This window comes from Triturus cristatus, chromosome 4_2, assembly GCF_964204655.1.
Source record: "Triturus cristatus chromosome 4_2, aTriCri1.1, whole genome shotgun sequence".
Taxonomy (NCBI): Eukaryota; Metazoa; Chordata; class Amphibia; order Caudata; family Salamandridae; genus Triturus; species Triturus cristatus.
In genome coordinates this window covers 817,892,255-819,045,687 of record NC_140586.1, presented here as the reverse complement: position 1 = coordinate 819,045,687, position 1,153,433 = coordinate 817,892,255, and the positions used below count along the sequence as shown (strand labels likewise).

General features: G+C 45.7%; 2 protein-coding genes and 1 long non-coding RNA gene across 4 annotated transcripts; 2 read left to right on the top strand and 1 right to left on the bottom strand.

Moving 5' to 3' along the window:
• Positions 1-48,318: 48,318 nt before the first annotated feature.
• Positions 48,319-138,868, top strand: LOC146835112 (von Willebrand factor C domain-containing protein 2-like). Of its 2 annotated transcripts, none has more exons than XM_085602771.1 (4): positions 48,319-49,472; positions 53,138-53,477; positions 131,363-131,492; positions 135,328-138,868. In XM_085602771.1, the coding sequence occupies exons 2-4, from the start codon at positions 53,145-53,147 to the stop codon at positions 135,513-135,515; spliced, it is 651 nt and encodes a 216-aa protein (XP_085458897.1). In that variant the 5' UTR covers positions 48,319-49,472; positions 53,138-53,144; the 3' UTR covers positions 135,516-138,868. The 2 variants fall into 2 exon arrangements, with proteins under 2 accessions (XP_085458897.1, XP_085458896.1); XM_085602770.1 differs by having other exon boundaries at positions 48,321-49,510.
• A 50,481-nt stretch (positions 138,869-189,349) lies between these two features.
• B4GALT2 (beta-1,4-galactosyltransferase 2) lies at positions 189,350-1,087,315 on the bottom strand. The gene is made up of 7 exons (XM_085602769.1): positions 1,086,848-1,087,315; positions 759,530-759,929; positions 590,811-591,046; positions 336,924-337,111; positions 315,016-315,138; positions 265,211-265,315; positions 189,350-193,321 (listed from the first exon to the last, which is right to left on the bottom strand). The coding sequence occupies exons 2-7, from the start codon at positions 759,846-759,848 to the stop codon at positions 193,171-193,173; spliced, it is 1,122 nt and encodes a 373-aa protein (XP_085458895.1). The 5' UTR covers positions 759,849-759,929; positions 1,086,848-1,087,315; the 3' UTR covers positions 189,350-193,170.
• Positions 306,500-607,936, top strand: LOC146835111 (uncharacterized). Its single transcript, XR_014960686.1, has 4 exons — positions 306,500-306,619; positions 307,045-307,147; positions 604,486-604,627; positions 607,809-607,936. It is a non-coding gene; the product is annotated as an uncharacterized LOC146835111 (long non-coding RNA).
• Positions 1,087,316-1,153,433: the final 66,118 nt, after the last annotated feature.

The following is a 1,153,433-nucleotide window of genomic DNA, read 5'->3' as shown; positions in this document are numbered from 1 at the left end:
AGTTCTGGAAGGGAAGATGAACCTTCTTGTTTGGAGAATATCAGGAATTCAGGAAGATATCCTGACCGTTCGGGAGAAGCTAAAAGCTTACTGGAAGACTCATGGGCTCCAGGAACCAGGAAAAGATACAAAGGCATTTGGAGAAAATGGTCTAGTTGGTGCCTGGAAAAGGATCTGGATCCCGTTCAGTGCCCTCTCCAACATATAGCTAATTACCTTGCTTATCTTTTCGACCTAGGTCTCTCCTTTAGAACCATCAATTGTTATAGATCAGCAATTTCATCTGGTCATTCTCTTATTAACAATCTTGCAATTGGTAGCAATTCTCTTATCAAAAGAGTTATGAAGGGCATCCCTCTAAGTAGACCTCCTAAGGCCCGTTATCAATCCCTTTGGGATGTTAACCTTATTTTTAATCTTTTCATCTCATGGCCTACCAATAGTTCTCTATCCCTTAAGAGATTATTTATGAAACTAGCTACTCTTTTATGTCTGATTTCCTTTAGAAGGGTATCCGATATTAGAGCACTAGAGGTTTCTAATAGATTTTACTCCTCTGAAGGCGTTCATTTTGATATTTGGAAAAGAACGAAAACTATGTCTGAATCCATCTTCTATCCTACCTTTCAGGAATGCGAAAAACTATGTGTTGTTAGTTGTATGAAATGTTATGAAAATAAAATTTCTACTTTCAGACCTGCTGGTTCTGAACAACTTCTTTTATCATATGTCAAACCTTTTAATCCTGTCTCGTCAGCTACCCTATCTAGGTGGATCCGCTCTATCATGCAGGAAGCTGGAGTAGATCTGTCTAGATTCGGAGCTCACTCTTCCAGTGGCGCTATGGCTAGCAAAGTATTTTGGGGAGGAGGTTCCCTACCCGAAATACTTAAAGCAGCAGATTGGTCTAACGCAAGTACTTTCTCTAAGTTTTACTTGAGACCAATAGAGCATGTTAGCAGTGTAGCTCTACATGGCTTTAAACATGCATAATGATAGCCTCCGGTCTTGTAATGAAATGACGATTCTCCAATTATTATGCAGAGAGAATCTTGATTTCATTAAAGACATACGGAGGCTAGCATTATCCCACCCTCCTCTCCCCGAGAGGTTTGGGTTGATTAATATTTTTGCATTTGATATTAAGAATATTACGTTTTTGTACAAGATTTATCTAGGGATTTATTCCTTTTATTACTATTCAATCTCTTTGCTTCCTCTTAGATACCAAAGACTAACCGGATTTTCTGGAGTCTCAAGTTCATGTTGCTGTGTCATCGCAGCCCAAGAGGATGATCGTAACCAAGACTGCATACTTGTTATGTTGCTAATGTTCTTTCTTTTATGATGTAATAACATTCTTTAAAGGGCTGCATGTTTGGGCAGCAAATAAAAGTATTTGCATAATGCTAGCCTCCGTATGTCTTTAATGAAATCAAGATTCTCTCTGCATAATAATTGGAGAATCGTCATTCTCCTAGTTCGTTTTACCAAGATGCCCTTAGTTTCAACATCGGGTCAGCCCGGTTGTTGACCAATTTCTTGTATGTGAAGGATATGGCCTTACGGTTCATAGGGTCCAACAGGAGCCTATCCTCCAGGGGAGAGGAGTCTGGAAGGGGCGCACCTCTAGGGAGGGCTGATTCAATAGCATGGCTGATCTGTAGGTATCGAAACCGCTCAGTCGGTGCTAATTGATATTTGGTCTGAAGTTCCAGAAATGAAGCCAGTTTGCCCTTGACCCACAGATCACCCACCTTGGAGATTCCGATCATCTCCCACTTATCAAACCCCACATAGGCACTAAGCCTCCCCAGAATATCTGGTTCCCATAGTGGGGTGGCCTTCGTTAGCCGTCCCTGCCAGCCCATCCGTCTCTGTGCTCCATGCCATATCTCCACCGTGCGTGCCGTTGGGCCGGTCAGGCCCAGTTTCTTATGATTTGTATATAAAGCTCTATTATAGCCCCTTTCCCCAACAACCAATGGTCAGTGTGAAAATTTGGATCATCATGTCTCCCGAACACCCAGTGGTTAATGGCCGTCAATTGTGAAGCATGGTAGTAAAGGCGCAGGTCCGGCAATCCTAACCCTCCATCATACCACCCCATTGTTAACTTGGTCATAGCTATCTGAGGCGGTTTATTGTCCCACAATAAATCCCGTAGTGCGGTCTCAATCTGTGAGAAATAGGAACTAGGGACCGGAGTGGGGGTATTATGTAACGTAAAAAGGAAACGTGGCAGGGCAAGCATCTTAAATAAGGCCGCAAGACCCAACATCGTTAGTGGGAGAGTTTTCCAGTACGTGATGTCTGAACAAAACCACTGCAACAGCCCCTGCAAATTCCTTTAAAAAAACAGTGTGGAATTGGTAGTGATAAAAATCCCAAAGTAAAGAAAACCCTGGCAAGCCACCGGGATAGTATATCCTCGAGGGCTTCGAGGCGGCTCACCCCAAAGGGAATACATCTGAGATTTGGACCAGTTTATTTGATAACCCGAGTGAGCCCCGAAGATATGTAAGATGTGGAGTACCCGACGTAGTGAGCGTGCTGGGGAAGCAAGGTAGAGTAAAATATCATCTGCATACAGTGATATTCGATTTTCGTGATCATTCATCCATTTCATGCCTCTAATTCCCGGGTCTCCCCTTATCCATACCGCCAATGGCTCAAGAATCATGGCGAAGAGGAGTGGCGACAGGGGACATCCCTGTCTAGTGCCCCGACAGAGGGGGAAGGAGGTGGAGCGGTGATTATTCACTGATACGTGAGCCCTGGGTTGCGAATATAACAGCTGAACCCATCCCTTGAATTTGGGGCCAAACCCCATTCGGTTGAGAACCGCAAAGAGGTACTCCCACGCTATGGTGTCGAACGCCATTTGCGCGTCAAGTGCGCGTCAAGTGCTAGTAATATAGCCTCCTCCTCCAGTGTATGTACACGACCAATGGCCCCATTCACCCTGCGCAGATTGAGAGCCGTAATCCAGATTGATCCGGATGGATCAAGTCTGTTAGGTAGGGGAGCAGACGATTCGCCAGTAACTTGGCCAAGATTTTTGCCTCTATTGCAATTAAAGAGATAGGCCTATATGAATGACCCTCATCCACCGGCTTGCCAGGTTTATGGATGACCACTATAGCGGCCTCTCGGATGTCTTCTGGGAGGTGGGCCCGTTCGTAGCTTTCATTATAAAGATTAAGTAAATGAGGGGTTAGTGTGGAAGCCAATGGTTTGATTAGAGCTGCCATTTTAAGGAGGGCCACCCGGCCTGCTACGGAAAGAGGTAAGGTTCCCCAAAATTCCAGGCTACCCCTAAGACCCCGAATAGCTCTACCCACATTACCGCCTAATAGGTCAGACGGTTTATGGTAAATGTGGGTCCCAAGGAACGGCAAGCAGCGATATTCCCACTGCACGACATCGGTAAGCGATGGCCCCCCATCCAATGGGACAGCAGGGAACAGGCAAGACTTCGCCCAATTCACCCTGAGGCCCGAAACTGCCTCAAGGTCCTGAAGTAAACGCTTTGCACTGGCAAGGGCGTCAGTTGTATTTGCTAGAAATATATGCAGATCATCAGCATAAAGCGCAATGTATCGAATAGAACCATGCGCATTCAGCCCCAAGTAGCACCGTCCCATCCGGACCTGGGCTGCTAAGGTTTCTACGGCCAAAGCAAACAGCAGAGGGGAGAGCGGGCACCCCTGATGCATCCCTCGACTCACAGAGCAAGCAGCCGAAACCAGGCCACCCGTCCTAACTCGAGCAGTAGAAGAGTTGTATAGTAACGCCGTCCAAGCCACAAATGTATTGCCTAAACCAAAACTGCGCATGACTTGAAATAAGTACGGCCACTCCAGGCTGTCAAATGCCTTTTCAATATCAACTGAGAAAATGGCAGCAGAATCCGTAGGGTAGTAATCAGCTTCCAAAATGCGTATTAGGCGCCTCACCTTCATGGCGGTAGTCCGAGTTGGAATGAACCCCGCCTGATCTTTGTGCACCAAATGCACCATATGCAGGAGAAATTGAGTCGCCAATATCCGACTTAATATTTTATAATCCGTGGTAAGCATAGATAGTTGGCGATAAGTAGTCCTGTCAGAAGGAGATTTTTCTGGCTTCAGTAACGGAATTATGACAGCCTCACGGGTAGAGACAGGTAACACACTGGCACTCTTCGCCTCGTTGTAAAGAGCCATTAATTTAGGAGCCAGAAAATCGATATAGGTCTGAAAAAAATAGATCGGTAGACTGTCGGCCCCAGGCGTCTTTTTTCGCGCCATATGTTTTATTGCTCCCCTAACTTCTCCCAATGTTATATCCTGCCCCAGGAGGTCAGCCTGTGGTTTATCAAGGTGCGGCAGCTCAGCCCCAGCTAAAAACTCCCCAAGGGCGTCTTCACACAACACTACCTTACACTGGTAAAGATCCGTATAATAGGTAAGAAACTGATCATGAATCCCCTGTTGGGTATGAATAAGGTGCCCCGTCGGAATGCACAATTCTAGAATAACCATCCCCCTTCGGGCAGGGTTGGCCAACCAAGCCAACAACGTGCCTGCTTTGTCCCGTTCTGTGTGTGCGCGTACTAAATACTTTTTATAATCAAAGCAGCGCAGCCTTTCAACCTGCACCGCAACCATCTCCCTGGCTTCCAGCAATTCCTGCTGTCCGCTAGGTTGTTCAGGCTGGGCCCATTCCGCTGAGCGCAAGCGCTGATCCGCAGTCTCTATATCTTGCAGTAGAGTCTTAAGCACCCCCACCATATTAGCAATACAGTGACCCCTCAGCACGACCTTAAAGGCATCCCACTCCACTTCGGTCAAGGATGCCGTGCTGGCATTTTCAAGGAAGTACCGAGTAATACCAGTCCCCACCGCCTCTCGAAAGACCTGATCTTCCAGGAGTTCTGGTTGTAAGCGCCAAGTTGGGATTGCAGGGCGCGCTTGGGACCAATGAAAACGTAGGAGTAGCGGATTATGATTGGACAATGTTCTAGTAAGATATTCACTATGTCTAACTAAAGCATGGATATCGGGAGAACATAGTATCGCATCTAATCTAACATGAAGCTCGTGGAGTGCTGAGGAGAAAGAATAATCACGCTTTTCCGGATGAAGTGCCCGCCAGGTGTCAACTAACCCCCATCTAAGTTACCAATCCCTCCTGGCTTTAGAGGTGTTGTGGATAGGGACATCAGGGAGAGGTGAATACGATCTATCTAAAAAAATATCAGGAACAGTGTTAAAATCCCCGACCATAATCACTGAGCCGGTCAAATAGGACGCCAGGTTTCCAGACAAAAGGTGAAAAAACACCGGCTGCTCCATTTTGGGCACATAAATGCTACTCAACACCACATCGCGACCATTAAGGCAGCCTGCAACCACCACATACCTCCCTTCGGGGTCTGCTAGCTGCTGCACTGGCTGGAAAGGCACCCCCACTCTGACCCAAATCGGCATTCTCGGCGCTGCAAGGCAAGGCCCTCACGGCGAGTGATGTGGGTTTCTTGGAGGAAAGCGAGTTGAACACCCCTGCGCACTAAGTAAGCATGCACCTTGTGGCGCCACCCCATTGTATGTATGCCCCTGACATCCACGATATACATTTCAGTTCAAGTAATGACCCCATGATACAACCTGATACAACCACCAATTAGGACTCTGAAAAGGGACACGCTGATGCCCCTAAGTACCCAAAAACAAACACCAAAAAAAAAACAACTCCCCCACCCCAGAACAGGCACTAAAACACTAGATCCCATCCAAGCTAGCTAAACACACAATACCCTCTAGTAGCTACAGAGCATCAAAGGGGGAGGCGGCTGTAAACCAATGTTACTTCGCTAAGAGTCTATTAGAAGATCAGTGCCAGGCCTCAAACAGAAAACCAATACCCCGCATCCGAGGGCAAACTACCCCTGAGACAAACCCCCCCCCCCCTCCTCCAATAGCCCTGTAATGCGAAAAATGGCAATGTAGCATTAGCAGAACAAAGCAGCAGGCACTTCAGGAAAGAAGGAGGCAGAGAAGAAGCGAAGCCGAGTTAGAAAAAGGCAATGAAGCAGTCAGACAATCTCATTAGCTGTTCCCGGGGTAACATGCGGCAGTACAACACTGTCAGTATTGGACTCTTCACATGCGGAACCGCCTGACCCCTTCTCCGACCCAGTGGCCACTGCTGATGACAATCGACGATATTGGAGGAGTTCCGATACCGCCTGTAGGGCAGCCGCCCTCTCCTTTTTCCGTCTGAGAAGCCGTAGATGCCTGCAAGACAGTGCGTCATCGCCTTGAGCACCTCGACCTTCGCTGGCACTGTTCCTCCATGGCCGGCTCGGTTTCCCACCCCACGGCTCCGCGGCCAGTTTTGTAGGATTCAATCCAGTCCCACGCTTCCTTGGGGTCCTTGCAGAAGTGAGTCTTGCCATCCAATACTTTATGCAGCCGTGCCAGAAACATCAAAGAGTATTGCAGCTCTTCGTCGCGTAGTGCTCGCTTGACCTCCAGGAAAGAAGTGCGGCGACGCTGGACATCCAATGAATAGTCCGGGAACAGTGACACTTTACAGTTATCCACAATATAGGGCCCTGAGGTGCGCGCTTTTTGCAGCAAGAAGTCCCTGTCCATATAATGAAGCAGGCGGGCGACCACTGGCCGAGGAGGCCTCCCCCGGCGCCGAAGGATGGGCAGGGACCCTGTGGGCCCTCTCCAGAGAGTAGACCTGTGTCAGACCAGCCAGTGCCACTACATCATGAAGCCAGCCCTCAAGATAGTCGACCATGCTAGAACTTTCCACGCCCTCCGGCAGGCCTAGGACGTGCACATTATTCCTGCGATTGCGGCCCTCGGCATCTTCAGCCCGCTTCTCGGGCACTTGTACCCAGTGGGTAATGTCCCCCATCTGAGCAGCTAGGGACTGCTGAGCCGGCTCCACACTCTCCAGGGTCACCTCCGTCCGCTTCACCCGATCTGCCAGCTTAGTGTGCTCCAGGCGGAGAAGCCCCAGCCCTATCACCACATTCGCGATGTCCTGGTGAAGAGTATCCCTAGTGTCCGCTATCGCTTGCAAAATCTGAGCCAACTGCTGCTGAACCAGATTCTCCGCCGGGGGCTCGGGAGATTCCAGCCGCTTGCGGTCCGATGCCGAGTCGTCGAGGTCCGGGGGAGACCTCACTTCTTTCCCGTCGGCTTCCCCATAGTGCCAGGGGTGCAGCGGCACCAGGCAGACACTGAAGAGCAGCTGCGCCTATATGCGCAGCTCCGAAATCTAACACGAGTGGTCGTATTAGACTCCGAGGGGAGATCTGCGTTCAATTTTCGCACCTGCCAATCATCCATGTAGCACTGCGGGGCTCAGCCTACGCACTGTGCCACCCCCACAAAGCCAAAAGCAGATTCACCAGGCCCTGCGAGGGTGTGCGACCCATCTGTCCCTCAACGAGCAGTGTGGAGCACCAGCAGCATAAATCTTGAGGCCCGGACCCATGCTTCCAATCAGTCCGGCGGCTCCGCAGTGGCACCCAAGGACCAGCCCCATGTTCCCACGGGTTATGGTGGCACAGTTCAGAGGGCCCCGCAGATGACACCCTCAGTCACAGGGCCCCACGGGGGAAGCAAATCCAGGCACTAGTCGCTCACCCCCAGAAGACTCAGCAGTGCCCCTTCAGGCCAGAACACTCAGCCACCTCACACCACCCGTGTCCGCATGCTATAAAAGGCCCTCATGTACCTCCCAGGGCCGGGGCCAGAGAGTTCAACAGTGCCCCACCAGTCGAGCGTCTCTCGCCGCAGCGGCTGGGTAAATGGCATCGATCCTAGTCCCGGTCAATCCAACCAGCAGCCATATGATTCGCCAAGCCGAGGGGGGGCCCCACCGATACTCCACAAAACCACGAGGCCCCAGATACAATGCGGGCCTCCGCTCCGATCTCACCTCCCGATCCGCCGGGGGGCGGATCCCGCTGCTGCACTCAATCTCCCACGTCAGAAGCAAGCAAAGTCAATGGCGCTTCTCTCGAGTTGCACTCGCCGCCAGCACCAGAGCCACAGCTGATCGCTTATCTACCCCTCTGGCCGGCTTGCCGGTATCCAAGTCCGCTGGTCCCTCCTCACAACCACAGCTGCAATCTCTCCGGAGTGGCGACCGGCGCCATCTTGGGGGCCTCCGCGCCAGCGTCTCCACATCAGCTCTATTCGGTCTGTGCAGCTCCCCTGTCGCTCAGATCCATCCAGTGGAAGGGCCAGTTACCCCCAGGCTCAGTGAGATCATGTACATGCCCCCGGATCCGAGGCAATAGCGATTTCTACAGGATAATGAGCTGGGTTGGCGCGGAGCTCCAAGCTCACGCGTCTGTCGCTATCGGCTCGTTCCCACACTCAACTCTACTCTATGCCACTCTATTCTACACCACTCCACTCCACAGTATGCCACTCGATCCTGTTGCAAGGATTCTGCACAAACACAGAACTATGTACAGGCTTATGGAACCTTGGTGTATAGGCACTGAGTCTTCCTACCACGTTAGTACCCACGAGCTCAGGACCGACTAGCTATAGTGTCTCACTTGCTCTCCTACTCACTCACAGAGAAACAAATGATTAGACACCCCAGGACACAACACTCCCAGATCTCTCCGGAATCGCACTAACAAGACACACCCTTTTGCTCGCACTCTGGTACTTGTCCACAAAAAGATCTGACAGAGACACAAAATATTTATTTTAACTAACGTGCCCTAACATGCAGTATACGTGCCACAACAAGCATGAAAATGCTTAGTACAAATAAAATCAGCATAGCAGCTAGTCCATATATCATGAAGGGAGATGTAATCATAGAAAGACAATGGAGAAAAGACTATAGTGCCTAACCTCCCTCCCCTTGCTAAGAAGAAGTATTATTATATAATAGAAGATCTCTGGGCTTTGTCAGCAGACCTCATACTTTAGCCTACAATGGTAGATTTACATCATAGGTGTTGTCTCGCTCTTCTCCTTGGAAAGGTCCCTCCCCAAGTGTGTGCCACCTATTCGTGTACCTCACTAAAAACCAAAGTACGTTGTCCAAACAACAGCTGCATCGGTATATTTTGTCTAAGGGCTAAGGCTTGGCAAGAACAAAAGAACAAGGGGCATTGTTGTTCGACCTTGCACACAATGTTCAGTCAAAATCCCAGGAACATGCAGAGTGAATACAGCGATGAGTTCTCATGTGAAAGTAGTCATTGAAATGATTGCAAAAATAAAGACATGTAGTAACATGCGCAAAAACAGCAGGCAGGCTGCAACATGTTCATGCTAAGTTAGTGAACAACGACAATGTCCCTATGAGCCACGTAACACCCTACCCCTGGGCAGGTTGTTAGCCCATGCGAAGACAAAAATCAGAGGTAAGCCAAGGCAAAGCGTCTTAGTCGTACTCCAATTAGGATAGGCATGAAGCCAAAGAAATCTTTATTGGAAGGTCATATTGTTCCCCAAAAATTTTTTGCCAATTGGGTACTTCAAAAACCCATCCATTCATAATTAATATTTGGAGACCGTAATGCAAAATGCCAGGAACTCCAGTACGTCGTCTGACCCTTCCATAGTAAAAAGGTATGCCATCCAGTTATGTAGGTCGACCTGTTATGTTTCATATAGATGCCCTAATATAGGCATGGTTTGAGATGCCCTAATATAGGCATAATCTTTCACCTACATTAGTTTCCTATTCTCCACAATAACGGGCGCTGAGGGCTGAACCTTATCTTGACTGTGGTTTGGGTACAGAAGGACGGATTTTCCCGAACAATGGCCTTCCATACCATCTTCGATGTGTTCATCCAGTATGATTAAATATTCATAAGATTTCTAGGAAACCAGGCAGGGGCTAGAATCCACCTGCATAAACATCTACATAAATGCTTCATACCCAACAATGGCTGACACATGAGACAAAGGGACTCTATACTTTTCTGTATAAATACAGCGCCTCTTGCTATCAGTAGTTAGAGGGAACCGAGACTTCCAGGCCGACACACTGACCAGAGACGCTGAGGCTCCTGCATGCCGTCGCTCTAGCTGACAGTGGTCTAATCATCCTTTGCGGGGTGTCCAACTCGAGACCAGGACTAGGTCCCACACTCTCATTATTCAGGTAATAGGATTTGACTAAATCCTAGCGAGATTCTTGGCATCTTTCGCACCTACTCACATGCTAAGTACACTTTGGTACATCTAGACAGGCATCGTAGGAGTATGCGCTTTATTTTATGAATGCATTTTATATTTATGTATATGTTCATGGCTATTGCAAGATGGTAGAACTGTAATATCCCTTTTTATTCACTGTACTGCTGATCATATATCTCTTCTACTGTTTAACAGTTGCCGCAGCACATATATTGTACACTAGAAGAACAACTGTACAATAAATTCTTATTGTAAACACGCTTGACTGTTTCTTCTGTGTAACTATCTGAGACCAAATGAGCAAGCACGAGTGACTGAGCGAAAAGTAGTACATTGTTTCCACGAGTCTGAGGAATCAGGGTTGTCATGTTCTAAGGTTGAAAAAAACTAATCTCTCTGATAAAAAAGAGATTCTAGTGGCACTGCGAGCTAGCTAATGCAAACAGGCTAACATATGCGGTGGGCAAAATACTTCACTGGCATAGAACCAAGAAGCTGCCGCAGTCGATCAAGGTACACTTGCAACTGAACCGGATTTGGCATCTCCACAGATCGTGCATCGATTGCGAAGAAATATTAGGAGAACAAGCACGCCGCAAATCAAAAGGAGCACCAGGGGAAACCCCCCTAAGGTGCTGGAAAAAATAGAACTAATAAAGGCTGGTATTACTAAAAATAGTCTGAAAGGAAGAAACAAGGCCGGATCCCATGAGTTTAAAAAAGTGGGCCAGGCCCTCTGTATCAGACGCATTAAATTGGTGTATTAATTCTACAAAATGGAGTGGGAGATTCATGTTTAGCAGTGAGTGTATCTCACTTGCGGTTCTCGCAATCTGCAATTCGAAGGTTTCTCGAGCTGATGTGAGAGCCACTTCTTGTTGAAACAATAGCACTTTGAGTCTGCTTTGCTTATTGAAATCTGTTTTCAAAGTTGGAATGGAAGGTCAAAGAGAACTATCTGCAATCCCATGCGGGGGTGGAAACAGGACATTGCTGCAACATGTAACTCGTTGAGAAAATTACTATATACGGGATGCCAGCCTGTAACCCGCAGCATTCGTGGTTATTCAAAATAATATAACTCCCGTTATAAAGCAAATTAGCACAGGAATAATAGCTGGGTCAAGGGTACTTTAAAAAACACAAGCCAGATTAGAGGCCGACACGTTACAGGCGCCATGGAGTGTAACTTGTTTACAGACAAGGGAATGTCCTTCTGTGGAATCACAATATTCCCCTGTAAGGAAAACTTCCTTTTCTGTGCATTCACATCTAAATGTGAACGGTAATGACCATAATTCATGAATATAATTACTGCCCAGGGGCTCATATCTACCAACTGGATTATGTTTCATACAGGCTGTAAACTGAAAGAGTGAGATAGACAGTAAAATAAACCGATGTATCAACCACACAGCTGAACCAGTCTCTGCCACAAAAAAGGGTAACTGTTCTAATTGTTCAATATGTAACAATGCATATGTGGCATCCTTCATTGACATTAATTTCTGTTTATCAGTCAAATTAAATGGCAAAAAACAGTGAGCAAGCATTCAGATAATCCCACGGTACCTTTCCACTTTTGAGCGTTTATAAGGTCCATGCAAATTGCATTACAAAACGTAACTTGATTTTGACCATGATACAAAACAGACACTCCATGCTGAACAATGTCAATGACGGAAGATACAATATTATCCAAAGTATATATACGAGAAGACAATCTAATAATGCTGTTATCACCAGCAACAATAACTTTTTCTAAATGAGCTTGGTCAATTTGGAGCAGACATACCGCTGCTTCCATCTGCGACTGCTTCCAAAATTCATTATATGCTGAATAAATAAAACGTTTTGTGCGAGGGATTTGGGACCTAAAAGGAAATCAGCAAGATCAACGTCACCCGACAAAAGAGAAAGGTGTTGTTTTACAGATTAATAAAAACAGGGCCAGGGGTCTTAACCCAGTATGAATTGCAAAGTTCCTGTCCCCTGTTCTATGTAGAAATCATTGCTGAGCGAGAAACTAAGAGAGAATCGAAAAATTTCTTAATACTGCCCTTACCCACTATGCAGTGGCATGCTTAATCATAGGGCTGCTGCAGACATCCAGGCGCAGACCAACACACTGGACGGAGTGCTGTTTTTTTATATATAGTGGTGAGGGAGATAGTTAAAAGAAAGAAAAAGAAATATAGTGATAGGGAAGAATATTCCCTTAAGAAGGGATCTTCAGTGCAGAGAAATAATAGAATAAAACTGTCCGAGGAGATACCTTTGTGATACCTTTATTCTTGGTTCCCCTTAGCAGGATTAAAAGTAACGTGATCTGGGGATATACAGGAGGGGTGACTGCCCCTAAATCACCACTGCAAGTACCAACATCTTTAGGCCTTCCAATCTAGCCTCCATGGGTCAGCGAAGCCTTCTTCAGGGTATAGATCCCTTGGGTTATCTGGTCTTGACCCACAATGTGGTCTTTGTGGCACAGAGGATTTTTTACGATAACATTTTTTTTTATCTTTGATGCACAAGCTTTTTGTAGATCCTGTAGCACAGCACAATGGTTATCTACACTAAAGGTTGCAGCAGCCGCCGCACCGTCTAGACCATCAAGGTCTGGCACAAACATTATAATGGCAAAGAGCATTTCATATTGGGTCACCCACCTAGAGATCTTCTTGGGAGATTATTAAGTGAATGTTGGACTCCATAAAGATGAGTCAGCCAGCCCCTGCATTACCTAAAACCCTAGCTGTTAAAGATTGCTTTAAGTCACGGTTCATCCGCTCCACAACAGAATTAACCTCAGACCGATATGGAGATGAGAATTTCACCTGCTCCCCCAGAAACTTCTTCACATCCTGGTAAGCCTTAGAGGAAAATGCAGGATTTTGGTCAGAATGAAAGGTGCCACAGGCAAATGTCCCGACAAAGACACTCAAATCTTTTATAACAGTTCGAGCGTCAGCACGGCGTTGCGGCCAACCCAAAGGAATCTAATGCAAGAATCACCAACCAAGATGTGCTTAAAAGCCGTATCAGGCGTCAAAGGACCGCAGTGATCAAGATAAATGCAACCAAATGGCTGATTAGAGATGTAAAGTTGAGTGTGTGGTAGACGTGCAACGGTAAAAGGCTTAAATTGATGACAAATGTCACAAGACAGAACATATTTACGTGCCTGTTGATATAAACCACGCCACCAGAAACATTGCTGTAAAAGTGAAATTGTCGCAGTCACTCTGGCATGTGCAGAAGTCACGCCTTCATGAGCAGCAATGATCAAAGAAAGTCTACGGTCCTCGTAGGGAATCAGGCGATTCTCAACGGACGAGAAAGTTGCAAATGGGACTTGATCGGAAGACAAGTGAGATGTATAACATGAAGGGAAACCTTGGGGAAACTCTGCTCCCTCCTTCGTCGCAGCTATAGCCACCAAAATATCATCATCAATTTTAGTCATAGACGTTGTGGCTGCTCCTAGTGAACAAGTGTCTACTGCAGATTTGGCTGTCTCATCAGCCAGTGAATTACCAACCACGTATGCTCCCATACGTTGATGACCCAAAGTATGGATAACATGTGTGAGTGGCACACGTTCCTTAAAAGCAGCCACTCGAACCCAAAGCGTTTTATGCTTAATTGCACTTCCTTTAAAATCATGAAAATCATTTTGTGTCCAGAAAAACAAGTTGTTATTGAAGGATTGTACACAGTAAAACAAATCGTACACTACAAGTGTTGGAACCTCGGGGTCAGCAAACTCAAGAGCTAAAAGCAAAAGCACGTAGCTCCGCCAATTCAGCCGTGCAATCTCCAAGAGACTGTGTGTGCACCAAGGAGGATTTAAAATTCCTATCAACAATCTTCCCTGCCAAAATTGGGCAGGCTGCTGAATTTATTTATCGTATTTGTACAGCGCACTATCACCTTGCAGGCATCCTGGTGCTAAATATAAAAAAAACTATTAAGTGTGGGCAGAGACAACAGAGCAAACAACATTGATTTAGGTCCTAGGAAAAAGCCAGGTCTTTAAACTCCTCCTAAATGGAAGGAGGTCATTCACCATTCTTAACTCCAACGGAAGCGCGTTCCAGAGTCTGGCAGCTATCACACTGAAGGCTATACCTCCAGATCTAGATTTCTTGAATCTTGGTACTGTAGCCAGTCTGGCAGATTCAGAATGCAAACATCTCCCTGGAATGTACCAAACAAATTTCCTCTGCAACGCGATAGGGCCGATCTCGTGCAAGGCCTTGAACACCAGGCAGAGAGATTTGAATTGGATTCTTTGTCTAATGGGGAGCCAGTGCAACTCCGACAAGGCCCGAGACAAAGATACGTAACTCGGCCATCCAAGCACCAGCTTAGCTGCTGTAGACTGGATGCGCTGCAATCTGTCTAATAGATAGTTCGAAGAGCCCAGTAGCAGCGCATTGCAGTAATCCAGTCTACTAAGTATGGTGCCCTGAACTACTAGAGCTCGCGCCTGACAAGGCATTAACGGCGGAATTTTTCACAGCGTACGAATCATGGCGAAACAGCTTCCTACCAATTGGTTAACCTGAGCTTCCAACGTTAATTTGTTGTTAAATATAACGCCCAGGTTCCGCACCTTCTCCACTGGGCGTAGAGTCTTAGGGAGATCCAAAGGCCAGAAAGTCTCCGCCAACAACTGCGGGGCCTTTCCTGCAGAGAAATAAAGAACCTCAGTTTTACCAGCGTTAAATTGAAGGGAGTTTAATCTCAACCAATGAGACATCGCCCTCAAACAATCATGAAATGCTTCTAATGATGTCGTGTCATCGCCCTTCAAGGAGAGAATTAGTTGCGTATCATCAGCATAATTTACAGTCATAATATTATATGCCTTAATGATAGCCAGCAAAGGAAGCATATAAATATTAAAAAGGATCGGGCTAATTGCAGAGCCCTGGGGGACACCATACTCCATCTTAGAGAAGGAGGATTGATAAGGAGGCAGAGCCACTGCTTGACTCCTCCCAGCGAGAAAGGATTGAAGCCAGCTAAGGGCACACCCGGTTACCCCAATCTCTTCCAGCCTCCTCAACAAAATCGCATGGTTGACCGTATCGAACGCGGCAGACAGGCCAAGCAGTACAAGAGCTACTGACCTGCCCCTGTCTGCTTGCATACGAAGCTCGTCCAACACGGTCACCAATGCTGTCTCCGTGCCATGCGCAGGCCGAAACCCAAATTGTACCTCCTCCAAGATATTGTTCTTCTGAAGATGTTGTGAGAGGTGCTTGCCCACCACTCTTTCTACGATTTTAGCCGGAAACGGCAAAAGAGAGATGGGTCTGTAGTTACTAGGGCTTGCTGGGTCCAATGTGGACTTCTTCAGCAGAGGCATCACAAGAGCCTGCTTCCACTGCGCAGGAACCACACCACTGGACAGAGACTGATTACAGATCAGCCTAAGTATGGGAGAAATCTCCCCTTCAAATTCCTTCCAGACTCTCGATGGCAAAGGGTCTAGAGGTGAGCCTGACATAACCCCTGAAGTAGCTTTACCAAACTCTTCTACTGAGAGGATCGGAAATTCGGATAAAAACTTCCCACAATATAAGCTCTCCGGGTGGGAAGGAAAAGTTACATCCCCTACCCATGGTCCACTTTCCGCCCTGGAATGTACCGGACTTACTACCTCCTGACAGCAGGGAGTTTCCCCCAAATTTGCAATAATCATGTTAATTTTCTCATAAAAATAGCTTGCCAGGCTATCACATAATTCTTGCGAAGGGGGAATCTGATTCTTGCCGCACTCGGGGTTAGTCAGGGAGTTGAGAATTTTAAAAATGCACCTTGGTCGATTCTGAGCCTTTAATATAGTGCTAGAATAGTAGTTAGCCTTGGTCACATTTATTTCTGTCTTATAGCACCCTATCAACCTTTTCCAACTACTTTTATCCTTGTCATTGTAGCTCCTCCTCCACTTTCTCTCTGCCTGCTTACACTCAAGTTTCAGTTTTTTAAGGTTATCGTTGAACCATGGTGCAGACGCTCTTCCTACCTTCTTATGCACTTTAAGAGGGGCAGTAGAGTCAAGAACAGAAAAAATCTGTCCACAAAAGGAGGCATAATTCTCCTCCACTTGTCTGCTCTGCAAAAAACAGTCTTTCAAATCAAAGACCGAACCCTGACCTTTGTTTCTTAGAAGGGACTTCCAATCCCTACTCACATAGTTAGTAGCAGAACTCACTGCTGAGGCATTGTCACGAGGCATAGTGACCAAAAATTTAACCAAAAAGTGATCTGTCCAAACCATTGGCAAAATACCCACCACATTAAGAACTTGGTCCCCAGAAAAAATAAGATCTAGTATGTGACCGTCCTTATGAGTAGCCTCGGTCACCCGTTGGTGAAGGCCCAGACCGATACATGACTGGAGGACATTGTTGTAACCGGAGTCCAAGGACCCATTCAACCACAAATTAAAGTCACCTAGCAGCACTACCCTGGCGTGGGTAGCGGCCAAGTTGGTAATAGCCTCTAAAAATAACTGCTGTTGCCTCAAGCAAAGTGCCCCTGGCGGTCTATAACAGACTACACCGGTTAAGATATAACCCTTTGCATCTTTAATAGCAATTCCAAATAGCTCGAATCCCTCAATTGTGTCAATCTCTAGAGCCACACAGTTCCAAGCATCTCTGTAAATTACCCCGACTCCTCCTCTTCTTCCCCTCAATCTTGGTTTGTGTAAGATTTTAAAACCAGGAGGACAGGCCCAACCTGGCTCCACCCCACACGCAGGGATGGTCCAGGTTTCAGTCATGAATAAAACATCTAGTTCATGGAGTTCCAGTAACAACTGGATTTCTGTGCAGTGTTTTGGAAGTGATCTCACATTAAGTAGTCCACAAACGAGGTTCTCTTGTCTTAAAAAGTCAGAAATTTGAAGGACAGTGTGTTCCAACATAAAAGTGCCCAGCCCCTCTGTCGCCACTCCCAGCCTACGCAACTCCAAACTGGAGTAGCTTACACGGCTACTACCTCCACCCAAGTCCAGCTTACCCCCGGCTCGAGCAGCATCGCTGGCGCTGAGCGCGACCTTAGCGCGGACGGGCGCAGACGGGCTTGCCTTGGGCGCGCCTTCGGCGCGTCCGCGCCAGCGTCCCCTATATGCAGCTCGGGCCGTGAAAGCTAGAGCACTAACTCACAAGATGGCGCTGCCCCTCACTCGGGAACCGAGCGCTAGGCTGGAGGAAAGGAACCCAGTAAAAGTTCCAATGATTGCAGTTCTGCCCGTTTCCTTTTTAAAAAGCACACACAGTATACAATACACAATATGAAAAAAGATAAAAGATTATTCCTCACACGACGATAAAAAGTTTTTCCCCCAATTAAGGTCTTTCACAAAAGGTGCAAATACTATTTGAGCAATTTAAGCAATGTTAGCTGCTCCCCGCTGCCTCAACAACACACAGAACGTGTTTAGAACCAATGGCTGGCTGTGCAGATCCATCAGTGTAAATAATTCATTTGTACTGATAAAGTGGAAGTAAAGATAAAGGACGAGGATGAATATGTTCATATTGTAAAAACTTCTATGTCTGTAAAGAAGGATCAAAGATAAAGTTGACATCAGCCGATGTCAACGAACTAGCCCATTATATCCAACATGGAATTTGGGACACTAGCCTTAGTAACTGCTTCTAAAGCAGGTACCGGTTTGACCATGCAAATGTGTTTACCCTGAGCCAAAGAGCGTTCCTTAAGAATCGCCATCTGGATAGCAGTCAAAAGAAAATTCTGTAGAAGAGTAACGCATCCCAGCTGGAGTATACAAATGCGATTTATAAGCTATGGGGACCGTGTCTCCCTCGTTGAACGTCAGGTATGTGAAACCTAACGCGCCTGGTACAATCCTTATGCCCAAATTTGTAGAATTGTCTTGTGTTAACAAGAAGTTGGTCGCAAACAGCTGATCAGACTGCAGAGACCGAAGTATTGCGGTATGTTCCGGAGGCCAACTGGAAGCAGAAAAATAAGGTTGTATCAAAGAGTAAAAAGGTTTTATAAGCTGGGCATAATTGGGAATGTATGTCCTCCTAAAATTAAAAAAATCCACCAAGATTGCACATTTTTAAGTGTAGATAGAGGTTGCAATTGAGCACATTTCTTCAGAAAGTGTAGGGCCTACCCCTTTCGTTCATTGTTGAGTTCGTAACCAAGAAAAAGATCCACCAAGAAGGTGATATGAGATTTAGCAAAATTGAATTTGTAACCAAAGTTTGAAAAATGTTTGATAATGCTATCCACACACAGGAGATGCGGTGTAATTCATTATCCCTCAAATATATGTCATCGATGTACGAGAATGCATCAGGGTCGATCTCATGCAAAAGGGACACAATGCGTGCTGCAAACACACCAGGGCTATTTTTACTTCTCATAGGAAATCTCGCATAAAGTAGCTGATTGCCCAACGCACTGAATGCGGTCAATTCACGGCTCTCAGGAGCCAAAGAGTGACTGAAAAATCCATTGGAAATATCCAATGTGGTTTTGTATTTTTTGCAAACAATATTCACTAACGCAGAGCTATGTGTGTTCTGAACCGCAAAGGTTAGAACGTGACTGTTTAAATGTCTGTAATCTAAAAGTACGCGATATGAAACGTACGGTTTCAATATCGAAAAAAGAGGATTATTTATCGATGAAACACAGGGTTCCTCTCGGTGTATAGTGGCGGCCTGGCAGCGTCTGACATACTCTCCTACTATCAGGCTTCCCATCTCCTTATCCTCAATGAGTGGTGGTATGGGGATAGGAGTGATCCGGCGTATGTGGTCGAGCGTCGGCTGATGGATCCATATACCTTACACACGATCTTATATGCGGCTCCCTTGCGTTCGGCGTTGCCGCCGGTGCCTCGAGTTGTCTTCCAAATCTGGAGACAGGCCCTGAGGCGGATGGGCTGGTGGAATAGGCTCACGTTGGAGACCCCACTGTGGCATAATGGTCGCTTGCCCCAATTGGCTGCATTGTCCGACTTCGTGGGCTGGGACTGCATCGGCATATCCACGCTTGGGGATGTGGTGCAGGGTGTAACATTAAAGTCCTTCCAGTGCCTGTGGGGAGAGTTCAGCATGCCCTCATCGCAGTTTCTCAAGTATCTACAGTTCCGGCATGCAATCACACCATATTTGGATGGCGTAGATGAAATAGCCGAGTTTAACCCGCTGGAAGCCAGGGTCTTTATGGGGGACCTCCGGGAGCGCAAGATTTCTCGAATATATCAAGCCTTGGTCATTCATGGGGCCCCAACCCTGCAGACTCTTAGAGACCGGTGGGTGGAGGACGTAGGCCCATTGGATGACACAGACTGGATGGAGGCACTGGCGTCGCCTCGCGGGGCGGCGGTGGCGATGCGCCTCCGCCTGATCCAATTAAAAATTTTTCACAGGGTGTATTATACTAGGCAGCGACTTTGGCAGGCGGGCCTGATCGCCTCCCCGGATTGTCTCCGCTGTGGACATGCGGAGGGGGATTTCCTCCATACGGTGTGGTCTTGTCAGGGCCTCTCCCGCTTTTGGAGGGGGGTCCTTGGGTGCCTTGCGGAGGTGTTGGGGTGGGACATACCATCGGAGCCTAGGTTGGATCTTCTCCATGTGATGGACGCCGTTGGGGGTAATATATATAAGAGGCATTTGTTGTTATTAGGTCTGGGTAAAAGAGATGTGGCCAGGCTATGGAAGGCGCCAGCTGCCCCTTCAATCAATGTATGGAAGAGGGGTCTGGACTTTAACATGGGTCTAGAGCTCCCGGTGTTTGAGGCTAGGGGGTGCCCCCGCAAGCACTATAAAATCTGGAAGCGCTGGGCTGACTACAGGGGGATATTTCTGGAGCCGCCGGCGGTTGGGCGGGACGAACAGCGGGTGTGAGTGGTCTGTGGTGGAAGGTCCCCCGAGCGAAGCAATGCAGACGGTGGGTCAGCTGGGCGAATGTAGGGAGAGCATTATATTTCATTGCCAGCCATGGGTAGGTTAGCGGTCGGGCGTGGGACCCGAGGGTTGGGGGGGAATTTCAGATTCCGCGGGGCTATATTTGGTTTGAAATGCCCTGCATTATTTTAATATACAAAGAAACATTTCAAGACATTGAGATGTGATAATGATTGGGCAGTGCTCTCTGGGTTACAGGGACCTGCATGGTATGTGTTCTTGATAAATAAAATATGTTTTAAAAAAAAAACACAGGGTTCAATCACACCCTGATATTCCAATTGGGACAAGATTTCACTTACGGACGCTTTAACGTCTCGTTTGAGTGGATACTGTGGTTGAGGCTGAAGTGTAGAACGCAAAGTAATCACATGAACCGGGGAACCCTCACCCCAACTTGCCTGATTGCAGTATAGCACCGGGGCTAAAGATAAAGCCCACTTGGCGGCATTAGCCATTTTAATGTCATCAGAATCATATTGTGAAAAACTGGATAGAATAACATCTTCCCCGCTAGAGGAAGCCAGGACAAAAGGGGGAGGCCAATCAACCTCTGCCAACAAAATATCATAGGAAGAAGTGAGATTTTCCCAAATCACTGCTTTAATCGGGCATTTAATATCACCTTCAATTTGGAGAATTACTTCATAAAGTCTATCAGGAGGGGCAACTTGAGTGTCATCTGTTTCTACTGTAATGAAAGTATCAGTTGCTTTCGACTCCTGATGCTGGTGGAGTGTCTGCCACACTATGGTAACCTCTGCTGCGCTGTTGAGGAGAGTTACTGCCCAACTCCTGTCGAGGAGCATGGTTCTCACCATCTGAGGCATACTTTGCAGTCAAAGCGGCAACTTTATTCTTCTGAAATGGGGCACGATATTGAGGTGGTCCCCCTGCTTAACTTTTACATAAAACTGGCGCTGCGGGTCACGTCTTGCTTGCGCAGACTTGCCTTCTTTGTGATCCTGTCGTCATCCTACGTGGAATTGTTTATCCGACAATTCCTGAAAGGAACGAAGAGAATGAGGATAAGGTACCTGGAACCTCTCGGGTGTCTTAATTTTAGAGTAGTCACGCAAATCATATCTACGTTCAGAAGCGTCAGGTAGAGGCGAACCTGCACGTGAATCAGGCTTCTGTTGTTGCTGCAGCTAATTTCTGTTCCAAGCCTTTTTGGGAAACCGGGCGACCCTACTTTTCAGGAGGGGATTTAATTGGAGGTTGACTAAATGGCCAAATGCCTAAGCTATTTCCACCTAAAGATGTATACTCATCCACAATTACAATCTGCAACTGTCGCTGCCGATCCACGTCTGGCACCGCCGCTAGGCGTTGACGAACTTGTAAGCAAACTGCTTCACCTTTAATGTTGGCCAGAATCATATCAGAGACAATAGGGAACATTCCCACTAACTTCATCCCCACATCCGGGGTTGTAACAGCCCCGTGTTCATCTTGTACCTTTTTCAGAATGCTCTGAAGAACACTCCTGGAGGGGGTGCCAAAGCACAGTGTATGCACCGAAGCAAACACCATCCCTCAAGTGGTGCAGTCACCTAAAGCGGGAAACAAACCACTCGGCAAACTCATTGTAAGGATCCTGTGTTTTTCTACAGGGGAAGTATGTGGAAAGACAGCTTCAAGTTGTTCAAATTTCTGTGCAAGCCAAAATGGCAAGTCATCACGGTTTTGATGACGTTTGCCCATCTCTGAATTAATCATGACAGGACTAATAACAAGACCACCCCCATGAACTGGTGGCAGGAGAGCAGTTCCAGTCGGAGCCACTTGAATCAGAGTCAACATAAATTGTATGACACTTCTGTGTTTGTGAATCAGCTTTATATGTAACTGACGTAGCTCTGAGTGTGTAACATTTAGAATATTTGAATGCGGTGTAAAACCCTCCAAAACAGGCCAAGTGGCCTCATCGACTGATAAGGGGCCTAAACGGACCAAAGAAACAGGGTGAGGAAGGGTGCCATTTAACCAGATGGTATGCTCCCAGGCCGTCAATGAAACTTTAAGTAATGCAGAAGGGCGATAAGTTTGTGGCACTGCACCTGCTGTATATTCATGAAACAAATTATCATTCCCATACACTATTAGGAATGTAACCCAAGATTAAAAGACCTCAAAGCGGTAAGCTGCGTCCGCCTCGACAACAAAAATAATGTTATCCCCACAGTGGGGACTCCATGTTGAGTCAAGAATGCCGTAACCGCTGCACGGTTAGGTGTCGTAATAGCAACTGCCATAATAAAAACTGAAAAGGATACATCAAAAGAACAGTAGCGCAAAACAGGGTTAAGAGATAGTAACAAAACCTTTGAAACTTCAAGCTTGAAAAACCTATAAAACACAAATATAGGAGGCTAAGCCCTCACACCTCGGACATCTCTGGAAACCTGTGAGAGGGTATAATGGACAAGCACAAGTGCTCCTCAAGGGTCTCGTGAATAAGTACCAGACCAAACGTTGGTGGCGCCATGTTGCAGGGATTCTACACAAATACAGAACTATGTGCAGGATTATGGGACCTTGGTGTATAGGGATTGAGTCTTCCTACCACCTTAGTACCCACGAGCCCAGGACTGACTAGCTATAGTGTCTCACTTGCTCTCCTACTTGCTCACAGAGAAACAAATGATTAGACACCCCAGAACACAACACTACCAGATCTTTCAGGAATTGCGGTAACAAGACACATCCTTTCGCTCTCACTCTTGTACTTGTCCACAATAAGATCTGACAGAGACACAAAACAGTTTAAAATATTTATTTTAACTAACATGCCCTAACATGCAGTATACGGGCCACAACAAGTAGGAAAATGCATAGTACAAATACAGTCAGCATAGCAGCTAGTCCATATATCATGAAGGGAGATGTCATCATAGAAAGACGATGGAGAAAAGACTATAGTGCCTAACCTCCCTCCCCTTGCTAAGAAGAAGTATTATTATATAATAGAAGATCTCTGGGCTTTCACAGCAGACCTCATACCTTAGCCTACAGAAGGTAGATCTACATCGTAGGTGTTGTCTCGCTCTTCTCCCTGGAAAGGTCCCTCTCCAAGTGTGTGTTACCTATTCGTGTACCTCACTAAAAACCAAAGTATGTTGTCCAAACAACAGCTGCATCAGTATGTTTTGTCTAAGGGCTAAGTTCTGGCCAGAATAAAATAACAAGGGGCATTGTTGTTCGACCTTGCACATAATGTTCAGTCAAAATCCCAGGAACATGGAGAGAGTGAACACAGCGATGAGTTCTCATGTGAAAGCAGTCATTGAAATTATTTCAAAAATGAAGACGTGTGGTAACCTGCGCAAAAACAGCAGGAAAGCTGCAATGTGCTAATGCTAAGTTCGTGACAAAACGAGAATGTACCTATGGGCCACGTGACAATCCCACTGCACGGTACACCACTCTACTCTATGCCACTCCACTCTATGGAACTGCATTTTACTCTATGCCACTCCAAACCACTCTACTCCAGTCCAGTCCATTCTACACCACTTTACATCCTTCTACGTCCTGACACTCCGTTCCACTCTACTCTACTCCATACTGATGTACAACATGGCTAAAAGACATTGGCAAAGCCGGTAGCTCTCGTGTGGGCGACACCTATTTGCTTTGCTAATGCTTGTTAACCCTTCTAATTGCATCACTTCGAAGCTGTAGGGTGTTTCATTGAAATTCGTTAAAGTGCAATGTTACCTTGAAAAGCAATGCTTTGATTTTCTGTATACTAAATAGAAAACCAAAAATAATTGTGCCAGTCATCAATTCACCTTAATCACACTTCCAGCTGTGACAATAAACAAGTGTAATCATTGTGGTTAACCCTTTAACCCTACTCCTTAACCATATACCACAACCCCTAAACCTATATTCTTTATCATTGATCTTTAACTCTTTACCTTTCACCGTAACCCTGTAACTAAACCCTCATACCCATAACTATACACCTTAAACTCAAAACCTTTAATCCTATACCACATATTATTAATTCCTATAAACCAAACCTTTAACCTTATATCCATAGCCCTATACCCAATCCAATAACCCATTACTTTTAACCCCTGTACCATGTGCCCTAAGCCTTTATCCCTTTATCCATAACACCACCATTACCCCAAAGCCCTAACCTTTAATCTTAACCCTCCACCATCAATCTAAACCCTGTAATTTAACCCTATACCCAAATCTCACACCGTTAACCCCTGTAATCTTAACCTTAATTGATAACAATATACCTCAAATCCTTAAGTCTTAACCCTGCCCTTGTGAACCCTAATTCTTCACCCATAATTCCTAACCGAATATCCATACTAATTCCTACGAAGTGTAATTTGTAGAAGTGCCATTTTCTCAGTTTTGAGGCAATACCACCTTTCACTCTGAGAGCAGCTATTTTAATAACTCTTGATCCTTTTGAGCAACAAAAAAATGTATTTTCTTACACTCTGCAAATTATGCAGCAGATGCTGGGCTATGTGATAAGGGCTGTACATTTTTACATGGAAAAAGACTCTGCCTGCATTCACATTTTCAGGTGTCCCGGCCTGTAGTATGCAGTTGGAGTTTACTATTGTTACCTCCTCGGAAGGCGCAGATCCAGGGGCATCACGGAGGCCCCTGCAGTGCAGAGGGCCCCCCAAACCTCCAAAGGGCCGCCAAACCTTGAGGGGACCCCCACTCAGCTGAAGAACAATGTATTTCTGTAAGTTATGGGATACTCAAGGGCCCGTCCTCAGCGGCGTCACTAGGGTTGGTGTCACCCAGTGCGGTAACAACACTTGGTGTCACCCCCTCACGACTTACACCATGGACCTCCTCCGAGTCTGCCAGTGTGAGAGAGTTTGGAGCTTTTATTGCTTTCATAAATCAGAAGGTGGGCTCCCGCGCTGAGCACCTTTCAATAAACGGCTGATCTGGAAGGGACGGTCCCGCATAATTATTAGTAGCTTTTCATATCGCGGCCTACTCGGCGGTGACACTTCTCTCTGTTCCCAGCAAAGGGCCGCCTCTGCACAGGCCCGCGCCGCCCGGAGTCCCGCCACTAAACTATCTTTAGGCACTAGTGACGCCTTGTAATTAATACCAGCGCAGCATAAGCTCACCGGTTCACACACGCGAGTACTTCATGCTACTCACACCAGCATTGGGTTGCAGAACGAGACATGGCTGTCACACTGCTTTACGTAATCAAAATTCATCGAAAAAGCAATTCGATAGCAAGGTAGGTCCACCTTGAAACAATTAAAAAAAAATTATGGCCTTCGCTCCTTGGTCACCTCCCTCTACTTAGTGTGATCTTGTGATACAAATAAACATAAGTGCCAACACCCTTGAATGGCTACTTCTCACACATCTGAGGCTTTATAGGAGTGTTTCCACTCCATCAGGCGAGAAGCACTGAACAGCCACGTCCTCCTCAGGCATGAGTCTTAAAGAGATACTCACACCGTACATTTTGCTGTTGTCTGGTTCACTTGATGTAATGGGGACATTGGGTCAGGATTTTGCAGACACCCTTCTCCTGATCCCGAAATATCAACAACTGGTGTTCAAATAAGAATTGCAAGTGAGTACAACATTAGTAATAACCGTACCCCGTAATCTCAGATGCTCCAAAATATTAACTTGCACCTGCCTGGCAACAGGTTTCAAGTGAAAGTGCCTCTCACACAGTTACCACTATGAAGAACTGCAACCTGATTACACTACTCCCTTTTGATCCTTCCATATCGCTATCAGACTATCATAGCGGCAACCTGCGCTTGAAATTGCAGTTATGCACTGCTGAAATCGATGAAGTGTGACAAAAAAGTGTACTGTGTCCCGCGAGGCCTCCAGTCACCAGGAATGGCGCTGCCTTTGTTTTAATTGCTGGGCCCGTTCCCCCTGCCAGCTTCTGCCAGCAAAATCCATTATCTGGCGAGAGCATGATGAGAGGACTGAGGGGGGCCTCTGTGAGGAATGACGCGAGTGCAGCCCAACAAGTTCAGAGCATCACAACAACTGAGCAACAAAGTGAAATTCTAAATTCAACCTGTGGTACACATTTGTAATCAAAATTATACCAAGAGGCAGACACATTTTGAAACGGAACTTCACCCAAACTCTGGAATATAAAACACTTTCCTATGACACAAAGGAAACCGCCAAGAGGTAATGCGCTGCTCACAGAGCGGTAACATAAACAACACTGTATAAGGCTGCCTGCCTGACCAAAGAATTAAGTACTTACTTGTTTGTCAAATTCACTTCAAGTCCTGTGTGCAGGTTGAGACGGACGCTGTACAGCCGGTCGAACCGACGACACAGCTCAGACTCGAATCCGACCCCAGCCCCGGCCCTGCGCTGCTTCTCCGACCTCATTTCCTCATGAGGTCACATCCGACACACTCCTCACGGCGCCACAGAGTCTGTCAGCTACCTGGCATTGGTTACTTTAACGCGGCAACGACGACTCTGCTGGGTGGCAGGCCCGGCGCCCGGGTCTCTCCAGGCAGAGCTGCACAGTGCGGAAAATATAAAATTGTTATATTGTAGCAGAGAGCTGCGCACAGCACTATGACTCAGAGCACCAGAACAATCTTGTTAGTCTGAGCTGGGCAAGTGAAGCTGCGGCCTGGTCCGCACGGGCACACACAGCCGGGTGTCAGAGGTTCTGTCAGCACTGTCAGGCAGAGTGCCCGGTCAGTGGCTAAATAAAATGCGACGCGTGACAATGCATTTAAGTGCGGTGATGCGGGAACACTGAACACCACACTTAAATGCATTAGCGTCAGGCCTGATGTGATGCGCGATACTTGGCAGGCCTGTCACGGTGTCACCCCATGTGATGGTGTCACCCGGTGCGGTCCGCACCCCCCGCACCCCCTTAGTGACGCCACTGCCCGTCCTCACATTCTGCAGGGGGCACTACGCCACTGTGCAGGTCGCTGCCACCTTCATCGTCTATGGACGTTAATGGGACAGTCTGGGACTGGAGTAAAGAGGGCTGGGCTCTGATGTGCAGCCACAATCAGCGACAGATACATGCAACCTTTCTGGCCTTGGAAAGTCTGTTTTTCTGACCTGGAAATGTCCCTCGTTTTCATCTTGAAGAAACCCCTCGTTTAGCCTTGAATTAGTCCCTATTGATGACTCAGGCATGGTCTTCTGTCTTACCAAGACATAGGCATGCTACTCTATCTAACACCGAGGGTCAGTGCCTCTGACCCAGACATAAGCCTCCTCCAGGCCAGATATGCACCTTCATCACCCCAGCGTGTTCCTCCTTAGGACCCTGGGCATACTCTCTCACCATGTACATGTCTCTCTTTCTGATCCAGGCGCATCCCATTCCTAACCAGATATGTCTTCATTCTTAACCTCATCTTTCTGGCACAGACAAGACTCTCTTGCTCTAATTATGGTCCTCATCCTGAAAAGAAAAGCAGCTCTTCCTTTTTGACCCTTGCGTGTACCTCTTTCTGTATTCTTACTGACATTTCCCACTTTCTTATCTTACATGTTACCCTTTCTAAATGTGACAGTTTCCTTTTTGTGACACCGATGTGTGCCCCTGTCCTACCTGTACATGTCCCTCGTGTTGACTAAGAAAGGAAACTGTTTTTACTTCTGCAAATCTCCCTCTTTCTCACACTGTAAGGCAACTCTTTCTGGCCTGACATGTCACACTTTGTGTTCTGGACATGGCCCTCTTTCTGGCCTGACATGTCCCACTTTGTGTTCTGGACATGGCCCTCTTTCTGGCCTGACATGTCCCACTTTGTGTTCTGGGCATGGCCCTCTTTCTGACCTGACATGTCCCACTTTGTGCTCTGGACATGGCCCTCTTTCTGACCTGACATGTCCCACTTTGTGCTCTGGACATGGCCCTCTTTCTGGCCTGACATGTCCCACTTTGTGCTCTGGACATGGCCCTCTTTCTGGCCTGACATGTCCCACTTTGTGTTCTGGACATGGCCCTCTTTCTGGCCTGATATGTCCCACTTTGTGTTCTCGACATGGCCCTCTTTCTGGCCTGACGTCTTCTGTTTGATCCAGACTGATATGTCCCTGTAAGTGACCTCATTTTGGCCTTACTTTGTCCCTCTTTCTGTCCTGGACACATGCCTCACACTGACCCGGATGTGTTGCTCTTCATGACCCGGACATACCCCTGATTTTCACACGGAGCTATCTCTCTTTATGACCCTGCCATGTCCTGCTTTCTACCTGGACAAGTCCCTCTTTCTGACCTGATATGTCACGCCTTCTGACCTGGACCCGTGCAGCTTTCTACCAAGGTAACGTCCCTCTTTCCAACTTAGAAATGTCTCACTTTCTGACTTAGATATGTCTCTCTAGCCGACATGTGCCCTTTTCTGACCTTGACATAAATATACCCCTTTTTGTCCCTGAAATGATACCTTGAGCTTGAAACATCTTTCCTTCGGACAATGACATGCTCCTGATTTTGACCATTAAAGTTCCTTTTTTTACTGCGTCATTTTTCCTTCTGACCTTCACACAGACACTTTTCCAGACCTATATATATTTTGTATTAACTGTTGGATTAATTAAAATCATTACAGTAAAAAGAAGCTGCATTGATTAAAGTAAAACAATTGTTTAAACAATTTCACCTCAGACTGCTGCCAACACCCTGGTGCTTCAGTGACATTGTCCTTATGAGGGTTTTAATTAAACATAGTTAAAAACAGAAGCGGTAGAAATTCCAAAATTAGGGAAATTAACTTTGAGTATGGGTTTTAACCCTTCTGGTGCCTCACAGGGTCATCCCTGCCGCAATCACCACTTTATAAAATCCAGATTGCAAGAGATGAAAGAGCAGGACACAAGTCCTAAAAAAAAGAAGTGGGCCGACGCTGACGTCACGACAGGAAGTGACGTTAGGAAAGGTGGCTTGCACCATCAGGCTCATTGCCTTCCCTCGCTCACCCCTTAGATGTGATTGCATCAGAGAAGCCAGCGCGTGAGCAGCGTTCTGAATGAGCTCCGATCTCACCCCAGAGAGGCCAAAGAGTGAATGTGTGGCTCCATTTGCTCCAGTTATCAAGCTCCCGGTAAAATAAGTAGGGGGACGCCATCCACCCGCGTGGTACCCCGGCTCGAGCCCTGTGAAAGAGGGCCATCAGACTAGCACAGAAGCGGCCTCTCCTTGTGACACCTCTTTTATGGCACTCCTGATTATGTGCGTAAATTTCCCCAATATTGCTACATTTCTTGCCGTTGAGTCTGAGGAAACACAAAGCGGAGGCCTCCCTACTGGTCCTTGCTCCATTTGCAATGAGCAGCGGGCGAAGAAGGCACTCTTCCAGACCTGCACATGCCCCACTCTCTGACATCCATAGGTCTCTTTTTCTATACCGGACATGTCCCTCTATCTGACTTCCTGGACTTTTCTCGTTCCACTTTCTGACCCTGACAAAGTGGCGTAACGTGGACGGGCCACAGGGGAGGTTGCCCGAGGCACAAAATTCTTAGAGGCACAATATAGGGGGCGCAAGTTGTGCTGCACAAAACGTGCCTAACCACGGGCGCTAGCAACCCATGTTACGCCGCTGCCCTGACATACCCCCCTCCTCTAATCTGTTGTTGTCCCTCCTTTTGACCCTCACATTCAGCTTTTCCTCATTCCTGCATCTGTCCCTCTTTCTGACCAATAACGGCATAGTTCCATTATAGGCGCAAGAACCCACCCACACCACAGCAGAATAGGCTTGCATGAAGAAATACACAACACAACTTTTTGTTTGGAGAAAATATTGCTGCAGGTTTATTCCATACAAAAGTATGCAAATACGGTGGGTTATCTTACGGGCGATCCAAGGGCAGGCAGCTGTACCAACCTATGCTGCCCTGCCCGCCTGATGAGCCAAGCACTGTGGAAAACCCAATCAGCGTTACCCTTATAGGGGTGATCCCCTTACTGGATCACGTGACACATTGGTCCCTTATTACTCACGCCCCTTTCAGGGCACAGCGTACCAAGGCAAGCCCCCGGTTGTTCAGGTCCACAACCGCCCGAAGGACTAACGGGGCGCCGACGTCATTGTTCCAGGACCCTCCCATGAGGCTCCTTGGATTTGGCTCTGGCACCCCTATTGTGCTCTTGCAGAGGTATCCTTCTGTACCCAAACTGCTTCCAGATCGCCCTATAACTCCGCCACAGCTCTGGAGGCGGCCCCCGTCACCTAAAGAGCCCCCCACCAACACAGCTGTATTCTCACTTGCCACCTGCAATTTCCTGGGCCTCATTCATGTCCAGTAAGAACAGATTCAAGCCCACCTGAGCCAGGTGCACCCCAACTTTGTCAAAATAACCTTTTGGTATTCGCCCGGCATAGCCCATGCCTGCTGTAGCCAAAACCCCTTGCTCTGCGAACTTGCTCATGGAGCGGGTTATCCTTCTCTGGGAATGTACCAGTGCCTCACATGACCTGCAAGAAGGTGATGGCTTCCCAGGGGGGAGCTCTCTTAAACATCGCTATATTACCCTGCAAGCTGATGTGGCTCCCACATCCTGCAACCTGTAGTTGCAGCCCTTCTAGCATTTTGTGCTCCCTGACGCCTGTTTCCCCAATTTATGGAACAGCAGCACGCTTGCTAAGAAGACCGCTTCCACAACCAGCCTATCTACTCTGGCTATGCGGACGGGGCATTTTATGCATCACTGAGCAACCCGTAACCTGCCCTGTGGGCAGTGTGCACCCACTTTGTTGAGGTTGACCAGACATGTGCACAGACCTTTGCGATTAATAAACCATGGCAAACAAGACTGCGTGCATAGCGCACACTATTGCAGCCACAGCCACCATATGGAGTGACAACTTGCACCAACTACCAGGCTTGCTTAACTAAAGCTCGATCACAGATACCCACATACCTGCTAACCAGCTGTGACCCTTGATGCTCTATAGGTCTTGCCCCCACTCTATTTATGCAGATTCCTGCAATGTACCCTTCTGCTCCTGTATTATTATTATTATTATTACTGTTATTTATAGAGCGCACAGCTACCTCCAACGGAGGTGTCCCGGCGCTAGCAGAAAGAGCAGTCATAGGGCGTGCAAACACTAAATCCGGTCGAACAGCCATGTGTTCAGGGTTTTCCTGAAGATTTGTTCTGATGAAGACTTCCGCAGATGTTCTGGTAGAGAGTTCCATAGTATGGTTGTTCTAACCGAGAAGGACCTGCCACCAATCCTAGCTTTCTTAAAATGGGGGATTACCAATAGCTCCTGATGGTTTGAACGAAGTGCCCTAGTTTGGTGGTATTTCTGAAGTCTTTTCTTCATATATAATGGGCCTGAGCCTCGAGATGCTCTAAAGGCCAAGGTTAATGCCTTTAACTCAATGCGTCTTTTTACAGGTAGCCAGTGGAGGCTCCGGAGATGTGGAGATATGTGATGGCGAAACAGAACATTCCTAATGAGTCTTGCTGCCGCGTTTTGTATAACCTGCAGCTTTCTGATCAGATATTCTGGCATTCCAAGATACAGACTGTTTGCGTAGTCCAGCTGAGAGATGACCAATGCATGGACTACTGACTTTAGCTTCAGGAATCTTCTCAGGGCTTTTAGCTTCCAGAAACAGGCGGCAGAGACCTGGCTTATCTGGGATTTGCCTGACAGATTGGCATCAAATTTAAATCCCAGATTTCTGGCTGAGGTTGCTGGCAACGGGGGAGGGTTCAGTTCCGCGGGCCACCAGAGTTCTGCTGCGGGGGGAGAAGGTTGGTTGAAAAAGAGTATCTCCGTTTTTTCTGCATTTAGCTTCATGCAATTGTCAGTCATCCAGGAGGCCACTTTCAGTAAAAATCTTCTGAAGTTAGTAAATGCCGCCTCCGAGTGTTCTCTAGAGGAAAACATAAGCTGAGTATCATCAGCATAGGAGATGACTTTTACCCCTAATTGTTCGATTAACGAGGCCAACGGGGCCAAATACACATTGAAAAGGGATGGACTCAGGGCCGAGCCTTGAGGTACTCCAGATATCAAGGGGCTGGAAGAGGACACATACGGATGAAGGAACACTTTCACTATGGGTGGGAAAATACCTGTAATATAGCACATCCCACTGCACTCACATTCTCAGGCAGTCCAGTGGGGGAGAGGGGTCCTTCGCATTGGTTCTGCTACCTTGCCTGGCCTCCTAGCCCACAAGCACCCTGGTCTGACAGCAGACTATCTGCTGTGTCGCCCGTGCAATGACTGCACCCTGGCGCAAGACGTCCCGTTCAATACCTCTGCTAACAGCTACCTTCAGAGGCTGGAATTAATGGTTGTATGTTGTGCATCTGACCCTAAGAACTTTTAGTTTGCTTTGGCAGGGATCAAATTACTGCACCTGTCACACTCAAATTAGTGCAATGTGCAGTTATTTTGCATTCTACACTTCAGAGTGGGACTACATACCCCACGAGACCACGGAGTTGTGTGTATATTACCAATGATACTATTAGAATCAAAGGTTCCCAGTGTCAATTGGTGACTATCCCGCCATGGAATATGTGACATTAAGCAATGGAGTCTTCGTGTACTTGCCATTATCCCTCCTGTCATACAGTAATTTTGCCTTTACAGTTTAATCTGTGGTATTCGCTCCCAGACTTCCCAGGCTGCGTACTGCTGGCCATGTGCGCAGCTGCTGGCGTAATAAGGGAATCTCCCGTTGCAACTTGCAATAAAACAACGCCCGCTTGTATGTGCTACGTTGTAAGCCAATAAGTGTCCATAACGTATCCCCGCCCCTTGAAAAGATACCACAACCTCACTGGTCATCAGAACCTTAAGTAGCACACAATTTTCACCTGGGCATACCTCTAACTGAGAATGGATCTACACCGCCGTAAGGCCAGAAACACCCATATCATTAACAATTTGCTGGGTTTGCCACTTGGCACCTTTCTGGTTGGTGATACGGAACCTCCTACTCAGCATGAGCTGACATCCTCCTGTGCAATAGTCATACTGCTAAGTGAGCAATCGATTCAACATCCCTCCTTTCCTGCCAAGCTGATGCCTGTTCAGTTTAATCTGTGGTGACTGCACCCAGACAACCCCAGACAGCTTTGTTGCTGACAATGTGACCATTTGCTGAAATTGAGGGAATCTCACGCTTACTACTTGAAACTAAAGCGATTATTTCAATTAATAAGATATGGTGTATCTGCGAAAACTATGCACAGGTAACTGACACTCTCCCACGAGCAGTTGCTATGAAACATTTTGGACTAGTCCATCAAATTCAGCCAGCCACCCCCCTAGGTGGAGTTTTGCACTCCCAAACTTCTGCTAGTGTACACCACGTTCACGCCTCTTGTTCAGTTGAATTTAGTAATTCACGACGCTGACCAACCCAGGGGCCTAATACTGGGCTGTGTATCATGAGGCCCAAACTGACCTTAAATATTTGGCTGGGAGTGGCTGGGTGTTAACATTGCCTGGCTGAAGTGCAATACCTTTGACTCTTGACAAGATGTGCCAATGCAGGGAGGAGTATAAATCATCCAGCCCGCCTTACTTCCTTCACCAGCTATCTGTGTATAGCGCTTGTTGGAGCATGGCGCTTAGGTATTTTTGAAGTGCAAGTGTTCCCGTAGGCATGTTGCCGCTGGATCATAGATCTTTCTTACCCCGCTACTGATATTCATTTTTACAACCACAGAAGGAAGGAAGGTTGATTGAACCTGGGATACTTGTATCCTAAGTAAAACCATAATCATCCTGCACCATTAACAGATGTGCCACATGCACCCATACCCTATCTACCTATTGCTGCAATGGGCGGCCACCCCCCTGGGGGGCAGTGGTCTGTCCAATTATCTCTGAATTCTCAGCTGTGGATGCTCCAGATAATCTCAGGTGTGAGAAAAGGCCTTCTAACGTAGCCAAACGATGGTTTATACGTTACGTAAGTGCTGCCCCAAACTTCTGCTAGTGTACACCACGTTCACGCCTCTTGTTCAGTTGAATTTAATAATTCACGACGCTGACCAACCCAGGGGCCTAATACTGGGCTGTGTATCATGAGGCCCAAACTGACCTTAAATAATTGGCTTGGAGTGGCTGGGTGTTAACATTGCCTGGCTGAAGTGCAATACCTTTGACTCCTGACAAGATGTGCCAATGCAGGGAGGAGTATAAATCATCCAGCCCGCCTTCCTTCCTTTCCCAGCTATCTGTGTATAGCGCTTGTTGGAGCATGGCGCTTGGGTATTTTTGAAGTGCAAGTGTTCCCGTAGGCATGTTGCCGCTGGATCATAGATCTTTCTTACCCCGCTACTGATATTCATCTTTACAACCACAGAAAGAAGGAAGGTTGATTGAACCCGAAAGTGGCCAATTGGCTGACACCCCAGTGGGACCTGGCAGTCGTATTTAATCTTTATATCCTTACAGCATGGCAGCACTCACCGCTGCAAGATGCCTTGGTGCGTAAATGCCTGGTAGTTGCACTACTCCATACAGCGATTATTTAAATTAATAATACTGTGCATATGAATAAAACTATGCACCAGCAGCTGAAAACGTTGACACGTTAGTAAATGTGAAACATATTGGATTTGTCCATCGCTTTAAGCCAGTCACCCCCCTAGTGAGGTTTTGCCCTACAAAACTTCTGCTAGTGTACCAGGGAGCAGACAAGACAATGGGAACATGAGGGGAACAATATGTATCAATTCCTGCCCTTTCTTGAATACTGGGAATGCCAAATGTTCTTCAATACATTGCGGCCTATTTGTTCCTTAACTTATTGCCCCCACATTTTGACCAAAAACTATGGGACAACTTTAGTAGCAACATGCCCTTAATGGTATGTGACATTCTACTAGCACTGCGCATAAATCCCCCTTTGCCCTGCTCGAGCCTGTGGCCATTCTGCTGAAAGCCCTGTGGGCCTGGGGGAGGGGAGTGCTACTAACCCTCAAGTCCTAGGCAATCAGGAAGCATCCCTCACTGCTGCAGGTGCCCCAAAGCATTTATTAATGGTAACCGACGCTAAAAGACAGAACCTGGGATACTTGTACCATAATCATCCTGCACCATTAACAGATGTGCCACATGCACCCATGCCCTATCTACCTATTGCTGCAATGGGCGGCCACCCCCCTGGGGGGCAGTGGTCTGTCCAATTATCCTCTGAATTCTCAGCTATGGAGGCTCCAGATAATCTCAGGTGTGAGAAAAGGCATTCTAACGTAGCCAACCGATGGTTTATACGTTACGTAAGTGGTGCCCTCCTTGTAGCTCGACCAAACCAAAGATGAAGAAATGGTAGCATGAAGCCTTAAGTAACGGGTGACTGTGGACTGGAAACATTAATTCACCACACAAAGAACGATGGACATCCCCTTAATTGCCAGTCACCAGAATGTCAATGAAATATTGATGGATTTGAGACATAGGCGCCATCCAAACTACTGGATTAAAATTGGCAAGAATAGTTCCTTGAAAGAAAGGCATTGAATGAATCGCTCCTCAAAGTCAAAGGACATATCAACCGCTTTGGTCTGCCTTGCTGAGAAGGATGGAGCAATGGCCATTATTGGTAATGGTGAATGCAGACATTCTTCATTTATGTGCAGCCAAGTGAGAAAAACTGCCCCCAAGTGGCCTTCCCCTTTTATGGCACCCTGGCCGTGCAAATTGGTCTAACACACCAATAATCAACCCCAAAATGATATACTGTTTTGCCCGACCCAGGGCACCCTGTCCAGTTACCGCCAAGGCAGACGCACCGCTACCCCAAATGAAGGCAGGGTAAAACACAAGTTTAGACCTAGAGCTGTTCACGGCGGGACATACATCGAGACGCCCAATATTGCGCAAAACTAGAATCAGCATACGCCTGTGCCACATACAGCAATGCAGTCCGATGGAAAAACCTGACACTTGTGACTCACGTCAGGCGGCCACTTCCTTTTGCACCACACCTTGCTCCTGCCATGTTGCCAACCACAGTAACACCACAACTACTAACCCTGACACGCGTGCAAGCGTGACACTTGCGCCTATTCCAAGCCCTGAAAGCTATTAGAATGGCTTGGGCAGCGGTCAATAGTGATTTAATGCAAAATGAATTAATCAATGCCTGTTGTGGTCATCTCTACATAGACAGACAGCGCCAACTCCTGGCAGGCTGACACAGGTGCCGGTGTGACAATTAAGTGACGTGCAGCGCACCAGAAACCACCCGGTCAACTTGCACAGGTAACTTGATGCTGAAATGTTATCATTGGTGGCCCATTGCCACACTTTCTCACCTGTAACATTACCCCTAGAGCAAGCCGTAGACCAAAGCTGCCTTCAGCCACCGGAGCTGTTTTGTGGCAGCAGGCACAGTTCCTCTGGTGCCCATGCCCCACAGCACACTTACGCCTTGAATACACTCAAAAGGGGGGGGGCTCCTTCTACTCTCTAATAGAGACCACCTCTGGCTCGTTCCTGAAATCTGCCTCTAGTCCCCAACAGGAGGCATATATCCCTCAGGAGGGCATCTCCAATTCTTGAACCAGAAAGCCACTGTTTATTAGTCCACGCAAGACCGGAACACTCAGCGAGGCCTGCTCAGAGTTTGATTCCTTCACACGGGCAGTTCCAATACTGACACCTCTCACCCCTGCATGTAAGCAGCATCTGCCTCGTTAATAAGATATGGTGTGATAGCAGAAGGCGTGAACACCAGCACCCTGCTCGACAACCTCGCCAATCTTGGACTCAAGCAGCTGGTGTCCACCCCCACCCACCTCGCCGGACACACACTCGACGCAGTCTTCTCATCCAGCACAGACATCGCCTTCAGCTCCGCCACAGAGCTTCAATGGACGGACCACAGCTGTGTCCACTTCACCTTCAGAAGAACGACGACCCACCACCACCAGCAACAGGTTGCCCGCAGAAGCTGGAACAAGATCACAGCCGACCAGCTCGCCACCTCCCTGAGCCAGCACCCTCCTACCAGCTCAGCGAACCCCAGCCAGGCCGCCGACAACCTCACGAAGTGGATCAGCAACTGCGCGGACGAACTCGCCCCGCTGAGGACCCCGCCCAGCAGACCCGGCAGCAAGAAAGCCCCATGGTTCACCGACGAACTCAAGAGCTCCAAGAAGAACTGCCGAGCCCTCGAGAAAGTCTGGAGAAGGGAACCAACACCGGACAACATGACCACCTTCAAGCTGGCCACCCGGAAGCACCACCAGCTGATCCGCGCCGCCAAGAAAACCGCATTCAAGGACCGGCTAGACAACAACGCACACAACTGCAAGGAACTCTTCAATATCGTGAAAGAGCTATCCAACCCCAGCGCAGGAAACAACGACATCACCCCATCGCAAGACCTCTGCAACTCCCTCGCCTCATACTTCCACAACAAGATCGCAGACATACACAACAGCTTCAGCACCCAACCAACGCACACCACGACCGAACCACCGCCCCCCACCACCACCCTCTGCACCTGGACTCCGATCAGCACCGAAGACACCATCCGCATGATGAACTCCGTCCACTCCGGATCTCCGACCGACCCTTGCCCTCACCACGTCTTCAACAAGGCCGATGCTGTCATCGCACCCCACCTGCGGGACATTATCAACACCTCCTTCGACACCGCCACCTTCCCTGAGAGCTGGAAGCACGCCGAACTCAGCGCTCTACTCAAGAAACCTACAGCGGACCCCACCGAACTCAAGAACTACCGCCCCATCTCGCTCCTCCCGTTTCCAGCCAAAGTCATCGAGAAGACCGTCAACAAGCAGCTGGCCGCCTTCCTTGAGACGAATGGATCCCTCGACCCCTCACAGTCTGGCTTCCGAGCCAACCACAGCACCGAGACCGCCCTCATCGCTGCCACCGATGACATCCGAGCCCTGATGGACAACGGAGACACAGCGGCTCTCATCCTCCTAGACCTCTCCAAGGCATTCGACACTGTCTGCCACCGCACCCTAGTACAGCGCCTCAGCTACGTCGGAATCCAGGAGAAGGCACTGGAATGGATCATCTCCTTCCTCGACGGAAGAACACAGAGAGTCCGCCTACCACCGTACAAGTCAAAAGCCTCCGAAGTCATCTGCGGCGTCCCTCAAGGTTCCTCCCTGAGCCCCACCCTCTTCAACGTCTACATGAGCCCCCTCGCGGCCATCGCACGCAAACACAACCTCAACATAATCTCCTACGCCGACGACACCCAGCTGATCCTCTCCCTGACCAACGACCCCGCCGCCGCCAGAGCCAATCTGCACGAAGGGATGAAAGATGTAGCTGAGTGGATGACGACCAGCCGCCTGAAGCTGAACTCAGACAAGACGGAGGTCCTCATCCTGGGCTCCTCGCCCTCCGCCTGGGACGACTCCTGGTGGCCTCCCGCCCTGGGCTCCGCACCCAAACCAACAGACCACGCGCGCAACCTGGGCTTCATCATGGACTCCTCCCTCTCCATGACCAGGCAAGTCAACGCCGTATCCTCGGCGTGCTTCAACATCCTACGCATGCTACGGAAGATCTTCTGGTGGATCCCCACCGAGACCAGGAAGACCGTCACCCAGGCCCTCGTCACCAGTCGACTGGACTACGGCAACGCCCTCTACGCCGGTACCACCGCCAAGCTCCAGAAGAGACTCCAGCGGATCCAGAACGCCTCAGCCAGACTCATCCTCGACATCCCACGAACCAGCCACATCTCCGGACATCTAAGAGACCTGCATTGGCTCCCCGTCAACAAAAGGATCACCTTCCGCCTCCTCACCCACGCACACAAAGCCCTACACGACCAAGGCCCGAGCTACCTCAACAACCGAATCAACTTCTACGCTCCCAAACGCCACCTCCGATCAGCCAACCACGCCCTCGCTGCCGTCCCCCGCATCCGAAGAGCAACAACAGGAGGAAGGTCCTTCTCCTACCTGGCCGCCAAGACCTGAAACTCCCTCCCGACCGACCTGCGCCGGACCCAAGACCACCTCTCCTTCAGGAAGAAGCTGAAGACCTGGCTGTTCGAGCAGTAACGGCACCCCCCTCCCCCCAGCGCCTTGAGACCCTACGGGTGAGTAGTGCGCTCTATAAATGTCATTGATTGATTGATTGATTGAATTCTTAAAGACCATCAATTCCGTGTACCAGCGGGGTCTAGTGCGAGGTACCCGGGCGATCGTCGCGCAACTGTGTTAATTTTAAATTCAAATTCAAATTATTAATCTTAAATTACCAGGGCCTGCCTAACTGCTCAGAAGAGTATACATCGGCCCGTACGGTAATCGCACTCGCAACCTAGGTGTAACGGCGTGACAGGCAAGTTACTTTGGTAGCCTGAGGAGACCGAGAACCGAATACTGCTCCTCATCGTGGCCTTGGAAGAGCGAGGCCCCCTGTGTAGATTCCTATGCCACCAACAGAAGCCCGATTGACATTCCTGACTGAAGTGGAGGGGAGCAAGACTGCTGGGTCTTTCATAGGAGGCAACAAAATGGTCCCTGTGCAGCCTCCCAACTTCACCATGGGGGGCCCTCTGGCTGAGGAAGCAGAGGGGACTGGGGTGTGTGGCGTGGCCTCACAGACCATTGCGGTCAATGGCCGACCACGGGTGAGGACCCAAAAGCAACAAGCTTGGGGAGAGGATGTGGCGTAATGGCCAGAGCTGCCTACTTTGGAACTGGGGAGACAGGTTCCAGTTTCTGCGGCGTCTCAGCATCCTGTGATTCTGGGCAAATTACTGAATCTCCCTGTGCCTACAAAAAACATGAATGTGTCCTTGTGTAATGTAACTGGTGCTCATAAAAAGCACTCCAATACCTTTGGGGCGAGTTCACGCTGTATAAAACTGCAGAAAAAAAAGGAGCCAGGTCTCTGACTCTGGGGCTTTGATGACGGCTTATCTGATTTTTGACCAGCGCCACGTCGGGTCTCGTCGGGCGAACTGGCCAAAAGACAGCTGTGGCGCAGTGGATGGGGAGAGAAGTGGGCCCCTGGAGAGCAGTGGGCACTGGGTCGTGAGGTTTGCCTTCCCCTGAGAGGATCAAGACCTGCTGGAGGCTTGAGCCTTTGGGCCTGTGAGTTATCTAATCACACCGGACCTCTGCAGGTATTTACAGCGCTGAGTCAATATTGCCCTCAATGGTGGAACTTTTGAGCAGGTTCAGTCGGGGCATGCCTGGCCCCCTCTTTCTTTGCAGACTCTGATGTTTCCTTATCCCAGGGAAAGACTCACATGCTTGAGATGCATTCCTGAATCAGAGAAATGGGGGTTTCCACATTTAAATCCCCCCTCCCTATTGATGCTTGAGGCTGTGAGAGTCCCAGGTGACCCACAAGAGATTGCTAACTGCAGTGGTGCATGCGATGAGGGTGGGCTGGTGGTGCAGGCAACCCCCTTCAGAGAACCCTGATGAACATCCATGACTCTTGCTCATCCCTGGAGGGGAAAATCAGCGAGCTCAGGGTCGACCTCACACTGCTATGTTAAGATTTGTGCAACTCTGTGGACAGGGTCACTGTTCCAGAGGAAAGGATTTCAGAGGATGAGGATTCCATCTAGGAATTCCAGTCAACATTCTGCAGGCTGCAAAAAACAGTGCAGCAGCTTGAGGAGGCCGCTGAGAGAGGCTACCGTTAGACGAACATCCCAATTGTAGACATCCCTGAATTAGCGGAAGGAACCTCCCCAATGCTGTCTGTCACACAATGGTTGAAGACCTAGGTCCCCTGGGAGGAACTGAAGCTATACTTTGTGGTAGAGAGGGCTCACAGATCTCTCGCCCTGCGGATGCCTCTGGCTACCCTCCAAAGTCCATTATTGCACGCATATTTAACTTTGCTGATAGGAATGCCGTCCGGAGAGCCTCCCACCACAAGGTCAATCTGTGATACAACATCTCTCAGATCATGGTGTTTCTAGACTCTACATTTGAGGTGCAACATCAATGATGCACTTTCTTGGAAGTAAAACAAAAGGATTGGGCCAGGCAGATCCAATACATGTTGCTCTTCCTGGTCCGCCTTAAAGTCATCTTTGGGAAAAAGGCCCTCTTCTTCCATACCCTGGAGAGTGCATGGGCCTGGGTGGAGGAGAGACCGAACTTCATCTGCAATGGTCCCTCACAGGTTAAGAACTCGGATGAAATGTCGACCGGTCTTGGAGACAGCTGCCACTGTGCACTTGAAGATCTAGGAAACACCACCATTCTGATGAGATGCTTGTTGACATTCCAAAACACCAATGCCCATTGTCAGAGGGAGACAATTCAGTGGAGACGAGGCCCTTGACTCCTTGGCTGCTCAGCCTGGCTGTGTTCCCTGCTTTCCATTGAGAGGCCTGGTCTAATCTATGGCCACACTCTGACTCAATAACTTTTGATTTGTAGGGTTTATTTTGTGGCAAAGGTATGGGAGCTCAGGCGCAAAGGGACACTATTGAAGTTAGTTTGCCCTGTTGGAAAAGGTCTCTAGTTTATTGCTCAGCAGATACTTCCTATTTCCAAAGTATAGGGAGGGGCAAGGGGGGGATACTTGTTTACTGATAGCAGGCTTGCACTAGACAATTTACATTGTTATTTGTGGACCCGCACAACCAGATGATGCATACGCTCCTCCCTATGGCTGACCCAGCATACACAGCAACACAAAGCCACATAAAGACCCTCACATGAACCATCAGTGGTTTATTAGAGAGAGTGAAGAGAGGTGCAGTGCTAAAAGCTGCCAGACGCTTACCTCCTTATATAGAAGATCCACTTGGTGAGTACTAGATGTCCCTTCCTAGCCTGACAAGGGTTTTTCCAGGTATTTCAAGCTGCATTCTCAAAGGGATCCAGGGCCAAGGGCCATATTGATCTGCAACCGAGGGCCTTTTAAGATGTCACAGATTTGGCATGACAACACAGGCAGGTCTGTAGCTGTATCAGGGCTTTTCCACGTAGAGCTTTTAGCTCTGCTCAGCATTTATGTTCCTCCCCTATTGTCAGTAGACTTAAAAAACCATAGGGGCATTGACGGACAAACTCCTCTGGGACCCTAGGTAGCAGGCGGAGATTTTAATGGAGTACTGATTGGTTGGCCTACAGATCTATAGGGTGGTCGGAGATGACTGTTGGCCAAACCACTCCAGCCAAATTCCTAAATGTGTTGGGGTTATCAGATGTGTGGAGAGTCCTATATCCCAAAGAGAAATTCTATATTTATAACTCCGGCGCGCATTGGGGCCGTCTCCCGACTTGACTACTTCCTTATGTCCCATATTGAGACACATTGATTGGCCGAGTTAGCTGTACTTACAAGGGGTTTGTCCGATCACTCAACAGTGGCACTCGGTCTGCGACGAGGGCCAAGGAATTCTAGGCTACAGGGGAGTCTTAGCGCATACCGGCTGACCGACTCCGAATGCTGCCAATTCTTACTTGATGCCAACAAAGACCCCGTTGATTCACACATAACATCTTGGAAGCCCTTAAGCCCATGCTGTGGGGGAGGCCACCAGCTATCATATATGGAGAAACCAACAGTAATATTAAAGAAGCAGCAACATTCAAAGCACATATATTAGAATTGGAAGGGCAGCTCTCAGATTTGTTTTCACCTAGACATCTCAGGTATTTTCTTCACACCCAAACTGTCGTCAAACAGACATTATTGTGAGAGGCAAAAAACGCTTGGCTTGCGACAGTGGCGTAACAAAGGCCCCCTGCAGCGCCCGCAATGCGGGGGACCCTCGAGCTCCAGGGGGGTCCCCCTCAGCACAGTACCCTGGCCTCAGAGCTCCTAAGTGGCTCCAGAAGAGGGGCCCTCTATGTACTTTGCAGAGGAGCCCCCTCAAGTTTCGTTACGCCACTGGCTTGCTATGCAAAGCTGAATTAATCAGTGGGAGATAAGACGAGCAAAACCCTCCACTGGCTATGCTCAACAACAACTCAGCTATGAGCCGACTACATATTTGCTCAACGAGTATGATATCATGGTGCGGGGCGGGCCTGACGTAACCTATTGGTTGGTATCCTACTATGCTACCCTTTATTCTCGCACAGATGTGTTTGACCCCACAGCCCTAGCAGGCTTTTTTGCAGACCCCTCAAGCCTGGTGTTAGCCGTGGATGAGAAACAGAGAGAGCTATTACAAAGGGAGGTCACAGATGAGGAGCTAGAAGATACCCCTGGTCAGCTAAAGTCAGATAAGACACCAGGCCCTAACGGATTCCCTGTGGAGTTTATTAAATCCTACAAATTACGTCTTCTAGGCCCTCTAAAGGAGGTTTTTCTTGAGGCTGAACGGAAGGGAACACTCCATCTTGACCTTCAAAAGGCCAAAATTGTGGTCAGCCCTAAACCGGGCCATGAAGCATTGCAGCAAACGGGTGAACAACGCCCAAGCATTGGCTGACAGATAACCAGGTGCCCACATGACCTTCCTGGCAGATTTCTACAAAGCATTAGAATAGGTAAGCTCGGAATACCTGTTTCTCCTCCTGTGAAAGATGAACTTTGACCCCAAGGTTATTATCTGGGGGCACTTGATGCACACAGACCTCTTGGCATGTGTCAGAATAAAAAGTTCATTCTCAGACATCTTCCTAGCACAGCTGTGAGCCTTGGTCTTCCCTGTGACAATCGAGACCCTTACCAGACGGTTAAGCATTTACTAGCTGGTTAAGGGTTTTGATTGGGCAATGGGCATCTCAGAAAGTGTGGTGCTCTACGCCAACAATGTCCTTGTATTTTTAGATGAGCCTCAATGGTCAGGCCCCGTGGTCCTGCATATTTATGGAAAATGTTGGGGCCTCACTATTAATAATGTTAAACCTTCTGTGTTCCCTATGGTCCGCCCCCATGACACTGACATGTGAGAGCTGTCCTGCAGGTCCTGATAGAGTGCTTTCAATATTTGGAGTTTATATTACAGTGGGCTTGAGACAGAAATATTCAACTCCAGCTTGATAGGCTCACTATAGACCTGGGGTTCTGGTCAGCACTCCTGTTGTCATTCCTGGGGCGCTTTTCAATATATAAGATAGCGGCCAAGCCAGGATTACTGTACCAACTGCAAATCTATCCATACACCTTACTGAGTTCCTTTTTCACCCGCGTTGAAGCGATATTGAGGGAGTTTCTATGGAACAGACGTCCCCCAAAGATAGCCTTAGCCAAATGCTTCCCATCCACATTTGTGGGTGTTATAGTGGTCCCTGACATGATGTCATATTATAGGGCATATTATTTAATCATCTTCAGTGAATGGAGTGAAGGCTTAGTCTCCTTGGGAGTCAGACCAACAGAGAAATGGGCGCTGCACGGGGCTCAGATCTTCCACCTTCTTTATGGTGGGTCGACTTCCCTTTCTCTACCTTCGGCTACGAGAGTGGTATTGCAGGTTTGGGAGGTGACCACTGGGGCCCTGGGATGGACGCTTTGCTTAACAAGAGACACTCCCTTTTGGTACAGATGTTGGTGGAGACAGGTGCCCTCCTTGCTGGGCTTCAGAGAATGGGGCATCATTCCCATTTTGAAATTGGGTGACTTGATGTCCAGGGTTCCCTTAAAATCCTTGCCAGAACTTCAGGTAGAATACAACTTCCATAACACCTAGTTCTTCAGATATTTGCAGCTTTAGCACGCCCTTTCACCTTATACAGCAGACCTAGGTGACCTCCTTGATTATACACCTCTAAAGGCTAAGCTATTGATGGAAGGACTGACTGATAGCATACTATCGACAGTATATCGATCCCTAGTGGTTAATCCACCCCAGGCCCGGCGCTAGGCATAGGCAGTGTGGGCAGCTGCCCAAAGCCCCGCTCTCAGCTCATGAACCTGGGGCCGTACACCAGTGTGCCACAGTCAGGCCATGGCACACTGGCCCTCTACTGACCTCGGTTCATGTAATTGAGAGCAAGGTGTTATGTTGCAATAGTGCCCATGGGACGGGCCCCAGCCCCTGGGGCTCCAAACCATAGTACAGCGAGGTGACACCTAGCGGACAGGGGACGTCCTATGGGCCCATTTCCAAGGAGAAATATTCTGCAGGTTTGTCCTGCCATCAGGCCTCCTGCCCTGCTGGCCTTCAGAGGAACCATGGGACGCCCCTTGTGCCGCAGCAGTTTTAACCTTTTCTGTTGAAAAAACACTGACGCATTCGGCCTTATAATAGCTTGGAAGAGGGGATTGTAGGTGGCTGAGAGGGAGAGGCTGCAGTCCAGAGGGGTCTGCAAAAGGCAGCTTCAGGATCTGGTCATCTATTGAGATGCAAACAGCCCTGAATGTGTTGTATGCTAATTATATGCAGATTGTATGCTTATTAGCGGGGCCGCCCGCATTCCCTTTTTGCACAGGGCCCCCAAAATCTTAGAACCAGCCCTGACCCACCTGATTCTTTTGTTCAACTGCTGGAAGCATAGGAACAGGATCTTGGACCCCTGATAGAAGACGAATGGAGAGAGGCCCCTGCTTCCCCGCGAGAATCTGTGATTGCGTCACAGTTCAGGGCCTTACAATTGAAGTATACTGAAGTATATTGAAGGACTTAATACACACGTGATAGGCTGTGGAAGATGAGAGTGGTGCCTTCCGCGGATTGCCTATGATGCCACACTCAACAGGGAGACTTCCTGTCTACTATTTGGGCTGCAGGAAGCTGGCCCCTTCTGGGAAGGGATACGTGCATGCTTGGATTGGGTACTAGGTTGGGGTCTCCCCAGTGACCCAAAAGTTGTCCTTTTGCATATTATGATGGGCATCGGAAGTTGTCCTTTTGCACATTATGATGGACAATGACAGTCATAGATATTACTATTCTAAACTCTGCCCATGACTCTTCCCCCTCCACCTCCCTTTTACTCATCCCAAGCCTCCTCCTACTGCCACGAGCTCCAAAACAAATATATATATATATTTCTAAATCCTTCCCTCTTCTATCCCTTCATTATCCTTTGCAATACAACTAACAGACTAACATGTCCACCACTCAAATTAATTTCATATTTCACTAAACTAATTCATCACTAATCCTTCGTGGGTTCCGGAGTAGCGTGCTACTTGCCAAAAAAGCGCTTTAACACCTCATCAGGGGTAGCAAGCGCTATATAAATATAAACCTTTTTACCTCATCTTTCCCTCCACTATCCTTCTCAATCCAAATAACTGACAAACATCCACCACTCAAATTACTTTCATATTTCCCAAAACAAATTCACCACTAACACTGTATGGGTTCCAGAGCTCACTGAAAAAGCACTTCCACCTCCCATCAGGGGTAGCAAGCGCTGTATAAATGCAAACCTTTTTTCCATTTTTTATCCCTCCACTATCCTTCTCAATCCAGATAACTGACTAACATATCCACCACTCAAATAACTTTCAGATTTCACTATACTAATTCACCACTAATCCTTTATGGGTTCCGAAGTAGCATGTCATTCGCCGAAAAAGTGCTTCGATGCCTCGTCAGAGGCAGTAAGCGCTATATAAATGCAATTACAATACAAGCTAGCTCTACTATGGGTGGGCCTTGTCGTGGCCAAAAGGCCCACTGCTAAATCATGGAAAGATGCAGAGCCCCCCTCATTGGAGGGATGCAAGAGAGGCGGAGATCAATGCATGTGCTCAGAGATGCCCATCTGTGCAGCCACAGAGTGCCCAAGAAGCCATGATACAGAGATGCCCATCTGTGCAGCCACAGAGTGCCCAAGAAGCCATGATACAGAGATGCCCATCTGTGCAGCCACAGAGTGCCCAAGAAGCCATGATACAGAGATGCCCATCTGTGCAGCCACAGAGTGTCCAAGAAGCCATGATACAGAGATGCCCATCTGTGCAGCCACAGAGCGCCCAAGAAGCCATGATACAGAGATGCCCATCTGTGCAGCCACAGAGTGTCCAAGAAGCCATGATACAGAGATGCCCATCTGTGCTGCCACAGAGTGCCCAAGAAGCCATGATACAGAGATGCCCATCTGTGCAGCCACAGAGTGCCCAAGAAGCCATGATACAGAGATGCCCATCTGTGCAGCCACAGAGTGTCCAAGAAGCCATGATACAGAGATGCCCATCTGTGCAGCCACAGAGTGCCCAAGAAGCCATGATACAGAGATGCCCATCTGTGCAGCCACAGAGTGTCCAAGAAGCCATGATACAGAGATGCCCATCTGTGCAGCCACAGAGTGCCCAAGAAGCCATGATACAGAGATGCCCATCTGTGCAGCCACAGAGTGCCCAAGAAGCCATGATACAGAGATGCCCATCTGTGCAGCCACAGAGTGCCCAAGAAGCCATGATACAGAGATGCCCATCTGTGCTGCCACAGAGTGCCCAAGAAGCCATGATACAGAGATGCCCATCTGTGCAGCCACAGAGTGCCCAAGAAGCCATGATACAGAGATGCCCATCTGTGCTGCCACAGAGTGCCCAAGAAGCCATGATACAGAGATGCCCATCTGTGCTGCCACAGAGTGCCCAAGAAGCCATGATACAGAGATGCCCATCTGTGCAGCCACAGAGTGCCCAAGAAGCCATGATACAGGCGTCCCTCTTGAGCCCTGCTGAAGCCTGGCCAGGATGAATGAGAAAGACATTATGGACCGTGGCACATAAAGTGGTCGGTAACAGGGTGACAAGTCGGAGACTTGCACTACCCAGAAGTGGTTAAAATGAACGGTTGTGGAGAGTCAGGTCGTCTGCAGTCGGATGCCCCAGCAGCATGTACTGGCTGTCATTATTTTTGCTTTCCTTGTTGAAAACGTATTCAAATGTTTCAACAAAAAAAAGGGAACTGTAGTTTTTTCTGACCCTAACATGCCCCTCTTTCTGATCTGGACATGCCCTCTACCTGACCCTGACATGTCCATGGTGGGCGCCAACAGGACATGTCCCTCGTCCTGACCTGGGCATCCCTGTGCAGGGAGGTGAGCCAAACTGACTGCTGTAAATGGAGCCCGCAGCTTGGCTCCTGTTCTGCTGTTTTAGGAGCTGGGAGGGGGGTGCGGGAGTCCCTCTCTGGAGTCCTGGAGAGAGGAGGAGGGGAGAGAGCTTCAGAGATCACATGCTGAAGTGCAGACAGAGAGAAGGGAGGAGGGGATACCTCGATTGTAAGAGGAGATCCCAGCGCCAGCTCGGTCTGCTGAGCTCTGCACTTGGGCTCCGGTCAAACACTGCCAGACACGCACACAAACACACGCACACACCCTGGCCAAGGGCGCTGCGCTTCAGCGCTGCGAGCCCCGGAGCCTCTAGACGCACGCACCCTGGCCAGTGTCGCTGCGCACCAGCACCCCGCGCACCGGAGCCTGGCAAACAGCGCTGCGCCCCAGCACCCCGCGCACCGGGTCCTGGCAAAGAGCGTTGCGCACCAGTACTCCGAGCACCGGAGCCTCCTGTCAGACGCCCCCCACCTGGCCAAGAGCGCAGCAGCGCACCAGCACCCCGCTTGTACCGGAGCCTGGCCAAGGGCGCTGCGCACCAGCACCCCGCGAACTGTCAGACATGGGAAAACATCCTAATTCCTAAGTGAAGCTCCCGGAGCGGGGAAAGAGAAGGGGCAGCGCCTGACACGACACCTGGGGGAGCTCCTCCCCTTTGCCTTAGGAACCCGCCCCTTCAGTCCGAACCCGGGTTTAATCCACTGCGCTGAGAAGGGACTTGTTATTTGCCGAGTTTCCTTCGCACAAGGATTTACCTCAGAGACGAATTCGTGGACTGCGGCCACTATTGAATACTTCATGGAACCGCGAACAATCTCACGCGTTTGTCTACTAAGTCATAGGGAACGTTCCAAAAACTAAAGCACTTGCGAACAGCCCTGAAGAATCACCGCACTTTTCACCACACCTGAAGAATAGCAGCACTTTGGTAACCCCTCAATAATTACCGCATCTTTGATCACTCCAGGGGGATTTGACGCACTCTTGGCTACTTTTTCTGAATTACCAGTCCCTGACAATTGCCGCACGTTTGGTCACTCCACAACATTTGCCGCACGTTTGGTCACTCCTCAACATTTGCCGCATGTTTAGTCACTCCTCAACATTTGCCGCACGTTTGGTCACTCCTCCACAATTACCGCACCTTTGGCCATTCCAGGAGGCACGTCTGAAGAGCTACCGTCCTTTTGATCACTACTGAATATTTACCACAACTTTGGTGACTCCTGGAGGATTTGACGCACTCGGGGGCGACCTCAAGAACTTGAGAACAGGTTGACAGGTTTGAGTCTGTCCCGAGCTACAAGCTTTTTGTCACTCAATAGCAGCCGGACTTGGAGTAATTTTGGCACTGTGACTGTGTCACTGGCTGTCGAGAACCACAAGAGCGTGAGTGAACCAGACTCTCTTTGGCCGCTTCCTCTACTGTGAGTATGCGCCCCCCTACCCTACAAACCCTCCACGAGCCATCTGTGTCTTCTGTCTGGCCGGAAAACATGCCATGGCCTTAGAATACACCGCGCATGCGTTTGGGTGGCCCATTCCTTGCACACATGCTTATATGCGTCTTCAGAGAAGAGTACGTTAACGAAATACAGGCGTAGTTTACCAATTACCTGTTCTACGTATGCAAAATTGTACATCGTCTACACATTCATACATAAGTTATGTATTAGCCTTAAACATTCGCATACCTGGGACACCCATTCGATATAGACGTGCATTATAGACAGGGTCACTGGAATTATGCGACAGAAGAGGGCCAAATTATGTGGCAGGTTTGAGTAAATTATGCTCCAAGAAAAGGCAAATTATGTGGCATAACGTGCCACATTTTGTAATAGTATTACTTCATTATTTAATCATCTTTAAAGTTGGTAACTTGGTAGGGGAGACGATGTGGCCTTACAGCTAGAGGTCGACCTCGATGCCGGGGAATTGGGTTCCCCGAGTCTCGGCATGGAGGCTCAACGTCCTGTGATTCTGGGAAATCACATTGGGGGAGATTTACAAGCCCCCTGTACCACCAGTGCGTCGCTTTTTGTGACGCACTGGTGGCGCATGTTACTGCTCCATATTTACAAGGACAGGAAAAGCCACCCTGCGTGGCTTTTCCTGTCCGTGTAAATATGGCCCCTTTACACGCAGCACTTTGCGGGAAAGGGGCGTTCCATGGGTGCTGCCGTGGGCGTTCCCATGCAACATCCATGGAACCAGACACATTTCCAGATTTACAAGGAATCATAAATCTGGAAATGCCTCTGAATGCTACGCCACCTCAGGGGAGGCGTAGCGAGGCGCAACGAGGAGAAGTGTTTTAATTCCTCCTTGTTTATTCCTCTTTCAATGTATGCTGCATTCTACAGCACGCATTGAAAGAGGAAAATGCCTGTAGTGGTTTTTTTCGTACAGAAAAGTGCCCCTTCCTGCACAAAAACAATCTCCTCATGACGCAGACATCCTTGCAGGATGGTGCATGGGTGCCTGCCCCGGCGCATGGGAGCAGTTTGTGCGCCAGCGCAGGGGAGAGCACAGAGATGCGACATTCTTGTAAATATGTCGCATTCCTGTGCTTTGGAAGTACCGCAGCGTGGCGCAGCCAAAGCGCTTGCGTTGCCACGCTGCGACACTTCCTTGTAAATCTGCCCCTTAATCTTCCTGTGCCTAACAAAAAATGAATATATCTATCTGTTACGAAACTGGTGCTCATGTAAAGTGCTCTGATACCTTCGGGTCTGCGCTATATAAAACTCCGGGGAAAAAGTAACTCTGCCTGGGCATTGGTTGTGCCTCAGTTTAACACCCAAATATAGCAATAAGCAATAAAAAGGTGATCAGTCCAGTTTTGCAAAGGGCCTTCCAGTGTGCACCAACACCAATCGCTTATTTTTTAGTAACTTTTGAGCTAGAAACAAACATGTTTTTGTTAAAATCTGTAGATTATTTGACAGATGAAAGATTCTTTGGCAAATGTGGCAAATCTATAATTATGCAAAAATCTCAGGGGCCGCACAATTGCATAATTCCAGTGCCCCTGCTTATAGATTGTCTATTTCCTAACAGATATATGATCATCTTTTCTATTGATACATTTATATGAGTTTGAACATTCCATAGGTACTTTACGGATCCCCCCAATTTCACACATACACGCTAGAGAACAGTCCCATTCCTTACATACTTATTTTATGGACGCTTCATCTCATACGTACATATTATTGCGATCCCCCATTCCATTCTTATGTATACATGTGTGGTCTCCCATGCCATACACATGGGATTTGGCCTATCCATACATCCACGTGGGATTGTGCAATTCATATAGAAATTTTGTGGTTGGGCTGTTCCATACCTACAGTTTTTGTTTATTCATATACATTTGAGATTTGCATTAAGTTGCGTGTTGGCTTTCGGTTACTTCAAAGCACCGACAGATAAGGGCCCACTGCGTGTCTGTAATATGTAGGATTACAGATTCTACATATACATTCATTATGGTCGACCATTTGACACATATTTGAAACTGCCCATTCCATCAATACATGCATTATCGATCAGCAATTTCATGCACGTGTACCTACATACCAGGCCCTACGTACTTTCAGTATGGACCGACCTTACCCCATTCCAGTCATACATATGGGATTGCCCTTTCCATATGACATTTATTACTGATTGGCTGTTCCATGTACGCATGTATCATGGATAGATCATTTGAATGTGTAAGCCCGCCCATTCCACACGTACCAATATTGTGACAGACCCTTCAAAACATATCTGGGGTTACCCATTCCAATGTAAGCGGGCGGGGGACCAGCGATTATACCAAGAGGCACACATGGGCTGGTAGTTCAATACATGTGATTACATTTGATCATATATTTTATGCATACATGTTTTAGGGCTTGGTGATTTCATGTACATATTTATGTGAGACAACCGTTCTTGGCGTTACAATCGTCCATCCTGTACATACATTTACTTTGGACCCCTGTTAAAAACAAATGTTCCACATATATCAGGAAATACCCTTCACTCCCATGCATTTTCAAGGATTTGCCCATTCCACTGCATAAAACCTTACTGTAGGACCTGGCCTGCGTTTCAGGATTACTATATCCATATGTCTATATACGCACATGCATTCCATACATTCCTATATGCCATTTCCTATTATATACATATTCATAAGGGATCACACCTTTCCCACTCACATACATGTGCTAGACAATAACTCACAATTTATGAACACCTTCTGCAGTGTTCCTTGTACATCCAGCTTCCAGGCAGCTATAAAACTGTCAAGAAAACTGTTGTGATTAATGTTCCTGTTAGAAAGAGAGATGGGAGTTTTGTCCAATGGCATAAAGTAGCACAGAGGGTTAATATGCCTGCTGCAAAGAAGTTGAACACGAACCGTGCAGATCACAGACGTGTACTTTGTGTGGCTAGCTGAGTGGATTACTGCTTTTGTCACAGAGATCCTTGTGTTACCACAGTACACAAGGTACATCCGAAATATAGAACTGTGACTGTTACCAACTGTCATCAAAAAGCTGCATGCAAACTGCATAAAATAGTTAGGAAGTTCTGTCCCCCCCCCCCCCTCTGCCCCCCCAGTCTTTCATTATCTATTCCTAATGTTGCTAAAAAGTGTTGGTTTGGGTCGATACACATTCTTAGTAGTAAAGTCAGCCTTTCCCAGTGCTTTAAAACAAATGGGATGTATGCAACAGAGGGGCTATGGAGAGATAAGGGGCACTTTTGCCAGTGGTAGTCAGGGAATCCTGGGAGGAGGTCATGTGGGGGGGTTTGGGTGGGAGACACAAACTTGATTGTTGCACCGGGCGCTACTGCTAGCCACTGGCTAGCGGTAGTAATCTGGAGAACTGCAGAAAGTTCTCCCGAGACGTTTTATTGGGGGCCATTTACTTTAACTGGCATGTCAGAAATACAAGTACAGGGTGTTCCTTAAAAGCCCAGTTGTTCACATCCTTTACATGTGTAACACGCATCACTTAGCAGACAATGTTTCTTTGCCCTTTGTATTTCAGGCCCAACATGAGCTCCTCAGCGCGGGACGTCTGGGTGCTGGCCGCTCTGCTGAGTCTACTGACCAGAGGCCTGCACGGCCTCTCGCTGGTCGCCCAGGTGAACACCTGTGAGGCCAACGGCAGCATCTACTACGTGGGCGAGTGGTACTTCCTGGACTCAGACCACTGCACCCAGTGCGAGTGCACCGTCGAGGGGGCAGCCTGTGCACGCACAGAGTGCACCGCCCTGCCCCCGGCCTGCATGCACGTCAGCCACTACCCCTCTGACTGCTGCCCCCGCTGCGAGAAGATCGGCTGCGAGTACCGGGGCGAAGTCTACGAGCTGGGCGAGCACTTCCAGGTAAGGCCAGAGGTGCTCAAATTGAGCCGGTGGTTGCCGGTTGGGGCCACCTGTACTCATTTTTGGGGACCCACACAGCACTTATTTTTCCTCTTTGAACGTTCACCAAGAGCAAGATAAAGAACAAGCATTGTCAAAGCCAATAGGTCTCGGCAATCTAAGAGCTATTGGTGTTGTTAATGACAATGTCTTTTAGTGATGTGTTATGAAGTGGATGTATGTGGTGCATAGTGGAATTATGTGGGTTGGATTGGGATGGTTTGTTGTGGGATTGTGTGGTGTTGAGTGGAGTTATGTGTAGTGGAATTATGCGCCATGGTGTGCAGTTGAAATTTTTGGATCGTAATTATGTGCTATTGAGTGGACTGGAATTAAGTGGAATGGTATTATGTGTCCTATTATGTGTCCTATTAGAGCGACGATGTAGCAAGCAAATGTAAAGCCTATGGGTCGGCTGAAGCCCACAGATTGAACACAACATGTCTTGTCTGTCTAGCTGAGGCCTAAAAAGGGGAATTACCGTACAGTGCGTTCAATATCAATCTGAATTTCACTCCAAATTGTTGTCTCGAAACATGACCAGTGTCGGTGATGCCTCACTGATGGTGCAACTGTTCAAGCCTACATCATCCCATAGATGAAAATATTAACGATACAAGCGCTAGCAGATAAAAAAAAATGTTCTGCTGTCTGATGCATTTCTCATCACATTTTCCATGCGTGTGCAAGTTTCTAAAGGCAGCCTAGAATGTACATAGATAGCCGGGACATACAAATGCTGCAATCAGAGCTGACTAGATGAGCCACAAGTTACATGTGCATTCAGTGCTTAATTTGAGCCGGTGGTTTCTGGTGCTCGGCACATAATTGTGAACCCTAGTACCTATGACAGTCTGCCACATGGTGGCGCTCAGTGTAATTTTGAGATGATTAGAACAACTGCTGTTTATTAACGCAATATACATTAAGAGTGATTAATTCCTACCGCCCAAGCATAGCTATTGGGGGCCTGGAGTCGTAAGAATCATCACACTTGTAGGTGTGCTATGGGTAGGTATGGTCATTGGCAGCGGTGGCAGGGGCAATGGGTGGTTAAAGCTGCAGTGGCCTGCAGACGAGGCGCTGGCACATATTTTATTGCAAATTAAGCTCTGTATGCAATATATGGAAGAAAAAAACCTAAGCGGTGTAACGGAATATGCAACAAATCCAACAATCAACCATGTATACTCAACAGATGAGAACAAAAATGCAAAATAGGGATTGTGTTATGAGGAACACAGAATATAATGTCAGCTTTCTGGTAATACCCGTCACAATATCCTGGCACTGCAGACCACTGGACAGTAAAAGGCAGGCGGAGGAGAATAGAAATGCAGTCAGGGTATGAGGGAGGAGGGAGGAGGGAGGAGGGTTGAGTTGAGGAGGGTAAGTTGGGTTTATGTTAGGAAGGAAACACTGGTCTAAAGTTTCTTTTTTCTAGTGCTTAAATGCACCAAAAGACAATTAAAACAATTAAAACTAAAATGACCGAGTGATACTTAGTGTACTGCAGTGCCTTGACCCGAGCCCTTGCAGTCGGGGGTTTAGGATGGGCAGAGTTACGGCCAGAGTTGCCGACTATGGTACTGAGAAACAGGGTTCGAGTTTTGGCGCCAGCACAACATCCTGTGATCTTGGGCAAATCCTTTAATCTCTCTGTTCCAATAAAAAGGAACGTGTCCTTGTGTAAAGTAACTGGCGCTCACGTAAAGCACTCTATTTCATTCAGGCGGTGTTGGCGCTATATAAAACAGCATTTAATGTTCTTTTTTATTAAATAGAGCTGCAGTACCTTGACCCGAGCATTTGCAGTCGCAGGTTCAGAAAGGGCGGAGTAATGGCCAGAGCTGCCGACTAAGGTGCTGAGAAACCGGGTTTGAGTTTCGGCATCAGCACATCATCCTGTGATCTTGGGCTAATCACCTAATCTCCCTGTTCCTCCAAAAAGGAACGTGTCGTTGAAAGAAGTGACTGGCGCTCACGTAAAGCGCTCTAATGCATTCAGGTGGTGTTTGCGCTGTACAAAACTGCATTTTAAATTAAGAGAGATACTTAGTGTACTGCACAACCTTGATCCGAGCCCTTGCAGTCGGAGGTTCAGGACGGGACGGAGTTACCAACACATTCCATTTGGGAGGATGCATGGTGAAATGAGGCAGTCAACACATGCCTTTTTAAGAAAATAAAACAGCTTAACTGGCAGAAGAACTATGAAAAACAAAAAAAGTAGTCCCAAAACAATGCCCCACAATGTCCGCTGTGTATGTCTGACACTAGTTGGGCAGATTGCTCAGGCAGGGCTAAACACGGAAGAGGCATGACGTATGCAGGCCCGTGACAAATAGGGGGAAGGCAAAATGGAGTGACGATGATGTCAGCAAATGGGAAGCCACTGGGTGGGCTGTAACCCAGAATGTAGATACAGCATGTCTTGTTTCGAGACAAGGCATGCACGCCGTCTAGAAGCGAAACCTAAAAACACACAAAGGTGAAAGGAGGAAGAGCAAGAAGATGAAGCAGGGCCTCACTGGAGTGAGATAAAGGCACGGGGAGTGTCCGAGAGTGGATTGAAGCAAGCTAGGGTGAGGTCAGGACAACGCGCCCTTGGTATGCTGCAAGCTGGCATCCAATAGCGCCGGCGGCAGGCTTCCAAGCAGAGCTTTGGGCACTGGCAGTCATTCTTTTACACATTTAGAACTGGCTAAGGCCCACGTCTGTTCGGAATGGGTCATGGTGACCATAGAATGACCCTCTTCCTGCTACTGCGAGTAGACAGCCTCTCGCCTCAACATTCACAATGTCTATGGAATAGTGTTATCTGCAGATTTTAACAAGAAAAAATTGTTTCTAGCTCAAATGGTTCAAAAGTTACTAAAAATGCAGTGGTACGTGTTGCCGTTCAGTGGAAAGTCTTTTGCAAAGAATGACTGATCACCTTGTTGTAGCTTATTGCTATATTTGGGTGTTAAACTGGTACTAATGGAGTGCAACCAATGCCCAGACAGTGTTAAGCAGTTTAACAAGCATTGAAAATGTAATAGGTCTCGCCTTTTATTAAGGTAAAGCCACTTGCTTTGCTATACAATACCATTAGCAAAGCAAATGGCTTTAATTTAATCAAAGGCGAGACCTATTGCATTTTCAATGCTTGTTCTATACTGTAAACAGTGGGCCAGTTGCTCGATGCCGTTCTGATCCTCTTATCTAACTCTGACTGGTGGATGACTGAATAGGTCTTCTGTGATATCATTCTTTGTGCTGGCACATTAACCCTCTGAGCTGACTCGCCATCACATACTTGCAATTGATTTGTCAAATGTCAGCATGTTTCCGTTTTGCTATGATGAAGGTGCTCTGCCATGGACTGCAAAGGGGTCCCATGCTATATATAGACACCTTTGACTGGGCTGTCAGAACAGCAGAAAGAAGAATCTAGTGCACATTCCAGCAAGACACTAAAGCAATCCAAGTTTTCTCTTTAAAAAAAGCCAGACATGTTCTTGCACATCAAAGGTGAGTGGTTTCCAGAGCTTCGCTGTAGCCAAAAGCAGCAGTTTGTTATTATTTTTGGAGTGGTCAAGTTATAGCTATAGAGTGAGCCATCAGGCTTGCAGCCCAAGGGAGCGTCACAACAGCATCTCCATGAACTGGTTAAGGAAGCTTCTTATGAACCAAGAGTCCTCGTTTATTGTAAATACTCATTGGCTGTGCTCGAAATAAGGAGGAAATCTAAACTACCAAAATGAATATGATGTTCAGTTTAGATAAGGACAGGAATCCGGCACCTAGACGCGAAGCCAGTCCGGAAAGAGGCTCGTAGAGGGCAATTCTACGGAAAAAGAGCCACTTCTAGGCACTTTCAACTAAAAGATTAGATGAGTTTAATAGATTACTTTCATACTGAAGTCTGGCCTATTTCTAAGCACTACAAGCTTTGACAGAGTTGGTGGGGAAAAGCGAGATTGGCTAGCTTGCCAAAGATCACACAGGTCTGATCAAGGCAATTCTACGGAAAAAGTGCCACATCCAGGCACTTTCAGTTGAAACATCAAATGAGTGTAATAGATTAATTTCATACATGAGGCCTATTTCTAAGCACTACAAGCTTTGACGGAGTTGGTGGGGAACAGCGAGATTGGCTAGCTTGCCAAAGATCACACAGGTCTGATCAAGGCAATTCTACGGAAAAAGTGCCACATCCAGGCACTTTCAGTTGAAACATCAAATGAGTGTAATAGATTAATTTCATACATGAGGCCTATTTATAAGCACTACAAGCTTAGACGGAGTTGGTGGGGAACAGCGAGATTGGCTAGCTTGCCAAAGATCACACAGGTCTGATCAAGGCAATTCTACGGAAAAAGTGCCACATCCAGGCACTTTCAGTTGAAACATCAAATGAGTGTAATAGATTAATTTCATACATGAGGCCTATTTCTAAGCACTACAAGCTTTGACGGAGTTGGTGGGGAACAGCGAGATTGGCTAGCTTGCCAAAGATCATCATCGCACCGGTCTGGTGAAGGGGAATCAGAGGTTAGAACTGACTTCTACCAGCCCAGAGCCTGCAAACCAGCCTTTGGACCACATCCACTTCAACAGAATGACATTTAACAACAAATTAATATAAATAGACTAATATTAGGCAAATCTGAAGCTCCACATGCAATAAAGACTGTTACACATCATAGTCCATTGTGATCTGTTCAGTGCAACAACACAAGAAATGAAAACCTCATGAAAATATTAGGAGTAAACCATTTAAAGTGCTTTCTGTCACCATACCGTTGCAGTTGGCATCTGTTTATAGTAAGCCCCACCAAACCCACACCATTCCATCAGTTCGTAGCATATTGTGCTAACGGGTAACTAGGGATTTCAAAACGTATACATGGCCAAAGAATCTCTAAAAAAAATCCATAATTCAACTAAAATTGATTTTTGAGCCTTTTATTGACATCATTGTCTCCTTGAGCGTGCCGCTGGAGTTTGGCCTGTACAACAGTACTAGTCTCAAGATTTTTAGCTTTTTTGCAGTTTGTGTACCTTCAATTTGAATGAAAAAATGAACAGAGGAATAACATTTTTAGAGAACCTCATAAGGGAGACTTGGTTCTCACAGAGCCTGGCAGTAGGGTCGCTTTCCACAGCACTGCTCACACTGGTTCTCCCTCTAAATGGGCCAAGTAGAAAATGAACAAGGATGAGGTCAGCCAAGTGGCACAAGTAACATGCCCTTGACTTTCTTTCAGAGATTCAATTAGACCCTTGAGTAAAGCTTTCAGAGGTCACTCAGAGGTCGCAGTTAAAATTACCTGGGGTAGCCTCTGTTTTTTTTTTACCATTGCGATCCCACCTCTGATAACACTCTTAACCCCTTCGACGCGCATGACGGAACTGTTCCGTCATGCACGTCGGTTGGGCTGTGCTTATGACGGAACCGTTCCGTCATGGCCCCGCCCGCGCTCAGAACCTTCAGCGTGGCGCGGAAATCCGCGCCGCGCTGAAGGGGTTAAAGGACACTTGAAGTAAGTCCATAATGCATTCATTAGTAGAACATACCCAGAAAAGCCGGTGGTTTAGCTTGGTGGATTGATGCACCCATCAGTGAGCTCTATGTTCAACCTGGAGGCTGGAGGTCGGGATTCCAGCTGTCTCCACCCATCCATTCATGCTTCATATGTTGGAGAAGGAAGCATCATGAACTTGGGTATTATTAAAACGCGTTCTTGGAAGCTCGCACTGATTCTCCGTTTAGAATCTGTTAAATAAATGCAGCAGGTAACCTAATAAAGTGATCACGTGGAACCTAGTCCTTGCCAAGACTCAGGATAAAATTATTAAAGAACTAACACACCTGAAACATTTGTATACACCCTTGCTAACCTTTTCCGACTAACACCGATTCACATTAATAATTGGTGACATGTTTCTTCTGTATGGAAAACATACTCAGCAAATGCAAATGGTCGATTTTAACACACCTCTCACTACTGGCCATGACGCACCCCTTGTTTGCAGATCAGGAGACTGAGGTGAAGAGATTTGGACAGGATCATACAATGTGGTGTGCTGGTTCGTCAAAGATGTAGCCACTGATTACATCTCATCCCACCCTGGGACGCCAACCTCGCTATGATATGAGCATGTATTTTAGTGAAACAGATGGCAATGGGCTTGGAGACAAGTAACATGACATGAATAGTTCGCCATCGTCCACAAGAACAGCATCAGGGTCTCAACTAGCACCGACAACGTGCTCAGCACCGCTGAACACATGCACTTCCAGATCCACACAGACCCTAACTCCACCCTCAGAGGCACCCTCGTCTACCGACCCCCCGGACCCCGTCCCCAGTTCAGCGACTCCATTGCCGACTTCATCAGCACACACGCCCTGACCTCCACTGACTACATCCTCCTCGGACACCTGAACTTTCACCTTGAGAACAACAACGACAACAACTCCACAACCCTGATCGATAGCCTCGCCAACCTCGGACTGAAGCAACTCGTCACAATGCCCACCCACTCCGCCGGCCACACGCTCGACCCCGTCTTCTCCTCAAGCCCGCACGTCTCCGTCTGCCACACCACCGAACTCCTCTGGACCGACCACCGCTGCATCCACTTCGCCTTCCAGAAACCCACCACACACCACCGCACCCAACAGATCCCCCGCCGCTGCTGGAGCAAAATCACCGAAGACCAACTACATGCAAACCTCGCTCTCAGCCCACCCACCGAACCCTCCAACAGCGACGACGCTGCCCACAGCCTCAGACGCTGGATTGAGGACTGCGCCAACACCCTCGCCCGCTGAAGAAACCCCCCCACAGAAACACCAGCAAGAGGGCCAGCTGGTTCACACCAGAACTCCTTGCCTCCAAGCAAGCCTACCGGAAACTAGAGAAGGAATGGCACAGTGAACAAACTCCGGACAGCCACGGAGCACACAAGGACGCCATCCGCAACCACCACCACCTCATCAGGGCGGCCAAGAGGACCTCCTTCAAAGACCACCTCGACAACAACGCACACAATAGCAAGGAGCTCTTCAACATCATGAAGGAACTCTCCAACCCCAGCTCCAACACCAACGACATCCCGCCATCGCAAGTCCTTTGCGACTCCCTCGCCACCTTCTTCCACCACAAGATAGCAGACATCCACGGCAGCTTCAACACCCAGACAGCCCCAACAGACAGCAACACAACAGACCCTCCGCACACCATCGACCACGACCCCCTGCTAGCCTGGGCCAGCGTGAGCGTCGATGACACCATCAAGACCATGAGCACAATCCACTCCGGGTCTCCGTCAGACCCAATCCCACACCGCGTCTTAAACAAAGCAAGCAGCTCCATCGCACCCCACCTACGCAACATCATCAACCTCTCCCTCAAGACCACGACCTTCCTAGAGAGCTGGAAACACACCGAGATAAACGCCCTACTCAAAAAACCTAAGGCAGACCCAAGAGACCTCAAGAACTTCCGGTCCATCTCTCTGCTCCCCTTCCCGGCCAAGGTCATCGAGAAAATCGTCAACAGACAGCTAACCCGATACCTCAAAGAAAACAGAATCCTGGACCCTTCCCAGTCAGGGTTCCGCAGCAACCACAGCACTAAGATTGCCCCCATCGCCGCCACCGACGACATCAGGACCCTGCTGGACAACGGTGAGACCGCAGCACTCATCCTCCTAAACTTCTCCGCCGCTTTCGACACCGTCTGCCACCGCACACTACGCGCATGCCTCCACGCCGCAGGGATCCGAGACAAGGCTCTGGAATGGACCACCTCCTTCCTCTCCGGCAGAACCCCCGATTCCGTTCCAAAGCCTCCGAGATCATCTGCGGCGTACCCCAGGGATCCTTCCTCAGCCCGACACTGTTCAACATTTACATGGCCCTGCTCGCACACATCGCCCGACAGCACGACCTCAACATAATCTCCTACCCCGACGACACTCAACTGATCCTCTCCCTCACCAAGGACCCCATCACCACCAAAGCCAACCTCCACGAAGGAATGAAGGCCGTCGCCGACTGGATGAAGATCAGCCATGTGAAGCTGAACTCGGACAAGACGGAGGTCCTCATCCTCGGCTCCAAACCTACAGCCTGGGACGACTCCTGGTGGCCGACGGCACTGGGGCAGCCCCGACACCCACCGACCACGCCCGCAACCTGGGAATCATGCTCGACTCAACGCTCTCAATGACCAAGCAAGTCAACGCCGTCTCCTCCTCCTGCTTCAACACCCTCTGCATGCTCCGCAAGATCTACAGATGGATCCCAACAGATACAAGAAAGACAGTCACCCAGGCCCTGGTCAGCAGCAGACTCGACTACGGAAACGCCCTCTACGCGGGAGCCCCGACGTAGCTCATCAAACGACTACAATGCATCCAAAACACCTCGGCACGACTGATCCTCGACGTACCATGACACAGCCACATCACCCCCCACTTGAGAAACCTGCACTGGCTCCCCGTCAACAAGAGGATATCCTTCAAGCTCCTCATCCACGCACACAAAGCACTCCACAAGACCGGCCCAGCCCACCTCAACAGACGGCTCTCCTTCTACATCCCTAACCGCCAGCTACGCTCCGCCGATCTCTCACTCACCACCTTCCCGCGCATCCGAAGAACAACCACCGGCGGGAGATCCTTCTCCCATCTCGCCGCCAAGACATGGAACACCCTCACACTGAGCCTACGACAGACCCAAGACCTGCTGACCTTCAGGAGGATACTCAAGACCTGGCTGTTCAGTAGCGCCCAGCGCCTTGAGACCCTCGCGGGTATGTAGTGCGCTTTACAAATGATTGATTGATTGATTGAATAGTTCCTATTATTATTTATTTATTTTTGGGCAATTGATATTATGTTGACCTATTGCCAAGGAGCAATACTTTACAGTGAAGTCTTGTCACAAAACAAGATCTACAAAATGAGGTCTTGTAAATTAAACATTAAGGTTTCGGTGTTGAATTGAAAAGAGATTACAGAAACCAGCGTGAGGTGTGATTTTGTGCAAACCAGATGACACCCTGGTGACTAGGAACAGCCCACCCACTCCACTGAGTGTTGGATACTGCGCTCTACAAAGTGAAACATCTCTTTATGCCAATACCGGCTGGCTTTCTGATGCTCAATACATCCCAATCCGAAGGATGAATGGCCGAGGGGGAGAGATCGGATGTGCACCAGAAAGTGCATCAGTCCACTCTGTGCAAACTTTAAAGTGTGTGTGCGTCTGTTTGATTTTTTTTTTTTACAGATACTACCAGTATGTGGTCGATGGTCGAGTGATCGGGATATTTTACACCATTCCCCATATTTTTATCTATGTACACAATTGCTTCATATGTATTTACAAGGAGATATGGCAATATTGCAAGAATCAGAAGACGCTTTGGTCAAGTGCTGACGCAGGGATTAAAGTTCAAATCATCGGGTTTCAAGGTCAGTGAATTAGACACTGCTCCAAACATGTGCAGTGATTCCTGCAAATCAAGCGTCCTCTTTTAGTCAACCTCAGAAGCATGAAATGCAGAGCGGACTCGTTAGAATAGAACAAACGGGTTGTTACCGCAGTGTTCGCCGCAACTTCTCAGGATCTCAAATTCTAAGATTAACAATGATTTACGTTAACAGCATTTCAACAAAGGCAAACATGTCAAGGAAAGGGTACATAGCCAAGCCCTTACAACACAAAGAGCAAATTAGAAAGCATTTGTGGTAGCGATCCTTATGCGAATGACACAAACTATATATATATTTCTTTGTCATGGAGTGGGTGCGTAGAATTACACCATACGGACTCCCCTTACTGGAGAAACGTCGGCTTCTGTGGGGGCCTACAGAGCACCGCTCTTTAGGAGCATAGAATTGGGACCAGGCTTGGAGAAGGGAATGTCTCTAACAGTATTTGCAGATGGTAGCATTTTGGGAAAGCTCTGGGAGAAGGGAGCGCGTCCGCAAATACGTCACTGCATTCTCGGTCACTGGGGACACTGTCACTAAATAATGAGTCTCTGCAATATAGTTTTCCAACTATATCCTGTGCTGGACTGTCAGGACATTGACTAAAACTAGAAAAACACCTTGAATACCTTGGTAACATTTCTGCAAAAACCCCACCCCCTTCTGCACACTTCACATTCCAAACAGCACCGCTTCAAACAACGTATGCAAGGTAAAGGAAACCGGAAGCAACGGAGTATATTCAAGCAGAAACACAGGCGAGAGACTGGTGAAATCAGGTAACTAAGAACTTAGCAGAGGAAGTATGTGAGGGTAGATGATTTAAGAATCTTGATGATGACGGGACAGGCTGCAATAGTTAGAGCTGTCAATGAGAAATAGTGCAGCAAAGTTTTGGAATTTGCGTTGGTCACATAGCAATCTGGGTGTTCCGGTACTGATATTTTGGGGGAGATTCAAAGAGATGAGGGTAATAATACGGATGAGTTTACACTCATTAGCCTCGCTACCGGATCCTACCAACAATTCTCTCCCAGCTGGTGAAGTTGTTTGACTCTCTCCCGGGGTCTCTTCCTAGTCATAGGTTGAGCCTTCCGTTGCCTATTCGCTTTCTCGTGCACACACGGGACGGTTGCTGCAATGGCGGAGCCAAAGGGGGGGAAGCGGAACCACTACGGCCAAAACCCAATGAGCAGGAGAAGGTGGGGGCGCGCTAAGTGGCAGAACAGGGACGCGCAGCATGCTCAGGGGAAGCACAAGCGGAGATATGGGAGGGGCGGCACAGACAAAGGACAGAGACGATCCCGTGCACGTGTGCAATAGACAGCAGCAGGAGGCGTCTACCTACATACCTACATATGTAAAGATTAACAAGTAAGAGAAAGCATGCCCTCGGGTCAGCAGCCACTCCTGGTTTTACGGGACATGGATCATATTACTCGGGATGATCGGTTTAACTGCCCTTCACCAACAAGCTGGCGGCGTTGTGTGGAAAACATAGTGTGTCCCAGCTAATTAAGGCGAGTGTGTGAAGCCGCTAGTAAGAGATCCAATCCTGGTGGGCGGGGCTAAAAGGAGACAAGGCGGCAACAAGGAGGGACTAAGAAGCCTCCTTTTCAATGGTGAGCCTGCGTTTTGCATGCAGGATGACGCCAGCGAATGAGAAAGATGGTGGGGCTTCCACTCCGCCTCTGAGAGCTTCGGAATCTGAATTGATTTCAAGAAGCTCTCGGATGCCGAGAGCAGCGCAAGCGCGCTGCTTTCGACAGCCGAGACCTAAAAATGACATGACAATGAAATAATATCACATATTGTGCCTCATAATGCAGCTTAATTCACCTTTTCATGCTGCATAACTTTCTCCACCCTGCTGCCTAATTTGACCCTCCCCTGCCGCATAATTCCTGTTGCCCTGTTTATAATGCATACGATACAGTATTTCAATGCATGTTTCAGAGTATTACATTGCTGAACAGTTTTACGATCCATATGAAACAGTATTACAATGTATTTGATACTGTATTGCAATACATGTGGTACAGTGTTACAAGGCATGTGATACAGTACTACAATGCATATGATACAGTGTTACAATGCATGCAATACTGTTTTACAATGCATATGATACAGTTTTACAGTGCAGGTGATACAGTTTTACAAGGCATGTGAAACAGTCTTGCAATGCATGTGATACAGTATTACAATGCATGTGATACAGTATTACAATGCATATGATACAGTATTACAATGCATGTGATACAGTGTTACAATGCATGTGATATAGTTTTACAATGCATGTGATACAGTATTACAATGCGTGTGATACAGTATTTTAATGCGTGTGATACAGTATTACAATGCGCATGATACAGTATTACAATACGTTTGATACAGTATTACAATGCATGTGATACAGCATTACAATGAATGTGATGCAGTATTACAATGCGCGTGATACAGTATACATTTCGGCAGAGTATCACAATGCCCATGATGTTTGTGAGAGGACATTAGGTTGTCCCATCACTCAGCTCTGAGACCACTGTTGATGTAACCCTCCACACTTCCACCTTTATCACAGCTACAGGCTGTGTGTCACCACACCTACTCTCAGATGTCAGATCAGTTCTTTGAAAGTTTAGAATGTCAGGCAGTATGGCTCTGCTGGGGGGGTGCCTCTGTCTCCCTCTCTCTCTTTCTCTCTCTCTCCTTTTCTCTCCCTCCTCTCTCTTTTCTCTTTATTTGTTTCTTTGTTTGTTCGTTTCTTTCTTTTTCTGGATTGTTTTATTCTTTCTGTAATTGCTGTGTAAACAGGCATTGGCAAACCCAATACATCTGCCCTTAGGTATTACGTGCACGATGGTTCAAGGCAGAAGCTTAAAATTAATGTATATTGCCCCAAATTTGCACACCACCCCTGGTACAGGTGATGAGAATTAAGGTCACTTTCCATGATAACTTGAAACTCACGCAATCCGCTTCCATGGCAGGTGACTGACGTCATGCATTCTTTCTCTTGTGCTGTAAGAGGGTAGGATTCATGCACACTTCCGTCTGTACAACAAGAGGGCGGGTTTCATCCACACACTCCCCAAAGCAGGAGGACATATTTGAGTACACTTCCAACTCCGGACCTGGAAGAGAGGTATCATTCAAAATTCACCTACAAGGCAGGAGACCAGTTTTCTTCTGAGCTTCTTCTGCATAGCAGTGAAACAGATTTCATGCACACTTTTAACACAAAAACAGAAGCACAGACATAATGCAAAATCCAAGCCACGGCAGGAGTACAGATTTTGTAGACACTCCCACTCACTACAGAATGGAGGCAGAGACCATCCATACGCAAATCAGACTTGGTCCTGCTCTATCCAATAGGAACAGTCTATCCTTAACTGCCTTCCCGGATCCCCTCCAGGGGGGACACTAGTGACCCCAGACCAGTTTCCGCCATATTGGGCTTCCTCAGTGAGGCGAACCTTGAGTCCTATGGCTCAGTGACATATGGGCCCACATCTATGACCAAGTCTGATTTGCATATGGCTGGTCTCGGTCTAGAGTGGCATAGCTAAGAGAAAACAATGGACTGGCGAGCATCCCCAGTCATTACCTGTGGCCGAGGGTAATTCAAGCATTCCACCCAAGTATGACTGCGCATTTATTATAAATATTGTGGAAATATATTCGTTTCAGCTTAATGTTTTCATAGATCACATATTAAATATGGACATATGCTGATAAAAGGAACTGATAATACATATGAAGTTATACAGATTGAAATGTTAAAAAATAAATGCCCCAGACGCTGCAGTTGTATAACAAGTAAGTAAAACCCGCAGAAAGGCGCCTTCATATGGTTGCGCTGCTCCTTGTGTCTGGAAAGTGTTGGCTTTTTCCCCATATGAAGGTGTTATATGTTTTTGTTAGTTAACCCCTTCGCCGCAGCAGGAATTCCGCCGCGGCGCTGGGGGGGGGTTTGGGGGCAGCGCGGTGGCGCTGTGCTCGTGACGGAACCGCTCCGTCACGAGCCACGGTTGAGCTGTGCTCATGACGGAGTGGTTCCGTCACGACTCCGCCCACTGCGCTAATCGCCCCACAGGCGGGGTATTAGCGTCGCGTGGGCGGAGCGGCCGCCAACGGCCGTAGCATGACGGCACCACTCCGTCATGAGCACAGCGCAACCGTGGCTCATGACGGAGTGGTTCCGTCATGAGCGGGGAAGGGGTTAAGCTGTTCAGGGGACCTCCTTCACCTATAGTTGTTGGTGGTGGGTGGGCAGGTGCTCTTGGGTTCAGGGGCTCGAAGCACTGCAGTCAGTGACATATGGGTAGCCTTGAACATGTGATTGTGCAGCCACCTTCAAATCACCTGCATCGATAATTTCGACAAGATGATGACACTTCCTTTGTACACAGGTGTACTTACACATGATTTGATTGGGTTGATGTAGTGCAGTCATCAACTTATAGGATGCCCTGCAGACATAATTCTGCCACAGGCAAATCAGGGCAATCCTTGCTGGTACCCCGGGCCAGACTGGCCATTTATGTCACCAGGCATTTGACTGAGCGGGCAGAGCCATTGGAGACTGGTTTCTGCAGGCCTTCTGTCACCCTCTCCAGCTCCATGGGGTTTATTGCAGCAGGTAAAGCAGAGCATAAGCATAGAGAGAAAGAGAGGAGGGAAGAGATAGCAGCGAAGGAAAGAGAGAAGAAGTAAAGGGAAAGGATGTGGAGACAACAAACAGAGAGAGAGATGAGAGAAAGGATAGGGACATAGAATGAATGGAAAGAGAGAAAGGAGAAGAAGAGACTGGAGACTAAGGGATCAACTTAGAATCTGGTATCCCACCTCTAAGTAGCTCAATTGGAAAGTGATGTTACAAAATCAGGTGTGATCTTACAAGCAGAGCCACTAGAAATATGCGATTGTGCGGCCCCGGCGAGTTTTGCCTAATTATACATGTGCCGCATTTGCCACATAATCCATCTTCTGTAGCATAATCTTCAGATTTTAACAAAAATAATGTTTCTAGCTCAAATGGTTCTAAGATTACAATAAACACAGTAACACATGTTGCAGCGCAGTGGAAGACTCTTTGCAAAGTTGGACTGGTCACCTTTCTGGTGCTTATTGTTATATTTGGGTCTTAAACTGGTAAAAATAGAGGAGCAATTTATTCCCAGACAGACAAAATAAGAAAGTAATACTATAACAGAATGTACCATATAATGCCACATAATTTGCCTTTTCTTACCGCATAATTTACTCAATCCTGTCGCATAATTTGGCACTCCACTGCTGCATAATTCCAGTGGCAATTTCTATAAATCAGCAAAGTAGCTTGAACAGCTTGCCACCATGGTAATCGCCCTTTCACCATAAAGTGTATATCCTCACACACCACTCTGTTAAATCTATCAACCTGACCTTTAGATCCATACAACCATTTGTCCACCGGCCTGTCAATTCCTGGCCATCCATAATACCCCTAAAATGCCTTTTTGTGGGCGACATGCTTAAATGTTCTTTATGTCCCAAAGCGAAAATTCTCCCCCTCAGATCCACACCCTTGGATAATCTTATCTACCCTCATCAACGTGCCATCATGCCTCCTTAATTTATCCTGTCTTTGAAAAATGGATTAAGGTCAAAGTCAATCTTGAGCTTGTGTTCCACTGGCCAACTCTTAACTATGTAATCCAACACAAAACACATCTCCGCATCCTCACTCGTTTGACACTTCTAAACTTCCTTTGATATCAAGTTCACTGACGTCCCACCACATTTCCAAACATGCAGATCTTCAATTATAGAAGCCACCTCACACTCCCCATCATCATCCTCAAAACCATGGCAATTGTTAAGTGCCAATCTCTACATATAGTCTGCATGCATGCTGCTCCTGCCAGGTACATGCTCTACAACAAATTGATAAGATTGTAACTGAGCAGCTAAATGTGTCAAACAAGCCGCCAGAGGCCTTCCGTCAACTGGAGACAGTATGTGAACTACAGGTTTCTGGTCTGTTCCGAGCATAAATCGTGTGCCCTACAAAAATTGCCTAAAGTGCTGAGATGCCTGTGAGCATGCCAACAATCCTTGCTCAATTACGAAATAAGTCCACCCGTATTCCCTCAAAGTCTGAGAGGCGCAGGACACCACCCACTCGCTCTTACCGTCCAGCTATAACCGTATGGCCTCTAAACCACAACAGTTTGGATCCAGGCTCGGATTGGTAATGGGCGCACTCGGGCAATGCCCAAGGGGCCGGTGTCCAGTTCCAGCTGTGGGCTGCTTTTTGTAGCATTCTGGGGGCTGATTTGGATGGTTTCGGCATTGTTCGGATACCGCCAGGGGCCAGTGGGTGCCTGAGTGGCATTTCTGGAGGCAGATGGGTGTCCATTACCTCTCTTTTATCAAGGGGCAGGGGTGTCACTCCCTTTCTCTTGCTGGCCGGCCCATTAATATATACATATTGCGCAGGGTCAGGGGGCCTGAGCAGAAGTGGCCTCACTTGTTGTCAGGTGTGTTTCACCAGTGTAAACTAATCAGTAATTTTTTTTTACCCACGCCCTTTTTAAATATATTTTAGCAGTGTTTTGCGGAAAGACAATATGCAAATGTGGACCACTTTTTTTTCGCTTGCCTGGGACGATTTATTAGCCCAATCCAACCCTGATTGCATCAACTGCCACCATACACTTTTTATCCAACTCGTATGACTTCAGAAAAGGAGCATTCCCATCTCACGCTTCAACGTCTTAAAAACTTGCTTCTACTTCACACCCCACACACATTGCTCTTTTTACTTTGGTAAACATTTCAAAGCTCGATTTTGGAGGTATAATTCTCAGTACACTTTGCATTAAGCTCCTTGAGCCCAAGGAATGCTAGCAATTGTTCCTTTGTTTGAGGAACTGTCTCTTTCAAAAAAAGCAAGGACATGATTCTGCTTAGGTTTAATTCCCTCCTTAGTGATCCTATGTCATAAGTATTCCACCCCACCACACCTGAATTTGCATTTTCTTAACTACAAAGTCGACCCTTTTATTTCAACTCACTCGATGCTGGAAACAAATTCTGATCATGCTTGCACACTTCTTTCCAAAACACCAAAAGGACATCCTGAAAGGTCAATGCATCAGTTACACCTTTTAAATGTTACTTCTTTAGGCCCTGAAAGACTGATGTGGCGCATACCAGGCCAACAGGCATTCTACAGAGTTGAAACATTTAATGTGGTGTTACAAATGCTGTTAATGCTCTTAGGTTTTTAGACCCTTCCTCCAACTCCACTTGGTGATATACACTTGTGAGATCAAGTGTGGAGAGTACTGTGACTCCAGCAAATGTGGACACCGCTTTGGGAAGTTTTTGCGTATTAATCCAAATTCAATTATTAAAGACTGCACAAATCCACGCACAATCTGTATTCACCTGTGTTCTTTAATGGTATCACCACAAGAGAAACCCAAGAGAAAAAAACTCTATAGGTTCTGTTAACCATCAACATTCTCATCAACTGCAAACACCGGAGAATTTGCATTTGGATCCATAAAAATCCCTATCTCTTGTTGACGAGGTCACCCAATGATAGGTGCACCTTTCTCAATGGCATCTCATTGGTTGCTCTTTCTGAAAACTCAAAATCCGCCCCACACAAGTTAATTTTATGGGATTGTTACCACCAGCCCAAACATCCACAGCAGCAATTCTCGTTCTCTCCTTGTTTCCATAACTAAAGATTTCTCCACTATCACCAAACTTGCACCACACACTTGGAAAAGAAACCCTTTAGTCTTATTTGTATGAATAGACAAAACCAGATTGGGATTGAGGCTAGAATCATTATCATAGTTTGCAACACAGTTGACTTTGGCTCTTGGAGAGGCTTTACATATTCTCCCAAAGTGACGTTGTTTCTGATATCGCTTACTAGTTTTGTTCATTGCAGGGCGCACTTTAAATGTTTCCAGATGAAAAAAACTGTCTCATTTATAGCATGTGGTTGAAGCCCTCTTTCCCCTTTTCTTTCATCTGGTTGGATTTTTACCTTTAAGGATTTCTTACTGCATTAACTAAAATGCTGTTTCCATTCTCTTTGAATTGCTAGCATCTGAGAAAACTCTGATCTCCTGAACAATTCTTCCAGGATGTTCAGTTCCTTTGGCAATGTTAACAGTGGCCATGAGTGTCGTTTCCTTGTCCTCCTAGCCTCATTTGAACTTTTTTGTTGTTATTTTTTCATCATTACTTGATCTCTCAATAGGACCATAGGAAATTATCTCAAATTCACAGAAGACTGCTAATGCCCTCAGGGCAAACACAGAATCTTCAATTGTGCACTTGAATAAAAATTGAGATTTTCCCATCACTATATTGGCCTTCTTACCATCCGTAGTGCTCAGTTGCCTCATGGCGTACACAAACAGAACAATATTGCTAGGGTTTCTAAGAGTGGAATATTCTTGAAGGAGTGAGGAGTTTTAGGGTTCAGGGATAAGTAGTATTTTTGGGTAGTGAGGAGTTTTGGGTTACAGTGATGGGTAGTGTAGAGGGGAAGAGAGGGGTTTTTAGGGTTCAGGGATGGGTAGTGTATAGGGGAAGAGATGGATTTTTAAGGTTCAGGGATGGGTAGTGTATAGGGAAATAAGGAATTTTGGGGTTCAGGGATGGGTACTAGGAGTCTGGGTAGTGTATAAGGATAGAGAGGAGTTTTTAGGGTTTAGGGGTGGATAGTTTAAAATTAGTTGAAATGTGTTTACATTGTTAAAAAAAATACATTTAATTGCATTAAAAGTAATTATAATTTATATTTAAAATAACATTATAGGCTTATGACCCGCTGTTGAGGGATATACCAGTTGTTAAAAGGCCTTGAACAGACCTATAGGCCCAAACCACAGACTTGGTGGAGTGCACCATTTTATGCCCTTCCAATCTCACATCCCATTGGCAGTGGTGGGGGCCATCCTCTCAGGTCTTACTCTGGTATCAGTAAAGGGAGCAAGCGCCTGTCCTTCCAGTCACACTCTGGTGATGGTGGCGTGCACTAGCTCTTTCCCCTCCCCTTACACTCCAGTAGTGGTGAAGTGCACTAGCACCTGCCCTTCCAGTCACCATCGGATAATGGCGGAGTGCACCTGCTCTCACCCCGGAAGAGGCGGAGTGCACCAGCTGCGGCCTCCAATCAGGGCCGTTTCTACCATTAGGCAAGACTAGGCGGCTGCCTAGGGCGGCAAAAAGGGGAGGGCGGCAAAAAACATGAGTTTGGGATTCGATTTGAATCCCCTTGAACGGCCTTCGACCTCGAAAGCGCATTGGGCAGCGCGCCTTCGTGACGTCACGTTCGGCGCCACGGGCGGGCGGGGGCCGTGCTGCCGGCGCTGCTAAATATGCACTCTTGACCCGATCGGAGTCGGACCTCTGTGCTCGTGCTCACCTCGCACCCTGTGCTGACCCCAACTTCCCAAGGTGCCTGCCCACAGATAGGTGGGTAAATGTCGATTTTAATTGCTAAGTGTTTTTGAGACAGTTGCATAGGTGTAAATGTTCGGTTTGCACATTTGCAACATTAACTAGAGGTTGCCAATTTTGAAAGTTATCATAATTTTGGTTAAAATATGGCACTGTGTCAGAGCGAGATAAAGATCTGCCCACGGTTCCACAATTAGGTATAATAGCGACCCCTCACCTCCGCCCTCATTTCTTTGGCTGGGTACTACATCCCAAAAGAAAAAACACATCTTCTCTGAACATATCTGTATCTAAGTGTAAAGTCTAGTCTGTTCCATTGTGCGCTGCCTTGAAATGGTATGTTGCACCTGACTGAATCTGTGAAGTGTGTGTCGTGTGGGGGAGGGTGTTTTTTTATGCGTGTCTAAGTTAAATACTGTTCTGATTTCAAAACAAAAGCACACACAATATGTCTACGTATCCCCCCCCCCCCCCGCGCAACATTACAGCCAGTGCCTGACCACTTAGAGGTGCATTCTTTCCCCGTCCCCATGCAATGCCTGACCTCTCTGCTGAGAGTGTCAGTGAGAGGCCTGGGGCTGTTGCTGATGATATGTAGCTGGACATAGTGAAGCGGGATCAGACATCTGGCACGCTGCTTGTTGTCATAGATTTTATTATACAGACTCGATAACAGTGGTGAAAAGCTGGTTGCGCGCAGCAGCCGTAAGAACACATGATGGCCCACAGTAACCAACCACTTCTGGTAATTGCCCACTCTCTTTGCTGCCTACTCCTGGAGGTTACATAGTTTAATGAATAGTTTCATGGCCAGATGCTGTCAAGAGGCTCAGACAAGTACACGTTTGCTGCTGGGGTGAGTGTACCATCTGCGGACTACGGGTGTAAACTTCGGTAGGGACTACTCAGCCTTTCATCCTTCCAAGGTTAATCCATTGATAAGAAGAATACCGTTTAGAAACAAAAATGTATGGTATTTCAGCACTACATAAAATGCTGTTATTATGACCATTTCTGGTTACATCTAATTGCCAAGTCCTCGACTTTATCCTGGTGGCCGGTTTCATATCAGGTAAGGATAGATTTATATGAAAATTTGCTCCAAACTAAAACTGAAATGGAAATTAGTTTTACGGAATTCAACTACTGCTGCCAGAACACTATATGGGGCGGTCACTACCAACATGGATGGTTAAAATGCGGCACCACTAATTCAGTCTCTCTCCAAGAACTCATTCACTCTGTTTTTAACCCATTAATGGGGGGTTGGGGGTTGCAAGGGCATACCCACAGTGAGCCCACTTCCTTTCGTAACTTGCTCACCCAAATCATATTTAATTGTAACAACACCTCGTCTTACCTTCCATTAATGGCTGCCAAGTGTTCTTTGTGATTGGAGGACAATTATGGCTTGTATAGCGCTTGCAACAATTATCTCAAAGCACTTGTATATTAGGAAACATATTGAGTCAACTTGTTCTACTCATTTTATTAGCGCCTTATAGGTGAAAGGCTGAGTAACTGAGTAAGCCCTGACCATCTGTGAGCTGACTATCTAGGAGAACGTGCTCACCCCACTGACAAAAAAAAGGTTATTGCTGCAAACCTGTTAATAGTAGTACAGACAACATAAACTATATTTACTTTGGATTTTGTCATGCCTTACTGATTTTCCTTTAAATATAGTAGAAAAGCCTTACGTTTGGGTCCTTCGACACAACTCAAGTGTTCAATATTGCTTATGTACTGCCCTATTGCTTTATTCTTAAACATTGGCTGGCATATATTTTTCATGTATGCCTGCCGGAGCGGGCCTCGGGTTTCCAATGATGTGACGAGGCCCTCTCCACAGCTATTTAAGGGTTAACATATTCAAAATTCCTGGTCCCCCTTCCGTGATTGCATGAATGAATGAATGCATCAGTTGGCGAGTGACTGAATGAGTGAGTTTTTAAGAGAATGAACAAATTAATGATTGTCATTACCAGTCAGGTTGAGTGACCGAGATAATGTAGTAGTTAGTATATTGGTCTCAAATATTCAAAAGTGCCTATAATGCCATAGTGAAGCAAAAAGAGTTTTAGTGAAATTAAATATTTCCCTAAGATCACACAATTTCAGTAGTTTTTAATTACAACACAAACACGCATTGTTTATAGGCTTGGGAGATTAAGTGATTCGCCCAGAATCACAGGATGATGAGCCGACATCGACACTCGAGCCTGCTTCCCCAGCTCCATAGTCAGCAGTTCTGGCCATTATATGACATCCCGGTAGAGAGAGGGCAGCCGGAGTCACATGAGAGCTCAATGAGGGGGTGGCATTTTTTAATTCTCGCCTAGGGCGGCAAAACACCTAGAAACGGCCCTGCCTCCAATCAAAATCTGACTGGTATTCCGTCTAGTTGGAAAAACCAGCGAGAGCATTTAGGGACCCCTCTCACTGAACGACAGGCACTGGTCGCTATCTTCTCCAGCCCCTCTGGCTTCCATATGCCCTTTCTTAACCACGACGCTGTCAAACAGAACACGAAGTTTGCGGGAAATAACGGCATCCGGAGATGCCCTCTTGCAGCAGGTAACCCCCACCTCCCAAGTGCACATGGAATGTGGCCTCAAGGGGCACCCGTACAGGGCTCCGAGAGATTCGTGACCCTGCTCGCGCGCACCATTATCAAGGGCCTGCAGTGCTGATGGTCCGGTATGTTAGCAATTATCCCTCGTTTTGGCCCATAAATAATGGTGGTTTTCCGGTAAGGTTTATCGCTAAACGCGAACAGCTGTTCTGTGTTGTGAGCTGTGGCCCTGTCGTTTCATTCCAGTGCTCGCGGGCCTTTTTAACGTCGTTCCCCCCACCCCGCCCTTTGCTCGCAGATGCTGGGGTCCCAGGGCACCTCGCTCATTAATCAGCAGGGCCAGCAGGCCTTCAGAAATAGTGAAATATGACCGAGCAACACGCGAACCTTCCAAGAAATGACTAAACCTTATGCTGCCCGCGTGGACTGAAGTTTACCTGAACCGGGAATTCAGAATCGGATACTGGACAGCTGGGGTGCAGTAGGCCGATACCAGTGTTCACGAGCAAAGTTAAAATGCCTAGGGTTGCCACTAAACCCACGTAAAGGCGTGCACCTTTGTCCAGTCCCGGCATTTTATGCAAAAGAACATTGCATGCTGGGCTATGTAGTCTTACTTTTCCACTGTAAGCATAGGCATTCAGGCCTAACATGAAAACTGCTCTATTATAAGAGGCCAGGACAGCATATATGTAGCCTTGTTATGTTATGTTATAATGGACTTATATCGCGCACAAATACTCAAGAGTGTCCTGGCGCGCAAAATAACAGTGACCCTATAAAACAGAGCTTAAGCACAGCTACGGAAAAAGGAACGTTTTTTATTGTTTTTTAAAAAGTCTGAGATCCTGAATATTCCGTAGTTCCTGAGGCAAGGCGTTCCATGCCATAGCTACTTTAACAGACAAAGACTGGCCCCCCAGCCGAGTTCTGCGGAAACGTGGGATCAACATCTGTCGATGGGTGGCTGACCGCAACGCTCTAGTCGGGACATAGAAAGTAAATCGCTTCCTGATATACATAGGTCCAAGATCGTGCAGCGCTCTGTGCGCCAGGGTAAGAGCTTTGAATTGCACACTCTGAGCCACAGACAGCCAATGCAAATCACATAAATACTGTTTTACGCTAGATCTTCCAGAGATGTTGAACAGAAGTCTGGCAGCGGCATTCTGTATAGTCTGTAGTTTTTTAAGTAGGTATCCCTGAATCCCCACATACAGAGCATTGGCATAATCAAGACGGGAGAGGATGAGAGCACGAACGACCATTTCCTTAGCCGACCTTGGAAGCAAAGGGAGGAACCTTCTTAACCCCTTCGATGCTTGTGACGGAGCGGTTCCGTCATGCGCGACGGTCGCGCTGTGCGCATGACGGAACCGCTCCGTCACGGCCCCGCCCGCGCACGGAACCTTCAGCACGGCGCGGAAATCCGCGCCGCGCTGAAGGGGTTAAAGACTTGAGGGTGCCAAAACATACTCCAGAGAGTTTCTTGATTTGCTCCATAAACCGTAAGTCCTCTTCGAACCAAACCCCCAAGTTTTTTGCTGGGGCACCCTCGGAAAAAGGACAAGGAAAGTCAGGAGGCCAAAAGGATTCTCTAAAGGCGGACGGAAATCGACCTTGGTAATATGGAGTTAGTTCTGGACTGTCCTTTCATCTCTAGATCACTGTCATTTCAACCCAAATTAGGACTGCTAAAAAGCCCAATATGGCCGATAGCACCATCACCGCATACAGTCCATTCATCCCATTTGTTCAACTGAATGGCCAGCAGATAAAAAGACCCTTTTTAGGTCTCACCTGTGACAGCGTGTGAGCGCTCGCTTGCGAGAGATATAATATACAACAAGGGGCTTGCAGCCCACCCATTGCTTAACAGTGGTGTTTTGTCACTCTTATTTACTGTCTTCTAATGGGCCAGTACGTGCTGGTTTCACTTCCTCTTCTTTCAGCTGGAGCATGGACCAAGTACTGATTGCTTCAGCTTGATAGCTGTCCTCCCTCTGATCGCGCTGTGATTGAGGTACTACTTTTATTTTTTTTCTTCTTCCCTGTTGTCCTTGTTGAACCTCTTGCTATTTGTGGCTAGGTTTTACTGTGCCACACACACTTCAGAGAAGCCCTTTTTTTCTTTGAAATGGAATTTTATAGTCACAACAGATGTTATCTGCTTTTATTGTGACAAAATATGTTATCTACTTTCAAATGTATTTTCACTAAGACATGGACATGGGCGCAGCTGCTTTCGCTATTGGATGGGACTTTTGACAAATGTCGTATTTTTTTCCTTTTCACGCATGGGGAGATTAAATGATTTGCTCAGAATCACGTGTTATGCCGAGACCTAACAAGCATTGCCAGAGCCAATAGTTCTTACCTTTGCCTTTTCTTCATGTTGTACAGCATGGGCATTGCCAATTTTGGCAATGATTTGTAACCATACTTTATAGCAGCGTGACTGCTATGTAACATGGCTAAAAATAACCAAGAAAAAGACTGATGTATCCAGCACTAATACACTTCTTTAAAAAAAAAAAAAAAGTGCAGGAGCCTGGCTGCGTCATAGCACTTTCTTAAATTAGTTTTAGCGACACTGCAAAGCATTCGCGATGCTTTACAACAGGGCTACAAACATTACCAAAGCCAATAGCCCCCATAGGCAAGATCTATTGGCTTTGCCAGTGCTTGTTGATTCTGATTTGACCGCACAGCTGGCTGTTGAAGCTTTTGTCACTACTCTTATAAAAACATACATTGAGTTTCAGGGGAGTAAACATCTCTCTCCTCATGGTATTGTTTGTTTAGTCTAAAATCACGTTCCAGTTTATTGCATTTTGCAAGCTACTTACCAAACATAACAAACAGCATGCAATCTTTATTTTAATAATTAATTTACATAAAGAAAACAAACAATTCAAATCTTTACATGACATTGCGATGGGCATAAATGAAAAAGACTGAAAACTTGATAACCACTGTCTGCAATTCTTATTGAATAGACATCTATTCATAATTCATAGTTTTTAAAGACCTTGCCTATCAAGAGTCTATACTATATACCGCATTTAAGGAAGAGATTGTACAAAATTAACCCTTTTCACCCTTTTAAATGCTAAATTAGTGAAACATGCAATAAAGTTTCCTACTCTGGTGTATCATTGCACCTCTTAGGAAGTTACAGGGGCTAGTTGGTGAACACAGAAGCTACCCCAAAAAGAAGGCGTCACTCTTTACCAGCGACATGCTCAGAGTTCTAAGAAATGCTTACTCCAAGTATGATCTAACAATTAATTATGTAAATGATCTGTATAATGTTTCATTTGTTATTTTTAAATAAAATATTTTTTTGATCTGGAGAGAAACCAAATCTGATTTTCTTTAATAATCTCAATTATACGTTTCCTGATGAGTTGCATCACTGCTTTATTCAGGCTCCTATTTCAATCCCCAGATCAGCTGGTTTCTTTTCTTTGTGAGCATGCCAGACACAAAGATTATATCTGCCTTTGTAGTCCTTCTTCTACGTTGCTGGTTGTTTGTTCTATTTTATTTATTCTTCTAAATCATTGGTTGTATGTACCATGGAGGTCTTTCCTTAGAGTTGCTTGTTGAATGTTACAGACTGTAATTTACAGTATTGTCCTTTATTTATGTCACTGGTCCATGCGTCATTGTAGTCTTTTGAAGAAACAATAAACCCGTTCTTGCTTATATAAGTATTGCCTCATTAATTACTTTCGAAATTATACCAGAGTGACTTTACTGTCCTATTTTAATAGCTTGAAGCTGGTCTTTTTTAAGCTAGGACACCTAGTGATAGCCTGTGGCACTGCAGGCTCGTGCTGCTCACTCGAAGGGAATCCTGGGATACTGTAGACTTGTGACGCTCACCTTTATGACGCAGTCACATCCATTGGTTCTACAGGATTGTGCTCTTGGGGGCATATTTATAATAACTGACGCATCCCTGCATATCAGCAGGGTGCGCCAGTTATTTTGCGCCCCAGCTCCGCCACCATGGATGCGCCGCATTTATAATGCGGCGCACCATGGGGCAAAAACGGCACAGATGCGTCACGCATCTGTGCCGTAAAAGTGGCGCATTGCTGGAGTTGCGTCGCAAGCGCGACGCAGCTCCAGCAATGCTCTGGGGGACCCTATCTTCACAATGCTGCGTCAATCCTTACGCCTGCTTCAAGCAGGCGCAGGGTTTTGACGCAGCATGGGCTCAAAAGTGACTGAGTGAAATCTTGTAGATTTCACTCAGCCACTTTTAGCTGGAACGCCCCCACTTGCCCTGGAACGCCTACATGTGGCGCAGGGCTTTACAACGTGACGCATCTCCCAGATGCGTCACGTTGTAAATACCCCGCACCATGGCGCAGGATTTGCGCCGCTGCTGCGTCACAAAAGTGACGCAACGGCGGCGTAAATGAGGCGCAAGTCAAACATAAATCTGCCCCTTGGTGTGTAAGGTCTGAGTTGATAGTGCAACTTTCAGCTAGAGTTTTTATACAAGAAGGGGTTGTGTATGAGTGGCGCTGTTTTACTATGTAATGTATCTCGTGTCCGAAGAATGTGACTGTCTGTATTTTATTTTAATTTAATTTTATGCGTTTTTATATAGCGCGGACTTTACCCGAAGGTGTCAGAGCGCTTCACAATAGGAACAGTAACGTTACATGAGGAGAAAATTACAAGTGGGCATGTTACAAAAGCAAACGTTACGTTACATGAGGCAAAAGTGACAATTGTGCAAGTAACAAAAGCAAACACGATAAAAGAAGAGGTAGCAAACAATACGTTACAAGAGGAAAAAGGGACAAGTTGGCATGTTACATAAGCATACAAGATACAAGTAAAGGTATAATACTGCAATAAGTGGCAGTCACTCAAAACACAAGAGCACACTAGGACGGCACTTCTATAGGCATGGAGAACAGAATTTCCAATAGTGAAAACTTCCTTGAGGGAATAGAGAGGGTGTGAATTAGATTTGGAAGTGTCTTTGAAGGAGGAGAAATTTGAGGTCAGTGTTGAAGGACCGGGAAGAGGTGGTGGACTGCAGCTGATGTGGAAGTGAGTTCCAGATTCTCACCGCGTTGCCTGAAAAGGATTGGGCCATCGATCTTTCCTTTTTGAAAGTGGGAGGTTCAAGCAATAACTTTTCCGCATTACGTGATGGTCTAGAGCCTCCAGAGAGTTTCAGTTTATTCGCCAAGTAGCGAGGAGAGGAGGAGTGCAAGGCTTTGTGGGTGATACAGGCAGTCTTGTAGATAGATCTTGCCTCAATGGGAACCCAACGGAGGGAAGATAAAATGGGTGTGATGTGGTCGCTTCTTTTGGCCCCATATATGAAACAAGCTGCTGAATGGAGAACAGATTTAAGGGGGGGACAGGTGGGATTTAGGGAGGCCAGTAAGAAGAGAATTGCAGTAGTCCAATCTAGATAGAACCAGCAATTGGACCAGGGTTTTTAGGTCTTGCTCCGGGATGCATGGCCAAGCCAGTTGGACTGGGACTCAGTGCAGAGTAAGCTGGAACTTTGCCCCTGGATTGCTGGACACTAGTGGCAGCACACGGTCCCGGATCAGAATAACAGCAGGCAGTCCCAGATCCCAGACCCGAGTGGCAGCAGGCAGTCCCGGATCCCGGATGACAGCAGGCGATCCCGGATGACAGCAGGCAGTCCCGGACCCAAGTGATAGCAGGCAGTCCCGGACCCGAGTGACAGCAGGCAGCCTCGGATCTGAGCGACAGCAGGCAGTCCTGGACCCGAGTGACATGAGACAGTTGCAGACCCGAATGAGAGTAGAGGAGGCAGTCCCAGACCCGAGTGACAGCAGGCAGTCCCGGACCCGAGTGGCAGCAGGCAGTCCCGGATCCCGGACCCGAGTGGCAGCGGGCAGTCCCGGATCCCGAGTGACAGCAGGCAGTCCTGGACCCGAATGACAGCAGGCAGTCCTGGACCCGAGTGACAGCAGGCAGTCCTGGACCCGAGTGACAGCAGGCAGTCCCAGATCCGAGTGACAGCAGGCAGTCCTGGATCCCGGACCTGAGTGGCAGCAGGCAGTCTCGGATCCTGGATGACCGCAGGCAGTCCTGGACCCGAGTGACAGCAGGCAGTCCTGGACCCGAGTGACAGCAGACATTCCCGGACCCGAGTGACAGCAGGCAGTCCCGGGTCCGAGTGACAGCAGGCAGTCCCGGACCCGGGTGACAGCAGACAGTCCCAGACCCGAATGAGAGCAGGATGTCTCAGACCTGAATTAGAGGAGGCAGTCCCAGACCCGAGTAACAACAGGCAGTCCAGCACCCGAGTGACAGCAGGCAGTCCCAGACCCAAGTGACAGCAGGCAGTCCCAGACCCGAGTGACAGGAAGCAGTCCCAGACCGGAATGAGAGCAGGCAGTCCCAGACCCGAGTGACAACAGGCAGTCCAACACCCAAGTGACAGTTAGCAGTCCCAGACCCAAGTGACAGCAGGCAGCCCCAGCACCCAAGTGACAGCAGGCAGCCCCAGCACCCAAGTGACAGCAGGCAGCCCCAGCACCCGAGTGACAGCAGGCAGCCCCAGCACCCGAGTGACAGCAGGCAGCCCCAGCACCTGAGTGACAGCAGGCAGCCCAGCACCCGAGTGACAGCAGGCAGTCCAGCACCCGAGTGACAGCTAGCCGTCCCAGACCCGAATGACAGCAGGCAGTCCCAGACCCAAGTGACAGCAGGCAGCCCCAGCACCCAAGTGACAGCAGGCAGCCCCAGCACCCGAGTGACAGCAGGCAGCCCAGCACCCGAGTGACAGCAGGCAGCCCAGCACCCGAGTGACAGCAGGCAGCCCAGCACCCGAGTGACAGCAGGCAGCCCAGCATCCGAGTGACAGCTGGCAGCCCCAGACCCAAGTGACAGCAGGCAGCCCAGCACCCGAGTGACAGCAGGCAGCCCAGCACCCGAGTGACAGCAGGCAGTCCCAGACCCGAGTGACAGCAGGCAGTCCCAGACCCGAGTGACAGCAAGCAGTCCCAGACCCGAGTGACAGCAAGCAGTCCCAGACCCGAGTGACAGCAGGCAGTCCCAGACCCGAGTGACAGCAGGCAGTCCCAGACCCGAGTGACAGCAGGCAGTCCCAGACCCGAGTGACAGCAGGCATCCCCAGACCATTGCAAGTGCGAGTCCCTCTGGAATGACTGCTGGTGGCCATCTGAACTCGGACACACCCCCACTCCGAAAGACCACGGCTGCAACCTCAGCATTATCCTGGACTGCAAACTCTCCATGAAACTTCAGGTCAATGCTGTTTCCTCAGCCTGCTTTCACACTCTTCACATGCTCCGCATAATCTTCAAGTGGCTGCCCACCTACACCAGGAAAACTGCGACACAGGCCCTCGTCACCAGCCGGCTGTACTAAGGCAATGCACTGTAAGCAGGCACCAGCACCAAACTCATGAGAAGACTCCAGACGGTCCAGAACACATCAGCCAGACTGATCCTCAATCTGCCAAAGAGAACCCACATCACCCGGCATCTGAAAGACCTCCACTGGCTCCCCATCCAGAAAAGATGCCAATTCAAGCTACTTACCCATGCCTAGAAAGCCCTCCATGACCAAGGACCTGCCTACATGAACCACCACCTGAATTTTCCCCTATCACCCAAGATCATCTGCTCTGCTCACCTCGCTCTTTCAGAGATACTGTGCATCGACTGCTGCCACACTGCAGGACGCTTCTTCTCCCACCTCACTGCCAAGTCCCGGAACACCATTCCTAACACCTTTGCACCTCACTATCGCTGACAGAATTCAGGAAGGGACTCAAGACCCGGCTCTTCGACTAATACCCACTGCAAAGCACCTGGATACACTTAGGGGTGATAAGCCACGCTTTATAAGTACTATTTGATTGATTGATTGAGTGCTATAATATTTTTGGGGCTTGTGCTGAAGAAGCTAGATCCAATTATTGTGAGTCCTTTTTCTCCAAAGTGTGGATCTTAAGCGGTTACTGGGAAATATCCATGGTTGGTACTGTTATTTACTGGTGACCTCGGGCCTCTGTCAATATTGTACTCCAATTGCATAGCTAAATTACCTCCCTTTTGTATGCAGGAATTTCCACAGGTAACAAAGCTGAGCAATCGGGGCATGCATAAAAAATACAAGTGAGTACAAATATAGAGCACCCTCAGTTTACGTGCAGTTTGTCCAGGTCATTGAGAGGAAAAGCGCTAAGGAAGATCAAGGGAAAAAATACAAAAAAGGGCAGCCGGGCACCACTGTCCACAAATTGCCACTAAAGTTCTATAGGTAGATGAGGGACAGAGAGGTATTTATTGATCATGGTGGTCTCAGGCTACAGGCAAGGTTGGGATAAGTTACCATTGACTAGTGCTGTATTACACAGCAGACGAGCTGGAAGGTTGTTACTTGGAAGGGATGCCTAATGCCGTAGGCTACAAGTGAGGAATGGAAAAGTCTGTAAGGAATGCTGTGTCCTGCGGCAGGAAAGGTTTAGAGAGGTGTAGGTTATGCAGCGTTGCTATTTTGCTTCTTGTGAGAAAGACTTCATTTATTCAGTGCCAGAATGTACTTGTAATATCATTGCCAGGTGTGCTTGTCCTGGTGGTAAAAAAGAAGCAAAGAAAGACTTCAAATTCCTGAACACATGTTGAGTTGTTATTTTGTAAAGTGTACTATCACTTGCCAGTGCTGGGTGTGGATCCGAGTTAAGCCAGCCACCAGTTGGAGTCCCATGGTGAGGTGTTCATGTCGAAGATCACTACTTCTGTCTTGTCAGTGTTGAGCTTGAGACAGTTGGCTTACATCAAGTTAGCGACTTTGGTCATGTAGGTAGTGAACTTGTTTCTTCTGTTTGGGGTCTTATCTGAGAGGGAGAGTATGCGTTGCATGCCATTGGCTTAGGAGAGGATGTTAGTGCTGTATGTGCAGATGACATTGGCCATAGGAATTGTGTATGCGTTGAAGAGGGTGGGGCTGAGCGATGAGCCTTGAGGCACTCCACAGATGAGATTCTTGGCTTTGAAGGAGTAAGGTGCCCGACTAATGGCTGGTGTTTTCTCCGTTAAGAAGGCGCTGATCCAGAGGAGAGCGGGTCCTCGGGTATCAATATCATGCAGGCGCCTGATGAGGATGGGGTCTGACACCACGTCAAATGCTGCAAAGGTCCAGTAGATGAGGGCTGTCGTGTTTCATTTGTCAAGGATTATGCGGATATCGTCTGTGGCAGTGATGAGAGCTGTTACTGTAGTGTGGGTGGGCCTGAATCCGGACTAAGTGGAATCAAGGAACTGGTGGTTGGTAAAGTGGTCAATGAGGCATCGGTTGATTCGTTTTTCGAGACCTTTGCCGAGTATAGTCGGAGGGAATAGGTCTGTAGTTGGAAAGAGTGGCTGAGTAATGGATGGTTTCTCGAGCAGGGGTAAGATAGTGGCATGTTTCAGTTGTCTGGGAATGTGGATGAGTCTATGGAGGTGTTGAGGATGGGTGTTAGTGCTTCGCTGATCCAAAGGAGTCCTTTGGTGAAGGCGTGGTGAGGAGGAGGGTTCGAGGGGCCCCCCAAGTGAATGGTCTTCATGGTAGCAGGAATTTCGAGAGTGGTGACAATGGTCCATGAGGTTAGTGTTCATTCTTTGTCTGCGATGGGAAGTTGAGTGTGACGGTAATAGTCTGGTAGAGGAGCGAAGTTACATCAAAGGTGATTGTTTTTTTTCTTTTCTTCTCTTTTTTCTGTTTTTTACAGTAGCTCTCATACACCTTATTGCCAAGGTCTTCTGAGGGGGTGAGGTTACTGGAGATGGCAGGAGGAGTGGTGAAATCTTTCATGATTGCGAAGATTTACTTGCTGTTGTTAGTGGCAGTGTCAATGCCATCTGCAAGAGCTAACTGATTTATGAAAGGAAAACCCAGCCTGGATCCATGGTGTGCTCTTTGCCTTTAGAGATGTGGCATGCTCTTTGGCCATGGTGGGCCTGTATGTCCCCTGTAGGGCAGCTGTCAGTCCTACTATTGGAGCAGCCAGAAGTGAAGCTGCCAGATAACTTCATACATCAAGAATGTTGTACTCCAGTCTAGGGTGTTTGTTTAACATCAAATGTATTCTGCGAGTTCTTGTCTAAATTCAGTTCCTCCAGTTGAAGTAATACATCTTAAGTGATTTGTAAACTAAAAGGCCTGTACTGTTGTCTTGTGATCTTGGTGACATGGAATCATCTGATAAACCTAGACAGGAGCACATGAATAGTTACAAACAGCTGTCCCGCTCACAGGCCCTATTGCAAGCAAGGAAAACTCCCCTGTACCCCCGCTGGACAGTAACAACAACCATCAAAGGGTGCAATGCGCCCCTCACACTTCTTGGGCCTGGTGCCATTGCACTAGCCGCACTAATATTAGCTACTACCCTACTACCAGTCCAACGCTTATGCTTTTCCTCCTTCCAGCCCTGCAGGACAACAACAATACCAGGGCAGATCTCGTGCTCTGCTCACGTGCCTCCTTTGATGAGGGAAGGGAAAGTGAATAATCATTTAATGGCTTTTCCTGAAGCTGATGGGAAAGTTCCCAAAATTCTATTTCAAACCTATGAGCCATCGAGGAGCCAGCGATGCTTCCAGCTGCAAAAAAAGCAGCAGGAGCCTAGGCAAGATTAGAAAAGCATCTCTGGCAGTATTAGGTCTCGCCTAAGACAGGGCAGCGCTGTCTGCTGCAAGACATTTTGATTAGCTTACAGTGGGCTTAGAGCCTACCCATTATTTACCATTGACTGGCCTCATTGTCACTGTTATTTACTTGCTTCTTATTTAATTACTTGTATGGGGTTTACTTTCTCATCACGAGTTTGTCCCTCCCTTGGAGCATGGTTGGATTACTGTGTCCTTACACTTCTCTTTTTTTTTTCTGGTCCTACTTTTTAGGTCTCGGCTAGCGAAGGCTGCGCTTGCGCGATTTAATGTTTTCTAGTAGTGGGACTTGAACCCGCCCCTCTTCTCCATTGGCTGGCTTCCTAAACGGAGGCCAGCCATTGGAGGAGAGGGGCGTCTGTCCATTTAAGCCCCGTCTTTTTCGGATTCGGGGGCGTGTTTTTTAGTTTCTTTCTCTCCTCTGGGATGTAAACATTCCAGCCAATGGGAAGAGGAGAGAAAGAAAAACACGCCCCCGAATCCGAAAATGACGCGAAAGATGGTGGTGTTCATGGCGTCATCCCCGTCCACCATGGTACCCCTCCTGCAAGATCTCCCTCATGAACCCCCTAATCATAATATTTCTGGGTTCGAGCGCTGGATTTTCCTCCTGCAGGGAAGACCGAACTCTTTTGCTCCTTCTTAGTTCACCATTTCTGTTTTCAGCCGTTGCACCACCCCTAGAGCAGTGGCCACATACCTCATTTTGAGGCTCCTTACCTGAACATTTGTGTGTTTTCAAACTACGCACCTTTCCCGCAGGGATACCACACCCCTTACCATAGCATATTCAAGTTTTCAACCCGTGGTCTCCATCTAAAGTTGCCCATGCTTCATTCTGAACATATGACACTATTTTTGTATTTTTAAGCAGCACTCCCTTCTTCAGGAAGGCCTATGCCCCTTTTTGAAAGTCACTCACTTCATGTGTTCCTCCCTCGCATCCTTTCTAGGTATCCACACTTGTTTAGCATTCCTGCGTTTTCAACAAGTGCTCAGCTGATGCTGAGCGCCCTCACTTCTATTTACCTTAACATTGATATATTTTCAATCTATGCTTCACTTCTGAAGGAATTCCCTCATCTGTCCAAATTCTCCCTTACCGCACCTTTTTGTAGGAACACTCCCTTATTCAGGGAATCCAACCCTGTAACCTTCTTACCATACTATATCTGTTTTCAAATTGTGCTCCATACTGAAGGTACCCCCACACTCCCTTCAGAACTTTATTACCTAAGCATTTATGTGTTTTCAACCGTGCTTACCGCCTGTATTGTCCCAATGCTCCCTTCAGTACTCTCCCTTAATATTTCTGTTTTTAAAAGTTGAGCTTCCCTCCCTAGGGGACCAGCACACTCTCTTCTGAACCCCCTACCTTGACATTTCTGTGTTTTCAACCTGTGCTTTCTTCCAATAGGGACCCTGCATTCCATTTAGATCTCTCCCTTAACAATTCTCTTTTTAAAAGTGGTGCTTCCCTCCCTAAGGGGCCACCACACTCTCTTCTGGCCCCCTTCCCTAAACATTTCTGTATTTTCAGCCTGTGCTTAACCTAACATTTCAGTTTTTTTCTTTTTCCAGGAGTGTGCTTCCCTCCTCAAGGATCCACCACTCTGTCTTCTGAACACCTTACCTTAACGTTTCTGTGTTTTCACCCTTACATTTCTTACAGAATTCTTTCTTAACATTTCTGTTTTTTAAAAGTGTGCTTTCCTCCCTAAGGGACCACCACACTATCTCCTGAATCCCGTACCTTAACATTTCTGTGTTTTCAACCCACCCACTTCCTGAGCCGGTCCCGCCCACTGCAGTCACAGCCAATGGGTGATGAGGAGGGCCCCAAGCACCACCCCCACCCCAGACCTCCCGGGGACTGTGAGAGGCTTGGGGGAGGCGAGTGGGACAATGTGAAGCTATTTGTATTGTTGTGGGGTTGGGGGAGTGCGGGGAGAGGGAGGGCGCCGAGATAAAGAGGCAATCTCCTCCTGCTGGGCCCAGCTACGACCCTCGGTCCATATGTATGAACAGCCTGGGGTTTGGAGAGGTGGCAGATGAGTGGAGGTCGTGGTGCGTAGGTGTGGGCTTAGGGTTGTCCATGTAGGGGGGCACCGATCTCCCACTCGGGCTGCTCTGGAGTAGACCACACCATGCATGGAATAAAAGAGGCGAGGTAGGGGGTGCTTGCCTAATAGCACAAAGCCGCCCCCACCCCTTTGGCATTTGTCAGGAAAACATTAATGTGGTGTTCTACTTGCATAAAGATAATTTAACTGCTTTCGCTGTCAGAGCTCTCTAATTGACCCATGTGGGAGGAGATGTGGGATAACGGCTAGAGCTATCGACTTTGGAATCAGCTTCAGAGTCCCGGCGTCGGCTCAGCATCCTGTGATTCTGGACAAATCACCTAATCTCGCCTTAAACACATTAATAGTGAATCTGACCTTGTGTAAAGTCATCTGGTGCTTATGTAAAGTGCTCCAATGCCATTGGGCCTAGTTCGCCTGTTTAAAACTGCAAATAAAAATAAAGCGATTCGCCGTGTTCTGTGAAAATTAATGAATGAGCGAGTTCAAAGCTGGTCGATGAACCAGAGAGTGCAAACACTGATGCATTGGTGAGGGGGGGGGGCTGTTAAGACTCCCCCGTGCTTCTGCTGCCCACAATGTGAAATCCACGGGATGCCAACTCGTAGGAGCAGTCCTTGTCTATCCATGACTGCAACCATCACCTACTCTTAGCTGATGCCTCCTCGTCACCATGGACGCAATGCTCCAGTCTAGTACTTTTCTATTTCGATTGATTGTTTTTTAGGTCTTTTAGTTCAAATGGATGAAATTAGGTGAACTAAAATTACAAATCCTTGTCTGCGTTAATTTTTTAAAAGATCTGGGACTGCCATTTAACTATGCGTTTTTACACAGCGCTGACATTACCCAAAGGTGTCCCAACGCTTTACAATAGAGCAAAGAGCGTTACATTTAAAATTCTGAGTAATAGGTGACAATACGTATAGCTACTCCGGTACTCGTGACAAGAGTTACATATTTTTAAGTTACATATTCATTAGAGTTTACATATTTAGAAAAGTTAAAGAGATAAAGGTTACACAAATACATATTAAATATTTAGAGTCAATGTGTGTGTGTGTGGCTCTGTGTATGTGGCTCTGTGTATGTATGTTTGGCTCTGTGTGTGTGGCTGTGTGTGGGTGGCTCTGTGTGTGTGTGGGTGGCTCTGTGTGTGTGGCTCTGTGTGGGTGGCTTTTTTTGTAGGTGGCTCTATGCGTGGTGGCTCTGTCTGTGTGTGGGTAACTGTGTGTGTGTGTGTAGGTGGCTCTGTGGGTGGCTCTATTTGTGTGTGGGTTGCTCTATGTGAGTGGCTCTATGTGAGTGGCTCTGTGTGGGTGGCTCTGTGTGTGTGGGTGGCTTTGTGTATGTGGCTCTGTGTGTGGGTGCAAATGCAATAGGTCTCACATTTGAGAGTGATTAAGCTATTGACATTGTAAATAACAATGCCGTTTCTTTAAATGTTTTAAAAACATAAACAAAAATAATGTCATGAGCAATGCCAATAGCTCTAACTTTAACAATGCCGAGACCATTGCATTGTAAATGCTTGTTTTCTTTTTCAGTGAAGCACACTACGAGAATGCCTCTGTTTTCTAGCTTCCTCCCTTGTGTTCTTCTCTGACCCCACATCTCCGTGTTGTTCTTTCTTGCTGTGTGTTTCTCTGCCCCTCCCATGTTTGTCATCAGTGTTGCTTCCCCCATTTCTATGTTGCTCTCTCTCACAGTGTGCTTCTATGCTATCCCCATCTCTGTGTTGCTTTGTCTCTCCATGTGCTTCTCTTTCCCTCTCATGTTTTTTCTATCCCCATGTTGCTTCCCCCACTTGTGTTCTCCGTTTTGATTGCCAGCCCACCTGCATCCTGTGTTTGCTTCTGTGCCTCCCTTTTTTTTGTTAGTTACTAACCCAACTTGAATTAGTAACTAAAATGTTTTTTTTTTAAACCAAAAAATGTAGTAGCCGTGCATGTCTACAAAATTACGTGGCAGTCCGTGTCAACATTTAAAAAAAGTTATTCTGTAGCCATACTGCACATGGCTAAATCCATTGGCAAAGCCAAAAGGTCCCAAAGGTGAAAACTATTGACTTTGTCAATGCTTGTTGACAAAAGACCACCATACACTCACCCTCCTCCTTTCTAAGGTGGTTTTCAGACTGCTGCTGTGGCATGAGGAAGAGTGGATCCGTGCACGTGCATGTGTGCACGCAGGTGCGCAACACCCATTGGGCTCACTGGGCTTAAGCCCCCTCCCCCCGTCGTGTGTGTCAGCCTGGGCTGAGACACCTTCGCGGGCTGGCGACCGTCTAATTGCAGCGACACCCGAGTACTTCACAGGTCTTTAAAAGACCATTTATTTGTTAATGAGGCTTTTGGTGTGTTTTCACCTCTTCTTAGAGCCACTCTGCCTATGGCTGGAAGAATTCCCCCCCCCCCCCAAATCTTTTTCAGCTCCCCCCCCCCCGAAATTTGGCTCTAGTTGCCCGCCTGTGTGCACGTGCCCTCATGTGTAGCGGCCACGTTTACCAGGTCCATGAGTGACTAGCTACTCCTATCCAGGTTTTTTTCTTTGAATTCTGGTATTTGTAGTCTTGGTTTTATAAAGGAGTCACAAGACTGCAAATCTTAGCATGTAAAGAAAAAACCAGAACTGGAAAAGTTAATCCTGCAAGGATCTGAGAAACTTGGCATGACTGTTTATGGGGCATCATTTTCTACTAAAAAGCTGACAGGCTGATATGCCAGGACTGCTGATACCTTCAGCTAGTCTATTTATGTTGAGACTTGCGGGATAATACTTAGAATAGGGAAACAGAAACTACAAGACCCAGAGTGCAAAGTTCCATTGGCGAACTAGTGAGGGTCGTTTGAAATGTCAAGCTTGACAAGGCGTTGAGGGGCGTCTATGACAGTTCAGTTTCTATTTAATTTGATATTTACATACCGAGTTATTTGTGTTGTACTAAAGGTTACAAATCAACGTTTATTTTGTGGTGCATGGAGACAAATGTTATAAATATCTAAAACTTAAAACGTGTTTGTTTAGATTATTTTAATTCCATATATTTTAGCACATGCTGCTCTGCATCCCAGGAATGAAACTATAGCGCTGAGACACGTGAAGCGACGTAGCTATGCACTTTATAAAATATCTTATTATTATTATTATTATTAATTCAGATCACCACAGAGTGAACTCACTTCTGCTCCAGCACCAAGTTCGATCAGGAATTGTGTGATCATCTAGGGTGATCAGATGGCTCCATGTCCCCGGACACCACTTTACTATTCCTTAACTTTTCTTTTACATAGCAGTGAATTATGGAGGGTGTAGTCTTGGTTCATTTTAATGTAGCCAATTGGACCAACACACTTGATAACAATAATATGCAAAAACCATAGTCCATTTGTGGAAAAGTGGTGTCCTTGTGACATGGAGTTTTCTGGTCACCTTTTGGCTACCCTTCTCCACGTACACATACAGCGGGAGTCAGCTTATACCCTACATGTCATTATTGTCAAGTGTGTTAGTATAATTAGTTTAATAGAAAACAAGCAAAACTGCAACACCCAGAATGCATTAGGCTGTTGGAAGAAAGTGTGTGACTGTGTCCTGATGAGACAGGAGTTTTGTTAACTGTATGAAAAGTTCCTGTTGGCCAGGCTCAAGCTTGGACAAAAATAGGCCCAGGCACCAAAAGAAAAGTGGCCTCCATTATCAAACCAGATAGCTAAAAAAAAGTGGTCCACATTTGGAAATCAATCAATCAGAGTTTTTAAAGTGCGCTACTCACCCTGGAGAGTCTCAAGGCCTTTGGGGGGTGGAGGGGGTGGGCGCGAGCAGAGGTTTCTCTTGGGGGTGTGGAAGGAGATTCGTTTGTTGAGGTATTGGGTTAGGTATTATGGAGGGCTTTGTAGGCGTGTGTGAGCAGGTTATTCTTCTTTCGACTGGGAGCCAGTGGAGGTCGCGGAGGTGTTGGGTGATGCGGTCATGTCGCGGGATGTCGAGGATAAGTCTGGCTGCAGCGTTCTGGATGGTCTGGAGTTTGTGGAGGAGATTTTTGTTGATTCCGGCATAGAGGGTGTTTCCGTAGTCCAGACTGCTGATGATGAGTGCGTTGGTGACAGCCTTCCTGGTGTCGGGGGGTGGGTGGGAATCCATTTGAAGGTCTTGCTAAGTATGCGGAGGGTGTTGAAGCAAGTGGGGGACACAACGTTGATCTGACAGTTCATGGTGAGTGAAGAATCGAGTATGATGCCGAGTTCGCGAGCGTGGACCATTGGGGTGGGTGTGTTTCTGAGGGTGGGGGGCCACCAGGTGTTGTCCCATGCGGAGGGGGTGGAGCAGAGGATGAGGACTTCTGTTTTCTCTGAGTTGAGCTTCAGGCAGCTGCTGCTCATCCAAGTTGTGATGTCTTTCATCCCTTCTTGGAAACTGCACCTGGTGATTTCGGGTACCTTGGTGAGGGAGAGGATGAGCTGCATACATTTACATGATCAGGTACATTTTGAGCTTGTAAACACACATTCTATGTATATGGATATGTGTTTGCTGCAGGCAATGCTTGTGGTAATATCAGGGAAATCAAAAGTAAAAACCATCCTACTTGGCCATAAAACAAGACCACAAACTGCTTACAAACCAGCCCACACACTGACCTGTTAGACCAACCCATTGGGCACTACCTGATTACACTGTAGGCCAGTCCGACCCTGTTGTTGACGGATTTTTAACCAGCATATTATTCCATTCTGGGACTCAAAGGTTCAGTTTTACCATTTTAGGTATAAGTTCCAGAGTACAAAGTGCAACATCTAAATGCTAGGACTGGCTAAAGCTGTGACACGTGACATGAGGTCACCCAGCAGCTATGTAAAATGAGTCCTCAAGCCAGCAACAGAAGATGGACAGGAGTCCATAGCGCATACACTACCTTATGTGGGCTGCGAGGTTTGTTGTGAATCATTCACATATTGTAAAGAGTGAATACAGATGCATTGATGAAAAGCCTTGTCTGTAAAATAGGTTTATTATTTATATACGAAAATCAGCTGCTGCTGGTGTTGATTGCCAACTACTTATTTGGACTCAGCGATTTCCTTTTATAAGTATGGGCTCAAAAATCCCAGAATTCAAAGTGCTCCTGGCTAAAAGGCCTGTACTGGCTGAAGGTGTCAAGCAAGGCATAAGGCCACTTGGTACGGTTTCAATATATCTGTGTCTCAGTGCCCCAGCTGTTAAAGTAGTCAAGCCCTGTTTGTGGATTCAGTGTGCTATAAATACCAGATGTTGTGTTTTACTGCCGAGAAAGACTTTCTCCAGTCCTGACCCTAAGCAGGTCTCACAGAGTCCCTTCCAGATTCCTTCTGCTGCATAACAAAGCCATGATCAGGGGCAGCTTTTTGTCTTTAATAAGGTCCAGCACGGCCATGGACACAACGTATCCACGTCTTTTATATGACTCAAAACAGCACCGTCCAGAGACCTCCTCTCCGGCAATCTCCTGTAGCATGATCTAGCACTGCCAGAGACTTCCCCTCCGGCAATCCCCTGCAGCATGATATAGCACCGCCCAGAGACCACCTCTCCAGCAATCCTCTGTAGCATGATATAGCACTGCCAGAGACCTCCTCTCCGGCAATCCCCTGTAGCATGATATAGCACTGCCCAGAGACCTCCTCTCCCGCAATCCCCTGTAGCATGATATAACACTGCCAGAGAAGACCTCTCCGGCAATCCCCTGCAGCATGATATAGCACCGCCCAGAGACCTGCTCTCTGGTAATCCCCTGTAGCATGATTTAGCACCGCCCAGAGACCTGCTCTCTGGTAATCCCCTGTAGCATGGTATAGCACCGTCCAGAGACCTCCTCTCCGGCAATCCCCTGTAGCATGATATAGCACTGCCCAGAGACCTCCTCTCTGGCAATCACCTGTTGCATGATATAGCATGCCCAGAAACCTCCTCTCCGGCAATCCCCTGTTGCATGATGTAGCACCGCCCAGAGACCTCCTCTCGGGCAATCCTCTGCAGCATGATATAGCACTGAACAGAAACCTCCTCTCTGGCAATCCCCTGTTGCATGATATAGCACTGTCCAGAGGCCTCCTCTCCGGCAATCCGTTGTAGCATGATCTAGCACCGCTCAGAGACCTGCTCTCTGGCAATCCCCTGTTGCATGATATAGCACCGCCCAGAGACCTCCTCTCTCGCAATCTCCTGTAGCATGATATAGCACCGCCCAGAGACCTCCTCTCCGGCAATCTCCTGTAGCATGATCTAGCACCGCTCAGAGACCTCCTCTCTGGCAATCCCCTGTAGCATGATATAGCACCGCCCAAAGACCTCCTCTCCGGCAATCCCCTGCAGCATGATATAGCACTGCTCAGAGACCTCCTCTTTGGCAACCCCCTGCAGCATCATATAGCACCGCTCAGAGGCCTCCTCTCTGGCAATCCCCTGCAGCATGATATAGCACCGCCCAGAGACCTGCTCTCTGGTAATCCCCTGTAGCATGATATAGCACCGCCCAGAGACCTCCTCTCCCGCAATCCCCTGTAGCATGATATAGCACCGCCCAGAGACCTCCTCTCCAGCAATCCCCTGTAGCATGATACAGCACTGCTCAGAGACCTCCTCTCCAGCAATCCCCTGTAGCATGATACAGCACTGCTCAGAGACCTCCTCTCAGGCAATCCCCTGTAGCATGATTCAGCACTGCCCAGAGACCTCCTCTCCCGCAATCCCCTGTAGCATGATATAGCACCACCCAGAGACCTCCTCTCCCACAATCCCCTGTAGCACGATATAGCACCGCCCAGAGACCTCCTCTCAGGCAGTCCCCTGTAGCATGATATAGCATCGCCCAAAAACCTGCTCTCCGGCAATCCCATGCAGTATGATCTAGCACCGCTCAGAGACCTCCTCTCCAGCAATCCCCTGTAGCATGATCTCGCACCGTCCAGAGACCTCCTCTCTGGCAATCCCCTGTTGCATGAGATAGCACCGTCCAGAGACCTCCTCTCGGGCAATTCCCTGCAGCATGATGTAGCACTGCCCAGAAACCTCCTCTACGGCAATCCCCTGTTGCATGATATAGCACTGCTCAGAGACCTCCTCTCCGGCAATCACCTGTTGCATGATATAGCACGCCCAGAAACCTCCTCTCCGGCAATCCCCTGTTGCATGATATAGCACCGTCCAGACACCTCCCCTTCAGCAATCCCCTGTAGCATGATATAGCACCACCCAGAGACCTCCTCTCCCGCAATCCCCTGTAGCATGAAATAGCGCTGCTCAGAGACCTCCTCTCAGTCAATCCCCTGCAGCATGAAATAGCACCCCCCAGGGACCTCCTCTCCCGCAATCCCCTGTAGCATGATATAGCACCGTCCAGAGACCTCCTCTTCAGCAATCCCCTGTAGCATGATATAACACCGTCCAGAGACCTCCTCTTCAGCAATCCCCTGTAGCATGATATAGCACCGTCCAGAGACCTCCTCTTCAGCAATCCCCTGTAGCATGATATAGCACCACCCAGAGACCTCCTCTCCCGCAATCCCCTGTAGCATTAAATAGCACTGCTCAGAGACCTCCTCTCAGTCAATCCCCTGCAGCATGAAATAGCACCCCCCAGGGACCTCCTCTCAGGCAATGCCCTGTAGCATGATATAGCACCGCCGAAAAACCTGCTCTCTGGCAATCCCCTGCAGTATGATCTAGCACCGCTCAGAGACCTCCTATCCGGCAATCCCTTGTAGCATGATATCGCACCGCCCAGAGACCTCCTCTCCCGCAATCACCTGTAGCATGATATAGCACTGGCCAGAGACCTCCTCTCCGGCACTCTCCAGTAGCATGATATAGCACTGGCCAGAGACCGCCTCTCCGGCACTCTCCCCAGTAGCATGATATAGCACCGCCCAGAGACTGACTCTCCGCCATTCACCTGTAGCACAAAAGTCTTGGAGCACTGTTTAAATGCAAAGTCTTATCTAGCTCTAATCTATAGCTGGATACTGCACCCACCGAGAAACGTGCACTCAAGAACTCACCTGTAGCACGATTGTCTTTACTTACAGTTCACAGTATTAGTTATTTCTCATTTATAGCTGCACTGGTGAAACACCACCTCTCTGCTCTCATCTGTACCATGGTAGCTTCGGAGCACTGCTCAAAGATCACCTCTCATCTGTAGCATAATAGCTTCAGAGCACTGCTCAAAGACCTACCCAGCTCTCCTCTGTAGCATGGCAGCTTCAGAGCACTGCTCAAAGACCTACCCAGCTCTCATCTGTAGCATCATAGCTTCAGAGCACTGCTCAAAGACCTACCCAGCTCTCCTCTGTAGCATGGCAGCTTCAGAGCACTGCTCAAAGACCTACCCAGCTCTCATCTGTAGCATCATAGCTTCAGAGCACTGCTCAAAGACCTACCCAGTTCTCATCTGTAGCATGGTAGCATCAGAGCACTGCTCAATGACCTACCCAGCTCTCATCTGTAGCATCATAGCTTCAGAGCACTGCTCAAAGACCTACCCAGCTCTACTCTGTAGCATGGCAGCTTCACAGCATTGCTCAAAGACCTACCCAGCTCTCATCTGTAGCATCATAGCTTCAGAGCACTGCTCAAAGACCTCCCCAGTTCTCATCTGTAGCATGGTAGCTTCAAAGCACTGCTCAAAGACCTACCCAGCTCTCTTCTTTCGCATTGTAGCTTCGCAGCACTGTTCAAAGACCTGCCTAGCTCTCATCTGTAGCATGGTAGCTTTAGAGCACTGCTCAATGACCTACCCAGCTCTCATCTGAAGCATGGTGGCTTCAGAGCACTGCTTAACGACCTCCCCCTGCTCTCATCTGTAGCATCATAGCTTCAGAGCACAGCTCAAAGACGTACCCAGCTCTCCTCTGTAGCATGGTAGCTTCAGAGCACTGCTCAAAGACCTACCCAGCTCTCCTCTGTAGCATGGTAGCTTCAGAGCACAGCTCAAAGACCTACCCAGTTTTCATCTGTAGCATCATAGCTTCAGAGCACTGCTCAAAGACCTACCCAGCTCTCCTCTGTAGCATGGTAGCTTCAGAGCACAGCTCAAAGACCTACCCAGTTCTCCTCTGTAGCATGGCAGCTTCAGAGCACAGCTCAAAGACCTTCCCAGTTCTCATCTGTAGCATCATAGCTTCAGAGCACTTCTCAATGACCTACCCAGCTCTCCTCTGTAGCATGGTAGCTTCAGAGCACAGCTCAAAGACCTACCCAGTTCTCCTCTGTAGCATGGCAGCTTCAGAGCACTGCGCAAAGACCTACCAAGCTCTCCTCTGTAGCATGGCAGCTTCAGAGCACTGCTCAAAGACCTACCCAGCTCTCATTTGTAGCATTATGGCTTCAGAGCACTGCTCAAGGACCTACCCAGCTCTCCTCTGTAGCATGGTGGCTTCAGAGCACTGCTCAATGACCTACCCAGTTCTCATCTGTAGCATCATAGCTTCAAAGCACTGCTCAAAGACCTACCCAGCTCTCCTCTGTAGCATGGTAGCTTCAGAGCACAGCTCAAAGACCTACCCAGCTCTCATCTGTAGCATCATAGCTTCAGAGCACTGCTCAAAGACCTACCCAGCTCTTATCTGTAGCGTCATAGCTTCAGAGCACTGCTCAAGGACCCACCCAGCTCTCATCTGTAGCATTATAGCTTCAGAGCACTGCTCAAGGATCTACCCAGCTCTCCTCTGTAGCATGGTGGCTTCAGAGTACTGCTCAATGACCTACCCAGTTCTCATCCGTAGCATCATAGCTTCAGAGCACTGCTGAAAGACCTACCCAGTTCTCCTCTGTAGCATGGTAGCTTCAGAGCACTGCTCAAAGACCTACCCAGCTCTCATCTGTAGCATGGTAGCTTCAGAGCACTGCTCAAAGACCTACCCAGCTCTCATCTGTAGCATCATAGCTTCAGAGCACTGCTCAAAGACCTACCCAGCTCTCATCTGTAGCATCATAGCTTCAGAGCACTGCTCAAGGACCTACCCAGCTCTCATCTGTAGCATTATAGCTTCAGAGCACTGCTCAAGGATCTACCCAGCTCTCCTCTGTAGCATGGTGGCTTCAGAGTACTGCTCAATGACCTACCCAGTTCTCATCTGTAGCATCATAGCTTCAGAGCACTGCTGAAAGACCTAACCAGTTCTCCTCTGTAGCATGGTAGCTTCAGAGCACTGCTCAAAGACCTACCCAGCTCTCATCTGTAGCATGGTGGCTTCAAAGCACTGCTCAAAGACCTACCCAGTTCTCATCTGTAGCATGGTAGCTTCAGAGCGCTGCTCTTCTCCCCGAGGGCTGAATATAAAAGCCCAGCTACAGGTAAGGCCGAGCAAGACTCCCTTGGCACTCTGAGAAGGGGCACTCAGAGAAGGGGAAGGATGGTAGTATAGTTGACAGATTGAGTAGCTGGGATGAGCTAAGTGCATGAGTTTGGAAGGGGGACTGTTGAAGGGCGATAAAGACAAACATGCAAGGTGTTCATCACACATTAGTGTGACTTGTACTGCTCCCAGATACAGTCTGGTGACTCTGAGATGGATCCTCTTCCAGAAGGTTGTCCCTTCCTGAGATTTCACAATATGACTTCCTGAAGGGGGGGGGGCGGGGGCTCTGAGAGTAGAATTGTCTTCTGCCATTTCCCGGCAGCAGGTGGGCAGAATCCCAGGACTGAAGGCCTTACATGCAGATTTTTTATTTAAAAAAAGATACATCACACTTACTGAGCCCTGGTTCACTGGCACTTTAAGAGAGTCCAAGATCGACCGGAAGGTTGTTTGTCGGTCCTTCAGACCAGTTTAATTACTTAATCTGCAAAACGCTTGTTCTGGGTGCAGAAAAGGTGGTTCGGGCTCTGAAAAACTTGAGAACTGTGATATTCCTGGTTGGGCTGGTGAGTCCTGGGGCTGGCACAGAATGTATACAGGGGCACTCACTCCTGGGTCCTTAGTTGAGGTACTTTTGTAATTGACAATTGTTTGGATGAGAGGCAATATAACAACAAAAGTAATCAAATAAACAGTGATATATCAACAAAGAACATTTCGCATACGAGTGTTTTTCTGGTCTTTTATTTTCTTGTTGCGCGATAATCCTCGTTTATCGCGCTGGCCCTAGGACGCCGAGCACGGACACTGCTCCTATATTTTCTTCGGATGCGGCTAATACCGACATCAAATAATGCTACCAATATACATTTATTGATGATCTATGCTTTACCGTGAGCTACATCATTGTGCCTTAGACTTCGCGTCCAGTTGTCCTTTGACTTATTTGCCAGAAGACACGCTGTGTTTTTACATTATCTTGCCCTGAAGAAGCCCATGTTTGGGCGAAACGCGTTGGCTGGCTGTTTTTATATGAAGTGCAACAAGAAAATAAAAGACCAGAAAAACACTCATATGCGAAATGTTCTTTGTTGATATATCACTGTTTATTTGATTACTTCTGTTGTTATATTGCCTCTCATCCAAACATATGTTAAGTATATATTTGCGATCTACCAGCAGCAGATCGTTTGAGGTGGGCAATATCGCATATTGCTAGTGACTGGTTCTGGTGGTGCAGTCTTTTATGACCCGGCTGCTTTGGATTACTTTTTGTACTTTTGTAATTGGGTTGAAAGAAGTTCACCTTGTCTACCAAGCCTTCTTATAATGAAATAGCAATAGAATGTTTTCAATACAGGGTAGGTTTCAACAGCGCAGTGAGTGCAGTACACCGGGGCCCAAGGGTGAGTGAAGCCAGCTGAACTCTGCTATAGCTCTCCATTATTAAAAAACTGCCATTGCTTACTTGTTTTTGGGCCCCTGATACCCTTGCTGCTGTCGAAGTGTTGCAATTGTCGAGTGTTGGCATTACCTGACCACTCATGCATTCTTAAAGCAGCCGGGTTAAAGGTTATTTTGCCCGGGGTGGGATTTGAACCTGCGAGTTGCACACAAAGTGCTGCTTGTCAATGCTTCCTTCCTCGTGAGTTAGACTTGGGCCAAGTTAGAGGCGTGATTTTCTCGTTATGTAAAGTGAACATGTTTAACAGAACGCAGCAGAAGTGTAATCTACATGTGTGCCCTACACACATGTAATTTACGCTGTGCGTGTGTAGATGATGTACAAACACATTTACGAGCTAGTGTGAAAAAGAGGGTGTATCGAGTTCAAACACAAGCATGCGTGTCTCATGCTTTCATCCTTCTGAGTTCAGCACCCTGTGAATGTTGGCAGTCAGGTATTTAAACGGTTTCCAGCATCCAGTTTGTGCTGCTGCTTTTCAATGGATATTTTTTGTTTAAACATGGGGAAAGAGAGACGTTCCGGCGGAGCAGGGGGCTTGTAAATGCGCCCTTGAGTGTTAAGTTATCCAGCCCTTTGCAGACGTGGAGCCCAGCATTTCTCCTACTCCTTAGGGACATGCTACAGAGCAGTACATGTTTTATGTAGTGACTACTGTCAGACCTCACTGTAGATAACAATGCTACGCGTTTTATTCGCAATAAAAGGATGAAATGCAGAATCAGCCCTTCTCATATGTAAGCCTGTCATCTACAGGTTCCGTGCAGCAGATTTCTGCGCAGATGCATTGACACCCCGAATTATCTCCCCAGCGCCTCAGATTGGCGAGAGCATTGTTGCATTTTCATTCCTACTGACCGCCATAGTACTCCTGGCCTTGCATATAGAGTACTACCAAGCTAGATAGTTTCCAAGCCACAACTCTCGGAAGCTGGCCGTCTGCATGAATAACTACTGTGGGAGAACGGCGCCATCTGGTGGTTATATTTGTTCTTGGCCGCACCACAGCTGAAAGTTATTTTCGGTGAGGCTGTGATGGTATCTAGGCAGTGACAGGTAAAGATGTCACATTTTATTATGTCATAAGAACAAAAACAACTTTTTTAGCACGTGGTGTTAATTGTAAAGCTCAAGCAAAATTGGGTGTGTCGCAGGAAAGTCCAGCATCTGGATATTATAACTACTGCAGAAATACCACATATGCTTTTAAACCCCATGTGGTTTATGTGACGGATTTTAAGTCTATCGACAAAAAACATGATGCACCCCCAGAAACACCACGACCCAGCTACCGCAAGTTGAAACAAGTATTAAAAATGCAATAGGTCTCGCCTTTCATTAATTTAAAGCCATTTGCTTTACAATACCATTACCAAAGCAAATGGCTTTAACTCAATCCAAGGCGAGACCTATTGTTGGTTTAGTTTCAGATTTCGTCACAGTTATAGAATGTAGCCCAACGCGGGCCCTCAAAGCTACATTCACGTTAGATTTTGAAAATGTCTCTGTCTTTCTAAATGATTCAAATTTGGAATGTTATGAAAATGAATCGCGCTAATCTTTCTAATCTTCACTCGCCGTGAGGGAAACGGCTGCTTTCTACCTATCGCCTGCCTGACTCCAACATCTACTTACTCCCAGCCGTGAGGGGAACGGCTCTGCAACCAGGACTGCCCATCCCAGGGGGCATAGCGCCGGGGACGCGCTGGACGTCACTAGAGGGCGCCGGAGGCCCTCAAAAGCTGTGAGCGCCTCCCGCAGCGCAGGACGCGCGCGGGCCAAGCCCGGGCCAAGCCCGGGCCAAGCCCGGGCCAAGGGCGTGCCCGTCCAAGCCCGTCACAGACCGAAGGAGACCGGACCGGGCCAACCCCCTGACCTTCAGTGAGAACTGTGAGTACCATCTATAACCTGCTCCTATTTGTAAATTTCGCCTAACATGGCAGCTAGAAGTGGTATGAAACCGACACCAATAGGGCATGCGGCCGGGACTTTAGATCAATTTATCTTGAGAGCATCATCGGTGTTGGAACGCAAAATCGCAATGACGGAACGCCGTCTGTCTCAGGACCCGGTCTTCTTAAGGAGATCTTCTTTGGGCCCTGCCGCACAAGTATGCTCACCAGGTTCCCCCCAACAAAACAGTTATTGATGGGCTCCCTACCAATTTAAATTCCATCGAAAGTAACATATTACACCTGGCAGATGGGCCAACCCAACTACCACTACGTAGGCAGACTACAGACACAACACCTGCCCACTCAGAAATGAGTAAAAACCAACCAGACATGACAAGATGCAAAGAGGGTGCTATCCCTAAAAGGAAGAGGGCCGGTGCCCCACTTCTGGGCAGAAAACCTAAACAGTCTAAACATAACAGCCAACCGGATCCCCCAACTGTAGATCAACGTGGACATATCGCTCCTGTGGTTTCCTCAGATAGCCCTGCTAGGATTGGCACCGATCCTATACTTATACGTTCCCTTGACTTAGACTCAATGGTGGGAAAACTAAGTACGGCCTTATCTGCTATTATCCAGCCCATGGAGCAAAGATTGAAATCTATAGAAAAAAGGCTGGGGAAAATGGAGGAATTGCTTGTGGAAAATATGGGTCTTGCAAAGGATTTATCGGTCATTCAAGCTCAAGTTAAAGCCCTGGCCATTACAGCGAATGTCCCGCAGACCCAGCACAAGCCAAAACCTACTACTCCTAATGGTCGACCCATTGCGAGCATTAACCAGGGGTCTAATCCAAGCTCCAGCAAAATTGGCCCAAAAAATGGTCCTACAGTTCTGGAAAAGGCACAGCCCTTGCAACCGGCTAATCCTGCAAAAATTAAAACCCCAGGAAAAGAGTCCACAAACCGACCCTGGGGAAATGACTCTTCTCCTGATCTTCCATGCATCAATTTACCACCGGATTGTGCTCCGTACGTGGTCGTCCTTATAGGGGTCCCTAAGTTGACGAACGATAGGCACGAATCGTATGAGGAACTCAAGAATAAAACGATGCATTGGTTGAACACCCATAGACCCTTGCCTAGAACAATTCAAAGCAAAATTTTGTTTGTTAGAAGGGTGGGGTGGGTGGGTTGGAAACCAAAAAATGTGGACGGGGACTGTATAATTATTAACTTTGAGGATTATAGGGCAGTTGATCATGTATGTAGTAGGCACCATACAAGCCCTGACACAACTATCACAACACAGAGGCTAGGCCACTTCGACCAAACGGTCCATGTACATCGTGCCATTAACTATAGGCCTTACGACCCATGGCCTCAGCAAGAGGATTCTTGGCACTATGTAAATAGAAATAGGGGTGGACAGGTTATGTCTATGTCTATGTATTGGTATTTGTAAGGCGCCTATATCACCCGAAGGTCTCATAGCGCCAGCAGTTACTCAGATGGTAAGGATAAGACACGCCGATTTAGAAGAGCCAGGTTTTCAAAAGCTTGCGAAATTTCTGATGGCTGGGTTCCAATCTGATGTGGAGAGGGAGAGTGTTCCAGCTTACGGGAGCGATTTTTGAAAATGATCTGTCTCCATTTCTAACAGTTCGCACTTTAGGGACCGTTAGAAGATGCAAGCTAGAAGATCTGAGCATTCTGGCCGGGCGGTATTCTGTCAGTTTGTTGGCTAAATAGACTGGGCCATTTCCGTGCAGGGATTTATGAACTAGACAGCACATTTTAAACGTGATTCGTTTCTTAATGGGGAGCCAATGAAGCATCTTCAGACAAGGGGCAGAGGAGGTACGAATAGGTAAATCCAAGGCCATTCTGGCTGCAGTATTTTGGAGAACCTGGAGTCTGTTAAGGAGGTTCTCATTTATGGAAGCAAAAAGGGCATTACCGTAATCCAGGCGACTAATAATTAGTCCCTGGATTAAAGGTAGACGAGAAGAGAGAGGGATCCATTTAAAAATTTTCTTTAAGTTACGCATAAGTCCGAAGCTGGTGTGAGAGATGTTATAAATATGATCTGCCATGGTAAGTTTATTGTCAAGCGTTATCCCAAGATTGCGGGCTGCTGATTTGGGAGAAGGGCAGGCACCCAGTGGTGATGGCCACCATTCGTCAGACCAGTGCTTATGGGCAGATCCAAAGAGCACAATCTCCGTCTTTGCCGCGTTGAGTAAAAGATAGTTGTTAGACATCCAGTCCTTTACTGCTAGCATGCATTTTTGGAACCTAAGTTTGATGTTAATGGGATTAGGCCCAAACGTGATGAGGATTTGAGTGTCGTCTGCATAGGACACAGTATCAAATCCAAAAGCTTTAATTAATCTTGCTAGAGGAGAAACATAAAGATTAAAGAGCGTGGGGCTCAAGATAGAGCCCTGTGGTACCCCTTTATCAACTTGCTGACTGGCCGATGTAAATTTGCCAATCTGGACCTTAGAGCTCCGACCAGTCAGGTAACTTTTGATCCATGCCAAAGCTGAGCCCTCGACACCAACCTCCATCAGCCGTTCAATCAAGATGCTGTGTGAGATGGTGTCGAAGGCAGCAGATAGGTCGAGTAATACCAAAATGGCTGATTGTTTTGCATCTAAAGCCAGTCTAATGTTATCGACCATTTCAAGTAGGGCAATTTCGGTGCTGTGGAACGCCCTAAATCCTGACTGGGACGGGTCCAAGAGTTTATTAGATTCAAGGTGTTTGGTGAGTTGAGTGTTGATTAAGGATTCCATGATCTTGCCAAACATCGGGAGAAGGGAGATCGGCCTATAGTTTAGAGGTTGGGATGGATCAGCAGAAGGCTTCTTCAGTATTGGTCTGACAATGGCTTCTTTCCAGTGGGAGGGTACTGTAGCGTGGGTGAGTGAGAGATTAAAAATTTTGGTCAAATGAGGGGTCAAAATGGGCGCAATTTTAGATAAAATTGGAGAGGAAGCTGGATCAATGGGGGAACCAGACTTGATTCTTTCCATAGTAAGAATAACTTCTTCTTCTGTAAGTGAACGAAATTGATTTAGTGTAGTGACGGGGGAGGGCAAGGGTATAACGATGGACGACTCAGAAGATGTATGAGGGGCAGAAACATTAATAAATGCTTTGTAAATGTCATTTATTTTATTGTAAAAAAAAGACGAAAGGGTGTCAGCCCAATCCCTAGACGCATTTGTGATAGGTTGGCAAGTTAAAGGGTTAGAGAACTCTTTAACTATTTTATAAAGTTCTTTGTGCGAATTTGAAGCCTGGTCAATCCTATTCCCCAGGTAAACTTTTTTGGCTAAAGCTATATCGCACATGTATTGTCGATGAAGTTTTTTGTAAAGCAGTCTGTCATTAGGATCTTTGGTGTGTCGCCATTTGCGTTCACAGACTCTTACCGCCCGTTTCGTGGTCTTAAGTTCTGAAGTGAACCACGGGGACAGTTTGTCGGGGCATCGGTTTATTTTGCTGGGGGCAATTATATCAAGAGTTGTCGTAATGGCTAGGTCTAAGTTATTGGCTACCAGGTTAGGGTCGTTATGGGATTCAATGGGAGGAGGGAAAAAGTGTGAGAGAAATACTTCAGGACTGATCTTATTCCAGGGTCTACTCATAATGGGATCTTTCCTGGGCCGTGGTAAGGGTGAGGTACGTTGAATATGAAAATGAATTTTGAAATGATCCGACCACAGAACAGATGCAGAGCAGTCAATCTTTAATTTATTTGAATTAGTGAATAAAAGATCTAGGGTGTGTCCAGCGGAATGGGTAGGGCCGGTCACTAATTGATTTAGACCTAGCGCATTCATGCTGGAAATAAGTTCAGTTAGGTCAGGTTAGGGGCGAAGTCCTGGCCTTCCCAGTACACAATAGATATAATTTGCTGGATCAAGTGGATTGACTTCATATGCCTCCCAGCCCCCTAATGGTCCATCCAACGGATGTTAATAAAAGGGAGGAAGGTTTGATGATTACCAGGATGGATCACTTGGGGTTGGCGAACATCGTAATTGATTCTCCACCCTCTACCGAAGCAAGAATGTTCCCTGAGGGAAAATCCTATGCAATTACAGGGGAGCCAGGGGATGGTCTATATCCTCCTGTGATTGATAACCTTATACCCATGTCGCAATATCTGATCGCTTGCTCACATTCGGATCAGCATTTAGCCGGCCCTGGAGTGTGTGGTCTTGTCAGGCCTGGCCAAGAGGGAACGTTGGGAAATAGGCAGATATCGACGAAGGGAACCCTTAAAATCTTATCCTGGAGCATAGCGGGTCTTGCATCCAATTTAGACATCCCAGATTAGTGCACATTCGTGGATTTACATGGGATCTGCTTATTCCAGGAAACGTGGGCTGTAGATCCCATTCATAGAATGGGTTATGTAACCTTTGCGGAACCTGCAGTAAAAGGCCCGAGAGGTAGACCATCAGAGGGGCTGTGTATATGGGTGGGTGTCCATCTTGGATTCACGCTGAAAAGGCTAGAAACAAATAGTCCTGATCTGACGTGTATCCTGATGTCACACAATGAAACACCAAAATTGGCACTCATTAACATATACTCACGGCCAGTGCGATTGGGGGGAACTTCTAAGATTTCAGACAAACTGACCATTTTATTGCACTCGTTTGGGGGTGACGTCGCCTTGTTGATCGGAGGAGACTTCAACTGTCATTTTGAACCATTACAAGGGGTCACTCCGATCACAACTGAAGAAGACGAAACCTGGTCAGTTCCGCCCCCCAACGCCTACCCTGTGAAAAATTAGACAGCTCTTGCCCTCCAGTTGATTTCCCTCACCCAGACGTTCTCTATTAGAGCTTGTAATGGCCGATTCCAGAGTGACACTCCAGCTCAGCTAACTTACCGCGGCATGGGGCATGCATCTGTAATAGACTATTTTATGGCCTGCTTGGTCTTGTAGCCTCAATTCATAGACTTTAGTGTCCCTCCTCGTACTGAAAGTGATCACAATCCCCTGATAACTGAGATGGACTTTCAATTGACCAGCGAGGATAGTGCAATGATGATTACCCCAAGTAGTGACTTGAGAATAGTGCAAGGTGGGAGAAGAATCCGATGGGCAGCTGTGAAACTGTCCACTAAAAATATGGCGAAAATGTATCGATATGTAATCCCCCTGCTTGAAAGGGTAAACTCCAGCATTATTAATCCCTTGGATAATGACATAGGTGACCTCATAGGTATCCATAGGGAAAGGATTTCAACATTGAGGGACACCTTCTACAAGACAGGTCCCACCAAGCCTAAACCCGGAGACGATGGGAATCCATGGTTTAATAGGTGCTGTAGGGATGCGAAAGCGGCATTATTGCTGGCCTTAAGGCAAGGCAACAAACTTTGTGTTACAGAAGCCAGACAGGCATATAAGAAAATGTTAAGTAACGCAAAATCAGAATGGGAAGCAGATCGTTGGTCTGCTATCACATCTGCACTTGCGGTAAAGGATCTAAGGTCATTTTGGAATCTTGTCCATACTGGAAAACCAGAGGGCAGGACTTCAATTGACCCAAACATCTCTGAAGAAGCATGGTCTTCTTATTAAAGACCTTTATCCTCTCCCCTCTACTTTTATAAGTGAGCCCCCATTGAGCCTATCGGCCCTGAACCCCACGTGGCCAATTCAACCATTTACGTTGGTCGAAGTTCAATCGGCCATTTTTAGTATCCAATCGAATAAAGCACCGGGTTTGGATAGGATCCCATGTGATCTATATAGAGAAGAACCAACAGTTTGGGCCCCATATCTTTTAGTATTATTTAATGTGATATTGCAGGGGTTACCACTTCCAAGCACTTGGTTGGGGGCGGAGATAATTCCCATTTACAAAAAGGGCTCTCCGCTCCAACCCTCTAATTATAGGCCTATTAGCCTTATTGATGTGACCCAACAAATCTATGCCAGGCTCCTTTTACAACGTTTACAGGCTTGGATTAACAATAATAACATTCTGACTCCGCTCCAGGCGGGATTTAGGGCTAAAACAGCAACAACTGACCAATTATTCCAGCTACAGGTCCTTCATTGGAAGCATGTGGTCTTGGAAGGGGGTAGTCTATATCTTACATTTGTGGACCTAAAGTCCGCATTTGACATGGTGGACCGGAACCAGTTATGGACCATTTTATTATCAATGGGGTTCCGCCATATTTAAGCCATCAATTTAAGATGTTACACGAAGGCACTTTTGCCAGAGTTCGTTGTGGCAAGCAAGGCCAGTTAACTGGACCATTTCCGATTGAGAAAGGCGTTAGACAGGGTTGTGTGCATGCCCCGTCCCTGTTTTCCCTCTTTCTCAATGGGCTTATCGAAGATCTCCTTGCCATAAACGACATTGACTCCCCCAAACTGGCCGCCCAAAGATTTCCCGCATTAATGTTTGCGGATGACACTCTGTTGCTTTCAAAATCTCCAATGGGTATGCAGCGGGTGTTGAATCAGTTTGTCAAATTCTGTAATAAAAGGAACCTGGTGGTCAACATCAACAAGACCAAGTATATGGTCTTTAATGCTTGTACCACCAATTGCCCCCATCCAATGATGGAAGGCAGACCACTGGAAAGGGTCCCAATATTTGACTACCTCGGTTTAACCTTGAATGATAAAATGGGGTGGGGACCTCAATTGGCCAAGGCCAATTTAAGATTAAGACAGGCAGCTGGGGGTATCCTAAAAGTGCAGAAGAATTGTACCCACAAAATAATAAGTGCCCCCCTCGAAATTTTTAGAGTCCAAGCCAGGACATCATCCCTCTATGGGGCGGACATATCAGCAAGTGACCTATCCATAACAGAAAATAATTTTATAAGGCAACTACTGGATTTGCCAAGAAGTACTCCTTTGGGCCCGCTCAGGTTGGACTTGAATATTCGCCCAATCGCAGACGCTATTGCTGCTCGGCCCCTACTTTATTGGAGGCGGCTGTGGAGCACTCCTGAGCTGGTGAATTATAAGGAGGAACTTAAAGTGGTTATGGCCTCACTAGGATCTGGTAGGATCCCTTGGCTATCATTTGTAAGACGATCACTCACATTGATTGGGCTCGAGGATCTCTGGTTAAACCCTGAGGTCTCTTGCCCAGCCGTTTAAAAAAAAACATGACATATGTTGTAAAAGAATTTAATTTAAGGAATTTCTTCCGCTCAGTAAAAACTTCAAGCTTAACTGACACCTTCTTGGATGTTAAGTCCTTTTATAGTTTTGAGCCGGAGATTGATGTAATACAACCCACCTTGGTGAAGAAGCTTTACCTGCAATTCAGATATGGCACCTTGCCCTTCTATTCCAACATTGATAGGTGGACAGGGGGTCCGGCACGTCCTTGTCCAGGTTGTCGAACTGAGGAATAAACCCCCGTACACGTTATCCTTTTCTGTCCAGCATATGTTAACATCAGGAGGAAATGGATAATTCAGTTGTGTAAAAATCTGGGTGTCAAGCAACATTTGTTTTTTTTCAGGATTTTAAAAACTGACACCAATGCAGTGATTGTGTCGGCAGTAGCCAAATATCTGTTTTCAATGTGGTCAATTCGAAGGAACTTGTTAACTAACATTGCTACACATCTGCACTAAGTCTATTGGATCAGGAGAGAACAAATAGCACTTTATCAGTATAATAAATATTGTTTTATTAATTTTAGGGCCCTAGACACTATTAAAATTTTATAGTTTTAAAGGATATGCTTAACAACTTAGCTATACAACTGTGATATATGCATGAGCTGTATTGATTGATTAAAATATTGTATAGAATTGCTTTTTTATGTGCCTTTATGGTAAATTTAACCGCAATAAAGCTTTAATGATGATGATGAAAATGAATCTGCAGTGGCCTTATTCAAAATCTGGCTTTGTCAAGGCCCGAGGCCTGCCTGTGTCACGAAGGGCGATACATGGGCCTCTGCAGCCACTGAGGCGCAGGTGGCCCCCATACCTTACAAGGGGCCCCAAACCCTTCAGAGGGACTCGATTCCTCCCGAGGCCTAAACATATGTGCGAGGTGTGGGAGACTTGGCGAGCCCCTTGTCACATTCTGATTGGGATGTAGGCCATTAATTTTACATTACACCACTGTGTGCCACCGCTGAACTGAACTCGGGCGTCAGAACTGCACAGTCCATGTTCACTTTCTCACTAGGGAGGTCACTATTTGCAGCAAGTATCTACGGTGTGATTTCTTATGCACATGGGGTTTCTCACGTTTGTGCAAACCCGATATTTCTCAGAAGTATTGAATAACTGCGACCTACAGGTTTCACACAGCTTTGTGCAGTAGAGTGTGAACTCAGTTGCTGTCCCTGGAGGGTTGCCCCCTTCCCCCCCCACCCCCGCCCCCTCCGCAATCCTCGGTGTTTTTACTGACTAGTGTGTGAACAATTAGAATACGTCTTGTCTGAGAGTAAACTGCAGCGAACTAAGTGCTTGGATGCTTTATCAAACGACGTTATTTATATGCCCTTTTCATGATAAAAAAAATATTCAACATTCAGAATCTATGCTGTCCATGAGAAACCAAACGTTCTTGAGCCCTGTTTGATGTCAGAGACCCATACAGGCCTTTTGCTGTGTTCTATAAATAAGATTGTTTCCGACACGCTATGCCTGCGCCCCGTGTTCACCCCTCTATGCGCCAGGAGCCCCACACTCTCTTTCCTCCGCCACCTCCCTTCTGCTGCTTGTAGAATGGATGAAAGAGCGCAGACCAGGCCCAAGTGTAGCTGAGGCCCGCGCAGCCCCTACGCTGCCCCTCTCACGCCTCATAGCAGCACCCTTCTAGGATTTCAAAGGTAAAATCCCCCGTAGGTCTTCGGTTGAAAAGGGGGTGTGGGTGGAGGGGCTATGGGGAAGTGCGCCGACGAACTCCGTTATTTTTCTGTATAAAGCCCGCAGGCCAACGGCTTCTTCGTGTGCCCTTTGAACAGGCTAGCCGCCTCCCAGCACAGCATAGGTGCAGGTGAAATCACTGGCTTTAAAGAGAGACTCCAGTTGTAAAGTGCTTTGAGGAACTGTAACAAGCAACACGAATAAAGCGCTCCAATACCTTCAGGTCGAGTTCTCGCTATATAAACCTGCAAATAAGAAACCGGAATGAGAAACAAAAGTAAAGTCTCGTAAAGGAGCAGGAGGTGAGCCCGCAAGTGGTGAGTGTGCGCTTGGGAGAGCAGTCTTCACTTTTCAAGCACTGCACTCGTGCTTGTGGCGCGCCGCTGCTCGCTCCCGCAAGGTGAAGACCATTGGCTAAAGGCCCTCCTAGAGCAGCGCATGCGTGCTGCCTAGACGAAACCTAAATACGAGTGGCATGGAGCCAGACCACAGACATTACCGACGTGCTCCTGCATGTGATGTACCTCGGGGTATTTACAAAGTGCCATGCTGGCTGCACAGCAGGGGGTGGTGTATAAGTAAAGGGGTGCAAAGTGTGGGGTGGGTCTGCAAACACGCGGTTCTCTCGCTAGCATCCATGTGGGGGGAGCAGTTGGCGGGGATACTTCTGGAAGAGGTGTTCTTTGAAGGGCACGGCCTTGGTTGATGGAGTGCCGCAATCGGATAGTGTCTGTGTAATTTTACCAATAAAATCAGGTTCATGAACCTTAAAATGCATCATTTACAACATCTCATTAAACAATACTCCTAAAATACAGTGTTGTTTGAACACACAGGAAAGCAAGTAAAAAGATGGCTAGTCAACCAGCCCCCTTCAGCAGGAGCACTTTGCTGACCCGAGTTTATAAAACTTTCTAAGCGACCCACTTACGTCTTCTGCTCTCAAAGGCGTCCTGTCTGCTCTGTTCAGCTCGTAAACATCTCCAAATAACGCACTGAAGCAGCACTGCTTTGATTTCCTATTCCTATTCCTTCCTTGCGACATCTTATCCAGTTATTTATCCATTTAGTTTTCAAAAATGTATTCTTACATCCTGCAAATTTGTTCAGTTCCATACAAAGGTTCGACTATTTGTGGGTCTAACCCACTGAGCCTACAGACCCGCGAGGTGACTTGTAATTTTTTAGCATTAAGTTATATCACTAATCTTAAGCTGCCTACGCTTGAATCTGATAAAACTGCAGTGAGTTCTGGGTAGTGAGGGGGACACTGACGTACCCCTGTGGGTTCAAATCCACATAGCTCCCAGCTTACATGCATGCTTTGCTAGGGTAATAGCGCCTGCCTATCAGCTTCAAGGTTTCAAGTGTATATCACATCAGAAATACAATTCAGTAATCTATTACTGTCCTTCCAAAACGGAAGCAAGTTGTACTTATTCATTAGATTAAGGGGCACATGTACCACACTTTGACGCAAAGCAGGGCCGCAAGCAAAGCTGCTGTTTTGTGTTGTGTGAAAGAGAGAGAGCAGAAATGTACCACATTTACAAAGCTATGGAGCGTTTCTGCTCTCTTCTTGCGCTGGCGCACTGTGTGCTGCCTATCGATAACGCAGGCACCATACTGCGAGGGTGCCTGCATCACAGGCAGGATTGTCCTTGCGCACGAAGCGATACCTTCTTGTAGAAAATCAATCCTTATAGGCATTTCCTCCTTCCATGGGTGCATCCGAAGGCAGCGCATGTGGAAATAGGAAATAACAAGGTGAAATAAAGATATTTCTCCTTGTAACGCTTCACTTGGGAAAGCATAGCATTTTGATGCATTCCTAGGTCTACAAATCTTTGTAAATCTGGGAATGTGCCAAAATCTGTGAGTGCATGCATGGGAACGCCCATGCTCAACCCACGGAACGCCTCCCAAGTTGAAATGTAACAGACTGTAGTGCAAGCAGCTGCCTTGCTTTACATTTCTGTACAAAGCCACGCAAATCCAGCTTTATATTACTGAAGCCTTTGCGTTGTCCTTGCGTCACCATGTGCGATACAAGGTCAACGCAAAGGCTACATAAATATGGGCCTATGTTTATATGAACCTCGTGCCTATGCAAGACCTATGGGATTTTCAAGGTCTTCCTTTAAGGGGTAGAGTAAAATGCCTGCTTTTGGTTGTTTAAGTCATAAACAGTACGACAACCTTATTTTGCCCACCACAGCACTAACGGCCACTCCAGTTCCAGTCTTTACGTCATGAGCTCTGTCCTGACATGGGTACCGCTTTCACCTATACTATACAAACTTAAACACCCCATCAAACAGGGCTGACCCTCTATACCCTCTCTCTATCCTGTTCTGGTAAAGGCGGGGGGGGGGTGGGAGGGGAGCCGTACCACTTCCTGATATCCAGGAAACAATAAGAAATCTTTAACTCAAGCAATTTTACTTTCACGGTATATCCAGCAGAATTCATCTTCCCTTATGATATGGCTGTGACAATGAAGACTAGGGCTTCCAGTGATGAAGAGTACCGGTGAGTAAACCAAGCTTTACTTCCTCATCTGTCTTCCTCATCCCACTCCTTACATCACAGAACGATACCCAAGAGGAAAGAAAAGTTGCATGTCAATAGGTAAAAGAAAAGAAAAAAAAGACAGGACGGTATACAACACCTAGTGATGAATGTATTGACGTAAACCAACAGCTTGTCTATCCTCATTGTACAGAAATGAGCAAACTGGAAAATTCAAGGAGGCTGAGCCGCCACTTCTAAAGGAGTGGGAACTGTGGTCTTTGACCCTAAGTTGGAGCAATCAGCAAGCTGTCCAAATGATTGTCTCTGATCTTTGCATATGATAGAATCCCCTGGGCCACTAAATGCTCATCACATTTCCCCCACATGCTTGTGAAGATGATAGAAGAGAGCAGAGATTGGGCAGGGGAGAATCCTGGGGGAAGGCAAAGAGATCACGCTATGGTGTTCTGAACTCCTCTTAAATTTCTTCAGACAGACAGGGGCAAAGACACAGAGACAATGACCACAGGAACATTTAACTCAAAGTGTCTGCTTGCCCAGTCTCTGTCCCCGAAAGATAGACCGCTGATAAAGAAAGGCGATTCACTTCTGCCCAAGTCCCTGTCAACTGCACCGGATGGCCTGATCTCAGAATCCTGGAACTGCCCAGAGGGTTTATATTGGTGCAAGTGACCTGATTGTCTGTTCGTATCCACAGAGGATGATTACGAACCAGAGCGGCAAATGACAGAAGAGCTTTGTAACCGCCACACTTTCCGACTAGAAGCGGTCTCCCATTCTTTCCTTGTCCAATGACCCTCAATCATCTTTTTTCCTAGAGTGACTCTCCACCCCTTGGATCTGGCATCTGTCTTCAGGACCAGAGGTTGACTTGGAGCCGCAGAACCGCCCAGAATAAATGGGCTGGATCTAACCTCCATTGCATGTTTTGAGAAATGGCAGGGGAGACCCGGACCATAGTTCTCTGACTTTGGGCCCCACAGGGACAACAGATGGTCCACTAAGGCATACAGGTGGATATACACCCAGGGAACTAACAAAAGGGAAGCCGCATGTCACCCTGTACTTCCCTAGAAAGAACTTTCCTAATCGCTTCATGTATGGGCAAAGATCCAGGTTCTTTCCTTTTGATACTATAAAAATAAATTAACTTCCTCCTCTTGTACAGGTGAAACAATGGTGTCTACAGTGCTTCCCAGATATTGTACCACTTAAAGCTCAGTTTCTTGCACATATCACCGCCCGCCTCTCCCACTCCCACCCCACTGTTCGACTTCTTTCGGAGAGGTATCTATTTTCTGGTTAGGGTGAGAATCTTGCCTACTCTCTTCGGTGTAGGAGGTTCCCCTACTCTCTTCGGTCTAGTAGGTCCCCCTCTGGCTGTAAGGCAGCTTCCACTTCTTTACATATCACTTCTGGCAATAGTTCTACAGGAGCCCTACTCTGATTTGTTCTAGAGAGCGTCAGGGCTTCTTCCTCACGAAAAGCAGAATCCACATGTCTACATTTGCTGCAGCATTTTCTGTGCTCCATGGTGTCTGCACTGCGCTCTGACGTTGCCTAGAAACGGGATACACTTCCGGCCTCCATTTTACCTAGGCGATGTAGTAACATGGTGTTGTAAATGCATCTTAATGCATTCTTGTGTACTGTTCACCTTAGTTCTTACTTCTAGAACATGCTGTGTGTTCCAATACTAGTGACGAATTCTAGGAGCGCCAGTTAGCAGTTGGTCAGCTGGCGAGGAGTTGTTCTGTCTATATCTCTGCATGATTAAACTACAAGCTACACTTACCTGTGTTCCAGCGATGTATCTTTTCAACATTTTGGCGACGATTTAATTGTCAGCTGACCGGCACCTGCATTCATACGGACGTAGCACTCCACGTCACGTGTGTGGCAGCAGAAGCAACTCTTCGCGGACGATTGACGAATCCACGCGAACTTGTGTTCCCTCGCTAGTGGCCGAGGAGTAAGGACGTCGGAATAATTGCTGTCGAAAATTGAGAAGGCTTTCGCACCAACCGTGAGTCTGCTTATGCGCGCGATTGTGCCAGTAAGCGACGCCTATTACGATTCGGCGCGAGCATGCTTCACATCCCTGTTGCCTAGCAACTGGTGTTGCGCACCACGTGTGTGCGTCTCAAGCCTCGTTTTCGAAATAACTTCATCCTCGTATAGGAAACATTACGAGAGTGCAGCCTTGGAATACTAGCTGCTAAAATAAATTTTTTTTAAAAGGAGTCCTTCAACTATTCAGGCTGTTTTCTTGGAAATCCAGCTGCACAGACAAATAAAAAAAATATATATATACGAACGAGCGCTTCCGCTATTCAAGTAGTTTTCCTTCAGCCATACGTCTATTTACAGCCAATTTTTAAGACTAGTACATGCGCTTCCAGTGTGTGTAGAATATTTATTCCTGTACCAAAGGATTTTGTCTTCGTTGTGTCTACAGGCGTGCCACTTCTTCTGCATTCGGTGACATGCACACCACACTAATTAAATCTGATAATATAATTTGATATAATCCAAATTACAAGTAAACACAGACAGTACAGGTTGGATTTATTCATCTAGGTTTATTATTTATTGTTTTAACCAGCCTTCAATTGAATTCACACACCAGCGAAGCAACATACAGTGGTTTCTTGACAAATAATACTATTTCCCAACAGGTAAACGTTACGCTCCCACCACCCTTTCTTCCTGAACCTGGCAATCCTCCCATACCATGGGAAGACTGGTTTATTATGTTTGATAATTATCTAGATGCGCTAGATGGCCAAGAATTTTCAGGGAAACGTAAAAAAGGAATCTTACTTAGTACTCTGGGCAAAGAGGGCCAGCGTCTATTCAGATTTTTACCGCAAGCTCTACAAGCCAACGGACAACCTGTTCCTGATGAGTATAAAGAAGCCATTTGCAGACTTTAGGCTCGTTTTTCAAAAGAGGAAAACCTAGTCATGAATAGATATAAATTCCTTAGACATCGTCAGAAGAGCGATGAGTCAATTGATGATTTTGTTGCTCATCTCAGAGAGTTGTCAGTCAAGTGTAAATTTGGAGCTATGAACGATGAGCTCATCAGAGATCAGTTAATTGTACAATGCAACAACAAAAAAATCCAAGAGAGACTATGGCCGGTGAAAAACCCTTCCTTGTCCGTAGCTATTGATTTGGCTAAAGTAATTGAAGAATCTGAGAGTTGTATGAAGGTAATCGAGACTCAAAGAAAAATAGTAGTCAGCATCAAGTTTCTGAAGTCTCCGAGTAATGTCCAGAAGGCTCCAAAGAACAATCCAGTGAAGAATCTGTTGCTGTAGTTAAGAACAAAGTTAAACAACCCGAGAGGAAAATTCAAAACCAAAACAAATTTTGTTCACGGTGCGGCAGTAATAGTCACACATCAGACGCTAGATTTTGTTTTGCTTCAAACAAAGAATGTCTCAAGTGTGCTCGTCTAGAACACTTTTAGAAAATGTGCAAAACAAAAAATCGTCAGAAAATTGCTGTTGTCCATGATGGTGAACAAGTCGGAGACAAACTATTAGTGGTTGATGATATTGACATTATTCAAGATGACGACAGGAGACAGAATAGACCTAAAGCCATGTTCACTGTCGAAGGACTGGAAGTATCCCTGATGGTCGACACAGGCTCCAGATATACCATTATTCCCCAATCCTTTATGAATGGACATTGGAGCACCAAGGTGTTGTTAAAAAGTGACATCTCGCCCAGGGGTTTCCAAGGGGAAACCATTGACATTTTAGGTTATTTTGAATCTGATATTTTGTTTAAAAACAGGTCTACCTTTGGGAAAATATATGTGTCAGTTGATGGACCTCCCATACTAGGGTGGGTTCACCAATATGATTTACACATCATCATAAACCCAAGGGCTCCCAATCAGGGTATGGTCATTGAAGACCACTCCTTGGATGACATCATACGTGAGTGTGATACTGTGTTTAGAGATGATTTAGGGGAGTTGAAAGGGTACGCACATTTCATAAAAATTCAGGAAAACAGCGTACCCATTCAACACACGCTAAGGAGAATTCCCCTATCTATCCGGCCCGATGTAAAAAAATTGTTAAATGAAATGTTGCAGAACGGGGTCATAGAGCCTGTCGAATCATCTCCATGGGTGTCTCCGGTTGTGATATCCAAAAAATCGGACGGAAATCTGAGATTCTGTGTAGATCTAAGATCTCTCAACAAATGTGTGGTTGCAGATACCTTTCCTTTACCAAATATTGAGGAACTTGTCTCTACTCTCCAAGGTGCAAAATATTTCCCTAAACTCGATTTAAAGAGTGCATATCACCAGATCAGACTCCATAATGACTCCAAGCACTTCACTGCATTTATAACCACTGAAGGTATTTTTCAATTCACACGTCTGCCTTTCGGATTAATTTCTGCTTCCAGTGTATTTCAACGGATAGTCACTGAAATTTTCAAAGGCCTAAGTAAAGTTGTATTTTTTCAGGATGATATTCTCGTCTTTGGTGACTCAATAGCTGAGCACAATCTCATACTCAAAGATGTTCTTTTCAGAATAATGAACGCTGGTCTTACTTTGCGTAAAGAAAAATGTCGCTTTCTCGTGCAGCAAATAGAATATCTTGGGTATGAGATATCTGCTCTGGGTGTCAAGCCAAAGAAAAATCTCTTGGAAGCCATCCGTTCTGCCCCAAGTCCTGTTGACAAAGACCAGCTTAGATCATTTATGGGTTTGGTTGAATATTATTCGAAATTTGTAAAACATTTCTCAGATAAAACTGCTCAATTACGAAAAAGGCATGAAGTTTGTGTGGGACAGTGAGACAGACTCATGCTTTTCACAAATCAAAAAGGAAATTTGTGAAGCCAACATTTTAGCTCCTTTTGATACTAAACGCACCTCCACTGTTAAGGTTGACGCTAGTGCGACTGGATTGGGTGCTGTTCTTCTCCAAAAACATGCCGTGGGTGTGCGGGCAACTGCTTTTGCTTCCCGCACTTTAACGCAATCTGAACGGAACTATTCCGTTATTGAGAAGGAAGCTCTAGCTGCAGCATGGGGTGTCCAATATTTTAGAACTTACATTTGGGGTTCCAAATTCCTGCTAAAAACTGATCACAAACCGTTAATCCGTATATTGTCCCCTGGTGGTGCAGGGAAAGGTTCTCCTAGGTTAGCAAGGTTGGCTTCTAGACTTCAGGAGTATCAATATGAGATATCACATGTTAAAGGGTGGCGAAATTTTCAGGCAGATTGTTTATCCAGACTATCTATGGTTCATAATGACTCAAGTGATTCTTCATTTAACTTAGAATTTGATGATGATGCTGTTACCTGGGTACAGGATGATTTATCTGTTGGAGAAGGGAGTTTTACACAAGATGACTGGTCCAAGGCCATGGCTGATGATCATGTCTTACAAGAAGTTTTCCGTCTTATTAAAAGTGGTGCAAGACGTGAAAGCTGTGTGCACGTTTCTGCTCGTCCATATCTTCAGGTGATTGATGATTTGTCTACATATGGCACCAGCATTTTAATGCGTGGTGATAAAATTATTCCCCCTTCAGAACTAAGGTCTAAACTGTTCAACATTGCTCATGAGGGTCACCTAGGCCAGACTTTGACACAGCCCAGGCTTAAGGCTAATTTTTGGTGGCCGGGGTTGGATTCACAGGTGGCTTCATGGGTAGAGAGGTGTCCGATATGTAAAGAAGGCGAGAAGAGACTTAAAGTTGCTGTCCGCTCTGCCATGGGTCATTTGATTAATCCTGGTTCTCCTTGGCACAGTATTTGTCTTGACTTTATTGGTCCCATGGAAGAATTACCCTTGAACAAACGGTTTGGTATTGTTTCCATTGATTTTTTTTTCGAAGTGGCTCACTCTTGCTTTTGTAAGAGATATCACCACAGAGAGCACTATAACATTTAAAAAAAGAATTCTTTCAGGATGAAGGCTATCCCAGTGTTTTAATTACTGACAATGGGACACAATTAGTCTTGCATGAGATGCGTTTGTTTCTTTCTAAATCTGGCATTACGCACCATCGCACGTCGTTATATAATCCACAGAGTAACGGTCTTTGTGAGAGAGTCAATAGATTGATAAAAGGGACCATTCAAATTGCTTGCTCGAGTGGTACTTTCGATCAAGATATTGTGCAGGACATGGTTAATGCCTATCGCACCACTGTTCATGGATCTGATGTTAAGTCACCATTTGAACTTAGGCAGGGTAGACTCCCTGGTACCAAATTTGCTCCTTCATGGATCAAAAACTAACTTGATATCCAATAATGGTGTTGCATCTTCCACTCCTTCCAATGTTATTAAATCTACTTCTGCTCCGCATATTTCAAAAGGAGATTTGGTTAAGGTTAAACCTGGCAGGATCTCCAAAGGGTTGTCAAAGTTCAAAGGACCTTTTTGTGTTAGTGAGGTTTTTCCCTCATTATGTCGTTTTGACCGATGGTGAAATGTGGAATCTTAGGAGAGTGGCTCTTTATCAAAGGGGATCTACCAACATCAATCGTGATCATTCAATTGTTCCTTCACACTCTCAAAATGTCGATACCAATAGTGGTTATATGTTATCCACCACGGCAGAAGATACTTCTGTCTCATTCTCAACCAGCAGAAGTTGTGTCGGGGGAGGTGATGCCTCCGACCATAGTAATGTTGGCCCTTCTGGTTCTTCCACTACAGAGAGTATTCCTTTACCTTTCAACATGCATGTTACTAGGAATCGTAGACCACCATCCTACCTTAACGATTATTGTTGTGAATGATGTTTTTTCCTTTCTTTCTCTTTCTTGAGTTTTATTGATTTTTGTAGTTTTGAATGTGAATTTAATTGCTGCCTTTGTCAAGAATTTAACCAACGCTTGATGCTATCATAAATTTGTTTTGTTTTCTTTAGGTTGTTTCTCTTTTGTTCCTCCTCAAAGGAAGAAGATATGTTGTAAATGCATCTTAATGCATTCTTGTGTACTGTTCACCTTAGTTCTTACTTCTAGAACATGCTGTGTGTTCCAATTCTAGTGACGAATTCTAGGAGCGCCAGTTAGCAGTTGGTCAGCTGGCGAGAAGTTGTTCTGTCTATATCTCTGCATGATTAAACTACAAGCTACACTTACCTGTGTTCCAGCGATGTATCTTTTCAACACATGGCTGCTCAAGTACCGCGGGACGCTACCATATTGAAGTCAGGCGCGACTGCCTGGAGACAATAGAGTTAATTTTTAAATAAATTTTGATTAGTGAATTAATGCTGCTTCCTAGATGCTTCACAGAAGTGGGCACATTAGGAATTATCCCTATGATAAGGCAGCAGACAGGCTGAAAAAAAAGATCTGAGTCCTCACCCACCAGTCATGCGGTAAAGAACAAATGGGAGAAGGCAGATGAAGGCTGCTACAGCAGGAGTATCTGCTCATTAACTTTTTCATAAAGTATACATATAAATCATTTCATAGAGAAACTAGTCTTACCTCAATAGTATAGGTGATTCACTTGCCATGACAGAAAAACCGAAGCGGTACGAGCTGCTCTGCCTTCACAGGAACAGGCAGTGCTTTAAATGGACCGGTACTCACCGGTACTGACTACCGTCACTTCTGAATTTTTTTGCCGTCAGTACCGCCACTTCTCTGTAGCCAGGGAGAGTACTGGTACCCTGATCCACAGCACGGCAGGCGCAGGTTAGGTTTCTCCTCCAGTGCAGAGCAGATTCTGCTGTGCTTCCGAGGAGCATATAATTATGTGTAATGTGTTAATCTGTTTTATTCCCATAAACGCATTTCTCGTGTGTTTTGACATGTGCTGCAACTGGTACAGAAGTCATTAGGTATGATCATATCTTGCCCTTCGCCCCGCCCCAAACCCCGCCCACTTGCCACAACTCTATTTTTATGAGTACCTGCACTTATTTTTTCCCATTTAAAGCACTGGGAACAGGATAAGAAGAGGTTATAGAGACTCGACCATAATGAGTGCGGTTCTCGTGTTTATATAACCGAGGTAAAAGCTGTCCATATGCCAAGACGGAGCTCATGACCCAAGGACTGGTACGAGGAAGACGGACGAGGAGAAAATGCTATATGACCATTATATGCTTTAGTACTTTTACCCTTTACAGAAGCAAATTGTTTAGATCCATTTAGCATCGGGGTTAAATCAATACCTAAGTGGCAGCATTCTTTAACCACCTCAAACTTAGGCCCTTTGTTCCGTTCAAATTTCATAATCTTTGATTTAATTGGATTTAGGTTTAAATTATTCGCCATAATATAGCTATCCAAACTATAGAGAAGACGTTGTAAATCAATAGATGGCTTGTCCAGAAGTATAAGGTCGTAAGCTTCCCTTATCAGTTTAAAGTAAGAATTTCTGCTCTTTGGTGGAGAGTACCTACAGTGTTCAAGCGCAGCCAATAAATCAGCTATCAAAAACAGCTAAGGTGACAGTACCCAACATTAGCTAAGTCAATTAGTTGTTTTAAATACCTTTAAGCAGTGGTAGTTGGTGGTCGGCAAAAATGGTGGGCCGACATAAACAATACAATAAAAATATGTACAAATAAACAAACATTTAAAAATGAAAAAATAAAAGAAAATTTACTTAGCCTGCAGCACTTCCAGTCTCCAGGTCTAGACTCCTCCAAGCACAAGGTCCCACAGCTCCCACAGGTCCTTATCCGCTCCAGACGCTGCTCTCGTGCTGTTAAGCGGCATGAGTGAAGTAACTGGAGCAGGCTGCCTCAGCGCTCCAAAGAGCACTGCAGGCCTATGGCTGCTTTCCAACCTAGCTGTCTAAGACAGCTGGGTTGGAGAGTTTGAATTGTGCATGTCAATTTGGCCGTAGCAAGGTAGCCTGCCAAACATGCGCGCTTCAAACTGAAGGGGCCACTCATCATTGCTGCCAATCAGCAGCAGTGATGCACTGGTCCCGCCCTGCCTCTCCGTTCGGCAGAAAGCTGAAAAAAATGGTAACAAAAATCCTTATATTACCATTTTAAGTTTAAGCTTTCTGTGCAGCAGTGTTTTGGGGGGGGGGGGGGGTGCTCCTCCACTCATATGGAGGAATCGCTGCTGCCTTTGGGATAGTTCCCTATGAGACTTTGCCCCTCTGCCCAAATGATATGTCTGGAAATACTTCAATACTCCAAAATGAATACCCATAAAAAAAAGTTTATAGCATAGTCGGCAACTACTTGCCTTTTCAAAGGAGGTGTGGAGTAGTGGATCAAAAGACTTGTGTTACTCATTTCAAATACTTATTAGTCTAAAATAAGAACGTAGTCCTCGCTCCGTGCTCCTGCACAAAAACAAGATTGTTCTTCTAGAAATAATCAAGAGATGGAGATATCTTACCAGTATGGTACTTGAGTGTCATCTGAGAAAAATATAATGCCGTATTTATGAGCTTAGTGGTGCAGGGTAGTGCAGCAAGTCACCTTGCTGTGCTGGCCTGCATCACAGGGAAAGGGCAGGAATGAGCCGTTTTTATCCAATACGGCACATTCCTGTCCTATCCCTTTGTGCTGGCACGGGTTTGGCAGCCTAACGCCAACACAGGCACCCTTGCACCATGGTGCAAGGGTGCCTGTGTTGTAGGCAGGATTGGTTTTTTGCATGAAGGTGCACCTTCCTTCACAAAAACAATCCTGAGAGGATTTTTCCTATTTATGTGTGCTGCAGAACGCAGCACAGATAGAACGAGGAAACGACTAGGAAAAATAAACATGTTTCTCCTTGTTACACCTACCTTGGGGAGGCGTATCTTTTTTGCACATTCTCAGGTTTGCAAGGTCTTGTGAGTTTTGGGAATGCGCCAAAAACCATGGTAGTTGCGTGGGAACACCCTCGCTGTGCTCATGGAACTCCTACCCATGGCAAGGTAACGCAATGCAGCAATTTATGCTGCATTGCGTTACTCCATATTTTTTAAAACATGCAAAGTGGCTTTAGGTGGTTTCAAAAATATGACTTATGGTTTGCGTTACTCTTGCAATATGTTGTGTGGTTCAAGAGTGAACTAAAACAGGTCATACATATGGCCCATTGTGTCCTAAAAATAATTTACAAGTTTATTTTCCCACTGGAATAAATAATAGGTAATCTACAGGCAATTGAGTGATTATTGTAAGCAATATTTAGGTCACAAAATTTACATCCAACTATATTTTCAATATTCTGACATTCAGCTGTTTTAGCATCACTCTAGCGTGTAACTTCGCCTCGCAGTCCAGCAGGAGTATAATCCTGTAGTCAAAAGGTATCCCTCTGGGTCCTATTTCAATAGACTGTTACTAAATGATAAGGGCATTTAGTAGTACATTTAATAATGGTAAGTACATTTAGGGCCAGATGCACTAACATTAGAAATGCAGATTTCCTAATTGCGATTCTGTCTATATCGCATTATGAAATCGGTATTCCTAATGTATGAAACTCTTTTGAGTTTCATTAGCGATTCCTAGTAGGTCCCAAGTAGACCTACCTCATGCATATTAATGAGGCAGGTCGCAATTTGCGACCCATTTGGTATCGCAACCATCTCAGAGATGGTGGCCGGCTGAGGTCAGCAGACCACCATGTCTGTGATTGCTTTTTAATAAAGCAATGTCTTTTTTTTTTTTTTAAATGCCTCCCACTTTGTGGATGCATTTAAAAAGAAAAAATGAACTTTGCAGTTTCATTTTTTAAGAGTATGCAGTGGTCTATTTACATTCTCGAAGGTGAAATGGTCCCTTGGGGACCCCATACCCTTTGCGAGTGTGTCTTTTTTTTTTTTTTGTTCTGTTTATTAAAGAATTTCATTTAATGTACATGGTTAGTGTTAGACCTGGCATCATTGGCATGAGTCTCTCCTCCATTTTTTTCTGTTTGCCTCCTCTGTTTACGATGTTTTTGCTGGATTATTGCTTTGGGCACTGTGCCACTGCTGATCAGTGCCACAGTGCAAGTGCTCCCTATGTTAAATTGTTACATTGATTGGTGTTACCATGATTGGCTTGGTTGCCTTACTGTTCAGACCCTAGTCTAGTGCACTGCGTGTGCCAAGGGCATGTAAGTTAACTGCTGCTGGTGGGCTTGCAGCACTGGTTGTGCCACCCACAGAAGCAGCTTGTAAAATGTGTCCCAGGCCTGCCATCGCAGAGCCTGTGTGCAGTCCCTGACTGCCATGTCGACTTGGCAAGGTAACCTGCTTGCCAGTCTCTAACACCTTCACTTTGCCACATTTCAGACACCTCTATGGTAGGCCCCAGGGCTGGGTGCATTGTTGGTAAAAGGTAGGTCATGCCCTGATGTGTGTGGCATGACCTAATAGTGAATTACAGCCATTTTCGTTTTTCACTATTGAAGGGCTACCTGCCTCCCTTAGGCCAGAATGGGCAGACTGATTATTAACTCCATTATAATCTATCTGACTCAGGGAGTATGGTAGCAGGTCGAGTTTAGTATCCCGGAACTCAGAATTTAATAACACACCCTTTAGGATGGATGGTTTTTAAATTCTGTGTTTGAAAATAGCCCTTTTAGAAAGTGGCTATTTTCTTGTCCAACTATCCACCGGTCTCTGCTGGTTTGGTGTGTGTGTCAGGGGCTGGGTGGCTCCAGAGGTCTGAATGAGTCAGTGTGGGGTGAATGAGGCATCTGCACTTAGAGTGGGGGAAGAGTAGTCCCTGATAGCCTGCCCTGCCTGACACAATGCTGGCTCCACCTCCTGGCGAGCGACTGATAGCCCTGCTCCTGCCAGTGACAATACTGGCTCCGCCTCCTGCTGGGCGGCTGATGACCCTGCGCTGCTCAGTGAATAGGCCAGGTGCCTCTGCCTGGCAACACCCACAACAAACCTGGGATGGGGGGAATTTCCCTGCTTGGACAAAGGGAACAAAGCAGAAAAGGGGTATAAAAGAAGGACCCCTGAACCAAGAACTCAGATCACTTCTGACAAGGAAACCTCTACCAAGGACAAGAAGCCTGCTGATCTAAGGACTTGCCTCCCCCTTCTGCCAGTGTGCTGTTTGCTGGGAGGAACCTGAAGCTGCTTCTTTATTTTTGCCAAGGAACAAGGAGAGAGGAACTTGGTGTGTACTCTCAAAAGCTTGCTAGAAAATCTCCAAGGGCTGGAAGAGTGCCAGCCTCCTGTTGAAGTCACAGGGTCAAATGACTTCACCCTCTACAGAATTGCTGGTTGCTGGAAAGTGTTGTTTCCAGTACACAGGGGAAATCTGCAGTCTCGACGTCGCCGGACGCCGCCGAATCCAGCTCGACATCGTGAGTAACGGCTCCAGTGTTCCGAGCCTTCGACGCCGGCCGCCGGGCCCGATCGACGCCAGTAGCGACGCCAGGAGTAGTGAGTATCGGCTCCAGCTCCAAGTGACCCCGTCTTGACGCCGGTATCGACGCCAGTGAGTAGTGAGTATCGGCTCCAGCTCCAAGCGACCCCGTCTCGACGCCGCTGCTGATCGCATCGACTCGACGCCCTTCTCGACGCCGTGAGCGCTGCTCCGGCCCGACACCTCTCGACGCCGCTGCGGATTGACCCGAATCCGAGGCACGATCGACGCCGACCTCGACGCCGACATCTCGACGCCGTGGATCATCGTTTTCTTCATTTCCAAAGGTACTGTGTTTGTGGGGTCTGTTGCAACTCCAGGCTCGACGTAGCGCTCCTCGCGGTCGACGCCGAACCTTGGGAATATCATAAACTCGACGTCGTGTGACTCCTGTGGGGGTCACATTGTTGCCAAGAACTGTGTTTTCAGAAGAATACTTACTTTTGTTGCTAAAGAACTATTTCCTAAGAAGAAAACTTTACCTGAACTATTATTTTTCCTTCCAAAGAGTATTTATTAAGATTGTGGTATATTTTTGTCGTTATTTGGTCTTGTGCTACTATTTTTATAATAACTCCTGTGTTGTGTCCATTTGTAGTGTATTCACTTTATTACTGTATGTGGTCATAAATGCTTAACACACTGCCTCTGAGATAGGCCTGACTGCTCTGCCAAGCTACCAAGGGGGTGAGCAGGGGGTATCTGAGTGTGTAATCTCCTTGCCCTGACTAGAGAAGGTGGGTCCCTATTTGTCAGAAGTGTATACCAAGTGTGCCAACTAGAGACCGCCGGTTCTAACAGTTAGGAAACAATATAATATCTGTGACAACACCATACAAAGCAGACCTATAGTCCTAAAATCCAGATATTGAGTCAACAACATAGCAACATGGTTACATCAATGCGCTTAAATAAGATTGGTGATAACTTTTAGCATATCCCGTCATCCATATCATCCCCACCCTCAATCTGGAAAGCTGTACAATCACATTGTTGTGCATCGTTACTGCAACTATAAAACGTATCACAAAGTACATGAACACTTTTCATATGGCTTCACTCTGCCATATCACATAGAGTCATATATAAAATCAAAAAATTTTATTTAAAAAAAAAACATGGAAAAAACCATCAGGGAAGGGATTAGGGAGGGAAGTAAGAGCCACAGTAAAGGAGGGAGAAGAACTATAGTCTCCAATATTATGAAACACGATCCTATCGACTACACTTATCAGAATGCTCAATGAATGATCCTCAAATGGGATGAACAGTGGTCTCGGTTTACATAGTAATGTATACTACAGGGGTATGGGTCTCCTCAGTCCGACCCCCTAGCCATCAAGTAAAGAAACATCCAATGGATCATCCAGCGTTAATAACCACTGCAATGCACATAGCATAGTATTCCATTCAGTGGAGATGGTGAATTTGCGCAGACCCAGCGTGTCCTCACGTATCAGAGAGACTGCCTCAGCTTTCACCCAATTCAACATGGAGAGGAACCAGGCTATCGTCGGAGGGGGTTCCTCTGACTTCCACCTATGAGTAATAAATCGTTTGGCTACAATAAAGCCCAGATCAAGAAACCTGGTGGATGCCCTGTATTTTTTGTTTCCAGGAAAACACACCAGTGATGCATGCCTCCCATGTTCTCAGCACCTCCCTATCTGTACAGGTGGCTAACGCTTCCAGCACCTTTTCCCAATAAATCTGCAGGGCAGGGCAAGACCAAAGCATATGTAAAATATCTGCATTCACCAACTTACGATGTGGGCAGCACTCATCCTGTCTATGAAAGTATCGGTTTATGTTGCCTGGCGAGAGATAAGACCGATGAACAATATAAAATTTAAATAACCAAAAAATTGCGTTTCTGGGAACTTGTGTGGGACTTTCCAGGACCATGGACCATTCCTTCTCAGAGTATGGCCTCCCCCGATCTGCTTCCCACCTGTTTCGCAGCGGCGTTAAGTCTACCAGCGTATGCTCCCTTATCGACTTCGCGAACCACTTCACCAGATGGCAACCTGTGCCCATAACATGTACGTACTGTATTAGGAGATGTGTCAGAGGTTCTTGCGTTACATCTCCCCACCAACATCTCATCTCAGCTGTCCAGGAGGCATGGTTCAGAAATTGGCCCGGGGACACAGTCTTCGTTCGTAATATCAATAAACGGCTGCAATGTTCCCTCTCCATATAAATCTCCTAAGGTAGTTATACCAGCTTCCACCCAAAGGACAAGGTCTACACTCCGAACTCGTCCCTGTGCAATTGGCATACCTAACATGGGCACACCAGGTGCATACGGTATGGCATGTCTGGTGAGACGGAGTGCCCTACGGAAACACTTCCGCGCTATTGACACCAATAAAGGGAGAGACTCATTCAGTTTATTACAAGGATGGAAGAGATAGAGGATCCTGTCTAGAGAGTACAGAGGATCGCGTTCTGCGGAGTCCGATAGGTGTATTTCCTCCACCCATTTTGCCAGCCATAGGATTTGAGCCGCTAGAAAATACTCCAGGTTGGGCAGAGCCAGCCCCCCCTGGAGCTCGGGAGGTACAACTTCGATAATGCCACTCGACGTCGCGATTTATTCCAGATAAATTCACGAACAATTTTTTTTCATAGATCGGAAGAAGGACACGGGTAGGTAAAGCGGCAGTGTTGCAAAATAGTAAAGGAGGCGTGGCAACATAACCATTTTAATTAGTTCCACCCTCCCAATTACTGAGAGACTAAAAGTCTTCCGGAATTCAATTTGAGACTTAAGCGCTGTGACCGCCCTCGTGATATTACCGTCCATAAGGTCTTGTGCATTGTGGTAAATATAGACGCCCAGATATCTGAACACCACCGGTTGCCACTGCACCACCGTCCCGTTCACTGTCCAACCCGGATCCTCCGTAGTAGAATTAAAAGGATATAGACAAGATTTTCTTCAGTGCACCCCCAATCCAGACAGTGATGCAAAGGATTTCAGCATATCTGAAATGACTTGTGGAATCGCTGTGATATCTTGTACATATAGCAGAATGTCATCCGCATAAAGCGAAATGGCGTGTATGCCATCTTGGATGCGTATCCCCCATTCTAGAGCAGAAGCGCGCATCGCCATAGCTAATGGCTCAATCACCAAAGCGCAGATCAAGGGAGAGAGGGGGCACCCCTGACGAGTCCCACGTTCTATCAAAATGGGCTCAGAGAAAAGAGTCCCCAACTGCAACCGAACCGTAGGAGCTCCATATAACAGCTGAATGAGACTTAAAATATAGGGTCCATATCGGCGAAGCACAGCGAACATGAAGGGCCACTCGACCGTGTCGAAGGCCTTCTCCAGGTCCAACACGATGCACCCGGCCACCAGCCAATCCGTGGTCGCCCAGCTCATCACCCTGAACAATCGCCGTATATTAAGCGATGTATTACGAGCCGACCCTTTGCGACTGTGTTACCAACAGTTTTAAACTGGGGGTAAAGTATTACTATTTTGTGACCGGAATTTGGTTGCAAAACAGTAATAGATGTCAAACTAATTCAGTATTTGGAAGGGACGCACTAAACATGCCCCTTCCAAATACCAAACCTCAAATGCAAAATCCGATTCGGTAACAAGTTACTGAATTGCATTTTGTACATTTGGAAAAGTTTTTCCTGGATGCAAATGGCTGATTCTGTGAATCGGGCATTTGCAACAGGAAAAATGCTTTATACATCTGGCCGTCAGTTACTTTGACGAAAAATAGCTGCAGTAAAATGGATGAGGGGTCAACATTCGATCCTTCAGAATATGCATCAATTACTCTGTCCCACCCAGAGAATAGTGCTGCATTTAGCGAAAGAAAGTGGAATTTCTATAAAGTTTGTTTGAGAGCTAGCAGTGATCCCCTCGCTGCCTTCTCCCAACAGCCCTTTTTTTTTTACATTCGTAAAGTGGAAGGGGTCCCAAGAGGCCCCCTCCTCTTTTGCGAAAAGCTTACCAACCCAACTTCGGAGTCAGTAGTTTTTTAGTGTTTTGCATCAGTTTTTGGTCACAAAACATTGATACATATGATACTGATGCAGTACTTGAAAGGGCCACCTACAGCACACCCCTTGCAAATACTGAATCAGTATGGGGTTGAAATTCCATTTTAGGAGTGGGTAAAAGTTTATTTAGGACTAAAATCAGGTTAGTAGATTAGTACGTTAAAAAGTATTTTTGTGTACTTTAGTCGCTTGTTTTCTGGTTCATTGAGGACCTGGCCTGGCAGATCATGCTGAACTGTTCCCATTGGACCAGGGTCAAGAACAATTTTGCCTGTGGCAAGGTCCCAACCGAGGTAGTATGGTGTGTACAATAACAATGTGCTGGGAGGCAGCCCGAGTAATTACCAGTGGCTCAGATTAATTCAAGCATTCCATCATTCACTTTTTTTAATACTTTGGTGCAGTCCTTCTCAAACATTCTAGAACCACAGCCCAATTTTAGGAGGCACAAACATTCGCAACCCACCTAGCTTTAATGAACATGAGGTGGGCGATTTTTTTTTCAATGTAACCAAAGAATCATACATACTGTTTTACTGATAAAACTATATTGCACACAAAGGATAATGTGTAGAAATCGAGTTTCAGTAATCATTTTATCATTTTTGCATCACCAATTTAATTGTTTTGATTTGTTTTTATATACTTTTAAAATATTTGCTTCCATTTCACTTCAGAATTACAAAATGTGCCTTATTTTTGCTTTCTTAACTGCTGGATGTGTACAGTTCATTTATAGGTATTTACATGTTGCTGTGTGTTACACAAAATGACATCCTACAGCCTTTCTTTTCACACTCCCAATGCCCTAGCAAGAGTGTCACATAATTCACTGTAATTTTCTTTCTCTGACTACAAAGTAGAGGAGTTTATAAACCCCAATCACCATATTAATTAAACAAGCAGCAATTTGTCAAAAGACATAGCCTGACGCTTGACCTCTGTCGATGAAGCGCAGCAACAGATACATTAAGAATTTAAATGCATCTTTATTTATTGCTTTAACTTTTCCAAACATCGAGAATCGCTCACGACCCACCAGTGTCTGGGAGATACTGCTTTAATGTTCCACCATAAGTGGGACGGGTATGCCCAGACACCATGCACTCTGCATCACTCCATTCAAGCTATACCGGGCTGAGCCCTAACTAGGGCAAAACCGGACGTGGGTTGCTTGTGTTGCAGTTCAAGGAGGAACTGGCATGGCAGTTCGGGCTGCACTGCTCCTATTGGAGCTTGGTCAAGACTGGTTTGCATATGGCTGGGCTCAAATTGAGTTGTCATGGTGCGCAAAATAATGATGGACTGAGATGCAGCCCAGAGTAATTACAATTGGCTGAGATTAATTTGGGCATTCCACCCATCACTATGTTTGTATTCTTTGATGACAGAAATAAGGCATACACAATCCTCATATAGGATGAAATGCAACAACTCATTGCTTCAACTTACTGTCCTTGAATCTGTTGGGGCATATCTAGGTTTGGGCCTTTGTTCAAAAGACTAGACCACCAACAGGATATGCCTTGAAGACCGGACACGATCTTCACAATGAAACGTTTTTATCTGTCTCTCTGCTCAACTTTCTTTTGAGGTTTGCTTAGCCTCCTGGGAAAAAAAGTTTTGTTTCTACACTTTGCTATTGTATGTTAACATTAAATCCAGGCAGTTTGTAGTTCTTTTCATATGTACATTTTTCTGGCACTTGTTAAATTTGTAGGAAAATGGAGAACAAACTAAACTACTTGTTTTTTGTATAATATGTACAATAACCAATAAATACATTTTAATAATATCAGTATTTCTAAGATTTAAAGACCCTAAGGAGAGCAAATTAAAGAGAGACTGACCTCAGACTTTACCTGCTTCTACTGCTTTATTTATGCGCCTGTGTCACTTCACCCCATCTCCTAGGTTAATAAATGTGTTTGTTGTAAGACAGATTTTCTTGATTTCTATCCAGGAAGGTGCTCACCATTCTGCTTACCTTTTCAGCCGTCCGAGTGCGAGCAGTGTTCCTGTGACCTGGATGGAATTGCACGGTGCCTCGTGGCAGACTGCGCCCCACCACCATGCGTGAATCCAGTATACGAGAAGGGAGAATGCTGCCCCAAGTGCAAGGATGGTGAGTGAACATGCACATTGTCCGCTCTCCTGAGCAGTAGCGCAGCTTTATCATATATGCATCTATTATGCAACAGTGAGTAGGTTGAAGAAATGCGCCCTCGGTGAGCCTTCGATGTGGGTTAAGGTCTCTTCATTTGGCGCCAGGAGGACAACGCTTTTTTTTTCAGTCGCGAACATTTTGCAGAAGATGGTCAGATGAGTAAAATTGATCACAAAATAATTCTCAGTCTTCATACTTATTAGAGCCAAGAACCTAATTTAGTTTGTACTCGCTTGTACTGTAGATGCATTTCGGTTCTCACACACTCCTGCTCGATTCTAATGAATAGATAAATGCAATATGTGTGATGCTTGACTTACTTCAAGGCTGAGCTGGGGTACATTTACTACAGTTTGTCACCTTTTGGGCAGTAGTAACTTCAGAAGTGTCGTTTATGAATAGCAACAGGCTTACTCTTTTAAGAGTGTGATTGTATTAACATGCCCCTCCCTAAATGCCTCCCTCGTTTTCGCTAAACTCCTGCTATGTTCTACTAAGGGAACCCAATTTTAGGCCACTCCCCTTGCTTCTCCCACATTTACTACTAAAACGTATGCTTACGAGTTTGGAGATCTCTGCACCGAAAATGTAGGAGAGGTGGAGATGTCTGCCTGTAGGATAATTAATTACATTTGATAGTATGTAAGCAGGACTACTTCAGGTACTACAAAATGCAGTTTGTGAATAAGCTCCAATCACTATAGTACATGTGTTGCCATAAGCATTTTCCCATGTACCAAACCCCATTTTGCGATTCAGTAACCTATCACTGAATCACAAAATGGGTTAGTGATTCTGTATTAGGAAGGGTCTTGTTTAGGACGGCCCTTCCTAATAGTGACTCGCAGTGATATGTGTGGATGTTTTGCAACTGAAATGCCGTCGCAAAACATTCACATTTTACTGCCTACTTAGAGTAGGTGGTAACCCATTCGCAAACTGGATGCGGTCCCCCTAGGGACCCTTTCCCCTTTGTGAATGTATGCAAAAACCTTTTTTAAGAGCAGACAGTGGTCCCAAGGACAACTGCCTTCTCTTAAAAACAGATTTAAAAAACGTAGCATGATTTTAGATATTCCCTGCGTGTCTACCTACCTCATGAACATTAATGAGGTAGGTAGATATGCGACCCACTGGGAATCACAAACAGTGGAAAACACACTGTTGTACATAGCTGTTTGGGATTACCTAATAGTGAATCACCAAAAATCGCTATTAAGTATCACAAACCTCAGTCTATGTACATTTGGCTCTTGGTAACAGAGACACCATATCTTCTGGCTAGGATAGCCCTTTGAAAACCAAAAAGAGAATCACCGGTATGCCTCAATGGTTGAAGAGCAATATGAATTGCTTTAAAGTACAGGGAGATTTGCAATAAATCCTAATATATCATATGTAGCCTAAATATTGTCTGTCAAAAACATTATCCTAAATACAATCTACAACCGTTTTGACTCATTTAATAATAGAAATCTACACTCAGTGAAGTGTAATTTTTGTAAACAATATTTAGGCTGCGATATTTATGTCCTACAATATTTCTGCGATCAATATTCGGTCATACAACCCAGATGGAGCAAAGATAAAGTATCCCAGCTTAGTGGAATGCAAACTAGGTGAGAAGTTTGGGGGCCTATTTACGAGAATGTCCCACAGTGCAGTGCAGCATGTCATCTTGCTGCGCTGCGCTGCGCTGCACTGCTTGACAGGAAAGGGCAGGAAAGCACCGTATTTAAGGCAATGCTGTGCATTCCTGCCTTTTCCACTGTGCAGGCACCCTTTTGGCAGCCTAGCGCAAACGCAGGAACTCTTGCACCATGGTGCAAGGGTGCATGCATTGTGTGCAGGGTTGTTTTTGTGCAGGTAGGGACACCTTCCGATTGTTTTTGATCAGGAAGGGACACCTTCCTGCACAAAAACAATCCGATGTGCAGCACACATAGAAAGAGGAATTAACGAGGAGAAATAAGGATATTTTTTTTCTTTACATTTCTGCTGGGAAGGCGGATCTTTTTTGCGCATTCACAGGTCTACCAGCTTTGGTAAATCTGGGAATGTGTCAAAAACCATAGGAGTTGCGTGGAAGCACACACGCAGCACCCATGGAAGGCCTTCCCGAGTTTTGGGGGTTGGAGGATAGTATTCAAGACCACGGCGTTCCTTCATGTATTTATATATGTATGTATGTATATGGTATTTGTATAGAGTGAACCTTGCCAAAAGGAATCAAATCTATCTTATCTCCTTCAATTGTTTGGTATTGTCCAGGCATATTTCCATCTGCTCCTGGCACGTGAAAATGTGACTGGAATTATTGGGACACTTGTAATCCCTTTTATATCGCAAGTAGGGGTTTCAACCGAGAATAGGAATACCGACTCACCTGGAATCAGCCTTCTAGGGGTGAATGGAGGAGTGGTTCCTTAGAAAGGATACAGTGAGTGTATGTCTTTGATAAATGAATACAAGGGGCTTTCTCAGTCAGAATATGAAAATACTCTACGATACCCAACATGTAAGACTCCATTTTATCAGATTTCTTTGCTCCATGTACAAATGCTTCCCTATGATTCTGGTGTGTATATGGGTAGGAAGAAACTCTGCTGCGTAGCTAGCTTATGGAACAGCTTATCTGAGGCCCTTCACAAACGGCTTCAGTTCTTGACTTTTAGCATCACGTCCCCCTATTTTGTTTGCTTCCTTAGTTTCTCAGTGGGTAAATACCCTCTTTGGATCTTGTGTGGACATGATATCGATGGGATTATGAGGTGATGTTCACTAGAAAATTCTCAGGTTCTGAGATAAACCTGGATGGTTATGTATAACACTTCAATTTCTGAAGGAAATTGTAAATCTAAAGGGGAAAAGACCAGGGAATGCTCTCAATTTTGAGGATAGCATTGGGAAGGAATTTTTCCTGGTTAATTCTGCTCCAGATTCAACATTTCCTACCGAAATAAGAGGGTTTTCTGTTAAGAGACAAACTTATATGAGGTCCTAAGTCAGTTGTTTATAAAAAAGATGTTCTGGTCCATGTTTAAATAGACCCTAAGTGAATGTTATTCGTAGAAGTGATATTATTTCCCAAAGTCCAATGAGGGCCTAAGTCAGTGTTGAAGAGATCAATAGGTTGATTGCCTCTCCCTCCTCAGGTTTCTATGGTGATGTTTTTCCATAGAAGGAAAAGAGACGGTGTCTCGAAGGCAGTATGTAAAATATATTGAGCGAGCCTCTGTGACGGGTGAGCCAAGGTGTTTCCTAGTAAGTTTACAAGTGAGAAGATGGATCTCTCCCAGGTACCAACACACGGCGATGGTCACAGATAGACGAGATGAGTTGTCTCCACGAAAGACACATAGTGCCGCACTGATTGTTTGTGTAGAGGGACTGCCCAGTGAACAACAATTACTTTGAAGCAGGTTCTCAGAAATATTTGTGCTTCTCCATTCCCTACATTCACAACTTCCATTTGTATCCTGAAGACATTGTAGAAAATTTACATCCAAATAATTAACAAAACTTTATATTGCATATGTTTTTGGGGAAGTTTTACTTGAAGTCTTCAGCCCCTCTGCTCCATCTTCTCGGTAATAGCATTTTAAGATCCCATCCACTCTCTCAAAAACCCAATTAAACTGTAATGAACCAATACGTAACCATAGAAAAAGTGCAAACCTCTTCAAACAATATTATCTAGCCAATACACGTGGAATTAGCTTAACTAGGGAAACAGGAGTCTGAGAATATTTCGCTTGCTGACTCTTTTCTCTTTCTTTCACACTTCATCTAGGTCCCAACTGCTATGCCGATGCCTCCCAGGCCCAGGTCATTCCTGGCGGAGAGTACGTTTGGGTGGATTCATGCACCAAGTGTCGCTGTCACGATGGGCAGGATGTTGGCTACTGGGAAGGAAACCGCGTGGCCAAGTGTGAGAGGATGCGAAACTGCCAAGTTGACCAGGGAGGGCACAACTCATAGGAGGGAGTTAGCTCTCCGCTGCCACTGGCAACTGGCCCGGAGGACTGGGATGTACATGGAAGCAAGAAACACAAAGGATGGTCAGAGCAGAGGAGACTAAGGACAACCTCACCACTAGAGGACATGTTATTTCTGCCTTGTCCAACTTATTATTCTTCTTCCAAAGTTTTAATCCCTGTCCGTGGGCAAGACTTTGATTAATGGACTTCACATTTTTGGTTCTGTTACTCTTATATTAGTGTGCCTGGAAGTGAGAGGTTTGAAGTATGCGGTTGAAGCTGATGGTACCTTGTATGGACCAGAAATCTTTTTTTAACTTTGTAGTTATAAGATAAATGTGGCTGCAGAGTCTTGTAGAATAGTGTCTCTAACAAAATGGTGTGGGTATAGAAATAGGTTGAAGTCCCAGATTTCATGCATTATACCACATGAATGCCCTATCGGGAAATGTTGTCTTCTGTGTACATTTGTTTGCAGCTAAATGGAATGCCCTGTGGCTCATTCTTGTTTATGCTTCTATGATTTCTCACTGTCCCCATAACTGTTTTTCTCCCTATTCTTTATTGTTGAAAAAACAAAAATGTTGCCTTATTTCATCCACATCTTCAAAAAAAAGGGATCCTGTTCGCTCAAGTTTCTTTTATGACACTGAGTGCAGAGGACTATCCCATCTGCGCCTCTATCTATTTATACTGTCAGCAAGGTCTTACCTCTACAGCTCTCGCCCCCCTCACACTGGTTGCAGAGCCTGGTCTCACCACATCAGACTGGATATCTTTCCATCACACTAGCCATAGAGCCTGCCTGCTGCATCTCTTCCTTCGCACTGGCTGAAGGGCAAGGGCTACTCTTGGTCTCGGCCCTGGCACACTGGTGCATATTTACAATATTTTGGCATAGAGCACCACTGTAAATATGGGCCGGCACATTGCACCTCTGGAGCATCACAAAAGTGACGCTCCGGCAGCGTAAAAGTGCCTCTGGGGCATTGTAAATTTGCCACACTGACTGCACAGTCTGGTTTACTGGATCTCCCTCCTCACGCTTGTAGCAGAGCCTGGCCCTCTGGATCTCTGCTTGTCACAGTGACTGCAGGGCACGACCGCACTGGGTCTCTTGCCATCCCTCTGTCTGCAGAGCTTGGCCTTTCTGGTTCTCTCCGTATCACACTGGCTGCAGCACCTGGCCTCTCTAGAGCGCCCTCCATCACACTTATCCAAAATTCTGTTACCTGTGTAAGATCCATCAAGTAACATTTCTCTGTGTATCCACCACAAACTTGTGCACACATTAGTCTATTCAACGAATATGGCAAAGCTGTAACAGAATGTACACATTTTATATATTTTAATAATGACATATAGCATGTTCCTTAGAACGCAATTTGGTCAAGTGGGGTATCTAGGATTAACAATCAGGTAACCTGGTTTCCTGGTCAGTAACAGCCATGGAACATCTTACTTAAGAGTTACAGAAAACAACTTTACTGCTTAGAAACCCACCTCAAAACATTGCTTAAAGTGAAAAAGCGTTAATTGGTCCTATTAGGGTAAAAAGAATCTGGGGCATATTATCAAGAACGGCGTTAAAATTATCGCCGCATTAGCGGCAGGAAACTGCCGCTAAATCGGCGATAATGGGCTTGATAATATGCCGCAGAGAATTCCCATAAAAGCCCAGGTTCTGGTGTGAAGGACCACAAACCTGGGCTTCTATTGGAATTCTCAAGGGCATATTATCAAGCCCATTATCGCTGCTTTAGCGGCAGTTTCCTGCCGCTAATGCGGCGATAATTTTAACGCCGTTCTTGATAATATGCCCCTTACAGTTTTATCTCTGAAACCACAAGACAGAGGGGTGGCGTGTTAGCGAGCCATATGACCAAATATCTTAAGTGGGATGGATAGTACATGGGCTACTTCAGCTCTCTGACTCTAGAAGATACAGGAAGGCTGGGACATCTTTTGTAAGTATTTGTAATTCAGCTATTCTGGAAGAGAAGCTTCCTTTCCCACAGCATTGATGGTAACCCTAAACAAGTTTGTTTTGCTATTTCTAGGTAAAGATAACCTGTTAACCAGTCAAAGAGGAGACCTAATCATTGCTGTCTTTGGGTGAGCAGGAGTTTTATCACCGAGGTCGTGCTACTGGATGAGGAACTTCTTATCTGGGATGCACTGTAGTAGGTGGAATCACTTCCAGGGTAAGGGTCAGGATGCCTCGAGATGCAGAAAGGGGAGGCATGTTTGCTCTCTGAGTTTATTCATGAATCTTTCCGAAAATATAGGAATTACTATTGAAAGTCTCTTATTAAGCATCTCTGCTCCACCAAGGTTTGCAAGACATCCTATCTCAGAAAGGCCAACATACTAATGGTAAGAGTTTTAGATATAGGAGTCAAGATATGCTCCATGACTTATTGATGAGGATGGAACTTAAAATCTATACCGGTGAATCTGGAGAGGATTTAGAAAAAGGGGCACCATGTACCACTTCATGAGGGATGCAAGCATGCCAACAGTTCAGGTGATGTTCTTCAGAAAAAGAGGCGCCTGTACAAGGAAAGGGCATCACATCCCTCCAGTGATGAGATCAGAAAGGAAGCATCCTGTTTTTGAACTCATGTTGACGGACATCTTCACCTGGATATTGCTGACTGTTTTCATGAACATGATCTTTGGTTCCCTTTACCTGTATTCTGCTAACACTGATTTATATAAATCCATTTATCTGGGGTCTCTAGTCGATCGGAGACAAGACTATATCAGTCCATGTCTGACGTCAGGCGTGCATTGTTCCTGTATAGAATGCCTGTAAAACGTGTTTCTTTATTAGTGGACTAGTACTAGCCAGCAAGGAATGAGGCTAGTAGAATAAATGTTATGAATAACTCAGCAGTTGCCTCCCTGAACCTTAATCTATTTCAGTGAGAATGAATAGATTGTACAGTAGTTTTAAGATGTACTTTGTGTACAGTTTATACAATGGGTATCATATGTAGCTCCCAGCATCCAACAGAGAAAGTCTACGCGGCAGACTGATGGATAGACGCAGCCAATAAATAAATGAGTCAATCGTAACCAGAATGTCCAGTTAATTCCATGTGGTTTCCTATGTTCAAGTAGTGTTGTTTATTGAGAGAACTTCACTGGGTCAAAGATGACCACGTGCCACAGAGTTTGTCATTGCAAATATAGTGCCTGATCGAGGCGCATTAGAAGATGGCGTAGCAATCCTGGTGAAAGGACTGCCTGTATCACTAAAGGTCTTGTGAGCTCTACCAAAGAGAAACATGCATCATTTCAGGGGGAAAGTTAAAGAAAACTATAAGAAATAAAGACATTCTTTTATTACCTGACATGTCTGTGCTTTTGTACTGACAGCTTTTGCTGACTGGTTCTCAGAGCAAGGTAGTCCATTTTTGTTTATCTAAGGAATGATGGTCGAAAGGAATGTGGAATGTAAGGAGGGTAAGCAATGTGTGTATGCATGAATTATAAGAGTGTGAAGTGGGATCATGTGAAAGATCATATAGATAGAGAAATGAGGAAGGGGAGATTGGAGACAATAAAGGAAAGGGGTGAAGACATGAACAGGCTTAATTACCAAATTAGTAGCGTTAGAAATGGCAACAATTGTCAAACCTGACAGATGGGGCTTCAGAAACTCCACTGGCTTCCAGTCATGAAGAGATGCCAGTAGAAGCTACTCACCCACACATGCAAGGCCTACACAACAAAGGACCCTGGTACCTCAACCAATGTGTGACCTTTCACCAGCCAGCCTGGGATCTCAAATCCGGATCCCTCGCCCTAGCTGCCACCCGTCGCACCCACCGGACACACAGTGGAGGCTGCTCTGTCTCTCATCTGGCGACCAAGACCTGGAACGACCCCCCCCCCCCCCTGCACCTCAGAGACTCACCATTGCTCCAGCAATTCAGGAAGGTCCTCAAGACATGGATGTTCAAGCAATAGGAGAACAGGCAGCACTATCCCACAGCGCCTTGAGACCCTCACGGGTGAAGTAGCCACGCTCCACAAATTCCAATTGATTGATTGAAAGACAGGATGTCTCAGACAAGGTACAATATCCTATAAATGGGTCAAAGCATCCAACAAGATTCTTTTTATAGAGGTTCTGTGATTTTTCTACAATGTTTTCTCATAGCTTGAATTTAAATTATGCATCAGTGGAGGTTTAGAAAGATATACTGTCTGGAGCCAAATGAAATGCTGCTTATGTAACAAGCTCCTCGCTGAGATAAAAGCAGAAAACGCCATGTCCTGAGTTCCGCTATGTGTATATGATCTGATATTCTTGATGTACTTATGGTGTCCCTGGTGGACTCTGTGTGAAGCTGCTCTCATGCCATTGGAGAGCTGTCTGCCAATGTACATCCTGTCATACGCACTGAGCGACAATTGTCTGACAAATTACCAGTACCTGCCTATGGCGGTGTCTCCAGTTCTGTTACACAGCACACCTGCTGACAGCAGAAGACCATGGGCCATATGTACAATGAAGTGGCAGAGAGCGGCGTCAGCCTTCCTGGCTTAACGCCTCTCTCCGCCACTTCGGAAACGCAAGGCTGCACCATATTTACAACAATGCGGTGCAGTCTTGCGTTCCCCCCCTGCAATGGTGCTAAGCTTAGCAACTTAGCGCCAACGCAGGTACCCTTGCACCAGAGTGCAAAGGTGTCTGCGTGCAGGGGAGGATTGTTTATTTGTAGTAAGGTGTCCCTTACTTCACATAAACAATCCTAAAATTGCCATTCTGTTTCTTTCATGTGTGCTGCTTAATGCAGCACACATAAAAGTGACAAAATGGCATTTAAAAAAAATGTTTTTTTTATGCACAGGAAGGGACACCTTCCTGTACATAAACAAACCATGGCATTTTGCTTTTTCCATGTGTGCTGCACAAGGCAGCACACATAGAAAAAGCACAAACGAGGAGAAATAATAAATTTCTCCTCGTTTCGCCAACGTAAGACTAGATTTATCCTGGTCTTAATTTTGGCGCTGCCTCCTACGTATGCCACCTTGTGCATAGGGGGCAGCATCAAAATGAATGGGTGTTGCAGTGGATCGCCCACCGAAACACCCACTGCCCACCTCTTTCACACTAACCATAGCGTGAAAGAGGGCCTAATGTATAAGTCAGCGTTAAGCCATGGAAAGTGGCTTAACGCTGCCTTGTACATAAGGCACAGCCCCCATTCGCCACCACAACATCAGTCATCAGTGACGTTGTGGTGGTGATGGGGGCTTGCACATATGCCCCCATGGTCCTTATTCACCCTAAAGTCCATGTTCGAAAAGTCAGAAACCCGCTCCCATAGGGTTTCTCCTACTCAAAGAGTTCTTTAATTACTTAAACTTTACAAAATGTACTTATGGAGACAATTTAGGAGGTCGAAAATATGCATAAGTAATTGCACATTTAACTTTTATTTTTATCCACGAATTAACTATTTTCCTCAACCTACCATTTATAAAATATCATGTTCTCTTCTTCCTTTTAATAACCGGAAAAGCACTTGCTGCTGCCTTTCATACTCGTGAATATCTGTGCAGTGGCGGCTGGCATGTACTGAGGGCTGTGGGGTGGAGGGGGTACACAAAAAAATTAAATAAAAACACTTACCTTCCTACACAACATCCTCTTCACTCAGGTCTTCTCCACCAGGCAGGCAGGCTCCAAAGCAGGACCCAGGCATCTACCCTAACACATCCTTGGGGGACAACTCTCCTCTGCTCAGACGTGGGAGGTGCCCCTGTATCTGGGTGACCATTTGCTTTTTAGTGCACCTAATGTAAACTTAAAGTGACCAAATATCATTCAGGCCGCTTGTGCCATGGTCTAATGTTTGTCTCATTCCTGCCAGTGACATAGGCAGATCTGTATTTTTATTTTATTTATTTCAGCTTTGTCTAGAGTGCAGGAGAATGTGGGTGCTGTACAGATGGAACAAAAGATTACATGTAGCAATAATAATAAAAACAATACATTTTGTGAATAAGAAAAGTACAAAGGCTGCCAGAGTGAGAAAACAACTAGCGAGAACGAAAAGTAGCAGCTAAACGTACAGTCGCAAGGTATGGTGATACTTGTTCAGAACTGCACATTTGATGATGCTAGGCCAGATGTACAAAGCTTTTTTGAGGTTGCAAACAGACCCATTCACAGAATCGGGCTGTGTGCAACTGCAAAAAAAGAATCTTTTGATGTACCAAAGGAAAATTCAATGACTTGTTACTGAATTACAATTTGCGTTTGCGACCCAAACCGGTATTTGGAAGAGGCATGTTTAGGGCATCCGTTTCAAATGCAGAATCGCAGTGATATGTATGAATGTGGTCGCAAACCAGTAATACTTTACCACCAAGTCAAAATTGGTGGTAACCCATTCTCAAATGCGTATGGGTCTCCAGGTGACCTCTTCCCCTTTTGAGTCTGTTAAAGAAAATATTTTTTAAGACCAAGCAGTGGTCCCATGGACTATTACATACTCTTAAAAAATTCAACATAAACGTTTTTTTTTTTTGAAACACATACCATTTTCCTATAAGGAAAATGGGCTGCATTTAAAAAAAAATTGCTTTACTAAAAAGTAATCACAGACATGGTGGTCTGCTGTCCCAAGGAGACATCCATCCCTGTAATGGCTGCGATTCCTAGTAGGTCACAAATTGTGACCTACCTTAATAATATTCATGAGGTAGGTCAAGTTGCAACCCACTAGGAATCGTTATTTTAAAATTAAAACTCCTACTTTGTGATTTCCAAATTGCAATCCAGTAAGAATCTGAAAGGACACCGGTAAGTAGACAAAGATCCTTTATTCAAGTAGGTAGACAATACGAGTCAGCACCTACAACTCCAACCAACTCCCAGCATTCTGTTTCCCAGGTAACCCCTAGGTTCTACAAGTAGAACCTAACACATCTTCCCCCTTACATAACAATAACAACAAAAGTCAAAAAGATGGAAAAACAGAATGAACAAGGACACAATGTCATATATACAAAATAATGTACAAATATACATGTGGAACAAGAATCATAAAAATCTAAGACACAAAATAACGCAGCCTGGAAGATGGAAATCTAGCTCTGGTGGACACACGCGTCTCACCACCACCAAGCACAACATCATCACTTCTTCCTCTTCCTGCACAATTATCAACAAAACATTGGGAACGTCATTTGCAAAGGAAACCTTATCTTTGTTCACCACTTTCCATTTTGTAATTTTACTACATTCTTTTTCACATCCGCAACTTTTTGTGGAGAGGAGAACTTGGAATCCTTCATGGCAATGATCCTGGGTACCTTAATTCTAACAAAATCACCAATGGCAACTTTGGATTCCCTTCCCCACACAGTCACATACTTATCCTGGGCATGAGCTCTTTTCCTGACCACATCCTTCACTTTCTGCCTGTAAATGGTGGAACACCCAATCCATTCTCTAGTTAATTTAGATGCCGGTAACCTGCCTCTTAGAAGGGCAAACGGATATAGATCAGTGTCAGAATTAGGATTGGTGCGAAAAGCTCACAACAATTTGCGTAACTCCCCTTTACTGTTTAAACCACTAGACCTTGCTAACTGAATGTTATCCTTGATGACTCTGTTAAACCGTTCTACCAGTCCATTGCACCTAGGATAATACAAGGAAGTCCTGGTGTGTTTAACGCCCAAAAAGGTTAAAAAATCAGCAAATTGAGAGGATGTAAACTGACAGCCATTATCTGACAAGATTTCATCCGGAATGCCTTCCATAAGAAAAATGGACTCCAAAAATTCAATGACATTGACGGTATTGGGAGACTTGACAAACTTAACTTCTGGTAAACGACTGTAGAAATCCACAACAACAATACCATACTCCAGTAAACTTCCAGAGATAACCATGGGACCAATAATATCAATTGTAATTTCCCCCATAGCTTGTTGGGAACCTCAATGGTTTCAACAGGACTGGGAACAGTGACTTGACACTTATCACTTCCAGCACAATTGATACAATCTCTAACAAAGTGTTCAACACTCCTATCCAATCCAGGCCACCAAAAATGTTCCCTGATCCTCCTCTTCATGGCCCACATACCAATATGCCCCCCGTGAGCCAAAATAAGAACTCTAATTCTCATGCTCTCCGGAACAACCAGCAAGCTGGAACGGTATAGAAGGCCATTAATAATAGAAAGTTCCCCAAAAACATGTTTGGAAGCATCACTCTTTACACCATCAGACTTCCATTCAGACCAACCTTGAAGAATACCATGTTTTACCTCAGTCATCTGAACATCAGTGTCACTAGCCGTAAGCCATTCACTCTCAAGTATAGCACCGTTATACCTCTGTTCAACAGCACACAGCAAATCAACATCCATACTCTATGATATTTCCACCTCATCAACTACATTGCAGCTAGGCAAATGAGACATACAATCTGCTAAGACATTTTTGGCACCTGGAACATATTCAACAGTATAAGCATATTCCTGAAATCTATATTGCCATTTGGCAATCCTAGGTGTGGCTCGTTCCATACCTTTGGTAGGGAATAACTGCACCCTAGGCTTGTGATCAACTCGAACAGTAAAGTGGGAGCCCCACAAGTACATTTTAAAATGAACAATGCCCCCCCAGTACGCTAAAGCTTCTCCCTCGATTACAGAATAAGATGATTCGGCACCCTTCAAGCTTCTTGAGGCAAAAGCTACAACTTCATCCTTGCCTTCTCTGCATTGCATAAGAACGGCACCTAAACCCTTATGGCTAGCATCAGTCATAATGATAGTTTCATTCCCGGTGTCGAAGGGCTTCAGAGGTATAGCATGAACAAGTTCTTTTGTGATAAGAAAAAATTATTGATCACACAGATTACACCAGACAAAAGCTATGTTTTTCTTAAGAAGATTCCTCATGTGGAAAGATATTTCTGTACACTTAGGAATTAACCTTGAATAAAATGCAACTAGACCTGGGAAAGACCTTAGTTGATCCTTGTTTTTGGGAGTATCAAAATCATCAATGGCTTTAACAAGATTAAGCTTAGGTTCAGCACCTTTAGCAGATAATTTGTAACCTAAATACTCAATGTTGGAAACACTGAATTTACATTTTTCTGTACTGAGAGTTACACAACTCTAGTTTTCAAACTGGACAAAACAAGATGCATTCTAATGTCATGCTGATCTTGATCATTGCTGAACACTAAAACATCATCCTGAAATGCAACAACCCCCTTGACATCCTTAAACATGCCTTCAACCACCCATTGAAATACGGCGGATGCTGAAGCCAACCCAAAAGGCATGCGCTTGAATTGAAAAAAGCCCTCAAGGGTAATAATGGATGTCAGGTGTCTGCAATCAGGATGAAGGTTGATTTGATGGTATGCTGAGGGTATATCTAGTAAGCTGAAAATGTTACCACCTTGCAAGGTGGACAGCATTTCAGTGATGTTTGGCAAGGGGTGGCCTTCAATCCAAATTTGCTTGTTAAGATCGCGTAAATCCACACACATGCGGACAGAACCATTAGCCTTGCATGCCAAAACAATGGGGACAACCCAATTGGAACATTCTACAGGTTTGATAACACCCAGGTCACAAAGTTTCTGTAATTCAGCTTTCAACTCAGCTCGCAAGGCTAATGGAACTCTTCTTACCTTGTTAGCCACTGGACGAGATTCCTCCATCAGCTTGATCTTATGGGTGTAACCCTTCAGAGTACATAACTCTTTTTTGGAAAACTTCAGGAAACTGCATCTCCCCCCTTGTTAGTATGTTTTACAGGCATAACAAGTAAAAAGCTGTCCCTTAACACAACCTGAGCTAATTTATTGGGGTCAAGCAAAATGCCTAAATTTTTCTGATCGTGCCAACCCAATAAACAGGAATCATCATTGGCTATGTACACAACCCCTTCAGAGGTGTTAGATTGAAAACTCAAAGTGGCGGAGAATTCACCCACTACATCAATGGTTTTGCAACTGTAACCTACAGGACATAGTTTGGAATCAGTCAACTGAGTACCATTAAACTGGTTGTGCAAAACTTTCTCACTCAATAAGGTATAAGGTGAACCAGTGTCCGCCTTAACCTTTACGTCAATACCATTAACATTAACTGTGCAAAATGGTCTAGCAAAATCATTCAAACCAATGCGACAGGTGGTATCATCTGCAGCAAGGTATTTCATCATCTTCACTAGAAAATTGATCCTCCTCAACACCATTAATGGGACTTACTCCAAGAACCTTTTCCTTATGTTGAACCATATTGGAAGATCTACAAACTCTAGAAAAGTGAGCCTTACGCAGACACTTAGCACATGTGCGGTCCTTAGCAGGACAAAAAATGACATTCCCTAAATGAGAAGGACTCATACAATGATAACATTCTAATTGTCTGAAAGGAGACCTTTTGATTTGCTTGTCCAAAGTTTTAGCAGTCTCAGAAGAACTTTCAGGAGCATCCTTATTTTTGGATTTGGTATATTTGGATTTAACTGCTAACACATCAGAAGAGTGAAATTTACCATCTGACACAATCAATTGACTCATTAAGGATGTAGTGCTCTCAATCCTAGAAGCAATTTCGACATCCTTCTCAAATGTAAGGTTAGGTTTAGATAACAGAGCTTTTTGAACCTTCTTGTTATTAGTTTTCTCGACTAACTGATCACAAATCATTTCATCCTCAAAGTCCCTATACTCTCACGAAACAGCTAGAATTCTTAAGGCTCCCACATAGCTGGAAGCTGATTCCCCAGAAATTTGAACTCTTCTATACAATTTGGGGCAAATTTACAAGCCCCTTACGCCACTTTTGTGACGCAGCGGCGGCGCAAAACCAGCGCCATGCTGCGGGCTATACAACGTGACGCATCTAGGGAGATGCAAGCCTTGCGCCACATGTGGGCGTTCCTGCACAGGGGGGGTGTTCCGGCGCAGGAACGCCTCCGAAAAGTGGCTGAGTGAAATCTACAAGATTTCACTCAGTCACTTTTACGGCCATGCTGCGTCAAAACCCTGTGCCTGCTTGAAGCAGGCGTAAGGATTGACGCAGCATGTTAGGGATAGGGGCAGTCTAGGGGCAGTCTTGCTAGAGCTGCGTCGCGCTTGCAACGCAACTCCAACAATGCGCCGCCTTTCTGCAGCGAGGTGCGACAAGCATCTGCCCATCCGTGCGCCACGGTGCGCCGCATTGTAAATGCGGCGCATCAGTGGTGGCGCACGGGTGGGCAGTTGCGTCGCAACTCTTCTGGCGCATCCCTGCTGATTAGCAGAGATGCGCCAGAAATAGTAAATCTGCCCCTTTGTGTCTTTCCATGATGACATTTTTCCTTGCCTTGAATCTCAAATCCAGTGCTCTTCTCTAGGATCAGAAGGAATGTGCTTGAGAATTTTACGTCCATCAGCACCTAAACAATGACGAAGGATAGCAAACTTTTTTATGAGTAAAAGAGTCACCATCTAGTGCATCCAAGTATGCCTCAAAATCTTCTTTCCACTGCTTCTAATCAGACTCAGGATTAGTAGGACTTGGAGAAAAGGCAGGTGGAGGAACTAGGGAATTTTGCATTATGTAGGAGACGGCTCTATACACACTATTCAATAAATATGTGCAGTAAGAAACAGTGAGCACAATAAGAACTGGAATTTATAATGTAAAGTTACATGCAAAATGATGTAATGAGCTGTGTGCATCAGCGTAGACATTTTCCAATGCACGTAGAAGTAAAGGCACTGAGTATGTGATGAAATAACAGTACACAATTTACATAAGTACAGGAACAGATGTGTGCATCAGCGTAGACACTCCAATGACAATATGCAGAACATGCGCTAACAAATGAAATCGACTGTGCATATCAGTGATGTCTAGGTTCAACAAGTAGAACCTCACACAATCGCAATTTGGAAGTCGCAATATCTAATGTTTATACACCTGGCCCACAGTCTGAAAAGGTTGGTTTTTAATTGTCTCTGGCAGGACATCATGCTGAGGTTCAACCTAAGTTTGCTTAGAAGAAAGATCTAGAGAATGCTAGGTTTTCAGAGTCAAGGACTTTCCAGGAAAAGTATATTCAGTGCCTAATTTGAGCCAGTGGTTTCCGGTGCTCAGCACTAAATTGTCCACACTGGCACCTGTAGCAGTATGCCACATAGAGGTGCTGATTGTCTAATTTAGAGATGAGCACAGTAGTTCATTAATTCAGCATACATTGAAAATGACTAACACCAGCCACCCAAGCTTTTCTTATAGCTTTTGGCGCCAGGAATAGTCCGAATGGTCACACTTGTAGGAGTTTAAGGGATAGTAGTTGTGTTGGTACTATCATTGGCAGCACTGGCAGGGGTAATGGGTGGTGCAAGCTGCAGTGGCATCCTGATGAGGGCCAGGGCACTTATTTTTATACAAATTAAGCACTGAGTACATTTTTGCTATGCAGAGCTCCTTTGCCACCGGATATTTTGATGAAGTCCAAAAGGTAAAATGGTTAATTAGGATTTAGGGGTGTGTAGGTGGCAAAACCCAACTTGGAAGCCAATGTACAGAGGAGAGTTTGGGGGGTAATGCGATTGTACGTTCACGAAGATGGCAGGTGTCTGACCGTAGAGAAGAAGATGGCAAATGCTTACTTTAGAAGGTCATCAACATTGTAGAACACCACTACAAACTACCTACCTAACCTACAACCCCCCTTTCAATGCTGGTAATGTAAATAACTCACTCTCCTGCCTCTATACTTGACTGACCCCATATATTAGTTATACAACAAAGCAATGTGTTGAAGGCTACCTGCTGATCTGTTACTTTCTGGTAATGCTGAGTTTAGTTGGCCCCTCACCTGCTGCTTTGGGTGATGGTCCTTCTCTGAGCACAAACTGAACATGACCAAACTCTTCCCAACGAGAGAAACAAGATTCAAAATGAGTGTTTTATACCAAGGCTCACTCAGATCATCTTCAGTAGGATTTACCAACAATTATTTTCTGAGCTGAGTCTTGCGTCGTTATTCACAGCGATATCCAGGGACGCTGAGCTGCGCGGTCCAATTCTTAGGAGTTAGGCATTCTCCCCACCGTGTTGGCAGCTGTGGTCACTGCTGTGGTCCCTGCTGTTGCGGGAGGTGTGGTTGCACTGCTGTGACAGCTGTGGTTGCTGCTATGGTCTCTGCTGAGGTTGTAACTGTGTTTCCTGTGGTCCATGTGATTGTGGAGGCTGTTGTTGCTGCTGCGCTCTCTGGTTGCTGCCAAGGTTATAGTCGTTGTTGCTGTGGGATATGCTGTTATAGAAGCAATTGTTGCTGTTGTGCTGCAGCTGTTACTGCTGCCACCCTGCTCTGGTGAAAGCAGGGACAATAGCAGTAGCAACAGCTGCCACCCAGGCAAGGAAAACAGCAATGTGAACAACTGTTACTACAGCAGGGGCAACAGCAAGAGCAACAACTGCCACCACAGCAAGAATCACTGCTGCCATCAAAACAGGGACAACAACTGTGAGGACAGCAGCCAGCAAGACAGGGACAGTAGCAATAACCACAGTTGTATCCACTGATCAAAATGAAAAACAGTTCGTTTTTTGCTCACTGTAGAGCATATTTACAAGGGCTTTATCTCCGCATAATCGCACGTTAGCACCCTTTTTGCCAATGCCTCTCTTTGCATCTCCAATGAGATGCAAAGTGGGCGTTACTGGGCGTACCCCGGATGGACTACCTTGCAAATATCGCTGATGTTTACATCGCGATATTTACAAGGCAGCCCACATGATTTTAGCAGACGTTAGATTTTGGCGAAAACTGTAGTTTTCACCAAAATCGAACATCTGCTAAAATCCTGATTTAGCCATCCCTAACATAGGGGGTGGATTATGCCGATATGACCCTGTGGGTCTTATCAGCAAGGTTATCGCCAATTTGCAGGGAACATCGCTGGAAAACCAGCGATGTTCCCTGCAAAAGGACGATAACCTCGCTATCTCTGGAATTTTTATACCCCTGGAGAAACGTGTTGTTAATAACGCGCTACCAGGGCGATAAATTCGAGAAATAGCCTGCGATAATATTATTATCGCTACGCACGGTCAGCGATAATTATCGCTGGCCGTTGATAATATGCCCCTCTGTGAGTACAGGCAGGGACCAACCACATGTAGATCAGCCTTAGTCCTGCTCCATTAGGGCTGTCCAGCCAGGCTTAACCTTTAAATGGGAGCACAACCAACATCTGACCAGTTTCAGCCATCTTGAGACTCGTCATTGAAGTACAGCCCATGTCCTGTCCTGCTTGCAGCAGGTTATACAGTGACATTGCACAAATAGCACATGTACATTTGAGCATGCATTTCTTTGCATACGTTAGCACATTGAAGCTAGAACTACGGGCTTTGTCAATGCTTGTTTGATTAGCCTCCAACAGTGTATGCAGTATGTAGCCCATTAGGAGTCATATTTAACTCTCATCCATACTGCAAGAATCACAACAGCACTGCAGTAATAGAGGCCAGCTCCCGACTAAGCCAGTAAGGCCCACATTAAAGTATGTGTGGCCTGCACATTGGAGTGATCTTTAAAATACTAGTAACCAGTGATACTGCTAAAGCCTGATTTAGAAAAGGGTGGTAACATCCAAGGCACAAGTCAAGGGTAGACGCGGGTAGACTGCGTCTATCCACTCTTTACCCAGGGTGGACGCCGTCCACCCTGCCGGGAAGCTGGGCCCCACAGAAATATGCTGAACTGGTCCCGGTGTAATTGTCAAACACTGGGACACATTCAAGCTTGCATGTTGTCTGTGTTCCTGATTTTGTTCCGAACTGCAACGTGCAAGCGAGGGGGCTTTGTTATTTTAAATTCCAGCTGGGCCCAAAACAAAAGCAGACGTTAAGTGGCCATCAGGCCTCCTTTTGTTAGAGTACCCAGGCTGGGAGCTCTCTGGAGCCTCAGACCTAGCTGTAAATGCAATGGAGGAGAAACAAAGGCACACTGCTTCTTATTTCTTCACGGGTACTGAACAGAGGCATGCTTTGGACTTTTTTCAGTCCCTGCATATAAGAGATATGCATGCATTGTGAGAATGTCAGATGTGTTGGTCTGTCTCAGTATTTACGCACATGACAATTTAAATGCCACTTTTTTTGTTTTAATTCTTTTATAGCGCTACTCCTCCCAATCCAGGGTGGCGGAGCGCTTCACATCGCACGTATTCATTATACATCGACAATAAATCATATGTGTGTATATCAATTTACCATATGTTACATAAGATAGTGAGAGTTACAAGGTGTATGAGTCACATGTCCTTCATAGCTCACTGTGCTATATTATAGCCTTAGCAGGCTATACTGGCTATTAGAGGCCTACTCCAGCGTTCGGCGAGGGCCGTTAACAAGGGAGCGGAACTTTAATAGCTGGTATAGCCCAGCTACGAAGGGTTATAAGGCTATTAGAACATTCTGCCACTAGAGGGCACAATGTTCTAACAAATAAAACAAAGGCTTCAGGGAGCGCGAGGGGATTGAAATCCCCTCAGGCTCCCTGAAGCCTTCGTTCACAGCCACAGCCGTGAACAAAGAAGCATTGGAATGTTGGAGCTCCGGGCTTATACCAGCCATTATAAGCCCGGAGCTACTCCATTCTTTTCAATGGAGCTTCCAACATTCCAATGTTCTAATATAAGGTATAAATGTATGAACCACAAGTAACAAAATGACCTCTGTGTTAAAAGCACTAATTTACTAACATTTTGCGCCAGGGTAGCATCACAACATTGACACTAACCAGCACAAAATGTTTTTATCCTGATTTACTTTCCAGTGCAAGGGAAGAGTACTTACTCTTCCAGTACAAAACCTATGTTAGACTCTGGCATGCACACTAGCACTCTGGCGCTAAGGTGTGTGCCTGGGGCAAGGCAGCTGAAATCAGCGCCTGCGCTACAGAGAGGGAAGGAGAGAGCCATTTGATCATATGTTGTTATGGCGCTCTCCTTCTCCATCGTCAAGCAGCGCAGCATTTTTCGCTGATGAGCGGCATTCCATGACTTTGTGGGAAATCTGGGCCAAAGATCTATGCAGCAGGTGCCTTAACCTCAAAAGATATTTTAAAATGCAGACTTTGCAACCAATTAAGCAGAACAGAATTACTGCTATGCAGTGCTTGAAATGGAAAAAAATAAGTGCAGGTACTCATCAATAGGAGCCGTGGGCGGAGTTTAGGGCGGGCACAAGGGCGGTGCTAAGGCAGAACAAGGGGCGGGGTTAGCTTTTTGACCGTGCCAAGGTTGTATGCAAGAAATCTGCATGCATTGTTAGAATGTGGGATGTATCTGTCCATTAGTTATCTCACAAATAACTATATATATGGCACTTACTAATAAGTGTTTATTACTATCCAAAGAAACCTTTTTTTTTTTTTAGCAACTTTAAAATAAGAAAAGATTGAGAAAAAAACAGCAAGTTCTAAATATATGCCTTCTTGTTTGCAGTCAGGTCCTTGCTGCAGGTTCATAACTCACTAAGCTATAATACAGGGATGTTAACTTTTGACCTGCAGGTAACACAAGGTTCTATGCAACAAAAACAGTTATCAATTAAGCTATCTTCATGAACAACTAATCTGTGATTTACATGTTACATGCTGAGCTTTCCAGAAGACACATTGATCCTCTACGCAATATTATGGCGAGTTAAACCTTTCATTAGAATGTACACAGATCTTTCAAGCAAGTGCATTACCTCCAGAGTTATCCACTTTATTGTTACTTATGATGGCCCAAGCTCACCTACTTATGGGAAGTGCCTCAGATTTCTGGTTGTCATGATTGGTGAAGGCCCAACTGCAAAGAGCGAGGAAGTCATCAGGCACTCTTTTCATTCACACCACTAGTCGGTGTTTCTGGCAAACCTGGAAACCAGAGTTGCTTTTGAAGAGACATAGTTTGTATAACTTTAGTGAGCAGCATATACTCTCTCTGCCACTGGATGAAAAAAGTTGACACACAGACAATAGCGATATTGCTGTTGGTGGCTCAGCCTTTCAACATTCCGTTTTATGTGGTTGAAAGGAGTGGTGGAAGGAGTAAACACGCTGCATATGTAATATCAGAAAGAATAAAGTATCTACTGGGCTGATCTGGCTGCACTATGTAATACAAACTACACACCATTATCCCATGTGTGTAAATTCAGCTAATAATCGATATTATATGTTTATATACTTACTATAATAAATGTAAAATGCATTCTTGCATTTGCAATTGTCAATGAAATAAATATTTTAAAAAAAGGAACAGGCTTTCAAGTCACATTATAAATGGCAAGATGGTCTTTCTGACTCAAAATATGACCAATGACATGAAGTGCTGGTTAGGAGATGGAGCTTATTACACATGAAATATGCTTTCTGTGCTTGCACCACGTGACTTGTACAGACGACCACCTGGGAGCGCTACATAAATGAAAAATATATGTTTTCCTGCTTTTGGTATTCGATCACAGTGTGCAATAAATTTCCACCATGAGTGTGAATAACACGCACATACCAAGCCATGCAACACATCTACTGGCGTTTGATAAAAAGACAGCCGTGTACATCCATGTGGCAATGTAGGCCCAGGTGGTTTTACACTGGCAGGGAAAGTCTCTGTTCAAAGAGCCTTTCACATTTTTCCCTGGACTTAACGTCTGTCCAAGGTAGATAAAATAGGGATCAGCGAGTTTGGTAACAAGATCCCTTCTTATTTACACATGCAAGAAGGCAATTCAGATGTGTGGCGATGGTGAAAGCATTAGCAAACGTTCTTTTGTTCTGTCCATGAAATATTCTATCCTAAACAGTGCCTCCCATTGCCACCCATTAGATTTTACAGCCCCTCTCAGCCCCACTGTGAAAAATCAATGGATATGCTAATCATTCTGCAGACACACCCCTGCACTGATGAATTACAAAGCAGCTCATGATGTGTCCTGGTGACGAGCTCCTGTGATTATTTCCATGCAGTACTTGTTAAAGGTGCTGCCGTGGTATCAGTTGAGGGATGAAGGTAGCGCTGCCTCGGTTAAGGTCAGGTCCCCATGAGTATCGGTACTCTCTTCTTTCAAGAAAAAGTGGCGGTACTCAAGGCGAGAAAATTTAAAATTGCCGGTACTCAGTACCGGTGAATCCTAGCCCATTTAAAGCACTGCTTTAGCTAGATTAATTGTTATTCTTCATTGTTTCTGGCAACCCCTTAACCATTCTTGCCTTGGACATCCATCCTAAATTGTCTTTACTAAGAGGCGTCCTACTTCTCATCAAGGTTAATGGGGTCCGTTCTGTACTTTCATACAGTGTGATCCAATAGGCCCTAATCCTTTGTACGTCTCGTCTGCACGTGCTCGCACTCTCGCTGGCAAGACCCTTTTGCTTTATAATGGGCTTGTAACCCACCCATTGCTTCCCATTAGTTTGTAGCCTTGTCACTCTTCTTTGCTGCCTTCTAAATGGGGAACATTTGCCAGGCGGCACTTCCTTTTCTTTCAGTAGCAGATCGAGCAAACGCAGATGAACTTTAAATAGTGTTCATCCTCTGCTCGCGCTATGATGCGGGTGCTATTTCTTTTTTTTTTTTTTAAAGAAATGACGCTGTGTACGCTGGTCACGTCACATCGCTTTTTTAACCTTCCCCCGCCCTCCTCCATCTTGTTTCGTCTCCCCTCCACCTCTCCCCATCCTGTTTCTTCAACCCCCTCCCACTGCCATTCCTTCCATGTTTCTTCTGGCTGCTTCATAAAACTTCTTCTTAACTGTCCCATTACAAGACTTATTGGCTTTGCCTATGCTTGTTTTACTTCTTTCTCCCAATTTAGTTTATTTGTTTTTTTTCCAACTCAATAACACCTTTATCATTGCTGGTAAACCGTTGCACACTCCAATTTCCTTCAGGGTGGTAGGCAGCTGCTCATGTACTGTTAGAACGTTTCAGCTTTACATTGCCTCCACTGTCAATATTATAACTTTCTGTAAACCTTCCTTTCTGAATACAGCATCCACAAAGTTCACTTCAGCAAATATTTCCCATTTGCTTTGATTTTGTAATTTGTACATAAAAGTAGTACTTTTTAAACGGAACCACTTGCGCTTGCAAACGGTTTGAAATAAAGTTCATAATGTGAAGCTTTCCAAAGAAATGAGGACAGTTTATGTTTCAAACCTCAAGGTCTGAATACTAATGAGGCCATTGCATAACAGATGTTTCGATAATCTAATCAAAACGCATTAATTTTATCGACCGCCTAAGGATGACATTCTGCTTCAGCCTGCCTGCCTGCCTTAAATCTACTGCCCACTGAGCCATCTGTCCAGTACACGAGTCTCTATTGGAACATTTGCAAACCTGAGTTAGGGCCAGAGCTGACGTCTGTACTGGGGAGCCAGGTGCCAATCTCCACCTTTTTCATTGGATTTACAGTCTGTCCAAGGTCGTTAAAATAGGAATCAGAGAGTTTGGTAACAGGATCCCTTCTTATTTACACATGCAAGAAGGCAATTTAAATGCGTGGCGATCGTGAAAGCATTAGCAAACAGTTCTTTTGTTCTCTCCTGAACAGTGCCTCCCACCACCACTCATTAGATTTTACAGCCCCCCTGTGAAAGATCAATGGAATGACTCTGCAGACACACCCCTGCTCTGATGACTTACAAAGCAGCTCAAGCTGTGTCCTGGTGACGAGCTCCTGTGATTGATTCCGAGCAGTGCTTGATAAATGTGCTGCCGTAGTATCAGTTGAGGGATGAAGGGAACGCTGCCTGGGTTAAGGTCAGGTCCGCATGAGTACCGGTACTCTCTTTGTTCGAGAAAAAGTGCCGGTACTCAAGGGGAGAAAATATAAAAGTGCCGGTACTCAGTACCGGTGAGTACCGGCACGTACCTGCCCAACCACGTGAGTGCCCAACCACGCTAAGCTTCCCCACTTCTGTTCTCTGGGTTAACTGTGTTTCTTGTCCTAGCGCCGGGACACCTCCTCGTGAGGTAGCTGTTCGCGCTTTATAAAATGCCGTATTATTATTATTATTATTACCGGCCCATTTAAAGCACTGCTGCTATGTTTCTCCTTGCTGCCAATTTATTTGTGACACAGGTTTAAAAAATAAGGGGCTCATTTATGAGCCCCTGCATAACTTTTTCTGACGCACCAGTGGCGTAAAACGTGCGCCATGTCGCGCCATATTCACGAAGTGACGCATCTGCGTCACTTCGTAAACCCCTCCACCACATTATACCTGCGCCAGGTATAATGTATGCAGGGTGGGCGTACCCCCGCAAGAACGGGTCATAGGAGTGGCACAGCGAAATCTATGAGATTTCGCTGCGCCACTTCTAGGACGCCAAGGCGTCAAAACCTTACTCCTGCCTCATGGCAGGCGTAAGGGTGACGCAGGCCCTTTCACATGGGGCTTGTCCCATGTGAAAGGAACATTGCTGGAGTTGCGTCGGGCTACCGACACAACTCCAGCAATGCGCCACTTTTTGCGCCGACAGATACGTCAGTTATACTGACGCATCTGTCCTTTCTTGCGACATGATGCGTCATATTATAAATATGACGCATCATTGGTGTCGCAAGGAGGGCGCACTGAGAAGTGACGCATCGCTGCTTTCACGCAGCGATGCGTCACTTCTCATAAATGAGGCCCTTAATGTTTAAGCTGAGGCCCAGATTTTGCGTCGGGGTTGCCACCTTTTCGACACAACATGACACAAAATCTCATTTGTTAAATATTGTAATGTGCTCCAATGTACTCATGCTAGACCTGCTAAACATATGTGTTAGGTATTAAGATCTGATAACACTTTTTGTGATGTCACTTCCTGTGGTCATGGGCTGTGATGCCACTACCTGTGATGCCACTTGCGATGTCATGCTTCGTGATGTCACACGCAGTGATGCCACAAGCATACCACCTAGCTAGGTAAGCCCCCCCACACACGTCTTTTTTTAGGACTTGTGAGAGTTGCATGACAATAGCACGCGCAGTCCCTCCGGTGCATCGGGCCCCGAGCTCCAGGGGGGGCCCTCCAGCACAGTGCATGGGTGGTGGGCCCTTGGCAAGAGAGCCCCTGGCTGTGTCCCGTTTGTGCCCCCTCCAAGTAGTTTGCATTGGAGCCCCCTCAAGTATGTTACGCCACCTGGTAACATCCGTTATTCCTAGCTCTTAGGAAAGGTAGAAATGCGGCATGAAGCGCTATATATAACAAGTTAATATTATTATTAGAATAATTCTATCTTCTACTGCCCGATGCTCTGGCGGAAAAATCACCACAACATGGCAATGACGATCGCTTCGAATATAATGCCACGGTTTATCAGAGGATAATGTAATACCATCAGTCCTATGAAAACGCTCCAGTTACAATATGGGATAATGTCGCCACCATGTGGACAGGTTGAAGAATTCAAAACTGCATGAAGTGAATTTAAACAAAGATGGGAAGGAAGGACACTTGTCTATAGAACAGTTCAGGTTTTGAAATGTGACAGGGGGAATTTCTAGTTGACTGTGATCTTCTGACACCGAAACACGGGATACATTCACCCAGAAGATGTCTTTCATCCTCCACAGATAGAATAGAAGCTTTAAAATATGAAGCCAGATTTATTCAAGCGGTTGCTCATGTGATGTAAGGAAGCTCATAGCAGACCAGTGGGTTCGGCGCCTGCTCAGGGGCGGAGATTCAGGGGGAGTGTTTGGGGTGTGACACCCCTCTCCCCAATAAACGTGTTTACTAATAAATAGTTGGGTACAGGCACTTTCAGTCGAGTATTGAGAGATGTCAGTCGGATTTCAGCAGGGATTTTTACATACACAGACAAAAATGCACACCCACTGTTTTGAAGGTTCTCAAAAATATAACACATTACATGGAGCTGCCTGCTAACAATGTTCTTTAATACTTGGATATTTTCATTGGCAGCACTCTGCGAGTACTCCTGCGGGAACTACAAGACCTGTGAGGGCCAGATGGCTTTGTTTTCTACAGACAGAACAAATGTGCATAGACACCCACAGGCACAAAAAATGTATTTTCATGTTATCCCTAGCTGTTAAATTCTCACATGTTTTATATGACGCGGCCAGTCAGGTTTGGCATTTTACTCAACAGCATGTTGCATTCTGGAAGGTGTATTTTTATATTAAAGTCAGTTGTATGACTTTGAAACTCTAAGGATGCAAAGTGTTAAAAGTTTTGCCAGTTTTGCTGATGGTGCCACACATGACAAAGGTCCAATTAGCTGATGTCAATATCGCAATTAACTGCTTATGTAAAGTTCTAATCTCACCACCTTTTGATGAACAATAGATACACTGTGGCAATCTACGTTAATTGGAATTCCATTACTGTTATCTTGCACATTTGCATAAATTCCATTACTAAAGCCCTCCGAGGCACTCAAAAGGTGGCATCTTGGCACTGCATGAAGCACTCTGAAAAGAAAACCTTGAGGCTAGGCGAAATGACACAAGGATGGCTTTTCAACGCCGATGCACACTCAGCTCTCGGGTTCCCCTGTCAGGTGTGGGTAGCTGTTGTTTTACTATGGATTTGAGCACTCCAAGCTCTTCATTTATGGCGAGCGAGCAAACGTCAAGTGCCTGAATGCAAAATGAAACCCATGACTGAATGAGGTACTCCTGCCAGACACATGGCAACTGAAACAGGGACATACAAAGCCCGGACATTTTGTGGTGTGTTCTCCCTAAGACACGCACTGAAGGTGCTTTAATGGGTCACCACTTGCGCTGCAGGAGGTGGGCTGCTGTTAGCTGATGCCTTGGGGTGAGTCGGCTGCTTATGGTGAGTGGGAAGCAGTGTACTCCTGCATTTAGAACCCTCGGAGGTGGCCCTCCAGATCTGTCCACTCTTTAAATGCATTGAGACTTTCCATGTTCGATTATTATTTTACTCCGTTCTTGGCATGCACAGTCGGGAGAGCCCCTCTGGTCCCCAAAACTCTCTCACACTCATAGAAGCAGTAACAGCATCTGGGGTTGTGCTCTCCTGTGTTGCACAGCACTGTTTGCACCTGCCAGTACCTTATCTTTAACTCATCTTGAATTCATAAACTCCTATTACATGTATTTCTTCTCATTTGATATCCGAAAAGTCTTCTTTATTTTCCAGTATGTTTTTGAGTTGATTCCAAATGCACGAGGGATCAGGCAGGCGACGGGGCAAGGAAGTCTGGGAGCAGCAGCCCCAAACCCAAACCACCCCCTTCAGCTCCCTTTCTGCACATTTTAGTCTGGAGTGGAGGCTGTCAGGGGGGTTGACGCTGGGGGTGGGGGGGATAAGCAGAAGCCTCTTTGAATTGAGGGTGAGCAAAAGTCTCTAGTAACTAAGATTGAGTCTGGAGCCCGGGAGACCTGAGTGTAAGTTGGAGGTTTAAGGACCTACATTGCGAAGGGCGTTTGCGTGGAGCCTTAGTGTGAAAAGGCGCCTGTGGGGCTCAGGTGTGAGCAGGAGCTTGGGAGATTTAGCAGTGAGTGGGCACCTCAGGGCACCACGTTGTATCTACACTACTGCGGAATTTGTAGCATTCAGCGCCTTATCCTATGGTCATGCAGATAAGTGCACTGTTGTTGACCCAGGAGAAGGATTCAATTGCCCTGGGTGCGGCTTCTCCCTTGAACCCGCCATACATTGAAGCCCTATACTTAACAAGGCCCACGGCTCTGGACCACAGGTAGGACCCGATGACCCTACTTCACTCACACTACGAGCCACCTGTCCAGCAGGCCTTATACATGGTTGCTCCTTACCCAGCCATGCACTAGATAACTTGTTAATGGAAAACCACCGGGGTTTGTTGTTTCTTACTGAAACTTGGCTAAAGGACAGTTCGGCCATCGATATGACCCTGGCGACCTCCCCAGACTGCGTTATCAAACACCGGGATAGAGATGGCAGGAATGGGGGCGGTGGCTATTATACATTGTTCCGCCTACTTTTGTACTGCATTGAAACTAGTCAAAATTAAAAGCTTTGAAGGAATTTCCCTTACCATTATTTTTGTCCCTGCCTTCTCATTATCAGGTGCACTTATCCATCACCCCCCTGATACTTCCGCTGCCTCCCTACAGCTTCTGATTGACACCTTAGGTCAGCTAACGCCCAGCCTGCATACATTATACCTGGCATCGGTGTAATGTGGTGCAGGGGTTTACAAAGTGATGCATCTACTACTAAAAGCTTAGTATCAACTACTTGGTACTAGGCATTTTTAACCTCCATGTGGACGACCTCAACAATAAACCTGCACAGCAATGTCTATGTTCTTTGAAAGATTTCAATCTATAACAACTCTGTAAAGTGCCCCCCCCCCCTAGTAGGACACACTCTGGATCTTATCCTAGCTAACCCCTCGACAGTTATGGTAAAGCCAGCCCTGGCACTCACTTGGTCTGACCCCTTTCGTTGTTATTTCTCCGACGCCTCGTGGCCCGCATAGTTTGTCTAAGAATGTGTCCAGACCTTGGCATAAAATCTTTGGGCCTCATTTATGAAAAGTGACGCATCGCTGCATGAAAACAGCGATGCGTCACTTTTCATTAAGCCCTCCGTGCGACACGCTGGATGCGTCATATTTACAATATGACGCATCATGTCGCAAGGAGTTACAGATACGTCAGTATTTCTGACGTATCTGTAGGCACAAAAATGACGCATTGCTGGAGTGTGTCACAAAGGTGCCGCAACTTCAGCAATGGGTCATTTAACATGAGCAAATCCAATTTCAATGTGCCTACGTCAGTCTTACACCTGCGGTGAGGCAGGCGTAAGATATTGACGCATTTGCGTCCTAGAAGTGACACAGTGAAATCTCATAGATTTCACTGCGTCACTTCTATGAGGCTTACTTGCGTCAAAACGCCCACCCTCCATACATTATATCTGGCGCAGGTATAATGTGGCGCAGGGGTTTACAAAGTGACGCATCTACCTAGATGCGTCACTTTGTAAATATGGAGCAACATGGTGCATTTTTTTACCCTGCTGTTGCGTCACAAAAAGTGACGCACCGACAGAATAAAAGTGACGCAAGGGCTCATAAATAAGCCCCTTTGACTCTCATTTATGGAGTCGCTTCAGTTCATACCCCATCAAGGGTCAGGTGACCTAGAACAGGATGTCTTGGGTTTCAACGGCTGGTTAACGAAGGCTATTGACACCATCGGGTCTCTGAAACCCCACTCCTCAAAGAGACTTCAGCCCTTCATTCCATGGTTCTCTGGCACCATTAAGACAGGGAAATCAACATGTAAAAGGGCAGAAAGTCAATGGGGATCTAAATACAATAAAGGCGATAAAGCAACTTGCCAGGCCGCAGTCAAGAAATACCATGCGGCTATTCGGCCAGCCCCAAAAACCTATATTGCCACGTCTATCTCCAAAGCTACAAGCAAACCTCGAGTGCTGTTTAAAATTGTCAGTTATTTTCTCTCTCCCATGGAATAAAAAAAAATCCTATCTCTGTTTATGGAGCTGTGCGAGGACCACTCTGACAACAAAAAAAATGATCCAAGCCATCTACAATCGATTCCTGGCCTCACGCCTCCTTTTCATGCTGCATCCGTACACTCCAATTCCAGCCCATTACTGACCAGATGTGCCCATATTATCTTAGAGGAATCACCAGCAGAACTGTTAGAGGCTTATTTACAAGCCCCTTGCGCCGCCGGGGATGCACTTTTAATATGGGAAAAAGTGACGCAACTGCGGCGCAAGGGGCTTGTATATAAGCCCCTTAATTTGCAAGTCTGGCTCTCCTTTAGATCTCTGCCCCGTTCCCCGATCTTCAATCTGGCTGCCCCTGTGGTGAATCCCATCATGAACAGACTTATAAATGAATATCTTGACCAAGCACCGGTCGCTTCCAGCTGGAAACAAGCCCTGCTGCTCCCCCTGCTGCTCCCCCTGCTTAAAAAGCCATTGGCCGACCCTAAGGTTCTTAGCAGCTTTACACCAATCACACTCCTTCCTATGGTTGCAAACCTTCTCGAGAAAAATGTAAACAAGCAGATATCACAATTCCTCGAGTTGAATCATCTGCTCTATAACTCCATGGAGAGTTAAGAACAATGGTTCAAGGATGGCCCAAAAGGGTCCAATAGAAAAGGTGACCCAGGCAGGGTCACTTGTTTTTTAAGATAAGTGAAATCAATTCCGTAGGGAGCAGGAGACAAAGTACGTAAAGGGTCATGTAGGTCAAAAGATAGCAGGTATTTATTTAAACAAAGTCAATTTTAGAATGCTCACAAAATAAGAAAAGCGTGGTGTGAAATAGTGATAGTAGTTTTTAAAAAGACATCGCATTGACAACAATATAGTAGTTGAATTCCATAATTGATCTTTACAAGTTATAAAGAATTCATGTTGTGGGGTGGTCGACGGCGTTTCGAACCCAATTATTGGGGTTCATCTTCAGGACAGTGGTGAGCATGTATTTTGAAGTTAAACTGCCCGTAAAGTTCCTAGAGTCTCCAAAGTGGGAGGCAGGGGCTTCAAAGGTTAATTATTTGAAAACAAGCAGCTTGGCAGTACATAGATCCGCCTGGAGAATGTAATTTTCTTTAGAGGGGCGACAGGGCAGTGAATGGGAGCCTGAGGCCGAGCAGTCAGAGACGTCCTGCAGCTGTTGGGGCTGGCTGATGAATGCGCATTCATCAGCCAGCCCCAACAGCTGCAGGACGTCTCTGACTGCTCGGCCTCAGGCTCCCATTCACTGCCCTGTCGCCCCTCTAAAGAAAATTACATTCTCCAGGCGGATCTATGTACTGCCAAGCTGCTTGTTTTCAAATAATTAACCTTTGAAGCCCCTGCCTCCCACTTTGGAGACTCTAGGAACTTTACGGGCAGTTTAACTTCAAAATACATGCTCACCACTGTCCTGAAGATGAACCCCAATAATTGGGTTCGAAACGCCGTCGACCACCCCACAACATGAATTCTTTATAACTTGTAAAGATCAATTATGGAATTCAACTACTATATTGTTGTCAATGCGATGTCTTTTTAAAAACTACTATCACTATTTCACACCACGCTTTTCTTATTTTGTGAGCATTCTAAAATTGACTTTGTTTAAATAAATACCTGCTATCTTTTGACCTACATGACCCTTTACGTACTTTGTCTCCTGCTCCCTACGGAATTGATTTCACTTATCTTAAAAAACAAGTGACCCTGCCTGGGTCACCTTTTCTATTGGACCCTTTTGGGCCATCCTTGAACCATTGTTCTTAACTCTTCATTATCACCCCAGGTTCACATATCGGGGTACCCTTGTCTCCTAAAACCCTATAACTCCATGGGGCATATTTACAAGCCCCTAACGTCTCTTTTTCTGATGCTCCAGTGGCGTCGCTCTCTACCGCATATTTACCAGGTGGAATTAAGCCACTTAACGTAACTTAACACCATGTTGTAAATATGCCCCTGGCTGCAGCAATTCTTCTGTGGCAAAGGAGTAGACAATGAGTGTTGCTGTTTGCATTCAACCGCAACACCCATTGATTTTTGATGATGCCCCAGATTTGCAAGGATGGGGCAGCGTTGAAAACTAAGACCAGGTAAAACCTGATCTTAGAATGGCAATACGAGGAGAAATTATTAATTTCTCATCATATTTTGCTCTTTCTATGTGTGCTGCATTGTGCAGCACACATAGAAACAGCAAATCACTTTTAAAGATTGCTTATATTCAGGAAGGTGTCCCTTATTGCACATAAACCATTGCCCCTGCAGCGAAGGCACCCTTGCAACATAGCACGAGGCTGCCTGCACTGGCGTTAGGCAGCTGTTTTAGCGCCAGCGCTAGGGGAAATATACGGATGCACCGTATTTTTGGAAATACGGTGCATCTCTGCATGTAAAAAATGTCAGAGCGCGACGTTACCAATTGTGGAGTAACACAGCACTCCGACATTTTATTGTGAATATCCACCAAGTATAGATTCCGTGCTGGCTGCAGCACTGAGACCACTGTTTTTGAAGTCTCAGAATACATTGAAGAAAATCTGGATTCAAGTACCCCAGTATTGGTAATGCTTTTGGACCTCTCTTCGGCATTCAATAGGTCTCTCACACTATTTTGCCAGCGAGACTCGAAAAGACTGGCATTTGAGACCTCGCCCTGTTATGGCTGAAATCGTCCATCAGTGAGCACTCCCAGGCTGTGTATCTTCCTCTTTTCACCTCTGCTTCCAAACCATTAGAGTGTGGAGTCTCACCGTACTCTGTTTTCACCCCACACGTATATCTGGAGCCGCTGGCGAAGCTTGTCGAGTCCTGGAGAGTGAGAGTTGTTTCCTACGCGGATGACACTTAACTCCTCTTGGCCTTTCAGGAAAAAGTACCTGCGTTCTTGAGCACCTTCATACTGTGCCTTAAATCTGTGGTGGACTGGATGAATGCAAGCTGTTTAAAGCTAAACTCAGAAAAGATTAAGATTATTTTCTTTGCTCATAAGTCCACCCCAAACCTAGCCTTTGGTGGCCAATGGAAATGGGTAAGAAACCTCGGGGGGAAAATTTGATTCCGACCTTACCTTCAAGCCACAAATGAAGACCTTATCTGCCACTTGCTTCTTCACTCTTAGATCCCTGTGAAGGATGCTAAACATTATCCCCGTTGATTTTCACATGACAACTGTCCATGCCCTGATTAGCTCCAGGTTGGACTACACCAACAGCTTGTGTCTAGGCTCCCGGCTTTTCTGATTCAGCATGTCCAGATCATTCAGAACGCAGCTGCCCGACTAATTCTCAAGATTTCCCCCCAGGCAGCGGCGTCCAGACACCTACATCATTCCAACTGGCTTCCAGTGAATTAAAGAATCCAGTTCCCAGCTCTCATCCTTTTCTTCAGGGCCTACAACCACAAGGGCCCTCTATCTCAGACGTCACTTCAAACCTCACATTCAGAAAAGATCGCTGAGATCCAACAAACAAACTGTTCCAACTCCTGTATCCACAAGACCAGAAGATGAGGGAGATCTTTTAGTTTCCTGGCAGCAAAGTTGTGGAATACGCTTCCACTTTGCAGGAGGCTGGCTCAGTATATAGTGTCTACTTATGGTGAGGCACTGTGCACTGAGTCCAGGCAACCCTTAGTGATAGTGTTTAGGTCCCTGAAAAACAGAGCTCTCAAGGAGTAGCTGTAGAGAGCAGCTAAGGACTATCCAGGAGGGTGAAAAGTACTTGCATTTGCCCCTATAGTCATCAGCAAGCCTTTGACACAAGAAAGAACCACATCAGGTAAGTAAGAAAATAATTTATATTTATTACTACACACTAGACACTAACTTGGTATCTCTCCTACCTGGATATATCAATTACACACAAGAAATGCTTTAGAAATAGGCAAATAGCACAGAAAAACACACAGGGTCCAACCGGGGTTCCAAACCATATACTAAAATAGCGGGATGGGAGGTAAGAACCAAAATAGGACTAGTACCCAGGGGAAACACGGAACCAATCAAGGTGAGCAGCCAGGGACCCAAGGTGTCCTGGTGCAGAGTGGTTACACCAGGTCAAACGTTTGTAGGAGAACGCAGGGCATGACACGGTTGGAATTTTACAGTTCTAGGACCCTTCCCAAAGGATCCCTAAGGAACCACTTGGATCAAGGAAGGTTGGAGAGCCACCCCACCCGGGATACCCCAGGGACCAGGATACCTACACCAGGGAGCCCAGGTGCATAGGGGTAGAGAGTTGTCCGAACCACCTGTAGATGCCAACAGAGGTTTGGGGTAGATCAGCAGCTACAGAGTTTTGCAGATCAGGCCGGTGGATCCAAGACTTGAAAGCCAGATGAGAAGAACATGAAAGAAGAGGGGACAGAGTCCAAACCACCCGGAGGTGACCAGGAGGCACAGTAGCACACTACCAGCCCTGGTTGGAGTTTCTTGCTGTAGCACAGTGAAGATGAAGCAGCAGCTCTGGAGCCCAGGAGCCATCCGTGAGCTGTCCCATGCTGGTTGGCGAGTGCAGGAAGGTCAGTGGCTGCAGGACCACCAACAAGCCTTGTCAAACACAAACAATGGTTTGAGAGAGAAGATGCTATGTTGCAGACCAGCAAGGTCTGTGGGACTAACCCAGCAAGGGTAAGTCATGGCCGGCCCTCAGCACACAGGAGAGCCAGAAGGAATCGTTGGAGCACCCTCAAGAACCCTCTGGCAGGAGGCACAAGGAGTCCCAATGAAGCCTCAGCAACACACAGGTTATGAAGGTCCATGACACAGAGGATGCAGGCAGGACGACGTTCTTGGAGCAGTGTGATGCTGGGGCTTCTTGGAGCTTGAAGATCTTACGTGAAGAAAGCCAACAAGCTTTGGCAACAACAGACTTACGCAGTGCACAGTGAGATGGTTCATGTTGGCTGGAGAGGGATTACAGCCACTCAACCTGCAGGGAAGACTGGTCACCTGTGTTGCAAAGCCACAGGATCAGCAAACCAGTCGTCGTTTTAGAGGTGCCTGCAGATGCAGGGAAGTGACTCCTTCACTTCAAGGGAGATTCCTTCTAGCTGGGATTCAGGCTGACTGCTTGGTGACTCAGAGGATGCACGGCCACAGAGTTGCAGAACTTGAAAAAGCACAGGGATGAAGATGCAGCAGGAATCTTCCCACCGGAGCAGTCTTGTCTTTGATCCTGGCTCGTAGAACAGCAGAGTTCCAGTGCCCACCAACACAAGAGTCTTTTGATAGTCTTCAGACAACAGGTAGTCAGGTCCAGATGTTGTTGTTGGGACTAATCTACAGTCCCACCCTCAGGGAAGCCCTTAAGTAACACTAAAAAGGGGCAGGAAATCTTCTCTGGTGACCCACCTATCAGAGGGGTTCAAGAACGCTACTCAGCTGTCCTAGCCAGTCAGATGCTTCAGGGGCCAAGATTCAACATGGTGTAATCAAGTGGCCAACTGGAGGAACTCTGGGCACCTCCCTAGGGGAAACAGCCTTTACTCCGAAGTTTTTACTTCGTATAACATTTTACATGCATTTTTTACATCGTAAAGACTATTGGCATGCAAGTCTTTACAATGCAAGACAAAACCACCATTGGAGGAAATTAAAAAAGGGGGTTTGGAGGGTCTCCCCTCAACATTATAAAATGTTCAAAGAGCACCAAACCTGTAAACGACAAAGGCAATTAATTAAATATATTAAGATTTCATGTATAATTTTAGAACAGTAGGTGGCAGTGTTAGACAGTGACAGGATTTTTCAGAAACAGTAAATGTGGTAAAATTATGCCTGGTAGTGGAATGCGTGATGAAGGTGTTTAAAATGTGAGTGAAAGTAAATGCGTGGTAGTGGTATGCATTTTAAAATCGGCGATAGAGTAGTTTCTTACCTGTAACTCCAGTTCTGTAGTAGGAGTATGTCTGTTATAGTCATAATCTGTGAATAGTCCCGCCCAGTGCGTGGACCCCGGAGCAGTCGAAATAGTCTTTTAAGGTGTCCTCTTCTGCAGTCCTGCATAGACACTCAAGCGAAAATCAAAGACAAATAATGCAGCCTGACATTAACAAGGCTACACTGGCCAGCACCTCATCCTGAAGTGACAAAAAGAATAGCCAAACAACAACTAAATTTACACATTAAGCTAAGTTTCACACCAAGAGAAACTACCCTTCACAAAACTCCTTTGTCATGATAAGGAGGAAGGGTTGGACAGACAAGCCCCATAGGCTGCCATTATGTGTCTGGAAAAGGATACCGTGCCTTTAAGGAACCCTCCAGAGACCCTCGGTATTCCATGACGCACAGCCAAAGGCAAGTTACTGTCAGTTCTTTTTGAAGGTGTATAAAGCCAGGCCTGTAGCATCCAGGATGTCCACGTTTCATCCACCGGGGAGGAGGGCGGGTCGCTTATGACTATAACAGAGATACCCCTACTACAGAACTGGAGTTACAGGTAAGAAACTACTCCATCTGTAGTAGAGGATCTCTGTGTATAATCATAATCTGTGAATAGAATGGCAAGCCCATCCCAAACAATCCAAACCCAGCGGTGAAAGAAACGGATAGAATCACTACTGTGCAAATAAATTCCTCAGCGAAGCCTGCCCAACCTGCGCATCTGCTCTGGCATCAGAGTCCAAGCAGTAATGCTTAGCAAAGGTATGGACGGACTTCCAAGTGGCAGCCCTACAGATGTCTGCAATGGAAACATTACGTAGCAAAGCCGTAGTAGCCGCTTTGCCCCTGGTAGAGTGAGCCTTAGGTTTACCCCCTAAAGTCTTATTAGCTTTCAGATAACATAATTGGATACAGGACACAATCCACCTAGAAATGGACTGTTTTGAGGTGGCAAGACCACTCCTGACCGACCCATAATTAACAAATAACTGATCCGATCTACGAATCTCCTTGGTTTTATCCAAGTAGAATTTCAATACCCGCCTCACATCCAGTGAATGCAGGGACCTCTCTGCCGGAGAGGAAGGCTATGGAAAAAACGTTGGCAAGGTGATCGTTTGATTGACTTGGAAATCAGATATCACCTTAGGGAGAAACTTCGGGTGAGTCCTCATGACAACCTTAGATGCATGAAATACAGTATAGGGCTCTTGGCAACACAGGGCCTGGATCTCACTCACCCTGCGAGACGATGTTATAGCTACAAGGAAAGCCGCCTTCCAGGATAGATGCTGTAATGAAGCCTTATGAATAGGTTCAAAAGGCTCCTTTATCAATCTAGACAGCACCACATTAAGCTCCCACGGAGGCGAAGGACGCCTAATGGGAGGAAACACCTTCCTCAAACCTTCCAGAAAATCTTTGATGACAGGGATTTAATAGAATGAAAATTAAGGCCAGATTGAGCCAAATGCAGTAAGTACGGATGGATGACATCCTCTTTGCAGGAAGTAGGATCAGCATCTTTAGAGGCGCACCAAATACAGAATCTCTTCCATTTGTATTCGTAGGAAGTCCTCCTAGATGGTCTCTTTGCCTCTTTCAGTATCGTCATGCAGCTTTCTGGAAGATTTAAATGTCCATACTGCACTAGCTCAGGAGCCATGCTGCCAAACTCAACGACGAGAGGTTGGGGTGCACCATCTGCCCTCCGAACTTCGTGAGAAGGTCCGGCCGACACGGAAGCCGAAGATGCGGTTGGAGAGACCGATGTAGTAGTTCGGTGAACCACCACTGCCGAGGCCATTCCAGAGCAATGAGGATCATCTTGGCCCGCGACCAGGACAGTTTGATCAACATTGTCGGGATCAGGGAAATGGGTGGAAAAGCGTAAAGAAAGCTGTTCGACCAGTTGATCCACAGTGCATTCCCCAGCGTCCCCAGTTGGTAAAACCTGGAGGTGAAGTCTCGGCATTTGCTGTTTACTGCGGTGGCGAACAGATCGATGTCTGGAGTGCCCCACCTTGCGAAGACGTCTCCTAATACCTCGTCGTTTAAGACCCACTTGTCGTTCTCTTGAACGAGCCTGCTGAGAGCGTCTGCCTGAGCATTCTGCACACCTGGCAGATGGGTCGCCGTTATCGTCAGTCCCCTGGCCAACAGCCATTTCCAGATTGCTTGCGCTTCCAGAGATAGTGTGCGCGATATTGAGCCTCCCTGCTTGTTGAGGTAATACATTGTTGTTGTGTTGTCCGTCTGTACAAGCAGGGAATTGGTCCGAAAGGACGGGTGGAAGGCTTTCAGCGCCAGATGAACAGCTCTGAGTTGCAGAAAATTGATGTGATACGTGGATTCTGTCTGAGACCACGTGCCTTGAATCTGAAGGTAGTCCGAATGTGCTCCCCAGCCCTGGAGAGACGCATCTTTTACTATGGTCTGAGTCGGTATCTCCTTGTGGAATGGAATCCCCTTGAGGAGATTCTCCGGTGAACACCACCACTTCAGGGATTGTAGCGCGTGTTGAGACAGATGGATCCTGTCCTCCCCCAGCTCCCTCGTCTCTGGTTCCACCGATCTTCCAGACATTCCTGCAACGGCCTCATGTGGAGGCGTGCATGTGGAGTTAGAAAGATACAAGAGGCCATCGACCCCAGCAGAGAGGACACCATCCTCACCCACGGCGATGGACTGGACATGAGAGTCTGAGCTTTCCGAAGGACACACGCTTGCCTTGAGAGTATCTATGGAGGCTCCCAAGTACTGCAGACACTGAACAGGAGTCGGGACCGATTTGGAAATGTTGATGTGTAGGCCCAATTGGTTCAACAGAACAGCCATCCTGTTGAAATGTAGCTGTACCTCCTGGAATGTGGATGCATTGATCAGCCAATCGTCCAGGTTCGGATAAACAAACACCTTGTTCTTTCTCAGGTGTGCTGCCACCACGGCCATGCACTTCGAAAAAGTCCTGGGAGCAGACTTCAGGCCGAACGGAAGTACTGTATACTGATAGTGGTTGGTGCCGACCAGGAAACGCAGGAACTTCCTATGTTTGTGGGCAATGGGGACATGGAAGTAGGCGTCCTGCAGATCTATGGCGCAGAGCCAGTCTCCTCGATGCAGCTGAGGATAAATTTGGTGCAGGGACAGCATATGGAACTTTTCTCTGCGAATCCATTTGTTTGCTTGCCGCAAATCCTGAATGGGCCTGAACTCGTTCTTGTCCTTTTTCTGCACAAGAAAAAACCTTGAGTATAGACCCTTTCCTCTTTAAGACGTAGGAACAGGTTCTATCGCCCTTTTTCTAAACAGGGTATTTGCCTCCGCCTGGAGTTCGCGTAGCAGGTTTTGTGAGCGAACTGGTGGAATATCTGGAGGAGGGCTGATGAAGCGTAGACTGTATCCATTGCAAAAAATATTCAGCACCCACTTGTCCTGAGTAATTTTTCTCCACTCTGCCAAATAGTTCTGAATGCATCCCCCCACCCGAGTGGGTAACAGAAGAGGGGGAAGTAATCCCTCAGGGCTTAGACCCAGCCGGGCACTTGTTCCCTGATGCGGACTGTTGGTTGCCTCTGCCCCTCTGACGTCTCTGGAAAGGCTGCCTCTGAAATTGATGCTGCTGCTGCTGTCCAGCCTGACGACTCTGCCCACGTTGGCACTGGGAAGAATAGCGTCGTTGGTAGGGACAGAAAGTCTTACGCTGTTCCTTGGGCTTCTCCAAGCCAACAGCCTTAAGAGTCTCAACTTCTGCCCTCATGCGAACCATTTCCTCATCTGCATGTGCACCAAAGAGCGTAGCACCCGAAAAGGGCAGATTAGCAATTCGCTGCTGTGCCTCAGGCTTCAGGGAGGTAAGCCACAACCAGGCGTGTCGCCTCAAAGTCACACCGTGGCAGTATTCATGGGCTGCCAGGAGAGAGGCGTCTGCAGCCGCGCTGATGATTTGGTTTGACACCATCATGCCTTCACGCTTGTCCCTAGGGAGAAGCTCAATGAATTGCTGGAGAATCCCATAAGGAGCGGTCATACCGGCCCAAGAGGGCAGTTGAGCTTGCTGCCTTCATGGAGGTTGCTGCTGTACTGCAGACCTTCCTCCCCGCCGAGTCCAGTCTGCGGCTTTCTTTGTCCGGTTGTACATTGGACGATGGAGCCGTAGAGTGTTGCTTCTTAGCCGCCACCACAATAACCAAATCCAGAAGAGGATCCGTTCGCAGGAATGCGGGGTCTGAGTCCGGGGCCCTGTACTTCTTTTGAAGCCGCAATGGAGCCGACTTCACAGAGGCAGGCGTAAGGAAGAGCTCCATAGCCGGTTCCTCCAAACCGGGCACCAGAGGAAGCAGAGGACGAGAGTTGCTTTCGCTGCAGCGTCTCGAATATGACCGATGTGGATGGGGTAGGCACAGTCAGTGTGATCCCTAGCTTAGCCGCTCCTCTCAACAGAACGTCTTGAAACGTGGCGATGTCATCGACCGGTGATACCCTTGTAGGAGGAGAGTCTGACAAGGTCAGCGAGTATCTTCCACCACTAGAAGAATCCGTGTCCCTGGTGTACCTGGAACGTGACCGCTCCCTGCGGTGACGATGCTGGGACCTGGTAGAAGATCTGTGCCGGCTACGAGAATGATGTCTCGATCTGGATCGACATCTCGGCCTTCTGGGCACAGCCGGAATCACCGGCACAGGCTGCTGAGGCGGTGGTGGCAGTGGTGGCTGAGGCGGACCCAGAGGCAGAGGTGGAGGAGGAGGCAGAGGAGGAGGAGGAGGAGGTGGTGGGGAAGGAGGAGGTGGTGGTGGAGGCGGCACCGTTCGAGATCTTGGAGGTGACCGACGAGGGACCACAGGCTGGGCTGTTTCCGGAGACCTAAATGGTGAATAGGTCCTGGAGTAGTCAGAGTATGAGGTACGAATCACTCTCTTTCTCTTACAGGCAGGTCTTGAAGAGGGTGCCCTGGCAGCCGTATCCCCTGATGGAGAACGCCGGCGCCGCCGTGACGTAGGGCTGTAAGATGTGGAGATGCTAACCACCGAATGTGACAGGCTCCTCGACGCCGACTTCCGTCTCGACGTCGACTTCCTTCGCGACGTCGATCTATCCCTCGACGTCGACTTGCTCCTCGACGGCGAAGATCTCCTTCTCGATGGTGACCTGCGCGTCAACGTTGACGGCGAGTGGCGGTGTCGCCTCGACGGTGAGCGCCGATGCCTTCGGGACTCAGATCGACGCCGACGATGTGTCGACGTCGTCTGTGATGTCCTCGACGTCGACCTAGGTCTCGACGTCCGTCCCCTCGACGCCGAGCATGGACGTTGTTTAGACCCAGGGCCCTGGGTCGACGGGGAACATATCGTCGTCATACCTTTTGACGTCATAGCCATCGACGTCGACCGGGACCGGCGCCGTTTCTGGGCCTTCTTGTGACTGGGGAGCCCCCCAGAGGCCGAAGCACGGGAAGTGGAAGATGACAAGTTCCCTCCATGCCCGAGGTCCCACCTGCATCCTGATGTCTTCTCTGCTCCAGGCCTTGAAGACGAATCTTCTCCCTGTCACGCAGGGTCCTCCTGGAAAATGACTTGCAGATGACACAGGAGTCAGGAACATGAGAAGATGGAAGACAGAGTATGCAAACCCTGTGAGAGTCTGATTTGGCCTTCTTCCTGTCAACCTCCGGGCACTTGTCAAATAGAGCTGGCATTTTGACAAAAAGGAAGTGGCTTAACTGGTCAAAAAGGACAGCAAATGGAAGATAAAGGCCCCAGAAGTCGAATGAAACACTAACACTTTCAAACAAAGCTCCAAAAATTGAAGAAATACCAATAAGGGTAGAGCTCAATGCTCCAGGGTCCTGCTAGCAGGAGCCGGAAAAAAGAACTGAAAGTAACTTGCCTTTGGCTGTGCATCATGGGATACCGAGGGTCTCTGGAGGGTTCCTTAAAGGCACGTTATCCCTTTTCCAGACACATAATGGCAGCCTATGGGGCTTGTCTGTCCAACCCTTCCTCTCTATCATGACAAAGGAGTTTTGTGAAGGGTGGTTTCTCTTGGTGTGAAACTTAGCTAAATGTGTAAATTTAGTTGTTTGGCTATTCTTTTTGTCACTTCAGGATGTGGTGCTGGCCAGTGTAGCCTTGTTAATGTCAGGCTGCATTATTTGTCTTTGATTTTCTCTTAAGTGTCTATGCAGGACTGCAGAAGAGGACACCTTAAGAGACTATTTCGATTGCTCCGGGGTCCACGCACCTGGGCGGGACTATTCACAGATTAGGACTATACACAGAGATCCCAGACTACAGAAGTAAAGATGTGCATGGTGAAGTAAGGCATGGTAATGTCATACAACCCTCCCTATGGAGGAACTGGACGGGGGTAGACACTCTCCAACTCTTTGTGTAGTTTCACGCCAGAGCAGAAGTCAAAGGCTACTGAACTGGGCAAAACTGGTTTATGTGTGGATGGCACCAAATGTGGCTTTCAATGCAGTCTGGTGGCGCTCGGAAGCACCCCCACCCTACCCAATTCTAAATGAGAGGTGGTCACACCTCTCCTTCACAGGAAATCCCTTATTCCACTCCCCCTGCCTGAGTTAAGATCATCAGTAAGGGGTAGAACACCGTCTTGGATCGGCAGCAGACATGGCTGGCAGACAGGCACTGTAAGGCTACACAGGTAGGTATTGAGGGTCCTCTAAGGAGCCCCCTAATACATTGTATCATGCAGCTAACACTGGATTTGGTGTAGTTGCATGATTCCAACATGTTTGACACCAGTTTTGGGGCAGACATTTTTTTAGTTAGACATCTTGACTTGCCAGTAGCCGCTACATACCTTGTAATGGCTGCCCCACACTTACAAAGCTCAGAGAATGGAGTACGGTGTTTGTAGGGGTATCTCTGCTCATGCAGGGGTACCTCACACTTAGAACCATGCACCCTGCCATTGGACTGAAGCGCCTACCTTAAGGGTGAATTTTAGGTTAAAAGTGCAGCGACCGGGAGATAAGGAAAGCCTTATATCTATAGTGAAAGGTGCATGCACCGTTTCACGCAGACTGCAATGGCAGCTCTGCAGATACAGTTTGCATGGGCTCCCATTGGTGGCATAATACATGCTGCAGCCCATGGGAAACTCCTGGTGTACCAATACCCTGGGTACCTCAGTGCCATATACAAGGAACTTATAATGGTACCCCAGTATGCCAATTGTGGGGTGTACCAAGTACTTACCATGGAATTTAGAGAAGAGAGCACTGCCACTGGGGTCTTGGTTAGCAGGATCCCAGTAAACCACATTCAAAACATACTGACACCAGGCAAAAAGTGGGGTATCTATACTAGAAAGATTTCTATTTTCCGACGCACTTGAGCTAGGGAGCAGTCCGTCTGAAGCTGTTTTTAGAAAGAGCCTAAAAACCGCTATCTTTGACTCCTGCATAAATGTCACTTAGAACTATTGCCATTAGGTTGCTTGTGGGTGATCCGTCCACTAGCGCCGGGATGCATCCTTGGAGGTAGCTGTGTGCTCTACAAGTGCATTGTATTGTATCGTGTGTGCTGACAGTAAACAGAAGCCTCAGTGAATCTTATGGTGAACATGGCTTCCACTGACTTTAGGGTGAGCAGGAGCTTCTGGGTAAAAGGAGCAAGAAATACAGGGCTAACGGGTGAACAGGAATCTACGCAGAAGTTTGGTTGAGCAGGATTCCAAGGCACCTAGGCGTGAGCACGATTACAAGGGCACCTGAAAGTGAAGAGCAGCTTCTTGTGTTTTCAAGGTGAGTAGGATACATTTTTTAATTTATCTTTCATTTTAGGACTGCACGCCTGGTTTAAAGATGGCGACAGCCCCACGAAAGTTCAGTAAATATCGCTGCCCTCTCATTGAATGGTAAGGGGGTAATGCACGAAGTTTTTCGAATTTAGAGAGCTTCGCGACCTTCCTCGTTGTTGCTTGGAAAACAACATGGAGGGGAAACGCTCTACAAAAAGAATGAATGTGCACGAGTCCTTGTCAGAGGAGGACACCCATTCTGCTTGGGGCTCTTCAAGTGTAAATGGTGTGATTGTGCTTCAGGACATGATTAATAGTGCTGTGGAAGCAGCTTTTGGTTCCGGTGTGACTCTTCCACCCACTCCTCTTCCGGTTAAAGTACCTATGGTGACAGCACAAGATGATGATTGCGATCACTCTGCGGACCTCTGAGGTCGGTATGTGCAAAGATCTGAATACAAAGAGGTCTTTCCCCATTTAAAGCAGAACCTGGCTTTACAGAATCTCCTTTACCACCAGAAGAAGAGGATTTCTTCTCCCAGTACAAAAAAAGAGAGCCAGAATCTTTTCTCATCCAGGCCTCGTGGCTAGAGAATGGGCTGGCATCAAGAAGGCAGCCTTCCGAAGGTTCTTGGCCAAGCACTATCTATTCCTGCGCTTTCCAAACACATTACCCTCGACTCACTGATGGCTGGTTAGGCATCCAGGTGGAACCATCATCTCTGAAGATGCTTCGCCTGCAGATCAGCTGGATAAGAAGGTGGAAGCTGCAGTAAAGAAGGCCTAATAAGATTCCAATTCCCCCTCAAACAATCAATCAGGGGTTGGTAAAGCGCAACTACTCACCCGTGAGGGTCTCAAGGCGCTGGTTCCCTCAGAGCTGGAAGTTTTCAGGCTTCGGAGACGGAGTTGCAGCAAGTGGGAAATACGAATGGCAGATTATATATTTTGGAACAGCAAATCAGATTTTTATCTGACATAACTTTTGATTCCCTCTCTGCAGCAGCGGCTTCTGCAGGTTCAGCGATCTCCGCCAGATGTCATATCTGGATGAGGGCATGGAAAGCACAGAAAGCCCTATCGAGAGAGTTTCCTTTAAGTGGAACGCAGCTTTTTGGTCCTCAAGTGGTACAGCTAGTGAAAATGTCGGTAAAAGACCAGAAGATATTAACACCATTGAAACCTTCATTTCCAGGAAGGGGTATTGGATATCGCAGAACTTTTGGGCAATTAAAGCCTTCAAGGGGAAAGGATCAGCACTTTTGAGGCAGGCGCTATGGCTGTGGTGATCACTATGCCGACCAATCCCAGCAGCAACCTACAGTGTCCCCAGTTACCCATTTAACCACAAAATCATGGCTTACCGAAGAGAGTGGGCGGCAAATTCAGGCCTTTTCTTCTGTTTGGAGTACAGATGTTTCATACTCTAGGGTCCTACATCTAGTGGTAAGGTTACAAAACAGATTTTTCCTCTTGTACCGATGACTTGTTAATTTCTACTAGTCCATATCACAATCCTTTAAAAATCCAGGGCTTTTTAAAAGGGATCAAGGATTTGCTAAGGAAGAGATTGCTATTTGCAGTACCAGCTCATGAGATTGGGCTGGGGTGTTATTCTCTCATGATTCTGGTCTAGGAGACCTTGGGGAATTTTGCCTGGTCCTAGATTTGAAGAATGACATTGATATAACCAGATATACAATCACCATCATGGGTACTTGCAGAAGAATAGTCAAACCAGTAAATGAGGGGGACAATTGGTCGTGAAGGGGGCCCTACATTAAATACAGAAGCTCTAGTGATAAAGAACCTTACATCAACACCATACCATTCCATTCATCCAATGTATTTAATCCATTATTGACTGTGTCACAGATACAAATCCAGGGACATTCACATTGTGTTAGCATGTATGATAATTCTTTGCCCCTTATTGGAAGGCAGGGTTATTCAATCAATCACCAAGTGACGTCATTTTCGGTATGATTGTAGGAAACAAAATGAGATAGCAGAGGCATACTCTCTACACCACATCTGATACAGCTTTTATGTTGGATAATGCGAGCCTTAATCCTCTGTGTGGTTTGTCCGACATATTACAGACCACAGGGCCATTGGATGGCACAAACCACATTAGTGGACTGACAACTGGTAAACTGTTTCAGTGAGAGCTGGCCATATGTTGCTGCCGAGGCTCACACTTTTCCAACTTGCATGTTAGTCGGCGCTGGTACTCAGGAACATTTTGTGAGAGAGGCATACCTTGCTTGAAGCTTGCTGGGAGTACTCTGGAACCATGCCACGCCAATAATTCAAAGGCATTTTCAAAGTGGGTTCTGTCTTTGCTACTTTTTCTTGCGAGATACCCGCTTCGTGCTGATAATTTGCATTTTGTATATGTGTGTACCTCCCTCCTCAAGTGTGGAACTATCTGACCGTTGCATATTTTTGGAGTTTTCTACGAGCTACACAAAATTTGCTGCTTTGCACAACTTGCAACTTTGTACACTTCTAGCCAAGCACATTTTCTTCAATGCAATTTACGGATAAGTTATCTTTCACTTTAATTTGTCTGTCAGGAACTGTTTTCCATTTTAGACTATCTATGTAGGCCTGTACTAACTACATTAATATTCCTCCGATCCTTCTCAAGGAATCTTCAGATTCAGTCCCACATTACAAAGAAAGACAGATCCGTCTGGAGTCTTCAAGTCTGGTGTTCGGTTGCAGTCCAATGTCTCCTTGTGTACTGTTAAATGCAGAGACTTTGAGTCCCTCCCAGGTCTAGGATGCAGGATAAATAGTGCCTAGAAGTCACAGTGCTTTCTTTTTAGAGAGGAGTGTAGCAATGGCTGTATCTATGCTTCATCTTGAAAGTAGATGCAATTGAAGGCTGAGGGCCTCATTTATGAAAAGTGACGCATCACTGGACAAAAACAGCAATACATCACTTTTCATCGCGCCATCCTTTCGACACCACGGATGGGCCATATTTACAAAACGGTGCTTCATGGCGCAAAGATTTACAGATACGTCAGGAATTCTGACGTATATGATGGTGCAAAAATGACGCATTGCTGGAGTGTGTCGGAAAACTGACAACTCCAGGAATGTGTCATGACCCATGGGCGTGCTCCAAGGGAAAAGCCCTGTGTCGATCCTTACCCCCTGCTTGAAGCAGGTGTAAGGATTTTGACGCAGTCAAGTCGTAGAAGTGGCGTAGGGAAAACTCATACATTTCACTGTTCCACTTCTACAAGGCTTTTTAATGTGGGAACGCCCACCCTGCATACATAATACCTGATGCAGGTATAATGTACCGCAGGCCTTTACAAAGTGACACATCTGCCCAGATGGGTCACTTTGTAAAAGAGTGCAGTGTGGCGCATTGCTTACGCCGCTGTGTCATCACCAAAAAGTGGCGCAATGGCGGCGCAAGCTCTTCAGAAATAAGGGACTGAGTCTCGGACAATCCATGAGCGGACATCGGTGCCGAATAAGCCGCTTACAAATGTGAGCTCTTGGGACCTGGTCATGGTGCACCTATTCAAAGAAGAGCACCCAGTTCCCCATGAAGGATGTCATTCCAAAGGGTTTTACCCCCACCTGTTTCCTCTTTGAGGCTCTTAGTGGAGCAAGACATGGGCGAGCACATGCGTAGGCTTTGTCCAATAAACTTCCTGATGTCTCTGGAAAGAACTGACTCTTACCAAACACCCGCGACGTGGATTCTAGGTGAACTCCAGTGTGAAATGAGCAGTGACATGTGAGAGGACAACGTACACTTCAAAAGAGGGTGTAACTAACACATGGCCTTTTGCTGACCTGAATGTGCCAAATCTATTCAGGGCCTCATTTACTATATTTTGACGCACGGCAGTGCAGCAAACCTTCCTGCTGTGCTGCCGTGCATCAAAATAAAAGTGCAGGAATGCACCGTATCTACAAGATATGGCACATTCCTGTCCTTCTCCCCTGCGCCGGCGCACAAACAGCAGCAGTGCGCCAATTCAGACACCCTTGCGCCATGGTGCAAGGCTGCCTGCAATGCAGGGATGACTGTTGTTGTGCAGAAAGGGACAACTTCCTGCACAAAAACAATCACCAATGGCGTTTTGCTCCTTCTATGTGTGCAGCAGAATGCAGCACACATAGAAATAGCAAAAAACGAGGAGAAATAAAAGCATTTCGCCTCGTTGCGCCACTCCTACGCCTCCCCTGTAAAGACGTAGGATTCTGACACATTCCCAGGTTTACAACACTTTGTAAATCTGGGAGTGTGTCAGGTTCCATGGATGTTGCGTGGGGACATCAGCAGCAACACCCATGGAACTCCCCTTTCACGCAGAGTAATGCATGAAAGGGAACCATATTTACAAGTCCATGAAAAGACTTTATGTGGGCTTGTAAATATGGGCAGGCATAGCACGCCGCCAGTACGTTTAAAAAAGTGACGCACCGGCGGCGCAATGGGCTTGTAAATAAGCCCCTCAATGTGGAGGCTAGCATTAATGAGCAGAGTACAGTGATGTCCAAATGTGAAGAAGAGAGTGTTCTGCCTGCCACATGTCATTGTTGCAGACTTGTGGCCATTTTCTGGTCTAGTTTAAAAGTGCAGCTCTCTGGAGACCTAGGGCCTCATTGATGGGGATTTGGCATAGGGAAGCACAAGTTACCTTGCTGCGCTGCCCTATGCCAAAGCGAAAGGGAGGGAATGCACTGTATTTATCCAATATGATGCATTCATGTCCTTTCCCTCTACGCTGGCTTCGTTTCAGCAGCCTAGCGCCAACATAGGCACCCTTGCACCATGGTGCAAGGGTGCCTGTGTTTTCGGCAGTATTGCTTAAGTGCAGGAAGGGGCACCTTCCTGCACAGAAATCTACCAATGAGGCGTATTCCTCTTTCCAAGTGAGCTGCAGAATGAAGCACAAATAGAAAGAGTAAAAAACGAGAAGAAATATAGTTATTTCTCTCTGTTACGCCTTGCGTGGGAACACCCACCGCAACACCTCTCTTGCTCAGAGTAAGACAATGCAGAGATGTGCGCTGCCTTACCTGACTCCATATCTATGAGGCCATTCAAAGACACACAAAGTGGCACACAAATAGGATTTAGTGGTTTGCCCTGCCAGAGCGTCACCTAAAGTGACGCTTCATCGACGCAAAGGGCTCATAAATATGCCTCCTATTGTTTACAATATGCATGAAGTAGGCTATCAACAAGTCCCCTTCAACCATTGGCTTGTTTGAGTTTGCCCCCTTCAGCCATTGCTTTGAGAGGCGTCAGTCATTTCCTGGATCAGTCCAGAGGAGTATACATCTCACATCTCAAGCTATTGGTGTAACATTTTCCCTCCTATGAAGCAGGTTCATTGGAATACAAGAGGGACTTTTTTTGCATGCGAAAAGTATAATCAGCCATCACACCTTTTGAGTCACATTTAATTCTTTGTTATTCACGCATCATATACAAAAACAACCAGGGTCTCATTTACAAGTTTTTGGCATAGGGCAGAACCGCAAGCCTTCATGCTCCACTGCCCTACGTCAAAAGAAACAGGGCAGGAATGAGCCGTATCTATGAGATACGGCACATTCCTGTTCTCTTCCACTGTGCTGGGGCACAACGAAGGCACCCTTGCAACATGTTGGAAGGGTGTCTGCAGTGAAATCAGGTTATTTTTGTGGGGGAAGGGACACCTTTCTTCACAAAAACAACCCTTACGCCACCCCTAGGGAGCCATAGGTGTTTGAATCATTGCCAGGTTTACAGCATTTGGTAAATCTGGGAATGTGTCAAATGCCATGGGTGTTACGTGGGAAACACCACCGTAACAGCCACTGCACGCCTCCCCATCGCAGTGTGAGGCGCTGCGTTTCCTCACACCATATCTACGACACCATGAAAAGCCACGCCGGGTGGATTTCCGTGGGATCGTGGATATGGCTAAGCCCTGTGCACCACCGGAGCATCAAAATCAGCGACATTCCGCCGGCACAGAGGGCTTGTAAATAATCCCCTAAAGGTCTATTAATGTTAGCACTGAAACGCATAGTGATTTACTTAATAGAAAAGCACATTAATTGCTTGGAACGCCAAAGCAATGTTCTTTTTATACCTCCATTAGAGGGATGACATCCCTGGCAAAGATTCAGCTTACCTGGCAGCCTCCCTGCTCCTGCCGCTGAACTGCTAATGAAGTACAAATTCAGCATGACCGATGGCTTTGGCAAAGTGAATAGGTCTGCTTTGGAACTGAAAATGCAATCCAAACCTCTTGGCCTTGCCAATGCTTTTTAAATGAATTCAAGGGAGCTTAAAAATGGTAAGAAACTAGGCAGTTATACGTTTCCTCCTCAGAGAAAGGTTGGCTATCTGGGTAGGTAAGATCCTTCTTACATGTGTACCAAAGTAAATCTTCCTGGATAACCCTGGCTTCTCATGAGTAACCGCACAGAATGCCAAAACCACAGAGGTAGAAGTTACCACAGGTGGACTCCATATTGATGCAGGAGCCCTCTTCCAACAGACTCACACTCAGGCAATGAGGGAGAACTAATGGACTGAAAAGTGTGCAGCATGAATGAGGTCCGTCTGCAAGTCAACTGACTCCCAACTGGTCTAGCGCTCGGTGGATGTAATGGCAGGGGTCTGCCCGGAGGGTCTACGCGATGCATAACTACGTATGCCAACCATCCTGCTGAAGATGCAGCACGAGGACATCACCTGTGTACAGAAGAGAAATGTGAGCATCTCTGCCAAGTTACCTGCTAAAATGTTAAGTGTCGACTATCACTTGCTGTTTCCTGGAGACTGCCTGATGTTTTAAGACTGGCACAAGACGGTGGCATTAGTGTGGTAATGAACAAACTCCTGAAGGAACCCTCATTCCATAGCCGCAAGTGATGAGGGCTCCCACTGTCATACTGAGGAGTGGTGTTTACATGGTTGCACAGTGACAGCACATAGTTGCAAGCTGACAGAGCTCTCCAAGTAGTGAACCCCTATTTCAGTGGCCTGGGATACATGTTCACAACACACCCATGGGTCCCGCATGTATTGACACCCATGAGTCCCTTGCTTGGAAATAAAAGAAGGCAGCGCAGAAAATGCTAGTAATCACTGAAGACTTCGCAAAATAGGACTTTTAATCCAATGAAAAATCTGCCACTTGATCCCAAATCTACACAGAATAATTTTACCAAATCCAAAATGATTTGATCAGGAGCATTCCATGATCATCCAGTCCATCCCCGTGGACCCCCAACCAGAACGACCGATCAGGGCTCCGCTATACACACCATGCACAAGGATGAGACCACCGAAGGGGCAGTAAAATCAGTACATCCCCAACCTGGCCCATGCCAAGGTTGTACTAACCTATAGAGTAATCTGGCAGTGCCAAAGTGTCACAATCACTATTGTAGCTGAAACATATTCTGATTTTTTCTCCAGTTCACTTGCAGCCATAGTACTTGACCTCACTCATTTAAATCCCCTGAAGAAGGGTATCATCCTGAAATGCACTGTGGTATTTCTGGACAATTCAAGGACATATGAGATGTTTCCACTCTTGGAAACAGGCAGATGTTTTTTAAACAAACAAACTACGCTTCAAGATTACCACAGGTATGTACTTTCTTGGGTAACCCATTATTTGAGACTTCTGCTGGGCAGTGGAGACTATACTGCATTCTTGTCTTATACTTGCCTGATTTTACACAACATCACAGGTGAACCAGGTGATAATCCCAAGCACATGTTACTTATTAACCTTTTCAACACCACGGTTGTTTAGACAGCCTATGGAATCTACTCTGTATATTGTATATTCAAATCCTTGGTATAATGGGACTGGCCCAACAGTGCACACAGTTTTAATTTTGTTTACCTCGCTCCACAATGAGAACACCTACTATGAGGGTTTCCATCCAGTCTTGGTGCTCGAAGAGATGTTATGGTTGTTCCATCTGCAATGGCATTTAGTGTCCCTGGAATGGGAACTTTCACCGTGTATGCACCAACTCTAACCATCCTATTTGAAAGTTATTGATTAAAACCAGATCATAGATACCATACTGCTAAATAAATAGGAGTGAGGGGCATTTATTGGTTTCCTCAATCAATCAATCAGCATTTGTATAGTGCAGCACTGTCATTACTAGGGATATCTGGGTGTTGCGGATGCAACGTCAGAATAAAGGTCAGAAACGAGCAGGAAGAGGCAGAATAAAGATTAGAAATGAGCAGAAAGCGGCAAAATAAAGGTTTAGAAAAGAGTAGAAGGAGACAAAATAAAGGTCAGTAATGAGCAGAAAGAGGCAGAATAAAGGTCAGAAACTAGCAGAAAGAGGCAAAATAGAGGGCAGGAGCAAGCAGAGAAGAGGCAGATAAACTAGCAGAAAATGAGCAGAGGGGGCACAAACCGAATGCAGCAGAGGGTACCAGACTGCGGGCACGCTGTGCAGGCCGACTGTCGCAGAGGGAGCTGGCATGAGAACAACAACGCTAGCTTTGTGTCTCACATTTCTTCCTACTCTACTTTTGAGACATTGCATGGCATGGTGCTAGTATAATTCTATGTAAGCATCGCTAAGCTGAGTAATCATCATGAGGAGGACAGCAGAGGTAAGATGACGTGCATTGCTCCACATGGCATATCCAATAGTCTCTTCAAATAAAACATACAATTACACATTTTTCAAAATTTATTAAATACAAAAACCTCTTTGATATGACAATATGCATTCAACATATGTTCTAAAAGTAAATGGACATTCAAATGTACAAAAATCACTGTTTTCCTATGACACAGGATGCTGAAATATTTCCACATTCAAAACCGGTGGTTGCCTCAAAGAAGCATTAGACCCTAAGAAGACCCAAGAAGACCTAAGAAGACCCAAAACAATTCAAAGCAAATGAAAGTACAAAATTCCAGACAGTTGTGTCCTGTTAGTGTACCTGGCGAACAATATTGATGTAGTTTCCAAGTGGTTGCTGTACCGGCAAGGGACTTGGTGGCTTCTGTTGATATACAATATGAAATGACGCTCAGCAAAGGAGTGAATAGTAAATCATATTCTCTGGATAACTGAGCATTCCTTTACACACAATTCAAAAGTCAGAGTGTTAGGCAAATCAATATGTAAGAAAACCTTTCACACCGTCCAAAATGAGGCACATCTCAGCACCTCCTACATGTGCAGAGAATTAAACTTGTCGTGGTCTGAAATAGTGTCTTATTTGTGCATCTACATTAATGCCATTCGGTCAAGAGATAAAATGCCTTTCTTGAACCAGCCTTGAGGGCTTATGCTGTTCAGTGTGATTAAATAAGCTTGTTTCCTCCTGAGAAATGGCACTGCCAAAGACATCGTTTTTACACTTCTAACAATTTTTCCACAACTTTGGTCTGGCTTGAGTTGGGATCTAGAAGGGTGCACTGGTATCCAATCCTGCTTACTGCATCTAAAGTGCCAAGGCTAGTGAGGGTCGGGAAGAGAAAGGAAGCAACTAAGATGAGTAGACCGGGGAAGACCAGGGTGATATGTTCATCAGCACTTTAGTGCTAGCAGAGAAGGGATGATTTAGCCCTGGGCCCAGCATCTCAGGAAACTTGACACAATATATCAGTAAACTACTGAAAGCATCAACCTAGAAACAAAAACTAGGGTCCTCATTTACAAGAGGCCTGCTCCGCCAGAGCGACACTTTTTATGAAGCTCTGGTGGTGCAGGCCTCTCAATCATATCTATGAGGCGACGCAAAGCCACACTGCAAAGCTGTGAATGCCCTACTCTACTTTAAGGAGGAGTTCCATGGGCGTTGCGGCGGGTAATCCCACGCAACACCAATGAGTTTTGACATTCCCAGATTTACAAGAATCTGCAAACCTGGTAATGCATCAAAACTTTCACCTCCTCAGGTGAGGCGCAATGAGGGGAAAAAACGTTATTTCTCCTCATTTTGTCCTCTTTCTATGCATTCTGTAGCACACATGAAAAGAGGAAAACGCCTCAATTGATTGTTTTTGTGCAGGAAGGTGTCCCTTACTGCACAAAAACAATCGTGCCAACTACACAGACACCCTTGCACCATGGTGCATGGATGCCTGCATTGGCGCAAGGCAGCAATTTAAGCGCTGGCGCAGGCAGAAAGGACATGAATGGCCCCTATTTCTGCCCTTTCCTTTTGACGCAGGTCAGCGCAGCAAGAAGCCTTACGGCGCTGCCCTGATCAAAGAAGTAGATTGCAGTGGTGAACAACGACGGACACACTGACCGCACTTCCCCTATGGTGTTCCCTTAGTATGGTGGTTGATAGTCAATTAGGTTTGGTGTGCACAAACTACTCCAGCACCAGCCGTTATTTGGTGCTAACTGCAATGCAGAGAGATACTGAGCCCAAGGGTGGAGTGGTGCACCACCTTTAAATGTGTGAAGGAAGTTGTTTACAGTAAGTATCACAGTCTATTATTATGAAAATCCAAATGTGAACAGTTGTCAGCCAACGCGTTTCGTTCATAGCAATGAACTTCTTCAGGGCAAAAAAGTGCGTGGCGTCTGGTTTTATGGTGATCGTAAATATAGCAGCTTACCAAGGCCTCCTTGATAAGGGCTATTATTGCTGCAGGATCTGTGTGAGCGAGTGATGCACAGCCGTCGGTTCTGGTCAATGGTGTAGTAAAGAAGTAGTAAATGAGGCCCAAGGCGTGTAAAAAAGGTGACTATCTGTAAGGCAAATTCAAAGGAAGAGGCATAGCTAATGTGTCATCTAAAAAGAGATTAATCAAGGAACATATCTGGTTCTCTGAGCATTATGTGCAAGAGTCCAAACAAATATATAGCACTAATATTCTTTAAATCCTTTTCAATCCACAAATAAAGACCTCGCTAATAATGAATGCATCAAATCCCATTATAAAACAGGGACAGCAATAGTGACCTATGCCTATATTAATACCCATGTGGACGCTTGTTGGTGAGCATCCATGCATGTGATAAGAAGCTGGTCCACTGGGAGTACCAGGAACCAGTGACAGACGTGTAAGACACAACAGCCCTTATGTATAAACGCATTTCCCATAGACAGAGAATATGTAAAAGACTTTAATACATAAGGCCCTATGCACTCTAACTCAGGTATGGTTCTTAGAGGCTAGGAAGGGTATCAAACAGACTTGCAGCACCTGTCACTCGCACCGCCTTCTTGATCTGTTTGAGATTTCTGCCTGCCAGCAGAAAAAGCTTCCAACTGATTAAAACTTGTAAACAAGTGAGAAGATCCAAGGATATTTTTCAATGGAGTTGAACTTGTCAACCCTGGGATCAACCAACAAAAGAGCACTAAAGGAAGAAACCATCCAGGAACCAATCAACCTCTGGGTGTAGAAGAGCACCAAAGGAGGAAATCAGCCAGGGCCAGATAATTTCTTGGACTACTTTGCTATAGCAGTGCAAGTGGAAGCCACCAATGGACCTCCAAGTGTTGTCGAACCAGACCCCATATAATGTGATGAATCTCTTTTAATATTTTTGGAAATTGACTTGTGGGAGGCTTTAGAGACAGTTGGGCAAGTTCAATATGTCTAATTATTAAGCTTTCTAGTCATTGTGTGTGCCCCAAAGAGCACACTAATATGTATAGAAACAAAAGGTCATTTGGCAACCAGTAAACATCTTGTAACCCCCAGAAAGACCTGCTGAACTTTAATTGTTCACTTCCAGATGGCCAGAAGTAAGCTAGTCTAAGATCATCTAGACCACGGGTACTCATAGTACGTCCCACGGGCCGCCAGCGGCCCTGCAAGCCTTCCTTGGCGGCCCGCGGACCTTGCAGACATCATACCTGTGTTTTTTTGGATCGCAGGTTGCAGCAGCGCAGAACTATGGGGGCCGGGCGATTCTTTTAAAGCATATTCACTTGTTAATGAGGCTTTGTTGTATTTCAACTCTTCTTAGCGCCCCTGCATCTCCACTCTGATTGAGTGGAGATGCAGGGGCGCTAAGAAGAGGTGAAATACAACAAAGCCTCATTAACAAGTGAATGGTCTTTAAAAGACCTGTGAAGTACTCGGGTGCGTCGGCTCCCGTCTCAGCGCGGGGTGAGGTGACAGCGGTTGACAGGACAGCAGGGTGAGGTGACGGAGGGCAGCAGGGAGTGAGAGCAGCGGGTGAGGTGACAGCGGGAGGAAGACAGAGTGCAACAGAGGGAGGAAGACAGAAGGGGGAGACAGAGAGGGAGGGAGAAAGAGAGGGAGGGAGACAGAGGGGGAGAGAGAGGGAGATAGAGAGGGAGGGAGACAGAGAGAGGGAAGGAGGGAGAGGGAGGGAGACAGAGAGAGGGAGGGAGACAGAGAGAGAGAGGGAGACAAACAGAGTGAGTGAGACAGAGGGAGCGAGGGAGACAGAGGGAGACAGACTGAGAGAGGGAGGAGACAGACGGAGAGAGGGAGGAGACAGGGAGAGAGGGAGGGAGACAGAGAGAGAGGAAGGGAGACAGAGAGAGATAGATAGATAGAGAGAGATGTGTGTAAGCCGGGGCTGGTGGCTGCAGGGGCCTGTGTTCAACCTCATTGTCATAGTTTTTTTTTTGCTCTAGCCCCGCCCCCTTCCCCACTGCCCCTGCCCCCAGCCACAAACCACACTGTAAATTTGGCCCCCGAGAGAAAGTTTGTGAGTACCCATGATCTAGACACTACTTTGGATCTCTGGAGCACCAAACTGGACTTCAAAAGCCTTTGGGCCTATTTATGAGTGGCCTGTGAAATTGCAACCCCTCTGCAAACGACTAGTTCTGCATAGATCACAATTATAAGGGGTGCGTTGTTTATCACATCTGATAATAACCAAGTGTGATAAGGTTTGCACTCCCCATATATTTTGATAGACCAAGCCAGCTAAAATTCAACAGATGAAAAATGCAGGACATATATAATTGTGTGTGATAAGCATTATAGTTTGCATGATGTGTCTCATGAGATGTGGTTGCACCTGAGAAATTCCAAACCCAGAGGTGTCAGATTGTATTGGCGTGATAAATTCCATATAGGCCTGCAGAGCACCTGTGAACAGGCCATGAAATGTGACACCAGCAGTAATTTTGCACGGAGTAACCAGTAATCTACAGAGGAATCAACCAGAATGCATCAAAGATACATCAGGCAGCAGCAGATGCAGACCATGTGGGGTATTAAGGGTCACATGCATCTAGCCTGCATTTTGCGTTTCCCAAATAGCGAATTTTACCAATTCGCTATTTGGGAATCGCAAAATACTATGCACGTAGAAATCGCAAAAAAAAATTGCGATTTCTTGGCATTACCTAATAGCGATTCAGTAAATAGAGAATTGCAATTAGGTAATGTAACTCCATTCATTCCTATGGGTCTAAAGGCTTATAGGAATGAAAGGTATTGCAGTCGCTAATTGCGATTACCAAATTGGTAATCGCAAATAGCAAATGCAAAGCCAAGGCTACCCGGGGACCTAAGGCCCTCCTGAAGCACACCAAGAAAAATGCAAGTGTGCACATGCAAAGCACACAAATGCTTGTGTGCGCTACATGACACTTTGAAAAATGCATTTTTGTGCATTTTTCAAAGTATGCACATATTACCATCAACTTGAAGTTGATGGTAATTAGCATTTCCTAAATGGACAGTGTGCATTTAGGAACGGCTTCTTGCATCTGCATTAGGGAATCGCAAATTGCGATTCCCTTTTTGCATTCGCAATTCGGGGAATCGCAAAAATTTGCAATTACCTAAATTGCGAATTGCCCAAAAGTTACATACATCACAAAAGGCTATTTTGCGATCGCAAACGGCCGCTTTTTGCGAATCGTGCTGTTTGCGATCACAAAATGGCTTGATGCATGTGCCCCATAGCTCCTGAGAGGGGACACGCGGTTTAAGGGAAGAAAAGAGTGACCTGGTCCCCAGGACGTCACTTCCCAATCCCTTCCATCCCATAAGGCAGCATTCTCTACTCCCTTCTTCTCAAATATAATGACGTCCACCTTGATTCAGTCTACGTGTTTGACCTGCAGTGGAGATCTTGCACCAGCCGTTTTTGCCTTGAATCAGGCATGCTTTCCATGTTTTAGGGACACTCCTTATTCACTGCTTTTATGGATAAATGTTTGACTAACCCTTGACATGTGGATGGTAGTGCCTTCACTATGAAGGTATATTACAAGAAATATGAGATTCAAAGCAGGTAAAAATAAGCTAATGGGTGTAGGTAAGCAAATCGTACATGTGTTAGTTCCAGTTCATGGCAAACAGAGTGTGAACAGAAGAAAACAAATTATCATTGAACAAGTAAAAATGTCCAGGAATTTTTCTCTTGCTCAATAACTTCTATCATTATTTAAAAGGGTGTTAAGATATTTGGGGCCTCATGTAGGAAGCCAAATACCGGTCGGTAACGGCCGATTTTCGGTAATAATACCGTTACCGACCGGTATTTTGGCCATTGGTATGTAGGGGGACATATTTTGCTTTCGGAATTTACCGAATCGGTAAAATTACCGATTCGGTAATAATACCGAATCGGTAATGTTACCGAATCGGTAACTTTTCCGAATCGGTAATTTTACCGATTCGGTAAATTCCGAAAGCAAAATCGAGATGTAGGGGGAGTGTGTGTGTGTGTTTATGAGTCGGTATTTACCACCAACTTATAGTTGGTGGTAAATAATGAATGTATGTGTAAATGCATTTTTACGCGCGTAGCTGTGTGCAATGTGGCATACATACATGCCCTTAGGGCATGTATGTGTGCCACATGTGCACACATGGCCGAAACAGGGGTGCAACAGGGTGTCAATGTGACACCCTGCCACCCTTGTATGTGTTCCCCCCATTACCGAATCGGTATTTACCGATTCGGTAATGAGGCATACCTTCCCATCAATGGGAAGGTATGCCTCATTACCGAATCGGTAAATACCGATTCGGTAATCACCGACTAGTAACGAATCGGTAAAAATTACCGACTCATTACCTACATACGAGTTACCACTTCTTAAATACCGAGTCGGTACGGCTCGGTATTTAAGAAGTGGTAACTGGTACGCTACCTACATGAGGCCCTTGATAGCCAATTTAATCTTAAAATACAAAATAAACCTTTTTATAAAGAATGAGGAGAAGAAATGTTGTTCTCATTGTGGTGCCCAACTTTGATGCAAATGCCATAAAACAAACAGGATGGGCGTGTCAGCATCTCTCAGAAGAAAGGTACTAACACCTATTCATGACACGAAGAATTAGATGGTGACAGAGTCCTAAATGAAACATATGTGCCTACTGTTTAGTGACCATAAGAAATTGAAACACATTCTCACAATGGTATAAACCAAATACTTTTCAACCATGGTTTGAAGAAGTTGGTTGACACCCAAACATCTCATTAGACACCAATAATACAAACGAACAGACTAGGAGACACAGTAGGTACATTACAGAAACACTGCTTTTTCAAGATGGCTGCCACGTTTTTTTCGCACCTTACATTTGCCTTTTTATTCCAGTCAATCCACATCACTGGTTCTGTGATGATGAAGTGTGTTCTCTGTCGTGTAGGCACAGATGCATTCTTACGGTGAAAATAAATAATTGCTGCCTCTCACTGTACAGCACTTGACTGACTTATTAAAAGAATTTGTGAATATAGGGAATACGAGAACAAAACATTCAGAGGAAGTTAAGTATCAGATAATCCAGCAATTGATAGCCAAGGGAGCATCTTAAATCAATCTGCCAGCACCAATGTAGAAGAAATGACATCCCTAGCCTGTTTTGTGCTAAAATCAAATCAATACTATAAAATACATATAGTGGGTCTCTTCCAGCATATTCAAACAAAGAAATAAAAAAATATAGAAAGAGAAAAAGTTCTTTGAACTGGACATGCAGATAAAGTCTCAACAAAATGAAAAATAGGGACTCCGTAACAAGGAGGCCCATACGTTCTCTGTTTTGCACTTAGGATGCAACGCTCTCCAGGAGTCGGTACCTTTCACTGACAAAAATACTAAAAGGCATCAGAGCAATAAACTGTGTACATAGATATATACAATTATATATAAAAACAAAAATTCTCCAACAAATTGACCCAACAAGTCAGTCTTCCCCCTTTTCTTCTGAATTTTGAGAACACATTTGGCAGATGTTACTGACAACATCAGATATTCATGGTCATGGTTTCAATCTCGAACCCATCTTCTGCGCTGCCACGGAATAAAATGTAGGTCCATGAAAATAAAAATGTCTCCTGAAGGCCTCCACAGAAACCCCAAGAGGGGATATATCAAAATCTCAAGACCTTGATTTCATCCGTATCCCCCAGTCAGTTTCTTCTTTTTCATCTGCCCACTTGCGGTGACGTACAAGATGGCCGCTCATGATTCGCTGATTTGCTGTATCAGTCCATAAAGGCATAGTTTCTAATGTCAGCTGCTGGGGCTAGTAAAGCTCTGAGGTCTTTTTGTAACGTGTGCAAAGTCTGGGATCACATGCGTAGACGTTTCTGTGGTAAAGGGCTTTCTCCTACTGTTGCTGGAGACAGAGAATGTCTGTATGTGATTTGCACAATCCCCCCGTTGAGTGGAAGAAGCAATATTAGAACTTCATCAATGCGCAGAGATAAATCCAGGCACATCCTGGGGATCTTATAAAAGAAATTCCTGTGAGCAAAGTAGATGGTGTCTCAACTTTAAAGTGAACAGGAGGACCATTGCCTAAACTCCGATTATCCTTTTCCTCTCCGTGCGCAATTACCCCTTCCGTCCCCTCTTTCTATGGTCAGACTGGTTGTGTCCTGAGCCCCGCCCCAGAGGACATGCAGCAGTCTGGTGGCAGGTCATCCCTAGGAGACTTTAGCTGATTGAGTAGCAGTGGCAAGATCCACCCTTGTTACTCTCTTTCCCTGGCACCCGGGGAACGCATGAGATTATTCCACTGCTCATGGCATGTGGTCTGTCTTTGAGTAGCAGCTTTGGAAGACCCACCAGATGGTGTGTGAGAGGGAGCTATTGAGGCACAGGTAAAGCGAGAGACCAGTTTTTAAAAGAGCTCCCGGTCTACTTTTAATGCCCCCTTGCCAGAGGACCCTTGTCGAACAGTGTGAATGGAGACAAGCCCCATCGACGCATTCTTAAACTCTTTAGAGAAACATTCAAAACCCTGATCGAACGAGCTCTGCATTTTTTGCAGAGTTGCTTCTACTTGGATTTTAACATTATATGACACAGTGAAGAGATGGGGCCGTGCGCAATCAAATCTTTTAAATGCTCGAAGACTTTACAAACTTACCTCTTCCAGTTACAAATTGGGTTCCTACCTTGGCAGCGCCACGCCCCTTGGATAAGTGCGTGCTTTATAAAATCTAGTCAAACCAAATCCAATGTTGGGCACAGATCTCGAAGAAGCCTTCATGGATTTACCATCCACTGAGGGCTCCCTCCTGACGACCACTGCAGGCCAGATTCTCGCCTCTGAGACCTTATACTTTTCCTATTCCTTTGCTTTGTTGGTCTATAACTGGGAGTAAAATCAAATGCTCATCTTGAAAATATTAAAATTGTATCACTACCTGCTCAGCACATACAAATCAGGGCACATCGTAAGGCTGGTGACATCAGAACACAAGATTAATCCGAATTGGACATCAAGTGTCAAATGTGCTCTGGTAACAATGGCCGCCCTTTTGAGGAACCACTAAGGTTCTGTTAAAACACCACCCAAAGACAGGAGTTACTGCAAACTAGGGTAGAAAGTCAGTCTCTTTTTGAGCAAGGACAGATGCGCCCAATCCAATAACAATACTCCAAGATCATGGTTTGTCTTCAGCTACATAAAAATCAAAGCAAAAAAACATTGAATCGAGGAATTCACCATTCTTTTGCTCAGTGCTTTGCGGTGCAGTTTGATTAATATTTTCAAACAAAAATGCCTGGCTCACATGACACCATCACAATGGAATTATAGAAAATTCTTTCAGGTTTAAAAAACTAACCAATTGACCCTCACATGAGTTTTGATAACTTTTTTGCAAGGACACAACTCGGAGAAGGGTATCAACAGGCCTCTGCCTTCACCACCAACACACAGGGAGAGGTAGTGTCTTTCATATATGATAGTGTCTGGGCTGGTGGGATTGGGATGTGGGCTGTGACCCTGGCTCTTAAGTGGAGGGAAGACCGATTGAGCAGAAAGTGGTAATACCCCCCCCCCCACCCACTGCTCGTTCATTGTACTCTGAATGTGCGGGGACACTTGGTGGCCTCAAGGTTGCGTTCAATATAGGAGACTGTGGCCTCATCGCGTAGGTTAATGATGGTAATACGGGCACCCGGATGAAAAAGTGGGAGAGCTGGATCTCTGCTGCATTGATGAAGGTCTTTTAGAAAGAAAAACGAGGGGCAACAGCCAGGGCTATCCTCTCGCTGGCCGGGGAGGTGGTTTGCCAATATCCACTGTGATGTTCGTGTACATAGGGCTCTTTGCAAAATGAACCACACGATATTTCAGGGAGTTGATTCCGTCCCGTCGCATGGTCATCTTGGTGTTCTGAATTTTTGTAAACCTGAAAAAGAACAAAAAAATATATATTTTACATATATTCTTTGGTCTCCACATAACTTTCAAACTTAAAATATAGCCTCATAGCCACAGCAGAAGTGAGTCACAACCAATCCCAATCAGACATTAGAAAAACGTCAACGTAGACGAGTTTGACGTCAAGTAGAATGCCACCAAAACGAACCCCCCAGGACCAGCAGATCCCGCAGCAGTGCGGGGTACCCTTTTCTGGAACTCCTACACTGATCGTGACCGGCCAGCCACAGTCAAACCCAGGAAACCAATTCTGGCCGTCAGATCTACCAAATTAGGGCTAAATTTACAAAGAAAGCACACTATGCAGTGAAGCGAGTTAAGGTGCTGCACAGAGTTGCGCGATCAGGAGAGGGTAGACCAGTACAGATCTACTAAGATGTGGCGCTATTCTGCTCTCTACCTGCTCTTGCGTGCTTTGGCTGCCATGCGCCAATGCAGACACATTTGTGTCATAGAGCAAAGGTGTCTGTGTTGTGGTAAGTATCATGTTTGAGCTGAAAGGGGTACCTTCGTGTACAATAACTATACTTTAAGGCCTTACCCTCTTTATACATGTACTGTAGAATGCAACACACATGCAAAAAGGGAAAACGAGAGATATGAAAAATTTCTCCTCGTTGCACCTACCTCAATGAGGCGCAGGGTTTTGGCACAAATCCCTGTCTACAATTCTTTGTAGATGGGTGTGCGTCAAAACCCCTTGGTGTTTGCTTGGGAATGGACCCCCCAGGGATCGGCCCACTGACGCAACGTAATGCAATGCCGCGCACTGCGTAGCATTGCAATGCTTTAGGCTACAATCTAACACAAATCTTGATTTGAGTAGGTTTGTAAACCCCTCAGTGGGCTTCGCATCAGGTTTGCTTTAACAAGTTACACAAACATGATGCATAGTCTTAGTAAATCTGGGCCTGAGTGTTCACAGGGAGCAGGAGCTGTGAATTATCACCATTGATGAGCCTATGATCTGTGATCTTTGCGCCCTGGCGGGGGAGTATGCAACGGTTGCAGCATGTTTTGTTCATTCATGATATTTTTGACTTGCGTGCATACATGATATAGGACTATGGGATAACCTTAATAACTGTTGCCATTGCCTGTATTCAGCAATGTTTTTTGAAAGCGTGCCATGGAATTGCGCCGGGAAACAGCCATTGCAACGCAGCTGTTTCCCTGCATGCCATTACAACGCATGCGTCGTTACAAAGTGTAGACTTTACTATGCATTTTTTTACTAAGTATATGCTTTTACCACGCATGCCTTTCCAACGAATTTTGTTGTAAATGTATGTATGGTAAAAGCATATGTGTTGTATAAAAATATAGGCGCAATCGTAGAAACGCTGTGTTGGTAGGTGATCTACGTTGTTAGAGGAAACAGTGAGACTCTTTGGCTTCCTCACAACGATGTGCACCGCCCCCCTCAAATGAGCTGCCTGCACTGCACAAACCACGAGGAGAGAGTTAAGGGGGATTGGGCCTGGGGGGGCGAATATTTTAGGGGCAAGGGTAGTTAGTGTTTCAGGGTTTAGGCTTGGGGAAAGGGATAGGGGTCACGCAGGGGTAGTGTTTTAGGGTAGGGGAAAGGGCTGGGGGCCAGTTGGTGGTCACGCAGGGGGTAGTGGTTTAGGGTAGGAAAGGGCTGGTTGAGGTCACGCAGGGGTAGGTAGGGTTTAGGACAGAGGAAGGGCTGGGGACCAGAGGGGGTTGCGTTGGAATAGAGTTTTAGGGTAGGGGAAGGGTATTTTTTTTTTTTAGAAGGGTTGGGGGCCGGGTGTGGGGTGCGCCAGGTACCGAGATTAGGCTTTAATGTAGGGGCCACAGAAACCTTTACTATGCATATGCTTTTATCAAACATGCTACGGAGGTGTAAAAGACATTTTTCAAAAAGTACGTAAAATCATTCACTTTTGGTAGCTCAGTGGACGGACAATTTATTCCAGGGGCCACTATGGCCTCGATTACGAGCGTCTTGATAATGAAAGAACCCTGTGCATACACCGGTTTGATCAGGGGTCGCAATTACAAGTGGTTCACAATTTTCCCTAGGCAAAAAATTGCTGAAATACCAGGTGAAAATACTTGGAAAATACCGGGTCATGCAGACTCTGTCCACAAACAATCAAAAACCACGTTATCCCTATTTAAAATCAGAGCACCTGCCATATATGCTTTTTGTCACTGACCTGGGGTATCAGATTTTAGCAGGAGCAATAACTATCGCCTACTTCTCCAGGGGCACCTTCTACTGGAGACCTATGTCCGGTTAGCCAAGGATCCTGCATATGAACTCTAAACACTTACTCTATTAAGAGTGCTCTCACCATCACTGACCTAAGGAGAGGCTGAGGGGATTTGATGATTTGAATTTCTAGCAGAGACACAGAAAGTCAAGTACAGACTTGTGTTGGTCCTTGGTAATATGCTAGGTCTTTATAGCCTGTTTAAATTGCTAACAATCTCCTGTGCTGCTGTTTTACTTATTTTCACCTGCAATTTGTTATGGACCAGGGTAGTGTTATATAAAGACCTTTACAATATATAACTGTGGTTTACTTTGACTTCGGAGAACAAACTTATATAGATTACTCTGCAGTCACTGTAAGGCCTGAGGCAGTCTCCATACTAGCCCATCCTCATCGGCCACGCCCACTGATCTTTTCCAAACTTAGAATACCACTGGCATAAGTCATTGAATCAAGAGGACACATTCCACTGCAAGTCGCAAGGAGGCAGCGATGAAGCCATCAAGAGTGTCACAATGGCCCCCTGCACATCATGCATTAGTGAAGTCCACAACAAAACAAAATTGATCTTTGTGTTTTTCGAGAAGTTGTCTAACCCAGATGCCTCGAGGAACAACCTCTGTGTCCCACAAGACACGGAGGACCTTCTGGAAGACTTCTAGTCAAAAAAAACATCCACGCCTCCATCCTTCAAATGTTTAGGACCATAACACTCCTGTCTCAGGCCCCAAATTCCGATTCAATTCCCCTTCACCACAATCAGACCTTTGCCAAACACAGAGGTCCTGAAAAAGAACTCAAAAAACAACGTACCGGTAGAACCATGACCAGATGCATGCACTAAACAAACCCACTCCTCACCCACTATCGACATCAAGCATGATAGCAGCATCCCTTCGAAGAGGACCAAATCCGATTCTCTGAAACATGTCATCACAGCCCCCTCCCAAAAAGAACATCAGTAGAGATTAGGAATCCGGCAACCAACTACCCGCCAATACGTATGATCCAGTCAGAGAAGCCTCTTGTGAGACATGAATCTGGCTTATCCACCACCGACAAGAGGCCCTCCTCTCCCTGGACGCAGACGAGGACCTGGCCACAGCACTTCTTGACCTACCTGCAGCCTAGGATGCAGCTGATCATGGAATTCGACTAAAGAAAAGTTATAAGTTTGTGCAGACATCACTGGGCCAGGCCTGGCATGGATTCAATCCTTCACCTACCGTTCTGTTCCAGTAATGAGGCTGGCAGATTAAACAGATACAATGAGGCAGAACGGGAGCACTGGCAGTCGACAAGCGCCAAACCACCAGAGGTGTCATGGCCAGTAAACATCTCTGTGTTCCGTTATCTGCAGTTCTCATATTTGCAGCACTCGGAACCAAAGGGTTGTACAGTGGAGCTGTACAAACTAGGACAGTGTGGATGCTTATGTCACTTCACATGCCATGAAAAATTCAATAGTGCTAAACACACAAAAGGTGATGGGAAGAATGCTTGCAAACAGTCTATTCCTCTGGCAATTGCTCTAAGTCGCATTCCAATCCACCGTTTTTCACCTACTGTGCCACTCTAGAAAAGACCCATCTTTGACAAATCAGTACTGGCCCTGTTCTTTATGGGATGATATGATACTAGAATTCCTACTTGAGCTGTATTGCTTCAATAATGGCTCACAGTGCCCTATGTCTCGACCAACAGCTACTCCAAGAGGTTGCAAGACGGTAAAACGCTGGTAAATGCATTGCATGCCTTTGCCTCTAATTTTTTAGCGTGCATGTTTTTACCGCGATTATGCATTTACATTGCATGCCTATACCACGCATTGTTTTTATATTTAAAAACAATGTATTTGTGGGGGGAGACCCCCCACACCACCCAACTTACCTTAAATGCGTGGTATTGGCATGCGATATAAATGCATAATCGCGGTAAAAAATGTACGCTAAAAAATTAGAGGCAAAGTCATGCGATGCATTTACCTTGTTGTAAAGGCTGTTTGCCCTCCAAGGACAACAACATAAAATTTAATTTATAAGTTTTATTTCATTTGTTGATTATTTTTATCTTATCTCATTTTTCAACATCATTAGGTCTCGGCTCTCAGATGGCGCGCATGCGATTTCTCCAACTGAGACATGGTGTATGTACATCAGGGGCTTCTGCCCGCCGACAGGCTTGCCATTGGCTGCAACAGTCGTCGCTCCATTTTGCGCTCTCAGCATTTGGCAAGGCATGCATAAAGTCATGCCTCTTCCGGCCCTGCCCAAGAGACCGCCCCAAACACTGTTGAACATACGCAGCGGTCACTGTGGACTTTGTTTCGGGACTACTTTTTGAAAAATCTCCAGCCGTAATGCAAAAGGCAGAAAGCGCGATCCCCCAGTTGGCGTCGGGCGAGGGAACAAAGAGGCCATCAGGGGTGCGGGGGAGGACAATATACCTTTCCCCGACCCCCCACCGGCCGGAAATGACGTGCAGGGGGACCCCCACCGGGGTCTCTGAAAACACTAGACTGCCCAGTGTGCCATCTTGTGGCACTAAAGGGGCTGCCTTCTTATGAGGGTCCCCTGCGGGGACAGTCGGTCAGCCCGCACTTCCTCCCAGAAGGAGTGCAAGCCTGTTTCTAACCCATCAAGTCCCTTCATCAGATGCATAAGAACTGGTAACACGCACTCTCTCCCGCTGTGATCCCACGGGTCGCCCTCCCGCTGCACAGACTTCATGCAAAAATTCCTGTCGCTTCTGCCCTAGACTAATTAAACTATCTCGCAGGAGCGATGCTGCCTGGTGCTCAGGCCAGCCGAGGTCAGAGGGCTTGAGAACCGCAGCCAGCTCCCTTCTGCACCCTCTAGTTTCCTTTCAAAAGCCGCATAGGAGGCATCGCAGCCCATAGGTCACGCTTCCTGTTGCAGAAACAGGCTGGGCTCCCAAGGGTTAGGTCTAAAGTGCAACCCTTCGATGAGTGCACACTGAAGCATCCCCGCCAACCTGAAAACAGATTAGGTAATCCCTCGTAGGCAGCTTCTTATAGTGCCAACAGACTGCCCTTCTTTCAAGGCAGACAACTTCCTCTTGCTCCAGTCAGCCTGGCCATGAGTGTTCTTGTCTTAACGGACAATCTGGTACCAGTATTAGAGCACATAACTCTCACACACTTCTCATACATGCATCATTACAAACAACAACAATTAACTCTGATAAGAACATCCGGAAAGTTATGTGAAATGGTGCGCTTCGCAGCCTCGCCAGGAGGATTAAGCACTACATACATTTTACAGTGCCTTGGACGCCATCACTCTCTCCAACCTTCTCGCCGTCCCATGTGATGGTCTCAGGTAAAACACCCGAAAGACTCCTCAGCCTTCCATTAATGAATGCATTGGTAGTTCTGCAGGTCCGACTCCCGGGCACCTGTCGAGCTTCACAGGTATATTATTTTCACCCACCTTGTTTCTTTTCCACTCCTGCTGCACGGTCAGAATCCTAAAATTGTGAGTGTTCTGTTTCCTTGGAAGGATGCTGTAAAGCACTTTATCTTAAATAACAAAGGTCCTTGGCATAGGAGGAAATAGTGTAAATATTTCAACATAGACTACAGTGAGCGCTATGGATGGTTGTCCAATGTCCAGCCGGACAGAGGAATATTTATTTAATCGAGGTAAACAATGATGGACGGAATACAGAGCACAACAGGGGTAGCAAACGGCACAATCCTGTACCGAGCGTAAAGGTAAAAGACTAGAGAGTATAGACACAAGGAAAACAGGCAAGGAGAGTGGTTGGAACAAGAGCAAAAGGAGGCTTACAATTACATGGCAGTACTACGTAAGCTCATACCAACAAACAACACACTAGTTTTTACACAGTGGTTAACTTGTGCTGTTTGATACAAAGGTCGACGTTTCGATCCCTAGCTCTCAATATTACGGGATCATCATCAGGACTATAGTATGTACTGTTGCCTGATAGGAAGTGTCAAGGAGCCTGACAAGCAACTCGATGGGTGCCTGGAGCTCGTGGAAGGTACGTGAAGGTCACGCAGGGGAATCTTAGGCGTGGTCCGAAAGGAGTCGGACTAGGAGCTGAGGATGATGAACTCGTTACGGAGGTTTCAGCGGGCAATGTGCAGTACTGGTGCTTGAGGGTGCGCAAGAGGCCGGAACAGGATGTTCACGGGTCCTGGGATCGTGAATACGAGCAGCCCAGAGGGCTGTCAAAGGGCGCGGGACCGGAGCTCTCGAGGAGTCGCTGGGGACCGGAGGGAGCAAGAATCTGCTGTTTCCGTAGGGCGTAATAGCACTTTATCGCGACGTGTTCCGGATTCTTATACGAGGAACAATAAATAAACACGCAAAGAAGGTTGAAAGAGATAGGATCGGAAGATCAGCTGGGAAATGTCTCAAACTGACAGCGCTGGTGAAACTTTTATTCGTGGAATTCACAGAATTTCAGGGGCGAAATACGGAAATGGTGGCTAATTTAGGAACAGTGAGGGCGGGCGCGAGCACGAGCACAGGAAGAAGCACGCATTGGATACAGACGGCTTAATAATAAGTGCTTAACACAGTAAAACGGCAGGGGGCGCGCATGAGCTATGATACATGGAAAGACGTCTTTGCACGCCCCACAGTCACAATAGGAGAGAGGACGCCCTGTAAAGCGCTGCGCTGCTTTCCGAAGCCTGTTTTGTGTCTTCTAAGCACACCCTGCATAAAGAAACAAGCGCTACGACGTAGCCAAAATTCGTCACGCAAAGCTACAGGAACCAACAAAAGAAACGCATGCACAAGTATACTATCCACATTTACACTAGGAAACAAGTTAATGTCACCACACACTTGAGAATTCCTGGCTTCATGGTAATTTCTCTTTACAAATTGTCTTGGGTCAATACACTACAGTCAGGACCCAAAAAACCTTTCGGCAAAGATGCCAGGAGGGGTCCCAGGCCTCCTCCAGGACCTGGCTCTTCCTATACGCCAAGCTGCGCAAGAGTGACGAAATGCACACCACTTTCTGTCCAGTTTTTTTAATGATTCCAAAAATTAATCGTTTTGCGTGGGCTGCACGCAAAACGATTAATTTTTGTAATCATTAAAAAAACTAGACAGAAAGTGGTGTGCATTTCGTCACTCTTGCGTAGCTTGTTTGCATTGGCCTTTTAAGACACGTTCTACCCATGGAACTTTGAAAAACTAATAAAATTCACATGTGAGACGCTTAGACACCTCACTAAAAGATCTGGACTTTTTGAAGAATTGTACGGATGTCCGTGAGCTACACCTCACAAATTACGAACGTCGCAAATATATACACCTTTCGTAACAAATGTGTTATTTTCATATTTCAACGTGCCTAAATGTCATATTTAACGTGTGTTTGACATCTTAGGGTGGGCGGGGCAATATGTAGAAGAGTTTTCTTCAAAAGAAGCATGGTTTAGCATACATATACAAAGCATCAAGGTATGGGGAAGTTGTAGTAGGGCATTCTGGGATTAGTAGTGAGGAAGGTTTATGAAGGAAGGGGACTGGTGGAATTGAGAGGGTGGCGAGACGGCGAATGTAGTGAAAAGGGCGATAGGTGGAAAGGAAGAGGTTTGCACATTGGAGAAAGGAAGGAAGGAAACGTGGCTGGAAGGTTATCAAAAGCAGGTATGGAGAAAGTATGTTGTTGAAGGGTTGAGTCACAGGATGGAGAATTGTATTTAGTTTTTAAGATGGAACCATGTAATTAGAGGGAAAACGTTAAGTACGGGCGAGTAGCAACACAGGGCATAAAACATGGAGGCACATTGTATTGAGGGCTATTACTCAGGTTGTATTTCACGGTTTAACGCTGTTGTTTTTGAAAATTTGTAGTGAATCCCTGATGAAGGGCGAAGAAAATGCCCGAAATGCATTAGAAATACTACTGAGGATGTTTTTAAATGTATACGTCGTGTTGCAAAAAGAAAAGGCTTGAATAGGCAATCTGCAACAATTGAAGTGTTTGTAATACATGGACGGTCTCACATGTGATTGTTTAACCAAGTTTTGAATCGTTCATATCATTGAAGTTACTTGACAATAAACAGTGTTGAAAATTGAAAAATGAAGAAACCTTTTTTCAAAGGACTTAGCAGTGCGTCCGTTAAGGGGCAAGACGTTGCTCCAACTAGGAATGATCTTCCTGTATGTCACCAGGTAGCCCTGTATACACGTTTGTCTGGCCATGTGTGAATGGAGGACAGCTTGGCCTCAGTGAGGGTGTTTGGCTACAATGATTGCCGCGAAGAAGGTACAACTTTACCACATTCACTATAAAAGGAAAAGCATTTCCTAACTCTTTTACTCTGGTCTCTGTCCTTTCCAAACTTTGAACTCTGATTCTGCAGCCCCCCAAACTGCTGTTGGGTGGGGGGGCACTGGTTATGTCAGACTAGACTACGAGCAAGAAAGGTTGCAGAGAACTTCCAGGCCATAGGATATATATATCAGTGAGCTACACTTACAAAAGGCATGCGGGAAAGCTCAGGTGGACGCCCTACATATTTCTGCAACAGAAGTGGCCTCAATTCTTTAATCCGTGACCAGTGCTGCCTTAGCTCAGTAGGACTGAGAGAGGTAACTGAATGCCTCTTAGGTGCTCTTCAGCCAGTAACTCCCAGAAGATGCCCTTCAACCGGGAGAGGGGGCACCCTGGCTAACACACCACCTGCGACAGAGCTGAAATTAAACATAGTTCTGGGCAGGCCAATTACATCCTCTTTACCAAGGCACAATGCTTACAGGCAAAATGCCTTAAACATGGTCTGGTGCTTACCTCATCTCATCACAAAAAGGATGCAAACCCAAATCCAGTGAACCTTCGTATGAAGGCACTCTTTGATTGTGAGGGCAACCTACTAGCATAGCTGTCGCTGAAGCATGTGATTGCCTGATAGTTGAGACAGACGTTTTATCATAGAAGAAGCGGATTTGAAGGCAACACTTGTGCACAGTGGACAACAGAACAGCCGGACAATACTATCTGGCTTCTAAGTATATCTATCCAGATAAAATTTATATTTTTGCCTAGTGGATTATAATAGTGCCTTTGACAAGGTGAGCAGGGATCTCTTGGGGTTGATGCTATCAAAACGGGGGATCGAAAGTAGCCGTCGCTCATTAATTCAGAGCTAGCATCAAGTAACTTGGGCAACGGTAGACCTGGACAAAGGTGGAGCCAGCGCAAAGCAAACAGTGACTAACAATGGTCTAAAGCAAGGCTGAGCGCTGTCTTCTACCTTATTCAATCATGCTGAGCAGATCTGCCAGCCGTAGACCATGGCGGAGACAGCAGAAGGCACACAGTGACTAACAATGATCTGATGCAAGGCTGAGCACTGTCTCCTACCTTATGCAATCTATGCTGAGCAGATCTGCCAGCCGTAGACCATGGTGGAGACAGCACAAGGCACACAGTGACTAACAGTGGTCGAAAGCAAGGCTGAGCACTGTCTCCTACCTTATTCAATCTATGCTGAGCAGATCTGCCAGACCTAAACAACGGCAGAGCCAGCACAAAGCAAACAGTGACTAACAATGGTCTAAAGCAAGGCTGAGCGCCGTCTCCTACCTTATTCAATCTATGCTGAGCAGATCTGCCAGACCTAAACAACGGCAAGGCCAGCACAAGGCACACAGTGACTAACAGTGGTCGAAAGCAAGGCTGAGCACTGTCTTCTACCTTATTCAGTCTATGCTGAGCAGATCTGCCAGCCGTAGACCATGGCGGAGCCAGCACAAGGCACACAGTGACTAACAGTGATCGAAAGCAAGGCTGAACTTATTCAATCTATGATGAGCAGATCCGCCGGTCCCTTGAAATGGGGAGAATGTTCTCCAGAAGATCTTGGCAACACATTAGCTTTTTCTATTAATGTCGGCAGACAATTTTATCCTTATAGGCCAAACACTATTTTTTAAAGACGAATTAACAGTTGGCGCACTAAACACCACAATCCATCTAGTGATTATTATTAATAAAGATAAAATTCTAAAATTTGGTTAAAAAAAAGTGCAAGTCCTGTGGTCCTTAAAAGCTAAACCATCGGTACACTTATTCGTGGATGGTCTAATATGTCTAATCTACACTGGGGTCCTACCCTTACAATGTTTTCTCAAAGGATGCAAAGTAAGGTATCGGGCATGAAATTACTAAACATTTAGGGATCACTCAATTACATGAGACGTGCAAGCATTTGACTAAAAACCAGACCCACTCTGTTGTACACTGCAACTGCTGGCATGGCAGTGAGGAGGAGAACTTTAGGTGCAGTGACTGCATTTGAGCAAATCAACCCCTCAGTTAGGCATGGGCAGAATCTTAACTATGCCAGAGTAATCAGAGTAATTTTGGCAATTCTCTTTCTACTCTTTACATGGAATTACTGATAATAAAGCAATTGCTTTAGAGTTCCTGATATTCGTGTTCCGCTGCATTTAGTGCTTTTTCCAAGCACAAAATACAACCTTGAGTCCATTTTAGATGCAATGGTGAATTTTGCACTAAGAAAATAGCGCTAAATGCTGGGAGTAAGTTGGGGAGAAATCCTGCCTCAAGAGCAGATTTAGTGAGCGGGCAGCTGCTTGCACTCACTATCCGTGTTCTGTTGCATCTAGTGCTCGTTCTCAGCGCAAAATGTATCCCTGCATCCATTTTGGAACCAAGAGGGCATTTTTGCACTAAGAAATAGCACTAAACGCAGGATTACTCTTCTCACGCAATTCTGTATAATCCTGCTGAATCCTTCGATAACTCCATGTGAGTTACGCCCCCCTCCACCTCTGCTGTGACTTCAATGAGGCTAGAGCGGCTGTTGATTTATTGTCAACAAAAGAAGTGAGCCTATGGTGGCTCGGAGCGAGGGCTGAGCCATAGCATATTGCAGACATATTTTGGGCCGAGATAAAGCATACTTCTTCTCCCTACAAGGGCAGAGCATTAGCGCTTATTTTGAAGTTGCAGGAATTATTTAAAAATACGTTTCTATCCAAGCAAACCTTTAATAAAAAAGAAATTGAATTAGTGATTGTCAACTTGAGCTTCGAAACTGATGAACTCGCTAAATCGGGCACCAGCAGGGCCGTACACTGAACCGAAAAGACCCCTGGCAAACATGCTCCAACCAGCCGCGCTCTACTGTTCGGGAAACCGTATATCAGGTTTTAAGACACTGTTTTGTTAAAGCTTGACCAAACACAGAAAAGTCCACTGGAAGCAGCTGAGCAGCAAATTATACAATATCTTTATGTTTAAGTACTAAAAGCCTAGATTTTGAGGCTGTTAAAATAATGCATTGTGTTAAAGAACTACCTACGAGGAGACACATATGCACTACATTAAAGCTAAGACATGGATGGAAAGGAGAACCGTTCAGGGATATGACGCCCGGCTTGCTCTGGAGGTGGAATGTGGGATCACTGTGGACCAAAGTGACGCATACACTCCACTTTCACTGGGAAGATAGCTGGACAAACATTTGTTTATAGCCGATCACACGTCTTATGAACGATAAAATGTGCACTTTTTCAACTCCCAGCTCAAATGCATCCCTAAGATCCAGCCATCCCCTCTCAGAGAGTAGCGCCGGCTTGCAGGAGAATGTGGAATGTTCGACCTGGGGTCCTAGTTCTTGGACAGGACATTTGATGGCAACTGGAGTTGGCTAGCAGAGTGTAAGGATGTTCGAGACAGTACTGCACCATAAAGGTTGCTTGGAACGCAACAACTGGTGTGGATTTGAACGATCTGACTTTTCAGAAAGCTGCTCCGCCGGCTGCTGCCTGGCTGGCCACCAGAGCAAGAACATATGGTCACCTAATGCTGTTCCTATCATCTCAAGTGGGTCTGTCTAGCAGCTAGAAGCTTTCGTAAAGTAGCCTTCATCACCTAGAAAGTGCTACATACTGGAGCTCTTGACTAGTTTGCTTTGCAACTGGCTCTCTCGAGCAGCCGCCTGTATTGGTGGTGTTCAGACTCACTTAAACTCCTGCCTTCGAGCAAGAGGATCTGAGGCACTCCCTTCGGTGACAGCAGCCGTCCACAAGCAGGATCAGGAGACGCGAGCGTATTCAAGATACACCTGCCCCACCAATATGCAGCCGAACCTCCCCCAAGCCACCCTTCAAGGGTCCCCCTTACAATTAATAATAAACATTCCAGAACAGGAACAAGGTTCTCCATTCATTGCAACTACACATAAGACAATCCATCTCCGAAAGCACAACAAAGGCCAAGATTTCAATCCCACCAGCCCCAGGACAATCACATCTCATGGATCTGTCACAAAGGCAGTAAAAACCGTATTATTCCAAAGACATTCCTCCCTGTAAAGGGTCCTCTGGGATGATCTTTTTGAATCTGACACCAGAACCATTTTCTCTAATTAGTTTCCCTGCACTTCCGTTGATATTCTTATTTCGTTTATCTCCACCAGGATTGTCTCTCGCAGTGGTCACTGTGGTGTTATCTGCAGTACCTCATCAAAGCTGTTTCTCTGTATCTACAATATTATTTTTTTCCATTTCCTCGCTTGTATTACGCAAATTGATACTTCGTAAAGTGCTCTCTTCTTTTTAGGTCTGGTTTGCACTACATAAAACTGCAAGTAAATCAACAAATAATTAGAGTGCACCCCTTGCTGCAGACTAGGTTTAATTTCCTTGATGTTGACCTCCACTCTGGGGAAAAGATAGATAAGAGACCAGCAGAACGGGACTCCATTTAGGGGGCGCTCCCCCTCCCCCCCAACAGCAACAGATACTGGCTTCCTAATATCACAGGACAACAGATACACTGGGGCACCCAATGGAAATATGGTTTTGCGTTATCTCTGGGATGATGATTTTGCGGTTGATGAAAGCAGGGATAACTAACATGATGAGGTCAACATATATTTATTTTCAAAGTGATGTGATTGAAACCAAAAATATATATGGGTTGGCCTAACACCCATGAAGACTATGCATGCTTTCACAAAAGCCAAGGCATTCCATGCTTTCACAGGATCCAAGGCATTCCATGCTTTCACAGGATCCAAGACATTCCATGCTTTCACAGGATCCAAGGCATTCCATGCTTTCACAAAAGCCAAGGCATTCCATGCTTTCACAGGATCCAAGGCATTCCATGCTTTCACAGGATCCAAGACATTCCATGCTTTCACAGGATTCAAGGCATTCCATGCTTTCACAGGATCCAAGGCATTCCATGCTTTCACAGGATCCAAGGCATTCCATGCTTTCACAGGATCCAAGGCATCCCATGCTTTCACAGGATCCAAGGCATTCCATGCTTTCACAGGATCCAAGGCATCCCATGCTTTCACAGGATCCAAGGCATCCCATGCTTTCACAGGATCCAAGGCATTCCATGCTTTCACATGATCCAAGACATCCCATGCTTTCACAGGAATGAATGCTTTCACAGGATCCAAGGCATCCCATGCTTTCACAGGATCCAAGGCAGGCATTCCATGCTTTCACAGGATCCAAGGCATTCCATGCTTTCACAGGATCCAAGGCATTCCATGCTTTCACAGGATCCAAGGCATCCCATGCTTTCACAGGATCCAAGGCATTCCATGCTTTCACAGGATCCAAGGCATCCCATGCTTTCACATGATCCAAGGCATTCCATGCTTTCACAGGATCCAAGGCATCCCATGCTTTTACAGGATCCAAGGCATTCCATGCTTTCACAGGATCCAAGGCATCCCATGCTTTCACAGGATCCAAGGCATCCCATGCTTTCACAGGATCCAAGGCATCCCATGCTTTTACAGGATCCAAGGCATTCCATGCTTTCACAGGATCCAAGGCATTCCATGCTTTCAAACTATCATTACTTTCATAGGGAGTCAAGACTAGCCATCCGTGAGCAGGTAGTCGAGAATACCTGGGCTTTCAAAGGACAGCAAAGCTGCCCAGGCATATTCAAGTAATGTAATCCAACACAGAGATATTACTTCTTTTATTAAGCAAGTAGCAGCAGGACAGAGTCCCCTCTGCTGTCCCGGAGCAAAGCTACCCACACTGACCTCACACTGTGCCTGCTTACATACATACATTCTCTCTCCCCACTGTATTCCTGCTCTCGCCAATCTGTTGTTCCAACAACATCGTCTATGCTTCTCTGCCTCTCACCAGAGTTAAACCCCCACACTGCTCTGCATGGTACGGCAGGCCCACAACATTCCATCCACTGCATCTTTTACATTCTTTCTAGCACTTACAGCCAACTGGTTTGTGCCAGTCAGAAAACGATTGGCACGCTCCACCACACCGTTGCTTTCAGCATTATACAAAGCAGTCCTTACTCGCTTTATACCATGTGCATTAAAATTTTTTGCATCATACTAGAGCTACATTTTGTACTATTATCCGAAACTAAAAAAGTTGGGTAACTTTTTCTCCTAAATAATGTTGGACTCAGTATTAACATTCTTCAGTACTGGCATTCCAGTAAATCTGCAACATCGGAACATTCCGGACACTCCAAGCGCGAGTGACTCGCTGTCGGCCAATATCTATGCGATGCCTGCTGGTGCCTATTCTCAGGTTTTTGGGTCTTGAGTGTGTGGATTCCTTGAAAGTGAGCTGTAGTGAGCAGGCTGATGACTGCTCAATCTTTGACCACTGGTGGACTGTCATCATGAGTCTTGCACTGCTTGGCTGGGTGTTGGGAGCCTAATAGAATGTATCAATACAAGTCAATACCTGGAGCAATGAAATGTAGTAAGTAGCAGAATGAAGTCCTGGCAAGCCTCTGCTGTGCAGTGTGGCACTCCTGAATGAACAGGATATTGTCAGGCACACCACTAGAATGTGAAGGCGTTGTTGTCATTTTCCTTCGGTTCCTCATCACAAGACACTAGAAGGTGTACAGCCAGGCAAATGACCCACCTAACTAAAGTAATGTAGTCCTACAACGAGAAATAACTTTAAAACGTATTGTTATAAGTAACAGTGCAATGGAGTCCCTGTGCCTGTCCAGGAGAAACTGACAAAGTTACCCCAAGAGCAAAGTGACCGGATCTGGGTCTTGCTTACTTACAAACATTCCAGAACTATGGCAGTGCCTAGATGTAGCAGTTAAGTAAACCTCATGGTATAACATATCTAACAGTAAGGCTACCTCACTGTTTTCTACTTTTTCCATATGCAGTTTAAGATCTCCCAATACGATAAAGTGTGCAAATCTTAGGGCCCAGTGAGAGAGGGCATTCCCAAACATTTAAGGAATGGTCCTGCAAGGACTGGGGGTCTGTGAATTAGTACCCCGGCAACCGCTTGGTGGGGTGACAGTGAGAGGTGGAAGCCCAGCACTTCCCCACCTTCAAGTTCCTCAATAAGGCTAGGCATACAGTCGTAATCTTCCTTATAGTTACTCCGCCTACTCTTCCCCAAGAAGGTCCTTCCTATAGATTTTATAGCCTCAAGGAATGGCGGTGGCTAAAGTAGGATTGGATGACTCAGATAGCCATGTTTTGGTCATAAACAATGTATCTGACTTGTCTTCACTCAGGAAGTCGAAAATGTTAGCATCATGTTTTTGCACAGAACAAACTTTAATCAAAGCTGCAGAGAACTCCCTATCCCTTTCCCTAATTTCAGAGGTGGTGGTAGTTACATTTGCCTGTAATGGAGATTTTAGTTGCCAGTCGCATTGAGGGCAGGAATAGCCATTCCTTAATAGAACAACAAAGCAAAGGAATTCTTCAAAAGCCCTGATTCCTTGCTCCACCCCTTGTCATCTCTAGAGCCTGCACCCCAACCGCAGGGTGGTGTGACGAACTGGACACGTTCTTCCACGAAACAATCAAGACCATTCAAAACAGATTCCAAAATAGAGCTCCACTGACCAAATCACAGAGCAGGGTATGCAGGGTACCAGCACCTCCTCTTACATATGCTTCCTTAGATGCATTCACTTCCAGCTCTCCCTCTAAGTCTCTCGCTGCCCTAAAGAGCTTAAAATCTGGCTCCCACCTTGACTCCTGCCCTATTGCAGTACTACAGATGGTGGCACCTTCTATCAACACCACTGTGAACCACATATTTAACACCTCGCTAGCAAAAGAGGTGGTTCCATTAGTTTGGAAAAGGGCCAAAGTGCTATTGCTCCTAAAATAAACTTCAGCAGACCCAATGCAAGTAGCAAACTATAGTCCCATCTCCCTTCTCCCTGCTCTCTACAAGATCCTGGAGAAGGAAGTTAACCATCAACTCTCCAGTTGTCTGCAAGACAAAGGAATACTCCACTTCACTCAAACCGGTTTCCGCCCCTACTTTAGCAAGAAGTCCGCTCTTCTTGAAGTGGTGGAGCGGTATCAGAGCACCCTAGACACTGGAGGCAAAGCCATGCTCATACTGCCGGACCTCACAGCGGCACCTGACACCGTGCCCCACCTTAAGCTGCTTGAGCGCCTCTATGAGATAGGGATCAGACATATGGCCTTAAGCTGGCTATTATCTTTTCTGTATATCAACAAAGTAAATCTCTTGGAGAAATTCATACATGCGATTGTACCACACTCCACTACTTCCACACACAAACGTTCCTCAATAATAGTCTTAAGACGGACCCAATAGACAATTACAGAAAACGTGTTCAAAAGAATCATTCGTTAAAAAAACAATTATACACTTATATAAAATTCATACATTTAATTCAAGTTTTTAAAAAAAACACAACAGTCAGTCTATCATAAGAGTATTGCACAAATATCCCCAATATTCTATTGTTGTTAAATAATTTTTATTAAGATAAGAAAGCACAGGATTACAAGTATGAATTAAGCCAATAAGAATATAAGTATAAGCATACAGGCAAATATAAAGTAGTAGTAATACATTAAGCAAATAATACATAGAAAAAGGTAGTATACTTTATGAACAGAGATAATAATGTTGCTAAAAACAAGAGGCTAGAACAAGAATTATTGTATTATAATAGTACACAAAGAACCTGAGGACATAGTGAGAATGAGTAAAATCTGTAAGTAATAGGTTAATTTTTAGTTTTTTATCAAAAAAGGGAAAAAAGAAAAAGAAAACAAAAGAACAGAGAGAAGGGAGAAGAAGAGAAAGAGAGGAGAAGGAGAGAAGAGGAAAGAGATTATGATGTTGGTGACAGAAAAGATGTAAAGGGAAGCCATAATAAATCAGATTTGATTTGAAGATGAATGGAGGGTTGAGGAATAGAGGCGATTCTATGTTCATCACATATCCCCAATATTCTATATCAAGGGGCATACCAAGGCATACACATCTGTCATAAAAAATATGTTAATTTGGAAATGCTGAAGTGATATGAATGACGTCATAGAAGAGGTCATGACTGATGTGGAGTATTTAGCAGTGCACGGTGGGGGCTCGAGTAATAGTCACCTCAGCAAGTCTCTCATTAATAAGCCCCCTTTTATTTCTTTGTTTTTAAGAAAGCACACTTTCTTGAAAAACATTTTTTCAGGCCCGATTTTAAAGTAATGTTATCATGTTGTTTCTACACTTTTAGATTGTTCATTTTGGGATGCTCGGTTAAAATTTCATGTTCTGAAGATGACCATGTACTAATGCCAAAGGTCGAAACGCCGTCGACGCAATTGTGGCCGCAATTAATGGAGGACACATTTTTCTGTCTGTTGGAGTTCTTGCAATGTTCTGAAACTCCTGCTTTTATGTAATTTCTCCTTGTCTGCCACCTGTCTGGTTATGTATATGTTATATGTACCAGCTTATGATACTGAGCCTCGTTGATTTATTTCATTGAATACATTTTGTATCCTTTTTCTATTAGGGCCTTCTCCTTTTCTGTATCTCAATGTGTGCATTGTTATACATATAATTTGTGTTTCATTAACTGTTTTTGTATTTGTATTATGATAATTTTATGAACACTCTGAACCTTTGTTTGGAATAAGTATCGAATGCCCCTGGTTCAGGTGGTTTGGGCTGCCCTTGTGGTGGTTAATGCCCTAGTGTGGGCATGGCAGTCCAGTAAAAGACCTACAGTGGGCATGCGAGACTCCAGTAAAAGATCGAGGTTGGGCATTCCAGTTTCCAGTAAAAGACCAAGGGGCCAATTTAGAGCTTGGCGCCCAGGTTACTCTACCACAAACATGGAGGATTACCATGTCCGCCAAACCGTCGGTCTGCCCTTTCAATTATTATTATTATTATGAGTTGGTGAACTGTTATCTTTCCGGCAACAGGGTGTTGCTGGCTCCAGCATCGAAAAGCTGATTGCATTGGTCGAACAGAGTAGGTGCCAACGTAGGAAGGACATCAGATCTCCAACCTATGTACAGCTCATGGTCCGATTTGTTTTTTCTATCTGTCCCCAAACAGAAACATGTTCCACACACTCTGGGAGAAAACTTCCAGGCTCTAGAGTCATTTTTTTTTTTTAAAACAAGCTCCACTTTTGAAAAACAAAAAACTTTTGCTTCATGGCAAACTTAAAGATGTTTCCCGTGCACCAATCTTGCAGTGCCTCAAGAGGAACTGGTGTGATGGTGGTTCCTCTCAAGGCACAGAGATCACCGCCTAATACGGTGGACGATAATCCGGCAGAGCACTGGAGGTAACAAGCTCGGCCACCCTAGCAGATGGGTGGGTAGCCCTCAAAATGCTAAATCGCCCCCTAGTGTGTGCATGGCAGCCTCAAGTAAAAGACACAATGTGGGCCGGTTAGTCTCCAAAGAAAGATTTAGTGAAACCTGCCAGTTTCTAATGAAAGATCTATTATGACATTCCAGTCTCCATCAAAGGATCAAGTGAAGGAATGCCAATCTCCAGTAAAACACCTAGTGGGGGCATCTGTCAAGTAAAAGATTTAGTGTGGGTACGCTTGTCTGTCTCTTTCAACAGACATCTGTGAGAAGTGAAAGATCTGCTGGTTTCCATTACAAGATCTGGAGTGCACCTGCCAGTCTGAGGTTAGAAATATCATCTGAGCATGCCAGTCTCAAGTAAAACACTTAGGGCCTTATTACAAGTCTGCCGGCCTGCCACCGCTGTGCTGACAGGAGGACTGCTAAGTCAGGTGCTGTCGAGGTCTCATGGCGGTGGCTGAAAACGGCTCATAGGTGAGCCTTAACTGCAGACGCCACCGTGAAAGTGCCTGCAGCTCGTTCCTGCACGATGTGGCATGCATGCCACACAGTGCAGAAACTGGAGGGCAATTTCAGGGGGGCGCAACATGTGCCCCCGTGCATGCACCCCAAAGATCATGAGCTTTAGTTGCCTCTCCAACACCCTGTTCATGGTGGGCTCACTGCCATGAAAGGGGCGGTGGAAAGGCAACTCATAATATGCACAGCGGTGCTGGAGCAGCACTGCCAGCATATTGCTGCACCCTTCTGCTGCTCGGTCGCCGCAGAATCATGGATCCCCGGTGGTCCTGTGCTGGTCCGACCGCCACACTCTGAATACTGCAGGTGGACCCCCAGTGGTGGCGGTGGTCGGACTACCACCGCAACCGCACTCGTAATAAGGCCCCATATGTAAGAACGCTGGTCTCCGGTAAAGTATCTAGTATTGCGATGCCAGTCTCCAGAAAAAGATTTTGTGCAGGCATTTCCTTCTTCACATCTTTTGGTCTAGGCCTGCGGTCTACAGTAAAACACGTCTTGCAGGTATGTCAGTGTTCCAGGGTAGATATGCAGGTCTCCAGCAGAACATGTAGTGTATGCACACAAGTCTTCAGTAAAATATATAATCTAGGCATACTAGTTACTAGCTAAAAATATAGTCTAGGAAGGTCGGTTTTAACAAAGGCTTTAGTCTAGGCATGACTGCCTCCAGTAAAAGATCTGTCTTCACATGACTGACCCCAGTAACTGTTAGGAACAATGTAAGTTAGCGCGAGCTGTCACGAGCGTGGATCTTTATCTCAGCTCGTGGTCAGCTCGTGTCATGGGGAGAATGTGTAGTTTCAAAAAGGGTGGAAGGTTGGGCATGCGACTGGTGGAAGGGTGGTTGGCATTCTTGACCTGTAACTTGCGGAGTATAGACGTGTCATTAAACTCCACGTCTTATCTTCATTTACCGACTCCTGTCTTCTTTGGATGGAATATGCTTTTCTAACACTGGCGACGAGCGGGATACATTTATAATCGAACCGGCCTGTTTTTTTTTTTGTGTTTTCTTGAAAAACGGAAGAATTTCATTTTGTTGCGTTACTTTGCGTGAGGATGTGAATTGCTGCGCAACGAGGAAAAAAGAAACTTACGGCTGTATTGGAGTGGTGGCATTAATCCAGGAAGCTCGGGGATTACAGCCGAAGTAAGGAATCTATTTCCGCAGTTGGAACCCTCAACGAGTTCATATCTCGCAAAGCATCATACGTATGCTAATGCGCGTCAGACGCACGCTGACGTGCGACGCGAAGGAGCAGGAAACACCATTTTGTTGCACGGTATCCTAGCAACAACTCGGGATCAACGTGGAATCAACAAAAAAGGTGCAAAGCGAAGCGTTTGAAGAGGGGATTTATTGCGGTAACGTTTTCTTTCTCATTTTGAGTCTAATTTTAGCCAAATAAATCGGTTAGGCTCATTTATTATTAATATTTTTGTAACTGTATGATATCAGTTTCTTTTCATTGGACATTTCACCATGTCCGCACGTCTGGCTAGACTAGCTTCCAGGTTACAGTCTTTTCAATTCAGATTGAGTACGTTCAGGGCAAAGCCAATGTACATGCTGATTGTATGTCTAGGTTGATCTCTCCTACAGAATTTCCAGATAACAGCAGAGATGAGGAATGTGAAGTGGCTTTCACCATGGGTGATGTTAATTCAGTGTTGGGTCAGCATCCTTTCTTACAAGAGGATGTTTGGTTCACCGAAATGGGAAAGGACATAGAGTTGCTTAATGTTAAGAAGTATTTATTGCAAGGTTGGCCAGAACAAAGGAAATTATCTGGAGATATGATGGGTTTCTTTAAGGTGCAGGATGAACTGGCTGTTGAAAATGGTTTGATTTTAAGAGGAGACAAATTTATTCCACCGTTCTCCCTTAGAAATACTATTCTTAAAATTGCTCATGAAGGGCATTTGGGAATATCTTTTACCAGGAGACGTGTCAAGGAATCATTTTGGTGGCCGGGCATTGATAATCATGTTGATCATTTTGTTCGTTCATGTGTTCAGTGTGCGGATAGTGACAAATCTGCTGTTGCTTTACGCCCGGAACCTCACCCTGTTGAATTTCCGAATGGTCCTTGGCGTAAACTTGGTTTAGACATCATTGGTCCATTTAACATTTTACCCAAGAATGAATCGTTTGGAATAGTACTTATTGATTATTTTTCAAAATGGCCTGAGGTCAAGATGGTCAAGGAGGTTACTTCTCATAGTGTGATTGAATTCTTAGATGAGATATTTTGTAGAGAAGGAATTCCGAAAGAAATTGTAACTGATAATGGACCTCAGTTTGTTAGCAGAGAAATGAATGACTTCTTTTTTAAGTGTGGAATCATCCACAGGAGGATTTCTGTTTTCCATCCAGTGGCTAATGGCCAAGTTGAAAGATTTAACCGTGTTGTTAAAGAAGCTATTCAACTATCTGTTAAGGGTGGTTTAAATTGGCGTAATGCACTTCATTCTATGTTATTGGCATATAGAACTTCTCCAAATTCGGTCACCTTGGTTAGCCCTTTTGAACTCCTAAGAGGGCGTAAACCTAGCACTAAATTAACTCCCTGGTGGATGAGAGAAAGTAGGAATGATTCCAATGATTTTTTTAGTGTGGATTATGAAGCTGTCCAACGGAGAGTTGAATTGTACAAAAATAAAATGAAACATGATATGAAAAAGAAAATAGGCCCACCAACTAAACAGGTGATTAAAGTGGGAGATTTGATTCGCATAAAGAAAAAAGAAGGTGTTGGTAAAGGGTGTCCTATATGGTCAAGTCCGAGAAAAGTAATTGAGACATTCAAGAATGCCATCAGAATTGATGGTGGTTCTGTGTGGAACCTAAACAGAGTTTCTTTGTTTAAAGGAGTTGTTAATGGTCAAGAAGATTATAGCAGCAATGTTTTTCTTGATTTTGAGTGTGGTGACAGCCGTGAGGAAGCGTCTTTTCCTACTTGTAGTTCTGGTAATTCTAGGGTGGTACGCTCACATCGTCTTCCTGAAAAGTACAAGGATTTTGTCATGGGATAATTTAGTATGCTTAAGTTCATGTGTTTTTGTTGTTTTTTTTTGTTTTTCTTTCAAGGGGGGAAGGTGTGTTGGGAACAATGTAAGTTAGCGCGAGCTGTCACGAGCGTGGATCTTTATCTCAGCTCGTGGTCAGCTCGTGTCATGGGGAGAATGTGTAGTTTCAAAAAGGGTGGAAGGTTGGGCATGCGACTGGTGGAAGGGTGGTTGGCATTCTTGACCTGTAACTTGCGGAGTATAGACGTGTCATTAAACTCCACGTCTTATCTTCATTTACAGACTCCTGTCTTCTTTGGATGGAATATGCTTTTCTAACAGTAACAACTCTAATATAGGTATACCGGTCTCCAGTAAAAGTGAAATATCTAATCTAGGCTTGCTAGTCACCCACAAACGATTTAGGGCCTGACTGCGTGTTTGACAGATGGTACTCCATCCATCAGGGTGCGGGAGGACATTACTGCCACCATCTTGATGGACTAGTGTCTGTCAGCTTTAGAGATAACTGCCATCCCATTAATTATCTCTGTACATTGAAAGGAACCTCTGTCACTGCAGTTTCTTTTACTATATAAAAAATTGGATGGACAGCTGCTGTCGGTTTTATTGGGCGTTCACCAAACTTTTTCAACTTTTTGCTTTTCAAGAAAAACGTGCGAAACCGGAGTTGTTTTATGAAATACAAAAAGCTAATGACCCCTCCCTCCACACCATCACTGGCAGATTTTTCCTGGTGGTGACGGACAGAGCAAAAAACATTACATCACACACCATAGATAGGGTGGGCCATGTCATATCCTTCCTCCGACAGCCCTACTCCGCCAGCTCCTCAGAGGAAGTTTTGCATCAACGAAGCCAACGGGGGCTCCATCGACAGAAAAGTTAAGGCAAACCCATCTTCAAATAAGTGGGTGGACTGAGAGCTTGTTGAGCAGGGTACTCCATCATGTTTTCGATGGAGTACACTGTCCGCCAACTCAAAAAAGGCCCTCATGACTGGGCATGCCGGTCACCAAAAAAGGTATTGTCTTCATTTGCTGGTCTACCGTAGCAGGTTTAGATTTGCCAGTGTCCAGTAAAACAAGCATTAGTAAAGAGAATAGATTAAAGCTTAATGTTCTCATAAGTACAATAAGCACATTTAAGGCAGACAGGAAACAAAAGGTGAACTGTATTTGAGGCTCCCATGTCAGCACAACCATTCCCTTTTAGTTTTTATTTCAAATAAAGGTTGGCTAGTAAGGAAGTATTAAATGTAACCCTTCTTAAGTTTCCACAACAAGGAAAGGACTATAATGAAGGCTCCTTTGCCACCCGACCTTATTTTTTCTACATAGCAACAAAAAGGGGACAGAACTGAAGGCAAGAAAGCCTTCACTATAGCCTGCTTTTCATTTAAATCTAACAAAACACCCTATACTAGCAGCACTTACAAGAAGCTACGAGGTGGGAAGGGCTGGGGGTAGAAAATACGAGAGGAATGTGGGACTTGGGAACTAGAAACGCACAAGGGAAGAAGAGGGGGCAGAAGGGAGATATGAGAGAGAGATGGGTGGGGGAAATAAGAAGAATACGAAGGGGAGTGAGGGGCTTTAAGGAACATAGAAGAGGAACAGAGCGAGATACAGACAAGAGACCGAGCATTAATGAACAGAGCTGTAAAGTATTCCATCATGCAACTCAAAGCAAGGGCTCAAGTTCAGGTGGAAAAATACACAATCACAAGGCCCGGTTGAGTGTCTCCATCACCGAAGCCTCACTCATGTGCTTCAGAGTGTGTCTGGGATGGATTTATACAAGTGAAAGGAGGTTCTCCTGACAAGACTGGGGTGAATGGCTGTGGAAGCGGGGCCTTTCCACTCCAGTGACTCTCACAGTCGCACACTACACTTCTCCCTCCTCCTAGGAGAGTGCTAGAGCGCCACATGAACGCGCATAGGAGGACAGAACATTCAGGTGTTATCTTCGCCTCCTGCAAGTCACATGTATCTCTTTCACACCTAAAGGATTAATTAGGCTTATAACTCTAAGTGAAAACATTTTAAAACAAACAGGTGCCTTCATTAGCACTTTTGAAAAGTGTACCTTTTAACTGTCACTGAGTGAATGAAATGTGCTGCTCGTGTCTAGTTTGCTTGTTACTGGAGAGAGAGGCCATGGATACCTGTCAGACATGCTGTCTGTAAACGCCTTTACGTCTCCTCCTCCGATGGGTGCTGCTCCTGAGGACACACACGTGTGCTGGCGTCTGATGGACTTCAGGCCCCCGCAAGTATGGGCGCAGCCAGGTGAGGGCTTCAGGGGCACTGCATGGCCGAACCCCACCCGCCTGGTGGGCAAGGCCTGCTAGTACTCATCTCAACCTGTCTGCCCCAACCAGTGTCGGTTTAAGACTTTTTGGGGCCCGGGGCCAAACATATTTAAGGGCCCATTCAGAACAACCGTGAATGTCATTGCCTGTTTTCTGCCAAAGGAAGCAATATAGAACAAGCATTTACAATGCAATAAGTCTCGCAATGACATTGTTTTGAGCTATTGGCATTGAAAATATTATTGGTTTTTTTTTTCCCTTCGTGTAGCATTAATCAAGTAATGGCGTTGTAAATGACAATGTCTTTTATCCCCTGTTGTCCCCCGCAAAGCTCATCAGCTTGTGCCCGTCATAAAAAGAAATGTCTGACAATCGCATCTTAAACATTTTGAACAATTCTATAGTTTCACCGCGGTTCTAAATGAAATTGTAAAGTAAAATGTATATTCTCATAATATTAGCACATTGAATGCATTCAAATAAGATGTTGTTCTTATATTTCTCAGATCGCTTTGAATATTTTTGTCCAGTCCACTATTTTCCTCCGAGATATAACATTGACACATTGGTTGGGCTGGCACACACAAAGGGGGGGGGGGGATGTGGAGATGGGGGCTGAAGCCCTTTGAGCCCAATGGGTGTTTTGCGCCTGGGGAGTGCAGTAAAAAGGCGAAATTCCAACATTTCAAAACATATGCAAATACCTTTTCCCCTCAGCTATGTTCCTGACAGATGGGAGTTTGACCTAAAGAACACGGAGGCATTATCCATCTCTTGCAAACTGACATCCACAGCCCCCCAAAACTTCAGACATAACCAGCCAAAAATTTACCTCCCCAACACCCCTTTTTACCATTCTCTTCCATGCACCAAACGGATTTGTATCTAAAATGCATGTCCGGTCCGCCTCCACCCCATCCCTTCTAAACATGTGGAGTGGCTAGGCATCCTAAAAGGTGCAACCCCAACACCAGCCACTGGAAATAGAAGGCGGTGCCATTACCACAGTGAGGTAGGCACTCCATGCTTAGGAAGCTCACACTGGTGCCAGCCAGGAACAACATTTGGTGGTGTAGACCCTGAGCACACCCATCTACTAATAAGGGACATAAACTGGAGCAAAATGTTAATTGCCAGGGATCACACACCGCATGAAGGTGGAGCTGAGGTTCACAAATAAAAGCACTGTACAAACTACAAAAAACTGCTGAGAATAGGACACGTTACCACACATCAAGCTTTCTCAATCAATCCTGCATTTTAATATAAATCTGAAGACATACTTTCAGAGAATAAGCCATCGCCGAAATACTTGGTCTCCCAGCCCTTCTTATAAGGGCCCCTAATCGCCTCCCTATCCTGTCACCACCTCGTACTGATATATTGTTGATTAGCACTAGTATGGCACTCAACATGCCACACATCCGCTGCCCCCTAAGGTGTCCCTTTGTAACTCCCATGCACCTCTTTGTAAATAAAGGCAATATTACTGGCAGAAATGCTTCACCTGTACCCTAGTATAGCCTTAGAGCCTGACGCAGCAGGATCTACCGGCCATTAAAGGCACGCTGGGGTTGTGAGACACAAAAATCCCTCTAATGTTACATTAATCTTACTAACACAAATGATTGTATTAATGAATTGTATTGTGCCTTTTACTGCTAACGTCCGCTGACAGGAACAGGCTAGAAGTGTGTCAATTAAATAAAAAAGCAAAATCAAGTATCGTTTCTGAGCTTTTTGGGGTCTTTAACCCACATTATAGTCAGTCTCAATATAAAAACAAAACCACCTCCTGGAGTTTCCCCAACGTATTTATTTGGGAAGCGTTAACAAGAAGACACACAACCATAAATGAGTAACAATGGGGCATATTAACAAGCCAGGCGATCCAATTATCGCCGCTTTAACGGCAGAAAACTGCCGCTAAAACGGCGATAATGGGCTTGATAATATGCTCTATGGAATTCCAATTGAAACCCATGTTAAATGTGAAGGACGTCTAACATGGGCTTCAATTGGAATTCCATAGGGCATATTTTCAAGCCCATTATCGCTGCTTTAGTGGCAGTTTTCTGCCGCTAAAGCGGCGATAATTTTATCGCCTGGCTTGTTAATATGCCCCAATGTTCTTCTGCAGGGGACCAGTACTGAATGCGCGGAAATGACATTAGATGACTTGACAGACGAAACGTACGAGGGCATTAATGTGATGCTCGCCTTAACATGTTTAGTCTCTTAACAGACATCCGCTGGATTAAGCAAAGAGCGCGTCAATATAAATATGATTCCAAGGACAGCTTTCTATCGACCCTGCAGGACTGTGCCTCTCAGCTCGGCCCCACAAACACGAATCATTGCACCTAATTATTGAACCGAATGGTTTCTATCAGGTAATGAATTTGTCATCTTGGAGTATGTTTTTGAGTGATATTCGCAGTACACCAGCTCGGAGCTCAGTAAAAAAAATACCACTGACTTTGGTAATAAAACCTGTGTTTACAGGTCTTTGGGCCATTACTGAGAAAGTGACGTCTAAACATCACAGACTGAACCCTCCTCCGCGCTTCCAATGTACATGCACAGGCATGAGATACACGCTGTTTAATATTTTTCACGCTATGTGACAGTTCATGTCCTTCAGAACTGCCCCCAGAAACCCGACAGTACAGAGAATGAGACACAGCAACACACTTTCATCACATGAGTAAACCATACCCAAAGATGTGCCCCATACAGCTCGACTGGAAAAGTGCAGCTGGACTTAAGAGCCGCAGGCCGGTTACAGCAACACAGAAACCTAAGTTACTAAGTACCTCAAGCTATAAACATCGTACGACGTTTTCAAGACATTACGCTTTGCAGAACCATTTGGTGCTTAAAACGTAGCTGCGAAAATTTCCCTTTACATCTGCAGCTGTAAAAACGCCCACTGAAGCGGGAGCCACCATTTAACAGCAGACTAACAAGTAATACAACTTTCAACTCACCACCGAGGATCCCAGAGCTAAGAAACAAGGAAGCAGCGGTGAGCTGGCAAAAATGAAACCGTAGAGATGCACGACTCTCAAAGTTCCCTAGAGGCACGGGTTCAAGAAAGAAAAGTCCGTGGCAAACCAGCACGTATCTGGTTATGTGTTTTTTAACGACTCAAGGCCTGCTCTGAAACTATTTGTGCACCGAAAATGATGAAAAGCGAGTGCAGGGGGAGGAATGCTGTCTGCTCTTCTTGCTTGAAGAGCAATTACTTGCTACAGTAGCTCAAGTTGCTGGGAGAGGAAAGGGGGGTTTGAAGGGGAGGAGGACGGGCAGGGAAGGCGCAACAGGCAGGCTGTTCTGTGAGCAGAGAGCCCTGCGACCAGACCGAGCCCTCCACCACCGCTCCACGTCCGTGGGGTGCGCATTCTTACGATTCCCAGCCAAACAAGGGTTCAGACACACTTGCAGTCCACCAACTGATATCTTTTTATCTTTTGACACGCTGCGTATTTATCTCCGTTATATATAGCGCGCGCTGCGCCCTCGAGCATTCTCAGACAGCCTTGCAATCATATCGTCTTCTTCCCATTATGCTCAACCATGTGTCGTCTTGTAGGCGGAGTCTGATGAATGATGGCTGTGGCTGCTGTTTGATTGGTGGAGGGCCGGTAGGGCCCCAGGGTGGGAAGCGGGCTCCAGACGAAGGCAAGGTGCATTCTGGGTGTTGTGGTCTTTACTTCCCTAAGTCTATTTACTTATGCCCTGTAGTGGGATATCTGCATTTAATCACTTTACTTCACATGCTTCAGTGGCGCTGACATGGATGGTTGAATGGGTAATCACAAAGTAGCTTCCTGAGAGGGGAGCTACCCTGCACCCTCTGGAAGCGATGCCTGTGTCACCATACCTGACAGCACCCTTGCTTCCGGTGGCTCAGGCTGTTCATTGCCCCAGTCACTTACTAGTCTGTAATGAGTGGGATGAGCACGACAAGGACTACAAGTAATACTATATACACACCACTAATCAATCCAATAAACCAGTTAACCCGATAACCAATCTTAAAACACCCACACTAAAATTCTTATTATAGTCATTTGGTCTATTTTCCTGAATGCATGTGACCTGGTAAGATCAATGGAAAAAGTTTGTTCAATATCCATGGTGTGCAGAGGCCACTCTTCCAAAGTAATAGAGAAGAGAAAAGAAGAATCAACTCTTATGAGTTGTGCAATTAAGAGTTGAATTTAGGAAGAAAAGAGAGCTCTGTTTGAATTATTATCCCATCATCAAACAAGCAGGGACATAATCATAATCAGTCTCAACTGAATGGCTCTGACAAATCTGTGTCTGCAGCAGCCTGGGTTAGGAGAACCAGTGTGAGGAGAGGGAGGGGGTGTAGAGAGAGCAGGGCAGGCCGAGCAACTCCATTGTCTGCCGTGAGCCGGGTGCTTGACCGTGCTAAGGCCATGCTAATTAGAAACAGATGGCCCTTATAAAGATAAGAAATTGCTTCACGACAGCAGTGAAGACGACGATCCAGTCCGGATGGGCCGGACGAAAGGGAGAAAGGGCAGTGGCCAAAAAGCATCCTTTTCAATGCAACCCAATGAAAATGATGGGTGGGGCTTCAAGTCCCCTTCTAAAGTCTGCTCTCTCACAATATGTCTCGCCGAGCGAGCAGCGCATGTGCGCTGCAACGCTAGGCAAGACCTAAAAATGGAGAAAGGTGAGTTCAAGTGATAGAAGGATCACATTACCAATAGGCCCTTTGGAAGGTGGGAGCCCTGGGCAACCGCCCACTTTGCCCATGCCTTAAAACATCTCTGTCGCCATCCTGAGAGAAAGGCAAGATAAGACCAGAATGAGTGGGGCAGCCAGTGTTAACAGACTCTGGGGCTCCTGTGCCCCTCCCAGTCTATGGCCTATGACCAGAAGTAGGCACTATCACCAGAGGGCCCACGTTCTGTCAGCAGCCCAGCCATCAGCACAGAGAAGGGAGCTACTTCCACCTCCACTCACGATCCCTGGGCAGATGATCATCTGTGTAGAAAGCACATTGACCGTACACTGGCCAGAGGGACAGAAAGCTGGACCTCCTTCACCCACTAGGTGCCAAGAAGATCAAGGGGGCCCGCGGTCAGCCCACTCACAGAAGTGGAACCCGCAAGCACCAGACGTGCTGAAGAGGGTCCTGTGAACCTCAGGTAGAACTCTACCTGCCTTATGAGGAAAAGAGATCATCTTACACTTGTTAGAGTAGGTACCTGGGTAGGTTGTCTCACTAATTTGGGCCCTGTCTCTGTTAAGGTTAAATCGGGAAGGCTTGCATTCGTTTGCTAAATAGGGAAAAGCAAACAGCAACAAATACTAGGCTGTGATGTGAACCACTTTTCAAGGGGACTTCATATTGTCACAAGAACCAACTACCTCAATGATAAACGAATCTGTCCCAAGCCACTGACCCTAGATAGTGACTATTATCCCTGAGCATCATCCTAAGGAAAAGGATGGCATAAGGGGTTATGGTACAACAATATAATTGTCAGAATATCGAATGTAAGAAATATTATGTCCTATATATTCAATCAATCAATCAGGACTAATAAAGCACGGCTAATCACCCGATAGGGTATCCCAGCACTTGCAGGTCCCGGAGGCTTGTTTGAACAGCCAGGACTTGAGGGCCATTTGCAATTCCGGAAGTAAGGTGATGGTCTGGAGGTGCATAGGGAGGCTTTGCTGCAATGTGGGAGAAGGAGCATCCTCCGCTTTTGTGGATGTGGGGAGTATGGGCAAGTGAAAAAGAGGTGAAGTGTAGTCTTGACAGTTGGTGGAAGTTTAGGTGGTGGTTAATGTAGGCTGCTCCCTGGTTGTGTAGAGCTTTGTTTGTGTGGGTCAGCAGCTTGAATTGGCATCTCTTCTGTGTGGGGAGCCAGTGGAGTTTCCTGAGGTAGGGTGTGATGTGGGATCGTCGGGTAAGGCTGAGGATGAAGCTGGAAGTGGCTATCTATATGGTCTGAAGTCTCGATAGGATGTGTGTGGCGATACCTACGTAGAGGGCATTGCCATAGTCCAGTAAGCGGGTGATGAGGGCTTGTGTCATAGTGCGTCTCATGTGTAGAGGTAGTCACTTGAAGATCTTACGTAGCATGTGCAGAGTGAGGAAGCAGGCGGAGGAGACAGCGTTGATTTGTGATTTCATGGTGAGCTTGGTGTCAATGATTCCGAGGTTTCTGGTGTGGTTGGAGGAAGTGGTTGTGGATCCTAGGTCTTATGGCCTCCAGGAGTTGTTCCATGTGTTGCTACTGTTGCCACTGTTGCCAAAGATCAGTACTTCCATCTTGTATGTGTTCAGCTGCAGGCAGATGTTCTTCATCCAGTCAGCGATGTTTGTCATGCATCTGTGTAAGTTGGTTCTGGTGGTGGTGGGATCGTCTTTGAGTGAGAGGATGAGTGGGTGTCGTCTACGTAGGAAATTATGTTGAGACCGTGGGATCTGATGATGTTGGCCAGCGGGGTCATATATACATTTAAAAGCATGGGGCTGAGGGAAGAGCCCTGGGGGACACCGCAGGTGATCGCCTTGGGTTCAGAGGTGAAAGGTGGGAGGTGGATCCTGTGGGTTCCTCCAGTGCATCCCCTTGGATGCCGATGTCATGTAGTCTTTCTATCAGTGTGTGGTGGAATATGGTGTCGAAGGCCGCTAAGAGGTTGAAGAGGATCAAAGCTGCTGTTTCTCTCCAGTCGAGGAGGGTTTGGATTTCGGCAGCGTCTGCGATCAGGGCGGTTTAGGTGCTGTGATTGCTGCGAAAGCCGGATTGGCAGGCGTTGAGTAGCTGGTCCTGCTCCAGGTGTGTCATGGGTTGATTGTTGATGATCTTTTCCAGTATCTTCACTGGGAATGGGAGCAGGGAGCTTGGCCAGTAATTTTTTAGTTTGCTGGGGTCAGCTGAGGGTTTTTCGAGTAGTGGTCTGACTTCGGCATGTTTCTAGGTATCGAGAATTGTTGCCTGGTGATAGAGGTGTTGAGTAGGGAGGGGAGTTCCTGATCGATCCTTTGGTTTCCGAGGTTGAAGATGTGGTGCGGGCATGTTTGTGGTAGCTCCCAAGTGGATGGATTTCATGGTGGAGGTGGTGTCCTGAGTGGAAAGGAAATTCCAGGTGGTCAGTGTGTAGTTCGTGTCGGTTAACATAGCGGCGTATCTGTCGATAAAGTCCGTAGGTGTGGGTGGGAGCTCAAAGTTTCTGTATATGATTGCGATCTTGTCGTGGAGGAAATGGGTGAGGTTGTCGCACAGCTCCTGTGAGGGTGTGATGCTTTCCACAGGGCTGGAGAATTCCTCAACGATGTTGAAAAGTTCCTTGGTGTTGTTGGTGCTGGTTTTGCTGGCAAGTGGCAAGGGCTGTCTTCTTTGTTCCCCTTAGCAGGCGGGAGAGGAGGTTGAGGGTGTTCTGGAAGGCTGCGCTGATACGCCATCTCCTCTCCTACTGTTTGCGGTCTTGTTTCGCTATTCCGAATTCTTGGGTGTACCAGCAGGCCTTTTTAGAAGATTTTCTCTGTATGTTTCTCTTGAAGGGGGTTAATGCTGTCTGCACAATTGGTGATCCAGAAGTTTGAGGTTGGTGGCGGTAGCAGGGTTGGCGGTGTTGAGGGAGTTCACCCAGCTAGTCTCTGAAATTTTATTCCACCTCCAGTGAGGGGCGTTCGTCATCTTGGGGGTAGTGGTGCGGGGGCTGGAGTTGCTTAAGTGGACGATGGAGTAATTGGTCCATACGAGTTCTGTGAAATTGCTGTATTTGATGCAGTTACTGGAAGTGAAAATTGGGTCCATCATGTGTCCTGCGGTGTTTGTAGGGTCGTGTACGATCTGAGTCAATCTGAGGCTGCTCATACTGTCGAGAAGGTGTGCAGTGTTTTTGTTGTCGACGATGTGGAAATTTAGGTTGCCAAGGAAGATGCAGTCCTTGGAGTTTGAGGCCAGGGACACCATGAAATCTACGATGGTGTTGCAGAAGCTGGAGCCTGGGTGTTGGTATGCGAGGGTGCCTCTAATGGTTGTCTGGTCGTTTGTGTGGAAATTGAAGTTGAGATGTTCCATGGGGGTGAGGGTGCTGTCGGTGGTGGTGGCACACTCTATGGTTTCTTTGTGGATGATGGCTGATCCTCCTCCTGACTTGTTGGTGCGGGCCTGTGATTTTATATCCATCGTGGATTACTGTGCCAATGTCAGGGGTGGATATGGGGTTCAGCCAGGTGTCAGTGAGGAAGGGTGGCAATGAGGTCCCATAATTCAGTAGAATGCTTGGATACTGAGCATGTGTTGAGAAGGGTGCATGCAAGTTGGTGTTTTTGTTCAGGTGGTGTCTGTGTTTTGTTTGGGTGGGGCTGGTCAGTGGGCTGGTTTTTGTGCAGTGGCAGGTGAAGTGGCAGTGGGTGCAGGTGAAAGGTCCTACCATGGACCATCAGACAACGCGGTGGCATCCAGGGTGTAGAGCTTGGCGATGGTGTATCTTCAGGGGCAGGAGGGCCAGGTGTAATGGCGCTCGGCGTGGTCCAGGTGCGGATGGGCACAGACGTGCTTGCCTTTGGCACGCCATTGGCGCGCCCACTTAGCGGGCGCGCTACAGTCTGCGTTAAGTGGGTCCTGGGGTGGGTGAGGCTTCTGTTGGCGTGAAGAACGGTGAGTGGAAAAACCCGGTCAGGAATAGACCGGCAGGAAAACCTGGGAAGCTGAGGTATCACTGGATCAAGCAGGAACTAGAGGCCACAGGCAAGTGCCAAGCTTGGTGTCCAGGTGCCTGGACAAATATTGTTTACAAATATATCGCCCCAATAAGAATGAATATTAAATTTACACACAATGAAGTTAATAATATAAAATTTACCCCCCGATGAAGTATATAATATTAAATTTACATCCAATGGGATGATACTTTTGTAAACAAAATTTAAGTCAGACAGTATTGCTGCATACAATATCCTGACATACAAAAGTATACAGATCCCTGTGACCAACAACCTCCCTTCGGCAAAGGGATTTTCCAGAGAGTGCTGTCAGCTTTAGTAGGCCTGGAGGCTACATGTCTGATGTTGGACAGGGGTCATTGGACCTGCTGTCTGCAAAGAGACCTCACACTCATTATTATCGGTACATGCATGCTGCCATGCATCCTCAGTCTGAACCTATCAGCTGCACGAGTATTAATTTTATTCCTGTATGGGCAGAGAATGCCCAGAGCAGACCATGAATTCTAACCCCATAAGAGGACAAGCACTCTAATCCAGTAGGAACACTACCCTGCTCACCGAGGGAGAACCAGCTAGTAAAGGCCATTACCACTCCCTAAGACTGCTTCTAGCTACTGCTACTTTTGAGGAGACAATGCACTCAGGCCACTGACTTTCCCGCATTTAAACCAACAGTCTTCCGTCTTCATGATTCCTCCAAGAAGTCTCTCATTAGACATGGAGTAGCTGCTGGCTTGTACATGTCACCATCCTTGGCAACCACACACGTTGGAGCAGGCCCACTTGGGTTTGTACCCAAGCTGCACCATCTTCCTCCAGTGCTCTCTGTGTGACCCTGACAACCTCCCTTTTTTCGGCTCATTGTGAAGGCCAAGCCATGCAGCCCTGCTTACAACCATCATCAGTGACCCAGAACCTCATTTCATCCCTGCATGCACAGCTAGCCTTACAACCTGGCACAAACACACATTTGCCCACAGTGACAGGAGAAAAAGGGGGTCGAAACTCTTTCATGAAAGGAAACGAACTGATCCCAGCTCTACTGTTTTAATGTTATAGCGAGTGAGCGTCAGGCACTGTCTCAGCATTACTTAAGGCCAGGGGCGGTTCCTCCGTTAGAGTGGAGGAGCGCTGCCCCACTTAAATTCCCTCCCAAAGCCCTTGAGATGAAAAATAATTACTATTTTATTTTTCATCGTGTCCCGAACAGGATGGGGGTGGGGCCGCTGCTGAGTGACAGCAGCATGGAGGAGGGTGGGCTGTTTAAAGTGTGCATGTCTCTGAGGCCGACTGTCTTGCGCCGGCCAGCCAGACATGCGCAATATGAAACCTCTATCTGGGTTAGAGTAAGTGCAGGCCTCCAGGGCACTGTGGAGAGCTGAGTGAGGCCACTCCCTCCAATCTCGGTGCCGCTCTTACAGCATGAAGTGCAGGCCTCCGTGGCACTGTGGAGAACTGAGTGAGGCCACTCCCTCCAATCTGGGTGCCGCTCTTACAGCATGAAGTGCAGGCCTCCAGGGCACTGTGGAGAGCTGAGTGAGGCCACTCCCTCCAATCTGGGTGCTGCTCTTACAGCATGAAGTGCAGGCCTCCAGGGCACTGTGGAGAGCTGAGTGAGGCCACTCCCTCCAATCTGGGTGCTGCTATTACAGCATGAAGTGCAGGCCTCCAGGGCACTGTGGAGAGCTGAGTGAGGCCACTCCCTCCAATCTGGGTGCTGCTCTTACAGCATGAAGTGCAGGCCTCCAGGGCACTGTGGAGAGCTGAGTGAGGCCACTCCCTCCAATCTGGGTGCTGCTCTTACAGCATGAAGTGCAGGCCTCCGTGGCACTGTGGAGAACTGAGTGAGGCCACTCCCTCCAATCTGGGTGCCGCTCTTACAGCATGAAGTGCAGGCCTCCAGGGCACTGTGGAGAGCTGAGTGAGGCCACTCCCTCCAATCTGGGTGCTGCTCTTACAGCATGAAGTGCAGGCCTCCAGGGCACTGTGGAGAGCTGAGTGAGGCCACTCCCTCCAATCTGGGTGCCGCTCTTACAGCATGAAGTGCAGGCCTCCAGGGCACTGTGGAGAGCTGAGTGAGGCCACTCCCTCCAATCTGGGTGCTGCTCTTACAGCATGAGAGCAGCACCAGGATTGGTTAAAGGAGTTGAAGCATCCAGTTCCTGTGGGCATCGGAGAAAGAAGGGCCGAGGACGTTGTTTGGTAAGTCTTTTAAATTTAATTTTGCGCACACGTCAGCTTGGCTCGCCCCTCCTGGTATATGCCAGCCGCCACTGCTAAAGGTGTTTACTGACAACATGTCTGGCTGTTATCCAAAGCCCTCTCTCACCAGTAACAAGCAAACTACACACTAAAAAAATTCAAGCAACACATTTATTCACTCAGTGACAGGTAAAGGAACACGTTTTAAAAGTGCTAAAGAAGGCATCGGTTTGTTTTAAAATGCTTTCACTTTGAGTTCTAAGCTTAATTAATTATTTAAGTGCGAAACAGATACATGTGACTGACAGGAGGTGAAAATAACATCTGAATGTTCTTTCCTCCTATTTTTTATATTTTTCCTTTCCATGCATGGGTCGGCTTCCAAACGCCATTGAAGAGATGGCATAATCACACATTTCATACACTGTGTCGCGCAGCTTTTGGTAAATATCATTCACATCCAGTTAATGAGTTTTGAAGTGCAAATCATAACAATAATATGAGTACATAACTAATTAAATAAATCTATTTGACCATTGATTTCTGGTTCATCATTGCCTGATGTCTGTACGCAGGGACATGGGGATGGCTACACAGTCATGTTTACATGTAAGCAGCCAGGAACTCTGCATGTACCTTGTAAAATACATAAGGGATACGGGTTCTACTTAACGCTGCAATGTATGTAGTATAAAGCCTAACTTTGACTTTCTCCTGATTTTGTGTGCCCGAGTCCGCAAGGTGTGGCTAGGTGTAGCTGGGCATTTTTGCTTGAGGTAACACGAACTCTTGGGCCAGCCAGAATTCTACGTCATCAGGCCTAACTCAGTTATTAGGAGGTGACACCTCTAGTAGAGATGAGGATGGACTGTCTTCAGCGGTGGGGCATACGGTGGCCCTGCTGCCTTGCCAGATCATTCCAGGGAATACACCTGAATTCTCTAGTAGTCTTCTGTTTTGGATGCTCTTTGCCTTTAAGTTTTGTTTGTGCTGTGGGCTTGTGATGAGCTTTATTCCTTTTCCCCCACTGCAGGTGTTAATCTCAGCCTCACAATACCCAGTGCTTGAAATGGAAAAATATAAGTGCAGATACTCTGTACCAAAGTACCTGCTTTTTTCCGAGAAGTGCTGGTACTCTCCCATTAAAAGTATAGCATTTCTCTTGAGAAGTGCCGGTACTCTCCCTCTCAAATAAAAAAGTGCTGGTACTCCGTACCGGACAGTACCGGCCCATTTAAAGCACGGACTATACCTGACTGCTTAGTGAGGTTTTGATGCCACAGGTGAGGCAGACTCACCTACACTGATCCGTATCTCGGGGGCGGGGCAAGCATGAACATCCATTCACCAAAATGTCTTGAGTAGTGGAAGTGACATCACACGTTCTTTATCCCCCTAAGACATTACAGGATCTCTCTCCCTGGTTCCTAAAAAGCATCCTATATACTCCTGAGCGGGGGAAACGACAGAAAGTAATCAGAGCTCCATGGACCCAATTTACATTCTGGTCTTTCCGCTGCTTTCATAACGCTTGAGATCAAACATAGTAAGGGCACAGCAGGTAGTACCAGAGGGCAAGCCGGGGCAGCTAGCCCTAGTTGACGCCCATAGTGCCAAGCAGCCACGCACAACACAATTGGAGACACTTGCACCAGACCTTTCCCATTCAGGCTGAGCAGAAGTCTTCTGTCCCTCATGGGGTGAAAGAAAAAGGCAAGCAGAAGGGCCATGTTCACTTCCCATCAGCTCTTGTCAGCACCACCAACCCCCGGCTGCACAAGAAAGAGTGCTCTCTGGTTCTTGAGCTGAGAATACAGTAACCTGACTTAATTGAACCAATGGTAAGACCTGATGTCCCTCTGCCAACTCGGATGAAATACACTAGTTGCAGTGATATTGCAAATGGGGGTCAGGACTGACCAAAACAGGCTAAGGATCCAAGATTCAGAAGTACGGTGTAGCACCATACCTGGCTCTGGCATAAGCCCTGCGTCCCGACGAAGAGATTTCATTGCTCCACGACAGTGAAGTTAATTTTATCCGTATACCGAGCTCACGGATAATGTGATGGGGAGTATCTAGCGATCATCATACGCAATCGTTTTAATGTAAATCAAGAGAGAGTGTATACAAGGATTTGGAGAAAAAAAAAAACGTTACCGAAGCCTTACTGTGTATACTTCTTGGGCCTCATCAAACACAGTGGGCGCTCCTTCACCTTCTAAAGAGGAGCCTTCCCTGGTTGCATGAACAGAATGTTTTAATTGGCACCAAAGTGTGGTCTGTATGCAGGGGTGAGCAGTTCTTCAAGATAATGCAACTTAATCCTGCATAAAAAAGAAAGAACTGCCCTTCCAAGACCCGCTCTTACTAATCCCACCCAAGCCCCTCCACCGTTAGGAGACACCAGTCAGCAGCCCTACTGCACTGACATTGATCGCTTAAGATTAACTTGCTATTTAATAGGATCTGAGATGCAGCTTAGAATTCATCTTGGGTAATTTACTTTGTACAAAGATTCTCCTTTTAAAAAAAGTTTTATTTAATGATATACAAAAAGAATCATATAAACAGAAAGATAGAGGATGCCCGCCCCTATAAGGTAAGTTGTTAATATGGATGAATACATTTGGGTGGGGATCACAAAGACCTGTAACAGCAGATGCTCTTGATTTGTATCATTTTAGAATGTGTCGGTATACAACTAGCCACCGACTGCGAAGCTATTTTTCAAATTTACAGGACAGCTACTTATATGTACTTATATTATCAGAGGCAGTCCTTCTAAGATATTCAAAGAAAAACCAAGGAAAAGTTTAAGGCTTTTCAAGGTTGCATGCAAAATAGCATTTTGCCAGTTGGAGCATTCCCTAAACAATGAAAAAAAGATACTTTTCGACTCCTTCCTTACCTTACCTTACTTACCAGTGTGCAGTGGACAGGGACTGTTTTTTTTTTTTTTTTTTTGCATAGTTTGTATAGCGCAAACTTGACCCGAATCCAATCAGGTATCAGAGCGCTTTACGTAGCTCCAGTTACGTTACATGAGGACACACATTCATTTTTTTTTTGTTGGGCACTGTTGCCCTGTTGCAACATCAAATGGTTTCTGATGACCTTGGGGGGCCTCATTACTTACTTCATGGCAGACTCCGATTTGTGAGACTCCTTCATCTTCCTCTTACCTGAACACGCGAGCACATCACAAGTCATCAGTCAGTTACAAATAATTTGGTTAGACTGTATGCATTTTTGTGAGGTTCTCTCCTGAGGCATGTCTTCCTCTCCAATATTATTTCACATGTCCCTTAAATGTAATCTCTGCCCTGATGGTGACCCCTTGATTTTCTCAAACATGGGTTGAAATGTCAATGTGCGGTTGCCAAGGATGGTGACCTGGATTGGTTCTCCTTGTCAGTTGTTGGTGCCTGAAGGCTTGAATAGGTTTTAATTACTTTCACACTCTTTTCTAAGAATGCAGCACACCTAGGCACTGAGCTGACCACACTTCTATTTAGCACCTTTTCCTGATTGCTTTATACATACGAGTACATTCTTCCTTTGTTCATACAGGAGGTCCATGTTGACTAATTGTTGGGCGTAACACATTTGTACAATCAGAAACAGATCTTTGCGCCTGACTATTTCTCCCCTTAAAGTGTTATTATTTGTACACCTAAAACAATTTGCAAGAATCACTTTTTTATTCTACCTCAGCTTGCGGAAGCTACGTCCCTGGAGGAACACCATTTCTTTCCTTTACCACATGTGACAGCATGTGCATAATCAGGTCAAGTTCCAATATCTAATTAGGAACCTTTATAGATGCGCTTAAAATAAGTGAACTTGCCCAATTTCACACATCCCGAGTACAAACGCCATCAAGTAGGACATGCACAAGTATTATAGGCCAGTCAAACAAACCTATCATAGACAATCCATAACCATTCCGCTGCTAGGTCTGGATTCTGAAACCGGTCATTGTCCAGCTCATAACTGCACGAATATATTTTAGACAGTCTTAGATCTTTGTTGTTTATGGATTTCCATCTCATAAAGATAGTGTTAGATGCAGACAACTGCCCAGTCTCATTGCCCGGCTTCTCTTCTTGCCAATACTGAAAAGTGGGACCTCCTTCAACCAGCATAGTTGTAGGGTATTGTGATAGAGCTTTTACAATTGGTGTGGAGACTATCTATGGGTTTTCACTAGAAATCCTGGTCCTTTATGTACAACTGTAGAAAATGGGAATTTGCCCCATTCTGAGAGAACTGTCACCAGCAGGTACACGAAGGGAGCAAACTCATCATATCTAATTTAGTAGCTGCTTATTGATATAGATGCAACAGTCCACAGCAGAGTCCACTCTGCTTCACAGGCCAAATTACATGGAATCACCATGTCCCTGTGGCCTATTATTTCAGATACTCAGATCTCCAAAATCTTGTCATCAGTGTGGACTTAGTATTAGTTATGAGCCAAGTTGAAAACACTTGAACCAATCTACGAAAGCAATGTCTTTTCTTCCAAGAGCTTCATCAACTGTGATAGGACCAGCAGGGCTATAAAGACCTTTCACCATTTCAAGGCATTTCCACGACTACTTTTGTAGGTTTTCAGTTTTATAAAGCCATCACTTATAAGAATTTGCTTATATTGCCTCGATGAGATACTTTATTTGGATTTATTCCATTCTTTTCCTACAACTTATACCACCATTTCCCAGTCTGGCTAATGAGATGATGTCTACTTTGTTTGGTAAATTAGCCAAGGGTAAAATGTATTTAGTATTCAATTCAGAAGGGAAAACCATTTTCATGGTCTTTTTAAGCTCGGTGGTCATCTGTCTATGAATAAATTTGAAGAATGCATTGTTAACAAAGATAGCATTCTTGGATGGAATCACTGCAGTGATCTTGAGAGAAAGATATAATAACCATGACATTAAGATCATTGTGAGGGTAAAGGAGACCATTGAACTTTGCCTTCTCATTCTTAAAACTGACATAGAGTCTGTAATTTTTCCCCCAAAACTTAGATCGTTTTAGCTCTTGAAAGTTAAGTCGTGGCAGGACTTACTCTTCCGAGATCCATCACCCCACAGCACAAAAAAAATTCCACTCATCCGCATGCACCGATCTCTTCTTTCATTTCACACCATGAACACACTGGGTCAGACAAAAAATAACAAAATTCAAAGGGCTTGATGGGTTACTTCATCACAACAGTGACGGTGTATAAATCCAAAATATAAATCCCACTATATCCAATGGGATTTCAATTTCGGCAGACGGGATATCCGTCACCGTTGTGACAAGTAACCCATCCGCTGATATCTAAATCAGGCCCAAAGTCATTAAACAAAGAGAAAGTGACACCCAGGACAACTCAAATTGGAGAAAAGCTCTACACAAACAAGCCAAGAGAGTGAAAATGATTGCACTCTTTTCTGTGGTCCTTCCAGTGACAACAGGAGAAGAAAAACCACAAAGATGGCTACGTGCACTTGATGAAATCAAAGGTCCCCTTGATAGCAAAAATAGACAAGCATTGGCAGAGCCAATAGGTCTCGCTTTTGGGACCTTACAAGTATTTAGTTATGCAGCACAATATCCTTGGTGCAACAACACCAACTGTTGCATGGCTAAACACTTATAAGCTCCCAAAAGCTAGACCTATTGGCTATGCCAGTGTTTGTTTTTCCAAACTCTCCCACTCTGAGAACTGGAAAGGGGGAGAGGGGTCTGAGTGAGCAGGGTCATTTTAAACTGGGGGGGTAGTATGCAAGCTGAAGTGGATTCTTGAGGGGAGAGGTCTTGTGAGTTGAGGGTTCTGCATACTTGCCTGGCGCTACGTAGGGCATTCGGACCCGAAGAGGCACCCAGCTGCGGTTTCTGAGCGCTAGACTGAGAGGTTTTGTGAACTGTGAATTCCTCAAGCAGGTGTCCGACAAAAAGAAACGGGGAGAAATAGAAAGAAAATTGAGAATGAAAAATAATGTAGGTGTGAAAGGAAGAGGCGAAAACGAAAAAAGTGAACAGAAAGAGGAAACCGGAAACCAAATAAAGTGAGTGAGGTGTGTGGGCAAACACACATTAACCCCTTCGCTGCTAGGCCTTTTCCCCCCTGTGCTAAGCCTTTTTTTGGCTATTTGGTGTAGTGCGCGCTTAGGCCCCTGTAACTTTTTGACCACATAAGGTATCCACGCCAAATTTGCTTCCTTTTCTTCCAACATCATGAGGATTGTAAAGGTACCCAGGGTTTGTGGATTCCCCCGGAGGGGTCCCAGAAATTAGCCAAAATACAGCAAAAGTTTGTTTTTTGGGGGGAAACTGGGAAACACGGGCTGCAAATGAAAGCATCTGGGCTTTTCTCTGCAAATGGTATCAAAAAAGGGTTTGTGGGGCTGAAATCACCACTTTCCCAGCTTTTAGGGAATGACAGACTTTTTTCAGAAAACCAACATTTTTTACACCGTTTTGGCACTTTTCTGGGACATAGCATATTTTTGCTATTTTGGGGGGCGATTGTTGGTGTCTCTCCTTACCTGCGGTCCTGCTGTTCGGCCATTTGGTGTTTCGCCGCTCCTGGGGCCCTGACGCTGTGGCTCTCCCCTGACGCCGCATCATTCCATCGCGGCCACGACAGGGGGAGACTACAGCTCCCAGGCTGCAGTGCGGCCAACTTCCTGCTGTCTTCGCGCCCGGAGGCGCTTAAACGGTTGAGGCTCCCTCGGAGGAGCGGGTGCGATTGTTGGTGTCTCTCCTTACCTGCGGTCCTGCTGTTCGGCCATTTGGTGTTTCGCCGCTCCTGGGGCCCTGACGCTGTGGCTCTCCCCTGACGCCGCATCATTCCATCGCGGCCGCGACAGGGGGAGACTACAGCTCCCAGGCTGCAGTGCGGCCAACTTCCTGCTGTCTTCGCGCCCGGAGGCGCTTAAAAGGTTGAGGCTCCCTCGGAGGAGCGGGTGCGATTGTTGGTGTCTCTCCTTACCTGCGGTCCTGCTGTTCGGCCATTTGGTGTTTCGCCGCTCCTGGGGCCCTGACGCTGTGGCTCTCCCCTGACGCCGCATCATTCCATCGCGGCCGCGACAAGGGGAGACTACAGCTCCCAGGCTGCAGTGCGGCCAACTTCCTGCTGTCTTCGTGCCCGGAGGCGCTTAAAGGGTTGAGGCTTCCTCCGCGTCGCGGGACGCGCGCGGGCGGCGCCGGGCTAAGCCCGGGCAAAGGGCGGGCCGTCTGTGGCCGTCCGAGGCTGACCAAGGCTGGGCTGGGCCACCCCTCCAACAACCAGAGACATAGTAAGACGTTTTGGTACTTTATGTCAAAAGTCATTGGGTTTGATAAACAGTCCATCTTGCCAGATATTGTGTAATTTTGAGTATTGTGAACAATGACAGGGAAGGGGAAGCGAATTGTGGGTTCAGCTACAGTGTCTTGTACTCTGGACCAATTTATTACCAGAGCCGTCTCGGTACTTGAACACGAGATCGCCATTACCGAGCGGCGCCTTTCAACAGAACCCATGTACATCAGACGTTCTTCTATAGGTACACTGGCTCTGTCCAAATCTCCTAATGGGTTGGGGGAGTATGGCTGCAATGATTCGCCTCTGCTTGGTGGCACTGAAACGAACCTTAATACGCCACTAGTTACAGCGAGGCCCAAGGAGGGCAGTGGTGCTACCAGTGACGTACCTGCTGTGGTTGTTGTGGATTCACTAAACACTAAAGCCACCTGTCCTCAGACATGGGCTAGTAACAAATCATCTAGACTTGTTAACCCTAAGAGGAAACGTGGGGGGGGCTGCTGAAGGTGCAAGGCAGGCGAAAATCGCTAAAACAATAAAAAGCACGGCTAAGCCAGATGCTCCGTCTATTGATGATTGTCTGACCATGGACGATGCTAGCAAGAGTTCCCCAGCTCTGTTCAATAGTGGCGACATGACCTCCCAGATCGAACAGATGGTCCGATCCCTAATTCTCCCTCTCTTAGAAAGGGTAAAATCAATCACTGAAAAAATTGATCGTTTGGAACAAACGATTCTTGACAATTTTTGTTCATTAAAGAACGTTGTCAAATTGTCTACAAAAGATGTCGTTAAATCCAATTGCCCACCCCTTGAAAAGTCTTCGGCTCTTGCACCGGCTTCTATTGATAAACCCTCTGCAGCAACAAATATAGGTCCAGGTTCTGGCCCACTAAAATCTTTGGGGAATACTCAACTGACTTCCGGGAGGGTGGGAGGGAAAAGTAATGCATCCAGGGATAATCACCCTAAGGAAGTCATGGGTGAGAGAGAAATTGTTAATCTAGACACCTCTGAAAATCTCCCTAGACCTCCCCTGGTTCACATTCATCTTCCACCTGAGTCCCTCCCTTATGTAGTAGTATTAACTGGTGTTCCTGAACTACTAGGTGGCAAATCTGAATCCTTTCAGGAATTAAAAAACAAAGTGAGTCATTGGTTAAATATGAACAGACCAATCCCTAATAATATGAATGGGAGGATCCTATTTGCTAGAAGAGTCAATTGGGTGGGTTCAAGACCCAAGGATGTTTCGGGTGATTCCATCATTGTAAATTTTGCGGACAGGCGTATTTCAAGGTTTATTTGTGATCATGCATTCCTCGGGCCCAGATCAGGAATCGAGGTGCATGATTTACATTACTTTTATAACTCGCCTTTTAATTATGAGGGTACCATTAGACAGGACTGGGTGAAGAGTGGTTTGAATTATGGCCCTATTTCTTTTCCCCCTGATTTCGTTGACTACCGCAATGGTCTGAGTAACTTAGCTGCTCAGTATTGACCGGCAAAGGGAGAGCCGAAACCATCAACTATCAAAGATGCTATGATAATCAAAAGTGAGTTCTCTGGTGGCCGTGATGTTGCCTCCCTGGTTCCATTTGGAACGGTTATTTCGCATAGGGATCCAACATCGGGCTGGTATATGGTGAGTGAGAGGCTAAGTGAGGAAAGCTCAAATGTTGTATATCATGGCGCATCGATGGGTCATGGGCCAGGCACATTGATCTCTTGGAATCTTGCCGGTTTAAAGTCTAAGATGGATTCCCCAGAATGGGTTGATTTCATTAATAAATATGATGTTTGCCTTTTTCAGGAAACCTGGTCTAGCGAGGCCCAGTTCTTGCTGGGATATCTGAATTTTTATGTCCCAGCTAACAAGGGTCCTAAAGGCCGCCCTATGGGTGGATTAACCATCTGGGCCAGGCGGAACTTATTTTCCAGGGCTAGCGAGATACCCACGGGGTCTCCCGACATCCAACTAGTTAGACTAACCCTTGGTCTAACGGGCAAACTAGATATTTATAATCTTTATCTTAGAGGGACCAAGAGGAAAAGGTCGCGGGTACTGGATATTCTGGCTAGCCTTATAGAAGCAAATTCGAATGATAGGGACGTGATCATTGCGGGCGACCTTAATGTTACGTTCGAACCCCTCTTAGATCCGGACTCCGAATGGGGCCTTGACCCCAAGGAGAACCGGCTGTGGGGTATACCCGGCCTGGCGCTTACCCCAATTAAAAGGTGGTCCGAGGTGGCAGGTAAATGCACTTTGCTATGAGAAAGGTCTAAGGGCCCTGAACGGTAGGACTCTAGGGGATAAGAAGGGCGTTAGTACTTTTGATAATGGCCGCTCAGACAGTAGGATTGATTATGTACTTTGATGCATGAAGTTATGGCAGTACATTATTGATATGGTGGTTGAATCAAGAGTCGAGAGTGACCATAACCCTATTTGTGTAACTCACCGCTGGTGGGGGATACTCACATGGTAGGTGAGGCAATGCAATTAGTTCCCCCTGATAGTGCCCCCACCAATGATATGCGTAGACTTAAGTGGACCCAGGTCAAGACCAATGCCAAGGTTATTGCTAGCATTGACATTGAGCTAGCCCAAACTATGCTGAAACTAGAGGGTGCACTGGTTACCAAAGAAGGTAGAGATCAAGTTACTAGATTACACGAGTCCTTTTTCGAGGGTCTACGTGGGTTCTTCCTTAAGCCAAAGAGTAAGGGTAATAAGCCCCCTCCCAAGCGATTACGTTGGTATGATGGGGAGTGTAGACGAGCCAGAGGTAACCTGGTACAAGCCCTTTCTAGTGGGAATAAGATATGTATCCAAAAGGCTAGACACTCCTACAAGAAATGTCTTGATCAGGCAAAAAAGAATTGGGATGATCTGTACTGGCTAGATTTGAAGGAAGCATGTTATGCCAGGGACTCTAGATCGTTCTGGAACGTGATCAAGTGGAATAGAGGTGGCTTGCCGGACAGACCCATCAAACCATGTCACGCAAGAGGAGTGGCTAAGGTATTTCAAACCCCAATATTCATGCAATTTCTTATATAATTGCCCAGGGACGATATCCTACGTTTCTTACTCGCAAGGTCCTTTTAGCCCCGAAGACGCTTTAGTTGCCTTGGGATCCGTAGCCGCAGGGCGCGCCCCAGGATTAGATGGGGTCCCGTCTGATCTCTTCCTCCACAACAAAATCAGATGGAGTAAGTACATCGCACTGGTGGCTAATGCCGTGGCTGAAGGCGCCCCAGTGCCTAAATCATGGGGGGGGGTGCTGTTATAATTCCCATTTTTAAAAAGGGAGATAAAACACTCCCTGGAAACTACAGACCTATCAGCTTAATAGACACAATCCAGAAGACCATTGGGAGGATGGTCCTGAATGTGATATTGGATTGGATTGAAGACAACAGGATTGTGTCCCTTTTTCAGCCTGGATTTCGTAAATTCATCAGTACAGTGGATCAGGTTTTTCGCTTCGTCCATCTACACTGGAAGGTAGTAACCCTGGGCAAAGGCAGCCTCTATGTCGCTTTTGTGGACTTAAGAGCTGCCTTTGATCTTGTGCCCCGTCAGCGGTTGTGGTCTGTTCTTGAAACGCTGGGGCTTCCCTTGGAACTTTTGACTCTGGTTACCCCTGAGTTTCCGGTAGAGCGTGGTGTGCGTCAAGGCTGTACCATGGCACCTACGCTCTTTTCTTTGTATATTAATGGTGTAGTAGATTGTATGTTACGTGTTAATACCGACGCCCCAAAGCTGACTGGAGTCATTACCCCGATATTGATGTTTGCAGACGATACTCTCATTGTATCTAAAACTCCGAGTGGTCTGCAAAGGGCTCTGTCAGTGTTTGAAGATTTTTGTCATGATTACGGCCTGGAGGTAAATGTGACCAAGACCAAACTTATGGTTTTTAACCCGCACCCAAGCTACAGAGCAGGAAAGTTTTCTATGAATGGGCAGCCGCTTGAAGAGGTTAATAACTTCGTCTATTTAGGTATGCATGTGACTAATGACAACAAGTGGAGCAGGCATATTGAAATGTCCACAATGAAATTTAGACAGATAACGGGAGCCCTGATTAGTGAGCACAAAAAATCTTTTATAAAGCCTATTAAACCTGTGCTCCAAGTCTATGAGGCTAAGGCTTTGAGCTCTGTGTTGTACGGGGTTGAGCTATGGGGTTTTGATGCGTTAACTTCTATTACAGTTGTCGAAAACAAATTTTTTCGTGGCATAACTGGCCTCCCACAGAGCACACCCTTGGTACCATTGCGATTTGATCTGGGCAGGAAGGCGGTCAAGGATCTAGCCAAGCTCCGCCCGGTTTTATACTGGCGGAGGCTTTGGACTACCCCGGAGCTTTCCTCATATGCTTCGGGTCTCATGGACGTAATAAAAGCTGATACGTTCCACAAGATCGGGTGGCTGAGGAACCTCCGTGTGACTTTGATAGACTTAGGACTGGAGGGGCTGTGGAGTGACCCGGTGGCTGCTTTGTTTCCTCCAAGAGACTTCTGAAAACGCTCTATTAGGAACGGGTTGATTATCGAGCATGGAGTGATACCAACTGCTCGAGGATGACCAGTCAATATTTGGAGGCTAAGGTCACGCCAGCTCTAGAACCCTATTGGGATCTGATTACTCTACCCAGAGACAGGAAACTTTATTTCCAATTCAGAGCAGGCTCTCTCCCACTTAGGTCCCTTACAAGTGGGTGGTTTGGAGCAAGTATAGGTACATGTCCTGCATGTGGCTCCCATGATGAATCAACTGCCCACTTTTTGTTTGTTTGTCCTGTATACGCTATCCCCAGACGAGTTTGGTTGTCTCCCATGTGTAAAACTTTGGCCACAAGGAGCTGTGCCGTTGCCTTAAGAATGTTATGTACAAGCACTTCTCCGATTGTTTCAATTGCTTTAGCTAAATACTTGGGCTGGGCTTGGTCTCTAAGGCACAAGGCTTCTAAGAAAATTGCAGGAGTACCCCCGTGAGGCTACGTGTTGATGGGCTGTCGGCTGAGCTAACCTTTGCCCTAATGGATGTATCATTCTCTCTTTGTACTGTATTTTTATAAACTGCAACTCATCTTTAGTCTATTGCCATGTTTAATGCTTTTTTTTTAAAAACAATAATTTTTAAGTATTTATTGAATGATTATATGTATTGTACAGGGAAGGCTAATAGATGTTCTTTTGTATATGTTTGTGTCTTGTATGAATTTTAAATTCGAATAAAGACTATGATGATGATGCTATTTTTTGTGCTTTCAACCTCCTTCCAGTTAATGGTAGAAATGGGTGTGAAAGCAATAATGGATCCTGGAAAGCTATACATTTTAGAAAAGTAGATACAATTCTGAATTCAGCAAGGGGTCATTTGTGTAGATCCATCATGGTTTCCTTACAGAAACTAACAGTTAAATATAGGAAAAATTGAAAATTAGTTGAAAAAAACTGCCTTTTGTGTCAACGTTTTCACCTGTAACTTCTTCTAATTATGACACCTCTTTGAAAGCAATATACCGTTACATCCGCTGGACCTTCTTGGTTGTGGGGATATATAGGACTTGTAGGTTCACCAAGAACCCGACGAACCCAGAGTCAAAAACTGAGCAGCAATTTGCAATGGTGTTTTATTATGTTCCGGGTATAGATCAATTCTATGTCAGGACTGGAGGCGAGGATTATGCCTTCTTCCTTCACTTTATTCCACAGCAGCATGAAGGTAAACAAAAGACTACATTTCCCATGAACCATAGGGAAAGAGTAGTCAAAAAAAAGACAACATGGCAACAACCAATGAAAAGAGAGTATGAACGTCCAATCCACGATGAGAGTGTCCCACATAGTCCTTTGCTAGTGTCCTCTCTTCCTCTTTGTTCGCTGCTCCGCAGCAAGATAAGTACCCTTCAATGCTTTCTCTGTGTAGTGCTTAAGGGGTTATGGTGGTATTTCAATGCTAGCGTTTTGTGTCATGATTGTTTCACGTAGATGCTCTGGTTATTGCCATGACGTTATTGAAAGTGCTGTGAGAAATGTTGTGGTCGCGCTTCGGCGCTGCTTTCTCCTCGCGTTTCGGAGCTTTTCGTTTCCGCGCTCCAGCACGTTGGTTAGTTGTTTACTAACGCCGCGGTGTCGAGGTTCTCCTCGTCCCTACGCGGCGCATCGCTGGCTTGCTCTTGGTCCTCCCGCCCCTAGAGGGCGCAGGTGGTCGCGGGAGGCGCGTCGCGGGGTTTGATTCCCTTCAGAGAATTCAAACACCGCGCGCATCATTCCCGAAGAGCTCGGTCTGAGGCATACGCCCGCTTGGGGGTCTGTACCGGCGATCGGCGGTAAAGTTAACCCGCGATCGGCCGTATTTCTTGCATTACGCTCTGTTCACCCAAAGAGCAGTTGGTGATCAGGGTCTGGTATCTGGCTCACAGAACGCCTCGTTGGAGGTCTTGTACTTTCCCTGCCCAGGGATTCATAAAGGGACCCAGCCCAGACCGGTGAGCACCTCTTGGCATAGGGGTGTGGTGTTTATATTCTTTTGTTGCCAGCAGTGGTCCCTGGGGGGCTTGTTTCCCTGTAATCGCGGCTCTTCAGCTGCGCCTCTGAGTTGGCTGACACCCAGCCTCTGGTTCAAGGCCTGTTTACGGGCTGTTAAGTTGCCACTCCGCTATCTTGGCTCATGGAGTACTACGATCAATACCCGGAAGAGGAAGACCCTCTAGCGGAGATGCCCTGGGGGGATACATTTTATGAGGCGGTAGATTCCTCCATTTACCAGGCCGTGGGTCAGGTTATTTCTCCCCTGGAAGACAGGCTGTCGCGCCAGATAAATGAGGCGTTTTCTCGCCTGGAACACCGCATGGGTTCCCAAGCTGCCCTACCTACTCCCTCGGTTCCCCTTCCCACAGGTTCCCCTCCGAGTAAGCGCCCTCGGGTGCCTGGAGTGGATTGCGACGCTTTTGAGCGGTTGCGACAAGCTTTTCTCAACACAGACAGTACAGCCAAGGGTCGTTCCCCCCCCCCCCCTCCTCCTGCCCCTAGGGATATGGATCAGGGCGCGTCAGGTGATCCAGACTCCGATCCCGGCCCTTCCAGGCTGTGGCTTCCTTCTCGCCCTACTGTTTCCCCCTCGATTACCTCAGACATGTTAGATCCGAATGAAATTGTTCATCCCCGCTCTTCGGAGTGGGTCCCCGGGGACAAGGTGGCGGCTTAGGTGGCGGAGCACATCCGTCGACCCCTAGAAAAGGAGGCCCGTAATTGCTTGCGGGCGGAGTGCCCTCGGCCCTCGCTGGAGGGTAAGGTAGCTCTCACCCCCGAGATTGACTCCAGGATGTTCACCTTTTTACAAAAATTAATCCAAGACCCCAAAAAAGGGATTGATAGGTCCTGGAGGGCCTGCCAGGACAAGCTCCAGGACGCCTTAGGACCGGCCACCAAGATTTTAGATATGGCTGAAGAGGCCAAGGAGTCAGGCTCTGTTATTTCCCCGGAAAACCTCTCCAACTGGGCTCAAACAGTGGTCATATTCCTGGGCAATGCCAATTGCGCTCTTTCTAGCGAGCGCCGCAGGTCTCTGCTCATAAAGATAGATCCCAAATTAGGAGACCTAGCTGATTCCGAGGCTGGCGCCGTGGCTCAGGGTGTCCTATTTGGCGAGCCTTTTGTGAAGGAACTGGGCAAGTTCGTGAATACCTTAACATCCCTCGACAGGGCACAATCCACCATCAAGAAAGTTTTTCCCCGTGTTTTTCGCGGGGCCGGTCGAGGCAGGGGCCGCTCGGCCGGTCGAGGTCACCAGCAGGCTAACCAGAAAGGCTCCGGTCAGTCGCAGGACCAGTCGCGATTTGGGAACTTCTACCCTACCAGAGGCCGCAGAGGCAAAGGAAGAGGATTCTGCGGTGGATCCACCGCCTCCAACTCCGGTGAGTCTTCTAATTGTTTCCCCATCACAGATAGGGGGACGGTTGCAAAGTCATTTTCAGGCTTGGTTGTCCCTAACACACGATGCTTGGGTTCTCCAAACAGTGAGGGGGTCCCATATAGAATTCACAGGGTCCCTGGTTCAGCGGTCAAGTCCCCGTCCCATTCAGTTTTCGGCTCCAGACGTCGCCCTAGTGGACGAGGAGGTCGCATCCCTCCTTCACAAGGGTGCCGTTCTTCCCGCCATCCGCCATTCCAGAGGTTTTTTGAGCAATATCTTCTTAGTGGACAAAGCAGACGGTGGCAAGAGGCCCGTCATCAATTTAAGCGAGTTCAACGAATGGCTGGTTTATCACCATTTCAAAATGGAGGGGATTCACCTCCTGAGAGATGTTTTACGACCCTGCGACTCTATGGTTCGCCTAGATCTCAAGGACGCCTACCTGGTGATCCCGATTTTTCCTCCGCACAGGCGGTTTCTCCAGTTCTCCTGGCGCGACCGGATTTACGAGTTTGCTTCCCTCCCGTTTGGCCTCTCGTCAGCGCCGTGGTGCTTCACCAAGGTTCTCAAACCGGTGGTGGAGTTTTTGAGGGCAAGAGGGGTCAGAATGATCGTATACTTGGACGACCTCCTTTTGATGGCCTCTTGCCCGCGTCAACTGGAAGTCCAACTCCAGATGACGGTGAACCTCCTTCAAGATCTCGGGTTTGTCATCAACCAGAACAAGTCTCTCTTACATCTCACCCAATCGCTTACCTTTCTGGGATTCGTGATCGACTCACCCTCCTCCACTCTCAGCCTTCCGGCCAAAAAGATCTCCAAGATCAGACACGAGTTGCGTCGTGTCCTGACCAGGCAGAGAATTTCCCTCCGTCAGCTCGCCCGTGTGGTCGGTCTCCTGTCAGCCTCCATTCAGGCCATATTTCCGGGCCCGCTTCATTACCGGGCTTTGCAGCGCCTCAAGGCTTACTTTCTAAGGAAAGGTTTCCCTTATTCGTACACGGTGGCTCTCACCCCAGAGGTGAATGCCGAGATCCAGTGGTGGCTGGATCATATGGAGGCCTGGAATGGCCGAGCGATTTTCGGGTCCGCCCCGGATTTGGTAATCGAATCAGACGTCAGCCGGTTGGGCTGGGGAGCGCGCTGCGGGGAGTTAACCACAGGGGGCTTGTGGTCTCCAGACGAACAGAAATGACACACAAATTGTCTGGAACTTTTGGCAGGTTCGTTTGCCGTACGGTGCTGGACGAAAGACTTGGTGCGGTCGTGTGTTCTGCTGAAAATGGACAACATTTCCGCAGTCCGATACGTAAACCATCTTGGGGGAACCGGGTCCAAAGCTCTCTCGGACCTAGCGGCCAGTTTTTGGCAGTATTGTCTGGACAGCCAGATCTGTCACGGCAGAGTATCTTCCCGGTCGGGACAATGTAGAGGCGGACTTCCAATCTCGCCATTTCCGAGACTCCAGCATGTGGAGGTTGGACGCGGACATTTTTGTGGCCCTGAACGAGCTGTGGGGTCCGTTTTCAGCGCATCTGTTTGCGTCCAGGCTGGACCACCAGATGCCTCGGTTTTTCAGTTGGAGACCGGATCCGCTGGTGGCGGCCACGGACGCATTCCTGCAGGATTGGAGCATGGAGCGGGGGTACGCGTTTCCTCTCTTCGCAATAATCATGCGCTCTTCTGCGCAAGTTCGCAGGCAGAAGGCAGACCTGGTGATGGTCACTTCCCTGTGGAGGTCGCAAGTGTGGTTTCCAGTTCTTCTGGAACTTTCCTGGGATTTTCCAATCCTACTCCCCCACTTTCCCACGAATCCCGACGGGGGTCTTCACCCGCTAGTGTCAGCAGGGTCACTGTTTCTCATGGTGTGGCGGATTTCCGGGGTAGATAGGAAGCCCCAGGACTTTCACGAGGGGTTGAGAGCTTCATCTCCAAGGCCTGGGCGGACAGCACAGTTAAAAGATACAAGTCCGCATGGAACCGGTATGCGACGGGGTTACGATCCCTTGGGCGCAGACGTGGTTCAGGTGGTGAATTTTTTGGCCCAACTGGCTTCTGAGGGTTTGGCCTACCGGTCCATTAATACCTTTAGGTCGGCTATTTCGTCGGGTCACACCCCGGTTAATGGTAAGCCTATAGGAGAAGACCCCTTGGTTTGCAGGTTGCTCCGTGGAGTGAGGCTCTCATTACCTCCAGAACCTCGTTACTCCGCTTTGTGGGACGTGAATCTGGTCCTTAATCTTTTTCTCTCTTGGCAGCCTAACCGGTTTCTTTCTCGGAAGGAGCTTTCAGCAAAATTGGCAATGCTCCTTTGCTTGATCTCTTGCAGGAGAGTTTCAGATGTGCGGGCCCTGGATATTTCTGGAAGGATGTTCACCCCTGACGGGGTAACCTTCACCCTTTTACGGCGTACGAAGTGCCATACTAGGGTAATCTCGTACCCGGCGTTCCCGGACTCACTGAAGTTATGTGTGGTTCAGTGCCTATAAGCTTATGAAGAGATGACGGAAGACTTCCGTCCCCCGGGAGAACGCCAGTTGCTCATTGCACTCCGGAAACCCTTTAAAGCGGTTTCCTCACCCACCATTGCCAGGTGGGTCCGGTGGGTGATGCAGGAGGCTGGGATAAGCCTTCGGGACTTTGGAGCACACTCTGCTCGTGGTGCAATGGCGTCGAAGGCGTTTGGCCTGGGTGCGCGCCTTGAGGATTTCCTCAATGCTGCAGATTGGTCCTCGGACTCTACGTTTAAGAGGTTCTATTTCAAACCAGTTCTGAATATGGCTCAGCTGGTTGTGGGCAAGCTTTGAACAAGCATAATCCTCGCCTCCAGTCCTGACATAGAATGAAAAATTTCCTAGCTAACGTAACGGAAAGTTTCAATTCTATTAAGGACTCGGAGGCGAGGATTATCCCGCCCGTCACTCCTGGAGGAGATCCCTCCCCGTATGACAGTAAGTAGATGTTTTTCCAGTGTTGATGGACAATTTACTGATGTTTGTAACCTGTCTTGCTCCATAACAGGGTTCCTTTGTGTTTCCTGGAGTAATACGTCTCTGTTATTTGCAGGTTCAGACACTCAAAAGCAGGATGTTTGAGGAGTGCGGGTCAGCTGTCGTCGCGCTCCGAAAGAGGAAGAGAGGACACTAGCAAAGGACTATGTGGGACACTCTCATCGTGGATTGGACGTTCATACTCTCTGTTCATTGGATGTTACCATGTTGTCTTTTTTTTGACTACTCTTTCCCTATGGTTCATGGGAAATGTAGTCTTTTGTTTACCTTCATGCTGCTGTGGAATAAAGTGAAGGAAGAAGGCATAATCCTCGCCTCCGAGTCCTTAATAGAATTGAAACTTTCCGTTACGTTAGCTAGGAAAGTTTTCATTATTGTGGGTAAATGTATATATGGAAAAATCGGAATGAAAGACACCTATGTATTTCTGAAATGGGAAGAAATTATAGAGTTTAGAAACAGTACATATTTGCACATTTTCAAAATTGGGAATACTCATACAAGCATGAGAATTATCGGTCATTTTTCAAAATGAATTCTTTTTTATACAATGTCTTTCATTTGGAAGGCAGAAATGCATCAAAAATCAGTAGGTAATAACAGTTGCTTTACAAATCTGAATTACCCTAAGTCTCCAGATAAAAATGGTACCTCACTTGTGTGGGTAGGCATAGTGCCCGCGACAGGAAATGGCTCAAAACCCAACGTGAACACACCACATTTTCACAATGAAAATGTACCCTTTTTTTGCGTAGTGTCTAGCTGTAGTTCTTTAACACTAGTTCTGCCGGCACCTAGGGAAACCTAGCAAACCTATACATTTTTAAAAACTAGACACCCAGGAGAATCCAGGATGGGGTGACTTGACTGCCTTCCACCAGATTCTGTTACCCAGAATACCTTGCAAACCTAAAACATTTTTCAAAAACAACACATTTCTGTGGTGGAATGTTCTGGAATCTGCGTGGATCCACAAATTTCCACCCACCCCGCATTCCCCAAATTCTTTCGAGAAAAATGGTACCTCACTTGTGTGGGTCAGCCTAGTGCCCACGACAGGAAACGGCGCAAAACGCAACGTGGACACACCTCAATTTCGCAGTGAAAAATGACCCTTTTTTGGTAAAGTGCTTAGCTGTAGTTTTTGAGCCCTAGCTTTGCCGGCACCTAGGGAAACCTACCAAACCTACACATTTTTGAAAACTAGACACCCAGGGGAATCCAGGATGTGGTGATTTGACTGCCTTCCACCAGGTTGTGTTACCCAGAAACCCTTGCAAACCTAAAAGATTGACCAAAAAAACCCACATTTTCCCCACGTTTCTGTGATGGAAAGTTCTGGAATCTGCGTGGATCCACAAATTTCCACCCACCCCGCGTTCCTCAAAGTCTTCCGAGAAAAATGGTACCTCACTTGTGTGGGTCGGCCTAGTGCCCGCGACAGGAAACGGTGCAAAACGCAACGTGGTCACACCTCAATTTCGCAGTGAAAAATGACCCTTTTTTGGCAAAGTGCCTAGCTGTAGTTTGAGAACCCTAGCTCTGCCGGCACCTAGGGAAACCTAGCAAACCTATACATTTTTGAAAACTATTCACCAGTGATTTTTCAGCTAAAATTGAGGTTTGCAAGGGATTCTGGGTAAAGAAATGTTGGGGGATCCACGTAAGTCATACCTCCCTGAATCCCCCGGGTGTCTAGTTTTCAGAAATGTGTGGGCTTGGTTGGTTTCCCTAGATGGCCGCCAAGCACGGGGCCAAAAACCCAGGTGACCCCCCTTGCAAAACCAGGTTGTTTGGTGATAGGCAATTTTGATGTCGCCTCAATATGTTTTGGGCCCCTGCCTGTCGCAGGTACTTAGGCCTCCCACACGAGTGAAGCACCGTTTTTATCGGAAGGCTTTGGGGAACGTGGGGTGGGTGGAATTTTGTGGATCCACGCAGATTCCAGAACTTTCCACAACAGAAATGTGAGGAAAATGTGTTTTTTGGACACATTTTTAGGTTTGCAAGGATTCTGGGTAACAGAACCTGGTGAGAGCCAGTCAAGTCACCTCATCTTGGATTCCCCTGGGTGTCTATTTTTGAAAACTGTACAGGTTTGCTAGGGTTCCCTATGTGCCGGCTGCGCTAGGGCCCAAAATCGACAGGTAGGCATATTGCTAAAAACAAATCCGTGCCTAGTCTGCTGCCCTGAGTGGGGTTGCCCTGATATGCCCTCAAGGGGGGCAGAAACACTGTGGCCATTTGTTTAGGTGGTGGGGGCACGTTTTGGGCAGCCCCACTCCAATTCAAATTTGCCCCCAAAAAAACCCTGGCGTCTAGTGGGCTTTTTGCCTCCCCAGGTGGGGCAAATTGGGGGTTAATGCCTCCATCTGCCCCCCAGGGGGGGACTGAAAGTCCACTAGACGCAAGGGAGTTTTTTTGGCAAATTTTAATTAGAGTGGGGGCTTCCCAAAACAGGCATGCCAAGGCCCCCACCCTAATTAAAATTTGCCCAAAAAATCCCTGGCATCTACTGGGCTTTTTGCCACCCCGTGGGGCAGATTGGCGGCTAATGCCCCCATCTGCCCCCCAGTGGGGGAAGAAATCCTACTAGACGCCAGGGATTTTTTTTAGGAAATTTGAATTAGGGTGTGGGTTGCCAAAAACGGGCATGCCAATGCCCCCACCCTAATAACAATTTTCCCAAAAAAATCCCTGGCGTCTAGTGGGGTTTTTGCCCCCCGTGGGGGCAGATTGGTGACTACTGCCCCATCTGCTCCCCAGGGGGGCAGGAAGGCTGCGATTTTGGGGGGGGGGGGGGAGGGGTGGGGGCATGGACATGCCTGTTTTGGGCAGCCCCCACCCTAATTCTAATTTGCCCCCAAAAAATCCCGGGCGACTAGTGGGCCTTTTGCACCCCCTGAGGGTGCAGATTGGGGCAAATGCCCCTAGAAAGCCGATTAGGCACCAGGGATTTTTTTGAGCAAATTTTACTTAGGGTGGGGGTTGCAAAAAACGGGCATGCCAATGCCCCCACCCTAATACAAATGTGCCCAAAAAAATCCCTGGCATCTAGAGGGCTTTTGCCCCCTCAGGGGGGCAGATTGGAGGCTACTGCCCCATCTGCCCCCCGGGGGGGAAGGAAGGCTGTAATTTTTGCAGGGGAGGGGGTGGGGGCATGGGCATGCCCGTTTTGGGCTGCCCCACTCTAATTCAAATTCGCCCCCAAAAAAACCCTGGCATCTAGAGGGCTTTATGACCCCCGGCAGGGCAGATTGGGGGCTAATGCCCCATCTGCCTTCCAGGGGGGGCTAAAAGTCTACTAGACGCCAGGGAGATTTTTGGGCACATTTTAATTAGGGTGGGGGCTGCCCAAAACGGGCATGCCAATTCCCCCACCCTAATAAAAATGTGCCCAAAAAAATCCCTGGCGTCTAGCTCTGCCCGCCGGGGGGGCAGGAAGGCTGTAATTTTTGCAGGGGAGGGGGTGGGGGCATGGGCATGCCCGTTTTGGGCTGCCCCACTCTAATTCAAATTTTCCCCCAAAAAAACCCTGGCATCTAGAGGGCTTTATGCCCCCCCCGGCAGGGCAGATTGGGGGCTAATGCCCCCATCTGCCCCCCCAGGGGAGGCTAAAAGTCCACTAGATGCCAGGGAGATGTTTGGGCAATTTTTAATTAGGGTGGGGGCTGCCCAAAACGGGCATGCCAATTCCCACACCCTAATTAAAATTTGCCCAAAAAATCCCTGGCGTCTAGTGGGCTTTCTGACAACCCCGGGGGGCAGATTGGGGGCTACTGTCCCCATCTGCTCCCAGGGGGGGGGCAGAAAGGCAGTAATGGTGGTGGGGGCATTGGCGTGGCAGTTTCAGGCAGCCCCACCCTAAAATAAATTGCGCAAAAAAAAATCCCTGGCGTCAAGTGGGCTTTCTGCCCCCCCCCCCCCCCGGGGGGGCAGATTGGGGGCTACTGCCCCCATCTGCCCCCCAGGGGGGCAGAAAGGTTGTAATGGTGGTGGGGGGTGGGGCCATTGGCATGCCCATTTCGGGCAGCCCCCACCCTAAAAAAATGTGTGCAAAAACAAAGTCCCTGGCGTTTAGTGGGCTTTCTGACACCCCCGGGGGGGGCAGATTGGGGGCTACTGTCCCCTCAGCCCCCCAGGAGGGGCAGAAAGACTCATTTTGTGGATGGGGGGTGGGGCCCGTTTTGGGCAGCCCCCACCCCTAATGAAGTACCTATTAGAGACTACCTGGTGTCTAGTGGGCTTTCTACCCCCCCCCGGGGGGGCAGATTGGGGGCTACTGCTGCCAAAACAATTTATGGGGGGAGCAAAGGCCCTTGCCCAAGAGGCCGCTCCCCCCTCCCTGGTGTCTAGTGGGTGGATCCACTAGGGAGGGGTGCCATTGGAAAGGGGAGATTCTCCCCTTTACAACGATAAATCTCCTGAGTTTCTACGTGCTCAGGGGGCTGAGATAGCCCCCTGAGCACGTAGAAACTGAAACTGAACCGAGCCTCTTGGCTCATTTCAGTTTCGGTTTCACTGAAATGACGTCAGAGCAACGTGCGCGCCGATCGTCATTTCAGGGAAACCGGGAGAGGGGTGGGTGGGGGGGGGGGGGGGGGGATTTCGGGAGCTGGGGAAGCTCTTCCCCAGCTCCCGAGGCTATTTTAGGTTAAAGGGAATTTCCTACGCGATGTTTCATGACGAGCTGGACTCGTCATGAGCACACAACCACTGTGTGCCATGACGAGTCCAGCTCGTCATGAGCATCGTAGGGGTTAAATATATTTTCCACAAAATGCGGGGTTATATGTGATTGCACCATTATTTTCACAGAATATAAGTTTGTGCGAACTTCAAACTTTACTATTGCTTGATGTGTGTATGTATAAGGCTCACCATGGTGCCTAACCGGTACTATTAGAGTAAGTAACTATTGACTGAGCCAAGCAGACATCGTTATGAGGACCCATGTTCGCAGTCCACACAGACTCATTGGAATGCATGTGTGCGTACTTGGATGCTTGTGAATGTGTGTTGGAGGTGCTCAGTCGGTATAATGTTTTCAGAGCCTAAAGCTAGATATTTGAAACCACCCTAGGGTCGCTCTACCAAAGGTGGGAAAACTCTCTTTACCACCAACGTACAAATGTCTCACCCGGTCAAGAAGGTGCCTCTGGGTCTTAGTGCGTTAATCTGAAATATCAGCTGTTTCTGGCACACTGTATCAATCTGCAAGATTCTGAAACCGTGCAGAGAGACACAGATACGCAAAGCAGGGATATTTGGAGAGAGGTGCAGCAGAACTGAAGTGACTGAGCAGCGGGGATCACTGTCCCAGAAATGATAATCTGCATTTTTGCGTTGAGAGGAAGTCTCCAGAGTAGTAGTCTGTCCCTACACATGGATACGGGTTTTCTAAACAACTATGCAGAGCTGATACCGTGCATCTAGAGTGGTATTACCTGCTTGTGCATTAATGCAGCCTCAATGTTACATTAAAATATATTGGTATGTGGAAATTTAGCTTGCAAACTGAACATTATCTGCGCCATCTTGTCTCTCCCCAGCGCGACACACAGGAAAGCGCACGGCAGCCATTTTAGGCACCCTGGTCTCTCCCTGCTCATTGCCGATCGTCAGCGCGTCCCCCTGGCGCTGCAAGCATCCCCCGCGCGCCGGCCACCCCCGCTCTCTCATACACGGGCCATAAACCCTCTCCTTCTGCGCGACCCTGCCATGGAACCACATCCCACGCCTGACCGGCATCCCATACATGGTCATGCATCTCTTTGATAACCCCCTTCCTCTGCGCCCCATTGTCCGAACCGATCCCAGGCCATCACCTAGCCCTGCGGATGCAGTTTATTACCCCTACTGTAAGGGAAACACCCCACATCAAAGGGATTACAGTAGATCAAAGCCCCTACCCCCCTGAGACCCGGCCGGTCGCACACACCCCCGGGAATTGGCGGAATGTCCAGCTGTGTGATAGCCATCTCCTACTGTGGATGGGGTGGGGACTTCCACTGTAGATATGTGTGGGAACGAGCTCGAAGTGGGGATTCCGACGATGTTCTTTCATGTTCCAAGACAATCTCAAGAATGTGCCATGTATGATAACTCTGCAATAAAGTCATAAACCTGTGTATAAGAGGCCAGGCCTCAGAGATGCAGTTAGAGCACCTCGTGACGATACCTTGCTGTCTGATCTGATGTGTTCTGCTCCGACGGAATAAAAACTTTGTTTCCTGCCTTCCAGTCTCCGGCGCCTGCCTCTTTCATTGGTAAATTATCGAATGGTATGAGAGGCGATTACCGCCGGGCAATACTTGAAGGGTTATCGACTGAAACTGCCGCTACCATTTAACAATTGGCGTCCCAAACGTGGGGCCCATCAGCGACACGTGGATCCAGTGGGAGAGGTCCTGACGACAGAGTGAACGACTGCAACGATCGGGAGAGCTCCTGCCCGATAGACCCTCGTCTGGCAGCCGATCATCCGAACTTCACTGGTTCCGAGCAGACCTCTCTCGAGTGATCTACGGTCCTGACTGGGAACCATCAGGAGTGCCGCGGCAAATACGAAAAGTAGAGGACGATCGGGTGCTGGAGGCGGAAGACGAGAAACTGTCCACGCGGTCCGGGTAAGGTCGTGAAGCACGACAAATTGCGAAATAATTGATTGATTATTTGAAATACTAGTATTGCTCATTGATTGTTCTCTTTGAGATATTCGCTGTCTACAAACGGGGAGGAGTAGAAATACTCTCTCTCTCTCCCTTTGCAGATAGTGAAGGGTAGGTAACGCAGACTTTTGTCCCCGTTGAAACCCGTCGTGCCTATCTTTATCTCCCCACTGATTGATTGTCCGAACATTGATTGTTTTGAAGAATAGTGCTCTTTGAGATATTCTCTGTTTGCAAATAACGTAGAATAGAAATATTCTGTCTAGTCTTTGCAAATAGTGAAGGGTAGGTAACGCAGACTTTTGTCCCCGTTGAAACCCGTCGTGCCTATCTTTATCTCCCCATTGATTGATTGATTGATTGATTGATTGATTGTCCGAACACTAGTTGTTCGATATTGGTTCTTTGGAGGTATTCTTTGCTTACAAATAACGAGGAATAGAGATATTCTGTCTAGTCTTTGCAAGCAGTGAAAAGATAGGTAGTGCTGACTTTTGTCCCCGTTGAAACCCGTCATGCCTATCTTCTCCCCACTGATTGGTAGTTGGTTCTGCCCGGACCGCTTATTAGAGGTGGACCATCCGGCTCCACTGGAAGGCACCCCTAATAAGGACATGTTCACTAAATATGGACTAGTCGCCGTAGCTTACAGCAAGCTATGGCATAAATATACAAGGAAGGACCCCGAGAGTCAGTGGCCACTGATGGGATCCTTCGACGACCATAAGATAGAAATGCTAGAAATAGCTCTTCGTAGCAATAAAACGACGCCTACTATGCTTGACAGTATCGGCATGTGGCGCAAAGAAGCAACGCAACGGAAAAAGAGGGAAGAGGTAAAAGCAGAAAAGGAATTACGAAAGGCAGCTCACCTTGCCGCAATAAAGTTAGAAGAAGAAATAAAGGAGAGAAGGGAAACTAAACTAAGACAGGAGCCCGAAACATCAAGCCAGTACGCTGTTAGGACCCCCTCTATGCTCTACCCTGAGTTGTCCTCTAAGCAACGGACGAATGATGAATTACTATTAGGTCCCCCGATCATTTACATGCCCCCTCCATACGCACCCTCCCAATCGGTAGTGCAACACCCACAACCCCCAAACACAAGCGAAAGCAGTACAGGGGCCTCGGTCCTCACGGCCTCCGCGCCGGCCGAGCCTTTTGTACTGAACACAACGTCGGCAATAACGTTGGATGACCCTGAGATGAGAAAGAAAGATTCCACCAGAATGAATCGACTAACAAGGGAGGAACGAGCAGGAATCGACAAGATAGTAGGGACACTGGTGGAGCGAAAGGAAAGTGAGGAGTATATAACAGACGTGTATAACTCATATGCCGACAGCCGCAGACGACACTTTGTCGTACGACTTTGTTATCACGCCCTGAATACATATGAGGATAGGTACCACGATAAAGGTCCCGAAGGCTTAGCGGCCCTATATAGGAAGGTAGACATTGGGGAAGAAGGAGAGGGCGATGTGACGAACCTCTTCACTCGTACACTCGAGGTCTATCGACACCTTAAAGAACACAGACAGGCCACTAAAGCAGAAACCCCCATAGCGACTAAGCCCCAGGAAGGAAGGACTGATACCATGATGCCCATCAAAGAGGCCGCCCCCTACTGGGTCCCCCCACGAGGTCAGGGAACACATGACGACATCAACCACCAAGATGCGAAGGGAAGGGTTGTATATAATTGGGTCTACCAGCCGTGGGACCGACAAGATATTTTGACCTTTAGAAAAACTCTACCCGACTTAAGAAAGAACCCGACTGCCTTCTACACCGAACTAGGTACAGCCTTAGGCTCAACAATAATGACTTTAGCAGATATCGACTTGTTCTTCGGATTATGTCTGCCGGCTGATGTGTGGAAGCAAATCCTGAAAGTTGACCACGCTGAGCCGTTCGGATATACCTGGGTACAACTCGATACCATAGATAAACAGCGAGAACCGGGACAGAAACCCCCGAAAGCCATATTGGAGCTCCCAGACAAGATTGTACAGAAATTGAAGACTCTAATCCCAGAAAGAAAGGTAGACTGGTCGATAGTGACGGCTTGTCGCCAGAAACCCCAGGAGGATGTGTCTGAATACTTCTCTCGATTCGAGACTGTGTTTTCCGATTATAGTGGCCAGGACATGACCACTGCAACCGGACATCACCTCTTTGTCCAGAATTATGTGAAGGGTCTGTCACAAGAAGTCTCCCAGAAGCTACAGACCAGCGAGAGTAGTTGGGCAGCCTTCAAACCCGCAGCAATCCTCCAGATGGCCCAATACTACGAAAACCAAAAGAATGAGAACGATAGGGCGTCAGAGAGGAAGAAAAAGGAACTGAAGGAGAGGGTAATGATAGCACAGTTGCAAGGGGTGACCATAGGAAGGGAGCCCCCGAAAGGGAATCACCAACCAACCGCCCCTAGAAAGCTACCCCCTAGAGACCATACACCTGCACCCTACAACGGACGGAGAGACTTAGATGGGAACCAATGTGCGTTCTGTAGAGGGTTCGGACACTGGAAATCCCAGTGCCCGGTCCTTCTGGAATTGAACAAAAATAGGGACCCCAGAGACACAGCATATGACCCCAGAAATAGAGGACAGGGACGAGGGTACACTAACGACGCCATCAACGACAGGCCAGGCAGACCAAACACTTTTGATCGCCCCCGACAAAACCAGTGTCAGCAGTCCGACTACGAAAGCACCCATGACTTCGCATAGGACCGCCAGGGACAAGGGAGGGATCCAGTCGAACTCCGTGTTGACCAGCAAGGTCCTTACGTCACTGCTAAGGTCTTGGGCACCAAGTCTCCATTCCTGGTAGATACTGGGGCGACACGTAGTGCGTTATCTAAACGACTGATTCCTAGGGCACCCTTGTCTGGCTCACATGTAACCTCAATAGGCTTCGATGGAACGCCCTCCACTAACCCCTTATCAGCACCAATCTCCTTTGACTTAGAAGATAACGCCACTGACACGACCTTTCTACTCTCCTCCAACACCCCCGATGCTATTATGGGACTTGATTTGCTAAAACATTTTCGAGCTACCATCAGATGCTCCCCAGACGGAGTTCGAGTCATCCTGCACGATAACCCAGATCCGTTCAGACCTTGTCACACACGGCGTATGCTCTCTATAACCGATGCTGACCTGTCCCTACTCGACACGTTACCTTCACATCTATGGGCTAAATACGACTCAGATGTAGGGCGCATGGTGATCGACCCAGTACACATAACCGTCCGACCGGACGCAGTGCTCCCAAAGCTTCCACAGTATCGGATATCGCCCGAAGGCGAGAAGGCATTGGTGGAAATCATCGAGTCCCTAGTCGATGCAGGAGTGGTAGAAGAAGTAGTCAGTAATGTTTGCAACAGCCCTATCCTACCCTTTGTAAAAAAGCAAGGCGAGGGAGATGAGAAAGCATACCGCTTTATTGTTGATTTACGAGAAGTTAACAAAGTAGTCATACCTCAGTACCCCGTGGTCTCAGACATCACCACCATCCTCACCCTGATTCCGTCCACTGCCACCACTTTTACCGTTATTGATCTCAAGAACGCATTCTTTTCCATCCCCATCCACCCAGACAGCCGCTACCTGTTCGGCTTCACCTTAAAAGCCCGTTCGTACAGATTCTGTAGGGCACCCCAAGGCTACACTGAGAGTCCCAGCATTTATAGCCAAGCCCTCAAGAGGCAACTAGATGCAGTCCAACTACCCGATGACATTCTTTTGGCGGCCGACACCACTCCACTTGCCGTCACAGCCACCATTCACCTCCTCCACTTCCTTGCGGAGAATGGTCACAAGGTCTCCAGGAAGAAATTGCAATTCTGCCAACCCCAAGTAACATATCTAGGCCACCTACTATCCAAAGACGGGAGAAAACTTACCCCTGACCGAATTCAGACCATCCTAGAAACCCCTGTTCCCAAAACTCAGAAGCAAGTGAGGTCCCTAGTAGGCCTCACCTCCTTTTGTCGACAATGGTTGCCAAACTTCAGTCTTATCGTAAAACCTCTGCTTTCCCTGCTGGCTAAAGATGTCCCCTTCCCTCTCCCCTGGACATCCGAATGCCAATCCTCCTTCAAAGAATTACGAGACGCCCTCTGCTCGGCCCCAGTCCTAGGAACCCCAGACTACACTAAACCTTTCTCCCTCTACACCCACGAAAGGGAGGGATGTGCGTTGTCTGTTCTAACCCAGTCCATAGGCCCTAAACAACGCCCTTGTGCCTACTTCTCTGCCACTCTTGACCCTGTAGCCAGAGCTTTGCCCGCCTGCCTTCGAGCAGTAGCCGCCGCTGCTGTCTCTATCCGGCAAAGTGAGGGGATCGTGCTCTCGAACCCTCTCACAGTATTGGTACCCCATGCGGTTGACACCCTCCTAAACCAAACCAAGACCCAACACCTGACTAGCGCGCGACTGACTGGTTACGAACTAACTCTGCTTGCACCCCACATCACATTGAAACGATGCATTACTCTGAATCCAGCTACTCTACTACCTCTCCCTGACGCTGACCCCAATGCGTCCCCTATACATGACTGCGTGACCCTCACCGACGAACAGACCAAGAGTAGGGTTGACCTCCGGGATACTGCCTTCCCGGACCCTGACGGAGAACTGTGGGTGGATGGCTCATGTATCAAGCTCCCCGATGGCACCACCTCAGCTGCCTATGCAGTCACCACAGCCCGAACAGTTGTTGAGACAGCCCGCATCACACAGCGATCCGCACAGGCGGCGGAACTAATTGCTCTCACACGAGCATGCATCCTGGCAGCAGGGACAACCGCAAACATTTACACAGACAGTCAGTACGCCTTCGGGGTAGTTCACCACTTTGGGCTCTTATGGAAAGAGAGGGGATTCTTGACTTCCCACGGCACACCCATCCTGCATGGAGATCTAGTCTCTGCCCTGACCGAAGCAGTCCTCCTCCCCACACGGCTGGCCGTGGTCAAATGCCAGGCGCACATGAAGGTGACAGACATTATAGGACAGGGAAATGCACTAGCTGACATTACTGCCCGAACCACAGCCGAGAATAGGTCCACGACCCGTATGTACGTGACCAGGTCACAAACTGAGAAATGGAAGGATGCTAGGGAAACGATTAGGGATATCCAACTAGCCAGCACACCACACGAATTAACTGAATGGGCCCGGGTGGGATTGAAGGACGATGACGGTTGCTGGCGAACTAAAGACTCGAACAAATGGTTGATACCCGACTCATACTTGATCCCCATGCTGACCATGGCACACTCCCCCGCACATATAGGGTCTGCCCCCATGATCGAACTCATCTCCAAAGTCTGGCACAACGACAAAATCCCAGACTCAGCCAAACGTCTGGTCCAACAATGCCTGGTATGCCTCCAACACAACCCTGGGAAAGGAACTGCTGTACCCCGGGGAGGGTTTGGGGTTCCCAATCACCCCTTTGAAGTCCTACAAATGGACTATGTCCAGTTAGAAAGGTGCCAAGGTTTTAAGTACGTACTTGTCGTTGTGTGTGCCTTCAGCAAGTGGGTGGAGGCCTACCCAACCCACGACAACACCGCTATGACTACTGCAAAAGTACTACTGAAAGAATTCTTCCCCCGATACGGCCTTTGTCGAATTTTGTGGAGCGATAATGGCCCCCACTTTGTAGCCGAGGTTATCCAACTCATCTTAAAGGGGCTGGGTGTGAAACAGAAATTCCACGCGGTCTTCCATCCAAAATCTGCAGGCTTGGTTGAGCGACATAATGCCACATTGAAGCTTAAGATAGCAAAAATAGTTGCCACCACAGGACTGAAATGGCCAGACGCTCTCCCGCTAGCATTGCTATCAATGCGTTCCACCCCCACTAAACACCACTTAACCCCCTACGAGGTCGTTTTTGGGCGGCCCATGAACCTTTGGACTGCACCAAAACCAACATCCATCCACGACGTCCCGGACGTCCTCATGTCTGACTATTTGTATAACCTAACTAAAACGTTGTCTGTTATCCATCAGCAGGTGCTGCAAGCCATTCCCGATGTTTCCAGGGGCCCCGGGCACGACATCCAACCCGGCGACTTTGTCTTAGTGCGTAACTTCCAGCGCACCAAGAGTCTGGAGCCCCGGTGGACGGGCCCCCTGCAAGTCCTAATCACCACCCGAACAGCTCTTCGAGTGGAGGGGAAACGCAATTGGCTGCATGCACACCACTGCAAGAAGGTATCACCGACCCTGACGACCACGGACAACATCACCGCCCAAGAAGAACTTCTGGACAGAGACCGACCATCCCTGAACCGCCGCCCAGATACGGAGACACTTGAGCTAGTGAAATATCCCGATCCCACCGTACCATCCAAGGAAGGGTATAACTTGCGACGAAAGGAGAGAACTTCGGCTAAGCAGACCACAAACTAAGTGGAAATCTCAGAGCGGTAGCCTAGTCACCTCAAAGGCCACCAGGAGAGAAACTAAACAAAGTCTGTGGTTCTGCCCGCTACCGAGTCTTTTGAAGGTGATGGAAGCGCCCGACATGAAGATGATGGAAGCAACCGGACGTCCGAAGATCCACTACAAAAACCCAAAGACTGACAGAATGCACAGCTCAAAGACTATTACACTTTTCATTACCCTTCTCTTTTGCCTTCTCCTCATGGTCACCTTCTGGATCATGGAGGAGAGCACACCCGCTCATAAGACATTGCTGACCACCGTTCAACCTACCACCATGAAAGAATACCATCTGATCTCACTTTCACCCCAACTCCGAGAAAGGCGTAAGGAGTTCTGGAATAACTCTTTTGTGCAGCTGCTCCACCAACACAATCTTGCCGCCAACGCCACTAATTGCTGGATCTGTGGATTGCTACCACATGCTACTGGACACTGTATCCCTTTCATCCCTTCACCTTTTTCTGTCCATGGTTCCTGCCTCGCCTGGCTAATCCTCCTGCAAGAAAGCTACTAGGACAATGCCACTTCCGGCAGAACCATGTCACACTTCTACCATGGGTTCTGGCTGAACAAAACTGGAAGAACTTCTGCCCCCTTCTGTCCTCTGAGATCAAACACTTCCTTTCACATGGACATCCCTGCCAAAGAACGAGTTGAAATGCAAGTGTTCAACAACCCAGCCAGACCCACCTTCTCTTACCTCCGGAAACGGACGGCCGCCACCCTAACAGTGGCCCTATCCGTCATCAACATCACTGGATTTGTGTGCCTCGAAGGCCTGGGGGCGCAGCCGGTGGGCCACAGCTCCTGCCTCATCACCCGAACATTGGACTCAGTTGATCCACCCTCCTTTGTTGCCTCCCCGAATATGTACTTCGTCTGTGGTACTAAGGCCTACACCTGGCTTCCGAAAGGTTGGGGAGGCACCTGCTACATCGCCTTTGTCCTTCCTCCGACATATGTGGCTCCAGCAAACCATCACCGACAGAAACGTGCCAAAGACATTGTGCAAGCCGACTCCACCGGAGCACAGTTCATGGACGCAGTAAAAGGTCTCGTTCCACTCTGGGGTCCAATGGCAAACAGCCGTGCCATCCGCCACTTAACCCAGGCAGTCGAAACGGCGATGAACATTACGGCTGGCGTCCTCGCCAACAACACCGCCGAGCTCCAGGCCGTCCGCCTAGTGGCTCTTCAGAACCGCCTCGTTCTAGATGTGGTTCTGGCTGATCGTGGAGGAGCATGCCGCATCATTGGGTCCAGCTGTTGTACCTACGTACCGGATAACTCGCCCTCAGTCTACAAAGCAACTGAACACCTCCACAGACTTTCCGCAGAGGTTCATCAGGAGCAAGAAGAATGGTCACTGGGGAGTTGGTTTTGGGACACTATTAGAAGTTGGGGATGGAGGCTGTTCTCATTTATCCTAATACCAATTGTGATACTATGTGGATGCTGCTTGGGGATTCAGTGTCTGCCACCTTTATGTTCGCTTTTTATGAACTGCATCTGCCCTAAGACTTTGAACTTTGAAGCGGAACGAATGAAAGCTCTGTATGAGATGGAAGTTCGTAGTATTATGGGGATAGATCCGAACTAGACAAGCTGGCGAGACATGTTAAAAGGGAGGACTGTGGAAATTTAGCTTGCAAACTGAACATTATCTGCGCCATCTTGTCTCTCCCCAGCGCGACACACAGGAAAGCGCACGGCAGCCATTTTAGGCACCCAGGTTTCTCCCTGCTCATTGCCGATCGTCAGCGCGTCCCCCTGGCGCTGCAAGCATCCCCCGCGCGCCGGCCACCCCCGCTCTCTCATACACGGGCCATAAACCCTCTCCTTCTGCGCGACCCTGCCATGGAACCACATCCCACGCCTGACCGGCATCCCATACATGGTCATGCATCTCTTTGATAACCCCCTTCCTCTGCGCCCCATTGTCCGAACCGATCCCAGGCCATCACCTAGCCCTGCGGATGCAGTTTATTACCCCTACTGTAAGGGAAACACCTCACATCAAAGGGATTACAGTAGATCAAAGCCCCTACCCCCCTGAGACCCGGCCGGTCGCACACACCCCCGGGAATTGGCGGAATGTCCAGCTGTGTGATAGCCATCTCCTACTGTGAATGGGGTGGGGACTTCCACTGTAGATATGTGTGGGAACGAGCTCGAAGTGGGGATTCCGAGGATGTTCTTTCATGTTCCAAGACAATCTCAAGAATGTGCCATGTATGATAACTCTGCAATAAAGTCATAAACCTGTGTATAAGAGGCCAGGCCTCAGAGATGCAGTTAGAGCACCTCGTGATGATACCTTGCTGTCTGATCTGATGTGTTCTGCTCCGACGGAATAAAAACTTTGTTTCCTGCCTTCCAGTCTCCGGCGCCTGCCTCTTTCATTGGTAAATTATCGAATGGTATGAGAGGCGATTACCGCCGGGCAATACTTGAAGGGTTATCGACTGAAACTGCCGCTACCATTTAACAGGTATAATGTGATAAGTGTCACGAGAGAGAATGAGAAAAAAAACCTGTACAGGGCAGTGCATCCGAAACAGTATTGAGTATTTGTGGAGTCTCCCTGTCTCTGAAGCAGGATTGCACAAAGGGGCAGTTTGGGGCAGTGTGCAAGAGGACTTACCAGATCTCTGTATAGTGTCAGTACATCTAAAGAAGTATTTACATTTGAGACATTTTGGAGAAGTGTGTCTCAAGCAGCGCTGAATATCGCTGTAATGGCACTATATCTAATGCTGTATGGTGCTCTGTAAAACACGTTAGCGCCACCTGGTGTATTTCATGCAGTACGGCCCCAGAAATGTTCTGCCAAATGCAATGTATCTCGGTCACATAAACAAAGGCAATAAAAACACGCATTTAAGGGTGCTTAAGCGATGCGCCTAATGAGGAAGAGATAGGAAGCCAGATGCCAGCTGTGCGCGTGCACGCGCACGTAACAGCAAGCTTTAGGCCACAAGCAAAAGCTTGTGGTCGCATTTCTAAAGCCCACACTCACTAAATGTCTCGCCAGACCAGAGCATACGCTGGATCAGGCGAGACCTAAAAAATAACAATAAGGGTCTTCTTGGTACCAAAAATACAAAACAAAAGCACAAGAGGTTCCTTGGTACCAAAAGCACAATAAGAAAGCACAAGTGTCTCCTTGGTATGCAAAATATAAATTCATCTGATCTTCATGAAGGTGTGGAATATGAGCACAATGGCTCGATCCATCACCCTAATGCCAACATGTTTCTGCTTGTGATGAAGCATACCATGTAATGTAGGTTATGCTTCCACTTCCAAAAAGATTGTCTTCTTGTTATTCCTGTTAGAACTCCATAGAAGCCTAAATAGAGCACAGATGATATATTAAGGAATTCCCCTCCCCCATAGCTACTGCACTCTGTTATGTGTTATTTTCACCTCTTCAATATGACATCCAAGATTTACCTTAAGATCTCAAGCTCTGAAATACGATGCTACTCCTAGCTGAAAGAACATGTCAGAAAGCAGTGTGAATTTAAGAATATTTGGCTGCAATACAAGAGTGCACATCACAATAATAGAACCTGAGGACAAGGTTCCTCCACCTGTGTCACTTTAACATCCCTGACTTTAGGACAAACTAACAAAACATGGAAGTTTTATGGTGCAAGGTCCAGGTGTATCAATCAATCGCTCAGAAATGTAATCACCGACAGTGGCGGCTGCTAAGTTTTGGAGGGAGGGGGCAGGCGGGACACACATGCACACATACACATCCATTCACAACACTCTTTACCAAACATTCATACATATACTCACGCACGCACCAAACATTAATTTAAAAAAAAAAAAAACACACTTACCTGCAGCCAGCTCTGCCTCGGAGGTTCCAGGAGGCTTGGGACTGCTGCCTTCCCTCAATGGCTGACCTAAGGTCAGCCAATGAGGGAAGGCAGCAGTCCCAACATCATCACAGAGTGGGAGGGGGTCAGTGAGACTGCTGAACCTACCCCACTCTGTGATGAAGTGTCACTGATTGACACTCAACCCTGGGTACTTCAGGGGTTACCCCGGTGCGAGGCACTGATGGGAGGTCCTCTTGGACCGTTGCTAAGCTGAGGAGGTCACGCCCACAGGAGCTGTGACTTACTCATCCCAGCAAAGTTCATCTCAGGCAGCCAGAAGCCTGCGCATTTTGCGCATGTGTGGTTCCTGGCTGCTTGAACTGAAAGTGAACAGCGTCTGTCAGCATGACCTTTGTGCAGCCTGACAGACATTGTTCGTGAGGGGCAAAAGGTGGAGGGGCGTGGCCCCTCAGCCCCAATGGACCGGCCGCGCCTGATCACGGATAAACCTTCACATAAACCTTTAAAAAATGATCGTCCCCAAGGTTCAATCCTCCATGTTTCCATCTACCTGTGGATAGGCTGGTTTGACCTGGCAAGACTACAAACTAACAATACTAACAGTCTAAGACTGATGCAATTTATTGCCAGAAACAGAAAGAAAATGGGCGACCATCCTTGCCAAACCCTCATCCCCAACCCAGAAGGAGGTGTGATTCTTGCAGGATAGAAAGGTTTGCCAATTAGACATCTCTTTTACTGAGACTGTGGTCAACTCTGGCTTCAGCATCAATGTCATTCACTGCACACAAGCCATGCATATCAAGCATTTAACAGGCTAATGATGTACTCTGCTTCAAATATAGGCACCAAAAGCCCCATCCCTTCCGCCTGAATCACATGAATCGAGGGATCAATGGCTCACCTCTGAGGATTCGGCTCGTTGTGCTTGTCCCGGTCATGCTTGATCATGCGATACCTTCCGATCCGTACATCTGGCCTCGATACTTTCATCCCATTCAGTGTGATCCTTGTGGTAAAGGACAGAGGTAGATAGAGAGAAAGAGTGAGACAAGGAGAAGAGCTGCATGACACACTTTGAAGGTATTTCAACTTCCACCCAAGCTTACTGTGGCATCTCTAGTTCAAATTTCTTTAATGGTATTTCAAGGAATGTGTTTAACAATATAATTTCCTCTCAATTTTCGTTGTTTGTAGATATTCAAAGTTTTTAAAATTGATAAAGGTGGCCTTTAGCTTCATTTGCATTATAATGTATGCCACAATGCACATGATCAGGTTACTCCTTTGCTGTTTTTTTCTAATTGCAGTCTTGAAATGCATAGTTGAGTGGCAACTAGTAACAAGCATTGGCATAGCCAATAGGTCTCACTTTTGGGACCTTGTAAGTATTTAGTTATGCAACATAATATCCTTGGTGCAACAACATAAACTGTTGCATGGCTAAACACTTATAAGGTCCCAAAGGCGAGACCTATTGGCTATGCCAATGCTTGTTACTGTGTGCATTTAGTACATGTCAATATGCTACTCCACTTTTCCACTATCTTTCTGACCTGATTTCACTCTGCTCTTGGATATTATTTTACACTTTCCTGCTAAATCGGGCTAATAATTATGCTGAAAAAAACCACCTATCAAAATCATCAATTGATTTTATTTTCTCCATCTTCACTAAGCAGCATTTTCTGACTGATGATTCCTTTAAAAAAATACAAGTGTAGATGTAACCTTCTAAACTCTCATTTATCCCTCATTAGAACGATGCTGATGCTTTATAAATGTTGTGTAATTTTCGGGAGCTGTAATGTTAATACCATTACATCTCCTGGTAATTAACACAATTTAACAGCTGGAGTAAACTAAAAGTGGCAGTGGCGTAACGCAAAGTGATGCCCTCTTGCAGAATGTGATGAGTGTCCCATGTGTCTCCCATGTCTCACAGATATTCATGGGCCTTGGGCTGAATGTGAACACCTGAAGGATAGGGGTCCCCAGAAAGATGGGGGCCCCCCTCTGCTGCAGGGACCTGTGAAAACGCCCCTGCATAGCAGAAACCATGTTAACGCCAGTTACTCCACAGTGTTAGTAGACATGCATGCGGTAATAATGTTTGACTGTAATTCTATGAACTCCACTGCCTTTAATGCCAAATTTTCTGTTCCAGGGTCAGTGAGGCCAAGCCCGTCAAGAAGTTAAAGCACATTTTAATATCGGGTGCGGGACGGTAAGAGTTAAGTAGGGCAATTAAGCTGACTAAAATTTGCATCGACAAAAATACTTACTTTGTTTAAGAAGGATTCATGAAAAGTTTAGTTGAAATTAGTATTTCATGCCCAAAAAAAAAAAAATTCTATTAGGCTCACGAAATAATATGCAGATTCCATTGCTTTCTGAAGACAGCTTTTAATTTGTCTTGGTACATGTGGACAAATCAATGCGTTGAACCGGGACAGAGCGACAGATAAAATGACAGGTGAGGGAGAGACAGTACCACTGACAGGAAGAGGCGCAATGAAGGAAGGAGGGAAGGGGGGAAGGGGGGCGGGTAAAGAGGTGTTGAAGAGACTTCAGGGTCATAGAGAAAGGGGCAGCAAAGGAGCAGGGTGGGCTGCCACTGCAGAGGCGGACAGACAGAAGGATAGAAAAGAGTAAGACTGCACGTGGGGCAAAAGGGGGGGCGCAGGGGAGGGTGGAGGAGACTGCGGGGAGGGGGTAGAGGGAGGAAGAGAAATTGAGAGTGACTGCAGGGTTGGAGTGGGTGGGAGTGCAAGGTTGGTGACAGAGAAAGCTATGGAAAGACTGCAGGGCAGTGAAGAAAGGATGCCAAAGAGTGACCAGAAGAGACCATGCATGGGGGCAGGTAACAAGAGCAGAAGATAAAGAGTGGAAGGCAGATGTGGGCTTCTGAAGTGGAGAACGAGGAGTGAGAGAGAGAGGGGAAGGGAGAGATTGCAGGCGACAGACGAAAAAGCAAAGATAGGTGAGGGAAACACGATTCTGAGAGGGTGAGGGGGAAAGTGGGCCATGAAATAACATACATGGAAGGTGAAGATTGTAGGAAATGGAATGACAGCCATGAGGGTTGAAAGGCAGGCGAAGGGGTTGAAAGGGGGTGGGGTGACTGCAATGGGTAGGAGGAGAGAGGGGTAGGTGGTGAGAGAAGGGAGATACGGAGACGGATGGTGAGAGAGGAGTTACATGGTAGAATGGAAGGGGGTTTGAGGTAGAAAGGAGTCTGGAACTAGTGAAAGCTCAGGAGAGGGTTAATAGTGAGTCGGGAACTAGTGAAAGCTCACGGGAGGGGTCCTAGTGAGCCCGGGACTAATGAAAGCTCACGCAAGGGGTAATACATAGTGAGTCTGCAACTAGTGAAAGCTCAGGCAAGGGGTTATTTGTGTGTCCGGAACTACTGAAAGCTCACGGGGGTCATAATTAGTCCAGAAGTAGTGAAAGCTCACACGAGGGGTCATTTGTGTGTCAGGAACTACTGAAAGCTCACGGGGGTCATAATTAGTCCAGAAGTAGTGAAAGTTCACGCGAGGGGTCATAGTGAGTCTGGAACTAGTAGAGAGGGTAAACCCGAAGGGCTATGGTGTGACAAGCACGCGAGTAAAAGTAAAAAAAACACAAGACACGCGGCCGCGAGACGCGCTCTGTGTTGGGGGAGGGGGAGGAGCATTGAAGCGCGTGCTTGGGAGAGCAAGCGAGAGGAAAGCCAGATGGCGCCTGATCGCGCGCTGTAAGGGTGCCCGCGAGCAATGCGAGGAAAGCCAGATGGCGCCTCTGCTCGTAACTGTGCATGTAACCGCATGCTCTAGGCCGCACAAAAAGCTTTGGTCGGCTTTTTAAAGCCCACTCACTAAATGTCTCGCCAGAGCAGCGCATGCGCTGGCTCAGGTGAGACCTAAAAACTGAAAGTGAATTGCTAAGTAACTATATTCCCACATATAATGTAGAGAGTGAAAAGTAGTATGCAGAACCTAGCAATCTAACTGGCTACAGAACTTAAAAATAAGGCTCACACTAGTCTTGTGTGGGGCAACCTCCATGGCTCCCTAGTAGGACCAAAAAGACTTCAAAAGCTTCTGTCTCGCCTCCAAGTGAACAGAGGCTTTTCTTTGCAAGCGCCAAGTCTCTGGTAGAAACAGCCCTGCACACCAGGAAAAGCAACACCCTTAAGTTCTTCTGAAAGAAAAAAATACATATCTTCCACAAAGACTAATGCTTCTGTCGCTCCAGCCCACACTCTCTCAACTGCATGTCTTATCCAGCAAGAATGCATCTATGTTTTCTTGCCACTTGAGTGTTCACCACTCTTTCTTCAGAGGCATTCCCAGTAGGCATGAGAACATTTTTAATTACACTGGTGTAATTCACATAATTTCAGGACTTTTATGTTCTGCTTGTTACACAAAATTCACAAAGTATGCCATTTTGCCACTTCTCATAATTACATGCCATTGATGGTTAAAATGAACTGTCAATGCTCCATTCGTTGTAAAAATTTACAACAAACACTGAAACAACATACAGCAAGCAGCAGTTCTTCGCATTGCTTTTGTTGAAATGCACCCTCATGCCAAAAAGTGACGCAAAGAGACGTTTGCGCTAACATATATAATTTCCATTTTCCGTAATTATTCGTAATTTCACGTAACTTTGCTAAAAGTTCACATAATTACGTAAAAGTAAATTAGCCATATTTGGCACCCCTCTAATTCGCAGTGTGAAATCCAAAAGTGCAGTTCGCCTTAAGGTAAACGCTATCATGGTACATATAGTATTGAAATCATAATTAGAAATGATTTTTTTTTTAGCCAATTGACAGTCAATCTTTTGATTAAATCGTACAGCATCTGACAATCAAGAGCCCCGGAACAAAGCAGCTCGCCTTTGACCTTTTACTTGTTATGAGGAATCCTCTTCGTTAAAGAAAGTCAAACTTTTAAAAGTGCTTCAGATGTGCCCTTGCTGCTCAATTTATCTACAAATAGAAGTTATTAAGGGAGATAAAGAGTATCATGAAACAACAGGACAGAAACAGCAGCATCATCACTCAATCATCTTGACTGCTTGTTTAGATTTGCACTCAAGACCAGATTTGCACCATCACTTGGAAGACTTGGCTACTGGGTCGCATTTTCACCATGATTCATACTTATATTAGATTTGGACCATCCCCAGTGATCATTAGTGCACCCTGTGATTTTTCAGCATCAATCATTCATCCTTGGATCACACCCATATTTCCACCATGAGTACCAGGCTGCGTAAGTTTCTCGCCTTCGCCAGGGACCCACTGAAGGCTGCTGCGGTGTTGAAACTTGATAAAGGTGATATTGACTATTCTACAGGCCAAGGCTCTCCAAAGTCAGTCCTGGAGCATATCCCCATTTAGATAAATATAGTTATTTTAAAGCTCTAGCATGGATCCGGCCCTCCATAACCGACTCTGGAGAACCCTTATAGGCAGTCAGGTCTGCACGATTTGGTTCTTCAATCAGTAGGCACCGCATGAGTTACCTGATGACTGTCTTGCTCCTACTTCAGTGAGTTGTCTGTGCTTGATGGATGCCACCTAGTCCATTCTAATACTAACAATTAGCACTAAAGCTTATTATTGCTGTACATCTGCCAAGGTATCGATGCCAAGAGTGGCATCTTAGCAGTCTTTGCTTTTAGACAGCAGCACCATGCATGCTGGGCTTCTTAAACACACCTTCACAGTGTCAAAACCAACACTGCAGGCCTCGCATTGGAACGTGATTCTGGGTCAAAAGGCAGGACTAGCTGAATGTGTCGGATATAAGTTTGCATCTTTGCCAGAGGTACCTGGCAGAGGTCCAGTCATGAGTCTACACGTCCTCTGTGCCAGTTAATGGTGGCTTTGCCCACACTATGCTGCCCTACCGGCAGCACAGTTGTCAGCTCTCCAAGACACCCTCCTCGTGGCCTGTGAGTAAAACTCACGGAAGCAGTAATGCCCTTCCAGCAGCAGCAGCCTCCACTTGTACAGCGCTTTGAGGCTACCCATGACCGCCTGCAGCACATCAGGCGTCTCTGAACTATCCTAACTCATCTAGATGAACATGGTGCCTCCCTGAGCTCTCCTGTTCCCTTGAGTGATCACCACTTCCTATCACCATATCCAGGTGCACATGCCCAGTGTCACAGCGTTGCACCCAGCTGTGCCGGGATGTGATGAGGTAACCATGCACCACAACCCAGCCCGCACCATACTCTCGTAAATGCCAGAGCATGGCAGGCCACTGACTGCAAGCCACATACTAGCCACAGGGGCCCAGCACATCAGATTTGTACAGTGCTATGGAGTAGCTGCCATTGGTGCAGCAGGCATAGCTGCCATTGGTGCAGCAGGCGTAACTACCATTGGTGCAGCAGGTGTAGCTGCATTGGTGCAGCAGTCGTAGCTACCATTGGTGCAACAGGCGTAGATGCCACTTGTGCAGCAGGCGTAACTACCATTGGTGCAGCAGGTGTAGCTGCATTGGTACAGCAGGCGTAACTACCATTGGTGCAGCAGGTGTAGCTGCATTGGTGCAGCAGTCGTAGCTGCCATTGGTGCATCAGGTGTAGCTGCCATTGGTGCAGCAGGGGTAGCTGCCATTGGTGCAGCAGGCGTAGCTGCCATTGGTGCAGCAGGGGCAGCTGCCATTGGTGCAGCAGGTGTAGCAGCCATTGGTGCAGCAGGTGTAGCTGCTATTGGTGCAGCAGTCGTAGCTGCCATTGGTGCAGCAGGCGTAGCTGCCATTGGTGCAGCAGGTGTAGCTGCCATTGGTGCAGCAGTCGTAGCTGCCATTGGTGCAACAGGTGTAGCTACCATAGGTGCAGCAGGTCAGATACTATTGGTGCAGCAGGCGTAGCTGCTATTGGTGCAGCAGGTGGAGCTGCCATTGGTGCAGCAGGTGGAGCTGCATTGGTGCAGCAGTCGTAGCTGCCATTGGTGCAACAGGCGTAGCTACCATAGGTGCAGCAGGTCAGATACTATTGGTGCAGCAGGCGTAGCTGCTATTGGTGCAGAAGGTGGAGCTGCCATTGGTGCAGCAGGTGGAGCTGCATTGGTGCAGCAGTCATAGCTGCCATTGGTGCAGCAGTCGTAGCTGCCATTGGTGCATCAGGTGTAGCTGCCATTGGTGCAGCAGGGGTAGCTGCCATTGGTGCAGCAGGGGTAGCTGCCATTGGTGCAGCAGGGGTAGCTGCCATTGGTGCAGCAAGGGCAGCTGCAGTTGGTGCAGCAGGTGTAGCTGCTATTGGTGCAGCAGTCGTAGCTGCCATTGGTGCAGCAGGCGTAGCTGCTATTGGTGCAGCAGGCGTAGCTGCCATTGGTGCAGCGGGTGTAGCTGCCATTGGTGCAACAGGTGTAGCTGCCATTGGTACAGCAGGCGTAGCTGCCATTGGTGCAGCAGGTGTAGCTGCCATTGGTGCAGCAGGCGTAGCTACCATTGGTACAGCAGGCGTAGGTACCATTGGTGGAGCAGGTGGAGCTGCCATTGGTGCAGCAGACGTAGCTGCCATTGTTGCAGCAGGTGTAGCTGCCATTGGTGCAGCAGGCGTAGCTGCCATTGGTACAGCAGGCGTAGCTACCATTGGTGGAGCAGGTGGAGCTGCCATTGGTGGAGCAGGTGGAGCTGCCATTGGTGCAGAAGGTGTAGCTGCCATTGGTGCAGCAGGCGTAGCTGCCATCGGTGCAGCAGGTGTAGCTACCATTGGTACAGCAGGCGTAGCTGCCATTGGTGCAGCAGGCGTAGCTACCATTGGTGCAGCAGGCGTAGCTACCATTGGTGGAGCACGTGGAGGTGCCATTGGTGCAGCAGGTGTAGCTACCATTGGTACAGCAGGCGTAGCTGCCATTGGTGCAGCAGGTGTAGCTACCATTGGTACAGCAGGCGTAGCTGCCATTGGTGCAGCAGGTGTAGCTGCATTGGTGCAGCAGGCGTAGCTGCCATTGGTGCAGCAGGCGTAGCTGCCATTGGTGCAGCAGGTGTAGCTACCATTGGTACAGCAGGCGTAGCTGCCATTGGTGCAGCAGGTGTAGCTGCATTGGTGCAGCAGGGGTCGCTGCCATTGGTGCAGCAGGCGTAGCTGCCATTGGTGCAGCAGGTGTAGCTACCATTGGTACAGCAGGCGTAGCAGCCATTGGTGCAGCAGGTGTAGCTGCATTGGTGCAGCAGGGGTAGCTGCATTGGTGCAGCAGGGGTAGCTGCATTGGTGCAGCAGGGGTAGCTGCCATTGGTGCAGCAGGCGTAGCTGCCATTGGTGCAGCAGGGGCAGCTGCCATTGGTGCAGCAGGCGTAGCTACCATTGGTACAGCAGGCGTAGCTACCATTGGTGGAGCAGGTGGAGCTGCCATTGGTGGAGCAGATGGAGCTGCCATTGGTGCAGCAGGTGTAGCTGCCATTGGTGCAGCAGGCGTAGCTGCCATCGGTGCAGCAGGCGTAGCTGCCATCGGTGCAGCAGGGGCAGCTGCCATTGGTGCAGCAGGTGGAGCTACCATTGGTACAGCAGGCGTAGCTACCATTGGTGGAGCAGGTGGAGCTGCCATTGGTGCAGCAGGGGCAGCTGCCATTGGTGCAGCAGGGGCAGCTGCCATTGGTGCAGCAGGTGTAGCTGCCATTGGTGCAGCAGGCGTAGCTGCCATCGGTGCAGCAGGTGTAGCTGCCATTGGTGACACAGGGGCCCAGAGCCCTGAGAGACTCATTTTACCCTGTAAATTGCTGTATTTTACTATTTCAACAGCAGTCAGAGGGGTCCTTTCCTTGCTTGCACCCAGGCCAAAAGCATCCTTGCTACTCTACTGCATGATGTGGCATCATTCGGCATCCCATAGGGATAGTCTCTAAGGCCATCACACTCGCCTCAAGGGCGGCCTTAGGCATGTGCAAGCTGTTCACCTGCACAGGGCCGCCAAACCCCAGGGGCCGCCACGAAGAATCGGATACAATACATATTCGTGGCGGCCCCAGCAGGGATTTGGCGGCCTCCGGCTTCCACTAACTTTACACTGAGTAAGATGAGTACTAAAACGAACACAGCTGCTGCATTAGTAATCAAGCAAGTTAATTTACAAATAGGAATAAATATGTGACATTATCATGAAACAAAAGGATAGCGGGTAAATACAATAGAATCGCCTAAGGTATGCCAGCAATAAGGATGGTGACAGCCCAGCTTTTCTAGAATTTTGAAACCCTTCACAAGTAGCCACAAAACATTAAAAAATGAAATATTTATTTCAACGGGCGGTAAGAGTAACCCTGCCCTTCTGTTCGTTCTCACCTCTCTTAGAGAAGCAGGCGCCGTGAAGCAATCAGCCAACGTGACCTACGCGGTCAGCTGACATCCATGAAACGCTGGGGTCATCATAGCTGAACAGGGTAGAGCTAAACCCGGGGCATGGCACTCCAGGCCTGCGTGTCATCCAGTACGAGATGACGGTGTCACTACGAATGCCCCCCACCCGTATTTTTTCCTTTGGCACAGGGTGACCCCCAGGTCTTCATAGCTACCCAGTGGGCACATCATCCGCACATGCATTGTTCGACACATTCAGACATTACCGCTTTCAATCGCAACAGGAGTAGTGTTTATTCTCGGATATTTAGGCCCACGCTTATGATGAGACAAGCAAACTACAAGTCCCAGAATGCAAAGTGCAGAGGGACAAAAACCTAGGGCTGGCTAAACGTTTCACACTGGACACGGGTGCTGGCAGCTGTGGCGCTTGCGGGGTGCCTCTAACACTCTACATGTGCCCCCCTTCGTTTTATCCATTTGGAGAGAGATTGGTAAAGTTAAGAAAGCTTTGATTAGGCACCGTTAGCCGTAGGGCTGCTGCAGAGGTCTGTGTAGAATTTGTAAATCGGGCGTTCATCTTGCCAAGGTTGCAAAAATCTGTGCACCTTAATTAAGGTAAGAAACATATATTTTATTTAAACTAAAATAGAAAATATATATGTGGTATGCGCTCTGTAAGTGGTCAGGAGTTTAATTTCTGCATCAACCCGAAGCGTCATGGCCCTGCAGCCGTCTGTGCCAGTCCCTCACGTCGTGTGTCACAATGCCCCCCTCCTCCTCCTCCACCTCCTAAATGTTATCGTTCTGAGATTAATTCGGAAGGATAGGAGCAGCCGCAGGTACTGGTCATCTAACGCCTTTTCTGGACGTTTTATTAAAACACCTTCCTGAGCTTCGCCCCGCCCGGACGCCCTCTTCCGGGGCTCCCTACCTACGCTCCCTGAACAGGGCTACCATGAGCCTAGAGCCACCCCTGCTCGCCTGTACTAAAATACACCATGACAATGACTGACTTTAGTTACATGGACATCATCAGGCTTCTGTAGCACCTGCCACTGCACAGGCGCATCATATATATCAAGCGTCCCCTAAAATGACCACCTATTGCATCACATCAGTGTTCAGGGCAAGAGACGTGAGAGAGTAGTGAGACTAGGAGAAGTGTGAGCGGGCCTGCTGGGGAGAATGTTAGGCCTGGACGAGATTGACATCAACCGCTCAGAAAGGTAGCCGCTATGCATCTGCAATGCGAGTTTGAAGATCCTGCCTAGGCTATGCGTCTGCTATGAGAGTCTGATGTTCCAGCCTATTCCTATGCTGTGCGTCTGCTATGAGAGTCCGATGTTCTTGACTATGCCTATGCTATGCGACTGCTATGGGAGTCTGAAGTTCCTGCCTATGCCTATGCTCTGTGACTGCTATGAGAGTGTGGATTTCCTGCCTAAGGTGAGTGTCTGCTATGAGAGTCTAAAGTTCCTGCCTATGCTATGCATCTGCTATTAGTGTGTGAAGTTCCTGCTTATATTTATGCATTATACAAGTACAGGCTGAAAAACGCTTGGTACCAGAGTGCACCTCATATACCTCACTGTCGCCAAACGTCATAAATGCGGATGTAAGTTCCTCCAAATGCTCAAGGAGAGGCATTGCTTTCTCCTCATCACTTGTGCCCATGACATGCAATCACTCATGAAAGGCGTCTTAAATTCAATAGATTATAGTAGCATCCCCTTGTCTTCCTTTACGATAGGCGTGGTAGATACAGCTATATATCTAGGCATACTTTTGTGTAGCTGTATGGATTTCATCATTGCACTTAATTACGAATCTCTTTTCAAAATGGTAATAGCTAAACCGCGACAATGGCATAAGCTTCCTTTGAGGATTTTAGGTAGATGTAATATTGTCAAAAAGAACATATTGCCAAAGTTTCTTTCTTTATTTCGTTCAATATCACTACGAGTTCCTGATTCCTTTTTTTAAACGTCTTGCAGGGGCAATGAAAAGTTTTATATGGGCTATAGGCGGCCTAGACATGCTATCCGCTTCTTGAAGCTACCCTATACGAGGGTGGATTTAAATGACTGGATTTTAAGTTACTCTTCTGGGCATCATTCACGGGTCGCATTCGAAGCCTACTGGTTGAAAGTAAAGCTGGCCGATCTCACTTGGGCATCAATTAGCATTAGGCTCGGGTTTTAGATTTTCTTTCCATAGGATGATGGACCCCAACTACTTCAAGAGGGTGAGGTTCAAGGTAGTAAGAGTATGGGTCGAATTAGGCGTGAAATATACACAAAATGTCTTTACCATCTGTTCATTCGCTTATCCCGCTTTGGGGCAATCCATTATTTCTCAACACATTTCATGATAACGTTGGGCAGTAATGGGGTCAGCTGGGCATAGTTAACTTGGGGCATCTGTATGAAAGTCATTCGCTGCATTACAGGATGCATATAGGCTCCTGCAGTGCTATGTTTTTAAAAACATGCAGGTGAGGGATTATATTGTAAACAAGCTAGATTACAGCAATGATGAAGATAATCTGTCCTTCCTACCTGCTTTTATCAACTCGGGAAGGAAGCACGTACGGTCAGCATAAGTATGATATATCAGGAATATATTGGCTTGTGCTCTGGGAGATCGTACTCAATTTACCTTAAAATGGAGCCACTGTTTGGCAACTGTGGTTACGGCCGCTGAGATAAAGGATGCACTTGCAATTTTAGATCAGTCAACCTACTAAATTAGTCTTAAACTACTGCAATTTAAGACAATTTGCATGCTATACCATACACTAGATCGTATTTTGAAATGGGGGCGGCTGGGACCTTGGAGCGTTTATATTGCCCCAAGTGCAGACTTTTGTGGCAGATATAGTACACATGTTCGCTGACTGTCCCAAGGTTAAAGGATATCGCGATAGTCTATTTCAATTGATCTCAGCACATGTGGGGCTTAAAATTAATCTGAGATACAAGGACATTATGCCAGGTTATAAACCTGGGTTGGTCCCCAGCCTTAGTTTACTAATTATGATCATAGTGGTTAGTGCTCGTTTATGTGTAGCCAGGGTATGGATAGATCCCACACCACCCAAGGTGTCTGAATTCTGGGCACTGTCCCACCAAATGTATGAATGTGGAATCGCAGTTGCAAAAGCGAGGGGCCCTCGATCAATTAAAAAACTCAAAAAATGTGGTCACACTAGCATTGGCGTTAGCGGATTATCGCATTCCTTGTATGATTATGTTGCTTTATTTTCGGATATTCCAGCTTGTTTATAGTCTCCGCTCTCCCCCCTCATTATCTTATCCTTTTGTTTTGTAATATTCTACTTATTTGAGTGACTGTATTGACTGTTCTGACTCTTGGTAGAATCAAATAAAAATTCATTAAAAAAAAAAAAAAGTGAAGCAGGCATGCTGATTTAAATTTAAACACTGACAGCGGACGCCTCTCTCCAGGGATGGGGAGCTCATGTACTCAATTACACAGTGCAGGGACTATGGACGACACAGCAAAAGAAGATGCACATCAACCTTCTGGAACTGATGGCAATCTTCTTAGCCATGAAGGCATTCAAAGTACACCTGTGCAACAAAGTCGTGTTGATCCGGACGGACAACATGACTGCCATGTACTACATACAGAAGCAGGGAGGAACACACTCTCCACAGTTGTCTCATCTGGCTCAGAGCATGTGGAAGTGGGCCATTCAGAGGAACATATTCCTCATGGCGGAACACCTCCCCGGCAAGGACAACCAGATGGCGGATCTGCTCAGCAGACACAGCCACCAGATGCACGAGTGGGAGCTACACCCACCGTACTTCCATCAGTGGGGTCATCCAGAGATAGACCTATTCGCCACAAACGAAAACGCAAAATGCCAAAGCTTTGCCGCCAGGTTCCCACATCCAGTCGCAGGGCAATGCGATATGGATGAACTGGTCCGGCAGATTTGCGTACGCTTTTCCCCCAGCGCCATTAATACTGCTGGTGGCACGCAAATTTCGACAGCACTCACTGACACTCATCCTAGTTCCTCCAACGTGGGCGCGCCAGCCATGGTACACCACCTTTCTGGAACATTCCGTGGTGCCGCATCAAAGGCTGCGGATCAAACCTGCACTTTTAACGCAGAACCATGGCAAAATTCAGCACCCAGATCCGCAACAGCTGAACCTGGCAATCTGGCTCCTGAAGTCTTAGAGTTTGGCTACCTAAACCTGCCACCTGACTGTATGGAGATCATCAATGAGGCCAGGAGACCCACTACCAGAGCTTGCTATGCAGCTAAATAGAAGAGGTTTGTCATTTACTGCAACAATAACATTAACCCGCTAGACGCATCCATTCAAAACATACTCTGTTACCTCTTACACCTATACCGATGCAATCTGGCATACACCTCAATACGTATCCATTTAACCGCAATAGCAGCCTATCTCCAAAACAGGCAGCACCTCTCTTTATTCAGAGTGCCTGCCATCAAAGGCCTTCTTGGAGGGACTCAAACGAGTAATTCCCCCAAGACACCCACCAGCACCGGTGTGGAACCTCAACTTGGTCCTCACCAGACTGATGGGTCCACCCTTCGAACCTCTCCACTCATGTGAGATTCAATTCCTCACCTGGAAATTAGCTTTCCTAATAGCAATCACTTCGTTAAGAGTTAGTGAACTCCAGGCACTAACCATTCAAGAGCCATTCATACCGGTTCACGCAAACAGGGTCGTACTACGTACCAACCCCAAATTCATGCCTAAAGTAATATCGCAGTTCCACATGAATCAAACTATTGAACTGCCTGTTTTCTTTCAAAATCCACAAAATGTGGCTGAGAGAATGCTCCATACACTAGATGTAAAGAGGGCCCTCGTGTACTATATAGACAGAACTAAGGATTTTAGGAAAACAAAACAACTTTTCGTTGCCTTTTCTCCACAACACAAGGGCAACCCCATTTCCAAAGCAGGTATAGCCAGATGGATCGTTAAATGTATTCAAATTTGCTATCAAAAAGCAAAACGCACATTAATGATTCCCCCACGAGCCCACTCAACACGAAAGTTAGGTGCGTCCATGGCTTTCCTGGGAAACATTCCTTTACAGGAAATATGTAAAGGAATGTTGACCTGCATCTTGGTATCATGTGATTTATTTCTTCCAGCTGGCAAGTTGGATACATTAATGCAGCTACTAAAGTCACAATTCCAAACTAAATGGAAGGAAGACACCTGGTACCATATCCTGCACCCAGAGCACATGTCATTCTGCAGGATTGTCTTGGGTTAAGGTTCTGCAGCTTTGGCCTGCGGACTAAGCACATAAAAAGCTGACTTTTGTTTCTATGCACCAGAGGGCACTGTGAAGATTTCACATAAAGTTTGGCAATCGATCCCAAAAAGCTGCTGTTCCAACATGACCCTCCAGTGCTGAGGTGTGGGGTTTGCCTATAGTTGCCCTTTGGTTGATGTTGGAAATCAATATATTTATGTCAATAGTAACCACTGCTTCTATCGCACCGTACGAGAGGTGTACAGAAAACTGCAGCTGTAAAGCCTGCTACTAGGTGGTAGTGAACGTGGGCACTTTCTCTCAGGGGACACATGCACACAGCATGTGCAGAGGAAACAGGAGATCACTAAAAAATACGAATGTATAGGGCACATGCATCAAGCCCGCATTTTACGATTTCTAAATAGCAAATTTTACCGATTCGCTATTTAGAAATCACATAATGCAATTCATGTAGGAATCGCAAAAAAAAATGTGATTCCTTAAAATTCCTCAATTGCGACTCGCAAATTGTGAGTCGCAATTAAGGAATTGATTCCCTTTTATTCCTAAGGGATCCAAAGGCCAATATTAATTAATGGAAATTGCATGCGCAATTTGTGAGTACACAATAGGTACTCGCAAATTGCTCATGCAATTTCAAGGGTCCCAAAAGGATACCCTGTTGCACCCCTGAAATTCCAATTTTCACACATGTTGCACACACACATGCCCTAAGGACATGTGTTTGTGTGTAAAATGTGACTTTGAAAAATGCATTTTTATGCATTTTTTAAAGATTTCGCAAATTACCATCAACTTGAAGTTGATGGTAAATTCTGTTTCTTAAAATAGAAATCGCATTTTTTTTGTTACATTGCATTTAGGGGATCGCAATTTGCGATTACTTAAATAACAATTTTTGCATTTAGGATGATGCATCCCAAATGCAAAAATTGCGGTCGCAAAGGGGCAGATTCTGCGAATCTGCCCCTTTGCGAGCGCACAAAACGATGATTCATGTGCCCCTATATTCGGCATTACACCATAGTATTGTGCGACTAACAGCCTCAAGCTGAAATATTGGCTAATGGAAAGGGTTGAATGATATAATGACACCAGCAATAATGAGTCAGTAGACAAAAAATCCCAATAAATGTATGCTTGGAGGAAAAATAACATCAGGAATACTGTGCCAGGAGAAATAGGTGCAGCACAGGGGTCTAGTGTCTTGGAGAGCAGCACACAAACCAGGCAAACACCTCCTTTCTAAAGTTACTTCATCTAAGCAGAACAAGCTTCCTTCACAGTGACCAGGTGCGGCACAAGGGCACCCAAGAGAGGTAGGCAAGGATGGCTAGCACATCTGTAAAGCTACTTCATCTACTTCTGGCCAGAACTAGAGCTTTGACTATTTGGACTCAAGTCTCAGGGGTTGTTAATTATTGTGAAGGCCACTAACACTTTGCCAAGTACAACACACTTTGCAGTTTTTGAAAGCTTCTTCTTGTGCATACGAAGTGTGACTGATGTGACATGGGCATACAGACCTAATAAGGAGCGGAAACCAGGCAGGTGGAAGAGGAAGCAGGTAACCTGGCTCAAGTGGTAGAGAGAAGGTTGCCCTGGGTCAGGATGTAGAGAGAAGGTTGCCCTGGCCCAAGTGGTAGAGAGAAGGTTGCCCTGGCTCATGTGGTAGAGAGAAGATTGCCCTGGCTCAGGTCGCAGAGAGAAGGTTGCCTGGGCTCATGTGGTAGAGAGAAGGTTGCCCTGGGTCAGGATGTAGAGAGAAGGTTGCCCTGGCACATAGTGGTAGAGAGAAGGTTGCCCTGGCTCATGCGGTAGAGAGAAGGTTGCCCTGACTCATGCGGTAGGGAGAAGGTTGCCCTGGCTCAAGCAGTAGAGAGAAGGTTGCCCTGGCTCATGTGGTAGAGAGAAGGTTGCCCTGGCTCAGGTGGTAAAGAGAAGATTGCCCTGGCTCAGGTCGCAGAGAGAATGTTGCCTGGGCTCATGTGGTAGAGAGAATGTTGCCCTGGCTTGAGTGGCAGAGAAAAAGTTGCGCTGACTTGTGTAGTAGAGAGAAGGTTGCCGTGGCTCGTGTAGTAGAGAGATGGTTGACCTGGCTCATGTAGTAAAGAGAAGGTTGCCCTGGCTCAAGTGGTAGGGAGAAGGTTGCCCTGGCTCAGGTGGTAGAGAGAAGGTTGCCCAGGCTCAGGTGGTAGAGAGAAGGTTACCATGGCTTAGGTGGTAGGAAGAGTTTGCCCTGGATCAGGTGGTAGAGGCAAGGTTGCCTGGCTCAGGTGATAGAGAGAAGGTTGTCCTGGCTCAGGTGGTAGAGAGAAGGTTGCCCAGGCTCAGGTGGTAGAGAAAAGGTTACCATGGCTTAGGTGGTAGGAAGAGTTTGCCCTGGATCAGGTGGTAGAGGCAAGGTTGCCCTGGCTCAGGATGTAGAGGGAAGGCTGCCCTGGCTCAGGATGTAGAGAGAAGGTTTCCCTGGCTCAGGATGTAAAGAGAAGGTTGCCCTGGCCAGGATGTAGAGGGAAGGTTTCTCTGGCTCAGGATGTAGAGAGAAGGTTGCCCTGGCTCAGGATGTAGAGAGAAGGTTGCCCTGGCTCAGGATGTAAAGAGAAGATTGCCCTGGCGCAGGTGGTTGAGAGAAGGGGGCCCTGCCTCAGGTAGTAGAGAGAACGTTGCCCTGGCTCTGGTGGTAGAGAAGATGCTCTTGTTCACGGGAGTGATTGGCCTGTGAGAGAGGAAGGCTTAAAAACAAGGCGGCGAAGGCTCCTAATGGAATCACTGGATAGCAAAGTCTGCTTTTGCTAGAATGAGGCTCAGGCAGTGCTTAATTTGAACGGGTGGTGGCAGGTGGGAGGGCGGTAAATCTGGCACTCACACTCTGGGGACATGCACATATGTTTCGTCATCAGACTTTGATCCAGAGCAAGACACCGAGAAGAGAAAATGAAGAGGTAGAGAAAGAAACACTGACAAAGAAAGAAAGCAGGGATGAAAAAGAACAAGAGAGAGCGAAATAAGGAGACGTGAGTGTCTGGTGGTGGTGAGAGGCATGAGGTGGAACCAAGACTATGCAGCCTTGGTATTCGGCACCCCTGCGTTTTATAGCGCTGGAAGCGGACTGCTCAGCCACTACTCAGCAAAACTCCGGGGCCCGGCACTTATTATTTCACAAATTAAGCACTGATTCAGGCAATAGAAAAAGGAAAGTATCAGGGGAGAGATTCAGCCAGGCTCATGGAACATTAGACAAAAGCATAAGGGGGCCCTGCACAAGGAGGAGGATGGGCCCTGTTATGGAAGAGGAATTCCAGGAGAAGTGTGAGAAAGAGCAGGTTTCAAGGGGGAGCAAAGCCCTGTTAAAAACAGAAAGATTCCCGGAGTCAGGCGCAGGCGGTGTCTTGGCGAGCATGAAGCTACAGATGACAGAAAGCGGCCCCTCAGCCACTACTCAGCAAAACCTAAGGGCTATGGAAAGGGAAAAGTGTCAGGGGAGAGATCCAACCAGGCTCATGAGACATAAGTCCAAGGCATAGAGGGCGCCCTTCACGCGGGAGAGGATGGGCCCGTTAATGGGAGGAATTCTAGCATAAGTGTGAGAAAGAGCAGGTTTCAGGGGAGAGCAACGCCTGGTTAAACACAGAAACAGGTGAGGGACCGGCCCAAGACCTGCCCAAATCATCCCTTCCCCCAAATGGGGATCCTTTAATGGAGACAGAGACACGCAGACACCATCACTGCGTTAGAGAATATACAATCCTCAGGCCGTATTTATTACAATCAACATAAACACAACATTTTATATCAACAGAATTATTCCATTATCCAAACTTTCACATGACATTTACAATATTTACATCAAGAATCCTTTGATTAGAGGAACTAATACATGTCATCTCCTAGCAACAGGTCCTCAAAAGGAGTCATGGCTGGCCACCCCCCAGGCACCATGGCATTGACTATTCCAAATGATTAGGGACCGTGGTCCCCATACTCCAAGTTGTATATCACAAGGTGAACTCACCTGCCCCCTCAAAATAGAGGGAGCATGAGCCAGCATGAAAACTGGACCCCAACATACCGTGCCAGAGCCAACCCAAGAAGGGATCCCCCTGGCACCCAATGGGATGGGCCTGGGCAACCGGGCCATACCTTGGTCCCCTGCAGACGCCATCCCCCGACATTCTCTGGGGCCATGTAATGGAGTAACGTGAGAGGCTAGAGACAAACCCTGTAGCAGGAGTCCCAACCCCTTCCCTACACCTTAACCCCAGCCCCAGTTTTACGCCAAAGGCTTCCTAATTCAGAATTCGCCTGCACTTCAATTACTGACGCCAAGGTTGTCCACCTGTTTTGTGACCAAACATGACTCCTTCCCCGCCCCGCAAAAAGAGACTGTCCAAGGGTATGGGAGGGTGGGAAAAAAGGCAGCTTCCCCGCCACGTTCAGCAGCTGCCAGGTCCAGGGCGCTGGCACAGCAACGAGGTCATTGGGGCCAGACAGGCGAGGGAAAAACTAGATAACTGTGTGGGGATGCCCTCCCCCTTTTATCCTCACCTGGCTGCCCCCGCGACTGCCCAGGCGCCCCCTAACCCCCACTGGCCAATCACCTATCGCGGGCATCGCTCCCACGAAAATTAAAAACTGTGGCGCCACAGTTGACGCTGCCTGGCACCTCTCCGAACCAGTCCATACCTGTCTTGGGGGCCCGCCATCGGTTAGCGTTGCCCCCTGGAGTCATGCATTGGTGGCGTCTTGGCGAGCATGGAGCTCCAGATCACAGAAATGGATGTTGATCACAGACGTGGATTTATGGATGTTGAATGTTAGGATACGTGTAAGAAAGAGCAGGTTTCAAAGGAGACAAAGCCTGGCTAAACACAGAAGGATTCCTGGAATCAGGCATGGGTGGTGTCTTGGCGAGCAAGAGGCTCCAGATGACAGAAAGAGGCCAGGTTTGTGGAAGAGTAGGGCAGGGGCTTCATCAGCAAGGGGCAGCAGTGCAGGGCTGAGGGGGTGTAGAGGCGCAGGCCTGCATTCAGAGCAGCCCTCTCCTCCGCTCTCAACTTACTCCATGCATCACATTCCATTAAAAGCGGCCTTGCCTTCCCAGCATCCCTCCTACCGGAAGCCTGGAAGCATTCCACAATCTGTCTGTGGAAAGACCACTTAGAGGAAATTGCCTCGTGGGTCCTTCGATTTGGCAGCGGGTATGAATACACACACTTTCTGGCCAAGTCCCTCATCTCCCTGGTTCTCCGGAGCAGGAGACACTACTACAGTGGCAGAGATGAGCTAGAGACCGCGGGATGTGTGTGGTAGTGTTGGGCCACGCGGCACTGATCACTCCCTGCTGAGCCTCCATCACTTTGGGAAGTATTATGACTGTAGTGTAGCCTTAGGCCTGAAACGGGGCCATCTGGAGTGGTGCTGAGGTGTCAGAAATGATCAACAGAGGTGCTAAAAAGTTAGTCCGACGTCTTTACATGAACAGCCTTTCCTAGTCCTGAAGCCCAGGGGCTGGTAGAGCGCGCCGCAACGCTCCGCGCTTCTGCTAGTCATGCCATCTGTCATGTCCTCTGTGTGACATAGCTAGAAGAAATGGGGCAGCAGCAGTAAAAGGATAGGAGGAGGGAACGAGAGGAGCGCCCACACCAGGAGTACAGTAAGACGACAGAAAATGCAGCCAATAGGCGCGACGAAGGTTGAGATCCCCATGAGAACGAGGCTCTGAAACGGGGCGAAACGCATTGACAAGCCTATTAAAAAGGTTCTTGATAGGTTTGATCCTCTCACTGGCAGAATCCCAGCTATCCCTCGTGGCAGAAGCAATATTTGCAAGAATAAGTCTGAACTGCCTTTCCATCAAAAAACAAGCATTGGCTGCCAGCCTTTTGGTTTGCCAATACTTGTTTAGATTTGCCAAGGTTTTTGCAAAACGTCATTGTTGTGGAAGCTAGTGTATCCACGTTAATATAATAAAAATGACTAAAAGCGGCAATATTTTTAAAAAGCACACATTGCCATTGTAGCCCCTGGCATCAATTCTTAGTGGGTGTAATCCTTGTGACAGGGTTGAATCCTGTCACAGTGAAGTTAGCCAATTGCTGATGTGGGATAACCCTCTGCCCCATGTTGCATGCTGTAGTGAGCAGAAGAAAAATGTAAAAGATACAGACTAATAGCTAACAGGAGCGGTCCGTGCAGGTGTTGGAGCGGGGTGGGGAGGGAGTCGACAAACGACAACAAGAGAAAATTAAAAGAAAAAAAAGAAAGCCACTTACCTTAGTCTCGCAGAATTGCCGACTCGGCAATTTGGCGAGTGAAAGATAAGTGGTTTTCTTTATTTTTTTAAATGTCATTTTCCCTCCTCGTCTACCGACTCCCTCCTCACCCTGCCTCACCGCTCTCACCTGCACGGGCTGCTTTTGATGGCTGAAGAGGGCTGGCAGAACATCCAGACAACTAAGTATATTATACATCTATTTGAGCAATCTCAAAAGCTTCCAGGCAAGGCAAGATTAAAAAAAAACGAGAGATGTCACTGAACTTGTAATAAAATATTGATTCAATCTCTGAACACTAATATCAAACCCATTCTAGACAGAAGTTAGAGCGGTTCACATGCTGACCATGTAATATTCATGGCACCCAAATATGCAAAACACCTTAGACAGGAGCACTCTATTCCTGACTCTCTAGCCTCGCCTTGTGCCATCCATGGCAGTTCAAACCACACTATTTTAGTCCATTTAAGAAACACTTCCAGCTGGTCCTACGGCCGTGCCCAGCTCCATTCCAGCTGGTCCTACCATGATACCAAACTCCACTCCAGCTGGTCCTACCGCAGTGCCAACCTCCACTTCTACCCCAACCAATCAATGATGGAACTGGCAAAAAGAGCTTTTCATTGAGATCTGGTGGATGAGTTTCTGGTGGCACCAGCAACCTGCCAAGTATTTTATGAAAAATGGAAATAGCCGCTTGTGGCAAAGGATGGGGAAACCTGCTTGTATCTCAAGGCAGTTGTTTTAATCACACTGGAAGTAGAAATCTGGAAATGAGGAATGTCAAAGCCATGCTGGATTGATCAGATTCAAACAATGTTTCTGAGTGAGTTTGAATTATGAAGGTACGCTGGGCTCAGCAGGGAGGTGATTGGCTATGAAGACATAGAACATCTTCAAAAATCATTTTAAGAGAAAAACATCTCCTCGTCATCCCGGTTCCCTGCACAGCCATGAAGTAAGGGAGCACAGCTGCAATGGTTTTCCTAAGACCTGAGCTGGTGAAAACATCAGGTAAATTCCACTGGGCCAGAAAATGTCAGGTGGCGGCTTCCTGTTAACGTTCATATTCACGACTCAGGTGTTTGGTACTAGTATTAAAATGTGCTTTTAGAGCATGATACACGGCAGAGAGCAAGGGAGAGCTGAATATACAATTTAAAAGAAGGGTATGATTTGAGGTTGTGTACTTTAAAGGGGAAAGAGGAGAGAGGTCTCATGTTGTTGGATCTTGAGACCAGAGTTCAAGCGTCTCCTAAAAAAGATATTTTGTAGCCCCTTTCAGAAGAGCTATGGAGTAATCTCTGGCTCAGGAGCCCATGCAGAAACAGGAAAGCGCAACACACTCAAGCAAATTTTAAGTCACTGGTTCCTATCATGTTCTTCCCACCGAGCCCAATAAAAATGTGGAAATAAGACAGTGTTCTTTGTATTGCAACATGAAAATATCTTCTGCTTAGGTGATCCTAACTTGTGAAACTATGGTGTGAGTTCTTTTGCTGCAGTTTCTGAGAGGCTACGTTTCTATGAGACTGGCAGACTATTTTGGATCACTGAAAATGCCTTGTCTGCTTCCATGATCTCAAGTCTGTCATAGCGTCTCTGCTGCGCTTTTGTTGAGGATGTAGTTTTAGGGCCAACGCTGTGCTCTCTTTGAATGTTGACTTGAGAATCGGAGTATAAGCATGTGATTTTTATTATTAATGTGTCACAAAAGTCATGAATATTTTCCTTTTTAAACCTTCAGGAAGGCTTTAGATTTTAAGATTGTACCTCCTATTTCTATTTTCCTTATCCTCGTTCAATATCTAAGACTCTCCTATTTCTGAATCAATTTTGATAAACATAGATTGCTTATTCTATGTTCGTCTCTTGAACCTCCTTCTCCCTGATCAGAAATACTTTCAAATTGTTATTTAGCACAATTGGTGTTTACCTTTATTATAAATACAAGGTCAGTAGTTTACAATACAGGTTGGAACTAAAAGGTATTCCCAGAGCATACATTTTATTTAGCTCGAAGTAAAGGGAACAGGTTTAATAGAGGTCAAGAACATAAGGGAAATCAATGTGGGAAATTTTGTTTTCAAAACAGTTAAAATGAATAAACCCCAAAAATCTCTGAACACTATAAAAATAAAGATCACCTTCCAATGTACAGGGGGAATATTGGATTCTTTATATAGGTTGCTAATTAAGCTTAAAGTGTACAAGATGGATGTTGTTTTCGTTTACTTTTTATCAAGTCTTTACTTCTCTGTTCTGTTATATAAAATGTTACTGAGACTAGAATGCTTGTCCTATGTACTGCATTGGTTTTACTTTTCTAGATTATGAGCCAGTAGTTGCATGTGGTAAATTCTATAATGTAAATATTGTGTGACAAAAATATTTTGATACAAATAGCCTTTAAAAAGATATTGCTCCCTTTATTTTGATTTTATATTATTAACCACAATGGGGCGATATTCTTGAAAAAGACATTTAGGACAGTATTTTTTGTCAGGTGATACTTAGAGCAGGATATTATGGTACCGTATCATGCTAGTTTTATCAATCACTGTTTGGGATGTTGCATCTTGTTAGACCTGGCACCTTGGCGTGAGTCTCCCTTCCACTTTTTGTCGCTGTGCCTCATGTGTTTTGCTGGTGTTAGCTGCTCAGAGCACTGTGCCACTGCCAACCAGTGCCACAGTGCAAGTGCTCCCTATTTAAAATGTATATGTTGGTTGGATTCCATGATTGGCTTATTTGGTTTACTGTCAGACCCCAGTAAAGTGCACCAGGAGTGCCCAGGGCTTGTAAATACAAATGCTGCTGGTGGGCTTGCAGCACTGGTTGTGCCACCCACAGAAGCGGCCTAGTAAAATGTGTCTAAGGTCTGCCATTGCAGAACCTGCGTGCAGTCTGGTACTGTCATGCTGACTGGGCAAGGACACCCACTTCCCAGTCCCTAAACCTTCCCTTAACTTCATATTAGTCACCCCTATGGTAGGCCCAAGGGCAGGGTGCATTGTAAGCATAAGGTAGGACAAGCCCTGATGTGTGTGGCATGTCCTAATAGTGAATTACAGCCATTTCGTTTTTCACTATTGCAAGGCTACCTGTTCCCATAGGCCAGAATGGGCTGTTAGAATTGTTACATCCTATGATCCTAACAGACCCAGGGAACATGGTAGAAAATCGAGTTTAGTATGCCTGAACTCAGAATAATAAAATACATATTTTAGTAAAGTTTATTTTAATATTCTGTGTTTGCAAATACCACTTTTAGAAAGTTGGTATTTGCTTGCCTAACCATTTCAGCCCGCCTCTGCTATGATGTGTATCTGCCTGTCTGGTCTGTGTGAGTGACAGGGCTGGGGAAACCCAGAGGGGCAGGGCTAGGTAGCCTGGTGGTGAATAGAGAGATTGACATCCAGATGGGTGGGAGGATTGCACCTGGACTCTGAATAGGGCTGTGCTCTGCCACCACAATGCTGGCTCCCCCTCCTGTGGAGCGGCTGATGTCTCTGCCCTGCACCCTGAATAGAAAGGCAGAGTCATGTCAACAAAGTGCTCAAGAACTGGTTTGGACTGGGTAAAGGCCCCTCTACCCCAGAGGAACAAAGGAATTAGGGGTATAAGTATTGGGACCCTGCTCCCAAGAAATTAGATCCTGCTTGACAAGAAGAACCTCTGCCTGAGGAGAAGGAACTGGGAAAGCTGTAAGGAGGAGTACTGTCCCTGACCTGGGGGATTGGCCTGCAGTGGTTGCCTTGCTGCTGAAAGGAGAGGAGAAAAGACTACAAAGACTTTAATTCAACTTGTGCTTAAAAGATCTCCAAGGGCTTGTACTGAGCTTGTCCCTGAACGAAGTCCCAGGACCAGTGGACTTCACCCCCAGCTCCCCAGAGTCTTTTGGAAGTGCCTGCTGCTGTTGTTGGGCCTTCTGAGGGACTGTGTGTCGCAAGGAGCTGGAAGCGCGACTCAAGAAGGAGAAGCGTGCCGCCGTCGGAGTTGTTGTCGTCGCATCTCGCAAAGGGTGTCGCCGCTGCAGCATAGCATCGAGCGGAAGCGTCTCGCATCATTCCGGAAGTGTATCGCAACGCCGAAGAAGCGTGTCGCCATCGCAGCCATCGTAGCTGACGCATTGCACCGCATCAAGAGAAGAGTCTCGCATCGAGGAAGAAGCGTGTCGCCATCGCAGCCATCGTAGTTGTCGCATTGCACCGCATCAAGAAAAGCGCCTCGCATCCACGGAGAAGCGTGCCGCCGTCGGAGCTGCTGTCGTCGCATCGCGTAAAGGGGTGACGCCGCTGCAGCATCGCATCGAGCGGAAGCGTCTCGCAAACGTCGGAGAAGAGTGCCGCTGCCAAGGCCGCTGTCGTCGCATCGCGTAAAGGGGTGATGCCGCTGTAGCTGACGCATGGAGTCGAGTCTTCTCGCAACATCGGAGAAGCGTAACGCATCTGGAAGATCTTCACTTCTTTATTTCTTTGCACCAAAAACTTAATCGCATCAGCATCGTTGCAACACTTGCGTTGCCCTGCGTGTCGCATCTAAGGTACATTGACTTAAAGTGTCGCATTTAAGAACTTAAGAGAACTAAGCAAACTTCTACCATCTAAAGTAACAGTATTGTGTATTTTTGTCGTTTAATGGTCTTGTGGTAACTCTATATAAAGAATCCTTATTTTTAATATAAAAACCTGTGTGGTGTCCATTTGTAGTGTTGTCACTTGGTTACTGTATGTGTTCACAAATGCTTAACCTATAGCACTCTGAGATAAGCCTTGTCTGCCCGCGCCAAGCTACCTAGAGGGTGAGCAGGGGTTATTTTAGGAGTGTAACCCCTTACCCTGACTAGAGGAAAGGTTCCCTGCTTGTCACAAGTACCTACCTGTGCCAACCAGAGAACCCGGATTCTAACATTGGTGGTCAGCGTTGAGGATTCTGGACTTGCATTTGTGACTCATGTACAGTAATCGGTGAACACTACTTAGTGAGTGCAGACCTTAAACGCAACCAATACTTGTTGGTAGATTTCTTTTGGGACTGTCTATTTTTGAGCACTGCCAAGCTTAACCATGGTGGAGAAAGCAGCATCCATAGTCTCTGTTAATACTGAATTTGAATGGGAAGAAGAGAAACTAGAAAGCTACAAGTTATCACATCTGAAATTCTTTTGCAAGAAATTTAATGTTTGCACTACTGGATGTAGAAACAAAACAGGGTTCTACAAGGCGCTGAGGGCCTGGGTAGAAGCAAGGAATGCCACTGATGATGATAATGCAGATGAGCAGCTGGATGGGCCAGTGGGTTCAGGAGGAAGGAGAACCCCTTCCCCTGCAGGTAGCAGTGTTTCTAGTAAAAGTTTATCTCCAGAGGAGTTGGCAGACAGGAAGGAAACCAGAGCTCATGAAATAGAGATGACCAAACTAAAAGAACAACTGGCAATGGAAAAAAAGGTTGGAAATGGAAGAGAAAAAAATCCAAATGGAGCATGACATGAAAATGAGGGAGCTGGAGTTGAAAGCCCAGGGCTTGGGAAGCACTCCCTCTGGTGGCAGCACACCCCCAGTGCAGGTAGAGTCCAGAGTGTACATACCCAAAGATGTAGTGAAAGAATTCTTTAAAAATGATGACATAGGGCAGTGGTTCAAAGCCTACGAAGTAGCCATGTCCTCCCACCAGGTCCCTGAGAAGGATTGGGGAGCGGGGTTGTGGGGGCGGTTCTTGAGTGAAGGGCGGGACACACTGCTAGATTTGCCCTCAGAAGTGTATAACTCTTACCCCCATATGAAGGAAGCTTTAATGGCTAGGTATGGGTTAACCCCTGAAATGTATAGACAGAGGTTCAGGGGTTGCACTAAGATTCCCAATAGTACGTATGTGGAGTATGTGACTTTTTTTTGCAGAGCACTGGATGGTTGGGTGAAGGGTAGCAAAGTTGATAATTTTCAAGAGCTTCTTGATTTAATGGCATGGGAGCACTTGTCCAGTAATTGTTTTCCTGAGCTACGCCAGCACCTGATTGAAAGTAGGCTGACTAACCCTAGGAAGCTTGCTGAGGAGGCGGACCGCTGGGTCAGTACCAGGGTCCATAAGGGTCCCGTGGGAGACTCCGCCTAAGGTGGGCCCCAAAGTAATCCCCAAGGGAACCAAGGGAAAGGTTCTCAGCCTCCCCCACCCCAGAAACCGACTGGGGCCCCGACAGGTACCCCTGTTCAAAGAGGGCCCCCAACCTGTTACAGATGTGGTGAGCTGGGTCATTTTGCCAATGATCCCAAGTGTCGCCAGTTTGGTAAACCAGCACCCCCTGGTGCAACCCCCCGGCAGACGGCTAGTGTAGCCCTGGGTGGAGAGATGGGTGTCCAAGGTGGGTGGGGTTCAGTCGAAATGTCCCTGGTCTCATTAGGAGACCGTGAAGTGGTCCCCAAAACCCAGCTGCCTGAGAACACTAAAAAATACAGGCAGTGGGTGACCATAAATGGCCATAGGGTGGAAGCTCTCAGAGACACAGGAGCCAGTGTGACGGCTGTCAAGCGCCACCTGGTGTCTCAGGAGCAGGTTGTCCCAGGAGCATTCTATCCGGTTGTTGCCGCCGACAACACCGAGAGTCACTGCCCGGTGGCTCAGGTTCCCTTTGAGTGGGGGGAGGGGGGTGGGGGGTGGGTCTCTGGTACTCTTCAGGTAGCTGTGAGGCCCGCCATCCCTGTAGACTGTCTGTTAGGGAACGATCTGGAGAGCTCACCTTGGGCTAAGGTAGAGCGGAGTGCTCACCTGGAGATGTTGGGTATGCCAGATTGGGCGTGTGTCACCACACGGTCCATGACAGCGAGCAGAGGTGCTCAAGAGGACCTGGAGCCTGAGAGGGAGGCCCAGGAACCAGCCTTAGGGAGAAGAGGCAGGGGGCGCGGGAAACCGGCCCCCAAAGTTCCCACGGTCCAGGAGGAAGCAGACCTTGAGGGGGATGCCCTGGAACCTACAGGGAAACAAATAGCTGAACTGGTGGACCTGCCTGAGCTGACCCATTGGCAGCAAGAAGGAGGACCCTCCAGGGAGGAATTCTGCAGGGAGCAGAAAGAGTGCCCTTCTCTCGTGGGTATGCGGCAGCAGGCTGCAGACCAGGCCAAAGGTGAACAGTCTGGAACACATTTCATTTACTGGGAGAACGACCTCCTGTATTCTGAGCCTAAGGTTGCTGAGCCTGGGTCAGCCCGTGTGCTGGTGGTACCCCAGCGCTTCAGAGCCTTCCTACTGGGGCTGGCTCACGATGTGCCATTAGCAGGACATTTGGGGCAGGACAAGACATTTGAAAGGCTTGTCACCCACTTCTTTCGGCCCCAAATGCGCAGTAGTTCAGACACTCACTGCAGGACCTGCCAGACTTGCCAGGCAAGTGGGAAGAGTGGAAGGAAGCAAAAGGCTCCACTCCAGCCATTCCCCGTGGTCGGTACCCCATTCCAGCGAGTGTGGATTGACATTGTAGGGCCACTGGACCCCAGGACAGCAATGGGCAATAGGTTCATCCTGGTCCTGGTGGACCATGCCACCCGGTACCCGGAAGCCATCCCTCTGAGGACAGTGACGGCCCCCGTGGTGGGACGTGCGCTGATGGGAATTTTCTCCCGAGTGGGATTCCCTCTAGAGGTGGTGTCTGACCAAGGTACCAATTTCATATCTAAATATATGAAATCCCTTTGGCAAGAGTGTGGTGTAACCTACAAGTTCACCACACTTTACCACCCCCAAGGAAACGGGTTGGTTGAGAGATTCAACCGAACCCTAAAAGGCATGATAATAGGTCTTGAGGAACCCATAAGGCGTAAGTGGGACGTCCTCTTACCATGCCTTCTCTTTGCTTACAGAGAGGTGCCACAGAAGTCTCTAGGGTTCAGTCCCTTTGAGCTGCTGTACGGACACCCAGTGAGAGGACCTCTAAGTCTGGTCAAGGAAGGCTGGGAGCAATCTCCCAGGAAACCTCCCCAGAATGTATATAGCTACATGCTGGCCTTCAGAAACCAGACTAGACGTTTCAGGGAACTTGCTGAGGCAAACCTGGAAGCCAGCCAGGAGGAGATGAAGCGGTGGTACGACCAGAATGCCACTCTGGTAGAGCTTCAGCCTGGACAGAAGGTATGGGTCTTGGCCCCAGTGGAGCCCTGTGCGCTCCAGGATAAGTGGACCGGTCCCTTTGAGGTTGTGGAGCGCAAGAGCCCTGTCACCTATTTGGTGAACTTGCGGTCTCCAAGGAACCCCTTGAGGGTCCTTCATGTCAACCGCCTCAAGCACCACTTGGAGAGGTCCCAAGTGGGCATGCTCTTAGCGACAGATGCTGGGATGGAGGGGGAGACCGAGCCTCTCCCTGACCTCCTGTCAGCCAAGGAGCACGATGGGTCAGTGGATGGTGTCATCCTCTCTTCCACCCTGACCGCCGAGCAACAGAACGATTGTCGCCAGTTACTGGGACAATTCCCTGACCTGTTTTCCCTGATTCCCGGTGTCACTGATTGGTGTGTCCATGATGTGGACACTGGGGATAGTACACCTGTGCGGCACAAGGCCTACAGGGTAACTGACAGGGTAAGGGCCTGCATCAAGGAGGAGGTCTCCAAGATGTTTGCCCTTGGGGTAATTGAGTCCTCAAGCAGTCCTTGGGCCAGCCCAGTGGTCTTGGTCCCAAAGGCTGCAGCGCCGGGAGCCACACCCGAACTCCGGTTCTGTGTGGACTACAGTGGACTCAATTCGGTCACCAGGACTGACGCACACCCCATCCCCAGAGCTGATGAGCTCATAGATCGGCTAGGGGCTGCCAACTACCTCAGCACATTTTCTCTAACGTCTGGGTATTGGCAGATCGCCTTGACCGATGGGGCCAAAGTGAGGTCATCATTTTCCACCCCTGATGGGCATTACCAGTTCCGGGTTATGCCATTTGGGATGAAAAATGCCCCTGCCACCTTCCAGAGGTTGGTCAACCAGGTGTTGGTTGGATTGGATTCGTTCAGTGCAGCCTACCTGGATGATATCGCAGTGTTCAGCTCCACGTGGGAGGAACACCTGCGCCACCTCTGGGAAGTGTTGATGGCGCTGCGGAGGGCAGGACTCACGATCAAGGCGAGTAAGTGCCAGATCGGGCAGGGTTCAGTGGTGTACTTGGGGCACCGAGTTGGGAGTGGCCAGGTGGCACCCCTTCAACCCAAGATAGAAACCATCCTGAATTGGGAGTCGCCCAAAACCCAGACAGAGGTGAGACCCTTCCTAGGTCTCACCGGGTACTACAGGAGGTTTTGTCAAGGGGTATGGTAACATTGTTGCCCCCTTGACAGTGCTGACTTCAAGGAAGCAGCCCAGGAATGTGATTTGGACTGACACCTGTCAGAAATCTTTTGAGGCCCTGAAAGCTGCTATGTGCACGGCGCCCGTGGTTTTGGCTCCCAACTTCTCCAAAGAGTTTATCGTTCAGACAGACGCTTCAGAGCATGGTGTGGGGGCTGTTCTTTCACAGATTAATGAGGAGGGCCTAGATCAACCTGTAGCCTTTATTAGCAGGAGGTTACTACCACGGGAACAGAGATGGAGTGCTATTGAGCGTGAGGCATTTGCTGTGGTCTGGGCGCTGAAGAAGCTAAGACCCTACCTGTTTGGGTCTCACTTCCGGGTTCAGACAGACCACAGGCCCCTCAGATGGTTGATGCATATGAGGGGTGAGAATTCAAAGCTGTTGAGGTGGTCCATTTCCCTACAGGGTATGGATTTCACGGTGGAACATCGCCCTGGTACAGATCACACCAATGCTGACGGTCTGTCCAGATTTTTCCGCCTTAGTGATGAGGAACTCCCTGGGGTAGGGTAGTTCCCCCCACTTTTCAGCTGGAGGGGACACGTGTTAGACCTGGCACCTTGGCGTGAGTCTCCCTTCTACTTTTTGTCGCTGTGCCTCATGTGCTTTGCTGGTGTTAGCTGCTCAGAGCACTGTGCCACTGCCAACCAGTGCCACAGTGCAAGTGCTCCCTATTTAAAATGTATATGTTGGTTGGATTCCATGATTGGCTTATTTGGTTTACTGTCAGACCCCAGTAAAGTGCACCAGGAGTGCCCAGGGCTTGTAAATACAAATGCTGCTGGTGGGCTTGCAGCACTGGTTGTGCCACCCACAGAAGCGGCCTAGTAAAATGTGTCTAAGGTCTGCCATTGCAGAACCTGCGTGCAGTCTGGTACTGTCATGCTGACTGGGCAAGGGCCCCTACTTCCCAGTCCCTAAACCTTCCCTTAACTTCATATTAGTCACCCCTATGGTAGGCCCAAGGGCAGGGTGCATTGTAAGCATAAGGTAGGACAAGCCCTGATGTGTGTGGCATGTCCTAATAGTGAATTACAGCCATTTCGTTTTTCACTATTGCAAGGCTACCTGTTCCCATAGGCCAGAATTGTTACATCCTATGATCCTAACAGACCCAGGGAACATGGTAGAAAATCGAGTTTAGTATGCCTGAACTCAGAATAATAAAATACATATTTTAGTAAAGTTTATTTTAATATTCTGTGTTTGCAAATACCACTTTTAGAAAGTTGGTATTTGCTTGCCTAACCATTTCAGCCCGCCTCTGCTATGATGTGTATCTGCCTGTCTGGTCTGTGTGAGTGACAGGGCTGGGGAAACCCAGAGGGGCAGGGCTAGGTAGCCTAGTGGTGAATAGAGAGATTGACATCCAGATGGGTGGGAGGATTGCACCTGGACTCTGAATAGGGCTGTGCTCTGCCACCACAATGCTGGCTCCCCCTCCTGTGGAGCGGCTGATGTCTCTGCCCTGCACCCTGAATAGAAAGGCAGAGTCATGTCAACAAAGTGCTCAAGAACTGGTTTGGACTGGGCAAAGGCCCCTCTACCCCAGAGGAACAAAGGAATTAGGGGTATAAGTATTGGGACCCTGCTCCCAAGAAATTAGATCCTGCTTGACAAGAAGAACCTCTGCCTGAGGAGAAGGAACTGGGAAAGCTGTAAGGAGGAGTACTGTCCCTGACCTGGGGGATTGGCCTGCAGTGGTTGCCTTGCTGCTGAAAGGAGAGGAGAAAAGACTACAAAGACTTTAATTCAACTTGTGCTTAAAAGATCTCCAAGGGCTTGAACTGAGCTTGGCCCCTGAACGAAGTCCCAGGACCAGTGGACTTCACCCCCAGCTCCCCAGAGTCTTTTGGAAGTGCCTGCTGCTGTTGTTGGGCCTTCTGAGGGACTGCATGTCTCAAGGAGCTGGAAGCACGACTCAAGAAGGAGAAGCGTGCCGCCGTCGGAGCTGTTGCCGTCGCATCTCGCAAAGGGTGTCGCCGCTGCAGCATCGCATCGAGCGGAAGCGTCTCGCATCATTCCGGAAGTGTCTCGCAACGCCGAAGAAGCGTGTCGCCATTGCAGCCATCGTAGCTGACACATTGCACCGCATCAAGAGAAGAGTCTCGCATCGAGGAAGAGGCGTGTCGCCATCGCAGCCATCGTAGTTGTTGCATTGCACCGCATCAAGAAAAGCGCCTCGCATCCACGGAGAAGCGTGCCGCCGTCGGAGCTGCTGTCGTCGCTTCGCGTAAAGGGGTGACGCCGCTGCAGCATCGCATCGAGCGGAAGCGTCTCGCAAACGTCGGAGAAGAGTGCCGCTGCCAAGGCCACTGTCGTCGCATCGCGTAAAGGGGTGACGCCGCTGTAGCTGACGCATCGAGTCGAGTCTTCTCGCAACATCGGAGAAGCGTAACGCATCTGGAAGATCTTCACGTCTTTATTTCTTTGCACCAAAAACTTCATCGCATCAGCATCGTTGCAACACTTTCGTTGCCCTGCGTGTCGCATCTAAGGTACATTAAGAGAACTAAGCAAACTTCTACCATCTAAAGTAACAGTATTGTGTATTTTTGTCGTTTAATGGTCTTGTGGTAACTCTATATAAAGAATCCTTATTTTTAGTATAAAAACCTGTGTGGTGTCCATTTGTAGTGTTGTCCCTTGGTTACTGTATGTGTTCACAAATGCTTAACCTATAGCGCTCTGAGATAAGCCTTGTCTGCTCGCACCAAGCTACCTAGAGGGTGAGCAGGGGTTATTTTAGGAGTGTAACCCCTTACCCTGACTAGAGGAAAGGTTCCTTGCTTGTCACAAGTACCTACCTGTGCCAACCAGAGAACCCGGATTCTAACACATCTCCTTTGTTAAGGATGACTGGCAGATTAGAGGGCCAATGGTAGTGAAGGAGAGCACAACTGACCAAACTCAAACTCCAATCTGCATTTCAGTGTGGGAAAGCTAGTGCAATGGTGGTGAGTACTGAGTGATGTCACAGGGAGCAGGCACACTTTGACCTGCTGGTGTGATTACTTACTTGTTTTTTTAAGACTTTGCAGGTCACTAGGTTGGATCCCAGCATAGCACACTAAGCCATACAGGTCCACAAACGGAGGTTCACAACTGGATTGTGTAATAGTACCACATGTCAATTGCAGCACTACCTTGAACTAGTCCACTTTACTCTGGTTCTTTGGGGGAAGTTGCTAGGTTTTAAAATAAGAGAACTGGGGAACAAGAAGTAGCCAAGGCCTTTCACATGCTTGCATTTTTATTGTATCTATGTCTGTTTTTTGACATATTTATATACATATTCTATTAAATTGTTTTCTCTTTGTTTTATTTTTTGCAGATTTATATAGCGCAAACTTGACCCGAAGGTATTGGAGCGCTTTACATGAGCACCAGTTACGCTACACAAGGATACATTCATTTGTAAGGCTACATCCTCTCCCCCTATTATTGCCCCTGATGGAGTACTTTGATAGTTCTGCTTCACAAATTTTGCGGATAGAAACAAAGATGGCTTCTATGGCCTGACTGGGGCAGTTGAATCCCTGCACTTGTCAGAGGCCTGCGAATCTCCTCTCTCACAGTCCTTATAGTCTATTGGGACAGCTTCACGTAAACCACTGAACTGATGGCTGACACTGTGACCTTTTGTGTCTGTGGAGCTTGCTAGTCTCCACACAGACTGCAAAGCTTCCCCTTACTACACTGGCCACAATCTACACCCACCCTCCCTAGACTGCAGAACCCGGTCTCCACCTGCTGATGGTTAGCCATGACATCTCTTGACAAAGAGGGGAACTTGTGAGGTTCTCCACAGTCTGCAGTGCTTGCATCCTAATACCATGCTAGGAACTGAACGCGGTATTACCCCCAATCCCCAGGGCAAGAGTGGCTGAATCGCAACCTCCATTGCTGGTTTCCGGGTGCAGCATCATCCCTTTGTAGCACCCATGTAATCCAGAAGGTTGCCAACATCACAGATGACAAACACCTCAGCTTCAAGCAAATCAACAAGGGGAAACAACAATGGAAGTTCTGTTCTGGCGTAAGTCAACAGTTAGGGATCCATCCCAGCTACCTCTTGGAGTCCCAGAACCTCCAAACGAGGTGCGTCCTGAGCTCGGTGCAGTTCCTCCAGCTGCTGGAAAAAGGTGGCTTATGAGGCAACTGTTTTAGCATGAAAAACTCCAGAGCCAACCCTCAGAGTCTTTATCCCACACAGGACATCTCCACCACAGTGTGCTGTGAGTATCTTCTGCCTCCATCATTAAAGGGAACAACCGTGCCATCCACAGGCACAGCTTGTACTTGGGAAACCCTGGGCCCCCATTCAGCCTTGCCCACCTGTCACCAGAGATGCTCAATGCCCAGCACCATGCAGGATCTGCAGGACATTGCCTGCCCAGTGAGGACCCACATTGTATAACAGTACTGTATGATACATGTGTAAGCACAGGGACTAATGTCTGATATGTCTTTCCTGCCCCTTCACTTCAAACCCAGTGTGAACTGTAAAGGTAAACTATGAATAAGATGGTTTCATACCTAAAACCATGGCAACCAGGCAGTTGTGCACACAAATACACTCTTGAGTGATCAGTGCTGGACAGGAAATAGCCTTTTTCTGTTTTAGGTATTTCATGCCAGGGGACCCATCCATAAGGAGCAGAGGAAATCATTACAAAGGACACTTCCGTTGAAGGGTGAGCATCCCAAACATGAGGTGCTACACATAGCACATTATGGTGTCTGGGACCAAATCTAGGTGGGTGTCTTTCAAAGAGCTTAATATGAATTACAGCAAATACATTTTACCTAAATACACATAAGCAAATTCTAGAAAACGTAATACATCTTAAAGTGACCAGGGTTCTATATAGTAATTAAGCGGTCATTGTGCTTTACTGTTTGGTGCTTTTCATCCTATGTTTAGGTCTGCCTAGAGACAGCTTCTGCTGTCACACCAGCCTCTGCATTCAAGAATATGCATATCTATATTCACACATTGAGAAGCTGGCCTCTTCATCCATTGGTCTGTTCAACTGTCATTCAAATGTTGCTTCTGCCTCCCACAGCATAAAGATTGAGACAACGGATCAGCCTACTACAGACACTGACTCTCTTGACTGGCTTTTTTTTTTTACTGATCACGTGTACATCCACCTAAAAAGAAGTGCACGTTGCAAGTTTATAGTGCAAACAGATGCATCAGTTTGAGGCCACTACAAGCGGAGTAACTACACATATTTTTGGGTGCACCTGCAAGAGACATTTTAGGGCACCTGCAAAATCTTTCCTTGGCATAGTTGGAAACCTGGCAGTCATTTGCGCTTAAAGAAAACACAAGAAGATGATGGACGGAGTGAAGAAACTTTTCAGACATTCACCCCCAGTCACAGATCTGGGTTAAATCCATCATCGTTCTTTAGCTCACTTCGCCACCCCAGTTCAGACCTAGCTATATGCAAATCAGTCTTGACCCTGTGCCTCATGGGAAGAGTCCAGCCCGAAATGCCGAGCCTGGTCTTCTCTGGACCGGAAACAAGCATCCTGGGACCGGTTTCGGGGTAACACTCCTCATCAGCAAGGCTAGCTTGAATCCAGTGGCAAAGTGAGCAAGGGACCCACGTCTGGGCATACCCTGCCAACTTAGGGCGAACAAAGCAAACACAAAGAGATGATGGAGTGCAGAAACTTTTCAGACATTCACCCCAGTTAGTGTTTGACAATGTTCAACATTCCGTCCATCATCTTTTTGTGTTGCAATTTCACCCTAAGTGGGAAGGGTATGTCCAGACGTGGGTCTCGTGCTCACTACGCTACCGGTTTCAAGCTAGCCTGGCTGGTGAGGGATAATACCGCGAAACAGGTCCCAGGATGCTTGTTTTCCGGTCCAGGGAAGGACTAGCATGGCAGTTTGGGCTGGACTGTTCCCATTGGGAGCAGGGTCAAGACTGATTTGCAGATGGCTGGGTCTAAACTGGAATAGCGTGGTGAGCAAATTAACGATGGATTAAACTTGGATCTTTGACTGGGGGTGAGTGTTTGACAATGTTCAACATTCCGTCCATATTCTTTTTGTGTTGCAGTAATTTGCGCTTGTCATGTAATGCAGATCCGTGTTGTTAAGCGACCCATACTTGTGATTCATTAACAGCAGATATGAACAGCACTTTTCTGCCTAGCTGTGATACATGACCAGCAGAAATGAGGAGCTCTTCACTGCCTGGTTGTGATAATTACCAGCGGAAATGAGCAGCACTGAGCAGCTCTTCACTGCCTAGATGTGATACATGACCAGCAGAAATGAGCAGTACTTCACTGCCTTGTGATACATTACCAGCAGAAATGAGCAGCTCTTCACTGCTCTATTGAGATACATTACCAGCAGACAAGAGCAGCCCTTCACTGTCTAGCTGTGATACATTACCAGCAGACATGAGCAGCACTTCACTGCCAATGTATCCACATATGCAAAGCCCCTATTCGTCAGGTGGAGATGTGCAAAAGCAGCCCCACCACAATTGTGCTCCACCCCCTGGGATACCTTTTAGGGCGTAGTGGGCCACCTGGTCTTAACACAGGTGCAGCCCATGGCTATTGCACAATTTACCTCTGCACATTGCTGCTCTGCTGGGGCTTGAATGGCAGCATCACAATATGCAGGTGTTTCACTAGCCCCACTGGGCCCCCAAATGCAGCACAAGGTCATGATCAAAGTAGGGGCTTAGATCTAGAGTAACTACACCTTGAAAAGTAAAAACCACCGAACTTCTTCCCATAATTACGCATGTGATTATATGGTTGACGATGTTCTCTAATCAGCAGCTCTCTGTGTATTGTGAATGGCACACAGCTGTAACTACTGTGGCATTGTAGTACTCAAACAGTTCAGATCAGCTACAGAATGTGGGACTGGAGAATTGTATGGTGTAGCATGAATTATGTGGAAAGAGTTGGGTGTGCCTGAGTATAATGACACGTGCTGAGTTCTGACGCCCATTGGAGGGTTCAGACTGAATGAAAAGATGACAGTCGTCAGGCTGCACCAGGACAACCACAGGTGGTTTCCTCAGACTATGAAAGCAAGATTCTAATAGGACAGCTACTTCAGCTACAACAAACTGTGATAGGTTAATGTGGTTTATGCGGTAAATGAGACTGCTACAAGGAGCATGTTGTAAGTGAGACTGAAATGCAGCGGTTTTTTATGTTAACGAGTCTGCTTCAAGGAGGTGTACATGGCGGGATTTGATGTTAACAAGTACGCTTCAAGGTGGTTTGTGGGTAAATGAGACAGCTACAAAGCTGTTCAGAATGTAAATGAGACAGCTACAAGGCTGCTTGGGATGTAAATGAGACTAGTTCACTGTAATTTATGAGGCAACTGAGTTGTTTATAATAGAATTAAGACTGCTACAAGGAAATCAGACTGCTTCAAGCCCCAGTCTCTTACTGCCTCAAGGAGAGAAAATAAACGAATGGTGTGCGCGAGAGAGCATCGACCAAAAAAGGAGATCCAAATACACATAGACAAGCTACACGCTCAGTGACGGGTGCAACGTGCCATCAGGAAGGACGAGATGTGCCAAAGCAGCGATGACAAAGGACATTTGTCAATGTTACCTGCTTCGGTGCCTTCCGCCTCTTTCTCGTCAGGCCACCTGGCTAATGCCCTGCACGCATCTAAAGCTAGAACAGGAAAGCGCTTCCGACCCAGGGACGCCTGTCAGCAGTCTGCTGAGGCAGCGGTCTGTCCACACCGTCAGCTGTCCGTCAGGCACGGCTCCGTCATCGTTTTTAGGTTTTGCCTGCACAGCGCTTGCGCTGTGCTTGTGCAGTCTCTTGTAATTAATATATCTTAAAAGGGGCTCTTATCAGTTCCCATAGCTGCATTACTGTGCTCATTCGCTTTTATGTGGAACCTTTTTTTTGTTAATTTCCCCTGGCTGCAAGCATTTATGATACTTCTACTAAAGCTGTTCACACTGTTTAGGCCCCATTCACTGTCAAGATAACATCTCTTCCCAGGAAAAGCAGGCAGATTCCAACAGGATGCTGGAATACTTGCTTTTAATTACTTAGCTGTGTAAAGCAGGTGCTTCAGCCTCAGAACGTCTGTGGCATTTCCTATTCATGCCTCAGTACCTTTCTTTGCACTTTGTAGGCATTATTGGATTGATGTTTTTCAACTTAATCTAGTTGGAAATTATGATAAAATTCTAAATGTTGTAATAAACCAAAATATATTTAATATACAAGAGTTATGCTATATTTTACTAATAAACCGGTGCCGTTACCTTGCAGACAACAGGGTCAAGATTTGAATGGTGCAGCAGGTGGAGTAGCACCGGGCCCAAACGTTGTCTGAACTCCTCTAAACACATAATATTGCTATATTTGACTATAAGCAGGCAGTCACAATTGCAGTTAAAAGAAACTTGATTTGAATGGTGCAGCAGGTGCAGCAGCACCGGGGCCAAAAGCTCTAGGGACCCCACTAAACCCAAATTATTGCTAAAATTGAAAACTAAATAGGCAGTCGAAAGTGCAGTTACCTTGCAGACAACAGGGTTATGATTTCAATGGTGGAGCAGGTGCAGTGACACCAGGACCAAAAGCTTTAGGCAACCCACTAAACACCAAAAGTTGTTATATTTTACAACCAAACAGTCACAAATGCAGTTACTTTGCAGACAACAGGGTCATGACTTGAATGGTGCAGCATGTACAGTGGCACTGGGCCCAATTCATCAAACCCCTAATATTGCTATTTTTTACTACTATACAGGCAGTCACAATTGCACTTACCTTGCAGTTAAAATGGACTTGATTTAAATGGTACAGCAGGTGTAGTGACACTGGGCCAGAAGTTGTCATAACTCCACTAAACTCCAAAATGTTGCTATATTTTACTACAGAACAGGCCGTAACAAGTGCAGTTATCTTGCAGGCAACAGGGTCATGATTTGAATGGTGCAGAAGGTGCAGTGGTATTGGGCCCAAAAGTTGTCAGAAATCCTCTAAACAACTGATATTGCTATATTTGACTACTAAACAGGCAGTCACAAGCGCAGATATGTTGCAGGCAACAGGGTCATTATTTTAATGGTGTAGCGGGTGCAGTGTCACCGGGGTCAAAAGCTTCTAGGCACCTCACTAAACCCAGATTATTGCTAAATTTTATTACTAAACAATAGGGCTATGATTCGAATGGTGCAGCTGCACCAGGACCAAAATCTCTAGGCTCCCCACTAACCACCTAATATCGCAAAATGTTACTACTAAAGAAGCAGTAACAAGTGCAGTTACCTTGCAGACAACAGGGTCATTATTTGAATGGTTCAGTGGCAACGGACCCAAATTAGCCATGATCGCCTCAAAACACCTAATATTGCTATATTTTATTACTATACAGGCAGACACAATTGCAGCTATCTTGCAGTTAAAAGGGGCTTGATTTGAATGGTGCAGCTGGTGCAGTGGCACCGGGGTCAAAAGTTGTCATAACTCCTCTAAACGCCACATACTGCTATATTTCACTACTAAACAAGCAGTCACAAATGCAGTTATCTTGCAGGCACTAGTGGCATAATTTGAATGGGGTAGCAGGTACAGTGGCACCAGGCCCAAAAGTCAGAACTCCTCTAAGCACAGAATATTGCTATTACATCAATTAATTCTACTATTTCCCTCTTTCATTTCATTTTTCAAAATTCTGCTGTTACTTACCCGGACAATACCACTAGTAACAATGCAATATATTGCCTTTTTGTACATAAACAAGTCATAACACTTCTGTAACTTATATTGTACAACTACTCAGCAAGTTACAACTTACAACATAAAACAGCTGCCTATTGACATAGGCGAAACCTAATGCATTTACCAATGCTTGTTCACTATCCTGCCTATAACGCGGTAATGTTAAGGGAAGAGCACCTGGGGACGCTGATGTTCGTAGACCAGGGGAAGGCCCTTTTATACTAACAATGTGTCTATCTACAGTGTTTGAAATCAAAATATAGAAGTGCAGGTACTCACTCTTTAGATTACCTGCTTGCTCCTGCGAAGTGTATTGCAGGAGTGCTGAGAAGTGCAGGTACTCCCTCTCTCAAATTAAAGAAGTGCACGAACTCACCACCAGACAGTACCTGTCCATTTAAAACACTGTGGTTGTGATAATATGCGTACAGCCTGAGCCGAGAAATAAGGCAAGAGTATGGGGGTGTAGGGGGAGGAGGTACATTAGTCTAAGGAGGTAGTGATGGTCGGTCTGGGACCGAAAATAGTATCTGGTACCAAAAGAAAAGTGGCCCCCATTAGTGAACTATATAACTAAAAAAGTGTCCCATGTTTGCAATCGGGGTACTTTTGAACTTGTAAAGACACGCTGCAGCCGTATTTTGCCTGCTATGGAAATCTGCTTAGATTTGAGCTTGTTGCAGGCAATGTTTGTTCTAATATCAGGTAAACCAAAAACAAAAACTGGCCCATCACACCATAAAATAGGCCCACACACAGCCAAATAATACATCCCACACTGGAACCTCTGACAGCAACCCTTTGGACACAGCTTGCTTGCTCTAAAGGCCAGTCCAACCCCAGAGGTTATGCTACCTCTTTAGATGCATCTTCAGTTCCCTTCTAAATTGCAGGAGGGTAGAAGCATTTGTTGCAGAACCTGGTTGGATAGATGATGAAGACAACCTTCTTCCTCTAATTTTGTTTTTTTGCATTTCTTGGTTTCCAGTCTAGCAACATCCTGGATTCTGGTATGGCTCTGTCCCCCTATGTTGTAAATTTCTCACCAGATATTCAGTGATGCCATTGCCTATTAGTAAGGATACCCCTCAGTTGGGGAACAAGTTGGAATGGTTGGAACCCTTATCAGAGAATATTTCCTATACCATTGCAATGTCTACCTCTTCCGGCTCTCCTCTTGACTCTTTACTTGATAGGGTCTGGAAAGAACTAGTGATTAACTCTTTCCGCCGCTAAAGCAACTTTTCAATGAGTCACTTGACTCTTGCACGGTCCCTTTAGACTGGAAGAAGGCAATATTTACTCCTATATTAAAAAACCTTCTCTGGACCCAGGGGTACTTAGTAGCTATAGGCCTATCTCTCTCCTGCCATATCCAGTCAAAATTCGGGAACGTTTTGTTAGCCGGAAACTGTCTAATTATATTTCTTCTTGAATGAGAGCAATTTGGCTTTAGTCCGAATAATGGCACAAAATCTGCCTTGCGTGTGGCATTGGATGAACTCAGAATGCGCACTGATGGAGGCCAATCGGCTGTCCTGGCCCTTAGATGTTTCAACCACTTTTGATACGGTGAACCACCTTACACTCTTGGATCGACTTGATTAGTTTGAAATAAAATCGAGCTCCTATATTGTTCCTGGAGCAAAGTCCCAACTGCAATTCCTTCGAACTTCTGGCCCTCGGGAGTAGAGTTATCCTCTTCTGAATCTGTTCGTAACCTAGGGGTTACGTTTGATAATAAACTGTCAGTGGAAACTCATGTGAATAAAGTAGCAGGCATCTGTTTTAACATTACTTCAAGGTCTCCGGAAGATTCTCCCGCTGATGTCTCCCACTGCTCAAACGCTCATTGTTCGCAGTGTCATTTTAAGCAGAATGGATTATAGTAATGCCCTTTTGTTAGGTGTACCTGAGTATCTTTTAAATAGATTGCACAGGGTCCAGGTCTCTGCTGCCAATTTGGCCTTATACAGACCCAGGAGATCATCTGCCTCCATGGCCTTGAAAGATCTGCAATGGCTTCTGCTGCGTCAGCGCGGTTTTTAAACCTGCTTGCCTCTGTTAAAACATACTTGTTCTTATTAGTTTTTTATACTTTTGTGGGACTTTCCCTGAATCGTGGACTTCATTCAAAGATGGCCGACGGTGTTCCGTGATGCGGCCGGATCTGAAGGCGCGGGCGCACTAGTTGTGCCTCACAGGCACAGGTGTGAGGCGTTGACATTTAAAAAGGAACGCAGTTTCCAGTTCGGTTTGATCTTGCTTCTCTGCAGGAGGAGTTTACGATGGCTTTCCTGTTGTGTTTTCGGCACCCAGTGTAGTAAGTGTGTGTGATGTGATGTAGATGAGGCTTCCTTCACATTGGGTGGCGGTGCTGGCCTTCTTGAGGCGCATGTGATGGATCACTACGGAACCCCTTATTACTTGAGATATGGCACTGGACCCTTCGGCTCGCTGTGACGGTACCTTTTTCTATATTTTTAGGTGCCATGACGGGGTGGATGGACCCTGTGTATTCACATATCATGATGTAATACAACTTTTTGTCCGGCAACTTGACTGAACACTGGTATAAGGATGCCAGTGAATGATTAATTTAGAGCTTTTTCACTTTCAGAAGAGACATCTTCTTATTGCAATATTTTAAATATTTCGTTTTTTCGCATACCAGCAATGACGTGATTGTGTAAGTGTGAGGATTTATCTGGATGAGTAGTGACCTTGTTTCATTTCTGTTGCCATTAGGGGTTGATGCCTTCTGACTTATATGCTGCTATTTTCTTGGGACTTTGAACTGTGTTGCTCTCCAGGACTACATTCCCCAGGATGAACCCTGGGACTTCTGTGGGTAGGTATTACGCCATGGGTGATGACTTGCGACATACTGGTATGTCTTGCTTCCATAGATTATGACTAGCCTTTAGTCTCTGAGACTCAATGGTTTTGAGACATCGATTTTCCTTATTTTCAATCTTTTAAGACGTAGGCATCCAAGTGTCTTTTGATATGTACTCTATTCTATTCACCTCTAAGATTTCTCTCCTGGCAAGATATTGTGTGCAGTAATGATAAAATATGTCGCCGTTCCATTCCGTTCTATTTTGTATCGTTATCCACGATGAGCGAGCAGTTTGAAAATAGGAAGACTATATTAATTATGCGATGATAAATTGTTTGTGAATAGCATGATGGAATTATACACACAAAGAGGACAGGCGATGGGTCTTGCCGTCCACACATCTTGACCGCAACTTCTTTTGTTGTGCTGTTTTTAACATTTAACTGTGGGTTGATATGTTTAGTTTGCTATTTTTCACTTAAGGGTGGAAAGGGGTTCTTGTTTTTAACTTTCCATTTAGGAATATCAATGTGTAACAATTGTTTCAATGTGTAGCTCCTTGGTTTGTTCTAAATGTGCGTTTTTAAATGGGTCTTATGAAAACGGGATATACACGTAATCAATGTACGGTTTTCAATGTTCATATGTTATAGGTAGTTTTATTATGGTATGTATTGTCGCTGCACACCTGAAGAAGTCCAATGTTATGGACGAAATGCGCTGGCTGTTTCTGGTGTAAACTTGTGACAGTTTTAAGAAGGATAAGAAAATAAAGAGAAACAGTTAATGTACTCTGTAATTTGTTTTTTAAATTCTCATTATTGTTATTAATTGTGGTGCACCTCTCTTTGGTAAAAACTGAAATGTTCTTCTTTTAGCTCTGTTCCGTGGCAGCAGGTGCTTATATTGTGTGCACACACATGGTGACATTTTTTGGGACACGGGATAGGAGCGGCGACTCTTTGTTCGCTGCCTTCATCTTTGCTGTTATAGGTTTTAAATCGCTTTGTATTATTTTTAAAACCAGTGCCACTACAAAACAGACTAAAAAAATACTCCACTGGAAGGTGCCTTTGCTCTGCAACTGCCAACCTTGTGTGCATTCCGAAATTCAGGAAGACCAGATATGGCGGACGTGCTTTTATGGTGAGAGCAGAATCAGCCTCCTGCCCCCATCAGATCCCTGACCAATCTTCTGCAATTAATAAATGTCCTGAAAACTCTTCCTACCCCCATCAGATTCCGGACCAATCTTCTGCAATTTAGAAAAGCCCTGAAAACTCCTCCTGCCCCCATCAGATCCCGGACCAATCTTCTGCAATTTAGAAAAGCTCTGAAAACTCCTGCTGCCCCCATCAGATCCCTGACCAATCTTCTGCAATTTAGAAAAGCTCTGAAAACTCCTGCTGCCCCCATCAGATCCCTGACCAATCTTCTGCAATTTAGAAATGTCCTGAAAACTCCTCCTGGCCCCATCAGATCCCTGACCAATCTTCTGCAATTTAGAAAAGCTCTGAAAACTCTTCCTACCACCATCAGATTCCGGACCAATCTTCTGCAATTTAGAAAAGCCCTGAAAACTCTTCCTACCACCATCAGATTCCGGACCAATCTTCTGCAATTTAGAAAAGCCCTGAAAACTCTTCCTACCACCATCAGATCCCGGACCAATCTTCTGCAATTTAGAAAAGCCCTGAAAACTCTTCCTACCCCCATCAGATCCCGGACCAATCTTCTGCAATTTAGAAATGTCCTGAAAACTCCTCCTGCCCCCATCAGATCCCTGACCAATCTTCTGCAATTTAGAAAAGCCCTGAAAACTCCTCCTGCCCCCATCAGATCCCTGACCAATCTTCTGCAATTCAGAAAAGCCCTGAAAACTCCTCCTGCCCCCATCAGATCCCTGACCAATCTTCTGCAATTTAGAAAAGCCCTGAAAACTCCTCCTGCCCCCATCAGATCCCTGACCAATCTTCTGCAATTCAGAAAAGCCCTGAAAACTCCTCCTGCCCCCATCAGATCCCTGACCAATCTTCTGCAATTCAGAAAAGCCCTGAAAACTCCTCCTGCCCCCATCAGATCCCCGACCAATCTTCTGCAATTTAGAAAAGCCCTGAAAACTCCTCCTGCCCCCATCAGATCCCTGACCAATCTTCTGCAATTTAGAAAAGCCCTGAAAACTCCTCCTGCCCCCATCAGATCCCTGACCAATCTTCTGCAATTCAGAAAAGCCCTGAAAACTCCTCCTGCCCCCATCAGATCCCTGACCAATCTTCTGCAATTCAGAAAAGCCCTGAAAACTCCTCCTGCCCCCATCAGATCCCCGACCAATCTTCTGCAATTTAGAAAAGCCCTGAAAACTCCTCCTGCCCCCATCAGATCCCTGACCAATCTTCTGCAATTTAGAAAAGCCCTGAAAACTCCTCCTGCCCCCATCAGATCCCGGACCAATCTTCTGCAATTTAGAAATGTCCTGAAAACTCCTCCTGCCCCCATCAGATCCCGGACCAATCTTCTGCAATTTAGAAAAGCCCTGAAAACTCTTCCTACCACCATCAGATTCCGGACCAATCTTCTGCAATTTAGAAAAGCCCTGAAAACTCTTCCTACCACCATCAGATTCCGGAACAATCTTCTGCAATTTAGAAAAGCCCTGAAAACTCCTCCTGCCCCCATCAGATCCCGGACCAATCTTCTGCAATTTAGAAAAGCCCTGAAAACTCCTCCTGCCCCCATCAGATCCCTGACCAATCTTCTGCAATTTAGAAAAGCTCTGAAAACTCCTGCTGCCCCCATCAGATCCCTGACCAATCTTCTGCAATTTAGAAATGTCCTGAAAACTCCTCCTGCCCCCATCAGATCCCTGACCAATCTTCTGCAATTTAGAAAAGCCCTGAAAACTCTTCCTACCCCCATCAGATCCCGGACCAATCTTCTGCAATTTAGAAAAGCCCTGAAAACTCTTCCTACCCCCATCAGATCCCGGACCAATCTTCTGCAATTTAGAAATGTCCTGAAAACTCCTCCTGCCCCCATCAGATCCCTGACCAATCTTCTGCAATTTAGAAAAGCCCTGAAAACTCCTCCTGCCCCCATCAGATCCCTGACCAATCTTCTGCAATTCAGAAAAGCCCTGAAAACTCCTCCTGCCCCCATCAGATCCCTGACCAATCTTCTGCAATTTAGAAAAGCCCTGAAAACTCCTCCTGCCCCCATCAGATCCCTGACCAATCTTCTGCAATTCAGAAAAGCCCTGAAAACTCCTCCTGCCCCCATCAGATCCCCGACCAATCTTCTGCAATTTAGAAAAGCCCTGAAAACTCCTCCTGCCCCCATCAGATCCCTGACCAATCTTCTGCAATTTAGAAAAGCCCTGAAAACTCCTCCAGCCCCCATCAGATCCCTGACCAATCTTCTGCAATTTAGAAAAGCCCTGAAAACTCCTCCTGCCCCCATCAGATCCCTGACCAATCTTCTGCAATTTAGAAAAGCCCTGAAAACTCTTCCTACCCCCATCAGATCCCGGACCAATCTTCTGCAATTTAGAAATGTCCTGAAAACTCCTCCTGCCCCCATCAGATCCCGGACCAATCTTCTGCAATTTAGAAAAGCCCTGAAAACTCTTCCTACCACCATCAGATTCCGGACCAATCTTCTGCAATTTAGAAAAGCCCTGAAAACTCTTCCTACCACCATCAGATTCCGGAACAATCTTCTGCAATTTAGAAAAGCCCTGAAAACTCTTCCTACCACCATCAGATTCCGGAACAATCTTCTGCAATTTAGAAAAGCCCTGAAAACTCCTCCTGCCCCCATCAGATCCCTGACCAATCTTCTGCAATTTAGAAAAGCCCTGAAAACTCTTCCTACCACCATCAGATTCCGGACCAATCTTCTGCAATTTAGAAAAGCCCTGAAAACTCTTCCTACCACCATCAGATTCCGGAACAATCTTCTGCAATTTAGAAAAGCCCTGAAAACTCTTCCTACCACCATCAGATTCCGGACCAATCTTCTGCAATTTAGAAAAGCCCTGAAAACTCTTCCTACCACCATCAGATTCCGGAACAATCTTCTGCAATTTAGAAAAGCCCTGAAAACTCTTCCTACCACCATCAGATTCCGGAACAATCTTCTGCAATTTAGAAAAGCCCTGAAAACTCCTCCTGCCCCCATCAGATCCCTGACCAATCTTCTGCAATTTAGAAAAGCCCTGAAAACTCTTCCTACCACCATCAGATTCCGGACCAATCTTCTGCAATTTAGAAAAGCCCTGAAAACTCTTCCTACCACCATCAGATTCCGGAACAATCTTCTGCAATTTAGAAAAGCCCTGAAAACTCCTCCTGCCCCCATCAGATCCCTGACCAATCTTCTGCAATTTAGAAATGTCCAGAAAACTCCTCCTGCCCCCATCAGATCCCTGACCAATCTTCTGCAATTTAGAAATGTCCTGAAAACTCCTCCTGCCCCCATCAGATCCCTGACCAATCTTCTGCAATTTAGAAATGTCCTGAAAACTCCTCCTGCCCCATCAGATCCCTGACCAATCTTCTGCAATTTATAAATGTCCTGAAAACTCCTCCTGCCCCCATCAGATCCCTGACCAATCTTCTGCAATTTAGAAATGTCCTGAAAACTCCTCCTGCCCCCATCAGATCCCTGACCAATCTTCTGCAATTTAGAAATGTCCTGAAAACTCCTCCTGCCCCATCAGATCCCTGACCAATCTTCTGCAATTTAGAAAAGCCCTGAAAACTCTTCCTACCCCCATCAGATTCCGGACCAATCTTCTGCAATTTAGAAAAGCCCTGAAAATGTGGCTCTACCCGAAGCAATGCAGGCTTATAATTTGGCACTCCATTTAGCAGCATTTTTTATCACTCTTGAGATTCTCAGTTGCAGTCTTTCTGTTACGTTTTCCTTCTCCCTCGCTTATGTCCCGGTGAGTCTCTACACAGTGCGCTTTGTAAATGTTTTAAATACATACATTTGTCGTTGCCTTGTGTCGGATGCAGCTGGTCTTGAAGCGGACGTGGCCTTGGAGGGAGAGCTAATGTAGTTCTGTTAGCGTTGGGTTGATATAGTTGACCATCTTCAGGCTTTCGAACATATGTGCTGCAGTGAGCAGGTCTCCTTTCAGAGGGTGAAAGTGCTGTCAATGGGCCGTGGAGCAGAATTGATGCAACCAGATGAAAAAGGACCATGTCTTGTACTGCTGTTCTGAAATCTGTCACAAGGCTGGAAAGCTTCCCTTTAATTAGACGGTAGCGCTGGCACCATGTCGCCCTAATTGGCAGGAGAGATCAGTGTTGATGGTGCTGGAAAGTGAAGCCAGTCAAGGCATGCACTTAGGATACCGAAAGGTCATCTTTTCTGATTGTCACCTATTCATTGTTCACGCCTAAGTGACTGGATTAACTAGTCAGGTTTGTAGCTTATCGAGATTAACAAGCGCACCACTTTTATTTGCATCTTTATAATTGCTATTAATTCAACATACAGCTGTAAACAACTCATCAGCTAGGCATCTCTACAACAATCTCCCTATAGCAATCACCTCATCTTCATTAGTAATAAGGAGGCTATAAGGAGGAGGGAGTTGGAGCAAATCATTATGGAAAAAAGGTATGTCAGTACATCATGGGCATCGCCTGCCATACATTTTGTGTCTAAATATATTTTAGAAAGATATTATCTCTGTGGGTGTAGATTTTCTATTGTTAACTCCAGTGAGACAATACTTTTGTAAACAACATTTAGGGAATAATATTTATGTCAGACAATATTATGACCACAATATACAATCACCATACCTGAAAACCCAACAACTTTAAGCTCCATATTTTAAGCAAAGAGTGACATCCATATCCACGGTCTCACTATTGGCCATCTGTGGAACAATTCTATTCAGACTAATGACGTTGAAACCCTTCATCGAATGGAAACAACCTAGCACCATGGTCCAGTCCTGACTCCCACTCAAAGCTTAGACCGCGCTGCTTCTACGATGGAACTTGGAGCTTCCACCTGCGCAAAATATGCATGCAACCCTCGTATGCGACTCTTCATTGGCAGGATAACGAAGAGTGGCTTCCACAGTGACGGTAGCTCTTTTATTCTGTTGCAGCTACCTACATTCACTGTTGTGTGCTCCTGTTGTAGTTGGAGACAAGCAGCAACCTCAGGTGTCTGCTTTCTTCCAGTCCACTGCTTTTAATATCACCTCTCTCTCAGCTCCTCAGTATTTCCAACACTGAACCCAGGAACTCTCCACCCTTCCGTGGACTCTGTTGGGCAGTTGATATGCTTATCGCTGTATGATTCGCAAGGGCCATCTAGGAAAACAATCTTGTTTGCAAAAACTCAGTATTGCGTCCTGGTAGTGACACATTTTCTGCAAGTTGTGGGATCCCCATGAAAAGAAAACTTGCTGCCCTTGATGAGTCCTTCAAAAACTCTACCTGGGATCCAAATGGATCAAAGCAGTGGTACCACGGCTTCTGAATCCACCCATACCGATACCATAGGGCTTTACTTCTACCACTCAGGACTGAATTTGTATGACCTTTGTTGACAGTCTATATACTGAAGCGTCCGCAGTATGTATATGTTTTTTAGTTGTTAGTAAAGTCAAAGTCTCCTCTACATAGGTTACTTCTTTTTAAGTATTCCTTGTGGTGCCCTGTAAGTCACCAAGGGTTGCTAGAATCAAGGAGTGAGACTTTCCAAGGGCTCCGCCACCTATTAAAATTGGGGTCCCTCACTCTCTACCAGGGTGGCCAAGTGTCTCGGTGGAAAGAAAATCACCTGACTTTGCCTACTTGGCCTTTTCCTTTCCTTTGTCGTCTTTCATGGGCAATGGTGCGGGCCACTGCTTTTTGATAAATAGTGACAAAAACACTGTATCTTAGGGAAACCCCCGGCAGATAGGATCATCAACTGGCAGGTCTTGAATTAATGGGGCTCACTTCGATTAGCCAGTAATTCTGTGACCGAGCCCCGTTCCTTCTCAGGGGACAGCTCACAGCTTTCTTATCGTGCTACATTCTATGCAGTCTTCCTTGCCACATCCACAGCTGCAGGAAAGAGGGCCAAGGCATGTTGCTGGTCCATCTGATATTTTTCTCACTACCTCTAGTCTCTGAATTAGAAGCCAGGGTGACTGGCAATCAGCCTGGATGTGCACCTCCTGCCTCAGAATTGTAATTCACTACTTAGTTCTCTGCATCCAAAGTGGTTCCTCTACCCAGATCTACACTTGAATGATGGCTCAACGCCCCTGTCGAATAAGCTCCTCAAAATGGCAAAGCACCTGAGCTCTAAGAATACACGTCTTCGGAGAAGCCCAGCAAGATGTGCCCTCTGGCCCAGCAAACTCCAACCCTGCAACTTTAATATGGTGAAGGGACAAATGTGTTTCCAAAACCAAGAACAACAAGAGGGCCAGGGGTGTAATATACACCATGTAGTGTTGTATAAAGTCACATTACAAGTCATTCTTGTTTCTCCATTTCTCTTACTTGGACAGACTTGTAATGGACCATGGTCTCATATCATATGATGGACCACCCCTCCCAGCTGTCAAGGAGAAGATGCAGTCCCACTCAGAGGTGCACCTTTGGTCAACATTCATGTCTCATCACACACGCTAGTCCCTTTCTTTCCACCAATAGGTGGGTGTCACCTATTAAAAAAGTAAGAGGGCACAATTGTGTTCTGTGTATGGATGTATATATGTAGGGTTACTCATACAGCTCATCTCGAGCGGGGAAGCAATTTTCTTAGGAGCAAATGCTCTTAGACAAAGATGTGTTATTGAAGGAAGTCTATCCCCAGACTGAGTGAGCTTCTGTATTTACCACCTGCTCACTCACCTGTTGTAGATGTCGTCATCTTCTCCGCCCCAGCCCCAGTACTCATTCGGGAAGCCATTGATCTTCATGAACTGAGTCCTGCTCAAGCCGGATACTCCGCCAAAGTATCCTGCATACGGTAGCCTGGAATGGACAGACAATTTACAAGTCAACAGGTCATCAAACTTTAAGACAATATGTGCTTGCCTCACTGGTTGTCAAGACAGAAGAGTAATCTAAAGGGAAAAAACTAAATACCATCTTACCATCTATATCTTCTCAAGAAACAAAAACCTTTCATATACCAATGCACCACTGCCTGCTCTCACTACTGTGGTCTGCTACTTGTGTCAACTATTGAGCAAGTGGCAGTAAAATAAAAGAGGAGAAAGCCCATCCCAAGCATGAAGGTCAGGCACGCTCCACTAAAAATCAAGAAATATGATCATGATTTGCTAGTCTTTTCAAATACTTTTGCAGGTTTGAATGCTTTGTTTGAGACCCTGGAAAGAAGAATACACTTTGGGATTAAAACATCAATATTGATAAGAGAGGGATAATGGACTGGAACATCAATAAAACTCAAGGTCAAGAGCAATCAAATACTTCTGCCTCTGTGGCTATGACCACACTCTACAAATATTGTTATAAAATAAATAATACTCTCGCCTGCCAAGATGCTGAAACACCCTTCCACAAATCAGATAAAATTCCATGGGAAGGAACTTGTTTAAGCATGGTGCTCTATTGCTTTGATGTGCCGCTGCTTTATTCAAGGGTGATATTGTGCTGCGGGATGATAAGACATGCAAGAACTCTATCCTAAATGTATATAAACAGGGATTCCAACAAAAGGGAGCATCTTACACAGATGATGTAAGAGGCACCCTGGAACAGAAGACAGGGAGTTTTCTGGCCATGGCAATGTTTCTTAATTTAAACGACCATGTTGGTTGCAGTGTTCACAACTTAAAATGACTTATTGCGTGTGTTGCTGCTGCTTTGTACATTCTGTTGCACAACGTTTCATGCCTTTCTGCCTAGCTACACAGTCGAAGCAGATTCTGGTTGTGCCAGATGGGAGACCCTAAATAGAGGGAATCTAGTGGTCCTGGATCCCAAGATTCTAGATGGGCAGGGAGATTGCAAGTTGCCCTTAGAATCAGAAAGAAGAAACGCTGTTGGTCCTTTTCTGAGAGGCACAAGTTAAGTGGTGCTTCGGATTTGAAGGGGTTTGTATGAAAATACGTTGCAACGCATGCCTTTACAACGCGGCTGTTGTTACCACGCGTGCCATTACATCGCAAGTCGTATCAACGACTTGCTTGTATTAATTACTATTCCTAGTCCAGTTTGTACAACAGCAGGGAAGGTGTTGGATTTAAAATTCAACACATTCCCTGGAGTTGCACGTCTCCTACAGCAAGTCGTTGATACGACTTGTGATGTAATGGCACACTTGGTAACAACGCCGTCATTGTAATGACAGGGTTGTGAAGGCATGTGATGTAAACGCTGTTTCCCCTGCAGGAGACAAAGTCTGAAGGAGTTGTCAGACAGAGTAGAGGACAGTAGTGAGAGATATTGAGGTCACTTTGTTGCAGAGACTTGCTTTGTACTTGTAGATGAGACAAAGCAGCCATAACTTTATTCCAGCTATAAAAAAGAGCACGTATACGTTTTTGAGGTTGAGACCATGCCGTTCCCCCGTGGCAGGCTGGCGAAGAATTGGGCTCCTATAGTTTTAAGGTTCTGATGACCAGGCAGCGGGTAATGGAGACTGCAGACAAAGATTACACTTGTATAGTGTAGATAGGTATTCACTACTGAGCTGAGTAGTATTTTCTAGCGATAGCAGGGGTGATAGTATATTTCAAGAGAATAGGAAAGAGGTGATGTGGGTAGGAGGAGACATGTCAAAGGTCCAGTCACAGGACTGCCCCTTGCATTTAAGACTGACTGCTTCTTCACATCTACTCCTTGAAGATGTCCATGAATTAACCGATGGAGGTCCCGCCTATATTAATAATGTAGAAAATATATATGTTAAAGAAGGTAGGTAAGAGAGGTGACCCTAGCAGCTCTACATATGAATGGGAGTTTCAAAGTGTAATGGATCCAGTTTGACTATCTTTTCTCAGCGGCTCAGGAAGTGGTGCAGCCTCTGGCATGTGGGGCCTTTTCTGTGAAGGTACTGTCCAGCACTTGAATTATGTTTTTGTTTTTTTAAACCAATTTTTATTGACACATGAAAAAAAGAACATAAAACAGTATTAATTAGAATGATGTATACAGACAGCAAATAGGAGGACAAATCCGCATTGCGGTATGGCAGAGGTGACTCATGTGCCCCCCCATTCACCTGGGAAGCTTGGTGTCCACTTTAGTGTGGCTTTTAGAATATAGACAATGAAAATGAACCGTACACAAAAAGAAAGGAAGACAACACCCTCCCCCCACCTTGGAAACTCTACGGGGCAACAGTATTAAGGATTATCGCCAAGTAGAAAGATTGTAAGAAAGCAGTCTTGGGGCCGAGGAAAAGAAGATGTAAAGGGTCATGTCTGCAGTCAGGTAGATGGGGGCATAGGTGGGCAAAAGGACCCAATGGTCCCGCCAGGGGAATAAATGAAGGGCCGAGGATGCATGTACAGGATCACCAACTACAGGCCTACAAGCGTTGAGAATCATCTTCTAACTGGGGCTAGAGGTCGCAAAGGTTCAGATCCCAGTAATCTGCTATGGGGAATTTTTGAATACCCCGAAACTCCTCTCTCTGTATCACTCGAAAGCCCCCTCCTCGCCCCCAGGGACCCTCACCCAGGAAATTTCAGTTTCATCCTTGTGGTAGCCCACCAGTCAATGGGCTACCCACTGGAGCATATGCAGTTGAGTAGTGATGCGTGAAATTTGGGGTGCCATACCTTCCCAGCAGGGGGCAATTCAGTGTGAGCAATGCCACTCTTTGCCTCCCAGAGCCCCAGGTCAGATCTAAAAGCATTTAATCGAGACACTGCAGGTTGGACCCAGTGGTTGTCACAGGCAGATTGACAAAGTGGTATAACAACCTGGGGAGCATCACCATTTTGGACAAGGCTACTCGGCCTGCATCGAGAGAAGAAGGGTGGTCCAGAAAGATATTTTAGAATTCAAGGAGCGCAGTGTGCTGCCAAGATCATTCGCCCCCTTGATATATTTGGGTTCTCCAGATATTTAAGGGGTTTGCAGGACCAATGTCAGGCACCCCAAACCAACTAAGACGGGTCGCTCAGGGAGATGCTCTGAAAGAGAGAACACCAGGGAATTTGTGCATTTGATTTTGAGCCCCGGGAGCTCCCTGAAGGCAATCAAGATGTCAGACGGAGATAACGAATCATATCATCTGCATTGAGTAAGAAGACATGCATCTGAGTGTCTAATGGATATCCCAACCAACACCTCTGGCTTGTAATTACGCTGCCAGCGGCACCAGTGCCAATACAAACAGCAGCCGAGACAGAGGACAGCCCTGTCGGATACCCTTGTGTATATGATACGAATCTGAGATAAGATGGTCCGTTCTGGGAGTGGGATTTGTATATAGGAGGTGGATCCGTCAGAGCATTTACGGGCCAAACCCAAATCGCTGAGGGCCCAAAACATGTATTCCCATTGCAGTGTAGCAAAGGCCTGCTCCAGATCAAGAGACAGGCAGACTGTACTGGGCACACTCACCGGGCGCCAACCGTGATAGCGTAGAGGAGTTGGATGTTTAACAAGGTGTTGCGATCGGGGACAAAGCCATTCTGATCCTCATTGATCAGTTCGGGGAGGAGGGGGAGGCCATATATGTTGCGTAGAATTTGAAAGGTGGGCCCTTCTGGCCAGGCGAAGGACCCCTTGGGAGGGCTCTGATCGTTTTCTTGATCTGCTGCTCAGTGAAGGGGCCCTCAAGGCTTTTCCGCATGGCTTCGGGGATCTGTGGCAATGGTACACCCTCCCGGACATGAAAAGCAGCTGCCAGCGCTGCAACAGTATTCAACCTGTAGAGAAAGGACTAGTATTCACAGAATGCTGCACTAATCCCCTCCTGGGTATTCTGTATTGTAGCTGTCAGGTCATGTATCCTATGTATTGGGGTCACTGGAGGGCAGGATACCACCAAGTCGGCCAAAAACTTGCCAGGGCGGTCAGTCTCCAAGCAAGCTGTGTAAGCCATCCAGTCTAGACTTCAAAGTGCTCTAACGGGGCGGCATGTGCTTTTCACACCTTAGCCAGCTCCCCCTCGTTGGTCGGATCCACCCTTGCCTCCCTCTCACAGAGGTCCAGTTTCTCATCCATATCCACCAACTGGCGGTTTAGTGTCCGACAGACACCCACCACAGCACACCCCTTGGAGCACAGCTTTGAAGGCCTCCCATTCCACTAGGTGGGAGGAGGCTTAACCGGAGTGGGGTGCAAAATAGGAGGAGACTGTGTCATGGTTGGCGGATTTAAATATTGAGTCTTCTAACCACTGGGGTTGCAGCCACCACGTAGGGACGGGGCTACACATGCTCCCCCAGTTCATGTCTACGTAAAGGGAATTATGGTCTGTGGAGGTCTTGCCAAGGTAGGTCACATTTGCAGTGTGTGGGACAAGGTCCATGGAGCAGATTATAACATTGAAACTGGCATACAGGAGATGGGGTGGGGGGAAAAAAGCAATATTCTCTGAGTGGGTGATGTTCCCACCAGACTTCCAGGAGGGACCAGTGGGTTAGCAAGTCAGACAGCGCCACAGTGGTGCCGGCGGCGGGGCATCCGGGAGGGGGGATGGGGCCGGTATAGGGCAGCATCCTTCACACCGTTAAAGTCTCCACTCAGGAGCCAACTAGAGTCAGCCCATGTCACCAGGTATGGGGAGTGGGAAGCAAGGTATTGTGGTTGATTATGGTTTAAGGCATAGATGCTTCCCAGGACCAACAGCTGGCCTTCTAGTAGGCCCTGAAGCAGGATTTACCACTCATCATTGCCAATGGCAGAGTCTAAAATCCGCAAGGGGACTCCAGGGCAATCAGATAGCCATACCTCTGGAGTTGATGGAGTACGTGGTATAGAAAAGTTGGCCGATCTAAGTGAGTTTCCTAGAGGAATACTATGTGGGCCCCACTGCGTCTAATTTGAGATGATATCTTTTGAACACAGTGCCCATGCCTCTAACATTCCATGTCAAGAGTCTGTAGACAGCGTTTGTGGTGTCGTATCCCTGCTAAGCATGCCCACTCATCATTGAAGATGCCAGAACCTCTCCAGCCTCCTTGGCTGTGACAGTATGGATAGGAAGCCTCTAGAGATTCCAAAAATGGAAACATAACTTCAAGTTTACCCAAAACCGAAGGGGACCGAGGCCAACTGGCCAACCATCCGAACAGATAAGGGTACAGGCCTGCCAATTGGCCATTGCCAAAGACGGGAGACAAGGTCAAAATAGGGCCCTCACTAGTGGTGACAGTTAGAGGAAAACGAAGAAGAAAAAAGGTTGCCGGCCTGGGGTGAATGTAATAGTGATAGTAAAAGGAACAATCACTGTCCTTATGTGAAAGGGTAGGAGTAAAGGCCAGCATGGTCAGGCCCAGATGTCACCAGTGCGGCTAGCTCCAGGTGCAGTCAGCCGAGTTCATCAGCTGTCTGAGGCGTAACCTGTGGGCCCTCACGCAGACTGGGATCCAGAGTCTGACAGCGAGTTTGAGGTTGACTCCCGTGTGAAGAGGCGTGGGCCGATTGGAGGACCTCCGCTGATCAGTGGGCTGATCACCACTCTTTAAGGCCTGGTCTGATGTGGGCGCCATTGCCAATCAGCAGCTCCCACAGTTCTTGCGGCTCCTCTGCAGGGTTAAGCAGCAAACTCACCCGGTGGCCCGGGGGCCCAGTCCGGCCATGATGCAACTTGAGCCATGTCCACAATTCCACTGCAGTTTCAAAAAAGTGAATGCGGTTATTCACCACCACCCACAGCCACGAGGGAAGAAGGCCAGGCTTGCTCAGTGCACCCTTGGCCTCCTGATAAGCAGCCCTGGAGTTTTGGGCAGCCAAGGTAAAATCTGAGAAGAGCATCACTCTGGAGCAGTCCACAGTAATGGGTTCCACTTTTCGAACCTGACGGAGAATGTAGTCCTGATCTTTGTAATTGAAGATCCTGGCAACCATCAGGTGGGGTGCGTCCGCCGGGGGCCCCCAGCCAGGCTAGGACCTTGTGAGCCCGCTCCACTGTGTACAAAGGTGATAAGCCAACTGGGTCTACCAGCCACCGAAACCAAGGTTCCACGCACAGCGTGGCATCTGAGCCCTCCACTCCTTCTAGGAGCCTCACCAGATGGATGTTGTTGTGGCTCGACCCTCAGTGTCCTCAGCCCGGTGTTCCAGGAGCTGCTCACATTCCGTCTGGCAGGCAAGTTGGGTTGAGTAGTCGTCCACCTTTGGAGTGATGTACTGAAGGCGGAAGTATGTTAGAGAAGCTTATCCCATAGTATGCGTTGATTTTCTATTAAAAAAAAAGAAAAATCAGATCGAGGGTCAGTGTGTAGATTATGTGCTCCAAGATAGAATGGAAGTCATGGCTCTCCACTAGTATATGATCAAGCATATCGGGCGTGGGGTCGGCGGAGGAGGCAGAAGATGTGGGGGTCTTCAGAGTCACAGGGAAGCCCTCCATGATCTCCTCCATGGCCGTGTGGCACGCTGCTGTGGCATTCGTCAGCTTGGTCTGGCTCATTGTAGATGGCAAATCACAGAATTCGAGTGGCCTAGGCACCCCTTCACCTACGGTTGTCCAGAGGGCAGCTATAAGGCCCGACAGGCAGACCCCGCAGAGAGGCTGACAGAAGCAGCCTCGGGATCCAGCTCCACACCTCATCATCTGAGGAACCATCTGGATTGGCGGGGACCACCCCCGGAGAGGACCGGGCCTATGGTCTTCTCTGGCCTTTTGTTATGTCACTGTATTTCCTGGGTCCAACACTCAAGGCCAGGCACTCCCTAGGCAGGGCCGGTATGATCAGCCTCGGGTCACGGCGCCACACTCAGTCGTCCGGGGTCCCAGTCTGTGTCAGTGAGGGGCCATTTGGTCTGAGGTTCCAGACCAAGGGAGGATATGCGGTCCACTCTGCCCCCACCTGCAGCCAACAAATGCCCCAAGGCTGATGTTCAGGCTTCTTCAGAGCCCCCAGGGGTTCCCCCAGGTGGACACCTCACTACAATTCCCATTGCCACTTCTGGCAGACCACCAGCAGCACAACTCGGCAGCAAGGGACCCCCACCGCGTGACCTCCAGGGCCCCAGTCATAATAGCCAAGAAGGGAGTGGGAACCTACCTCCACCACGCCACTGTCTTGGGCCCAGTCCCGGGCCACTCACCGCCACGTGGCTCGGACCCTGGTTTCGGCTCCACAGGCAATTCAGCTATCCCCATGGCTTCCAGCCACCAGTCCGGTATAGCGTGGGCGTGAAGGGAGCAGGCTGTGGAAAACCCAGGACCTAACAGTGCTCAAGAGGCCAGGGGCTGCTTCCGCCCGGCAGCCACAGCCTTTTCATTCGCCCAGCCAGTGGTATGTCTTATTCATCAGGTCTTTTTGAATGCAGCCCGCGATCTCAGCCAGATGTCTCGGGTCCATCTAGGTCCCAGGAAAGAGCCCGGTCTAGCAGCAGGTAATTTTTTAGCGGTAGATCTCTCCTAAGCTCTCTCCAAAGGTGCTGCTACCATCTTGCAGGCCTCAAGACGCCCCCTTCAATTATTGTTATGGTGTTTGACCTTTGCAGTGGCAGAATCTTGCTGAACTGGTTCAGCCACTTCTGCTCTGTTTGTTGGCTAGGTGTTTTTTATCTCCTAAATGCAATAATTGTCTCTTTGGCCGGACACCTGTATGCGTCCAGGTCCAGTGTGCAGCTGCACAGACCAGTGTTATGGGAAGTAGGTGTGAACAATGTATTTCTCCCACCTGTTTTTAAAACATGACATGGGATTCTAGATGTTATGTTTTTCTGGTAGCTTCTGCTGCAAATCACATCCCCTGAAATATAAAATAAGATGTGGCATTTAATTTGAAACTTTTGAAGACAAACTACAACCTTGGTATTGATAGCATTTTCTAATCAGATTACCTTGGCTTGAAAGTGAAGTGGTGAAGTTAGATTTCAGGTATTCAATGACCTCCAGCCTTTATGAGATATACAATATGTTCTGACTTAGCTCATCTGTAATGCATTCCAGTGACATACACACTCCTGTCTGGAATCTCACTCACTTTATACTTTATGCTGCCTAGCTCTCTAGCTTTCAGTGAATTTCAGGATTTCTTTTTCAATTTTACATAGGTTAAGGTCGTAGCACCTAACCTAACTATAATGTCATTTTTGCCTTTGTTTTTTTCATTGAAAGTGTATATTTATATCCTCTACTTCAATTTGCATTCACCGGTCAGCTGCCTGAATGCCGGGCGTGCTCGTAAAGACTCCCGTGCCCGAACATATACTTATCGCAAAATCCTGTCCTCTGACAATGAAAAAAGATAAAGAACGGCACTCCAGGCGTTTAATCACCATCCATATCCATTCAGCAGTTTAACAGAACGTCAATGCGTTTCGGCTGCCATAGCCTTGTTCACGAAGTTGGTGTCGTGAACAAGGATACGACAGCCGAACAGCTTTGATGTTCTGTTAAACCGGTGAATAGGTATGGATGGTATTTAAATTGGTCTACATAACCTGAAGTGCCATTCTTGTTCTTTTTCATTGTTAGAGGACAGAACATGGGTATGCTGGGTAAACAGATGTGTAAAGAGGATGCTATACTTAAATGTTAATATTTTAAAATAATGCAACTGTTAAGTGACTAAGAAAATGGGTTTGCTGAGTAAACATATGTGCAAAGGGGATTCAGTACTTATGCACAACTCTCTCTAACTAGTTTTAGTCCCTTTAGAGTGCTAACATATAATTTTTAATGGGGCTAAAACTAATTAGAGAGAGATGTGCATGAGTACTGCATCCCCTTTGCACATCTGTGTACTCAGCAAACCCAATTTATTAGTCGCTTAACCGTTCCATAATTTTAAACAAGTAACATTTGGGGTGGGAGGTGGGTGGGTGTGTGTTGTGTGTGTGTGTATCCCTCTCTAACTAGTTTTAATCTCAAGCCTTCATTAACATCTCAATGCTCATTTACTTCACCCTGTTCTTCAGGCAAGGTTTTGAATTAAACAGCTTCCATTCCAACACTATGGCATTCAGAAGTGCCAAGCTTTTACCTTGAATAAAAAATGTTAGCGCTTTAGTTGTTCATTAGATCTCTTTGGGGGTGCTGCAGCTGATCACTAAGGATTTAAGAGAAAGACTGCTGCTGGTGTTGAAAGTACATGTTTTGCTCTTTGTTTTAGAATAGTCTATTGAAATAGATGAGGAAGATAATTGAAAACTCATAGAAAATGTGTCCTCATTTTAGCTTTCTCGAGCACTAATCATAATTTCTATGACAAAAGAACCACTCATTTTGTAAATTTTTAAAGGAAATGCTTGATGTTTTGCAATTTTGATTCCATCCAGATGGCTTCTGGTGTGCCACACTTTTGGCATGAATACAGAAAGCAAGCATTCAAGTTGTTCATCAGAAAACTGTGGGAAGCTGGGGTAGTACACTGGGGAATCAACTGACAGGTTGCTGTTGTTGGAAGTACATGTTTTACTTACAATGTCAGATTTAATCTCACAAAGCCCTGGAAGATAGAGTGAATCTATGGGAAAAGTGCTCTCGTTTTAGTTTCTGGAGCACCTGCCAAAATATCTATGAGAAAATCATGAGAGAAATCTGATTTCTCTCAAACATGATTTATCATATCCCAGCAGTGGTGGGGGGGCAGTTTAGGGGGGGATTCCAGCCTTTTTCACATGGTAACACCACTAGGGAACTCACTGGAATTCCTAAGCGAAGTATAATAGCACCAAGAAATGGCTTTTATTGAGACTATAATCTGTGATTAGCATTTATATGTGCTCTTTTTTGTGACCCTCAAAACCTGGCATTCTCTACAATGCCACAACGGAACTTGATGTAGTGGGAAATGCGGATCTAAGCATCGTATTGGTGAATAACATGCCGGGCTTTTGTGGGATTATTCAAGAAAATGATGCTTAACCACTGGGACAACAGGTGTTACCATGTAAAGCTTTGTATACTAAGGTTATGGCGGAAATAGGTATACAACTTGTGCTTCACATAATGGAGGCAATGGGTACCGCAGTCTAAGGGACTGCAATTTAGGAGCAACGTCGACACTGGCATGGCAATTATACTTTTTGTACTGAAGCAATAAACTAGCAAAGCAATTGTATGTACCGACATAAATATTTGCTTTGTTGCAGCATAAGTAACCTTATGTATAACTGCTTTCTAAACCTTGAGCGGTGTAGGGTCAGTAACCCGGAAGTAATAAATAATCTGTACAAATGCCAGCCCACCAAGCAACAAGCCTTGCCGTTGCCCAAGCTCCCCTTGGCACAATGAGCAGCCCCTGGCGCTAATATGCAGTCCTCTGACACGAGTTTATTTGGCTCATTGGAGCACTGATGCCCAAGTGGCAGGCTGGCATACTAACAAGCAGCGTGGCATATTTGAAAAGCACACTTGGCTGACTAAGACACTTGGCACAGGAACAGCGAAGCCAATAAACCTCTGTGATTTAATATTGAGATTATTTTACGGTTTCCATATAATTTTTGATGCAGTGGGTCCATATTGTTCTCCTAGGACGTAGATATTTGACTCCTGGGCTCACAGTGTGTTGTATTGGACATCCACTTTTTCTCGTGGGCACACACTGCCGCTGACCGAGGCACCCACAGGGGGCTCTAGTGTCGCCTGGGCACCCTACACCCCCTGCCCCCTTTGGAGGGCAGGGACTCCGGTTGGAGTCCCCCCTACTTCCTGCCTGGTGGTGACGCGAGGGGCGCCACTTCCTGGGCATCTTGGACCTGTGGGAGGGTATATATCCCTCCCCCACCATGTTGGTGACCTCTTTGTCGCGTACCCGCCGTTGGTACAAGTGCAGGGAATCTGTTTTTTAGGCGAGGCCCACGTTATTGGAACTCAGGGCTGGCGTGGTGGTGTGGCGGACCAGTCAGCCGCACATGTACGGGGCTCCTTGGAATTACTCAGAGATGGCCATGGTCTTGACCCGACTTTACTCCCAGGCCTGGTTAAGAATGATGGGGAGATTGCCGGGGATAACAGGCGCGTTTGGTCTCTCTCACCTCGTATGCTTTCCACCCCGGTTAAAACTGCGAGGAAGCACTTTGTTTAGGTTTTACCGTTTCCCTCGCGGCGGGACGAGCATGCTGCTCCCGCTGCCCGCAGGTTGCGCTGGCTGGGCCACGGCGTACCATTTTAGGTTCGCGTCTCGATGCGGCTCCTGTGATCCTGGGCAGATCCCATGGTTTATTGCTGTTCTCGCCAGACGCGGCTGGGTGTAGACAGCCGCCTACTCGCAGGCGAGGCTCCCGTGCAAGGAAATGCTTCACTTGAAAGTGACCGTCTCCCCTCTCCAGCCGCATGCCCCCGTCACCCTTCTGCACTTCCTACCCAGGGCAGTAGCTAATTGAGTCAGCAAGGATTCGCACAGGGCAGAGCACGGTAGAGAAAGCCCTTTATTAATGATTCTCTTTTCGACCTGGCGAACTCAGCAATGACATCTGGTGGCTTGTGGCTGCGCGTCGTGTGGCTCCCTCTGTGACTTTCCAATTAAAGTTGGACAGAGGCCCTGACCCGTGTGTGCGGCGCAAGGCTTCCCCTCCTCTGCTCTTTGCCACGGGCATAGTGCCCTGCTCCAGACGATTCCCGGAGCCAGAGGATGTGGCATTTTGGGAGCCAGCATTCATGCTGGGGGCAGTATGCGCAGGATGGCTCAGGGAGGGGGATCCATTTGAATGCCCGGGGCATGCCACGGTGCTTAATGCGGTCCCGATTTGCACGGCTGCACAGCCGTGTTATGTTGGAGAACTTGGCTTTTGTGGCTGCCATGGCGTGGCGACGCTTGTCGTCTGGCACACGGTAACGAAGGGGCTCAAAGGTTGGGCTGCGGCGAAATGTTATGCGGAAGACCCTCGCATCAGTAGCAGGCGCTTTACATTGTTTACCCGAGCATATGTTGTGTTGCCTACAATTGCGGTCTCCTCGCTGCAATGCGCAATTGTTTTATTTGGGCAGTGCTTGTTGGTAAAGGGCGATGCAAGTCGATGTGTATACAGCTTCATGGTAAGGTATTTTGGTACGAATGCCGCGTAGGCAAGGGTATGTTATATGGGCGGCAGGGGGCTGAGTCCCTAAGCTGCTTTCCCTATGCACCGGCTAATCTCTAGGAGTTGTTTGGTAGATATTTGTGCCGGGGATCTAACTTTGTTTGGAGGGTAACCTAGGGCCTCCGGCAGTGTAGGGGGGGACCTCCTGTTCCTGGCCGGGTAAAAATGGCGGCCGCACCCGCGGGGCGTGCTTTCTCCCGGCACAAGCCCTTGCGGGTGTAAGTGGCAGCGGTCCCTTTCCGCAAAAAGGTCTAAAAGTCCTCATTTCTCTCCTTCTACTGGAATGCGGTATGGATAGTGGCTCACTTTGAGGAGCGGGTTTCTGCAATTATGGCCACAGCTTGTGCACATTGCGGCTACTACTAAGGGGCTGAGTCAGCCAGCTCAGCTTTAACCCCACCGATCAGTGGCTGCACGTCAGCAAGGCCTTTGCGCGGCATGTCCAACGTATGGCAGTAGATGATAGAGCTAATCTTGGGGCCATGATTGCATTTCTTACGTGTGGCTGGCTGCATGGGGGTCTGCGCACCATTAGTGGATAAACCCTTTGGCTTCCAGGCGCAATTATGTCTCGCGCTGATTGCCCGGGGAGAAAAGATAATCCCCTTTCCTTCACCTCTTTCAGGTGGTCCGGAGCGGTAAATACAGTATTCCCGTATTAGAGGCCCATAGGCTTCTGTGCTCTACGCGGTGGAAATTAGTAGCAGGGAGAGGTTGACGAGAGGGTGTAGAAGCTGCAGCTTAGTCCCTGTGTGGAGACAATTGTATGCACCATCGTGGGGATCTCCACATGCCTGAGTGGGGCAGGCGGTAATTAGGATAGGCCCCCTGCTGCAAGTGTTTAGTAGGGTGAATAGGGGGAATTAATCCTGGTAACAGACATAGCTGTAGGCAAAAAGGTGCGCCCACTGTCCCAGTCATCCCGTCCACACTCTTATACTGCATACGGCTTGGCTGCATGGCGCCTCGGCTGCGAGGGCGTGCCTGCAGTTCATCGTTGCGAAGAAACAGTGGTGCGCATCAGAATTTCCAGATCCTTGTCGTAGGGAAGTGTTGTGGCACCTTCGGCCACGGTGCGACTGCTGGCCCTATGGTTCTCCACGAGGGCCAGCCAGTTGGGATTATATATGTAATCATAAATGTGCCAGTGTGCCTACCGTGTCGCAATTTACTGTGTAGCCGTTTATATTTGCCATGCTTTTGTGAACCTTCCTCGGGCAAGTTCTGCCGGAGAATGAGATGCTTTTAGCTCGGCCTCGCAGTGCTTGTTCCGGACCGTTTGGAAGTTGTCTTGGAGCCCATGTTTCCCTGGGGAGGGGAGAGGGGTGAAGTATGTCGCTGAAGTACCACGGGGACATTAGGTTGCTGCCTTGGGTGACCAAGTGGGCCCCTTGACTACGAGGGCACAACGGAAGCTCTTGGTGTGTTTGTGCAGCCATGGTGGGTCCCGCGGGACCAGTGCATCTGCAGACCTGACCCATGGTGTTACCGGGCCTCATTGGGGGAGGTCGATTGATTGAATTTCGTGCCGCAGCAGGGGACTGAGTTGGTTTTGGGGCATTAGTGCAATGTGGTCCCATCGGCAACTGAGGCTGAGTGGCTTTGGCACTGGCTTATCGTGCTTTGGTGTTTTTTGGGCTCAAGACAAGGGGCCCAGCAGTTTGTGTCACGGGTTCTGGCCACCGGGTGGCACTGTTCCACTGTTGTGTTTTAAATTCGGTTTACGGGTGTGAAAGTTTGGCAGGTTGGAGCCCACAGTAACCTAAGTGGGGCAAACTGCAGCCTCTAAGACTAGTCATGCGTGATCTGATAGGCCCCTAAGTGTAGCTGCACGATTACAGTATGCACGCAATAGGCTCCAGGCACATAAGAAGGATAGAACATGCAGCTTTAAGACAGATACGAGAGAGGTTTTTTTCGTGTTTAGGGAATCAGATGTCGCTGTTCCGAGGTATTAGATGCCTCTTATTAAGGCCTAAGAGGCAGACCGCAATAACAAGCCAGAGACTGTTGATATAGTGACAGGTAGTGACACCTGGCAGCGTTCGACGTGCTGCCAAAATAACCAGCACCCTTTGAGCTCATACTTCCTTTTTTGGTGTGTTTCTGGGTTGGGGAGGGGGGGGACGCCGCTTGTCAAATCTTTTCGCATAATCAACTTTAAGGCTGCTGCCATAAAGAGACACTTGGCAGCTTGTTGCTTGCATGTTCGCGTGTTCTTCGCACTAACTGTCTTGTCCTTCTAGGGCTGCAATGGCCTATTATGGGTAAAGTGCAGCATCAAGTTTACCTGTGCTAAAGTTGACCAAGCAGTTTCTGGTGCGGGGCACCGCTGTTTAATGGTTACACCAGCGCCTGGTACAGTTTTCCATTGCTTGGCGCTGTCTGTCTAATTTTGGAGGTGACCTCTACATGCATGGCAAAGTGAGTGTGATGGGTTAGGTTCAGCCTAAAAGATATTAACGGTCTGCCTAGGGAAACCGTTGACCAGGACGTTGGCAGGGCAGGTCACTGCATGTCCCCAGGCGCACCCTGGCTCTGGTACCAAGCAGCTACCCTATTATTACTATAATGGTAATCCAGATCAACAGTGTGCCAGATGGGTCAACCTAGAAAGTCACTAACTGCAGATGCCAAGGTAATGTTCCATATGCTTTCATAATCTAGTGGCTGGTGCCCTGACGGGCGCAGTCAGTGCGTTTTACACCTGCAGAGTAGAGGAGAAGCCATCCGCGGGAAGCGATCAGCCGGCTGGCAGGCCGTTTAGATGAAGGTTTCTAGCCCGTGACTGTACAAGTTTGGGTTCAAGTGCCAGAAGTCGGCACCTGGATACAATTTCACAGGTCTGCGGAGCGGCAGAACAGAAGGGGGCTTGTGTTCGACCTCCTGGTCGCAAGTTCAGAGCCTGGTAGGTCCACTTAGCATTTCTTCATTCAGAAGTGATAAACAAGTACCAGTGTGTGGTAACTATAACCATGTTAGTCAGTGCCAAGATACCATCGGGTGAAGGTATTCAATTAGTCAGAAGTGGTAATTTGAAAGGTTTTGTTCCCACTAGCACAGGAGCTTTATGAATGGGTGCTGTTCTTCAGCAGTCTGGGAAGATGTGTTTGGAGCACAACTGCCCACAATTACCAGTATTGTTGGCTTCTCTATTTCAGAAGGGGCAGGATAGCTGAGTAGGTTTACTTCCTGTCCTCTTATCCAATTACATTGACTAACCTCTTGGCACGCTGGGATACCGTAGAAAAAGTTGTCATGGGATACATAGGCTGGGTGAGGGACGTTACTCTGAATCTGTTCTTATGCCCAGGGTCTGCCTGCCTTTGCCACTGGTTACCAGCCCTATAGTGGGAAGTATAATTCTACTCTTACTCTGGGAATGACAACGCAAAGAGAGGCGCTGCGAAACGCTGAGCTGCATTGGGTACGAGGGCCTTATTCGGCACATCGTCTGGCACCAAATAGACGGATACCATGTACTTTGGGTGGGCATCCCTCTGCAACCACTGGTTGGTTTTAGGTCGCTTCAGTAAGACACATTCACCCGCGCTTTAGCCAGGACAGCGGGCGGGTGGTGGTAGTGTCATCTAACAAGGGTGCTGCGGTGCGTAAAAGTTTAGTAAACACTGCATTAGAGCCAATTGAAAACAGGGTATTATTGACCTGGCATTACCTTTATTCCGGAAAAGGGAAAGTTGTTGCTGTCTCCCACAGACTTGCCTGCCCCCTGGGTTTTTCCTTCTATGGGCCAGGACCCGAAGATTGGAAGGGGCATCTTCGGCGACCGGTACCACTAATACGTTGATAGTCAACGACGGGGTAGATATACCATGAAGGGCAGAATTATCAGTTGGCTTTTCCCTAAGTTTTGGGGGTCAAACTAGGTTGGAGCATTAAATCCACAGTCCTTAGGAAGCACCCAGCATTCCTCCAATCCTAGTAAGGGCAGTTGGCGATAGATAAGTAACAGCAAAGTGGGTAACAGACACCGGCTGGTCAGTGACAGCGGGCCCCGGGGGCACGCGCGCTTCACAAAAACACAGAGCGGCAACCAGTCGGGTAGGTGGAATATATCGGTCTCTCTGGCCTTACAGCTGGGTGGAGGCGGTCTCATCGGGGCGTACACCCAGGTGAAAATGTGGTGCTTCTCAAGGTTCTCATGACCAATACGGTTTGTGGTAGCACACCAAGCTGATTGTTTAAGGTCATCCGGGTCCGCATTTACACAGCCCAGTAGGAGCACTACAGCTGGGTGGAGCCAGGCCCATTTAGAGGTACGCCTAGGGGGAAATGCTGTGCTCCCTAAGGTTCCCATGACCTAGGCGGTGCGTGGCATCTCCCGCATCATATGTTAGGCACCATATTACAAACAGTGCACCCTGTATTGAATCAGACAGATTCTCCATGCGGGTATGCCTAGGGGGCTCCACCAGAGGGAGCTGAGCGGGCGAAATTCCCAGCAGGGATAAGGGTTGCAGGGCAAGTGCTGGAGGGCAGCCTTGCTCATTGTCGCAGTACGCCTAGTCATGGACATTCCTGTGCGCCTGCATTTGGCAAGCACAGGGACTGTTCAAAGGTTAAGTATAATCCTCCTTGCCATACTAGCCAAAGTAGGCAGGCGGTGGGGGAGTTGTCACCTAGCAAGTGGGCTGCTGTCCCACTCGGTGCTAGTAGGGCGGCAGCTAGGTGAGATCAGCAAATAGATGGGGGCATTGTGAGCCTGGGTGTCGGCATCCACCCCGCCCAGAGTTGACTCGGGGCTGAGGCAAGTGATGCAGTGGAACTTTGTCACATGGGGGTAAACAGTTCTTGGCTCAACTTCTCAGGCCTAACGGGCCTTTTTGTTTCATCAGACACTATCTGACCCAGGCTAGCGTCAAGGGCCTTGGGATATAGATGGGGCCATCTATAACCAGTAGGGATGGTTCTCTTTTATCTAGATTTGCAGGAAGCTCTAGACAGGAGAGGTTGCAGGTAAGACCATAGCTGTGGTGGGGGGCCCTGGCGGTGACGGGGGCCACCTCCAGAGCTGTGGCGGAGTTACAGGGCGATCTGGAAGCAGGCCGGTACCAAGGGTACCTCTGCACGGCACCATAGGGGGTGCCAGAGCCAAATCCAAGGAGCCCCATGCTAGTCCTTTGGGCGGTTGTGGGCCTGAACAACCGGGGGGTTTGCTATGCGACGCTCCGCCCTGAAAGGGGCGCGAGTAAGAAGGTACCAACGGTCACGTGATCTGAAAAGAGGATCACTAGTAAGGGCAGCACATGCGGGGTTTGCCCCGGTGCTGCCTGGCTCATCAGGCGGGCAGGCGGCCCAGTTGGTTGCCTGCCCTTGGATCGGCCGTAAGATAACCCACCTATTTCATAACGGTGTATGTAATAAACCTGCAGCCATTTTACTCAAACAAATATCTGTGTTGTGTGTTTATTTTTGGGAAATGTATATATTGTTGGAGGGGTGTAAAAGGATGCCAATGACAATACTATGCCGCTGACCGAGGCACCCACAGGGGGCCCTGGAGAGGTCGGCGCTCTAGTGTCACCTGGGCACCCTACACCCCCTGTCCCCTTTGGGGGGCAGGGACTCCGGTTGGAGTCCCCCCCTACTTCCTGCCTGGTCGTGATGCGAGGGGCGTCACTTCCTGGGCGTCTTGGACCTGGGGGAGGGTATATATCCCTCCCCCACCATGTTGGCGACCTCTTTGTCGCCGTGCACGCCGTCTCCCTCCCTACCGCTTACCCGGCGTGGTGGTGGCAGGAGGGGAGCAGAGAATATTATAATGTTTTCCTTTTTTCGTTGCAGGCGGAGTTACAGGGCGATCTGGAAGCAGGCCGGTACCAAGGGTACCTCTGCGCGGCACCATAGGGGGTGCCAGAGCCAAATCCGAGGAGCCTTATGGGAGGGTCCTTGAAACCGTGTCGGTGCCTCGTTAGTCCTTTGAACAACCGGGGGGTTTGCTATGCGACGCTCCGCCCTGAAAGGAGCGGGAGTAAGAAGGTACCAACGGTCACGTGATCTGAGAAGAGGATCACTAGTAAAGGCAGCACATGCGGGGTTCGCCCCGGTGCTGCCTGGCTCATCAGGCGGGCAGGCGACCCAATTGGTTGCCTGCCCTTGGCTCGCCCGTAAGATAACCCACCTATTACATAACAGTGTATGTAATAAACCTGCAGCCATTTTACCCAAACAAATATCCGAGTGGTGTGTTTATTTTTGGGGAATGTATATATTGTTGGAGGGGTATAAAAGGATGCCAATGACGATACTATATTGGCTGCTATGGGGAAATCTCGCTATGGCCGACCCTGATGTTTTGAAATAACTCTTCCTTTCCAGAACTCCTTATAAAACCTCTGTGTTTTTTGGACTGCATAAACGGAAATCTGTGTTGTAAAATGAACGTTTGGCAGCCTTTTTCCCCAAGATGCCTGGAGAGGAAACCCCCCTCGATAGTGATGGATGTGGTTGGAACCATGGGCTTCCCTACTTCACTCACTGGTGCAGGGGTAAAACCAGGTTTCGGAGAGCTTGCCTCCTTCTCCTTGACAATGCTGGAGTGGGGGTGGAATGCCATTAATTTTCTAGATGAAAAACTAAGATACAGCCTTTTCCAGGATTCTAGGAATCCGAGGGCGGCCAGGAAAGCCTCGGTCGCAGCCTAGCACTGCTAAGAAAAGAGCCGAAAAGTGCGGGGATATTCTAATCTTAAACTGACAGAATTCACTCTTCCTTGTCCAAGAAACAATCAATTACAAGAACCGAAACCGAAGGGTGGGGGACGTGCTTGACTGACGTGGATCCGCGCCACTGCCACGGTTCCTTCAGCCCTCTCTGCCTCGGGTCACTTGCCAGCCTGTTCCATCTCCCTACAAGGGGTGTCCTGCAGCTTCTGAAAATAGTCGTGGCCCACTGCTCTGAGGCAGAGAAGGGGCAGAGGCTGGAGCAGAGAAGACGTTTACTACAGCTTTGTATCTTCAAGAAAGATCTGTGCATTCAATGTGGATATTTCCGAGGGTCCCCTACCTGTTTCTTCGCACCTTTTCAACTTCTCTTTTCTCTCACTCAGTGCTTAATTTGTGCAAAAATAAGTGCCAGGGCTCTCGTCAAGAGTCTACTGCAGTTTGCACCACACATCGCCCCTGCCATACTGTCAGTGATAGTAACACCACAACTCCTACAAGCGTAACAATTCGGAATATTTCAGGTCCCCCAAAGCTATAAGAATAGCTTGGGCGGCAGGTAATAGTCAATTTTAATGTATATTCAATTAATTAACTGTTGGGATCATCTCCTAATGAGCCAGACAGCGCCTCCTTGTGGCAGACTGTCACAAGCACCAGTGTTGACAATTAAGTGTCGGTGCCTAGCATGGGCTCAAACTAAGCACTGCTCACACGTTACCTGCTAGTGGTTTTACATCGGACGCAACCACTTGGTTAAAATGACTTATCTTGGTGCAAGTTCCCTCAATCGATCCGCTTGGTCACAGGGTCTTATTTGGAAGTGGGTTGGTGGGTAGCAACCGCCATCCACCACAAAATAGAAAGTGTTGAGCTCTCCTGCCTCCACATTGGTCACTTCATTTAGAATCGCAGGAAAACAGTGTATTCATGGCAGAACGGTCACTACTCCATGGAGGCAACTCTCTTTGCATTCCTAGCACTAATACGGAATGGCTGTGTATTGTATTGTGTTGTATTGTAGCATTGCATAGCGTTTACTGCCCCTGTGTGGGGCACTGAAGCACTTAGCTGGAAGCACTTCGCTATATGGACAGCAAGCTATTGCATGTAGGCAGGGGCCTAGCTTCAGGGGGGGTGTTTGGGGTGCTACACCCCCCCCCCCCCCTAATAAATGTATTTTCTGATGAATAGTTGGATACAGGTACTTTCAGTCGGGTATGGTGAGGTGTCTGTCAAATTTGACTTGGGATTTTTGCATGCACAGACTGACAAAAACATACCCAGACTCTCTATCATCTCTGTTTTGAAAGCCCTACAATCTTTTCTATATTTAATAAAATATTTTGTTTCTCTCAGTTAGCACCCCTACCAGTCTGCATTCCTCTCCCTTTCCACTGTTTCTTTAGCCCCACTCATGCGCTGTGCTTGTCCTATAATTTAACATTATATGCAGCGTGATTGTCGGAAAATCGGAAGCTCAAATCCCCCCCAATCTTACCGACCAAGCTACACTCCCACATGTAGGGTGTGTGGTTGGAAGTTGTTTTGTGATCCTATTTGGGAAGTGTTTCCATGTCGTGTGTGATGACCACAGAGGAGCGGTTATCATGTTATGAGACGCAGCGTGTAGCAGTGTGATGGATGATGTGGTGCGAGAGACAGATGCACAGTTTATTGTTTCCTGCACGCTGGCAGCTTTGAGCAGCTCTGCAGGTCCCTTTCTGATATTTCTTATGATTATAGTCTGTTTAGCTGGTTACTGCACTGGAGGTTGCGCCCAATTGAGGGTGCTCATCCGATGTTATTCCCTCTGGTGGCCCTTCTGTTCAGGGCGGCCACTGAAGTCATGGTACTCTAAAATAGAAAATCTTTTCAATATTTTTCATGTGCTAGGAGAAAACTCACAGTTCGAGAGTGACTTTCGTTCTGTGTGTCATACAGATGGACGCTTGCAACGGAAGACTATCTTCAGAACAGGTATAAGTGATGGAAGTTCCGTCACGTTTCCCTGGAATCTCCCTGGATTCTCAGAATGTCTGCAGCTGTATTTTCTCTGAAGCAGTTCCCACTAAAAATACAGGAGTTATTCATGTGGAGACTCAAATCTCTATCACTGGTACACAGCGCCTCACCTCAACAGCTGGTTGACAGATCAGCTGCCAAAAAACAACAAGGTACTTGAACTTCTAGCACTCATTTCCATTCAAACTCTCAAGGCAATGAGCTCTAAAGCCTTGAGTCAGAAATGGCATGGTGGAAAAGTATGAGGGAAAGGGAATCTCCTTCTTTTTGGATCCAGATTAACTTGTCAATCAGTGTGGTAACTTTAGTAGGGAAGCTGGCAGTGCTAGGCTCCCAAAGTCAATCCCATGCAGCCTCTACTGTGTTGACTTTTCCCCATCCCGTCTCAATTGATCGCATTAAGACTTCATCTCCTTTCTCATGTGAAAGTACAAAGGGCATGATTTAGAGTCTGGGAGAGCTCCTGCCTTGCCAAACTTGTGGTTGCCCCACCTTGTTTAGATGTGAGGGCACCACCAAGTTCTTCACAGCAGGGCCTCGGCTGGGTGTGGTGCCTGACACCCTTCACCTGGCAGCCACTCCATCACAGGATGACAGTAGTGGTAGCCCTGTCCCATGTTGGGTGGGACTAAGCCATGTATTCACCTGCCAGATCCACTAGTCACATAAAAAAAAATGCAGAGTGGGCTGAAACAGGGCGGGCCGCAGTGCATTCACCTTTGCTGTAAGTGCATCTACAGCAGAGGCAAATTCACTTTTAGCACAGAGACAGACGATGATCTTTAAATAAGATGAGTGGCCCTGCACTGTAAGAGCAGAAGCTAAGACCTCCACCAACCAACGCCTAAATGATGTCGCAGTGCGTGTCTGCCTCACTAGCCCGGAAGTCGCCAATACCATTCACTGAGATCTTACCGGAATCCAAACTTGTCCATGGCGATTGCAAAGTGGCGGGGCTGCTCATAGCAGTGATACAGGTTCCGGTCGTCCATGGGGATGAGGTCCACGTCACTGAAGATGAAGCAGTCGTAGTCCACTTCCTTCAGGGCCTCCAGAAAGCCAACGTTCAGCAACTTGGCCCGGTTAAAGCTGTCCTCGCCCAGCTGTGAAGGACAGACAACAAAATGTCATTTCAGTTTCACGGTCAGGCAAGCAAAAAGAATTGGAGCAGGCAAGTTCACTCGCTGTTGAGTTGCTTAGGGCAAGCAGTGTGTTTCACAGTTATAGACAATGACATATAATGTTCTTCTTGAATTCAGAGTGAGAAGAACTGCAGACACATTTCTGAAGGGATATAAATTAACTTCATAATTCAGCGTAAGGTACACAAATGTGGGAGCGAGATTTGAAGGCGCTCCGTGCCTTTTACTGACCACACTACTCCCCAGTCAAGTGACAGGCTTGTTTTTATAACAGCATTTTTTCTATAAGGCATCTGCCGGTTCTAAGTGGTGTTACTACTCCCTGATTAATAGTATTCAATCAATCAAAAATCTTTATTTCAGCACTATCTCCATAGACCATAAAAGCACAATAAAATTCAGTACAATACATCATTATTCTTTAAAAAAACATTTAAAACATTGAAATAAGCCCCCAGAGCTTAATGATAAGATAACAATGCAATATCGAATTTATTAAAGCATTCTTTCCCTGATTCGTATTACATTGCAGATATATGAAGCAACATTCAAACATAGAGCAGAAGATCCCAAAGGACACAAAGTGCATAGCAGCTTTGTGAGCATGAATATTGTGGGAGACTAAAAGAGGTTTTAAAAAATATTTCCATAAGCATAAAGTGCAATGTGCTCTGTTTTGAGGTTCCATCACAAGGGCATGGAGCAAGCAATCTATCCCACTGGTTAATTTTGGGGAAGGAAATGTACAATGCTCATCCGCAATCTAGTTACAACAAAACGGTGTTGCAAGTTTGTCACCTGGGTCAGATAAGGTTGAAAGCCCTCTGGAGAAGCGCAGGTTATATATGCAACTATCGTTTGTTTCTCCTCGTCATCAAAGGCTCTTTCTTGACCTTAAATCAGACAGGAGAACATTTACCTCCAACTTCCCTTAAGACAGCATTCTAGCTGGATCCTGAAACCCAGAAAAGTCAAACACCGACCTAAGATTGTCATTGATAAAAGACAGCCTTGGAATTTTAAGGGTATGATCTAAAGCTTAACAATCCCGTATGATAGCCTGTGTAAATTCATCTCCGATTTGGCCCAAACTGAGCGCCAAAAGGAAATGGGTTTACAAGCTAACATATTTTCCAGGTAGCTCAGCCATACCTCCCTATGTATGATGGCGTTCGATGTCGAAGGGGGATACACAGAAGGCGTTTTAAACAGGTGTTTTCCTCGACCTGTAAAGGGCTACTCGACACAAAGCCCCACACTACTCCTCCATAACTAGCGGCAGCTAAAGCGCTTCCTTTATAGATAGTGATCATGTCCTTATTGGGTCGGCTGCCTAGTTTATTGGAAAATCTGAACACACCCTCACACACTCTTTTTATCTTAAGCCGGGCCCAGGAACCAGATACAGAGAAAAGAATACCCAGGTAACAAAAGGACTTCACTTTAACAAAAGGGGTACCATCTAAGTAGAACTGTTTGACATTCCTTGGGACTTACCCGCAGATCATTGTAAAGGTCTTAGATTTAATAATCTTTAGTTTCTTGGAGTCCTTAAAACATGCAAAAGAATCCTTCAGTCGCTGCAGCCTAACAGCAGTCTTTGACAAAGGACCACGTCGTCTGCATATAAAAGCACAGGAACCGGACGACTAGCAAAAGTTGGCTCATCGGCCTGCAGGCCCATAAACTATCGTCGACCCCATTTATAAGGAGAGAATAAAAAGGGGGCCAGCACACACACCTGTCTTACACCTCAACTAATTCTAAAAGAGGGAGGGAGTTCACCTTTAGGACCGTACCGTAGTGGAGATGAAAGGTTTTCATAAAGCCTTAAAAGAAGAGAAGCGATATTCTCAGGAGCTCCATGGGAGCTCAGAGTATGCCATAACATTAAATGACCCACTAAATCGAATGCACTACTGAGACCAGCGAAGCACAGAAAAAGAGATCCTGGCTTAGCTCTTGTGTATGTTCCTATTAAAAGCTCAAGGTTTAAGCATTGTTCCATCTTCTCAAGACATTTCCTGAATCCATACTGGACTTGAGAAGGATGGAATTGTTGGTTGCCCAGTCCTCTAGTTTCTGCAATACAACCCTACTCAGGAGCATCACAGAGGAGTCCAGAATGGAAATGGGATGGTGGCACTGTGGATCGGCTCTGTCTCCTTTTTTATGAATAGGAATAAATATGGATTTGGTCCATGTTGAGGTGCACAGCCCGATGCGGACTTGTTGAAAATGCGGCTAAGAATTGGTGCCCGCAACTCAACCGTAACTACAAAGGCATCAACCAGTACCTCATCATATCCAGTTGCTTTCCAAGTGGCATAATTAAACAATGCATCCCGGGGCTCCTCCAGCGTGAAGTTCAAGGCCAAGCCAATCTTAGAAGGAGAGCTCCTCGCAGAAGTATCTAATGCCGGAAGAACTGACCTTAAATCGCTATAGGCCAAAGGGTCTAAAATCCTTTAAAATATGGTCTACCCATATTTGTGACTGGATATGTGATGTTGAATCAGGACATGTATCATGTTTCAAATAGGGAGCATTTACGGTGTTCCAAAACAAAAAGGTGTCCCCGGTCCCGGCAGCCTCAGCCAAATGTATCCAGGCCTTTTCCCTAAGCTCCTTCTTCCTAGCAACTAGCGTCTCAATATATTGTTTCCTTGATAATTTAATGGTAGAGTAATCTCTTGGAACATGGTGTAAGGCGTCCTGTAGCTTCCTGGAGGTCTGTGAGCACTTGTGATTAAACCAACTATGTCTTACATGTGGCCTAGATTTGGCAGACGCACCAGAAGAGAGTTAAGAGCCCCAGTAATGAGCTCGAAGGAAGAAATCAGGCCTTCATTGACCACAACAGAGGCTACACTGGTGTCAAACTCTATTGCCTTTTCAACCAACAACTTCATCAATATGCTCATTGGGTCAATTCCTGACCATGTGAGACGTACTCTATTTGGTCTGCAATATGTAAGATCTTTGAGGGGTTTACAGAGCAGTCAGCATACAAAAACACTGTTAGTACTATCGGGCTGTGGTCACTTACTACAGTGCGTTATACTATGATCTTCTATTTTATTGTGGAACTGATAAACAAATGGTCAATAGTAGAATGTGTACCTCTTTTCACAAACGTATGGATCTGGGGTTTACCTTACCGCATATGGGATTCCAACTACAGTAGAGCATACTTGTGGATCAATGTGTTTAACCACTTACCATACTCACTGTGTTGAAAGTGTCTGGTACCCTCCCCAGACCAGTTAGTGAAACCACACACCCATCTCGGCGGATGGCCGCATTGTTGAATATTAAAATCCCCCCAATACGATTGGACAAGTAAGCTTGAAATGTGATAAGAACACATTCAAGTCAGAGTCCAAAGCACGGACGACCTTGCTATGGGTGGAGTCAAACACATTATTGTAGTAATTAAGATCACGTCAGTCCCTCCCTTAAAAGTAAATTGGACAAACTGATAATATCTGGAGGGCGTGACTGATTTTCAAATATTGACAGGCAATTTGTTTGAAATCAACATACCACATGTTCAATCTTCATATTTATTACCCCCATGGCGCGTTTAATATACCCATCCAAAGATGCAGAAAAGGAGTTGGGTTTAGATAAAGTGTTTTTACGTTTCTCCATCCTCACCAAAGTTAAATGCTCCAGGGAGAAGGTGCTTTAAAGATAAATAAACGCTCTCAATGGGTTAAAAAGAAGGTTCCAGAATCTGAAATTATTCCATATACTGGGTCACCCCTTCATCAGCACTCAGGTCATCTGGCTGTTGCACCACTGAATGCTACAATGTTTGCATTGTTCAGCATTCCATCCATCATTTGCTCCTTTTGCTTTTGTCGCCCTAAGTGGGAAGGGTATGCCCAGACGTGGGTCCCGTGCTCACTACACCACTGGATTAAAGCTAGCCTGGCTGATGAGGGGTGATGCGCCGAATCTGGTCCCAGGATGCTTGTCTCTGGTCCAGGGAGGACCTGGCCTGGCAGTTCGGGCTGGACTGTTCCCATGGGGAGCAGGGTCAAGGCTGATTTGCATATGGCTGGGGTTAAATTGGAATGGAACAGGGAGAAAAAAAACACGATGGTTTAAGGCCCAGATTTTAGTACTGGGTGAATGTTTGACATTGTTCAACATTCTGCACATCAATTGTTCTTTTTGCATTTGTCACCCGAGTGGGACGGGTATGGGCAGACATGGGTCCCGTACTCTCCATGCCTCTGGATTCAAGCTAGCCTGGTCAATGAGGGGTGAAACCCTGAAACTGGTCCCAGGATGCTTCTTCCCGGTCCGGGGAGGACCTGGCTTGGCAGTTCGGGCCTGACTGTTCCCGCGAGGAACAGGGTAAAGACTGATTTGCATATGGCTGGGTCCAAACTGGGGTGGCGGGGTGAGCAAAAGAACAATGGATTAAGCCCAGATCTTTGTGGTTGGGGGTGAATGTTTGCATTCTTCTGCATTCTTTCCATCATTTGTTCCTTTTACAAAAATCTGAGTGGCAAAAAAAAAAGTTCATTCAATATTACAAGCAGATGAGGGCAATAATGGTGCACACACAATGTAATATGGCAGCAATATACAGACTCGGACAGGGCTAGTGTTCACAGTTATATTGGGACTCAATTAAACCTTAAAGAATTGATCAGAATGCTCAACTGAGCAAATTAAAACAGTACCTGAGGGGGTCGGGTGTGTAGAAAAGTCACAGCTGTCGTAGTTCAGAGCCCAATCCAAGAACAAATGCTGATTGAGGGGTTTGCCCAGCCTCATCCTGGTGCTGACCGCTGTAGGACGGGCCCGGGCTTTGCCCAGACACGGCCTATGCGCGTCTCGTGCTGCGGGTAGAGTGCAGGATCAGATTAGTAAGGAGGGCACTCGGGCAATGGGCTGCTTTTCTGAGCTGCATTGAGGCCGAATTGGGCTGTGTCTCTGCTGTTCAGATGATGCCAGCAGCCCAATGGGGTCCTGAGCGGCCTATCCTGAGGTAGTTGGGCCTCTACTACCTCTTTTAAACACACGAGGCGGAAGTGTTATTCCCAGTCTCTCGCTGGGTCGGCCCATTAATGTATGTAGATTTAGCAGGGGCAGGGGGCAGGGGGCCTGAGCAGAAGTGGCCTCACTTACATTCAGGTGAGGTTCACCAGAAAAGTCTCCCCTTCTTTTCATGATACCTAATTGAGTGAAGCAGTGTTTGCGAAAAGGCACAATCAGCAAATGTGGGCTATTTTTCTTTTTGTTTTAAGGTGCTCGGGCCTATTTCGCATCCCAATCCAACCTAGTAGAGTGCGTGCACTTTAAGCGAGATGTCCCCTGGGCCTCAGATGCAAGCAGTCAGCGCTTCCAGGAATGTTGTTGTATGGGACTTTGAGTCCCTGCCTTTGCCCGCAACAAACAAGGTGCTTTGCTGATGGTATTCAAATCACTGACCTCGTTAGGACAGGCTGCAAACTCACCTTGAACATTGCCAGAGACCTTGAACTGGTTCTCCCTTAGATGTAGAAGTGAACAATAGGCCAGACTCCTAAAGAAATCGGTAAATTTGCGCCCAGAGGTTTGGCCCTTCACATGAGTGCAGATTTCACAAACATTTCCAAAAGTGTGTGTTTGTGGCTGCCCTGGGGGCAGTGTATTCACGATAATATGGTGCATTGTCCTTGTTTGTGCACGGTGCACCTGTTTAAAGCAGTACCTTGGCGCAAACAGGGAAAATGCGCCTTATATGTAATACGGCCCCAGCCAGTGACAGTAACAGGCTTTCAGAAATACTCCTGGAATCCTGGAATTGAGAATTCCCAATTATGTGCATGGAAATATAGCTCTGCATGTGTATTTGCACATAGTGCAGTATTGCACAGAAAAATCCCTTTGTAGAAGTGAAATCGCACTTTTAATTTGGTACATTTTCTTTTTTTTCACAATGAAAATGTTTTACAGGTATAGAAACTCCTTCTTCCAAACCTCCCTTCCCTTCACAGTCAGTGCCCTAGAAAAGAAGATGTACTCCTACACCTGGCAAGAGTAAATCTACGATTGATTCCAGAATTGGTTGTGGAGATGCATTTGGGTGTCCCCAGATTTTGGAAGGAATCTCTGTCCATGAGAGGATTTACATCTGCATAATATTACACCAAACTGGTTATAATTATAGAATACATCCATTTACACTTGCAAGTCCATTTACACTTGCGAGTCCATTTACACTTGCGAGTCCATTTACACTTGCGAGTCCATTTACACGTGCAAGGTCACATTTTATAAGTTACAAAATGGATTTGTATTAATAAATTGTGCCATCTGCGTGCGTAATTTAGCCTTACACGTGCCAATGCTTTGTGTATTAGGAGCAGTGTTGGTGGATGCAGACACCACACCTCAGACCTTGCCTACAGTCCCTCTTTAAAGCTGCATGTTATCACTCCCCTACACCCTGTTCTTTGCATCGGCCACGTGGCACTCCATTTCTTTGCTTCGACTATCCTACGACATCATTTTGGGAGGATATGTTTCACAAACTATTTTCCGAATTCAGTTTTTCGTTGCGGAACTCAATTTGACTCTTGGGGCCTTTAGAAATAAGGTCTCGTCGCTGGTAGTGTGGCGAGGAAGTGGCCATTGGTATTTCTGCAGTAGCGGTCGGTGACAACCAAACAAAAAAAATAAAGAACTTCCCTGCCCGTTCAACGCTCCTCTCTGGGTCCGTGCACTGCAGGCACAGACTCCCAGAATCCCCTGCAGCCAATCCGGACGCCAATCCTGACGCTGCTGTCATGCTGTGAGCAGAGTCATCATTGACCGGAGCACGCTGAATTTGCCCCCCTGGGTATACAAAGCCTGTGGCTGCTGTCTCCTGTGGAAATATGGATTTTTCTGGTCAGTTATGTCCCCTATCTTGGACCCCAACGGTTCTATGTGCATGTCACATGTACATGTATGTTCCCTCCAGTTCCAGTTATGAAGACGCAAATACATGTGCGTCCACCGTCAACATGTCCTCTGTCAGATCCGCCATGAATAGGCCGGATATTCCATTCCTAAGTACAAAAGGCCACCGGCTTTATATGGCTCACTTATGCCATTTTACAGTCCAGGCAAGTAGGCCCTGATTCTGTCATCAAAACTCTTCTTGCCTTCTGCCTCTGAAAGCTCCAGTCTGAGCCTGCATCTGTGACCATGAACTTTGTCTCATTCTCTGCGCGGCTCACGAAGCCTGACATCAGCTTATTCTCTGCCAAGAACTGTATTTCACCTTCGAGTTATCTGCTTCCCCCTCAGCCGATGCATTCCTGCCTAGTAGTTTAAGTAAACATTCTTCCAGTTACCAAGCAAAGGGCCCGGCTTCTCTGCCCTCATGCAAGTAATTCATAGTCCTGTTACTATAGAAGATTCCTGCCCTCGCATTTAGTGTAGACACTTAGACGCTTGTACACGCACACACAGTCAGTATAGAATAGATTCTGTCCGAGAGTCCTTCCTTTGTGGATAACATAGTTCTTTAAACATAGGATGTTAGATATGATTTGGGATTAGGTTGACTTGACCCCTCAGACTTCTTGTCTCCACATGTAGAGCTAAATGTCAAGTCCCCTTCACCCCCTAGTTACACGTCAATTACACGTCATGCTGCTGCGCGCGCATCTATGCCAAGTATTATCTTATAGATCCACCTATAGGTGACATCATAACCAATTATGTTCCTTTTTACTCCTTGTTCCACCCATTTTCGGTTACGCAGACAACTCGTCATTTTCCTTATCAATTGTTACGCCTATTGCATTCGCTTCATTGTAATGTATGTATTATAAAAGTCATTTCATATCAATAATGTGTGTGCTTCACTTCCTGAACCTTCGTGGTGACGGAACATTGGAGCAACCGATTATAATCGAGTTAATGGAATAAAGCCCATTCCGAACCTCTAATACCACGGATTCTGCCTCTCATTTTACTGAGCTATTTTATTATGTTTCTGTATCAAATTCAGTCCCGGTAAAGGAAAATTATTTACCACATGAATGGCGCCCGAACAGGGACACTTTCTCATCTCACGCGCCGGCGGTGAGTTGCAGGCCCGGTCTCCTGCCACAGCTGGACGGACAATAACGCGTACCAGCAGGATTTCCTGTATCTCCCTCCGGTCAAGCGGGGGCGACTGAGACTGCGATCAACACCCAGACGAGGCGGTGAGAAGTGCGAAGTATCCCGACCAGAGCCTAGCTGAGAGAGCAAGATCCGAGGTATACAGAGACCCACCAGTCCGAAGTCAAGCCCAGTGTCCGACGAGTCGAGTCGAGTCCAGTCCGGTTCAAGTTCAAGTTACTGAGGCCTTCCGTTTCCGAAGCTACCCGGTGAGTACCATTGCTGGGGAGGCATTTCTGACGTGCACATAGGTTGTGCCGGTCAAGACGGGTTTGGGTACACAAATCCGGTCTGCACTGTTTTAGCAGTGTATCTGTACTGTTTAGCAGTATATCAAGTATTCCGAAGTGTCTAGTTATTGTCGAGAATTAAGCTTGGTGATTAGTTATGCAGACGATCATCATTGTTGTTTCAGTTAAAGGTTTAATGTTTAATATGTTTAAATACGTTCTGTATATTGTGGTATGAATGACTGTTCATTATCGTGTTTATTGTATTAAGTCTGTTCAAAATCAAGTATCAGGTCAGTTGGTCAAAATCAAGTATAAGGTCAGTTCTCAATATGCCGCTCTTTTCGAAATTAAGACAGATCACTACTAGGAAAGGGGTTCTCGAAGAAGCCGTTCCTATTCCTCCTAGGGACACTCCAGGGTACTTCATGTATCATAAACATGGCTTAGACGCTATATTATTTCTTGATTTATGGGTAGACTACACCAAGGGATTACCAGAAAGTCAGAGGTGGCCCACAGCGGGAACCTGGGATGCAGAGTGCATCATGAAAGTAGAAGAAGAGTTATGGAAAAGGAAAGTCACACAGTCACAGAAAGATGCCATTGAATTATGGCGTAAAGAATCACATAGACGAACAGAAAAAGCACGTAGACAGGAAGAGAAGAGTAAAGAGAATTCCAATAAAGTTCGAGAAAATCTATTAATTGAGGAAGGTATCCGAGTGAAATCAGAACAAGTAGACAGACAAAGAAATGCCCTTATGAATGGTATGTATCCCCTTCTGGCCGAAGGATTACCTAAGGCTACCCCAGAAATACCGAAAGACTTGCCACCCCCATTGTTCCCAATAAAGGTACATCCTAAGGGGCATCCTAGAACAGCAGAAGACGTTTTTCTTTCCTCATATTTAGATGACGCTGCTCCCGAATATGCTAATTCCGCCCCGCATAGACCGCATACCAGGGAGGTCCAACGCCCAGATCCAGCACCCGTATCCCTACAGCAACAAATCGAGTCACAAGTTCTGGCAAGCACATCTGTTTCTGCATCCGCTCCTACAGCTACTTCTATAGCTGTGTCCACACCTGTAGTTGCTGTATCACGTTCAACGAATCCTTTCACACCTGACACCCCAGATGGGGCTACGGGAGGTGCTACCAATATCTTTTCTACGCCACCCAGAATAAATAAACTTACTTTTCAAGAGTCAGCACATTCACGTACACCCAAACTCATTAGTGCCCGTGCGCTTAAGGAACTTCTTATAGATTGTAGATATGACCCTGTGCCTGGAAAAGAGGACGAAATGACCCTAGCATCATTACGTATCAGACGAGCCGCAGTGTATTTAGGGAAGTTACCAGGAATGACTGCGCATCTAGATAATATATACCATTTTGTCCAAACAGGGCGAGATCCAGAATGTATTAACAGAGCTATGGAATACCAGAAAGTAGAGATACAGGGGGAACTGTTACGTTTCCTCATAAACTGTGTGATCAGAAATCAAGACCGACCGGGGGTAGACCCGGAAGCAATGCAAATTCTTACAAGATGGAGCCAGAATATATCAGAAGGGAGACATGATAAACAAAATTGTATAATAGCCATGTGCCGAAAGATCCGTAAAGAAATAGAACGCCTACACGAAGAGAGATTAGAGGTAGACCAGTTCGAACAAAGCGAGGAAGAAGGGTCAGGACCGCCCACAGGACAGTCAGAAACTATAGCCTATGTAGGTAAAAGAAGATCTTGTAATAGTACGAGATGTCTTATTGACCCGATACGCCCGATATGTCCAGACAATAACAGGAGATTCCCAACACCCATAGTCCATATAAGGTCTAATGAGCATTCGTTCCAAACAGCTGACAAATTACTCCGAGAACGAAGGGGTTATCATTTCCTCGATTCTATGGATGAACAAGATTTAGCCAGGGCAGCTGTCCATTGGGTGGACAGTCCCGGAAAATATAGTGATGATACAGTAGTACGCACATTCTTGAATCTTACCCCAGATGAACAGAGGTTAGCTGGGATTTATATGATTCAACAACTCATTATACTATATCGAAGTCAGCATTCGGACCCTGGTCCCTTACCTGACATACTGACTAAATTACTTATGAATAAATGGAGGGGTGCAGGTACTAAATTAATTAAAGAAATTCTAGAATCAAGAAAGCAATACATTCTTTTTGTATGTTCAGAACATGTTCCATTGCCCGTCAAGGAAAGAACCACGTATCACATGGATAGACAGAATCCCTTACGAGAAGTGCACCCAATAAAGGGCGAGGACAACGAGTTCAAACGCGTATTTGTATATACGCCCATATCGAAAATAGAATTGTTACAAATGAAGAAAGTGGTACCCAGTCATGACAAAGACCCAGCGGGTTTTCACCGAGAAATTAAAGACATGTTACTCATGGGAGAGTATACCTATCCCGACATTATGACAATATTAAAGGTATTGATGCCTGCTGGCATTTATGAGAAACTCAAGGAAAAAGAGTGGGAGGTAGGAGACCAAAAGATAGAATGGTCAGTGTTAGAAGCAGAAGAAAAGGCCCGAACTGCAGGAGCAGGGCTTGGGGACAAAACTAAGGCATTACCAGGATTACTAGTACAGGTACTGCCGCGTTTATTAACTACGAAAAAGGAAGATTGGGGTACAATTTCAGCCTGTAAACAGAAGCAAGATGAGGACACTAGTGATTACTATGCCCGATTTGAAAAATGTTTTGGTATAAATAGTGGCATAAAAGCAAGTAGCGAATCATACCCACATCTGTTTGTAACAAAATTAGTAGAAAATGCTCTGCCCCCAGTAAAGAATAGAGTATTAAAATTCGAGAGTACCTGGCAAGGTAACACTCCATCACAAATGTTACAAATGTTACAGTACCATCACAATAGAATTAGAGAGGAACAAGAACATGAACACAGACGCATGAAAGACACGAAAATGAAAATGTTAGTTTCCCAGACAGTTCCAGCTGAAGGACATAAAAGGGGTATGACACATTCCGATTCAGCAGGACCTGTAAAAGGGACATGCAATTACTGTAAAAAGCCAGGTCATTACGTACAAGATTGTCCAGTTTTAAAACATAATATCAGCATAGGTAAAACACATGAAAGATCACGGCCACTCAGACAAGATCAGAATGAACAAGGAGCTTTGCAGCATGCCCAGTCCATGCCAGCCGCACAACAGCCAATATAGTTTGTGCCAGCTGCACCACCGTTGCCTGTTGCTGCCACACAAACAACAACACGACAAATGTATCAGACCGCACAGTATGAATACCCTGAGTATCAGCGTTACGCATGAACTAGCCTAGAGAGGGAAGTTGACTTACCCCTTATCGAGATACCTGTAGATCAAGAAGGACCTTATGTACACAGTGAATTATTAGGTCAAGATAGAAAATTTTTACTCGATACAGGGGCAAGTCGAACAACTATAAAACGTAGTGAAGTTCCAGGGGCACCCCTCTCAGGCTCACAAAATATTTCCCTTGGTTTTTCAGGAAAACCTATTGTTAATGAAGTGTCACAACCTCTGCCACTTACGATAGGACCTCTGACCCGAACTACAGATTTATTGCTTACTAAATCATGTCCAGAAAACCTGTTAGGAATAAAAACATTAAAAGCTCTAGGAGCTATAATATGTTGTTCTCCGGAAGGAGTAAGATTGTTTTTACGTGATTTTAAAGGTCACTATGTATCTAGAGACATGGATCCCCGACTGCAGACTTTACCCACACGTCTATGGGCACAAGGCACTACTGATGTTGGTTGCATGAATATTACACCATATCGAGTCACATTAAAGGCAGGAGTGGTGCTACCACGAATGCGACAATACAAGTTACCCCCAGATGCTGTAGTGGCTTTACTACAAATGATTGACGAGCTCATTACCCAAGGAGTAGTTGTAGAAACAGACTCCAATGTATGTAATTCCCCAATAATTCCGATTCTTAAACGAACAGATCCAAAGGCCCCGCCAGTATATCGATTGGTTATTGATCTGCGCGAGTTAAACAAATGCATTGTGCCACAATTCCCTGTGGTCCCAGATATCTCGTCATTACTGACAGCTATTGATTCCGAAGCGACATTCTTTACTGTAATCGATCTCAAGAATGCTTTTTTCAGCGTCCCAATAGATCCGGAAAGCCAATATTTATTCGGATTTAGTTTAAATGGGCGTAGCTTTAAATTCTCACGCGCACCTCAAGGATTTACAGAAAGCCCCAGCATCTATAGCCAAGCACTGAAACGAGAACTTGACAGTATCCACATGCCAGTTAACACTGCTCTGCTTCAATACGTCGATGATCTGCTGATCACCGCCCGAAGCGAACCTGAATGTGAAAAAGCATCACTGACAGTTTTACAATTTCTAGCCGAAAAGGGGCACAAGGTGTCCCCTTCTAAGCTGCAATTCTGTGTCCAGCGAGTTATTTATCTTGGACACTCGCTGTCCAAGGAGGGAAGGCAGCTTACACCAGACCGCATTCAGTTAATAGCTAACATGCCAATACCCACGACACAAAAGGAGGTGCGGGCTTTCATAGGCCTCACTTCATACTGTAGACAGTGGATCCCGCAATATGCATTTCTAGCAAAACCACTCATTCAGTTGACAACCCAGGAGGCAGCCACATCGACTGTTCTCCCTTGGACTCAGGAACATACACAAGCTTTTGAAAGCCTAAAGAAAGCTTTATGTCAAGCACCTGTTTTAGCAACGCCATGTTACAGAAAACAGTTTACACTCTTTGTTACAGAACGCGAAGGTACTGCTTTGTCAGTACTCACACAGGAACAAGCAGGAGCACACAAACCATGTGCTTATTTTTCTAGTACATTAGATGCCGTAGCTCAGGCTTTGCCTGCATGCCTGAAATCAGTAGCAGCGACAGCTTTAGCAATCAGACAAAGCGATGCCATAGTGTTAGGACATCCATTGACAGTTCAAGTACCACACACAGTAGAAGTCCTTGTGAATAGAACGCAAACACAACACTTGACTATAGCACGACTTACAGGGTATGAACTTACATTGTTTCAGCCACATATAGAAATCAGACGCTGTAACACATTGAATCCTGCCACACTTTTGCCAGTAACCGGAACAGACCCACTAGCTCATGACTGTATTGAAGTTATTACTATAACGACAAAACCCAGACAAGACTTGACAGATGTCCCATTGTCAGATCCAGACCTGACGTTGTATGTAGATGGTTCATGTATGAGAACAAGTACAGGAGAGTTAGTGGCTGCTTACGCAGTCACAACAGATACAGAAGTCATTGAAACTAATCGTATCAATACTTTGTCAGCTCAAGCCGCAGAGCTTATCGCTCTGACACAAGCCTGTATTCAAGCCACAAGTAAAAAAGTCAACATATACACTGATTCACGTTATGCATTCGGAGTCGTACATGACTTCGGCGTGCTGTGGCGAGAGAGAGGTTATTTAACTTCCCACGGTGCCCACATTCAGCACGGACCCCTCATTCATGCCTTATTAGATGCAATACATCTACCTACTGCAATATCAATTATGAAATGTAAAGCTCATACGAAAGTTACTGATATCATTTCTCAAGGCAATGATTTAGCCGACAGAACAGCTAAACAGACTGCTCAAACTCAAACATCCGACATGACAAAGACAATAGTCCCGATGCCGACACATTGTATGACAGTTAAAGATCCTACTCTTGACGTAATTGACATACAGACACATGCTACACCAGACGAAATAAAGAAATGGATTGAATTAGGAGGGATCCAAACGGACCAAGGATGGATGATGAAAGAAAAGTCTGTATGGTTCCTTCCTGATTCAATGGTCCAAGTTATAGTTAACACTATACATAGTCCAGCACATCTAGGAGAAAAAGCTATGCTAGACAGCATTCAACACATTTGGTTCAATAAACATTTACGAGCAGCAGCCAAACAAAAAGTCCGTACCTGTATGATCTGTTGCCAGTTCAACCCAGGAAAAAGTGTTCCCGTAGAACAGGGTGGATTTCATCCTCCTGATCACCCTTTTGAAGTCCTCCAGATGGATTATATCCAGATGGAACGATGTCGAGGATTCAAATATGTTCTCGTAGTTGTCTGCGCTCTGTCCCGTTGGACGGAGGCATACCCGGTTTCAGATTACACTGCCCCGACTACTGCCAAACAGTTAGTTCGAGAATTCTTCCCACGATACGGTTTACCACGTGTTGTCTACTCAGATAACGGCCAGCCGTTCTCATCCGAATTAATGAAACATGTTTCACTTCTGCTAGGATATCAGTGGAAATTCCACTGTGTCCGACACCCCGAGGCAGCAGGTCTCGTAGAAAGACATAATCAGATACTGAAAATCAGACTGTCCAAAATATGCAGAGAGAAAGGGGTCGACTGGATAGTAGCATTACCAGTTGCACTTTTTTACATGAGAATGGTAGCACACTCTAGAACAGGGCTATCCCCGTATGAGGTGATCTTCGGCAGACCACCAAATATGTGGGGGACGCCTATACCACGCAAAATAACTGATATTGACTGTAATATGCTGACAGATTACTTGGCTTCCTTGATGTCTGCACTACAATCTTGTCGTTCACAGGTTGCTGCAGCATTTCCCGACAACACTGAGGTGAAACCCCATGACGTAGTTCCGGGTGATATTGTATTTGTGAGAAATTTCGACCGAAAGACTCAGCTGGAGCCCAGGTGGAAGACACCCAAGTTGGTTCTGCTGACCACAAGAACAGCCGTGAAGATCGAGGGCCGCAAGGGCTGGATTCATTCAAGTCATATCAAGAAATTTCATGGACTATCCTCGGATATAGACATTGTGCCCTGCACTACCTCACAGACTGATTCAAAACTTCCTTTGGTTGAAAAGACTGAAACAGAACTTTATAAAATTAAATTGAGGCCTAGAACGTCAGACGGTTTGATTGTTTAAGTCCTCTCCTAGGTGAAGCGGTTGAATCTGTCTCTGACATGTATCCTCTAGACCTGAATCATGGACAGTCGCGAAAAATGATGAAACGACAGGCGTATTGTAAATCACTGCGTAGCCATTGTATAGTGACATTATTAATTTTGTTTTCCTTAAGTCTTTTAATAATTACTACAAGTATGTTGTTGCACATATATTACCCTATTGCCAGAAATGTTCACAATGTTATTGCAGAACATTCTTTTAGTGACTTACCCCCGCATGAATTGTCCTATAGACTTGCGCTGCGCAATAATACTTTCATTAGTATGTTACATCATTCCCATCAGACTAGTAATGCAACTAATTGTTGGGTGTGTGGCCGACTCCCTCCCTATCAGAATTATGAAGGAGTCTTGCCTTTCTTTCCACACCCATTTACACATAATGGCTCCTGTGGAGCATGGTTTAGTTTAATCAATTCCATAGACTCAGACACAGCAGTTTACCAAGATCAGTGGGTATGGGGAAACCTGAACCTAGTTTTACTCAAGGTCTGCTATCCTGACAAGGAGGGTCGCCCCAAAAGAACAGGAACTGATCTAGAAAATGAAGTATATGGATTAGGTAATTTTACACCTAATCTCATGATTCTAAATGTCGTATCCGAAGTTGAACTAGTCTTACCCACCATGTCAGTATTCCCAGCAAAAGGTGAATTGTGTGTAAGAAAGGTTGGTTCCATACATATGGGCCATAGTAAGTGCACTACTACAGTAGAATTCAGTGATCAAGGCAAATCTTCATTCAGAGCTTATCGCCACTCCTACTTTATATGTGGTCAGACTGCATATATGCGTCTACCTCTAGATTGGGATGGTACCTGCTACATTGCATTCCTTTTGCCACCTGTTTTCCTAGCTCCTCCTGATTATTATAGAAATATTCATTTAGTACACAATAGAGAGCGGAGAGATCTCCCAATTGTCGATTATACTGAGACGGCATGGGACAAGTATGTAGATTTCAATAAAGGCATCTTTCCCTATATAGGTACAGTTACCAATAGTAAGCTGATACGTAGATTAACTAGAACCCTTGAAGCAGTAGTGAATGAAACTATTTCCGCCTTAGGCAATTTAACAGAAGAGCAGTCTGCTATACGGATTGTTGTGCTTCAAAATCGTCTTGTCCTTGACGTCATCCTGGCTGATAGAGGCGGAGCTTGTAGGGTCATCGGATCAAGCTGCTGCGTATTCATACCAGAGAATTCGCCATCTGTATATAAAGCTATAACTCGCCTTCACAAGATTGTAAGCCAGATACACCAGAATCCAGGCACTTGGACTTGGTCCAGTTGGTTTTGGAGTGTGATATCAGCCTGGGGATGGAGAGTTCTATCCTTCCTAGGTATTGGCCTTCTCATACTATTCAGTTGCTGTCTATGTCTACAATGTGGACCAGCGATTTGTGGTCTGTGTGCCACATCGTGTATTCCACCACCAAGATTTCATTCAAGATCCCGGAAGAAGAAAGAAGAACAAATGATGCTATATGAACAGATCAATGGATTAATGAAGATTGATATCTCTTAACGGGCAAGTAGGGGACAAGGAGGGAATGTGGAAATATGGATTTTTCTGGTCAGTTATGTCCCCTATCTTGGACCCCAACGGTTCTATGTGCATGTCACATGTACATGTATGTTCCCTCCAGTTCCAGTTATGAAGACGCAAATACATGTGCGTCCACCGTCAACATGTCCTCTGTCAGATCCGCCATGAATAGGCCGGATATTCCATTCCTAAGTACAAAAGGCCACCGGCTTTATATGGCTCACTTATGCCATTTTACAGTCCAGGCAAGTAGGCCCTGATTCTGTCATCAAAACTCTTCTTGCCTTCTGCCTCTGAAAGCTCCAGTCTGAGCCTGCATCTGTGACCATGAACTTTGTCTCATTCTCTGCGCGGCTCACGAAGCCTGACATCAGCTTATTCTCTGCCAAGAACTGTATTTCACCTTCGAGTTATCTGCTTCCCCCTCAGCCGATGCATTCCTGCCTAGTAGTTTAAGTAAACATTCTTCCAGTTACCAAGCAAAGGGCCCGGCTTCTCTGCCCTCATGCAAGTAATTCATAGTCCTGTTACTATAGAAGATTCCTGCCCTCGCATTTAGTGTAGACACTTAGACGCTTGTACACGCACACACAGTCAGTATAGAATAGATTCTGTCCGAGAGTCCTTCCTTTGTGGATAACATAGTTCTTTAAACATAGGATGTTAGATATGATTTGGGATTAGGTTGACTTGACCCCTCAGACTTCTTGTCTCCACATGTAGAGCTAAATGTCAAGTCCCCTTCACCCCCTAGTTACACGTCAATTACACGTCATGCTGCTGCGCGCGCATCTATGCCAAGTATTATCTTATAGATCCACCTATAGGTGACATCATAACCAATTATGTTCCTTTTTACTCCTTGTTCCACCCATTTTCGGTTACGCAGACAACTCGTCATTTTCCTTATCAATTGTTACGCCTATTGCATTCGCTTCATTGTAATGTATGTATTATAAAAGTCATTTCATATCAATAATGTGTGTGCTTCACTTCCTGAACCTTCGTGGTGACGGAACATTGGAGCAACCGATTATAATCGAGTTAATGGAATAAAGCCCATTCCGAACCTCTAATACCACGGATTCTGCCTCTCATTTTACTGAGCTATTTTATTATGTTTCTGTATCAAATTCAGTCCCGGTAAAGGAAAATTATTTACCACACTCCAACCCAGCAACGCGGCTCGGATTGAAGACAGCTTCAGTGCACATGAGGGTTTTTTGCTGTCCTGAGACGGCCGGCCGGCCAAACCATCATGCGCACTGATAACAGTGCACCTACCACTCCTCCTCTGTCTGCCTTCCCCATGCAGGGCCGAACTGGCCGTAGTGGGCACTGGGCATTTCCCCTGTGGGCCAGAGGGGTGGGGGCCGGTTTTGTGGCCGCAAGGGGCCACTTTTCTTACAGTGCTGCAAAATCGGCCCTCTGTAAGAAAAGCGGGAGCAGTGCTTAGCGGCGAACAACCCCCTCTCCTCCCATTCTCAGGGCCGGTGGAGAAGCAAATTGCCAGGGCTGGTTGCTGTTCCCAGACCGGCCCTGTCCCCATGGCCCCGCTCCCTAGACACAACACTACAGAGATCAATAAAACAATAATAAACACAGGTTTATTATCGTTTTATCTTTCATTTTTTTTTACTGCTGACAGGGGGCGGGGTTAGACGCTCCTCTCCCATAGTGGAGGAGCCGCCGTTGTATTTCTGGGGACCCAGAATCATTTTATATAAAAGTGCTTTAAGGGACCAAACTATCAAGATGTAGACTTAAGATTGCTTTGTACCTAGGTTCTGATACCTAACCCATCACACCTTCTTCTGACTAATCTCTACTCCAATCTACCCCACTCCACTACAATCTACCCCTCTCTGCTTCAATCTACCCCACTCTACTCCAATCTACCCCTCTCTGCTTCAATCTACCCCACTCCACTACAATCTACCCCTCTCTGCTTCAATCTACCCCACTCTACTCCAATCTATCCCAATACACCTCATGCCAATGTACCCCAATGCAATCCACTCCAGTCTACCCGACTCCATTCCAATATACCTCCACTCCAATCTACCCCAGTCCAATTTACCCCACTCCATTCCAATTTACCCCTAACCACTCCAAACTCCATTGTAATATATGCAACTCCTCTCCACTCTCATCTAATACAATCCACTACAATCTACCCCACTCCACCAAATTCTACTTCACCCCAACCTACCTCAGTCCACCCCACTCCATTTTACCTCACTCCACTCTACAACAATCCCCTCCACTTGACTCAACCCCCGTCTACCCTATTCCTCTCTATCCCAATCTACCCCACCTCAATCTGCCTAAATCCCACTCCATGCCACTAGATTTTAGCCATGCTGAACAGCAGCCACACTGGTGTACATAATGGCTTCAACGTATTGCCGAAGCCAATAGTGTTAGACGGGAAACATTTATCATGTTAATTTAGCCTATGCTGCCAATCATTTTGTCTGCGAACATCCATTTTGTGTTTCTTATGGGGGGCATTGCGATGATGCGGTGTTACGTGTTTTTACTGAGAGCTGGGTGCACCGATAAGATAATACTTGTGTGCAAACACTAAAGGCTTGGCCTTGTTGATATGTCCTGAGCACACAGATGTTCCTATCTACATATCCTCTTACGAAAACAGCATGGGTGGGGGTTTATCAAGGATCAACAGTTGAAGTTTCAGTGGGTGTCGTGATGCACCAAGACTTGAAGAATTTGTATAAAATGCTGCTATGAAACTTATGCTGGAAGTTCCCTCTCAGACACTTGCAGTGTCTGTAAGACGGAGTCCGCTCATGAGCGTAATAAACTTGTATTTTGTTTCCACTCCAGTGTCGATCCTCATTATTGAACCCGTAGACTGAGGGTGTCCCTGCACCAGTGGGATACACAGAATTCCCATTTCTACAATGGCTCTCGATAGGCGAGACCTATTGGCTTTGCCAATGCCTATTGAATTTATCAACAGTGCAGTGCTTGTATGATTCGTCATCCTGTTAAGTGGGATGTCTCAAGTGTTTCACTGAGGAGAATGGGTGCAGCGGAAGTAGATCCCTGCTTACTGACATCCGACCTTCTAAGGGAGGATCTCTATTGTGGCTTCTTCACCAAGGTCTCCACAGACAAACAAAGTTGAGACCTGACCTCTGCAGGGGTTGTGGGACCTGACAGCGGAACAGTAGGATTGAGGGGGTTCCAGAGGGCATAGAACATCTAGCAGAGATGACAAGCGTGAATGGATGGGGTGGTCATGGCTCAGTATTGAGGAGCAGAATGCAAGTAAAGATTGAGTTTGTATGTTTCAGTCTATGGATCCTCTTGGGGTATAGCAGCCCAGTCATCTCGTGAAACCAGGTTGCAATGTAGGGACTCTGGGTTTTGGACTGCAGGTGGTTTGTGTGCCGCAGCAGTGATGGCCGCCATCATCTTAACATTTATACATCAATACTGCAGAGTCAAATCTCTTACAAAGTCTCCCAATCTCATAAGCCCACTGCGGAGTGTGTGCTCAGGTTAAAAGTCCCTTGTCATCTTTATCTCTCTTGTGTGTCTTTGACTAAGGGTGTCCACTGTAGGTCCACGAGGGCCCATACATGCCACATTTACAAAAGCATTGGTTATCCCGAATATTAGCCCTCTTGGGCATACACTGAACACCCAGGCTTTGACTCCTCACACCCCACCAGGCTTCCTACTCTGTCTCTAGGGCTACAAACATAGTTTTACTACCACGAAGGCCTCATACTTATTTTAAAGACTAGATCAACAAGCACTGCTTCATTCCATAACGTCAGGAGTCTCTTCATTGCGCACATGCGGAAAAAAAACCTGAAAATTCGGGGATTATGTGAACATGAAAATATATCATTAAGAAGAATCTGATATGAACATCCTTATTTAGAATCAAGTTTCTTTTTAGGTCACTATGATTAGCACAGAAATAACAGTGAAACATATATATTTTTTCATCATTAAGTGAAGAATGTGACATTTAAAGGGGAAAGGGTGTTAAAATGCTATGTGTTGCTAATGTACATAGAGTTAGTACTAGCGTAGTTAGTGTTAGGGTAAAATTTAAGGTTGTGGCTGTTGTCAGGTTAAAACCAATAACGAGGTTTAGGGACAGGTTTAGTTTTAAGGCGATTATGGGTGATGGTGGTTGAAGTACATTTTCTTTACAAGTAATTCTTTATAAAGGTTCAATATTATAGGCCTTCTCTTTGTTCTCATAATGGTATTCCTCCATAAAGTTATTCTTTTTACCAGCATAGATAGATATTTAGGCAAAGCCATTGATCTATGTCCTCACAAACGTCCGCAGGGTAATCTCCATGGAAACAGTAACAGTACATGTTGTTACAGATACCTGCCGCTCAAACGTCTAAACAAAACAGCGAGATTTCCCATTCACCCAGCCCTAGTCCCTCATGTGCAGAAAAGATGCAAAGGCAAGTGTATTCTTTTTTTCTGGACAGGAATCGATAAAGTAGCTTACATTTTTTGCAGGCCATTGGTAACTGGATTATACTGGAGTAGAAAGCATCAATTTCTTAAAAGAAAAGAAACAAGTTACGTACCTGGTACAGTGGTTTCACAAGCTTGCTTGAGATGTAAAGTAGTCCCTCGTGCATTGCAATGCGAGCAGACCTGAGCTGTTGGAATAATACACCAAACAGCCAACAGCACGAGTGAGGAGAGAGACATTTGCACTTCTGAGTGCAGCCAAAGCCCACTTGACATGTGTTTTAAAGTATTACCAACAACAGGTCAACAGACAGCTGCACCGTCAGCCAGACTTAAGAACTGAGCTGCTCATAGAGGCACGAGGCTGATCTGGGGTTTGTGATCGCACTGGAAAAGAAGTTTCAGAAAAACACGAAGAAGGAATAAATGACCACATGTTCTTGCTCATTCATCTTGTTGTTGGGAGGCAGCTCCGTTTTGGGCACCTCTGTCGGACGTGTCCTCGTGCTCAGAGATGAGGCTTGTTTTGCTAAAACGTAAGAAGAGAAGGTGGGGTGGAAGACTTTGTAATGAACTGGAACTCAGCAGAATGAGCTTCCCTGGCAGAATCGTCAATTTTAAGATCAATGACACCATCTGTTCGATTGTGTCTGATGTGTTGTACTTTGTGAGGCTGTCATTGCATGAATTATTTGTATATTCTTATATAATTTATATTTTTGTGCCAGCCCTTGAATCAATCTGGGGGGACATAGAGCGCTCTGAATTGAACTCAAACACACAAAGATATGATGTTGGTGCCTCCTGGAAAGGGTCTGATACACAAACAAAGGTGGAAATCTGCAGCTGCAGAATCCCCCCTACCCGTGGGTGGGATATTCCCAGTTTTTTGGGAATTCACAGGAGGTTTATAGATAGTCCCTGCAACAGTTTCAGGATTCCAAGCATAAACCTGTAAAGAAAACTTTGGTGAATTACAATTTCTCTGTCAAAAATATATACATGTCATTTTTTCCTTCATGGGGAAATAGGTTTTTCCCCATGGGAAAGAATCTTAGGCATGCTTTCCACACCCCTTTCCCACCCTGGAAAAGATTGGTAATAGTGTGTTAAAGGTTTACCCTTTACTAGTCAGGAGCAAATTCGTAAACGTCTTCAAGTTGGGAACCGGTAGAAAATGCATGTGAAGACCCACTAACCACACATGTAAATTCAGAGGGCAGCTCATAGCACCACCGTGTGTCACATGAGGTGCTTAATTTGTAAAAAAGAAAAATGCCGGGGTCCTCGTCAGGAGGCCACTGCAGCTTGCACCCCCCTGTGTCTCTGCCAGAGACTCCAATGACAGCACCAACACACTACTAATCATCGCACTCTTAAAAGTGTGACAATTCCAGACCTGCAGAGCTGTAAAAACGCCCTGGGTGGTAGGTGTTAGTCATTTATTATTGTGTATTCAATTAATAAACTGCTGTTGTCCTTATCTCTAAATTAGACTGACAGTGCCATCATGTGAAGACTGTTATAACTGCCAGGGCCGTAAATTAAGTGCCGGTGCCAAGTACAGCAAACCACTAGCTCAAATTAAGCACTGGCCACATGATATCAGCTCTCTTCACAGTCACTGGTGCAGCTGGACCCGGAGGTCCCTCCACACAGTAGGATTGCAGCAGGCGGCTGGAGGGCGTGCATGGATAAATTAAGCCTTAACACGGTTTTACAACTTCTGAGGACATGGCAGACAGCTTCAGAAGGCTTTTGTTTGGAGAGGACAGTAGTGTCTTTCCGGACAAGGCTGTATGTAGAACCTTGTTCCCCCCACCAGATCCTGCTTCCTTCATTTTCCACCATGGCTATGGCCGTCCGAAAGTCCTGCCCTTTTCCAGAACCACCCTATCCCCCCCCAAATCCAAACACACCAGAGAAGAATCCCCATCCTCACCAATACGGGGATAACCTTCACAAAGGTGGCAGGTCTGCATTAGAAAAGTGGTTTTGCACTCATACATCAGGTGTGCGTAAGTTTTATTTACGTGGACAAATACCTTTGAGAATTGGGCCTTGGATACACAGGCATTTCCTGGCAGAGCAGCTGGTCATGAATGAATGATTGGCTGAATAAGTACAGTCTTTGCCCACTCTCCTGAAACACAGCTCTCAAGCTCATGTTCATGCAGAGACTAGTGCAGAAATAAAACCCAGGTACCAAAATAAATGCGGCCCCAATTAGTGAATTAGAAAGCTAAAACAATGTACAATGTTTGCAAACTGGGGCGGTTCTGAACTTGTAAAGACACACTGTATAAATGTTTTGCAAGATATGGAAGACTGTTAGGATTTGTGCTTGCTGCATGCAGGCAATGTTTGTTTTAATATCGGGAAAATCAACAGTAAAAACCAGACCAGCAGACCATAAAACAGGTCCTCCGCCAACAAGCATTGGCAAAGCCAATAGTTCTTGTCCATGTGAGATCTATTGGCTATGCCAATGTCTTTAGCCAATTTGTACAGCAGCATGGCTAAAATAAACGTAAGAAAAAGTGTTATGATGTGACCACCCATGATGTAGCACTTTTTGGGGGGCTGGATTTGGCAAGCATAGACGGGGGACTGTGGTGGAAGCATGGGTGGTAACCAAGAGGAAGCAATTATGAACTTGGTCCATGCTCCACAGAAAGAACAGGTAGTGATGTCCTGCACATGCTGGCCAATTAGGAGGCAGCAAAAGAGACTGACAATGAAGCCAACAAATGGTAAGAAGCTCCAACCCCTTTATTTGTAAACAAATCCCCTCACGGCGACAGCAAATGCTCTGTCAGCAGGTAAGATTTAAAAAAGTTGGACCACATACTGATCTTTCAGATCGACCCTCGGGGCACTGCCTGGTCGCACTATTGGTCAGTCCAATCCTGCCAGTCTCAGTGCCCGGGGGTCATCAGGAGATATGTGGAATACGAAGCAAGTGGACAATAGGGGGAGTTGACAACAGAGGGGAGACTGTTTTTTTTGCAGTTTTATATGGCCCGATCTTGTACCTAGGGCATTAGAGCACTTTAATTGACCACCTGAGCATATTACACGAGGTCATATTTAGTTATGTTTTTATGCGCAGGGAGATTAGGTGATTTGCCCAAAATCACACATCTTGAGCCGACGTCGGGACTCGAACCTGTTTCCCAGTTCCAAGGTCGGCAGCTCTGGTCTCAGGCCACATCTCCCGTCACTGGGAGTCGATACACACTTATTTCCGCTGGAAGTCTCCGCGGAAGGATCAAGCAACACACAACGTGCGCACACAGAAGAAATCATCAGTGCTCCTCCATCATTCCTTGCTGGCAGAGAAGAGCCTCTGAGGCCTGCTGGTAAAGCTGGCACAGCGCACGCGGGTAGCCCAGTCGTGGGCACGCACAGATGGTTATGCTGAGAATGTCTTTAGTAAATGGGCCCTGAGTCTTTTCGGTGGAAAGGCAAGGGCTTGTATTTAAAGAGTCCTGCATATTTAACTTGTAGAATACGCAGACCTCTCTGTACAAGTGCATTATCCCCCTGCTCTATCTCACCTGCTAAATATCTATTGTCAGGAAAATGATCTCTGAATGGATCATTACAGGAGTACAGTTGAAAGGAGATGTAAGTTCTGACTAGTTGCCAGCATCCGCAAACTCTCTTTCAGTTGCCAAGGTTTAGAACGTAAATGCAGTAATGCAAATCTTGCTCCAGGAAAGTAAAGAAAACATATTTGTTGTCCTCGGATGACTCGTTTTTCATAGTGTTTGCTACCCAGTGTTGCTATTTCGTGTTCCTGTAAATTACAAGTGTTTCCATTGACCTTATTAATTGCTCAGTTGATCGGCCTCCGCAGGATGAAGGGATGATACTGCCATAACTAGATTTGAAGTCCCACCCTGCCCGGCCACACCGCTCTTACCTGTGCCGGCCGCCGCTGAGCACAGTAAAGTCCCTGATGTCTACAGCGGTAGAAGGAACTTCCAAAAATACCTCTCGTCTCTCTTTGAATGTCAGGGGGCAGGAGCAAACATTGAAACTTCAGAAAAGATGGTCAAGGGGAGAACTAGGATGCCTTCGGACATCCATTCCCAGCATACTGCAAAAAATGGCTGCCAAACCCGTTTTAATACCCGCCATGTTTGTTTTCACTGCTGTGCCCCCCCTACCCAGGGGCTCAAAAACACACGTAGCTCCTTTGAAAGCTAAACTCCATGCAGCGGCCAGACAACTGTTGGGGAGAGGCGCTCCGACCGAACGTATGACGTTACTACGCCATCTATTACCCCGCAGTAGGTTACAACGCAGGCGTTACATCGTCCGCGTTGTTACCACGCATGGCTTTACATCGCAAGTTGTTTCTACGACTTGCGCTAGATGGCGCCCTGGACTTAGGAATAGTATAAATGACTATTCCTACTCCAGTTAGCGTAACAGCAGGGAATGTGTTGGATTTTAAATCCAACACATTCCCTGGTGTTGCGCGCCATCAAGCGCAAGTCGCTGAAACGACTTGCGAAGTAATGCCATGCGTGGTAACAACGCGGACGATGTAATGTCCGCGTTGTAACCTACCCGCGTGGTATTACCAGCGTTGTAAATGCTGTTTCCCGCTTCGACCACATCACTCCCACTCTTAGGAAACTCAACTGGCTACCAAACGAGACAAGATGTATATTCAAAACTGCTTGCATAACCCACAAAGCTCTTTACAGGGAAACACAGTTTACCTTGCAAAAACAATCAAAAGCGGGCCAAAAGAGACCTTTTCCAAGCTCAGTCTACACCTGATTCCTTTCAAATTCAATAAAGAAAAATTGAGCACATGCTCCTTCTCTTGGGAACGCTCCCAGAATCTGGAACTCGCTGCCTCAGGATTTACGTGACTATTACTCATTCCCTCATTTCAAGAAGAAACATAAACTTCTTCTTCTCAATAAAAACCTACACTGTCCTCCCTTAACGATCTGATTGGCCTAATGCTTCTACCTCGCTTTCTCCATCTATATTTGAGCACCACTACCTTGGGGAAAAACTGTGACTCTAATCTCCCCACCTTCACAACTCCCTACCATAACTACCTTAGAACTGTTGCGTTTGCATATCCTACTGCTGATCGTATACTTCTTTTTATACGGTTACTATGTATTTCTATGCGATTCGATTGGCCTGATGGTCCACCCCTACACCATCCATCTAAACTTGACTTAAACTTCTTTTTCTCAATAAATACCTAAACTCTCCCCCCTAAACGATCCGACTGGTTTAATGCTCCTACCCCACTTCCTCCATCTATATTTTAGTACAACTACCTTGGGGGAAAAATGTGATTCTACTCTCCCCCCCTTCACAACTCTCTGTCATAACTACCTCAGGACTATTGCATTTGCATATTCCACTATGTATCTTATACTTCTATTTATACGGTTACTATGTATTTATAAACTCTCCTATCCCACTCCTTCCATCTATATTTCATTACCACTACCTTGGGGGGAAAAAAGGTGACACTACTCTCCTCACCTTCGCAACTCTCTACCACAACTACCTCAGAACTATTACATTTGCATATCCTATTGTCTAAGTGTACTTTTTATAAATTACTATGTATTTCTTTTTACTCCTTTTATGTAGCTCATGTAATTGCTGCTACATCATTCACGTATGCTAATGTGTAGCTTATACTTCTTTTTACACTTTTGTTATGTACTGTTATTTGCTTTCTATGTAACTTGTGTAACTGCTGCTATATCATTCGCATATCCTGGTGTCAATCGTTTGCCTCTCCTTATACTGTTACTATGTACTGTTATTTGCTTTTTATGTAATATGTGTAATTGCTGCTGTGCTAACTCTGTAAAGCGCTTTGATGCCTTAAGGACAAGTTTGCGCTATACAAAACTTGATAAATAAATAATAAATTACATTTGAGATTTGCTGCCTTCTCTTTTTCTTTCAAGTAATCACAGCGAGGGGGATTCCTGGAGGAGGGTCTGGAAGATGTCAGACCAGGAAGATGCAGTGAACAGCAATTTGTGACAAAGTAGGACAACATGACAGCACATAAAGGCAGACAGTTCCATAGCAGCAGTTCCCTTCATAAACCATGGCAGCAGACAGGAGCGCAGGAGCCTTCCTTTATAGTCTGGAACTTGACACAGTTATTACCCAATGGTGGTCGGCACTGAGTAGTGATAGTTAGGATCACGTTTCTATAGGAATTTGATTTTTGGTTTGTTAACTGTTGCGCCATTTGACGAATCTTCACAAAACTTTCCAAAAAAGCCTGATCCACCTCAGATCCTTCCTGGAAGTTTCTCACTCTCCTGCTCTGAATGAAAAAGAAAAACACCTATCAGGGGCAGGATAGGAATATGCTGCCCCCCTAGGCCTAGTGGGTGGAGGCTCCAGAGAGATCAGGGACCAAAATGTAACCTTGATTTTTAATCTGTGCCGCAGATCCCAATGGATCCATGGATCAGCTATTAATAAAAAAAAGGTGCTCCTGCCAATTTTCAAACTGAGACCCACACAGGGAGGGCCATGGGGCTCACCAGTTTTATTTGTAATGGACAGGGGTGCACAACGCCCGTGCCGAGACTTTTTTAGACTCACCGAGCCCCATACCCCATGACCAATATTTATAATTAAGAGAGGGGAGGCAACGCCCTCCTTCCTGAGCCTTAATGAGTCATAGTGTGGTAAATAATTTAATTACCGGGACTTAATTTGATACAGAAACATAATAAAATAGCTCAGTAAATAAGAGGCAGAATCCGTGGTATTAGAGGTTCGGAATGGGCTTTATTCCAATGGTCGATTATAATCGGTTGCTCCAGGTTCCATCACCACGAAGGTTCAGGAAGTGAAGTACATACATTATTGATAATTAATAACTTTTATACAATAGGCATTACAGCGAAGCAAATGCAAGAGGCGTAACAATTGATAGCAAAGATAACATTTCACGTGCGTAGCTGAAGGAGGCGTAATTGAGAGTAACAAGGAAACGTCATTGGTGGTGATGTTACATAGGGGTGGACCTATGAAATAATTTTGCAATGTCAGCAGAAATACTTTGCAGAGATGCGCGCGCAGCAGCATGACGTGTGATTGACGTGCAGCTAGGGGGTGAAGGGGACTTGACATTTAGCTCTATATGTGGCGACAAATGTCTGGAGGGTCAAGTCAACCTAATCCCAAATCATATCTAACATCCTATGTTTAAAGAACTATGTTATCCAAAAGAGAGGCCTTCTTGGAGTAGAATCTTATTCTATACTGACTATACTGACTGTTAGTGCGTGTACAAGCGTCTAAGTGTCTACACTAGATGCGAGGGCAGGAATCTTCCATAGTAACAGGGCTATGAATTACTTGCATAAAGACAGAGAAGCCGGGCCTTTGCTCGGTAGCTGGCAGAATGTTTACTTAAGCTACTAGACAGGAATGCATTGGGCAGGGAGCGGAGCAGATAATTTTCGAAGGTGAAATACAGTTCTTGGCAGGCAGCAAGCTGATGTCAGGCATCGTGAGCCGCGCAGAGGATGAGACAAAGTTCATGGTCACAGATGCAGGCTCGGACTGGAGCTTCAGAGACAGAAAGCAAGAAAAGCTTGATGACAGAATCAGGGCCTACTTGCCTGGACTGTAAAATGGCATAAGTGAACCATATAAAGGCGGTGGCCTTTCGTACTTAGGAATGGAATATCCGGCCCATTTGTGGCGGATCTGAAAGAGGACATGTTAACGGTGGACGCACATGTATTTGCGTCTTCATAACTGGAACTGGAGGGAACATACATGTACTTGTAACATGCACATAGAACCGTTGGGGTCCAAGATAGGGGACATAACTGACCAGAAAAATCCATATTTCCACATTCCCTCCTTGTCCCCTACTTGCCCGTCAAGAGATATCAATCTTCATTAATCCATTGATCTGTTCACATAGCATCATTTGTTCTTCTTTCTTCTTCCGGGATCTTGAATGAAAATCTTGATGTGGAATGCACGATGTGGCACACAGACCACAAATCGCTGGTCCACATTGCAGGCATAAGCAGCAACTGAATAGTATGAGAAAGCCAATACCTAGGAAGGATAGGACTCTCCATCCCCAGGTTAATAACACGCTCCAAAACCAACCGGACCAAGTCCAGGTGCCTGGATTCTGGTGTATCTGGCTTACAATCTTATGAAGGCGCGTTATAGCTTTATATACAGATGGCGAATTTTCTGGTATGAAAATGCAACAGCTTGATCCGATGACCCTACAAGCTCCGCCCCTATCGGCCAGGATGACGTCAAGGACAAGACGATTTTGAAGCACAACAATCCGCATAGCAGACTGCTCTTCTGTTAAATTGCCTAAGGCGGAAATAGTTTCGTTCACTACTGCTTCAAGGGTTCTAGTCAATCTACGTATCAGCTTACTATTGGTAACGGTACCTATATAGGGAAAGAGACCTTTATTGAAATCTGTGTATTTTTCCCATGCTGTTTCAGTGTAGTCGACTATTGGGAGATCTCTCCTTTCTCTATTGTGTACTAAATGAGTATTTCTGTGATAATCAGGAGGAGCTAGAAAAACAGGTGGCAAAAGGAATCCAATGTAGCAAGTACCATCCCAATCTAGAGGCAAACGTACATATGCCGTCTGACCACATATAAAATAGGAATGGCGGGAAGCTCTAAATGTAGACTTGCCTTGATCACTGAATTCTATTACAGTGGTGCATCTACTATGGCCCATATGTATGGAACCATTCTTTCTTACACATAATTCACCTTTTACTGGAAATACTGACATGGCGGGCAAACTTGGATTAGCTTCGGATTCGACATTCAAGATCAGGAGATTAAGCGTAAAATTACCTAATCCATATACTTCATTTTCTAGATCAGTTCCTGTTCTTTTGGGAAGTCCCTCCTTGTTGGGGTGGCAGACTTTAAGTAAAACTAAGTTCAGATTTCCCCATACCCCATTGTCTTGATAAACTGCAGAGTTCGAATCTAAGGAATTAATTAAACTAAACCATGCTCCACAGGAGCCGTTGTGTGTGAACGGGTATGGAAAAAGAGGTAGAATTCCTTTATAGTTCTGATAGGGAGGGAGTCGGCCACATATCCAACAATTTGTAGCATTGCTAACCTGATGGGAATGATGTAACATACTAATAAAAGTGTTATTGCGCAGCGCAAATCTGTATGACAATTCATGCGGAGGTAATTCGCTAAAAGAATGTTCAGCAGTAATATTATAAACATGTCTAGAAATAGGATAACATATGTGCAACAATATACTTGCAGTAATTATTAAAAGACTAAGGAAAAACAAAATTAATAACGTCACTGTACAATGACTACGCAGTGATTTACAGTACGCCTGTCGTTTCAGCATTTTTCGGGTGTATTCTCTATTCAGGTCCAAGGGATACATGTCAGAGACAATTCAACCGCTTCACCTCGGAGAGGACTTAAACAATCAAATTGCTTGACTGATTGGACCTGAGTTTTAGTTTATAAAGTTCGGCAGTACTCTTTTCAACAAAAGGAAGTTTTGAGTCAATGGGTGAAGACACACAAGGTGTAGTTTTTATATCTGATGGTAGTCCATAAAATTTCTTGATATGATTTGAATGTATCCAGCCTTTTCTGCCTTCGATCTTCACGGCTGTCCTCGTCGTTAATAACACGAGCTGAGGCGACCTCCACCTAGGATCCAGCTGAGTCTTTCGATCAAAGTTCCTCACTAAAACGAGATCCCCCGGAATTACGTCATGGGGTTTCACTTCAGTGTTGTCAGGAAAAGCTGCAGCTACCTGTGAACGACAAGATTGTAGTGCAGACATCAAGGAAGCCAAATAATCTGTCAGCATATTACAGTCAATATCAGTTATTTTACGTGGTATAGGCGTCCCCCACATATTTGGTGGTCTGCCAAAGATCACCTCATACGGGGATAGCCCTGTTCGAGAGTGTGCTACCATTCTCATGTAAAAGAGTGCAACTGGTAATGCTACTACCCAGTCGACACCTTTCTCCCTGCATATTTTGGACAGTCTGATTTTTAAAATTTGATTATGTCGTTCCACGAGACCTGCTGCCTCGGGGTGTCGGACACAATGAAACTTCCACTGATATCCTAACAGAAGTGAAACGTGTTTCATTAGTTCGGATGAGAACGGCTGGCCGTTATCTGAGTAGACAGCACGTGGTAAACCGTATCGTGGGAAGAATTCTCGAACTAGCTGCTTGGCAGTAGTCGGGGCAGTGTAATCTGAAACCGGGTACGCCTCTGTCCAACGGGAAAGAGCACAGACAACTACGAGAACATATTTGAATCCTCGACATCGTTCCATCTGGATATAATCCATCTGGAGGATTTCAAAAGGGTGATCAGGAGGCTGAAATCCACCCTGCTCTACGGGAATGCTTTTTCCTGGGTTGAACTGACAACAGATCATACAGGTACGAACTTTTTGTTTCGCTGCTGCTCGTAAATGCTTGTTGAACCAAATATGTTGAATGCTGTCTAGCATAGCTTTCTCTCCTAGATGCGCTGGACTATGGACAGTGTTAATAATGACTTGGACCATCGAATCAGGAAGGAACCACACAGATTTTTCCCCCGTCATCCATCCTTGATCTGTTTGGATCCCTCCTAATTCAGTCCATTTCCTTATTTCGTCTGGAGTAGCATGTGTCTGTATGTCAATTACATCAAGAGCGGGATCCTTAACCATCATGCAATGTGTTGGTGTCTGGACTATTGTCTTTGTCATGTCGGATGTTTGAGTTTGAGCAGTCTGTTTAGCTGTTCTGTCAGCTAGATCATTGCCTTGAGAAATGATATCAGTAATTTTCGTATGAGCTTTACATTTCATAATCGATATTGCAATGGGTAGATGTATTGCATCTAATAAGGCATGAATGAGGGGTCCGTGCTGAATGTGGGCACCGTGAGAAGTTAAATAACCTCTCTCTCGCCACAGCACGCCGAAGTCATGTACAACTCCGAATGCATAACGTGAATCAGTGTATATGTTGACTTTTTTATTTGTGGCTTGAATACAGGCTTGTGTCAGAGCGACGAGCTCTGCTGCTTGAGCGGACAAGGTATTTATACACTTGGTTTCAATAATTTCAGTGTCTGTTGTGACTGCGTAAGCGGCCACTAACTCTCCTGTACTTGTTCTCATACATGAACCATCTACATACAACGTCAGGTCTGGATCTGACAATGGAACATCTGTCAAGTCTTGTCTGGGTTTCGTCGTGATTGTAATAACATCAATACAATCATGGGCTAATGGGTCTGTTCCATTTACAGGTAAAAGTGTGGCAGGATTCAATGTGTTACAACGTCTGATTTCTATATGTGGCTGAAACAATGTTAGTTCATACCCTGTAAGTCGTGCTATAGTCAAGTGTTGTGTTTGCGTTCGATTCACAAGAACCTCTACTGCGTGTGGTACTTGTACTGTCAATGGATGTCCTAACACTATAGCATCGCTTTGTCTGATTGCTAAAGCTGTCGCTGCCACTGATTTCAGGCACGCAGGCAGACCCTGAGCGACGGGATCTAATGTACTAGAAAAATAAGCACACGGTTTGTGTGATCCTGCTTGTTCCTGTGTGAGTACTGACAAGGCAGTACCTTCTCGTTCTGTAACAAAGAGTGTAAAATGTTTTCTGTAACATGGTGTTGCTAAAACAGGTGCTTGGCATAGAGCTTTCTTTAAGCTTTCAAAAGCTAGTGTGTGTTCCTGAGTCCAAGGGAGGACAGTCGATGTGGCTGCCTCCTGTGTTGTTAATTGAATGAGTGGTTTTGCTAGAAATGCATACTGAGGGATCCACTGCCTACAATATGAAGTGAGGCCTATGAAAGCCCGCACCTCCTTTTGTGTCTTGGGTATAGGCATGTTAACTATTAACTGAATGCGGTCGGGTGTAAGCTGCCTTCCCTCCTTGGACAGCGAGTGACCAAGGTAAATAACTCGCTGGACACAGAATTGCAGCTTAGAAGGGGACACCTTGTGCCCCTTTTCGGCTAGAAATTGTAAAACCGTCAGTGATGCTTTTTCACATTCAGGTTCGCTTCGGGCGGTGATCAGCAGATCATCGACATATTGAAGCAAGGCAGTGTTAACTGGCATGTGGATACTGTCGAGTTCTCGTTTCAGTGCTTGGCTATAGATGCTGGGGCTTTCTGTAAATCCTTGAGGTGCGCGTGTGAATTTAAAGCTACGTCCATTTAAACTAAATCCGAACAAATATTGGCTTTCCGGATCTATTGGGACGCTGAAAAAGGCATTCTTGAGATCAATTACAGTAAAGAATGTTGCTTCGGAATCAATAGCTGTCAGTAATGAAGAGATGTCTGGAACTACGGGGTATTGTGGTACAATACATTTATTTAATTCGCGCAGATCAATAACCAATCGATATACTGGGGGAGCTTTTGGATCAGTTCGTTTAAGAATCGGAATTATCGGTGAATTACATACATTGGAGTCGGTCTCCACAACCACTCCTTGGCCGATAAGTTCGTCAATGATTTGCAGTAAAGCTATTACAGCATCTGGGGGTAACTTGTATTGTCGCATTCGTGGTAGTACCACTCCTGCCTTTAGTGTGACTCGATAGGGTGTAATGTTCATGCAACCAACATCTGTAGGGCCTTGTGCCCATAAATGTGTGGGTAAAGTCTGCAGTCGGGAATCCATATCTCGAGACACATAATGACCTTTGAAATCACGTAAAAACAATCTTACTCCTTCCGGAGAACAACATATTATAGCTCCTAGAGCTTTCAGTGTTTTTATTCCTAACAAGTTTTCTGGACATGATTTAGTAAGCAATAAATCTGTAGTTCTGGTCAAGGGTCCTATCGTAAGTGGAAGAGGCTGTGATACTTCATTAACAATAGGTTTTCCTGAAAAACCAAGGGAAATATTCTGTGAGCCTGAGAGGGGTGCCCCTGGAACTTCACTACGTTTTATGGTTGTTCGACTTGCCCCTGTATCGAGTAAAAATTTTCTATCTTGGCCTAATAATTCACTATGTACATAAGGTCCGTCCTGATCTACAGGGACCTCAATAAGGGGTAAGTCAACTTCCCTCTCTAGGCTGGTTCATGCGTATCGTTGATAATCAGGATAGTCATACTGTGCGGTCTGGTACAGCTGTCGTGTCGTGGTTTGTGTGGCAGCAGCCGGCAACGCTGGTGCGGCTGGCACAAACTGTATAGACTGTTGTGGAGCTGGCATGGCCTGTGCATGCTGCGGTGCTCCTTGTTCATTCTGATCCTGTCTAAGTGGCCGTGGTCTTTCTTTTGTAATACCTGTGGCGATATTACGCTTCAGGACTGGGCAATCGTGTATGTAATGTCCTGGCTGTTTACAATAGTTGCATGTCCCTTTTACAGGTCCCGCTGAATCACCGGAATGTGTCGTACCCTTTTTATGTCCTTCAGCTGGAACTGTCTGAGAGACTAGCATTTTCATTTTTGTGTCTTTCATGCGTCTTTGTTCATGTTCTTGTTCTTCTCTAATTCTATTGTAATGATACTGTAACATTTGTAACATTTGTGATGGGGTATTACCTTGCCATGTACTCTCGAATTTTAATACTCTATTCTTCACTTGGGGCAAAGAATTTTCAACTAATTTTGTCACAAACAGATGTGGGTATGACTCGCTACTTGCTTTTATACCACTATTTATACCAAAACATTTTTCGAATCGGGCATAGAAATCACTAGTGTCTTCATCTTGCTTTTGTTTACAGGCTGAGATTGCACCCCAGTCTTCCTTTTTCGTGGTTAATAAACGTGGCAGTACCTGTACTAGTAAACCTGGCAGTGCTTTAGTTTTGTCCCCAAGCCCCGAACCTGGACCTCGGGCCTTTTCTTCATTTTCTAATGCTGTCCAATCTATCTTTTGGTCTCCCACCTCCCATTCTTTTTCCTTGAGTTTTTCATAAATGCCAGCAGGCATTAATACCTTTAATATTGTCATAATGTCGGGATAGGTATACTCTCCCATGAGTAACATGTCTTTAATTTCTCGGTGGAAACCCGCTGGGTCTTTGTCATGACTGGGTACCACTTTCTTCATTTCTAACAATTCTATTTTCGATATGGGCGTATATACATATACACGTTTAAACTGATTGTCCTCGCCCTTTATTGGGTGTACTTCTCGTAAGGGATTCTGTCTGTCCATGTAATACATCGGTCTTTCCTTGATGGGCAATGAGACATGTTCTGGACATACAAAAAGAATGTACTGCTTTCTAGATTCTAGTATTTCCTTAATTAACTTAGTACCTGAACCTTTCCATCTATTCGTGAGTAATTCAGTCAATATATCAGGTAAGGGACCAGGATCTGAATGTTGGCTTTTATATAGTATAAGAAGTTGTTGAATCATATAAATCCCAGCTAAACGCTGTTCATCTGGGGTGAGGTTCAAAAATGTGTGCGCTACTGTTTCATCACCATATTTTCCGGGACTGTCAATCCAATGAACGGCTGACCTGGCTAATTCTTGTTCATCCATAGAATCGAGAAAATGATAACCCCTTCGTTCTTGCAGTAATTTGTCAACGGCTTGGAACGAATGCTCGGGGGATCTCATATTTATTATAGGTGTTTGGAAATTCCTGTTATTATCTGGACATATCGGACGTATCGGGTCAGTAAAATATCTAGTACTATTACAAGATCTTCCTCTACCTACATAGGCTATGGTTTCTGACTGTCCTGTGGACAGTCCTGATCCTTCTTCCTCCTCGTTTTGTTCAAACTGGTCTACCGTTAATCTTTCTTCGTGTAGGCGTTCTAATTCTTTACGGATCTTTCTGCACATGGCTATTATACATTTTTGCCTATCATGTCTCCCTTCTGATATATTCTGGCTCCATCTGGTAAGAGTTTGCATTATTTCCGGATCTACCCCCGGTCGGTCTTGATTTCTGATTACGCAATTTATGAGGAAACGTAACAGTTCCCCTTGTATCTCCACTTTCTGGTATTCCATAGCTCTGTTAATACATTCAGGGTCTCGCCCTGTTTGGACATAATGATATATATTATCTAGATGCATAGTCATTCCTGGTAACTTCCCTAAATACACCGCGGCTCGTCTGATACGTAATGATGCCATTATCATTTCGTCCTCTTTGCCGGGCACAGGGTCATATCTACAATCTATAAGAAGTTCCTTAAGCGTGCGGGCATTTATGAGTTTGGGGGTACGTGGATGTGCTGACTCTTGAAAGGTAAGTTTATTTATTCTGGGTGGCGTAGAAAAAATATTGGTAGCACCTCCAGTAGCCCCGTCTGGAGTATCGGGCGTGAAAGGATTCGTAGAACGCGATACAGCAACTATAGGTGTGGACACAGCTATAGAAGTAGCTGTAGGAACGGAAGTGGAAACGGACGTGCTTGCCGGAACTTGTGTCAGGATTTGAGGCTGTAAGGATATAGGTACAGGATCTTGGCGTTGAACCTCCCCGGCCAACGGTCTATGTGGGGCGGGGTTAGCATACTCGGGAGCTGCGTCATCTAAATATGAGGAAAGAAAAACATCTTCTGCGGTTCTAGGATGCCCCTTAGGATGTACTTTTATTGGAAATAATGGGGGTGGCAAGTCTTTTGGTATCCCCGCAGTAGCCTTAGGTAATCCCTCGGCCAGAAGGGGATACATACCCTTCATAAGGGCATGTCTTTGTCTGTCTACTTGTTCTGATTTTACTCGTGTACCTTCTTCAATTAATAGATTTTCTTGAACTTTATTTGAATTCTCTTTACTCTTCTCTTCCTGTCTACGTGCTTTTTCTGTTCGTCTATACGATTCTTTACGCCATAATTCAATGGCGTCTTTCTGTGATTGTCTAGCTTTCTTTTTCCATAATTCTTCCTCTACTTTCACGATGCACTCTGCATCCCAGGTCCCAGTTGCGGGCCACCTCTGACTTTCTGGTAATTCCTTAGTGTAGTCTACCCATAGATCAAGAAATAATATAGCGTCTAGGCCGTGTTTATGATACATGAAGTACCCTGGAGTGTCCCTAGGAGGAATGGGAACAGCTTCTTCGAGTACCCCTTTTCTAGTTGTGATCTGTCTTAGTTTTGAAAAGAGCGGCATATTGAGAACTGGTCTGATACTTGATTTTGAACAAACTTAATACAATAAAACACAATAATGAACAGTCATTCATACCACATGCAGGACATATCAATACATTTTAACATTTAACATTTACATGAGCAACGATGATGATGACGATGATCAAAAAACGTAATCACTAAACATAATACTCGGCATTTAACGGAAATTTTCTGAACTTATACACTTGATATACTAGATATACTGCTAAACAGTACAGATACACTGCTAAAACAGTGCAGACCGGATTTGTGTACCCAAACCCGTCTGGACCGGCACAACTTATGTGCACGCCAGAACGCCTCCCCAGTAATGGTACTCACCGGGTAGCTCGGAACGGAAGGCCTTGGAACGGATCTGAACTGAACTTGAACCGGACTGGACTCGACTTGAACACTTCGGAAACCGGACTTGACTTGGGACTTCGGAAACTGGTGGGCCTCTGTATACCTCGGATCTTGCTCTCTCAGCTAGGCTCTGGTCGGGATACTTCGCACTTCTCACCGCCTCGTCTGGGTGTTGATCGCAGCCTCAGTCGCCCCCGCTTGACCGGAGGGAGATACAGGAAATCCTGCTGGTACGCGTTGTTGTCCGTCCAGCTGTGGCAGGAGACCGGGCCTGCAACGCACCGCCGGCGCGTGAGATGAGAAAGTGTCCCTGTTCGGGCGCCATTTATGTGGTAAATAATTTAATTACCGGGACTTAATTTGATACAGAAACATAATAAAATAGCTCAGTAAATAAGAGGCAGAATCCGTGGTATTAGAGGTTCGGAATGGGCTTTATTCCAATGGTCGATTATAATCGGTTGCTCCAGGTTCCATCACCACGAAGGTTCAGGAAGTGAAGTACATACATTATTGATAATTAATAACTTTTATACAATAGGCATTACAGCGAAGCAAATGCAAGAGGCGTAACAATTGATAGCAAAGATAACATTTCACGTGCGTAGCTGAAGGAGGCGTAATTGAGAGTAACAAGGAAACGTCATTGGTGGTGATGTTACATAGGGGTGGACCTATGAAATAATTTCGCAATGTCAGCAGAAATACTTTGCAGAGATGCGCGCGCAGCAGCATGACGTGTGATTGACGAGCAGCTAGGGGGTGAAGGGGACTTGACATTTAGCTCTATATGTGGCGACAAATGTCTGGAGGGTCAAGTCAACCTAATCCCAAATCATATCTAACATCCTATGTTTAAAGAACTATGTTATCCAAAAGAGAGGCCTTCTTGGAGTAGAATCTTATTCTATACTGACTATACTGACTGTTAGTGCGTGTACAAGCGTCTAAGTGTCTACACTAGATGCGAGGGCAGGAATCTTCCATAGTAACAGGGCTATGAATTACTTGCATAAAGACAGAGAAGCCGGGCCTTTGCTCGGTAGCTGGCAGAATGTTTACTTAAGCTACTAGACAGGAATGCATTGGGCAGGGAGCGGAGCAGATAATTTTCGAAGGTGAAATACAGTTCTTGGCAGGCAGCAAGCTGATGTCAGGCATCGTGAGCCGCGCAGAGGATGAGACAAAGTTCATGGTCACAGATGCAGGCTCGGACTGGAGCTTCAGAGACAGAAAGCAAGAAAAGCTTGATGACAGAATCAGGGCCTACTTGCCTGGACTGTAAAATGGCATAAGTGAACCATATAAAGGCGGTGGCCTTTCGTACTTAGGAATGGAATATCCGGCCCATTTGTGGCGGATCTGAAAGAGGACATGTTAACGGTGGACGCACATGTATTTGCGTCTTCATAACTGGAACTGGAGGGAACATACATGTACTTGTAACATGCACATAGAACCGTTGGGGTCCAAGATAGGGGACATAACTGACCAGAAAAATCCATATTTCCACAATAGGGGCAGGAGCCGCTCATTTAATAATCACTGCTCTGTGCAAGGAGAGCCCCTTAGTGCCCTTGGGATCTTTTCCACAATATTTTTTTATTTCTAGGTGCCCCTAGAAAGGGGAGGTGCACTACCAACCATTTTTTTTCTTTTTGAGGGGAGATGCAAGAAATGCAACTTCCCCCCACCAACATTAAAAGATACACAGTAAGTCTCCTGAGTTATTGAATCCATGACCCCAGGAGAGTTGACCATAATTTTGTAACGCCCTCGAGCTGAAGATCTGTATGCTCTACAGCTGGAGTGCAGGGCCCCTTGTGGTTTGTTCTATGGCTGCACTTTGTGGCTTGAAAAATGTTTTAAAAAAAGACTCAAGACATGTTTATTTTTTTATTTTTAAATGCTTTTCACTGTTAATAAACATTGCAATGTGTGAATTTATGAAATATACATTTGATTATAGTTATTGATGTCTTTTTGACAAAGTCAATAGATCTCCTTCATATATGTTGACATGCTAACCCCCTGATAAAGGCAAAAGGCCCACCGCTTTTTATATCTTGGTATTTTGACCCTCTGACAAAGTATTTAGGACGATGACCTGGTCCAGGAGGATATAGATGTATTGTATTTGGTACAACCTGAGTATAGCGACACAAGCAACGAAATGGAACTGGATTGAAGCACAACCGGGTGGCATTCGGCTATCTGGGTGGGAACCCTATGATAAAGCATGCCACCAACTAGGATGGTGGGTGAGGGTTCTTTTTACACACCTAGTGGGTTTCTGGCACTCGAAAAGCGAAACTGAGTCGTCTTTATTAGAGGGTTCGTCCACTTTGTTTATTAATATCTAACCACTAGCCATTTTTCTGCAACTATTTCACTACCAAGGCTAATCTTATCCAGCTCCATTTCGTGGCTTGTGTCGCTATACTTATGATGTACCAAATACAATAGATATATATCCTCCTGGACCAGGTCATCGTCCTAAATACAAATTCCTGAATTCAACACAGGACGTATTTTATTCTTACTTCAATTAGATTCCTATACAACACTACTGATTGCAGTGAAGAAGTTCCAAGCTGTTTTGGTTCTAAAAGCGAAGGCTGACTCTATGAATATCTATTTATAGTTTTTCTATTTTTAAGTGTAAAGAAATGTTATTTGGAGAGCAACCTTACACCAGACTTAAATCTGGGGAGGAGACTCGTCATATAGAGGACTGTCCTCATGCAATTTAGGACTGGAAATCACTTTAGTATTCAAAGCTTAGAGAGTCAAATATGGAATTTAGTGTACTCCCAACTGCTCTATTGGCTCTTCCCTAATCCAAGTTTAGCTCAATATACTTTCTGCACTACTGGACTCGAAAGATCTGAAAATCATGTTTCTTCTAACTTGCCTTGCTGAGAATGATCAAAGTCGTCTCATCTCCACTGATTTCTCAGTCACATCTTTGCCCTTTTTCTTTCACACTTGTAAAGTAGAAATACAGCTTTGGTTGGTCCCCTTGATGTTGCACTTTCTACTTAAACTCTGTTTTGTCCACTTTTGGTCATTTGATTCCCGGCACTGGCAACTTGAATCACAATGGATCACACTGTTTTGTTTGCTGTGATTGACCTAGCACTATGATTGAGGTCAAACTATGCCACATAACCTTCAAGAAACAATAGGAGGTAGGAGTGTGTGGGTAATTTGAAACTGATAAATCACCTAAAGACTGAGGTGTACATGCATCAAAATAGGCAATTGCGATTCTATAATTGTTATGGATCCGCAATTATAGAATCGCAATTGCCTACGCATGTAGGACTCGCAAAAAAATTGCGATTCCTACACGTTCCTATAGGCCCATGGGAATTGCATGCGCAATTTGTGAGCACCCAATAGGTACGTGCAAATTGCACATGCAATTTCAAGGGTGCCAAAAGGACACCTTGTTGCACCCCTGAAATTTCCTTTTTACCACATGTTACACACATACATGCCCCAAGGGCATGTGTGTGTGTAACATGGGACTTTGAAAAATGCACTTTAGTGCATTTGTCAAAAAAAATCGCAAATTACCATCAACTTGAGATTGAAGGTCATTTGCGATTCCTATTTGCGAAATCGCAAAAACTTTAGCTTAATGCATTGCATTTAAGGAATCGCAATTTAAGAAATCGCAATTTTTGCGATTACTTAAATTGCGATTTTTGCATTTGGGACGATGCATCCCAAATGGAAAAATACAGGTCGCAAAGGGGCAGATTCTGCGAATCTACCCGTTTGCGACCGGTTTTTAAGTTGATGCATGTGGCCCGTAGACTTTAAATGCAATAGTAGAGATAATAGAGAGAGGAGAGATAAATGGATAATTCTCTATAGACTAATGCTACGGAAAAGGTAAGACTATGGGCAAGGAACCACGAGTGAGGCGGGAAGCCTGTTTTGAAGTTGGCCTTTCAATTACGACAAATGGAGGCCCAATTAGCAATCCTGGTGATCTGAGATGGCAGGATAATCTGCGAATACACCATGATGAGGACTTTGTGACCTTTTAGTAGACTTTATGTGGGACTCTTTTTGTAGAGAAGAGAAGTTTCTGGGCAGCCTTGACTTACCTTGGCTAGATAATGATGGGCAAGCCTTGATGAGTGGTAAAATCACACTTGATAAGATCAACAAGCACCTATCAGGATTGCCCACTTTCATATCTCCTGGAGAAGATGGCTTAGAAGGAGAATCTTTCAAAATGTAAAGTCCAAGTTACCCCTATGCTGAATGAAGCCTTTATAGTGGCAGATAATACCGGGTCATTGGGAGCCATTTCCAATAGGGCAGATAGAACGCTTATCTCCAAAAAAGGGAAGGATCTTTTGAGTGCAGTAGCTAAAGACTCATCTCAATATTAATAATATAGACATTAATACCCTAGCAGAGGATGTGTCTTCTAGTCTACTAATTGGGATCCTTTCCACATTCCCCACTCATATGTAGGCTTCGTCCCAGGGCAATCAACCAGGAATCATTTGAGAAGACTAACCCTCTTATTGTGAGTATCGAGAGAGCTCAATAATAAAATATTCACCATCTCCGTCGATGCCGAAAAGGCATTTGTCCTTTTTCAAATCATGGACGGATTGGTACGGAGTCAGGGTTTTATCTCCAAGGTGAAATGGCTCTATCAATCACCAAAGGAACCGATAAACTGTGGGGATTTGTTATCTCGTAATATAAGGATTAAATGTGGCATTAGACAGGGCTGCCTCATATCCCCCTCCTTTCTTCTTCTTTCCTTGGAACCCTCGGCAACCTCCATCTGTTTTTCGGATTTCATTAAGTGGATCCCCTCACTAATAGGTCCAATTAAGTAATTCCTCTATGCATATGATGTTCTCATAACAATCTCTAAACCGCACATGTCGCTGCCTACACTCATATCATCGATACACTCATTCTCTCAGATTTCTTGAAAATAAACTGGGGGTAAATACACAGCAATTACACTTTCCACCCTCTATCAGTCGAGCCAATTTCAATAACTTTAAGATGGCCTGCGTTATTTGGGCATACTGCCGAACAGAGATCTCAGTAGCATGGTAGAGCGTAATATCCTCTCATTGCTAACCAAGACACAGACAGAATTTGAGAGATGGTGCCAACTCCATCTTTCCTTATGGGGAAGCAGTCCAAAGTGTAGTGGACCTAAGATTTAATTACATGTTTGGGATGTTGCCCATCATGACAAGGAAAAGGTTTCTAACTTGCATTGATGCTATCAATAACCTACATTTGTGAAAACTCGAAGCCAAGATAGAAACTGACTCAGTTGTATGCCCAAACAGAGGCCAGTGCATGTCCCATATTGGAGATTATTACCTTCTCGATCAACTCTCACAATTGACACACTTAAACACAACAATAATTAATCCACCTCCCTGGGTAGTAACGGACTGCACCAAATAAACACTGTGATTGACATTTTAAAATATAATATAGACACTGGCCACCACAACCTGTAGTGACTAGCAAGCTCCAGATTTGAATGACAGTACACAAAGCATTCAAAGTAGATCCCTCACTCCATGCTTCAGTCCCTTATGGTACAATGTAGGTATAACCGTGGGAGGTTCCTCCATGAACTGGAATGATTGGAAATAGGTTGCTATTTGTCAGACAGAACATTAGAATGTTGGGGGCTTCACTGAAGACAATGAAGTGACTCGGGGCTAATAATGGATGGTACAAGCTTTCTGGTCCAATACTGCAATGTTTGTCTTTCTGGTTCTCATCTTTTCATTTAGAATATTCGACCTTCAGTGAAATGTTCTAATAGCATTATAACCCTTCAGCCTCAGGTTTATAGCAGTTGTTAAAGGCCCTCTCCCTCGTTATACACTCTCGTCTGCGGCTCGGGCCTAGAACTTGGATTCAGGGCCTTTAACAACAGGTATAGCCTTCAGAAGAGGGTTATAAGGTTATAATAAAAACAAGACTTAGAAGCCAACTTCAACTTATCCCAACACAGTACTGGAGATATTGCTAAATAGTCCACAATATGCGTAGTCGTCTAGGTAGAGATCCTATGAGCATCTTACCACTGCCAGAGAAGGTATGCATATGGAAGATGGGAGAAATTCAATGGGGTGGATCAGGCCGATTTCTGATTAAGTGTCTTTACTCACACAATGTCAGCCTCTAAAGTTTTCTAGCAATATGTACCACACTGAATATTTCCATGAAAACTAAAAAGAATCATCATATTGCATGAAAAACTGTTGCGTGAATATATACTTAAAATTTCCTTCTTTAAGATTTATTACAACTGGCACTAGATTCCTTACATCTATAGAGAGCAAACCTCCTAATGCACTCTGAATGTTGGTGGTGCAAACACGTTGGCTGTGACTTGATTCACATCTTGTGGGAGTGTCATAACATCAAACCCTACTGGACAGAAATTTGGGTCCCTTTGTCCTTTGTGAATATTACCATGGTCACTTCGAACCACTTGGCGATAGTTCATGAAATGTCCAACAGTATAGTCCATAGTAATAACAGATGCAGATGGATAGCAACATCACTTGTCATTGTGATGTCTTCTTTCTATGACACTGAAGGAAAAACTGACTTTCCCAACCCAATGAGAATTTGCTGACGGGATTAGCAAGGCTGGCAGACTGTGAACATGTTATCGATAAATTCAATGATCCAATGTCTCTTTTTGATCTTACCTGTGAACCATTCCTTGCCTTAATCCACACATACACCATCACCTATTGACCCAATGGGAGACTCGCAAGACATTACGCATGTCCTGTATCTCTCAGAAAAAAACAATAAAAGAGTATTTATTCAAAATTAAACGGTGAGGGATTATCCAGAGTGGATGAAAGAAAAGTAATTATGTCTATATCTGAGATACAATCAGGTAAAGCAGAAGGTGCTGTTGCCAAGTGACCAGCAGAATTCAGCTACCATCCAGTACTCTATGTATTTTAAGTCAATTACAGTTGCGAGACAGATTCTCATTTTCTCTCTCTCTCTCTCTCTCCCCCCACCATCCCCCCTACAATTATCCTCCGACACCTTGACATCGCCTCACAGAATTCCAAGCACACGTTGAAATCTCTGTCACAGCCATAACCATCAGCCTCGGTGTCTCATTCTTTACAATTTTTAGGTCACAGCCTACCTGGTTTGCTTTCAAAATCTTGGGGGCATTCGAAAAGCTTCAGTGGGAATGCATTCAGTCCATTGCTTACCATTGGCTTTGTAACTCACATTTGATTGCTTTCTACTTGCTGCCTAGATTTGTTTTAGGCTGTCCAATTTGAGTTCGTCCCTTCCCTTACCCAAATCTCATTTACTGTATTCTTCCACCAGTACTGGATTTCTGTAAACAGGCTTTTAAATCTTGTTCTCATCTTGTCACAACAACATTTGAGTGCCAGTAAATGAACTGTGCAGATTATTTCAAAATATATCAGAATTAGGACAGCAGAAATGAAGCACATTTTTGGGTAATTTTGAAGTGTGGTGGAAACAAATATTTGCATGCGATCATGACAAATCAATACACTAGGTGATGACATTGCCACACATAATCGGTCATTTCAATTGAAGATGTGGTGTCTGTATTGGCAGTATGGTACCACACCATGCATACTACACTTACTTTGCTCCACTCCACGCATTTCACTCTACTCTGAACTGATCCAACCTACGCCAGTACACTCCAAACTACATCACTGCACCCTACTCTGCACCACACAACTCTACTCTATGCCAATGCACTCTACCTCACAATACTTTACTATGCACCATTGCAGTCTTCTCCACCGCACTCTGCGCCACTCGACTCTGCACCATTGCACTCTACTCTATGCCAGTGCACTCTACGGCAATCCCCTCTATGCCACTCTAATCTACTCTTCACCACTGCACTCTACACCACTCTATTCTACGCTACTCGACACCACCGTAGGCCACTGCATTCCACACCAAAGCTCTCTGCCACTGTAATATAGGTACCACTACAACAGTCTGCTCTGTGACACTGCACTTTCTGCCACTGTACTCGACACTGCCCAACTCTACTCTACGCTACTCTACGCCAATGCACTCTACGTCACTCTATTCTGCATCACTCCAATTTACGCCACTACACTCCACCCTGAACCACTGCACTCTACTCTGCATCACTCCACTCTACACCACTCTACTCTGCACTCTCCGCCACTGACCTCTACGCCACTCTAATTTGCACCACTGCATTCAAAGCCACTGCAATCTACTCTACACCACTCTACTCTATACTATGCCACTCTACTGCATTCTACGTTACTACACTCTACATTGCTCCAGTCTATGCCAGTCTACTCTAAGCCACTCCAATTTACTCTCCACTACTGTATTCTACAACACTGCACTATACAACACTCTACTCTCTGCCACTACATTCTACGCCAGTCTTTTCCACTCAGCACCATTCAATTCTGTGCCATTCCATTCTACGCCACTGCAATCTACCCTGCGCCACTCCAAGCAACTCTATTCTATGCTGCTACATGCTACGCAACTGCACTCTACGCCAATGCACTCTAAGGCAATGAACACTACAACACTGTACTCAAAACCAATGCACTCTACGCCACTTCACTCTATGCCAATCTACCCTGAAGCACTGCACTGTATGCCACTCTACAACACTCTATGCCACTGCACTCTGACCACTGCGCTTTATGCCTCTCTAGTCTACTACACTCTACGACAGTCTACTCTGTAACACTGCACTCTGTCACTGAACTCTATGCCCCTCTAATCACTGTCACTCTACTCTGTGCCACTGCACTCTATGCCACCTAACTCTACTCTTCATCATTCTACTGCACTCTACCACCAACGCACTCTAACTCACTACACTCTATGCCAATTTAATCTACTGTGCACCACTGCTCCCTATGACACTACACTCTATACCTCTCTACTCTATTTCTGCACCACTCTACTCTATGCCAGGGCACTCTACCCCACTCTGCTAAGCACCATTACACGCTTCACCACTCCACTCCACACTACTCCAGTATAAACCACTACACTCTACTCAGCATGACTCTACTCTAAGCCACTTCACTCTGCAACACTGCACTGTAAGCCACTGCACTCTACTCTATTACTCTATGGCACTGCACTCTACCCTGCACCACTCCACTTTGCGCCCCTTCACTCTACTCTGCATTCCTCCCTGCACCACTCCACGCCACTTCACTCTACTCTGAAACAATCTATTCTATGCCACTGCACTCTATGCCACTCTACGCCACTCCAGTCTACGCCATTGAACTCTACGCCAAAGCAGTCTTCTCTGCACCACTCAACTGTATACCACTCCACTCTGTCACTGCACTCTACGCCAATGCAGTCTATACTACTTTACTTAATACCAATGCACTCTACTCCAATCTACTCTGCACCACTGTACTTTATGCCACTTCACTCTAGGCCACTCTACAACACTTCACTCCACAAGACCACACAAAATGGTGGATGAGTGAAAGGATGGATGGATGGATGGGTGAAAGGGGGGGGGTGGATGAATCAAAGGGTGGATTGATGGATGAGAGAAAGAATGGATTGATGAGTGAGAGGGTCGATTGATGAGTGAGAGGGTGGATGGATGAAAGAGTGGATGGATGAGTGAAAAGGTGGATGGATGATGAGAGAAAGGATAGATGGATGAGTGAGTGAGAGGATGGATGGATGAGAGAAAGAATGGATGGATGAGTGAAAGGAAAGGTGGATGGATGCATGAGAGGGTAGATAAAAGGATGAGTGAAAGAATGGATGGAGGAGTAAAAGGAAGTGTGAATGGATGGACAGATGAGTAAAAGCGTGGATAGGTGAGTGAGCGGAAAGGATGAATAGATGAGTGAAATGGCAAATGGATTGATGGAGTGAAAGGGTGGATGAATGGATGTGTGAAAGGATGAGTGAAAGGATGTATGGATGAATGCCTGAAAGAATGGATAGATGGAGGAGTAGAAGGGCACATAAAGAGATGGATAGCTGGATAGATGGGTTTAATGGATAGGTTTGGAGATGAGTGGATAGGTTTGGAAATGGATAGGCGGACGGACGAAATGGTTAAAGACTGAATGATGGATGAAATAATGAAAGGATGACAGAATGTAAAGGTGAAATGGTAGAATAATACAGGAAGGATGATTGGATAGATGCTTGGAGCTCTTCTGGGGAGGGGCATGTTGACTTGCTTCATTTGCTTGGTGCCATAAGAGCTTTGGTTCGAAGGGCGGGTATTTTAATTTTCTGGCTAATCACTTGCAGCATGGTTTCTACTCATTGTAGTTTCCCGGTGTCAAGTCATCCTAGAGGTGACTTGTTTCGATGTCCCATATTTCCGTTCTGTATGTCTGTCTCGCTCCTAGTTTCTGTAGCCAATTTCTTCTGTCTCGCGCCCATCGTTCTGCGGCTTGTCACCCCTTGCATTCCGTGCCCACGCTCTGCCTGACACACATATTTGGCATTTGCATAGCTTCATTTATCACTTGCAGCCTATATCCATCACATCCTTCTCCGGGATGGCATCTGCCGCAGCGGCATGTCATGGAGAACAGATTGATCGCTGACACTGGACTGTGTATGCAGGAGCTCAGCAGAGAGGCTGGTTCACAGCATCCCCGTGTGCTGAGAACCAGTGTGATCCTTGCAAAGGCTGCGCAAGCACAAAGTATATCGGTGCCAGGAGTCAGCTGGACCCGGAGTCTGGGGTCTGGCACAGAAGCCAAGGGGTCCCTACCAGGATCGCCTTGATCCATTCTCTGATGCACCAATACAGAAATCCCAAAACAAGGACTTACCAGTAGACAGGGCCCGGCCCATGCACCCAAACCCTAGGGGTCTGTCCAGGGCGAGCGCCCTCAGTTCCACTGCATCACAAGAGGGCAGCCGCACCCAACCGCTAGGGGTCTGCCCAGGGCGAGCGCCCTCAGTTCCACTGCATCACAAGAGGGCAGCCGCACCCAACCGCTAGAGGTCTGCCCAGGGCGAGGGCCATTGGTTCCACTGCATCACAAGAGGGCAGCCGCACCCAAACCCTAGGGGTCTGTCCAGGGCGAGCCCCTTCAGTTCCACTGCATCACAAGAGGGCAGCCGCACCCAACCGCTAGGGGTCTGCCCAGGGCGAGCGCCCTCAGTTCCACTGCATCACAAGAGGGCAGCCGCACCCAACCGCTAGGGGTCTGCCCAGGGCGAGCACCCTCAGTTCCACTGCATCACAAGAGGGCAGCCGCACCCAACCGCTAGAGGTCTGCCCAGGGCGAGGGCCATCGGTTCCACTGCATCACAAGAGGGCAGCCGCACCCAAACCCTAGGGGTCTGTCCAGGGCGAGCCCCTTCAGTTCCACTGCATCACAAGAGGGCAGCCGCACCCAACTGCTAGGAGTCTGCCCAGGGCGAGGGCCATCGGTTCCACTGCATCACAAGAGGGCAGCCGCACCCAACCCCTAGGGCTCTGCCCAGGGCGAGCGCCCTCAGTTCCACTGCATCACAAGAGGGCTGCCGCACCCAACCGCTAGGGGTCTGCCCAGGGCGAGCGCCCTCAGTTCCACTGCATCACAAGCGGGCAGCCGCACCAATCCGCTAGGGGTCTGCCCAGGGCGAGCGCCCTCAGTTCCACTGCATCACAAGAGGGCAGCCGCACCCAACCGCTAGGGGTCTGCCCAGGGCGAGCGCCCTCAGTTCCACTGCATCACAAGAGGGCAGCCGCACCCAACCCCTAGGGCTCTGCCCAGGGCGAGCACCCTCAGTTCCACTGCATCACAAGAGGGCAGCCGCACCCAACCCCTAGGGCTCTGCCCAGGGCGAGGGCCATCGGTTCCACTTCATCTCAAGAGGGCAGCTGCACCCAACCCCTAGGGCTCTGCCCAGGGCGAGGGCCATTGGTTCCACTTCATCACAAGAGGGCAGCTGCACCCAACCCCTAGGGGTCTGTCCAGGGCGAGGGCTATCGGTTCCACTGCATCACATGAGGGCAGCCGCACCCAAACCCTAAGGGTCTGCCCAGGACGAGCGCCCTCGGTTCCACTGCATCACAAGAGGGCAGCCGCACCCAACCCCTAGGGGTCTGTCCAGGGCGAGCGACCTTGGTTCCACTGCATCACAAGAGGGCAGCCGCACACAACCCCTAGGGGCCTGTCCAGGGCGAGCGCCCTCAGTTCCACTGCATCACAAGAGGACAGCCGCGCCCAACCCCTAGGGGTCTGTCCAGGGCGAGCGCCCTCAGTTCCACTGCATTACAAGAGGGCAGCCGCACCCAACCCCTAGGGCTCTGCCCAGGGCGAGCGCCCTCCGTTCCACTGCATCACAAGAGGGCAGCCAGATGAATGAGCGCCGAGCCCGAGTCGAGCACTCTTCAGATATAGTTGACTTGACGCCTAAGTGTGGTGCATAAACCTGTCTACGGATGGCCCTGTGCAGGGAGCACATAAAGCCATCATTCGCTTATACCGAAGCCTCTCCACAGCTCGAGAGGTCAACTGACCAAGTAACTCCCGCAGCTGTAATGATGTAACTGGAAGGTCCTCTGTACCTCAGAATACTGTGGAGGGGTCGGTGTCCTTCACTAACACTGCGTTATATCACTCTACCAGCTCATCTGCGCCCTAGTACGAGCAGGATGCCAATGTAAACAAGAGGAGCCCTTCTGGGTACAGGCTTCTTCATCAAGGATCTTCGGAGCCCCTAGTAATAGGACAAGTCTTCACATACAAAACATGATTTAATGTGCAGAAGCCATTCCTTCCTGACAGGATGGGGGTGTTTGGGGTACTTCATGGCCTTGGCTACCGTTAAGGGCTCAATTTGGTTGGAAATTTATTGGGAATGTTTGTGCAAATACTCAGACTGGTCAGACTGTATGGGTATTACAACGATCCCCCACCTCTCCAGGGAGTGCCCTGGTACCAGCTCTTTACCACCATCAAGCTGGGTACAACTCGCATTTGAAGCTGTTTTACATACACGGCACACTTTCCCTCTTTGCGCCACGAAGCACCTTTAAATATGTGTGTCGTGCACAAACAGGGAGAGTGTGCCATATTACAGTGAATGTGCTCCCACTAAGGCAGCTGCAAGCTGGTGCTGCCCCGGGGACAGTGCATTCAAGTGAAATACCTTGTGGCTGCTTCAAAATCAATTCGTGTTTCACTGTGCAGTTGGCAACCTGCCTGCACTTATGAGAGGGGAGAGCAGTGAGATGTCTGCATTCACCTGCAGGGGGATCCTTGGGGGTCCATGGGACCCCCTATCCCCCTCCAGAGGGCTGCCATCAGGAGGCGCATTGACACCTTTTTGTGGCACTTCCAGTGTGCTTCTTGATAGCTGCTTTGCCAATGCACCCGCGTCCATAATACCTCGCAGGCGAAGAGGCAAAGAGATTCCCTCATTTGCATAGGGCCAAACCCCCATGCACATGAGAGAAAGCGCTCTTGAGATAACGCTGGTGATACACTTTCTGTAATACGAAGTATGGTTATTGTAAAACTCTGCACTGGTTACGGCCTGCCTGGGAGTGTGAATATCCACACCTTCTGATTGCATTGACCAGTGTGTGTTAGGGCATTTACAGAAGACACAGTCTGGCCTATCTAAGGCGTGCATCAAGTTTTATAAATTGGCATTCCCTGGTCCGAGCTTCACAGATACAGCCTCCAAGGGCATTGTAAAGGTAACTTATTCTCATCATCAGTCCCTTGAGTTGTACGGTCTGATTCAGAAAAGTACCTTACACTTTTGAGTAATCTACACATCTAATATACTCTTACACTGTTAACTAATTTTGCGTTCTGATAGTGTGAATGGCCAAAAGTAGTAAAATTACTCAAAAGTATAAGACTAAATTGCACATTTAAATTACTCACAAGTGTAAGTTACCTTTGTGAAGCACCCTAATAGGGTTTCACATTGAACTGCATGGCGCTTTCCTTTACACTTTTTCTGCTTTTGGCTATTCACAAAATCTGAGTGTAAAGCCGCTCAAAGGTTTAAGAGTAAATTACACATGTAAATTACTCACAAGTGTAAGTTACCTTTTTGAAAAGCCCAAAAAGGTTCTGATCACAGCAACACAGTTCAGTATGGAAAGCAATGTGTCTATATCCAAAAATGTACAATTTAAATCATTAGACGCGGACACATTGGCCTATAGACAGCTGTGCTTTTATGCACTAGTAGGGCCAGCATAGACTCAGAAATAAGGCACAGCAAGTAATGCTAATATTTCAGCCCAGCCCACTCAAAACGTAGCACTGGAGTGCACGGAGCCTGGGGCCCTCATGTAGTACAGACTCTGTGCATATTTAATACCCACTGTCTAGCTGTACATACTAGGTGACCTGTCTAGCAGAAGGTCATACATGTTACAAAGGTGATCTGTACAAAACAAAATCAGCCATTTAAAAGAAGCACATGATGGCTGAGGCAGGTGCACATACCCAGTCATTAGTAAATGTCAACAAATAACGTGATAATAAAGCAAAACCTGGGATCCTGGCACAAAGGCATCCGCTATACTTTACCATAAGAGTGTGTGGGTGCACAGTCCACTAGAATATCTGTATGACAGTGCACTTCCACAATTGAGGGGATTGGGGAAGGTGTTAACCTCAAGTCGATGATGTAATGTGTTCCCAAGACAAGCTTCAAACAGCATTTCAAAAATAAAGTCAATAAGAATGGGCTTTACTCAAACAGGGAGTTCGAGATCCTAAATTAAGGAAAATACATGAAGGTTTACTATAAATAGAAAGGTACAATTCATAAAATTAGTAAATGCAAATATAGCAGTAATCTCATTAAAATGCATAGAAGCCATTTGCCACAAAGGCTCTCAAATACAGAATAATGCAATAATTTGAAAAAATCAGAAAAATGCTAATTCTGGAATGTGCAGCAAATCAACTGAAGAATCGGGCAGCATCCCTAGAGGCTTGGGAAAGAGTCTAAAGATCTCTGGCTCACCCCCAAATTCGGAGGTGTTTATAAGCATTTTCAGCATAGGAAATCCTGGAAACTGCAACGTCATCATGATGTGAACGTCTTACCACAAAAAATAATTTGTATTTTTGAAACGTAACATAAACCTACCATTTTAGCCCTAACCCACTACATCAATATACAACTGCCCCTTCTGAACTAACATCATCCAGAGGTATCTGAAGAAACTAGTTACACAAACAGCAGATATCAATTGTGAATGAATGTAATACAGTATTTAAGCAAGAAGACCCTTAAACGTAATGAAAGGCATCCTCCAGCGGGTCCTTGGAGAATAATATATCATACAAGCAGGAGTGGATTGGTAAGGCGGGCACTCGGGCAATGGCTGAGTGGCCGGTATCAGAGTTCCAGCTGTGGGCTGCTTTTTTAGGTGGCCTAGGGGGCCGATTTGGGTGGTGTCTGTGTTGTTCGGTTGCCGAGAGCGGCCCAGTGGGTGCCTGTGTGGCCTTTCTGGAGGCAGATGGGCGTCCATTACCTCCCTTTTATCAACAGGCAGAGGTGTCACTCTCTTTCTCTCGCTTGGCCGGGCCATTAATGTGTGCATAGTGAGCGGGGGCAGCGGGCCTGAGCAGAAGTGGCCTCATTTGTTTCCAGGTGTGTTTCACCAATGTGAACTAATCCGTGCACTTTTTAAAATCTAAGTTAAGTTAAGGAAACATGCCTCTGTCAGACACCCGCCCCCCTTCATTTTTATAAAACTTCGCCGAAGCACTGTTTTGTGGAAAGGCAATATGCAAATGTGGGCCACTTTTTTTAGCGTGTCCATTTTTATTACCAATCCAACCCTGCATATAAGATAAACATGCATATCCTGCTGCAGTTAGAGTCAAATGAGCAAATAAACAGAGACCGAACACCATGGAGCAGCATCCATTTTAAACGATGATGGTGGTAAGGGCTAACAATGAACAAGTGTTATTCTAAGCCAAAAACATACTGAAACACATCATAATGGTTTCACTTTAATTGCAACAGCTCTAAGCCAATACACCCTAGGGAATAAAAATGAAAAGCTACCTTAATTAACGCACATTGAAGTCAAAACATAAAAAAGCTCCTTCACGTGCACAACTTTAACAGAAAAACCAGAATAAGAAGCCACGACGCTCAGAACAAGATCACTAGATCATAAAAGAATAAGACCTCACCTTCTGCCAGCGGCCCCAGGGTTTGTATGACATAAACAGGGCCAGATGTGACAGGGCTCCAGGCACGCTTCAGCCAGATGAAAATATACACGTTTATGCACTGATACAGAGAGAAGGGGTGCCATAACGTACTGTTATGAATGAATACCTGTGTCAAAGGTCACATTACTCAGGCCTATTAATAGGCACACACAGGTTACAATAACGGACGGGATGTTTGCATCTTGAACCACTGGTTCTGAGTTACTACTGGCACTTCTGTTGTGTGACACATACTCTGCGGGTTCAGACACAGGACATTACATCTGATGTTGTGCTGTTGTTTGAGGATTACTAGGAGGCGGAGATGGTCCTCTTACCCATGGCGCGTGCAGCTTCCCTGCTGTAGGAGAGATGTGATGCACATGCATGGATTCACTGAGTAAACGTCTATCATGTAAGTAAATGTGGACACCTACCCATTGCGACTGTTTTCATCCACCAAAAGTAAAAGTGGATACATGAGAAAAATATGGATAAAAACCGAAGAGAAGGTTAAATAAATATAATCCACGAAACTGAGGGTTCTAATGATAATCTATAATTCTCGGTACTTGGGGTCGTCTGAGTTATCCGTTCTGCACTGCAGTTTCCACTCCCCATGTGGTATTAATTATTCATTTTAAATACATATATTGCCAAGGTTCATTAATTTTAATTACTCGGGCACGGTGCCTTTATTTGATTATAACGAGTAGGGCCATTGGGTGGACATTGTGCGTCCGGGGGATGTGTTTAAAGCGCTGCATGGTTGGACTGCGCAGAGACGGGGTGCACTAAAGTGCTGTTTCTTTCATATATCTCTTTTAGGGAGCTGCCACTGGCAGACATCCCCGAGAAATGTGCCCACTTCACTTGCTATTTTTTTTAACCGAGTTTTTTTTCAAATCTTTGCCAAACCGATTTTTGAAATCCATACGCTCTGAAAGGAGCAGTGCTTAATGATCATGATGGGCTATGACGTGCACGAAGAAAGAGCGCGCAACACAGTCGCTGCACCAGTCGCGTCGCATCACAGTTACTGCACCAGGCTGAAGCATTACATACGAATATTGCACATTTCATTAAAGATTGGTATGAATGGCGGCATCACGATAAACTGACTATAAAATAAAAGAGCAAAGCCCTGTTTAGGACCTGCATGTTCTGGGTATTACTGGCATCGCTTCCCATTTGAACCAGGGGAGCGGTGGGGTATGCATTGAGCAAATTCAACACTGCATTGAGGTAGATCACAGATACAGGCTTACCAAGAGGTATATCCGCGGACAGAGCAAGTCTTCTACAAGAGGTTTTTAAGAGATGTTCGGTTCTTTTTCAGTTACACAGGACATTATATAATTTGCTCAATATACGCAATGGGCAACTACATGGGAGTCCGCATACATATTTCAGGTGGAGGGACATAATAAAAAAAAGTCAAGATCGCGCTATTGGTATTATACCAGCAGCACACTCTTTAATTTTTTTTAAAGGTCAAGTGAAAAATACAGTATTGTGGGGTTGGGAGGGGTACCCCCTTGCTGACGCCCATGGACAACTACCAACCAGACACAGTAATGGGCACAGATCTCAAGCAACTAAGCCACCAGTAGAGTCAACATTGATATTGGCAGTGCCTGCAGCCGTGTGCAGAAGCCCGTGGTTTCTCGTGCCACATTAGTATCATTAAGCTTCAAGCTCCTCCGAAGTACGTGCAATTACTAAGTGATATCCGAGTGGATTCCAAATGTTCGAAGCGCGTCTGCACAATTTCGTTCTGTTATCCGTGGGATTTCAAGGCTTAGAAGGTCTCTGCTGCAGATACTGAGGTTTTGTTTGTCAATTAGCTTTGGATGCTTTTGTGAACGACCTTTGGGGTTAGAGAGATTCTTTGGAGGCCCTCGACCTTCAAGGGAAACCAGAGCAGGCGTTGTACGGTCCGTGTGGCGGGTGCATGCCGGTAGACTGGTTGCGACATACTAAAATGGCTTTGAGGTACTGCTATTCAGAATGTCCATCAACATTGTGGCTGCAGCCCAAAAGGGTTCTCGCTTATAGATTCATGACTTGGTGGAAGTCAGTAACTGATGTTTTTTACCACACAGAGCTGGTGAAGCTCGAGATGTGCTCCACTCATTGATGTCTTGACTTTACTGATGGCGGTGCACTTTAGAATACAGAAACACCCCGACAGATTTTGCGTTGCACTTTATGGTTTGTGAAGCCTTTTGCTGCGATTAAGGTGAGCCAGTTCTGAAAACTGAGGGTGGAGTTTGAAAAACATAGTGTCTAGTCCTCAATAATCGCTGGCTATCCCGTTAGATGGGCCAAGCCATTTTCTTTTTCTTACCTTCAGCTATATTTGCAGGTTGTCCTAGTATTGGTGAGTTGTTCTACCCAGAATTTCAGCTAATGCTTCTTGGGGTTTCCATGTAAATGGCATTGAACACAGTATATGATAGGGATGTCATACGGCATCTGCCCAGCAATGGAAGAAATTTGACCAGCTGAGTATGGTGTTATAGGATGAGAAAGAGCCAGTGGAGGGCTCGGTGACCAGTGCCCATGCAAGACTTCATGGTGCTGATTAGAATATATGGTCTACTGTCATGCTAGTGACAGGTCACATAGAACAAGGACACAGGCTTCGCTTCTGGCGATTACGAGTAGTGTGTCCCTGATGACTTGTACTGTGGTAATTTTAGTGTTGCACCCCAATATGAATCTGGGTGGGTGTATCTCTAATACGTTATCAGTCAAAAAAATCAAGTTGCATTCATATGCATAGTTTGTTTTCGTTCGTAAGAGAAGTGTTGAGATGGAGAAGAAATGTTGTGATCCACAGGGTCCGGTAAAGAGACTTGTGAGGTAGGGATCGAGGGGGAGCCACAAATCATACATTAATACTTGTTTGAAATTTGAGTGGATGGGAACAGTACCGATAAAAAATGTTTTTGTCCCGTAGAACCTTTATTAAGAAGAAACAGAGAGGCACTAACATATACCAGTGAAGTTAAAGTTACCTAAAAGCGTGATCAGAAAAGTCCATAAATAGCAGGTGTATATAACCAATACAATGAATCACAGTTTGGCTTTATTTTTGGGGACTACTGGCAGTAGAAAAAGCTAAAAATTAATTCAATTGGTGTGTTTTCAGGTTGATGATAGGTTTGCACACACCAGTGCTTTTGTAAATCAAGGTGATTCCCTCCTCACGCTCCATTTTCAGGGGCCAGTTGCAGGATGGTATAGTTCATCGGGAGAAGAAGTCCCATAACAGGCTGTGAGGAAGCGATGTACTAGGTATCTGTTAGAGGGTTGGCAGTTTTGCCGTTTTTCATGTGATGAGCAGACATGCAGCTGTAGGATGTGAAGACGGTGCTGGTCATGTCAGTTTCGGCATTTACAGGTAGCCAGAGTTGGATGTCAACAAGGTTGCTCCTCACTCTACCGGAAGGATTTAATTTATGCTCATACACTCACTGTACCTCATTCAGCTGCCAAACACACCACAACCGGCTTTAGCATTCGTAGGGCCCAGTGCAAATATCTTTGTTGGGACCCCCCCCCCCCCCCCCTCCAATGACCTCCTTCATGGATTTCCTCACTACCACCCTTGAGTACAGCCCCTCATATCTCCTTAGCCTCTGTCTCACATGTATTTATTTTTTAGCGCAAAACATCTCACTTTAGTATTAGAGCACTTTACATCACAAACATTTTATACAGAGACTATGAGTCATACAAGTGTGCACATCAATGCATAAGAAATGTTACTTAAGTAGACCTGTGCGTCAAATTCTGCTCCACTCACGGAGGCTGCTGAGATTTTCCCACTCCGCTCTCCACGTAGCACACGGAGTTCTGAAAAATACCGATCCGCCTAGCGGAGCAGAGTTTTTCCCCGCACTCGCCAATGTTCAATCGTACTCTTTCTCAACGTGCTCGGTCGCGGATGACCACTACTGCTCGCGTTGAGAATCTTCCTTTCGCGTTGAGGAAGCTGCAGCTCGAGGAGAATATCTACTCAAGTAGCAGAAAGAAGCAGCGCCCTCTTGCGCTGTGCATGGTGCCGTTCGCTCTGTTTTTCCAGCACAGGGCAAACACCGCTAAACAATGTGCGCAAGCAGCACGACCTTATGCACTCCGCGAACTTCGCCCAGGCCTATACTTAAGACAATGAGGGGTACAAGGTGTAGAGTCACATGTCATCAATACTGGTAGGTATTATGTGTTTAGAGTGCTTGATTTGAAGAAACAAAGGGGCAGATATACTAAGTTTTCATGCAGTGCAGTAACCAAAGTTGCTGCCCTGCATTGCATGAAAAGGAGAGAACTCAAAAGCATCATATCTACTAAGATATGGTGCTGTTCCTCTAGTACTGGTGTATCTTAGGCTACCTTGTGCCAATATACACACCCTTGTACAATTCCGTAAGGGTGTTTTTGTGATGTCAAGTTTAGGTTTTATATTAGAAGGGTACCCTCTCAGCACAAAATTCCATGCTTTGATAAGGTTTAACACGTTTCTGCCTTGTAAGTGTGCTGTATGTTGTATAATGTTAGAAATATTTGGAGAAAATACATCTTTCCTTCAACTTTACACCTGCCTCGAAGAGGAGTGTCATAATCCATAGGTGCATGCATAGGAACGTAGAGCAGCACACAGTGGTATTTTGTGTTACTTTAGGCCAGGGGTCTCCAACGAGTAGCTCGGGAGCTACTGGTGGCTCGCCAGTACCCTGAAAGTAGCTCTCAGAGTTGAAGACAAGCCAAGACAATCTCAGAGAGTCTATGCATATTAAAGAAAGCAGCACCACTCATCTCAAAACACTTAAAGTGAAAGCCAACCAAACCAATAGCAGACCCATTTAATAACACTCAAACACAAACTGAGTTGGGTTACGGGTCTGCCACATGACCGTCTGTATCCACTCTATCTCTAAATCACAAGGAGATCGGCCATGTTATACGCCCTGCTCTTTCAGTCCCAGCACATATGTGAACAATGCACTATCAAAGAATGACAGTAGTAATCAGTGCTGACCCACCAAAGTGTAGGACTGTAGGAGCCGGAGAGAAAATTTGTTAGGAGCATGATCAACCCAAGAACTGAGAGGAGCAGTGTATGGATCCAAAGCAAATAAAAAATAATTGCCTCATCTGCATTTATTTATGTGTCGTCTGTCTGACATGGTGTCGCTCCCTAATAAACAGTGTTGTTTCCTGGAAGCTACGTCTAGACTCTAGAGTCAAGGACCGTCAAATGTGTATGCAGGCCTGCATCATTAGGGTTTTATCTTTGGTGCAATTGCTTCCGTTCATGGCATAATAGTGCCCATGCTGTAATAATGGTCATCCTTGACTATTACAGGTATTTTTTAGTGTAGTTTTCCAATACTGGCTGCCATCATTGACATATTGACTGGCCACCTTTTAGCCACCGATGACAAAATGATGACTCTTTCTTGCATAAAAATAGCCATAACTGATATACGTTGGGCTTCCTGGATGTTATGGCACCCAGCCTTGGTACGTTGGCCCTGGTATAACGGTGGGCATCATTTGCATAACAAAAGCATACTTGGTGCTACGGTGAAAATCCATTACCTATGATTGTAATACCTGAGCACTTTAAGCAGAATCTGTCTATGTGAGGCATTTTTACATGATAGTACTGATATTTGTGGATTGTGTGTTTTCTAAAATTGAAAACTGATATTTTAATGGCAAATATGCTTTTTAGAAAAGATTTTTATTCTGGAAACTGAGTTTGTTTACCCAAAATGGAAAGTGGTATTTGATAGAAGAAAAAAAATTGTATTTTCAATAACTAATATGCCGACGAAGAAAAAATATTTTATTTCTAAAACACATTTAAAGTTGATAACCTAATGCTAATTAAAGCTGAGTTGGGGGGAACTTACTGCTCTAGTTCTGTCCTCTCTGCCGCAGAGCATTTGATAATTTGAATGTAACTTCATTAGTGAGGGGGTGGCATTTAATAGTGAGGAATGCTTTCCTGCTATTTCTGCTGGTAACCTTATCTTGAATGCTTGGGTGATTACTACTGACAATCCAGCTTAGAGTGGTCATAGTGTAATGTTAACACATGTTGCCACTACTTTACAGAGATAACATATGCTAGTGGCTCAGCGGGACTTTCCTTGAGCAGAAGTAGGTCTCAACACAGAAAAGGTTGGAGACCCCTGCTTTAGGCCTACCTTTTAACACAATTCAGGATTTCCAGTGGAAAGTGAACCCCAAATCAACACTGTCCAGTTTTGCGTAACTTCTATGATGCAAACCAGGCACAAAGTGTTAGCAATTTGCCCAAGAAACTCAACATTTGAGACATAACACCATGATTGGGGCTGACACACTAAAACAATTGTATTACTACCCAAACCATTTTGAGCAGCACTAGAATAACACAAGAATGTGGAAAAAACAGTACGGTTACATATCTATGCTTTGCAATTTGCATGCAGAGCTTTGCTGCTAGTTCCTAACTCATGCACTATATTAGGAGTATTGTAACTTATGAACTCCAAGTAACAAAAAGATCCCGGTGACAAAAGCAATAAACCACAGACCTATGGACATAAAATACAAATCTCTGATCTGCATGTCACATGTTGTGCTTTGCAGTGGGAACATTAACCCTCTATGCTACTTTATCATGAGTCAAAACTGGGACTAGACAAATCACAGATCTTTCCATGAAGTGCATTAATCACCACAGTAATTATGAGTTTTTATTACCCCCTGAAAAATGCTGGGCACATAAAGTTCTCTGAAGCTGCTCGTATCTCTAATGAGCCTGTCACGCAAAGTGCCCCCTTGTGAGCTTGGTACCCAGTACAGTGGCACCGGTCGCACCGCCCTAAAGCTGGCACTGAACACACCTTTTCACACCACACCCATGTTCGTTCATTTCAGCACGTCACCTTGCACCAAGCCATATCTCACTCAGCACACCAGAAACCACTACTCTCACACCACTCTGTCAATGCAACCCTTCAGCTTCCACAGACCCAACACCATACTCAAGCCTCATACCTGATACAGAACACCACACAAACATGGCTGTCAGCTCTCACTCCAAAAACTGTTACTTTGCCCCTCGAGTTATCACGTTACAAACAACTTTGAGTCAGACACATGATTCCTACTTCGGTAAAACACACAATCCACCCACTCCCCTCACGCTGTTTCATAAGAACAATTTACCAATATCTGTGCTCTGCATGTTGCATGCACAGTGGCATCTGAAACTACAGAAACACCCAACATCAAACATAAACCCTGCCACAATTCTTCAATTCGAAAAACACCATCTCACCGACTTACAACAGCACCTAACACACACTAAGCAAACACACTGCTAACTTCACTCAACCGCCTCTTCCCAGCGAAGCCTAAAAAACAACACCAGCTACAACCCCATCCTTTCCAGTGGACTGCCAGCTGACCAATGACCACTCAACCTCCACACAGTGAATGAAATAAGATACGAGACCTAGACGTCAAACTCATACATTAAACATGAATATATCTAAGAAGTGACACTGGTCGCTTGAGTGCACGCCACACTGTTATAATCTCAGCTTTCAACATATATGATAGTGATTTTGACATTAGGAGAAACGTTAGAAGCAGAGAGCAGTGGCTGCCCGGGATTAAAATACACGAACCAAAGGCAAACCCAATGGTTTATCACAAAGTAATATAGGAGCACTAATTGCACAACCAAGTTTGTGGAACAGTCTGAGTCCCTTCAGAGTCCCTACACAACATGGATTTTTGGGTCTTCTGATTTGTTGTACTGCTTTGTCCATCCAACATGTCTGTCATCAGCCACACAGTGGACTTTATCACGACTCTGCTTTCATGTTCAGTGCAAGGAAGGGAGTGGAGACTCCTGACTCACATACATTCATCTATTTACATGGACATTAGTAGACATAAGTGAAAAAACAGCAACGCTAGTCCCAGAGAGAAATGCATCAGGAAACTCCTTTCATCAACCAGCCCCAGTACACCAAAGACGCCAAACACAAACTGTGTATGGGGAACTAACAATGCATGAGCGGGCGGAGTTGAGAGGCGTATCTCCATTGTTCGAGTTGAGCATGTAGTGCCATCAGGCATACATGTGTCTTCTAAAGGAGCTACAGACAACTTTTGTGGGCCCTACAGACTGTTCCAGATGTGTTACATGAAGTGCTGGGGTAGACTTCAGAATGAGTAGGTCAGTCTCATGCAATAGCGCTACGAAGACCCATTGGCACCACAGAGCTGTCTTACGCGGCGAGTCATGCTGAGTTTCAGGACTTCATGAGTCAGGATTGTGCACTTAGCACTACATGTAGTTGTGATGGTCAAGGACAAAGACGATGTACAGGACACGCTAGATCTTGGCTATGTAGGCTTGGGGGCTACGAGGTCCAAAGCCCGCTAACAAGGCGCTGAAGACTAGTGCTGTGACTGGAGCAGACAGCTATAGCTCCAGCATGGCAGCAGAAGGGTATATGTGGGCAAAGAATGGGAAAAGACCAGATATTGTCTAGGGAGGGCGTCCTCTGGGCATGCATGAACAGGAGGATGTGCGGACACATTACAACAAACAAATGATGCATTTGTGTAATCTATTTGGTACTTTGTTTCTCCAGTACTGGCAGTCTGTGTCCCAGGAGCTGCTGGGGGGTCTGTCTGCAAAGGTTTCACCGAGTGGTCTTAAAGCTGGCATTGTGCTGGCCTCCTTACCTTATCAATTATTGACAATTGGCAATAAGGTTAGAACAATGCCTGTCTCATTGTTGACCCCTGACCACAGAGACAGACCCTCCCTTTGACCTACTCTCCGAGAGGCAACATTTCAGTGGATGACATACAGTTTGCGAACCCTCTGCACTTTGGTACTGCAAGGAAATATAAATGCGTGCATATTGTACTCTATCGATGGTAAAGAAGTTTCAGAATGAAAATTGAAGATGTATTGATGTTAATGCACAAAATTGCTCTTCTAATCTTCCTGGGGGAGTGCATAGAGCAGTGGAAGTCTCAAGGGGTGCTAAGAACTTGGGGGTTTCAAAGTCTTGCTTTTTCCTTCTCCATGCAATTGTCACTCAGGTCAAAGGTCATCTGGTGTCATTTTGTGTGACGTCATACTATGCTTCTTACCATTTTTCAAACTGGGAAAGAATACCACCTTTTTTTTGGTTACAGAATGTTGGCAAGCATTAAAGAGGGTCAATGCGGCCGACATCCAGAGATCCGCATCCTACCCCTCACAGGAGGACTCGTGCGACTGCACGCCTGCCTTGATCTATATCAACAAGCAAGAAAGTGCGTGTTATGGATCCTAAACCTGGTCCATGATGGAACTAAGATTTTATGAGCCGCAGCTCAAGGCCACTGGACAGGACTTCGGCCATGCATGAACAGTATCCTAGAAGATTCCCTCTTCTTCACAGATAATTCCTACACTTGGGACAACATACTTTGCATCATAGGGCACTTTAAGCCTCTGCGGTCTCCATGGATGGATCTCTTTGCTATCAGGGATATTGTCCCATAGTTGACAAACATGTCGGCAATCTATAAAGGGAATATCTGCTGTGAGGATGACCAGAGTGGTCATAATCATCAGCGACTGCCCAGCCCAGGTGATCCTGAAAGCGCTCGTCTCTTAGACCTGAACCAGATGACTCTGACATCTCCACCCAGGTGGCCAGCGTGTCCATATCTGAGCAAGACCATGACACCATGAGCAAAGTAAGCTTATTACAGCCCGATAATGTATATCCTACAGCTACATACTGACATCAGTTGTTTAACAGTCAGACCTAGTAACCCCGATATATGGGTAAACAGTTCACACTAACTAAACATACACGACTATATTTTAGTATCATATTTTACACATACGCTAAAGGCACCTGCTAAATTGGTTACATTTGTCATGTAAACTGGTGGTCACGGATTATTTCACGAGGTCAACAGTACTGGAGGTGATGGGGTCTCTGCATGTTTGAACATGATCTACCCTTTATGTCCTGCGAATAGGTGTACCTAATTTGCCAAAAACATTCGCAATGATTACATTAGCATGGGTAAGCTTTTGGGACGTTTTAAGCAGTTAATGTCTTGCGTGAGAATCAGCTCTGAGATGCTCTACAGAATAGATTATTTCAAGTGCAGGGAAGCTCAGGTGATTACCGCACTGCACAAATCCCAATTCACATGTCTGCAAAACCCTTCTAATTTACAAGCATAATTCAGCACATTCATGATTGAACTTCAAATCAGCCAAGAGCTTCGCATATGTATGTTTTTTAAACCCACAAGAACATGTTGGGTTTTCTATATACTTGCTATTCAGAGGAAGTCATTAAGTGAAGATGCATCTACGCTAGCCCCAGAGATGAATGCGTCAGGAATAACTCCTATGCATCAACCAGCCCCAGTACACCACAGACATCAAACACAACCTGTGCTTCTGAGAGGAGGTGCGTCTTAGGGGCTGTTCTTGCACACAGGAAGGTAACTTTACACCGGAAGTGCTTCTGCGTATGACATAATGAGGGTATGAATGAGGTCATGGTCAGAATTGGAGACAATTTAAAGAGAAAATCAGAGCTCGCAGAAAAAGAAGAAAGAGGAACAAGGCCTAGAGATAGAAGGAACGAGAAGAGGGCAAAAGGTTAACCAGCTCTGTCAAGTACCACACATCAGGCGTTAGACTAACGCATTTAGGTGGGGTGGTCCGCATCACCGCACCAAAAATGCAAAGGCACTCATTTATAGCGACTCCTGAAGTTGCTGACAAAGAGAGACGGGAGCACCGCTATTAACAAAGCACAGACCACGCACTGCTCTGGCAGCCCATAGTGTATTACAGACTTCCCTACACTGTGCAATGCAACTACTGCACAGCCCTGCTCCGGTGGTTAATTATAATTAACATCTTCATCTGCTAGGAAGTTGTTCTGGTCGCACTGGGCAGGCTGGGCTCAGCTGTGCTCTCACTGGCTACAGCACCATGGCGGTGTTCGTAAAAATGTTCATTGGCCGCCCGAGACAGAACATTAAGTCATCCAGTGGGCGGCACGAACAGGCGGAAGCTATGTTTGTAAGTTTTGTTTCGAAGCCGCTAGTCCACCTCTGCTCGCACATCCGCCTGTGCCTCCCATCATGACCCCCTGCTGTGACCAGTGCTTTAAATGGGCCGGTACTCACCGGCACTTCTCATTTTTACCGCTCTGAGTACCGGCAATTCTCTGCTGCTAAGGAGAGTACCGGTACTCATCAAAAGTTAGGGTCATTGTTGCTTTGGTTCACGCGCACAAACGAGGCTGTCTGACAGCCAAAGCGCCTCTAGCCCAAGCTGAACCACCTTTAACCCCTTCCCCACTCATGACGGAACCACTCCGTCATGAGCCACGGTCGCCGTGTGCTCATGACGGAGTGGTTCCGTCATGCTGCGGCCGTTGGCGGCCGCGCCGCCCACGCGGCGCTAATACCCCGCCTGTGCGGGCGATTAGCGCAGTGGGCGGAGTCATGACGGAACCACTCAGTCATGAGCACAGCTCAACCGCGGCTCATCACGGAGTGGTTCCGTCATGAGCACCGCGCCACCGCGCTGCCCCCAAACCCCCCCCAGCGCTGCGGCGGAATTCCCGCCGCAGCGAAAGGGTTAAACAATTCTGCAGAGCTCATCTGCATAATGTCTGGTGTTCACCACCACACTGTGTTTGACAGAGCAGGGTCCATTCTGGCCCTATGCTGTCAATCACATTCACACCATGGTGTGATTTGTGCACACACTCGAATCCAGGCATCCCGCTGACCGCAGCAATAGCAGCAATTAAGAAAGCCATGGGAGATAAGGGGTGTAAAATAGCCTTTATCCCACCTGAGTCCTTTGTGTGAATGTCTGTCTTTTATGTGTCTGGGTCATTGCCTGCTTGTGTGCCTGTTTGTGTGTGTGAGAGAGAAAAGCAAGTGAAAGAGGGAGAGAATCCAGACACTAGGGAGGTATTTTAAAGGACATTCTTAGAAGCTTTGTGTGAGCATTGCTGCTTGTTTCTGTGAGAGCGCACTCAAGAATATATAAGTATTCGGCCACATAGTAGAAGTGTCTTATATGTCTTGTCCTTAGCCCTGCCCTTAGCCCCGCCCACTTTATACACTCATAGCTCATTTTAAGAGTACCTGCACTTATTTGTTCCCATTTAAAGCACTGGCTGTGACTAACCGGGCCAGGCCGCGGAGACTCCTTGTCCCAGCCGTGGTGCTCACAGTCACTCTCGAGACTGAGGACCAGCGAATAAAACTGACGGTTTCGGGGACACACATACACAGCGCTGGTAAAATACGTAGGGCCAGCAGCCACACTGCCAGGCAGTCTGTCACCCTTCAAAGTGGTGTGCCCAGAGCCGATGTCAGCCACATCCATGTGGAATAGCTGGAACAGGAACAAAGCATGGCCCCGGAAGACTCGGTCCATCGAGGTCAGGTGAGCCTCAATAATCTTAGATTTAATGATATATTTTATCTATAGTGTGAACGTAGTCTGGGCGGACATCGGGGCACATCTTCTGCCGACCTCCCTGCTTTGACAGAACAGCACTGGATGCGGACACTGCCGGGGGTGCATTCAATCAGGGCACTCCTTAGCTTTTTTCGAAAGTTGAGTGCAAGAGGCTTCCATGTGCAGAAAAGTCTGGTGCCCTCCAGAACACCAGGCAGCTGCAGATTGAAAGCAAGGTGAATAATTATAATAATTTATTAGCGGGCAACTGAGATCATGCCCGCTGAGCCCTCTCACGTCCTGTCTGGTAGAGTCGGGTCCCACAGTGCCCTTCCATTTCTGTGCTTTGCAGCAGTTTCAAGATAATCTAATAGTTCCTCCTTCACAAATAGGTTTAATTTCAGATATTTATGCATCTTCCTCGTCTTTCTTGCTTTATTTTGCTCCGTAGAAAGTGTCACTCAGTCATTGAATGTCAGTCATAATTACATTGAAATTATGAAAACGTCACACATAGGCAATCTGAAACCTTGGCAGCTATGAAGGTTGAAGCGAAGGAGCAAAAAGGGATGTAGTCCCAGGTCTGCCAGTGACTTGACATCTTTTGGAAAAGATTTTGGGCAGGTTTTGACTGCATACATAACTATCACATGTTGTCTTACCTGCACGTGACAAGGGTTGGGGGGCAAGCTTAAATTAAGAATCTCATGCATGTCCCTGGCGCATTAGGCCCCTCCTATTGTCACTTTCCTGATCTGCCGAGCTTGCTTTGAAAGTTTTGATGAGGCTTCAGGAGCTTTTCAGAAACTACCTAATTAAACCCTTGGCTACCCAGAGCCGCCTATGTAGGTCAAGCCTGGGCAGCGCATGCGCTGCTCTGCGAGGCACGCTGTATAAAAGGTATGGACTTGAAGCTCTGCCCACTCACCGCCCATCCTTTCAAATGGCTCCTGCTACTGTCCTTTCAAAATGGTTGCTTCTGATTTGTTAATATGCTTGTTAGTCCAATCTTAGTAACGCCTTGTCTGCATTTGTAACCTTCCATGAGGACTGGACTTTTTACTTGTGTTATTACACAGTCAGCTTTATCTAGGCTGTAAGCACTATTTTGTTTAATGATTTTCCCCTAAGCTCTATTGTAAACAGGGCCGTAAATCTTGCTCTTATCTTGCCACAATAGATGTGCATTCAAAGACCCAGATCCGTTTTTCCCCGTATCTTGAAGTTGCTTTTCCAGCAGTACATTTCAAGAGGATACATTGAGTTAGATCGGTTTCGTCAATCTCTCAAAACTAGTACCTCTCTTCAGAAAAATACTCAGTCATAACTCAGGCCTGGGCGATTTTTTTAACACCCCTGACTCCTCTCTCCTTCCTGCGAATGAAGTACCAGCATTCCACAGTGACAAAAATACAGGGCAAAGCACAGGACAAGGGTGCGCTCTATTCCGCAAGATGCAACATTTTACTAGGCCTGGGCAGTAAATTCCGTTCCGTTCGCAGAATTTGGGTAACTTCGTGTGCCACGGAGAACGCGGAATTGCCCAAAATTCAGAGATCCGCGACTTCACAGAATTTTTTGCTTGTTTGCGCTTTCAAAATGCATGTTTGCGAGATATTTCCCCCCCAGCACGCAAACCGCGTTCGCGAACAGGAAAAAATCATCGCGAACGGGTGGATTTTTTACCGTTTTGCGGAGCTTTGCGTAGCGCGACTAATCAAATTCCGCCCACCCTTACATTTTACAGCACAACGCACAACCCGAGGGTCAGCGACAGAGACATGTATTTGGTGCATTATGAAAAAACAGAACTGTCGAGAGAAAAAAGAGGGCCAAGCAGCCTCCGAGCTGGTGGGACATTTGAAGCCACGTCAATATGTTGTCATTCTGGACATATTTCCTGGAAGTGCTGTGGCTAGGAAATCTACATTTTAATCCAATTCAATTCCTAACATCCTGAATGACACACTCCATCCATGCATAAAGGAAGGTATGTGCAGGTATGTATTCCCGCCTATTGTACCACTCCTTCCCCCGCGACATCATAAAATACAGATGACTAAAGACTGCATAGTTTGATTTAATCACTGAATACTACAGGACAGAGAGAAAAACGCTTTATTATTTAATACAAATACTATTAAAATTGACGAATGAGGTCATATAGGAGCAATTCCAACACGTCTGCCACATGCTCCTGATTCTAAGCTCACTCCACTTTCCGCCATTTCTCCGATATTGCTCGGACCTGTGAACATGGCAGCTCTCTGCGACTATGGGATGCGCCAATGAACTCTCTTTTCACAGCCCACGTTCGCTCATTCTATCACTTCGGGTCAACCATGAGCTTCAACCTTCAGCAGCGGGAGGAAGCATTGTTCCCAGAATCCTGAGATTGTAGGTGGGCCTCTGTAAACGCAGAGGGCTTTGGTCTAGGACTGCAGATGTTAGTACGCTTGGTGTGTAACACAGGGCCCCACCCACCATTGTCACCATCACCACATGGAAGACTAAGATGCTGCAAACTAATAGGACCCAGCACACAAACTGCAAGTCATCTTGCAAATACGAGTTTAATGAGCAGCATTGATAGTCTGTGAGATAGCACAGGTGGCCTGCCTACAAATGACCTTAAGCGCACCTGATCTGATGTAGTGCACTGGGTGCAAGAGAACCCCTTAAGGCAGTAGCACATGCAAATGGCATGTTCCTTGCAGCAGGCATCTTAATCCCCTGCGCTACTTTAGCATGAGTGGAAACAGCCACTAGATACAATTCTAATCTCTCTCCAGGAGGAACAATAATCAACAAAGTTACCTTTACATTTTTATTTTTGCCTGTAAACCTCAGGACACACAATGACATGATCTTTGCAGCAGGCATCTTAATCCCCTGCGCTACTTTAGCATAGGTAGAAACAACCACTAGATAAAACTATGATCTCTCTCCGGCAGAAAAAATAATCACCAAAGTTACCTTTACATTTTTTATTGTTGCCTGAAAACCTCTGGACACAGAAGGATATGTTCTTTGCAGCAGGCATCCTAATCCTCTGCACTATGTTAGCATGAGTGGAAACAGCCACGAGATAAAACTCAGATTTCTCTCCTGCAGGAACATCAATCCCCAAAATTACCTTTACATTTTTGTTGCTGCCTGACAACCTCTGGACATACAAGACATGTTCTTTAAAGCAGGCATCTCAATCCTCTGCGTTTTTTTAGCATGAGTGGAAACAGCCACTACATAAAACTCCAATCTCTCTCTAGTACGAACATTAATCGGCAAAGTTACCTTTACATTTTTATTGTTGCCCAACATCCTCTGGACACACAAACACATGTTCTGTGCAGCAGGCATCTTAATCCTGTGTGCTACTTTAGCATGAGTGGAAACAGCCAATAGATAGAACTGCGATCTCTCTCCAACAGGAACATTAATCAACAAAGTTACCATTACATTTTTATTGTTGCCTGAAAACCTCTGGACACGCAATTACATATACTTCACAGCACGCATTTTAATCCTCTACGTCATTTTAGCAAGAGTGGAAACAGCCACTAAATAAAACTCCGATCTCTCTCCAGAAGAAACATTACTTTCCAGAGTTACCTTTACCTTTTTATTGTTGCCTGAAAACCTCAGGACACAGAAGGATATATTCTTTGCAGCAGGTAATCTTAATCCTCTGCGCTACTTTAGCATCAGTGGAAACAGCCATGAGATAAAACTCCGATCTCTCTCCAGCAGGAACATTAATCGCCACAGTTACCCATTACATTTTTGTTGTTGCCTGAAAACCTCTGGACACACAGGGAGATGTTCTTTGTAGCAGGCATCTTAATCCTCTGCACTACTTTAGCATGAGTGGAAACAGCCACTAGGTAAAACTCTGATCTCACTCCAGCAGAAAAATTAATCGCCAAAGTTACTTTTACATTGGGTCCCGTCCCCAGCACCTAGTCTCTCAAATTAAAATGAGTTTGTTCCGCTCGCCGAGCAGGGACTCTTAACAGCTCAACCCAGGAACCCTCAGAGCAGGCAGCATCCAAGGAAATAGGCAACTTGCACAGCACTGCTTCCCTAGCCACGTGAAGTCACCGATGGTGTACATTTTAGAATTTACAACATCTTGTTAAAATGCCTATCTGCCACAATCCTTTAAGAAATTCTTGGCACAGTGATTTCTTGTGTGCCAGCCAAGGGGCATTACACTATCTCCAGAACACCCCCACCCCACACCATTCGTGTTACTCTCCAGTTGCCATGTATTTGCAATGCAATAGGTCTCACATTAGTGAAGGTATGAGCTACTGGCATTGCAAATGATGTTTGTCAGATTTTTTATTTTTTTTCTAAAGATAAAACACAGCAGCAGCATAAGTAATGTGAATTTTCTTTTATTACTTATGCTACTGCTGGGATATCTCCAACCCCAATAGCTCTAACTTTCACTAATGCGAGACCTATTGCATTGCAAATGCTTGTTTGTTTTTTCACTGCAGGCTTCAAGAAAGTATTGCCACTTAACTCTAGGTTACTGTACTCCACTCTACGATTTTACTCCACTCTATGCCACTCCACTCTACAACATTCCACTCTATGCCTCTCTACACATCTTTACTCCACTCTACGCCACTTCACTCTAAGACACTTTATTCCACTCTATGCTACGCTACGCCACTCCATGACAGTTTACTCCACTCTACGTCCCTCCACTCTCCAACCCTCCAATCTTCACCCCTCCCCTCAATGACTCTTCACGCAACTCTACGGCAGTCTACTCCCCTCCTCTCTACAACACTCTATTCCACTCTATGCCCCTTCACTCTACGACACTTTACTCCACTATATGACCCTCCACTCTACGCCACTCCATGATACTCTATGCAACTCTACTCTTCTCTACTCCACACAACTCTACACCAGTCTACTCCACTTTACTCCATTCCACACTACTCCACTCCATGTCACTCAACACTCTCTTTACGACCCTCTACTCCATGACACTTCACTCCACTCTACTTTACGACACTCCACTTTATTTCACGACAGTCCGCTTTACAACACTCCACTCCATGACACCCCACAACACTCCTCTCCACTCTATGCCACTCCACAACCCTCCATTCCACACTGCGCCACTCCACTGTATGCCACTCTACTCAACTCCACTCTCCTCTATGCCACTAACTTTAAGCCATGCTAACCAGCAGCCACACTCTTGTACAACATGACTAAAGCACATTGGGAAAGCCAATAGCTCTTGCATTGGCGAGACCTATTGGCTTGTTTCTATGGCCCTTCAAAGGCCTGACCTCCTGGTGAGCAATACACCACAATCGAGATGTACTTCTAGGCCTCTCTCCTACTGTGTATGCTAGTTAACACTGAGACTTATAAACTTATTTTATTGTACTGCATACTAAAGATTCCTAGGTATTTTGTTGATTCTTTTGTCAAAAAGAAAAATTAATTTCAACATATGTTTAAAAAGCGATAAAGTGATTCTGGCCTCCGTGCCTTGTCTCTCCTGCCACATCCTATGCAAAGGGCTCTCATGTCATACACTGTGGTGATCTTGCATCTCATAAATCCATGAGCTGTGCATAGTAGGAGAGCTTGTTAGCAGGTACTTTAGCCATAATCTTAATATTCATGGCTATTAATTAAATGGAGCTTGCACATCTCATCGAGCTTCGTCCTGGTTTAGGGATTAGCATCATTAATATTTTGTTAAAGTCATCATGGGAGTGCGCTCGATCATGTAGGCTGATTTAAACAGTTCCTCAGGGACTCCATTGCCACTCCGTGACTTAACTATTTGTATTTTATAGATGGCTTTTGACTTATTTGTCGGCTATGCGTCATCTACAACTATTCAAGTTCTCTGTCTAATGGGGGAGATTTAAGGGTGAAAAGAAAATGTCTTTGTTGCCTTTGCCGACTCCCTTCAGAGTCTGCTTCGATGTAGGGGCTTGTTTGCCCCAACAAATACAAAACGCTTTCTTATTTGGTTGCAATACTTCTCTTGGTCTTTATTTGTCTCCCAGCCACTGATTCCAAATAACCCACATTTATGGAATAGATATCACAGTCCCACCAATGCCAAATGATTGGTATACAATTCAAGGTGATCATCCAACTTTCATATCTCCTTCTCTTTCAAAAAAGTTATTTGTCTCCATTGCAATCAAGACTATCAATTGTGAAAAAATACCTGACTTTACCCTCTTTCGAGGCTCTATTGTTTGATAGGCAAGGTCAGCGTACCCTTATCCAGTCCAGTGGGCTCCTACGCTAAGGCGGAGGAGCATCGCCCCACTGAGCTATTAACAACGGAAAAATAAAATGATAATAACTTAATGTTATTATCATTTTGTTTAAGAGTACTGGCTCAGTTGGTTGGGGTGCGGGGCTGGGCTGTTTAGTGTGGGGGGGGGGGGGGGGGGGGGGGGGAGGAGTGGTAGGCATTTCCTAAGTACAAATGACATTTTTACAGGCCGTCTCGGGCCGGCCAAACCGTCATGCGCACTTTGCATGTTCTTCACCCAGGCTGCAATACATCCTGGGTGGAGAATATGCCCAGGATCTCAGCCCTTGTCTGAGCGCTGAACTACGGAGTCTGCGTGCTTCCTGCTGCCCCAGGAGAAGAGACGAGGACGAAGGAGAGGCAACAGGTGAGTGTTTTTTTTTTTAATTCCCTCCCCCCTCTGCTCCCCTCACCACCCCTACCTCCCCTCCCCCCCACCCGTTCGGTAGCAGCTGCTACTACCCTCATCTCAGCGTAAGTTGTTCATCGGCTCGCTTTCTGAGGACTCTTCGGTGCAGCTGTATTGTCACCATAGCTGGGAAGCATGCACCCTCACAGGGTTATTCCTCTTAGCTGCGTTTACCTGTGGCTGGTATTAAGCTGGCACTGAAAGCAAATGATAAAGGCTAATGGGCAAGAAGGCATACCTGGCATGATGGTGTCTTCTGATTCCCCAACTTTCTTGGCTAAGACTGCCATTTCAAGTGGGGGCAGGCATTCTTGGAGGTTTGAGAGTAAGGTAGTAGGGAGTCATACACAGTGACAGCAATTGTATCCAGGTCCCGACCACATCCCCATTATCTCGCTATGAAGGCACTACTACATTAGTTTGAAAACAGACGTGGTGAAAGTGCTATAATAATTTTATATATAAATAGAGAACAAGGGCCTTATGTACCAAGTGATGTTATGGTTGCAAAAGTCAAATTTGAGCCTTTCCGACAACAAACTGGCTTTTTTAAATGTACAAAACCCAAATTGTGATCCGGTAACACGTTACGAAATCGCAATTTGGGTAGAATAAATGCAGCATCTGCACTTGAAAGGAGCATGTTTTGCAACCAAAATTTGGTTCCAAAACATCAATATTTTACCATCAAATTGGAGGTAACTTTTTGCACTGGAAGGAGTCCCTAATGGATCTCTTCTCCTTTGCTATCGTCGGCAGAATATTTTTTTTGTTGTAAATGTATTTGTTTTCTTTTAAACGCATCCATTTTCCTATTAGGAAAACAGACTGTGTTTGGAAAAAAAAGTTCGCTTTATTTAGAAAGCAATCACAGACATGATGGTCTGCTGACTCTAGCAGGCCATGGCTGTGACTCTAACAATTGAAGCGGGTTTTAATTTGCGACCTACCGCATACATATTAATGAGCTAAGTCCAATTGTGACCCACTACGAATCGGTATTTTTTGACCCAACCTACTAATACATAGGATAGTTTGCAAAATACTGATGCATTTGGTAGAAGTTGGGGCGCAAATTGCATCCACTTCCATCCAATCCATTTTAGTAGATTCCTAATAAGAAATTGCAAATCGCTATATGATGCAATTCATGATTTATTAATAGGAATCTTAGTACACCTGCATCGAGGATGTATTGCGACGCGGCAGGTCTGAGGAGACTGCGGGCTGCGATGCGAAGTCCTGTGTCAGAGATGCATCGTGCAGCAGCGGTTACGATGCGGCTGCTCAAAGGACCATAGCTGGGCTGGAAGAGCACCTTCAGGCCCACTTCCGAGAGCCCATGGCTGGGGTAGGACTCACAGCAGATAGAGTCCAGGTTCAATGTTTTTGGAGCCTTTACTGTTCCTCAGGCTCTGGTCAGGGGACCAGCCAGATAGCCCTTGGAGCCTCTTTGGTGGTCCTGGGTTCATGATGCAGGTCTAGTCATTTTCACTAAGGCACCAGGGCAAAAGGGAAGCAGTCCTTCTTGCAGAGCAGCACAGCAGTCCTCCGAGGCTTTCATAGGTCCAGGGGTGTACTGAATAGTTGGGCCTGAGGGTCCAATATTTATAAACTGGTGCCAGCTTTGAAGTAGGAGAAGATTCTGGAGGTTTCCACCCCCAGAGGTGTTTGGAATTTCTTGCCTCCCTGTCCTGGCCCCAGCATGTCTGAGGACACAAAAGTCTAGTGTCAAACCCTTTCTGGGTGTGCTCAGGCAGAGGCTGTACGATGTGCAAGTGTGGTAGGTGACATCTCCCCCCTATCAAGTCAGACATGGCCCATCCTGCCAACACCTATTCCCCCTTTGTCTCACTGTCTGGGAGGAATACACAAAGTCCAACTGCTAGCAACACCTAGTCAAGTGTCCAAAGATAAAGGATGCAGTCATCAAATGGTTAGGACAAGAAAATGCAAACTTTCTAAAAGTGTATTTTCAGAATTGTGACTTAAAACCCGACCTTACCATTAAAGTGGGTTTTAAATTACAATTCTTTGGAGACTAAACTCGACATTCCTACTTGCTACCAACTGAAAGTTTGCACTAATTAAATGTAATATCACTTATTAAATGTGATATCCTATCCTATGTGAGAGGTAGGCCTAGCTGTAGTACCAAACGATTTAAAGAGGTTTGACAACCAGGACATGTAAAACTTAAAAGTACATGTCCAACTTTTAGAATGCACTGCACCCTGCCCTCTGGGCTGTTTAGGACCCAGTTTAGGGGTGATGTATCTGTGTTACAAATTAAGGTTTAGGCCTAGCAAAAGGTTTATTTTACCAGATAGAAATGGAAGTTTACAACTGCACACACAGACTGCAATGGCAGGCCTAAGACATGCTTTGAGGTCAACTGAAGTGGGTTGCACAATCGCTGCTGCAGACCCACTAGTAGCATTTAATTTACAGGCCCCGGGTATAGGTAGTATATACAAATATATGAACTATTTCAGTTGGGTGTAAGCCAATGTAACCATGTTTTAACGAGTGAGCGCACACACTTTAGCACTGGTAAAGTGCACAGAGTCCTAAGGCCAACAAAAACGAAATGAGCAAAAATTAGGCCTGGGCGAAAATTTCGTTCCGTTCGCGGAAATTGCGATAATTTGACATTTTCGCGTTTCCGCTTTCCACAGCTTGGCGATAATTTGTTTCTTGCTCGCGCTGTAAAATAATACATTCTCGCGCGCGCGCGATCGCCTTACCTGAATCCCTGCGTTCGCCACAAGTTTTCTTGATCCGGTCGCGTTCTCCATGAGATGTTGGATTGTTTTTAGCCATTTGCGCTGTCTCGCGACAGTTCGCGCCCGCAGTGACGTCTTTCTTCTCGCGATCATGCACCGCGAGACAACTCAAAACAAGATGGCCGCGCCCGCGAGCGACCACATGGGTAAGTTGGCGACCCGCAACCATGCAGAAAATCTCGCGAACATGCGGGGAAAAAAATTCCGCATATTCGCGATATTTCCGCTTGTTTGCGATAATTTCAAACATTTTCGCGATAATTTGCGAAAGTGGATTTCGCAAATTCCGCCCACCCCTAGCAAAAATGGAAGAGTAAGGCAAAAAGTTTGGAGGAAGACATACTAAGACTGACAGGTCTAACTCCACTTAAATTGTCATCTTGCAGCTCTAGCCAGTGGCTTGATATAATACGATCTGGCTTCATTGCTAAATGTGAAGAGAGGCCCCTGAGTCTCCTATATCTCACAAATATACATTGGTATTGGGCGGAATGGCGCCCTTCTGAAGAGTTTGGGAGCCCCCTCACCACATGGCCTGCAGGGGCCTGTGTTACATCCATGGTTCCAGTCATCGCAGAATACTCCAGTTTGATCTGAGCCCTCAGGAACATATGTTACAGCATTATGTCTCTGCTGTTGTCTCTCTTCATTTGATTTGTGTTCTTAGCCAGTGATCTCTGACTCAAAAACCACCAAAATCCATCAGTATCTCAATAAACAATAAATAAACAAGAAAGAACGAAATAAACTGCAGCTTGCCTGCTTCGAGTCAGCATTCCATGGCACATTTAATGCAAAATCCAATGTTTGTATATTTGTCTGACACTAACATCCTCTCTTTGTAGTACATCATCGTTCTTCTTAGCCTCAAGGTTATGCAAACACTGTTAAATAAGTGCAGAGTTGTTTGGAAACAAAACAGGCAAACAAATTGTTTTATTAGCTAGGCAATCTAAAATGACCTTAGACAAAAAAACAAGCAAATAACATTTATTTCAGTTTTGCTTCCTATTAGAAAACCTAACTATCCGGGGGGTTAGCTTTTCACTCCCTATCTAGGATCTTCTTGTCTTAGGCTTAATAACATGGCTAGAAATAGAGAATTATAGACGGGCAGCCATCAATAATGGGGTTGTTAGCACGAATATCAAATACAATATCCAGTTATTCGCTGCTCTTACATCACAAGAGAGAAAAACCCAAACCTATTTTTTCACTGCAGTGATATCACCTTTTCCTCCTCTGCCTCACCTGAGTCTTTAGCAAAGCACTGGAATGGCAGATGATGGTCCACTAGCCGGTCCACCATCTCATGTCTCTCTCAGATATCTGCAGACCCAAGAAAGGCAGTCAGAAGTAGGGTGGCCCTCTTCAGCTGCCAATCACAGTTCCTGCAGTGTCATGGCTGGCAGAGCTCGCCGAGCTGCCAGCGGCTCACTCATGGAGTTGGGCAAGGAAGTTTTCTATCCGGACTCCTCTCCCCCTGCACTACTGCTGGATAGGAGCCGCTTCCAAGGGTATTCTAATGGGGCAGACAGGACTTGAGGGAACAAAAGACAATATAAAAGTGTGGATAAATAACTATAAATAAAAGTGCTTGCACCTCAGTCCTCTGGTTGACATCAAAGACAACCAAGCTTTGCTACTGATGTCTACTTGATATTACTTAGAACCCCTCATTTGTAACAACCTTGTTATGGATTGTCACCATTCTGTCATTTTATATATTTTTCTCAAGATGGGTCAAATTTACATAGACAAGGAGAGCAAACCTCAAGGTGTCTTTGGTGTCATTTGGTACCTTGAGGAGCAAAAGAACTGATAGCTACCGATCTAAAATGTTCTGTTGAGTATGCCTCCATACCCCATCTGTATGCAGGCCCCTGGATTCATGGGGCAACCAATCACAACAAAGCCTTTCTTATCATCAGGCCCACTCTCTATTCTCCCTCAGAATAGAAATTGCAAATACCACACATCCGACCCACCTCCTCCTGCACTATCCTCTGCAGCAATCCCCTCAACGTTGTACTACTGTATATTGACCCCAAAAATATTGTGGACAGAATATCGAGGGATAAAATATTGAAAGGTGAGTGCATACAGGGAGCTATAGATCTACTATTCCCAACTTTACATCTGCATACCATAAAGATATATATGTACCACCTGGGTAAATATATATGTGGAGCTATGTATAGGAAATTTAAACTTACTTATTGGCTATCCCTAACTCATAGGCAGAATGATAACCTATTCAATTTCTGAAAACATCTGTTTGCTTAAGATCATTGTATTGAGCCTGGTAGAGCTTTCAGCGCTGGGAAGCTCATTGGGTAGTCATGCACTCGATAAATCCCTTTGCACTGAATTGAATCAAATTCTCCGGCCTCCCTCAGTTCTGCAGAGAGGTAGGGTGAAGGCGGATTGAGATTTGCTGTTTCACAGTGTTCACAGTCGTCTACCAGTCTCCAGACTCCATGGGGAAGTAACAGTTTAGTGTCTACCCAAGCACTAGTTTCAGAGCTTACTTTTTCACTGTTCTGATGTCACATTTTCTGAGTAGTACCTTAGTGGGATTGCCATCCCCCTCGACTTTCTCCCACGAAGCATGGTCTAACCACATGTGTTTGTCTTATGATTGAAGTAGAGGCTATCATGATGTGTGCATTTCAATTTTATTTAATCTTTATGCCCTTCCTAACTCTTGTGAACAAACAGTGAGAGGCATATAAAACAAATACTAGATAGAGATGTCACTCAAAAAAGAAAGAACAGATGATGGCGGGGAAGAAAACGGTCAGAGAAAGGCAGAGTATTGAGGATTTAACAAATTTATGTGGACTTTTGATGTCCTACAGTCCAGTCTCTTGCATCTGTAGATGTGTGTAGCTGGTCGAAGTTCCCTGGTCATTCAGTGCTGTGGTGCCCGAACATTGCCCATTAGAGCTGGAATCATTCCAGACTTTCATGATAACAAATGATTGGGTCATTTAACCCAAATTAGACTAATGCAAAGGTAGCTATCCTGAGAATATGTGATTGTTCCAGCTTCAATGAACTAACATTGTGATAAACAAAGCCAGAGTATCAAAATACAGCATGACTGAGATTATTACAAATGTACCTAATAAACAAACATTGATTATTAGCAGTGCAGCCGTGTCATTTACGTGTTAGCGGTAACAAGACTTGCGAGATAACTGACATTTGCTACCTTGTCATTTTAAGGGAGACAGCATTACAGTGCTGCAAAATAAGTGAATTACTATCGCACCAATGCTAAGATCTGGATCCCAAAGGGTACAACGAGTCACAAAGAAATAAAATATCCAAGAAAGAAGTAACTCAAACAGATGGACTCAAAGAACAAAAATATATTTCCACTACAATGTTTCAGCTTCTGACTTCCTCAGGTAGTACAAGATGGTTTGCTCAGTAGCTACACAGATGACACTGCTGAATTTTTAAAAAGCTTCATAAGTGAAGATTCGATTTAGAATGTGGAATCAATGCAGTCCTGAGATCTCGAGATATGCAGTAATCAGGTGGTTTTGTCAGTGATGTTCAGTCCATCTGGATGCAGTGTTTTAAATGGTACATCCAGACATTTTCTCTGGAGTCCAGTAGTTCTTCCTTTAAGACATGTTCCGCAGGGAAAATCATCAAATCTGATAGTAAATGATCCACAAGGTTAGAATGATTGATTACAGCCTGGTTAAGTTTCTTATTAATTATTGCCGATTTGTGGTTCCTGAATCATGTACAGAGATCATTCACTGTTTGACCTGCATATTGCTTTTTACAGCTTTGGCATTGGCACAGATACACATAAATAATGCATTTTGAGCGTCATGTAAGATACTGTTTTATTCCATAGGTACTTCTCGCAACAGAACTAGTTACTGATTGGGTTTGTAAAAAGTATTCACATGTGATACACCTTTTAGAGCCGCAGCAAGGAACCCCTGCATTTGTTACAGCTTGGTTGTGCTCAGCACTCACAATAAGAGATCGTAAATATGGAGATCTGCGGTAAGCAATGACTGGCGGTTTTGGAAAAACCTTTTGCAATTTTTCACAAGTGGACAGTAATGGAAATGTTTTTTGCATTATATTTCTGCAGTTGGGAGCTGATGGATGATAGTCAACCACAAATGGAGTTCTGTCGCTTTTGTTTCTGCTGTTGGTAACCCACATAAGTGCTTCTCTGGGTAACTGCAAAGACTTGTCAATTTGCTGCTGTACCCCTCGTGAGTGAGTGCTGGAATTTTTGGGAGCTGGGAAATTACATGCCACGCTGTTCCCTCGTGGACCACGCACCCGCCCGTGTGGAACTAAGGGAGCACCAGAGGATGGATATATATATATATATATATATATATATATATATATATTCACTGAAAAAAACATAGGTTTCAGGGGCGTTATAGTTAGGAATTGGAATTTAAAAAACCTTAGAAATTCACTGAAAAAACCATAGGTTTCAGGGGCATTATAGTTAGCTGGACATTTCCCTCGTACAAAACCCTAGAAATTCCCCTGTTATAGTTAGTTCCGCTAACTATAACTCGCGCCCCCGCAATGCACTGCTGATGACGTCACATATTACATCACTCATGACATGGTCAGTGACATCACTTTCTTATTTTTTGGCCCTGGGGACCCCATCCCCCAGGGCCTGCCCCCAATTTGTATTTTGTTATAAATAAATAAAAAAATCGGGAAGGGGCCGCGTGGCCCCCCTCCCGAGGCCATAATTTGCCCCGGGGACCCCATCCCCCGGGGCATGGGCTTTTTTTTTTTTTTTTAGAGGGGGGCTGCCTTGCCCCCCTCCTGTGTCCCCTTTTGGCCCCGGGGACCCCATCCCCCGTTTTTTTTATTTATTACTTTTTTAGATTTTTAGTCTAGCCTGGCCACCTCGTTGGGGACCGTGGAGGGGTCCCAATCCCTCCACGGTCCCAGCTAACATGCTGCTCCCCATATGGAAAAGCAATCTGCTTTGCTTCATTGAAGCAAGAGCACGTTTCCCTGCTCTCGCTTCAATGAAGCAAAGCAGTTTGCAATGGCAGGGTGGGAGCCGCGAGGCTCCTGCCCTGCCATTGCAAACAGCAGTGTCCCGGGGGTGGGCACCCTGGGACACGGCAGGAGCCGGCCCTGGCGGTCCCCAGGGCCATCTTTGGCTCCAGGAAGGGGGCCGCGCGGCCCCCCTCCCACTTAATTTTAAGCCCCAGGTGGTGGCGGTCCCCAGGGCTTGGGGGTCCGTAACGGACCCCCTATTTTAAATAATTAGTGCCCCGGGGAAGTGCCGGTCCCCTGGGCGTGTGGGGGGGGCTCGAGCCCCCCCCCCTCACACAGTTTTTTTTTTAAACAATCAAGCCCCGGGGGTGGCGATCCCCGGGGCTGGGGGGCCCAGAGGGGCCCCCCATTATGATAAAGATATTGACCCCGGGACTTGCCCCCCCCGGGGGCTAATTAAAAAAGTGCTTCATCTTTTTTTCGTCAGCGGGATGCGCGGACGCAACGCGCATCCCGGGATTTAAAAAAAAAAATGATTTGGGCCTTGTGGGTCCTTGTGGGACCCCCCTGAGCAGGCCTAGGGGGTCAGGGTGTTTCTACCCTGCCCCCTTGTCGCGTTTTGCGCCTTTGTTTTCGGTTTTCTTGTGCCTCGGTTCTACCGAGGCACAAGATAGCTGCCAATACTTCCTGATTCAGAGTGTTGTCAGCCAATTAGCATTCAGCTCGTGCTCGGGAGGGTTCGGGGAGGGTGCGCGGATCCTCCCCGGCCATAGATATCACTAACTTTTTTACCCTAATTTTCTCAGGAACTACTGAACGGATTTACACCATTTAAGCAAAAGGCACGAGTCTGAACTGAGGACTACCTCTTTGCCAAATTTGGTGTAATTCCGTTCAGCAGTTCGGGCTGTAGCTGCGACAACAGATCCTATGGGAAATTGTAGTGTTTTGGGACCCCCCTTTTTTCTCGGCCCCCGCTTGACGAATCACCACAAAACTTTCAGGGTAGGAGCGGAGCGGAGCTGGCCAAAAGTTTGGAAAATTTCGCGAAGATTCGTCAATCGCCACCAGACTTATTGGGAATAGAATGTTGCGGATTTCCTATGGAAAATAGGTCCTAACTATAACTATCTACTGGCGACCGCCAGTAGATAAAATATATATATATATATATATATATATATATATATATATATATATATATACTCACACAAACACAAGCAGCACAAGCACCAGTGTAGATATGGTTAAGTGAGAGTTAAGTGAGTTTCTACAGGAATGGTATTTTTTTTAAAAACCCATCAAAGAGAGGATCACATGCGAGACCACGCATGTGGTGTATCTGTTGGAGTGTGGATGCGGACAACGTTATGTTGGGAGTACTGTGAATAAACGTAAGCTACGCATACTCCAGCATCTGTGGGCTGTGACCAACAAAGATTTCACGTATGTAATGGCCAAGCACATTTGGAAAATGCATGATGGAATTTTTTATACAAACCCCCTGTTTTACTCAGGCATTGAACATATCCCAATAAAGATCAGAGGAGGGGATAGAGAATTAACTTTGAGGCATGCCGAATCGCGATGGATTGTGAATTTGGGCACAGAAAATCCTATGGCCCGGAATACGGATGCAGAACTATACACCTTCCTGTAAGACTATTGTGTTTGAAAGCTGTTTTTACCGGATCATGAACCTATGACAACAGTGGCTTTTATATTTCTCTCCTCCGTATAGACTTTTGAGATTCTTGTGTTTTAACCAATACTAATGCTACGATCTGATTTCTGAAGTAATCCTTAACTATGGATAATACTTGTTTACTGAAATCCTAAGATTGCACATGTCACTTTTTATATAACAGAGTACTGTTGCACTTTGCACTTTAATCATTCTTGAGGGAAATTATATTGATCACCTTATGTACATAGATTCAAAGAATATGCTCTAGCAAGGAAATAGAACCGGGGTAAGCGTTCTTCTTGGTAGTTTGAGGCATTTTTAAGAGACATGCACCATGCACTTTAACGGAAAACAGAACCTAGAGTTAGTGTTTCCTTTTGGTGGTTTGAGGCATATTGTGGAGTATTGCACCATGCACTTTATTCAGAATGCTTTATGCTAGCATGTGTCACCTCACGAGCAGTAATTTGCACTATGAAGTAGACTTCTTTATATAGTGAACTATAAAAGGAGGACTATAGAACTAGCAGTTATTTCTGTATTTGGAAATCAAAACATGCATGCTGCACTTTGTTACATGTTAAACATGTGGTGGAAATTAATCATACATATTTTATCATGAACTCGAACCAACATGTCATTCTGTGCGTTGGAATGGGTGATCAATATAGGAGTACACCATCAGGGTGTATTAAGCATTGTAAATTTACTGTTATTTTATATATTTTAAGAAGTGATCATTATGTGCTTAATGTATATCTAGTATATCCAGGCAAAAATATTAATTAACATGCGGAGTGATAAACACCAATGGTGGAAAATCAGCCATGTATAATCTGGAGGCTGAGAGGAGTGCTTTCTTTGCAAAAGGATTCACACATTCATATATTAAGCTTTTGTTATGGAGGTGGATACTTTATCCCCATACAACTTTACTCTAAAAAGTAAACGACGGAGCACCTCTGTTCCAGCGGTATATATGACATTACATGTGTATATATATCCCATGTTTGCAGTCTCCAAAAAATCCGTGTCCACGGAAAGCAGAAACCACGCAGATCCAAAGTCAGGCACAATAGTTGTTAGTTTATTTTAAAGCCGAGTCCTCACAAATATCTGACGCGTTTCGGGCATCCGCCCTTGCTCACAGACAATCAGTTCAATAAAATGAGCCCATTTTATACAACAAGACTTTCAATTGGCTGCATTTTTTTCACCGTTTTTTTGCACCATGTGACATTTAGAAAGTGAAGACACACTACTCCAACCTCGAAAGTCTGTTTTCCAAACAATACATTTAGGACCACATTGAATATGCTGTGCAATTGAATAACAGGTTAAAATCCAAACAAACTCAGGATCATTATTTAGTGTAAAATACATAAAACTCCATATTCATTGATTCAATGATATCCAAACTTGATTGACCGTGCAAATTACGCAATAAAGTGCAAATATTTTAGATTAAAATTCAATATATATACAAATAATGTGCAAATTACGCAATAATGTAAACACAAAAAATTATATATATATATATATATAAATATAATACACAAAAAATTAAAAATATATATATATATATATATATATATATCGTTCCACATACATTTTATCCTGACCATAGCATACTCCATGTTTCAGATGAAAATGTAGAAAAACCTTCAATCCAAACCAGATTAATTACCAACAGATCCCTGACTGTATGTACTTTACGAGGTTAAAATGAATTTCATTTATTTTTACATGCTGCTTAATATACCTTTCATGAAATCTGCTTGGTACAGGAATACAATGAATTTACTAACCTAATTAGTGGTTGTGTCCCCTTTAAAAGTGATACCTGTTTTTAAATAGTGGTGGAGAAAGGGAGTGTTTTCCCTTTAAAATGACACTCGCACAATACTCTATGACCCAGTAGAAGGCGAAAGCCGAAACGCTACGCGACCGCCAGTAGATATATATATATATATATTATCTACTGGCGGTCGCCAGTAGGTAGTTATAGTTAGGACCCCTTTTCCATAGGAAATCCGCAACATTCTATTTTGAATAACTTTGGCGCCGGTCGACGAATCCTCGCGAATTTCTCAAAATAGGTGGGGCGCTACGCTCCACTCCTACCCTGAAAGTCTCGGGAGGATTCGTCAAGCGGGGGCTGAGATAAAAGGGGGGTCCCAAAACGCGTTTTTCCCATGCATTTTTCCATAGGACCTTTAGACAGGGCTACAGCCCGAACGGCTGAACAGAATTACTTGAAATTTGGCAGAGAGGTAGTCCTCAGGTCAAGGAAGTGCCTTTTGTAGGTTTGGTGTAAATCTGTTCAGTAGATTCTGAGAAAATAGCCTTTAAATCAATATATATATCTGAGCCAGCTTACGGTACGCTTACCGTAAGCTTACCGTACGCGTACGGTGGCGTGCGCGAGCGCGATTCTGATTGGCTCTTAGATCTTAGTAAACTTTCGAATCGGCCGAAACCAGGAAGCGGCGGCCGCCATTTTCTCTCTCGCACTGAGAGTTAGGTTGTTAAATAAAACCAATACACATGTAAAGGAGCTGTTTTGACAGCTCACACACACATAGCCATGATGAGGGAGTCCCCCAAGACCCCCCAAGGCCAAAAATGCCATTTTTATTTTTTCGCTAATTTCGCCGATTACGCTTACCGTACGCGTACGGTAAAAACTCTAAAAAAAAACCCACTATCCACACTCTCCCCACCCCCTGTGCTTTTGGTGGCCGCAGGCCACCTAATGTGCAGGGCTTATCAGTTGTGTGAAAAACCACAATTTTTTTAACAAAAATAATAAAAGAAAAAATTATCCACACTCTCTCCACCCCGTGTGCAAATGGTGCCCGAAGGGCACCATTTGTGCATGGCTTATAAGCACCGTAAGCACAGTAAGCACCGTGTGCTTACTGTGCGCGCACGGTGCGCGAAGCGCACCGTGCGCGCACAGAACGAACTGCGTTAAGTGAGCGCGCACGCCACGAATGGCGTAAAGTAACTTAGCATTTAAAAAACCGTACAAATTCACTGAAAAAACCATAGGTTTCACACACGTTATAGTTAGGAATTAGCATTTAAAAAACCTTGCAAATTCGCTGAAAAAACCATAGGTTTCACACATGTTATAGTTAGCGGAAATTTTACTGATAAAAAACCAGTGAAATTCCCCCGTTATAGTTAGTGCAGGCAACTATAACTCACGCGACCGCAATCTTCCGTCTGCTGATGACATATGTGTCTTTATGAAAAAAAAATATTTGTAATATATGTATAGCTAAAAATGTATGGAAGAAGACATGGGCAAATAAATGTCTAAATACAGTATTAGCATCAGCAGAGGATTGCGGTCGCGTGAGTTATAGTTGCCTGCACTAACTATAACGGGGGAATTTCACTGGTTTTTTATCAGTAAAATTTCCGCTAACTATAACATGTGTGAAACCTATGGTTTTTTCAGTGAATTTATATATATATATATATATATATATATATATATATTGGCATAAAATTATCGCATTAAGCAATGATTTTCCAGCACTCCAAGAGGTAGAGGTCATTCGACTACTTTATTTTAGTGATGTTACATCTACGCGTTTCGACAGCTTAACGCGGCCTTGTTCACGATGTAGATACACCATTTCATTAAAGTTAAAATAGACATTCAAAATAGACCTCAACAACGGACTACATTTTAGAATCCAGTATTTTCACTGTGAATTCGGCGGCCATCTTTAAACATTTTGCATGGGCCAACCTTTATAAACAATATCCCAGAAAACGTATTCAATACCGATAAAACGAGTACGTTCAATAAGATTTTACTACATGGAAATTACAATATTACGTAGAAAAATTGATTTCTTACTCCTTTTTTGTCCATTTTCCATTAAAAAACATTTTCATACTCATACAAATCTTTTATCCTCATTCCAATTACAATTTGAATTGTAAATAGTCCATTGATACTCAATTGGAGGGCAAGTGCCATTGATTAGCTTTCACGTTTAAACAAAAAAGTGCCAGTGCATAATTTCGTTCATCTTCAACTCAGTTCCTTCACTGACTTAAAATACAGGTTTCTACAGTACTAGATATTCAACAAGGTGTCAATGCATACTCTCTACAGTACAAGATATCAAAAGTGTTTGTGCTTTAATCTTTGACTCCATGTTAGCCCTAATTTAAAGTGCACAATTCCACAGTACTGATATCAGAAAAAAAAGTGCTAGTGCTTTCAGTTTTCAGGTCGGTTTATTTCCTAACCAAAAAGTGCAAATGCTTTAACTCAATTTTAAATACCGTTGATTTCAACTAATATACTTATATTATACTCATAACATATATAAGTACCCTACATTTTTTCATATATCATCTAAAAAAACACAGGATTAAAAAATTACAAATTCGTTTTTTTAAAGGATCATTTTTAGATACCTATCAATTCTAAAAAAATAATAAATCCTAATCCAAAATATATTAAAATACTATTTTACTTCTCAACCGACCAACCTAATTATTATGACAAAGCTAGCAGAATCCAAACCTTGAAAACCGATTGATTGTACTGTTATAACGTCAGATTAAAATTTCGACATCCCTCCATCTCCAAACTTTATTATTTCATGTCAATCCGAAAAATATCCAATTATTTTACAAAACCTCCTGGTTTCCTTGTGTGCAGCATTACTCTTCATCCTTCTCTTTTCATTTAAGACAGGTATAAAGGTCCTCATCAATATTTAAACCATGAGGCTCCTTGCTGTTGAACTCTAGAATAAAATGAGTTTCAAGCTTCCTGAGTTCTCTCTCCCTGTCCCCCCCTCTCTTTTTCATGGGGATCTCTGCTAAACAACTGTACTGCAGACTTGAGGGATTGCTCTCATGATATAATTCAAAATGTCTTGCAATAGGATAGGTTCTATCCTTATTGATAATTGCTCTTCAATGTTGCAGGATTCGTTGGTATACAGGTAGAGTGGTACTTCCTATTTACATTTTTGAACATGGACACTGCAGAATATACACCACGAAACTCGATCTACAAGTTAGAAAACCTTTGACAGTCACTATTTTATTAAAAAATTTCGTAAAATGTGTGCGATTCAGTCCATGTTGACACGCCTTACACTTCAGACATTTTTTAAAACCCATCTTTTGTTGTAACCAGGTTACAGTTCCTCCTTTCCTTTCCTGAAATTCACTTTTTACCAACAGATCTTTTAATGATTTGGACTTCCTATAGGTAATATCCGGATGCTTTTTTCTTCTGGGCCCTAAAATCGGATCATTTCTCACTAAATACCAATGTTTATTTAGGATTGATCTAATTTCCTTATGCTCGGAGTTGAAAGTTGTTATAAACCTCTGGCAGTCAGATCCCGTCTCACATTTTTTTAAAAGGGTCTTGGATGGCTCGAACAACACCTTCTGTCTTTCCAACTTCCTTGCTTTGACTGCTGCCCCATTAATAATGTGTGGTGCATAACCCCTTAATCATTTCCTGTTCTATTCTAGAATATTCATTCAAGTCACTGCATGCCCTTCTCGCTTTGTAGAATTCCCCGAACTGTATACTCCTAATTAAAGGTGCGGGTGTGAGCTATGCGCGTGAATAATAGTGTTACCAGCTGTTGGCTTTCTGAATACTGTGGGGACCAATTTATCTCCCTGCGATGTTACTCTAACATCCAGAAAGTCTATGGTAGTTCGACTATAATGTCCCACAAACTTCAAATTAAGGTTGTTCTGGTTCAGATAATTTACGAGCAGTTCTATTTCACTCTCTGTGCCCTGCCACAGCGCAAAAATGTCATCTATAAATCTGACCCATAGTAATACATGGTTTGACCACAGTTCCATGGGGGGCCCCCCCGAGCACCTGCTCCTCCCACCAGCCTAGATGTAAGTTGGCATAGCTGGGGGCGAAGCAGGTGCCCATCGCCGTCCCCTGGTCCTGCGGGAACAATTCATCACCGAATAAAAATATATTTCTGGTCAAGCATCACTTCATTAATTCCAAAATAATCAAATTCTGCTTCACAAATCTTATGGGTCTTCTATTTAAAAAGTATTCTGTCGCTTTCAGGCCGTCCCTATGTCTTCTACTGCTATAAAAAGTGGCAACATCGAGAGTCAATAGTACCATATTATTGACATTCCAACGTATAACATATATACATTTTAAAAAGTCTGTTGAATCCTTAATAAATGATGTTAATGTCCTTACAATGGGATTTAAAAAATGATCTATGTACTTGGAAGCGTTCTCAAAAAGACTACCACATGAGGAGATTATAGGTCTCCCTGGCGGATTCGTCGTGCTTTTATGCACTTTGGGGAGCATGTAGAAAACTGGTAAAACCGTTTTCTCTCGCTTAATGAATTTAAATTCATCCCAACTAAGTAATTCATCTTCTTTCCAAGCGTCCAGCCTCATAAAAAATTGTTCCTTCATTTTGTCATAATCCCTCATGGTGATCCTTGAGTAACATTCACAATTGTTCAATTGACTGAGTGTTTCATTTTTATACAGGTCTCGCCCCCATAACACTACATTTCCCCCTTTGTACGAAAGTTTTACCAATACCCCTTCATCTTTTTGTATCTTAACCACTGTTTGGTGCAACATCGACTTCTTTGGATTAAATTTCTTCTTCTTTTGGAGAGTCTTACAGTATAGTTGCTTCAACTCCTTTGTTACATTCTCCCCAAAGATATCCAAATTATCACGTGCACTTTGTGGTATGAACCTTGAGGGCAGTCGGAATGGGGTATGATCTTCCTTTCCTAAAGTATCAGTCTGAGATTCAATTGGATTGTCACCTTCTAAAACTTCATTGATGCTAGAGACATCATTATCAGATAGTGTCAATAGATCTTCCAGGACAGGTGCATCACTCACAGTCAGGCCGTAGGAGTCATTTACTACATTCACTTGTGTTGTTGTTTTAGAGAGATTTTGTTAGCATTGATTTAGATGTAATTTTGACAGTTTTAACTTTCTAATAAATCGGTATAGGTCCATTCTACTGTTTGGATAGACAAAATTATTCACATCACAGTAGCTCAGTCCCAGTTCTAACACCGATTGATCTTCTTTAGATAAAATCACTGTACTCAAGTCAATAACTGTCTTCCCATCATTTATATATACATATATCAAACTACCGCTCCTTCGTGCTCTCGTCGCACATGAGAGATACGGACAACTTGGATTCGCTTGATGCCAAATTCAGCGTTTATTTCATAATAAAGTGCAGTCGATCATGACGCGTTTCAGCCAACACAGTGGCCTTGGTCACATGATCGCGTTACGTGCCGTTGAGTACTTATAGGTGGATTCAAATGAACATGTGACAACAATCACTGCATTTAAATAGACATAGACAAAATACCATATCAAACCGGGTTAACTTGCGAATACCGTGATACAAAGTAATACAATATGCATTGGCTATTTGTTAGACTGACAAGGTCGTAACACAGCTTTTAATTATAGGTGTATCTCGCAAAGATCTGCAGTAATCTTATGCACAAATACAGTTACTATAAAATCATTTCACCATCCGTTAACAACCAACTTTTGCTGATAGACTAATTGCAACAACATTGATGACATATCTTATGTACAGTACGGCGGGATAAATATCAACAAACCACCAATAAGTGAACAACTAGTAATATCTAAAAAAGCACAAATGCAATTATTCGAAAATGTCATGAAATGGTGGATTGATGGAATACCAGACCCGCATATAGGACAAAATGTGAACATCCACCCAGTCATATCAATGTCAGTTGGTTATAAATATATAACAGATTATATACAGAGAGAAATTTGTGCAAAATATTGCGATGTTATCAATTTATATGCATATTGGTTACCTACAGTTGAATATACATTCAATCATTAAAATATCACCTTATTTAATGCAGAGCTAGATTATAAAGTTCAGTGCTTAGTGCAAATATGCAGTGTCTAAAGTGCATGATGTGTATTAAAAACATATACATATGGCTAGCAGTGGAATAGATTGATACCAAATAAGTAGAGTCTCCATCTGAATTCGATTAGGACAATAAAGGGGAGCCCCCTTATATAGTGTTTTTAATTGAATTAGTTATCATTATTCACTATCAAACTCTAAGCAACATATATATATGATAGATAGATATAGCTATATACTCACACACACAAGCAGCACAAGCACTAGTGTAGTTATGGTTAAGTGAGAGCTAAGTGAGAGTTTCCACAGGAATGGTATTTTTTTGTTTCTTTAATAACTTTGCCACAGTTCGATGAATCTTTCCTGGAAAGTGTTATGCTGATTAAACATCAATTTCCCATGTTCATTCCCATAGGAAACTTTGCTCTCCGATACCGAAAGAATTACTGAGCTGACACCAAATTTGACCGAAAATTAGAATTTAACTCAGAAAGCGTTTTCATTTTTGGTGTAAATCTATTTAGTAGTTTTCGAGAAATTGACGTTTAAGGAGTTGCTCAGGGAGGTCATGAAAGGATTAATCTCCTGTTAGAGTTAGTGATATCTGGACCATTATGTACTACAGGAGTCCCACAGTACCAAAAATGTAAAAAAAATACATGAATCAGATTCTCTGAGGGAGAATTTCTCCAGTCAGCTAATGTGGTAAGCAGTACCTGGGCCGTACCGCATGTTCTAATTGGTCAGCCACAACTGCTTAAAAAAGGGTTGCGGGCCATTACAGTACTGAGGGACTCGAGGTAAATGTCTGCAAAAAAATGTATAAGTGGGCAGGGTAGGGACGTTCTAACCCCCAGGCACTTGTAAGGGGGAACCAGAGGGGATAAAATATAAAACAAATTCAAGTCGCAGTAGTATTGCAAGATCCAGTGCCGCCCTACTGTGAAGAACCGAAGTACTCCTGCGGGAGATGCCACTCAAACTTTACACTAGGTTATCGCGGTACCTTGTAAGCTTCACAGTTGAAGCTTGCACAGCACCACAGTACCATGGAGTGGAGGTTTGAGGTGCGATTACCAAGAGAGTACTGGGGTACCCCCAAAAAACATAAAAAAAATAATAAATGGGGAAAGACAAAGTCCATGCACAGCAGGGGTTGACTACCTGCGAGAGTTGGTCGGAGACCCAGATCCTGCAGCCAGCTCCTGCTGCGCACAGCCAAAGGGCATGCGCCACGGGGTGTGATGCATGCAGGGACATGGACCAGCGCCTGACTTTGAGGCCAGCCTCCACTTTGCACTGCTGAAGGCTATGCATAGTGGAGGTTTGGCACAGGGCCTGGCTGAGGCCAGTACCATTGGCTAGCTTCCGCTGTGCACAAGTAAAGGCCATTTGCAGCAGGGTAGGTCACATGCGGGGTTGGACGCAGGACTTTCTAGCCATTCTAGGTTCCAGGAGTGTTAGGTCCATTCCAATGTTTATCAGGATTCTTTATAAGATCATGTGGGTGTGGATGGAGGAGGACTGACTTCTGGCTTTAAAACTCTGCTCTCACTAAGGAGTCTATTCCAGGAGGCAGACCATTCTCCTGATTATATATCTGGGTAACATACAGAACACAGCCTTATTTATTTTTCCTAAAATGTGGTATTTTTCTTTTTCATCCTCTCCTTGTTCTCTGCATTTGCCTATAAAAATCATTTATGGGTTTTCAATAAGTTTGGAAACCCCAGAGGGGATCATACAGAAGCAGCGCATGTCAGGAATTTCAGAACTCATGCAGAAATGCTGGCTCGTGTCAGGTCAAGTTTTTGCCATCATTTTATCACTGTCAACACTTTCTATTACAGAAAAACCTGCACAATTCATCAACTTCATAACATTATTGCATTCTGAAAGAGAGGGCCACGGCCAGAATGCAAAAAGTTCAGCATGGTGGGGGTGGCCTAGCACTGGGGAGGGGCTGGAGAAAGGCAGTATGACTTGACTGAGAATAGACTCTGAGGCAGACGATAATGAGAGAATGAAAAAGGTCTGCCTAAAGTGATGTACATGGTTGAGTCCAGAGACCATACTGTTAGTTCAAAATCCTGCTTGAGTTTGAGTGCAGCTTACTCGTTTATTGACTGTTGTGTTTTATAGGTCAATTGTAAGATCCAAACATGTGCTATGCATGTCGGAACTACACTGCAGGCAGACATTTTTACTTTATTTTCAGACGTTTTTATTTAGTGGTTGTGGAGATGCTGTAGAGTGGCTACAGAGTACACCCCAGAGCAAAAAAAGTATCCTCTCCACCAAACATTCGGTCAGTCTACCTGAATTAAAGGTCAGCGGACTTCCAGATTTACGCCAAAGCAGCAAAATGTACTCCATTGATGTTAATCTTCCTCCGACAGCCCGGGGAGTAGTGGCCGCCTGAGGTAAGCCATCTGACCGGCTGCCCTATTTACAGGGGCAGTAGGATGACTTTTTTTTATCTTACTGTCCCTCACCATCAAGTGGCGGTTAACGACAGAAAAAAACAAAAATGGCCCCTGTATTCTGGTATAACAAAACTCCCATACTGTGGTGATCATTCGTTTTATATTTCTCAAAAATAATCTCCCTGTTTTGAAGTTTGTTTTCAACAAATAAAACATTTTGAAAAAGTTTGAAAGCCGGCCTTCATATTTGACAGATCCGATCGTCAGACTTTTGACAGGTACTGCCAAGATGGCGTTCCTGCCAATGCATAGGGATATCCGCAGAGCCAGTGGGCATCTCTAAATTTGGTGGGCAGAGGAAAGGGAGTGTAGTGGATGTAAAACTTTCCATCACCATGTCTGTCTTTACTCCATCTGGCAAATCCTAAAATAAAAAGGCCTAGAATTTGGGTACTCAACGGACTGAAAGGTTACAAATACTTCCCAGGGATAGAGAACGTGTCAGCAGATCTGAGTGTAAGCAAGTATGCTTTCAAACAGATGGACGAAAGAGACGACACAAAAAATTAAGATTGTTATAGAGCAAAAAGAGTTCGAAGGTACTGATCAATACAAAAATCTGTTACTGACGAAGGCAGTTTCATGTGATTTTTGTAAACATGCCATCCAGCTGGTCTTGCATGATCAGATATGAGGATAAAGAGTAAGAAGGTACTATAAGAAGTGAGGGCTAAAAGAAAATGGGCTGCAACAAAAATCAAGTTGTAAGCCACTACTGATGTGGTTAAGAGCAGCTTGATCTGCACAGGGAGTAGAGTGAGGGAAGTATCTAATTATGTATTATAACTAAAATAAATGTATTTAGGAAGAGCAAAAAGCCATGTAGGAGAAACTGGTTAAAGATGGAGTCGGGGCTGGGAAAAGGAATGTATGTTATTGGCGTGCAGTGTGTCATATATGGCGAGTAGACAAAATGTGTAGGAAAGAATAGCTTAGTGGGTAAACTAGTTATAGACAGCACAAACGAGCCCCATCTGTCAGACCCCAAAACTCAAGAAACACACAAGCCTCATGGCTTGGTAAAAAAAGATTTAAGATATAGATCAAGCCTTTTAGATCACTAAACCTTCTGAGCTTCCTTCTCAGACAGGAACTAACAAAGCAGGGGCAAACCTGCCTAAACTATAGGTCTATTGACGGATTTGTACATTGCATTGTAACATGTAATTTTTCTGAAATTCTGCGTATTTATGCAAAAGCAAAATTTGAATTTCACACGCCTCTGGGGACCCAGCTGCCTTGTCATGTGGGAGATATGCGAACTTCAGAGCGAGTGATTTTGAAGGAGCAGAGTTGTTAAAAGGCCTGGGGCAGGACGTAAGAGATACTCATGTTGCTGTGGAGACATACAAACAGAGGTGGGTTCAACAAAGAACACACAAATGACCCTGTGGAGAAAGTCACTCACAAAGCTGAGGTTTTGCTCAGTAAGCAACTGAGGTTCAGGAAAATTGTTCATATGTACCCAGCTTGTGTCCAGAAATTATTAAATGTACCTACTCGAAGCCCAACAGACAATGCTGATGTTCAACAAATGGAGACTCTGAAAAAAACTCATGTTACATCAAACATTAACATTTTCCAAATTATGTCTGTTACATTGTCATACTCTGTATGCTTCCACCTACAGGGCTAGGGCCCCTATCTGGGAGAAGGCCTTCGATGGAAGAGGGCAACGGGCAGAGCCTGGCCTTCTTCCTCCAGGGGGTTTAATTTACAAGGTATGGAGGATCTTTCTAAAAGTGCTTGGATTATTTCACAGTCACAGGGGACGCTTTTCCTTGTGGGACCTGCCTGCTGCCATTGTTACTTACTTGCCGTGAGGGGGAACGGCTGCTCCAGCGAGGTGTCTCCTTGCCTCTTTCCTCCGCTGTGCTGGCGGACGCCTTCAGAGACGCCGTGAGGGGAACGGCACTTCGGAACTAACCATCCCGGCATCCCTTGCGAGCGGCGCTTGCGGTGACGACACCTGGCAGCGCCGGATCACTACTTAGGCCGCCAGGTGTCACCGCAGCGCGGGACGCTTTTCCTTGTGGGACCTGCCTGCTGCCATTGTTACTTACCTGCCGTGAGGGGAACGGCTGCTCCAGCGAGGTGTCTCCTTGCCTTTTTCCTCCGCGGTGCTGGCGGACGCCTTCAGAGACGCCGTGAGGGGAACGGCACTTCGGAACTAACCATCCCGGCATCCTTTGCGAGCGGCGCTTGCGGTGACGACACCTGGCAGCGCCGGATCACTACTTAGGCCGCCAGGTGTCACCGCAGCGCGGGACGCTTTTCCTTGTGGGACCTGCCTGCTGCCATTGTTACTTACCTGCCGTGAGGGGAACGGCTGCTCCAGTGAGGTGTCTCCTTGCCTCTTTCCTCCGCGGTGCTGGCGGACGCCTTCAGAGACGCCGTGAGGGGAACGGCACTTCGGAACTAACCATCCCGGCATCCCTTGCGAGCGGCGCTTGCGGTGACGACACCTGGCAGCGCCGGATCACTACTTAGGCCGCCAGGTGTCACCGCAGCGAGGGACGCGCGCGGGCGGCGCCCGGGCGAAGCCCGGGCCAAGGGCGGGCCCGTCCTTGCCCGTCCCTGACCGGACCAGACTGGGCTGGGCCATCCCTCTAACGTTGGCTCAACGATTTTTGTGCACAAAAGGGGACTTGAGCGACGCCATCACTGTGGGCACAGAGGTTGAGTCAGGTTCCTTAAGGGAGCTTGTCTTACAAAAAGCGCCAACGACTCTCGACGCAAGAGAGCGCCCTGCAGACGTATCAACCATCAAGTATTGTCTTCTAGTGGACTTGCCTAAACCCGTCAGAAGTTCGGGTAAGACTGTTTTCGGACACTCCTTTTTGATAATCCTTTTTGAATCTTCTAACTTGGAAGTACTATTCCTCCAACTGTTGTTCTACTGATTGCCACTTCTTATTTGGTGTTTAGTTATCCCTTCTCTGAGTCAGATCTGTCTCAGCTTATCCAAGTAAAGTAGCACAATGATGACAAGGGGTAGCAAAAATGGTCTAACACACGTAACAGGTCCAATTGACCAATATATCACCAGAGCGAATGAGGCTATCAACCAAGGCATATCACTTCTAGAACGTAGGGTGTCCCAAGATCTGGCCATGGCAAGACGCTCTTCTTTAGGTGCATTAGCTCTATCCAAGTCTCCTGTAAACCCTAGGGAGTCTAGGCCCTTAATGTTAGTACAGGCCGAGACACATGGAGTTCCTAATACCGTCGATCTCTCGGCATCTTTGATATCCTTAGACTCGCAATCTAGCATGACCCTCGCGAGGACGCCAGCCTTCCTTAGGAGCCCTGGCCAGGCGCCCCCGACTACTGATGTATCAAGGGGCAATGGGGAAGGTGCTATCCCTAAAACCAAGAAGGCTAGGGAGGCAAACAAGCGTAAACGCAAACTTGTCAAAAAAGCCTCTACTACTCGCCAACACAGAAATAGTATTCTCACACAGGGAGGACCGATGGATGCCCCAGTTTCCCCCTTGAATTCAATCATACCTGGGGTATCTACAAGATTGGGAGAGGGGTGTAAGACTTGTGAGGCCAACAACTTTCTTTTGTCCAGAATAGATGAACTTATTAAATCTTATTTACGACCTGTAGAACTGTCACTTCTGAACATTGAAAAATTGTTGTCATCTAGGAACATATCTTCGTCGATTATCCCTCTTAATGCAGGGTCAGGAGGCGAGATGACTGTATCTAGGGAACCCATCAATCCACCCACTGGGACGGGTTTACTACCACCTAACAATTTGAATAAAAGATCAGAGCCACTTGTGGGTGAACGCAAGAAGGCTGTCGAATCAGCCAAACCCCAACCCCCAATTGTACACTTGAATTCCTTACCATCTAAATCTCCTGGGGGAATGAATAATCCTGACAACGATAGGGATTTGAATGGTCAGCACTTAAACTTACCACCTGAAGCTGACCCCTACGTTGTCATAATGACAGGTGTCCCGGGCCTAAGGTCTAATACGGAGGAACCCCTGGGCTCCCTAAAAAATAAGGTCCAACACTGGCTTACCCATAACAGACCGCTCCCGCCTTCTTGCGCAAGTAAAATCTTAATGGTACGAAGGGTGTCCTGGGTAGGTAGTGGAAAAAAACGGACCTGTGGGGATTGTGTTGTTGTAAATTTTGACAACCCATACACGGCGGAATTTATCTGCCGCCGTGGCTTAAGTGCCAAGCAGGATGGAATTGAGACAAGAAGGCTTTCCTTCTTTTATCCCCCCTATAATCGCTACCTTGACTCAGGAAGAGATGGCCCTGAGGACTCCAATAGGGTTGGCAGTAGGGCGTGGGATGGCTGGCAGGATCAAAGGGGTAGGATGGTACCCTCCAACTTAGGCTGGAGTGACTTGCCTTTGACCAATAGATATAGTTGCCTGGATTTGGTGGATTGACCATCACCATCTATAAGACAGGGCATGGTGGCTTCTGACCATATCCCCCACAGCCATTCGCTGTCTACTGATGGCCCTCAAAATACTTTTACAGATATTAATCTCATCCCCTCGATCCAGAAGCCCGCCATTTATGATCTTCCGCAGGTACAACACACAAGTCCATGTTCAACTTCAACAGCTGTTGTCCCTATACTTTCCAATGATTGTCCTAGCTTCCCTAAAATTAATTCTTATCCTTTGGATACGATAAAGATCCTAAGTTGGAACTTAGCGGGCATTCAAAGGAAATTGTGTTTACCCGACTGGAGTGCTTTTGTGGAGTCTCACATGATCTGCCTGTTCCAGGAGACATGGACTCTCGAACCGACCTATCGGGTTGGTTACGTTACATACTTTGTCCCAGCCAATCTCCCCAGGAATGGCAAAGGCCGACCATCTGGTGGCTTGCTTATATGGGTAAACATCGCCCTGAATTGTCGAATAGACAGGAAAAAGATTAATTCATCAGACATCCTAGGCATTTCTCTAAGAGGCCCCCATCTGGGTCCCAGCCTTGATTTGTATAATGTCTATGCCAGAGGCACTAAATATGGAGCATTGTCCCCGACAGTGGCTTCCCTTGAAGGGGAACTCAGGAACAACATAGCTGCAACCCAAATCCTGGTCGCGGGAGACTTCAATTGTACTTATGAGCCTCTCACAACGGATGAATCTTCTGACCCCGGTGAAGACGATGCTAGATGGGGTATTCCAACCCTATCTATCCCCCCGATTAGAAAATGGACACAAGCAGCAATCCAGTTGAATGCTCTTACTTTGGAGTTTGGTTTAAGAGCTGCTAATGGCCGCACAAACTCCGATTCCATGGGAGCGGTCACATACAACAGAGACAAGCATACCTCAAGAATTGATTATATTATGCTTGATTTCTCCCTCTGGAGCTTTGTACGGGACATGATAGTTTTGCCCACAATTGAAAGCGACCATAATTCGCTTTCCCTTTCTCTTAAGAATCCCTGGCCTAATGAAGCGACTAAATTATCCTCCAGGTCGTCAGACACTATCTCTGTCGCGCCGTGCGGGAGGCGCTTAAAGTGGAAAATGGTCGCAGGGGATGAAGCCAAGCTTAATTCTATTAATGCAATGCTTATGGCTTCTCAAATTGAACTGGACATTATTGACCCAGCCCCTTCACATATAGAGAGGACAACATCTATCTTTGAGGGAACTCTGGAAACTATTGGAAACGTTTTTAAAAAAAACTGCATGGGGAAGAAAACTGTAGTGCGAAATTCTAGGGGTAAACAGGAATGGTTCACACCTGCCTGCAGAAAGGCCAAAACTATTCTAATCCAGGCTGTCAAAAGCAAAATTCAAGCAGAGGTTCAGGCAGCCAGGAAAAATTATAATGCATTCCTGGCACACGCTAAAAAAGAATGGGACTCAGAGTATTGGTCTACGTTAAAAGAGGCTAGTTCCGGGAAGGATTCTAGACGCTTTTGGGAAATAATTAGAACCAGAAACAGACCAGACAACGAGCTTATAATTTGCAATATCACTAGCCAGGCTTGGACTACTCATTTTGCCAAATTATATTCCAACCATGATGGTGATATTGCCTCAACTCCGTCTCATCGAGAACAAGTCCAGTTGTTGGAGTGTATCAACTCTGTTGCCCCTTCTAGGGGATTCGATCATCCCGCCGGCAACTTATCCCCGCCTACTCCTTGTATTGCCCGAGGGCCAGAGTTGGTGTTTCATGCTTTTTCCATTAAAGAAATTGAACATGCAATTAGCTCCATCAGGCCTCAAAAAGCCGCTGGCCCCGATGGCATTCCTGGGGACCTGCTGCGCTTTGACATCAAGAAATGGGGGAAACTGATCCACACTCTCCTTAATGCCATCAACAGAGGTGCACCCATTCCCGCCTCATGGAAAGGTGCAGAGGTCGTACCCATTTTCAAGAAAGGGGCTAGGGATGATCCATCTAATTACAGACCTATAAGCCTCCTCGATGTAACGCAAAAGGTCGTCGGTAAGGTGCTGTTGGTAAGATTACTCCACTGGATTGAGGAAAACAGCATCCTTTCCGACCTCCAGGCAGGCTTCAGATCAGGTACTGGCACAATCGAACAGGCCTTTAGATTGTTGCTAGTGTACTGGAAGGTCGTGGTCCTGGCCAAGGGCAGTCTTTATCTCGCATTTATCGACCTGAAGACTGCCTTTGACCTCGTACCGAGAGCAACCCTGTGGAGAGTACTCACTGATTTAGGGGTCCCGTATTACCTTTTATCCATTGTCATCAGGATGCATGAAAACACCTATGCACAGATCAGATGGGGCAGAGATGGAGAAAAAACTGATAGAATTCCGGTGGAGAGAGGGGTTCGCCAGGGTTGTGTGTTGGCTCCCACCCTGTTCTCTTTGTATGTGAATGGTGTGGTAGAGCATCTGCTGAAAGATCCTGCAGACGAACCCTCCCTGGCTGGGGATCGTATCCCGACCCTCCTCTTCGCGGATGACACACTCCTACTCTCTAAATCCCCTATGGGCCTCCAAAAGTTATTAAACAACTTCCAGTCCTTTTGTGGAGAAAGGGGTCTAGTAATGAATACGAACAAGACAAAATTTCTTGTGATGAATCCACCCAAGAAACCTGTACGTCCTCCAAGGCTGAATAATGTACCTTTAGAGAGGGTGGATGTGTTTGATTACTTAGGCATTCGCCTCTCACACAACATGCTTTGGGCCCCCCATTTATGTAAAATGCTGTTAGCACATAAGAGGGTGACAGGGGCACTCCTAAAGGAGCAGCGCTCTTGCGCAATTAGACCTATAGCCCCTCTTATGGAAATCTATGCAGCAAGGGGCGTCAGCTCCGCCCTTTATGGGTCTGAACTCTGGGGTTCATGTAACTCTAGTGAGTTGGCAAGATCGGAGAGAAAGTTCTGTAGGGCCATTATGCCTCTCCCCCAGGGTACTCCTACGACCCCACTGATGCTTGATCTGGGCTGCCGCCCAATTGATGAGCTGGCGAAATTTCGCCCCCTATTGCTATGGGCCCGACTATGGCGTGTCCCGGAATTAGTAAAATACGCTAATGGCCTCTCTGAAGTCTTGTCACTTCCCGGATGGTACAAGATCAAATGGTTAAAAGACATGAAAACCCTCCTTTGCAATCTTGGTCTAAGTACAGCATGGGAAAGCAGGTCTTCCCCTCCGAAAGCTATGCTAAAAACTCTGTACTGGAACTGGATTGCATCCCAGCAGAATTCTAATCATGCCTTGGGCAGACTTACGGAGGATTTTCTGAGCTTCAAAGACCTGCCGTTCCGGGAACCTTACCTAGATGTTATAGAGAGACCGTTTGATAGGACCCTTTACTTTAAATTTAGAACTGGGACCCTCCCACTCTATGCCTTTACATCTGGCTGGAATTTCCCTGCACAGACCACAGAATTTTGCCCTTTCTGTATCAATAGACCTGAAACTGTAGCACATTTTCTATTTGAATGTCAGGTTTATGTACTCCCTAGAAATAGATGGCTCAAACATTTGTGCCGCTTGTTAGGCACCCGGAAGCACACTGAGGCCCTACGTATTTTAAGGTCTGACTCTCGGCCACTCTACGCCTGTGTCCTTTCCAAATATTTATCTTGGGCATGGCGTATCAGAATTAATAGGCTTAAAATAACTGTTTAATACGTTTTTACCTATTTATGACATTTCTCACTTTTTAATGTAAATATAATGATGATTTTTAAAGCTGTGATGAACAATTTTCTTATTGTAATGCTTTTATGATATATTTTTTATCGAAATAAAGCCTTGACTGACTGACTGATTTCACAGTCAGCTTCCAAACTGCAAGTCCTCCTCGGTAATACGATTTTATTACCTGCTGGGGACCTACCCACACCCAAAGTCCTTGGTGGAGCTCACTGCAGACCAGTAGTAAGTAGGGTGTCCAGCTTTTTGAAACCCTGAAATTCCAGAAACATAGAAGTAGGACTACACTTTTGCACTGGGTGACATTGAAACAAACTAAATTGATAGCTCTCAAGAGCATAGAAAACAGACAACGAGGCACTATGGGGTAATTAAATGAAACATTTAAACATAGTGTAATCTATGTAAATTTGCTTTCTGGTAAGGGTTGCTAAATAGTTCTACACTGGAAGACATGGAAAGTTGCTTCCTTCTGTGTTCAGTCGATCCTCTCTGAAAAGTGAGACACCTATACACCCTAGCAGCAACATGCCCTATGATGTGCCGCAGTAGGACAGAGGGTACTTTTTATTGCACGGACTCAGCACCTATTTTTCTTCCCTGATCCACTTTAAAATACAAAAGGTGCTAAAGATGTGTTAATGCGTGTCAGCTCACATGTGCTATTGTAACCCCTTTTTATGCAGATTGAAATTAAACAATCCCTTGCTGATAATTTGATAGCTTCTCGTTTTAATTAGACATGTTGTGTTGATAACAATTAGAGGACTGGTAGGAGATGGGCGAAACTCAGGCGACAAGGGGGCATATTTATCCCTCATTAATACCACAACCCCGGAGTGAAGTATTTATCAAGAGCGACAATTACCTTCTATTATGAATTTGTGCCCAGGGATGAAGCAGAACATGTTGATGTGCTATTTATCATTGATGAGCGTAATTTACGCGCGATGCTCTAGCACTAAAATATTTACAGAGCAGTCTGTATGCGTATGAATTCCGCTCGAAAATTTAATTTGAAGTTGATTTCCTGTTGCTCGCATTCAAAATACTGTCACTCATAGTCAGATTTGCAGGTTTGCGCTAAAACATTACCTGAACGGTTCGCTCATGTAAAAAATCTACCTGAAATGCCCCAAAAAATAATTATCCAAATGGTACATCTCAGATTAAAATATCTCCCCAAAATTATGTGATATGGAGTAGTGGCGTAATCTTGGTGAATTCGCGTAATTTTGTCATGTAAAATTACTAAAATTATGCCAATTACTCCTGTGTAATTACAATTTTGCCAAGGCCTACTATTTATCACTGCAAAATCTGCATGTCTTGCCTCTTCTACAGGATTTTTTACTCCAGATATGCATCACCTGGGTCTTCCTAGAGAAATGCCTCAAGAGGAAACAGTCATACACACAACTCATAAGTAGTATAACTGTCATAGTTCATGTTGGCTTAGGAATTGGCATTTACCACTTGATTCGAATTAGGCCCGAATAGGGCATTTAGAAATCACCACTAAATACCCTGATAAATGCTGATAAGAACATGATAAAGAATCATTTCTGTACATCATTATTACCGTAGTGAGAAAAGAGGATTAGGCACCCGTAGTAACGAGGTCACGCCAGTATTGACATTTACACCGCCATTTGTTAATGTTAAAGAAAGTAGGTTCATTGTTTTTAGGTTTTCAAAAAAAAAATTAATACTGGAATCCGTAGTCATAATTAGACATTTATTCGCTATTTGTCTGAATACTACAATGTGCTTTTCCGAACATCTTTACAAGATTCACATGCTTTGGGGCACAAAACTCTATTCCTCCTCCCCTTGCACTCTCTTTACTCCTTGTTCCCAAGGTGCCCTGGAAATGACTTTTGTGGCAGGCCTTTGGGCTGTGTCAAGGTTGATCGTCCAGGGAACCACCAATTACACAACGGAATAAATCATTCCTGAACATTCGATGAGCCTGTAACCAACTCTTCTGTTACCTTTAATTTCCTTACATCTACACGAGCTCCGGGGCAGCCTCCAGACACCATTAACACTACTATAAAACTGATATAATAAACATAATTAAAATAATATGCCCCAAAGGCAGTTGCTGACCTTGATAAGGTGTGGTGTCAATGTGCATTTAATATAGTTAACAGCTTTTGTGTTGACAGCGTCAGAGCCTGTTGCCGCTTAAACGAAGAAACTATGGCGGCCATCTTAGGTACCCACATGGAAGATCACCGGTACACTTGTAGGATGAATTCCTCAAAGCAGGGTTTTCGCTGCATTTTAAGAAAGATGTAGGAATAAAAATAAACACCCCATGAATATTTGATGGCAGAAGGCAAAATACATGAGCTGAACCAATTCCCAGACTCCCCTATGAGTGAGGAAAAATGCGTGGCTGACCTGCTCTCTAAGCAAGTATCCAATCAGAAGGTTTGTTTCATACCAGAGGAGGCAGATTGGGCACAGATTCGGGTACGTAATACTTTATTTCCTGCTTTAATTGTCTCCCCAGGGAACTCATTACCGTGCGGTAATATTTTGCCTGGGAAAGCTGTAGTTCTGTTTGTTGGTGCAATCTCGTCTAATCCGCTTTCCTGAACATTCTCTTCCAGGCACGTGGCTGCCTGCAACGTGCAATACATCATCAGATTTCCCGCTCATAATCAGGGTTTTATTTGTAAAATAATAAGTGCTGGGTGTAAAGTAGTGGGCCACAGTGTCTTGGGCACTAGACCCACATGTAATACTATAAATGGCACAGATACATCATGTAAGTAACTGGAACTGGCCACGAGCAGGTGCGCTCGGGTTCTTTTATTAGCAGGGTCACTGACGCCTGTGTTAGAACGTGTGGGGTGGGTGTATGGACCAGCCCTCAAAGGAGTGGCTGGTAAACAGGTACATACTGAACACTAGAACTTGTCCAGCAGGACACTACATTCCTCCCAAACGTTATTGAAAAACAAAAACACCACAAGTCCGAACTGTGGGAATAAAACAATAACAACAAGCATTTGCAATGCAATAGGTCTCGCATTTACGCAAGTTTGAGCTATTGGCATTGTAAATAACCATGCCTTTTATTTATGTTTTACAAACAGACACAAAAATAAAAGGCATTGTCATTTATAATGCCAATAGCTCAAACTCGCGTAATTACGAGACCTATTTCATTGCAAATGCTTGTTATTTTATTCGTCCTTCACCAGCAGGATTTACCTTTAATAAGGAGAGGGGTAGAAAGTCTTTCCTCTAATGGCCCCTTCTCCATCAGGCCGTCGGCGGAAGCTTTCCATCGATTGAGCCTACAGCGGCTCCGTCAACGGAAGCTGATAGTCTACCCAAGTCTAAATAAGGTGGAAGGGGCAAGGCTTTGGGGGACAGGGTATTCCGCCACATCTGTGACAGAGTACGCTGTCTGCACAATTGTAAATCAGCACCTTAGTAATAAGTTTGTTTCTCTGCAAAGCGTTATGCCTATTCATCCTTTCATTCTTCCAGTGCTGATATCAAGACTACTGAATTAAATAAAAGAGAGCTTTTTTAACACAATATACACCTGTTGTGATGTGTAGTGTGTCTGTAATATTGCAATGGGTTGCATTACAACAGTTACAGGTGACTCACAGAGCGGTGCAAAGTAAAACTATCAGGGGAGAGGATGTGGTCCGTCGGCTAGACTGCCAACTTTGGTGCTGGAAACAAGGGTTCCAGCCTCGGGGTTGCGTCCACATCCTGCGATTCTGGGCAAAACACTTAATCTCCCTGTGCCAGTGTAAATACGGTGCTCGTGTAAAGCGCTCCGATACCTTTGGGTCGAGTTCGCGCTATATAAATATGCAAAAAAACAAAAGGCCTAGATTGCTTGGTGGGTCGATGATTTTTTCGGAATAGCATTTAAAACGGCTTCCATACAGCGCTACACACATCTTTGCGGACCCTTCTGCCCACTGCTGCCTACTGCCTTTGCCTGCGTTTTCAGAACTGCAATGAAAGCACAGGCAAAGAAAAAAGTGTTGGCAGCCATCTTGGAGTGTTATTTTGTTTTACTTCGAGAGACCAGTTGCATTGTGTGTAGAGCGGAAGAGACAAGGTCATCAGCAATGGCTGTTGGCAAACTGTTGTCTGCTAAAGTGTAATCCATATTCTGACGGAATCAGTCAGATAAAAACTCAGTTTTTAACTATTGTACTTCTACATTTTCTAAAAACTGCTTCAAAATGTTCTACTTTCTACCTCAACATCATGAAATCCGTGATTAATAGAGAAAGGTAGTTAAAACAATGATCGTCCTCTACAACTTTCACAGGGCCCTAACTATCAAGTTCATCCAAAAATTGATTGAATGATTCCATCAAACTCATGTTAAAAACAATAAAAAGCGAAAGATTCGAGGGTGATAGTAAACATGGAATTTGTATTTACACGAGTTTGATAACCTCTGAGAAACACTGAGGTTTTCAAGGGTTGTATAGATAGTAGCAAACAAGCAACGCTTTCATTATCACCCATCTGACCTCAATGGCCCGTCTGGAACAGCGTATTCAGGGTCTCCATTAGGTAGACGCAGGGGAACTGACCACCGCTGAATAGTCATGAGCAAAGAGATTTCCCGCTTATCCCTCAGTTCTTCTTCAAGGTGGGCATGACCTATTGCAGAGGTGTACCAACCAGGTAGAGTGGGTGAGGAGGAATTTGGTGTTTACAAATAAAAGACCAAACCAACACTGTCATTGTGGAGCCCACGCAAGGCTTTGTTACATTTATATCAGACTTATATTATACCTCTACAACATCCTACACAATACATTTTGCACCAAAAACATTTTTGTCATTAGTAGGTGATGGTCAGAGACCTCAAAACCATCTACTACATTTGGGTAAAAGTGGCAATGATTAAACAAACCAGCAGAAATGAAATATGAATTAGCATATAAGGAGTGAAAAAAAAGATATGCCAAGATTAAACATCAGCTATTTTTGCATAGAGTACTCGTTCCACAAGTTCACACTTGCACTGAATGTCCAAAGTAAGAACTCTCTGTAACGCCCCAGGACCCGACCGAAGTTTTGCACAGTTCTGGTTCACCACATTAATTATTAATCCCATAGGGCAAGCTTCATTAGTCAACACTCATTTTTGCATACACTGCAAATCCATTATTAGAAGCAAGGGGTGATAGAGCAACTCGGTTTTAATAGAGGCTTGAAGTCAGGACCCAGTTCTTGTTGAACGAGGAGCATAGTTCGAGATAACTAAGGAATCTGTGGATGTGACAGATTCTCTTTTGACCCTACTACAGTAGTTAGTACTGTCGCAGAAAGAATCGTCAACTGGAAGCAGAGGACGTTTTGAGGATGAACAGGTAATAAGGAGCAAGAGGTTTGTGTAGATGGACGACTGGGGAAGAGCTTGGCAGAGCAGTGAGAAGAGGGGGAAGAAAGTAGGTACCAGAGGAATACGTTTGTGTTTTGTGAGGCAGAAAAGAGGGGTTTTAGCAGACGTCCAGGGAGGCAAGAGGTAAAGTTTTCATACCATTTTCCACACCTTCACCCCTTTCATTGCCAACAAATCATCTCTTCATTGGCAATTGAATTGTGTGTATGCTGTGGTGTACAATGCTTCAGTGGTGTGTTAAACCAAATCAATCACTTGAGTTCAATCTCATAAGCGCAATGCTAAAACACATTTTCCCCCTCTTTCACCTACTCTAGAAGTGTAAGGATAAGAAAGACATTTTAGGCAGTAGTTTTCTTGTTAAGGTAGACAGTAGGATGCTGTAACATACCACTCTCAGAGCTACATTGATACCCACTCTAAATCAGTTCCCTGGGTTATGGGGTTTGGCGAACTTTAGGGTTTTAGATCGGTGGAACCCCACTTTCAAAGACTGATGCGGGTCCCTGGACTAAAGTACAGAATCTTTACTATCGCCAAACTAACCAAAAACTATTCATACCCCCAAGGGGGAAAACTCTACAATGCCTTCACCACTGCATTTCATGGTGGGGTAAAAAAAGTGCATATATCCACTTCCACCATTAGCACAACCTTACTGTCGTTAGAGGCTCATCACTTTCATAAACAGAAAGCTGAACCACCCAGGTAATTATTTTTGTTAATGTAGCAAGGTGTTTCCCTTTTCAATCTGTTTATGTAGCGTTTTCTCCTCACATCCCCAATAATTTTTAAGGCTGGCTTGTAATTGCGACAGCAGCAACCATCAATACAGCTCTGAAGATGATCACTGGGCCACACACAATTACATTCCCCAAACTACTCATTACCTTAATCATGGAGGAGTTATCTCCGCCTGCGCGAATGACGAGCCGTGCAGATGGGGATAGATGGATTCTGCGCAGTCATTTTAAAGGCAAGCATTGCACAAAGCAAAATAAATTCAGTGGAGCATATCACCCTACAATAGGAGTGAAGGTATCACCGCCGCCGGCCCGATTCGGCGCGAAAACCGGAAGTCAGGCAGCGTCATGCCTGTCGTGGGGCGGGACTTCCGCCTTCCGCGGGAAGCCCGCGCGCACGGAGTGGCTGTCCGAGAGGAGAAGTGGTGACGCGGGGCTCCCATGCCTGAGGGAGAGCCCCGCGGTGGCGGTGGCGGCAGAAGTAATGAGAAGCCCTGGGTCGGAAGTGGCAGCAGAGGCCGCCGATGCAAGTGCGGGGCTCCCATGAGTGAGGGAAGCCCCGCGTGTTCCAGGTCATGTGAGGCGGAGATTAGACCAGGGGAGTCCTGAGACGGAGCCTGTAGCAGCCACAAAAGAGCCCGGTGAGTGGGGCTCAGTTGTAACGTGGGGGCTGGTGTGTGTGTTTGTTGTTCAACGATCTAGTACGCGTTCACTGGCTGGGGGTGGCTGTTTGGTGGCGCAGTTACTGCATGCAGCTGGCTTGCGTGGACGGAAGGGGGACTGGAGATGTGCACACGTGCGAGTTGGTGTACGTGCGCGTACACCAACTCAAATCCGCCAAAAGCCTGCGCGTGCACATCTCCTGTCCCACTTCCGAGGCAAGTCAGCAACAATAGATCTCGCCGAAAGCAGCGCTTCGTGCTGCGTTCGCAGGCGAGACCTAAAAAAGACCACCACAGGGTCCATCAGCTTCTAAAGTCAAACAACAGGACAGTAGTGGACATGTGCGCTGATGACAACTGCAACAAGACATCTCCGCTTGCATTCATAATTTAACCAGGGAAGTTCAGGATACGAACACTGGCTAGGAGACGCCAGCAGTATTCTGGCAGCACACCGGGTGGAAATATATCCCTGGTTTGAAGCTGTTTCACTCCGCTGATGCCGAGGACTTTTTGAGATAGGTCTCAATAGTTCAGAAACAGGGTGTGTCAGGAGGGTGGTTGGAGTCCATTGCAGAGGCTCACAATGGTGATGCTTGAGCCACTAAAGACAGTCTTGGCTTGCTGTGACTTGGAGTCTCCGTCAGACGACCTTGCTACCTTCCTGAAATCCATTGGTGGGGCAATATCAAGTCAATCTCTCATGCTTCAGTAACTGGCATTGTTTCTTTAGGGATGCCCCAACTGGCTCCCTGTACGCCTGCGTCTTCTTTCCTCGTGGAACTCTCGCAGGTCCAGTCCCTCCCTCAGGGACCTGCTTGGTTCTTCACTTCATTGATGGTGGGCCCTTCCGCCTCTTCTTCGCTCGAGGGCACAGTGCTTGCACTACAATGCTGTGGGGCTCTGGATCCTGCCTAGGATAGGGCATGCTTGGCGGGGTGTGTCACTCTGTGTGACATTCTCCTTGATGGGCCAACGTTGGTAATGCGATGCTGGTCGGCCGCTGGTGCTGCTCTCTGTATGCAGCGGTGCAATGTCCATATGAACCTCTTGGCATTTCTCTGCTCTGGCAGTGGTGGGACTAGTAGCTAGTCCTCGTGGGTGCCATCTGCTTGCTCCTTGCATGTGTGCTCTTCTTTTTTGCAGTGGTGGCCAATTGCCACTAGGGTTGTGCATGCTATTCTCCCCCTTTTTCGAGAACATCAGTCAAGTTCTCCACTGCAATGGCAGCAGCGGTAGGGGGAGTGCGGTGCTGCCTTCCTGACTGCAGTGGTGGCAGATAACACTAGGGGCTGCTTCCGCAGCGCACAGTGCTCCTCGTGGTTTGCTAGCTGTGGAGCAGAGATGGCTGTCTGTGGCTTTGCTGCGTGGGGCTTGGTTGCCTTGGGTTCTCACTGCTGTGACTCGGCTTACCTCCTGTCATGCTGGGGACAGTGCTCCTCTAGTACAGCAGATATGTGGGTCTGGTCACCTTTGTTGCTGGCCCGTGGCAACATGCGGTGTCATCAAAAGACCCCCAGAGAGTGTGGATCACGCCCATGGGCAGTCTCTGCTTTCTCTAATGTTTTCCTTCCACAGTATCGCACTCTGTGCACTGCCTGCATGTCACCTGTCCCCTACTGAGGGGCAGGGCACTGTCACTGTGGTAGAATCGCTGCTGGAGGCAACAGAGGGTTCTCCACTTGCTTTAGTGTTCTCTGGCCACTAGGGGGTACAGAACACTGATGGTGCTGTATAGCTTGGCAGGCTCTACCACTGACAGTCCCGAGGGGTGGGGGGAGTGACAGTGGGCCTTATACTGTCTCTGGGGCCGTCATGTAGGGCAAAACCGTGGGGTCCCGCAGGCCATTCTTCTGCAGGCTGCTTATTTGTACTGTTGTTCTCCCACCAGGAGCCGCATCTGGGCCACTTGCTCACTTGGTGCAATGTAACAGGTACTAGGTGGTGCAGTAGCAACTGCACCCCTCAGGCCGCGGCGGCTCTCCTGATGCTGTGGGCCTTGCAGCTCGTTCCGGCGTCGTGTAGAAAGGCACTGGGGGCACTCTGTGCAGGTGCGGTAAGGAGGCTTGTCCCCTCACACCACTAACCCCGGTCAAGGACGCCTCAGGTGCCAATCACAGTCGCCCTGGTAAGTGGAGCCTCTTCATGTCTAAGCCATGGCAGCGTTAACAGTTCTGCTGTCTGTGCTTTGCTAAGCATGCGCTGTCCTTATCGCTACAGGGGTGGGGTGACTCTCACACGGGATACAGCCGTGGGTCGAACCACACTTCCCTCACTGACGAGTCATCACTTGAGGTGGTTAATTTCACCGGGGCCGCTTTACACTTCCGCCACTTGCTGGGTCCGGGTGCGGTGCAGTGAGCTACCACTAGGTGGCGCTGACATTGCTACTTCATTCAGGCCGCGATAGTCTTTGCATGCAAGCCAAACTTTGTTGCCTCAGCTTCACACATTGGCCCCAGCAGCTTTTCTAGTGCTGTGGGCCCGCTCATTCACCTGGGCACTTAAGAGTCAGGTGAACGGGGGGGCCGTCTCCTTCTTCGCCATGCTGTTGGGGTACTGCAGGTCATGCAGTTGGGCGCCACTCACCAGACGGCAGGACCTCATCAGGTAGACTTTCCCGAACTGCTCCTCAGGTAGTTGGCAGCCGCAGGGGCAGTTCTGGTGGTTGTAACACATGCCAGGACGGACCCTCCACTGTCTCGCTGGGTGGCCTTACTTTTGCCCGGTCTCAGTCACTATTGTTCTGGCTGCAGGTGCGCCTTAGGCGCTGGTAATACTTCTCCCCAACAGAAACTGCGAGGCAGCAGCCAGCTTACGCGCAGCGACCGATCCACTCATCGCCATTGCAGTGTCTTATGCCCTAGGCCCACTTGCAATACTATACATGACACAGACACATTAAGGAAGTAACAGGAACTGGCCACAAGTACGTGCACTCAGGCTCTTTTGTGGCCGGTTCACCAGACCGGAGAAGCATGTGTTGGATGGGTGTGGCGTGGGTGTATGGGCCAACCCTCAAAGGAGTGGCTGGTAAACTTGCACATACGGAATGCTAGAACGTGTCTAGCAGGACACTACAGGCCCTAGGCCCACATAAGTAAAATAAGGACACGGACACTAGTGTGGTGGGTGTAATAGGGCAAGTGCGCAAGGCCCCTTTTATTGAGGGTCACCTGACTTGTGACGCCTGTGATGGACGGGTGTTGGGTGGGTGTTAAGGCAGCCTCTGGGAAGCGGTTGCATCATTGAGTGTCCAGCAGAACACTACCTTGGGGCTTAAAGTTTTGATCAGAAGCCTGCATCCGGCACTATTGAAGGTCGGGTGCCAAATACTAAGGCTGCTTGATTTCGATTCCACTTCATACCTCGTTTAACCACCACCAGATGAATCCCTGACAGAATATCGGAGGTCCGAATATCGACCTACAAAAAGATCGCAGAAAGAATATCGAGGTCAAGAATATCAACCTCCTATCTACATTATGGTAAGTACAAAAGTATCGGGAAAAAAATATTGATGTAAAAAATAGTGAAAAATATCGTTTTTTATTTAAGTTAAAAAAATAATGTAAAATAAAGTACATAATACATATAATTAAAATAAACATAGTTAAAATTATTACAAAATGTTTAAAAATTATAAGTAATATATATAATCTAAAACAAATTATAATATATATACTTATATGTTTTAATAATTATTTTAATAACTGATGAATTGTTTTAAAAAATGTATAAATTATAAATACATTTATCCACATAAAACAATATAAATAAAAATGTAATAAATATACGTAACAAATTAAAAAGATTAACATTCTTTTTAATCTATTTAAAATTAATTATATACTACATTAGCTAAAATAATACAAAAAATATTAGATAGCGTAGGGTTTAAAATTACTATTCCCACTCCAGGGAGTGCAACAGTAGGAAAGTGTTGGATAGCGTAGGGGCAAAAATTACTATTCCCACTCCAGTGAGTGCAACAGTAGGGAAAGTGTTGGATAGCGTAGGGGTTAAATTAACATACTAATTCATTTAATACTTTTTGTAAAATAAATAACAAATTAATAATTAATTAACAAAAATAATAAATACCAATAAAATTAAATTAATATTTACTTAATTATAATAAATTATTTATATAATTATGAATTAACCACTAACATTAATTACCAATTAATAATTAATAATCAACAATAAATTAAAACATATTAATTAACTAATTATAATTAAATTATATCCCACCCTATTCCCCTATAAACCCACAACACGCTACACAAAAAAATAACATAATTGATTTAATTATCAATTAATCAAATAATATAAATTAATTACCAATTAATAATTAATTAACAATACATTAATTAACAATAACAATAAATAGAGTGCAACAGTAAGGAAAGTGTTGGATAGCATAGTGGTAAAAATTACTATTCCCACTCCAGTGAGTGCAACTGTAGGGAAAGTGTTCGATAGCGTAGCAGTTAACATTACTATTTCCACTCCAGTGAGTGCAACCGTAGGGAAAGTGTTGGATAGCGTAGGGGTAAAAACTACTATTCCCACTCCAGTGAGTGCAACAGTAGGGAAAGTGTTGTATAGCGTAGGGGTAAAAATTACTATTCCCACTCCAGTGAGTGCAACAGTAGGGAAAACGTTGGATAGTCTAGGGGTAAAAATTACTATTCCCACGCCAAAGAGTGCAACAGTAGGGAAAGCGTGGCGTGGTACGTCGAGAATCAGTCGTGCCGAGGCGTTTTGGATGCATTGCAGTCGTTTGATGAGCTTGGTCGGGGCTCCTGCGTAGAGGGCGTTTCCATAGTCTAGTCTGCTGCTGACGAGGGCCTGGGTGACTGTTCTTCTTGTATCTGTCGGGATCCACCTGTAGATCTTGCGGAGGGTGTTGAAGCAGGAGGAGGAGATGGCGTTGACTTGCTTGGTCATGGAGAGAGTTGAGTTGAGGATGATTCCCAGGTTGCATGCGTGGTCGGTGGGTGTTGGTGCTGTCCCCAGTGCCGTCGGCCACCAGGAGTCGTCCCAGGCTGAAGGGTTGGAGCCAAGGATGAGGACCTCCATTTTGTCCGTGTTTAGCTTCAGTCGGCTGGTCTTCATCCAGTCGGCGACGGCCTTCATTCCTTCGTGGAGGTTGGCTTTGGCGGTGATTGCGTCCTTGGTGAGGGAGAGGATCAGTTGAGTGTCGTCGGCATAGGAGATTATGTTGAGGTTGTGCTGTCGGGCGACATATGCGAGCGGGCCATGTAAATGTTGAAGTATCTGGCTGAGGGAGGAACCCTGGGGTACACCGCAGATGATCTCGGAGGCTTCGGATCGGAATGGGGGGGAGGCGGATGCTCTGGGTTCTGCCGGAGAGGAAGAAGGTGGTCCATTCCGGGCTTTGTCTCGGATCCCTACGGCGTGGAGGCATGCGCGTAGTGTGAGGTGGCAGACGGTGTCGAAGGCGGCGGAGAGGTCCAGGAGGATGAGGGCTGCGGTCTCACCGTTGTCCAGCAGTACCACGGGGGATTGGTCACACTTTATAAATGACTGATTGATTTCCGTTAAATACGGCCTTGTATTTTCCAAAAAGTGCATAATATACCCAACGGTTGCCCCACGGCGGTGGGGCAGCTGACAATATCTCAGGATAGATGCGATGGAAGCAGGGCGGGCTTTAGAACTGGTGGCACCTGATGCTATAGTCTTTTTTGGCGCCCCTCCTCCAATGACCTCCTCCTTGGATTCCCTCACTACCATCTGGCAAAGGTGCCCTTCATCTCTCCATACCCCCCTCTCACATACATTTCTTTTGTTTTAAAGCACTGGTAAAGGCTGGCTTTACTAATCCATTCACCTAGCCTCATAAAATACAGATCTGCTCTTTGCAGCCCTATTAAATCTCTGCGCTACTTTATGGCAAGTCAAAACTGCCACTAGACAATACTCTGATCACTCTCTCTAGCAGGAACATTAATCACTAGAGTTATCTTAACATTTTTAATGCTGCCTGAAAGCGAGATGCACCAGGAACTCTGCTAAAGAAGTTTCTTAAATCGTAAGAAATTGTTAAACACAGCACCCCCCTGAGGTCAGCACCCAGGGCGACCGCACCAGTCGCACCGCCCTAAAATTGGCCCTGGATGGATGTGTGTATGAGTGTAAATGGAGTGTGCTTTTGCCTATCTGGGGGGTGGGGGGCGGGCGCATATGTGTTTTTGGGAATGTGTGGGTGAGTTGGGGGTGTTAGCGGAGAGGTGCAGCCAACAGTTTTACAGGACAAGCCGAGCTAGACCTGAGCCAAATGTTTGGCTAGGCTCTAAGAATTCATGTTCATGTACAAGCCAGGCTTTAATAATATTTGGCATGTAAATCACTCAGCAAACATCTAAAATATGATAGTCTCTTGAGATTTCATAAAACTGTATTTCTTTAACAAAAGGAAATGTTTCACCTTAGTACATCATATTATATCACAACTTTGAAAGACATTTATTAATACTTTTTAAACGTGAACTTAGAACCATTTCTGCCATGACAACAATGCCATTAGTGAATTAATAGGCAAGTGAGCTGTAATGTATTAAGTTAAAATACACAGGGCAACATCATAGTCTATTGAATCAAAAGACCATTTTTTTGCGCACATCTTCAACTCACTTTTTTTTGCGAAAGATCACACAATTTGGTTAATCAGAGAAGCTGGGACTGAATCCAGGTTTCCTGTTTTCACTTTGTGCAGCTATTCTATTCAGGGTGATTTATAGAGCACATGGCTATGCCACATGTCCGGCTAATCAAAGTAGTCTATTTAACAAACAGCCATGCTTTTAGATTCTTCCCGAAACTAACTTCAGTTTGGGTCTTACGAATAGTAACTGGGAGGGAGTTCCATAACTTTGGAACAAGATATGGAATGGACTTTCTGTCAGCCCTTGCTTTGCGAATTCTGGGAATTGAAAATTGCATAGCATTGACAAACCCTAGCACCCTGCAGGGGATATATGGCTGTAATGGGGATTAAAGCAGTTGGGGGCCTTTTGGTGGCAGATCCTACAAGCTATGCAGAGAGAATTGTATTCTCTGCTCGATTGGTAGCCAAAGGAGTGAGGCCAAGGCACTCAAGACCGATTGGTGCCCAGGGACTTATAGAAGTAGGCACACATCAGCCTTTTGTGTTGTCTGCAGTCTTTTTGTCACAAATTGTGGCGAATCCAAGTACAGGGAGTTTCCATAATCAAGTCGGAAGAGGACAATTGCTTGTAGAACAAGCCTTCGGAGGAAGAATAGAAGGAGGTCTAGTATTTTCCTCAGCTTCCTAATCGCACCAAAACAGTTTACTGCAACTTTCCTTTCTTGGGTTTCAAAAGTGAGTGAATAGTCAAACCAGATGCCCAGGTTTTTTATTGAGAGGGCACACTTCCTTGGGATGCTGGCCAGCTTGCTAGAGACCAAGCATCAAGGTCGTCGCCCACCACCATAGCTTCGTTTTTTTCACCGTTAAGTTCAAGGAGGGAGTGTGCCAGCCAGTCAGCCACTTCCTTTAAGAAGAGTCCCAATTGTGATCCTTTTGCCTGCTCATCAGGGGTGAGGGACAGTACAAGTTGTGTACCATCCGCACAGCTAACAATAGAGAGGCCGAAGGTTCGGACTATGTCAGCCAGTGGGCTTACATAACAGTTAAATAAAGTGGGGCTCCGAATGGCAGAGGTTGTCATGGGAAAGAGCCTTTACAACAAGGTTTTTACCTCGTTGTGCATTTACCACGCTTTTTTTTGCACGCATGTTTTTACCGCAATTATGCATTTACAACGCAAGCCAATACCACGCATTTAAGGTAAGTTGGAGGGGTCTCCCCCACAAGTATATTGTTTTAAAAAATAAAAAAAAGCGTGGTATTGGCATGCGCTTTAAATGCATAATCGCAGTAAAAACACGCTCACTAAAAAATGTGTGGCAAAGGCATGCGAAGTAATTGCATGAGATGTACCGTCGTACAACTGTGGTCGCACACTTGAAAATTTCTACCTTCTAAGAATGAGGAGAGCCAGTCCAGTGTTATACCCCTATTCCCTCACTCTCCAACCTCTGTCTGAGAGTTGGATGGGCTACAGTTTCAAATGGAGCACTAAGGTCCAGTAATATGACTGCATCAGAGTCCCCCGGGTCCAAGATCCTATTTGATTACCCTGCTACGATAGAAGAGCAGTTTCGGTGCTATGTTGGGGTCGAAAGCCTGTTTTTGAGGAATGAAGGATTGCATTATCTTAAAGAAATCGTATTAGATGATGAGTCATGTGTTTTTTTGTTTTTGGGGAGTTTTATATAGCACAAACTTGACCTGAAGGTATCAGAACTCTTTACATAAGCACGAGTTGTGTTACAGACAGATACATACATTTTTGTTAGACACAGGGAGATTAAGTGATTTACCCAGAATCACAGGATGTGGAGTGTCCCTGCTGAGACTCGAACCCGGTTCCCCAGCTTCGAGGTCGACCGCTCTAGCCGCTAGGCCACATCATCTCCCCTGTTTCCCTGTTCTCCCATGTTTTTCTAGTATCGTACCTGCACTGGGTAGTGAAGAGACTGGTCTATGATTTTCCAGTTGCAGTGTGTCTAAGGTGGATTTTTCCAGGAATGGCTTTACCACTGCATGCTTTGGAGGGGGGCGGGAGGGGGAGATTCAGGGTAGTCAGGGAGAGTGTACAGTCCAACTTCTTAAAGATAAGTTGAGAAGATCTAATGAAACAGGAAGCATCTCGCTCATCCCTTGCTTCAGCACATTTAACGGGGCAGGGTCCAGTGGGGCACCTGATTTTACCGAATCGCATAGGGACATAAGATCTTCGGCGCTTATGGGAAAAAATGATGTGAGATACTCCTTAATGGGCTTGGCTTATCTGGAGGTGTAGGGTCATGTGGGGTCCTTACTACCCGTGGATAGGGTGGTGTATATCTTGGTAAACTTTTCCAGGAAGAATTTAGCCAACTCGTTACAACAAGCCACTGAGGGTGAAGGGAGAAGATTAGAGGGTGGGGGCTAGTGAGGAATTTAACTATTTGAAACCACTAAAATGGTTATCTCTTTATCTCTCCTTTCACCATCACATGTTGATGCATTATCTTTTACTCTTGGCGTATGAGGGTAGAGTGTGGAAGGTAGACACCTTCTTTTGGGGTCCAGGTTCCAAGAGGACCTCAGGCTCAACCAGAACTAGGCCCCTGGCTTGAGCTTTCAGTGAACCGCTGACCCTGGTGTTGGCACACGCGAGAGGGAAGAGAATGGATGGATGGAAAGAGACAAATTGTGTGAGGAGGCTGGTTAGGCTGCTTTGGTTTCCCTGGACCAGTGCTCGTTGAGGCGTTGTGTGTGCGTGTGAATGTGCGTGCGTGCGTGCGTGTGTTCTGAATGCCAGTCTTAATAGTACGGTCAGTCAAGCATAGAAAATGCAGGACGAGTTGATAAACGAAATTGACACAGAAGAAAAGGCAGATGAGAGGAGGCTGGAAACGAGACAAAAAAATAAACTAAGAAAAGAACAAAAGGGAAGAAAAAAGGTAAGGTAAAAAAAAATCTAAATTAAGCACTCAACCTGAGAAAGCCCAACAAATTAAAAAGAAACGCAACAGCTTTTTCTATTAAGATAAATAAACCTGTTTTGTGTTCCGAATCCCCACATCATAGAAGCTGGAACGCTACGGCAAAAAGGCGTGAGAGGTGTCGGAAAGCTTTAATTAGCTTTTCTAATTAAGATGGGCAAAGGGCACCGTTTGAGACAAATGCAATTTACATTTCAATCCAATAAAGGCCGGGGGCTGGTAAATAGCTTTGTGCATTTATCTCTTGGGCTGTCAACGTCATTCTCTGCAGCGGGATCGAGCCCTAGCAACAGGCTCGCGTGGGGGTACCTGAGCCGACTCGGGTGCGGTATCTCGCGGATGTGCACCGAGCACTAGTCGGAGAGCGCGCCTGCGCTTTTGTAATTTATGCTTAACATTTAAAGCAGCTTTGCGACATGGAACTCCATTAGGCCTGACCACAACCAAAATTATGCTGGCGTAATTTACATAATTTTGTGAATTCCATGTTATCTTGCTACTGCGAAATGCATAGCTGCCAAGGTTTCAGATTGCGAAGTGTGACATTTTTATATTTAAAGAGTAATTATGAGTGACGTTTCCACAAATATGAGTGACACTGTTTCACAAGTAAAATCCAGGAATGAAGACGAGGGAAACACAAATATAAGAAATAACACCCATCTGAGCAATGTGAAACACTTAAGTTAGCTGCTGCGAAGCACCAGAAATGGAAGAGCAATACGGTTGTGTCCTTCACGACTAGGCCGCCCTAACAGGATGTATGAGGCCCCAACAAACTCTTACCCCGAAGCAAGTGGTCCACGTCTCAGTCGGAGCGCTGCTATGTGCCCAGCACTGGTGTAACCAGCGGCCCAGATGAGTTGCCGTAATGAGCAATACACTTGAAAGTCGCGGACTAACAGCTGCGGTGGCAGAGAGCACCGGTCCGGCGCGCTTTCATTTGGGGGAAGTGGCCAAAAGGCGCGCACGCATATACACAGTGCGGAAGGTGAGTGAGCCAGTTGGCGGGATTATTAAAATGCGTTGCAGCAAGCCGCAAAGCAAATTGTACCTGCATTGATGGAAACAAACTTCCATGCATTGGGAGGCGAGAAGCAGCCGAGATATGTAGTTTAAGGCCGAGCCGCCCGCCTTCTTAGAGTCAGTCCTCCAGTTCACAACGAACTACTTATTGGACTCCCTCGCCCTGTCTGCATTCAAGGCTCAGCTGCATAGTCGGCAACACTCTTCAGTTCTCATACAGCAACATACATAAATAAACCACAAGACACCTTGTTAGTGGAGAAAATTGCTGCAGGTTTATTTGCATAACAAATATGCCAACATGGTGGATTATCTTACGGGCGATCCAAGGGCAGGCCAGCCCCTCTGCCGCCTGCCCGCCTGATGAGCCAAATTACACCGTGACCGTCGCCAATCGGTGGTTACTAATTTCGGGAGGACCCACCCCTCCCATCAGTGGACCGCCAGTCCACACACTTACTCACGCCCCCCAAAAGGTGGGCGGAGCGTTCCAGGCAGCCCCCGGTTGCACAGGCCCACAACCGCCCGTAGGACTAACGGGGCACCGTCGCTCTTCCAGGGGACAACACTAAGACATCCCTGGGTATCCTTGGCTTAGCACCCTTGTGCTGTTGCATATGGTCCCCTCTGTACTTTGCAGAGTCTGAATCGCTCTGTAACTCCTCCACAGCTCTGGGGGTGGCCACCGTCACAACCAGGGCCCCCCATCTTTACCTACATCCTGCTGATTACCAGGCCTCTCCCCGGTCCAGCCAAAACAAGTTCAAGCCCATACAGGACCAGAGGCCAGCATGCCCCTTCTGGACAGGTGCCCCCATCCTTTTTAAACTCCCTGTGGACTTTAGACTGATAAAACCAAAACCCCTCAGTTCAGGGATGGATGCATAACTTACACCAGGGGGAATTCAATACTGGCAGCAGGACCCTCCTATCCTGTCCTAAAACAATTGGTTTGGTGTTGGTTCAATGTTAACATTACCTGGCTGAAGAGCAATACCTTTGACAAGCCACTCCTGACACGAAGTGCAAATGCGGGTGGAAGTAAAAGTTATCAAGCCCGCCTTACTTCCTCTTTCACCCAGGTATCTGTGTATAGCACTTGTCGGAGTATGTCCATCGCATTCACCACCCTAGGTGACGCCTTGCCCTCCCAAACTTCTGCCAGTATACCAGAGAGCAGACAGGACAGTGTGAACCAGAGGGGAACCATAAGTATAAATACCTGCCCTTTTTTTAATCCTGGGAATGCCAAGTGTTCTTTAATACTTTGTAGCCCATTTGTGCTTAACCCAGGGGTTTCCCCAATCTTATGGACCATAGCACACTCGTTGGATGACAATTTCCACAACCTGCATGGCTGCCAGCCGAAGCTATAGGGCGGGAGAACTTGCCCATGTTATTGTTACTCAACTCAATGGTACTTGTTTCATCGATCTCAGAAGGATGAACTGCTAAGTGGACCTACCAGGATCTGAACCTCTGACCAGCGTTTGAACCCAAGCCCCTTTCAGTTCTGCCGCTCCACCTGCTTGTGAACTTGTATCCCAGGGCAGAGTTCAGGCACCATAACCCATACTTGGACATGCCTGAGCTAGAAACACACATCTAAAAAGCCTGCCAACCGGCTAACCACCAACATTGCAGTCCGAATGTTCGCTGACCACTCCCAAGGCAAATTTGCTTAATTGAAGCCACTGGTAACATGCCAACAATTCAATCTTAACTATTACTGAAAAAAGTGCTCTTGTAGTTTGTCCGTATTAGTGCTCCATCCCCTCCATATCAGCACTAACAAGGCAACGCGCACCCTCTTGGGAATGGCACACTCACGCCCCAGCTGACAGAAAGTGCCTATTTGTGTGTAGCCCATGACCTTACGTTTATCACTGACGGTATACCAGGCTTATGTTGAAACTTAGCTGGCTCTACTGCTGAGTGCGCGTTGCACCATCACAGGTATGTCTTTGCCTCTTCAGTTTCTGGCTGCAAAGTTTAATGAAATTGCCAGTCCCAATCCCAGGCAAAATAAAGGACGCTTTACTGCTACCCATGTGAGCCACTGCTGGTGCTAATGAGGTACAAATAGCACCGGTAAACTAGATGATGTACTATAGCATTAGAGGGCCATTGCAGCACTTCTTAAATTCCATGGCTAACCTACTCACAGTATGGCTGAGACAAGAGAGGCTGTAAATTTAAAGCCCAAAGAGATGATCGTTAGATAGACCCAACGGAATGATCCTTTGAAATGTGTAACTGCACACAACGCCACCTCATGTGTAACCGCACACAGCGCCACCTCATGTGTAACCGCACACAGTGCCACCTCATCTGTAACGGCAAGTTGCAATCTACAATACCAGCTGATTGCCCTGCACCAAAATCTATCAACTAAAATGGGTTGTTACATAATGGGGAATAACCACACGGAAGGGGGAATACTGGATCCCATTTACCCCCAGGACTAAGACAAGATTTGGGGAGGGGATATTTGTGCAGTTGGAATCTACAATACCAGCTGATTGCCCTGCACCAAAATGAAGCAATTACAATGGCTTGTTCCGGAATGTGGAATATCCACACAGAAGGGGGAATACCGGGCCCTTTTTCACCAGGTCTAGGGACAGGGTTTGGGGAGTGGAGATTTGAGCAGTTGGAGTCTACAATGCCAGCCGATCACCCTGCACCAAAATCTAACAATTAAAAAGGTTTGTTACGGAATGGGGAATAACCACACAGAAAGGGGGATTATTTTTACCCCAGGTCTGTGGACAAATCCGCTGATATTTTCCACCTGCTCAGAGCAGGTGAAGGATGTGAGAAGGGCAGCTTCTGCAGGAGGGCGGGGGCTGCTGGGGTCAGGCTGGGTTCAAGCTGTGCTTATGCACACAAAACCCGCAATGGTACCAGCAGCGGCTTCCCTGTGTGTGAATCCACATATGGTGAAAGCAGGTGTAGTCTCTCTGGACACAGAGATACTGGGCTACATGTAATGGCTCAGAGGGCATCCAACCCAGAATTAATGCTCCACGAAGGATAGTACAGCTCGTAATTAAGGTCTAAGTGGTCAAAGGGCCCCAGGTAATCTGTATATAAAATGCATAGAAATTATCAAGTGTTTTCCTAAATGGATGAATTTTTGGAGCACTAAAGGCATGGCTTTTTCATATTACAGGCAGCCCCAACATGTATGTCTATCTCTGAGCCCATAGTCGTATGCACCAAGTTGTAGATCAGGAAAGTTTCCCACGTAGAATGGGCCAAATCATGGTCGTTTTAAAAAAAAAAGTAACATTTAAATGAGTTCTTCTTGGGTTTGTGATAATCTGACTAAGGTCAAAAACGACTTCCACAGAATTGAAGATGTTTAAGACCAAAGTCGGCCACTATTTACTGGTGAAATCAACACAAGTAATTGGTCATAAACTTTGCTTCTTTTGCCTAAATAATTTACTGCCCTGGTCTGTATTCTAAAAGGCTACTATTGGTCCTCAAGAGTGCAGGAGGGCTCTAGGAGAACACCAGACTTGTGACTAGACAGTCAGTAGAACTAACTGTAGAAATCCTGTGAACCCTAGGAAGGAGTGACATGCCTAATCCAAGGTCAGAGAAGCATGTCGAGGGAATAAATAAAGGTTATTCTGACCAATTGAGTGCTACAAGAAAGCAAACGAGTAAAAGAAAGGAGACACACGGCCGTCTAAGGTGATTTATTTACACAGTTCATTGTCTATCCTAAAGTCTGTGCGGATATCAACACCCATCAAGAAACAACAAGTAATCCGGTCCTTACCCTTCTAGCCGGGACTTTTCAAAAATATCTCCAAGGATCGCTGATTCAATGAGGACTTCTCAGCACCTGCACTCCTGTGCCCCAGAATCCAAACACAGGAAACCATTCCAACTTTAGGGTTTGCTTCCTCTTGATAAGTCAGTCTCCTTTTCCATTGGTCTCTAATCTTCTCCTCTCTTGACTTGCCCTAGTAGGGTAATTTCAAAGACATTTTCTTTGCACCTGCCTTACCAGGAAAATGCCATCCCCATCTTTTGTCTCCTCCTCCTTGGTCCTGTTCCTTTCTCCCCATATACCCGCTCATACCTTTGCCAGTCTATACCTGGCCCACAGCAGAAAGAGAAACAGGTCACATACATGGGCTTTCCCGAGCACACCCTGAGTGAACCTTCGGAGCCCTGGAAAGCAGAAGCAGCCCCAGAAACTGGACCTACAGTGCGGAAATGGCCAACGTTGGCCCGCAGGCTGATCCCCATGTGTGAGCTGGCAAGAGAATTATCCTTGGAGCAGGGAACTACTGCAATGCCTTGCTGCTCAACCCGGATGAGGCTTTTGATGCCAAAAGGCTGATAGGGGTGCAAAAGAAGACTTTGTACCCGCTCATTGACCCTTACACTGGGGTGACTGACAGTTGTTTTGGAAAACTAGGACTCCTAACAACAGTATCTCTAGAGCAGTACTTGCCATGATGGGCATCCGATCCCTTTGAAGAGCGGTCCAAGAAAAGACAAACAGTTTCTTAAATGTTTCTGCCTTGAATTCCATAGCCGTGTTTTATAATGGCAAGAAATGGGCCATTCTTTGGATAACTTCAGCTCCTGCTGGGACACACTTTTCCCAGGAGCAGTTCCAAGCCTTTCATCAATGGGCCATAGATGCTGTCAAATAAATTATTAAGTGCTCTTGAGGTCCCAACAGTTTCCCAGGTGATGCTTATGGGCACTATCATGCAGGGCTTTAAGTGGGATGAAAAAACTGGAGGGGTCTCTCAAAGGGGTGTGGTTAATGTCATTAAGGGCGTGGCTTAAAACACTGTAAGCTAAAAGTCTGTGCTTAGCATAGTGGGCCGCCCGACTTGTATTTTGCTGTTTCTGTCATTGTATCCAGATGTATGATACAGCAAGTAACATCATACCTACAACAAGTTAGGATTATTGGCTTTGTCAATGGTTGTTAGTTGCATAACATAAACAACAACTGTGGCTTAAATATAATTTTAAAAAGCTTCCATTAAAAAGCCCTGGTGACACCACGACAATGTTGCTGCTCCTGAGTTTCAAAAAGAGAAGGGAATTCCAGAGCGAAAAGGACACTCTTTTAAGGATTTCCCTTCCCCTGCAACGCTCACCTTGCATGAGGTCATGCCATAACTTCTCCACTAGTGAGAAGTGATCAGCGCACATCGATGTGCCTGCTGTCAATGCAGTTCGGGGGAAAACGGACGCCTGTTCCAGGGCACAAAACAGAGCCCAATAAGACCCGTTTCGAGGCCCCCTTTAAAAAACTGCAGGTGCTCAGCACCGGTGAGACCCGGCCCACTTAAAGCCCTGCTATCATGTAACACTGACTCACGCTACAAAACAAGGCTCACGGGGCCTTCTCAGTCACGAATCAATGAATGAGTATTGGACTTGTATAGCGCACTGTCACTCATGATTGAGCGTCCTGGCGCTGTGCTGGGAGGCAACCAAATATTGCGTTTTCCAGAAGGGAACAACGTCCCCACTTTGGACTCAATGGTTCATTTTGAATCTTCTGTATGTTTCTTTAATACCCACTTTTGTAAGTAATCACACTGTAGTCAATTGTATCAGTTAAGGATCATCTGTAATTCGGGTTAAATCTTCATATGAGTAGTGTTAGACATCACAGTCTAGGCATACTTTTACATCTTGTATTGGAATCCCGATGCCTTTCGGGCCTGGCCCTTCATTAAGGGAATCAATCCTTGCAACTTGCAAGTAGTCCATGTGCGACACAGGTGCGAGGCTGTGCTGGGAGGTACAGACCAGCGCCCCCTCTAGGATGTGCACGGCGTAGCTTGGGCCTGGAGGACCTTAATAGAGCGGAGAGAATCGGATTCTCTTAGTTTCCCAAATCAGGTTCTTGCACTTCTCATATAAACAACTAAACGTCGGCCAAATGTGCATTTGTATGCCATCCCTCACCTGACACCGGGTCACTGAGCAGCTCGGGGTCCGTCTAGAGACACTTCACATGCCGAACACGAGATAATCACTATTGTGTATTTATCACTATTATTTATTTGTTTATTAGTTTATAAAGTGCATGATCACCCGAAGGTGCTGAGTTAGGGGAAGTAAGTATTACAGTTAACGACAGAGGGTGACATGGACCCGAGCTAAGGTATCAGCATTACAATTCACCGGAATGGGTGGGCTTTTAAAGACCTACGACATTTTAGAATATTTGGTTCGGAAGGTAACTGAGTAGGAAGTTTGTTCCAAGCCACTGCTATAACCCCTGCGAGGCACGCCCACCCATTCTTGCCCTTCGAAACTTAGTCAGACTACTAATATTATAGCCCGCAAAGGCCGGGCCAGAGTGGGCTCTCACCACAGGCTGGACACCACGGATACCCACCATTAGATAAAGGTCCCTCATTCAGTGATATTAGGGGGACTTTGACAGGTTCACATACAAGAACCTCAGCAAGTGGTTTTGGCAATGTAAGAGATTGACAGATATTGTCTTAAAATGGGTCTAGGTTTACTTTATTGGCAGTGTTTAATTTGGGCAGGTGGTTGCTACTGGTAGGTACCGGCACCCATTTTTAGTGACTAAGACTCACTTTTCATCTTCAGATTTTGGCTCATAGAAAGAAAGTGAAAGGTGGAAAAGGGAGAAAGAAGAAGGAACAGAAAGTTTTAAAACAGTGACAACTAGAGAAAGCAGCGTTGAAATAAACCTGCAACAGTGAGATAGAGGTGCACGGACTGTAGGGTGCTGGAACAACGAGACACGAGGTGGAATCACAGTGGTATTTAGCACTGCTGGTGTTGGACTCCTACAAAAATCCCTGGGTCCCTGTACTTCCGTCATACAAATGAATAACTGTTTATAGGACAACTGCATCAGATGCCCTAAACTAATGCAGTATCCAGTGAACATAAATGCCCAGCGCTAACATCATTCTACATCTCTTTAAGACTGCTGGCTGAGGTTCATCCTGTTGAATCCTGGATGTATGCTGATGCCATGCAGCGTGTCAGCACATGGTCTAGGAGTTAAACAGGCTTCCAGGCAATCGAGACAATAATACGAACTGCACTCTCTAGGTTCCAATGTGTATGAAACAGTGCCAAATAGATAGAAAAAAGCAAAGGAATTCTCTGCAACTTTTGCACTGCATGGAAAAGTAACACCCTGCAGGCTGCAGCTCAGGCTGAGATTCTCTGCATGATGTAAAACAAGCATTGTCATAGCCAATAAGTCTTGCATTGGCTGCTAGTCTTTTGACTTTGTCAATGTTTGTTTTCTTATGTTTTTTGTAAAAATTGTTGGGGTGTAGGAAATGGGGTTTCTGTTTGGCTAGGGTATGCGCCTAAGCCAGGCAGAACCTACCACTCTTGTCAGGTTAAGGGAGTTACACATCCAAGATAACCCCTGCTCACACCCTTTGGTAGCTTGGCAGAGCAGTCAGGCTTATCCCAGAGGCAATGTGTAAAATACACCAGGTTATATAAAACAAATTCTTATATATTGTATATAAAACACATTAGAGAACAATCACATAAATCACTTTGCCAACTAGGAAATTGTCATGACATCATGGATAAAGTTAATACTCATAGGTTCCACACGTCATGAAAACATTGTGAAAACAACACCATCACTTACACCATCACTGTACATATTATGCAGTTCCTGAAAATGATGCTTGTTATCCTGTCCGAAGGCATAAAATGTAGTCTTTTTGGGTTACATATAAATCATGATATCAGGCATAAGTCTAATCGTAACCTCCATTAATCATCTGTCAGTGCCCCAACGCTCTTCTTATAGGTTACACAGTACTTAGGCACCAGGTGCAGGACAGAGCAGGCCCTGCGTGCCTCTTAGTATAAAAACGATGCACATCCATATATCAAGGCACAGGAAAAAAAAACAAATTCAGCAGTTTAGGTTTGAGGCCTAACACATAAATTGATCAATTTCAATCAGGCCCGGAACATAGGCCGCAGGAGCACCTGCGCACCTACTGCAAGCAGTGTGGTAATTTTCATGCAATGCTCCCACCGCAAGTATTATCGCAGCTGCATGCATTCGTACGGCACAGCGGCAAGTGGTTTCAGAAGGAGATGGGGGAGGGAACTTACTCGGTTCCCCTCTGGTCCCCAGTCAGGACCAGCCAGTGAATTGCAATGCAGCCTCTCCGGCTGCACAAGCCGGGAGGCGCAAGGGTTCTCCCCTCCGCTGGGCTGTAGCACGCCGTTCCAGCACGGTTGCGAGTCTTCTGTTCTCCTTCACTCTGGGCAGCGTCCCACTCTACCTTGCAGTCGGCTTTCACCATAGAGGCGCCAGTTCACTCTGCACAGCGTCTCGTTTGGGGCGGGGCCGCGACATGCATTGTTTCCTCTTCCTGGCATCTCATGGCTGGTTGCCAGGCAACGACTGGTGCTTCTGCAGCACTCGCTCAGGTGATAAGCGGCTGCACTCGAAATCAGCGAACCTCTCGGGACTCGGGCTCATTACAGAGCGGGTAGGGGCTCAGCCCACAACTCAGGCACACAAGCTGCTAAATAGCAATGCTCCTGGTGATTCTCAAAGAGCGAAGCACAAGGATCTTCTAGATAATAAAGTGCTCAACACGCGCTTACAAGGGTAATGAAGTGGGGAGCGCTCTCCAGGCAATAAACAGCGCTCACCCTTCAGCTTGGGATGCAAAATAAAGCGCTCCACAAGCACTTTAAAATAAAGAGGGTGAAAAACAATCCAGTCCTTCTCCCGCTCCTGACAGGAGCAACAACTGCAAACCGTCCCACCCCTCACACATCAGGGGCAGCGCGCCATACGCAGTTCTTCAGCTCCCCTTCCAGGCAGGTTACTTTGGATCCAGCAAGGATCTTTTTCTGAAGTCTTATCTCCCTGAGACTTCCAGCAGGACTCAAGCATACACAAGCCCTTGGAGATTCTTCACAAGCAGGATAGCACAGCAGGGCAAAAAAGAGTCAGTCCTTTTCCTTCACCACAGACGGAAGCAGCAACTGCAGTCCAACCCACCTCTCACACAGAAAAGGCAGAGTTCCTCACACAGATCACCAGCTCTTCTTCTTGGCAGGGTCCTCTTGTTTCCAGAAGTCATCTGAAGTCCTGGGGTTTTAGGTCCAATACTTATACCCCATTTTCTTATTGTTTTCTTTGCTTTAGAGAGTCTGAGCTCAGTCCAAACCTGTTCTGTCCTCCCTGGTCCAGCATGACCACAGGGGGTAGAGAAAGCATTGTGCAAAGGAGACACAGCCTATTCACGGTGTAGCGAAACTCCTCCTACCACTCTAAATGCAGACCTGGTCTATTCAGCCTAGTGATGAGTCACCCAGGCAAGGCAGGACATACCTCACCCCCCCCCCCTTATGACAGTCTAGTGTGAATGCACATTCCCAGCTCCTGTCACTTCAAAACCAGACTGCGACTTCAGAGAGCCTAAACTCCATTCCTCCAACTTGTCCCAACAGAAAGTTACACATGTAAAATGTTACAGTGCAGCTCCAATGATAGCCTATGAGACATACAGTCTTTCAACAGTGAATAACAAAATACACAGTATTTCACTATCAGGACATGTACAAAACACACCAGTACATGTCCTACCTTTCACATACACTGCAAAGTGCCCATGGGGGTACCTTGAGCCTACCTGAGGGGTGTCTTACATGTAAGAAAAGGGAAGGTTAGAGCCTGGCAAGTGGGTGCACTTGCCAAGTCAACATGGCAGTTGAAAACTGTGCGCGCAGACACTCCAGTGGCAGGTCTGAGACATATTTACAGGGCTACTCACGTGGGTGGCACAAACACTAGTAGAATTTGATTTACAGGCCCTGGAACACACCGGGCACTTTACTAGGGACTTATCAGTAAATCAAATACGCCAATCATGGATAACCAATCATATTCACAATTTACACAGAGAGCACATGCACTTTAGCACTGATCAGCAATGGTAAAGTGCCCATAATCCTGTAGCCGACAAAAACAGGATCAGAAAAATAGGAGGAAAAAGGCAAAGGTTTGGGGATAACCCTGCAAATAGTGTCAGGTCTAGCATGAGGTAACTGCCAGACCTCTGCAATGTATTAAAAAAATGGCAAAAAAATCAAAACATTTTTGGGTTTTACAAAGCACGCTTTGTAATAATAGTCCCGGGCACTGAAGCAAAGTACTTTATGTGCAGATGTGCTCATAGTGAAAGAGCAGAATGCCATCAGTCACAGTGAAGTTAGCCAATGGCAGAAGTGGGGTCACCCATTAATGCATGTTTTATGCTGTAGTGGTTGGAAGAAACATTGGAATGGCACAATAAAAGGCCAGTGGATGAAGAGGGCTGACAGAAAGCCCCTATAAGTAGTATAATATAGCACGTCATCTTAAACCGTTTTGCACATTTTGTAGCAATCTATACTATACTGTGTGTAATACAAGTTTAAAATAATAACTTATTTAAAGTACTTTCTGTTCCAGACTGGGACATCGAAGAACTAAACTATTCTTCACTACACCATCAGCATTCAATTTAATGGTTCTCTGGTTACACACCCACACCTCTACAATGCATTAACTATTAGAGATTTCATGATGTACGATAGTGCATTTCCCACTGATTAACTTAACTTGAAGTCACGTTTTACTAAAGCTGTGCGTTATTTTCTATGTAATTACCTAAAGATTAAAGAACTAAAAAAGTTACAGAATATTTCGTTTTTTTAGCTACGCATTTGACTCCACCCCTATTGTCACTCACTCCTCCCCCATTGCACATAGCATCACAGCAGCTCCTATATAGAGCACTCTAACACCAGCGACACTCTAAAATCGTCTCATCTCAAATGTCTGTTTTTCTTGAAAGGGTTTTAAGCTTAGGATCAGAGCAATTTACGTCGAGCTAAAAAGGGACAATGTATTTTGCCATTTACACAGAAAAGTATTTAAGCAAAGGATTAGCTAGTGCCATCCATGCTGAGCTATAAAACGACAAAATACTTTTACCACTCCAGGCACAGTATTACAGCTCTGGATTGGAAAAATACCACCCAAGCCAACCTGGAATGAACAGAAGTAACTCCTGGCGTGTTTCGCTGCCGTTAGAGCTATTCAGAGAGGTTTAGCTTTGTCCAGAAACAATGGAGCACCCAGTATATGTCAAAACAATACCCTTTCAGGCTTAGAGTGCTGCATAAAATATACAAAAATAAAGTAAAGAACTCTGGGTAGTTCTCAAGTTTATAGAGCATATATATAGAGCACCCTGCAACACCAGCAAATCTCTAAAATATGCTCACCACAAATGCCTGTTTTAAGCATAGGATTAACACAGTGCCTTCCACGCCGAGCCTCCATGGGATGGGACTATGAATGACTAATGAGAGGTCTTTGAAAACTGATGGGTTTACCAACTATGAATCTCCTGACAGCAAGCTTATGACTATCTGACTAGGGACACAACGAGCCTCTCAGAAGTGAATGAAGAGATGTACGAAGGATTATCCAATGATACGCACAGCCATGGGGCAAAACCGTTCCAATGATGATACAACAGGGGCGGCTCCTCCATTAAGGCTGAGGAGCATCGCCCCACTAACCAAATTGCCCCCAAATATGTAATAAAAAAAATGGTAATAAACTTCATTTATTACCATTTAATTTTTCCAACCCCCGTCCTCAGCTGTGCATCAGGATGGGGAGAGGGGGGCTTTCTGGTTTATGCTGCTGCCAGTCAGGCAGCAGCAGAAAGCAGTGATAGGCAGGGCACTTAAGTTTAAACTACACATGTCTTTTTGGCTGGCCGTCTTGCGACGGCTAGCCAGACATGCGTAGTTTAAACCTCTATAACCCAGCTGTGTTAAGACAGCTGGCTTAGAGACCGCATAGGGCTCCAGTGCCCTCGGGAGTGGCGAGAGAGACCGCTCCCTCCAATCCTGGCACTGCTTTCATGCTGCATAAAAGCAGCACTAGGATTGGTTACTGCAGCTTTCTGGTCCCGCCACATTGGAGTCTGCTTACCTGCCTGGACCGGAGCGAGGAGGATGTCGCGCCAGGATCTAAAGAGGGTAAGTGTAATTTTTTTAATTGTTTGTTAACTTATTTTGTTTCTCTCCCGCCGCTCTACCCTCCTTACATGCCAGCCGCTTCCCTAACAGTGTGCCAAGAGATCATTTGGTGAATGTAGTATTTTATAAATTTTTTATATAATAAAATAAAATACCGTAATGTAACATAACATAACAGTGCTTAGAATATGCCTGTGAACCCAGTGATAGCAGTCTTGGACTTGGTAATAATTGGCAAACAAACCTCTCAGAAATAGCCCAATGAGGATTCCACCTGTGAGCCTACGACAATCTAAGCTCTGATGCAACAAACCTTTCAGTATTAGGCTTATATACTTTTCTACTATGGGTATTAGAAACTTTAATCTGTGAAGCTGCATTCACTAAAGTGTTGAACCGAAACTCTAGAACAGGAAAAACAAACTGCTCAGCAGTGGGCCCATACATCTTTCCACAGGGTTGTGTATTGAACTTTTAGAGATGGGAAGGCTATCCTGTTTTAGGTTTAAGCCTATAATAACTGATAAAACCCCACCGAAAGGGAAACAACCCTCATCAGTGTAAACATATAAACACTGATAAACATATGCGCAGCCACAACTAAAATGCCATTCAAAGAATGAAAAGTGAGAGAGAAGGAGACTTTTTTTTTTCTTTCTTTCTGAAGAGGCCATAACAATGTAACTTTATTATATAATGAAGCAGCAAGAAAGACTGGTCTAAGATTATTCTGCTTCAGTTTTGTCATTTAGGGATGTCACTAAAATCTTGTTCCTTCTTCCTTTTGTTTCCTCCAGTTTTGCGTGCTTGGATTAAAAGTGCAAGGTGTAGAGGAATATTTAGGTCTAATCTAAATATTTTATACAATGTAAAGAATCTAGGAATATTAAAATCAACTGCAATCACTGCAAAAACACACATATTGGTAAACTCTGAAGAATACAGCTTTTGTCTATTTGGGGGTTGAACAGCATAATAAACACCAAAAAGGACTGATTTCAAAAGATTTGGAAAATACTGAAAAAACCCACTAAAATACATAAAAAATAAACACTGCACACAGTCTAGTTATGGGCTTCAGAAATTCATGGAAACAGGTCAACGTACACGAGATTGGTAATTCTGCAAACAGGTAATATTTTCTCTTGTATAGATTAGCTCTTGCAACCAAGCACCCAAAATAAGGGTGTATTAAACTAAATATGTAGCGTATTAATTGTTAAAACAGCTTAAAGAGGCAATTAGGTAAATGATGTCACAATAGGAATTAGAACCGAAGCTGACATAATCAAAGGAATATTATAGAATACCTATTGTTGCTTATTGTTATCGATCCATGACTAGGTATAGAGTAAAATAATTCTCTACATTGGATTCCCGTTACAATTTCAATAAAGTTTTAAACCCTCGACTGTGAACCTCCTTGTGCAATTCTTAAAGTCCAACAATGAACCATTTTTGCCATTTACCCATTATCTCTTCCAGTCTGAACGTGCATTCATAAATCCCTCTATCCATTTACGTTCTCTTCAAAAGTTTGTTTACATTTTGCCACTTCCCTAGTTTTGGACTGGATTTTATATTTACAATTAGCCATCACTGCGCAATTTGTATTGCATCCACCATTACATACATTTTGACTGCAGGCACAACTGCACAAATTCGCTGCATCCATGATTGCACAAATTCTAGTGCACCTACTACACCTATGATTGTATATGTTTGCACTTATTCTACTGTATCCATGATTTCTAGTGCATATATGACTGCACAAATTCTACTGTAGCCATGACTGAATAAACTAATACATCCATGACTGCATCCATTCTTTTGCATACATTCTGCCGCTTCGATAATTGCCGACATTCTACGACATTTACGATTGTATATAATTGCACAAATTCTACTATATCCATGATTTCTAGTGCATATATCACTGCACAAATTCTACTGCTGCCATGGTTGCATAAATTCTACTGCATCTATGATTGCATAACTTCTATTGCATCCATGACCACATACATTCTATGCATCCATGATTGTATATATTCTGCTGTATACATAACCGCATAAATTCTACTGCATTACATACCAGCACGGCGTTTAAAGGCAACTGAATGTGAGACTAATCTACTTAGCAAATGATTCTCCTGATTGTCAGCACCATTCACCTTAGCCCCATCTGTTTCAGGCTAGCGTCCTGTGTGGTCATCTCTTTGGCATCCATGTTTACGCCCTGTGACATCTGATCAAAGGGACTATGCGGATCTCTCAGTCATGGGATCTTGATTCCTCCTGTAGTCTTCCAGGTGATTCACCCATTCCCAAATGGACTAAGTCAGGGATGTCTAGCGTAGAACCGGATCAATGCCAGATATTCAGTATTTCCACATGAGATAAATATATAGGCCCTAAATATATAAACAGAATTTGTTTCGCTTGTGGTCATCCTGAAAATCTGGTATCGATAAGGACTTCTTGCACCTATTCTGGACTCTCCTGAATCAGGGCATGAGCCATACAAGAGTGTGCAGCTCCAGTTGTTAACTTATCTGTGTTTTCCTACCTTATTATTAAACCAAAGTATGCACCCAACGGTCCTCGGTGACCCCAGTTGACGCTGACAAATGACAACAGTGTTTTCATTGACTCATGTACAACCGACCCTTTCAACATTTTGCAATGAATCAAAGAATAACTGCATGAAGTGAGTAGGTGAACCACTCCACTGGTGGGCCTAGAAACCAGTAGGTCTACAGACCACCCAAAAGAAGGGCAGTGGAAAGCCAACACGCTTCAATGCAACGAGGCTTGAACTTTTCAGTAGTTAATCAAGGAACCTTCCATCAGCGAGTACGCTATCCTCCTGTTTCCGGAACCCATGGATGTTACGGACTTGAGTATACCAATCATCTAGCAGTGGCCTTATGATCCTCAGGCAGTAGATATGCAGACCACCCAGCAGTAGGCCTGTAACCTACCAGTGCTTGGTGAAACAAACTTCTGAGCAGTGAAGTGTACAATCCTCCTGCTGGTGGGCCTACTAACCTTTCAGAAGTAAAAATACAAACACAACGACAGTGCGATAAATCTCTGACGCATTAGCAGATGATCTACTAGCAAAGACCAATGACCCCCTCCCCCCGATGGGTTAATGAAGCTTGATGCCGAAATATGGTGTACTAGCTTACTGAGAGGGAAAAGCCATACACTGATTGGATGAATGAAGGGTGAACAGATCTCCTACGAGAGTGAATGCTTACGTATAGAGGGTGATTAATCTGCTATAAAGGTGAACGAATCTCGAATTAAAATGAACGAGTCCCCAGCGATGGGAAGAGACTCCTGGGCTGCATGGTCAATATTAATGGACAAATCGCTTAGTAAGGCGTTCACATCTGTGCTCTGCCCAATTACAAACGACAAAGAAAACTGTTGTTAATTGCGGCTGAGCAAGCCAAGGCGCAGTAAAACCGACGCAGGTTGTTGCTTTGTGAGAGGGCTCCTGGCTGAAAGCTCCACATCTGGTATCTGATCCCAGGGGCTGAGGCACAAATTAAGCCTTCTCTCTTCCTGTCATTGCACATGACGTAGGATGTGCCTGGTGCTTCGGGTAGCTTGGCGAGAGATCAGGCAACACGTGGCGCGAGTCAAACCTGCTGCCAAGGTCGTGAGCCAAGCTCATGCATGTGTTTCGCATACATTATTCAAATGCGGTTTCTCCATGGCGCTTCTGTTTCCCTCCCTCCCACCTGTGTCTTTTGAGTTCTTCAGAATCGGCCTGTGGCAGAGTTTTGCAGCTCTGACTTTCAAGACCGTCAGAATTCTTCCTAACTTAACACTTATGGTTTGTGTTTCCATTTTCCTTCTACGCATACACAATCTTTGTCGCGTCACATGGAGCCCACAGTGCGACGCGCCTTTGTGCAGACACATAGACCCACCAGTGACAGTCAAGCACATGCTGTTCCATGCCAGAAGTTGGGCATCACAGGTCTTGGTTAGGTGTGCCAATAGGGTCACCTCGTTCCCTAGAGGCGGTGCTACGTGGTTCTGGGCGTACAACGACGTAGGTGGGAGGACGCACGCAGACCCTGGCTTGGTCTCAGCAGGCTCAGGCCCTTATTACGAGTATATGTGGTATTTATCACACAAAATGAATACTAATACCACAGAGAGGAGTTGGCCTAACGGCTAGGGCGGTAGACCTCGAATCTGGGGAACTGGGTTCGAGTCTCGGCAATGACGCTGAACATCCTGTGATTCTGGGCAAATCAAATAATCTCCCCTGGGGATCTGGGTTCGAGTCTCGGCAATGACGCTGAAAATCCTGTGATTCTGGGCAAATCAAATAATCTCCCCGTGCCTAACAAAAAAAAACATGAACGTGTCCTCATGCAATGCAACTGGTGCCATTTAAAGCGCTCTGATACCCGATTCGGGTCAAGTTCGCGCTATATAAAACTCTGTAAAATAAAAAATAAATAAACAGAGTGTGTTATTTATCTAGTGTGATAAATACCCCCCCTATTGCAAGTTGTTGGGGAATAACGTGGATTTTGGTGTTTAATGCATCAAAATCGGCATGATACAGAAAATTCCATAGGGTTTTCCCTATTTACTAGCAGCAGGTTTGACCTGCCGAAATTCAACGAAGGTTGAGTTATTTAACGAATCCGATAAATATTGGATGCGTTAAATACCGAACAACTCATTCCAACCTGTGGGTAAACAGGGGTCAGAATAAAACTGCCCACTCGTGATCAGGCCCTTAGTGTGCTACTTTACAGATCAGTGGTTTCTAGTTTCTCCCTTGCCCTTAGAGCCTGATTATGAGTTAAGGCGTTATTTATCGCACCTGATAAATAACAATAGCCCGGGGTTCGTTATTTAATGGCTGTGATAAATAACACCTATAACGAGTTTCAGGGGAATACCTTATGGATTTTGGTGTTTAACTCACCGTATGGTTTTCCTGTGTTAAATTTCGGCAGGTTTGACCTTCCGATGTTTAACTAAGGTTGAGGTATTTAATGCACCTGATGATTATCAGGGGCGTTAAATACCTTCAAACTCGGACTTCCGAACTATGCGTAAACAGGGGTTTACACATGGATCGGAATAGAACGGCCCACTCGTAATCAAGCCCTTGGTGCAGGGCCGGCTTTAGCGCAGTGCGACTGGTGCGGCCACACTGGGCGCTGACCTGTGGAGGGGGGCGCTGTGACCTCAGTGGGGCTCTGTGTTTAGCAATATTTTATGATAGGAGAGATGAGGGGCACTTTTGCAGCTGGTAGTGAGAGAATCTGAGGAGGCGGTCATGGGACGTGGGGGCGCCAAAAGTGATTGTCGCACCATGCGTTACGAGTGCTAAAGCTGGCCCTGCCTTAGTGTGCTAGTTTACAGATCACACACAGGTCTCTAGCCTCGCCCTTGCCCTTTCAGTGAACCCCATGGCACACGATCACTGGGATGCAGGGAGTGCAGGGCACTAAGGGGTCATCTTGGTCCAGGGGTTATGATGAAGACAGAGGGACCAGTGGTGCTGTGGGTAGGAAAACAGGGAAACTTGATATAATTTTTCTACAACTAGCAAGATGGCTCAATAAGCTGATCTTTAGTGCCACATTAAGATGGCTTTACACCACTCCAAAATAAGAGCGGTTACATTGAATAATAGAAACACGCTTAGAAACAACAAATACGGCGACAAAAAGCATTGGTCAATAAGCTTTTAATAATATTTGCATGTATCCAAGCAAAGTGAAAATAAAGTCATTCAAAAAGTGGTATGGTTTAGAGTTAGAGAAAAAGCACTCATCTTCTGATTAAGAGCTTGTGACACACGAGTGACCTTGGACATAACCCCCGCATTTGCCCCACTCCTGGTTTCCATACCTGTATTCCTTATCATAAATAAGCCAACGTAAACTTGTTCTTGTGGTGGTCATTGTTGGCCGCAGTTTATTAGGAATACACGCATATACATATTGCCTACTGCTGTACATCCTGCCATAAATCATTATTGCTGAGCTGTCATCTTGTGTTGTGCCTTGTTTGCATCTCGTTATACCTTGTGTTTGCAAAACCATATGTACATTGCACAATAGCAGATTAGACTGACAGTTCGTTACACAGGTAATTTGCAGGCTTGTATTGTCTCTTGGCCCTACTGGGTCGTTGCTTCGTTCGGTTGGGTTTGCCCTTGCAGGGGTGTAGCTTCCGTCCCGGAGTTAGGCCACAAGTCGCTACCTTGCATATTCTTGTTGTGCCCTGCCATCCAGCGGGGGCTGGGCAGCGAGTGCCGTCTCCGATAGCTACCCCCTTGTGGTAGGCCAACTCACCCAGCCGTAAGGCATCCCAAGGTAAGTGGACCTATTCCAGCGCACCGCCCTCCGTTGTGCCTCCGTACCAACCATTATCCCTGTAGTTTCTCGCCACGCCGCCAGGGAGGTTTCAGTCTTCCTGCGGCTCCCCCCTCTGTCGGCTCCTTCATTTGCAACCCACCAATTCCATTGCGCCCCACAGGTTGCTCCAGAATACACCCATGCCTTCTTTAGACAGGTGTACCCCATCTTTTGCGTAGAACTCCGGACGACCTGTGTGGATGAGGCCGTGCCTAACTGACTCAAACCCATTGGTTCTGCACAATTTGCTCATGGTGAGGTTCAGTTTTTTCCTTGAGTTCTCAACTGCGCTCTGTGATTGTGCCCCCATGCCATTCATTCCTGCTGATCAGTTCTGACCATATGATGGTGGTGTCTCGAAATGCTCTGCCCTCCTCCGTCAAATCTCTTTGTATGTCTTGAAGCAGGTCCCGCCTCCATCGTTTAGCCAGGTCGTTCCCCCTAGGTGTATGACCAAGACGTCCGGGTGCCCGACTGCCTCTGTCCTCAGTTCAGCGAGCCTCGCCGGCAGCTGTTCCCATTTCATTCCCGGTTGGCCAGATCACCTTATGCAGGTGTCCATCGACTGTCTTTCTTGCCTGCACCCCTCCTGCCGCCACCAGGAATGCATTTGAATTATGAAAGAGTGGCCTACCACCCACACCAAGCGTGGTCTCCTTCCTGCCGGAGGAATGATAACAAGTCACTGAATTATTCGGCCGGGAGGGTGTTGTGACTTTCATACATCAGCTGGGGTCTTACGTATGTCCGGTAGGCTTTTGACCACAATCTCCCTACCGCCTATATCCCCGCCTCAGACATCCCATGCTGCACGGCTGTCGTGGCGGCCCCTATCCTGAATGAATGGGACCCGAACACTAATGGGGGCAGCCCTGCTTTGCTGAGTGTGAGGCACATTATCAAGGTGAACTGGAATCTGCTGAGGTGAGTACCGTCCCTATGTTTGAACAGCGGGCCTTCTCCGGCCCGGCGTATTGTCATAAAGGCAATCAGACAGCACACTGCGCAACACATCCTGTCCTCGATGCACCGTAACCTCACCACTGCCCCTTTGCCGGCTTGGTCTGTCTTTGAACGCATTAGTAGCCGCTCTATTTCCCCTGGTCTTGGTGTGACGTCCCCCGCCTGTAGGCAGCTTTCTGCCAGGCCTGCCCTTGCGGGTGCTACCAGTTCGCTCACGCGGAACAACCTGAAGAATGCAGTGGAGAAGTCTGCCCTGAATAGTTGGTGTTCGAAACTGTCTTTTGTGATGTCCTGCAGCGCCCCCAACAAGGCCCTTAGTTTTGCGAAGTCTATTGGGCGTCTGGTATCCCTCCTTGCGCCCTCAGCTCGCCTCCACCCCTTCATCACAGCCTTGGTGTAGTGTGTGGCCACGGGGTCCAGCCCAGTCTCTAACCTAGAGTAGTATGCCACGGCAGACAGGTGAGCTTGTGTCCATGACCTAGACTTCTGGTAGTTAAACGCCCACCATATGAATTGTTCTGCTGCCCTGCGGGTGGCACCTATTTCGCCCAGTGACTGGATCCCCCCTACTCGCATCACGATATTGATATACGTTCTGTATCTCCTAGCGGCTGCCGGGGTGAGGGCTTGGCTGACCAGGTCTGAAAAGTATATCCCGCCAAGTCCCACAGCTGGCCCGGGAAAGGGGTCATTTCCTGCCCTGCGCTGGGCACCAGTTCCCTTAACTTCTCCATTCTTGCACGGGACAGGGCGTCTGCGACCACGTTGCCCACCCCTGGCACGTGGCACGCCCGCAGATCTATGTTGCCCTCCAGCTTTAACTTAACCAATCTACGCATTAGTCGAAGTGTATCCGGGCATCTGGCTGTGCCCCTATTAATCACTTGCACCACCCCCCTGTTGTCGAACCATAGTGTCAGCTTCATGCTTTGCAGTTCGCGCTTCCAGACCATGAGTGCGGGTATAATGGGAAATAGCTCCAGGAAGGTGATGTTTTTGGTCAAGCCTGCCTTGTGCCAGCTATCGGGCCACTCCCCTGCGCACCATCTCTTGCCCAGGATTGCCCCAAAGCCTGTGTTGCCTGACGCATCTGTGTAGAACGCGATCTGTTTGCTGGTCACCCAGCCTTCCCTCCATATCAGTAAACCATTGAAGTTTGCCAGGAACGTGTCTCACATTGCTAGGTCCTTCTTGACCTCTGCTCCTAGCCTGACGTGGTGGTGCTTGTGGGTGAGCCCACTTGTCAGTTGGGTCAGCCACCTGGCAAATGCCCTGCCAGCTGGGATTACCCTGGCCGCAAAGTTTAGTTTGCCAATCAGACTCTGGAGATCCCTCAATTTTGCTTAGTCCCGCTCGCGGAGGTTCCTGATTTCCCCCCTGAAACCCTCCACTTTCTCTGGGGGGAGCCTGTATGTGCCAGCGACAGAATCGAGCTCTATACCCAGGAATGTGATTGTTGTTGCTGGGCCTATCGTTTTGTCGGCTGATAGTGGTACCTCTAGTTCCCCAGCCAACTTTACAAATGCTGCTAGGGTGTCACTGCACTCGGGGGATGCCGTGGGGCCTGTGAACAGAAAATCATCCAGGTAGTGGAGTTTCCCCCCTACCGGGTGTCTTACGTATAATGCCCATTCCAGAAAGGTGCGGAATAATTCAAAATAGGCACATGATACCGAGCACCCCATGGACATAGTTTTGTCAAAGTAGAGTTTGCCCTCCCATTGGAACCCTAGTAGGTGAAAACTTGTGGGGTGGACTGGGAGTAAGCGGAAGGCGGCCTCGACGTCCGCCTTCACCATGAGAGCCCCTGGGCCCGTTGCTCTGACTAAGTCGATGGCATCATCTATTGTGAGGTAAGACATTGAACACACCTCTGCAATAATCCCGTCGTTCACGCAAGCTCCGTCAGGGAATGGACAGGTGGTGGATTAACCAATATTACCCTTGTTCCTTCTTGGGGACTACCCCCAGTGGGGAGATCACTAGTTCCTTGGCCATGTGATCCGGCAGGGGGTCCTCTATCCTACCCAGGGCCCTCTGTTTCTCTATTTTCTTTGTGACCACCCCCGGATGAATCAACGCTGATTTTAGGTTCCTGCTGCTGCCTGGCGGGCGGTGGCCTGTAAATGGGATGGGGAAACCTTCTTCGAAACCGTGAACCAAGGTCTCTGCGTCGGTCCTGTTATGGTAACCGTTGGCCAGCTTGCGCAATAGGTGTGTATTAATGGGGGATCGTGCTAGCCTATAAGTTTGTACACCAGTTGACCCCCCTGTGCCACCTGCGCCTAGGTCACTGCTTCTGCTTCCCCTTCTTATCCCCCTTGTGGTCTCTCTTGCGCTTGCTCCCAGCTGCTGGGTGCTCCCCCTCCCCGCATGAGGAGCAGATGTGCTGGAACTTGCATTTAATCCATTAAACAAGGGTTGTCAAAAGATCAACGGTTCAGATGACAGAATGTATGTCACAATCTACATTTTTGTTAAAGCAGGTGCAGGTGTATTTGCCAGAAATCTGGCAGGATAGGTATCTAAACTAATTGTGGATGTATATATATGCACTACCTTCCCCTTGCACATCACTTGATCCCACTTTTGCATACATTCTGTCATCTGAACCGTTGATCTTTTGACATCCCTTGTTTAATGGATTAAATCACAGTCATTCGTTGCATTTGTTTTCTGATGTTGTCATAATTTTATGTGCATTGTCTACATGTGTGTTCTCTGACATTTTGCGAATCATTTCCACTGTGACCATTCTTTTGTGTACCCAACAATTCTCAACACGCACCAACTTTTCACGCCCCAAATCCCCACACCCTGGCCTCATTCTTTCACCCTTCAATCACTGAGCTCTTTATATTCCTCAGTCTCCCTCTCACTTACCCTACCAAACATCATTCAATGAAGCCTCCTTGTTCTATTCCACTACCCCACACACAGTCTTCCCCACCCCCTGTGCTCTCCTCCCTCCCCCAGGGGCGGATACCCCACATCTGACTCCCCCTCCTCCCAAGCTACCGCATCCACGGACTCACAAACCCTGTCCTATTATGGCATCACTGATATCCTCTAGTGTTACCCCCAAAACATGCAGGGTGGGTGGCTCAGTTGGAATCTCTCCCAGTCTTCCACTTGCGTAGGAGTCAGCAAGAGGCCGACTCCTGACATTCCTAACCCTCAAATAACTTTCTCTAGCACCCGCCCCTTCTTCTGTGCCTAACCTCTACCCTGTCCATGTCTGCTCCATTTGACAAATTAACCCGGGTGAGGCTATCTTTGCTGCTGGCCGAGGCACCCACAGGGGACCACTAGAGAGGTCAGCACTCTAGTGTCGCCTGGGCACCCACACCCCCCGCCCCCATCAGGGGCAGGGACTCTGGGTGGAGTCCCCCCAGCCTGGTTGCGGCGCACGAGGGGAGTCACTTCCTGGGCGCCAGGACTTGGCAAGGGTATATATCCCTCTCCCACCATTTTGGCGCCCTCTTTTGCTCGCCGCACACGCCGTCTTGAGGTCGTTCGTGAGCCCTGCTGCCATCAGGATAGACAGGTTAGTCTTTGTCACCCTCGCCAATCAGGAGGCTCTGGCCCGGGGGTTGATCATCGATCACCCCCCACCCCTACCCCCACCCACGCTTTCCTGGTTAGGTGTTGGGTTTGAGGAGGTCAGGCCGTGTTGGCGTTCCGGGGAGATTAACCCCACGGTCCAATTGGGCGACCCCATGGCAGTCTAGGTTTATTTATAACCCCTGTGACCGGCCAGTGCCGTGTGTCACAACCCCCCCTCCTTGCGCCCGGTTCGTGCGGTGGGCGTATTGGAAGTAACGTCCCCGATGTCGCTGCTCGCGATGTTTTGTGGGGTGCCCCCGGGGGGGGATGGCGATAGGGTTGGCTGCCGCGCATGTAGTGGGAAGAGCGGGATGCTGCTCATTGTGGTCCTCCTCTCGTTGCTGACTTCCGCTTTTAGTGGACTTTTCGTCCAGGGACACTGACAGGAGATTAATGGGTATAGGTGCCCGTACTTGGCCTGGGGCACGACCGTTGCCACGACTCCTTGCCCCTCGGTACCCTCGGCTTGCACGGTGGCGCGGCAACGATGGATCACCCTTTTGGGTGTTCCGGTCGCGCAGCAGGGCCTCCCTGAATCTTCCAACGACTGCAGGGTAACGTTGTGTTGGCTGGGCTGAGTGAGGCGTGTACCCGCAAGCCCCCTCCACCCCGGTGGCTGGGGGCTTGCACAGCCTAGCCTGGGGCGAGTCACATGCTTGGGCCGTGGGGAGGGTGAGGTGGGTTGCAGCTCCCCGGTCTGGTGTTGATGTTAATTCGAAATTGTTTGTCTGTTGCTGCTTGTATAAAAGTTAAGGCGGCAGTCTGGATGCGATCGGGTTGATCCTGTGGGGCACTGCATTCGTTTAAAAGTACGGCGGTTTCAGTTAGCATGTTCCCACAACTCGAGGTGTTGCTTGAGATTGGGGACAGTCTAGGGCTCCTCGTATACCATCTCTTCCGTCCGTGAGGCGCTATGAACTTGCTTAGCACTGCCGGTACGATGGCTGAGCGAGCTCATTGCTTGAGCTGAATGACTGGTTGTCCGTAACTTTACCCCAGGGGGAGGCCGCCCTTCAGGCGGGTGGCTTGGGTTCGGAGCCTTTCCTGCCTCGCTATTTGCATTACCTAGACTAGTGCTAACAGCGTCGGGTCGTCTGGCAACGGAATGTACTATGCGAATACTGGCGGTACAGCCTCCGGACCTGGGAGATGGTGCGGCCACGACTATTGTAAGGCAACCCACGGGGGGTGCCCACCGGTGGCGGGGACTCGGTCGGGCCTGCCGCGTTGGGGCGCTGTGTCTGGCGGGGAGAAGATGTGGTAACGACATCGAGCCAGGCCGGTCACCTGGTTGCAGTACGGTTAATACTGCTACCGTGTTGCGTACGGGCATGCCAATATAGGTGTGTGGCACCCCATCCCCCTGTAATTGAATAGGGTTGGGTCTGGACCCGCCCCCGCCTTAGTACCGGAGCAGCGCCTATTTGGCCAGTGTCAGCTAATAAGTACGTACTGCCTTAGGCAATGAGCCTGCTCATTCCGCCCAGATGAAGGCGCAAGATTAGGTTTCTGCGCCGCAGCTGTCTCACGCCTTTCAATCTTTTCTCCTGCGCAGCAAAGACACACAGATAGGTGTCAGGAAGCTTTCTTTCTGGTGGCGCCAGGGGCGAATCATTTGAGTAGATTCACGGGGTGAACATTTTGAGTAGCCTGTCCATTGCAGAGGAAGGGTAGCGAACGCTGCTGTCGGCTAGATTTTGGGGGTTGCTGGTTTGTCCTGTTGCGTGATCGGTTTAGCATGGACATGGGACGTTATTTATTTACGTTGTCCTCCACTGTAGGTGTGACGAGGGGAGCAGAGGCACACAAGCGATCGCAGCACGGGATTCGGTCCTGCCTGTTTGCTATTCCTCACCCCGCACTTTCCTTGTTTTTCAGCTGCTCCAATCGCCCCCCTTGAGGTACGTCGCTAGGTACTAGGGGAGAAGTGCAGGCCCGCACAGTTGGAGACGTGGTTTAAGGTAAAAAGGTGTGGGGGCACAGAGGTTTAGGTGGCCTCCTGGGTGGGAAGCCACAACCGATAGGGCGCAGTGGTTGTCAACCTCCAGACCCTTTGTGTAAGGGAGTGGACACTGTCCAGCGGTCAGTATTGGAGGACAGTACTGTGCCAGAAAGTGCCTTATTCTTGGTTTTGTCTCCACAAGCAGGTCTAAATTGGACGTTCAGCGCAGATAGCACCGGATTTCACCGGGGATACACGCCCGCAGCAGGTATGGGTGCGGGGGGGGGGGGGGCGGGATCTGGTTGAACAGGCAGCAGCGTAAGAAAGTTTAAACGAGCAGGGAGAAATGTAATCCCTGTTCCGTTCCGAAGGGTAGCAGAACATGGTCACAGGTAGTGCCCGCATTATTGGGGGTGATGGGCCTGGAGGGCTGGGTGCATAGGGAGGTATGGGGGAAGTTCCTTTACCTCTACCTTCATCTTCACACACAGAGACACCAAAGCCCCTTCCGACCGTCACCAGCGATACGTTCGTTATCCCTCAGGGCGTAAGTAAGTACGGAGCCAAGGGGGGGTCAAAGCGGGTTGCACCGGGACAGAAGCAGGGCAAGCCTGGCTTCTTGGCCAAGGCTAAATGGCAAAAAAATTACTTTTCTTCCAGATTGAGAGCCAATCGCAGGAGACAGGATGGATAGTCAGGGATCCCCACCTCTATTCTCGCAGAGGTCCCAAGTCGATGAGACCCAGCCAGGCACTTCCCAAGATGCACGGATCGCAGCCTTCCTCGACTTGGCCAAGACCAAGGGATTGGCTTGGGCCACAGAACTTTTGAAGGCCAGTAATCCGGAGGACTCTGGATTCGCCAGTGAGGTCCCGTCCACAGACCACGAGCCCAGTGAAGAGGCAGGCCCCACTAGGTCCAAGAGGACACACAGACCCACGGTCAAAGACTTTCCTGCAGAACCGCTGCCCACCAAGAGTCGGGCCATGGCCCCCCCTCGTAGCACCACCACACCTTTGCCTGTACCCCCGGCACCTGGACCAGTAACCCCCACGTCCAGCAGCTCGCTCCCAGTGGGCTACGCGACAACTGAGGACTTTGGTAAGCTCACAGACACTTTGAAGAGCTTCATGGCGGAGGTCAGAGCTGGCCTAGCAGGGGCCAGCTCGCCCTGTGGTGGGGGCAGGTGCCGTTTTAGCCCCTTCTGGCGGGGTGCTTGGGGTCCCGTCTATTACGCAACTGTGGGGAGGGGGTTCAGCACGGCTAGCGCATCTCTTCCTCAGGGTGGGGGATCGTCCATGGGCAGCCCCCCAGAGGCGGGTGGCCAGCAACTGGTGGTGGTGGCCACTCCGTCGCCGGCTAGTGCCCCCACTCCCATGGTACCACCCCCGGTGTTGATCCTGCCCACCACACCACAGATTGTCAATACGATCACGCATCCTGCAGAGTTGCCCACTGCAGCAGTGGTGCTCAAGCCACTGGTCACATTGGCGCCAATGGTTTCTGGACGATGCTGTTTGGGGTGGGAAGTTCCTTTGGCAGCCAAAGAGGAGATTTGGAGGAGAGAGTTCATCGATATATTTACTCTGCTCATGCACGGGCGGAGGGGGTCGATACAAGAAAGATGGGGGGTAAGGATGAGGACAAGAAGGTGCGTTTCCAAGCTGGGCCAGAGAAGAATATTGCCACTTGGGGGCAAGCTTTCGCCATCCTGGTGGCAGTGATAATGGAAAAATACCCGGACCAGGGGCCGGGGTTATTTCAGTACGCCAGCATTATCACCAATGAGGCAGAGACAAGCGGGGGGATGGGATGGTACCGCTATGACTGCGAATTCAGAAAAAAGATGGCCGTGTGTACAGAATTGGAGTGGGACCAGATGGAGGTGAGGCTCTGGGTCAAGCACATGGGAAAGCGCACAGTTGAAGGGACAGTCAAGCCAAGCACTACCAAGAGTGGGGGTGACAAGCCCAAGGATCAGAAGCAGGAAGCGAAGTGTCATTTCAAGAAGTCCTTTCGGGGGGGTTGCGGAGGGTGCAGGAAGCAGGGAGCAAGAACAGTGTACAACGTGCCTGCAGGTTATACAACGCAGGGTCTTGCTCTTGGGGGAAAGCCTGCAGGTTCTCCCACACCTGTTGCAAGTGAAGGGGCCACACATCCAGCCACCTACTGCACTAAGCGAGACAGTCCCTCGACGCTACCGGGAAGACAGAATAAATAGACCAGTCTCACCCTTCAGCCCCCCGAAACCCCAACCCTCACTCCCATTCCCACCCAGCAGTGATGGCCCCCTCCTTGCTCACTGGGAGCGGGTCTTCTACTTTACCCTTGGCGAAGGGTCCGTCCTCCATTATCATCGCCAACCTCCTCCTCCTGATCCACGAGTATCCTAACCCCAAGGACAGACTGCTCCTAGCAGAGGGGTTTATGGAAGGATTCAGAATACCGTACCAAGGCCCACTAGTGAGCAGGGACGCTGAAAACCTCAAATCAGCCAGGGATCAACCTGAGGTCGTCCTGGCAAAGATCAAAAAGGAAGCTGCCCTGGGGAGGGTGGCTGGCCCCTTCCACCAGCCACCACTTAAGCACTTTGTTATCTCCCCGCTGGGGGTGGTACCCAAGAAAGAGCCGGGGGCCTTTAGGTTGATCCAGCACCTGTCTTATCCGGAAGGGGATTCAGTGAACTCCTGGTTAGACAAGGGGATGTGCTCTGTGTCTTACTGCTCCCTGGACATGGCGGTGGACATGGTCAGGAGGGCTGGGAAGGGAGCATGGTTGGCTAAGTCAGACATTGAGTCGGCTTTCCACCTGCTGCCGGTCCACCCTGACAGCCAACATCCCCTGGGTTTCAAGTGGCAGGGCAAAGTCTTCTTTGATAAGTGTATGCCCATGGGATGCTCTGTGTCTTGTGCCTTCTTTGAGGTGTTCAGCTCTTTCCTGCAGTGGGTGCTGATGAGGATGTTCAAGGTGGAGGGCGTAACCCACTACTTGGATGACTTCCTGTTCATTGGGGGGGGGGGCAGATATGCAGGTGTGCAGTAGAGGTTTGCAGTGCTTTCAGGACCTGGCTAGGCACCTGGGGGTTCCGTTAGCACCTGGCAAGACTGAGGGTCCGGCGCAAGTCCTGACTTTTTTAGGCATCGAGCTGGACACGATCAAGGGCGAGTCCAGACTCCCTGCAGACAAGGAACAGGCGCTGTGTCAGGACTTTCATGCATTGCTGGGGAAAGACAAAGCCACATTGGGTGACATCCAATGCCTCTTGGGCAAGCTTAACTTTGCAGCCAAGGTGATCCCCGTGGGGAGGGCGTTTGCCAGGAGACTAGCGAGGGCAACCACAAAGGTTAAGAAGAAGCACCATTGGGTCCGTTTGGGGACAGGCTTGAAGAAGGACCTCACTATGTGGTGTGATTAACTCCCGCAGTTCAATGGGACGGTGATCTGGAGGGCACCCTGGGCGGACAGTCTGGAGCTCTGCCTCTTCACGGATGCATCGGGTAGAGAGGGCTTTGGGGCAATTTTGGGCACCGATTGCTGTGCCCAGGAGTGGCCCAATGCCTGGCGCAGGCGAAACATCACGGCGAACATCACTGTCCTTGAATTGTTCCCTATTGTCATTGCGCTACATCTATGGTCCGAGACACTATCAGACAGAAAAGTCCTATTTTGGTTTCATAACATGGCGGTAGTACAGGCCATCAATGGGCAGACAGCTAAATGCCCGTTGGTCCTCTGCCTGCTCAGAGAGTTGTTCAGAGCTTGCCTGCGCTGTAATGTTGAATGCAGGGCAAGGCATATTGAGGGGGTCAAGAATGCTCTTTCTCGTTTTCAGTGGCTCCGCTTCAGGGAGGCCTGGCCGCGGGCAAGAGCAGAGATGTCCCCCTTCCCGGCACACCTCTGGAGGATCTTGCAGTAGACCAACGATTGAGAGCAATGGGGGAACGCGCGCTGGCTCCAGGTACTAGGAAGTGTTATAGGGCACACCTGGCCACCTTCATCACAGTGTCACAATCCCTGGGACTTTCTACTCTACCAATTGAGGGCAGAGTGCGGGCATTCGTGGTATAGGCTAAGGAGCAGGGGCGGAGCCACTCCTGGGTTTGTGGCCACCTGACGGCCGTGAGCCACGACGCCAAGCTGATGGGGGGGGGGCTCGACCCAACTAAATCTTTTGTCATTTGGGCAGCCCTCAAGGGTTGGGCCACGGACGAGCCCAGGGCCCCCTACTGCAGGGCCCTCATCGATTTTGACATTCTCAAGGGCACGCTGGGCGTCTTAGACGGGGTCACCTATTCGAAGTTTGAGGCGACACTCTTTGCGGCAGCCTTCTGCTTGGCGTTCTTCGGCGCCTTTCGGACTAGTGAACTGGTGGCAAGATCCAAGACCGACAGTTCGGGGGATGCCTTAAGCATTCAAGATGTTGCCCTCGCGGACACGCTGTCCATCTGCCTTAAGAAGTCCAAAACAGATCAGGCAGGACGGGGTGTTGATGTGGTGCTAAGGCTGCTGGGGGATCTCAGATATTGCCCGGTCACCAAGGTCAGGGAGTACCTTGCGTGCCGTCCCAACGACCCCGGCTACCTACTGATACATGCTGACCAAGGCCCCTTGACTAGGTACCAAATGGAACGAATAATGAGGGCGAACTTATCTCTGGCAGGCCTGTCTCAGCCAGATAAGAAATACTCTAGCCACTCCTTCAGGATAGGGGCGGCCACGGCTGCTTTCAAGGCGGGCATGGAGCCAGGCAGTGTAAAGAAGGTGGGGCGGTGGGAGTCCGATTGCTACAAACACTACCTCCGCCCTTGATGTACTTTGTGTATTAGTAGAGTGCAGTGAATTGCAGTGTACTTCATGTCATATTATGCGTGTTATGGACAATCATTGAATGAGTGGAGTGTGTAAATCGTGTCTCTTGCTTTACTAGGGCTCCCGGTATGGGTGATCGGGCATTCAAGCATCTCCAGGGTGGCTCAGTTGGCGTCGCACCGGAACTGGATGCGGGAATTCCCACAGACACAGTTTGAGTGGATGGGTTTCCATGGCATGAGATGGAGCAGCCTCAGGAACAAATTGGAGCAGAGACTGGCAGCTCAGGGGGCTCCCCCAAATATTTTAGTGATTCACTTGGGGGGGGAGGGGGAACGACCTCATTGCCATGGGTAGAAGGTTACTCTTGCAGACCATGAAAAGCGATTTAGGTGAAATCAGCAAGCGCATAGGGCAATGTGAGGTTTTCTGGTCAGAGACGATTCCTCGTAGACTGTGGCTAGGGGCAAAATCTGGGGAGGCGATCGAGCATTCACGGAAGCGAGTTAACGGGGCAATGCGCAAGTTTACTGACCAGAGGGGTCTGGGATTCATCAGACAGGAGAGGATTCAAGAGAAGGTGAAAGGGTACTTTGAGGCCGATGGCGTTCACTTATCGCCAGTAGGCATGGACCTTTTTCTCTTAGACTTAAGTGAGATGCTAGAGATGAGAGGTTGCAGGTAAGAACATAGCTGTGGTGGGGGGCTCTGGCGGTGACGGTGGCCACCTCCAGAGCTATGGCGGAGTTACAGGGCGATCTGGAAGCAGGCTGGTACCGAAGGGTACCTCTGCGCGGCATCATAGAGGGTGCCAGAGCCAAATCCAAGGAGCCTCATGGAAGGGTCCTGGAAACCATGTCGGCGCCCTGCTAGTCCTTTGGGCGGTTGTGGGCCTGAACAACCGGGGGGTTTGCTATGCTACGCTCCACCCTGAAAGGGGCGTGAGTAAGAAGGTACCAAGGGTCACGTGATCCGGGAAGAGGATCACTGGTAAGGGCAGCACAGGTGGTGTTCGCCCCAGTGCTGCCTGGCTCATCAGGCAGGCAGGCGGCCCAGTTGGTTGCCTGCCCTTGGATCGCCCGTAAGATAACCCACCTATTACATTACGGTGTATGTAATAAACCTGCACCAACTTTACCCAAACAAGAAAATTGTGTTGTGTGTTTATTTATTGGGATGTATGTTATGTTGGAGAGGTGGGAAAGGATGCCAATGGCGATACTATGCCTGTCGCTCCAGCCAGTGGGAGCACATGCAGTCAGGGGGGGCTACACACTCTCTTTTAACTGACTCACTACACTGGACAGTAGTTACAGCACCAACAGGCCGGGTGCAGTCCACCGGGACAGTTCTCAGCCCAAATCAATGCGTATTTTATTTCTTGGTCTCTAATGGGAAAAGACAACTTGCACAAGAGCACACAGTGCCAGGCTGGTGGCAAGGCACGGCGGCTTGCCTCAAACACACTGACCACAAGCGCATTGAAACATACAAAACTAAAATGCAACAGACATTTTGCCTGTTTTTGAGGATGTACATCAGAGTTTCTTTTCCTAGTCAATTTATACTTCTCAGTTATGTGCACGGGTGTGTCACAGACGCTGTGCGGTGGCATAACGAGAGGAGAGGGGGCTCTCCTGCAAAGTAAATGAAAAGGGCCCTCCAAGCTTTGAACCCAGTCAGGACCTCTCAGTGCACGGGCCCACCGCCTGTGAAAAATGGGGGAGGGGGCCCACTACAGGTCGGGGCCACCCTGCACCGCGGGGGCTAATGTTACACCACTGACGCTATGTAGGGTCAGGGCGCATAGACAAACCTTCCTAGGTGTTTATCTTATGTTCTCGATCTGCATTTTCAAGCTGATGCTTTTACCTCACACTTGTCGCCCCAGGATAATGCAATTGTGGGCAACTTTGCACGGTGACAGCATCACAACTGAGTAATACGTTTGTTTCTATCTGAAATCAATCTGTTGAACCGTGCACCAACATAAACAAGCATTTACAATGCAATAGGGGGCATATGTATCAAGCCCTTTTCCCGTTCGCAAACGGGACGATTCTCAGAATCGGCCCGTTTGCGAACGGGAAAAGGCCTTTTAGGATGTATCATCCCAAAAGGGCATTGCAAATTAGAGAATCGCAAATTTGCGATTCTCTATTTTGCGATTGCATTTAAGGAATTGCAATTCCTTAAATGCGATGTAACAAGCACCCAAGTTGTGCGATTCTCCTTAAGAAATCGCAAATTACCACCAACTTCTAGTTGGTGGTAATTTGCGATTTCTTTGAAAGATGCACTTTTTGCCATTTTTCAAAGTGCTATGTGGCGCACATACATGCCCTTGGGGCATGTATGTGCGCCACATGTGCAGACATGCTCATTTCAGGGGTGCATCAGGGTGTCTTTATGACACCCTTGCACCCTTGAAATTATTCTCAATTTGCGATTCTCTAATTGCGAATCGCTAATTGAGAGTATCTTCCCATTCATTCCTATGGGCCTTCTGGCCCATAGGAATGAATGGGAAGGTATTCCTTAATTTCGATTCGCAATTTGCTAATCGCAATTAAGGAATGCCAAGGAATCGCTAACAGTTTGCGAATTTTTACTTGCATCTGGTTTGCGATTCCGAAATAGCGATTCTCAAAAAATCGCTATTTGAGAATCGCAAATAGAGAATTTGATACATATGCCCCTAGGTCTCGCAACTGCAAATCTTGGAGCTATTGGCATTGTAAATGGCAATGCCTTTTAACCCCTTCAGCGCTGGGCGAATTCCGCCGCGGTGCTGAAGGGTTCGAGCGCGGGCGGGCTCATGACGGAACGGTTCCGTCATGAGCACAGCTCAACCGTGGCTCATGACGGAACCGTTCCGTCATGAGCATGGAAGGGGTTAAAAAATAAATGTCATGTTGTAAAAAACAATAAAAAAATATATTGAAATAAAAATAAAAAAATAAACCATTGTTAGTTACAATACCAAAAGCAACACCTATTGCACTGCATAGCGCGGTGTCCGTGAAGATGGTGCAGCGCTCATTAAAGTAAAAAAAAACAAAAGCAAGAGTGAGGGGTGTAAACAAAACACCCACTCCACACATACACTGAATATTAACACTACATCCTGGGCATATACATAATAGCAGACTCTTACATGGGTGGGGCAACAGGCATCACTCCTAGAGACATGGCTCAAAAGGACTGGCTACACTATTGTTAGTTCTAAAACATACTATGCAGTCACGTGTACTCTATGCCCAGGAAAGGGACAGTAGTCCTCTGTACACAATGTTTGGTGCACCCCTCTAGGTCACAGGGCAGATCCCGGACCTGACATATATTCAGGGACTTCCTGGCCTGAACATCTGCGAATACAATTAGATCAGCATGAAGCTAGGGGCAAAGTAAAATTCAGGATACCCGATATCTATGCAGTCGGGCCACTCAGGAAAAGTAAACACGCGTGTACGCCTTGCGGGGTAGAATCCCGTCCCAACGCTGGAGTTTTTTTTTTTTTATAGCACTGGAAACTGACAAAGCAAGGTATTTAGTTTGGTTGCAATTGATTTTGAGGCAGTGGTTTGCCCCTGCACTTCTCGGAGATCTTGCGGTCTGCCCTTTGGCCATATAAACGTGTTATAAAAACAGTAAAGTAAACAATAATTACAATTAATGGGTGGTGGAACAGTTGAAAGTGAGGAAATTATACACTGAATAAAGACAGCAAGGAGAAAAAGAAAATGGACAAGGAATTTAGGGATAGAAGAAGCACCCCGCTACTGTTCAACTGGTATAAGGTGCCGTTAACCCAGCTGGCTGGGGGGTGGTGGGGGTGTCCGTGAATTCTTCGCCTCATCCTGTGGCCTGTTTATGACATAGGGGCACTCCCATGAATCAGGAAGCGTATCCTTGGTGGGATGCACAAGTTACCGGTGGCATTTACATATCTATCCTCCTTAGCACTTGTTTACGAGCCATGGGTTGCTGTGTTTTTGGTTCGGAATGAGTGGGATTGGAAGAGGGTGTCTACCACTGAAGGAACGGCGTTAAGGTTCATAGGCCTCCAGTGGCATTTACCTGCTACCACCTCTAGGGGAGGGAGCGAAGAGGAATAATTGCAGAGACTGATTGGGTGTATTTTTTTAATTAAAGGATTTACAACATCACCCCCGTCCGACCTCACTCGTGCAGGCTAGCGAGTGGAGGGTCTGGTCTGGAAAGGGGGATGAAGGTATCCCCCAATGGTGGCTAGCTCGGCCCTGAATATTCTTTACATACCTATTGTAAGCCAGTATGACACCCGCTCTGTCTGTTAGGTGAGAGGGGTGTGGTGAGGGGCTGGATGTAAGATGGGGCCTCCTACATGGGACTGGGGAACTCTATGGGCCCTTACCTGCCGCCTCCTCTCTGGGCCCTATCGCCACTCTGAGAAGCGGTGGCCTGTACAGCTTTTAACACCCGTCGGAGCAAACCATCAGAGCAGGGGAGCGCGGCCCTATGTGAGAGCTGTCGTATGGATATCGCTGCTCTCTTGTGGCTCCTACCTCGGTGCCCGTATTCTGCACCGGAGAGGCCGTGCACAGGGCCAAAGCTTTCTCCCAGAAACCCTCCGATTCAGCCCAGGAGCGGTGAACGCCACCCACAGCCCCCGCGGATACTGGCGTGCGGTGACCCTGAAGCGGCGCAGCGCTCCGAATCAAAGTAAAAAACATAATATTAAACCGAGCGCGGTGACCCTGAAGCGGCTCCGCGCTCCGAATCAAAGTAAGAAAAAACAAAAAAACATAAACAGAGCGTGGTGTCCCTGAAGTGGACGCCACGCTCAACTTTGCGCTACAAATAAAAAATAAAAAAAGTGAGAGGAAGGAAAAGGAACAGACGCTGGGCTGTGGAAGTCTTACCTTCTGTTCTTTGAATGCATCGTAAAAGGACTTTGCTCGGACACGCATCTCTGGCAAAGACAGCTTTTATTGCCCTGCTATATTGCACATCATAAAGATAAGAAATACCGTCACGACAGCCGAAAAGCAGACGATCCAGTACGCATGGGCCGGACGAAAAGGAGAAAGGGCGGAAACCAAAAGGCTCAGTTTCAATCAGAGGCCTCCGTTTTACATAAACGATGATGCCAGCCAATGAGAATGAGGGGCGGGGCTTCAAGTCCCCTTCTGAAATCTCCTCATCCACAATATATCTCGCAGAGCGAACAACAGAGCGCTGCAACGCTAGGCGAGGCCTAAAAATGTATAATTACATAAGGTTGTTACGCATTCGTAAAGTGTACTCTTACAATGGGAGGTTGATTAATAAAGACTATCTCTCAGTCACATGCTGTGGTTTCCTCTGGTTTGCAGGAGGATAAGATGCGACCCGGGCAAGAAAAAACAGAACTACAGCACGGACTCCTTAACTTCCAAACAGAACACTAAACGGAATATGCTACTTACCAGTATGCATCTGTTCTTGGCATGTAGAGCTGCAGAGCCATAGGATAGATTGCCATCTGGTGTTGGGCTTGGATGCTTGCAGGTTGTTGTTGTCTTCGGAAGAAGTCTTTGGTCACGAGATAGGTGACTCCTCCCTTGGACTACAGTGCGCATGGGCATCCACTCCATCCTCAGATTGTTTTTCGCCATGATGGGAAATGATGGAGTTTGTAAAAATAAAGAAAGGATGTCCATGTGTAATGTCTAAGTAAGATGATGCTGGAACAGATACAGGTCCCGGGGAGGTGGGTGGGCGTGTGTGGCTCTGCAGCTCTACATGCCAAGAACAGATGCATACTGGTAAGTAGCATATTCCGTTCGAGGCATATGAACTGCAGATCACACACTTAGGATAGACTATATAGCAGTGTCTCCCCTAGCGGTGGTCACCTGTATCAGTTGCAGCAGTTTGGAATAAAGTTTTAAGGACAGCCTGACCCACAGAAGCTTGTTGTTTGGCTTGCACGTCAACACAGAGGTGTTTAGTGAAGGTGTGTGTTGTAGACCATGTGGCTGCCTTACAAATATCTTCTAAGGGGATGTTTCCTAGGAATGCCATGGAAGCCCCTATTTTGCGTATGGAATGCGCTCTAGGGGGAACTGTTAGAGTGCGTTTAGCCTTGTGGTAGCATATTTGGATACATTTAACTATCCACCTGGCTATTCCGGATTTGGAAATGGGGTTGCCTTTATGTGGTGGAGAGAAAGCAACAAACAATTGTTTGGTTTTGCGGAATGGTTTGGTTCTGTCAATGTAGTAAAGTAGGGCTCTTTCAGCTACAGAGTCTGGATTTGGGAAGAACACTGGTAGCTCGACTGATTGGTTAAGATGGAACGGAGAAATGACTTTGGGTAGGATTTTGGATTTGTTCTAAGAACCACTTTGTTATGGTGTAGCTGTAGGAATGGTTCTTGTATGGTTAAAGCCTGGATCTCACTTTCCCTTCTAAGGGATGTGATAGCAATAAGGAACGCTACTTTCCATGTAAGGAACTGTAGTTCGCATTTATGCAGAGGTTCAAATGGGGGACCCATGAGCCTTGTGAGAACAATATTTAGGTTCCACACTGGAGAGGGTGGTAATCTGGGAGGAATAATCCTTTTAAGACCTTACATGAAGGCTTTGATCGCTGGTACTCTAAATAATGACAAGTGTTGTCGATTTTGTAAGTAGGCAGCTAATGCTGCTAGGTGAAGACGTATGGATGAGTACGCTAAATTACATCTTTGCAAGTGTAGTAAGTAGCAAATGATGTTCTGTATGGATGCATCCAGTGGATGTATATCATTGTTTGTGCAGTAAATGGCAAATCTTTTCCATTTTGCAGCGTAGCAGGCTCTAGTAGTAGGTCGTCTGGCCTCTTTTATAATATTCATGCAGTCTGGTGGTAGGTTGAGGTAACCGAACTCTAGGACTTCAGGAGCCAGATCGCTAGGTTCAGTTGATGTGGATCTGGGTGTCTGATTTCTCCATGGTCCTGGGTTAATAAGGACGGGGAGAGGCGCAGTTTTTGGTGTGGATCTAGAGAGAGTTCCAGCAGTGTTGTGAACCATGGTTGACGCGCCCATGTGGGAGCTATTAGTATCAGCTTGAGAGACTGTTGCCTGAGTTTGCGTACCACGAATGGAATGAGTGGGAGAGGCGGAAAAGCATACGCAAATCTGCCTGACCAGTTCATCCATATTGCATTGCCCTTCGACTGTGGGTGGGGAAACCTGGCGGCGAAGGTTGGGCATTTTGCGTTTTCGTGTGTGGCGAACAGGTCTATGTCTGGTTGGCCCCATTTTTGGAAGAATGGGAGTAGGACTTGTGGGTGTAGTTCCCATTCGTGGATCTGTTGGGGTTTGTCGACTCAACTGGTCGGCAATCTGATTGTGAACTCCTGGAAGGTGTTCTGCTAGCAGGTATATGTTCTGGGAAATGGCCCATCTCCAAATGTTCTGTGCGAGCTGGGACAGCTGGAGAGAATGTGTGGCTCCTTGTTTTTGTATGTAATACACGGCTGTCATGTTGTCCGTCCGGACGAGGACAGTTTTGTTCTGGAGATGTAATTGGAATGATTTTAGTGCTAGGAATACTGCCAGTAGCTCCTGGTAATTGATATGGAGCCCTTTCTGTTGAGTGGTCCATGTGCCCTGAGTGGTGTGTGTTAGGAGATGGGCTCCCCATCCTGTGAGAGATGTGTCGGTTGTCAGCACTATTTGTGGAAGAGGCTCTAAGAACAGCCGGCCTTTGGACAGGTTTATGGTGTTCCACCATTTTAGAGAGCGATGTGAGCGGCTGTCCACCAACACCAGATCTGCCAGTTGTCCGTGAGCCTGATTCCACTGACGTGCTAGACATTCTTGCAGGGGACGCATTTGAAGTCTTGCATAAGGCACAATGAAGATGCATGACGCCATCATGCCTATGAGTTGCATAAACACTCTTGCTGGAAGGGAGTGTTGGGTTTGAAATTTTGCGATCAGAGCTTGTATTTTGGCTATCCTGGCTGGGTTGGGATATGCTAGTGCTTTGGAGGTATTTATGGTGGCTCCCAGATATTGATGGATGTGGGAGGGTTGGAGATGAGATTTGGGATAGTTTATTGTGAATCCCAAGTTGTGTAAGATTTGAATAGTTTGGTGAGTGTGTAGGATGCACTTGTTGAATGAATTGGCTTTTATGAGCCAGTCGTCTAGATATGGGAAGACATGAATTTGTTGTCTCCTGAGATGCGCTGCTACTACTGCTAGGCATTTGGTGAATACTCTTGGCGCAGTTGTTACCCCGAATGGAAGGACTGTAAACTGATAGTGTTGTCTGTCCACCACAAATCTTAGATACTTCCTGTGAGCAGGATGCATGGGGATGTGAAAATAGGCGTCCTTGAGGTCTAATGTGGCAAGGAAATCGCCTTGTTGTAGTAGTGGGAGTACTTGTTGAAGAGTGATCATATGGAAATGATCTGAGTTTATGTACTGATTTAGGAGTCTGAGGTCCAGGATTGGTCTGAGCGTCTCGTCCTTTTTGGGGATTAGGAAGTACAGTGAGTATACTCCTGTACCCTGATGTTGTAAGGGAACTGGTTCTACTGCGTGTTTTTGCAGCAATGAAAGCACCTCTTGCTTGAGGAGCGTAAGATGGTCTGGTGACATATAGCGTTGCTTGGGTAGAATGTGTGGAGGGGTAGTGGTTAGTTCCAGGCAGTAACCATACTGGATAATTTGTCTTACCCACTTGTCTGTCGTGATGGAGTTCCAGACAGGTAGGAACTGTTTGAGTCTTCCCCCGACTGGAGTGGAATGGTCTGGGGGGAGTGGAGGAAAGTCACTGTTTTGTGGCGGGAGAGGTACGAGTGTTGGTACTGCCTCTACCTCGTCCCTTGGTGTTGTTTCCTCTATATCCTCCTCTAAAATATCCTCTACTGGGGGATGTTTGTGTAGAGGATTTGAATGTGGAGGAGGTGTCTGCTCCAGTGTTTTTGGAGGCTTCCCTGTAGAAGGAGCGTCGAAAGGAGCCATGTGGTTGTGGAGACTGCAATGCTCCCATGGATTTGGCAGTCTCGGTGTCTTTTTTCATTTTCTCAAGTGCAGTGTCTACTGCTAGTCCAAACAGTTGTTCCTGATTAAATGGTTGGCTAAGTATGGTTGTTTGTACCTCTGGCTTGAAGCCTGAAATGCGTAGCCATGCATGGCGTCTAAGGAGTACACTTGATTGCCCTAGAGGCAGTGTCTGCGGCGTCAAGTGCACATTTAATTGAGGCATTTGAGATAAGTTTTCCCTCTTGTATAAGGTAATTTGCCTGGGCCTTGTATTGGTCTGGTAGGTGTTGTATCAGGTCTTCTAACTGATCATAGTGAGCCCTATCGTAGCGTGCCAATAGGGCTTGAGTGTTGGCGATACGCCAATGATTAGCGGCTTGTGCTGCTACTCTTTTGCCTGATGCCTCTAATAGTTTGGATTCCTTGTCGGGGGGCGGTGTATCTCCTGTAGTTTGGGAGTTGGCACGTTTCCTTGCGTTGGAAACGACCAGGGAATCCAGAGGGAGCTGCCCTTTGATGTAACAAGGGTCTTCTGGGGCAGGTCTATATTTTTCTCAATTCTTGGGTTGAGTACACTGGCCCGTACGGGGTCTTTAAACATCTCTGTGGCGTGTTTTATGACCCCTTTAATCATGTGTAAAATTTGAACTGACTTTTGAGACTGTTCAAAGGTGTCTAAGAGGAAGTCTTCCTCAGGTGCATCGGAGTGCATGGTGACGCCATGATAAAGTGCTGCTCTGTGCACTAGTTGTCCAAACCCCAGGTGGTCATCTGGAGGTGATGGTTTGGAGGGATATGGTGTAGGGTCAGGCATATCTGGGAGAGGGTATGCCCAGTCGTCCAATGGTACAGTATCTGGGTTTGTGAACGGATTATTAAGATCATCCGGATCACCTGGATCACCCCGCCCCCTAGGTCATCATCATCATCCTGTGGGGGTGGTGTATGTAATGGAGATGTTAGAGGTAGTTGTGGTGTAGGCAGAGGGGGTGGGGTAGGAGGTGGAACAGGAGAGGAAGGAGGAATTGGGGATGTTGCAGAGTCCTTCTTCTTTATAGGAACTGGGGCAGGTGTTGTATCCGGTTTCCGTTTCCTACAAGGTACAGCAGTGACATGTCCAGTTTTTGGATTAATATAGATCCTTTTTTGTGTTGGATCTGGGTGGAAAAGTTCTTGGTCTTGAGGAACAGACTTTGGCGACGATTTTTTCGGTTCCGATCGAGGTTTTGGTTGATCGGTAGAGTCTTTGTCTTTAGGAGGTGTATTATAGTCATTAGCCGGTTGTTTCGGTGCCGATGAAGGTTTCGGCGCCGATGAAGGTTTTGGTGCCGAAGTTGAGTCTTTAGGCTTGGGAGCTTTCGGTGCTTGCTTGTCTATGGGCCTCGGTGTTTTCGGTGCCGAAGGTGCCAGAGCCGGTTTCGGTGCCGAAGGTGTCGATGGCACAATGATATGTGGTTTGCTCGGGCCCGAGCCAGTGGAAGGCTTGTGTTTCTTCGGAGCCGAGCCAGAAGGCGGGGCTTCTGAAGGGTGTTTTCAGTCTCGACTGGGGCCAGCTGGCGAAGTCTTGACCAATGCCTTTGGTTTTGGAGGGGTTGGGGTAGGGGCAGTATTACTCACGCGCTGCCCCGGAGTAATGGGGTCGTCTTAGTCGTCTGCTTCTGAGATAATTTGAAGTTCCTCTGAATCTTCTTCGGGGACATCGGGACCCTCATCGAAGATGTTCTCTGTTTCCGGGGGTTGGTCTGTGTGCCATGACATGGCGTTGAGCTCTTCGATCCCGAATGGTCTTTTTGGATCGAAATGCGGCGCAGGCTGGACAGCTGGACTCATTGTGATCCGGCGAGAGACACAGGTTGCAGACCTTATGATGGTCACTGTGTGGGAATTTTGCTCCACACTGGGGGCATTTTTTAAACAGCGTCCTTTCCATGAGCCGTAGGCCTTACGGCGCGGATAGGTCCAATCGCCCGCGTCGACGTCCGGAACCGGTCCGATGAATTCGATGTCGAGTGAAGGTGCCTCGATGTAGTTTTAGAAAAGTTTTTCGCTTCGAACGCTTGTTTTTTGAAGTTTTCTACTGGAGTGGAAAAGTTACATCCGAACCCGATGGCGGAAAAAAACAATCTGAGGATGGAGTGGATGCCCATGCGCACTGTAGTCCAAGAGAGGAGTCACCTATCTCGTGACCAAAGACTTCTTCCGAAGACAACAACAACCTGCAAGCATCCGAGCCCAACACCAGATGGCGATCTATCCTAAGTGTATGATCTGCAGCTCATATGCCTCGAACATATGTTTACTGGAAGTGGTAGAGCGAGGAGGAAGAGAGAAGGAAAATGTCCCATGAAGCCAAAGAAGCCCCAGCGAGAGAACCACAATCTAATCAAACAAGCATTTGCAATGCAATCGGTCTTGTCTTTGGGATCTTATATGTATTTAGCTATTCAGCACATTAGCCTGGGTGCTGAAACATCTACTATTTTTTAACATGGAGGGAAAGTAAGCACTAAACTGCGGAACACGCCATGTATCGGAACACATTTAGAGAAATACTGCCTATCAGTGGGAAATTGTATTGTCCAAAGCTCTGTTTTAATATAAAATCAGCCCCTGCGGTGGTCATTTCACTGAAAATACAAGATTTGGAAAAAACATTATTGTCTATGGGTGCTAGTTGAATACACGTTTCTATGGCCTGGAATCGAGGGAATGCTAAAGTGATTCTGGTATTTTACTGACCTATGCTGGTCATTTTCCATCAAGAAAGTTAAATAGAGGCAGTTGCCAGAAAAATAAAAGAAGAAAGTCCCCAAGCAGAAAGCAATTATGGTATTTTACTGACCTCTACTGGTCGTTTTCTATCAACACAGTTAAACAGAGGCAGTTGAACAGAAAAAAAACTCCCTAAGCAAAGGCGGAAGCAGACAAGTCCTAGGGCTGATCTCCAGATTCCACAAAGTACATACAACAGATCTTCCAGACAGCGCAAGCGCTGTCTAGGCTCGACCTATAAAAGAAATCACTGGTGAGGAATTTAGTGCTTAGATTTTAGTTTGTATAAGCAATGGCAAATTTCTTGCAGTATATTCACAATTAATTAATCCTGTCTTATTGGTATGCTAGTGATATTTGCAGTGACCATTTATGGATAAAGTTGACCCCTGCTCATTTGAGTCCAAAAAGTGTTCGGAGATTTCTTCATTGCAATGAGTCACACCACAGAATTTTGAACTGGTTATAATTTTCAGAGATGATTTAAAGGCACCAAGGGATAATCTGTTAGGATAGTTTAGTTGACAAGAGACCCAATAATAATGTGGTACAACTACTGCGAGATCAGAGGAATGATTTCCTTAATTCAACAAGTGATACAGAGAAAAATAACTTAATGCTCCTAGTGCTTAATTCCTGCATTCCCTGGTGGGCACATGCACTCATTTTAGGAACTGAAACAAAACAAGTATTTGCAATGCAATAGGTCTCGCATTTACGAGAGTTTGAGCTATTGGCATTGTAAATGACTATGCCTTTTATTTATGTGTTGATTTTTAAAACATAAATAAAAGGCATTTAACAATGCCAATAGCTCAAACTCTCGCAAATGCGAGACCTACTGCATTGTAAATGCTTGTTTTATTTGCAGTGGAGTGATTGTATTTGCATAGCACTATTGCCATTGTTGATCCACACATGCAAGAATGTGATTGCCTGCAGCACATCGTGCCTGTGAGCTGCAAGTAATCGACAAAGCTCTGTGCTTGTTTCACAAGCGCCGCACTCGTGCTTAAAGTTTGTTTTAAGGGAGCCGCGCCGTACACAACAAAAGAAAGGCGCAGGCGGCATATGTGAAAACAACTCTCTACATGACAGGGATACGTACCCTAAAGCAGCAAGGACTTGATTAATTTACTGGACAGTAGATCATCTGGTCTTCTCAGATTCTCTGAAAGTGTGTTCGAGACTCATCATGCAATCGATGGAAATACCCTCTCTGTTCTGGCAAATTAAAAAGTCACTCCCTCTATTGCTAAAATTCAAATCAGGCACAAGTCAATTCCGAGCAATTGGTGGTCTTTCAGTTTATGTGTCTACTACCCTAAAAATCAATTCAGAACAACTTAAATCTCCAGATCCAAGCATTCAGCTTGTAAAATTATCTGGCCAAAATGCATACGGCCACAAAACGACAATTTTGATCAATTATTACATTCAACCAAATCATCAAGCAAAAAAGATAAAAAATGATATGCTATGTAAGGAAATACTAAATCTACGAAGTACAGAGCCAACTTGGAACATTATATTAACAGGAGATTTTAATTCCAACCTGATATATACTCCAGAGGAAGACGAGATACTAACTGAAGAGAACATGCATTGGAATGTCCCTCAGCAGTTAAATAGAGCAATAAAGAGCCGAAAGGACACCCTAGCCAAACATCTGGTAATGGAACTGGAGTACCTAGGCATGCGAGTTTTGAATGGCAGGACAGAGGAAGACAGACCCCCGAAAAAAACATATTATGGGACAAACACCCAATCAATATTGGACTTTACCATTGTTAGTCTTCAACTGATCCCCCAATTACTTACCTTTTACATAGAATATACACCAATGAGTGATCACGGGATGCAACATCTTAAACTCAACTCCTTTGCAGAAACACTTCAACCTGCCTGTTCCCTACAGGGCCAACCAGGTACATTCAACCTAAAACGCATATATTGGAATAGCTTGAACGATGAGAATTGGATCGCAATAATTGAGGTCATACTGAAAGAGTTGGAAAGTGTAACAATGGACAAAATTCAAGCTTGGTCCCTTTTTATAGAGAAATTACAGACAAAAATGAAATCACTTAAAATAGGGGCTAAGAGAGAAAACCTAAGAAAGAACTTGCCGTTGGAGCTACAAGAACTAAGAAGGGTGTTGCGAAGAAGCCAAAAAAACCTGCAACTAAACATTAACGACCGGAGCTATCTGGAAACCTTTCTTGCTCAAAGAAAGTCATATAAAAAAAAGATTTGGGAGCATAAAAGGGAGTCGAATGACGGATTCTGGATCAATTTATTAGCCAGCCCTAAGCTACAGGACTCAAATAAATTTTGGAATCCGAATGGGCAACTTTTTTGTCGTTAAAATTTAAAGAAAACCCAATGGAGGCACTTGGGCAGCAATTCGTCTCGGGGGATTCCTATACGAATAATAGCCAAGATCAATGCCGTATATATCCAATGACAATGGTCCCAAGGAATTCGGTACACTCCGCGACGACAGATGGCGCCTACTCAGTGGAGGAGATAATCACTATTATTAGAAAGGGTAAAAGTAACGGGGCACCGGGACCAAACGGTATCCCGCAAATTGCCTTTAAACAAGCACCAGAATTTTGGGCCCCATGGCTAGAAAAACTTTTTGCACATGTTCAAAACCGTAATCGCATTCCTGAAAGTTGGAAAGGCTCTATCATCACGCCCATATATAAAGGAGGAGACAGAGCTAATCCTCTAAATTATCGCCTAATAACACTCCAGGATATAGAAGCTAAATACTTCGCATCACTCCTTCTAAAAGATCTGGTAAATTGGGCAGAAGACAAAGCAATGATCCCAATTAACCAGACTGGATTTAGAGCTGGAATTGGAACTATGTCAAACATACTGTCAATAACCATGATAGCAGAAAAATGCCTGCACGCTAAACAGAATCTTAATCTCTGTTTTATTGACCTGCAGGCGGCATTTGACAGTGTTGATCGCAAACTACTATGGGCGAAGTTAAGAAGATGGGCCATACCGGAAGGGATACTTAGGGGCCTACTCCTGTTTTACTCTGAGACCTGGACAGAAATCAAGCTAGGGGACGGGTCACATCTATCAAGAAAAGTCTATACATCGATCGGATTAAAACAGGGTTGCGTCTTAGCACCACAACTATTTAACTTATTCATTTCTGACCTCTCAGGCAAATTAAACAACTGTAATGCTCATGCACCGAAACTTGGCAACCTCCAACTCACTCATATGGCTTATGCCGATGACATTGTGCTTCTGAGCCTAACCAAAGTGGGCCTGTCTAGACTATAAGCAGTAATATCGGAATTCCTGGAGGCAAATAACATAGCTCTTAATCTGTCCAAGACAAAGATAATGTTAATAACCAACCGCAGATCTGCGCATCTTAATATCATGCTTGAAGGAAAACTCCTGGAAAGAGTATCAAATTACAAATATTTAGGATATTACATCGACGACAAACTGAACTTAAACGCCCAAAAAAAATACATGACGCAAAGAGCAGGAGCCTTAATATTTGCTTTAAGTATACTTTAAAAAAAACTGGAAGGTCCTTCGTTTACTCCCCTATTGACAGTGATGGCCACCAAAGTTCTTCCTACCCTAGCGTAAGCTAGTGTAGCAATGCACGGCAAGGACGCAGTTATTTTAAACAACCTCATCACAAAAATTTATAAGAAGGTCTTAAAACTACCAAGCTCAGCTTCATCTGCTCAGGTGCGTCTAGAATTTGGCGTAATGAATGAGTTACTGGGACGACTTTACACAAGCATCAGAGTATGGTATCGAATTAAAATGAATTCTACAAATAATACTATGAACCGATTTTTGTGGCAGGAACTAGAAAGCCAACAAAACTCAGCCGCTAATAAATATCTGACTTGTGCTTTGGAGCAAACATGCACCGCCAAACTTTGGGAAAAAGATCTGCCATATATTTCTTTTAAACAGGCACTAAATAAGGGGGCTAAATTTCATTCATTAATTACAGACAAAGCCATCTTTTCAGATCGCTCCCATTCTTGGTCCGTGATTAACAGTTATAAAAAACTCACCCCGGCTGCCTATTTAGAAACAACATATTCGGTTTTCATCAAAAAGAGGCTAATGGCCGTGAGATTCGGTAAATTACCAACTCTGGCAGACAAACCGGTCTGGAAACGACCAGACTCAGATGCCTGTCGTCTATGTGGCACTACAAAAGAAAATTTAATCCACATTGTATGCCACTGTAAGACTCTGAACCAGGAGCGTACGTACTTTTTAAAGCACATTTTTAGGGCCAAGAGACTACGTACCTGCAGGTCTGCCATTATTGGTGCTTTGGACTCAACATCCCCCATAATTAATTGCAAGCTGATAAAGTTCCTGATAGCTTTTGAAAAGCATTTGAAAGCAATATGAAATCTCAAAACAAAAAGGCATTTTATATTAATGATTGATTACTGATGTACAATTGTTAAAGTTCTTGTTATCTTCAGAAATTCTGCTTTTTTTAAACTATGCCTGAAAAAAAAAATATATATATTTTATTTTTTTGTTATCTGTTTTATTGTAAAGGACAATTTCTCTTTTAATCGTTTGTTACGGTTTTAATTAACTAAACAATAAACGTTTACTTACTTACTTACTTACTAATTCCTTTAAATATCCACCCAAGTAATCCTGCTTAAAGTTTAACATTCCAGGAAAGTACAAACCCGTGAAAGGTCCGGCACCAGCTAATCTGAGACCTTGGCGAAGCTCCTCGGAGTGGAAAGCGCCGGTGAGAAGCGCTGAAAAGTAGAGCCACGCATGCGCACACAGAGAAACAAATTAAAACTGGGAACGAGACAGAGATGGCTTTCTATCGGCAAATTACTTAGGAGATGGAGTAAAACCTGAAGCAGCCCGACTCGGATTCACGTTTTTTTCTGCAAAGGCGCCTACCTGCACTTTTGTAACCAAGCCTATGGCGAAGAGCAAGCAAACATTACAAAAAAAACAAGTTTTAGTGGAGAGGCTATGGCGCTGCTGACTCGAGAGCGGGAGATCCCGGCTCGAGTCTCTTCTCCGTAACATCTTGTGATTCTGGGAAAATCACGCAATTTCTCGCTGTGATAAGTTGACATATATGTGCTGCAAGACAAAAAAACGCTCTACTACCTAAACAAGAGAGGGTCAGTAGTGTGTTGACGAGGGAGAACAGAAGTGGGGTTATAAGTGAACTTTACGTTAGGCTACAAAGGGACAACGGAGTAACGAGGCAAGTATGCGAAGGAGAAGAGAAGTGGGGGGCAGTGCGATGAGGAGGGCTAGCAGTGCGAGGAGGAAGGGTTAAGTTTTAAGTGAGCTTTACGTTAGGGCTACAAAGGGACAACGGAGGAACGAGGCTCGGTTCGGTTCAAAAATCTTTATTCGATTCATACAATGAATCATAAAAGCACAAAGTTAAAAAACATAATACACAAATAAGGTGATCCATCCATAAAATAAAAATTACAATTCAAAAAAATCCATCATACAGCATAAATACAAATCCAATGGCAAAGCACAGTTCTACAGCTAATTTATCCATAGCGTTTCCTAATCTGAAGTGAAACTCTTATAAAATTTAACATGGCACAGCAAGTATCAACAGAAGATAATGACAGCAAATAATCATAGCCTTCTTTATAAGTGCATGGTTGCCGCCCCTTCAGGACAGGTTTAATAAATCTAATCCTAGGATCTTGATATAAGGAGCAAAACAGGACAACATGTATAGTACTTTGGCTAACTCTGTCATTACAGGGACAAGGGGGTAGCTGCTCACACCAACCCCCTTGTTTAGGAAAGGCGAAAAGAAAATGGAGGGTATTTAGCCTAAACCTCGTGAGATAAAACCGCCATTGGACATTAGTTGTAAAAGTTAAATAAAATTGATGCTGTAACTTAGGTACATAGCCAATAGGGCCTCCCAGACACCGTGAGCCTAAAAACTTCCAGTAATTTGACTTAATTTGGGTTTTTATGTTTCCCTGGATGTTTGCAGGATTTTCATAAACATGACCCAAACCTATCTTATTCAACATGTCCCTGACGTATGACAACCAGGGGATCTTGTTTGCATTATCCAGGCTCAAGCAGTCTGAGAGAATTTCTCTCGAGAGCTGCAAATCGTCAGATAACCATATTTTGCCCCATAATAATAGGGGTGACAGACGAATGATGTCAGTCACTTTGGTCATTCCCATTTCATTATGACAGAAGCTATTCGATGAACCCGATGGAATCAGTAATACCCGTTTTAGGAATTTATTTTCCATCACTTGTACCACTGAGGGGTTTTCGGTCCCCCATACTCCTGCCCCGTAGGTAGCCACAGATAAACATTTAGATATATAAAGAGTTTTAAGGTGCGCAACAGGTTTTTGACCCAACTTACCACAGAAGCGAAAAAGACCTTCTATGGAGCGGGTAGCACTCTGGGCTCGAGCCTTCATTAAAGGAGCCCAACTTAGTTTGCTATTGAAAAGATTTCCAAGGTAATTAAAATTCTCCACCCTTTCAATAGTAGAGTGATTCACCACAAATTTTCTAGGTTTTGTTCCTTTAGGACCACAGACCATTGCAAAAGATTTTCCAAAATTTACCTTCAGGTCAAGATCCAGCATGAAGGTGTTAAAGGCATCTAGGCACAACTGCAAACTGTTTCCAGTGAGGGTCATTAAAACAGTATCGTCTGCATATGAGAGTATAGGAATACTCCTACCGTTTACCTTAGGAAAATCACAACAGTGGTCCAACAAGTACTTTTCTAGTCCATTTGTGTATACTAGGAACAAGAAAGGCGCCAAAATGCAACCTTGACGCACCCCCTCAGTTGAGGGAATAGGTTTAGTTGTTTCCCCCCCAGGTCCAAATCTTATAGCCACGGACGTTGCTGCGTGTAGTCTGCGGAGAAGTGTCACCAGGGGTTCTTCGAAGCCCATATCGTCCATCATCTGCCACAGCCTGCTTCTACAAACAGTGTCAAAGGCGCTTGACAGGTCCATGAAGGCAAGGTAAATTGCAGAACTCCTTGCCTTCATGTACTTGCCAATAATTAGCGCCAAATTCAGGCACTGCTCAACTGTCCCCTTCCCACTTCTGAATCCATACTGGGAGTTCACAATTAGACCAACAGAGTCAGCCCATGTTTCTAATCTGGCCAAAATAACCCTCCCCAATAGTTTACATGATGCATCGATCAAGGATCTAGGGCGATAGCATCGGGGATCACACCTATCGCCCTTCTTGAAAATCGGCACCACCACTGCCACCTTCCACGATACAGGGATGCGACCAAGAACAACAGCCCTAAAAACATTCAGTAATAAAGGTGCCCAAGCTTCAATATTATGTTTAAAAAAGTCTAAAGGGACGGCATCAGGGCCCGGGGCTTTTAATGATATGCCCTTCCTCAAAGCTACTTCAACCTCTTCCAGTGTAAGTGAAGAGCTAAGAAGCAAAGCTGAAGATGGTACCACCAAATCCCCTACATCATCCAACAAATCCGAAAGTAATAATGCTTTGGGATTAAAGATTTTACCAAAGTGAACTTCCCAAGATTCACCAGTAATCTGCGTCAGTATACTTTCTTTGGTGTCATTTTTAAACAAGGGACGATTTACTACTTCCCAGAAGAGCCTACTATCTTTTAGCTCAGAGGCCTTCTCTAGATCGTCCAAGGCTCGATTTTTCAATTCCTGCTTCCTCTTTGTGATGGCCTCTTTATAAGCCCTTCTGGTCGATCTTATCAGTTCCTTATTTCTTGGTTTTTGTGTAAGGGCAGCTTTTAAGGATTTATGTGAGGCAGAGCATGCGGAGTCAAACCATTTAAAACACCTTAAATTCTTTTTCCCCACTGGTTTTCTAAGGTGCTCAGCCACGTGCCCACATAATTTTTCAAAACTCCCAATGACCTTGTCTGGATCAGACGTCAGAGACAGGCATGATTCGATCTCAGTTTTACAAACATTCAGAATCTCTACCTCAAGGCCTTCAGCATTTATTTTCCCCCACTTCATGGTAACTCCCTGATTTTTATTATATGTTATGGGTTGCTCCCAAACCAAATGTTTTCTACTAGCAGGGGCACTCAAGGATAGCATTAAAGGATTATGATCGCTTACGGCACTTGCGATTACCTCAAGCCTATTAACATAATGAAGAAAGTTACTAGACACAAATACAAAATCAATAGTACTCATTGCACCTCTTGTTCCCTGAAAGGTTGGTATTGGCGATATATTTGGGGCAGCCCAGGGCTCTACCATACATAAGTCATTTAGAATAATGATATTATTTAAAGCGTCCCCCTGGGGCGTGTGTTTAAAATGCATCAAGGGCTGTTCATTTAGATCATTGATACCACAGACATTGCAGCCACCAAATTTGCACAGTGTACAATTAAAATCACCAACCCAAATAACTACTAATAAAGCTCGATCACTACGAGCCTTACATATTGCTTCCTCCAAACTCTGGATTGTAGATACATCATTTCTATCAAAGACATTATGGTACCAATTAATTAACAACACGGGCTCTGGGAACAAATTTTCCAACAAGAGCAACTGGTACCAAGGAGTATCCACTATTTTTGAGGTTATCAGGTTCTTTAGTTTGATGGATAGAGCTGTCATTAACCCACCCCTTGCCCTCCCAGCTAGTGATGGGACCGCCAAAACATTAAAAGATTGAAAACCATCAATTTCCCCACCCACTCTGCTCCATGTCTCCTGAAAGCACAGGATATCCTGACCACCCACATGCTCCAGCCAAGCTTCATCCTCCATTCTACCCGCAAGACCTGCAATATTCCATGAGATTAGACACAGCCCAGGTTCCCCTAGGCTATTGTCCACAAACTTTATTGGAGTTTCCAGGTCAGGCCCAGTAATTGGTGGGTTTAGCTCACAGGCTAAGTTGCTAACAGTTTGACTATCCGAACGCATATTAGGTTGAGCATTGTGGTCGAAAGCGTCCACCACCTGGTTATCCTCCTGCCTTATCCCCCCGTTTTCCCCCATGACCAAATCTGTGGTAGATAAAAAGCTTTCCTTTTTCTTGTCTAATGGTCAATCTAAACCCTCCATTCCCACCAGTGGGTCAAATCGGTTTCTTAATGGAATATTGTTATTTGGCATCCACCCTAGGTATTCCTCCCCCTGGAATCTCCTTCTTGATTGGTCATAGGGGGTTTGCCCAAAATTTTTGAAACTTGTTGGCCCCATGAAAGATCCATCACCCTGGAACCACAAACCAGGATGATTTTGAGGGGGTCGAGATATAGTATTAATCTGAGTCCATCCAGAGTAATTATTACCCTGCACTCTCGACCCAGGAAAGCGAGGGTTAGGGGGAAGATGATGCAAGTTGGGATAAAAATATTCAAGACCTATACATTGAATATCCCCCATTCTAGCAAACCTTGCTTTGTTACAGATTAAGTCCTTGACCCACCTGTCCCTAAAATTAATTAGGATACAATCCCCCTCTAAATCCTTCTTGCTTGGGCCAACCCAAGGGACCCTTCGTACGTTTAATATTTTTGTACTAGAGGCTGGGGGGAGTGGTCTATTGTTGTTGAGCCAGAATATGACTTTATTTGATAGGTCCTGATTTGATTCATGTTTATTTGGTGCGACCACCGGGACACCTGTCAGGATGGCCATAAAAGGTGCAGATTCGGGGGGTATATTCACACATATTGGTTTACTTGGAGGTGCCATTTCATCCAGAACTAATGGGCCGCTCAGTGGAGTTTGTTTAACTTGAGATGAGGCTACTGGCTTAGATGTAATTGAGCTCGGTGCTGCTGCTATAGCCATAATCGGTATTGACTGAGAGTCCCCATCAGCCACCAGTGCAGGTCTAGTTGGGACTGATCGTACAGGGGTTCGCTGGGAATCAACAGATGCAATAGGCTGGGGCGGATTACTTGGTTTTTGAATAGAGGTTTTATGAGCCCCCTTCTTTATTTCAATACAATTCCCCTGGGCCTGTGGAAATTTGCTGTTGTTAGCCAAAATTTCCAGCGAATGTGTGTTAACTGATATTAAGTGCTCTAATTGGTCCAATTTTAGGTTAACTATTTGTGTTCTCTCAATAAGGGGTAACAAGAGATTTTTTACCAGCTTCTCAATATGTGTTAACAAAGCTTTGTTGTTGTTGTTTTGGCAGCAATGAGTCAGATCACCAGGGTCTCCCATACGTATGACCCTTCCCTTCAAGTGACCTCCCCCTCTTTTATGTTTACTAGTTTTTGTGACTTCTGGAACAGAGGCCGAAGCTTTGGATTGTAGGGAAATGGGGCCCGACAGGGTCAAATTAGGGTGTTGGATCCCATCCTCAATATTGCTCAATACAGAACAATCTTCTATTGGACCGTTCACTACATCGCCCATAGATATTTCTTGATTTTCTGAAGTAACGGCTAAGTCTGGGCTGGCTTCCAAGTCGTTTATTATGCTCTTTTCAGGAGTGACCACAGATGCAAACCGACCCAAAGATGAACGCTTCCCCGTAACTAAGTCCAGAGACAAACGCTTTTCAGTAAGAGCAATTTCCTTATCTAATATCCCCGTGGCACGGGTGATAAAATCATCTAAGGTTCCAGTGGCTTTAACACTACTTGACTTTACTGTAACCCGCCTACCCTTTCTTAGTGATGAGGACATCATAAGACTAAAAATAAGGAATAATGTGTACAATTTAAAATATAAATTAGATAAAAGTTTAAAACTTCAATTACACATTATAACTACATTCAACATCTTATCACATTGATAACTAAAACATACTTTGAGTCCTCCAATCCCGAGAGTAAGAGAAAGGGCCCGGCCCGTCCCTGTACGTCCTTGGACGGCCTTAGACGGCCCGCCCTTTGCCCGGGCTTAGCCCCGGGCGCTCCCGCGCGCTCCCGCGCTGCGGATGAGTGGCTACTTAAGTTTGGAAATTAGGTAGGTGAGGGTGGCGTGTCGTGCAGGGAGAGCAGCCCAGGTGTAGGCAATGGGGCTCGCAGGGACTCCTGGGCAATGGAGTCCCCTGCTGCTCGCAGCCCTGTACAGATGCGCTCACCCCGGTGAAGGCAACCCCGTCCAGGCGCTCTTACGGTGTTCACTGGACGCTGCGGGACCCGCGCAGCGGGTCCGGCGAGTTGTTGGGCCGGGAAAGGCAAGAAAGTCAACTGGTTAGTCCCACGTCGTTCCTGAAAGCAAAGATGAATCCCAGGGATGGGAGCTTGGTGTTCTGCTTTTAATCACAGCTATGCAGGGGGGCGTGTCGTGCAGGGAGAGCAGCCCAGGTGTAGGCAATGGGGCTCGCAGGGACTCCTGGGCAATGGAGTCCCCTGCTGCTCGCAGCCCTGTACAGATGCGCTCACCCCGGTGAAGGCAACCCCGTCCAGGCGCTCTTACGGTGTTCACTGGACGCTGCGGGACCCGCGCAGCGGGTCCGGCGAGTTGTTGGGCCGGGAAAGGCAAGAAAGTCAACTGGTTAGTCCCACGTCGTTCCTGAAAGCAAAGATGAATCCCAGGGATGGGAGCTTGGTGTTCTGCTTTTAATCACAGCTATGCAGGGGGGCGTGTCGTGCAGGGAGAGCAGCCCAGGTGTAGGCAATGGGGCTCGCAGGGACTCCTGGGCAATGGAGTCCCCTGCTGCTCGCAGCCCTGTACAGATGCGCTCACCCCGGTGAAGGCAACCCCGTCCAGGCGCTCTTACGGTGTTCACTGGACGCTGCGGGACCCGCGCAGCGGGTCCGGCGAGTTGTTGGGCCGGGAAAGGCAAGAAAGTCAACTGGTTAGTCCCACGTCGTTCCTGAAAGCAAAGATGAATCCCAGGGATGGGAGCTTGGTGTTCTGCTTTTAATCACAGCTATGCAGGGGGGCGTGTCGTGCAGGGAGAGCAGCCCAGGTGTAGGCAATGGGGCTCGCAGGGACTCCTGGGCAATGGAGTCCCCTGCTGCTCGCAGCCCTGTACAGATGCGCTCACCCCGGTGAAGGCAACCCCGTCCAGGCGCTCTTACGGTGTTCACTGGACGCTGCGGGACCCGCGCAGCGGGTCCGGCGAGTTGTTGGGCCGGGAAAGGCAAGAAAGTCAACTGGTTAGTCCCACGTCGTTCCTGAAAGCAAAGATGAATCCCAGGGATGGGAGCTTGGTGTTCTGCTTTTAATCACAGCTATGCAGGGGGGCGTGTCGTGCAGGGAGAGCAGCCCAGGTGTAGGCAATGGGGCTCGCAGGGACTCCTGGGCAATGGAGTCCCCTGCTGCTCGCAGCCCTGTACAGATGCGCTCACCCCGGTGAAGGCAACCCCGTCCAGGCGCTCTTACGGTGTTCACTGGACGCTGCGGGACCCGCGCAGCGGGTCCGGCGAGTTGTTGGGCCGGGAAAGGCAAGAAAGTCAACTGGTTAGTCCCACGTCGTTCCTGAAAGCAAAGATGAATCGGAACGAGGCAAGTATAAAATAACAAGCAGGAAGTGGGATAAGGAAGGGGGTGGCAAATGGTGATCATTTCGCGGCCACTTTGATGTTCTAAGTGGCCGCGTGGCTCACTGAGAACATCAAAGCGGCCGCGATAGTGATCAGGCAGGCTGCCAAATGGAGCACGCGCCCGGCGCACATGCACTGCATTTGGAGGCCTGAAAAGCACTAGTTTGCACTTCCAAATCCCCCGTTTACTAAAGCTCTCACCAGATCAGCGCTAAAGCGCTGGCTCAGGCGAGACCTAAAAAAGAGATGGGTCCCGCAACCAAGGAGATAGGACACCTTCACCAGACTATCAAGTCAAATGCTTGCCATGGGAACTCACACATACTTAAACCCTTCACTCGTTCATTCACCCCTGTCATAATTCATAAACACTGAGATATTACCCCAGTCCAAATACAAATTAGTACCACAAAAGTATCAGATTGTGAAGAGCTTTAATACCACTTATACTAAAAATATAATTAAAAAAAATTAATATGGAGTTAAAAAGCATGGCTCACCATATTGTCAGTAAATCGGGTAGTATTATCTAACAATTGTTTATAAACATCAAAATACGGCGCACATAATAATCAAAGCCTTTCATAAAAAAACTGCTGAGGGAGAGACACATAAGACAACGACATGTGTCTTTTTACACAGCTAATCTGTTTAAATCATCATTCAAGATGCATGATTGTCCCTGTTGCTTATCATCCATTGCATCTCAAAGTTCATCAGATTCAGTCCAGGCTATACGTTGACACATGTCAGTGGATAGTAGAAGATTCGACCACCTTCTTCAGGACAAATTGATATCTCCCTCATTCATATGCATAAAACAATTAAACCCTCTTATTCTTTCAATTTTACTGGGATCTGTTTCGTTTTGTAAAAATCTGGACAGGACTGGCGGGTCCCAAAGTCATATTTTGAAAAAAAACAAAGGTACAACAAGAAGGCTGCTCGTGAATGTAGTCAAAAGTTTTCTGCTAAGTTCACAGGGCCTTGAGCCAATAGGGTATACTATCACCCGCAAGTGGATAAACCTCTTCGTATCCGAGGTTTGGCGGGTTAAATTCAGCTACAGCCTGTTTAGTCCGAACTGGGTATCAAAACACCCACACTTTCCGATATTGAGAACTCATTTTTGGAGGCCAGGGCTGTTTTTTTCACCATAACCCAGAGCAAGAGAGGGCAAAGCAGAAAGGGAGGGGTCGAGAGCGACAGGCAAATTGAGACAAAGGGAGAAAATAGGGAGGAAAATAACCTGCAAGAGTGAGATAAAGAGACAAGAAGTGCAGGATGGATGAAGAAAGAGCCGTGAGGTGGTATCATCAATACACAGTCTTGGTATTCCGCAACCCAGAATTCAGCATTACCGGTGTTAGCTCCAAAGAACAGTTTAGCGTCCCTGAATTTACTTTTTTATATATTAAATGAGTACTAATGTACGTTTTCTAAATTGCAACTTGTCAGGGTAGGATTTTAATCTGTTTCTCCTTTTCAGTTGCGTGAACAGGACAGACCTACATTAAAAACTCAGAGCTATCTTGAAACAACATATTGTTGCTGCTGTGAAAGTTTCTAACTCTTCCAATAGGAACATGGAGAAGCCAGACTTAGGGGCTCATTACGATGGCGGAACGATCACCACCGCCGGACCGGTGGTGGCGAGCGTTCCGCCATCGTCAAGAGAGTTACCCCCGCCATATTATGATGCCGGTGGGTATCGCGGCGGACGGAAAGTCCGTCCGCCGGTGGCAATCGTCACGATTGCCTGCCCGGCGGAGCAGGGGCACTAATATGGTGGCGGTGCCTAGCAGGCACTGTCCGCTATATTAGGATGTCGAGTTTGAAAGGCCTTACAGCCCGCCATATTAGGATGTCGAGTTTGAAAGGCCTTTCCATGGCGGCAACGCTGCCATGGAAAGGCTGACGGGGATTGGTGTTGGGGGCCCATTGCGGGCCCCCCTTGTGTCTTGGGGAGGTGAGGTGCACTTGGGGGGGGTACCATACATTTCGCTGCACCAAGTGGCAGGCACCGTGTGGTGCCTGCCATGTGGTGCAGTGAAATGCCAGGCATGCGATTTTAACATTGCGGCGGGTGCTGCTGCCAGCACCACCCGCCGCAATGTTAAATTACAGAATGCAACCGCCATGGTGGCGGTCGCATCCTTATTCGGGGTGCGGAACCGCCGCATGTCCGGCGGCCGGTCCCAACACCGCTGCGATGGCGGGCGGACTCAGATCCGCCCACCATCCTAATGAGCCCCCAAGTCTCATGATGAACTTAAATCACGTTCAAAGACTGGGTCATACATTTGGATAGAGCATTGCATTTCAATTCCTCACACGTGGGTGCAAAAGGGCAAAATTGTGTTACAGGTTACAGTTTTGGGATATTCTTTGTCATTCTGCTCCCATTTAATTTTTCTTAATTTAAATTTATATTTTAATTTTTAAGTTCAATAATTAGCATCTTTATATTAGTTTTTTGAATCTTTATATTAATTGTTTCCTCCAACAGGAAAGTGCATATAGTGCCACCAGTGCTTAATTTGAGCCGGTGCTTTCTGGTGCTCGGCACCAGCTCTTAGTTGTTAACATCGGCATTTGTGACAGCCTGCCACAGGGTGGCATTGCCTGGCTAATTCAGAGATGACCACAACAACAGTTAATTATTAATTCAATTGACATTAAAAATGACTATTACATGCCATCCAAGTAATTCTTAAAGCTTTGGGGGCCTGAAATAGTCAGAATGTTCACACTTGCAGGTAGGTGATAGTTAGTAGTTGTGTTGTTACTATCATTGGCCTCATGTCAGGCAGGGGCAATGTGTGGTGCAAGCTGCAGTGGCCCACTGACGAGAGAGATGGCACTTATTTTTTTATTTTGTTACAAATTAAGCAGCAGTGCCACAGGAAATAAGGCAGCAAAGAGAGTGAATAATGGCGTTTTCCTCAATTTGCCAGTAGTGCAATAATCAAGATTGCAATCCTTGCTTCGAGCTACCTCAAAGGCGCTCAAGCCAAGCACTGCGGTGGGCGGGCTGCCCACCCTCCGCAGTGACACAAATCATTCAGCTTCTTAGCAGAAAATTCATGTGGGCCTAATCTCTTACTTAACAATCAATACAGTTCATCACATAAACGATAAAAAAAATAACTCCTTTGATTTCATAAGAGGCAACTTGCTAAATCGTTTTTCATTTGGCATAATTCTTCATTGCAAACAAATCTGTAACGTATAGCAAATTAAAAATAGCTTTTTCTTGCTTTCAGCCCCTTACTTTGTTCTTTGTCTGACTGAGGGTGCAGAAGGAATGGTGAACCGAATGTGAATGAAATAATTTATGCAAAATACCAGTATAATTGGCTTGGAAATGAGAATTCTTTGTTTTGCAGGAATTAGCATGCAGTCTGCACAACATGGCTTTCTCTAGAACTTATTAGGTACCAAGTACAATCTGCTAATGAGAGGCTGAACAGAGATTTTTGTATCATATCACATTTCCCACCACCCACTTTGAGTATGGGCAACCCAAAGACTAGAGTGAAACCCAAACACTAATAAACCAGAAACTAAAGCAAATCTCACACTAAGGTAAATCTGACATAAGCTAAGATGCACCACAAATTCATAAACAGTGTCACTTTGTTTGTATTCAAATTAATATAAGAGGACAAGGTAATCCTTGATTTCAGTTTCTTTATTCCAAATTCATTGGACAATGCAAAGCGATACAGCCGACGCGTTTCGTCCTAACACAGGACTTCTTCAGGGCAAGAATAGGCAGGTGAGTTGCTTCAAATTTGATTGGTTTGCGACTATCCAATATAGGCTGTGAATCTTCCGTCCAGAATTGTTTAATTTACAAACCATATGTTTAATCTATATATGAGAAAAGGAGGTTCAAAAACATATTCGTAGAAATGTCAATTATGGGGATTGTTTCTCCTTGTCTGTATGCTGGGTTAGACTGAAGAGTCGTGGTCCACTCACAAATATGGAGGGAGCCCTTATACCGATTTTAAGTGTAGGGGTTGAAGTCCTTCTGTGGGTGTTCAGGACGACTTTATCACCTCTCAACTTTTGTGATTTTAGACCACTTGCATCATAGTGAGTGGAGTCCACTCACTATGATGCAAGTGGTCTAAAATCACAAAAGTTGAGAGGTGATAAAGTCGTCCTGAACACCCACAGAAGGACTTCAACCCCTACACTTAAAATCGGTATAAGGGCTCCCTCCATATTTGTGAGTGGACCACGACTCTTCAGTCTAACCCAGCATACAGACAAGGAGAAACAATCCCCATAATTGACATTTCTACGAATATGTTTTTGAACCTCCTTTTCTCATATATAGATTAAACATATGGTTTGTAAATTAAACAATTCTGGACGGAAGATTCACAGCCTATATTGGATAGTCGCAAACCAATCAAATTTGAAGCAACTCACCTGCCTATTCTTGCCCTGAAGAAGTCCTGTGTTAGGACGAAACGCGTCGGCTGTATCGCTTTGCATTGTCCAATGAATTTGGAATAAAGAAACTGAAATCAAGGATTACCTTGTCCTCTTATATTAATTTGAATACAAACAAAGTGACACTGTTTATGAATTTGTGGTGCATCTTAGCTTATGTCAGATTTGTCTAATCTTGTTCTCTAGGGAACTAGCATTGTTACAATGGGTGCTATTCAGAATGCACACATACCCTTGACCTATGTGTAATAGCATATTTCTGTGGGAAAGATACTAAAGGGTGACATTAATTTCAGGTGCTGGCAAAATAGAAGGTTCCATTGTAAATCCATTGTTTAGCGCTCACACTAAGGTAATTCAGAAAAGAAGAAACTCCCAAGCATAGGAAACCCAAAGACTACAGTGAAACTCCAGTATCCATAACCTAAAGACTACAGAGAATCCTAAGAGTACACAAACCTAAGGCTACAGGGATTCTTAAGCATGAGCGGCCCAAATACTAGTTATTTTCAAGCATGGGTGACTCAAGTATTAGAGTGAGTCTCAAGCTTGGGCTAGGCAAAAACTAGAGTGAATCTCAAGCATGGGCATCTCAAGCATGGGCTACCCAAATACTAGAGTGACTCACAAGCATGGAGGACCCAAATACTAGAGTGAATCTCAAACGTTGGTGACCCAAATACTAGAATAATTCTCAAGCATGGGCAACCCAAATACTAGAGTGAATCTCAAGCATGAGTTACCCAAATGCTAGAGTGAATCTCAAGCATGGGCTTCCCAATGGCTAAAATGAATCTCAAGCATGGGCTACCCAAATGCTAGAGTGAATCTCAAGCATGGGCTACGCAAATACTAGAGTGACTCTCAAGCATGGACGACCCAAATACTAAAGTGAATCTCAAGCGGTGGCAACCCAAATACTATAATGATTCTTCAGCATGGGCAACCCAAATACTAGAGTGATTCGCAAGCATGGACGAACCAAATTCTAGAGTGAATCTGAAGCTTGGGCGACACAAATACTAGAGTGAATCTCAAGCATGGGTGACACAAATACTAGAGTGAATCCACATAAGAGTAAATCTCAAGCACGGGCAACTGAAAGATGAGAGTAAATATCATGCATGAACAAATCATAGACTAGAGAATTTCAAGCATTGACAACCCAAAGACTGCAGAGGCTCTCAATCAGGGCAACCCAAAGTCCAAAATGAAACTCAAGCATGGGTAATACAGTGTCTAAAGGGAATTTCAGGCATAAGCAACCAAAAATCTAAAGAGAATTTCAAGCAAGGACAACTCAAAAAATGGAATGACTCTCTAATATAGGAAAACAAAGGACTAGAGTGATCCCAAGCATGGGCAACCCGCAGATTAGAGTGAATCTCAAGCATCGGCAACCCAAATGTTAAAGTTAATCTCATGCCTCAAACAAAACAGTGAACCTCGTGTCTTGGCAACCGAAAGATAAAAGTCAGTCTCAAGCCCAGGGAGCCCAAAGCAGAGTAAATCACAAACAGAGAAAACCCAAACACCAGAGTGACTCTCAAACATGAGCAATCCACAGACTATAGTGAATCTCAAATATGCGCTACGGTGAAACTCAGGTATGGGCAAAACATAGACTAAAGTAAATCTCAACCATTGGAAACCTGAAGGAAAGAGTGCGTCTTGTGCAAGGATAACCCTAAGGCAAGAGTGAGTCTCAAGTACAGAAAACCAAAGACTAGAGTGAAGCTCTGACATGCGTCACAGAGCCTAAAGCAAATATCCGGAACTAGCCAACTAAAGGCTGAAACAAATCTCAGCATAGGAACTATGGATATGGGGTCAACCCTGAATATAGGAAACCAGAAGACTAAAGAGAATCCCAAGCATTGGCAATTCCAAGACTGAACAAAAATCCAAAAGACACTAGTCACCACTAATAACACTTGAATTGTTATCGGCTGGTTCATTATTTTCCAACTAAGTTGTTTTCATCAATTATTAACTTGGATATCACTTTTCTGTTTTGTAGTGAGAGGCCTGAAGTAAATAGGCCAAAACTAGTCAACCATATCATAAGGAGTCTGCTGGACAAGTCCTCTAAAGCCACAATTGAATTGAGGACTGTTGCTCTAAATGACTAGAGATATTGGATACATAACTCTTTCAGCTGGTCCTGTCCTTAAGCGGTTTAGGATTTTACGGTTCAGAGCTAAACAATTTGGAACAAATCCTCATAATGATTTGGCAAGGATTGTGCAGTATTTAAGATGCATGCTTTTCTTGAATATTGTTTGTTGAAACCTGTATGATAAATTACTTTTTAATTTTCAATACATGATAAATTATGAGATTTGGCACAAACAAGTGTAGTGTCTTATGGCATTCTAGGTGTGCAGAAAAGCACTATCCAAGTTAACAACAGATGAAATCAACATAGTTGGACATTAATAATCCGGCAGATAATAACTCAAGTGTTATTAGTGGTGACTAGTGTCTTCTAGTTCTATCCTGCTAGAGCTAGCTTTATTTTATATAGTATTCACTTGCAGCACAAGCTCTATATGTGTATACAGGCTCAACCCGGTTGTATTTCAGCCTATACAGACAGCCAAGCAAGGGCAACCTAAATGTTAAAGGAGATCTAAAGCATGAGCAACGTAAAGGCTAGAGCAAACATCAAGCATAGGCAGCTAACCAAACGGTAGAGACAATCTCAAGCAAGTTATAGCTGGAGTCTACAGCGATATGAAGCATGGGTACACCAGAAGCTAAATCTTATCTCAAGCTTAGGCCGCACAAAAAATGGAGTGAATCTCAAGCAAAGGAAAATAAAAGACTACAGCGAAACACAAACAATGACAACCAAAAGACTAAAGTGAATCTCAAGCATGGCCAACCCGGAGCATAGAACAAATCTCAAGAAATGGTTACCTAAAAGCTAAAGGAAATCTCGAGCGCAGGCAATCCAAAAAAATGAACGCATCTTGAATATAGAAATAAAAAGACTAGAGAGAATCTTGTCCAGATGCAACCCAAAGAATCGAGAAAATCTCTGTGCCATCTTGTGGGGGCATTTGGATTACACCGAGCCTTAAGAATTAGAACTTCTACACCTTAATACTAACTTCGTAGACACAGCTCCCAGGCTCTTGTATGATCAGAGCCGAAGATATCCACACTGAAAAAACACACCCAGCAACTCCCCACTCCAAGCTGCTGTCCTGCTTCATCTTCATGGTAGACGAGCACTGTGCAGAGAGTGACCGTTGGCCCATCCCAGCCTTCGAGGACCACTGGCACACCTCTGTCAAGATACCAGTATGAGGGTCATCCGCTGGCTAACTAGGACCCTGAATTCACTACCAGAGTCTATACTGAACTTCCACCATGCTTCTCCATGTTTTACAACTCCTTCTGAAAGGTCTTGGAATTCTGTAAAGGTTTGTGTGGACAACAGGTCCCACAATGCAATTAACAGAAGTTCTGAAAAGATGGAAAGCTCTTCATAGCATTCTGGGATCTACATCCAACAGAAGGGGCTTGTGATTCACATTCAGGGATTCAGAAGGAGGAGGATGGTCATTATCAGGTGCAACCTTCTAGTGTGTTTTCTCCTACAGTGTTTGCTTTTGGCCTCTTTACTCCCTATCCACTCAAGATAATGGTGCCCCCAGAACACCAGCCCATTGCACCTTCAGTACTCCAGTTCATAGTGCCTTTAGTATGCCATTCAACTGCACTGTCAGTACTCCAGTTAATACTGCCTTTAGTACTCCAGTCCCAGCCAGCCTCAGTACCATAGGTAATAGTGCCTCTAGTACACCAGCCCGTTGAACCTGAAGTACTCCAGTTCATAGTGCCTTTAGTATGCCATTCATCTGCACTGTCAGTACTCCAGTTAATACTGCCTTTAGTACACCAGTCCCAGACAGCCTCAGTACCATAGGTAATAGTGCCTCTAGTACACCAGCCCGTTGAACCTGAAGTACTCCAGTTCATAGTGCCTTTAGTATGCCAGCCATCTGCACCTTCAGAACTCCAGTTAATACTGCCTTTGGTACACCAGTCCCAGACAGCCTCAGTGCTAGATAATAGTGTCTCTAGTACACCAGCCCATTGAACCTGAAGTACTCCAGTTCATAGTGCCTTTAGTATGCCAGTCATCTTCACCTTCAGTACTCCAGTTAATACTGCCTTTAGTACACCAGCCCCAGACTGTCTCTAGTACACCATCCGCTGCACCTTCAGTACTCCAGTTAATCATGCCTTTAGTACACCATCCCGCTGCTCCTTCAGTACTCCAGTTAATCATGGCTTTAGTACACCAGCCCCCTGCTTCTTCAGTACTCCTGTTAATCATGCCTTTAGTATGCCAGTCAGCTGCACCTTCAGTACTCCAGTTCATGGTTCCTTAAGTGCGTCGGTCCCAAGCACACTCAGTACTCCAGGTAATAGTGCCCCCAGTACACCAGCCCACTGCACCTTCAGTACTCCAGGTCATAGTGCCTTTAGTATGCTAATCAGCTGCACCTTCAGTACTCCAGTTAATACTGCCTTTAGTACACCAGTCCTAGGCACCCTCAGTACTCCAGTTAATACTGCCTTTAGTATGCCAGTCAGCTGCACCTTCAGTACTCCAGTTAATCATGTCTTTAGTATGCCAGTCAGCTGCACGTTCAGTACTACAGTTCATGGTGCCTTAAGTGCATCGGTCCCAAGCACACTCAGTGCTCCAGGTAATACTGCCTTAAGTACACCAGCCCACTGTACCTTCAGTACTGCAGTTCATAGTGCCTTCAGTATGCCAGTCAGCTGCACCTTCAGTACTCCAGATAATACTGCCTTTAGTATGCCAGTCAGCTGCACCTTCAGTACTACAGTTAATCATGCCTTTAGTATGCCAGTCAGTTGCACCTTCAGTACTACAGTTAATCATGCCTTTAGTATGCCAGTCAGCTGTACCTTCAGTACTACAGATAATACTGCCTTTAGTATGCCAGTCAGCTGCACCTTCAGTACTACAGTTAATCATGCCTTTAGTATGCCAGTCAGTTGCACCTTCAGTACTCCAGTTAATCATGCCTTTAGTATGTCAGTCAGCTGCACCTTCAGTACTCCAGTTAATACTCCAGTTAATACTGCCTTTAGTATGCCAGTCAGCTGTACCTTCAGTACTGCGGTTAATACTGCCTTTAGTATGCCAGTCAGCTGCACCTTCAGTACTCCAGTTAATCATGCCTTTAGTATGTCAGTCAGCTGCACCTTCAGTACTCCAGTTAATACTCCAGTTAATACTGCCTTTAGTATGCCAGTCAGCTACACCTTCAGTATTACAGTTAATCATGCCTTTAGTACGCCAGTCAGCTGTACCTTCAGTACTACACATAATACTGCCTTTAGTATGCCAGTCAGCTGCACCTGCACCTTCAGTACTCCAGTTAATAACGCCTTTAGTATGCCACTCAGCTGCACCTTCAGTACTCCAGATAATACTGCCTTTAGTATGCCAGTCAGCTGCACCTTCAGTACTCCAGTTAATCATGCCTTTAGTATGCCAGTCAGCTGCACCTTCAGTACTACAGTTCATAGTGCCTTAAGTGCATCGGTCCCAAGCATACTCAGTACTCCAGGTAACACTGCCTTTAGTACGCCAGCCCGCTGGACCTTCAGTACTGCAGTTCATAGTGCCTGTAGTAAGCCAATCCGCAGCACCCTCAGTACTATTCATAGTGTCTTTAGAACACTAGCGCACAGCATCCTAGTATTCCAGTTCATAGTGCCCTTTGAAAGTCAGCGTACATCACCCCCAGTACTCCAATTCAAAGTGTCTTTAGTACACCAGTGCACAGCACACTTAGTCCTTCAGTTCAGAGTGTCTTTAGTGCACTAGTGCATAACACCCTCAGTACTCCAACTCATACTGCCTTTAGTGAGCCAGTCCGCAGAGCCCTCAGCACTCTAGCTCACAGTGTCTTTAGCATGCCAGTCCACAGCACCCTCAGTACTCCAGTATATAGTACCTTTTGTATGCCATTCCGGAGTGCCCTCAGTACTTCAGTCCATAATCCCTCTAATACACCAGACCGTAGCAGCCTCACTACTCCAGTTCATAGTGTCTTTAGTACACCAGTGCATAGTACTCCAGGACTCTAGTTCATAGTCCCTGAGTATGCCAGTCCGCAGCGTCCTCAATACGTTCATAGTGATGTTAGTACACTAATACGCGGAACCCTCAATATTACAGTTCATAGTGTCTTTAGCACACCAGTACATAACACCCAGTACTCCCCGTCATAGTTCCTGTAGTACGCCAGTACCCTAAGTAATCTAGTTGATAGTGTTTTAGACTACCAGCCCACAGCACCTTCAGTACTCCAGATTATAGCGCCTGTAGTACACCAGTCTGCAGCACCCTCAGTACTTCAGTTCTTAGTGCCTGTAGTACACCAGTCCCCAGCACCCTCAGTACTTTAGTGTCTTTAACATTCCAGCACACAGCACCCACAGTACTCCAGTTCATAGAGCCTGTGTAAGACCGTCCACTGCACCCTCAGTACTTCAGTTCTTAGTGCCTTTACAACACCAGTCTGCAGCACCTTCAGTACTCCAATTCATAGTGTATTTAGTACACCAGTGCACAGCACTCTCAGTACTTCAGTTCACAGTGTCTTTATCATACCAGCCACCAACACCCTCAGTACTCCAATTCATAGTGCCTGTAGTACGCCAGTCCGCAGCACCTTCAGTTCACAGTATCGTTAACATACCAGTCCACTGCACCCTCAGTACTCCAGTTCATTGTGCCTGTGTATGCCAATCCGCACTGCCCTCAGTACTCCAGTGTATGTTGCTTTTAGTACAGGAGAACTCTCAATACTCCAGTTCATAGTGTCTTTAGTACACCAGTGCACAATACCCTCCGTACTCCTATTCATAGTGTATTTAGTACACCACTGCACAGCACCCTAAGTACCCCAGTTCATACTGTCTTTAGTACACCAGTTCACAGCACCCTAAGCACTCGAGTTGATAGTGCCTGTAGCACACCAAGTACCTGTGTTACACCAGTGCACAGCACCATCAGTACTCCACTTCACAGTGCCTGTAGTACACCAGTCCGCAGCACCCTCACTACTCCAGCTCATGATTTATTTACAAGACCAGTGCACAGCACCCGCAGTACTCCAGTTCATGGTGTCTTTATCATACCAGCCTCCAACACCCTCAGTACTCCAATTCATAGTGCCTGTAGTAAGCCAGTCCGCTGCTCCTTTAGTTCACAGTATAGTTAACATACCAGTCCACTGCACCCTCAATACTCCAGTTCATAGTGCCTGTGTATGCCAATCCGCACTGCCCGCAGTAGTCCAGTTTATGTTGCTTTTAGTACAGGAAAACTCAGTACTCCAGTTCATTGTGTCTTTAGTACACCAGTGCACAGCACCCTCAGTACTCCAGTTCATGGCACCCTCAGTACTCCAGCTCATTCTTTACTAGACCAGTGCACAGCATCCTCAGTACTCCAGTTCCTAGTGCCCGTAGTACACCAGTCCGCAGCACCCTCAGTAGTCCAGATTGTGTCATTAGTACACCAGTGCACAGCCCCTTCAGTACTCCAGTCCGGAGCACCCTCAGTACTCCAACTCATCGTTTCTTTCCTAGACCAGTGCTTTAAATGGGCCTGTACTGTCCGGTACGGAGTACTGGCACTTCTTTATTTTGAGAGGGAGAGTACTGGCACTTCTCAAGAGTGAGGTAATACTTTTAATTGGAGAATATCGGCACTTCTCAGAAACAAGCAGGTACTCTGACACAGAGTACCGGCACTTCTATTTTTTCATTTCAAGCACTGTCCTAGACCAGTGCCCAGCACCCTCGGTACTCCAGGTCATAATGCCAGTAGTACACCAGTGCACAGTACCCGCAGTACTCCAGTTTATGTTGCTTTTAGTACACCCGTCCGCAGCACCCTCAGTACTGAGTGTCTTTAGTGCACCAGTGCACAGCACCGTCCAACTCCAGTTTATTGTGCCTTTAATACACCAATGCCAAGAACCCTCAGTACTCCAGTTCATAGTGCCTTTAATACACCAGTGCATAACACCCTCAGTACTCCAATTCATAGTGCCTGTGTATGCTAATACACACTGCCCTTAGTACTCTAGTTTATGTTGCTTTTAGTACAGGAGAACTCTCAATACTCCAGTTCATAGTGTCTTTAGTACACCAGTGCACAGCACCCTCCGTACTCCTATTCATACTGTCTTTAGTACACCAGTGCACAGCACCCTAAGCACTCCAGTTGATAGTGCCTGTAGCACATCAAGTGCCTGTGTTACACCAGTGCACCCTCAGTACTCCAGTTCATAGTACCTGTAGTATACCAGTCCGTAGCACCCTCAGTACTCCAGCTCATCATTTATTTACTAGACCAGTGCACAGCACCCGCAGTACTCCAGTTCATGGTCTCTTTAACATACCAGTCCACTGCACCCTCAGCACTCCAGTTCATAGTGCCTGTGTATGCCAATCTGCACTGCCCGCAGTAGTCCAGTTTATGTTGCTTTTAGTACAGGAAAACTCTCAGTACTCCATTTCATTGTGTCTTTAGTACACCAGTGCACAGCACCCTCAGTACTCCAGTTCATAGTGTGTTTAGTACACCAGTGCACAGCACTCTCAGTACTCCAGTTCATAGTGTGTTTAGTACACTAGTGCACAGCACCCTCAGTACTCCAGTTCATAGTGTGTTTAGTACACCAGTGCACAGCACCCTCAGTACTCCAGTTCATAGTGTGTTTAGTACACCAGTGCACAGCACCCTCGGTACTCCAGTTCATAGTGTGTTTAGTACACCAGTGCACAGCACCCAAGCACTCCAGTTGATGGTGCCTGTAGCACACCAAGTGCGTGCTCTACACCAGTGCAAGGCACCCTCAGTACTCCAGTTCATTGTGTCTTTAGTACACCAGTGTACATCACACTCAGTGCTCCAGTTCATAGTGCCTGTAATACACCAGTTGGTAGCACCCTCAGTACTCCAGCTCATAATGTATTTACTAGACCAGTGCACAGCACCCGCAGTACTCCAGCTCATGGTGTCTTTAACATACCAGTCCACTGCACCCTCAGTACTCTAGTTCATAGTACCTGTAGTACACCAGTCTGTAGCACCCTCATTACTTCAGCTCATCGTGTCCTTAGTACACCAGTGCACAGCATCCTCAGTACTCAAGTCCAGGGCACCCTCAATACTCCAGTAAATCGTGTCTTTAGTATACCAGCACATTGTACCTTCAGTACACCAGACCGTAGCACAATCAGAACTCCAGCTCAGCGTGTCTTTAGTACACCGGTGCCCAGTACCCACAGTACTCCAGGGCGTAGTGCAAGTAGTACACCAGTGCACAGCACCCACAGTACAGCAGTTTATGTGGATTTTAGTACACTCGTCCGCAGCACCCTCAGTACTCCAGCTCATAGTGTCTTTAGTACACCAGTGCCCAGCACCCACAGTACTCCAGGGTGTAGTGCCAGTAGTACACCAGTGCACAGCACCCACAGTACACCAGTTTATGTTGCTTTTAGTACACCCGTCCACAGCACCCTCAGTACTCCAGCTCATCATTTATTTACTAGACCAGTGCACAGCACCCGCAGTACTCCAGTTCATGGTGTGTTTAGTACACCAGTGTACAGCACCCTAAGTACCCCATTTCATAGTGTCTTTAGAACACCAGTGCACAGCACCACAAGCACTCAAGTTTATATTGCCTGTAACACACCAAGTACCTGTGCTAAACCAGTGCACAGCACCCTCAGTACTACAGTTCATAGTGTCTTTAGTACACCAGTGTACAGCACACTCTGTACTCCAGCTCATGGTGCCTGTAGTACACCAGTCTGTAGCACCCTCAGTACTCCAGCTCATCATGTATTTACTAGACCAGTGCACAGCACCCGCAGTACTCCAGTTCATGGTGTCTTTAACATACCAGTCCACTGCACCCCCAGCACTCCAGTTCATAGTGCCTGTGTATGCCAATCCGCACTGCCCGCAGTATTCCAGTTTATGTTGCTTTTAGTACAGGAAAACTCTCAGTACTCCAGTTCATTGTGTCTTTAGTACACCAGTGCACGGCACCCTCAATACTCCAGTTCATAGTGTGCTTAGTACACTAGTGCACCGCACCCTCAGAACTACAGTTCATAGTTTGTTTAGTATACCAGTGCACAGCACCCTCAGTACTCCAGTCCATAGTGTGTTTAGTACACAGCACCCTCAGTACTCCAGTTCATAGTGTGTTTAGTACACCAGTGCACAGCACCCTCAGTACTCCAGTTCATAGTGTGTTTAGTACACCAGTGCACAGCACCCTAAGTACCCCAGTTGATGATGCCTGTAGCACACCAAGTGCCTGTTCTACACCAGTGCACAGCACCCTCAGTACTCCAGTTCATAGTGTCTTTAGTACACCAGTGTACAGCACACTCAGTACTCCAGTTCATAGTGTCTTTAGTACACCAGTTTACAGCACACTCAGTACTCCAGTTCATAGTGCCTGTAGTACACCAGTTGGTAGCACCCTCAGCACTCCAGCTCATCATTTATTTACCAGACCAGTGCACAGCACCCGCAGTACTCCAGTTCATGGTGTGTTTAGTACACCAGTGTACAGCACCCTAAGTACCCCAGTTCATAGTGTCTTTAGAACACCAGTTCACACCACCACAAGCACTCCAGTTGATACTGCCTGTAGCACACCAAGTGCCTGTGCTAAACCAGTGCACAGCACCCTCAGTACTCCAGTTCATATTGTCTTTAGTACACCAGTGTACAGCACACTCAGTACTCCAGTTCATGGTGCCTGTAGTACACCAGTCTGTAGCACCCTCAGTACTCCAGCTCATCATTTATTTACTAGACCAGTGCACAGCACCCGCAGTACTCCAGTTCATGGTCTCTTTAACATACCAGTCCACTGCACCCTCAGTACTCTACTTCATAGTGCCTGTAGTACACCAGTCTGTAGCACCCTCATTACTTCAGCTCATCGTGTCCTTAGTACACCAGTACACAGCACCCTCATTACTCAAGTCCAGAGCACCCTCAGTACTCCAGTTCATGGTTTCTTTAGTATGCCAGTGCCCAGCACCCGCAGTACTCCAGTTCATGGTGTCTTTAATACACCAGTCCGCAGCACCCTCAGTACTCCCGTGCATCCTTTCTTTACTATACTAGTGCACAGCACCCGCAGGACTCCAGTTAATGGTGTCTTTAGTTTACCAGTCCGTAGCACCCTCAGTACTCCAGCTCATCGTGTCTTAGTACACTAGTGCACAGCACCCACAGTACACCAGTTTATGTTGCTTTTAGTACACCCATCCGCAGCACCCTCAGTACTCCAGCTCATCGTGTCTTTAGTACACCAGTGCCCAGCACCCACAGTACTCCAGGGCATAGTGCCAGTAGTACACCAGTCCGTAGCACCCTCAGTAGTCCAGCTCATCGTGTCTTTAGTACACCAGTGCCCAGCACCCACAGTACTCCAGCTCATCGTGTCTTTAGTACAACAGTGCCTGGCACCCACAGTACACCAGGTCATATTGTTTCAGTACACCAGTCCCCAGTACCCTCAGTACTACTGTTTATTGTGTCTTTAGTACCCCAATGCATAGCACCCTCAGTACTCCAGCTAATCGTGTCTTTAGTACCCCAGTGCCTAGCACCCACAGTACACCAGTTTATGTTGCTTTTAGTACACCCGTCCGCGGCACCCTCAGTACTCCAGCTCATCGTGTCTTTAGTACCCCAGTGCCTAGCACCCACAGTACACCAGTTTATGTTGCTTTTAGTACACCCGTCCGCGGCACCCTCAGTACTCCAGCTCAACGTGTCTTTAGTACACCAGTCCGTAGCACCCTCAGTACTCCAGCTCATCGTGTCTTTAGTACCCCAGTGCCTAGCACCCACAGTACACCAGTTTATGTTGCTTTTAGTACACCCGTCCGCGGCACCCTCAGTACTCCAGCTCATCGTGTCTTTAGTACCCCAGTGCCTAGCACCCACAGTACACCAGTTTATGTTGCTTTTAGTACACCCGTCCGCGGCACCCTCAGTACTCCAGCTCATCGTGTCTTTAGTACACCAGTCCATAGCACCCTCAGTACTCCAGCTCATCGTGTCTTTAGTACCCCAGTGCCTAGCACCCACAGTACACCAGTTTATGTTGCTTTTAGTACCCCCGTCCGCGGCACCCTCAGTACTCCAGCTCATCGTGTCTTTAGTACACCGGTCCGTAGCAACCTCAGTACTCCAGCTCATCGTGTCTTTAGTACACCAGTGCCCAGCACCCACAGTAAAGCAGGTCATATTGTTTCAGTACACCAGTCCCCAGTACCCTCAGTACTACTGTTTATTGTGTTTTTAGTACCCCAGTGCATAGCACCCTCAGTACACAAGCTCATCGTATCTTTAGTGCACCAGTCCACTGCACCGCAGAACCTGCAGTACTCCCATTCTCTGCGGGAATGTGGCACCACGTGGGGACGCCCTAGCTGCGCGTCACATTATTTCTCCTTCGGTCTGGGACCCCTCAGATAAGCTTTTACCACCTCCCAACCATGCGCTGCTTTCTTTGAGTGATTACCCCGCAGGCTAGGCTTCTGAAGAGGCTCTCACACCTCTGACCCCAACCTGGAGGAGAGTTCTCAGTTTCCACCTGCTAGGATGCTGCTCCTGCTGGGTACCAGATAACCTAACCTCTGTCCCTCATCACCTCTGTACATACATGCCGTCTCTTTTCCTGGCTCAGGGGCTACATACAGTAGTAATGTCTGTTCTGGTATTTAACTATTTTTCTTCTTCTGCACCTGAGGATGGTACAGAACCCTCCATCAACCAGGCTCATGTTCATGCCAAATACTATTTTGCTAAATAGAGCTTACTGCTATGGTTGTGATGTAAACAACAGCACTTACTAGTACTCAACTTCACGTGACTCACTTTATTGACCTTGTAAGATGAGCTGAGCGTTGACATTCAAACCTCCGATCTGCAAAAACAAAGATCTCTGCAGCTGTATGTGCATGAACCCACTGAGCCCACTACCAGTCCATGGTAATTTACCTAGAGTGAAGAGGTGCATACACTCCATTCATTTTTAAACACGTACTGCAGGGTACTTTTATTATTGGAAAGGGAGTATTTTTACAGCGTCTATGTGCTTACACAACATATAGCAGAGAACCCCTGCACAATCCTCAAGAGGGAAGCCCAGTGCAGAAACCATATAACTAAGCGAATCCCTCGTGTCTAGCAAACCATACAAAACAAGTCTGTAATGTGGACTATAGTATTTTTGGAAGGCCTAAAAACAGAACGTCTGGCATCTGACTCTGTCCTCCCAGAGAAGAGATTGCCTTCTGCTGTTATTCTTTTCTTTCTGAGGTTTCCCTTTCCCCCTTGTGCACTGCTAAAATTCAATTCAAAGAAAAAACCTGGGCCTTATGAACTACTGCACCACAGCTGTGGATGTAAGCCCAAGCGTACCTGGTAAAACAAGCTCTGGCAAAGCCAATAGGTTGCACCTTTGGCACCTACTGGCTTTTCAAAACACTTTGGCGAGATGGATCGGTAAGTAAAACAAGCATTTCCAAAAGGTCTGGCCTTGGCAATCATTCAAAGTTTTTTGCCAACATATGCAAAATGCAAAAGAAATTTGCAAATATACAAACAATTGGTTGGGCCAGCTGCCCATGTACTTCACCCCTTTCACTTAAGTGCACTTCTGTTCAGGTGTCTTTCCAAGTTTGATCAGGCAAAATGCTATGACTCACAGTCCAAGACAGCCAATGGACGAAGAGGGCTGACCCGCTGCCCAATGCTATTTGCCTTTGTCGGCGGAAGCAAAACATGAATGACATTACAACAAACCCGGATTGAAGTGGAGTGGTTGAAAGTCCCTGTATTTATGTATATATTTTTTATTAGGATCCTTTTGGAAAACAGAAGGCTGGCGAGACAGCTAAAGCTGCCTCCAGGCCTTACCTACAACGGAGGTCCTTGGCAGGTCAGCGGGCTTGTTGTAGTATCTGTTTTCTGAATTTCCAGGGACAGCGGCAATGGTTGTTACAAGAATTTGTTATCTGGTCTTGAGTTGTGCAGGCCCTGGAGAACTAGCCTGACAGATCCATTTCCCTTTCCCATGCTGAAGCGATTTATTCAATTACTAGGAAACTCAACTGGTCTTTGAGTTTGTAACTAGAAGCGGCAGAGCTCTGCCTCCCCTGTATTAGGCAGCTTGGAGAACCAGCGAAACGCTGTCGACAGCAGCAAGGCGGACACAAGAAATAAGAAATCCAGATGAGTATGAGAAGTGGATTCTGCGACTAAGTGGGAACGAATATTTGATAAATGAGAGCATGAAGCGTAGGACAGGCCCATAAGAGGAGAAGACTTCAAGGAACACTGGCTTGACGAGCAGAAAGCGGGGGAATTTGTATAAATGGCAAAACCGTGATTGCACTAAGGAGACGTTCAATAGAAATGCTGCACTCCTAACTGGCCATTGATTGGACTATTACATTGATCTATAAGCATAAAGATGCAAAGAGTGAATGCTATTCTTAGTTCACCCGCTCGGTTGTGACGCACAAGTGACACAAAATGACAAACATCAAGCTAAGAATTGATCGCCCAACAGTGCCTGGGTGATTTCAGATGCTGCACGCTTGTGTCACTCATTTTTCCCATATTACATTCTTTGAGCAGCTAAAAGTCAATGTTCTAAGATATTGATATTTTGCTCTCGTCACAAACATGTCATTTTCTCAAAGCAAGTATTTTATTTAGGCAGTGCACTCATTTTTGGGGATCAGAACTTTGTTTTCGTCATCAGACTTTCACCCAGAGCAAGAGCGAGAAAAAAAACAAAGGAGGATAGAAGCAGTAAGCAAAAGACGGAAAAACAGTGAGAAAGCAAGGATGAAAAAGTACCTGCAAGAGTGAGCTAAAGGGGCAGCAAGTGTGTGGTGATGGATGATGGAGACAGCACTGGTATTCGGCTCCCCACATATAAATAGTGCCAGCTCAAAGCTTCTGAGCAAAACTTTAGGCCCTGGCACTTATTCTTTTACAAATTAAGAACTGTGGTTAAGCCGTGTACATTACAAAAAAGACACTAAATAATGCCCTTTAATTCACTGAGTAATCTCTGTTCCTTCTTTCAAATAGCAATATATTGGTTGCTGCTTCGTAGAGTTTCTGCAACTCTTAAAATAAAAACAAGGACTGTCAAAAAGACGTGAAACAATGGACACTTGGCAGTCTACCAAGTCCTTTAATGATTTTCTGACCTGCGATGCTTGCATCGGTTACACAGACATAGCGGAGGTTACAAATAATTCCAGCACTTAAAATGTTTAGAAAGTTCTGTATTCCCTCAGCCTCAGTGCACTGTACAAATCTGAACAATTAATACCGGACTATTTTATCAACCTTGGTGGACCACATGCATACCAATATGAAGCCCGGCTATGAACAAGCGGGTCATTTTGTTTTAGGGGAGAAGAATTCTCACTCCCTCACTCTCGCTTTAATTTCCAAAGTCCACTAGGTAACAAGTCTGCTCGATTAGTCACATGAAGCATCATAACCGGTGAAGATGAGGCTGTCCAAAGGAAGGTGTGGACCAACAGCCCATCCTCACTCACCCCATGTACCCTGCCGCAACAAAAGCAACAAACAGAAAGAGGTTGATGGTTACAGCAGAGCAGTCACGCAAAAGATTTGGGAGAAACCGGACTTCTACTCACTCACCTTTTTTTAGGTCTCGCCTGGCTATCGCGTAAGCGATCGCACAGCAAGACTTATGTAGGGGCTTCAGAAAATGCTCCCAAAGGCTTCCCAGGCAGATCGGATGGCGGTTACGCGCACAACCACGCGCATTACATGTGCCACCAGCTACTTCCTGCGCGTGCGCCGCCTCACGCATTCAGAGAGATTTAGTAAGGGGCACAAGACCGGTTTATGGCCAGTGCATGTGAGGCATTCAAGCGCGAAGCTGGCATCTGACATCGGACTTGAAAGAAAACTGCTTTCTCCAGTGCGCGCTCGGCCTAAATTCCTGCATCCCCTCTTACAACAATTAACTTTCGTTATAACTCAGACCCCATATGCTCGTTCCCTCCAACCTTCCTTTGATGTCCGCTTTTCTTGTTGTTTACAAACCACGCCACACACTGCTGCACGCCACACACTGCTGCACGCCACACACTGCTGCACGCCGCACACTGCTGCACACCGCACACTACCGCACACCACACACTGCTGCATTACACACTGCTGCACGCCTCACACTGCTGCACGCCTCACACTGCTGCACGCCTCACACTGCTGCACGCCTCACACTGTTGCACGCCACACACTGCTGCACGCCACACACTGCTGCACGCCACACACTTCTGCACGCCACACACTGCTGCACGCCACACACTGCTGCACGCCACACACTGCTGCACGCCTCACACTGATGCACGCCGCACACTGCTGCACGCCGCACACTGCTGCACGCCGCACACTGCTGCATGCCGCTGCACACCACACACTGCTGCATGCCACACACTGCTGCACGCCACACACTGATGCACGCCGCACACTGCTGCACGCCGCACACTGCTGCACGAAACACTGCTGCACGCCACACACTGCTGCACGCCACACACTGCTGCACGCCACACACTGCTGCACGCCGCACAATGCTACACGAAACACTGCTGCACGTCACACACTGCTGCACAGCACATACTGCTGCATGGCACACACTGCTGCACGCCGCACACTGCTGCACACTGCTGCATTACTCACTGCTACATGCTGCACGACATTGCTGCACGCAGCACACTGCTGCATGCCGCACACTGCTGCACGCCGCTGCATGCCACACAGTGCTGCATGCCTCACACTGCTACACGAAACACTGCTGCACGCCACACACTGCTGCACGCCGCACACTGCTGCACGCCGCACACTGCTGCACACCGCTGCATGCCACACAGTGCTGCATGCCTCACACTGCTACACAAAACACTGCTGCACGCCGCACACTGCTGCATGCCGCACACTGCTGCACGCCGCACACTGCTGCACGCCACACACTGCTGCACGCCACACACTGCTGCACGCCACACACTGCTGCACGCCACACACTGCTGCATGCCGCTGCACACCACACACTGCTGCACGCCACACACTGCTGCACGCCACACACTGCTGCACGCCACACACTGCTGCACGCCACACACTGCTGCATGCCGCTGCACACCACACACTGCTGCACGCCACACACTGCTGCACGCCACACACTGATGCACGCCGCACACTGCTGCACGCCGCACACTGATGCACGCCGCACACTGCTACACGAAACACTGCTGCACGCCACACACTGCTGCACGCCACACACTGCTGCACGCCGCACAATGCTACACGAAACACTGCTGCACGCCACACACTGCTGCACGCCGCACACTGCTGCACTCCACACACTGCTGCTCACTGCTGCATTACTCACTGCTGCATGCTGCACGACACTGCTGCACACAGCACACTGCTGCACGCCGCACACTGCTGCACGCCGCACACTGCTGCACGCCGCTGCATGCCACACAGTGCTGCATGCCTCACACTGCTACACGAAACACTGCTGCACGCCACACACTGCTGCACGCCGCACACTGCTGCACGCCGCACACTGCTGCACGCCGCTGCATGCCACACAGTGCTGCATGCCTCACACTGCTACACGAAACACTACTGCACGCCACACACTGCTGCACGCCGCACACTGCTGCACGTCGCACAATGCTGCACGCCGCACACTGCTGCACGCCGCACACTGCTGCACTCCACACACTGCTTTTATGTGAGTTTATGCTACTGACATTGTAAATGACAATGCCTTTTATTTGTTTTAAAACCAAAACATAAATAAAAGGCATTGTAATTTTACAATGCCAATAGCTCAACCTCTTATAAATGCGAGACCTATTGCATTGCAAATGCTTGTTCTTAATAGGTGAGAAGTAGATTTCAAGCAGTGAGGGAGTAACCCATTCGTCAAAATATAAATCAGGCCCATAGACGGCTTTTCATGCTTTACTCCTGCCCCACTTCCTACTTTACTTGTTCCAACCAAGTAAAGTGGGAAGTGGGGCAGGAGAAAAGCATGAAAAGCCGTCTATGGGCTTGATTTATATTTCGGCGGATGGGTTACTCCGTCACAACGGTGACTGATATCTTTTCCACTGCAGTATAAATTCCATTATATCCTAAGGGATTTAAATTTAGGCGTACGGAATATCCATCACCGTTGTGACAGACTAACCCGGACACTGAAATATAAATCAGTCCCTTAATCAGTCAATCACAAGGATGGAGAATATGCCACCTGGAGAAGGGAGAAGATTCGTGATCACAACAACCATCTTGAAGCTTCAATCCAAACATACCAGGGAGTGGGCGAGTGAGGAGATCACCAGGACTAACTTCTCCGCTCCTGCCTGACCTATTGCCTGGCAGCGTGAATCGCTGTCTGCCCATCTGGTTCCAAAAAGTGGCAAACACCAGCGGAGAACCAAAAAGATCCACAGAGGCATGCACGGAAAACTCAGAAAGCCTCAGTGTGAATTATTCATGCACAGAGGCTTCATCAAAATATCTCTGTCTCAGGACACTACTGTACGAAACAGAGTCTCGGGATCCCACTGGCAAAGATATTGAAAATGTGGCTCAATTAAAAATAATGATATCTAGGTTAATGAAAAAGTTTCCCTTGCCCGAGGCGCTGTTCCATGGTGGCGTCAGCTGTGCTGACACAATTTAGTAGGTAAAGAGAGACATTTGGAAATAGAAGTGAACTGGCTCCAAAATGTGGTGAACTCTCTGAAATGACTGGACACGGCCACATGCCAACACTCCACCACCCATTACACGTAATCTCTTCTGCAAAAATAAACAGAAAACCATACTCGAATTAAAGCAACAGAACTAGTTGTATGAAATATGCAGTGCCTAATTTGAGCCTGTGGTTTCCGTCGCTCGGCACTGGCACCCTATTTGCAACACCGGCACCTATGACATTCGGCCACTTGGTGGCGCTTTTTGTATAATTTAGAGATGGGCACAACAACAGCTGCTTATTAATTCAATATACATTGAAATGACTAATATCTGCTGCCCAAGCTATTCTTTAAACTATACAAACCTGGAAGAGTCTGATCTGTTACACTTGTAGGAGTGTGATGGTTAGTAGTTGTGTATGTACTATCACTGCCAGCGCTCGCAGGGGCATTGGGTGGTGCAAGCTGCAGTAGCCTCCTGATGAGGGCCCGGCACTTATGCTTTTTACAAATTAAGCACTGGAAATATGTGAACACAGACTAGAAGGGCAGGAAAAAGAAACCAACTCTTATTCAGAACACTTCTACTTTAGAGTCTGATGCTATTGTTGGTATTTTGTGAAGGAGGAACCTGACCAGGCATAGGAACATGTTCTCGTTGATATCCCTGATCTTTACACAATAGCTAATTGTATCACAAACCTGACACATTCAGCTAACATTCTTTGTACTGTCCAGCCACACAAAAGCTCTTTCGGCATTTATAGCACACAGCAACTGTTCTGCTGCCAAACAATAGAACGTGCAAACAAGTCCTGCCAAGGTACCAAATTACTCGTCACAAAGCCGATCAATGGGTAGAAAATGAACCTCATTGTCCAAGGCGGCAGTGACATCACAGCAGTCCCTATGTAGCTGAGGTCACGTGTCACTTACAAGCCAATAACAGCCAAGTCTGCATTTTCCACCTCAAACTTAAAACAAGCATGAGCTCGGCCCAGCTCTCCTCTCACCAGCCATTTAAAGAGACCCCTGCACTCCCTGCCCCTGCTACTAAGGACTATGAAAGAAACACTGCTTAATGTGAGTCTGCTGTTGCCGATGGGGCCCACCAGCAAATATTGTTGGGGACCAGCACTTATTTTTCTTCATCAGACATTTACAGAGAGTAAGAGAGAGAAAAACAAATGAACTCAGATGATGGAGGCAGAGTAAGATAGGAAAATCTGCCACAAAGGAAGGAACATGCAAAAGTGAGATAAAGGGCTATGGAGTGTCGGGAAGTGGATTAAAAGATTGAGGTGGATTCAAGACTATGCAGCCTTGGCATTCACCGTATCAGCCTTTAATAGCACCAGCCACGGGCTTCTGAGCACAGCTTCTGGCAAAGCGCTCATTATTTCACAAATTAAGAGCTGGAGAGAAACCCCTATGCCACAGGCATGCCTCAGCGCCCTGTGCAGTCAGGGTGAAGAGGCCCTCAGTGTCTGGACTGTCAGGGCACGGCCTGTATGTTCCACCACAAGTAACTTTATAAAGAAACTTGGGGTCCCCCATGCACAGCAGTGTCCAAGTCGGTCCCGTACTAATGAGGTCAAAAACACACCATCTCCTATCTAGTTAGTGAGACCCAGTGGTTCATTTGTGCTGATGTTTCTAAGACTTGGCCCTGGCACCTATATCTAGCTTTTTAACAGTTTAATATACAATTTACATATAATAATAGCAATGCTTCCGGGTCATGCTTACAGATTTGGGTGGCCTGAAATAGTGGAATATTCAAACTTATCACATCCACATGAGTGTGATGGTTAGTATGTAGCCTTGGTACTGGAAGTTTGCAGCACTACAGACAGTGGGTGGTGCAAGCTACATTGGCCACCTGTGAGACATCTTGGGCTCTGACATTTATTCTCTTAGAAACTAAGCCTTGGTGAGACCTGCATTTTCTGCCAAATGTTTTTAAAGAAACAAGAAATCCACTAATGTTCAACTGTACCACAGTTGCCTCTGCAATACTGAGGTCAAGCAAACCATCGCCTCATCTCTTACCAGACAATCAGAGACAAGCCTGCTATTCCTCCACCCTATTCTGTGTAATGGCCAAGATGTTCCTCACATGGGCATTTTTAGCAAAGCATGTTTGACCCTTTTAGAGTCAGTAAGATACTAAGGCCTGAATCCCCCCCTTCTCTCAGCTCTGATCTAACATTCTCAATCATTGTATGTTAAGCAGAAGTCCAAACACCTTCATAAACAAGCAGAGTGACATATACTAGCAAACACCTTAACCACTCACAGCAACTGACACAACCAACCATAGGAGCCTCATCAACACCCTATGTGTTATTTCACACCTCACATATACAAAACACACACTACACTTCATGCTTATCAATGCAGGCTCTGCACAGAGCAGGCAGAGCTGGCAGCAGCACTAGAAACCAGCCTGACATGCAAAGAGGCTACTGTTAGAGTTTTTGTGCAGGATTAATAATGCGTAATGAGTGATTTCTGCAATTGAATCTACATGTGCCTACTTATTTGATGTTACTGCCTTTGAAACCATTTTTCTGTTGTTAACTAGGCCTCAGTTAAGCCTCAACACCATCTTGTTCAAAATGGATGTCTCCTCCTGCACATTTACTGTTCATTTGTTCTGCAGCACACAGTCAAGCAGAATAATGATTTTTATTTCCATTACGCTGTTCTTGCTGTTCTCGAAAAATGCATTCGGACATGGACATAGTAATGTTGCCGTTTCCCATTGCCCTTTCGCTGGTTCACTGTACTGCATCCATTCACAAGTTTGCTGTTGCTTTTGTAACTAGTTTGTCCAGCCACCTCCAGATGACATTAGCTTAGAGAAGGCAGAATCAATATTCATGCAGTCGGACAGTTCTTAGATGGTGGGGCAACATTATGTTTATTAGGACAGTGCCCTGATTTGCTGAAAGTGTAACTCTCTTGCCCACACCATGATGATTTTGCTGAAACAAATGCTTTCCTATGCAAGAAAAGAGTATTTAAACCTCAGATTTTGGGGGTGAGACAAAAGACTTTCTGATGTTACTACGGATACTGCCCATTTTCTTATTGATTTTGTTGCCCTTTGAAACTTATGTTATTCCTACATTCTGCTCATATTTTGTGTTGCCCTATTATTGAGAGCCTTTAAGGCATTGATACTTTATGCATCTGCACCTTATAATCTCTCTATTGTACCAAATGAATTTGTTCTAAATCTGTTTAAATGTCTATCTCTGCCCCAGAACTCACTTTCTGAGTCTGTCCTTGCTTAATTTATTGAATTTTTGAGATGCTGGGTTGTGCCTTATCTATGGACACATTGTCTCATGAAATTTAGGTTTAACATCGTTCCGACCCATCCACGTGTGGCCATGCTATTAAGAATGATTTTTGGGGTGTAAATATTTTGGGGCTCCCCACGCCCAGACTACTTTCGCATAAAACTCCACACACTTCCTTGCCGCCCCCCTATCGTTCAGGAACAGGACAACACCCCATGGTTTGGATTCAATTATTTTTAAAAGGAATACCAACAGGATCTGAATACTATTTTCTTGACAGTTTTGTGAAAAAAATATTTGTAATTAATTCCTGTAAGAACATACTAAGCCATCAAACAGCATTTTTTTTTTTACTTTTGCATTTTTCTTCTGCGCTTAACAGTATTTTAAATGCTGCATTCATATTTATGCTTTATATGAGTCAAAAAATGTTTATCACTACTATATGTCAATGCGGACAGGATATCAGTCACGTTTGTGATAGAGTACCTATCCGCCAAACTCTAAATCAGGCCCTTAGTGTTTAAGATAAAACCCTTACTAGTAATTAAGACATGTGGAAACATTTTTTAATGTGTCCTTTAAAATGACTCAAACCACACAGGTAGCACCCTTAAACGTCCTCTCTAAAGGAATATGGGGCACATGTACAAGATTCGGCCTGTTCGTGACCACAAAAAATGGCTTTTGCCATGTACCAACCCTTTTTTGCCGGTCGGTAACCTATTACCGACTCGCAAAATTGGGTTTGCAAGTTGCTATTAGGAAAGGGCGTGCCAAGGGTGTCCCTTCCTAATAGCAGTCGCAGGGGGATGTACGATTGTTTTGCAACCAGAATGCAGTCACAAAACAATCGCAGTATACCACCTACTAAAAGTAGGTGGTAAGCCAGTCGCAAATGGGAAGGGGTCCCTAAGGGACCCTTTCTCCTTTGGTAATGGTAGAGAAAACTTTTCTTAAGAGCAGGCAGTGGTCCCAAGGACCACTGCGTGCTCTTAAAAAATGAAACAGAAACGTTTCATTTTACTTTTTGAAATGCATCCCATTTTCCTAAGGAAAACGGCTGCATTTAAAAAAAAAAGTTGCTTTATTTAAAAGCTAACACAGATATGGTGGTTTGCTGTCTCGGGCAGGCCATCTTCCCTGTGTTATTGCCCATTTCCAATGGGTTGCAAATTGAGACCTGCCTCATGAATATTGTTGAAACCGGTCAATTGTGACCCCACTGGAAATCACTAATGTGTCTGAGACACATTAGTACATTTCATTTTGCGTGTCTCTAATTGCAAGTCGCAAAGAAATCGCAATTAGAGACTCACAAAATGAAATGGTCATACATGTGGCCCTAAATCTTTGTCACCATGAAGCTTCAAGTGACTCCATCAATTAAAACCAATACTGGCACCCAATCCACCTTTGGAGTTGCTGATTAACAAATTGATCAAAATTGCATTTCTTTCAGGTAGTAGGCACCGTGACAGGAATGCTTGTTTCTTCTTTAGCTCTCTGTCCCTCCCTCGGCTTCACAGCACACAAAATCAACCCAGTGCTTACAGTGGAATCACCTGAAGGTTGGTATTAACTGTTCAAAATATCTTTTTTATTCTCAATAAAAAGTATGGGAACAGGTTATGATGATAATAAAAAACAAAAAGTATAGGCAAGCATGCCGGTCCCCATATTTCACATCCTCTTTGACCTCTGACAGAGTCATTCTCTCAATTGAAGTCTTTAGAACACATGACAAATTCACAAAGTTAAAGCAGGAAGGTATGTAATGCAGAAAATGTTCCTAGTTGCTAAGAGGGCTCGTGTCAGGCGGGAAACATTTAGCCAGTTGTGGCTTTTAACCAAACACTACTTTGCATGCTGTGATTTTTTAGCCATTTCTTACAATGTGTTTTTTTCCCCCGGAGTTTTATATAGCGCGAACTTGACCCGAAGGTTTCAGGTATCAGAGCGCTTTACATGAGCGCCCGTTGCATTACACAAGGACACATTCATTTTTTGTTAAGCACGGGGAGATTAAGTGATTTGCCCAGAATCACAGGATGTAAAGCGTCCCTGCCGAGACTCGAATGCGGTTCCCCAGCGTCGAGGTCGGCCGCTCTAGCTGTAAGGCCACATCGTCTCCCAAGGTTACATCAAAACTACATGTCCCAGAATGCCTCATGCTTAAAGATAAATCTTAAATCCAGGATACCTTCACAGGACATGGAGCTACTCGGTAGCAATAGGAGCCCATAACTTTAAATACTATAAATCGGTTATTTGTAATGTAGTTTACTGTCCCCAGGTAATAATCTAGTTATCTAATGGAAACTAGGCAGGTTCAATAACTGCCCTTGACACCACCTCTGGTAATGTCAAACTCATCAAGCCCAAAGGCAATTCCTTATACCTCAGACCCAGCGGGGACAATTGGAAGTTGGCTCCTTAGTGTGTTATACACGCACTGGTTATGTTGCTCTCTCCAGTACATCATTATTTATAAAATGTAACCAGCCGCCGGCACATCTACGCAGACCAACATTTTAATACAATGAGAACACCAGCTGTGGCACTTGCACAGCACGCCATCAATCACAAGAAAAAAGACTGCGGGCCTCATTTATGAGAAGTAACGCATCACTGCATGAAAGCAGCGATGCAACACTTCTCAGTGCGCCCTCTTTGCGACACGAATGATGCGTCATATTTACTGTATGACGCATCATGTCGCACGGAATGACAGGTACGTCAGTATTGCTGACATATTTGTCAGAGCGAAAGTGGCGCATTGCTGGAGTTGTGTTGGAAGCGTTACGCAACTCCAGCAATGTTCCTTACACATGGGGCAAGCCCCATGTCAAAAGTCCTGTGTCACCCTTACACATGCCATGAGGCAGGCGTAAGGTTGTGAGGCATTGGCGTCCTAGAAGTGCCGCAACAAAATCTCATGGAGTTCACTGCGCCACTCCTCCGACCCTTTCTTGCAGGGGAACGCACCATGCATACAGGGAAACATTGTTTACATCGCATGTCATTACAACGGAAGTTGTTACAACGACGCGTTGTTACATCGCACGCCGTTACATCGACTTGCTGTAGGGCAGAAGGTGTTGGATGTGTTGGATTTTCAATCCAACACCTTCCCTACTAATGCACACACTGGAGTTGGAATAGTAAATTATACTATTCCAAACTCCAGCGCCCCCCTACCGCAAGTCGTAATGACTTGCGTTGTATTGGCATGCGTAGAAAACGCACGAGTTGTAACAAGTTTTATTCCTGCATGCATTATACACGACTCAGGTATATTGTAGCACAGGGGTTTACGAAGTGATGCATCTGCCTAGATGCGCCACTTCGTAAATATGGCGCAACATGTGATGCAGGCCTTCATAAATAAGGCCCTGAATAACTACTGAAGGTCACTAAAATAAAATGCTGCAAAAGGGGTCTGCACAATTTCCTTTTTTGTGTGCCACAAATTGTCCTAATGTCCAGGAGGGTCTTTAGGTCTTCCACAATAGAAAGCTAAAAGCTGCCTGTTGTCGAGACCTGAGAATGAGGACAGACTGACAACCGCATCAAAAGCTTACACGAAGGAAGGAACCCTGAACCTTTGCTCAAGCGAACAGTGCACGCCACACACTCTGCGTCCGTTAATGACTGTGTTAGTATAATTGGAAGCATCTGAATATTTGATGAAATTATAAATGATGGATTTTAGAGCTACAGAGCAAGCACATTGTTGGATTTCGACTAAAGAAATCAAGCTGGCAGAAATCGGGATTAGGGTATGTACTTCTGAGCACTTACTGTAATGTGCTTGGAAGAGCAGAACAGAAAAACAATTAAGGTTCAATTTACAGGAAAATGTGTGTGCCTTGTTTCAATTTGGGCGCGAGGGTTACATTTTAGTCTTGAATGAGGACTGGCGAAAATCTGTGCCTGCGAATCTAGAGTTAGGAGCAAGTTTGTGAATTGTGAGCATCCCAGGAATGTCCTAGCAGCAAACCTCCTGCACTGGGCAAGGAGAAATGTGCTTCCTGGTGGCAATGGGGGTCAATGACCCCACATTCAGCGTAGGATTAGGGAAAGGACTTCTACGCGGAAAATATTTGCCCCTTGCTGATGAAGTAAACAAACGTTTAATTTGCTTCACATTTCCAGACGCAAACATTTCAAAATGATGGCAATTCTGCATGTATAAATATTACAAAGGAGAGTATTTAGCTAAGTGTGCCATTAAGATAGATGATTGAAATAATATTATGTTATTTATGATTGTAGAAGGCAATATTCACCATAGTTTCTTGGTGCAATTCCCTAAGCATACAAAATTGGGAAAACAACAAAACAGCCATTAGCTGCCATCTCTACAATGCATCCATTGTAAATGCGTGGGAGTAACATGCAGGTCACAGGATCGAATCCCAGCAGGTGTGCTCAACCCTTCATCCTTGTGAGGCCAATCGAATGATTTATATTGAGGTGGGAAATGATTAACAGCCGCTAGATGCAGACAAATGATGGCAGAGGAACGGCCTCCATAACCCTGCTCTTTCAGGCAGCGAGAGCCTCTAGCGCCTGGAGGCCCATGGTACCGGCTTCCATAACCCTGCTCTTTCATGCAGCGAGAGCCTCTAGCGCCTGGAGGCCCATGGTACCGGCTTCCATAACCCTGCTCTTTCATGCAGCGAGAGCCTCTAGCGCCTGGAGGCCCATGGTACCGGCTTCCATAACCCTGCTCTTTCATGCAGCGAGAGCCTCTAGCGCCTGGAGGCCCATGGTACCGGCTTCCATAACCCTGCTCTTTCATGCAGCGAGAGCCTCTAGCGCCTGGAGGCCCATGGTACAGGCTTCCATAATCCTGCTCTTTCATGCAGCGAGAGCCTCTAGCGCCTGGAGGCCCATGGTACCGGCTTCCATAACCCTGATCTTTCATGTAGCGAGAGCCTCTAGCGCCTGGAGGCCCATGGTACCGGCTTCCATAACCCTGCTCTTTCATGCAGCGAGAGCCTCTAGCGCCTGGAGGCCCATGGTACCGGCTTCCATAACCCTGCTCTTTCATGCAGCGAGAGCCTCTAGCGCCTGGAGGCCCATGGTACCGGCTTCCATAACCCTGCTCTTTCATGCAGCGAGAGCCTCTAGCGCCTGGAGGCCCATGGTACCGGCTTCCATAACCCTGCTCTTTCATGCAGCGAGAGCATATAGCGCCTGGAGGCCCATGGTACCGGCTTCCATAACCCTGCTCTTTCATGCAGCGAGAGCCTCTAGCGCCTGGAGGCCCATGGTATTTGGTATATATGGGACCCAATAGGAACAGAGACGTCAGAGACGGCAGTGTACGCATCTGTAAGCCTGAAGGCCTCGCGATGCCTTCTGTCTTCTGTCTGGCTGGAGGGAAAGACTTTCACAGACTCCTGCTGGGGAGTTCTTGCATTTGCCTTTAGTCGTGCCAGATGGTAAACTGCAACAGGTGGAGAACAATTGGCCCAGGGATTTTGCAGTCTCAAATCCTGCAAATCACAGCATTGCAGCTTTACAACTACAAAAGCCGGTGTTGCAATTTACTAAAGTTACATTATGAGTAAGAAATGGCTTGATGACTTGCAATGCACACATTTCGACTCTTTACAAATTGTTAGGAAAGAGGAATGTGAACAACACAACGAGGCAAGATGGCCGCCGTGAGGTTGTGGTGAGCAGTCGCTCCAGACCTCTCTCCCAAAGATACCTGATGGTTGCTGCTTAAGGAGTATATACCTCTCCATGGATTTGGCCATTTGGATAAGCGAAAGTTTTACCAGGATTCACGCAAAATATCCGAGCCCCAAAGCTCAAATCACCCAGTTCTTCAAAAGGTGGGAGGCTTTGGCCCGGGTACATCTGTTGAGGATGCCGGTGCGGCTAACGAAAACCAATAAGGAAAAGGAGAGAGATAAAGCAAAAGTGCCGCAGGATATACCGGCAAATCGACGAGAGTCGGGTGACAGAGGCACTCACGCTAACACCAAAGGAACTAGTAATGATCTACCCTCGGGACTGCAGCAGCGGAGTCTTGGGACTATACGGAAGATAATACCCGCACAGAAGACGAGGAGACCTGAGAAATTGTCAAAACCAGAGGCAGCGGAGAACGCTGAGCTATGCTTAAATTCGGACTCAGCGGTAGCAGAAAGTATCAAGCGATCGCGCTCCGGATTAACTGCAGATCGTCCCACTAAAGGCACTGCTCCAGGAATAAGTCAAGATACACACAAAGGAAAGGAAGCGTTATTAAGGCAGCCTACCCTCAAGGAGGTGTTCATATCCAGGAAAAATCCTCAGCCGGACACGGAGCAACCCGGGAACCTGAACGGTAATCTGAACGTCCTCGAGGACGCAACGGTAGACGCTCCCGGTGAGGACGCTTCCGTCGCTAGGCAACCCCGTCTCTCTGCAGCAGCAGCCGCCAGTAACCAGGGTGATGGTGGAATCGACGCAGGAGGTAACGCAGGAGCTACAGCTACAGCGTCTGAGGTAAAACAGCCCTCATTACCTAATGTCAGAGGTTCTGAAATAATAAAGGAGCTCAGCAAGAGTTTAAATCCGGATAAAGTTGGGAGCCCACACACACCCGGGGAAGGTGAAACCATGGGTATGATGGAAGCGCTTCTACAGTTAGAAGCCGAAATGAGCAGCAAGAAGGGGAAAGAAACAAAGGCCATTGTCGCCAAACTTGATTCAGAAGGAAAATGCTCCGCTCCGGTAACAGATAATAAGACTACTGGGTTGGGAAAGAGAGAGGGGGCCTCAGTTGATGGTGAATGCTTTTTTTCCCTCAACGAGGACACGGACATATCCCAGACAAGTAGTGACACCTCAGAGGAGGAGGGGGAGCTAGACGGTGAAACAAGCTCTGGATCCGACTCGTCTATGAAGGAGGCTACGCAGAAAAAAAGAAAGGTAAAGGGTAGAAGGCACGGTGAAAGATCGGACTCTCCTACAGTAGGGGGGAAAAAGCTAGACTGGGACTATTCTGCAACGTCACAGTCCTATGTGGAAGAAGGCAACATACAACCCTTAGAGAATACTCTCATTTCTGCACAGTATTTGGCCCCCTTTAATATGATTTGTACTACACTCAAGCAGATGCAAGGGGAAGCAAGGGCAGAAAGTCGAAGGGCTAGGCAGGCCACAAAAAAACTACACAACACCCTTAAGAAGGTTAATAAACTTTATGAAGGGGTTGTTGAGAGGGTGTCTGAGGTGGAGGAGCGGACTGGTAAACTAGAGGATGAATTTGGAACATGGCAGAATTATAGACTGGAGCAGGAAAAACTCACGAACGATCTACAATGGAAGCTGGAGGAGTTCGAAAACCGCCAGAGGCGGAACAACATTCGCATTCTAGGCGTGGCAGAAGGAAAAGAGGGAAACGACATTATGCATTTTATTGTTAATCTGCTGCGAGGTGCTTTCCCTGAATCGAAGTGGGACTGGGAAAAAGAGATTCAACGAGCTCACAGATTTCCCTTCTCTATTAGAAAAGTCCAAGGGCATGAGGGCCGGACAGGCCAACAGGCATTTCCCAGAGCTATCTTGATATATGTTGGGAACTATTTACTCAGAGAGGAAATCATTGAAAAGGCTAGACCCGACAGGAAAAGGTCCTTTGAGGGTAACACCTTTTTTGCCAGGCCAGATTTCTGCCACGTAACGGTAGAAAGAAGATGGAGACTCAGACAGCTTATTAAACCTTTCCAGGCTCTGGGGTCTGAGGCGTTTCTCTTATTTCCTGCAAGGCTTAAGGTAGTTACTAAGGGCAGAACGATCGTCTTCTTCTCTGAGATTAAGGCCCAACAGTTCCTAGATGAGATCAAATCGCAGAAAGAGGCTGTGTAACCAGGGGGTTGAGAATTTAGAGGAATGTTTAATTCTTAAGGGCTTGGATCATGGCGAAAATGGGTGTATACACCGACAGAGGAAACCTATAGATATAGGTACACCACCGGGGGGAAGTGTTGTTTAGGGGTGAAGTACTGGGTATTTTAGACCCAGCGGTGCAGGGGCACACACCCTATGACTTCTGGGTTCACCCTGTTCCAGACCTACAGAAACACAGAGTCTTCTGGGTGAAGTCAAAGATTCGTTTATTGGCTGCAGACCAATGACAGGTATCCTAGAAGTACAACAGCGTGTATGTTCTCAGGAGACTGCTGAAAATCATAGGAACGGGCTTCTCCTTAAGTACAAAATATCATGCTCCAGGCACACATTCCTTGGTTTACGATATGGCCATTATAAGTATACATTACAAACGAAAAAGCAGAGTCATGATGACCATCCCACATTCCAGTTCGGCCAGCCCACAATGATTTACACAGTAAGGTTCAGATCCCACATCGGATGTCAATAGACCCCCCAATAAACATGAGCATCTCCTGTTTTGGGAAACAAGTCATAAAGCAGGAACAAGCAGGTGTGGAAGAGATTAGCCGGGGGATTGTATAGAATGAAAGGGTTTTATGATGGGTCAAGCCCTGATGCTAATCACAGGTGGAAGGAGGAAGGGGAGCTCGTGAGACCGGTTTGACCTGGGGCAGCAGAGCCAGCTGCCCGGGTCACAGAGAAGTCAGAGGGAAAGCCCATGTACTGTGAGGCCCGTATTTACTCCATCATAGCCTATGTGAGGGCAATGACAAGATGGCCACTGCTTCCAAAATGGAACCCGCGTAGTGAAGCAGAATAACGTGTACGCAGTGCATTCATAGCTAGAACGATATATAAAGCACTCGTACATGCCGCATTTACCATTTGCGGTTTGCTAATACCAAGATAGACAGGGGTAGGGCCCTGTCCCCTACGCGGTCCCGAATATTAAAGTACGACAGACCCTCCTTTTGCCCTTACATAGGCAATCACTATACTCATCTTAATCCGAGTCTAGGTCAATGTTCACAAAGTCATGGAGATGTTGCTGTAGCATCATCCTATTACTTAGTTCATCCCTCGATACAGGTTTCCTTACACATAAGGTAGCACAGAGGCCACATATCGCAGGAGCACACTGTATACACAGACAGAACAGGAAAAGAATGGCTAAGATCATTCCAATGACCATCAGAACTTTCCAACCCCAGGCAGATATCAATTCCCAGAACCACCCCACCAGTGACCAATCTCCCTTATCCACGTGTATGGATTCAGATATTTTATGGAGTTTGGAGATGGCTTGATACACTGTTGGAGCATTATCTGGTATGAAAATGCAGCAACTGGATTGGATGACCTTGCATACCCCACCGCGGTCTGCAAGAATAACATCTAGAACCATGCGGTTCTGCAAAGTCATAAGGCGATCCGCTTGGAGCTCAGCTGTCAGATTACTAAGGGCACCAGCCGTTACATTGACAGTGGATTCAACCACACGTGTCAGCTGTCTCAGGTTCCTACTATTGACCATAGGTCCCCAAAACGGCAGGAAACCCAAGAAGAAGTCTCCCGCTTCCTGACCGGCAGTATCCTCCTTACTAATCACACCTCTCACAACTCTGGTCTTGTGATAGTCAGAGGCAGCGGTAAATGTCGGCGGTAGCAAGTTCGCAATATAACATGTGCCCGAGAAATCAGGGGGCAGCCATGTATATGCTCGGTCATTACAGATGAAATATGTGCCCTTGGCAGCCAAAAACGCAGGGGAAAACTGTGACGGGAAGGTGTACGTTTCAGTACAGTCACTTCTTCCCAGTTGAGCTCTAGGATTCTGACCATTACCCTGTAAGCAGAACCGACCCATGTGGGGTACGACCCAGACTGGAGATGAGATTTTTCGCTGTCTTTCACCCAGACTAATACTATACCCCGTCGCGTTCCATCCTACATAAGGTCTCAACTCTTCTTTGGGAATGGATGAGTATGCATCGATATCCCTACTCATATCGGCAACTCCTTTCATCAAAGCCTTATTATTGGTGATAGGTCTGATGGAACGCGGTTGGCGAGGGGAATATGTATCTAGAGCATAGAGAAACATGGTTTGGAATGCCCATGACGATCCATTGTAACTATACGGCAGCACCAAATAGGGAATACCCTTGTTAATGGTATGTGGCATTAACCCACACACCCAGCAATTGGTCGTATTCATTACCAGTTGGTGCTGGTGCAAGAGCTGGATAAACGAGTTATTTACGAACTCTGATCGTCTGGTCTGTTCGTGCTCAGGCAAAGGGTGAAAAGAGTGAGAGGAGGCAGTAGAAAGAGGTATAGGCTGTTCAGTGGGTTCAATGGGCTTTTGAGCGGAGAAGAACACAAATCCTACAATAAACATCATGATACTACACAGTGTAAAAAGGCACAAAAAGACAAAACATTTACTTTTTACAATTCTACACATCCTTGCGTTAAAGTTCATTTCCTCAATCGGTCTCTCCATCTTAAAAAACTCCATCCTCTACTCGGGCCGCTTGCGGCGGATGAGTTTCTTCTGCTAAGGAGTACGCCTGTCAGTCCAGGGAAACGCCCTAGACCAACCAGAACCGTCGACCTAGCGTCTTCGGCCTGTACCCCAAAGTCTTGGCACCGCGACCCTGCGGCAGAACCCGGATGGTGGTTCGAAAAACAAAAAATCAAGAAAGTCCTTCAGATGGGAGAGCAAAAAATGTCAAAAAGGAAATAGTGAGGAAATCTTTATTTTGTCCATGGGCCTAGGTCTCAAATTATAGCGGAGACGGCCAGGTGCTGTTTGGTCTTGAAACAAAAGTTCAGGCTCAGTGGTGTCCAGTCGATTTGATGGTGGCACAGCTTCCTGCAGAATATTGTCACTCTCTTGGTCTGAAACTGTGTCTCTTATGCGTGCGTCACTGAATGGTACAAAACGAGGTACAGTGTCTGTCTCAGAGTCGGCGATACCCTCCTTGACCCACTGGTCATATGGCAGAGGCAAGGGGACTACTTTACAGTGGGTACCATAGATCCAGTGTTTCTTCCCTTTCACTCGCACTGCTGATCTTGTCGAAAGAAGAACAAGATGAGGGCCGATCCAGCGAGGCTCGTCGTTGCTCTTGCGCTGGAAATTTCGGACTAGCACCCACGTACCAGGGTTGATAGGGTGTCCAGGAGGTTCAGAAGCTTGAGGAAGAGTATCATGTACCTGTTGGTGCAAAACACGCAGTTTAACAGTCAAATCATACAGGTAATCGAGCAGTACTGGATGCTCTATCTCACTGAACTTCATGGGCCTCGGTACACCCCATACATTGGCCGGACGGCCAAAGACAACCTCGTAAGGGCTAAGCCCCACTCGTGAGTGTATGGTCATTCTGGTGGACAGGAGTGCTAGAGGCAGAGCGTCAGGCCATTTAAGACCGGTGCTCGCCTGAATTTTGGCCAGCTTGAGCTTTAAGGCTCCATTGTAGCGCTCTACTAGTCCAGCTGATTGGGGGTGATTTGCAGCATGGAACTTCTGCTTTATCCCTAGCCCTTCACATACATTCTTCATCACTTTACCCACAAACTCACTTCCGTTATCACACCACACCATTCTTGGCATCCCAAACCTAGGGAAAAACTCTTTCACAAGGGCTTTGGCTGTGGATAGGGCAGTGTTATCTTTCAGAGGATAAGCCTCTATCCATTTTGAGAAAGCACAAACAACCACCAGTACATATTTCAGGTTGTTGCATCTTTCCATGTGAATAAAGTCCAGCTGCAAAACTTCAAATGGACATGATGGGGGTGCAAAGTGACCAGCTGGAGTTGGGGTTCCCCTACCAGGGTTGTACTTCATACTATGCAATTCTTGACCACATTCTCTGCACACTTGGGAATCCCAGCATTCTGCCATACTGGAGCCAACAACTTGCATATACCTTTCGTACTGATATGTGCCATTCCATGTGCCATAGTAACCACTGGAAGCACATATGCATCAGGCAACAACCATCGCCTATGTTCTGTCAGATCAATCCAACAACCATTCTCATCCAACTTACCCATACTTTCTCTCCACTTGCTCAACTCTTCCTCTGTGGCTTCAGCTTGAAGCGACTTCACACTCTCTATTGTGTTTTCACACATCCCAACATCATTAACCCATCTTGCGGGGCCTGCAACATACATTCTAGTCTTCACATTCTGTGCCGTTTCTTTCGCGGTCTCATCAGCAAACGCATTCCCACGTCCAACATCATCTGTGACTTTCCTGTGCGCACTGCATTTCATGATCGCAACTTGCAACGGTAGGGTCAGTGACTCAAGGAGATCATTCACCAACTTGCCATTCTGAATTTTAGCTCCATGCGACGTCAGGAACCCACGCTCCTTCCACAGTCGCCCAAAATTATGAGCCACGCCAAAGGCGTACTGGCTATCTGTGTATATATTCACTCTCATTCCTTCAGACAACACACATGCTCTCGTGAGAGCGATTAATTCTGCTGCTTGGGCCGAATTATGAGGCACTCGTGCAGTTTCCACGACCGTGTGTAAAGTCGTGATAGCATATGCAGCAGTCGTGTCACCATTAGGGAGCTTGAAACATGAACCATCTACCCATAAAGTGCCATCACACTCAGTCAGGGGAGTATCTTTTAGATCCACTCTCCCTTTCGTCTCTTCTTCTGTTCTGAACAGACAGTCATGTTGCTCAATCTCATCTGAGTCTGCTGGAATTGGCAACAACGTGGCTGGATTCAGCGTATTGCATCTCTTTATGTGTATGTGATTTGCTAACAGTGTAAGTTCATAACCTGATAATCGCGCACTAGTCAAGTGTTGTGTCTTGGTCCTATTTAATAATGTGTCTACAGCGTGTGGAACCATAACAATCAATGTATTGTCCATTACCAAACCAGCAGATTGTCGGATAGACATCGCTGCAGCAGCTGTCGCTCTCAGACAGCTTGGCAATGCCCTCGCTACAGGGTCCAAGGTTGATGAGAAATATGCGCATGGGCGCGGTCTGTCGCCAAAAGGCTGTGTTAACACTGACAACGCACAACCATCTTTCTCGTGAACATACAATGTAAAAGGCTTACTGTAGTCAGGGGTACCCAACACAGGTGCTGAACATAATGCATTGCGCAATTCCACAAAACTTTTCTGGCACTCTTCAGACCATGGGATAGGATTCGGTGTGTCTTTGCATGTTAAGGCTAACAAAGGTTTTGCCAATAAAGAAAAACTAGGGATCCAATGCCTACAGTATGAAGTGATGCCCAAGAAAGCACGCACCTCTCTCTGTGTTTTTGGCACACTCAACTGTGCAATGGCTTGAATTCTTTCTGGGGTCAGTTTCCTTCCCTCCTTCGATAAGAGATGACCTAAGTAGGTCACTTCTTGTCGACAATATTGCAGCTTAGAGAGAGACACTTTATGATGGAAAGCGGATAAATGGCGCAACAGTGACAATGTGGCTTCTTTACAGATCTTCTCAGTATCCGCGGCAATTAGTAAATCATCCACGTACTGAATCAGGATAGCGCCACTAGGTAAAACAAGTGCATCAAGCTGCGCCTTCAAAGCCTGACTGTATATGGATGGACTCTCGCAGTAGCCCTGGGGAGCGCATTTGAAGCGGAAGCTTCGGCCTCCCAGACTAAAACCAAAAATGTCTCTGCTCTCTTCTGCAATTGGGATACTAAAGAAAGCATTCTTTAAATCAATCACTGAAAACCATGCAGCAGAGGCTGGAATCATCGTTAACAAGGCAGTTATATCAGGGACAACCGGAAACTGGGGCACAACAATCTTATTAACCTCTCTAAGATCAATCACAAATCTGTAAACAGGTGGCTGTGAAGGATCCGTTCGTTTTAAGACAGGTAAAATCGGGCTATTGCAAACGTTGCCTCTTGTCTCTTCTATCACACCCTTATTAATCAAGTCGCTGACAATGTCTAACAATGCTTTCTGCCCTTCATTAGAGATCTTGTACCGGGGAATACGTGGCAGTCTGACATTAGCCTTTAAAGTCACCACATATGGCGGTATCTCCAAGAGGCCCACATCATTGGGACCAGTAGCCCAAAGGGCATCCGGAAGGGACGACAATTCAGGTGGCGTTGTATTCTTAGACAAATACATTGGGGAAATCACTTTCTTGCCTAATGTAAGTTGTACTCCTGAAGGAGAACAATACAGTGTAGCGTGCAATCTTTTCAACAAATCTAATCCCAGCAAATTCTCACCACAACCTGTTGTCAGAATCAGGGGTGCTTTCAGCTCACAAGGTCCAACAGAAAGTGACATGGGACTAGAAATCGGGTTCCTAACTGGGGCGCCAGAAAAACCTACCGAAACATTTATATCGCCAGACAAAGGTGCGCCAGGGAGTTTTGAATGCATGATTGAACTCTTTGCAGCACCAGTGTCTAGCAGAAAAGGCTCCGTTACATTTGCTGTAGTCACCTCAACATACGGTCCACTCTGATCCACTGGCACTGAAACAACTCCCTCTCTCTGTCTACGGCTGTCCTAGTAATCATTACTTTCTGCATCACCGTCCTCTGCATAATAATCATTATTGTAATACTGGGCCGTATTACTAATCGCGTTAGCTTGCTGATCAAAGCTATTGATGGTACTCTGAGGCGGCAGAGGACGCGCATTCTGGGGAGCCTTTCCACGCCCTCTGCCTCTAGGAGCTTGCTGACCACCTCTACCTCTTGCGCCATACATATTGCCGTTACGCTGCATCAATTTAGGGCAACTATATTTAAAATGACCTTCCTCTTTGCAGTATGAACATTGGTTGGGACCTACAGGGACACGTGGTTGGTAATACCCATTCATTTGCTGGTTATTCTGAAGCTGTTGGGGTTGGTGATAGACACCTTGGGGTTGCCTATAATTATTCTGACCTCCACGTGGTGGATAGGCCTGCTGTAAAAGGACCTTTGTCTTTAGTTCCTTCGTTTTCTTTTCTGTTCTATCTTTCTCGTCTTTATCCCGATTTTCGTAATACTGTGCAGTAGCCAGTATTTGCGCTGAAGAAGAAACAGCCCAAGAACTCTCTGAATCTTTCAACTTTTTACACAGATCAGGAAGTAAATTCTGCACAAACTTGTCCACAAATAACCGTTGGCCACCCTCAGTACTCATATCCTGCCCACTGTGGTCAATAAACGTTTCTTCAAACCTAGTAAAGAAGTCTGACACTGTCTCATCTTTCTTCTGCTTGCATGCAGATAACTTGTCCCAATTTACGCGCATCGCAGGCATTATGGTCTTCATATACGTGATGATTCTACCAGGCAGTTCAGCTACTAAAGGTTCTGGTTTCGCACCACCAGTTTGTCTAGCATCAGCAGCAACGATGTTAGCCCATGTATCCCCTAGTTCTGCATTGTGATCTACATTACGAATTGACCCCCATAGAGGCTGTGGAACAACATTACCAAACAACATGTCTATGTCGGCCAGATTCATAACGCATGACCCTGCCGTCTGCGACAACTCTTTATAATAACCTGCTGGGTTTTTACGGGGATCAGGCAATGACTGCTTAAGCGCTAACACCTCAGAGCGCTTCCATGGAACATGCACCCAAACACGCTGGAAATGCGCTGGCACAGCGGCGATACCGGCACCAGCATCAGCTGCTACTGCTTCCTTCCATACCGGGGGAACTTCTCTCATGGGGTATTGCCGCGCTTTTACCTTTTTCCCCACAAGGACATCTTGTTCAAACAATGACTGTTGACAATCATCATTCCTGAAGGACAATACAACCGCAACTGCTTTATCTACCTTGCGGTCCACAATTATACCAGTTCCAAAATCAAACCTCACTCTACACAATTCCTGCGGGTTCGGATTTTTACCACTATCCTCCAATTCTTCACAGAGAATTTCGCACATTTTCTCAAACACATATCTCTGTTTCGGGGCATCCCATTGATGGAAAACATTGACAACTGATTCCACATCATACAGTGAAGGGAAAACAATCCATCTACGCGCCATGTTATCTATTACCTTTTTCTCGTCAGGGTTAGGCAATTGGCTGCGCAACTGCTTACGCTGTAAACCAGGAGTCGCACCAGATGACTCAAAGAGAGGCAACATTAATGTAGTAACCACATTAGCTAAGCGCTGTCGCGCTGAAGGAGAAGCTGAGGGAGAACAGGGGGAAAAACAGAGGGAAGAAAAGAGGATGTAGAGACGGGTACTGGAGTGGTGGAAGGAAGAGTGTCAGGGGAGGCAGCTGCTGTATTAGGCAAAGTCGCAGGAAGTGCGGGGACAGTTGGAAGCACAACTGGCGGCCCTTGAGAGGGCTGCGCTACAGGGATAGGAGCCGGCTGCAAAGCAACTGGCGGTTGCGGCAAGGCTTGCAGTATATTCACTGGAGGTGGCATATTTACAAGCTGGGGAGGCGCCGTGGCATTTTGAGCATACGGGGGTGGCGAACTCAACAAATGTGACATCAGGGGATCTTTCTCCTTTTCTTCGGACTCATTCTGCTTAGAATGTGGTAAAGCTGGGTAACATTTGTCAATCCCTAACTTGCGCTGCCTGTGCAATTGCTCACTCATCTGCTCCTCCTCATTGTCTTTAAATTGTACAGCTACTTGCATCACTGTCATACCTTTCCCTCTCTTATTCTTTTTCGCTAACTTAATTTCCTTTTGTTTGGCTTCCTTTCGCCATAAGCGGAAAGAGTCAAACATCGCCGGCCGGGCTTTCTTCTTAAACAATTTAATTTCCAAATTATCTAAAATATCGGTATCAAAACTACCATTTTGGGGCCATTTTAAAACACCATCTTTCCTGGTGTAGTGGATCCATACTTCGTTATATGCAATGGGGCCTACGCCATGTTTTACATAGAGCTCATAAGTTGGAGTTCCAACCGGAGGAACCGGACATGATTCCTCTAGCTGGAAATCTTTTCCACAACCCAAACAGAATAATCTACCAAATAGTCCAGAACCAGGCATCTTTGCTCACTAGTCTAGATCCAAACGTCAAAGGATTATCGATTACGATAGCCTCGTGAATACACGAGTCCTCTGGTTTTGGCGTTTGCAAACTCCAAAGTACCAAATTACCAAATCAAACGATCCCGAAGGATACCAAAAACAAATAGGAGACGCTCCACTTATACTTAACTGAATATTGTTGATCGATGGCGTCACCAGAAGACTCTCTCGATTGTTTCGCTCTCTCAAATTCGTCAAGGGTCCAAAACAGGTCGATTAATCAGGGCAGCAGTCCTTCGTAGCCGTCGGGACGCGGAGAACCTCGCAGAAAAGACTTTCGGACCACGTCGACATGCAGGGGTCGATGAAGTGGCGGCCTTCCTCCGGAATTTCCACACGAAGCTCCTCACGAACCTCTAGCTTGGACTGGTACCGCTGAAATCGTCCCGAGTTGGGCGCCAAACTGAAGTACTGGGTATTTTAGACCCAGCGGTGCAGGGGCACACACCCTATGACTTCTGGGTTCACCCTGTTCCAGACCTACAGAAGCACAGAGTTTTCTGGGTGAAGTCAAAGATTCGTTTATTGGCTGCAGACCAATGACAGGTATCCTAGAAGTACAACAGCGTGTATGTTCTCAGGAGACTGCTGAAAATCATAGGAACGGGCTTCTCCTTAAGTACAAAATATCATGCTCCAGGCACACATTCCTTGGTTTACGATATGGCCATTATAAGTATACATTACAAACGAAAAAGCAGAGTCATGATGACCATCCCACATTCCAGTTCGGCCAGCCCACAATGATTTACACAGTAAGGTTCAGATCCCACATCGGATGTCAATAGACCCCCCCAATAAACATGAGCATCTCCTGTTTTGGGAAACAAGTCATAAAGCAGGAACAAGCAGGTGTGGAAGAGATTAGCCGGGGGATTGTATAGAATGAAAGGGTTTTATGATGGGTCAAGCCCTGATGCTAATCACAGGTGGAAGGAGGAAGGGGAGCTCGTGAGACCGGTTTGACCTGGGGCAGCAGAGCCAGCTGCCCGGGTCACAGAGAATTCAGAGGGAAAGCCCATGTACTGTGAGGCCCGTATTTACTCCATCATAGCCTATGTGAGGGCAATGACAAGATGGCCACTGCTTCCAAAATGGAACCCGCGTAGTGAAGCAGAATAACGTGTACGCAGTGCATTCATAGCTAGAACGATATATAAAGCACTCGTACATGCCGCATTTACCATTTGCGGTTTGCTAATACCAAGATAGACAGGGGTAGGGCCCTGTCCCCTACGCGGTCCCGAATATTAAAGTACGACAGGGGGTAGTTCACATAGAAAAAGAACTGGTTAAGACAAAGACACTATGGAGGGGTATGAATGTTGTATGGGAAGATTAGGTGCAGGTATAGGGGGGAGAGGGAGAGGAGGAGCGAACTAACCACCGCGTACGCTCTGCGGCTACACATAGGTCCTATGGACCTATTTGCCAGTAAGGGGGGGGAGGGGGGTTACGGACAGAGGGTGGGGCGGGGGGGTGAGGGGATCAGGGGGGTTAGGGGGAGGAAAGAGAGGTAAAAAGGGGAAAAAAAAGGCGGGGTAGGTTTTAAGAAGCAGCACAGGAGAGCACAGTTTGTCGCACAGGGAGTTCATAGTATACAATGCGCATTAGACAGGAAGAAGAAGACAAGCGAAATGTATCAGATACATCCTCACTGTAAAGGGATAGTGCAAGTAAGGTATGCAGAGTTGGATAAAGTTTATGATGTATTTTAATGTCTTGTAGGATTGCTACTATTAACATCTGTGGGCTCAACGATTCGGGTAAAAGACTTAGGGTGGCAGAATTACTTAGGACATTGAAGCTGGACCTGGTTTGCCTCCAAGAAACACACGTTGAGGCTTCTAAGGGATATCTCCTGGATCACCTAGGATTTGCTGTATTAGCAAACACGAAGCAAGGGACGAAACACAGAGGGGTGGCTGTACTAGGAAGATCCTCCGATCTGGAGGTGATAAGGAAAATGGAAGATCAATGGGGAAGGTGGGTAATAGTGGAAATAAATCTAAAGGGTGAAAAATGTACTATAGTTACAGTATATGGATCAACAGAGGACGACCCCGAATTTTTTCAATTTTTAGATACTGAGTTGGCATTATGGCCCGAACCTATTATATGCTGCGGGGATTTTAATATTCACGACCCCACTAGCTCATTTGTCCAGCCTCGGAAGACCTATGCAGGGAGGAAAAGGAGATCACACAGGGCACTGTCAGATATGGTGGCAAATAATTCCTTGGTGGATCCATGGATTAAGTTGAACCCCGGTATGGATGGTAGTACTTTTTATTCGGCCCCCCATAAGGTTCTTGTAAGACTGGACTACTTTTTGATTTCAATTCCCCTGTTGGCAGAGGCTCAAATAGAAAAACAACCTCGTATCGTTTCAGACCATAGCCCTTTGATTTTAACTATTAGGATGGGTCAGACACGGTGGAAAGATATGCAGTGGACTTTTGATAGAGCCCTATTGAAGGATGATGGATATAGGGCCCGTATGACTGAGTGGATCAGGTTCTACTGGGAAATTAATAAAGGTACGGCTCCCCCGGGAGTAGTGTGGGATGCCTTCAAGGCTGGGGTCAGGGGTGAGACGATGAGCTATGTATTTTTATCCCAGAAAAAGGCAAGACTTAAAATTAAGGAGGTTTATCAAAAGCTGGCGAAGACAGAGGAGGAACTGGCCCGGGTTATAAGTGATAAGGCACCAGTAGATGACCTCTTACTGAAAATAGTGGCTCTTAGGGTGGAGGCGACAGAATGCATCTCAAAAAAAGCAGTAGAGAATTATTTAACAAAAAAGGAAGCGGCTTACGAACTAAGCGAGAAGGTAGGCCACTTACTAGCAGTACGCACCAGACAGAGGCTAGCAGCATCAGATATTGTAGAGATTATGGATCAGAATGGAATTAGGGTTACGGAAAAGACTGAAGTAAGAGAAGCGTTCAGGCAGTTTTATGAAGAGCTATATACCAGGGGTGGGGGAGGATCTATGAGTGAGGTTCAAAATTATCTTAGCGCTATCACCCCTCCGGGTATATCTACGGAAGAAAAGAATAGGCTGGACTCCCCCTTTAGTTTCGAGGAATTCTTCATGGCATTAACTAGGCTACCAGCAGGGAAAGCAGCTGGCCCAGACCAGCTCCTAGTGGAGTTTTACAAAGTGTTCTACCAGGCCATGGGATTGGACATGTTTAATGTCATGATTGAAGCGCAGAAGGGGGTCAAGAAGATCCCAGAAACATGGGGGGAAGCGGATATTATTGTTATTTTAAAAAAAGGGAAAAATCCGACACTCCCAGGGTCATACAGGCCTATTACACTGATGAACGCAGACACTAAGATCTACTCCAAGATGCTAGCAACAAGACTCTCAGAGGTAATAGAGGGATTAGTAAGCCACACTCAACATGGGTTCATTCCAGGCAAAAGTACTACACAACACGTTAGGCAGGTGATTACAGCATTTGATGCGGCTGGAGTCCTGGGAGACCCTATAGCGGCGCTTTTCTTGGACGCCGAGAAGGCGTTCGATAGGGTCTCTTGGGAATACCTATGGCATACTGTGGTAAATAATTTAATTACCGGGACTTAATTTGATACAGAAAAATAATAAATATAGCTCAGTAAAATAAGAGGCAAAATCCGTGATATTAGAGGTTCGGAATGGGCTTTATTCCAATGGACGATTTCGAAATCGTGGACTCCAGGTTCCATCACCACGGAGGTTCAGGAAGTGAAGTACATACTTTATTGATAAGTAATTACTTTTATACAATAGGCATTACAGTGAAGCAAATGCAGGAGGCGTAACAATTGACAATAGAGATAAAACATACATGCGTAGCAAAAGTGGGCGTAACTGGGTGTAACTAAAGAACGTCATCAGGTATGATGTCATAATAGGGTGGTTCCATGAAAGAATTTCGCAATGTCAGTAGAAATACTTGGCAGAAATGCGCGCGTAGCAGCATGACGTATGATTGACGTGTGACTAGGGGGTGAAGGGGATTTGACATTTAACTCTACATGTGGCGACAGATGTCTGGAGGGTCAAGTCAACCTAATCCCAAATCATATCTAACATCCTATGTTTAAAGAACTATGTTATCCAAAAGAGAGGTCTCTTAGAGTAGAATCTTATTCTATACTGACTATACTGACTGTTAGTGCGTGTACAAGCGTCTAAGTGTCTACACTAGATGCGAGGGCAGAAGTCTTCCATGATAATAGGGCTATGAATTACTTGCATAAAGACAGAGAAGCTGGGCCTTTGCTCGGTAGCTGGAAGAATGTTTACTTAAACTACTAGACAGGAATGCATTGGGCAGGGAGCGGAGCAGATAATTTCGAAGGTGAAATACAGCTTTTGGCAGGCAACAAGCTGATGTCAGGCACCGTGAGCCGCGCAGGGAATGAGACAAAGTTCACGGTCACAGATGCAGGCTCAGACTGGAGCTCTCAGAGGCAGAAGGCAGGAAAAGCTCGATGGCAGAATCAGGGCCTACTTGCCTGGACTGTAAAATGGCATAAGTGAACCATATAAAGCCGGTGGCCTTTCGTATTTAGGAATGGAATATCCGGCCCATTCATGGCGGATCTGAAAGAGAACATGTTAACGGTGGACGCACATGTATTTGCGTCTTCATAACTGGAACTGGAGGGAACATACATGTATTTATAATTCATACATGAAACCGTTGGGGTCCAAGATAGGGGACATAACTGATCATAAAAATCCATATTTCCACATTCCCTCCTTGTCCCCTACTTGCCCGTCAAGAGATATCAATCTTCATCAATCCATTGATCTGTTCATATAGCATCATTTGTTCTTCTTTTTTCTTCTGGGACGAACGAAATCTTGGTGGTGGAATACACGATGTGGCACACAGACCACAGATCGCTGGTCCACATTGTAGACATAGACAGCAACTGAATAGTATGAGAAAGCCAATACCTAGGAAGGATAGGACCTTCCATCCAAAGGTAGATAATACACTCCAAAACCAACCGGACCAAGTCCAGGTGCCTGAACTCTGGTGTATCTGGCTTACAATCTTATGAAGGCGAGTTATGGCTTTATATACAGATGGCGAATTTTCTGGTATGAAAATGCAACAACTTGATCCGATGACCCTACAAGCTCCGCCCCTATCGGCCAGGATGACGTCAAGGACAAGGCGATTTTGAAGCACAACAATCCGCATAGCAGACTGTTCTTCTGTTAAATTGCCTAAGGCGGAAATAGTTTTGTTCACTACTGCTTCAAGGGTTCTAGTTAATCTACGTATCAGCTTACTATTAGTGACTGTACCTATATAGGGAAAGAGACCTTTATTGAAATCTGTGTATTTTTCCCATGCTGTTTCAGTGTAATCGACTATTGGGAGATCTCTCCTTTCTCTATTGTGTACTAAATGAGTATGTCTGTGATAATCAGGAGGAGCTAGAAAAACAGGTGGTAAAAGGAATGCTATGTAACAGGTACCATCCCAATCTGGAGGTAGGCGTATATATGCGGTCTGACCACATATAAAATAGGAATGGCGGGAAGCTCTAAATGTCGACTTGCCTTGATCACTAAATTCTATTACAGTGGTGCATCTACTATGGCCCATATGTATGGAACCATTCTTTTTTACACATAATTCACCTTTTACTGGAAATACTGACATGGCGGGCAAAATTGGAGTAGCTTCGGATTCGACATTTAGGATCATAAGATTAAGCGTAAAATTACCTAATCCATATACTTCATTTTCTAGATCAGTTCCTGTTCCTTTGGGAAGTCCCTCCTTGTTGGGGTGGCAGACTTTAAGTAAAACTAAGTTCAGATTTCCCCATACCCCGTTGTCTTGATAAACTGCAGAGTTCGAATCTAGGGAATTGATTAAACTAAACCATGCTCCACAGGAGCCGTTGTGTGTGAATGGGTATGGAAAGAGAGGTAGAATTCCTTTATAATTCTGATAGGGAGGGAGTCGGCCACATATCCAACAATTTGTAGCATTGCTAACCTGATGGGAATGATGTAACATACTAATAAAAGTGTTATTGCGCAGCGCAAATCTATATGACAATTCATGCGGAGGTAATTCACTAAAAGAATGTTCAGCAGTAACATTATAAACATGTCTAGAAATAGGATAATATATGTGCAACAATATACTTGTAGTAATTATTAAAAGACTTAGGAAAAACAGAATTAATAACGTCACTGTGCAATGACTACGCAGTGATTTACAGTACGCATGTCGTTTCAGCTTTATCCTTTTGTTTCTTTCTCTGTACAGGTCTAAGGGATACATGTCAGAGACAAATTCGACCGCTTCACCTTGGAGAGGACTTAAACAATCAAATTGCCTGACTGGTTAGACCTGAGTTTTAGTTTATATAGTTCACGACTATTCAATTCAACCAAAGGAAGTTTAGAGTCACTCGGGAAAGACACGCAAGGTGTGTCGTTTACATCTGATGGTAGTCCATGAAATTTCTTGATATGACTTGAATGTATCCAGCCTTTTCGACCCTCGATCTTCACGGCTGTCCTCGTCGTTAATAATACAAGCTGAGGCGACCTCCACCTAGGATCCAGCTGAGACTTCCGATCAAAGTTCCTCACTAAGACTAGATCTCCTGGAATTACGTCATGGGGTTTCACCTCAGTGTTGTCGGGAAAAGCTGCAGCTACCTGTGAACGACAAGATTGTAGTGCAGACATCAAGGAAGCCAAGTAATCTGTCAGCATATTACAGTCAATATCAGTTATTTTGCGTGGTATAGGCGTCCCCCACATATTTGGTGGTCTGCCAAAGATCACCTCATACGGGGATAGCCCTGTTCGAGAGTGTGCTACCATTCTCATGTAAAAGAGTGCAACGGGTAAAGCTACTACCCAGTCGACACCTTTCTCTCTACAAATCTTGGACAACCTAATTTTCAGGGTCTGATTATGTCTTTCCACGAGACCTGCTGCCTCGGGGTGTCGGACACAGTGAAACTTCCATTGATAACCTAACAAAAGTGAAACGTGTTTCATTAGTTCGGATGAGAACGGCTGGCCGTTATCTGAGTAGACAACACGTGGTAAACCGTACCGTGGGAAGAATTCTCGAACTAACTGTTTGGCAGTAGTCGGGGCAGTGTAATCTGAAACCGGGTATGCCTCTGTCCAACGGGAAAGAGCACAGACAACTACGAGAACATATTTGAATCCTCGACATCGTTCCATCTGGATATAATCCATCTGGAGGACTTCAAAAGGGTGATCAGGAGGCTGAAATCCACCCTGTTCTACGGGAATGCTTTTTCCTGGGTTAAACTGACAACAGATCATACAGGTACGGACTTTTTGTTTAGCCGCTGCTCGTAAATGTTTGTTGAACCAAATGTGTTGGATGCTGTCTAGCATAGCTTTTTCTCCTAGATGTGCTGGACTATGTACAGTGTTAATAACGACTTGGACCATTGAATCAGGAAGGAACCACACAGATTTTTCCTTTGTCATCCATCCTTGATCCGTTTGGATCCCTCCTAATTCAGTCCATTTCTTTATTTCGTCTGGAGTAGCATGTGTCTGTATGTCAATTACGTCAAGAGCGGGATCCTTAACCATCATGCCATGTGTTGGTGTCGGGACTATTGTCTTTGTCATGTCGGATGTTTGAGTTTGAGCAGTCTGTTTAGCTGTTCTGTCAGCTAGATCATTGCCTTGAGAAATGATATCAGTAACTTTCGTATGAGCTTTACATTTCATAATTGATATTGCAGTGGGTAGATGTATTGCATCTAATAAGGCATGAATGAGGGGTCCGTGCTGAATGTGGGCACCGTGAGAAGTTAAATAACCTCTCTCTCGCCACAGCACGCCGAAGTCATGTACAACTCCAAATGCATAACGTGAATCAGTGTATATGTTGACTTTTTTATTTGTAGCTAGAATACAGGCTTGTGTCAGAGCGATGAGCTCTGCTGCTTGAGCGGACAAGGTATTTATACAATTTGTTTCAATGATTTCAGCGTCTGTTGTGACTGCATAAGCGGCCACTAACTCTCCTGTACCTGTTCTCATACATGAACCATCTACATACAACGTCAGGTCTGGGTCTGATAATGGAACGTCTGTCAAATCCTGTCTGGGTTTCGTCGTGATAGTGATAACTTCAATACAATCATGTGCAAGTGGGTCTGTTCCGTTTACTGGTAACAGTGTGGCAGGATTCAATGTATTACAACGTCTGATTTCTATATGTGGCTGAAACAATGTTAATTCGTAACCGGTGAGTCGTGCTATAGTCAAGTGTTGTGTTTGTGTGCGGTTCAAAAGAACCTCTACTGCATGTGGTACTTGTACTGTCAATGGATGTCCTAATACTATGGCATCGCTTTGTCTGATTGCTAAGGCTGTTGCTGCCACTGATTTTAGGCATGCAGGCAAAGCCTGAGCTACGGGATCTAATGTACTAGAAAAATAAGCACATGGTTTGTGTGATCCTGCCTGTTCCTGTGTGAGTACTGACAAGGCAGTACCTTCGCGTTCTGTAACAAAGAGTGTAAACTGTTTATTGTAACATGGTGTTGCTAGGACAGGTGCTTGACATAAAGCTTTCTTTAAACTTTCAAAAACGTGTGTATGTTCCTGAGTCCAAGGGAGGACAGTCGATGTGGCTGCCTCCTGTGTTGTCAATTGAATGAGTGGTTTTGCTAGAAATGCATACTGAGGGATCCACTGCCTACAATATGAAGTGAGGCCTATGAAAGCCCGCACCTCCTTTTGTGTCTTGGGTATTGGCATATTTGCAATTAGCTGGATGCGATCTGGTGTAAGCTGCCTTCCCTCCTTGGACAGCGAGTGACCAAGGTAAACAACTCGCTGGACACAGAATTGCAGCTTAGAAGGGGACACCTTGTGCCCCTTTTCGGCCAAAAATTGTAATACCGTCAGTGATGCTTTCTCACATTCAGGTTCGTTTCTAGCGGTGATCAGCAGATCATCGACATATTGAAGCAGGGCAGTGTTGACTGGCATGTGGATACTGTCGAGTTCTCGTTTCAGTGCTTGGCTATAGATGCTGGGGCTTTCTGTAAATCCTTGAGGTGCGCGTGTGAATTTAAAGCTACGTCCATTTAAACTAAATCCGAACAAGTATTGGCTTTCCGGATCTATTGGGACGCTGAAAAAGGCATTTTTGAGATCAATTACAGTAAAGAATGTTGCTCCGGAATCAATAGCTGTCAGTAATGACGAGATATCTGGGACCACAGGGAATTGTGGCACAATGCATTTGTTCAATTCGCGCAGATCAATAACCAATCGATATACTGGCGGGGCCTTTGGATCTGTTCGTTTAAGAATCGGAATTATCGGGGAATTACATACATTGGAGTCTGTTTCCACAACCACTCCTTGGGCAATGAGCTCGTCAATGATTTGTAGTAAAGCCACTACAGCATCTGGTGGTAACTTGTATTGTCGCATTCGTGGTAGTACCACTCCTGCCTTTAGTGTAACTCGATATGGTGTAATATTCATGCAACCCACATCAGTAGGGCCTTGTGCCCATAAATGTGTAGGTAAAGTCTGCAGTCGGGGATCCATGTCTCGAGACACATAGTGACCTTTGAAATCACGTAAAAACAATCTTACTCCTTCCGGAGAACAACATATTATAGCTCCTAGAGCTTTCAGTGTTTTTATACCTAACAAGTTTTCTGGACATGATTCGGTAAGCAATAAATCTGTAGTTCGGGTCAAGGGTCCTATCGTAAGTGGAAGAGGCTGTGATACTTCATTAACAATAGGTTTTCCTGAAAAACCAAGGGAAATATTCTGTGAGCCTGAGAGGGGTGCCCCTGGAACTTCACTACGTTTTATAGTTGTTCGACTTGCCCCTGTATCAAGTAAAAATTTTCTATCTTGGCCTAATAGTTCACTATGTACATAAGGTCCTTCTTGGTCTACCGGGACCTCGATAAGGGGTAAGTCAACTTCCCTCTCTAGGCTGGTTCATGCGTATCGTTGATAATCAGGATAGTCATACTGTGCGGTCTGGTACAGCTGTCGTGTCGTGGTTTGTGTGGCAGCAACGGGCAGCGCTGGTGCAGCTGGCACAAACTGTATAGACTGTTGTGGAGCTGGCATGGACTGGGCATGCTGCGGTGCTCCTTGTTCATTCTGATCCTGTCTAGGTGGCCGTGGTCTTTCTTGTGTTTTACCTGTGGCGATATTACGCTTCAAGACTGGGCAATCGTGTATGTAATGACCTGGTTGTTTACAGTAGTTGCATGTCCCTTTTACAGGTCCTGCTGAATCACCGGACTGTGTCGTACCCTTTTTATGACCTTCAGCTGGAACTGTCTGGGAGACTAGCATTTTCATTTTTGTGTCTTTCATGCGTTTCTGTTCATGTTCTTGTTCCTCTCTAATTCTATTGTAATGGTACTGTAACATTTGTAACATTTGTGATGGGGTATTACCTTGCCAAGTACTCTCGAATTTTAATACTCTATTCTTCACCTGGGGCAAGGAATTTTCAACTAATTTTGTCACAAACAGATGTGGGTATGACTCGCTACTTGCTTTTATACCACTATTTATACCAAAACATTTTTCGAATCGGGCATAGAAATCACTAGTGTCTTCATCTTGCTTTTGTTTACAGGCTGAGATGGCACCCCAGTCTTCCTTTTTCGTGGTTAATAAACGTGGCAGTACCTGTACTAGTAAACCTGGTAGTGCTTTAGTTTTATCCCCAAGCCCCGAACCTGGACCTCGGGCCCTTTCTTCATTTTCTAATGCTGTCCAGTCTATCTTTTGGTCTCCCACCTCCCACTCTTTTTCCTTGAGTTTTTCATAAATGCCAGCAGGCATTAATACCTTTAATATTGTCATAATGTCGGGATAGGTATACTCTCCCATGAGTAACATGTCTTTAATTTCTCGGTGAAAACCCGCTGGGTCTTTGTCATGACTGGGTACCACTTTCTTCATTTCTAACAATTCTATTTTCGATATGGGCGTATATACATATACACGTTTAAACTGATTGTCCTCGCCCTTTATTGGGTGTACTTCTCGTAAGGGATTCTGTCTGTCCATGTAATACGTCGTTCTTTCCTTGATGGGCAGTGAGACATGTTCTGGGCATACAAAAAGGATGTACTGCTTTCTTGATTCTAGTATTTCTCTAATTAACTTAGTACCTGAACCTCTCCATCTATTCGTGAGTAATTCAGTCAATATATCAGGTAACGGACCAGGATCGGAATGTTGACTTTTATAAAGTATAAGAAGTTGTTGAATCATATAAATCCCAGCTAAACGCTGTTCATCTGGGGTGAGGTTCAAAAATGTGTGTGCTACTGTATCATCACCATATTTTCCGGGACTGTCAACCCAATGAACGGCTGACCTGGCTAATTCTTGTTCATCCATAGAATCGAGTAAATGGTAACCCCTTCGTTCTTGGAGTAATTTGTCAGCGGCTTGGAACGAATGCTCGGGGGACCTTAGATTTATTATAGGTGTATGGAAATTCCTGTTATTATCTGGACATATCGGACGTATCGGGTCAGTGAAACATCTAGTACTATTACAGGATCTTCCTCTACCTACATAGGCTATGGTTTCTGACTGTCCTGTGGGCAGTCCTGATCCTTCCTCCTCCTCATTTTGTTCAAACTGGTCTACCGCTAATCTCTCTTCGTGTAGGCGTTCTATTTCTTTACGGATCTTTCGGCACATGGCTATTATACACTTTTGCCTATCATGTCTCCCTTCTGATATATTCTGGCTCCATCTGGTAAGGGTTTGCATTATTTCCGGATCTACCCCCGGTCGGTCTTGATTTCTGATTACACAATTTATGAGAAAACGTAACAGTTCCCCCTGTATCTCCACTTTCTGGTATTCCATAGCTCTGTTAATACATTCAGAATCTCGCCCTGTTTGGACAAAATGATATATATTATCTAGATGCATAGTCATTCCTGGTAGCTTTCCTAAATACACCGCAGCTCGTCTGATACGTAATGATGCCAGGATCATTTCGTCCTCTTTTCCGGGCACAGGGTCATATCTACAATCTACAAGAAGTTCCTTAAGTGTACGGGAATTTATGAGTTTGGGGGTACGTGGATGTGCTGATTCTTGAAAAGTAAGTTTATTTATTCTGGGTGGCGTAGAAAAAATGTTGGTAGCACCTCCGGTAGCCCCGTCTGGGGTATCGGGCGTGAAAGGATTCGTTGAACGCGATACAGCAACTATAGGTGTGGACACAGCTGTAGAAGCGGCTGTAGGAACAGATGTGGAAACAGATGTGCTTGCCGGAACTTGTGTCAGGATTTGATGCCGTAGGGATACAGATACAGGATCTTGGCGTTGAACCTCCCCGGCAGACGGTCTATGTGGGGCGGGGTTAGCATACTCGGGAGCTGCTTCATCTAAATATGAGGAAAGAAAAACATCTTCTGCTGTTCTAGGATGCCCCTTAGGATGCATTTTTATTGGGAACAATGGGGGTGGCAAGTCTTTTGGTATCTCCGGGGTAGCCTTAGGTAATCCCTCGGCCAGAAGGGGATACATACCATTCATAAGGGCATTTCTTTGTCTGTCTACTTGTTCTGATTTCACTCGTGTACCTTCTTCAATTAATAGATTTTCTCGGACTTTATTTGAATTTTCCTTACTCTTCTCTTCCTGTCTACGTGCTTTTTCTGTACGTCTATACGATTCTTTACGCCATAATTCAATGGCGTCTTTCTGTGATTGTCTAGCTTTCCTTTTCCACAATTCTTCCTCTACTTTCACGATGCAATCTGCATCCCAGGTCCCAGCTACGGGCCACCTCTGACTCTCTGGTAATTCCTTAGTGTAGTCTACCCATAGGTCAAGAAATAATATGGCGTCTAGGCCATGTTTATGATACATGAAGTACCCTGGAGTGTCCCTAGGAGGAATGGGAACAGCTTCTTCGAGTACCCCTTTTCTAGTTGTGATCTGTCTTAGTTTCGAAAAGAGCGGCATATTGAGAACTGATCTGATACTTGGTCTTGAACAAATTTAATACAATAAACACAATAATGAACAGTCATTCACACCACAATATGCAGAACGTTTTAACACATTTAACATTTAACGTTTTAAATGAGCAACAATGATGATGACGATCTAAGAAAACTTAATCACAAAACATAATCCTCGGCATTAACTGAATTATTCTGAATTTATATACTTGATATACTAGATATACTGCTAAACAGTACAGATACACTGCTAAAACAGTGCAGACCGGATTTGTGTACCCAAACCCGTCTGGACCAGCACAACTTATGTGCACGCCAGAACGCCTCCCCAGTAATGGTACTCACCGGGTAGCTCGGAACGGAAGGCCTCGGAACGGAACTGAACTGAACTGGACTCGACTTGAAAACTTCGGACACTTCGGAACATCGGAAACCTCGGAACTTCGGAACTTGGTGGGCCTCTGTATACCTCGGATCTTGCTCTCTCAGCTAGGCTCTGGTCGGGATACTTCGCACTTCTCACCGCCTCGTCTGGGTGTTGATCGCAGCCTCAGTCGCCCCCGCTTGACCGGAGGGAGATACAGGAAATCCTGCTGGTACGCGTTGTTGTCCGTCCAGCTGTGGCAGGAGACCGGGCCTGCAACGCACCGCCGGCGCGTGAGATGAGAAAGTGTCCCTGTTCGGGCGCCATTCATGTGGTAAATAATTTAATTACCGGGACTTAATTTGATACAGAAAAATAATAAATATAGCTCAGTAAAATAAGAGGCAAAATCCGTGATATTAGAGGTTCGGAATGGGCTTTATTCCAATGGACGATTTCGAAATCGTGGACTCCAGGTTCCATCACCACGGAGGTTCAGGAAGTGAAGTACATACTTTATTGATAAGTAATTACTTTTATACAATAGGCATTACAGTGAAGCAAATGCAGGAGGCGTAACAATTGACAATAGAGATAAAACATACATGCGTAGCAAAAGTGGGCGTAACTGGGTGTAACTAAAGAACGTCATCAGGTATGATGTCATAATAGGGTGGTTCCATGAAAGAATTTCGCAATGTCAGTAGAAATACTTGGCAGAAATGCGCGCGTAGCAGCATGACGTATGATTGACGTGTGACTAGGGGGTGAAGGGGATTTGACATTTAACTCTACATGTGGCGACAGATGTCTGGAGGGTCAAGTCAACCTAATCCCAAATCATATCTAACATCCTATGTTTAAAGAACTATGTTATCCAAAAGAGAGGTCTCTTAGAGTAGAATCTTATTCTATACTGACTATACTGACTGTTAGTGCGTGTACAAGCGTCTAAGTGTCTACACTAGATGCGAGGGCAGAAGTCTTCCATGATAATAGGGCTATGAATTACTTGCATAAAGACAGAGAAGCTGGGCCTTTGCTCGGTAGCTGGAAGAATGTTTACTTAAACTACTAGACAGGAATGCATTGGGCAGGGAGCGGAGCAGATAATTTCGAAGGTGAAATACAGCTTTTGGCAGGCAACAAGCTGATGTCAGGCACCGTGAGCCGTGCAGGGAATGAGACAAAGTTCACGGTCACAGATGCAGGCTCAGACTGGAGCTCTCAGAGGCAGAAGGCAGGAAAAGCTCGATGGCAGAATCAGGGCCTACTTGCCTGGACTGTAAAATGGCATAAGTGAACCATATAAAGCCGGCGGCCTTTCGTATTTAGGAATGGAATATCCGGCCCATTCATGGCGGATCTGAAAGAGAACATGTTAACGGTGGACGCACATGTATTTGCGTCTTCATAACTGGAACTGGAGGGAACATACATGTATTTATAATTCATACATGAAACCGTTGGGGTCCAAGATAGGGGACATAACTGATCATAAAAATCCATATTTCCACAATACACTAAAGTGGAACGGACTGGGGGACAGTTTTATAACTGCAATGCAGACTCTATATAAGAACCCGACAGCAAGGATTAGAGTCAATAGGGGTAAATCCGCAGCAGTTAACATTGGGAGAGGGACTAGACAGGGCTGTCCATCTTCCCCATTACTATTTGCTCTCTATCTGGATCCACTAATAAGGAAAATAGAGGGTAACGTAATGATTCCTCCACTAAGGCTGAATGGATGTGAGATAAAGTCCCTAGCTTATGCTGACGATGTAGCCATACTGACACCCAACCCCAGTATGGCCATAGGTGAAATCGAAACTGAAGCACAAAGATTTGGACAAATATCGGGGTATAGCCTAAATAGTTCCAAAACGCAAATAATATCTAATCAATATACTGTGATCAATGATCACAGAGTCACCGATTCAGCGACGTATCTGGGGGTTGCAATCACGGCGGATTTAGACTCATTAGTACAAAAGAACCTGGCGCCCTTGATGGTTAAAGTTAAGGCAGATTTGGATCGTATGAATAATTTGCATTTGTCTCTCGTGGGCTGTACCAATGTTACAAAAATGTTAATATTACCAAAGTTCTTGTATTTCTATAGGACAATACCATTATGGTTTGAGGTAAAATGGTTTAAAGATCTCGACAATATTCTAAACAGATTTATTTGGGCCCATGGTAAGACTCGTAGGGCATATCGCTTTATGTCACTGCCTAGAGAGAGAGGCGGTTGGGGAGCCCCAGATTTTAGACTGTATTACTGGGCATCTGCACTGCAATATATGCGTGGGCTGCTAGGCGGGGGTGGTCTAGACGATACAACGCTAAAGGATTCATCTAGGATATACTCTATTGTGTTGGGACCAGAAGCGGAGAATTCTTTTCTTAAATGTATTGATTTTGTGTATTACAAAAGAACTAGGTTTAAGACGGTCCAAGCCGCAGTTAAGATATGGAATGCAGTGAGGAAAAAAATAGGTTTGGGCCGGTATCACAGATATATTAGGTTGTATAAAAATGTCTCCCTACCAAGGCAGATTTTTTGGGATAACACTTTGGCGGGCTGGATGGAGAAGGGGGTAGTACAGATGGGGGACTTGAGGAATACGGAGGAGGTGTTTCAATTTACGGATTTAGTGAACAGGTTTGGCTTAGATAGGAAGGACTTTTTTAAATTCTTGCAGCTAAGAAGTTTTCTGGGGAATAAGCAGGGAGGGAGTATCGGGTTTGGCAAGGTAGAAATACTGGAGAAAATAAGATTAGGGGGGGATTGCTCTATTAGGAGTTTTTATGCAAACCTGACAGCAGGGAAACCAGATGATATGGAGAAGTTTAGTGAAAAGTGGGCAGTTAAGTTGAGAGGTGAGGCTAGTTGGTTTAAAGAGTCACTGGATTTAGGGCGCACACTCCTCTGCTCAGCGCCATTGCAATCACAGCAGTATAAAACCCTCTACTCGCTATATTACACCCCAGCAAAGATAGCAAAATGGGGGGGTACAGCAGGGATTACTTGCCCAAGATGTAGTTCCCCTGATGCAGACCTAATACATATATTTGCGGTTTGTCCGCAAATTGCTACACTGTTAAAAGATATAGAGAAGTTCCTGTATGTCTCCCTGAACATTCAGATTAGGTTAAATCCTCCTGAAATATTGTTAGGGATAGTCACAGATTCTAACATTGTCCAGAAAGAGTTTATTTTTGTCGCAATGGCAGTTTTTAGACTTTGTATAGCCAGGGCATGGCTGGATAAAAATCCCCCAGGAATTCAAAGTTGGCTCGCTAATCTGTTATCTACATATAATTTGGAAAAAAATATATATGCTCGGAAAGGCAAAACAGGGAGAAAACTGGGGGTAAGGATATGGGACCCCATCATAAAATGGAGAGAGGGCCTGGGCCTGAGAGGATAATATCAGGAAAATTGAGATGAATTTGAGTTATCAGAGTTGTAACAATGTATTGATATATGCAGGATGTTCTTGAAATACTATGATATGTATTGGTTTATGAGAATTTAAATTTATTAATGGAGACTGTGCGAAGATATGTGCTAACTGTGCAATGGTGTAATCAATAAAAAATATATATATAAAAAAAAAAAAAAGGAAAGAGGGATGTGAAATGGGCGCCCAGACTTCACAGTTCACACTTGCGATGAGATGTATCCTTGGTTTGCAATCACAGTCGAAAGCCATTTCCTGGCTACTGACAGCCGAAAGGGTGTGGCATCCATTTCAAGGTGGAAGCTGCCTGCGAGTGGCTACTTCTACTTTGTGAATTAGGGCTTTGGGAGACTACGCAGGGGGTCATGGGACCACGGCATGCCCCCCTCAATGTAATTTTTATCATCTCTATTTTTTAGAAGGCTGGCCATTTCCCATCAATGGCCAACAGGTACACTTTTGGAGCTCTGAAATTTGAAATGAAGTGCCCAAGCCTTGCTGTCCCTCCAAGTTTGTGGCCTTTGAACCCATTTTCGCAGAATCTAATTCCCAGAGGGAGCCCTGTCACATAAATATTCATTAGTCTGAATTTTAGTGAATCCTACAGAAAGCCCATTACATGTTGTAATGGATTAGTACATTTGCCAAAATTAAAATATGCACTGAGCGCGAACAAGTCTCAAAATTAAGGGCTACTTTTTGACCCGAGGTTTAGTATATCGGGTCCTTTGAGATGTTCTATACTTTTTGTAACACACAAAAGATCTTCCCTGTTAAAAATAATTCCAAGAGGGCGTGGCTTGGGCACGCATGGAGTGAGATGTGTTTCATCGAGTCTCCGCTCCGGCGCCTCCCGTAATCGCCTTTCTTCTGGTCACCGGGCCTGCTTTGCAGACCGAGAAGCCTGGACGTATGTGGGGGGCTTCTTGGCGACGCCTGGTGCTGCAGGGGCTGCTCGGAGGCTTCATTTAGACCGAGCTTCCCGGCCAGGAACGGCAAGACCCGCTCAGGCCGCTATTTTGGGAGCCGGCCGGAGCTGCAATTCAACAGGTGGCTGGCAGCCTTAACTGTTGGTGTGGAGTGGCACAGATGTCGGCGGAGAGGTCCTGAACACCCTGACCTCCACCGACCTTCTTTAGGGCCAGAGTTGCTGCTGGAGTCCCCTTAGATCCACGGCGCTTGCGGGAGTAGACGTCGGTCCCCCTACTGCCCGGGGCGCCTAGCTGTGTGAGCAGTCGACCCCCCTTGAGTCCAGAGGGTGCATTGGACCACTAGTAAATGGAGAGATCCACCCGGGGGAGATTGCAATTAAATGAAGGTTGATCAAAGGATAAGTGTGTTCCTACAGTGGCAGGGAGAACATCGTGTTTCTTAAATACCCCTCACACACCAAAAGGGCCCTTGGTGTCATGCTTCATCATAGGGGTCTTCGCACCCCTCTACGGGATGCGGCGTGCTACTACCGACGAGTACATGGGAGCACTGATATAATCACTATGTGTGGTGTGTTCTGAGAGGTAAGGTCAGGAGTGAGTGGTGACTGAATATTTAAAAAATATCTGGCACCATAGGAATAAAAAAATGTAATAAGCCTTGGTGCTGATATTCTTAAAAAAGCTGTGGATTGGAGTTGTATTGTATTAATGTACAAAACCTCCTGTGTGTGTCAACATGTTTCAAAGCGTGCTGCTTCTTCTTCAGGACGCGTACACAGATCCCTACCCTACTCACATGTGTGGTCTGACAATGTCAAATATCAGTTCTATGTGTAGACCGAGGCTACAACATGGATAAGGACGCAATGGTCTCAGTATTCAAAAATTATATTACAAAAATATTGGGAAATTCCTTAATTAACAATTTGTAGTGATACAAGCCAATAGCCTCATGAGCCTGTGGACGAGAGTGACCCTGTGCACATTGCACTAATCATCCAGATGCTGCCTCGTTTGAAAGTCCTCTCTTGGCTTCGTCGGTGTGCATCGGCCAAGGCAGACTGCTTTGGAGCTGGAGGTACCGGGACGGGGGAAACTCTTAAACGCAGGCGTCCGGTTCGGGTGAGCTCCACCTAGCTCTTCGACGCTCGGCCCGCCGTCTTGTCTCCTTCAGCTGCCTACGACTTTCCAGCCCCTGCTCCACCACTCTTACTCATCCCCTGGGACCCTGCCTTCAAGACGCACTTCAGGTGGTTGCATACACTGCAGGAACCCTTCTGTCATTGCTTGTTGGTGCGTGCGCTGGCCCTCCACTGTCACTGATTGACCTTCCCTCATCCGGCTGCAAGAGTGCATCTCCCGCTCTCGACGACCCAATGCACTCAGGAGCTCTTGGTGCCCGTCTTCGTCCTGTGTGATACGGGGCATGCCATCTCCGCGTTGAGTGGCCCTACGCTCCTCCGCTAGCTCGCCACCACCCCTACCGGGTTCTGCCTTCGGCTGGAGTACTCTAGTCCTTCCTACACTGGGTCCTTGACGTTCGTGGTCTTCACAGGCATGCCTCCTAAGCATAGAGGCAATAAAGAGTCCGAATCCGGTGACCTCCCTGTTGTCCAAAACGCCCTTGCATACACAGGAGGACCCTACCGCCTCATTTGCGCCCTCTGGGTCGCCCGCCTCTGGGGTGCCAATCACCCAGGCCTATATGTCATCCTTCCTGCAGGAAATCAAGACTGAAATTGGCAGGACTTTAAGGCCGGACTGCAGGATATACGCAGGGAGGTCACAGAGTTGATGGTCTCGAACGAACAATGGACGAAGGAGGATATTGATGGACTCTGGAAAAAGGCAACCAAACCGGAAGACCAAAATATCACCCTCCAGTTTAAACAGGAAGATCTGGAAAACCGCAGTAGGAGGAACAACCTTCGCATCCGAGGTGTCCCATTGGGAACGGAGGGGAAAGACATCCTGTCGTACACGGCGGACCTTCTACATGCCATTCGCGAGGTTGAGGGCACCTCGCCGCCCATGCTTGATAGAGTGCATTGGGTGCCTGGCCCCCGCAACCACCCTAACTTTGTCCTGGACATCATCACGAGAGTCCACTTCTTTGCGGATAAAGAAGCCATCCTTCGAAAGGTGCAGGGAGTTCAAGTGGTCTCCTACAACGGGCTCTCCATACAAATTTTTCAAGACCTTGCACCTTCTACGCTTCGCCGGAGGAAGGATTTCAAGCCTGTGACTGACAAATTGCGAGACCTTGAGATTAAATATCAATGGGGCCCCCCCTTTGCATTGATGTTTACCTGGGAGGGTAGGCGGCGGGTTGCCGGTCCCTACAAGAGGCACAGCGTCTCCTCCACCTTCCTGTAGACTCTGACAATGATGATCTCCCATCCTCTTGCACCTGCCCTACAGGCCCACTCTGGCCGGAATGGTCCACTGTTCCTCCCCCTCGTTCCAGACGGCTCTTGAAAGAACTTGAATCGTCACAAGCCAAGCAGGATGCCATCAACCAAATTCGCCCCTTGAGTGCCTCTCCGTCTCTCACAAACTAGTCGCCTTCTGCATTACGGTGTGCCTGGCTGTGTTCTTACCTCGCTCCCAGTCCTGGGGGCCTCCCAGCCCGGGCCTGGTGGCTGGATCCAGCTGTTCTTTATTCACTTACACGGGATGCTGTCGGCAGGGACTTTCCACCTCATGTGTGCCTGCCGCCCTCCCCCCTCTCCAGAGTCCTACAGGAGAGTGACTTCTCCAGAATGGTCCGCCTTCGGGAGCCTGGGCTGTTCCGAATAGACTCTACATTGACTTTGCCCAGTTGGCCTTATTTTTCTTTATCCTTTCTCTTTTTTCTTTTTCCTCTCTTTCGTTTCCCCTTCTACAGGTTCTTTTCGGATGCGCCTTTCTCAGAGGCTGGGTTGTGGTGTTACTTTTGGAATGTATGGAGGAGCTATTGGTCACTATGTGGGGTCGGCTGGCCCTCTGCCCCTGTGCTTTATCCACTCTCTTTGCCGCTATTCTCGATGACATGTTTCTCTCCCTCCCCCGCACGACCCTGGGGGGCTGCTTTTTTCCCAGTCCTGGGGTTTGTCTCCCTTTGCTTTACTGGGATGTGTTTGGCTGGGTTCGGGATCTGCTATGCTCTGCGATGTGCTGGTGCGGCTGGGGTGGGTTGTCCTTCCTTTCTTACACCAGCATGATCCTGACGTGGTTTTCCTACAGGAGACCCATTTGCTTTCCTCTGACACTCACACCAAGACTAGCGGTGTGGCAATCCTTTTCAAGCCCGGCGTCCTCCCAGTGTGTGGCCGACGAAGGGGGGAGGTATCTCAAGGTTGACATGGTTTGGGGTCGGGATCCTGTACCTTTGTTAATGTATATGCCCCCAACCAGAAACAGGATGTGTTCTTGCGCCAGCACCTTGGGGCTCTACTGCGCTCCCTCTCTACCCCTGTTGTCCTTGAAGGCGACTTAAACCTGGTTTGGGAACCTGAGCGGGATCGCATAGCGCAGGCGCACCATGTGGCTGGGGCGATGTAAGCGCCGTTGAAGAATGCCATTACTGACTTCGGTTTGGTTGATGACTGGAGATATTTGCACCCGGACTCTCGGGATTATTCTTTTTTTTCTAACGTTCATCGTTCCTACTCGCGTATTGATTATTTTTTCCTTTCGCTCTCTTTGGCTCATGTGCTGTGCACGGCGGACATCTCAGACATTTCTATTTCCGACCACGCGCATGTTTTGCTTACGCTTCAATCTCCCACTGCCCGTGGTGATCCCCTTTCTTGGTGGCGACTGCCCCCTCCAAGCCCTCCGGGACCCAGTAGATGTGGCAGACATTCGTAAGGAGATTGAGTCCTTCTTTGTGGCCAACTCTCTTACTGTTACGCCCGAGGATGTCCGTTGGGACACCTTCAAAGCTACTGTTCGGGGGGTTATCGCCTCCATCTCTATTGCCTGGACCCGAGAGGGTCGTTTGGTTGAATCCACCCTCTCCCAGGATATTAAAGACTTGGGGCACGAGGATCACGCCTGTCCTTGCCATGCTAACAAGTGACGCCTAGCTGCCCTACGCGGTCAACTGCGCTTACAGCGAACTAATAAGGCCGAACCGCTCCTTGTTAACCTTAAACAAATATTTTATGTGGGTGCTGATAAGGTCGGGCGTGCCTAGCGTGCCGTCTGCGGGTCCAGACTGCCCGATCTCATATTGCGAAGCTCAAACGCCCCGATGGCTCCTGGGCTATCTCGGAAACAGACAAGAGTTGTACCTTAATGGCCTTTTATACTGATCTTTATGCTCATGATCCTTGCCCACCGGAGGCGGACGAGACGTTCCTCGATTCATGTCCTTGGGACCCTAATGATCTTTACTTTACAGAGTTACTCGATGAGCCTATCTCCCACGAGGAAACTGCTAAGGCATTGAAGCAGCTCCTGACAGGCAAAACACCGGGTACCGACGGTCTGCCGGTCGCTTTTTATCGGGTCTTCTACCCGCAATTGCGAGATCACCTGCTTCATCTCTTTAACAGCTTTACTGATCATACGGGCCTCTCTCCTACGATGAACAAAGTGTAAATTGTACTTGTCCCCAAGCCTGGCAAGGACCCGACACTGGCAGCTTCTTTCCGCCCCATTGCCCTGTTAAATACCGACGCCAAGATATTCACCAAAATCTTGGTGAACCGTTTGGAGCCCCACCTTCCAGGTCTTATAGACACCGATCAAGTGGGGTTTATCCGCCATCGTCAGGGTGCCAACAACATTCGGCGGATTGCCCACTTGGTGGAAAAATCGCGTATCAGAGTCATCCCTGCCTGCCTGGTCTCCCTTGACGCCGAGAAGGCGTTCGATCACGTGGACTGGGGTTTCCTCCGGGCAGTCCTCAAGAAGATTGGTTTGGGACCTGGATTTATTTCTAAATTGATGGCCCCCTATGCGGCTCTACCACCGCTCCTATCTCTATCCACCGAGGCACTCGCCAGGGGTGCCCGCTTTCTCCTCTATTATTCACACTTGTCACCGAGCCCTTAGCTACTGCTATACGCCGCAATCATGATATACGGGGTATCCATATGGGGGGTACTGAACATAAGGCTTCCCTCTTTGCCGATGATCTGCTTTTGTCCTTGTCTTCTCCGTCGACCTCTCTCCCCGCAGTGGCTGAACTCTTGGGGTCCTTTGAGTCCGCTTCGGGTATAGGATTCATCTGGCGAAATCCCATGCTCTCAATCTCACGCTTTCAGCCTCGGAGGTCCAGGGTTTGTGGGACCTGCTCCCGGTGCAGTGGACTGACAAGTCAATACGCTACTTGAGCTTAGACTCCTACGCTCGCTTCTTGGTCCTCATCTAATAGGCCTAGATTCCGGAACTCTATCCGCAAAGAAATGCATAGATGGGAAGGTCTTCTCCTGGCGTGGTTGGGACGCCATCATGCTCTTAAAATGTCCCTTCTTTCTAAAATCCTTTATTTGTTCCACTCTCTTCCTACTCCCATTCCGCATGCGGACATACAGGCTTTACAAAGTGATTTTACCAAGTTCATTTGGGGGGGGGGGGGGGGAGGAGTCCCGTCCCTGTTTCTCTCATAAAATACTCATGCTTCCCAGATCTCGGGGTGGGGTGGCCTGGCCTGTCCCAATTTACTGGAATATTATTGGGATTGTCACCTCCGATTTATATTGGAATAAATTGTTCCTGAAAGCGAGAAACACTGGTTCCATATGGACCATGCAGTGGCTGTAGACCATTGTGGGATTTAGCCTGGCTCCTGCGTGAGGCACGTCCTCGCAGTGCCTACTTAGCGACTCCAACGAGAACGGTCTTGGAGATATGGGATAGACCGGGGCCTTACGACCTTCCCTTCCCCCAACACCCCGCTAACACACAACTCTGTATTCCCCCCTGCTTTTTAGCCTCAGGCTTTTGCGGCTTGGACCCTAGAGGGTCGACGTGTTCTCCAGGATTTCTTTCAGGGTTCTGCCCTCTGCACCTTTGATCAGTGCAAAAATGTTTCCATCTCACCGATAATGCGCGCCTGCAGTATTCTCAATTGCGTCATTGGCTATCTTCTCCAGCATACTCCCGGGAGGTGACTCGACAGCTCACTCCCTTCGAGTCCCTGGTCCATAGATTCAAGGTGTCTAGGGACCTCATCTCCAAAACCTACTCTGTGCTTCAACACTCTCGACAGCTTCCGCTCCATGGCTTCCAGGCGCGTTGGGCATCTGATCTGGAGGCTGACATCTCCCCGGAGGAATGGGACCGCTTGTGGAGGGACATCCCTAAGGTTTACCGTAGCATTCCCCAGCGCGAATCTGCCTATAAACTGATGACGCAATGGTATTATACTCCTACTCATCTCCATCAGATGTTCCCGAACACTCCTCCGATTTACTGGCGATGCCGGACTGATAGAGGAGACTTCCTGCACATTTGGTGGTCTTGCTCGAGTCTCACTATGTTTTGGAAGGAGGTCCTCAGTCACATTAAAGTGGTGGTGGGTTTCCCGGTTCCAGCTACCCCGTCCCTAGCGCTTCTGGGCATTCGGCCTGGCACGCTGAAGGCCATGACTTCGGCACACTGGCATCTAATCCTTCACTTACTAGGAGCAGTGCGACAGTCCATTGCCTCCTGCTGGAAGTGGCCCCAGCCTCCGCCTATTGCTGCCTGGTTTGTCCGGCTGTGGGATGTCCTTTCAGTGGAACTGCTTACGGCCCGCCTCACTCATACTGATACACACTTTGACTGCATCTGGCGTCCACTTATACACTGTCTCACTAAAACCGAACACTCCCGCTTGATGCCTCCTAGACTGCGGGCTCTACAGCTGTTTGACGATCCCCTGGAACCTTTCCCTCGTGGCACGAGACCGGTTTTCCCGGAGTAATCCGCTTGGTCTGCTGGGCAGACACTTCGGGCCTTGTGACTGCTGGCCTCCATTCTGGGCCTTGGCCTTTCCCCCTCCTCCCCATTCTCCTGGCACATCCAGTTCTGTCCTCTTTTCTCTTCTCTCCCCCTTTGGAGGATGCACTTTTCACTGTTCTTTTCTTTTTCTTCCTGTCCTCACCTTTCTCAGGTTTCCTTTTCTGTCTTTTTCTTTCTATATGATGGTTCTTGTGTTATTTGCCGCAAAGTGTATTGGTATTGTCGCAGTATGAATTGTATTTTCTAAGTGGGCGGGGGGTCTCGCCTTGACCAGACTTTGTTAGCCTTGACCTACTGTTTGACTCACTGGCTGTGTTGTTGTGTTCTCCCTTTACTGGACAATGGAACTCTAGCTGGGCCTCTGCCTTCTGGCCCCCTACATGGCTTCCCCCTTGGGTTTGGCGAGAACTTTCTCTTTGATGTTGTTCCCTATGGTTTGGAAAGTCGCTGTGCCCTCATCACATTTGTGTTTTGAATCCTATGGAACTGGATTTATCCCCTTTGCAGGGGCCCGGGGCTGATTATTTATTGTGTAACCACTTTTTGTTGCCCCCCCCACCCTTGCTCTCCATTTTCTGCGATATGTGCCACTTTATTTGCTTGTACTTAATAAACCGATATGAAACAAAAAATAATTCCAACCTATATGTGTGTCCATGGACGACATGTTTCTTTAGGTTATTATTTGAAACATACAAAAAGCATTCAACTTTTCACTGTGGATCGTATAAATTTTTTAATGAGATACTCTCTAAATTATGTTTTAACTATTACAACTTTTCGCTTCTGTTTCAAGTTACATGTGTTTTAGTAAATACCCGGTTTTCTATTTGCTGTTCTCATTTTCAAACACAGGGAGCTTCTTAACAGCCACGAGTTCAAGCTCCCGGCTGCCTCTTCTGTGATTCCCTCCAGGTTATATTTTTCAACACTACATTTGCAACAGTAATGGTAATGTCTCCCCTAGACTTCATAAGACCCTTTCCCTGACAGCCAGTCATATACCATCTGTTTCCCAGAGGCAGGCTCACTGCCTTTCTCTTGCGATACAGCACAGTGTACAGAACCGGGTTCATTTTGCCACAGGAGTCTCAAAACTGTCCTAGTTTTCAACAGAGTTCTATTTGCTCCATCCAAAATGTGGCGAGAAACTGTTTTGCATTTTAAATCCTCCATTAAGCCACTGACATTTAGGTGGCATTCTGAATTTCCTCATTAGGAATTCGGAATCCATACTGAGTCCTCTGACCTGCCAGCCTGACACCTATTATCTATGGGATTAACACTGGCAAGGTTGCATCAACAGTGCTTTTTTTAAACATTTCTATAATTTGTGAATTTAAACCAACCTGGGAAATTCAAATTAGATCATTTCTGAATTGACTTCATCTCCATAAATAAAAAACAGACCTTTTTAAATTTCTGTTCACTAGTCTTCCTTCCTACTAAATATACAATAGTACTTTCTAGTTCTTCTTTGCTCCTCCAATCCTCCTTTGATAGGGCACCACTTACTTCTTCTATACTGCCAATTTCTTTGGAATGTTATATATGTTCTCTTGAAAATGGCGATGGTTTATACCCTGGGCCACTGGAATTATGCAGCAGGGGAGGGCCAAATTATGCGGCAGGGCTGAGTAACATATGCGGCAAGAAAAGCCAAATTATGAGGCATTATGCTGGACATTTTGTGGTAGTGTTACTTCACTGCTTTGTTATTTTTTAACTTTTTAACACTGTCTGGGCATTAGTTGCATCTAATTTCTACCAGTTTAACATCCAAAATAGCATTAAGCTACAGAAAGGTGACCAGTCCTCGTTTGCAAAGTGCCTTCCACTGTACTGCAAAACGTGTAGCTGCGTTTTTAGTAACTCTTGAACAGTTTGAGCTAGAAACTATTTTTTTATTGTTAAAATCTTCAGATTATGTAGCAGGTGACGGATTATGTGGCAAATGCGGCAATTTGAAAAGGTAAACGTTTCCTTTTGCTGTTTTCTCCTTCTACGATTAGCTATTGAGCATCTTCAAAGCCCCAAACTAGCATCTCTTCCAGCGGTTCATAAATTGAATTTAAGGGGCATGGGTTTTGAGTTGGGTTCCAATTAGGAATTAATAAAATGCTTCAAAATAACTACTTTCTAGTGGCTACATTTTATGAGCGCTATCGAAATCTGGTAGCTTTCTCCTCCATTCCTTATAAACATATCAGTTGTCACCTGCTTTCCTGTTCTCATTTCCTTCACTTATGCACTGTGGGAGGAACACATGAGTGTGGTCATTTTGGTGGATAATGAAGTATGGCACCAGTGGCACTAGTCTTTTAAACATAATTGCCCCAATGATATAACGTGACTCAAATGAAAGGCTCCACATCAGAGGCGTAACAAGTGTCCCATGGGGCCTATTGCAAACAAAGAGAATGCCCAACACCTTCTGTTTTGACAGTGCAAACACCTACGAGGCCCAGTGCCCTGGTACCACTGCAGCAGAGGCACGATTAATAGCTACACCATTGCTCCAAGTTGCTATGGTAGAGTTTAGACAGTTGCACAGCCATCACTCACATAAAGTTATAAAAACAGAGAATGAAATAAATCTGGTCATATAAAGTCACAAACATAGTTGACATGGCCCCACCAGTGCCGCACAGTGCATGCACTTTGTACGAAACGTAATTTAATTCCAAATTGTGCATGAGAGAATTGAACACAGAGTATGAATACCATACATAAGTTTGTTAACTTCAATAGTGTACCTAATGAACGAGTTATCTCCTTAAAGATGTAGGTTGTGCAGGCTCGGGTGCAAAACGCCGCCCTGCTGCGGTGACAGGAGTTTCTCCCAAAGGGGCATCGGAATCGGAGGATACATGCCCATGGCCAGGAGTGCAGGGTACCATATTCTCCTCGCCTATTCCGGAGCAGTAGGATGACTTGGTCCCATACTCTCTTGATCTTTTTCAGAACTCTGTGCAGTAGAGGGAGGGGTGGAAATGCGTACAGCAGTCCCAGCCTCCACTGTACGTGGAAGACATCTCCGAGAAAGGACTGCTTTATGGGAACTCCAAGCGCAACATTTTTGACACGGCAAGTTCTCTGCAGTGGCGAATAGATCTAGTTAGGGATCTCCCCATTTCTGGAAGATGCCCTGTGCCACCTCCAAGTGTAACTGCCATTCATCCTGAAGGCAGTGTGCAGTCAGGGAGAAGCCCTGGGCATTCAGCCGCTTTCAGAGATAGCCTCCGGGCATATCACTCTGCCAATTTTGTTGCAATACCACGTAGCGGTCATTTTGTCCATGAGACTCTGCATCTGTTCCCCTTTGATGGTTGGGGGACAACGCCTTCAGTGCCAAGCAAATTGCTCACAACTCCAACAAGCTGAAGTGGAGGCGAGTTTCCACTGTACACCAGCGTCCTCTGTTCGCCACCTCTCCCAGGTGGCCTACCATCCCAGCAATGATGCATCCGTCACGGTCCTTAGCTCTGGATGGGGTAGGGAGAGGGGTTTACAACTGGTCAAACAGTGCTCGAGCAGCCACCACTGTAAGTCTTTCACAGTCTCCTCCAGCACCTGGATGAAGTCAGTTAGATTGCCTTGGTGCCGAGCACAGTGAGACTACAGATCCCACTGCAGAGCCTGCATCTGCCACATGGTCTGGTCCATGAGAAGGATGCAGCAGGCCTAGAGGCCCAGGAACTTCAGACCTGCTCTCACTGAGACCCAAGTCAAGGACTGAAAACTTGGGATCAAAGCCCAAATGTCCTGGACTTGTTGTGCCGGAGGGATGGCTCAAAAGAGAAAACAGCACAGTGCCCAGGCTCAGATGAAAGAGAGCAGTTGCAAAAAAGTCAGGTGTGACTTGGGCGCTTTCATGGAAAAGCTCAACAATGTCAGTAAGTTGGCCATCATCTGGAGATGGCCCACAAATGCTTGAGGAAAGACCTCCTTTAGTAGCCGATCGTTGAGGTATGGAAAGACGGGTATTCCCAGCCTTTGCAGACGAGCTGCAACCACTACCATCACCTTAATGAACACCCGAGGTGCACTTGAAAAACCGTAGAGGATCATAAAGAAATGAAAGTGCGTGTGGCCTACCTTAAACCTCAGGTAACACCTGTGGAAATGCAGGACGAGAATGTGAAAGTATGCATCCTATAAGTCCAGTGCTGCCACCTGGTCTCTTTAGTCCAGGACAGACAAAACTTGGGCCGGGTGGGCATTTTGAACCCGTCCTTCTGGAGGATGAAGTTCAGAGGACGAAGGTCAGAGTAGAGTAGAGGCCATCATCCTTTTCGGTACCAGGAGGTAATGGGAGTAGCAAGCAGTCCAGATTTCTGACACCAACACCCTCTATATCGTTCCCTTGACCTGAGAGACTGAACTTCTCCATGGAGTATGGACAAGCGACCCTCAGGTAGATGTTGTGGTGTGAATGGTATGTCCAGGGGATAGGATAGGAAGTGTAGGGGGTATCCTTGCTCTACAATCTGGAGCACCCACCTGGGGTGGTATAAGGTGACCTGGTCTACCACTGGGCGATCATGTGACACCAATCACTAAGTAGTTGTGCGGTGGTGGCGGGGGTTTGGGTAGTGCATTGCCCCAGGGTGCCTGCCCCACAGCCTCCCCATCAAAAGGACTGGGACGCCTGTTGCTGCTGTGGCACAAATTGCCATTGCTTCTACTGAAAACCCCTACCAAAGCCTCGAAAGGGGCACTGTGGTAGGGGGAAATGCCGAGCAGGCTGAGCTAGGCCTAGAGAGTGGGTGGTGTCTTTGAACTCTTTAAATCTTTCCAAGGCAAAGTCAGCCTTCGGTCCAAACTGCTTGGAGCCATCAAAAGCCATGTCCTTTAAGGAATGCTGGACATCAGAGGAAAACTCTGTGGATCGGTTCCATACCAAAGGTCAGCAGTGAGGGAAGGCAGCAGTCCCTCACACGTCTCAGAGTGTAATGGAGTCAGTGAGGCTGCTGACACCTCCCAACTCTGTGACATGGTGTCACTGATTGACACTCAGCCATTGGGAATTTCAGGGCTTAAAACTGATGCACCCAGGTTCGAGGCAATCAGTGACACTTCCCCACGTCATGATGTGGAAGGCCCTAAGGCACTTTTGCCAGGCTGAGGAGGTCACACCCACAGGGTTATGAAATCCTCAGCCTGGCAAAGCTCAGCTCAAGCAGCTAGGCGCCTGCGCATTTAGTGCCTGTACAGGTCCTGGCTACCTGACCTGAACAAAAAGAGTGTCTGTCAGGCTGACCTTTGTTCATTTGGCAAGGCACAGCATGTGCAAGTACCTACCCAGGAGGAATCAGGTGTTGACAGACCTAAGCGCAAAACTGGCACTGGAAAACTTACATTTTACAAAGCTTTCCATTAATTTGCATTTTCATTCAGGCGGGGTCATGCAGAAGGTATTGAAGTTCTGCAGACTATACCACTATGTTCTCCAGGATGAGGTGCTGCAGGAGAAAATCTAGGTCCCCTAGAGCTGGCCTGTGCTATCTTGCCACTTGCTTATTCACTGGGGGGACCGATCTTGGTTTTGCTCAGATGCCCACCAGGAAATCATTGAAGAGGTCGAGTGGTGCCATCATGGACAGATCTGTTTATGTGGTTCCGACAAGCAGCCACCTCAGATCCTTGGGGCCCAAAGGCACTCCAGCAGGATCCTGAGGGGTACCAAGGATTTTCTCCTTAGGTTCTCGAAGCTGGCAGAGTTAGTCCATGGTCTTTTTTTTGTTAAAGGGGAGTAGGAGAGTAAACACTGCTGGAGTCCATACCACAGAACTGTTCTGTGGTCTGGCTGTATCCATGTTGTGGCGAGAGATTTCGAAGGGTGGGATGACAGAGGCCCAGGCTTCAACTTCTTAACCTTTTTTTGTGGGTTCTCTTTAACTTACAGGAGCTCCCGAACTCCATTTAGAACGTTCCTGCAATTGGCCTTGGAAACTAGAGCATATCTGCCCTGGACCCTGACCTAGACTACTTTTACAGAGTTCAGCGATGGCTAACTTGGCTTCGCGGTCACTGTTGGCTTTGAGATTCACCTTTGTGCAGCAAGGACATGAAACTGCGTCTGTTTAGGTGCCTACGTACCAGAGGGAGACCTTGTAGGTGTCCGTCACTGAACGCTGTTGGCGGTAGTCACAACATGGCTTAAACCCTGTTGTCTTAGGGGCCACATTCTGCACACTGTGCATTGTTTGGAAGAAAAAGAGAGTTTTCCTGAGGGAGAAAGCCTTCTCTTCTGTCAAAAGACAGCACTGCTAGCTTCGTATCCTAGTCAGAAGGTGCAGAAAGAAAGGAACACACATCAGCGTGCAGAGGCGGTGCATATTTGGAGGCCCTGACAGCATATCCAGAGTGGATGGAGCCAACACGGAGACGCACTATGCCACCTGTTGGCACATGAGGGAATTGCTGAAAGGTTTCCAAATTGAGCCTGGCACCTGGGGAAATTCATATGGTGCACATCTGTCGTTAGAAGTCTCTATCAGAAAGTAACTTTGTTTCCTGGGTAACTAAGCTGTTTAAGCTCTGGAGCCACCACATTCTCCCCACCATTCTTCCTGAAAGAAAGGCCTTCACCGGACCTCGATCTCTAGTCCATACTAGGCTTCCAAATCCATACACTCTTTATCACTAGAGATATATTTTGGTCTGCCAAAAGAATAGTTTAAATATGAACAATTTGCATTAATATGCATTAAAACCCATTTAATCAGAAAATACAAATATGGAGTATAACCCCTGTAGTGTCTTGTAAATCAAAGAATGCTGGAACTCTTTTGGTTCCCACTGTACATCCTAAGCCTGTACCATAAGCATGGGAGAGATGAGTTGAAGGCAACTTAGTATGTTGAGTCCTGACTTACATCCAGCAGAATAAAGACGTGTACCAACTACTGTCCATATGTGGCGTGGTTATTGGCGAGTAAGTGGGCTGGCAGGACGCAACAACCCCCATAAGAGAGACAATGCAGATGTGATTGTCAATGATGACACCCAGGAGAAAAACCAATATGTTCTATACTTGATAGTCCAAGAACCAGCAATTGATCAATGTATAAATCAATTTCCCTAACAAGACTGAGATAAGCAGCCATGTTACAAAGATACCCTTTCATATTAGTTCCCAGCCGAAGACAGTTTGCATGCGAGATAAAAGCATTAATAACTGAGTAATTAGTTAAATTAATATGCTGTCCAGTTCACAAGTAATTTATGTGGTAGGACCCTGTTCAAAACCAGGACTTGAATAATCATTCAGACGTATGGATGTTGGCGTTCCAGACAACACAGCATGGGATTCCAGAATATCCGCAAGTTCATACGAGACCAATCTTACAATGAGCTAGGGATTCTGATCTATGGATTAAAGTTTATGTTGTGTCAGACATGGTGTCACACAATGCAAGCATGCACTTCAAAAACAACTCCCACGAATGTTATCGCAAAAAGCAGGTCAGAAACCTGATACAGGGGTTCAGAGGGCATCTCTGAAGACTGGACAACACCATTCATCCATGAAACATCTAGCATGAGCGCCATGTCAGCTATTATCCCGGATCTCTCTGTAACTCTGGCACAGTCATGAACACTGGTTATATTACTACAGATTTAGCTACACTGCACAAGTCTTAAGAGATCAGTTCTTCGCTGCAATTAAATATTCTTCTCAGTCTGTGATCCGGGCTCATTTCTTCTACTTTATGAGTTGTTGACATCCATCTGCCTTTAATCTGGAAATAACCTTGTGTTACTGCTGCTACATTCCTAAAATGATACCTCGCTTAGAATTGACACACTGTGCAACGTGCCTTCTTGTGTGAGGCAGTGCAATCTTTAATCCATATGAAGGTCAGGAGGTTGCAGGGCAACCCACCGAAGGTTCACAGGAAATTGTGGCTACACTATGGACTTGCAGCATTTTTCTCCTATTTCATTTTGCGTGAACAAACTAAAGAGAAAATTCTCTATAACCATTCAATCATGACTACAACTTCTTTTTAATAAATGTTCTTAAAACGGCATTAGTTCTGTGTTTAAAGGAGCAGACTGAAAACCTATAGATCGTAAGCCCAAGCTGTAAACAAGCATTGGCATAGCCAATAGGTCTCGCTTTTGGGGCCTTCTAAGTATTTAGTTATGCAGCACAATATCCTTGGTGCAACAACATCAACTGTTGCATGGCTAAACACTTATAAGGTCCCAAAGGCGAGACCTATTGGCTATGCCAGTGCTTGTTTTCTTTTTGATGGAAAGGTTTAGGTCTTCAAACAACACCAGTGAGTGGTGTGCTGCACAAAGGGCCCAGGGCTGCGATGAGGCTAGGACAAGGAGGCTGTGCCAGAGAACTACCTATTGCTTGTAACATGGAAAGGGTTCAGAATATCTGCATTCATCTGTATTTTATTAATCCCACCAAACATCAGCATGAAGAATCCCAATAAACATCTGCATCAACTCACATACCTCAACCACTCCCCCACCCCACTAATGTTAACACCCAACCGCTATTTATTTCATCTACCCCAAGGAAATTCTAGTGAATGCATGGAATAGTTGCTTGAGTCACTAAACTAACCCCAATAATCAATAACATGACTAGCCACTAACCTTGGGTTCGGTAGCAGCATGCTGCCCAGGGTAAATAGCTTCAGCACCTTGTCAGAGGTAGTAAGTGTTATATAAATGCAATTACAATTTACCAAGATTCCCCAGAAATGGATTTCTGAGGCTGATAGCAGTGTGAGTGAGAAGGGCTAGGGGTGGGGGTTCAAGAGCGAGAGAGGGGGGAGAAAGAGAAGGCTTTGACTGTGGAAGAGAGACTAGAGAGGGCGGGGCAGGCAGAGAACAAGGCAGATGGAGAGTCAGAGGAAGGCGAGAAGGAGCAGGAGGGAGAGAGTGACAGGAAGTGAAGTAAGAGTGTGTAGAGAGAGAGCGAGGGGGGTTGGGTGAGGGAGTGGGCTGAGGGCAAGGTGTGTTTAGGAACATCAAAGGTTCTTGAAATGAAGTGACGTCATTGAAAATGGAGTAGGTGGGAGAGAAGTGTCATGGCGAGGTGCGAAGAGAGATGAAAGAGAGGTGGGATTGGTAAGGGCAGAGGGGGCTGGAGAGTGTGCAAGACAATAAGGAGTTTATGAAGGGAGAATGATGAGAGCACAGGAAGGTAATGTAAAAAAGGAAAAACATGGCAGAATATGAAAGACGGGCGGGATAAAGAGATGGGCTATAAAGGGGAAGAAAGGTGTGACGAAAGGAGCGGTCAGAAGAGGGTAGACATATAAAGTGGGAGAGAGGTAGGTGACAACGTAAGGGAGTGAGTGATGGAAAAGGACAATGCAGGTATAAAAATAGGAAAGGGAAAGAGGAGAAGATGAGGGTCCGAGAAGATGGTGAAGTGAGGGAGAAAAGGGGGCGAAGAAAGCACAAAGTAGAAACAGGACCAGGGAGAAGAAGGGTTCAGAGAAGTGATGAGCAGGAGATGTGAAGGGGGACAGAGTGGCAGGAAACTGAAATGAAAAAGACAAAAGGTGGAGACGGGGCAAAGTATGAAGAGAGCTGAGGTTGAGAAGATAGGGAAAGCAATGAGAAAAGGAGGAGCTAGAGACCATGTACGATGTCCTGGCTCGTTCACGTATGGAGCGGAGATTCTGGGAGAGTGAGGGGAAGAAAAGTGGGGAGAGCCTGTGAGCAAGGGAAGAGAGTCTGGAATGAAAAAGGTCAGCGAGAACAAGGGGTCTAAGAAGGGAGAGAAAGAGATGTCAAGGGAGGAGGAGAGGGTGAGAAAAAGCGCTTCATCCGTGTGTGTGAAAGAGCAGTAGATTGGGTCGACAGGGACAGAAAATAGTTCGGGAGACCATCAAAGAAAAAGAAGAGATACCCCGATAAAGAAAGGGATGAAACAGAGAAGATAGGATGGTAGGTCTAAGGGGGAAGAGAGATGGTGACTGAGAGAGCAGGATAGAAAATGAGAAAGGGGAACGAAAGGCTGGAAATTAAGAAACGCGGTGGCGACGGAGAAGTCTTAGAAAGCGAGGGAGCGAACATGTATGAAAGAACGAAGGAATGGAACATGGAAGGGTGACATAAACCAGGGAAGAATAAAGAGAGGATATTTGGAATCAAGAATAGGGAATACCTTTTGTAGGCAGAACTCCTTAAAATCACACATTCCACCCTATCAACAGACGCATTCAGATCTTTCTTGTGGTGATTACATATGATTATAGCACACAAATTATAGTTTTGGCCTGCAGGTGGCGATAGGCGACCACGTCCAGAAATTAGTTTGGGGATGGTAACTTGTCTCCGTAACATCCCCTTTTGAGTGTGCCCAAAAGTGTGATAAGGGCCCCTCACAAAGTTTTTGGCATTTAAAAAACATATTGTGTGGCAAGAATGGCAAAATTATGAGACAAGAAAATACAAATTATGCAGCATGTTGCCACATATACATGACAATGTTTTTTTTTTATTTTAACACCAAAGCAATCAGCAAATAAAACAAGCATTACTTAAAAGCAGATGCCAATTACTCTCAGCGAGTGTGCTCAGACGCGTGACAGGCGCCCTAAGGACGGAAGTAATGACGGGCAGAGGTGCGAGCGAGGAGGTGCGCCCGCGCTAAAAGGAGATAAAAACAAGCTTTGGCCGTGAGGCCGGGAAAGTGACGCGGTGGCACGGCATTGCTTAAAAGCGGATGCCCATTACTCTCAGCAAGTGTGCTCAGATGGAGTGACAGGCGCCGGAAGGACGGAAGCAATCACGGGCAGATGTGCGAGCGAGGAGGCGCGCGCACGCTAAAAGGAAATAAAAACAAGCATCGTAGGCTGTAAGGGTGCCCTCGAGTGATGCACTTAATGAGCCATGACGAGACGGGAAAGCCAGATGGCGCCTGTGCTCGTAACTGTGCGCGTAACCGCATGCTCTAGGCCACACAAAAAGCTGTGGTGGGCTTTTTGAAGCCCACTTACTAAAAGCCTCGCCAGAGCAGCGCATGTACTGGCTCAGGCGAGACCTAAATAGAATAATTTGTGTACATTAGCCACAAAGAGAAAATGCTCAATATAGTTTGTCTACTAAAGAGAAGAAAAAACAATATTTGCACCTTCCTCCTCATCTCGCAGAATGAGCAAGCAATGTGAATCTAATACGTTTGGTACGTTTTAAACTTAGATTTGTTTTGCCCAAAATACCCTCTAAATATCTCTTTGCTACATTTTCCATATCTCTTAGTGCCTACCCTGGAAAATCCAGACCTTTTGCTTACTACAGCCCACTGGATGAAATCACATCTCACAAACTCCCAAGCCAGATGTTTAACTCATAGACCTAAACACCGGTAATGCAACTGTAGAGCAAGTCAGATATTCAATAATGTCTTAGAAAGATCTGAAGAATGTGGTGAGGGAGAGCAAAGATACAATGCCTCAGAATCAAAAATCACCATCAACTGCAGAAGAAGAAGCTATCAAGAAAGCAATATAGTCAGGGACCAATTGTGCTCCAGCACTTACAGCTTCAAGACCAGAACTACCTCTGGGAGTAGGTACAAATGCATTTCTCAAAACTGCTTGGCGGATCCCAGAGAGAAGATAATGAAAGTGGCAAGTGAACAAATAGGAACCATAGGGTGGAAGGTGATTCAATCATATTGAATGATGGATAGCATACGTATCGGAGAGCAGATCAGATAGGACAGGAGCGGTGCAATTGCATAAGGGCAAACAGAATGCTTAACAATTATCTCATAATTAAGAATCTCACTCACTCTGTAATAAATTAATTATTCAGTCCTCTGCTTTTAGATTTTTTGGATCATCATTTACCGGATAATTTGCTGTGATTAAAGTAAATCCTAGTTTTCCTATACACTATAGGACCCTAGTTTGTTGCGTGCATTTCATTATCAAATACGCAGCATTTTCCAATGTCTCTATTTTCTTTTCTTTTTAGATTCTACATTATCAGTGTGATATTTTGTAATCGAAAGTGCACTACTGGGGCTGAGAGCTCTCTCTTTTTTAACAAAGGCCCAGACAGTCTGCATCAGGAATGCAACAAAAGACATCTGAGGTCTAACAGACAAAGGATACGATACCCTTTCCAGCTGTCCTTCCACCAAGCAGCCTCACCTGGTTTATGATGTAGATGCCGTAGTCAACCTTCTGGCGACGGAGGATCGGGTGCAAGTAGTGCAGCCAGTACTTCAAGTGGTGGTCCCGGTGTCGGAAGGGTAGGATTATTGCCACCTTCTGCTTTGTTTTGCAGTCTGAGGGTGTGTACTTGCCCCCGTCTCGCACATCTGGATTCTCTCTTTGAACCCTCTCCATGGTCATTGGAGTAGTGAACTCTATGAGCAGGCGGCCAACTGCAGTATGGAGGAGACAAAAAACGAGCTATGAGTGAGTATGAAACCAAAGGAAAACTTCGCAATAAGCAGCGTCATATATAACTTTATTAGTCCTCTCATTATTAATATTATTATGATGTCCACTTTGCACAGGGAACAGCTACCAATCGGTGTCCTGGCACTAACGACACTGCCCCCATCCAGACCTCGGACTTTAAGTTGGATCAGCCATTTTTAAAGCTTTTTCCTGAAAGAAGAGTGGTTATTCATGGTTCTCATTTTTAAGGACAGGAAATTCCACTACTGAAATTCCACGTAAGAGAAAGATCGTCTGTGCGGTCCAACCGCCGACAGACCTTCGGTCCGACTGCTGCATTTTAATGCTGCCATCTCAGATCCCAAAGGGGCGGCGGTCGGAGTAGCGGCCCAGAATGTTGGGGGTGCAGAGTCAGGCACCACCGTCGGGATTTGGATATCCCTTTGCGACAGCCTATTCATGGTGGAAACACCGTCCTATGCAGGCTTTCGGAAAGGGATATTGGGGGCCCCAAACAGGGCCCTTGTTCCTTGTGAGCCACTGCAAAGTGGCCCAGGGGGCACATGTAGTGCCCCACACCCGCCTCCATACACAGTGTGCCATGTACCACATGGTACATGGCACACGGTCCATGGACATGCATAAAGTGCTCCTTTTCACGGTGGCTTGTGCTGTAGCCCTTTTCCTGGCGCGCAGCACAAGCTGCCATGAAAAGGAGCACTTTGCGACCACCAGCCTGGCGTTCACATCCTACTGTGGTGGTTGGACCGCCGACTGCTTGTCGGGCGGTCTCCTGACTGCCGCAATAGCAGTTGGCAGTCCAAACGACCACTATGATAATATCTCCCTTAGTCATCAACCTAAGAACAACCAGTGCCACTTCAATAACAAAAAATACCAATTATGCTCCAACCACAACATTTAGAATTTCACAAATATTTAATAAAATGCACATAGAAGACTAGTAACATCTGCTCATGTAGTTTGTCATTAATTGAGCTAAATACGTCAATAAAAACAATTAATCCAAAAAACTGAAAACTGCATACAATCAAAATACAAAAAAAGTTCTAAAAAAGGTTATTGTATACACAACTTATAACCCTTTTTTAGTATTTTGATTGTATACAGTTGTTTTATGTTTTTGGGATTAAATGTTTTTATTGATGTATTTAGCGAAAGATCGGATTTTAATAAGTTTAGGGGAAAATATTTGTATTGGTCAAGACCATGCAAGACTTTCAAACAAACGATTTCGGTCTTATTCCCACCCATTTTGAGACTGTGTGCTGTTATCCATTGGCCACCCATGGTCATGCATTTGATAAAAATATTCATGCCAGACTAAAACCAAATATTCTAACTAAGACTTCAAGAGGAGTCGAGATCTCGATGAGGATCCCTGAGGAACAACGCATTTAAGGGAAAAATGAGCTGACCTAAACAGAGGTGTAGCTATGGATTGGGTTCTATCAGAAAGAAATTACTGAAGCTACCAAGGTTCCTCATTGCATGCACCAGCCCCCAGATGAGATAAGTGGAGGGGAACACAGTATCAAGGGATTCCAATAGGGTCAGCAGGATCAGAGCTGCTGACTTTACAACTCTAAAAAGTTGATGTGAAGGGTTCTTAGTGGATGTAATCAGGGAAGAATAATAAGATTCTCTCGCATTTCTAATATTATATATATCATAAAGTGCGCCCAGTATTAGATTATTAGCTCTAGATTGTATGGTTTTCCTAGTCTCTTTCTAGTACTTTACAAGTGTTTTTATTCTGGAAGAGAATTATTTGACCAAGGGACACCATGATTTTTGCGATTGATTTTAACATCGTGTAATGATGCAGTTTTAATGAGGGCAGACGTTACTCAATATATAAACATTTTCCTGGTTATGTTAATTTCCTGATATTTTCCAGGTGTATGTAATAATGCGAGTGTCTTACTGAAATATTCTGAATTAAGTTTGGACCAGGTACGACCCAGCACCTATGATCTAATTATTAGGCAGATAATTTTAGGATGTCAGTAGGGTAGTCTGAAATGTATGTCTACGTGGTCTTACCAATGTAGAACTAATGGTTGATTAACTAGGAGGGAATCACAAACTGCTGAATATAGCATCATCCGAGTGTCCCCCATCATGAGTTGGATAGATGATGTGGTGTTCTAGCCCAAAGATAGAGAGTGCATTCAAAATGTTTATCGTATCCTGGTTATCGATGTCTTTGTGGTTAAAGTTGTGTTCACCCGGCATAAGAAAGTTGGAGGCAAATAGAATGCCGGGCTAAAAAGAGTCCAAACTTGTTAGGAAAAGCATTCATGGGTCCTGGCAGATGGTAAGAGCTCCAGCCAGTAATAGAGTATGTGGAATTGATTAGTATAGTATGCAATAGGCCTTCAGAGTGAGGTAGTGCCTCCTGAAGTGTTGTACATGAGTAAATATCCTTGAAAACAATAGCGATGCCTCCACCCTATTATGTGCTCCTTGGCTCTTCTGATCATTTTATATCCTTTAGAGATGGCCAATCAATACCAAGGCCAAAGTTGCTATTTAACCATTACATGCAAAACCACACCCAATGAAAGGTCTCCACTACAGCCTTGATTACAAGTCAAGCAGAGCGATATCCCCTGGTGAGATATTGCTCCACCGAATTATAAGTGATTGGATTTTCAAGTTGCGGGAACACCAGACCTAATTTTACAGGCCTGAAACTCTGAACAATAAAATGGCTTTGGGGTTGGGCAGCAAGTGTAACATGAGTCACCAAATCCCTCGATCGCCTTCCAGGGCACGGGAGCAGCATCTAATGCTCTGCCCTGCAGTTTGCAGTATTCCCTTCCTTCTGCTTACTACTCCATTCTTGGCCATTCCTGGCTACTGCTTGTTTGGGACTTTAAAAATGTGTCTGATTCCAAAACCCATCAATGCACAAAAGCTGTTAAAGAAATTATCGGTGCCGACAGCATGAAGCTACTAAATAATAACGCTTCACATAGGGCATGGTCTAGATCTTATAAAAGGTAGAGATTTTAAAATGCATCACAAGGATTCCAGGGATGTTCAAACCATTTTCTGATCCTATTTGCAATTTCCATACCAGCTGTAGATGTTTCCAGCCACCTGCCAGGCACGGAAACTGTGACATTTTCCCATAACAAACTACTTGTGTCAAAGTCAATGAAAGAGTGGCTCTACCGGGCATAAGAGAAGCTCTGAAGAGATTGAGGATTACAAAATTGTCCTTCAATGTTAATTGTCAACGTTTCCACATATATGGCTGACATATATATAAAGCTAATTTGAGAAACTTGCGGCAATCACCAAGTGGGTATCCGGTTCTCCTGGAACTAAGTGTTGCTTGTAGGGTAATGCTTTGGAGGGAAAATAATTAGCTGATTAGACACATAGAGGGTGAAAGGCATTTATAGGGTGAAAAGGGTGTGAGGAAATGAAAAAGCCAAGAACGTAGCCCTAACAGGCCCAGACATGTGAGGTGTCAAACAAAGATGCCCTTAGCTCCTATACCTTTTACCTGAATCCCATGTACGCTGATAGAGCCGGTTTCTTAAATCCAAATCTCTTGGTGAAATCATCAAACAGGATCCACATACTAGTCGTATGGACCATTGATTGTCGAGGTGAAGTGTAAAAAAGCAGCTAATAGCTGAAGTATATTGCAAGTACAGTGAAACCAATATGGGTCCACAAAGAAGACAGAGAAAAGTGAGGAAAGAGAAGCGAGCAAGACAGAAAGATAGGATAGTGTCCAAACCTTAATTAACAAACTTAGCTCAGTTTACATGTCAAATCAATCAGCAAAATTGATAGAAGAATATGGTAAGGATGTACATATTTAAATGTTCATGCAGTCTAAATTTATATATAATCGAAAAGAATGTGCAAAACAGGATAATATACAGCAAGCCAAATATGGTCCATGCAGTTTCCATAAAGGAATTTCCCTATTCTAAATAAAGTATCATAAATAGTAATGGGGAGAGTCTATGAGGAAGGTGTCAGCATCACATGTAAGGATCAAAAGAAAGAGTCTGAGTATTCAAGCATGAAGCTTAAAACTGTGGGCAGGAGAAATCAGCAGAGTCGAGAAGTATTCTCTCAGCCAAGTCAGGATAGAGTCTGATGTACTATTCTAAGCACACAATTAAAGCATGAAAGAAGTTTCCAGAAGACTTCTCCTTATCATCTTCCACTGAACAAACCAGATTCCCTAGTTTCCCAGCTTCCATCAAAGAAGCAATCATCTGTATGATCTAAGACGTAACATCTGTCCAGTCCTTCTGGTACAGAATGATGTTTCCCACTGTGTCAGCTCTATATTCGATGCCAAAAGTTAGGTAAAGAATCAGCGGCCTGGTAGCAGCAAGGGGGCCAACAAAGATAAAGAGTGGTGAGGCGGGTGGAGGGGGGAGCGCGGGGGCCGTGGGTGGAGCACGCAGGGGAGCACGCAGCAGGGAAGATAAATAAAAAAATAAAGAATTTTAAAAGCGTACCTGGTGCTGCCGACCACTTCGCGCTCCTCTGGATCCAGTTCCTGGTCCCAGCAGTCCTTGGGACAGCATCACGGACTCCCCATCCAATCCCTGCTCTCAAGCATGAGAGCAGCATGGGGATTGGCCGGAGCGAGCTGGATTAACGCTCGCTCAGGCACAGTGAGTCTGTGTAGTTTCTACAACCCGGCTGGCAATACAGCTGGGTTGGAGAAACTTAAGTGCGCATGTCATTTGGGCCGGCCTAAGACGGCCGGCCAAACTGACATGCGCACTTAAATGACGGCCAACCACTCCTCCTTCCTCAGCCCATGGCCCAGCTCCACCCCTCCCAGCACCAGCTGGTTCAGAGCTAGCATCTGAAAAATAAAACAACAGTAAAATATAATTTTATTTTTCAGCTGCTGGCTCCGAGCCAGTGGGACGACGCTCCTCCATCATTGTGGAGGAGCCGTCGCTGCTTGGTAGTGTACTACAATGAACACCTGCAAATAACAGAAAAACAAGTCTCATGAAAAACATTGAATAATGATAAAAGTGTGCATTGAGGCCTGGTACAGATTAGGCCAACACTAGATTTAAACAGATTCTAAATGAATACAGTTAGCATAAGTGAATATGTCAAATGAAATTTTAAAAAAGCATACATTCCTTTCACTGTGATTACATTTTTAATAATTCAGCTAAACATGGGAGTGGTTCTCATTAAAAGGAATATACAGTCACTTACTATAAATGATTAATAAAATGCACACTTTTGATCCAGATAAACACACTTCGAGAATATTTGTTGCATGTGAAAGTGGTGGGCACTCCACTGCCATGTGGGATGGAACAACTGACCAAAGAGGACTACCCGAGAGGAAGAAAGCAAAAGCTGGGAAAATTGGAGAGCTTGCCCAGGCCCAGGTCACATGGTTGGCCTAGAAGTCCTGCCATTGGAGGAAGCCAATAATTGCATTCCCCTTGGTGGACTTTACACATAGAAACCATTCCTGCAGCTCAATAGGGATTCCCCAACCCCTCCTTTTGAGATGAAGAAAACTTTGAGAGACTATACCCTTCGTGCCACAGGAGTGCGGCAGGTGGCCACCCCTGATGGTGTCAAACACTCCGAGTGCTACCCAGTCACGTTTCCCAGGTCCTTGTGTCATGTGCTGCACCCTTCCAGGGTTTTCTTTTGTTTATTTCATTGTAAAAGACGACTGCAAGCCCCAGAACTCAAAGGAAAAAGTCTGGGCTGGAGCAGTACATCACGCAAGAACCTGGGAACCTTGGTAGCTATGCAGTGCAGGGACAGCATTTTCGGTTTGAATGTAGCAAATGGCGAAATCCCAAACGTGTTGTTTTTTCTGAACCTCATGTGTTTACCTTCAGTAGGCCGAGACCAGCATGTTTGTCTCAACCCCTATGTGCTTCTGTTTTTATTGACCAGCCCTGTTGTCTTGGTAATATGAGTGTGTCCCTATGCCAGCAAGGACAGCTGCTCGAAGGGTACACAATGTTCTATCACACAGGCACTTCAGAAAGACTTTGAATGCGTGTGGATTCGAGCACCTGAAAACTGCTGTGTTGTTTTTAAAATGTGCCTCAGGAGAAACGTTCATTGCCGCCTCTTTTGTCTTGTCGGTTTAGCGGAAGACGTGACACGCTCATGTCTACATGCATTATGTCTGATAACCCTCTGGGTTACATAACAAATACAGTCATCAAGAGTTCCATTTTAATGGCAGGATAATCTGCAAGCTCGCGCTGCTACAGTCCAGGATTGCGCGTGGCCAAATGTGACCAACAAAGGGACAAAAATACTCAAGTACCAGCTGAGTGCAGCTGGGTGGGAAGGAGGAGGTGGGCCTGGGATTCTAGCTGGAGAGTGCTGTGTAGAATGTGATTGACGAATCTGCTGGGCTTAGGTAACCTACATCTTTTAGGAGAGGCTAGCATTGCATTCCTCTGAAGGCGTATGAAAGTGCACCCTTTTACTGAATAAAACCTGTACAAACAATGTATCAGAACAGCATTTATTCATAATTCATGGTGGACTGAGCACTTAACGTGGCAATGCAATCCTAGATGTCATTTCATGTCAAGACAATAATGTGCCCTTGTTAGAATTCGGGTTACAGGTTAAGGGGAGGAGGTGGGGGGAGCTGAAACCCTTCTCAAGCAGCAACCACAATTCTTCTCAGGGTGAAGTCACAAAACATCCTAAGTTAACCTAGGCTCAACCCAAGGGTAGCTTGGCACAGAGCAGTCAGGCTTAATTAGCTCAGAGGCAGTGTGCAAAGTATTTGTGCAACATACCAGACAGTAACACAGTGAAAACACACCACAAACGTAGCCTCCCAGAGAGGCAGACAAGCATTTGCAATGCAATAGTTCTCACGTTTGCGACAGTTTAAGTTATTGGCATTGTAAATACAATGTCTTTTATTTATCTGTTTTGATAATTAACAAATACATAAAAGGTTTTGCCATTTACAATGCCAATAGCTCAAACTCTTGTAAATGCAAGACCTATTTAAATTCAAAGAAGCGGCTGCCATTGTCCTGACTGACTAGAAAGTGAAAGCCCGCATGGCGCGCTGAATGTTGCAGGAAAGCACGTCGCGCCTGCAGTAGGAGGAACTCATTAAAGAAAACCGTGCTTACAGACTGAATAAGACATACCGTGTAACAACCGAAGTAAAAGACCAGCCCTCATGGGAGGTTACAAATGAAGACAAGGCTGTACTAAGGAGGGACTAACAAGCCTATTAATGAATCAGAAGCCAGCATTTACAGAGAACAATGACACAAGCCAATTAAAAATATGGGTGGAGAGTGGGCTGGGCTTCCAGTCTGCACCCCAATACAGCATGCCTCATAGAGCAGCGCATGCGCTGCTCAAGATTGAACTACAAAAAAGAGCAATTTATATTAACTACAACAAAACCAGAATGACAAAAATCCAAGTAGTAGAACCAGAGATATGCAATTTAAAAGGTTTTAGTAAAAATAGCACAGAAAGGTGTAAAGTGCAAACTGTGAATATCTGATCGCGCCCGACTGGAACAAAGTCACAAGTTCAGGCCGACCGTGATGGAGCATGGGCCCGCTCCAGGGACCCAACTATGCCCGGTGAAAAAATTACCTTAAATCTTGGTTTGGAGAGCACTGTAAGGATCAGCATTGAAGATGTGTCGCACAGTCGAAGCGACGCGTCAGTTCCGAGGTGTGGTGAGGCTGCCATGCGAGGGTCTGTGTCATCATCGAGGATCCCGTCAGCGGTGCTTGCGATCCTAAGTCCAGCAATGAGGATGCGGCGCACAGCCGGAGCGATACGTCGGTTCTGAAGAGCTGTGAGGCTGAGACCAACTTTGTCTAAGCCCACTTCCAAGGGATCCAGGACTGGGGTGGCACTACATGGCAGGGTAAACTCACAGTTGGCAGAGTCCAGGTGCATATGCAAGGTTGCTGGAAGCCTGCTAAATGTCTGAGGATTCAGATCAGGAGGCCATCCAACTAACCTTTGGAGTCATCTCGGGTTCTGGGTTCAAGTGATGCAGGTCCAGTCCTCCTCACCCAGGCAACCGTGCAGCAGGCAGCACATCAGCCCAATCGGGCAGCAGTTCCTTCAGAGCAGCAGTCTAGCAGAGTGGCAGTGTTTGTAGCAGCACAGAAGTCCTTCTTCCTGGCAGAGTATCCCTAGGTCTACCAGTGTACTGAAGAGGTGGTGTCTGGGGTCCATTATTTATACCCAATTATGCCTTTGAAGTTGGGGAGAAGCTTCTAGAGGGTTCCCTTTGAAGTCCCCAGGCATCCTCCCTTTCCTGTACTGGCTCCAGACTAACCACAGGGTATGCAGCCATTTGTGTGGAGTCAACACACAGCCTATTCAGATGTAAGTGGGGCTGTGACCAGCTCCTCCCTCACATCCTACCAGTGATGGCCTATCCAGGCACACCTAAGATCCCTATTGTGTGTGGTTGCCTAGTAGGAATACACAAACCCCAACTGTCAGCTACACCCAGTCTTGTGATTAGAGACAGGCCACAGGCACTAAATGGACAAGGCAGGAAAATGACAGCTTTCTAAAAGTGACATTCTGTCCATTATCTTTTTGTGTTCCATTTTCACCCTAAGTGGGAAGGGTATGCCCAGACGTGAGTCCAGTGCTCACTACGCCACTGGAGTCAAGCTATCCTTGCTGATGAGGGCTGAAAGCCCGAAACCGGTCCTAGGATGCTTGATTCCTGTTCAGGGAAGACATGGCTTGGCAGTTCGGGCTGGACTGTTCCCGTGAGGCACAGGGTCAAGACTGATTTGCATATGGCCATGTCTGAACTGGGGTGGCGTGGTGAGCAAAATAACGATGGATTAAACTCAGATCTGTGACTGGGGGTGAATGTTTTGCCAATGTGCAACATTCCGTCCATCATCTTGTGTGTTTTGCTGTTCCCCCTATGTGGGAAGGGTATGCCCAGACGTGGGTCCCGTGCTCACTACGCCACTGGAGTCAAGCTATCCTGGCTGAAGAGGGGTGAAACCTCAAAACCGGTCCTAGGATGCTTGATTCCGGTCCAGGGAAGACATGGCCTGGCATTCGGGCTGGACTGTCCCCATGAGGCACAGGGTCAAGACTGATTTGCATATGGTCATGTCTGAACTGGGGTGGCGTGGTGAGCAAAATAACGATGGATTAAACTCAGATCTGTGACTGGGGGTGAATGTTTTGCCAATGTGCAACATTCCGTCCATCATCTTGTGTGTTTTGCTGTTCGCCCTACGTGAGAAGGGTATGCCCAGACATGGGTCATGTGCTCACTACGCCACTGGAGTCAAGCTATCCTGGCGGAAGAGGGGTGATACCCCGAAACCGGTCCTAGGATGCTTGATTCCGGTCCATGGAAGACATGGCTTGGCAGTTCGGGTTGGACTGTTCGCATGAGGCACAGGGTCAAGACTGATTTGCATATGGCCATGTCTGAACTGGGGTGGCGTGGTGAGCAAAATTACGATGGATTAAACCCAGATCTGTGACTGGGGGTGAATGTTTTGCCAATGTGCAACATTCCGTCCATCATCTTCTGTGTTTTGCTTTCTAAAAGTGGCATTTTCAGAATTGTAATTTAAAATCTGACTTCACCATAAGGTAGGATTTTAAATTGTGACTCCAGAGACACCATATATGAAATAGTTCTCTCTTCCAATTTGGAAATTATACTTATGAATGTAATAACGCAACTCCAATGGTATACTATAGGAGAGATAGGCCTTGCAGTAGTGAAAAATTAATTTAAGTGTTTTTCACTACTAGGACATGTAAAACTTAAAAGTGTATGTCCTACTTTTTAAATACATTGCACCCTACACTTTGAGCTGTCAAGGGCTACTCTAGTGGTGACATATCTATTCAAAAGGAAAACTTGGGCCTGTGCACACACACACAAGCTGCAATGGCAGACCTGAGACATGTTTAAAGGGCCACTTATGCGGGCAGCACAAACAGTGCTACAGTCCCACTAGTAGTTAATTTACAGGCCCTGGGCACATTTTATAGGGACTTACAAGTAAATTAAATATGGCAATTGGATATAAGCCAATTTTACCATGGTTCAGGGAGTGAGCACATGCACTTTAGCACTGGTTAGCAGTGGTAAAGTGTGCAGAGTCCTAAGGCCAGCAAAACCGAGATCAGCAGAAATGGAGGAGAGAGGCAAAAGGGTTTTAGGGCAGACCACCCCAGGGCTGACAGGTCTAACAGCCCTATATTCTGGTGTTTTGCCAAGTTAGGCACTCTCTCCCACTACTAAGACAGTAGCTCTCTAGCCACAGAGCCTCAGCCATCCACATCTGCCTTCTTGCATCCGTTCCAAAATATGCTAATTTGAAAAGGGCAGGGTTCTGCGACCTGGACCCTTCATGTGTCAACAAGACATATGAGCCATCATTCCACTAAAACCACATTCTCCTGATTGGATCTGCTATCCTGTCAACCTAGGGAGAGAACCAGGGCACTGAATGTCCAGCACACACCCCTAGGCTAGAGTGCTTCAGCTGTACCTACAGCTTCCTCCAGGGAGTTCTTCTACAAACACTGATGCCCCTTTTGTACCGGGCACCCAAGATTCCCAGCTGTTCCATCTGACCTTACATAGTACCGCTGGAACCTGGTACCACAGCTTGTATCTTGCTCTTAGGCACGGATTCCTCTCATCATTACACCCCAACCCAGAGCCTACCTCTTTCTCCCTACTGTTCTCCGACTGCTCTTTCTTTACAACCTCATCTTGTCACTTCATTCCCTTTCTGCTAGAGGAGGGTTACCCATAACCCACTCTCAACACATCCAGTGAGATATTATGTCTTTAAAATTAATATTCATCTTTGAAAGATGGCAGTCTGTAACTGTTAAAAATTGAGAGACGCATGTCTGTGATGGGACATCCATGGAGATGCCAGTCTGCAATTGTTAGGAAGAGGTGTGGCGCCGCGGCCAGGGCGACTGACTCCGGAATCTGGGGATCACGGTTCGATCCCCGGCGCCGGCGGCAGATTAGCCCAGCACCATGTGACTCTGGGCAATAGCTTGCTTAATCTTCCCGACGGCCCCCAGCGCCTAGAGACCCTTACGGGTGATTGTTCGTGCTTTACAAATGTGGATTATTATTATTAAACATGATAGAGAGAACTCTGTTGGTGATTTGTGGACACTTCAGGAAAGATGCCAGTCTGTGACTTTTACATACTCTCCCCACATCCAGTGAGATATTAGTGTCTCTGACATTGATAGTTATCTGTGAAAGATGGCAGTCTGCAACTGTTAAACATGATTGAGAGACGCCGCTCTATGACTGGTGGACATCTTTGGAGATGCCCATCTGTAATTTTTAAACATGATTGAGAGCCGCCTGTCAGTGATTGGTGGACATCTCTGAAAGATGCCGGTCTGTAACTGTTAAAAATTATTTAGAGACCGCAGCTGGTTAATGGTGGACATCTTGGGAGATGTCAGTCTGTATAATTAAACAACTTTGAGGAAACCAGACTGCGGTTGTCATACATGTTTGAAAAATACTCATCTGTGACTTACAAAGGCTTCAAAGCCATATAGTTGCACAGCAATGGTCCCCAACAGTACCGGTGACTCATCTTTATAGGTCATGGGGTCAACAGAACAAGTTAGACGGACTGCTCAGAGACACCTTTTAGACTACCAGTTGCACAGTACATCCTCAAAGCCATATATCTGGAAAAGTTATGGTCCAAAACACACTTGTCAACCATAACAATGCTTACAGATTCAAAGGAAAATGTGAGACCATCCCGCCATCCCCTTATACACACAATACAAAACGAGTGGCAGAGCTTCACCCGATGCCCTCACCGGGATCTGCCCTAAAAGGACATATGATGGACAGAATGCTGAACAAATCAAACATTCACCCCCAGTCAAAGATCTAAAATGTACTGTCTGACGTTTCTGCCCAGTAAACTCGGCTGCAGTAGCCTCACCCCCAGTAACCGCACCCCCAGCAGTGCTGGGTGCAGGATGACCGAGGCACCTATGATCAGGGGCACCAAAGGAGCAGAATCTTACTCAGGAACACCGCTCTCTGCAACCCGTATGAGGGGCATTAATGCTGCCTTCAGTTTGCCTCTGTGAGGCCTCCCTAACAAGGTTATTGTGGGAGTCTGGTCATAGCAATTATAAATATCTTTTGTGCCCGACCCCACAAGTCTTCTGGGAGGATTTATCTAGTATGTCAAGCAAGGAGCTTCCACCTTCAAAAGAGAAGCTGTTCTGAGACCGCAGCACCGGTAGCTGATAAAGCAAACAGATTATTAATGGAAAGACTTTCAAACACTCTGTTCATTGTGTTTTTTTGGTTTTTTTGCAGAGTTTTATATAGCGCGAACTTGACCCGAATCCAGTCAGGTATCAGAGCGCTTTACATAGCACCAGTTACGTTACATGAGGACACACATTCATTTTTTTGTGTTAGGCACGGGAGATTAAGTGATTTGCCCAGAATCACAGGATGTTCAGCGTCATTACCGAGACTCGAACCCAGTTCCCCAGGTCCGAGGTCGAGCGCCCTGTTAGCTGTTGGTTTTGAGAGTCGCAATACAGTCGAGCATATGCAGCCCACTCATTGAATTGAGAATTGTTGTCCTCAGTCAAGCCCATTAAGACACAGGTCTTGGTGTTAAGAACGGCACTGATATTTATTGCATTAACTAGTGGCTAAAAGTCTTACCAAATGTCAAACACAACATTTCTGCTTTGTAATGTTTGTGAGCTGCAAAACAGAAGTCATAATTTGAGTTGAAAGATGGGCTTGCTGTTGGGAGGACCTGAACGGAATAGCATTCGCCACTTTGTATTACAGGGCATGGGCTCCCTTTCTCTATAAGGCTTTGGTGCATCCAACGTAGTCCTGCAGAGCTGACCTGATGATGGCCCGCACGTCTCTGGAATGGACCTAGACTCTGCTGAATCACTGGCTAGGCTACTATACTCTCGGGTTCAGATTCAGTTAACGCCAGAGTATTACTAATCTTTTTTGGGCCATTATTCAAAGATAGCTCATGGTATATTTCCTGTATGTAATTTATCATTAAAGTGACATAGCTTTAAGTGTGATTTGAGATACATTTTCATAAGAGTGAATAAGCTTCTCATCTGCTGTGGTTTTCTGTAGTTAGCGAGAAGATTCAGATACCGATAGCTGCATCACATGTTTGTGCAGGTCTTACTTTCACTCTTTGAACACAATTTCTTTTCAGGGCTCCTTTCTTTTTGGCAAACTCCAGTGCTTGTAAGTTTCCTGCCTATCCTTTCTCATTGCAAAATCCTTGCAGGGAGAGATTAATGTGCACTTTGTGTGCCAGAAAATAACGCTGTTGTCTTCTTCTAGATGGACCCTCAACGCCGGCCTTCATTTGCAGAAATAGTTCAAACGCTGGACCAACTTTTAAATCGGTTGAAAAATGAAGATTCTGAGAGAGAGAAGCGACTCCCAGACAACATTGACAGGAAAATGTTTTCTGTGCTAAAAGGTGAGTGTTTGGAATCAAAGGTTGTTGAGTGCCTCTCTGGCGCTGTGTGGTAAATGTTCCCAAGTACTCCATTGGTCAATGGCTTTCGGCATCAGTCTGTATCAGCACAATCATCTGAGCTTCTTCACCTGAACCATCCTGTCCCTTTCCAAGGACTCCCTGAAGGGCTTCTGTCATACACTAGGGCTTCAAGGGCATTCTTTAGCCTACGTGAGTGAGGGTCACCAGGAATCCGCCAGATGTAAAGAGGTCATGCTGAGGCCGCTGCTGTGCTGGTGGCGATGCTATGAAGAGGTGTGGCGCCGCGGCCAGGGTGACTGACTCAGGAATCTGGGGATCACGGTTCGATCCCCGGCACCGGCGGCAGATCAGCTCAGCACCATGTGACTCTGGGCAATAGCTTGCTAAATCTTCCCGACGACCCCCAGCGCCTAGAGACCCTTACGGGTGATTGTTCGCGCTTTACAAATGTGGATTATTCCTGATATAACTTAGGTTATATTTTCTTCTACGTTTTTCGTGAAGAATGCAAATACAAAGCATTTAGCAATAAAAGAAACCATCAGTTAAAGTATAGAAAGACTACTAACCTAGATAGGGAGAGCTCAAACAACTTCCAAGACTACACTCTCTTGGATCCAATGAGCTGGGAGCAGGGGCGGCTCTAGGCTCATGGTGGCCCTGTGCAGGGAGCGTAGGTAGGCGGCCCCGCCCGGAGGCCGCCAAATCCCTGCCAGGAGCCGCCACGAATATGTATTGTATCTGATTCCTCGTGGCGGCCCCTGGGGTTTGGTGGCCCTGTGCAGGTGCACAGCTTGCACATGCCTAAGGCCGCCCCTGCTGGGAGATGCTGGACACACCAGGGCGTGTACTTATCTCCCTTTCGTTTGATTTTGAAGTGTCCAATGATCAATATCACCATTTCCATGAACTAATCACTCATTAGCACTAGTCACTTTTATGTCAGTGCTGAGTTACACCGCAAGCTGTCAATGACAATGGTGGAGGATACTTATTTGGAAACGTAAACGAATATTGTGATAGCCTCTCTCTTCAGAAGATAATTTACCCCCACATTGTTCCCTGAATACAACTCGGCCGCCCCAATTTCTCAGACTCCGTAAAGCAGTGACCATGGTCCACGGCAAGGTAAAGGAGGGGTGTCCAGTGTTGGCCTCCGAGATCTGGCTCTTTGCCAGGTTTGAAAGAAAACATTTGACTATGAAAACGACTACCATCTAAATTAATTAATAATAAATGTATTCAATGTAGATATCCTGAAAATCTAACATGAAACTGTCTGCCCTGGCAAACTCTGGTGTACATCTTGGAAGATTTAAAACGTGTCTTCTATGGCAACTAACAATGAATTTTTCACAGAGGAATTTAGTTTATTAGAAAGGCATGGATGTGGACCAAGACATCTATGCCAATTGAAAAGGATGCTGAGGAGCATCATACAAAACCAAGACCACATGAGTGGCCACTAGTACAAAATGGTCCTTCATCCACACCCAAACATCAAACCAGACTAATCCATCATGGGTATCTTTCTAATGAGGTGCAAGCTCACAGAACCTCCCGGGCTTATTTATTCCTCTCCTACCCAGGTGTTCTGCGATAACCTTGAGTACTTTTTCGCTTACAGAACTAAAACCACCACTAGCATTATTGCTTCTTCTAGTACATTTGACCCATCATTCAGCACCAGCATAATTCCACTAGATTTGCAGGTTCAATTTCACCCTGCTTTGATTGAGTACATCACTGATGTCATGATCCAACTCGGAACATCATCATCTAATTATTGTTAGTAGTCTTATCACATGATATTTGACGTTTTATTACTGCCAAGTGGTTGTATCCATTCTGCTCTAACTACAGCACACCCTGTGAACAACGCCTTCGCAAATGGTGATAGCAGGCCCTGAAAAGTTAGCAATTAAGTGACCTATTTCATGATTCCATTTTCTTGCTAAGGATTGACATAAAGTGGTCACACATTGGTTCTCAGATTACTTACAACATACCCTTTTTTAATACTTTTCCAACCAGGTTTACACTTGTTTGAGGAACTTAAACCCCAGACCAACCACAATGGAGACCGCTAGAATCAAGAGATCAAAATTAAGCTATCAGGATCTGCCTATATCTATATACATCTCTCTCTCCACCCCCTAGCTCTCTCTCTTCCTCTCTGTTATTATTTATTTATATATGTAAATAATTCTTGCTTCTAAACTTTAGTGATTTGTAAGCAGTGCACCATATAACTTTCACCATGCATTATCACACTTACCTCCAAGTCTTACACTATTTACATGCTATTTGCACACTAAGTAACTTGCTGTATGTGACTATGATGTCATCAGTGGTGTGGTCAGTGATGTCATCAATGATGCCATTTGAGATTACATGAGTGATGGCATTCAACATGTCATGGGTGATGTCATTAGTAATGCAATATGTGAGGCTATAAGCAGTGTATTTCGGAATCCCAAGTTATAGTTAGCTCAGTAAACTAGACCTGGTGAAATTTGTTTTTGGGGGTTTTAAAACATACTTTTTTACCTTATTTCAGAACCTAACTATAATGTCTCAGTGAGCTTCAATGGTTCTTTTCAATGTAAAGTAATATCTTATTACAATTAAGCGTCCCTTGGAGAAGCGTGCATGGTACCACAGCACCATGGAGGTGACGCTTGTGTGGCGGCTCCCTGCAGTACTGCGGGTACCTCGGGGCGGCTGCACTGAGTCCTATAGGAGAACCTGCAGCATGAAAAAGCATTTCACTTTCGTTTTTGGTAAAAGGAGGGTTCCCTCTGATTTCCCTTCACCTGTGCTACAGGGGAAAGGGTGTCCTCTGCCCCCTTATATCTTCTTTTATTTTAACTTAGGCACACTTGTACCAAGTCCATCAGCTCTCTCAGTAACGGTCCCGTGGTACAAAAAAATGACAGAAAAAAAGCTTCCACAGCCAATTAGAGGGCCCACTTTTATTATTATATTTTTTTTGGTACCGCTTGACCAACCATCTGCCTATTGTTTTTAACCCCCTCATGACTACCATGAGCATCCTCTTTGAACACAATTTTCTCAAAAACAGCTGAACAGTTTTAGTCTAACTTTTTGTCTAATTTGGTGTAATTACGTTGATTTGTTTTTTCTTGATCGATTGTAGAAGTTTCCTAATGGAATGAACGTGGGAAATCAACGTTTTGCCCTCCTCCCCCCTTTTCTTGGATGCCGCTTGATGACAGATCACCTTGAAACTTGCCAGCCTTACAATAAAGATGATTTTCAGTACTATTCAGTGCCTATTGTAAATTATGTTCTGCTATGTTACGCTACATCTGTTCAATAAACAGAAGGACAAGTGGGTTTGATGACATCGGGTGCATTAATTGTGCTATCCAGATGTGCAAACGTCTGCTCAATATTAACCGATTCATAAGCAGTCCTGATGTTTAGCATTTGCTCAATGGTTCCAGGTTGGAGGGCCTCCCCTTCCTGGCTACCCATACTAACCATTTCACTTCCCCACTTCATATTCCAAGTACTTTCCTTTCTACATAAAACACTATCTTCTCTCCTTCCTATACGAAGCACCTTTCTTTCTTCCTTCCTCCCTTACAGTGAGTACCTTAATCCCTTCTCAATATTAAGCATCTTTCTTCCACCCTCCCCCATGCTAAGCACTTTCTTCTATCTCATTTGAACTAAGCATCTTACTTTACTCCATCTCAAACCAGCCAACTTCCTTCACTACTCTCCGTACCAAACACCCTTTTTCCCTCCTTCCCATACCAAACACCTTCCATACCAAACAGATTGTCAATGGTGCCAAGTCCGAGAACCTCTCCTTCCCTGCTACGCATAGCAACCATTTCACTTCCACACTCCATATTCCAAGTAACCCTGGGTGGTGAACTCCGTTTCGTTCGCTGAGATTTCCCCCCCCCCCCCTCCCCCCATGGAGCACGCAGATTACGGAGCAGAGTTTTTTTTAATCGCTCGCGTCCATCAACTTTAAGTTCGCAAAGGTCGCAACCACTTGCGTTGAGAAACCTTCCGTTCACGTTGAGAAAGCTGCCACTCGAGTAAAAAATCTACTCGACCAGCAGAAGGGGAACTGCACCCTCTTGCCTTGTGCATGGTGCTGTTCGCAATGATTTTCCAGCACCGGACAAACACCCAGCACTCAAAATCTGCACGAACGGTATGACCCTAACACACTCCGCTGCACGTGCAACTCCACGTAGCGCAGTGGACTTTTTTTGTTACTTTGCGGACATTCATTTGGCAGAACTCCGCGAACACCGCCCAGGCTTCATTCCAAGCACTTTCCTTCCTACCTCCCTTCATCAAACACCGCCTTCTCTCCTGCCTACACAAAGCACCTTTCTTTCTTCTTCCCTTACACCGAGTACCTCCCTTCCTCCTCTATATTAAGCATCTTTCTTCCGTTCTCCCTCATGCTAAGCACTCTCCTGTATTTCATCTGAACTAAGCATCTACCTTTCCTCGATCTCAAGCCAGGCACCCTCATTCCTTCCTCCCCATATCAAACACCCATCATCCCTCGTCTCCATACCAAACACTTTTCGTTCCTGCTCCCGACTCCGTCCTTACTTCCTTTATTCTCATACTAAGCACTCTCCTTCCCCTTCCATCATACTAACCACATTTCTTCTCTCCTGTCTATACCAAGTACTATTCTTCTGTCTTCCCACATACTAAGTTCATCCTTCTTCTCCCATGCCAACAAACACCTTCATTCTACTCAATAAAAAAAGATTTCCTCCTATCCCCTTGTCACTTCCTCCCCCTATATTACGCACCTTCCTTGCTGCATTCCACATGCCTAGCAACGTCTACCATAATAAGCACCTCTCTTCCTTCTCCCTTTATTCACCATCTTGCTTACCTCTGTCCCTCACCGTCACCATCACATCAGTAGGACATTAATATGGTGCACAGACTTCTGTGCTGGGCGCATCCTCATCGTGCACTGTATCACTATAAAAGTAATCCTCCCAGTGAAGATGCGAGCTTGTGTCTACACTGGAGGAAGCAACGTATTGAAAGACAGAGCAGTGGTTCAAGTGTGGCATTGCACGGAGATGCCCTCATGGGGGTACTAACGGTGCATCACTCCTTGTGTGTTGTACAGTCAGTGTGCCTCCCGACAGCCTGTTCGCCGCTGTGCTCCTGTCTCGTGGGCACAGAGGAAAACGCACTCCCTCATCCTCAGTCAGAGAAACAAGCGTCTGTCCAGTATCCGGAATTTGAACAGATTTTGGTCGAATTTATTTTAAGGAAAAGTGGGATTCTAGGAACTGGAAACCAAACACTCAATACAACGGAAACGCTTGCATTGATTTCCTTGCTGCAAAATTGCACAACCAGCCTCCCTTGACAGCTAATTAACTAAATACAAGGAAATGGGAGGCAAACAGTGTGTCCCTCCTTTAATTACACCCCAGAAATCTTTGTTCTAAAATAAATATGTGAAAGAAACACTGCAAATTGGTGTGTCCCAGATCTGCTTCCGTGCCCAGGCTTCTGTGGAACAGAAGAAACAAAATCATGTGGTGTGTTCGACAGGAGGCAGAAAACATCAAAGTGCAGGTGCAGAGATGGGTAACTCAAGAAAGAGTACAGAGACAAGAGCAAGGAGGAAAGGGGGAGTGAGAGATGAGAGGGGAGGGCAGAGGGAGAGACAGAGTTAGGAGGCAGAAAACATCAAGGCACAGGTGACAGAGATGGGTGAGGAGAGGAGAGGGGAGGGGAGGGGAAGGAAGGAGAAGAGAGGAGTGAGGAGAGGAACGTAACACAGGGCACTCGAGCAGGAAGTGACAAGGAAGCCAATGATCGACAACTGGGCAGCCCTCACCACCAAAGACACACTGAAAACGATGAACTCAATCCACTCCGGTGCCCCCACGGACGCCTGCCCCCACCACATTTTCTACAGAGCCGCCAACACCATCGCACCCATGCTCCACCACACCATCAACCGCTCCCTGGCAACCGCATCATTCCCCGACTACTGGAAACACGCCGACATCAACCCCCTCCTAAAGAAACCCTTCGCGGACCTCACCGACCTCAAAAACTACAGACCCATCTCCCTGCTTACCTTCCCAGCAAAAGTCATCGAGAAAGCCATCAACAGCCAAGTCGCAACATTCACCGAAGAGCACAACATCCTCTACTCCTCCAAATCCGGCTTCAGAAAAAAACACAGCATGCAAACCGCCCTCCTCGCTGCAACAGACGTCATCCGCACCCTACTAGACAAAGGAGAAACAGCAGCCCTCATCCTCCTAGACCTCTCAGCGGCGTTCAACACAGTCTCTCACCGCACCCTAATACACAGACTCCATGATGCAGGGATTCAAGTCAAGGCCCTCGACTGGGTCCGCTCCTTCCTCTCCGGCAGAATGCAGCGGGTCAGACTCCCCCCTTTCATCTCGGACCCTACACCAACCACCTGCAGAGTCCCCCAGGGGGTCATACCTCAGCCCTAGGCTCTTCAACGTCTACATGAATTTGCTCGCCCGCATCGTCAGAACCTACGGACTCAACATTGTGTCATACGCAACCGCAACCAAACTCATCCTCTCCCTATCCAACGAACCCAACACAGCCAGACAAAATTTTCGAGAAGGCATGGAAGCCGTCGGCAAATGGATGAAAAACAGCTGCCTTCAACTAAACACCATCAAAACAGAAGTACTCATCATGGGCCCACACCCTGATGCCTGGAACGACACCTGGTGGCCCCCCGTCCTCGGAAGTCCGCCCACGTACCACGCACGCAACCTGGGTATCATTCCAGACTCCAAACTCAAAATGGACCGCCAGATCAATGCTGTCTCGTCCTCTTGCTTCCACACCCTCCACCTCCTACGCAAGACCTTCAAATGGATCCCCCTCGAACACAGAAAGACTGTCACTCACGCCCTGGTCACCAGCAGGCTCGATTACGGCAATGCACTCTATGCCGGAATAAACAAAAACCTCACACGCAAGCTACAGAACATCCAGAACGCCGCCGCAAGACTGGTCCTCAACCTGCCAAGACACTGCCACATCTCCCAGCATCTGCGCACACTCCACTGGCTCCCCATCGAAGCTAGAGTCACCTTCAAGATGCTCACCAACGCTCACAAGGCCCTCCACGATACCGGACCAGCATACCTGAACAGCCGACCCAAATTCCACACACCCCAAAGGACCCAATGATCAGCCCAGCTCTCCTACGCCATGGTCCCCCGCACCAGAAAGACCAGATCAGGCGGCTGCTCCTTCTCCTTCCTCGCGGCCAGAGCCTGGAACGCCCTCCCACTCCATCTCAGACAGACAACATCTCTCCCCCATCTTCACAAGAAACCTCAAAACCTGGCTCTTCGACAGACCCCCTCCTTGATGGACAGGTACCTGCGAACCCCCCCACCCCCAGCGCCTTGAGACCCTCACGGGTGAGTTGTAGCGCTTAACAAATGCGTGATTGATCGTGATTGAGGATGGAAGGAAGTGATGAGAGTGTGAGGGAGTGATGAGAGAGAAGAGGAGAGAAGAAAAGAGGGGAAGATAGGAGGCAAAGGAGAAGTAAGGGAGTGATGAGAGAGAGAAAAGGGGGGATTGGAGGCAAAGAACATCAAAGGAAAGGGAACTTGAGCAGAGAGTAACAAGGATGGGAGGACGTGAGGGAGTGATGAGAGAGAGAAGAGGGGAGATAGGAGGCAAAAAAGGAAGTGAGGGAGTGATGAGAGAGAGAAGAGGGGGAGATAGGAGGCAAAAGAGGAAGTGAGGGAGTGATGGAAGAGAGAGAAGAGGGGAGACAGGATGCAAAGAACATCAAAGCACAGAGCACTAGAGCAGGGAGTGTACAGGCAGCTCGAACAGAGTGTGGCAAGAATGGTGAGGCGATGGAGGGATTAGGAAAAGAAAGACACGCTGAAGAGATAGGACACCCAGAATATCAATGCACAAGTGCCAGGGGGCGGATGGTATTCAGGCAACTCAAACAGAGAGTGGCAAGGATGGTAGGGAAGTGAGAGAGAGAGAGGAATTAGAGAGAGAGAGAGAGAGAGAGAGAGATGGTAGTTAAAAAACACCAGAGCCCAGGTGCCAGAGGCAGGCAGTGTCCGGGCAGCTGGAGCAGGGAGTGGCAAGGATCGGAGGGAAGTAAGAAAGGGAGGAATTAGAAAGAGAGGGAAAGAGAGATGGATGGCAAAGGACATCAAAGCAAAAGTGCTGTGATCTTGCAAAGGTACCGCAGGCGCACAAACTAAGATGATAAAAAGATGCTGATCATGGAGGGTCTCTGTCTGTACTGTGAAAACAAATTCTATACTGCACCCAGTGATCCACAGGTTCGACCTCACCGCAGTATCTTGTATTTAGGTGGCCAGATGTAGAAGGCCTGCTGTCTTCCACTACTGCTGATCAGTGACTCAACACGCAAGAGATCCGATGTACCAAAGGGTTTCACAAATCTGAGATCTAGGGCCTGATGTACCAAAGTGTTTCACTCATTCTGAGATCCAGGGTCTGGTGTACCAAAGGGTTTCACTCATTCTGAGATCCAGGGCCTGATATACCATAGGGTTTAACTCATTCTGAGATCCAGGGCCCGATGTACCAAAGGGTTTCACACATTTTGAGATCCTGGGCCTGATGTATCAAGGGTTTCACTCATTCTGAGATCTAGGGCCTGAAGTACAAAAGGGTTTCACTCATTCTGAGATCCAGGGCCTGATGTACAAAAGTGTTTCAAACATTTTGAGATACAGAGCCTGATATACCTTAGGGTTTAACTCATTCTGAGATCCAGGGCCTGATGTACCAAAGGGTATCACACATTCTGAGATCTAGGGCCTGATGTACCAAAGGGTTCCACTCATTCTGAGATGCAGGGCCTGATGTACCAAAGGGTTTCACACATTCTGAGTCTATGGGAAAATGTGCTGGTGCATAGGGATCCTGGATCTCTACAGCAGCTCAAATTGAAAGGAGGATTTAACAATATCACTGCATTGTCTCCGCTCCTACTGTGAACGTTTCTTTTATATGAAATGCAGGATTTTTTTATTATCTTTTACATAGTTACAAAATTATATAAGAGAGGTAGGTGGACAGAAAAAGGGAGCGAGATAGAGATGGCTGAAAGAAGAGAAACAAAGATATTAGGAGTGAGGAGGACAATGGACAAAATCAGAGCGTGGCAAGCAAGAGGAGAACCAATTATGGATGAAGGAGTGAAGGGGGAGGCTTTAACTGAGGGGCAGTATTTTGGAGGATGAAACACTGGAGGGATGAGAAGGAAATGACGAACAAAGGATGGACTACAACAGAACTGATGGCAGAAGAAGCCACTTGTAGAGAGGGGGACATTGTGGGAGACAAAGGTTAGTGATGCTTCCCCAAAATCCTGTCCTGATCATTATTTCACCGTTCGTATGTGCCCCAGCACCATGAAGAGAGAGCTGAGAAAACTGAGCTTTAACGATTTGCTATAAACCCCTACCATATATGTAAAAAGGAGGGCTCTTTTGGGGTCAATTAGTCATAAACTTAAACGTTACAGGTCAAATAAGTTGTACCTGAAAGCAATACAAAAAGAGGCAAATGTATATATGAATTGAAAATCAGTGGCATCAAAGAAGACCCTGAGAGAGAACATCATCATAGTAATGAGACAGTTTATTAAAAAAGTATGTACGATAAATAAAGAGTGCTACAAAACGAAAAGTGCTGATGTGGTTCTCAAGAGATTCAAACGTAAAAAAGTGAAACCACTAATATACAGCACAAAGTGAGTAAGAAGAATCCACTAATATACAGCACAAAGTGAGTAAGAAGAATGGCTGTTAACATTCAGCAATCTGGAGACCAAAAAGTAATTAATATTGAATCTCAGGGGGTACCCCTAAAAAGGTGACAGTACAATTGTTATCTATGTTTCGACCCAAGAATAACACTGCAAGGGTCATCATCAGGACAGAGCCAATGGCATTTGAAAAACATTTGGACAACCTTAGAGACTTTATTAGGCAGCGGCCAAAAAATAAACTCATCAGATATAATAACGTAAGAGAGACAACATCTCTTTACCTCACGGCCCAGAAAGAGGTAGGACGCAGAAATGTACTACTACCATCTGCATCACTGCTGCATCACTGCTGCATCTTTGCTTAAGTTCATTCATGGTTCCTGGATGTGTACCCATTTCCCATTAGAGCAGGGTCTGGACAGTGAGGGCTCTCATGGGGAGGAAGGTGGAGAAGGGAGCCCACTTCTACCACTGCCTCTGACAGGCTGTAACCACTTGTCTGCCTGTCACTATCACTAGGTTCAGCTCTCGCGGACATGGATGTATCCTTTTCAGGTCTTGCCTAGGCAGGGTTTGCGCTGTCTCTCAGACATGCTGAATTCACGAAATGGGTTTAAGCTCCTCCCATGTATTTTATTGGTTCCCTTGAGTGTCTTTTGGAAATGCTTCCTTTTCATTGGTGTATTTGTTTGTTAGTCCCTCCTTCTCTTCTATTGTAACTGCGCATAAGGACAGCCCCTCCTACATGTGTCCTTACTTTGTATGTTTGATTAATGGCTTGTGAGCACTCTTTTGCTAATCACTTTTTCGTCATACCTGGTGTTGCAGGCACGACAGCTATGCACTTCCCCAGCACGTTGTTTCTATAATTTACGTTGTGTGTTTTTTTCATTTCCTTCATTTCACTCCCCTAGCCTGTGCTTGTCGTGTTTTTCATTTGTTTCATTTCACTTCCTTACCGTACGATGCTAGCACAAAGCTTGTGTTCCCATAAACTCTAATATTGGTGGCTGCACGCCTTTCTTTTATGCTGTGCTGCTCACCCACATGTTTTTATTAAAACCCTGTAAGCAGTGGAGCTCGCGTTCCCATTGCAAGCCAAGGTTCTTTTTTGTTCTTTAATTCAACGGCGTGCCTAATCTTTTACAATGGCGCCCACACCTTTCTTTTGTGCTGCGCCACCGTACTGTGGAAATATACCTTTTTAGGGGTACACTGGTGCAGGGTCATCCTTTTGTCCACGTGTTCAAAGACCAACAAAATAGAGATCAGCACTGGAGTAGGAATAAATAACAAGTTTATTAATCACTCATGAGTGGGACCACGTCCACACAGCACTCTCAAGTGCTGCCTGAGGTAGTACACTGAAGTCACAGAACACAGGGCTTTAGAACAAGTTTTCTGCAGTGTAAACATGTGAACAGAAATAGGAACAACACATTTTTAAAATAGTTTTCAGCAAACAAGGGCAGATGAATAACCACTTGGTCAGCAAAGTGGGTGGGGGAATAGGAGTGCTTATGGCAGCAGTAAATGATTGACAGTTACCAGATGTACTGGCAGCTACAAACTCTCAGCACGTACATTGCTTTTAGCGGAGTCAGTAAGTCAACTAAAATAGATAGCACATAACAAAAGAGGATGGAAGAATTACAAAGGAAACTTAAATGGACACCACAGCCAAAACGGCTTCAGATTATGCCAAGTAAAATATTACACATTTTCCACAGCACCACATGTTTTTAAAACAATAAAAATGGCGGTGAGGGATGCGGATGTCCCTCAATCAGCTGCCAGTATCCGAGTTGCTCTCACCGCACTCGAGCTGCTCCCTCTGCACGGCCAATGGACATTTTTAAAACACACACTAACAAAATTCTCACTTCTGAAGCAAAAAAAAAAAGGTATGCTCATCTGTAATATTTCACTTTATACTTGCATTATGGGTTCAGTACCTTATATGGCTAATAAAGATCCCTTTACAACTCCACAGAACAACTAGTAACAGCGTATGATACTGCACCCTGTCCTTGCTTCGTGGAATCTATTTTATTACTTATGCTACTACTGGGATATTTTTTAACAAACAAAAATACTAAAAACATTATCATTTGCAACACCAATATCTCAAAATCTCACTAAAGATGAGACCTATTGAATTGCAAATGCTTGTTGTTTAGTCGGATCAGATCCTATGGGACCACAGTACAGATACCTTCCAGCTGTAATATTTTTGCCTACTGAACAAAAGAGTTAAATATTATGCTGTTTCTCTGGTGTGTTTCTGTAAGTCCCAATTGGCCCAATTAACATTTACAGGTTTAAAATGGTAAGCCGACTTCTGTGATAAGAAAAGAACGTCAAGTTCATCATGTACTTTTGCTTGATTGCAAAAACCAATAAAAGAAATATGAGAAAAAAAAGAAAAGAACATCAAGTTTTATTAATTTAACAACAGCATCCTTCAGTGGTACTTTATTCATAGTGTGTCTAGTCATTCACAAGACATATGCTGCTGGCTCTGGTGGTTCAGTGGACTAATGTATCCACTGCAAGGATCTGTCTTTGATCACAAGGGCACAGGCTCATTGTTCAGCAGGTCCACCCAGCCGTTCATCCCTCTAAGGTCACTAACATTTGTACTATAGGGTTGGTTAACAATAAATATATGCTTTTCATGGTCCAGATACCCTTCAGGGTAATACGCAGGCAAATACACATCCTATGTAATCCTATGGGTGTGAAAATGTGACACGGGACACACTTACAAGCTATTTACGGTCCTCCCTCACAAACGCAAGTGAGACATCTGTTGATGCATTTGTTTTCTAGATGCGTGCAAAACTGATGAAAACACAAACGAACAAATTAAGTCTCATTTGTTCACTACCTTATGTAATGAGGCTGTGTGTGAAAGAGGAAGTAGGCGAGAATAATACATACAGACAAGCTAAAAGGATTGCCAGGGGTCAGACATGAAATGCTACATCCTGTTGTCCAATCACCTTTTCTTCTATCAGACTGACTATAGAGTAAACCAGATCCAAGACGGCCTGTCCAACATGAAGCTGGTCAGAATCAGACCTCATCTCTCCACAAATGCCCAGAACTTCCGCATCCGGAAAGCTCACACTTTCTTGCTCATGAAGAAACATCTAAATAAATAAAGTTGATCAATAGATAAAAGTGCTCGTCTGTACTGCATTCTGGGTATGGTAATCCCAGTGCCCTTTCACCATTTATTCATATATGCACTTTGACACACCATTACAATCTAGGTATTGGTGTTAAGTTGAGTCGGTGGTTTCCGGTGCACGGCATCAGCATTTAGGGAGTGATTACGATGGCGGAAGGACTTAAGTCCGTCTGCGATCGTCCCAGAGATTGGGACCGCCCGCCTATATGGCGGCGGTCCCGCACATCAAATTACGATGCGACCGCCACTGTGGCGGTCGCATTGTGCATGTTTACCAATGCGGTGGTTGCTGCTGGCTGCAGCACCCGCCGCAATGGCAAAAATGCATTTTGTGCATTTCCCTGTACTACGTAGCAGGCACCACGCGGTGCCTGCCACCTGACAGGGAACTCTAGGGGGGCACCATAGTTGCCCCACAAATGCAAAATGAACATGCCCCTGCACAAGGGAGGCCCGCAACGGGCCCCCAAATTACATCCCCGCCAGCCTTTGAATGACGGTTGAACCGCCATACACAGGCTGGCGGGATGCAGCATCCTAATGTGGCGGACGGAGCCTGCTAGGCACCGCCACCATTTTGTGGATGTGGGTTGGGTCTGACAAGCAATCGTAACGATGGCCTGTTTCGGACTCGTGGCGGACGGACTTTTAGTCTGGCAGCACACCACCCGTCATCCTTATCTGGTGGGCGGAGAACGGCCGCACGATGGCGGTGAACCCGTGACCGCCAGGCATCCAGTGGCAGGTTCACCGCCATCATAATGACCCCATTAATTATCAACACTGGCGCTTGTGACAGCTGCCACAAGGTCGTGCTGTCTGGCTAATTTAGAGATGACCACAACAGCAGGTAATTATTCATTCAATATGCATTAAAAATTACTTCCACGCCAGTCTTAAAGGTTTGGGGGCCTGAAATAGTCCGAATTGTCACACTTGTAGGAGTGTGATGATTAGTTCTGTGTTGTTACCATCGTTGGCAACATGGCAGGGACAATGTGTGTGTGGTGCAAGCTGCAGTGGCCTCCTGCGGAGAGCCCTGGCAATTGTTTGTTTTACAAATTAAGCACTGGATTGGTGCACATAGCAATCACGCTGCTTGCACTGTAGGATGGATGTCCTAGGGTACTTTCTTCGATCACTACCATTTGCTAAGTGATTTGATTAATGACTTAAATGTAGGATTCCTGTTCTAGGTAACCTTCCTGTATGTACACTTTTGCAACTCGTTCAATCCCATGTTCTTCTTACCTAGCCCGTCTTCAATGTTACAATTGCTGTTGAAAAATTATATGTGAATTTGTAACCCGTCACCATTATTATATTAGCATGGTTCTCTTTGTCCTATCTATTGTCTAGTGTTCCAGAACAAGTACAGGTGAAGGTCCACGCTTCCCAAAACAAAATATACATAAAATAAAATCAATGCCAACACGCTCAGCCTCAACATGATCCTCTTCTTTAAAACACACATTGCCAGGAAAATCACAACAGCACAACACTAGCTAGCACACCTGAAGAAAGTTGAACCTGCATCCCTGAAGCTCACTTTAGATCAACATTCTAAACAATGGTCCTTTATTACCCGTATAGATATAATGCCCTCCTTACCAGCGTCTGTGCCTCTTTGCTACCCCCTTCGAAGTGTGTCCTACAGCTCACTGCATGTCTCACCAAGGCATTGACCAGACACCCAAGTCACCGCACTGGATTTCACCCTACCACCCACTGCAGGTCCCAGATCATCTTCAATGCCTGCTCCATCACCTATGAAGAAGCAAGAGCTGGTGCACCAGCGTATCTGGCAGCCAACGTATTACAAGGAACCAAGACAAGGCGGTGTCAAAACCAACAAGCGCAAAAACTTGAAAAACAGGAGTCAAGCCTTTTCCTTCTAAACACAGAGGATCTACCTCCACAAGGATTCTTGCCTCACACCAAGACTTCACTAACACTCCTGTATCTCAGAAGGATGCTAAACACCAGCTCTCCAGGGAGCACCCCGCTGACCCTTGAAAAAGATCCTGAGAGATTGGACACCCCTAGCTGCCTAGCAACAGTATGTCCCTAGCAGTCTATAGGACACTAACCACACCTGCAGAATATGGGTTCCTTGTTCAGCCACCTGACCAGTTACCACTGGAAGACAGTAGTGTCAAAAAGCAGTAGGATGCGGACAGTTCTTCCTTCTGTTAATGAAGACAGTAGCCAAAATACATTTACTAACAGAATGTTGTCTGCATTGATCAGCTCATCAGCAGGGCCCATCTTATGTAATCTTGAGTTCTGTCTAAAGTGATTACACATCATTACTATCGCCCACAATGAGACCTCAATTAAAACCTGTTCCCTTGGCACTGAACTATGGGAAGCGCCAGCTACAAGCACCTCATGCCAGCTTTTCATCAACGCAGAGAGAGACTAACCCAATTGGGCGAGATAGCATAAAATAAATAAAATGAAATGACCTAGAAACAATAGCAGGGAAGAGCATCCGGAGGATGTGCGCTCCACTGTGCTTACGCATAACCTACATCTTTAGGAACTTATGAATTGAACTAGCAACGTTAAGGCTCTCATCCAAGAAATCAAGAGCAAAGCTATTTCCAGTCTTCTTTTCAAAAACCTTACAAATGCAACACAGGACTACTGCTTATGTTATGTTATGTTTATTTGTAAAGCGCATTATCACTTGTGAGAGTATCCTGGTGCTGAGCAGGTGTGTGCTCCTATCTCGGTCTATGGTAGGTTGGTTAATTGAAAAGCCAGGTCTTCAGCTTCTTGCGGAATCCAAGAGAGAAGGAGGCTCTGATGTTTTGTGGGAGGTCGCTTCACACTTTAAGAGTGATGTAAGAGAACACCTGTCCGCTTGATCAGGTTTTGTGGGATGTGTGCGAGTAGGAAGCCTGTAGAGCAGAGGTATTTGGATAGTTGGTGGGATGAGATACGACTGTTCAGGTAGGTGAGGCCTGAGTTGCCTAGTGCCTTGAACATGTGTGTGAGGAGTTTGAATCAAGCTCATATCAGTATCGGAAGCCAGTGTAGTTTCGTGAGGCATGGTGTGATGTGGGTTCTGTGTGGGAGGTTGAGGATGAGTCTGGCTGCTGAGTTCCGGATGGTTTGTTGTCTTCTAGTCAGTTGCTTGGTGGTTCCGGCATAGAGGGTGTTTCCATACTTCAGCTTGCTGGTGACCAGGGCACGAGTAACAGTTTTTCTGGAGTTGCTTGGGTGCCATTTGAAGATCTTTCTCAGCCTCCTCAGACTGTGGAAACAGAATCCAGAACAGAATGCAGTGGAGGCACTGACTAATGCGGTCATGTCCAGTTTGCTGTTGATGACTATTCTGAGGTTTCTGGTATATGCTTTGGGTGTGGGTCCGAACTTTGCAGGCCACCAGTTGGAATCCCATTGTGAGGTGTTCTTACCAAAGTCACTACTTCTGTCTTGTCGGTGTTGAGCTTGAAACAGTTTGCTTTCATTCAGTAAATTTGTTCTGTCATGCAGGCGGTGAATTTGTTTCTTGTGTTGGGGTTCTTTTCCAAGAGGAAGATTATGAGATGCATGTTGTCTGTGTAAGAGAGGGTATTGATGTGCAGGGATTACGTTGGCCAGAGGGACCATATATGCGTTGAAGAGGGTGGGGCTGAGAGATGATCCTTAAGACACTCCGTAAATGAGTTTGCGGGCTTCAAAGGAGTAAGGTGCCAGACTGACAGTTTGTATGCTATCCTTTAAGAAGGAGCAGATCCTGTGGAAAGTGGGTCCTTGGATGCAAATCTTGTGCAAGCTCCTGATGAGGAAGTCTCTCTAGTAGTCAGAGAATCAAGAGTCCACTCTGACTGTGTATTAAAGTCAAAAGTAGTCCTGCGCCGAATCGCTATGTAGCAAGGAAGTGCCCCTGGGGCCGACTGGCCTGAAATTAATCTCACAAGCACCTGCAGGGTTTGAGCGACCAGAGTATCTAAGCGCATCCTGTCCGCACATACTGGAGCGGCAGTGGCTGCCTCAAGTAAGTTCAATGCACACGGCCCGGCGAGCTTTGCTCAGTGGTTCTCTAGTTCCTCACATGCAGTCATGCAACTGCAGGGACCAAAGGTTCTTCACAGCTCCTCCTTGCAGGGTAAGTCTTTGGTCTGTCCCATGGTGGGGGTATGAAGTGCATAGGTCCTGATTCTGATCCGGCATCCCGGTGTAGGTGCATAGGGGTCCCCACGGAGGCCTCACTTCTCTGGCAACAATCCCGATCAGGTCACACTTCTTGCTGGTCCCTGTGACCCCCTCTGGCATATGGGGTCACCGTATCACTGCGGCACATGCGCTCTGACCCCATCGGCACAACAGATTCCTTTACGGCAGCCCCACCTGGCATACAGGGTTGCCAGCTCTTCCCCACATAAAGACGACAGCCCACTCTGAACAGCTATCTGTCAACGGCAGCCCCTACTGACATACAGGGTTGCACATCCCTCACTGTGAGATGCTTCGGCCCGATTAGCACATTGATGATCACAGTTCGATTTGCGGCAGACCCTACCAGCATATGGGGTTGCCAGCTCCTCACTGTACACGGACGATGACCCATACAGCACATCAATGTCCGCAGCTTACTTCATAGGGGCCCTCCTGTGGCATACAAGAGTTGAATACTTTTCACTGCACACGGGCAATGACCCAATTGGTGCAACAGCCGTCTTACACCTCGCAAAGGGAGTCCACCTGAAAAGATTCCCTACTGGATCTCGCTCCCTCCAGTTCTCTCCTCTTTCTCACAGGGAACACTAGTCTTGGCAAGCAGGGAGGTGCTGCTGGTGCTCCAGGCTCCAGAGTAGGTGGTCTTAGATCTCTGAGTGATATCCACTCACCAACTGGGAGACTAGCATCCCATGGTCCCAAGTCCTGGTCAGAGACAGAAGTCTTGCAGAGCTTCTACACTTCGCACAGCCCATCTGCAGTTTGATAGTTGACTATTTTTGGGGTCTCAAGCTCCTTTTCTTATAGTCCATTTCCTGACATCAAATGTGATTTACAATCGGAGTCTTTGAAGTTTATGTTGGGGGTCTGCTACCTTTTGAAGTGTCCAATCTTCTGCTCTCTCTTCCTCTTGAAAGCAGCCTGTCGCAGCAGGCGTGCTTCCAAAGCTCATAGCCTCCCACAAACACAGCCATGGTAGAACCTAAAGTTCATACCTGGATGCCAGCCACAGCGATCTGTGTATCAAAAGGTTACCCTTGGGCCTCAGCCCTACTCTTTAAGATTCTTTTATCAGCTACATCTCCTTCATGAGATACGCCCAGACCCCTTTCTTGTGGCATTTCTCTGAATCAAAGAGCACCCTTTGAACTGTTCTGGGGGAGCCTGGTTCGCCTTTCTACAGTGTGTCCCATCGAGCTTGCAGAAGTGCAGCAATACACAAATCTGTCTGAGGGGATTCCTCTAAATCCTTCTCTCCTGTTTCAACATGGAGTCCTGGGTCTTCCAAAATGGAGCCCAGAGACAACCATGTATTGTACCCTTTACAGACACAAACACGCCCAGCACATGTATTCAATATACACATTCTGCACAGCACTTTATCCTTCATGTATGTAACACTTGCATGCACACACACACCCAGAACATGCATTTAACATGCACGCACTGCACAGCACTACATCCTTCATGTATTGTACCCTTCACAGACACTTATACACCCAGGACATGCATATAACATACATGCACCGCATAGTACTGCATTATCCCTGTATTGTACCCTTCCCTGGTACAGTGCAGGTGCACCACTCATGTGCTGCACAGCACTCAACACTAAATGGATGTAGTCCAAGGGTGAGTAAAGCACACAGCAGCGGAACTTGAGATGAGTGAGCCTGTAGGCCTCACTCAAGTGGCACAGGTAAAAAGGGCCTGTTCACTTCTACTGATCACTACACGGTATGCTGCCACCACCACGCTGGTGCTGCTTGACTTCCACAGCAATAGTTACACAAAACCTCCACTAGTCAGGTTTATGTTGTGATTAACACATTTATTCGATAATTCACAATAGAAAAATCTTATGTAAAGACAAGAACTCAATTTCTTGATTTTAGAGAAACAATCTTAGAAATCAAGAAACTGAGTTCTTATCTTTACAGGGGTGCACGTCCATTACCATGCGGAGGATGTTTCTGTTCCAACCTCAGAGAAAATAACAAACCACAGTTGGTAAGTTAAATCTTTCATGTTTAGCTTCTCACCAGTGTGCTTTGCTACAGTGCTGTTATTTTATCTGTTAGGACTATTCACGTCCTCTGTAGGGGAAATATGTAGCACACTTGAGCAAGGTTGCTCAGGAAACTGATGAAATGTGTATTATCATGTTTGTTCACTTCTCTATAAAATTGTCCAGATCTACTACTGACTTGAAACATAAATTCCTGTAATGAAACGACCTGTTTCAGCATGACATCTTCCTAATATTTTCAGTATTGAAAGTCAGGAAAATTAAAAATGTTTTCCCATCTGAGTGGTTTAGAGGTTTGGATTAATTTTCCATACATATTTAGATAAAACCTACTAGAAGACGAGAAGTTCTAGGGAAAGCCGTAAATATTTCTCCTTATGGAATTGTGATGTACGTACAATACCCTAATTTTATTTGTTCCCGGCAAAAATAATTTTTATTATGGAGAAAACTCTTTTTTGAATCCCTGTCAATTGCAGGGGATGTTCCCTCCTTCTTCTCACAGTAGTTAAGCACTTACTCATGTTCTCGACAAAAATAAATGTACTTATGTAAATCATTAGGGAACACCCAAAAACTATAAGAATGAGGATGTTGACTTCTGCAACTTCTGTTCTAGCAAATCCCATTTGACTATAAAATAAAGATTCTGTGCCTCGTCAGAGTGACTTTACCTTCACAAATATATTTTGGGCATCTAATCCGTACTCTGCACAAAAACCTGTGTGCTTAGGTTCCTAAATGGCCAGAGAGCAGAAATGTTCAATCCTTCACCCCCAGTCACAGATCTGGGTTGAATCCATCATTCTTTTGCTCACTTCGCCACCCAAGTTTGGGCCCAGACATATGCAAATCAGTCTTGACCTTGCTCCTCATGGGAACAGACCAGCACAAACTGCCAAGCAGTTCCTCCCTGGACCAGAAACAAGCATCCTGGAACCGGTTTCAGGTTATAACCCCCCCATCAGCTAGGCTGGCTTGAATCCAGTGGCACAGCGAGCAAGGGACCCATGTCTGGGTATACCCGTGGTCACTTAGAGCGAACATAGCCATCTCAACAAGATGATGGATTTAGACCCAGATATCGGTACTGGGGGTGAATGTTTGACATTGTTCAGCATTCCGTTCCTCAATTGTTGTTTTTGCTTTTGTCACCCCGAGTAGGACGGGTGAGCCCAGACGTGGGTCCCTTGCTCTCCATGCCACTAAAGTCAAGCTAGCCTGGCTGATGAGAGGTGATACCCCGAAACCAGTTCCAGGATACTTGTTTCCGGGCCAGGGAGGGCCTGGCCTGGCAGTTAGGACTAGACTGTTCCCATTGGGCGCAGGGTCAAGACTGATTTGCATATGGCTAAGAACAAACTGGAATGTAATGGTGAGCAAAAAAAAAAAAAAAAAAGATTTAGACCCAGATCTCTGTACTGGGGGTGAATGTTTGACATTGTTTCGCATTCTGTCCATCAGTTGTTCTTTTTGCATTTGTCACCCCGAGTGGGATAAGTATTCACATACGTGGCTCCCGTGCTCTCCATGCCACTGGAGTCAAGCTAGCCTGGCTGATGAGGTGATACCCCGAAACCATTTCCAGGATACTTGTTTCCGGGCCAGGGAGGGCCTGGCCTGGCAGTTAGGACTGGACTGCTCCCATTGGGCGCAGGGTCAAGACTGATTTGCATATGGCTGGGAACAAACTGGAAAGGCATGGTGTGAAAACAACGGATGGATTTAGGGCCAGATCTCTGTACTGGGGGTGAATATTTGACATTGTTCAGCATTCCGTCCTTCAATTGTTCTTTTTGCATACAGTGTACAGTGGGCCAGATCACAGCAATGGACATGTTTATTGAGAAAATAAGTAAACAGAGGTGTATGGAACAGTAATGCAGGAAACCAGTTGTGTCACTGCATCACGTGCGACTGCCTCACCGTCACCTGCATTGCCACCATGATATCATGGAACATTACATTGTCTCGGTGTAACCCCACAACTTCCCCTTTAATAAATTAAATTACCCTTCCAACATTTTGATTCATTCCTAATCTTAAATTATTTACATTATCTTTAGCAACGGCATATCACACCGTGTAGTGGTGGTGATATAGTGCCACAGTATGTTGTGGTCTCTATGTAGTGTAGACAAGAAGACTTACAACTTGGCAATTTACATGCAGTGTGCAATAATGAACACGAATGCTTCCGTGCAAGCCGCCCTTATGGATTTGGAACATGCCCGAAGATTGGAGTTTCAATTTGACTGAGAAGCATCAGGTTCAAACAGGAAAATTACATTTGGAAACTAGCTGCTGGTAGAACATGTTGGAGACGAGGAGCTTGTGAGGAGAAAGAACTGTTGAGAGGACCCCGTTTCTCATCATTTTGCAGAGCACAGATCCAGAGTTCAAATATAGTTGTTGTCATAGACACAGGGCCGGCCTTGGGCATAGGTAAACTGGACCCAAGCCTGGGGTGCCAAATTCCGAGAGGCACAGCAGGGATCTGCTTGACTTAATGTTATGCAAACAGCAGCTCGTCCATCCCATTAGGTCACAATTAGGTCCTGTGAAAGACTTGGTAATCAGCCCCTAATGTCCCTCAGCCGAATTGTTAGCACCCGATCAACCCGGTACCCTCCTCCCATCTTCCACACACATCCTGTCTTCACACGGTAACAACCCCTCCACCCCCACAACAAACACCAAATTTCCTGTCCGCCCAGGGCACTTTCCTGGGCAATCCAATTTAGAGCCGTCCATGCATAGACATGATCCCCATATCCATCATGACAGCCTGATTTTGATCCAAATTTGGAATGAGTTGAAGACGCACTGCTTTAATGAAGACCACCTGACACACCAGTAACAGTTCACTTCTGCTACCAGAATCCAGCGACCTCTCATTTCACTCGTTGACTATAGGCTTGTTTTTGACCATGTACAGCGCTCTGTTGCCTTTTGGCTAGGTTCAAGCTATAGCAATACCACACAAATATGTACAGAATGATCTGCCTTAAGCTAAATAGCCACAGATTTAACACAGAATTAATAGATATGCCTGGCAAAGAATGAGATGGCTGACTTTAATTAGTCCAGGCTACCTGCTCAGCACTTACTCCTGTGCCAACCAGAATAATGTTCAGTTGTGTAAAAGAGGAACTTAGCAGTGAATTGTCATTGTCCAGGTAACATAGTTTACATGTTGCACATTGTGCTCAGCCTGGTGCAATGCCATTAAAATTCTATCACACTGATGCTATCATTGGGCACTATTTTCTTAAAAAGCAGGTGTGCATTCGCTAAAATGGAGTTAGCTGCACCTGAGGCCATCCTGAACGAACTATTACTCTTTACAGTATTTTGAGGGATGAGACCTCTTTTAAAGAAAATAGAAGCTGCTCCTACTTGAAAGAGGAGTGACTCCTCACCAAGGCAGCTCCGATTGAATCGCATGTGCTAGTAGAAGGACCAGTGTGAGGAAACTCCTAATCTGAAATCTTCAGTGGTGAGAATGATGCTCTCTCACTGACCTTGTCAGTGAGGTGCTTCCCTTCCCGCACAGCTCCGCTGAGTTAGTTGCTGCCCTTAATCCTTGATTGTCAGAGTTCAAGGGCCTCCTCCACCTGCAGGCACCTGCCTGCGTCTCATCCCTGGTGGTCCAGTAGGGAGCTTCTCTGCTCCGCCGCTGCTCTGTCCTCTGTCTCTCTGCCTTCTGATCTCTTTTTCCTTCTCTTGTTTCTCTCTTTTACTGCTTTCACTTTCTGCTTCTGCTCTCTTGCCTCTTTTTGTGCCTTTTTCCCCATGCCCCTGCTGCTGCTCATCACCAAGGCGCCGCTTCCCGCTTTCTTGCCCTCCTGCCTACCAGCTGTCTAGCCCTCCCCCTCACACTACTTATGGCGGCCGCTGCATAGTGAAAGCAGCAATCTCACTGGCCTTGCCAGTGAATTGCTTCCCTTTATGCACAGCTCCGCCTAAGTAGGTGCTGCCCCTACTGCCCCTGCCCCTTGCTGGTCAGAGTTCGACCTCCTCCACCTGCAGACACACGCCTGCGCCTCATTCCTGGTGGTCCAGTAGGGAGCTTCTCCGCTCGGCCGCTGCTCTGTTCTCTGTCTCTCTGCCTTCGGATCTCTTTTTCATTCTCTTTTTGTTTCTCTTTTACTTTTTACTTTTTCTGCTTCTTTGCCTCTTTTTGCTGCTTTTATTCTGTGCCCCTGCTCAGCCCCCGTGGCCCAGGCCCCTCCAGCCCTGATGCATAAGTTACTACTTGTGTAACAATATATCTGTAAGAGGCATTAGTTAGTGATAGATTCCTTACCTTAGAATATCCCCAGGTGTCAGACTCGATCCGGAAAGTTTTTCGTCAGCAGTACCCCTGCGCATCGGAAGGTGGCATCGTGCGGCTCCGCGTCCGTCGCTGGCGTCATAGGTGCCAAGATGACGTCACGGAGACTACTTAGGCGCCACCCATATGCGCTGACGTCAGTTCTGTACAAAACTTTCCACGCCAGGAACGCAGAGCCATGCAAGAAACTGACCACCGGTGCCATGAAACTAGGGCCCTGAAAGGGATGACCTTAACCCTAGAAATCAGTTTGCAGAACAGGGAGGATGGGTGGGGCGGTTAGGAATCTATCACTAACTAATGTCTCTTACAGATATATTGTTACACAAGTAGTAACTTGTGCATCTGAAAGAGACACGTTAGTGATAGATTCCTTACCTTAGAATAGATACCCCAGCAATACTAACCCCGGTGGTGGGTCTGCGAACAAAGATCACACCAGAAAGTCACGGAGAACAGAACGGCCAAAGAAGCCGTCTCTCCGGACTTGACTGTCAAGGCAATAATGCTTGGTAAACGTGTGCAGCGAGGCCCACGTAGCTGCCTGACAGATGTCCTGCAAAGGGACACCGCGTCCCAAGGCAGTAGTGGCTGCCGTTGCTCGGGTAGAATGGACACGCAGTCCCACAGGAGGCTCCTTCTTAGCCAACGAGTAATATGCTTTGATGCACAGAACGACCCACCGAGAGATGGTCTGTTTGTGCATGGCCCGACCTTTTTTACAGCCCACGTAGCCAACAAAAAAGTTGGTCATCCACCCGGAACTATTGTGTGCGCTTCAGATAAAACGAGAGCACACGTTTTGGGTCCAGACGGTGGACCCTCTCGTCCTCTTTTGAAGGATGCGGAAAGAAGGTGGGCAAAGTGATGGTCTGCCCGATGTGGAAGGGCGTGACAACCTTTGGCAAGAAAGAAGGACAAGTCCTTAAAACCACCTTGTCCGGATGAACAGAGAGAAAAGGAGGTTTAGAAGACAGAGCCTGGAGCTCACTCACTCTTCTGGCAGAGGTGATAGCTACCAGGAAAGCCGTCTTTAGGGTGAGAAGACGTAAAGGACAGTTATGGAGTGGCTCAAAGGGAGCGCACATCAGAAAAGCCAAGACAAGATGTAAGTCCCATTGAGGCATTATGAAAGGCACAGGAGGAAACGTGTGTATAATGCCCTTCAGGAAGCGGTTAACAACCGGGGACTTAAAAAGAGAAGGCTGATCTGGAAGCCTTAGAAACGTGGAAATGGCCGAGAGATAACCCTTGATAGTGCCCAGAGTGGAGCCCTGCTGGGCCAAAGAGAGAAGGAACAGAAGAACCTCGGAAAAAGGGGCAAAAAGGGGATCCACAGCCTTTGCTGTGCACCATGCCACAAATGTGTTCCACCGTCAGGCGTAGTGGAGGGATGCCTGGCTGCCATAATTACATCACAGACTTCGGGAGGAAGGTCCAAAGCTGGCAACTGTCGAGGCTCAATCAACACGCATGGAGTTGGAGGCTGGACAGGTTCGGGTGGAGGACCGTCCCCTGCTGCTGCGACAGAAGATCCTCCCGAAGAGGCAGTCGGATCGGGGGATCGATCACCATGCTAAGTAGCTCGGGATACCAGTATCTTTGTGCCCAATCCGGAGCCACAAGGATGACTTGGGCCCGGTCGCGCCAAATCTTCTTCAGCACTCTGGGCAGAAGTAATATAGGCGGAAAGGCGTACAACAGACCACAGCTTCACTCATGACGAAAAGCGTCGCCGAGCAAGTGCCGCCTTGGAAATTCGAACGCGCAGAACTGATGACATTGCGCGTTCTCTTCGGTGGCAAAGAGATCTAACCAAGGCTCTCCCCACTGCAGAAAGAGCCCTTGCGCCTGTCCGAGTGCAGACGCCATTCGTGATCCATCATGCACCGGCGGCTGAGTTCGTCCGCCTTGGCGTTCAGAGAACCTGCCAGGTGTTGAATCACCAAGGTAATGCCTTGATGTTCCAGCCATGTCCAGAGGCAGAAAGCCTCCCGACATAGGGTCCACGACCCCACCCTGCCCAGTTTGTTGCAGTACCACCCCCCTCCAGCATCGATTCCCGCTTCTCGCTTTCCCACCTCCCAGCTGTCCTGCCTCCCCCTCACACTACTGATGGCAGCTGCTGTGCCGCTGGCGTGTCGAAGGTGCACCAAAGGCAAGCCCGACTGTGCCCGTCCACAACCAGCTCCACGGACCCTGGTTCTCGAATTATCCACCGCTATGGAGCCAGCACCCTCCACGCCCTCAACACCAGACGCCACACTGCCTGCCGCCAAGCATCGCTGAACACCACCCAAGGGCCATTTTCCTGCCGGAACTGCAGCTGCATCTTCAATTGCCACCACACACCCGCCCCCCCATCGCAAGACCACCACATAACGGACCCAACTTGCCTCAACTGCATCCTGCTCAATACATGCTCCCTCCACAAACACGCGAGGGATCTTGGACCTGCTTGACTCCGTCAACCCCGACATCACTTTCCTCACAGAAACCTGGATGAACTCCGCTTCATCCCCGGACATCGCCACCGCTATCCCGGTCGGCTACAAGATCATCCACAACGGCCACATCAACAAACCAGGGAGAGGCATCGCCTTCATACAAAAAAGCACCCTCCGCTTTACCACCCACGCGGATGACCACTCGACCAACATGGAGCACCTCCACTTCCAGGTCCAGACCAACCCAAACACCACCCTCCGCTGCACCCTCATCTACAGACCCCCTGGACCCCTTCCACCCTTCAGCGATTTCATCATCGACTTCATCGCACCCCACACTCTCGCCTGCAGACTACATCCTCCGCAGCGACCTCAACTGCCACCTGGACGGCTCCAACGACAAAAACACCTTGTCTCTGCTGGAGAAGCCCACCACCATCGGACTCAAACAAGGGGTCACCTTCCCACCCCACTCAGCCGGACACACACTCGACCCCATCTTCTCTGCCAGCGACATCACCTACAGCCACACCAACGAACTCCTGTGAACGACCACAGCTGCATCCACTTCTCCTTCACCAAACCCACCGTACACCACCACACCCACCGCTACCCTTGCAGATGTTGGAACAAGGTCAAATAAGAACAGCTCATCACCTGGCTCAACAAAAAGAAAAATGCTGATATCCACATATGCCAACACCTCAGCACGTAGCCTCCACCGATGGATCTCCAACTGTGCTGACACCCTCGCTTCCCTCAAGGAAGCCTCAGGCAAGTGGCACCGCAAGAAAGCCAGCTGGTTCTCTCCCGCCCTTCACGAAACCAGACACACCTGTAGACGGCTCGAGAAGAGATGGAGGAGCAGCAAAACCCTCGAAGATCACTCAGCCTTTAAAACTGCCATCACCACACCACCAACACCTCATTAGAACATCAAAGAATGCGGCCCCACGAGAAAGCATCAACGACAGCGCACACAACAGGAAAGAACTCTTCGCCGTGGTCAAAGAATTCGCCAGACCCAGCACAGAGACAGCAGACATCCCTCCCTCCTAAAACCTCTGCAATGACTTAGGGACCTTCTTCCACCGCAAGATTAAGAAGCTATACGACAGCTGCGACAGCATCAATAGCCAGGACCCACCCACAACCACAGCACCCACTGGACCCCAGCAGATCCTCCTCAGCTGGATTCCCCTCACCACGGACGACACCCTTAAGATCATGAAGAGCATCCACTCTGGAGCACCCTCAGACCACTGCCCCACCATATCTTTAACAGAGCCGGCACCACCATCGCCTCCAAACTCTGCCTCACCATCAACTGCTCAATCACCTCCGCCACCTTCCTGGAAGACTGGAAATAGGCTGAGATCAACCCCTTGCTGAAGAAACCCTCTGTCGACCCAACAAACCTCAAAAACTTCAGACCCATCTCTCTTCTCCCCTTCCTAGCCCAGCCAAGGTCATCAAGAAAGCGATCAAGACCCAACTCTTCGAATTCATTGAACAGGGCTCGAAAAATCTAAAAAATTGTACTAGTCCTGCAGGACTAGTACCTTGAAAAATCTCCTCGCCCTAACAGTGACCTACTTGACCTCCGTCTCTGAAACCGGAGCAAAAATGACAAGATAACAAGATTTAAAGGCATTTTTATTGCTCATTTGCTTTGTGAGCAATAAAAAGACCTTTAAATCTTGTTATCTTGTCACATTTGCTCCGTTTTCAAAGACGGAGGACAAAAGTTAGTATGTTTTCCTACTCACCAGAAAGGGCGAGTAGGACCTAAAAATAGCTCGACCTCATAAAATTTACCTCGCAAATGCGAGTGGTCGAGTGGATTTGTCGAGCCCTGTTGAAGTGAATCGCATCTTAGACCTTCTGAAGCAGCCACAGCACCGAGACCGCCCTGCTCTCCGCCACAGATGATGTCCGCACCCTCCTCCCCGAGGCAAAACTGCAGCCCTCATCCTCTTGGACCTCTCGCCCACCTTCGATACTATCTCCCACCGCACCCTATGCGCAAGACTCCACAACGGCGGAATCAGGGACAACGCCATAGAATCGACCCGCTCCTTCCTCACAGGCCGAACACAGAGAGTCACACTACCACTGCTCCTCTCTGAAACCACAGAGAGCAGCTGCGGTATGTCTCAGGGCTCCTCCCTGAGCCCCCCGCTCGCAGCCATCATCAGGAACCAGACTCAACATTGCCTCCTAGGCTTAAGACACCGAGCTGATTCTCTCCCTCACCAACGAACCAACAGTCAACAAGACCAACTTCCAAGATGGGATGAAGGCTGTTGTCACCTTGATGAAGAACAGATGCCTCAAGCTCAACTCAGAGAAGACCAAAGTCCTCATCATGGGCTCCTCCTCCTCTGCCAGGGACGACTCCGCTCCGCCGCAGCACTTGGGCACTTGAAACCCCTCGACACCCACAAACCACGCTAGAAACCTAGGCATCCTCCTGGACTCCTCGCTCTCCATGAACTTCCAAATCAACGCCTTCTCATCATCCTATTTCCACACGCTGTGCCTGCTCCGAAAGATCTTCAAGTGGATCCCCGCTGAGTCCAGAAAGACGGTCATCCACGCACTCACCAGCAGCCAAATCGATAACAGCAACACACTCTATGCCCGCATCACCCAGAAGCTCCTCAAGAAACAGCAGAACATTCAGAACGCCTCCAAAATCAGCATCCCCCACCACAGCCACATCACCAGCCACCTGAGAGACCTCCAATGACTCCCAGACAACAAAAGAATCACCTTCAAGATCCTCAGGCATGCCTACAAAGCTCCACATCAAGCGGGACCTGCATACCTTAACCGCAGCCTTGCATTCCACGCACCTATCAGAGACCTCCACTCTACCCGACTAGCCCTGGCTACCATCCCACGTATCCGCAGGACCACAGAGCCTTCTCCTATCTCGCAGCAAAGACCCGGAACACCCTGCCTCTCTACCTCAGGCAATCACCATCAATCAATCAATCAATGAGGGAATTGTAAGCGCGCTACTCACCTGTGAAGGTCTCAAGACGCTGGGGGAGAGTGGTGTCCGTAGATCGGTCTAGCCGAAGAGCCAGGTCTTGAGAGTCTTCCTGAAGGTGTTCAGGGATGGGGCTCGTTTGATGTCTGCCAGAAGCTCGTTCCAGGTCTTGGCTGCAATTTGAGGGAAGGATCTTCCGCCTGCTCTGGCTCTGTGAATGCGCGGGGTTTCGGCCAGTGCGCCATTGAAAGATCGTAGGTTTCTTTTGGGTACGTGGAAGTTGATTCTGCCGTTGAGGTATTTAGGTCCATTGTTGTGTAGGCATTTGTGGGCGTGAGTGAGAATTTTGAAGGTGACTCTTTTCTCCACGGGGAGCCAGTGGAGTCTTCGTAGGTGGTGGGTGATGTGTTCGTGCCGGGGGATGCCGAGGAAGAGTCTGGCAGCGGTGTGCTGTATTGTCTGGAGTTTGCGGAGTAGGGACTTGTTGATGCCGGCGTAGAGTGCTTTTCCGTAGTCCAGTCTGCTGGTGATAAGTGTGTGGGTGACTGTCTTCCTTGACTCAGGGGGATACACTTGAAGGTCTTGCGAAGGATGCGGAGGGTGTTAAAGCAGCTGGAGGTGACAGCAGTGACCTGGTGGTTCATGGTGAGTGATGAGTTGAGAACAATGCTGAGGTTCTTGTTGTTGTCTGAGGGGGTAGGTGGGCTTCCGAGGGCGGTCTGCCACCATGTGCTGTCCCATGCTGAAGGGGTGGTACCGAGGACGAGGACTTTTGTCTTGTCGGTGTTGACCTTCAGGCAGTTGTTGGTCATCCATCACTGCCTCAATTCAGGAGGGACCTTAAGACCTGGCTCTTCGACTGAACTACAGCGCCTCCAGCGGACCAGCTGTTTACTACTGTTTACCAGCTGTCCCCCCTCCCCTCCTCCCAAGTGCCTTCAGACCCCTACGGATGAGTAGTCACTCTTTATAAGTAACCTGATTGATTGATTGACTGACTGATAACCAAACTTCACTTTTTCACACACTGTGGACTACAGGCTCCCAGAGCCAGGGAGTTGAGCATCCACTTGAGAAAGACCTCACTATTGTGGCAGTGAGCGTGATTGCTTTGCTCAGAGTTTTATTATATTTTAATAATAATTAATGTTATTTTTATTTGTAAGTTTGAAAACGGTTGTCAAACCATTTTATAGTTAAATATGTTTTATGTTTAGAATTTTTAACATTAAATTATATTTATTTATATTATAACTATTTTAAACATAAGGGAATAGCTCATTAAGAAAAGCTGAAGGGTTTTGGTGAGAATGATCTCTGAGTTACATCATTATGAGTAGTTACTAAAACCAACTTGCTTCAAAGTGTACATGCTCAGCAGGACACCAAAGCCCGACAGACCATCTGGGCTTCACACAGTGACGATGAGGACAATACTCCCAAGGACCTTCTTTATAGTTTAGCGAAGCAGGACATCTGCCAAAAAGTGGCAGATGTCCCATTGCAGAGTGCCATTAACATCAATGTTGTTTTAATACGATGGACGGGACAGCCACTACTTTTTAGCAGATATTCTACATCCACAGATCTTTAAATGAGGCCCTAAGTCTTTACAGTCCAACACTCGTGATATCTACTAACAACATGACAACTCCAACAGGAGGTCTCACAAAGGGCTAATGAAGTAAAGAATAAGCGTGCAATAACAGCACAGCTTACGCGGCTCAGATTTTATATTAAGTTGGTGGTTGCAGTCTACCTACAGCACAAGTCTCTCTGTGTTCCGAGGGAGCTTGGTATTACATTTTCTTTCCCTGACTTCAAAGTGAGAGGATTTATCTGACAAACTTGTTAGGTATTGGGGCTGGAAAAGGAAAGTGTTTTTTGTAGCACACAACTAAATTTAAATGTCTGTAAATGAACTGTGCAAATATTTCAGAATATATCAGAATTAGGAAAGCACAAATAAAGCACTTTTTTGTAACTCTAAAGAGTGATCAAAACAAATATTTTAATAAGGTCAAAACAAATCGATATTCTAGGTTATGCCATTTCCAAACATTATCATTTGTGCACTGTGTAGTTTGATCAGTAAAACTGTATGTGCAAATGCAATGGTTATTTCAATTGAAAATGTTTTGTCTGTAATGGCAGTGTGCTACCACACCATGCATACTCCATTTTACGTCACTCAAATCTACAAACCTCTACTCCACTCTACCTCACTCCACGCCACTCCACCCTACAACACTCCACACTACTCCACTCTATCCCACCCCACTCCAACTCTATTCCACTGGACGCAACTTAATGCAACTCTGCTCTACAACACTCTATGCCACTCCACTCTACTCCACCCAATGCCCCTTCACTCAATGCCCCTCCACTCTACACCACACTGCTCTATGCCACACCACTCCACACCATTCTATGCCACTCCACTCTTCGACATTCTACTCCCACCCTGTGCCCCTTCACTCAATGTCCACTAGGAACAGGGGTACCCCAGTTAGGATAATAAGGAGAGCGAAGGGGAAAATAAGCTCATCAACAACTCAAGAAAATAAGCTCTACCTTAACATATATCAATGGATCAAGGAGATCTCTCTGATTAAATAGCCATATTTGCCACCATAAAGAGAGGAATACACACTCATAGAAAGCACAAGGGAGTTGATGATGAAAATGATATTTTTATTATTTTTTTTTTTATATAAATCATATAAAGTAAAGAATTCAATCAGTGCGTTTACAAATAGCTCCTAGACAGAAAATAAATACACGTATGATGATTGATAATGCAAAATACATATAGTAATCAAAAGTGGGCCCCCATAGGGGATAGAAAAGAGTAAATGTACAATTAAATAACAATCAAATAATCAGGCATACAATACATTCATACACAATCAATCTCAAATGGTAAAAGCATACATTAACTCTTAATTAAAAGTTGAAAGAAAAAAGGTGAGCAGAGGGAAAATCTCCTCGTAGTGTAAGGGTGTCTAGGGACAGGCACCACTAGCTCATATGGGGGGGGATGCGTCAGGACAAATGCAGTAGGACACGCCGACGCGCGTTTCGGTGCAATCACCCATAAGAATAGGGTGCCACCTTCTTCAGGGCGTTTTCTTTGATGTCAGGGGGCCCAACTCAAGTAGAGGAGAAACCTCAGAGATGGTAGCGGTAGATGGCAGTGAGTGTGAAGGATAGTACCACTTGCGATGGAGTTCTTTAAATATGAGCGACTGAGGGAGTCATAGGATAAGTCTTCAGAGATCATGTAGGTTCCACATGATAGGATGAAAGCGGTAATTGACTGGAGAGTTCCTGTAGGCGAGAGTAATATAGAGCTCAGAAATAACGGCTCTTAGATCCTTAAGGAAAATCCCCTCGAGTGGGGAGGTCAGTTCCGTGACGTCCGGGGGTTAGCTTGGGAGGGTCTGTATACCACGCATGAATGTTTGTTTTCAATTCACGGTAGAAATGGTAACGTGGAATCTCCGGAGGATGGCCGCTTAATGGTAAGTGAGATTAGTGATGAAGAGCGGTGACGTTGTCACTTAATAATCGCTTCATCAAGTCCAGGGACGGCAAGGGGCTCATCAGTCGGGGTAGAGGATGACAAGTTGCCGTAGCCAGGAACCGCCACGGCTCCTGGCTACGGCAACTTGTCATCCTCTACCCCGACTGATGAGCCCCTTGCCGTCCCTGGACTTGATGAAGCGATTATTAAGTGACAACGTCACCGCTCTTCATCACTAATCTCACTTGCCATTAAGCGGCCATCCTCCGGAGATTCCACGTTACCATTTCTACCGTGAATTGAAAACAAACATTCATGCGTGGTATACAGACCCTCCCAAGCTAACCCCCGGACGTCACGGAACTGACCTCCCCACTCGAGGGGATTTTCCTTAAGGATCTAAGAGCCGTTATTTCTGAGCTCTATATTACTCTCGCCTACAGGAACTCTCCAGTCAATTACCGCTTTCATCCTATCATGTGGAACCTACATGATCTCTGAAGACTTATCCTATGACTCCCTCAGTCGCTCATATTTAAAGAACTCCATCGCAAGTGGTACTATCCTTCACACTCACTGCCATCTACCGCTACCATGTCTGAGGTTTCTCCTCTACTTGAGTTGGGCCCCCTGACATCAAAGAAAACGCCCTGAAGAAGGTGGCACCCTATTCTTATGGGTGATTGCACCGAAACGCGCGTCGGCGTGTCCTACTGCATTTGTCCTGACGCATCCCCCCCCATATGAGCTAGTGGTGCCTGTCCCTAGACACCCTTACACTACGAGGAGATTTTCCCTCTGCTCACCTTTTTTCTTTCAACTTTTAATTAAGAGTTAATGTATGCTTTTACCATTTGAGATTGATTGTGTATGAATGTATTGTATGCCTGATTATTTGATTGTTATTTAATTGTACATTTACTCTTTTCTATCCCCTATGGGGGCCCACTTTTGATTACTATATGTATTTTGCATTATCAATCATCATACGTGTATTTATTTTCTGTCTAGGAGCTATTTGTAAACGCACTGATTGAATTCTTTACTTTATATGATTTATATTAAAAAAATAATAATAAAAATATCATTTTCATCATCAACTCCCTTGTGCTTTCTATGAGTGTGTATTCCTCTCTTTATGGTGGCAAATATGGCTATTTAATCAGAGAGATCTCCTTGATCCATTGATATATGTTAAGGTAGAGCTTATTTTCTTGAGTTGTTGATGAACCCCTTCACTCAATGCCCCTCGACTCTACACCACACCGCTCTATGACACACCACTCTACACCATTCTATGCCACTCCACTCTTTGACATGCTACTCCCACCGTGTGCCCCTTCAGTCAACGCCCCTCCACTCTACACCACCCCGCTCTATGACACACCACTCTACGACACTCCACAACACTCTACACCATTCTATGCCACTCCACTCTTCGACATTCTACTCCACTCTACGCCACTCTGCTGTACACCACTCTATGCCACTCCATGCTACGACACTCTATGCCACTCCACAACACTTTATGCCACTCCACTCTATGCCCCCCACTCTACACCACTCTAAACCACTCTATGTCACTCCATATTATGACACTCTACTCATTACTCCACCACTCCACTGTATGCCACTCTATGACACTTCACTCTATGACCCTCTATGCTACTTTACTCTATTCACTCTACACCGCTCCACTCTACGTCCTTCCATTTTACACCACTGTACCCTACTTCACTCTACTATGCGAAACTCCTCCACAACACTGTACTTCTCTCATTCCTACTCCACTCTACGACAATCCACTCGACTGTCCCAGACAATCCTGGCACTACTATTATGCTGCCTTGTATTTTTAGCAGCACGAGAGCAGGGCTTGGATTAGCTAGGATGCTATTGCATAAAATGCATATCTGTTAAAGTCAGCCAGCACGCAAGGTGGGAGGATTTAATCTCAGGTGAATTTTATATCCACAATGCCAGTCATCATGGAAATAAAGACAGACAGCAACACTCTTGCAGTTATGAACGGGCTTAAGAGAGCTTATGCAAAATGGAAGGATTTTGCTTGCTTTTAAACTGGCCCCTTGTTGGATGTTAAAATATTCAAGCAGTAATGCCTGCATGCCAATAGTGGGAACCTCTGAACGTTGTCCATGAGCTGCAGTCTGGCTGCCTGTAACCAGCCACAGATGCTCTGTGTGATCCGGCAGGCCGCCGGCTGGGCCAGTGAGGGTTAGATTAATGCTGATCACGCTGTTAGGTACACGACCCTGTCAGCAGCAGTTGCCCTCAGAGAACTCCTGACCTGAATAGCAGCCAGGGCACTGCTCTACAGAACATGCCAGGCTGCAGCAGGTACCATGGCCAGAGTAGTGCAGCAGCATTCCTGCTGGGATTTACATGCGACTACTTCCAGTGCAAGTGGACAAGCTCCAGGCCAAAGAGCTGCCAGAGGGCTCCTGGGTGTGATGCTGCTGGAGGGTCTGAAGTTGCGGGAGATCTGAAACTGTAGATGGATCAAGCTACGCCTTCAGGCGACACCCGTGCTATATAAAAGTGCAGAAATAACAAACTGAGGGGGGACCCTGCAGTAGTCCCTGATATTATGTGGTGCGCTGTGGAAGGCTGGGTAGGGAGTACTGGTATAGTCTCTCTCTCTCTGACAGCATGCGGTACGGAGGTGGCTGGTGAGGATAGAACACGGGTCTGTAGTTTATTGTGCATAGATTTGCAGCAAAACTTCTGCTGCTGAAGAGAAGCGAAAGGTTAAGTTTATGTTTATTTTCTTGCAAAATACCCTACAGTTATGAGCATATTTAACTTTTATGCGCAGCACCAATTTTAAAAGTTACCAGCCGCTACTGATGGCAGAGCCAACAGTCTGTCTTAAATACTAGACCTACTGGCTTTGCCAATGCATGTTAGTTCTTGGTAGAACACCCTTGTGATTCTGAGCAAGTCAGTTAATCTCCACATGTGTAAAAAAGAAAAAACTATATGGCATTTGGCAAAAAATCCTAACACATAAAAATGGCAAATGTGTCCATGTCTTAGTGAAAATGCATTTGTAATCAACAACTCTTTGAAAGGAGCGTCGTCATTCACCACAATTGTAATCAATCAATTATTGACGTCATCATTCGATAAGAATCAAGTTCATGGCAAGCTTGCTTTGTAGAAAAGTTATGTTGTTTATTTCAAAAACATATATTTCCAAGACCTCATATAACATAAATACAGCAGCCTACGCGTTTCGTCCACACTTGGACATCATCAGGGCTCAATATTCGTTCAATGTCAATTCACTCCATGAAGTCATCCTGCAGTTCTTCTCATCATCCCATTAATGGGGAAGTTTTCTTTTCAGCGATGCGTTTCAATCTAACGCGTCTGTATCCCGGCCAGTCCGATAATTCCCGCCGTGACACAGTAAAACACAGCTACAAACAGAAAGATGTTCAACAAGGAAGGCAGGGTATAAGAAAAAATAAGAGTAGTATCCAATTCACAGCATCAGTGGATGAACAGCAATCAAGCAGAGCAATCAGTACATGGTCCATGCTCCAGCCAAAAGAATAGGAAGTGAAGTCAGCACACACTGGGCAATTAGAAGGCAGAAAATGAGAGTGGCAATAAAGCCAACAAATGTTATGCAATGGCATGCTGAGAGTCCCTTATAAACAATATCTCGCAAAAGCACATGCACAGGTGAGGCTTGCAAATGGATAAAATCTTGTCTGTCAATGTGCAGTTTACAACGTCTGCCTATTTTTCAACACAAAATAAGCAATGTAAAATTTGCTAATACTGCCATCATTCTAATGCAACTTTAAAATACCATCACTAATTCCTATTTCTTTTTTATTTTTAGCAGTATTATATAGTGTGAACTCCACTCGAAGGTATTGGAGCACTTTACAGAGCGCCAGCTACATCACACAAGGACACATTAATTTTGTTTTCTTTCTTTCTTTAGGCACGGGGAGATTAAGTCATTTACTCAGAGTCCCAGGATGTAAAGCTTTTTGGCAACTTATTGGATTTGTGTTCATGTGCCCTTTAACATGGTGTGTGACGTAGGTAGGTGTGTTGGTGCACACTGTTTGAAAATCAGAATCCCTGTAATATGGTGTGTGGCTGGGGTTGGTTCGCAAAAACGATGTAACTGGGGTTTAACAAAGGCTTCAATGGACGACAAAGCATTACCAAAAAATAGTACGAATGTATTTATTTGTAAATTAGACATCTTTACCAGACTCTACTCTGTGTATGTAGTAACAAGGTGGTACATCGGTTTATGGTTAGAAAGGTTACTATGACCAAATACAATTTTTTCTAACAATACACAAGGGGTTTGCCACAGGAAGGGAAAGTAATCTTAGAATCACACGATTGGTCAAGTACCGAACCCAGGATACCATCCACCGGACACTAGGCTTCATTGTTAGAAGTTTAAACCTCATATCATCCATTAAAAAAAAAAAAATGCAGTTGTGTGAATTTAATGTTTAAGTTATCAGATTTTTAAGCGCCTTTCTCCATTCAAATGGTTTCAAGGCGCTTTTTAAGCTGGGTGTCCTACTCCTATGAACAAAGGCGTGGAAGTGAAGTATAAAAGCAGCTATACAGAGCCTCCCTTCGCCGCCTGCTCATCCGCGTCCTCCTCTTCTCGCCTCTCCACACACAGTCAGTCCCCTCAGAAGCCGACCCTGCCTCCGAGACGCGAGGGCAGCGCGAGGGTTAACGCGTTCAATCCCCTCGCCCCGGCACCTGAGGGTTTTAATAAAGCGGGAAGAGCGGGATCGCAGGATTGAAACTGCATCATATGCAGGCGCCCTCATAATCACTTCATCTACCGCTCATCGAAACTGTCTGCTTCAATTTCTCACCGCCGCAAATATGTAAAACAGGGCCTGCTAGGAAACCGGATTTACATATCTCAGTGGAGCGCGGCCGGCGGAGACGGCTCCAGAAGTGGTTCTAGAGGGCGCGCGCCGGGCCAGGGATGGAACTGGTGGGGCCACCTGCGAAGAGCAAATGTAACAGGGAGAGGATGGGGTCCGTCTGCTAGACTGCCGACATTGGTGCTAGAAACCAGGGTTCGAGCCTCGGGGTCGCGCCCATATCCTATGATTCTGGGCAAAATCACGTAATCTCACCGTGCCTGAATGTGTGCCGTAACCGGTGCTCATGTAAAGCGCTCCAATACCTTCGGGTCGAGTTCGCGGTATATAAAACCTGCCCCAAAAAAAAAAAAGAGAGCGCGCGTGTGTGTATGCATGCTTGCTCATAATGTTAACATCTTTCTTGTATGGATATGAGTCGATATCCTTATCTACGATACACATATTTACAGACATAAGTAGAAGTCAGAATTTAACTCTGAGGAAACATAGGCTCGTGTATGCCTCAAACACTGCTTTGCGGAGAAAGATTGATGGACAAATCGATGTGTGGGGCACGGTGCAGTGTGTGAGTATTTTCTGTGTTGTCTCTTAGCACGTTCAAAATGTGCGGTGGTGGGGACCAAGGTGGGGCCGTGACAAACGGATCTGGGGAACAGGCCTCAACTCCCCCCCCACTAGCAACGTCACTGATAACCTGTGTTCCAAGCAGGGGCTACCTGGGATCGGAATTACAACCCCCACGTACCACAGATCGAATATACGATGCGCCTGAGGGATGGCAGAACATACATACTATACTGCCCGCTCTGGGTGACACTGCCTGTCCTAGTGCATGCCAAGGGATCATTCTGTGGAGAGTAAATTCACTCCGAGTCCAAAGTCTCAGTGTAGTTTCTCGTGTACAGCAACATGACGGATGACAGGGGAGTCCAGCGTGCAAGCAAGACCGATGACTAATAAACCGTCCCTTACTACACAAGCCTTACCAGGGGTGAACTGGGCGTCCGATTCATTGCAGAATCATCGCTACCATGATCGGCCTCAAGAGGACAGCCCGTGCTAGAGTATAGTTCATCAGTCTGTTTTATTGGTTCACGCAGGGATGGCCAACATTGACCCGGAAGGACTGGATCTATCTCAGATTAGTTGCCACGGTCCTTCTTTCAGTAACCTATAGAAATTCGCTCTGAATCCTAAAAGAATTGCTAAGGTGAAACAATGAGAAACCCAGTGCTGATTGCAGGGCCTAGGACAGTCCAGTCAGCAGCCTTTCACAGGCCCACTGCGGCCCAAAGAGAGCTGCACCGCTAGCGCTCACCAGCTGAACATGGCATCCACCTGCAGAAACACAGCCTGCCCGACCCCTCGCAGGATCCTGGAGACCAAGAGACATCAACAGAGAGACACAGGAACAAGGGTGAGATGAGGCTTCTACGAGAGCAACACCACCACCACTGAGATCTATCTTCACCTTCACCTTGACAACAGAGCTAAAATCCACTCACCACCGCCAACTCCCTGCTTACAAGCCCAAACCAACCTAATCATGTCAACAAGGAAGTCAGCCACATCCACCCCATCCACCAATACACACAAAGTAGGGAGTGAAGAACCCGTTCAAAATAAGACCTGACAAGACCTCAAGTTGAGGGATTTGACATGACCGCTGACATGGGAGTCTCGCTGCTGAGAGAACCTGGAAGCACCTCCCACATAAACAGATTGTTCGCCAGCCCGCAAGAATCACGCCCCTTCAAAACTAAGGGTCTGATATAGATATCGGAGCATGGACTGCACTCCTTCAGGGTGATGGAATAAAATACTTTGCAACCCTGAAGGAGTAACCGTACTCCAAATTTAAAGATGTTAGCCAGTCCAGCGGGTATCCCTGATCATTGGCAGGAACCGCTGTCAAGGTGTTTCCTGTCAACATGACGGTGCCACCCAGCACACTATCAATATGTTGTGCTACTCTCAAAAACAAAATCCCAAAGCGGGAAAAAAAACGAATGGCCCCCTCGCCATGAAAGCTTTCTCCTATGGTTTGGGGGGTAATTTAAAAGATTTGACTTTCACTTACCGCCCCATTTTTGATGGCAGTACGTGAAAGTAAAAACTGGCCATTCAACAGCCTACCCTAAATCGACAAGCTGAAAGTCTGCCCAACTCTAAATGACCCTCCCTGCTAAACTGTAAATCTGGCCCAAAATCCATAGGGTAAGCAAATCCATAGGGTAAGCAACATTCAGTGCAACTCCACACTTGCTATAGTAGGCACGCTCAGTCTGCAGACAACGCAAAACCACAATCGCAGACAAAAACACTGGTCTAAGTAATTAGACAAGTAATTGGTGGTCTGCGCAGTATAAAAACTATGTATCATACCAGATGAACTGATGTTTATTTAAGTTTTCAAGTATGACGGGCCTACTTAAAATTACGGGCACCCTTTACCGCCTGCAGGAGACTCTGGAACTTGTCTCTCAGTCTTGTTCCTATTTAAAGAGTTGCCCTTTAGGGCACCTACCGCTGTGCTGGATTGTGACGCCAGGAGGACATGGAGGAGGAGATAGAGAGACATAAACTGGCATTAACTCTCTTTTAGAAGTACTCAGCAGCAGCAGTGGGTTGTTCTATGTCTCTGTAAGAGCACAACACAAATTACTGTCACCTCTGCACAATAATTACAGCTGAGGGGCACCTTAGCATGCAGCGCTGACACACATTTCATGTTCCGAAGCTATGATTCCTCCTCTGGGTATTTTCTCTAAACATTGCAGAGAGGAGGAGGAGGAGAAGTGCCCAGGTGAAGTCTTAGAGAAAGAGCGAAATGTACAGGGAAAGTGCACGATATGGGTTCCCCGTCGGCCTACTGTTCTAAAGTTCACTTTAACTTACCCTATCATATGGAAGCGAGGTTCTAAAGGGGCGGGACAGTGGCAACTTAAATACAATTAATGCAAAAATCTTTAGAACAGTGTTTAAGCTTCCAAAAAACACCTCATCAGCACAGATCAGGCTTGAATTGGGCATAAGCAATCAATCTCTGGCGAGACTAATGAGTTTTTTAATAATCTGCCACAGATTAAGGTCATCAAAAGTTGGAAGCCTGGCACAATATCTTTGGTCTAACATATCTTCAAACCAATGGCATTCGGGGCACGCATATTGGGCCAAAGGCCTGGCAACTTTGAACTTAAAAGAAGCATGGGATTTGCAACTTAGCCAAGGTGAATTTAAAAGGCTAGCAAAAATAAGTATGAAAAAACTCTCTGTAGTAGAGGACAAATCATGCCTCGCAAAAAGGACACATGGTTGGTTAACTCTCAACACATACTCCAATCTGTCTCCCCAGGGGTATCTAACTTTACCATTTTCTGCACACACTAAATTCTGTTTTTTAAAATTAAGACTGGGAGTGTCCAACCTGCTTTGTCACCTGCCGAAGTGGAAGAGAGACCAAACTCAGCAGCAATGCCGCCTTTGTGGAAAATACAGAGAAGACATAATCCATATTCTATGTTTATGTACAAGCCTGATGCAGGAAAGAAGGTCCTTTCTAAGGAAATTTTGGAACAAATTGGAAATTAGAACATGCAGAGCTGCAGTTTTAGCAAGTTTTAACTCACAAAACCCGGAGCTAAATTGCGCCTTAGTAAGGTTCATGGATCAGGCTGGCAAAAGAATAACGAAAGGGGAAAAACATTTGTAATCATGATCATGGACCTAGTTGGGATGCTGCCCCTGAGTGGTGAGGTCAAATGAACCTGAAATCAGTTAATACTAAGACTTTGCAAAATCAACTTTATGGAAATTTGAAATTGTTTTAGTAATATTGTACGGAGAATGTACTCCAAAATGGATAGGCTGTACTTTTTATGTTACTCAATGCACTTTACTGATTGAACTGAATGCCACTTTTAGAACTTGTACAGTCTTATGGTAATATGGTAATGTTTAACGTATTCAACCAAATCTTTCTTGTACATAAAATGTGCTTGGGCTTATGTCATCTCATAATGTAGTGGATTGCAAAGGTTTTTTTTTTAACTAAGCAATAAAGTTTATTACATATCTACTTTAACTTACTGCATAATGTTATTAACATGCAGTAGAATTTCACGTTATTTATTTCCACCCTGTTCCACCTGCTTATCTTTAAACTAGATTCCCTTTAAACTATTGCAGTCTGTTGCCTTCAGCCTGTAGTACATCCCGTTCCTGTTTACATTTTTATTGGCACCGAGTGGTCTTCTGCCCACTTAGCTGTCAACACCTCCTTGTTGCCTCTGGGGACACCCTGCTCTTTACTTGTTTGTGCACACTGGAGCGTTGCATTGTCACTACTTCAATCTGTCTACGAGCTGTTCGTGTTCCCAAGCAGGCCTCCACGCGGCTCCCCAAAGGAGTCAGATATTTGAATATTCATGTGGATTGTGATCGAGGATCTGTTCCCCTGCATTTGTTTGGATTTTGCCTGGGGGCTGTACTTTTGCCCCGTTTCTTTTGCTGGTGGGCGGACCAGGTTGTTTCCACTTGCAGAGGAGTCTTCGCTTTTTGGGGATTCCTTTGTGTTTCTAAGCATCCAGCTTTTGACTCTTCATGTCGATGTACAGGATATCTCACTGGCAGCTGTGAGCGCAAATCTGAAATAAGAGGCATCCGGCCGAACCATCCCTTACCTATGGCTATTTTGTTTCATCAATTCTACGTTGTCATACACAACTTCACACTTACAGCTGTATGAGCAAGACTTACAAATGAGCCATCCGGCACCAACGTGCTGCACGTGCAGCCATTTTGGGTTTTTGCATGTGTAAGCATATCAACCCACACACGACCAGTTGCCCTGGTATTTCGAGACTGATGTTTCCTTGCCCCAACATCTCACACTTGTGACTAGACTGCTTTTAATCTCTGGTGTATGGTTCACGTTATACTCATAACAAGCTTTTTCTGTGACTGGCGAAAGGTTCAAACATAGGTATTTCTTTTTAGTTTGTGTTTGCAGCAAAGTTGAGAAAATTATTTGTGAACTTGACTTTAAAAATAGACACTGCCACATTTTCTATTTGTTACTAACTGTTTACATACAGCTACCACCGATTACTGGTTCAGTTTACACTCTACATGCAGCTCCACTGTTACAGAATATTTGTGGTTAACCAATGAAATCAAGAAAATGGCTGGGATCAATTTATGAACATATGGTGCCATTTGATGGTTATACTTTCTCTTCAATAAGGAAAAACGGCCGGCTATTGAATTCTGTTGGTACAGAAGCCAAAGAAATTGTTGATCACCTAACTCCAATATCTCCTCCACAACTAATGTGTGTTATCTCAGGAATATGACAAATGTACTGAAGCTCTTGACAGACTCAAGTTGCAGTTCACCGAAGAACCACATGCGGTGATGGAGCAATTGAACTTCTATTCAAGGCAACTATTGTTAGTTGTACCAATAAAGAATTATGAGTTTGGTCCTATTATAGAACAATACATTCGTGACCAAATTATCATGCATTGCCATAAAAGAAAAATTCAGGCATACACATAAAAATACAACCTTGTCAGACGTTATTGATGTTGTCAAAAACATTGAACTATATCACAAATCATTGAAATTCTTAAACAAAGAAAAGGTCATATATAGAAAAATGGCTGTGATATGAAATAACAAAAAATCTAAGTGGGACAAAATTAAATTACAGAGTAACAACTATAAAGGCAAATGCAGCAAATGTGGTGTTGGGCCACGTTTTAGGAAAACAACTTGCCCTGCAATTTCTTGAGTGTTATATATGAGGGAAAGCAGGTCATTTTGCTAATGTTGCAATCCCAACACCAATTCTATTCAAGGAGTCAATTCTGATCTCCAGAGTTACCAGTGATACAAATAACATCATATTGGTGGTTGAAAGTGAAGATCAAAATATTTTGTCACTTCACAACAGTGGTGCTTGTTTCATTGATATGGATCCTTCTGAAACACTCATTTGTGAAGTCATGCAGGATAGTATCAAAATTGTAATGCTGGTTGACTGAGGAACATTGCCCACTCTTACATTTGCCTCATTCTTCAAAAAACAGTTGAAGAATAAAAATATGGAGAACAATGATGTCAAGACTTAAGGTTATGAGCATTTGGTAATAAGCACAATGGGATACTTTGTGGTGGCAATTACTTTCATGCCCAATATTGTTTTAGGAAAAATATAAGTAGTAAGAAATAGACAACATATGTTAGGACAGAGACACAAAGAAAATTTGGGAATGACTCTTGGTCCATTATCTGGATACCAATTTACTGCAATAGAACAAGGTACTAAGGATGTAATTTCTCAGTACAAATATTTTTTCCAAAGAGAGTTGGGGTTCACACACAGAATTGGATACTATCCCAATAAGCACAAACTCAAAGATGTACCTTTGAGCACCACTTCTTTACTCAAATAGTTGCAAGATTAAAGGGTCATCAAATCAGTTGAGTCCTCTGAATGAGTCTCTCTCATAGTTCTAGTATGGAAGAAATCTGGTTCATTTAGACAGTGTGCGGATTTGAGAGCTCTTAATAAAGAAAGTTTGGTCAATTGTCACCTGCTGCCTAAAATTCAAGAACTGTTAGCACAACTAGTTGGAGCAAGGTTTTTTACCTCTATAGATCTCAAGTCAGCATTGAATCAAATCCAGTTAGAGGAATATTGTGGACATTTAACTCCCTTCATTGCATCTGTTGGTTCATTTAGATGCATTAAAATGACACTTGAGTTGGTAACAGTAGCTTCAGTCTTCCAAAAGCTCATTTTTTTTGTTTGGGAAACTTAAAGGTATGATGGCCTTTCAAGATGATATACTGATTTATTTGGACACTGTTAAAATGCACAATTTTAGGCTGGCCCAAGTAGTGACAATATTACACGAAAAAGGTATAAACTGCAAATGGGAAAAATAACGTGCCTCAATAAAGAAGTGGAGTGCTTAAGGTATGTCATATATGAAAACTGCATTATTCCCAAACAAAGTTTACTTCATGCTATTGAAGCTTTGCCTGCACCCTTAGGAAAATATCAATAAAGTTCATGCTTAAGATTTTACTCATGGTTTGTTGATAAGTTCTCTCATTGCATCACCTCTTAGAGCACTTCTTTATAAGGTATCAAACATGTTTTATGTAAAGATCCCCAATAAGCTTTTGAGAAACTTAAAACATCCAATGAAAGTGCCCCTTCATTGTCTCCATTTAATCAAAAAAGTCAAATTGTTGTTTATGTGGATGCCAGCTCTGAAGGTTTAGGAGCAATCGTATCTTAAAGGTCAAAAGGTTGTGAAAAAAATATAGCTTTTGCCTCAAGATACTTGTCAAATTCTGAGGTCAGATATTCCACCATCGAAAGAGAAGGTCTAGCCTGCTCAGGGGCTACCAAGCATTTCAAAACTTATTTGTGGTGAAAAACTTTATCATTAAAAACGGATCATAAAGGTGTGTTATCCTTGCTTAACAATATAGGCAAGGACTCTTCTGCTTTAGTGAGGATTCGGTCATACTGTACAAATACAACTTGTGTGTGAATTATATCACTTGTACTTGCAATGTGATAGCGGAATCTTTATCCAGATTACCTCATCCTTTGCAAAAGTCAAAATCTGAAATAATAGAAGAAAATGTGGTTACATCCATGGACGATACATCTGTGTAATCTGTGTGAGGATAGATTTAGCAAGGAAAATTAGATGGAGGCCACTGACTAAGTTGAAGTGTTACTTATAGTTAATGTTAATTGATTTTTATATAGCGCTAATCACCGACGGGTCTCTAAGCGCTTTTGAGAGAGTCACCAGAGATTGTGAAACGGATGCATGGCCGCACAGTGAGGCACGTTTACAGTGTCCAGGGCCTCCCGGAACAGGAATGTTTTAAGTTGTTTCGTGAATGGGAGGAGAGCCAGTTCCTTGCACAAGTAGTCTGGAAATTGGTTCCAAAGTTGTGGAAGCAGGACGGAAAAGGCTCTGCCCCCTTTGGATGCGGTGTTGCATCCTGGGGTGGCCAGGCGGCAGGCTTCTGAGGACCGCAGCATACGGCCTGGAACATAGTTCTTCAGGCATTCCTTAATGTAGGCCGGGGCTTTGCCGTAGATCGCTTTATGGGCAATGCAGCGACCCTTGAATTTAGCTCTTTGCTTGATGGGGAGCCAGTGCAATTTGCACAACAGAGGGGAAGCGCAGGACCGTCTTGGCAGCCTAAAGATCAATCTGGCTGTGTCGTTTAGAACCACCTGTAATTTATTGATAAGCTGTTGAGGAAGACCAATATATAAGGCATTGCCGTAATCTAGTCTGGAAACAATTGTGGCCGATACGATCGTTTGTAGGGAGGCAGTTGAGAGGAGGGGAACAAGTTTCCGTAGCGGTCTCATGATCCCTGTACAAGTACCGGCCACTGTGGTGACTTGGTTAGCCATGGAGAGCTCGGAGTCGGTTTTAATGCCTAGGCTTTTCACGGCTTGGGCTGGTGTGGGGGTGGCATCCAGCTCCTGGGGCCAAAAACGATCGCTCCAGGGGTTGTCTTTTGTAGGGATCACAAGAACCTCTGTTATATCAGGGTTGATTTTCAATGCATTGGTGGTCATCCAATTTACTGTGAATCTAAGGATGTTTTGCGCCGCATCCTGGGCATGGGGGGGGGGGGGAATTGTCAATCCGGAGGATGAGCTGGGTGTCATCCGCATAGTTGAAAACACGGCAGTCCATGCGAGCTAGGGCTGTCACCAGAGGCTGTAAATAGATGTTGAACAAGAGCGGGGACAATGCGGAGCTCTGAGGGACCCCGCAGGTAAGAATACCTCTGTCTGATACCCGCTCTCCTAACTGGATCCTCTGGGACCCCTCCATCAGGAAGGATTCTAGCCACTGGTGTGCCGCCCCATGAATACCCAGGTCCGGTAATCGATCCAGCAGCCGGGAGTGGTTGACCGCATCTAACGCGGCTGATAGGTCTAATAGAATCAGGGCGCTCGGTTTTTTATTGTCAGCCATCATTCTGAGGTCATCAAGAACAGAAAGCATCACCAGTTCCGTGCAATGATGGGCTCTAAATCCTGCTTGTCGCATCTGGAGGAGTTGGTGTTCCTCCAGGAAGGATGAAAGTGTTTTGAGAACATGTTGTTCTACCACTTTCGCCAGGAAGGAGAGCTGGGAAATAGGCCTATAGTTCTTGAGACTAGCGGCATCTGCTCCTGGTTTCTTTAGGAGGGGGGTGACTCTGGCCTCCTTCAGGTTGGAGGGTAGGTTGCCGGTCTCCAAGGAATTGTTCAGCAATGTGAGGAGCTGCTTTTCCAGGCCGGGATGGGCCATGGATCTGCAGGAGAGCCCGATTTGATGCGATTCATCAGTTGTGTCAAAGACGTGGAGTCAAGTATAGGGAAGGTCGTGAGATGCTTGTCGGGGAGAAGGGGGGTCTGGTTTTGGGCTAGGGAGCTCTGAATGATGGGGGTATTATCAATCTCGGAGATAATGTCCCTAACCTTTTGAAGGAAGAAGGTTTGGAAGGTGACACAATTTAGGGGTATTGCTGCGGATTTCACCAGAAAGTCTCTTTCTGCTTGTTAGGCGCATCTTAATATTCAGCTTTCCTGACCGTAATGGATTTTTTATACGTGGTATACCGCTGGGTCATAGGCTTTCCGCCACCGCCTTTCGGCGTGGCGGAGGCTTTGCTTCAGTTCTCTCAGAGTCCTATTAAACCAGGGGGCCCCTTTCCCTTTGTCTCTCACTCTCTCTCTCTTTGCTCCGGTGCTACTATGTCTATAGCTCCGCGTAGAGTGTTGGTCAGGGCTTCACTTTCCTGGTCTATATTCCCTGATTTGAGTTTAGAGGGGAACCTAAGTAGGGTTTCTACTAGGTTGTCAGCTTCAATTTTCTTCCAGCTTCGCACCTTTCTCTCTGGGGGTGCTTGTGATAGTTGGCTGTCCGTTGGGACCCAGCAGCTAAGAAGCGCGTGGTCCGACCATGCACAGGGGTTGATGCCTATTAGACTGGTTGCGAGGTCCAGATAAGATCCAGGATGTGTCCTTTTGAGTGGTTCGGGGCATCCACCAATTCGTGGAGTCCCATCGCACACATTCCTTTTTCAAACTGGCTAGCGAGCGGCTCTTTCGGATTTTTATCCCATTGATAGTTGAAGTCACCAACCACTAACAGTCATTTGTACCGTGAACAAAGGTCAGTGATAACTTCCGGAAAGAGATCGTTAAAGCTTGGGGTTGACCGTGGAGGGAGGTATGCAGCAAGCAGTAATAGGCAGGATGATTTAAATGAGACCTTGACCCCTAGTATGTATGCATGATCGAAGCTCTCAGCCACCATTTTGGTGACCATTATCTGCTTATTAAAAAGAATGGCTACTCCGCCTCCCCGTATTTTTCCTGGTCGATTATACCAGAAGGAGTCGAAGTTCCCCGGAAGGGCAGCTATGATGTCTGGGACTGAATCGGCACCCAGCCAGGTTTCGGTGAGTGCTAGAATGTCTATGTCTCCATCCTAGAGGAGTGAAAAGACTTCCAGGTGGTGCTTCTGTAATGACCGCATATTAAGGACTGCCACTTTCAGGCCAGGTAGGCTGCTAGGTGAAGTGATGTTTTGGGGGACTAGACCCGGGGTAATGAGGCTTCCCGCACCGTTGTCCCTTAGCAGCTTTTCAGCTCTCAGCTTCTCTATTACCCTTTTGCTGAGGGCGTGACTGCTTGAGGCTATCGTATGCAATTCTGCCCCTGTCTATAGCTACAGAATTTTCTAGCAAAGGCGAGGCCAAGAGAAAGATTACTGTCATCTAAAATACAATAGTTTAGAAAGTTAAATATAGTATTACTGTCAATGATGGATTAGCAATGCAGGAAGGATGTGTTGTTTGATTTGCTAAGATATGCTAATGTTACCACATTCTGGGCATTTAGGTGTAACCCTAGCCAAGAAAAGAATCAGACAACACCTCTGGTGGCTACATGTGAAAAAGTGTATTGTATACTTGAGGGAGTCGCGTGAGGGAGTTTAATTTTAAATAAATAAAAAATATGTCAACTTACCCTCACAGCCCGGTCCGATCCTGTGTTCTCTCGGCCACACAGGAAGCAGGCAGCCTCCCTCCCCTCAGCCAATCACAATGCTGCAATGGCAGCATTGTGATTGGCTGGGACACCGACAGCACAGGCGTCTTTTTCGGGAGGCCTACATGGAGAACATGGAGTAGCCGCCCGAGTCTAGTTGAGAGATTTTATAGAATTATTGTTTCATCTGTTCAAGCTGCCATAGACAATTGAACTGACGTAACAATTGGTATCAGAAAAAATCTTGGCATATCACTAACATCTTCGCCCTGTTACAGGGTTTCCCCCATTTCAAATGTTAGAAGGGAGGATCCCACATACAGAGTTAAGTCCCTCGTAGATTAAAACTGAATTACCTCTTGTGGGTATAAAGTACATGGACAATAAGACAAAAAATAATGTCAATGTCAAATATAAAACAAGCATTGAAAATGCAATAGGTCGCGCCTTTGATTAAGTTAAAGCCATTTGCTTTGCTAATGGTATTGTATAGCAAAGCAAATGGCTTTAACTTAATGAAAGGAGAGACCTATTGCATTTATAATGCTTTTTTTTGTTTTGCGAGTTGTTCCGACTGCATGCATGGTACCTGCCAAACCCAGCCGTATTCCTCAGAGAGTTGGTGAAACAGCTGCCGTCATTCCTTCTCATGAGGACGAAAGTGGCTTGCTGGTGACTACAGTGCACCAACAGGAGTATGGTAGTAAGAAGGGGAAAATAATCTGTCTAAATATGTGCCCTGTTGTGAAAGATTTTTACCCCAGAGATGTTTTTTTTACAAGAATGCCATTACAGTGCAGCGCCAAGCACTGATGGAACGCACACAGGTACATTGCCAAGCACTCATGGTAATAACACACCTTCATGTTAATTGCAAAGTGATGCAAAGTTTTATATTTACCAGTTTTCAGTCAATCCTTATCTTGGATATTTTGCAATAATGAAACGTGGAGCTTAGCAGTTCCATGGCCTGCATCTGTGTTACTCAAGATAAAACGTATAGAACGCAGGCTTTGAAAACTGTTTATCTTTCCATATGTACTCTCGAGAAGAGCCGCAATCTCTTCAACTTTTATCCCTTCAATACAGAACTAATGCTGTAGTCTGATTGTACTAAGCTTCAATGTGCTCATCCATGTAAACGCCGTCATGCACAAAGGTGCGCTGGCTATATGTGTAGTGTGAATGTTTAACCTGCTGTATTGCACTGCAAGCATGGGGAATAAATGAGGGCTTATATCTAGGCAGTAGGCGAAACCTACAAAGAGAACTTAATTTCCTATCAACCATCTGCAGAGAAAGGGACGTCACTGGATTTCCGATCATTCATCGTACAGGATGTGACATAACTGGTTTCCGTTTCCCGCCCACGGCACCCTGCACTCCTCCTCTTTCCCACAAACTACTAAATGGCAGCTGCAAAAAAGATGATGAAAGGATGCGTGCAGCAGGCACAGTTGCGCCTATCTGCACCTGCACCGTGTCCAGCACCAGGGACCCTGGTTCTTCCCAAGCCCTGCTACCGTGCTGCACTCCTCTGTGCTTTCAGGCCTGGTTGCCGCTCACCGCACTGCTGCCACAATGCACCACACAACGTTGAACGAGAGTTCACATGTGTCTCCTGCAAGTTCTTATGATCAACCACTCCTACGCCAACAGCATCCAGCAGCCCACTTGCCAATAGTCAAACTCACGAAATGCGACACCTATTGCATTGCAAATGCTTGTTTTTTCAACTATGGGAATTACAGGAAATTAAAGAGAAGAACTTTTTAATTAAAAAGTTGTTAAGAAAAATACAATTTACTCTTCATCACCAAATTTGTTTGTAGAGCTCCAAGAGATACAGTGGAGCAGATCTGCCACAAGTACAATAACACAAGCATCTACAATGCAATTGGTCTCCCATTAGTGAACGTTGGAGTTAATGGTGTTGTAAATGACAATGTCTTTTGTTTATGGAATGGATGTATGTAGTGTGGAGTTTAATTACATGGATTGGATTGAACTTGTTAATTGTGGAATTGTGTGGGGTGGAATAGTGTGTGTATTTGTGTAGTGGAATTATGTGGATAGTAATTATGTGGCATTAAATTAGCTGGAATTGTGTAGAATGGGATTCAGTGTTATTGAGTGTAAATATGTGTATTGGTATGTCTTGTGGCGTGGTATGCAGTGGAATTTAATTATGTGGTGAGCTGTTGAATTGTGTGACATGATGTTGAATTTTGAGGTGTGGATTGGGTGTATTTGTTGTGTAAGTGTGTTGATTTCAATTCTGTGGTTTGTTGTTGAATTATGTGGTGCAGAATGGAAATGAGTGGAGCTGAATTGCGTGATGTGGAACTGTGTGGTATTTTGAGTGAAATTATGCTGATGGGAATTATGTGGCATGGTGTGGAGTGTATTTGTATGGATGGTTGCTATGTGGCATTGTGGTTTTATGTGGGATGTATTTATCTGGTATTTAGTATAGTGTAATTAGGTGGCAACGATCAATGTGCACATATGTGCAAAGGCTATATTGAATGTACTTTATTTTCCTTTATGAATAACGGTAATAACAGCTGCAGGAAGACTGTCAAAACTATATGTGTTTGCAGGGCCTGTTTTAGCCTTAGTAAGTTGTTGGATGCAAAGTTACCAGACAGAAACCGCCTCAACATTTCCCAAAAATAAATAAACACAGATCCTGGAGATGCTGCCAGAAAGAGTACTTAAATGAAGGGTTTCAGGTGATATTACAATTTGGATGCAGCACTTTAAACCATCCCTTACCCATGACTTGGAAAATAAATACCTTTTAAAACATAATTTAGGTGGCGAATGCAGATTTGATGAATAAAGCTTCACCAGCATTTCAAATGTTTAAAAATGCAAACTCTAAACGTGTTTCTTGAAATCGGATTAGAACTCAGACATAAAAAGTGCACAGTAATCTAAATACAAAGTCTTGATCTGCTAGTGTGCTGAGTTTATGACACTGCCATGGTGACATGACATGTGAAGTCTAATGGCTCACTATAGGAGGGTGGAGTAGCAGACGCAGACATAAATCTCGCCAGGGAGCGCCTTTATGGAAAAGAGCCACCTAGCGAAGCAAAGAGGCCCAGCTCGGCAGGCGCTCATATGAGAAAATAAATAGCTGCTGTGTGTGAAAAGTGTGGCAGAGCAGAAAGAATACAGAGGAGCAGGACAGCATGCCAGGTCCGACATGTGGGGGAAGTGCACGGAGCAGAGAGGCACACTGGCGAGAGAGCCATGAAAGCACAGATGTGGGGGGAAGAGCAACAGAAGGGAGACCTCTGAAACAGCCCTGCCGCTGCGCATCGGGGTTGAACTATCGCCAATTAAGACATTTTCCCCTCATTCCAGCACAAAAATGAGAAACATTGAGCAATAAATCTTACAGGCTATAAATAAATGAATAGTGTGTTAAACACAAAACATGTACAACAAAAAGCACCCGTAAATGGCGTCTGAAAAAAAAGTGACCGTTGCGTTTCAAAATCGGAATGTTTTTATTTATGTAGCTAAAAGAAAGCACTGCTTTGTTAATTTGCACAAGCACAGTGGCACACAATTTTGGGTGCAGACTGCAAATAAACAGCGTGCTGTGTGGTGAAAGTTTGAAGAGTCCTTCACGTTTGCAGTTAACCTCGAGGCAAACGGTTTTGAGGAATACAAACCGCTGCAGTGCTGGGGCCAAGGAGCCCTCTGTTAGCCTCGGTCGGGGGCACACACAAGTGCACCATTAAAGACCCCAGCAGTGGGGCAGCAGGGGGGGAGCGAGGATCTGCAGCATGCAGTTGAAGTGCTCCCTGGAGTCAAAGTGCAGCAGCAGTAACCTGAAAAGTATGAGGAAGAGCGGCTACTTGCGCAGGCACACAGAGGTTTTTCGTGCAGCTGGGGCCAGGAGAGACGCCGGAGGAGCCGGCCCAAGTACTAGGAGAATGAAAAGAAGTGGCACAGCAGGCCGCCCATGCGCAGCATTTCGCTCGACTCCTCTAAGTAACAAGATGAAAACAAATGTAAAACCATGATGGAGTAGCGTTTATTGCAGTTTTATATATCGCGAACTCCACACAAAGATATTGGATCACTGTGCATGAGCACCGGTTAAATTACACAAGATCACATTCATGTTTTGAGGCACGGGGGGACGTGATGTGCCCAGAATCACAGGATTTTGAGCACGCCGAGATTCAATCATGGTTCTTAAATTCCAAATTCTGCAGTTCTGGTTGTAACGCCACAGTCAACCCTGCAGGTGGACAGACATGGAGATTAAGAAGCACAGCGCCATTAAACGGAGCCTTGCTGGTGGTCGTGTACGACAACTTGTATTTTGCTGCTTCGGTCATTGCATACAGATATATAATACTGATAAAGCAAGTAACATTACACCTACAACAAGCCAGGACTATTGGCTTTGCCAATGATTGTTGTTTGTGTAAGATAAATGAAATGATGAGACTGAAAGAACTATAACGAGTCTCCTTGAAGTTACCTCAAAAGCAGTGACGAGTGGCACTGCTGCAGGGGTAAGATTTATTTTTCACCCCGAGGGCAAAAATAGAGAGCCCGATGGAGAACCGGTTTGGCAATTGCTTTATAGAATTGCCAGTGCAGAGCACCGGCAGGACCAGGCCCACTTAAAGCCCTGCCTCTCACCTGTAGGAGGATGGAACCCAGCAGGGACCACAGCTCCTGACGCACTCGTGATCACACAGCACACACAACACTGGCAGTAAAAGTGTGCATACAGATATATAATCCTGATAAAGCAAGTAACATTACACCTACAACAAGTCAGGACTATTGGGTTTGCCAATGGTAGTTGTTTGTGTAAGATAAATCCGCATCAACTACGGCTTCCTTGTATATAACATTGAAAATGCTTCCGTTCTGAAATGATGAGACTGAAAGAACTATAACGAGTCTCCTTGAAGAGCACCGGCAGGATCCGGCCCACTTAAAGCCCTGGCTCTCACCTGTAGGAGTATGGAACCCAGGAGGGACCACAGCTCCTGACACACTCGTGATCACGCAGCACACACAACACTAGCAGTAAAAGCGTGCCCTAGCCGGCTGTGCCCCTGCATCTGTAAGGGACTAGGACAACTAACGGCGACACTGAGTCAGTTTTGGTGCAGGTCAGTTCACACAGAGGCCCAGATCTCTGCGCACCCTACTACAAGCAAGATTAGCCAGGACGGAAGGCAACCCCAGCAGGCCAAACGACAAGATGAAAACAAATGTTAAACCATGATGGAGTAGCGTTTATTGCAGTTTTATAGAGCGCAAATTCCACACAAAGATATTGGATCACTGTGCATGAGCACCGGTTAAACTACACAAGATCACATTCTTGTTTTGAGGCATGGGGAGAAGTGATGTGCCCAGAATCACAGGATTTTGAGCACGCCGAGATTCAATCATGGTTCTCAAATTCGAAATTCTGCAGTTCACGGTTGTAACGCGGTCCCGAAAGTGAAAGAGGACCGCGCTGCAGCAGGAGCATGGGGTCTCTTGTCTTTATGAAAATAAGAAAGTGCTTTGCGACAGCAGTAAGGCTGGCCACCGAGTCCGGATCGGAGGCAAAAGGGCGTGAACCCAAAACCCTCATTTCCAATGGCAGGCCACCATTTAGCATAAAGGGTGACGCCAGCCAATGGAAATGAGGGAAGCGCCTTCAAGCCCTCTTCTGAAAGTCCTCCTTAACAATAAATCTCACCAAGCGAGCAGCGCCTGCGCTGCCACGCTAGGCGAGACCTAAAAACAGTGAATCGCTACTTAAAGATAGCATTAAGAAAAAAATGGCAGTTGGTGACATTGTTAAAATTAAATTGCCTTTTCAAGAAACGAGAATCCAAAGTTTCTTTAAAAAACTCAAGATTGTAAAAATGAGCAAAATCTCTGCCAAAATTAACAACGGATCTTGGTGGAGTCTTAATAGACTGGTGAGGGTCAATAAGTGCAAACATGAACATTTGAGTCTGGATGGTTTAATCTAATTAAATGATACACCATCTTTGGTTGTCAGCGAATGTTGCGCACATTCTCCTTTTTTTTTACATCTCACTACAATGTTGTTGATGGTAGCAATTCCACTTCTAAAGCCAACGCTTCGCTTGATAAAAACTCCACTTGTGCAAGCGAAGCCTATCCTCATGAAATTCTAGTAATAATCAGTCTTTAATAAAGGTGAAAGACACAGAGATTCGATTTCGAGAGTTCACTAATGCCATGCAAATCAAGAGAGAAATTAAGTTCCCCAAACATCTGAAGATTTCAGGCAGAATTAACTTTTGTAATTTTTTCATTATGATAATTATTTCAATTGGTTTCTTGCCTTCTTAAATTTATTGAAGGGAGGACGTATGTTGTAATTTTCACCTTAACTTTCGTTTTAATGTTATTTGACATGTAGTACGTATTCAAATGTTATTTACATCTAACCTGTTCTAGCTGCTTACCTTTAACCTATGTAATTACCTTTAAACTATTGCAGGGTTGCCTCGAGCCTGTAGTACATTCCATTCTTGTTTACATTCTTACTTGTATTCTTGTATTCAGTTGTCTTCTGTCCCCTGAGCTGTCTACACCTCCTTGCTTTCGCTGGGTACAAATTGCCATTAAATCTGTTTGTGTACCTGTTGCACTGTCACTACTTCAAGCAGGCTACCTTTTTCTTCCAGACAGGCAAAACACACACATACCACATGCCATAGTGTGACAAATTGACACCTTTGAAATACCAGAGTTTCAAATAATGCAGAAGTTTCAACTCCTTGACCCTTACATACACGATTCAGTTAAATGTATGTAACACCATACATTAGTTAACGCGTTACCACACCCTGTAGCCATGGCATTTCCACAAATTAACTATTAAAGAGGGATAATGTATATGTCCTGCACAGGGTGTACCTCACACCAGGTCGTATTAACAGATACTTCGATATAAGAACGGCGGTATGCCCGCGATGTAACGAAGAGGGAGCGGAGTTTCTTCGCATGTTTTGGACTTGCCCAAACATGGGGAACTTCTGGGATAGAATGACCACAGTGCTGGCAGAGGTGACAGAAAGGGAGTGACCGCAACCCTGGGGTATTGTCTTCTGCATTGGTTTCCCCACACTGCTAAAAATAAGGTGACAAGCCAGTTCCAGGATTTGGGTCTTATCTTAGCAAAAAGGGACATCACAAGCCACTGGAAAACACGGGAGGGTCCTAGTTCACGCAGGTGGAAGAGGGAGTTTATAAAGAGGGCAGAGTGCGATGGAGCAGTAAGGCTACGGGGGGAGGGTCCCAGTTCACGCAGGTGGAAGAGGGAGTTTATAAAGAGGGCAGCGTGCGATGGAGCAGTAAGGCTACGGGGGGAGGGTCCCAGTTCATGCAGGTGGAAGAGGGAGTTTATAAAGAGGGCAGAGTGCGATGGAGCAGTAAGGCTACGGGGGGAGGGTCCCAGTTCACGCAGGTGGAAGAGGGAGTTTATAAAGAGGGCAGAGTGCGATGGAGCAGTAAGGCTACGGGGGGAGGGTCCTAGTTCACGCAGGTGGAAGAGGGAGTTTATAAAGAGGGCAGAGTGCGATGGAGCAGTAAGGCTACGGGGGGGAGGGTCCTAGTTCACGCAGGTGGAAGAGGGAGTTTATAAAGAGGGCAGAGTGCGATGGAGCAGTAAGGCTACGGGGGGGGAGGGTCCTAGTTCACGCAGGTGGAAGAGGGAGTTTATAAAGAGGGCAGAGTGCGATGGAGCAGTAAGGCTACGGGGGGAGGGTCCTAGTTCACGCAGGTGGAAGAGGGAGTTTATAAAGAGGGCAGAGTGCGATGGAGCAGTAAGGCTACGGGGGGAGGGTCCTAATTCACGCAGGTGGAAGAGGGAGTTTATAAAGAGGGCAGAGTGCGATGGAGCAGTAAGGCTACGGGGGGAGGGTCCTAGTTCACGCAGGTGGAAGAGGGAGTTTATAAAGAGGGCAGAGTGCGATGGAGCAGTAAGGCTACGGGGGCGAGGGTCCTAGTTCACGCAGGTGGAAGAGGGAGTTTATAAAGAGGACAGAGTGCGATGGAGCAGTAAGGCTACGGGGGAGGGTCCTAGTTCACGCAGGTGGAAGGAAGAGGGAGTTTATAAAGAGGGCAGAGTGCGATGGAGCAGTAAGGCTACGGGGGGAGGGTCCTAGTTCACGCAGGTGGAAGAGGGAGTTTATAAAGAGGGCAGAGTGCGATGGAGCAGTAAGGCTACGGGGGGAGGGTCCCAGTTCACGCAGGTAGAAGAGGGAGTTTATAAAGAGGGCAGAGTGCGATGGAGCAGTAAGGCTACGGGGGGAGGGTCCCAGTTCACGCAGGTGGAAGAGGGAGTTTATAAAGAGGGCAGAGTGCGATGGAGCAGTAAGGCTACGGGGGGGAGGGTCCTAGTTCACGCAGGTGGAAGAGGGAGTTTATAAAGAGGGCAGAGTGCGATGGAGCAGTAAGGCTACGGGGGGAGGGTCCCAGTTCACGCAGGTGGAAGAGGGAGTTTATAAAGAGGGCAGAGTGCGATGGAGCAGTAAGGCTACGGGGGGAGGGTCCTAGTTCATGCAGGTGGAAGAGGGAGTTTATAAAGAGGGCAGAGTGCGATGGAGCAGTAAGGCTACGGGGGGGAGGGTCCTAGTTCACGCAGGTGGAAGAGGGAGTTTATAAAGAGGGCAGAGTGCGATGGAGCAGTAAGGCTACGGGGGGAAGGGTCCTAGTTCACGCAGGTGGAAGAGGGAGTTTATAAAGAGGGCAGAGTGCGATGGAGCAGTAAGGCTACGGGGGAGGGTCCTAGTTCACGCAGGTGGAAGAGGGAGTTTATAAAGAGGGCAGAGTGCGATGGAGCAGTAAGGCTACGGGGGGAGGGTCCTAGTTCACGCAGGTGGAAGAGGGAGTTTAAAAAGAGGGCAGAGTGCGATGGAGCAGTAAGGCTACGGGGGGAAGGGTCCTAGTTCACGCAGGTGGAAGAGGGAGTTTATAAAGAGGGCAGAGTGCGATGGAGCAGTAAGGCTACGGGGGGGAGGGTCCTAGTTCACGCAGGTGAAAGAGGGAGTTTGGGCAGAGTGCGATGGAGCATTAAGGGTACGGGGGAGGGTCCTAGTTCACGCAGGTGGAAGAGGGAGTTTATAAAGAGGGCAGAGTGCGATGGAGCAGTAAGGCTACGGGGGGGAGGGTCCTAGTTCACGCAGGTGGAAGAGGGAGTTTATAAAGAGGACAGAGTGCGATGGAGCAGTAAGGCTACGGGGGGAGGGTCCTAGTTCACGCAGGTGGAAGAGGGAGTTTATAAAGAGGGCAGAGTGCGATGGAGCAGTAAGGCTACGGGGGTGTGGGTCCTAGTTCACGCAGGTGGAAGAGGGAGTTTGGGCAGAGTGCGATGGAGCAGTAAGGCTACGGGGGGAGGGTCCCAGTTCACACAGGTGGAAGAGGGAGTTTATAAAGAGGGCAGAGTGCGATGGAGCAATAAGGCTACGGGGGGGGGAGGGACCTAGTTCACGCAGGTGGAAGAGGGAGTTTATAAAGAGGGCAGAGTGCGATGGAGCAGTAAGGCTACGGGGGAGGGTCCTAGTTCACGCAGGTGGAAGAGGGAGTTTATAAAGAGGGCAGAGTGCGATGGAGCAGTAAGGCTACGGGGGAGGGTCCTAGTTCACGCAGGTGGAAGAGGGAGTTTATAAAGAGGGCAGAGTGCGATGGAGCAGTAAGGCTACGGGGGGGGGGGTCCTAGTTCACGCAGGTGGAAGAGGGAGTTTATAAAGAGGGCAGAGTGCGATGGAGCAGTAAGGCTACGGGGGGAGGGTCCCAGTTCACGCAGGTGGAAGAGGGAGTTTATAAAGAGGGCAGAGTGCGATGGAGCAGTAAGGCTACGGGGGGAGGGTCCTAGTTCACGCAGGTGGAAGAGGGAGTTTATAAAGAGGGCAGAGTGCGATGGAGCAGTAAGGCTACGGGGGGAGGGTCCTAGTTCACGCAGGTGGAAGAGGGAGTTTATAAAGAGGGAAGAGTGCGATGGAGCAGTAAGGCTACGGGGGGGAGGGTCCTAGTTCACGCAGGTGGAAGAGGGAGTTTATAAAGAGGGCAGAGTGCGATGGAGCAGTAAGGCTACGGGGGGAGGGTCCTAGTTCACGCAGGTGGAAGAGGGAGTTTATAAAGAGGGCAGAGTGCGATGGAGCAGTAAGGCTACGGGGGAGGGTCCTAGTTCACACAGGTGGAAGAGGGAGTTTATAAAGAGGGCAGAGTGCGATGGAGCAGTAAGGCTACTGGGGGGAGGGTCCTAGTTCACGCAGGTGGAAGAGGGAGTTTATAAAGAGGGCAGAGTGCGATGGAGCAGTAAGGCTACGGGGGGAGGGTCCTAGTTCACGCAGGTGGAAGGAAGAGGGAGTTTATAAAGAGGGCAGAGTGCGATGGAGCAGTAAGGCTACGGGGGGAGGGTCCTAGTTCACGCAGGTGGAAGAGGGAGTTTATAAAGAGGGCAGAGTGCGATGGAGCAGTAAGGCTACGGGGGGAGGGTCCCAGTTCACGCAGGTAGAAGAGGGAGTTTATAAAGAGGGCAGAGTGCGATGGAGCAGTAAGGCTACGGGGGGAGGGTCCCAGTTCACGCAGGTGGAAGAGGGAGTTTATAAAGAGGGCAGAGTGCGATGGAGCAGTAAGGCTACGGGGGGGAGGGTCCTAGTTCACGCAGGTGAAAGAGGGAGTTTGGGCAGAGTGCGATGGAGCATTAAGGGTACGGGGGAGGGTCCTAGTTCACGCAAGTGGAAGAGGGAGTTTATAAAGAGGGCAGAGTGCGATGGAGCAGTAAGGCTACGGGGGGGAGGGTCCTAGTTCACGCAGGTGGAAGAGGGAGTTTATAAAGAGGGCAGAGTGCGATGGAGCAGTAAGGCTACGGGGGGGAGGGTCCTAGTTCACGCAGGTGGAAGAGGGAGTTTATAAAGAGGGCAGAGTGCGATGGAGCAGTAAGGCAACGGGGGTGTGGGTCCTAGTTCACGCAGGTGGAAGAGGGAGTTTGGGCAGAGTGCGATGGAGCAGTAAGGCTACGGGGGGAGGGTCCCAGTTCACACAGGTGGAAGAGGGAGTTTATAAAGAGGGCAGAGTGCGATGGAGCAGTAAGGCTACGGGGGGGGAGGGACCTAGTTCACGCAGGTGGAAGAGGGAGTTTATAAAGAGGGCAGAGTGCGATGGAGCAGTAAGGCTACGGGGGAGGGTCCTAGTTCACGCAGGTGGAAGAGGGAGTTTATAAAGAGGGCAGAGTGCGATGGAGCAGTAAGGCTACGGGGGAGGGTCCCAGTTCACGCAGGTGGAAGAGGGAGTTTATAAAGAGGGCAGAGTGCGATGGAGCAGTAAGGCTACGGGGGGGGGTCCTAGTTCACGCAGGTGGAAGAGGGAGTTTATAAAGAGGGCAGAGTGCGATGGAGCAGTAAGGCTACGGGGGGAGGGTCCCAGTTCACGCAGGTGGAAGAGGGAGTTTATAAAGAGGGCAGAGTGCGATGGAGCAGTAAGGCTACGGGGGGAGGGTCCTAGTTCACGCAGGTGGAAGAGGGAGTTTATAAAGAGGGCAGAGTGCGATGGAGCAGTAAGGCTACGGGGGGAGGGTCCTAGTTCACGCAGGTGGAAGAGGGAGTTTATAAAGAGGGAAGAGTGCGATGGAGCAGTAAGGCTACGGGGGGAGGGTCCTAGTTCACGCAGGTGGAAGAGGGAGTTTATAAAGAGGGCAGAGTGCGATGGAGCAGTAAGGCTACGGGGGGGAGTGTCCTAGTTCACGCAGGTGGAAGAGGGAGTTTATAAAGAGGGCAGAGTGCGATGGAGCAGTAAGGCTACGGGGGGAGGGTCCTAGTTCACACAGGTGGAAGAGGGAGTTTATAAAGAGGGCAGAGTGCGATGGAGCAGTAAGGCTACGGGGGGGAGGGTCCTAGTTCACGCAGGTGGAAGAGGGAGTTTATAAAGAGGGCAGAGTGCGATGGAGCAGTAAGGCTACGGGGGGAGGGTCCTAGTTCACGCAGGTGGAAGGAAGAGGGAGTTTATAAAGAGGGCAGAGTGCGATGGAGCAGTAAGGCTACGGGGGGAGGGTCCTAGTTCACGCAGGTGGAAGAGGGAGTTTATAAAGAGGGCAGAGTGCGATGGAGCAGTAAGGCTACGGGGGGAGGGTCCTAGTTCACGCAGGTGAAAGAGGGAGTTTATAAAGAGGGCAGAGTGCGATGGAGCAGTAAGGCTATGGGGGGGAGGGTCCTAGTTCACGCAGGTGAAAGAGGGAGTTTGGGCAGAGTGCGATGGAGCATTAAGGGTACGGGGGAGGGTTTTAGTTCACGCAGGTGGAAGAGGGAGTTTATAAAGAGGGCAGAGTGCGATGGAGCAGTAAGGCTACGGGGGGAGGGTCCTAGTTCACGCAGGTGGAAGAGGGAGTTTATAAAGAGGGCAGAGTGCGATGGAGCAGTAAGGCTACGGGGGGAGGGTCCTAGTTCACGCAGGTGGAAGAGGGAGTTTATAAAGAGGGTAGAGTGCGATGGAGCAGTAAGGCTACGGGGGAGGCTCCTAGTTCACGCAGGTGGAAGAGGGAGTTTATAAAGAGGGCAGAGTGCGATGGAGCAGTAAGGCTACGGGGGAGGGTCCTAGTTCACGCAGGTGGAAGTGGGAGTTTATAAAGAGGGCAGAGTGCGATGGAGCAGTAAGGCTACGGGGGAGGGTCCTAGTTCACGCAGGTGGAAGAGGGAGTTTATAAAGAGGGCAGAGTGCGATGGAGCAGTAAGGCTACGGGGGAGGGTCCTAGTTCACGCAGGTGGAAGAGGGAGTTTATAAAGAGGGCAGAGTGCGATGGAGCAGTAAGGCTACGGGGGGAGGGTCCTAGTTCACGCAGGTGGAAGAGGGAGTTTATAAAGAGGGCAGAGTGCGATGGAACAGTAAGGCTACGGGGGGAGGGTCCTAGTTCACGCAGGTGGAAGAGGGAGTTTATAAAGAGGGCAGAGTGCGATGGAGCAGTAAGGCTACGGGGGGAGGGTCATAGTTCACGCATGTGGAAGAGGGAGTTTGGGCAGAGTGCGATGGAGCATTAAGGCTACGGGGGAGGGTCCTAGTTCACGCAGGTGGAAGAGGGAGTTTATAAAGAGGGCAGAGTGCGATTGAGCAGTAAGGCTACGGGGGGAGGGTCCCAGTTCACGCAGGTGGAAGAGGGAGTTTATAAAGAGGGCAGAGTGCGATGGAGCAGTATGGCTACGGGGGGGAGGGTCCTAGTTCACACAGGTGGAAGAGGGAGTTTATAAAGAGGGCAGAGTGCGATGGAGCAGTAAGGCTACGGGGGAGGGTACTAGTTCACGCAGGTGGAAGAGGGAGTTTATAAAGAGGGCAGAGTGCGATGGAGCAGTAAGGCTACGGGGGAGGGTCCTAGTTCACACAGGTGGAAGAGGGAGTTTATAAAGAGGGCAGAGTGCGATGGAGCAGTAAGGCTACGGGGGGAGGGTCCTAGTTCACGCAGGTGGAAGAGGGAGTTTATAAAGAGGGCAGAGTGCGATGGAGCAGTAAGGCTACGGGGGGGAGGGTCCTAGTTCACGCAGGTGGAAGAGGGAGTTTATAAAGAGGGCAGAGTGCGATGGAGCAGTAAGGCTACGGGGGGGAGGGTCCTAGTTCACGCAGGTGGAAGAGGGAGTTTATAAAGAGGGCAGAGTGCGATGGAGCAGTAAGGCTACGGGGGTGTGGGTCCTAGTTCACGCAGGTGGAAGAGGGAGTTTGGGCAGAGTGCGATGGAGCATTAAGGCTACGGGGGAGGGTCCTAGTTCACGCAGGTGGAAGAGGGAGTTTATAAAGAGGGCAGAGTGCGATGGAGCAGTAAGGCTACGGGGGGAGGGTCCCAGTTCACACAGGTGGAAGAGGGAGTTTATAAAGAGGGCAGAGTGCGATGGAGCAGTAAGGCTACGGGGGGGGGGGGGAGGGACCTAGTTCACGCAGGTGGAAGAGGGAGTTTATAAAGAGGGCAGAGTGCGATGGAGCAGTAAGGCTACGGGGGAGGGTCCTAGTTCACGCAGGTGGAAGAGGGAGTTTATAAAGAGGGCAGAGTGCGATGGAGCAGTAAGGCTACGGGGGAGGGTCCTAGTTCACGCAGGTGGAAGAGGGAGTTTATAAAGAGGGCAGAGTGCGATGGAGCAGTAAGGCTACGGGGGGAGGGTCCTAGTTCACGCAGGTGGAAGAGGGAGTTTATAAAGAGGGCAGAGTGCGATGCAGCAGTAAGGCTACGGGGGGAGGGTCCTAGTTCACGCAGGTGGAAGAGGGAGTTTATAAAGAGGGCAGAGTGCGATGGAGCAGTAAGGCTACGGGTAGTCAAGAAGGTTGGCAGCGAGAAGTCATTGGAAGCAGCTCGGGCATGGGCAGCACTGGTGGAACTATTAAAGAATCCAGAGGCCGAGGCAGAAGACGCACCGCAGGGAATAGACCAGGACAGAGAAGCAGGAGACCACAACCTATGTATCGGTATGGGTGGGAATGGGAAGAATAGGAAGGGAAAGGGAGCCCCCGCACAGACACAGGTATTAGGACTAAAGAGCAACATGCTAAACTGAGAGTTTCAGAATGCATAACACTTCTCGAGTATGGATCGACCATTGCTACATAAGGCACGCCTGGCAGGGGGAGAGAGGAGAGGTGGGAGGGAGTTTCTGTATTGGCCTCTTGCAAGAGGCGGACAAAAAGACGCAACAGGCTTTAGCCTATTCGTCAGCGAGGGCCGAAGAGGGTGGCAGGCAGATAACAGGGATGTGAAGGACACGGTCGGAAACAAGAGCGGCACCAAGAGTGGCACCAAGGCATAAGTTCTATCAACAGAGAGGGACAATGGGAATGTGCGACCATTCATAAGGCCTGAATGTAATAGTGTCTGTATTGATAATTGTAAGATGCCAAGGGGAAATGTTCAATACACCTGCATATAACAAGGTCTGCATTGATGATTGCACAATGATAAGAGGAAATGTTCAATGAAAATTGTTTAAAAAAGACAGAGGGAAAATGTATGGGAAATGTATCAGCACCCGTTGTGCAGATGCTAAAGGGCATATCTGTGGTATAGCCACATATTAATGTGCTAAGAACACATTTCCAATGCAGTAACCCCTGATTAACTGATAGTGAATGGCCTGTCTAAGGGTTCTGCCTGGTGTTCCAAGCAGCTAAGTGGAAACTTAATTTCTCTCTTGATTTGCATGACAATAGTGAGGTTGAAGCCTGAAATAGAAAACAAATAAGATAACCTGTAGGATTACCATAAGGTTTTATGCTACTGTCCAGAACTGGCATTCATAATCCCAAAGCATTCTGGAACTTGTAGTCTTGGTTCACCTCAACTAACTAAATTGGGCCAATGTTCTAGAATGCATTGCTAGTTGAAGAAAAACCTGCACTGGATTAGGGCCTCAGTGAGGAATTGTAAACTGAATCATCTTGTCAACTTACTTATGTTGTATCTCCTATGTGGCCTCTACCTGCAATTTCCTCAAAATGCACGACTCTCTAAACAGCCAATGGCACTGCTTGAGGACACTCTAGTGAGATGGTATAATCAGTGCTTAATTTGGGTGGGAGGTTTCCGGTGCTCGGCACCAGCACTTAATTGCCAATACCAGCACTTATGACAGCTCCCACATGGTGGCACTGTTTGTGTAATTTAACGATGCGCAGAACATCAGATGTTTATTAATTCAATATACATGAAAAACAACTAATACTTGCCACCAAAGACATTCTTATAACTGGGGACCTCGAACAGTCTGAATTGTCACACTGGTAGCAGTGTGATGGTTAGTAGTTGTGTAAGTACTGTGATTGGCAGTGCTGGCAGTGACAATGTGTGCTGCAAGCTGCAGTGGCCTCCTGACGAGGACCCAGGCATATGTTTTACAAATTCAACACTGGATAATGGCTCAGGTGCCTGAACTGAGGATCTGGGTTCAATTCTGGCCTTGGCACTTAATTAAAAAAACATGTGATTCTGGGCAAATCACTCTGCTAAATATAAAAATATGTGAAATGCAGTAGCGGCCCGCACGGCTCACGGGTGGCGGGGCGGGGGCGTACAGATCGCAATAAAAAATGAGCACTAACCTTGCTGCCGGGTCCCACATCTCTCCTTCTGCTCTCTTGCATCGGACTCCAGGAACAGGAAGCACCCGGCACACAGGCTCCCCTGACCAATCACAAGACTGCAATTCAGCTTTGTGATTGGTCTGAGCGCCGTAACATGGCACTCAGCCAGGGGCTTGAGGGGTGGACATGTTCTCCACGCAGGCTGTACTGCAGCCTGCATGGATAACAGGGAAAGTGCACATGACTGTCTGGGGCAGACTTGGGAGAGTTCTGGGTTCTACCACTCCTCCCCTGCCTGCAGCAGGAAGTCATAATAAAATGATAATAACATTACGTTATTATCATTTTCTTTTTTCCCGTTCTTTTCCTGCTTCAAGGCAGTGGTGTGACGCTCTGCCTTAGTGGAGGAGCCGCCACTGGTGAAATGTATTTGCAATTACGCGTAGTGTAAATGTTTACATCAAATATGTGAATCTCCACTTGGAGTAGTAAACACCCCCACATTGTACAGTGTCCCATTGACAGAGGTGCAAAGGAAAAATCAGCCTTAGGGTTTACACATCATTAGAGGGGACACTGTTAGGACCTTGATAGACCTGGTACTTAAGCACCATGAAAAACATAATGATTGCAAAAATACAATGCTGACACGGTCACAATATAATTAAACTTTTACATTTTGCAGTTACAGAAACGGGGAAGAATGCTTTGCATATAGAACTTTTTGTGTGTGATTTTGAGCAAAGTGATAGGATGTTTAATGAAGCAGCAGTCTCAGCAGGCGTTGACTATGGAGCGCAGAATAAGCGGCATTTTACATGAATCATCCACAGAGGAAAAGAGATAAACTAGTTGCCAAATAGACAAAAAATACATCATTATAAATAAGAAAATAGATGGACTGCAATATTGAACGATTCATCATGAACAGTACTGAATATATGTCAATCAATGAGGAAGAGAAACCTTTTATGGACACAGGGACCGATTTACAAAGGCACTTATGAGTACGTGAAGTTGTACTCCTGCGTACTCTTAAACGTACTTTTAAAATACCTTTGTAAATTGCCTCCACAACTAAAATGGAAATAAAGTGGCAATGTTCAGGGAACATTTGTATACAATTATTGCATATACAGCACTATGTGCTCTTTGCACATTTACGAATATGGAGTTGGATGTTTAGGTCGATCCACAAGGGCTTCTAACAGTACATAAAAGAGTACTCCTGTAGTAAGAGTACTCCTGTAGTAAAAGAGCTCCTGTAGCAGTACTTCCCATACTTGTAGATACCAGTCTGAATCTGCCCCGATGTGTAGTACTCCTGTAGTAGTACTTCTCTTACTCAAAAATACCTTTGTGAATCGGCCCGATGTATAGTTCTCCTGTAGTAAGAGTACTCCTGTAGTAAGGATACTCCTGTAGTAGTACTTCCCATACTTATAAATACAAGTCTGAATCTGCCCGATGTATAGTACTCCTGTTGTAAGAGTACTCCTGTAGTAAGAATACGCCTGTAGTAGTACTTCCCATACTTATAAATACCAGTCTGAATCTGCCCAATATATAGTTCTCCTGTAGTAAGAGTACTCCTGTCGTAAGGATACGCCTGTAGTAGTACTTCCCGTACTTATAAATACAAGTCTGAATCTGCCCGATGTATAGTACTCCTGTTGTAAGAGTACTCCTGTAGTAAGGATACGCCTGTAGTAGTACTTCCCATACTTATAAATACCAGTCTGAATCGGCCCGATGTATAGTACTCCTGTTGTAAGAGTACTCCTGTAGTAAGGATACGCCTGTAGTAGTACTTCCCATACTTATGAATACCAGTCTGAATCGGCCCGATGTATAGTACTCCTGTTGTAAGAGTACTCCTGTAGTAAGAATACGCCTGTAGTAGTACTTCCCATACTTATAAATACCAGTCTGAATCAGCCCGATGTATAGTACTCCTGTAGTAGTACTTCCCGTACTTATAAATACCAGTCTGAATCTGCCCGATGTATAGTACTCCTGTTGTAAGAGTACTCCTGTAGTAAGGATACGCCTGTAGTAGTACTTCCCATACTTATAAATACCAGTCTGAATCGGCCCGATGTATAGTACTCCTGTTGTAAGAGTACTCCTGTAGTAAGGATACGCCTGTAGTAGTACTTCCCATACTTATAAATACCAGTCTGAATCTGCCCAATATATAGTTCTCCTGTAGTAAGAGTACTCCTGTCGTAAGGATACGCCTGTAGTAGTACTTCCCATACTTATAAATACCAGTCTGAATCTGCCCGATGTATAGTACTCCTGTTGTAAGAGTACTCCTGTAGTAAGGATACGCCTGTAGTATTACTTCCCATACTTATAAATACCAGTCTGAATCGGCCCGATGTATAGTTCTCCTGTAGTAAGAGTACTCCTGTCGTAAGGATACGCCTGTAGTAGTACTTCCCATACTTATAAATACCAGTCTGAATTGGCCCGATGTATAGTACTCCTGTTGTAAGAGTACTCCTGTAGTAAGGATACGCCTGTAGTAGTACTTCCCATACTTATAAATACCAGTCTGAATCGGCCCGATGTATAGTACTCCTGTAGTAAGAGTACTCCTGTAGTAGTACTTCCCATACTTATAAATACCAGTCTGAATCGGCCCGATGTATAGTACTCCTGTAGTAAGAATACGCATGTAGTAGTACTTCCCATACTTATAAATACCAGTCTGAATCGGCCCGATGTATAGTACTCCTGTAGTAGTACTTCCCGTACTTATAAATACCTTCGCGAATTGTCCCCAGCGTTTCAACTACATTGTCAGCTAGTGGCATGGTGCAGCCAGTGTTACAGAAATATATCTGCACTATTTATGTTTGTGAGCTACAGAAAGTACCCTCTGGACATATTTTAATACAGATAATATTTTTAATATTATTCCCCCGGATGGGGACAGCTTATAGGGCTGTGAGGTGTCGGAAATAGTGAATTCCCGAATTGTTTAATGGTTGGACGCTGACTGGAATCACAATTACAATCCTGAGGTGGGATTAGCGGTGGTCGCAGCTGTGTGTAGTGTATTCACTCAGTGTGCTTTGTGGTGGGCAGTGGAGGTTCGCACTTGCCTTTTCTGAAACCAAGTTTGGTGCCTGGGTCGATAAGTCATCCAACATCTCTGTTTCTCATTCCATGAGGATGATGGTTGTTCGTTGGTTGGGGGGGCGGGGGGTGGTTGTTGGGTTGTACCGTTGGCGATCCTTACAGCGCCACGTGGTGCAGTATACACCTATGGTTTCTAATTACAATACCAGGAGGAGACAAGGCAGGCGCAGTCCCTCTGTAGCTTCAGGGATAGCCATGGCATTGTCAGGTGAGGCGTGGTGTGGGAGAGAGGGTCCAGGGCTGGACATCAGCCATCAAAAGGAACAAGACATAAAAACTATGGCAACGTCAGCAGCGGCCAGCACAGGCATAAGTGCACAGATCATGGACAGCACAAAGGATATGGGTAGAGATACTGATATGGGGATAACATGGTATGTACAGTGTCCACTACAATAACACCCAGACATTCTTAGACTACATAATACCACAAAGCAAACATTTGGAAGGGACCGAGGAATAATCACTCGAGTATGCATTGATGTGTACATTGAGCTAGGTGCTTAATTCTGAAGTGCTACCATCAAAGTGCTAGAGAGTTGTACATGAATCACAGTGGTGGTGAAAAGGATAACAGAGCAATGGATGAGTGCGACAGGATTATTAATCAAGATGAATAAATATTTTACAAAATGTTAACCAGTCTTTATCAATTTAAAGAGGGGGAGGAGTTTCACCCAGAGGTTACTGAGATAAACCCCGAAGGGGCAGAAGAAAGGAGAGGCGCTTACAGTAGGGCAGGAGGATATGGGACGACACGGTGATCTTGGGAGCATGGGAAGAAGAGGGTTGGAAGCCGGAGAACAGACAGAGAGACACAAGACATCCCATACAGGAAAAGAAACTACACAACTAGATGTGACGATAGTGCATCAGAGGGCGACCAAATGTGGGGTGCAGGGAAGGTCTGAAAAACAGAGGGAAGTTGAAACCAGTAGACCAAAGCACTGGGGGAAACGTAGATGGGAGAGAGCTCAGATCAGAATGATTATGAAAAGAGAAGCACAATAGTGCAGCTGAGAGAACAAAGGGTATGAATGAAGAATTTAGCATCAAATAATGAGTTAAAAGAAAAATCATGCAAGGACTGTTAATGATAGAAGCAGCACGAGTAGGAAGCATGGGGGGGGGTCAAGGAGGAGGCCGCCATTAGCAGCAGAGGATGAAGGGGGTGAAATGGATGAATGAAGATAGTTGTACCACATGAGGTGTGCGGCGGGGAGCAGAGGAGGTCAGTTTTGGATGACGAGGGTGCAGTTAATGGTAAAAGGGCTCACAGCAAAATCAGACGTGTAAAGGGACAGAGGCAGGAAGAGTGACAGCGGAAAGAGCGCGACAGATTAGCATATATTGTTTTATATATGTATTCAATTTGCAGGGTTTTTAATCTCGCCTTTAAGATACTTTAGAATAATGAATGTTTATTTAAAAGTAGACTACTTCAGGTTTGAATGGTGGATGATAGGGTCTGCATGATAACTGGGCGTGGACCCCCACCATGAGTGCCCAACTGCATAAGAAACACACGCTGACCCTTAGTTTGGTGCCAGCTACTACTCTAGTGTGTGTAAAGAGGCCAAGGCCCGTCACCATTAATGCCAGGTCCAGAATCCAGATCTGTGGCCGCTAGGGATGCACCACGCGAGCCCTCATAGCGGGTATAGGACTGCTGTCCACACTAAGGTGACATTTACAGCATTTAGCCAGCTTCAGGCTTTCCTTCTAAAATGATTGATGATCCTGTTGCTTCAGCCGAATTAAACAAAGACAAGTCCCAGAACGTTAGGTGGACTACAAGAACCTGGTCCTATATTTACTACTGACACGAGGCAACATGCAGTGCTTGCCATACAAACATTCGACAGATCAGCTACTGTTGGACTGAGCCAAGGCTGCGCTTGTAATGTCCGTCCAGAGAGTCCTTCTTTAAAGAGTAGCGTTCCCCGGTCTCATCGCTCATGTCATGTATGCCTCTACTTACTACTTTGAGAAAGAGAGAGAGGAGGAGAGAGAAAGGGACTCGTCCCTTTGCTCGTAAGATTAATAACTTTATTGATGAACAGCAAAGGCAATTAGGGTGAACCCATTAACTGGCCTCTGGCTATTAATGTCTATGTTCCTGCCACCTCTATGAGAAGCCAAACCTAAATCAATATGGCTTCATTCCTCACGCCTAAATAAGCCATCATTATAGGATGGAGTATGGGGAACGGGAGACGGACATGTAATCTTGTATGTATGCATGCATGCATGTATGTATGTTTTGGTATTTATAGTATGCAAACTTGGGTGGACAGCAGCAGATTAACAGCAACAGAGAACAGGGCACTAAAGGGAACTGTACATAGAAGGAATACAAGGGAAGGCATCTGAGAACCGTGATACGTGGCTAGGTTTAGGGGCCGGGCAGCTGTTGCCAACAGCGATGCTAGGTTTGGTGGTCCAACTGGTTCAAGAGATGTAGTCCCAGACTTCCTATAGTGCATTCTCCACCAATCAGTGTTTCATTATACGGCACAATCTACTGTAATACAGGAGTAAGCAACAAATAAAACAGTTTAAATGATAGGCATTGACATATGAAGAGTAGTCACTGTTTGCGTAGGGAAAGTGTGTCCAACATGATATTCAGAAAACTGGGATATTGCAGAATGATAAAGTCATTGCAGAACAATTGTTAGATAGGTGGAGATTACGATTAGTCCATTAAAGAGAACCATTGCTGTCTAAGGCACGAGCAGGCCTTACTATACAACAAATGAGGGGTAATAGTCATACTGAGGAGGTAGGTTAGAATAGACCATAAATATTTAAATGGGGTAAAGAAATATATGCTATTAATTAGTTTTTTTGGTCAAGGAAAATCATGCAAATGTGCATGGAATTGGAGCCCAAAAAGTAGAGCAGTGAATGAGAAACATAAGGAATATCTACAGAAATTATGGTAATTAAGTAAATTACTATGTCAGCAAAATCCCAGGATGATAACAGCAAGTCGTAGTCAGGTGAACCTAAGGAGTCTCAGCTGGGACATAAGAGGTGTGAAATCCATTCAAAACAGGTGGAGACAAAGATTTACTTATGACGGGAGAGAAAGAGTGGAGAATGGCTCAGCAGCAATAAACATATACAGGAATTAGAGTCAACATCTATGAATGAGGAAGTTGGCCACCTTTGCATCTGTTGAGAAGGGGTGAATGGAGAATACCACCAGGGACCAAAACAAGGAATAATGATCAATGCCCCTCCTATAATTAGATAAATGAAGATTACAGTTGTGTCCTAAAACATGGACCAATGGTCGCCTTCCCAACTAGTCCCTAAGGAGGAATGAAGAACATAGCTAGTATCTAAACTAGGGAACAACAGGTCACCTTGACGTTTATTAAGAAAGGAGGAATGGAGGTTAAAGGCAAGGGCTAAGCCAGGGGGCAACAGTCACCTTCTCATCTATTACAAATGGAGGAATGGAGAATAAAGCAAAGGTGTAAGATAAGAATACTAAATATCAAACAGAGTACGTCTGGCAATATGTGAGAAAGAAAAAATAGAAAAGTAGAAGTCGTGTATTGTCAGAAGAAAGAGCCAGGAGGAGAAATTTCCTTTAGGACAAGAACCCTCACTCACTGTTAGGTGACATGCTTCATCATATGGGTTCCCTCCTCACACCGAGGTGTGGGCTAGAACTACCTGAGGGGAGGAGCTGAGGTGTTTTCTCAAGATGAGCGTATGGATAGTGGTGAATGGGGGGCAGAGTGCGAAAAAGAGTGAGTGATTATAAATGTCTCTCTGGGTCCACTAAATCTTTATTGGGTGGCCTCAGGGACACAGTCAAAAAGCAAGAGGACAAGGGATTAAGCCAATATATCCCTAGATGTAGGTTAACATGTTTCTGCCATAGGTTCGTCCCCTAGAGCGATCCAGTGGCATTCATCAGGACCATAGTTAAATAGTCACTCTGCATAAGTGAAAAAATAAGAGTATACTTGCCACGACAGGAACAGGGTGGTCAGGTGTTCAACAACCCAAGTCACTTCAAAGGGGTTTGTCTACTCTGACAACCCTATTAAACAACATTCAAAACTACATGTACTGACATTACCAAAAATGAGCTTAATTTCATTGGTGTTGGTTATGCTTACCTATAATGTGATAAACCAAACCTACTCTCCATGCACTAGGAACGTCTCATTGTGCCCAACTGTAAAGAACATAGCTCACAGTGTCTATTTGATGTACATTTGTCACCTTAAGTATTGAATACATTTGACAACTAGAATCGATTGGAAGAAAACATCAGTCTATTGAGTCCCACCAAAGCAACCATGACTCAGTGTAGGTTCTCACAAACATTAGTAGACTCATATCTCCCACATTAAAGTATATGTCACATTCTATTCGAGATTGTGTGTATGTATATAACTGCCCCAACACTCAGGGGCTGATCAGTCATAGGCAGCTCTGGTCTCGTGTCTAGCTTACATACCAGTTGTGTGAGAGTGTAAGAAACTGTCTTAACTTCATGACAACCGCTACATTCAACGGTGTCTTATGCCGTTCTCAGAATCAGAGGAACTGAAATCACAATCAAGTAACTAAATGGTGGTTTCAGGGGGAAGAAATCTAAGTCTCAGCTACATGGCAGCCGCCACAGTGGGTGCACCCTTCTGTGTCTCTTGCTGTTCTCAGGATCACATGAAAATGAATATGCATAAAGAGCACCTGACGTCCAGTGAAGGGGAAAAGAGTCTTCACTTAACAGCTGTCAAATGTAAAGCATCCTTCGATGTTCCTTGCTGTTCTCAAAACTGGAATTAAACAGGACACAACCTCGAGATTAGAAACTCTATTTCCCAACATTATTTTTTGTACACTATATAGTTTTATAAGTAAAGCTCATGTCAGTGAGAAAGTATGGGGCCATTTCAGTGTAAAATCTGCTCATTACAAACGACAGTGTGCTACCACGTCATGCTTTGGTTATGGATTTATTCAAAGCGATAGTTTATAAGCATGATTTGAGAAACATTCCTGCCCCCACCCTGATGAAAATGCTGTTAGTGAACTAAGAGGTAAGTCAGGGGTCATGTGTATTTTATACGTGGCTGGATTTGTATTGTATATGGACAAAAAATTAGTTGAAGGTGCTCTCATATATGATAATGAAGAAAATGGTGGCTCAATAAATAAAATTATTTGCCCACGGTCACATCATTTGAAACCAGTTTATGGGTCAAGAACATTACAAATAGGTTGAGTAGATAAGTCACTAGACCTGCAGGTCTAGTAAAATTTTTATGCTTTTTCGAGGCATGATGTAGTTTGTTGCTATAATGTCACCAGGTGGAAAAGGCAGGCAGACTTGTCTATGGAGGGACATAAGTACATCAAATACAGCTTTGAATTCCTTCTCTTTGTTGGAAGCCAGAAGAGGAACATCAGGGCACATAAGACATGATTTGTGTGTTTCAGACCCAGGGTGGGGAAGGCATGGTTTTGAACTTATTGGATTTTGACAATTGTCTTGGTAAAGAGCCCTCCATAGGTTCTCTTGTGGGTATTGATGAAGAAGACAGGGCTACAACAATGGCTATTCTTTAGGAAGCTGTAGCAGAGACCGAGTTCCAATAAGAGGGTTTTTTGGGAAATGATCTACACCTATAGGATGTGTATTGATGTATTTGGTATTTCTATTGCGTGAACCTAGCCAGGGTGAACCTAGCCAGCGTGAACCTAGCAGGGTGCTGTAAATAGTTAAAGACAAGTATAAAGTCAACAAGTAATAAGACGGAACCTGGATTGTGGACAAGTAATGGATAGTGTTGTAATAACATGAGCGTAAAATATACCCCGAGCTTAAAATCAATTATGTTATGTACTGATGTGTTTGTTTTAGAAGTTGGGAGCATCCCATACTGGGGTATGACGTGTTGAGAAAACCAAAACAGTGTGAGTAGATTTTTGTAAGTCTAAAATAACAACATGCACCAGTTAGCTGCCTGTGGGGGTGTTCGTGTGGGAAAACGTTTGTTTAGGAAAAGCTGATTTTTGGTGTTTCTTAAAACGTTGATTCTTTTTACGACTGGGCTCTTCTATGTGTTAATATTGCAATGTAGTTTTCTGATTACTACTATTTTAAAGATTGTTTTAAAACCATTCCAAGTAGAAAGAACAATGTGATTTGCAACTGCTTAATTGGTTTCATTTGAGCGGCGTCCAAAAGGATAATATGTAGGCTACACAGGCATATTTTAGCAATGGTAATACGTTTTATTCACTAGTGTTAACTTGAAGCATTATACTGATAATGTAATATATATTTACGTTTGAAAGTGTGTAAAGGCTATTTTATCTCTTTCAAACAAAAAGCTCAAACTGAAAAGAAAATGATACTTTAAAGTGTAGTGTTAAGAAGTAGCCCAATGAAGAATGACATTACATCGGTTAATTTCAGCGGCCAAAAATAAATAAATTGTTGTTGCACAGGAGGACTACCCCGGAGTACACTCAGATCTAAGACGACTGCGGCATTGCTGTTAGAATACCCCATTCCGTCCACATCCCTTGGGTTAGCACACAGATGAAGAGTAGAATAAGACATAGAACCGCTGTTCCCTCGTGGTCAGCAAGGCAATGGCAGCCGCAGCACTCCCTGCTGTCTGATGTATACAGAAGTGTCTCATTGAACGGCCAGGCACAGCTTCTCGCAGCCAGGAGCGAGAGTAGATTACCAAGGATTCAGTGAAACTGGGAAACAAAGGGGAGACACGGCCAGGATCGTGTTCTGTCTGCTAACATTGGAAGGGAAGACATTCACAACTTTGGGTTTGGACTGGTAGTGTCGAAGCAGGAGACACAGGTCCCTCATCATGTCATTTCAGAAGCAGGTTCCCCGCGTTTCCTTTGACGCTCTCTCACTGATAAACGCCGTCCGCCCTCTGTGGAGCTGTACTATCATGGTCTTCTGTGTTCCACAGAGGTGGATCGCGACTATGCGTCTAATTTCTTTAAGAACTTCTGAGGGCCCTGCCCAAAGCATTGGGTTGCACTGCATGCTAAGTGCATGACCTGCCAGCATAGAAAAGGTGGGGCCGGTGTCGGACCCGCCAATAATATGGCGGTCCTGCCGGCCCCCGACGACCAAAGGAGGCGGGCCTGTCGCACGCAGCAGTGACGCGACAGGCGTGCCACCTCTCCCATTGGCGGGCCAGGACGTGATCCGGAAGTGAAAGGAATCACTTCCGGGTCACGCAAGTTGCCAGCCCCCACCCCTCTGAGGGGCGAGTACTTGCCAATAAAAGGCATGGGAGCAGAGGAATCTTCCTCTTTGCCCTCCGCGCTCCCCAGCCTTGCCGTGCGACCTCGCTAGGAGGTCGTAATTTTAATATTTGTGATTTTCTTCCTTTTGCAGGTAGCGTCTGTCGTGTGGAGTATCGTGGTTCAAGTGTGCGTCTGGAGGAAGGATCGTGTCGTGGAGTCGGCTACTTCAAGGCGATCAGGAAAGGACGTAAAGGTTTCGTGGCCGTGAGGAGGGACTGCGATCGCAGATCGGAGAAGTGGTGGGCAGGTCGTGAGGCATCCAGGCCAGGTACACGTGCGGTGTGGCGGTAAGCGCTCACCCGCACATCTGTATTGTCAGGAAGTGACCAGCAGCTCTCGGCGCGGGTCATTTACGGGAGGATTGCTGAGAGCACGCTTATCCCCGGTAAGCGCTCACCTGCAAGTCGGTAAAGCGCGCGGGGTAGTTAAAAAGTGACCGGCATCAGTGTGGGTCTTGCCATTACGGAGAGCGCTTCATCCCAGGCGTGGGTGGGGGCGCATTCCTAGCGTTAATGCGGTTTTGAGCTCATGAGAAAGATATCGTGTGCTGCTGAAGGGAGTCCCTGGGGCATAATGATTAGAGTCTGTACTTACACTCAAGGTTAAGTGTTCAATTCCCAATGTTTTGTTCTAAGAACTTGAGGTATTGCTTAAAGCTCAAAAACTCGTTTAAAAGCAAGGAGCATGTACACAGTGTCATGATATATTAGATCGTCTCCCAGTAATCTTGGGATTGTGAATTATTAGCAGAAAAGCGTTCAGACAAGATTTTAGACTGTACATTAAAAAGTTTAATACAGCTGTGGTCTGATTGTGAAGTTCGCTTTGTGACTCATGATTGAGTGTTCAATAACCAATGTTTCTGCATGGTTAGCCACCTGTTATTAGTGATTACAAAGGAGGACACACGACTTGGGGCAACATTTAGAGTGGAGTGTGTAAATGCTGATTGTTTAGACATTTTGAGTTTGCAGCAGGCACTACTGGTTGTAAAGACATTTGAGTTTGCAGCAGGTAATGCAGGGGGGTACAGCACGCATACGAGATTATTGAAACCAGGTACAGTGCTATAGGCTGGGGCGGTCTCGATATTAATAGCGACGCGCAGTGCACGGGGGTTCCTACAGGGTCAGAGTGCTGCACAGTATTTGATCAGATTTGATTTGTGGTCACTGTGTGTAACTTTAGACAAATATGGTAAATAGGCCTAGCATTGTAGACGTGGTGCTAGTACAAGGGTCAAAACAGCAGGGAAGGGAGTGACAATATCCGGGAAAATGAAGCGGGGCGACAAACGCTCTCGTATGGAATGTATGATCGAAATGATGATGAGAAAAATGGCTACCATGGACAAGAGATTGAAAAAGGTGGATAGACTGGGGCAAAACTTGGCAGATCTCAGGGAGAGGGTTGAGGGTCAAGAGGGGACGTTAGAAAGGCCTAAGCACACCATAGTACCCCCCAAGCCCAGAGTTGAATTGGAGCCCCTGCCTAAGCGGGTTAAGCCCAGAAGGAATGGGACTAAGGTTAAACCCACGGCTCCGGTATCGCAGCCCAAGGATGGTGAGGTTCCTGGACCATCAGGAGTGGTTCCACTCGGGGGGGGGGGGGGGGGGGGGAGTACCTTTGAGTGCCCCGGCTCCATCAATACCGTTGGGGGTGGTGCCTAGGGCTGAACCATTGCCTGAGCCATTACCGGTCGTCCCGGCAGGCGCAGTCCCGGTAACCATCACGCCACAGGGGTGCCAGATAGTGGGGTCCCAAAAGATAGACCTGCAGGCATTAATCCGGTTCCAACAGATTTGGTGGCGCATTTAGCGGCGGTGCTGCCTGGGTTGGGGAAAGCAGGGATTTTGTCGCCAACAGTAGGGGGAAAGGGAATGCAGGGCGACCCTGAGGCAGAAGCAAGGAGGTTGATTTCCCAGTTTGTGGTAGCACCAGTGGGGCCACTGGGAACAGGGCAGGCACCTCCTTCTCTTCCTTGTCCCATCAAGGGGGTTTCACCAGGGGACGACAACAAAGAAGTACCGGTGGTCAGCCAGGCGAATGAGAAGCTGACAGAACCTGCTGGAGTAACCAGCAGGTAAGCAGGAGACACTGCCAATGCTGGGAGTGGGAGAATCTCGTACCGGGAGGGAGAACGTTGCTAGGCATGTGTCACGCGAGTTGAAGGAACTCATCTGGTCTGGGTGCTATGTTAGCATGTTTTCCCTGCTAGTAGATGAAAGGGAGAGAGAGGAAGCCAAGAAACAAAAGGACTGGATGCTCCCCAGAGAATGGGCAAGCAAATTGTTAAGATTCAGAGTGGAGGAGAACTTAAACAATTGGATCAGGGGTTTTTCAGTATTCATGGCAGTAATGGCAGAACGTTTCCCTAACATACAGGCAGAGATGGCATGTTACCAGAATCGTATTACCAAGGCTCACGACAAATACGGGGGATGGGGGTGGAAACAGTATGACATAAACTTCAGGAGGGCGAAGGCATCTGACACTGCGCTATCTTGGAACATGGTCGACACGATCTCTTGGTTGGATCAGTTTGGCGCACCACAGACCAATTTTCAGTTTAGCACAACGCAGGCGAACAGAGGCAGGCAACTCCAGCGTTTCAGCCTTATCAGCCTTACCAGCCCTTTCGGCCGGCGTAGAACACAGGCCCTGCCCATGGCTCAGGTGGGGGGGGGGGGGGCAGAAGAGGACTTGTTGGGATTTTAACAGAAAAACATGCACTAGGGCACCAGGCATATATAAGTTTAAACATGCCAGCTCTATCTGCGCAAATCCTTCCCACCAAGAATCCAAGTGTCTCAAAAAATCTAGGGATAAAAGCAAGAGAAAGCAGGATTGATGGCAGGGTCCACCAAGTCACACATTCCCCCATTGACATTACAGCTATGACCTCGTGGCTCAACAGATACCCCTGTCATGATACTGCTAAGACACTGCAAGAAGGTTTCACATATGGGTTTAGGATTCGGGCCCGGGTTATCTCGGGATGCCTGAATGCAACCTGCTAGGCTTGAAGTTTCAATACAAATTCTAAATGGATATGTGTATGCCCATGGGTTGCTCGGTCTCCTGTGCCTATTTTGAAAAGTTCAGTTCATTTTTTTAATGGGTTTTTAGACGTGTGACCGGGCAACAGTCTGTCATGCACTATCTAGATGACTTTCTTATCCTGGGGTCTGCGGGCTCTCAGAAGTGTGCGTGGGCACTGCATGAATTCTGCACACTCATGCGGGCTTTTGGGGTTCCCCTGGCGCCGGGAAAGACAGTGGGACCAACGACAAAGATAGAATTCTTAGGTCTTGAGCTAGATTCAGTTCAAGGGTGTTTCCGCTTGCCAGAAGATAAGATTAAGAAGTTCAAGACAACCTTACAGCAATGCTTAGCTAAGGATAAGGTTACCTTGCATCAGTTGCAGCAAATGGTAGGACAGTTGAACTTTGCCCTTAGAGTGATTCCAATGGCACGCCCATTCTCCCGCTCTATCGCCCAAGCCATGACCGGGATTCAAGAAAAACATCATCACATTCGGCTGTCGGCTGAGGTCAAGCAGGACATGCGGATTTGGATGGCATTCCTGCAGGACTTCAACGGCAGGGTGGTCTGGCCCTGTCCACCCACTACCTCTGCAGAGTTAGGTTTATGGACTGACGCTGCGGGTAGTGTGGGATTTGGTGCCATACTTGGCAATGAGTGGGTAGCGCATAGGTGGCCAGACGCATGGGTACAGAATGGTCTAACGGCTAACATTGGCTTCTTAGAATTGTTTCCTAGCTGGGTGGCCTTAACGGTATGGCCAGACAGGCTGCGTAACCAATCAGTGGTATTCTGGTCTGACAACATGACTGTGGTGGAATGCATCAATCAGCAGGCTGCAAGATGTAAGATGATCCTCCGCCTGTTGTGTATGAAGGAGAATATATTGTTTAAGGCTAAACATGTCCTTGGCGTGTTGAATAATGCTGCTGATGCACTCTCTCGCTTCAAGATGCAGGTCTTCAGAACACACCTCCCTTCTGCAGAAGCGAACCCAACACCCTTCCCAGAAGTACTTTGGCTGATTGGTGCCCCCAAATACCGAACCTCGTGGCAGCTAGCCTAGCTCCCAGGACCAAGAAAGCCTATGAGGGGGCGTTTTGGGCATATTGCATTTTTTTGGGGAAGGATTGGGCAGAAGATTGGCACACCCCAAAGGCATTGCTACGTTACTTAGGCGTATTACATGATGAGGGACGCTCGGTGGCGGCAGCCATGCGCCACGTGGCAGCGATATCTTTCTTCGCCCGAGCCAGGGACAAGGGGGATCCCACTGATAGCTTTACAGTAAGGAAGGCTTTAAAAGGTTGGCAGCGCATCCAGGGGACAACACCTGATTCAAGGCGTCCAATAGGAGTGGAACTACTAGCCGCCCTACTGGGGACACGACGCGGTCTGCACGACAAAAGGGGAAGCCTTATTATTCAGGGTGGCTTTTTCACTAGCCTTTTATGGCGCATTTCGCGTTGGGGAATTGGTCGCCCAGAATAAACAGTATGCACAGGGAGGTTTGCCGTTAGACAATGTAAAAATACATGGCGACGCCCTACTAATATCAATTAAAAAGTCCAAAACTGACCAAGAGGCCCGCGGTGAGGGGTTAGTGTTGCATAGAGCACATGGCAATCCATGCTGCACTGTAGCACAATTGGAAGCATTTTTGGGGCGAAGATCTTCTATAAGGTGTGGGACTTTATTAATCCATGCAGACGGTACACCTCTCACCCAGTTTCAGTTTAAGAGGGTCATGGACATGGCAATTAAACAGACCGGTTTAGATCCTGCTTGCTTTGGAACTCATTCGTTTAGAATAGGGGCTGCGACCGAGGCAACAGCGAGGGGGTTACACAGCAGCAATGTCAAGAGAATTGGGAGGTGGTCCTCCAATTGTTACAAACGGTATATGCGGCTGCACATGTTGTAAGTGGGCCACGTGCACTGTACGGATGCGTGTCTTTCTGCTTAATCTCTAGTTTCTTGAACCTGTCATGCAGGGGGGAAACTGGCGTCGGAACATCCCCAACGAACACAGGAAGGACAAGCACCTCTGCCAGCGTCAGGAACACAGGTGGTTTGGATTATTGGCCATTCCTATGTGACATGTTTGAAGGCATTTTTCTGTTCAGGGAACTACATGCACAGGGCGGAGCAGGCTGGTTTAAAAGTCTCATTCCATGGGAGAGGGGGCCTTTGTTTAAGTCAATGCAGGGGTTTTATAGAGGATTTGCTGAGTAAAAGGGGTCCCCGTCCGGATATCATTATCTTACACCTGGGAGGGAATGATCTGGTGAATCTGGGTAGAAGAGGGGTGGTGGAATCCATAATCACAGAAGTGGGTTGGTAAGCAAAAGCATGCCAGGGATGCACCATCGCATGGTCACAGATAGTACCTAGATGTCAATAGAGGGGGCCGGGGGGTGAGGAGTCTGTAAGGGCACTGAACCACTCGGTAAGACGTATCAACAACAAGATAGAGAGGTTGTTTAGGTCTCCTCAATTGCAGACTATTACCCACGGGTGTATCAGGGAGGACCCGTGCTCCTTAAAAGACGGTGTCCATTTATCAACTGCGGGGAATGCAATCCTCTCGGAGAATCTGCTGGCATGGTTGGTGGTCTTGAAAAGCAGGGCATGACCTCCTAGTTGGCTTGAGGGTAGGGGGGGCCAGATAGTCGGGCAACTATGCTGGCCTGTGGCGGTAAGGTCATGATTGATGAGCAGTAAATTTAAGGTCCTTAGGGGGCGGCACCATTCTTGAATGGGGTCCCCCAAAGGGGAGGAACAAGTCGTCCCTCCTAGAACTCTCCAGGGGCAGTTACAGCCGTTGTGTCTGTATGGGTGCGGGGGAAGGGGAGTTACACTTTTCCTAGGCTGTTGGCCATTCCGCACCTGCACAATGGCACCAGTAAAGGGCGCAGAACTGCAAGGGCCCCCGATGGAGATAGTATACAGAGCGTACGGGGGTAACTGGGGGGGAAGTACCCTCACGGGGAATGGGCCCTCTGCGCATGCGCACTCAGGCGGGAGGGCGGGGTTTAATTGATAAGGATCTGACACCAGTTATTGACCTTGCCGTAGGCTCAAACATGGATACGCAGAAAAGGATTGCCATTATGATTATGAATGATGTTATGCTTAGATTCGGATAGGAATAACTTGTATTAGAGTTATGTTAAGGATAGCCATCTGATATCCGTTTACATATCAAATGTAATCAAATGTCAATTATTTGATTACCTACATAAATTTTGTAAAAATTTGTTAATATTCATTGTTTGATTAATTTTTTTAATAAATAAATATGGCCGGGGGTTATCTACGACCCCCTTTTCCAACTAAACTCTTGTTCTTGATATTCTGTGGGTCTGGACAAGGGAGGAGGGGTATAGGTAGTACCAGGCCATATAGAAAAGGTGGGGCTGGCATCGGACCCGCCGATAATATGGCAGTCCTGTCGGCCCCCGACGACCAAAGGAGGCAGGCCTGTCGCGCGCAGCAGTGACGCGACAGGCTCGCCAACTCTCCCATTGGCGGGCTAGGACGTGACCTGGAAGTGAAAGGAATCGCTTCCGGGTCACGCAAGTTGCCAGCCCCCACCCCTCTGAGGGGCGAGTACTTGCCAATAAAAGGCTGGGGAGCAGAGGAATCTTCCTCTTTGCCCTCCGCGCTCCACAGCCTTGCCGTGCGACCTCGCTAGGAGGTCGTAATTTTTATATTTGCCCACCCACCATCCCCAGAGCAAAGGTTGTGTTGTGTACGATTGTCTTCTCTTTTCATTTCAGGTTGTGATGTGTAAATAACTTGTTTTTTCCCATTTTTAAGGTAAAATTGTCGTATTTTAGTGCGATTCCGTGGTCAGGCGGTAAGGTCATGATTGGTGAGCAGTAAATTTAAGGTCCTTAGGGGGCGGCGCCATTCTTGAATGGGGTCGCCCAAGGGGGAGTCACAAGTCGTCCCTCCTAAAACTCTCCAGGGGCAGTTACAGCCGTTGTGGCTGTATGGGTGCAGGGAAAGGGGAGTTACGCTTTTCCTAGGCTGGTTGGCCACCCCACACGTGCACAATGGCTCCAGTAAAGGGCGCAGAACTGCAAGGGCCCCCGATGGAGATAGTATACAGAGCGTACGGGGGTAACTGGGGGGGGGAAGTACCCTCACGGTGAACGGACCCTCTGCGCATGCGCACTCAGGTGGGAGGGCGGGGTTTAATTGATAAGGATCTGACACCAGTTATTGACCTTGCCGTAGGCTCAAACATGGATACGCAGAAAATGATTGCCATTATGATTATGAATGATGTTATGCTTAGATTCGGATAGGAATAACTTGTATTAGAGTTATGTTAAGGATAGCCATCTGATATCTGTACATATCAAATGTAATCAAATGTCGATTATATGATTATCTGCGTACATTTTGTAAAAATGTGTTAATATTCATTGTTTGATTAATTTTGTTAATAAATACAGCTGGGGGTTATCTACGACCCCCTTTTCCAACTAAACTCTTGCGCTTGATATTCTGTGGGTCTGGACAAGGGAGGAGGGGGTATAGGTAGTACCAGGCCATATGTGAGAGCGCCAGGGATGCGCTAAATCGAGAGAGAGATCGAGAGAGTGTGAGTGTGTATGTGTGAGTGTGTGTGTGAGCATGAGTGTGAGTGTATGTGTGTGTTATCGCTCAAGTTCATGACCTGCCAGCATGTGAGAGCGCCAGGGATGCGCTAAATCGAGAGAGAGATCGAGAGAGTGTGAGTGTGTGTTTGTGAGCATGAGTGTGAGTGTATGTGTGTGTTATCGCTCAAGTACATGACCAGTCAGCATGTGAGAGCGCCAGGGATGCGCTAAATCGAGAGAGAGATCGAGAGAGTGTGAGTGTGTGTGTTATTGCTCAAGTGCATGACCTGCCAGCATGTGAGAGCGGCCAGGGATGTGCTAAAACGAGAGAGAGAGATCGAGAGTGTGAGTGTGTGTGAGTGTATGTGTGTGTGTTTGCGTATGAGTGTGAGTGTATGTGTGTTATCGCTCAAGTGCTTGACCTGCCATCATGTGAGAGCACAAGGAATGCACTAAATCGAGAGAGTGTGTGTGTGAGCATGAGTGTGTGTGTATGCGTGTGTGTTATCGCTCAAGTCCATGGCCTGCCAGCATGTGAGAGCGGCAGGGATGCGCTAATTCCCCCTCCACAGAGTGAGAGGGTGTGTGTGTGAGATCGCTAAAGGATATGTTTTCTAATTTTTATTTTTTTATCCAGTAACCTTACGTTTACACGGAAGGTACAGTCACAGTACACATCTATCTGTGGAAACATTAAAATATGCAAAATCAACATTTCATCAGCTCAGAGATCAATAGAGCTGACTTTCTATCACGTGGCAAACAATCGCCCTAAGTACTTTTAATGCAACCAGATCTCTCTCTGTAGAAATGTCACATTTTTCCACAAATGCAAAATTTATGATGTGACACTTAAGAGTTAGAACCATGATGCAAAACCAATAGGTCATCTGTTCGTGGATACAGAAAAACCTAGTTGTTGAACTAACTCCCCCTGCAGAGTTGGCGTGCCGCATGTCAAGATTGGGCTCACATGAACCTTAAGATGGTTGTCCCATTCCTGGCTTTTCGATCACATTAGTGGCGAGTCATAGCTGTTCATCTGCAAGAAAGTAAGTTGTTCATGGAAGAAACATGATCAAATAAAATCTATCTTAGAAACACTCTACAGGCCCCCAGAAGTCAGTGGTAAATTGACTGCACTGTACACCACGCATGAAGGCTTTAGGGACTACTGGCTGGGCTGCTTCCCACTCATGAATCAATTATCAACAAACACAGAATATATGCCAGGTTCGCATTCCACGTAAATACCAAATCTTCATGAAACTTTAAAAAGATCCAAGTTTTCAAACAAACCCAAAGTCATGTTTTGAAATCACAAAATGCAGCAATCGACAATACTATGGCCAACCAGCCAGAAGGAACAGTTCAATGCTGTTTGGTACTCAAGGCGAGTTTTGCGGCTGATGGGGTCCACCCCATTCACTGATAAATATGTAGGACTTTCCCACTTTTCGTGTACATTACTGCCGCCTACTGGTCACAATCTAAGATGGCTGGCTTAACTCCCCTAACAGAGCTGCAGGCCCTGTCATCTAGCACATTAATCCTTGTCATGTCCCCAACAGCTAACTCATTTTCTTTAAAACAAATCAGTACAATCCTGAGCCATGCCCAGAGTCAAACTCAATAAGCTGAAGCCTTTCGTAACTCATTCCTTAATTTGAGCCGGTGTTTGCAGATAGGTGTCACCAGCACTCATTTTTGGGGACCGGCAGGGCGCCGCGGCGAGGGCGACTAACTCGGAATCTGAGGATCGTGGTTTGATCCCCGGCGCCGGCGGCAGATTAGCCAAGCACCATGTGACTCGCTTGCTTAATCTTCCAGACAGCCCCCAGAGCCTAGAGACCCTTGCGGGTGATTGTTCGCGCTTTACAAATGTGGATTATTATTTATCTGCATCAGATTACTTCGAGCAAGAGAGAACAAGCATTGGCATAGCCAATAGGTCTCGCCTTTGGGACCTTATAAGTGTTTAGCCATGCAACAGTTGCATAACTAAATACTTATAAGGTCCCAAAAGTGAGACCTATTGGCTATGCCCAACGGCCGTGCGGCCGCGAAAGGAAAGTGAACGCGATCGCGATCAAACATCAAAGCGGCTGTACAGCTGCGAAAGTGAAAGTAATGGCGGTCAAGCGCAGCGCGCGCGCGCGCGCTCACGCACATGCACTGTAGCTCTAGGCTGGCCTGGTAGCACTTTTTGGAGCCCTCTCAATAAGTCTCGCCAGACCAGCGCATGCGCTGGGTCAGGCGAGACCTAAAAACACACAAATGAGGAAGAAGGGGGAAACGTAACCGGAAAACAAGGCACAAAGGAAGAAAGCAGGGACCGGCAAGGGTGAGATAAAGGGATATCAGTGTCTGCTAGTGGATTAAAGAGGTTTGTGTGGAATCAAAACGATGCAACCTTGGTATTCGATGCGACAATTTGGGCGTTGGCACTCATTCTTTTACAAATTAAACACTGACTACCCACAGTAACATCATTTGATCAAATACAGTACTGTAGCTTTACATAGTTATGCACGAACTGCCTAGCGCTCTGAAATGGCTACAAGGCGATATATGAGGCTTTAGAGAAAATACATTTAGGGCGATCACAAGAAAACTGTGGTACGAAGCTAAAAACAGGCACCCTTTATTTATGGATTTATATCGCGCTAGAATCGACTCTTGCATAAGAGTATCTCTGCGCACAGAAAAGAAATAGAGAGAGAAAAGTTGGCAGCTACAGGAGACGGAAGGAGACAGCTCAGCACAATGCAGCATATAGAACTAAAACGGTGAATGAATTACTAAAATAGAAAAGTTTTGAGTTTTTTTCTAAAAACCAAGAGTTCAGAACATTGCCTTAGCTCAAGAGGAAGTTTATTCCATAGAGTCGGGCCTGCCACAGACAAGGCTTTCCCACCTTGTCTGCTCCTCTTGATGGTCGGTACTTTAAGTCGAAGTTGGCTACTGGACCTAAGAAGCCGAGTGGGATGATAGGGAGTGAATTTATCTTTCCAATAGGAAGGTCCAGAGCCTTGTATGGTTCTATGGATAAGACAGCATGTCTTAAACGTAATCCTTTTACAAACTGGGAGCCAGTGTAATTTGTCAAGGAGTGGTTTAGAAGGTGTTCTTGGGGGGACATTCATCACAAGTCTTGCCGCGGTGTTTTGTATTACTTGGAGTTTTGCTAGGACTCCCTGGTTAGCCGACAGCAGGAGTCCATTGCAGTAATCCAAGCGACTCAATACTAGTGCCTGAACCAACGTTTTTCTGGTGGAATCAAGTAATAGTGGAAACACTTTGCGTAAGAGTCCAATAACATGAAAGCATTGGCCGAAAACCCAATTGCCATGTTGTTTATAAGTGAGCTCACGGTCAAGACGGACCCCTAGGTTTTTTACGACCAATTTGGGTTCAGGTACTTGGCCCAGTTCACATGGCCACCACTCTGAAGTCCACAGATTTCTGACCTCCCCAAAAAGCATTACTTCGGTCTTATTTACGTTGCATTGGAGGTAGTTAGATTTCATCCAATTTGCAACAGCTTTCATGCCATCTCAGAAGGCCACCCTCACTTCGTCGGTAAGATGTTTAAAAGGGAATAGGAGCTGCGTATCGTCAGCATAGGAGACAGGGACAAACCCAAAGTCTCTCAATATGTTGGCCAGGGGTGCCACATAGATGTTAAACAAGGTAGGGCTTAGACAAGAGCCCTGTGGCACCCCCTTGGTGATATGAGTTTCTGTCGACCTGAATGTGCCCATGCTGACAGTTTGGGTGCGGTCAGACAGAAAACTCTTTAGCCAGGTTAACGCTGTGCTCTCAATTTCAATTGCGGTCAGACGTTCGATTAAAATATTGTGAGATATTGTATCGAACGCCGACGATAAATCCAACAGTACCAGGATCGCCGAATACCTCGATCCTGATACATGTGAAGGTCATCTGTCACCGATAGCAGAGCGGATTCAGTACTGTGTCTGGGTCTAAAGCCAAACTGAGAACTGTCAAGCTTGTCAAACTGTTCTATGTACTGTGAAACCTGCTTGTTGACATGTTTCTCTATAACCTTCCCTAAAAAAGGGAGTAGTGAGTTAGGCCTCAGATTGGATAAGTCAGTCCAGGGAATGGAAGAGTTTTTCCTAATGGGCCTTACCAGTGCTTTTTTCCATTCCCTTGGAACTTGCCCCTCAGTCAGGGAAAGGTTAATGAGACTTTGAATCTGAGGACTCATGCTTTTTTCTACAATCGGAAAAATTCTGGCTGGAATAATATCTGAGGGACTTCCGCTTTTAATCTGACCCAGATAACATTCTGTCTCAATCAAGGAGATAGGGGAAAAGGATTGCAGGTGTGTGATTCCTATCTCTTTATACTGTTCCATAGGTGATAGAGTATCATCAATGATGGGTGGATAGGAATTTAAAATATCGTCATGAATCTTATTTATTTTATTTGTAAAAAACTGAGCAACTTCATTACAGAGTTGTTGTGAAGCCAATTCCAGAGTTTCACAAGCTGCTGGTTTCACAAATGAATGTAAAGTTTGGTATAAGATCCTGGGGGTATTTCCTGCAGCTAAAAGAAGGGCCTGTATGTGGGATTTCCGGGCATTACGAATTTCCTTATGATATTTAGAAAGAGCTGCCCAAAAATGATTCTTATCCATGTTGTCATGGGTTAATCTCCACACCTTTTCTAGTTTCCTCGCCTGCTGTTTAAGGGATCTCTGGTGTTCCGTAAACCATACCTCTTGTTTACGGGCTAGACGAGGTTTATAGGTTTTCATTAGGCCTGGGCGGTAAATTCCGTCCCGCTTGCGGAATTTGCGGAATTTCGGTAATTTCGTGTTCCGCGGAGAACGCAAAATTGTCAAAAATTCTGCTTTCCGCGACTTCGCGAAATTTTTTCTTGTTCGCGTTCTCAAAATGCGTGTTCGCGAGATATTTCTCCCCGAGCACGCAAACAGCAACTGTGAACAGGAAAAAAGCACCGCGAACAAGCAATTCCGCGTGTTCGCGGAATTTCTGCATGTTCGCAGAGATTTTTTACCGTTTCGCGGAGATTTGCGTAACGCGATTACGCAAATTCCGCCCACCCCTAGTTTTCATAGGAGCAATCCTGTTTACCACCTGAAGTATCGCCCGATTATAACGGTCTAATGCTTTATCAACATTCTCTCCAAGAGAGATGGGGCATCCAGAAAAGTGTTCCTGAAATATTTCTGGAGTAATCTTGTGCCATGGTCTACGCCTAGTGGGAAGGGCTTGTGCCTGAGGGGGTTTTTTACCTAAATATGAGGTAAAAAATTCCAAGATAAAGTGATCTGTCCAATTGACCTGAGTAGAAGAGCCACATAGCAGGGTATTAGGTTTGTTTGAGAAGATGAGATCCAAAGTACGTCCTGCCAGGTAAGTGGGACCAGTATTCATTAAAGTTAATCCCAACACGGACATGTCAGTTAGTAAAGATTGTGCCTCAGCATTATCCTTGAGGTCACAGTGCATGTTAAAGTCTCCTAAAAGCAAAAACTCGTTCTCGGGGTCAATGTGTCTGGCCAGTATCTCCAGCAACAAGATGTTAAAGCTGGTATAAGGTCCGGGAGGTCGATAAACCAGTGCCCCTTTGTAGCAGATATTCTTGGAAAAGCTGATTTTGAATACAAGAATTTCTAAGTCCGGGGTACTCATTTCCTCTAAGATGGTTACTAATAAACTATTTTTATACACAATGGCAATGCCTCCTCCTATCTTGGTAGGTCGGTCAAGTCTGGCTATTTTATAGCCCTCTGGGATCCCTAATGTGATGGCTGGTACAGAGTGCGGTTTTAGCCATGTTTCTGTCAAATAACAGAGTTCAGGCTGAGATGAAGCAATCATATCCCACACTTCACTATGATGTTTAGACAGCGATCTAATATTGCAGAGAAGATTACGACTCTTACGGGAGTCATGTTGGAGAGTAGCTATAGATGGTGTTTCATGCGGTAAGATTTGCAAGTGATCAACAGAGGCTTGATATTGACATTTCCGACATGAAAAAGGACCCTCCAGTAGGCATCCTTCCCCTCCCGTACAACCCTGAAGTACAGGCTTACGGATACGCAACAGCTCTAATGAGGAGTATTTTACCAAAGGTTTCACGCAAGCAGGCAGCTGGGCAACACTCGCGGCCATGACCTCTAGCCCCTAGCCTCGTCCAGTCGCGGACGGGCGCAGACGGGCTTCTCTTTGGCTTGTCTTAGGCGCGTTCTTAGGCACACCCCTGCGCGCAACCGCTGCGCGCTTAGAGTGACGAGCACCCTTTATAGTCCTGAGACTCCGAAGCTAGAGCGCTAACCGCTGGTAATGCGGAAGTGCTTGGGTCTGCCTGTCCGCCCTCCGCTCAACGGTGATAATCACCGAGTCGGACCGAGGCGTGCAGGCTGTAGACTGAACCCAGACTTCCTTTCAGTGAATACTAGTAAGTGGGGAGCTAATAGTCAATAGTGCTATGCCTTGAGCCTAATTTTAAAATATTATTTGTGCTATTAATACGATTAAAATTCATCAACACTTTACAATATGTGGCGCTGAGACTCAACTTCACGCACGCTTCCTGTAACGGAACCAAACAGCTCGGGTAGACGCTGCCACCGTCCACACCTTACCGCCACAGCCGGTCGTTCCTCGCTCCCTTTATAGTCCTGAGACTCCGAAGCTAGAGCGCTAACCGCTGGTAATGCGGAAGTGCTTGGGTGTGCCTGTCCGCCCTCCGCTCAACGGTGATAATCACCGAGTCGGACCGAGGCGTGCAGGCTGTAGACTGAACCCAGACTTCCTTTCAGTGAATACTAGTAAGTGGGGAGCTAATAGTCAATAGTGCTATGCCTTGAGCCTAATTTTAAAATATTATTTGTGCTATTAATACGATTAAAATTCATCAACACTTTACAATATGTGGCGCTGAGACTCAACTTCACGCACGCTTCCTGTAACGGAACCAAACAGCTCGGGTAGACGCTGCCACGTCCACACCTTACCGCCACAGCCGGTCGTTCCTCGCTCCCTTTATAGTCCTGAGACTCCGAAGCTAGAGCGCTAACCGCTGGTAATGCGGAAGTGCTTGGGTCTGCCTGTCCGCCCTCCGCTCAACGGTGATAATCACCGAGTCGGACCGAGGCGTGCAGGCTGTAGACTGAACCCAGACTTCCTTTCAGTGAATACTAGTAAGTGGGGAGCTAATAGTCAATAGTGCTATGCCTTGAGCCCAATTTTAAAATATTATTTGTGCTATTAATACGATTAAAATTCATCAACACTTTACAATATGTGGCGCTGAGACTCAACTTCACGCACGCTTCCTGTAACGGAACCAAACAGCTCGGGTAGACGCTGCCACCGTCCACACCTTACCGCCACAGCCGGTCGTTCCTCGCTCCCTTTATAGTCCTGAGACTCCGAAGCTAGAGCGCTAACCGCTGGTAATGCGGAAGTGCTTGGGTCTGCCTGTCCGCCCTCCGCTCAACGGTGATAATCACCGAGTCGGACCGAGGCGTGCAGGCTGTAGACTGAACCCAGACTTCCTTTCAGTGAATACTAGTAAGTGGGGAGCTAATAGTCAATAGTGCTATGCCTTGAGCCTAATTTTAAAATATTATTTGTGTTATTAATACGATTAAAATTCATCAACACTTTACAATATGTGGCGCTGAGACTCAACTTCACGCACGCTTCCTGTAACGGAACCAAACAGCTCGGGTAGACGCTGCCACCGTCCACACCTTACCGCCACAGACAGTCGTTCCTCGCTCCCTTTATAGTCCTGAGACTCCGAAGCTAGAGCGCTAACCGCTGGTAATGCGGAAGTGCTTGGGTCTGCCTGTCCGCCCTCCGCTCAACGGTGATAATCACCGAGTCGGACCGAGGCGTGCAGGCTGTAGACTGAACCCAGACTTCCTTTCAGTGAATACTAGTAAGTGGGGAGCTAATAGTCAATAGTGCTATGCCTTGAGCCTAATTTTAAAATATTATTTGTGCTATTAATACGATTAAAATTCATCAACACTTTACAATATGTGGCGCTGAGACTCAACTTCACGCACGCTTCCTGTAACGGAACCAAACAGCTCGGGTAGACGTTGCCACCGTCCACACCTTACCTTACCTTACTTTGTACCACAAGTGATTCCTTCCTGCATGGCAGAATACACCTTTGTGGATAAAAAATGGTGGTGGCGGCCTGAAGAAGGTGTTGCTGCATACATGAGCCCTGAAGATTTTCCCCAAAGCGGGCACTATATTACAGATGTTCCTCATGCTGGTATTTTTTGCTCATCATGTGGGATAGAAACGGCACCGGTGAAAATGGTGTTCGATGGGCTGTCTAAATAGAGCAAAAGGACCAATACCATCTGTTTTGCGAAATGGGTCTTCCCAAGGGTGGAGCCAGCAGCAGCTCCACCAATAGGAACATTGCAAGCCGCCGCCCTGTGCAGTGATGAGAGCAGTGGAGGCTGGCATCTCACAGGAAGTGGGTGTGAGGGTTAGTTGGGATCCAGATGCGTGCACAAAGTTAAAAAGAAGTATCGAACGACGTACTCGGCTTCGGAGCTCTTCTTTCGCCGATGCCCACAGGAACGGGATGCAGAAACTCCCTTAACCAATCCTGGCGCTGCTCTCATGCTGCGAGAGCAGAGCCCTGATAGGAGGGAGCCGCCTCCCTCGGCACTCCACAGCACCCAGGAGGCCTTCACTTAATTTAACCCAGCTGTATTAAGCAAGCTCAGTTAGAGTTTTCAAATTGTTCATGTCTGGCTGGCCGTCGCAAGATGGCTGGCATAAGGGGCATGAGCACTTTAAAAAGTGCCTAGCTAGCCCACCCTCCTCCCTGCTGCTGTCACTCAGCAATGGCATTTTATTTTTCATCTTGGGCACTTTGGGGGTAATTTAAGTGGGGCGATGCTCCTCCACTCCAACGGAGGAGCCGCCCATGGATGAGAGAGGTGAGCGGATAGGCCTTCTGTCTACTTTTAGCAGAAGAACCATCAAGATCGTCTTCTAAATGAAGCTTCAAGACAAGAGGGAACAAACACATTTGAAGTCACTCTATTTTGGCAGATACGGGTCTGATTGGGTGTGTTTTTAGGTGGGTTCTGTTTGTGCGTCTGAGTACATGTATGGATGTTCTTTGTTTCCCTATGCTCATATCAGCACTGTCCATCAGTGTTGCCGGAACACATAAGCACTTCGCAGACTGCTAGCTGACCTCAGTTGCTTACCTTAGTCTGAGAGCTCTGAGTTTTTGAAAATCACATCTCATTACATCTCAGTCACGTGATCGCACTCCGCTCTTCAAATTCTTTAGTCGTGGGCTCTAAAAGCCACGTAATGATCACAGTGTTGAATTGCACACTCCATTATAAAGTATTTGAAACCAATGACCCGCACGCCTGTTTCTACCCACTAGACCATGAAATCTATGAAGTCTGTCCCAAGGCTCGCTTCTTTTTATCGATTTCACATGAATCCACTGGACCGCTGACAGACGAGATGGCGAATGCTTACTTGACTATGCCCCAGCAAGTCCATTTATAGCTGCCCTTGTTCCAAGCACTTTTCAATAGATGAAGAGCTGGAAATTACCTCCACTGATCCCCACTTGCTTTAACAGTCTTTGGGAATCTGATTTCAAATATCATCCTTGCGGCAAGGATTGACAGTGGACATCTGGTGTCCACACCACACCTGGCCTCTTCAGACCCAACTCCTCGACTCCCTATATTGCATTACTGGGCTCCCGGTTTTATGGTATTTATTTCTTTTACATTTCCGCCTGTATTTACTGATTTATTTTTTGCTATCTTTATCTGCATTTATACACAACTATCTATGATTTAATAAGAAAAAAATGATTTTGAAACCACTGTAATTCCATATTTATTTAAACAACAAAAATGTACTCTTCCTTGAATGCCCAGAAGATTTCAGTGATATAAATACCCATGCCTGATAAGTCAATACAATCAAATTAAAGCCTTACTCATTTTAGGTTGAACCTCATGCACATTTACAGCGGGGTAAGCCTCATTAGGAAACATTCTCTCCTTTTTAAGTCCCTGACTTGTAAATCCGCAAAGCTTTAGCTTGGCATTCATATCTGACAGCATTTAGAATCGCTTTAACACGCCTAATTTACATTTTATTCATACTTAGAAATAAATACAGACAGGAAAATAGATGGTTTTCAGACAGTATTCATATGTAAAAATCAGTAAAAACGGGAAATTGCGTGCCTTAATTATATTGTAGCATTTGTAGAGTGGTTCAAACCACTGCTGTGTCGGCGTGTTTCATTAAAAAGGATCTTTACTCTGTAAGAAGAGGAAGCCATGGACATTTCCAATGAGACGTTGTCTTCTTGTCTCCTGATAAACACAGACAGGCCACACCACAGAAATGTCCTCCTATGCTGACGACCAATCCACTTCGAAGTCACTGATGGCTACCAGACATGATACTGTAGACATTATCATTAGTGCCAAATGGCAGAACCTTGCTACTCCCTTCCTGATTCAATTACACTGGTCTCCACCAGACTCGACATCTTCAGCAGAGTATTTGTCAGTCGCAAACCAGTAAACAGCACTGGCGTCTCCTCCACTAAGGCGGAGGAGCGTCGCCCCACTGCTTTTCGCAGTGTAAATAAAGTAAAAATAAAATAATAATAAAATATTGCCTTGATGCTATTATCATTTTATTTTTTCCTGCTGCTGCAGCTTTGTGGGGCGGGGCTGATCTGGTGGGGAGGAGTGGTGTGAATGTTTGGCCTGCAGTCTTGGGCCTACCAAACAGTCATGCGCATGTTGCATGTTCTCCACCCAGGCTGTGTTGCAGCCTGGGTGGAGAACATGCCCAGGCTCCCAGTCCCATCTGAGCACCGAACCACGGTGCTCAGACTAATCACAACACTGCATTGCAGCGTTATGATTGGCTTAGCGGAAATGGGTGTTTCCTGTTCCGGCTGGATGAGGAAAGACGACGAGAGGAGGTAAGTTTATTTTTAATTACCCCTACCCTCAGCCCCACCACCCCCGATCAGTGCCAACTGCCACTGGTAAACGAATCAAAAGTTGGTCGCACTCTGCTTGTCACACCAGCAAGTTGCCCCAAGGAACTGTGGTCAATGTAGTGGCGACGGCGAGTACGCCTATGCCACGGTGTATGTAGAAAAGTATGTGTCGCATTAGCCATCCCTGGACACGTGTTTCGAGGTAGTTGCCTCTCGTCAGCAGGGAGCAGGTCAGTGTAAAGGGGTGCCGCGTGGACTGCCAAAATGTAATTAAAACAGGTAGAGTACCTCTCATGGCGCGCAGGTGCAGGTCCAAGGCTCGTCAGCCCGTTGGCTCAAGGGAGCCGTAATAAATGAATCAAAAGTTGGTCGCACTCTGCTCGTCACACCAGCAAGTTGCCCCAAGGAACTGTGCCACTGGTAAACAGTCGAAAAACCACATAACTGGTAGAGACGAAAGCCCTTTCACATCTATGGAATAGGTAGTCCACAAGAATTAAGGAAACATTCACTTGAAAAAGTCCATCATCCACAAAAGAAATTTAACAAAACTCGTAATAACCTTCCATTTGATCATAAAATCGAGGAACATCATGTTCCCATTTTCCATCTACTTTAGTTTTCTATACAGTTCTTCTTTAATCTCTTCCTTTTTCTACTTAATTTACTGACCTTGAACAAAACTCAATAGACACCTGGAAGATTAACTTTAACTCGCATCACACTGACAAGAATTCCAAAGCGCTGCAATTTCGACTTTGGTCTGGTCTGTAATTAAACTCTTAAGGTATCTTAAGTTGATCTAATTTATACATTTTATGCAGTTGTACAGCTCCAACCATCACTGTTATGGTATTGCAGAGCATTCTCTCTGTTGGTTCATTTTGTGCAGATCTAGGGAGGCCATCAATTGGTCTGGAAGAATCATTGTTTGATGGTGTGTTATTTTCTTGACATTTGGTTGTGTGCTGTTAGGAGAGACGTTGAACCTGTGAGTTAACGTGAAAGTAAAGTGAGGTCATTCTTGGAAGATCTTTGTGATCTCAGAAGGTGTTCCGTATTGATCTAAATTTGTGGCTCAGTTGTCTTATGCTCAGCCAGAGTGTAGTGCTTTTCTCCCACGTCAGTGTCCTATGATGCACTAACGTGCACATGAGGGTGTGTTATGTTTATGTCAGTTTCATCTGTGTGTTTCTAAGGTGTGTGCTGGCGTGCTGCGTGACAGTGGTGTTTACTTGGCTATGCTTTGCTAACTATCCATGTAGCTTTGGAACTGTGTTGAGCACATGCTGGTGAGGGGGTTCAGTCTCGCTTGTGTTGTTTGAGTAGAACTATTTCTAGGTAACATAGGAAGGATGTGGTGGTGTTATGGTTGGCTAAGGTATGCTGCTGGATGTCCAGTGAAAGCCCAAATGCAGCTTATCACAGGTGTGTTGGTTGCTTATTGCAGTGGGTGTGTATATATTACACTGAATACAGGCTGTGTGTTGGTTTTGGGTTTGGATAGTGAGACCAGTGGTGTAAAACTAGTAATTCCCCCAAAACAGAGTTATTTTCAAACATTATTGTGGTATTGAGCACTGATTAGTGAGAAAAGCACAAGGGAAAAACATAAGGAGAGGCAATTCAATCTTCATAGCTGCAGATAAACAAAGCCTAAATTTAGTTTATACTCTGGTCTTAATAAATATCGAATACGTTAATATCCTACAGATACATGTTATGCATTAACAGTTGAATAGAATCTTCAACTTATAGTTTCATTCCTAATCTGGCTGTCTACAGGCTATGTGGGTTTCAATAAAGAGAGGGAAAGACAGAGATGGAGAGGGAAAGAGAGAAAGAGAGAGATAAAAAGAGAGAGAGAGTCGGGGTAGGAGTTAGGATAGACCATGCCACCTACCAACTTCAAGAAATTGATTTGCTGGCTGTCTGCCTTGCTAAACCTTGCAGTAAAGTAGGGTTATTTTTTAAATAAAGGCAGCTTTAAACGGAACCTTTTCTGTCTCTGGTAAATACATGAGTTTGTCATGAGTTTCCACACACACTGCCCCAGACCTTGCTGGGGAAGGGAACTAGAGGCACGGGCCTAGGGACTCACCAGCCTCCAATATGATTTGTATACACAAAAATGGGCTGCCCCTAGTATGGGTTCCTACAGAGTTATCTTGAGATACTCTCCCTTCACGTTTTAAGTGTGGTCAACATGTTTCTGCATTTGTGTCCCCGTAGCATTCGTCAGGACCAAAGGGTTTCTAACTATGGGAGCAGCCTTTTCGCATGTGGTGCAAAAAGGACCTACCACCAGAGGAACGGGGGCTGTGGGCATCAAGCTCCCCGATCAGTGCGGTACCAGTGTAAGTGATTCCTAAAATACTATCCTACTTGCTCCATGGGAGGGTGAGGGTGGAAGTGCCTACTGTGACTTTTGTTTGAAATCAGCGCTTCCAGACAGAATTCAGACTAAAGTCACAGTAGGCCCTTGCAGAAACCCTTAGGGTCCTGACGAATGCTACGTACCCTACAGGGACACGAATGCAGAAACATGTTGACCGCACTTAACACGGTGAAGGGAGAGTAACGTCCCAGATCACTGTTCTCCTCTTTTAATACCATGCATCTGCTCTCTGAATAAATACAGTCTATTGACAAGTGTAATGGTTTTTAGATCACCTTTCACTATTTCACGGGCCACCACTTAGCTTTAGAAGTGCATCCCTGTCTCCAGGTGTATGCCCGCCCCCTACCAAACGAAGTTTTTAGAGGGGGAGGACAGCCGATGATGAAGCATGACACCGGGCGGTGTGTGAGGCCAGTCCATCACTTTTTATGAGATGCCCCCACTGGTGATGCATCTCAAGATAACTCTGTAAGAAACTGTAGGAACCCATACAAGGGGCAGCCCATTTTTGTGTATACATTTGTCATGAGTTGTCATGCGTTGTCATGAGTTTGTCACCCTAGTGAATCTGTGATGCGATATAGGTTTATATGCCATAAACAAGGATTCGAACTTTCCTCTCTTTCTGCTGTGTATGTATGAAATTGCTGTGCATGTATGAAATTGTTCGTCTATAGAATCAGTGAAGTCACCTAGAAAATGTGGTCACCTAGAAAATGTGGTCGTGCTCAAGTATGCGTGCTTCTCAGTCTCTTGTGTGCTGCCTATTCAACAAATTAGAACAGTTTCCATTCTACGCAAGCCTCCAGTAAAGGTCCTTCACTAATGACTACCTTGCTCAGCCCTACAACTGTGCCGTATGATTGGAAATACATGCATAAGAGTTTTTGTCCAGCTCCAACATACACTGTAGTCTCAGAGTACCGTAGCATGCGCGATTGAACATACACCACACCGAGACCAAGACACGAGTATGTAGTCCTAAGCTTGGAAGGTAAAATGCTTTTGTTTAATAAGTGTACTTTCAATTGTTGCGTAAACTTGTTGCTGTTGCTTCATTCTTGACGTGCGTGGTGAGGCATGTCTAAGAGGCAGATGCTGAAATGTGAATGATGCCTCCCACCCACCACAAGGCACCATGCCGGATCAAGAACATATTTTACAAAGATTACATCAGAGGCGTTGACTATTCAGCATATCTCAGAAAACCATTTTGGAATACAAGGGGAACGTTTTTATGGCTGTCAATTAGGTGTAGGTCAACTGCTGGCTTGCCCTACGTGACCTTTCGCACTGCGCTTGCGACTCAATGGTCATGAAGGGGACAGTGGAAGAGTGATCCTGATTTGCTATCTATATTTTCCACTGGTTCTCCTACTTTTAAGACTTCAGCAACAAACTGGAGAGTGTTGTAGGGACAAGTTTGTAACAAGAGGTTGAGTCGCTGATGTCTTCAGTGGGTACAATCCTTGGCATTTCAGCTAATCTGCATCCATGACTTTTTTTTTCTAACTTAAAAAAACCAAACCTTTAAATTATTTTAATTAAACCACTTCAGTTAAAGCAGTGGTGGTGTACTGTAATCTGAGAATTTGTACTTCTGTTTGGTACGCGACTGGACTGCTTGGGAAGATGACTTTTGTCAATGACCGGCAGCCTTGGAACTTAGCTATCTCAGGAAGTGGAATCCTCTGGGCATATATATTTTCGCTCATCCAGGTTATTATCATTTTCTGTGTTCTTTATTCACTGTGTTTTCACTCTTTTTCAAGCCACTGGTGTTGTCATCATACCACCTGGTCCTGTGGCATCTCCTTGTACTAGGTTATCCTCCCAGTACTACCTGCTGGCACATCTTTTTCTATCCTTTTATCCAATTTGTACTCTCTATTGCTGTCAATGTGTCTTCCTCTTGTGGAGTGGCAGCTCCTTAAACAGTCACTTGAGTTGCCGATCGTCCTTCCGTCTCATCATCATTCATTATGAGTCTCAATGATAATGACCTAAACTTACAGTTTTCTAACACAATGTGTAAATGGGAGATTGTAGACCATGACATAAAAATCTGAATCAAGGATGCCCAGTACGACACAGCGTAATATGGAAAAGAATCAGTTGGAAACAGCATCCTCAATTCAGTTAGTTTCCATCCTGTGGCATTACAAAACAGCATACCATTTGGAGAACTGCTAAGAGCCAAACGCAATTTTAGCACTCCAGAAATGTATTGAAAAAAGGAAGAAACAATCATAGCATGTTGTAGGGAAAGAGACAATAGGGAAGAAACCCAGCAATACCCTAAGGCCCTGATTACGAGTTTGGTGCTGCGACCGCCCGAAGACCGTGTCCGTGTCCACTAGAATACTGCAGTGCCAGAGGTCTTCTGACAGCAGTGTTATGAGTTGACCACAGTGTGGCTGCAGCAGTGTTGCGGCAGTGGTGACTAGCTTTCCATACATATCGAAGCCTTGTGAGCAAATCGACTGCATATGTGTCGAAAGTACACATATGCCTGATACATGTTGAAAAATACCACCTATTCATTGACAGGAACCGACCCATATGTAGGCAGTCCATGCAATGGGCATATGGCACAAAGAGCATTTACCTGTGTATCGCCACAGACAGGGTCGTATTTCTCGGGGTGATGATGCTGTTATGAAGGGGAGACCTGCAAAAAGGGATCCACGTCAAACTCTGATGGGAAGAACAGGAAAGGGGTGAGTATGCCCCCCATATCCTACGGTGCCGCCGACCTTTATATGGCAGTCCACTGCAGTAGCCGACTCATCGAAAGCCAACTCGCAATACGGACGGTGGTGAGACTCCTCTGTACCGGCCTATGACAGCTGAATTTCCAAGACCGCAACTGCAATGGTCTGCAGATGGCTTTCAGTTTCGGCGGTTTGACCACAGTCTTTGCATACACAATCTGACAGTCTCATAATACAGCGGTTGGACCACCAGGCTCGCGGTGATCGGACTGCAGCTACAGCGGTTCATGGACCATCGAACTCGTAATAAGGCCTTAAAGCAGAAAACCATGGGAGAGTTGTTGTTTGGAGAAAGTACAAAAAATATTATGGTATGATAATCAGGTTTATTACTTGTAGTTCCCAGCATCAGTAAATAAGAGGTATTTTGTGAAGACATTGGCAACGTTTGAAACTAAAGACCATAATAGATGGAATAATAAGCAAGAGATCCCTCCATAACATTAAGGAGACTACTAAAGGATAGGATTTCATCAAGTCATCTTTATGAGAAAAGTACAACTCCCAGTCGTCACCACATCCGCAGGCCTTTAAAACATGCTCGAAATGCAATGCCTGTAAAATTGGAATTTCAACTAACCTCCCCTATCTTGTGTCCAGAAAAGAATAGACAAGATCATGAACTGCAGGACATATCACGCCCTGTAGGTTGCAACCTGTCCTTGCCCAAAACACTATGGGGCCGATTCTGATCTGGGTCGGAAGGGCATCGAACGCGATCTGGCCGGAAAAACTACGAGCCGTACGTGTGTTTTTCTGCTGACTCGTACAGCTGTACGAGCAAGCAAGTACGATGAGAGCTACATGAAATTCACCGACCGAGTTGTTTCCGGGTCGAACCGCTCCGTACGTCTCGGTCGTAAGCTAACCGTGGCGTGCAATGGATGCGATTCACAACCGAGCCAGTACGATGCACGCGTCAGACAGCCTGTGCGAGCCGGAATGTCCGGCTCGCAAATTGTCTGGGTGGTTGCCTTTGGGGGTCCGCGTCGGACCCCCTGTCACCCACAGCCCTACGACTCGGACACAGGGGGAGACCCATGGGTCTCCCCACCCCATGCATGTACGGTGTGGATGGCACCGACGCGTGCCCACTGTAGGGGGGCACTTGTCCGCGACGTACCCATTCAGTCAATAGGAGCCCATGTACGCGTCTTACGACCGACTCCCATTGACTTCTATGGGAGTCCGACCGAACCGAGTCCGGCAGCATACGGCCGCATCGTACTCGCTCGGTCGGACTGCAGGACTCCGGCTGGGTCGGAAAACACTCTGGATCCGGCTCGGTCTGAGTGATTTCCAACCCATATCGGAATCGGCTCCTGAGTGGGAAGTACAATATTTTCGATACGCAAAAGGAAAGTTGAACATACGCAAACCATCTGTATGGAGACCTTGAATATCCTGTTGCAAGACACTTTAGAGAAGTAAATCAGAGTAAAAAGTCCCTATTAAAATATTTTGCCATTAATTGTGTTACACAACATATCAGAGGAGGCAAAAGGGAGAGAGCACCAAGAAACACAATTGAACCACGTGGTCTCAAAATCACTCAAGAATTAGAAAGTCATCTGGTGAAACAGTAAATAGAATCTGTTGCTTTATAAATTACATTTGTTTCCTTTTTTTTTTTTACAAAAAAAAATATTACAAGCATAAAAGTTTTATAGATATTTTTCATTTTTGTTAGGTGTTGGGAGGACATACCCAAATGAATTAACATGTGGAATAGAGGACCATAAGGAATTAAATACAGCATTTGAGTGCTATAAGCGCAATGTATACTACAACACTTAGGCAATGAGTTATAGAAGTGGTCGAGGGACATCTTTAATTACAAAAAGATTAACCACAAAGGAGCCCACAGGGTCAAGATGTTGTCTATGCAAGTTGCATCCCTAAGTGATATTCTGTCCTTCTCTTTGAAAACACATTGAAGCATGAGATGCAGATTGTTTATAAACGGCAATAGACAATTGTGTGGAGTATTTATTTTCAAACTACAGATTACTCTTCTATGTCCACTTTTATAACATGGGTGTCCTTCTTCAATAGACAAAATACCATGGAGACTGAGACTTGTTTCCAGGAGTATCGCAGGCTTGTAATTAAATTATATGCTTACTACTATGTACCTTTGTTTTGTAATTCATTAAATAAAAGTCTTGCAGTATGGCAGTGATGTTAAAAAAAGTTCTATTTTGCCAAAATCTGCATAAGGAAGTGTCCTGAGCAAGTACAAATTAAAGTCACAAATTAGCAATGTTAGATAAAACGTATACCCCAAGAGCATACTCCAACAATGTAAGAAGATCCAACATCAAAACCTCCTCATTAAGTATCAATAAAGAGGAAACAGGCTAAAAATTATATTACATTTGACTTTACGGTACTTTCAATACCATAATTTATTGGGACAAAAAAAGCGATTTATAGTGGGTTCTAGAAATAGGCATGGGGCTTATTCACAAACTGAATTTTGTATTCTCGCCTATCTTTTCTATGGGGATATCCTAAAACATATAAGTTTACGATTTAGGGGCCGATTACGATCTCAGTTGGAAAGCCTTCGACCTTGAATAAGAGGCTTTTCGACCGAGATCGTTGGTTTCACTTCCAACCGCCTAATTACAATTTAGATGGTTTGAAGTAAAACCGGCTGGTCATTCCGTCGGCCCGTAATCCATATAGACAGCGTTTTACACCGTCTAGATTGCGATGCTCTGTTTTTGGCAGGGTTTGCATGTCGGGCTTTCCGGAGAGCGACTTTTGGGGTCCATAGCAGGGCCTCCTTATGTTTGTGGCCTCCGGTTGGGGTCACCCTGAGGTGCCTGCCAAGCGGTGCAGGGATGAACATAACCTCCCATTTCCCTATGGGAGCTTGTGCCACAGCCGGTTTATGGTCGTAGTACGTGCTCCCCTAGTTAAATGTGAGTATGCGACCAAAATTAAGCAGTCGGGACCGCCGACTGGAGGTCGGTCGGACCTGTATCCACAGCTGTATCGGGCAGACGCAAGTCCACCCGACATCGTAATAAGCCACTTAGTAGTAAATATCGGAGGTCGTCAGGGGGAGTGGCTGGACAAAGGGGCATGCTTACAAGCAAACTGGGGGTGTGGGGTATAGGAAGAACTAAGGAGGGATTTAGGCAGGGTTTTAGGTAGAGACATGTACCCACCCACCAAGGCTGAAGCCCATTGCTTTTCACAAACTGCACTTCTAAAGTTGCTTCCAACAAAAAGGGACCCAAAACAGTAGTAACTCACTCCAGTAAAGAACTGAAGTATGCTCAGTGTCACACATTACCAACCACTGTTACAGCAGCACCCTCTCATAGAAAATAATGGCAGAATGAATTTAAAATATAACCTCATAGAAAATAATGTTAAATTAATTTATTCAAAATAGTTAAAAAATAAAAAGAAATATAACTTAAGGTTAAACCCATATCTAAAAATGTAATTATAAAATATTTTTAATACTTTTCGGAATTTACAATGGATTTTTATTAAAAAATATATTAACATTATTTTAATTAATTGTATAATCACTTAATATTAATTAATGCACAGTAAAATCATTTTATTTTTTATGTTAGGTGGGAATTTATTTTGAAAGTACACATCAGACCAACTTTTTAATTTAGCATCATTAAATAAATTAAATATTTAATTGATAATTAGATTGATAGTTCTGTAGCTTTTATTATTTAAAATCAACATATGACATTCATTTACATTAATATTAAGCAAATATGTTTACTAATTCTTTTCCAAGTTCAATAAACCTTTTGACTTTTCTTTATAGTTTATCAAAGTAAGTCTACACAGTTGAGGTGGAAATCTCCCTATGGTAAGGTATTGAGAACGTTGAAAACGTTTACTAAACTTTATAATAAATTAGTAAAACTATTTTAAGTTTAATATTAATCTATTTTAATTTTATATAGTTATTTTAAATGTTGAACAAAAAAAACAATGGTAGAGCACCACTAATTTACTTTTGAATTAATTTAATTATGCTGAGCTAAATACAAAATATTTTCTGAAATTTAAATTAAAAGATGAATTCCCACCTAAGAGATGTTCCTGTTATGTATGAGCAAATATTAAAATAATGTAGAGAATTAAATAAAAATAACTTAATTATAGTTGAATAAAAATATGTTACATTAATGTATAAATTCAAAAATGTTTGGTAAAATATTTGATAAATAAATATTTGTTATTTGGATTTTTTTTTATACATTATATTATACTTATCTATGTATATTTCAAACCATTTTAAATACGTTTATTTCATGTGACATTATTTCAGAAGGTGTTTTATTTTAAGTACCTAGCTCATAGATTTGGCCCCACATCCCTTTTGGGGGGGGGGGGGGGGGAGTCGTGTAAGTCTACTCTTTTTAGTAACTTTACACTTTGATTTTGTGAATAGTCAAAAGTGGTGAAGTAACTCAAAAGTGTAAGAGTAAATACATGTCTAAATTCCTCACAACTGAAAGGAACCTTTCTAAATAGCCCGGAAAATGGTGAACCATAACTTTTTTATTTCTATGAAAGTTCCAAAAGAAACGTGTTAACTTTACGTTTATATGCGTGCTCCTCAAAATAATGTGTTCTACGAATTCAGTCATATAAAAGCGGCACATTTTAGGCCTGAAAATAAAGCCACACACCAAATCACAAGCCATCTGTTTAACAGCAGCCAAGTAGAAAACATACCAAACGAGACTCTGCAGGCTGAGGCGATGGCTGTTAGTTTGTTTTATTTTTACTGCAAGCATCTTTGAAAAGGAAGAAAAAGCCCTAAGCTTGCAATAGAAATTTCAAATATAAAAAGCATTCACCGACGTGGCATTTTAAAAAGCGGTTATTTTAATGAGCCTTTCAGCTGCGCCAGCATTTTATTGTATTGAATATTTAAGAGACGAGAAAAAGCTGTTACCTAACCAAGCACTCAAATCGCAGGCAGCCACAATGTAACGATATTATTAAAAACAGTATGGTATACACTTTGAAACAAGCATTTACAATGCAATGGTCTCGGCAACATTCTAGGTAGAGCTATTGGTATTGCTCATTATTTTTTTATGATTTTTGTATCCCTAAATTTATGGCATTGTCTATTCTATTGGCATTAGTTTTTTTGTTGTTGCATGTGTGATACCTATTGCATTAGCAGAGAGAGAGTGAGGTTGTGAGATAGAGAGTGAGGTATTGAAATAGAGAGTGAGGTAGTGAGAGAGAGTGAGGTAGATAGAGAGTGAGGTAGTGAAAGAGTGAGTTAGTGAGTGAGGTATTTTCTGACGTAGTGAGATAGAAACAGTGAGTGATGTTGTGAGATAGAGAAAGATTGAGGTAGTGAAAGAGAGTGAGGTAGTGAGGGATGTTGTGAGGTATTAGGATAGAAACAGAGTGATGTAGTGAAGTAGTGAGATAGAGTGAGGTAGTGAAAGAGTGAGTGTAAGTGACTTAGTGTATTTGAGAGAGAGATTGAGGTAGTGAGGTAGAGAGAGTGAATTAGTGAGTTAGAGAGAGTGAATTTGCGAGGTAGTGAGAGAGTGATGTAGTGAAGTTTTGAGAGAGTGTGTTGTGATATAGTGAGGTAGTGAGAGTGAGATAGAAATAGATAGTGATGTAGTTATAGAAAGTGAGGTAGTGAGATAGAAAGAGAGTGAGTGAAGCTTTTAAGTAGTGTGTTAGAGTGAGAGATAGTTACGGCGACCGGAGGTGAGTTGGTGACGGAACCACAACCTATTTATATAGTGCGCTACTATCGTAGCCAAATAGCAGGCGGCTGTGATTGTCTCATAATTGGAGAATGGTGCGCAGACGCCAAAACAATCACACTAGTCGGCCGTCCATGCACATATTTAGAGGCTGTCAATTAAATTAACAACTATAAATCGCGGCATGATACTCTTGCCGTCTTCGACTTCAAATTCACTACGTTCCAAAGATATAGATGACAAACAGTGATACACACTACAGACGGCAGTAATGCATACTCCAAAACGCACTTAACTGTTACCGAGAGTAGGCTGAGACTACGCAGGCGCCGGAACACTGCCACTATTCAGCCGCGCCTGCGCATTTATGCAAGTAAAAAGTGGTTCAAAAGAAATAATGACTATGCCCACAAAACACTCCAGAATAACCCCGGAAGTAAAGCACTTCACCTGCTCGTTGGGTGCTTCCAGACCTTTGACCGCGCTCCAACAACTGCCGTCCCAGCCCGCCTTGACACTACCATTCTTCAGCACTCCTCCACGGTCCACGCCCCTGCCACCTACTCACGTCACAGCCTGGCCTCAACTACACGAAGCGAAGCGCGCACCCATTGGTCCACACCAGCCAGCTGACTCGCGGGATAAGCGCACGTGGATGACTGTTTCTTTTCCACAAGATATTAACGTCACTTCCTCGTCTCAGAGAGGCGAAGCATGGCAGCAAAATAGAAAAGAGACAAAGGGCATATTAATTTCCTGTCTAATCAATTGTTTGAAGCACCTAGAGCAAAATTGCTGTCACCGCAGCGGTCATCTTCAGAAAGAGGTGTATTAGTTATTTATTCAGTAGCAAGCAATTAAACAATCGTACCGATGACGCCGAAAAGAAAAGTGGACACGCCTATACCTAGATTGGACATAATGCTCACACTGTGGAAGAACGGACCTCTTTAAGTATCCAAAAATTATTACATAGTCAACATTCGTACAAAACTGCTCTTACGACAGCTTCACTATTTGTATATTGCCAACGTATTCGTCTATGGTAGCGGTTGAATTTTCAGCACCCCTGTATTTAATACCGAACACCGTCATTCCAAAATGTCCGTCACTGCGAACAGGGACGGTCGACGAAGGAGGTCGGGGGTCACGTCAGCTGTCCGGGCACTGTGTCGTTTACATAAATAAATCACCGCATAAGTATTTGTAGGAATGGGGGCAGGTCGGGAAGAGAAACGCAGCGGCACAACAACACGGCGCCGAATGGATGGATCCTCACGGACAGACGACAGGAAAAAAATGGCGGATGGAAGCTTCGAAACTTTTTCGGATTCGGGGGCGTGTTCCTGCTGTTCTAAAAGGGCGTGGCTAAAAAGTGGAAAGAACAGCGAGGAACACGCCCCCGAATCTGAAAAAGACGGAGCCTATTTGGAGGGACGGCTCTCTCCTCCAATGGTTGGCCTCCGTTTAGGAAGCCAGCCAATGGAGGAGAAGCAAAAAGAGAGGCGGGCTAAATAGCCACTCTAGAAAACATTAAATCTCCGACTTCCGGTTCTGCCTTCGGCAGACCGGTAGTCCTCGACCTAAAAAGGGCGCAGCCAGAATAAAGAGTTGGTTTAAAGTTAATATAGCATGAACCAGCCTGACAAATGAAGAGAAATGAACTATTTTAGAAGAATGTGAACAGTGTGCAGAGACTTTGTGCAGCCACTCACAGTGAAGGGAGCCAATGAATACAGTGGGCTCAGGTCTTACCCCATGAACTATGCTCTGGTGGATGGAAGTAAAACGTGAATGATAGACCAATGGATGAAGTCAACTGACCCAAAGCCTCCCTGTGTATGTATAGTCAGTTCACGGTATTTCAAAGCCCAGGCGTGAAAAAACACAATGATCTGGATAAAAAAATAAGTTACGTAAATCATGCCAGACACAAGTTACACCCATGTATCTGAGTCAATGTAACCTATTTAGGTTATTCACAACACTTCCCTATTCAAACAGGCATAACTTACTGATGCGAAGTTAAGTAACAACTCTCACTAGCTGGGAGACAAATGACATTCTGATCGGGCCCTTCGCACAATGGTCCAGATTTCTTGCTGCGTATATTTCTGAAGGCGGGTTATTCCATGTTTTACCAGCTTCTTTACCTCCCGAAGAACAAATCCTTCACCTGAACTGAAAGCTAGTAGACCTCATAAATCACAATGTTTAGAAAAATTATAGACATTTTCTAAATATGTCTTTGGCATGAAAAGCAGAAACTCTCATTAGTATCAATGTAGTTGAATGGCAGCCATAGGGAAGGCTGCGTGCTCTTGCCGAGATGAAGACCACCTTAAGAATCGCGCCTGCCCCCTACTGTTGAGTGATGGAGAATTACAGGGCACTTAGATTCTGCTCCACGCGGGTTTAAACACAGTTTTGAGGCAGGCATTATACTCTAGGTTGGCGTACATGAAAACCTTCTCTCTTTCCCGCCCTAACAAAGGTAGGGCCCTGAGCAGCATACATCTATTATGCATGGAGGCTTTCTCCGCAGTTCTGTATGCATACAGCCAGCTTCATTACGCCTGCCATGGACACCATTGCTTTGGCGCGATTTTGATCAAACCCATGAATAAAACGAGGGCTAAATGAAACTAGGCCTTACAGATAAGAAAAAGCCCCTCACGCTTTGACACAACTGTACGCCACAGCTTCATTAGAGGGCAGCTCTGCAGGCTTCCACGGTATACACCGTTTTTGACAAGTGGTGTGTAAATAGGCAGGTTGGGTATTAGCAAGCAAACCTTCCCCCGGCAAACCATTTCACAAAGAAAACGGTTTAATGTATCATGACAGCATGGGCCACAGCAAGAAGGGAGTGATACAGAAGCACGGGCTAAGCAGATAGCAGATAGGGTGCGCATAGGCAGAAGCGTGAGGAGAAGAAAGGGTTAACAAGAGGTGGTGGACCTCGGAAGATGTCAGTGTGTATATATATATATATATATATATATATATATATATATATATATATATACACACACACACACAGGCGCAACTAGAGCCAAATTTCGGGGGGGGCTAAGAGAAAAATTCGAGGGGGGCTGAATCGTTAAGCAATAGGCGGAGTGGAGCTGCAGGGGCTCTTAGAAGGGGTGAAACAACAGCGAGGCCTCATTAACATGCAGATGGTCTTTTAAAGACCTGTGAAGTGCTCGGTGCGGCTGTGTGTGTGCCCGGGAAGATGTCTCATCCCGGGCTGCCACACGTTGGTGCTTATGGTAAAATTTTAATGCTCCTCACCAGTCGCCATGACGCGTTTCAGTTTCCTATATATAGTTCAAGCCCCACTTGAATATACAAACGGGTTGACACAGCTAAGGAAACATTTCTCCAGTGGATTTATTGTAAATTCATAAGTCTCTGCGCATAATTTCTGGATTAGTGAAGCGCAATGGCAGACGCGTTTCCGCCTGACGGCCTTCTTCATTGCCGGTGTCACTTACAGGTCGTCTCACCTGGGATCCATATGCCTGCTGATTTGTCCACTCCCACTTGAGTTATGGCTTGACTCCTACTCTGCCTTACAGGTGTAATGTTGTATCCGACGACTTCAGTTCAAACAGATGCATTGTGGTATGCCTATGCCGGTGCGAAAATCCATTCAGTAATGGGAACTTTCAGACCCTCAGTGGTGTCCCAACAGTGTTGGCTCATGGACAGCATACCAACTGCTGCAACCTGTCCCTGCAATTTCGTTAATGCAGTGAGTCCACTTGTTATGTTATGTTACTGGGTATTTGTTGAGCATGCAGCTATTCCCAAGAGTGTCCCGGCGCTGTGTGATGCTGGGGAACCCATCCTGGCTTTCCCTGTGAGATGGTCCCTACTGGGCATCTCCAAGGTGAAGACCAAGCATCCCCGGCGCTGATGGGGCCGTGAGTGGAGATTAAGCAAGCTATTGCCCAGAGTTGCTGAGTGTGATCCATGGCTAGAGTAGGCACCGAGGCGAGAATTATCATGTCCGCTGACCTTGGCCCAAGACCATGCCGCGTCGGGAATCGAACCCTGGTCGCGGGCCGACTTCTGCTTCCGGGTCTGCCGCCTCTAACCAGTGAGCCACACCACTCCACTTGAGCGTCCCTATGCAGTCAAATACTGCTTGCTCCCTCCCCATGCAAAAAATATCGATACCACTATGGTATATGCAAATATAATTTTTTTTTTTTCAGAACATGGCTCAATCATATGAAGCTTCACTGCAATTCGTCAATTAGCAGCCATGGACCTTGTCTATTCTCCAAAACGAAAATCCCCCCAAAAAATTGGGGGGGGGGGCTTATATATGGCGCCAACTCAAGCAGAAGGTATCAGAGCACTTTATATGAGCACCAGTTACATTACAGATGGACACATTCATTTTGTTAGGCACGGGAGATTGAGTGATTTGCCCAAAATCACAGGATGGTGAGAGTCGTTGAGGAGACACCAACCCGGTTCCCCAGCCTCGAGCTCCACTGCTCTAGCCATCAGTTCAATTGCCCAACAGCAAATACTTCCATTCGTATAACACTGAGTCGGCGTGAAGGGTTTCAGAAGCTTATAAAGTCGTTTAGAGGTGCCAGCCCTAGATTGAAGGGGTATAAAATATCTCCTAATATTAAGAACGGTCTATATACATTTGAGAAGGTTTGACATTCTTTCCTAGACATGTATACTTAATAAATATAAAAGGTTATTTGTATGTTGTTAAAGGGTCTTGACTTGATCTAGCTGTTGTGTTATGTGAGGTAATTTTGTTTATTTAACGTGTAAAACTCTTGTGTATTTTGATGATACTAGTTCCAAATAGTACCTGGGTTTAGCTAACATTTTAAAAGCGGGAAAAAAAAAATCACTCTGAAAATCTGAAATTTAGGGCAGAGATAGTGAGATCAATATGAGTTGCCGGCCTCGACAAAACATTGTTATTCACTTAACACTGCTCCTTACACAGTGTCATACAGTGTCAAAAGCACCAGACGGAGAAGGCAACAAAAGGCTCTTTGTGGCTTGAGACAGGGTTCAAGGCTAAAGGTCTTCAGGCTTTGAGGGGCAGAGGGGGAGTAGAGATGCTCTTTCTTCACATCTCCTCTGTCATTGATGATCCTTGAGGCAATGATGGCCATGTCTCAGACACTTCACACAAGCGGAGAGAGGATATCACTTGGCAATGCCTACTGGGGCTAGTTCTTTACAAAAGCAGGCTCCTCTCTAGAGGTTTCTTCGACAGAGCAAAGCGCTGGACCCTGAAATTACGAAGAAGGAAAAATTAGGTTCATATGACAATAAAAACAGATATTGAACAAGGAACGCAAGCAGAGGGCTCAGCAACATGAACTTGTCACTGTGATAGCTGCACACTGGTATACCAGGCAAATAAAAATAGGGAACAGAAAACTGAGCTCTCCATCATATATTTTATTTTTACTCGTTTTGTGGCATTCCACAAAGAGTAGGAAATGTTATGGGTAAAGAAATACACCAAATCATCACAGCAAACATGGGAAAGGGTCTATTGTGGAAAATCTGGCAAAACAAAATGAGGTAATGAGAAAAAAGGCTGACACAAGATTACTGACAAAGTCACGAAGCAAGATGGCAGCCGAAGTTTCAGTATTATTACAAGAAGGAAGGAATGAAAGCTGGTATTTTGAGGCTTGAAAGACTAAGAGAAACAAAGATGGGGAAGAAAAGGCAAATTCTTTAAACTAAGATTGTTGCTTGGAAAACCAACGAAGAGGGGATCACAAATAAGGGCGGAGTGCCAAACACTAGCCCATTCACCAAAGAAAGAGTTCTTCTAGGCCTTGAGGACATTACAAAAGATCAGACACTGGGGTGCGATAGAATACATCACCGGACATGTTGGACTCTGTACAACTGCATATTATTCCTTGAAATTTCATAAAAAGTTAGCAAATGATTACTTTTAGAATGAAATGTGATTTGCATAAAAAGGCAAGCATGGTACCGAAAGGAGACTTTGTTGTCAAAATATATCTCTCAAGGCTTTTACTGAATGAACCAGTCTTGAAAAAACATATTGCAACAATTTGAATAACATGTATTTTTTAGGAATTTCAAAAATCCATGTAAGATGAAATTGAGGAATATTGTCCGCGCTATCTAGATTTTGCCCAGGCCTGCAACGGAGCAAAATGAGAGATCCAATCCTCAAACGTGGGAGCCGGGCAGAGGCCAGCATTTACTGAATAGGGGAGTAATCCTGGTGTTGATGGCGAACAAATGTTTCCAGGAGTAAAAGACCAATTACTTGACACTACACATGCCTTACAATATAATTCTAGAAAATTCAACTTGCCTGTTCAGAACCCCAAGAGATTTTGCTTAACGTTCCATATTTTCGACCTCAACAAAGAATCTTGCGGTTTGCGTTTTTAGCCAAACTTTTGAAAAGATTGAGAAAATTATAGTCATTGCTAAATGTGCAATCTATGTTTATTGCTGTAATGTGCAAGGGCTGGGCGGACATGATCCGACAAACTACAATATCTGTCCATCTTTTAGAAACATTGCAAAAGTGCCCATGTGCTTCCGTACCAACAGCATAAAGTTACCAGGATAGAGTTACCAAGTTTCCATGCTAATGACCCATGCTGTAACTGACTGCAAATTATGCATCAAATAGTGGCAGGGTAGCAAATCTGTCCAAATAGGGCACCGCTACCATTAATAATGACACAACCAAATGGAGTGTTCTTCAGTAGATTTTTCCTTAGGGAGAGTTCGGTAAATTGTGTTGTCTTCTTCCAGCTAAAGTTTGTTTCTGTACTGGAACTGACTGAACAAGGTGGACATGAAAATGTGTCTCTCTTTAGAATGAGTGGAGAAAATTAGCTTTCCGTAGGGAGGAAATGCTGCAGGGTTTTGATAGGAGGGGGCATCTAGTAGACATAATAAAGCAGTGCTTAATTTGTAAAAATATAAGTGCCAGGGCTCTTGTCAGGAGGCCGCTACAACTTGAACCACCCATTTCTCTTGCCAGCGCTTCCAATGACAGCACCAACACAACTACTAACCATCACGTTCCCACAAGTGTGATAATTTAGACTATTCTAAGGCCCCAAAGTTATAAGAATGGCTAAGATGACATGTTTTAGTCATTTTTAATATATACTGAATGAATAAACTACTGTTGTGATGCTTATCTCTAAATTGGACAAACCGTGCCACCATGTGGCAGACTGTCATTAGTATGTAACAACAAGAGGAGGGACAATAGGGCTTTTTTCACGTCCAGCATACGTGCCCAGGGCAATGTGTATAAAAATGAGTATGCAGTTACTAAGGGTGAGGAGACATATAAGGTCAGCGAGTACTAGGTTCGATATGTAGGTTCAATTAGTGAATCCTATTATTCAAAGTGAGAGGGGGAGACCCCTCTTCGGAACTGGAGCCCTCACACATCCAGCAAGCTAGGTGTCATGCTTCATCATCTGGGCTTGCTCCTCATCGGGTGGGCGCTGCAATGCCTGACGGGCTCCCATAAATGGGGCTCTTTGTCGGAGATCTTTTGTCCCTGCCGTTTGGTGCAGTGGGGGTGAGGGGCCCAGTAGTGTAGATGTAGTGTAAGTGAGTTAAAACAGGTCAATTATTCCTTGAATTGTATTTATTCTGGTAGGTAAATTGCCTGATTAAAAGTCAATAGAGTGGCGTAAAGCTAGGGGTTAAGTGCCTAGATGCCTACGTCCTACTCTCATTCAGTCGACATGTTTCTTGCCTCTGTTGTCAGTAAGATCATGGGCAATTCATCAGGACCAGAGTATCAAATGCTATCTACACAAAATGAGAGGGGAAAACCTACCTCCCACATCGTAATACAGTGGGAAATGTCCCACTAATGTCACGGAACCTAGATCAGAAAAAGGACAGATATTATATTAGCTGTACGTTTACTCGACATTCATAATGTGCCTTATACGCCTTAGTGACAATAGCACACAACATATTAGAAGGTGTGCATATACAAGTGATGTCTCACGCAGTTATAGTGTCTAGGTGCTGTATATAGTGGAAGGACCAATTACAACATAAAAACATGAGCAAAGCAGCAGTGGAGCATATTGTTGTGGAAATGCTCACCTAAGGGCCTAAATAGTATGGCCTCATCAATTTCCGGCGGAATAAAAGGGACACCAACAGTTAGTGTCCTGTTAAAAGAAAAAAAATATATAAAGAAAGGTAAATGGGGATCGGTAAGTGAATGAATCAGTATCCATCCGTAGGTGCTCACATGGGAACAGTGTTATAACATGGAGGAGGAGAGGAGATAACGAGGTGGATCACCAATAACCCCCTCAGTGTGTCCCGCACATAGGCAAGCTCACAAGGGACACAAAACCAACAAGGCGCTCGGTGAGTAGTCAAACCTCGGGTGTTGCCTAAAGTGCCAGCGCACCAACGGTCATGGAGAGCACCTAGAAATCTCAGCCCCCCGAGGCCAATGTAAAATAGCACCAAACAATGTGGGCTGGCGGACGAGTCCCGTTGACACTTACCGGAAATCCAGAGATTGTGTGCAGGCTCACCTACCCTCGCCGCCGGAATCGGGTGGAATGGGCTGTCAAAACTAGTCCCAAGTTATACCACGCCGGTTCCAATGGGGTGGGCGGGGCTATGCGTCACATGTTATACATGGCAGTAATTCAAAGAAGGACAACCTTTGTGAATAACGGTGGCCATCTTGGCCTAGTCTTCGTTGTGGTGCGGAATGGATTGATAGTAGCCATCTAAAACTGTTGATCGAGTCAAATGTAAACTCATACATTCTCAATTTGATTGGCCTAGACTAAGTTCTAGTGCGAAATGGATGGAAAGTGGCCATCTAAGACTGTTGGTCGAGTAAAGTGTAAACTCATATATTCCCAATGTAATTAGTAACACAGCCCTGTGAAAATAAGACGTCCATATTTGTCACTGAGTGTCCTTGTCTGATGTCATGTAGTCAGTGTGCGCGTAGGTAAGTATCACGTGTGATTCGTGATGGTAATACAAAGAAGGACCACTGAGTCCAAAAACGGGTGGCCATCTTAGCTCAGTCTCAGTCATTGTGAATACTATAGGTAAATGGTCGCCATCTTGGACTAAAGTTGAGTTAACTAACACACTATCCAAAACCACTCAGGGTGAGATGGTGATCAGAAATGCCCACTCGAGTACAAAAAGGTATGTGTGTGAGATAACAGCGGGAATTCTGGACCATTCTCGGGTCATTAGAAAATCACTTGCCCCTGTAATAAGTATCACTCACTCATGCAGATAATTCTTTTCTGCAATGGAAATCACGAGTTGGCTAAAATGGCCCGGGGAATGTCCTCATTGAGTCCCCTGCTGTCAGTGGATAGTCTGTGGACCCATCTCTGTTCAATCTTGAATAGAGCTTTTTGCGTGATCTGTGGGTGTGCTTCCAATATCAGCCATTTGATGGAATCAGGGGAATGGTGTACATCTTGGTCGCAACCTCTGGCGTCGGATATTACTCCTGTGCTCTGTGATGCAAATTTTTGCCATCCGTAATGTCATGCCTACATATTGCAGGCCACAAGGGCAGGTGATCATGTATATACAGTGCGTAGTATTGCAATTGGTGTGTCTATTCATTTTCCATTGAAAGGTTTCCCATAAGGACACTTCTTTTGTGGTAATGGTAAAGCGACACACTGTACATGAACCACACGGGTAGTGGCCGGTGACTGGAGGCAAATCCCAAAGTTGTCGTTGGTCTGTGTGGTGTGTGTGCTTTGGGCGGGTGTTGATCAAGATGTCCTTTAGATTTTTAGTGCGTCTAAATGCAAATCTAGGGGCAGGGATCTGTAGGTCACCCGTGTTAAGCATGTTCCAATGTTTTATAACAATGCGTTTTATTCTGTTTGATTCTTTATACAGACTGTCATTAGTGCCAGTGTTGACAATTAAGGACTAGTGCTTAGGATGGGAAATTACTGGCTCAAATTAAGCACTGCTTAAAGCTATCATAAGAAGGCTTGGAGCAGCAGGGGAACATAGGCGTTATAATTTAACTCTTGTCCCACAAGACAGGATAATACTTTATCCAACATGAATTTCGGGCAGCCATGTTTCGAGACAGAAAATGTGACTTGAGATTTGACGAGCAGAAAGAGATATTATGTAGGATCTGTCTTGGGATTGGCAGCATAGCCCAGTTTCAGAGTATTCCAATAGGCTATCTTAGAGACTTCACATTCTGCCAATCAAGGCTATTTATTGTACTCAATGCCAAATATTAGCCCACTAAACTGACGTGTTTTTTGGGTTCTGCATTCTTGCTAGTTAGAATGAAGAGTAGGTTTACCTGTTCCCTGAGCTTCCCTTGGGGTTAGAGGTGATAAGTGCACGTCTGTGCATCAACTCTACACCAAGTACATTGAGCACTGAGAATTTACATTTACTTTCTTGATAACGAAAAATATAACACTAAACAGTAATATTGTACGATAATGAAATAGACATACAAAATTATTTATTTATTTTTGGGGTTTTTTAAAAATATTTTTATTAAATTTTCCAACACATACAACTCCCCACAAATGGTGCACTTCATCAGTTGGAGACATTTCCCTTGTTACACTGCCAGATTTCATGTTGTTAAACATTTGAACTCTGTCCTCCTCATTTACCAGGCTGCAATTCGCTATCCCATGTCCCCTGCCCCCGGTGCCTTCATCATCCATGTTTACAATCAATTGCTTCTGTCCAACTCAATGCTCTCAAACTTAGTGCCCCCTATGCATATCTCCCCCTCCTTCCCCCATCCCTTATCCCCTCCCACCGGTGTGCTCCCATTACTGTGGCTAGGATAATCATTCATCACTTTCGTGCTGGGGTATGTGGACCTCTGTTCTCAGGGAGGCCGCGCTCCCAATTCCGAGTGCTCGGCTCCCTCTCCTTCACCCCTTCGTCACTCCCGCTTCTATCCATCTACGCTCTATGCTCTCCCTCATTGTCCCCCGCTTCCTCTAGGGTATCGGTATTGGACTCTGATTCATACAAAATTAATTATCAACATATTTATACATTTGTGCATAGAATGTGTGGACAGTAAAATGGTATTGATCTTTTTGTTATTATTATTTTTTGTTTTACAGAGTTTTATATAGCGCAAACTTGACCCAAATGTATTGGGTATCAGCGCGTTTAACACGAGCGCCAGTTGCGTTACATGAGGACACATTCATTTTTGTTAGGCACGGGGAGATTTAGTGATTTGACCAGAATCACAGGATGTTGTGCATCCTTGCCGAGACTCGAACCCGGTTCCCCAACTCCGAGGTCAGCCGCCATAGCCGTTAGGCCAACTCTTCTCCCCTAATCATTAAAAACAGGTAATGTATCTTGATTTAGCACTTTTAAGTTTGATTCACCTGTTCACTTGTTTTTTTAAATTTAATTTACATTTAATGGATCAAATAGATTCAATACAATTATAATAATTTAATTTATCATATTCATAGGTTTTGTATTTTTGTACCTTAATTTAATTTATCCGTTTTATTGGTTACAGTTAGCATTAAGGATATAGTGTTTGTGTGACATTTATTCTTAGGAAGTGGTTTGGGGTTATCATTACACTCTGTGTGACCATTGGGTTATTTTTATTTATAGGGTTAGGAATGGTCTAGAGTGATCCTAATGGGTTGATCTAAAGATCTTTTTTGGGTTATAACCAAGGAACCAATGTAATCAAAGGGCGAGGTGAAGGGGTCAATGTGACGGTAGGGTGATGTTGTAATAGTTAACGGTGCCTCATACACCAGTGGAATATTTCAGGTTTTTGTTTAGAAGTCATGAAAACTGCCCCGGTGCTGTGGAAGAATTGCCTCAAATGTTTGGAAAAGCAATTTCCTGAAGCTCTGATGCTACAGCCCTCAGTTGGAGATAAAAGAAAGAACTTCCAGTTTTATGGAAATGTTTCTAGAGCAAACCAAAGGGGGGGTGGGTCTCAATGCCCTAGTCCTTACTTGTACATTAGTGAGCCTGGATTAAGATTGAACTACACACATGATCTATTATTGCATTGATACCAGGACAAGCGCTGAGCAAGAGCTTCTCATTCTGCAGCATATTCTGATAACCGACTAATTCGAACAATCTGTTAAGAACTTTTAATGTGATATGACAGCGAGATTGCCTGAGCCAATTTTTTTGTGTAAAAGAACCACTGGGAAGAAACCGAACAACTAATAATCCAGCGGTTACGTGCCATCCACAGTCTGGGAGGAGGCAAGAGCAGAAGGTAAAGAGGGTTCTGCAAGCAAATCTTACGTTCTGTAGTTCCCATATGTTGTCCCATCTCCAGCCCCTCTGCGGTGTTTACTAGAATGTAGCGGGGCGAAGTATGGGACATGCTAGGAACTCCGAAGTCCTTTCATTCTTTTGTGACTTCCCTCAGGAGCTTCTTATGTGATGCTGATGTGACCCGAAAAATCTTTCTGCCAAACCTATCTGTTTGTATTGTTTTCAAGACTGTTCTTACGCACAATTATTTTAAATGGCACACAAACCTAATGTCTTTGTTGAGGAAGGGAATTTCCCTCTAATTTCCTTTCCAAATCAATTGGTGTCTCTCCGTGATCACTATTTAAAATTAAGGGTGGCAGTTAGTAGCTCTCTAAATGGCTGGCAGCTGACAACAGCAAGTCCCTCCCCCCACCACATCGACGCACCAGCATTTTCATACAAAAAAATAGTTTGCAACTTTCTAATATGAGTAAGGACACTTTGGAGTAAGGCTCCCGCTGAAACGAATCGACTATTCCATTCTAAGAAGCCTTTTTGTGCTAGAGATCACTTGGCTCTTAGCCCATGCCATCTAGAAAAGACTGCACAGGAATTCTGAAAAACATTTCCAGACATTTAGTTTGGATCAGGGATATGTGGGTTTTTGGGACACTGCCCTTAAAAGAATGATTTTAAACAAGCATTGGCAAAGCCACTCAGTTTCACCTATCAAGATCAATTGGCTTCATCAATGTTTTTATTACATGTTGCACGAGCTGCTGTGCAACAAGACTTAAAGTTTTTTTTTTAAAGCATTATGATGGGGTCAACGCTGACTACGTCATATCGCTTGTGATTTTTTTTACTGAAACCATGTGCACAGCAGCTCACACTGCTGTGCAAAGTGTAAGAAAACATTGGCAAAGCCAACAGATCTTGCATAGACAGAACCTATTGACTTTACTAATGCATGTTGAGAAAGAAATTGTAAGTATACTTGCCTGTGGTACTAGGGACAGGATGCTCTAAATCTGAGTTGGAAGTCTGGTTATGTGCTGGCCATGGGCAGAATAGTACAGCAGGGTGCAAAGTTAGTGTCAACATCCTGTGATCCTGGGCAAATCACGCAATCTCCCAAGTAGCTTAAAAAAATGGGGGGGGGTGGGGGGGAACAAATGTGTCTTTGTGCAATATAACTGGTGCTCATATAAAGCATTCCAATAACTTTCCGTCGAAGGAAGAGAGTGTTTGGGTGAAACTACTGGGGGTGGTGAAGGAGAGGACTTAATATTTATTTGCCTGTCCGAAACCCCATATACCACATAACCATGTACATCAAGAAACAATGGGTCACTGAGGTGTTAAGCATAACTTTGCATCACGAAAGCATACAATTTCTTGCACTTACAATAATCAAAGTACATCTAATGTAAAAAGAGGTCTTTGGATTACTAATACGGCTAAGAATTTCAATGCTCTTTTTATCTAATTTTGTGTTTTGAATGATATCCAGAATATTTTAACCAGAATATCGTCTGATACAGACAAACATATCGTCCAATCGGAGTTAATCGGAGTAAATCTACGCACAACAGGATGATATTTTTCTAAACGAAATTAGGACTATATTTCGGTCTGACATACAATTGCTTTGAATAATACCGCAATATACCATGGGCCACAAAACAAGTATCATCGTTTAGAATGAGCCATATTCGCATGCAGTTTTTACACACTCTAAACTGTAGTCTTTAACCTGATCTCAGGCATCTTTAACTTCACTCCATTTATTTGTGGTAGAGCTCAGCCACTTCCAAAAGCTTAGAATGAAACTACATGTCAAGAACATGATTGAGCTCAGTATTGCATGTCATGATTTTAGGGTGAAATACATTACACTATGCACCACACACAATGCGCTCATGTGAAGAGTAGTGTTTACTACCAGACACAGCTTGTACTTTTAGTGCAAGCCTGAGGTCCAGAACTGGCTTCCATGTGCATCTCTTTGAGATCCAGTTTGTATCTCAGTTCCTTCACTGGCTCTGAAGGAGAGCGCTTCCTAGCACAGCCTCCTTGAGGGAATAGAAAGCTTGTGGTCTATCGTGTGGCAACTCCAGCATCCCACTTAATGATAGCAATTAATGCATTAGGCCCTAATGACTGCCTTCCTCCTGTTTGATTACCACTCTGTGCGTTCTTGTCAGCGCTGGGGATGAAGTGTGCGGCCAATGCTGCATTAACTCATTTATGACACTCCCTGATCGTATTCTGAAGATGTCATTAGACATTATCAGTGTATTAGACTGCGCTAAAGCACTCACTGAGCACAGCGGTCCTCTACCTCTAGGGCATGAGAAGCATGTTTATCTCTACATTATGGCCAATGCAACCCGGAAGAGTATATCCTGCTGAAAAGAATCAATTTACTAGCCCGCCAGCACCCATTTAGCGGATGCTCCTGGACCAACATCATGCGATGCACCCGAGTGTGAGACGCCCAGCCCTACACTCCAAAAACCACAAACTCCTACATCAAGAGGCCACACATCTCCTTCACTAAACCAACATTAGAAGGCAATCTGAGGAAATGTGTTTCATGTTAATCATCTTCATCCACTGCAGTTGCAATGATCGTAAGTAAATAATGTCTGATAACAATCGACGCACTTCTTCAGGTCAGCAGGATAGTCACAGTACATCCTAAAATAACACTTTTTTATAAAATCCACCAGAGAGCCTATAAAAATGTCCATATCTTAGCTGAAAATGTCCCTTAAAAATATCCCATTCCCTTTATTGAATAGTAAGATCTGCCCCTCAAGGGACCTGCCCCATTCCTCAACATCACCACCTCAAGGATTCAGTTGCACAGAAACAGAATGAGCGCCCGGGACCTCACTGCTCCCCCATTCTATGAAACTATGCAACGAAGGCTTGGAGAAGAGTCCAGCCACCCACGCGTGTGCCGTCCTACGCAGCTCTCTGACAGTTTACCTGCTGAGGTGACAGGATCATTACCACCGGCGTCAAGAAGCAAAGACAACCGCTCCTGGGGCGGAATTCCCTGGCGATGCAATGCTGACAACATTGGAGTCCACAGGTGACCTGAATGAGCACAGGCTGCCAACGCCAATACAACAAACTACTACCCCACAGGAGCTGGCCTGAGGGTGCTTTGGAAAAGAAGAGTGCAAGCTTCATACATGTGTCCCCACCTCACCACCCGCTGCAAAAGTGGGAGGGAAGCCTTCAAATATCGCCCCAAATCTAAGACATAAACTGCAAACCCTTATATACTGCATCCCACAGCAAAGGGACCCTGCCCATGTACACATGGAGGGTTATATGACATCCGAGGTGCATACCTTCTAGAAGGTCACCACAGCAACCCCTACTACTACAGGGCAGCAACAATGGCCTAAGGCTGCCTACGGACAGATCACTGAGACCACACCTCTATGATCAGTCTTGAATAAAGGTGCACTCGCTCACCTCGCACTGGATGGCCTCAGTTTTGACCCCTCCTCAAATGCCAACTTTTGTTTTTGCACTCAGTTCCCAAAGACAAAATCTGATAGAGTAAGGAAAAGAATGTGCTAATCAATAAAGTATCATGGTGTTGATGAACAAACATGGTTAATCTGCCAGGCAAGTGTGTGTTAGCTGAAGCTCTTGCTAGCATCTCCTAGCCTGTCAATGCTTTACATCAAAAATGAGATGACCACTCTGAGCAGGAGGCTCAGTAAAGAAGCAATTGCTACCAGGTACCTAAGCCAATAAGCAACCACCTTGGAATAAGGAAGCAATAAACACAGCTAGTAAGATGGTAAAAAGGTGAGTTGAATACTCTTACATGTGAAAACAAAAAGTACCATCCTCACGCTGTGTACCAAGTTTACATATGTCCGTCATGAAGGTGATCATCTCTTAAGAAAACATCTGTGGAAAAGATATCAACTCTTGCATCTCAGTGGGATCCTCATGTTACTTTGTCCCCTCCCCTACAACAGGACATTGTAAACATTGTAAAATATATGCTGAATCCTCCTCTAACATTTACAGTACAGAAATGGGTACCAAATATGAGGAATACATAGATGTATTTGATTTAATTCTAAAACACATCAGTCTTTCACTAGACTTCTAACCATATGCTATTTTCTGCGATCATCCGCATATCAAATAATCAGATCATATACTGATATGTTATTTTGAGCTGACCAAGACAATTATCGACTTTGAAACTTCCAGCCATCTTTCTGGCCCAATCCCTGCTACTCTGGCCCAGGAATTAAGAAGTATCCTTTCACCATACCTTGTCAGCATTTCGCAAGGCCAGTGTGAGTTACTTAAGTGTCCCAGGATTGGATATTTTGCACCCCTTTTGAACAATCCCTGTTCATGAAACCCCAAAGGATGCATGGGCATATAAAGAATTCTTCCAAAAATGTTTTACATACCTCCCCAACTGCTCTCAGTAGATTATGGGACTGATTTAGAGTTTGAAGGATGGGTTACTCTGTCACAAAGGGGACAGATACTCCGTCCGCTGTATTGCAGGTTCCGTAGGATATCATGGAACTGTAATATGGCAGATGGGATATCTGTCATGTTTGTGACAGAGTGACCCGTTACGTAAAACTCAAAATAAGAGACTAAATCATGTAACAAAGATCCATGCAGGAGGTTGCTGGAAAGGTCTGTGGTTACCCAGTTTCACAGGCCTTAAATATGTGTCAGAGAAGATCTGTATAGACAAAAGTGGCCAAACAAGACCAAATATTGTCAGCTGTTAGATCTCTTGTGGTAGCAGCATTACAGAGGAAAGAAGAACCAATATCTTGCAATGTCTGGTTGCAAACACTATGGGATATCCTGGTGCTGGAGGAGTTATACCACTCCGCAACCAACTCCCAATGACAACTCACATGGACAGCTCCCGGGGGGCTAATTAACAAACAACCACAAACAGTTATCACACACACAGAAATTAAGGACTCAACCTGCTGACAAACAAGAACTTCCTAACGATTTCTCACACAGTTAAAGGGAGAAGAATATTGCTAAGTTGGACTCACTAATTCTGTCCTATAAGCAATGTGTAGCATAAAGATGCAGAACAAAGGATGAGCAAAGCACAAAGGATTTTATTGAGAGGGGTTCCTTAGTTACCTTGCAATGTAACTTTAAAACTAAATAAAGTGAATGTGACCTCAGTGCAAGCAACCAAGTAGACCCGCAGTAAATATAACTGTTAATGATGGAGAAGTCTATCAATCAAACGGTCAAACTCTTCTTAAATGTGATTGGTTTACCTCTGGTCTCTCAGCATATACTCTCCTTGGCCAACTCCTCAGCAGGTTTCTTATCAATATTTATTTTCGGGGTTTTATAGGTGCTATATGTATGTATGTTTTGGTTATTCAGAGCAATGAGTGGGAAAGGGATGTTTTCCAGTCTCATGAAAGAGAGAAACGAAGGTAACAACACACCCAATCAGGTGGATGGATCCAACAGCTGCAATTCTTAGATTGGGACCCAGGAAACTCTAGATGGTCTCACTAAAAAGCACATCTGAATAGTTTAATTGTCAAAACTTTCCTGAAACTAATGCGGCTGAGTTCTGATATCAGGGAGGAGAGGTGGAGATGCAAGAGTTTTGAGTCTTGAACTTCCAAGGATCTGCCTCCATGCTTAATCCACTTGAAAAATTGTTGCTGGATCAAGTTAAAAGCCAATGGCCAAAGGTTTCTGGCGGCGTACACCTTTTGCAAGAATTTTGGGCCTTATTCTAAGGAAACTGCGTACATTACAGAGAACCCTGAACTGAATCATGGCTTTGACTAGCAGCCAGCGAAGTCATTTCTTGGAGGTCACAACAGATGTCGACGGCACGTGCGTCACCCGCAGAGCCATCCTGCCGACACGTTACTTATGAATATTCTACCACTCACCCTTGCTTCTTTGCAAATCTTTTCAAGCTGTTATCCCTGCTTACACCCACGCAGGTCTCAGGTATAATGATGCTGAGGTGTCTGACAGTGTTCTATGGCTACTGCCTGTAGCTCTGTTTTGTACCTTGTTCTTTGTTATTTTTTTGCTCATAACATTTTAATAAAAAATCATTCTGATCGCAGAACCAAGGCACAATAAGTAGGAGCGGGTATCAAATATTTGTTTGAGTCTTTCTGCCTTTTGATTCCACAGCTCCAAGAAAGAGCTCGGGTGCAAACATCTTCTACGGTCGAACTGCCTTCTCTGCCTGACTCTTGGTCTCAAGATGCTCATGAATCGAACCCGCATATCGCCCTCTTTGAGAGCCATCAGTATGATGTAGTTGATACGCTCTGGGAGTAATGAAGCTCGAGGACTGGTAATAACGGATAGATTGGAGGGTAAGGAGAAGGGCAGCAGGTGTGTATACTTGAGTGTAGACACTTAAAATCCCTACCTACACCCCTGGGATCTGTTTGTCATAGCAGAGCTTAAAAACTAAGCGGCATTCATCTCTGTGCTATGGAAGCTCGCAAAAGAACAAGCAATACGAAGCTTGCAAATGTATAAGGCTGAGCGCCCATACTGCACCACCAAGGGCGGATACAGATGTGAATGCCATATATTCCAACAGAATGACTACACCAGGGGCTTGTAAGAAAGGTCCCTTGGGACTGAGGCAGGATTTGAGGTCCTCACCCTGGAGTATTTCAGCCTTGTCAAGTCTGCTTACCCTGCATGGTTACTTCAACCTCGGGCAGAGGGATGGCACTGAAAGGAAAGTGCACCATACATGTCCACAAGTTGCTGCAATGCCTACTGCCACGACAGTCAACTATCCATCACTAAAAACAAGGGATTTAAGGCTCTGCAGTGGTGTGACCACTACGCTTTCTAATGGGGCTACAAATTTCCATCTGCAAGTGGGCAAAGAGCGGCAGCGAGCAACACACCAATTTCATGTCTCTTGTATGTGAAAAGGGTCCTTTGACAAGACAAATCTGAGTTTTTATTATTTAAATCAGAATACGGTGGCCATTTAGACCCTGGCTAGTCTGTTTTGCCACAGCAACGGAGGGAGGTGCTCCACTGCCTTGGCAGACATGTAGCACACCATATTTAGAAGTCGCCGCTTGCCTGGAAGAGGTCTCTGTGCCTTCAGACGAGCTGCTACCACAACATTAAATAGAGTGGGTGATCCATCGGTTTGGTTTACAGAGTACTCCAGCACCTGCAAGATAGATTACCCTTTCCACCAAACTCTAACTGAGGTGCTAAGTAGGTCTAAGTAGACTTATTTGACAATTTAGGACTTTGCTTTTGTAGATGTGACAATTGAACTTTACAGACCCATAAACGCAAGCACATTTTGGTTGACGCCCTGCCTATTTATCATACAAAGCCACAAGGGGCAAGGAACTGTATTTACATTGGGCTACTTCCCTTTTATCCTGAATCACTAGGTCAGAGTCAACCTGGGCGCCCTAACCTTTAGGAATTTTAATGGTGAATTGAAAGGAAATACAGAGGGTGATGGGATACGTTACTGTACTTTCGGAGGGATAGAAGCTGAATTATACTTTTTATTTTTTTGTACCCTCTATGGCAAACTAAGAATTTAATGGGTCCCTCTTAATGTGCAATGTCATACCATGAACAAACAAGCATTGCCAATGCCAAAAGGGCTGGCTTTAAATGAATGTTGTACGGTAATGTGAAACACTACATGTAGATAGCACGAGAATAGATATGTATTTTGTGCAAGCAAAGAACTGTAGAATATCACTGGTGTAGGTTAAATGATCAGGTGACAATTGCACTGTGAAGTCAGACCTAAAAATCCATTTAGGTTAATGACTGTCCTCCTCCCATCTGTGCTGTGGTCAGAGAAAAACACCATAAATTATATAGTTAACTAAAATATTATAATAGCATTTCAATGTCACAGTGCTTAATTTGAGCTGGTGGTTTCCGGTGCTCACCACATGCACTTAATCGTCAAGATCGGCGCTTATAGCACGAGCTCGATCCAAATGTGCACTTTTCATGAGCACTAGTTAAGCACACATTAATTTCCCATTTTTTGTAAGCCCGGGAAGATTAAGTGATTTGCCCAGAATCACAGGATGTTGAGCAAATACCGAGACCGGAACCTGGTTCCCCAGCTCGAAAGTCGGCAGCTCTGGCTCTTATGCCACATCCTCTCCTCACTTGTAGGGTTTTGTTTAGTTCTGTTATAGGCGGTGCTATGAGGAGCAATGGTCTGGTGGAAGCTGCCTCCTGGCGAGAGTCCCATATTAATACTTGACAAGGGGAACCCGTGAGGTAGGAAGGACCTAGGGTACTTACTAGTTTGAAAAACAAGAGGTCCTTCAAAAGCAATACAATATGCGATAAATATAGACCAGAATCGGCTCTATATAATTATACAATGCCCAGCCGGACATTGAGGTTTTAATGATCAAAAAAAGGTAATTTAGACATACGTTAGAATGTAGAGTGGGACACAGTCCTGCGTCCTTACACACTTAACAAAGAGTACAAACAATCAAACATATAAAACATTTATCAGGCTGAAGAGAGAAGCTTATAGCCAATACGAGATTCAGGGGCAAGCTTTCACGAAAGTACAATGTCATGCACAATTTTAACATATGCGTTTAACATGCATGTTTGTACATAGGGTCGACGACGTTTCGATCTATTCAAACAATACATAGATCATCATCAGGACTAGAGAATATAAAAGCCTGAAGGTGCAATTCCTGTGAAAATGAAGGGGGAAAAATAAAAGGAGAAAGGAGAATTACATTAAAAACCTAAAATTACTGAGAATACTCAATAATGACAGTGGTCATGCACGACATGCCCTCAGTGAGGTACAAGCCAAGGAGGCCGGTTGTGAGAGCGAAGGAACCGCAAATAATTTCAAAATGAGAGCAATTTTCAGAAGGGGGACATAACAATGAAATAAGGGGTGATCGAGGCATTAGTGCTAGAGCCACAGTAATTCGACTGTGAGACGACGGAGAACGTGTCAACCCGTGCAATTGGATGGTAATAGTCCGCAGTGGAGCGTGTGATAGAACGCAGTGTAGACGAGATGTGGTATACTTGTGCGGTGAACTATTGCGCGATTGAACCAGCGAATCGTCAAGGACGTGGGGAGTAAGGGAGTAAGGAGCGTGAGCCGATCGTCGTCGTGATAGAAGACACAATTAAGGCGAGAAACTGACCAGAATCGGAGACGAACAATTCCTATAATTAGATAAACCCAGGTCCGAATGAGGAAGTGGGTTCGGGAATCCAGCGGCCAGGAGAATTCCAATTAGTGGCAGGGCTGAAAACTAAGGAAGGGAGCAATTAAGAGGGATCACGATCAATGCAGTGGAGGGGGAAGGAAGGATTGGAAGGGGGACTCACCACTTGTTGGTCGTGGCGTGCGGAAGGAGCTATACGATTAATTAGCTTCCCAGTGTAGCGGCTTGACGATCCAAGGTCCGCCTGAGGAAAAGCGCATTGCGGGAGTTAGAGGAGGAGGGAGCAGGGCCATGGAGAGGGGGTGAACGCGCCGCTCAAGCACTTACCAGAAACAGAGTGAATTGCACGATCGCAGGTTGGCGGTAACGGGCTATGCTTGGTGGTTAAGGCAAACCCGGAAGGCACGTGACTAACCAACCATTGTCATGTGACAGGACGTGCAGGGTGTGTTGGGACGGGAATTCGTGAGTGGATTAACGGCGGCCATATTGGGTCAGTGTTGGTGAATAGGAAGCGATGGAGGTGATAGAAAAAGAAAAGTACACTGTTAAGTTTAACCACTTAATAACATTACAGTTAGTTGGCAAATGTTACAGGCAAAATGAATTAAGTGTTAACCCATTAGAACAACAGTTGAGTTCCAGACTCATTAAATAAGAGACAGCCAGTCCTCATTCCTGTTGAGACCATTGCGGATTGTGTCAAGCTGAATAATGAGTTTCAACTCCTCTTTATTGAGGATTTGCGCCAGATCGCCACCTCTTGGTGGCAGCTTGATGATTCGTAGAACAGTCCATTTGATCTCATTGTCCTGGTGATTAGCCTGTTTGAAATGTTCAACCAGTGGTGCGTTAGGGACATTGCAGCGAATCCTGCTACGGTGTTGTCCGATCCTTGTTTTGATCTTCTGGGTTGTCTGACCAATATAGTTCTTGTTGCATGGACACTGAATCAAATAAATCACATTACATGTGTTGCAGTTCGAGAACCCATTAGAGTTAATGACAATGTTGCCAAAAGTGAAAGTTTTCCCTTCTAATGTATAGTCACACAAATTACAGTTACCACATTTTGCGTGACCAACCAAAGGCGTGAGGCCCCAGTGTGCATTAAGGGTTGTTGGAGGTGTCTTTCTGGGGATTGCAGCACGCACTAGATGGTCTTTCAAATTGCGATTTTTACGGAAGGCAAATAATGGTCTTTCCAGATTAAGGCTGCCCGCATTTAATATGGGCCAATGTTTCAGAACAGATTTACGCACATGGTTGGAAATGACCGAAAAAGTGGTCACACATACAATTCTTTTGGTTTCTTTTTTGGGGTTGGGTGTGAGCAGGGTTTCCCTTGGGCAATACCAGGCTCGTTTCTGGGCGTAGCGAACAAGTCGCTTGGGGTAACCTCGAGCTTTCAGTTTCTCAGAGAGGACTGAGGCCTCGGTGAAGTAGTTTTCTTTTGAAAAACAATTGCGCCGAATACGCAAAAATTGGGAGTATGGTAAAGAATCCCTCAAGGCCCTAGGGTGATTACTCTCATATCTCAGAAGTGTGTTCCGTTCGGTAGGCTTCCTATAGAGTTTGGTGAGGAGTTCACCATCAGAGTGGTATATAGTCAGGTCTAGGAAGGGAATGGATGAGGAGTCAGTAGAAAGTGTAAACTGGAGACCTAAACAATTGTTGTTGAGCCAGTGCTGAAAATTGGTCAGTAAGTCAGTACTATTGTGCCAGATCAAAAAAACGTCGTCAATGTATCGACGCCATAATTTGACGCCGGATATAAAGGGGTTAGTGGGTGACAGAATGATGTTAGTTTCAAGAAAATCCATGCAGAGAATGGCCAAGTTCGGGGCAAAAATAGCGCCCATCGACGTACCTTTCACCTGCTGGAAAAATAAGTCATCAAAACAGAAGAAATTCCTAGTGAGGCACATTTCAAGCAATTTCAAAATAAATAATGTGGGAACTGCATGTGGTCTCGGTCTAGAGTCAAGGACTTGCTGGATCACTCGAAGGGCAAAAGGCTGTGGAATATATGTATAAAGTGATTCCACGTCAAGAGTACAAAGGAGGTGCTCAGAAGAATTAAATGGATGGTGTTCGATCAAATTGATCATGTCCATGCTATCCCTAATGTAGCATTGAGTCTGGGGTACGAAATCTTTTATAAAATAATTGACATACTGGCCTAATGGTTCTAAAATAGAACCACAACCCGAGACTATAGGGCGGCCAGGGGGAGAAGTAAGGTGTTTATGTATCTTTGGAAGAGTGTAGATGACCGGTGTTCTGGGTGATTTTGCATTGAGAAATTGGAATTCTTTAGAGCTAAGAAAACCTTCATCTCTCCCTTCAGTGGTGATTTGGAGTATAAGAGCCTGTAATTCAATAGTGGGGTCTCTAGGTAGTCTGCAGTAGTGTTCTGTGTTGTGAAGTTGGCGGAATACCTCTGCTTTGTAGTCAGCCAGTTCTTGTAGAACAATGCCACCACCCTTATCTGCAGATTTAATAATAAGGGAGTTGTTACTTTTTAAGGATTCAATAGCCTTTTTTTCTTGAAAAGTTATGTTGAATGGAATAAACTTCTTCTTATCTTTAAGAGCATTAAGGTCTTTTAGTACCATTTTTTCAAAGGTGACAATTTCCACCGGTACCATATTTGCCGTGGGAAAAAAAGTTGAAGGGGGCGGAATGGTGTAAATGCAGTAGGATTTGGTGTTGCATTATTCAGAAAATAAGCATGCAGACGGAGGCGTCTGAAAAATCTAAGTAGCTCAGCATGAAGGTCGAGGTAGTTGGGGTGCGTGGTAGGGACAAATGAGAGCCCTTTATTACCACTGCAATGTCATGCGTATATCCCTGAAAATTCAAGCTCAGGGAGATAGGCTAGAAAACAAAATTATCACAGCTGTGCAGAGAGCAGGCTAATTTTTTCGGCAAAGACCCATCTGCCCAATCAAAATAGGTACTACTGGCTCCCAACAAGCGGGCGGATCTGCACATAATTGTCTGGCGACAGCTGTGCTGTCAAACATGACCATAAACCAGGCTTTCAGAATGTATGGACATGGCGGCCTGGTATTGTACAGCAAATTATATCTGGAAGGTATGGAGATGGAGAACAAAAAAGCAGTCAAAATAAAATATGTAGTTTGGTGGAATATATCTTTTTTTTTATGTATGCCAATAAAATTGAAGTAGATAGTTTTTATATGTTTAAGTAGGAGCTGGATTGTGCTTACATTTTATGAATGCATGTTTTTGTTATGTTAGTAGTGAGCTCGATTGCATGGGTGTTTTGGCCCGAGTTTATGGTTTTTGCGAAATAGATCAGATAATTGAAATGGAAATGCCACTTCCTGCTCGCGTGTTTGCTGTCTCCGCAGCTCAGTGCAACTGCTGCTTCTTAAAGGATTTGTCTCTTCACGCTTGTTTTAGCAGCTGCTTGTTGAGGCCTCCTATCAATCTCTTCATATACATGCGGCAACTAAATGATTGTTTAAAAACAGGTCACGTGATCTCACTTCTGATGATGTCATTGGAAGGGTGATGTCACTTTGCTGCACCTGTGATTTGATGCAATGACAACGGGGCCTCTGGGAAACTCTATGCATTTCTTGGTCTCAAGGGCAGGATCACATAAGCATTCTCATGAGAATCCTTTGGGACTACTGAACAAACCCCTTCCTATAAAATAATCACAGCATCTAAGGCAGGGTCGTTACCAAGTCAAGCGGAGGGTCTGTTATCACCCCGTAATGTACCTGGAGTACTGCCACACGGCTTCGATTCTTAACAGCAGGCATTTTGGAAAATCAGTATTAATGCATAAATAAAATGGAACGTTGCTGGAACATGTCTGCTTCTTTCTTAGTCCAGCCATAGTCTGACTCACCATGGGCGTCCGCAGAAATTTTTCCAGGGGGAGACTAACCTGGCAAATGAAGGGGCGTGATTAATGTTAATCAATAGGGGCGGGGCTAAAATGGCAGACAATCAGGATCGGGTAATGCTCAGGCCAAGCTGAGAAAAACAGGCATTGGCATAGCCAATAGGTCTCGCCTTTGGGACCTTATAAGTATTTAGTTCTGCAGCAGGTCCCAAAGGCGAGACCTATTGGCTTTGCAAATGCTTGTTGTTATATCTGGGCATTTTGAGAGGCTAGGGGACTGGGTCTCGATGTCGAGTTGGGAGCACAGCAATGACCTACTCAATTTGAATGTCTAGGTAATACAACCGGAGGGGTGAAATGAAAGGTTCACTACCAGGAATAACAGGAAGGTAGAAAGTTAGGCTGGTTAGAAAGGTAAGGAGGGGTAGAGGCAGGCATGGTGGTGAGGGGAGAAACAGATGCATGCTAGGAGAGCGCTGTGAGGGAGGGAGGCGAAATGGGAAGAGGCACTGAAAGATGGGTCGGGTAAAGACCGTAGTGAGGCAAACAGAAGGGTAGGGAGGGGTGAAGGGTAGACAAAGAAGTGAGGTGTAGAAGAAAAAGATTCAGGAGCAGAGAAAGGTAAATCAAAGCTGGAGAGGGGAGAATAACGCAGTCGTAGAACGTGAGAGGGCCAGTTAGAGAGAGGGAGAGGTGTGTCAGAGACCAGTAGAGACAGCTGAGGAAGAGGGAATAATGAGGTAGACAGCTGAGGAAGAGGGAATAATGAGGTAGACAGCTCAGGAAGAGGGGTGCGTTGATATAAAGGAAGTGCAGAGATGTGTCAGAGAGAGGTTACTGAAGAGGAAAAGAAGTAGAGGTATTGAGAAAGGAGTAAGGTACTAAAAGAAGTAAGGAGGTGAACAGAGGTAGAACGAGTGGAAGGGGAGAGAACACGTAGAAGATGAATGGCAGGGTAAAGTGAGTGATCAGGCAGTGAGTGTGAGGAGTGGGATGCAGAGGGATATGTGGCAGTGAGCGCGAGGTGCGGGGTACAGGGGGATATGTTGTGGTAGTGAGCACGAGGTGTGGGGTACAGAGGGATATGTTGTGGCAGTGAGCGCGAGGTGTGGGGTACAGAGGGATATGAGGCAGTGAAACACAGGGTTGGGACGTCCTGCCAGACATGATGGGGTGCATACTGGCAGATAGATATGTTATTGATATGAGTCTGTGTACGTTTTAGTGGGATCTGAAATACGGGCTATGCTGCAACCTCAATTTTTGACTTGGGAGGAAAATGCATCAACTCCCCCCAGAACTTCATTCAGAAGGCCCCTTGCTCTCAGGCTACAAAGTGTTAAAAGGAGGTCTTGGTGTCCAGACCTAACCACTCCTGGTTGTGGCGCGCAGCTCAAACTGGCCATTGTCATTCTGTTTGTGATAATCAACCACAGACAGAATGACAATTGGCGGGAGGGGCTGCGAGGAGGAGTGCTAGGCGCCCCATCAGGGAGTAGAGGCCTCTGGCAGGGAACACCTCTGCTCCCTGCAGGGCCCGCAATTACGGACAAAAGGCGTCCGTAAAAGCATGGGCGTCCGCAGGGGGGGGACAAGGAGGGCCGCTCCAGGGGGGGCAAGCGCCCCTCCTTGCCCCCCTCCTGCGGACGCCCATGTGACTCACGTCACTTCCCCCCGCCCTCACAACACAGTACCCCTCCCCCCAAAACCCTTGCTGTCATTCGAAAGCCCTCACCAGGAAACCGTGCATGAAGGAAATGGCAATACTAGCAACCCTGAGTGCTAAGAAGTCTGTGTTACTTGTCAGAATAAGCTCAAATCACAGACATCCTATGATTGAATCAATATTGGGTCTCTTGATGGAACACACCCATCAAACTTCACTCTGACCCTAGTCCCTAGACCTTACTTAAAATACCTCGCATCTCCAAATCCTTTTTCACAGCGATGCTCTTTCCAGAACAGGCTCCCAGTTCTTGCAATAGACTATCTGAAGATGTTTTCCACAAATCCAATGTGCTAAATACTGGTTCATATTATTAGCAAAGAGCATAGAACAAACACCAGTAGTGAGGCACTAAAGAAGATTTTAAGATGGCGGCCATAGAGCTTTTACTGCACTGCTACTCTCCAAAGAAAATGCCCCCCATCGTCCTGAGTGACTTCTCGCCTCTTTGTTTTAATATAGGACGTTCTGGGCCGGTAAGATTCTCTATCATTACTTGTATGAAATGTACATTTTTTTATGTGATTTGTTAATTCGTAATAATGTCGAAAATAAAAAATATGCACCATGCAGAAAACAGGTGCAAGTATTTAAAAACAAGTGAACATTACAAAACGAAATAATAAAGTAGTGTAGCAATGGCTCCCTTCCCTGAGTTGTAACCAGGTTGAGGTGGGCTTACTTGTCCTCCAAATTGGATAAGTTCCAGTGATACTGAATCCGCAAGTGGATTACTGGTTTTGTATCTAAAAGAATTACTTTTATTATTTTTTGCACTTCACAGCAGCAGCTTTGTTCCTTTGGTCCTGACGAAAGCCAGACATACTTGTAAGATGGTTGATGGCTGAAACATGTTGACCTTTTTTCAATCAAGCAGTTTTTAATAGATACTGCTTAGCACTGTTTTTTATTCCTGCCAGTACAGATGAGCCAATAAAATTTATTTTCATCTGCACTAGGCAGTTCTAGATTTTCACGCTTCATTCACTCACTTTTTTGCGCCGCACCCTCACATCACTGCATTTCTCTTCTTTGGGATTTTAGCATCCAGATTCTATGCATAATTGAAAACATCCCTGAGCTCCCACCTCTCAGTGAGGTGGTTGTAGCCCTCAGTGGGACTAGGTTTTCCCACTGGGAGGAGAAAGCCCAAATGATGAAGCATGTCACCTTTGGTGGGTGAGGGCATTCGTCCTAAAAAGGGATTGCTCCCCTATTAGGTTTTTGTTATTGAGACACAGATCTACTGTTCATTCTTTTCTTTGTGCCAGTGCTTTAAGCTTGTTTAGACCCAAGAGGTTTACTGTGTTTATAAAGAATTAATAGCAGTCACACAATATGGTTAGGATGATGACCCGAGGATTGCCTTCCCAAAGAAATAAGTAGTGCACATGCAACATATCCACCCTAAACAAGAGCCTATGTATGGTGCAAGGACTTTTGCAGAGTGCAGTTTTGCCAGTTCTTAGGCCTCTTGGCACTGTTGATAGTCTGGAAGTAAAGTAGTCTGTCTTCTGAAGGTTTTAGCAAGCCAGGGAGCGGGTCTTGTGATCTTCTGCTTGGCCTAGGTGAGCAGGGTATCACCTGAAGGCTGACGGTTTTTTTCTTTTTTGGAGGTCTTCTGACAAGAGGTTGCATTACTGCATAAGCTGCACAGGTGATTAGTGGTGGAGTGAGGGTACCATAGGCACTATCTTAAGCAAGGGCATGTATCCTTCCTCTACCCCACTGCATAGCAGTAAAAGACATCCAGAGCTGAGGGGCAGTGCACCCCTCTCACCTCTGGACCACAATGCTGCTGCTGGACTAATGATAGCTGTGCCCCCTGCATTTGATCAATGTTAAAGAAATTAATTCATAAGGTAACGACTAAGTGTGATTCTACATGCAGGCCTGCTCTGGATTCTAAAAGCTTTTCATCTCAAATCGTTATCGGTGGCCTTTAAGTTCAAAAGTGGAATAAGACGCCTACTGTAAACCTCATATCTTAATGGAGTTGGAAATCATTGTCTTGTTTTGTTTTAGAATCCACAATTTTGGGTCTTTCAGTATTTTCTCAAGCTGATACTCAGTTTGATCTTGTGACGCTTTTAAGATAAGTGTTGCCTCACTGAATACTGTTTTGCACCTTTAGGTTGTGACTAAAAGAGAGACACTCGTCTTCAAATCTGTGTGGGAGCAAGGAGGAGCCCCTTGTCGATTTGAGAACTGTGCACACGGTGATGTAGCACCTCATTGAAAAGAATGAGTGAGGGCTCTGAGGGACAGGTGAGGATGTGAAGGACATAATGAGTCCTCAAAGTAATTCTTGTTCACCTCCTGGTTCCTGTCATTCCGTATGTCAAAGACCCGCCCACTGATAATCCTTTGACTCCTTGTGGCCATCTCAAACAATGATGATCCACAGTAAAGTACAGATGGGGAAGTATTTACCCGTTATGTTTCAAAGAATTATGGTATTAATTGTTGGTACTTCACTGGGGCTCATTCCTGCCCCTCAGCACCTGCATGGCCTACATTTCCCAGAAGCATCTGGAGCCAGATGACTTGTGTCCCCTTTCCTTCACTACTCCAGTTTGCTAATTATCATCCTCGGGTGATGGGGGAAGAGGAAAATGTGTTCACGTTTTGGACAGTGTTTAAGTGGGGGATGGTCCAAGAGAGCAAGCACAATGCTGTTATATATCTGAGAAGTGTTGTGGTCTTGTAGTAATCAACAAAAGACATGGGCCCTGAAGGACTGATTTGGCAGGTGTTTTGAGGAGCAACGCTGGAAAACGTGTCTTCAACTGGAGACACGCAGACATTCCAGATCTCACTCATTGGGTGTGGGTCTCACTCATCTTTGCACGGTTTGACTGTGGACCAGCTTAAATGGCCACATTGACTTCAATTGAGCCCTAAATCTGGGGAAAATTGCATATTTTATGTGTACTAAGGTCTTAAACCCTTGAAAGTAAAAATTCGGGGATGAAAGAGGTTGTGAAATTGAGATCGTTTGATCATTGAGAGGGAGACTTATCGGATGAAGGCTTTAAGATGGCCATTCTGGTTCTCTGACAGCCTCAAAAAGATGAGGTCTGAACAGAGCACCAATTATCCCATACCTTTGCTGGACACAGTACAAATACCTGCATTTGCCCCATTTTTAAATTGAAAGCCTGAAGTTCCCAGAAGGGCACGATACATTGGAAAGCCGGTGCGGCCACAATAAGTGTTTCATCCTCTTACACGCCACATATTTGTTGACTCGCGAGCCGGTCCACTGGCGGTTCCCCTTTAAGCGGGTGGACAGCACCACACACTAAATCAAAACTGACTGCTCTTTCCACGCCGCAATATGAAATCCATTCCTTGCCTCCGCAGGCCTCAGACTGCGATATTAATCATGCTCTGCCACCTCCTCCAGCAAATCACCTTCATCATCCAATTCCAACATTCATTTTCTTACATGGCCGGAAAATTAAAGAAAAGAAAAAAAACAATTCACGGTTAGAATCCAAAGAAGGCGGCGCAGGGAGGACGCGTCACCTGGTTGGCAGATCTATTTTCTGCAGTCCTGTGGGTTAATGGGCCGTAACCGCAAAGGTTAGAGAATTTCATGGCAAATATATTATTTTTTCCTCTTTCGCTAGAGAGCACTGTTGGACTGAAGGTATTTGAATCTGCTGCTCACCAGTCACTTGAGGGTCAAGTAGATGCATCTACACAGCCCCAGTGTGCCTCAACCCTGCCTGAGATTGTCAGGTTCATTGGTTTGACATGCAATGACGCCAGCTTAAGAAGACTTCAAGTTACTTGACATAACAAATCACAAACACAATTCATGTAAGTATTTATGCCATGGCAGTAAAAATAAATCTGACCCAATAACGTGTTATTTAAGTAATCGTGCTGCTAGAAGTATATCCACACATTTGGAACAACTATGCACAGGTCAAAATCCACGTCCAGCCTAACTGGCAAGAGAAAAACACTACTGTGTCACAGACTGCATGTTTCAACGACTCTACACAAGGAAATGGTGCTTCTACTATTCAGGTGGCCTCTTCAATGTGACTTGACCTCACCACACAAATGTAACACTTTGCATCCAATTTATAGTTAAATGCCCTCTTTGTAAAAAAAGAAATGAAACAAAACACCCATAGAAAGTATCATGGCATTAACTATATACGCACGGAGCGTAATATTCTATTTATACCATTGTTAGAGGAGGAATGGGGAATCATGACCCACTCAATCCTTTGCATCTTTTGAGTCCTGACCCCTCCCCACATTTATCACTACAGTGCGAAGGTCACATTTTATGTTGTTGTGGTAGTACAGACTACCTAACTTGAGAAACCACATAATGCCTCAGTGATTACATATTGCACACACTTTACAGAAAGAAACTGGTCCCTTGGCCTTAGGGGGTGTCACTGCATGTATTTACCCACATGCGCTCTGGTAAAACACCTTCAAGTGAACACCATGATAAGAACCATGTATACAGATGCTAACAATTACTATTGTTAAAAGTGGGGAAAAGCAACATGACCCATTCAAGAGTCTGCTTCCTATAACTCATGGCACCTCCCCACGTTCAATAGTAAAGAAGAGAATATTACATTCTGCAACAGGATAAACTACAGCTGTGTGGAGGTCAAAGAGACACTGGCAGTAAATCCCACCTAATACTGGAATTTCTAGAAAAGGAAAAAGCCAAGTCAATGAAATAACAGCCCTTACATGTCAAGCACCAAGACTCTGTAACTGGTCCCTGAATACGCGGAGCTTCAACTAGTCATCCTTCCAGAAGGACATACAACCACACCTGTTCTGAACGTACCTTAATATTTAGCATGTTTAATTCTCCCACAGCTAATCTAAGACTTGACGCTGATATACAATGCTTTTGGAAGACTAAGCACACACCTGCTCAGCATAAAACATAATATATAACCTGTTTATTACTACTCTGGAAATTCTAAAATGTATCACCAACATTTGATGCTTCTGTAAAACTAAAGACACATCTGCTCAGAAGGCACCTTATTGTTGAATCTATTTATCCTTCTGCAGATTATCTAAAACTTAACACCAACATGCCACGCTTCTGGAAGACTGAAGACACACCTGCTCAGAATGTACCTTAATGTTTAACCTGTTTAATCCTTCTGCAGATCGGAAATTTAACGCCAACACGTGACACTTCAGGACGACTAAAGACACACCTGCTCAGAATGTACCTTATTGTTGAACCTGTTTATCCTTCTGCAGATAAGCTAAGATTTATCACCAACATTCGGTGCTTCTGTAAGACTAAAGATACACCTGCTCAGAATATACCTTATTGTTGAACCTGTTTATCCTTCCGCAGATAATCTAAGATTTATCACCAACATTCGGTGCTTCTGTAAGACTAAAGATACACATGCTCAGAATGTACCTTATTGTTGAACCTGTTTATCCTTCTGTAGATAATCTAAAACTTAACACCAGCATGTGACACTTCTAGAATAGTAACAGCACACCTGCTCAGAAGGTACCTTATTGTTAAACCTGTTTATCCTTCTGCAGATCTAAAACTTAACACCAACATGCGAGACTTCTAGAATGCTAACAGCACACCTGCTCAGAAGGCACCTTATTGTTGAACCTGTTTATCCTTCTGCAGATCTAAAACTTAACACCAACATGCGAGACTTCTAGAATGCTAACAGCACACCTGCTCAGAAGGCACCTTATTGTTGAACCTGTTTATCCTTCTGTAGATAATCTAAAACTTAACACCAACATGCGAGACTTCTAGAATGCTAACAGCACACCTGCTCAGAAGGCACCTTATTGTTGAACCTGTTTATCCTTCTGTAGATAATCTAAAACTTAACACCAACATGTGAGACTTCTGAAAGCCTGAAGACACACCTGCTCAGAATGTACCTTATTGTTCAACCGATCCTCTCTCACTTTTCTTGTCCTTTCCAAATTTGTCTATATTGCTTCATTGTGGCAAGGACTGCACTATGCAAATGCCTTTGTTAACTTAAAATCCATAATATATAGAAATAATGTAAACTAATATTCTAGTCTGACTATTGGTTAAAAACTGAAATTCTCAGAAATAGTGAAGTTCCTAAGAATTAGAGAACATAATTGACAGGATTTTATATCACATCCATTTATGATAAGTTTCAACAAATGTACAGTTTGAAAAAGTATAGGGCCCGTTTTAGAATTTGGTGGACAGCTGTCCATCCATCAGGGTGGAGGACGTCTTTAGATCCGCCACCCTAATAGACTATTGGCCACCAAATTTAGAGATCACCGACACCCCACGGCGGTTCCTCTGCAGGCACTACACGTTTGGTGGCCGGACACTGTCTATTAGGTTTTTGTTTTTCAGAAAGAAACTCCAAAAGCGGGAGTTTGTTGAACCACAAAAAACTAATCTCCACCAAACCCCGTCACGTTTGTCCCAGTGTGTGCGGGTCAGTGCGGCAGTCATTATGTGTTTTCCTGTCTATGAGCACCAGCTTTTTCCTGGCGATGTTGGCCAGAAAAAAAAGATAACAAACCATCCTCTAAATAGGGTGGCGGGGATCTGATATCCTTAATCTGATGGCCTCTAGCCCGCCAAGCAGTCAAAGTAAGATCCCAAATTCAGTGGAAACAGCGGGGGCATCACCGTCAGAAAACAGACCGTCCGCCAGACTCAGAATAGAGTAGGGAGACCGAGGTTTTGTCAGGCAGGGTACTCCGCTGCTAAACTGAAAATCAGGTACATTGTTTCTGCATCTGATTTCACTCTCAACATTCACTTAGTCTATGGTCTCTAAGCATCACAATCCCTTTAATTAGACAACGCACTATTCAATCTTCTTTGCTTAATCAGCAGTCTAATCATGAAGCGTGAACAAAACAGAAACATTGCATGCAATCAGCCATCTATTGTTATCTGAATGCTGTAAGGAGCAGCTACAAGAAAGAGTCTTACAGACAAAACATGTTTTCACAACAGCAGTTTAGAAACAGAAGCAATGTTTTTCCAAAATCGTTAATAATCACTAATGTAAATTATTTTTCCATTTTCTATAAACAACCAAATAGTATATGAAAGAATTTAAATTACTGTTCTCAATAAAAATATTTATATATAAAGTATCTCGTTTTTTGGGCCATGCTAAGCTAAATTAAACTTTGTGATCCTAAAATCCAATATAATATTTTTGTCAATGACAATCAAGTCATTCCACCTTGTGGACTGGTTATATTATAAACTACTTGTTAACAGTCATGCATTTCTCTGAAATAGATATCAAAAAGGGAATATCAATTCTCATTTACATAAAATATTTTAAAAAGCTAATGAGAAACAAGAATTAGGGTCCTGAATACATGTTTCCTCAATTACTTTTTAGGACCATAACACAAGGTTGCCCATTCGAATGCTCTATATACACAGGTTGCCAGTTCAGATAATGACCTTTTTCTGAGAATTATTACTAATAATTTTTTTTCATTGCATCATTCCAGTGAATTCTGGACTTCAACAAATAAGACTGCAAAACCCGTTTCCCGACTGATTTGCCTCTTCATTTTTCCTGTCTTCCTCCCTAAGATTCAGAATCCATTTAAATAATGAAAGCAGAAGCACCCCCTTTGCTTAATCAAAAATCTACTGATGATGGGCGAACAAAACAGAAAACTATGGTAGAGAAAACAGTCCATCTTTAAACATTTTCTAGTTTGGAATAATAAAAAACATATGTTTTACAGTTCACAATAATCTAAACGAAACTAGGCACTGTGATATAAAAAAGCAACTATTCTGCACTTCTTAATCACAGCTCTTTATTGCCATTTCGTTGTTCTGATGCCACTATAAACCACTCACCCTGCAGTTACTAAATTATCTGGAATGCAGATTACAGCCTAACTGAAGCCTTGCTTGATTTATACGCACTATAAAAATACACAACGAGTAACGTGTATGAAGGTCCATAAAGTATCATGTCTCAATAGCATTAAAAACCCGTAGAGCATTACTGCCCAATGATGCAATTTAATGGCTCCGATGATAATCGCTTTCACCTATGCTGACACTGCTGGACACACACTGCACCACCCGCACCCCATTTCCCGCCTCCCGATGATACAGCACCAGATGTGGGGCTGGAAATAAAGGCCAGGTAAGGCCTGTGAACAGCTGGAAAGACTCCACATCCCACTCCATATGCCTCTAAAGTAAATGAGCTAGGTCTCATTTGTGGTTTTTTTTAATACTAAAGTAAATGAGCTAGGTCTCATTCCTGGGGGTTTTAAAACTAAAGTAAATGTGCTTGGTCTCATTCCTGGGGTTTTTCAAACAAAAGCAAATGAGCTAGCTCTCATTCCTTTGGGTTTCAAAACAGAGCAAGGGATCTTTGCAGACAGGAGGAGACAAGACGAGCTCGCCCTTCACACTAAAGCACGCTGGTATGGAGACACAGGGCAACAGTAAATAACAAGGGGAAATCAGTCATTTGAATTTTACTTCCTCTATTTCCATTTTAGCTACTTATGTCTCCGGAGGGTTTGCCACTTTCTCCTTCTCATTTCTCTATCTCACAAATGCAAAGTAGTCTTATGGCATGACACTTTTAGACAACTTCAATTCAGACTATTCTCGTAAAGAAACACACTGGCTGAAGGTGTTGCACAAAACGTAGTATGATGTGCAACTATAAAGGTCAGGTATTATAAGAAATAAAGTACCCCATGTATACATTAAGAAGAATATTGCAGGTCACTGAGGACTTCTGTGACTGTATGATGGCACCCTACCTATGGCCCTGTGACTCCATATGAGGACATTACTTGGCATGTTCTAGGAACGTAAAATTGGGGGAACTGTAGCCCAAATGTATGGCTTTTAGGGATTGTGGATACATTGTAGGTAACCTATTTTTAGATCACCAGAATCCCTGAAGAGGGATATATTGGATCTTAACATGCTTTACCCTTACTTAATGTCTGTGGGAATCGGTAATTCTCAGAATAGTGTCCTGCCAGTGGCTTACTAGATACAAATATACACTTCCTTATGTGATTTATAATGCTTGATACCACAAAATCGATTGCATCTAGGCATGAAAACTATGACACACATAAAATATATGAGCTTGATACCAGTGTGATAGTCCTACATGACATCAAGACACTGGAAGAAATGAAGAACGTGGAAGGAGAATCTTTAATGCAATTAAACTGTAAATCTAGCAAATGCAGGCACAGGTAAAACATTAAAAGAAGATACAAAAGGTTAAAAATTCTCAGCAAAGAGAGCAGTTGTCATAAGGAGAGGTGATGCAATGTGTGTGTAAAGAATTAATAATATATATTCAAGATCAGAATGAATAATGCTCTGTAAGATCTTGCATATTAATGACTGTTTGAATAGCAGTGCGTCCTTACAAGTCTACTAATGAAACGTGCAGCTGCGGCAACTCAGTTTGGGCTTAGGAGCCATGGTCCCTACATTATTCCTGTCAAGAAGAGTGTCTGTCAGGCTTAACAAAGGTCAGCCTGACAGACACTCTTCTTATTCAGGTCAGGCATCCAAGAGCTAGACATGCACTAAATGCGCAGGCACCTGGCTGTCTGAGCTGAACTTGGTCAGGCTGAGGATTTCACAGCCCTGTGGGTGTGACTTCTTCAGCCTGGCAAAAGCACCTCTTCGCCCTCTTCCTCATATGAGTTTATGTGTCACTGATTGCCTCGGACCTGGGCGCTTCATTTTTAAGCCCTGTAGTGCGCAGGACCAATAATCAATCAGTGACACCTTGTCACAGAGTCGGTGGGGTCAGTAACTCCCACTGACCCCATCCCACTCTGTGACAAGTGAGGGACTGCTGCCTCCCCTCACTGCCTGACCTCTTCATCGGCTGACCTAAGTTCAGCCAATGAGGGGAGGCAGCAGCCCCAAACCTCCTAGGAGGCTGGGACCTCCGAGGCTTCCCTCTAGGAGAGCTGCAGCCGAGGTTGGTTTTATGTGCTTTTTATGTTTGGTGCGTGCATGCATGTTTGCATAAAATTATGTGCATTTGTAAGTGAGTGTTGTGAATGTGCGCGTGTGAAGGCATGGGTGTGAGTGAGTGTGTATGAGTGCGCGTGTGGCACCCCTCCCTGGTAAAATTACCGCCCGCCACTTGGAATGTGCAGCGCCACTCGATGGGGTTCTAGGTTGAAACACTGCTTGTGTGGAACCCGCACTCGAGTGCCAGCAATCCCTGTCACCTTGCAGCCAGTAACCGCTGTGGTATTGAGTTATGTATTTGCACCAGATAACACAGACTCTACAAGGAAGCTGGATGGCTCCTGTTTTTAAAAAGATCAAACAACAAAGGGGTAACAGACCCAGGGTAGAACCCGGAGCGTATCTTAGGGGGTTGGGAGGGATGAGGGAAGGGAGGTTTGGGAAGGGCGGAATATCACGCCCCCTCAATAAATGCGCTCTCTGGATTGTAGTGGGACACAGCGCCCAGAGTCAGGATGTGGCACTCTCAGTGCCAGGCTTCAGTGAAAGTGCAGCCTTTCCTGCAAAGATGCCTTCCCCACAGAACAATTGAAATGCCCCTTTTTAAATTCTCCCTCACTTTCCACAAACAACTAGATAGGGAAACACATAATGTAATTTACAGTCACTGGTTCCTGGTGGCTCTATAAACATCTAACATCTATACATGTTTCACATTTAAAACTAGGCTTCTAAAGTGCGTCTAGAGAAATGATTTTTCCTTGTTTATTTTTTACTCAGCTACTGGGCTCTAATTTCACAGACAATCACAGGACCCAATTCACAAAGGTATTTTCTGCAATAAACATACGCTTCTGCACAGGTAATACCTCGATTTACATCTGCCAGTTGCATTCAACATAAATATGTGATTAATGTTCAGTGAACCCAACCATGCATCGAGGAAGCAAGGGCACTATTAGTTATCCAAAACATTCACCTATGGCAGGTGGTAGATGGTGGAAACATTTTGAGGCTCATCCCTATGCAAACTGAGGTTCTCGTGACCTACAAATTGACATCTGGGCGGCCATCATTGGCCAATGTCTCACTTCGCCAATTCAGTACAAACCCTTCACATCTGCATCAACCAAAACATGCCCTTAGGCACTTAAGCATCCAAGGTAGCAAGCACTTGTTTCTTCTCTAAACATTCTTAGAGAGAACCTTGCTATTTATTGAGAATCACCTCAGTATACCATATGTTAACGTACAAATAGAATATCAGCTGGACTGTGGTAACGCAACTATTCTGCTGCCTCAGGAAGGGTTTTACACCAGCAACAGCTGCTAAAAAATGCTGTACCCTAGGTTCCTACAAAAATCTGTTGCTTCACTTTCATTTGAAATATCTGCCATCACTTGGCCTTTTTAAGGCCTACATTTTGGTTACCAATTGTATCTGTTTGTAAGCTATTATCCCCTTCTTCCATGTCAAAGGAAAGTGGAGGATGGACCAGCATTTCCATTTCAATAGAACCTTATTATAACTTTGCAAACAGTTATTCAACATGGGATCTCATTCTACAGTTGTTGGTTGGTTGATAAAAAGTCCCTGTTAGAGGTTGTATCTCTAACAAGGAAAGTAAAAAGTAATGGATGAAATACTTTAAGTAATATCACCATTGGCGATTACCCACCCGCATTCCAGTCCATCTTTTGTTTTTTGCCAACTATGCCACTCAGGAAGCTACCAGCCATATGCAAATCAGCCTTAGTCCTGTACCAATAGGAACAGTCTAGCCTGAGCTGCCAGGCTAGGTGGAAGCACATGCAGCAGCAAGGTACAGCTTGATTCCTGTGATAAAGTATGGGTGTGAGCATGTGTTCCTCCTTTCAGTCGGTCTGTTTTTTCATTAGGTTCATTCCTTTTTTGTAATACAACCCAGTAGTCCAGTTAGCGTTCAGTAAAGGTAGATATTTTATTTCCATTTATCACTTTTTAAAGCCATTCCACTCTTTTTTATCATGTTTTATGGCAGGTTGTTAGGAAAAGGGGGACAGCCTCATAGTACATGAGAATATTCACAGTCTGAGAAAAACAAGCATTAAATGAAGTACATTCAGGATTTAATAGATGAATTAACATTATTTTATAACGCTTGCACCAACTGACTTTGGTAATCCATTCAATCCAGTTTCTATATGTAAACACTGTCATAGGAAAAGGCGACATTAACATTAATAAAACGGATTTCCAAAAAATCCACAATGAAATTACCACGAGGTATAAGAGACCTTCCAGATGAATTTGCGGTCAACATACAATCCCTAATACAACTCTATTAACAGTGTGACATTGTATAGCACTATGGGAAGTATTTATCGAAAGGAATGATGTGAACAAAAGACAGAAACGAGTAAATTCAAATGCATCATTACACAAGAGGTTTTTGTGCATGTATTATTGCAAAAGAGGTGCCACGGCAGAGACACAACAGGAAGACATTAGAATGGAGGAAGAAATAGAAAACTAACAAAAATGGGATAATTGTATTGAAGCGTTCTAATTAAAAGTAAATATCGCAAGGTCTACAAAATTTTGATAGAGACCATCAATTCCCAAATAGAATACCATATTTTATCACAAAAGCCACATTATTGAGTACGATACCTCCCCTCCTGAGTAACAATTAATCTTGCGAGGGAAGAACAGGAGCGTCTATATTAAGCACACACAAGGGAATGTCAATGCTAAACGAGGCTTGTTAAGAAAAAATGTAGCTGACCCGGACACTCTTAAATAGGGACTATACAAGCAGCAAAGTATACGGGCAGCTCCTCTAAAAGGCGGAACCGGAGCATGCTTTTAAACCCGTGAGACACATTTAGATTGAAACAGCCATTTATCCGGCGCTGACTGGTTAATGTTACCAGGTATGCACCCGTTTAAAAGTTAAAAACATTGTGGCGCGCATGACTTACTTGAAGTTATGAATTTTTAGTCCCAGGTTCAATCCATCTGTCGGAGCGTTGCTGTAATCTGACAGCATTCCGACTATGCCGCCATGTTTAAATGTTGCCGATATGCATTATAACCCGGAAATTAATGCCCATCTGAACCGGAAGGAGTAACTCAGAAAGGGCTTTGTGGAAACGCGAATTATTTTTAGATTAAATAAATAGATTTAGATTATTTGTATATTATTATTTTTAAAATATTATTGTTAAACCACGGTACTGTACGCAATACTCATACTGTTACTTTGGCATAGTAGAGTATATTGGTTTACATATTGGTCAAAGCTGAGGACCTCCGGCGTGTGGAAAAGACCCTGTGCGTGAAAAGCGGCGTCAAGGTGCGTCAGCAGAAAAGAGGTGACAGAGGTCAAGGGTTTAGGGACGGCCTTTGTGATGACAAAACAGCCGCTATTAAAGAATGGATTCAAGCTCGTGGAGTGAACAGCAAAAAGCATCATACATTTTATTAAGAATAGAGATAAAAACGAACGTCCGGTTGATAGACAAAAAACGGTATGCATAAACACTTTCAATACTAACTCGCATTTTTCCCCCCCGAGTTAAATTCTGTTCATAGCAAATTGGGGGAAGCAGCATATGAGGTCTAGCTACAAATATTAAACCAGAAAGGTTTAGCGCGGGGACACGCCGGGAGGTGTTACCATGCGCTCTACAAACTCCTTTAAACTAAACTAAACTAAAGGTTTGAAATAGACGGGACATAGCAAACTTTCATGTAGAGAATGAATTGAGAAAACTGAAAGGAGGAACACATGCTCACAACCTTATTTTATCTTGTTAAATACGAGGCTGAAAGGTCCAGAGCCTTGAGCGACGTTCCTCCCAAGTCCCATAGGATCTCATATCCAACTCCAGGATCTCTGGACCGACCCTTATTTTTTAAACTCTATACTATAAGGATCCTGATGTTTGGATTACCTGATATGGTTTCAAGCCGCTCTTAAGGAAACGATATACAAACTCTATATTTTTCTGTCACAGAAAGAAGTTCTGAACAAAAATACTGGACACAAAAAGACTTAAAATTTTAGGAACGATGTCTACTTATGACAATCAACGTGAAAGAAGAAATAATAGACTGGAAGAAGCCTTTGATCCCACGGGTGCTGGCATTTCAAAACCTTCAAGTACAACAAATTTACTATCAGCAAAAAGTACTTTCCAGGCTCTGGAAAAAGTCGCCAAAAAAGAAACCTCAAAATGGTGGGAAGGAGCATCTCTCAAAAAATACTTCGAGCACAACCTAATTCCAAGAGGACTACGGATCCTAATATTCCCTCCAATAGAAACCACAGCACCAGATCAATTACAACTTTGGGAAGACAACTTACGTACAGCTTCCAACAATATGTTACGTCAGCTAATTGATATTGCTCAAGAAGAATATGAAAAAAATAAACTGGAAGTTGATGCTCTGTCAAAAAGAATTGAGGAGGCAAATTGGGGCGAAATAACAACCAAAAACTATGATATCCTTAATAAAATCTTAGATGAATATGAGGAGGATATAATTCAAACAAAAAATCGAAAGTTCCGACGGGACCTGACTGATTATCAACTGGGCAGAGTCTACACTTTTACTCAAAAATACGATAACATTACAACTACAACATCATCAACTCCTATAAACAACTCAACAGAAACCCTGCTTTCCTCTAAAGCAGAATCTGCGGAAGAACAAGCCACCACCAGCAACACCCGTCCCAAGGTAAATTTTCGGGAGGAAGTGCAACGACATCGCCTGGGCAATGCACAAGACAACCGTACTAGACCACCCAACCCCTCAACACCCAAACCAATTGGCGTGGGGGTCCAGGCAAGGGCAAGAAAAAAGGAATTGCACATCCAGAAGTAGTGACCAGCAACTTGGTGATTAATCTTTCTACAACTACTCTGACTGAAACTCACAATAAAATTCTCAATAAAGGCTTATCTTTTTGTCCAACAGTAAACTGGGATCTCGTTCAAACCAAGGTCGATCTCTTTAAGTTTACGAGAAAACTGAAATTACATTCATTCTTTTCTGACAACCACACACGACCCGCCTCAACAGGCAACGACCAATACATGAGTGATATCACAGCAAAAGACCTGGAAAACATCAACCTACTGACACACTTATCCACAGACGATGTACCAGACAACCTGGAATCCCTAACAACCGCTCCTGAGGAACTGGGAATAGACATTATTCATTCCAGACCAAATCCGCTCAAAAAGAAATCCAAATTCACACCAGCACTACCATCGGGTAACTCTATTGATATGTTTTTCATGGCTGTGCATAAAGATCTGGATAAAGAATTCCAAAAACATCAAACCCAAAAAAATATGTACCCAAAAACATCACGCAGAAAGAAAGAAAGGCACTGACTGAACTAAAAAATTATTTGAATACAATAATCAAGGAAGCTGACAAAGGAGGGAATGTAGTCATACTTAACACCTCGGACTACCTGGCTGAAGCCCACCGACAATTGGGGGATGCAACTTGCTATCAGAAACTAGATTACAACCCCACAAAAGAAATTCAAGGTAAACTTCTCCAACTCCTGAATAATTGGCATGATAAAGAGCTTTTAACCTTTGAAGAAAAACAACTCCTGTACATTAACAACCTGGTCACTCCAACCTTTTACCCAAGGTACACAAACCAGGCAAAATACCTAAAGGCAGGCCAAATATTACAGGCATGGAGTCAATTTGTTCTAATGTGGGAGCGTTCATTGATGCCGAGCTGCAAAACTTTATGAGGGACCTCTCCTCCTTTATAAAAGATACCAAAGATGTTCTGCTAAAACTTGAAAACATAGTCTGGCAAGAAGATTATGTACTATGTGCAATCGATATTACCAGTCTTTATACTTCAATCAAACATTCTGATGGAATAGCAGCAATCAGAAAATCCTACGGACCAGATCAGTCCATCATACAGCCAGAAATAATATGATACTGGACATGTTAGAATGTTGCCTATTCAACAACTATTTTCTTTTCAATGGCAATTTTTTCTTACAACTCCAGGGTACTGCCATGGGGACAAAATTCGCACCACCATATGCCTGCCTCCTCATGGGGAGGTTGAAAGACACTGGCTATGGGGAGGAAGAGCCGACGATGTTTCTAGTAACATAACTCAGTGGGAAAGGTATATCGATGATATTCTGCTAGTGTGGCAAGGCCCAGAAGAAGATCTTAAACTGTTCATCGACTCCCTCACCCCCAACAGATGAGGGATTGACATTACATACACTATTTCAAAAACCGAAATTGAATATCTGGACTTAATCTACATTGAGAACAATAAACTGCACAACAAAATACACAGAAAATCCACCTTTGCTAACTCAATCCTCCATGCAACAAGCAGTCATCCAAATCACACCATCATCAATATCCCTACAGGAGAATATCTCCGAGCTCGTATGAACTGCAGCTCAAATGAGGAATGCACCACGAATTCCAATGCGATAAACCAACGTTTGAAACTACATGGATACAAAGATTAGGTCCTCAACAGAGCCCAGAAACGGTTTGCTGACACTGAACGACATCTGCTGCTGCACAACCATAGTGTCAGAGAACATACACCAGTAATCCACTTCACCACACAGTACAACAGCGGTCATTATATTCGGAAAACCCTTAACAAACACTGGCACCTTCTTAAAGAGAATCCCGCTCTTTCTAGTGCCCTCCATGACAAACCACAGCTAAGCTTTTCCAGAAGCAAAAATCTGAGGGACATTCTGTGCCCATCCTTCCTGGAAATCAAACATTAACCGACTATCTTTTTGCAACAACCTAAAAGTTTTTTCACCTGCTTGTACTGCTCGATTTGTAAACTGGGCAAGTCCAGAACAAAGGATGTTACAGTCAATGGTCACATGTATAAAATAGATGACTTTATCAACTGTGAAAGCACCAATGTTATTTACCTTATCACCTGTCCTTGTGAACAACACTACATTGGAAGTACCACTAGATCACTGAAAATCCGTATCCAGGAACACTATCGTAACATCCATAAATCAGACACCAGGCAGCCCCTGGTGGAACATTTTGTATCACATCATTGTCGCCAACGGACTTTCTCTTTCATTGGTCTAAAAAAACTGAAACATCACAAACGATGCGGTAACTTAGAACTACGTCCCCGCAAAGAGGAAAGTGCCTCGATTATAGGCTTGGAAACTGTGGAAAAGGGCCTAAACAAAGAACACGAGTGGCATCATTGGCTCTAAGGGCATATCTTGCCAGGTGTCTCTGCCAAGCTACCACAGATTAATAAGGTGCAATGGAGATGAAATTAACATCTAGCCCACAATTACCATCTTATTCAATATTTTCATCGGCTAAACCCTGCATCTTATGGTGCAACTATTTTGCACCATTTAACTGTGTTTCTTCGCAACTATGTCTCTTGAAAAAATACTGGATTGTTAAACTAAATCGTCACTACTAATTCTCTATTTCAAATATGCCCTTCTAGAGCATAACTGTGGTAGGTAGGACTTTACGTGCATTCCCTTCTACACGCCATAAGCAATACTTTTATATTCGTTAATTTGAACGTTTATATTACCAGTACTAATTTTGTCCTCAAAATATGAGACCTGTCTCTTCTAAATTGCACTTTCCCTAATTTTTTCTCAATTTATTCTCTACATGAGAGTTTGCTATCTCCCATCTATTTCAGACCTTTCTGGTTTAATATTTGTAACTAGACCTCATATAAATATTTTTTTTTTGCAGAGTTTTATATAGCGCGAACTTGACCCGATTCCAATCAGGTATCAGAGCGCTTTACATAGCACCAGTTATGTTACATAAGGAGACACATACATTTTTTTTGTTAGGTACGGGGAGATTAAGGGATTTGCCCAGAATCACAGGATGTTCAGCGTCATTACCGAGACTCGAACCCAGTTCCCCAGGTCCGAGGTCTAGCGCCCTAGCCGTTAGGCTGTTTTTAACTTTTAAACGGGTGCATAGCTGGTAACATTAACCAGTCAGCACCGGATAAATGGCTGTTTCAATCTAAATGTGTCTCACGGGTTTAAAAGCATGCTCTGGTTCCGCCTTTTAGAGGAGCCGCACATATACTTTGCTGCTTATATAGTCCCTATTTAAGAGTGTCCGGGTCAGCTACATTTTTAGCATTGACATCCCCTTACTTGTGTACGCTTAATATAGACGCTCCTGCTCTTCCCTCGCAAGATTAATTGTTACTCAGGAGGGGAGGTATCGTACTCAATAATGTGGCTTTTGTGATAAAATATGGTATTCTATCTGTAAATTGATGGCCTCTGTCAAAACTTTGTAGACCTTGCGATATTTACTTTTAATTAGAACGCTTCAATACAATTATCCCATTTTTGTTAGTTTTCTATTTCTTCCTCCATTCTAATGTCTTCCTGTTGTGTCTCTGCCGTGGCACCTCTTTTGCAATAATACATGCACAAAAACTCTTAAAGATAGACCTCCACTGATAAATGTGTAATGATCCATTTGAATATACTCGTTTCTGTCCTTTGTTCACATCATTCCTTTCGGTAAATACCTCCCATACTGCTATACAATGTCACACTGTTAATAGAGTTGCATTAGGATTGTGTGTTGACCGCAAATTCATCTGGAAGGTCTCTTATACCTCGTGGTAATTTCATTGTGGATTATTTTGGAATCGGTTTTATTCATGTTAATGTCGCCTTTTCCTATGACAGTGTTTACATATAGAAACTGGATTGAATGGATTACCAAAGTAAGTTGGTGCAAGCGTTATATAATAATGTTATTTCATCTATGAAATCCTGAATGTACTTCATTTAATGCTTGTTTTTCTCAGACGGTGAATATTCTCATGTACTATGAGGCTGTCCCCTTTTTCTTAATAACCTGCCATAAAACATTATAAAGAGTGGAATGGCTTTAAAAAGTGATAAATGGAAATTAAATATCTACCTTCACTGAACGCTAACTGGACTACTGGGTTGTATTACAAAAAAGGAATTAACCTAATGAAAAAACAGACCGACTGAAAGGAGGAACACATGCGCACACCCATACTTTATCTTGGTAAATACGAGGCTGAAAGGTCCAGAGCCTTGAGCGATGTTCCTCCCAAGTCCCATAGGATCTCATATCCAACTCCAGGATCTCTGGACCAATCCTTTTTTTTTTTAACAGCTTGATTCCTGTGACACAGTGAGCGCAGGCCCCATGTCTGGCCAAACCTGTCGCACTATGCGTGTTGCACTGAGGAAAATTCCTTTCTCTTTCATTGGCAACTTCAACAGAGTGCCGATGGACGAAATAAGCCTGGTGTTACAGCCCTAGGCAGGCCGAAAGGCTGCTTAACAGTGGGCACTACCACCCAAACTGGTAGTCACTAATCAAATGTATCCCTATGTGGAAGTCAGGACAGCAGTCTAGAAATACAGCCATTTTTGGAGAAGAGCGATTGTACCTTGGTGAATACCAACAACTGAGCTGTTTTTCACCCAATTATTCCAACTTCTATAACGATAAGAGTAAAGTATGAGGTATCAATGTCTGGCCTGCATGCTTCAGCACCGCCAAGACTCTTCTACTCCCAGCTTTTAGCAGTGCTTGAAAGAATGAGTACCAGTGCCCAAAGCACTGCTCAGAAGCCCGCAGCCTGCACTATTAAATGTCTGTATAGTTTTGAATTCATCTCATGCCTCTTTACAAGACTAGATGCTTCCTGCCCCATTATTTCACTCTTGCAGAGTCCTGCTTTCTCCCTTTATGACATTGTTTCCATCCTTCTCTTCCTTCTTCTTTCCCGTTTGTGTGTTTTTCCTTTTTTATTAGTCAATATCGAATAAGGAAAGTAAAGTGATGGCCCCCACAAAAGAGAACTGGTGGTCCCCACCGGCAACTACTGCCTCAAATTAACCACAGTCTCTTTGATTTGTCTGCATGCATAGGGAATGAAAGAGGCGCCCCGCAACACATGTGTTGTGGGGCACCCATAGGGCAAACGTGGGATGCTGTGAAACGTAGGTGAAGGCATTGCGATGGCAATGCATTTGACAATAAAATGTATTGCTAACTACAATGACGTGAGAAATGCTTGTCTGGCACAGTGACCTCTTATGGCAGCCAAGTAGAATATATATATATAATTTTAGAAGGATGGGTGTCAATAACAGGGTTCTTTCCTCTGAGGATATCATGGCATTGGTGGGTTGAGCTACAGTATGTGTCACCATTCATCTGCTTCCTGCTTGGTTTTCAGGGACCAAGAGGGAAGCAGAGGGAAGGCTGAGGATGCAAATGGGTTTATCCTCTTAAAGACACTTTCCTCAGTTCTCTGGAGATCGAGGCAAGCCTTTGAAAACTTGGGCGGTGCCAGCTTCCTCACTTTGACATACCATCAGTAAGTAAATAGGTTTAAAATGTGGTGTTCATGACAATGTCTAATTGGGATGGGAGGAACAGCAGCCGGACAGAGAGGTCAGGTTTTGGTAGACTAGGATAAGTAAGAGGTGAAGTGCAGCATAGATGAAAAGGCGTTTTAGGTGATTGTGAATTGTGTGGGGGTTTTTCGGGACAGTAAGAGCCAGTGAAGAGATTTGGAAAGTATATTAACAGGAAAAAATAATCTTTATTTCACCAAAATAACTCTCTGTGCTTTTTGACAAAACATTTGAGAGTTAGCTTCCTTCAAAGGAAGCTTGTTGTCTCTCTCTCAATTGAGATAAACTAATAATTATTGAAATTAAAGTCTTGGTGCGGATACATCTGTTGTATATCCTAACTCCGAACACTTGCAGGCTGACCTGCATAGTGCATAGAGATTGCCGACCATAGAGTGCGTCCCACTGGCGGTTCCGTGTCATCCATCCATTTCATGTCGGCTCTCTAAAGAAGAACCATTCGATCTCAGTCATGATTTTCTACTGTCACGCTTAAACTAACTGCCATCAGTTGATACTTGGAATGAGAATGTCTTAGTATTAAGCAGTTTTTAAATAACTTGAATGATACAAATAAATTTAAAAGAAGCAATCAAAAAAGAAACCTTAGCTTAAAAGACGATGTGCATCAAAATAATCAATTTATGTGAAATGGGAGCAAGCACTGTAATCAGGGTTCTCCAAAGTCGATCGTAGAGGGCCGGATCCATGCCAGATTTTGAGATAACTACATTTATCTAAATGGGGATATGATATAAATCTGGCATGGTTCTGGCCCTGCAGGACCGACTTTGGAGAGCCCTGCTGTAAATTATCAACACATTACAGGGCGTCAACATGTGTAGGGGGAGACAATGAAAACCTGGATGGGACCTGCTTATCTGGTAGCTCCAAGGAGCTCCAAGACAAGGGAGATGCAGGCAGGGAGATCAGGATGTTGTGGTGAGACAGTAGAAGGTGTTTGTCACTGAGCCACCAGACCCAGTGAGACCGGTTAACCACTTCATACTGTGCATTTCTTCACAATCATGGTGGAGAAATCTGCAGAAATGAAACTATTCACGCCTGATAGGAATCCTTTGGTGAATTAGTGGCAGGTAAATGGGCGTAATATTTAAGATAAAGATAAAAGCCAAGCAAGGCTGGGGTCTGTTAACCAGGAAACCATCAGCAGAAAGTGTGTGAAAACTAGGGGTGGGCGGAATTTGCGTAATCGCGTTACGCAAATCTCTGCGTAACGGTAAAAAATCTCCGCGAACATGCAGAAATTCCGCGAACACGCGGAATTGCTTGTTCGCGATGCTTTTTCCCTGTTCACAGTTGCTGTTTGCGTGCCTGGGGAGAAATATCTCGCGAACATGCATTTTGAGAACGCGAACAAGAAAAAATTTCGCGAAGTCGCGGAAAGCAGAATTTTGGGCAATTTCGCGTTCTCCGCGGAACGCGAAATTACCGAAATTCCTCAACTTCCGCGAGCGGAATGGAATTTACCGCCCAGGCCTAGTGAAAACCAGTATATTAAGTACAGGTTCTGGAGTTGGTGATATTACTGCAGGTGCTTAGTTTGTAAAAAAAAAATATATATATATGTAAGTCCAAGGGGCCAAAGTTTGTCCAAGGAACCCACCATGGGTGCTGTGCATGCCGGGGTTTCCAAATACCAAGGTTGCCTAATATTGGTTCCTGTTCGTGCTTCTTTCTTCCACCACCCTACACTCTCTCTATCCGGTGGAGAGTCAGAAGTTTGAAGATTTATTATCTGCCTGCACATATGTTAACTCCACCTTATCAACACGCACTATATTGCCAAGGCGAGTAGATGTGGAGTTAGGATAGTATATCTACACTCCCCTATATACCCTTTCCTTCACAATATGGTGGTAGTTGATATTGTTGAGTCCATATTTCTGCATGTTGATATCTTTTGTAGTCGGTATTGTGAAATACAACTTTTTATTTCACTCTTACAGGATATTTTTAGTGCTTGTTTCCTCCCTATGTGACTGTTATATACTGACTTTTCTCCTCGTTTTTCTCTTTTCTGTCATTCTCTGTCTTTCAAAGTCTGATGATGAAAAATAAGTCTCCCACTTAACAAATGGCTGTGGGTGCCGCTACCTACTCCCAGCAACACAAATGGAACCACTGATTTCTGGGTAGCTACGTAAACGAACAATTTCATATCAGATAGAGTATTTATAGTGCATAAACTCACAATCACGAAATATGTGCTTGAAAGGACAACTCATTACTAGAAGTAACTGAATAGTCACATGTTGTTTGGAAAAACAAGCACAAAGTCTAAACATTTTACTGAATATATTTTAAAGATGATCCTAGATCTACTAAAGAAAGTAGGTTCATTTTTAAGCTCATCTTTGTTCTGAAAAGGAAATATTCTGTGGCCACACCATTTGATCGTATTCAGTCAGGGACATGAAGATTGGCAAAGATGAAGTACTTTGTAGGAGACACAAGAAAAGTGAAAGCACCAAAGCATGAAAGATAGGGCTTCTCCCTACCCTTTGGTTACAGGAACTTACCTAAACCGGGAGGCACTTCCGGACATGGGGGTAAAGGCTGCTCTGTGACCGAGTGGTTGAGGCCAGGCTTGGCGCTGGGAGAGACCCGCTCGCTCGCCGCAGCCACGCCATAGCTGGAGGCTGTCCCATTGGGCCTGGAGTTGTTGTAGTAGGGGTGTGCGCGGGAGGAGTTCCTGACGTTGAAGCGTGTGAAGAAGTCCAGGCGCTGAGCATAGACGTCAAAGTACAGGATCATCATGATGATGAAGTGGATCAGGCAGAGCAGGAGGACAACTTTGCAGATCCTTTCCAGGGTCACTCCCAGCATCAGTCTGGTCATCTTCTGGGAAGAGGCAGGCACAGGTGGGCAGTCATGTGCTCCCTCTGGGCTCCAGCACCGACTGCCAGCGGGTCACGAATCCTGCGCAAGAGAAAAAGAGCACTCTTTAACAACAGGGATCTCTAAGTCTTGTCCCCCCACCCTTTTTAACACTGCTTTTGAAAGGTTACGAAGCATAAGGAGCAGCCATCAGGCTTTAAATGAAATCTACTTAATGGCGTATCGTTCTTTGCCCGCTCGCTGAAAGACCGCGCTCTGCGCCTAAGTACAGGCCAAGAGCCAGTGATTAACCTTCATGTGCTAACTTTACTCAGTACTAATGCTCTTCGTGAAAATCATTTAGCCTTTTCCCTGCACTCCTAAACGCTTGAATGCCCAATGGGATAAAGACCTATGTGAATTCCATGAACATAAAGTAAGCCCCAAGTTACAATTAGCATTCAGAGGCAGCCTACTGAGTCACAAGCATGAAACGCACACATAATATCAAATTAAGGAGGAATTAACAAATAGGCTACCATATCGTTCACATGGAGGCGAGTCATTCAAAGCCCAAAAGATCACCAGCCTTGAAATGCAGGTTACTTAGATGAGTGTTTTAAAGAAGGAAGCCTGATGCTTTTCAGACCATCATTCTTAAAACACAAGCTAACACTTTCACACTCAGCCAAACAAGTGCCTTTGAGTCTTCATACACCCACATTCCTTAAACAAGCACATTTCCCCATCTATTTAAAAGTTTTGATGAAATCCTACAGACCTGAACAATCAGAAACGAATTTCAAATATTGATTATTAGCTAGTCATACGCCAGTCTAAGTGGCCAAATTAGGGGCTGATTGGAGTTTGGCAGAGAGGGTACTCTGTCACAATGGCGACAGAGTACCCACTCCACCAAACTCAAGGTATGTCGACATTGGAGCCTACTCGGCTCCGTCACTAACTTACTCATTCGACAGCCCAACAAAGTACATAACACTGTAAACTCTATTTAGAGTGGAGATGTTGTGTTTGTTTTGCTGTCGACATGGCCAGGTAAAATCTAGCAGTAGGGGACACCATGGACGTTTTCCCACTTAGGGGTGTATTTTTGAAAAATGTTAAAACTTTGTAAATGTTTGACAGAGAGCCATCATGTTTGATGGAACCGTCCGTCAAACTTTTACAACGTTGACAGGAACCTCTGTAACAGTGGTTCCTGTCAATGCTAAGATCTGTGTTCAGGGCTGGCAGACAACTCTAGATTTAGTGGGTATATGTCCCTCGGCATGGCGGGGGGCAATGTTCTCTGCCATTCAAACGGAGTACCCTTTACCCACCAAAGACAGAATAGAACTCTTGATCTCAGTGTGCGACGCAGAAGTATCGGTAGACTAAAACAATTAACTGTGTCTGCCATCTTCGCCAACATACACCATGCCACTGTCATAGGTGAGCCAAGATATAAAGCATAGGCCTGAAGTGAAGCAAATCTTTGTTGCTAAAACATACAAGTGATGACCATGCCTCATTGCAAGTCGGACCACGTGATATTTACAGGTGGGGCAGCAAAGCGCTTGGCACTGTTATATAGTTTGTTCAAGGCTAATCTATAGCCTCTTTGAACACTGTGCTTTAATGTGAATTGAAATGCAACAGCTATGCAGATGATATGACATAATTTATATTGAGAGTCCAACATACAATAATGGCTGCAGGAATTTTGGCCAGAATTTATTGCCTAGTCATCCTGATATCCAACACAGTAGACTGCATCAGAGTTGAAGGCAGGCTTCTTCCAGCTGAAAGCAGTAAGAAGTAGCACCCTTACTTAAACCCTCCATGCACAGGTGATGCAGCACGAACAATGGTGGTGTCCATATTGGGATACAAAACTAGTATCTACCTGAAACGGTCTACCACAGAACGGGATCCACTGATTGCAGAGGCTGCGCAACGTTTCTGCCTTCTTTGCCTTTGCATTGGCTTATCCTCCCAGGAAGAATTGCATCTGAGTCCTTCTGTCTCATTCATTATGTCTTCTATGCAAGGACTCCGTTTCCAAATTACTATTCCCACATTACACCCAAAGCTGAAGTCTCTGACCTGACCCCGCCTTTACTGTCAAACATATAGCAGTCCGTGGTCCTCGAGAATTTATAATTCTCAAAATATTTTCATTAAAATGACTGTGTCTTGAAATGTACACATCAGTATTCGTCTGTTAAGAAATATGACATGAAGAATTTTTTGCTGACTTTGTCATTCAGAACTGGGGTGCTATAGTATACGCCCCTTAAAAGACTGTATATGGTATTCTACCAAACTATTACACCTATACTACTGCCCTGCAAAATTGTTGTGACAAAAACAACAATATTGCAAAGATAAGTATAGCTAGACACTGTAACAAAGCTGCATAGGAGACTTTCGCGACTGATTGAATTGTAAAGACCTAACGGCGCACCAGTAAATGAGGAGGGAGGAGGGAGGGGGGAGGGGAGGAAAGTTGGGAGGGGAGGGCTAGTAATGTGATATCCTGATTGCAATGCGGCATTGGTGCTGATATAATTGATGTTGTTGATTTTGTGTGTGGTTAATTTGGAAAACAATACAAATATCTAAAAAAAAAAAAAAAACAATGTTGACAACAGAGGCCCAAGTGATTATTGAGCATGATTCCAAAAATTCACGCAGAGGGGGCAGCGCTTATGGGATGAATGGCCTGGGGAGATAAGGCTTTGAAATACCTTGGGGCGATCAATGACTTGTATTTCAAAAGAGATGGGAATACAGGAGTGGGGATGCAAAAAGCAGAACCCACATTAAAACAAGCATTTGCAATGCAATAGGTCTCGCATTTGTAAAGTTTAAAGTTGTTGGTATTGTAAATGGCAATGTTTTTTGCATGGTCTGGTGTGTACCCTCAGACCCCATGAAAAGCCCCTCCCCCTACCCGAGAGCATGGTCTAGTCTGTTGTGCACCCTCAGACCACATGTGAAGCCCCCGCCCCCCACCTGAGAGCATGACGTGGTCTCTTGTACACCCTCTGCCCCATGTTAAGCCCCCTCCCCCATCTGAGAGAAATATACTGTGGATAATAATAACGTTCACCCCAACGGGGTCTCTTGGCGCTGAATAACAGATGTTTAGCGCCTACGCCTCCGGATTCAAAGCTCCTTGTTGCGCAGAATAAAAAAGCAAGTGGGTGATCTGGTGCCTCTGTCTGTGGATAGGCCCCGCTCTGCCCCTCACCCTCTTAGTGGTGGGTGTTCTCAGAACTGTGTCCACGAGGTCTGTAGGCACCCCCCCTCGATAAATATACACACATGGTTACACAATACCTATTTACTTATGACAGCGCTGAGGAGGGAGAAAGAAAAGAGAGGACGGAATCAAGAGACAGTATTGTATGGCGTAAGTGATAGTGAGGCAGGGAGAAGGAGACTGAGGAGTACGGGGATTAGAGAGTGCTAGAGGAAAGAGAGAGGGTAGACAGCAAGAGACAGGGTAGAGAGCAAAAGATAGGGCTAGATAGTATGAGACAACGGGTAGGGTGCAAAAGCCCCTAGGATGGAGAGCAATAAAGAGGAAGAGGGTAAGGGAGGGGGTGTAAGGAGCAAGGTACACTGGGGTAGCAAGAAGCAAAGTGTGGGTAAGAGACGAAGGGGTAGAGAGTAAGAGATAGAGGGAGGGACGAGAACGGTCCACCCGAAGCTGTATATAATGCCCCTTCTCTTGTTACACCATGTGTCCTGCAAACCATTGACGCAGAGGAACTCCTGGAAAGAGGAGACGGGACAAGTGGACACCACACTTAGCTGTTCTGGGAGGGGTGTACTCCTGGAGGTGGGACACATGCTTACCGGAGGTCCCTGGGGGGAAAGGCTGGTTTACTTAACTCTGGTGTGCAGCCTGAGGGCTTTTCACCAAGGAGAGCATGTGAGCACTGTGGGAATACATCCAGCTGAACTTGGGGCGTGCTGGGGGGGGTACTAGGCACCTACGGGAGTCGGATTAAAGAGCCCGCAGAAACCTACCACAAGATTGGGGGCAAATCTCCCCATGCGAGGAGCCAGGTCCTGTTGGAATCTGAAGTCAGTCCAGGTGTCGGCCATGTTTGCCTGCGTCCCCACATGTTGCGGCCTGTAACATGACCCGCGCACCACACGCCCATGAGGCCCTTCTGGAAACTTTCGTCAGAGGGGGTTAAAAAAAAAAAATGAAACAGAAAGCGCGGTGCCCCTGAAGTGGACACTGCCCCCCCCCCCCAAAAAATATACACTAAAAGTAAATCCTTAATGATATTCTGCTCTATTGTGCAACACTTTGGGTCACTTTTGAACTGCCGCAAGATGGTGATAAATGTAGTCCTTCTTTTCCAGAACTGAAAGCTCCATAACGCTTATCTTGTTGTACTTGCATAGTGCCCATTTAACGAAACGCTGCGATGGGGTTGTTGGGGGGTCATGCCCTTAATAGGCAGATTGCACTTCGATCTCCTCAGCAGGCGCTCAACCACGATCTACCTCCCGCTCAGGGTTATTAGTTCACCGAACAGTCTCGCAACAGCACCGCGAGCCTGACCCAGCTGTCCACGGGAACCACATTCATCTCATTAGCATAATCTGATAATACAAGCTAACACTGCTCTTTAAATCCCGTTTGAATAGATTAACCCTGGAAGTGCCCCACGGCGCCCAGAAAGTCACTGAGATCAAAATATGCGCTATACAAACAAACTCCCAGGGGGCAGAGACGAGTTCACACCTTATTCCCTCTCCCTCCCAACTGGTGATACCGTATTTTGAACAGTTTGCCGCGTTCAATGGTCGCTCCCTTTGAAGTCGGGCCGGATTTCGACACTGCTGGACATCATTGCGCAAGCCGTGCTGGGCTCACCCGTGCCACACTTGGCTAGGTGCCCTCGGGGTATCGAGCCGGGCACCGAGCAGCTGTCAGCAGGCACGGGCCGAGGTGCAGCGCTTTGGAGAGGGGTAGGTTGGGTGTGACACTCCGGACCACTCTGCAGTCATTTACCTACCGTAAGTATGCAGCACACCGGGAGGGTTCATCGGACCCGCGATACACGGCAGAGAAGCAGAGGCGGGCGGCCCCACATGTGATCGTGTGCCGAAGAGCACACTGCTTAGTCTTCTGAGGCGGGATTGAGTACATACCAGGTCTGTTCGTTCCACATTCTAACCCATGGCACATGTAACGTCCAGACTGTTAGCAGCTTCTAGGGTTCCACCGCTTTGAAGAGCTCTCAGTTTGTTGAAAGGGAAAGAACAGAAGCGCAGCGTGATAAAGGGACTTCCCCAGGATCACACAGCCTCCCTGAGCGAGGAAGACCGATTATAATATGGATTTCCCAGTTACATAAAGAATGATGTAAACACTAAACCGCAGGATTGCTGCATTTGTTCCTCAGGGCTACGAGTCTGTGACCTCACACGGTTTTCCTTACACATTTACTCCAGGGAATGCATGGACAAGTTATTGTCATGGGCACTGAAACTCAGCTATGTACCCAGGAGACGATGCAGATAAGGTGGGTGTTATGCACAAACAAACATCCTTCTTCCTGGCGAGAACTGAGTCTAAATGTAGCACATCAGAATATTTTTCCTAACGTCCCATTACCTTTAGGGAAGGGCCATGCATAATTAAATGTTACGGTCCCTGCACGCACAGATGCTAGTTACCAAAGTTAGGCTGAGACGGAGGCAACGGGCGATAACAGAAAAGAGGAGAAATAGGAGGCAGAGGGTGAGAAAAACGAGAGAGACAGCGGGAAAAAAAACAGGGCAAAATGCACTAACTTCGCATGATGGCAAAGTAAATACATATCTCTGTTGTGGCGGTGTGAGTACACACTCGACATATTGTCACATTATCACACGCTGCGTGCACAGTTCACGGAGACTGCTCCAATTACACAGCCCACAAGCAGTCTGAGAGCGATGTGGGAGGACAGCCCTCTCCGACGCGGTTATCACATGTGACGGTGTGCAGGTCAGGAGATTATTTGGAGCTGAGGATACAGGACAGTGGTTACCTACCCTTATTGCATTCCGACTGTAGAGCTTTAGCTTCCAGGGAAATAGCTGTAGGCAATTGAATCACACACAAATTGTGTGGAGAGAGCTAGGTACACATTCCGGAGCTCTGTGCACGCGACATGCTGCCTTCACGCCGCATTCACATGCGGCAGTTGTCTCTGTGATTGGGTGACAAGGTCCACCAATCACAGAGACGACTGCCGCATGCTAATACGGCGTGAACACAGCGTGATTAAAGATGGCGTGCGCTTGTCCCGATGGGCGGGCTTAAAACACAGCAAGGGCGTCCACAAAAATTACGCCCAGCAAATGAAAAGCACGATAAAAACATTAATCACGACATGAGCGAATCAGAAACGATTAGGACAGAGGGGTGAGACCTAAAAAGCGCTCGCCATCTGTTTTTATTCAGCCACTTGTATTTGTTGCATCACGCTGGGGCTAAGTGAAAACAGATGCGCGTGTCATGATGGGCGGCATCACAAAACTGCAAGTGCGTCAACAAAAGTGACAGCCAGCAAACCAGAAGCACGGAAAAAACATTAATCACGACCTAATCCAATTGGAAACAGTCGAGACAGAGGGACGTGTATTAAAGTTCACCTTCTTAGAGTGTTTACTATAGCCCTCGCAGGGCGAGAAGAGCATGCGTGCTCCAACACCAGGCGAGACCTAAATAGACAGAAAGAGAAGCAACTGCCAGACTTTCAGGAAGGAAAATGAAGGAAAGAAGGAAGCAGAAATCCATAGCCATCTCCTTCCTTCCAAGGAGATTAATGGTCCTGAAAATGTCAACCAAGGCAAGCCCCAGATCTTCCTTCAGGTTTCCCACAATACAGTAACGTGTGGTCGCCTGTGTGGACGTGTGGAGCTAGGATGATAGACTGATAGTGAATATATCTGTAAAAGGAAGTAACACTACTGTTGTTGATGAAACATTTCTGCTCACTTTTCCATTTGGAATTCAGCGGAGATGTGATCTAGCGGCGAAGTTCTGGACTTTGTGGACTGCGGACATTGGTTCTAATCCCACATTTCACGTAACTGATAATTGTGTGACTGTGGACTAGGCACATACTCTATCTGTACCTAACTACTTTGTATATATCTGAGGAGCAGCTGTGTAATTTAAATAGACACATTTCCAAGAGAGGTACACAATGTTGTACCTCTGGTATCAATGCCGGGTACCTCCAAAGTACCTAAGATTTTTCAATCAATGGTGAGATTCTGCACACTATCTCTACCCACCACTCCTACTGCCTCCTGCACCTCAAACAACACTGCAATCAATCATTCAATTGTCTGTTGGACTTTCATTAAAGCACACTCTACATACCAGTGGGTCCAGCGCGAGCCCACGGAACTGATCACTCAAGGAACTTCTGTATCAAGCAATTCATTTTATCCTTTGAAGTGTACACCCAGTACATCGATCACATTTTCTAAACATTTAATAATAAATAACAATGAATGTTGCTGCTGAGAGATATACGTCCAAGACTATGGGGATTGCCCAAAAAAAGACCATGCCTGTCTATCAGCGCTGAGGTTGTTCGTACAAACAGAATTTCCGATGAATATATCGCTTTATAACCACTATTGGGTTTATTAAAGGTATTTGTGCAGAGAAGACTGACTCACAGTGGCAAAAAGTGCTTCAAATAGAACAATAAAATACAACAGCAAAAGTGATAATGTAACAAGATTGAAGGGGAAGACTATTGTTAAAGTTGTTAAAGTAGAATTAAACTTTAGGGGTCAGCCCAGCAGGTCTGTGGAGGCTCTGCCATTTGCTACTTTTGAGGAAGACCAGCCACTAAAATTAGAAATCCCCGACTACATTGTGAGGGTTTCTTTGCCTTTCTTGTACCCGTTGGTGTGACACATGCATTGAAGACAAGTGAACACCATCTTTTTTGGCCCCGCTCTGCAACTTTTTACTTTTTTCTCAACTTAGGACGCTCATTCATGGAGAGTTCCCTCCAGTCATTGTTACCCCGCCCTAAAGAGGCACGGCAGCCATCACAATAGCCTGGCTGCTCAGAGAGCTGTCACTTCAAGAGTTATTGACGGCAGGCTAGACACTCGCCATTTTTGGCAGAGCCTCAAAATGACCCCCTTTATCTTTATGGCAGGTTTTCCAAAGTTGCATTTTCAAGCTATTGTAAAAAGAAAGCAGAAGACCTCAATAAGCAGACCGTTAAACCACACAAGAGTTAGAGGCAAATTCCTACAGGAGCCCACCTACTGTAATATGACATGCCGCAATATGTTCTGTTTGTTAAGTTATATTATATTATGTTGATTTGTATAGCGCACTAATCAGCGAGAGGGTATCAGCATGCTTGGGCAGGTGTGTGGTCCCCAAGGTGCTGATACGAAGAACCAGGTCTTCATGCGGATTTCAAGATGAGAGGAGGAGGCTCAGATGTGTTGCGAGAGGTTGTTCCATGTCCTGGAGGGAATGTTTCACCAAAGTGCTAACACTGCGTCATTGAAGGAGAACTTCCTGCAATAACGCACAATGGCAACTCACCATCATATTCATGTCACGGCCACTACTTTGTTTCCTTCCAAGACCACAATGCTTCATATGGCACGTCCAGGCAGTGAAAAATCATTATCAAACAGCTTGCCCTAAACAAGATGAGTTTTGTGATGAGGGGGCGTGGCCAGCCGGGCAACATGGCGGACGCGAGCGACTGAGGCTCCGACCGTTACCTCCCGGACATCCTGTAAATTATCCTGTGGAGGGAGCGGATCGTGGTCGCTGGAAGCGGACCCGACGCGGGGCAGCGCGGAGCAGCTGAGGCGGCCCCGAGAGCGGCAACTGAGGGGCGCTGTGACCCAGCGGAGCTCGAGTGGCGAGGGGGCGCGCGGCGGCCTGTGAGGCGGGGCCTGCTGCGAGGCCCGGCGGGGACGCTGCGAGACGGCGCTGGCAGCGAAGTTGGTCCCCTGGCGGCTGTGGACCCTTGGAGGCTGAGAGCTGCTGCCTCCGGTGACCGCGGCTGGTGGGGGCCCTCGCGAGTGCTGAGGAGCTGCGGTCACGTGGGGCGGAGCGAGGTGCCCGGACCCTGCCGGCCGCGAGATCACCACGCACCACAGGCAGCGGCGACGGACTGCGGGGAGGTGACCGCCCGGCGGGGCCAGTGCACAGGGGAGCCACGAGACCCGAGTGGCGAGCCGAGAGGGGCTGGGCTGGGCGCCTACAGCGGTGAGTCCAGAGGCCGGAGTGCGTGGGAGCAGGCGGCGTGCAGCGGAAGGTCCCGAGCTGAAGGGGCCTGCACGGTGGAGTCTACGCTGGGGCGGCTGGGAGAGGACAGTCGCCGCGCGGGAGGACCCAGAGGCAGCGGAGCGGACACTGAGGCCTGGGGCTGACGCCCTCCCACGAGAGGCGCCGCACGGAGAGTGACCGGAGTGGTGGACGGCGCGCTGGCCATAGAGGGGGCAGCCTGGAGCGCTACTTTGAAGAGGTGAGACGCCCACGCCCGGGGCACTGGACGCTGAGCCGCCGGGAGAGTGACCCCGGCTGTGGGACTGGCCCGTGCACTTAGAGGGGCCAGCAGGGACCTTGACTGACCGACGACTCCTTAGAGCGCTGGTGAGGAGGTGTGGAGCCCTGAGGGGGGCCGGTTGCCGTTTGGGGCTGTGGCGGGGCCCCTGATCCTTCCCCCCGCTGACTTAGACCTGGCGGCTGGGCCCCGGGACTGACTTGGGGCCGGGTGCCGGCGCAGCTTGGAGGGCCTGCGGCAGGTCGCGTGCTTGGCAACGACCTGTGAATGCCGACCGCTCAACAATACGCGATGGGCCGGCTACGAGATAAGACGCAGCAGGGTCAGCTACGGGCCGGGACTACGGACCCCGCGCAGAGTCGGCCGGGGGGAGACGCGGAGTCGCAGGCGGCGGCCCTCTCGACCAAGATGGACACCATGCTGGCGGCAGTGGAGAGGCTCGGCGCCACCCTGGACCAGACGCGGGCTTCCCTGGAAACGAGGATAGACAAGGTCACGTCTGACTTCACCCTCCTCCATGCTGACCACCGCAAGCTGGCCGAGAGAGTGGAGTCACACGGCCAGGCGCTCAAAGAACTACAGCCTACCGCGCGGAGCCATGGCGCGGCGCTGCAGGATGTACTGGACCGGGTTCACGCGCTCGAGGACAGGGTTGACGAGGCGGAAGGACGCTCGAGGCGCAACAACATCCGCGTGGTGGGTCTCCCGGAGGGAGTGGAGGGCAGGCACCCAGAGCAATACGTTGAGACCTGGCTGAGAGACCTCCTGCCCCAGGGGGTGCTGTCTCAACACTTCGTGGTGGAAAGGGCGCACAGAGTGCCGGCGCAGAGACACCGACCGGGGGCCCGACCCCGACCGTTCCTCTTCAAGCTCCTCAACTACCGGGACAGGGACGCGATCCTCGGCGAAACTCGAAGAACTGGTGACCCGACCGTGGGCAGTAGCCGAGTTATGCTCTTTCCTGACTATACCGCAGCCGTCCAGCGGCGACGCAGTAATTATATGGCGGTGAAGCGCCAGCTGCGAGAGTTGGCTCTCCCTTACTCCCTGCTGTTCCCGGCCCGCCTGCGAGTAGTGGCAAAAGAAGGGACACGCTTCTTCGACTCCCCGGACGACGTGTGGGACTGGCTGGAGGAGTCAGGACAATGGACAGGAGCGAGGCCTGCTGGCCCGGAGGTCGACGGCCGCCCGGGGAGGCGATCCAGGAGACAAGGGCGCCGAGGGGCGCGGCGAGAGGCGCAGCTGGGACCAGTGGCAGCTAGCCCGGAGAGGATCCGGATGGAGCGGCAGGGAGCGCTGGAGGCAGTGGCGACGCTTGGGACGCCGCCTGCCGGTGACAGCCTGGACGCCTGCACGCCCGCAGGGGCGGGAGCGAGTGGGGCGTCGTCCCCGTCCACAGTGGTCTCGGAGGACTTGCTCCTGCCAGTGGCGACCCCGCAGACGGCGGACCTAATTGCGTGACCAGTTGGCGAACTGCCGAAGGTTTGATAACAGTTGCGGGCAATGCCCTGGGGTCACGTGGCGGCCTTGGGACTGTACTGGTCGGATCCGGGACCCTGGACCCACTTGGGGGGGCAGAGGGCCTAGAACTGGAAGAGCCTGGCCCTACGGGGGTGGGCTGGGTGATATATGTGCGTTCCCTACTATTGCAGCTGTGGCAGCCTCCCGCGGGGGGCTCGCATTGGACATGCACGACGGTTCAGCTCCGGACCTGATTCTGCTCCTTATTCTTTCAGTTAGGATAGGGGAGGGGTATGGGTCCCAGAGGTTGTTACGATTGCACGAACCCCATTTGTTCTCACACAACAATAGCCAAATTTTACTTGGCGTTCTAGAGGTTTGGACGGATGCCCCGTTGGGAATACGCCCTGATTGTTATATTGTTCATGTTGGTTCTATTGTTTATCTGGCAGCGCGCTAACATGCTCCCCCCCCGGCTGCGGTCCCCCCCTCTCCCTGGTGGGGGCGCCCTGGCCCCAGTCCGGCTTGCTCATCTCGACTTGTAATGACACACACTAATATTGTGACCTGGAACATACGGGGCATGCACACACCGTCCAAGCGCTACGCCATCTTCTCCTATCTGCAGCGACACTCAGTCGGGATTGCTCTCCTACAGGAGACGCACATGTCCTCGACGGAATTGGGCAGGCTTTCTCGGCGCTGGAGGGGACACACGTATGGCACTGTTTATTCGGCGCACGCGCGGGGCACGCTCATCTGGGTGCGAGCAGGAGTTCCTTTTGTCTGCACGGAGGTGGTAGTGGACCGGGAGGGGAGGTACACCTTGGTGCGGGGGAAGTTGGTGGACCGGGAGGGGAGGTACACCTTGGTGCGGGGGAAGTTGAACGGCCAAGAGCTGTTGCTAGGCTCGCTGTATGCGCCCAACGTGGATCAGGCCTCTTTCTTGACGCGATTGACGCAGCTCCTACACCCTTATGCTGGGCTCCCCCGGCTGCTGGGAGGGGATTTTAACATGGTACTAGACGTCCAGTTGGACCGATCCTTCCCGCCCCTCCGCGCCACGGCGGTGGAATCTAACGCCCGGGCGTTGGGGGATTGGCTCACGCACTGGTCGCTGCAGGACTTGTGGCGCACACTTCACCCGACGGACAGACTGTACTCCTACTACTCGGCGGTCCATGATCTCCATGTGCGGCTGGACAGGGTGGTGGGGACCCAGTCGTTGCTCCCGCTTATCGAACAGTCGGAATATCTGGGGCGGACGCATTCCGACCACAACCCCCTATGGCTCCGGATCTGCTGGGTGGCGGACCGCCCGCCGGTGCCCACCTGGCGACTTCAGCCGAGCGCCCTGGAGGACCCGGAGTTCCGCTCCTCCCGTCCTGGCCTACTTTGAGGCTAATGAGGGGACGGCGAGCAGTGCCTTGGTGGAGTGGGACGCCCATAAGGTGGCCACCCGTGGGCACTGCCTGGGGGCCCAGTGGAACATACGAAAGGCCCTATCGGACTCCCTAGTGCGCCTCGAAAACGACCTCCTGCAATACGAGAGGGAAGGAGAAGGAGGGGGCAGGCACTCGCGCAGCCTGGAGGATCTCCGCGGGCAACACGCAGGGCTCCTGGAGCGGCTCCGCTGTCATAATTATGCGGCGCACACCGCCAGAACACACGCCAGGGCGGATAGGGCGGGCCGCCTGCTGGCCTGGATCATCCGGCAGGAGGATCGCAGGACCCCGATCGGAGCAATCCGTGGGGAGGATGGAGTGTTGGTACACACACAGCGGGAAATACACCGGGCCTTCGTAGGCCATTACAAACGCTTGTACGCGGCTCAAGGGACGGGCCCCCGGCACCTTCTCGGGGAGTTTCTCGCTTCCATACACCTGCCCGTGGCTACCAGGGAGCATAACGTGGCACTCAGTGGCCCCCTTTCCCTAGAGGAAATCGGGGAGGCGATCCAATCGTTAGCGACGGGCAAAACTCCGGGGCCGGACGGATTGCCCGCGGAGTACTATAAGGCATACCGCGAGACCCTGGTGCCCCTGCTGCGCGAACTTTACAGCAAATCGCTGGAAGAGGGGTCGCTCCCACCCTCCATGCGGGAGGCGTTCTTAGTCTCCCTACCTAAGCCGGACCGCGATCCCACGGCCCTGGGCTCCTACCGCCCCCTGGCGATGCTTAACGTCGACTACAAGATACTGGCGAAGGCCCTGGCGGAGCGGTTAGCGCCGGTGGTCCCGCACCTAGTGCACCCTGACCAGAATGGGTTTGTCCCAGCGAGGTCCACGTCGCTCAATCTCAGACGAAACTTTCGGGTGGCCGGTGAGGCAGTGCACAGATGGCCCAGAGCAGGGTGCCTCCTCCTTGACTTGGAGAAGGCGTTTGACTGCCTGGAGTGGGGATACCTGTCCACGGTGCTGTTGCAGTACGGACTGGACGGGGACTTCCTCCGGATGGTTGATCTACTTTACAGGAACCCCACGGTCCGTGTTCGGTTGGGCCCTCATGTCTCGGAGGCGGTGCCGGTGGGCCGGGGCACCAGACAGGGATGTCCCTTGTCCCCGCTGCTGTTCGCCCTAGCGATGGAGCCCCTAGCGGAGGCTCTGCGGACGACCCTGGGCGATGGGATACCACTGGGAGACGCGGTTCACCAGGTGTCGCTTTATGCGGACGATCTGCTGGTGTACGTCAGAGACGTAGGTAGCATGCCGGAGCGCCTGGCCCCGCTACTGCGGTCATTTGCCACTATTTCGGGGCTTCGCGTAAACGCGGGTAAATCTTGTCTATATGCTTTTAGCGAGGAGACTGCGGACCCGGGTTACAGCCTGAATGGCACGCCGGTACAGTGGAGGGGCGGTACCTTCCGTTACCTGGGGATACACATTTACCGATGCCCAGTTGACTTGTTTGATGGCAACTTGGGGAGGGCGGTCACGGCGCTTGGGTCGCAGGTGGCCTTCTGGAATACGCTTCCGCTAACCACCATGGGCAGGGTGGCGCTCGCCAAAATGGTCATGCTCCCCCGTCTACTATACTACTTTGTCAACCTGCCACTATACGTTCCGCCCGCCTTCTTTGGCAGGCTCAACCGGATGCTGCGGGACTTTGTCTGGGGTAACGCCAGGCACAGATTGGCGCTAGCAAAGCTTTTCCTCCCGACGGACAGGGGTGGGCTGGCGGCGCCCTGCTTTGAGCATTACTACCTGGCGGCGCAGCTGCAATGGATTGCCCGCTGGTTAGCCGACAGGGGCAGGGATGACACAGCCACGGGGGCTGCCCCCTACTCAGAGTGCGTGACCGGGCTTTTCCACCCCCTGGCAGCGGTGGCGGGGCCGATGCCGCTCCTCCTGGCAGTGGCGCACAGGTGCTTTAAGAGGGCCTTGTACCTCACGCGTGCGGTGGTGCCATACGCGCCGGCGATACCCTTAGAGGGTTCCCCTGGAGGTGGGGGGGTGCTCGCGGTCCCCTTGCTGACGGACTGGTGGGCGGCAGACGTGCACACGCTGGGGGACCTATACAGGGATGGTGAGCTGATCCCGTACGAGACCTTGGTGTCGGAGGACGGGCTCCCACCCGGTGGATTCCTCTTGCACCGCTCACTACTGGCGAGCCTGACCGCCAAATGGGGGAACATGGCCGCAGAGCCTGCCCAACATCTGACCATGCAATATCTGCATGTCATGGGACGGGGCGGGCACTTGGTCCGCTGGTTTGCCGCCTCGTTGCGAGAGCACACGGCGGTTGATCTGGGCCCACTTCGTGGCAAGTGGGAGCTGGACCTGGGACGGCCGATGACGGACAGGGAGTGGGAGAGGGTGCTCAGGAGCCCAGTGCGTATCCCCCGCAATCTGCGGTTTCGCCAAATTCAGCTGTTCATAGTCCACAGGGCCTACCTCACACCAGAGCTGATTAACAGGTACTTTCACCGCGTGGATGCGCTTTGCCCCAGGTGCCGCGAGCTGGGGGCGGGGTTGTTACACATGCTGTGGGGCTGCCCTGTGCTGCACGCCTATTGGAGGGCGGTTAGTGAGCAGCTGCAAGGGAGTGTGGGGCGCAGCGTTCCCTTTGACTGGCCCGAACATATCTTACACCAATTCACCAGATCGCCCAAAGACAAGGTAGTGTCCAGATTTCTGGACCTGGGGCTCGTGGTGGCGAAGCGCCTCATCACCAGGAGATGGAAGGCGCCTGACACGCCGCACGCGAGGGCCTGGAGTTCATCGTTTCAGGCATGGGCCAGAGCGGAGGGGACGGCCATCCGCAGGGAGGACACACTGGGGCTGCGGAGGGAGCCCATGGCGGACGGCTGGGAACAGTTGCTTGCCGAGTTCCGGCGCTCGATGGGGGAGGGCACCACAGGCAGTAGGGATGAGGCCAGGCAGGACGGCAATGGCGCAAGCGGCGGCGTAGTGTAGGCAGCCTCGCTGGCGAACCAGTGCGGCCCCCATTGTCACAGGACCACTGGTGAGGCGGTAGGGAGCGATTGGGGATACCTGCGCTTATTGGAGCTTGGAGGGGTGCCCCTGGGGTTGTGGGGGGGGGGGGGGGTCGGGTGCGGACAAGGGGGTGGGAGCACACCAAACACGTTAATACACACGCTGCCTTTGTTATGGGTTCTTTCCTTTGTATTGCATGTCACCTTTTTGATTATATCGACGCCTCAGTTGCATTGGCGAGTCTAGTTTTCCTGTACGGCTCCATGGCTGGTGGGTGGGGGGGCTGGCCCCTTCTAACGAGATGACATCTGAACTCCTAAGGATGAAGGGACTGGGCCTCAGAAGGGCGGTGGTGGGAGCGCCAGCAGACACCAGACTGTTCCCCACCCCTCCCCCCGACAGTTGGCATGATTCCCCAGTATGTATAAATTTCCGACTTGATGTCCATGTAATGTGATGCCGTATGATATGCTTATGTAATATGATCTAAAAACTTAATAAAACAGATTTGACAAAAAAAGATGAGTTTTGTGATGTTCTAGAACTAGTGGTCCTCCTGTCATGTCGGGAAGGTGGTTCCCGATGGCAGATGCTGCTGATGCTCTGCAGTGGGAAACGCATTGATTCCCCCACCTCTAAATGAGGATGGAGAACCAGGGTGGCAGCCAGAACATTCTCTGGATCACTGACAGAATATCAGTACCAAAAATATCGGTGGATAGAATACTGTGTCAAAAATATCGAGGACCAAAATATCGAGAAGGTAAGTGCTAATACGCAAGTACGGATTTACTATTCTTAACTCCACATCTACGTACCTGAAGATATATATTGTCATGGTATGCATATGTGGAATTATATATAGTAAAACCTTGCTTACACATAGAAACTTACGTTCACAATGTTTTTGTCCTTGATATTCTCAACAGAATGTACACACAATATTTCTTCCTGATATTTTGTCTAAACACCTGAGAGTTGTGGTGCTTGCCATGAGATGGTTTAGTTAAACTTAATGAATTTTTTGGTTTTGGGGTTTTTGGGCAGATATGATTTACTTCTTGTGTTTCATGGTATGAAAATGAGAGTTCTCCTTTAAGACAGAAGCCGGAAGGGGTCTCAGTGCAGCGATGGATGAGGAGGAGCTGAAGGAGAGACAAATATGCGGGTGCTGTGAGCTGCAAAAGCATCAGAGGCTGATAAATCACAATACATTAAATATACAATATGGAATGTGTGGAGCGACGAAATACACTTAAGGAAGAACCAAAGACTTAAAAGCTGTATAATGTACCCAGTGAAGAAACCAACATATGTCTGCAGGCCAAGGAAATCTAGTACAAGTCGCTGATTCGTGAACATCTCAGATCATTAAAATTCAGCACAATTTGTATTTTAAATGAAGAGGAAAAGAGTGAAATTATCTCAGCCGCTTTCAGAAATCTTTCTGAATTAACCACTTCAGCAACCCTGGAGTACGTACACGGTCACACATGGCACCACATTACTCTAAAATGCCCATTAAACAGTATAGATTTTTTTTTATTAGCCCACACTGGCCAATTGGCTTAATAATCAGGAAATAAGCAACAGCCAATCATGTCAAAGAAGAGAGGTGTCATTTTTTCTGCTTTAACGTTGCCCTCTCCCGGCTCCCTTCACTACAAGCGCTTGAGTAACCGACTGCAAGGTCCACTGCAAGCATCCGCTCAAACATCTGCCGTACATGTGAGCTTCGCTAGAGACGATGACCATCAGCACAGCTCTTGCAAACCCCACCGGTCTTGCACAGTATTTTATGCAGAAGTACTGAAGAGGAGACATTCAGGTGGACCCACATAGACTGATGCTGGATTAAGAATTCCAAGTTCTGCAGCATAGGACACCCCTAGGCAAAATATATAGCGGCCTATTAACTGAATTTACTTTTTCTATGTCTAATAGGAAATCACAAAGGGATTCTTGGGAGGTGTAAACCCATTTATAGGTCGGAAAACTCCGCCACAAGTGTGGAGATCTCCACAGATATAAATCCCACTCAGGGATAGGAACGTGTGGTTCCAGAGGATGATTTGATTTGGATTTTTGGGAATGTCCACAAACATTTATGTTTGTGGGCATTCTTACACTCTTCTCCCTCCCCTTTCCACTTTGGAAAGGGTCTAAAAATGTATTACAGCCAAGGACTAGCATTACTCACTTTCCATTGTGGTAAGGGGAGTGGATCACCAGCAGTCTTGGTGGAAAAAGACTTAGAAAAAATATTTCCTTGTGGAGAAAAATAAAAAGGAAAAAGTGCATTTGCACAGGGGATCCTATTCCCGCTGTCTGGAGTTCTCAGTTATTGAGCGCTTCTTACAGCAGCAATGGTAGTCCACATGGACAGTCACATTAACTTCCCAGGAGTATACCTGGCACAGCTTTTCAGGCATACTGGCAATGTTCGTACATAGGGAAACAGAAGACAGAGAGCCTGGAATTTGCAAGCCCTGTTTAATTAGGAACCTGACTGCTTAGTTCAAAGCTTTGGTCATGATGCTGCATGCCCTGATGTCAGACCAGGAAAGATCTTCCAAGCAAGGGTAGCCTTAAACTGGCTGCCAGTAATCAATAGCCTGGAATTCATGATCAATTTTCATGTTTTTACATTTTATTTTCTTCGGAATTGGTGCCCCACTTAACTTGATGCCCTAGTTAGCCTTTATAGCTGGGGCAAACCGAAACCTCCGGAAGTCGAAAGCACAGTGGTTGTCCAGCTGATGCATTTCCACGCATTACAGGGAGTGTCATGTAATAATTTCTGGATGTAGAGAGCAGCTCAGCGTTGATGGTATGCCTGTCAGCTTGCCCTGTGTCCCTAGTTATTGTTTTCTCATTGATCGCCTTGAAGATTGCCTCCTGTGCCTCTGGATGGACCCAGCACCCATCTCGGTTATGTTGTGAGTCGCCTCTTATCGTGTATCCTGTCAGTCATGACAGGCCTCCTCTCTATGATCATTTAATTGAATGTCTGTCCTGAAGAGCAGGACTGTCAGGTACATTCTGAAGACACTATGGAGTGTCATGTCGCAGCGGAGTGTTACATTATCTCTCTACGCTTCAACGCACCTTGATAAATGAGCTTACAATGGAGAGATCCAGCAAAAGTAAACAGCACAAAGATAGGCTGGATCAACAACTTGCTTCAGCCTCTCTTTGTTTGGAATCAAACATGCTGGACATTACAGAGACAGCTGTTAATAGTAAGGAAAGTTCAGTTATTTATTAGTTGGAGTTTTATAGAGCACGAACATGACCCAGTAGGGAGATAGAGAGCTTTACAAAAACTGTACAAAGGAAAATGATAGGGGATAGGAAGCAATATAAAAACATTAGATAAGAGTACAATTAACACAGGATACAAACTATATATACATGTGATAATGGTAGAGAGGGGCACACTAGTATAGCATAGGTCCGGGCCTAAAACATAATCTGCAGCAATAGGAGGCAGATGACAAATAGGCGGACGGACAAGAACAGGTGAGACGGAACCAAGTCGAGGTCCTCCGTGTGAGAGGAATTTGTTGCAAAGAAAATGTTTTACTTCTTTCCTGAAGATGGATGTGGAAGGGTTGCATCTGATCTCAGTAGGTAGAGAGTTATGGATGTGGAAGGGTTGCATCTGATCTCAGTAGGTAGAGAGTTCTGGATTTGGAAGGGTGTCATGTGATCTCAGTAGGTAGAGAGTTCTGGATTTTCGAGGCACATGCAGAGAAGGGTCGTTTGCAGGTTTTCTCTTTTTTTAAATTTGTGTGGCTTAAGAAGAAAGGAGATTGTGCTTCTGAAGAATCTGTTTCCATTCGTTAGGGTCAGTTTCTGGGTTTTAATAGGAGGGAGTATTGTGGTGCAGCGCTTTGTGGGTCATGCAAGCAATTTTGAAGTGAATCTTGGCATCAAGGGGTAGCCATTTCAGAGCCAGGAGGTCTGGGGTAATAGGATTACTCTTTTTATGATCCTGTGATGAGCCTCGCTGCTGCATTCAGTGTAGCCTTAATGAACGTGGGTGTGGTGTTTCTGTTAATCTCTTGGTAAGTATACGTTCCCGAGGAACACAAACCAGCATTGATACGAACACTTTCTTTATTTGTACAAATGTACATTTAAATATCCATCACTCGATATTTTTGACTGTGATCTGTTTGTAAGCCCGCTAAGTACCGGGCCACATGTGTGGCTTGCCAAGACGTTTTAACGTAGTGATCAAGCGGGCAAAACCTCAGAAATCCTGGTTCCACAGCTAATAATTTAACCACTTGTTCACACCTCCTCATGCAGCAGAAATCTAGGGAAAGGTGAAGGAACACATTCTAAACAAGCATTGGCATAGCCAATAGGTCTCGCCTTTGGGACCTTATAAGTGTTTAGCCATGCAACAGTTGCATAACTAAATACTTGTAAGGTCCCAAAAGCGAGACCTATTGGCTATGCAAAGCGGCAGTGCGGCCGCAAAAGTGAAAGTAATGGCGGAAAAGCGCGGCGCGCGTGCCCGCGCACATGCACTGTAGCTCTAGGCTGGCCTGGTAGCACTTTTTGGAGCCCTCTCAATAAGTCTTGCCAGACCAGCGCAAGCGCTGGGTCAGGCGAGACCTAAAAACAGGGCGATGCCCTGCGGTGGTAGTAGGCATGGGGTGGGGGCAGCGCATCATTTGCACATAGACAGCTTCCTTTCCTTGAAGAACCTTATGAACTGCAGCATTGTGGTTCCTGCTTTAGCCCCTCCTAGCTTTCCATTCATTACAAAATATGTATTTCAACGTTTTTATCATTTTACGTCTTTACACGTTTTATCACTTTTATTAAAATCTCTTTTCACTTCTTTATCTGTATTTTCCTGCCATCTAGAGGGCATTTACTTCTCAAATAAGACTCTATTTTGTAATTTGCTTTTCTTTTACACCACATTTTGCCACTGTTTTTCACCACGCAACCCTTTTCCTTTTGCACTAATAATCTACTTTTGTCCTTTCTGCCTTATCTCTTCACTTTTATTTGCCACCTGTCTACACAGTTAATTGCCTTTGTTGCAATTCTGCAGGCTCACTCTTTCATCTCTTTTTGCGTTCATTTTTTTTCTATAATGCGGCTGATTGCTTTGTTCCTCTAACAGGTTTCACGCCTACTCGGCTTGCTCCTGGAGATGAAGGTTTGTTTGGAAAGAGGCGCAGGCATACAGTGAGAACAGAGACGAAAAATAATATTTTTAACGCCCATGTATTATTATTGCTGAGCTAACCTGCAAATGATACAATGTAATTAAAAAACAGAAAACTCTTTTTGGTGAAACATCTGAAACAATTTTCATTTTCAAAAATGTCAATGTAATAATTCAAGTGTTTTGCTCCTTCTAAAAAAGCAGAATTAAGTTAGTTATTTGTGAGGCTGAAGACATCCAAAACCAAAGTACGCCAAAATGTATCCTTGCACAGAGGGAAGTAGTCCCTGTGCGAAGGGCAGAAAGATGTCAGAGGAAGGTCGCTTTCAGCAGTCTGGGTGCTATGGTGAAAGGTTCATCAGAAGAACGAGCTATTTGTGTGCTTGCCCGTCAGCTAGTTCATCCTTGTGTCACAGACTTCCATAATGTATTGAAGCAATCATTCCTGACTGCCTCGGTGGCATGATCCTGGGGTACTGGAGGTACACGGGCTACGATGACGTATAGGGATGCTAATGGGTGACTAGCAAGAACATGTTTTTAGGATTCCCAAGGAAACAGAACTATATTGTTCCCATGTCAGTATTCGGGTAACATAAGACATGGAAGCTAGCCCGTGTTTCCATCCTCATTTTGAGTTCACGTGGGGTCATTGCTGTTGCCCTCAGCCAGTGTTATCACTTGCAGTTTAGGTCGTCAACAATGACCTTTGTGCAGGCACAGTTTTTCGGTCATGATTGCCATTCTGGCCCATTATGTCTTGGTTCCTTCTGGGCTTGTCCATGAATGCAACAGAGATGCGTCTCCTACTACGCATTGCTTGTGACATTGATGAGACAGAGAGGAGCGCGTCTGTAGTCTATGATTTCGCTCTAGGCGCTGGAAGCACTGGAATGTTCTGAGTCTCTATCATCCTTAGACACTGGCTATAGACTGGTGCCTTGGACTAATGGGGCTCCCGCTCCTCTCTCCCATCCTTGCCAGACCGGAAGCGAGGATCTCTCTGCCTTCCTAGAACCCTTCCTTGGACATTGTGGGACCACACCTCGGGTTTAAATGTATGTTTAGCCTTTTCAGACGTTCTTCAGATCGCTGCTGCCCTCTCCTCTGCCAACAGGCTGTCCCTGGCACACCCTATGCCCTCTCTACAGTAAAGAGCTTGCAGCATTGCTCTTGTGGGCTCAAGTTTCCGCTGTCCATAATTTACTGCTTTTTGACCTCTTTGGGACTAAATTTCAAAGATTATAAACCACTGAATGCTCGTCCCTTCATGGCGCTTCATTTTGCTGGACGGAGTGTCTAGTGGTGTCCTCCACTCCCCCATAATGCAGGACAGTGTCACCAATGGAGAAGAATTTGCTCATTAGCACTACCTTCTGGGAGCCTTGTGTCCATGTGAGAACTTGCGAGATTCATTGTCATATGCCCTATTCCGGATTCCCTCATGTCCAGTGTATTTTGTCCAAACAAATATTTTTCACTCTGATCATCTCTACCAACAATGTTTTAGGGCAAAGGGGCGCTTGTGAAAGGGAATTTTTTTCTATCTCAGTTCTGTCATTTTCTCTATCACAACCTTTAATGTAGAAGTAAATATTGAGGTTTAAATACGTAGAAAATGGTTAATAAAAGTAAACACTTTTCTGAACAGGGACCCCGAAATATTTCTTGCAGGAGCCCCCAAAATTTTTAAGATGACACAGGGTAGTATGTTAACTATATCTTACCATTGTTGACATACAGTTTTGCTGTTTTGACTAATCATATATACATTTTATTTAATGTTAAGTTCCACAGAGCAATACAGATATGGCACCAGGACTGTAGTATAAATTAAAAATCAAATATGTATTTAAAAAAAAGCCTTTAGAACGTATTGACTGAATCAGAGTTCTAAAATAACATGTACTTCATTTATATATACATTACGCTTGACAAATATTGATCTTAAAGATACGTTCCTTTGTGAGTTGAGCACCAGACATACTAAAACAACATGAATCCAGTCCTGAACAGGACACAAAGGGCATTGTTCACTTCATAATCGTTTCAGGGACCCGTTCCATAGAGTGTCAGCAATCTAGACAGGAAGCAGGAGCTGTGTGGGCTGGGTCAGAGTCAGGGCAGGTGAAGAGCCAGATGCATTTAAGTAAAAGTAATTTACATAGCCAGTGGTTATCCTACAAATCGGATATGAAATAGGCACGCTTGGACCTGAGCTCGACACACCTACACCAGAGCAAATATTGGAGGCTGGGCCGGGTAGGACCAGAGAGCAGCAGCAGACCCTCACTGCCACTGTGCTTGGCATGGCTTCCTGTTGCCATGACATTCTTGTCATCTGCATCCATCCTTGAAAAATGGGATTTCAACTCCCCTAGCATTGAAAAACGAGATCTGCCAAGTACCACAAGGCCCCATCAAACTAACCCTAATCCCACGGTATATATTCTTTCCGAAAGAAAGAAAAAAAACGACAGTCATGTTTCAAGCATTAAAGGTACAAATCTGCAGCTATTTGATATGTGCCAAATACGGGGCCTGTAGTTAATCATCTTCAGCTACCAGGCAAATTCATCTGCCTTACACACAATATGCAATCATTACATAGCCCTTTTGAGAGCCCTCCAACCTCCCCCTCTGGGAACAGACCTGCGGCCCTGATATTAACTCGCTTACGCAGACCCTTTGAAACCAGCCAGTGTGCACTGCAAGGAGTACTGTGGCGAGATGAGAGTGGGGCTGGATGCCACCGCCTCTCCTCTGCAGTGGTCACTGTGGGTGTTCTCCACAGTATCAAGCTTTTCATATCATCCTGATGGATTAAAGTGACCTAAAGATCGACTGCCTAAATATCATACAAATACGTATATGAAAGTATAGATTTACCTTTACTAACATGTATATACCTTGAGGAAGCATATATTTAAGATATGTAGATGTGGAGCTAAGAATAGTAATTCTATACTTACTTCTACACACACTGGCGTACGGTACTTTCTTCTGGGATGAAGACACACACATATACACACCTCACTCACACCCATGCATTCACACACACACAGACACACATCCATTTTCAAAACACACTAACAAATACACATACATTGACAAATACATGCACCAAGCATAAAAAAACACATACAACTTACCTTAACTGCAGCTCCCTGAGTGGGAAGCCTCTGAGGTCCCAGGAGGGTTGGGACTGCTGCCTTCCCTCATTGGCTGTTAGATCAGCCAATGAGAGAAGGCAGCAGTCCTAAACCTTGGAGGTCCCAGGGGGGTTGAGACTGCTGCCTTCCCTCATTGGCTTCCCTCATTAAGCTGAGTGGGAGGGGATCAGTGAGACTGCTTATCTTACCTAACTCTGTAACGAGGTGTCACTGATTGACACACGGCCCTGGGTACTTCATGGCTTAAAACTGAAGCACCCAGGTCATCGGTGATGCTCCCCCTCGTCAGGAGGAGAGCCTCGTAGTGGCGTAGCAAAGGGGGGGCATCCGCCCCGGGCTGCACGAGTTTTGGGGCTGCAGCCTCTCCCCCCCTATCCCCACTCTTACATGCGTTTGCCGCAGGGCGGCAAATGTAAGAGTCGCCAGCACCCACCCCCCACTCTTACATATGGCCTCCACGGGACGGCAAAGAGTCTAGCTTCGCCCCTGGGGTGTCAAGGCATTTTTGGCAGGCTAAGGAGGTCATGCCCACAGGGCTGTGAAATCCTCAGCCTGGCAAAGTTCAGCTCAGGCAACCAAGAACATCGCATTTAGCACGCCTAGCTCCTGGCTGCTTGACCTGAACAAGAAGAGTGTCTGTCAGACTGGCCTTTGTTGAGTTTGACAGACACTCTTCTTGCCTGGAAGAAGGTGGGGGCGGGGCATGGCCCTTCAGCCCGTATGGACAGGCCACTAATGCTTGTACATACTTACCTTCGCAGTAAAATGGTAGTTACTATTTTGGTCAAGATAACATTGATTAACATAAGGTTTTTGGGTTTGTCAGGCTCACCATTTGCTACCCCTGATTTATCCTTGGCGCTCCTGGGCATGGACTTCAATACCCTTTAGGGGTCATGAAGACAGTGGAAGGAACAGAAAGTTGACAGGAGTCCAAGAGCCCAGCTAATTTCTTGTCGTTTTTTTCCTTGTTGTTCCCATAATTTCTTTACAGCAAACAGGGATGAATCAATGTCCGTACTTAATGAGAATAATTTATAAGAACATATAGGTTCATTTTTTATGTGTGAGACATTGTGAACAGTAGAAAGAAGCTGGATAGAGCTCATAAATGTACCCAATGATGCCTATTTGCAAAGACGGTGGGACCACCCACCTCAACATTGGCTCCACCCTTTTCCAACTGTCAGGGAGATAGAAGTACTACAGCTCCTCCATGCATAACAATTATTTTTATGGACCTGCCAAATTTAGTGAAGGTAGTGCGTCTGTGAATACGAACATCAGCTAAACTACCTCCAAGGTTTCTCAGCACTAGGAAGGCAGAATAGATGAAAAACATAACTCCAGGTACGCGTCTAAACAAGTATGTAAAAAAAAAAGCCATGTCTTATGATGTTTTCTAAAAGAAATGAGGTGGACAATAGTCCGGATTTCTGAAAGGTGACTGTTCCACAATGTAGATGCCAGCACAGAAAAAGATCTGCCTACAAATTTTCATTTATCTAAATCAAGAGATGCTCAAAATAAGAGTCGGAAGACCGTAGCAATTCATGTAGGCGCTTACCAGCATCACCTTTGTCCAACATCTCCCATCTGCACATGGCTTTATCTGCTAGGAAAGAACTTTGAAAGAGATTCTGGTATTACTAGGAAGCCAGTCCAACTTTTCTAGAACAGGCAAACCATTCCACCATCCTGGTCCTGCTGTTTCAGATAACTCGGATTCTTCTCACCAGATGCTTTGACTTGCATAAATTGGGAGCATTTCCAAAGTCAGATCTCGACCAACCAGGGTTAAGTCAGCTACTCGGCATCCATTGCATGGAATTTTTGTCTTGATCTTTTGCAGTTTGGGTGGCTGGATCACACAGGAGGAAGAAACTGTTCCTTCAGTTCCACGTCAGCTTTGACGGGTGCAACTGCCCTTGTGCAGTCAGGCCCATGCTCCTTAACCATTCATTTATTTAATCATCATATCCAGGTCTGGCAGTGGGATCAGAATGGGCATTATAATTATAAAATCATGAAAACCAGGCCCAGTGAGGGCCGAACAACGGCCCTGACTCTATCTAGTCTTTCTAGCCAGAACAGGTTGTGGAAATCGAAGATAATTGCTGTTAGCATGAGCTGAAGCCATCTTGTTAGCAGCATCCATTTTGTTAGCCTTGTGATTCTGCCGTCTTCACTGTTGCCTGCTTTTCTATTCTAACTGAGTCATCAGCTTTAGTTAACTCCTTCTATACTGAGCCAGAGTAATGTATGAGCTCAGAAAGGGCTGTAGCTGCTAGAATGCACCAGTTTGAGAATGTAACTGTCTACCACATCCTACTGATGTAAGCAGTTCTGTCTCCCCTCCCACTTTGCTTACCAAGTGATATTCATCTGTCCATGTTAGTCGATAGCTATTCCTGTGTATGCTTGTACCTTTTATTTGAGTCTACATGTTTACTCTGCAACAAACTGTGTATAAAAGGCTCATGGTCTCTGTATTCCATGTCCTACCCCCCCTCTACAGCGCATGAGGGTGTTGTATTGATGTAGTCCCACTCATGAGTGATTAATAAACTTGTTCTTTGAATTCCAGCTTCAGTGCCAATCTCTTCTTTGTTGGTTTAATGACCCGTGGTCAAGATAAGGGTGACCCCTGAACCGGTGTGCCCCTAAAAAGGCACATTTCCACAAGGTGTTGGGGTGGAAGCACCCCAGAATGTATCTAAACATGATAACCATGTCTGGCGATGGACAAGGAAGCCACCCTTAATCTATCTTATCATGATAATCAGATCTGGCGGTGGACAAGAAAGCCACCCTAAATGTATTCAATCCTGATACCTAGGACTGACAGTGGACGAGGAAGGTGCGCAAATCTATCTAATCATGACAGCCAGACCTGGTGGTGGGCTGGAAGGAGCCCATAATTTATTTAAACATGATAACCAGGTCTGGCGATGGACGAGGAAGGTGCTCAGAATCTATCTAATCAAGATCAGCTGTGTCAGCACTGGGCCAGACAGGAGTCTTGAATTCATCCAACCATGATAGCCAGAGACGACGGTGGGCTAAACAACAGTGCCACGATCTTTCAGCTGCATTTGATACGGTCAACCACGCTCTCTTAATTGATCGCCTTGAATCAATTGGGATCAAAGGCATTGCTCTTAAGCTCATTTTGTTTTGATCCTGGCTGACCGTATTCAGTCGGTTTCTCTTGGTGAATTCCCCTCACCAGCTTTTTCATTACCTCGTGGGGTCCCCCCAGGGCTCAGCTCTGAACCCCATTTTGTTCAATCTTTATTTCACCCCACTTGCAATCTTAATTAGATCATTTGGCTTTTCTTAGTTTCTTATGCAGATGATACACAGATTGTTGTATCCATCACTGATAACCCTGGAACCACGGCAGCTCAGTTCCACAACTGCATGCTTCACATTAGGGAGTGGATGAGCAACAATTGTCTTAGACTAAATTCCTCTAAAACAGAGGTCTTGCTGTTTGGCAATAATTCCTTTTTTTTTTGGTCTAACAACTGGTGGCTCCAAGAACTTGGGACTTTGCCTATTCCCAGTGACAAGGTAAAAAACCCTGGGGTAATTATTGACACCAATTTGTCCTTCGAAGGACAAATAAACCATATCATCTCCTCAGGATTTTTCATCTTGAAAATTTTAAGGAAAGTGTTGCCTTATATTCCTCCAAGTCTGCAGAAGAGGGTAGTTACAATTCTCATATCTTCAAAGGTTGATTATGGCAACGCCCTCTTTATCAATATTTAAAAGCGTTTTCTTAATAAACTACAAACATTACAAAATGTCGCTGCTTGGTTACTATTGCACATTCCGAAATATAAATCAGCTTCCCATGCATTGATCCAACTACACTGGCTCCCTGTGGACAAACGCATTCAGTTTAAGGCACTTTGCATTGCCTTCAGGGCCCAACATGCTGTCGGCCCTGATTACTTGATACAGCATTTTCAACGCTATACGCCGACACGCTCCTTATGCTCATCCACAAGTGGCAATCTCTTGATCTCCAGATTTTAAAAAGCTAACTGGGGAGGGAGAGGGTTCCTTGTTTGCACTTTTAAGGCTATGGAACACTCTTCCCATAGATCTTAAACTTAAAATAAATCTGCTGGATTTCAGGAAACTTCTGAAAACCTGTCTCTTCAGTAAATAACATTGTTTTTCCGGATCTTCCTAGCCTAGTATCCGCTCAGCGCCTAGGTACCCCCGGGTAATTATACATTTTATTTTCATTTAATTAATTTCACATTCATCTAACCAATTGTGAGGATAGGCGGAATGGCTTACAGACAACTAGCAGATCAGTTTATGTCACAGGCAGCTGAAAAGCAAAGTGATGCAACTGTAGTATAATTTAGTTTTCCTTACTTTCACTTTGTTATTTGTCTGGCTGCTTATCTAACAGGAATGCAAGGATTAAGGAAGATCTGTGTCTGACTAATCCCTGCCCTCATTTAGTCCTTTGAACTTTCTTTTATCGGCACTCATTGGTCACTACTCAATATGACGCACTTCGAAACAATATGACACACAACCCAATTTAACGTCCAGAGATCACTTTAACTCAGGTCAATGACTGCAACAGAATCCCTAAAAAGCACTGGTATTCCTTAAAGGACAATAACAACAGATATATAGCAGTGAAGCACTATAAATGTAACAAATTAGGCATATATACATAAAATGGAGGATGGGTGTATGCAATGTTAAGAAGAGCCTTTGCAACAGAGTAAGCCAGAATGGAAATCAGCAAGCTGCCTAAGTGTGACTGCAAGAGAGAAAAGAAGAAGGCAAGGTGAGGGATCCCTGGAGGAAAAAGCAGATACACAGTCGAAGGGAGAGAAGAATAGGATAGAAGAAAGGAGGAGATATGCATTTATACATAGGTGAGAAACTGGCAGAGCAGGAGGAGGCCTTTGCTATACGACTGCAGGATGGAGAGACAATCAGGAGGGACAGAGGAACTGCAAAACACAGAAGGGAAGAGGAACAAGCTTATGAGTAGCTGACTCCCTACAGGAAGAAGCAGAAACACTGCAGAGGAGAGAGAGAAGAAAACAAAGTATAAAACAGGTCTTTAGAGGTAAGAGCAGGAGATATAAAACAATAGGGGAATGAGGGAGGTGTGTTACAAGCTTTCATGAGGAGGGAGCCAGGCACTGCAAGAAAAAATAACAAGAAAGGCTTGTAAGTCGATTGAAAAAAATATGAGGCGTAGCGGAAGTGACATCTCACATTCTTTGCCCTTAACAACATCACAAGAAGTGACATCATATGATCCCTGATTCTTCCTAGAAAGTGAAGTAACATAGCCTTAACCCTGATGACATCACAATAATTGACATAACTGAAGTTCTATTATAACTGCTTGGTTAAAAAACACAATACAACACACACAAATGGCTCTTTTAGATTCCACCTACATTAGGTTATTAACATGATATGCCATAACTATTTCTCTTGTTATTATGTGAAAAATGAAGTGTTTTTCTGAAGAGGATGCAGGGCACTAAAACACATAAGAGCACTGGCCACGATTACATACCGCAAACGGTCATGATTTAATAGTCCCCCTAGTGTTTTAGAGCAACGAAAACGGTATATTCTGAGAGAGGGAAAAGGGAAATTAAAAAACAATAACAGTTATGGTCCCAAATGCTAACATATATAGATAATATATTGAATATGAACTATTTTACTAGCTTAAATTATTTCTTGTTGTTCATCCACTTTGATTTGGGACCACTCGCGCGAAGCACAAAGATGAAGGTTTTATTCACTTGATTTTTCACGTATCCACAAGAAAGAAACATGGCAACGCCTTGTTCAAAAATACTTTTCTTTTTTTATTTGTTGTTTAATCAGAAGCATGCACATTGCAGTGCTGATACGATTTGTTTTTTTAACCTAAAGTATGATGTCGTGGTCTGAGTGGAAGGCCCAAAAATTAAACAGTGCTCATCAAGATCCCATTTTATTTTCACTGTTCTTGCAGTGGTGTCTGGCGATCTTTGAAAGTGGTGGGGCTTAATACTTGCCCTCAATTCCAGCAAAGCGAAGGCGCCCGAACCCTACTAGGATGGGCTCTCCCCCGACACTTTTTTTAAGTGCCTTGAGACCCTTAGTAACTCGCTTTTAAATTCCCTGACTGATTGATTAAAAAGTGCATTTTAAAGTAACATTTTCACATAGGTTTGCATAAGACTCATTAAATATTAAAAATCTTTCATGCTGTGCCAAGCCAGGGAATCTTGACTCTCCCCATGAGTTGACCTCCTTTTTCACAAATACTTTTAGTATACCAGTGACAGCATGTTGCTATGGGTACCCCTTTAAGCCAAGGATGACCTTTAGTATGCCAGGGTCAAAAGTGGACATGGAAGCAGAGCCCAACATTCTCAGTCACACTCACTTACTCACTCACTCACTTTCACTCATTCCTTAGTTCTCATGCACTCCCCCTTATTCTCATTCACTCACTCTGACTCACTCTTACTCTGGCTCACTAATACTTAATCCCTTACACTCATTGCACTTTCTATTCTCTCTTATTCTCACTCACTCAGTCGCACTCAGACTGGCTTGCTCATCCATTTGCACTAAATCACTTTCAATCACATTCATTCTTGTTTTCACTCATTCAGACTTTCTCACTCCCCCTGTCTCTTACTCGTTCACATTTATTCTCACTCCCTCTGACTCATTCATTCTCACTTGCAGGTACACACATTCTCTATCACTCACTTTCACTCATTCTCACTCGCACACCTTACTCATTCTCATTCACTCTCGCTCATGTGCAGTCATTCATTCTAACTCTAACTCACTCATACTCATTTACTGATTCTCAATTTCACTGATTTTCACTCACTACACACAAACTCATTCATACAACTGCACAGGCTCTTTCTCTCTCACACAAACACAGATGCACACTACACATTTTCAAAAAGCCTTTTACTGACCTCAGCTGCCGATGGGAGTACCATACCAACTCCTGGCGCTTCATTTTTCTGGTCTCAAAACGTAGACCCTGTCACAGTAGTCCCTGCAATTACAATTGACTACTGTGGGTGCAGATGTGCTCTTCTGAAAGAACAGCCTGCCATCTCTCTGAATCCAGCCAACGGCTAAGTGGGCAAAAGAAAAGTGTGAATGACAACACAGCTCACCAATGAATGAGGAAGGCTGGCTGAAGGCCCCTATAAGCTTTCCTTTCTTCATAAATGAAGTGGCACACCCTTGTATCTGGACAAAGCTAGGCCTCTCTGGCAAGCAGTAATAAGAGTGAAACATGTGTCCGGGTCTACTTTATTCATTCCAGGTAATCCTGTTCGTGGAATAGAAAGAGGCTTTTGTAATTTTTAGGTCTCGGGACCATCCGGTCGGCAGACCGGAAGTCCGGAGATTTAATGTCTTTGAGAAGAGGGGCTTGCACCCGCCCCTCTTCTCTCCTGTTCTCCATTGGCTGGCCTCTTAAATGCTGGCCAGCCATTGGAGAAGAGGTCCCGTCACTCCAATCATGCCCCGTCCTTTTCGGATCGGGGGGCGTGTTTTTTTGCAACTTTTCTCATTCTCTCCTCCAGCCAATGGCTGGAGGAGAGAAAAGACAAACACGCCCCCGAATCCGAAAATGCCCCAGCCTTTCTCCGAGGCATTTCTTCTTGGCCTCGGAGAAAGGCGGTGGTGTGCCTTTTGCTCTGCCTTGTTGGGAGTACTGTTGCTTTAACAGCAAGCCGGCAGAGAACGGCGCCTTTAAAACACAGCGGCTGCCTCTACTGGGAACAGCTGTGTCTGCGAGCTCTCAGTCCGCTGCTCTGAAAACCCAGGGAAGGTCCTTCGTTTTCGAGGCCAGCTTCAAGCTCTTTCCCAACATGGTAAGAGTTCAAGGGGAAGTTTGTTCGGTAAACCGGGGCTGGGCGATTACAATTTTATTGAAGGAGTAAATACGTTATATCCGTGCGCTCTGTGCCAATCTGTAGCGAGAAAGGCGGTGGTGTGCCTTTTGCTCTGCCTTGTTGGGAGTACTGTTGCTTTAACAGCAAGCCGGCAGAGAACGGCGCCTTTAAAACACAGCGGCTGCCTCTACTGGGAACAGCTGTGTCTGCGAGCTCTCAGTCCGCTGCTCTCCCCAGGGAGGGTCCTACCTATCTCACAACTTTTCACTGACTCTTAAAACCTCCAAAACTGTCCCCTTCCTCACTCCTGCCCACAGACAAGTGTACAGCATGGGTTGGAGCTTCGAGGCGCTCTGAGCACTGCCAATGGCTTCATGAAGGAATGAGCAACCAGAGTCATCGCCTGTCCTTTTCAAATCTTGCATGGTCGCACCTTTAAAACTACGAAGCACCATACAAAACACTTTACAAAACAATAAAATACATTGACTCCAAAGACGTTTAGTTGTATTGAGAACCAGTTTAGAAATAAATAAGTGCCCCGGGTTTTGTCTGAAAGACTGTGCCTTGTGCATAGTCCTGATTCCACCCCATGTCTCTTTCTTCCGGCACCTCACACTTCCGGCCTCTAGCTCATCCTTGCAGGGGCTCTCGTCTCAATCATAATGCTCTTCCTTTGTCTTCGCGTTCCCGTGGTTCTCTTCCACCTCCCATTGCTGTGTTTCTTTCTCTTGCTTCGAGGCAAAGTCTGACGATGCAAAAGAAGTCTCGGTTCCAAAAAAACATTCCCGGTGCCCACCACCTGCAACCGCCGGCAGAAATTAAGCACCAGAAACCTGGCTCTTTATAACACTACAATACCGCAAGACTGCGTAGCAGGTACAGTTAAAAGTTGGAGCGGCTGTTTCAAAGCTTTGGGTGCGGCTAACTCCGTTCCAACCCTGGTGTTATTTATGTTATAGTGCTTGGTGCGGGCAGCATGGAAAGCCCTGGCGAGGGGCCGGAGCTCTCTGACGAACGTGTTCCCAAAACATACACGCACTCAGGGATACCTCGCCCCCAGCCTATTCGATATGTTTCCTATCGAATAAACGATGCATCTTAAGGAAAATAAAAAGGTGTCTTTTTGTATTTATCCCACGTACAAAAGTGTGTTCCAAGGGTAGGCAAATTAACAGACCGTCTCAAAAAATGATGAATACTACCAGCAGCGCGCAGCAAACACGTTACAAAACGAACTTCTGAAATTTACAAAACCGCAGTTATGGACTCTAATGTTTTACAGGCGTCCGGGCGTCCCTGAATCAGCTTTCACTTTACGCACGCCACCGTCGCAATATTTGGAAAGCTCATCATATTCGGCACCAATGCGGGTTTTATATGTGTTACGATTCATCTGTGGTGCCTTTTTCTAGTGTTTGTTAAACAGTTTATTTCACGAAGGTGCGAAAACGGCGCGGTGGGCGTTTTTTGGGGTAAACAAACACTGACATTTTTAAAAGTCAATCATGCATGGCCAATTAGCAAAAAGGGGGGGGGGGCAGGCCTGTGTGAAGAACAAGTCTGTGTCAGCGGTGGAGACTCAAGGTCCGGTTCGGGCGTTCGGGAACGTATCAAGCTTACATATAACAAGGTTAGTAGTCTCCGGCTCGTTATATATCCTCAACCTGCTTGCCAATGTGGGGTGGGACAAAACCGAAAGGACTCCTGTCGTTTATTAGAAAGAAAGAACAAGCATTTACAATGCAACGGTCTCGGCATTGTTAAAGTTAGAGCTATTGGCATTGCTCATGACATTATTTTTGTTTATGTTTTTAAAACATGTAAAGAAACGGCATTGTTATTTACAATGTCAATAGCTTAATCTGTGTGTGGGTGCAAATGCAATAGGTCTCGCATTTGAGAGTGATTAAGCTATTGAAATTGTAAATAACAATGCCGTTTCTTTAAATGTTTTAAAAACATAAACAAAAAAAATTTCATGAGCAATGCCAATAGCTCTAACTTTACTAATGCCGAGACCATTGCATTGTAAATGCTTGTTGAGCTTGGTGTGGATGTCACTGGCTAGTCCGTCGTTAAAGACTTTGTTCCAAAAATGGCAATAGACAGGATATAAATAAGTAAAATTAAAAGGCCTTGGCTAACAGTATATCTATAACTGGAATCGGGGTAGAGGATGCCAGTATGGCAACCTGCATGAAGTGTGGAGCAGAAACACTGCAGGAGAAAGAAAATGGATGACAGTAATTCGGAGCATAAGAGGCAACGCTGTAACCTGAGAGAGACCAGGGTAAGACAGGAAATGCAGGAAGGGGAGGGAATACTGCAATTTGATTGACGTATGAAGCTGAGACACTACAAAGAAGATGCAAGTGTACTGTGAAAACGCAGGGAAAATGAAGTCCATGATGCAACCTTCCTGAGGAAGGGACAAGTGCAATGCAGGAGAATGATAGTAAAATGTCCGGAAAGGAGCACACTGCGCAGCATTCCTGAAGTATGCAGAAGAGTCACTGCAGGAGATGGAAGCGTGTGGCAGGGCAGAAGAAAGTAACATTGCAACATGCCTGCAGGAAGGAGCCGCGACTCTGCTCACAGGGATGGGATAAGAATGTGTGACAGAGGAAGGCAGAATTGCAACCTGGCTGAAATTTAAAGGCACTACAAGAGAATAAAAAGTGTTGTCTGGCAATCGTGCTGCAGGAGGGAGCCTGGGCTATGCAGGAGAGAAAAAGAGGGGGCAGCTGGCTGCAGAGAGATGGGGGGGGGGTGGACAGACTATTCTGCCTGGTGTGATTTCATTACACAAATATTGTCCTTTTGGAGGTAGATAGTGCAGAAAAGACAGGGCAGTGTGTGCTGCCTGGTGGAAGAAGCTGTGCTACTGCAGAAGTGACTGAACAGTGCAGGAAGTCGCTGTACTGAATGGAGATAGACGGAAGATGGAGTTTTCAAGAACCGAGAGATTTCATAACAAACCACCTTCTTCTACAACCTCACACATTTTTATGTTTTAAATCATTTATGAAGCACAGGTTGTCAACCCTGAAGGGATATCCTGGCTCTGAACCAGCAAAAAACAAAAACAGTAGCATAATCCCTAAATAACTAAATGATATCCCCACTAGCCACAGTGAGATATTCATATTTGCAGAACACACTAAGTCTTCAGTGCTTTCCTATAACCGAGATTTGTTTCTTTCCTCATATGTGCCAGAGGTTTATTCCATCATTGTGCTGCTGCTATGGAAAAACCTTGGCACCCCAGCGATGAGTGGAAAAATTGAGGAACTACTGACCTTTAGTGGACTTGCTCCCTTCACGACACAGCTCTGCCTGGTAGCTGCCGCTGCCCCCGCTGCAGCTGCTGCTGACCCGCTGGTCAGATTCGAGGTCCTCCTCCACCCACTGCCTCCTGTCTGCACCTCATCTCTGGTGGTCTAATGGCAAAGCGTCACTGCTCTGCTGCTAGGGCTGCCCCTCTGTCTCTCTTTTCTGCTTTTTGCTGTCTTTGCCTTTATTTCAGCTCTTTTTTAAGCTTCTGCCTTATTCTGTTTTTCTGTCTTCCTCTGATTTTTCCTTTTTTACCCCTGCCACTGAGATTCCCCCGCAGCCCCGCCCCCTCCAGTGACCCTTCCCGCTCCCGCGTTTCCCACCTCCCAGCGGCCCATTCCCCCCGCAGCACTACTTAATGGCGGCCGCTTTGTGGTGAAAGTGCGGTCCAGTGACTTAGTGGACTTGCTCCCTTCACAGCCCAGCTCCGCCCACTAGCTGCTGCTGCCCCTGTTGCTGCTGCTGACCTGCTGGTCAGACTTTCGAGGCCCTCCTCCACCCGCGGGTTCCTGCCTTTATTCTATTTTTCTGTTTTTCTCAGCTTTTTCCTTTTTTGCCCCTGCCGCTACGATCCCCCGCCTCCCTCCAGTGACCCTCCCGCTCCGGCGTTGCCCGTCTCCCAGCTGTCCAGCCAAAGGCAAGCCCGTCTGCGCCCGTCGGTGCCTGGACCGTGCCCAGCGCCAGGGCCCCGGTTTCTCGGACTTCCACCGCTACGACGCCAGCACCCTCCTCACCCTCAACTACGGACGCCATGCCTACTGCCACCTTGCATCACTGAATGAGACCCATAAACCCTTCACCTGCCAAAATTGCAGCCACACCTTCACCCATGCCAACACACCAGTTCCTCTCACCGCCCAGCCGACCAACAGAGCACCCAACCGGCTCAACTGCATCCTCAACGCGCGATCCCTCCATGAACACGGTACAGAAATCTGGGACCTCCTCGACGCCGCATCTCTCGACATCGCCTTTTTCACAGAAACCTGGACCAACCCCTGTTCTGGAGCAGACATTGCCATCACCATCCCCGACAGCTACAAAATCACCTGCAAGGACCGCGCCGACCGACCAGGTAGAGTCATTGCCATCATCCAGAAGATCACCCTCCACGCACTCAAATGACCCAACGACAACCATGGAACACCTCCTCTTCTAGATCCAGACCAACCCCAACAACATCCTCTTCAGTACCCTCGTCTACAGGCCCCTTGGCCCCGCCTGCCCTTCACCGACGTCATTGTAGACCTCATCGCACCCCAGGCTCTCACATCCACTGAGTACATCCTACTTGGCTACTTCAACTTCCACCTGGAAACCACAATGACCAGAACACCGCCTCCCTACTGGAGAATCTCGTCAGCCTCGGACTCAAGCAGCATGTCACCGCACCGACCCATGCAGCCAGACACACGTTTTGACCCTGTTTTCTCAGCCAGCGGGAATATCACAGCCACACCACCAAACTCCTCTGGACATACCACAACTGTGTGCATCTCGCCTTCACCATACCCACCATACAAAACTGCCCTCATCGCCCCCACCCCCAATCGCCGCTTAAACAAGGCCACCGAAGAACTTCTCGTTGACTTCCTCAGCACGACTACTCCGCCAACACCAACAGACGCCAACACCGCAGCACGCAGCCTTGACCGATGGATCTACTACTGTGCCAACACTCTGGCACCCCTCAAGAAGACATCAGGCAAGCAACACTCCAGGAAAGCCAGCTGGTTCACTCCCACCCTCCACTAATCCAGACGCACCTGCAGACGACTCAAGAAGAGATGGAGGAACAACAAAACCCTGGAAGCCCACACAACCTTCAAATCTGCCATCAACGCACACCACCTTCTCCTCAAAGGAAACGGCCTTACAAGACAGAATCAATGCCAACGCACACAACAGCAAAGAACTCTACGCCATCGTCACGAGTTCGCCAGGCCCAACAGCGAGACCACAGACATGCCTCCCTCCCAAGACCTCTGCAATAAAATCGGCACTTTGTTCCACCACAAGATCAGGCAGATCTACGACAGCTTTGACACCCAAGACTCTGCCACTACGCCCGCCATCTTGGCACGCAACCACGGCGCACCCCAACAGATCGTGCACAACTGTACTCTGCTCACCACAGACAACACACTCAAGACCATGAAGAGCATCCACTCAGGAGCCCATCAGACCTTTGCCCAGTACCACATCTTCCATAGAGCGGCCGCCTCCATCGCTCCCCAGATTCGCCGCACCATCAACTGCTCCATCAAAACCGCCACCTTTTCCAACAACTGGAAACACGCCAAGATCAACCCCCTGCTGAACAAGCTGTCCGCTGACCCCACAAACCTCAAGAACTTCAGAACCATCTCCCTCCTCCACTTCCCAGCAAAGGTCATCGAGAAGGCCATTAACGCCCTACTCTCTGAGTTCATCAAAGTGCCCTGGACACCTCCCAATCTGGCTACCAAAGCAACTTATAGCACAGAGTCTGAAATCCTTGCTGCCACCTACAACATCGGCTACCTCCTCGACCAAGGCGAAATCATAGACCTCATTCTACTAGACCTCTCGACCGCCTTCACCACCTTCTCCCACCACACCCTAATCACGAGACTCCACAACATCGGCATCCATGACAGGGCACTGGACTGGATCCATTCCTTCCTTACTGGCCGAACACAGCAATTCAGACTACCCCCTTTCCTCCCAGAACGTTTAGAGATCAGCTGCGGAGTCCCCCAGGGCTCCTCCCTGAGCCCCACCCTCTTCAATGTCTACATGGCCCCTCGCCGCCATCGTCAAAAGCCACGGACTCAACATTGTCTCCTATGCCGACGACACCCAGCTGATCCTCTCCCTCACCAATGAAACCACAACCGCCAGAGTCAACTTTCACAACAGAACGAAGGCCATTGCTACCTAGATGAAAGACAGCTGCCTCAAGCTCAACTCGGACAAGACCAAAGTACTCATCCTGGGGCCCACCGCCTCAACCTGGGACGATTCCTGGCGGCCCGCCGCATCAGGAACCCCTTCCACCCCTACGGACCACACACGCAGCCTCTGCATTATACTGGACACCTCGCTCACAAAACCGCCAAATCAACACAGTATCCTCTTTTTGCTTCCACACGATCCACCTGCTCTGAAAGACATTCAGATGGATCCACACAGAATACAGAAAGACAGTCACCCATGCACTCATCACCAGCAGACTTGACTACAGCAACGCAGTCTACGCTGGTGTCATTCAGAAACACCTCAGGAAAGTACAGATCGTCCAAAACACCGCAGCCAGACTAGTCCTTGACATCCCCCGCTGTAGCCACATGACACCACACCTCTGACAACTCCACTGGCTCCCAATCAACAAGAGAATCACCCTCAAGCTCCTCACACATGCCTACAAAGCTCTCCACGATGCAGGACCAGAATACCTGAACCACCGCCTCGCATTCCACACACCTGTCACACAACTCCGCTCTGCCCAACTCGCCCTGGCCTCCGTCCCACTGATCCACAAGACCAGATCTGGAGGAAGATCCTTCTACCTCGCCACCAAGACCTGGACCACCCTGCCCCTCCATCTCAGGCAAACCGCGTCATTGACCCAATTCAGGAAGGACCTTAAGACCTGGCTCTTAGACTGAACCTCCACACCAAGACGGATCAGCAGATTTAGTGGTTTTACACTTTCAAACCAGAACATTCTTTCTAGCTCTGTGCTTTTCAGTGTGTATATATGTGTGTGTGTACATATATATGTATGACATGCCAGTGAAAATAAATAAGTCAACAGTCAAATTTCATTATATTACTATAACTGAGGGTACCTGTTATATGGCACACTCAAATCAGATAAACTTTTGTTTTGGGAAGTTTCATACAGATTTGGCAAACTGTAACACTATTAGGAAAACAACAAAAAAAGTTTCAATTGAAACTTTGACCTAACCATAACTACACACTGCTATGAAACTCTTATTATGTAGCAAGAAACAAAAAATTATGTAGCACATTTTCTGGCACTCTTAATTTAATCCATTAGAGCTATAAATAACATGTTTTTGCTATCTTCAATTATGCTGCCCCATTATCTCACTGGCCATATCTTTGTTCATTGTTTTATCAATAATTTATTTATGAAAGGTAAGCAAAACATACTAATCATAATAAGTGCAAGATGTTTTCCAAGCTCCGTACCCCAAAATGAACAATAACATAGCAATACATAAAGGGTAAGATTTAATAGGGTGCAATATTGCCAACTGGAGGTTCTGGAGAGATATACCAACAGCTCAGCTTTCGGCCTCGTGGCTTATGATGTCACCAGAACCCCTCGATTCTTTTCATAGTGACGTCCTTTGCTGGGTGTCCTTTATGGTGATGTCTTCCTGAGATGTTTAACTTATGGCGCTCCTTGTGGTCTCTTATAAAGGGGCATAAGCTGGCATTTCGAGTTAGATGGTTCCCACTGAGGCCGGACCAAGGCTTGTTACGTAGGAATGGTCCTAGTCTCTAGTGTCAAGGTGAGGAGCAAAGCAACAATAGACTGGAGTCTGGTCCAGAGTAACTACAAGCAGCTAACATCAATGATTCCAAGCATTCCAATATCGCCTCTTTGTTTTTCTCTGTGGCATGTCCCAAGAGATAGGGTACACCCAGCCATGGTCCTACAGCTCACTGTGCACGGGACTCAAGCTGCACCTCATTGCTGAGGCCCAACAAGGAGAAGGTGTGAGGCAGCTTGTGTTCCCGTTCAGAGGAGAAGTGGCCTGGCAATTTGGGCTTAACTTTTATTGTTTGGGAAGAGTTGAGCCTGATCTGCCATGTCTGGTGGCTTAGTGGACTAATGCCTCCACTTTAGGAGCCTGTGTTTGACCTCATGGTCGCAGGTCCAAATCCCAGCGGGCCCACTCAGGCTTTCATCTTTCTGAGGTTGATAAAATAAGTACCATTGAAGTTGGGTAACAATAAACTTTTGTTATTCAGCGCCAAGATGTCCATGGGTGAACGCGTGCTTTACAAATATGTATGTTATTTTCAAATGGCTGGTTCCTGTCTTTAGCTGCACATACAGCACAAAAATGATGACTTGTAATGTTGTCTGGAGTGATTACCAGTGGCTGCCATTCATTCAAGCATGTGGCTATCATTTTTGCTTTTTACAACACCAAACTAGTGACGGAATGTGCACTATGGACATGCGTCTAGTATAACATCTCAAGTATGCAGCAGGCAAGTTAAATTATATTTTTGGCTTGGAGCCAAACCGCTGACTCGCCATCATGGTGCACTCTGCATTCTGTTCAACAGCTGCATGAGCGCGGGGAAGTTGTTGAAGAGGGAGATGCATGCTTTGTGAACACTGCAGATGGTGGATTAGGAAAGGCAGAAACAAATCCTGAATAAATAAACCTGCCTGCTTCGCTCACGCCACGGGATGGAGTTTCTGGCAGCAAAATCAATCAGAGGTGGGGATGTGATTGTTTATCAAAGCTGAAAGCTGCCTATAATAGAGTGGGCTCCAGACACCTCAATCAATACAGCGTCATACACACAATAACAGCCATGCTGCTGCATGAAATCAGCTGCATACGCCTGCATACAGTTACTTCCTGAAAGATGGCGACATGGGCTAGTGGAAAGACAGACATTTACCACAGTGGCATGTCTAGAGGGGGGCCAGATGGGGTCCGTGCCCCAGCTCGATTTGCACTGGCTCCTCTTTGCGCCCCACCATCACAGCGGCTGAATGTGCCAGGAGAGGTCACAGAAAAACAAACATTGCACCTCACCACATACATTAATTTGTCCAACTATCTTTAATTGCACATCAGTGTTGTTTGCTTAAAATCGTTAAATCTGACTTAGTATATATGTGTGACCATATATATATATATATATATATATATATATATATATATATATATATATATATATATATATATATATATATATATATATATATATATACACACACCTAAGTGCAAAGGCATAAGGTTGGGGCTGCAGAAACAAAAGGAGGAGGCTCAAGGGTGGGTTAGGGAGAGCGTAAAGGAAAGTCCTGAAGCAGTGATTAGAGGAAGGGACAGGTAGGATGCTAGGGTCAGGGCATAGGGTCGAATAGGACACTTTACATTGCATGGGTTTACAAAGCATGCAATTACAACGCGTTGTTACAATGACCGCGTTGTTACATCGCAGTACATTATAACGCAAGTCGTTACATCGACTTGCTGTAGGGGGCGCGCTGGACTAAGGAATAGTATAATTTACTATTCCAACTCCAGTGTGCGCAACAGTAGGGAAGGTGTTGGAATAGTAAATTATACTATTCCTTATGTTAGCGCGCCCCCTAAAGCAAGTCAATGTAATGACTTGTGTTGTAATTTACTGCGATGTAACAATGCAGTTGTTGTAACGACCGCGTTGTAACGCATGCGATGTAATGGCTGTTTCCCATAGTGTTAGGATTGGAAAGAGGGAGGGAGTGATGGTAAGGAATTGGAAAAGGTGTAAAGTTATAATTAGGGTTAAAGGAAGAGAATGAGAAAGGGTAAGTGAAGGGGTTGGTTTTAGAGTACTTCACAGCACGCTGATGTGAAGACAAGGTAGGAGAGGGTTCATTAGGATGGGTCGCCGTTAGGGATAAGGCTAAGACACCAGAAATCAGAGTTTAGAAAACGTCACAGCATGGGAAAAATAACTAAATTGCTGTTAGGATTAGAGAGCAGGGATTTAAGTTTTAATAGAGAAAAAAATAGGAGCATTTAACTAGGTTAAAAAGATTTTGGGTAATATTTTCGAAATAACTGCTTTTTTATTTACAGTACTCTTTTCCTCACTTACATCTTCGCTCTAAGATTTCTCACTTTTTTCTAACTCACAACCTAGATTCCTATTATGGTGCTTGGTTGTTGAGAGCCCCAGGAGCCGGTAACAGGTATTATAACCAGTGAGAGTCTGCGCCTGCCACTACTCCCACGCATGTAGTAGGGGAGCTGCTTCAAACTAGGGGCAGGCAGGGCTGCCCAATACCAGCTTAAGGCTACCACATCTTTACATATTATGGTCTCACTACTTAAGCTATAATAATGGCATGGATGGCAGGTATGGTTTCTTTTTTATGTATATTGAATTATCAAACAATGTTGCTGATGTGAAAATTAGACGGACATCTCCACTATGTGGTGGACTATCATTAGTGCTGGTGTTGAGAATTAAGTGACAGTGCCGAGCTCGAAAAACCACCGGCTCAAATTAAGCACCCCACTTGAATGTTTCCACGGGAAAACAAAACACTGTCCTGGCAACCGTTGCCTGCCCAATAAGAGGTATAAGATGACCGGAAACACAGTTCACAGGTAATATGCTCTTTCATCCAACAGCCTTAGGCATCTTGGGATCTGTAGTCTGGCTTCTCATGAATCTGTAAATTTTGTGTTTGAAGTATCACTTTAAAGTCATTCATTCCCAAAATTATGCTTTCAAAGATGTGAGCTAATACCCTTTTCCCAGGTCACTTGCCCTTTGGTTTGAATTTGCAAGGTACCTGCCAAAAGGTCAAGCCGACAGGATTAAAGGTACAGTTTTTAGTATTTCATGATCTATTGTTCTCTTATACGTTTTCTTCTATGTCTGTACACACATAAAATAGATTATGCTTTTCCTGTTGGATTTACACAGGGAATAAAATATGCCATCCCATTCATAGCACCACCATTAAAACAAATCTTGGAGGCGGGCCGCAATATCCCAAGGAACACAATTTCAGGCTGAGATCTCTGCAGCTCCACTGACCACCAAGGTAACTTTCCACAAATGTCATTAGGTTTCTAGCCTCTTAGCACTGCCTGGTGTAAAAACACACCTACTAAACGTATTGAACTCAATACCAGAAATTGGTAAAGGCTGCCAACAAAAGGTATGGTTTTACCCTCAAAGATCAAGTATGGCGCTTCCAAAACTGGGAAACACTCTTTTCAGTCAAACTCTGAGAGGGTGACACTTTCTAAAACGGTTGGGTACACGTCAATCTTTATATTCTTAAAATCACCTCCAAAGGAACACAGTTCCTCCCTTTTGATGTTCTTCATTTAAATGTATTCCTCAGCTCATCGAATGCACAGCCTAACCTTGGTCACCCACAGCAGACCGGGTATAAACCACGGATAACAACAGCGCATCCATGCCGTGAGGGAGAAGGCACACGCACTTTAGAAGAGAGTGGCAATGGTCTATCGACAACCCTGGGTAAAAAGAGGGATGTGATGCCAGGAGGGCTCTCCTGGGCATGTTGGGAGAACTTGACCTGGGTTTCTTGATTGCAAGGAGGGCTTGTGAGCAGGGGAGCACCATGATACCAGACATTGAGACAAGCTGTAGATGGATAGACTGCTGTATGTCCATTGACAGCGTGGTATACGTGAGACAGGTTGTCCTAATAATTTAGAAAACAGCAAAGGATCTGCAGAAGAGACACTCTAGTTTGATATTAATATGAGTGCATGAGTTCTTATGCAACACATGAGTCCTAAGTTTTTAGTTGTATTACACCATCGATGTTAAGAATCACAGCATTCTGATAGAACACATACCACAATCTTGATCGAAATGACATGTTCAGTTTATTTGTGTTGTTTTCTTAATTATGTTAAACAACTAAGAATTATTGGCCATGGTCGTCACCGTCCTTCTTTTTGTGACCCCTGAATCCTCTCTCCCTCCTCTCTACAGGATTGTGGTGTCTCTTATAAGTGCCCTGGGGTTTCCAGGCCAGAGTTCTATCAAAGCAGGTAACGGTAAAGTAAAGCACATTATAAATCTATTTCTTGTGAATTACAGAATCACTTTGCCTTTTATGTTACTCCTAATAGCAGGACTAACGAAGGAAAAGCAAATGAATCAGACCTTTTAAAAAACTGGCCATCTCTTTCCAGGAGGGAAATTATGCATATTAAAGTCTCCTGTGATTGTAAGTAGATTAAAAGGCAATGGAGCACGACCTGAGCTCTGCGGTTACTCCACCGTACACCTCTGGAGTGTGCACCATTAATTAATATCCAGCGTCTCCAGACTCAGAAGGTGCCCAGCTAATGTAGATTTTATGTCCAATTCCCTTCTAATGAATTTTAAGCAGTCGTGGCTCTGATGGGTCTCTGTGGGCATCTTTAGCAGGCCCAAGGACACAGCAGCATGTCTGCCCTGCTTTCTTGAAGCAATTTCCTGTTTACCATGTCAATAAAGTTATCAAGTTACTTGGGAGAACAATAGGTTTCAGACAAAAACATGGTGGCTTCTATGGTGAGAACGTGCGATTGGCAACGTACTGCTGTCAATCAATTCCTCCTGCACTAGAAAAGCATGGTTTAGGAGTGACCTGCAGCAAGGCCATTCCTACATTTCGCCATGCCAGGATCCCTGTCCAGGGTTAATTTGTAGGCAGAACAGGGTGCATCTGAAGGCCTGGTTTGATCCTCAGATTTCATGCATCTTCACAAGGCACTATGGTCTTTTTGCTTTTTTCAAGCACTTCCCACCAATGCCTTGTTTAGCGTTTCCACAGGCATCCATCCATTTAATTGGTTATTTATGCATTTTTTTATTCTCGTCTTTTCTTTTGTCTTCCCCACTTTTCAGTTCTAGTGCATTTTTATTTATTGATTCGCTCTATTGTACAATACTAAATCACTCTTTGATTAGGTGTGGCACTAAACACGTTTACAATAAAACGAATATCAGTAAGAAAGCTCACAGCTGATCAGTTGCCAATGTCCACCACTCTACCTCCAAGGACCCCAGACCTACGAATAGACACATGACAACAATACTGTCAGTCGAAACACTACTACATGAACCTACAGAGCACACAAAAAACATGAACCCTTTCATCCAGACACATGGGCAAATAGCAACACACAGACCCGCCAGCAACAGAAGGCATGGCCAACACAACTGAAAGCAGATGTGAGTACCAGTGTTTATGTTTCAAACAATCATTGACTGACAAAACGTCATGCTACACAACTGGGGACCTCAACACCACAAGACCACTGCTAAGGTTCGTAAGTGTGCAAATAAGGACACGACTGACCTATTTTGCAGCAATAACTTGATCTCCCATAATATCCAGCTCTTTGCTTTAGTTGAAACATGGGTGTCCAGACGCTGATCAGTAATTCTAGAGAGAATGTTACGCAAAGGTTTAAACAAGTTATGCAAAAATAGAAACTGCAAAGAGGCAGCAAGCCTAGAAGTGCATAGAAGTGCGTGAAACGTGCTAGCCTGAGTGGATTACTCAGGCTAGCACGTTTCACGCACTTCTAAATATTGCAACACAAAAATATCCAGCCAGCTATCTACCTATATCTCGCCAATCATACAAAATACTGGAGAGAAACATTATCTCACAATACATAAAAGCTAGAAAGAAATATTAACTCACAACACAAAAGGTGGAAGCTATATAGACATATATGGGCTGGTAACTTCATTTGCTAGAGATGCCTTCAAATGGGTTCCCGCACATGGTTCTTAATTTTGATTCAAGTGCTTAGGCTAACAGAAAAACAGAAAGGAGCCCCCTCGTGAGGTTTGTGACCTAGGCTAGGCTTCTGCTAGACTGAACAGCTGCTGTATTGTTGCTTTTTGACTGCATGTGACTGAAGATAAGAGCTAGCTTGGATGTAGTCAGAGATTAACAATCTGCAAACCCGGCGACAGACCCTCCATCCGAACACTCACCTACATGTTCACATTCCCCCCACCATCCTTCATTAGTGTAGGATTGGCAAATGCCACCTTTCTTCTAAAGTGTGTGGTAAGGCTCAGCTTACCCCTTCCCCCATACCCAAAGGTATTTGGAAACATACAGGATGTGGCAGAGTGTGTACAGCTGTTGGTCGTCTTTAGGCCAAAACCAACCCTCAACTGCTCTATCCGTTACCAGGCAAGAAGCTGGTGTTACACCTTCCAGGAATAGATGCGCCCGCCAGCTGACTTATGACTGCACCTACGGGTGGTGCCAGATCACTGAAAAACAATATTGCAAATGGCCCGTTTCAATGTACCAGAAGCACCTCAGTTGGAAATATTCAATTTTGCTTGGAATTCTAAAAAGCCTTGTGCTGTGCCCTGGTAGTAAAAAGTGGTGAGACAAAAACAAGTGGATGGAGCCCATGTCAGTAAATGTACTCTTTCTCCACAAATAGTACATATGTATGGGCAAATGTAGCCCACAGATATGGCCCTGCAGCTTATGCAAACGAATGTGTTCAATAATAGGAGCACGTTTTGGAGGATCAGAAGCCTACATCAATAGGTGTCCTTGGGAAGCTACAGAGGTTCCAACCCAAATCTTGTGCTGCGCATCAGATACTCTTGAGTAAATCCCACACGGGATGCGATCCCTTTATTTATGGTGATTTCCTCCACATGCTCGTTTCCAGCACACTGGAGGAAATCTACTCCAACATATATTTTTTAAATACTTCAGTTGCTTCTTTCATATGTAAATATGATGTGACAAGAAAAGAAATAACAATTAAGGAAATCTGCTTTCTCGACATTCTCTGCGACGTTCATTCCTTCTTCATCTTGAAAGGGGTATCCGGATTCATCTTTGGATTTTTCACATCATTAAAATTATCTAGCGTGATTCGTTTCGCTGCCATCAGCGCATCGCCACGATTTTAATAACAGTTTGTCACACTGCGAAATACGGTCCCTTAGTGTCAGCTCTTTAATGATCAGCTTTTCTGTGTTTATCTGCTGTATATGGTCAATTAAAGTAATTCAACGGCAAAGCTAGCATAGATCAGGAATATGGAATACTGTTGAACAGGCCCTTGAGTTGTTAGAATGGCGGCGGGACGAGGGATGGGTGGGTTGTCGATGTCAATTGGCTGCTAAACTCCAATGTGGATTGGATTGGGCTTGACTGCTGAAACTTGTGGACCGGGGCTTTCTAATGTTGATTGATTACTAAATGTGTGTGGATGGGGGCACTTCAGTGGTGGGTGAATGCTAACATCCTGTGTGGATGAGGGTCCTCAACGTTGAGCGAATGTTAAAATCCAGTGTGGCTGGGGGCTCTTCGATGCCGAGTGACTTTTCAATGTTAAGTGATTGCTAAAATGCTAATTGGATGGCAGCTCCACAATTTCCAGTAACAGCTAAAATCCTATATGGATGGAGTTTCTTCGACACCGAGTAAATGCTAACATTGTTATACTACATCATTCCCACATCTTAGTTGGTGAAGCCAAAAATCATAAACGTGCTTATGCAGAAAGGAACAGATCTCACAAGAAGCCTGCTCACACATTTCTGCAAAACGGCTCTGTGTGAGTGTGTGTGCAAGCGAACTGCTCAACTCATGGGAGCAGAGCAGAACTGGATGGAGAGCCTTGCAATTTATTATCCAGAAGAGCATCTTTAAATTATGGTGCCATATCAAGGAAAGAGTCATAAGCGTTCATCACTACCAGATGCTGAAAGACCAAGTAGCTTAATCTTCCCAAGATTCACTTGAATGCCATACAGATTCCTAAAATCTCACTGCTGCTGCACTTTGTAGAATCCCAATGGAAGATCACGGGCTGGGGGAGAGAGTGACCTACCATGAAAAACAGACCCCAAAGAAGCACTACGCAATGTGCTGGTAGTCAAAACTAGAGCACAACAACAAGATATAATGCTGCAGTTCAATAGGACAAAAAATGAAACTTTCTGAATACAGAACTGCCAGAAAACGAAATCTCAAATCTGGTGACAACAGAAACTGCCAACAATGACACAAAAAACTATTAACAATAGAAATTGGAAATCTACACCCAGCGGTGTGTGGCTGGTATGTATGTACATGTAGTCATTTTGAACTTCACAAAGGCTTTCCAGGTTAAGCCTGGAAGTCTATAGCATAAGTAGGTTGTCAGGCGTTCTCCTGGAAAACATTTGTGGATTCCATTTTCGTGTGAACAAATATACACTTTCCTTTTTTCTCATGGAAAAATCTGCTCATCATATGCATGCACATTTGCTAACCCTTTCTTTTTTGCTTCCACCCAAAAAAAAATCTGCCTCCCCCTACCAATTCCAAGGAGTGCTCCCTTCTCCTTCCTACTCTGGAACAGGATTTACTCATATTCTTGTCAGGAGAAAAGCTGTGACCTTTTCCATGGTGGCGTTGAGTATGACAAGAGTTTGTGAATACCTACAAACATGTGAAATAGAAAAATACCTTACAGTATCAGGCCCGATGTGGCCTATAGGCAAAGCAAATTTTCCTGACATATAGTTCCACATATTCTGCAATGAACAATAATTAAACAAGAAAAAGGTGTTTCATCTCAGGCAACTGTCCCAAAACAGCAGAGAGCCAACAAGATACATGTATGCATCTGACCAAAACTCAACCCATCACTGAACCTTAAAAGCCCTCAGCAGCTTAAACTCCGCCCATCAGTGAACCCTAAAAACCCTTAACCTCTACCCAATCCAGAACTTTAAAAACACCTTTCTACGTCTAAACTCTTCATTCTGACCACTAAAAACCTCTCATCACCCCAAATATTGCCTAACCCTAAACCAGAAAACCCCTCACTAGCGCTAAACTTTGCCCAAGTATAATGTAATTTTGGATTTTGCCTACAAAATTATGTTTCCTTTAAAAGGTTTCCTTAAAAATGTCTTTCCTTAAAATTGGTTTTCTATGATTTGGTTTCCTCAAATGGGATTTTTCAGTTTTTGCTTTTCCATTAATTCACATACATCAATACCAGAGGGTTCGGAATCAGATTCTGTACGACAGAAGTGATTATATACAATAAACTCAGTGTCCAGGCAGCACTATATATATTATAATTAATAGGTCTTTAATTTCACGTAACAAATAAGGGATTTAAAATAACGAACATTGAAAAGCACAGATGGCTTTAGGAACATCTGGGGCAACTGGCTGTGTCCCAATGTCGTCTCAATATGTGTTTAACAGAGCTGCTGGCACTCTGGCGGGCAGTGTCTGAGTCACTAAACACAGTTCAGGGGAGGGCTATTATTGTTCAAACTGATTTCTTCATTAAATATTTTGGTCAGGGACACTTACAAATGCTGGGTTTGGGCAAGTACCCAAGGTACATCACTGGAGACTACAAAATTCAGGAGCCTTTCTGTAGAAAGTAGGCGGGTGTGAATTTTGGTTGAGGTTTGCACCCATGGCAGCTGGGACACCCATGAGCCTCACTGGTTCACTAGGTGGAACTGGGATTCAGAGTTAGGTTTCATCATTAGGTGGCTTCATTATGTCCTTGTAGTGAGACGCTGAGTCAGGTAAGCTGTGAAAATTCCTTCGTTGTTAGGAAATCTGGTACTGCTAGGTGAACATGTACAAGCACAGCATATAGTGCCGTCAACATTCTACACCCTTACATAAATACCTAGAATAACCTAATCATTCTAACTCTACATTTTATATGACTTATAACATTTCTACGTACCGAACAATACCGGTACAGATCCCTTCCCTTTAATAAAACAAAAGTGCATTTCACAACCACAACAAAATAAAAACCACTCATATGACAAATACTGCCATCATCCCTGATTGACCAAGCTAGCATCTTACCCACCATTTGACTTTCTTCATAGACTTTTTGCGAGTATGTCTGGGAGCTATTTATTTCTTCTAAGATGAAAAAATCTCTTAATGCCTTCCTAGCCTGATCCAGCTGAGTCCGATTTAAGGAACCTACCGGTTTAGAAGCATGGACCCATGACTGCTGAAGCTGTGCTTTTTTATCTGAACGTTCCCTAGTTTTCTTAGCGGTGGCGGCAATCATCTGCCCGCAGGCAGCAGCCTTTAAACCCCCCAGACAGAAAAAATATCAGCAGTCCCTTCATTAATAGAAAAAAAATCTTTTATCCAGCATCTAAACTCTTCAAGCCATACTGGATTTTGAAGGAGAAGGCGGTCCATCTGCCACTTGGACTTGCGCTTTTTGGAGAAACCCATTTCTATAGATACTTGAACATAAGCATGATCGGAAAAAACATTAATACCAATATCTGCATCTCTAAAAATCAATGAACGTGAAACCAATAAAAAATCGATTTGAGATGCAGTTTGATGTTGGTGTGAGGAGCAGGTATATTGACGAACAGTTTGATTAAGAAAACGCCATGCATCAATTAACTGAAGATCTTCTACCAAAGCGTCGAAAAGCTTCTTAGTTTTAGGTTTAAGTTGCTTTTTCCCTCTATTTGAAGTATCCATTTTCAAATCCTGAATGTAATTAAAATCGCCTCCAAACACAATTTGCCCCGAGACCCCAATCAAAAGTTTATAGAGTGTACCTAATGCAAATTCATCAGATATTGGGCCATAATAGCTAACAAAATTCAAAAGCTGACCATTCAGTGACACCTGCATCCAGATCCTCCTCCCCTGGGGATCCCTTTGTTCCTGTAGAAACTCCCAGTCAAATTCCCGAGAAAAATAAATAGCGACCCCCCCGCATTGCAACACCCGCTGAAGCAAAAAAACACCATGAAAACATTCCTGGAATATAACATTTTGGGGTATTAGTTTTCAGATGAGTTTCATGTAAAAAAAGAATTTGAGGTTTTTTTTTTTGTTTTTTTTTTAAACCTTTATTCGTGCATATTAAAAGAACAAATACGGGCCTACAACCTTCAGGCCGGCCACGATACGGTTAAGCACTGATACAAACATTACGGCCCCTGTGCTTCAACGGTCAAGGTTAGCAACGATTTATGAAACATACACTGGAGAAATCCTTGACCCCAGGGAAAGGAGAAGTGAAGGTTAATTTTAAAGTTTTCAAAATAAGTTTATCAGGGAAATAGTCAGTGAAGAATAAGAACCAAGGAGATTCGAGTCCGCACGATATCTTCACCACACGGGAGAGCAGCAGCATCATTAAAACAGCAATGGAAGTAAAATCGCAGGCAGTGAGGCAATGCAGTTATATAACAGGATAGTCACATGAGCAATTACGCACCCCTCCAGTGCCGCCCCCACTCAGTCAACCCCCCACCCGGACCCAGAATCTAAACAAGTATAGCACAGAAACATAAAGAGAAAAAAGGCCCATAGAACTAATTAGAAACAGTAAGTTACCCCCCCACCCTACACCAATGCGGAGGCTACGGCCTTCCCCCCCCCCTTCCCCCCCCAGCATAGTGCCTGTCGCCCAATAAACCCGAAATATAGACAAGAAAGAGAGTAAGAATAAAGTAAAGAAAGATAAGAAAACAATACACCTATGTTAAAGGGGGTGAGAAAAGAATAGGACTATTCTAATCTAAACTCCCAAAAAGAAGAAGGTGGGGAGGAGCCTACGTATCATCAGAGCGCCCTAAACCATCGGCCATCTTTGGCTTCCACACACTGAGAACCCACTACCCCAAAAGCGGTCGTGTGAAAATGAATTGTCACAACAATTTAGATGAAGGAAGACAAATCGCGACGAATGCGCACAAAGTACACATACAGTTCCAGTCCCAGTCCAGCCCCTCCGTGAAACCATGGCGATATTAATCAGTCTAGCCCTGGCCCGATCGCGGGCTTGAGATTAAGCCAGCCCCTACATGAAGGCCCCGCATCCCGTGCAGACAAAGACAATATGGCCGTTTGGGAGAAGATGGTGAAGTAGAATCCCAAAATGGCCGCCGACCATCTGTAGAGGTCCCTTTGTGCACCACATAAAGTCCAGACATGGCATGTAGAGTACAGGAGTTCCACAGAAAAGAAGCAGTAGGCCACCGTGAACGATTCCTCGAGGATGTTAGGTGTTGCTCAGCTGGATACTCTTGCAGACGCGGTGAGGCAGGCAACAATGAAGCAGGCAGCAATGAACGGGGAAACAAAGTATCCGCTGTTAAGCTGGAGAGCAATTGATCCTGGGTGCCGGGAAAGCCAGATGCAGGCACCAGTGTAGCACGATCACACACAGCCGTTGCGTCCCCGCAAGAGGACAAAAGCACTGGCAGACCCACGCCGTGTTGATGACAGACGGAGCGCTCACGGCCCGCAGCCGACAACAGGGAGTCAAACTGCTCACTTAGCGCCTGAAAGCGAGCAAACATTTGTGAACGAAAGTCCCGCAGGACGGCCAGTACGGAGCCGCATGTCAGCGGAAGCTGCACCCCCACATCGGCAGCAATCCGGGACGGCACTGTGGAGCTGGTGTCTGGTGGAGGGAGGGCGAAGCGGGCAGCGGGCAAGACCGGAGTATCACCCCCCAGCCGCGAGCAAGCAAACAACGCCATGTTTTACCGCCGGACGGTACAATGGCCAGGGGGGGGGGGTCGTAGCAAGGAGTCAGTTCCCCTCAGGTCTGCGCCGCAACTGGGAAAGCCAACAGTCGCCTCCCTTCCCTCGGGTTCTCTTTGCAGCCGACTAGGCAATAGAAGAAGGGGGTCAGCAGCCTCCCACAGCGCGGTCCACAGATCGGGGCAGGAGACCCACCTCACCGGGGCTTACCTTACAGCCCCAGCCCTTCAGGCGCAGGGTGCAGAAGGTGTCTGGCCGTCCCTCCCCAGGCTCATCTGGCGACAGTCCGTGGTGTTAGGTGAGGTCGGGACCGCGGGGCTCGGATTTGCGCTAGCGGGTCCGGGGACTGCGGAGCTTCCTGGGGGCCGGCAAAGGCCACAATGGAGCAGGGGTCCAGGGCGGAGAACAAAAGCACCAAAAACTCCGGCATCCGGGCGGGCTGAGACTTCGGGGAAGTGGCGGCGTGGACAGCGCGTCGTCGTGCACGTTTCACCTCGAGAATCGGCAAGGATAGGAATCAGGATAATAGTCCGGGGCCAAGGGCCGACGGAGCCGGGCGCTCAAGCGTCTGCTCCGGTCGCCATCTTGGCTCCTCCCCCAAGAATTTGAGGTTTTAAAGTAACTAACCACCTTATTAAGCCACCGTATTTACGTCTATTCAGTATTCCATTGACATTAGCAGAGAGGATTTGACATATACTGGATAGACTCATTCTAGCAGATAAACAAAGAAAAGAGAGCAAAATATAAAAAACTCACTATACTACCATACTATTCTAGATTGATTCCTACACCATTTAACGCCTTCCTGATAGCACCTGCTCATTTTTCCTATTAATCCGCTTGCATCATAGAAATAATAGATCCCCAAACAAATGTATTAGTTACTGACAGAGCTGATATTCCTTGAATTTTTATAAATCATTTCCAACAAATATATACTACTAAATTTCCAGTTAATTCGGAGATGATTCAGGAGTATTTTGCTCCACTTCAAATACCGACAGTATCTCAGCATCTAGTTACGATGCTACAGATGAGAATTACAGAAGCCGAGATATCGGCAGTTATCAAGTCTTTGGCCGGAGCTAAAGCTTGAGGCGAGGATGGAATCCCGAGCGAATTTTCTAAATGTTTTGGGAAGGAGTTGACCCCTTTCTTGGAAAAATTATTTGATCCCATTAAAACGGGTGGGTCGGTTTCTTCTGAATTTAAAAAAGCGATAGTAATTAGCTTTGTAAAAAAGGGTAAACCGGCCAACAATTTGAATTCTTATCGACCCATTAGTTTATTAAACACCGATTATAAAATTTTTATGAAGATCTGGGCACAACGTATCACTTCAGCAGCTAAGGAAGTGATTCATGGGGATCAAACAGGGTTTATAGCGGGCCGTATGATGACGACTAATACCCGCTTTTTGATTCAAGCCCTAGATTATTTTAATATTAATAAGACACCTGCCTGCATTATGATGGTCGATGCAGAAAAGGCCTTTGATTTAGTTAATTGGGATTCATTATTTTATGCACTTTTTAGGTTTGGATTCCCGTCCTCAGTAATAACTATGATTAAAAATATCTATTTGGGTGCACAGGCACAGATAATAGTCAACGGCTATCAGGCAGGGTTAATAGAGATAGATCGTGGGACCAGGCAAGGCTGCCCTTTATCCCCCCTTTTGTTTACTTTCTTTATTGAATCTTTAGCTATCAGATTACGAGCCAATAGGAATATTAGATCCCCAATCGTTGGAATGCCAAAATTGAAACTTTTTACTGATGACGCTATTTTATATCTAGATCCAGAAAAATTTAATTTGGAGTCAACAATGGTAGAATTTAAGAAATTTGAACAAATAGGGGGTTATAAAATTAATCCCTCTAAAACTGAAATTTTAATGTTAAATTCTGGGTTAGCATGCCTCCCAGAAGAACTAAAACAACAGGCAGGGAAAACCGATCCCATACGGTATTTGGGAATTTATGTTACAGGTCAGTATGGGGAATTGGTCAAGAATAATTATGAAGCCACCAGTATAAAGATCCAGAAACTGTTGGATAAATGGTCTAATCTTCCTTTAACTTTGATAGGATGTGTGGCATTGATTAAGATGTCTATTTTACCTCTTTTGATATTTTTGTTTACTAACATTCCGGTAAAGATTAACGTTAGTTTTTTCAAAAGGATTGATTCTATGATTCGGGCATTAGTGTGGAATAAAAAGATAGCTAGAGTTAAGCTGCCAATTTTGCAATTGGATACTCAGCTGGGTGGGTTGCCACTTCCAAATATTTGTTCATATTATGATGCCTCAGTTTTTGGATTATGTAGCATGTTTATTGTCTAATCCGCATCGAGCTGACAATTTTTTTATTATCAAAATGATCCAAGAGGCTGGAACCCAACTTTCTACTTTTTTGAAGACATCTAAACTCCCAAAGAGAACAAGATATAAAACCCTAATAGATTTTTCAAATAGACTAGACATTATTTTTAAACAAAAAGAATTCTCTGGCTTTTTTTCATTAAAGCTAACTGAATGTCGAGATCTAGGTTTATATATTCATTCTACTCAATTGAAAAAATGGAATGATGCTGGCATGGGGATCGTGAATCAATTGGGTATTCAGGGTAGGTTGATTTCTTGGGAAGAAGTACAAGTTAGAAGTTTGGGTCCCAATAAACCTTCCTTTTTTGAATTTATTCAAATTATTAATTTTTTGAAAAAATATAATTTTATATTTAACATCCCCCCAGGTAGAATTGCTTCTGCATTATATGTTTCGAGATTATTTGGAGTGGGCAATTGGTACCGTTTATTGAACTCTCAAGATGAATCCCCTTTGGTGTTAAAGATGCTGGAGAAAGTTGAAGCTCATACACAATGTGTTTATTCTCATCAAGAATGGCAACAATTTCAACTTTAGGTAATAAGGCTCTGAGAGCTGCTAACTATAAAAGAATGGCTTTCCTTGCCCAATGGCTGGAATACTATACTCCAGAAGCATTAACTAAAAAATATCCAGAAGTGGTAAATAGTTGCATTCGTTGTGGTGCCCTAGCAGAAGGGGGATGGCGACATACTTTTTTTTCTTGCCCAAAGTTGAAAAATTTCTGGGAAAATATTTTTGCTTATTTTAGTAGGGCAATTAAGAAAATGTATGAACCCTCAGCAGAAGCTGCTTTGTTCGGGTTAGGTATTAGGGAGGCTGTACTTTCGAAAGATGAGGGATGTTTGCTTGCAATTGCTATGTCGGTTGCCCGTTCATTGATTTTACAAAATTGGAGATCATTGGAAATACCTTTATTTGAGAAATGGTTGATTAAGATGAAAAGGACAATGTCTTTCTAAGAAGCTTATGCCAAACGGGTGGGGGCAACTAAGAAATTCTCGAGGGTTTGGGATTATTTTTTTTGATTGTTAATTTGATGACGGTATTTTCTTTCTTGGTTGTTATGTGTAATTATTAATGAGTGAACATGGATTTGTGATGATTTCAGTTCAAGTTTTTTTTTTCTCTTTTTTCTTTTTTCTGTGTAAACAATGGTTGCTTCTTGATGGCTCTGCTCAATAAAAAAAATGTAAAAAACAAAACAAAAATACTGCCATCATCTAACTCCACTATATTGTTCATCCCCTTCACAATTTGCTTGGGGTTGCTGAGCCGGCTTTTTCCCTTAGCAACTTTCCTGATAGATTTTATATGTACCCATTGTCCTACTACTAATTTCACGTTACGTACTCCATGCTTAGTGTCAAAATACCTCTTATTCTTTTCCTGGGATATCAAAATGTATTTCTTTACTTCCTCCGTATTCCACATAACTTTCTTTCCTCTCTCCATCTAACTAGGATTACTATGTACTCGGCCTCTCATTATACCAAATAGACTTCCTTCAACAGAGCCAGGGAACATTACTCTATATGTCCACACAATCTTCTTCAATTCTGTCTCCAAATGTTTCCTACTTTGAGTAGCTAACTGCAATATATCCTTAATAACTCTGTTGACTAGTCCCCAATACGGCATTCCCTCTGGGATGATAAATTGCACAGAACTTGTGAGAGATCCCAGCAAACTCAATGAAATCCTTCATCTCCTTTGACTTAAACCGAACACCATTATCAGTGAGTAAAGATTTCGGAAAGCCCTTTCTGAAAAATATGTAATCCAAAAACTTGTTTAGTTTTCGGTCCATTTTCCCAACCACCTCCAATTCAAGCCATTTTGAAAACAAAGATAAGATATACCTATGTGACCCGTCACTCCACAAAACCGGTCCCATGATGTCCAATGCCACATCTTCCCAAGGTAGGACTGGACAATCCAGAGAACTCAATGTGGGAGTGAGCGTTTTTTGGGGATTTGTCCGCACTCTCACACTCCATGTAAGACCTAACAAATCTCTCCATATCAATGTCAATTTTGGGCCACCAGTACTAAGCTTTGACATTCTGTTTGGTGTGTGCAATACCAGCATGCCCCTCATGACAGAGCGAAACAATTTTATTCCTCATTTTGTATGGTGGAATTATTTTTTCACCATCACCACAAACATGCCTTCAACTCCTAACACATTTCTGACTTCCCAGTATGCCTTCATCTTTCCTAGATATTCCGCTTAAACGCACTTGCTCAACCATTTCCAATTTTCTCTTGAACACTTTTCAATACGTCATCCTCCTTATTACTAGTAAATATTCCAGCTACACACACATCATTCCACGGGCTAACATCCTCCTCCCTGAGAGGCAGCGACAAGCTGCTCACGAAATTATCTGTGACATTTTTTTCCCAGGCACATACTAAACCGCATATATAAAATCCTGCAAGCGCATAGAAGGCCTTGCAATTCTTGCCGAAGCTCTGGATAAACCTTCTGTGGTTAGAGGTTTCGTCAATGGCTTATGATCTGCCCTCGCAATGAACTTACTTCCCCACAAGGATTTGCGAAAGTGCTCCAGTGCCCACACATGCACCAAGGTTTTTTCTTTCGATCATAGAGTATTTTTCCTCTATGGGGGATAGTGATCTTGATGCAAACACTATGACAATTTCACCTTCCTTCTTTATTAAGCAACCTCGCACAGCTTGGTGAACATGTAGAAGTACAAGCACAGCACATTCTGCAGTCAACATTCTTCTACATCCTGACATAAATTCCTAGAACACCCTAATCATTCTAACTCTACATTCTACATGACTTATAACAACTCTGCCTACCTAACAATACACATTACTACATATTACACATTACTCCTGGAAATATGCTGGTTCAAAAGGTTCTAGAATCAAAGGGTCTGGATATGGGGTCACACAGGCTCCTACACGGTAAGAGTGGTAGGCACTGGAAGAAGATAATACAGACTAACCGCACAACCATTCCTAGAATTCTTCTTTGCAGAGATCCTTGGGTCAGTTCTGGCCTCCAGAAATGCAAGATTCTTATGGATCATTTGTAGCTTACGTCCTCTTGATGACATTTATGAAGGTTTCAGTCCACTCAGCTCTAGCCTTTAGAATCCTGCTCAGGGCTTGCACCTCTCCACACTATGCAGTTCAATCAACCGCCTTTCATCCACAGAATGGCACATCGGCAAGGCCTCTCAAGACCCAAGGTTTGCCTCAAGCCTATGGGCAAACAAGGAAACACAGAATCCTGATCTTGGTGTTTGGTTCTACATGCCTCTGAACAGGGCTTTGCCTCAAAACGCAATTGAAGTGCAGTTATTAGTTCAAGGGGGGGAGCGAGTATTTATCCAACTTTTAAATGCCATCCAAACCCATTTGAGTGAATTCTTTCAGACTTTGTTCACAGGTTTTGAAGTGGAGTAAAGGGAAGGCACCAAATAGTCAATGTCTAGATTGAAAAGAAAGGAATGCCAGGGATTCTGCTCCAGGTCTTCCCGTTGCCAGGCAACACAAAAAGCAGCACAAGGTGAAAGAGGGTCCCAGGTACTATTAACTGGGCCTGACTCGAAAGGGATTACATTACCCAGTCAACGTGGACATCCATGTAATCTCTGTCCTAAGGTTGTTGTGGCAAAAGCACGCAGGTTGATGTGTTGAAGCAAAGAACCACGACAACCGGCTGGGGAACTATTATTCTGTGCAGCTGATTCATAGAGCCCAAGGTCTCCCAGCCATGCAACACACCATGCACAGAATGAGCTCCTGAAGGAAAGGAAAGACTCCAGCTACGGGGTTGTCACAAGTTTTCCCTGGGAGGGCCTGTAGGTCTTCTCCTCACCAGGGTTTTCAGTAAAGAGGTCTGCTCCCAGACTTGGAATGTCTGCAGCAGTCAGTCTCTCCTCCCTGTTTAAAGCAGCCATATTTGACAAGGAGTGGTTATACATGTTGGGCTCGTCTCCCTGGCCAGCAGAACCTGATGCTCTGAAAGGGAAATGGCAAGAAAAAAAATACAGCACCTCTCATTGGCTGTGGATTGCCGAGAGCATAGGGGGCAATCACAGAGGCTAGCATAGGTTGAACAGGTGCAGGGGGTAAAACATTCACCCCTTTATCAACCTGTGAATAACTAACACCATAGGTGTCTGCATTCTTACAGACGCGCCAGCCCGCTTCAGCTTCTTGAAAGGTGTTTATATGAGGGTGATGGCGCGTGCAAATTATGCCCTCTTAGGATTGTAAACACCTACGCGTACATTTTGATAAATCTGTTATTTGATTTAGTGATGCTGCTGGTGCAGAAACTCAAATCAGCATTTTTGAAGTGGCATGGAGAATTTAACAGTACTGCGGCACAGTCGCAAGAAGCCTTATTCCAGTAATTCCCCATGTCATGATTAGCTAGTCCTTGAACTGGGTATGAAGTGAAGATGGCATGTTAGAAGTGTGACATAGCTCATATGAACGACTGTTTATTTATTCCAACCTTGTACAAATGTTATACTTGAATGTTGTGGGAACATGCAAAATCAAAATGCTCTGCTGAAAAAGCAATCACTTGCTCAAGGCGTTGTGGGATCATCTAACACTGAACACGATTTACCATCATTAAGTTAATTTAAAGATGACCTTGCCAATAGCAAACTTGAGATGAATTTAAATCCCTCCTAAGTCAATGAATGAACAATCAAAACACAGAATCGCTGACTCCAGATCCCTGACTCCGAATGAAGCAGGAGAAACCTCTCATCGAATTTGTCCCATTCTGGAAAGACTCCCTAGTAGGAGGCAAAATATAGTTGCTTAAATTCCAACATTACAAAAATATAGAAAGGATGAGCGCCATTAGACCTTACTGCTCAGTTCCTTGATTGAACTCATTGAGCCCTCTTGCCAAAAATCTAATCGCGTTACAAAGGCACAAAGATAATAATGTAATAAATATGCAAAATATCAACAGATGGTGCTGTTTAAGTGGGCTACGTTTAAGGAGGCCAGAATGGGTCCAGTTTAAGGAGGCTAGAAGTAGGCTCAGGGTGGTGATTGGAAACTGACCAATTTTCAGGCTACGGCTGAAACGCGTTGGTGAGACGGCACTGCTGTAATAAATAATACGAGCATCCCAGAGTTGTCCTAGTGGTTCCTTAACAGTGGGGACAAACGCGTTGAGAGGGACGTTATAGTTAGGCTGACAATTCACTCGTACATAACCAAAGAAATTCAGCAGTTATAGTTACATGAGCCAACTAGAACTTACGCCCCTGTAATGCACTGCTTATGACCTCACATATTACATCACTCATGACATGGTCAGTGAAATCACTGATGACATTACTCATGACATCGCAAATGACATTGCACATGACATCCTAAATGACATCACTGACTAAATCACTAGGGGTCTCCAGTGGCAAAGTGAGTTCCTTGCACACACTGCTGTGAATTCCAGGTGTCTGCTCTTGGCACTACCCACGGAGCTCAGTTCCCAACTCTGCTAATCGGAATACCTTCAACACCTCCAACCAACACCCACTTGTTACAGTTGCTGCTACATTAAGAAGACTTCTCAGCTTTGACCATTAACTCACATGTTTAACACTCACTGGGTGTCTGCTGTGACATAGCCCATTGATGTCTAGTTCCAACTCGGCCACCAGTGTCCTCCTCTCTTTTCTTGCTGTTATCTACAGTGGCCACATGGGTCTCACCGCCAGTGCAGGAGACTAGAACTACCCACAAGTTTCATGTACTGCCCTCTAGTTACTTGTCAGCACAACCCAAAGCTCATGGTCCCAACAGTATTTATTAAGGGTAAGCTAGTCTTTGAGTTTGTCCTGGAAGGTTTTTGTTTGCAGCACAAGATGCGCTTGGAGAATCCTGAGCACTATGAAAGCATAAAAGAATAACTAAGCACATCTTTATTGTCCATAAAAACCCAAACATTTAGAATGCTGTAATTCTTATATGACTTCTCCTTGACTACTTGTTGCACAGGTTTTACCCCTGCAGCCCAACCTCTGGAGGCTTCTAGAATCAACCACTGGACATCTTGGACACTTGCACCACTCGCGGCTGCTCCAAACACCAAATCCCACAAGAATTAGAAGTCTCAACAGTCATGTCTAAAGGCAGAAACTACAAAAGCCACGCCCGTCGTATCCTCAATGCTTTGCACTGAGGATTCGATGGGAGTGGAACAAGAGCATTGGGGAACTTTTGCACCACTCTGCATTAGAAGAAGGGAGAGACTTGACTTGGATCTTCTCTCAATCAGAACCTATTTCATAATCCTTCAATCAAGACAAGTGTCCGACTCTCTGGTACTCTTCTTTGTTACTAAGGACAATCTGTGAGTGGGTTTGGACAAGTGTGGCAACATAGTTGGAAATCATGAAGACCTATAGATCTGGTTTTATGTTAAAGTTTAACATATTTCTGCGTTTTGAGCTAGGATTCTCAATTTTTTTATTTTAGCAAAACTATGGCAAATTGACTTTTGGTGAAGAGAACTGTTTCACAATCAGATTGAGAAACTGACACCTAACGTCTGTGTCATGAACACACAAAAGTCCTTAATAGAGTGTGAACCCAACTAGTTACCAATGTTCTAAAGACATTAGGGTTGCGAAGACCAAGAGTTTTGTGAGGTAACAGTACCCATAACCTGTTTCTGTTCTTGGTAGCCGATTCTCAAGGAAAGGCAACCAACTTCAGGAGATTCAATAATTCCAATCCCTACAAATGTTTGTTCTGGGTAAATCCCAGCAATGCGCAAATAATACAGCAATAGTATGCAGTAACAGCAAAAGTCAGTGTGTCAGCAAAAGTCAGCGTGTCAGCAATCACACCTCATTTGTTAACTCATTTAACAGGCAGACAAGAAAGGAAAGAAAATTGAGTAGGATCTCTCCCCAAAGGCCTTGAGCAGTAATCCTCTTCATGCCCACCCCAGGTAGGAGGCTTGGGAACGTTATCAGAGGGAAGGGATGAGTTTAGGAAGGAGAAATAACGAATCTGATAGATTACTAAAATTACCCTTTTCTTTTCCAGCGAGACGTCTTTGTTCCTTTTTATGTAGTTTAATATTTGTTCCAGACCCCTGTCACTGGGGGTAATTTTCTCACCACTGAGTGAAACTTAACTTCAGTGACGATTGTATAGACACGAGGGCTCATGCTGCCTTTGAAATTTATGATCTAAAGTCGGACGTGTCCAAGTAAGAAGGTGACGTGACATTACTGAACATTAGTACATCACCCTGTCCAGCAATAGCTCACCCTGCCCGTTACTTACTCCTACTATTGGTTGTTCAAACTGTTAATCAGTACATTACCCTGCTCATCATTAGCTCATATGACCCAAGGCAGCCCACTATTGGTGATGTGATATCACTACTGTCATGTCTCTTCTGTTGATGTCAATTCATGTGATCTTTCTCATGGCATATGCAAATTATAGGAACCTCACAACCGCTTTCTCCAGGGATCGCTTCTACAGCTAGCATCGGTTATGCACAGTAAACCTTTTAAACACCCTGCACTTATCCTTGGGCACACCCAATCAGGGCCAGATCTAGGGCGGTGCGACTGGTGCCACTACACCGGGCGATAACTTCAAGTGGGAGCGCAATATTTGCAAGTATAATATGGTTTCTAAAGCACCTGCTGCTGTGTTTCAGACCTCCAGCAATTTTCAGGCAGCAATAAAAGTGTCAAGATAACTCTGGTGACTAATGTTCTTCCTGGAGAGGGATCAGAGTTTTGTCTAGTGGAAGTTTTGACTCATCATAAAGTAGAACAGAGGGTTAATATGCCTGCTGCAAAGAACATGTACCATGCCATTCACAAAGTGCATATAATGTAAATAGGTCAGTGGCTTATTGCTTTTGTCAGAGAGATCCTTTTGTTACTTGCAGTTTAAGTTAAAATCCTGATATAGTACAGTGTGCTATTAACTGTCATCAATCAGCTGCATGCACACTGCATGGTATATATTAGAGAGTTATGATTTCTTTCACCAGTCTTTCATTATTCTGATGTTGCAAAAACGGTTAATTTGGGTAGAAATCAATTCTTATTATTAAAGAGAACCCCCAACTATGGTGTTACATTATAAATTCTGAGTTTGTGCTTCTCCAGACCAAGTCCTCTTAAAATATACTGCCTGCTAGTATGGATGGCATGTGACTCGTACACCTTGTAGTCCTCTGTCTTATGTAACATTTCCTATACACTGATTTACACATGTATGATTGATTGCCTCCGTGTAATGTGTGTGTGATGCAAAGTACTCTGGCACCTTTCACTCATATGACTGGTGATTTAAAACGAATTAAATGCATCTGATAGAGAGTGGTTATGGAGACTTGAGGGGGCTGTTAAAGGGTGGTAGTGAAGGAATCTGTGGCAGACGTAGTCATTGGGGGGCGCTAACAATAATATTCAGAGGCTTGTGATAAGTGCATTAAAAATGGGCCTGGGGGAAACAATGGAAAAGCAGGATACTCAGCAAACTACATAAAAGTAAGTCATCAGGAATTTTTGTGCTATATTGGGTAAAGATCATTACAGTTTTTCATAGTAAAAACGTGCTTAGAAGTGCCCCAATGGGCCAGTCGGAATTTTAAATCCAGCACACACCGCAGGTTTGGAGTTTATCATGTGTAATTGTATCTATTCTGACATTTTGGGGAATAACGTGGATTTTGGCGCAAAACGGAGTAGGTATATGAAATACTGGGCCCTTTTCACTGTTACGTTCCAGTAGGTGTGACCTGCTGAAATTTAACAGAGGGTGCAAACTTTATTGCATCTGATAATTACTTGGCTTGATAAACACTGCACCAGGTCAAACTTTATTGTACCTGATAATTACTTGGCTTGATAAACACGGCACAGTGTCCAACTTTATGGCACCTGATAATTACTTGCCGTGACAAACAGTGCACCAGGTCAAACTTTACTGCACCTGATAATTATTTAGCGTGATAAACACGGCACCACTGCACCAGGTCCAACTGCACTGCACCTGATAATTATTGCTGTGATAAACACTACACCAGGTCCAACTTTATTGCACCTGATAATTACTTGCTGTGATAAACACTGCACCACTGCACCAGGTCAAACTTTATTGCACCTGATAATTACTTGCCGTGATAAAACACTGCACCACTGCAAACTTTATTGCACCTGATAATTACTTGCCGTGATAAAACACTACACCAGGTCCAATTTTATTGCACCTGATAATTACTTGATGTGATAAACTTTGCACCACTGCACCAGGTCCAATTGCACTGCACCTGATAATTACTTGGCGTGATAAAACACTACACCAGGTCCAACTTTATTGCACCTGATAATTACTTGGCTTGATAAACACTGCACAGTGTCCAACTTTATGGCACCTGATAATTACTTGCCGTGATAAACAGTGCACCAGGTCAAACTTTATTGCACCTGATAATTATTTAGCGTGATAAACACGGCACCACTGCACCAGGTCCAACTGCACTGCACCTGATAATTATTGCTGTGATAAACACTACACCAGGTCCAACTTTATTGCACCTGATAATTACTTGCTGTGATAAACACTGCACCACTGCACCAGGTCCAACTTTATTGCACCTGATAATTACTTGCTGTGATAAACACTGCACCACTGCACCAGGTCAAACTTTATTGCACCTGATAATTACTTGCCGTGATAAAGCACTACACCAGGTCCAATTTTATTGCACCTGATAATTACTTGATGTGATAAACTTTGCACCACTGCACCAGGTCCAATTGCACTGCACCTGATAATTACTTGGCGTGATAAACACTGCACCACTGCACCAGGTCCAACTGCACTGCACCTGATAATTACTTGCTGTGATAAACACGGCACTACTGCACAATGTCCAACTGCATTGCACCTGATAATTATTTTGCCGTGATAAAACACTACACCAGGTCCAACTTTATTGCACCTAATAATTACTTGATGTGATAAACACTGCACCAGGTCCAACTGCATTGCACCTGATAATTACTTGCCATGACAACACACTACACCAGGTCCAACTGCATTGCACCTGATAATTACTTTGCTTTGATAAAACACTACACCAGGTCCAACTTTATTGCACCTGATAATTACTTGATGTGATAAACACTGCACCAAGTCCAACTGCATTGCACCTGATAATTACTTGCCGTGACAAAACACTACACCAGGTCCAATTTTATTGCATCTGATAATTACTTGGCGTGATAAACACTGCACCACTGCACCTGGTCCAACTGCACTGCACCTGATAATTACTTGCCGTGGTAAACACTAGACCAGGTCCAAATTCACTGCACCTGATAATTACTTGCCGTGATAAAACACTACACCAGGTCCAACTTTATTGCACCTGATAATTGATGTGATAAACACTGCACAACTGCACCATGTCCAACTGCATTACACCTGATAATTACTTGCTGTGATAAACACAGCACCACTGCACCAGGTCCAACTGCGTTGCACCTGATAATTTCTTGATGTGATAAACACAGCACCAGGTCAAACTTTATTGCGCCTGATAATTACTTGATGTGATAAACACGGCACCACTGCACCATGTCCAACTGCACTGCACCTGATAATTACTTGCTGTGAAAAACACGGCACCACTGCACCATGTCCAACTGCATTGCACCTGATAATTACTTGCTGTGATAAACGCGGCACCGCTGCACCATGTCCAACTTTATTGCACCTGATAATTACTTGCCGTGATAAAACACTACACCAGATCCAACTTTATTGCACCTGATAATTACTTGGTGTGATAAACACTGCACCACTGCACCAGGTCCAACTGCACTGCACCTGATAATTACTTGCCGTGATAAACACTGCACTAGGCCCAACATTATTGCACCTGATAATTACTTGGCATGATAAACACTGCACCACGTTCAACTGCACTGCACCTGATAATTACGTGACGTGATAAACACTGCACTAAGCCCAACATTATTGCACCTGATAATTACTTGAAGTGATAAACACTGCACCACTTATAATTGCAATCCCTGCGCAAAGAAGTGTTGGCCCAAAGTGGACAATTTTACAGGCCAGTTGGAATCAGGGCCTTCTGTGCTACAACGTGCCCTTATACTCAAGTTTATTACAACCACCCTGTGCCTTCACGCTGGTCCATAGAAGCATTCGTGTTTCTTTTATGAGTGGCTCTGTTCTGGCATTATGGCTCTGTTTTTAGGTCTCGCGCCCAGAGTTGCAGTGCACAGCGAGAGACCTCTTGTAGGGGGTTTAGAAACTGACCTAGGAATCGCACACGCTCATGCGTGTGCTTTTCCTTTTGAGCCACGCTATTGGTCTTTGCGTACGTCTTTTTTACAAACACAGCACGCAATTGGCCAAAGGCGGGCGCATTGCTCCGCCCATGGCCTATTGGTGTCTGTTACGCGCAGCAGCAGCAGCATATATTCCTAATTATCGTGCCCAGACACGGGCGTGATAATTGGAAACATACGCTGCTGCTCGCACCTGCGCGCGCACACCAGCAGCTCCCGCATCTCGCGCGCACCATTCGCGGGCTTGTTTGAAGTGACTTTCCCTCACTTCCGCCTTCATTTTGTTTCATTACTTTGAGCTCTCAGTGCATGATGGTAACGCACTGGACTAGCGATGTAAACAAGTAGGCAAATACAAACTGGCGAACAACGCAGGTGACTGGAAATGCGCGCCGTGGGTTTTACATCCACCGTTTCTACTGCCGTGCATCTCCTAGGGACAAATTACAGAGTGCAGGAATTACCACCCGCTGTTTTAACAAGCAGTCTGCGACCCGGGACTCCGCGTTTTCGCCTGTACCTGCTGAGTGAGAGCTAAACAAAAGGGTTTTCACTATCTCGCCCGTTGACAAGTTCTAACGGAGGTAAAACTCACCAAATGTTTATGCCTAGACTTAGATTTATTTGACAGCTGCACGCCTTCAGGCCTGACATAATTAAATGTTTTGACAGCTGGGAACTGTTAAATGGATCTGAAAATGAAACAAAAAAAGTGTAACATAGCAGATCGGCTGTGTGGCTGCACGCCTAGAGAAGATATATATTATAGCACCGCCTCGTGGCTTTTAACAGCCGTGTCTTCCTTTACTCGGGAGACCGAGGTGTCCTTGCACTAATGTCACGGCTGGAGAAAGAAAGCATGTTGTTTTTAGGTCTCGCCTTGCTATCGCGTAAGCGATCGCAAAGCGAGACTATAGGGGCTTTTAAAAGTGACCCCAAAAAGCGGATTGCATGGCTAGCACGCGCACAATCACGCGCATCGTGCCGCCATGCAATCCGCTTTTTGGGGGCACTTCAAAGGGTCCGCTCCCCCACCTGGAATGCGCTCCCAAGCGCGCGCGCGCCACGTTCTGCCGGGCTTGTCTTGTTTACCATGGCATCTGCTTCACTCGCAGGCACGCACATACGTTTTGGGGCGCCATGCGCCCACTTTTGTACTTATACACATGACATGCTTATTTACAGTGTGGCGCCCGCTTTTGTATTTATACATGACATGCCTATTTTCTTTTGCAGGGTGTTTAAATAACTGAACAATTCAGTGAGGCGGCCATTTCACGAGCTCTGAGCATTCAGCTCCAAAGCTCCATCTCCCCGTAAGGTGCCCTCCCTCCCACCACCAAAAACAGGCTATTTAAATCTCCTTCCACCCCCGGCCTAAGGGGTTCTAACGATCGCCTTTGTAATTTTATTTTTTGTTTTGATTCCCACTGTTTATTTCATTTTATTGGTGCTGATCAATATCTTGTTTTGTAGGCATGGCAGAGCTGAGACTCGAAACCGGTTCCCAAGTACAAAAGTCAGCAGCTCTGTACTTTGCACCACGTCCTCTTAGATCGCTTACTTCTTTAACTTGTAAAGTGTGGCCTGGCTCAGCTTATAGATCACCTCCGTGGGTGTGTGCAGCCCAGACTGGCTTTGTGTTTTACACAGACCATCCGCTCTTCTGTGTAACACAGCCTTGTTTTTTTGTAGGTTTGTTTACTTTCCTTTACGGCGCAGCAGTATGTGCTATAATGTTTTAACTACAAACCACCTCCCCCCCACCTCGACACCCACCTCGCCTTAGGCTGTTTCTAGGCAGTTAGACGAGGTGTTTGTAAACAAGGCCACGTCTACTCCGCCTTACTAAACCAGAAACAAAAACCTCAGCACTTTTGGTAGCGCCTTAATAGCCATACTGGGGCTTCATTTAAACTGGTGTTTGCTGGACTGCTTTTCATCAAAAATCATCTACAAATGCCATATACCAAGACAGCGGGCGGTTTATAAATGGGCTTTTTAAATAAAAGATTCCCTTCACTGCCTTCTTTCACACCCGTCCTGTTTGGGTTGGTCAGGGCTACAATACAGACGTGGGTAGGCCTACTGAAATGTAAATAAAACATTGTTGGTTGCGCACGAGAGCACCTGCTTCTCACTGGCATATGACTGCAAATGTACAGCTAGGTCAAATATAGTTTAGAACAGATGGCCTTTTAATTAAGTATTCATTTCAAACTAAAATAATGCGGCGTTAAAAAACCCGAAATGTTGATACTTGGCAACATGATCTAAGTGCACACTCGCCAGTTAACTAAGTGTGCAAACGAAAAGTTTTAAAATAATCGGAGGGTACACCACTGTACAGCGTGCATATTACAGACGAATTCCAACAGTGAACACTGTACTCGCTCACATATCCTACCAGCTGTAAAAATGCATTACCTTATTAGAAATAACTGTATGCAGGGCATTAATTAATATTACTTGCGCTTTCTGTCTTTAGCTGAAACAACGTTACAAAACTTTATTGCAGCCTTATTTTTAACGTAGCATTCGAACTTTGAAACTATAACACAAATCCTTCCATTGTGCATTACTGTTACTGCTACCACATCCCCCCTCAAACAGCATACCTTATTTAAGCAACAGGTCGCCTTTTCCTGCAGAGCGATTCCTTCAATGAAAATGCCTACAGACGAATTCACACTCAAACATCTACATTTCGCTAACATCCACCTAGCCATCTGTAGGTTACTGGCGCCACCTAAGTTAACATAAGAAACTGGGTGAAAGAACGCAACAATTGACAGGATCAACCGACTGCCATCTAAACAAACAAGCATTTGCAATGCAATAGGTCTCGCATTTGCAAGAGTTTGAGCTATTAGCATTGTAAATGACAGTGCCTTTTATTTATGTTTTAAAAAAACCAAACTTAAATAAAAATCATTGTCATATACAATGCCAATAGCTCAGACTCGTATAAATGCGAGACCTATTGCAAATGCTTGTTTGTTTAGTTAGCTTCCTGCACCCCAGGCAGCGTAAAGCAGGATCCGCGCGGAAATCGAGTAATGCACAGATAACGTTTCCAGCGCCCAGACGCCCCAGTGTGTGAGTGCGCTTTATAAACTATTTTCATTTGACAGCTGAGAATGCAGATTTCAGCGCATTTTTTTTCGTAGTAGTTGTATTTGAAGTGTTACGTTTTCAATAGAAAAAAACAAGTGTGTCAGAGAATCTCAAAATAGCGCAATCATGCAGGTTTCTAGAATAATCCCTCTGTGTTTTTCATAGTGCACAATCCTGCAAGGAGTAAATTTTACATCCGGCTAGGAAAGCGTTTTGTTCCTTCTTTTATGTGCGGAGGCCTGATGCATTAAGTTAGTGCAGCGTGGCATCGTGTAACACTGTTGGGAGGGGCAGTGGTGTCAGCTATGTATATTCTGCAGTATGGTAAAGCAGAGAAACAACCACAAGGCTGTGTGTAGAAACCATATGAGGAGAGCTACGTAGTTCAATGGCCGTGCCTCTCAACCTTTGACCCTCCTAGTAGAGTGAGAGTAAATGGCTTTGGAGGGATGTTTGTTCTTGTAAAATAGATGACGATGCAAACATGATTTTTGCAGGTGAAGAGTGCTTTCCGGTCTGGTGATCACAGTGAAGTCTTTGGGAAGTTATTTCACTGGTTTGAAGATGGTCCAAGGAGGGGGAGACCCTCCAAACTAAAGTGAGTTAAGAGGTAAGAAAATATTGCCAATAGCACCTCTGCCTCTTTCACTTTTGTCACCATAACAAGGAAAGGAAATTCTGAAACTTCAAGTGCTGGTCAGTTCCACACCTCAAACAAGCATTTGCAATGCAATAGATCTCACATTTACGAGAGTTTGAGCTATTGGCATTGCATGCAGCCTACATAGAGAAAATGGCCTCCCCATAGATGCCCGTGGGGTCCTCATCCCAGCCAATCACAACGCTGGGTACCAGTACAAATTCCTGTTTGACACCTCTTGACAATCCACTCTTATCCGTGCATGCACTTTTAGTAGGATAGCAGACCCAGGCAGACGTGTCCTACGATAGCAGACCCTGGTAGACGTATCCTATGGTGGCAGACCCTGGCAGAAATCTCCTACGAAAGCAGACCCTGGCAGACGTGTCCTACAATAGCAGACCCTGGCAGACGTGTCCTACGACAGCAGATCCTGGCAGAGCTGTCCTACGACAGCAGATCCTGGCAGATGTGTCCTACAATAGCAGACTTTGGCAGATGTGTCCTACGATAACTGACCCTGGCAGACGTGTCCTACCATGGCAGACCATGGCAGACTTGTTCTAGGTGACAGACCCTGGTAGACGTGTCCTACGACAGCAGACACTGGCAGACGTGTCCTACGACAGCAGACCCTGGCATACGTGTCCTACGATAGCAGACCCTGGCAGACGTGTCCTACGATAGCAGACCCTGGCAGACGTGTCCTACGATAGAAGACCCTGGCAGACGTGTCCTATGAATCACACCCTGGCAGACGTGTCCTGATGTAGTCTCATGGCATGATAATTAAATGCTCCTCCATCCCCATTGATTACATCAGCTGAAAGCTATTAGTGCTGCTTCTTTGGCACCATGTTCCATTTATTAACTGCTTCTATTGTGCATTTAAGGCTTATTCATAGCCGAATTAAGGTTTTATGACTATGACTATTTCCCAAGTTAAAGACTAGTATGGATAAGGACAGCCGCAATGGCCATAGTTCGGATTATTCACAGAGCCACAGTACAGCATACAGATGCTATAACTGTACGGCAAGGTACCGGAATATCGTAGTCAGGCCTGTCATTAATGTCTAGTCCTAAACACTGTTTACCAAAATATCACCACATTGGAGTTAATAATAGAAAATGTCAACCAATGTGAACAATGTTTTTGTAAACTACCATATTTATGCCAGACAATATATCTGCATGCCAAATTTTGTTAGACAAACTAACTAACCTCACTAATGATGTCTACAATTGTTGGATCTGCAAAAAGAAAACTTCACAGATATGACGATTAAAGAGTTAATCCACGAGGAAACTTTAGCCATTGATTTTACCCATTAGTCTTTGGATTTACTATGAGAATGGTCAAGAAATTCCCCCATACTCCTCAACCTACCTTAACAGTTCAGTTAATTATTGGTCAGAATGACCACCATAACTTCTGACAAGCTGAAGGCGTTGGATGAAAGTCACCTTAGTCTTGTAGACCTCCTTGAACACGCATCTGACACTTAAAAGGGATTACTATAAATTCCACAAATAAGCACAAAGTTTACTTGGTTTGGAAATATGGAAATTCACTTACATTTCGTTGCACTTCATCTGGGAGTGATGAAGCTTGGCATGTCAAAAGTTCAGATTCCTGTTACCCTTCATTTACTACAATGTGTGACGGTGCACACATTCCCAAGAAGACACCTTGGCTCTCAAGATGGTATAGTCTGGCAATAAAATAGCCATCTGCAAAAATAGACTTTAACATCAAGATAATGTTGATACTGAGAGCAAAAATGCACCTAATGCAGCAAAATATGGCGTGGACTCATTAACACTACCTGTTATTCCACAATACAGTCACCGATATTAACAAATTCTTCGTTAGCAAGTTCTCCAATGTGTGCCCAAGGCTTCTCCCTATCAACAATCTCCCTTGACCTCCTCTGTCTGTGTGGAGATAGATATATTTATATATATATATAGGACACACACATACATGTGTGTGTGTGTCTGTCTGTACCTCTGTGTATATGTCTGTATGTCTGTCTGTCTCATCATTGGGGAGCTCAGGAGGAAGCTCATACGGGCGATGCAGAGTCTGATCCTGGTGTTAGTGACTGTGTGCAGTGAAGTGACTGCTGCAATCCTGCAGTGCAGTGATTGGTGCACTCCTGCAGTGGTTGCAGAATGTGTGCATGAACACTTTGGAGGTTTCCAGAGGGTTGGTCTTCCTCTGGATTGAGACTGAGCAAGGAGCCTCTAGGCGAGTTGCCCATGTGGCAATGCTGTGGAGCATTGGTCCTACTGCTCAGTGTGGAGGGCATGAGAGAGAAAAGATTTCTCTTTGTGAGGACTCTGACAGCTCATGGCCTCTTCCTGGAGGATGGGTGAACCATCACTGACCTAGGGCTTGGATAACCTGGCAGATGCCTAGATTCGAGCCACCAGCAGGCGAATTTCCAGGGGCACACTAGTCATTATCAACAGGGTGATGAAGCGGGGCAAGAAAACCCGGCATGGATGACTTCTAGTCAGGAAGTGGGTGACGCACTATAGGTGACCAAGGCCAGGGCTGCCAACGTCAGTGGGCTTGTTTATGGCACCAAGTGGGACCAGCCCAGGAGAGGGTCGCACTCTCAACACTTATCCACAGTCACAGCATATAATTTCCAACTAGACACTCTAGTCATTGGCTACAGTATTTGCTGCCCCTGGCAGGTGAAGGTCACTTAGGGGTTACAACCACAAACGAGGTAAGAAAGACATGCCCCTACTGATGGTCAGGGAGAAGGGCCATAATGATATTGATGAGTGTGTGCCACAAGTGCCTAGCGTAAGCAGGTAAAGCAGATGTTTTAGGTAATGTGTGTAATTGTGTTTACCCGCTTTATAGATATCCTTGGCTTGTAAACAAGTTTGTATTGTAAACTTGATCTGTGAAGAAAGATACAGCGTATGTTGCACAGCCTGCTGAAGAAGTGCATCTACTGGAACCCAACAACCTGTCCAGATGCATCAATTACATAAGATGATGGTTGATGAGGTTTTATTTACCAGTATACACTTTGTACACCACACCAAGGATGTATGCCCGCTACTGTACAAGTCAGTGCCAACACAGCCACGCCACCCGACTAGTGTTACTTTTTGAAAAAATACGTAAATCAGGAATAACACGTATATGACTTTACGATCCTTGATAGTAATGATCAACCTCTTGAATCCCAATCAATTAAACTCATTCATGAATCCAAATTACCTTCACAAGGCTTCCATTTGGCATCCCTTCCTGTGATATCCCTGTAGCCACAGAACATGCCCCATGCTACCTGTAGTTCCCGGATGATTATAACATTGGATCGCATATCTAGAGCTAGTAAATTGGATAAATATATATGAGATTTCACTGCTTTGTGACTTTTTTCGCTTTTGAAAACCAACAAAGGTCATATAATAAAATCCTTGCAATTTTCAGAGGCTTATCTCACAGCAGAACTCCTTCTAAATGCGACGCCATGGAGGCTTTTGTCCGCTAGCTGTCTAGCGGGCTTCGATTTTTGGCTGAAACCGCCTTTTTATTCATGCTGCCTTTCGGTTCAGTTGCCAAGGCAGAATGAGATATATTGTTCCTGTTTTCCTTTTAGAGAACAAGGCCAAAGTCCACATCATTTTTCAGAGGAAAAAGAAAATTAAACCATAACTTTGACTTTTCATAAAATGTCATTAAATTGCAGTGACTGCAAAGGTTATACAATATGGGCTGCTGATCTTGAAACACTGGCACATTTTTTTCTGCTTTGTCTGACGAGGATCAGCTTCCCGTGCTTGTGGTTCTGAATCAAGTTATACTCCTATTAAAAAGAATTTCTGTGGTTAAATAAATTCCCATCAAGGCCTCTTGACTCTGTACCCTTTGCATACAGACTAAAAGCATTACCAGACTCCTGCATCAATACCTTCTCCAGTGTTGATAGTGAATGCAAACTAATGTTCAATGGAGTCGAACACTGCATGTCCACTCCTTTGACGTACCATCTCACACCACATAGAAAAATCAATCCGCATCAACTCTTGTTTGCTGACAAGATGTCCATCATATACTGCGACACTGACCAAGGCATACAGAGTGCAGTGGACCTTTTAATTCCAAGACCATACTGACTACCACAATCTTCTTTTGGCGTCCCAGTCAGCCAAGCCTGCTGCTGCACAGATGTATTTATATGTAATCTTGCAAAGCACGGACCAGACAGAGCAGGGTGACTGGGTGCTTTGCATAGGAAGACAGTCACAATACATAAGCACTTTAGATTGTGGTGCATAAACAGTTACAGAGAACAGGTTATGTGGCGAAGTTAGCATGTACTCTCTATTTTAGATTGAGCTCCTTAAGTTGTCTCTCTTTCGTAGTGCCCTTTGCCGCACTTCTCTACGATTCTGCTGATGAATGAATGTGCTGTATCTGTATTTGCAATAAGCACTGGCGCTTTGTAGTCTATACAGTTAGTTCCAGGGTCGTACATAAAGAACACAACGCCACTGTTTGTTTCTCTCTGTGCTCGTTAGGAGACGCTTTATTTTAGCTAGACAGAACCAAATGAGCTGCTCGGTTCCTCTGCCACAGTTGATAAGCACTTGCAAAAAATAAATGGTCTATGAAGAATAAATTGTACTTCTTATTTAGCCAACAACAGAATTAATTTTACTGTTGGAATGTCATAAAGAGTTGACAAAGTTACTTCAACCAAATGTTATACTGAACAAACTATTCCAAATAGGTGCGATCTCTCGTTGTTCATTTTTACATTTTTTATTTTCTTATCACAAAATAACAATCTTTTTTATCATGTCTCATAATCCAAAAATAATTTTTGAACCAATGTTTGAACCCCTACGCTCCACAGCTGAACGACGACTCTGTGGAGCTCTACAGATGCCCTGCCGCGCCCGAGCTTTGAGCCGACCAATTCCGAGTCCTTGCAGCTTTTATCACTGGGCTGAACCTGTGTTCTCTGCCTCATTGCCCCTCACACAGCCTGGATCGTCAGGCGACTGCTGCGAAGGAGCTTCCTGGGGGGAGGAGGATACCATGGCGGCCTCTCCAGGCTGGCTCCCCTGGACCGATCAGCCCCGGGCTAGGATCTGCTGATTAATATCCCCATTAGCAATTCTGCTACCTGCCTCTTTGCCCCAGCACGGCCAAGAACAATGGGTTGGAACAACGAGAACTCCCTCTCAGGGTGCGCTCCCTTGCTGCCCCGTGTTTGAGGCATCTGGCCACTGGCTGCGACGAGCACCCCCATGCTGCCTGCATCCATGTGCACCTAGGGCTGGGAATTTGAAAGAATGCTCTGGTGCAGCACGCCTCTTAGTAAGGTGGGAGAAGCATACCTGTGGGTCTATGCGTATGGATTCCCTTGTGTTGGTATCTCACAGAGATTATGGAGGCTGCACGATAGACCCCTGCAGTCCTCAAATGCCTTCCTAGGATCAGTGAACGCTCTGCAGAGTACTAATCTCAATCCCTGGATGTTGCTGTAGTCGACTTCCCCTTACCACTGCTGCCCAAGGTTGCCTTATTGTTTGTTTTTCACCCATTTCGCTTTTTTGGGTTACTTCTCAGTAGGACCACTGGGCTACCACACCAGAATGACTCCTTTTGGGCTGGCCACTCAGTATGAAGTGAACCATTGGGCTTCTTCTTCAATTTGAACTCTGTTTTAGCTTCTTCACTGGTTCCCCCCGACATCTTACGCATCTACTGTGTTTCTCTGTAAATACTGCTACTTATGCCTATTAGTTGTTTTAATCTATTTTACACCCATTTTGGTTTTCCTGTGCGGGCACTCTGTTTTCATGTCGTTACTGTTATCTATTGCCAGTTTTGTGTCGTCTGCTTACCCTAAGCTAATACTGCTTGAAAATATTTATGCTAAACTTGGTAGTGTACACCAACATCAATATTTGTACACGTGTATTGTGTTTCTCTGTGCTCACTGTTTCATTTGCTTATAAGATCTTGCAGGCATATGTGGCACACTCTGTCTACCTCAACCTAACATCGATTCCCCATTCCCTGTGATCTTTTGTCGTTGCCGTTATCTTTTCCCTACAAGACATTTCTGCCTACCTACCTATGTTGGTTCCCTGAGCACACAATGGGTTTCCGCGTCGATGCTGTTATTTATTGCCTGCTGTGAGGCTTCTGCCTACCCTAAGTTAATTACTAGTTTGGTTGCCTAAACATACTACACTAAAACCGGGTATTGGACACCGACATCATTCTTTTGCAGGTTAAATGTGTTTTTCTGCGTTTAATGTTTCATTTACTTGTACGATTGTGCAGGCATGTGTAGCACAGTCTGCCTCCCTCATCCAAAGATGTGTCCCATGTTGCATACCCTGTAATATATATACATACATGTCTTATGTGGCACACTCTGCCTTCCTCCACAAACATTGATCCCCTGCTGCATACCCTGCAATCTTCTGCCGTTGCTGTTATTTTTTTAAATTGTATTTTTCTCCATGCAAGACGATTCTGCATACCTTACCCCAACACTGATTCACTGTGCATACACTGTGATCCTCCTCCAGTTCTGGTGTGATGCTATATTGTGATAGTGACATGATTTGCATGATCTCCCAGCACATAGTTGGTCTATGCCTTACTAATCTATACCTCATTTCTTTAGACATCATGTAGAAGGACAGCAAGGCGTGCCAGGAAGAATCACCTATCTCCTAGATGCCCTCAAGGCTTCCTAGAGCCCTCAATATGAGCATCACATCCGAACGAGGTTGCAAAACAGACACAGTGGGAGAGAAGTACTCCAGTTGCGGCTGGCAGACAGCCTGGCCCACGCAAGCCTGCAGTGTGGCATCTGGAACAGCCTAGGATGGTATGCACCGTGCTGAGAATGCCTCAACCTGGCAGAGCTGCCCAAAAGCCATGGTTACCCTCTCTGCAGCCTCAGCATCTTACATCTTAACCCAGAAGGGGTGGGCAATCTATGGCAGGATCAGGCTCGAGAGCTCTGTGGAGGAACTCCCACCCCATCGCAAACCTCCTGTGACAGATGCTGCAACAATTCCTGTTGTCAACGAATTCCTGAAGCTTATGGGCAGTGGTGGCACCTGTTTCTGGTCCTCCTTGATCTCACAATCTGACATAGAAAACTTACAAATCCTACACAACCACATTTCCAACTGTACGGGCATCCCCCAGGCTGCTTCACATTCTTCCTCTGCCAGAGTCAGCAGTGTTTCCAGATGGAGTCACCCTCCCACTGTCAATTACAGAGTCACCCAAGGCTCCCTCCTTCCCCTGTGATATTTCATTTCTATCAGGAACCCCTAGGGGTCCGACGCCACAACATTACGATGGCACGCACCTGCACCTTCAAATGTTAAAAGGCTCTGACATACAGGTCACAGGCCACTGCCTGGACCTCATCCAATGCAGGACGGAAGTGATCTGATTCAAAATAATCTGGGCTCTTCCTCATTAACAGTGACAAGCCCCATAGTGCACTCAAAGGCTCGCTTCATAACATGCAGTGAGTTGGCCGGGGCCACTTTACTCTCTACCTTTGACATGGTTCTCGCCTTCTTATCAAAAGGCACATGGAAAAGAAAGCCCAGACCTTTTTGTGACAACTAAACTTCCTCCGAAAGATGAAAACCATCCTTCCTCCCAGGTCTCACCTTCCACTCTACAGTGCGAGGTCTCATTCTCTTGTACATTGACAGATGGTGGCAAAGCCGTGCCAACAGTCCCTCCAGACCCTCTGCAACCTCCGGAGGCCACCGTCCATGCGGCCACCTGACTCCGCACTGGCCCAGGTGAGCTCGACCACATCAATGATGGATCTCTCTTCTGGCACACAAATATATTTAAAAGCCCTTCAGACAAGGTCACCCATACCAGCAACCTGATGAAACTGAATATTGCTAAGACTAGAAAGAAAAAATACAAGTAAACAAGTCATGCATTCCTAATCTGGATGGCATTGGTCTGAGACTGATCGCCAGGCTCCTTTCCTGTCAGACCCACCTACATCCTTGCCCAGCCCAACTCCACATATGTCTGAAGCTAACCCTAGTCCCTTTCCTTCTCAGCTCTTTTGTCTGGAACTATGTATCCTTCTTATACTTGGGCTCTTGCGTTAACCCATGACCTTTTGTTAGTATCATTCATGTACAGCTGTCTACTGCAGCTTGAAGGTAGGTTTGTGCTACATAATTACCACAAATCAAAAATAAATTAAAAAGAAATTCAGTGGGAATAAAACACATCCGAGTAATTGTACAGCAGATCACTACACAGCCACTCACTTCCAGGAGAACATCATGCATGATAATTTTGTTTTTGGAAACATTTTATTCCAATCTTCTCGCCATGCATTGAACGGTGACATGTTTTTATATATTAATATGGAGCTTCAGGGATGCTGGCATGTATAGTCAGGCACCTATGTCCACCAGCGTATAGATGATACCCAACTCTGTATTACTTTTTTTTTGTTTTAACTCTTTTTATTAAAGAATAGAGGGAGATGCAGCGTAAAAAACAGCTAGTCGCCTACAACCCTGTGATGGGCCGGCCACAGGTTTTGATTAGCATTCAATGGGAAACAGCCACTACAACGCGGCCGTTTCAACGCTTAACCTTAACCACGCATGCATAAAAACGCATGCGTGGTTACCACGTATAGCCTTTCTCACGCATTCCTTTACTACGAGATACATAGTAAAGGAATGTGTGATAAAGGCTAAACGTAAAAAAAGGGGGCTTGGGGGGTCTCCCCCCCAAGAAAAAATAAAGCATGTGTTAAAAAAAGGGGGGCTTGGGGGGGTATCCCCCCCCAAAAAAACGCACCTGTTTCTGTTTCTGCAGGCAATCAGCGTCGTTAAGAGGAAACGGAAAGACACTTCCGCTTCCTCTTTACGACGTGCGACGCACCACCGAAGAGCCTGAAGAAAAGAGGACGTGGAGAGGTAAGGGGGATTAAATTCAAAAGAAATAAAGGAATGAGGGAGTGATGTAGCGCAGGGGATATTTAATAGAAGGGTTTGTGGGTTGGGGCAGAAGGTCGCACAAGGGTACAGGGAAGGGGTAATATTTAAAAAAAAGAGAGCGGGAGGGGGGAGGGCACAGAGGAGCAGTGAAAGGAATAAGGGTAGGGATCAGAGAACACCTATACCAAGAAAATGCCATTACCACGCATCGTTTTACAATGTAAAGGTATGCGTGATAAAGACATTTTCGTGGTAAAGGTTATGCGTAGCAATGGCATTCGCGTTGTAACGCATGCGTTGTAAAGGCATACGTTGCAACGGAATGCGTTGTTACGTCATACAACCGCATTCAATATGTGCGATAAAGGCATTATTTGACATTGACATGCACGGCCTGAAGAATGCTGCCTAACACTCAACTCTAGTAGAGTAATGTTACAACTACTGTAACCACCTTTTCCACCCTAACCACCCAAGAAAGGTTCACAAAACAAGCAAATTCAACCTCTGAAGTTGTCCCATTGCCCAACTCCTTAAGCTTTGCTCTTGGCCACACAATATGCTTCCTGCCTCACATTGTCAGAACTGGGCAAATCTTTTTTTTTTTTTTTTTTTAATTCTTTTTATTTGCATTTTCAGCAACAAAACAAATACAATTCACTGCAGTGTGTATAGGATATGTGATTGACGATACAGCACTCCCCCAACACAACATTTTCAATAGGATTGCTAGGTGCCAACCCGTCAGTGCACGGTAATATTCACACGGTCCCCCCACCTCCGCCCCTCCCCACCCCGAACACCTCCCATTCATCGATCTCAGTGCCCCATGATCAACCTGGCTCCCGTCCCCGTCCAGCCACCATCAGTGTATAGCATTGTTTTACAGTGCTTGAAGCGTTGTTTGAGCCAACCAGTGTGTAAATGGTTCCCATATGTCCCTTGGCCGCGAGCGCACTGGCAGGAGCTCCCAGTATAAAGCGAGTTGCGTCTGGCAGTATACAACGCTTTTAATCCATTCCCTAATGTTAGGCGATGTAGTAGTTCCCCAGTGCATCGCGACCTGTCTTTTGGCAAGCAAAATGAGCATGGCCGGCAGTTTACGGTGTTTAGGCTTGACCATGTGTAAGATCCCTAGTAGTGTAGTTTGCGGTGTGCATGGGATCAGTAGGCCAGTGATAAACTGGGCAAATCTTACATGCTACATCTAGAACCACTCAGAAAAGCAAATTATGACATTTCCTCATTCTTTTAACATCATTCAACCATCACTTAAACTCACGATATTTTCACCTTCACAAAGGAAATGCACTATATCCCCACTTCTCATCACTTCCCTCATACTGCTCGGAGTAATACTGTACTCTTCTTCTTGTATTTTTTCTGGAGAAAAGTTGACCACAAGTTTCTACACATTTCCACATTAAACGTTGTATAGCCGTATCTCAATCCAAGCAGACCAGCTTATCTCATTTCAATACTCGCCTCAGCACCAGCACTAAAGGCTGCCTGTCTAGACTTCAGTTGTTTTAATAAATCAAATCCCAAACTATACACCAAGCTTTTTCTTTCAATGCTCCTTGAGAATTAAATGCCCTCCTCCTATTCTTCTGTCACAGTTGAATGTCAGAGCACCATAAATATATTGCGTGACAGAAATATTGCCTCCAAAATATCGTTTGCCAAAACCATCATCCCATTAAGTGTAGATTTTCTATTATAAACTCCAGTGGCTGGTAGTGGTAATTGCTGGTATCTTGGGTGTTAAAGACCCATAAAGTATAGTTCAAAAATATATTTTTTATCAATTTAAGCAATGGAAAGGCTATTGTAAGTCCTAGTAGCAATTACACATACATTGAGGGACACCATACTGGAAAAAGCCAACCCCCTTAAATGGGAACCTCGTCTCCAGTATTAAGATTCAGAGTCCCACAGGTTTCTCCATCTCTGTTTATTGAAAAGACAAGAAACAACACCAACTATGCAGCCTGCCCAGTCAACTCCCAGCTTCCAACTGACTGCACTAGAACACTTCTCAAGCTGGGGACAGGAACACTCCTGGCATTAGCTGTGCATGTACGATTAAAGGAGCTGTGCACAATAAACCACAACACAACTCAAGATCATCTCCTCCTCAATGTTTTTCTTCTTCTCCCACCTCACAGAGGAGCACATAATCCGGGGCCCATTTTATTGTTGATGTCCCTTTAGTGGTGAGATTTACTACCTGGAAAAAGTTGTATTGCTCAAAGTAGCACACTGTATTTGAAGTCGGGATATCGGCACATAAGGCCTATGCATATCAACATTTCAATGAGAGGAAAAGTCTGACATTCATTTATACTGTCTCTGTCACATCTTTAAACACTGCTACCTCCACCAATCAATAAAAATAATTTATGGAAGGTATGCTTTTCTCTCTGTTGAATCTCAAAAAAGAGGAGGTGCGATATGCTGGCGCAAAAAATGTTTTACAGGCGGTGTCCGTTAAATTGCCCTGCAGATGGGCTGGTCAGTAATTTTTAGCTTCAATAATTCTAACATTCATCATCTACGACTTTTCACCCTCATTGACATAAAGGGAAAACTGTTCCTTGTAAAGCTTATAGGTTTCAATCCATTATGCGTCAAGATCCACCTGGGGCCCGCAGAATGCTCAAATGAAAGTAGTTTAGTTGGGTGGATAAATTAATTATAAGCCACAACTAACTAATTAATATTGGTAGGCTATACTTGCCAACCCTATCCATGTAGATGGCAGGCGACAGCTTTTCAGCCAGTCCGCCGAACGGCTATGGATTTTTTATTGCAATCCTGCCGTGTTTTTTAGAGGATCTGTTGTCACGAATTATGGAACTTCCTAAGTCCTTGGTGGACGCATGTTGTGTTTAAAAAATATTAATAGACCGCCTGGTATTACTGATCCATACCAATATTCGGCTGCTCTGCAGAAGAACAATGCAATATGGAGGATCCTGCATGTAAACACGCGCCTCCTGGGGCTCCATTGCATAGCACCATGCAGCTTGACTGATCCCCCTTTCATCCTCTGCACCGTGGAGATCTTCTGTCACACGAGTTTGGCTGATGAGAGAATCTGCAGCATTGATGTGAGATCTGGGCTTGCATACACAATATCCATATCACAAAGTGCCAAAGACTGTATTATCCATGCCAGTGGTTCTTAACCTGTGGTCTGGGTACCCTTGGCGTCCACCAAACATACACAGGGAGGATCAACTGCTTAGATAATTACAGAATATTAACAGACTAGTAAAGTGTATTCAAATAAAGAAGCAAAATGTAAAATTGCAAATTTGAAACGTTCTCTAAATGTGAAGTCATTTAAAATTGGATGGTAAACATTAAGTTGGTATCCTCAGATTGATTTGTAGGAGCAGTGCAAGTGCAACAAACCGAATATACTATGGGCGATAAGTGCCCTCAATTGAATGTGGAAAGCTCCAAACTTTTCATTCAAATTAAAATGTTGAATTTTGTATATTTCTTTGTGAATTAAATAAAATAGTTTTTATCATTTGTGTTTATGTTTGATGAATACTTGTTTCTGTATTTTTACAGCATTGTTCTGCGGAGCAAATAATCTGAAATGCTTAGATTGTGGTCCCTGGCTTCTAGTAATGACTTATAATAATTGCAATTATTGAGTGGGGTTCCTGGGGATCTAGAAATTATTAAGTGGGAATCCACAGAAGTCAAGAAGTTAACAACTGCTGATCAATGCAATATCTACGGCACCGTTCTGTGTCCTGACAGAAGTCAACTTTTTAAGCTGGGGAGTGAGTCCTGGGAATAGGAGGGGGAGAAGACTAAATATAAATAATGAGCGGAAAGAAAAAGGCATTGGCAGACAAGAGTATTCACCCACCAGCCCTGGCACTGAAGCACACTTCTTCTGAAGTGCATCTACACATTATAAGACAAAATGCCCTTACTCACCATGAAAAAATGGCTTAAGTGGTCTGACAGATAGCCCCATGCGGCATGCAGTAGTTGGCGAAAGTTAAAGGTGAATGACAGCTGAAGAGGCCAATGAAGAGAGCTGGCCCAAAAGATCACTATGTATGAATATAATGTACGTATTAATTTTTTGTTTATTATTATTTTGTATTTTTTTTCCTGTTTGAGGCCGGTAGGCTAGACCTGATAATCACGGCTGGTAAAGACATCTTTGCTTTCTGTTTCTGCCCTGGTCTTCAAAGCTGGGGGTAGACATATATTAAAGGGCAAGCCATGTGTGGGACAAGGCCAGGCTGCGACCCCTTGTGGACTTTAAGATGCCTCATGATCTTTGTCCAAGTGCTCAGCAAAATAGGGACAAGTCCTCAAGGATGATGCAACAACATGGAGCTGTCACCACAGAGACCTCAAGTCAGCCTGAGTTCAGCAACAAATCACCAAGACTCCCCTGATAGGGATTTTCTATTGCACTTTAAAGTGCCTGGTTTTTGCCTGAAGCTGTGTGGTACATAATAATGTGAAAGTCCAACCCACAACACTCTTCGCACTTTAATGAAATCTCAGAGTTTTTTGTGTAACTGGTCCCCCCAGGAATTTCCCGCATTTGTGTTAATAACTGAACAATGATTTTTCTTTCTAAAAATAACACTTTTCCTATCATTGCACAGCCCGCACCGACTGCTTGGAGTAATCTATGGCATATCTTTTACTTTTACCCTGAAGGTGCAGAGGAGCCCTTCACATATAATGGGTGGATTAACAAAAGGACTTACGACTCGTAAAGTTACGAGTGCGGAGTCTACGCACTCAAGGCGGAACCTCCAAATTTGGAGCAGAACCCCCGCACTTGGGGCGGAACCTCCGCTGTGAGTGCACTGATTCTGCAATCGTAACTTTATGAGTCATAGGTTCCTTTGTCAATCAGGCCCAATGTTTCGAAACATGTGGATTACACAGGCAAGGAAGCAAGCCAACAAAGGCTCTGGGGAAATAACAAGTGCAGGTACATGCACATGCTTACCAGAGCAGGTGATGGGATGGTGTATCTGGGATGGAGGAGGAGGCAGAAGAAGAAGAGAGCAGGATTGAGGCTTTTTTTCCTAGAGATCAGTAGAGCAGGAACCAACTAACAGCAGAGCAGGGTTTTAGGGAGGCAGTAGAAGAGGAAGAGAGAGTTTTGAGTGTTCTTTCCTGTAGACCAATAGAGAAAGAACCAGCCTCCAGAGAGAAGGGAGATCAATTCAGCTGTCGAAAGAGAAGGTTTCTTTTTTCTCTTCCTCTGTTTGAGATCATCGTGTTCATCAGACTCCAGCTGCATTAGCACCAAAGATGGTGCTGGTAATGGAGTTTACTGGACAGCCTGGAAGATTAAGCAGGCTCAGCCAGTGATGATTTGGATTTGTAGTGGTGATGGATGAGGTAGTACTAGCAATGGCCAATGTGGTGAGACCGCTTGGAACAATGGCCTTCAGCGCGAGATCAGGGTGGACTACTGGAAGTCAATGTGAAGGACGTTTACCCCATTGATGTGCTAATGGATGGTTGATTGCGCTCTGCAGTGGAAATAGCGGATTATGAGGAAGGTGTGGGTGGTGGTGGACACCTAACCAATACCAGCCCATTTGTCTCTTCTGCCTTGTGTGCTCTTTGAATGTGAGGCATGATTTGATGTAGAAGCAGTGAGACTTGAAGTGTGTGTTGGGAGGTTGAGCAAGAAACCTAAAAGCCACGCACTGCTGAGCCAGACTTGGATTTTGGAATGCAGCTTGCTACCATAGAAAATGAGTGGCATTGTTGAGAGATTATGTTTGAAATACATTAAGGACACGTATGATGAGATGATTTTCAGTGATGTCTTAGGTAGAGCGTGTCAGAAGATGACAACACATACCACTTTGAGTTATAGTTGTCTGTTGTAGAATGTGCTGGAGTACAGTGATGTTGCATTTGGAAATAGGAACTTTAGAGGCTACAAGTGGAGACTACAGAGGACTGTGGCAAGAATGGGCCCTTGCAGGACTGCATGTTTCAAAGACAGTGGAAAAGTCCTTCCTCTAGAACTGAGTGCCTCAGATCTTGTGATTGAGGCACGTTCAGTATCAGCATCAGAACACGACATTTCTTACACAAATCCTCGAGGTAGAGTTAGCCAAACAATATTTGTATCTTGTTTCATAAAACTTTCTTAAAGGTAAGTTATGGGTTTTTATGCTCATAACACTTTAACGTATATTATGATCGGTTTCCCTAATCTTGGATCATACACTTGATGTCATAAATCTATGTGGTCCTCTATATTCTTACGTGGCAGTCCAAGTTTCCATCTACAATGGAATCTTATACAATGCATTTATATTGGCCAGTGTTGTGATTGATGGTGCACTCGTGTCGGTCACTTATGAATGCTGCTTATGAGGCCTATCTCCAGAATGGAACTGAATACCAGGGGTACAAAAAAGGAGTTATATTCTTCCTGCCATATCATGCTCCTCTGTCTTCCCCTTCTTAAATTCCTTTCAGTTATATCAGAGGGTGTAGAAGAAACTCCAGCTGTCTTTACCACTGGCAGTATTCAACCAATACAACCATCACAACCTACTACCTGAACATCCTTACTACGGCAACCGCAGCCGATATAGTGGTCAGATGGAAATATCCCTCATCTGACCACTCTCTAAGTCGCAGTGTGTGGTCCCTACTCCAGTTTTCCAATACTTTGCCATTTTTCTGTGATTTCTTTAGCAACTCTTTTCGGCATTAGTTCCTCAGGAGTTTCAAGTCAACAGTTTTTCCAGCAGCAGAGACATGAATAATCTCAGTAGCCTGTAAAATGTCCTATTTGTGTAAGTAACTAGTCTAGGTTTTACTTTGCCTTTTGAATTGGCCTGGAACATTTTGATATACATAAAATATTTATTGTGTGACACTATAGTCAAAGGGTTCTACTTAGATTAACCAGCACTAACCATGTCTAGGCTGTTTCAGCCATTCTTGGTAATCGGTTGAGATAAAATAGATTACTCATAGCCCAGTTCACTTGCCTCTCCTCCACATACCACTCCTATCTCTCTCTTCCACTAGCACCTCCTTCTCCATAAGACTAGGTGTCTTAAAAACATAATCTATGAGCACAGCCACCCCACTCTGTAACCGTTGCTGTCTCTACACTGCTATATCGCTGATGTAGAAAGGCTTACAGGCCAAGTTGATGACAATCACACGTAGATAATCTACTAACGAGGAAAATTCAGGTTGGTGATATCTAGAATAATCTGAAATTGTCTACAGTTTGGACAACAAGAGTCAATATGTCAGAGAAAACTCAAGAGTTCCCCCTCAAAACTAAATGATTCCCTCTTGGAAAATCTATACTGATTGTATTCAACATACACTATACATGAACATCAATCTCTTCCATACTTTATCCAAGTGGGATGGCCTCTGCTGGGCAACCATACTCAGAATTCCTAACTTCAAATTCATTCTGGGTGTGAACCTTTTAACACATAGGAGGTATCTGGGTCTAAACAGAATGCAGCATCTATTCACACATGAGCTCTCTTTGTGGGGCGTAGGGATAGTCTCTTCAGAGTATTTAGGCATTACATCTCTGATTTGTTTACATCAGCTCCAAGATCTCTATTTCTCAATCCCTCTGCACCAGTTCCAAGACATCCAACAGTCCAGAAGAGTGGAACGGAGCAGAGATCATGGCACTAATTTAAAAGAGACAGAGTAGGTGGAGCCAAAATATGGCACACAGGATTTCTTAATATGATGTGCAATATAAAAGCCATTTGAGAACCCTCATTTCCTCCACAATGTTCTACTGGGACAGTTGTCCACACAATACTTATGCTGGTGACAGTAGAGCTACAACAATTTTACTATGAGAGTTTGGACTATGGTCATTAACATAACCATTTTAAACTGTGGCCAAAACTGACATTGAGCATAAAATAGCACACCGTTCACAATAGCCTTTGAATGTATTGTTTTGGAGGGTTCCCAAAATATAGGATATAATACCAATAATAAAAAGGAATGTACATCCCCCCTACCTAAGGATTTCCGAATCGCTTTTTGTTACCTCCAAATTTATATTCAAGAAATAAAATCTCTCCAGAATTAGTCTAAGGTGAAGTTATGTGCAAGCTGAAGATCTTTTTTGCCAGAACGGAATTAATCCTGTTTTAGCATAAATGGACCTAGAAAAATTACCGGGAAAAACAATATTGAAAAAAGTAACTCCCATGAAAATATCTGAGCCTCTGAGTAAGCAACAAAGTGACATGCAATTGCAAGCGATCGTCACGGCACATCTTATCACCAAGATTAAAATAGAATAGGAAAGCCAATTGGTGTCACAACTTCTTAGTTTGGTTATAGTTTGGAGACTGTGCGTGAATGTTGTACCCACAGCAGCCCTGGAAAAAAAGTCCCCTATTTTTGGGGGGGGGGGGGGTGGGGGTTTATATAGCGCGAACTAGACCCAAGGGTATCCGAGCACTTGACATGAGCACTAGTTGCGTTACAGTTGGACACATAAATTATTTTTGTTTTGTTTGGCACAGGGAGGTTAAGTGATTTGCCGAGAATCACATGATGTTGATTGCCCCTGCCGAGACTCTAACCCGGTTCCCCAGGTCCAAGGTCGACCGCTCTAGCTGTAAGGACACATCCTCTTCCCATAATATAGCAACATTTTGAAACACAACAATATAAAAGCTAGAACAACTCAGCACCTCTCCAATGCACTCTGCTCAATGTCCGCTCCCTCTGCAAGCACGCTGCGGAAACCTGAGACACAGTCACCACCCTCTCTCCAGACATTGCTTCCATCACCTAATCGTGGCTCAAACCCACCTCGAACTCTGACATTGCCACTGCCACTCCCAATAGCTAAAAGATGGTACATCGAGTAGAACTCCGCAAACTCTGCCCGGGCCTACCAAGAACATAATTTGTGGTGTACCCTAAGGATCATCCCACAGACCCACCTTATTCAACATCTACATGACACCCCTCTCAGACGTCATCAGATGCCATGGAATCAACATAATATCCTATGCTGACGACACTCAACTAATCCTCTCGCTCACAGAGGACCTCTTCAATGCCAAAACCAACTTCTGCAACGCCATGACCAACATGGCAAAATGGATGAGAGACAGCTACCTCAAGCTCAACTACAACAAAACAGAAGTACTGGTCTTCGGAAGAAACACCTCCATTTGGGATTACAGCAGGTAGTCAACAGGACTTGGACCAAAACCTACACCGACAGATCACAAACGCAGCCTCGTCATTATTCTTGATAGCCAACTAACCATGAAACGACAAGTCAACACAGTCGCTTCGGTCTGCTTCCACAACCTCTGCATGATCAGCTGGCTCTTCAGATGGATTTCCATCAACAACAGGAAGACCGTCACACAAGCTCTTGTTACCTGCCGACTCGACTATGGTAACGTCCTCTATGCCAGAATCTCCACCCAGCTTCTCTAAAGACTTCAGACTATACAAAACACTGCATCCAGACTCCTCCTGGACCTTCCCCAAGGAAGCTGCGTAACCCCTCAGAAACCTCCACCGGCTCCCCATCCAGAAGAGATGCCTGTTCAAGTTCCTCATTCTCGCATACAGAGCCCTCCACGACCATGGACCATCATACATTGACTAAACTTCCACCTGCCCGCTAGACACCTTTGCTCCACATCTCTGGCCCTCGCACACTCCTCCCCACATCCGTCGCATTGGTGGCCGCTCCTTCTCCTGCATCGCGGCCAAGAACTGGAACAACCTGCCCCTTCAACTCCAAACAGCTCCCTCCCTGGCAAACTTCAGAAAGAAACTAAAGAACTGGCTTAGGGGTGACGGTGCTTCCCTATACAGAAAAGTCTGATTGATTAATTGGACCCCTTATTATCTGCTTTAAAAGAATAAGGCCGTACTCTCAATGAAGAGTGTTATAAAAAGAAATCAGAGGATGAGGTATGAGTTGTAAGTGGTGAGCTCAAAAGGCATACAGAGAAAAAATATTGCATTGCACATACATATGACATAGGGCCATGTTTTCATTGCATATCTAAGAAAGTCTATGTGCGTGCTCTTCTTTACTTTGTGGACAAAAGGCAGAAAATCCAACAATATGTTATCAAAGCAGCAGACTAAATACAAATATACACACACAAAGGTCATTAGTGAATAGCACTGTGTCTTTATCACAGGCTGTCATGAAAACAGCAAGCATTTGCTAAACAAAACAGTCATAAATATACAATTAAATGATTGTTGTATTTTTAAAATAAATACATCAAGGAATGCTCTTAGGCTTCGAATTACAAGCAACAAATCATGTTGCACCTGCACTCTAACAAAGGAGCTGTTTGATACCCCATCATCATTCCTTAGAGGTACACAAATAGGACAAACTGACCCTACAAGAAATGCCATGGACTTAAATGGTGTGGAAATAGAAATACCTACAGTGACTCCATCTTGGAACAGACTCCCTTTCGCACAAAAGAGATACACAAGACAGAAATAGACAAAGCAGTAAAATATGTGCTGAAAGCGAAGTTTCGATACATGAGCTAGTCACGGGATTGGGGGTCGTGATCATTGGTAAAAAGAACACACACAGTTCCAAGAAAAAACTTCCGCACTCAGCTGACCATATATGCCCTCGAGGGAAGTTAGAGCTTAGCTCAGACATGAATAACAGACACTCACAGTACAAACAGGATGGTGGGACTTTTATGATCAGCAGATGTGCTTGTGGTGAGCAACAGCATGTGGCCACGAGGCAACCATTGTATCCAATGTTAGAGTAAATGTACATAAGCTATGCGCAATCAGATATGCAGCTTTCCGGGCCGTAAATATAGGTGATCCTAAGAAACCAAGACGGAAGACTGGCGTGGCTTTTGATGAAGGGAGGGAGATATGAGACCACATTTGACATTAGACAGAGCATCCAAGCAATGGTACACCAAGAAAAACGCTTGAAAGCCAATGGGTATAAGCGTGTGACCAAATGGCATATGGCTCTCTCTCTGTACTTCCTATTGTTTACATGAACAGATAAAGTTCTTGGTAAGCGGTCGCAAGACATAGATTGAAACAAAAACCGAAAAAGATTGTTAAAAGAAAACATGTATTTTATGGGTCTTGTGAAAGCTGCAATAAAAGACCATTTAAGAGATGGGGATGCACACAGAGATGGCTCCTTCACCATGAAAGGAATATCTACACAGTGGCACCAAAACGAAAGGGAAAGTCTGTTTGCAGAAGATGAGAAACAGCATGCCACTGTTGTCTTGAAGTAAAATACCTCGGTGAAAGCTTAGGTAGCACAATGTGCCCAACATATTGCCTTAAATGACCAAAACAATACATTTTTCATCAGCTGCTGGTGCTGATCTGTCTCCGCAGACATGGAGTATAACCAGGTTTCCACAATCCTTTCTGCAAAGTATGGCTGCTGAACTGCAGAGATGAGTGGACCTTGAGGGATAAAATGCAGAACCCTTCTCAGCAACAGTAGTAGGAGGAATGAGGAACAGACTGCTGAGTTCACCTGGTCCTCCTTTGCAGCTTTCCAATTGCCTCCAGCTATAAAAAAAGATATTGATGGTGGTTCCTCCTTCCCTGTCTAGACAGCCAGACTCTTGAATTCAACGCTTGCTCAAGAAAGCAGTATTGGCAATCACCTCTGCTTGGCAATACGTCTGATTGGCAAGACATGACTCTTGCTGTCATTGGGAAGAACAAGATGCAGACTCTGATCTGTACAAGTTAATAGGCAGGTAAATGTGGCTGGGACTTCTCTCACACTTTGCGCAACACGTCAAGTTCATGCTTTCCCGACATATTTGGAGCATGTATGAGAACTTCATACACCTCAGCCAACATCTCCCACATTGGTCTTCTCACACCCAGCAACGCCCAGCCCACACACCTCTCTGAATGAATACCAGGAGAATGATGAAAATGGGTCCACCTTATATCCTCCTTAGAGGTTTGAAGTGCTGTACAAATGATTAAATACAATACAAAGCAACAGTCGGATTAAGTCGCAACTAGGGAAGCTATAGTTCAAGGTATCACCCTCAACATTCAAGGCAACACTATAAATGTTTACTAAAAAACTCAGAATATGATTAACTGAGGGGAGTCTTATCCTTAGCAAATAATATTTTCTCGTGCACCCAACTCTCCGACTTTGAGCATCTCATGAACCTTGTTACAGCCTCAAAGGGCCCAGTAGGGCCATTTGCATAGTTTAAGCTTTCAATTTCTGACAGCTTATATTAAGCATATGCAGGCTGTGGGCATTGGAAGGAGCAGACACCGGTCCCATGGACTGCAATATCCTGTCCTTGGTGCTCCATTCACAATGAACCACTCTTTGTGGAATTGTGACCCACGTACCTTTTAGAGACAGGGATCACGAGCCCATCCATCTAGTGGATTTGAAAGCTAAGGTCTATTGTCCCATTGCCTCCGTCCCAGCATTCACATCCTTGGGCACTGAGGTGCACAGTTGATTACGTCCCATTTATGTTAATAAGAAAGATTTACTCCAAGGTATAAATAGTCCCTTATGGTGCAATTTTATGTGTGAAGAACCAGTTTACAAGAGTACATTTATGATTTGTGAACTGCAAAACCCAATTTACACACAAACTATGCTTGCGTAAGTTGCACAAAGGCTCACAAATGGCTTTGTGAACCAACACTATCTGTGCAGAACCAAAACAATTTAAAACACTAGGCATGGAGAAGTCAGAGCAATTTACAAGACCATACATGCAGAAGCCACAACAACATACAAGGCAATCCGTACAGAAGCTAAAACCATTTACAACACTATCCATTCAGAAGCTGCAACAATTTAATTGATTGAGGCAACCATCACTCCCCAGCCCCAAGTGTCTCCTCCAACTTTTCCACTCCTTCCATCCCTGCTACGAGTTTTCCGTTCCTAGTGTGCAGCTTCTCGAGCAACAGTCCTGCCCTGTGTTGACTGCAAGTGATGTACATTTTCCATCTAGAGTAGGGTCTTCTGTGGGCCTGCTCAGGGAGTTCTGTGGTGGAGGGATGACGCAGACATACAGTATAACTGGAGGTGAGAGTCCGGACTGGGCAGCACGGATATAGTCTGTCCTTTCCAAAGCTACAAACACATAGAATTCGAACAGAAGGACTATAATTTAGTTATAGCATGTTTGGACTTTGTTTTTCTGAGTTCCGCTTTTCTAAGAAGAATGGACAGTGCCAGTAAATCTGGCTTTAGAGGAATGTCACGTGGTAATGTGAAGCATTACAAGTAAATAACCTGGTAATAGATAAGTATCTGTGTGGAAGCAAAGAATTGTAACATTGGTGTAGGTTAAAAGGTCAATTGATCATTGCATTCTCAATTCAGAACTAAAAATTAATGTAGGTTAACGGCTGTCCTCACCCTATCGGTGCACCTGCCGAGAAAAACACCATAAATTTTCCTGTTATCGAAGACACTTTAAAAGCATTACAATGTCATGCGCGTGCCCATGCAAGCTCAACCGTAGGCAGATGGAAAAATAAACAAAACGATCACAGCTATGCGGAAGGAGGCTCTTTTCTGTGGAAGCACACAACGTCTGTCCAATCAAAACATGTACTCCTGGCCCCACCAAGTGGGCAGCGCCAAAACCCCTCTCTAGTGATGCTCACACCATCGTCTGGCGACCGGACCATATAAAGGTAGCTCACTTTGATGTTTAATGAAGTGTTTACTGAGAAGTAAATAGAGGTTAAAGATATCCAATAGACAAAGTATGTTCGCTTTATTAAAGGTAAATAGAGTGGCACTACGTTTCTAAATGTTCTCTTTTAAATATGTTTTTACAACAAAAGGTATTGTTCACCTGCCACTTAACACTAACAACCCAGATATACAACGGAAAAGATGCCATTTTGCATTTTTATGGCATTTGAATATTAAAAATGAGCACTTACAAATGGACTATTTCTAGTAACAGATTCCCTCTTCTTGAGATCCCATCAAAAACGTTAATGTAATTCCTTTTCAGTAATGCACAAAAGTTATGAAAGTCTATCCCTCACGACATTATCCTCCCATGGCACATTCAAATAAAACAAAATGAGATATATGCCCACTCAACTTTACCTCAGAACCTGGGGTTTTGATTCAGTGTCAAATGATTTTGGCTTGAAAGTCTGCATTTTGAATACTTACGTTCATTTCATTGAGCTCTTGATTGTATGTAGCGAGTCTCCCTTTTGTCACTGGTTTGTATGTTCCTAAAAAATCCACCCTATTTTCGCACTTGTATTTAAACTTCTGAAACGCCCACACCATTGACTTTATTTACTCTTTTAAATTATGTACGATTGCACTTGTAATTGTATATGGTAACATGCCTGGTGTAAAGCGTATTGTCAACCTCTGAAACCCTTACGGGCCACCTAAAACAGCTAATAAATATTATTAAAGCCTTGGGTTGTGTTTTGGAAGGTGTAGTTGAGCTAAATCTGTCAGACAAATGTGTTGCTGGAATGTTACACACTTAGGAACTAAGACGTTTATGTATCATGGCATTTCCCCATAGACACAGAACGGGCAAAAGAATTGTTTGGCACATCGCACGCCAGGAGTCCTAGGTGTCAATCCACTCTTTCCCCCCACCCCCCACTTTATCAAATTGTGTGATCCTGTACAATTGCTGTGACGTTTCCCTACAGCTCAGTTTCCCTGTTTGCCAGAATGTTGGGAGACCATTCAGCTTGTAGTGTGCACTGTAAAAGAACTTCTATTTATTCCTAATGGCCCACGTCAAGCCCCTGATTCCCCAGACAAAGCTCAGCTCAGAGATGTACCCGGAGGTAATTTGCATTCCAGCATTACACTGGAAATGATTATTTGCACTGACCTGCATTCTTTGGTGCAGTTTAAATTAACACTAGTTTGGGCCAGCCATCCTGTCGTAACAGGGGCATTTTAAGCAGCACTGCACTACACTTGCCTGACTTCACTCCACCCCTAGACTTGCCTCCACATACCCCCACTATGTTCAACGCTCACGTTTTCAATCCAGGCTGTGCCCATGCTTTAACTCATTTCGGGTGCCGAATGGAGCCACCCGACGTCGCGCACAAGGGGTATTGCTCAGCAAAAGGTTCCGGATCCAGCCTGACGCCTGGGAAATTCAAAGGTAAGGAATCTGCAGCTAGAAGTCTCTATCAGATAGTTATTGTTTTAGATCAGTCAGAGGGTTTGCGATCCCCCGCTGCCACTACCATTTAGATGTTTCACATAGACTCTTTATTCCAGTGTCGGCTTGTCAATAGGGGTGTTAGAACGGAGCCCTACCACCTGTGAGCCACCACATAATGACCCTAGCATCTGCCCGCACTGCTATTTATTTCATTAGCAATGTTCATGAAAACACAACGCTCGTGCTTCCATGAACACTGGCAGCCAGCAGGCCAGGCCTCTCCAGGCCCCTAATGATAGGTAGAGAGCAGGAGGCTAAGCGAGCTGAGTCACACTTCATCTGCAAAGTGTTGTTCAGGAACACAGCACTCTGCAAATTGATGTCTGAATTGCACGTGTAACTGCTTGCTTCAGCTAAATCTCCTCACACAGGCTCAATCCATTTTATTTAGCAGACACACAGCGCATGCCTCAGGCAGCATAGCATCTCTGCTCAGATCTGGCTATGAACACGCTCGTCAATGGACCCAGAGCAGAAGGGGCTGGATGTGTGAATGAGAATAAGTGAGTGTGAGTGAGAGTGAGAGTGAGTGAGTGTGTACGTATGTGTGTGAGTGGGTCTATGAGTGACAACGAGTGAGTGTGAGTGAGAGAGAATGAGGGAGTATAAATAAATGAATAAGTGAGCCAGGGAAAGAGAGAACGAAAGAGGGGGGGAGACCGTGAAGAGAGAACGAGAGAGAGTGCTATGCTTACAGTCTGCTGCTAGGAATAGTGTACTCGATGTCATTCTTGGCTTATGGAGACATATTGGTGTTGGCATCTAGGGGTAATTTTCGAAGGGCAACCATTGCATATCGTGGGAGGGGAGGCCACCATAAGAAAAACTGACCCTGACATACTGAGGTATTTTTAGATCTGGCCTTCGAGACATCTGTCGCACCAGACTATAGTTTTTCAAACAAATTCATCCATAATATGCACACAAAGAGGGACTTTGGTTAGCGGGCTTCATAATTTGTTCTTTTAAATGACCATTCACCTTTTGCTTCCGCCCACCATGGCATACAGCATGGGGGATTGGACGGCCCACTCTAGGCATTGGCTCTCTTTAATTTGAGTGACTGCACAAAGCCAGTGCACCTTGTTTACATCTGCATGAAAGCTGTTTATTTCTAATCACTGACAAAGCTGGCTCGAAGTGTGTATTTTTATTTAATTTTTTGTAATATTAACTTTAAACGCAGACAATTCATTTTGCTAGCATTCCTTTAAAAAGTTTATGGTATAAAGTGTTTAAGTTAGTTGTAGCTGCCTGCAATTTGAGTGCCTATTTAAATGGTGATTTCTTTTTGTTTCCTTGAGAAACGATAACAGTAAAATGCATGGTGCAATGGAAAGGCTTATTGTTTAAAACAGATCACTAGTTAAACAGCGGCATCTGAGAATGTTTTTTTTTTTAAATATGAAACTTTTATTTCAAGAATACAGTGGCCATGTTTACATTAAATTATTATTTTTTGTTGCATTTGCTTGCAATAAAAAGAAAAACCCATGGCATGAGCCTGCCAAGATCAGACCTATGTGTTTTGCCACAGCATGTTTGCCATGTGAAGCCCATGGAATATGGGCAGCAGCAACAACAAAATTCTGGTACTGTTATGTTATGTTATGTTATGGGGCATTTATTAAGCGCACAGCTACTCCAAGGAATGTCCCGGCGCTGTTTTAACCCAGACACAGAAAGCAAACTGACATCCCCTCCCATTCTAGTTCTGAAAAAGCCAAGTTTTCACACCCTTACGAAAGTTTAAAAGGTCGCATTCCTGTCGCAGCTTAAAAGGAAGGCTATTCCATAGCTTTGCTGCCACCACCTGAAAGGAGCGACCACCTTTACGAGAAAGGAGAAATTTGGGCACATTTATTGAATGTTGTGAGGATGAGCGAAGTGTTCTGAAGGGTTTATATAGCTGAATCTTGTTTCTAAGATATGGCGCACCAATCTTATTTATGGCTTTAAACATTAAGACCAAGGATTTAAAATATACCCTTTGTCTTACTGGCAGCCAATGTAAGGTACTCAGGTGTGAGGACATATGGTCTCTTAGCCCCACTGTCAAAACTGCCCTGGCCGCAGCATTTTGCACCACCTGAAAATGATTCAACAGATAGTCTGGAAGACCCAGATACAGTACATTAACATAATCCAGTCAGGACATGATCAAAGCCTGGACCACTGTTTTCTTATGCGCAATTGGGAGAAGAGGGAGGAAATTTCGCATAGTTTTCAGCAGTCCAAAACAAGTACCAGCCGTAGATTGGACCTGGGTTTTCATCGTCAGATCGGAATCAATTTTTATTCCCACATTTTTTGCCGTACATGCCGGCTTTGCCGGGGGGGGTCGCAATTTCTTGGCCACCATTGGCTCCATTCATTGTCTGGGGTATGTCCAAAAAAGATAATTTCAGATTTATCTGAATTACAGAGTAACTGATTTTGGCTGAACGAATTAAACACCTCAGTTAGACAGATGTTGATTTTATTTCCGTCAAACAACTCCTTCTTTCCACAGGTAAAAAGCAGTTGTGTATCGTCAGCATACGAAATAATTTTTGCCCCATATTTTTCGGCCAATAGGCCTAAAGGGGCCATATAGATAATTGTTTTAATTCTTGCCATAAGGGCAGGATCCAGGGCATATGTGGGTCTCTCATTACAATATTGGCGCACTGGAGGCGAGTCTGATCATAAATGGGGGATACCCTACAGCACATTTTGAAACCAAGGGTCAACTCCTGAGAAGCGTTAGGCTTCAGTGGCACATCATGAAAGTGATGGGATATCCGATGAGTGACCTTTCAGTGCCTGTGGCCTTTAGGAATTGTCTGCGACAATTAGGATTTAAAACGCACTATATTGCCCCATTTGTTTTCACAATTTTCTCTGTGGGGGAACCCCTTTAGGTTGTGGGTCGTTTTGCTTCCTGGGATTTGAGTAAAGAATTCTACACCCTTCCTTTCAAAGCTCTGCAGCCCTCGCTGCCTTTTTCAGATTTACACATCTGCAGAACGCGGTCCTTCTGTTTGCTTTTATCAAAGCTTTTGGTTTCTAATATGAACCTCTGCTGCCTTTAGTGAAGGGCTGAGAATAATACACTAAATAGACTGCCAAAATATTGTTAGTGCAACCTTCCGGCTGAACATCAGAGCGCTCCAGGGGGAGAAGGGGAGGCCGAGTACTTTATAATCCAAGAGAACACTTTAAAGGCCAGCACAGCCCATGGAGCTCAGTGGGGAATACTTTAATTGGGTTCTTTCAAATCCCACTTAGGTCAAAGTAAGCAGAGCTATAAAGTAGAACACAGACTGTACTGCTGGAATTACCACGTCTCCGTATTTAAACTTTATGAAAGACAATTAAAGCAAGGCCTCCTTTCCACAATGCGACTTTGTGAATATTCGATTGTGGACTTATACGGCGGCAATCTAGCTACAACGTAATGCAGCGCTGTGCAGCAGGGTGGGGTGCAGGGCACCAAGAGATGGTGGGGAGAGGATGCTGAGCACCAAAGGATGGTAGGGAGAGGATGCTGAGCACCAACAGGTGGTGGGAAATGGATCCTGAGCACCAAGGGAGGGTGAGGAGAGGATGCTGAGCACCAACAGGTGGTGGAGAGAGGATCCTGAGCACCAAGGGATGGTGGGGAGAGAATGCTGAGCACCAAGGTATGGTGGAGAGAGGATGCTGCTCACCAACAGGTGGTGGAGAGAGGATGCTGAGAACCAAGGGATGGTGGGGAGTGAATGCTGGGCACCAAGGAAGGGTGGAGAGAGGATGCCAACAGTTGGTGGGAAGAGGATCCTGAGCACCAAGGGAGGGTGAGGAGAGGATGCTGGGCACCAACAGGTGGTGGAGAGAGGATGCTGAGAACCAAGGGATGGTGGGGAGAGGATGTTGAGCACCAAGGTATGGTGGAGAGAGGATGCTGAGCACCAACAGGTGGTGGAGAGAGGATGCTGAGAACCGAGGGATGGTGGGGAGAGAATGCTGGGCACCAAGGAAGGGTGGAGAGAGGATGCCAACAGTTGGTGGGAAGAGGATCCTGAGCACCAAGGGAGGGTGAGGAGAGGATGCTGGGCACCAACAGGTGGTGGAGAGAGGATGCTGAGAACCAAGGGATGGTGGGGAGAGGATGTTGAGCACCAAGGTATGGTGGAGAGAGGATGCTGAGCACCAACAGGTGGTGGAGAGAGAATGCTGAGAACCAAGGGATGGTGGGGAGAGAATGCTGGGCACCAAGGAAGGGTGGAGAGAGGAAGCTGATCACCAACAGTTGGTGGGAAGAGGATCCTGAGCACCAAGGGAGGGTGAGGAGAGGATGCTGAGCACCAACAGGTGGTGGAGAGAGGATGCTGAGAACCAAGGGATGGTGGGGAGAGGATGTTGAGCACCAAGGTATGGTGGAGAGAGGATGCTGAGCACCAACAGGTGGTGGAGAGAGAATGCTGAGAACCAAGGGATGGTGAGGAGAGGATCCTGAGCACCAAGGGAGGGTGAGGAGAGGATGCTGAGCACCAACAGGTGGCGGGAAGAGGATCCTGAGCACCAAGAGAGGGTGCGGAGAGGATGAACATTAACAGGTGGTGGAGAGAGGATGCTGAGAACCAAGGGATGGTGGGGAGAGAATGCTGGGCACCAAGGAAGGGTGGAGAGAGGATGCTGATCACCAACAGTTGGTGGGAAGAGGATCCTGAGCACCAAGGGAGGGTGACGAGAGGATGCTGAGCACCAACAGGTGGTGGACAGAGGATGCTGAGAACCAAGGGATGGTGGGGAGAGGATGTTGAGCACCACGGTATGGTGGAGAGAGGATGCTGAGAACCAAGGGTTGGTGGGGAGAGGATGTTGAGCACCAAGGTATGGTGGAGAGAGGATGCTGAGCACCAACAGGTGGTGGAGAGAGAATGCTGAGAACCAAGGGATGGTGGGGAGAGGATGCTGAGCACCAAGGTATGGTGGAGAGAGGATGCTGAGCACCAACAGGTGGTGGAGAGAGAATGCTGAGAACCAAGGGATGGTGGGGAGAGGATGCTGTGAACCAAGGTATGATGGAGAGAGGATGCTGCTCACCAACAGGTGGTGGAGAGAGGATGCTGAGAACCAAGGGATGGTGGGGAGAGGATGCTGAGCACCAACAGGTGGTGGAGAGAGGATGCTGAGCACCAACAGGTGGTAGAGAGAGAATGCTGAGAACCAAGGGATGGTGGGGAGAGGATGCTGAGCACCAACAGGTGGTGGGGAGAGGATGCCGAGCACCAGGAGATGGTGGAAAGAAGATGCTGAACACCAGGAGATGGTGGGGAGAGGATCCAGAGCACCAAGGTATGGTAGAGAGGATGCTGAGCACCAAGGGATAGTGGGGAGATGATGCTGAGCACCAACAGGTGGTGGAGAGAGAATGCTGAGAACCAAGGGATGGTGGGGAGAGGATGCTGAGCACCAACAGGTGGTGGAGAGAGGATGCTGAGAACAAAGGGATGGTGGGGAGAGGATGCAGAGCACCAGGAGATGGTGGAAAGAAGATGCTGAACACCAGGAGATGGTGGGGAGAGGATCCAGAGCACCAAGGTATGGTGGAGAGAGGATGCTGAGCACCAAGGGATGGATGGGAGAGGATGCTGAGCACCAAGAGATGGTGAGGCAGGATGCCGAGCACCAAGAGATGGTGGGGGGGGGGGGGGGTGGATGTAGAGTACCATGAGATGGTGGGGCAGGATGAAGAGCACCATGCGATGGCAGAAAGACGATGAGGCACGTGGTGGGATGGTGGTAGGGGATGCAGAGCACCATGAGACAGCAGGAAGAGGGTGCAGAGCACTGAAAGATGGTGGGGAAGGGATGAAGAGCAGTATCAGATGGTGGGGAGAGGAGGAGAGAGGATAGTTAACTCCAAGAAAGGGTGGGGCAAGTATACAGAGTGCCAAAAGTGGGTGTGGAGAGGACCAGAGCACCAAAAGACTGTGGGCACAGGTTGCAGAACATCAAGGGATGGTGGTGAGAGGATACAGAACATCAAGAGATAGTGGGAAAAGGATAAGAAGACCCACGAGAGGGGGTGCGAGGATGAAGAGCACCAAAAGAGGGTGGGGAGAAGAAACATAGTGCAGGATAACAGGTTACAGCAAGGAAGAGAAGAAATGAAGGCGGTGCGGGTTACAGGGCAGGACAGCTGCAGGCTGAGCTGCAGCAGTGAGCAGGTGGTTGTAGGTCATGTTAAGAGAGTAGTTGGGCTCGGTAACAACAGAGAAATTGTTGACAAAGATACAGGTAGGCTTCATGTAAAGTATCCAAGTATTGTAACTCGTTATGTAGCACAAACCTAGCTAGGACGAAATGAGGCACTGTTCTTTATAGGGGGCGGGACAGTTAAGGCCTGCTTCCGAGAATTCATTTTTAGATCTCGCTTGAGCACACACACAACTCCTGGGCTTAGTGCTTTCACCTGATATTGTCCGATTACATTACATTAGGCCACACCCGCTAGCCTGTCCTGCATAATTATAGCGCAAACTTGAACCAAGGGCATTATAACGCTTCACACGGAAATCAGCTCCCCTTACACAACAGTTTTTAAGCACAGTGTAACAAAGCGATTTGCAAGGTATCACAAAATGCTGCGCCTGAGCCGAGATTCTAACCTAGTTACCCAGTTCTAACATCCGCAGCCCTAGCCGCAACAGGTGTGATATTAGGAGATTTGTCAGAGAAGAAGCACTCCCTGAGCTGTGACTACGTAGTGCTTTCACCTGATATTGTCCGATTACATTACATTAGGCCACACCAGCTTGCATGTCCCGCATAATTATAGCGCAAACGTGAACCAAGGGCATTATAGCGCTTCACACGGAAATCAGCTCCCCAAACTCAGCACCACCACAGCATCACTCAGGGCAACCACAGCATCACTCAGCGCCACAACAATATCACTCAGCACCATCACAGCATCACTCAGCGCCACCACAGCATCACTCAGCGCCACCACAGCATCACTCAGGGCCACCACAGCATCACTCAGCGCCACCACAGCATCACTCAGCGCCACCACAGCATCACTCAGCGCCACCACAGCATCACTCAGCGCCACCACAGCATCACTCAGCGCCACCACAGCATCACTCAGCGCCACATCAGTATCACTCAGAAAGACCTGAGTATCATTCAGCATCACCTCAGCATCGTCGCTGCACCAGTCACCACCACCACCACCACTACTACCACCTCAGCATGCTCTCGGAATCTGGCATCTGTTGCTAGTGTTATAATCCAGGTACTAGTTCTCAACGTTCATCCTCCGATTGTTTATGCCCCCTCAAAAAAAAAGCTTTAACAAACAACCATTGGAATAGGCGGAAACAATTTGCCAGCATTGCAAGAACAAAAGAAAACTGAGGACATTTTTTTATTGTAAATACTTTTTTTAATATGGTCATTCAGTTGTACATAATGCCTTCTTGGTCATATATAAGGTAACAAAAATGCTTCTGACACTTTTTTATTAAAACTTTTCAGCAAGCTGCACAGCAGCCACACTTCTCTACAGCACAGCTTAAAGACATTGGCAAAGTCAATAGCTCTGGCTAAACACTTATAGGGCCCCAAAGGCGAGACCTATTGGCTATGCCAATGCTTGTTAAGAAATGGTGGGTGTGCAATGGAGAATATTTGCTGATGCTATCATGGTTGCTTTTTTCTGGAGCTGGATCATCTTTCCAGGGCTGAGTGCTTAGGGGAAGACACATTTTGCAAGGGATGCCTTGACTACAAGAAGTGTGATATCTACCCGGGAGACAAAATACATGATCGTAGATGGAAAGGTGTCATGTTTGCGGTGGCTATGAGGGCAGTAAAATGTCAGCAAGGTGTGGGGGGTTTCACCAATCATCTGGAATTGCTGACTCTTAAGAATTTAGATTAATGCCTTTAGGTTATGGCCTTGCAGTCATTGGTCCTTTGGCAAAAGGTTAGCCCATAGGCAAAAGGTTAGCTAATAGGCTTGTAAGGATTTTGGATGAGGAAAGACGGTGGAGGACCGGGACAGCAAGACAGGGGCCACAGTGCTCTTCTTAACAACCCCATATGCAACTGCAGTGTGCATTGTAGAGAGGTTGTTGGAGCACTTTTATTACCTTCATTAGGGCACATAGAATCTTTACTACCCCACTGCGCTGAGCAAAATCATAGTTATTCCCTAGGTACTTTTTTCTCGCTGTGTTGACTCTTCTGTTCCCTGACTAATACACAAGCATGACAGCTTCTTTTTCAAGAGTAAGAGAAACAGCTAATAAAAAAAGTGCTAGCCGGCATAGCAGTCTCAGCTGTTACAGGATATAATTCTCGATCTATTGCAAACATTAGACTGGCTGCATGGCTTTGCAGACAAGGAGGACATCTTGACATTTGAAATGGTCTGCTATTTGGGTTACTCTGACTGGTGTGAGGTACAAAGCACACACAAAACCGACGAGTTTGTATTTTATAACCAACTATAAATCCACTGACTAATAAATATAAACAAGTTATGTTCCGCTGAAGTATTTCCAAGTATGCCTGAGTACCCCAAGTAGAAAATATGTCCAAAGTGCCTGCTCCCTTTAAGCCCCTTTTGCCACCAAAGGACACTCTAGAAGGTGCAATAAAAAGGTTTTTATGCAAGGCATAGTTGCATTTCCATGCTTTACAATCAACTGGTCTTGCTCAACAAAGTGTTTTTCGCTTTGCTAAAAACTTTGGCGCCCTTTGAAGATTCTACACAATTTTTGTTTTTGTTTTAAAGTTCAACCACTGCAGTCCTTTCCTTGAAGGTTTTGGGATGACCAGTCAAGTACAGGCTGAGATACAAGGAGGTTCAAAAACGCAATTTCCCCATGCAATTTCCATAGTGATTTTTGAATAGCACTACAGTTCAAACAGCTAAACAGGATTACACAAAATTTGGCAGAAAGGTAGATCTTTACCAAGAAAGTGGGCTTCTTGCGTGTGATTTGGTGTAGGTCTGTTCAGTACTTTTTGAGAAATTACAGTTCAAAATGTTTCTACAGCTAGACGGTTAGGTTTGCGGTACTCCTGCAAGAGGCTTACTAGCACCAACTTTAAATAAAGGAGCAATCCGATTGGCCGAGAGGGCCTCTTTTCCTGTTGGCCATCCGCTCCTGCTCTAATTGGCTGGTTGCAACATGAAGAGAAATGTTGCAGCCACCATTTCAGGACACAACCACCTGGACCTTCCTTATTTTTAGTTTAAAATGTTTTGTTTAAACTGACATTTGCACCTAACTATCTAATGTCACTTTAACCTTTGATTTTTCAGGGACTATATATATATTTATATATATACACAAAAACACAAAGGTTAAACCTTAGATATAGTTAGGAAAACTTTATTGATTAGTATTTCTATAGAAACCAAACTTCAACTACATAAATATTAAAAATTATAAAGTTATAGTTATATCTTACACTTATAAATTATGCACCAACTTCAAATTATTATAACTCTCGCACCTCCATACACATTCTAGTGAAGTCTGTAGCCAGACTACTTTCATTAGAACTTGCCACTCTACCATGCATGATTGTTCTCACAAATGATGTGATTTGCAATGTCATAAATTAAATGGTATAAACAGTGCATGGAGAAGGCGTGTGTTATAGTCAATATACTGTGGCTACCGAGTTCACTACACCGTGTATGGAGTTTAGCAAGTTAAAATAATTTGAAGGTGGTGCGTAAATAACTATAACTTTAGAATTTCCAATGCTTATGTTGTTTAAGTTTGGTTTGTATATTTAAAAAAAAACCATTCTAACTATAGCTAAGTTTTAATCTTTGTTTTAAAAAAAAATGAATTTCAATTGTTTTTGAGAAAAAATAAAAATGTGTTTCAAATCGTAGAATCCAGTGTCATTAAGTGGAGTGTCGTACAGTACAATGGAGGAGAGTGTCGAACAGTGTTGCGTCATAGAATGGAGTGTGGTAGAATGGAGTGTAGTAGAGTGGACAGACATAGCGTAAAGTGAAGTAAAGTGTCAGAGTGGAGTGGTGTGTCGTAGAGTGGCGTGAAGTGCAGTAGAGTGGAGAGGCGTAGAGTCGAGTAAACTGTCATAAATCGGAGTGTTGTACAGTACAGTGGGTGTGTTGTAGAGTGTTGGAAAGTCTTGTAGAGTAGTGAAGTGTAGGGCAATAGAGTGAAGTAGAGAGTTGTGCAGTGGAGTGTAGGGGCAGTGGAGTAGAGTGTCGTAGCGTGGCCTAGAGTGTAGTAAAGTCTTGTAGAGTGGAGATGCACAGAGTAAAGCAGAGTGGAGTAGAGTGGAGCAGTGTAGAGTGGAGGGTTGTACAGTGGAGTAGAGTGGGGAAAAGTTTTGTATAGTGGAGTAAAGTGTCATAGAGTGGAGTATTAAGTTGTAGAGTAGAGTGGCATGGAGTGGAGTAAAGTGGACTGGTATAGCATACCATGGTGTAAAGTGTTAAAGAGTGGAGTGGCGTGCCATACAGAGGATTAGACTGGCATGCCATGGAGTGTAGGAAACTGTCGTAGAGTGGATGAGAGTGGAATGGCTTGGAATAGAGTAGAGTACGGTACAGTGTGGTAGAGTGGAAGCATAGAGTGTCGTAGAGATGAGTGGCAAAGTATCGTAGAGTGGAGTGGTGTAAAGTGAAGTACTGAAGTACAGTAAAGTAGAGTGGAATAGTGTGTCGTACAGTGGCATAGAGAACAAGCATTGAGAAAGAGATAGAAGGAGAGAGAATGATATAGATTTATAAAGAGGCTGTGGTTGTGTATGAGGAAGATAGTGAAATAAGAGGATAATAATGTGTGTTTGTTGTTATTACGTGAATGTTACGGTATTGAAAGTGTGTAGTAAGATATAGCGTGTAGTAATATTATAATTGTTGTATTAGTGTGTGAGAGAGCAAAATAGTGTTGTGATAAAGAATGAGAGAGAGAGCGGGACTTGTGGGATAGTTACATGGGGAGGTAAGATATGTAGTTTTAATTAATATGAGGATGTAAAGGGAGTTAGTATGTGTTAGTAGGTAGTTTAGGAGGATGTGAGGGGATAGTTTTTGGTTTGGGGCACAAAAGAGATAAGCAAATTATATTAAAGGCTATTGCCACCATTTAAAAAACTTAATATGAAGTCTAATTTACCTGCTCCTTCACATGCCGCAGAACATGTGTTTTTTAATACAAAGTAATAAAAAAGTCAGCATCCCTGCATAGTGTTAAAAGGTTTCTGCGTGTTCCATGGGAAGAGCTCTTCTCCTGTACTCCTACAGGCCGTATGGGGAGAAGAGAGAGTGCTGCCCTGTTAAGGGACACCGGAGCACTTTGAGATGGAAACAGTACCTGGAATGCTGAGGTTGAAACACAAACCCCAGGGGATGATCAAATATGCCGTAGGTCCGCTCCTGTTGCCTCACAAACTGCGTCTTGATCACAGCGATAATCCAGAAGATTGTGTAAAAACAAGATTGAGAATGAACTGAAATGATAAGAGTATGAGGCTCTAAGGACAGATCTGGAGCCTGGGAGAGATACCTACTTTTGAATAAAATGTCGATGAAAATGGAGAACACAATCTCCTTATCATAGGGTAAACTTCAAATAGGGTATCCGAATTCACTGAATGTATGAACTAGAAGGGTTCCAAATGAAGGGCCGAATGTAAATACACGTTTCTGTATAGAGATAAAAATGGAAAAAAGGTGGTGTGAAAAAAAACAGCTAATGATTAATCCAGTAAAGGTGAAAAATAGATGAGAGTGAATGGATACTTGCTTCAGGGAAACATCCACTGAGACGAACAGGGCTCCATCAAAGTAAAGGGCCCACGAATATCAGATGAGAGTCTGTCAAATGTCTAACTGCAGATGGCTTGAGGCATGGTCCTAGGATGAAGTAGCAAAAAAGGTCTGCCCTACGAAAAAACTAACTATACGGCCATGACAAGAGTGAAATGACAATCGCTTAGTCCGACAAAAGGGAACACCTGAGTACAACTAACAAGGAAAACGGACATAGGTCCAGAACGAATAGCAGAGAAGCTATGTGGGAAAGGGTAACGAAAACGGTCGCCATGTTGGGAGAAGGACGTTCAGTGTAGACCTGATAGATCTCGGGGGGCCAATTACAAAGTCCGGTCTACTGAATGGGAGAATAGACAAATACAGAAATGTAATGAATACAAAGAATATATGGAAAGTAGCACGGGGGATATATAAGAAACAAGTGCTAAATGAAAAGAAGATAAATAAAGCGAGATGACCTACATAAGAAACTATGGGAAACTAATAAGCTGAATTGGTGCAGAGATGCAAACACCTCTAGAAATAGGAAAGACGAAAGCGCCATCAAGTGGACAACTGAAGGATAATTAAACCTAAGATGGATAACATGATCTGCAGTCTCCCCGTAGCGCCCCGATGCCTCTCATGCCGCGCGACCATGATTGATGCTGAGTGGAGGTCAACTGCTCATTAACCATTTTTCGGAAGCCCGGCGCCAGGTCAAAGGAAAGGGGAGCGCGGAGAGGTGGGGGTGATGAAGCGAGGTGGGGGAGAGAGGGTACACCGAGCAGGACAAAGGGAAGAGGAAGGCTAAGAAAGCAAGCTGGGTCAAGGGGAAACTGAAAGCAACCCGCTAGGAGTAAACATTTCCCAACCAAGGAAACCTGACACAAAATAAATGGCCCCTGCGCACCGCTGCTGACACAAAACAGATGGCTCCTGCTCGCCGCTGCTGGCTCCCGGGAGCAAAACGCTCTGGGAGTAAACCTTTCAAAAGAAGCTGGGACATCCACATGCCTTTGGCCAATTGCGTACTGAAGCCAGACGCAAAGGCCAATAGCATGTGAGCACAACATGCACGCGCTTTGAAGAAAGCTGAAGTGATTCCAAGAGGTCGATTTCCTATGCAGCGCATGCGCGTTGCCATAGGCTCGACCTAAAAAGTAGAGTCCCGTAGAATGGAATATCATAGAGTGGAGTGGCATTGAGTGGATTGGTGTAAAGTGTAGTGGTGTAGAGTGGAGTGGAATAGCAACGAGGAGAGTGACATAAAGTGGAGTTGCGTAGAGTGGTGTGGATTGGCATGGAGTGGAATGACAGAGTGTAATATCATACAGTGGAGTGTGTAAAGTGTAGTGCGTAGAGTGGAGTGGCATTCAGTGGAATAGCACGGAGTAGGCGTGAAGTGGAGTGGCGTACAGTGGAATAGCACCGAATGGAATGGCATGTTGTAGAGTGCCGGGTCATGGAGTGGAGTAGTGTGTCGTAGACTGGAGTGTCGTCTAGTGGCATACAGTGGGGTAAAGTTTTGTACAGTAGAGTGAAGCTGGGTAGAGTGGGTTGGTGTAGTGTATAGGGGATAAAAGTGTCAGAGGTGAAGGCCATGTCATAGACAGTGGCATAGAGCGCAGTAGAGTGGAGTGGTTTAGCTTAGAGTCATCTAAAGTACCATACATTGGAATGGTGTGTGGTGGTGTAGAGTGGAGTGGGGTAGAGTGGAGTGGCATGTCATAGAATAGAGTGAAGTGGCATGCAGCGGAGTAGTGTAGAGTCATGAAGCATGTCGTACATTAGAATGGGGTGCCATAGAGTGGAATACCATACAGTGGAGTGGTGTAGAGTAAAGAAGCTTTACAATAGGATACCGTGGAGTGGATTAGAGTGGAGTAGTATAGCGTGGAATGGAGTGGAGTGGGGTGGCATAGAGTAGAATAGCATAGAGGGGAATTTTGTAGAGTGGAGTGGCATACAGTGGAGTATCGTAAACGAGTGATGTAGAGTGGAATAGCATACAGTGGAGTGGCATAGAGTGAGGTAACGAAGTTGAGTAGCATGTCGTGCAGTGGAATAGCGTACAGTGTAGTGACAGAGTGGAATATTGTGGTGTAGAGTGGAGTTGCATACAGTGGAATAGAGTACAGTGGAGTGGCATAGACTGGAGTGGCATAGAGTGAATTTGTATTGAGTAGAGTGGCGAACATTGAAATACTGTTGAGCAGAGTGGCGTAAAGTGAAGTGGCATACAACTGAATAGCTTATAGTGTAGCGACATAGACTGGAGTGGATTACATTGGAGTAACGTGTAGTAGAGTAGAGTGGAGTGGAGCGGAAAGTTGTAGAGTGGAGTGGCAAAGTCATAGTGAGGTTCACTGCGACTACCATGGCTAGGCACTTGAGTAACTTGTAGTTTTCCATTTATTTATTCTGTAATTCTCATGATTTGTACTTATTGATCATTATCATTATGATTTGTCTGTACTTCTCATTTTCGCTGTTATGTTTCCATTATTATTGTTTTGTATTTTCATTAGTTATTTGTTAATTTCTTGAAAATCAATAAGAATGATTAAAAAAAAAAAGAGTGGAGTGGAGTGGAATAGAGTAGAGTAGCAAGTGGTAGGGTAGAGGGGAGTGCCGTAGATTGGAACAGCTTAGAGGGGAGTGGCATAGAATGGAGTGATATTCAGTGTAACAGCATACAGTGAAGTTGCACACAGTGGAGTGGCATACAGTGGAATACCATACAGCGGAATACCGTACAGTGGAGTGGCATAGAGTGGAGTGGCATACAATGGGATAGCGTAGAGTGGAGTGGCGTAGAATGGAATACCATTGCGTGGAGTGGCATACGGTGCAGTGGTGTACAGTGGAGTGGATTGGCATTGAGTGGAATACCATACTGTGGAGTGTGTGGAGTGAAATAGCGTACAGAGGAGTGGATTGTCGTAGAGTAGAGTGGAGTGTCGTACAGTGGAATGGCATAGACTGGAGTGCCATTGAGTAAAGTGTCATACAGTGGAGTGGAGTGAATTAGAGAGCAATACTAAAGAATGGAGAGGCATAGAGGGCAATGGAGTACAGTGGAATAGTGTAGATTGGAATAGCATAAAATGGAGTGGCATAGAGTAGAGTGGTGTAAAGTGGAATAGCGTACAGTGGAGTGATGTACAATGGACTGGCGGAGAGGGGAGTTGCATACAGTGGAATAGCATAGACTGGAGTGGTGTTGAGTTGCGTACAGTGGAATAGTGTCAAGTGGAGAGGCATACAGTGGTGTGCCGTAGAGTTGAATAGCTGACAGTGAAGTGGCGTACAATGGAGTAGCATAAAGAAGAGTTGAGTACAGTGGAGTACGATAGAGTGTGTTGGTGTTGAGTGGAGCGGCATAGACTGAAATGGCATAAAGTGGGGTGACATGCAGTTGTATAGTGGTGAAGTGTTGACTGGAGTGGTGTACAGTGGAGTAGCGTGCCATAGAGTAACGTGGAGTGGCGTACAATGGAGTAGCATAGAGTCAAGGGGCTTGTCATAAAGTAGAGTGGAGTACCACTGAGTGGAATAGCATAGACTGGAGTGGTTTAGGGTGGAGTGGCGTAGGTTGGAATGGCGTAAGGTGGAATAGCGTGAAGTGGCGTACAGCTTCCATCCCAGTAATTTCAGGTCTGGGAACACTGTAGGGGATACTGTTCTGGGCAATTCATAAGGGGGGGCCACAGTAGTGTACATTGCAAAATCATACGTAGAAGTTTAGTTCAGTTTCTCAATCTTGAGCTGTCAATATCTGACGCACAGCTGTCAATAGTCCCAGGCTTTTTATAGAACTTTACTTCACATGTTTTGATTTTTTAATCCACACTTACAATTGTAAAAGCAAAACCACAACTACCAGAATACAACATACTATGGTTATAAAAGCCAGTACAGACTAAAGATGGCACACAGTATATGGATCCACTTTTTACCTATATCAGAGGCAACTGGTGCCCTAGCCTTTTACATTTAATCCATTCCAAAAATAAAACAACAAGACACACACATGGGTAATGAAAAAAAATATGACTTTTGGGTATTCAAAAATAAGTAAACACCTCATTATACAGTTCCCATAGAAAAATGTGTTTGCATTTAATTCTGCCCATCTGAAAAACAAGCAGATTGGGAGCAGTGATTACTGTGTTCATCCTCGCAGACATTTGTAAACACTGACTCAAAGACATAAAGAGAGGAATTATACTGAAAAAAAGAAATGTGAAAGAGATTTCAGCCCCTTTTATGATTGAATCCTTGCAGCAATCACGCCAGATTGGGTGCAAGAGAGAACCGACCTCGGAGCAGACTGTGGGTTAACCGCAAGCACGGGCAATGCATTTCACGACCAGGTGAATGAGGGGGCGGCATGACTGCAAACAGCCAGGGCCACCAGAGGCTGTTGGTGACCCACAAAAAAATGTGGATTTAAAAAAAATAGAATTCAAAAACATGCATAGCAATAAAAAAACATTTACATATGGAAGAAAAAAAAGTGTCACTTACCCGAGCCTGAAGCACATCCTCTGTGTTCTCCAGTCCCCTGGCTCCAGCCTTCTCCGAGCACGAGGTCCCACAGCTCCCACAGGTCCTTACTCAATCCAGACACTGCTCTCATGCTGCACGAGAGAAATGTCTTGATTGGCTGGAGCAGGCTGCCTCAGCGCTCCGAAGAGCACCGAAAGCCTGTGCCTGCTCTCCAACCCAGGTTGAATTGCACATAGCAAGGTATTCGGCCAAACCGACATAGCAAGGTATTCGGCCAAACCGACATGCGCAATTCACACTGAAAGGGACACTTGTCATTGCTGCCAATCAGCAGCAGTGACGCATTGGCCCCATGCAGCCCTCTCCGTTCGGCAGAAAGCTGGAACCTTAAAATGGTAATAAAATCGTTTTATTACCATTTTATTTTTCCAGTTTTCCGCGCAGCAGTGTGGAGAGGAAGCGCTCCTCCGCTTCCATAGAGGAACCGCCGCTGCAGGCCACCCCTATTGTCAAGGGGTGCCAGCTCAAGAGTTTCGCGGAGGCTGTAGAAATTCTTGCAACAAGACTGCAAGATAACTCAGCAGCAGTGCTGGAATTGGAAGGAAATACTCCCAAAACCCATCAATTGGTGGTCAGATGTGTCAGGGAAAAGGGATAGAGTCAGGGAGGAAAAGCTTGAAAACCAGAGTCTGACAGCCAACTTATATAGATTATTTACAAAAAAAAATTCTAGCTTACTTTATTTTGACAAAAGGAGGTTTCATTTTAAAATACTTCACATTGTTAAGACACCTGCTGCAGATATATTTGAGTGCCCAGTAATTTTGAGAAGATTATAATAGAAGTAAGGTAACTCTAGTGGTTAATGTAGTTCTGGGAGAGTTTTGTGTTTTGTCCAGTCACATTTTTTACTCATAAAGTAGCGTAGAAGGTTACTATGTGAAACAAGTAGATCACAGAAGTGTTGTTTATGTAGTTAGGTAAGTGGGTTACTGCTTTTGACACAGGTCCTTTTCTTGCTTCTAGTTCAAAGTTGCAATCCTTCTAATATAGAACAGTGCTCTATTTACCAGCATCAAGGAGCTGCATGCAAACTATAAGTCATGGGTTTAGATCTTTATTTTGTTCTCAATTTGTTGTTATTAAAGGATTGCAAAGAAGGGTTCATTTGGGAAGTAATAAAGCCATGTTAGTACAGACAACCACAATCACTATGTTATGCTTTATATCTTGATTTTGTGCTTCTCACGACTGTTCACATTTGTCATATAATTAGGGCTCCCAGTTTTATGGTATTTATTTTTTTAACATTTCCGTCTGTATTTATCCTTATTTATTTTTTGTTTTCACAATAAATGAAATCATAAAATGCTATATTTCCACATTTATTTAGCTTTTAGACGTGCACTCCTACGTGGATGCCTGTTGCTTTTTAACAAATTAAGCAGCCTCATAACACTATATAATAAAACACTATATCCATAGGTGCATAATAGAGTTATACTACAAATATATGCTAACATATGCCTGTATTTAAGGAAATCTGATACTATTTTGTAACTCACTCCCCATGAGGTCTATCCGCTCAGCTTTTGCCTGGAATTCTTGAAAGAAAGAACAATTATCAGTATGTTTCCACTTTTATAAATAAATACAGACAGGAAACACATTGTTTTCTGGCTGTATTTATCTGTAAAAATCAGTAAAATGGAAAATTGGGAGATTTACATATAATGTCTACAAGAATATGCGATTCCTACCCCTTTAAACCCTCATTAGCATAAGTAATATTTCCTGGCCATTGATTTATACACTTGTATGATTTATTGTGCCTCTCCGTGTGATGTAAAGTACTGTGACACCCTACAGTGGGATGAGTACAATTGTCAAACAAACAAATAAAAAAAGGAGTGGGCGACATTTAAATCATGGTTAGTGTAATTACTCATACAGACATCCCATCTGACCTTCTATCTAAGATCGAGAATTCTTTTGGCAGGCAACTTTTGAGTCTCCCCATAAGCCACCGCTCACGCCGCTCCGAATGGATATTGGGGTTGGAACAATTGTAGAGGATATTGCCCTTAGACCCCTTTTATATTGGCGACGCCTATGGAGTACCCCAAATTAGTTGTTTATAGAGAAGAGTTGAAGGAAGTGTTAAGCTTACAGGGAGCGAGCAAAATCTCATGGCTGGTCTAGATTAAAAATTCTTTAACAGCTATGGGAATGGGCGACCTATGGGTAAGTGCTGAAGAAAGTTGTCTGACAACATCTAGGAAGGCCCTGTCAAAAACTTTAGGGAATACAAATTCGCTCAGATCCAAGGGAGCTCTGCGACTGGGACATTGACGGCAGCATTTTTAGAGATAAAACAACAATATAGGTTAGAACCTGCCCTTGATGATATTCAGCCAGCCCTAGCTAAAAAGCTTTATCTACAGTTTAGGTATGGAGTACTCCCATTACGCGCTTTTATGAACAACTGGGGGAGTTAGCCCAATTCAGGGATGTCCGGTATGTAACAGTTTGCCGGAGACGGATTACCATGTATTATTCTTTTAGCCGGCAAATAAGAAGGCGAGACGCAAATCATTGCGCACAGGCCTTTAGGATACTAAAATATGACACCAGTATGCCCATTGCGTATTCAGTTTCTCGTTTTCTATTTTCCATGTGGTGTGGACGTCGAGCTATTTTAAAACTAGGGCTTGCCTAACTTGATCATTTTATTCTTTCACGGTGATTGTATTTTTTCTTCAATTTTATCTTGCAATATTTTAACGTTACAAGTGTGTATCTTTTTAACTATTTACTATATTTTAAATTTCTAAAAAGCTTTATCTACAGTTTAGGTATGACTCCCATTAGGCGCTTTTATGAACAACTGGGGAGGGGGGTGGGGTGGGTAGACCAATTCAGAGATGTCCCGTATGTAACAATGTGCCGGAAATGGATTACCATGGATTATTCTTTTGTCTGGCATATAAGAAGGCGAGACACTGATGGTTACTGTAATTGTGTAGAAACCTCGGAACAAATCATTGCGCACAGGCCTTTAGGATACTAAAATATGACACCAGTATGCCCATTGCGTATTCAGTTTCTCGTTTTCTATTTTCCATGTGGTGTGCAAGTCGAGCTATTTTAAAACTAGGGCTTGCCTAACTTGATCATTTTATTCTTTCACGGTGATTGTTTTTTTCTTCAATTTTATCTTGCAATATTTTAACGTTACAAGTGTGTATCTTTTTAACTATTTACTATATTTTAAATTTCTAATTTTTGCTAAAAAGCTTTATCTACAGTTTAGGTATGACTCCCATTAGGCGCTTTTATGAACAACTGGGGAGGGGGGTGGGGTGGGTAGACCAATTCAGAGATGTCCCGTATGTAACAATGTGCCGGAAATGGATTACCATGGATTATTCTTTTGTCTGGCATATAAAAAGGCGAGACACTGATGGTTACTGCAATTGTGTAGAAACCTCGGAACAAATCATTGCGCACAGGCCTTTAGGATACTAAAATATGACACCAGTATGCCCATTGCGTATTCAGTTTCTCGTTTTCTATTTTCCATGTGGTGTGCAAGTCGAGCTATTTTAAAACTAGGGCTTGCCTAACTTGATCATTTTATTCTTTCACGGTGATTGTTTTTTTCTTCAATTTTATCTTGCAATATTTTAACGTTACAAGTGTGTATCTTTTTAACTATTTACTATATTTTAAATTTCTACTTTTTGCTGGATTTTATAAATAATATAGTAATGCACATGCACTTTATGAATCATGAAAGCGTTATTGGGAAAATTAAACGAATTAATGGTGCTGTATCTTTTATCTGTGCTTTTAAGGCCTCAATGGCTGACATAAAGAATTCTTTGACTTGACTTGACATACAGACAATCTTGCATTCTTACAGTGCATGCACATCTAATACACAGAGTTGAACAAAGTTAAAAACCTGCCTCCAAGTCCCAGTTTCTCCAAAGTAGTTGTAAAGTGATAGGCTGAGTGTGTTTGTTTCCTTTCATTGCAGTGGCATCTATGCTCCAGATAGCTCCCAGCTTAGGTGACACTTGAACAAAAGGAAGGCTGATGGCCCTTTAAATCAGGCCTTTGTTTTGCACCTTGCTGGAATTGTAAATAAGACCGACCTGCAGGTTGCTGCTCCGATCTGATGCAGACAACGTGCGAGTGCTGCTGAATCATGTCCCAGTGCCAGAGAATGACACACAGACAAATTCAGCATGTTTCACTGGGTTGGCCAGATCCCAGATCCGGCAAAGAAATAGCTGCAATAACTGTGATCCGGAGGGATCCCCCTACTTTTTAGCTCTGCTCAACAGGATATCTTAGACAAACTACACTATACACATATAGAGCAACAAAGAATTACCATCGGAGTGAATATCATCATCACCAACTGCACTCATCTCCGATTACTTGCCAAACACACCATATCCAGCCATGCACTTTACACAGAACTTTGCACCCAAGCTACACAGCACAAATATACCATAGAGTTGAGCATCAATGTGCTCACAACTGCACTCTCTACCAGGACCTACCATACAACATTAGACCACACTTTAAGACGCACTAAAGCAGAACTCGTGGCATACATTCATCGCCGCACAAATATGCCATAAAAGCTACTGTGGAATCACATAGGACCACTGGCCATCAACTGCCTGGCACACACACTCTTTCTGCCAGGCGAAGGGCACAGTACACATGCCCGTAGGATGGGGGCGGAGATGGGGCAGAGGGGTTATTCTTCCCCTACTAGAGAAACATGCTGACCTACTGTGTTTTCTCTATCCTTACAGGGCATATTTGTAAACATTGAAACAATTCTTCCTCCCATGAAGGCCCGCTTTAATATCATGTCCTGGGCCACGTAAGAACTTCTGACAGCTTACAGTAGCCATCCTAAACTACTTGCAGGCAATCTGGTACCTCCTTCTGGTCTCACTCATCAGACATCAGACATCAATAACACTCATCCACTCACTGAACTTTAACATTGGGCGGATGTCTAAAGTCTACAATCCCAGCTAGTCTGAGTTATCACCATTACTTGTTGAGATTTCCTAATATCACCTAAAATACACAAAACCACAAGGTCCTTCAGGGGTAGCTAAATGTTCCTGTTCCATGCGTGTTTAGCCTAACCCTACCTGAGCAGAGTGTCAGCAGCACAGAAAAAACACTAATCTAGTGTTATAATGATTATGCAAAGTCACAGTTCATTTTTCCTTTTTTTTCACAAATATCACTTTTGAAGACTTGTTTTTCCCATGATCTACTTCAAAAAGATGTTGCTCGCATTTTCCCTCTCTTGCTACAGCACTTAAACATGACCCATCTAGGTGTAAGTATAGAAATGTAGCTAAATGTGGCAAGGCGTTACGAATATTTGTGAATTTGTCACTTTGTGGGTGTTCACTCCATCTGCATTGGCTCTCAGTTGAACGTGCCCTTCCTAACACCTAAGACACTTACGAAGACGGAATGTTAACAAGCATTTGCAATGCAATAGGTCTCACATTATTAAAGTTTGAATAATGCGAGACCTATTGCATTGCAAATGCTCGTTGTTACATGGATTGGTTGGTTATGAGCACAAATGAATCCAAAACTGTATAAAACTTCAAACAGCGAACTTCACCTACCTGCTGGGGGTTTATTTTTTGTTGTCCTGCTGCCCAGCGCTGCTCCTGCCGTCCCTGGTGCCTTCTTGCTGCGAGTCTCCCCCGCCGCCGCTGTTGTCTTTCGCGGCCGAGAGCGGGGGGAGACTACAGCCCCCAGAGTCCTTTGCGGGCCCTGACGTGATCCACGCGCCCGGAGGCGCTTAAAAGACAGTCGTTCCTTCTGGAGAGCGGGAAACTTCAAACCGCGAACTTCACCTACCTGCTGGGGGTCTATTTTTTGTTGTCCTGCTGCCCAGCGCTGCTCCTGCCGTCCCTGGTGCCTTCTTGCTGTGTGTCTCCCCCGCCGCCGCTGTTGTCTTTCGTGGCCGAGAGCGGGGGGAGACTACAGCCCCCAGAGTCCTTTGCGGGCCCTGACGTGATCCACGCGCCCGGAGGCACTTAAAAGACGGTCGTTCCTCCCGTGTCGCGGGACGCGCGCGGGCGACGCCGGGCTAAGCCCAGGCAAAGGACGGGCCCTCTGTAGCCCTCAGGAGCAGAGGGAGGCCAGGCCGGGCGTACTCCCTTTGATTTTAGCTCGTACTGTTCTTATTTTAGTTTGGCATGCTATTGTGTGTTTTATTGTGATATTAAGGTGGTGCTCCTTTACTTTTATTGTATGCTTTGTTCTAGTGGAGTACGCTTTTAGTTGTATTGATATGGCTGACTGTGTCAATAAGGGTACCCTTGATGGTTATTTATTCAAAGTTAACTCGGGTTTAGATCGTGAGGCAACTTTCGCAGAACTAAGAGCGAGGCGTCGCAACTCTATTGAACTAATCAAAAGCACGCCCCCATCTATGACCCCTCCTCATGTAATGATCTCTCCAGATATAAGTGGGCTTCCTTTAAAAGAGACTTCATCTCTCTCTGGCAATAATGACTCTGCCACATTGAACGGAAATGTAAATTCTGTTGAGATGTTGAATGGTTTGTCCCCAATTGCTTTACCTGTACCCCCAAGCTTAACTGATGAGCCAGTTGCATCGAAAGGGTCATTACCACAAGTTATCATTCCTTTGCCTCATAAGGTTAATTCAACTAGGCAATCTAAACCTATAGGCCCAATACCTAAAAAACGGAGAAGGATAGAATCTGAGTTATCAAGGACCAAGAAACAATCTAGCCGCAACTCTGATCTGGTACATATTGATAAAGGTCCTACACCCGGCACTGCTAATACATCCTTCTCATGTAAGCCTACATTATGTCCTTTAAATGATATAACTGTTACAGAGCTAATGGGAAATATAGATCAGTTATTGAAATCTTTCATTTCACCTATTGTTGAGAGCTTACAAACAATTTATAAAAAGGTTGGAGAAAGTAGAACTCCTAATGAGTAACAAAAGGGAACAAACTATGGATTTTTTAAAACCAAACATAGCGCCCCTTATTGTTTCAGCTTCTGCTGAACCATCTTTTACTGTACCACCATTGGAGTCCATCTCCCAAACCCATCTGAGCACCAACAAGGTAACTAGTAACAGTGTAGGTGGAACTATTATTCCCAATTCAAAGCGATCCATTATCTTAAACAATGGTAGTGACTACTTGGGAGAAAACATCCCGTCTCAAAAAGGCCCAGTGTGTGATAGAGAAGGTTGTAATCCAGTTTTTGTTACAAAGTCACGTGGGCCTTTCTCTATTGACTTGCCACCAGAAGCTGTCCCTCTTGTAGTAGCCCTCGCGGGAGTTCCTACTCTAAAGGATGGTGCAATAGAGGGCTATCTGCAGTTAAAAACAAGGTGATCCAGTGGCTTGGGCAGAACCGCCCTCTTCCCTCGTATATCAACGGGGAAATTTTACATGTTCGGCGCCTACCTTGGCTGGGAAATACATCAAAGAACATAAATGGAGACATCATTTTAATCAATTTTAGGGACCCTAGAGCCGTCAGTCATATCCTTAACTGGCATGCAAACCATACGAGGTCTTTTATTACTACTTGGGAACTAACCTACTTTTATCCCAGAACTCAGATAGCTCCCAATATTAATTCTGGGGCTTTACTTTGTAACCAACCCAATTCTCCCATTTTGACCAGAAACCGTTATGAGGCTTTAGCAAATCTTGAAGACGTGGATTGACTTAATAGCACTAAAGTTTCGTCTTCGGTCCCTGATGAGCTACCTCCTGATACATTCCCATTTTCTAATGAGTTAAGAAATCTAGTATCAGAAGCAAGTGTAGACACCTGTATCAATGATTTCCCTGTACCTGATTTATCATCATCTGTCACCTGTTTGGCTGGAACTAAGGAAAATACGGGGAACGTACTCTCCTGGAATATTGCTGGGTTGTCCTCTAAATTAGAACTTGAGGATTGGATGTGTTTTGTTAACAACTTCGACTTATGCATATTCCAGGAGACTTGGCTTTGTGAACCCTCTTTCGCCCAGGGATATTTGAATTACTCGGTACCTGCACTAAAAGGACCTAGAGGGAGACCTATGGGGGGACTAACTATATGGGTCCGCCAGAGTCTAAAGCTATCTATTAAAGTTGTTGATACCAACAACCGAGATATTCAACTAATTAAAATGAACCTAGAAAAACTAGGAATGTTGGATATTTATAAAGTCTATGTTCGGAGCAATAAGGGGGGGAGGTCCGAGACTCTAGTAGCCTTAAGCTGTTTTCTTGACACCCACTCTTCAAATAATAACATCATCCTTGCGGGTGATTTTAATAGAACATTTGAACCCCTAGTCAATGAAGATGTTCTTTTTGGGGATGATGAGGATTGCCAATGGGGAGTTCCTAAATTGGAACTTAAACCGGTTGTCCGTTGGACCAATGATGTTATCGCTCTAAACGTCCTCTGTTACGAAAAGGGCTTAAGAGCTCTAAACGGAAGGACTAGTAGTGACAGAAAAGGGACCAGTACATTCGACAACGGGCGATACAATAGTAGAATTGACTACGTTTTATGTAGTCTCAAACTATGGCCCTTGATATGTGATATGGAGGTGGTCGGGAGGATAGAGAGTGATCATAATCCCCTGTGCGCTACTCATAAATGGTGGTCCCATATAAACCGGTCTGTTGGCTCCTCTGAGCTTGTCCCCCCCCCCCCCGATTGTCCCCACTAACGATCTGCGTAGACTAAGGTGGGAGAAAATAGTAACTAACCATCAAGTTATTGCTAACATTAGCGGCCAGGTCGATAAAGCAATATTGGCTATAGAGTCCTCGAACTCACCTGGCACTGGCTTAGATAAGGTAGTAGGAATACATAATACCCTATTCTGTACAATTAAAGACTACTTCCTCAAACCGGTAAAAAACAATGGAGCCAGAGCAACTAAGCCTGCTAAGTGGTATAATAACCAGTGTAGAGAAGCACGATTGGCCTTGGGTAGTGTTATCAAGGGTGGTCAATCTGCTGTAATCCAATCAGCTAGAAAGGATTATAAAACCAGTATATCCAAGGCAAAGAAAGCCTGGGATGAGCATCACTGGTCTGAGCTAAAGGAAGCCAGCAATAGAAGGGACTCCCGGCTATTCTGGCACATTGTCAGGTGGGGAAAATCAGGTTTTCCCGAGTCCCCGCATAACAATGTGCCAGAGGAAGAATGGGTAACATTCTTTAGAGAGCAGTATACCGAGCCAGATAGATCCGATCTGGGCCCAGAATTTAGTGTAGATCAATTCCAGGAAACTGTTTTTACTATTCCTGAAATAATGATGGCCCTCGGCACAGTGGCTTGTGGACGTGCCCCTGGTCTCGATGGGGTGCCAGCTGATTTATTTATTAACGATAAAGAACGCTGGTGCAAGTACATTCATCTTCTTATGAATGCTATTGCACTGGGCGCAGCGGTACCAACATCCTGGCAGGGTGCAGTAATTATACCTATCTTCAAGAAAGGTGACCGGTCCCAGCCGGGCAACTATAGACCCATAAGCCTTATAGACACTATCCAAAAGGTTGTGGGTCGTGTGGTCGTCAATAGGCTCCTGGATTGGGCGGAGGAGTTTAATGCTCTTTCACCCTTCCAGGCTGGTTTTCGTCGATCCACAAGTACGGTGGACCAGGTCTTCCGCTTTACATTGTTGCAATGGAGGACCGTTGTGCTGGGTGAGGGAAGCTTGTATGCGGCTTTTGTCGACCTGCGGGCGGCCTTTGACCTTGTTCCTCGTTCTAAATTATGGTCGGTCCTCAAGAAGCAGGGACTCCCAAACGAGTTATTATCTCTCATAATGAGACTCCATGAATCTAATTATGCTAGAATTCAGTGGGGGGGGGCTGAGTTCAGTAACCGCGGACTTCCCTGTTGAGAGGGGAGTCCGTCAGGGATGTTCGATGGCTCCCGTGCTCTTTACATTGTATATCAATGAAGTTGTGGGCCGTATGCTTTCTGCACAAGTAGAAGCCCCTTTTTTAGCTGGGACTAAAATTCCCATTTTAATGTTTGCAGATGACACGCTCATCTTATCTAAAACCCCTAGCGGTTTGCAGCGCGCCTTGTCTATTTTTGATCAATTCTGTGGGGAGTATGGCTTAGAGGTTAACACAGCCAAAACTAAACTTATGATTTTTAACCCCCATCGTAGTTTTAAATCTAAAATCACTTTGAATAACCGCCCGCTAGAGGTAGTGAATACCTTTACATATTTAGGTATACACATATCTAGCGAGAAGAGCTGGCGGCATCATATTGATATTGCTACACTTAGATATAGGCAATTGTCTGGTGCTATCTGTACAGAGCACAGAAAATCTTTAACCAAACCTGTTAAACCTGCTTTACAGGTCTATGAAGCAAAGGCTCTAGGCTCTGCGCTTTATGGTGCTGAGCTCTGGGGCTTTGAGAAGGTGGCTGCACTCCAATCCTCGGAGAATACATTTCTCAGGGCTATAACTGGTGTCCCCAAAAGCACCCCATTGTTGCCCCTAAAATATGATTTGGGTAGAAGAGCAGTTTCAGATTTGGTAAAGCTTCGCCCGATTATGTACTGCCGTAGGTTATGGACTACTCCTGTGCTTCATCACTACGCAGAGGGCTTTTTAGACATTATAAGATCTGATGTATACCACAAAATTGGATGGTTAAAATCACTAAAGATATCCCTGACCGAGCTTGGTATGTGCTCACTTAGGGAAGACCCTGCGAGAGCACTCTTCCCATCTAAAAGCATTTTAAAGGGCACTTACTAGGAGATGGTAGCTTCCCGACACTGGAGCAGCTCCAGTGCTGGTTCTATGACTGCTGAATTTTTGGAGGCTAAAATGTATCCCTGTTTAGAACCCTATTGGGACATTATAACTAGGCCTGGAGAAAGGAAGCTTCTCTTCCAACTTAGAGCAGGTGCACTTCCCCTCAAAACATTGACAGTCAAATGGGCAGGCGGATCGTGTGATAGCTGCCCTGCCTGTGGTATTACTAAAGAAACTATTGGTCATTTTTTATTTTCTTGTAGCTCTTATGCGGTGCCTAGGCGTATCTGGTTGTCCCCAATGTGTAAAAACCTGGGGACATCCAGTAGCATTGTGGCTCTTCGTATTATATGCACCAGTACTTTGACATGGATTTCAGTAGCAACCGCAAAGTATTTAGGATGGGCGTGGTCGATTAGAAAGATTGCTAGTCATTGACTATTCTCTTGATTAAACAGAGATTGCTAGCCATTTGACTATTCTCTGTTATGCCATCTTTTTCTGCATTTTTATTATGGATGTTATTTTTAAATTTTTCTTATTCATAAATTTTAATATTTCTTAAAACATGCCATTGTAAATAGAATAGTACGTATATACAGGCCCAGTAAACGAGTCAGAAAAACCTCAAGAAGTGTGCTTTGTATCTTGATGTCATCGACTGAAATTTAATTCTATTTTAAATCGTTGTATGTATTTGTTTTATATTGTTTTAGTTTTTCTGCTTTTATGAATGAACTTCGAATAAAGCTTACTTTGACTGACTGTATACAAAATAACCACTGCTATTTCAAATGCTTCCCTGTGGAAGATGGAGGGCAGAAGCACCTTTATAAACACACCTTTAAGGTGGTGTACATACAGTGGGTAGCTGTGTGGTTTGTTAGAGTGAACAAAATGGTGTCCTGCCTACAAAGCACAACCTATAAAGGGAAGGGTCGTGGGGTGGGTCTAGTGGCTGATAGGCCCTCGTTGCTACAAGATCTGTATCATACGTACAGGTGCTCACATGCTAAGCTTTCAATAGGATTAATTACTATGGAACCTGTCTGCTTATAAGCATGCTGTGCATTTGATCCGCCCCCATAGTCTGCAAATATTACATTTCACACTTATGCAGCTGTTTTCAGGTGGATGACACTGTAATTGGTAAAATAAAATAGTCATCACAGATATCTGGCTCTCTTCTGGAGCAATGCAGAGTCGGAAGAAAATAAAATTGGAAATTCTGAGGTGCTGGATATAAAGTAAATAACAGTGTGTGTTTGTTTTTATTTACGTTCGATATTCATCAATAATATTATAGCATCGACAGTTGTAATATTTCTAAACCTGATACATTCAGGTGACTACAACACCACTGTCACAATGGCGTCCAGAACTACACACCCAAACAAGATCTGAAATGGATCTGTAATTATTAATGGAAGGTGAAATTATCAAAACAATTGTCAGTCGAAATCCTTAGAATGCAAATTAAATTGTGTTAATTGTGCACGTTTCACTCTTAGGGTTGCAAGGGTTAGTAGTGTGACATAATCCATTTGCAGCTGGGTTATGCAAATCGTTTAGATTATTGGCCTGAAATTCTGAGATGAGAGCCTGGCATAGAGTTACACAGTGATGGCGTGGAGGTTCAGCAAGGGGTGTTGGATGTGTAAGTCTGCCTCCAGTAAACGTGTTCAGAATGAGAAACCAATATCGATTTTTTTGTATGGGCCTTTAGTTGCAGGACGTTAAGTGAGGTATGCTGGTAGAAAGTCCTGCTGACAGTTATATACCCCCCAGCGACTGCCATATGGTCAGGATCACTAAATTATGGAATACTACAGCAGATGTGTTTTTCCCATAATTATAGATTTACCGCATTTGCCGCATAATCCAGCAACCGCTGCATATTCTGCAGATTTTAGCAAAAAAATGTGTTTTTATTTCAAACAGATCAAACGTTACTAAAAACACAGCAATAGTTGTTGCCGCCCAGTGGCTGACTGGTCACCTCCCCTCCTCTCTCTTCAGTCCTACTACCATACATACTGTGCACACATTCTCAACTCTCCTCCTCTCTCCAGTCCAACTTCCATACATACTGTTCACACACCTCACATTTCTCTCCTCAATCCTACTTCCATACATACTGTGCACATTCTCACCTCTCCCTCTGGTCTCTGCAGTCCTGCTTCCATGCATACTGTGCACACATTGCTACCTCCCCTTCCCTCTACAGACCTGCTTCCATACATTCTGTGTACACATTCTCACCTCCTCTGTCTGCAGTCATGCTTCCATACATACTGTGCACACATTCTCGCCAGTTGTTTGCACACATAATGAGCACACCTGCCCCCGCTCCGTCCTACTTTCTTTCATCACATATACTGGGCATACTGGGCACACATTCTCGGCTCTATCCACGGTGCTCTAGTTTTAGGCTCCTTGAAAATCTGCCACGTGCAGTCCTGGGGGGGGGGGGGGGGGCTGGGGGGACCCCTGTGCATCCACATCAGCTCGGAGCCCCGGGGTTGGAACCACAGTCAGGCGTGAGGTGGGCAAGTTCATGTGTGGGGCTGCAGTCCAGGGGGAACGGGCTGAGGTTGAAAGCCTTGCAAGTGGAAGCACTATAAGTGCACAGCGCTTCGAGGCGCGCGGATGGGGAAAGCATGTGCGGTAACGGCACTGCGGACAAGTCTGGGTAAGCCACATACCTCAGACTGACAGGAGAGTGAGGGGGAGGGCATCAACCAGATCCGGAGACAGTCAAATACCCAAGGGAAAGTAAAGAGTAACAACTGCTCTCCCTCCGTTTATACACGACAAACGGCACCGTGAAGACCAGTTTCATGGCCCTCACAAATGATGTTATTACTGTAGTTTGTTAAAGCACGGGTGCACCCTGCAGTGGTGGGACAGCGCTGCACACGGTGGGCCAGGAGCAACGGATATCTGAAGCGTCAGTTTCATCAGGGGAAGGGCTATTACTCCCCCCCCTCCTTCACCAGCTGTTTGTTGAGAATACTCTGGAACCCGTGTGTGAGAGAAACATACGACAATGGTATACATAGCTATGGAGTGAAGTGCACAAGAGACAGTACTCACTCCCAGGGACATTCAATCTATAATAAACAAGGCATGACGTACTAGGGTGCGGCGCTTTACAGGCAAGAAACGCAAACATATAAACGTGTAAATTATTTATAAACGCGTACGTCCACCCGAGGGCATCTAGGCACTAGAAGTCCTAGAAGCATAACCAGTGAGGTGCGCGCGCTGAAAATAAATTAAACAAGCGGCAGGGAAAGCGTTAGCTTTCACTTCCGCTTGAAAAAAAACAGAGAAGCTCGCGAGTGGTGCGCGCGCCACTGCGAGCCATGGCCTATTGGCGTGCGCGTAATAGACACCAATAGGCCATGGGAAGAGCAATGCACCCGCCTCGGTCCAATTGTGTGCAGTCTTTTAGAATAAGACGCACGCAAAGGCCAATGGGGGAGCTGAAAACGAAACGCACACGCACGACCATGTGCGATTCCTAGGTCAGCTTGGATTCCCCGTTTTTTACCTACATAATGCTTCACGCTGCGTGAGCACTGCTGCGCAGTGCACCGCTAGGCGCGAGACCTAAAAACCAGCTAATACTTCATGTTTACATCGATGTCACCAACATTTCAAAAACCCTCCTTCTTCCTTTGATTGAAAATATATTATCGATTGGCCCACTGCTAAGCTACTACTACTATAATCGTCTGCAACCTACCTGCTTGCATGGCTTAGTAACATTATTAAGTACAAATACCGTTCCTAGATTAAACTTAGCCCACTTTGATGTTTTTCTTAATGATCATTAATCAATCCAAAATAAACAAGCATCGGCCATTAGGTCTATGCAACGTGTTGGCTTTGTAAATGTATTTAGTCATATTTTCTATCCATGTTGCATAGTAGTATGCTGAAAGTTATTTCTTTTTGTAAAGCACTGGACAGAGCCAGCACTAGCCGTGTCTTAGTGCTTATTTTTATTGCTGAAGGAAGGACAGGGCGGGAGTTATGTACATCCTCCCTCCAAGATGCCTCCTGCCCAGTGCAATGACACAGCCAGTGCTTTGGGTACTATGTGAAGTGACTTCCAACGCCTGATAAAATACCGGCTTTATTTTTTTTACTTCAAATGTGAAGTCATTCGCAGCATTCTTCCGTTGCCGAGTCAAACAAAGGTTGGAAGCATGAACTCACTGAGTAGGGCCGTCTTTACAAGAGTTATATGAGGGAATTCAAAACAATGCATTATATTATTTGCCGCTGCACATTTAACAAGGAAGTTAACCGCGGGGCCAAAGTGAAAGTGATCGCGAGGGAGAAATGCTACCGCCGGCCACAGCTTGCAGTGCATGTGCGCGAGTGGTGTGCGCGCAGCAGTAATCACACCATATGGCACCTCTGCTCAAGCGCGCGCCCGCGCACATGCACTGCAAGCTGTGGCCGGCAGTAGCATTTTTTGAAGCCCTTACTTAAAGTCTCGCCAGACCAGCGCAAGCGCTGGGTCAGGCAAGACCTAAAAATGTGTGTGGTATTCTGGTGAGTTGAGTAGAGTACGTCTGTTGTGCTGAAAGGGAGATGCATAGGAACTAGTGCTTTATTTGTGCCGGTGGTTTCGAGTGCTCGGCGCCAGCACTTTACTGTTAGCACCAGCTCTAGTAACAGTCCACCATATCGTGGCGCTGAGTTTTTTAATTTTGAGATGAGCACAACACCCATGTTTATTAAGTCAATTTACAATGAAAATAAATAATACCAGCCTTTCGTGCCAATATTATAACTTTGTGTGGCCTGAAATAGGCTGAATTGTCACACTTGTAGGAGTGCGATGGTTAGGTGTTATGTTAATGCTGCCATTGGCAGCGCTGGGAGGGGCAATTTGTGGTGCAGTCTGCGGTGGCCTTCCAAGAAGAGCCTTGGCACTTAATTTGTTTTACAAATTAAGCACTGGTAGCAACAGAGAGTGCAGTGTATACTGCACAAAGGAAGTCGATTTCCTGCTCAATGGTGTCACCTATGGGACGGCGTGATTGGTGGCAGAAGTGCTCCAGTGCTAAGAGTTGGAATAAGATGGGCGGAGCTTTTTTCCAAGGTGATGTCTATTTTCCTTCGTTAGGTCAGAAAAATGCTGAGCACTGTTTCCTTTCTGCTGCTCAGAAATAGATCCAGAAGAGCAACACGCGCTCCTCTGAATAACGCACATTGAAAAGCAACTTCTCAACTTTCATGATGGTGAACACATAAAAAATGATCTGTTTGAACAAAACCTGCACTTTTATCCTTAGCAAGAGTGACGGTGCCTTTTAAGTGGTCATAAATCAAAATGTTTTAATAATGATAATGAATACTCTTTGCAAAAAACACAGTTCGTATTCAATATATGGTCCATATAAGTTAATAGAAATGGACTTGACAAATAATTCTTTAAAGCGTTTCCTGTGATGTATCAATACATTTTCCCTTTCAGTTGTACACTAGGATAATCATTAGATCATGACCTTTTTTGGTGGAAATTATTTTGGTTACTGGTGGTGTTCTATTTTTCATGGCAATGTATCCTGCAGAAATGCATGCTTCCATGACACATCATGTCAGCATTCTTATTGAAAAACATGGGGTATATTGATTGTGCTCTTATTATAGTGTTAACGTATTTGTGGTGTCAATTCTGCAACCCATGACAGAAAAAAGTAGCTCCAAAAGAGTGAGCAGCTGAAGGATACAAGTATTTGGGCGTTATGCCAGGGGACGGAGAAACACACAAGGAGAAAGTGAAGCCGGCACGCACTTGCCAATGAGGAGCATGGAAATTAGAGTGAAGATGACGCCAACCAATGGAGTTGCCTTATGTAGCAAGTGTTTATTAATCTAAGGTGGGTAGGGGTGGCGTTCTGTTCGCACTGTAGTGGATGGTATAATAGGTTTTGCAGTCCACTAGTGACATTTAGCTGACAGGCCCTGCGTACATGTTGTACCATATACTAGGGATTTATATGTAGTTTAAATATACCAATGGGGAACATGTCAATTCAGACATGTTTATAGGAGAAGCAGAGGCACTTTACCTCTGATTTAGCAAGCTTAAAATGAACAGAGATGTATCAACAACAAAAATATATGTTCCAGCAAAAGGCGAATAATTTAGGGTGACCACATAGAAAAGGCATATTTCCCAGATTTACCAACAGGGCCGGAGTGGGACCCCAAATCAGCCCTGGCCATTTTGTTGGGCCGGCCCCCACCGGGGGGCAGGTGGGATGTGGTGGCGTGCCTTGCAAGCATGAAGCACTGCTGCTTAACTAAACCGGCCCCCAGCACTGCTGTTTTTGTTACTGGGCACCAAGTTGCAGCACCGCTCACTGCACAACCGGCCCCAGTAACAAAACCAGCCCCCACCGCTCCAAAACTGTCCCCTACCCTTCCAGCCTCACAGGCAAACGCCCAATGCCCGCTACAGCCAGTCCAGCCCTGGTTACCAACCAGCTTGGCAGTAGGGAGAGTAGGCTGAAAGAGTAAACAAGCATTGCCAAACACATTCATCACAGAATTTTGATAGCGCTTAATATGTGGCGTGTTGCTGATAGACGACACTTGCCCGTAGCATATTGCTGACAGCATAGATTTGCCCGAAAAAAGAAAACTCAACTAGTTCATAGAGAATGAGAGGAATATTGGGAATCATAGAGAGAAAACCATCAAACATAACGTCTATAGCAAAAATAATTGCTTGAACATGAAGTATGAGGTAAACGCATACTCACTTGTGGTGACAGCGTCTCCCAAAGGATGAATTGTAACAAGAGACCTCACCGGTGCGGTCTGCATGCATACATTTATGAGCAGTGACATGTCGATTAAAATATTCATAGTTTCAGAGTGAGGAGGAGGGGACGCAGGGACAGCTACAGAAAATCCTCTGGGACAGTTAGATAGAAGCAGAGCCAGTTATATCCCAGCATAGACAATACAAGGAAAGTGTCCAGGATCTGAACAAATACAAGTGACTAATAGAAGGTGCTAAATCATAGGCAAGATATTTGATTTCATAATGCGCCCATTTCCGGAGGAGACTCTGTGTTAAAGTCAAGCCTGGTTAGGACGCTAAGAGGAGAAAGAGCAAACCAAGAATGGTTTAAACAAGGAGGGAAGCATTGACTAAAATGAGTTAGCTTTGAAGAAGATCGGAGAAGATCTGATGGCAGCTTGTCGATATGAGGTCAGAAGTTACAAACCACGAGGCTTCCTTGATCAGGAAGTTTGAGGCTCCATCATCACGGTCAAAATCTAATTACTCTCAGCTCATTAGACTTTACCTACCCCAAGGCATGACACCATCTGCATTTATGGGGAATTGACAAGGTTCTAAGAGCTTCCCTCTCACGAAGAGGCAGTGTTTCTGAAGATTCTGAGGTTATGTCTAAACCTGGTTCTAGCCCTTTAGCTGTCCAGCAGAGCCTGAAGGGGGTGGGCGGTCCGGTGTCATGTTGACTGACAGGCATTGTCAGGGGCAGGCAGCACAAGTGCGCATGAGTGGGGAAGGTCAGCTAATTTTTCACCCGTGCCCAGTCATGCGCACTGGTGCCTGCTCAGGCTGGCGCAAGCCAATTAGGAGAGCGAGGGTTGAGCAAAGGCTCAAATCTCGGTCCACTAATTGGCAGGCGGGCAAGTAATAACCGTACCCTAAGTCAATCCTGGCTGAGAGGGGTTGCTACTCACTTGCCAGCACTGCAGCAGTGATGCGGCTGTTGAAGGCGCCAACGGACCCGAGGCGGCAAGGACCAGGTAAGATTTTTATTTTATTCAACCCGCCCATGACACCCACCCCCCCTCGCGACTGTACTGTAGTGTAGTGTCAGAAGAAGAAGAGTCAAACAGGTTAGCTGCCGGTGATTGTTAACTTACTTTAAGTTAATTCAATTGTGTTAGTGACTTCCGGACCGTGGACGGACGGACCCTAGTAACTCAACACTAAGTTAGTGTTGAGTTACTAGGGTCCGTCCGTCCACGGTACGGGAGTCGGAGAGGTGGTTTCTGAGGTGTGGGGCAGCAATGATCACGCTATTTGGCTGAGCCCCTAACAAACATCTAAATTAATGAAATAAATTAATCATCCAATCCCGATCCCTCTTTCCGGTGACCGGTCGGAACAAGTGTCAGGGCCTGGGCCCGCCGTCTCGACTAAACACGTTAACGCTGCGCATCGCATGGAAGGCGGGGTGGGCCTTGAAAGAAAGTTAAACTAACTTTCAAGGCCCACCCCACCTTCCATGCGATGCAATGGTAGTGGTACGTATATATTATAACCTATTTGAGCGGGCCATGCTAAATACATTAATATACGCATAACCAGCATCCCATCGCATGGAAGGCGGGGTGGGCCTTGATATTAATTTTCAAGGACCACCCCGCCTTCCATGCGATGCGATCCAATCGTATTAATTAACATATTTAGAGCCGCAGAACAGGCAGTGCGTGTGTCACTCACATGCAGAACAGGTCCTCGGTACCTGTGATTACCGGTCCATTTAAAGCATTGGGTAAGGGATAAGAAGATATTAATTTTCAAGGCCCACCCCGCCTTCCATGTGATGCGATCCAATCGTATTAACATATTTAGAGCCGCAGAACAGGCAGTGCGTGTGTCACTCACATGCAGAACAGGTCCTCGGTACCTGTGATTACCGGTCCATTCAAAGAATTGGGTAAGGGATAAGAACACAAATACACTTTGAATAGTAATCGCACTCACTATACTCAAATGAATCCTTTTAAGATGGCCTAACTTGGAGGATTTAGATTGAAACCTCAAAAATTAGCTATGTGACACACAGTTCCACCCCTCCCCCCAAAAAACGACTTATGGTGCCTCAGATTGAGCAAACTGTCTCCACGTGTTTAATGTTCCCCACGTGCGCAGTGATAATGAAAAGTTGGCCACTCTGCTCTGGGAAGTGTGTGTGGGGTACACAAATGCCTCTTTATGAAGGGGACTCGTGAGCATCATGCTCGACTGATGTGGTGTTAGTTTGGTGGTGTTTGTTGATTGCATCTGTAACTGAATACTAGGCATTGTTAATTTCCTGCCATGCCCCTACTCGTTGCTATCGTACGACACACCCGCAGATCACTCACAGCCACCAATTTGACTAACGCTGCTCTCCATTCAGAGTTTTCAGAATTGCTGAGTGGGTTGTGTACCTGGTGTAGAGGTGCATGAGTAACCTGAGGGCCATAGGTGAGAAACACTGTAGGACCGCCGACGCAGATGAAATCGTGACTTTAGGGTGCGGTAGTAACGCACTCTCTACAGCTCTTGCTGTGACCTCCGTTCATATACCCACTGTGCTCTCAAATGGCTGTCTCTGTCTCACCCCCAGCCCCAGCTTTCAATTCCCTCTTGCTTTCCCATCCTTCCATCTCGTGCTCTCATTCTTTCGTTCTCCCCACTCACTTTATTATGCTACCCCTCTTTCAATATCCATATTCTCTTTTCAGTCCCTCTCGCTTTTCCCCCTTCCATGTAGCGCTTGCTCTCGCTCACACACGCACACACTATTTCACGATCGGATCCCTCTTCTGCCCTATGGCCATCTTCTCACTACTTCTCTTTCGTTTCCACTTTTTCTATCTCTCTCTGTCTCCCACACAGCGGCGGTGCGTGTTACTCACATGCAGAAGTAGTACACTCTGGGCTGCAGATGTGCAAGCAAGCGTCCGATACAATCCGGCAGCACCGTTCATGTGAAAAATAACATAGCGGGTAACTAAATACACAGATACAGCGCTGATTACTTCGGGCCTGAGTGTCAGCACTATGGATTCCCCACAGAAAGAAGCATTGATTACAAGCCGGGCTCTGCTTGCTTTTTCGTGTGAACATGTCGATACTGACTGCAAACCAGGGGAAGTCCCTCGCGAGGTTATATATAATATGTGAGCGCCGTTTAGTGGCTACAAGCACTTCCGGGAGACCCCCTCTTTCTCGTTTTACACCCCGTCCCTGAGTCTTCGCTTTTGTGAACGGCACCGTCTCTGCTCCGAGTGTGACTGTGGTGTCATAAAAATCAATGTGGAAGAGCTGCTCTCACAAGAACACATACTGCCGGGGCGATGCAGGCGAGAAGGCGCGGGAATAAATTGTTCCATAAAATCCGCGAGGCCTGATTACAAGCAACACAACACACGGGCTTCCCCCGGGGTGGAGGAATGTAATATGCACGGGAGAATTGTTTTACAACACCAGAACCACTACAGCGGGCATTTATTACACGAAATGTTATATGTAATATCATATCAAGTGCCTGTTTCTACCATCTGCATGTGAGTTCAATTCATTCTCATGTTTCCAGATGCTGTGTTGTGTCTGTGTAATGGTGAGAGTGTCTGTGAGGTAGATCTGACAGTAGTGAATAAGCAGCTACCTATGTTATATGACATCTCTTCATTAATGTAATAACTGCACTTTCACAATTGCTTTATTAACCTTCCTGTTTTCTCAAATTTGCTTGAAAATGCACCATTTGGCCACTCCTTTTTCCAAATTTTCTCGGGGGAGAACCCCCCCTTCCCAACCCCTTTTAGGTTGTTTGGGCTCGCTCGCTACGGTGCAGTATGACAATCTTTTTACGCCACACCACTTTCAAAAGTCACCAGCCGCCCCTGGCAACAGGGAGGGGCAGGGAGAAGCACACAGGTGACAAAGAGCAACACAGAGTGCAGGGAGAGAGAACTGCATGAGGTAGACAGCTCAAAAACAAGTAGTCCTTGAAAAGGAAGCAGTGGAAGCAGAGATGTCAGCCATCAAAAGAGATGGTAAAGAGGCAATGCTCCATGGGAAGGACAAACACAGGATTGATATGCTAGAACAGGAATAAGATACAGTCAAGTAAGCAAAGGGGGGTCTCCAAATCCCTGTATGTTCTTTGTAAGCCACAATATGTTCTGCAACAGACAGCGAATCTGCTGTCTAGTAGGCTTGACCTAAAAACTGCTACAATTAAAAAATGAAACCTAGTCTCATGTCTTCCTCTTGTCATAACTACTTGCTTTTCCATTCAGCCTAAGCACACCCTGATGCTCAGTTACCAGTTCATGGCCTACTTTATAGAAGCCAAATGAGAAGTCAAATAGATTTAGGACTTCTGATCACCACAGTCTCTGAGGCTCAGCGAAATGAAGCAATGGAGGCATGGGGTGCCCTGGATTCTCAATAACTCAACAATATTTTTGTTCTTTTGCCAAAATTGGTTGGTTGAGATTGCAGAGAGGATCTAGTGGTCTCACAATGACATATCATGCTAGGATCTTGTTCACAATAACTACAATCTTATTTAGCTAAGACCTTGGCTAATTCCACTGAGGTGATGGCTGGGGCTGCACACAATGTGTGATTGTTCAGTCTTTGAATCAACCTCTCTTCGCAGAGTGATGGTATCAATAGTAGGTATTTGGAGGGGGCGCTGTTGATGCATCAGTTTAAACAAACCCAGCCCCTAGCTGATCAGGACGCGGCCGCGACCTCCCCTACTGCTACGCGGCTATGCGCGACACATACCCACTCGGCGGACGCCCCCCCCTAACACTTTACACTCACCCTGGAATGACTAGGTTACTATCCCCGCTGCCCCGAGGCCTGCGCCGGTGATGCAGGTCCGCCTGCTTCGTCGTGCTGCGGCCATGAGTTTCCAATGCGCTGCCTCACCGGTTACCTTACGGACCACATGTGCTGTAGTCTAGTCGACCCTTCTCTAATAGTCCATGACTGCCCCTAGTTCCCTCCCCCCCTCCCTGGTTTGGTCTTTTATACGGCAAATACCTGTCGCATTGCATATAACTGCAACAAAGATAATTAAAAATGTCAAGATTGATTTCATCTGACTGAAAGCATGTGCTTAATGATACTGCGATCCAATACTGATATGTAACAAAAGTACTAACAAATGGCAATAAAAACAAGTTTCAAATCAATAGTAGGTATTTATCTTGTTCAAGATTCCCTCACAATAGAAATATACCTATGAATTTCTAGCAGCAGCTTTCGGAGGAAAATGTAACACATAAAAAGGAAGGAAAAGGGGAAGCAGGTCTGGAACCTCTGCTCGAGAGCTCTCCTCTGACCCCGGAACCAGCTTTTCCGGCAGCCCTTGCTCTCTTCCATTCACAGAACTGCACTGCTCCATGTATTACAGCTGGCTGCTGGCGTCCTAGGGTGGGACTTGAGCCAACTAGGAAAAGCTTTTTCTTCCTTCAGAGGTCCCAAACATGATGTAGTGTCATGTCCTTTAGGATACTCCCATCATGCACATAAATTTTGTCCCATCCACAAGACATAACGATTGTACACAGGTGACCTTTTACCTAGTAGCTTAATTCTGTCTCTGCAACAAGCAGGCTTGCCTTATACCATTACAGATGATTTTCCTGGACAGAACAGTGCAACAGACTACCTGTTACGGGTTTGCAAAAATTAAATACCTGAAGACACCGTGCATCCCTTCACCCACACCTATTAAGGGTACTTCAAATAACACACTAACAAGTGATGGGACACATGGTACAAACACGTATAATTCATCATCTCCCGATTGGAAGGGTGGTTGGTTTGGCCTGTAGACACGAATATGTCTAACTCAAGATTCAAGGGTACCACCGAAGGGTTTAGTATCCATAGGCCAGACCCAAGCTATGTACACAGAGACGGCCCAGGGGTAGTGACTTCCTATAGTGTCGGGAAGTTGCGCCTAGATTGGCTAAAGACTTCGACACTATCACAGATGAAACAACACTTGTCCCTTCTGTCAGACAACATGGATCTAAGGGATTTCTTGTTAGGTCCCAAGAAACCACATAGAAAACACTTCTTATGTACCATCTACAATGAAGTCTGGAAAGTCTCCTAAGAGGAAGCTGCTAAGAGACTTCATGAAATAGATAGAATTAACATAGAAAATGCCTTAGCTGTGGTAGACAACGGCATGACCACACTCTTGTCTCGTATTTATCACTGGGAAACATTGTGCCCTTAGCTATCGACATAATGGAACAAGATTTGTCTATTCTACAACATGGGCAATCTCAGCTGCGCGCTATTATGCTCTTAAGCTGGACGCTTCAAACATTGCGTTCTGGCCACATTCTATGGTGATACATTAAAGACACAAATCTGTTTTCAGCTTATAATCTGACTGAAAGACAATTGACCATGGCACGCAGAGATGCAATGTACACCATGCTGCTCATTGAAAAACTAGAGAAGTTACCTTTTTACTGTAGCAGAGTCACCATCTACAGAATGGTTAATCCATGGCTATATCACACTGCCAATCATGACATTCCAATTCCAGTACTGCCTGAAATATTACCTAGTAGGGAGGTATGAAGCATTGGGAGAAGGGTACATACAAGATGCCGGGGAGTTACCATAAACATATAGGTGCAGGAACAATGACAAGGAAGTTCTCTTGAGTGGTTGGAACTGCGAAAAGGTCTTGAGTGGGTCTTTAGTGTGTAAAGAAGTATGGCTTCACAGACCGTGTAATGCGTTAATAGCTAACTTGTCCTGCTACCTGAAAGGTTCCCCAGGTGCCGTGATTCATCCAGTTTTTGAGTTACTTTCCAATAGGAGATACTTGATGCTGACTAACCAAGGTTGCTGTGGTATGACGCCCGGCATTGCTTATCTAGTGACTGTCAACTCCAGGGTTATTTGTTGTAAGCAAGTATTGTTTCCCCCAGCTCACACAGTTAGAGAGACACCACTGTGACCTTCACTGAAGGTATCCAACATAGGGTTTGATTCTCTGAGCAGACGGAAAGCCATGCTGTTTCAGCAAAATGTGGCCTTAACTTCAGCCCGAGAGAACTTTGATCTCCAAGTGGCAAGGTCCTCAGCAGAGAAATAGGCTCTGGTCCGAACGAACTTCCCGCTCCATTTCAGAGAAATGGTCCATCGTATCTTTAACATGTCTGATACGTGGGGGGAAGTACACTTATTTAAGAGCATTGGATCAGGTCTGTTAACTACCTTTCAAACCATTTTCGGAGTGATTCCATCATTCATACACTCCGTACTTGGAAGCGTTTTTGGAGGGCTTCCTTTGGTCTTGCTTTCAGTGCCAGGCATCTTGATTTTAATTCTATTGCTTTGCAATTGATGTCAGCATCACTCAAGACATGGAAAGAACACTGCTGGAGCAACATTGTCATGAGCAATTGGTGTTCTTCATGGGTATACCTCGGCTTCGAGAACTCAGTGAGCATTGGTTCCTGTCTTTCAGTCCGGCCTGGCTTGACTGCATTCTGCCAGTATTCCACTGCCTCTTTTGCCGATTCGGAAGCATGTTAGACCTGTGTCTAACACTTCCATCGGCTGCACCGCCGGATATAGATATGCTCCTGGTGCCTTTACGGGCCCATGTGCATAGTTGTCCACAGCATATTCCCATGTTGATGATGGCGTACCTAGAGCCTCCACCAGACGCTTCAGCTCCTGTTGTAACGGAGATCGGCTCTGCTTTGGATGTGCAAGCATCAGTCTCAGGCACACAGGCATCTAATTCTTCCCAGACAGCTGCAGTGGGAATCAGTGATGACCACCTCTGCTCACTTGATATCATACTGGAGGTACTGGAGGGACCACCTCCTGCGGATGTCATGTTCAGTGAAGTTGAGTCTTCAGCGCAGGATTCTTCAACAATCTGGCCTTTCCTGTGCTGGGAACCGTTTGGCAACCTTTTAAACATGTACCAAATTGAAGTTTGAACTGACTTTGTTTTTCTTCTCTGCTTTATCTGAACATAGTGGCTTTCAAGATGCTCAGAAAAACAATGACAATATATTCAAACATATAAAAAACCTTTTTATGAAGGCTTTTTTAGGGAAGAATGCTTTCACTTAAGACCTTGCTTTTATGGACCTTTTAAAAAAAAACTTTTTTAAGTGCCTTTTCGTATATTTTAATATACATAATTATTATGCCTTTTTTAGCATTTACTCTGTCATATATTAGCTGACCTTGTTGACCTTTTGATGAGGAGTGGGCGTCATGCCCTTTAGGATAGTCCTATCATGCATCATGTACATACCAATTACATACATTTTGTCCCATCCACACGACATAACAATTGTACACAGGTGACCTTTTACCTAGCAGCTTACTTCTGTCTCTTCGACAACCAGGCTCTCAGTACCCTATCTTAATCCCTGTACCTGACGTACATAAACAAGTCCCCGGGCACAGTAGATTTAAATAAAGGTCACCACTTTTTTCATCCATGGCCAACAGCCAGCTGCGCATGAGTGTTTATGTTTAGAAAAGGATTAGCAAAGGATTAGTGAATATTTTCAAAACATATCGATTCTGGAAGAAACCCTGGAGTGACCACTTTAGTATAAAAGACCCTCACTACGCTTTACAGACAAAGAGGAGAATTTCATCCAGGCTGGACCGAGACTCTGTAGGCTGATCCTTCGACAGGCAGAGATCTGACATTCCTTGCGGGGTGCCATCCTCGACAAAGAGACAGGGTCCTTCATTCAGAACCATCAGGTGAAGGGTTAGCACTTCCCCGGGGGATTCTTGGCTCCATTAGGATATATCCTAACACTTACATACACATGCTTCACCTACATATCTAGGTTGGGTACATTTAGGTAGGCTACGCATCGTAGGAGTACGCCAAGGCTATTGTTTTATATAATATGCTTTTATTCATCTTATTAGCACTATGGTAGAAATGTATCTACTTTTTACGATATCGGTACTAGCAATTACATTCATCAGCTCCTGTCTTTTGATTGTCACAGCGAATATGTTTTATACTAGAGTAACGCTTGACCAATAAATAATTATTGAAACCGTTCCAAACGTCATTCTATTTGTATTCTGAGAAAAGTAAGCACGAGTGACTGAGCGAAAGATACCGTATTGTTTCCACGATACCGGAGGAATCTGCGTTGTCATGTTCAGTGGTTGCCAGAAACAACCTACACCACTATAGAATACAGGGGGGTGATAAAGACTCTGTAGAGCTAGATGGTCTACGGCGGACTCATCCTGTGGGAGTATCCAGAGTCTATCTGCACACCAAGCCCTCAGTTTAGGTCATCGAAAACACGCTGGTCCTGTGGGGGGGGGGGGGGGGGTCCTAGGAACTACAAGACAAACACAAGATTGACATGCTGGAAGAGGGATAAGATACAGTCAAATAAGAGTGCCAGGAAAACCAAGCAATGGTAAGCAAAGAGGGGCTTCAAGTCCCTGTATGTTCTTTGTAAGCCACAATATGTCATGCAACAGACAGCACATCTGCTGTCTAGCAGGCTTGCCCTAAAAACTGCTACAATTAGAAAATAGAAACCTAGTCTCATGTCTTCCTCTTGTCATTGAGAAAGACGACTTGATTTTCCATTCAACCTGAGCACACCTTGATGCTCAGTCAGCAGTTCATGGCCTACTTTATAGAAGCCAAATGAGAAGTCAGATGGATTTAGGACTTCCGATCACCACAGTCTCTGAGGTCTAGCGAAATGAAGCAATGGAAGCATGGGTTGCCCGGGTTTCTCAATAACTCAACAATATTTTTGTCCTTTTGCCAAAATTGGCTGGTTGAGATTGCAGAGAGGATCTAGTGGTCTTACAATGACATATCATGCTAGGATCCTGTTCGCAATAACCACAACCTTATTTAACTAAGACCGCGGCTAATTCCACTGAGGTGATCGCTGGGGCTGCACACAATGTGTGATTGTTCGGTCTTTGAATGAACCTCTCTTCACAGAGTGATGGTATCAATAGTAGGAATTTATCTTGTTCAAGATTCCCTCACAATGGCAATATAACTAAGAATTTCTAGCAGTAGCTTTCAGAGGGAAATGTAACGCATAAAAAGGATGGAAAAGGGGAAGCAGGTCTGGAATCTCTGTTCGAGAGCTCTCCTCTAACCCCGGAATCAGCTTTCCCGGCATCCCTTGCTCTCTTCCATTTACAGAACTTCACTGCTCCATGCATTACAGCTGGCTGCTGGCGTCCAAGTGTGGTACTTGATCCAACTGGGCGTAGTTTCTTATTCCTTCAAAGGTCCCAAACATGATGTAGGACTTCACAAGTAAGTGACGGATCTGCGTTCTGTAAAGTGTACAAGTAACTTTTGAAACAGCGGAGATGCACCAGTGGTGAAGAACATGTTGTTTAGTGAAACCAGGGCACAAGTAAAAGAAGAAGTGGGAGGACTAACCAAGTTAGGCAGTATGCACGTGACATCATGGCACGTGACATCACAGAAAGTGGCATCACAACCCATTACCTCACAAGAAGTGACATCAGATCTTAAGACCTCACATATGTTTAGCCGGTCTATCATGAATACATTTGAGTACATTACAATATTTAACAAATTAAATTTTGCGTTGTGGTTGCGCCAAAACATTGACGCAACCCCAGTGCAAAATCTGGGCCTCAACCTATACATTTATTTTTTTAAACCCTGACACAAAGAAATTGGCAACAAGGAGAAATGTGGGAGTAAATCTGTTATGCGTAATTGGGTGCAAAGTCTGTATTTTAAAATATCTTATGGGGTTAAGGCATCGGCTGCAGAGATCTTTGTGTGCCAGCTAAATATCAGGGTATATTAATAATGGCAAGATAACTCTGGAGGATAACTTATTTGCTGGAGAGATCTTTTTGTTTAATCCCAGTTTTGACTAGATTACAGATTTTTGTTTTATGTAAATGGGTAAGTGGGTTACTGCTTTTAACACAGAGATCCTTTTGGAACATGCAATTAATACATTGTAATCCTACTACTATACCACAGTGAGCTATGAAGGACATGTGGCTTCTACACCTTGTAACCCTCACTGTCTTATGAAACACATCCTGTACATTGATTTACCCACGTGATTTATTGTCAGTGTCTAATGTGTACATGTGATGTAAAGCACTCTGACAGCCTGCAATGGGATGAGTAGTGCTAAAGTGCTATAAAAGAAATAAAACAAAATAATGGTTATAAAATTGTTATTTGGGTAAGTACCAGGACAGACCAACACGTCTGACATTCTTACAGTGCATGCATATCTCTTATATACAGGAATTGAACAAAGTCAAAAGCATGCCTCTCTAAAGTACCTGTGAAGTGATCAGAAGCTCTGAGTCTTTGGTTCCTCTCCATTGCATTTAGGTGTGAAGCTCCCAGCCAAGATACTCCCACAAAAGGAGGTCTGATGGCCCCTTAACTTTGGGTTATGTTATGGACAAGATGGAATCTGATAAGCCCCTTCCCCGCCTGCACATTGCTGCTGAAAATAAAAGCAGACAATGTGCAGGCGCTGCTGAAATTGTCCCGCTGTCGGAAAACCTCACCGGGACAAGTTCAGCATATTTGTGTGGGACCCAAACTCTTGGGTAGATGCCGTCTACCCACGTGTACCCTCGACTTGTGCCCTGAGGTAAACAGATGTCCCCTCTAACTTAACATCCCTTTTTTACCTTGCTGATCACAGGCCTTCAAATCTCCCAAAGCAATTACTGCACAACTCCTTCAGATGATGTTCATGCTCTTGCAGCATATTATACAGCCTTTCTCTTCTCTGCCTGCTGCCGGCAAAGCACTGGGATGTTCGTGTGATCCACCATCACACTTCAGGGAATTGGCGATGCTAGAGGTAGGACACGCTCCGATGAGCCAAAGAGCCTCCCATTAATCCTGTACCTTATGCTCGCGGCACGCAAACTGAACACGGTCTATCAGAGCAGATCGATTAATTAATTCGAAAAAAAATCATGTATCTGGAGCTGGGCCATGAAGAACATCCTGGTCAGATTGTACCTCTGACCTCCAAGGTCACACTTCATATCCTATAATGGTCACTACCCTTGAAGACAAACCTGATGCCATCACAGATATCTAGTATCAACATTGCTATACATTCTTATACTACATGGAAGCATGTAGTCTTTAATGTCTTTACAATACATGGGATCCTGTATTAAAGACTGTCTCCAATTCCTCCTTATTACAGGCAACTTGTGACATACCTACTCGCCAGTAATAAAAACAAGCATTTGCAATGCAATAGGTCTTGCATTTATAAGAGTTTAAGCTAGTATTTATGTGTTGTATTTAGAACAGATAAATAAAAGGCATTTTCATTTAAAATGCCAATATCTTAAGTCCTCCCAAATGCGAAACCTATATATAGCATTGCAAATGCGTGCTATGAAAAAGTTTCGAAAGCGTTAGGAGAGAGCGTGTCCTGCATGCAACACCAGGCAGGACAAAGCGTTTTGAGAAAATAGTGCTTGGAAGCTGTGATTAAAGCCTACCGAGCAACAGCACACAACAGGGGGACTCGCCATGGGACGTTATAGAATGAAACAAGGCAATATTTAGGGAGGGATTACTAGGCCTTTGACCAATGAACAGCCACAGTGTACAGTGGACAATGACACAAGCCAATGAAAAATGTCGGTGGGGAGTGGGCGGAGCTTTGAGTCCCTATCTCAAGACAGCATGCCTCGCAGAGAAATGCATGCGCTGCCCAGGCTCGACCTAAAAATTATGCAGCCCCTTAAATTTAATAATTTATTATAGTTGGGTTCTGAAGTCAAAATACCTGCTGCCAGCCAGCTGCAGAGGTGAAGGGCAGGTCACACACCAAAATTAAAGCTGCAGTTTCTAAAACGAAAAAGCTTGGCTTTTCTGTCTTCTGCTCTTTTTAGGTCTCGCGCCTAGCGTTGCAGTGTGTAGCACTGCCGGCGCAGCGAGAGACTTCTTGTAGGGGGATTCAAAACTAACCTAGGAATTGCACACCCACGTGCGTGTGCTTTTCGTTTTGCCCCACGCTATTGACCTTTGCGTGCGTCTTTTTAACAAAGACAGCACGCAATTGGCCAAAGGCGGGCGCATTGCTCCGCCCACGGCCTATTGGTGTTGGTTACCCGCAGGCCCGACATCTGCTTTGCATTATCGTGCTCCAACCATAATGCAAAACAGATGTCTCGCTGTGGCACCGCTTGCGTGCTTGTTCTGCTTGCAAAGGCTGCACGACGTGCGCAGCCGGGACAGGGGCTTTGTTAATGGCGGCGCATGTTTATTTTTTGCATCGCACTTTCACTCAAACTGAAAGCGCGATGCAAAAAATAAACTCAGACCCGCTTTTACCTCCTGTTCAGCTCGCAATAAATTTTCCTGCTGAATGAACGCTTGAAGGGGTGCACTAGTTGAATGATGAAGAAATTCCTTTGGCTGAGGCTTTGAGGTACACGACTCGCGTGCTTTTTTATTTGTATTTTGTGCAGTTTTATATAGCACGAATTATAGCGCTTTACATGAGCACCCGTTCATAGAGTGTTCGCGGACACGGTGCTGAAACCTACAAACAAAGCTGCGTCACCACTGCGCTGGCCCTCTTCCCGCACTGCTGCCCACTGTCTCGCATACCTTGCAATCCGAAGATGGCTCCAAGGCTTGCAGGATCAGAATGGCCTACGCGCCGGAGCATCCATGCTGCCGCAATTGCAAGGACACCGCTTCTGAACACCTTATCAGGCCACGAGGAAGGAGAGAGCCGGCAGCGCTTACCTTCTTTCCCCGTGTCACACAAGCCGCTCTTTCTCTCTTCTCTAAATTCCTTTGGCTGGGGCTTTGAGGTACACGACTCGCGTGCTTTTTTATTTTTATTTTGTGCAGTTTTATATAGCACGAATTATAGCGCTTTACATGAGCATCCGTTACGTTACACAAGGACACATTCATTTTTGGTAGGTAGCACGGGGAGATTAAGTGATTTGCCCAGAATCACACTATGTTGAGCCAACGCCGATGCTCGAGCCTGTTTTTCCAAAGTCGGCAGCTCTGGCAATTACGCCGTCATTAAACCCTTTCTTGAATCAGACTGTCTCATACCAGTTAAGGACGACATGGCATTGTTACGATGATTGTATGAGAACGCAAACTGCACCCGTTTTCTCGAATAATCTATAAACTCGCATATCTTTCTATTTGTGATTTTGTCAACATGTCTATTTGTCGCACACCGTCTACTGGTGAAACTGCATGTCACAGAAGTAAACGTAATGTTGGCTACAAACGCAGGACAAGTTGAGGATGCCACACATGACGTGGATCATCTTAGCAGCTGTGCATCTCAGAACACCATTAAAATACAGTCACAAATTGCATGAACACTTTAAAACCTAAAGAAAGTTAAACTTAAATCATACAGTATATGCTACTGCAGGTTCACTAAAACAAACGTATTCTCCACCCCCTTGCGGGGCTTGAATGTGAGACTCCCAACAAGCAACAACATGCCATTTTTCATTGATAGTAATGTGGTGTCTAAGTTGAATGGTAGTTCCACATCACTTAAGCAGGGCCTACTACTGTGAGGCTGTTCCTAATCTCCTGAGGATCAGGAAGGACAATTGTAACACAGTGTCCAAAGCAGCCCTAGAATTGTCTTCTCAAGTGAGTGAAATAGCTCACCTGAAGTAAGATTGCCTGTAACAGCAGGCAACACACAGAGGCTGCATCTCTCTCTCTCTCACCAGTCGTGGAAAGCAGGCTTGGCATTTAGTTCCTGGGTCTGAAAAGTCAAAAGAAGTGTGCATGGGCGTTTTGGATTAAATAGTTGTGTGCCCTATTTCTTAAACAGGTGTGTGGTCCCCGTGTGAGGATTGTGACCCCTCTCACAGCCAGATTTCTGTACCTAGTTACAACAAGCATTGGCATAGCCAATAGGTCTCGCTTTCGGGACCTTATAAGTATTCAGTTATGCAGCACAATATTCTTGGTGCAACAACATCAACTGTTGCATGGCTAAACACTTATAAGGTCCCAAAGGCGAGACCTATTGGCTATGCCAATGCTTGTTTTCTTTTTAGTTACAGATCGAATCTGGATTAGTAACTTAAAATAAAATGCACCACAACTTTCTTTTCCTTAAAAGCCGGATGGGGAGTAGACACTAGAGGGGATGGTTAGAAGCAATACAGAGTAGGGCAAGGGGACACCTAACCTACACAGAACTAGTAATTAAGACCGGGAGGGCGAGTGACACAGAAGCAACACAAGTGAGAGCGGGAGGGAGTTGAGGCAACACAGGGGAAGGGAAAAGCACACAGATGACAGAACAAGGTCTGGTGGCTTAGCTGACTAATGCGTCCACTGGAGGGGCCTAGTTGTCCTGAAGATCACAGGTTCAAATCCCGTCAGGTTCACACGGCCTTTCATCCTTCTACGGTTGATTAAATGAGTACCATTGAGTTGGGTAACAATAAACACTTACTATTCAGTGCCAAGATACCCTTGTGGGTGAAAGTGCGCTTTACAAATACAAGTTATGTTATGTCACAGAGCAACACAAAGTGCAGGGGGAGAGAAGTTCAAGAGAGATGGCTCAAAAACATGCACTCTCATGGAGTACTTAACATAAAAGTAAAAAGTAGTGCCTGAAAGGGAAGCAGAGATGACAGCTAATCAAAGATGGTAAAGAGACAGTGCTCCATAAAATAGACAAACAAAATTGACAAGCTGGTGCTACACAAATAAGAAGCCAGGTAATGGTAAGAAATGGGCAGATTCCAAGCCCCTTAAAGTTCTTAGTAAGCCAGAATGGCTCACAGGAGACTTTGCACTGCCTACTAGAGTCGACCTAACAATGGAACATGAGTAAGCCTACTGCAGATTCTAACTGCCTTTCATTTTTAGGGCTTGCCTACAAACAACTTTAAATGTCTGGGGAAAGCTTATATCACATTTCACACCACAAAGACAACCAGATCACAGAGAGGAATTTTTCGAAGGCCCCTTTCAGATAAATGCTGTGGTTCAGACTTTTGGACAAACAATAGTCTGGTGACCCAGCTAATGGTGGCTCACAGGTCAGAGCTTAAAATTACTTTCACCAAGAAGTAAATCTTATGTGAAAAATGTGTTATTTCACCATCTAGGACTGGATGGAGGCCTCCTCGTAAAAGCAAAGCATCTGTAAGACCATGGAAGCACATTTGCTTTGTTATAATTACCTTTTTTCAACTGCACTCTTTAAAATAGGGGAATTTCTTTTATCGTCATAGCATCGTGAAAAATTAGCGGTAACTCTTGTGTGGGTTATGCAAACGTCCTGTATGCAGGCACTCCAAACACACTGTAACGGAGTCAACAGGAAGTTCAAATGCAACAGTTAGAATGATAAACTTTTGAAACGAGGATCATATATCTGTGGTTAGTATACCCCTACAAGGGCGTCCCGAAAGAATTGGTTCCCTTTAAAATAATAAGCCTAACTTAAAATGCCTTTGAGCCTCGAATGCCTGCTTTACCACTGAAATCAAAAGAGACAAATATAGGACGGAATCCAGAACAAATCAAACATTCACCCTCAAGTGGAGAGATCTAGATTCAAGCCATCGTTCTTTTGCTCACCATGCCACCCCAGTTTATACCCAGCCATATGCAAATCATTCTTGCATGCATGATTTAATTTTTAATTAACCACTAAGTCAGCCGCTATAATATCCAGAGAGGCTTGAAAGGTAATATTATCAATGCGCTTGTATTTGAACACACTTCCAAGGACAAGCATGTGTACTCAGTCCAACCAACCACGCTGAGGAATAGTTTTCCAGCCCATATCCAGTAATTCACTGATCAGAAAACCTTTACATGTCTTCTTTAGGCACATTTATTCCACTGGCAGCAATTACATTAAGAGCGCCATGAGACTGTGCTAAGCTAGTCAGCAACAAGTATAGCGTCTGCCCTCAGGAGCAGAAAAACATGTTTTCGGAGTCAGAGGTTAAGCACGCACGTTCTCATGGCAGGAGGCGGGGCTAAAGACGTCAGGTAAATGTAGAGGGCTAGTGCGGAGGACTCCCCACGAGCATGAATTAACACAATATTCATACAAGATGTTATTCATGTGTCCTGGAAGTAAATTCGCAGTATTTGTTATCTGTCCTTCTTTTATGTGCCCATGCATAGGGATACATTTTAAGATTGTATTTGATCAATGTTGATATGGAAGCGCACATTTGGAATTATGCTGGATTAATTTTGTCTGGTTTTTGGACTCTACATCACAATGACCTTAAGCTATAAAATCGTTCTCCTAAAAAAAAATTAATTACCATATTTGTATCAAATCTTCAGGCATGAGATGAGCAAGAAACGGTTATATCTGCCGTGATTGAACGAAGGTGTGACAGGATGTGAGAAATAGAATTTAGCCCAAAAAAGACATACCTTTTAGGATACATGAATAAAGTTTGCATTCATTGAGAGTTTCTGTGAAGGAATCTTCATCAGAAGCACTCACTGATCTATTTCTGCAGTTCGTTTTATTGCATTTGCATAGCACCTTGCATCCCAATGTGGGCAACGAAGCACAATATCGAGTAGGTATCATGCTAAGCCGTGAGGCAGAGAGGGGGCTCCATGGTTAGGAGGGTGTTGTGTTTTTAATTCCCAGAAGCGATTTTGTAGGTCCTGATAAGCGTTTGTTACCCATATTATCATTGTGTACTTTTCAGGCGAGGAATCGCTTCGCTGACGGGTGCAATTCAAGCCGTATCCTATTTCGTGCTTCTTTCTAAGTGCTTCTAAGAGCAGTGTCTCGACTCTGGGCAGAAGGGGAAGTTGTGGGAGTCAGTATCACAGGTTCGAGAGGGAGCACCACAGGCGGCCTATAACGAGTCTTACAACACAAAACCCTGCCTTGTTCAGTGTAACTCATCTCAGGCTCCTTATAAGTTTACTTGCTACTGTCATAAATAAATAACACTATGGGCTTGATTTAGAACGTGACAAGGAGGCGACCCAGCCCTTTTTCTGCGTTTATTTTTAGCACTGAACACCTGGCTACAAATGCACTCCTCACTGGGCAACAACCGTCACAGTCCCACTCACTTTGAACCACTTTCTATGTACATCCGTCTCATTACTAGTGCAAACACAAAAGTTTCACATTTTTAAAGCATGTGAATGGATGACAGGCAGCAACACAGGATTGGGGGTATGGGGGTGGGGGGCGGGGTGGGACGACATGAAGGATGGAAGCGACACGGGTTGACCAGAAGCAACACAAGGGCATGGGTGGAAAGGGAAGAAGAAGAGGACCAGCATAGGGTGAGAGAATAACGGCCAAGAGCAATATGGGGGGGGGGGGACTGAAATAAGCAATGGGCAAGACAGAAACTGGCATATCATGTAAACACATTACTGCGAGCGCATCACGAGGGGCAATGGGGAGAAGTGCAAAGGGGAGAATAATCGACGAGGAGAGAGATCAGAACAAAGTGCGGAAAGAAAAGGACACCAGGGAGACCGCTGGAAAACAGGCGCACTCCCGGAGTGCTTAAACAACAAGCATTGGCCGCACACGCGCCTCGCGCTTAAAGTTAAAAAAACAAGAAAAACAAGACAAGCCCGGCGGAGCGTAGCGCGCGCGCGCTTGGGGGTGGGGGGGCGCATTCCAGGCGGGGGAGCGGACCCTTTGAAGTGCTCCCAAAAAGCGGATTGCATGGTAGCACGATGCGCGTGATTGAGCACGTGCTATCCATGCAATCCGCTTTTTGGGAGCACTTTTCAAACCCGCTTACAATAGTCTCGCTTTGCGATCGCTTACGCGATAGCAAGGCAAGACCTCGGTCTCTCCAGAGCAAGTACGAACTCTACAAATTCCCTCTTGCACAGGAGGGGGTGCAGAAGCGTAAGAAGAAGAGGCAGTTTTAAACTGCTGCTGATGGATTGTCCTACATTTGGAGGGAGCAGAGATCCCCTCGAAGGAGAGTTCAGGGAGGTCAGTGCAGCATCCAGTGAGTGATATTTGGTGGGTTGCTCCTAAGAGTCTCTGTGCTCCAAAGCCAGCATTAGTAATGTGCTATGGGTGCAAAATCTAAAGCCTTGCCTCAATTGAATGGGCCCACACACTGCTGCAAATGAGGGTACACTTCCTTGATATGTGAATCTTTTTGAATAGCTGTAAAAAAAAAAAAAAGGTTGCATTGGACTTTCTCGGCACATTTGCAACCATTAGAATATCTATGACATTACACAGTTCAAATCAAATGCAAAACTGACAGTCAAAACTCATTAGTTAGTTTCATGCTGAGGATATACTGGAACACTGAGACACGTAGGCGGACGTGTCGGACAGTTTAGGACAGTTAAAAAAGAACCTTTGGTTGCTGAATGCATGTGTTCAGGTGACTCTACGCTATATTTGTACATTTTGCCAGGCCATAAGCCAGTGCCATGTCTGCTGTGTTAAAGCAAGCTTTTACAGCAGCAGCACATGTTCTGATCACCAGCCGGCGAAAGGCTGGGAGCAATAGTCCTTTTCTTTCTGCATGAAGACAATAACAGCATCGAATGTGAGCCAAAGACTCCTTCTATGGAGCACGCAGCCTTCAGGCAGCTGATGATCTTTGATATTTCCAATATTGACGGATCTCTCCAGTGTCAAGTTGAACAAAGTCTTGCATAACGTTTTTTTTTAGATTTCTTTGAAGAGCTTTCTGCCAGGTAAGTCTGCATTGTGTTTTTGGGGAGATAGTAATATACAGATGTGTTTTCGCGATTGGACGAATTTTAAGTCTGGTTTAAATGAAATAGCACAAGTTTTATAACTTAGTATTACTTTGAACAGTTGCTGTAAAGAGTTGGTTTCCCAGGCTTTTTGCACGTTTAAATTGTTTAGCACTCGGTGAAGCTTGACAGAGTGGTCGGAATCTCTTTTTCGATCTGCTTTTCTCAAGCTGGAGACATAACAATAATTTAGTGCCAGGTTTTGCAATCTTGCATTCATGCCCAAAGCCGATAATACAGGATTCTTACAAAAATCGATGTTTGGTCAAGCAGAATTCCAGACGTAGCTTTGCCTGAGATGTGGAGGTTGGACAAGAAACAATAATTTGCAATGTAATACGTCTCGCATTTACACACGTTTATGCTATTGGCATTGTGAATGACACTGCCTTTTATTTATGTTTTGAAAACCAAAACATAAATAAAAGGCATTGTCATTTACAATGCCAATAGCTCAAACTTGCGTAAATGCGAGACCAATTGCATTGCAAATGCTTGTTTTCTACATGATCAGTGGAAAATGGAAAGGAGATATGTATGGCAATGTGTTAATTTTTTGCACACTTTTAGGAATCTACAGGAAAGTTACATGTTTCTACATATTCTCCGGTACAGTGTTTTTAAAAACATGACTTGTACTAGAATGATTCTAATATCTTTTTGTAACGTGTTTTTTGGTGCGTTTACTTTTGCACAAGAGATTTTACCTACAATTCTTTTAAGTGGTTTGTGGGAAGGCTGGTGGTGTGAAGGGTGATAGTGGGGCCCTGCATTATAAGGAAAAAGCACCCCCTGTCATACATTATAAGGATATTGCTAGTCACCTCAGAGTTCCATGACCTTCTGAAGGCCTTTGGTCTTGTTCTTTCATATAGTCATGGAACTCCTCTGACTTGGAGTATCCTTAGAATGTACGGCAGGGGTACTATATCCCATATTTCACAGTTGAGTCTGGTCACCCTAGTAAAGAAATGATGTAGCTTCTCAACTGTAATAAGTTATTAAAGGTGGCCAGGGCCGGCTCAAGGGCGGTGCGACCAGTGCCACCGCACCGGGTGCTGACTCTTCAAGGGGGCGCCGTCCTTGAAAGTATTTTATAGCTTTAGAAGCACCTGCTGCTGCATTGCTAGCCTCCGGCAATTCTCATACAGCAATAAAAATGTCAAGATAACTACAGTGATTCATGTTCTTCCTGGAGAGAGAAGGAGTTTTGTCTAGTGGAAGTTTTAACTCATTTTATGGTAGCACAGAGTGTTTATATGCCTGCTGCCAAGAATGTGTACCATGCAGATCAGAAAGTGCATATATTTTAAATCAGTCAGTGCTTTTGTCAGAGAGATCCTTTTGTTACTGGCAGTGTAGATGTTAAAATCCTAACATGGAACAGTGAGCTAATAACTGTCAAAGAGCTGCATGCAAACTGCAAGATATAGATTAGAGCATTATAATTTTCCTCTGTCTTTCTATATTCTAATGTTTCAAAATGGGTTCATTTTGGTAAGAATACAAAATCCCTATTATTAAATGTAACCCCAAACCATGGGGTTATGTTTTCAATTCGGAGTCTGTGCTTCTCCAGATCAAGCACTCTTAAACTAAAATGTCTACCAGTATGTATGTCATGTGACTCCTACACCTTGTAGTCTTCTGGCTTATGTAACATTTCCTATACACTGATTTACACACCTATGATTGATTGTCTCTGTGTAGTGTGTGTGTGATGGAAAGTGCTCTGACACTCTACACTGGTATAGGAGGTGCTATACAACTAATTAAATACATGTGAGAGAGAGAGTGATAATGGAGACTTGAGGGGGCACGGTGAAAGGGTGGTAGTGAGGGAGTCTGTGGGGGGCGCCAACAAACATTGTCGCACAGGGTGCCACCAGTGCTAAAGCCGGCCCTGAAGGTGGCTTCTAACCTCACAATGGGCTGCCAGCAGCCAGCAGCCAGGGTGAAAGGCAGGTCACTGAGCATGATTACAGCTGTAGTTTAAACAGAGAAAACTGAAACCATCTATCCCTTCTTCAGAAATCTTTTTCTTTTAAAAGAAAATGTGATCAGTAGAAAAATAATTGTATGGCAACGTTTATTTTTAACAAAGATACAGGTTATTACAGGAAAGATATATTCTCTGCATGTTTCTACACAGTCTGAGCCAACGTAACTTTTGTTAACCTGACTTACATTAAACTGTTTCTAATATCTTTTTTTGCCCAAATTACTGATTGCTTTTCGGTGTGTTTAATGTTGCATTACAGATTTCGCTATTATGTTTCCTATCTGTAACAAACACGAAAGAGCAAGACACCAAGGAATTCAATGGTTTATGGGAATGATGATGTTGTGACTATGTATTATGAAGAATAAAATACACTCTGACATATGTTAAAGGGATCTATTCACGACAGAGTTCCATGAATATATAAAGGAACACGCCCTATGGACTCATTCCTCTATTTGGTTAAGGAACTCCTCGGTGACTTACACTATTCTTATAACATACAGCAGAACATTAATTATCCAATGTGTAATGTTTTAAATAGCTTTGTTTATAATTCTTTGTAAAAAATTCCAGTAAGCTAAGATTCTATTTTACATTTCTAACCAAAGATCGGTCTGCACTTTAGCTGTAAGTGTCTCTATTGTCCTACCCTACAAATGTGCCAGTGTGAAGACACAAGCACAAGATTAATGCAGTTAGACTACGTCAGGGCCACTGGAATAACAAGGCAATGGAGTCCCACATCATGAGGTAGGATTGACAAATGCTGGACACCCTGTGGCAGTATTATCTTGCGGTTTTGTCATTTTAATACTCATTTGTAGAGTGTGGGTAAATGCTTTTCTTCATTACCCCTAAGGCTTAACATCAGAGTGCAGTAATCATCTTTTGTAAGGTGTCCAATTAACCTTACGAATCACTCTTCCATTGGGCAACACCACGTGTGCTTTTTTTAGTCCATTTTGATCCATTTGAATTAGAGACACATTTTTAATGAACTTTGTAAATTGTGGTAATTGTGTGACAAAATCCATAATTATGCAGCAAATGATGCAGCCACAGAATCGCATAGCCCCACTGGCTCTGGTCATAGTCCTACTCTGGAGCACCAGCAGAATCTGGATGCACGGTCTACCAAGCCTGCCTCTGCCCCGCCCCCCACCTACTCGCACTCTGGCAGTGACCACGCCTAATTAATTAAGGGGAAACAAATGAAACAGGCGTGATCTCATCAATTCTTAGGCACTTGTCCTATGAATACAGTCCTATTACATATTAATTTGCATAATTAAATATTAACTGTATGCCTCCCCTCTCTCGGAATTAGGTGCACATGCCCTGTTCAAATACAAGGAAAGAAGCACTGGAAGTCTGGAAAAAGACAACGCAGGGAAGGGTTTGCAAAGACACGGTCCCCTGTGTATCAATCAATTGTAGTGGCCAGAAGTGCACCTCCTTCCTGCACGATCCAGTTGTGGAGGACTCTAGTTCTAGGTCGAGCTCCTACGGATGTGAACCACTTAATGGTCCATGGAATCATCATAATGCGCTCCACCACCTGTCTGGCTGCAAAGAGCACCAGGGCACCATCATACTAACGATGAAGAAGGGCAAAAAGGAACAAGCAAGCAACAGGCCTCCTCAATGTATGCACCCGGAATCTGGGTGAACAATTAAGAAAACAGCTGGAGACACAACTCTGTAAAGAACACTACATCACAAGACCAGAGCAGTTCACTTCCACTCTTACAAACCAGCTACATCAACAGATAGGTTTACATTTTCTATACCTAACTTCACATCTTCACATATATGTACCTCCCTTGACACACTCACTCTTATCGATGCTTGTGTAAGCCCGCGCACGCATTGCAGCTGTGGGCGAAGTAAATCTCGTTCCAAGGAAGGAATGGGAAAACAGCGGGGTATTGGAAAATAGTTTCTTTTCAAGGAAAATATTTTTCAGTGGACAAAATAATAAAACTGCACAAATGTGAAAGTAATTCCCCAGGCTTCTCCGTGCACCATGTACAATTGAGCATCAGCAAAGCACCTGTACAGCCGCATCTATATACACACACATGTTTCCAGGAGTAGGCTTTGGAATATGGGACTATTGCAGCTTTCCAGCCCTAAACACGTCAAACCTTTCCGATTTCCCAAAACAAGTCAATCTACCTCCAACAGTGCTTGTTGTTCTCTCGACAAAGCTTTATACATTTTTTTAAGAATCGGGCCCAGGGTATGTTTTGCTTGCCCAGCAACTGGCCCTGTAATAAACAAAGAAGTAGACGAATCAAGTGAATTTCACGAAGTAGCACGCACACCTTCAGCATCAGATAGTTTGTGAGCACAGTGTGATCCTGAGCAAACCTACAACATAAGACATGGTCTGCACCAAAGCGCTGAGAGGATAAGTAAGTTGTGAAAGTGTGCTATACCAAAAACAAATAACTTTGTTTAAGTAGCCTTGTGGATGGTCAACCCGGCTTAAGAGTACAGAGACGAATTCAGCAATATATCTGTGTTGGTACTGGGAAATAATCGCCCATCTGTTCCTGCTCTGTGATCAGCAACGAAAAGACCAATTTCCCAAGGCTTTCATTGCTTGAGATTTAATTTAGTGGCTGTCAAAGCTGTGTCCAATGAAAGATTTTTCTGTGTGCAAGATATTTTAAATCCAAACACAAGAAACAAGCTCGCTACCAACTGAACAGTATTAGTGAGTCTCTTGCTTCCTATTTAGGACACGAAAGGAGGGGGGGAACCCTAGTTTTTTTTTAAAGAACCCACATCACCGACCTAATGGCGACATGCTCCATCATTGGGTTTCTACCATGGGTAACCAATGCCTCCAGAGTTTGCTTCAACACTTTTTTTTACAGTGTAGCTGGTTTTGTTGTGGATAAAATAAAAAGGTGCAAGTGATTTAAAATTGACTCAAGGCCATCCACCCATACAGTCACTTTAATAATGGTGTTCTTGGGCAAGTTTAAAATCTATGACGGATGTCTTCAAGACAACAATGGTCTCATGTATTCCTTTATCCATGTGATCAACATGTTTCAGCCATTTAACACCAAGTGCCCATAAGGGTCAATATGGATTTTGCCAGGACCAAAATCAATAATTGTGCGTGCACGCTAAGACATGTGCTATAGTTCCTATTCAAACTCATACACGATGAATCCCCTCTTGCGACACTTTCTGTTGAGTAAAAAGAGAAATATAAGAAAAGAGACATTTTTTTGTCATGTCAATAGCATTTTTCCAAATGAAAAACAAGGAACAATAGCATAAGCCCAGGCGAGGCGCAAAAGGGGCATGCAGTATGTCTCACACATACTGGAACCTCCAGCAAACATTAATATTATACCACCACAGTCAGAATCATGCTGTGGCTATATCTCAAGTTGTGCTCAATGTAGTAGTGATGATGGGCCAATATTTTCTTGGTTATGTAACACGTCAATCAAGGCTTGTGTCATACTTATATTCATAATTCAGTTCATCAGCGCCAGCTCTTGATCAACCTCTTGTGAAGCCTTTCTTTACAACATGGTGACTCCACTGGATGCCTCGCCGAGAGTCTTCTAATCTAAGTTCATGATTGGGTGGGTGGTTTGGAACGAGACACGTCATTCACATCCAGCTTGGAGGAGGTGTTGGAATAACACGGCATACCCTTTCACTTTGCAGCGCTACGCTGCCATCTCGCACGGCTGTCTGTAATTAGAATATCGACATGTAATTTGTGTCAAGATGCACAGAGATGCTGGATGCGAAGGACGAATGACGTGTCTCATTCCAAGCCATCCACTAAATCGTGAACATAGATTGGAAGACTCTTGGCGAGGCATCCAGCCACACATTCGGGGGAAACTTGAATGTGTGGCTGCTGCCAGCAACACATTCGGGGGGAAACTCAGGATCTGTCAGAAGCGGAGTTAGAGCGTCCCCAGAAGTGCCACAGTTCGTCACAGTGGGAGTATAATATGCCAGCTAGGAGAACAGTCATGGGGCTCAAGAGGAGGAAAAGAAAGTATATCAGAGGGTGAGATGCCTTGATGAAGTAAGTGGGCTAATTGGGAGCCAACACAGACCACGCCAACATTATATGGATGATTTTATGCTAACCGAATTCTTCATATTAACGATAGTGTGTGACAATAGGGTCCACTCTCCCTTCCCAGATCCACCATGTTGTAAAGAAAGGCTTCACACCAGGTTGGTCAAGAGCTAACATTGATTAACTGAATTATCTATAGTAGTATGACACAAGCCTTGATTCATGTGTTGTGTGGTCACCATCACAACTTTGGGCACAGCTTGAGATACAGGCACAGCATTATTCTGATTGTGGTGGTATTATAATAATGTTTGCGGGATGTGTGACCTGCCTGGGATTATGCTATTGTTCCTTGTTTTTCATTTGAAAAAATGCTGCCAACATAATGACAAATGTCTCTCTTCTTATATTGCACTTTTTACTCAACAGAAACTGTCACAAGAAGTGATTCATCGTTTGCGAGTCTGAATAGGAACTTACTGCGCATGTCTTAGCGTGCATGCCCAATTATTGATTTTGGTCCTGACGAAATCCATATTGACCCTTATGGGCACTTGATGTTAAATGGCTGAAACATGTTGATCACATTGATAAAGGGATACATGGGACCATTGTAGTCTTGAAGACATCCGTCACAGATTTTAAAATTGCACAAGAACACTATTAATAAAGTACCTGAAAGGATGGATGGCCTTGAGTCAATGATAAATCACTTGCACTTTTTCGATTTATCCACAACAAAACCAGCTCTGCTGTAAAACAGGTGTCAAAGCAAACCCTGGAGGTATTTGACACCCAGGGTGGGAACACAATGATGAAGCATGTCACCAACTAGGTTGCTGATTGAGGGTTCTTTAAAAAACAAACTAGGGTTTCCCCCCACTTTTTCGTCCTGTATAGGAAGCTAGAGACTTTCACTAATACTGTTCAGTTGGTAGTGAGTTTGTTCCTTGTGTTTGGATTTATATAAGTGTAGGGAAGACGGACGAGCTCTCTGCTCTCTCTTTAGCCTGTTTGGCGCAAGATATTTTAAAGACAATTCAGACATAATAAGTTTTCCTGGTGTGGCATTGTAGTTTGTCTTTGCAATTTTTGTGATAACAAGGCGATCTAATGCCTCCAGAAAATGTCCGTGCTTTATAAAATCACAAAAATAAATAAACAAATGATTATCTTTTTTTTTTTTTTTAAATAGAGCTCTGCATTAGTAAGAGTTTTTGCCACCTGTCTGGCTGTCAATATCAGATGTCATAAGTGCCCCGTTTCATCGTATTCATTGTATGGATCTTAGAAGTTGTGCCAGGCGGCTTCGAAGACATGGCCTGCAGCTCACACACAGGTATCAGCAGGGTGCACTTTACTCGCTGAAGCGTATTGTCAGCAGTAAAAAGGAACTGTTTTTAATAGCACATTAAATTCAATTACCCATGCAGATCAACTTAATTCTTCTGCACAGCTTTTTCTTCTTTGCACAAATGCAGTTCCAAAGTTGCTCCACAGCAAATCTTGCCGACTGAGGCTTTCGAAAGGTTGCTTACACAGCAGAAGTAAAACCGTCAAGTGCTGAAACTGTAATTATCAACCAGTGCCTTAAAATCAACAGAAAATTTGTTTCATGTTGATTTACATTTTTAGATAAATATACTTGCTACAGGTTGAGTTGTAATCATCAACTTATCCCTGTCCACAAATCATGGACTTATGCCGACCTAAACATACCCCTTATGATCTGTGGTCTTCCATGTCTACCTATGTTTGACAAATAGTGACATACCAGGCAGGTGGTTATCACATTTTATGACATGGGTTGACATCTCTTTTGATTGTATTATGTTGTAATTGCATTTATATAGCGCCTACTAACCCTGACAAGGAGTTGAAAGCGCAGATGCAATCACCAATGTCCCATATCTGAAAGTTATAATTGCTATTACCAGAATCCCTGTAACAAGGCTGGTTTGGATATGGTTGGTCCTAGTCAGCAGTGGCACACTGACCAAGCAATAAAGAACTTGAAGGCGTGCAAGAGTATTTACAAGTGGTTGAGATGAATTCTAGAATTTCACCCACTACTGTTTTGTGTTTGTGAGTGTGGTGTCCCACTGTTGTCGAGCTAAGGGTAGGTGAAGACGTAAATTCTATAATTCACTGCGATATAAGACTCAGGCTGCACCGCACTGATTCGGTCCAACAGGGCCAGAACTGGCGTGGGGCTGTTTGTTTTTCTGTTCAGAGGGGACAACACTGAGCCATATATGCTGGACAGTTACTACTGGAGTAGGATCACAGCCAATTTGCACACAGTAGGTTCCTGTTTGAAGTGACACAGTGAGCAAAGACTTGCACTTGAATTTTACTCAAAGTAAAAACCAGTGACAGAGTAATTCAGGTATTTCACCATCCACTTTTTGTTTTTTCACAATTTCAGGTTTAGGCTTGAAGTAGCTCGAAGAGTGTAATCTTAATTTTCCAGAGAAAAGATGATGTCCAACCTAAAAGCTCGAAAACTGTTAACTTCATCATGTTCTGTAATACAACCAACGCTAATTTTGGCCTCATTTGGCATTGATGGACCAATGTCCAAAAAATCTGCAAACGTCCAGTCAGTCATCCTTCTTTTACCTCATTGAGAGGTAGGAATATTGATTTACTTCTGACATCACACAACTCAACCACTGGAAACACCTTTGGGGCTGTTCTCCTAGCATGCTAATACCCACCAGACACCGACACAGTTCTTTCTAGCTAGTGATCATCATGCTGTACGAGGTGAGCCTGTGCGTTTAAAAAAGAACAATTCCCCAGAAGTGATGGGAGAAAATACTGAGCGCCACAGGGATCTTTTTTTCTTTATAAAAACGACCAAAACAAATGCTTCACCGTGAAGCACCGACTAAAAATCCCATTCATGTGGTAGAGATCTTTAAATATGGACAGTGGTTGCCTCCTTGAGGCCCCTCGGTCTCCAGCCCAGTCGTTGCTCTCACACCTTTATCACACGTGGGTTTTGATTATTTTTTAGCCAACAAAAAGTTACCTCACTCATAAATTCTCAGCTTGGCCTTGTGAAGTATCTGCTTTGGTCCTCAGTACAAGTGGGGCGCAATATTTCGACCCTGGAGCAAAGCTCTGTTTGAATTATGAGTGGTTCATAGTTTATCACACCAGATAATTACCATTAAAGTCCACAGCCCCTGATAAATTTCGATAGGTCAAATCTGCCAGAATTTATTAGGAGAAAATGGCGCTGTAATTACTGGAACATGCCGGATTTGATAGGTGCTATAAATATCACATTCTTCTCCAGAGCTCCCGCGATGACCGCCTTCAAAGCATAAATGTGTACACATTTATGGTACTTAATAGACCCACCTGGCACTATGAGGGGTTGGCAACCAAAGTTAGCATTGATGTTATGTCTCTCCAGTGAAGCCAGCGGTAATTTCAATGAGGATACTAAGTCCATTCAAGTTGACCACTGGCTCCATTGGATAACATTTCTCTTCACGTTTATTGGCTACATTAGGTGCCTCCCGGGAACTAGTATGCACAGTCTGTGGAGCACCCGGGCCAGACCAGTGGGAACTCTAGCCCCTTTCAGTGCAAATGCGTGGCCCAATTATAGAAACCCTTGACCCTTTAACAGGAGAAAAATGGCTCATTCAGAGGACCTCGAGGCAAAGCAAGACTGGCAGATGCATTTTGTTGCTAGTTAGGCCCATCTTAGAGACTAATAGCTCAATTAATTGGGCTGAGTAGGCCCATTTAGTCCACCCAATGTTTTGTCTACTGCAATCCCTCAGATGTTACTTTGCTTCAGTCTATTTAGATCAGTTCCCCAAACCAATCCAAAGAGCATGTTTGCCCTAAAACCATTTGCTGGAAGGAAGCTACAATGTGTCCACCATTTTAATATAATCCCAACGGCCTCAGTTGTATAACCACATTACCGTTGTGAGATACTTGGATCATGTCCATTATGCAGCCACCATTTCTTCCCTCGTCCCACGATCTGGGGAACATTTCTGTACTAATGGCTCCACACTGTTACACTTGGAGATTGCGGTCTGGCCCTCTCCTATATCTGAGAGTCGGTGCCTTGAGTCTTCGATCCTACGGTGTTGTGATAAGCAACTTATTTTGTGAATGTCAGTGCCTCCACCTCTGAGCTTTGGATTATCATCTACTGGCCAGGCTCTGGAGTAACCTTGTAAATATGTAAGCAGACATCATTCGAGCTTCCTCCACAACCCCAAGGCAGCAACCAAGCACACAGAAGAGGAGTTACAAACTTGCTAATCTCCATCCGTGTCAGATGTTCCATGTTTGATAACTGCTTCCCAAAATGGTTCAAACGCATGCTTCATGTTACAAAAATGACTCCAGTGAAGGGAAGTATGCTCACTCTCCATGCGTGAAATTCACTTGGGGCAACATTCACCTCCACGTGTTATTCCCTATTTGCGGCAGTACCTTTTCTCTCCATGAGTTGGCACCTTAGCACTTCAGCATTTGAAGTGCATCATCCTTCAGGCAGGAACCCTGGTATCACCTCCCCTCATTAGGGTTTAGACTCACGAAGCCACATATATATGGATTAACCATAGGTATAAACGCATCGGTACCTTCATTACTATTGTGAAGTACTTTAAGAGAAGATACCTGAATATCATAGTACAGAATTCTGCTTGTCTCTTGCAACTGGGTAACACCTCAATTAAATAAGCATTGGCAAAGCCAAACGGTTTTGCATATTCTCGTTGTCAATGTTTTTTAAAGATGTTGTACGGCAGCTTTACCACTTTTTTCTTTACTCTATGCAACATCTTTAAAAAAACACTGAAAATGCCAATAGGTCTGGTGAAACATATTGACTTTGCCAATGCCTGTTTGAATAAGAGATTCCGCCAGGGCTGTGTAGGCGAGCATAATGATCACAAGACATTTTGTAAGTGCTGTGTAGGTGAAACCTAATGAAGAGCCACTACTTTAAAGAATGGATTTGGTAAACAAACCGTCAAAGTAGCTGCAATTAAATGTGACCAGAAGTAGTGTCAACAGCCGTCATGCTGCTTAAGGCGGCACTGACAACCACATGTGTGATGGTGCATGTTGGAATTTTGTGCACCAGTCTGAAGGTGAAACATTATGAAGGTGCATCACAGGCATCGACGAGAAAAGTAGCTTTGATGAAAGTAAAACGTCATAATTGTGTTGGGGGAGCAGTTAGCATTCAGTCAGCGCCAGTCAGGGGACGTAAGCAATTCTGATATTCTTGAATTGCTGTGAGGAGTATGGGGTGAAGGTGGTCTGGGACAGTCGAGTTGAGGTTAATATACAGAATAGAGCAAATTTAGGATATTGTAAACACTTGCAAAAATGTGTGCACCCTTTTAAAAGAATAGTAATACAGCTTTTAAAAGTGAAGAGGAGGCATAAATACAAAAACATGAGGCACGTGTGGGAAGCAACTGCGGGAGGGCGGCATAAATACAAAAAGACACATGTGGTTGAAGGAGCAACGAGAACGGACAGTGGGTGGGGGTGGAAAGAAACACAAGCAACGTGAGAGAAGCAACAGCGGGGTGGGGGCAAGTCGTAGGGAGCACCAGCAATGGTCAGTGGGAGGCGATGGGGTAGTGAAAGCCAGGCAAAGGGAGCAGGAAATGACTGCAGAGATATGCACTATCGAAGAGGGCATGCCCCAAAATAAAAAAAAGTATCTGGAAGAAGCTTGTGGGCAGTGGAAGGACACTGGCCACAACAGGAAACTGTGCTTGGTCCAGGTTCCACAGCAGACACACTCTGAAGATTCAACGCTTAAGCTCCGGGAGGAAGCAGAAAGGAGCAGGAGGCGCTGACCATTCGGAATCAAGAACACAAAAGCAACATGGAAGCCAACCAATGGTAAACACTGGTACGTATTTGACGAGCTCGAAGTCGTTTTAAGGTTTTTTGGGGATTTACAAGAGATTTTGCGGGCACAACGCAAGCGCTGTGCACGCGAAACCTAAAAATGGAGGATAACTATCTAGCACACCTTCAACAGGTGATGAACCTGTCATAAGCTAATAACTAGCTGAATGTCCTGCTTTGAGATGGGTGTTTTCCTTTAAGATGTGAGCCCCATCTCCTTCACAATGGGCTCTGTCATCCTCTCACAAGATAAGTGAGTGTAACACTCAGACCACAGTCACCTACTACATCCAATAGGCCACTCTCCATGAAACATATTTCAGCCTGTCGATGACTTTCATTTCCACCTTTTCCAAGAAGATACCACTGGCCTCTCTAGGGAAATCATTGCATCTTCCCTACTCGTCTAACATACATGCTGCCGTGCTTAGTCCTCCCTATGCCATCTGTAGCTCAAGGGAATGCTAGGGCACACCTACAACACTAACGGATTAAAGTCTGCCTTTCATCAACTCTAATTTCATAGAATTGAACCCTTTGCCTAAATGATATGAACCTCCTGGAGGGTCATCTTCATGATATTAAAGAGAGGACCTCCAAACTTCTAGAAAATATCAAAAGTCTCTGAGATCTCGGTCCTTCATTAGCCCTTTAGGTGAAAATCTAGCAGGTGCTCTTCTCACCCCTGCTACATCTCACGATAGCGCTCTCCTCCAGCTCAATGTCTCGGGCACATAACATCCGACATTCCAGTCAGCAGCCCTGCTAACAGGGCATTCTACTTCAGAATGTGTTCAGCTCAGGTTCCATGATCTCTCTCATTCAACACCGTGCCGTACATTCAGAATCGTGTGTACAACAACCATGTAAAAGGGAGAATTCTTCCACGTGTACTTTACATGTGAAGCGGCCAATACTGTGCCCATCACAGACCCCTTTTGAACCGCTACCTTACACCATAATGACAGGGCGCTAGAATTATGTGAACTGTAAACGTTTTGAAGGTCTTCAAAATAGTCTTTTGTACTTTCCAGACTCATCACAGGCACACTGAGAAATATTTGCTCTGAAGAGTAGTTTTGATAATAAATATTTCTTGAGAAACATAGGCGAGTGCATGCTGGCGGCATCAATAAATCAAGGTACTGCACAGAGAAAAAAAAAACTTGCTGCCTGGGAAATCTAATACAACAGAATACGGAGCTGACACAGAACAGCCATCAGAGTATTGAAGTGCCTCCCTTGTAGGTAGGCCACAAATTAAAAGCTTCTATTTCTGCTCAACTGCTCTGCTCATACACAAGAGAAGAAACTTCGCTTGCAGGCTCTTCATGACAGCGACTATTGCTCACATGAAGCCTGGCCCATATTTCTTTTAGTGAAACGCCTTCCCAATACTGTCATAACGTGTCGGAGCAGCAGGATCGATAAAGGAGAATCTTGCAGTCTGCAGCAGGCTTCATTGCGGTAACAGTCTAATTATGTATCACATCATGGTGGACAGAAGATTTCCTATACCAACTACATTATCAACTGCCAGATGATGATGTATACCGAGGCATGTGGTCATCTCACAGCACGACCACATACATCTGGAAGCATATGGTTCTAAAACTATAAATAGGAAGAAGAAGGAAAAGCACTGATTTTGGAATCCTAAGGTCAATGGTTACATCTATCACAGGTAACCAATAGTGACACGTGGCAAGTCCCATAACATCCATCGAACAACGATATCCTCAAATTGATGGTGCAAACTGTGTTAGATATACTTGAAACTATTATACCGCTATTGTTTAAAGATTAAAATCATTACATCTCTACACCATATCCAAAGCCAGCTCTCCCTTAGTGTCCCCTCTTCAACAGGGTCACAGTTCCCACAAAGAAATTCGTGTCTGAGTCACTAAGAATTAAGAAGTCTACAGAAGGCATTGAATTAAGTTCTGAAATGTGAAATTATTTTCCTTGGGGTAAATTGAGCACATTAGCTGGCAGAGCACACACACGTGTTGTAAATTTGTTCTTTTCGCACCAATCTGTTTAACATGTATCTGCGCGCGCGATAGCAAAATGTTAGTTTAATTGTACGCCTTTTTACACACCTAATCAAGCTCGAACGTCATACAAGTATAATCCTACAGTAGAAACTGCTATGTGTTTTTTCGATATATAAGCCCAAGAGTGCACAGGGGCAACTATACTTTTTAAAACTTTATCACAGCAGCATTACTATAAATATGCATGTCAATGAAACCAAATTAAAGCCTGCATATGGACCTCTTTCATTCTAGAACTGCATTGAAAACCTGCACTGACAGAAACTTCTGGCGCCATTTTGACTCCTTATTTAACAGGAAGTCCTCAAGATTGAACCTGCATGCACCATTGATCATTTCCTGCGTTTGTTAATGCCTATTTAACCCCTTCTTACATATAAACATATTTTTGATAATCCCAGACATTTGGGTAAATTAAGTTCATTTACTATTGTTACTTGACTTATCCCAGAGGTTTTCAGTCTCTTACAGTAAATCGAACAGATCATTCTAAAGACTGAAGGCGTAGAACAATTTACAGCAGAATAATTTGTTAGAAAAATGTGTAGAAATGTTCTATTCTTAGAAATCTACAATAGTCAGTAACATGGCGGTAAACAAGTGCCTGCAAATTGGGCAATAGCTGTTTAGTAACTATTGTAACCTACTGCGGTAAAAAATATAATAATAGCATACTTGTGGTATTAGATAAATAAAACCTAATGAGAATTACTTGCAAAAGACACATAAAGTCAATAGACTCAATATAAGCAGATGACATTAGAAAAATGCTCTACTGGAAAAGTAAGAAGGATAACAGAATGAAACAGAAAGGAACGTTAATCGACCTCAAATAAAGATTGGCAGAAGTAGCGACAAAGCAGAAGGATTACTGAAGGAACAGAGAAAAAAACTAAGAAGGCAACAACAAATCCAACCTGTTGACTTGGAAATTCCTTGAACAAGCTCAAAGGCAAATAAGATAGGCACTCCAAGGAGAGATGTAAGAACCACTACAATTCATGCAATGTGAGCTTTAGCAGTGGCAAATCCGCATATGTGACTAAAAGTATATTTATTGCATCTGTAATGTTTTGGTATTGTACATCACAAACAATGTTGCCTCGTCAGCTCTTTAGGGTGCCTTACACCATGAAAAATTGCTGATTCATTTTCACATTGAGGAAATACAATAATCATTATTCACAAGGATGCTGTGTTATGGTGTGTAGACAGTATTTACATAGCCCCAAACCATGTTGAGATAACCAAGTCTTCTGCCCGTGGGTGGCCTGTTGCAGTGAGATGTTGAGCTCTAGTCCTCCGGGTCCAACCTTATGCTTTGATATCAAGCTATCCATACACAATAAACTTACGGACAAGGGATCCAAATGAGAACAATTCGGTCAATGGTTAGCCTCAAAACCTGGCGTGTTAGCAGGCCGAGGACTGCTGGTGGATATTCTTGGTACATAAGATACAGCTATGGAGGATTTTAACCATTATATCATTTTTGATTAGTAGCGTTACAGCGCAACACAGATGTGTCTTCAGGTCCTGTAGGGATCTACAACGATGGACCTGTGGAATGGCCTCAAAATAGAGCAGACATATTGATACACCGTGTTGATTTCTTTACAAAGGGCTGTAGGCGACTAGTGGTGTCACCATGCTGTGGAGTATAAAAGAAAACAGAACTAGCAGGTAGCAAATTATCACTATAATGTAGCGCAGTGTAGAGAAGGCGGATGCAAGGCGAAGATAATAGTCCAAAGAACAGACTGCGGGAAAAAGAGTAGATCTTTGAAGCTCATGTTCACAAAGGTTTACAGTAATGAAGTCCCACGCCGGGAGATGCTGGCAAGCATCACACAGATACTGCTGTAATTGCAGAAACCTAGTGCTGCGAGAGGGATTTGCTGGCTCAGGTGCACATTATTTTGAAAGGCGAGGCTGAGAGGTAAGTGTGGCAGAAATGTGAAGAATAGATCAAAAGCAACACAAATATAAGAGAGGCAAATGCGCCGAGCGGTGTCATGGACTCTTCAAGCGGTGGCTGGCAGGACTGTGAGTCACACCAGTGTGCAGGAGGAGGGGGGCGCACAATAAAACCAAACAAATAGAAATATAATACAGCATATATAAAAGAGGTGTGCTGCGCGTTTTACAGAGGAAACCATTGGTGGATACATATAATGTGTCCTCTAGCACTCGTGTAAAGCTCTTGCTCAAGAGATGCCTTGATTTTGAGAAACTGTGTTGCTTCTTGAATGCAGTGGTTTCCATTGCTCAGCACCGGTACCTAATCATCAGCACCGGCACTTTTCATGAGCACCAGTTGAGGACACATTCATTTATGGTAGGCAAGGGGAAATTAAGTGATTCGCCCAGAATCACAGGCTGTTGAGCCAACGCAAAGACTCAAACTTGGTTCCCCCGTGCCAAAGTCGGCAGCTCTTGCGATTGAGCCACATCCTCTCCCGACTTACAATTTACAACCATGCACAGAATTTTAAATGCAACTGTGTCTACCAATGGAATCAAAGAATCCCTCACCTTTCTTCAGAGTCACGGGAAGTATTTTTGAAACCATTCAAAAGCTGAGACTCTCTTTTTGGGTGTGGTATAGATCCAGCTTGAGCTGTGTTGCTAGCCTCTCGTAATAAAAAATGCAAATAGAAAGTACAAACATACATACATACTGAGAAGGGCTTCGGGCCAGTCCACTTCATATATTGGTCTGTTCAACAGTTGTTCACATTTTGCTTCCACTCTCAACAGCATACAGCATGTACCAGTGGGTCTGCCCAGCCTACTTCATTGTGTCTATTGCACTGTGAATGACAGCATTTTCTGTCATCACATGCACATATCTGCTGAAAAACTGCACTTCAGTGCCAAGGCTGTGGCCCAGCACTTTACTTTGCTGATGTTTACTTTTTCTTCATAAGTTATCAAGCTTTTATTTGTTTTATTCATCCTTGTGTACTAGGTCTTTAGTTTACAGACAGCTTACATAGTCAAGTAGTGCATGTCATACCCCATGCAAGGGGCTAAAGGGCAGACAGGGGCTACTGGGCCCCAGTCAGGTAGTTTGAGGGCATTTGCCACTGTAGTCCAGGGTCCGTCCTACATGGCTCCGCAAAATGGGCCAAGTACAACCCTTCCTGAACTTAATAATCAAGGTACTAAAGGTTCAGCAGTCACAGGTTTCCAAGGAAGAAAGTGTAGGGGCAAGAACTAAGAACTTGACCGAGATCCCACAGACATATTATGAAAGAAAGTACTTTAATCACACATCAAAAATAAATACTACACAACACGATGATAGTGTAATACCGTGTTGCGATCAGTTGAATTGTACAGTGGAGCTCTACCATCCATTATCCCTAGAGTATTATGATGCATTCATGGCACAGTTCACTCGGGAACTGCACAGAGAGACCAGGGGACTCTTGCCTGGCACAGGTCACTCCTGGCTCCCTCCATTTGTTTGCCAGCTTCCTCTAGGTGCCCCACATGCCAAGAACATGCTGTGCGTCTCCTCCTGTAGTATCCCCTCCTGCAAGACCAGGTAAACTTCTTCCCTCTCTAAACAGGCAGGCAAGCTTCTAGGCTGTCTAAGCAGATTCTCCGCTATTTCAGCCCGAAAGTGGAGATGTCTCCTCACATCTGGGAGACTGACTGTCAGGCAAAAACCAACCATGGGTATACAGACGCTCTCTGAGTTCTGTGTGGAGCACTTGCTTCCTTGGTGAAGTAGAACTTGGGATCGGAATAAAGCAGGATGTACATCTACTGTCTAAGGCTTCAGAACTGGTTGGGTTGGAACTCTTTCATATTTAACTTTTTTTATTGTTCCTTAGACACAGCCTTTGTGCAAGGTGATGGCTCTAACAACAGGTAGCATTGGAGTTTGCTCTAAGCATTCTCACGTGGCCCAGTCAGAAACAATGCCATTTTCATGCTCATGTTTCTTAAGTTGCCCTATTTGTACAACACAGTAACTTTTGACATGCGTTTGCATACCTGTCAGTGCAGGATAGCATTCCCCAAAACTGCCACTGCTTACATTTCAACCTCATAAGCAAACTATCATGACACCTTTGAAAATTCAGTACGATGTATAGAGGTCACAACACAAATGTCATGGATTATTATTGCCCGGTAGGTGATAACGCTATCTAGCTAACAAACAATTGCGGCCTGACATAGACCTCGATATGCCAACATGGGTACTGTTTAGTAAATATATGAATCTACTTCCTTGTTTATATTAGAGGAACACTCTGCTGACACTTCGAGGTATAGGCATGTCGGAATTCCAGCTCAGCTGATCCCGGTCATCTCCACAAGGAATGTCCCACTCTACACCCAAACGGACAGCCCAATGACAATTTTTCCGCAGGTAATGGAGAGTTAGATCACACGGCAGGGACACTTGGCAGATCACCCACCCTAGGCATAACTAGGTTCAGGGGCGCTAGGTAAGACGCACACTATATTACACCACATATATGGCAGCATATATTCATTGTTTTAACACAATCATGTTTTGCTAATCATGCCAATATGTTTTGTTCTATTATTAATTGCTGCGCATGTATTTTACTCAAGAATCTCACTACTTCAATACATTTTGAAACTGTAGGTTGTGTATTTCTAGTGTATTTCTTTGGGTGTGCATGAGAGTCCAGACAAAAAAGGTTCTTTGTTGTCATGTTCTGAGGTTGCTCACACAGTTGTTACGCTGTGAGGCTCGAGGTGCAAGTGTGCACTGTGAGCTAGCAGGTCTGAAGGCCAACATCTCCTGAGTGGGTGCAGAGAATCAGACTCCCACCATTCCAATGTTTATGTTGTTGAACAAACGCACAGCTTTACCAATGAGGTACATGCCGAACGACAGCATGAGTATCCAAAAAAGGGCAGAATGAAGTATGAGTGCCCTGCACCTGTCAGCAGCCTTCCTGAAGCAACAATCTGGGACAGACAAAAGAGCAGGCCTTGAGTAGAAACATCCTCACCTTGAACACCTTGTAGTACCACCCCTCATCCCTACCATCTAGCAAATGGAACTGCTCAGAAAGAAATAATCAGCCTTTTGGTAACAACATCTTTGTTGAATTTATAAGGGAAGCCCTGTCGCTATCTTCACCTCAGTGCCTGAATCTTCATCCTCCAGGCACAGGAATGCAGGTAATACACTTCCATTGTCTGGGGAAGCTGTCTTCATCCTCCATCTTGAGCCATGTGAAGCCAGGAGCATCGAAAATAGATCTCACTGGTCCCAGCACTTAGACTTATGTCACACACAAAACCTTTCTACTATACATGTGTTATGCATTCATTAATGGTTCAGGTGGTGTAAAAAGCACCTTTACAATAACATATATAATTTGTCCATATCTTCTTCGTCATATACAGCAGATTATTAATGCATCTTTGCTCATGCTTAGTCACTGTACAATCTCCTCATCCTATTACAGTTTGCATAAAAGCATCTATAAAGTAGTCCATCAAACAATATTCCTGAGGAAACATCTTTCTTAACTATAGTCCAAGAGGAGATCTGGTATCAAAGATGTTTAGTCATGAGTGAAAGATGACTTAGCCTGGGATGACTGCATTGGTCAGTTTTGCAAAGTAGGAAAGGGTGGTGGGGATGTTTCTGCTGCAGAAAATGTAAGGAGTTATAAGTGTGAAGTACAGCCGCCTCCAATGGGGATATCCGATGTGTGGAGCTGCTCGCATTTGGTTTCTCAGCAGATCTAATTTCGTCATTTTAGCGCTTGCCATGATCTATTTTTAGCTATCCACATAATTTGTATTTGGATAGAAGGCATGGAAATTATTTTATACAATGTGCAAGCCCACTTTTACCCATGTCATAAGCTGTCAAAGGCTGCAATGGTAAAAACACATGCAGAGCAGTGAGGTAGAATGTAATTTTTGCATGTGCATTATTTAGATGCAATGTGCAATAATCAAGATGGTGTACAGTCCATACTAAAACATTGAGGCAGTCGGTGCAGGCTGAGGATGTTGGAAGGTAGAAATGGAGGCAGGGTGAATGCGTTACAATACAGGATGCGTGGATCAATGAGAGCTTGCGGAAGGCCCCCCTCTCTCCAACACCCAACATCCATAGGCTTCCGAGTTGCAGCCACTTAGTAAACTTTAACCTAAGAGTGCACACTAGGCTGCCAATCTTGTGCACCACACTGGTAATGATGGTGGTGTGAAAGGAGAGACTGTTCTTGGCAGGTCCTTACCAAGGAGCACCTACGGATGGCTCTGGTGATCGGGGAAGCATGATCCTTGTAGAATGAGCTTTTGTTTTCATAGACATTCTGTAAAGATGGTGACGCAGAGAATCCCAGTGAGTTTATTGTTTCTCTTTCCCTGCTGCTCAGAATCGGGCGAACCACAGTCCTCGCTCCCATGGGCAGTCAACAGAGTCAATGTCGCAACAAGGCTTTTTCACTTGCAATGTAGCATAAAGAAATCATATGGAAATAATAACAAGCCCATTGAAGACCTGAACATCAGGCATTTTAATCTAAGTCGTCAACTTGGGAAAAGATAGCTAAATGGAAAGTGAATTTACAAAACCACCATGGTGCACTTCCATTTGCAATTTCTGAAAAGGCACCATGCTGAAAGCGCTGAGGGACGAGTATGAAGTATGCGCAGCCATTTCAGACTCGAAATGTCATTGCTGAGCATATGTAGGTCAGCCAGCTTGGCAGAGGTGATCAGGCATGCTGATCATTCAGGGAAAAATATGCCAGCCCAATCTGCTGGTGTTATTACAGACGCGAGCTGGTATCCGGCACCTAGGGGCTCGAGTACACACAAGGCACAGGGTTGGATCCAAGCAATGTATTTCACACAGTGAGTAATCAGAGTCTTGCCGTGAGGAGAGGCTCAGCGGACTCCAAGCAGCGAGGAGATAGCACTGAAACATATTAGAAGCCAAATGTCGGATAAAAGCAATAATAACAAATGCAAAGGATGCTGGCAAGACATCGAAGTGATCCAAAGTTCAGTCTGAAGCATGCGCAGTCGTAAGGTTTTCCTGCATGTGGCGACAGTGGTCTTGAGAGTTCCAAACGCAGCATCGAGAGACCAAAAGTCCCATCTTGTACACCGCCATGGCTATCGTCACTCGGTTATTGGGTGATGACAAAAAGATTGTACAATATATTGCCAAGCAACCATCTTGTGATGCCAAATTGCCTGCAAGGTACAGGGCTCTTTGCAGCACAGGCACTTATATATAAGTTAAAAAATTACATCCAACAAACAAAGAGAAAAATTGGCAGCTCCATCATCTGGTGCCACGAGTCGCATAGCCATGTGAACTGCCTCATCCGTAATAAAAATAACAGGCCCGCTTCAAAATCCATAGTACATTTTAAATCATGAATGCTGGGCCCTGACAACGTGTGAGGCTTTGGGGCTAATGTTCTCTATGCCCCCACCCACATACCGGACAACCCGGTAAATCCCCTCTTCTCCATCAGCCATGAAGTTCTAAAGCGATTGAAGGACTGAGTGGAAGAGATTGCCTGCATATGCGCATTCTACAGTCGAAGTACTTGAAGAACAAGTGTACTATTCCTACACTAAGAAACTATGACTTTGGTGCAGTCTTAGTGACATCAGAGAAGCGGAGTGGATGCCGGGAAAGAAAGTGTTAGCATGAACATAGCAGCTTTGTGTTTTTGTACAGATTGGGGGTCTACGGCGGCAGGACCAAGGGCTTCAATTAAAGGTAGTCAGATACTTGTTCCTCCTAAGCTGTAAGCAATTGCACGAACAAGAAGCAAGCAGGGTTCTAGGAGCCCTCTTTACTCACAGCAGTTTCTACTATTTGCCCGTCTCCTGATCACTCAGCAGCAAATGGGACGATGTTGATTGGCCGAAAGAGGGATAAGGGATCAACTCTGTAATTTTATCAGGGATAAAAGTATGCATGAGGTCATATCCGCTACTTCTGGCATCTTGCTGAATCAATGTTCATAGGCAATACCACTGCCCCACTCAGTGATGCAATACTGTAAATTGGGGCTCAACAGTCTGTCGGAATATAGCTCCTAATCATCCTATTCTGATAGAATGATTGTTAATTCCTTTCTGTGGGATTCACACAATTAGCAGTATATCTTCTGCATCATAATACCAACAATAGCAATTTGATGATATGAAATAAAAAATATTAAAATGAAACCATGATATATATATATATATATATATATATATATATATATATATATATATATATATATATATATATATATATATATATATATATATATATTCACTGAAAAAACCATAGGTTTCACACATGTTATAGTTAGTGGAAATTTTACTGATAAAAAACCAATGAAATTGCCCCGTTATAGTTAGCGCAGGCAACTATAACTCACGCGACCGCAATCCTCTGCTGATGCTAATACTGTATTTAGACACTTATTTGCCCATGTCTTCTTCCATACATTTTTAGCTATACATATATTACAAATATTTTTTTTTCATAAAGACACATATGTCATCAGCAGAGGATTGCGGTCGCGTGAGTTATAGTTGCCTGCGCTAACTATAACGGGGCAATTTCATTGGTTTTTTATCAGTAAAATTTCCACTAACTATAACATGTGTGAAACCTATGGTTTTTTCAGTGAATTTGCAAGGTTTTTTAAATGCTAATTCCTAACTATAACGTGTGTGAAACCTATGGTTTTTTCAGTGAATTAGTACGGTTTTTTAAATGCTAAGTTTTTTTCCCTTATAATAAGCCCTGTACATTTGGTGGCCTACGGCCACCAAAAGCACAGGGGGTGGGGTAAGTGTGGATAGTGTTTTTTTCCATTGTAATAGGCCCAGCACATTTGGTGGCCTTCGGCCACCAAAAGCACAGGGGGTGGGGTAAGTGTGGATAGTGTTTTTTTTATTTTTATTTTTTTACCGTACGCTTACCGTAAGCGTACGGTAAGCGTACCCCGCGAAATTGCCGAAAAAAAAATAAAACCGTTTTTGCACTTGGGGGATGTTTGGGGACTCCCTCAACATGACTATGTGGGAGGGAGTTGTCAAAACAGCCCCTTTACATGTTTTTGGGCTTCCGATTTTAAAAATCTCTCTCAGTGCGAGAGACAAAATGGCGGCCGCTGCTTCCTGGTTTCGGCCGATTCGAATGTTTACTAAGATCTAAGAGCCAATCAGAATCGCGCTCGCGCACGCCACCGTACGCTTACCGTAAGCGTACGGTAAGCGTACCGTAAGCTGGCTCAGATATATATATTGATTTAAAGGCTATTTTCTCAGAATCTACTGAACAGATTTACACCAAACCTACAAAAGGCACTTCCTTGACCTAGGGACTACCTCTCTGCCAAATTTTGAGTAATTCTGTTCAGCCATTCGGGCTGTAGCTCGTTCTAAAGGTCCTATGGAAAAATGCATGGGAAAAACGCGTTTTGGGACCCCCCTTTTATCTCAGCCCCCGCTTGACGAATCCCCCCGAGACTTTCAGGGTAGGAGCGGAGCGTAGCGCCCCACCTATTTTGAGAAATTCGCGAGGATTCGTCGACCGGCGCCAAAGTTATTCAAAATAGAATGTTGAGGTTTTCCAATGGAAACGTGGTCCTAACTATAACTACCTACTGGCTATCGCCAGTAGGTAATATATATATATATATATATATATATATATATATATATATATATATTGGAAAACAAAGATGATAGACGGAATGCTGAATAGTGTCAGACATTCACCCCAAGTTCAGTCTGGGACTAAATCCATCGTTTTTTGTTCGCCACACCATTCCAGTTTTGACCTAGCCATATGCAAATAAAATGAAAATTGTATATATCACGCCGTGGAGGATCCGCCGAGCCAATAGATCTCATACCCAGATCTTTTTGGCTACCACCACCACCTCACCTCAACAAGGAAGTGGCAGCAGCCATCTTAGGACTCAGGAATCAGTTCCAAGTCCTAAAAAACTGTCAAATAAAGATATAAGAGGGCAGGGATACTCTGACACCCTCGGCCTGTGGGCACATTTTTATTTTTTTTAATTTTTCTGCAAATTTGTGGCGCAACCAAAAATAAAAGCTGGCCAAACCTTCGCAGTGCACAGCTGAAGCGTGGGGTTGGCTGCCCTTGCCGAAGCTATGCATTGCTAATTACCACATCTCTCATGACATCTTCTATGACATCATTGATAATATCACTGCAACATCTGCAATTAATCATTGATGAGAAAACTGTGCATGGCGGGGTGCCAGTTATAATTACCTTAGGATACGGGATATAGTTACTAGAGATAATTATATTTGGTGAATTTCTGTGTTTTTGAGTGTTTAAACATGATGTTGTTACTGAACATTTCACCAAACTTTAACCTTTGGTTTTTCAGTGAAAAAAAAAAAATATATATATATATATATATATATATATATATATATATATATATTCATTCACTGAAAAAACAAAGGTTATAGCTTCACGTTTTACCCACACAAACCCATAGAAATTCAGCAGTTATAGTCATTTGTTTTATTTATTTGAAAAGGTTTATAAAGCGCGAACAAGACCCAGACGGGTATCAGAGCGCTGCACAAAGAGGAAGACTAACGTTGACGTGAAGAAACAGTATAAGCACAATACAATAAGGTAACATAAGAGGAACCTGAAACATAAAAGTAAATGTGGGTGCTAGGGGAAGACAAGGCAGCAAGTGAACAAACAGCTAAAAGCCCTACTAGACGGGGCCGTGCAGTTTTAGCATCACACTACGTCCAAAGAACAACAAAATATATTTCAAACCCCCAGTAAAAATGATTGTCAAGCACAAATTTCAAAACACAAAGTGAAAATGATTGTCAAGCATACATTTCAACACACAAAGTAAAAATGATTGTCAAGCACGAGAAGGAAGTGTCTAGCAAATGACAGAGGCTATTGCTAATGAAGTTCTTCCAAAAGTAGCCATTTGACCTGTTTTTTTAATGAAGCAGTCGAGGTGTTGGCTATGATCTCCGTCGGAAGGGCATTCCAAATTCTTGGAGCCAGCCCTAAGAAGGTGCGACTGTAAGTTCTTTTTTTGATGAATTTAGGTAGTTTCAGTAGTAGGGCATTGGAGCTTCTTAAGTTTCGTCTGGAACCGGAGAGCTCGAGTTTTTTTGCCAGGTAAATGGAGCTATTGAAGTGAATAGCTTTATGTGTCAGACAGACTATCTTGAAGCGGATCCTTGCTTCAATTGGAAGCTAGTTAAGCTGAATTAAGTGAGGTGTGATATGATCATACTTATAGTTATACTTATGTTAAGAAACTAGAACTCGTGGCCTAAAGTTACTCAATGGATCGAGTTGTAGGTTCTTCAGATAAGTATAACTATAAGTATAACTGCTGAATTTATATGGTTTTGTGTGGGTAAAACATAACCCTAACTAGAACGTCCCTGTAACCTTTGTTTTTTTTGTGAATTTCTATTTTTTTTACGTAAAGTAATCTATAATTACTGTACTTTAATACAATCACGCTGTGCACGTCCTTTGGCTGTGGGCGGCAGGGCATGGTCGCATGCCCTGGCCTACAGCCAGGTCTTGCAGCCAACCCTTCCACATGCACACAACAACACGCGGCACATGACCTTTGGCCGTGCGTGCTGGGGGCATGGTATGTGAGTGGTTTTTTCCCCTAATTGGTCTTAGATCAGCGGAGGATCCGTGTCCCTAGATATCTATAAATATCTTTATTTAATAACTCCCAAACAGATTTACGAAAAAATTACAAAAAGGTCTCTTTCTAGACCAAAATCTACCTTTCTGCAAAGTTTAGTGTAATTCCTTTCAGCAGCTTGGGCTGTGTTGGATTTTAGGACTCTGTGCACTTTAGCACTGCGAACTAGTACTAAAGTGTTTGTGCTCCCTCCTTTTAACATGTTGAAATTGGCTTACACCTGATTACACATTTAATTAACTGATATGTCCCTAGTCAAGTGGTACTACATGTGCCCAGGGCCTGCAAATTAAATGCTGTTAGTGGGCCTGCAGCTCTCCTTGTGCCTCCCACTAAGGTAACTCTTTAAACCTTGTCTCAGGCCCGCAATTGCAGCCAGTGTGTTCAGTTTTAAACTGCCATTTCGACCTGACAAAACAAGCCTTTTTTCCAAGCCCAAACATTCCTTTTAATACATGTAAGTCACCCCTAGCATAGGTCCTAAACAGCCCATGGGGCATGGTGCAGTGTATTTAAAAAGTGGAACATGTACTTTTTAAGTTTTGCATGCCCTGGTAGTAAAAAATGCTTAAACTTTTATTTCACTACTGCAAGGTCTACATCTCCCGTAGGATAAGATTGAGTTACCTTATTACATTAAAAATAAGCACCAGGTACAAATATTGAACCCTCAAACCAACTCTTCAGTACACTCCTGGACCTGTGGATACTACAGAAGAAGGTCTAGCATGCTGCCAGAAGACTATCCTGCTGCCTGAGACCTGCCCTGCTGTCTAAGAAGGAAGACTGGACCTGCTCCTTTCATTCCAGGGTGAGTGACTCCAAGTGTTATCTGAATGACCTTCTGTTCTAAGCTACAGGAACACAACAAGCTCCAGAGGCCTCCCTTCACCTGCCCAGCTGACTTGCTGCACTGGACTTGCCTAAGCCCTACTGGCCTCTGCTGGAGTAAGTTGCCGCTCTCTAAGTGGTGCATCCGCAGTTCCTGCGCACTTGACTGGTTCTAGAGAGAACTCCTCCTGGCATAACTGAAGGTTCCACCAAATCCGTCACGAATCGATGCAAAGCCCCTCTAAGCCTTGCTGCACAGCTCCAAGCTTCATTGAAACCAATGCAGAGCGATTCCAAGCCCCACAAAACCTTGTCACTCAACTGCCAGCCTCTTCAGAGTCGACTTCAAGTGACGCAAAGCCTCACAAACCCTCGCTGCACAGCTCCAGCTTCATCAGAACCAACGCTGAGCAACACAAAGTCCCGCGAAGCCTCACCGCACAGCTCGTCAGAAGCGACTAAAAGTCTCACCACATAGTTTCATCAGAACCGACACCGGGCAAAGCGAAGACTCAAAAAGAAATGCCATGCAGACCATGCACCAAGGACATTGGGTACAATCCTCAGAGGGCCCATTTGGTCCTGTGCTCGGGTTGCACTCTATCGTGGACGGCGTGAACTTGTGAGTTTGTCCCGGCCCAGCACGACCGGATATCCTCAGTTGGAGCATTGCGCCTTTAGGCACTACTTTTATTTAACTCTTTAAAATTGCAAATCTCCAGTTCCACTGATTGGATTTTTGTTTGTTTGATCTCTAATAATTTATTAAACTTTACTGGTGTGGGATTTTTTTTGTGTTGCGTTTTTATTTTGTTACTGTTTAAGTGCTGCATAAATACTGTAGACATTGCCTCTAAGTTAAGCCTGACTGCTTTTGTGCCAAGCTACGAGAGGGTAAGCACAGGTTAATTAAGTGACTTTTGTGGTTCATCCTGACTAGGATTGTGGCTGTTGCTTGAGAAGGACTCACACCTTCCTCAACCAACAATCCAATTTCTCACAAATACTGTTTCAGTTGGCAGCCTAACTAAATCATGCCTAGCATTCACAAAAAAGGTTGTGATGTTGTATGCACTCCTGGAGTTGCAAACTATAGGAAAACAAAATAAATAATCTGCAAAAGCATGATTTTACCCAGGGATAGTCATGCCAAACAAATCAAAAAGATTAGTTTTACTGGTAGGCTCGGCACTCAGGTGTACTATACTAGAATTTAGGCAAGTTCTTTGACATTCTTTCACATAGAAAATGTAAAAAGTTAGAAAAAGATCTCCAAATTAGTTTAGAAAAGAAAAGTGTGACAGTGAATTTCCAAAATAAAGCACAATTTGTGGTGAGAGAAATTTCAAACATTCTCCTTTATTTTATATCATCACACAGATTTACAAAAAACTAAAACTCTCCTTTGAATCCACTTATTGTTCTTGTAACTGCTTAAATGTCGAATCCATTATTCAAATGTATTGATATTTCCCAAATACAGGTATTAAACATCCCAATACTGTATACTTGGTTTTCTTTTATGTTTTCTTTGATGTTGAGGTCCCATGAACGAGTGTGACGAAACAAGCATTGTTAGAACGATTGGAACAAGCACTGAAGCTTCCTGACTACTATCACAATGCCCCAGTCACATTTATGATGAAATATAATGTAATCATACTAATGATTACGTCTTTTTGTTTCAAGCATTAGTTTTATTAGCAAATTGGAGGGATAATCATGAAATCTACCTGAGTCCCCAACTTAGATAATCTTTATGTGAATTTCCCGGACAAACAACCCATCATAGAGTCTGATATTCAAATTGGTAAGAAAATCATAAAAATGAAAAAAGATATATATATATAGAGGCTCCCGATATTCACTTGAAACTTTGAGACCATCAACTTGACATTTCTAGAGCTAGAGGATGTGAACTGATAATGGCGAAGGTACACATACAGGTCCTTACAAAATCCACAGATTGTTATTAAGGAATTTCACCAGTTGGCCAAAATATTTGAGAAACAAATTCATCTTTTGGGCACATCTGAAACAAGTGAGGGGTTGTTATGGCCCTAAGGATGATCAGGCACAAGCTAATGCCATCAATAACAAACAGTAACACACTTCTCGTCTTGAGGATCCCTCTTTTAAGGTAGTTGTCAGCTGAGTAAAAAAAGAGAGCTTTGTGGAGTAATGATGAGGCCCTGCTGGAATATTGTTTTGACATTCAAATTAAAAAATCATCTTGTCAAAATGGAAAATTCGTACAGCTGATAAACATAAGTTTACACATTATATTTGGTTTAAGACTGGATCCTAATATCTGAGACCTTCTTGTCCCGACACATTTGCCACTTGTTAAAATAAAAAACAAGTGACACTTTTTCTGTGCATTTCCTCAAATGCGATTGTGCATATGCAGGAATGAAAGAGAATTTAAGAAGGTGGTCTGGAGTCTGATAACACACACGTTACAGTTCTCAAAGTGTAGTTTCTTGTTGGTGCAACAATACAACAAAGATTGGGACATGTATTCAAGAATGTAAGAGCAATATTGAATGTGGAAATTTGTTCATGAGATTCAATTAAAAAAGTGGTTTTCAGAAAGTTTACAACACAGCATGTATCATGGTTTCCAGGGTGAGAACTCTTCACCAGTTTCACACAATAGGAATAACACTGGATTCACTATCTCAAAACCGCTACAAAAAGTCCTAATAATGATGCGGACTTGGCTACAAGATAATAAGTCACACATAAGGTGTATACTGCCTGTGACATAGACAGGGGTTAGTATTCTTCAACATGTACTTGAGGAATTTCATGTCCACTGTCGCGATATTGATAAACAGTCACAATCTTGACCCAACGCTTGATGATGCACGGACAATGCATAAAAAACTAAAGATGATGTACTTCGAGCTCTACCTCATTTGTGCGGCAGCACGCCTTCACTTTTTTCCCTCCTAATTTACAACAAGAATGTTCAGGTAATGACAAGGAGTTAGACAATGAATTATGAACCATCAGATCCAAAGCGTGTAATGACGCTCATCAGCACTAGCCACTATTCAGCTGGATATGGTGACTATATTTTTTAAAACCAGCATAAGCACAGCCATCATTTAAAACGTGAGGTGCCTGAGAAAAAGCCGAAGTGAACCGCCATCTCTCACTTCTCTGTCCCTATTAAACAAAGAATAGCGACCAGGGAAGGATTGATAGAAAGCAAGGATGCAATCGCTACTAAGGTGGAAAACATTGCAGTTTACGTGCACCTGTCATTTGCAGACATTCTGCTACACAGACAGGATTTCTGTCTTATTACATTGTAGGACCTAGGGCTATGATAATGTTGAGGAACAATAATATTGTTTAGCCTCGCGAGACGCACGTTAGCGACAAGCTAATATAGTTAAACAGATGCGCATGTAGTGTATATCAGTTTTTTTTTTAACCAGATTACATGTATATATTGAATTTTAAACGAAGCCAATAAAAAGTGAATACATGGAAGATACTAATGAACATAGAGAACACTTTCCTTAACGTAAAGTAAAAGTGCTTGAATAATGCTCCAATTGGACATGGTTGAATGGTATCCTAAGTGTCACGTGTTCTTATTGGTTCACTACTAAAGAACTGGATGTGGGTTTGTGAGCAGTGTCCCTACATTGGTTTCGGGCTCTGTTTTATTATTTTATCGGGGAGGTGCTGACCACGCAGTAAAAAATAATGGGAGAATAGTTTTGAAGCTGTAATCACGCTACAGAGGTGGCAGATAGTCTAAAACTACAACAATACTGAAAATAGCGTGTAGGTAATTACAATACCAGTGTTTCATCCTGAACGAAGACAGACTGATTCTCTCTTCTCTTTCCATTAAGAATTAGAGGCCAGGGCCACGAGACTAAAATATAAACAACCAGGACCACGACAGATCACACCTATTCTATCGTGTCTAGGTTTTTCAGAGACCAGCAGTGTATTAGCCAAAATGTAACAGGTTATATCTGCGACAATGGGCATGTCCCTGTTTGTACAGAAATGTCAGAGAAGTAGAGAATTCCTCAACAGTCTACAGAATGTCTTGTTTGTTTCTGTCAGATGTCCTGTGTGTTCACCAAGGGTGTGCGGGTGACACTGGTTTCCACTACTCACCCCCCTGACCTCTGTGATTGGCTAATCTTCATCTGCTTCCCGTTTCCACCCAACAACTCATCCAAGTGTGCAAAACCTTGGTCATTCTCATTTCACATGACTGTCCACTCATTCCACCTGCATGGCCTTTCGTAGTCACCCTGCCTTCCAGACACCACTAGAAACTTTGACCTTTAACTGTTGAGCCACATCTCCCTGACATGCTCAGCCCCACTGTGTCTCCTCATCTCCCCTTCCCATCCCCTGTCCTCTGACTTCTGCATCTGACCTTCCGCCTCCACCTGCCAATCTCCCCTCCACCCCTCTCCCTTACAACCACTAGAGAAGAATGCATAGCTCATAACGTATGCATCATACTCAATGTACTGCTGCCTTATGCAGTCTTCATCGTCCACTGGGCCCTCATCCTTAAAGGTAGTAACCATCTGCCTTCTTGTTATGTCGCATGGAATACTATATATTGTCTTCAACAAATACAATACTATTAGTATGTCTGCGATGAAGTAACACAGTTCCTAGTAACACAATTAACTTGTGCACTGCAGCATAGCTTGCCTGCTGCCGAGCAGAGAACCTATTCACTCCTTGGTCTCCATCTGTTGATGGCAACATCCGCTCCAGGAGCACAGATCAATGCGCCGCGGAACCATACTATCATGAGGGTCTGAACTGGAATTGCAGCTTCTTGGGAAATATGGGTTTTGTAACTATTGTTCATAGAATATTAAAAACAAAATTACAGACACAACTTGTATTTTGTATGGTTCCTGCTCACATCATGGGCTTAGTGAATCAGTCTAGCATCATACGTCGACCTAATTCGTTTTGTGGACTTTCTGCCTTCCTGAGCCACAGAGATGAATTAACAAATCAAGTTTCGCTTACAAACACACACACACACACACACAGATGCACATAAAGACACACCCCAACAAATATCCACATACGCTAATTTTATGCTGAAGGTTGGCCATTGTTGAAGTTGAATCTAAGCCCATTGTCATTCAGGCTCTCTACATCTAACTGACACCAAGAAGTAAGACCCTTGTATGCTTGCCTCTAGGGAGGACCTTGAAACACACATGCAGCAACAGAGGCCATTCTCTAGTGTAGCCTTTCAAAGACTTGACTCTGCTACAGTGCAGGCAGTTTGGCTTCACACAAGCAGAAGCATTCTAAGGTCAAGTTAATGAGATTTATTTAGATAGCCACTTTAAAGAAAGCACTGTGAAAATTAGCTCATTTCAGTAGCTTTGGTCTGAAAAAATAAGAGCATACATTTTTGGATTATATGGTAAGGAGAGTAGAGGGCACTTTACAGAGACTATTCCTTGCAGCAGAAAATGAGGCTCTGTACATTAAACAAGATGGTGTGTGCATAAACCTAGATGAATGGAGAAGGGATGCGAACCAGTGGCGTAACGAACTTGAGGCAGGTCCCCTGCAAAGTGCATGGAGGTGCCCCCCCTCTCCCAGGCCCACCACATTGCACTTTTGCTGAGGGGGCCCCCTGGAGGTCGTCCTCCCGCTTCGCATGGACTTTTGTTACACCATTGGTGCAAACGTGTTAGTGGGGCACTACTAAACAGTACAGTACTTGCTTTTATTATTATTATTTTTTTGATATTTACAGTATATGTGTATACAGCATGAGATACAGAGAGATAAAACAATTTGCCAAGAATCACACAAATTTTGAGTGAATGATCGAAGGGTGGATTATAGGCCAGGTCAACACTGTTTACAAACTAACAATGACACCACATATTCACCAGGCATTTTAGGATTGGCTTACAATTTGGAAGAATTCAAGGTTCTACACCTGTTTTTGGAGGGCAAGGGCAAGCTCTATACATGATGTGTCCCCAATCCGGCTCATCTGGTTGCATCAATAATAGATTCTGTGCTTAAAGAATACAAAGTGGCTAGTGCAGTCACAGAAGACCATACTGTCCTCAAGGCAGCTGAATGCTGCAGCTTCAGAACACAAACTCCTTCAGATTGCTACAGAAAGTCTCTGAGTTTTAAACCTACAAACTAATAGAGAGCAGGCACAAAAACATACAAAGCCACGGAGCTGCACCCAGATGATCTCAATTCTAAAAATGATCAAAGCTCTTGTCAAGGGTGTGCCATTACTACTACTAAGATTTGAAAGACAAAAGAAATCAGTGAATTTTTCAGCCTTGAGGTAGCCAACTTACAAAACATGGTGGCAGTCTACTCTGTAGTTTGCGTGCAACTGTACTTTCAGAGACCTACACAAAATGTACATAACACACGAGGAGTAACAAAAGGGAAATGTACAGGGCCAAACAATCCCTCCCAGCAAAACATTCAATTGGTGTGGAAGGACACCAAATCACTGAGCAATACTTATTCACCATGAGATGATATTACCTGATTCACTGAAGTGTCATGTGCTAGCAACAGCAATAGGGATGCACCTAGTTTTTATTCAAAAATTTCGAAAATTCGTAATGTTATCCTCATAGACACCAACCTTCTTCCCTTGCCCCTGTTCCCACCACAACTACACACTATCATGTTGGCTCCATTCCATCTACTGAGCCTGTCCCAAGAATGCTAGACGACAAACAGGACAAACGCTTGAGAGCCGCTAACAGAACTCTGCCCAGCAGCATGTATCCTCCATAAAGGAGTGGCCCACAGGAGCTCACCATTGCCACATTCCCAACTGTACATATCCCTGCAAGATGATCTACAACAGTTCACAGAGCAACTAATGAAATTACTGAGACACACATTGGTATCTATGGTTGCCAGCCAAGCTTTGCACCGGCGGGAGGATGACAGATAACCCAGGACCACTTCAGATAACATCTCCTACTAGTACTGGACTAGGGATATCGACTTGTCTTGAGCCCTGTTGGTCTCAAGGCTGCCTTTAAAGCAACCAATCACGTGCTCTTCCCTGACTGTCCGCAGAAATGAATGGGGAATCTGAAGGTATGAACAAACTTCATGGGCAACATTCAGTAGCAGTGTCTCACCACAATCAGTGTTGTGCTGTACTTTCTTTTATCAGTAATGACTTGCTAGTGTCGTTTTATCTGTACATCAAATACTCTTAGCAAGCACATCACAAATCTTAACAAAGTCATGCTTATGATCAATCTGAAAATCAACTCACGTTTTGTGTAGTTTGCAACTATTCATTTTCTTGGTACAAGTGAGTAGTTGACAAATTTGCCTGCCTTCAGTAATAGAGTGGTTGTGATATTTCAACCTCTCTCTGTATCGTCTCAATTCGTTCCCCCACAATCGAATGCCTTGAGAACTCAGTAGATCACTATGCAGAGTCCCCGCCTCGGATCAAACGCAGTGCACTCACTTTTGTTTGGCAAAATATTAAAGCGTCTGTTTAAGGTAGGCAGTCCATTATTGACTGCCACATACAAAGAAATGTTACATTTTAAACCAGCAATTGGGTTCAGTGCTGAAGATCACATGTTTGTAACACATAAAGACCAGATCAGCCTTCAGTCTTTCCAAGATGAGTAAATTGAGTATTCCAATATTGCGTAGCAGTTTATAATGTTTAGAGATGCCAGCACTTTTATGACTATTGGCCAGAGCTATGTCAAATTTTAACGTCCTCAAAGTTAGTGTCCCCCAAAGTCTACATCTACAATATAAAGTTGTTGGAATAGTTTATTTTCTGTCAACTGGCTGTAATCACCATTATCTCCTCACGTTATCACCAAATGGGTCATAAAAGTTATTACTGGCTGGTTGGTATCTACTGACTTCACAACTTCATGCATGTTTTCACTACTTGGGTGAAATCTACTTACTTCACAAATATTATCACCGGCTGGGTGATACCTACTTACTTCACATGTGTTATCACTGCATGTGTACTATCCACCAGCTTCCCTAATGTTTTCATGGCTGGCTGATATCTAGCAACTTCACACATTTTTTTGCTGCCTGTGTGAGTTTACCAATTTCACAAATGTTGTCACTGGCTGTGTAATACATACCAAGTTTACCAATGCTAACACGGATGGCTAATATCTACCAACTTCTAGAATGTTATCACTGGCTGTGATATATGCACCAACTTCACTAATGTTACACAGCTGGCTGATATCTACCAGCTTTACAAATGTTATTACTGCTTTCATGACATCTATACCAAGTCCACACAAGTACTCACTGCCGGGGTGATTTCTACAAACTTCACCAATATTATCAGTGCCTATGTAATACGTACCAACTTCAGTAATGCTATCACCGCTGCATGTTATCTACCAACTTCACAAATGTTATCACTGTCTGGGTGACATCTACCATGTGCACAAATGTAATCACTGTCTGGGTGATATCTACCAACGTCACCAATATTATCACTGCCTGTGTAATATGTACCAACTTCACTAATGCTATTGCGGCTGGATGATATCTAGCAGCTCCACAAATGTTATTATTGCTTGTGTGACGTCTACTAAGTGCACAAATACAATCACTTCTCTGGGTGATACCTACCAACCCCACCAATATTTTCACTGCCTGTGTAATATGTAGCAACTTCACTAATTGTACTACGGCTGGCTGATATCTACCAGCTTCAAAAATGTTACTACTGCTTAGGTGACATCTACAAAGTTCACAAATGTAATCACTATATTGGTGATATCTACCAACTTCACCAATGTTATCACTGCCTGTGTCATATATACCAACTTCACTAATGCTATCATGGCTGGATGATATCTGTCTGCTTCACAAATATGATCACTGTCTGGGTGATATCCACCAACTTCACGAATGCTATCACGGTTGGATGATATCTGTCTGCTTCACAAATGTTATCACTGTCTGTGTCCTATGTACCAACTTCACGAATGCTATCACGGTTGGATGATATCTGTCTGCTTCACAAATGTTATCACTGTCTGTATCGTATGTACCAACTTCACGAATGCTATCACGGTTGGATTATATCCATCCGCTTCACAGATGTTTCGCCGCAAGACTGCGGAAGGAACGGCCTCCGGCTCTAACTCGCAAAACACAAGGGATACTAACTAAAGCTTGGTCGGCAGACCTTAGGGAACGCCGCGGCACATAAAACTATAACAAGTTAGATAGCCCCAGAGGAGCCTGTTGGGTCAGTATCCTGTGCGAAACACAGAGAGTCTTGAACTGGATTCGCTTTTCAACAGGCAACCAGTGTAATTTGGGCAGGACATGGGAAACCGAACAAGATTTCGGCAATGCCACCAAAATACGTGCAGCGACGTTCTGTAATATTGGCAGACGCCTAATACAGGACTTATTGGCCCCAAGATAAAGAGAATTACCATAATCCAGCCTAGATAAGATTGTCGCCTGGATAATGGTCTGACGCATCCTGGGGGAAAAGAAACCAAGCAGAGGCTTCAAACCACGCAGCAGCCCAAAACAAGTACCTGCCACGGCTTTCGATTGTGTATTGAAAGTGAGACCACTTTCGATCCACACTCCCAGGTTCTTAACTGCCTCTTTGGGCAAGGGGGCTGGTTTGAGGCTATCTGGCCAACATTGCCCCGGCCATAGGTCTCGGTCTTTTCCAAATAACAGAACCTCGGACTTACTGGCATTCAACTGCAAGCAGTTTGCAGCCATCCAGTCCGCCACCTCTAACAGGTCCTCCTTGAACTTTCCCAAACTGACACTACTTCTCTTAGAGAAGGCGATCACCAATTGGGTGTCGTCAGCGTACGACACCAGTGACAACCCTCTGCCCTTAGCCACCAATGCCAGAGGTTGCATATAAATGTTAAACAGAAGGGGGCTCAAAATGGAGCCCTGAGGCACCCCCTGCTTCAAAGCATACTCCTGCGATTGAAAAGGTGGCACCCAGACATGGAAAGATCTACCCTTCAAGAAGGACCGGCACCAGTCCAAAGCCAGGCCCCTAACTCCAATATCCTGCAAGCGCCTCAACAATATCTCATGGGAAACAATGTCAAAAGCGGCACTTAAGTCCAAAAGAATTAAGGCCGCAGAATCACCCACATCAAGAATCCCACGGATTTCTTCCGTCACAGCCAACAGAGCAGACTCTGGACCGTGGCGTGCTCTGAAGCCATTCTGCGAGGGATCAAGAATGGCATTATGCCCGACGAACTCAGTGTGAATAGTGTTCACATGAGATTCCACTGGTGATAGTTGCCCGGCTCACCAGGATCCAAAGAAGGTTTCTTTAAGAGAGGAATGACTTTCGCGTGTTTCCACGCTATTGGTAACACAGCTGAGGACAAAGAGAGGTATCCATATTTACAGATCTACAGACCTCCTCTTGCATCAAGAGTACACAGTAAGGGACTCAAAAGAGGAAGTAACGAAGAGTTATTTACTTTCCAATATGCACATTCTACCAAGTACATAAGGCTCCAGGCCAGTAGTTCCAGGGATTCTGTTATACCTCGTCATGTTAAATTTCACTTTCTAGTGCAAGTAGGTCATAAACCGAAAGAGCAACCACCAGGGAAATTAGATGTAGGAGCAACATAATTTATTCATGGTCAAATCAAGGGCGAAGTCCTTAATTTAAAATATATATATTTCAGTTTCACATGTTCATTGTGCCTTTTGGGGGAAACAAATATGTGAACACTTCATTTGTGAATTTAAGGTTACTTCTACAAGGTGGGAACGGAGTGACTGCAAAGACAGATAAAAGTATAGCATTCTGAATTATTGTAGTGAACCTCGTGGCGAACCAGAATATATAAAAGGAATCAATTATTCGAGAATTCTATGCGGAGCCGCAAAATCAAAACACACTGCAAAGAAAGTGCAGTATATATTCTGGCACAGCGATTTGGACGAACCTTGCTAAAATAAATCATTTAACTCCATGATATATAGCGCAAACTTTACCTGAAGGTGTCAGAGCGCTTTACAATAAAACCAGTTACATTACATAAGGAATTCAGAGTACATGAATTACATAAAATATACGAAACAGATAAACTCTAAACTCACATAAGAATAGTAGTCAGTATATATGTCTACTACAGATACTAGAGGTTAGAGTTACATTAATACAAGCTGCAAATTCACTCCTGATTACATTTTAAGGAAAGTTGAAGCGATTATGGTCGGACAAATATTTATTACATATTTACAGATCATGATCTTCTCGACATTGCTGGGGTTCTTACAGTGCTCGTTTAGCCAGGCCTTCAGGGTGTTGTTGCACTCACGGGCGATGATCTTAGGCCTAGAGGGATCTCGGAGATAGTGATGGCCACATGTCCCCCACGCTTGTTGTCCCGGTTGCCTCAACATCTCCAAGACAGCAGCAGAGGTCCGCAGGTGCCTGTAGGGTGTTGGTGGAGTACGGGAGTTCACTTTTGTGTTGCTCAACCCAGCATATGAACTGGGGGTCGAGATGGGGGTGGAGGGGCGGCTGAGTGGGACAATCTGCGGGCATGTCCAAGCCAGAGGGGGCCGCAGGCTCACCTTTGGTGCCGAGTTGGTGCTTCACTGTTGGTTGCGGTAGTCTCCCTGCTACCAGTGAGCTGGGCACAGCGGGGCTCTGGCAGTGGACCTGGGGCCACAGGGCAGAAGATCAGTGGAAGTCTCCCAAACACCAGACAGTCGTGCACAGCTGAGCAGTACCCGCAGCGGATCCGGGACCAACACATCAGACGAGACAGGGTCAGGCCGCAGAGTGCACATTGCCCTCCCCCCAGAGCATGCCTTGCGGCCAAAATGGTGTTCAACCCGAAACCCCAGACACCCCAGCCATCCACCAGGACAGCCCACAACAGATGGTGCACAGCAGTCTCTCGACCACCGGTCACTGAGCATGGCGGAGCACATTAGTGGACCCGGGAACACACTTTGGGGGTGCCTGGGCCAGGCCACAAAGCATACCATACTCCTGCTGGAGTGGGCTTCACTGCCAAGATGGTGGTCTCCCGCGTTTCCCTTCTTTGTTGTTGTTGTGCGGTCCTCGTTGTGTCGCCCTGTTCTACGATTTCTATCCGCTATGGGAGATCAAGCGATCGTTTTTCTCGATTCCCCATAAGCGGTGGCTAGATAGAGGGGCTTTGATGGGACTGCCACCGAAACAGAGATCCCGAGCAGTCGGCCGTCTTGGAAGTTGACATGTGGTAATGTTAAAAAGAGAGGTGTTCTTCAGTTCGCTAATTAGCTGTTTTTAGAGCGTGAAACAGAGCTCGTTTTCCATAAAGGGAAGGCACCCGTTTTCTTTGACACTGTCTTGGGGGGAGAGAGTGGGATGGCGGAAACTTTCAAAGTGAGTAGAGGGGTGAAAAACATTTCCATTACTGCTGGACACCATGGTCTCAAGCCTCGATGAGCAGACAAATTAAGACTTCGTAACACTGAAGGGAGGTCACTCTGTGCAGAAATGAACCATTGCCCAGGAGCACTGACATACTAGACAGCCCCCCTGAACCGCTTCATCAAGAGCAAGTGATTGACATTTTGGAGCAGCCTGGCCGCCCCCATGGTCTGGAGGGAAGGGAAGGAGCATCCGAATCACGGTATCTTCAGCTCTCTGAATTACAATTCTTTCAGTGCGTGACTGTTCTGCGGATTTTGGTGCAGTAAAAAGCCTGCCAACTTGGATATGTGTTCACAATATGCCTTGAAAAAGACACAAAACATGATGTGTTTTAGATGATTGGCTGAGGTAGCACCTTTCTGGAGGTGGAAAGGCCTGTTAGAGACACTTTGGCAAGTGTAAATTAGACGCAACGTGATCTGCATTACTTCATCTCTCAATTTTAAGGAGGGGTAAAATGTTTGTAAATTGCATACAACAATTTAAAGCCAACAGTATCCAACACAGTTTTCCCGAGTTTAAAAAATCCTCGAAATCTAATCCTTGGCAAGATTTCTAAACATTTTTTAAAAAAACCTCAAAGGGAGGCTGGAAGGAAAAATAACTGTTGCAGTGGTTCACACTGAGTCAAAGGGAAATATATGCAAACTAGTAGCTACCAGAAACCTAAAGAGGGCTTCTGGGACTGCTGGACGGCTGGACATGCCAGTGAGGGTGATAGAGCGCCACGTTATTCTGAAAATTGTAGGGGTGCACCATAATCACTGTTAGTCCGCACCCACATATGTTAAATGACTCATAGAAATATGTGGCTTAGAAATGTATTATTCAAATATGCTTATAATAGTGTGATTAGAAATGTAACCATGCCTTTCATGAAGAGCAATGTCGTAATTCACTGCAAATGTATTTTAGTCAATGCGTAATGATTGGTTTTCATGTAATGTAAAGCATTAGATTTAAACGTGCACCATATTAAAGTCTGCACATGTAGTTGCTTATTCATACATAAAGAGTAATGAAGTTAATGCTTATAATGTGATTTTAGAAGTGTGGGTTTAAACTGTGTAAAGGCCTGATCGCATATATGTTTAAAGAGAAAGGCCTGTTCGTTTCTTATGTTAGCTAAATATTGTAGGCCGAAAATGATTTCCCTTGGTAAGGCTTTGGGTTTCAGGACGTTAGAAAATCTCAGAGAAGTGGAAAGTTTCTCATTCCCATGTTTCTGTTGCAGGTGCAAGGACACTAAGCTCGTTAGAGAGACTAACCCTTTGTTCTAGGAGTTAGGACGGTACGAGAAGCCAATATGGGAGTATACTCTAATGTAGGGATGATACTTTCGGCAGAGAAGGTGCCTGAGACCCAAGGACGAGTAAGCCATCGTTGGATGAGAGACAAGTTTCAGTGGAAAACTACTAGAAGAAGACCTGGCTGAGTAGGTGTGCCGGAGGGCGTGTTCTACGTTTTTGGGATTTTGAATTAGGGACAGTGCCCCGTGGGTTGAGCAGTTGAGGTTTAGATGGGGAGCTAGAAGGAGCATCTTAGAGCGAGCTCTGACTAAGTGAGTGTACTTCTAAGGAAGTCTTCACTTCTGACACATTGTACTCTTGCCTGGGATAATGCTAAGCAGGGATGTCAACTTAGAGATAGAGTAGGGATAGACTAACTGACTTCCTTTTAGGTAAATGACTTCTAATGTAGAGATTGGAGTGATCATCGCTTGCTTGATGCTATTGGAACTGACTATTCTTATTATTCTGAGTCGAATGAGAGTCCTGCGTAGGATATTTTTTGTACTAGTGCCCATTTATTTTCGTAACCTCGTGCTGAGGTGTTTGTATGTGCATTTATTTTTGGCCTTGTAATAAATCCCTAAAATGTGAGATTCGGAGTCAGTGGTCCTTTGGAGTTAAGATTTGATTTTGTCGATTATGTACTAAAAATTGAATTTCCTCCCCTCTACACTATTTAGCAGATAAAAAGATCCTGGCAACCAGAGAGGATTCTTGGTGATGGTAAGGTAGATAAGAATCCGGCTGTATCAGTTGGTAGCAGAGTAGGATGGTTATCTCTGATAGTGAGGGGAGATCTAGATCAAGATAAGAGATTCTAGAGGACCATAGAATCCGAGTGATGGTGACCCATCGGATGGTGAGCAGCAGACGACGGCATTTGACGGAGACTGACGGAGAGTAGCGGTGCGGCGGAAAGCAGCAGTTCGTGGTGGAGTGAGTATGAACAGGGTGATACGGTGTTGATATGAGTGTGTGATGTCTCGCGGAGTTGGAATGTGAGTTGAGTGATTGTGAGATCAGGCTGTGAGCACACGCAGCTCGGGGATCCTTAGACTCGACGAGTAGTCTGAGAAGTTGTGGTGTAGGAGACACCCAAGGTAGATTTTGTTGACCAGTGAAAGGGAATGAATCGTGAGACATCATCGATTACCCAGACCAAGATAGGGGGAGCGAATGCGTGAGTGCGTGAGTAACCGACGCTGGTCGTGGGTTGTTGTATGTGGAACATTGAGCGTTTGAAGCCTATCAGTTGAGGCGATTTTCCGGTCATTTTGCAGACTGACAGTTGCCAGGTTTTAGGTCAACAATTTCGAGAGACTGTCGGAGGCAGTCAGAGAAGTGATTGTTCGGTCGTTTCATGGACAGATAATTACTTTAGAGAGTAAATGGGACGAATGCAAGAGTGAGACACGAATTGTGAGGGAGGGGAACTGCTGCGAACGGAGGAAGTGTCACGCTGCAATAGGTAGGTTGGTGTGAGTCATTGGAGGATTGACATCAGGAAGTGAACGAAAACATTGTGCGCGATCAAAAAGTTGTTCATCATGAAATGTTTTAAGGTTTTTCGAGAATTGTGTAGAGGTGACAAACATGTGGTTACTCGAGGGGGAGAAGAAGCCCCTCCCGAGGATACTCCAGGGCATTATATGGCAAAGAATGTGGGATTGCATACTATAATTTGGCTTGAAAATTGGCATAAAATGACTCATGGTGAGGGAGAACTGATTTTCCCACGATATGGTACTTTCAGGTTGGATGTGTTGCATCAGTTGAAATCTGTGATGTCTTCTTTGCGACCTCTGCCTAGACCAACTCAGTTTGAGGCATTACATGCATGGATCAGAGCAGCGTATGACAGGAAAAGAGACAGAAGTCAAGAAAGAGTGAAGAAGTTAATCAGGGCATTCCAGGATGCGAGGTGGGATGCGCTAGAGTAGAGGTGGAGAGTGGAAACAATTGAGGGGGATAGATTATACCCACTATTAGAGAAAACAGACAGTGCAAAGTCAAAGAGTGTAGATGAGGATGATAGTGATAAGGATGACAGCTTGGTAGAGAGGTTGTTGTCTGAAAGACCGCCTCCGTTTAATCCAGATTCCTATGAAGGAAAGTCGGCTCCAGCGGAAGGAACTAGTGGACTACAGACTCAGTCAGATGTGAGAGTAGTAGGGAAAATCTCAACATGAACGGAGGATTTGAGAATTCAGTCTGTAGCGAGTACTGAAGCTGTGAGAAGTGTGAGGTTACTGGATGCTTTAAAAGTACCGGTTACCAATGGACCCATTGTTTCAGTTTATGACTCAGACCAAGAGAAAGTTGGTAGTCTAGCACAGTCAGCTGCTGGATCAAGGAGTGTTGTTGAGGGAAACGGGACAGCGAGCGAGATGGAACAGGCTCCGAGACCTATAGAATGGAGTACGCCATTGCCAGCCACCGCAGACTCCTCTAGGGGGCAGGTGGATGGGAGACTGATAAGACCAAGGTCTTTGGCCGAGTCAAGATCAGATCTGAGAATGTGGGTACCGCCTGCAAGAAATCAGAGTGAGAGAACTGCAGGGAATGAGGAGCAAGATAATTCAGGAAACCGACCAGTCTCTAGGAACATGACAGAAGAGAGTAGATCTCGAGATCAGAGCTACGAGTACGACGAGCGGAATGGTGCACCTTGTCGAGAAATATTAAAAGGCGCCATGAAAGCGAGGATGTTAGGTGTAGTGAGATGGAAAGCAGAGGTAGACGAAATCATAAATGGAAATTTGCCTCTTGATAGAGTTGACATTTATGAACAGGATGAGTTACTCTTTGCAGCGAAGGATGCGACTCGCAAGGCAAGAACCGCACATGAGAAACTGACAGAGTTGCCAAGAATTGCGAGGTGGATTTGTCCAAAACTAAGGCATTGCAGGGAAATCATAGGTTGCAATATGGTGAACAAGAACTGGAAGAGAAAAGGGTCATAGGGTTGAGAACACACATCAGAGATTTGATTATAGCGAAGCGTGCATGGATCATGCTTGATAAATGGGAGGAAAGATGGTCTAAGAAGAAGAGTTCCAAAAAGATAGTAGGAGAGACGCCACCTCCAGGTGGAGGGACGGTAGGCATAGGGAATTTCCCTTTATGAGAGGTACAGAATGGAGGGTACGTGCATGTACCTTGGAGCAGGGGTGATTTGGCTGCATTTACAAACGATTTCCCTCGGCTGAGGTAGAAGCCTGTAGAATGGTAGAAACAGGTTGATCGCTTTGTCAAGATCTCAAAAGTGTTGTGGATTGATTTGAACACGTTGTTTGACATCGTGGTTCCAGGGGACTTATGGTTTGCATGTAAGACTGCTGTAGATTGGCCGACTTCAGAGCCAGAAAGGAATCCTATCACGAATCGCCCGTCACCCATAGTTATGAAATAGTTTGAGCAAGTGATCACGTGGTTAAAATCGAAAATTTCGCCGCAGGATATTGATTGGGTTAAGATAGATCGGACAGTCCAAGAACCAAAAGAGACAGTGCACGAGTACTATGATCGCCTTTTGCAGGCTTTCAAACAGTACAGTGGACTAGATGCCTTAGATTCAAAAGACATGGGACAGTTTGTTTCGAAGTTTGAGTTGGGTTTGAGATCAGAAGTTAGTCTCATGATACAGCAACATCTGATCTGTTGGCAGAACAAGCCGGTGGATAAGATCTTGCGGTATGCCAGATACTGCAGTGATGAGGTAGATTCGAAGCACAGCAAGTTGAAAGAAAAATTGATGCTTGTTCAGATGCAAACGGCTCAAGTTTAGCCTAGCGGAGGGAAGTTAGGAAGGAGACCGGGAAATAACCAAGGAAGAAACCAGAATGTCCAAGGTCAGGGAAGACCAAAGTCGGTTGAACCCAAGACAGGAGTGGATGTGGCGACATTGAAGAAGACCACTGCGTGTCATCTTTGTCACCAGATTGGAAATTGGAAGCGCGAGTGCCCCTTGAATCCGATTAACCAAGTGCAACGGGAAGTAGAGATAGTTCAGGTACCTGTACCTGAAGCAGTCCCTACAGTGACTAGACCAAGGTCGATGAAAGGGGGGACGTTTAGTCCGCAGGTGCAAGTTCCCCAACCACCTAGGGTTCAATATGTTCAGCAGGGAACTCGGACTTATCAACAGATGTCCTTGTTCGAAGGGTATGAGGAGTTCAGCCCAGACCCGTTGGCATGACGGTGCCTGAGAGGGGAGGAAGACTGCACCCTTGGAGCAGTCTTGGAGGTAGACCAGAGGGGACCATTTATAGAAGCAGATGTTGATGGTCACCCTACCACCTTCTTGGTTTACACTGGTGCTACCCGGTCTACTGTGAGATCCGCAGTAGTCCCTAACCTACCCCTCTCGGGACAATCGATCCAAGTTGTTGGAGTAGCGAATAAGAAAATGACTAGTCCTGTGAGAATAGGAACTTCCGAGATAGACACCAGTTTGTGGGGGTGTGACTTGAGTCCAGTTTGCCTGTTAGGAAGAGATCTGTTGAGCAAATTAAATTGTACCATCTACTGCACACCAAAGGGAGTTGAAGTAGACAAAGGATGATGATGCGACCTTTAAAGTTGCAAATCAGCACTTGTGCATAGAAATGCACCCAGCACTGACAGTGGAGGAACTTCCACTTGACTTGAGAGATTCAGTGTCACATGAGGTGTGGGACTTCACTGGAGAAGAGATTGGGTTGATCAAAGGTGTAGAGCCAGTGAAGATTCAAGTCAAGCAGAATGTGGAATTCCCTAGGACGCCCCAGTACAATTTGTCACCTGAGACTATTGCAGGGATCAAGCCTGTAATCGAGTCTATGATCAAGCAGGGAAATCTGAAGGAGATCATGGGTAGCCCATGTAATTCACCTATCATGGGATTACAGAATCCGAGTGGGAAATTCAGGATCGTGCAGGACCTGCGAAAGGTCAACACGATAGTTGTTCCATGCTGTCCAGTGGTACCAAATCCATCTGTGATTCTATTTCAGATTCCATGTGAAGCTGGGTGGTTTACAGTGATTGATCTGTGTCAAGCATTCTTCTCGATTCCACTCCATGAGGAAAGCCAATTTCTTTTTGCTTTCCGGCTGTAAAATTGTGTGTTAACTTGGTGTCGTATCCCTCAGGGGTACACAGAGAATCCATCGATCTTTAATCAAATCTTGAAGAAGAATCTTGAGAGTCTCGTGCTGCCACAGAACTTCGTTCTGGTGCAATACATCGATGACTTGCTCATTGCCTCAGAAACAGAAGACGCTTGCAGGATTGATACCATTGCTTTACTGAATCATTTGGCAGACAATGGACACAAAGTGTCCCTGAACAAATTGCAGTACTGCCTGAGTGAAGTGCAGTATTAGAGTCACAGAATTGAGAAGGGCAAGAGGAAGGTGTCACCAGATCGCATTGAGGCAATTAGGAACATGCCTGTGCCTACCACACAGAGAGAAGTCAGAATGTTCTTGGGGATGGTTGGCTACTGTCGCCAATGGATTCCCAACTTCTCCTTTGAAGCAAAGCCTTTGCAGCGGCTGACACACAAGGATGTGAGTGATCCGGTACCATGGGACAACGACTGTTTAATGTCGTTTTTAAGGCTGAGAGAGGCTATGTGTCGCGCTCCAGCTTTGGGAATGCCTGATTACAACAAGGCTTTCTCGTTGTTCTGTTGCGAGAGAGAAGGTTGCGCAATGTCAGTTTTGACTCAGAGTCATGGAGGTGTCCATAGACCAGATACCTACTTTTCTGCTACTTTAGATCCAGTAGCTGCTGCGTTGCCCGGATGTCTGAAACCCATTGCTGCAACAGGTGTCAGAATTGAAAGGTGTGAGAGTATTGTCATGGGACATCCACTTACAGTTTATGTGACACACTCTGTTGAACTGTTGATGACGAGGACCAAAACACAGCACCTCACAAATAACAGACTAACACACTATGAGCAAGTTATACTTGCGGCAGAAAATAATGACTTTGAAGAGGTGTTCTGTTTTGAATCCTGCGACATTGATGCCCATTCCAAATGCAGATGATGAAGATTGTGAGGACCATGACTGTCTCGATGTGACTGAACCATGCACCAAACTGGGACTAGACATTGTCGACGAACCACTCCCTGATCCTGATGAAATTTTCTTTGTGGATGGTTCGTGCCTAAGGGACAATGTTGGTCGATTAAGAGCAGCGTTTGCTGTATGTACCATCACTGGAGTTGTCGAAGCTGCTTGTTTAGAGGGAGTACACTCCGCACAGGTAGCTGAAATCCTTGCTTTGACTCGTGCTTGTTTGGCTGCTGATCAGATTCGGATAACAAGCTACACTGACAGTCAGTATGGGTTTGGAATGGTTCATGACTTCGTGCAGCTATGGTCACAGAGAAGTTTCATGACATCTTCAGGTTCGCCCATCAGAAATGGGGAATATGTGAGACAATTGTTGGAAGCATTACAGTGGCCCAAGGAAATTGCGGTTGTGAAATTTTCTGCTCATGGGAGGGGGACTGATTTTGTTTCATTGGATAATAACTATGCAGATGAGGTTGCCCGTTTCTGTGCAAAACAAGGATGTATATTTACCGCCGGTTACACTGGAGAAAACCAAGAAAGAACCGAGCTCAGCGTGATGTTAGCCATGGCAGACACTTGGGAGGAACTAAAACGATTGCAGGATGAGGTTACCGACCAAGAACGAGATGGCTGGATAAGATCAGGATGTGAGAAAGGAGATGTGGATGTATGGGTCTCGAGTGATGGTCGAGCTGTGTTGCCGGAAAGTTTGTTGAGCCCAATGGCAAGATTGATACATGGTGCAATACTTCTTGGCAGAGATGCAATGGTGCGAGTGTTTAGACAGACATGGTACAATCCGAAGTTTTGTGCGGTTGCTGAAGCTGTATGCCAGAGGTGTGTCACGTGTCAACAGATGAATGCAGGAAAGAAGACTGCCGTAACTTTGAGTCACATTGGGAGGTCAGGAGGGCCTTTCAATAGGATGTAGTTGGATTTCATCGAAATGCCAAAGTGTAATGGGTTGAGGTACATTTTAGTTGTGGTATGTGAATTCTCAAGGTGGGTGGAGGCTTACCCAACAATTAGATGTGACACACTCACTGTAGCCAAGCTATTTTTGAGGGTGCTCATCCCGAGGTTCGGTTTTCCGACCTCTTTGGAGTCGGATAGAGGAACACATTTCCACAGTGAAATCATGAAATTGCTCTGTGCTGCACTGAATGTGGATCAGAGACTACATTGCAGTTACAGACCAGAGGCGTCTGGGATTGTGGCGCAGGTTAATGGAACTTTGAAAGCACGGATGGCGAAAGTGTGCACTTCCACATCTCTGAAATGGCCTGACACACTACCCTTAGTTCTCATGAGCCTCAGTAGTGTTCCCGATAGGAGGACTGGGTTGTCACCGCATGAGATACTTATGGGGAGAGCGATGCGATTGCCAGCAATACCCGCTACTGCTCTAATTACCATCACTGATGTCTTAATTATCGATTACTGCAAGGGACTGGCTGACGTAGTCCGTTCTGTGTCTCAGCAGGTACAAGCAGCAACTGTTACAGCCTCAAGTGACCTGTGCCACGACCTGTGTCCGGGAAATTGGGTGCTTGTTCGCAAACACGTGAGGAAGAGTTGTCTGGATGTTCGTTGGCGTGGCCCGTACCAAGTGATACTGGTCACGAACACAGCAGTGAAGTGTGGAAGGTTGCCGAACTGGGTGCATGACTCCTATACCCGCAGAGTTCAAGCAACCTTGGAAGAAACAGCCCCTCTCATGAAAATCCAGCTGGAGGAGTAGAGTCAAATTCAGCCGAAGAAGGAAGTAGTGCACAGGGTACCCAAAGGGAGAGCAGAAGTGCCACGAGAGCAGAAGAGGTTTGGCCCGTGAGCCAGAGGCATCTGAACCTGAGGCTGGCACCTGAAAGAGACCTTGCCCCAGTTTCTGAAACGTCTGAATCTGACCAGAGTGACGAAGAACAAGCCCGAGGTGGTCTGAGAAGATCCAGGAGGACAAGAGTGCTGTGTCAAAGATACGCCTCACTGGAGTGGACATACGTTGTGACCGATGCCAAGAGTGGTGAGCTCGGGGAGGCTGAAGTCCTTGACATTGGTCAGCGAATTTCCCAAATTGAAAGTTGATGTGTTGCTGTTGGTTCCGGGAATGGAGATTGAAGGGATACTGACTCTCACTATTCCGAATCCTCCACGTCTAAGCAGAATTCCTGAACTAATCCTAGAGAGGCTGGTTTTTCCGACGTTTGGTTATGTGCCACCACATCAGGAATTAGTGTGGCTTCGTCTTGAACTTTTGCAGCATGTTTTAGAGATTCTGGGAGCTGATCTTATTTTGGATTGAAAGTGAACTTTGTTGTAAATAAAAGTCTATAAAGAAGATAACCTAGGCCCGAGTGGAAGAAGAATAAACGTAGGGACTTTCAGTCAAGACGACGAAAGAGGGCTAAGGAAGTCTTTTGTGGACTGTGTAAATAAGGAACTGAAATTGCAAGGGGATTTTCAGCCCTTGAAGTATTGTTCAAACTGGTTAGCAAGCGACGTTTGGAGGAGACAAAGAGACTCTTAATTGCTTGCTGCTGAAACCAAGAACTTTGAGAATTTTGCGAGATTATGGATGCTTGAAAGATCCCAATTAGTAGTAGGTACACTTGTAGGTGGAGTGATAGTCTCTATAATCATTATAGTTGTAGCTTCATATATTGTTTTGCATGAGCAAGAAGCAGAGGTACAGGGGACACCTACAACTACCAGTCCTAGCCAAAAGGAGGTCACCATAGGAGCTGAAAGAGCTTTATAATCAAAGAGAGTTGTAGATTTCATATAGATTTGTCTACAGGTGATTTTAAGCTTAATGCGTATGCGAAGCTGCTATATGAGTACGTGGATACGATGGATGCGAAAGACTGTTACGTGTGCATGCAGTTACCTGCCTCAGTGGACGAGGGTATTAGATAGCACCATCTTCCACTGACGTATGGAATTTCTTGTAGTTTGTTGCTCAGTATCTTTTATAAAAGAGGTCAGTTTGAGTATTTCTTTTCCTATTACGATGCAGTGCTTCCTGAGGTCCCAGCTTACAAGCATTTGAATAAGTATGATTATTATAAGTCAGAAGACAGACTTCGGAAGTATTTTATACCGTCTTTGGAACTGGATACGGCTTATGCTCATCGGCATAACTTGACCTGTTTATTGTCAGATGTAGAGAGGAAATTCGTAGATCAGGTACAAGATAGATATAGAAAATTAACACAGACTCGAGATACCGGAGACAGTCCAGTAAATTGGACTGATGAAGAAAGGTTACACAGAGCCAAAGGGAGTTATGGTCCTATAGCATTGGACAAGGAGCAGAGAGGAAAGTTGTGTGTGAGGCGTTACCAGACTTATTATGAAAAGGTTCCGGTGGGACAGAGTACGTGTGACCATATATTCACCATGGAAGATTCTGCTAAGAACTTTTTGCAAGGACCTGTACAAGTGATTCCAACCGTGTATTATGTGTGTGGAAAGAATGCCTATGTCAGGTTGCCTGTGAATTGGTATGGTACGTGCTATTTGGGAATCATTTTTCCGAAGATTTACCATGCAGAAGATTTGGAGCTTTTGGAGGATGGACAGCATTCGAGGGTGAAGAGAGCTGCGAGTGCAGGAGCAGTGATTGGAGATATTTTTGGAGCAATGATACCGAGTTTGGGTGTGGTTTTGAATGATGTGAAGATCAGAAGATTGGGGACTGTGGTTGATGAGTTGTCGATGAATACAGCAAAGTCACTGTTACTTGTGGATGGAGTGATGTTATCGATAATGACAATGGTTTTGCAGAACCGTCTTGCTTTAGATGTATTATTAGCAAAAAAGGGCGGAGTCTGTAAATTATTGAAAGTTCAGGAATGCTGTACGTATATCCCAGATAACAGCAAGGATCTGGAGAAATATATAACCAACATTACCACGATCCATCATGAGACCGAGAATTTGACTGAAGAGAGGGTGTGGGAAAAGATTGGTAAAGGATTTGGTCGTATGGGAAGTTGGTTTGCTAGCTTAGGGAAGGGGTTCCTTGGCTTTGTGTTAAAACCACTTATCATTGTTGTGGTTTGTGTGGTTTGTTTGTGGAGATTCATCAGAGCTTATAAGTGGTATAGGGGAAACAGAGTTGAGAGAGCTCTCAGAGCGAGTGAAATGCGAATGGCCAGACTGCAGGACAGTCAATATCAGAACCTTAAGAATAGGGAGAGACTCCAACAGGGAGGATGGCAACAAGTACTGTTTAGGTCGGTACTTTCTCCAAGGGAGTTGTGAAATGGTGTGATGACACTAATCATCAAAGGGGGGGGGCTGATAGAGCGCCACGTTATTCTGAAAATTGTAGGGGTGCACCATAATCACTGTTAGTCCGCACCCACATATGTTAAATGACTCATAGTAATATGTGGCTTAGAAATGTATTATTCAGATCTGCTTATAATAGTGATTCGAAATGTAACCATGCCTTTCATGAAGAGCAATGTCGTAATTCACTGCTAATGTATTTTAGAAAATGCGTAATGATTGGTTTTCATGTAATGTGATGCATTAGATTTAAACATGCACCATATTAAAGTCTGCACATGTAGTTTGCTTATTCATACATAAAGAGTAATGGAGTTAATGCTTATAATGTGATTTTAGAAGTGTCGGTTTAAACTGTGTAAAGGCCTGATCGCATATACGTTTAAAGAGAAAGGCCAGTTTGTTTCTTATGTTAGCAAAGTATTGTAGGCCGAAAATGATTTCCCTTGGTAAGGCTTTGGGTTTCAGGACGTTAGAAAATCTCAGAGAGGTGGAAAGTTTCTCGTTCCCATGTTTCTGTTGCAGGTGCAAGGACACTTAGCTCGTTAGAGAGACTAACCCTTTGTTCTAGGAGTTAGGATGGTACGAGAAGCCAATATGGGAGTATACTCTATTGTAGGGATGATACATTCGGCAGAGAAGGTGCCTGGGACCCAAGGACGAGTAAACCGTTGTTGGATGAGAGACAAGTTCCAGTGGAAAACTACTAGAAGAAGACCTGGCTGAAGAGGTGTGCCAGAGGGCGTGTTCTACGTTTTTGGGATTTTGAATTAGGGACAGTGCCCCGTGGGTTGAGCAGTTGAGGTTTAGATGGGGTGCTAGAAGGAGCATCTTAGAGCGAGCTCTGACTAAGTGAGTGTACTGCTAAGGAAGTCTTCACTTCTGACACATTGTACTCTTGCCTGGGATAATGCTAAGTAGGGATGTCAACTTAGAGATAGAGTAGGGATAGACTAACTGACTTCCTTTTAGGTAAATGACTTCTAATGTAGAGATTGGAGTAATCATCGCTTGCTTGATGTTATTGGAACAGACTATTCGAATGAGACTCCTGCATAGGATATTTTTTGTACTAGTGCCCATTTATTTTCTTAACCTCGTGCTGAGGTGTTTGTATGTGCATTTATTTTTGGCTTTGTAATAAATCCCTAAAATTTGAGATTCGGAGTCAGTGGTCCTTTAGAGTTAAGCTTTGATTTTGTCGATTATGTACTAAAAATTGAATTTCCTCCCCTCTACGCTATTTAGCAGATAAAAAGATCCTGGCGACCAGAGAGGATTCTTGGTGATGGTAAGGTAGATAAGAATCCGGATGTATCAAGGGGCATGTCTAGGGTAAAGACCAACACGTCAGAAAACGGATTACATCCTGCGAGTTATCTTAAACTTGGATAAAACAGATACTGGTCAAGCAGCAGATAGACAACTACCAGAGATGAATAAAGTTTATTTTTAGTGTATTTTAAACCAATCAAGGGATTAATTTTTGTTTGCACAGGAGTCACTGATAAAAGGTAAAGAGCAAGGACACCATGACTCCTGAGGGCCCTTCATTACTTTTTTATGAACTCTGAGCTCTTTCTGTTTCATGAACATAGGAAGCTGAAGCCTGGTAGCGCCTAACTGGAGTCATCCTTCCCAAACCAAGGATGCCAAGCTGATACATCTCATGGGATGGAAGTGGGACCGCAGATTGCACGAGCTTTGAATATGAGTGGGAGATGAGAGGGATAGCGGGACGTCCTTCTGCTCCTCCTGTGTGAACACAGGAATGTAAGCCTCATTTTGGTGGAACTGGCTGTTTGATCCGCCTCAACCCTATCAGCAAATCTCTTGACTATGAGAAAGTGGGTAGTGAAAGCAAAAAACAAATTATCGAAAGATCCCCCAGACCTGAGTGATGTCCAAAGATCATTCTGGTCTGGGGTTAGAACCTGCAAAAAACGATCCTTGTTGAGTAATAAACTTTCTGTTTGGCCGCCTACTGGTGTGTACTATCATTTTTCCTCAAATTGACCAATTTGCCTTGAAGGTTAATGGTGCTGAAATTACAGAACTCAAACCTACTAGCTGACACTTCACTGTGGAGCAACGGTCAGTATCTTCTTCAGAAACACTGAATCATTTTCCTGAATACATTCTTGGTGTCACCAGATAGACTTGCCTGACCCCAGCTATATCTGTTGGCCTTCATTGGGAGTTTGTATGTAAGTCAAAAAGAAGTAAACCTATGATAAATTAGTTTGTAATTTAAAAATATATAATTTAGTGAATTAGACTTTAAAATGTCGATTTTGAGATTAGAACACAAAAGTTGCAATTAGGTCATTTAAACTAATTTAAACTTGGCAGAGGGCCTTCCAAACTTGTTGGTCGGAGGAAGCTCTCCCTTCACAAAGCCAATGGCAGCCACCCCTCCAAAGACAGACTTCACTACAATTATGTGAGGGCACTTTTGTCGAAAGTGCACCTGCAGTAACGGCAGGAGCACTTATGGCAAAAAGGTAATGCTTGGCCATGTCATGCCAGCATGCTCAGCTTTTTTTGTTTTTCAGAAACTAACCTCCATAGGTTGTTGTCTGCAAAAAGAAATACTCATTGACTATGACGAGCAGGAGGTTTTCTCCCAGCGCGTGGGGTCACTGTTTTATTTATCCTCTTTGTGGCTGCCTCTCAAGAAACAAGAAAAAGAAACATGGCCATAGACCTGACCTGCAATGCTTTGTCAATAGCTCCATCATGGATGAACCAACAGAAAAGGATTTGAGAAGACAGATCCAGCTAAGGTTCCACCATCAGAAACCCAGGAGTTCCCCTGTCTGTAAAGGAGGTGAGAGAACCACAAGTGTGGCAGAGTAGGACATCTGCGGGTTCAGAGCACATCTCCTTCACCTGCCACACCTTAAATGAGCCTCTACCACCGGCTTGTCAATTATCCAAATTCTGTAATCGAAGCAAATTTACCTTAACTTTCTGAGCCCAATTCCCCAAATGTACACACCATGGGAGAGTTACAAAAAGCATAAATACCAGTAAAAAGTAGTTTATCAACAAAAAGCTAAGTAAAACCAGAAGAATGATTCAAGAGTGGAGCGAAGCAAAGAAAGGGACACATAGGGCCAAATACAATGCCCCATAAAGGCATCCCACTGTAAGACAAAAAGCGACATCCGGAATCCCACGCACAAACAGTAACAACTTAAATGCATGGACTGGTAATGTTATGGCCATTGTTCAACCACATATGAACGAGTAAACATGTAAAAGACGATCAAACTAGCCAAAGCCACCAAAATAAACAACAACAAAAAACATAGCACAGACAGAGCGCTGACGTATGACCCTCTCCCACTCCTGAAACTCAATGCCAGATTCTTGTTGGGTGGCACAGGTGATACAGTACTCTGGGACACTAAAGTGGAGTAGGCAGGGGTTAGAAATAACATAAATACAATTAAACTGCAGATTGTTTTCAAAACCAGGTCTGCAGGAAACTTTCATTACGCAGAGTAATCAGTGTAATTCCTGTAATTTCACATTACTCTCGTGACACAAAATTACCAAAATGTTCGCAATTATGCCTGGTTGCATAATTTGGGGGTAATATTGGGGGAAAATGCCTTTTCAAGAGCACAGGAACAGAGCACGAGTGGCTGCTGTAGTTTTTGTTCTGTTGCATTTAGCTCTGTTTTTTGTTCTTTTGCATTCAGCTCTGTTTTATTAGCACGAAATGCATCTTAGGATACAATTTGGACATGAGGGTGCATTTTACGCTCAGAAAATATCGCAAAATGGAAGCTACGTTCTTCTCGTAATTCCATGCAATCTTGCGGGAATTTTGCTGTAATTTCACATAGTTACGCAACAGCAGGTTATGTCCACCACAATCAAAACAAAAACTGTCAATCTTACCGGAAAATAATAATTATCAAAGGGCCCGCTCCTCTTGCCCTACAGGTAGCAATGGCATGCAATGAGGTGACCGTACTATAAAGCCCTTCGGGTGATAAACTGACAAATCACCGAGTTAGATGTGTGTGCTGCATCATCGGTGCCTAGTCTCTTCCTTTCAGTTAGCATTATAAAATACATATCCTTACTGCTAAAGACCGCAGTCATCTGACATCACATTGATGACGATTGCAGGATGCCTCTGCACTGTATGAAACACCAAACTCTGTGTTTCCTCTGCAGCTGGATTTCACTTCCATTGAGTGCTGGACCTGTCCATTTGCCCCACCACTCATGTGCAACTTTGCAATGATACCAAGGGCGAGTAATCTTTAAAATGGACTTGGATCAACCCTTCAACACATCACAAGCCACACTGACACCTAGAGTAAAGCCACTTACCATAGTCTTGGGACACTCGAGCCCATGCTTCATCCCAGCACAATCCACACTGATGCCAAGAGTGAGGCCCTTTAGAATAGACAGGGATCAACACTTTAACCCAATTGAAAATAGACTTGGGCGAATACTTCACCCCATCACAAACCACATGAATAACAAGAGTGAGGCCTTTTAAACTAGACTTGAACCAATACTTCATCAACTCAGCACAACCCCCACTGACGCCGAGAATGAAGCCATTTAAAATAGACTTGGGCCAGTACTTCATCACATGATAAACCACAATTATAAGGCGAAAGAAGCTTTTTAAAACAGACTTGGATCAGCACTTCACCCATCACAAATAACGCTGACACCCAGGGCGGGGCCATTTAAAACCGGCTTAGACCAAAAAACAGAATAATAACAATAGAGAGGTTTTTTCAAATATACTTGGACAAACAATTGATCCCAGCGCAAATCACACTCATACAAAGACTGAGGCTTTTAAAATAGATTTAGAACAACACTTCATTCCAGCACAAACCTCACTAATAACACAAAAGATGCATTTTAAAATGAACCTGGGCCAACACCACACTAAGAACAAGAGTGATATCTTTTGAAATAGGCTTGGCTGGCACTTACATAAATCGTGGTTACCAAATGACCGCGCTGAGCCAGGAGAGGAGCAAGCATTACAGAAGAAACATTACTAATAACCTGAGCGAGGATCTCCAGTCAGGCTTCAGGCCTGGTTGCAGTACAGAGTAAGCTGCCCTTCAATTTGTCACTGATGCACTGCATACATTGGGCTACTGAAGAACCATGGCTTTTCCTTTCTTAGAATTGTCAGACGCTTTTGACACAGTCAACCATGCCTTAATGCTATAAACATTGAATGAACGAATGGGTATCAGGGACACAGTTCTGAGATGGTTTGATTCCTACCTCACAAACAAATCAAGCACGCTAAACTCTAAAACTCTCACGTCAGCCCCATGCCCCTTCGACAAGATGCCCCTCAAGGCTCTAACCTGTTCCCGATGCTGTTCAAGCAGTACATGAAATCCCTGATCTGCATTGAGAACATCTGCTTCCCTCTATACATTGATGATGCTCAACATGAAAGTCTTCGGCCCACAGGACTAAGCCAGTATTGCAAGAACACTAGGAGATCTTCAGACATGAACGTCTCAACACCATATCAAAATGAATCCTCAGAAAACTGAACCTTTAATGGTATTTCCTTCAGTTCTGTGCAAAGCTGACTTGATCCAATAATTGTTTGATTGCAGGCCTTTCATTGTTGATAACACAAAATACCATGGTGTTATTTTAGGCAAGAAAAAACTGAACCTACATTCCCACAACAACACTTTAGCCAAAAGGGCTACTATCAAGTCAGACTCCTCTGAGGGATCGAGTCACTAATCCCTATAGAAGAATTCATAACAGCTGCCCAATTGATGATACGCTCTAGACTCAATTACAGCAGCACCTTACTAAAACTAATACACGTAGCCGCACTAAAAGTTGCCCTCAAAGCAGCAACCAGACTAATTTCTGGTGCCAGAAGATCTGACACATTTCCCAATTCTAATCACCTTAAAATGTCTTCTCATTGAGGCCACAAGTTTGTTTAAGCTTGCCTGCATTGTTCACAAGACTCTACACGGAGAACCACTATGTATCTGACACACAAAGTGGTTATCTCTTGAGTTTGCCACTCACTGCAGAACCCAGAATCTCTCCTCTATGAAGTCTCTTCCTTTAAAAAAACCAAAGTCTCTGAACCAAAACTTCTCGGCAAGGGATCCCAGGATATGGACCACCATTCTTCTTGCAATTAGGACAAACACCCTCCTACCGCAACTTCAAGAAAGATATCAAGGCTCTACTTTTCCATTGACACTTCCAACATGACAGGACGTATCCCAATGAGGATATCACGACCAATAGATGAGCAGTCACAAAAACTCTCCTCTTCAGTCAAGATTGACTACAGGTATATACCATTATCCCTAAGAAACTGAGAATAATTCCAAACTCTAAGGTTGCAAAAGCATTATAGTGGGATCTGACTCCTTCCTTATTAATGTCCCTGAATACACCTAATACTGAAGACTACATGTTAATCCTGTGAATACCAACCTCCTCATATACTGATTCTCATCCCATGATCTCATAAATGCCTGGTGTATTGCTGTAATTTCCTAGGACACTGTTATACACACGTACTGGTTACACTGTTTCATATTGAATATCTTGCTGTTTTGTAAAGCTCTATCCTACCTTAGAGAGTCTGGTTTGTGCTATAGAAAAGTGCATATAAATGTATATTATATATACTTATTATATATATAAGATAACTGTGTATTGATTTTCAATTTGAGTTCAATTGGTCTCTCTATATATGTATTCAATTTATGAATGTATATCTTTGTTATCTAACAGTCATCCATCGAGTTGATCCGTGCCTTTTTCTGGACTATGCCTATGTATTTACACGGTATTTTCTGTTTAAGAGGATAAATTATATAGTATTATACTTTAGAGACACTAACAGTATTCATAGGTATGTACACTCTAATTAATGCGAATAGAAATAATGTAGATGGATGCTTAAGACAATGTGAAAAACAAGATAATAGTCTGTTCTCTGAGCAGGTATCTGGGTTAAGTGCATACTTCTATGTCTATGTGTTTACCGTTGTCATGACGACTTTGCAAGTAACTCGGCATTTAATGGCTGTCGAAGGTGAAGCCCGTCATAGTGACAAAGGCGGCTTGCCGTCGAAACGCGTCGTGGCCTTCCTTGTGAAATAAACCCACGTCTTGCTTTATCCTCACGGAGTCTACGCCTGTCTCACTCACAAATAACAGAGTAGAAATCAGGGCTTCAATGTCTGAAAATGGGGGATCTCCCTGGTCTGACTCAGGGATGCATTAATTTGATGTAGGAGGGGAAGAAGAAACATGAGAAAATTAGCTCTAGCCAGCAAGCAAAGTGCTCTGCCATTTTCTGCCTCAGGTGGTCCTGTAATGTGCAAGTTGCACTGCACCGCATCGCTTCTCTCAGGATGTTGATATGGGGTATAAGCCATCTTGAGACTGGTGCCTTGATTGCTTGAAAACTGCACTAACTGAGACATGGCTTTCCCTCATTACATACAAAAGTTGGTCCACTGACCCTAGCAGGAGTGTTGGTTCATGAAATAGGGAGGAGCTGTTCTCCCAGAACCAGCCTACTTGCCAGCACTGAACCTACCTACCAGAGCAGAAAATGCTGAAAAGCCATGTGTTTCCAGTTTCATTAGACCTACTGTTGTCCTATATGTTTGCTTGTTAGAGTACCAAGTGCAAAGAACCTGAATCATCTGGTAGTACTGGGTCCAAATACAAACAAATAGTCCTTACACCTGCAGTGGACTTTCCAGCCTGACTGTTCCACTTCGTGTGCTTGAATATGTGCACGAGAAGACAGATACAATACAACTCTGAGGTAGATTTGTATGCTATAGCTAGGTCAAAGGGCCACTAGCCTGAACAGTCTTGTCTTCTTTACAGGAACCAAAATCTGCAAAACTGAAGTAGACAGTATAGGCCAGAAAATGTTTTTAACCAGAGAACCATATCTGCAGATTCAAAAGGACGCTCTTGGATAGCGAAAGACCCAGATTGATGGATCATCTGTAAGTGTCATACCGCATGGGAAAGACAAATTCCCACCACTTTTTTTTTAAAGACAGGTCAAAAAGCCACAGGTTGGGCTACCTGAAGTTTACTTTGATATTGAATTGACAGATCAAAGTGAAGGAGTTGGCCTCAAGTTTGGCCCCATCCCCATGGCTGTGTCCTGCTTTTCTAGATGGAGGTGCAAGCAATCCTAGCGCTGGGTCGCTCCAGCTGGACTAATCTGAGCGCTATAGAAAACTATTAACATAAAAACATAACATGTGGCAAGCAGTTCTTAGCATGTATTGAGTCAAGATTACTGGTGCACGCAATGTATTGCAGATAATGTGCCAACTTCACTATTTCACCAGAGGGTAATAGGCAGAAAGTAACATCCAGTCAGATGCTCGGTCTTCTGGTGCACATCAGACCAACAATGAAACATGGCAGGGTTGAGGAAGGGTGAAGTTAAAATATGGATTATTGTTCTTTTTGGGTATTGTTGAGCTTGAACCAGCTGCGACTCATCGAATCCTCTGTGTCCGGCATTAAAGTTGGCATACACGTTTAGTTTTCCAGATAGCAAAAACCTACATTTAACCCTTTACTAAACTGCTTCAATTTTGTTTAAAATAAGTCAACCAGAGATAATCATTATCCATTTCCGATCTCTTCCCTATTTTTCCCTTATCCTCTAACCTCTCCTTCATTATCTATCACCACACCATCCTTCCCCAGAAATAAACATGGTGCACCTTAGTCGGGCTCTATGCTAAAATCATTTAGAGTGGATGCGTATCACGGATGGCTACGACCTGGATGTCAGAACAATTCAAATTTACGATGTATTCAAAATAAATACTACAACATTTTTAATGTATTCAAAATAGATACTACACAAAAGCTAAAACATTTGCCAATATACAAATATATTAAAAGAAGCATTGGCAAATCCTTTTGGCTTTGTGAACAGGATGGGGAGGGGAAACTGAAGCAATGGACAAGCTAGGGCCATGGCAACATGGAGAGCATGAAAGAGCGGGATGGGGCAGGGGAAGCATCACATAGAGGAGAGAGGAAGAAAAATGTGCCCCCTGGAGCGCTATAAAAATAGTTCCCTGAATGTGAGCCCTAAAGAGTACAAGTAATCTAATCAAAAGGATGCTATTAAAGCTAAGCTTCAAGGGAGGGACAAACACAAGAAGGAGAAAAGCTATTGAATAAGTAGAAAGCAAATAGGATTAACATGGCAGCCAACCAGTGACAAGCAACGGGCTTACCCAAAGCTCACTATAAGTATTGGTATAGTCCACAATAGGTCTTTTGACAAAAGACATCTAAAAGCTGTCTGCTGGCGAGACATAGCTACTCTTGACTGCAAACCCCAAACCAAAAGGCAAGTGGATTATTCCCACCTTCATTGCATTACACCTTTCAGACTAATGCTAAAATGCATAATGATGTGGACATATTTTTTCATTATTTGCCATTGTGTTGTGCTCCTGAGGGGATGTGCGGTTGTGCCGCACAGCACCCTCGCCTCGAGGTGTCATAAGAGTGCAGCTGTGTAGTGCCAGCACTGAAAGGGTGCTCACGAGAATGGCCAGGCAGCAGCCCGATAGAGGTGAAGGAAGAAGCAGTGGGCAGAGGATAGCAGCCCTGGGAACAATATAAGAGAATTGGATTTTATGCGGCATCCTTCACACAAATTCCTCCCCAGACACCTCCGCACGCAATGACAGACACAGCAGATTCTAGCCAGAGGAGAGAAACACAGAGAGGCAGAAGAGAACCTGCAGAGAAAAAAGTCAACATTTTACAAAATTGGGCCCATGACAACAGGAGGTACAAATGAGGCAAGTGATGAAGAGATGAATCAGGCACGCTTGCATGCTGCAAGCACAAAGAAAGAGCAAGCATTATTCTTGGAGGAATAAAAACGACTAGTCAACCTCCTCCCAACAATCAAGGTAAACAGCTTTTAAAAACGGGATTTCCATGCAGATCGAAGTGGTCATGCTGCTGAGTTGAAATGTTTTGGATGTAAAGCTCTTTCTTTGGGGCAAGTACTTGATTACATTGTTTATCACACAGAATAAATAAAGATACATTGGGTATTATTACCTATCAAATGTGATAAATAATCCATTTACGAGTTGCACCATGAAGCTTAATAAGCGGATTGTTGTGCTTAATGCACCAAAATCTGCATATCCCGTATTTACATTGCCTTTTTCACCCAGTAGATTTTGCCCAGGTTGACCAGCCAAAATTTATCGCAGCAAAATTCAATTGTAGGATTTTATTGAGTATATCATAATTCTAATACCAGTGCAAGCAAAGGTTTGCATGGGTGTTGGAGTTTAACAAGTCCCTTGTAACGTAAGAGCCTGATGTAAGAAATAGTTTTGAAGTCTAAAAGTCTGTGATTCTCAAACCTTCAGGCTTTGCAATCACAAAACGCAAAGTCGTAATTAATCAAATTCAATTCATCAAATCAATAGGAAAAGGGGGCAACTAAAATGTCCCCCTTCCAGTGATTCTCAACGGAAAGTATCATGTGAGTCCTCGACTGGGGTTGCAGATCATTTATTGAATACCAACACTCTGAAAGGGAGTGAGGAACACTCATTCACAAATTTCAAGCTGTTCAGAAGGGACAGATTTCACTCTGTGAATGTGGGCAGTGGGCCTTGGGGAGACCACGCGGAGTGAGGGGAACACTGCATGCAGTTCTTTTATAAAGAAAAGGTTTAAACATTTGTATTCCTGGTCACTAAGCTAATTTAAGATTCTACTGGAATACAGACTATATTTTTGAGGGATTCATGGTACATTTCTCCAGACATACAGGCCATTTACCAATTAATCTAAAGTGAGGACATTTCTTTAGCTGCATGGTTCCTGAAGACGTTTTCTAAAAGTATAAGTATGTATAAAACTGCTACTTTATTATTTCTAGATCTCGTATATGGGCAGAACCAAGAAGTCAAACCCCATAGCTAATCTGAGGTTTACATTCAGCTGTTTTAAGTCAAATTTATCAGCTTTCCCCAAAAATAAAGAGAGCTATATGAAACAATTGAGGCAAGTGCTTTATACACATTTGAGGCTGAGGGGCACATTATGAGGGTACCCAGGCCTAACTGTCCAAATAATTCACATGGCCCACACAAGGAATGTATTTTTAGATAAAAAAACAAGATTTTAATAATTCCTCTTCCCACTCTAATCTTTACTACTTCTTAGGTTAGAGAACCTTTTAGAAGAAATTAAAATACTTAAACATTCTGTAGTGGAGACAAATTATACTTTGCCGAAGAAGATAAGTGATCTTCACCGGACTGAAGACTGCCTGATGCTGAGGAGAGCGAGATGCTCAAGAAAACAAGAAAAGATTAATAGGGTTAAAGGTTTGCGTAAAGAACAAAAGAAACAGACAGAGGATTTGGAGAATGGGAATAGAAGAAAACATCTTTGGATTTATGGTATTCCTGAAGTACCAGAGGGGTCAGACATCATTGCCTTTCTCAAAACTAACATTCATAAAACTGAGGACTTAATAGATGTGTCCGAGTTAAATTTTCATAGAGCACACAGAGATGGAGCTAGAGGACTCGGACCAAAAGAAAACATTCTATTATTTTCAGTTTAGTGATTTGGTAAAAATGTTGCTACCAGCAAAACAAAGAAGGCAAATGTTATGGTCTTTCTTCTTTTCACATAATTTGTCAATGGCTGCTGTCCACAGAAGAAAGGAGATAGTAAATATGCATGAAGTTCTTTGTTCCATGAATGCAAGATTTGTTCTATTACACCCTTGTTTATTCAAAGTACCCTACAGAGGAAAGACTACAACGTTTGATGATCCAAATAAACTAAAGGAATTTATTCATATGCATTATGGAGAGGAAATTAATACTGATAAACCTGGAATTTAACTTGTATCAAAATGTTTCTTGACTTTGACTATGCATAATTTTATGTTTTTTGTATTGTGATTGAACTGTCTGTTTGTGCCTTTCAGATGTCTCTTACATTTGACAATGACATTTTCTAGGCTCCTTTATGTCTTTCTTCGTGATAAGTGTTCACACCATGATTCAACACTCATATGCTCCCTCATACAGCAATGGGTAAGTCAGTATTGTCTTTTCTATGTTGTTTAGATTCCAGTTGTGTAAGTTTTCATCTGCTTATTTTGCTCCCTTTTATTTGATTTTATTCATGCTTCAGATCGTAGATAGTACAACTTCAATATGTGAGCACTCACCGCTCCCATTTCAAATGTATGTATTGATATTTCATTATTATATATGTGACCTTTCCAGATCAATGCCACAATGTATATTCTAACATTGTAGAATCCAGTAAGGATCCCTCTCTACTGTCTTCTTTTAATGGTTTTTCTTTTATAGTTCCATTCTCTTTCCTCAAGACTAATGTCCCAATGTTTTTATCATCATATTGTTTTGAATAGAGTCTTTATGCAGGTCCTTATCATATTAAGTATATGTTTCATTCATGATTTAGGAGTAAATATTTGGAATGTAAAGGGAGTACGTGTCCAAATGAAAAAATCAAATGCCTTTATCTAACTGAACCAGATTAAAATATCATATTGCTTTATTCCAAGAAACACATCTAACAACCAGCTCTTGTTAGCAAATTAAAAAGGAATGTGGTTGTTGCTATTTATCACTCTCCATCAAGCTATTAGAAGGGGGGATTGCAGTGGAATTCCATAAATCAATGAATATGGAGCAGTTGTCTCAGTAAAAAGGTGATGAAGATAGGTGGGTATTTTTAAATATATTGTTTAACGGCAGACCATTGGGCATGCTTAACGTCTATGGGCCTAACAGAGATGAAGTTTGTTTTTGGGATAAAATGATGAATTATACACAGGATCATTTTATCATGGAAGGAGATTTCAATATATTAACAGATTCTTTCAATGACAAACACTCTAAAGATAAATATGTACCTAATCCTATGCAAAAAGATTTTAGTGGGATGATTTTGAGAGGACATACTGACGCTTGAAGGACCTTTAATCCTCTTAGTAATGAATACATATTTTCCTCTCCTTCTCACTAATCGCAATCTAGGAGTGATTATAACATTTTAGACAATAGATTAGCACAATGTTTACTTAATACAGAAAAAGGTCCTACTCTGATCCCAGATCATGCTTCAGTAATTATAGGCCTTGACATTTTTTAAATAGCACACATTTTAGAAGATGGTCCTTTAATTCTTTTGTTTGATTCTTCACTGCTGATTTGAAGAATTAACAGATGAATTTTTCAGATTTCATACTTCACAGGACTCTTTCACGAATATTCACTGGGATTCTTTGAAAGCTACAGCTTCAGAATCTATAATTAACTATATTGCTTGTAGAAAAAGTTATCTGAAAATGAATCAAATTGGATCCTTGAAAATAAATAAAATTTTGAACATGTTTTATACATCCAATACGAAAGAATCTTTAAATAACTGAGTAAAGGATATAATGGAATTTCATAAACGATCAACAGAAAGTCCATGCAGTTACATGTTTAAGAGAAATGCCAAGTTTTACACTGACCAAAATAATTTAGGAAAATTGCTAAATATTTAAAAGTTAAAAAACAAAAATGTAATTAATACTGCTTTAAAAGAAGGTCTACATCTGAAGATTAAGACATTTCTGAATGTTTTCCAGGGTTTATGAATCTTTATTCTTTCCGGAAAATATGTGTTGCGACATAAAATGGAGATCAGTATTTTCATGGTATACGTGGAAGGCCTATTCCTAGGATTGATCAAACGTTGATAGATAGAAAAGAAAACAACTACCGATCTAAGGGATACGGGTATGGTTTTTTTGGCAGGTTGCAGGGATATGACTTGCCCAAGACAACTGAGAGTCCTAAAATTCCTTCAAGTTGAACTTCTCTGGAGAGACATGTGTGTCTATTAGTAAAAAATGCGTCCTCAACATGATTGAACTATTGAATATTGACCCTAACAATATCAAGATAGAAGTATATTGAGGGGCAAAATATTGAAAGGTAAGTGCATATAGCAATGTAAAGATTTACTATTCCTAACTCCACATCTACGTACCTTGAACATATATGTACCACATAGGTACATATATGTGGCACTATGAATAGAAAAGCTAGACTTACTTACCTGCTTATATTTTTTTTTTATATTTTGTCCTCGATATTCTGTCCCACTGATATTGTCGGTTCGATATTAGAGGTACACCCTCAGCATGAATGGTGAATATGACGGTAAGGGCGAATGGGGATAGTTTATTTGTTACTCATTGATGTTCTAGTTTCTCTTTTGAAAATGTCTCAGAAAAATTACATTGAAACATAAAAAACAATGCAGTGAGACTGAGGAATTAAAAGGACATTACAGACTGAAAATTTGTATACCAGCTATTGCACAAAATACCTATACTACTCCGAATGTAATTTCTGTTTTAGTCTGGTGAAAATTGGACATACTTTTATTGTACTTTTTACCTCTTAAAGGCATGTACTTGCCTGCAGACCAGTGGCGGCTGGTATTTGAAGGCAGTGGGAGGGCGCGAGTCATGGGCACGCGGCAATGATTTTTTTTTTTTAAATACACACTTACCTGTCTGCTGCTGCCGCCCGCCGTCTCCTCTCGGTCCTCTTCCCCGCTTCCAGGGAAGGAAGCAGGAAGCAGGATGCGCCTGGCTCCCAACCTCCCGATAGCCAATCACAACGCTGCAATGCAGAGTTGTAATTGGTCTGAGCGCTGTGGATTGGAGCTCAGCCAGAGAATGGGAGGCCGGGCTGTAATGCAGCCTGCACGGAGAACATGCAACGTGTGCATGAATGTTTGGCCGGCCCCACATGGCTAGCCAAACATTTATGTGCATTTTAGGGAGAGGAAATCACTCCTCCCCTGCTCTGTCAGCAGAGCAGTCCCACCCGCTCGCAAAGCTGCTGCAACAACTGGAAAAATATAAAATGATAATAGTTTATTATCATTTTATTTTTCCTTTAGTGACACTGCTTAAAAGCAGTGGGGCAACGCTCCTCCGCCTTAGCGGAGGAGCTGCAACTGCTGCAGACATTTTGCCTGCTTAGAGGCTCACATGCCCATGGATAGTTGGATAGATGTCATCTATATAGCGCGTTTTAAAGTAAAACATCTCCAGGCCCTTGGTGAGTGCAGTTCCAATTGCTGGCTCACAAAATACATTTAGGTTTGGTGCAAGGTTTTAAGGCATCTGAGGGAGAAGAGCTCCCTGGGTAATCTGGTTTCTACTTGCTGGTACTGAACCTGGCAGCTGCCTACTGTTGGTCAGCCATAATACAGCCCCTGGGTGTACCAGGGAGCAGGTGAGAGCTGGGTGCGCTTCACATCACACAACATAACTGACTCAAAGGAAAAGCACATTTCAAGCAATTTAATATTGGTACAAAGCGTCATAACCTATGTTCCATGCCCTCACTATGCAGCCCACTTCCAAGGAAGAGGCACACGCTGCAGATACACACATTCTTCCCATTAGGAGAAACACGTGTTTTTTAGCACAAAAATAGCATTCTTTAAAGCAAGTATCACTGTATAGGTAATGCGTTTTTTCAGCATTTGGAGATGGGAAGTGTCCAGATTCCAGGATTTTAGTCTGAAAAAATAATTCCAACAATGTTTGCAGACAGTTTTCAACTAAAATAAGCCTTGGTTGCAACCCAGCCTCAAGCCTGCCTCCTGGGAACGCCCACTCTCCTCCCATTTTATCATGTTTACAACTAAAGGAGCCATCTGCCACTTTTGCATTGCTTGTTAAAGAAACTGGTTACTGCCAAGGCTGAGATTCTCTATTCAGTTTATGGAGTATGTTGGAGTATACCTTTTTCCAAATATAAAAGTGAAAGAGCTTCAGGCTGAGGGCAGATTGTGTTCATCCTTTTGTGGATAGTAATTACATAAGCTAGTGTATGGTCCAGGGTTGCTAAGAATGAAGCACCACTCCTCAGTTGGGCACAAATGCATTTGTTCTATTTTAGCTATGGCACCCATCAGATACTAATTACAAACTTCACTCAATCACAGGGTTGGACTGGGACAATAAGTAAACCCGGGCACCAAAATAAAAATGGCCCTGATTAGCAATTCAGAGTTAAAAATGTGGCCCACATCTTGCAAATCGGGAACGTTTTCAACTTTTAAAGACACACTGTATAGGTGTTTTGCAAAGTATGAGAGACTGTGTGCTTGCTGCAGGCAATATTTGTGCCAATATCAGGGAAATAAACAGTAAAAACAGGCCCCTCAATTAAAATAAATCAACCCACACATTGCCCTGTAAAAATGGCACTGCCAGATTGACCTATAGGCCAGTCCGATCCTGATCACTCATCTGTTTGCCTGACCAAAAACAATATGGTGCTATCTGCAAATAACAACAGTAATAGGGAAAAAAGCATGACAGGTACAATTACCACTTGGGGCTTTTATTTCAGAGATGCTATACAGGCGCTAAACAAGTGCAAGTTGCCTCCTTCAAAAAAAACAATTGGGGAGGTAGAAGCTTTATTCTTTGTGCCTCTAGAGCATAGAACGAGCTCCCTTTTCAGCTTAGAAATGCCCTGGACCTTTTTTCTTTCCATAAGGGCTTGAAGACATGGCTTTTCTCTCAGTAGCATGTTATCAGCCCCTCCAGGTAACCAGTACTTAGCGCCAGGACACCCCAAGGTAACCGTGCGCTCTATAAGTAGAAATAACATAACATACAGCTGGTAGTGTTTTTGCCCCTGTTTAGGTTGAGCTTACCAGATAACGCTTGTCGCAAAAGACATATTGTGGGCTTACCAAGAACTTACAGGGGATCGGAGCCCTCCCATTATTTACCACTGGTTGGCTTTTCTGTCACTCGTTTGTTTGATTCTTATTCATGTCCCTGCTTTTCAATCTTGTGTTTCTCCGTCCCATGGAGCATAGTCTCTTTACTATCTCTTTTGAGTGGCTGGCTTCTAGGCTTCCATTGCTTGCTTTTAAATATCTATTTTGTTTTCTTTTTGTTTGAGCATTCCACAAGAGTTCATGTATTTTCCAGTTGTGTACTTCTCTCCCTCTGCATTATGTGTTGCTCACTGTCACCCAGGTGCATCTCACGGACCACCTCAATGTTGCATATGGTCTCATGTCCTTAAACCCACATTGCTCTCACACCATTGCATCTCCTCTCCACCCCAACCCTCCATGTTGCTTATGTCCTGATACCCTCCATATTTCTTCCCCACCCACACTCTGCTTCCCTGTCGCCCATTACTTTTGCTCATAATCCCCGAATTGCTGTTCCCAACTCTCTATGTTGCTCTCCCCACCCACTCACTCTTTGTTGCTCCCCCATCATTCGTGCTTCAGAAAACACTTTCACACATTTTTTTCTTTTTATTTTCCAAGCCAAATCAGATAAGCAAATAAAAAGAAAAAGTGGATGTTTCCTTTTGTAGGCATGTGCACATGTGATGCCTACAAAATGGCATGACTGGCTATGTCATAAGGCATTTATTTCATATTTAGCCATCAGTAACACCATCGGGATGCTGAAGCGAGACCTATTGGCTTTACCAGTGTTTGTTTTACCATTTGGATCTCAATTACTTTGTAGGCAGATACTGCTTTGAGCATCTCAGTGTGATGAATTTGAAGCATTGGGTACTGCACAGGTCGCCCTTCACTGAAGAACACCCACTCTATGTTTACATGATAACTTGGGTGAAGACACAAGCGTCCAACTCCTTTTTATTGACAGGGTCATCTGTCTGGAGATGGTAAGCAAGGTGTAGATGTGGTCCAAGTGGGAGGGCCACAGCCGTACCGTGACATGCATCCTGGACACTACAATGTTGGTAATCTCTGATGACGAGACATCACGTCAACAGCACATTTGTGCCTTCGACTAGAAGTTTGACAATACATCCTTTTCCTCATATCTGAAATAAGTAATTGCACATACCTGTCACTAGAACCGATTCAGGTGGGAGACTTAACATTGCCGAAGTCACAAATGTCTTTATTTTGGCTGTCTCTGCTTCAATAGAAGTCAATGGGGAAATTACATTCTCCCTATTATTATTATTATTATATTTCAATCTCTCTCTGTCCTCTTCCAAAATGTCGGCATGTATGCTTGCATCTGCCAGCTTGTACAACACAAAATAGTGGAAAGCTCATAGCACTCCTCAGAATGATAAAGGATCCGTGGGAAAGCCAGTCCAGGGTATCTCTGAGGCACGTTGTCAAGCGGCCAGCCTTGGTTTGAAAAGCCGCCTTCCCATCACAAAGAGCCGCCTCCCGCTCACTAGAGCGGAACAGACAGCCCGAGAATCTGCTGCGTGCGTAAGCGAATGCGTGACTGGCGCGCCGCGCCTGCGTCATTGTGTTAATTCAGCCGCGCAGACATGTTTGAGGTTTAATTAAGTTTCCTTTACAAATCCCCTTGTGTGGCTTTTCGTAGAGTAAACTATCAAACGTTATACATTGTAAATTAGATTGACAGGGTCACGATAAAAAAAAGCTTCAAAATCAGTTCGTGCTTAATCTGAAACACTTTAGCACCGAGAAAGAAGAAAGCCCGTTGCATGAAGTGAAAATAAACCCCCCAAAATTAATAACTGTCTTTAGAATGTCCTTGGGTTTTTACGTCGCTCACTGAAGGTGGGGTGCAACACAGCCCCAAGCCTTACTGCAGATAGTAAGTTTGAGTCGGCCTAGTTTATCAAATGTTATCCAAGTCTGGAATTGAGATGTGCACGATCTCATAAGAAACCAGAAGAGACTATTTGCAATCCCTGCTTTACCATTTGACTAATTAGTGTGATCCAGGGCTGACGAATTTATCCCTCTGTACATCAGTTCTCTTAACTGCTATGAACACTAGTAGCTTTGGACACAAGCTTATTTGAAGTTCATTGATGGCCTCAGCCATGAGATAATAAATTATCCCACTGGGGCTGGTATGAGCCCCCATACAATCTGGTTAGAAAGGCAAAGCTTTCCAGGGATTTGAAAAGGTTATCTTCAACTCTGGGTATTAATGGTAAAGGGCTCATGTGTAGCCAATTACACAGCAAAGGTGCCATGGGCCTCAGCACAAGCAAGTAAAATGGGGACCTTAAGGTTCAGTAGTAAAATACAGCTATAATCAGGTTTCAGTGGGCTCCACAGGCCTCTGATACTCTATGCCACTTTACTCGCTGTATCACTGATAACTACATGCCTGGGAGTAGCCCGTTGCATGCTACTTTGACCAGATGATGTCCGTTGGATTCGCCTGGCTATCCCACAGAACGAAATACCTACAAGCTTTTGAGAGAGTTTAGGTTTTCAGCCACATTTGTAAAAGGCAGGATCAGTGTCCTCGCCTTATCCATATTGCACATCACCAGGTGGCACTTTTTAGGTGTTGCATACACAGCGCTTGCGCCATGCTTGCAAAATCTCGTAACAAAAAAAATCTTAAAAGGTGCTTAAAGTCCACTATTATTTTTGCCTTTACTTACCATTGATTGACTGCCACTTTACTCCAGTTTCCTTTCTTCCTGTTGGTCAGCGCCTCCTCCTTCCTCCAGCTTCTTGCTCGGCTTCATGTCTTTGACTTTGCTATGGAGCTTGGACCAAGTACTTCTCCGTTGGCCAGTGTCCTTTGCACTGGCCATCCACTTGTAACATATTTTATTTGTATTTTTTTTTTTTACTTTCCAATGTCCCCATTTTGTTCGCTGCTTGCCCCTCCCTACCACCACCTCACTCCCATTGCCGCATGGGACACATTCATTTTTATAGGCAGGGGAGATTAAGGGATACATGTAAGAAAACACTTTGCAATTGAAAACGGCGCAAATCGCTAAATTCGACAGCTTGCAAATGAAAACCAGCCTTTCAAGGCGTATGAAAGGCTTTATTGTAGCAATTTAAGATCATTGTAAAAATTGTGATTATTTAAAATTGCAACTAAAAATAGGGAATCATAATTTGCAATTCCCTAAGCACATGTACCTAGAATTTTCTGAGCATTCAGGAAATGCTATTACCATTGACTCCAAGTCAATGGTAACCATGTGCAAATTTTGAAAAAAGCACAAAAATGCATTTTTCAGAGTGCCATGTAGCACACATGCCCAAGGACATGTGTGCACTTTAAATGTGCACATATTTGCGGGGTGCTTCAGGGAGGTCTTAGGTCCCCATGCACCCTTGGTATTGCGATTACCAATTAGGTAATCGCAAATTAGGTAATGCAAAACCATTCGCACCTATGGACCTTTAGGCACGCTGGAACAAATGGAGTAATATTACCTAATTGCAATTGCAAATTTTTAGGAATCGCTATTAGGTAATCGCTATTTTCTTACATACCATTTTGAATTCCTTAAATAGCGATTACCTAAAATTTGCTATTTAAGGAATATAAAATAGATTTTTGATACATGTAGCCCTAAGTAATTTGCCCAAAATCACAGGATGTTGAGCCGGTGCCAAGCTGGTTCCCTAGCTCCAAAGTCAGCAGCTCTGTCCGTAACACCTCAGCCTCTCCATGATCAGTGTGCCAGTTAGCTACCTTCTGACACACTGCTATTTTTCAATGGGCATTTGTTCAAGAATATAAACCGCATATTAAGTTTAGGTAAAATGATAATTTTATCTTGTTGGCACGTGCATAGCTTTAAGTAAAAAGAAAGCGCTTTGACAGGGTCTAGCTGCGTCATATCGCTTTTGTTTTAACTTTTAGCTATGTAGCACAGCAGTTCGCACAGCTGTGCAAGATTTAAAAAAACATTGACAAAGCCAATAGAGCTTGCATAGGCAAAATCTATTGGCTTTGCCAATGCTTGTTTCTGTAGCTCGCCTGCTCCTTTTCATTGCGGTGAATTAAGTTTAATCTAATTTACAGCCTAATGTGGAAACCAATTTCAGCAGTGTGAACCATATTATGAATAATGATTTCTTAAATTAATTCAAGACAAACGTAGGTCAGAGTAAAGATCAAACACAAATCCAGAAAACCACACTATATATATATATTTACACATATATGAAACATCACAGAATTTTAATCCTATCATGCGTCAGTTAAAAGAATATTGATGTAATCATAATGTCACAAACAATTGATGACCAGTCGTGAATGACCTTCAGGTAAACTATTGGTCTCATCTGATCAATGTGTTTATTCTCTCACGGGGCTCCATTAATCACATATTCGCAAATACTATATCTAGTCTGTCAAACTGAGGAGCTTTTTCAGTGTTTATGTCCCATAGCAGGCAAGGCAAGGTCACAAACTTTGGAACAACACTACTGGAGCAAGCTGAGAAGGCCAAAGTCCTGCAAATGGATACTTCGCTAATTGATATGGGAAAACTCGCACGAATGGAGAAAACATAATTTAAGTCACAGGTAAACTGGAAATCTTTAACCTGATTCGGGATGACTTTTTGGAACTGTGCATCTGTTAACCAATTTTAAGTCTCCCCCTGTAGAGATTTAGTGTGACTTTTTGGAACTATGCAACTATTAAACAATGTGATTTTCCCTCTGTAGGTCAGTAGTTAATAATCTAAAGTGGTTAATTGACTATTATACTTAGCTTTTAACTTCTCTTCGTTATAAAACAATATTCTTACGTATTATTCATGATTCGAAGTTAACTTTTTGAAGATCTGCTTTGCTTGTGTTTAATAACCTACGGTGTATTATGTGCTTACATTCTAATAAACATTTGAAACTCAGAAAAAAACAATATTAAGGGGGTTCTCAATTCTGTTCTCAATGCATATCCCTAAAGCTTCAGCTTTCATAATTTCATTCATTCTGTAAGGAACTGGTAGAATGAATAAATGAATGAAGGACTGGTCTAACACAGCTCTACAAACTAAGTCACTTTAAACACCTGCTGTACTCCAACAGAGTGAATGGCAGACATGTAAGGTACAGTTTGTTTCTAAAAAGCAATTGTAGTCTAATTTTCAAATCAATGGGCCTTTTCAGAGTCCAAGTACTGTTTTCAGTAGGTCATATCTTTCCTTGTACACAAACGCCTTGGGACTGGCAATACCATAGCTGAGCTCAGAGAGTCAGGTTTCATTCCTCCTGTAAAACCCCATAGAATTCACACCAAACATTGACTCAAAAGAACGAGGTGGGTTTGGTTAGAACATAAGTTAAGTAGAGGTCTTATATCCCATCCACAGTATGATAAATGCCACAGGATATAATGCACTTGTAATATGGCAGACAGGGCCTTCGCCATGTTAGTGACAGAGTACCCCATCCACCAAACTGTGAAGAAAGTCCTTAGTACTAATCCCTCGTGGATACAGTCAGCGAGATTAGCATAAAATATCTCCGAAATGACTTTAAGCATTTTTTCAAATATTCATAGTGGGCATTTTTTAAACTATTTTCTTAATTCTTAATGGTGACCTGCAGCTCACTGACATCATCTACTGCAATAAGGAAAATCCATACATGGGCCTCAGTTATTGCAAGAATAAAGTTAGTCTCCAAAAGAGGAGTAAAGCAACATATCGACCCACTGAATTTGAATACATTACATGTTTGATGGTGTAAGAGACCAAGGCTGCATCAGTGACCCCCACGTCTGTTGCTACAACTTAACAGACATCAAGCAGCTTTGAATGTTTTTCCCTGGTTCGTGTGGTCAGGAATTGAAATCGATTGCCTATTGCTTAGAACAAGGGATCAGTGCAAGAAATTGCAGTTCCAATGTATATTATTTAGGAGTTGAGAGGTGCATTGCTTCATCCATTGTACTCCACGGAGTTGGATGGAATGCAAACGAGAGCTGTAGAAACGGTGTTCTGTTGTTTTGTATGCATTGGTGTGAGGTGTACGTGCTGTGCTGTGGCTCGTGTATTTGTCTGCGTTGGAATGTGTGGCAGAGGTTTTGTATGTGTTTGGATGAACAGTGACACGTTATCATCTGCATAGCCTTTACCAGAGTGTATATAGCATGAAAGTGTGTGGTCAGTGCATCTAGTGTGTTCTGTTTTTTGTCTGCTGTTTGTTCTGTGTTGCGTCTCCTGCATTTTCTTGAGTTGTGTGTGGCAAAGGTTTTGTACATGCATTGCCATCAGTACAGCCTTTAGCAGTGTGTAGATTGCATGAGCGAGTGTGGTTGGTGCATCTAGTGTGTTCTGTTGTTGTGTTTGAGGTGTATATGTTGCGTCGTATCTCCTGTAACTGCTTGTGTTCGAATGTGTGGCAGAGGTTTTGTATTTTTTTAGCTGAAGAGTGACACATTTCCATCTGCATAGCCCCTAGCACAGTGTAGATTGCATGTGTGTGGTTACTGCTTCTCGTGCATTCTGTTGTGCTGGCAGATTGAGGTGGTTGTGCCTGGTGTGGTTGCAGCACAGAGCCAGTACTGTGCCTCGTGTGATCAACTGTGTCACATGATTCATGTATTACATTCTGTGTATCAAGCAAATTGTCAAATTAAAAGAAATGTGAATATTTGATGGCAATTAGCTCCACAGACGCGGAAGTCTCTTTCTAGAGGTTAGCTTTGTGTCCCACCCAGGTGCTGGCTCGGAGACGCCTTTCTGGTTCTGAGGATGTTTGTCTGCCCCTTGGGACGCCAAGGCCCAGACAGAGGCAGAGTCATTAGTCTTGATTGTCTCATCAAGGGCCTCCCATGATGCTCTCTCATTATATGTTTCCGGGTATTAACTAGATGCCTGCATTAGTTCCTTAGATGGTAAATAACTTATTCATTGCAACAGTTCACATTACAACCTCTCTATATAAATGGCCTGCTAAAGGCTATATGGGTTTGACACTGCCTACGAGAGCGACTTAAGCGAAAAAATAATGTCTTCAGATTATGACGAGGCATTAAGTATTGTGTAAAATTCGAATTTAGCTGTTTTGTCCATTGCACATAAAAAACGACCAGGCTGCAATGGGGTATAGACCAGAGGCGGCCAATCCGCTATGGCAGAGGAGCGGCGCCCTCCCTGCTGGCCAGCTGAGGGAAAGGTAAAATAATTGATAAAACAGTATTATTATCATTTTATTTTTCCTCTGGACGGAGCCGAGCCTTTGGGGGTCGGGCCATGCCATGACAGGCACGGAAGGGGAGTAGTGGGCAGCCCTGCCAACAGTGCGCATGACAGTTAAGCCGGCTGTCTCAGGACGGCCAAACTGTCATGTACATTGACATCTCTGGAGAGAACAGCAGGCGTGCGCAGGCTCCCAGTCTCCTGTGGAGCAGAAAACAAGCCGCTCAGGCCAACCCCAGCGCCTCTCTCATGCTGGCCAGCCTCAGCACGTTATACACAGCAGGAAGGAGAAGAGTGATAGAGCGGCAATCGGCGAGGAATTGTAAGTAATTTTCTTTTTTGTTTTGTTTATTTCGTCGCCCGTCCATCCCACACCCTAAACCCCTTCCCCTGCCACTCTGCCACGAGACCAGCCGCTACTAGTATAGACCATAGTTTCTCCAGCCCGACAGTACAGGTCCCAGTGAGGTCTGCAGAAGGCTGTGAACAGGGTTGGATTGGTACAAAAAATAGGCCTGGGCACCGAAAATAAAACGGCCCCCCTTACCAAACCAGGTAGCTAAGGGGGGCCATTTAGTGGCCCACATGTGCAAATCAGGCCAGTTTTGAACTTGTAAAGACAATCTGTAGGGGTATTCTTTGCAAGGTACAGGAGACTACATGCATTTGTGTTAGCTCTATGCAATACTTGTGGTAGTACCAGGGAAATCAACAGTAAACAAGCATTGGCATAGCCAATAGGTCTCGCCTTTGGGACCGTATAAGTATTTAGCCATGTAGCACATTATCCTAAGTCCTACAACATCTTCTGTTACTTCACGTGGCACTGGGAACGGCCACACACACCCAAGGATGAGCTTCCATGCTATTTGATGAGATATGATTAAGACTCTTCAAATTTCACAAGGGCTGTGGGTTAAGCCTGCACTGTGTACCTGGCTAGACGAGCACGGCTCTGGAGTCACTCTCGCACCCCAGAAGGCGTGCTAAGGGAATTCTAGAAAGAATATCAATTTCGTAACCTGTGGAGTTAACTGTAAACAGAAGGGTTCCTGGGTGCCTTCATCTTTCCTGCTGAGGGGAAGACCTCCTAACGGGCTTGAGACGGGGAAGTGTATAGTTCCTGGAAACAATGAGCGCATTTGAAGAAAGGGGCGCTTCCCTCACACTTTTCTTAAGTGCAAAACAAAGGGCACAGACTTCCTTGGCGAACAGTGACTAGAGTTTTGTCAGGTGGTGGCGATACGATCGACTGCCTTCAGTGTTTTTGCATGCGGTGCACGGTGCAACAAATACATCGTCTCGGGAATAATCTGAGGGAATTCAGTGGCTGAAAATGCCCAGTGTTTGGCATTTTTAGGATGTGACATTTTTGTGCGTCTGCGGGATCCCTTCACCCCAAGTCTGGTTCAATATTCGGGTTAGACATCGTTAGGTGCATTAGTTTGTTTTATTAACGCCATGGCCCTTCCTGCAATCAGTGCCCCCGGGGCCTGTGCTCCGTTTGCCACACAGCTGTGATTGCTGCCAGGATACACGCCCCCCCCCCAGATCTTTAGAGATTGGCACTCAGATGTGAGGTGATAATTCAGCAACCGATGTTTGGAGGCGAGATGTGCCACGGATGAGTTCCCTCCGAAGTCCGGACTCAGTGCAGGTAGTACGGGCACTGGGGATCAGAGGGGGGATGGAGGGTGGGGATGGGGGGGGGAGGGAGTACTAGGATGTTCTAGGGGGGGTAGAAAGGTTCAGAAGCATGCTTGTTTCTTAGAAGATGACTCGTTTGAGACGTAGGTAGACACCGGATGGCTCTAGTTAAAGGATCACGGTGTGGCGAACAAAAAAAAACAATGTTTAAAGGTAAAGCGGATGTTGCGGCGTGCTGGGAGCGCTTTTTCTGCAAATATAAAGCGGCCAGAGAATAAAAACAAAAACAATATTTAAAAGAGTGACCTCGAGGTGAGCGCTTTTTGTAAATATAAAGCGGACGCGTAAGCACCCACATAAGTGCCCGTCTGTAGTAAATTGTAAAAAACAAGTAAAAGCAAAAGCATGGCTCGTTGTGTGTAACCTGACCCACGAGGAATGCAGCTGCCACCCTGCGCGCCGCTGCTCGCTCCCGAGAGCAAAACGCCGTGGGAGTGAACATTAAAAAAAAGAAGGTGGGACATGCACCCGCCTTTAGCCATTTGCGTGCTTTCATTAGTGAAAGACACATGCAAAAGCCAATCCTATGCGTGGGAGGAGTCAGACCCACATGGAGTAGTTTAGAGTGCTTACAAGAAGCCCCGCAGAGAAACGCATGCACACTGGCTCAGGTTCGACCTAAAAAAACCGGCCTACCAGACCACAAAACAGTCACAACAACTGATAAAACATCAGCTCACATACTGATTTGTGTGACCAGCCCATCGGACATTGTCTGATTGTCCTATAGACCAACCCGACCCTGGTTGTGAAAATGACTGACAGGGCCTCATCAGTCAGTTATAAGCTGTAACCAGGCAGCTTTTTAATGCTGACATAGGAGGTAGGGGTCACAACACTGTCAACATAGGTTCCTAAATGAAAATTGGGTCAAGTAAAAGAAAGGTTTGGGGCACCCTAATGCGGACATAAATTCAGGGATGCCTCCTACAAATTGCTAACAGATACCATTAATTTAAAAAGTAATAGAGGTTGAAGAACTCACCAATTATCATTTATCAGACAGGTCAAACCTGCTATCATACAGAACAGTTTAGCTTGCGAATGTGCATGACTATACAAACCTTTTGAGAGTGAATGTGTTTAGAAGAACTGAGCAGCTATCTAGTGCTGCGGTATGGCCCATCACACATCCATGTGGGTATCTTGATTTGTTTGTGGCTATCCAAGCAAAACTTTAGCTGTGTAATCAGTGGCAATCAAAACTAAGGGCAAAGCACCCTGAGATGGAATTGTGCCTTAAAATGGTCGCCTTAATCAGGTGTCCAAATTATTTAAAATACCTGCATGGTTTAATGGATTTGGATTTTTTAAAACATTAAACTGGATACAGGTTTTGTCGTATGTGGCAAGACTTGTATATGATAATGATGTATGTTACACGCAAGACATGCTGACTGTATGGAAACATGATTGCATTTATTCTTAGAAAATGTGTGTAATATGTGAAGAGCATAAGAAAATAGACTAATTGAATGATAATGCGAAAAACTGTGTGCTCGATCACCCTTTCTGTTGAGGAACTTTGGGGCATATTTACACAAGAATGGCAGAGCATGGCGTTAAGCCAAAATAGCTAACGTCGTGCTCTGCCATTCTGAAAATGCAGGGATGCACCGTATTTACAAAAATACGGTGCATCCCTGTGTATTCCCTAGCACTGCGCTGAACTCAGCTGCCTGCCAGGGTTTCCCTGGTCTTAATTTTGACGCTGCCTCCTATTTACACCACCCTTGTAAATAGGAGGCAGCGTCAAAATCATTGGGTGTTGCCCACCTTATTTACAAGGCGGCATTAAGTCACTTTAAGAAAATAAGGTGAAGCCCCTATCGCCACAGGAGCGTTGATAAAAGTGACGTTCCTGTGGCGATAGGAGCTTGTAAATATACCTCTTTGTTTACTAATTCCATTCAAACTAACAGGACAAAGAAGAAACACGTTCCACTTCTCCCTGTATGCCTTGCAACAGCAGCTTAATAGATCTCCCCAAAATTAATAGAAAAAGGACTACACCTGATCGAGATGGCACGACACTCAAGTACAACATCCCGGAAGACAACGCGTTGTTAAGCATACCACTGAGACAACTGCCCAGCACCACACGCTAGACTTAACGCGTTACAACACACGTGCAATGCTTTTTTGGTCCCAACACCGAGGATTCCAACGTCTCACTCATCTCCTACCCTTCTGGAATGAATGCCGGTCATCTTCCAACCCTAACAAGGACCGAGGGCAGTAGCAGTCTAATTAATAAGAACACTTTCCACAAAACTGGCAAGATTATTCACTTCCTTGAACAACCTATATCGAAATATACAATTGTACCACTTCTCTGGAATTTAAGGTTGATCTTTAATCACCAGGACATAGCTATAAAGACACCACACAGTTACCTGCCTCTGAGGGAGATATTTGCCCTTTCTTTTAATATATTAAATCCCTCCCCTCAGACTTACTCTTTTTTCCCTTATGTATCCTCTTTCCTTATAATAAACTGTACCCCACACTTTTGGACACATTCATTGCACAATACCTTTCTTTTTAGAAGGGTGTTTAACGTTTGATGTACCAAACGCAAGTGTGCCCACATATATGTATGATTCGAAATCTGTATATTAAATGTTTCTTGCATGTAATTACATTGATTGCCTTGTAAAAGCCTCAAGCTAAATATCTTTAAGGGGCGCAAGACGTGTTGACTATTTCTATAACAAAAAGAAGAATGTGTTTTACTAATAACAATATGCGTCGGCCAATGGCTGTCGCGAGCACTACCGCGGTAGTGCTGCGCACGTCTGTTGGCCGACGCGGCCCCGCCCACGCAATAAATCACTCGCACCGCGGCGGAATTTACGCCTCAGTTACCGTTAATAAACCTTTCTTGGACAGGGCACACCAGCCTCAATTTGTATTTCTACTGCAACAATCTTGTGATGTCTTGTAATAATCCATTATCATACTGGTATTAACCACAGGTGAATATGGATTCTGGTCCTCAACTACTCTATACATATATTCAAATTAATAGTCAGGTTAAGAGTCACCAGATTCGACCTCTGACCACCCTACAGAGTGCCATTATAATGGTGAAACTCAGGCACCCTTACAAACTATTACGAGATTCACAGTAGAATTTTGGCTTAGTAAACTAACTCAGCTATAAAAGTTGGACGGCTGGCAATATTCAGACCTTTTGGCTAGTGAATAGACTAATAGGTTAGGGATGTGTGATAAAATATGATTGGGGCCTATTAAAAATTTGCCCTATTCTGCTGAGCTGTTTATAAAAATTATGATCATTATGAAACATGTGATTTATAGACAAAACTGCATAGTAAATACTCAAAGTGTAGGAAACATTCGCTGCGTGTGCATATTAATTTGGGGGTGCAAGTGCAGGGTTCCTTTTAATCATCACCTGCCGATAACAAACCCTCTGAGAAATCTACCGGGCTCCTAACAGTCCCTACCGAGCATAGCACAGCTCACTGAGAGAGGAGTGAGACGCCTGCCAGTTCTCCTCTTCTCTAAAAAGACCATATTTCCCTTTTGGGCCAAGGGAGTATAGTGGCAGTGTCTTCAATAATATTGAGTGAACAGCCTGACTTTAATCCAAGAGCACTGACTGACTACATATGTTTGTTCATTATGGCTCACCAATGAGCACCTTTAAGATTCACAATTGTGCTTGACAAGGACCATCTCCGTCCTCCACTAACGCAAAGCCAGTGTATAGCTTCATAATTGAGGAATCATTGTCTTCTGGAGTGGCATCTTTCACCGGTAGAGCAGTAGCCGCTGTTGCAGCACATGGCATCAGAGCATGTAAAACTGACCAAGAGGAAGTGAGCTTGGGCAAGTGTTGTTAGCATTGTTCTAACCACCTTAACACCAAAGATTTCAAGATCCATATTTGACATTTTAGAGACCCATCCTGTCAACACTTACACTATTATCACATCCCAGGCTACTATGGCTCGAATCCCAACCACCAGCCTTCACAGACTATCTTCTGACCTTCTGAAATTGACAGGCACATCCAGCTGCAGGCCGCTACAAAGAATCAGGGGTGACGTGTGAACCCTTGGGAACATCATGGACCAGTCCTTATTCATATTGTTGCCCATTCATGGGCTTCTTCTGCAGGGATTTTCTTCCTTCTAAGAAAAGGAGGCCGGCCTACTCTCTCTGCATCACCGGCTGTATGGAAGCGTAATAGAGCACACCACATCAATTCTACGGCACGTCAGTGGTGTAACAAAGCTTCCCTGTACCTCTGCAGTGTGTGTGTGTGTGTGTGGGGGTGATGGGGCCGCAAGATCTAGAGGGACTCCCTCGACACAGTACACTGGCCTGAGCGCTCCTGAGTAGGTCCGAAGGGGGGCCGTCCATGCACTTTGCAGGGGTGCCCCCTCAAGGTTCGTTACGCCACTGCTGCACATAAGGTGGTACGCTGGGGTATACCGTGCTACGCCATGTCACTCTTGATGCAGTACACTATGTTACGTTTGGAACACACACCTGGTGGCTGAGGCTACATCTGACTGAGCAACGAAGGGGAGACCAGAATAGAAGCTAAAATACTGAAGCTAGACAGTTAATTCAAGATTTCGCAAAAGGAGAGGGTTTTAGCTTCGTTTTGAGAATATCGTAGTGATATTTTATTGAATAATTCATTTAAATTAGACTATCAGAGTTTAGCAAACACTTTATACAAGCACATTTAAACAGGCGTGAATTGGCCCATAAAAGACAAGCTAAGAACAGCGTTAGTCGCAGTACCAAGGCCCGAAATAACATTGCAAGTCAATAAAAACCTATTCCGATGAACCAATCCCATGCAAGGTTTCAATCAAAGAGCCGACAGGAAGTAAGAAGTGCACAACACACCTAGTGTTATTAATAATCAGCCCTAGATCAAAAGTTGGTCATTGACACCCAGAATTCTCAGGCAAATTTACAACTTTTCCTGCAGTTCAGCAGTTCTCAAACTAACACGCAGGTCTTCAATAAATGTGGCCAACGAGCCACGGATCTGATTGCAGCGAGTATTAAAATACTACTCCAACACCTTCACTGCTGGGAGAAACCTGATATGATATGATATGAAAACAGCAACTCGTGTTTTTTTTAGATGACTGGTAGAGATAGCTCGGCATAGACTGAGTAGAAGGGGAAAAAAAAGTTTTATCCTACCCAAAGAGGGGACAGCAACAACAATGTATATTTGCAGATTTCCAGTTGTATCTCAACTCAATTGGTGCCAGCAGAAGAAATCTAAACTTCAGAAAGCTCATCCGAACCTATTTTTAGCTTACGGCTAGATCGGTCGACCTCGAGGCTGGGGAAACGGGGTTGAGTCTCGGCAACAACGCTCAACATCCTGTGATTCTGGGCAAATCACTTAATCTCTCTGTGCCTAACAAAAAATAAAGGTGTCCATCTGTAACGAAACTGGTGCTCATGTAAAGTGCTCTAATATCTTCGGGTCTAGTTCGCGCTATATAAAACTTAAAAAAAATTAAAAAATAACAGAGAGCCTTAAAGATAATGTGCTTGGTTACAGGTAGTTAATGGAGGCTGAAAAGAGAGCATGCTACAAACCCTTATAGGAGTCTAAATGTTGAATATTGAATATGCTGAAGCTTTTGAACTGAGCTTTTTGGAAAATCTATATACAAGGAATTATTTAATTCAATATCAGACATAATGACAGACTAAATGATTAATTCAGGCAGCTAAGGTGAAGAAAAGGAATTATTTTTGTTACCATTCAGAAATAAATAAGCAGTAAGAGTGACTTTGTTTATTTAAGAGATGAAAAGAAGATCACAGTCGGGTTGAACACCAATGTTTCTGGCGTGGAGCAGAAGGAGAAGGTGGAAAACCTAATTCTGAAGGCCACTAATGGCTAGAAGAGATACAAGGAGAAGCTCCTGGTATATGGACGTAAATATTAAGTTTATGAGTATTGATGATCATCCAGAGTGCAACTAGGGATAAGAACTTTTAGCATTCCTTAAGAGAGACTATTATCTGGGTATCATTCACATAGGACAAAGAGGAAATCCAAAAGCAGAGATCAAGTGGGTTGGATGATATACATAAAGATAAAGACTGAAGCTCAAGGTAGAGATGTGAGGAACTCCACGTGGTATAAACCGGAGATTATAAGAAAAAAGGGCACTGAGATATGTTGCTCAGAAACAAGGTGAGACATTGACGAGCATAACCACTAATCCCTAATTTAGAAAGGCACTGAAGGAGAACAGAGTGAAAAACAGCGTTGAATGTGACATTGAGGTTCAGTGGAATAGGGGCAGCACCACCACCCTTGTCCAAAAGAAGTCTGACGTCATCAACTACAGATGATTCAACAGCTTCTGTACCATGCAGAAAATAACTTGGGGTGTTAAGAAGGTGGTTGGTTTCAATAGATTCCTTGTGTTGTTGACCTCTTTCTCAATTAATGTATCTGGAAAAGGGGGAAGTGCGATGGGACTGTAGTTACTTCGGATGACTGTATCTTTGGAGCATTTTTAGGTCTCCCCCGAGCCAGCGCGCATGCGCTGCTCTGTGAGACTTTTTGTAAGGGGCTTCAAAATCTGACCACACGCTTGTGCGTGTAGTTAGTTTTTGGTCAGAGGCTATTGGCCTTTGCATGCGTCTTTCTAAGAAAGACAGCACGCAATTGGGAAAAGGCGGGTGCGTGTCCCGCCTTTGCTCCGCCCACGGCCTATTGCCTGCAGTTAACCCGCACAGGCACCATCTGTTTTGAATTATCGTGCCCAGACATGTGCACGATAATTCAAAACAGATGTCTCACTGTGGGACCTTTGGGACCTTTTAAGTGTTTAGCCATGCAACAGTTGATGTTGTTGCACCAAGGATATTGTGCTGGATAACCAAAACACTTATAAGGTCCCAAATGCGAGACCTATTGGCTATGCCAATGCTTGTTTAAAAGAGGTACCATGCTAGCCAACTTCTTTGTGGAGGGTACATATTGGGTTCCAAGTGAGATGTTAAACATCAGTGGTATGTGCAAGGACGTTTAAAGACTGTCTTCATATGTCACGTGGCACAGGCCCTCTGTCAGGGGCAAGGTGGTGTGTACAAGGAAGATTCAAGCCAGCTTTCTATCGCTAAGACTTAATTTAATATCTCGTAGGGAGGTTTCAGAAAGCAGAGCATGTGGTGCAAAAACTGAACGAAACAAAGAGAGCAAGCTAAAATGAGGTTCTTATATGTATATGTCAGTTGTACCCTTCTCTTGAAGATGCTTGTTTACTCGCCAGCTTCAGACTGCGCTGTGTGTGTGAGCGAGAGAGATATTGAGTCAAGACAATACCTTGCATCTTGCGCTCTACAAACAAAGCACTTACTACACGTCACTGAGTTCGGAATGCATCCACTGGTTTTATTTCAAGTACTGGTAGGTAGGTGCATTCTCTATTCCTGCAATACCTATATACTTCCAGTGTGCTCTGGGATAAAAAGGCTGTCAGTCAAGGTACAGGAATCCAAGGCTTTACTTAGGCACTGCCAACTACCAGTACCAGCGCTGCCTCCTATTGATTCCATCATATGCCTCGTATTTTTCATATCCGCTTTCTATTTTTTTTTTTTAAGCAGTTCATACAAGAAAAAATGTTAATCTGACATGCGTAAAGCAAACTCAAATCTAATTACATCTTCAACAGCAGAAAGAAAGTGTAAAGTGCAAATTTAACAATTCATCCTCTCCTAACCAGTCGATAGTTAGAACAATTTTATCTTTTTCTGCATAGGAAAATGGAAGCTTAGAACACAAAATACCATTACACATTTAAACAAGCATTGGCATAGCCAATAGGTCTCGCTTTTGGGACCTTATAAGTGAATAGCCATGCAACACTTGATGTTGTCTAATCTAGGATATTGTGCTGGATAACTAAACATTTACAATGTCCCAAAGGCGAGACCCATTGGCTATGCATTGGGGGGCTTATAAGTGTTTAGGTAGAGCTATTGACTTTGGCAATGTTTCTAAGCTGTGCTGTAGAAAAGTGTGGCTGCTGTGCAGCATGCTGAGAAGTTGTAATTAAAAAGTGTAAGAAGCATTGAGTGATGCTGTGGTGTCGTTGAGTGATGCTGTGCTGACCCTGAGTTATGCTGTGGTGGCGTTGAGTGATGCTGTGCTGGCCCTGAGTGATGCTGTGGTAGCCCTGAGTGATACTGTGGTGGTGTTGAGTGATGCTGTGGTGGCGCTGAGTGATGTTGTGGTGGCGCTGAGTGATGCTGTGGTAGCGCATAGTGATGCTGTGGTGGTACTGAGTGATGCTGTGGTTTTTCTGAGTGATGCTGTGTTGGTGCTGAGTGATGCTGTGGTGGCGCTGTGTGATGCTGTGATAGCGCATAGTGATGCTGTTGTGGTACTGAGTGATGCTGTGGTGTCCCTGAGTGATGCTGTGGTTGTGCTGAGTGATGCTGTGGTGAAGGTGAGTGATCTTGTGGTGACCCTGAGTGATGCTGTGGCAGTGCTGAGTGATGCTGTGGTGATCCTTAGTGATGCTGTGTTGGTTCTGAGTGACGCTGTGGTGGTGCTGAGTGACGCCGTGGTGGCGTTGAGTGATCCTGTGCTGGCCCTGAGTGATGCTGTGGTGGTCCTGAGTGATGCTGTGGTGGTCCTGAGTGATGCTGTGGTGGTACAGACTGATGCTGTGGTGATGCTGATTGGTGCTGTGGTGCTGCAGAGTGATGCTGTGGTGGTACTGAGTGATGCTGTGGTGGTACTGAGTGATGCTGTTGTGGTGCCGAGTGATGTTGTTGTGAAGGAGAGAGATGCTGTGGTGAAGGTGAGTGATGCTGTGGTGGCCCTGAGTGATGCTGTGGGGGTGCTGAGTGATGATGTGGTGGTGCTGACTGATGCTGTGGTGGCCCGAGTGATGATGTGGTGTCGCTGAGTGATGCTGTGGTGGTGCTGAGTGATGCTGTGGTGGTGCTGAGTGTTGCTGTGGTTGCTTAGAGCGATGCTGTGGTGACGCTGAGTTATGCTGTTTCCACTGTCATCCATGCCTTCAATATGGATAAGCTCAGCAACTCAAGATGCTATGCTGTAAAGTGCGCTATAAAGTGCCCCTGAACACCACACCAACTTATTGTGCTACTGCCAAAAAATAGCAGGTAGTTCTGTGCAAGGGTGAGTGCTATGGTGTTGGGCCCAGAAGCATAGTTTGCACCGCAAATGTTTTACAAACTAGACCTGAACTCATCACCGAGGCAAATGCACAAGTGTAGACCACACTAATTTAAATGATTTCCTTATGTTATCGCTGCTGCCACGGAAACTCTACTGGCTCCCACAGATGTAAATTAAGTTCAAGGTCTGTGCATCATTTTCTACGCCTTCCAAGTTGTGAACCCAACTCCAGAATCCATTCAAAAGCTTGCCACACACTACATGCCAGCATGGACCCACTAATTTAGTAGTGGCACATTGATCTTCCAACAGAAAACCAAAGGTGAAGTTAACAGAGACCGATTGAAAAGGCCTGCATGTCTCCTTCGGGTAATAACTGTAATTCTATCTGGCAAAGTTACCTTTTCTGTTTCTATGAATTACTCTTACATTCTTGTAAGAGATACGGTTTGAGGTATTTATGGCGCATTCAATTCTGCTATTATTGATTTATTAGACGCAACCTGCTCCAGGACATGATGTAAAGCTGCTTCTTCCACCAAACTCTCACATCTCAGTGAGAACGGGATTTTTCTGCCCTGCTGCCCCCAAAAGATGACCAGCAGAGATAAAGAGAGGGCACTCCGCTCGCGGACACAGGGCGCCTGGCAACGTGAAGGAATCAATCAGACAAAAGGAGATTATTAGAGTGTTGGGGAGAGATCAAACATTGCTGGCATCTGCACCCACACATGGCTGATTTACAGGCGGGCTGATAAAGTGCTGCGGTTCACTGTCAGGAGTACATGACAGCTCCTTAAGCTCTGCGGATAAATTACTACTGAAGCCCCGTATAACATTTCTCCACCTAGCAACCAAACATAACATGATGTGGCTCCCCTTACAAGGAGCCACTATGCTATAAAGAGAAACACAGGAAGTTGAAGTGCGAGCGAAGCCGCGTGCTCGGTAAATACGAGTCGAAAGAAAGTACAGACTTTGCAAATTTCACCCCTCCCCCCAAAAAAAGAACTGGCAGTCCAGGAAGCCTTCCAGTGAGGCGCCAATAATGAGGTGACAATAAGCAATCAATCTGCATGCTAAACTAAGGGGGCCCGCCATGCAGATTTATAAAGAAAGCAGGCGGAAATAGGAAGTTAATTACACGAAGGCTTCAATTCTTCGCCGGTATGTGTGTACATGATGTAAGATTTACACTTCCCTGGAAAACTTTCAGATTTGTCCCTGACATTCAGCATGAAGAAATACAGCCGTAATTAAGCTGTCTGGGCCCTGCATGTGATATAATATGTGTTACCGGTCTTAAACTTTAGGAAGTTATTCAGGACTAGTTATGGATGGGATGATGTTGATTTCATAAGTGAACATGTTTTCCTGAACGTATTTCCATGCCAAATGCCAGCTTTTTCAAGTGGCGAATGGTGATGTTTAAATGTGGTGGGCGTAACTCCTGCCCTGAATTTAACCAAGCGATTGTAGAAAGCGAGCCCAACTGTTTCAGGAGACAATAGAGGGAGAAGCAGGGCACAAGTCCTAAACAAGCATTGGCCGCACGACGTGGGAAGCTTGTAATAAGAGAACCGGCGGCAGATTCAGAAACACGCTAGTGATGCGCGCGCGGGAGCAGGAAAAAGTGATCGCGCTTGAAGGGCGCAGCAAGCAATGTAAAAAAAAAAAAAAACACTAGTGATGCGCGTATGCGCAGCAGCAGGAAAAAGTGAAAGTGATCGCACTGGAAGGGAGGCAGAAGGCGGCTGCGCGCGTGCACGCTCGCGTGAACGCAAGCTTGAGGCCAGCAAAAGCCTCTGGTAGCACTTTGAAAACCCCAATACTAAATGTCTCGCAGGGCAGCGCATGCGCTGGCTCAGGCGAGACCTAACAAATATTATAACTCTTAAAAATTGCTATGTATCTGTTAATCATAAACCATCCAGTCTATTAAAGATATTAAAAGCAAATGCCATTGCATTAGATTTCCAATTCTCAATAGCATCAAACATGTTCTAAACAGTCGATATTTACTACAATTTTAGAACTCTATATAGCAGCTTTCATGAAAATAAAGTACAATCCAATTACATCTCCGACAATAGAAGAAAAATGCAAAGTGCGACTGTGGCTATTCACCCTGTCCTAACCAGTCTACATTTAGTACAATTTTAGAACTCTCCATAGTAGCTTTCATGAAAATGAAGTGCATAGATTAAATAGATCAAACACAATCTTTTTCTGCATTTGAAAATGGAAGCATAGAATTCAAAATATCATACCACAATTTTAAAACTATTATAAATCTTAAAAATTGCTATGCATCTATTAATCTTAAAGCCATCCAGCCTATGTCAGATATCATAAGCAAATGTCATGGCATTAGATTTTCAATTATCAGTAGCAAAAAACATTATCATAAAGTAAGAAGTCAACTAACCTGATAGAAAAGAAGCTACCAATTTTTACCTATCAGGGTGAGAAGCGCCAAAGTGCAATAATGGCCGTTTAAAAGTATTATTAGCCGACCATTTTAAGTGCAATTTTGCCAGCCTGAGAAGCAGTATTATTTCAAGATAAAGTTTGAGATTTCCAAAAAACGTACGTAATTACTTGATATCTATAAGATTTCGGAAGGAAGTCGTTGTACACAGCCATGGAGGAAATAAAAGTACATCACACATCAGCTGTATGGAACTATCCTTTGGCCTTAGATGCCCAAAGCTCATCCTAAAAAATGCCTAAAGCAATCTTAAACTTGGCAGTAATCTTGATCTCTGAATAGCAGCTTTGGAGCAGGAAGTATGTTAATCAAAATCATTATTTATTCTCCAACAATAATAAAGAAAAGCCTGTCCAGATCGCCTTGGATCTATGCATTGCACCTACACATTTAGCATATGCCTCTTCAAAAGCATACGTCCTAGACATCTTACTAAACCATTCTTCTACTAATGGTGTCCTGTCAGTTCTGTAGCATCAGGGCCGGCTCTAGGGCGGTGCGACCAGTGCCTCCGCACCGGGTGCTGGCTTCCTGGGGGCGCCGTGTTTGCAAGTTTATTATGTTTTTTAAACACCTGCTGCAGCATTCTTTTCCTACTGCAATTACCAGGCCTCACAAAAATGACAAGTTAACTCCTGTGATTAATGTTCTTTCTGGAGAGAGGTTGGAGTTTTGTATAGTTGATATTTTCACTTCTGTGAAGGTAGTGCAGAAGGCTAATATGCCTGCTGCAAAGAATGTGTATCATGTAGATTACCGGTGCATATAATGTAAATAGACATCCTTTTGTTACTTGCAATTTATAACTTAAAGTCCTAATATAGAACAGCGGGGTATTAACTTTCATCATAGACCTGCATCCACACTGCAAAGTATACATTAAAGCATAGATTAATGTTGCAAAAAGTGTTAATTTGGGTAGGAATCGATTTTCTTTATTAAAGAAAACTCTCAACTATGCTGTTTCTTTTTCAACTCTGAGTATGTACTTCTCCCCACCAAGCACTCCTAAACTATACGACCTACCAGTATGGATGACATGGGACTCCTACTTTTTTAGGCTTATGTAACATTTCCTACATGGTCCGTGACTGGCTACCCTCCCCTCCCAGCTTCCCACACCACATTGAAGGATTGACATAGGCAAGTTGTCTTTGGAAGGCGGGGGGTCAGGGACCCCCCGGCCGTATTTATTATACAAAACAATAAAGGATGCATATCAACATTACATCAATTCTGTTAAGAAACGCAAAATTCATGACATTAGATTTACAGTATTGAAGACAAATATCAAAGGCTAACCTTAACAAAAGTCTAATACAGCGTGTTTCCTATCCGAATCTAACATCCTGCCTGAATTTTGCATTCTAACATTTCTGGCCCGACGGCAAGGCCGCTAAGCGGTGTCAAGTCCTACTAACCACGCCCTTACTCACAGGTGCGCATGCGCGACAGGGGACCGCCTACCCCGTCGGCATCGTGAACTCCATTTAACCAACAAGGAGGGCCCTTACACTCTGCGTCATTTGCTGACGTCATGATGTATGTGCGGGGTGGCTACCAGCCTAAGGAAATCGTGACTCCCTACCCCACATCTTTAGCACCTATCGGATATTCTTGCCCCTGAAGTTCTAGGAGGGAAAATTACACGCCCCGAGCGTGGGGGCACACGAGGTATGCGGGGAGCGAGCCAGGGGCAAGAGGGCACCCAGCTCGCTCCCCGGGCCTTTTAAGGCGCTGCTGCACCAGGGGGGTCGCCGGCCCAGCCGGCCCGCCCCCTGCCCGCCCCGCCCCCCTGCCCCGGAAGCTGTACAGCTGCTTCCGGGTCACGGGGGAGGCATCAGCCTATCGGTGGTGGGGGCGCGCCGTGCGCGTCATCGACCCGCGACGCACCCCCACCATCGAGAGGCCGGGGGAGGGGGAGCACCGCACCGCCATGTGGGCGGGGGTGCCAAGCGGCCCCCCCCTTTACATACGCTGATTTACACAAGTATGTTTGATTGTCTCTGTTTAATGTGTGTGTGATGCAAAGTGCTCTGACATCCTTTACTGGTATGAGTGGCGCTATATAACTAATTCAATGCATCTGAGAGACTGTGGTTATGGAGACTTGGTCAGTGTTAAAGGGTGCTAGTGAGGGAATCCGTGGTGGAGGTGGTCAATGGGGGGGCGCCAACTAAAATTGTCGCACTGGGCGCCACCAGCACTAAAGCCGGCCCTGTGTAGCATCAATGATCTCCGCTTTCTCCTTTAGTTGGTGTTTTTTTCTTTGTCTCCTTCCTTTTCTTTCTTCCTTTCTCTCTCTTGCTCTGTGTTAAATTCTGTTAACGAAAATAGGTCACAAAAGGAGTGCGCAGACCTGCAATCATTGCCATAAATGAAGCCGTGCCTAACAGGAATCCAGTCAGCCTGATGCCATGCACAACCTGATAATTTTAGGTAAGGCTCAAAATTGAAGGGTGCATTTGACCAGATCGAATTAATTACATTAATGACATTAACTGGTATACTACGTCATTATTTCAATTGAATTTTTAAGCATCTTCATAGTTTGTAGCTGTTCTCGGAGCGTTGAAAAGTTTAGCTTCATCTGGTAATACTACTTAAATCTTTTATTAACATACAGGAGAGTAAATGCTAGAGCTGCACAAACTGCGAACACCCCTTTCATGTGCAAATCGATGGCGCACCAGATATTGTGAAATCTCATTTAGGGGACTTCCGCTCTCCTACAGAATTCCAACAGCATTGGCCAGAATTTCTGGAATAAACCAAAACCACAATTGTAGAAATAAACAACTGAAATGTTAAGCACTGGCAATGAGCACAAAAGGCTAGATGTCCACAGAGTTGGCAAGAACACAACAGACGGAAGAGAGAGGACCATTCCACAATGGGCAATATATGTCAAGAGTTCCAGAATCTGGTGCTGTTGTGATTTCTTGTAGTACCACTACCAGTGGTGTAGAGAATGGGCATGGAGGAATCAACTCTCCCACGTTAGCCACCCCCACCTAATTACAGATAAGACCCACACATTTCTTGTCACTGATGAGGCTTTGAAGGTGGTGGGGACTTGTGGGGCCAGATGTTGGGGTTGATGAGACATGGGACCATAGTTATCTCATGGGTTTTTTTAACAACAGAGCTGGCAGAGCTACCCTCCTTCATCCCACCCTACCGCCAACTGGCCCGGTGGAACGACGATTTAAAAAATTGGGAGTCAGTAACTTCAGCATCATTCTACTGTTTGCTCTATGGTAGTGGTTTGTGCTGCCCTGAAGGAGAGTAGGACAAGTAACTCTAAAATCACAACTTATGCTTCACCTAGGTGGGGTGGACAAAGCCATGATGATGCATAGCGTACAGCGATCTAGGCTTCTGGAGTGATTTTGGCAGAGTAGGGCTCAGCAGTGTGCACACTAACCTGAGGCTCTCATGAGCCTTCTGGTAATTCCTTATGGTCATTTTATAAAAAAAATTACGGAGTTTTATATAGCTCAAATGTGACCCGGTTTCAGGTATCAGAGCGCTTTACATAGCACCAGTTGCGTTACATGAGAACACATTCATTTTTGTTAGGCACAGGGAAATTAAGTGATTTGCCTGGAATCACAGGATGTTCAGCGTCATTGCTGAGACTCGAAACGGTTCCCCAGATTCGAGGTCTACTGCCATAGCTGTTAGGCCAACTCCTCTCCCATTTAGATGTATCCCTGGGTCTCAGGGGCCTAAACAGGCCGTGGGCAGTGATTAGTGTGCAACAGTGGTTGCACATGGTGAACATCAGAAGCGACATGTTTTATCAACAGACTTTGACCAAGAGAAAAGAAGAAGGGGGGATGAAGGAGGGATTGGAAGACAGCAAAACAGTGACAAAAGGAGAAAGCAGGGATGAAAAAGAACCTGAAATGGTGAGAAAAAGGGGACGTAGTGGGTGGTAGAAGAAAGAGGCATGAGTTGGAATCAGGAGTAGGCAGCCTTGGTATTCGACAGTGTTAGCAGCGAACTCCTAAGGATAACTCTAGGCCACAACACGTATGTGTGTTTTTACAAATCAAACACTTGTCTTAGGGAAGCATGCAAGACACATGTCGGTGGCTGAGGAGGAGACGGCTCGACTAAGCAGTAGGCATTAAAAGATAGGCACTAAAAGTTTAAATGAAGACTGGCAAACATTTTACATAATTCTTTATGATTTTCTCAGAATTTCCACAAGTAACATTGTTAGGAAGACTATGAGCATAGATCTCATGTAAGATGATTAGCAGGGAAACACACAATAAATGCGGTCATAGATACAGTGAGGATGTGGGCGGGAACCTCCGTGCCGCAGACTCTTAGCTATTCGCGGAGGCAGAGACACCTTTTTAATTTACATTCCTGAAATAGCTTCACACTTTTATGCACAGGTTTTTATCGGGTTTTATTTTGGTTCTAGTAATTTGCAACTGAGCTTGATTTTATTTCTCCTGGAAAGATAGCTGTCACAATAAAAAATAAAAGATATGGTGTTCTTATTATAGAGTCCGTTATCACAATATTTTATATAAAAAGATAGCCAAGATCAGATATTGTTTCAATTCACTGCCAAAGACACATTTTCATTGCATAAGGCTGGACGCCATGAGCTCAAAAAGCAAGGGATACTGGGTAGAAAATAACGGTGGAAGTGGAAGAGCGCAATGAGGAACCGCTCATATTAGGCCACCTGTTGCTCAGGTGGGGGCTCTGTTGACCAAAACCAAGTCAGGATCACTCCTGGACCCTTTGCCACCTAGGGTCATGAAGGAATTGTCTCCTATTCTTGCAGAATCTTTGGCAGTCATCTGTAATATTTCGTTAGCGACAGCTACCTTCCCGAGTAAATGGAAGGTATCTTCTGTTAAGCCGCTACTCAGAAAGGTATCAGCCGACCCTACAGAGGTTCAAAATTATAGACCTAGTTCTCTTCTTCCATGTTGGTCTAAAATCATGGAATCTATTATAAACTGTCATCTTTCTAACTATTTAGAAGTGATTAAGCTATTAGATTCTACTCAGTCAGGGTTTCGCACATCACATAGCACTGAGGCTGCTCTTCTCGAAGTTACGGATTCTATCAGGCTGCTGCTCGATGGGGACTCTCCGGTCATGCTGGTGTTGCTGGATTTGTCGGCAGCTTTCGACACCATCTCCCACAGTATACTGCTAAGCAGATTGTGGGAGGTGGGTGTCGGCGGCTTAGCCTCCAAGTGGTTTCAGAGCTACTTGTCTGATAGATCCCAATCTGTCCAATTGGGGTCTTGTGTGTCATCTTCAGTACTAGTGGATAAGGGGGTGCCACAGGGCTCTATTTTGAGCCCCACACTATTCAATCTATATGTGGCCCCTCTAGCCTCAATCATCAGGAACTGTGGTTTTGAGGCCATTTCATACGCCGATGACACGCAGCTGACCATAAACATCGGAAATGATCCCGTCAAAACGAAGGTTAAGTTTGCAGCCTGTATGATTAATATCGCTGACTGGATGAGGAGTCATTTTCTACAACTAAATTCCTCTGAGACCGAGATCCTCCTGTTCGGCAAAGCTGCGGATCTATGGACTCCTGACTGGTGGCCACCAGAACTGGGTGCAGCCCCCATCCCTAGAAGTTGTGCGAGGAACTTAGGGATCAGCTTTGATAACCAACTCTCAATGGAGACTCAAGTGAAAACACTGGCTTCCTCTTGTTTTGGGACCATGCGGATGTTGAGGAAGATCTTCCCTTGGATCCCGCTGAGTGCCAGAAAGACCCTCATTCAGACACTGTTAATGAGTCGCCTGGCAACTCCTTACCGGTTGGAATCAGGGAGGATCTTCTTTCCAAACTGCAGTAGTGCAAAATCACGCCGCTCGCTTTGGTCTTGATAAGCCTGCGCGAACTCCATCTCTGCCGCTTCTACGCCAACTACATTGGCTGCCAGTAAGGAAACGGGCCACGTTCAAAATGCTGTGTTTGGTTTTCAGGTCCCTGCATGGACTGGGGCCGGTTTATCTTACGGATAAACTTAAATGGTATCAGCCCACAAGGCAGCTTAGATCTAGTAATCGCAAAATACTGTGTGATCATAAAATTAGGAAGGTAAGGATGGGGGGGTCGTTCCTTTTCTTACTTGGCCCCCAAGCTGTGGAACAGCCTTCCTGAATCAATCCGCCAATGTTCGAACTTGGCTCTATCTAAAAAAATGCTCAAAACATGGCTTTTTTAAGGCTCTCCCCCTTTGACCGCTGATCTCTTTTTCCAGCGCCGAGAGATCCCCTTGGGGATGATTCGTGCGCGATATAAGTGACCAAAATAAATACAAAATAAATAAAATAATCCTGATTTGAACATTGCTGACTTTTGAAGGGTCTGCTCTTTATCATCTGCGCCTCCCCGCCGTGTGTCCATCGCCACACATTCCACTGTGACCTGTGTTATTGTTTTTTTCAATGTTTGTTGAACAGCATTGCACTTAGGCAAAGCCAATAGCTATCCAACGTGGCTGTTATGTTGTATGTAGATGCAACGTGAAAACCCTTTTGGAGGAATAGAAAATAACACTCCAAAATTAAAGTTTATTTTCTGTACTTCCAAGATGGCCGTCATATTCTGTCTAGATGCAACATGGAGGCCATCTTGGAAGTATAGAAAATAACACTTCAATGTAGCCACACGTTCCACGCTAATATTGACTTTAACAATGCTTGTGATGCAAATTCTCAAGCATTGGCAAAGACAATACTGCGAGTAAAAAAGCACTGGCAAAGCGAAACCTCTTGTTTTTTTCCAATGCTTGTTTAATACATTTGTAATCGATTTTTGTACCTGATCAAATATTGGTGACTTAGTACAGTAAGCCCAGTGCTGCTAGTTCCATTCTGTCCATTAAGTTTTATTTATGTAGCACTGCACCTAAGTGCTGTTCATAAGAAACATTAAGGGAACATTAAATGGTACATTAAGGAGAACAGGATATGAGTGTACCAAGAAGGATCTACAGACATGCCAGAAGGTGGAAATAGAGAGGGTCTAGAAACATATCAAGGAAGAGACGGAACCTAGAGAGTCCTGAAGAAAGTGTACAGAGAAAAACAATAAATATGAAAAGGAACAGAGGGGACATGGCCGAAGAGGTCAAGATGCGGAAGCTTTTATCGAAACGCTCTGCCATTCGTTGGTATCCTGTCTACTATGGGGCGATATTAACCCAAAATATGTTGCTGTCGGACAATCACAGGCCCCCAGACGCCCCCTATCTCCACAGAGACCCCACAAAGTAGCTGAGAGGTCATACTTTAGACCTGACATACTTCAGAGGAGCTGCGTTAGTCAAAGATGGCACCCCAGTGAGACCCAGCAGACACAGCGCCTCTCCCCACTGCAGTGAGTGCTTGTGGAGGCTCACCCCCACGTGTGGGCCAGGTGGCAGTCGTGAAGACCCAGGAAAAGTAGAAGGCCTTCCCAAAACCAGTGGCTTTCGGCCCCAACTTGCTTGGAGACCGCCTCTTCCCGCCCGGAGCTGCTCTAAAAAAAAACACATGTGTGGAGACAGCCACGCAGCTGGGGTCTTCCTGCTCCTCTTCCCACCTTTAAAGGGGCAGAGGCCGGCCGACGAGGCCCACGAGGGATGTATACACCAGGGCCATCTCACAGATTTGGCTTAGGACATGCATGAGGCCCTCTATTGCCCCTCAAGAAGCCATAAGCTGCTTGAGGCCCCTTCAGAGTCTCTGTTGCCTGGACCACGCGGGGACCCCAAAGAGAATGGGGTGCTTGAGGACAACTGTTCTGGACGCCTTTGGGTCCCAGAGCTCTCCAGCTAAAGCTGAAACCATTCGTGTGAAGACCAGGGCTGATATTCTCTGAAGGCTGAGCTGGGTCCCTAGTAACCTTGGTAAAGCTTGAAGTGCACTGCCCCCCATCTATGCTACTGGGGGGCCTGTAGGCTGAAATCTATCTCTCACCTGCTCATCCTATGGCCCAACTTGAGGCCTCTCTGTCGAGGCAGTCCTAGCTGCACACATGGCCCCATGTTGATTACCCCCGCAGTAGCGGACCACTGGAGGCCACCTCGGGGACTCCATAGCCTGGGCAATATTAAGACTGTGAGGCGACCAGTGCAGCCAAGGTGGGACTTCACAAACCATTTTGGGCGGGGGCCCTGTCAAGGAGTGGAATGCCTCGCACTCAGAGACTAAAGAGACTGCCTCGATACCCATTCCCCCAACCCTCCATACACATATCCCGTGTACCTCACCATAGAAAAGGAAAAGGGACTGGTACCCACGCCCAAATGAAGTTTGATATGTTTACGATGCAGCCTCTACATGCAACCGGCCTCTAAACAGTACCTTCCCTAGAGCAACAACCCATCTCCAGTGACCTAGGCACCATCCAACAAGCCATTCAATCTTCCAGGAAAGCGGCTGAGACCATGATAGGAGAAATTAGGACCGACGTAGTGTTTCTACATCAAGACTTACGCAACGTGACCGACTGGGACTCTGAGTGGACAATTGAGTCTCGACACTGGAAGATGAGGTGGCCACAATCAAATGACCTGACCTATTTCTAAACTCCTTGCAACTACCATCAACCTAGAGGCTTACATGGAGGATTGAGGGAACAACTTGCGGTTTTTCAGCTTTCCAGAAGATGTTGAAAGCCTGCACCCTAAAAAATTCCTACTTATATCATGGCTGCCAGAGGGGAAGTTGTCACCTTGGTTCTTGGTCAAGAGGGTGCATTTCTCCCTAATCCAGCACCCACCCCTAAGGGCAAATCCTCACCTTCTGACTGCCCTCATCCTCAACTACAGGGACAGAAATGCGATCCTCCAAGAGGTCCTTTAGGTAGGAACCTGGACCTATGACTCCAATCACATCAGGATTTTTTCTGATTACACAAGGGCTATCCAACAGCAGAGAAAATCATATGACAAGGTTAAACAAAAACTCAAAGCCATGAATGAACAGTATATGCTCATATTCCCAGTAAAACGTAAAGAGCTACACATCTCAAAAACATTCTTTGAAACCCCCCATGAAGCCTGGGAATGAGCCACTAAAAAAAGGGTTCTCCAGGGCAAACCGCCTCTGACCACTGTGCACCATCACCGTATGCCAAGCCCCAAAGGAGAACAAGATCACAGAGGAAGAGACTGGGTATTCACAGTCCATCCAAATCTTCATACACCGGCAGACCCCGCTTCTAGAGCGGCGAGAGACACATAGCAACATACAGACCCCGTTCTGACACTACTCTTGTAGCCGGACAGCCAACACAACTGCGAAACTGATGATGGCGTATCATTCATATAATTTCCATTATTAACCTATACAGAATATCCTGCCTGACGCTGATTTGATGGTTTGTGTTCAAGGGTGACAAATGCTTCAAGAGGAGAAGTAGGGGGAGGGTGACATGTTGGAGCGTAGGATTGTTTTGCATGAGTTCGTTTTTACTTTTGTTTATGCTTTCGATCGTTTCGCATTTACATACACAGAGACTTGCACCAATGCTCTCTAGACTGGCAATCAATATACACAAATGGAGACTAGCCCCTCCTAAACTCTCTGGCCCAATAGCGCTCGCCTGCTGCCTATCTGCAATGTGGCCACCTCTCACCTAGATACTGCACTTTAAGATTATGTCCTGGAACGTCAATGGCCTCCTGGACCGTATCAAGTGAAGCACTGTCCTTCTGCATACTAAGCGCTTTATGCCTGCTGTGTTGATTTTACAAGAAACGCATTTGCTGGGAACACAGAGCCCCGGCATGACCTCTGGCTTGATAGTTCTTTTGCAAAGCCTCTTCAATTAATGGTCAGATACCTGAGTTTTTATAACGTATGACCGTCGATTTTGTCTCATGTTTATAAGTGTGGCCCTGATTCATGCACTGTCTGATATGTGATGCTGAGTGCCTTTAAACAGATGTCAAGTGTGAGTGATAGCCAATAGAAGGCGCGTAGAGCTGAGGATATGTGATCCCTTGAGTATGAGCCTCGCCCACACCATAATCAAACCGGTCTACGCAATAGGGATGTTAGAATACCAGAGAAGCAGCTGGTGACCTGTTTAGAGAATACAAAAAATTGAAAAAAGACTCTCCCAAGGGGTTGTGAGATTAAAAGACATTTCAACTTCAGTTCAGACTTTATTTGTAACAACAGTGAGAACCTGGAGTTGATGTGGAATACTAATGCTAGTTGCTGTTGAAGACAGTGGGCTGGGGTGTAAAGATCAGATTAGGGTTGTGTAGTGACGTGGCATACCTGGTTTGTCCTGTGTGAGGAAAAGAGATGATGCAGTGATGTTATGTGTCTTTGTGTGTATGGGCTGAGTGGGCATGCCGTAGAATGTTGAGTGTGGCTGAGAACGTGACGATGCATGGAACATTGGTGTTTGTGTTGGATGAAGCCTGGGAGTTGATTACAGCTGGAATGGGAAAGGAGCCCTAACAGGACCTTTCAGGCTGTACCTGTAACCCAAGGTTCTAACATAAAATAAAGATCTTACCTCCTACCTGAGTGGTGTCAGACTCTTATTTGAAGACCCTGCTCTCCAACTACAACATTTTGGCGATGAGGATGCTGAGCAGCAGGCTGAGGCTTGCGTTGAACAGAAAGGAGGGAAGTGTGCAGTTGGTGTCAGTAGGTCTACATCAGAGATGAATGGGGTACAGCAAACTGAAATTTGTCTCCGAGTGATTAGTTTATGACTCCAAATTGATGTATTAAAATGCAGTATGTGACGACACTTTTGGAAGTTGCTACAGCTCAGCGATGAATGCTGCTGCAGTGTCGAGGTTAGCCTGATTTATTTAATTTCATTACAAATGGAGATGGGCTGGATAAGAGCTCTTTAAGATAGGTTTGTAGTTACTGGGAGCATGAAGGCCTGAGGTGCATTTCTTAACCTGTACTGCCCTCAGTAGCTCATATACTTAGGTCTGAAGTTTCCTTGGGACATGTATGTGTGTTTGGAGGCATGCTCACTGCAGCATTTTACTTTCATGTTTGACCAATGGTAAACCATTAAGGGTGGGCAGAATTTGCGTAGTCGCGCTATGCAAAGCTCCGCGAAACTGTAAAAAATCTCAGCAGGCATGCAGAAATTCCGCAAGCACGCGGAATTGCTTGTTTGCGATACTTTTTTCCTGTTCGCGAACGTGCGTGCTCGGGGGGGAAATATCTCACGAACACGCAAATTGAGAACGTGAACAAGCAAAAAATTCCACGAAGCCGCGGAACGCAGAATTTTGGGCAATTCTGGGGGCGCTAGAGGGCGCACAAGCAGAATGGCCGCACTGATGTGAGGCTCCTGCTGCCTGGAAGAATAATCCTTCATTTATCCTCTTAAATCTACCGATCCTCCGGCGAAAGCCGCGTTGGGCTGCTGCTGCTGCTGTGGAGGTTTCCTGGTGGAAGTTTGAAGCCTGTGAGATCTGAGGCGCGGAAGATATCGCCGTCTGAAGTTGGAGCTGGCGCTGAGCTGTGCAGCGGTGGAGCGAGGTATTGGGTGTGCAATCCACGACAGCCCGGGGCGCACCACGAGGCTGGTGGGCCCAGGCGGCGACCCGGAGCCGAGTCGCCCTGAAGGTGGAGTTGCTGCGAGAAGTGGAGGGCTCGGAGATAGCACGGGACGCTGTTCTGGGTGCAGTCCCCTCCCCACCCCCCCCGCGCTTTTGTGTACAGATCTGCAGGAGGAAACGACCCGGTGTGGCGAACGACCCTGGGCTCGAACCTCTGGTGGCTTGCTGACTGCGGCTGGGCTCGAAGAGGCAGAGTTTGGCGGTCGTGGTGGACCGAACGGGGGCGCCTCCCCCCCCCACCCCTCCATGTTGAGGTCGAGATCTGACGGAGGGCTTCTGAGCGCGTCATAGAGCGGGTGTGGCGGCTGAGGCCTGCAGGCTCTGGGCCCCGGGAGGACCAGCCGTACGGCTCGACCGGCAGTGGAGGAACTAGCGGATGGCCTAACATAACGGCGAGCCGTGGAAGCCGGGTGAGAGGGAGACCGGACGCAACATTACACTGTGAAGCACTGAGGAGGGAACGCGCGCCTCCACTTGCGGAGAGGTGAGGGAGCGTACAGCGGTGTCGTTGTGGCGCTTGCTGTGTTTCTGGGACCCCTGCGCATCGCAGGTGTATGGAGGTGATACCACTGTGCCGTGTGACTGTTTGTGACGTGGGGGCCCCTGGAGGGCTGGACCATTGTGCCTTCCAGAGGGTACTGCACATTCACTGCCGGTCCTGCTGCCCCTAGGATAGTGAGGCTCCGTGGCTGCTGCGAGGCCACAATAGCGGGCGAGCATCCTTTGGGGGACCGCAGCAGTGGCTGCCTCCCCCCCCCTACTTGCACTTTCGGCCTGCGGACACTGGACAGGCGCTTGCCAGAAACTGTTGGCTCCTGCTGTGGTGGCGCTTTGCTCCAACTGACATCACTGACCCTGATTCGGCCTGTACTGGTGGCTCGCCCCTCTGATCGCTGCCGTGGGTCCACGATATCAGCTCCCGATGGGTAAACACGACAGCCGACAGCCTAAGCTGTCATTTGAGGTCCCTGCGGCGAAGAAAGATGCTCGTAATGCCCAAGATGCGGGAAGATCTACTGACTCGCCGGACGATGGGGCACGTACTGACCCTCCGACAGCGGACTTGCGGCAGCTGATGCAAGAAATGAGGCAGGGTTTTGCTACTGTCGTGGATAAAGTGGATCGGTTGTCGTCAAGAGTGGACGCATTTGCGCAGAAACTAGACGCACATGAGGAACGTCTTACCGAAGCGGAAAGGAGGATATCTGACCGTGAAGACACCACTGCATCCCATGCTGCGCAGCTCACGAGGATGGATACTGTATTAAGGGTCATAGCTGCAAAGAACGAGGAGTTGGAAGCCCGCAGCCGACGTAACAACATACGCGTGGTTGGTGTGCCGGAGTCCACCAATACCGGACGCATGGAGGACTACGTAGAAAAGATACTCCTAGCCACGGTGGGAGGTGAGGCGTTGTCAAAGCAGTTCATTGTTGAGAGAGCGCATCGCTCACTGGGGCCGCGGCCCAAGCCTGGCGCTCCACCTCGGCCCATAATTGCCCGACTTTTGAACTACCGCAGGCCGCGCGCACGAACAAGACGCTTTCATATGATGGGGTCAGCTTCACTATCTACCCTGACTTTACACCTATCGCCCAGGAGCAGAGGCGTAAATTTCTTGAGGTCAAAAACAAGCTGCGGGCCCTGCAAATTGACTATGCACTATTATACCCGGCAAAATTGAGAGTCACGCACCAGGCTAAACAGCATTTCTTCACCAACCCGCAACAAGTGGAAGATTTTTTGAAGACTCTTAAGGCTGCGCGGACGGTGAGACACGACAGGGATGCAGATGACCCTGTGGATGATAACTAGTTGGGGAGCCAAGCACTTTTGTTACCAGCCGCCCTGGCAGCCTGGGGCAATGTTGGCAACGCCGCAGCACATCTGATGGACTCGCGGCAAAGATGGTGCCTCTATGCAGGAGACTGCTATGGCCGGATTTAGGACGGTGGCGGTAACGTATTCCAGGCACCTCTTCCCCCCCCCCCCCCGCTTCTCTCCCCTGCTGTTGGGGTGGGACGGGTGGTGGGGAGTGGCTACGGGTGCCCTCTTGATGTACCTCATGGGGTGTACCCCACTGCCATATTGACTCTATTGCTCACGTTGAGCTGGTTGTGGGAGTTTTTGGGTGGGGGTGGGGTTGGGATGCTGGCAAATTGGGGAAGCTTCAGTGGGTGGGGGGTGGGTGCGAGTTCTTCATGGTGTTTCATGTCCCTCGCAGTCTTTTTGGACTCTCTGAGATAGCATCATATAGATTGGTGACAGGATTTTGGCATGTACGTGTGTTACAGATAATATTTGTGGGTGCAAACTTGAGTTACTTTAAGTCGGGAGGTGTTCTAAATGTGGCTTGGTTACTGGCAAGATTTGTACCATGCTGGGAGATTATCTTGGAGCAGTTATGCAAGCCTCTTGGTACTGTGCCTTATCTAAGGGGGTTGTTCTCAAGATACGTTGGGTGGGATGTGATGACAGATGTAGGTTGTTCTGGGAAGGACTCGTGGGTTGGGGAGTGGGGGAGGGGATTTTTTTGCAGTGTTATTGTTATGTTTAGCACCACGTATTTTACAGTCTTATTGTATTGGGAGTGTATGTGTCTGAATACTGGGGCAATGCAGGGAGAGCACTCTCTAGAACTTGTGATGCATGCGCACATCCATAGGCGATTGGGCGGCGCTACATGCAGAGATGTAGGATATGGAGCATGCTGTTACATTAGTCGACAGGCAGTGCCGAGCTCTCGCAGGTACACGCAGGCTAACGGTATGCGGAGTGACATACTAGTGGAATATGATTCCTTTCGCTGCGAACATGGGTAGAGCTGACTCGGACTTAAATATATTAACTTGGAACGTATGAGGTTTGAGGGACCCCAGAAAAAAGAGGCAGATATTATCTTATCTAGATCGCCATAATATCCACATAGCTTTCCTTCAGGAGACGCATATGCGACCGCAAGCTAACCACACATTTGCTTGTCGCTGGGCGGCATGCACATTGTTCTCCTCCTACTCCTCATACTCTAGGGGTACGGCGATATTGGTGAAAAGAGGGGTGCCTTTGGTTATGGAGGGAACGTATAGCGATGTTCATGGGAGGCACTGCCTGATGTGGGGTAGGTTGGGTGGTGTAGCGGTTGCCCTGATTTGCTGTTATGGCCCCAACGTAGATGATCCGCAGTACTTTGCGGACCTCAACACGATCATCGTGGGCTTAGGCCCGAGGCGCCTCGTCTGGGGGGGGAGACTGCAATACCACACTTGATCCACAAAAAGACAGATCGCATCCGGCCCCGCATCACTACACCAAAGCGCGCACAATGTTTTCTGAAATACTAGCTGAACACACACTGATCGACACGTGGAGATGCCTTCATCCCGATATTCGAGAGGGCACACATTTCACGGCCCAGGCCAGATCCTGGGCCCGGCTGGATTATGTCTTCATTTCGCCCCCCTTCTATACAGCGCTGACTAAAGCGGAGCATCTACCTAGAACCCTGTCGGATCATTCGCCAGTCCGCGTCACACTGCGAGCGGCTGACCTTGGGCCCCCAATGACAGCCTGGCGTATGCAACCACGGATGCTGCTTGATGCGGTGTTTCAAGAAGAACTGCGGGAAGAGTGTCTAGATTTTTTTTAACGTAATAAAGACTCGGTAAGGGCAGTGGAAACTATATGGGATGCATTTAAAGTGACTCTAAGGGGCATCTGCATCGCCAAAGGCTCTGGTGTACTGAAAAGTATAATATCACGCTTGCACACGCTGGAAACAGAGCTTAAGTCATTGGAGGGGTCTCTGGCTGACGTACCTGATGACTCTACACTAGCACTTATACGCGAAAAGCTGACAGAATACACAAATGAGGCCACTAGGGAACTGAAGTTTAGAGGCAAACACTGGGTTGCCAGAAGATATGGGGAAGGTGAACGGCCGGGGAAAGCTCTGGCGGCGACGATCCGATTGACACGGCCTCCCACCACCGTTTTCGAAATCAGGGATGCGGAAGGGAGAGTCTATAACGACACCAAAAATATCCTTAATGCGTTTGTTGAGCATTATCATCAACTATACAAGTCAACACGAACGGGGGATTTGCAGATACAGGAGTACCTAGAGGATGTATCCCTGGGGTGGCTTAGTGATACCCAAAGGGAGTTCCTGAGCACCCCCTTTACATTGGACGAAGTGCGAGAGGCAATCATGCACATGCGATCGGGCAAGGCGACAGGTCTAGACGGGATACCAATAGAATTCTATAAGACTTACATAGAGTTTATGGCTCCTGTCTTGCGCGAGGTGTACGAGGACGCCCTGGAGACGGGCCACCTGCCCCCATCTATGCGCATGGCCCTCATTACGTCCTTACTTAAACCCGGGAAACCTGCAGATGACTGTGACTCCTATAGACCCCTCTCATTGCTCAATTGTGATGTGAAGATACTGGCAAAATTAATCGCTACTCGTATCAATCTGCTCCTCCCTAACCTGGTGTTACCCGATCAGGCGGGTTTCGTGCCCGGCAGGGCGACTTCCCATAACCTGCGCACTTTTTTCTCGATCCTCAATTCCGTACACGAGGACCTCCCTATGGCTGCTGGTTTTTTGGATGCCTTGAAAGCTTTTGACTCCCTAGAATGGGATTATGTTTTTAAAATACTGGAACGTATGGGGTTTCCACTCATCTTCATCTTGTGGATAAGACTCTTGTATACGTCGCCCAAGGCCACGGTGCTGATCAATGGCACTCTTTCCGCGGCATTCCCTATCTCCAGAGGTACCCGACAGGGTTGTCCCTTATCGCCCCTTCTATTCGCTATAGCCATGGAGCCGCTTGCAGCAAAGCTTCGGCAACATCATAAAGACAAGGCATTGAGATGCTTTCAAAGGCAGATTTTAATCTCTATGTACGCGGACGATATTACTCTGTATATACGAGACCCCAGCAATAATCTCAACCCGATTCTTAGGGAGTTCATCCGATTTGGCAAGCTATCGGGGATTCTGATTAATTGGAACAAATCGCGGATCTTCCCTCTTACGGCAGCTACTGAGCGTTTCGAGCTGGACTACCCCCTCGCCTGGAGTGAGGGAGACTTTAAATACCTGGGTATCCACATAGAAAAGGGCAAAGATGAGTTGATGAGAGCCAACTATGGAACAACGATGACTCGCATCTCTGACTGCATTACCAGATGGATAACGCTCCCCCTCTCGATGGCGGGACGAGCCTCCTTGATAAAAATGGTAATCTTACCTCAGTTGCTTTATCTATTTTTAAATATACCCTTTTATCCGGGCAGTTACTTTTTTCGGTACCTCCGTACAGAGCTCCTCAGACTGGTTTGGGGAGGGAAGTCGCCTAGAATCAAGGGGAAGTCCTCACTAGGCCCTACATTCAGGGCGGGTTTGGTGTACCTAATTTTGAGCTATATTTCCAGGCAGCGCAGGCCCACTACGCCTACTTCTGGATACACCAACCGAGATATATGCCCCAACTTGCTGCTGAGCATTGGCTTGCGCACCCGGTACTCATAGAAGGTGCCTTGTATATCCCGCTGCGGGGGGTGGATGTAATGGCCGCGACGGTGGCGAGCACAGTGACGGTGTGGAATAGAATAATTGCTAAGTTAAAGACTACTATGTTATATGCACCGCTTCTGCCCCTTGTCTATCATCCAAGCATGCCCCTGTTGCAGGAGGGGGGGTTCCGGAAGTTGTCTGGCTCTCTAAATGTTATGACGTGGGGAGACCTATACCACAATGGTACGTTCCGCACAATAGAGCATCTATGTGGTGACACCCAACCTTCTCCTCTGGAGGTTTTCTTATACATCAGACTTCGGCAGGGGATTAAGGCCTTAATGCCTGACTTCGCGAATGAGCCCCAAGCTGTGGCTCCTTTACAGCGTATCCTTATTGACGAGGCCCCCGCTAAGTTGGTCTCTAGGATCTATAGATCGGTACATACCCTTGTAATTGCCCCGCCGCTGGCGGTTCGGGGGAAATGGGACCAGGAATTGCAGGCTCTCTTAACAGACAAGCAATGGGAGTTCTGCCTGCAGCAGACGGATCGAATTTCTGCAAGTAGTCGACTCAGAATAATACATTATAAATATATCCACAGAGTGTACTACACCCCGGCTCGGCTTTATAGATATCGCCTTCGTGAAGATGACAGATGCGATAGGTGTCGCGCCGCTATGGCGGATTTTCTTCATTTGGCGTGGGCATGTGAGGCAGTGAGCCGATATTGGAGCGAGGTCTTTGAGGCCCTCTCCATAATGATTAATTCAGAGATTGTACCCTCACCTGTTCTAGCGCTCCTGGGGTATGTAGAGCCGATACAAGCTGCGTACCGTAAATTCGTGGCACTCGCCTTCCTACTTGCCAAACGGCGAGTTGCATGTAGATGGGGCAGGGGAAGGGCCCCCAAGTTTAAGGACTGGCTACAGGATCTTACTTATTGTCAGGAACAACTTAATACATACTCTGAACTCTTACCACCTACATCGAGGCCTGCAGATATATGGGCTCCGTTGCAATGTTACTTGTTGAGGGCGGGGAATACTGGTGAGGCTGGGTCGCCTACATAACTTCATGCTGTAGGGTTCACTGATGACGGTAATCTGGAGGGGAGGGTACCCCACCCCCCTCTCACTTACAATGAGACACTCCGAGTGCTTCGTGCCGTGGGGCTGTACCGTGACTCTCCCTGTGTTACATGGTGTGGTATTCTGATGGGGGGTGGCGGGGTGGGGATGGCCTTGTGCATATCACGAGATGACAGTACAGATTTGCTTCATGGATGGGGTCCGCATTATCGTTGCCTGCCTACTTTTATATCCTATGTACTTTATATTGCTCTTGGATGTGAAATGAGCCCAATGTCTGCCATATATGAGGTGCTGTATGTTCATGTGCTAAATAATTAAAATAAAGTTTTAATGTAGCCCAAAAAAAAAAAAAAAAAAAAAAAAGAATTTTGGGCAATTCCGTGTTCTCTGAGGAATGCGAAATTACCCAAATTCCGCAAATTCCACGAGCGGAACGGAATTTACTGCCCAGGCCTATAAACCATACCCTTGTTGGCGACAGAGTCAGAGGGCGAGGGTGGGGAGACTGCCAGAAACCAAACTCGTTTTTAGTCCCCGATGAGTCATCCATGGGAACCCTCTCTGGCGTGGCCCCAGTGCTGACTAAGCCCATTCAGACAGGAGACTCCCAATTTTAACCCAAAAATGGCTTTATTTTGCCTGTCTCCCGCCTGAGATTGCCTCTGTTTTAGTAGTAGTCTATGGGGGAGATACATTGTCCCGATTATTATTTTTAGGTTGAGCCTGGGTAGCGCATTCGCTGCTCTGGGAGCCAGTCTGTATTGGAGTATGGACTTGAAGCCCCGCCCACTTGGCAGCCATATTTGTCATTGGCTTGTGTCATTGTCTTTTGTAAGTGCTGGCTTCTGATTCATTAATAGGCTTGTTAGCCCCTCCTTAGTACAGCCTTGTCTTCATTTTTAACCTCCCAGGCGGACTGGTCCTTTTACTTCGGTTGTTACATGGAAGTTTTATTTACTCTGTAAGCACTTTTTTCTTTAATGGTTTCTCCTACTGCAGGCACTACATGCTTTTCCTGCAACATTCATGCATTCAGTGCGCCATGCACGCTTTCACGGGGCGCTTTTTACAAAAAAAAAGCAACTTGACAAACAAATGCTTTTTTTGGTAAAAGCCCCCCATACCGTGCTTTCACTTTAATAGCAGCCTCGGACCATTCTCTAGACACAGCTCTTCTACAGAAAGGGGCGTGGTCTCTATTAATGTGAAAGTGCAGCATGGAGTGCTTTTAAACAACAAGCATTTGCAATCCAATAGGTCTCGTATTTTATAAACTTTGACCTATTAGTATTGTAAATGACAATGCCTTTTATTATTGCAGGTTTTTTAAAACACAAATAAAAGGCGTTGTCATTTACAATGCCAATAGCTCAAAATTTCGCAATTGCGAGACCTATTGCATTGCAAATGCTTGTTTTTCACTCTCCCACTTTCCACTTCTAAAATGTTGGCATGTGTGCATGAGGGTGACCATCAGTGTCATCTGTCGCATATTGGCGGGTCCTGGTAGGGGAAGCCTCACCTTCTCCAATGTCCTTCGTCGAGGGCGGGGTTAGGGGGCGTGGCATGATAGAATGAAAAGTGGGCGAGAGAAAATGTGAAGCTGTGCCTCCGAGAGCCTCGCGCATCGCGCCGACAGTGGGAAGGCCAGAAAACGAAGAATGCCTTTTAAAGGGCATTACGCGCCCGTGGCATAGTGGCCCGGTCGGCTACCCCGTGCATCTGATAATTCACGGGTCGCCAGCTGGTAGTTTAGGGAGTTTGATCTATTTCTTTTTCTCCATACTGCATCCGAATGAATTTGCCTCCCTTAAATCGCTCCTATTAAAATGGTTTCCTCGAGATTCACACGTTTGTTTTCAATCTATTTTCAGATTATAATATTTATTTATCCATGTTGGTTCTTTGTTGTTTTACAAGTTTTCACAACTCGATTCGTTTACACCCCTTTAATGCTGACAATGGCAATTAACGTTCACACAATTACTTCTGCTTTTCTCAGCCATTTCCCACCTTTGGTCACAATGTTTTAAATTGAACAGCACTTCGTCCTCACCCTCCTCCAGCTTCGTCTTTCTCTTTACTCCTTCATTATAGGACCCGTTTTTTGCTTCCCTATATTCTTGACCCTTATTTGTCGTTTTTCCTTTACCTTACAACAGTTTTTTCCTCCCTCGCTGTGTGACCTGTGATGTTGTTTGCTGTCCAGGTAGACCGGTCTGTCAAGAGTCGTTGGTCAATGGGTTGGCGATTGGTCGTGGCTGTAAGGGAATCCTCTTTTTTTCCTGTTTCTGTGATATTATAACCTGTCAATTGAGCACACCACAAAGCTACACAAACTATCCAGCATCTTCCATCCTCCCTTTCCCAGTCCATGCCGCCACCACCAACAGTGGTTAATTTGCAAAAAAATAAGTGCCGGGGCTCTAGTCAGGAGGGAGCTTGCACCAGCCCATTTCTCCTGTTAGCGCTACCTAAAACAGAACCAACTTAATGTAAAGACGGACACATCAATTCGTCTTGTAAAGCAGGTTTATTCACACCCACCAGGTCAGTCCACACCAGCAGGTAACAACACAACTACTAATCAGGAAAGTGGGGAGAGGATGTGGCGAAATGGCCAGAGCCGCTGCCTTCGGAGCTGCAGAACCAGGTTCGAGTCTGGGCCTCAACTCAACATCCTGTGACTCTGGGCAAATCACTTAATCTCTCTGTAAATAATGTGTCCTTAACTGGTGCTCATGAAAAGCGCCAGTGTTGTCGATTAATTGCCTGTGCTAAGCACCAGAAACCACTGTCTCAAATTAAGCACTGACCACCTCTACAATTCTCGCTACACGTCATTGCCTCGTAGTCCCCCGGCTATGTCCAACCTCATACACTATCTCTCTTTCCAAGCTGAGTCACTCACTGATTTCTCGTCCACAGGGTTCTTCGCTCTTCTTACGTCCCCAGCCCATCTACTTTCATCTCATGTCTCTCTACACAAGTCTTTTCCTCTCCCTATCTCCACGTCATCTGTTCTCTTTCTCTGGTCCTCCACTTTCCCTGTGTGGTTTCTTCTCTCTGGTTCCACCCTCTTCTGCTACACGTTCCTCATTCTTCTCCGCGGCTCCTACTTCTCCCCAGCTCTCGCTCTCTATCTCCCACGCAATGTCTTCCCTCCTTCTATGACCCACTCCCTTCTTCAAGGACGTAGTTTCCATTGGTGCAGCATGTGTAGTAGCGCCAGGGCCCAGAGAACTTGATTGTTACTGTATTTTACCATTCAAACAACAGGGAGGGGGCCCATTCTCGCCCTTGCACCAGGGCCCAGAGGCCTGTGGGAGCCACTGAGCCGTGATTGTTACTGTATTTTACCATTCAAACAACAGGGAGGGGGCCCATTCTCTTCCTTGCTCTAGGGCCCATGACACATTGGCCTTCTTCCCAACTGAGCCCCTCTTCCTCTTCTCATTCCGTTCAGTCTTCCCCCGTGTTTCCCCTCGAGTCCCCCCTAGGTCTTTCTTGGTGAGTTTTGTACACTACCCATCCCAGTCTTGTATTGCCCCCTCACTCCCTTGGTGAGTTCACACTCTCTTCCCGTCTTGTTGCATCTGCTCATCACTACCTCTCTACTTCTGCCTGGCAGTCAGTGCCCCTTCAGTACCAGCCCTTTCTGTGCCCCTCAATCACTCACCACATTTGTAAAACACCAGTCGGCAGCAGGGTAATCTAGTCACGGAAGCCAAGCAGGAATTACCTAAACCAGTGCCCAGAGCCTTCCATTCAATTCTCCCCTCCAAGCCAACTCCATGTAGAGGTGGGTGAGCCCCTGCCTGGCTCTGGCTCCGCTCGGGGTGGTCTTAGATCGCAGAGCATAAAGCAAGCCGAGTATTCATGCGGCTTCTCCCTGCCACCCACACGGTAACCTCACACACCAAGGAACAAACACATCATTAACGTGTTATGTAAAGCAGGAGAGAGAAAGAAACACTAATGTACCGGCTGAATTGCACAATATGAAAGCAGAAAAACGGGGATTGGTCCCAGCTTCCCTTCATTTCCAAGCTGTGTGATCTTGGGCAAATACCTCTCTTGTGTTTGATGTTATAGACTATAATGTGGCTCCATGTATAATAAGAATCTAAGCCACAGGCAGGGTGCCTATAACAAAGGACGTGCCTCTCAGTTCACTAATGGCATAGTCGGTGGGGGCGCATGAATGTTTGTAAATCCATGTTTAAAAATGCCTCTCTATGCAGTGGTATGATCTGATGTGCTAAGGTGAAACGCTTCAGCATGCAAAGGAAATGCACTTTTGTGAATTTGGGAAAGACGATCATATTTTTAGATGTTTGCTGCATAAATTGGATGACAAACACTCGCCCACCTTAACTCCATTTCTCTTTATCAAGGCTGTAGCCCCCTTTCTGCGCTCCCTGTCACCGCGCTTACCTTCTCTCTCTCAGATCTTTCATCCCCCTCTTTCCTTCCTTGGTGTTTACTTTCATCTGCATCTGAGTGTCTTATACTGTCTCTTTGCTCCCTTCTCTCTGTGTTTGCCTTTTGAAATCCCTCCCACTCTCCCCCGCTGCTACATCATGAACAGTTTTGTGTCAGCAATAAGTGTGTTTGTCAGCGGCACTGTCCTTATCACGTAAACAGAGGTGTCACCTGTAGTTGAAATTGCTGGTGATAAAAGCTGCCGGCGGTGTTTTAATTTGTGCTACACAAGGCTTGTTACTGAAATACCACTGGCAACGTTGAAAAATGCATTATACTGTGTAATGTGGTGCTACCATCAAGCACTGGTCAATTGAATTGTAGCTGATAAACTTTCCTACGTAATAATTCTGCCTTTACAAATCCATTTATATGAAATGGGCAACACCGCCTGTTCCTTTCAGCGGCGGCTCCTCAGCTAAGGCGGAGGTGCAGCGCCCCACTGCTCTGTGAGCAGGTGAATAAGGAAAAATAAAATGATAATGCATTGTTTTTATCATTTTATTTCTCCATCCTGGATTAGGGGCAGGGCTGTAACAGAGGAGGATGGGGAGCAGTGGTGGAACTCTCGGTCTCTTAAGTGCGCATGATGGTCTGGCCGGCCTTCCTGGGCCGGCCAATCAGTGTTGCGGACTTTAGCATGTTCTCCACCGGTTGTATTGTACAGCCTGGGTGGAGAACATGTACAGTCTTCAACTCCCTGTCTGAGAACCGAACCACTACGCTCAGACCAATCACAACACTGCTGTATGGCAGCCTCATGATTGGCTAGGGGGAGTCTGGGAGCCTGTGTGCTTCCTGCCTCCTAGCCCTGGAATCCTGGAGGCAGCTGAAGAGGACCAAGAGGCGGCTGGCCGGCAGGTAAGTGATTAAAAACATTTTATTTATTCCCTTCTCCCTCCCTCCTTGCCCCCATCCCTGTTAAGTAGCAACCAACAATGATCTCTTACCCCTCTGATATCCATTTTTTTTTTTTATAAGTATTAGGCAAACTCGGCACAAGGACATTGGGGCGCTTCATATGACCACCAGATTGCAATATACAAGCCCATTTTTTAAGCACTGGCAGATTTAAGGGATTTGCCCAGAATCACAGGATGTTGAGCTGCCGCCCGGACTCGAACCTGGTTCCTCACTTCCATGGTTGGAACCTCTGGCCTACGGTCACATCTCCTCCCCATTTTACTCCTCTGTCTCTACCTGATCCTTCCCAGCACCTGTACCCTCTTTACACATCTCCCTCCACCACTCCATCTTCAAAGAGTTCCTCCTCATCCATCTGTCTCCCTCGGACCCTAGCTCTGTCTTCCTCCTCCGTCTCATCTTTTCTCCCCACTCTGCCTTTCCTCAGGCAGGCCTGAACTACCTGAGCGCACGGAAGCCTGTCTGATTGCCCCTAATCGTCTCCAATTTAAAAGAATCCCCAAGAATTCGATGAAATGATCCGCATCTGCCAGAAATGAACACAGATGTTGCAAGTGAAAGTTTTCTTCTGATGGAGCTACACCTGCGTTTATGTAAAATTATGGAAATTTGCAAACATGTTCACCAGACTGCAGGTGTCTGGCCGCCTCCCCTAGGCCTTCTTCATACCATCCCGAGCTCGCAATATTTCAGTTTAAATCCCCTGCAAACAGGGGATGGATGCCTCTGCAAGGAAGCTGCGCTCAAAGATGACACACTTGTGTGAAACGGATAAAGAGGTCTCAGATTTGAGGGGAAATGTATTGCTCCCAAAACACCATAAAGCCGCAGAAGATTATTTCTTCAAATAACATCCCTGAGCAAACACTGCATCGAATCGCTACCCCGTGCAGCACACAATGAGTGCTGCAGACACAGGTGAGCGGTGCAGGACACTGGTGCAAGCACAGAGCGAGCAATGCAGCGCTCAGGTGCTCACCTGCAGCGCGCAATGCAGCGTACAGGTGCTCACCTACAGGGCGCAATGCAGCGCACAGGTGCTCACCTGCAGCGAGCAATGCAGCGCTCAAGTGCTCACCTGCAGTGCACAATGCAGCACACAGGTGCTCACCTGCAACGTGCAATGCAGGACACAGGTGCTCACCTGCAGGACGCAATGCAGCGCTCAGGTGCTCACCTGCAGCGCGCAATGCAGCGCACTAGTGCTCACCTGCAACGTGCAATGCAGAACACAAGTGCTCACTTGCAGCTGGCAATGCAGCACAAAGATGCTCACCTACAGCGAGCAATGCAGGAGACAAGTGCTCACTTGCAGCTGGCAATGCAGCACACATATGCTCACCTACAGCGAGCAATGCAGGACACAGGTGCTCTCCTGCAGCAAGTAAAGCAGGACACAGGGGATCACCTACAGCGAGCAATGGAGGACACAGGTGCTCACCTGCAGCACGCAATGCAGCGCGCAGGTGCTCACCTGCAGCGTGCAATGCAGCGCACTGGTGCTCACCTGCAAGGCGCAATGCAGCGCACAGGTGCTCACCTGCAGCATGCAATGAAGGGCACTGGTGCTCAACTGCAGCGTGCAATGCAGGACACAGGTGCTCACCTGCAGCGAGCAATGCAGTGCACAGGTGCTCACCTGCAACGTGCAATGCACGACACAGGTGCTCACTTGCAGCAAACAATGCATCACACAGATGCTCACCTACAGCAAGCAATGCAGGACACAGGTGCTCTCCTGCAGCAAGCAATGCAGGACACAGGGGATCACCTACAGCGAACAATGGAGGACACAGATGTTCACCTGCCGCGAGCAATGCAGCACACAGGTGCTCACCTGCAGTGCGCAATGCAGGGCACTGATGCTCACCTGCAGCGTGCAATGCAGGACAAAGGTATTCACCCACAGTGAGCAATGCAGCACACAGGTGTTAGTATAGAGTAAGCAATCCGGGACACAGGTGCTTTCATACGGCGAGCAATGCAGGACACAAGTGCTCACCTGAAGCAAGCAATGCAGCACACTGGTGCGAACAATGCAGCACACAGATGTTAGTATAGAGAGAACAATCAGGGACACAGGTGCTTAAAGACAGCGATCAATGCAGCACACCGGTGTTAGTATAGAGTAAGCAATCCGGGACACAGGTGTGTTCATACAGTGAGCAATGTACCACACAGGTGCCCACCTGCAGAGAGCAATGCAGCATACAGGTGTTACTATAGAATAAGCAATCCGGGACACAGGTGCTTCCATACAGCATGCAATGCAGCACACAGGTGCCCACCTGCAGAGAGCAATGCAGCACACAGGTGTTAGTATACAGTAAGCAATTCAGGACACAGGTGCTTTCATACACTGAGCAATGCAGGACACAGGTATTCACCTACAGTGAGCAATGCAGCACACAGGTGCCCACCTACAGAGAGCAATGCAGCACACGGGTGCCCACCTACAGAGAGCAATGCAGCACACGAGTGTTAGTATAGAGCAAACAGTCCGGGACACAGGAGCTTAAAGACAGTGAGCAATGCAGCACACAGGTTCGAACAATGTAGCACACAGGTGTTAGCATAGAGAGAACGATCAGGGACACGGGTGCTTTCATACAGCGACTAATGCAGGACACAGGTGCTCGCCTACAGAAAGCAATGCAGCACACAGGTGTTAGTATAGAGTGAACAGTCCGGGACACAGGAGCTTAAAGACAGTGAGCAATGCAGCACACAGGTTCGAACAATGCAGCACACAGGTGTTAGTATAGAGTAAGCAATCCGGTACACGGGTGCTTTCATACAGTGAGCAATGCAGAACACAGGTATTCACCTACAGCGAGCAATGCAGCACACAGGTGCGAACAATGCAGCACCCAGGTGCCCACCTGCAGAGAGCAATGCAGCACACAGGTGTTAGTAAAGAGCGAACAATCCGGGACACAGGTGCTTACATACAGCGAGCAATGCAGCACACAGGTGTTAGTATAGAGAGAACAATCAGGGACACAGGTGCTTTCATACAGTGAGCAATGCAGGACACAGGTGCTCACCTATAGTGAGCAATGCAGCACACAGGTGTTAGTATAGAGTAAGCAATCCGGGACACGGGTGCTTTCATACTGCGAGCAATGCAGCACACAGGTGTTAGTATTGAGTAGGCAATCCGGGACACGGGTGCTTTCATACTGCGAGCAATGCAGCACACAGGTGTTAGTATAGAGTAAGCAATCCGGGACACGGGTGCTTTCATACTGCGAGCAATGCAGCACACAGGTGTTAGTATAGAGTAGGCAATCCGGGACACGGGTGCTTTCATACTGCGAGCAATGCAGCACACAGGTGTTGGTATAGAGTAGGCAATCCGGGACACGGGTGCTTTCATACTGCGAGCAATGCAGCACACAGGTGTTAGTATAGAGTAGGCAATCCGGGACACGGGTGCTTTCATACTGCGAGAGTAATGCAGCACACAGGTGTTAGTATAGAGTAGGCAATCCGGGACACGAGTGCTTTCATACTGCGAGCAATGCAGCACACAGGTGTTAGTATAGAGAGAACAATCTGGGATACAGGTACTTACATACAGCAAGCAATGCAGCACACAGGTGCAAACCATGCAGCACACAGGTGCCCACCTGCAAAGAGCAATGCAGCACACAGGTATTAGTATAGAGCAAACAATCCGGGATACAGGTACTTACATACAGTGAACAATGCAGCACCAGGTGCTCACCTGCAGTAAGCAATGCAGCACACAGGTGTTAGTATACAGTAAGTAATCCGAGACACAGGTGCGTTCATACAGCGAGCAATGCAGCACACAGGTGCTCACCTGCAGTAAGCAATGCAGCACACAGGTGCTCACCTGCAGTAAGCAATGCAGCACACAGGTGTTAGTATACAGTAAGTAATCCGAGACACAGGTGCGTTCATACAGCGAGCAATGCAGCACACAGGTGCTCACCTGCAGCAAGCAATGCAGCACACAGGTGTTAGTATAGAGTAAGCAATCCGGGACACGGATGCGATCATACAGCGAGCAATGCAGGACACAGGTGCTCACCTGAAGCAAGCAACGCAGCACACAGGCGTTGGTATAGAGCGAACAATCCAGGACACACGTGCTCACCTACAGCGAGCATTGCAGGACAAAGGTATTCACCTACAGCGAGCAATGCAGTACACGTGCTAGTAAAGAGCGAACAATTCAGGCCACAGGTGTTCATGTAGAGCGAGCAATCAAGGACACAGGTGTTAGTGTAGAGCGAGCAATCCAGGACACAGGTGTTAGTGTAGAGCGAGCAATTAAGGACACAGGTGTTAGTATAAAGTCAACAATCCAGGGGTACAGGTGTTAGTATACAGTAAGCGATGCAGAATGCAGGTCCAAGCACACAGTGACTGATGTAGGGTGCAGGGGCAAGTAAAAAAAGCAATGAATGACACAGGTGCAAGCATACTGTGAGCAATCCAGGAAACAGGTGTTTACATACAGTGAGAAATGTAGGACACAGGTGCTAGCATATAGCAAGCGATCAAGGAAACAGATCCTAGCATACCGTAAGCAAAGCAGAATGCAGGTGCAAGCACACAGTCACCGATGCAGGGTACAGGTGCAAGAAAAAAAAGCACTGAATGACAGGTGCAATCATGCTGCGAGCAATCCAGGTCACAGGCGATAGCGTACAGTAAGCGATGTTATGCTATCTTAAGGTAAGTTACGTTATGCAGATTTGTAGAGCACACTATTACAGTTATGTTATGCAGATTTTTAAAGCACACTTTTACAGTTATGTTATGGGAAGAGGTGTGGCGCCGTGGCCAGGGCGACTGACTCTGGAATCTGGGGATCACGTTTCGATCCCCGGTGCCGGCGGCAGATTAGCCCAGCACCATGTGACTCTGGGCAATAGCTTGCTTAATCTTCCCGACGGCCCCCAGCGCCTAGAGACCCTTACGGGTGATTGTTCGTGCTTTAAAAATGTGGATTTATTATTATTATTATGCAGATTTGTAGATTTACTATTACAGTTATGTTATATTGATTATATTGATCGCAGAGATGGTATGTATGTGACGCTGTGCAGATTTTTAGAGCGCACTATCATCATTATATAATGTTATATTATGTTATGCACTATAACCCAAGAGGGTATCCTGGTGCTGAGCAGGTGTGAGTCTTGCCACACCTAAGGCCTAGTGGAACGACTCGAAAAGTCAGGTCTTCATTTCCTTGCTGAATGTCGATCCATGCTTTAGGAGCGATGTAGAAGGAGGCTCGACTCCCGGATCTGATTTTCTGCATGCGTGGGATGTGTGCAAGTAGGAGTCTGGATGAGTGGCAGTGTCTGGAAGATTTGTGAAAGCAGATTTTTAGTTCTGTTCTGTTCCGAGCGAGAGACGACAATGTCTGGATGTGGCAAAGGAGGAAAGGGTCTCGTCTGAGGGGATACCAAGAGGCAAATGAAGGTGCTTCGGGACAACATCCAGGGCATCACCAAGCCTGCTATTCGTCACCTAGGATGAGTGGAGGAGTCAAGCACATCTCCAGCCTCATCGGTCAGAAGTCCCAAGGTATGCTCGCGTTTTTTCTGGCGAATATGATACGGGATGCCGTCACCTACACTGAGCGCGCCAAGACGAAAACTGTCACCACCAAGGATGTGGTGCCCCTAAGTGCCAGGAGTGCACTTTCTACGGATTTGCAGCTAAATACTCTACTAACTTCCAAAATAAGCGATATGGAGTACAGATGCCAGCACAGAGTGAATAAGTTGTGTAGGATACAGGAGCAAGCACATAGCAAGTTATGAAGGATACAAGAGCTGACATACAAGGAGCAATGCAGGATTCCAGTCCCAGCATACACTTGGCAATGCAAGATGCCAGCAGTAAGTGAGCGGTGCAGGTACAGGGTGAGCAATGTGGGATTCAGGTCCAGCAAAGAGTGTCCATTGTAAGATGCAGGTGCCAACACAGAGTCAATGGTGAGGGACAGAGGTGCTATCTTGGACTGAGAATGCAGGATACGGATGCAAGGGCAGAGTGGCGATGCGGGTGACAGCATAGAGTGAAACATATGCAGGATTTAGTGGTGTCACAGATAGGACAATGCAGGTGCAAGACACAGTTTCCAGCCTAATGAAACGGTGCCTAGTGCACAGAGTGGGCTATGCAGGACGGAGGCACCGGCTGAGGGTGAGCTCTGCATTATACCACGAAGGATCGGGGGGCACTCGAACAATGGTCAATGCAGGAGAAATGTGGCAACAGCTAGTGGACAATGCAGGTTTGCTTTGCCAAATTAGGTCAGTGAATGCAGGATACAAGTGCCAGCTAAGAGCGAGTGGTGCTAATTACGCATGCCAGCTAGGACTGGGGACGCAGCATGTGGGCATCATGTTCCGACATGTAACCAGTTACCAGGATTGTGAAGTGTGTGAACTTTAACAAACCAACCAGAGGCTTTCAGTAGAGAGGGTGGGGAAGAATGGGCCTGGACCTTCACTGGAGCGAAGGCCAAAGCCAAGGTAAACCCTGAAAAACAGTACGTAGCATCTTAAACCTGATCCACTTGTCCATGTGCAGCCAATCCAGGGTCCTGAACACCACAGTATTGGGGGCTTCCAATAGGAACCCTTCGTTGTTCTTGCTCCAAGGTTCTAAAACCGTCACAATAATTTGATCAAATAAGCTGCAAGTCACCCCCCAAAGTTCCATTTCCATTATCCATCTCGGATCCAACCAATAAAACTCGTTTTTACATTCTTTGAGGATACAGGGAACAGTTTGATTGGTTGGAAGTTTGGATTCACAAGATACTATCGCCAATGCTAACATCAACATTGTTGCTTTTGCTGTTTTTCTTAAGATATTTATGGGATTTTTTTAACTGCAAAGTGCATGGTCCAGAAAAATGGATGTTCCTTTCAAGTTAAAGGGCGACCCCCATTTCAGAATTAAATTTTCTTGAAGAAAAAAAAACTTGTTTCAAGTATTATTTCATGAGGCCAGGTATGTAGCTTTTGTAGGTGCGGCAGGTGCAGTGGCACCAAGATCCAGATTCCTGAGGGCCCACCAGAGCCTGTAATATAAACAGCAGCCTGGGGGCCCATTTGCTTCCTCGCACTAGGGCATATGGCGATGTTTTACGTAGATTCGGCTACACAAACTTTGCTGAGTATGTCGTTTGCAAATTGCTCTTTTAGAACATTGGGATGTTGAGAGCTCCATTGAAGACAAATGGAGTGGCCCCAAGCTTATAATGGCTGGTATAAGCCTTCTGCTCCAACATCCTAATGTTTGTCTTTATGTTTCTCTCTTTTTAATTTAAAACATTCCACACTTAGTTGGTGGAATGTTTTTATAGCCCTTCTCCCTCAAACTATACCAATTGTTAAAGGCCCTGTCCCAACTCGGATTCAGGGCCCATAACAACCGATATAGCCCTCGCCAGCAGACTATATTCACTGACAGACATCCCATGGCACTTAGTCAGTAAAGGCACTACAGAATCGTGGGAAATACTGGCCGTAGATATTTGTAGCTTGTGTATATTTGTAATTAAATGCATTTTCTGCTGATCATTGCAAATAGAAAGTGTACAGAAGTGACACCAGAAGGACAAAGAAACAAAGCAGATAGAAACAGAAAACAGGCCTTTGGTCTTCCCTTTGTCCCAGGTAGTGCTTTTGGCACATACTGGTACATAAGGTGTAAAGCAGTGGTTCCCAAACTTTTGACTTCTGGGGATCCCCACTTAATAATAACTGGAACTCATGGACCCCCACTGAATCATTATTGGATCCCAGGGACCCCCCATGAGTCATTACTGGAAGCCGGGGACTCCGGCATTAGCATCGTCGATGATTTGAACTCCAAAACAATACACAAAAAATACAGAAAAAAGCATTCATCAAACAAATAGACAAATTAGGGCACATTTTATTTAATTCACAAACACATATAAAACTATATTCTGTTTGATGCACCTACACTGCTCCCACGAATCAATCTGAGGCTACTAATATAATTTTAGCCTCCAGTTTCAAATTCCTTCACATTTATTGTACGTTTTAAAATGTTCAGTTGTACATTTGGCTTATTCTTAGATACACTTTTTAAATCTGTTAATATTATTTAATTTTCAATGTAGACGCGGACCCCTGAGGAGGCTTTACGGACCCCCAGGGGTGACGGGACCACAATTTGGGAACCACTGGTGTAAAGCACAGGGGTAGAGGAGACATTGGGGGCTCTGAATCCATGGGGTGTTTAAAGTCCTGTTGAATGTTCTCAGCACGGTACAGACCATAGGTTCTGGGTAATTCAGTGGACGCGTGCCCGGAGGGATGAAGATCTGAACATTTATGGACAATGGAAGCTGACAGACTAAATCTGTAAAGAGAAGGGGAGAAAAATTGGAGTGATGAGACGACATGGTGTTGTAAACAAAAATAGCGGAATCCGGTAAAGGTGGAGATTATCTGGGTATGCAAGGGGAGGCAGGTCACAAGCTGATGCAAACCCAGACCAAAGGGACCTGTGTGTGGACCTGGGTTACACTATGAGCCAACCTATCTGATGTCTGTAAGGGACGCGGAGAATGCTGACCATGGTGCAAGCTTGAGATTGAAGACATTTTCAAAGAGGCAGAATGAGTAACTGGGATGCTTTAAATGGAGGCTATTGCAATTGTCCAGGTTTCCAAGCACTACAGTGTTAATGACTGGGCAAGTGTCTGGAGGTTGTGGGAGAGTCTGCAGATGTTCATCTGGTGGATCAGGTGGCTGACAAGGTGTTAAAGATGGAGCGCTTTATTTTGCTATTTAAATAAAGGCTGAGGTTCAAGGTAAAATCTGAAGTGAGAACAGGATTAGGCGAGAAGCTGATCGCGTGTGAAGTGGTTTTCACCACAGTAGTTGTGACGCTGATGAGAGGTAAAGCAGCTTTGGAATCAGTGGATGAGAAGTTGATGGGAGGTGGAGTACCTTTGGAAAAAGTGGATGTGAATTAGGTGAGTTGTGGAGTGGTTTTAGAAGCAGTGGATGTGAATTTGGTGAGATGCGGAGTGGCTTTAGAAGTGGTGGATGTGAATTTGGTGAGATGCGGAGTGGTTTTAGAAGCGGTGGATGTGAATTTGGTGAGATGCGGAGTGGCTTTAGAAGTGGTGGATGTGTATTTGGTGAGATGTGGAGTGGTTTTAGAAGCAGTAGAAGTGAATTTGGTGAGATGCTGAGAGGTTTTGGTAGCAGCGGATGTGGATCTGGTGAGATGCCGAGTGGCTTTGGAAGCAGTGGATGTGAATTTGGTGAGATGCGGAGTGGTTTTAAAAGTAGTAGAAGTGAATTTGGTGAGATGTGGAGTGGTTTTGGAAGCAGCGGACGTGGATTTGGTGAGATGCCGAGTGGTTTGGGAAGCAGCGGACGTGGATTTGGTGAGATGCCGAGTGGCTTTGGAAGCAGTGGATGTGAATTTGTTGAGATGTGGAGCAGCTTTGGAAGCAGTAGATGTGAGTTTGGTGAGATGTGGAGTGATTTTAGAAGTAGTGGATGTGAATTTGGTGAGATGCGGAGCGGCTTAGGAAGCAGAGTATGAGGGAGAGGAGCATGGATCTTGTTTTAGCAGGCCAGAGCACGAAGGGTCATCTAGCTGTCGAGTTTCAGTTGTTGAAAAGGAAGTTCTCCGAGTCTGAAGAATGAATGCAAGGAAAGCGAAATAGACGATGAGTGTCATCAGCCTGTGTCGGCAAGAAACCCCCCTACGTGAAGCTGAAGTATCGGAAACGGGTGTTGTATATAGAGAGAGATGGTGCCACTGTCAGAGCCCTGCTGAACTCCCATTTGTAGTGTGATGGCAGTGGAGATAAACCACCAGCAGGGGGCAGAGTACAACTTGTCCGCCAGGTCCAGAGTGTTTGGTGCCAGAGATGCTTTGCGTTGAAGTTACTATCAAGAGCCAGTAACCGCCCCTATGACAGGCGACAGGAAGCTCACGGAATAGGAGCATTGGGTAAAGATGGTTCCGATTGCAGATGTTATGAAATTGTTCAGGTGGGAGATTGCGGTCTCTGTGGAGTGCACTAGCGGAAGCCTCCTGTAAGGGACTGTACAGGCTGTTGTCATCAGGTAAATGACGAATATGTAATGGTCAAGACCTGTAAAGTAAGGGCATTTTAGGCAGTGCTGCAAGACTTTGTCCACACATGATCGGTCCAGTGATGGACGTAAAATGAGGCCTGTGTAGCACAAATCTTCCTGTAAACTAACATTAGCAATCCAGAGGCTCTCTGCTGGGACCTGCATGGAGCAGGAAGGCTCCTCTCCTGGATCTGGGCGGCCTAGCTCTTACCTTGGCGACTCCTTCTCTTTAAAGGGAACAGGCGTCACAGTGTGTCAGGGTGGACCGCCACGTACCATCTGAGGCCATGCATTCCATCCTTGTGTTTGGGCAGAGAGTAGGCAAACAGATGCAGTCAACCTTGGCCTCCCCCCAGTTTGGCCAATGTTTGTTTATATTCAACCTTTAAGGGTTTTCTTTTCGAACTATGCATTGCTAACACGTCTTTAACCCTGCTTTATTTCTTAGATTACACCTCTCTTTCCTGATTGTGATTTGCTTTGACCCGAAGAAGGGATATTGACACATTTCCTTTCTTCCTATTGATGGTGAGTGGCTTTAACTTGCACTGCTCACACAAGTGCATTTGCCATTTCTCACTGCGGATGTTTTATTTTCCGAAGTAGATGTCTACATTTTAATTCTCTAGCTTTTTTACATTTCGCTTCTTCTGTCGTGTTTTGGCCAAAAACACCCCTGCCCTCACCACGTCTTCAACAAGGCCGACGCTGTCATCGCACCCCACTTGCGAGACATCATCAACACATCCTTCGACACCACCATCTTCCCTGAGAGCTGGAAACACGCCGAACTCAGCGCTCTACTCAAGAAACCAACAGCGGACCCCACCGACCTCAAGAACTACCGCCCCATCTCGCTCCTCCCGTTTCCAGCCAAAGTCATCGAGAAGACCGTCAACAAGCAGATGGCCGCCTTCCTCGAGACGAACGGATCCCTCGACCCCTCACAGTCCGGCTTCCGAGCCAATCACAGCACCGAGACCGCCCTCATCGCCGCCACCGATGACATCCGAGCCCTGATGGACAATGGAGAAACAGCGGCCCTCATCCTCCTAGACCTCTCCGCGGCATTCGACACGGTCTGCCACCGCACCCTAGTACGGCGCCTCAGCAACATCGGAATCCAGGACAAGGTGCTGGAATGGATCATCTCCTTCCTCGACGGAAGAACACAGAGAGTCCGCCTACCACCGTACAAGTCAGAGGCCTCCGAAGTCATCTGCGGCGTCCCTCAAGGATCATCTCTGAGCCCCACCCTCTTCAACGTCTACATGAGCCCCCTCGCGGCTATCGTACGCAAACACAACCTCAGCATAATCTCCTACGCCGACGACACCCAGCTGATCCTCTCCCTGACCAACGACCCCGCCGCCGCCAGAGCCAACCTGCACGAAGGGTTGAAAGAGGTAGCCGAGTGGATGACGACCAGCCGCCTGAAACTGAACTCGGACAAGACGGAGGTCCTCATCCTGGGCTCCTCACCCTCCGCCTGGGACGACTCCTGGTGGCCTCCCACCCTGGGCACCGCACCCAAACCGACAGACCATGCACGCAACCTGGGCTTCATCCTGGACTCCTCCCTCTCCATGACCAGGCAAGTCAACAACGTCTCCTCGGCGTGCTTCAACATCCTACGCATGCTACGGAAGATCTTCTGGTGGATCCCCACCGAGACCAGGAAGACCGTCACCCAGGCCCTCGTCACCAGCCGACTGGACTACGGCAACGCCCTCTACGCCGGTACCACCGCCAAGCTCCAGAAGAGACTCCAGCGGATCCAGAACGCCTCAGCCAGACTCATCCTCGACATCCCACGAACCAGCCACATCTCCGGACATCTGAGAGACCTTCACTGGCTCCCCGCCAACAAAAGAATCACCTTCCGCCTCCTCACCCACGCACACAAAGCCCTACACGACCAAGGCCCGAGCTACCTCAACAGCCGAGTCAACTTCTACGCTCCCAAACGCCACCTCCGATCAGCCAACCACGCCCTCGCCGCCATCCCCCGCATCCGAAGAGCGACTACAGGAGGAAGGTCCTTCTCCTACCTGGCCGCCAAGACCTGGAACTCCCTCCCGACCGACCTGCGCCTGACCCAAGACCACCTCTCCTTCAGGAAGAAGCTGAAGACCTGGCTGTTCGAGCAGTAGCGGCACCCCCCCCCCCCCCCCCAGCGCCTTGAGACCCTACAGGTATGTAGCGCGCTTTATAAGTGTCACTGATTGATTGATTGATTGAAAAAAAGTTTCTGTTTTAGATCCGAAGCTGAAACCCTGGCTCCGCTCAAGCACACGCTAAGCCCCTTTAAGCTGGATCATCATTGTTGGCTCGTGAAGGCGTGTAGCATAATGAGGCAGCCATGGCTAACGTCGAGAAGGCTGCTGCTGGCCTTCAAATTACACTCCTGATACCTGGCAGCATCCGCTGTACCTTTCAGTTGGCTCAGAGTGGGTGGAGGGGGCTGTGGGACGAGGGGTGTAGCAGGGGGTACCTTCAGAACCCTTAAGTGCCAACAGAGAAACTCCCCAGCATTTTTTTTTTTTTGCATCTTTAATATAGCGCGAACTCGACCCGAAGGTATTGGAGCGCTGTACATGAGCACCGTATTTACATTACATATTCAGGCACGGGGAGATTAAGGGCCCGATTCACAGAACTAACTTAAGACAAAATCCTAAACTTACTACCATTTTCGCATTCACAGAAGGCACTTACTCATTTTGGTATTCACAGAAGACACTTACTCACTTCGGTATTCACAGAAGTTAGGAATCCTAACTTTAGGACTCCTAAATGCCTTCTGTGAATACTGAAAGTCTTAAAATTTGGATTTTTCTCAGTTTAGGAGTCCTAAAGTTAGGACTCCTAACTTTCCTACTACTAAACTGAGAAAAATCCTAATTTTAAGGCTTTCGGTATTCACAGAAGGCATTTAGGAGTCCTAAAGTTAGGAGTCCTAACTATACTACTACTAAACTGAGAAAAGTCCTACTTTTAAGGCTTTCGGTATTCACAGAAGGCATTTAGGAGTTCTAAAGTTAGGAGTCCTAACTTTACTACTACTAAATTGAGAAAAATCCTAATTTTAAGACTTTCGGTATTCACAGAAGGCATTTAGGAGTCCTAAAGTTAGGAGTCCTAACTAAACTTCTACTAAACTGAGAAAAATCCTAATTCTAAGACTTTCGGTATTCACAGAAGGCATTTAGGAGTCCTAAAGTTAGGACTCCTAACTTCTGTGAATACCGAAATGAGTAAGTGCCGTCTGTGAATATCAAAATGAGTAAGTGCCTTCTGTGAATACCAAAATGGTAGTAAGTTTAGGATTTTGTCTTAAGTTAGTTCTGTGAATCGGGCCCTAAGTGATTTGCCCAGAATCACAGGATGTGGACGCGACCTCGAGGCTCGAACCCTGGTTTCCTGCACCAAAGTCGGCAGTTTAAGCCGACGGACCACATCCTCTCCCTTTTGTTTCTGTATGCAGATATCAAACCAGTGAGAATGTCTTTTCTAAGGGGTTGAGTAAAGCAGGTTTGTTCTCTGATTCAAGGTAAAACAAGCACTGGCAAAGCCAATGGGTATGGCTTGTTACTGAAAGCCCCCTCTTCATTGTTCTCACTCTTCCATGCAGCCACTCGTCACCCACACAGTCAATCATGAGATATAGCGCTCCTAGAATACTAGCTAGGACTATTATGTCTTTTTTCTATTTTATTGCCATTAGTTGTGTCATAGAAATAGACGAAAGACCATCTTGGCGACCACAGAGTCCTGAAAAGAGGGGGGCTACCATACAGCTAACATATAAGCATGGTACCTCTGGATGATGGCCAGGGACCATCAACAATGAAATACCATGGCCCTGATGCATAGAAAGAGAAGTAAAATTATTCAAGTTAGAAAGTAACAACGGATAGGTGACATAGGGAAGAGCTAGCAAGCGGGTAATGAACAACCACAAAAATAAATAAAGGATCATAGCAATAAAAGAATCCTAGCATTGCAAGCCATACCTCACCAAATGTAAAAAGCAAAAAGCATACAAAGATACAGGGCAATGCATATTACAATCCCTCTGCGCTTCCCTGGCATATTTTGAGAAATTCTCAGTTCTTAGCAAGTATATTGATAATGCCCTCCCATTTCTCATTTTACTTTTGGAAAACACACAACTTCGTGCAGAAAAATGCCACTTTTAAAGACCATGACGTGAGTTCCCATGAAGCAGGCTGGGCTGCTCAAGGTTCTTGGTCACGGGAAAAGATGAAGCTCCCCAGAGCTCCAGGGGTCCAGAGGCCACAGACTAGCAATGCTCACTGTGGGGGGTGACACTGCCCGCCTGCCCGCCTTGTAACCAAGGTGACATCTTCGGAACAGCTCACATCAGCAGATCATTACTACAACTTCCAGTTAGGCCGAACAACCCATCAAGGTGTTTGCAAAGTACCTGTAATAGGATTTCGCCTCTTCAGCTCCATTAACTGCCTGGATGGAGGCAGCAGTCCAGGCTACAGAAACTGAATTCATCACATCCCTTTATTAGATTTACATGCTGTATGCTGGATGTATACATTACACTTCGTGCTCATTGGCACTGACAGCAGTAGCAGAGGAGGTGAAGTTCATGGAAGCTGTCATTTTAACACTCTGCAGAGATGAGTAGGCTTTTTTGTTCGATACAATAAAGCACTCAGCATCTTCCCCAAGAAGCCAGTGCCAACAAATTACTTTAAATATAACATTTATTTTACTTTCGACCTAAACGTTGTAAATGTTTGATTCCACTACAAATCATTATCAAAATGTCCCTGGCGACATTGCCCATGTAGTGGTACATCACTGGTGTATGTGGTGCATTGCTGGGGTGTGTGGAGCATTACTGGGGTATGTGGAGCATTACTGGTGTGTGTGGTATATTATTGGTGGGTATGGTATATTACTGGTGTGTATGGTATATTACTGGTGTGTGTGTGGTGCATTACTGATGTGTGGTATTTTACTGGTTTGTGTGGTATATTACTGGTGTGTGTGGTGCATTACTGGTGTGTGTGGTGCATTACAGGTCTGTGTGGTGCATTACTGGTGTGTGTGGTAAATTACTGGTGTGTGTGGTATATTACTGGTGTGTGTGGTATATTACTGGTATGTGTGGTGCATTACTGGTGTGTGTGGTATATTACTGCTGTGTGTGGTATATTACTGGTGTGTGTGGTACATTACTGGTGTGTGTGGTACATTACTGGTGTGTGTGGTATATTACTGGCGTGTGTGGTATATTACTGGTGTGTATGGTATATTACTGGTATGTGTGTGGTGCATTACTGATGTGTGGTATATTACTGGTGTGTGTGGTATATTACTGGTGTGTGTGGTGCATTACTGGTGTGTGTGGTGCATTACAGGTCTGTGTGGTGCATTACAGGTCTGTGTGGTGCATTACAGGTCTGTGTGGTGCATTACAGGTCTGTGTGGTGCATTACAGGTCTGTGTGGTGCATTACAGGTCTGTGTTGTGCATTACTGGTGTGTGTGGTATATTACTGGTGCGTGTGGTATATTGCTGGTGTGTATGGTATATTACTGGTGTGTGAGTGGTGCATTACTGATGTGTTTGGTATATCACTGGTGTGTGTGGTATATGACTGGTGTGTGTGGTATATTACTGGTGTGTGTGGTATATTACTGGTATGTGTGGTGCATTACTGGTATGTGTGGTATATTACTGGTGTGTGTGGGCCATTACTGGTGTGTGTGGTGCATTACAGGTCTGTGTGGCACATTACTGGTGTGTGTGGTATATTACTGGTGTGTGTGGTATATTACTGGTGTGTGTGTTATATTACTGGTATGTGTGGTGCATTACTGGTATGTGTGGTATATTACTGGTGTGTGTGGTATATTACTGGTGTGTGTGGTATATTACTGGTATGTTTGGTATATTACTGGTGTGTGTGGTGCATTACCGGTGTGTGTGGTGCATTACAGGTGTGTATGGTGCATTACTGGCATGTGTGGTGCAGTACTGGCGTGTGTGCTGTATTACTGGTGTGTGTTGATGTGTGAATGGCTTACTGAATGACTGACAGTACTAATAAAGCGCATACACCCAATGGGGTCTGTCGATGCTGTTCTTAATGTGCTTCCTAGCCATACACACTATCCTCAATTTTTTCTTGGAGATGCTCAGAGAAGGGAAGAGCCCAATCTGAAGTGGCAGGAAGTTCCAGAAAGTAAGGGCCTGAACCGAGGTGAGCGCATCCAACAGGTAAGGTGAGGTTGGATTTAGGCATCGTCAAAAGAACTTCATCCCTACTTCAGCGCAACTTCGGAAAAAAGGAGGAGACTGGGGCCGCTGTTAGAAATAAGATACGCGAAAGACAGCTGCTGCAGACATGTGAAGGATGGACAAGAAAAACTAACGGGTCTATCATGGGAACCTAGTGAGCAGCTGAGACAGGATCTGTAGTCCCAAGGCATAGCATAGCGCAGATTGAAGCTGTTTGAAGCCGCTGCATCACGGATTTAGGAACTTAAGGCCTGGTGCAGGACATCAGAGTATTCCAACCGTCCATGAACAGTAGCCCCTATCACCACCAAGCTTCAGCCACCTCAGATGAAAAAAGACGTTTTTGAAATTAATTTTCAGATTGAGGGCGTAATTGGCATCCAGAATGGCACCAAGGGTTCGAATGACCTCACTGCGTAGCCCCAGGTCCCCAACACAGTGGATTGGTGATCCAAAAAGATCTCATGATCTGCTGCGTCAATGGCCTCAGAAAGACCTAACTATACAAGAAGGGAGACAGGGCACTTATCAATGAAGAGAAGAATGTCAACCTAAAATCTTAGGAGGGCGGTTTCAGTCCCATGACGAGGCCTGAAATGAGTCTGATCAATGGCCTGGACATCATTATTGATTTCAAAACTTGTCCTTGCGGAACAATGTCTTCTTCTAAAGGTTCAGGGAGTACTGGTAAAATATAATTGTAATACGCTGATGGTAAGATGGTTCAGTGGTGGGAAAATTCGATTTCTTTAGTAGTGGTGTAACAAGGTCCAGGCAGGGTCAAAATGCTTAACCCAAGCCCTCATATGCATTTCTGCTATGGCTCTTGCTTCACATGCCAACCTGCCTGATGGGAAAAGTTATTCTGCATCAATATTTGTCTGGTGTGTTGAAGTGACCACTTGGAATAGTAGAAAGATCCACTGACCTCTTCCTATAAGTCTCAGCCAGAAGAGCCATCTCCATCCGTGCTAAAACATATTTATCTTAAGTACTTTATGACTCTCTGAGAATTCTTTTCACAGTATCGGGGATTTTCAACATTTACTTTAAACAAATTTAACATCTCTCTATACTTTTTATCAGATCATAGGATTTCTACTCTTCGAAGACGAAAACAAAGAGATTTTGAAGTTGTTGCTCTCTTTGCTATAATTAAAATTAGCGAGTAAAACTGTAATTAGATGAAAAGTATCTTGAATTATATATTTGAAAGTAATTCCAGCAAGGGTGAACTTTGTTGGACTTGTTGTGTGATTAATCTATAATGACTGTCTTGCTGAAGAGTATCAAGCAATAATAATCATGGCCAAACTCTAAAGACTGTGTAATGTAACTAGTCATATGAGAATCACGGGCTATTGGAACTTAAACCTCCATGGGCGAAAGAACTGGTATTGGGCACAAATTTCCAGGAAAATATCATACTGATGTCACCCATTTCAAAGCTGGAGACACCGGTCTTTAGAACAGTCTGCTGAGACTGGCCCATGGATAACCGTTCACACTACTGAAATAAAAGAAAGGTGGCCACGTCCTGTGGGACACACCTTTCCATACACATAGGGCCTCATTACGATGTCAGTCGGAGTTTCCTTCTCCCAACATCAACTCGGAATCGGGACCGACCGACGCTTGTCGGCGGTTCCACCAGACCGATTACGATGTGACCAAACACTGTTTGGTCAGATTCCCATTGACGCCTATCGGAGCCATGTTCTGCCCGACAACACAGGCTCCTATGGTGCCTGCCACACAGTGCAGGGTTTTAAAGGGGGGGGGGTCCCTTAAATACCCCCTCAGCCCCCAACTGGAGGCCGCAGGATGAGTGGGGCCCTGCTAGGGGCCCGAAAAGTCAATTTACAACAGACTTTTTGTGTCGGACAGGCCGACTCGGAAAGACTGTTGAAAGCCAGCATCGTAATCACTCGATCGGAAACACAGTCCGTAGAGCTGTACGATGCAGGTGTGACTGACACAAATTCTCTGAGGGCCAGTCAAAACCAATTCTGAAAAACTGACCTCGAACATCGTAATCTGTCGGTCACATTGTAAACCGACCGAGTCGGTCGGAAGGGATCCAACACAGTCTAGGACAGGGGTACTCACAAACTTTCTGTCGGGGGCCAAAATTACAGTGTGGTTAGTGGCCGAGGGCCGCACCGGTAGGGGTGGAGTCAGTGGGGGCGGGATCAGTGGGGGGGGGGCGGAGCTAGAGTAAAAAAAAACAACCTTTCAAAAACATCTGTCTCCCTCTCTCTCTCTGTCTCCCTCCCTCTCTGTCTCCCTCCCCCTCTCTCCCTCTACCTTCCTCTCTCCCTCGATCTCCGTCTCTCTCCGTCTTCCTCTGTCTTCCGTCTCCCTCCCTCTCCCTCTGTCCTCCGTCTCCCTCCCTCCTCTGTCTCCCTCCCTCCTCCGTCTCCCTCCCTCCCTCTCTCTCTCCCTCCCTCTCTCCCTCTCCTTCCCTCTCAGTCTCTCTCCGTCTCCCTCCGTCCTCCGTCTCCCTCCGTCTCCCTCTGTCCTCCGTCTCCCTCCCTCCTCCGTCTCCCTCCCTCCCTCTCTGTCTCCCTCCCTCCCTGTCTCCCTCCCTCCCTCTCTGTCTCCCTCCCTCTCTGTCTCCCTCCCTCTCTGTCTCCCTCCCTCCCTGTCTCCCTCCCTCTCTGTCTCCCTCCCTCCCTCCGTCTACCTCCCTCCCTCCTCCGTCTCCCTCCCTCTCTCCCTCCCTCTCCTTCCCTCTCCGTCTCCCTCCCTCCCTCTCTCCCTCCCTCTCCTTCCCTCTCTGTCTCTCTCCGTCTCCCTCCGTCCTCCGTCTCCCTCCATCCTCCGTCTCCCTCCCTCTCCCTCTGTCCTCCGTCTCCCTCCCTCTCTCCCTCCCTCTCTCCCTCCCTCTCTGTCTCCCTCCCTCCCTCCCTGTCTCCCTCCCTCTCTCACTCTCTCTCTCCCTCTCTCTCCCCCACTCTCCCCCTCTCTCCCTCCTCCGTCTCCCTCCCTCCTCCGTCTCCCTCCCTCCCTCCCTCTCTCCCTCCCTCTCCTTCCCTCTCCGTCTCTCTCTGTCTACCTCCATCCTCCGTCTCCCTCCGCCTCCCTCCCTCTCCCTCTGTCCTCCGTCTCCCTCCCTCCTCCGTCTCCCTCTCTCCTCTGTCTTCCTCCCTCCCTCCCTCTCTCTCTCCCTCCCTCCCTCCCTCTCCCCATCTCTCTCCCTCCCTCTCTGAAAAAAAATCGGGAGAATGGGGCCTTGAGTCGGGTTACTGTCATGTATGGACGTTGGAGGTGTGCTGCTGCAGAATCCGACATTTGAAACGCAAAATGCACGTTTTTTTAACTTACCTTTCAGAAGCATTGAGCGCAGTGGCAGGCAGAGAGAGGGTGATGCAAGTGTTGTGCACTGGCCTGGCAGGTTGCTGGCAGTGCATACAACCCCCCCCGTGTGGCAGCCCGGCAGGCTGAAACAGCTTCCAGGTACACACACAGCCGCCCCGAGTACTTCACAGGTCTTTAAAAGACCATTCGCTTGTTGATGAGGCTTTGTTTTACTTTTTCACCCTTTCTAGAGCCCCTGCATCGCCACTCTGATTATTGCTGGAAGAATTAGCACTCTACACAATACAAGCCCTGTCAGCTGAAGCCCCCCGAGGAATCGGGTTTTTGCTTGCAGGAATCCGGAGGCGGGAGACTAGCCTTGAAATCGGTACTCTCCCGCCTGAATGGGGAGGGTTGGCATGTCTGGGTATGATGTCTGCAAGGTCCGCGGGCCGCCAAGAAAGGCTTGCCGGGTTGCTGGCGGCCCGCGGGCCGTACTATGAGTATCCCTGGTCTAGGAGATCCCAACTGTCGGGAGGAGGCTTTCCGCCGTCCATCGTATTCATCCCCATAGTATACTACAAAGATTCCTGATGGAATCGGACATAGTTAGGTTTTCACACGAACCAATACGAAACATTAGTAAGGATAATCTACCAGAATATTGAGTTTTTAATATTGTAATAAATATCGTATATAGATTAAGGCCAATAGATATAGGTAAATACAGGTTTACTATTTTTATCCCCACAAATGTACTGTTAGACTATATACATGTTCAGGGTATGTAGATGTGGAGTTAGGAATACCAAATGCTTTCTTACCTACACATATTTACTATTTTGGGTACAATATTTAGCAGAATTATATTTTCTACTTGATTTTCTGCGTATAACTGTTATGAAGTAACAGTTGAACAAACCAACATTCAGTAACCAAACAAAACCAGTCAATAAAAATTCAGAACTTGATGTAAAGGATGCCCTCTACTTTAAAAGCTATACTTTACCATAAAAATGGTAAAAAGCAATGTGGATATGTCAAAATTATAACAAAACATCTGCAATGTTTTTCTATCTATTTTCATTCTGACATGAGCTTCCTCCCAAATAGGGATTATGATTTATTCAGAAAAACTCACATCTGGAAATTTTACACTCTCACATTTTTCAAAGAAGACCCTGCTCAAAAAGAAGCTAAACATTCAGAAATGTATGTGCATACCTCCAATTTGCATGTTATGTTTCATTTATAGTTGCGAACCCTTCTAATATTGCAGCAAAAATTTCCAGGGGTTATATTTCTGCGTCATTTCCGCCGAGGCATTCAGAATGAAGAATTGTATACAAAACAAACAAACATATTTCTTTGATTCATGTCATTAGGGGAAGTGTCCAGAGCATGTGACTCCCAGCCTGAGAAGTTTAAAGGCCGTGGGCAAAGTGGGCGAATGCCCAGGGCCCCCACATACTAGGGGGACTTTGGTAACATTATATTTCTCAGTTTCTCTCGGGAAACAGTCTTTACAATGACAGCCGAACCACTCATTGCACGTACAACACAATTGTTACAACAAATGCGTCTTTAGCACTCATTCCTTTACCACACATGTCGTTACAACAACATGCCATAGGGAAAGTGGCGTTGGACTTTAAAGTCCAACATTTTCCCTACTGTCGCGCAGACTGGAGTTGGAATAGTAAATTATACTGCCCCAAAGTACAGCGGTTTCCCCAAGGCATGTCGTAACGATATGCGTGGTAAAGATGCATTCATTGTAAAGACTGAGGAGTAACGGTATGGGCGGTAAAAAGGCATGCGTTGTTCCGACATACAACACTTTCCTTTACTTTCTTTGATTTCTCTATCAGAATTTCTCTCCCTCTCTCTTCTTGCCTCTATCTCTTCCTCTATTCAGTGTCATTTTAAGGAGTTTTGGGCCTCAGGCAAGACACATTTCAGCTATCTTGTGTGAAAGTTTAAATAAATATAATGTTGTTTGGCATCATGCAGCTTCGAATTACCCTAATTTAGATAATAAAATTCAAAGTTGTTACAAACAGGAGGCCCCAAAATATGTCTTGCCAGGGGCCACAAAATGACTGCCAGACGTGCTCACCACAGCTCCTGGACTTGTGACCCTGAACTTGTTCCATCGCTCGCTACTAGGACTGTCTGCTCAATCCTGTGGTCAGAGGGATCTACAAAGACATATATGGACGCACCCCTGAAATAGGAAACCTCCATTACAACATGGGCCTTGCATCGCAATGCCTTTACATTGCGGTCATTACAACGCAAGTCGTTACAACGACTTGCCCGGGATGGCGCGCTAACCTAAGAAACAGTATGATTTACTATTCAAACACCTTCCCTACTCTATGTACACTGGAGTTGGAATAGTAAACATACTATTCCTAAGCCCAGCGCCCTCCAGCGCAAGTTGTTGTAACGGCTTGCGCTGTAACGAACGCGATGTAAAATACAGAGTTGTAAATGTATGCGTAGTAATGTCACACATTCCCCTGAAATACGTAGTAAAATAGCGTTTTCATGTAAATCTCTCAAAAGGGTCCCCATGGTCTTTTCACAGAATAAGACACTGGGAACTGGGCTCAGAAAGCTAGAATACTGTTTTATGAGTGGGTGATTTTACAGGACCCCACGGGCACCATAGGCCATCTTATGCTTGGGGTGCTGGTCTCATTGTCCAACACTTCACATGCAGGCACCCGCTAGGTTCCACTCTTGTTATGTTATATAACTTATAAAGTGCGGCTCATACCTCATGAGGTGTGTCAGCGTTGCAGGGCCGTCCTACCATTAGGTAAGACTAGGCAGCCGCCTAGGGTGGCAAAAGGGAGAGGGCGGCAAACAACATGTGTGCATGAAGGTCAGGGTCCCTTGGAAGGCCCGGCGCGCTTTGGTAGAGTCCTGTCCGAGGACGCAGCATGCACAGCACTGTGCCCCGTCTTGAACACAGGGGAGGGCACCTTGAGTCCCCGAGGAGCAGCAGAGGAGCTAGACGGGCGGGTGGGGGGCATCATCAAGCAGGGTCCATGGCTCTGCTTGGAAGGACGTTAGTTAGAAGGTGCGAGACCTGCCCGCAGCGGCCCCGGCCTTTAGCAACGCCTCTCTCCCAGTGCCTGCCTCTAGGCGCTTGGACAGCCTCAGGTCGCCAGCTGTGGGTAATGCACAAATAGCTCTATTAACGTCCATGCCGAACTGCAGTTGAAGACGTTACTCGGAACTTTGAAGTGCCTAATCCAATTTTTGTCATGTTGGTTTCTTTTTAAACATAAAATACTCACATAAAATGCTTTCCCATTTTCTGAACTGGTGCTGGAGGTTTGCACTGCACGTGTTTATAACACACACTATGTGGAGTTAAGCCAGCCCTTTCATGCCAATCGTTGGCAGGGCAGACAGCGGTTATTTCAGAGAGGGAGTGAGAGCGTTACTAGGAGCTCGATTCTTCCTTCAGTAACACCTGCCGCTCCCACCCGGCACGTGGATGCAGATGTGAGGCAGGCAGGCCCAGGAAGCCCTGGCCAGGTCCGCGGAGCCTTTCATTAGCTCCGCCTTTCATCCGTTCCACAGAGCTGGATGGGGTCAATCTCCCATTAGGAAAGGATCTTTGCCACTCAGGAAAGGCATCCTGGCGGGCTGCTTCCCGCAGAGGCTTGAGGATTGGCTTGGCAAGAAGGGATGTCTGTCCAAGCCAGAACTAGACATCCTCCCACGGCCACCGCCAGATCGACGCTGCCATCCCCGCAGGCCCCTTCTAGTAAGTAGTAACGGTGCAACGCTGCAGAAGACGGATGTGCCTGGTCCTGAGAAAGCACTAGAGACAGGCTTCATTTCTTAGCGCCGCCTAGGGCTTCTGTGGTAAACAATATGACGTTTATTTCAACCAAATTGTTTATTTTTAATGGCGTTGTCTTGAAAATGTGCTTCTGATCAGTTGTTTTATTTTTGGATCAACGTCTCCCACTTTTTAGCCCTGTTCCTGGTGCCAAGGGGAGAGGATGTGGGGTAAGGGCCAGAGATGCCAACATAGGAGCTGGGGAACCAGGTTCAGGCCTCTGCGCTGGCTGAACATTCTGTGATTCTGGGCAAATCACTTAACCTCCCCGTGCCTACCAAAAATGAATGTGTCCTTGTGTACCATAAGTGGCGCTCATGTAAAGCGCACCAATACCTTTGGGTAAGCAGGCACGCCTTATCTGATGGCGCTCCCCAGCTTGGACTTCTGGATGAAACAATTTGGAGTTAATGTCAGTTACATAAAGTTTATATGTGATGGTCCTTCATTTGTGTTTAACAAGTGTTTCTGAGCATTTGGTACAGATTTAGGTCAACTTCACCCCTTCCTCTCACTGCCCTGTAGGGTTTCTTAGCCCTGGGGCTCCACTTGGTAAACACGTGTCTTGGGTGCAAATTGCAGCTGTTTTGTACACGAATCCCTGACCACAGCAGAGCGCAAGAACAGCAGAAATAGGATGTGCCCAGGGAGGCAAATCCTGTGACTCTTCCCAGACTTGTCGCAATACTGTTCTGTGCTTTTGCTATAACTTTAAAAGCAAAAAAATCTGGACACGGGAGGGGGCGGCATATTTCAATTCTCGTCTAGGGCGGCAAAGCACCTAGAAACGGCCCTGCAGCGTTGAAAGATGAGGCGTTAAAAGACTAAAAACAAGAGGAAGCATCTGTTGTCATTCAAAGGCTCAACTGGGCACATGGCCACTCCGAATTACGAGTCGTTGCAAATGAATAAAAATGGGAATACGTGGTCGCGATACCTTGCGGATGCCGCATATAACAATGCTTTCTATCAATCCTACAAAAGCTCTAACTACACATGTAATTCAGTCTAAATAGATTGTTCCAGCCCTGAAGAAAAATGTCATTAATGACCCAATGGAAGTATTGCTCTTTTTTTCAGTAAGGACTGAGAAGGATTATATCATTGAGGCTGTCAGCAAGCTCCTGACAACAGCAAGAATAATCAGGACAAGACTTCCCCACTTCTCCAGTTATGAAAAATAATGCAGTTAGCTGTGATTAATACCACTCTGAACGGTATGCAACATGCATAATTAATGCTAGTGGTCTAAGCTCGCTGAGGCAGTTCCCAGATCCGTGGCCCACTTTAGAGATACAATAAACTGAAATAAAAAGAATAATAAATTACATGAGAACAAAATGTATGTTTATGAGCTACGTAGCGCGTATAATGTATAAGAAATCATGCCTATGAGAAGGTGCTTCGAAATTATATGATGCCCTTGTGGAAGTAACATCAGTTATGCCTCTGTGAGTGTGTTTTTAATAACCTAGATACTTTATTTTATTTTATTGTGAATGAGAAATGGCGGGGGATATAGTTTAATGACCGAGTATCTGCCCATGGGGCATGCAGTATTAGGTTTTAATTGAGGTGTATGTTACAGTAAATCCATTCAGTAGTTTTTGAGAAATTAAAGCTAAAAAGATTTGCATATTTTACGCTGTGGAAGATTCACGGAGTCAACAGATCTGAAGATAAGATCTGATTGGCTGCCACCACATCAACAAAGTCGCAGCGCCAGCTATTTAAGGACTCAGGACTCAAACTCCTGTACTGAAAATAAAGCAAAAAAACATATAGCGGGCACGGTAGGGATACTATGCCCACTTAGGCCTGGTGGGGGGGGGAAGGCTAGAGAGACTTCCCCCAGGACCAAAAACAATATCTTTTTTACATTTTACTTTGAATTTGCATTGGATCTGCAGTAAAAAACATGTGGGGCTCTAAAGCTTTAAAAAAAAACCCTGTGGTGAGCAAGGTCCTGAGGGTGTGGCACATTCTATTTTCTAGGGGAGGAGGTGTAGGGCCCCCCTCCACATGCCTCTCTTATGCCCCGGAGAGCACATCCCTGTGTCTGATGCTAAATTACCTCCACATACCTCAAAAGGCCCCAGAAACCCCAGCACCTGGGGCCAAAACTACTTAAAAGGGGAGTGAGTGTGCTCCCCCCCTTCCCGAGCCTCTGTTGCCGATGGGGACCCAATCCTCCAGGGCTGAAAGTTAAATTTAGGGGAAGGGGCGTGCGGTACCAATATCTGAGTCTCGAAAGGTCAGTGGGACACCATCACCCGGGGCCGGCTCAATGGTTGTGTTCTGGTGGAGTCCACTTCTGGGACACTGTTTTCTTGGCCGTGAAAGTGTAGGCAGGGAGGACTTGCATGCGCCCACTCGGCAGGACCTGCAGAAATGCTCCTGCCAGGTGGGAGCACAATTTCTTTTCTCGTACGGCGGGAGCAGAGAATAAAACCTGCTCCCAACGGGTGGGAGAAAAACAGGCTTCCACTGCACTCGGGATGGGTGTTTGCAGAGGAGCCTATAGGGCTGCGGGGGCCATGGGCCCCCCACACCCTCAATGTTGTATGTCTTCGGGTGGGACCAGAACACTACCTTAGGCCACGGGGGATGGGGTCCCTGGGGCCTTTCGAGGCTCTGGAGGGGTGCCACATGCTCCCTTCCCTTTAAATGAATTTTGGCTGAGGGGGGACTCCACTGGGTGTTTTCAGAGGCTCAGGGAGGGGGTTGCATGCCCCCTCCCCAATACATATATTTTTTTTAAGTCAAAAGAATTATCGTCTCCCAATGGCATCCGGGATGGGTCCTGACGGGAGCTGGCAGGGCCCTGGGGTCCCCCTGCATCTCCCAATGAAAAAGAAAGATGCTGAAGGCCCCAACTCTGGCCCAGTACTCCCAAGATAACAAATAGAAATTAAGAACAGGGGGAAAATAATTAATAAATGAGTGTGAAGAGCCGCTCATTTATTATTCACTGCTCCTATCACGGTGAGCCTGTTAATGCCCTAGGGTTTTTTTCATGTACATACTTTCTTGCTTATGGTGCCCCTAGAAGAGACAGGAGCACCAATAAACATAATTTTATGTTGTGAGGGTACGACAGAGCCCAATAGCCCCCTAGCAAGATAAAAAGAAAAACAGTAAGTCTCTTGGGTCATTAAATCCGTGGCCCCAGGAGAGCTTACCATTTTTTTGAAAGTACTCTGAGCTGGAGATGTATGCTCTTCCGCTAGAGTGCAGGGACCTCTTGTGGTTAGTTCTATGACTGCTCTTTGTACCATGAAAAACGTTAAAAGGAAAAAACTCAAGGACATGGTAATGTCTTTTAAAAGGCAAACAAAAGGAGATGATGGACGGAGTGTTGAACATTGCAAGCTCTCACCCCCAGTCAACTGATCTGAGTTTAATCCATCATCATTCTTTAGCTCACTGGGGTTGAGTGCTTGCAATGTTCAACACTCCGTCCATCATCCCCTTTGGCTTTGCAATGTCTTTTAAAAGCCTTTATTCAAAATATTTTATGACAATCACTTTAATTAATAATTGCAATGTGTGAATTTAACAAATATACATTTGATTATCGTTATTGGCGACTTTTTGGACAAAACCAGTATGTTTGCCTTATTAAATTACACACTTTATATTCTTACACTTAGTCGGCTGTGTGTGCCAGCAGGGAGTTGGTTATGGGGCCCAGCTGCAGGCCAGGACCTCTGCCCAACTCCCTACTAAGCCTTTGGCTGCCAGCAGGCGTTAGAGGCAGCAGAGAGTTGGGCACCAGTGGCGGTCTGGGTGCAGGGCCAGACAGACCATGCATTTAACCCCATGCCACACATCATGGTGATGGACATCTTACTTAACTTTTGAAAAACATTACAAATTCACTGAAATAAAACAAAGGCTAAAGTGATGTTATAGGTAGTATTTTATTTTGCATTAAAAAAACTTTAGAAATTCACTGAAAAAAACAAAGATTAAAGGGACGTTATAGTTAGGTGAAAATGTAAGTTAAAACATACCTTTTTAAATGGACAAAACCGCTGCAATTCAAAAGTTATAGTTATCTCAAGTAACTATAACTTCTGCCCTAAAGTAACTAGAACTCTCGCCCTGACTTTACAGATGTGCTCCTAGGGTTTCTTTCCTGTCCCGTCTTCTCTCCATAATTAACTATTTGCAACCCGGTTATGTATCAGAACTCACTTTTGATGCCCAAATTGATTATTCTTCAGGACTCAGAACTTTCACTATATGTTTAATGTAGGCGCCCCAATTTTGTATTTACCAGGTATGCGTATGGGACCTTCTCAACCTATCATTTGGGTTATGATAGGATTTAGAGTTTACTAATAACTGCCCTCATTGCCAATACAGGATCTTGTACTACACCTTTAATAACGGGACTGAACTTTGAGGTATGTTCATGCCATTATCCTAAGCTAATTTCTTTTGCTTCAATCCACACCCTTCCACTTATTTCACACTTAAAAGTATATCATGCTTTTCATCCCAGGAGAGGTGACCCAGTATAAATGAATATTTGGCCAATCTCATATATAATGGTCACTCTCCATTGTTAACAAGTCGGAACCTAGAACCAGTTTTGCATCACCTGTTCAGGATCACCATCATTTCACTTTTTCTGGTATATTAAATCATGAATGATGCGCCCTAGAAGTTGCACACCTCTTTTATCACGGTGTTAAAGTAAGTAATCTCTCAGAATATTACAGAATATATTTATGTATACCAACTAATCACTGCATCGTTTATAATTGCAGCTTTGAAACAGCCAGAGGCCTGCGTGGCACCTAAGGGGTGAAACATGTGTGGATTGAACAAGATTACTATGAAGTGAAGCTATAGGATTAAATCTACCCAGTATCTCAAATTGTTCTCTGTGACCAATTTCTGAAATACACTGATCTGATAAATCTTTTATTTCTAATCGATGAACTCATAATGGTGTAAACGATCCAAAACCACATGTACAGTGGGTAGAATTTATAATATATATCCACAATACTTCCCCACCACAATCCCCTGGAAGGACAAAGGCAGACCCAGGTATCGGTGCATTTAAGATTTTATTTTCAGATGCCCTGCACCACCGCCATTACGCGTTTCAGCCTCGCAGTGGCCTTGATTACATGATACGCCAATGGAGAGTTTTTTCTACTATTTAGAGTGCTAGTGCACAACACACGTGATAACACACCCATAGGTAATCATAGACATAGACAACCTATTGTCATTAGTACAGGCTGTTGCGATGCAATATATGCCGATGTGTATTACAGTACAATGATTAGTATCATGGTGCAAATAATGCAAACTCAATAAATATTTATAAATAAATAAACATCTAGAGCACAACTGTAGCATAAATAAAATTCGATATAAATGCTAAAAGACAGAGCTATAGATTCATATATTAAAAACCAATGTGAATGACCCAAAGATTTAGCAGCAAACTTGCACTTCTAAACTTTACAGTCAAGGGTTAAAAAATGGTCACTATATGAAGCTCTATTGCACGTAACTAAAATCAAGCTCGAATACTGATTCATATTGGTTACAGCAAAATAGTCATGACAAAAATATTGCATTGCAAAAATATACATAAAAGTCCTGCACAAGTGGGCTTGTGATTTGCCTGTGGAAAAAAGTGCATAGTGCTAGTGCATAAACTACCAATGCTTACACTGGTCCAAATCACGGCTGTGATTGGATGTGCAGTACTAAGAAAGGAAATCTTAGAAGAATACTATGTTAAAAACATATTGGGAGGCGGCAGTGTAACTGTTCTAGAATATGTAGTGTGAGCAGATTTAAGTGTTTTATAGGCAGGTGGAAAATTCCTCACTCGAATTCAACCCCTGGGGTGTCTTGCTGTCCAACTCTAAGATGTACCTAGTTTCCATTTGTCTTAGCAGTTGTTCACGATTGCCACCCCTTCTCAATGGCAAGACCCTATCGATGACAAAGTACTTCAGATGTGACAAATTGTTGTCATGTTTCTCCCTGAAGTGCCTTGCCACTGGATATGCGGCGTCATTGTTAGTGATAGCTCTGATGTGCTGGAGCACTCGCTTGTGCACCTGCATTTTCATGCTCCCTACGTACTGCAGGCCACATGAGCACTCCAGCACATACACCGCATATTAAGTCCTGCAATTGAGAGATTTAGTGATTTTAACTGGTTTAGGCTGAAAAGGCGTGTGCTATGTACACACATATATATATATGTATTATTTATTATTTTAATCAGTCCTTTATGCTCCTTGAAAAGACACACCGAAGTCGTGTATATCTCCCTTGTTACAGTGCTGCCATTGACGCGTTTTAGCTACCCTGCATCCCAGCTCACAATCAGGAGCACCATCTTGGGTGTACACTTTAAAGTGCACAAGGGCATATGAGATAATAAAGGTAACCATCAGACTTTCTATACATTTACGGTGCCTATGCTCAACGTAACGTTCATGTATATGGAGCTGATTGAATACCAGCCTTTTCCCAGAAATTTTCCCAAAACATTCATTATCTAAAATACACATTTCTTTGGAGTAGATGTTGCCACAAATCATGCCCAAATGGGCTTATTCACCATTTGATATTAAGCAACTAAGCTTTTAAATAAAATAACCCTTACCTAACAGTATGTTGCAGGGATTCTGCTTATGCGCAGAACTATGCGCAGGAACCCAGGCCGATGTTTCCTGTGAAGAACGAGGAGAGCGTTGTTCAGAAACCTGAAATCTATCAGGTGACTTAATAGTAGCACGATCGCGCAAATCATAAGTGCGTTCACTACTGGACTGAACGGGAGAGGCAGGACGAGACCCCTGTTTCTGTTGCTGTTTTTCCTGTTTTTTCGCCCTCCAACTTTGTTTAGGAAAGTTAGGGCGCTCGTCCTTACTAGACGAGTTTGCCTTTGTCTGCTGAGAATCAGGATTTTTCACAGGTGGCTTAACCCCTAAAGCGCTACGACCAACCTGTTTATAGCTCATCGCAATAATTTTTGCGAATTCCCTCGGCTTGTCGTCTTCGTCCACCGCGTCTAATTTATTAACCACCTGGAACTGCATAGCATCTCCTTTGAGGTTGCCCAACATCATGGTAGCAACCACATCAAAGACACCGACAAGCCGCATACCTAATTCAATAGCAGCCTCCGCACCATGATTCTCCTGAACACGTTTTATAACGGAGGGCAGTACCGACAGAGACGGAGTGCCATAGCACTTCGAGTATTTCGCTGCGAAGACCTTACCCCAGTTTTCACAATCTGCCATATCTGGGACTAAGTCTTTAGGCAAAGCAATGGTAAGGATCCTGTGCTTCTCCACAGGAGATGTACGCGGATAAACCGCTTCTATTTGATCAAATTTCTCAGCAAGCCAATAAGGGAAATCATCCCTATTCTGGGGTCGCTTGCCTACCACCGAATTGACCATAACAGGACTGATGACCACCGCGTGGTGGTCCGTCGGTTGTCCCGCAACAGCAGTAGCGACTACCTGCACGTTGCGTGACACGTACTGCACTACAGCCCTATGTACTGTAATCAGGGCAGTGTGCAGAACGCTCAACTCAGCCACCGCTACCTGCAGGTAACGGGGATGAGGCGTAAATCCGGTTAACACCGGCCATGTGGCCCCTGGGATTGACAAAGGGCCCATTCTCGCCGGAGTTACCGCATGGGGAAGGGCGCCATTAAACCAAATGTTATGCTGCCAGGCAGAAATAGGAATTTCTTGAGTCCTATATGGCGTATAGTTGGCTGGTAACGCCGTGTGAGTATAATTGTGGAACGTATCATCGTCATCACTTATCGCCGGGAAAGTAACCCAAGAGTAGAACAACTCAAACGGAAACAACGCATCGGAACTCACAACAAAAATCACAGCCATACCATCGTCTGGCACCCCATAATTCGCCAAATGACGTTTCAGGGGTGCTCGGCTATGAGCCGGAATATCGACCGCCATTAGGACACAAACAGTAAATCTACAATATATCAGTAGCACTAGGGTTCAGATTAAATAACCTTTTTCATGATCAAGCTTGAATGAACCTATTTAGTCGAAACACAGGTAGGTTAAACCGTCACTCCCGTTATCCGGAAACCAGAGTGAGGGTGTTGTGGACTAATACAAGCACTACTAAGGCGTTAAATCAATAGACCAAACGTTAGGTGCACCATGTTGCAGGGATTCTGCTTATGCGCAGAACTATGCGCAGGTACCTAGGCCCTCAGTGAATTGCGGTGTACCAAAAACTCACCTCAGAACCCAGAACCCCTATCCGGCCAGCATCAGTGTTCCATTCGTTATCCGAGATTTAGCTCGGCGGTCCCAATGTATAAACAACCCAGAACAAGCGACTTAGTATATTTCTCAGGAATGGTGGGAATCAGAAACACCTTTTCTAAATTATTCTCGTACCAGTCCACAACAGAATAAACATAGACACGGGAAAAGTTTAAAGAGTTTATTTTGTAAACCTCGTGTCCTAATATGCAGCAGTTTGGCTAACATTAGCAGACAAACGATTAAAATCAAAACCATCAGCATAGTCACAATACCATAGAAAATGAAAGGAGCAATCATAATAAAATGACAGTGGCTCTAGGCCACCTCCCTTTCCCTAACACACTAATAGTATTATTAGACTAATAAAAGGTCTCTAGGCTTGAATGGGGAACCCCATACCGTATAGATCAGCTCAGAGAGCTCACATCACAGGATCACCTATGCTCTGCTTCTAGGAACGCTCTTCTTCAGAATGTGTTCAAAACATGTAGCACTGCAATATTAAAAGCATTCGACTTTCAGGTATTCGCAGCTGCGTGCGTGTTATGGCTAAACTAGTGGGCCGATCAACCTGAACTCAACAACATGCATGCACTGTCTAGCGATCCAGACTGTTTCTGTTACACTGTGTGCAGACCAAGGTCGCTATTCACTGTTCAAGATGTTAACAACAGACAGTTCTCATGTGAAGCAAAGTCGAGTAAGCATTTCTCAATTCTAATAACATGTGACTACAGTGTCGTGTGCAAAAGCAGCAAAAGCGGCAAGATGGCTTTCTATCATTTAAACGCGGTTATGCTAACTTAGCGTTGTACATAGGTAGATAACGATCATCACTACAAGTACACTCATACTATTTACAGGAACAAATTTATACTGTAAAAACACATCATGCCCAAGTGAGCCATATTTCACACACCATACTGTTCCATGTTACTTGTCTTAATTTCATAAACAGCTTCTCTCCTAGCACCCATACACTAGTGTAACCTATAAGCAATTACACCAGTCTGTAACAAATAGCATAGCTCTGTTACCTAAAGTGCCATATGTATAAAAGTGTTACGTAAAAATCAAAGTACTTTATCTATGTTAAATCATGAAAACCCATCTCAGGCATCAATATTTTGACATCTAATACCCCTAATCTTATCATACAACTAAAATTAAACTCTTATTAAATAGGGTTTAGACATTTCCCCTCTTAGCTAATTGAAATGAGTAAACAGCCTATAGATGTGTGTGGAATTCTTCCTCCATATTTAATCCAGGGGGGCCTTGGTGTTAAGTGCTATAATATATTTGGATTCCAACCTTCTGAGGTTTTTGTCTCTATCCCCACCCCTCATCCTTCCTGGGCATCGCATCAATTACAATATAGCTAAGTTCTCTATCATCGCTGTTGTGCTTTTCTGTAAATGTTCTTTTATGAACTGGAAGAATAGTGCCCCCACATACATTTGTTTGCAAAGACATTTTAAAATGTATACAGCATAATTATCTTTTGAAATTAAAATTCCCTTTTATTTTCCTTGGAAGGGTTTGGAAAAGTGACTGATATTCCATTGTCTTTACACCACACTGAGATTCTTTGCATTTACTGCATTTTTTAAAGCCTGGACCCCCCCACACCCCCATAGGGGTGGGTGAAATATATTCCGTTCCAACAGTGGAATTGGCAGACTTTTGGTGACTCCGCATTTCACTTGTAACTTGGAGTCCTAGCCAAATTCTGCCAATCGGCCAGTGGCAGAATTTTTCACACATGCGGCTCCAGGACGGGAAGTTGGTGAGCGTCTCCTAGTGGAGTTTTTGGTCACTAGGAGGACATCCAGGGAGATTTCTCCAACATCGGCGGTTGGGACCGTTCACGGTCAAAAGGCTGCGCTGGAGTACAATATCTACTCAAGGGGCAGCAACATCAACTCCAGTAGCTGTGCCCTCTGGCGCACTAAATAACAGCGCGAGTAGCGCAACGTATCAATTTCCGCCCATTGGCGGAACTCAGTGGAATCTCGCTGAGTTTTTATGTATCTCCGCGGAATCCCAGAGTCAAATTCCACGAGTTCCGTACCCTCTCTACTCCCCCCAACTCAGGGCCCGATTCACAAAGGTAAAATTAGACCAAAAGGTTAGACCTAATGTCTAACTTTACACCTGAAGTCTAAGGGCCTGATTACTTGGCGGAAGGAAAACTCCATCACAAACGGGACAGATATCCCGTCCACTGTATTACAAGTTCCATTATATCCTATGCAACTTGTAATATAGTGGACGGGATATCCATCACGTTTATGACCGAGTATTCCACCCGCAAAGAACGTAATCGGGCCCTAAGTTTAGAACAAAAGTCTAACTTTACTACTTTTCGGTAGTAAAAAAGGTAAGTTACTACAAGTAACTTTACTACTAGTAATTTGAGTAGTAGTACCTTTACTACTAGTAAGTTTACCAGTAGTAAACTTACTATTAGTAACTTACCTATGTGAATACAGAAAAGTAGTAAAGTTAGAATTTTGGTTTAAGTTAGACTTTAGGTCTAAAATTAAACTTCAGGTATAAATTAGACTTCAGGTGTAAAGTTAGAGTTTAGATACAAATTTAGACTTCAGGTCTAAAGTTAGACTTTTGGTCTCACTTTACCTTTGTGAATCGGGCCTGAGTTTTTTTTTGGTATATTCTCTGGACTACCTCTAACCAAATAATCTTTCATAGATCTTGCTTGCATAAAGGTCACTCCTGGTTTCTTTGGAGGTAATCTACCAATAACTTGATCATTCTTTACCAAATGGCAGTATTTTTGCAAAATCTTGCGAATTGCTCCTTCTTGTTTACTATAGGTAGTAATTATCCTGAATTTGGAGGTCTCTCCACCACTCTTCCTTTTCTCTTGTTCATAGATTTGCTTTCAATCTAGCATCCTCCCTTTCTTTACATCTTTCTGCTAATTCAGGTAATGCCTTATATGCTTCCTCTTGTTCTCTACAGTTCCGTTGTACTCCTAGACTCATCTCGTATGGAATAATTCCTATTAAGCTATAGGGGGGAAAACTACTAGCATGAAGTACTGTATTGCCAGCAGTTGTTTCCTAAATAAATTACTCTCAGGTCTATTGTTATTCAGATTCCGTTTCCGGCCAATCAAATTTGCCAAAATATTCAAAATGTAATTGGTAGGAATCGCCAATAATGATTCACGATTTTAAACTACACTGATATTTAAACGCTTTATTCCTTTCAATTTGTTTTTAATACTTACAACTCAGGAACTTCTGAATGGATTTAAAACAAACCAACAAAATTATGCCTTTTGATTAAAGTTCAACTTTTAACATGTGTGAATAAAATGTGTGTGTGTGCGTCTGTCCACTTTAAAAACAAGCACTGAAAATGCAATAGGTCTCGCCTTTGATTAAGTTAAAGCCATTTGCTTTACTAATGGTATTGTATAGCAAAGCAAATGGCTTTAACTTAATGAAAGGGGAGACCTATTGCATTTTTAATGCTTGTTTTCTTTTGCACCACTGAACTGGACTGGCCGTAGCGGGCACCGGGCGTTGTCCTTGTAGGCTGGTTTTGGACCGGTTGGGGCTGTTTTTGGTACAGGGGGCCAATTTGGCAGCCATACTGCAATATCGGCCCCTATACAAGACGCAGTAGCAGCGTTTCCCACCGGAAAAATAACCATATCATTACATTTTAAGATGTATTTTGAATGAAAACCCTTGCGTGTGCTATAGTAGTTATCAGTGTCTGTAAAGCAGTAGCGTAAGAGTACGTTCACTGTGGCAGGTCAGTACAGAGGTAGGTTCTGTTCGCAGTACACGCCTTCCAAAGAGGGGCTCAGTGGTTTGTTTCACTTCTTGGACTGTGCGGCACTGTGACGCAACTGGTCGGTAATAGCACCATATAAGGAATACTTTAAGTGCACAACGAGTGTTGGGAGTGAATTTTCTCTTTCAGGTGGACAGCTGAGAGACCTTACACGGTAAAAGCCTGGGTACAGATGTTGACTTGTGCCCCAAAAACGTAGGCATGCATGCCGCTACCTTTAACTCACTTCCCGACAACTCAGTGCGAGAATGAGATTTTAAGAGGCACATTCACAACACAGCAGGATTGATTTAACATATCCAGGGGCCAAATGTTACTCTTGACTTGCAGCTCCTCCCCCTTCGGTACACCTTTATCTTAAACCGAAGAAGGAAACCGCAAAATCTCGGAACGTTAACAGGTCTATTAGCAACCCCTTTAGTTTCAGTAGTTTCCACGTTTAACTACCCTTCATCTGACCCCGCAGCAGCAAACCGTCCTCAAATGTATGCCACTGAGAAAAAAACTATGTGTGGTACACTGGTATCCCCTCTATGTCCACTGCAGTCCGACATAAAAAAGACAGTTTTTTTAAGGATGCGGTATGATCACACTCCGGGTTAAATATCAGAATTTCTGGTTTAAGTTTCAAAGCTGACACCTAAGACAGTTTTCCGTCAGACTTCAATAGAAACCCTTGCCCTAAAGTGCGTTCGAAGCGCGGTGCGAATGGCATGCATGCACCGGCACAAGGCAGCACAGTGCGAGCCTCTGAGTTGCTGCTGGTCCGCCGTGTAACTGGAAATTGCGCCTGAGTGACAGCATCACCGGCGTTGCTATAACATTGACTGACCAGCGCGCTTTTGAAACAAGTACACAGCGTGCACTCTAAAGATTTCCAAAGCACGTGTTGTTCATGCGTCATGAAACAAAATACCTGCTTTAAAAATCTAAAGTTCACGTGAAATCTAATTACGTTTTAAAATCTGTTAAAGTGGCACTAAAGATAAATGCACCGTATGCCATGATTTTAAATACTTGTAATGGGTCTGCAAAACGCATATATATATATATATATAAATACAGTTCCTTATCCTGTACGTGTAAATACATTTGCCAAACGTGTACATTTAAAACAAGCCGAGAACAGAGAAATGAAAAGCGCGTCAGCCGTTGTTGAAGGCAAACGCGGTAATACGAAAAAGAAGTGCTTTGCGGCTAATTAAGAAACACTGTCTCCCGCCGCTAGTAAAAGATCGAATCCCGGTGGGCAGGGCCAAAAGCGGACAGGGTGGCAACCCTCAGTGTAATGATTGCCTCCGGTGCAATCATTACACTGTGTTTTGCATCATCCATGCACAAAACGAGGCGCATCAATCAAAATTGTAGGCGGAGCAGTGACACGACTTCTGGAATTGAATCGATTCCAAGAAGCCCTCGCATGGCGAGAGCAGCGCATGCGCACTGCTAACGCCAGGCGAGACCTAAAAAGGAGAGCAACAACCAAGCCTACCAATGGTAAGTAAGAGTGACAAGCTATCTCAGTGGTATGTAATGGGTGAACTATACGCCCCGCTCTTTAGTGTTCTTTATAAATCAATACAAAATAGACTCACAAGAAACAACGCATGGGCAGTCTCAGGCGAGACCTAAAAATGAACCTTGTACCTGGCTCCTCCTTGGCTAATGTCTATTTGAAGCTAGAGGGGAAGACTGCTTACACTTGGTATTGACTATGAACATAAGCATTGCAGATTTTCTCTCCACTGTCTTCTGTGCCTTGACAATCCCCCCAAATGGGAATACAAAGGAGCCTGCTGGGCCACCTACAGAGCAATAGTGGTGTGTAGTTAGTTTTTAACCCTGACTCCTTTTCAAAGTACTGCACAGAACCCGTTGATGTTGCTTGTCATGTGATCACAATCCACCTATTTTCCTTGTGATCGGAAGTTATAATCCGGTGCAATCTAACTGTTATATCCAAGACGCAAGTCATTCAGTCAGACTCTACTTTTTAAGTCACAGTGATGGGATTAAAAAAATCTTACAGTATTTTGCAGGTTGTGTGACTGCATTGAAATCAACTGTGCTATTCAATTTGCAAGACCTCCGTAGGCTGCTGCAAAGAAAAAGTGAGGGCCCCATATGTTTTCCCTTCATTATCCCTGATGCGGCATCAGTTGTAAATGCCCTTGCTGAAGGTATAGGGTCTGATCTCTGGACCTCGGCTCTTACAGCATGGTCTTTGAGCCACTGAGCTCCAGTAACCCAATTTGAAATGCTGATGTTGGCTGTAGAGGCCTGTTTAGAAAGAGGTATCTCCTTTGTATATTTCTGTTGGCTTGTGATGGCTGAACATTGATTCTGCTGCCTGGTGGATGTTTCCTCGCGCCCATGAGACTGACCTCTTCTATTCATGGATTTGTAGTTGTGGGGTCAGGGTAGCGTGGCATGAAAAGTAAGGTTATGTGTACAAAGCAGTAGTTTACCATGAAACTGCGCCGTATCACGAGGGGAGGCCTTCGTTTTGGAGTTCAAACTGAGCCAGTCACTGATTTTGGCTCCATCTCGGGGGCTTCCAGCTCTTGCTTCAGGGCAGAGTGTTTAGCAGCCCACTGTGCTCTGTTACTACTTGTGAAGAGCAGCCAATGTCCACTGCCGCTGCATTCTGGTGGGTCACGCGCAGACCACGAGGGAGGGTCTTGCTTCTGCCAGGTGTCCTTTGCTCACGTGCTGTGCACATGGCCCCTTACTGCATGGGACTGTCTTTGGTGAAGCTGCTGTCCTCTTGTGGAAATATTTCCCAATGGAACTAGGAGATGTGAGCTCCTTTCCTCATTTGACTATTCGTGTGATCCTGGGTACATTCCTGTTCCTGACTTCGTTCAGCGCTTTTCAGTCTGGGATAGCGCCCACATTAAACGGTATAGAATGTATCTCGGCCCTCAGGTTAAGGGGAGATACCTAGAATATGCAAGGCCACTTCTGTCACCATCCACTGATTTTGGAGCGAGACTTGTTGGTGACCTGGGTCGCAGGCGTCGCTGCATAAATGATCGTCTGCCCTGCTTGGTGCTGTGTTTCCAAGCACTGTATCTCTCAATCTTCTGCCATTCCTGTTGTCCTGCCTCTTACCTACCCCGCCTCGTCTGTCTGTGCATTCACTGCGGTCCGGTGTTTTACCTCCGTAACTGGTCCTTCAGTGCTGTCTCCGTCCTATCTTCCCATCTCGTCTTCTCTGTCTCTCTTTCCTGGCCGGTCTGCCCCTTCTCCGGTGTCTCTGTGTCTTATGAGCCTGGTCAGCTCCTCTGCTGCCTCTCACTTGCCATGCTGGAGCCTTCATTTCCCTCCCTCTCACCCGTCCCTTCGCTGCTGTTCTGTCCTCTTGCCTGGCTTGTCCGCCCTTCACTGCTATCCTGCTTCATATCTGCCCCGGCGGCTTGCTTCCTTGCTGTCTCTATTGCGTCTCCCCATTTAATGCTCTCCCGCCTCTCCCCTACTCTGTGCTCCTTCGCTGCTCTCCCTGCCTCCTCCCTACTCTGTGCTCCTTCGCTGCTGTCCCTGCCTCTTCCCTACTCTGTGCTCTGTCGCTGCTGTCCCTGCCTCTTCCCTACTCTGTGCTCTGCCACTGTTGTCCCTGCCTCTTCCCTACTCTGTGCTCTGTCGCTGCTGTCCCTGCCTCTTCCCTGCTCTGTCGCTGCTGTCCCTGCCTCTCCCCTACTCTGTGCTCTGTCGCTGCTGTCCCTGCCTCTTCCCTGCTCTGTCGCTGCTGTCCCTGCCTCTTCCCTGCTCTGTCGCTGCTGTCCCTGCCTCTCCCCTACTCTGTGCTCTGTCGCTGCTGTCCCTGCCTCTCCCCTACTCTGTGCTCCGTCACTGCTCTCCCTGCCTCTTCCCTACTCTCTGCTCTGTCGCTGCTGTCCCTGCCTCTTCCCTACTCTGTGCTCCTTCGCTGCTGTCCCTGCCTCTTCCCTTCTCTGTGCTCCTTCGCTGCTCTCCCTGCCTCTCCCCTACTCTGTGCTCCTTCGCTGCTGTCCCTGCCTCTTCCCTACTCTCTGCTCTGCCACTGTTGTCCCTGCCTCTTCCCTACTCTGTGCTCCTTCGCTGCTGTCCCAGCCTCTTCCCTACTCTGTGCTCTGTCGCTGCTGTCCCTGCCTCTTCCCTACTCTGTGCTCTGTCGCTGCTGTCCCTGCTTCTCCCCTACTCTGTGCTCCTTCGCTGCTGTCCCTGCTTCTCCCCTACTCTGTGCTCTGTCACTGCTGTCCCTGCCTCTCCCCTACTCTGTGCTCTGTCACTGTGTTGTAGATTACTTGTTAGCTTTTCTCTACTGCACAGCTCTGTTGGAGTTGGAATGTTGTATGACATCATGGAATGCCTGGGTGTCTCTCTAGAGGAGTTTGGCAGTTGGTGTACTCAGGCTGAGCTGAATGGAGCTTGCTCCTGGTGGGGCTAATCTTGTACTATCTTACTACCTCCTGTTACCCTGACCACCTGTGATGGAACTAGGCTACCATTAAAGAAGTATCCTACATGAACCAATGGACCCCTGTACTTCTTTATAACACACTGCTGTCCCTGCTTCTCCCCTACTCTGTGCTCTGTCGCTGCTGTCCCTGCCTCTTCCCTACTCTGTGCTCCTTCGCTGCTCTCCCTGCCTCTTCCCTACTCTGTGCTCCTTCGCTGCTCTCCCTGCCTCTTCCCTACTCTGTGCTCCTTCGCTGCTGTCCCTGCCTCTTCCCTACTCTCTGCTCTGTCGCTGCTGTCCCTGCCTCTTTCCTACTCTGTGCTCTGTCGCTGCTGTCCCTGCCTCCTCCCTACTCTGTGCTCTGTCGCTGCTCTCCCTGCCTCTCCCCTACTCTGTGCTCTGTCGCTGCTCTCCCTGCCTCTCCCCTACTCTGTGCTCTGTCGCTGCTGTCCCTGCCTCTCCCCTACTCTGTGCTCTGTCGCTGCTGTCCCTGCCTCTTCCCTACTCTCTGCTCTGTCGCTGCTGTCCCTGCCTCTTCCCTGCTCTGTCGCTGCTGTCCCTGCCTCTCCCCTACTCTGTGCTCTGTCGCTGCTGTCCCTGCCTCTCCCCTACTCTGTGCTCTGTCGCTGCTGTCCCTGCCTCTTCCCTACTCTCTGCTCTGTCACTGCTGTCCCTGCCTCTTCCCTGCTCTGTCGCTGCTGTCCCTGCCTCTCCCCTACTCTGTGCTCTGTCGCTGCTGTCCCAGCCTCTTCCCTACTCTGTGCTCTGTCGCTGCTGTCCCTGCCTCTCCCCTACTCTGTGCTCTGTCGCTGCTGTCCCTGCTTCTCCCCTACTCTGTGCTCTGTCGCTGCTGTCCCTGCCTCTTCCCTACTCTGTGCTCTGTTGCTGCTCTCCCTGCCTCTTCCCTACTCTCTGCTCTGTCGCTGCTGTCCCTGCCTCTTCCCTACTCTGTGCTCCTTCGCTGCTCTCCCTGCCTCTCCCCTACTCTGTGCTCTGTCGCTGCTGTCCCTGCCTCTTCCCTGCTCTGTCGCTGCTGTCTCTGCCTCTTCCCTACTCTGTGCTCTGTCACTGCTGTCCCTGCCTCTTCCCTACTCTGTGCTCTGTCGCTGCTGTCCCTGCCTCTTCCCTACTCTGTGCTCCTTCGCTGCTCTCCCTGCCTCCTCCCTACTCTGTGCTCCTTCGCTGCTGTCCCTGCCTCTTCCCTACTCTGTGCTCTGTCACTGCTGTCCCTGCTTCTCCCCTACTCTGTGCTCCTTCGCTGCTGTCCCTGCCTCTCCCCTACTCTCTGCTCTGTCGCTGCTGTCCCTGCCTCTTCCCTACTCTCTGCTCTGTCGCTGCTCTCCCTGCCTCTTCCCTACTCTGTGCTCCTTCGCTGCTCTCCCTGCCTCTTCCCTACTCTGTGCTCTGTCGCTGCTGTCCCTGCCTCTTCCCTACTCTCTGCTCTGTCGCTGCTCTCCCTGCCTCTTCCCTACTCTGTGCTCCTTCGCTGCTGTCCCTGCCTCTTCCCTACTCTGTGCTCTGTCGCTGCTCTCCCTGCCTCTCCCCTACTCTGTGCTCCTTCGCTGCTGTCCCTGCCTCTTCCCTACTCTGTGCTCTGTCGCTGCTCTCCCTGCCTCTTCCCTACTCTGTGCTCCTTCGCTGCTGTCCCTGCCTCTTCCCTACTCTCTGCTCTGTCGCTGCTGTCCCTGCCTCTTCCCTACTCTCTGCTCTGTCGCTGCTGTCCCTGCCTCTTCCCTACTCTGTGCTCCTTCGCTGCTGTCCCTGCCTCTCCCCTACTCTGTGCTCTGTCGCTGCTGTCCCTGCCTCTTCCCTGCTCTGTCGCTGCTGTCCCTGCCTCTTCCCTACTCTGTGCTCCTTCGCTGCTCTCTCTGCCTCCTCCCTACTCTGTGCTCCTTCGCTGCTGTCCCTGCCTCTTCCCTACTCTGTGCTCCTTCGCTGCTCTCCCTGCCTCCTCCCTACTCTGTGCTCCTTCGCTGCTGTCCCTGCCTCCTCCCTACTCTGTGCTCTGTCGCTGCTCTCCCTGCCTCCTCCCTACTCTGTGCTCCGTCACTGCTCTCCCTGCCTCTTCCCTGCTCTGTGCTCCTTCGCTGCTCTCCCTGCCTCTTCCCTACTCTGTGCTCTGTCGCTGCTGTCTCTGCCTCTTCCCTACTCTGTGCTCTGTCACTGCTGTCCCTGCCTCTTCCCTACTCTGTGCTCTGTCGCTGCTGTCCCTGCCTCTTCCCTACTCTGTGCTCCTTCGCTGCTCTCCCTGCCTCCTCCCTACTCTGTGCTCCTTCGCTGCTGTCCCTGCCTCTTCCCTACTCTGTGCTCTGTCACTGCTGTCCCTGCTTCTCCCCTACTCTGTGCTCCTTCGCTGCTGTCCCTGCCTCTCCCCTACTCTCTGCTCTGTCGCTGCTGTCCCTGCCTCTTCCCTACTCTCTGCTCTGTCGCTGCTCTCCCTGCCTCTTCCCTACTCTGTGCTCCTTCGCTGCTGTCCCTGCCTCTCCCCTACTCTGTGCTCTGTCGCTGCTGTCCCTGCCTCTTCCCTGCTCTGTCGCTGCTGTCCCTGCCTCTTCCCTACTCTGTGCTCCTTCGCTGCTCTCTCTGCCTCCTCCCTACTCTGTGCTCCTTCGCTGCTGTCCCTGCCTCCTCCCTACTCTGTGCTCTGTCGCTGCTCTCCCTGCCTCCTCCCTACTCTGTGCTCCGTCACTGCTCTCCCTGCCTCTTCCCTGCTCTGTGCTCCTTCGCTGCTGTCCCTGCCTCTTCCCTACTCTGTGCTCTGTCACTGCTGTCCCTGCTTCTCCCCTACTCTGTGCTCTGTCGCTGCTGTCCCTGCCTCTTCCCTACTCTGTACTCCTTCGCTGCTCTCCCTGCCTCTTCCCTACTCTGTGCTCCTTCGCTGCTCTCCCTGCCTCTTCCCTACTCTGTGCTCTTGTCGCTGCTGTCCCTGCCTCTTCCCTACTCTGTGCTCTGTCACTGCTGTCCCTGCCTCTTCCCTACTCTGTGCTCTGTCGCTGCTGTCCCTGCCTCTTCCCTACTCTCTGCTCTGTCGCTGCTGTCCCTGCCTCTTCCCTGCTCTGTCGCTGCTGTCCCTGCCTCTTCCCTGCTCTGTCGCTGCTGTCCCTGCCTCTTTCCTACTCTGTGCTCTGTCGCTGCTGTCCCTGCCTCTTTCCTACTCTGCTCTGCTCTTTCGCTCCTGCTCCTACCTCTTCCCTACTCTGTGCTCTGCCACTGCAGACCCAGCCTCTTGCCTACTCTGTGCTCCTTCGCTGCTGTCCCTGCTTCTCCCCTACTCTGTGCTCTGTTGCTGCTGTCCCTGCCTCTCCCCTACTCTGTGCTCTGTCACTGCTGTCCCTGCTTCTCCCCTACTCTGTGCTCTGTCGCTGCTGTCCCTGCCTCGCTGCTCTCCCTGCCTCTTCCCTACTCTGTGCTCTGTCGCTGCTGTCCCTGCCTCTTCCCTACTCTGTGCTCCTTCGCTGCTCTCCCTGCCTCTTCCCTACTCTGTGCTCTGTCGCTGCTGTCCCTGCCTCTTCCCTACTCTGTGCTCTGTCACTGCTGTCCCTGCCTCTTCCCTACTCTGTGCTCTGTCGCTGCTGTCCCTGCCTCTTCCCTGCTCTGTCACTGCTGTCCCTGCCTCTTCCCTACTCTGTGCTCTTGTCGCTGCTGTCCCTGCTTCTCCCCTACTGTGTGCTCTGCCACTGCTGTCCCTGCCTCTCCCCTACTCTGTGCTCTGTCGCTGCTGTCCCTGCCTCTTCCCTACTCTGTGCTCTTTCACTGCTGTCCCTGCCTCTTCCCTACTCTGTGCTCTTTCACTGCTGTCCCTGCCTCTTCCCTACTCTGTGCTCTTGTCGCTGCTGTCCCTGCCTCTTCCCTACTCTGTGCTCTGTCACTGCTGTCCCTGCCTCTTCCCTTCTCTTTGCTCTGTCACTGCTGTCTCTGCCTCTTCCCTACTCTGTGCTCTGCCACTGCAGACCCAGCCTCTTCCCTACTCTGTGCTCTGCCACTGCAGACCCAGCCTCTTGCGCGCTCATTCACTGCTGCCCAGGGTCTCACCTGCTATGTACGCCCTTTCACTGCTCTTTCCGCCTCATACCAGCAGCCGGGCTGCCTCTTCACCACCCTACCTGCCCATCTCTGCCCTTCTACTCTCTCCACTGCCCTGTGCTCGATGCTTAACATGACCCGGCCACCCGGGGGGGATTATCCCCAATTCTGTCTGCTCGGGCACCGCAGATTAATGTTCTCTGCACCACTGCTCGGATCTATTTCACAGGACTCTTTAACCAGCACATTTAGTGACATATGTTTGCTGAAGACACGAGTTCCTTCGAATTGTGGACTTCTTTGCAAACCTACCCTTGCCTATAATTCCATAGGTGTAAACTGGATTTGTTTTACTGCAAATCGTTTCCCCAAAGCGTCACCCGTTTAGACCTGTTCAGTGTCGTATAATACATTTTAGTTGGATGCATACATCTGGGAAGGGGGGTGGGGAAGAGTTGGCTTTGAAGTTGCCGTGAGGGTTGTCGTATGGTCATAAGCTTCCCAAAATTTGGCAGCTAAATAAATCTCAGATATAATAGAGAGAAAGAACGTTAGTGCTATTATTGTCGCTACTACTCGTCACATCCTCTCCCTGGCTCATTATTGTCGCTACAACTCGCCACATCCTCTCCCTGGCTCAATCATTTACGGTATGTATGGTCTCAGCTCAGCCTGGTAACTTCCTGCACCCCCACCACAACAAGTACGGTCCGCTTTCACTTTCGTCCATTGTGAAAGCTTTCTTGTCTTTATGGGGCCATGTGTTTAAACACATAGCCCCATAAAGATAAGAAAGCTTTCGCGACGCACGGAAGGCAGACGAGCCCGTCCAAATGGGACGGCTCAAAAAGCCGAAGGAAAACGTCATGAACAGCTCTTTTCCAATGGCTGGCCACCGTTTAGCATAAACGGTGATGCCGGACAATGGAAAAGAGGGGCGGGGCTTAAAGCCCTTTACAGAAAATACCACAAAACGTTAAATCTCGCCAGCGAGACTGCGCATGTGCGCAGCCCACGCCAGACGAGACCTAAAAAGCACCATTCTTGTGCTAAATGAACCAATATAAAAATTTGGAATGCGTAAAGCAATGTATTCCTATATTCCCATTTTGCGGGTTCTGGTGACATTTATAAATCACTTGGCCTTCAGCCTCTATGGTTCATGATTTTGCTAGACCCACTCGATGATAAAGATCTCAACAAAGGCCCATAGTACACAATTACATGTTACGTATCATCGATATACATAGATGAAGTGATGGCACCTCTGTAATTATGTTTATATAGATTAGTCCACAGAATAAGTAGGATTATTTTGCTAACAACACTACCCATGTTTGAAATATCTGCTTGAACCTTTTCTGAAAAAATATAATGTTGATTCCAGAAGGTTGCATGGAGAATGGTCAAGGAGGAAAGATTTTAGGTTGGAGCCTTAAAAGCAATTGCAAACTTTTGTATGTATGTATGTATATAGTATTTCAATACTGCGGACTCAGCCAAAAGGCAGAGGAGCACTGTACCTGGTCAAAGACAAGCATAAAGTCTACGAGTAATAGGAGAGGAAGTTGGGTTATGGATTATTATTTTTTTTTTTTTTTTTTTTTAATTTTTAAAAACCTTTATTCGGATATTTCAGATACACAGCTATTCAGCCGACAACCCGGAGGTTCGGCAGCTCGTCAATCAACATATGTAGTCTTCTATAGCTGTCATGCAGGAGAGAAAAAAGGCTTCAATTTTTAAAGAAAAACATAACGAGCAAGGCAATATACATCATGTGTTCGCGTCAGATCCCACCGATGAGGCGGCCCCATATCCACCATCAGATCAGCTCTCAAGTGTGGAGGGGAGGGAGAGGCAGAGGCACTAACTTTCTATCAGATTTCATCCGCAAAACTCAAGTCGGAAGTGGGGCTAGGGGGAAAGGTGCTCCTCTGGTGGGTCAGTGGCAGGAGGCAGGCAGATGTACCCCCTATACTGGTTCCACCCCCCCCACACCTTGTGCCATTTCTTGGGCCTCCCCCGTGCACAATACACTGTTTTCTCCTGAAACATGCACCAGTCCATGTTGTTCTTCCATGCATCCAGGGTGGGCGGGCTAGGGGATCCCCACAATCGTGCAATATCCCGCTTGGCCACCATATTACCAAGGGTCACCCATTGAGTCTGCGCAGCATCGTAGTCTGTAGGGCCCCACACGTTCAAGAGACAGCGCCGCGCCTCTGAGTGCAACACAATACCCGTGACCTCCTGCATCACAACATGAATCTGCTTCCACAATTCCGCAATCACACCACACTCCCATATAATGTGCAGAAAGGTGCCCACCATCCCGCAGCCCCTCTTACACAGCCCGTCCTCGGAGAAACCCATGTGGACCAACCGGGGGCCAGTGACATAGACTCTGTGGAGTATCTTAAGCTGGACCAGCCGCAGCCTGGCGGGGATGGCAACCTCTTTCGGGGAGGAGACAGCGCACTGCCAGTCCTCATCGTCCAGCTCAAGACCGTCTCTAGTCCACTGGTCCCGCACCCCCAGGAGGAGATCGGTACGGACGTTCACCAGCTTCTTGTAAATGAGAGAGATTGTGCTCTCCGGCACATGGCCGTCCAAGATCCGGTCCTCCAACGGAGAGGATTCGGGCACCTTCTCCCCCTCAACGAGGACCGACCGCAGCGCATGACGTACCTGCGCGTACCGGAAGTATTCCGTGCCCTCTAGCGCATATTCCGTCTGCAGCTCTGTAAACGACTTAATCCGCCCCTTGGCCAGCATGTCCCCCACCCTGGAGATACCAATCAGGTCCCATTTGTCGAAACCCTTAGAGTTCCAGAGTTTCCCCAGCATGTCCGAGTCAAACAGCGGAGTGGCCAGTGTGAGTCTATCCTTCCACCCCAGGGAGTTCGTGACTGCCTTCCACACGTGCACCGCCACCCCGGTCGGCCCCGTGAGGGATCCAGCCGGGGCCCTTGAATAAAGTGCTCTATAGTAGCCACCACCCCGCAACAACCACCGGTCCATAGCGAAGCCGGGGCTAAGCGCAGGACCGTAGACTCCGTGGTTGACTGCGCTCAGTTGGGAGGCCCAATAGTATCTCCGGATGTCGGGAAGCGCGATACCCCCGTCATACCAAGGGAGAGTTAGTTTTGCTATCGCTATACGCGGGCGGCCGTCCCACAGCAGCGAACGCTGTAGACTCTCAACCTCCCGAAAGTAACTGGCCGGGACCAGCTCCTGGGTGTTCTGCAGGGCATAGAGAAAACGGGGAAGCGACATCATTTTAAAGAGCGCCGCACGACCGAGGAGGGAAAGCGGCAGCCGCCTCCAGCCTGCCACGTCCCGCCGCAGGCGCGCCAACGGAGGGAGCAGGTTTCGCTCATACCGTACCGTGGGGTCGGCTGAAATATAGATCCCAAGATACTGAAAGCCCTCCCGGGCGATCTGGATCGGGCAATTCCGCGGGGGAACCGGAGCGTCTCCACACAGGGCGTACAGATATGACTTACCCCAGTTGATGGTGAGCCCCGAGTTCCTCCCGAAGGAAGTCAAGATGTCGCAGACAACTATAAGGGACTTCCGGGGTGAGGTAAGATAGAGCAGAATGTCGTCGGCATAGAGGGAAATGCGGTCCTCGTGATCGGGGGACCAGCGAATCCCCCTCACGTCTGGGTGCCACCGTATCCATGCCGCTAGCGGCTCAAGGGCGAGAGCGAACAACAGCGGCGAGAGGGGACAACCCTGCCTGGTACCCCTTCCCAAGTCGAAGGGATTGGAGGCCCTCCCGTTAACCGCAACTTTGGCGAGAGGTCCTTCGTATAAGAGCCTCACCCAGCCCACAAATCCGGGCCCGAAGCCGAACTTCGCGAGCGCGGCCCACAAATATGCCCACTCAACCGTGTCGAACGCCATCGTTGCGTCGAGCGCCGCCACCACGGCCGGTTCCCGCATCGTCCCGACCCTTGCGATCACACCATGAATGCGCCTAAGATTCAACGCAGTATTCCGATGTGGGATGAATCCAGATTGGTCGGGGTGGATCAGGTCACCGATCACCCTGACTAGCCGGTTTGCGAGGATTTTAGCAAGGATCTTCGGCTCAGCGTTAAGGAGCGAGATCGGCCGGTATGAACTGCACCTGTCTCTAGGCTTGCCATCTTTATGGATGACCACGATCATTGCCAGGCGCTGGTCGAGCGGGAGGGAACCCGTCGCCCGCGCCTCCACAAACATGGCTCGTAGATGCGGAGCGATCTTGTCCGGCTGGAGTTTGTAGAGCTCAATGGGCAGACCATTCGGACCCGAGGCCTTGCCCGGACGCAAAGAACGGATCGCCCCCGCAATCTCATCGACCGTGATGTCGCCATCAAGGTCGTCCCTGTCCACGTCGGAGAGGCAAGGCAGGGCGAGATCGCGCAGGAGTGCACATGAGTCCTCCACAGGCCTGTCCGACACGGATGTATAGACCGTGCGGAAGTAATCCGCAAAGCACTGGACTATGTCCTCCGGCTCCGTGACCAGGACGCCAGCCTCCGTCACTAGGTCCGGCACCACTCGATTGACCCTCTCCTTCTTGTCCAGCCACGCGATCAATTTCCCGGCCTTGTCCCCGACGTCGTACAGACGGCCCCGCTGTTCCCTACTCAGAGCCTTGGCTGCGTCAGTCACGAGGGCCCTGTACTCCGATTGCTTATGGCTCAATTCGTGCAGCGCCTCCTCCGTGACCTCACCCTCCAGGGCCAGCCCTAGGTCTGCGATCTCCGCCTCAAGCTGGGCGACCTCCGCGTCCCTCCGACGCTTGGCCGCTGTAATCAAGGAGAGGGCCTCACCCCGAATCACGGTTTTGAATGCTTCCCACAAGGACACCGCCGACGTGACCGAACCGAGGTTTTCTTGAAAATAACGGTCGATCGCCTTAAGTACCTCACTACGAGTCACAGGGTCTCTAAGATGCCACGGGTTAATTGGGGCCACCCTACCACCCACTCCTCTGGCAACATCCATACAGATCCACACCGGAGAATGGTCAGAAATACCTCGTGCCATGTGCCTGGCCTCAGAGACACTGGAAGCGTGTGCAGCCAGAGTAAGGACATAATCAATTCTGGAGAGACTGCCATGCGCACCTGAGTGGAAAGTGTACTGCCGTTGTGTGGGATGCAACATTCTCCAACAATCAACCAGCCCTAGGGTATCTATGAAATCAGGAAGCCACTTCTGAGCCCCCCCCGAAATCCTCTGCGGGTGCCTGTCAAGCAGGCCTGAGCCGACCGCATTAAAGTCACCACCCACCACCAACACGCCCTCTGGGAGATCCAGTAATGTCCTCTCTAAGTCCGCTAGGGTAGTGGGCTGCAATGCAGGGGGGACATAAACCGACACCAGGACCAGCGTCCTGCCCTCCCACCGTCCCGCTACTGCCGCGAAGCGCCCCCTATCGTCTACAGTAGTAGAGTCAACCTCAAATGGGAGAGAGGACCTGACTAGTATTCCCGCCCCTCTGGAACCCGAGGTGAACCTGGAATGCGCAACAAACTTATAGCCTTTACGATTGAGTGCATGGCACGTGTTGCCAATCAAGTGCGTCTCTTGCAAGAGGACAATATCAGGGGCACATCTCTTCAGAAATTGCAGTACAATCCCACGCTTAATACGATCCCCCAGGCCATTCACATTCCAACTGAGTATTTTGAGGCCCCTACCCCCCATCCCAGCATGTAAGGAGACCACCACCACCCACGTGGAACCCGACCCGAACCACAGGAGCTTGCATCATGACGCCTTGCAGAACCAAAAACAACAACAACCCCAACAACAAACCCCACCCACCCCCCACCCTGCACCCCTGCGTAAGCTCTAAAGTGCCCCCCAACTTGCAGTGTGCCTGTCGCCCCTTATAAAACTAGTCTACGGAAAGAACCCCAGAGGAGGAAAAGTTCCCCTACTGCCCCCGCCACCCCCCGGACTATCAACCTCCCGGAGGGATCGGAGTCGTGGTACTTAAGTCCCGGTTCAATGTTCGTCACCGGCACCATCTGCGCCACCAGAGCGTTCCACGCCAGGCCGCCCTTGGGGCAGAGTGTCCAACCAGTCTCCGACCATGTCGGGTGCCTCAAAAAAGAAAGTTCGCTCTTCGAACACCACCCGCAACCTTGCAGGAAAGAGCATGGCATATTTTAGTCCCATCTCACGCAGTCTTCTCTTGACCGCCATGAAGCCTTGCCGCTGCTTTTGCACCATCTGAGTGAAGTCCGGATAAAAGCTTACAGTAGTGTTCTGGAATGGCAGCGGGCCGGCCATCCGCGATGCTTGTAGTATGGCATCTCGATCCCTGAAATTAAAGTTCCGGGCGACAATCGGCCTTGGTGGGGCCCCCACCTTGGGCCTCCCGCCAGGAACTCTATGGGCCCGTTCGACGGTAAAGAACTTGCTAAGGCCTTTGGGTGCCAGATGGTTCACCACCAGGTCCTCCACGAACAGGTCCACCGACTGCTCCTCCGAATTTTCCGGGACCCCAATGATGCGGACGTTGTTGCGCCTAGCACGGCCTTCGAAGTCCTCCAACCGGCGGGCGAAGTGATCATTTGCTGCCCGGAGAGTACGGACTTCCTGCTGGAGGCCGGAGACATCGCCCAGGAGGCCGGCAGTCTTGAGGTCCAAGGACTGAACCCGCTCATTAGTTTTGCCGAGGTCGGCCCGAACCAGGTTGACATCTATCGATATGGCATCTACTTTTTGTGCCAGGGTCTCAAATTGCTGCCCAATCGAGGACTTCATCCCTTCGATGGCCCCCATGATGTCCTGCAGGGTTAATTCTGTGGAGGGGGACGCCGCGTCCTTCGAGGCTTCCGACGTCGGGCCCGATTCGCCCGGGGACCCCCTCTGATGGGCATAGCGGTCCATGGTATTAGTCTGGGTGGAGGTGCCCCGCCTGGTGTTCTTGGGCTTCTGCTTTTCGGCGTCCGACCTGGTCGACATCTCAATCTGCCGTGTAGACAATCTCCTGGCCCGTACAGGGTAAATGGGCATGCAACCAGTGGCTGGCGCCGCGCACGCCCCGTCACGGGCGCCCTGGAGACTGGAAGGCGAAATCGAAAGTGAAAGTGAAATCCCCTCCACCTCCGACGACTCCTCCCCGACCAGGCCGCTGTTGTTCAATTAGGGCACGGGCACTGTGCCAACGCAAGTCCCGGGCACCGTGCGGGGATTAGGCCCCAAACTTCCAGGCAGTATAACTTCGGTCTCCGGTGGGCGATTTCGACCCGGACAACGGTTCCCGCCTCAGCAGCAGATCCTCTCCAATAGTCCGGGCATCAAGTACAGGATAATAGACAGGATAGATGCCGGAGGGAGCGAGGGTCTCGGGAGCTCTAGGCTCACGCGGCCATCTTGATCACGCGCTAAGCTCCTCCCGGTTATGGATTATTAATGCATTGTGATGTAGTGTTCCTTATAGAGAGGAGTCTTCAACTCCTTCCTAAATTGGAGCAGAGTTAGGGCAGTACGGATGGATACAAGGATGTTGTTCCAGATCCTGGGTGAATACATAAAAAAAGTCCTGCTGAATTTTTTTTTTTCTAAGTTACACTTCGTAGACTGCAGTCTGATGTGTCCAGGCTGTGGGAGTGCCGAGATCCACCAGAGACGGTAAACGCTTCTGGAACATAAGCAGGGGCGCTGCTTGTGATGGCTTTATAAATAATGCCGCTGGCTTTGAAGATGGTATGTGCCGGCAAGGGGAGCTAATGGAGTTTAACATAATCCCAACCATCATCCCCATCAAGTCTCTGTACTACTACTGGTATGTACTGCTTTCAGGATATAGTCTACCAGGGTAGTAACCATTTAATTTTCCAGTGATATTCTGAATGGGAGTACTAGGAAATTGATAACACAAAACCACCTAGTGCTGAAGCCATGCACTGTGCCTGCTGGAGCAGGGTCTCATCTTTGGCACAAAACATGGATGAAGTGCCCCCTCAGTGCCTAGTCCCCAATGGTCATGGGTAAGTGACTTGCCTAGCAAGTAACCATGTCCAGTGGGTACTAGGTGGAACAATACTGCCCTATTTTAGATGCTATGTGGTGTGTTTGTGTGTGTACCATTTCTGTGCAAAAGCTTGAGTGGGGTACCTGTGAAGGTTGTGTATTGTTTTTTTTTTAGGGAGTTTACATATGCTTTTCAGGTCTGGCATTAACTAAATCCTTTTGAGGTTACTTAACTTTTATGTGTAATATATTTACTTCTAGTGGCTTTCAGTCAGCCCTCTTCATTTATTGGTCTGTTATTGTGTCATCCACATTTTTCTTCAATCCACTATAGTATACACTATGGAGCAATGAGTCAGCCCATTTCACCCTTTAGCTGGAGTCACTGAGAGTGACGGCAAATCACCCTCTTCACAAGGAGCACATCCACACAGAAAGTAGTTCCCTTAAGTGCCAGTAACTACTATGGTAATGTGTGTTTTTGGAGACCCAAAAATATTTTTGCTTTAAGCCAATAATTTTTTGGATTGCGGGGGGCCCTGCAACTTATTCAACAATAAAGTTTAGCAAAAAACATGAAAAAAACAAAACAAGCATTTCCAAAGCCTAAAAATGCCTGCCTTATTGGTTTTGTCTATGCTTGTTTGAGGAAACTTTCCTGCTCATTGATAGCAAGTAGGATGAGAGAGTTTCTCAGGTCGGGGAGGGGGAAGGGTCAGTAAAAGACTAACAGCTAATGATGGGGTGTGAATGATGAAGACTAGCAAAGACTACTTATGGTTCTATACAGTTATTAATTAGACTTGTCTGACTTCACCTGGCAAAGCGTATGCATTCATGCTGTATACAAAATCGAAACATTCGGGAAAAAGCTTTTGTCAAGTTAAGTTATGCTTGCCCACTAAACTCGCTTGTTAAATTCTGTTCTAAAAAGAATTCTTTAAAATTCCTTCAAAAGGGACATTAAAGTTAAGATGCCTCGCCTTGAGAGGAATGAAATTCTCCAGTTAGGGCAAGCTACATATCTATAAATCCTTCAAATTACTACACACAACAACACAAGACATTAGAGAAGACATGGCGTAGATGCCACTGGTAATATAACATGTGATATCTCCAATGACGTCGAGGGCGGGCCTTAGTGCTACTGGCGCCCTGTGCGACAGTCTTTTTTGTCCCCCACCTCATTTTAGGGCCTCCTCCTCGGATTCCCTCACTACCACCCAGCAAAAGTGCCCCCCTTTCAAATACATTTCATTTGTTTAAAAGCACTGGTAAAGGCTGGCTTTACTGATCCAGTCCACATAAAATACAGATCTGTTTGCAGCAGGGTTATTAACCCTCTGTGCTACTTTATGGCGACTTAAAACTGCCACTAGACAAAACTCCGATCCTCTGTCTAGCAGGAACATTAATCACAAGAGATATCTTGGCATTTTTATTGCTGCCTGAAAGCTGGATGCACAAGCAACTCTGCAGCAGGTGCGTTTAAATCGTAAGTTATAGCTACACTCAGCGCTGCTCCTGAGGTCAGCGCCCAGTGCGGCCGCACCGGTCGCACCGCCCTAGAGCCAGCCCTGCAGTGACATCATGGATGGCGCTAGTTAGGGAGGGTTTCCTTTGGGTGCAGAACCAAGTAGGGTAGAAGATGAGAACAGTACATTATACCCAACATGACTTCGGATTACTAGTGGCCTGGCGGGATAGTCGGAATTTATCGCCAAATAAAATCCCACTTAATGTGTTGGGTGTGATAAATTGCACCTTTTCTGGCGTGTGGGGGAGAAACAAGCAGAATTTGGTGCTTCCTGCACCAAACTCTGCATGTCTTGGCGAACGCCAGGGATTCACCTGGTTAGATTACAAGGCTCGACCGGCCGATATTTAATAGATGGGGTGAACTTTATGGCCCAATGACTGCATGAGATGAACAGCCTAACGCTTATAACCGAGAACCCTTCACAAACAAGTCTAAGTTCAGGGGCCGCACTCTTAAGGGCCAGTTGTGGTCAGGCCCTCAGTAAGGTGGAACATCAAGGCGGTGCAGTCCCAGCACCGCCGACCTGGGGTTGCTCAAGGAAAATAGCGCCAAATCTATGAAAAGTTTGAGAACTTTGTAACACACCGCCAATTTTTTCTTAAAACAAGTCAAAATGTTTTTTAGGCAGAATGGCACCTCGATCTGATTCTCTAACTAAACAGAAGCTTGTTATAGAAACAGAACCTGGATTTTACTCCAGACTTTCGGGCTGAATTCTATCACAGTAGCAATGCTCAGAGTATCATTGACCGTTGCCGCTAGGACAAATTTGATACCATTACGTAAGCGGAGAGAACTCCAACTATGCCCTGCAACACCCAACGACTACCCGCACAGAGGTAGAAGGGAAGAGAAAACAGAAAGTGCATCAGACAGCAGGCATCCATCTCTGGAGCCAGGGAGCCAACTCCCTGTGCCAACATCCAATAACCAAAATATGAACAATGGTTCCAAAGGGGGAAAACCAATTATTTATACTTGAGAGGAATCAAACATCACAGAACACAGCATTAGTAGAACAAAAAAGGAAATGAATCAATATTACACAATGGATTATTCACAAAAAAACCAAATAATTTATTTTTCTAGATTCATTTGAGTATGAACTCATTTATCAATTCATTTGAATTTGAACGGAGAATGGAGAAGGCTGTATATACAATAATATTGACAAAAAAGCGACGCAGTGACAAAGTGAATAGGGTGACTAAGTGTAATAGTGAAGATACAAATATTTACAATATATATAAGTGATAATCAATAAAATACACAAGCAATTTTTGCAGAGATTCGCAAAAAAACGTCCCCAGCTTGATTATGGAGAAAGGAAAAACCTTGTAAGTCACATGTCCTAATTGTTTTATAGTACAACAATTAGGACATGTGACTTACAAGGTTTTTCCTTTCTCCATAATCAAGCTGGGGACGTTTTTTTGCGAATCTCTGCAAAAATTGCTTGTGTATTTTATTGATTATCACTTATATATATTGTAAATATTTGTATCTTCACTATTACACTTAGTCACCCTATTCACTTTGTCACTGCGTCGCTTTTTTGTCAATATTATTGTATATACAGCCTTCTCCATTCTCCGTTCAAATTCAAATGAATTGATAAATGAGTTCATACTCAAATGAATCTAGAAAAATAAATTATTTGGTTTTTTTGTGAATAATCCATTGTGTAATATTGATTCATTTCCTTTTTTGTTCTACTAATGCTGTGTTCTGTGATGTTTGATTCCTCTCAAGTATAAATAATTGGTTTTCCCCCTTTGGAACCATTGTTCATATTTTGTTGATAAAGCCCAGGTTCCTTGGGTCATAGGGTTACCCCTGTTTGTTTAATTAACATCCAATAACCAGCAGATGAAGGGTTTCCGCAGGCCTAGCCTTCCCAGAGCGCACCACAACTAGAGATCCACAGTCGCTGGGCTAATGCAAGGACCAGAGATGTGTCCCCTTCACCGAGACACCTGAAGAAGGACCACTACAGGCCTCGCGGCACGCAACATCAATTGTCATCATTGATTTAATCCCATACCCAGGGAACACAGCTTGGGAAATAGGCTAAAAACCAAGATTTTATAAAAGCGCAACAAGAACGCAGTAAAATGACATCTTCAATTAAACTATTCAACCTTACGCTGTGAATATACACATCTGCCCATGAGTGGAAGAAGTAACAATATAAATAGTTGGCAACCACTAAAATGAGGTAGGAAACCAGCAAGTGTTCATCACAATCAGATATATAACTGTGTAGGGTAATCATAACAAGTTGTGCAAAAAGTAGAAATTAACTTTTTATTATTAACATCAATGAAATAGAATAAAATACAGTTTAAAAAAAATGTTCTAAAGCTACAAAGGCAAAATAGATATCATAACTTTATCCCTAAGAAGACTCTGGCCAATTGGATATAGCAACATGGCTCGTCAAAAGCAGTGGTTGGGCTCTTTAAATATGACATGAATCTTTAAATGTAACATAGGACACTTGAGGGATGACATGGATCCTTACATGTAGTGATAAGACATTTCAAGTATGGCATGGATCCTTACATGTAGTGATAAGACATTTCAAGTAAGGTATGGATCCTTACATGTAGTGATAAGACATTTCAAGTAAGGCATGGATACTTACATGTAGTGAAAGTGATCTAGTGTACTGATCTATGGCACTGATACATAAATGTAGAGATAAGACACTTTAAGTAGGTAATGGATCCTTAAATATAGTGATAGACAACTTCAATTATGTCATAAATCTTTAAATGTAGTGATAGAATACTTAAAGTATGCCATGGGTTCTTACATATAGTGATAGGACACTCCAGGTATGACATGGATCGTTAAATGTAGTGATAGGACATTTCAAGCAAGTCATGGATTCTCAAACCTGGTGATAGGACACTTCAAGAGTGGCATGGATCCATACATATAGGGATACGATACTTCAAGTAGGCCATGGATCTTTAAATGTGGTGATAGGGCACTTTATTTGTGTCATGGATCCTTTCATGTAGTGATAGGACACTTCAAGTACGTCATGGATCCTTTACAGTAGTGATAGGACGCCTCAAGTACGTCATGGATCCTTTACTGTAGTCATAGGACGCCTCAAGTACGTCATGGATCCTTTACTGTAGTCATAGGACGCCTCAAGTACGCCATGGATCCTTTACTGTAGTGATAGGACGCCTCAAGTACGTCATGGAACCTTTACTGTAGTGATAGGACACTTCAAGTAAGTCATAGATCCTTAAATGTAGGGATAGGACACTTCAAGTATGTCAGGGATCCTTTCATGTAGTGATAGGACACTTCAAGTACGTCATGGATCCTTTCATGTAGTGATAGGACACTTCAAGTACGTCATGGATCCTTTACAGTAGTGATAGGACGCCTCAAGTACGTCATGGATCCTTTACTGTAGTCATAGGACGCCTCAAGTACGTCATGGATCCTTTACTGTAGTCATAGGACGCCTCAAGTACGTCATGGATCCTTTACTGTAGTCATAGGACGCCTCAAGTACGCCATGGATCCTTTACTGTAGTGATAGGACGCCTCAAGTACGTCATGGAACCTTTACTGTAGTGATAGGACACTTCAAGTAAGTCATAGATCCTTAAATGTAGGGATAGGACACTTCAAGTATGTCAGGGATCCTTTCATGTAGTGATAGGACACTTCAAGTACGTCATGGATCCTTTCATGTAGTGATAGGACACTTCAAGTACGTCATGGATCCTTTACAGTAGTGATAGGACACTTCAACTACGTCATGGATCCTTAAATGTAGGGACAGGACGCTTCAAGTAAGTCATAGATCCTTAAATGTAGGGAAAGGACACTTCAAGGATGTCATGGATCCTGCCCACAGTAAAGTGCTCCCTTAAAGTGGAGGGAAGTGCTTGTTTGTAACCAAAGGTCACCACTAAAAAGTGCATACACAATAACATGCAGATGCTCAACATTTCTACTGTCTCTTTGGACGGCTCAAACTGTAAACAGACAAATCAGGGACCCGCGTTTATCCAACGGTTATGGGGTTAGTTGAAACTGCTCAGGAAATGAATGCACACAATTGCAGGGCTATTTCCATCACAGGGATCAGAACAGGCGAAGGCTTGCTAAGTTCTGAAGAACCCCCTGGGAAGCCTTTGCTGCATGGGTGGGTAAGAGGCAATGGGGCGCTCAGGGCAGGGTGTGGGCCAGGGCGGGGGGTCATGTAAAAGTGGATAGGTCAGACGCATGCAGCTGACCACAAAGGTGCCTGGAGGAGAGGGTGGTGCAGAATACACGTTGTGTAGATTTAGCCCTGCACGCTAAACAGGAGGTGATTTTTCGGAAAGGGCAACTTTTCTCTTGCTGGGATTTCTGTGTTCTGTATGGCAGCAGGCCGTGAGGATAGAAAGTCATTTGAGAACCATTGTGATCCTAGACTCTGCTATGGTGGTGCTGTGAGCCCTTGTGAAGCATTGGCTGCAAAAACTGATAACACAGCAACAACAATTGTCAAAAATTTAACTGGACATACATATTCCCCTTCAAAAACGTGAATCTGCTTTAGATTCCTACTTAAAGGCAAGCTCTCTTCTCACCCTCTTTGGTACTCGTTCATTTAGTATTTTAACTCCTGTCCTTTTTGGTGACAAGCATTGCCTAGTGCATGTCATATGTTTTGTGTCAATGCTTTTGTGGTGCATTCGATTTTCATTCTATGTTTTCAGAAGCTACCAGTGCAGCATCTGTGGGTTTTGCACACAGTGCTGTGTCTACATTTGTCTCTCCGATGCCCCATTTGTAAGATGCTTTGTCGTTTCTGAACGGCGTTATCCGGATGTGTGTCCTGTAAGGGTTATTGCTCATTGCATCGCCATGCACAGACGCTGCATCCGTGCAGGAAAGGTTGCTGCTGGTTTTACCCTGGTGTGCTTGTACTGTTGGTCCTGTACTCCGCATGGGAAAGGATGCTGGGGTGCTATCGTTTTATGTACCGGGTGTATTGTCTTGCTTCTTTGTTCCTTAAAGTAATATTTCCTTGTATATAGCTTGTACTGTGTTTTGAAGGAGCGGGGACTTGTGGTGTCACATACAAATGCGCTCCTGCTACTGTGGTGTTGCAGGAAAGGTGGCATCGAGTGTCATAACCCAATGTACTGCTGGCGCTGTGATCGTGCTTGTCCGGAGACCTAAGGTGTTATGTTCTGATGCGTAGCTGGTGCTGTGTGTTTGCAGAAAATGATCCTCTGTGTGTTACATACTGAGTGCTTCTGAACTCTAGTCCCTGCAGGAGAGGCTGCTAACGGGGGTATATCCGGGTGGATCGCTGGTGATTTGTTCTTGTAAGACAATGCTCTTCGGGTGATATATTCTGATGCCCTGCTGGTACTGTGTTCCTGCCTGAAATGGTGCTTAGGGTGTTTTGTTCTGGTGTACTGCTGGCACTGTGGGTTTGCAGAAAAGTATGCCTTGGGTGTTACATTCGAATGTACTTCTGAAATTGTGTTCCATGCAGGCAAAGATGCTTAGGGTGGAATATTCTGAAGGGCGCTTGAAACGGTGTTCTTCCAGGATTGAAGGGTGGTAAATTCTGAGGCGGTGCTGGTACTGTGGTCTTTCAGTGAACAATGCTTTGGGTGGTACATCCCGATGGCGTGCTAATACTGTAGTTTTCAAGAAAGATGCCTAGGGTGGTACAGTCTGGTGGAGTGCTGGTACTGTGGTCTTTCAGGAGAGATGCCTAGGGTGGTACAGATTGATGGAGTGCTGGTACTGTGGTCTTTCAGGAAAGATGCCTAGGGTGGTACAGTCCGGTGGAGTGCTGGTACTGTGGTCTTTCAGGAAAGATGCCTAGGGTGGTACAGTCCGGTGGAGTGCTGGTACTGTGGTCTTTCAGGAAAGATGCCTAGGGTGGTACAGTCCGGTGGAGTGCTGGTACTGTGGTCTTTCAGGAAAGATGCCTAGGGTGGTACAGATTGATGGAGTGCTGGTACTGTGGTCTTTCAGGAAAGATGCCAAGGGTGGTACAGTCCGGTGGAGTGCTGGTACTGTGGTCTTTCAGGAAAGATGCCTAGGGTGGTACAGTCCGATGGAGTGCTGGTACTGTGGTCTTTCAGGAAAGATGCCTAGGGTGGTACAGTCCGGTGGAGTGCTGGTACTGTGGTCTTTCAGGAAAGATGCCTAGGGTGGTACAGTCCGATGGAGTGCTGGTACTGTGGTCTTTCAGGAAAGATGCCTAGGGTGGTACAGTCTGGTGGAGTGCTGGTACTGTGGTCTTTCAGGAAAGATGCCTAGGGTGGTACAGATTAATGGAGTGCTGGTACTGTGGTCTTTCAGGAAAGATGCCTAGGGTGGTACAGTCTGGTGGAGTGCTGGTACTGTGGTCTTTCAGGAGAGATGCCTAGGGTGGTACAGTCCAGTGGAGTGCTGGTACTGTGGTCTTTCAGGAAAGATGCATAGGGTGGTACAGTCTGATGGAGTGCTGGTACTGTGGTCTTTCAGGAAAGATGCCTAGGGTGGTACAGTTTGGTGGAGTGCTGGTAGGGGTCTTTCAGGAAAGATGCCTAGGGTGGTACAGATTAATGGAGTGCTGGTACTGTGGTCTTTCAGGAAAGATGCCTAGGGTGGTACAGATTGATGGAGTGCTGGTACTGTGGTCTTTCAGGAAAGATGCCTAGAGTGGTACAGTCTGGTGGAGTGCTAGTACTGTGGTCTTTCAGGAAAGATGCCTAGGGTGGTACAGTCCGGTGGAGTGCTGGTACTGTGGTCTTTCAGGAAAGATGCCTAGGGTGGTACAGTCTGATGGAGTGCTGGTACTGTGGTCTTTCAGGAAAGATGCCTAGGGTGGTACAGTCCGGTGGAGTGCTGGTACTGTGGTGTTTTAGGGAACAATGCTTAGGGTGGTACAGTCTGGTGGAGTGCTGGTACTGTGGTCTTTCAGGAAAGATGCCTAGGGTGGTACAGTCTGGTGGAGTGCTGGTACTGTGGTCTTTCAGGAGAGATGCCTAGGGTGGTACAGTCTGGTGGAGTGCTGGTACTGTGGTCTTTCAGGAAAGATGCCTAGGGTGGTACAGTCCAGTGGAGTGCTGGTACTGTGGTCTTTCAGGAAATATGCCTAGGGTGGTACAGATTGATGGAGTGCTGGTACTGTGGTCTTTCAGGAAAGATGCCTAGGGTGGTACAGATTGATGGAGTGCTGGTACTGTGGTCTTTCGGGAAAGATGCCTAGGGTGGTACAGTCTGATGGAGTGCTGGTACTGTGGTCTTTCAGGAAAGATGCCTAGGGTAGTACAGTTTGGTGGAGTGCTGGTAGGGGTCTTTCAGGAAAGATGCCTAGGGTGGTACAGATTAATGGAGTGCTGGTACTGTGGTCTTTCAGGAAAGATGCCTAGGGTGGTACAGATTGATGGAGTGCTGGTACTGTGGTCTTTCAGGAAAGATGCCTAGAGTGGTACAGTCTGGTGGAGTGCTAGTACTGTGGTCTTTCAGGAAAGATGCCTAGGGTGGTACAGATTGATGGAGTGCTGGTACTGTGGTCTTTCAGGAAAGATGCCTAGGGTGGTACAGTCAGGTGGAGTGCTGGTACTGTGGTCTTTCAGGAAAGATGCCTAGGGTGGTACAGTCTGATGGAGTGCTGGTACTGTGGTGTTTTAGGGAACAATGCTTAGGGTGGTACAGTCTGGTGGAGTGCTGGTACTGTGGTCTTTCAGGAAAGATGCCTAGGGTGGTACAGTCTGGTGGAGTGCTGGTACTGTGGTCTTTCAGGAGAGATGCCTAGGGTGGTACAGTCCAGTGGAGTGCTGGTACTGTGGTCTTTCAGGAAAGATGCCTAGGGTGGTACAGTCTGGTGGCGTGCTGGTACTGTGGTCTTTCAGGAGAGATGCCTAGGGTGGTACAGTCTGGTGGAGTGCTGGTACTGTGGTCTTTCAGGAAAGATGCCTAGGGTGGTACAGTCCGGTGGAGTGCTGGTACTGTGGTCTTTCAGGAAAGATGCCTAGGGTGGTACAGTCTGGTGGAGTGCTGGTACTGTCGTCTTTCAGGAGAGATGCCTAGGGTGGTACAGTCCAGTGGAGTGCTGGTACTGTGGTCTTTCAGGAAAGATGCCTAGGGTGGTACAGATTGATGGAGTGCTGGTACTGTGGTCTTTCAGGAAAGATGCCTAGGGTGGTACAGATTGATGGAGTGCTGGTACTGTGGTCTTTCAGGAAATATGCCTAGGGTGGTACAGTCTGGTGGAGTGCTGGTACTGTGGTCTTTCAGGAAAGATGCCTAGGGTGGTACAGTCTGATGGAGTGCTGGTACTGTGGTCTTTCAGGAAAGATGCCTAGGGTGGTACAGTCCGGTGGAGTGCTGGTACTGTGGTCTTTCAGGAAAGATGCCTACGGTGGTACAGTTTGGTATAGTGCTGGTAGGGGTCTTTCAGGAAAGATGCCTAGGGTGGTACAGATTAATGGAGTGCTGGTACTGTGGTCTTTCAGGAAAGATGCCTAGGGTGGTACAGATTGATGGAGTGCTGGTACTGTGGTCTTGCAGGAAAGATGCCTAGGGTGGTACAGTCTGGTGGAGTGCTGGTACTGTGGTCTTTCAGGAAAGATGCCTAGGGTGGTACAGATTGATGGAGTGCTGGTACTGTGGTCTTTCAGGAAAGATGCCTAGGGTGGTACAGTCTGGTGGAGTGCTGGTACTGTGGTCTTTCAGGAAAGCTGCCTATGGTGGTACAGATTAATGGAGTGCTGGTACTGTGGTCTTTCAGGAAAGATGCCTAGGGTGGTACAGTCCGGTGGAGTGCTGGTACTGTGGTCTTTCAGGAAAGATGCCTACGGTGGTACAGTTTGGTGGAGTGCTGGTAGGGGTCTTTCAGGAAAGATGCCTAGGGTGGTACAGATTAATGGAGTGCTGGTACTGTGGTCTTTCAGGAAAGATGCCTAGGGTGGTACAGATTGATGGAGTGCTGGTACTGTGGTCTTTCAGGAAAGATGCCTAGGGTGGTACAGTCCGGTGGAGTGCTGGTACGGTGGTGTTTTAGGGAACAATGCTTAGGGTGGTACAGTCCGGTGGAGTGCTGGTACTGTGGGCTTTCAGGAAAGATGCCTAGGGTGGTACAGTCCGGTGGAGTGCTGGTACTGTGGTCTTTCAGGAAAGATGCCTAGGGTGGTACAGTCCGGTGGAGTGCTGGTACTGTGGTCTTTCAGGAAAGATGCCTAGGGTGGTACAGTCCGGTGGAGTGCTGGTACTGTGGTCTTTCAGGAAAGATGCCTAGGGTGGTCCAGTCTGATGGAGTGCTGGTACGGTGGTGTTTTAGGGAACAATGCTTAGGGTGGTACAGTCTGATGGCTGCCTGAATTGTGTTCTTTCAGGAAAGGAGGATTATGGTGTTCTGTTCTGATGTACTGGATCCTTAAATGGTGCATTATTCTTGTAGCAAAGGATGGTTGGGTTGTTGCATTTTGATGTACTGATGAAACTGTGAAAGAATAGTTATTGTTTTATCGTTCGAAAGAGTTTTGGGACTGTGTTCCGTGCAGGAAAGGTTGTTTAGGGAGGTATATTTTGTGGACTGTGGGTAGTGCATTCTTGCATGAGAGGGTGCGTATAATGTTATGTGCTAATAGACTGATGGCACTCTACTCTTGTGGGAAATGATGCATAAGATGTTATATTCCGAAGTACTGTTGACACTGTGTTCCAAGCAGAAAAGGATGTGTACTGTGTTATATTCTGATTGGCAGATGGCAATGTGTCCTTGCAGGATAGGAGGCTTACAGTGTTGGTTGTGTTTTGCTCTTGAGCTGTGCATACGTTTGCAGATGTTGCTGGTGTGATTTTTTCTAGAGTTGTACATACGGGTGCTGGTGTGTTTTGCTCTAGAGCGGTGCGTGTGCTTCCAGATGATGCTGGTGTGTTTGCTCTAGAGCTGTACACGTGCTTCCAGATGATGCTGGTGTGTTTGCTCTAGAGCTGTACACGTGCTTGCAGATGTAGTGGGTGTGTTTGCTCTAAAGCTGTGGATACACTTGCAGATGTTGCTGGTGTGTTTTGCTCAAGAGCTGTGCATGTGCTTGCAGATAATGCTGGTGTGTTTGCTCTAGAGCTGTGCATGTGCTTGCAGATAATGCTGGTGTGTTTGCTCTAGAGCTGTACACATGCTTGCAGATGTTGCTGGTATGTTTTGCTCTAGAGCTGTACACGTGCTTGCAGATGTTGCTGGTGTGTTTTGCTCTAGAACTGTGCATGTGCTTCCAGATAGTGCTGGTGTGTTTGCTCTAGAGCTGTGCATGCGCTTGCAGATGTAGCTGGTGTGTTTTGCTCTAGAGCTGTGCATGCACTTGCAGATGTAGCTGGTGTGTTTTGCTCTAGAGCTGTGCATGTGCTTGCAGATATTGCTGGTGTGTTTTGCTCTAGAGCAGGGCATGCACTTGCAGATGATGCCGGTGACTTTGCTCTAGAGCTGTGCATGTGCTTGTAGAAGTAGCTGGTAGGTTTTGCTCTAGAGCTGTGCATGCGCTTGCAGATGATGCTGGTGTGTTTGCTCTAGAGCTGTGTATGCACTTGCAGATGACGCTGGTGTGTTTGCTCTAGAGCTGTGCATGTGTTTGTGGAAGTAGCTGGTGTGTTTGCTCTAGAGCTGTGCATATGCTTGTGGAAGTAGCTGGTAGCTGGTGTGTTATTCTCTAGAGCTGTGCATGCGCTTGCAGATGTAGCTGGTGTGTTTTGCTCTAGAGCTGTGCATGCGCTTGCAGATGTAGCTGGTGTGTTTTGCTCTAGAGCTGTGCATGCGCTTGCAGATGTAGCTGGTGTGTTTTGCTCTAGAGCTGTGCATGCGCTTGCTGATGTAGCTGGTGTGTTTTGCTCTAGAGCTGTGCATGTGCTTGCAGATGTAGCTGGTGTGTTTTGCTCTAGAGCTGTGCATGCGCTTGCAGATGTAGCTGGTGTGTTTTGCTCTAGAGCTGTGCATGCGCTTGCAGATGTAGCTGGTGTGTTTTGCTCTAGAGCTGTGCATGCGCTTGCTGATGTAGCTGGTGTGTTTTGCTCTAGAGCTGTGCATGTGCTTGCAGATGTAGCTGGTGTGTTTTGCTCTAGAGCTGTGCATGCGCTTGCAGATGTAGCTGGTGTGTTTTGCTCTAGAGCTGTGCATGCGCTTGCAGATGTAGCTGGTGTGTTTTGCTCTAGAGCTGTGCATGCGCTTGCAGATGTAGCTGGTGTGTTTTGCTCTAGAGCTGTGCATGCGCTTGCTGATGTAGCTGGTGTGTTTTGCTCTAGAGCTGTGCATGCGCTTGCAGATGTAGCTGGTGTGTTTTGCTCTAGAGCTGTGCATGCGCTTGCAGATGTAGCTGGTGTGTTTTGCTCTAGAGCTGTGCATGCGCTTGCAGATGTAGCTGGTGTGTTTTGCTCTAGAGCTGTGCATGCGCTTGCAGATGTAGCTGGTGTGTTTTGCTCTAGAGCTGTGCATGCGCTTGCAGATGTAGCTGGTGTGTTTTGCTCTAGAGCTGTGCATGTGCTTGCAGATGATGCTGGTGTGTTTGCTCTAGAGCTGTGTATGCACTTGCAGATGACGCTGGTGTGTTTGCTCTAGAGCTGTGCATGTGTTTGTGGAAGTAGCTGGTAGCTGGTGTGTTTGCTCTAGAGCTGTGCATATGCTTGTGGAAGTAGCTGGTAGCTGGTGTGTTATGCTCTAGAGCTGTGCATGCGCTTGCAGATGTAGCTGGTGTGTTTTGCTCTAGAGCTGTGCATGCGCTTGCAGATGTAGCTGGTGTGTTTTGATCTAGAGCTGTGCATGCGCTTGCAGATGATGCTGGTGTGTTTTGCACTAGAGCTGTGAATGCGCTTGCAGATGACGCTGGTGTGTTTTGCTCTAGAGCTGTGCATGCGCTTGCAGATGATGCTGGTGTGTTTTGCTCTGGAGCTGTGCATGTGCTTGCAGATGATGCTGGTGTGTTTGCTCTAGAGCTGTACACATGCTTGCAGATGATGCTGGTGTGTTTGCTCTAGAGCTGTGCATGCGCTTGCAGATGATGCTGGTGTGTTTGCTCTAGACCTGTGTATGCGCTTGTAGCTGGTATTTTGCTCTAGAGCTGTGCACATGCTTCGTAATGAAGCTGCTGTGTTTCACGTCGTTGGCACTGTGTACGTGCTTTGCACGCGATCAGGAGGCTCCCTGTGTTTATCTGATCAGGCACTGTTCACCTGTGCTGGTGCGACATGCATGATGGAAGGATGCTGAGGTGTTTGTTTACGCTGCTGCTGTGCTTGTGAAGGAAGACGGGCGAGTGTTTCTTTTCACTCCGGTTCTGTCAGCCCACTGAAGATGCCAGATGTTTATTTACTCTGTTGCTGTGCTTGTGAAGGAAGACAGGCGGGTGTTTCTTTTCACCCCGGTTCTGTAAGCCTACTGAAGGAGGATGCCGGGTGTTTATCTGCTCCAATGCTATGCAAGTTGTGCAGGAAGATGCCCGTGTGTTCATTGACTCTGGTATTCCGCTGCCGGTGGTGTGCCTCCTGTCAAATGGGATATTTGTGTTTCTTTGCTCCGTTGTTGTATTGGTGCCGGAGGCACGTGGTGGTGTGTCGGCCTTTCAGTTCTCGCCCTGAGAAGCTGGTGTGTTAATACTGTGCATCTGTGTGTGTGGGGTGGGGGAGGGAGAGAGTGGCGTGTGTGTGTATGTGAAAGAGAGTGGTGTGTGTGAGGGGGGAGTGGTGTGTGGGGGAGTGGTGTGTGTGCGCGCGCGTGTGAGAGAGTGGTGTATGAGTGGTGTGTGTGTGTTTGTGTTCCGGCACCCTCCGCGTGCCCACAGATGCTGTGTTTTGCAGTGTTCGCTCTGGTGCCGAGCGCTCCTCGAACAAGGACATGCGCTTAGATATGTAATCTGCTAATGTCCGCGTGCTGTTCACAGATGCCGGTGCGGTTATCTCCTGAGCTGCTGTGCAGGGGGTGCCAAGGAGGAAGCCGCTGTGTCTGTGGTGCTTGCCCTGTAATACTGTGGGTCTAGCTGGGTACGGATCTCGGATGCTTCGTGCTGGGCATGTGCTGTCGGTGTGATGGGTCTGATGGAGGTGGCTGCTGTGTTTATGTGCGCTGCTGCTCCGGGTGATGCTGTGGTACCCAGGGTAGTGTGTCCCGTGCAGGAGGATGCCGGAGAATCCTTCCTTGCGCTATAGGTTCCTGTATTATGCGAGTAGGGGCTAGGTATTGTAGGGCGGGTAGTGCTGTATGTTCTGCCATACACGGAGAGGTAATGGGTGCTGTAGGAAGGGGTGCGCTATATGAAGTGTTATAGGGATGCTGTGCAGGGGCGGTTATCTGCAACGGTAAGGGGGTAGGGGGTGTTACAATCAAGGGATGCTGTGATCCGTTATAAAGAGAAGATTGCCGGCTGAGATGTACGCGGTTGTTATAAGAAGGCAGAGGCGCATCTTTCATTCACTCACCTCTCCCGTGCAGGGACTTCTCCGGGCGAGGGTCACAAGCCTGTCGGCCCAGGGGGGGTTCCGCTGCTCTCCCCCATGGCAGGCTCTGGGGGACGGGTCAGGCTGCCCGGCTCTCCTGCCCCCGTCCCCCGGTGGGTGCAGGTGGTTCCCGGGGCCAGAGCCCGGTGTCCAGGAGCGGGGATGGGGCGGGGAGAGGCCTGGAAGCAGAGCCCGCTGCAGCCCTCCCCGGTGCGGCTGGTGATGCCCTCGATCCCGGTCCTCCGCTCTCCGCGGCCGCTGCCTCCCGTGCCCGCTGCTCGGCTCTCCGAAGAGAGGCGCCGATTAACAATAAAGCAGGAAAAAAATGAGCAGCGCCGCCGAGCTACGGAGAGCGGCGGCGGCCAGAACTAGCGGCTCCGCGAAGGGCTCTGTGCCTCCCCTCACAGCCCCCGCAAGAGGCAGCTGGGATCACTGTCAACACCCCCTCCCGCGCCGCTGTCAGCAGACGCCCCTCCCGCTCCCTGCCCAGCGAGGCTCCCAGGCTCTATCACAGGCGAGCGGGAGCCCCTGCCATCCAGACACTGTCAGCGGACCCCCCTGCTGACATGATCTACTGCTGCCCCCTCCCATTCACACATTACCGCCCATTCATACACTCCACAGACCCCCCTGCTGACACATGATCTACTGCTGCCCCCTCCCATTCATACACTCCACAGACCCCTATTGGTGACGATCTACTGCTGCCCTTCCCATTGCCATATTATATAATGCTGCCCCCTCCCATTCACATACTACCGCCCATTTATACACTCTACAGAACCACACCTGCTGACACATGATGTACTGCTGCCCCACCCATTCATACTCTCTACAGACTCCCTTCTGCTGACACATGATCTACTGCTGCCCCCTCCCATTCACACATTACCACCCATTCAAAATACCCTACAGACCCCTTCCTGCTGACATGATCTACTGCCGCCCCCTCCCATTCACACATTACCACCCATTCATACACTCCACAGACCCCCTCCTTCTAACACATGATCTACTGCCGCCCCCTCCCATTCACACATTACCGCCCATTCAAAATACCCTACAGACCCCTTCCTGCTGACATGATCTACTGCCGCCCCCTCCCTTCACACATTACCACCCATTCATACACTCCACAGACCCCCTCCTGCTAACACATGATCTACTGCCGCCCCCTCCCATGCACACATTACCACCCATTCATACACTCCACAGACCCCCTCCTGCTAACACATGATCTACTGCCGCCCTCCCATTCACTCATTACCACCCACTCATACACTCCACAGACCCCCTCCCGCTAACACATGATCTACTGCTGCCCCCTCCCATGCACACATTACCGCCCATTCAAAATACCCTACAGACCCCTTCCTGCTGACATGATCTACTGCTGCCCCCTCCCATTCACACCTTACCACCCATTCATACACTCCACAGACCCCCTCCTGCTAACACATGATCTACTCTCGCCCCCTCCCATTCACACCTTACCACCCATTCATACACTCCACAGACCCCCTCCTGCTAACACATGATCTACTGCCGCCCCCTCCCATTCACACCTTACCACCCATTCATACACTCCACAGACCCCCTCCTGCTAACACATGATCTACTGCCGCCCCCTCCCATTCACTCATTACCACCCACTCATACACTCCACAGACCCCCTCCCGCTAACACATGATCTACTGCTGCCCCCTCCCATGCACACATTACCGCCCATTCAAAATACCCTACAGACCCCTTCCTGCTGACATGATCTACTGCTGCCCCCTCCCATTCACACACTCCACAGACCCCTCCTGCTGACACACATGATCTACTGCCGCCCCTCCCATTCACACATTACCACCCATTCATACCCTACAGGCTCCTCCTGCTGACATGATCTACTGCTGCCCCCTCCCATTCACACACTCCACAGACCCCCTCTTGCTGACACATGATCTACTGCTGCCCCTCCCATGCATACACTGTACAGACCCCTATTGGTGACGATCTACTGCTGCCCCCTCCCATTGCCATATTATATAATGCTGCCCCCTCCCATTCACATACTACCACCCATTCATACACTCTACAGAACCACACCTGCTGACACATGATGTACTGCTGCCCCCACCCATTCATACACTCTACAGACTCCCTTCTACTGACACATGATCCACTGCTGCCCCCATTCATACACTCCACAGACCCCCTACTGCTGACACATTATCTACTGCTGCTTCATCCCATTCACACAGCCCATTCCTATACTCTACAGACCCCCCTCCTGCTGACACATCATCTCCTGCTTTCACCTACCATTCACACATTACTGCCAGTTGATACACTCCACAGACCCCCTACTGCTGACACATTATCTACTGCTGCCCCATCCCATTCACACAGCCCATTCCTATACTCTACAGACCCCCCTCCTGCTGACACATCATCTCCTGCTTTCACCTACCATTCACACATTACTGCCAGTTGCTACACTCCACAGACCCCCTACTGCTGACACATTATCTACTGCTGCCCCATCCCATTCACACAGCCCATTCCTATACTCTACAGACCCCCCTCCTGCTGACACATCATCTCCTGCTTTCACCTACCATTCACACATTACTGCCAGTTGCTACACTCCACAGACCCCCTACTGCTGACACATTATCTACTGCTGCCCCATCCCATTCACACAGCCCATTCCTATACTCTACAGACCCCCCTCCTGCTGACACATCATCTCCTGCTTTCACCTACCATTCACACATTACTGCCAGTTGCTACACTCCACAGACCCCCTACTGCTGACACATTATCTACTGCTGCCCCATCCCATTCACACAGCCCATTCCTACACTCTACAGACCCTTTCCTGATGACACATAATCTACTGCTGCTTCCTCCTATCCACACATTACCACCCATTTATATACTCTACAGATCCCCTCCTGCTGACATATTATCTACTGCTGCCCCTCCCATTCACACACTTTCTACAGACCCCTCCCAGGTGCTGCTTCTTCGTAATAGCAGAGGAGTGTCGCCCCACTCATCAGAGTCAGTCACAGAACAAGCATTTGCAATGCAATAGGTTTCGCAATTACGCAAGTTTGAGCTATTGGCATTCTAAACGACAATGCCTTTTTTGTTTTGCTTATTAAAACATAAATAAAAGGCATTGTCATTTACAATGCCAACAGCTTAAACTCGCGTAACTGCGAGACCTATTGCATTGCAAATGCTTGTTTTAAATACTGCCATCTGGGAAACACTGTAAACAGGATTCTTACTGAGAGGCAAACTTTACTGTTAGATGGACAGGCTACCCAACAGCTCACTTCAAATCGTCACAAAACAGACTACCAGACTGCTAAGAATGTTGGTTACTACCAGCGACTTAACTCAAGCAAGTCAAATGCGGAGATCGCAACTGAGAAGTAGAATTTAGTCTACTGGATTTGATGCAGGGGAAAGGAACTCCCTCATTTCTCTCTGGTGGGATAAGAAGGCTGTACGCACCTGCACCATGATGTACGCCTCCGAGGCAGGCCTCTCACAAGTATTGCCCAAGTGCGGCAAAACTATAACAAGAGCAGCTCCAACTCACGTGACGTATGATTTCAGAACTAACGTTCCAGTTTAGAAATGTGCAAGTAGCATTTACGTGAACACAAAAAAGTAACGTAAGAAAGAGCACGCTATCAGGCGCTCTTGCTTTAGCATGGCCAGGAGACTGTCGAAACAATGAGCACTGACGTAACCGAGAATCGAAACTCTTAAACCTTTGAAAGCTCTATATCAAATGTACAAGTGGAAAAAAGTAGAATTTTGGGACCGAAAGAATCCCCAGACATTGAGTTGTCAAACAAGCTGCTTGTGCAAGAGCGTCCATACATCCTTTGGAAACATTTTGTTGTGAGGGAAAGAAAACAAGAGAGGGGCGCTCAGGAGACAGCAGCAAAGGGAAATGGTTAAGAGTGGAGGAGGGGTGGGTAGATGAGGGTCGGACAGGACAGCGAGATCTCTCAACAGAACATTGGGAGGGACTGATTGGGGGATGGGGAAGAACAGGCTGCTGTGTGCGTTCAGGAAAGAAATGAAAATAAATACAATTAAAGGCACGCCTAAAGTGAATGTGGTGCCGTTCATTTACAAATGCACGCACTTGTGTGTGGCAATAGTGCAGGAGCATCTTGAACACTATGCTGGTGATGGGAGGGGGTCAAGTAGAAGCCGGATGCTTTTGCTTCAGTAGCCATAAGCCAGGGGAAGAGATGTTGCTTAGGGAGGAGGAAAACAAGGCTCGCTTAAAAAAACAAGACAAGCCCGGCGGAGCGTGGCACGCGCGCTTGGCGGGGGAGCGCATTCCAGGCGGGGGAGCGGACCCTTTGAGGTACGATGCCAAAAGCGGATTGCATGGCGGCACGATGCGCGTGATTGTGCGCGTGCTCGCCATGCAATCCGCTTTTGGGAGCACTTTTAAAAGCCCCTTACTATAGTCTCGCTTTGCGATCGCTTACGCGATAGCAAGGCGAGACCTTTAAATAGAATGATAATAAGATAATATCAATCAATCAATCAATCAGGGGCTGGTAAAGTCCAACTACTCACCCTAACTGCCCCACTTATTCACACAATGTCAATAGAGGTTCTTTCCTGGCACACTATCTACTATTCGCTCCAATTCGCATACTGTACTCTCCTTCACTGCCAACAGTGCCTCTCCTATCTAACCACTTTCATAAACTAGCAACCCCTGCTTCTATGAACACAATGTTTACAGACCCCCCATGACACATTATCTACTGCACCACCCATTTAAACCCTGTCAGTAGTCCCACTGACATATGGTTAACAGACCTCCTTTCAGTCACACACTGCATTTCATTCACACACTCTTAAACAACTCAGTGCTTCAAACACACACTATCAACAGACTACCTTCCACTGCCACATTGTCAACAGGACCTCTGCCATTAACACAATGTCAACAGACACTCTCCCAATTATACATTGTCATCAGGAAATCTCCAATTCACACACTCTGAGCAGACCCTTTCCCACAGACACGCTGTCAACAAATGCCCTCCCAAACCTACAAAGCTAACACACCACATCCCAAATGGCACACTATCAGCACACCACCTCTGATTCATACACTGCCAACACACTCTCTTCCATTCACTTACTGCAACACTTATGCAATGTCAAGAAACCATCACCTATTCAAACACCGCCTACATGCCCAATCTCATTCACACTCATAAGACCCCTCCTGCATTCATACACTATCAAAAATCACTCCAATGTTTCATGTGAATAACTTAATATAATCCACACACTTATTACATATCCCTTCATACTCAGACATTGTCAAGAAGCCCCTTCCACCTGATACTACATCACTTCCCATCCCATTTACACAAGTCCAACAAACTGCCTCCCAAACACACACTGTTAACATACAAAATACCACTTTTGCATTCGCATGCTAGCAACAATCCGTCATGTCAGTAGCCCAGTCTTAGCTACACAGTGCCAACACACTGCCTCCCATTCATACACTCTCAAAAGACACTCCACTAAAATCATACATGCTATCAACAGTCTGTCTTCATTTGTTCATCAATAACCACCCTTACATTCATACTGCCAAAAGATCCCATGCAACTATCACACAATATCAACTTGAAAAGGGGGTTTGATCAATATTTAAGTTAGCAGGCTGCAGCTCCTATGTTTTTCATACCCGCACCAGGAGGAGAATATAGACTGTGCATAGACTACTCAACTTTCATGCTACTACAGGGCAGAGTCAAGCTATCCTGGCTGAAGAGGGGTGAAACCCCGAAACCGGTCCTAGGATGCTTGATTCCGGTCCAGGGAAGACATGCCTTGGCAGTTCGGGCTGGACTGTCCCCATGAGGCACAGGGTCAAGACTGATTTGCATATGGCCATGTCTGAACCGGGGTGGCGTGGTGAGCAAAATAACGATGGATTAAATCCAGATCTGTGACTGGGGGTGAATGTTTTGCCAATGTGCAACATTCCATCCATCGTCTTGTGTGTTTTAAAGTCTAATAAAGGCATGCAAGCCCAGTATGCCCGTTGGGCTGTTTTCTTTTGATTTCAATGACTCGTCTCTGTCATACCCAAAAAACATCATAGGAAGGCAGGAGATTTATACAAACTGGCAGACAAAGAAACCTTTACTATTCCATTTCTATCCATACTGGTGACACATACTTAAGAAATGTTCAGCTATAGAACTTCTGTGGAATCTCAACGAGTTGATACAGAAGGTGACCGCCCCCAGTGGGTTCAACTAGATTCCAGCAAGAGAAAAGAAGTAAATGGGTTGGTGTTTCATCTAAATTGGCTGTACAGTCCAGAACCATTGGTAAAAAGGCAAATTAATCAAGGAGTCCATGACATCACACCTATGGGCAATCTTAGAATACATAACACAGTTGACATTTTTTGAGGATGTTTCTGATGGCCTAACATACAGCAGCTGATGAAAGAATAGACTTGGGAACGCTGTGTGAAACAATAAATCTAGGAATGCAGAGTGTGTGCTCAGGCTAATCCTATATTCGCTACACACTCTGCCTTTCCTTCTACAGGCAAGGTCTCACATTTCCATGAATTTTATTGGTAATCTGCCCTCCTAATAGGAGTACACAGCCATCCTCACACTAGTGGATTATGTTAGCAAGCCAGGTCATGTTCTTCCTCTAACGAGGTCACTGACAGCTCGTGAACTAGCATCCCTCTACTTCAAAGACACACCCTATCTTCATGGATTACCTAAAAGAATAGTTACAGATCGTGATACACAGTTTTTGGCTCATTTGGCATCATCAATTTTACATCCACAAGCTATCAGTTCAACATATATGGACGAACAGAAAGTGTGAACAGTTTCTAGAACAGTACCATAGTTGCTATCTAATGGTGCATCAAGAAGATTGATTACAGTGCCTTCCAGTGGTAGAATCTGCTAATAATAACTTTCTTCACAGTGCCCTAGGATGTATTCCTTTCTTTTTTCACAAGGGTTCTCACCATTATTTTGACCTTAAGCAATAGCTCCTCCCCGGAGTCCTGTCTATTCAGCCTTTATTGAAGATCTTATATGTAACACAGACACCAGCCATCTAATATATTTAAAAAGCAAAGACAGATTATAAGAAATTTGCAGCTGTCAAAAGAAGTCCTGCCTCTCAGTACCATAAGCACGACTTTGTAAGGTTATATGTCAAATGCATCATCATTCCTGGGCCCCATCCCATGTTCACCGCACAGTAATTGGATCCCAGGAGGTCGTGGGTCCAGTGGGTCCCTCAGATGTATCTTTTCTATTTGTCTGGCATTACTGGGTCCATACAGTTGTCCATGGTTCAAGGAGTCTGGGTCTCCTCCTCCTCCAGTCATAATTAACAACTACCATGAATTGGAGGTGGAGGCAATCATGCACCCCAATTTTGAAGGGTACATTTGCAATATTTGGTGTCCTTGAAGGGGTACAATGCTTCAGAGCAGTCTTGGGAGCTAGCCCCCTTTGTCAATGTCCCTGCCTAGTGAGGGCTTTTCATGATCAGTTTCCTAGCAAACCGTGCTCAGAGCATGAGCAAGGAGGTGGAGGGCTGTTTTGGGAAGGTGCTATAAGGGACACAAGAAGCTTCCAGAGGCCCTTTCCATGCAACTGCCCAGCTGCGAGTACCAACCCTGGAGCATGCTCCTGGCCTCTGCTATAGTGAGTCCTCAACCCCAGATCCTGGACCCTTGGCTGGTGTTAGAGTGTACTCCTCCTGTCCCCAACCTGCAAGAAGTGGGATTTAGAAACGTTTTGCCAACTCTCTGCCTGGAAAACGAATGGAGCCCGGGATCACCATCGAAGCCACAGCTGTTGCCAGGAAACCGCCGCTCAGCCTCAGCTTGTTGGTTTGCCCCAATGAAGGATATTTGACTTCCAGAAAAGTTTCTAAGTCTTATTGTAGCGGGCTTCATTGGCACTGACTGCCGAGCAGCAACCTGTCAATGTCAAAGCATTTCTGGGCACAGACTTCGGACTTCGCCTGCTCGGAGCTTTCCCGCATTTGTCAATGACCGCACCAGTATCCCACTCTTTAGCAACCCATTGTCGTTAAGCCCTGCTTAGGATACAGCTTGCAGCGCCGACAACTTATCAACAACCACTTTTTCTCCATAAATGTTTCTAAATCCGAAGGTAAAATTACCACCGGGATGAACCCGCTCCCTGTATTCGATCCACACTCCATCGTCGTCAGCCTTAACATTTGACTTTGGCCTGGTCTAGAAGGACCACATAACCACGGTTGACGCTTTATACTGTTTGGCTCTATTTTTAATTCAAACTTTAAAAAGTCATATATCTGGTTCAACTCATTGGATTTTTGTCATTTGATGTCATCATATTTATTAAAATGTACTCTATTTTTTCAAATTAGTTTGGGACTTTTTTGTGTTGTGTTTTTCTCTTTATTACTATTTGAGTGCTATATAAATACTTTAGTAAATAAGTTAAGCCTGAATTTTTTTGCAGCAACCTACATAAGGAGTAAGCACAGGTTTATTTAGTGAATTTTGGGGTTCACCCTTGCAATGATTGTGATTATTTGAGGTGGGTTCTCACCACCCTCAACTAATAATTTCCTACAGTGGTGTTCAGCGGTGGGATTTAGTACTTTTTTTTTTGCATTGCCACTAAGTGATTTGTGTAAAACCACCACTTGTATAATTTGACATCAAAATTGATTTTTAATTTCTCCTTTATTTTTAATTGGGCATTTTTCTCTTTTTCCAAAATTTTACTTCTGCACTTATATTTTGCACCTGTGATTTTGCAAGAATAGAGGTGGTTCTCTTCAACTCTGAAGGCTTCACTGTGGCAGAATTAAAGAAGTTGTGTAGTAAGAGGGGGGCTGAAGCTATCTTAAGGAGCATAAAGGATGATGCAAGTTTCCAAAACATTAGATTTCTTGATTTCCCTAACACATAATCAAGGATAGCGAGTTAGGATATTTAGGAGAGTTAATTGGTGTAATTAGCCTGCATTTTATAATGGAGACCTAGTATGACCTTCATCCATATAAATACTTTTGTATCACTCCATTAGATAAAAAGAGATTTACTTTTGGGAGTGTACAAATTATCAAAATGATCAATTGTAAAATTATATATAACTAACATGTGGATGTGTTCTGAAATTAATAAATGTAATGTTTTGGAAACATGCATCATTCTTTCTGGAAATTACAAGATTGTTCAAAGAAATGTATGTTTTTTGTCGCATAATGTGGGAGTTATTAAGAAGATGCTGTTAATTGCTTATCTGTTTAAAAACATTTTAACCTTATGTATGATATATCTGTTTTTCATGTTGATTGACAGCTCTGAAGAAGCGATTAAAGCACAAAACCCTTGTTGGGTGGCTTTTAATATTTGGGATTCATGCAGCATCTGTGTTTACTATCTAACAAGAACTATTAGAACATAGAAAAGCATGTATATGTAACAGTGGATAATATCCTAACTATTGTATCACGTTGTTGAAATTCATAATGCTATCCTTTATTTGGATCATACATGCCTGAATATTATACTCAAGTATTCTGTATTGTAATGTGATATAAGAAATGATAAAATTCAGAAAATACCAATAAAGATATTTAAACACAAATAAGAACTATTAGAACATAGAGTTGTATTGGAAAATGGACAATTAAATTAAAGGAATTTTTGGGGAAAAGCAGGACTGACTCACTTCAATACATTTGTTCTCTCAGATCTATCCTGGTCTTGATGGACCATACTGCACGGAACCCTGAGGCCATACCCCTGAGGTAAGTGACTGCGCCCACGGCGGCCTGTGTGCTGATGGGGATTTTTAGAAGAGACATGAAGAGCCTGCACTCCTTCTCTTGAAAACATACCAATCCTTGAATGTTTTCATGTGATTGCATGCTACCAATAATGTGCAGATCGCCCGAACCACAGTAGTAAAATATACGTGAAAAACCAAGCACTATCCTTGCGCTCTTTTACTGGTGCACTGCGATGAGTGGGAACAACTCCCTCCAATAAATTGCGTTCCTCCAGGTAAGCCAAAGTAATCTTTTGGTCAATGTAATTTTTCTTTTCTTTATTACTCTTAATCCTTAATATCCTTCACCACAACGGAGACAGTAAGATGCAATCTGTAGTCTTTATTAGACATTCTAAATACATACTGTATGCCATTTTGGGCTTCGTACAGTTGTACGCACAAATTGATCCTTATAAAAAATCAGCACGACATATGTATATTGTCCCAATGCATTTCGAGCCTGATGGGCTCTTCGTCAGGGGAATCTAAAACATGAAATTGAACAGTATCACTTGATTATATCATTGTAATTCATGTGTGCTAACACTGTGATATCACAACATTGTGAAAAAAGTATTAATAAAAAACATTAATAAAAAACATAACATGCGTAGTGACCCCTCCCTTCACCCAATCACTTAAAAAAACGTGATACTGTATGCAACACTCTAACATCCTCCCTCCTTACCCTAACATATTTAAACCAAAATTGTTAGAAAACGCAAAATAAATCACCTCCTGTTGCCGCTCATCAACCCTCACTGATGTTCTCCCGTTACACTCCCAAAGGGCACCTCCCTGAACCATCCATTACCAAGCTCCGTTCCTTCCAGGCACACCAACTTACACACTATCCCTTACTGGTGCCTCCACACCACTTCCTGCTTTTCTTGTTAACCATCGTATTCACCACATCGATAATCTCACATTCTCTACCTAGCTCTTACTTTGCTGTTTGTATGCATTTGCAGTCATTTCCAACAGTCTCACCTGTTTTCTCTCGTGTCCGTGAGAAAGTTACCTCCTCGTGCATATTCTTTGTGTAATCGATGCATGCACACGCACATCCTCTTAAGTAACCAGCAGTCAACCTCTCTGAATACCCCCACGTGACTCTACCCTCTTCACCTGCACTCAATATTATCAAAAAAACTACACGTACAAACTCCACCTCAAAAACTGCAACTCCCACAGTGCACTCACCTTCCCTACAAGAAGACTTAAAACGCTGCATATCGCTAATATATTTCTGACTCCCAAATATCCCGCTGTCTACGTAAAATAAACCTCATTAGCAATCCCCAAAATTCATAATTCTCTGCAGATTAATAACAATAGCAAGTCACTACAATCAAAATCCATATGTATATTTGCATAAAATAAGTCGATGGGGATATTTAGCCATGTGGGGTTCCCCAAGAAGGTTTTGTCTGGCAAGGGCACTAAAGTAATGTCTGCTTACATGAAGTCCATGTTGGAGGAGTGTCGATTTAACTACAAGTTCTCCACTCCATATCACCCCCGGGCCAATGGGCTTGGTGAAAGATTCAAGAAGATCTTGAAAGGTTTGATTATGGGCCTGTCAGAGCCCTTACGGCGTAAGTTGGGCATCCTCTTGTTGTTCCTAATATTTGCATACAGGGAAGTACCTGAGAAGGTAGTAGGGGTTTATACCTTTGAACCTCTGTTTGGCCACCCTGTGAATGGACCTCTTAGTCATGTAAAGGAGAGGTGGGAGCAAGCTCCCAAGAAGCTTCCAAAAGATTTAGTGAGCTACATGTTAGCTTTCAGGATATAGAGGAAGCACTTCTGAATAGAGGCCACTGAGATTCTAGAGGCCAGCCAGGAAGTCTTGAAACACTGGTACCAACAGAAGACCCCCTGGTGGATTATCAAACTGGCCAGAAGGTGTGATGGATTCTGTGGAGGCCCATACCTTGAAGGACCAGTGGACCGGGCCCTACGAGGTGAAGGAGCAGAAAGCAGAAGTCACCCACCTCGTGGCCCTCAAGACATCTAGGAACCCCTTGGAGGGCCTACATGTGAACCGTCCTCATGCCCCATTTTCAGATATTGGTTTGCTTAATCTTTCATATTTAGTGTAGCTGTTGCAGTTTTGGGCTGTAAGCAAATGCCTGACTGGTAGTTGTTCAAGAGATGGTTCTCATGATAGAATTGGTTTAGCTGTTTTGCGCCAGATTTCTTCTGGATTTTTGCAACAAAAGGCAGACCAGTGGGTTGGGTTTCAGAAGTAGACGGTGTAATTTATCTTGTTGGCTAGGTGTGACTATGTTAGGGAGGGTGGGGGTGATAAGAGTTCGGAGGAGTCACTGAAGTGGTTGTATTGTGCTATTAGGATTCTGTTCTTGATTGAGTCTTTGAGTGTCGTGAAGACTGTGTTCTATTGATGCAGATTGATGTGTGAGGATTGTATAGTGTCAGCATACCCCTTCCTAATGACTCACTGTCAACAGATCGCCTCATATCAAGCCATGTTTAAGCCTTTCTCCATTTCATACACCGGCAACAGACCTCCTCCCATACATACATTGCAAAAGTGATACCTCTCCCTTTCATACACAGACACCTGCTGAACATACACCTCTCACGCTCACTGCTCATTGTGCGCTCCCACCCCACTAACACAACAAATCACAAACCCTTCTGTGTGTAAGAGACCCCCTCCTATTTTTCATTTCCATACTTTAAAAAAATGTTGAGGCAAATTCCACAACTGGATACTATATAATGTAGTTTCTCATTTAACTTTTCATTGAATTGCACACTTTCCCTTGGTCAATGCCATTGTGACTTCTCTGATTTTCAACATTACGAAGATAGCTATGCCTATAAAGGATCAATCTGTCTTTCTTCTTCTTCTGTCACCCACCAGTAGGATCTCGACTGAAGTTTGAAAATTCCTGCTACTCAGAGAGAGGGAAGGTTGGGGCTGGTGAGTTATACAGCCTCTTGGATACCCCTACTCACGCAGCAGACACGGTGTGATTGAGCTCTCATTAGCACCTTTTTGTTTGTGATCCACATGACGGTTTCTGTTGGAACTTCTGGTGCCTGTACTGTTAAATTCCCTATATATGTAACCTCCAGGAGGACATCTCTCCCTTGCATCCCTGAGCTTGCCGATCCCTGCCCGAGAGCCTTCAGCCCTCTCTTTCACCCCCAGCTTTTTGCCGAGGTTTCTGCTGCTCTTGCATCTTGTCCCCTGCCTTTTGCCTCGTTTCTCATCTGCCTTTCTACTGTCCTTCCGCCTCATCCTACTGCTTTGTCACAGCTTTTGCCCTGTTTCTTCCACCTGCCTGATCTTTTTCTTCTGCCTTAATACTGCTTTAATTCTGCCTTTTGCCTTCTTCTGTTCTTTCTTCCACCGCCACTTGTTTTTACCGCTGCCTCGCTCCCAGTCTTTCCCTCCTACCTACCAGCACCCCTCCTCCTCCCAGGACCTACCTAATGCAACGCACCAAAGGCATGCCAAAGGCAAGCCCATCTGTGCCTGTCCACGCCTGGACCACGCCCAAGGCCAGTAACCCTGGTTCTTCTACCCCAAGCAGCTACACCACCACAGACGTCTGAACCCTGGATCCCGGGCGCATCAACAACAACTGCTGCTGCACATCTCCATGTACCACCAGAGGACCATTCTCCTGCAAGCATTGCTGCTTCACCTGCAACACCAAAGCAACCAACAAGGCCAGAGACACGACTGCATCCACCATGCCGACCAGGACAGCCACACAAAAACTCCAGTGCCTTCTACTCAATGCACGATCGCTCGGCAGACACATCACGGAGATCTGGGACATGATCTCATCCCTCACCCTGGATGTCATCTTCCTCCCTGAGACCTGGCTGAACCCCGCCTGTGTGCCGGACATCGCCACCCCCGAAGGCTACAAGATAACCAAATCAACAAATACGAAGGTGGAATTGCCATCATCTACAAGGACACCATCCATTGCATGGCCTCCTCAGACAATTCAACCCGATAATGGAGCTTCTCAACTTCCAAGTACACACAGATGGGAAAAGCCTCATCAAAGCCACACTAGCCTACAGGCCACCAAGACCACACCCCAGCTTCTACAATGCCATCCCCAATGTCATCACCCGACTCCATCAATTCTGAGCACTACATCTTCCTAGGGGACCTTAACTTCCACGTTGATGACCCCAGTGGCACCGACACAACCAACCTCCTGGAAAGCAAGAACAACATTTGCCTCAAGTAACTTGTCACGGACACTACCCACATCCCAGGACACACGCACAGCCCCATTTTCACGATCAGTGATAAAGTCAAGTATAACCACATCTCACAGCTCACCTGGACCGATTACTACAGTGTCCACTTTACCATCTCAGGACCTACCGACACTGACACCAGGCCCCCCCAGCTCCATGTACAGAAACTGGAAAAAATATCCGGAGTCCTTTGGAACAACGGTCTCAGCTCCCACCTCCCAGACACAAAATCCAACCCAGAACAGGCTGCGAAGAACTTCTCCCAGAGGATCCCTCAATGCACCAACACAATTGCCCCGCCAAGCCAGCCAAATCCAAAGGACCAACAAGAAGAGCCAGCTGGTTCACTGCAGAGCTGAAATCCACTATACTCATCTGCCACCAACTAGAAATAGTGGCGCAAAAGCGCGGGACAAAAGGCCACACTGCTTTCATGACAGCACTCAACAAGTACCACTGCCTCCTGAAAGAAACCAAAAAGAAGGCGCTATCAGATCGCATAAATGCCAGCACAAACCACAGCAAAGAGCTCTTCACCATTGGGAAGGAGTTCTCCAACCCTGCAGCAGTAGGGAATGACATCACCCCTTCCCAAAAACTAGGTGACACCCTAGTAGACTTATTCCACAACAAGATCTCAGCCAATCTACGACAACTTCAAACCCCAATTCAGCGCAGCCGACAGCATCATCCTACTCACACCCATGAACACAAACCCTGAGCATCGGCTCACCCACTGGCCACTCAGCCACAATCTCCATCATGAACTCCATGCACTCAGGAGCACACACAGACCCCTGTCCCCACCACGTCTTCAACCTTGGGAGCAAGATGATTGGCGACGAACTCAAGAACGTCCTGAACACCACAATCACCTCAGCCTCCATCCCTGAGGACTGGAAACATGCTGAAGTGAGGCACCTCTTGAAGAACCCCGCCACCGACCCAGCAGAACCGAAAAATTACTGGCCCATTTCCCTGCTTCCCTTTCCTGCTAAGGTTCTCAAGAAGGCAATCAATCAGCAACTGACTGAACATCTGGAACACAACAACCTCCTGGACCCCTCTCAATCGAGATTCCAATCCAAACACAGCACAGAGACAGCCCTGATCACAGCAACTGATGACATGAGGGCCCTCCTGCACCGCAGCAAAACGGCAGCCCTCATTCTCCAGGACCTGTCAGCCGCCTTCAACACCGTCTCCCATCACATCTTAATCAACAGACTCCACCACATTGGAATAAAAGGAGACGCCCTCAAATGGATCACCTCATACTTCACCGGACGAATTCAGAGACTCCGTCTCCCACCGTTCACCTCGGCACTCATCTTCGGCATCTCCCAAGGATCATCCTTCAGCCACACCCTCTTCAAACACGTACATGACCTGGCCAACACCGTCAGATCGCACTGACTAAACATTATTTCCTATACTGATGACACCCAACTCACCACCAGAGCCAAATTCCACTGATGTCTGATGAACGTCACCAGCTGGATGGGGGACAACTGTCTCAAGCTCAACACAGACAAGACATAAGTCCTCATCTTTCGGAACAACACCTCTTCATAGAACAACGCATGGTTGCCTACTGAACTCGGCCCACCTCCGCACCGACAGACCATGCGCGCTACCTCGGTATCATCTTGGACAGCAAGCTATCTATAAAAAGGCAGGTGAATGCAGTCTCATCCACCTGCTTCCACACCTTACGCATGCTTTGCAAGATCTTCAGGTGGCTCACTAGAAGGGCTATCTCACAGGCCCTCATCAGCAGGCTGCACTACGGGAACACACTCTACGTAGGAATCACTGCACAGCTCCTGAAGAGACTACAGAGCTGAGCAACTAGACTCATTTGTGATCTCCCCAGACAAGCCCACATTATACCCCACCTCAAGAAGTCACACTGGCTCCCGCTCCAGAAGAGATGTCAGTTCAAGATGTTGACCCACAAATACAAAGCCCTGCACAATGAAGGACCAGCATACATCAACAAATGCATGGTTTTCCACCAACTGACCAGACACCTATGATCCATCTCCCTCCTACTCACAGACACCCCCCACAATCCACCGAAGCAACAGCGGAGGACGCTTCTTCTCACACTTGGCAGACACAGTTTGGAATAACCTTCCCCTACACCTTAACACCGCCTCATCACTCCAGCAATTCAGGATACTCAATACTTGGCTGTTCAAGCGAACAGATCAGCAAGAATCAGCAAGCAACTCCAGTGCCTTGAGACCCTCACAGGTGCTATGCCATGCTTTACAAACACCTGATAAATTGGTTGGTAGTTGCTAACTGGTGTGAGGTTCTGCCTTTTTTTTTAAAGTGTCTCAGGGACGCAATGGATTTGAACCCATTTCTTGTGCCCATATGACACTTTGGGACTACAGAATGGGCCACAGACAATTTTGCAGGTCCTTCTGTTATATAGATCGCACAGTACACATTTTACACCTGTGTGATCTCAGGAGGGTGTTCCCTTATTAGAAGGGAGGTGAAGGGATGAACAGGTGCCAGATCATAGTTAGATGTTGAGGGGTAAACAGGCTGATGGGATGGGCACTAATTATACACCACATATTAAGTGGAGCACAGTCAGTATATCTCGGAAGAGTACCCCTTGGACAAGCATCAAAGCTTTTCCTGGGAGCCACAAGTACTTACCCCCGTGGGTGCAGTCAAAAACTGTGCCAGTCTGCGGGATTTCACTGCCGCCTTCTCATAATGCTGCTGATCCTCGGCAATGAGAGAAGGACTGACGGTTTCCAACCCACTGGTCTGTCATTCACTTCTGCGCTCTCTGGAGAGCAGTGTGAAAGAATTATGGCACACTGTTCCCATCTGCACTGAGCACACCCAATCAAGAATGCGCTTGTCAGTGGCATGGATAGTGCCACACTTGGCAATCAAATGTATTGGAGACTTTATTCTGTATGGAATATAATATGGGATGATTGATCATTGATTTTGATAGCAAAGGATGATAAGGATATTGTTTGCACTGCGTTGACTATCCTCAAACCTAGGTTTGTGCTGATCTTATTCAGATGGACCTTTATACTCAAACTGAGGCTTACATCATAAATTCAGCAATATATCAAATTACAATGAAGCAGATTTTGCCCCACAGGAACAATTGAGAAGAGTAATTGTGCAAACCATGAAAGTTTATTTACAAATTAATAAAGTTACAATGTCAAATTGGTTAATCAATTGTCACCTGAATACAGCATGTAGGAATATATATGATAGGCAATTCAAATTGACAAATGCAAGCACATATTATTGAAGATAGCATTCGCAAAGTGAGTTAAAAAATCTCTTCTCTTGAAGAAACTCCCTAATGCTATGCTATTGTGGGTAACTAGTGGAATTCTTTAAAGCAGCAGGTAGAAGTAAATATAGCATCGAAAGTAGACCTAAATGAAGGTTCCAATAGAGAAAAGGAGAACAGGACTTGCTCTAGAAAGTATGTCTAAGAGCAGAAATATAAAGAACGTTGAATCTCAAGCTAGGGAGAGGAAACATCCACCTGCAAAGGTGGATGGGACAACTCTCTAACTATCTAAGAAAAATCAGTTTCACACTCCTAAACATGAAATTTCATTCAAGACATCCTACAGATTCCAAGTGAATAAGGGCCAATCAAAAGCCAGTGTTTCAAGTGAATCTTGTGTCGGCCTGCTTCTCATTGATAATATAATGCCATTATCATGATGTTCGCGATATCTCACAAAGGAGTATTCAGCACATATGCCTCCCAACCTATGCATGTGCTGAAAATCCTTATCCAAACCAGTAAATTAAAATGAATATGACCGTCAAACAATAAACTAAAAGAAAATAACATTTTAGCAAGAGGCTCAGTAGCCTTGAACAGAAAAGAAAATTATGCACAACAAGCAGAAATATAATGTTAACCTCCAAATGGAGTTAGGCATTTAGGCCTAATCACGTCAATGTTAGGATAGATCTTTGGACTATAGTTAAATCAAAAACATATATTTCCATTAAATCTAAATGTAGAATAATGCGTGCACACATGTAACTAATGATTATGCATGTTTCAGGTTAAAATATTATTAGGCAAAAATAATGATGCAGACACTGCATCATCAATTCCCCCTCTAATGGCTCTGAGAGCCATTACATAAAAGATTGGCCATTTTCCCTTATGACAAATCAGAAACTGTTTGCTGACTGCCATTGTTTATCCTTAGTTTCCTGTAACTCCGTCAACTCATGATAGAAAAAAGACTGTATCTCTTCCAATTCTATTTCTTATCTCTTTCTTTTCGATCCCTTGCCATCAAATGATTTCTTTCCACCTTTCTGGTATCCAGATGATTTTTTACATGCACCAATTTCAATCCTTTCACCATCAGCAACAAAAAAATCACACAAAATCCAATAATCAACGTAGATCTCATTATAGGGCTTAAAAGTTCACTAAGCCATTTACCCACATCAGAAACTCTTTTCCCATTTGCTTCTCACACACCTGTCTCTTCCAATTCCTTCAAGTCTTTATATAGACTTCTAATATTCTTCACATACTTGTTGGTCTCCTTGCTCTTATCTGGCACATATGTGCAGCACTGTTAGACGTGTAAATCTTTGTAAACTCTGCCCTGTTTGGTGAGCAAAATATCCAAAGCTAATCTGTTTTGAAAAACCATAGCTCTCATAGCTACAAATTCTGAATGTATGGCAGCTATCAATTGCCAGACAGTCAACCAAAGTGGACAACTTTTTAATTTTTATATCATTCAAGATCACACCTACAGAAGGAATAAAAGCACCACAAATATCACCCACTACTTGTGATGGACTACAGACAGATCTTACATGAGTGGCTTAACTCTTGTCTTCACATTCATCTAAATGATACATCTTGTGAAACATTAACCTCATATAATAACTACCCACCCAATTAGAAGGCAACCGAAAATAAGCATTGCTCCCACATACATAATACACTCCAGGGATCAGAGATTCTCTTTTAGCCAAAATATATTATTTTTTAACCTCAACTAAGGACACTTACTCTATTCTACCACCAGTGGCTTCTTAACCCTTCATTTCGGTCTTATAAAACATAACTTCCCTTCATTTCCCATATCCAAACTCAATCTAGGATGTACTATTGCATCTTTCAATTCCTGTTCTTCCTTTTCCCTGAATCATCTGTATTATTTTACGTTCTTGCCTCCAATCCTTCCATAAAATAATTTTCATTCCTATTCTTCTTCCTGCAAGTGAGATTCCCTTTGTTATAAGACAGCGGTGTATCACCGCTCAAAAAGAATCCCATTATATTTACAGCTCCAGCTGCATAATATGGATTCAGCCCTCTAAACATAGGTACCCTATGTATTAGTTTGGTATAATTCAAAAAATGATAACCTAAACTACCTTGTCTGTAAAACAAACTAGCGATAATGCTACGAATCAGGGGATAAGTTAGTGGAGTAAGGTGATAATTCATACAAAAAGCAACAAATGTTGTCAAATAACAACACACATAGCACCCATTTTCATCTATTAGTTGTGAATAACCATGCAACTGCTTGAATTTGATCAATTACCCTCGGACCCTTTCCTATGCAGAAGCTCTAAAGTAAACGTTTGCTGATTTTCTACATCATTTAAGCTATGCTGCTCTTCTACAGGGGAGGGGTAGATTTGGTTTGAGAAGTAGCTGACTCTGCAGGGGAACTCAAACTTATTAATAAGCATATCCTTAGGATAATAGATACTAGTGATACTTTGACCACTATTGATACTATGACCACTAGTAATACTATGACCTTCTCTGGTTTAGTGAAAGATTCAATATAGTTTCTTATAAATCATAAAGTAAAAAATGCAAGACTCTTAAACAAAATCAACAAGCAGTCAGTGTCATTTTATCTGTGCAAAAATTTGCACAACTGTTAACTTATCCACTATGAATATCAAATTCAACTGCTTCAAAATCAATCCCTATCCCTACGTCAATCTTCTTTGAAAATAACAACCCTACTGTTCTACTGGAGCCTAAGCTCGAACGGTAAATTGAACTTTTAAAGTTCAGTTTAAAAGTTAATTTATTCAGAAGTGTTTGTTAACTTTAGTTTAGTCAAAATCATAATTCAGTCAAAGTCCAAATATGGCAGCTTTAATCATGTAGGTTTCTCAAAAAGAGTCTGTCTGTCATCAATCTTGTATTCTAAAGTTAGCTTCACTTTCAGCAAAGTATGTCCATTCAGGAGTTGAGTACATTCAACGAGACACCCATGTTCTCTTCGCTCTTCTGATGACTAGCTGTTCAATGCCACTGTCTCTTTGCTCACATGTCACTGCCTCTTCATTAATTGCTTCAGGAATGCATTCTTCTGACATAGTAGCTCTCATTCTTTCACACTTCTCACACTTCTTTGGCCATTTCTTGTTTCTGAACACCCCTCTAAGCTAACTGCTTGTTTTTTCGCCAGGCTCAATCTCTGCACTTACAGTTCCTTTAGCTTGCACTTGGCCCAAGTTGGCTTTGTGACACTCACACATTCTCTTCATCTCGCTCGAAGCACTCAGTTTGCAATAGAGTTTGACTCTGCAAATCCGTGGCTGTCATCACCACTTCTTCACCAGCTTGTCTCACTCTCGAGGCATCATTCCAATTTGGACTGCGTCCACATTTAACAGCAGATTTTGTGACCAAAATCACCAAAAAGGGGCCATGCCATTGAGGATCCAGGCATGACTTTTAGACGTGCTTCTTCACCAGGACCCAGTAACCTGCACTGAGGTCAAGGCACTGTTCTTGGGAGGGGAGTCGCCAATTCAACCTGGTGAGATACAGAACACACCACATTAGCCAGGCCTTTGCAGTAGTCAAGGATCATATCATCTGTAATATTTACAAGCGCAGTTGAAGGCACAGTGTGTTGTCTCATGACTCTGCCCATGAGGGTTTCATTTGGGGACAAGCCTGTCCTCCTATCCGGAACACTTCCCAGGCTCATCAGTACCAAAAAAGTGGCATCAGACTATTTTCGAGACATGGAGGCACACATTTGAGCAAGACAGGATTTCTGCGTCCTGTTCATATGCTCCACAATGCCTGAAACCTCAGGTCTGTAACTGGAGTGGAACCACTAGGCCACCCGGAAAGCTGCTGAAAAAAAGGTTCAACACCTCATTCTTGAAGGGACTGCCATGGTCCACTTCCAGAGAAGCCGGGATTCCAAATCGAGGGATCAAAACTCGCATCAATAATTTGGCCAAAGTAAGTCATTTCTCCTAGTGGGGGTATGCTTCAACCCAACAGGTATAGAGACAAACCACCACCAAAATGTAGCGGAGCCCGTTGCACACAGGCATCTCAACAAAGTCGAGCTGTATGCGATTAAAGGACCACTTGATCTCCCTATGTGAGGACTGGGGTTCTGCTCCCTGAATTCAAATATTGGCAAGTAACAAATTGATAACATAACTCTCCTGCAACTACATTTATACTGGGATTGAACCAATGAGTACAGAAGAGATGGATCATCTCATTTTGACCTATGTGTGTAGCACCATGGAAATAACGTACCATACGGGGCAGCATGGAATGAGATAACACAGTACGACCATCTACAGAGACCCAAACTTTATCCTCATTCTTACTACATACTGTCTTTGTCCACCTTTCCTGTTCACACTGTGGTGCTTCTTTCTCCAATCTCTTCACCTCTTCCCACGTATCAGCATGGGCAGCAAAGGATTCATTGGGGAATCATAGTCAGATTTATTTGAAAAATCACCATTGAATGTACAAGGCTCAAGAGCGCAATATCTGGCAATTTCATCAGCATATCGATTGCCAGCAGTGACAAAATCATCATTGTCTCTTGTGTGCTACACACTTTACGGGTTACTTTGGCCAGCTTTGCAATGCATCAAGAAGATCCATAACATAATTCCTTTTATGGACTGGGGACCTGGATGTTGTCATAAAACCTCTTTGGGATCTCAACTGACCAAAGTTATGTTTCACTTCAAACCTATACTATCAGTGTAAAATGGGGATTCTTAACCTGTCAGAGACACAGTCCAGCCACCTGGCAGAGGTTGCAATGCGCAGCCAGAAGCTTTCCACTACACCCTCAAAGATGCAAATGTTCTTTTCTTAAGCAAAAGCAATACCACAAAGAAGTCACAAGTCAGCCAGCACTACAATATCAAAGAAAGTATTCACATCCTACCACAACACCTTCACATTTTTCACAAATCTGTCAACCTGCGTATATTACATTTCAGGGTTTTCTCTTAACTTGGGAAATTGATTTGTAAATGTGAAAAGGTCACCACAACTCCAAGGCACCTGTGTATAAGCTCCTTCATGCACTTCTATCAAGGGTACATTCCTAACTTCTGAGTGACATTACTAGCCTCTTTTTCTAACCCTCCCATATTATCCATTGTCTTCTTTTTCTTTTCTCTCTGAACCCAGTTGTCTCTAAACTTATGGGTATTACTCCACATTTGAATGCTTCTAACTAGTTCCCTTAGTTTTAATTACAGCTTTAATCCAGGGTTTGGATGTTCTGAAGTGCATCTTCAGTCATCGAGTTTTCCTTTAAAGGAGTTCTTCCAACCTTACCTTCACTCCTCCCACGTCTAACGTTCTTAACTCTGATGACCATGATTCGGGGCTATCAATCTCTACAGTTGGTATGCTCACAACAGGAGTTGCTTCAGTTTGAGGTCTTGCCCCATCTCCTCAAAAGTATCAGTCCCAGAAATGGCAGTGGTCATGGTAACCACAGGTGTAACACATGTTGAAACAACAGCGGCATTATTCAGGAACATTGATAGGGCAGCTGGTAACGGAATTGGTGGCATTACCTGAGGGGCTGGAAGTGGAAAAGGTGGCATTATCTGTGGAGTTGGATAGTGGAACAGGTGAAATCTGTGGAGGTGAACAGGTTCACTAGCATCTGCCTCTGAAGGGGGCCGGGCTCCTACAGGTGGTTGGTTTCCCCCATCTTGCTAATTGTGGTTGAGAGACCAATAGGCCCCCTAAGAGATGATCACTGGAATCACTGTCATCTGTGTGATCAGCTTTTACTTCAGACTTGCTCCCCCTTGTGCTTTCTTATTTCCTGTTAAAGGAGCCGGGTTCCACGTTCTAGACTTATTTTTTTTTTTTGCAGAGTTTTATATAGCGCGAACTTGACCCGAATCCAATCGGGTATCAGAGCGCTTTACATACTTACTCTGCAACCCCTGGTCGATGGCTCTTTGTTGCCTGCTTGAAAGTGTGGAGGGGAGAAAATCATTAGCCAATTATGCATTACTATTACAGTCGCCCATGTCTCTAAAGGAACACAGACTCCAAATCTAAAGTTAAGTTAGTTTATTACAAAGCCAAGAACAGTTGGACAGACAGACACCTCATAATGAGGGTGTAGAAATATATTGGAACTAATACAAAGCCAAACTTACGAGTGAAGTTAAGACGATGTCACATGCAAGGAATAAACAGTTCCAGAATCAAAATGAAGAATATAACTGCGCCCATATCAAGGGTGTTCTTCATTGGAGGTTCGTGGGTAAAAAGCATTAGTCTGTCCCTACACTATCACTATCGTGACATCTCTACTTAGCATTTCCCAGGCAAGTTTCAGAAGAGGTGTTAGCACGTGAAAGCTTCCTTAGAAGTACACTCCCTTTGAATGGGTCAAATAGCATAAAGCTACAGGGCTCGTTCTAAGATGCTCTTTCCTCTCAAGGCACAGCTGAATTCCCCGGACTCTGTCTTTAACCCCAACACAAAAATCGTAGGACACACCCATCATCACATCATGCGATCATCCCAACCAGCTGGACACCTCGTCGTAGGTAACTTTCCAGGCAGCAACGATGCTCCCAGGCTCTTGCTCGATGACCTTGGTTCCCAGGCCTTCTCCAGTGAGAAAGTCCCACATTATCAGCTTGTTGGTGTCGATCATGTGGCACTTGACTGGTTCCGATCGTTTTTATCTGGTCGGACTTTTAGGGTCGTTACCCCTCCCTACCAGTCTGAGCCCCATTCCATCACTCAGGGTGTTCCACAGGGATCGGCCCTTAGCCCCACACTTTTTAATATCTATGTCCAGCCGTTGGCTGCAGTCATCAAGCGTTGTAATCTGACTATGGTGTCTTATGCTGATGACACGCAGCTAGCGGTTGCGATTAGTGGGGCATCCGACCTAGAAGCCACCAAGTTCTGCGAGGGAATTAGGTCTGTGGCCCGCTGGTTGACAGATAACTGCTTGCAATTAAATGCAAAAAAAAACGAGGTGTTGATCGTTGGCAAGCAGAGTCAAGCCTGGGGAGATCGTTGGTGGCCATCTGAGCTTGGCCCTACCCCCCTTCCTGTCACTGAGGTAAAGAATCTCGGCATTTGGCTAGATTCCAAACTTAGTTTTGTTACTTATACCAAGAAAACTGCGGCCACTTGCTTCGGGATTCTGCGTAGACTCAGACCTACCTTTAAATTCTTCAATGCTCCAACCAGACAGCTTATTGTACAAGCTACTATTCTGTCTCGGTTGGATTATGCAAGCTCCCTTTTGCTCGGAGCCAATTAGGCCGAACTTTATAGACTCCAACGTGTTCAAAATGCTGCTGCTAGAGCCCTGGTCGGCCTGCCTAGATCATGCTCAGCAAAAAGAACTATTTTTGGTCTTCATTGGCTCCCGGTCTCTCAGAGAATTAAGTTTAAGTCTCTTTGTCTGGCGTTCAAGATCTTGAAATATTCTTCCCCTCCGATTCTCGAACAGCTTATTTTACTATATGTACCATCGCGGTCCCTAAGATCTTCAGGCTCGCATCTGGCTACAGTTCCACGCTTTAAAAGGGCTCGGGCCGGTGGCCGCTCTTTTAGTGTACTTGCTGCCAAGCTGTGGAATTCACTTCCTGCCCATATCCGCGCCATTGACGAACTTTTGACCTTCAGGAAGGCCGTCAAGACCTATCTGTTCTCATTGGGTGCTTAGGTCTGACTTGGTTCTTTTCTTTGAATTGCTGTATGCCGGTTTTTTTTGTTCAAGTAGCGCCGGGACGCCTCTTTGCTGGGGCAGCTGTGCGCTATATAAAACCAGGTAACATAACATAACATAACATAACAAATGTATCCTCTCCTCCCTAAGCCTAGCTCCTAAAACATAAGCGTTATTCCTACAAAAAAGGATGATTTCCTCCACCTGCAACAGAAACGTGAGGAAGAACAGATTCTGCATACACATGAATTATACTAGCAACTCTTCAAGAAAGCAACAGGGAGAAATACACGAGGCCTACAGAATTCAGCTAACATAAGAAACAACATGACATAACATTAGGCACCAATGCATGATCATAATTACTGTGCACATTTACATCAATGCATTACAAAGCAAACAAATTACCTCTCGTTAATCACATGTAAAACTCAGCACATTAAGACTTTCATCAAATAGCACATGACTACAATGTTGATTTCTCCATGTTGTATGAAAATCGCTATCACTTCACTTACTCGCTGTTACATCACACAAACTAATAATCAAAATGTTAGCACAACAAAGGAATATATGTGTAGGGTTGAACTACTCGTGATTATAATGCACCAGAAGTGGCCGGTCGATTGGGGCTGAGGGGCCACGGTCCTCCACCTTTCGCCCCTCATGAACAGTGTCTAGCAGGCTGCACAAAGGTCATTCTGACAGACACTGTTCACTTTCAGTTCCAGCAGCCAGGAGCCAGACATGCGCATTTAGAACAGGCTCCTGGGTGCCTGAGGTGAAGTTTATTGGGCTGAGGAAGTCACAGAGTCTATGGGCGTGACGTCCTCAGCTTAGCATAGGTCTCTGAGGCCGTCCCCGCAGTGACGAGGGGTAGCGTCACTGATTGCTTCGCACCTTGGCACTTCAGTTTTAAGCCCTGAAGCACCCAGGGTCGAGTGTCAATCAGTGACACTTCATCACAGAGTGGGGTCAGCAGTCTCACTGACCCCATCCCACTCTGTGATGACGTTGGGACAGCCAATGAGGGAAGGCAGCAGTCCCAAGCCTCTTGGAACATCCGAGGCAGAGCTGGCTGCAGGTAAGTGTTTGTTTTTCTTTTAACCGGTTGTGTGCTCATGACGAGCCCAGCTCGTCATGACGCACAGTGGAGCTGTGCTCATGACGAGCTAGGCTCGTCATAACGGTCTCGCTCCGCCCACGCGCGATTGATTCCCCGCCTGTGCGGGAGAATCAATCAGTGGGCAGAGTTGTGACGAGCTCAGCTCGTCATGAGCACAGCTCCACTGTGCCTCATTACGAGCTGGGCTCGTCACAAGCACAGTACCGCCGCTGCCGCCCCCCCGCGCCACGAGGGAATTACCCCTGCGGCAAAGGGGTCAAACTGTTTGGTGCATGCGTGTATGTATAAATGTTTGGGGAAGAGTGTTGTATATGAATGTGTTTGTGTGCGTGTGTGCATGTGTATATGAATGTTTCGTGAATAGTGTTGTGAACGGATGTGTTTGTGTGCCTGCGTGTGTGTGAATACATTGGTTTGTGTTATGTGTATGTGTGCGTGTGTCCCGTCCGTCCCCCTCCCTCCAAAACGTACCAGCCACCACTGTAATGCACCCCTACAAATGAAAGAGCACATTCACGCTCTATCACTGTTTTCCCGCTAGACAGTGCAGGGTACATCTTCATGCTTGCTGTTCTGCATCCTACTTCACTTCCATCGAACTCTTAACCATCCTCTTAGCCTTGGTCTGATATTTCTCTTTCACATGTACTGCCTGCTCCCATGCATTGAAGGCTTCATACTGGGCTGGTGTAGGTGGAGGCTTCATTTCATATAGCATCCACCTCAAATTCTCAATTTTTCTTAGATTGAAAGTACCATGGGGAGGAAACTGCAGGGACCCTTCATTCTCAGTGATCATATTCCTCTGGTTAAGCCAAATACACCTGTGTAAACCAAAATTGGTTGCCATGTAATGAGCAGGTGTGCCCTTGGGAGCGGCCTCCTTACCTTATTGGGCAGGTATTCTCACATCATCCCTAAATAAAGCCCATCATTTCTTGAAATATTTAGTCATCATCATCATAAAACTTTCTGTCTATCAACCATGGATCATAAAAGTGTAAATAAAAAAAATATTAAAACCATCCAATCAATATCCATAAATATCATACAGATCAAGGATCGCAAGGAACAAACATTGTACTCCACGATATTTCATACAGGTTATTATGCGTGTTCCCCTATTCCTCATAACACAAGATACAAAGCCTGTGTAAATTTATAATGGATAAACTCAAATCACGAGAAACCAACATGACAGTGTATAAAGGGGCTTGACAAGCCGCCCATCTAAAACGGTAGTGTACTAAGGGATCAGAATTTAATATGTATAAAATATCTTACTGATCCCTAAATCACAAAACAATGAGACTTCCAATATAAAGTCTAAATTCTTCGAGTACCCACATATGGACCCAGAATATTAGATCTTTGGACCCAGAAATTTGAAAAATAGCAATGGACCACCAAGCATTAAAGGGCAATTTTCCATTTGATCTTTTTGCCAAACTTATATCAAAATACAAATAGATCAAGATTAGAACACAACTAAAAAGTGAAAGGGTTAAAAACCAATGTTAAAAATACAATCACTAAATAATGAATAATGAAAAAGGTTAAAATACATTTCAGACTATCTATGAAGGATGAGGCGATGTTGGGTATAAAAAGTTCCTGTTTGCTTGCTCGGATACACTTTGTGTGACCGATCCAGGCAGCCACGAGGACTCCTGCTACAGCGATTACCACTGACCTGGAACTATCCATCCTTTACATCCTCAATGCCTCTGAATACCTCTTAGTTCCCAAATTCCTGAACAAAGGCAGTAGCCATTTTTTTCTGTGGAGGTCATAAGCAGGGCAAAAAAATAAAATATGGGGCATGGTTTCTGACAATCCACTACACACTGGACACTCATCGCCCACATGATGTGCATTAGCCCACGTAGTAAAAAAGGCTCTAGTTGTGTTGAAGATTGCATTAATCTCTTAGCATGAGCTGAAAGCCATTTTGTACTTGGCAGCCATTTTAGTTAGCTATGTGCTGGCCATTTGCTGTTTCCCTCTACCAGAGTCTTGCACATGCTCAGATGTGCTTAGCTAGTAGAGTGCACCTGTTCCTAGTATAGAACTGTCAGGCTGTTCTAACTGATGTCAGCAACTTATTACTCCTCCTACTTGTTGACTGTGCAGTTTCTGTATGACCATCTATGTGCATAACTCTTCTCGTGTGTACTTGTACTGCCTTTTTTCAGCCCCTGTGTGGGTATTTAATGCCCCTGTTCTCTGTACTCCTTAGAAAATGTCTCATACAGTGATTTGAGAATGCTGTGTGACACATTTTTTCCCTCTTTAGAGGTTAAATAATAAAAAGATGTCTTTTATATTACAGCTTCTGTGCCAATCACTTCTTTGTTGGTTGAAAAGGACCAGGCGTATCAGTGAAGCCCCTGAGAAGGTTTTGATTTCTACAGTTGGAAGAGTCTGATACCTGAATTGTTAAAACAGTTTTCGAGCCAAAGGGGGCATGAAATATGTAATCTTTTTTGTATAAGTAATGCAACGTAAATTCAATGAACGTGAATCTTAATAACCACAGTTCTTGACCAGCCACAAAGCAAAACTCATCAACATTACCTCCCAATCTCAGCATGACACCACAAAAGGTCCACCCACAGCGCAGCACTCTCTGATGTAGCAACCAATCCCAGTGTGGCACACACACCGGCCAACCAATACCAGCGCTATTCCCTAAGACGCAATTTGCAACACCTTGCAACGGTTCTTACTCAACAGCGGCAAGAAGTGCAAACATATTAAACAAAAAGAAAACTCTTATCTGTTTGACTTAAAGAAAGTGTAATCTCGACCAGCAGAAAATCAGCCTGACTAGGGCGGTTGACTCCTAGGGGAAAAAGGATTAACCAAAAAACAATCTCAGTGAATGCAATCTCACAATAAAAGTAAATAGTCCCTATCTCAATATGCAGCTGATAGGGCTTCATGGTCTGACACCACAAACCCTAATAGACAAGTTACAACTGAATATACTCAATGCTTATCACGAGTTCTTAGACTATGACAAGTCCGATAACCAACTACAACTCTTAAAGCAAACGCATTTCTTCTCATAAAAACAAGGCATATGCATAAGGCAAGGTCACAAACCTCACTACAACACGGAGCCTTCCTGGGCTGAAAGTAGACAGCAAACTGTGCAACACAAGACTGCAAACGCCACAATACACTACCAAATATGCATAACCCAATTATACTCACACTCCTAGGACACTGCAACCTCTTCAGGAATGCCTTAACATTACCAATTCTCCAAAGTGGACCATTGGAAACTCGGGGACATAAATTGGGCTGGGGCAGATTCTGACTGTATGTCTCAATGAGAACCACCCTCTGCTACCAATTTTGATAACGCGGGATGATAAGAATGTTGTTTGCACTGCTCTGACTACACGCAAACTCAGTTCTGAGCTGATCTTACTCAGATTGACCTTATTCTCAAATTTAATCTTAAATCGTAACTTCAGAAATATATCCATTACAGTGAAGCAGATTTTGCACCACAGGAACGACTGAGAATAATAATTTTACAACCGAACCCTTCCCAATTCACATACTGTCCGACGCTCCTCCCACTAGCATATTGTCGAGAGACCCTCCTTGGACTCACACTCTGTCAGCAGTCCTGTCACAAGTAAACAGGCCCCCTTCCCATTATTGTACTGTGTCAATAGACTGCCTGACCTGTCAACAAGTTCCCACACAGATGTCCCAATATCACATGTTCTCAAAGACCCTCTTCTACTCGTACTGCTAGCTGCATCATGACTAAGGGCCTTATTTAGAGCAGGGCCGGACTGGCAATTCCGGGCACCGGGCAATCGCCGGTAGGCTGGATGAGGTGGGGTCTGGTTTTGTTTCAGGGAGGCCAGTTAGAGTTTGGCAGATGCAACATGGTATCACAATCAAGTGTATTATAGCCTATGTCACTTATAATACCACGGATGGGAAATCCCATCCACCATCTCTAAATAAGGTTCTACCTCTTAAATTTGATATAGTTGGTATCAGGAGTTACTGGCTAAATTGTGCTGATGGGTGATGCAGAGTACCACACTCAATGCTCACCCCGAACACTTCAACGGCTTGAAAGCAGGCAAAATGTATAGGGCAGACATGAGACAAAAATGCCTTACAAAATGGTCAGGCTGGAAAAACCTATTCTCACTTGTTAGTCCCAAAGTCTCAGGTGCAACCTTATATCTTCTCCGTATTCTAGCAACTGGGAAGTACGCATGTCAGCGGTATGAGTACTTTAGCTTGCAGGAATACCGATGCAATATTTATTCGTCATTCATAATCAATTCCTATATCTACAGTAGGTCCGGGGTGAAATTTCAGTTATGCCGACGTAATGTGCAAATTTCTGGCATTTTCCCTTCTACTTTTTAAGCGAAACTCTGCAAAAGTAAGTCATTACACCACATGGCTTAACTCGGAGTTCTCCAGGTAAAACATCCTATCGCGAGAGCACCAGAACAAGGCTAACAGACAGAATGCACGCTCCTCTTGTTCACAGCACTTGTGTTTTTTGTGCTATTTTCATACCACAAAGAGCATCCTTGAGACGCATTTCGTATTAATATATAGCTCACAATGCCCAATTTGCGTTTCACATAATTCTGTGTAATTTCATATATTTTTTGGGAATTTTGTGCAACTACACAATAGGAAATTATGCCAATTTTGCACACCCCTAGTCTACAGACACCCCTACTCACACACTGGCAATAAACATTCCCATCATACACCGTCAAAAGACAATATCTGCTACTTTCAGTCAGACACACCATTTCACAACGTTAACAGACACCCATGCCACTGTCATCCCTGTGACATACTTCCCAGTCTATACATACCTCCTCCAACTATCTCACATTATCAACAGAGCCTCCTCGGAGTCACACTATCAGACACCCCCTGTCCATACGAACCCACTTCTACACTGCCAACAACCCCCCCACTCTTAAACTGTCTGGTGACACTCCACACTGACATATCTAGTCTACATGCACCCCCTTTCACACACTGTCAGCAGGCCCTGCAACTCAGGCCTTATTGTGCACCTCCTTCAGATGTCAACCCTTATCAACAGTCTCGCATCCCTCTCACATATGGTAAAACCACCAACATCTCTCACGTTAATAGACATCCCCTCAGATGAAAAATGTGGACAGTGCTAGAGTAGCTGTACCTACAGATGCCAATCAACCCCAAATCACAAACACTGAAGCCAACTCAATGATAATTGGCTTAAGTGTTTGTGATGCTATTTCCGGTGCATATAAGGAGCCACTTGGTCCTGCCAAGATGTTCATCTAGGCCAGCCTTGAAATCTCCACCATCAGATTATTTCCTACTCATTTTTTCAAAAACATATGGGGCCTGTTAATCAGGGAGTTCGTATTTACAAGTACACCTGATCACTTGTGAAGACGTATCTGCTCCCCGCATCTTTCCCTGCCTTAGTCATCAAGCTGGGCAACCTTCACAGGAGCAGCACTGTGCAAAGTAGGTGGAATAGACGTAATTAGAAGGTGAAGCAGGCAGTTTGTTTTCTTTCAAGTTTATTCCATCAAATGCAGGAACCCACGGGATGATCCCGTCCAGTGTCTTCCAGTCTACAACTGCCTGACAATGGCATTCGGAACACACCGTCACAGGCCATAAATCAAACATAAAAATGTTGATCGCATGCACAACCGTGAGTGACAACACATAAGAACTCCAGAAGACATGCAAGAAAGGGAAGGGTAAGAAACAGAGGAAGGACTACTAAAGCAATGTTCCATCATTGCATACTGCCACCTTTCTAGAATGACTGCTTTGCCTCTTTGCAGTGTAAACCCACACCACCCACACCCTACTTTGGAGCTTAGAAATCAATTAGAAAAGAAACCACACCATACAGCCTCCAAGGGCACCAACTGGTCCTTTAAAGACACTCTCAGTAAAAATATCAACAGTCCCTTACTTCGCCCACGTTGACTATCACAAACTCTACAAGTAATTCCCTTACAGTCCCCGTCCAACCCCTTAGCAATCAAGAGCTCTTATATGACACAAAGACCTGTATGTTGCCTACAGGAGACCCTCATACAGCCCCCCTCCCACAATCTATTCTTTGATGCCAGCCGACCCCTACAAATTGCTTATAGACTTCAAAAGTACAGAAGAAGATTCCTTTGTTCTTACATTTCCCACCATCAGATTCCTTAAATACTGCCCACCCCACCATCAGATACTGTAAAGTGAGACACTAAGGGCAGCAAGCATTGTTTCCTGTATACTCCCCTCCCCCCATGGCTGGTTATTTGAATTTGCATATGAATTAGCCCCATGCTCAGTCGGTCCCGCATTAGGAGTCAGCTCCTAATACTGTTTTGGGTCCAAACAGCCTGAGTCCCACGGCATGAGGATGTGCAGTAATACTGCATTCATTTGTGGGGGCTAATCTTCCAGGCTAGGCGTTTCCCAGATCCCAGAGGCGTCTCTACAGGATCACTTTATAATCCACTGTTGCTTACACCACTGGACTGGAAGTACAAGGACTGAGCTTTTATCTTATGCAGTAATATTGATGGAGCAGGGTTTTTACTTTTAAACCGAATACCTGTTTCATTTTCGCATGTTATAACTAAAAGTACTACTGATTAATTATTAAGTATTAAAAGTTTGTCGAATGTTGTCTAATCAACCTTATTAACAAGAGAATTACACGTGGGAATGCTATGGCATGGCTAAAATAATAAGTGAACTAAGATGGTAAGTAAACTGACAGAAATCGATGTTGCTTAAGTGATGTTATTGTGTTTGCGCTTATAATTAATATGCATTTATGGCTTTTAATGTCGCAAATGGCTAGATAAATACATACACATAAGGGTATTAGCAGGGGAATAACACTGTTTAATAATTTCCGTGCAGTAATTTTGTTTTATGTTTATTTTCACTTAAGTTGACTAATGTGGCCTACTACAAGATGGCTACCACCCGCAGCCTGCATTTGAGTTGATGGAAACATTTGCAAGAAGGCTTCGCGCTGTCTGTGACCTTGCACCTCCGTTGAACTGAAAAGCCATGAGCATGATGACAAGTCCAGGAAATCTGCCAAGTGCCCCTGGAAGATGGAGATGTTGCAATTTTGAAATATTGACTTCATGAACTTATAGTGATCCCACCATTTTGATACAAATTTACCCCGTAGAGACATCCGTAGATGTATCAAATTAGTCATGAACATTCAATTTTTCCTATTCATTATTTGGGACAATCTATGTGTGAGAAAATCTCGTACAATATCAAAAATGTACCAAGATGACATTATTTCCGCCATTCATCCGTTCTGAACAAAGAATTGTAACTTTATAGAATGTAAGTTTTAGTATAAATAATAGTAGGCTAGAGAGGTCTAGCGCCACTTCTTCCCGAACTGATGATCCGAGGTCCCTATGCTGACGAAGAGGACGGGGACTCAACATGACGGCAGAAAACTCTATTTCTCCTACTGAGGACCGGTTCTGACTTAGGATCTGACATTTAGACAGAATAGGTAAATATGAGAGAAATGAATTTGCATTTAATTGGCTTTTCTTATAATTTTAGATAAACAAATCATTCTGTTTGAATCTCTGTGTCGGGTGATTATTTCTGGTCATGTTTATTGAATTATTTACAAATTGTGTATTCTTTGAAAATGTTTTCGCTAGATTAGAAAGCAACTAGTTGGTCGCATCGACCTCAAGGTATATGCAGATTGGTTAGGTATCAGAAAATGTTTCCCCTATGCAAGGCACGGACAAGGTGATTTAGGTTTGAATGTTGGTCTAATGGGCCCCACCAGCGTGTGATGTGTATGTGCGTGTGTGACTGTGAGATTACTCCGTCCGTGGAAGTAGAGGGGATTCAGAAGCTCCGATCTGCACCAGTTTCTTGGTAGCAGAATGATGGTTAGCTATTGTCTTGGTCTGGCGAAATTGCGTGTATATAGGCCTTGTTGGATATTGATTGATATTTGTACTAACACTATATGTTGGAGTTATGTTGAGTTTTATGTATTGTGAACGGCTACTGGGACGTAGGGAGTCGGTGACAGTTCCGTAGTAGAGCAGAGGGAGTGTTGCTCTCGGAAAAAGGCGGGATTGTTGGCCCTGTATGCAGGCAGGGAAAAACGTGTGAGAATTGAAGTTGCGCGTCGCATTGTCTGGGTTCGATGAGGTAGCATCGCCGTGTGTTGCCATTAGAAACATATTTTCTGTGTGAGAGAAGTATATATGATAGCGAAGGTTATCTGTGAAGTTCTGGTCTTGAGTCCCAGGGATCCGTATGGTATCCCGTTAAAGCTTATCACTAGAAAGGTAATAGGTATTCTCTGAGCGTGTTAGAAGGACGGAGCAGAGGTAGGCGCTGCTTTGTTAACGTATGATATAATTCTGTAGTAGGACAGACTGTTCGCTGTTCTCGGGAAAGACAGAATTCTGTGTGAATGTACTTCATTTTCTGGTGTGAAAGTGCATGAATGAGAAGGCATTCTGGTTAATTGTGACACTCTTAGGAGAATTCCGGAGAAAACAGTTAATTGGTGCTTGTTAGAAGGGTAGAGTAGAGGGATGTGCTACTTTATCAACGGAAGTAACGATTCTGTAGTAGGGCAGAGGTAAGCGCTGCTCTCGGGAAAGACAGAATTCTCGTGGGAAAGGTCTTTTGCTGTTCTGTGGGTAGTGAAGCAGACAATGGAGATGTTTGTATGTTGTAACTAACAGACTCGTAGAAGTTGAAACAAAGTCTACCAAGTGGTCTTGTAAAGGAGGGGTAGACGAGAGAGACAGGAGACAGGAGCAGAAGCTGCTGCAGCGACTGCTGACGTCAGGGAGACCGCGCTGTGATTGGACAGTGGGTTAGAACAGTGGAAGCGCAGAGATTGGTGTGCTAGTGTACGCCGCGCTAGGATTGGGAGACGTACAGGGCGACGTAGACGCTCCAGGATTGGTGCGTTAGTGTGAGTCGCGCTGAGATTCGCGGACTGAGTCAGTGACGTAGACGCTCCAGGATTGGTGCGTTAGTGTGAGTCATGCTGCAATTGGACAAAAGATCGTACAGTTGTAGAAAGAGCAAACAGCTGGTGGAAAATAATAAAATGTATTACCACGCTGAGGAAAAGAAGAAGAAATCCTTGCTTAGTAAAGTAAAGAACTGGTTTGACAAGGATAAAGATATAGTGACTAGGGAAGGAGAGTTACTTCCTCCGACAAGAACCCCCGCATCCTTTATGGTTGCAAAATATGGGTATCATACCTGTATTTGGTTAGACAACTGGGCGAAGTATACTAGAGAGGATGGGGTTTTGGCTTTCCCGGAACATGGTTCATTTAATCTGGCCGTGTTAAGAAATTTACGGGAGAAAATGATGAATCTAGAGCCTCGGCCTAGGCCGACGCAATTCGAGGCATTGGTGGAAGGGGAAGATGAAGTACATGAGCGAGAAAAGCAGAGGAGTGGAGGTAACTATCGATACATGTTCGGCAGAAAGTATGATCGTGAAACTCATCATGATCGGATGAGAAGTTGGCGAGATGCCAGTATGACTGAGGGATTATATCCTGTAAGAACAACAGAGGAATCAGGAGGGAGAAAATGTGCAGAGAAAGAACATAATGTAGAACCCAGGAGATATGGGGCAAATGAGTCTGATGATGATGTTTTGGAGGATATGCTCTATAAAAGACCACCTCCATATAGACGAGAACCAGAGGTAGGAACAGCAGTGACCCCAATGAGAGACACCCTGCGGATTATTAAGACAGAGGGTACCACCCCTGGGTTAAAAAGCAGTTGTTCTCTGGCGGAAAGAGAAAGAGAGAGAGATAGAGAGAGAGAGAGAGAGAGAGAGAGAGAAAGATAGAGAGAGAGAGAGAGAGAGATAAAGAGAGATAAAGAGAAAGATAGAGAGAGAGAAAGAGAGAGAGAGAGAGAGAGAGAGAGAGAGAGAGAGAGAGAGAGAAAGAGAGATAGAAAGGGAAAATGAACTTGAGGATGAAAAGACCAGAGAACTAGCAAGAACTACCTTTGAACTGACAGAAAAAATCAGAGAGCTGACTAAAAATCTTGAGGCAGTTACAGTGCCTGTGACAATAGGCCCGGTTATGCCAATTTTTGACAAGCAGAGGACGGGTGAAAGTGGTTTGACGGTACCATATGTGGGCAATAGATTGATTGTTCCTCCGGAGCAGGCAGAACTGAGAGCCGGAGAAACACAGGGGAGAACAGGAGAAAATCAGTGGAGGCATACCATATGTGGAGGAGAATTGAGTGTGCAGACTAACTCAAGTTTGGATTATGGATGTATGGAAAGGAACGGAGGATCAATTTTAGAACCGCAAAGAGTGACAGAACCAGGGGGTGCAGAAAAATCTGTGATAACTGCTGAAGATCTTAATGATTGTCTGAAAACTTTACAAAGAAAGGAAAAGGAATCTCAGGGAATTGATGTGGCTAGGCTACGTATGGAAATGGAAGAAATGATAGTAGGAACAATTCCTACAGAAACACTGAAGAATTATCAGGAAGGGGAGATCCTCTTCCTGTGCAAGAGTGTCACATGGAGAGCAAAGAACATACATGACAGGTTGAAAGGAATAGCCAGTGAATTGGGAATTGATATGGACAAGGTAAAAGCTTTACAAAAGCCTTACCGAGTGGATTTTACAGATAAAGATATTGAAAATCTAAACAATACAGGCCGAACAGGACAGATTAAGGAAATGATTGCTTTGCTGAAGAAATGGGGAGATGTAGAAAAATGGAAAGACAGATGGTACCGAAAGCGAGAGGATGGGGCAGATAGAACATACTCAGCATTCCCCCTGAAAGAAAAAGAGAAAGCAATGACAGCTTACCCCATGAGAGAGATTCCAGGAGGAGGGTATGTACATGTCCCATGGACCAGACAGGATATTTTATCATTTACAAATGATTTCCCTCAACTAAGGGAAAAGCCCGTCGAGTGGTACAGACAGGTCGACAGATTTGTAAAGTTGTCAAAGGTACTGTGGATCGACCTGAATAGTCTGTTTGATATAATTGTACCAGCAGACCTGTGGGCAGAATGTAAAATAGTCATAGACTGGCCCACTAAGGAATACCCAAGAGATCCAAAAACAGGAGCTCCAGACCCGGAGGTAATGAAGAAGTATGAGCAGGTTATGGCCTTCTTGAAAAATAAAGTACCCCCCAAGGAAACAGACTGGGTTAAAATAGATCGAACAAACCAAGAATTGAAAGAATCAGTCCATGCTTACTATGAAAGACTGATACTAGCTTTTAAGCAGTTCAGTGGAGATGAACACATGGGTGACAAGGATTGAGCCATTTTGTATATAGATTTGTGTACGGTTTGCGGGCAGAAATCAGTGACATGATAAGGCAGCACACTGTAGACTGGCAGAGTAAGAAGATTGATGAGATTCTGAGACATGCAAAATACTTCAGTGATGAGATTGAGGCAAAGCAGAGGAAGCTAAAAGAAAAGGCAATGTGGGCACAGGTGAAAGTTGCAGAAAGACAGGAAGCTCAGTTGGTTGAACAGGCAAATAACCCAGGAAAATAAACCTAGGTTTGGTCCAGGAAAAGGAAAGGGAAACATTGAGGAAGCCAAGAAAAAGTTCCCATGCCACAACTGTGGAAAATTGGGACACTGGAAATCCGAGTGTAAGAATCGACCGTCTACTAATGATGATAATCCATCATTGAATTCACAGGTGCAGAGTGAGGGGTGTGGTCAGCATCGGCAACAGCAGAAGGCTGATAAGCAGCAGAATCAGGTGCCAAAACCACCCTTGCCACAGAGAAAAGGATCTCAGAAGTACAGCCAAGAGTCGGGATTCTACGATGAAGAGCAGGTAATCAAACCAAAACGCGCAAGCGCAGTTTCTCAGTACTGGCTGAAAAATGAGGGAAGCGACTCTGAGGGAGACTTCTGACGGTGCCGAAGAGAGGAGGAAGAGTGCGTACTTGGCGCAACTCTAGAAATAGACCAGGCAGGGCCTTTTGTAGATGGGAAAATAAATGGTGAAAGTGTTACTTTCCTAGCTGACACAGGAGCCACAAGATCGACTGTCAGGTCAGCTGATATAAAGAATCTTCCTCTCTCGGACGAAGCAATCCAAGTAGTTGGTGTGTCCAATACACAGATTAAAACTCTACTTACTGAACCAGTAAGGGTTACAATAGGGAAATTTTCAGACATGCACCGATTTGTGGTGTGTGACACTAGTCCCGTGAACTTGCTAGGCAGGGACCTGCTATGCAAGATGAATTGCACTGTTTTCTGTACTCCAGACGGAATAACCTTTGAAACACCAGATGAGGATGTCCTATACAAAATGACGATGGATAACAGGGAATGTGAGGCTTTGGGGACATATGCTGTATTTAATCCAGATGCATTACCCCCAGAATTGAAACAGACAGTGAAAGCAGCTGTTTGGGATTTTACCGGAGAAGAAGTGGGCCTGATGAGAAATGTAGATCCAGTAAAAATTACTGTAAAAGATGGAATAGTTTACCCAAACATTCCGCAATACAGACTGACACCTGAAATAATTGAAGGACTAACCCCTATAATTGAGAAAATGATCCAGCAGGGGGTGTTAAGAGAAATATTGAGCAGCCCATGTAATTCACCAATAATGGGACTAAAGAAACCAAATGGGAAGTTCAGAATAGTACAGGATTTGAGAAAAATCAACAAGATTGTTGTGTCATGTTGTCCCATTGTGCCAAATCCATCAGTGATATTGTATCAGATTCCCCATGATGCAGAATGGTATACTGTCATTGATTTGTGTCAGGCTTTCTTTTCAATTCCTTTGCATCATGACAGCCAGCCAATATTTTCTTTTAGATTTGGAGAACGGATTTTGGCATGGTGCCGAATTCCACAGGGGTATACAGAGAGCCATTCAATATTTAATCAATTGTTAAAGAAATCTCTGGAAAGTCTGACAATGCCTGAAAATTCAGTTTTGGTCCAGTATATTGATGACCTACTGGTGGCATCAAAAACATGTGAAGCCTGTGAAGTAGACACCATTGCTTTACTGAATCACTTGGCAGATGGAGGATTAAAAGTATCTCCAGCCAAATTGCAATTCTGCAAGAAAGAAGTCCAGTATTTGGGACATAACATTGAGAAAGGCCTGAGAAAAGTGACTATTGACAGGATTAAAATCATTAGAGGAATGAGAGCCCCAATGACACAAAGAGAAGTAAGAATGTTCCTAGGAATGGTGGGTTATTGTTGTCAGTGGATAAGTAACTTTTCCCTGATTGCCAAACCATTGATTAAATTGACCAAAAGTGAGGTGAAAGACCCATTAGAACTAAACCCAGAAGAAATGGCTGCATTCAGAGAGTTAAAAGACAGACTATGTGAAGCTCCTGCCCTGGGAATGCCAGATTATGAAAAGGAATTTGAATTGTACTGTAGTGAAAGAAATGGATGTGCACTTTCAGTGTTGATCCAGAAACATGGACGTCTGAGGAGGCCGATTGCCTATTTCTCAGCAACTCTTGACCCAGTAGCTGTGGGATTACCAGGTTGCCTGAAAGCAGTAGCTGCTACCTGCAAAAGTCTGGAACAGAGTGAGGGAATCATAATGGGATACCCTGTACGGGTATTTGTACCTCATGATGTAGCAATCCTTTTGACAAGGAGCCGGACACAGTTCATGTCTCATAGTCGGCTGACTAAATATGAGAAAGTCATTCTTGGTGCAACCAATGTAAGCCTGGAGAGATGTGTGAATGTGAATCCAGCGACACTGTTGCTTGATGCTGAATGTGTGGGAGTGAGAAATGAAGTTGATCATGACTGCCTGGATGTACTTGATTACTGTACAAAGCCAAGGCCAGACATAAGAGATCTGCCACTGCCTGAAAGTGATCATGTGTTGTTTGTGGATGGATCTTGTCTGAGAACAGATGAAGGAGTGTTGAGTGCTGCATATGCTGTGTGTAAAGTCTCGGAAGTTGTCGAAGCATCACCCTTGAAAGGAGTTAAATCCGCTCAAGTGGCAGAATTGGTGGCACTAACGAAAGCATGCAAGATTGGAAGGAATGTGAGAGTGACTATAATGACTGACAGCCAGTATGGCTTCGGAGTTGTCCATGATTTTGGCCAGCTATGGCTACAAAGAGGTTTCCTGACCTCAAGTGGAACTCCCATAAAGAATGCTGAAGTGGTTGGAAAACTGCTAGAGGCGATACAGCTACCTAAAGAAATAGCAGTTGTAAAATGTGCTGCTCATGGTCATGGTGATGATTTTGTAACTGTGGGAAATAAGTTTGCAAATGACATAGCACAATACTGTGCAAGAAACAATCACTCAATTAACAGGAGTAAAGAGCGAGAAATGTCTTCTTGTTCCTTAATGTTTACTAATGAGGTGGGAACATGGGAGGAAGTAAAACAGCTGCAGGATGAGGCAGGAGATGAGGAAATGAGAGACTGGGTGAAAGCAGGTTGTGCACCAAGAGAAAAAGATCATGTGTGGGTCTATAGGGATGGAAGCCCAGTCATGCCAAATAGTATGCTATCAACAATGGCAAGGATGTATCATGGCCAAGGACACCTGGGGAGGGATGCTATGATAAGAGCCTTTAAGCAAACATGGTACAGTCCAAAGTTCAGACTGATAGCAGAAAGTCTCTGCCAGAGATGTCTGATATGTCAGCAATTCAATCCTGGAAAGAAAACAGTGGTGAGCCTAGGAACAATAGGCAGGGAGGGAGGACCCTTCACAAGAATGCAGACAGACTTCATTGAAATGCCCCCAGTCAACAGATTGAGGTATGTCCTGGTGGTGGTCTGTTTGTTCTCTAGGTGGGTGGAGGCTTATCCAACCAGAAGAAATGATGGGATAACAGTGGCCAAATTACTGTTAAGAGAGTTCATCCCAAGGTACGGGTTCCCAGTAACCATTGAATCAGACAGAGGAGGACATTTTTATAATGAAATCATGGGTCTAATTTGTGAAGCATTGAGTGTACAGCAGAAGCTACATTGTGCTTACCGACCAGAGGCTTCTGGTCTGGTTGAACAAATGAATGGTACCATCAAAAATAGAATTGGCAAAATGTGCTTAGCCACAGGAATGAAATGGCACGATGTCTTGCCTCTAGTCCTGATGACCATTAGGTCTACTCCAGACAGAACGACAGGTTTAAGTCCACATGAAATTATCATGGGACGGGCAATGAGACATGCATATGTACCAGTCAACAAGTTGATGACAATAACTGATGACATGATTTTGGATTACAGTAAGGGCCTGGCTGACGCAGTTCATTCTGTGTTTCACCAGGTTGGAGAAGACGCCACCACACTTGAAAAGAAACCAGCCCATGATCTGAGCCCAGGGGATTGGGTGAGAATTAAAGTCCACAGAAGAAGGAATTGCCTGGTTCCAAGGTGGGGAAGGCCAAGACAAGTCATCTTGACCACAACGACTGCTGTGAAGTGTGCTGGAGTGAAAAATTGGATACATGCAAGTCACACACTGAGAGTTCCAAATCCAAGAGATGTTACTGGAAAAGAATACTTTGAAGAATCGGATTCCAGTGATGATGCAGACAGTGAGGCAGTAAGAAGGAAAAAGAATCCTGAAAGTGGGGAAAGTGAGTCAAGGGAAAATTTCATCCCACCAGAAGAGGTTCTGAAGAGAACAGTGCAAACTGCAGAAGCAAGTTCAGACTCAGAAGAATTACCCGAGGTTCCAATTGACAGTGACCAACATAAAAAGAAAGAAAGAAAAGAAAAGAGCATTCCAACAGAAGAGACACCTGAATCAAATGAGGAAATTGAACAAGTTCCACCTGAGATAAATTGAGAAGAAGAAGGGACAGACAAAGACAGAGAGGGACAGATTGCGGAAAACCCCCGAGGAGGTGTAGGGAACATCAACAACAAGCTAGGTGAAGGGACAAGTAGACAGCAAGAAGATTGCGTGTCGGAGACCCGAGGAGGAACAGAAGTAGGGAAATCTCAATTGGTCGAAAAAGAGAGTGTTGAAGAAAAGGAAGTTGTTGGAGAAAAGAAAGCTGTTGATGTACAAGAGGTAATTGAAACAGAGTCTGATGAGAGTGACAATGAGATACATGGAGGACGAGTTCTGAGAAAGAGAACTTGGCTTGGAGAAAGAAACAATAAAGAAGGAAAACGAAAGAGAAATGCTAAAGGAGATCTTTGGCCAAATAAGATAAAGAGACTGAGGTATAGACTGACACGAGTAAACTCTTCGAAAGCTGAACAAGTGAACGAAGTGTCAAGTCAAAATCCTACTAAAGAAGAAGAAACAAAGATACCTGAGAGAACTAAAAGAATAAGAAAACCAAACCAGAGGTATAAGTCACCGGAATGGACATATGTGGCACTGCCTGAGCAAGGAGAAGAGGCAGACAGTCAAGGTAGTCCAGAGGAGGCTTTGCTGAAAGAGGTTGCCGAAGAAGAAGCTGTGGGAATCCTGAGAGTTATCTTGTCCGACATTGGAGAAGAGACGGATGTTCAGGACCTGATACAGTTTGATGATGATGAAGAAGCAGTAAAAAGTGATGAAAATCCAAATTGAGTAAATCCAAGAAAAATCACTTGGAGAAGAGAAGAAAAAGCAATATTAACATTAGTAGATTGTAATACCTGTTGGGTACTTGCTGCCCTTAAGTTCGGTAGAGGAGTAGAAGAGGCTAAGTCAAAAGACACGGTCAAATTAACCAAATGGCTAACACTGAGAATAATAAAAGAAGATGTACCTTTCTGAAAAGATGGTGCAAGATGTGCTGTTGCTGTACAGGTTTATTAATGCTGCTTTGGAGCGTGCTTGCTCTATTGATTTCATTTAGAGTCACTATAGACACTTTAGAAGGTCATACTGAGAACAGAACTAATATAGGGAAAAGTTCACAGAAAATAGTTCCAACTAGAACTAGCAATGTACATACACATAAAGATAGGTCGATTAATGATTTTTCTAGCAATGTTTTTTCTAAATTGTTGTATGAGTACGTAAAGACAATGGAAGTAAGGGATTGCTACGTTTGCATGCAATTACCTGCCTCTGTTTCGGAAGGAGTGACTTATCATCATCTTCCGGCTACGTATGGAATTTCCTGTAGTGTGTTGATTAGTATATTTTACCAGTTAGGGAAATTAGATTATAACATGTCTAATGTAGATAATATTCTTGGGCAACTGCCTATGAATAAAGCACTGAATCCTGCAAAAGAAGCTAACACTTTAGGTGAGATTATTTTAGAAACCAAAGAATTAACATTAGAATATGTTTTTAGAAACAATTTAACTTGCAGTTTGAAAGGAGAAGAGAAGAATTTTCTAGACATGGTTGAGAGAAGAAGGTTGAACATGCACAAGAAAGCAGAAGGGCATAAAATGAGTGACACAATGTGGGATATTGAGAAAGAAAAAGAATTGAAAGATGGAGCTAGTCCAACTTTAGCTCTAGACACACCACAGAAAGGAAAACTGTGCATTACCAGGAAGAGATCCCAGTATGATTATTATTTCATAGGGACTAGTGAGTGCCATGATACATACTTTATTGCAACCGGATGGGGTTTTAGAGGAGGAGAAGATCCAGTTTTTCCGGGAGTGTATTATATTTGTGGGAACAAGGCTTATTACCGTTTGCCTGACCATTGGTTTGGTACATGTTATGTTGGCCTGGTCTTTCCAAAGATTTTTCACATGCATAGAGTAGATGATGCTGAACAAACTAATCCATTAACACGCCATAAAAGAGAAACATGGACAGAAATTGTAGGAGATATTTTTGGAGCTTTAATTCCAGCAGTGGGAATTTCCTTGAATGCATTTGGCATTCGGAAGCTGTCAACAGTGGTGGATCGCTTGTCAACAAGCACCGCTGGAGGCTTTCTTTTGGTTAATACAGAAATGGTTGCTTTGCGTGCTATGGCAATGCAAAATCGACTTGCCCTTGACATTCTTTTGGCGAAAGAGGGTGGAGTCTGTGGAATGCTGAAAGTTCAACATTGTTGCACTTACATTCCTGACGAAAGCAAAGATATAAAAGTTTATATCAAAAATATTACTGATTTGCATGAAGAATTAGTACCACTGGAAGCTGAAAGTATCTGGACTAAAATGGCTAATAAGATGATTGCTATTAAGAATTTTATAGCTAAGATAGGTAGTACCATATTTGGTAAGATATTATTTCCATTAACCTGTGTAATTGTTGCATTGTTGATCCTTAGATTAGGGTGTATGTGTTGTAGATATAGAAGAAATAAAAAGAAAAATACAAAAGAAATTGTTAAAAAGAGACAAAAGAAATCAGAAAGAGATCCACAAGAAATAGAATTAGAAGAGCTAAGAGAAAGCATGTATATAGAAACTAAAAAGGAAGATGAGATGGAAACTAGGGTTTAAAAACATGAACAAGAAGATATTTTGAATTCTTCCAAAAGGGGAAACTAAATAGATTTTTGGGGTTTTGATTTTTGTGGTGATTAGATATCACCAAAGGGGGGATTGATGGAGCAGGGTTTTTACTTTTAATCCGAATACCTGTTTCATTTTCGCATGTTATAACTAAAAGTACTACTGATTAATTATTAAGTATTAAAAGTTTGTCGAATGTTGTCTAATCAACCTTATTAACAAGAGAATTACACGTGGGAATGCTATGGCATGGCTAAAATAATAAGTGAACTAAGATGGTAAGTAAACTGACAGAAATCGATGTTGCTTAAGTGATGTTATTGTGTTTGCGCTTATAATTAATATGCATTTATGGCTTTTAATGTCGCAAATGGCTAGATAAATACATACACATAAGGGTATTAGCAGGGGAATAACACTGTTTAATCATTTCCGTGCAGTAATTTTGTTTTATGTTTATTTTCACTTAAGTTGACTAATGTGGCCTACTACAAGATGGCTACCACCCGCAGCCTGCATTTGAGTTGATGGAAAGTTTTGCAAGAAGGCTTCGCGCTGTCTGTGACCTTGCACCTCCGTTGAACTGAAAAGCCATGAGCATGATGACAAGTCCAGGAAATCTGCCAAGTGCCCCTGGAAGATGGAGATGTTGCAATTTTGAAATATTGACTTCATGAACTTATAGTGATCCCACCATTTTGATACAAATTTACCCCGTAGAGACATCCGTAGATGTATCAAATTAGTCATGAACATTCAATTTTTCCTATTCATTATTTGGGACAATCTATGTGTGAGAAAATCTCGTACATACACGTAATTTTCAAAAACATTTGGGGCCTGTTAATCAGGGAGTTCGTATTTACAAGTACACCTGATCACTTGTGAAGACGTATCTGCTCCCCGCATCTTTCCCTGCCTTAGTCATCAAGCTGGGCAACCTTCACAGGAGCAGCACTGTGCAAAGTAGGTGGAATAGACGTAATTAGAAGGTGAAGCAGGCAGTTTGTTTTCTTTCAAGTTTATTCCATCAAATGCAGGAACCCACGGGATGATCCCGTCCAGTGTCTTCCAGTCTACAACTGCCTGACAATGGCATTCGGAACACACCGTCACAGGCCATAAATCAAACATAAAAATGTTGATCGCATGCACAACCGTGAGTGACAACACATAAGAACTCCAGAAGACATGCAAGAAAGGGAAGGGTAAGAAACAGAGGAAGGACTACTAAAGCAATGTTCCATCATTGCATACTGCCACCTTTCTAGAATGACTGCTTTGCCTCTTTGCAGTGTAAACCCACACCACCCACACCCTACTTTGGAGCTTAGAAATCAATTAGAAAAGAAACCACACCATACAGCCTCCAAGGGCACCAACTGGTCCTTTAAAGACACTCTCAGTAAAAATATCAACAGTCCCTTACTTCGCCCACGTTGACTATCACAAACTCTACAAGTAATTCCCTTACAGTCCCCGTCCAACCCCTTAGCAATCAAGAGCTCTTATATGACACAAAGACCTGTATGTTGCCTACAGGAGACCCTCATACAGCCCCCCTCCCACAATCTATTCTTTGAAGCCAGCCGACCCCTACAAATTGCTTATAGACTTCAAAAGTACAGAAGAAGATTCCTTTGTTCTTACATTTCCCACCATCAGATTCCTTAAATACTGCCCACCCCACCATCAGATACTGTAAAGTGAGACCCTAAGGGCAGCAAGCATTGTTTCCTGTATACTCCCCTCCCCCCATGGCTGGTTATTTGAATTTGCATATGAATTAGCCCCATGCTCAGTCGGTCCCGCATTAGGAGTCAGCTCCTAATACTGTTTTGGGTCCAAACAGCCTGAGTCCCACGGCATGAGGATGTGCAGTAATACTGCATTCATTTGTGGGGGCTAATCTTCCAGGCTAGGCGTTTCCCAGATCCCAGAGGCGTCTCTACAGGATCACTTTATAATCCACTGTTGCTTACACCACTGGACTGGAAGTACAAGGACTGAGCTTTTATCTTATGCAGTAATATTGATGGAGCAGGGTTTTTACTTTTAAACCGAATACCTGTTTCATTTTCGCATATTATAACTAAAAGTACTACTGATTAATTATTAAGTATTAAAAGTTTGTCGAATGTTGTCTAATCAACCTTATTAACAAGAGAATTACACGTGGGAATGCTATGGCATGGCTAAAATAATAAGTGAACTAAGATGGTAAGTAAACTGACAGAAATCGATGTTGCTTAAGTGATGTTATTGTGTTTGCGCTTATAATTAATATGCATTTATGGCTTTTAATGTCGCAAATGGCTAGATAAATACATACACATAAGGGTATTAGCAGGGGAATAACACTGTTTAATAATTTCCGTGCAGTAATTTTGTTTTATGTTTATTTTCACTTAAGTTGACTAATGTGGCCTACTACAAGATGGCTACCACCCGCAGCCTGCATTTGAGTTGATGGAAACATTTGCAAGAAGGCTTCGCGCTGTCTGTGACCTTGCACCTCCGTTGAACTGAAAAGCCATGAGCATGATGACAAGTCCAGGAAATCTGCCAAGTGCCCCTGGAAGATGGAGATGTTGCAATTTTGAAATATTGACTTCATGAACTTATAGTGATCCCACCATTTTGATACAAATTTACCCCGTAGAGACATCCGTAGATGTATCAAATTAGTCATGAACATTCAATTTTTCCTATGCATTATTTGGGACAATCTATGTGTGAGAAAATCTCGTACAATATCAAAAATGTACCAAGATGACATTATTTCCGCCATTCATCCGTTCTGAACAAAGAATTGTAACTTTATAGAATGTAAGTTTTAGTATAAATAATAGTAGGCTAGAGAGGTCTAGCGCCACTTCTTCCCGAACTGATGATCCGAGGTCCCTATGCTGACGAAGAGGACGGTGACTCTACATGACGGCAGAAAACTCTATTTCTCCTACTGAGGACCGGTTCTGACTTAGGATCTGACATTTAGACAGAATAGGTAAATATGAGAGAAATGAATTTGCATTTAATTGGCTTTTCTTATAATTTTAGATAAACAAATCATTCTGTTTGAATCTCTGTGTCGGGTGATTATTTCTGGTCATGTTTATTGAATTATTTACAAATTGTGTATTCTTTGAAAATGTTTTCGCTAGATTAGAAAGCAACTAGTTGGTCGCATCGACCTCAAGGTATATGCAGATTGGTTAGGTATCAGAAAGTGTTTCCCCTATGCAAGGCACGGACAAGGTGATTTAGGTTTGAATGTTGGTGTAATGGGCCCCGCCAAGCAAAACAACACAAGTAACTCTACCCCTATGCTTAAAATGTACTACGTATCATATTTTTTACCCCCAAAGGGTATGGCACTCAAGAAAAAGAAAAAGGGTATTGTGACGAAATGACAAAAGAAAGGTAAAGAAACAATACAAGTGCAGCACAATATAAAGATGATCACAATGAATGGGCCCCACCAGCGTGTGATGTGTGTGTGCGTGTGTGAGTGTGAGATCACTCCGTCCGTGGAAGTAGAGGGGATTCGGAAGCTCCGATCTGCACCAATATTACAACACTTTTACACTTATTATTCTAGGAGTGATGCACTGGTCCCACACCATCATCGCTCTTCCTACAACACATCCCTCACCGTGTGAGACTCTGGGCTGTTCTTGTGCTTTGGCCCATGGCCCCCCTACAGATCTCTGCACCATATGGCATGCAGGGCATGGTGCCTGCCATGTAGTGCAGGGATATGTACACTGTCCCTTTTTTGCATTGCGGCGGGTGCTGCTTGTTGCAGCACCCGCCGCAATGCAAAATGTAGGCATTGTGACCGCCGTGGTGGCAGTCGCATCATAATGCCTACAGCGGGACCGCCGACAGCCTGTCGGGCGGTTCCGTGTGCGACAGGGTGGCAGGCAGACGAAGGTCCGCCAGCCACACTTATCGGACCCAAAGTGTTGATTGAGAGGCACACTTATTTATGAGTGCCATGTGTCACTTTGCACCACGTACAGTGATACATGCGTGACGCAGGGCCCTGAATCTGATTTAAGATGTCACGCAAAGCCACCCTGCGTGGCTTTGAGTGGCCGCATAAATATTGATATGACAACGCTGCGCAAATCGCTATCGCCTTTCTCTGCCCCCGGGAGGTGTTCCATGGGCATTGTGGTGGGTTTTCCGAAGCAGCACCCATGGATTTTGATGCTGGCAGAGATCGAGATGTACAAAATCATATAAACCTAGGGAAGCCCCAAATCCATATGCCTCCTGAGGTGAGGCATAACGAGGAGAAATATGTTTATTTCTCCTAGTTTTTTCCTCTTTCTATGTGTGCTGCGTTCTGGAAGAATGGAAGAGGAAAATGCCTCTTAGGATTGTTTCTGTGCAGGAAGATGTCCCTTCCTGCACAAAAACAATCCTGAATGCAACAAAAGGCAGCCTTGCACCATGGTGCAAGGGTGCCCATGGTGGCACTAGTCTGCCGAAACAACACCAGCATAGGCAGAAAGGACAGGAATGCACTGTATTGCATAAAAGCGGTGCATTCCTGTCCTTTCACTTAGGCACAGGGCAGTGCTGCAAGGTGCCTTGCTTCGCAACCCTATGCCAAAATCCCAGAAATGAGGGCCTGACTGTTAACCACAAAAGGCAGTCAGAACCAACCCTCTGGATGCCCTTTGAGAGCAAGCCACCACACATCCATATGCAGGTAGTTGCACTCACTCACTGCACTCACCTGCCGAAGGACCTCTGCTGCCCTTTGAAATGGAGGCCAGGTCGCAGCTTCCAGTAAAAGGCAGATGAGTGTCTTCAAACAGCTAGTCCACCTTGCACTGCACCATATATGTGATGCAGCGGCAAGAGGCTCTGCAAGGAGGGGGCAGGCGGCCGGGCACATATACATTGTTTACAGTAGGATTGTGGTTATTTTTTGTTGGAGCATTCCTATTCAGTAGTGGTGACTGGACAGTGAAAATGCAGGTCGTAATATGCTCAGCTGTGCTCTGATCTGAGACTGGGGATAAGTGTCTGAAAAGTGTCAGCACTCCGTCCATCATCTCCTTGTGTTGACTCTATTCTTTATAGCAGATTAAATGAAGCTTCAAATGCATGCTGAGCTTCTGCACTGGCATCCCATCACCCAGAGGATCTCTTTCAGATCCCAGACTTCTTTATCTGGGTCAACATGTCTCTAGGATTGTTAATACCATGAGTCGAGTCTCCAGTGTGGGATGCCTCAATAATTTTCTCAAAGTCAGGATGCTTTTCACGGATGCAAGCTTTAGCCTCCATGGGAATGGAATCGTGCATTTGAATTTTTTTTCCTTCAATTGATATCTGATTTCCCGCAAATATGTACGTTTTCTCAGTGTTGCTGCAGTGTACTCATTATTCAAATAGTTGCATCTCCCATAATACTTCAGTTTTATTCCCTCCTTCCATGCTTCACACAGAACTTTTTGTTTGATAAGATACTCCAAAAAGCACGCCAAGATCACACTCAGCTGGGCAGATTCGGTTTTCTTCGGAGGGCTGCGTTTGCCCTATGACGTTAAATCTGGTATTCACAGGAACATTCAGGAGTGTGAGGAGCAGTGCTTCTTGTTTTGGGATACAGCTCATGTACATCTTATTCCTTCTAATTCTATTGTCAACATTATCTATCCGATCCTTTAATTGTTCATTTTGTATTAGTAGCTAGAGAAGAGCTTTGTCTTTTAAGACAGTCTGGTCCTCAGCAGGGCCGCCTTAAAGGCATTACAGGCCCCCGGGCAAGTCAATGCACTGGGGGCTGCCTACACAACGACTCACGGTAAAAAAATGTTGCATAGATTAGCATGGGGCACCTAAGCTCGTGGGGCCTCCGGGCACGTGCCCAGCGTGCCTATTCGTTAAGACCATACTCATCCTGAGTGTGCCTCGACATCCATTCCACCTTATCAAGCCACATCTCCATATCTGTGATTCTGCCTTCCATCTGTGACACTCTTACCTCCCATAATGAGAGTTAGCCACTCCACACCTTCCTAAAACCAGCAACATCTGGTGTTACTCTTTGGATCACCTGCACGATGGTAGCTAGTAAGATGTCTGCCAAAATATCAATGAAAAAATATCAGGATACAAGAATATTGTGTCAAAAATATTGCAACTCAAAAATATAGTGCAACATAATATAGAACATGAGAATATTGTTTTTTAGGTATATAATATAATTTTTTAAAATATTGTTCAATATAATATTTTTTTCTTTAATATAGTTGTATAAAGTAATTTCTAATTATTTACTATATATTAAGTATTGAATTATTATAAGGAATTGGTATTATGGTAATTGTTAATGATTTTTGAATAGTTTGCAATTTTTACCATGAAATTTAAACTCTGTGTAAATATAATTAGTAGCTTTTGATTTAGTAGCAGGTTGCTGGTTTTGTAGAGGATTAGAATGGGAAGCTATTTAAAATATAAACTATTGCTTTAAATTTGTATTTGATATGTTAATTAAATTATTAATTATTATTTTAATGTTTTTATGTTTTATGATTTTTATTTTTTTCGTTTATAAACTTTGTATTTTTATATGGAATTTAATTTATCTTTAATACTCTATTCGAGTTTGCTGCCCGCGTGCCAGTTATCATACTGTAAATGGTCCATGGATGTACATGAACAATAAATTGTATTTAACAACTAAAGTTTTCCCTGCATGTGACTATTTAGGAGATTGAATAATTCGCTTAATCTTGGAGTGTGGCATTTCAGCTTGATAATTGATTGTGGAAAAGGTCTTTGTTGTGAATAGTGTCATCTAATTACTCTCTGGGCCTGATGAAGTGACATTAGCAGTTGTGAAACATGTGTTGGCCAATGGTTATATTTGATAAAGGATTTAATTAGTGACAAAATCTTTTTTAATAAAATAATCAAATTAATTGAAGAAGTGAAGACGTCTCCAGATTAATATTTACCTAATAAAAGAAGAGACCTCAAACTCTGTATGTTTGTATTTCGTAGAAGGTTGTTAAAGAGGAGTAGGCATAACCATATTGCTTGAGGTGTAAACGGTCTGATTTTTAAAGCCTTCTCTCTCCTCATTCTGCTTCTTCACATCCGTGATGGGTGGAGTACTGACAAAACGTAGGCTTTAGACAGAGGATAAGCCTAAAGATGCTCAGAAAATGCCGAAAGAAGGTACATCTGCATTTAAAACGGTGGAAGAGGTTGGGTATGTGTAGAGTCCTCAATGCAATCCCAAATTAAATAAATACACAGCACACAATGAGAAATTGAACTTTCCAATGGAAGGCACCTTTAACTTTGAGAAACTAGATTTTTTGAGACATACCATGCATGATATAAAACTAACGCCTACAACTACATCCTGAAGCATTTAATAAATGAGATTGCATTGCAACAGAGAAGGAGAGAGAAGAAAGATAGATCATTTAAGAAGTCCTTGCGGGGCTGGTTAGAAGCCAGGCTAGATGGAGATGAGAAAGCATGGGAAATGGACAATATGGAAAGTGTTAAAACATTTTCTGATATAGTGAAAGACCCAGTATGGGTTAAAACAGATAAATAAAAAAGAGGAAAGAGATTGAAGACTCAGACGATCATGATGACAAATTCTTTAATGAATTACTGATTTTGAGACCTCTTTCATACACAGACAGACGGGCAGAATTGACTCAGACTACTGTTGGGGTTAGTGAAGGGGGAGGTACGGCAGCCGGACAAGTACGTTCTGGAGTTGTACCAAGGGCCCCTCCAGAAGTTCTGACTACAATGGCAATGCCTATTACAATCAGGACATAACACACCATCTCTACAGTGGTGATAGAGCCACCTCCCAAAGAGATTTGTATTGGGATTCTTAAGGTAGAATTTGGAGAGATGCTTCAAGAAAATGTGGATTTAAACAGACTACTGCCATATATTACTGATGAGATGAGATATTTGATCAACAAAGCTATGCCAATGAAGCGCATGATAAATTAGAAGAATTGTCTGATGAATTAGATGTTGATATAAGCAAAATGAAGAATGTCAAACAAAATTATAAAATTGACTTGACACTTGATGAAACAAAAGAGATGGGTCTCACTACATTGAGAGCCCTTATTCAAGATTTATTTGAGAAAACACAAGACTGGCTAGATTGAAAAAAATATCGAGAAATTTGGAAAAAAAGAAATAAGAAATAAGAAAAAAATGAAGAACAGTGAAACGAAGATGGGAAAAGGCGTTGTTAGTGAGTCAGAGGAGGGGACATGTACAATGACAGAGTTTCTTTTGAGAGAAGTGCATGGAGGGAATTTGTGCATGTCCCTTGAACAAGAGGAGATTTGTTTGCTTTTGCCCATAGTTTTCCAAAGTTGAGAGAAGATCTGGCAAAATGGTTTGATGAGGTCCATAAATTGACACACCTTTCTCCGATGCTATGGACAGATTTGAATTACTTTTTCGAAATTGTTGTTCCAGTTGATTTGTGGTTGTAGTGTAAAGTGATTTAGGGTGCCCGAGGCAGGAACCATGTAGACAGGGTCCTAATAATGCACCATCACCAGATGTGGCTGAAAAATATAAGGCAGTGATTGAGCATTTAAAGAAATAAATTCCAGAAAGGGATATTAATTGGGAAAAGATTTTGAGGACAACACAGGACCCTAAAGAGTCAGTGCATATGAGGTTGATGCAATATGCATTAAAAGCATAGTGGCGTTGAAAATCCATGACACAATATTATTGGAGGATTTCCTTCTGCTTTTGTGACTGGACTGAAATCTGAAGTTAGCAATCATATACCGCAAAGTGAATTGTGTTGGTTGACAAAAGCCATTGATGAGATTATGAAATTGGCTAAAACAGTTTCGTTCTTGGGAAGAAGTAGAAAAAGCTGAAGGAGAAGCTGATGATTGCTCAAACAAAGCAGATGGGTTCAAATATGAATTTTGTGAAAAATGGAAGGAGAATCTCACAAGGCTATACAGAGTGTTCTTCAATTTTCTAACAGATTATTAAAAACTATTTAGAAAGTTTAAAATTGCCATTTAATTCAGTGCTGTTTAAAGACTACATGGTGTCTGAGATCTTGTGAACCATTTGTGATAAATTGTACATTATGACTTTTTTACAATATGATTGAATGAAATTTGTGTCAAAAAATGTTAATTCAGGTTAAGAGGAATTACCTTGCTGGTTGTGTTGAATACAATACTACTCCCTAAACCTTTATAATTTTGCAAAGATTAACTTTTGTTGATATGTAAAATGACAGAAGGTTTTAAACTTGATACTAGTGCAATCGTTTGGCAGAAAATGGGCATAAGGCCCCCAACAAAAACGTATTACTGGGAGAAGGAAGTTATTTATCTCGGACCCCATATTGAGAAGGGTGTGTGAAAAGTTTCAAAAGAAAAGGTTTCTGCAATTCTGAAACAAAGTCCCCAGACCACTCAAAGCCAGGTTTGGATATTTCTGGGTATTGTTGGTTACTGTTGTCAGTGGAGTCCAAATGTTTCCCAGATTTCAAAGCCTTTGGTGAGGCTGACATGTAATGAATGATGTTAAAGATCTGGTACATTGGGCCGTGAATCATTTAGGAAACTGAAAGAGTTTGTGTCATGCACCTGCACTCAGGATGCCTGACTACAATATGATTTCCAATTTGTTCTGCCCTGAGAAAGATGGGTGTGCACTTTCAATACTTGCACAGAAACACGGAGGACTTATGCGCCCAATTGCTTTTTTCTGAGGGGTGTTGAATTCAGTTGATGTAAGTCTTCCAGCATGTCTAAATTCATTTGGAGCAGTTTGTCTGGCAATAGAACAAAGTGAAGGAATTGTGATGGGCCATACTTTAATTGTTTATGTTCCACACTCTGTTGAAATTCTTTTAACAAGGTAAAAAAACATAGCATATTGCAAACATCAGGCTGGAGCTTTATAAACAGATGATACTTGGAGCAGAGAACATTCAAATTTGAAGGTGTAATGTCTTGAATCCAGCAACACTGCTTTCGATTTCAGACAAATGTGAAGGCAGGGAAAATATTGTTGAATTGGAGCATGATTGTATTGAGGTGACCGAGTTATGCACAAAGCCAAGATCAGATATTAAAAAAGTCCCAGTTGAGTACTTAGATTTAACACTGTTGACGGTTCCTGTCTGAGGGATCCATATGGAAGACTGAGAGCTGCTTACACAGTATGTTCTGTTTCAGAAACAGTACAGGCATCCTCCTTACCAAATGTGATATTGATACACATGGCAAAACTATTTGCTCTAATAAGAGCATGCTGCTTGTCAGAAAACTTGAATATGACAATCTATACAGATAGCCAGTTTGGTTTTGGAGTTGTGTATGACTATGGTCAGCTCTGGTCACAGAGGGGATTCATTATATCTTCTGGTTCTCCTATTAGGAATAGCATGTACATATTGGATTTGATGAACGCAGTTCAAAAACCAACATAAGAAATAGCAGTTGAAAATGTCAAGCCTGTAAGGCTGGTAAGGATTTGGTCACATCAGGAAACAAGAATGTTGACCAAACGGTGAGGTATTGTGCCTGCAGAAAAGGACAGTGGTTTAGAAAAATAAAGATGAGAATTTTACAAATAATGACGTTACACAGTATTCAAATAATGTGAATTGTTTCTGTATGGATTCATTGCAGACTTCCTTAAGCGAGCTAAGAGATCTGCAGGAAGACGGTTTAGAGAATGAGAAGTTTAAATGGATACAATCTGGCTATAAAAAGAATTATGAAGATTTGTATGTGAATGAAGATCAAAAATATATTTTACCTGATACAATGTTGCAGCCTATTTGTATATACATCTAAAACCACTAACTAAATGCTTTTCATGTACTAGTATTTCATGTCCTAAGTCCTTATGATTTATTCCAAATGTAGCATCACTAATTATGCCTCGAAGCATTTCCCACAGGAGTCAGTAAGCACACCAACAGGCTAGCTAATATTGTTAATATTAAAGTTAATAAATGAATCCCTAAAATTTTACATCAAATGTTGTATCCCGTCTCAATGTTAGAAACTAAAATAAAATATTTATGGCAAAAAACAAAAACAATTTTTTTCTACAGCCAATAACAAAAATGAGTATTCACTTCTCAGTTCTAATTAAAAAGGGGGAACATTTCGAAATCAAATTTCAAGTTAAAGTTCATCAACAGAAAATTCCGCAGTCCTTGTGTTTTCATCTTTTTTTTAACCCTTTGCTTGCGTCGGAGCCATCTGACGTCATGGTTGTCGTGTGCGTTGGACGGCTCCTGGACCTCCTAGCACCCACCGACGGGGGAAGCGCTAGCTCTCCCCTCATGGGCCGCCCTTCAAGCTGCCCCCACCGGGAAAGGCAGGGGAAGCTTCCGCTGCCCCCCACATCCCCCTTCCACGTCATCTAATGACGTCAGCGTGCAAGGCATGCTAATGTCATTAGAGGATACCAGACACGCTGGAAGCCATTTACTTCCAGCGCGTCTGCAGGATATGCGGTAAGTTTCTCCTTGGGGAGGGTGGGTGGGTTTAAAAAGAGGAATCGGAGGAAAGGAAAGGGTTTTCCTTTCCTCCGATGTCTCTTTAAGCATTCCTGCTGCACGATCGTGCATGGGGCGTGATTGTGCAGCAGGAATGCCTGTTTTTTTTTTAAATGTCCGTTGTGTCGTGTAGCGGCCCCTTAAGCAAGAGAGCAAGGGTCGCACCCCTTGGGGGAGCAATTTGTTTGGCTGGGTCTGCCCCCCTTGGGGAAGGAAGATCGGATAAAAAAAAACAAAAAAACTAGCTGTGTGCCCAACTAGGCCACCAGGGATTTTTTTTTTAAGTATGTTTTTTGGGGAGCATTTGATTGGGCCGTTTCTGCACCCCAGGGAGGGCAGATCGGCCCAAGTAAACTATTAATTTTATTGTGTGCCCACTAGGCCACCAGGGATCTTGTCTTTTAAATAATATGTTTGTGGGAAGCGGCCCCTTAGGCAAGGGTCGCTCCCCTTTGGGGATCATTTATTCTTGCCGTTTCTGCCCAAGGGGGGCAGAAGCCATTAGACATCAAGGATTGTTTTAGTATTGTTGGGGAATGGCCCCTTGGGCAAGGGTCGCTGCCTTTGGGGGAGCAATATGTTTTTGGGGAGTGGCCCCTTAGGCAAGGGTCACTCCTCTTTGGGGAGCATTTTTTTGGGGCTGTTTCTGCCCCCTGGAAGGGCAGATCGGCCCAAATAAACAATTAATTTTATTGTATGCCCACCAGGGTTTTAAAAAAAAAAAATTTTTGGGGAGCGGCCCCTTAGGCAAGACCAGAAAAGTTCAGCCGTTATAGTTAGCTGACCTAACTATAACTTGCGCCCTCGCAATTCACTGCACTGCTGGTGACATCACATATTACATCGCTCATGACTTGGTCAGTGACATCACTGATGACATCACTGATGTCATCACTGATGACATCTCAAATGACATCACTGATGACATCATCCACTTACTATCTGATGCACCTCCTCTAATATAACCATTCATACACCCACTCTAAAATACAGACTACCATTCTCGAAACCATAGACACACCAATACCAGTTAGTACATACCCACTCACTGATTCATAGGTCAACACACATCCACCCACTCACCTATACAGTCACTCATACACACAGTCACTCATCAATACAGCCACTGATATGTGCACTCATACACCCATACAGACACTCACACACCACCACTCACCCATAGAGTTACTCACAAACCTAGTCAGTCACCCAAAGATTCAATCACACTGCCATTTACTCACCTATACAGTTATATACACACCACCTCACTTATTCATACAGATACTAACACATACTTACCATCTTCTACAATCACTGACACAAGGGCACACTAAAGCATACAGCCACTCTCACAATAACTCACTCTCACATATAGTCACTTATATACTCTAACACTCACATATATTGCCTTTCAGATATGTAGTTACTCATACATATACCAGTGAGACATCCATTCAGTCACCCATACAGCCCCTCCCAGATCCACTCATAAACCCATACACCCAGTGAATCAACCACTCACCCATCCATACAGGCAGTCACACACCACCCCACCCACCCACACGACACTCAGGCACCCATTCAGCTACTCAGACAACCAATCATTAACCCAATATAGACACTCATGTAGCTACTCACGAACCCATGCAGTCACTTACACACCAACTGACAGACTGATACAGACATTCACTTAGATTAGCCATTAACCCATGCATTCATTAAGACACGTTTAATCACTCATGTATACAGCCAGTCACGCACCTACTAAATCATCCATTCAAACACTCATACACCCACTCATTCTTCAATACACCTTGGCGTGTATATACATACATATATAACATTCCTAAACTTTTTAGAAACACTCACAGGATGATGTCATCAGTGATGTCATTTGAGATGTCATCAGTGATGTCACTGACCAAGTCATGAGTGATGTAATATGTGACGTCATCAGCAGTGCATTGTGGGGGCGCAAGTTATAGTTAGGTCAGCTAACTATAAAGGCTGAATTTCTCTGGTTTTGTACAAGTGAAATGTCAGCCTAATTTTAACGTCCCTGAAACCTGTGTTTTTTTTCAGTGAATGTATATATAAATATATATACATATATATATATATATATATATTGCCAAAACAACTATCCACTAATTAACTTGCCAATATATATTGCCAAAAACAATTCTTAATACTCAAAATACTCTTAATATTCATTAAGAGCTCCCACACACTTCGAGGTTGAATTAAATAATATATTTGTGCAAAGTGACATTTAGTGCAATACAAACCCAATGTGTTTCCTGTGATAAAGACCAAAAGCTCGAAACTTAACGGTTTTCTTATTGCACGAACTTGAAGTGTCCGGGAGCTCTTTTCGAGGATTAAGAGTTGTTTTTGGCGATAGATAGATAGACAAATAGTTAGATAGTTAGATAGATAGATAGATAGATAGATAGATAGATAGATAGATAGATAGATAGATAGATATGGATAAAGGTTCATGTATTTATGTTATTCTGCTCCACAATATTTATTTTCAATATTTTTCTATGTGGTTCACTGTACCCCTAAAATTACGGCTCAGTGGCATACCCAGAAGCGGGATGGATCGGAGGACAGTGTTAATTAACCTCAGTTTCATGAGGCAAAGCGTCCCGGAAACAAGGTACAAAACAGCATTTCAAAATACAGTCAAATTAATAAAGACTGACTTCAAAAAGTGAGTTCTATTGTGGAATTTAGAAAAACCATAAAGGGTGAATTCAAAATTCAAAAGGATACACTATTGAAACAGTAAAACACAGTGTCATTCATAAATAAACAAATCCATATCTTGCTTGACTCTGTCCAGCAGAAACAAAAACAAAAACAAAGCATTAACAGAATGTAGCACCTATTTTGGACAACATGGCTTAGAGGCCTAATTGAGGCTTAGTTACTGTAAGGCAGGAAAACACGCTTTAACAGGTCGTGGTTTGATCGTTTCAACTGCATTAGCTCCATGTCAGTATACACATGTGAATGCAAATGTTGACTTAAAGCACCTTTTGAATAAAACATAATTGCACATTGTCAATTATTTTACATACAATGTAGGTAACCTCTATATGTTTGTTTTAGATATGCTTGGCACAATATTACTGTGTTGTGATATTTTTGTCCCCGATATTTTGTAATACAACCCCACAACCATCGGCAACTGCTGGCCAAGGTCCTGTCCCTGACCTGGGGATGCCTCATTTTTATGGTCTTTTTGTTGCCACACACTATCAAGCCTTTCCTGTACTTTGATTGATTTCTCTTTCGCCTTGTGATTTTCTGCCAGAGTGCATACAGTGTTGTTACCTGCTTCCATATTCAGCACCTTGGGGCCAGGCTGCGATGGCAGTGAGCCAACCTGGTATGCAAGGATCCACTCAGTGTCAGCACACAAAACGAGAGGAAGCTGAACTGGAAAGTCAAGTTCCACCAAGATGTGGTAGAATGAAACAGGCCCCTGATAGAGCGCAGGTTTGGCTCTTTCATTAGTAGGGGTGTATTATACTCATAGGTAGTTTGCGCCCGCACAAAATCCATTGTGGTGTTTGTATTGGGTCAGTAGAACATTTGCTGTAATAACGTGAAAAGTGAAGTTCTAGAGTTGATTGCAATGTAAACGTGAAGAAATTAACGTTGCAACTACATATGATTAGATGAAATCATTAAACATGTAGAATTTGTACATGTAGCTAATGAGTATTTACACAATTGATGTACTCATGTAACGTGTTAACTTAGATGTGCTCAGTAATAATGTTCATTTATACGTGTGATTTCATGAGGCTATGTGGCATTTCTTATGTTGGCTGGTTTCTGTGAGCCTGAATTGTATTTCCCCCCTGGAAGCTTTTGCATTAGACTCAGTGGATTTCATGTGCATGTGGAATTTGGTCTTTCTCACGTTTCTGTTGCAGGTGAAGGAATTTAAGAGTGAGGCTTAGGGAGGAGAGGATACATTGAACGACGATACTGATAATAATGGATGGTTGTACTTTCTCATCGGAGTGAGCCTGGGAATCAAGGTCATCTAGCCAAGGCCTGGGGGCATCGCTGCGAGTTACCTACAATGAGGTGGCTTGCTTGGATGGTGGGATGTTGCAATGCATTTTGGGATATTACTTGCAAGTTCATGTATTGTTAGGGACAGTGCCAGGGGGACTTTTGCCTTGCCTTGAGAGAGAGAGCATCTTAGAATGAGCTCTGTAGTTTTATGCTACTTGACCCATTCAACGTGAGTGGATTTCTTAGGACGCCCTTATGTACTAACACCTTTACAGAACTTGCTATCGTGGAAATGCTAAGTAGGGCTGTCACGTTAGTGGTAGTGTAGAAGCAGATTAGATGGTTTTCACCTACGAACCTCCGATGAAGGGTAATCTAGACATTGTAGCCATAATTTTCTGTATCCTTAATCTGGAACTGGTTATCCTGTGCATGTTGCACCGTCGTAATTTCACTCGTAGGTTTGGTTTTGTATTAGTTCCAATGTACTTCCACACCGCTTGTATGTCCAACTGTTCTTAACTTTGTAATAAATTAATAAAATCCATTCCAGAGTCTGTGATGTCATAGTTCATTGGAATTGTAATGATTGATTGTCTAATGATTTTCCTCCCCTCCACACTTTCATGCTGAGAAAAAGAGACACAACCCTAGGGTTCCAGAGTAAATCTAGAATGTGGAATCCGGCTCCTTCACCCCCATGACCATTGGATGATTGTGGGTTCCCTGATCAGTGGCAGTCAATAGACAAGTCCTGTAGATGAACTCCCCACCACATGTTCAAATGTTTATTACCTGCCTCATTACATGGGAGGCGTATAGACTCTGGGCCAGATTCACAAAGGTAAACGTACACCTTTGAGTAAGGTTACTCTTATTCGGTATTCACAAAACTGCAATTGAATTGTAACTTTCCAACTGCGGAGACTCTGTGGTTGGGATGGAGAACTCCGCACATAAAAAGATAGGCCCATCCATTAACGATGAATGAACTGAAGCCATAGCGAAGGAGCCAATACAACACAGAAAGTTGCCAGGCACCTTCCTCAGGGAGGTGGACTTCTTATAAAGCCATTATCACTCATTACTAAGAAGTCCCTACCCTTGAACTTCACCAGCGATAATCCTTATACCCCAAACACCAAAGACCGGCCGCCATAACTTTCCTGGCTTTTCTCATGAATATTCTGTGATGACCAATCCCAAAGCTGAATCCCTAAGTCCATGTAAGCTCATTGTTTCTGACAGTGAGTAAATCCCAAAACACCTGGGCTTCTATGGGAATTCTCTGCGGCATATTATCAAGCCCGTTATCGCCGCAAATAACATCGCCACGGATGATCCCCGCAACTTTCGTTAATGAGATGCAGAGTAGGCGTTCCCGTGCCAACAGCCGTGACAACACCACTCCACTACATTCACAACAAACAGCCAGAACTGCGATAAGAACACGAAACAGACGATAAGGCGCGTTAGCACCAAGAAAATAACACCTGCTCCGACCTGGTGCTAAGTCGGACCACAGCCTGGACCACAAAAGGTAGACCAGCTCAGAGCTACACCTGAAGAACAACAGATGCACCCGGGCAACTGAACATGCAGCCCGGTGGGCTGAAAGGGAAACAACACCCGCCGCAACCACCCCAGGACCCCCCCTCCCTGGCACCCCCCCCGACCAAAGACATGCCACATCAGCTACACCCAAACACGTACAAAATATTCCACCTGATGTCGCAGAATCACAACTGGTGATATGCATATGTCGTCACAAAAATGAGCATCACACATTCATTTCTGAAGCAACAAATCAAACTTTATTGAAATGAACACTGAAATGAAATGAAGACACATTGCGGCTCCTCTCAGGCCAATCCGTAGATCACAGCCTGCAAGACAAATATCATGATGAGAAGGTATGCCCTGCGCACATCAAAGGACAGAGAGAGGGAATGGGAGAGAGAGGAAGAGAGGGGGAGAGAGAGAGAAATAGAGAGGGGGAGAGAGAGAGAAGAGAGGGGGAGAGAGAGAAGAAGAGAGGGAGAGAGAGAGAGGGAGAGAGAGAGAGAGAGAGCGCTGCCCCTGCACACCCAGGCCACACGGCTCACCTGCTGCCACCGGTGTGTCTACAACCACTTGCCGGCATGTAGTGCAGTTCATTAGGTCACACATCTGAGACAGACCCGTCATCTGAAACAGAGTCCAGAAACATGAATGGCACAGTACACACAATTGCACAAGACAACATCGCCTGCCCGCCCATGCACACCCAGACAGAGGCACCCCTGTCCCTCCCGCCGCCCATCGGAGCATGCCCGCCCATGCACACCCAGGCCGCACTGCTCACCTTCCGCCACAGACAGGAGGTCCCACCATGTGCCGCTGCAAGCCACAAGCCCGGGGCCCGCGGACATGGCACACTCCACACCATGCTGCCCCGCTCCGCAGGCCACCAGGTCCCACGTTTGGTGCTGGGTATTGATTACTCCACGGCAGAGGACATACCAGTGCACCCGGCCTCATCGCAGGATACACACATGCTCAGCCCGATAGGTGCCACCAACTCTGTGATCCCGGAAGCGACGCCATGTGGCGGTAGGCCCGCGTTGCCCGCTGGCTCTGGCCTACACTTCAGTCCAGCAGGGCACACAAAACCTGAGCTGTCCGGACCGCCGGGACGGGGCATCATCGCAGGCTGCACACCCGCTCAGCAGCTCAAGGTGCCCCTAACTCAGTGTACCCAAAGTCACTGTCCCGTGTCGGGGTGCCTGTGCTGGCTGCACTGCTCCAGGTACCACTAACCCTGTGCAACCCCAGTCAGCGCCACGTGGTGGTAGGCCGGTGATGGCCACAAGGCCTTGGGTGCCACTAACCCTGTGCAACCCCAGTCAGCACCACGTGGTGGTAGGCCCGTGACGGCCTCAAGGCCTCGGGTGCCACTAACCCTCTGCGCAACAACTCATGGGCCCTTTATGATTGAGAACCGTGGAGCGTCCGTCATCCAGTCACCACCGGCAGAGGGGAATGTGACGTCGTCGGCCCCTTATGTTGGCGGAGTCACATGACCTGTGACGCCTGTGCCGGATGGGTGTGGTGTGCGTGCAAACCTCCCCTTAGGGAGTGGCTTTGACATGCTGACAACTAGACCAGTGACCTGCACACCACCAGCGAGTACGCCTGCGATGGGTAGCAATGAGGGCCCCCCTCAGAGCGTAAGAGGAGTGGTCTGGCCTGCCGTACGCAGGACCAGAGCAGGGCTTGCAACAATGATTCGTGAGATCTGGGCGTGGTTCAGTCCATGTCCGGACATGGAAGTGACTGATGCGTGTGTCCCTGTGGTAGTGTTCACAGGACCCGGAACACAATATGCAATGTAGCACCCTCTGACTGGCATCCCACAGGATGAGCATCCTTGACGCAAGGGACATCACTGTCCCTACATTCACCCACACATTCATACATGAATGATGAAAGACCTAACACAGCAGTGCGTCACTGGATGTTTATTGCACATCCAGTGCAGTTCTGCAGCTGTAGCGGTACAGGGCAATGCCGAGCACACTACACAATATGGGCCTGTGGAAGGCCAGCCAGAGTCCATCCGGGAATGACAAGTACTGCGGAATAGGAAGGGAACAGTCCGCAGTCTAGTCGCAGTGTCATTGGTCATCAAACAGGATATGGCAGTCCATGTCACTGTCCAAGGTGAGTACATCGGAGAGTATCGGGGGTCAGTGGAAGGTCATGGGGCCATGTGCGGCACCAAGCAGGAACAGGCCAGCTGGCGGAAATGAAAGCTAGTGCCTCCTGATCACAAACCCATCCACGTCCTTGTACCCGGAAGTGTGCTCTGCCCCACCTGTGGGTGTTGCAGTACCGGCTGAGGCACTGTGTGCCACTGACACATCAAGGGCCGGAGGCGGGCTGTTGGCCGCAGTGTGGCAGTGACACATCAGGTGCCGGAGTGGATACGCCTGCCGCACTGTGGGGCACTGACACACCAGGGGGCGGTGGATGGTGTGGGGTCAGCAGCATTCGTCTGCGCCACGCCTTGTGGCACCAATGCCATGATGATGATCTGCATGGCGTGGTAGATCCCAGCTACATTTCGCTGGTGTGCAGCGGTGGCTGCCATCCTTTCCACCTCCATACGCACCATGTCCTCCATTAACCTCCGCATGTGTGCCAGCTCACGGCTGCTATCGCTGGAGCCCCTCTGAGTGGACAGGTGTTCTTCTCTCTGCGTCAGAACTCCAGCGATGTCAGTCAGGGCTCGTTGGAGGCCATGGAGCAGGTCTAGACACCCATGGATGGCATCCAGTTTGGTAGCCATGAGGTCGAACCCCGCCCGCACCTGCTCAGCCATCTCCTTCTGGGCGTTGGAAGGCCATGTGTTGTTCGTGGGGGTCTTGGGAGACTGGCGGGGCCGTGGGTGCTTCCTGCTGGGTGATTTGGGTGGTGGGTGGGATCTCCTTGATGCAGCTGGTCAGCCCTGATCCTGGAGGTGAGTCGCGGATGATGTGTGGCTGGGACTGCTCTGCAGGGGGTGTTGACACTGGCCCAGCAATGTGAAGGGGAGATGATGTATTGTAATGTGTCCACATGTATGTAGCCGCATGGGACATGTTGACATTCAGACAGCATGGCATTGTACATTGTGACAGTCTATGGATCTGGGCGATGACCCAGAGTCATTGAGGTTGTGCACTGTGCTCTGCTTAATTGTGCATATGTGCCATCGTGGCCATCTCCACCCGTCCCCTCAGTACCTGGTGGTCATTCAGCCTGTTGCGGTTGTGTTTTGTCCTGTCGAGCAGTATCCGGTCCCCCAACTCCGGCCACAGTATCCACACTGATGACTGTCGACACCAGCTCCTCCATTTTATCCAGCTCGAGCTGTGGCGCTGGGCCCCGACCTCCAGTCTGCATTGCTGCCTTCTGGTTGGCTGCGAGTTTCTCCTTGGTCTTCCGCTTGATGTCATTCAATCGCCTCTTGACCTCATCCATTGTCCTCTTGTGCTCTCCGACGGCATTCACCTGGTCCACGATGTCCCGCCATATTCCAGTTTTGGTGCCCAATAACACGTTGGAGGTGACGAACAGTTGTTGATGGTGTTCCATCACCTCCGTGACTATGATCCTGTTCGACTGCGGACTGAACTTCGTCTTCCTCTTCTTCTTGTCCTTGCCCTTCCCCGAGGTCCCGGGCTGGTCGTCAGGGGTGCTTATGGGGTTGCGCTCGTCCTCTGCGCCTGCTCCGGCTGCCTGTATGGTGCTTGGATGTTGGTCAGTTTGTGTTTGGGTGTTTTTTCTACTTTTATGGTGATTTTTCCCACCGGCCAGGTGTGTGTTGCAGGCCTGGCGCTGTTGCAGGCCTGGCGCTTCTTATCGCTGATTTCCTCATCGTGCTTTGGCCCATCACAGGTTTTTTTGTGTTGTGGTTTGTGTTTTTATCTCCATCGAGATGGTTGTATCGCGGACAGTGTCCGCAGTTTCGGCAGACTATCGCATGGTACCGCATTGTTGTGTATTCCACGTTGACACGGGGTAATTTTCCCGCGATAGGCTGCGATGTGTAAAGATGCGTTAACATTTTTTGGTGATGTTTAGCACACTTCTTGTGAATATACCACTAAGTGCGCACAAACCACTCCTCCTCCCTAAGCCACCAGCCCCGCCCCGTCCTTACGTAGCCCCCCAGCAACGAAAAATAAAATGATAGTAACTTTGTTTTATCATTTTATATTTCCCTTTTTCACTGCTCTATGAGCAGTGGGGCAACGCTCCTCTGCATTAGCGTAGGAGCTGCCCCTGATTTGCCAACTGTAAATCCAGACAAGCAGTCATCCCTGTAGTTTGCCGGGGTACGAAATTCTTGAATCAGGTGAAGAAGCCGCAGCAGAATCAACAAATCAACCAAATAACTGAGACCATGAATCGGTGAAACCGGTCGATTGCCAGGTCCGATATTGCAGTTGTGATTATAAGTTTTTTATTACTTGTTTATTTTGATGTTACAGTAATTTAAGCACTTATATTTTTAATGAACTAGGCATTTGCCTGACAGCACAGGTCCTGGTTATTTTTAACTCGTCGCTACCAATTTGTAATATTTTTAAATGAACCCTATCAGAAACAGTGGAGTGTGACAGCGCC

What these genes read in the sequence shown, in the direction of transcription:
- LOC146835112 (XM_085602771.1), top strand. Translation starts at nt 53,145, where the DNA reads ATGAGCTCCTCAGCGCGGGACGTCTGGGTGCTGGCCGCTCTGCTGAGT. An exon ending in AGCTGGGCGAGCACTTCCAG is followed by an intron (nt 53,478 to 131,362) that starts GTAAGGCCAGAG and finishes TTACCTTTTCAG; the next exon opens with CCGTCCGAGTGCGAGCAGTG. An exon ending in CTGCCCCAAGTGCAAGGATG is followed by an intron (nt 131,493 to 135,327) that starts GTGAGTGAACAT and finishes CACTTCATCTAG; the next exon opens with GTCCCAACTGCTATGCCGAT.
- B4GALT2 (XM_085602769.1), bottom strand. Translation starts at nt 759,848, where the DNA reads ATGACCAGACTGATGCTGGGAGTGACCCTGGAAAGGATCTGCAAAGTT. An exon ending in GGAAGTGCCTCCCGGTTTAG is followed by an intron (nt 591,047 to 759,529) that starts GTAAGTTCCTGT and finishes TCCATACTGCAG; the next exon opens with TTGGCCGCCTGCTCATAGAG. An exon ending in ATGGACAAGTTTGGATTCCG is followed by an intron (nt 315,139 to 336,923) that starts GTAAGATCTCAG and finishes TGTCCATTCCAG; the next exon opens with GCTACCGTATGCAGGATACT.